Source organism: Chiloscyllium punctatum, chromosome 5 (genome assembly GCF_047496795.1).
Source record: "Chiloscyllium punctatum isolate Juve2018m chromosome 5, sChiPun1.3, whole genome shotgun sequence".
NCBI classification, from domain to species: domain Eukaryota; kingdom Metazoa; phylum Chordata; class Chondrichthyes; order Orectolobiformes; family Hemiscylliidae; genus Chiloscyllium; species Chiloscyllium punctatum.
The window spans coordinates 75491583-76645015 of NC_092743.1; the positions used below are offsets into that span (position 1 = coordinate 75491583).

The 1153433-nt window shown below is 40.9% G+C and overlaps 2 protein-coding genes, 1 long non-coding RNA gene and 1 other non-coding gene across 18 annotated transcripts; 3 read left to right on the forward strand and 1 right to left on the reverse strand.

The window, feature by feature from the left end:
• Positions 1 to 260064: 260064 nt before the first annotated feature.
• On the reverse strand, positions 260065 to 771905 carry oxr1a (oxidation resistance 1a). Of its 12 annotated transcripts, XM_072570584.1 has the most exons (18): positions 771781 to 771877; positions 707082 to 707172; positions 567095 to 567148; positions 562771 to 562961; positions 479524 to 479606; positions 458444 to 458551; positions 452184 to 452297; positions 426219 to 426371; positions 402234 to 402418; positions 394781 to 395574; positions 374873 to 375041; positions 346460 to 346622; positions 309872 to 309952; positions 308158 to 308283; positions 277781 to 277933; positions 276344 to 276439; positions 267230 to 267303; positions 260065 to 261724 (listed from the first exon to the last, which is right to left on the reverse strand). In XM_072570584.1, exons 4-18 carry the CDS (start codon positions 562931 to 562933, stop codon positions 261589 to 261591), a joined length of 2598 nt encoding a protein of 865 aa, XP_072426685.1. In that variant the 5' UTR covers positions 562934 to 562961; positions 567095 to 567148; positions 707082 to 707172; positions 771781 to 771877; the 3' UTR covers positions 260065 to 261588. The 12 variants fall into 12 exon arrangements, with proteins under 12 accessions (XP_072426685.1, XP_072426684.1, XP_072426686.1 ...); XM_072570583.1 differs by lacking the exon at positions 567095 to 567148 and having other exon boundaries at positions 771781 to 771905; XM_072570585.1 differs by lacking the exons at positions 707082 to 707172; positions 771781 to 771877 and adding an exon at positions 595418 to 595435.
• Positions 771879 to 787176, forward strand: LOC140477174 (uncharacterized). The gene is made up of 4 exons (XR_011960663.1): positions 771879 to 772004; positions 775695 to 775791; positions 784558 to 784629; positions 786961 to 787176. It is a non-coding gene; the product is annotated as an uncharacterized lncRNA (long non-coding RNA).
• A 31134-nt stretch (positions 787177 to 818310) lies between these two features.
• Positions 818311 to 1037058, forward strand: LOC140477175 (uncharacterized). Of its 4 annotated transcripts, XM_072570597.1 has the most exons (11): positions 818312 to 818550; positions 834282 to 834456; positions 838348 to 838419; positions 856005 to 856081; positions 884669 to 884769; positions 928466 to 928582; positions 934347 to 934421; positions 950097 to 950235; positions 975627 to 975709; positions 1006762 to 1006858; positions 1036636 to 1037058. In XM_072570597.1, the coding sequence occupies exons 1-11, from the start codon at positions 818479 to 818481 to the stop codon at positions 1036801 to 1036803; spliced, it is 1176 nt and encodes a 391-aa protein (XP_072426698.1). In that variant the 5' UTR covers positions 818312 to 818478; the 3' UTR covers positions 1036804 to 1037058. The 4 variants fall into 4 exon arrangements, with proteins under 4 accessions (XP_072426699.1, XP_072426698.1, XP_072426700.1 ...); XM_072570599.1 differs by lacking the exons at positions 1006762 to 1006858; positions 1036636 to 1037058 and adding an exon at positions 1004437 to 1004889; XM_072570600.1 differs by lacking the exon at positions 1006762 to 1006858 and having other exon boundaries at positions 818313 to 818550; positions 1036636 to 1036789.
• Positions 841456 to 841618, forward strand: LOC140477527 (U1 spliceosomal RNA). Its single transcript, XR_011960760.1, has one exon. It is a non-coding gene; the product is annotated as a U1 spliceosomal RNA (small nuclear RNA).
• Positions 1037059 to 1153433: the final 116375 nt, after the last annotated feature.

Consider the following 1153433-nt stretch of genomic DNA (forward strand, 5'->3'; position numbering starts at 1 on the left):
AACAAACGGTATTCATTCATTCAATGAAACAAACGTTACACATTGATTCAATTTAACAAACTGCACGTGCAGAAGAGCATCTGTCATTCATTTAATGTCTCAAGTTTAATACATACATTCAACCAAACAAACAGTATTCATTCATTCAATGAAACAAACGTTACACATTGATTCAATATTACAAACTGCACGTGCACAAGAGCATCTGTCATTCATTTAATGTCTCAGGTTTAATGCATACATTCAACCAAACGATCTGTATTCATTCATTCAATGAAACAAACGTTACACATTGATTCAATTAAAAAAAACTGCACGTGCAGTACAGCTTCTTTCTATCATTTCATTTCTCAAGTTTAATACATTCATTCAACCAAACAAACAGTATTCATTCATTCAATGGAACAAACGTTACGCATTGATTCAACTAAAAAAACTGCACGTGAAGTCGAGCTTCTCTCATTTAGTTAATGTCTCAAGTTTAATACATAGATTCATGCAAACAAACTGTATTCATTCATTCAATGAAACAAATGTTATACATTGATTCAATTAAACAATCTGCACGAATTATTTCAATTAGAAGAGAGTTTCTCATTCATTCAATATCTCAACCTTTACTAATTCATTGAAAGAAAGGAAATGTATTTATTTCGTTCGTTTATTCTAAATTCAAACGTTCATTCAATGAACCAAACGTTATTCATTAATCCAATGAAACAAGCTGCATGTGTCAATTCAGTGAGAAGAGCTTCACTCTTACATTCCATGTCTCAAGCTTAATACATTCATTCAACCAAGCAAATAGTATTCATTCGTTCAAAGACACAAACGTTACACATTGAATCAATGAAACAAACTGCACGTGCAGTAGACCTCCTGTCATTCATTTATTGTCGCACGTTTAATACATTAATTCAACCAAACAAACTGTATTCATTCATTCAATGAAACAAACGTTACACATTGATTCAATTTAAAAAAACGGCACGTGCAGTAGAGCTTCTCTCATTCATTTCATGTCTCAAGCTGAATTTATTCATTCAAACAAACAAACTGTATTCATTCATTCAATGAAACAAACGTTACACATTGATTGAATTTAAAAAAACGGCACGTGCAGTAGAGCTTCTCTCATTCATTTCATGTCTCAAGCTGAATTCATTCATTCAAACAAACAAACTGTATTCATTCATTCAATGAAACAATTAAACAATCTGCACGAAATAATTCAATTAGAAGAGAGTTTCTCATTCATTCAATATCTCAAACTTTACTAATTCATTTAAAGAAAGGAAAAGTATTCATTCGTTCGTTTATTCTAAATTCAAACGTTCATCCAATGAAACGATCTACTCGTGTTAATTCAATGAGTAAAGCTTCACTCTTTCATTCCATTCGTCTATTCTAGATTCAAAAGTTCACTCAATGAACCAAACGTCATTCATTAATCCAATGAAACAAGCTGCTTGTGTTAATTCAGTGAGCAGAGCTTCACTCTTTTATTCTTTGTCTCAAACTTAATACATTCATTCAACCAAACAAACTGTATTCATTCATTAAATGAAACAAACGTTACACATTGATTCAATTAAACAAACTGCACGTGCAGTCGAACTTCTGTCTATCATTTGATGTCTCAAAGTTTATACAATCACTCCACCAAACAAACTGCATTTATTCATTCAATGATCCAAACGGTACACATTGATTCAAATAAAGAAGCTGCACGTGCAGAAGAGCATCTGTCATTCATTTAATGTTCCAAGCTTCATACAGTCATTCAACCAAACAAACAGTATTCATTCAAAGAAACAAACGTTATACATTGATTCAATTCAACAAACCCCACGCGCAGTAGAGCTTCTCTCATTCAGTCAATGTCTCAGGTTAAATACATACATTCAACCAAACAAACTGTATTCATTCAAAGAAACAAACGTTACACATTGATTCAATTAAACAAACTGCACGTGCAGAAGAGCATCTGTCATTCATTTAATGTCTCAAGTTTAATACATACATTCAACCAAACAAACAGTATTCATTCATTCAATGAAACAAACGTTACACATTGATTCAATATTACAAACTGCACGTGCACAAGAGCATCTGTCATTCATTTAATGTCTCAGGTTTAATGCATACATTCAACCAAACGATCTGTATTCATTCATTCAATGAAACAAACGTTACACATTGATTCAATTAAACAAACTGCACGTGCAGTAGAGCACCTGTAATTCATTTAATATCTCAAGCTTAATACATACATTCAACCGAACAAACGGTATTCGTTCATTCAATGAAACAAACGTTACACATTGATTCAATTAAACAAACTGCACGTGCAGAAGAGCATCTGTCATTCATTTAATGTCTCAAGTTTAATACATACATTCAACCAAACAAACAGTATTCATTCATTCAATGAAACAAACGTTACACATTGATTCAATATTACAAACTGCACGTGCACAAGAGCATCTGTCATTCATTTAATGTCTCAGGTTTAATGCATACATTCAACCAAACGATCTGTATTCATTCATTCAATGAAACAAACGTTACACATTGATTCAATTAAACAAACTGCACGTGCAGTAGAGCATCTATCATTCATTCATTCATTAAACAAACTGAACGAATTAATTCAACTAGAAGAGAGTTTCTCATTCATTCAATATCTCAACCTTTACTAATGTATTGAAAGAAAGGAAACCTATTCGTTTCGTTTATTTTTTCTAAATTTAAACGTTCGTTCAATGAACCAAACGTTATTCATTGATCCAATGAAACAAGCTGCTAGTGTTAATTCAATGAGCAGAGCTTCACTCTTTCATTCCATGTCTCGAGCTTAATACACTCATTCAACCAAACAAACAGTATTCCTTCATTCAGTCAAACAAACGTTACACATTGATTGTATTCAAAAAAACTGCACGTGCAGTACAGCTTCTTTCTATCGTTTCATTTCTCAAGTTTAATACATACATTCAACCAAACAAACAGTATTCCTTCATTCAGTGAAACATACGTTATTCCTTGATTCAATGAGTTGAGCTTCTCTCATTCATTCAATGTCTCAAGCTTAACTGGTTCATTGAAAGAAACAAACTGTGTTCGTCCAGTCGTTGAAAGAAACGTCAATCCTTCATTCAAACGTTCTTCCTTGATTCAATGAAACAATCTGCACGAGATGATTCCATGATTAGAGCTTCTCTCATTCTTTCAATGTCTCAAGCTTAATACATTCATTCAACCAAACAAACCGTAATCATTCATTCAATGAAACAAACGTTACACATTTATTCAATTAAAAAAAACTGCACGTGCAGTACAGCTTCTTTCTATCATTTCATTTCTCAAGTTTAATACATTCATTCAACCAAACAAACAGTATTCATTCATTCAGTGGAACAAACGTTACGCATTGATTCAACTAAAAAAACTGCACGTGAAGTCGAGCTTCTCTCATTTAGTTAATGTCTCAAGTTTAATACATAGATTCATGCAAACAAACTGTATTCATTCATTCAATGAAACAAATGTTATACATTGATTCAATTAAACAATCTGCACGAATTATTTCAATTAGAAGAGAGTTTCTCATTCATTCAATATCTCAACCTTTACTAATTCATTGAAAGAAAGGAAATGTATTTATTTCGTTCGTTTATTCTAAATTCAAACGTTCATTCAATGAACCAAACGTTATTCATTAATCCAATGAAACAAGCTGCATGTGTTAATTCAGTGAGAAGAGCTTCACTCTTACATTCCATGTCTCAAGCTTAATACATTCATTCAACCAAGTAAATAGTATTCATTCGTTCAAAGACACAAACGTTACACATTGAATCAATGAAACAAACTGCACGTGCAGTAGACCTCCTGTCATTCATTTATTGTCGCACGTTTAATACATTAATTCAACCAAACTGTATTCATTCATTCAATGAAACAAACGTTACACATTGATTCAATTTAAAAAAACGGCACGTGCAGGAGAGCTTCTCTCATTCATTTCATGTCTCAAGCTGAATTCATTCATTCAAACAAACAAACTGTATTCATTCATTCAATGAAACAATTTAACAATCTGCACGAAATAATTCAATTAGAAGAGAGTTTCTCATTCATTCAATATCTCAAACTTTACTAATTCATTTAAAGAAAGGAAAAGTATTCATTCGTTCGTTTATTCTAAATTCAAACGTTCATCCAATGAAACGATCTGCTCGTGTTAATTCAATGAGTAAAGCTTCACTCTTTCATTCCATTCGTCTATTCTAGATTCAAAAGTTCACTCAATGAACCAAACGTCATTCATTAATCCAATGAAACAAGCTGCTTGTGTTAATTCAGTGAGCAGAGCTTCACTCTTTTATTCTTTGTCTCAAACTTAATACATTCATTCAACCAAACAAACTGTATTCATTCATTAAATGAAACAAACGTTACACATTGATTCAATTAAACAAACTGCACGTGCAGTCGAACTTCTGTCTATCATTTGATGTCTCAAAGTTTATACATTCACTCCACCAAACAAACTGCATTTATTCATTCAATGATCCAAACGGTACACATTGATTCAAATAAACAAGCTGCACGTGCAGAAGAGCATCTGTCATTCATTTAATGTTCCAAGCTTCATACAGTCATTCAACCAAACAAACAGTATTCATTCAAAGAAACAAACGTTATACATTGATTCAATTCAACAAACCGCACGCGCAGTAGAGCTTCTCTCATTCAGTCAATGTCTCAGGTTAAATACATACATTCAACCAAACAAACTGTATTCATTCAAAGAAACAAACGTTACACATTGATTCAATTCAACAAACTGCACAAATTAATTCAATTAGATAGAGTTTCTCATTCATTCAATATCTCAACCTTGACTAATTCATTGAAACAAAGGAAATGTATTCCTGCGTTCGTTTATTCTAAATTCAAACGTTCATCAAATGAAAGAAGCTGCTTGTGTTAATTCAGTGAGCAGAGCTTCAATCTTTCATTCCATGTCTCAAGCTTAATCCATTTATTCAACCAAACAATCAGTATTCATTCATTCAATGAAACAAACGTTACACATTGATTCAATTAAACAAACTGCACGTGCAGTGGAGCTTCTCTCATTCAGTTAATTTCTCAAGTTTAATACATACATTCAACCAGCAAACTGTATTCATTCATTCAATGAAACAAATGTTATACATTGATTCAATTAAACAATCTGCACGAATTAATTCAATTAGAAGAGAGTTTCTCATTCATTCAATATCTCAACCTTTACTAATTCGTTGAAAGAAAGGAAATGTATTCATTCATTCGTTTATTCTAAATTCAAACGTTCATCCAATGAAACAAGCTGCTTGTGTTAATTCAATGAGCAGAGCTTCACTCTTTCATTCAGTTCGTTTATTCCGAATTCAAACGTTCACTCAATCAACCAAACGTTCTTCATTGATTCAATGAAACAAACTGCACGCGATGATTTCATGATTAGAGCGTCTCTCATTCTTTCAATGTCTCAAGCTTAATTCATTCATTCAACCAAACAAACTGTATTCATTCATTCAATGAAACAAATGTTATACATTGATTCAATTAAACAAACTGCACGAATTAATTCAATGGGAAGAGAGTTTCTCATTGATTCAATATCTCCACCTTTACTAATTCATTGAAGGAAAGGAAATGTATTCATGTGTTCGTTTCTTCTAAATTCAAACATTCATTCAATGAACCAAACGTTACACATTGATTCAATTAAACAAACTGCACGTGCAGTAGAGCACCTGTAATTCATTTAATATCTCAAGCTTAATACATACATTCAACCGAACAAACGGTATTCATTCATTCAATGAAACAAACGTTACACATTGATTCAATTGAACAAACTGCACGTGCAGAAGAGCATCTGTCATTCATTTAATGTCTCAAGTTTAATACATACATTCAACCAAACAAACAGTATTCATTCATTCAATGAAACAAACGTTACACATTGATTCAATATTACAAACTGCACGTGCACAAGAGCATCTGTCATTCATTTAATGTCTCAGGTTTAATGCATACATTCAACCAAACGATCTGTATTCATTCATTCAATGAAACAAACGTTACACATTGATTCAATTTAAAAAAACTGCACGTGCAGTACAGCTTCTTTCTATCATTTCATTTCTCAAGTTTAATACATTCATTCAACCAAACAAACAGTATTCATTCATTCAATGGAACAAACGTTACGCATTGATTCAACTAAAAAAACTGCACGTGAAGTCGAGCTTCTCTCATTTAGTTAATGTCTCAAGTTTAATACCTAGATTCATGCAAACAAACTGTATTCATTCATTCAATGAAACAAATGTTATACATTGATTCAATTAAACAATCTGCACGAATTATTTCAATTAGAAGAGAGTTTCTCATTCATTCAATATCTCAACCTTTACTAATTCATTGAAAGAAAGGAAATGTATTTATTTCGTTCGTTTATTCTAAATTCAAACGTTCATTCAATGAACCAAACGTTATTCATTAATCCAATGAAACAAGCTGCATGTGTTAATTCAGTGAGAAGAGCTTCACTCTTACATTCCATGTCTCAAGCTTAATACATTCATTCAACCAAGCAAATAGTATTCATTCGTTCAAAGACACAAACGTTACACATTGAATCAATGAAACAAACTGCACGTGCAGTTACCTCCTGTCATTCATTTATTGTCGCACGTTTAATACATTAATTCAACCAAACAAACTGTATTCATTCATTCAATGAAACAAACGTTACACATTGATTCAATTTAAAAAAACGGCACGTGCAGTAGAGCTTCTCTCATTCATTTCATGTCTCAAGCTGAATTTATTCATTCAAACAAACAAACTGTATTCATTCATTCAATGAAACAAACGTTACACATTGATTGAATTTAAAAAAACGGCACGTGCAGTAGAGCTTCTCTCATTCATTTCATGTCTCAAGCTGAATTCATTCATTCAAACAAACAAACTGTATTCATTCATTCAATGAAACAATTAAACAATCTGCACGAAATAATTCAATTAGAAGAGAGTTTCTCATTCATTCAATATCTCAAACTTTACTAATTCATTTAAAGAAAGGAAAAGTATTCATTCGTTCGTTTATTCTAAATTCAAACGTTCATCCAATGAAACGATCTACTCGTGTTAATTCAATGAGTAAAGCTTCACTCTTTCATTCCATTCGTCTATTCTAGATTCAAAAGTTCACTCAATGAACCAAACGTCATTCATTAATCCAATGAAACAAGCTGCTTGTGTTAATTCAGTGAGCAGAGCTTCACTCTTTTATTCTTTGTCTCAAACTTAATACATTCATTCAACCAAACAAACTGTATTCATTCATTAAATGAAACAAACGTTACACATTGATTCAATTAAACAAACTGCACGTGCAGTCGAACTTCTGTCTATCATTTGATGTCTCAAAGTTTATACAATCACTCCACCAAACAAACTGCATTTATTCATTCAATGATCCAAACGGTACACATTGATTCAAATAAACAAGCTGCACGTGCAGAAGAGCATCTGTCATTCATTTAATGTTCCAAGCTTCATACAGTCATTCAACCAAACAAACAGTATTCATTCAAAGAAACAAACGTTATACATTGATTCAATTCAACAAACCGCACGCGCAGTAGAGCTTCTCTCATTCAGTCAATGTCTCAGGTTAAATACATACATTCAACCAAACAAACTGTATTCATTCAAAGAAACAAACGTTACACATTGATTCAATTAAACAAACTGCACGTGCAGAAGAGCATCTGTCATTCATTTAATGTCTCAAGTTTAATACATACATTCAACCAAACAAACAGTATTCATTCATTCAATGAAACAAACGTTACACATTGATTCAATATTACAAACTGCACGTGCACAAGAGCATCTGTCATTCATTTAATGTCTCAGGTTTAATGCATACATTCAACCAAACGATCTGTATTCATTCATTCAATGAAACAAACGTTACACATTGATTCAATTAAACAAACTGCACGTGCAGTAGAGCACCTGTAATTCATTTAATATCTCAAGCTTAATACATACATTCAACCGAACAAACGGTATTCGTTCATTCAATGAAACAAACGTTACACATTGATTCAATTAAACAAACTGCACGTGCAGAAGAGCATCTGTCATTCATTTAATGTCTCAAGTTTAATACATACATTCAACCAAACAAACAGTATTCATTCATTCAATGAAACAAACGTTACACATTGATTCAATATTACAAACTGCACGTGCACAAGAGCATCTGTCATTCATTTAATGTCTCAGGTTTAATGCATACATTCAACCAAACGATCTGTATTCATTCATTCAATGAAACAAACGTTACACATTGATTCAATTAAACAAACTGCACGTGCAGTAGAGCATCTATCATTCATTCATTCATTAAACAAACTGAACGAATTAATTCAACTAGAAGAGAGTTTCTCATTCATTCAATATCTCAACCTTTACTAATGTATTGAAAGAAAGGAAACCTATTCGTTTCGTTTATTTTTTCTAAATTTAAACGTTCGTTCAATGAACCAAACGTTATTCATTGATCCAATGAAACAAGCTGCTAGTGTTAATTCAATGAGCAGAGCTTCACTCTTTCATTCCATGTCTCGAGCTTAATACACTCATTCAACCAAACAAACAGTATTCCTTCATTCAGTCAAACAAACGTTACACATTGATTGTATTCAAAAAAACTGCACGTGCAGTACAGCTTCTTTCTATCATTTCATTTCTCAAGTTTAATACATACATTCAACCAAACAAACAGTATTCCTTCATTCAGTGAAACATACGTTATTCCTTGATTCAATGAGTTGAGCTTCTCTCATTCATTCAATGTCTCAAGCTTAACTGGTTCATTGAAAGAAACAAACTGTGTTCGTCCAGTCGTTGAAAGAAACGTCAATCCTTCATTCAAACGTTCTTCCTTGATTCAATGAAACAATCTGCACGAGATGATTCCATGATTAGAGCTTCTCTCATTCTTTCAATGTCTCAAGCTTAATACATTCATTCAACCAAACAAACCGTAATCATTCATTCAATGAAACAAACGTTACACATTTATTCAATTAAAAAAAACTGCACGTGCAGTACAGCTTCTTTCTATCATTTCATTTCTCAAGTTTAATACATTCATTCAACCAAACAAACAGTATTCATTCATTCAGTGGAACAAACGTTACGCATTGATTCAACTAAAAAAACTGCACGTGAAGTCGAGCTTCTCTCATTTAGTTAATGTCTCAAGTTTAATACATAGATTCATGCAAACAAACTGTATTCATTCATTCAATGAAACAAATGTTATACATTGATTCAATTAAACAATCTGCACGAATTATTTCAATTAGAAGAGAGTTTCTCATTCATTCAATATCTCAACCTTTACTAATTCATTGAAAGAAAGGAAATGTATTTATTTCGTTCGTTTATTCTAAATTCAAACGTTCATTCAATGAACCAAACGTTATTCATTAATCCAATGAAACAAGCTGCATGTGTTAATTCAGTGAGAAGAGCTTCACTCTTACATTCCATGTCTCAAGCTTAATACATTCATTCAACCAAGTAAATAGTATTCATTCGTTCAAAGACACAAACGTTACACATTGAATCAATGAAACAAACTGCACGTGCAGTAGACCTCCTGTCATTCATTTATTGTCGCACGTTTAATACATTAATTCAACCAAACTGTATTCATTCATTCAATGAAACAAACGTTACACATTGATTCAATTTAAAAAAACGGCACGTGCAGTAGAGCTTCTCTCATTCATTTCATGTCTCAAGCTGAATTCATTCATTCAAACAAACAAACTGTATTCATTCATTCAATGAAACAATTAAACAATCTGCACGAAATAATTCAATTAGAAGAGAGTTTCTCATTCATTCAATATCTCAAACTTTACTAATTCATTTAAAGAAAGGAAAAGTATTCATTCGTTCGTTTATTCTAAATTCAAACGTTCATCCAATGAAACGATCTGCTCGTGTTAATTCAATGAGTAAAGCTTCACTCTTTCATTCCATTCGTCTATTCTAGATTCAAAAGTTCACTCAATGAACCAAACGTCATTCATTAATCCAATGAAACAAGCTGCTTGTGTTAATTCAGTGAGCAGAGCTTCACTCTTTTATTCTTTGTCTCAAACTTAATACATTCATTCAACCAAACAAACTGTATTCATTCATTAAATGAAACAAACGTTACACATTGATTCAATTAAACAAACTGCACGTGCAGTCGAACTTCTGTCTATCATTTGATGTCTCAAAGTTTATACATTCACTCCACCAAACAAACTGCATTTATTCATTCAATGATCCAAACGGTACACATTGATTCAAATAAACAAGCTGCACGTGCAGAAGAGCATCTGTCATTCATTTAATGTTCCAAGCTTCATACAGTCATTCAACCAAACAAACAGTATTCATTCAAAGAAACAAACGTTATACATTGATTCAATTCAACAAACCGCACGCGCAGTAGAGCTTCTCTCATTCAGTCAATGTCTCAGGTTAAATACATACATTCAACCAAACAAACTGTATTCATTCAAAGAAACAAACGTTACACATTGATTCAATTCAACAAACTGCACAAATTAATTCAATTAGATAGAGTTTCTCATTCATTCAATATCTCAACCTTGACTAATTCATTGAAACAAAGGAAATGTATTCCTGCGTTCGTTTATTCTAAATTCAAACGTTCATCAAATGAAAGAAGCTGCTTGTGTTAATTCAGTGAGCAGAGCTTCAATCTTTCATTCCATGTCTCAAGCTTAATCCATTTATTCAACCAAACAATCAGTATTCATTCATTCAATGAAACAAACGTTACACATTGATTCAATTAAACAAACTGCACGTGCAGTGGAGCTTCTCTCATTCAGTTAATTTCTCAAGTTTAATACATACATTCAACCAGCAAACTGTATTCATTCATTCAATGAAACAAATGTTATACATTGATTCAATTAAACAATCTGCACGAATTAATTCAATTAGAAGAGAGTTTCTCATTCATTCAATATCTCAACCTTTACTAATTCATTGAAAGAAAGGAAATGTATTCATTCATTCGTTTATTCTAAATTCAAACGTTCATCCAATGAAACAAGCTGCTTGTGTTAATTCAATGAGCAGAGCTTCACTCTTTCATTCCGTTCGTTTATTCCGAATTCAAACGTTCACTCAATCAACCAAACGTTCTTCATTGATTCAATGAAACAAACTGCACGCGATGATTTCATGATTAGAGCGTCTCTCATTCTTTCAATGTCTCAAGCTTAATTCATTCATTCAACCAAACAAACTGTATTCATTCATTCAATGAAACAAATGTTATACATTGATTCAATTAAACAAACTGCACGAATTAATTCAATGGGAAGAGAGTTTCTCATTGATTCAATATCTCCACCTTTACTAATTCATTGAAGGAAAGGAAATGTATTCATGTGTTCGTTTCTTCTAAATTCAAACATTCATTCAATGCACCAAACGTTACACATTGATTCAATTAAACAAACTGCACGTGCAGTAGAGCACCTGTAATTCATTTAATATCTCAAGCTTAATACATATATTCAACCGAACAAACGGTATTCATTCATTCAATGAAACAAACGTGACACATTGATTCAATTAAACAAACTGCACGTGCAGAAGAGCATCTGTCATTCATTTAATGTCTCAAGTTTAATACATACATTCAACCAAACAAACAGTATTCATTCATTCAATGAAACAAACGTTACACATTGATTCAATATTACAAACTGCACGTGCACAAGAGCATCTGTCATTCATTTAATGTCTCGGGTTTAATGCATACATTCAACCAAACGATCTGTATTCATTCATTCAATGAAACAAACGTTACACATTGATTCAATTAAACAAACTGCACGTGCAGTAGAGCATCTATCATTCATTCATTCATTAAACAAACTGAACGAATTAATTCAACTAGAAGAGAGTTTCTCATTCATTCAATATCTCAACCTTTACTAATGTATTGAAAGAAAGGAAACCTATTCGTTTCGTTTATTTTTTCTAAATTCAAACGTTCGTTCAATGAACCAAACGTTATTCATTGATCCAATGAAACAAGCTGCTAGTGTTAATTCAATGAGCAGAGCTTCACTCTTTCATTCCATGTCTCGAGCTTAATACACTCATTCAACCAAACAAACAGTATTCCTTCATTCAGTCAAACAAACGTTACACATTGATTCTATTTTAAAAAACTGCACGTGCAGTACAGCTTCTTTCTATCATTTCATTTCTCAAGTTTAATACATACATTCAACCAAACAAACAGTATTCCTTCATTCAGTGAAACATACGTTATTCCTTGATTCAATGAGTTGAGCTTCCCTCATTCATTCAATGTCTCAAGCTTAACTGGTTCATTGAAAGAAACAAACTGTGTTCGTCCAGTCGTTGAAAGAAACGTCAATCCTTCATTCAAACGTTCTTCCTTGATTCAATGAAACAATCTGCACGAGATGATTCCATGATTAGAGCTTCTCTCATTCTTTCAATGTCTCAAGCTTAATACATTCATTCAACCAAACAAACCGTAATCATTCATTCAATGAAACAAACGTTACACATTTATTCAATTAAAAAAATCTGCACGTGCAGTACAACTTCTTTCTATCATTTCACTTCTCAAGTTTAATACATTCATTCAACCAAACAAACAGTATTCATTCATTCAATGGAACAAACGTTACGCATTGATTCAACTAAAAAAACTGCACGTGAGGTCGAGCTTCTCTCATTTAGTTAATGTCTCAAGTTTAATACATAGATTCATGCAAACAAACTGTATTCATTCATTCAATGAAACAAATGTTATACATTGATTCAATTAAACAATCTGCACGAATTATTTCAATTAGAAGAGAGTTTCTCATTCATTCAATATCTCAACCTTTACTAATTCATTGAAAGAAAGGAAATGTATTTATTTCGTTCGTTTATTCTAAATTCAAACGTTCATTCAATGAACCAAACGTTATTCATTAATCCAATGAAACAAGCTGCATGTGTTAATTCAGTGAGAAGAGCTTCACTCTTACATTCCATGTCACAAGCTTAATACATTCATTCAACCAAGCAAATAGTATTCATTCGTTCAAAGACACAAACGTTACACATTGAATCAATGAAACAAACTGCACGTGCAGTTGACCTCCTGTCATTCATTTATTGTCGCACGTTTAATTACATTAATTCAACCAAACAAACTGTATTCATTCATTCAATGAAACAAACGTTACACATTGATTCAATTTAAAAAAACGGCACGTGCAGTAGAGCTTCTCTCATTCATTTCATGTCTCAAGCTGAATTCATTCATTCAAACAAACAAACTGTATTCATTCATTCAATGAAACAATTAAACAATCTGCACGAAATAATTCAATTAGAAGAGAGTTTCTCATTCATTCAATATATCAAACTTTACTAATTCATTTAAAGAAAGGAAAGGTATTCATTCGTTCGTTTATTCTAAATTCAAACGTTCATCCAATGAAACGATCTACTCGTGTTAATTCAATGAGTAAAGCTTCACTCTTTCATTCCATTCGTCTATTCTAGATTCAAAAGTTCACTCAATGAACCAAACGTCATTCATTAATCCAATGAAACAAGCTGCTTGTGTTAATTCAGTGAGCAGAGCTTCACTCTTTTATTCTTTGTCTCAAACTTAATACATTCATTCAACCAAACAAACTGTATTCATTCATTAAATGAAACAAACGTTACACATTGATTCAATTAAACAAACTGCACGTGCAGTCGAACTTCTGTCTATCATTTGATGTCTCAAAGTTTATACATTCACTCCACCAAACAAACTGCATTTATTCATTCAATGATCCAAACGGTACACATTGATTCATTGTATGTATGTACTAAACTTGAGACATGAAATGAATGAGAGAAGCTTCACTGCAAGTGCCGTTTGTTTCATTGAATGAATGAATACTCTTCCTTAAGTTGAATGAATGTATTCACCGTGAGACATGAAATGATAGACAGAAGCTCTACTGTACGCGCAGTTTGTTTAATTGAATCAATGTGTAACGTTTGTTACATTGAATGAATGAATACAGTTTGTTTAGTTGAATGAATGTAATCAGCTTGAGACATTGAAAGAATGAGAGAAGTTCAAATCATGGAATCATCTCGTGCAGTTTGTTTCATTGAATCAATGAAGAACGTTTGAATGAATGATTGAAGTTGTTTTCAACGACAGAACGAACACAGTTTGTTTCTTTCAATGAACGAATTAAGCTTGAGGTATTGAATGAATGAGAGAAGCTCAACTCATTGAATCAACGAATACCGTTTGTTTCATTGAATGAATGAATACAGTTTTCTTCTTTCAATGATTGTATTAAGCTCGAGACATGGAATGAAAGAGTGAAGCTTTGCTCATTGAATGAACACAAGCAGCTTGTTTCGTTGGATCAATGTCTAACGTTTGGTTCATTGAATGAACGTTTGAATATAGAATACACTAACGAATGAATACATTTCATTTCTTTCAATGAATGAGTAATGGTTGAGATCTTTAATGAATGAGAAACTCTCTTCTAATTGAATTAATTGGTGCAGTTTATTTAATTGAATCAATGTATAACATTTGGTTCATTGAATGAATGAAAACAGTTTGTTTGGTTGAATGTATTATGATTGCGACATGAAATGATAGACAGAAGCTCTACTGTACGTGCAGTTTGCTTAATTGAATCAATGTGTAACGTTTGTTTCTTTGAATGAATACAGTGTGCTTGGTTGAATGAATGTATTAAGCTTGAGACACTGAAAGGATGAGAGAAGCTCTACTGTACGTGCTTTTTCTTTAATTAAATCAATGTGTAACGTTTGCTTCATTGAATGAATACTGTTTATTTGGTTGAAGGAATGTATTAAACTGGAGACATGAAATGAAAGAAAGAAGCTCTACTGCACGTGCAGTTTGTTGAATTGAATCAATCTGTAACGTTTGTTTCTTTGAATGAATGAATACAGTTTTTTTGCTTGAATGTATGTACTAAACTTGAGACAGTATTTAATGTCTCAAAGAAACAAACGTTACCCATTGTTTCAATTAAACAAACTGCACGTGCAGTAGACCTCCTGTCATTCATTTCATGTCTCAAGCTTAATACATTGATTCTACCAAACAAACAGTATTCATTCATTCAAAGAAACAAACATTACACATTGATTCAATTAAGTAAACTGCACGAATTAATTCAATTAGAAGAGAGTTTCTCATTCATTCAATACCTTTACTAATTCATTGAAAGAAAGGAAATGTATCCTTTCGTTCGTTTACTGTAAATTCAATTAAACAAGCCGCTTGTGTTAATTCAATGAGCAGAGCTTCACTCTTTCCTTGCGTACCTTTATTCCAAATTCAAACATTCACTCAATGAACCAAACGTTCTTCATTGATTCAATGAAACAAACTGCACGCGATGATTCCATGATTAGAGCTTCTCTCATTCTTTCAATGTCTAAAGCTTAATACATTCATTCAACCAAACAAACTGCATTCATTCATTCAATTGAAACAAGCGTTACACATTGATTCAAGTTAAAAAAAACTGCACGTGCAGTACAGCTTCTCTCTGTCATTTCATGTCTCAAGCATAATACGTCCATTCAACCAAACAAACTGTATTCATTCATTCAATGAAACAAATGTTATACAATGATTCAATTAAACAAACTGTACGAATTAATTCAATTGGAAGAGAGTTTCTCATTGATTCAATATCTCCACCTTTACTAATTCATTGAAGGAAAGGAAATGTATTCATGTGTTCGTTTCTTCTAAATTCAAACATTCATTCAATGAACCAAACGTTACACATTGATTCAATTAAACAATCTGCACGAATTAATTCAATTAGAAGAGAGATTCTCATTCATTCAATATCTCAACCTTTACTAATTCATTGAAAGAAAGGAAATGTATTCATTCATTCGTTTATTCTAAATTCAAACGTTCATCCAATGAAACAAGCTGCTTGTGTTAATTCAATGAGCAGAGCTTCACTCTTTCATTCCGTTCGTTTATTCCGAATTCAAACGTTCACTCAATCAACCAAACGTTCTTCATTGATTCAATGAAACAAACGTTACACATTGATTCAATTAAACAAACTGCACGTGCAGTAGAGCACCTGTAATTCATTTAATGTCTCGAGCTTAATACATACATTCAACCAAACAAACGGTATTCATTCATTCAATGAAACAAACGTTACACATTGATTCAATATTACAAACTGCACGTGCACAAGATCATATGTCATTCATTTAATGTGTCAGGTTTACTGCATACATTCAACCAAACGATCTGTATTCGTTCATTCAATGAAACAAACGTTACACATTGATTCAATTAAACAAACTGCACGTGCAGTAGAGCATCTATCATTCATTCATTAAACAAACTGAACGAATTAATTCAACTAGAAGAGAGTTTCTCATTCATTCAATATCTCAACCTTTACTAATGTATTGAAAGAAAGGAAACCTATTCGTTTCGTTTATCTTTTCTAAATCAAACGTTCGTTCAATGAACCAAACGTTATTCATTGATCCAATGAAACAAGCTGCTTGTGTTAATTCAATGAGCAGAGCTTCACTCTTTCATTCCATGTCTCAAGCATAATAAATTCATTCAATCAAACAAACAGTATTCATTCATTCAAGCAATGAAACAAACGTTACACATTGAATCAATTAAACAATCTGCACGGATTAAATCAAATTGTTAATGTCTCAGGTTAAATACATGCATTCAACCTAACAAACAGTATTCATTCATTCAATGAAACAAATGTTATACATTGATTCAATTAAACAAACTACACGTGCAGAAGAGCTATTGTTATTCATTTAATGTCTCAGGTTTAATGCATACATTCAACCAAACGATCTGTATTCATTCATTCAATGAAACAAACGTTACACATTGATTCAACTAAACAAACTGAACGTGCATTAGAGCATCTATCATTCATTCATTCATTAAACAAACTGAACGAATTAATTCAACTAGAAGAGAGTTTCTCATTCATTCAATATCTCAACCTTTACTAATTCATTGAAAGAATGGAAATGTATTTATTTCGTTCGTTTATTCTAAATTCAAACGTTCATTCAATGAACCAAACGTTATTCATTAATCCAATGAAACAAGCTGCATGTGTTAATTCAGTGAGAAGAGCTTCACTCTTACATTCCATGTCACAAGCTTAATACATTCATTCAACCAAGCAAATAGTATTCATTCATTCAAAGACACAAACGTTACACATTGAATCAATGAAACAAACTGCACGTGCAGTAGACCTCCTGTCATTCATTTATTGTCGCACGTTTAATTACATTAATTCAACCAAACAAACTGTATTCATTCATTCAATGAAACAAACGTTACACATTGATTCAATTTAAAAAAACGGCACGTGCAGTAGAGCTTCTCTCATTCATTTCATGTCTCAAGCTGAATTCATTCATTCAAACAAACAAACTGTATTCATTCATTCAATGAAACAAACGTTACACATTGATTCAATTTAAAAAAACGGCACGTGCAGTAGAGCTTCTCTCATTCATTTCATGTCACAAGCTGAATTCATTCATTCAAACAAACAAACTGTATTCATTCATTCAATGAAACAATTAAACAATCTGCACGAAATAATTCAATTAGAAGAGAGTTTCTCATTCATTCAATATCTCAAACTTTACTAATTCATTTAAAGAAAGGAAAGGTATTCATTCGTTCGTTTATTCTAAATTCAAACGTTCATCCAATGAAACGATCTGCTCGTGTTAATTCAATGAGTAAAGCTTCACTCTTTCATTCCATTCGTCTATTCTAGATTCAAAAGTTCACTCAATGAACCAAACGTCATTCATTAATCCAATGAAACAAGCTGCTTGTGTTAATTCAGTGAGCAGAGCTTCACTCTTTCATTCTTTGTCTCAAACTTAATACATTCATTCAACCAAACAAACTGTATTCATTCATTAAATGAAACAAACGTTACACATTGATTCAATTAAACAAACTGCACGTGCAGTCGAACTTCTGTCTATCATTTGATGTCTCAAAGTTTAGACATTCACTCCACCAAACAAACTGCATTTATTCATTCAATGATCCAAACGGTACACATTGATTCAAATAAACAAGCTGCACGTGCAGAAGAGCATCTGTCATTCATTTAATGTTCCAAGCTTCATACAGTCATTCAACCAAACAAACAGTATTCATTCAAAGAAACAAACGTTATACATTGATTCCATTCAACAAACCGCACGCGCAGTAGAGCTTCTCTCATTCAGTCAATGTCTCAGGTTAAATACATACATTCAACCAAACAAACTGTATTCATTCAAAGAAACAAACGTTACACATTGATTCAATTCAACCAACTGCACAAATTAATTCAATTAGATAGAGTTTCTCATTCATTCCATATCTCAACCTTGACTAATTCATTGAAACAAAGGAAATGTATTCCTGCGTTCGTTTATTCTAAATTCAAACGTTCATCAAATGAAAGAAGCTGCTTGTGTTAATTCAGTGAGCAGAGCTTCAATCTTTCATTCCATGTCTCAAGCTTAATCCATTTATTCAACCAAACAATCAGTATTCATTCATTCAATGAAACAAACGTTACACATTGATTCAATTAAACAAACTGCACGTGCAGTGGAGCTTCTCTCATTCAGTTAATTTCTCAAGTTTAATACATACATTCAACCAGCAAACTGTATTCATTCATTCAATGAAACAAATGTTATACATTGATTCAATTAAACAATCTGCACGAATTAATTCAATTAGAAGAGAGTTTCTCATTCATTCAATATCTCAACCTTTACTAATTCATTGAAAGAAAGGAAATGTATTCATTCATTCGTTTATTCTAAATTCAAACGTTCATCCAATGAAACAAGCTGCTTGTGTTAATTCAATGAGCAGAGCTTCACTCTTTCATACCGTTCGTTTATTCCGAATTCAAACGTTCACTCAATCAACCAAACGTTCTTCATTGATTCAATGAAACAAACTGCACGCGATGATTTCATGATTAGAGTGTCTCTCATTCTTTCAATGTCTCAAGCTTAATTCATTCATTCAACCAAACAAACTGTATTCATTCATTCAATGAAACAAATGTTATACATTGATTCAATTAAACAAACTGCACGAATTAATTCAATGGGAAGAGAGTTTCTCATTGATTCAATATCTCCACCTTTACTAATTCATTTGAAGGAAAGGAAATGTTTTCATGTGTTCGTTTCTTCTAAATTCAAACATTCATTCAATGAACCAAACGTTACACATTGATTCAATTGAACAAACTGCACGTGCAGTAGAGCACCTGTAATTCATTTAATATCTCAAGCTTAATACATACATTCAACCGAACAAACGGTATTCATTCATTCAATGAAACAAACGTTACACATTGATTCAATTAAACAAACTGCACGTGCAGAAGAGCATCTGTCATTCATTTAATGTCTCAAGTTTAATACATACATTCAACCAAACAAACAGTATTCATTCATTCAATGAAACAAACGTTACACATTGATTCAATATTACAAACTGCACGTGCACAAGAGCATCTGTCATTCATTTAATGTCTCAGGTTTAATGCATACATTCAACCAAACGATCTGTATTCATTCATTCAATGAAACAAACGTTACACATTGATTCAATTTAAAAAAACTGCACGTGCAGTACAGCTTCTTTCTATCATTTCATTTCTCAAGTTTAATACATTCATTCAACCAAACAAACAGTATTCATTCATTCAATGGAACAAACGTTACGCATTGATTCAACTAAGAAAACTGCACGTGAAGTCGAGCTTCTCTCATTTAGTTAATGTCTCAAGTTTAATACATAGATTCATGCAAACAAACTGTATTCATTCATTCAATGAAACAAATGTTATACATTGATTCAATTAAACAATCTGCACGAATTATTTCAATTAGAAGAGAGTTTCTCATTCATTCAATATCTCAACCTTTACTAATTCATTGAAAGAAAGGAAATGTATTTATTTCGTTCGTTTATTCTAAATTCAAACGTTCATTCAATGAACCAAACGTTATTCATTAATCCAATGAAACAAGCTGCATGTGTTAATTCAGTGAGAAGAGCTTCACTCTTACATTCCATGTCTCAAGCTTAATACATTCATTCAACCAAGCAAATAGTATTCATTCGTTCAAAGACACAAACGTTACACATTGAATCAATGAAACAAACTGCACGTGCAGTAGACCTCCTGTCATTCATTTATTGTCGCACGTTTAATACATTAATTCAACCAAACAAACTGTATTCATTCATTCAATGAAACAAACGTTACACATTGATTCAATTTAAAAAAACGGCACGTGCAGTAGAGCTTCTCTCATTCATTTCATGTCTCAAGCTGAATTCATTCATTCAAACAAACAAACTGTATTCATTCATTCAATGAAACAAACGTTACACATTGATTCAATTTAAAAAAACGGCACGTGCAGTAGAGCTTCTCTCATTCATTTCATGTCTCAAGCTGAATTCATTCATTCAAACAAACTGTATTCATTCATTCAATGAAACAATTAAACAATCTGCACGAAATAATTCAATTAGAAGAGAGTTTCTCATTCATTCAATATCTCAAACTTTACTAATTCATTTAAAGAAAGGAAAAGTATTCATTCGTTCGATTATTCTAAATTCAAACGTTCATCCAATGAAACGATCTACTCGTGTTAATTCAATGAGTAAAGCTTCACTCTTTCATTCCATTCGTCTATTCTAGATTCAAAAGTTCACTCAATGAACCAAACGTCATTCATTAATCCAATGAAACAAGCTGCTTGTGTTAATTCAGTGAGCAGAGCTTCACTCTTTTATTCTTTGTCTCAAACTTAATACATTCATTCAACCAAACAAACTGTATTCATTCATTAAATGAAACAAACGTTACACATTGATTCAATTAAACAAACTGCACGTGCAGTCGAACTTCTGTCTATCATTTGATGTCTCAAAGTTTATACAATCACTCCACCAAACAAACTGCATTTATTCATTCAATGATCCAAACGGTACACATTGATTCAAATAAACAAGCTGCACGTGCAGAAGAGCATCTGTCATTCATTTAATGTTCCAAGCTTCATACAGTCATTCAACCAAACAAACAGTATTCATTCAAAGAAACAAACGTTATACATTGATTCCATTCAACAAACCGCACGCGCAGTAGAGCTTCTCTCATTCAGTCAATGTCTCAGGTTAAATACATACATTCAACCAAACAAACTGTATTCATTCAAAGAAACAAACGTTACACATTGATTCAATTCAACAAACTGCACAAATTAATTCAATTAGATAGAGTTTCTCATTCATTCCATATCTCAACCTTGACTAATTCATTGAAACAAAGGAAATGTATTCCTGCGTTCGTTTATTCTAAATTCAAACGTTCATCAAATGAAACAAGCTGCTTGTGTTAATTCTGTGAGCAGAGCTTCAATCTTTCATTCCATGTCTCAAGCTTAATCCATTTATTCAACCAAACAATCAGTATTCATTCATTCAATGAAACAAACGTTACACATTGATTCAATTAAACAAACTGCACGTGCAGTGGAGCTTCTCTCATTCAGTTAATTTCTCAAGTTTAATACATACATTCAACCAGCAAACTGTATTCATTCATTCAATGAAACAAATGTTATACATTGATTCAATTAAACAATCTGCACGAATTAATTCAATTAGAAGAGAGTTTCTCATTCATTCAATATCTCAACCTTTACTAATTCATTGAAAGAAAGGAAATGTATTCATTCATTCGTTTATTCTAAATTCAAACGTTCATCCAATGAAACAAGCTGCTTGTGTTAATTCAATGAGCAGAGCTTCACTCTTTCATACCGTTCGTTTATTCCGAATTCAAACGTTCACTCAATCAACCAAACGTTCTTCATTGATTCAATGAAACAAACTGCACGCGATGATTTCATGATTAGAGCGTCTCTCATTCTTTCAATGTCTCAAGCTTAATTCATTCATTCAACCAAACAAACTGTATTCATTCATTCAATGAAACAAATGTTATACATTGATTCAATTAAACAAACTGCACGAATTAATTCAATGGGAAGAGAGTTTCTCATTGATTCAATATCTCCACCTTTACTAATTCATTGAAGGAAAGGAAATGTATTCATGTGTTCGTTTCTTCTAAATTCAAACATTCATTCAATGAACCAAACGTTACACATTGATTCAATTAAACAAACTGCACGTGCAGTAGAGCACCTGTAATTCATTTAATATCTCAAGCTTAATACATACATTCAACCGAACAAACGGTATTCATTCATTCAATGAAACAAACGTTACACATTGATTCAATTAAACAAACTGCACGTGCAGAAGAGCATCTGTCATTCATTTAATGTCTCAAGTTTAATACATACATTCAACCAAACAAACAGTATTCATTCATTCAATGAAACAAACGTTACACATTTATTCAATTAACAAAAACTGCACGTGCAGTACAGCTTCTTTCTATCATTTCATTTCTCAAGTTTAATACATTCATTCAACCAAACAAACAGTATTCATTCATTCAATGGAACAAACGTTACGCATTGATTCAACTAAAAAAACTGCACGTGAAGTCGAGCTTCTCTCATTTAGTTAATGTCTCAAGTTTAATACATAGATTCATGCAAACAAACTGTATTCATTCATTCAATGAAACAAATGTTATACATTGATTCAATTAAACAATCTGCACGAATTATTTCAATTAGAAGAGAGTTTCTCATTCATTCAATATCTCAACCTTTACTAATTCATTGAAAGAAAGGAAATGTATTTATTTCGTTCGTTTATTCTAAATTCAAACGTTCATTCAATGAACCAAATGTTATTCATTAATCCAATGAAACAAGCTGCATGTGTTAATTCAGTGAGAAGAGCTTCACTCTTACATTCCATGTCTCAAGCTTAATACATTCATTCAACCAAGTAAATAGTATTCATTCGTTCAAAGACACAAACGTTACACATTGAATCAATGAAACAAACTGCACGTGCAGTAGACCTCCTGTCATTCATTTATTGTCGCACGTTTAATACATTAATTCAACCAAACTGTATTCATTCATTCAATGAAACAAACGTTACACATTGATTCAATTTAAAAAAACGGCACGTGCAGGAGAGCTTCTCTCATTCATTTCATGTCTCAAGCTGAATTCATTCATTCAAACAAACAAACTGTATTCATTCATTCAATGAAACAATTAAACAATCTGCACGAAATAATTCAATTAGAAGAGAGTTTCTCATTCATTCAATATCTCAAACTTTACTAATTCATTTAAAGAAAGGAAAAGTATTCATTCGTTCGTTTATTCTAAATTCAAACGTTCATCCAATGAAACGATCTGCTCGTGTTAATTCAATGAGTAAAGCTTCACTCTTTCATTCCATTCGTCTATTCTAGATTCAAAAGTTCACTCAATGAACCAAACGTCATTCATTAATCCAATGAAACAAGCTGCTTGTGTTAATTCAGTGAGCAGAGCTTCACTCTTTTATTCTTTGTCTCAAACTTAATACATTCATTCAACCAAACAAACTGTATTCATTCATTAAATGAAACAAACGTTACACATTGATTCAATTAAACAAACTGCACGTGCAGTCGAACTTCTGTCTATCATTTGATGTCTCAAAGTTTATACATTCACTCCACCAAACAAACTGCATTTATTCATTCAATGATCCAAACGGTACACATTGATTCAAATAAACAAGCTGCACGTGCAGAAGAGCATCTGTCATTCATTTAATGTTCCAAGCTTCATACAGTCATTCAACCAAACAAACAGTATTCATTCAAAGAAACAAACGTTATACATTGATTCAATTCAACAAACCGCACGCGCAGTAGAGCTTCTCTCATTCAGTCAATGTCTCAGGTTAAATACATACATTCAACCAAACAAACTGTATTCATTCAAAGAAACAAACGTTACACATTGATTCAATTCAACAAACTGCACAAATTAATTCAATTAGATAGAGTTTCTCATTCATTCAATATCTCAACCTTGACTAATTCATTGAAACAAAGGAAATGTATTCCTGCGTTCGTTTATTCTAAATTCAAGCGTTCATCAAATGAAACAAGCTGCTTGTGTTAATTCTGTGAGCAGAGCTTCAATCTTTCATTCCATGTCTCAAGCTTAATCCATTTATTCAACCTATCAATCAGTATTCATTCATTCAATGAAACAAACGTTACACATTGATTCAATTAAACAAACTGCACGTGCAGTGGAGCTTCTCTCATTCAGTTAATTTCTCAAGTTTAATACATACATTCAACCAGCAAACTGTATTCATTCATTCAATGAAACAAATGTTATACATTGATTCAATTAAACAATCTGCACGAATTAATTCAATTAGAAGAGAGTTTCTCATTCATTCAATATCTCAACCTTTACTAATTCATTGAAAGAAAGGAAATGTATTCATTCATTCGTTTATTCTAAATTCAAACGTTCATCCAATGAAACAAGCTGCTTGTGTTAATTCAATGAGCAGAGCTTCACTCTTTCATTCCGTTCGTTTATTCCGAATTCAAACGTTCACTCAATCAACCAAACGTTCTTCATTGATTCAATGAAACAAACTGCACGCGATGATTTCATGATTAGAGCGTCTCTCATTCTTTCAATGTCTCAAGCTTAATTCATTCATTCAACCAAACAAACTGTATTCATTCATTCAATGAAACAAATGTTATACATTGATTCAATTAAACAAACTGCACGAATTAATTCAATGGGAAGAGAGTTTCTCATTGATTCAATATCTCCACCTTTACTAATTCATTGAAGGAAAGGAAATGTATTCATGTGTTCGTTTCTTCTAAATTCAAACATTCATTCAATGCACCAAACGTTACACATTGATTCAATTAAACAAACTGCACGTGCAGTAGAGCACCTGTAATTCATTTAATATCTCAAGCTTAATACATATATTCAACCGAACAAACGGTATTCATTCATTCAATGAAACAAACGTGACACATTGATTCAATTAAACAAACTGCACGTGCAGAAGAGCATCTGTCATTCATTTAATGTCTCAAGTTTAATACATACATTCAACCAAACAAACAGTATTCATTCATTCAATGAAACAAACGTTACACATTGATTCAATATTACAAACTGCACGTGCACAAGAGCATCTGTCATTCATTTAATGTCTCGGGTTTAATGCATACATTCAACCAAACGATCTGTATTCATTCATTCAATGAAACAAACGTTACACATTGATTCAATTAAACAAACTGCACGTGCAGTAGAGCATCTATCATTCATTCATTCATTAAACAAACTGAACGAATTAATTCAACTAGAAGAGAGTTTCTCATTCATTCAATATCTCAACCTTTACTAATGTATTGAAAGAAAGGAAACCTATTCGTTTCGTTTATTTTTTCTAAATTCAAACGTTCGTTCAATGAACCAAACGTTATTCATTGATCCAATGAAACAAGCTGCTAGTGTTAATTCAATGAGCAGAGCTTCACTCTTTCATTCCATGTCTCGAGCTTAATACACTCATTCAACCAAACAAACAGTATTCCTTCATTCAGTCAAACAAACGTTACACATTGATTCTATTTTAAAAAACTGCACGTGCAGTACAGCTTCTTTCTATCATTTCATTTCTCAAGTTTAATACATACATTCAACCAAACAAACAGTATTCCTTCATTCAGTGAAACATACGTTATTCCTTGATTCAATGAGTTGAGCTTCCCTCATTCATTCAATGTCTCAAGCTTAACTGGTTCATTGAAAGAAACAAACTGTGTTCGTCCAGTCGTTGAAAGAAACGTCAATCCTTCATTCAAACGTTCTTCCTTGATTCAATGAAACAATCTGCACGAGATGATTCCATGATTAGAGCTTCTCTCATTCTTTCAATGTCTCAAGCTTAATACATTCATTCAACCAAACAAACCGTAATCATTCATTCAATGAAACAAACGTTACACATTTATTCAATTAAAAAAATCTGCACGTGCAGTACAACTTCTTTCTATCATTTCACTTCTCAAGTTTAATACATTCATTCAACCAAACAAACAGTATTCATTCATTCAATGGAACAAACGTTACGCATTGATTCAACTAAAAAAACTGCACGTGAGGTCGAGCTTCTCTCATTTAGTTAATGTCTCAAGTTTAATACATAGATTCATGCAAACAAACTGTATTCATTCATTCAATGAAACAAATGTTATACATTGATTCAATTAAACAATCTGCACGAATTATTTCAATTAGAAGAGAGTTTCTCATTCATTCAATATCTCAACCTTTACTAATTCATTGAAAGAAAGGAAATGTATTTATTTCGTTCGTTTATTCTAAATTCAAACGTTCATTCAATGAACCAAACGTTATTCATTAATCCAATGAAACAAGCTGCATGTGTTAATTCAGTGAGAAGAGCTTCACTCTTACATTCCATGTCACAAGCTTAATACATTCATTCAACCAAGCAAATAGTATTCATTCGTTCAAAGACACAAACGTTACACATTGAATCAATGAAACAAACTGCACGTGCAGTTGACCTCCTGTCATTCATTTATTGTCGCACGTTTAATTACATTAATTCAACCAAACAAACTGTATTCATTCATTCAATGAAACAAACGTTACACATTGATTCAATTTAAAAAAACGGCACGTGCAGTAGAGCTTCTCTCATTCATTTCATGTCTCAAGCTGAATTCATTCATTCAAACAAACAAACTGTATTCATTCATTCAATGAAACAATTAAACAATCTGCACGAAATAATTCAATTAGAAGAGAGTTTCTCATTCATTCAATATATCAAACTTTACTAATTCATTTAAAGAAAGGAAAGGTATTCATTCGTTCGTTTATTCTAAATTCAAACGTTCATCCAATGAAACGATCTACTCGTGTTAATTCAATGAGTAAAGCTTCACTCTTTCATTCCATTCGTCTATTCTAGATTCAAAAGTTCACTCAATGAACCAAACGTCATTCATTAATCCAATGAAACAAGCTGCTTGTGTTAATTCAGTGAGCAGAGCTTCACTCTTTTATTCTTTGTCTCAAACTTAATACATTCATTCAACCAAACAAACTGTATTCATTCATTAAATGAAACAAACGTTACACATTGATTCAATTAAACAAACTGCACGTGCAGTCGAACTTCTGTCTATCATTTGATGTCTCAAAGTTTATACATTCACTCCACCAAACAAACTGCATTTATTCATTCAATGATCCAAACGGTACACATTGATTCATTGTATGTATGTACTAAACTTGAGACATGAAATGAATGAGAGAAGCTTCACTGCAAGTGCCGTTTGTTTCATTGAATGAATGAATACTCTTCCTTAAGTTGAATGAATGTATTCACCGTGAGACATGAAATGATAGACAGAAGCTCTACTGTACGCGCAGTTTGTTTAATTGAATCAATGTGTAACGTTTGTTACATTGAATGAATGAATACAGTTTGTTTAGTTGAATGAATGTAATCAGCTTGAGACATTGAAAGAATGAGAGAAGTTCAAATCATGGAATCATCTCGTGCAGTTTGTTTCATTGAATCAATGAAGAACGTTTGAATGAATGATTGAAGTTGTTTTCAACGACAGAACGAACACAGTTTGTTTCTTTCAATGAACGAATTAAGCTTGAGGTATTGAATGAATGAGAGAAGCTCAACTCATTGAATCAACGAATACCGTTTGTTTCATTGAATGAATGAATACAGTTTTCTTCTTTCAATGATTGTATTAAGCTCGAGACATGGAATGAAAGAGTGAAGCTTTGCTCATTGAATGAACACAAGCAGCTTGTTTCGTTGGATCAATGTCTAACGTTTGGTTCATTGAATGAACGTTTGAATATAGAATACACTAACGAATGAATACATTTCATTTCTTTCAATGAATGAGTAATGGTTGAGATCTTTAATGAATGAGAAACTCTCTTCTAATTGAATTAATTGGTGCAGTTTATTTAATTGAATCAATGTATAACATTTGGTTCATTGAATGAATGAAAACAGTTTGTTTGGTTGAATGTATTATGATTGCGACATGAAATGATAGACAGAAGCTCTACTGTACGTGCAGTTTGCTTAATTGAATCAATGTGTAACGTTTGTTTCTTTGAATGAATACAGTGTGCTTGGTTGAATGAATGTATTAAGCTTGAGACACTGAAAGGATGAGAGAAGCTCTACTGTACGTGCTTTTTCTTTAATTAAATCAATGTGTAACGTTTGCTTCATTGAATGAATACTGTTTATTTGGTTGAAGGAATGTATTAAACTGGAGACATGAAATGAAAGAAAGAAGCTCTACTGCACGTGCAGTTTGTTGAATTGAATCAATCTGTAACGTTTGTTTCTTTGAATGAATGAATACAGTTTTTTTGCTTGAATGTATGTACTAAACTTGAGACAGTATTTAATGTCTCAAAGAAACAAACGTTACCCATTGTTTCAATTAAACAAACTGCACGTGCAGTAGACCTCCTGTCATTCATTTCATGTCTCAAGCTTAATACATTGATTCTACCAAACAAACAGTATTCATTCATTCAAAGAAACAAACATTACACATTGATTCAATTAAGTAAACTGCACGAATTAATTCAATTAGAAGAGAGTTTCTCATTCATTCAATACCTTTACTAATTCATTGAAAGAAAGGAAATGTATCCTTTCGTTCGTTTACTGTAAATTCAATTAAACAAGCCGCTTGTGTTAATTCAATGAGCAGAGCTTCACTCTTTCCTTGCGTACCTTTATTCCAAATTCAAACATTCACTCAATGAACCAAACGTTCTTCATTGATTCAATGAAACAAACTGCACGCGATGATTCCATGATTAGAGCTTCTCTCATTCTTTCAATGTCTAAAGCTTAATACATTCATTCAACCAAACAAACTGCATTCATTCATTCAATTGAAACAAGCGTTACACATTGATTCAAGTTAAAAAAAACTGCACGTGCAGTACAGCTTCTCTCTGTCATTTCATGTCTCAAGCATAATACGTCCATTCAACCAAACAAACTGTATTCATTCATTCAATGAAACAAATGTTATACAATGATTCAATTAAACAAACTGTACGAATTAATTCAATTGGAAGAGAGTTTCTCATTGATTCAATATCTCCACCTTTACTAATTCATTGAAGGAAAGGAAATGTATTCATGTGTTCGTTTCTTCTAAATTCAAACATTCATTCAATGAACCAAACGTTACACATTGATTCAATTAAACAATCTGCACGAATTAATTCAATTAGAAGAGAGATTCTCATTCATTCAATATCTCAACCTTTACTAATTCATTGAAAGAAAGGAAATGTATTCATTCATTCGTTTATTCTAAATTCAAACGTTCATCCAATGAAACAAGCTGCTTGTGTTAATTCAATGAGCAGAGCTTCACTCTTTCATTCCGTTCGTTTATTCCGAATTCAAACGTTCACTCAATCAACCAAACGTTCTTCATTGATTCAATGAAACAAACGTTACACATTGATTCAATTAAACAAACTGCACGTGCAGTAGAGCACCTGTAATTCATTTAATGTCTCGAGCTTAATACATACATTCAACCAAACAAACGGTATTCATTCATTCAATGAAACAAACGTTACACATTGATTCAATATTACAAACTGCACGTGCACAAGATCATATGTCATTCATTTAATGTGTCAGGTTTACTGCATACATTCAACCAAACGATCTGTATTCGTTCATTCAATGAAACAAACGTTACACATTGATTCAATTAAACAAACTGCACGTGCAGTAGAGCATCTATCATTCATTCATTCATTAAACAAACTGAACGAATTAATTCAACTAGAAGAGAGTTTCTCATTCATTCAATATCTCAACCTTTACTAATGTATTGAAAGAAAGGAAACCTATTCGTTTCGTTTATCTTTTCTAAATCAAACGTTCGTTCAATGAACCAAACGTTATTCATTGATCCAATGAAACAAGCTGCTTGTGTTAATTCAATGAGCAGAGCTTCACTCTTTCATTCCATGTCTCAAGCATAATAAATTCATTCAATCAAACAAACAGTATTCATTCATTCAAGCAATGAAACAAACGTTACACATTGAATCAATTAAACAATCTGCACGGATTAAATCAAATTGTTAATGTCTCAGGTTAAATACATGCATTCAACCTAACAAACAGTATTCATTCATTCAATGAAACAAATGTTATACATTGATTCAATTAAACAAACTGCACGAATTAATTCAATGGGAAGAGAGTTTCTCATTGATTCAATATCTCCACCTTTACTAATTCATTGAAGGAAAGGAAATGTATTCATGTGTTCGTTTCTTCTAAATTCAAACATTCATTCAATGAACCAAACGTTACACATTGATTCAATTAAACAAACTGCACGTGCAGTAGAGCACCTGTAATTCATTTAATATCTCAAGCTTAATACATACATTCAACCGAACAAACGGTATTCATTCATTCAATGAAACAAACGTTACACATTGATTCAATTAAACAAACTGCACGTGCAGAAGAGCATCTGTCATTCATTTAATGTCTCAAGTTTAATACATACATTCAACCAAACAAACAGTATTCATTCATTCAATGAAACAAACGTTACACATTTATTCAATTAACAAAAACTGCACGTGCAGTACAGCTTCTTTCTATCATTTCATTTCTCAAGTTTAATACATTCATTCAACCAAACAAACAGTATTCATTCATTCAATGGAACAAACGTTACGCATTGATTCAACTAAAAAAACTGCACGTGAAGTCGAGCTTCTCTCATTTAGTTAATGTCTCAAGTTTAATACATAGATTCATGCAAACAAACTGTATTCATTCATTCAATGAAACAAATGTTATACATTGATTCAATTAAACAATCTGCACGAATTATTTCAATTAGAAGAGAGTTTCTCATTCATTCAATATCTCAACCTTTACTAATTCATTGAAAGAAAGGAAATGTATTTATTTCGTTCGTTTATTCTAAATTCAAACGTTCATTCAATGAACCAAATGTTATTCATTAATCCAATGAAACAAGCTGCATGTGTTAATTCAGTGAGAAGAGCTTCACTCTTACATTCCATGTCTCAAGCTTAATACATTCATTCAACCAAGTAAATAGTATTCATTCGTTCAAAGACACAAACGTTACACATTGAATCAATGAAACAAACTGCACGTGCAGTAGACCTCCTGTCATTCATTTATTGTCGCACGTTTAATACATTAATTCAACCAAACTGTATTCATTCATTCAATGAAACAAACGTTACACATTGATTCAATTTAAAAAAACGGCACGTGCAGGAGAGCTTCTCTCATTCATTTCATGTCTCAAGCTGAATTCATTCATTCAAACAAACAAACTGTATTCATTCATTCAATGAAACAATTAAACAATCTGCACGAAATAATTCAATTAGAAGAGAGTTTCTCATTCATTCAATATCTCAAACTTTACTAATTCATTTAAAGAAAGGAAAAGTATTCATTCGTTCGTTTATTCTAAATTCAAACGTTCATCCAATGAAACGATCTGCTCGTGTTAATTCAATGAGTAAAGCTTCACTCTTTCATTCCATTCGTCTATTCTAGATTCAAAAGTTCACTCAATGAACCAAACGTCATTCATTAATCCAATGAAACAAGCTGCTTGTGTTAATTCAGTGAGCAGAGCTTCACTCTTTTATTCTTTGTCTCAAACTTAATACATTCATTCAACCAAACAAACTGTATTCATTCATTAAATGAAACAAACGTTACACATTGATTCAATTAAACAAACTGCACGTGCAGTCGAACTTCTGTCTATCATTTGATGTCTCAAAGTTTATACATTCACTCCACCAAACAAACTGCATTTATTCATTCAATGATCCAAACGGTACACATTGATTCAAATAAACAAGCTGCACGTGCAGAAGAGCATCTGTCATTCATTTAATGTTCCAAGCTTCATACAGTCATTCAACCAAACAAACAGTATTCATTCAAAGAAACAAACGTTATACATTGATTCAATTCAACAAACCGCACGCGCAGTAGAGCTTCTCTCATTCAGTCAATGTCTCAGGTTAAATACATACATTCAACCAAACAAACTGTATTCATTCAAAGAAACAAACGTTACACATTGATTCAATTCAACAAACTGCACAAATTAATTCAATTAGATAGAGTTTCTCATTCATTCAATATCTCAACCTTGACTAATTCATTGAAACAAAGGAAATGTATTCCTGCGTTCGTTTATTCTAAATTCAAACGTTCATCAAATGAAAGAAGCTGCTTGTGTTAATTCAGTGAGCAGAGCTTCAATCTTTCATTCCATGTCTCAAGCTTAATCCATTTATTCAACCAAACAATCAGTATTCATTCATTCAATGAAACAAACGTTACACATTGATTCAATTAAACAAACTGCACGTGCAGTGGAGCTTCTCTCATTCAGTTAATTTCTCAAGTTTAATACATACATTCAACCAGCAAACTGTATTCATTCATTCAATGAAACAAATGTTATACATTGATTCAATTAAACAATCTGCACGAATTAATTCAATTAGAAGAGAGTTTCTCATTCATTCAATATCTCAACCTTTACTAATTCATTGAAAGAAAGGAAATGTATTCATTCATTCGTTTATTCTAAATTCAAACGTTCATCCAATGAAACAAGCTGCTTGTGTTAATTCAATGAGCAGAGCTTCACTCTTTCATTCCGTTCGTTTATTCCGAATTCAAACGTTCACTCAATCAACCAAACGTTCTTCATTGATTCAATGAAACAAACTGCACGCGATGATTTCATGATTAGAGCGTCTCTCATTCTTTCAATGTCTCAAGCTTAATTCATTCATTCAACCAAACAAACTGTATTCATTCATTCAATGAAACAAATGTTATACATTGATTCAATTAAACAAACTGCACGAATTAATTCAATGGGAAGAGAGTTTCTCATTGATTCAATATCTCCACCTTTACTAATTCATTGAAGGAAAGGAAATGTATTCATGTGTTCGTTTCTTCTAAATTCAAACATTCATTCAATGCACCAAACGTTACACATTGATTCAATTAAACAAACTGCACGTGCAGTAGAGCACCTGTAATTCATTTAATATCTCAAGCTTAATACATATATTCAACCGAACAAACGGTATTCATTCATTCAATGAAACAAACGTGACACATTGATTCAATTAAACAAACTGCACGTGCAGAAGAGCATCTGTCATTCATTTAATGTCTCAAGTTTAATACATACATTCAACCAAACAAACAGTATTCATTCATTCAATGAAACAAACGTTACACATTGATTCAATATTACAAACTGCACGTGCACAAGAGCATCTGTCATTCATTTAATGTCTCGGGTTTAATGCATACATTCAACCAAACGATCTGTATTCATTCATTCAATGAAACAAACGTTACACATTGATTCAATTAAACAAACTGCACGTGCAGTAGAGCATCTATCATTCATTCATTCATTAAACAAACTGAACGAATTAATTCAACTAGAAGAGAGTTTCTCATTCATTCAATATCTCAACCTTTACTAATGTATTGAAAGAAAGGAAACCTATTCGTTTCGTTTATTTTTTCTAAATTCAAACGTTCGTTCAATGAACCAAACGTTATTCATTGATCCAATGAAACAAGCTGCTAGTGTTAATTCAATGAGCAGAGCTTCACTCTTTCATTCCATGTCTCGAGCTTAATACACTCATTCAACCAAACAAACAGTATTCCTTCATTCAGTCAAACAAACGTTACACATTGATTCTATTTTAAAAAACTGCACGTGCAGTACAGCTTCTTTCTATCATTTCATTTCTCAAGTTTAATACATACATTCAACCAAACAAACAGTATTCCTTCATTCAGTGAAACATACGTTATTCCTTGATTCAATGAGTTGAGCTTCCCTCATTCATTCAATGTCTCAAGCTTAACTGGTTCATTGAAAGAAACAAACTGTGTTCGTCCAGTCGTTGAAAGAAACGTCAATCCTTCATTCAAACGTTCTTCCTTGATTCAATGAAACAATCTGCACGAGATGATTCCATGATTAGAGCTTCTCTCATTCTTTCAATGTCTCAAGCTTAATACATTCATTCAACCAAACAAACCGTAATCATTCATTCAATGAAACAAACGTTACACATTTATTCAATTAAAAAAATCTGCACGTGCAGTACAACTTCTTTCTATCATTTCACTTCTCAAGTTTAATACATTCATTCAACCAAACAAACAGTATTCATTCATTCAATGGAACAAACGTTACGCATTGATTCAACTAAAAAAACTGCACGTGAGGTCGAGCTTCTCTCATTTAGTTAATGTCTCAAGTTTAATACATAGATTCATGCAAACAAACTGTATTCATTCATTCAATGAAACAAATGTTATACATTGATTCAATTAAACAATCTGCACGAATTATTTCAATTAGAAGAGAGTTTCTCATTCATTCAATATCTCAACCTTTACTAATTCATTGAAAGAAAGGAAATGTATTTATTTCGTTCGTTTATTCTAAATTCAAACGTTCATTCAATGAACCAAACGTTATTCATTAATCCAATGAAACAAGCTGCATGTGTTAATTCAGTGAGAAGAGCTTCACTCTTACATTCCATGTCACAAGCTTAATACATTCATTCAACCAAGCAAATAGTATTCATTCGTTCAAAGACACAAACGTTACACATTGAATCAATGAAACAAACTGCACGTGCAGTTGACCTCCTGTCATTCATTTATTGTCGCACGTTTAATTACATTAATTCAACCAAACAAACTGTATTCATTCATTCAATGAAACAAACGTTACACATTGATTCAATTTAAAAAAACGGCACGTGCAGTAGAGCTTCTCTCATTCATTTCATGTCTCAAGCTGAATTCATTCATTCAAACAAACAAACTGTATTCATTCATTCAATGAAACAATTAAACAATCTGCACGAAATAATTCAATTAGAAGAGAGTTTCTCATTCATTCAATATATCAAACTTTACTAATTCATTTAAAGAAAGGAAAGGTATTCATTCGTTCGTTTATTCTAAATTCAAACGTTCATCCAATGAAACGATCTACTCGTGTTAATTCAATGAGTAAAGCTTCACTCTTTCATTCCATTCGTCTATTCTAGATTCAAAAGTTCACTCAATGAACCAAACGTCATTCATTAATCCAATGAAACAAGCTGCTTGTGTTAATTCAGTGAGCAGAGCTTCACTCTTTTATTCTTTGTCTCAAACTTAATACATTCATTCAACCAAACAAACTGTATTCATTCATTAAATGAAACAAACGTTACACATTGATTCAATTAAACAAACTGCACGTGCAGTCGAACTTCTGTCTATCATTTGATGTCTCAAAGTTTATACATTCACTCCACCAAACAAACTGCATTTATTCATTCAATGATCCAAACGGTACACATTGATTCATTGTATGTATGTACTAAACTTGAGACATGAAATGAATGAGAGAAGCTTCACTGCAAGTGCCGTTTGTTTCATTGAATGAATGAATACTCTTCCTTAAGTTGAATGAATGTATTCACCGTGAGACATGAAATGATAGACAGAAGCTCTACTGTACGCGCAGTTTGTTTAATTGAATCAATGTGTAACGTTTGTTACATTGAATGAATGAATACAGTTTGTTTAGTTGAATGAATGTAATCAGCTTGAGACATTGAAAGAATGAGAGAAGTTCAAATCATGGAATCATCTCGTGCAGTTTGTTTCATTGAATCAATGAAGAACGTTTGAATGAATGATTGAAGTTTTTTTCAACGACAGAACGAACACAGTTTGTTTCTTTCAATGAACGAATTAAGCTTGAGGTATTGAATGAATGAGAGAAGCTCAACTCATTGAATCAACGAATACCGTTTGTTTCATTGAATGAATGAATACAGTTTTCTTCTTTCAATGATTGTATTAAGCTCGAGACATGGAATGAAAGAGTGAAGCTTTGCTCATTGAATGAACACAAGCAGCTTGTTTCGTTGGATCAATGTCTAACGTTTGGTTCATTGAATGAACGTTTGAATATAGAATACACTAACGAATGAATACATTTCATTTCTTTCAATGAATGAGTAATGGTTGAGATCTTTAATGAATGAGAAACTCTCTTCTAATTGAATTAATTGGTGCAGTTTATTTAATTGAATCAATGTATAACATTTGGTTCATTGAATGAATGAAAACAGTTTGTTTGGTTGAATGTATTATGATTGCGACATGAAATGATAGACAGAAGCTCTACTGTACGTGCAGTTTGCTTAATTGAATCAATGTGTAACGTTTGTTTCTTTGAATGAATACAGTGTGCTTGGTTGAATGAATGTATTAAGCTTGAGACACTGAAAGGATGAGAGAAGCTCTACTGTACGTGCTTTTTCTTTAATTAAATCAATGTGTAACGTTTGCTTCATTGAATGAATACTGTTTATTTGGTTGAAGGAATGTATTAAACTGGAGACATGAAATGAAAGAAAGAAGCTCTACTGCACGTGCAGTTTGTTGAATTGAATCAATCTGTAACGTTTGTTTCTTTGAATGAATGAATACAGTTTTTTTGCTTGAATGTATGTACTAAACTTGAGACAGTATTTAATGTCTCAAAGAAACAAACGTTACCCATTGTTTCAATTAAACAAACTGCACGTGCAGTAGACCTCCTGTCATTCATTTCATGTCTCAAGCTTAATACATTGATTCTACCAAACAAACAGTATTCATTCATTCAAAGAAACAAACATTACACATTGATTCAATTAAGTAAACTGCACGAATTAATTCAATTAGAAGAGAGTTTCTCATTCATTCAATACCTTTACTAATTCATTGAAAGAAAGGAAATGTATCCTTTCGTTCGTTTACTGTAAATTCAATTAAACAAGCCGCTTGTGTTAATTCAATGAGCAGAGCTTCACTCTTTCCTTGCGTACCTTTATTCCAAATTCAAACATTCACTCAATGAACCAAACGTTCTTCATTGATTCAATGAAACAAACTGCACGCGATGATTCCATGATTAGAGCTTCTCTCATTCTTTCAATGTCTAAAGCTTAATACATTCATTCAACCAAACAAACTGCATTCATTCATTCAATTGAAACAAGCGTTACACATTGATTCAAGTTAAAAAAAACTGCACGTGCAGTACAGCTTCTCTCTGTCATTTCATGTCTCAAGCATAATACGTCCATTCAACCAAACAAACTGTATTCATTCATTCAATGAAACAAATGTTATACAATGATTCAATTAAACAAACTGTACGAATTAATTCAATTGGAAGAGAGTTTCTCATTGATTCAATATCTCCACCTTTACTAATTCATTGAAGGAAAGGAAATGTATTCATGTGTTCGTTTCTTCTAAATTCAAACATTCATTCAATGAACCAAACGTTACACATTGATTCAATTAAACAATCTGCACGAATTAATTCAATTAGAAGAGAGATTCTCATTCATTCAATATCTCAACCTTTACTAATTCATTGAAAGAAAGGAAATGTATTCATTCATTCGTTTATTCTAAATTCAAACGTTCATCCAATGAAACAAGCTGCTTGTGTTAATTCAATGAGCAGAGCTTCACTCTTTCATTCCGTTCGTTTATTCCGAATTCAAACGTTCACTCAATCAACCAAACGTTCTTCATTGATTCAATGAAACAAACGTTACACATTGATTCAATTAAACAAACTGCACGTGCAGTAGAGCACCTGTAATTCATTTAATGTCTCGAGCTTAATACATACATTCAACCAAACAAACGGTATTCATTCATTCAATGAAACAAACGTTACACATTGATTCAATATTACAAACTGCACGTGCACAAGATCATATGTCATTCATTTAATGTGTCAGGTTTACTGCATACATTCAACCAAACGATCTGTATTCGTTCATTCAATGAAACAAACGTTACACATTGATTCAATTAAACAAACTGCACGTGCAGTAGAGCATCTATCATTCATTCATTAAACAAACTGAACGAATTAATTCAACTAGAAGAGAGTTTCTCATTCATTCAATATCTCAACCTTTACTAATGTATTGAAAGAAAGGAAACCTATTCGTTTCGTTTATCTTTTCTAAATCAAACGTTCGTTCAATGAACCAAACGTTATTCATTGATCCAATGAAACAAGCTGCTTGTGTTAATTCAATGAGCAGAGCTTCACTCTTTCATTCCATGTCTCAAGCATAATAAATTCATTCAATCAAACAAACAGTATTCATTCATTCAAGCAATGAAACAAACGTTACACATTGAATCAATTAAACAATCTGCACGGATTAAATCAAATTGTTAATGTCTCAGGTTAAATACATGCATTCAACCTAACAAACAGTATTCATTCATTCAATGAAACAAATGTTATACATTGATTCAATTAAACAAACTACACGTGCAGAAGAGCTATTGTTATTCATTTAATGTCTCAGGTTTAATGCATACATTCAACCAAACGATCTGTATTCATTCATTCAATGAAACAAACGTTACACATTGATTCAACTAAACAAACTGAACGTGCATTAGAGCATCTATCATTCATTCATTCATTAAACAAACTGAACGAATTAATTCAACTAGAAGAGAGTTTCTCATTCATTCAATATCTCAACCTTTACTAATTCATTGAAAGAATGGAAATGTATTTATTTCGTTCGTTTATTCTAAATTCAAACGTTCATTCAATGAACCAAACGTTATTCATTAATCCAATGAAACAAGCTGCATGTGTTAATTCAGTGAGAAGAGCTTCACTCTTACATTCCATGTCACAAGCTTAATACATTCATTCAACCAAGCAAATAGTATTCATTCATTCAAAGACACAAACGTTACACATTGAATCAATGAAACAAACTGCACGTGCAGTAGACCTCCTGTCATTCATTTATTGTCGCACGTTTAATTACATTAATTCAACCAAACAAACTGTATTCATTCATTCAATGAAACAAACGTTACACATTGATTCAATTTAAAAAAACGGCACGTGCAGTAGAGCTTCTCTCATTCATTTCATGTCTCAAGCTGAATTCATTCATTCAAACAAACAAACTGTATTCATTCATTCAATGAAACAAACGTTACACATTGATTCAATTTAAAAAAACGGCACGTGCAGTAGAGCTTCTCTCATTCATTTCATGTCACAAGCTGAATTCATTCATTCAAACAAACAAACTGTATTCATTCATTCAATGAAACAATTAAACAATCTGCACGAAATAATTCAATTAGAAGAGAGTTTCTCATTCATTCAATATCTCAAACTTTACTAATTCATTTAAAGAAAGGAAAGGTATTCATTCGTTCGTTTATTCTAAATTCAAACGTTCATCCAATGAAACGATCTGCTCGTGTTAATTCAATGAGTAAAGCTTCACTCTTTCATTCCATTCGTCTATTCTAGATTCAAAAGTTCACTCAATGAACCAAACGTCATTCATTAATCCAATGAAACAAGCTGCTTGTGTTAATTCAGTGAGCAGAGCTTCACTCTTTCATTCTTTGTCTCAAACTTAATACATTCATTCAACCAAACAAACTGTATTCATTCATTAAATGAAACAAACGTTACACATTGATTCAATTAAACAAACTGCACGTGCAGTCGAACTTCTGTCTATCATTTGATGTCTCAAAGTTTAGACATTCACTCCACCAAACAAACTGCATTTATTCATTCAATGATCCAAACGGTACACATTGATTCAAATAAACAAGCTGCACGTGCAGAAGAGCATCTGTCATTCATTTAATGTTCCAAGCTTCATACAGTCATTCAACCAAACAAACAGTATTCATTCAAAGAAACAAACGTTATACATTGATTCCATTCAACAAACCGCACGCGCAGTAGAGCTTCTCTCATTCAGTCAATGTCTCAGGTTAAATACATACATTCAACCAAACAAACTGTATTCATTCAAAGAAACAAACGTTACACATTGATTCAATTCAACCAACTGCACAAATTAATTCAATTAGATAGAGTTTCTCATTCATTCCATATCTCAACCTTGACTAATTCATTGAAACAAAGGAAATGTATTCCTGCGTTCGTTTATTCTAAATTCAAACGTTCATCAAATGAAAGAAGCTGCTTGTGTTAATTCAGTGAGCAGAGCTTCAATCTTTCATTCCATGTCTCAAGCTTAATCCATTTATTCAACCAAACAATCAGTATTCATTCATTCAATGAAACAAACGTTACACATTGATTCAATTAAACAAACTGCACGTGCAGTGGAGCTTCTCTCATTCAGTTAATTTCTCAAGTTTAATACATACATTCAACCAGCAAACTGTATTCATTCATTCAATGAAACAAATGTTATACATTGATTCAATTAAACAATCTGCACGAATTAATTCAATTAGAAGAGAGTTTCTCATTCATTCAATATCTCAACCTTTACTAATTCATTGAAAGAAAGGAAATGTATTCATTCATTCGTTTATTCTAAATTCAAACGTTCATCCAATGAAACAAGCTGCTTGTGTTAATTCAATGAGCAGAGCTTCACTCTTTCATACCGTTCGTTTATTCCGAATTCAAACGTTCACTCAATCAACCAAACGTTCTTCATTGATTCAATGAAACAAACTGCACGCGATGATTTCATGATTAGAGCGTCTCTCATTCTTTCAATGTCTCAAGCTTAATTCATTCATTCAACCAAACAAACTGTATTCATTCATTCAATGAAACAAATGTTATACATTGATTCAATTAAACAAACTGCACGAATTAATTCAATGGGAAGAGAGTTTCTCATTGATTCAATATCTCCACCTTTACTAATTCATTTGAAGGAAAGGAAATGTTTTCATGTGTTCGTTTCTTCTAAATTCAAACATTCATTCAATGAACCAAACGTTACACATTGATTCAATTGAACAAACTGCACGTGCAGTAGAGCACCTGTAATTCATTTAATATCTCAAGCTTAATACATACATTCAACCGAACAAACGGTATTCATTCATTCAATGAAACAAACGTTACACATTGATTCAATTAAACAAACTGCACGTGCAGAAGAGCATCTGTCATTCATTTAATGTCTCAAGTTTAATACATACATTCAACCAAACAAACAGTATTCATTCATTCAATGAAACAAACGTTACACATTGATTCAATATTACAAACTGCACGTGCACAAGAGCATCTGTCATTCATTTAATGTCTCAGGTTTAATGCATACATTCAACCAAACGATCTGTATTCATTCATTCAATGAAACAAACGTTACACATTGATTCAATTTAAAAAAAACTGCACGTGCAGTACAGCTTCTTTCTATCATTTCATTTCTCAAGTTTAATACATTCATTCAACCAAACAAACAGTATTCATTCATTCAATGGAACAAACGTTACGCATTGATTCAACTAAAAAAACTGCACGTGAAGTCGAGCTTCTCTCATTTAGTTAATGTCTCAAGTTTAATACATAGATTCATGCAAACAAACTGTATTCATTCATTCAATGAAACAAATGTTATACATTGATTCAATTAAACAATCTGCACGAATTATTTCAATTAGAAGAGAGTTTCTCATTCATTCAATATCTCAACCTTTACTAATTCATTGAAAGAAAGGAAATGTATTTATTTCGTTCGTTTATTCTAAATTCAAACGTTCATTCAATGAACCAAACGTTATTCATTAATCCAATGAAACAAGCTGCTTGTGTTAATTCAGTGAGAAGAGCTTCACTCTTACATTCCATGTCTCAAGCTTAATACATTCATTCAACCAAGCAAATAGTATTCATTCGTTCAAAGACACAAACGTTACACATTGAATCAATGAAACAAACTGCACGTGCAGTAGACCTCCTGTCATTCATTTATTGTCGCACGTTTAATACATTAATTCAACCAAACAAACTGTATTCATTCATTCAATGAAACAAACGTTACACATTGATTCAATTTAAAAAAACGGCACGTGCAGTAGAGCTTCTCTCATTCATTTCATGTCTCAAGCTGAATTCATTCATTCAAACAAACAAACTGTATTCATTCATTCAATGAAACAAACGTTACACATTGATTCAATTTAAAAAAACGGCACGTGCAGTAGAGCTTCTCTCATTCATTTCATGTCTCAAGCTGAATTCATTCATTCAAACAAACTGTATTCATTCATTCAATGAAACAATTAAACAATCTGCACGAAATAATTCAATTAGAAGAGAGTTTCTCATTCATTCAATATCTCAAACTTTACTAATTCATTTAAAGAAAGGAAAAGTATTCATTCGTTCGTTTATTCTAAATTCAAACGTTCATCCAATGAAACGATCTACTCGTGTTAATTCAATGAGTAAAGCTTCACTCTTTCATTCCATTCGTCTATTCTAGATTCAAAAGTTCACTCAATGAACCAAACGTCATTCATTAATCCAATGAAACAAGCTGCTTGTGTTAATTCAGTGAGCAGAGCTTCACTCTTTTATTCTTTGTCTCAAACTTAATACATTCATTCAACCAAACAAACTGTATTCATTCATTAAATGAAACAAACGTTACACATTGATTCAATTAAACAAACTGCACGTGCAGTCGAACTTCTGTCTATCATTTGATGTCTCAAAGTTTATACAATCACTCCACCAAACAAACTGCATTTATTCATTCAATGATCCAAACGGTACACATTGATTCAAATAAACAAGCTGCACGTGCAGAAGAGCATCTGTCATTCATTTAATGTTCCAAGCTTCATACAGTCATTCAACCAAACAAACAGTATTCATTCAAAGAAACAAACGTTATACATTGATTCCATTCAACAAACCGCACGCGCAGTAGAGCTTCTCTCATTCAGTCAATGTCTCAGGTTAAATACATACATTCAACCAAACAAACTGTATTCATTCAAAGAAACAAACGTTACACATTGATTCAATTCAACAAACTGCACAAATTAATTCAATTAGATAGAGTTTCTCATTCATTCCATATCTCAACCTTGACTAATTCATTGAAACAAAGGAAATGTATTCCTGCGTTCGTTTATTCTAAATTCAAACGTTCATCAAATGAAACAAGCTGCTTGTGTTAATTCTGTGAGCAGAGCTTCAATCTTTCATTCCATGTCTCAAGCTTAATCCATTTATTCAACCAAACAATCAGTATTCATTCATTCAATGAAACAAACGTTACACATTGATTCAATTAAACAAACTGCACGTGCAGTGGAGCTTCTCTCATTCAGTTAATTTCTCAAGTTTAATACATACATTCAACCAGCAAACTGTATTCATTCATTCAATGAAACAAATGTTATACATTGATTCAATTAAACAATCTGCACGAATTAATTCAATTAGAAGAGAGTTTCTCATTCATTCAATATCTCAACCTTTACTAATTCATTGAAAGAAAGGAAATGTATTCATTCATTCGTTTATTCTAAATTCAAACGTTCATCCAATGAAACAAGCTGCTTGTGTTAATTCAATGAGCAGAGCTTCACTCTTTCATACCGTTCGTTTATTCCGAATTCAAACGTTCACTCAATCAACCAAACGTTCTTCATTGATTCAATGAAACAAACTGCACGCGATGATTTCATGATTAGAGCGTCTCTCATTCTTTCAATGTCTCAAGCTTAATTCATTCATTCAACCAAACAAACTGTATTCATTCATTCAATGAAACAAATGTTATACATTGATTCAATTAAACAAACTGCACGAATTAATTCAATGGGAAGAGAGTTTCTCATTGATTCAATATCTCCACCTTTACTAATTCATTGAAGGAAAGGAAATGTATTCATGTGTTCGTTTCTTCTAAATTCAAACATTCATTCAATGAACCAAACGTTACACATTGATTCAATTAAACAAACTGCACGTGCAGTAGAGCACCTGTAATTCATTTAATATCTCAAGCTTAATACATACATTCAACCGAACAAACGGTATTCATTCATTCAATGAAACAAACGTTACACATTGATTCAATTAAACAAACTGCACGTGCAGAAGAGCATCTGTCATTCATTTAATGTCTCAAGTTTAATACATACATTCAACCAAACAAACAGTATTCATTCATTCAATGAAACAAACGTTACACATTTATTCAATTAACAAAAACTGCACGTGCAGTACAGCTTCTTTCTATCATTTCATTTCTCAAGTTTAATACATTCATTCAACCAAACAAACAGTATTCATTCATTCAATGGAACAAACGTTACGCATTGATTCAACTAAAAAAACTGCACGTGAAGTCGAGCTTCTCTCATTTAGTTAATGTCTCAAGTTTAATACATAGATTCATGCAAACAAACTGTATTCATTCATTCAATGAAACAAATGTTATACATTGATTCAATTAAACAATCTGCACGAATTATTTCAATTAGAAGAGAGTTTCTCATTCATTCAATATCTCAACCTTTACTAATTCATTGAAAGAAAGGAAATGTATTTATTTCGTTCGTTTATTCTAAATTCAAACGTTCATTCAATGAACCAAATGTTATTCATTAATCCAATGAAACAAGCTGCATGTGTTAATTCAGTGAGAAGAGCTTCACTCTTACATTCCATGTCTCAAGCTTAATACATTCATTCAACCAAGCAAATAGTATTCATTCGTTCAAAGACACAAACGTTACACATTGAATCAATGAAACAAACTGCACGTGCAGTAGACCTCCTGTCATTCATTTATTGTCGCACGTTTAATACATTAATTCAACCAAACAAACTGTATTCATTCATTCAATGAAACAAACGTTACACATTGATTCAATTTAAAAAAACGGCACGTGCAGTAGAGCTTCTCTCATTCATTTCATGTCTCAAGCTGAATTCATTCATTCAAACAAACAAACTGTATTCATTCATTCAATGAAACAATTAAACAATCTGCACGAAATAATTCAATTAGAAGAGAGTTTCTCATTCATTCAATATATCAAACTTTACTAATTCATTTAAAGAAAGGAAAGGTATTCATTCGTTCGTTTATTCTAAATTCAAACGTTCATCCAATGAAACGATCTGCTCGTGTTAATTCAATGAGTAAAGCTTCACTCTTTCATTCCATTCGTCTATTCTAGATTCAAAAGTTCACTCAATGAACCAAACGTCATTCATTAATCCAATGAAACAAGCTGCTTGTGTTAATTCAGTGAGCAGAGCTTCACTCTTTTATTCTTTGTCTCAAACTTAATACATTCATTCAACCAAACAAACTGTATTCATTCATTAAATGAAACAAATGTTACACATTGATTCAATTAAACAAACTGCACGTGCAGTCGAACTTCTGTCTATCATTTGATGTCTCAAAGTTTATACATTCACTCCACCAAACAAACTGCATTTATTCATTCAATGATCCAAACGGTACACATTGATTCATTGTATGTATGTACTAAACTTGAGACATGAAATGAATGAGAGAAGCTTCACTGCAAGTGCCGTTTGTTTCATTGAATGAATGAATACTCTTCCTTAAGTTGAATGAATGTATTCACCGTGAGACATGAAATGATAGACAGAAGCTCTACTGTACGCGCAGTTTGTTTAATTGAATCAATGTGTAACGTTTGTTACATTGAATGAATGAATACAGTTTGTTTAGTTGAATGAATGTAATCAGCTTGAGACATTGAAAGAATGAGAGAAGTTCAAATCATGGAATCATCTCGTGCAGTTTGTTTCATTGAATCAATGAAGAACGTTTGAATGAATGATTGAAGTTTTTTTCAACGACAGAACGAACACAGTTTGTTTCTTTCAATGAACGAATTAAGCTTGAGGTATTGAATGAATGAGAGAAGCTCAACTCATTGAATCAACGAATACCGTTTGTTTCATTGAATGAATGAATACAGTTTTCTTCTTTCAATGATTGTATTAAGCTCGAGACATGGAATGAAAGAGTGAAGCTTTGCTCATTGAATGAACACAAGCAGCTTGTTTCGTTGGATCAATGTCTAACGTTTGGTTCATTGAATGAACGTTTGAATATAGAATACACTAACGAATGAATACATTTCATTTCTTTCAATGAATGAGTAATGGTTGAGATCTTTAATGAATGAGAAACTCTCTTCTAATTGAATTAATTGGTGCAGTTTATTTAATTGAATCAATGTATAACATTTGGTTCATTGAATGAATGAAAACAGTTTGTTTGGTTGAATGTATTATGATTGCGACATGAAATGATAGACAGAAGCTCTACTGTACGTGCAGTTTGCTTAATTGAATCAATGTGTAACGTTTGTTTCTTTGAATGAATACAGTGTGCTTGGTTGAATGAATGTATTAAGCTTGAGACACTGAAAGGATGAGAGAAGCTCTACTGTACGTGCTTTTTCTTTAATTAAATCAATGTGTAACGTTTGCTTCATTGAATGAATACTGTTTATTTGGTTGAAGGAATGTATTAAACTGGAGACACGAAATGAAAGAAAGAAGCTCTACTGCACGTGCAGTTTGTTGAATTGAATCAATCTGTAACGTTTGTTTCTTTGAATGAATGAATACAGTTTTTTTGCTTGAATGTATGTACTAAACTTGAGACAGTATTTAATGTCTCAAAGAAACAAACGTTACCCATTGTTTCAATTAAACAAACTGCACGTGCAGTAGACCTCCTGTCATTCATTTCATGTCTCAAGCTTAATACATTGATTCTACCAAACAAACAGTATTCATTCATTCAAAGAAACAAACATTACACATTGATTCAATTAAGTAAACTGCACGAATTAATTCAATTAGAAGAGAGTTTCTCATTCATTCAATACCTTTACTAATTCATTGAAAGAAAGGAAATGTATCCTTTCGTTCGTTTACTGTAAATTCAATTAAACAAGCCGCTTGTGTTAATTCAATGAGCAGAGCTTCACTCTTTCCTTGCGTACCTTTATTCCAAATTCAAACATTCACTCAATGAACCAAACGTTCTTCATTGATTCAATGAAACAAACTGCACGCGATGATTCCATGATTAGAGCTTCTCTCATTCTTTCAATGTCTAAAGCTTAATACATTCATTCAACCAAACAAACTGCATTCATTCATTCAATTGAAACAAGCGTTACACATTGATTCAAGTTAAAAAAAACTGCACGTGCAGTACAGCTTCTCTCTGTCATTTCATGTCTCAAGCATAATACGTCCATTCAACCAAACAAACTGTATTCATTCATTCAATGAAACAAATGTTATACAATGATTCAATTAAACAAACTGTACGAATTAATTCAATTGGAAGAGAGTTTCTCATTGATTCAATATCTCCACCTTTACTAATTCATTGAAGGAAAGGAAATGTATTCATGTGTTCGTTTCTTCTAAATTCAAACATTCATTCAATGAACCAAACGTTACACATTGATTCAATTAAACAAACTGCACGTGCAGTAGAGCATCTCTCATTCATTTAATGTCTCAAGTTTAATACATACATTCAACCAAACAAACAGTATTCATTCATTCAATGAAACAAACGTTACACATTGATTCAATATTACAAACTGCACGTGCACAAGATCATATGTCATTCATTTAATGTGTCAGGTTTACTGCATACATTCAACCAAACGATCTGTATTCGTTCATTCAATGAAACAAACGTTACACATTGATTCAATTAAACAAACTGCACGTGCAGTAGAGCATCTATCATTCATTCATTAAACAAACTGAACGAATTAATTCAACTAGAAGAGAGTTTCTCATTCATTCAATATCTCAACCTTTACTAATGTATTGAAAGAAAGGAAACCTATTCGTTTCGTTTATCTTTTCTAAATTCAAACGTTCGTTCAATGAACCAAACGTTATTCATTGATCCAATGAAACAAGCTGCTTGTGTTAATTCAATGAGCAGAGCTTCACTCTTTCATTCCATGTCTCAAGCATAATAAATTCATTCAATCAAACAAACAGTATTCATTCATTCAAGCAATGAAACAAACGTTACACATTGAATCAATTAAACAATCTGCACGGATTAATTCAAATTGTTAATGTCTCAGGTTAAATACATGCATTCAACCTAACAAACAGTATTCATTCATTCAATGAAACAAGTGTTGTACATTGATTCAATTAAACAAACTACACGTGCAGAAGAGCATCTGTTATTCATTTAATGTCTCAGGTTTAATGCATACATTCAACCAAACGATCTGTATTCATTCATTCAATCAAACAAACGTTACACATTGATTCAACTAAACAAACTGAACGTGCATTAGAGCATCTATCATTCATTCATTCATTAAACAAACTGAACGAATTAATTCAACTAGAAGAGAGTTTCTCATTCATTCAATATCTCAACCTTTACTAATTCATTGAAAGAAAGGAAATGTATTTATTTCGTTCGTTTATTCTAAATTCAAACGTTCATTCAATGAACCAAACGTTATTCATTAATCCAATGAAACAAGCTGCATGTGTTAATTCAGTGAGAAGAGCTTCACTCTTACATTCCATGTCACAAGCTTAATACATTCATTCAACCAAGCAAATAGTATTCATTCGTTCAAAGACACAAACGTTACACATTGAATCAATGAAACAAACTGCACGTGCAGTAGACCTCCTGTCATTCATTTATTGTCGCACGTTTAATTACATTAATTCAACCAAACAAACTGTATTCATTCATTCAATGAAACAAACGTTACACATTGATTCAATTTAAAAAAACGGCACGTGCAGTAGAGCTTCTCTCATTCATTTCATGTCTCAAGCTGAATTCATTCATTCAAACAAACAAACTGTATTCATTCATTCAATGAAACAAACGTTACACATTGATTCAATTTAAAAAAACGGCACGTGCAGTAGAGCTTCTCTCATTCATTTCATGTCTCAAGCTGAATTCATTCATTCAAACAAACAAACTGTATTCATTCATTCAATGAAACAATTAAACAATCTGCACGAAATAATTCAATTAGAAGAGAGTTTCTCATTCATTCAATATATCAAACTTTACTAATTCATTTAAAGAAAGGAAAGGTATTCATTCGTTCGTTTATTCTAAATTCAAACGTTCATCCAATGAAACGATCTGCTCGTGTTAATTCAATGAGTAAAGCTTCACTCTTTCATTCCATTCGTCTATTCTAGATTCAAAAGTTCACTCAATGAACCAAACGTCATTCATTAATCCAATGAAACAAGCTGCTTGTGTTAATTCAGTGAGCAGAGCTTCACTCTTTTATTCTTTGTCTCAAACTTAATACATTCATTCAACCAAACAAACTGTATTCATTCATTAAATGAAACAAACGTTACACATTGATTCAATTAAACAAACTGCACGTGCAGTCGAACTTCTGTCTATCATTTGATGTCTCAAAGTTTATACATTCACTCCACCAAACAAACTGCATTTATTCATTCAATGATCCAAACGGTACACATTGATTCAAATAAACAAGCTGCACGTGCAGAAGAGCATCTGTCATTCATTTAATGTTCCAAGCTTCATACAGTCATTCAACCAAACAAACAGTATTCATTCAAAGAAACAAACGTTATACATTGATTCCATTCAACAAACCGCACGCGCAGTAGAGCTTCTCTCATTCAGTCAATGTCTCAGGTTAAATACATACATTCAACCAAACAAACTGTATTCATTCAAAGAAACAAACGTTACACATTGATTCAATTCAACAAACTGCACAAATTAATTCAATTAGATAGAGTTTCTCATTCATTCCATATCTCAACCTTGACTAATTCATTGAAACAAAGGAAATGTATTCCTGCGTTCGTTTATTCTAAATTCAAACGTTCATCAAATGAAACAAGCTGCTTGTGTTAATTCTGTGAGCAGAGCTTCAATCTTTCATTCCATGTCTCAAGCTTAATCCATTTATTCAACCAAACAATCAGTATTCATTCATTCAATGAAACAAACGTTACACATTGATTCAATTAAACAAACTGCACGTGCAGTGGAGCTTCTCTCATTCAGTTAATTTCTCAAGTTTAATACATACATTCAACCAGCAAACTGTATTCATTCATTCAATGAAACAAATGTTATACATTGATTCAATTAAACAATCTGCACGAATTAATTCAATTAGAAGAGAGTTTCTCATTCATTCAATATCTCAACCTTTACTAATTCATTGAAAGAAAGGAAATGTATTCATTCATTCGTTTATTCTAAATTCAAACGTTCATCCAATGAAACAAGCTGCTTGTGTTAATTCAATGAGCAGAGCTTCACTCTTTCATACCGTTCGTTTATTCCGAATTCAAACGTTCACTCAATCAACCAAACGTTCTTCATTGATTCAATGAAACAAACTGCACGCGATGATTTCATGATTAGAGCGTCTCTCATTCTTTCAATGTCTCAAGCTTAATTCATTCATTCAACCAAACAAACTGTATTCATTCATTCAATGAAACAAATGTTATACATTGATTCAATTAAACAAACTGCACGAATTAATTCAATGGGAAGAGAGTTTCTCATTGATTCAATATCTCCACCTTTACTAATTCATTGAAGGAAAGGAAATGTATTCATGTGTTCGTTTCTTCTAAATTCAAACATTCATTCAATGAACCAAACGTTACACATTGATTCAATTAAACAAACTGCACGTGCAGTAGAGCACCTGTAATTCATTTAATATCTCAAGCTTAATACATACATTCAACCGAACAAACGGTATTCATTCATTCAATGAAACAAACGTTACACATTGATTCAATTGAACAAACTGCACGTGCAGAAGAGCATCTGTCATTCATTTAATGTCTCAAGTTTAATACATACATTCAACCAAACAAACAGTATTCATTCATTCAATGAAACAAACGTTACACATTGATTCAATATTACAAACTGCACGTGCACAAGAGCATCTGTCATTCATTTAATGTCTCAGGTTTAATGCATACATTCAACCAAACGATCTGTATTTATTCATTCAATGAAACAAACGTTACACATTGATTCAATTAAACAAACTGCACGTGCAGTAGAGCATCTATCATTCATTCATTCATTAAACAAACTGAACGAATTAATTCAACTAGAAGAGAGTTTCTCATTCATTCAATATCTCAACCTTTACTAATGTATTGAAAGAAAGGAAACCTATTCGTTTCGTTTATTTTTTCTAAATTTAAACGTTCGTTCAATGAACCAAACGTTATTCATTGATCCAATGAAACAAGCTGCTAGTGTTAATTCAATGAGCAGAGCTTCACTCTTCCATTCCATGTCACGAACTTAATACACTCATTCAACCAAACAAACAGTATTCCTTCATTCAGTCAAACAAACGTTACACATTGATTGTATTTAAAAAAACTGCACGTGCCATACAGCTTCTTTCTATCATTTCATTTCTCAAGTTTAATACATACATTCAACCAAACAAACAGTATTCCTTCATTCAGTGAAACATACGTTATTCCTTGATTCAATGAGTTGAGCTTCCCTCATTCATTCAATGTCTCAAGCTTAACTGGTTCATTGAAAGAAACAAACTGTGTTCGTCCAGTCGTTGAAAGAAACGTCAATCCTTCATTCAAACGTTCTTCCTTGATTCAATGAAACAATCTGCACGAGATGATTCCATGATTAGAGCTTCTCTCATTCTTTCAATGTCTCAAGCTTAATACATTCATTCAAACAAACAAACCGTAATCATTCATTAAATGAAATAAACGTTACACATTTATTCAATTAACAAAAACTGCACGTGCAGTACAGCTTCTTTCTATCATTTCATTTCTCAAGTTTAATACATTCATTCAACCAAACAAACAGTATTCATTCATTCAATGGAACAAACGTTACGCATTGATTCAACTAAAAAAACTGCACCTGAAGTCGAGCTTCTCTCATTTAGTTAACGTCTCAAGTTTAATACATAGATTCATGCAAACAAACTGTATTCATTCATTCAATGAAACAAATGTTATACATTGATTCAATTAAACAATCTGCACGAATTATTCCAATTAGAAGAGAGTTTCTCATTCATTCAATATCTCAACCTTTACTAATTCATTGAAAGAAAGGAAATGTATTTATTTCGTTCGTTTATTCTAAATTCAAACGTTCATTCAATGAACCAAACGTTATTCATTAATCCAATGAAACAAGCTGCATGTGTTAATTCAGTGAGAAGAGCTTCACTCTTACATTCCATGTCTCAAGCTTAATACATTCATTCAACCAAGCAAATAGTATTCATTCGTTCAAAGACACAAACGTTACACATTGAATCAATGAAACAAACTGCACGTGCAGTAGACCTCCTGTCATTCATTTATTGTCGCACGTTTAATACATTAATTCAACCAAACAAACTGTATTCATTCATTCAATGAAACAAACGTTACACATTGATTCAATTTAAAAAAACGGCACGTGCAGTAGAGCTTCTCTCATTCATTTCATGTCTCAAGCTGAATTCATTCATTCAAACAAACAAACTGTATTCATTCATTCAATGAAACAATTAAACAATCTGCACGAAATAATTCAATTAGAAGAGAGTTTCTCATTCATTCAATATATCAAACTTTACTAATTCATTTAAAGAAAGGAAAGGTATTCATTCGTTCGTTTATTCTAAATTCAAACGTTCATCCAATGAAACGATCTGCTCGTGTTAATTCAATGAGTAAAGCTTCACTCTTTCATTCCATTCGTCTATTCTAGATTCAAAAGTTCACTCAATGAACCAAACGTCATTCATTAATCCAATGAAACAAGCTGCTTGTGTTAATTCAGTGAGCAGAGCTTCACTCTTTTATTCTTTGTCTCAAACTTAATACATTCATTCAACCAAACAAACTGCATTCATTCATTAAATGAAACAAACGTTACACATTGATTCAATTAAACAAACTGCACGTGCAGTCGAACTTCTGTCTATCATTTGATGTCTCAAAGTTTATACATTCACTCCACCAAACAAACTGCATTTATTCATTCAATGATCCAAACGGTACACATTGATTCATTGTATGTATGTACTAAACTTGAGACATGAAATGAATGAGAGAAGCTTCACTGCAAGTGCCGTTTGTTTCATTGAATGAATGAATACTCTTCCTTAAGTTGAATGAATGTATTCACCGTGAGACATGAAATGATAGACAGAAGCTCTACTGTACGCGCAGTTTGTTTAATTGAATCAATGTGTAACGTTTGTTACATTGAATGAATGAATACAGTTTGTTTAGTTGAATGAATGTAATCAGCTGGAGACATTGAAAGAATGAGAGAAGTTCAAATCATGGAATCATCTCGTGCAGTTTGTTTCATTGAATCAATGAAGAACGTTTGAATGAATGATTGAAGTTTTTTTCAACGACAGAACGAACACAGTTTGTTTCTTTCAATGAACGAATTAAGCTTGAGGTATTGAATGAATGAGAGAAGCTCAACTCATTGAATCAACGAATACCGTTTGTTTCATTGAATGAATGAATACAGTTTTCTTCTTTCAATGATTGTATTAAGCTCGAGACATGGAATGAAAGAGTGAAGCTTTGCTCATTGAATGAACACAAGCAGCTTGTTTCGTTGGATCAATGTCTAACGTTTGGTTCATTGAATGAACGTTTGAATATAGAATACACTAACGAATGAATACATTTCATTTCTTTCAATGAATGAGTAATGGTTGAGATCTTTAATGAATGAGAAACTCTCTTCTAATTGAATTAATTGGTGCAGTTTATTTAATTGAATCAATGTATAACATTTGGTTCATTGAATGAATGAAAACAGTTTGTTTGGTTGAATGTATTATGATTGCGACATGAAATGATAGACAGAAGCTCTACTGTACGTGCAGTTTGCTTAATTGAATCAATGTGTAACGTTTGTTTCTTTGAATGAATACAGTGTGCTTGGTTGAATGAATGTATTAAGCTTGAGACACTGAAAGGATGAGAGAAGCTCTACTGTACGTGCTTTTTCTTTAATTAAATCAATGTGTAACGTTTGCTTCATTGAATGAATACTGTTTATTTGGTTGAAGGAATGTATTAAACTGGAGACATGAAATGAAAGAAAGAAGCTCTACTGCACGTGCAGTTTGTTGAATTGAATCAATCTGTAACGTTTGTTTCTTTGAATGAATGAATACAGTTTTTTTGCTTGAATGTATGTACTAAACTTGAGACAGTATTTAATGTCTCAAAGAAACAAACGTTACCCATTGTTTCAATTAAACAAACTGCACGTGCAGTAGACCTCCTGTCATTCATTTCATGTCTCAAGCTTAATACATTGATTCTACCAAACAAACAGTATTCATTCATTCAAAGAAACAAACATTACACATTGATTCAATTAAGTAAACTGCACGAATTAATTCAATTAGAAGAGAGTTTCTCATTCATTCAATACCTTTACTAATTCATTGAAAGAAAGGAAATGTATCCTTTCGTTCGTTTACTGTAAATTCAATTAAACAAGCCGCTTGTGTTAATTCAATGAGCAGAGCTTCACTCTTTCCTTGCGTACCTTTATTCCAAATTCAAACATTCACTCAATGAACCAAACGTTCTTCATTGATTCAATGAAACAAACTGCACGCGATGATTCCATGATTAGAGCTTCTCTCATTCTTTCAATGTCTAAAGCTTAATACATTCATTCAACCAAACAAACTGCATTCATTCATTCAATTGAAACAAGCGTTACACATTGATTCAAGTTAAAAAAAACTGCACGTGCAGTACAGCTTCTCTCTGTCATTTCATGTCTCAAGCATAATACGTCCATTCAACCAAACAAACTGTATTCATTCATTCAATGAAACAAATGTTATACAATGATTCAATTAAACAAACTGTACGAATTAATTCAATTGGAAGAGAGTTTCTCATTGATTCAATATCTCCACCTTTACTAATTCATTGAAGGAAAGGAAATGTATTCATGTGTTCGTTTCTTCTAAATTCAAACATTCATTCAATGAACCAAACGTTACACATTGATTCAATTAAACAAACTGCACGTGCAGTAGAGCATCTCTCATTCATTTAATGTCTCAAGTTTAATACATACATTCAACCAAACAAACAGTATTCATTCATTCAATGAAACAAACGTTACACATTGATTCAATATTACAAACTGCACGTGCACAAGATCATATGTCATTCATTTAATGTGTCAGGTTTACTGCATACATTCAACCAAACGATCTGTATTCGTTCATTCAATGAAACAAACGTTACACATTGATTCAATTAAACAAACTGCACGTGCAGTAGAGCATCTATCATTCATTCATTAAACAAACTGAACGAATTAATTCAACTAGAAGAGAGTTTCTCATTCATTCAATATCTCAACCTTTACTAATGTATTGAAAGAAAGGAAACCTATTCGTTTCGTTTATCTTTTCTAAATTCAAACGTTCGTTCAATGAACCAAACGTTATTCATTGATCCAATGAAACAAGCTGCTTGTGTTAATTCAATGAGCAGAGCTTCACTCTTTCATTCCATGTCTCAAGCATAATAAATTCATTCAATCAAACAAACAGTATTCATTCATTCAAGCAATGAAACAAACGTTACACATTGAATCCATTAAACAATCTGCACGGATTAATTCAAATTGTTAATGTCTCAGGTTAAATACATGCATTCAACCTAACAAACAGTATTCATTCATTCAATGAAACAAATGTTATACATTGATTCAATTAAACAAACTACACGTGCAGAAGAGCATCTGTCATTCATTTAATGTCTCAGGTTTAATGCATACATTCAACCAAACGATCTGTATTCATTTATTCAATGAAACAAACGTTACACATTGATTCAACTAAACAAACTGAACGTGCATTAGAGCATCTATCATTCATTCATTCATGAAACAAACTGAACGAATTAATTCAACTAGAAGAGAGTTTCTCATTCATTCAATATCTCAACCTTTACTAATTTATTGAAAGAAAGGAAACCTATTCGTTTCGTTTGTTTTTTTCTAAATTCAAACGTTCGTTCAATGAACCAAACGTTATTCATTGATCCAATGAAACAAGCTGCTCGTGTTAATTCAATGAGCAGAGCTTTACTCTTTCATTCCATGTCTCGAGCTTAATACACTCATTCAACCAAACAAACAGTATTCCTTCATTCAGTGAAACATACGTTATTCCTTGATTCAATGAGTTGAGCTTCCCTCATTCATTCTGTGTCTCAAGCTTAACTGGTTCATTGAAAGAAACAACCTGTGTTCGTCCAGTCGTTGAAAGAAACGTCAATCCTTCATTCAAACGTTCTTCCTTGATTCAATGAAACAATCTGCACGAGATGATTCCATGATTAGAGCTTCTCTCATTCTTTCCATGTCTCAAGCTTAATACATTCATTCAACCAAACAAACTGTATTCATGCATTAAATGAAATAAACGTTACACATTGATTCAATTAAACAAACTGCACAAATTAATTCAATTAGATAGAGTTTCTCATTCATTCAATATCTCAACCTTGACTAATTCATTGAAACAAAGGAAATGTATTCCTGCGTTCGTTTATTCTAAATTCAAACGTTCATCAAATGAAACAAGCTGCTTGTGTTAATTCAGTGAGCAGAGCTTCAATCTTTCATTCCATGTCTCAAGCTTAATCCATTTATTCAACCAAACAATCAGTATTCATTCATTCAATGAAACGAACTGACACATTGATTCAATTAAACAAACTGCACGTGCAGTGGAGCTTCTCTCATTCAGTTAATTTCTCAAGTTTAATACATACATTCAACCAGCAAACTGTATTCATTCATTCAATGAAACAAATGTTATACATTGATTCAATTAAACAATCTGCACGAATTAATTCAATTAGAAGAGAGTTTCTCATTCATTCAATATCTCCACCTGTACTAATTCATTGAAAGAAAGGAAATGTATTCATGTGTTCGTTTCTTCTAAATTCAAACATTCATTCAATGAACCAAACGTTACACATTGATTCAATTAAACAAACTGCACGTGCAGTAGAGCACCTGTAATTCATTTAATATCTCAAGCTTAATACATACATTCAACCGAACAAACGGTATTCATTCATTCAATGAAACAAACGTTACACATTGATTCAATTAAACAAACTGCACGTGCAGAAGAGCATCTGTCATTCATTTAATGTCTCAAGTTTAATACATACATTCAACCAAACAAACAGTATTCATTCATTCAATGAAACAAACGTTACACATTGATTCAATATTACAAACTGCACGTGCACAAGATCATATGTCATTCATTTAATGTCTCAGGTTTAATGCATACATTCAACCAAACGATCTGTATTCATTCATTCAATGGAACAAACGTTACGCGTTGATTCAACTAAAAAAACTGCACGTGCAGTGGAGCTTCTCTCATTCAGTTAATTTCTCAAGTTTAATACATACATTCAACCAAACAAACTGTATTCATTCAATGAAACAAATGTTATACATTGATTCAATTAAACAATCTGCACGAATTAATTCAATTAGAAGAGAGTTTCTCATTCATTCAATATCTCCAACTGTACAAATTCATTGAAAGAAAGGAAATGTATTCATGTGTTCGTTTCTTCTAAATTCAAACATTCATTCAATGAACCAAACGTTACACATTGATTCAATTAAACAAACTGCACGTGCAGTAGAGCACCTGTAATTCATTTAATATCTCAAGCTTAATACATACATTCAACCGAACAAACGGTATTCATTCATTCAATGAAACAAACGTTACACATTGATTCAATTAAAAAAACTGCACGTGCAGAAGAGCATCTGTCATTCATTTAATGTCTCAAGTTTAATACATACATTCAACCAAACAAACAGTATTCATTCATTCAATGAAACAAACGTTACACATTGATTCAATATTACAAACTGCACGTGCACAAGAGCATCTGTCATTCATTTAATGTCTCAGGTTTAATGCATACATTCAACCAAACGATCTATATTCATTCATTCAATGAAACAAACGTTACACATTGATTCAATTAAACAAACTGCACGTGCAGTAGAGCATCTATCATTCATTCATTCATTAAACAAACTGAACGAATTAATTCAACTAGAAGAGAGTTTCTCATTCATTCAATATCTCAACCTTTACTAATTTATTGAAAGAAAGGAAACCTATTCGTTTCGTTTGTTTTTTTCTAAATTCAAACGTTCGTTCAATGAACCAAACGTTATTCATTGATCCAATGAAACAAGCTGCTCGTGTTAATTCAATGAGCAGAGCTTTACTCTTTCATTCCATGTCTCGAGCTTAATACACTCATTCAACCAAACAAACAGTATTCCTTCATTCAGTGAAACATACGTTATTCCTTGATTCAATGAGTTGTGCTTCCCTCATTCATTCTGTGTCTCAAGCTTAACTGGTTCATTGAAAGAAACAACCTGTGTTCGTCCAGTCGTTGAAAGAAACGTCAATCCTTCATTCAAACGTTCTTCCTTGATTCAATGAAACAATCTGCACGAGATGATTCCATGATTAGAGCTTCTCTCATTCTTTCCATGTCTCAAGCTTAATACATTCATTCAACCAAACAAACTGTATTCATGCATTAAATGAAATAAACGTTACACATTGATTCAATTAAACAAACTGCACAAATTAATTCAATTAGATAGAGTTTCTCATTCATTCAATATCTCAACCTTGACTAATTCATTGAAACAAAGGAAATGTATTCCTGCGTTCGTTTATTCTAAATTCAAACGTTCATCAAATGAAACAAGCTGCTTGTGTTAATTCAGTGAGCAGAGCTTCAATCTTTCATTCCATGTCTCAAGCTTAATCCATTTATTCAACCAAACAATCAGTATTCATTCATTCAATGAAACAAACTGACACATTGATTCAATTAAACAAACTGCACGTGCAGTGGAGCTTCTCTCATTCAGTTAATTTCTCAAGTTTAATACATACATTCAACCAGCAAACTGTATTCATTCATTCAATGAAACAAATGTTATACATTGATTCAATTAAACAATCTGCACGAATTAATTCAATTAGAAGAGAGTTTCTCATTCATTCAATATCTCCACCTGTACTAATTCATTGAAAGAAAGGAAATGTATTCATGTGTTCGTTTCTTCTAAATTCAAACATTCATTCAATGAACCAAACGTTACACATTGATTCAATTAAACAAACTGCACGTGCAGTAGAGCACCTGTAATTCATTTAATATCTCAAGCTTAATACATACATTCAACCGAACAAACGGTATTCATTCATTCAATGAAACAAACGTTACACATTGATTCAATTAAACAAACTGCACGTGCAGAAGAGCATCTGTCATTCATTTAATGTCTCAAGTTTAATACATACATTCAACCAAACAAACAGTATTCATTCATTCAATGAAACAAACGTTACACATTGATTCAATATTACAAACTGCACGTGCACAAGATCATATGTCATTCATTTAATGTCTCAGGTTTAATGCATACATTCAACCAAACGATCTGTATTCATTCATTCAATGGAACAAACGTTACGCGTTGATTCAACTAAAAAAACTGCACGTGCAGTGGAGCTTCTCTCATTCAGTTAATTTCTCAAGTTTAATACATACATTCAACCAAACAAACTGTATTCATTCAATGAAACAAATGTTATACATTGATTCAATTAAACAATCTGCACGAATTAATTCAATTAGAAGAGAGTTTCTCATTCATTCAATATCTCCAACTGTACAAATTCATTGAAAGAAAGGAAATGTATTCATGTGTTCGTTTCTTCTAAATTCAAACATTCATTCAATGAACCAAACGTTACACATTGATTCAATTAAACAAACTGCACGTGCAGTAGAGCACCTGTAATTCATTTAATATCTCAAGCTTAATACATACATTCAACCGAACAAACGGTATTCATTCATTCAATGAAACAAACGTTACACATTGATTCAATTAAACAAACTGCACGTGCAGAAGAGCATCTGTCATTCATTTAATGTCTCAAGTTTAATACATACATTCAACCAAACAAACAGTATTCATTCATTCAATGAAACAAACGTTACACATTGATTCAATATTACAAACTGCACGTGCACAAGAGCATCTGTCATTCATTTAATGTCTCAGGTTTAATGCATACATTCAACCAAACGATCTGTATTCATTCATTCAATGAAACAAACGTTACACATTGATTCAATTAAACAAACTGCACGTGCAGTAGAGCATCTATCATTCATTCATTCATTAAACAAACTGAACGAATTAATTCAACTAGAACAGAGTTTCTCATTCATTCAATATCTCAACCTTTACTAATGTATTGAAAGAAAGGAAACCTATTCGTTTCGTTTATTTTTTCTAAATTTAAACGTTCGTTCAATGAACCAAACGTTATTCATTGATCCAATGAAACAAGCTGCTAGTGTTAATTCAATGAGCAGAGCTTCACTCTTTCATTCCATGTCTCGAGCTTAATACACTCATTCAACCAAACAAACAGTATTCCTTCATTCAGTCAAACAAACGTTACACATTGATTCTATTTTAAAAAACTGCACGTGCAGTACAGCTTCTTTCTATCATTTCATTTCTCAAGTTGAATACATTCATTCAACCAAACAAACAGTATTTAGTTAATGTCTCAAGTTTAATACATAGATTCATGCAAACAAACTGTATTCATTCATTCAATGAAACAAATGTTATACATTGATTCAATTAAACAATCTGCACGAATTATTTCAATTAGAAGAGAGTTTCTCATTCATTCAATATCTCAACCTTTACTAATTCATTGAAAGAAAGGAAATGTATTTATTTCGTTCGTTTATTCTAAATTCAAACGTTCATTCAATGAACCAAACGTTATTCATTAATCCAATGAAACAAGCTGCATGTGTTAATTCAGTGAGAAGAGCTTCACTCTTACATTCCATGTCTCAAGCTTAATACATTCATTCAACCAAGCAAATAGTATTCATTCGTTCAAAGACACAAACGTTACACATTGAATCAATGAAACAAACTGCAGGTGCAGTTGACCTCCTGTCATTCATTTCATGTCTCAAGCTGAATTCATTCATTCAAACAAACAAACTGTATTCATTCATTCAATGAAACAAACGTTACACATTGATTCAATTTAAAAAAACGGCACGTGCAGTAGAGCTTCTCTCATTCATTTCATGTCTCAAGCTGAATTCATTCATTCAAACAAACAAACTGTATTCATTCATTCAATGAAACAATTAAACAACCTGCACGAAATAATTCAATTAGAAGAGAGTTTCTCATTCATTCAATATCTCAAACTTTACTAATTCATTTAAAGAAAGGAAAGGTATTCATTCGTTCGTTTATTCTAAATTCAAACGTTCATCCAATGAAACGATCTGCTCGTGTTAATTCAATGAGTAAAGCTTCACTCTTTCATTCCATTCGTCTATTCTAGATTCAAAAGTTCACTCAATGAACCAAACGTCATTCATTAATCCAATGAAACAAGCTGCTTGTGTTAATTCAGTGAGCAGAGCTTCACTCTTTTATTCTTTGTCTCAAACTTAATACATTCATTCAACCAAACAAACTGTATTCATTCATTAAATGAAACAAACGTTACACATTGATTCAGTTAAACAAACTGCACGTGCAGTCGAACTTCTGTCTATCATTTGATGTCTCAAAGTTTATACATTCACTCCACCAAACAAACTGCATTTATTCATTCAATGATCCAAACGGTACACATTGATTCAAATAAACAAGCTGCACGTGCAGAAGAGCATCTGTCATTCATTTAATGTTCCAAGCTTCATACAGTCATTCAACCAAACAAACAGTATTCATTCAAAGAAACAAACGTTATACATTGATTCAATTCAACAAACCGCACGCGCAGTAGAGCTTCTCTCATTCAGTCAATGTCTCAGGTTAAATACATACATTCAACCAAACAAACTGTATTCATTCAAAGAAACAAACGTTACACATTGATTCAATTCAACAAACTGCACAAATTAATTCAATTAGATAGAGTTTTTCATTCATTCAATATCTCAACCTTGACTAATTCATTGAAACAAAGGAAATGTATTCCTGCGTTCGTTAATTCTAAATTCAAACGTTCATCAAATGAAACAAGCTGCTTGTGTTAATTCAGTGAGCAGAGCTTCAATCTTTCATTCCATGTCTCAAGCTTAATCCATTTATTCAACCAAACAATCAGTATTCATTCATTCAATGAAACAAGCGTTCCACATTGATTCAATTAAACAAACTGCACGTGCAGTGGAGCTTCTCTCATTCAGTTAATTTCTCAAGTTTAATACATACATTCAACCAGCAAACTGTATTCATTCATTCAATGAAACAAATGTTATACATTGATTCAATTAAACAATCTGCACGAATTAATTCAATTAGAAGAGAGTTTCTCATTCATTCAATATCTCAACCTTTACTAATTCATTGAAAGAAAGGAAATGTATTTATTTCGTTCGTTTATTCTAAATTCAAACGTTCATCCAATGAAACAAGCTGCTTGTGTTAATTCAATGAGCAGAGCTTCACTCTTTCATTCCATGTCTCAAGCATAATAAATTCATTCAATCAAACAAACAGTATTCATTCATTCAAGCAATGAAACAAACGTTACACATTGAATCAATTAAACAATCTGCACGGATTAATTCAAATTGTTAATGTCTCAGGTTAAATACATGCATTCAACCTAACAAACAGTATTCATTCATTCAATGAAACAAATGTTATACATTGATTCAATTAAACAAACTACACGTGCAGAAGAGCTATTGTTATTCATTTAATGTCTCAGGTTTAATGCATACATTCAACCAAACGATCTGTATTCATTCATTCAATGAAACAAACGTTACACATTGATTCAACTAAACAAACTGAACGTGCATTAGAGCATCTATCATTCATTCATTCATTAAACAAACTGAAAGAATTAATTCAACTAGAAGAGAGTTTCTCATTCATTCAATATCTCAACCTTTACTAATTCATTGAAAGAAAGGAAATGTATTTATTTCGTTCGTTTATTCTAAATTCAAACGTTCATTCAATGAACCAAACGTTATTCATTAATCCAATGAAACAAGCTGCATGTGTTAATTCAGTGAGAAGAGCTTCACTCTTCCATTCCATGTCTCGAGCTTAATACACTCATTCAACCAAACAAACAGTATTCCTTCATTCAGTGAAACATACGTTATTCCTTGATTCAATGAGTTGTGCTTCTCTCATTCATTCTGTGTCTCAAGCTTAACTGGTTCATTGAAAGAAACAAACTGTGTTCGTCCAGTCGTTGAAAGAAACGTCAATCCTTCATTCAAACGTTCTTCCTTGATTCAATGAAACAATCTGCACGAGATGATTCCATGATTAGAGCTTCTCTCATTCTTTCCATGTCTCAAGCTTAATACATTCATTCAACCAAACAAACTGTATTCATTCATTAAATGAAATAAACGTTACACATTGATTCAATTAAACAAACTGCACAAATTAATTCAATTAGATAGAGTTTCTCATTCATTCAATATCTCAACCTTGACTAATTCATTGAAACAAAGGAAATGTATTCCTGCGTTCGTTTATTCTAAATTCAAACGTTCATCAAATGAAACAAGCTGTTTGTGTTAATTCAGTGAGCAGAGATTCAATCTTTCATTCCATGTCTCAAGCTTAATCCATTTATTCAACCAAACAATCAGTATTCATTCATTCAATGAAACAAACGTTACACATTGATTCAATTAAACAAACTGCACGTGCAGTGAAGCTTCTCTCATTCAGTTAATTTCTCAAGTTTAATACATACATTCAACCAGCAAACTGTATTCATTCATTCAATGAAACAAATGTTATACATTGATTCAATTAAACAATCTGCACGAATTAATTCAATTAGAAGAGAGTTTCTCATTCATTCAATATCTCCACCTGTACTAATTCATTGAAAGAAAGGAAATGTATTCATGTGTTCGTTTCTTCTAAATTCAAATATTCATTCAATGAACCAAACGTTACACATTGATTCAATTAAACAAACTGCACGTGCAGTAGAGCACCTGTAATTCATTTAATATCTCAAGCTTAATACATACATTCAACCGAACAAACGGTATTCATTCATTCAATGAAACAAACGTTACACATTGATTCAATTAAACAAACTGCACGTGCAGAAGAGCATCTCTCATTCATTTAATGTCTCAAGTTTAATACATACATTCAACCAAACAAACAGTATTCATTCATTCAATGAAACAAACGGTACACATTGATTCAAATAAACAAGCTGCACGTGCAGAAGAGCATCTGTCATTCATTTAATGTTCCAAGCTTCATACAGTCATTCAACCAAACAAACAGTATTCATTCAAAGAAACAAACGTTATACATTGATTCAATTCAACAAACCGCACGCGCAGTAGAGCTTCTCTCATTCAGTCAATGTCTCAGTTTAAATACATACATTCAACCAAACAAACTGTATTCATTCAAAGAAACAAACGTTACACATTGATTCAATTCAACAAACTGCACAAATTAATTCAATTAGATAGAGTTTTTCATTCATTCAATATCTCAACCTTGACTAATTCATTGAAACAAAGGAAATGTATTACTGCGTTCGTTAATTCTAAATTCAAACGTTCATCAAATGAAACAAGCTGCTTGTGTTAATTCAGTGAGCAGAGCTTCAATCTTTCATTCCATGTCTCAAGCTTAATCCATTCATTCAACCAAGCAAATAGTATTCATTCGTTCAAAGACACAAACGTTACACATTGAATCTATTAAACAAACTGCACGTGCAGTTGACCTCCTGTCATTCATTTATTGTCGCACGTTTAATACATTAATTCAACCAAACAAACTGTATTCATTCATTCAATGAAACAAACGTTACACATTGATTCAATTTAAAAAAACGGCACGTGCAGTAGAGCTTCTCTCATTCATTTCATGTCTCAAGCTGAATTCATTCATTCAAACAAACAAACTGTATTCATTCATTCAATGAAACAATTAAACAATCTGCACGAAATAATTCAATTAGAAGAGAGTTTCTCATTCATTCAATATCTCAAACTTTACTAATTCATTTAAAGAAAGGAAAGGTATTCATTCGTTCGTTTATTCTAAATTCAAACGTTCATCCAATGAAACGATCTGCTCGTGTTAATTCAATGAGTAAAGCTTCACTCTTTCATTCCATTCGTCTATTCTAGATTCAAAAGTTCACTCAATGAACCAAACGTCATTCATTAATCCAATGAAACAAGCTGCTTGTGTTAATTCAGTGAGCAGAGCTTCACTCTTTTATTCTTTGTCTCAAACTTAATACATTCATTCAACCAAACAAACTGTATTCATTCATTAAATGAAACAAACGTTACACATTGATTCAGTTAAACAAACTGCACGTGCAGTCGAAGTTCTGTCTATCATTTGATGTCTCAAAGTTTATACATTCATTCCACCAAACAAACTGCATTTATTCATTCAATGATCCAAACGGTACACATTGATTCAAATAAACAAGCTGCACGTGCAGAAGAGCATCTGTCATTCATTTAATGTTCCAAGCTTCATACAGTCATTCAACCAAACAAACAGTATTCATTCAAAGAAACAAACGTTATACATTGATTCAATTCAACAAACCGCACGCGCAGTAGAGCTTCTCTCATTCAGTCAATGTCTCAGGTTAAATACATACATTCAACCAAACAAACTGTATTCATTCAAAGAAACAAACGTTACACATTGATTCAATTCAACAAACTGCACAAATTAATTCAATTAGATAGAGTTTCTCATTCATTCAATATCTCAACCTTGACTAATTCATTGAAACAAAGGAAATGTATTCCTGCGTTCGTTTATTCTAAATTCAAACGTTCATCAAATGAAACAAGCTGCTTGTGTTAATTCAGTGAGCAGAGCTTCAATCTTTCATTCCATGTCTCAAGCTTAATCCATTTATTCAACCAAACAATCAGTATTCATTCATTCAATGAAACAAACGTTCCACATTGATTCAATTAAACAAACTGCACGTGCAGTGGAGCTTCTCTCATTCAGTTAATTTCTCAAGTTTAATACATACATTCAACCAGCAAACTGTATTCATTCATTCAATGAAACAAATGTTATACATTGATTCAATTAAACAATCTGCACGAATTAATTCAATTAGAAGAGAGTTTCTCATTCATTCAGTATCTCAACCTTTACTAATTCATTGAAAGAAAGGAAATGTATTCATTCATTCGTTTATTCTAAATTCAAACGTTCATCCAATGAAACAAGCTGCTTGTGTTAATTCAATGAGCAGAGCTTCACTCTTTCATTCCGTTCGTTTATTCCGAATTCAAACGTTCACTCAATCAACCAAACGTTCTTCATTGATTCAATGAAACAAACGTTACACATTGATTCAATTAAACAAACTGCACGTGCAGTAGAGCACCTGTAATTCATTTAATGTCTCGAGCTTAATACATACATTCAACCAAACAAACGGTATTCATTCATTCAATGAAACAAACGTTACACATTGATTCAATTAAACAAACTGCACGTGCAGAAGAGCATCTGTCATTCATTTAATGTCTCAAGTTTAATTCATACATTCAACCAAACAAACAGTATTCATTCATTCAATGAAACAAACGTTACACATTGATTCAATATTACAAACTGCACGTGCACAAGAGCATCTGTCATTCATTTAATGTCTCAGGTTTAATGCATACATTCAACCAAACGATCTGTATTCATTCATTCAATGAAACAAACGTTACACATTGATTCAATTAAACAAACTGCACGTGCGGTAGAGCATCTATCATTCATTCATTCATTAAACAAACTGAACGAATTAATTCAACTAGAAGAGAGTTTCTCATTCATTCAATATCTCAACCTTTACTAATGTATTGAAAGAAAGGAAACCTATTCGTTTCGTTTATTTTTTTAAATTCAAACGTTCGTTCAATGTACCAAACGTTATTCATTGATCCAATGAAACAAGCTGCTACTGTTAATTCAATGAGCAGAGCTTCACTCTTTCATTCCATGTCTCGAGCTTAATACACTCATTCAACCAAACAAACAGTATTCCTTCGTTCAGTGAAACATACGTTATTCCTTGATTCAATGAGTTGAGCTTCTCTCATTCATTCAATGTCTCAAGCTTAACTGGTAAATTGAAAGAAACAAACTGTGTTCCTCCAGTCGTTGAAAGAAACGTCAATCCTTCATTCAAACGTTCTTCCTTGATTCAATGAAACAATCTGCACGAGATGATTCCATGATTAGAGCTTCTCTCATTCTTTCAATGTCTGAAGCTTAATACATTCATTCAACCAAACAAACAGTATTCATTCATTCATTCAATGAAAAAACGTTACACATTGATTCAATTCAACAAACTGCACGTGGAGTAGAGATTCTTTCAATCATTTCATGTCTCAAGTTTAACACATTCATTCAACCAAACAAACTGACTTCATTCATTCAAAGAAACAAATGTTATACACTGATTCAATTAAACAAACTGCACGAATTAATTCAATTAGAAGAGAGGTTCTCATTCATTCAAAAGGAAAGGAAATGTATTCGTGTGGTCGTTCATTTTAAATTCCAACATTCATTCAATGAACCAAACGTTATTCATTGATCCAATGAAACAAACTGCTTGTGTTAATTCAATGAGCAGAGCTTCACTCTTTCCTTCCATCTCTCGAGCTTAATACAATCATTGAAAAAGAAAACTGTATTCATTCATTCAATGAAACAAACGTTACACATTGATTCAATTAAACAAACTGCACGTACAGTAGAGCTTCTATCATTCATTTAATGTCTCAAGCTTAGTACATTCATTCAACCAAACAAACTGTATTCAAGCTGCTTGTGTTAATTCAATGAGCAGAGCTTCACTCTTTCATTCCGTTCCTTTATTCCAAATTCAAACGTTCACTCAATGAACCAAACGTTCTTCCTTGATTCAATGAAACAATCTGCACGAGATGATTCCATGATTAGAGCTTCTCTCATTCTTTCAATGTCTCAAGCTTCATACATTCATTCAACCAAACAAACCGTAATCATTCAATCAATGAAACAAACGTTACACATTGATTCAATTAAAAACAACTGCACGTGCAGGACAGCTTCTTTCTATCATTTCATTTCTCAAGTTTAATACATTCATTCAACCAAACAAACTGTATTCATTCATTCATTCAAAGAAATAAACGTTACACATTGATTCAATTAAACAAACTGCATGTGCAGTAGACCTCCTGTCATTCATTCCATGTCTCAAGCTTAAGACTTTTATTGAACCAAACAAACAGTATTCATTCATTCAATGGAACAAACGTTACTCATTGATTCAACTAAAAAAACTGCACGTGCAATCGAGCTTCTCTCATTTAGTTAATGTTTCAAGGTTAATACATACATTCATGCAAACAAACTGTATTCATTCATTCAATGAAACAAATGTTAGACATTGATTCAATTAAACAATCTGCACGAATTAATTCAATTAGAAGGGAGTTTCTCATTCATTCAATATCTCAACCTTTACTAATTCATTGAAAGAAAGGAAATGTATTTATTTCGTTCGTTCATTCGAAATTCAAACGTTCATTCAATGAGCAAAGCTTCACTCTTTCATTCCATTCTTTTATTCTAGATTCAAACGTTCACTCAATGAACCAAACGTTATTCATTAATCCAATGAAACAAGCTGCTTGTGTTAATACAGTGAGCAGAGCTTCACTCTTTTATTCTTTGTCTCAAGCTTAACACATTCATTCAAACAAACAAACAGTATTCATTCATTCAATGAAACAAACGTTACGCGTTGATTCAATTAAACAACCTGAACGTGCAGTGGAGCTTGTACCATTCAATTAATGTCTCAAGTTTAGAACATACTTTCAAGCAAGCAAACAGTATTCTTTCATTAAATGAAACAAACGTTACACATTGATTCAATTCAACACACTGCACGTGCAGTAGACCTTAACGTTTGAATTTAGAATAAAAGAACGAATGAATACATTTTATTTCTTTCAATGAGCTTTTGAGTGCGAGCAGCAGCTAAGGTAAGACTGTATGTTTTAAAAGTACTTACCGGTAGCGGGCAGCGGTGTTTTTTTTCACTCTCTCTTCACAGAAAGAGCGGGAGCAGCAGGGGGAAGTGACGACGACCAGAGAGGTAGCCGGGAAGGAAAGCAGTGAGTGTAAATGCTCACCCTTCGACGCTAACGGTCATTGTGAGTGCGAGCAGCAGCTAAGGTGAGACTGTTCGTTTTAAAAGGACTCACCTTTAGCGGGCAGCGGTGTTTTTTTTCACTCTCTCTTCACAGAAAGAGCGGGAGCAGCAGGGGGAAGTGACGACGACCAGAGAGGTAGCCGGGAAGGAAAGCAGTGAGTATAAATGCTCACCCTTCGACGCTAACGGTCATTGTGAGTGCGAGCAGCAGCTAAGGTGAGACTGTTTGTTTTAAAAGTACTTACCGGTAGCGGGCAGCGGTGATTTTTTCCCACTCTCTCTTCACAGAAAGAGCGGGAGCAGCAGGGGGAAGTGACGACGACCAGAGAGGCAGCCGGGAAGGAAAGCAGTGAGTATAAATACTCACCCTTTCGACGCTAATGGTCATTTTGAGTGCGAGCAGCAGCTAAGGTAAGACTGTTTGTTTTAAAAGTACTTACCGGTTTGTTTAATTGTTTCATTGAATGAATGAATACAGTTTGTTTGGTTGAATGAACGAATTATGCTTGAGACATGAAATGAAGGAGAGAAGCTCGACTGCACGTGCAGTGTGTTTAATTGAATCAATGTGTAATGTTTGTTCCTTTGAATGAAAGAATACAGTTTGTTTGTTTGAATGTATGTACTAAACTTGAGACATTAAATGAATGGTAGAAGCTCCACTGCACGTGCAGTTTATTATATTGAATCAATGTGTAACGTTTGTTTCATTGAATGAACACAGTTTGTTTGGTTGAATGAATGTATTAAGTTTGAGTCATGAAATGAATGACAGGAGGTCTACTGCACGTGCACTTTTTAAAATTGAATCAATGTGTAACGTTTGTTTCTTTGAATGAATGAATACAGTTTGTTTGGTTGAATGAATGTATTAAACTTTAGACATTCAAGGAATGATAGATGCTCTACTGCACTTGCATTTTGTTTTATTGTATCAATGTGTAACGTTTGTTTCATTGAACGAATCAGTCCTGTCTGTTTGCTTGTATGTATGTACTAAACTTGAGACATGAAATGAATGAGAGAAGCTTCACTGCAAGTGCCGTTTGTTTCATTGAATGAATGAATACTCTTCCTTAAGTTGAATGAATGTATTCACCGTGAGACATGAAATGATAGACAGAAGCTCTACTGTACGCGCAGTTTGTTTAATTGAATCAATGTGTAACGTTTGTTACATTGAATGAATGAATACAGTTTGTTTAGTTGAATGAATGTAATCAGCTTGAGACATTGAAAGAATGAGAGAAGTTCAAATCATGGAAACATCTCGTGCAGTTTGTTTCATTGAATCAATGAAGAACGTTTGAATGAATGATTGAAGTTTTTTTCAACGACAGAACGAACACAGTTTGTTTCTTTCAATGAACGAATTAAGCTTGAGGTATTGAATGAATGAGAGAAGCTCAACTCATTGAATCAACGAATACCGTTTGTTTCATTGAATGAATGAATACAGTTTTCTTCTTTCAATGATTGTATTAAGCTCGAGACATGGAATGAAAGAGTGAAGCTTTGCTCATTGAATGAACACAAGCAGCTTGTTTCGTTGGATCAATGTCTAACGTTTGGTTCATTGAATGAACGTTTGAATATAGAATACACTAACGAATGAATACATTTCATTTCTTTCAATGATTGAGTAATGGTTGAGATCTTTAATGAATGAGAAACTCTCTTCTAATTGAATTAATTGGTGCAGTTTATTTAATTGAATCAATGTATAACATTTGGTTCATTGAATGAATGAAAACAGTTTGTTTGGTTGAATGTATTATGATTGCGACATGAAATGATAGACAGAAGCTCTACTGTACGTGCAGTTTGCTTAATTGAATCAATGTGTAACGTTTGTTTCTTTGAATGAATACAGTGTGCTTGGTTGAATGAATGTATTAAGCTTGAGACACTGAAAGGATGAGAGAAGCTCTACTGTACGTGCTTTTTCTTTAATTAAATCAATGTGTAACGTTTGCTTCATTGAATGAATACTGTTTATTTGGTTGAAGGAATGTATTAAACTGGAGACATGAAATGAAAGAAAGAAGCTCTACTGCACGTGCAGTTTGTTGAATTGAATCAATCTGTAACGTTTGTTTCTTTGAATGAATGAATACAGTTTTTTTGCTTGAATGTATGTACTAAACTTGAGACAGTATTTAATGTCTCAAAGAAACAAACGTTACCCATTGTTTCAATTAAACAATTAAACAAACTGCACGTGCAGTAGACCTCCTGTCATTCATTTCATGTCTCAAGCTTAATACATTGATTCTACCAAACAAACAGTATTCATTCATTCAAAGAAACAAACATTACACATTGATTCAATTAAGTAAACTGCACGAATTAATTCAATGAGAAGAGAGTTTCTCATTCATTCAATACCTTTACTAATTCATTGAAAGAAAGGAAATGTATCCTTTCGTTCGTTTACTGTAAATTCAATTAAACAAGCCGCTTGTGTTAATTCAATGAGCAGAGCTTCACTCTTTCCTTGCGTACCTTTATTCCAAATTCAAACATTCACTCAATGAACCAAACGTTCTTCATTGATTCAATGAAACAAACTGCACGCGATGATTCCATGATTAGAGCTTCTCTCATTCTTTCAATGTCTAAAGCTTAATACATTCATTCAACCAAACAAACTGCATTCATTCATTCAATTGAAACAAGCGTTACACATTGATTCAAGTTAAAAAAAACTGCACGTGCAGTACAGCTTCTCTCTGTCATTTCATGTCTCAAGCATAATACGTCCATTCAACCAAACAAACTGTATTCATTCATTCAATGAAACAAATGTTATACAATGATTCAATTAAACAAACTGTACGAATTAATTCAATTGGAAGAGAGTTTCTCATTGATTCAATATCTCCACCTTTACTAATTCATTGAAGGAAAGGAAATGTATTCATGTGTTCGTTTCTTCTAAATTCAAACATTCATTCAATGAACCAAACGTTACACATTGATTCAATTAAACAAATTGCACGTGCAGAAGAGCATCTCTCATTCATTTAATGTCTCAAGTTTAATACATACATTCAACCAAACAAACAGTATTCATTCATTCAATGAAACAAACGTTACACATTGATTCAATATTACAAACTGCACGTGCACAAGAGCATCTGTCATTCATTTAATGTCTCAGGTTTACTGCATACATTCAACCAAACGATCTGGATTCGTTCATTCAATGAAACAAACGTTACACATTGATTCAATTAAACAAACTGCACGTGCAGTAGAGCATCTATCATTCATTCATTCATTAAACAAACTGAACGAATTAATTCAACTAGAAGAGAGTTTCTAATTCATTCAATATCTCAACCTTTACTAATTTATTGAAAGAAAGGAAACCTATTCGTTTCGTTTGTTTTTTTCTAAATTCAAACGTTCGTTCAATGAACGAAACGTTATTCATTGATCCAATGAAACAAGCTGCTACTGTTAATTCAATGAGCAGAGCTTCACTCTTTCATTCCATGTCTCGAGCTTAATACACTCATTCAACCAAACAAACAGTATTCCTTCATTCAGTGAAACATACGTTATTCCTTGATTCAATGAGTTGTGCTTCTCTCATTCATTCTGTGTCTCAAGCTTAACTGGTTCATTGAAAGAAACAAACTGTGTTCGTCCAGTCGTTGAAAGAAACGTCAATCCTTCATTCAAACGTTCTTCCTTGATTCAATGAAACAATCTGCACGAGATGATTCCATGATTAGAGCTTCTCTCATTCTTTCCATGTCTCAAGCTTAATACATTCATTCAACCAAACAAACCGTAATCATTCATTCAATGAAACAAACGTTACACATTGATTCAATTAAAAAAAACTGCACGTGCAGTACAGATTCTTTCTATCATTTCATTTCTCAAGTTTAATACATTCATTCAACCAAACAAACTGTATTCATTCATTCAAAGAAATAAACATTACACATTGATTCAATTAAACAAACTGCATGTGCAGTAGATCTCCTGTCATTCATTCCATGTCTCAAGCTTAAGACTTTTATTGAACCAAACAAACAGTATTCATTCATTCAATGGAACAAACGTTACGCATTGATTCAACTAAAAAAACTGCACATGCAGTCGAGCTTCTCTCATTTAGTTAATGTCTCAAGTTTAATACATAGATTCATGTAAACAAACTGTTTTCATTCATTCAATGAAACAAATGTTATACATTGATTCAATTAAACAATCTGCACGAATTAATTCAATTAGAAGAGAGTTTCTCATTCCTTCAATATCTCAACCTTTACTAATTCATTGAAAGAAAGGACATGTATTTATTTCGTTCGTTTATTCTAAATTCAAACGTTCATTCAATGAACCAAACGTTATTCATTAATCCAATGAAACAAGCTGCTTGTGTTAATTCAGTGAGAAGAGCTTCACTCTTACATTCCATGTCTCAAGCTTAATACATTCATTCAACCAAACAAATAGTATTCATTCGTTCAAAGAAACAAACGTTACACATTGAATCAATGAAACAAACTGCACGTGCAGTAGACCTCCTGTCATTCATTTATTGTCGCACGTTTAATACATTAATTCAAACAAGCAAACTGTATTCATTCATTCAATGAAACAAACGTTACACATTGATTCAATTTTAAAAAACGGCACGTGCAGTAGAGCTTCTCTCATTCATTTCATGTCTCAAGCTGAATTCATTCATTCAAACAAACAAACTGTATTCATTCATTCAATGAAACAATTAAACAATCTGCACGAATTAATTCAATTAGAAGAGAGTTTCTCATTCTTTCAATATCTCAACCTTTACTAATGCATTGAAAGAAAGGAAATGTATTCATTCATTCGTTTATTCTAAATTCAAACGTTCATCCAATGAAACAAGCTGCTTGTGTTAATTCAATCAGCACAGCTTCACTCTTTCATTCCTTTCCTTTATTCCAAATTCAAACGTTCACTCAATGAACCAAACGTTCTTCATTGATTCAATGAAACAAACTGCACGAGATGATTCCATGATTAGAGCTTCTATCATTCTTTCAATGTCTCAAGCTTAATACATTCATTCAACTAAACAAACTTGTATTCATTCATTCAATGAAACAAGCGTTACACATTGAATCAATTTATAAAACTGCACGTGCAGTAGAGCTTCTCTCTGTCATTTCATGTCTCAAGCTTAATACGTTCATTCACCCAAACACACTGTGTTCATTCATTCAATGAAACAAATGTTATACCTTGATTCAATTAAACAAACTGCACGAACTAATTCAATTAGAAGAGAGTTTCTCATTCATTCAAAAGGAAAGGAAATGTATTCATGTGTTCGTTCATTTTAAATTCCAACATTCATTCAATGAACCAAACCTTATTCATTGATCCAATGCAACAAACTGCTTGTGTTAATTCAATGAGCAGAGCTTCACTCTTTCATTCCATGTCTCGAGCTTAATACAACCATTGAAAAAGAAAACTGTATTCATTCAGTCAATGAAATCAAACGTTACACATTGATTCAATTAAACAAACTGACCTCCTGTCATTCATTCCATATCTCAAGCTTAATACTTTTATTCAACCAAACAAACAGTGTTCATTCATTCAATGAACAAACGTTACGCATTGATTCAATTAATAAAACTGCACGTGCAGTCGAGCTGCTCTCATTTAGTTAATGTTTCAAGTTTAATACATACATTCAAGCAAACAAACTGTATTCATTCATTCAATGAAACAAATGTTTTACATTGATTCAATTTAAAAATCTGCACGAATTATTTCAATTAGAAGAGAGTTTCTCATTCATTCAATATCTCAACCTTTACAAATTCATTGAAACAAAGGAAATGTATTCCTGCATTCGTTTATTCTAAATTCAAAATTTCATCCAATGAAACAAGCTGCTTGTGTTAATTCAATCAGCAGAGCTTCACTCTTTCATTCCGTTCGGTTATTCTAATTTCAAACGTTCACTCAATGAACCAAACCTTATTCCTTAATCCAACGAAACAAGCTGCTTGTGTTAATTCAGTGAGCAGAGCTTCACTCTTTCATTCCATGTCTCAAGCATAATAAATTCATTCAACCAAACAAACAGTATTCATTCATTCAAGCAATGAAACAAACGTTACACATTGAATCAATTAAACAATCTGCACGGATTAATTCATTTTGTTAATGTCTCAGGTTAAATACATGCATTCAACCTAACAAACAGTATTCATTCATTCAATGAAACAAATGTTATACATTGATTCAATTAAACAAACTACACGTGCAGAAGAGCATCTGTCATTCATTTAATGTCTCAGGTTTAATGCATACATTCAACGAAACGATCTGTATTCATTCATTCAATGAAACAAACGTTACACATTGATTCAACTAAACAAACTGAACGTGCATTAGAGCATCTATCATTCATTCATTCATTAAACAAACTGAACGAATTAATTCAACTAGAAGAGAGTTTCTCATTCATTCAATATCTCAACCTTTACTAATTTATTGAAAGAAAGGAAACCTATTCGTTTCGTTTATTTTTTCTAAATTCAAACGTTCGTTCAATGAACCAAACGTTATTCATTGATCCAATGAAACAAGCTGCTAGTGTTAATTCAATGAGCAGAGCTTCACTCTTTCATTCCATGTCTCGAGCTTAATACACTCATTCAACAAAACAAACAGTATTCCATCATTTTAGTCAAACAAACGTTACACATTGATTCAATTAAAAAAAAACTGCACGTGCAGTACAGCTTCTTTCTATCATTTCATTTCTCAAGTTTAATACATTCATTCAACCAAACAAACAGTATTCCTTCATTCAGTGAAACATACGTTATTCCTTGATTCAATGAGTTGAGCTTCCCTCATTCATTCAATGTCTCAAGCTTAACTGGTTCACTGAAAGAAACAAACTGTGTTCGTCCAGTCGTTGAAAGAAACGTTAATCCTTCATTCAAACGTTCTTCCTTGATTCAATGAAACAATCTGCACGAGATGATTCCATGATTAGAGCTTCTCTCATTCTTTCAATGTCTCAAGCTTAATACATTCATTCAACCAAACAAACTGTATTCATTCATTCAATGAAACAAACGTTACACATTGATTCAATTTAAAAAAACGGCACGTGCAGTAGAGCTTCTCTCATTCATTTCATGTCTCAAGCTGAATTCATTCATTCAAACAAACAAACTGTATTCATTCATTCAATGAAACAATTAAACAATCTGCACGAATTAATTCAATTAGAAGAGAGTTTCTCATTCATTCAATATCTCAAACTTTACTAATTCATTGAAAGAAAGGAAAGGTATTCATTCGTTCGTTTATTCTAGATTCAAACGTTCATCCTATGAAACGATATGCTCGTGTTAATTCAATGAGTAAAGCTTCACTCTTTCATTCCATTCGTGTATTCTAGATTCAAAAGTTCACTCAATGAACCAAATGTCATTCATTAATCCAATGAAACAAGCTGCTTGTGTTAATTTAGTGAGCAGAGCTTCACTCTTTTATTCTTTGTCTCAAGCTTAATACATTCATTCAACCAAACAAACTGTATTCATTCATTAAATGAAACAAACGTTACACATTGATTCAATTAAACAAACTGCACGTGCAGTCGAACTTCTGTCTATCATTTGATGTCTCAAAGTTTATACATTCACTCCACCAAACAAACTGCATTTATTCATTCAATGAACCAAACGTTACACATTGATTCAAATAAACAAGCTGCACGTGCAGTAGAGCATCTGTCATTCATTTAATGTTCCAAGCTTCATACAGTCATTCAACCAAACGAACAGTATTCATTCAAAGAAACAAACGTTAAACATTGATTCAATTCAACAAACGGCATGCGCAGTAGAGCTTCTCTCATTCAGTCAATGTCTCAGGTTAAATACATACATTCAACCAAACAAACAGTATTCATTCATTCAATGAAAGAAATGTTATACATTGATTCAATTAAACAAACTGCACAAATTAATTCAATTAGATAGAGTTTCTCATTCATTCAATATCTCAACCTTGACTAATTCATTGAAACAAAGGACATGTATTCATGCGTTCGTTTATTCTAAATTCAAACGTTCATCAAATGTAACAAGCTGCTTGTGTTAACTCAGTGAGTAGAGCTTCAATCTTTCATTCCATGTCTCAAGCTTAATCCATTTGTTCAACCAAACAATCAGTATTCATTCATTCAATGAAACAAACGGTACACATTGATTCAATTAAACAAACTGCACGTGCAGTAGAGCACCTATCATTCATTCATTCATTAAACAAACTGAACGAATTAATTCAACTAGAAGAGAGTTTCTCATTCATTCAATATCTCAACCTTTACTAATTTATTGAAAGAAAGGAAACCTATTCGTTTCGTTTGTTTTTTCTAAATTCAAACGTTCGTTCAATGAACCAAACGTTATTCATTGATCCAATGAAACAAGCTGCTAGTGTTAATTCAATGAGCAGAGCTTCACTCTTTCATTCCATGTCTCGAGCTTAATACACTCATTCAACCAAACAAACAGTATTCCTTCATTCAGTGAAACATACGTTATTCCTTGATTCAATGAGTTGTGCTTCTCTCATTCATTCTGTGTCTCAAGCTTAACTGGTTCATTGAAAGAAACAAACTGTGTTCGTCCAGTCGTTGAAAGAAACGTCAATCCTTCATTCAAACGTTCTTCCTTGATTCAATGAAACAATCTGCACGAGATGATTCCATGATTAGAGCTTCTATCATTCTTTCCATGTCTCAAGCTTAATACATTCATTCAACCAAACAAACCGTAATCATTCATTCAATGAAACAAACGTTACACATTGATTCAATTAAAAAAAACTGCACGTGCAGTACAGATTCTTTCTAGCATTTCATTTCTCAAGTTTAATACATTCATTCAACCAAACAAACTGTTTTCATTCATTCACAGAAATAAACATTACACATTGATTCAATTAAACAAACTGCATGTGCAGTAGACCTCCTGTCATTCATTCCATGTCTCAAGCTTAAGACTTTTATTGAACCAAACAAACAGATTGTTCAATGGAACAAACGTTACGCATTGATTCAACTAAAAAAACTGCACGTGCAGTCGAGCTTCTCTCATTTAGTTAATGTCTCAAGTTTAATACATAGATTCATGTAAACAAACTGTTTTCATTCATTCAATGAAACAAATGTTATACATTGATTCAATTAAACAATCTGCACGAATTAATTCAATTCGAAGGGAGTTTCTCATTCAATCAGTATCTCAACCTTTACTAATTCATTGAAAGAAAGGACATGTATTTATTTCGTTCGTTTATTCTAAATTCAAACGTTCATTCAATGAACCAAACGTTATTCATTAATCCAATGAAACAAGCTGTTAATTCAGAGAGAAGAGCTTCACTCATACATTCCATGTCTCAAGCTTAATACATTCATTCAACTAAACAAATAGTGTTCATTCGTTCAAAGAAACAAACGTTACACATTGAATCAATGAAACAAACTGCACGTGCAGTAGACCTCCTGTCATTCATTTATTGTCGCACGTTTAATACATTAATTCAAACAAGCAAACTGTATTCATTCATTCAATGAAACAAACGTTACACATTGATTCAATTTAAAAAAACGGCACGTGCAGTAGAGCTTCTCTCATTCATTTCATGTCTCAAGCTGAATTCATTCATTCAAACAAACAAACTGTATTCATTCATTCAATGAAACAATTAAACAATCTGCACGAATTAATTCAATTAGAAGAGAGTTTCTCATTCATTCAATATCTCAAACTTTACTAATTCATTGAAAGAAAGGAAAGGTATTCATTCGTTCGTTTATTCTAAATTCAAACGTTCATCCAATGAAACGATCTGCTCGTGTTAATTCAATGAGTAAAGCTTCACTCTTTCATTCCATTCGTCTATTCTAGAATCAAAAGTTCACTCAATGAACCAAACGTCATTCATTAATCCAATGAAACAAGCTGCTTGTGTTAATTCAGTGAGCAGAGCTTCACTCTTTTATTCTTTGTCTCGAGCTTAATACATTCATTCAACCAAACAAACTGTATTCATTCATTAAATGAAATAAACGTTACACATTGATTCAATTAAACAAACTGCACAAATTAATTCAATTAGATAGAGTTTCTCATTCATTCAATATCTCAACCTTGACTAATTCATTGAAACAAAGGAAATGTATTCCTGCGTTCGTTTATTCTAAATTCAAACGTTCATCAAATGAAACAAGCTGCTTGTGTTAATTCAGTGAGCAGAGCTTCAATCTTTCATTCCATGTCTCAAGTTTAATACATACATTCAACCAAACAAACTGTATTCATTCAATGAAACAAATGCTATACATTGATTCAATTAAACAATCTGCACGAATTAATTCAATTAGAAGAGAGTTTCTCATTCATTCAATATCTCAACCTTTACTAATTCATTGAAAGAAAGGAAATGTATTCATTCATTCGTTTATTCTAAATTCAAACGTTCATCCAATGAAACAAGCTGCTTGTGTTAATTCAATGAGCAGAGCTTCACTCTTTCATTCCGTTCGTTTATTCCAAATTCAAACGTTCACTCAATGAACCAAACGTTCTTCATTGATTCAATGAAACAAACTGCACGCGATGATTCCATGATTAGAGCGTCTCTCATTCTTTCAATGTCTCAAGCTTAATACATTCATTCAACCAAACAAACTGCATTCATTCATTCAATTGAAACAAGCGTTACACATTGATTCAAGTTAAAAAAACTGCACGTGCAGTACAGCTTCTCTCTGTCATTTCATTTCTCAAGCATAATACGTCCATTCAACCAAACAAACTGTATTCATTCATTCAATGAAGCAAATGTTATACAATGATTCAATTAAACAAACTGTACGAATTAGTTCAATTGGAAAAGAGTTTCTCATTGATTCAATATCTCCACCTTTACTAATTCATTGAAGGAAAGGAAATGTATTCATGTGTTCGTTTCTTCTAAATTCAAACATTCATTCAATGAACCAAACGTTACACATTGATTCAATTAAACAAACTGCACGTGCAGAAGAGCATCTGTCATTCATTTAATGTCTCAAGTTTAATACATACATTCAACCAAACAAACAGTATTCATTCATTCAATGAAACAAACGTTACACATTGATTTAATATTACAAACTGCACGTGCACAAGAGCATCTGTCATTCATTTAATGTGTCAGGTTTACTGCATACATACAACCAAACGATCTGTATTCGTTCATTCAATGAAACAAACGTTACACATTGATTCAATTAAACAAACTGCACGTGCAGTAGAGCATCTATCATTCATTCATTCATTAAACAAACTGAACGAATTAATTCAACTAGAAGAGAGTTTCTCATTCATTCAATATCTCAACCTTTACTAATGTATTGAAAGCAAGGAAACCTATTCGTTTCGTTTATGTTTTCTAAATTCAAACATTCGTTCAATGAACCAGGCGTTATTCATTGATCCAATGAAAGAAGCTGCTAGTGTTAATTCAATGAGCAGAGCTTCACTCTTTCATTCCATGTCTCGAGCTTAATACACTCATTCAACCAAACAAACAGTATTCCCTCATTCAGTCAAACAAACGTTACACATTGATTCAATTAAAAAAAACTGCACGTGCAGTACAGCTTCTTTCTATCATTTCATTTCTCAAGTTTAATACATACATTCAACCAAACAAACAGTATTCCTTCATTCAGTGAAACATACGTTATTCCTTGATTCAATGAGTTGAGCTTCTCTCATTCATTCAATGTCTCAAGCTTAACTGGTAAATTGAAAGAAACAAACTGTGTTCGTCCAGTCGTTGAAAGAAACGTCAATCCTTCATTCAAACGTTCTTCCTTGATTCAATGAAACAATCTGCAAGAGATGATTCCATGATTAGCGCTTCTCTCATTCTTTCAATGTCTCAAGCTTAATACATTCATTCAACCAAACAAACAGTATTCATTCATTCATTCAATGAAAAAACGTTACACATTGATTCAATTCAACAAACTGCACGTGGAGTAGAGATTCTTTCAATCATTTCATGTCTCAAGTTTAACACATTCATTCAACCAAACAAACTGTCTTCATTCATTCAAAGAAACAAATGTTATACACTGATTCAATTAAACAAACTGCACGAATTAATTCAATTAGAAGAGAGGTTCTCATTCATTAAAAAGGAAAGGAAATGTATTCGTGTGGTCGTTCATTTTAAATTCCAACATTCATTCAATGAACCAAACGTTATTCATTGATCCAATGAAACAAACTGCTTGTGTTAATTCAATGAGCAGAGCTTCACTCTTTCATTCCATCTCTCGAGCTTAATACAATCATTGAAAAAGAAAACTTTATTCATTCATTCAATGAAACAAACGTTACACATTGATTCAATTAAACAAACTGCACGTACAGTAGAGCTTCTATCATTCATTTAATGTCTCAAGCTTAGAACATTCATTCAACCAAACAAACTGTATTCAAGCTGCTTGTGTTAATTCAATGAGCAGAGCTTCACTCTTTCATTCCGTTCCTTTATTCCAAATTCAAACGTTCACTCAATGAACCAAACGTTCTTCCTTGATTCAATGAAACAATCTGCACGAGATGATTCCATGATTAGAGCTTCTCTCATTCTTTCAATGTCTCAAGCTTCATACATTCATTCAACCAAACAAACCGTAATCATTCAATCAATGAAACAAACGTTACACATTGATTCAATTAAAAACAACTGCACGTGCAGGACAGATTCTTTCTATCATTTCATTTCTCAAGTTTAATACATTCATTCAACCAAACAAACTGTATTCATTCATTCATTCAAAGAAATAAACGTTACACATTGATTCAATTAAACAAACTGCATGTGCAGTAGACCTCCTGTCATTCATTCCATGTCTCAAGCTTAAGACTTTTATTGAACCAAACAAACAGTATTCATTCATTCAATGGAACAAACGTTACTCATTGATTCAACTAAAAAAACTGCACGTGCAATCGAGCTTCTCTCATTTAGTTAATGTTTCAAGGTTAATACATACATTCATGCAAACAAACTGTATTCATTCATTCAATGAAACAAATGTTAGACATTGATTCAATTAAACAATCTGCACGAATTAATTCAATTAGAAGGGAGTTTCTCATTCATTCAATATCTCAACCTTTACTAATTCATTGAAAGAAAGGAAATGTATTTATTTCGTTCGTTCATTCGAAATTCAAACGTTCATTCAATGAGCAAAGCTTCACTCTTTAATTCCATTCGTTTATTCTAGATTCAAACGTTCACTCAATGAACCAAACGTTATTCATTAATCCAATGAAACAAGCTGCTTGTGTTAATACAGTGAGCAGAGCTTCACTCTTTTATTCTTTGTCTCAAGCTTAACACATTCATTCAAACAAACAAACAGTATTCATTCATTCAATGAAACAAACGTTACGCGTTGATTCAATTAAACAACCTGAACGTGCAGTGGAGCTTGTACCATTCAATTAATGTCTCAAGTTTAGAACATTAAATGAATGACAGGAGGTCTACTGCACGTGCACTTTTTAAAATTGAATCAATGTGTAACGTTTGTTTCTTTGAATGAATGAATACAGTTTGTTTGGTTGAATGAATGTATTAAACTTTAGTCATTAAAGGAATGATAGATGCTCCACTGCACTTGCATTTTGTTTTATTGTATCAATGTGTAACGTTTGTTTCATTGAAAGAATCAGTCCTGTCTGTTTGCTTGTATGTATGTACTAAACTTGAGACATGAAATGAATGAGAGAAGCTTCACTGCAAGTGCCGTTTGTTTCATTGAATGAATGAATACTCTTCCTTAAGTTGAATGAATGTATTCACCGTGAGACATGAAATGATAGACAGAAGCTCTACTGTACGCGCAGTTTGTTTAATTGAATCAATGTGTAACGTTTGTTACATTGAATGAATGAATACAGTTTGTTTAGTTGAATGAATGTAATCAGCTTGAGACATTGAAAGAATGAGAGAAGTTCAAATCATGGAATCATCTCGTGCAGTTTGTTTCATTGAATCAATGAAGAACGTTTGAATGAATGATTGAAGTTTTTTTCAACGACAGAACGAACACAGTTTGTTTCTTTCAATGAACGAATTAAGCTTGAGGTATTGAATGAATGAGAGAAGCTCAACTCATTGAATCAACGAATACCGTTTGTTTCATTGAATGAATGAATACAGTTTTCTTCTTTCAATGATTGTATTAAGCTCGAGACATGGAATGAAAGAGTGAAGCTTTGCTCATTGAATGAACACAAGCAGCTTGTTTCGTTGGATCAATGTCTAACGTTTGGTTCATTGAATGAACGTTTGAATATAGAATACACTAACGAATGAATACATTTCATTTCTTTCAATGAATGAGTAATGGTTGAGATCTTTAATGAATGAGAAACTCTCTTCTAATTGAATTAATTGGTGCAGTTTATTTAATTGAATCAATGTATAACATTTGGTTCATTGAATGAATGAAAACAGTTTGTTTGGTTGAATGTATTATGATTGCGACATGAAATGATAGACAGAAGCTCTACTGTACGTGCAGTTTGCTTAATTGAATCAATGTGTAACGTTTGTTTCTTTGAATGAATACAGTGTGCTTGGTTGAATGAATGTATTAAGCTTGAGACACTGAAAGGATGAGAGAAGCTCTACTGTACGTGCTTTTTCTTTAATTAAATCAATGTGTAACGTTTGCTTCATTGAATGAATACTGTTTATTTGGTTGAAGGAATGTATTAAACTGGAGACATGAAATGAAAGAAAGAAGCTCTACTGCACGTGCAGTTTGTTGAATTGAATCAATCTGTAACGTTTGTTTCTTTGAATGAATGAATACAGTTTTTTTGCTTGAATGTATGTACTAAACTTGAGACAGTATTTAATATCTCAAAGAAACAAACGTTACCCATTGTTTCAATTAAACAAACTGCACGTGCAGTAGACCTCCTGTCATTCATTTCATGTCTCAAGCTTAATACATTGATTCTACCAAACAAACAGTATTCATTCATTCAAAGAAACAAACATTACACATTGATTCAATTAAGTAAACTGCACGAATTAATTCAATGAGAAGAGAGTTTCTCATTCATTCAATACCTTTACTAATTCATTGAAAGAAAGGAAATGTATCCTTTCGTTCGTTTACTGTAAATTCAATTAAACAAGCCGCTTGTGTTAATTCAATGAGCAGAGCTTCACTCTTTCCTTGCGTACCTTTATTCCAAATTCAAACATTCACTCAATGAACCAAACGTTCTTCATTGATTCAATGAAACAAACTGCATGCGATGATTCCATGATTAGAGCTTCTCTCATTCTTTCAATGTCTAAAGCTTAATACATTCATTCAACCAAACAAACTGCATTCATTCATTCAATTGAAACAAGCGTTACACATTGATTCAAGTTAAAAAAAAACTGCACGTGCAGTACAGCTTCTCTCTGTCATTTCATGTCTCAAGCATAATACGTCCATTCAACCAAACAAACTGTATTCATTCATTCAATGAAACAAATGTTATACAATGATTCAATTAAACAAACTGTACGAATTAATTCAATTGGAAGAGAGTTTCTCATTGATTCAATATCACAACCTTTACTAATTCATTGAAGGAAAGGAAATGTATTCATGTGTTCGTTTCTTCTAAATTCAAACATTCATTCAATGAACCAAACGTTACACATTGATTCAATTAAACAAACTGCACGTGCAGAAGAGCATCTCTCATTCATTTAATGTCTCAAGTTTAATACATACATTCAACCAAACAAACAGTATTCATTCATTCAATGAAACAAACGTTACACATTGATTCAATATTACAAACTGCACGTGCACAAGAGCATCTGTCATTCATTTAATGTCTCAGGTTTAATGCATACATTCAACCAAACGATCTGTATTCATTCATTCAATGAAACAAACGTTACACATTTATTCAATTAAACAAACTGCACGTGCAGTAGAGCATCTATCATTCATTCATTCATTAAACAAACTGAACGAATTAATTCAACTAGAAGAGAGTTTCTCATTCATTCAATATCTCAACCTTTACTAATGTATTGAAAGAAAGGAAACCTATTCGTTTCGTTTATTTTTTCTAAATTTAAACGTTCGTTCAATGAACCAAACGTTATTCATTGATCCAATGAAACAAGCTGCTAGTGTTAATTCAATGAGCAGAGCTTCACTCTTTCATTCCATGTCTCGAGCTTAATACACTCATTCAACCAAACAAACAGTATTCCTTCATTCAGTCAAACAAACGTTAACATTGATTCTATTTAAAAAAACTGCACGTGCAGTACAGCTTCTTTCTATCATTTCATTTCTCAAGTTTAATACATTCATTCAACCAAACAAACAGTATTCCTTCATTCAGTCAAACAAACGTTACACATTGATTCTATTTTAAAAAACTGCACGTGCAGTACAGCTTCTTTCTATCATTTCATTTCTCAAGTTTAATACATTCATTCAACCAAACAAACAGTATTCATTCATTAAATGAAACAAACGTTACACATTGATTCAATTAAACAAACTGCACGTGCAGTCGAACTTCTGTCTATCACTTGATGTCTCAAAGTTTATACATTCACTCCACCAAACAAACTGCATTTATTCATTCAATGATCCAAACGGTACACATTGATTCAAATAAACAAGCTGCACGTGCAGAAGAGCATCTGTCATTCATTTAATGTTCCAAGCTTCATACAGTCATTCAACCAAACAAACAGTATTCATTCAAAGAAACAAACGTTATACATTGATTCAATTCAACAAACCGCACGCGCAGTAGAGCTTCTCTCATTCAGTCAATGTCTCAGGTTAAATACATACATTCAACCAAACAAACTGTATTCATTCAAAGAAACAAACGTTACACATTGATTCAATTCAACAAACTGCACAAATTAATTCAATTAGATAGAGTTTCTCATTCATTCAATATCTCAACCTTGACTAATTCATTGAAACAAAGGAAATGTATTCCTGCGTTCGTTTATTCTAAATTCAAACGTTCATCAAATGAAACAAGCTGCTTGTGTTAATTCAGTGAGCAGAGCTTCAATCTTTCATTCCATGTCTCAAGCTTAATCCATTTATTCAACCAAACAATCAGTATTCATTCATTCAATGAAACAAACGTTACACATTGATTCAATTAAACAAACTGCATGTGCAGTAGAGCATCTGTCATTCATTTAATGTCTCAAGTTTAATACATACATTCAACCAAACAAACAGTATGCATTCATTCAATGAAACAATTAAACAAACTACACGAATTAATTCAATTAGAAGAGAGTTTCTCATTCATTCAATATCTCCACCTTCACTAATTCATTGAAAGAAAGGAAATGTATTCATTCGATCGTTTATTCTAAATTCAAACGTTCATCCAATGAAACAAGCTGCTGTGTTAATTAACTGAATGAGAGAAGCTCTACTGCACGTGCAGGTTGTTTAATTGAATCAATGTGTATCGTTTGTTTCTTTGAATGAATGAACACAGTTTGTTTGGTTGAATGAATGCATTAAGCTGGAGACATGGAATGGAAGAGTGAAGCTCTGCTCACTGAATTAACACAAGCAGCTTCTTTCATTGCATTACTGAATAACGTTAGGTTCATTGAGTGAACGTTTGAATCCAGAATAAACGAATGGAATGAAAGAGTGAAGCTTTGCTCATTGAATGAACACAAGCAGCTCGTTTCATTGGATGAACGTTGAATTTAGAATAAACGAACGCAGGAATACATTTCCTTTCTTTCAATGAATTTGTAAAGTTTGAGATATTGAATGAATGAGAAACTCTCTTCTAATTGAATTAATTCGTGCAGTGTGTTTAATTGTTTCATTGAATGAATGAATGCAGTTTGTTTGGTTGAATGAATGAATTAAGCTTGAAACATGAAATGAATGTTAGAAGCTCTACTGCACGTGCAGATTGTTTAATTGAATCAATGTATAACATTTGTTTCATTGAATGAATGAATACAGTTTGTTTGGTTGAATGTCTGCATTAAACTTGAGACATTAACTGAATGAGAGAAGCTCTACTGCACGTGCAGTTTGTTGAATTGACACAATGGGAAACGTTTGTTTCTTTGAATGAACGAATGCAGTTTGTTTGGTTGAATGTGTGTCCGAAACTTGAGACATTAAATGAATGGTAGAAGCTCTACTGAACGTGCAGTTTATTTAAATTGAATCAATGTGTAACATTTGTTTCATTGAATGAATGAATACTGTTTGTTTGGTAGAATGAATGAATTAAGCGTGAGACATGAAATAAATGAGAGAAGCTCTACTGCACGTACAGTTTGTTGAATTGAATCAATGTGTAACGTCTGTTTCATTGAATGAATACTGTTTGTTTGGTTGAATGAATGTATTAAGCTTGAGACATCGCATGAAAGAGTGAAGCTCTGCTCACTGAATTAACACAAGCAGCTTGTTTCATTGGATTAATGAATAACGTTTGGTTCATTGAGTGAACGTTTGAATTTAGAATAAACGAACGAAATAAATACATTTACTTTCTTTCAATGAATTAGTAAAGGTTGAGATATTGAATGAATGAGAAACTCTCTTCTAATTGAATTAATTCGTGCAGTTTGTTTAATTGAATCAATTTATAACATTTATTTCATTGAATGAATGAATACAGTTTGTTTGCTTGAATGTATGTACTAAACTTGAGAAATTAACTGAATGAGAGAAGCTCTACTGCACGTGCAGGTTGTTTAATTGAATCAATCTGTAACGTTTGTTTCTTTGAATGAATGAACACAGTTTGTTTGGTTGAATGAATGTATTAAGCTTGAGACAAGAAATGAATGACAGGAGGTCTACTGCACGTGCAGTGTGTTTAATTGAATCATTATGTAATGTTTGTTTCGTTGAATGAAAGAATACAGTTTGGTTGAATGAATGTATTAAGCTGGAGACATGGAATGGAAGAGTGAAGCTCTGCTCACTGAATTAACACAAACAACTTGTTTCATTGGATTAATGAATAACGATTGGATTATTGAGTGAACGTTTAGAATAAACGAACGAAATAAATACATTTCCTTTCTTTCAATGAATGAGTAATGGTTGAGATCTTTAATGAATGAGAAACTCTCTTCTAATTGAATTAATTGGTGCAGTTTATTTAATTGAATCAATGTATAACATTTGGTTCATTGAATGAATGAAAACAGTTTGTTTGGTTGAATGTATTATGATTGCGGCATGAAATGATAGACAGAAGCTCTATTGTACGTGCAGTTTGCTTAATTGAATCAATGTGTAACGTTTGTTTCTTTGAATGAATACAGTTTGCTTGGTTGAATGAATGTATTAAGCTTGAGACATTGAAAGGATGAGAGAAGCTCTACTGTACGTGCTTTTTCTGTAATTCAATCAATGTGTAACGTTTGCTTCATTGGCTGAATACTGTTTGTTTTTTTATTGAATGATTGTATGAAGCTTGAGACATGAAATGATAGACAGAAGCTCTACTGTACGTACAGTTTGTTTAATTGAATCAATGTGTAACGTTTGTTTCATTGAATGAATGAAGACTCTTTGTTTGGTTGAAGGAATGTATTAAACTGGAGACATGAAATGAATGAGAGAAGCTCTACTGCACGTGCAGTTTGTTTAATTGAATCAATGTGTAACGTTTGTTTCATTGAATGAATGAATGAATACAGTTTGTTTGGTTGAATGAATATATTAAGCATGAGACATTGAAAGAATGTGAGAAGATCTAATCGGGCAGTTTGTTTAATTGTTTCATTGAATGAATGATTACAGTTTGTTTGGTTGAATGAATGAATTAAGCTTGAGACATGAAATGGATGAGAGAAGCTCTACTGCACGTGCAGTTTTTTTAAAATTTAATCAAAGTGTAACGTTTGTTTCTTTGAAAGAAAGAATACAGTTTGTTTGCTTGAATGTATGTACTAAAGTTGCGACATTAAATGAAAGAAAGAAGCTCTACTGCACGTGCAGTTTTTTGAATTGAATCAATGTGTAACGTTTGTTTCATTGAATCAATGAATACTGTTTGTTTGGTTGAATGAATGTATTAAGCCTTAGACATGGAATGAATGACAGGCTGTCTACTGCACGTGCAGTTTGTTTAATTGAATCAATCTGGAACGTTTGTTTCTTTGAATGAATGAATACAGTTTTTTTTTGCTTGAATGTATGTACTAAACTTGAGACTTTAATGTCTCAAAGAAACAAAGAAACAAACGTTACCCATTGTTTCAATTAAACAAACTGCACGTGCAGTAGACCTCCGGTCATTCATTTCATGTCATGATTAGAGCTTCTCTCATTCTTTCAATGTCTCAAGCTTAATACATTCATTCAACCAAACAAACCGTAATAATTCATTCAATGAAACAAACGTTACACATTTATTCAATTAAAAAAAACTGCACGTGCAGTACAGCTTCTTTCTATCATTTCATTTCTAAAGTTTAATACATTCATTCAACCAAACAAACAGTATTCATTCATTCAATGGAACAAACGTTACGCATTGATTCAACTAAAAAAACTGCACGTGAAGTCGAGCGTCTCTCATTCTTTCAATGTCTCAAGCTTAATTCATTCTTTCAACCAAACAAACTGTATTCATTCATTCAATGAAACAAATGTTATACATTGATTCAATTAAACAATCTGCACGAATTAATTCAATTAGAAGAGAGTTTCTCATTCATTCAATATCTCAACCTTTACTAATTCATTGAAAGAAAGGAAATGTATTCCTGCGTTCGGTTATTCTAAATTCAAACGTTCATCAAATGAAACAAGCTGCTTGTGTTAATTCAGTGAGCAGAGCTTCAATCTTTCATTCCATGTCTCAAGCTTAATCCATTTATTCAACCAAACAATCAGTATTCATTCATTCGATGAAACAAACGTTACACATTGATTCAATTAAACAAACTGCACGTGCAGTGGAGCTTCTCTCATTCAGTTAATTTCTCAAGTTTAATACATACATTCAACCAAACAAACAGTATTCATTCATTCAATGAAACAAACGTTACACATTGAATCAATATTACAAACTGCACGTGCACAAGAGCATCTGTCATTCATTTAATGTCTCAGGTTTAATGCATACATTCAACCAAACGATCTGTATTCATTCATTCAATGAAACAAACGTTACACATTGATTCAATTAAACAAACTGCACGTGCAGTAGAGCATCTATCATTCATTCATTCATTAAACAAACTGAACGAATTAATTCAACTAGAAGAGAGTTTCTCATTCATTCAATATCTCAACCTTTACTAATGTATTGAAAGAAAGGAAACCTATTCGTTTCGTTTATTTTTTCTAAATTTAAACGTTCGTTCAATGAACCAAACGTTATTGATTGATCCAATGAAAGAAGCTGCTAGTGTTAATTCAATGAGCAGAGCTTCACTCTTTCATTCCATGTCTCGAGCTTAATACACTCATTCAACCAAACAAACAGTATTCCTTCATTCAGTCAAACAAACGTTACACATTGATTCTATTTAAAAAAACTGCACGTGCAGTACAGCTTCTTTCTATCATTTCATTTCTCAAGTTTAATACATACATTCAACCAAACAAACAGTTTTCCTTCATTCAGTGAAACATACGTTATTCCTTGATTCAATGAGTTGAGCTTCCCTCATTCATTCAATGTCTCAAGCTTAACTGGTTCATTGAAAGAAACAAACTGTGTTCGTCCAGTCGTTGAAAGAAACGTCAATCCTTCATTCAAACGTTCTTCCTTGATTCAATGAAACAATCTGCACGAGATGATTCCATGATTAGAGCTTCTCTCATTCTTTCAATGTCTCAAGCTTAATACATTCATTCAACCAAACAAACCGTAATCATTCATTCAATGAAACAAACGTTACACATTTATTCAATTAAAAAAAACTGCACGTGCAGTACAGCTTCTTTCTATCATTTCATTTCTCAAGTTTAATACATTCATTCAACCAAACAAACAGTATTCATTCATTCAATGGAACAAACGTTACGCATTGATTCAACTAAAAAAACTGCACGTGAAGTCGAGCTTCTCTCATTTAGTTAATGTCTCAAGTTTAATACATAGATTCATGCAAACAAACTGTATTCATTCATTCAATGAAACAAATGTTATACATTGATTCAATTAAACAATCTGCACGAATCATTTCAATGAGAAGAGAGTTTCTCATTCATTCAATATCTCAACCTTTACTAATTCATTGAAAGAAAGGAAATGTATTTATTTCGTTCGTTTATTCTAAATTCAAACGTTCATTCAATGAACCAAACGTTATTCATTAATCCAATGAAACAAGCTGCATGTGTTAATTCAGTGAGAAGAGCTTCACTCTTACATTCCATGTCTCAAGCTTAATACATTCATTCAACCAAGCAAATAGTATTCATTCGTTCAAAGACACAAACGTTACACATTGAATCAATGAAACAAACTGCACGTGCAGTAGACCTCCTGTCATTCATTTATTGTCGCATGTTTAATACATTAATTCAACCAAACAAACTGTATTCATTCATTCAATGAAACAAACGTTACACATTGATTCAATTTAAAAAAACGGCACGTGCAGTAGAGCTTCTCTCATTCATTTCATGTCTCAAGCTGAATTCATTCATTCAAACAAACAAACTGTATTCATTCATTCAATGAAACAATTAAACAACCTGCACGAAATAATTCAATTAGAAGAGAGTTTCTCATTCATTCAATATCTCAAACTTTACTAATTCATTTAAAGAAAGGAAAGGTATTCATTCGTTCGTTTATTCTAAATTCAAACGTTCATCCAATGAAACGATCTGCTCGTGTTAATTCAATGAGTAAAGCTTCACTCTTTCATTCCATTCGTCTATTCTAGATTCAAAAGTTCACTCAATGAACCAAACGTCATTCATTAATCCAATGAAACAAGCTGCTTGTGTTCATTCAGTGAGCAGAGCTTCACTCTTTCATTCTTTGTCTCAAACTTAATACATTCATTCAACCAAACAAACTGTATTCATTCATTAAATGAAACAAACGTTACACATTGATTCAATTAAACAAACTGCACGTGCAGTCGAACTTCTGTCTATCATTTGATGTCTCAAAGTTTATACATTCACTCCACCAAACAAACTGCATTTCTTCATTCAATGATCCAAACGGTACACATTGATTCAAATAAACAAGCTGCACGTGCAGAAGAGCATCTGTCATTCATTTAATGTTCCAAGCTTCATACAGTCATTCAACCAAACAAACAGTATTCATTCAAAGAAACAAACGTTATACATTGATTCAATTCAACAAACCGCACGCGCAGTAGAGCTTCTCTCATTCAGTCAATGTCTCAGGTTAAATACATACATTCAACCAAACAAACTGTATTCATTCAAAGAAACAAACGTTACACATTGATTCAATTCAACAAACTGCACAAATTAATTCAATTAGATAGAGTTTCTCATTCATTCAATATCTCAACCTTGACTAATTCATTGAAACAAAAAAAAAGTATTCCTGCGTTCATTTATTCTAAATTCAAACGTTCATCAAATGAAACAAGCTGCTTGTGTTAATTCAGTGAGCAGAGCTTCAATCTTTCATTCCATGTCTCAAGCTTAATCCATTTATTCAACCAAACAATCAGTATTCATTCATTCAATGAAACAAACGTTACACATTGATTCAATTAAACAAACTGCACGTGCAGTGGAGCTTCTCTCATTCAGTTAATTTCTCAAGTTTAATACATACATTCAACCAGCAAACTGTATTCATTCATTCAATGAAACAAATGTTATACATTGATTCAATTAAACAATCTGCACGAATTAATTCAATTAGAAGAGAGTTTCTCATTCATTCAATATCTCAACCTTTACTAATTCATTGAAAGAAAGGAAATGTATTCATTAATTCGTTTATTCTAAATTCAAACGTTCATCCAATGAAACAAGCTGCTTGTGTTAATTCAATGAGCAGAGCTTCACTCTTTCATTCCGTTCGTTTATTCCGAATTCAAACGTTCACTCAATCAACCAAACGTTCTTCATTGATTCAATGAAACAAACTGCACGCGATGATTTCATGATTAGAGCGTCTCTCATTCTTTCAATGTCTCAAGCTTAATTCATTCATTCAACCAAACAAACTGTATTCATTCATTCAATGAAACAAATGTTATACATTGATTCAATTAAACAAACTGCACGAATTAATTCAATGGGAAGAGAGTTTCTCATTGATTCAATATCTCCACCTTTACTAATTCATTGAAGGAAAGGAAATGTATTCATGTGTTCGTTTCTTCTAAATTCAAACATTCATTCAATGCACCAAACGTTACACATTGATTCAATTAAACAAACTGCACGTGCAGAAGAGCATCTGTCATTCATTTAATGTCTCAAGTTTAATACATACATTCAACCAAACAAACAGTATTCATTCATTCAATGAAACAAACGTTACACATTGATTCAATTAAACAAACTGCACGTGCAGTAGAGCATCTATCATTCATTCATTCATTAAACAATCTGAACGAATTAATTCAACTAGAAGAGAGTTTCTCATTCATTCAATATCTCAACCTTTACTAATGTATTGAAAGAAAGGAAACCTATTCGTTTCGTTTATTTTTTCTAAATTTAAACGTTCGTTCAATGAACCAAACGTTATTCATTGATCCAATGAAACAAGCTGCTAGTGTTAATTCAATGAGCAGAGCTTCACTCTTTCATTCCATGTCTCGAGCTTAATACACTCATTCAACCAAACAAACAGTATTCCTTCATTCAGTGAAACATACGTTATTCCTTGATTCAATGAGTTGAGCTTCCCTCATTCATTCAATGTCTCAAGCTTAACTGGTTCATTCAAAGAAACAAACTGTGTTCGTCCAGTCGTTGAAAGAAACGTCAATCCTTCATTCAAACGTTCTTCCTTGATTCAATGAAACAATCTGCACGAGATGATTCCATGATTAGAGCTTCTCTCATTCTTTCAATGTCTCAAGCTTAATACATTCATTCAACCAAACAAACCGTAATCATTCATTCAATGAAACAAACGTTACACATTTATTCAATTAAAAAAAACTGCACGTGCAGCACAGCTTCTTTCTATCATTTCATTTCTCAAGTTTAATACATTCATTCAACCAAACAAACAGTATTCATTCATTCAATGGAACAAACGTTACGCATTGATTCAACTAAAAAAACTGCACGTGAAGTCGAGCTTCTCTCATTTAGTTAATGTCTCAAGTTTAATACATAGATTCATGCAAACAAACTGTATTCATTCATTCAATGAAACAAATGTTATACATTGATTCAATTAAACAATCTGCACGAATTATTTCAATTAGAAGAGAGTTTCTCATTCATTCAATATCTCAACCTTTACGAATTCATTGAAAGAAAGGAAATGTATTTATTTCGTTCGTTTATTCTAAATTCAAACGTTCATTCAATGAACCAAACGTTATTCATTAATCCAATGAAACAAGCTGCATGTGTTAATTCAGTGAGAAGAGCTTCACTCTTACATTCCATGTCTCAAGCTTAATACATTCATTCAACCAAGCAAATAGTATTCATTCGTTCAAAGACACAAACGTTACACATTGAATCAATGAAACAAACTGCACGTGCAGTAAATGAGTAAATGAGTAAAGCTTCACTCTTTCATTCCATTCATCTATTCTAGATTCAAAAGTTCACTCAATGAACCAAACGTCATTCATTAATCCAATGAAACAAGCTGCTTGTGTTAATTCAGTGAGCAGAGCTTCACTCTTTCATTCTTTGTCTCAAACTTAATACATTCATTCAACCAAACAAACTGTATTCATTCATTAAATGAAACAAACGTTACACATTGATTCAATTAAACAAACTGCACGTGCAGTCGAACTTCTGTCTATCATTTGATGTCTCAAAGTTTATACATTCACTCCACCAAACAAACTGCATTTATTCATTCAATGATCCAAACGGTACACATTGATTCAAATAAACAAGCTGCACGTGCAGAAGAGCATCTGTCATTCATTTAATGTTCCAAGCTTCATACAGTCATTCAACCAAACAAACAGTATTCATTCAAAGAAACAAACGTTATACATTGATTCAATTCAACAAACCGCACGCGCAGTAGAGCTTCTCTCATTCAGTCAATGTCTCAGGTTAAATACATACATTCAACCAAACAAACTGTATTCATTCAAAGAAACAAACGTTACACATTGATTCAATTCAACAAACTGCACAAATTAATTCAATTAGATAGAGTTTCTCATTCATTCAATGTCTCAACCTTGACTAATTCATTGAAACAAAGGAAATGTATTCCTGCGTTCGTTTATTCTAAATTCAAACGTTCATCAAATGAAACAAGCTGCTTGTGTTAATTCAGTGAGCAGAGCTTCACTCTTTCATTCTTTGTCTCAAACTTAATACATTCATTCAACCAAACAAACTGTATTCATTCATTAAATGAAACAAACGTTACACATTGATTCAATTAAACAAACTGCACGTGCAGTCGAACTTCTGTCTATCATTTGATGTCTCAAAGTTTATACATTCACTCCACCAAACAAACTGCATTTCTTCATTCAATGATCCAAACGGTACACATTGATTCAAATAAACAAGCTGCACGTGCAGAAGAGCATCTGTCATTCATTTAATGTTCCAAGCTTCATACAGTCATTCAACCAAACAAACAGTATTCATTCAAAGAAACAAACGTTATACATTGATTCAATTCAACAAACCGCACGCGCAGTAGAGCTTCTCTCATTCAGTCAATGTCTCAGGTTAAATACATACATTCAACCAAACAAACTGTATTCATTCAAAGAAACAAACGTTACACATTGATTCAATTCAACAAACTGCACAAATTAATTCAATTAGATAGAGTTTCTCATTCATTCAATATCTCAACCTTGACTAATTCATTGAAACAAAGGAAATGTATTTCTGCGTTCGTTTATTCTAAATTCAAACGTTCATCAAATGAAACAAGCTGCTTGTGTTAATTCAGTGAGCAGAGCTTCAATCTTTCATTCCATGTCTCAAGCTTAATCCATTTATTCAACCAAACAATCAGTATTCATTCATTCAATGAAACAAACGTTACACATTGATTCAATTAAACAAACTGCACGTGCAGTGGAGCTTCTCTCATTCAGTTAATTTCTCAAGTTTAATACATACATTCAACCAGCAAACTGTATTCATTCATTCAATGAAACAAATGTTATACATTGATTCAATTAAACAATCTGCACGAATTAATTCAATTAGAAGAGAGTTTCTCATTCATTCAATATCTCAACCTTTACTAATTCATTGAAAGAAAGGAAATGTATTCATTCATTCGTTTATTCTAAATTCAAACGTTCATCCAATGAAACAAGCTGCTTGTGTTAATTCAATGAGCAGAGCTTCACTCTTTCATTCCGTTCGTTTATTCCGAATTCAAACGTTCACTCAATCAACCAAACGTTCTTCATTGATTCAATGAAACAAACTGCACGCGATGATTTCATGATTAGAGCGTCTCTCATTCTTTCAATGTCTCAAGCTTAATTCATTCATTCAACCAAACAAACTGTATTCATTCATTCAATGAAACAAATGTTATACATTGATTCAATTAAACAAACTGCACGAATTAATTCAATGGGAAGAGAGTTTCTCATTGATTCAATATCTCCACCTTTACTAATTCATTGAAGGAAAGGAAATGTATTCATGTGTTCGTTTCTTCTAAATTCAAACATTCATTCAATGAACCAAACGTTACACATTGATTCAATTAAAAAAACTGCACGTGCAGTAGAGCACCTGTAATTCATTTAATATCTCAAGCTTAATACATAGATTCAACCGAACAAACGGTATTCATTCATTCAATGAAACAAACGTTACACATTGATTCAATTAAAAAAACTGCACGTGCAGAAGAGCATCTGTCATTCATTTAATGTCTCAAGTTTAATACATACATTCAACCAAACAAACAGTATTCATTCATTCAATGAAACAAACGTTACACATTGATTCAATATTACAAACTGCACGTGCACAAGAGCATCTGTCATTCATTTAATGTCTCAGGTTTAATGCATACATTCAACCAAACGATCTGTATTCATTCATTCAATGAAACAAACGTTACACATTGATTCAATTAAACAAACTGCACGTGCAGTAGAGCATCTATCATTCATTCATTCATTAAACAAACTGAACGAATTAATTCAACTAGAAGAGAGTTTCTCATTCATTCAATATCTCAACCTTTACTAATGTATTGAAAGAAAGGAAACCTATTCGTTTCGTTTATTTTTTCTAAATTTAAACGTTCGTTCAATGAACCAAACGTTATTCATTGATCCAATGAAACAAGCTGCTAGTGTTAATTCAATGAGCAGAGCTTCACTCTTTCATTCCATGTCTCGAGCTTAATACACTCATTCAACCAAACAAACAGTATTCCTTCATTCAGTCAAACAAACGTTACACATTGATTCTATTTAAAAAAACTGCACGTGCAGTACAGCTTCTTTCTATCATTTCATTTCTCAAGTTTAATACATTCATTCAACCAAACAAACAGTATTCCTTCATTCAGTGAAACATACGTTATTCCTTGATTCAATGAGTTGAGCTTCCCTCATTCATTCAATGTCTCAAGCTTAACTGGTTCATTGAAAGAAACAAACTGTGTTCGTCCAGTCGTTGAAAGAAACGTCAATCCTTCATTCAAACGTTCTTCCTTGATTCAATGAAACAATCTGCACGAGATGATTCCATGATTAGAGCTTCTCTCATTCTTTCAATGTCTCAAGCTTAATACATTCATTCAACCAAACAAACCGTAATCATTCATTCAATGAAACAAACGTTACACATTTATTCAATTAAAAAAAACTGCACGTGCAGTACAGCTTCTTTCTATCATTTCATTTCTCAAGTTTAATACATTCATTCAACCAAACAAACAGTATTCATTCATTCAATGGAACAAACGTTACGCATTGATTCAACTAAAAAAACTGCACGTGAAGTCGAGCTTCTCTCATTTAGTTAATGTCTCAAGTTTAATACATAGATTCATGCAAACAAACTGTATTCATTCATTCAATGAAACAAATGTTATACATTGATTCAATTAAACAATCTGCACGAATTATTTCAATTAGAAGAGAGTTTCTCATTCATTCAATATCTCAACCTTTACTAATTCATTGAAAGAAAGGAAATGTATTTATTTCGTTCGTTTATTCTAAATTCAAACGTTCATTCAATGAACCAAACGTTATTCATTAATCCAATGAAACAAGCTGCATGTGTTAATTCAGTGAGAAGAGCTTCACTCTTACATTCCATGTCTCAAGCTTAATACATTCATTCAACCAAGCAAATAGTATTCATTCGTTCAAAGACACAAACGTTACACATTGAATCAATGAAACAAACTGCACGTGCAGTAGACCTCCTGTCATTCATTTATTGTCGCATGTTTAATACATTAATTCAACCAAACAAACTGTATTCATTCATTCAATGAAACAAACGTTACACATTGATTCAATTTAAAAAAACGGCACGTGCAGTAGAGCTTCTCTCATTCATTTCATGTCTCAAGCTGAATTCATTCATTCAAACAAACAAACTGTATTCATTCATTCAATGAAACAATTAAACAACCTGCACGAAATAATTCAATTAGAAGAGAGTTTCTCATTCATTCAATATCTCAAACTTTACTAATTCATTTAAAGAAAGGAAAGGTATTCAATCGTTCGTTTATTCTAAATTCAAACGTTCATCCAATGAAACGATCTGCTCGTGTTAATTCAATGAGTAAAGCTTCACTCTTTCATTCCATTCGTCTATTCTAGATTCAAAAGTTCACTCAATGAACCAAACGTCATTCATTAATCCAATGAAACAAGCTGCTTGTGTTAATTCAGTGAGCAGAGCTTCACTCTTTCATTCTTTGTCTCAAACTTAATACATTCATTCAACCAAACAAACTGTATTCATTCATTAAATGAAACAAACGTTACACATTGATTCAATTAAACAAACTGCACGTGCAGTCGAACTTCTGTCTATCATTTGATGTCTCAAAGTTTATACATTCACTCCACCAAACAAACTGCATTTATTCAATCAATGATCCAAACGGTACACATTGATTCAAATAAACAAGCTGCACGTGCAGAAGAGCATCTGTCATTCATTTAATGTTCCAAGCTTCATACAGTCATTCAACCAAACAAACAGTATTCATTCAAAGAAACAAACGTTATACATTGATTCAATTCAACAAACCGCACGCGCAGTAGAGCTTCTCTCATTCAGTCAATGTCTCAGGTTAAATACATACATTCAACCAAACAAACTGTATTCATTCAAAGAAACAAACGTTACACATTGATTCAATTCAACAAACTGCACAAATTAATTCAATTAGATAGAGTTTCTCATTCATTCAATATCTCAACCTTGACTAATTCATTGAAACAAAGGAAATGTATTCCTGCGTTCGTTTATTCTAAATTCAAACGTTCATCAAATGAAACAAGCTGCTTGTGTTAATTCAGTGAGCAGAGCTTCAATCTTTCATTCCATGTCTCAAGCTTAATCCATTTATTCAACCAAACAATCAGTATTCATTCATTCAATGAAACAAACGTTACACATTGATTCAACTAAACAAACTGCACGTGCAGTGGAGCTTCTCTCATTCAGTTAATTTCTCAAGTTTAATACGTACATTCAACCAGCAAACTGTATTCATTCATTCAATGAAACAAATGTTATACATTGATTCAATTAAACAATCTGCACGAATTAATTCAATTAGAAGAGAGTTTCTCATTCATTCAATATCTCAACCTTTACTAATTCATTGAAAGAAAGGAAATGTATTCATTCATTCGTTTATTCTAAATTCAAACGTTCATCCAATGAAACAAGCTGCTTGTGTTAATTCAATGAGCAGAGCTTCACTCTTTCATTCCGTTCGTTTATTCCAAATTCAAACGTTCACTCAATCAACCAAACGTTCTTCATTGATTCAATGAAACAAACGTTACACATTGATTCAATTAAACAAACTGCACGTGCAGTAGAGCACCTGTAATTCATTTAATGTCTCGAGCTTAATACATACATTCAACCAAACAAACGGTATTCATTCATTCAATGAAACAAACGTTACACATTGATTCAATTAAACAAACTGCACGTGCAGAAGAGCATCTCTCATTCATTTAATGTCTGAAGTTTAATACATACATTCAACCAAACAAACAGTATTCATTCATTCAATGAAACAAACGTTACACATTGATTCAATATTACAAACTGCACGTGCACAAGAGCATCTGTCATTCATTTAATGTCTCAGGTTTAATGCATACATTCAACCAAACGATCTGTATTCATTCATTCAATGAAACAAACGTTACACATTGATTCAATTAAACAAACTGCACGTGCGGTAGAGCATCTATCATTCATTCATTCATTAAACAAACTGAACGAATTAATTCAACTAGAAGAGAGTTTCTCATTCATTCAATGTCTCAACCTTTACTAATGTATTGAAAGAAAGGAAACCTATTCGTTTCGTTTATTTTTTCTAAATTCAAACGTTCGTTCAATGAACCAAACGTTATTCATTGATCCAATGAAACAAGCTGCTAGTGTTAATTCAATGAGCAGAGCTTCACTCTTTCATTCCATGTCTCGAGCTTAATACACTCATTCAACCAAACAAACAGTATTCCTTCATTCAGTGAAACATACGTTATTCCTTGATTCAATGAGTTGAGCTTCTCTCATTCATTCAATGTCTCAAGCTTAACTGGTAAATTGAAAGAAACAAACTGTGTTCCTCCAGTCGTTGAAAGAAACGTCAATCCTTCATTCAAACGTTCTTCCTTGATTCAATGAAACAATCTGCAAGAGATGATTCCATGATTAGAGCTTCTCTCATTCATTCAATGTCTCAAGCTTAATACATTCATTCAACCAAACAAACAGTATTCATTCATTCATTCAATGAAACAAACGTTACACATTGATTCAATTAAACAAACTGCACGTACAGTAGAGCTTCTATCATTCATTTAATGTCTCAAGCTTAGTACATTCATTCAACCAAACAAACTGTATTCAAGCTGCTTGTGTTAATTCAATGAGCAGAGCTTCACTCTTTCATTCCGTTCCTTTATTCCAAATTCAAACGTTCACTCAATGAACCAAACGTTCTTCCTTGATTCAATGAAACAATCTGCACGAGATGATTCCATGATTAGAGCTTCTCTCATTCTTTCAATGTCTCAAGCTTCATACATTCATTCAACCAAACAAACCGTAATCATTCAATCAATGAAACAAACGTTACACATTGATTCAATTAAAAACAACTGCACGTGCAGGACAGCTTCTTTCTATCATTTCATTTCTCAAGTTTAATACATTCATTCAACCAAACAAACTGTATTCATTCATTCATTCAAAGAAATAAACGTTACACATTGATTCAATTAAACAAACTGCATGTGCAGTAGACCTCCTGTCATTCATTCCATGTCTCAAGCTTAAGACTTTTATTGAACCAAACAAACAGTATTCATTCATTCAATGGAACAAACGTTACGCATTGATTCAACTAAAAAAACTGCACGTGCAATCGAGCTTCTCTCATTTAGTTAATGTTTCAAGGTTAATACATACATTCATGCAAACAAACTGTATTCATTCATTCAATGAAACAAATGTTAGACATTGATTCAATTAAACAATCTGCACGAATTAATTCAATTAGAAGGGAGTTTCTCATTCATTCAATATCTCAACCTTTACTAATTCATTGAAAGAAAGGAAATGTATTTATTTCGTTCGTTCATTCGAAATTCAAACGTTCATTCAATGAGCAAAGCTTCACTCTTTCATTCCATTCGTTTATTCTAGATTCAAACGTTCACTCAACGAACCAAACGTTATTCATTAATCCAATGAAACAAGCTGCTTGTGTTAATACAGTGAGCAGAGCTTCACTCTTTTATTCTTTGTCTCAAGCTTAACACATTCATTCAAACAAACAAACAGTATTCATTCATTCAATGAAACAAACGTTACGCGTTGATTCAATTAAACAACCTGAACGTGCAGTGGAGCTTGTACCATTCAATTAATGTCTCAAGTTTAGAACATACTTTCAAGCAAGCAAACAGTATTCTTTCATTAAATGAAACAAACGTTACACATTGATTCAATTCAACACACTGCACGTGCAGTAGACCTTAACGTTTGAATTTAGAATAAAAGAACGAATGAATACATTTTATTTCTTTCAATGAGCTTTTGAGTGCGAGCAGCAGCTAAGGTAAGACTGTATGTTTTAAAAGTACTTACCGGTAGCGGGCAGCGGTGTTTTTTTTCACTCTCTCTTCACAGAAAGAGCGGGAGCAGCAGGGGGAAGTGACGACGACCAGAGAGGTAGCCGGGAAGGAAAGCAGTGAGTGTAAATGCTCACCCTTCGACGCTAACGGTCATTGTGAGTGCGAGCAGCAGCTAAGGTGAGACTGTTCGTTTTAAAAGGACTCACCTTTAGCGGGCAGCGGTGTTTTTTTTCACTCTCTCTTCACAGAAAGAGCGGGAGCAGCAGGGGGAAGTGACGACGACCAGAGAGGTAGCCGGGAAGGAAAGCAGTGAGTATAAATGCTCACCCTTCGACGCTAACGGTCATTGTGAGTGCGAGCAGCAGCTAAGGTGAGACTGTTTGTTTTAAAAGGACTCACCTTTAGCGGGCAGCGGTGTTTTTTTTCACTCTCTCTTCACAGAAAGAGCGGGAGCAGCAGGGGGAAGTGGCGACGACCAGAGAGGTAGCCGGGAAGGAAAGCAGTGAGTATAAATACTCACCGTTTTACGCTAACGGTCATTTTGAGTGCGAGCAGCAGCTAAGGTGAGACTGTTTGTTTTAAAAGTACTTACCGGTAGCGGGCAGCGGTGTTCTTTTCCCACTCTCTCTTCACAGAAAGAGCGGGAGCAGCAGGGGGAAGTGACGACGACCAGAGAGGCAGCCGGGAAGGAAAGCAGTGAGTATAAATACTCACCCTTTCGACGCTAATGGTCATTTTGAGTGCGAGCAGCAGCTAAGGTAAGACTGTTTGTTTTAAAAGTACTTACCGGTTTGTTTAATTGTTTCATTGAATGAATGAATACAGTTTGTTTGGTTGAATGAACGAATTATGCTTGAGACATGAAATGAAGGAGAGAAGCTCGACTGCACGTGCAGTGTGTTTAATTGAATCAATGTGTAATGTTTGTTCCTTTGAATGAAAGAATACAGTTTGTTTGTTTGAATGTATGTACTAAACTTGAGACATTAAATGAATGGTAGAAGCTCCACTGCACGTGCAGTTTATTATGTTGAATCAATGTGTAACGTTTGTTTCATTGAATGAACACAGTTTGTTTGGTTGAATGAATGTATTAAGTTTGAGTCATGAAATGAATGACAGGAGGTCTACTGCACGTGCACTTTTTAAAATTGAATCAATGTGTAACGTTTGTTTCTTTGAATGAATGAATACAGTTTGTTTGGTTGAATGAATGTATTGAACTTTAGACATTAAAGGAATGATAGATGCTCTACTGCACTTGCATTTTGTTTTATTGTATCAATGTGTAACGTTTGTTTCATTGAACGAATCAGTCCTGTCTGTTTGCTTGTATGTATGTACTAAACTTGAGACATGAAATGAATGAGAGAAGCTTCACTGCAAGTGCCGTTTGTTTCATTGAATGAATGAATACTCTTCCTTAAGTTGAATGAATGTATTCACCGTGAGACATGAAATGATAGACAGAAGCTCTACTGTACGCGCAGTTTGTTTAATTGAATCAATGTGTAACGTTTGTTACATTGAATGAATGAATACAGTTTGTTTAGTTGAATGAACGTAATCAGCTTGAGACATTGAAAGAATGAAAGAAGTTCAAATCATGGAATCATCTCGTGCAGTTTGTTTCATTGAATCAATGAAGAACGTTTGAATGAATGATTGAAGTTTTTTTCAACGACAGAACGAACACAGTTTGTTTCTTTCAATGAACGAATTAAGCTTGAGGTATTGAATGAATGAGAGAAGCTCAACTCATTGAATCAACGAATACCGTTTGTTTCATTGAATGAATTAATACAGTTTTCTTCTTTCAATGATTGTATTAAGCTCGAGACATGGAATGAAAGAGTGAAGCTTTGCTCATTGAATGAACACAAGCAGCTTGTTTCGTTGGATCAATGTCTAACGTTTGGTTCATTGAATGAACGTTTGAATATAGAATACACTAACGAATGAATACATTTCATTTCTTTCAATGAATGAGTAATGGTTGAGATCTTTAATGAATGAGAAACTCTCTTCTAATTGAATTAATTGGTGCAGTTTATTTAATTGAATCAATGTATAACATTTGGTTCATTGAATGAATGAAAACAGTTTGTTTGGTTGAATGTATTATGATTGCGACATGAAATGATAGACAGAAGCTCTACTGTACGTGCAGTTTGCTTAATTGAATCAATGTGTAACGTTTGTTTCTTTGAATGAATACAGTGTGCTTGGTTGAATGAATGTATTAAGCTTGAGACACTGAAAGGATGAGAGAAGCTCTACTGTACGTGCTTTTTCTTTAATTAAATCAATGTGTAACGTTTGCTTCATTGAATGAATACTGTTTATTTGGTTGAAGGAATGTATTAAACTGGAGACATGAAATGAAAGAAAGAAGCTCTACTGCACGTGCAGTTTGTTGAATTGAATCAATCTGTAACGTTTGTTTCTTTGAATGAATGAATACAGTTTTTTTGCTTGAATGTATGTACTAAACTTGAGACAGTATTTAATGTCTCAAAGAAACAAACGTTACCCATTGTTTCAATTAAACAAACTGCACGTGCAGTAGACCTCCTGTCATTCATTTCATGTCTCAAGCTTAATACATTGATTCTACCAAACAAACAGTATTCATTCATTCAAAGAAACAAACATTACACATTGATTCAATTAAGTAAACTGCACGAATTAATTCAATTAGAAGACAGTTTCTCATTCATTCAATACCTTTACTAATTCATTGAAAGAAAGGAAATGTATCCTTTCGTTCGTTTACTGTAAATTCAATTAAACAAGCCGCTTGTGTTAATTCAATGAGCAGAGCTTCACTCTTTCCTTGCGTACCTTTATTCCAAATTCAAACATTCACTCAATGAACCAAACGTTCTTCATTGATTCAATGAAACAAACTGCACGCGATGATTCCATGATTAGAGCTTCTCTCATTCTTTCAATGTCTAAAGCTTAATACATTCATTCAACCAAACAAACAGTATTCCTTCATTCAGTGAAACATACGTTATTCCTTGATTCAATGAGTTGAGCTTCTCTCATTCATTCTGTGTCTCAAGCTTAAGTGGTTCATTGAAAGAAACAAACTGTGTTCGTCCAGTCGTTGAAAGAAACGTCAATCCTTCATTCAAACGTTCTTCCTTGATTCAATGAAACAATCTGCACGAGATGATTCCATGATTAGAGCTTCTCTCATTCTTTCCATGTCTCAAGCTTAATACATTCATTCAACCAAACAAACCGTAATCATTCATTCAATGAAACAAACGTTACACATTGATTCAATTAAAAAAAACTGCATGTGCAGTAGACCTCCTGTCATTCATTCCATGTCTCAAGCTTAAGACTTTTATTGAACCAAACAAACAGTATTCAATCATTCAATGGAACAAACGTTCCGCATTGATTCAACTAAAAAAACTGCACGTGCAGTGGAGCTTCTCTCATTCAGTTAATGTCTCAAGTTTAATACATAGATTCATGCAAACAAACTGTATTCATTCATTCAATGAAACAAATGTTATACATTGATTCAATTAAACAATCTGCACGAATTAATTCAATTAGAAGAGAGTTTCTCATTCATTCAATATCTCAACCTTTACTAATGCATTGAAAGAAAGGAAATGTATTCATTAATTCGTTTATTCTAAATTCAAACGTTCATCCAATGAAACAAGCTGCTTGTGTTAATTCAATGAGCAGAGCTTCACTCTTTCATTCCGTTCCTTTATTCCAAATTCAAACGTTCACTCAATGAACGAAACGTTCTTCATTGATTCAATGAAACAAACTGCACGAGATGATTCCATGATTAGAGCTTCTCTCATTCTTTCAATGTCTCAAGCTTAATACATTCATTCAACTAAACAAACTTGTATTCATTCATTCAATGAAACAAGCGTTACACATTGAATCAATTTATAAAACTGCACGTGCAGTAGAGCTTGTCTCTGTCATTTCATGTCTCAAGCTTAATACGTTCATTCACCCAAACACACTGTGTTCATTCATTCAATGAAACAAATGTTATACCTTGATTCAATTAAACAAACTGCACGAACTAATTCAATTAGAAGAGAGTTTCTCATTCATTCAAAAGGAAAGGAAATGTATTCATGTGTTCGTTCATTTTAAATTCCAACATTCATTCAATGAACCAAACCTTATTCATTGATCCAACGAAACAAGCTGCTTGTGTTAATTCAGTGAGCAGAGCTTCACTCTTTCATTCCATGTCTCAAGCATAATAAATTCATTCAACCAAACAAACAGTATTCATTCATTCAAGCAATGAAACAAACGTTACACATTGAATCAATTAAACACTCTGCATGGATTAATTCAAATTGTTAATGTCTCAGGTTAAATACATGCATTCAACCTAACAAACAGTATTCATTCATTCAATGAAACAAATGTTATACATTGATTCAATTAAACAAACTACACGTGCAGAAGAGCATCTGTCATTCATTTAATGTCTCAGGTTTAATGCATACATTCAACCAAACGATCTGTATTCATTCATTCAATGAAACAAACGTTACACATTGATTCAACTAAACAAACTGAATGTGCATTAGAGCATCTATCATTCATTCATTCATTAAACAAACTGAACGAATTAATTCAACTAGAAGAGAGTTTCTCATTCATTCAATATCTCAACCTTTACTAATTTATTGAAAGAAAGGAAACCTATTCGTTTCGTTTATTTTTTCTAAATTCAAACGTTCGTTCAATGAACCAAACGTTATTCATTGATCCAATGAAAGAAGCTGCTAGTGTTAATTCAATGAGCAGAGCTTCACTCTTTCATTCCATGTCTCGAGCTTAATGCACTCATTCAACAAAACAAACAGTATTCCTTCATTTTAGTCAAACAAACGTTAGACATTGATTCAATTAAAAAAAAACTGCACGTGCAGTACAGCTTCTTTCTATCATTTCATTTCTCAAGTTTAATACATTCATTCAACCAAACAAACAGTATTCCTTCATTCAGTGAAACATACGTTATTCCTTGATTCAATGAGTTGAGCTTCCCTCATTCATTCAATGTCTCAAGCTTAACTGGTTCATTGAAAGAAACAAACTGTGTTCGTCCAGTCGTTGAAAGAAACGTTAATCCTTCATTCAAACGTTCTTCCTTGATTCAATGAAACAATCTGCACGAGATGATTCCATGATTAGAGCTTCTCTCATTCTTTCAATGTCTCAAGCTTCATACATTCATTCAACCAAACAAACCGTAATCATTCAATCAATGAAACAAACGTTACACATTGATTCAATTAAAAACAACTGCACGTGCAGGACAGCTTCTTTCTATCATTTCATTTCTCAAGTTTAATACATTCATTCAACCAAACAAACTGTATTCATTCATTCATTCAAAGAAATAAACGTTACACATTGATTCAATTAAACAAACTGCATGTGCAGTAGACCTCCTGTCATTCATTCCATGTCTCAAGCTTAAGACTTTTATTGAACCAAACAAACAGTATTCATTCATTCAATGGAACAAACGTTACTCATTGATTCAACTAAAAAAACTGCACGTGCAATCGAGCTTCTCTCATTTAGTTAATGTTTCAAGGTTAATACATACATTCATGCAAACAAACTGTATTCATTCATTCAATGAAACAAATGTTAGACATTGATTCAATTAAACAATCTGCACGAATTAATTCAATTAGAAGGGAGTTTCTCATTCATTCAATATCTCAACCTTTACTAATTCATTGAAAGAAAGGAAATGTATTTATTTCGTTCGTTCATTCGAAATTCAAACGTTCATTCAATGAGCAAAGCTTCACTCTTTCATTCCATTCGTTTATTCTAGATTCAAACGTTCACTCAATGAACCAAACGTTATTCATTAATCCAATGAAACAAGCTGCTTGTGTTAATACAGTGAGCAGAGCTTCACTCTTTTATTCTTTGTCTCAAGCTTAACACATTCATTCAAACAAACAAACAGTATTCATTCATTCAATGAAACAAACGTTACGCGTTGATTCAATTAAACAACCTGAACGTGCAGTGGAGCTTGTACCATTCAATTAATGTCTCAAGTTTAGAACATTAAATGAATGACAGGAGGTCTACTGCACGTGCACTTTTTAAAATTGAATCAATGTGTAACGTTTGTTTCTTTGAATGAATGAATACAGTTTGTTTGGTTGAATGAATGTATTAAACTTTAGACATTAAAGGAATGATAGATGCTCCACTGCACTTGCATTTTGTTTTATTGTATCAATGTGTAACGTTTGTTTCATTGAAAGAATCAGTCCTGTCTGTTTGCTTGTATGTATGTACTAAACTTGAGACATGAAATGAATGAGAGAAGCTTCACTGCAAGTGCCGTTTGTTTCATTGAATGAATGAATACTCTTCCTTAAGTTGAATGAATGTATTCACCGTGAGACATGAAATGATAGACAGAAGCTCTACTGTACGCGCAGTTTGTTTAATTGAATCAATGTGTAACGTTTGTTACATTGAATGAATGAATACAGTTTGTTTAGTTGAATGAATGTAATCAGCTTGAGACATTGAAAGAATGAGAGAAGTTCAAATCATGGAATCATCTCGTGCAGTTTGTTTCATTGAATCAATGAAGAACGTTTGAATGAATGATTGAAGTTTTTTTCAACGACAGAACGAACACAGTTTGTTTCTTTCAATGAACGAATTAAGCTTGAGGTATTGAATGAATGAGAGAAGCTCAACTCATTGAATCAACGAATACCGTTTGTTTCATTGAATGAATGAATACAGTTTTCTTCTTTCAATGATTGTATTAAGCTCGAGACATGGAATGAAAGAGTGAAGCTTTGCTCATTGAATGAACACAAGCAGCTTGTTTCGTTGGATCAATGTCTAACGTTTGGTTCATTGAATGAACGTTTGAATATAGAATACACTAACGAATGAATACATTTCATTTCTTTCAATGAATGAGTAATGGTTGAGATCTTTAATGAATGAGAAACTCTCTTCTAATTGAATTAATTGGTGCAGTTTATTTAATTGAATCAATGTATAACATTTGGTTCATTGAATGAATGAAAACAGTTTGTTTGGTTGAATGTATTATGATTGCGACATGAAATGATAGACAGAAGCTCTACTGTACGTGCAGTTTGCTTAATTGAATCAATGTGTAACGTTTGTTTCTTTGAATGAATACAGTGTGCTTGGTTGAATGAATGTATTAAGCTTGAGACACTGAAAGGATGAGAGAAGCTCTACTGTACGTGCTTTTTCTTTAATTAAATCAATGTGTAACGTTTGCTTCATTGAATGAATACTGTTTATTTGGTTGAAGGAATGTATTAAACTGGAGACATGAAATGAAAGAAAGAAGCTCTACTGCACGTGCAGTTTGTTGAATTGAATCAATCTGTAACGTTTGTTTCTTTGAATGAATGAATACAGTTTTTTTGCTTGAATGTATGTACTAAACTTGAGACAGTATTTAATATCTCAAAGAAACAAACGTTACCCATTGTTTCAATTAAACAAACTGCACGTGCAGTAGACCTCCTGTCATTCATTTCATGTCTCAAGCTTAATACATTGATTCTACCAAACAAACAGTATTCATTCATTCAAAGAAACAAACATTACACATTGATTCAATTAAGTAAACTGCACGAATTAATTCAATGAGAAGAGAGTTTCTCATTCATTCAATACCTTTACTAATTCATTGAAAGAAAGGAAATGTATCCTTTCGTTCGTTTACTGTAAATTCAATTAAACAAGCCGCTTGTGTTAATTCAATGAGCAGAGCTTCACTCTTTCCTTGCGTACCTTTATTCCAAATTCAAACATTCACTCAATGAACCAAACGTTCTTCATTGATTCAATGAAACAAACTGCATGCGATGATTCCATGATTAGAGCTTCTCTCATTCTTTCAATGTCTAAAGCTTAATACATTCATTCAACCAAACAAACTGCATTCATTCATTCAATTGAAACAAGCGTTACACATTGATTCAAGTTAAAAAAAAACTGCACGTGCAGTACAGCTTCTCTCTGTCATTTCATGTCTCAAGCATAATACGTCCATTCAACCAAACAAACTGTATTCATTCATTCAATGAAACAAATGTTATACAATGATTCAATTAAACAAACTGTACGAATTAATTCAATTGGAAGAGAGTTTCTCATTGATTCAATATCACAACCTTTACTAATTCATTGAAGGAAAGGAAATGTATTCATGTGTTCGTTTCTTCTAAATTCAAACATTCATTCAATGAACCAAACGTTACACATTGATTCAATTAAACAAACTGCACGTGCAGAAGAGCATCTCTCATTCATTTAATGTCTCAAGTTTAATACATACATTCAACCAAACAAACAGTATTCATTCATTCAATGAAACAAACGTTACACATTGATTCAATATTACAAACTGCACGTGCACAAGAGCATCTGTCATTCATTTAATGTCTCAGGTTTAATGCATACATTCAACCAAACGATCTGTATTCATTCATTCAATGAAACAAACGTTACACATTTATTCAATTAAACAAACTGCACGTGCAGTAGAGCATCTATCATTCATTCATTCATTAAACAAACTGAACGAATTAATTCAACTAGAAGAGAGTTTCTCATTCATTCAATATCTCAACCTTTACTAATGTATTGAAAGAAAGGAAACCTATTCGTTTCGTTTATTTTTTCTAAATTTAAACGTTCGTTCAATGAACCAAACGTTATTCATTGATCCAATGAAACAAGCTGCTAGTGTTAATTCAATGAGCAGAGCTTCACTCTTTCATTCCATGTCTCGAGCTTAATACACTCATTCAACCAAACAAACAGTATTCCTTCATTCAGTCAAACAAACGTTAACATTGATTCTATTTAAAAAAACTGCACGTGCAGTACAGCTTCTTTCTATCATTTCATTTCTCAAGTTTAATACATTCATTCAACCAAACAAACAGTATTCATTCATTAAATGAAACAAACGTTACACATTGATTCAATTAAACAAACTGCACGTGCAGTCGAACTTCTGTCTATCACTTGATGTCTCAAAGTTTATACATTCACTCCACCAAACAAACTGCATTTATTCATTCAATGATCCAAACGGTACACATTGATTCAAATAAACAAGCTGCACGTGCAGAAGAGCATCTGTCATTCATTTAATGTTCCAAGCTTCATACAGTCATTCAACCAAACAAACAGTATTCATTCAAAGAAACAAACGTTATACATTGATTCAATTCAACAAACCGCACGCGCAGTAGAGCTTCTCTCATTCAGTCAATGTCTCAGGTTAAATACATACATTCAACCAAACAAACTGTATTCATTCAAAGAAACAAACGTTACACATTGATTCAATTCAACAAACTGCACAAATTAATTCAATTAGATAGAGTTTCTCATTCATTCAATATCTCAACCTTGACTAATTCATTGAAACAAAGGAAATGTATTCCTGCGTTCGTTTATTCTAAATTCAAACGTTCATCAAATGAAACAAGCTGCTTGTGTTAATTCAGTGAGCAGAGCTTCAATCTTTCATTCCATGTCTCAAGCTTAATCCATTTATTCAACCAAACAATCAGTATTCATTCATTCAATGAAACAAACGTTACACATTGATTCAATTAAACAAACTGCATGTGCAGTAGAGCATCTGTCATTCATTTAATGTCTCAAGTTTAATACATACATTCAACCAAACAAACAGTATGCATTCATTCAATGAAACAATTAAACAAACTACACGAATTAATTCAATTAGAAGAGAGTTTCTCATTCATTCAATATCTCCACCTTCACTAATTCATTGAAAGAAAGGAAATGTATTCATTCGATCGTTTATTCTAAATTCAAACGTTCATCCAATGAAACAAGCTGCTGTGTTAATTAACTGAATGAGAGAAGCTCTACTGCACGTGCAGGTTGTTTAATTGAATCAATGTGTATCGTTTGTTTCTTTGAATGAATGAACACAGTTTGTTTGGTTGAATGAATGCATTAAGCTGGAGACATGGAATGGAAGAGTGAAGCTCTGCTCACTGAATTAACACAAGCAGCTTCTTTCATTGCATTACTGAATAACGTTAGGTTCATTGAGTGAACGTTTGAGTCCAGAATAAACGAATGGAATGAAAGAGTGAAGCTTTGCTCATTGAATGAACACAAGCAGCTCGTTTCATTGGATGAACGTTGAATTTAGAATAAACGAACGCAGGAATACATTTCCTTTCTTTCAATGAATTTGCAAAGTTTGAGATATTGAATGAATGAGAAACTCTCTTCTAATTGAATTAATTCGTGCAGTGTGTTTAATTGTTTCATTGAATGAATGAATGCAGTTTGTTTGGTTGAATGAATGAATTAAGCTTGAAACATGAAATGAATGTTAGAAGCTCTACTGCACGTGCAGATTGTTTAATTGAATCAATGTATAACATTTGTTTCATTGAATGAATGAATACAGTTTGTTTGGTTGAATGTCTGCATTAAACTTGAGACATTAACTGAATGAGAGAAGCTCTACTGCACGTGCAGTTTGTTGAATTGACACAATGGGAAACGTTTGTTTCTTTGAATGAACGAATGCAGTTTGTTTGGTTGAATGTGTGTCCGAAACTTGAGACATTAAATGAATGGTAGAAGCTCTACTGAACGTGCAGTTTTTTTAAATTGAATCAATGTGTAACATTTGTTTCATTGAATGAATGAATACTGTTTGTTTGGTAGAATGAATGAATTAAGCGTGAGACATGAAATAAATGAGAGAAGCTCTACTGCACGTACAGTTTGTTGAATTGAATCAATGTGTAACGTCTGTTTCATTGAATGAATACTGTTTGTTTGGTTGAATGAATGTATTAAGCTTGAGACATCGCATGAAAGAGTGAAGCTCTGCTCACTGAATTAACACAAGCAGCTTGTTTCATTGGATTAATGAATAACGTTTGGTTCATTGAGTGAACGTTTGAATTTAGAATAAACGAACGAAATAAATACATTTACTTTCTTTCAATGAATTAGTAAAGGTTGAGATATTGAATGAATGAGAAACTCTCTTCTAATTGAATTAATTCGTGCAGTTTGTTTAATTGAATCAATTTATAACATTTATTTCATTGAATGAATGAATACAGTTTGTTTGCTTGAATGTATGTACTAAACTTGAGAAATTAACTGAATGAGAGAAGCTCTACTGCACGTGCAGGTTGTTTAATTGAATCAATCTGTAACGTTTGTTTCTTTGAATGAATGAACACAGTTTGTTTGGTTGAATGAATGTATTAAGCTTGAGACAAGAAATGAATGACAGGAGGTCTACTGCACGTGCAGTGTGTTTAATTGAATCATTATGTAATGTTTGTTTCGTTGAATGAAAGAATACAGTTTGGTTGAATGAATGTATTAAGCTGGAGACATGGAATGGAAGAGTGAAGCTCTGCTCACTGAATTAACACAAACAACTTGTTTCATTGGATTAATGAATAACGATTGGATTATTGAGTGAACGTTTAGAATAAACGAACGAAATAAATACATTTCCTTTCTTTCAATGAATGAGTAATGGTTGAGATCTTTAATGAATGAGAAACTCTCTTCTAATTGAATTAATTGGTGCAGTTTATTTAATTGAATCAATGTATAACATTTGGTTCATTGAATGAATGAAAACAGTTTGTTTGGTTGAATGTATTATGATTGCGGCATGAAATGATAGACAGAAGCTCTATTGTACGTGCAGTTTGCTTAATTGAATCAATGTGTAACGTTTGTTTCTTTGAATGAATACAGTTTGCTTGGTTGAATGAATGTATTAAGCTTGAGACATTGAAAGGATGAGAGAAGCTCTACTGTACGTGCTTTTTCTGTAATTCAATCAATGTGTAACGTTTGCTTCATTGGCTGAATACTGTTTGTTTTTTTATTGAATGATTGTATGAAGCTTGAGACATGAAATGATAGACAGAAGCTCTACTGTACGTACAGTTTGTTTAATTGAATCAATGTGTAACGTTTGTTTCATTGAATGAATGAAGACTCTTTGTTTGGTTGAAGGAATGTATTAAACTGGAGACATGAAATGAATGAGAGAAGCTCTACTGCACGTGCAGTTTGTTTAATTGAATCAATGTGTAACGTTTGTTTCATTGAATGAATGAATGAATACAGTTTGTTTGGTTGAATGAATATATTAAGCATGAGACATTGAAAGAATGTGAGAAGATCTAATCGGGCAGTTTGTTTAATTGTTTCATTGAATGAATGATTACAGTTTGTTTGGTTGAATGAATGAATTAAGCTTGAGACATGAAATGGATGAGAGAAGCTCTACTGCACGTGCAGTTTTTTTAAAATTTAATCAAAGTGTAACGTTTGTTTCTTTGAAAGAAAGAATACAGTTTGTTTGCTTGAATGTATGTACTAAAGTTGCGACATTAAATGAAAGAAAGAAGCTCTACTGCACGTGCAGTTTTTTGAATTGAATCAATGTGTAACGTTTGTTTCATTGAATCAATGAATACTGTTTGTTTGGTTGAATGAATGTATTAAGCCTTAGACATGGAATGAATGACAGGCTGTCTACTGCACGTGCAGTTTGTTTAATTGAATCAATCTGGAACGTTTGTTTCTTTGAATGAATGAATACAGTTTTTTTTTGCTTGAATGTATGTACTAAACTTGAGACTTTAATGTCTCAAAGAAACAAAGAAACAAACGTTACCCATTGTTTCAATTAAACAAACTGCACGTGCAGTAGACCTCCGGTCATTCATTTCATGTCATGATTAGAGCTTCTCTCATTCTTTCAATGTCTCAAGCTTAATACATTCATTCAACCAAACAAACCGTAATAATTCATTCAATGAAACAAACGTTACACATTTATTCAATTAAAAAAAACTGCACGTGCAGTACAGCTTCTTTCTATCATTTCATTTCTAAAGTTTAATACATTCATTCAACCAAACAAACAGTATTCATTCATTCAATGGAACAAACGTTACGCATTGATTCAACTAAAAAAACTGCACGTGAAGTCGAGCGTCTCTCATTCTTTCAATGTCTCAAGCTTAATTCATTCTTTCAACCAAACAAACTGTATTCATTCATTCAATGAAACAAATGTTATACATTGATTCAATTAAACAATCTGCACGAATTAATTCAATTAGAAGAGAGTTTCTCATTCATTCAATATCTCAACCTTTACTAATTCATTGAAAGAAAGGAAATGTATTCCTGCGTTCGGTTATTCTAAATTCAAACGTTCATCAAATGAAACAAGCTGCTTGTGTTAATTCAGTGAGCAGAGCTTCAATCTTTCATTCCATGTCTCAAGCTTAATCCATTTATTCAACCAAACAATCAGTATTCATTCATTCGATGAAACAAACGTTACACATTGATTCAATTAAACAAACTGCACGTGCAGTGGAGCTTCTCTCATTCAGTTAATTTCTCAAGTTTAATACATACATTCAACCAAACAAACAGTATTCATTCATTCAATGAAACAAACGTTACACATTGAATCAATATTACAAACTGCACGTGCACAAGAGCATCTGTCATTCATTTAATGTCTCAGGTTTAATGCATACATTCAACCAAACGATCTGTATTCATTCATTCAATGAAACAAACGTTACACATTGATTCAATTAAACAAACTGCACGTGCAGTAGAGCATCTATCATTCATTCATTCATTAAACAAACTGAACGAATTAATTCAACTAGAAGAGAGTTTCTCATTCATTCAATATCTCAACCTTTACTAAAGTATTGAAAGAAAGGAAACCTATTCGTTTCGTTTATTTTTTCTAAATTTAAACGTTCGTTCAATGAACCAAACGTTATTGATTGATCCAATGAAAGAAGCTGCTAGTGTTAATTCAATGAGCAGAGCTTCACTCTTTCATTCCATGTCTCGAGCTTAATACACTCATTCAACCAAACAAACAGTATTCCTTCATTCAGTCAAACAAACGTTACACATTGATTCTATTTAAAAAAACTGCACGTGCAGTACAGCTTCTTTCTATCATTTCATTTCTCAAGTTTAATACATACATTCAACCAAACAAACAGTTTTCCTTCATTCAGTGAAACATACGTTATTCCTTGATTCAATGAGTTGAGCTTCCCTCATTCATTCAATGTCTCAAGCTTAACTGGTTCATTGAAAGAAACAAACTGTGTTCGTCCAGTCGTTGAAAGAAACGTCAATCCTTCATTCAAACGTTCTTCCTTGATTCAATGAAACAATCTGCACGAGATGATTCCATGATTAGAGCTTCTCTCATTCTTTCAATGTCTCAAGCTTAATACATTCATTCAACCAAACAAACCGTAATCATTCATTCAATGAAACAAACGTTACACATTTATTCAATTAAAAAAAACTGCACGTGCAGTACAGCTTCTTTCTATCATTTCATTTCTCAAGTTTAATACATTCATTCAACCAAACAAACAGTATTCATTCATTCAATGGAACAAACGTTACGCATTGATTCAACTAAAAAAACTGCACGTGAAGTCGAGCTTCTCTCATTTAGTTAATGTCTCAAGTTTAATACATAGATTCATGCAAACAAACTGTATTCATTCATTCAATGAAACAAATGTTATACATTGATTCAATTAAACAATCTGCACGAATCATTTCAATTAGAAGAGAGTTTCTCATTCATTCAATATCTCAACCTTTACTAATTCATTGAAAGAAAGGAAATGTATTTATTTCGTTCGTTTATTCTAAATTCAAACGTTCATTCAATGAACCAAACGTTATTCATTAATCCAATGAAACAAGCTGCATGTGCTAATTCAGTGAGAAGAGCTTCACTCTTACATTCCATGTCTCAAGCTTAATACATTCATTCAACCAAGCAAATAGTATTCATTCGTTCAAAGACACAAACGTTACACATTGAATCAATGAAACAAACTGCACGTGCAGTAGACCTCCTGTCATTCATTTATTGTCGCATGTTTAATACATTAATTCAACCAAACAAACTGTATTCATTCATTCAATGAAACAAACGTTACACATTGATTCAATTTAAAAAAACGGCACGTGCAGTAGAGCTTCTCTCATTCATTTCATGTCTCAAGCTGAATTCATTCATTCAAACAAACAAACTGTATTCATTCATTCAATGAAACAATTAAACAACCTGCACGAAATAATTCAATTAGAAGAGAGTTTCTCATTCATTCAATATCTCAAACTTTACTAATTCATTTAAAGAAAGGAAAGGTATTCATTCGTTCGTTTATTCTAAATTCAAACGTTCATCCAATGAAACGATCTGCTCGTGTTAATTCAATGAGTAAAGCTTCACTCTTTCATTCCATTCGTCTATTCTAGATTCAAAAGTTCACTCAATGAACCAAACGTCATTCATTAATCCAATGAAACAAGCTGCTTGTGTTCATTCAGTGAGCAGAGCTTCACTCTTTCATTCTTTGTCTCAAACTTAATACATTCATTCAACCAAACAAACTGTATTCATTCATTAAATGAAACAAACGTTACACATTGATTCAATTAAACAAACTGCACGTGCAGTCGAACTTCTGTCTATCATTTGATGTCTCAAAGTTTATACATTCACTCCACCAAACAAACTGCATTTCTTCATTCAATGATCCAAACGGTACACATTGATTCAAATAAACAAGCTGCACGTGCAGAAGAGCATCTGTCATTCATTTAATGTTCCAAGCTTCATACAGTCATTCAACCAAACAAACAGTATTCATTCAAAGAAACAAACGTTATACATTGATTCAATTCAACAAACCGCACGCGCAGTAGAGCTTCTCTCATTCAGTCAATGTCTCAGGTTAAATACATACATTCAACCAAACAAACTGTATTCATTCAAAGAAACAAACGTTACACATTGATTCAATTCAACAAACTGCACAAATTAATTCAATTAGATAGAGTTTCTCATTCATTCAATATCTCAACCTTGACTAATTCATTGAAACAAAAAAAAAGTATTCCTGCGTTCATTTATTCTAAATTCAAACGTTCATCAAATGAAACAAGCTGCTTGTGTTAATTCAGTGAGCAGAGCTTCAATCTTTCATTCCATGTCTCAAGCTTAATCCATTTATTCAACCAAACAATCAGTATTCATTCATTCAATGAAACAAACGTTACACATTGATTCAATTAAACAAACTGCACGTGCAGTGGAGCTTCTCTCATTCAGTTAATTTCTCAAGTTTAATACATACATTCAACCAGCAAACTGTATTCATTCATTCAATGAAACAAATGTTATACATTGATTCAATTAAACAATCTGCACGAATTAATTCAATTAGAAGAGAGTTTCTCATTCATTCAATATCTCAACCTTTACTAATTCATTGAAAGAAAGGAAATGTATTCATTAATTCGTTTATTCTAAATTCAAACGTTCATCCAATGAAACAAGCTGCTTGTGTTAATTCAATGAGCAGAGCTTCACTCTTTCATTCCGTTCGTTTATTCCGAATTCAAACGTTCACTCAATCAACCAAACGTTCTTCATTGATTCAATGAAACAAACTGCACGCGATGATTTCATGATTAGAGCGTCTCTCATTCTTTCAATGTCTCAAGCTTAATTCATTCATTCAACCAAACAAACTGTATTCATTCATTCAATGAAACAAATATTATACATTGATTCAATTAAACAAACTGCACGAATTAATTCAATGGGAAGAGAGTTTCTCATTGATTCAATATCTCCACCTTTACTAATTCATTGAAGGAAAGGAAATGTATTCATGTGTTCGTTTCTTCTAAATTCAAACATTCATTCAATGCACCAAACGTTACACATTGATTCAATTAAACAAACTGCACGTGCAGAAGAGCATCTGTCATTCATTTAATGTCTCAAGTTTAATACATACATTCAACCAAACAAACAGTATTCATTCATTCAATGAAACAAACGTTACACATTGATTCAATTAAACAAACTGCACGTGCAGTAGAGCATCTATCATTCATTCATTCATTAAACAATCTGAACGAATTAATTCAACTAGAAGAGAGTTTCTCATTCATTCAATATCTCAACCTTTACTAATGTATTGAAAGAAAGGAAACCTATTCGTTTCGTTTATTTTTTCTAAATTTAAACGTTCGTTCAATGAACCAAACGTTATTCATTGATCCAATGAAACAAGCTGCTAGTGTTAATTCAATGAGCAGAGCTTCACTCTTTCATTCCATGTCTCGAGCTTAATACACTCATTCAACCAAACAAACAGTATTCCTTCATTCAGTGAAACATACGTTATTCCTTGATTCAATGAGTTGAGCTTCCCTCATTCATTCAATGTCTCAAGCTTAACTGGTTCATTCAAAGAAACAAACTGTGTTCGTCCAGTCGTTGAAAGAAACGTCAATCCTTCATTCAAACGTTCTTCCTTGATTCAATGAAACAATCTGCACGAGATGATTCCATGATTAGAGCTTCTCTCATTCTTTCAATGTCTCAAGCTTAATACATTCATTCAACCAAACAAACCGTAATCATTCATTCAATGAAACAAACGTTACACATTTATTCAATTAAAAAAAACTGCACGTGCAGCACAGCTTCTTTCTATCATTTCATTTCTCAAGTTTAATACATTCATTCAACCAAACAAACAGTATTCATTCATTCAATGGAACAAACGTTACGCATTGATTCAACTAAAAAAACTGCACGTGAAGTCGAGCTTCTCTCATTTAGTTAATGTCTCAAGTTTAATACATAGATTCATGCAAACAAACTGTATTCATTCATTCAATGAAACAAATGTTATACATTGATTCAATTAAACAATCTGCACGAATTATTTCAATTAGAAGAGAGTTTCTCATTCATTCAATATCTCAACCTTTACGAATTCATTGAAAGAAAGGAAATGTATTTATTTCGTTCGTTTATTCTAAATTCAAACGTTCATTCAATGAACCAAACGTTATTCATTAATCCAATGAAACAAGCTGCATGTGTTAATTCAGTGAGAAGAGCTTCACTCTTACATTCCATGTCTCAAGCTTAATACATTCATTCAACCAAGCAAATAGTATTCATTCGTTCAAAGACACAAACGTTACACATTGAATCAATGAAACAAACTGCACGTGCAGTAAATGAGTAAATGAGTAAAGCTTCACTCTTTCATTCCATTCGTCTATTCTAGATTCAAAAGTTCACTCAATGAACCAAACGTCATTCATTAATCCAATGAAACAAGCTGCTTGTGTTAATTCAGTGAGCAGAGCTTCACTCTTTCATTCTTTGTCTCAAACTTAATACATTCATTCAACCAAACAAACTGTATTCATTCATTAAATGAAACAAACGTTACACATTGATTCAATTAAACAAACTGCACGTGCAGTCGAACTTCTGTCTATCATTTGATGTCTCAAAGTTTATACATTCACTCCACCAAACAAACTGCATTTATTCATTCAATGATCCAAACGGTACACATTGATTCAAATAAACAAGCTGCACGTGCAGAAGAGCATCTGTCATTCATTTAATGTTCCAAGCTTCATACAGTCATTCAACCAAACAAACAGTATTCATTCAAAGAAACAAACGTTATACATTGATTCAATTCAACAAACCGCACGCGCAGTAGAGCTTCTCTCATTCAGTCAATGTCTCAGGTTAAATACATACATTCAACCAAACAAACTGTATTCATTCAAAGAAACAAACGTTACACATTGATTCAATTCAACAAACTGCACAAATTAATTCAATTAGATAGAGTTTCTCATTCATTCAATATCTCAACCTTGACTAATTCATTGAAACAAAGGAAATGTATTTCTGCGTTCGTTTATTCTAAATTCAAACGTTCATCAAATGAAACAAGCTGCTTGTGTTAATTCAGTGAGCAGAGCTTCAATCTTTCATTCCATGTCTCAAGCTTAATCCATTTATTCAACCAAACAATCAGTATTCATTCATTCAATGAAACAAACGTTACACATTGATTCAATTAAACAAACTGCACGTGCAGTGGAGCTTCTCTCATTCAGTTAATTTCTCAAGTTTAATACATACATTCAACCAGCAAACTGTATTCATTCATTCAATGAAACAAATGTTATACATTGATTCAATTAAACAATCTGCACGAATTAATTCAATTAGAAGAGAGTTTCTCATTCATTCAATATCTCAACCTTTACTAATTCATTGAAAGAAAGGAAATGTATTCATTCATTCGTTTATTCTAAATTCAAACGTTCATCCAATGAAACAAGCTGCTTGTGTTAATTCAATGAGCAGAGCTTCACTCTTTCATTCCGTTCGTTTATTCCGAATTCAAACGTTCACTCAATCAACCAAACGTTCTTCATTGATTCAATGAAACAAACTGCACGCGATGATTTCATGATTAGAGCGTCTCTCATTCTTTCAATGTCTCAAGCTTAATTCATTCATTCAACCAAACAAACTGTATTCATTCATTCAATGAAACAAATGTTATACATTGATTCAATTAAACAAACTGCACGAATTAATTCAATGGGAAGAGAGTTTCTCATTGATTCAATATCTCCACCTTTACTAATTCATTGAAGGAAAGGAAATGTATTCATGTGTTCGTTTCTTCTAAATTCAAACATTCATTCAATGAACCAAACGTTACACATTGATTCAATTAAACAAACTGCACGTGCAGTAGAGCACCTGTAATTCATTTAATATCTCAAGCTTAATACATAGATTCAACCGAACAAACGGTATTCATTCATTCAATGAAACAAACGTTACACATTGATTCAATTAAAAAAACTGCACGTGCAGAAGAGCATCTGTCATTCATTTAATGTCTCAAGTTTAATACATACATTCAACCAAACAAACAGTATTCATTCATTCAATGAAACAAACGTTACACATTGATTCAATATTACAAACTGCACGTGCACAAGAGCATCTGTCATTCATTTAATGTCTCAGGTTTAATGCATACATTCAACCAAACGATCTGTATTCATTCATTCAATGAAACAAACGTTACACATTGATTCAATTAAACAAACTGCACGTGCAGTAGAGCATCTATCATTTATTCATTCATTAAACAAACTGAACGAATTAATTCAACTAGAAGAGAGTTTCTCATTCATTCAATATCTCAACCTTTACTAATGTATTGAAAGAAAGGAAACCTATTCGTTTCGTTTATTTTTTCTAAATTTAAACGTTCGTTCAATGAACCAAACGTTATTCATTGATCCAATGAAACAAGCTGCTAGTGTTAATTCAATGAGCAGAGCTTCACTCTTTCATTCCATGTCTCGAGCTTAATACACTCATTCAACCAAACAAACAGTATTCCTTCATTCAGTCAAACAAACGTTACACATTGATTCTATTTAAAAAAACTGCACGTGCAGTACAGCTTCTTTCTATCATTTCATTTCTCAAGTTTAATACATTCATTCAACCAAACAAACAGTATTCCTTCATTCAGTGAAACATACGTTATTCCTTGATTCAATGAGTTGAGCTTCCCTCATTCATTCAATGTCTCAAGCTTAACTGGTTCATTGAAAGAAACAAACTGTGTTCGTCCAGTCGTTGAAAGAAACGTCAATCCTTCATTCAAACGTTCTTCCTTGATTCAATGAAACAATCTGCACGAGATGATTCCATGATTAGAGCTTCTCTCATTCTTTCAATGTCTCAAGCTTAATACATTCATTCAACCAAACAAACCGTAATCATTCATTCAATGAAACAAACGTTACACATTTATTCAATTAAAAAAAACTGCACGTGCAGTACAGCTTCTTTCTATCATTTCATTTCTCAAGTTTAATACATTCATTCAACCAAACAAACAGTATTCATTCATTCAATGGAACAAACGTTACGCATTGATTCAACTAAAAAAACTGCACGTGAAGTCGAGCTTCTCTCATTTAGTTAATGTCTCAAGTTTAATACATAGATTCATGCAAACAAACTGTATTCATTCATTCAATGAAACAAATGTTATACATTGATTCAATTAAACAATCTGCACGAATTATTTCAATTAGAAGAGAGTTTCTCATTCATTCAATATCTCAACCTTTACTAATTCATTGAAAGAAAGGAAATGTATTTATTTCGTTCGTTTATTCTAAATTCAAACGTTCATTCAATGAACCAAACGTTATTCATTAATCCAATGAAACAAGCTGCATGTGTTAATTCAGTGAGAAGAGCTTCACTCTTCCATTCCATGTCTCAAGCTTAATACATTCATTCAACCAAGCAAATAGTATTCATTCGTTCAAAGACACAAACGTTACACATTGAATCAATGAAACAAACTGCACGTGCAGTAGACCTCCTGTCATTCATTTATTGTCGCATGTTTAATACATTAATTCAACCAAACAAACTGTATTCATTCATTCAATGAAACAAACGTTACACATTGATTCAATTTAAAAAAACGGCACGTGCAGTAGAGCTTCTCTCATTCATTTCATGTCTCAAGCTGAATTCATTCATTCAAACAAACAAACTGTATTCATTCATTCAATGAAACAATTAAACAACCTGCACGAAATAATTCAATTAGAAGAGAGTTTCTCATTCATTCAATATCTCAAACTTTACTAATTCATTTAAAGAAAGGAAAGGTATTCAATCGTTCGTTTATTCTAAATTCAAACGTTCATCCAATGAAACGATCTGCTCGTGTTAATTCAATGAGTAAAGCTTCACTCTTTCATTCCATTCGTCTATTCTAGATTCAAAAGTTCACTCAATGAACCAAACGTCATTCATTAATCCAATGAAACAAGCTGCTTGTGTTAATTCAGTGAGCAGAGCTTCACTCTTTCATTCTTTGTCTCAAACTTAATACATTCATTCAACCAAACAAACTGTATTCATTCATTAAATGAAACAAACGTTACACATTGATTCAATTAAACAAACTGCACGTGCAGTCGAACTTCTGTCTATCATTTGATGTCTCAAAGTTTATACATTCACTCCACCAAACAAACTGCATTTATTCAATCAATGATCCAAACGGTACACATTGATTCAAATAAACAAGCTGCACGTGCAGAAGACCATCTGTCATTCATTTAATGTTCCAAGCTTCATACAGTCATTCAACCAAACAAACAGTATTCATTCAAAGAAACAAACGTTATACATTGATTCAATTCAACAAACCGCACGCGCAGTAGAGCTTCTCTCATTCAGTCAATGTCTCAGGTTAAATACATACATTCAACCAAACAAACTGTATTCATTCAAAGAAACAAACGTTACACATTGATTCAATTCAACAAACTGCACAAATTAATTCAATTAGATAGAGTTTCTCATTCATTCAATATCTCAACCTTGACTAATTCATTGAAACAAAGGAAATGTATTCCTGCGTTCGTTTATTCTAAATTCAAACGTTCATCAAATGAAACAAGCTGCTTGTGTTAATTCAGTGAGCAGAGCTTCAATCTTTCATTCCATGTCTCAAGCTTAATCCATTTATTCAACCAAACAATCAGTATTCATTCATTCAATGAAACAAACGTTACACATTGATTCAACTAAACAAACTGCACGTGCAGTGGAGCTTCTCTCATTCAGTTAATTTCTCAAGTTTAATACGTACATTCAACCAGCAAACTGTATTCATTCATTCAATGAAACAAATGTTATGCATTGATTCAATTAAACAATCTGCACGAATTAATTCAATTAGAAGAGAGTTTCTCATTCATTCAATATCTCAACCTTTACTAATTCATTGAAAGAAAGGAAATGTATTCATTCATTCGTTTATTCTAAATTCAAACGTTCATCCAATGAAACAAGCTGCTTGTGTTAATTCAATGAGCAGAGCTTCACTCTTTCATTCCGTTCGTTTATTCCAAATTCAAACGTTCACTCAATCAACCAAACGTTCTTCATTGATTCAATGAAACAAACGTTACACATTGATTCAATTAAACAAACTGCACGTGCAGTAGAGCACCTGTAATTCATTTAATGTCTCGAGCTTAATACATACATTCAACCAAACAAACGGTATTCATTCATTCAATGAAACAAACGTTACACATTGATTCAATTAAACAAACTGCACGTGCAGAAGAGCATCTCTCATTCATTTAATGTCTGAAGTTTAATACATACATTCAACCAAACAAACAGTATTCATTCATTCAATGAAACAAACGTTACACATTGATTCAATATTACAAACTGCACGTGCACAAGAGCATCTGTCATTCATTTAATGTCTCAGGTTTAATGCATACATTCAACCAAACGATCTGTATTCATTCATTCAATGAAACAAACGTTACACATTGATTCAATTAAACAAACTGCACGTGCGGTAGAGCATCTATCATTCATTCATTCATTAAACAAACTGAACGAATTAATTCAACTAGAAGAGAGTTTCTCATTCATTCAATGTCTCAACCTTTACTAATGTATTGAAAGAAAGGAAACCTATTCGTTTCGTTTATTTTTTCTAAATTCAAACGTTCGTTCAATGAACCAAACGTTATTCATTGATCCAATGAAACAAGCTGCTAGTGTTAATTCAATGAGCAGAGCTTCACTCTTTCATTCCATGTCTCGAGCTTAATACACTCATTCAACCAAACAAACAGTATTCCTTCATTCAGTGAAACATACGTTATTCCTTGATTCAATGAGTTGAGCTTCTCTCATTCATTCAATGTCTCAAGCTTAACTGGTAAATTGAAAGAAACAAACTGTGTTCCTCCAGTCGTTGAAAGAAACGTCAATCCTTCATTCAAACGTTCTTCCTTGATTCAATGAAACAATCTGCAAGAGATGATTCCATGATTAGAGCTTCTCTCATTCATTCAATGTCTCAAGCTTAATACATTCATTCAACCAAACAAACAGTATTCCTTCATTCAGTCAAACAAACGTTACACATTGATTCTATTTTAAAAAACTGCACGTGCAGTACAGCTTCTTTCTATCATTTCATTTCTCAAGTTTAATACATTCATTCAACCAAACAAACAGTATTCATTCATTAAATGAAACAAACGTTACACATTGATTCAATTAAACAAACTGCACGTGCAGTCGAACTTCTGTCTATCACTTGATGTCTCAAAGTTTATACATTCACTCCACCAAACAAACTGCATTTATTCATTCAATGATCCAAACGGTACACATTGATTCAAATAAACAAGCTGCACGTGCAGAAGAGCATCTGTCATTCATTTAATGTTCCAAGCTTCATACAGTCATTCAACCAAACAAACAGTATTCATTCAAAGAAACAAACGTTATACATTGATTCAATTCAACAAACCGCACGCGCAGTAGAGCTTCTCTCATTCAGTCAATGTCTCAGGTTAAATACATACATTCAACCAAACAAACTGTATTCATTCAAAGAAACAAACGTTACACATTGATTCAATTCAACAAACTGCACAAATTAATTCAATTAGATAGAGTTTCTCATTCATTCAATATCTCAACCTTGACTAATTCATTGAAACAAAGGAAATGTATTCCTGCGTTCGTTTATTCTAAATTCAAACGTTCATCAAATGAAACAAGCTGCTTGTGTTAATTCAGTGAGCAGAGCTTCAATCTTTCATTCCATGTCTCAAGCTTAATCCATTTATTCAACCAAACAATCAGTATTCATTCATTCAATGAAACAAACGTTACACATTGATTCAACTAAACAAACTGCACGTGCAGTGGAGCTTCTCTCATTCAGTTAATTTCTCAAGTTTAATACGTACATTCAACCAGCAAACTGTATTCATTCATTCAATGAAACAAATGTTATGCATTGATTCAATTAAACAATCTGCACGAATTAATTCAATTAGAAGAGAGTTTCTCATTCATTCAATATCTCAACCTTTACTAATTCATTGAAAGAAAGGAAATGTATTCATTCATTCGTTTATTCTAAATTCAAACGTTCATCCAATGAAACAAGCTGCTTGTGTTAATTCAATGAGCAGAGCTTCACTCTTTCATTCCGTTCGTTTATTCCAAATTCAAACGTTCACTCAATCAACCAAACGTTCTTCATTGATTCAATGAAACAAACGTTACACATTGATTCAATTAAACAAACTGCACGTGCAGTAGAGCACCTGTAATTCATTTAATGTCTCGAGCTTAATACATACATTCAACCAAACAAACGGTATTCATTCATTCAATGAAACAAACGTTACACATTGATTCAATTAAACAAACTGCACGTGCAGAAGAGCATCTCTCATTCATTTAATGTCTGAAGTTTAATACATACATTCAACCAAACAAACAGTATTCATTCATTCAATGAAACAAACGTTACACATTGATTCAATATTACAAACTGCACGTGCACAAGAGCATCTGTCATTCATTTAATGTCTCAGGTTTAATGCATACATTCAACCAAACGATCTGTATTCATTCATTCAATGAAACAAACGTTACACATTGATTCAATTAAACAAACTGCACGTGCGGTAGAGCATCTATCATTCATTCATTCATTAAACAAACTGAACGAATTAATTCAACTAGAAGAGAGTTTCTCATTCATTCAATGTCTCAACCTTTACTAATGTATTGAAAGAAAGGAAACCTATTCGTTTCGTTTATTTTTTCTAAATTCAAACGTTCGTTCAATGAACCAAACGTTATTCATTGATCCAATGAAACAAGCTGCTAGTGTTAATTCAATGAGCAGAGCTTCACTCTTTCATTCCATGTCTCGAGCTTAATACACTCATTCAACCAAACAAACAGTATTCCTTCATTCAGTGAAACATACGTTATTCCTTGATTCAATGAGTTGAGCTTCTCTCATTCATTCAATGTCTCAAGCTTAACTGGTAAATTGAAAGAAACAAACTGTGTTCCTCCAGTCGTTGAAAGAAACGTCAATCCTTCATTCAAACGTTCTTCCTTGATTCAATGAAACAATCTGCAAGAGATGATTCCATGATTAGAGCTTCTCTCATTCATTCAATGTCTCAAGCTTAATACATTCATTCAACCAAACAAACAGTATTCATTCATTCATTCAATGAAACAAACGTTACACATTGATTCAATTAAACAAACTGCACGTACAGTAGAGCTTCTATCATTCATTTAATGTCTCAAGCTTAGTACATTCATTCAACCAAACAAACTGTATTCAAGCTGCTTGTGTTAATTCAATGAGCAGAGCTTCACTCTTTCATTCCGTTCCTTTATTCCAAATTCAAACGTTCACTCAATGAACCAAACGTTCTTCCTTGATTCAATGAAACAATCTGCACGAGATGATTCCATGATTAGAGCTTCTCTCATTCTTTCAATGTCTCAAGCTTCATACATTCATTCAACCAAACAAACCGTAATCATTCAATCAATGAAACAAACGTTACACATTGATTCAATTAAAAACAACTGCACGTGCAGGACAGCTTCTTTCTATCATTTCATTTCTCAAGTTTAATACATTCATTCAACCAAACAAACTGTATTCATTCATTCATTCAAAGAAATAAACGTTACACATTGATTCAATTAAACAAACTGCATGTGCAGTAGACCTCCTGTCATTCATTCCATGTCTCAAGCTTAAGACTTTTATTGAACCAAACAAACAGTATTCATTCATTCAATGGAACAAACGTTACTCATTGATTCAACTAAAAAAACTGCACGTGCAATCGAGCTTCTCTCATTTAGTTAATGTTTCAAGGTTAATACATACATTCATGCAAACAAACTGTATTCATTCATTCAATGAAACAAATGTTAGACATTGATTCAATTAAACAATCTGCACGAATTAATTCAATTAGAAGGGAGTTTCTCATTCATTCAATATCTCAACCTTTACTAATTCATTGAAAGAAAGGAAATGTATTTATTTCGTTCGTTCATTCGAAATTCAAACGTTCATTCAATGAGCAAAGCTTCACTCTTTCATTCCATTCGTTTATTCTAGATTCAAACGTTCACTCAATGAACCAAACGTTATTCATTAATCCAATGAAACAAGCTGCTTGTGTTAATACAGTGAGCAGAGCTTCACTCTTTTATTCTTTGTCTCAAGCTTAACACATTCATTCAAACAAACAAACAGTATTCATTCATTCAATGAAACAAACGTTACGCGTTGATTCAATTAAACAACCTGAACGTGCAGTGGAGCTTGTACCATTCAATTAATGTCTCAAGTTTAGAACATACTTTCAAGCAAGCAAACAGTATTCTTTCATTAAATGAAACAAACGTTACACATTGATTCAATTCAACACACTGCACGTGCAGTAGACCTTAACGTTTGAATTTAGAATAAAAGAACGAATGAATACATTTTATTTCTTTCAATGAGCTTTTGAGTGCGAGCAGCAGCTAAGGTAAGACTGTATGTTTTAAAAGTACTTACCGGTAGCGGGCAGCGGTGTTTTTTTTCACTCTCTCTTCACAGAAAGAGCGGGAGCAGCAGGGGGAAGTGACGACGACCAGAGAGGTAGCCGGGAAGGAAAGCAGTGAGTGTAAATGCTCACCCTTCGACGCTAACGGTCATTGTGAGTGCGAGCAGCAGCTAAGGTGAGACTGTTCGTTTTAAAAGGACTCACCTTTAGCGGGCAGCGGTGTTTTTTTTCACTCTCTCTTCACAGAAAGAGCGGGAGCAGCAGGGGGAAGTGACGACGACCAGAGAGGTAGCCGGGAAGGAAAGCAGTGAGTATAAATGCTCACCCTTCGACGCTAACGGTCATTGTGAGTGCGAGCAGCAGCTAAGGTGAGACTGTTTGTTTTAAAAGGACTCACCTTTAGCGGGCAGCGGTGTTTTTTTTCACTCTCTCTTCACAGAAAGAGCGGGAGCAGCAGGGGGAAGTGGCGACGACCAGAGAGGTAGCCGGGAAGGAAAGCAGTGAGTATAAATACTCACCGTTTTCCGCTAACGGTCATTTTGAGTGCGAGCAGCAGCTAAGGTGAGACTGTTTGTTTTAAAAGTACTTACCGGTAGCGGGCAGCGGTGTTCTTTTCCCACTCTCTCTTCACAGAAAGAGCGGGAGCAGCAGGGGGAAGTGACGACGACCAGAGAGGCAGCCGGGAAGGAAAGCAGTGAGTATAAATACTCACCCTTTCGACGCTAATGGTCATTTTGAGTGCGAGCAGCAGCTAAGGTAAGACTGTTTGTTTTAAAAGTACTTACCGGTTTGTTTAATTGTTTCATTGAATGAATGAATACAGTTTGTTTGGTTGAATGAACGAATTATGCTTGAGACATGAAATGAAGGAGAGAAGCTCGACTGCACGTGCAGTGTGTTTAATTGAATCAATGTGTAATGTTTGTTCCTTTGAATGAAAGAATACAGTTTGTTTGTTTGAATGTATGTACTAAACTTGAGACATTAAATGAATGGTAGAAGCTCCACTGCACGTGCAGTTTATTATGTTGAATCAATGTGTAACGTTTGTTTCATTGAATGAACACAGTTTGTTTGGTTGAATGAATGTATTAAGTTTGAGTCATGAAATGAATGACAGGAGGTCTACTGCACGTGCACTTTTTAAAATTGAATCAATGTGTAACGTTTGTTTCTTTGAATGAATGAATACAGTTTGTTTGGTTGAATGAATGTATTGAACTTTAGACATTAAAGGAATGATAGATGCTCTACTGCACTTGCATTTTGTTTTATTGTATCAATGTGTAACGTTTGTTTCATTGAACGAATCAGTCCTGTCTGTTTGCTTGTATGTATGTACTAAACTTGAGACATGAAATGAATGAGAGAAGCTTCACTGCAAGTGCCGTTTGTTTCATTGAATGAATGAATACTCTTCCTTAAGTTGAATGAATGTATTCACCGTGAGACATGAAATGATAGACAGAAGCTCTACTGTACGCGCAGTTTGTTTAATTGAATCAATGTGTAACGTTTGTTACATTGAATGAATGAATACAGTTTGTTTAGTTGAATGAACGTAATCAGCTTGAGACATTGAAAGAATGAAAGAAGTTCAAATCATGGAATCATCTCGTGCAGTTTGTTTCATTGAATCAATGAAGAACGTTTGAATGAATGATTGAAGTTTTTTTCAACGACAGAACGAACACAGTTTGTTTCTTTCAATGAACGAATTAAGCTTGAGGTATTGAATGAATGAGAGAAGCTCAACTCATTGAATCAACGAATACCGTTTGTTTCATTGAATGAATTAATACAGTTTTCTTCTTTCAATGATTGTATTAAGCTCGAGACATGGAATGAAAGAGTGAAGCTTTGCTCATTGAATGAACACAAGCAGCTTGTTTCGTTGGATCAATGTCTAACGTTTGGTTCATTGAATGAACGTTTGAATATAGAATACACTAACGAATGAATACATTTCATTTCTTTCAATGAATGAGTAATGGTTGAGATCTTTAATGAATGAGAAACTCTCTTCTAATTGAATTAATTGGTGCAGTTTATTTAATTGAATCAATGTATAACATTTGGTTCATTGAATGAATGAAAACAGTTTGTTTGGTTGAATGTATTATGATTGCGACATGAAATGATAGACAGAAGCTCTACTGTACGTGCAGTTTGCTTAATTGAATCAATGTGTAACGTTTGTTTCTTTGAATGAATACAGTGTGCTTGGTTGAATGAATGTATTAAGCTTGAGACACTGAAAGGATGAGAGAAGCTCTACTGTACGTGCTTTTTCTTTAATTAAATCAATGTGTAACGTTTGCTTCATTGAATGAATACTGTTTATTTGGTTGAAGGAATGTATTAAACTGGAGACATGAAATGAAAGAAAGAAGCTCTACTGCACGTGCAGTTTGTTGAATTGAATCAATCTGTAACGTTTGTTTCTTTGAATGAATGAATACAGTTTTTTTGCTTGAATGTATGTACTAAACTTGAGACAGTATTTAATGTCTCAAAGAAACAAACGTTACCCATTGTTTCAATTAAACAAACTGCACGTGCAGTAGACCTCCTGTCATTCATTTCATGTCTCAAGCTTAATACATTGATTCTACCAAACAAACAGTATTCATTCATTCAAAGAAACAAACATTACACATTGATTCAATTAAGTAAACTGCACGAATTAATTCAATTAGAAGACAGTTTCTCATTCATTCAATACCTTTACTAATTCATTGAAAGAAAGGAAATGTATCCTTTCGTTCGTTTACTGTAAATTCAATTAAACAAGCCGCTTGTGTTAATTCAATGAGCAGAGCTTCACTCTTTCCTTGCGTACCTTTATTCCAAATTCAAACATTCACTCAATGAACCAAACGTTCTTCATTGATTCAATGAAACAAACTGCACGCGATGATTCCATGATTAGAGCTTCTCTCATTCTTTCAATGTCTAAAGCTTAATACATTCATTCAACCAAACAAACAGTATTCCTTCATTCAGTGAAACATACGTTATTCCTTGATTCAATGAGTTGAGCTTCTCTCATTCATTCTGTGTCTCAAGCTTAAGTGGTTCATTGAAAGAAACAAACTGTGTTCGTCCAGTCGTTGAAAGAAACGTCAATCCTTCATTCAAACGTTCTTCCTTGATTCAATGAAACAATCTGCACGAGATGATTCCATGATTAGAGCTTCTCTCATTCTTTCCATGTCTCAAGCTTAATACATTCATTCAACCAAACAAACCGTAATCATTCATTCAATGAAACAAACGTTACACATTGATTCAATTAAAAAAAACTGCATGTGCAGTAGACCTCCTGTCATTCATTCCATGTCTCAAGCTTAAGACTTTTATTGAACCAAACAAACAGTATTCAATCATTCAATGGAACAAACGTTCCGCATTGATTCAACTAAAAAAACTGCACGTGCAGTGGAGCTTCTCTCATTCAGTTAATGTCTCAAGTTTAATACATAGATTCATGCAAACAAACTGTATTCATTCATTCAATGAAACAAATGTTATACATTGATTCAATTAAACAATCTGCACGAATTAATTCAATTAGAAGAGAGTTTCTCATTCATTCAATATCTCAACCTTTACTAATGCATTGAAAGAAAGGAAATGTATTCATTAATTCGTTTATTCTAAATTCAAACGTTCATCCAATGAAACAAGCTGCTTGTGTTAATTCAATGAGCAGAGCTTCACTCTTTCATTCCGTTCCTTTATTCCAAATTCAAACGTTCACTCAATGAACGAAACGTTCTTCATTGATTCAATGAAACAAACTGCACGAGATGATTCCATGATTAGAGCTTCTCTCATTCTTTCAATGTCTCAAGCTTAATACATTCATTCAACTAAACAAACTTGTATTCATTCATTCAATGAAACAAGCGTTACACATTGAATCAATTTATAAAACTGCACGTGCAGTAGAGCTTGTCTCTGTCATTTCATGTCTCAAGCTTAATACGTTCATTCACCCAAACACACTGTGTTCATTCATTCAATGAAACAAATGTTATACCTTGATTCAATTAAACAAACTGCACGAACTAATTCAATTAGAAGAGAGTTTCTCATTCATTCAAAAGGAAAGGAAATGTATTCATGTGTTCGTTCATTTTAAATTCCAACATTCATTCAATGAACCAAACCTTATTCATTGATCCAACGAAACAAGCTGCTTGTGTTAATTCAGTGAGCAGAGCTTCACTCTTTCATTCCATGTCTCAAGCATAATAAATTCATTCAACCAAACAAACAGTATTCATTCATTCAAGCAATGAAACAAACGTTACACATTGAATCAATTAAACACTCTGCATGGATTAATTCAAATTGTTAATGTCTCAGGTTAAATACATGCATTCAACCTAACAAACAGTATTCATTCATTCAATGAAACAAATGTTATACATTGATTCAATTAAACAAACTACACGTGCAGAAGAGCATCTGTCATTCATTTAATGTCTCAGGTTTAATGCATACATTCAACCAAACGATCTGTATTCATTCATTCAATGAAACAAACGTTACACATTGATTCAACTAAACAAACTGAATGTGCATTAGAGCATCTATCATTCATTCATTCATTAAACAAACTGAACGAATTAATTCAACTAGAAGAGAGTTTCTCATTCATTCAATATCTCAACCTTTACTAATTTATTGAAAGAAAGGAAACCTATTCGTTTCGTTTATTTTTTCTAAATTCAAACGTTCGTTCAATGAACCAAACGTTATTCATTGATCCAATGAAAGAAGCTGCTAGTGTTAATTCAATGAGCAGAGCTTCACTCTTTCATTCCATGTCTCGAGCTTAATGCACTCATTCAACAAAACAAACAGTATTCCTTCATTTTAGTCAAACAAACGTTAGACATTGATTCAATTAAAAAAAAACTGCACGTGCAGTACAGCTTCTTTCTATCATTTCATTTCTCAAGTTTAATACATTCATTCAACCAAACAAACAGTATTCCTTCATTCAGTGAAACATACGTTATTCCTTGATTCAATGAGTTGAGCTTCCCTCATTCATTCAATGTCTCAAGCTTAACTGGTTCATTGAAAGAAACAAACTGTGTTCGTCCAGTCGTTGAAAGAAACGTTAATCCTTCATTCAAACGTTCTTCCTTGATTCAATGAAACAATCTGCACGAGATGATTCCATGATTAGAGCTTCTCTCATTCTTTCAATGTCTCAAGCTTCATACATTCATTCAACCAAACAAACCGTAATCATTCAATCAATGAAACAAACGTTACACATTGATTCAATTAAAAACAACTGCACGTGCAGGACAGCTTCTTTCTATCATTTCATTTCTCAAGTTTAATACATTCATTCAACCAAACAAACTGTATTCATTCATTCATTCAAAGAAATAAACGTTACACATTGATTCAATTAAACAAACTGCATGTGCAGTAGACCTCCTGTCATTCATTCCATGTCTCAAGCTTAAGACTTTTATTGAACCAAACAAACAGTATTCATTCATTCAATGGAACAAACGTTACTCATTGATTCAACTAAAAAAACTGCACGTGCAATCGAGCTTCTCTCATTTAGTTAATGTTTCAAGGTTAATACATACATTCATGCAAACAAACTGTATTCATTCATTCAATGAAACAAATGTTAGACATTGATTCAATTAAACAATCTGCACGAATTAATTCAATTAGAAGGGAGTTTCTCATTCATTCAATATCTCAACCTTTACTAATTCATTGAAAGAAAGGAAATGTATTTATTTCGTTCGTTCATTCGAAATTCAAACGTTCATTCAATGAGCAAAGCTTCACTCTTTCATTCCATTCGTTTATTCTAGATTCAAACGTTCACTCAACGAACCAAACGTTATTCATTAATCCAATGAAACAAGCTGCTTGTGTTAATACAGTGAGCAGAGCTTCACTCTTTTATTCTTTGTCTCAAGCTTAACACATTCATTCAAACAAACAAACAGTATTCATTCATTCAATGAAACAAACGTTACGCGTTGATTCAATTAAACAACCTGAACGTGCAGTGGAGCTTGTACCATTCAATTAATGTCTCAAGTTTAGAACATTAAATGAATGACAGGAGGTCTACTGCACGTGCACTTTTTAAAATTGAATCAATGTGTAACGTTTGTTTCTTTGAATGAATGAATACAGTTTGTTTGGTTGAATGAATGTATTAAACTTTAGACATTAAAGGAATGATAGATGCTCCACTGCACTTGCATTTTGTTTTATTGTATCAATGTGTAACGTTTGTTTCATTGAAAGAATCAGTCCTGTCTGTTTGCTTGTATGTATGTACTAAACTTGAGACATGAAATGAATGAGAGAAGCTTCACTGCAAGTGCCGTTTGTTTCATTGAATGAATGAATACTCTTCCTTAAGTTGAATGAATGTATTCACCGTGAGACATGAAATGATAGACAGAAGCTCTACTGTACGCGCAGTTTGTTTAATTGAATCAATGTGTAACGTTTGTTACATTGAATGAATGAATACAGTTTGTTTAGTTGAATGAATGTAATCAGCTTGAGACATTGAAAGAATGAGAGAAGTTCAAATCATGGAATCATCTCGTGCAGTTTGTTTCATTGAATCAATGAAGAACGTTTGAATGAATGATTGAAGTTTTTTTCAACGACAGAACGAACACAGTTTGTTTCTTTCAATGAACGAATTAAGCTTGAGGTATTGAATGAATGAGAGAAGCTCAACTCATTGAATCAACGAATACCGTTTGTTTCATTGAATGAATGAATACAGTTTTCTTCTTTCAATGATTGTATTAAGCTCGAGACATGGAATGAAAGAGTGAAGCTTTGCTCATTGAATGAACACAAGCAGCTTGTTTCGTTGGATCAATGTCTAACGTTTGGTTCATTGAATGAACGTTTGAATATAGAATACACTAACGAATGAATACATTTCATTTCTTTCAATGAATGAGTAATGGTTGAGATCTTTAATGAATGAGAAACTCTCTTCTAATTGAATTAATTGGTGCAGTTTATTTAATTGAATCAATGTATAACATTTGGTTCATTGAATGAATGAAAACAGTTTGTTTGGTTGAATGTATTATGATTGCGACATGAAATGATAGACAGAAGCTCTACTGTACGTGCAGTTTGCTTAATTGAATCAATGTGTAACGTTTGTTTCTTTGAATGAATACAGTGTGCTTGGTTGAATGAATGTATTAAGCTTGAGACACTGAAAGGATGAGAGAAGCTCTACTGTACGTGCTTTTTCTTTAATTAAATCAATGTGTAACGTTTGCTTCATTGTATGAATACTGTTTATTTGGTTGAAGGAATGTATTAAACTGGAGACATGAAATGAAAGAAAGAAGCTCTACTGCACGTGCAGTTTGTTGAATTGAATCAATCTGTAACGTTTGTTTCTTTGAATGAATGAATACAGTTTTTTTGCTTGAATGTATGTACTAAACTTGAGACAGTATTTAATATCTCAAAGAAACAAACGTTACCCATTGTTTCAATTAAACAAACTGCACGTGCAGTAGACCTCCTGTCATTCATTTCATGTCTCAAGCTTAATACATTGATTCTACCAAACAAACAGTATTCATTCATTCAAAGAAACAAACATTACACATTGATTCAATTAAGTAAACTGCACGAATTAATTCAATGAGAAGAGAGTTTCTCATTCATTCAATACCTTTACTAATTCATTGAAAGAAAGGAAATGTATCCTTTCGTTCGTTTACTGTAAATTCAATTAAACAAGCCGCTTGTGTTAATTCAATGAGCAGAGCTTCACTCTTTCCTTGCGTACCTTTATTCCAAATTCAAACATTCACTCAATGAACCAAACGTTCTTCATTGATTCAATGAAACAAACTGCATGCGATGATTCCATGATTAGAGCTTCTCTCATTCTTTCAATGTCTAAAGCTTAATACATTCATTCAACCAAACAAACTGCATTCATTCATTCAATTGAAACAAGCGTTACACATTGATTCAAGTTAAAAAAAAACTGCACGTGCAGTACAGCTTCTCTCTGTCATTTCATGTCTCAAGCATAATACGTCCATTCAACCAAACAAACTGTATTCATTCATTCAATGAAACAAATGTTATACAATGATTCAATTAAACAAACTGTACGAATTAATTCAATTGGAAGAGAGTTTCTCATTGATTCAATATCACAACCTTTACTAATTCATTGAAGGAAAGGAAATGTATTCATGTGTTCGTTTCTTCTAAATTCAAACATTCATTCAATGAACCAAACGTTACACATTGATTCAATTAAACAAACTGCACGTGCAGAAGAGCATCTCTCATTCATTTAATGTCTCAAGTTTAATACATACATTCAACCAAACAAACAGTATTCATTCATTCAATGAAACAAACGTTACACATTGATTCAATATTACAAACTGCACGTGCACAAGAGCATCTGTCATTCATTTAATGTCTCAGGTTTAATGCATACATTCAACCAAACGATCTGTATTCATTCATTCAATGAAACAAACGTTACACATTTATTCAATTAAACAAACTGCACGTGCAGTAGAGCATCTATCATTCATTCATTCATTAAACAAACTGAACGAATTAATTCAACTAGAAGAGAGTTTCTCATTCATTCAATATCTCAACCTTTACTAATGTATTGAAAGAAAGGAAACCTATTCGTTTCGTTTATTTTTTCTAAATTTAAACGTTCGTTCAATGAACCAAACGTTATTCATTGATCCAATGAAACAAGCTGCTAGTGTTAATTCAATGAGCAGAGCTTCACTCTTTCATTCCATGTCTCGAGCTTAATACACTCATTCAACCAAACAAACAGTATTCCTTCATTCAGTCAAACAAACGTTAACATTGATTCTATTTAAAAAAACTGCACGTGCAGTACAGCTTCTTTCTATCATTTCATTTCTCAAGTTTAATACATTCATTCAACCAAACAAACAGTATTCCTTCATTCAGTCAAACAAACGTTACACATTGATTCTATTTTAAAAAACTGCACGTGCAGTACAGCTTCTTTCTATCATTTCATTTCTCAAGTTTAATACATTCATTCAACCAAACAAACAGTATTCATTCATTAAATGAAACAAACGTTACACATTGATTCAATTAAACAAACTGCACGTGCAGTCGAACTTCTGTCTATCACTTGATGTCTCAAAGTTTATACATTCACTCCACCAAACAAACTGCATTTATTCATTCAATGATCCAAACGGTACACATTGATTCAAATAAACAAGCTGCACGTGCAGAAGAGCATCTGTCATTCATTTAATGTTCCAAGCTTCATACAGTCATTCAACCAAACAAACAGTATTCATTCAAAGAAACAAACGTTATACATTGATTCAATTCAACAAACCGCACGCGCAGTAGAGCTTCTCTCATTCAGTCAATGTCTCAGGTTAAATACATACATTCAACCAAACAAACTGTATTCATTCAAAGAAACAAACGTTACACATTGATTCAATTCAACAAACTGCACAAATTAATTCAATTAGATAGAGTTTCTCATTCATTCAATATCTCAACCTTGACTAATTCATTGAAACAAAGGAAATGTATTCCTGCGTTCGTTTATTCTAAATTCAAACGTTCATCAAATGAAACAAGCTGCTTGTGTTAATTCAGTGAGCAGAGCTTCAATCTTTCATTCCATGTCTCAAGCTTAATCCATTTATTCAACCAAACAATCAGTATTCATTCATTCAATGAAACAAACGTTACACATTGATTCAATTAAACAAACTGCATGTGCAGTAGAGCATCTGTCATTCATTTAATGTCTCAAGTTTAATACATACATTCAACCAAACAAACAGTATGCATTCATTCAATGAAACAATTAAACAAACTACACGAATTAATTCAATTAGAAGAGAGTTTCTCATTCATTCAATATCTCCACCTTCACTAATTCATTGAAAGAAAGGAAATGTATTCATTCGATCGTTTATTCTAAATTCAAACGTTCATCCAATGAAACAAGCTGCTGTGTTAATTAACTGAATGAGAGAAGCTCTACTGCACGTGCAGGTTGTTTAATTGAATCAATGTGTATCGTTTGTTTCTTTGAATGAATGAACACAGTTTGTTTGGTTGAATGAATGCATTAAGCTGGAGACATGGAATGGAAGAGTGAAGCTCTGCTCACTGAATTAACACAAGCAGCTTCTTTCATTGCATTACTGAATAACGTTAGGTTCATTGAGTGAACGTTTGAATCCAGAATAAACGAATGGAATGAAAGAGTGAAGCTTTGCTCATTGAATGAACACAAGCAGCTCGTTTCATTGGATGAACGTTGAATTTAGAATAAACGAACGCAGGAATACATTTCCTTTCTTTCAATGAATTTGCAAAGTTTGAGATATTGAATGAATGAGAAACTCTCTTCTAATTGAATTAATTCGTGCAGTGTGTTTAATTGTTTCATTGAATGAATGAATGCAGTTTGTTTGGTTGAATGAATGAATTAAGCTTGAAACATGAAATGAATGTTAGAAGCTCTACTGCACGTGCAGATTGTTTAATTGAATCAATGTATAACATTTGTTTCATTGAATGAATGAATACAGTTTGTTTGGTTGAATGTCTGCATTAAACTTGAGACATTAACTGAATGAGAGAAGCTCTACTGCACGTGCAGTTTGTTGAATTGACACAATGGGAAACGTTTGTTTCTTTGAATGAACGAATGCAGTTTGTTTGGTTGAATGTGTGTCCGAAACTTGAGACATTAAATGAATGGTAGAAGCTCTACTGAACGTGCAGTTTTTTTAAATTGAATCAATGTGTAACATTTGTTTCATTGAATGAATGAATACTGTTTGTTTGGTAGAATGAATGAATTAAGCGTGAGACATGAAATAAATGAGAGAAGCTCTACTGCACGTACAGTTTGTTGAATTGAATCAATGTGTAACGTCTGTTTCATTGAATGAATACTGTTTGTTTGGTTGAATGAATGTATTAAGCTTGAGACATCGCATGAAAGAGTGAAGCTCTGCTCACTGAATTAACACAAGCAGCTTGTTTCATTGGATTAATGAATAACGTTTGGTTCATTGAGTGAACGTTTGAATTTAGAATAAACGAACGAAATAAATACATTTACTTTCTTTCAATGAATTAGTAAAGGTTGAGATATTGAATGAATGAGAAACTCTCTTCTAATTGAATTAATTCGTGCAGTTTGTTTAATTGAATCAATTTATAACATTTATTTCATTGAATGAATGAATACAGTTTGTTTGCTTGAATGTATGTACTAAACTTGAGAAATTAACTGAATGAGAGAAGCTCTACTGCACGTGCAGGTTGTTTAATTGAATCAATCTGTAACGTTTGTTTCTTTGAATGAATGAACACAGTTTGTTTGGTTGAATGAATGTATTAAGCTTGAGACAAGAAATGAATGACAGGAGGTCTACTGCACGTGCAGTGTGTTTAATTGAATCATTATGTAATGTTTGTTTCGTTGAATGAAAGAATACAGTTTGGTTGAATGAATGTATTAAGCTGGAGACATGGAATGGAAGAGTGAAGCTCTGCTCACTGAATTAACACAAACAACTTGTTTCATTGGATTAATGAATAACGATTGGATTATTGAGTGAACGTTTAGAATAAACGAACGAAATAAATACATTTCCTTTCTTTCAATGAATGAGTAATGGTTGAGATCTTTAATGAATGAGAAACTCTCTTCTAATTGAATTAATTGGTGCAGTTTATTTAATTGAATCAATGTATAACATTTGGTTCATTGAATGAATGAAAACAGTTTGTTTGGTTGAATGTATTATGATTGCGGCATGAAATGATAGACAGAAGCTCTATTGTACGTGCAGTTTGCTTAATTGAATCAATGTGTAACGTTTGTTTCTTTGAATGAATACAGTTTGCTTGGTTGAATGAATGTATTAAGCTTGAGACATTGAAAGGATGAGAGAAGCTCTACTGTACGTGCTTTTTCTGTAATTCAATCAATGTGTAACGTTTGCTTCATTGGCTGAATACTGTTTGTTTTTTTATTGAATGATTGTATGAAGCTTGAGACATGAAATGATAGACAGAAGCTCTACTGTACGTACAGTTTGTTTAATTGAATCAATGTGTAACGTTTGTTTCATTGAATGAATGAAGACTCTTTGTTTGGTTGAAGGAATGTATTAAACTGGAGACATGAAATGAATGAGAGAAGCTCTACTGCACGTGCAGTTTGTTTAATTGAATCAATGTGTAACGTTTGTTTCATTGAATGAATGAATGAATACAGTTTGTTTGGTTGAATGAATATATTAAGCATGAGACATTGAAAGAATGTGAGAAGATCTAATCGGGCAGTTTGTTTAATTGTTTCATTGAATGAATGATTACAGTTTGTTTGGTTGAATGAATGAATTAAGCTTGAGACATGAAATGGATGAGAGAAGCTCTACTGCACGTGCAGTTTTTTTAAAATTTAATCAAAGTGTAACGTTTGTTTCTTTGAAAGAAAGAATACAGTTTGTTTGCTTGAATGTATGTACTAAAGTTGCGACATTAAATGAAAGAAAGAAGCTCTACTGCACGTGCAGTTTTTTGAATTGAATCAATGTGTAACGTTTGTTTCATTGAATCAATGAATACTGTTTGTTTGGTTGAATGAATGTATTAAGCCTTAGACATGGAATGAATGACAGGCTGTCTACTGCACGTGCAGTTTGTTTAATTGAATCAATCTGGAACGTTTGTTTCTTTGAATGAATGAATACAGTTTTTTTTTGCTTGAATGTATGTACTAAACTTGAGACTTTAATGTCTCAAAGAAACAAAGAAACAAACGTTACCCATTGTTTCAATTAAACAAACTGCACGTGCAGTAGACCTCCGGTCATTCATTTCATGTCATGATTAGAGCTTCTCTCATTCTTTCAATGTCTCAAGCTTAATACATTCATTCAACCAAACAAACCGTAATAATTCATTCAATGAAACAAACGTTACACATTTATTCAATTAAAAAAAACTGCACGTGCAGTACAGCTTCTTTCTATCATTTCATTTCTAAAGTTTAATACATTCATTCAACCAAACAAACAGTATTCATTCATTCATTGGAACAAACGTTACGCATTGATTCAACTAAAAAAACTGCACGTGAAGTCGAGCGTCTCTCATTCTTTCAATGTCTCAAGCTTAATTCATTCTTTCAACCAAACAAACTGTATTCATTCATTCAATGAAACAAATGTTATACATTGATTCAATTAAACAATCTGCACGAATTAATTCAATTAGAAGAGAGTTTCTCATTCATTCAATATCTCAACCTTTACTAATTCATTGAAAGAAAGGAAATGTATTCCTGCGTTCGGTTATTCTAAATTCAAACGTTCATCAAATGAAACAAGCTGCTTGTGTTAATTCAGTGAGCAGAGCTTCAATCTTTCATTCCATGTCTCAAGCTTAATCCATTTATTCAACCAAACAATCAGTATTCATTCATTCGATGAAACAAACGTTACACATTGATTCAATTAAACAAACTGCACGTGCAGTGGAGCTTCTCTCATTCAGTTAATTTCTCAAGTTTAATACATACATTCAACCAAACAAACAGTATTCATTCATTCAATGAAACAAACGTTACACATTGAATCAATATTACAAACTGCACGTGCACAAGAGCATCTGTCATTCATTTAATGTCTCAGGTTTAATGCATACATTCAACCAAACGATCTGTATTCATTCATTCAATGAAACAAACGTTACACATTGATTCAATTAAACAAACTGCACGTGCAGTAGAGCATCTATCATTCATTCATTCATTAAACAAACTGAACGAATTAATTCAACTAGAAGAGAGTTTCTCATTCATTCAATATCTCAACCTTTACTAATGTATTGAAAGAAAGGAAACCTATTCGTTTCGTTTATTTTTTCTAAATTTAAACGTTCGTTCAATGAACCAAACGTTATTGATTGATCCAATGAAAGAAGCTGCTAGTGTTAATTCAATGAGCAGAGCTTCACTCTTTCATTCCATGTCTCGAGCTTAATACACTCATTCAACCAAACAAACAGTATTCCTTCATTCAGTCAAACAAACGTTACACATTGATTCTATTTAAAAAAACTGCACGTGCAGTACAGCTTCTTTCTATCATTTCATTTCTCAAGTTTAATACATACATTCAACCAAACAAACAGTTTTCCTTCATTCAGTGAAACATACGTTATTCCTTGATTCAATGAGTTGAGCTTCCCTCATTCATTCAATGTCTCAAGCTTAACTGGTTCATTGAAAGAAACAAACTGTGTTCGTCCAGTCGTTGAAAGAAACGTCAATCCTTCATTCAAACGTTCTTCCTTGATTCAATGAAACAATCTGCACGAGATGATTCCATGATTAGAGCTTCTCTCATTCTTTCAATGTCTCAAGCTTAATACATTCATTCAACCAAACAAACCGTAATCATTCATTCAATGAAACAAACGTTACACATTTATTCAATTAAAAAAAACTGCACGTGCAGTACAGCTTCTTTCTATCATTTCATTTCTCAAGTTTAATACATTCATTCAACCAAACAAACAGTATTCATTCATTCAATGGAACAAACGTTACGCATTGATTCAACTAAAAAAACTGCACGTGAAGTCGAGCTTCTCTCATTTAGTTAATGTCTCAAGTTTAATACATAGATTCATGCAAACAAACTGTATTCATTCATTCAATGAAACAAATGTTATACATTGATTCAATTAAACAATCTGCACGAATCATTTCAATTAGAAGAGAGTTTCTCATTCATTCAATATCTCAACCTTTACTAATTCATTGAAAGAAAGGAAATGTATTTATTTCGTTCGTTTATTCTAAATTCAAACGTTCATTCAATGAACCAAACGTTATTCATTAATCCAATGAAACAAGCTGCATGTGTTAATTCAGTGAGAAGAGCTTCACTCTTACATTCCATGTCTCAAGCTTAATACATTCATTCAACCAAGCAAATAGTATTCATTCGTTCAAAGACACAAACGTTACACATTGAATCAATGAAACAAACTGCACGTGCAGTAGACCTCCTGTCATTCATTTATTGTCGCATGTTTAATACATTAATTCAACCAAACAAACTGTATTCATTCATTCAATGAAACAAACGTTACACATTGATTCAATTTAAAAAAACGGCACGTGCAGTAGAGCTTCTCTCATTCATTTCATGTCTCAAGCTGAATTCATTCATTCAAACAAACAAACTGTATTCATTCATTCAATGAAACAATTAAACAACCTGCACGAAATAATTCAATTAGAAGAGAGTTTCTCATTCATTCAATATCTCAAACTTTACTAATTCATTTAAAGAAAGGAAAGGTATTCATTCGTTCGTTTATTCTAAATTCAAACGTTCATCCAATGAAACGATCTGCTCGTGTTAATTCAATGAGTAAAGCTTCACTCTTTCATTCCATTCGTCTATTCTAGATTCAAAAGTTCACTCAATGAACCAAACGTCATTCATTAATCCAATGAAACAAGCTGCTTGTGTTCATTCAGTGAGCAGAGCTTCACTCTTTCATTCTTTGTCTCAAACTTAATACATTCATTCAACCAAACAAACTGTATTCATTCATTAAATGAAACAAACGTTACACATTGATTCAATTAAACAAACTGCACGTGCAGTCGAACTTCTGTCTATCATTTGATGTCTCAAAGTTTATACATTCACTCCACCAAACAAACTGCATTTCTTCATTCAATGATCCAAACGGTACACATTGATTCAAATAAACAAGCTGCACGTGCAGAAGAGCATCTGTCATTCATTTAATGTTCCAAGCTTCATACAGTCATTCAACCAAACAAACAGTATTCATTCAAAGAAACAAACGTTATACATTGATTCAATTCAACAAACCGCACGCGCAGTAGAGCTTCTCTCATTCAGTCAATGTCTCAGGTTAAATACATACATTCAACCAAACAAACTGTATTCATTCAAAGAAACAAACGTTACACATTGATTCAATTCAACAAACTGCACAAATTAATTCAATTAGATAGAGTTTCTCATTCATTCAATATCTCAACCTTGACTAATTCATTGAAACAAAAAAAAAGTATTCCTGCGTTCATTTATTCTAAATTCAAACGTTCATCAAATGAAACAAGCTGCTTGTGTTAATTCAGTGAGCAGAGCTTCAATCTTTCATTCCATGTCTCAAGCTTAATCCATTTATTCAACCAAACAATCAGTATTCATTCATTCAATGAAACAAACGTTACACATTGATTCAATTAAACAAACTGCACGTGCAGAAGAGCATCTGTCATTCATTTAATGTCTCACGTTTAATACATACATTCAACCAAACAAACAGTATTCATTCATTCAATGAAACAAACGTTACACATTGAATCAATATTACAAACTGCACGTGCACAAGAGCATCTGTCATTCATTTAATGTCTCAGGTTTAATGCATACATTCAACCAAACGATCTGTATTCATTCATTCAATGAAACAAACGTTACACATTGATTCAATTAAACAAACTGCACGTGCAGTAGAGCATCTATCATTCATTCATTCATTAAACAAACTGAACGAATTAATTCAACTAGAAGAGAGTTTCTCATTCATTCAATATCTCAACCTTTACTAATGTATTGAAAGAAAGGAAACCTATTCGTTTCGTTTATTTTTTCTAAATTTAAACGTTCGTTCAATGAACCAAACGTTATTCATTGATCCAATGAAAGAAGCTGCTAGTGTTAATTCAATGAGCAGAGCTTCACTCTTTCATTCCATGTCTCGAGCTTAATACACTCATTCAACCAAACAAACAGTATTCCTTCATTCAGTCAAACAAACGTTACACATTGATTCTATTTAAAAAAACTGCACGTGCAGTACAGCTTCTTTCTATCATTTCATTTCTCAAGTTTAATACATTCATTCAACCAAACAAACAGTATTCATTCATTCAATGGAGCAAACGTTACACATTGATTCAATTAAACAAACTGCACGTGCAGTGGAGCTTCTCTCATTCAGTTAATTTCTCAAGTTTAATACATACATTCAACCAAACAAACTGTATTCATTCAATGAAACAAATGCTATACATTGATTCAATTAAACCATCTGCACGAATTAATTCTATTAGAAGAGAGTTTCTCATTCATTCTATATCTCAACCTTTACTAATTCATTGAAAGAAAGGAAATGTATTCATTCATTCGTTTATTCTAAATTCAAACGTTCATCCAATGAAACAAGCTGCTTGTATTAATTCAATGAGCAGAGCTTCACTCTTTCATTCCGTTCGTTTATTCCAAATTCAGACGTTCACTCAATGAACCAAACGTTCTTCATTAATTCAATGAAACAAACTGCACGCGATGATTCCATGATTAGAGCGTCTCTCATTCTTTCAATGTCTCAAGCTTAATACATTCATTCAACCAAACAAACTGCATTCATTCATTCAATGAAACAAACGTTACACATTGATTCAATTTAAAAAAACGGCACGTGCAGTCGAACTTCTGTCTATCATTTGATGTCTCAAAGTTTATACATTCACTCCACCAAACAAACTGCATTTATTCAGTCAATGAACCAAACGGTACACATTGATTCAAATAAACAAGCTGCACGTGCAGTAGAGCATCTGTCATTCATTTAATGTTCCAAGCTTCATACAGTCATTCAACCAAACAAACAGTATTCATTCAAAGAAACAAACGTTAAACATTGATTCAATTCAACAAACGGCACGCGCAGTAGAGCTTCTCTCATTCAGTCAATGTCTCAGGTTAAATACATACATTCAACCAAACAAACTGTATTCATTCATTCAATGAAACAAATGTTATACATTGATTCAATTAAACAAACTGCACAAATTAATTCAATTAGATAGAGTTTCTCATTCATTCAATATCTCAACCTTGACTAATTCATTGAAACAAAGGACATGTATTCATGCGTTCGTTTATTCTAAATTCAAACGTTCATCAAATGAAACAAGCTGCTTGTGTTAATTCAGTGAGCAGAGCTTCAATCTTTCATTCCATGTCTCAAGCTTAATCCATCTATTCAACCAAACAATCAATATTCATTCATTCAATGAAACAAACGTTACACATTGATTCAATTAAACAAACTGCACGTGCAGTGGAGCTTCTCTCATTCAGTTAATTTCTCAAGTTTAATACATTCATTCAACCAAACAAACTGTATTCATTCATTCAATGTAACAAATGTTATACATTGATTCAATTAAACAATCTGCACGAATTAATTCAATTAGAAGAGAGTTTCTCATTCATTCAATATCTCAACCTTTACTAATCCATTGAAAGAAAGGAAATGTATTCATTCATTCGTTTATTCTAAATTCAAACGTTCATCCAAAGAAACAAGCTTCTTGTGTTAATTCAATGAGCAGAGCTTCACTCTTTCATTCCGTTCGTTTATTCCAAATTCAAACGTTCACTCAATCAACCAAACGTTCTTCATTGATTCAATGAAACAAACTGCACGCGATGATTCCATGATTAGAGCGTCTCTCATTCTTTCAATGTCTCAAGCTTAATACATTCATTCAACCAAACAAACTGTATTCATTCATTCAATGAAACAAATGTTATACATTGATTCAATTAAACAAACTGCACGAATTAATTCAATGGGAAGAGAGTTTCTCATTGATTCAATAGCTCCACCTTTACTAATTCATTGAAGGAAAGGAAATGTATTCATGTGTTCGTTTCTTCTAAATTCAAACATTCATTCAATGAACCAAACGTTACACATTGATTCAATTAAACAAACTGCACGTGCAGTAGAGCACCTGTAATTCATTTAATGTCTCAAGCTTAATACATACATTCAACCAAACAAACGGTATTCATTCATTCAATGAAACAAACGTTACACATTGATTCAATTAAACAAACTGCACGTGCAGAAGAGCATCTGTCATTCATTTAATGTCTCAAGTTTAATACATACATTCAACCAAACAAACAGTATTCATTCATTCAATGAAACAAACGTTACACATTGATTCAATATTACAAACTGCACGTGCACAAGAGCATCTGTCATTCATTTAATGTCTCAGGTTTAATGCATACATTCAACCAAACGATCTGTATTCATTCATTCAATGAAACAAACGTTACACATTGATTCAATTAAACAAACTGCACGTGCAGTAGAGCATCTATCATTCATTCATTCATTAAACAAACTGAACGAATTAATTCAACTAGAAGAGAGTTTCTCATTCATTCAATATCTCAACCTTTCCTAATGTATTGAAAGAAAGGAAACCTATTCGTTTCGTTTGTTTTTTCTAAATTCAAACGTTCGTTCAATGAACCAAACGTTATTCATTGATCCAATGAAACAAGCTGCTAGTGTTAATTCAATGAGCAGAGCTTCACTCTTTCATTCCATGTCTCGAGCTTAATACAATCATTCAACCAAACAAACAGTATTCCTTCATTCAGTCAAACAAACGTTACACATTGATTCAATTAAAAAAAACTGCACGTGCAGTACAGCTTCTTTCTATCATTTCATTTCTCAAGTTTAATACATTCATTCAACCAAACAAACAGTATTCCTTCATTCAGTGAAACATACGTTATTCCTTGATTCAATGAGTTGAGCTTCCCTCATTCATTCAATGTCTCAAGCTTAACTGGTTCATTGAAAGAAACAAACTGTGTTCGTCCAGTCGTTGAAAGAAACGTTAATCCTTCATTCAAACGTTCTTCCTTGATTCAATGAAACAATCTGCACGAGATGATTCCATGATTAGAGCTTCTCTCATTCTTTCAATGTCTCAAGCTTAATACATTCATTCAACCAAACAAACTGTATTCATTCATTCAATGAAACAAACGTTACACATTGATTCAATTTAAAAAAACGGCACGTGCAGTAGAGCTTCTCTCATTCATTTCATGTCTCAAGCTGAATTCATTCATTCAAACAAACAAACTGTATTCATTCATTCAATGAAACAATTAAACAATCTGCCCGAATTAATTCAATTAGAAGAGAGTTTCTCATTAATTCAATATCTCAAACTTTACTAATTCATTGAAAGAAAGGAAAGGTATTCATTCGTTCGTTTATTCTAGATTCAAACGTTCATCCAATGAAACGATATGCTCGTGTTAATTCAATGAGTAAAGCTTCACTCTTTCATTCCATTCGTCTATTCTAGATTCAAAAGTTCACTCAATGAACCAAATGTCATTCATTAATCCAATGAAACAAGCTGCTTGTGTTAATTCAGTGAGCAGAGCTTCACTCTTTTATTCTTTGTCTCAAGCTTAATACATTCATTCAACCAAACAAACTGTATTCATTCATTAAATGAAACAAACGTTACACATTGATTCAATTAAACAAACTGCACGTGCAGTCGAACTTCTGTCTATCATTTGATGTCTCAAAGTTTATACATTCACTCCACCAAACAAACTGCATTTATTCATTCAATGAACCAAACGGTACACATTGATTCAAATAAACAAGCTGCACGTGCAGTAGAGCATCTGTCATTCATTTAATGTTCCAAGCTTCATACAGTCATTCAACCAAACAAACAGTATTCATTCAAAGAAACAAACGTTAAACATTGATTCAATTCAACAAACGGCACGCGCAGTAGAGCTTCTCTCTTTCAGTCAATGTCTCAGGTTAAATACATACATTCAACCAAACAAACTGTATTCATTCATTCAATGAAACAAATGTTATACATTGATTCAATTAAACAAACTGCACAAATTAATTCAATTAGATAGAGTTTCTCATTCATTCAATATCTCAACCTTGACTAATTCATTGAAACAAAGGACATGTATTCATGCGTTCGTTTATTCTGAATTCAAACGTTCATCCAAAGAAACAAGCTTCTTGTGTTAATTCAGTGAGCAGAGCTTCAATCTTTCATTCCATGTCTCAAGCTTAATCCATTTATTCAACCAAACATTCAGTATTCATTCATTCAATGAAACAAACGTTACACATTGATTCAATTAAACAAACTGCACGTGCAGTGGAGCTTCTCTCATTCAGTTAATTTGTCAAGTTTAATACATTCATTCAACCAAACAAACTGTATTCATTCATTCAATGTAACAAATGTTATACATTGATTCAATTAAACAATCTGCACGAATTAATTCAATTAGAAGAGAGTTTCTCATTCATTCAATATCTCAACCTTTACTAATCCATTGAAAGAAAGGAAATGTATTCATTCATTCGTTTATTCTGAATTCAAACGTTCATCCAAAGAAACAAGCTTCTTGTGTTAATTCAATGAGCAGAGCTTCACTCTTTCATTCCGTTCGTTTATTCCAAATTCAAACGTTCACTCAATCAACCAAACGTTCTTCATTGATTCAATGAAACAAACTGCACGCGATGATTCCATGATTAGAGCGTCTCTCATTCTTTCAATGTCTCAAGCTTAATACATTCATTCAACCAAACAAACTGTATTCATTCATTCAATGAAACAAATGTTATACATTGATTCAATTAAACAAACTGCACGAATTAATTCAATGGGAAGAGAGTTTCTCATTGATTCAATAGCTCCACCTTTACTAATTCATTGAAGGAAAGGAAATGTATTCATGTGTTCGTTTCTTCTAAATTCAAACATTCATTCAATGAACCAAACGTTACACATTGATTCAATTAAACAAACTGCACGTGCAGTAGAGCACCTGTAATTCATTTAATGTCTCAAGCTTAATACATACATTCAACCAAACAAACGGTATTCATTCATTCAATGAAACAAACGTTACACATTGATTCAATTAAAAAAAACTGCACGTGCAGTACAGCTTCTTTCTATCATTTCATTTCTCAAGTTTATTACATTCATTCAACCAAACAAACAGTATTCATTCATTCAATGGAACAAACGTTACACATTGATTCAATTAAACAAACTGCATGTGCACACCTCCTGTCATTCATTCCATGTCTCAAGCTTTAGACTTTTATTGAACCAAACAAACAGTATTCATTCATTCAATGGAACAAACGTTACGCATTGATTCAACTAAAAAAACTGCACGTGCAGTCGAGCTTCTCTCATTTAGTTAATGTCTCAAGTTTAATACATAGATTCATGCAAACAAACTTTATTCATTCATTCAATGAAACAAATGTTATACATTGATTCAATTAAACAATCTGCACGAATTAATTCAATTAGAAGGGAGTTTCTCATTCATTCAATATCTCAACCTTTACTAATTCATTGAAAGAAAGGAAATGTATTTATTTCGTTCGTTTATTCTAAATTCAAACGTTCATTCAATGAACCAAACGTTATTCATTAATCCAATGAAACAAGCTGTTAATTCAGTGAGAAGAGCTTCACTCTTACATTCCATGTCTCAAGCTTAATACATTCATTCAACCAAACAAATAGTATTCATTCGTTCAAAGAAACAAACGTTACACATTGAATCAATGAAACAAACTGCACGTGCAGTAGACCTCCTGTCATTCATTTATTGTCGCACGTTTAATACATTAATTCAAACAAGCAAACTGTATTCATTCATTCAATGAAACAATTAAACAATCTGCACGAATTAATTCAATTAGAAGAGAGTTTCTCATTCATTCAATATCTCAAACTTTACTAATTCATTGAAAGAAAGGAAAGGTATTCATTCGTTCGTTTATTCTAGATTCAAACGTTCATCCAATGAAACGATCTGCTCGTGTTAATTCAATGAGTAAAGCTTCACTCTTTCATTCCATTCGTCTATTCTAGATTCAAAAGTTCACTCAATGAACCAAACGTCATTCATTAATCCAATGAAACAAGCTGCTTGTGTTAATTCAGTGAGCAGAGCTTCACTCTTTTATTCTTTGTCTCGAGCTTAATACATTCATTCAACCAAACAAACTGTATTCATTCATTAAATGAAACAAACGTTACACATTGATTCAATTAAACAAACTGCACGCGCAGTAGAGCATCTGTCATTCATTTAATGTTCCAAGCTTCATACAGTCATTCAACCAAACAAACAGTATTCATTCAAAGAAACAAACGTTAAACATTCATTCAATTCAACAAACGGCACGCGCAGTAGAGCTTCTCTCATTCAGTCAATGTCTCAGGTTAAATACATACATTCAACCAAACAAACAGTATTCATTCATTCAATGAAAGAAATGTTATACATTGATTCAATTAAACAAACTGCACAAATTAATTCAATTAGATAGAGTTTCTCATTCATTCAATATCTCAACCTTGACTAATTCATTGAAACAAAGGGCAAGTATTCATGCGTTCGTTTATTCTAAATTCAAACGTTCATCAAATGTAACAAGCTGCTTGTGTTAATTCAGTGAGCAGAGCTTCAATCTTTCATTCCATGTCTCAAGCTTAATCCATTTATTCAACCAAACAATCAGTATTCATTCATTCAATGAAACAAACGTTACACATTGATTCAATTAAACAAACTGCACGTGCAGTAGAGCATCTATCATTCATTCATTCATTAAACAAACTGAACGAATTAATTCAACTAGAAGAGAGTTTCACATTCATTCAATATCTCAACCTTTACTAATTTATTGAAAGAAAGGAAACCTATTCGTTTCGTTTGTTTTTTCTAAATTCAAACGTTCGTTCAATGAACCAAACGTTATTCATTGATCCAATGAAACAAGCTGCTAGTGTTAATTCAATGAGCAGAGCTTCACTCTTTCATTCCAGCTTAATACACTCATTCAACCAAACAAACAGTATTCCTTCATTCAGTGAAACATACGTTATTCCTTGATTCAATGAGTTGTGCTTCTCTCATTCATTCTGTGTCTCAAGCTTAACTGGTTCATTGAAAGAAACAAACTGTGTTCGTCCAGTCGTTGAAAGAAACGTCAATCCTTCATTCAAACGTTCTTCCTGGATTCAGTGAAACAATCTGCACGAGATGATTCCATGATTAGAGCTTCTCTCATTCTTTCCATGTCTCAAGCTTAATACATTCATTCAACCAAACAAACCGTAATCATTCATTCAATGAAACAAACGTTACACATTGATTCAATTAAAAAAAACTGCACGTGCAGTCCAGCTTCTTTCTATCATTTCATTTCTCAAGTTTAATACATTCATTCAACCAAACAAACTGTATTCATTCATTCAAAGAAATAAACATTACACATTGATTCAATTAAACAAACTGCATGTGCAGTAGACCTCCTGTCATTCATTCCATGTCTCAAGCTTAAGACTTTTATTGAACCAAACAAACAGTATTCATTCATTCAATGGAAGAAACGTTACGCATTGATTCAACTAAAAAAACTGCACGTGCAGTCGAGCTTCTCTCATTTAGTTAATGTCTCAAGTTTAATACATAGATTCATGCAAACAAACTGTATTCATTCATTCAATGAAACAAATGTTATACATTGATTCAATTAAACAATCTGCACGAATTAATTCAATTAGAAGGGAGTTTCTCATTCATTCAGTATCTCAACCTTTACTAATTCATTGAAAGAAAGGAAATGTATTTATTTCGTTCGTTTATTCTAAATTCAAACGTTCATTCACTGAACCAAACGTTATTCATTAATCCAATGAAACAAGCTGTTAATTCAGTGAGAAGATCTTCACTCTTACATTCCATGTCTCAAGCTTAATACATTCATTCAACCAAACAAATAGTATTCATTCGTTCAAAGAAACAAACGTTACACATTGAATCAATGAAACAAACTGCACGTGCAGTAGACCTCCTGTCATTCATTTATTGTCGCACGTTTAATACATTAATTCAAACAAGCAAACTGTATTCATTCATTCAATGAAACAAACGTTACACATTGATTCAATTTAAAAAAACGGCACGTGCAGTAGAGCTTCTCTCATTCATTTCATGTCTCAAACTGAATTCATTCATTCAAACAAACAAACTGTATTCATTCATTCAATGAAACAATTAAACAATCTGCACGAATTAATTCAATTAGAAGAGAGTTTCTCATTCATTCAATATCTCAAACTTTACTAATTCATTGAAAGAAAGGAAAGGTATTCATTCGTTCGATTATTCTAGATTCAAACGTTCATCCAAAGAAACGATCTGCTCGTGTTAATTCAATGAGTAAAGCTTCACTCTTTCATTGCATTCGTCTATTCTAGATTCAAAAGTTCACTCAATGAACCAAACGTCATTCATTAATCCAATGAAACAAGCTGCTTGTGTTAATTCAGTGAGCAGAGCTTCACTCTTTTATTCTTTATCTCGAGCTTAATACATTCATTCAACCAAACAAACTGTATTCATTCATTAAATAAAATAAACGTTACACATTGATTCAATTAAACAAACTGCACAAATTAATTCAATTAGATAGAGTTTCTCATTCATTCAATATCTCAACCTTGACTAATTCATTGAAAGAAAGGAAATGTATTCATGCGTTCGTTTATTCTAAATTCAAACGTTCATCAAATGAAACAAGCTGCCTGTGTTAATTCAGTGAGCAGAGCTTCCATCTTTCATTCCATGTCTCAAGCTTAATCCATTTATTCAACCAAACTATCAGTATTCATTCATTCAATGAAGCAAACGTTACACATTGATTCAATTAAACAAACTGCACGTGCAGTGGAGCTTCTCTCATTCAGTTAATTTCTCAAGTTTAATACATACATTCAACCAAACAAACTGTATTCATTCAATGAAACAAATGTTATACATTGATTCAATTAAACAATCTGCACGAATTAATTCAATCAGAAGAGAGTTTCTCATTCATTCAATATCTCAACCTTTACTAATTCATTGAAAGAAAGGAAATGTATTCATTCATTCGTTTATTCTAAATTCAAACGTTCATCCAATGAAACAAGCTGCTTGTGTTAATTCAATGAGCAGAGCTTCACTCTTTCATTCCGTTCCTTTATTCCAAATTCAAACGTTCACTCAATGAACCAAACGTTCTTCATTGATTCAATGAAACAAACTGCACGCGATGATTCCATGATTAGAGCGTCTCTCATTCTTTCAATGTCTCAAGCTTAATACATTCATTCAACCAAACAAACTGCATTCATTCATTCAATTGAAACAAGCGTTACACATTGATTCAAGTTAAAAATACTGCACGTGCAGTACAGCTTCTCTCTGTCATTTCATGTCTCAAGCATAATACGTCCATTCAACCAAACAAACTGTATTCATTCATTCAATGAAACAAATGTTATACATTGATTCAATTAAACAAACTGCACAAATTAATTCAATTAGATAGAGTTTCTCAGTCATTCAATATCTCAACCTTGACTAATTCATTGAAACAAAGGACATGTATTCATGCGTTCGTTTATTCTGAATTCAAACGTTCAACCAAAGAAACAAGCTTCTTGTGTTAATTCAGTGAGCAGAGCTTCAATCTTTCATTCCATGTCTCAAGCTTAATCCATTTATTCAACCAAACAATCAGTATTCATTCATTCAATGAAACAAACGTTACACATTGATTCAATTAAACAAACTGCACGTGCAGTGGAGATTCTCTCATTCAGTTAATTTGTCAAGTTTAATACATTCATTCAACCAAACAAACTGTATTCATTCATTCAATGTAACAAATGTTATACATTGATTCAATTAAACAATCTGCACGAATTAATTCAATTAGAAGAGAGTTTCTCATTCATTCAATATCTCAACCTTTACTAATTCATTGAAAGAAAGGAAATGTATTCATTCATTCGTTTATTCTGAATTCAAACGTTCATCCAAAGAAACAAGCTTCTTGTGTTAATTCAATGAGCAGAGCTTCACTCTTTCATTCCGTTCGTTTATTCCAAATTCAAACGTTCACTCAATCAACCAAACGTTCTTCATTGATTCAATGAAACAAACTGCACGCGATGATTCCATGATTAGAGCGTCTCTCATTCTTTCAATGTCTCAAGCTTAATACATTCATTCAACCAAACAAACTGTATTCATTCATTCAATGAAACAAATGTTATACATTGATTCAATTAAACAAACTGCACGAATTAATTCAATGGGAAGAGAGTTTCTCATTGATTCAATCGCTCCACCTTTACTAATTCATTGAAGGAAAGGAAATGTATTCATGTGTTCGTTTCTTCTAAATTCAAACATTCATTCAATGAACCAAACGTTACACATTGATTCAATTAAACAAACTGCACGTGCAGTAGAGCACCTGTAATTCATTTAATGTCTCAAGCTTAATACATACATTCAACCAAACAAACGGTATTCATTCATTCAATGAAACAAACGTTACACATTGATTCAATTAAAAAAAACTGCACGTGCAGTACAGCTTCTTTCTATCATTTCATTTCTCAAGTTTATTACATTCATTCAACCAAACAAACAGTATTCATTCATTCAATGGAACAAACGTTACACATTGATTCAATTAAACAAACTGCATGTGCACACCTCCTGTCATTCATTCCATGTCTCAAGCTTAAGACTTTTATTGAACCAAACAAACAGTATTCATTCATTCAATGGAACAAACGTTACGCATTGATTCAACTAAAAAAACTGCACGTGCAGTCGAGCTTCTCTCATTTAGTTAATGTCTCAAGTTTAATACATAGATTCATGCAAACAAACTGTATTCATTCATTCAATGAAACAAATGTTATACATTGATTCAATTAAACAATCTGCACGAATTAATTGAATTAGAAGGGAGTTTCTCATTCATTCAATATCTCAACCTTTACTAATTCATTGAAAGAAAGGAAATGTATTTATTTCGTTCGTTTATTCTAAATTCAAACGTTCATTCAATGAACCAAACGTTATTCATTAATCCAATGAAACAAGCTGTTAATTCAGTGAGAAGAGCTTCACTCTTACATTCCATGTCTCAAGCTTAATACATTCATTCAACCAAACAAATAGTATTCATTCGTTCAAAGAAACAAACGTTACACATTGAATCAATGAAACAAACTGCACGTGCAGTAGACCTCCTGTCATTCATTTATTGTTTCACGTTTAATACATTAATTCAAACAAGCAAACTGTATTCATTCATTCAATGAAACAATTAAACAATCTGCACGAATTAATTCAATTAGAAGAGAGTTTCTCATTCATTCAATATCTCAAACTTTACTAATTCATTGAAAGAAAGGAAAGGTATTCATTCGTTCGTTTATTCTAGATTCAAACGTTCATCCAATGAAACGATCTGCTCGTGTTAATTCAATGAGTAAAGCTTCACTCTTTCATTCCATTCGTCTATTCTAGATTCAAAAGTTCACTCAATGAACCAAACGCCATTCATTAATCCAATGAAACAAGCTGCTTGTGTTAATTCAGTGAGCAGAGCTTCACTCTTTTATTCTTCGTCTCGAGCTTAATACATTCATTCAACCAAACAAACTGTATTCATTCATTCAATGAAACAAATGTTATACAATGATTCAATTAAACAAACTGTACGAATTAATTCAATTGGAAGAGAGTTTCTCATTGATTCAATAGCTCCACCTTTACTAATTCATTGAAGGAAAGGAAATGTATTCATGTGTTCGTTTCTTCTAAATTCAAACATTCATTCAATGAACCAAACGTTACACATTGATTCAATTAAACAAACTGCACGTGCAGTAGAGCACCTGTAATTCATTTAATGTCTCAAGTTTAATACATACATTCAACCAAACAAACGGTATTCAATCATTCAATGAAACAAAACTTACACATTGATTCAATTAAACAAACTGCACGTGCAGAAGAGCATCTCTCATGCATTTAATGTCTCAAATTTAATACATACATTCAACCAAACAAACAGTATTCATTCATTCAATGAAACAAACGTTACACATTGATTCAATATTACAAACTGCACGTGCACAAGAGCATCTGTCATTCATTTAATGTCTCAGGTTTCCTGCATACATTCAACCAAACGATCTGTATTCGTTCATTCAATGAAACAAACGTAACACATTGATTCAATTAAACAAACTGCACGTGCAGTAGAGCATCTATCATTCATTCATTCATTAAACAAACTGAACGAATTAATTCAACTAGAAGAGAGTTTCTCATTCATTCAATATCTCAACCTTTCCTAATGTATTGAAAGAAAGGAAACCTATTCGTTTCGTTTATGTTTTCTAAATTCAAACATTCGTTCAATGAACCAAGCGTTATTCATTGATCCAATGAAAGAAGCTACTAGTGTTAATTCAATGAGCAGAGCTTCACTCTTTCATTCCATGTGTCGAGCTTAATACAATCATTCAACCAAACAAACAGTATTCCTTCATTCAGTCAAACAAACGTTACACATTGATTCAATTAAAAAAAACTGCACGTGCAGTACAGCTTCTTTCTATCATTTCATTTCTCAAGTTTAATACATTCATTCAACCAAACAGTATTCCTTCATTCAGTGAAACATACGTTATTCCTTGATTCAATGAGTTGAGCTTCCCTCATTCATTCAATGTCTCAAGCTTAACTGGTTCATTGAAAGAAACAAACTGTGTTCGTCCAGTCGTTGAAAGAAACGTTAATCCTTCATTCAAACGTTCTTCCTTGATTCAATGAAACAAACTGCACGAGATGATTCCATGATTAGAGCTTCTCTCATTCTTTCAATGTCTCAAGCTTAATACATTCATTCAACCAAACAAACCGTAATCATTCATTCAATGAAACAAACGTTACACATTTATTCAATTAAAAAAAACTGCACGTGCAGTACAGCTTCTTTCTATCATTTCATTTCTCAAGTTTAATACATAGATTCATGCAAACAAACAGTATTCATTCATTCAATTTAACAAACGTTACACATTGATTCAATTAAACAAACTGCACGAATTAATTCAATTAGAAGGGAGTTTCTCATTCATTCAATATCTCAACCTTTACTAATTCATTGAAAGAAAGGAAATGTATTTATTTCGTTCGTTTATTCTAAATTCAAACGTTCATTCAATGAACCAAACGTTATTCATTAATCCAATGAAACAAGCTGTTAATTCAGTGAGAAGAGCTTCACTCTTACATTCCATGTCTCAAGCTTAATACATTCATTCAACCAAACAAATAGTATTCATTCGTTCAAAGAAACAAACGTTACACATTGAATCAATGAAACAAACTGCACGTGCAGTAGACCTCCTGTCATTCATTTATTGTCGCACGTTTAATACATTAATTCAAACAAGCAAACTGTATTCATTCATTCAATGAAACAAACTTTACACATTGATTCAATTTAAAAAAACGGCACGTGCAGTAGAGCTTCTCTCATTCATTTCATGTCTCAAGCTGAATTCATTCATTCAAACAAACAAACTGTATTCATTCATTCAATGAAACAATTAAACAATCTGCACGAATTAATTCAATTAGAAGAGAGTTTCTCATTCATTCAATATCTCAAACTTTACTAATTCATTGAAAGAAAGGAAAGGTATTCATTCGTTCGTTTATTCTAGATTCAAACGTTCATCCAATGAAACGATCTGCTCGTGTTAATTCAATGAGTAAAGCTTCACTCTTTCATTCCATTCGTCTATTCTAGATTCAAAAGTTCACTCAATGAACCAAACGTCATTCATTAATCCAATGAAACAAGCTGCTTGTGTTAATTCAGTGAGCAGAGCTTCACTCTTTTATTCTTTGTCTCGAGCTTAATACATTCATTCAACCAAACAAACTGTATTCATTCATTAAATGAAACAAACGTTACACATTGATTCAATTAAACAAACTGCACGTGCAGTCGAACTTCTGTCTATCATTTGATGTCTCAAAGTTTATACATTAACTCCACCAAACAAACTGCATTTATTCATTCATTGAACCAAACGTCACACAATGATTGAAATAAACAAGCTGCAAGTGCAGTAGAGCATCTGTCATTCATTTAATGCTCCAAGCTTCATACAGTCATACAACCAAACAAACAGTATTCATTCAAAGAAACAAACGTTAAACATTGATTCAATTCAACAAACGGCACGCGCAGTAGAGCTTCTCTCATTCAGTCAATGTCTCAGGTTAAATACATACATTCAACCAAACAAACAGTCTTCATTCATTCAATGAAAGAAATGTTATACATTGATTCAATTAAACAAACTGCACAAATTAATTCAATTAGATAGAGTTTCTCATTCATTCAATATCTCAACCTTGACTAATTCATTGAAACAAAGGACATGTATTCATGCGTTCGTTTATTCTAAATTCAAACCTTCATCAAATGGAACAAGCTGCTTGTGTTAATTCAGTGAGCAGAGCTTCAATCTTTCATTCCATGTCTCAAGCTTAATCCATTTATTCAACCAAACAATCAGTATTCATTCATTCAATAAAACAAACGTTACACATTGATTCAATTAAACAAACTGCACGTGCAGTAGAGCATCTATCATTCATTCATTCATTAAACAAACTGAACGAATTAATTCAACTAGAAGAGAGTTTCTCATTCATTCAATATCTCAACCTTTACTAATTTATTGAAAGAAAGGAAACCTATTCGTCTCGTTTGTTTTTTCTAAATTCAAACGTTCGTTCAATGAACCAAACGTTATTCATTGATCCAATGAAACAAGCTGCTAGTGTTAATTCAATGAGCAGAGCTTCACTCTTTCATTCCATGTCTCGAGCTTAATACACTCATTCAACCAAACAAACAGTATTCCTTCATTCAGTGAAACATACGTTATTCCTTGATTCAATGAGTTGTGCTTCTCTCATTCATTCTGTGTCTCAAGCTTAACTGGTTCATTGAAAGAAACAAACTGTGTTCGTCCAGTCGTTGAAAGAAACGTCAATCCTTCATTCAAACGTTCTTCCTTGATTCAATGAAACAATCTGCACGAGATGATTCCATGATTAGAGCTTCTCTCATTCTTTCCATGTCTCAAGCTTAATACATTCATTCAACCAAACAAACCGTAATCATTCATTCAATGAAACGAACGTTACACATTGATTCAATTAAAAAAAACTGCACGTGCAATACAGCTTCTTTCTATCATTTCATTTCTCAAGTTTAATACATTCATTCAACCAAACAAACTGTATTCATTCATTCAAAGAAATAAACATTACACATTGATTCAATTAAACAAGCTGCATCTGCAGTAGACCTCCTGTCATTCATTCCATGTCTCAAGCTTAAGACTTTTATTGAACCAAACAAACAGTATTCATTCATTCAATGGAACAAACGTTACGCATTGATTCAACTAAAAAAACTGCACGTGCAGTCGAGCTTCTCTCATGTAGTTAATGTCTCAAGTTTAATACATAGATTCATGCAAACAAACTGTATTCATTCATTCAATGAAACAAATGTTATACATTGATTCAATTAAACAATCTGCACGAATTAATTCAATTAGAAGGGAGTTTCTCATTCATTCAGTATCTCAACCTTTACTAATTCATTGAAAGAAAGGAAATGTATTTATTTCGTTCGTTTATTCTAAATTCAAACGTTCATTCAATGAACCAAACGTTATTCATTAATCCAATGAAACAAGCTGTTAATTCAGTGAGAAGAGCTTCACTCTTACATTCCATGTCTCAAGCTTAATACATTCATTCAACCAAACAAATAGTATTCATTCGTTCAAAGAAACAAACGTTACACATTGAATCAATGAAACAAACTGCACGTGCAGTAGACCTCCTGTCATTCATTTATTGTCGCACGTTTAATACATTAATTCAAACAAGCAAACTGTATTCATTCATTCAATGAAACAAACGTTACACATTGATTCAATTTTAAAAAACGGCACGTGCAGTAGAGCTTCTCTCATTCATTTCATGTCTCAAGCTGAATTCATTCATTCAAACAAACAAAATGTATTCATTCATTCAATGAAACAATTAAACAATCTGCACGAATTAATTCAATTAGAAGAGAGTTTCTCATTCATTCAATATCTCAAACTTTACTAATTCATTGAAAGAAAGGAAAGGTATTCATTCGTTCGAATATACTAGATTCAAACGTTCATCCAAAGAAACGTTCTGCTCGTGTTAATTCAATGAGTAAAGCTTCACTCTTTCATTCCATTCGTCTATTCTAGATTCAAAAGTTCACTCAATGAACCAAACGTCATTCATTAATCCAATGAAACAAGCTGCTTGTGTTAATTCAGTGAGCAGAGCTTCACTCTTTTATTCTTTATCTCGAGCTTAATACATTCATTCAACCAAACAAACTGTATTCATTCATTAAATGAAATAAACGTTACACATTGATTCAATTAAACAAACTGCACAAATTAATTCAATTAGATAGAGTTTCTCATTCATTCAATATCTCAACCTTGACTAATTCATTGAAACAAAGGAAATGTATTCATGCGTTCGTTTATTCTAAATTCAAACGTTCATCAAATGAAACAAGCTGCCTGTGTTAATTCAGTGAGCAGAGCTTCAATCTTTCATTCCATGTCTCAAGCTTAATCCATTTATTCAACCAAACAATCAGTATTCATTCATTCAATGAAGCAAACGTTACACATTGATTCAATTAAACAAACTGCACGTGCAGTGGAGCTTCTCTCATTCAGTTAATTTCTCAAGTTTAATACATACATTCAACCAAACAAACTGTATTCATTCAATGAAACAAATGTTATACATTGATTCAATTAAACAATCTGCACGAATTAATTCAATTAGAAGAGAGTTTCTCATTCATTCAATATCTCAACCTTTACTAATTCATTGAAAGAAAGGAAATGTATTCATTCATTCGTTTATTCTAAATTCAAACGTTCATCCAATGAAACAAGCTGCTTGTGTTAATTCAATGAGCAGAGCTTCACTCTTTCATTCCGTTCCTTTATTCCAAATTCAAACGTTCACTCAATGAACCAAACGTTCTTCATTGATTCAATGAAACAAACTGCACGCGATGATTCCATGATTAGAGCGTCTCTCATTCTTTCAATGTCTCAAGCTTAATACATTCATTCAACCAAACAAACTGCATTCATTCATTCAATTGAAACAAGCGTTACACATTGATTCAAGTTAAAAAAAACTGCACGTGCAGTACAGCTTCTCTCTGTCATTTCATGTCTCAAGCATAATACGTCCATTCAACCAAACAAACTGTATTCATTCATTCAATGAAACAAATGTTATACAATGATTCAATTAAACAAACTGTACGAATTAATTCAATTGGAAGAGAGTTTCTCATTGATTCAATATCTCCACCTTTACTAATTCATTGAAGGAAAGGAAATGTATTCATGTGTTCGTTTCTTCTAAATTCAAACATTCATTCAATGAACCAAACGTTACACATTGATTCAATTAAACAAACTGCACGTGCAGTAGAGCACCTGTAATTCATTTAATGTCTCAAGTTTAATACATACATTCAACCAAACAAACGGTATTCATTCATTCAATGAAACAAACGTTACACATTGATTCAATTAAACAAACTGCACGTGCAGAAGAGCATCTCTCATTCATTTAATGTCTCAAGTTTAATACATACATTCAACCAAACAAACAGTATTCATTCATTCAATGAAACAAACGTTACACATTGATTCAATATTACAAACTGCACGTGCACAAGAGCATCTGTCATTCATTTAATGTCTCGGGTTTACTGCATACATTCAACCAAACGATCTGTATTCGTTCATTCAATGAAACAAACGTTACACATTGATTCAATTAAACAAACTGCACGTGCAGTAGAGCATCTATCATTCATTCATTCATTAAACAAACTGAACGAATTAATTCAACTAGAAGAGAGTTTCTCATTCATTCAATATCTCAACCTTTCCTAATGTATTGAAAGAAAGGAATCCTATTCGTTTCGTTTATTTTTTCTAAATTCAAACGTTCGTTCAATGAACCAAACGTTATTCATTGATCCAATGAAAGAAGCTGCTAGTGTTAATTCAATGAGCAGAGCTTCACTCTTTCATTCCATGTCTCGAGCTTAATACAATCATTCAACCAAACAAACAGTATTCCTTCATTCAGTCAAACAAACGTTACACATTGATTCAATTAAAAAAAACTGCACGTGCAGTACAGCTTCTTTCTATCATTTCATTTCTCAAGTTTGATACATTCATTCAACCAAACAGTATTCCTTCATTCAGTGAAACATACGATATTCCTTGATTCAATGAGTTGAGCTTCCCTCATTCATTCAATGTCTCAAGCTTAACTGGTTCATTGAAAGAAACAAACTGTGTTCGTCCAGTCGTTGAAAGAAACGTTAATCCTTCATTCAAACGTTCTTCCTTGATTCAATGAAACAATCTGCACGAGATGATTCCATGATTAGAGCTTCTCTCATTCTTTCAATGTCTCAAGCTTAATACATTCATTCAACCAAACAAACCGTAATCATTCATTCAATGAAACAAACGTTACACATTTATTCAATGAATTTATTGATCATGGAATCATCTCGTGCAGATTGTTTCATTGAATCAAGGAAGAACGTTTGAATGAAGGTTTGACGTTTCTTTCAACGACAGGACGAACACAGTTTGTTTCTTTCAATGAACCAGTTAAGCTTGAGACACAGAATGAATGAGAGAAGCACAACTCATTGAATCAAGGAATAACGTATGTTTCACTGAATGAAGGAATACTGTTTGTTTGGTTGAATGAGTGTATTAAGCTCGAGACATGGAATGAAAGAGTGAAGCTCTGCTCATTGAATTAACACTAGCAGCTTGTTTCATTGGATCAATGAATAACGTTTGGTTCATTGAACGAACGTTTGAATTTAGAAAAAACAAACGAAACGAATAGGTTTCCTTTCTTTCAATAAATTAGTAAAGTTTGAGATATTGAATGAATGAGAAACTCTCTTCTAGTTGAATTAATTCGTTCAGTTTGTTTAATGTGAACGTTTGAATAAATTGAGACATTCTTTCAATGTCTCAAGCTGAATACATTCATTCAACCAAACAAACTGTATTCATTCAAAGAAATAAAGGTTACACATCGATTCAATTCAACAAACGGCACGCGCAGTAGAGCTTCTATCATTCATTTCATGTCTTACATTTGTCTATACATTCAACCAAACAAACAGCATTCACTCATTCAATGAAACAAATGTTATACATTGATTCAATTAAACAAACTGCACGAATTAATTAAATTAGAAGAGAGTTTCTCATTCATTCAATATCTGAACCTTTACTAATTCATTGAAAGAAAGGAAATGTATTCCTGCATTCGTTTATTCTAAATTCAAACGTTCATCCAATGAAACAAGCTGCTTGTGTTAATTCAATGAGCAGAGCTTCACTCTTTCATTCCGTTCCTTTATTCCAAATTCAAACGTTCACTCAATGAACCAAACGTTCTTCATTGATTCAATGAAACAAACTGCACGAGATGATTCCATGATTTGAGCTTCTATCATTCTTTCAATGTCTCAAGCTTAATACATTCATTCAACTAAACAAACTTGTATTCATTCATTCAATGAAACAAGCGTTACACATTGAATCAATTTATAAAACTGTACGTGCAGTAGAGCTTCTCTCTGTCATTTCATGTCTCAAGCTTAATACGTTCATTCACCCAAACACACTGTGTTCATTCATTCAATGAAACAAATGTTATACCTTGATTCAATTAAACAAACTGCACGAATTAATTCAATTAGAAGAGAGTTTCTCATTCATTCAAAAGGAAAGGAAATGTATTCATGTGTTCGTTCATTTTAAATTCCAACATTTATTCAATGAACCAAAAGTTATTCATTGATCCAATGAAACAAACTGCTTGTGTTAATTCAATGGCCAGAGCTTCACTCTTTCATTCCATGTCACGAGCTTAATACAATCATTGAAAAAGAAAACTGTATTCATTCAGTCAATGAAACAAGCGTTATACATTGATTCAATTAAATAAACTGCTCGAATTAATTCAATTAGAAGAGAGTTTCTCATTCATTCAATATCCCAACCTTTAATAATTCATTGAAAGAAAGGAAATGTATTCCTGCATTCGTTTATTCTAAATTCAAACGTTCATCCAATGAAACAAGCTGCTTGTGTTAATTCATTCAGCAGAGCTTCACTCTTTCATTCCGTTTGTTTATTCTAGATTCAAACGTTCACTCAATGAACCAAACCTTATTCCTTAATCCAACGAAACAAGCTGCTTGTGTTAATTCAGTGAGCAGAGCTTCACTCTTTAATTCCATGTCTCAAACTTAATACATTCATTCAACCAAACAAACAGTATTCATTCATTCATTCAATGAAACAAACGTTACACATTGATACAATTAAACAAACTGCACGTGCAGTAGACCTCCGGTCATGCATTTCATGTCTCAAGCTTAATACATTCATTCAACCAAACAAACAGTATAGTTTAATACATACATTCAACCAAACAAACTGTATTCATTCAATGAAACAAATGTTATACATTGATTCATTCAACAAACTGCACGAATTAATTCAACTAGAAGAGAGTTTCTCATTCATTCAATATCTCAAACTTTACTAATTTATTGAAAGAAAGGAAATCTATTCGTTTCGTTCATTTTTTCGAAATTCAAACGTTCGTTCAATGAACCAAACGTTATTCATTGGTCCAATGAAACAAGCTGCTAGTGTTAATTCAATGAGCAGAGCTTCACTCTTTCATTCCATGACTCGAGCTTAATACATTCATTCAACCAAACAAACAGTATTCCTTCATTCAGTGAAACATACGTTATTCCTTGATTCGATGAGTTGGGCTTCTCTCATTCTTTCAATGTCTCAAGCTTACCTGGTTCATTGAAAGAAACAAACTGTGTTCGTCCAGTCGTTGAAAGAAACGTCAATCCTTCATTCAAACGTTCTTCCTTGATTAAATGAAACAATCTGCACGAGATGATTCCATGATTAGAGCTTCTCTCATTCTTTCAATGTCTCAAGCTTAATACATTCATTCAACCAAACAAACTGTATTCATTCATTCAAAGAAATAAACGTTACACATTGATTCAATTAAACAAAATGCACGTGCAGTAGACCTCCTGTCATTCATTCCATGTCTCAAGCTTCATACATTTATTCCACCAAACAAACAGTATTCATTCATTCAATGAAACAAACGTTACACATTGATTCAATTAAACAATCTGCACGAATTAATTCAATTAGAAGAGAGTTTCTCATTCATTCAATATCTCAACCTTTACTAAATCATTGAAAGAAAGGAAATGTATTTATTTCGTTCGTTTATTCTAAATTCAAACGGTCACTCAATGAACCAAACGTTATTCATTGATCCAATGAAACAAACTGCTTGTGTTAATTCAATGAGTAGAGCTTCACTCTTTCATTCCATGTCTCGAGCTTAATACAATCATTCAAAAAGAAAACTGTATTCATTCAGTCAATGAAACAAACGTTATACATTGATTCAATGAAACAAACTGCACGAATTAATTTAATTAGAAGAGAGTTTCTCATTCATTCAATATCCCAACCTTTAATAATTCATTGAAAGAAAGGAAATGTATTCCTGCATTCGTTTATTCTAAATTCAAACGTTCATCCAATGAAACAAGCTGCTTGTGTTAATTCAATCAGCAGAGCTTCACTCTTTCATTCCGTTCGTTTATTCTAGATTCAAACGTTCACTCAATGAACCAAACCTTATTCCTTAATCCAACGAAACAAGCTGCTTGTGTTAATTCAGTGAGCTGAGCTTCACTCTTTAATTCCATGTCTCAAACTTAATACATTCATTCAACCAAACAAACAGTATTCATTCACTCATTCAATGAAACAAACGTTACCCATTGATACAATTAAACAAACTGCACGTGCAGTAGACCTCCGGTCATGCATTTCATGTCTCAAGCTTAATACATTCATTCAACCAAACAAAAAGTATAGTTTAATACATACATTCAACCAAACAAACTGTATTCATTCAATGAAACAAATGTTATACATTGATTCATTCAACAAACTGCACGAATTAATTCAACTAGAAGAGAGTTTCTCATTCATTCAATATCTCAAACTTTACTAATTTATTGAAAGAAAGGAAATCTATTCGTTTCGTTCATTTTTTCGAAATTCAAACGTTCGTTCAATGAACCAAACGTTATTCATTGGTCCAATGAAACAAGCTGCTAGTGTTAATTCAATGAGCAGAGCTTCACTCTTTCATTCCATGTCTCGAGCTTAATACATTCATTCAACCAAACAAACAGTATTCCTTCATTCAGTGAAACATACGTTATTCCTTGATTCAATGAGTTGGGCTTCTCTCATTCTTTCAATGTCTCAAGCTTACCTGGTTCATTGAAAGAAACAAACTGTGTTCGTCCAGTCGTTGAAAGAAACGTCAATCCTTCATTCAAACGTTCTTCCTTGATTCAATGAAACAATCTGCACGAGATCATTCCACGATTAGAGCTTCTCTCATTCTTTCAATGTCTCAAGCTGAATACATTCATTCAACCAAACAAACTGTATTCATTCAAAGAAACAAACGTTACACATTGATTCAATTCAACAAACGGCACGCGCAGTAGAGCCTCTATCATTCATTTCATGTCTTACGTTTGTCTATACATTCAACCAAACAAACAGCATTCACTCATTCAATGAAACAAATGTTATACATTGATTCAATTAAACAAACTGCATGAATTAATTCAATTAGAAGAGAGTTTCTCATTCATTCAATATCTGAACCTTTACTAATTCATTGAAAGAAAGGAAATGTATTCCTGCATTCGTTTATTCTAAATTCAAACGTTCATCCAATGAAACAAGCTGCTTGTGTTAATTCAATGAGCAGAGCTTCACTCTTTCATTCCGTTCCTTTATTCCAAATTCAAACGTTCACTCAATGAACCAAACGTTCTTCATTGATTCAATGAAACAAACTGCACGAGATGATTCCATGATTAGAGCTTCTCTCATTCTTTCAATGTCTCAAGCTTAATACATTCATTCAACTAAACAAACTTGTATTCATTCATTCAACGAAACAAGCGTTACACATTGAATCAATTTATAAAACTGCACGTGCAGTAGAGCTTCTCTCTGTCATTTCATGTCTCAAGCTTAATACGTTCATTCACCCAAACACACTGTGTTCATTCATTCAATGAAACAAATGTTATACCTTTATTCAATTAAACAAACTGCACGAATTAATTCAATTAGAAGAGAGTTTCTCATTCATTCAAAAGGAAAGGAAATGTATTCAGGTGTTCGTTCATTTTAAATTCCAACATTCATTCAATGAACCAAACGTTATTCATTGATCCAATGAAACAAACTGCTTTTGTTAATTCAATGAGCAGAGCTTCACTCTTTCATTCCATGTCTCGAGCTTAATACAATCATTGAAAAAGAAAACTGTATTCATTCAGTCAATGACACCAACGTTATACATTGATTCAATTAAAAAAACTGCACGTACAGTAGCGCTTCTATCATTCATTTAATGTCTCAAGCTTAGTACATTCATTCAACCAAACAAACTGTATTCAAGCTGCTCGTGTAAATTCAATGAGCAGAACTTCACTCTTTCATTGCATGTCTCGAGCTTAATACACTCATTTTTCCAAACAAACAGTATTCCTTCATTCAGTGAAACATACGTTATTCCTTGATTCAATGAGTTGAGCTTCTCTCATTCATTCAATGTCTCAAGCTTAACTGGTTCATTGAAAGAAACAAACTGTGTTCGTCCAGTCGTTGAAAGAAACGTCAATCCTTCATTCAAACGTTCTTCCTTGATTCAATGAAACAATCTGCACGAGATCATTCCACGATTAGAGCTTCTCTCATTCTTTCAATGTCTCAAGCTTAATACATTCATTCAACCAAATAAACAGTATTCATTCATTCATTCAATGAAACAAATGTTATACCTTGATTCAATTAAACAAACTGCACGAATTAATTCAATTAGAAGAGAGTTTCTCATTCATTCAAAAGGAAAGGAAATGTATTCATGTGTTCGTTCATTTTAAATTCCAACATTTATTCAATGAACCAAACGTTATTCATTGATCCAATGAAACAAACTGCTTGTGTTAATTCAATGGGCAGAGCTTCACTCTTTCATTCCATGTCTCGAGCTTAATACAATCATTGAAAAAGAAAACTGTATTCATTCAGTCAATGAAACAAACGTTATACATTGATTCAATTAAGCAAACTGCACGAATTAATTCAATTAGAAGAGAGTTTCTCATTCATTCAATATCCCAACCTTTAATAATTCATTGAAAGAAAGGAAATGTATTCCTGCATTCGTTTATTCTAAATTCAAACGTTCATCCAATGAAACAAGCTGCTTGTGTTATTTCAATCAGCAGAGCTTCACTCTTTCATTCCGTTCGTTTATTCTAGATTCAAACGTTCACTCAATGAACCAAACCTTATTCCTTAATCCAACGAAACAAGCTGCTTGTGTTAATTCAGTGAGCAGAGCTTCACTCTTTAATTCCATGTCTCAAACTTAATACATTCATTCAACCAAACAAACAGTATTCATTCATTCATTCAATGAAACAAACGTTACACATTGATACAATTAAACAAACTGCACGTGCAGTAGACCTCCGGTCATGCATTTCATGTCTCAAGCTTAATACATTCATTCAACCAAACAAACAGTATAGTTTAATACATACATTCAACCAAACAAACTGTATTCATTCAATGAAACAAATGTTATACATTGATTCATTCAACAAACTGCACGAATTAATTCAACTAGAAGAGAGTTTCTCATTCATTCAATATCTCAAACTTTACTAATTTATTGAAAGAAAGGAAATCTATTCGTTTCGTTCATTTTTTCGAAATTCAAAAGTTCGTTCAATGAACCAAACGTTATTCATTGGTCCAATGAAACAAGCTGCTAGTGTTAATTCAATGAGCAGAGCTTCACTCTTTCATTCCATGTCTCGAGCTTAATACATTCATTCAACCAAACAAACAGTATTCCTTCATTCAGTGAAACACACGTTATTCCTTGATTCGATGAGTTGGGCTTCTCTCATTCTTTCAATGTCTCAAGCTTACCTGGTTCATTGAAAGAAACAAACTGTGTTCGTCCAGTCGTTGAAAGAAACGTCAATCCTTCATTCAAATGTTCTTCCTTGATTAAATGAAACAATCTGCACGAGATGATTCCATGATTAGAGCTTCTCTCATTCTTTCAATGTCTCAAGCTTAATACATGCATTCAACCAAACAAACTGTATTCATTCATTCATTCAAAGAAACAAACGTTACACATTGATTCAATTAAACAAACTGCACGTGCAGTAGACCTCCTGTCATTCATTCCATGTCTCAAGCTTAATACATTCATTCAACCAAACAAACAGTATTCCTTCATTCAGTGAAACATACGTTATTCCTTGATTCGATGAGTTGGGCTTCTCTCATTCTTTCAATGTCTCAAGCTTACCTGGTTCATTGAAAGAAACAAACTGTGTTCGTCCAGTCGTTGAAAGAAACGTCAATCCTTCATTCAAACGTTCTTCCTTGATTCAATGAAACAATCTGCACGAGATCATTCCACGATTAGAGCTTCTCTCATTCTTTCAATGTCTCAAGCTGAATACATTCATTCAACTAAACAAACTTGTATTCATTCATTCAACGAAACAAGCGTTACACATTGAATCAATGTATAAAACTGCACGTGCAGTAGAGCTTCTCTCTGTCATTTCATGTCTCAAGCTTAATACGTTCATTCACCCAAACACACTGTGTTCATTCATTCAATGAAACAAATGTTATACCTTGATTCAATTCAACAAACTGCACGAATTAATTCAATTAGAAGAGAGTTTCTCATTCATTCAAAAGGAAAGGAAATGTATTCATGTGTTCGTTCATTTTAAATTCCAAAATTCATTCAATGAACCAAACGTTATTCATTGATCCAATGAAACAAACTGCTTGTGTTAATTCAATGAGCAGAGCTTCACTCTTTCATTCCATGTCTCGAGCTTAATACAATCATTGAAAAAGAAAACTGTATTCATTCAGTCAATGACACAAACGTTATACATTGATTCAATTAAAAAAACTGCACGTACAGTAGCGCTTCTATCATTCATTTAATGTCTCAAGCTTAGTACATTCATTCAACCAAACAAACTGTATTCAAGCTGCTAGTGTAAATTCAATGAGCAGAGCTTCACTCTTTCATTGCATGTCTCGAGCTTAATACACTCATTTTTCCAAACAAACAGTATTCCTTCATTCAGTGAAACATACGTTATTCCTTGATTCAATGAGTTGAGCTTCTCTCATTCATTCAATGTCTCAAGCTTAACTGGTTCATTGAAAGAAACAAACTGTGTTCGTCCAGTCGTTGAAAGAAACGTCAATCCTTCATTCAAACGTTCTTCCTTGATTCAATGAAACAATCTGCACGAGATCATTCCACGATTAGAGCTTCTCTCATTCTTTCAATGTCTCAAGCTGAATACATTCATTCAACCAAACAAACTGTATTCATTCAAAGAAACAAACGTTACACATTGATTCAATTCAACAAACGGCACGCGCAGTAGAGCTTCTATCATTCATTTCATGTCTTAAGTTTGTCTATACATTCAACCAAACAAACAGCATTCACTCATTCAATGAAACAAATGCTATACATTGATTCAATTAAACAAACTGCACGAATTAATTCAATTAGAAGAGAGTTTCTCATTCATTCAATATCTGAACCTTTACTAATTCATTGAAAGAAAGGAAATGTATTCCTGCATTCGTTTATTCTAAATTCAAACGTTCATCCAATGAAACAAGCTGCTTGTGTTAATTCAATGAGCAGAGCTTCACTCTTTCATTCCGTTCCTTTATTCCAAATTCAAACGTTCACTCAATGAACCAAACGTTCTTCATTGATTCAATGAAACAAACTGCACGAGATGATTCCATGATTAGAGCTTCTATCATTCTTTCAATGTCTCAAGCTTAATACATTCATTCAACTAAACAAACTTGTATTCATTCATTCAATGAAACAAGCGTTACACATTGAATCAATTTATAAAACTATACGTGCAGTAGAGCTTCTCTCTGTCATTTCATGTCTCAAGCTTAATACGTTCATTCACCCAAACACACTGTGTTCATTCATTCAATGAAACAAATGTTATACCTTTATTCAATTAAACAAACTGCACGAATTAATTCAATTAGAAGAGAGTTTCTCATTCATTCAAAAGGAAAGGAAATGTATTCATGTGTTCGTTCATTTTAAATTCCAACATTTATTCAATGAACCAAACGTTATTCATTGATCCAATGAAACAAACTGCTTGTGTTAATTCAATGGGCAGAGCTTCACTCTTTCATTCCATGTCTCGAGCTTAATACAATCATTGAAAAAGAAAACTGTATTCATTCAGTCAATGAAACAAGCGTAATACATTGATTCAATTAAACAAACTGCACGAATTAATTCAATTAGAAGAGAGTTTCTCATTCATTCAATATCCCAACCTTTAATAATTCATTGAAAGAAAGGAAATGTATTCCTGCATTCGTTTATTCTAAATTCAAACGTTCATCCAATGAAACAAGCTGCTTGTGTTAATTCAATCAGCAGAGCTTCACTCTTTCATTCCGTTCGTTTATTCTAGATTCAAACGTTCACTCAATGAACCAAACCTTATTCCTTAATCCAACGAAACAAGCTGCTTGTGTTAATTCAGTGAGCAGAGCTTCACTCTTTAATTCCATGTCTCAAACTTAATACATTCATTCAACCAAACAAACAGTATTCATTCATTCATTCAATGAAACAAACGTTACACATTGATACAATTAAACAAACTGCACGTGCAGTAGACCTCCGGTCATGCATTTCATGTCTCAAGCTTAATACATTCATTCAACCAAACAAACAGTATTCATTCAATGAAACAAATGTTATACATTGATTCATTCAACAAACTGCACGAATTAATTCAACTAGAAGAGAGTTTCTCATTCATTCAATATCTCAAACTTTACTAATTTATTGAAAGAAAAGAAATCTATTCGTTTCGTTCATTTTTTCGAAATTCAAACGTTCGTTCAATGAACCAAACGTTATTCATTGGTCCAATGAAACAAGCTGCTAGTGTTAATTCAATGAGCAGAACTTCACTCTTTCATTCCATGTCTCGAGCTTAATACATTCATTCAACCAAACAAACAGTATTCCTTCATTCAGTGAAACACACGTTATTCCTTGATTCGATGAGTTGGGCTTCTCTCATTCTTTCAATGTCTCAAGCTTACCTGGTTCATTGAAAGAAACAAACTGTGTTCGTCCAGTCGTTGAAAGAAACGTCAATCCTTCATTCAAATGTTCTTCCTTGATTAAATGAAACAATCTGCACGAGATGATTCCATGATTAGAGCTTCTCTCATTCTTTCAATGTCTCAAGCTTAATACATGCATTCAACCAAACAAACTGTATTCATTCATTCATTCAAAGAAACAAACGTTACACATTGATTCAATTAAACAAACTGCACGTGCAGTAGACCTCCTGTCATTCATTCCATGTCTCAAGCTTAATACATTCATTCAACCAAACAAACTGTATTCATTCATTCATTCAAAGAAACAAACGTTACACATTGATTCAATTAAACAAACTGCACGTGCAGTAGACCTCCTGTCATTCTTTCCATGTCTCGAGCTTAATACAATCATTGAAAAAGAAAACTCTATTCATTCAGTCAATGAAACAAGCGTTATACATTGATTCAATGAAACAAACTGCACGAATTAATTCAATTAGAAGAGAGTTTCTCATTCATTCAATATCCCAACCTTTAATAATTCATTGAAAGAAAGGAAATGTATTCCTGCATTCGTTTATTCTAAATTCAAACGTTCATCCAATGAAACAAGTTGCTCGTGTTAATTCAATCAGCAGAGCTTCACTCTTTCATTCCGTTCGTTTATTCTAGATTCAAACGTTCACTCAATGAACCAAACCTTATTCCTTAATCCAACGAAACAATCTGCTTGTGTTAATTCAGTGAGCAGAGCTTCACTCTTTAATTCCATGTCTCAAACTTAATACATTCATTCAACCAAACAAACAGTATTCATTCATTCATTCAATGAAACAAACGTTACACATTGATACAATTAAACAAACTGCACGTGCAGTAGACCTCCGGTCATGCATTTCATGTCTCAAGCTTAATACATTCATTTAACCAAACAAACAGTATAGTTTAATACATACATTCAACCAAACAAACTGTATTCATTCAATGAAACAAATGTTATACATTGATTCATTCAACAAACTGCACGAATTAATTCAACTCGAAGAGAGTTTCTCATTCATTCAATATCTCAAACTTTACTAATTTATTGAAAGAAAGGAAATCTATTCGTTTCATTCATTTTTTCGAAATTCAAACGTTCGTTCAATAAAGCAAACATTATTCATTGGTCCAATGAAACAAGCTGCTAGTGTTAATTCAATGAGCAGAGCTTCACTCTTTCATTCCATGTCTCGAGCTTAATACATTCATTCAACCAAACAAACAGTATTCCTTCATTCAGTGAAACATACGTTATTCCTTGATTCAATGAGTTGGGCTTCTCTCATTCTTTCAATATCTCAAGCTTACCTGGTTCATTGAAAGAAACAAACTGTGTTCGTCCAGTCGTTGAAAGAAACGTCAATCCTTCATTCAAACGTTCTTCCTTGATTCAATGAAACAATCTGCAAGAGATCATTCCACGATTAGAGCTTCTCTCATTCTTTCAATGTCTCAAGCTGAATACATTCATTCAACTAAACAAACTTGTATTCATTCATTCAATGAAACAAGCGTTACACATTGAATCAATGTATAAAACTGCACGTGCAGTAGAGCTTCTCTCTGTCATTTCATGTCTCAAGCTTAATACGTTCATTCACCCAAACACACTGTGTTCATTCATTCAATGAAACAAATGTTATACCTTGATTCAATTCAACAAACTGCACGAATTAATTCAATTAGAAGAGAGTTTCTCATTCATTCAAAAGGAAAGGAAATGTATTCAGGTGTTCGTTCATTTTAAATTCCAAAATTCATTCAATGAACCAAACGTTTTTCATTGATCCAATGAAACAAACTGCTTGTGTTAATTCAATGAGCAGAGCTTCACTCTTTCATTCCATGTCTCGAGCTTAATACAATCATTGAAAAAGAAAACTGTATTCATTCAGTCAATGACACAAACGTTATACATTGATTCAATTAAAAAAACTGCACGTACAGTAGCGCTTCTATCATTCATTTAATGTCTCAAGCTTAGTACATTCATTCAACCAAACAAACTGTATTCAAGCTGCTAGTGTAAATTCAATGAGCAGAGCTTCACTCTTTCATTGCATGTCTCGAGCTTAATACACTCATTTTTCCAAACAAACAGTATTCCTTCATTCAGTGAAACATACGTTATTCCTTGATTCAATGAGTTGAGCTTCTCTCATTCATTCAATGTCTCAAGCTTAACTGGTTCATTGAAAGAAACAAACTGTGTTCGTCCAGTCGTTGAAAGAAACGTCAATCCTTCATTCAAACGTTCTTCCTTGATTCAATAAACAATCTGCACGAGATCAGTCCACGATTAGAGCTTCTCTCATTCTTTCAATGTCTCAAGCTTAATACATTCATTCAACCAAACAAACTGTATTCATTCAAAGAAACAAACGTTACACATTGATTCAATTCAACAAACGGCACGCGCAGTAGAGCTTCTATCATTCATTTCATGTCTTAAGTTTGTCTATACATTCAACCAAACAAACAGCATTCACTCATTCAATGAAACAAATGTTATACATTGATTCAATTAAACAAACTGCACGAATTAATTCAATTAGAAGAGAGTTTCTCATTCATTCAATATCTGAACCTTTACTAATTCATTGAAAGAAAGGAAATGTATTCCTGCATTCGTTTATTCTAAATTCAAACGTTCATCCAATGAAACAAGCTGCTTGTGTTAATTCAATGAGCAGAGCTTCACTCTTTCATTCCGTTCCTTTATTCCAAATTCAAACGTTCACTCAATGAACCAAACGTTCTTCATTGATTCAATGAAACAAACTGCACGAGATGATTCCATGATTAGAGCTTCTATCATTCTTTCAATGTCTCAAGCTTAATACATTCATTCAACTAAACAAACTTGTATTCATTCATTCAATGAAACAAGCGTTACACATTGAATCAATTTATAAAACTATACGTGCAGTAGAACTTCTCTCTGTCATTTCATGTCTCAAGCTTAATACGTTCATTCACCCAAACACACTGTGTTCATTCATTCAATGAAACAAATGTTATACCTTTATTCAATTAAACAAACTGCACGAATTAATTCAATTAGAAGAGAGTTTCTCATTCATTCAAAAGGAAAGGAAATGTATTCATGTGTTCGTTCATTTTAAATTCCAACATTTATTCAATGAACCAAACGTTATTCATTGATCCAATGAAACAAACTGCTTGTGTTAATTCAATGGGCAGAGCTTAACTCTTTCATTCCATGTCTCGAGCTTAATACAATCATTGAAAAAGAAAACTGTATTCATTCAGTCAATGACACCAACGTTATACATTGATTCAATTAAAAAAACTGCACGTACAGTAGCGCTTCTATCATTCATTTAATGTCTCAAGCTTAGTACATTCATTCAACCAAACAAACTGTATTCAAGCTGCTCGTGTAAATTCAATGAGCAGAACTTCACTCTTTCATTGCATGTCTCGAGCTTAATACACTCATTTTTCCAAACAAACAGTATTCCTTCATTCAGTGAAACATACGTTATTCCTTGATTCAATGAGTTGAGCTTCTCTCATTCATTCAATGTCTCAAGCTTAACTGGTTCATTGAAAGAAACAAACTGTGTTCGTCCAGTCGTTGAAAGAAACGTCAATCCTTCATTCAAACGTTCTTCCTTGATTCAATGAAACAATCTGCACGAGATCATTCCACGATTAGAGCTTCTCTCATTCTTTCAATGTCTCAAGCTTAATACATTCATTCAACCAAACAAACAGTATTCATTCATTCATTCAATGAAACAAATGTTATACCTTGATTCAATTAAACAAACTGCACGAATTAATTCAATTAGAAGAGAGTTTCTCATTCATTCAAAAGGAAAGGAAATGTATTCATGTATTCGTTCATTTTAAATTCCAACATTTATTCAATGAACCAAACGTTATTCATTGATCCAATGAAAGAAACTGCTTGTGTTAATTCAATGGGCAGAGCTTCACTCTTTCATTCCATGTCTCGAGCTTAATACAATCATTGAAAAAGAAAACTGTATTCATTCAGTCAATGAAACAAACGTTATACATTGATTCAATTAAGCAAACTGCACGAATTAATTCAATTAGAAGAGAGTTTCTCATTCATTCAATATCCCAACCTTTAATAATTCATTGAAAGAAAGGAAATGTATTCCTGCATTCGATTATTCTAAATTCAAACGTTCATCCAATGAAACAAGCTGCTTGTGTTAATTCAATCAGCAGAGCTTCACTCTTTCATTCCGTTCGTTTATTCTAGATTCAAACGTTCACTCAATGAACCAAACCTTATTCCTTAATCCAACGAAACAAGCTGCTTGTGTTAATTCAGTGAGCAGAGCTTCACTCTTTAATTCCATGTCTCAAACTTAATACATTCATTCAACCAAACAAACAGTATTCATTCATTCATTCAATGAAACAAACGTTACACATTGATACAATTAAACAAACTGCACGTGCAGTAGACCTCCGGTCATGCATTTCATGTCTCAAGCTTAATACATTCATTCAACCAAACAAACAGTATAGTTTAATACATACATTCAACCAAACAAACTGTATTCATTCAATGAAACAAATGTTATACATTGATTCATTCAACAAACTGCACGAATTAATTCAACTAGAAGAGAGTTTCTCATTCATTCAATATCTCAAACTTTACTAATTTATTGAAAGAAAGGAAATCTATTGGTTTCGTTCATTTTTTCGAAATTCAAACGTTCGTTCAATGAACCAAACGTTATTCATTGGTCCAATGAAACAAGCTGCTAGTGTTAATTCAATGAGCAGAGCTTCACTCTTTCATTCCATGTCTCGAGCTTAATACATTCATTCAACCAAACAAACAGTATTCCTTCATTCAGTGAAACACACGTTATTCCTTGATTCGATGAGTTGGGCTTCTCTCATTCTTTCAATGTCTCAAGCTTACCTGGTTCATTGAAAGAAACAAACTGTGTTCGTCCAGTCGTTGAAAGAAACGTCAATCCTTCATTCAAATGTTCTTCCTTGATTAAATGAAACAATCTGCACGAGATGATTCCATGATTAGAGCTTCTCTCATTCTTTCAATGTCTCAAGCTTAATACATGCATTCAACCAAACAAACTGTATTCATTCATTCATTCAAAGAAACAAACGTTACACATTGATTCAATTAAACAAACTGCACGTGCAGTAGACCTCCTGTCATTCATTCCATGTCTCAAGCTTAATACATTCATTCAACCAAACAAACAGTATTCCTTCATTCAGTGAAACATACGTTATTCCTTGATTCGATGAGTTGGGCTTCTCTCATTCTTTCAATGTCTCAAGCTTACCTGGTTCATTGAAAGAAACAAACTGTGTTCGTCCAGTCGTTGAAAGAAACGTCAATCCTTCATTCAAACGTTCTTCCTTGATTCAATGAAACAATCTGCACGAGATCATTCCACGATTAGAGCTTCTCTCATTCTTTCAATGTCTCAAGCTGAATACATTCATTCAACTAAACAAACTTGTATTCATTCATTCAACGAAACAAGCGTTACACATTGAATCAATGTATAAAACTGCACGTGCAGTAGAGCTTCTCTCTGTCATTTCATGTCTCAAGCTTAATACGTTCATTCACCCAAACACACTGTGTTCATTCATTCAATGAAACAAATGTTATACCTTGATTCAATTCAACAAACTGCACGAATTAATTCAATTAGAAGAGAGTTTCTCATTCATTCAAAAGGAAAGGAAATGTATTCATGTGTTCGTTCATTTTAAATTCCAAAATTCATTCAATGAACCAAACGTTATTCATTGATCCAATGAAACAAACTGCTTGTGTTAATTCAATGAGCAGAGCTTCACTCTTTCATTCCATGTCTCGAGCTTAATACAATCATTGAAAAAGAAAACTGTATTCATTCAGTCAATGACACAAACGTTATACATTGATTCAATTAAAAAAACTGCACGTACAGTAGCGCTTCTATCATTCATTTAATGTCTCAAGCTTAGTACATTCATTCAACCAAACAAACTGTATTCAAGCTGCTAGTGTAAATTCAATGAGCAGAACTTCACTCTTTCATTGCATGTCTCGAGCTTAATACACTCATTTTTCCAAACAAACAGTATTCCTTCATTCAGTGAAACATACGTTATTCCTTGATTCAATGAGTTGAGCTTCTCTCATTCATTCAATGTCTCAAGCTTAACTGGTTCATTGAAAGAAACAAACTGTGTTCGTCCAGTCGTTGAAAGAAACGTCAATCCTTCATTCAAACGTTCTTCCTTGATTCAATGAAACAATCTGCACGAGATCATTCCACGATTAGAGCTTCTCTCATTCTTTCAATGTCTCAAGCTGAATACATTCATTCAACCAAACAAACTGTATTCATTCAAAGAAACAAACGTTACACATTGATTCAATTCAACAAACGGCACGCGCAGTAGAGCTTCTATCATTCATTTCATGTCTTAAGTTTGTCTATACATTCAACCAAACAAACAGCATTCACTCATTCAATGAAACAAATGCTATACATTGATTCAATTAAACAAACTGCACGAATTAATTCAATTAGAAGAGAGTTTCTCATTCATTCAATATCTGAACCTTTACTAATTCATTGAAAGAAAGGAAATGTATTCCTGCATTCGTTTATTCTAAATTCAAACGTTCATCCAATGAAACAAGCTGCTTGTGTTAATTCAATGAGCAGAGCTTCACTCTTTCATTCCGTTCCTTTATTCCAAATTCAAACGTTCACTCAATGAACCAAACGTTCTTCATTGATTCAATGAAACAAACTGCACGAGATGATTCCATGATTAGAGCTTCTATCATTCTTTCAATGTCTCAAGCTTAATACATTCATTCAACTAAACAAACTTGTATTCATTCATTCAATGAAACAAGCGTTACACATTGAATCAATTTATAAAACTATACGTGCAGTAGAGCTTCTCTCTGTCATTTCATGTCTCAAGCTTAATACGTTCATTCACCCAAACACACTGTGTTCATTCATTCAATGAAACAAATGTTATACCTTTATTCAATTAAACAAACTGCACGAATTAATTCAATTAGAAGAGAGTTTCTCATTCATTCAAAAGGAAAGGAAATGTATTCATGTGTTCGTTCATTTTAAATTCCAACATTTATTCAATGAACCAAACGTTATTCATTGATCCAATGAAACAAACTGCTTGTGTTAATTCAATGGGCAGAGCTTCACTCTTTCATTCCATGTCTCGAGCTTAATACAATCATTGAAAAAGAAAACTGTATTCATTCAGTCAATGAAACAAGCGTAATACATTGATTCAATTAAACAAACTGCACGAATTAATTCAATTAGAAGAGAGTTTCTCATTCATTCAATATCCCAACCTTTAATAATTCATTGAAAGAAAGGAAATGTATTCCTGCATTCGTTTATTCTAAATTCAAACGTTCATCCAATGAAACAAGCTGCTTGTGTTAATTCAATCAGCAGAGCTTCACTCTTTCATTCCGTTCGTTTATTCTAGATTCAAACGTTCACTCAATGAACCAAACCTTATTCCTTAATCCAACGAAACAAGCTGCTTGTGTTAATTCAGTGAGCAGAGCTTCACTCTTTAATTCCATGTCTCAAACTTAATACATTCATTCAACCAAACAAACAGTATTCATTCATTCATTCAATGAAACAAACGTTACACATTGATACAATTAAACAAACTGCACGTGCAGTAGACCTCCGGTCATGCATTTCATGTCTCAAGCTTAATACATTCATTCAACCAAACAAACAGTATTCATTCAATGAAACAAATGTTATACATTGATTCATTCAACAAACTGCACGAATTAATTCAACTAGAAGAGAGTTTCTCATTCATTCAATATCTCAAACTTTACTAATTTATTGAAAGAAAAGAAATCTATTCGTTTCGTTCATTTTTTCGAAATTCAAACGTTCGTTCAATGAACCAAACGTTATTCATTGGTCCAATGAAACAAGCTGCTAGTGTTAATTCAATGAGCAGAACTTCACTCTTTCATTCCATGTCTCGAGCTTAATACATTCATTCAACCAAACAAACAGTATTCCTTCATTCAGTGAAACACACGTTATTCCTTGATTCGATGAGTTGGGCTTCTCTCATTCTTTCAATGTCTCAAGCTTACCTGGTTCATTGAAAGAAACAAACTGTGTTCGTCCAGTCGTTGAAAGAAACGTCAATCCTTCATTCAAATGTTCTTCCTTGATTAAATGAAACAATCTGCACGAGATGATTCCATGATTAGAGCTTCTCTCATTCTTTCAATGTCTCAAGCTTAATACATGCATTCAACCAAACAAACTGTATTCATTCATTCATTCAAAGAAACAAACGTTACACATTGATTCAATTAAACAAACTGCACGTGCAGTAGACCTCCTGTCATTCATTCCATGTCTCAAGCTTAATACATTCATTCAACCAAACAAACTGTATTCATTCATTCATTCAAAGAAACAAACGTTACACATTGATTCAATTAAACAAACTGCACGTGCAGTAGACCTCCTGTCATTCTTTCCATGTCTCGAGCTTAATACAATCATTGAAAAAGAAAACTCGATTCATTCAGTCAATGAAACAAGCGTTATACATTGATTCAATGAAACAAACTGCACGAATTAATTCAATTAGAAGAGAGTTTCTCATTCATTCAATATCCCAACCTTTAATAATTCATTGAAAGAAAGGAAATGTATTCCTGCATTCGTTTATTCTAAATTCAAACGTTCATCCAATGAAACAAGTTGCTCGTGTTAATTCAATCAGCAGAGCTTCACTCTTTCATTCCGTTCGTTTATTCTAGATTCAAACGTTCACTCAATGAACCAAACCTTATTCCTTAATCCAACGAAACAATCTGCTTGTGTTAATTCAGTGAGCAGAGCTTCACTCTTTAATTCCATGTCTCAAACTTAATACATTCATTCAACCAAACAAACAGTATTCATTCATTCATTCAATGAAACAAACGTTACACATTGATACAATTAAACAAACTGCACGTGCAGTAGACCTCCGGTCATGCATTTCATGTCTCAAGCTTAATACATTCATTTAACCAAACAAACAGTATAGTTTAATACATACATTCAACCAAACAAACTGTATTCATTCAATGAAACAAATGTTATACATTGATTCATTCAACAAACTGCACGAATTAATTCAACTAGAAGAGAGTTTCTCATTCATTCAATATCTCAAACTTTACTAATTTATTGAAAGAAAGGAAATCTATTCGTTTCGTTCATTTTTTCGAAATTCAAACGTTCGTTCAATGAAGCAAACATTATTCATTGGTCCAATGAAACAAGCTGCTAGTGTTAATTCAATGAGCAGAGCTTCACTCTTTCATTCCATGTCTCGAGCTTAATACATTCATTCAACCAAACAAACAGTATTCCTTCATTCAGTGAAACATACGTTATTCCTTGATTCAATGAGTTGGGCTTCTCTCATTCTTTCAATATCTCAAGCTTACCTGGTTCATTGAAAGAAACAAACTGTGTTCGTCCAGTCGTTGAAAGAAACGTCAATCCTTCATTCAAACGTTCTTCCTTGATTCAATGAAACAATCTGCAAGAGATCATTCCACGATTAGAGCTTCTCTCATTCTTTCAATGTCTCAAGCTGAATACATTCATTCAACTAAACAAACTTGTATTCATTCATTCAATGAAACAAGCGTTACACATTGAATCAATGTATAAAACTGCACGTGCAGTAGAGCTTCTCTCTGTCATTTCATGTCTCAAGCTTAATACGTTCATTCACCCAAACACACTGTGTTCATTCATTCAATGAAACAAATGTTATACCTTGATTCAATTCAACAAACTGCACGAATTAATTCAATTAGAAGAGAGTTTCTCATTCATTCAAAAGGAAAGGAAATGTATTCAGGTGTTCGTTCATTTTAAATTCCAAAATTCATTCAATGAACCAAACGTTATTCATTGATCCAATGAAACAAACTGCTTGTGTTAATTCAATGAGCAGAGCTTCACTCTTTCATTCCATGTCTCGAGCTTAATACAATCATTGAAAAAGAAAACTGTATTCATTCAGTCAATGACACAAACGTTATACATTGATTCAATTAAAAAAACTGCACGTACAGTAGCGCTTCTATCATTCATTTAATGTCTCAAGCTTAGTACATTCATTCAACCAAACAAACTGTATTCAAGCTGCTAGTGTAAATTCAATGAGCAGAGCTTCACTCTTTCATTGCATGTCTCGAGCTTAATACACTCATTTTTCCAAACAAACAGTATTCCTTCATTCAGTGAAACATACGTTATTCCTTGATTCAATGAGTTGAGCTTCTCTCATTCATTCAATGTCTCAAGCTTAACTGGTTCATTGAAAGAAACAAACTGTGTTCGTCCAGTCGTTGAAAGAAACGTCAATCCTTCATTCAAACGTTCTTCCTTGATTCAATAAACAATCTGCACGAGATCAGTCCACGATTAGAGCTTCTCTCATTCTTTCAATGTCTCAAGCTTAATACATTCATTCAACCAAACAAACTGTATTCATTCAAAGAAACAAACGTTACACATTGATTCAATTCAACAAACGGCACGCGCAGTAGAGCTTCTATCATTCATTTCATGTCTTAAGTTTGTCTATACATTCAACCAAACAAACAGCATTCACTCATTCAATGAAACAAATGTTATACATTGATTCAATTAAACAAACTGCACGAATTAATTCAATTAGAAGAGAGTTTCTCATTCATTCAATATCTGAACCTTTACTAATTCATTGAAAGAAAGGAAATGTATTCCTGCATTCGTTTATTCTAAATTCAAACGTTCATCCAATGAAACAAGCTGCTTGTGTTAATTCAATGAGCAGAGCTTCACTCTTTCATTCCGTTCCTTTATTCCAAATTCAAACGTTCACTCAATGAACCAAACGTTCTTCATTGATTCAATGAAACAAACTGCACGAGATGATTCCATGATTAGAGCTTCTATCATTCTTTCAATGTCTCAAGCTTAATACATTCATTCAACTAAACAAACTTGTATTCATTCATTCAATGAAACAAGCGTTACACATTGAATCAATTTATAAAACTATACGTGCAGTAGAGCTTCTCTCTGTCATTTCATGTCTCAAGCTTAATACGTTCATTCACCCAAACACACTGTGTTCATTCATTCAATGAAACAAATGTTATACCTTTATTCAATTAAACAAACTGCACGAATTAATTCAATTAGAAGAGAGTTTCTCATTCATTCAAAAGGAAAGGAAATGTATTCATGTGTTCGTTCATTTTAAATTCCAACATTTATTCAATGAACCAAACGTTATTCATTGATCCAATGAAACAAACTGCTTGTGTTAATTCAATGGGCAGAGCTTAACTCTTTCATTCCATGTCTCGAGCTTAATACAATCATTGAAAAAGAAAACTGTATTCATTCAGTCAATGAAACAAGCGTTATACATTGATTCAATTAAACAAACTGCACGAATTAATTCAATTAGAAGAGAGTTTCTCATTCATTCAATATCCCAACCTTTAATAATTCATTGAAAGAAAGGAAATGTATTCCTGCATTCGTTTATTCTAAAATCAAACGTTCATCCAATGAAACAAGCTGCTTGTGTTAATTCAATCAGCAGAGCTTCATTCCGTTCGTTTATTCTAGATTCAAACGTTCACTCAATGAACCAAACCTTATTCCTTAATCCAACGAAACAAGCTGCTTGTGTTAATTCAGTGAGCAGAGCTTCACTCTTTAATTCCATGTCTCAAACTTAATACATTCATTCAACCAAACAAACAGTATTCATTCATTCATTCAATGAAACAAACGTTACACATTGATACAATTAAACAAACTGCACGTGCAGTAGACCTCCGGTCATGCATTTCATGTCTCAAGCTTAATACATTCATTCAACCAAACAAACAGTATAGTTTAATACATACATTCAATCAAACAAACTGTTTCAATGAAAGAAATGTTATACATTGATTCATTCAACAAACTGCACGAATTAATTCAACTAGAAGAGAGTTTCTCATTCATTCAATATCTCAAACTTTACTAATTTATTGAAAGAAAGGAAATCTATTCGTTTCGTTCATTTTTTCGAAATTCAAACGTTCGTTCAATGAACCAAACGTTATTCATTGGTCCAATGAAACAAGCTGCTAGTGTTAATTCAATGAGCAGAGCTTCACTCTTTCATTCCATGTCTCAAACTTAATACATTCATTCAACCAAACAAACAGTATAGTTTAATACATACATTCAACCAAACAAACTGTATTCATTCAATGAAACAAATGTTATACATTGATTCATTCAACAAACTGCACGAATTAATTCAACTAGAAGAGAGTTTCTCATTCATTCAATATCTCAAACTTTACTAATTTATTGAAAGAAAAGAAATCTATTCGTTTCGTTCATTTTTTCGAAATTCAAACGTTCGTTCAATGAACCAAACGTTATTCATTGGTCCAATGAAACAAGCTGCTAGTGTTAATTCAATGAGCAGAGCTTCACTCTTTCATTCCATGTCTCAAACTTAATACATTCATTCAACCAAACAAACAGTATTCATTCATTCATTCAATGAAACAAACGTTAATCCTTGATTCGATGAGTTGGGCTTCTCTCATTCTTTCAATGTCTCAAGCTTACCTGGTTCATTGAAAGAAACAAACTGTGTTCGTCCAGTCGTTGAAAGAAACGTCAATCCTTCATTCAAATGTTCTTCCTTGATTAAATGAAACAATCTGCACGAGATGATTCCATGATTAGAGCTTCTCTCATTCTTTCAATGTCTCAAGCTTAATACATGCATTCAACCAAACAAACTGTATTCATTCATTCATTCAAAGAAACAAACGTTACACATTGATTCAATTAAACAAACTGCACGTGCAGTAGACCTCCTGTCATTCATTCCATGTCTCAAGCTTAATACATTCATTCAACCAAACAAACAGTATAGTTTAATACATACATTCAACCAAACAAACTGTGTTCATTCAATGAAACAAATGTTATACATTGATTCATTCAACAAACTGCACGAATTAATTCAACTAGAAGAGAGTTTCTCATTCATTCAATATCTCAAACTTTACTAATTTATTGAAAGAAAAGAAATCTATTCGTTTCGTTCATTTTTTCGAAATTCAAACGTTCGTTCAATGAACCAAACGTTATTCATTGGTCCAATGAAACAAGCTGCTAGTGTTAATTCAATGAGCAGAGCTTCACTCTTTCATTCCATGTCTCGAGCTTAATACATTCATTCAACCAAACAAACAGTATTCCTTCATTCAGTGAAACATACGTTATTCCTTGATTCGATGAGTTGGGCTTCTCTCATTCTTTCAATGTCTCAAGCTTACCTGGTTCATTGAAAGAAACAAACTGTGTTCGTCCAGTCGTTGAAAGAAACGTCAATCCTTCATTCAAACGTTCTTCCTTGATTAAATGAAACAATCTGCACGAGATGATTCCATGTTAGAGCTTCTCTCATTCTTTCAATGTCTCAAGCTTAATACATTCATTCAACCAAACAAACTGTATTCATTCATTCATTCAAAGAAACAAACGTTACACATTGATTCAATTAAACAAACTGCACGTGCAGTAGACCTCCTGTCATTCTTTCCATGTCTCGAGCTTAATACAATCATTGAAAAAGAAAACTCTATTCATTCAGTCAATGAAACAAGCGTTATACATTGATTCAATGAAACAAACTGCACGAATTAATTCAATTAGAAGAGAGTTTCTCATTCATTCAATATCCCAACCTTTAATAATTCATTGAAAGAAAGGAAATGTATTCCTGCATTCGTTTATTCTAAATTCAAACGTTCATCCAATGAAACAAGCTGCTTGTGTTAATTCAATCAGCAGAGCTTCACTCTTTCATTCCGTTCGTTTATTCTAGATTCAAACGTTCACTCAATGAACCGAACCTTATTCCTTAATCCAACGAAACAAGCTGCTTGTGTTAATTCAGTGAGCAGAGCTTCACTCTTTAATTCCATGTCTCAAACTTAATACATTCATTCAACCAAACAAACAGTATTCATTCATTCATTCAATGAAACAAATGTTACACATTGATACAATTAAACAAACTGCACGTGCAGTAGACCTCCGGTCATGCATTTCATGTCTCAAGCTTAATACATTCATTCAACCAAACAAACAGTATAGTTTAATACATACATTCAACCAAACAAACTGTATTCATTCAATGAAACAAATGTTATACATTGATTCATTCAACAAACTGCACGAATTAATTCAACTAGAAGAGAGTTTCTCATTCATTCAATATCTCAAACTTTACTAATTTATTGAAAGAAAGGAAATCTATTCGTTTCGTTCATTTTTTCGAAATTCAAACGTTCGTTCAATGAAGCAAACGTTATTCATTGGTCCAATGAAACAAGCTGCTAGTGTTAATTCAATGAGCAGAGCTTCACTCTTTCATTCCATGTCTCGAGCTTAATACATTCATTCAACCAAACAAACAGTATTCCTTCATTCAGTGAAACATACGTTATTCGTTGATTCAATGAGTTGGGCTTCTCTCATTCTTTCAATGTCTCAAGCTTACCTGGTTCATTGAAAGAAACAAACTGTGTTCGTCCAGTCGTTGAAAGAAACGTCAATCCTTCATTCAAACGTTCTTCCTTGATTAAATGAAACAATCTGCACGAGATGATTCCATGATTAGAGCTTCTCTCATTCTTTCAATGTCTCAAGCTTAATACATTCATTCAACCAAACAAACTATTCATTCATTCATTCAAAGAAATAAACGTAACACATTGATTCAATTAAACAAACTGCACGTGCAGTAGACCTCCTGTCATTCTTTCCATGTCTCGAGCTTAATACAATCATTGAAAAAGAAAACTCTATTCATTCAGTCAATGAAACAAGCGTTATACATTGATTCAATGAAACAAACTGCACGAATTAATTCAATTAGAAGAGAGTTTCTCATTCATTCAATATCCCAACCTTTAATAATTCATTGAAAGAAAGGAAATGTATTCCTGCATTCGTTTATTCTAAATTCAAACGTTCATCCAATGAAACAAGCTGCTTGTGTTAATTCAATCAGCAGAGCTTCACTCTTTCATTCCGTTCGTTTATTCTAGATTCAAACGTTCACTCAATGAACCAAAACTTATTCCTTAATCCAACGAAACAAGCTGCTTGTGTTAATTCAGTGAGCAGAGCTTCACTCTTTAATTCCATGTCTCAAACTTAATACATTCATTCAACCAAACAAACAGTATTTATTCAGTCATTCAATGAAACAAACGTTACACATTGATACAATTAAACAAACTGCACGTGCAGTAGACCTCCGGTCATGCATTTCATGTCTCAAGCTTAATACATTCATTCAACCAAACAAACAGTATAGTTTAATACATACATTCAACCAAACAAACTGTATTCATTCAATGAAAGAAATGTTATACATTGATTCATTCAACAAACTGCACGAATTAATTCAACTAGAAGAGAGTTTCTCATTCATTCAATATCTCAAACTTTACTAATTTATTGAAAGAAAGGAAATCTATTCGTTTCGTTCATTTTTTCGAAATTCAAACGTTCGTTCAATGAACCAAACGTTATTCATTGGTCCAATGAAACAAGCTGCTAGTGTTAATTCAATGAGCAGAGCTTCACTCTTTCAGTCCATGTCTCGAGCTTAATACATTCATTCAACCAAACAAACAGTATTCCTTCATTCAGTGAAACATACGTTATTCCTTGATTCAATGAGTTGGGCTTCTCTCATTCTTTCAATGTCTCAAGCTTACCTGGTTCATTGAAAGAAACAAACTGTGTTTGTCCAGTCGTTGAAAGAAACGTCAATCCTTCATTCAAACGTTCTTCCTTGATTCAATGAAACAATCTGCACGAGATGATTCCATGATTAGAGCTTCTCTCATTCTTTCAATGTCTCAAGCTGAATATATTCATTCAACCCAACAAACTGTATTCATTCAAAGAAACAAACGTTACACATTGATTCAATTCAACAAACGGCACGCGCAGTAGAGCTTCTATCATTCATTTCATGTCTTAAGTTTGTCTATACATTCAACCAAACAGACAGCATTCACTCATTCATTGAAACATATGTTATACATTGATTCAATTAAACAAACTGCATGAATTAATTCAATTGGAAGACAGTTTCTCATTCATTCAATATCTGAACCTTTACTAATTCATTGAAAGAAAGGAAATGTATTCCTGCATTCGTTTATTCTAAATTCAAACGTTCATCCAATGAAACAAGCTGCTTGTGTTAATTCAATGAGCAGAGCTTCACTCTTTCATTCCGTTCCTTTATTCCAAATTCAAACGTTCACTCAATGAACCAAACGTTCTTCATTGATTCAATGAAACAAACTGCACGAGATGATCCATGATTAGAGCTTCTCTCATTCTTTCAATGTCTCAAGCTTAATACATTCATTCAACTAAACAATCTTGTATTCATTCATTCAATGAAACAAGCGTTACACATTGAATCAATTTATAAAACTGCACGTGCAGTAGAGCTTCTCTCTGTCATTTCATGTCTCAAGCTTAATACGTTCATTCACCCAAACACACTGTGTTCATTCATTCAATAAAACAAATGTTACACATGGATTCAATTAAACAATCTGCACGAATTAATTCAATTAGAAGAGAGTTTCTCATTCATTCAAAAGGAAAGGAAATGTATTCATGTGTTCGTTCATTTTAAATTCCAACATTCATTCAATGAACCAAACGTTATTCATTGATCCAATGAAACAAACTGCTTGTGTTAATTCAATGAGCAGAGATTCACTCTTTCATTCCATGTCTCGAGCTTAATACAATCATTGAAAAAGAAAACTGTATTCATTCAGTCAATGAAACAAACGTTATACATTGATTCAATTAAAAAAACTGCACGTACAGTCGCGTTTCTATCATTCATTTAATGTCTCAAGCTTAGTACATTCATTCAACCAAACAAACTGTATTCAAGCTGCTAGTGTAAATTCAATGAGCAGAGCTTCACTCTTTCATTGCATGTCTCGAGCTTAATACACTCATTTTTCCAAACAAACAGTATTCCTTCATTCAGTGAAACATACGTTATTCCTTGATTCAATGAGTTGAGCTTCTCTCATTCATTCAATGTCTCAAGCTTAACTGGTTCATTGAAAGAAACAAACTGTGTTCGTCCAGCCGTTGAAAGAAACGTCAATCCTTCATTCAAACGTTATTCCTTGATTCAATAAAACAATCTGCACGAGATCATTCCACGATTAGAGCTTCTCTCATTCTTTCAATGTCTCAAGCTGAATACATTCATTCAACCAAACAAACTGTATTCATTCAAAGAAACAAACGTTACACATTGATTCAATTCAACAAACGGCACGCGCAGTAGAGCTTCTATCATTCATTTCATGTCTGAAGTTTGTCTATACATTCAACCATTCAAACAGCATTCACTCATTCAATGAAACAAATGTTATACATTGATTCAATTAAACAAACTGCACGAATTAATTCAATTAGAAGAGAGTTTCTCATTCATTCAATATCTGAACCTTTACTAATTCATTGAAAGAAAGGAAATGTATTCCTGCATTCGTTTATTCTAAATTCAAACGTTCATCCAATGAAACAAGCTGCTTGTGTTAATTCAATGAGCAGAGCTTCACTCTTTCATTCCGTTCCTTTATTCCATATTCAAACGTTCACTCAATGAACCAAACGTTCTTCATTGATTCAATGAAACAAACTGCACGAGATGATTCCATGATTAGAGCTTCTATCATTCTTTCAATGTCTCAAGCTTAATACATTCATTCAACTAAACAAACTTGTATTCATTCATTCAATGAAACAAGCGTTACACATTGAATCAATTTATAAAACTGTACGTTCAGTAGAGCTTCTCTCTGTCATTTCATGTCTCAAGCTTAATACGTTCATTCACCCAAACACACTGTGTTCATTCATTCAATGAAACAAATGTTATACCTTGATTCAATTAAACAAACTGCACGAATTAATTCAATTAGAAGAGAGTTTCTCATTCATTCAAAAGGAAAGGAAATGTATTCATGTGTTCGTTCATTTTAAATTCCAACATTTATTCAATGAACCAAACGTTATTCATTGATCCAATGAAACAAACTGCTTGTGTTAATTCAATGGGCAGAGCTTCACTCTTTCATTCCATGTCTCGAGCTTAATACAATCATTGAAAAAGAAAACTGTATTCATTCAGTCAATGAAACAAACGTTATACATTGATTCAATTAAGCAAACTGCACGAATTAATTCAATTAGAAGAGAGTTTCTCATTCATTCAATATCCCAACCTTTAATAATTCATTGAAAGAAAGGAAATGTATTCCTTCATTCGTTTATTCTAAATTCAAACGTTCATCCAATGAAACAAGCTGCTTGTGTTAATTCAATCAGCAGAGCTTCACTCTTTGATTCCGTTCGTTTATTCTAGATTCAAACGTTCACTCAATGAACCAAACCTTATTCCTTAATCCAACGAAACAAGCTGCTTGTGTTAATTCAGTGAGCAGAGCTTCACTCTTTAATTCCATGTCTCAAACTTAATACATTCATTCAACCAAACAAACAGTATTCATTCAGTCATTCAATGAAACAAACGTTACACATTGATACAATTAAACAAACTGCACGTGCAGTAGACCTCCGGTCATGCATTTCATGTCTCAAGCTTAATACATTCATTCAACCAAAAAAACAGTATAGTTTAATACATACATTCAACCAAACAAACTGTATTCATTCAATGAAACAAATGTTATACATTGATTCATTCAACAAACTGCACGAATTAATTCAACTAGAAGAGAGTTTCTCATTCATTCAATATCTCAAACTTTACTAATTTATTGAAAGAAAGGAAATCTATTCGTTTCGTTCATTTTTTCGAAATTCAAACGTTCGTTCAATGAACCAAACGTTATTCATTGGTGCAACGAAACAAGCTGCTAGTGTTAATTCAATGAGCAGAGCTTCACTCTTTCATTCCATGTCTCAAATTTAATACATTCATTCAACCAAACAAACAGTATTCATTCATTCATTCAATGAAACAAACGTTAATCCTTGATTCGATGAGTTGGGCTTCTCTCATTCTTTCAATGTCTCAAGCTTACCTGGTTCAGTGAAAGAAACAAACTGTGTTCGTCCAATCGTTGAAAGAAACGTCAATCCTTCATTCAAACGTTCTTCCTTGATTCAATGAAACAATCTGCACGAGATGATTCCATGATTAGAGCTTCTCTCATTCTTTCAATGTCTCAAGCTGAATACATTCATTCAACCAAACAAACTGTATTCATTCATTCATTCAAAGAAATAAACGTTACACATCGATTCAATTAAACAAACTGCACGTGCAGTAGACCTCCTGTCATTCATTCCATGTCTCGAGCTTAATACAATCATTGAAAAAGAAAACTGTATTCATTCAGTCAATGAAACAAGCGTTATACATTGATTCAATGAAACAAACTGCACGAATTAATTCAATTAGAAGAGAGTTTCTCATTCATTCAATATCCCAACCTTTAATAATTCATTGAAAGAAAGGAAATGTATTCCTGCATTCGTTTATTCTAAATTCAAACGTTCATCCAATGAAACAAGCTGCTTGTGTTGATTCAATCAGCAGAGCTTCACTCTTTCATTCCGTTCGTTTATTCTAGATTCAAACGTTCACTCAATGAACCAAACCTTATTCCTTAATCCAACGAAACAAGCTGCTTGTGTTAATTCAATCAGCAGAGCTTCACTCTTTCATTCCATGTCTCAAACTTAATACATTCATTCAACCAAACAAACAGTATTCATTCTTTCATTCAATGAAACAAACGTTACACATTGATACAATTAAACAAACTGCACGTGCGGTAGACCTCCGGTCATGCATTTCATGTCTCAAGCTTAATACATTCATTCAACCAAACAAACAGTATGGTTTAATACATACATTCAACCAAACAAACTGTATTCATTCAATGAAACAAATGTTATACATTGATTCATTCAACAAACTGCACGAATTAATTCAACTAGAAGAGAGTTTCTCATTCATTCAATATCTCAAACTTTACTAATTTATTGAAAGAAAGGAAATCTATTCGTTTCGTTCATTTTTTCGAAATTCAAACGTTCGTTCAATGAACCAAACGTTATTCATTGGTCCAATGAAACAAGCTGCTAGTGTTAATTCAATGAGCAGAGCTTCACTCTTTCATTCCGTTCCTTTATTCCAAATTCAAACGTTCACTCAATGAACCAAACGTTCTTCATTGATTCAATGAAACAAACTGCACGAGATGATCCATGATTAGAGCTTCTCTCATTCTTTCAATGTCTCAAGCTTAATACATTCATTCAACTAAACAATCTTGTATTCATTCATTCAATGAAACAAGCGTTACACATTGAATCAATTTATAAAACTGCACGTGCAGTAGAGCTTCTCTCTGTCATTTCATGTCTCAAGCTTAATACGTTCATTCACCCAAACACACTGTGTTCATTCATTCAATAAAACAAATGTTACACATGGATTCAATTAAACAATCTGCACGAATTAATTCAATTAGAAGAGAGTTTCTCATTCATTCAAAAGGAAAGGAAATGTATTCATGTGTTCGTTCATTTTAAATTCCAACATTCATTCAATGAACCAAACGTTATTCATTGATCCAATGAAACAAACTGCTTGTGTTAATTCAATGAGCAGAGATTCACTCTTTCATTCCATGTCTCGAGCTTAATACAATCATTGAAAAAGAAAACTGTATTCATTCAGTCAATGAAACAAACGTTATACATTGATTCAATTAAAAAAACTGCACGTACAGTCGCGTTTCTATCATTCATTTAATGTCTCAAGCTTAGTACATTCATTCAACCAAACAAACTGTATTCAAGCTGCTAGTGTAAATTCAATGAGCAGAGCTTCACTCTTTCATTGCATGTCTCGAGCTTAATACACTCATTTTTCCAAACAAACAGTATTCCTTCATTCAGTGAAACATACGTTATTCCTTGATTCAATGAGTTGAGCTTCTCTCATTCATTCAATGTCTCAAGCTTAACTGGTTCATTGAAAGAAACAAACTGTGTTCGTCCAGCCGTTGAAAGAAACGTCAATCCTTCATTCAAACGTTATTCCTTGATTCAATAAAACAATCTGCACGAGATCATTCCACGATTAGAGCTTCTCTCATTCTTTCAATGTCTCAAGCTGAATACATTCATTCAACCAAACAAACTGTATTCATTCAAAGAAACAAACGTTACACATTGATTCAATTCAACAAACGGCACGCGCAGTAGAGCTTCTATCATTCATTTCATGTCTGAAGTTTGTCTATACATTCAACCATTCAAACAGCATTCACTCATTCAATGAAACAAATGTTATACATTGATTCAATTAAACAAACTGCACGAATTAATTCAATTAGAAGAGAGTTTCTCATTCATTCAATATCTGAACCTTTACTAATTCATTGAAAGAAAGGAAATGTATTCCTGCATTCGTTTATTCTAAATTCAAACGTTCATCCAATGAAACAAGCTGCTTGTGTTAATTCAATGAGCAGAGCTTCACTCTTTCATTCCGTTCCTTTATTCCATATTCAAACGTTCACTCAATGAACCAAACGTTCTTCATTGATTCAATGAAACAAACTGCACGAGATGATTCCATGATTAGAGCTTCTATCATTCTTTCAATGTCTCAAGCTTAATACATTCATTCAACTAAACAAACTTGTATTCATTCATTCAATGAAACAAGCGTTACACATTGAATCAATTTATAAAACTGTACGTTCAGTAGAGCTTCTCTCTGTCATTTCATGTCTCAAGCTTAATACGTTCATTCACCCAAACACACTGTGTTCATTCATTCAATGAAACAAATGTTATACCTTGATTCAATTAAACAAACTGCACGAATTAATTCAATTAGAAGAGAGTTTCTCATTCATTCAAAAGGAAAGGAAATGTATTCATGTGTTCGTTCATTTTAAATTCCAACATTTATTCAATGAACCAAACGTTATTCATTGATCCAATGAAACAAACTGCTTGTGTTAATTCAATGGGCAGAGCTTCACTCTTTCATTCCATGTCTCGAGCTTAATACAATCATTGAAAAAGAAAACTGTATTCATTCAGTCAATGAAACAAACGTTATACATTGATTCAATTAAGCAAACTGCACGAATTAATTCAATTAGAAGAGAGTTTCTCATTCATTCAATATCCCAACCTTTAATAATTCATTGAAAGAAAGGAAATGTATTCCTTCATTCGTTTATTCTAAATTCAAACGTTCATCCAATGAAACAAGCTGCTTGTGTTAATTCAATCAGCAGAGCTTCACTCTTTGATTCCGTTCGTTTATTCTAGATTCAAACGTTCACTCAATGAACCAAACCTTATTCCTTAATCCAACGAAACAAGCTGCTTGTGTTAATTCAGTGAGCAGAGCTTCACTCTTTAATTCCATGTCTCAAACTTAATACATTCATTCAACCAAACAAACAGTATTCATTCAGTCATTCAATGAAACAAACGTTACACATTGATACAATTAAACAAACTGCACGTGCAGTAGACCTCCGGTCATGCATTTCATGTCTCAAGCTTAATACATTCATTCAACCAAACAAACAGTATAGTTTAATACATACATTCAACCAAACAAACTGTATTCATTCAATGAAACAAATGTTATACATTGATTCATTCAACAAACTGCACGAATTAATTCAACTAGAAGAGAGTTTCTCATTCATTCAATATCTCAAACTTTACTAATTTATTGAAAGAAAGGAAATCTATTCGTTTCGTTCATTTTTTCGAAATTCAAACGTTCGTTCAATGAACCAAACGTTATTCATTGGTGCAACGAAACAAGCTGCTAGTGTTAATTTAATGAGCAGAGCTTCACTCTTTCATTCCATGTCTCAAATTTAATACATTCATTCAACCAAACAAACAGTATTCATTCATTCATTCAATGAAACAAACGTTAATCCTTGATTCGATGAGTTGGGCTTCTCTCATTCTTTCAATGTCTCAAGCTTACCTGGTTCAGTGAAAGAAACAAACTGTGTTCGTCCAGTCGTTGAAAGAAACGTCAATCCTTCATTCAAACGTTCTTCCTTGATTCAATGAAACAATCTGCACGAGATGATTCCATGATTAGAGCTTCTCTCATTCTTTCAATGTCTCAAGCTTAATACATTCATTCAACCAAACAAACTGTATTCATTCATTCATTCAAAGAAATAAACGTTACACATCGATTCAATTAAACAAACTGCACGTGCAGTAGACCTCCTGTCATTCATTCCATGTCTCGAGCTTAATACAATCATTGAAAAAGAAAACTGTATTCATTCAGTCAATGAAACAAGCGTTTTCCATTGATTCAATGAAACAAACTGCACGAATTAATTCAATTAGAAGAGAGTTTCTCATTCATTCAATATCCCAACCTTTAATAATTCATTGAAAGAAAGGAAATGTATTCCTGCATTCGTTTATTCTAAATTCAAACGTTCATCCAATGAAACAAGCTGCTTGTGTTGATTCAATCAGCAGAGCTTCACTCTTTCATTCCGTTCGTTTATTCTAGATTCAAACGTTCACTCAATGAACCAAACCTTATTCCTTAATCCAACGAAACAAGCTGCTTGTGTTAATTCAATCAGCAGAGCTTCACTCTTTCATTCCATGTCTCAAACTTAATACATTCATTCAACCAAACAAACAGTATTCATTCTTTCATTCAATGAAACAAACGTTACACATTGATACAATTAAACAAACTGCACGTGCGGTAGACCTCCGGTCATGCATTTCATGTCTCAAGCTTAATACATTCATTCAACCAAACAAACAGTATGGTTTAATACATACATTCAACCAAACAAACTGTATTCATTCAATGAAACAAATGTTATACATTGATTCATTCAACAAACTGCACGAATTAATTCAACTAGAAGAGAGTTTCTCATTCATTCAATATCTCAAACTTTACTAATTTATTGAAAGAAAGGAAATCTATTCGTTTCGTTCATTTTTTCGAAATTCAAACGTTCGTTCAATGAACCAAACGTTATTCATTGGTCCAATGAAACAAGCTGCTAGTGTTAATTCAATGAGCAGAGCTTCACTCTTTCATTCCATGTCTCGAGCTTAATACATTCATTCAACCAAACAAACAGTATTCCTTCATTCAGTGAAACATACGTTATTCCTTGATTCGATGAGTTGGGCTTCTCTCATTCTTTCAATGTCTCAAGCTTACCTGGTTCATTGAAAGAAACGAACTGTGTTCGTCCAGTCGTTGAAAGAAACGTCAATCCTTCATTCAAACGTTCTTCCTTGATTAAATGAAACAATCTGCACGAGATGATTCCATGATTAGAGCTTCTCTCATTCTTTCAATGTCTCAAGCTTAATACATTCATTCAACCAAACAAACTGTATTCATTCATTCATTCAAAGAAATAAACGTTACACATTGATTCAATTAAACAAACTGCACGTGCAGTAGACCTCCTGTCATTCATTCCATGTCTCAAGCTTCATACATTTATTCCACCAAACAAACAGTATTCATTCATTCAATGAAACAATCGTTGCGCATTGATTCAATTAAAAAAACTGCACATGCAGTCGAGCTTCTCTCATTTAGTTAATGTCTCAAGTTTAATACATACATTCAAGCAAACAAACTGTATTCATTCATTCAATGAAACAAATGTTACACATTGATTCAATTAAACAATCTGCACGAATTAATTCAATTAGAAGAGAGTTTCTCATTCATTCAATATCTCAACCTTTACTAAATCATTGAAAGAAAGGAAATGTATTTATTTCGTTCGTTTATTCTAAATTCAAACGTTCACTCAATGAACCAAACGTTATTCATTGATCCAATGATACAAACTGCTTGTGTTAATTCAATGAGTAGAGCTTCACTCTTTCATTCCATGTCTCGAGCTTAATACAATCATTGAAAAAGAAAACTGTATTCATTCAGTCAATGAAACAAACGTTATACATTGATTCAATGAAACAAACTGCACGAATTAATTCAATTAGAAGAGAGTTTCTCATTCATTCAATATCCCAACCTTTAATAATTCATTGAAAGAAAGGAAATGTATTCCTGCATTCGTTTATTCTAAATTCAAACGTTCATCCAATGAAACAAGCTGCTTGTGTTAATTCAATCAGCAGAGCTTCACTCTTTCATTCCGTTCGTTTATTCTAGATTCAAACGTTCACTCAATGAACCGAAACTTATTCCTTAATCCAACGAAACAAGCTGCTTGTGTTAATTCAGTGAGCAGAGCTTCACTCTTCAATTCCATGTATCAAACTTAATACATTCATTCAACCAAACAAACAGTATTCATTCAGTCATTCAATGAAACAAACGTTACACATTGATACAATTAAACAAACTGCACGTGCAGTAGACCTCCGGTCATGCATTTCATGTCTCAAGCTTAATACATTCATTCAACCAAACAAACAGTATAGTTTAATACATACATTCAACCAAACAAACTGTATTCATTCAATGAAACAAATGTTATACATTGATTCATTCAACAAACTGCACGAATTAATTCAACTAGAAGAGAGTTTCTCATTCATTCAATATCTCAAACTTTACTAATTTATTGAAAGAAAGGAAATCTATTCGTTTCGTTCATTTTTTCGAAATTCAAACGTTCGTTCAATGAACCAAACGTTATTCATTGGTCCAATGAAACAAGCTGCTAGTGTTAATTCAATGAGCAGAGCTTCACTCTTTAATTCCATGTCTCAAACTTAATACATTCATTCAACCAAACAAACAGTATTCATTCATTCATTCAATGAAACAAACGTTAATCCTTGATTCGATGAGTTGGGCTTCTCTCATTCTTTCAATGTCTCAAGCTTACCTGGTTCAGTGAAAGAAACAAACTGTGTTCGTCCAGTCGTTGAAAGAAACGTCAATCCTTCATTCAAACGTTCTTCCTTGATTCAATGAAACAATCAGCACGAGATGATTCCATGATTAGAGCTTCTCTCATTCTTTCAATGTCTCAAGCTTAATACATTCATTCAACCAAACAAACTGTATTCATTCATTCATTCAAAGAAATAAACGTTACACATCGATTCAATTAAACAAACTGCACGTGCAGTAGACCTCCTGTCATTCATTCCATGTCTCGAGCTTAATACAATCATTGAAAAAGAAAACTGTATTCATTCAGTCAATGAAACAAGCGTTATACATTGATTCAATGAAACAAACTGCACGAATTAATTCAATTAGAAGAGAGTTTCTCATTCATTCAATATCCCAACCTTTAATAATTCATTGAAAGAAAGGAAATGTATTCCTGCATTCGTTTATTCTAAATTCAAACGTTCATCCAATGAAACAAGCTGCTTGTGTTGATTCAATCAGCAGAGCTTCACTCTTTCATTCCGTTCGTTTATTCTAGATTCAAACGTTCACTCAATGAACCAAACCTTATTCCTTAATCCAACGAAACAAGCTGCTTGTGTTAATTCAATCAGCAGAGCTTCACTCTTTCATTCCATGTCTCAAACTTAATACATTCATTCAACCAAACAAACAGTATTCATTCTTTCATTCAATGAAACAAACGTTACACATTGATACAATTAAACAAACTGCACGTGCGGTAGACCTCCGGTCATGCATTTCATGTCTCAAGCTTAATACATTCATTCAACCAAACAAACAGTATGGTTTAATACATACATTCAACCAAACAAACTGTATTCATTCAATGAAACAAATGTTATACATTGATTCATTCAACAAACTGCACGAATTAATTCAACTAGAAGAGAGTTTCTCATTCATTCAATATCTCAAACTTTACTAATTTATTGAAAGAAAGGAAATCTATTCGTTTCGTTCATTTTTTCGAAATTCAAACGTTCGTTCAATGAACCAAACGTTATTCATTGGTCCAATGAAACAAGCTGCTAGTGTTAATTCAATGAGCAGAGCTTCACTCTTTCATTCCATGTCTCGAGCTTCATACATTCATTCAACCAAACAAACAGTATTCCTTCATTCAGTGAAACATACGTTATTCCTTGATTCGATGAGTTGGGCTTCTCTCATTCTTTCAATGTCTCAAGCTTACCTGGTTCATTGAAAGAAACAAACTGTGTTCGTCCAGTCGTTGAAAGAAACGTCAATCCTTCATTCAAACGTTCTTCCTTGATTAAATGAAACAATCTGCACGAGATGATTCCATGATTAGAGCTTCTCTCATTCTTTCAATGTCTCAAGCTTAATACATTCATTCAACCAAACAAACTGTATTCATTCATTCATTCAAAGAAATAAACGTTACACATTGATTCAATTAAACAAACTGCACGTGCAGTAGACCTCCTGTCATTCATTCCATGTCTCAAGCTTCATACATTTATTCCACCAAACAAACAGTATTCATTCATTCAATGAAACAAACGTTACGCATTGATTCAATTAAAAAAACTGCACATGCAGTCGAGCTTCTCTCATTTAGTTAATGTCTCAAGTTTAATACATACATTCAAGCAAACAAACTGTATTCATTCATTCAATGAAACAAATGTTACACATTGATTCAATTAAACAATCTGCACGAATTAATTCAGTTAGAAGAGAGTTTCTCATTCACTCAATATCTCAACCTTTACTAATTCATTGAAAGAAAGGAAATGTATTTATTTCGTTCGTTTATTCTAGATTCAAACGTTCACTCAATGAACCAAACGTTATTCATTGATCCAATGAAACAAACTGCTTGTGTTAATTCAATGAGTAGAGCTTCACTCTTTCATTCCATGTCTCGAGCTTAATACAATCATTGAAAAAGAAAACTGTATTCATTCAGTCAATGAAACAAACGTTATACATTGATTCAATTAAACAAACTGCACGAATTAATTCAATTAGAAGAGAGTTTCTCATTCATTCAATATCCCCACCTTTAATAATTCATTGAAAGAAAGGAAATGTATTCCTGCATTCGTTTATTCTAAATTCAAACGTTCATCCAATGAAACAAGCTGCTTGTGTTAATTCAATCAGCAGAGCCTCACTCTTTCATTCCGTTCGTTTATTCTAGATTCAAACGTTCACTCAATGAACCAAACCTTATTCCTTAATCCAACGAAACAAGCTGCTTGTGTTAATTCAATCAGCAGAGCTTCACTCTTTCATTCCATGTCTCAAACTTAATACATTCATTCAACCAAACAATCAGTATTCATTCATTCATTCAATGAAACAAACGTTACACATTGATACAATTAAACAAACTGCACGTGCAGTAGACCTCCGGTCATGCATTTCATGTCTCAAGCTTAATACATTCATTCAACCAAACAAACAGTATGGTTTAATACATACATTCAACCAAACAAACTGTATTCATTCAATGAAACAAATGTTATACATTGATTCATTCAACAAACTGCACGAATTAATTCAACTAGAAGAGAGTTTCTCATTCATTCAATATCTCAAACTTTACTAATTTATTGAAAGAAAGGAAATCTATTCGTTTCGTTCATTTTTTCGAAATTCAAACGTTCGTTCAATGAACCAAACGTTATTCATTGGTCCAATGAAACAAGCTGCTAGTGTTAATTCAATGAGCAGAGCTTCACTCTTTCATTCGATGTCTCGAGCTTAATACATTCATTCAACCAAACAAACAGTATTCCTTCATTCAGTGAAACATACGTTATTCCTTGATTCGATGAGTTGGGCTTCTCTCATTCTTTCAATGTCTCAAGCTTACCTGGTTCATTGAAAGAAACAAACTGTGTTCGTCCAGTCGTTGAAAGAAACGTCAATCCTTCATTCAAACGTTCTTCCTTGATTAAATGAAACAATCTGCACGAGATGATTCCATGATTAGAGCTTCTCTCATTCTTTCAATGTCTCAAGCTTAATACATTCATTCAACCAAACAAACTGTATTCATTCATTCATTCAAAGAAATAAACGTTACACATTGATTCAATTAAACAAACTGCACGTGCAGTAGACCTCCTGTCATTCTTTCCATGTCTCGAGCTTAATACAATCATTGAAAAAGAAAACTGTATTCATTCAGTCAATGAAACAAGCGTTATACATTGATTCAATGAAACAAACTGCACGAATTAATTCAATTAGAAGAGAGTTTCTCATTCATTCAATATCCCAACCTTCAATAATTCATTGAAAGAAAGGAAATGTATTCCTGCATTCGTTTATTCTAAATTCAAACGTTCATCCAATGAAACAAGCTGCTTGTGTTAATTCAATCAGCAGAGCTTCACTCTTTCATTCCGTTCGTTTATTCTAGATTCAAACGTTCACTCAATGAACCAAACCTTATTCCTTAATCCAACGAAACAAGCTGCTTGTGTTAATTCAGTGAGCAGAGCTTCACTCTTTAATTCCATGTCTCAAACTTAATACATTCATTCAACCAAACAAACAGTATTCATTCATTCATTCAATGAAACAAACGTTACACATTGATACAATTAAACAAACTGCACGTGCAGTAGACCTCCGGTCATGCATTTCATGTCTCAAGCTTAATACATTCATTCAACCAAACAAACAGTATAGTTTAATACATACATTCAACCAAACAAACTGTATTCATTCAATGAAACAAATGTTATACATTGATTCATTCAACAAACTGCACGAATTAATTCAACTAGAAGAGAGTTTCTCATTCATTCAATATCTCAAACTTTACTAATTTATTGAAAGAAAGGAAATCTATTCGTTTCGTTCATTTTTTCGAAATTCAAACGTTCGTTCAATGAACCAAACGTTATTCATTGGTCCAATGAAACAAGCTGCTAGTGTTCATTCAATGATCAGAGCTTCACTCTTTCATTCCATGTCTCGAGCTTAATACATTCATTCAACCAAACAAACAGTATTCCTTCATTCAGTGAAACATACGTTATTCCTTGATTCGATGAGTTGGGCTTCTCTCATTCTTTCAATGTCTCAAGCTTACCTGGTTCATTGAAAGAAACAAACTGTGTTTGTCCAGTCGTTGAAAGAAACGTCAATCCTTCATTCAAACGTTCTTCCTTGATTCAATGAAACAATCTGCACGAGATGATTCCATGATTAGAGCTTCTCTCATTCTTTCAATGTCTCAAGCTGAATACATTCATTCAACCAAACAAACTGTATTCATTCAAAGAAACAAACGTTACACATTGATTCAATTCAACAAACGGCACGCGCAGTAGAGCTTCTATCATTCATTTCATGTCTTACGTTTGTCTATACATTCAACCAAACAAACAGCATTCACTCATTCAATGAAACAAATGTTATACATTGATTCAATTAAACAAACTGCATGAATTAATTCAATTAGAAGAGAGTTTCTCATTCATTCAATATCTGAACCTTTACTAATTCATTGAAAGAAAGGAAATGTATTCCTGCATTCGTTTATTCTAAATTCAAACGTTCATCCAATGAAACAAGCTGCTTGTGTTAATTCAATGAGCAGAGCTTCACTCTTTCATTCCGTTCCTTTATTCCAAATTCAAACGTTCACTCAATGAACCAAACGTTCTTCATTGATTCAATGAAACAAACTGCACGAGATGATTCCATGATTAGAGCTTCTCTCATTCTTTCAATGTCTCAAGCTTAATACATTCATTCAACTAAACAAACTTGTATTCATTCATTCAATGAAACAAGCGTTACACATTGAATCAATTTATAAAACTGCACGTGCAGTAGAGCTTCTCTCTGTCATTTCATGTCTAAAGCTAAATACGTTCATTCACCCAAACACACTGTGTTCATTCATTCAATGAAACAAATGTTATACCTTGATTCAATTAAACAAACTGCACGAATTAATTCAATTAGAAGAGAGTTTCTCATTCATTCAAAAGGAAAGGAAATGTATTCATGTGTTCGTTCATTTTAAATTCCAACATTCATTCAATGAACCAAACGTTATTCATTGATCCAATGAAACAAACTGCTTGTGTTAATTCAATGAGCAGAGCTTCACTCTTTCATTCCATGTCTCGAGCTTAATACAATCATTGAAAAAGAAAACTGTATTCATTCAGTCAATGAAACAAACGTTATACATTGATTCAATTAAGCAAACTGCACGAATTAATTCAATTAGAAGAGAGTTTCTCATTCATTCAATATCCCAACCTTTAATAATTCATTGAAAGAAAGGAAATGTATTCCTGCATTCGTTTATTCTAAATTCAAACGTTCATCCAATGAAACAAGCTGCTTGTGTTAATTCAATCAGCAGAGCTTCACTCTTTCATTCCGTTCGTTTATTCTAGATTCAAACGTTCACTCAATGAACCGAACCTTATTCCTTAATCCAACGAAACAAGCTGCTTGTGTTAATTCAGTGAGCAGAGCTTCACTCTTTAATTCCATGTCTCAAACTTAATACATTCATTCAACCAAACAAACAGTATTCATTCAGTCATTCAATGAAACAAACGTTACACATTGATACAATTAAACAAACTGCACGTGCAGTAGACCTCCGGTCATGCATTTCATGTCTCAAGCTTAATACATTCATTCAACCAAACAAACAGTATAGTTTAATACATTCATTCAACCAAACAAACTGTATTCATTCAATGAAACAAATGTTATACATTGATTCATTCAACAAACTGCACGAATTAATTCAACTAGAAGAGAGTTTCTCATTCATTCAATATCTCAAACTTTACTAATTTATTGAAAGAAAGGAAATCTATTCGTTTCGTTCATTTTTTCGAAATTCAAACGTTCGTTCAATGAACCAAACGTTATTCATTGGTCCAATGAAACAAGCTGCTAGTGTTAATTCAATGAGCAGAGCTTCACTCTTTAATTCCATGTCTCAAACTTAATACATTCATTCAACCAAACAAACAGTATTCATTCATTCATTCAATGAAACAAACGTTAATCCTTGATTCGATGAGTTGGGCTTCTCTCATTCTTTCAATGTCTCAAGCTTACCTGGTTCAGTAAAAGAAACAAACTGTGTTCGTCCAGTCGTTGAAAGAAACGTCAATCCTTCATTCAAACGTTCTTCCTTGATTCAATGAAACAATCAGCACGAGATGATTCCATGATTAGAGCTTCTCTCATTCTTTCAATGTCTCAAGCTTAATACATTCATTCAACCAAACAAACTGTATTCATTCATTCATTCAAAGAAATAAACGTTACACATCGATTCAATTAAACAAACTGCACGTGCAGTAGACCTCCTGTCATTCATTCCATGTCTCGAGCTTAATACAATCATTGAAAAAGAAAACTGTATTCATTCAGTCAATGAAACAAGCGTTATACATTGATTCAATGAAACAAACTGCACGAATTAATTCAATTAGAAGAGAGTTTCTCATTCATTCAATATCCCAACCTTTAATAATTCATTGAAAGAAAGGAAATGTATTCCTGCATTCGTTTATTCTAAATTCAAACGTTCATCCAATGAAACAAGCTGCTTGTGTTGATTCAATCAGCAGAGCTTCACTCTTTCATTCCGTTCGTTTATTCTAGATTCAAACGTTCACTCAATGAACCAAACCTTATTCCTTAATCCAACGAAACAAGCTGCTTGTGTTAATTCAGTGAGCAGAGCTTCACTCTTTAATTCCATGTCTCAAGCTTAATACATTCATTCAACCAAACAAACAGTATAGTTTAATACATACATTCAACCAAACAAACTGTATTCATTCAATGAAACAAATGTTATACATTGATTCATTCAACAAACTGCACGAATTAATTCAACTAGAAGAGAGTTTCTCATTCATTCAATATCTCAAACTTTACTAATTTATTGAAAGAAAGGAAATCTATTCGTTTCGTTCATTTTTTCGAAATTCAAACGTTCGTTCAATGAACCAAACGTTATTCATTGGTCCAATGAAACAAGCTGCTAGTGTTAATTCAATGAGCAGAGCTTCACTCTTTCATTCGATGTCTCGAGCTTAATACATTCATTCAACCAAACAAACAGTATTCCTTCATTCAGTGAAACATACGTTATTCCTTGATTCGATGAGTTGGGCTTCTCTCATTCTTTCAATGTCTCAAGCTTACCTGGTTCATTGAAAGAAACAAACTGTGTTCGTCCAGTCGTTGAAAGAAACGTCAATCCTTCATTCAAACGTTCTTCCTTGATTAAATGAAACAATCTGCACGAGATGATTCCATGATTAGAGCTTCTCTCATTCTTTCAATGTCTCAAGCTTAATACATTCATTCAACCAAACAAACTGTATTCATTCATTCATTCAAAGAAATAAACGTTACACATCGATTCAATTAAACAAACTGCACGTGCAGTAGACCTCCTGTCATTCATTCCATGTCTCAAGCTTCATACATTTATTCCACCAAACAAACAGTATTCATTCATTCAATGAAACAAACGTTGCGCATTGATTCAATTAAAAAAACTGCACATGCAGTCGAGCTTCTCTCATTTAGTTAATGTCTCAAGTTTAATACATACATTCAAGCAAACAAACTGTATTCATTCATTCAATGAAACAAATGTTACACATTGATTCAGTTAAACAATCTGCACGAATTAATTCAATTAGAAGAGAGTTTCTCATTCATTCAATATCTCAACCTTTACTAATTCATTGAAAGAAAGGAAATGTATTTATTTCATTCGTTTATTCTAAATTCAAACGTTCACTCAATGAACCAAACGTTATTCATTGATCCAATGAAACAAACTGCTTGTGTTAATTCAATGAGTAGAGCTTCACTCTTTCATTCCATGTCTCGAGCTTAATACAATCATTGAAAAAGAAAACTGTATTCATTCAGTCAATGAAACAAGCGTTATACATTGATTCAATGAAACAAACTGCACGAATTAATTCAATTAGAAGAGAGTTTCTCATTCATTCAATATCCCAACCTTTAATAATTCATTGAAAGAAAGGAAATGTATTCCTGCATTCGTTTATTCTAAATTCAAACGTTCATCCAATGAAACAAGCTGCTTGTGTTAATTCAATCAGCAGAGCTTCACTCTTTCATTCCGTTCGTTTATTCTAGATTCAAACGTTCACTCAATGAACCAAACCTTATTCCTTAATCCAACGAAACAAGCTGCTTGTGTTAATTCAGTGAGCAGAGCTTCACTCTTTAATTCCATGTCTCAAACTTAATACATTCATTCAACCAAACAAACAGTATTCATTCATTCATTCAATGAAACAAACGTTACACATTGATACAATTAAACAAACTGCACGTGCAGTAGACCTCCGGTCATGCATTTCATGTCTCAAGCTTAATACATTCATTCAACCAAACAAACAGTATAGTTTAATACATACATTCAACCAAACAAACTGTATTCATTCAATGAAACAAATGTTATACATTGATTCATTCAACAAACTGCACGAATTAATTCAACTCGAAGAGAGTTTCTCATTCATTCAATATCTCAAACTTTACTAATTTATTGAAAGAAAGGAAATCTATTCGTTTCGTTCATTTTTTCGAAATTCAAACGTTCGTTCAATGAACCAAACGTTATTCATTGGTCCAATGAAACAAGCTGCTAGTGTTAATTCAATGAGCAGAGCTTCACTCTTTCATTCCATGTCTCGAGCTTAATACATTCATTCAACCAAACAAACAGTATTCCTTCATTCAGTGAAACATACGTTATTCCTTGATTCGATGAGTTGGGCTTCTCTCATTCTTTCAATGTCTCAAGCTTACCTGGTTCATTGAAAGAAACAAACTGTGTTCTTCCAGTCGTTGAAAGAAACGTCAATCCTTCATTCAAACGTTCTTCCTTGATTCAATGAAACAATCTGCACGAGTTCATTCCATGATTAGAGCTTCTCTCACTCTTTCAATGTCTCAAGCTTAATACATTCATTCAACCAAACAAATTGTATTCATTCATTCATTCAAAGAAATAAACGTTACACATCGATTCAATTAAACAAACTGCACGTGCAGTAGACCTCCTGTCATTCATTCCATGTCTCAAGCTTCATACATTTAGTCAACCAAACAAACAGTATTCATTCATTCAATGAAACAAACGTTTTGCATTGATTCAATTAAAAAAACTGCACGTGCAGTCGAGCTTCTCTCATTTAGTTAATGTCTCATGTTTAATACATACATTCAACCAAACAAAATGTATTCATTCAATGAAACAAATGTTACACATTGATTCAATTAAACAATCTGCACGAATTAATTCAATTCGAAGAGAGTTTCTCATTCATTCAGTATCTTAACCTTTACGAATTCATTGAAAGAAAGGAAATGTATTTATTTCGTTCGTTTATTCTAGATTCAAACGTTCACTCAATGAACCAAACGTTATTCATTGATCCAATGAAACAAGCTGCTAGTGTTAATTCAATGAGCTTCACTCTTTCATTCCATGTCTCGAGCTTAATACATTCATTCAACCAAACAAACAGTATTCCTTCATTCAGTGAAACATACGTTATTCCTTGATTCAATGAGTTGGGCATCTCTCATTCTTTCGATGTCTCAAGCTTAACTGGTTCATTGAAAGAAACAAACTGTGTTCGTCCAGTCGTTGAAAGAAACGTCAATCCTTCATTCAAACGTTCTTCCTTGATTCAATGAAACAATCTGCACGAGATGATTCCATGATTAGAGCTTCTCGCATTCTTTCAATACCACAAGCTTAATACATTCATTCAACCAAACAAACTGTATTCATTCGTGCAAAGAAACAAATGTTACACATTGATTCAATTAAACAAACTGCACGTGCAGTAGAGCTTCTCTCTATCATTTGATATATCAAGCTTTAAACATTCATTCAACCAAACAAACTGTTTCATTCATTCAATGAAACAAACGTTACACATTGATTCAATTAAACAAACTGCACGTGCAGTAGAGCATCTGTCATTCATTTAATGTCTCAAGTTTGATACATACATTCAACCAAAGAAACTGTATTCATTCAATGAAACAAACGTGATTCATTGAATGAATGTTTGAAGTTTCTTTCAACGACTGAACGAATACAGTTTGCTTCTTTAAATGAACGAGTTAAGCTTGAGGCATTGAATGAATGAGAGAAGCTTAACTCATTGAATCAATGAATAACACTTGTGTCATTGAATGAATGAATACAGTTTGTTTCTTTCATTGATTGTATTAAGCTCTCGACATCGGATGAAAGACTGAATATCCATACATTGGATTAACACAAGCAGCTTGTTTCATTGGACCAATGAATAACGTTTGGTTCATTGAATGAACGATTATATTTAGAATTAATGAACGAATGAATACATTGCTTTTCTTTCAATGAATGAGTAAAGGTTGAGATATTGAATGAACGAGAGAAGCTCAACTCATTGAATCAATAAATAATGAAAGAGTGATGCTGTGCTCATTGAATTAACACAAGCAGCTGGTTTCTTTGGAACATGAATAACTTTTGGTTTATTGAATGAACGATTGAATTTCGAATCAACGAACGAATGAATACAATTCCTTTCTTTCAATGAATGAGTACAGGTTGAGATATTAAATGAATGAGAAATTCTAATCTAATTGAATTAATTCGTGCAGTTTGTTTAATTGAATCAATGTATGACATTTGATTCATTGAATGAATGAATACAGTTTGTTTGGTTGAATGAATGTGACATTGAATGAATGAGAGAAGGTCTAATCATGGAATGATTTCGTGAACTTTGTTTCATTGAATGAATGAATAACGTTTGAATGAATGATTGAAGTTTCTTTCAACGAATGAACGAATACAGTTTATTTTTTCAATGAATGAGTTAAGCATGAGGAATTGAATGAAGGAGAGAAGCTCACCTCATTGAATCATTGAATAACATTTGTTTCATTGAATGAATGAATACAGTTTGTTTCTTTCAATGAATGTACTAAGCTCGAGACATGGACTGAAAGTGCTCATTGAATTAACACAAGCAGCTTGTTTCATTGGATCATGAATAACGTTTGGTTCATTGAAGGAATGATTAAATCTGGAATCAACGAATGAATGAATACATTTCCTTTTCTTCAATGAATGAGTAAAGGTTGAGATATTGAATGAATGAGAAACTCTCTTTTAATTGAATTCATGCAGTTTGTTTCAAGAAAAATTCAATGAAACAGACTGCTCAAGATGAATCAATGATTAGAGCTTCTCTCATTCATTCAATGTCTCGAGCTTAATGCATTCATTCAACAAAACAAACTGTTTTCATGGACAGAAACAGGCCTTTCGGCTCAAGAAGTCCACACCGATCCTGCGAAGACTAACCCACCTTTTTATCCTGTATTTACTCCTGAGTAATGCACATCCCTGAACATCCTCATCCCTGAACACTATGGGCAATGTAGCATGGCCAATTCACCTAACCTGAACATCTTTGGATTTTGGGAGGAAACTGGAGCACCTGGAGGAAATCCATGCAGACATAGAGAGAATGTGCTTGGAATCAAATCCAGGTCCTTGGTGCTGTGAGGCAACAATGCTAACCACTCTCAGGGCAACTTCCTCCCAACTTTGCATACCACTCTGCTACCACCTTTGCTGAACAAGATGGGGTTTAATGATGATCAACTGTGATTTCATGGTCATCATTAAACTCCTGATTCCAGATTTTCACTGAATTCAAATTCTACAATCTGCAGTGACAGAAATCAAACCCAAGGATATTATTAAGGAATAGCAGTTTTGATGATACTTATTCTGTACGTTTAAGTAATGTAGACAACCTATGTCTTTTAAGGGTGATTCAGTGATACTAGAGGATAAATGGAGGTAATGGAGGTAATATTATTGTTAGGTAATTAATCTAGAAACTCAGACAATTTTCTGGCATGGCAAATTGTCTAACATATCAATAACATCAGTCGGCAATCTTATAACTTTGGCATCTGAACCCCAAATGTTTGTAAAATGATGGTAGCATTGATCGATGCGTGGGTGGGGCTGAGTTTGGCTGTACGAATACAAGGCACAAGGCTCTAATACTGCTGTGTGCATTTATGAGAGTGTGGTATTAAGTGGGTGGTTGGGAACATGGCAGAAAGAAGTTAAACATTTGAGGGAAGTATTTTTCTTAACATTATTGCTTTATTCACAACTTATTTATTAATTGCATTATTGTCACAGGCACCTTGACCACTGGTTATACCTGGAGGACTCCATGATTCTTCGACTTTTGTTACACAGTGGAAACATTGGAGTTTATCACAGTGAATAGACTTTCCAGCAGAGTATTACCCGTGGAGCTCTCTCACATAAACAAAAGAAAAAATTGCTGGAAAAATTCTGACAGCAGATCTGACAGTACTTAGAGTCATATGCTGACATGATATCCTAACCCAGTCTCGTCCCATTTGCAGGCACTTGGAGCCACAGAGTCAGAAAGATGTATAGCACAAAAACAGATTTTTCGTCCGTGTCTCTTTGTTCAGCAACACCCCCTAGGACCCCCTTTAAGTGTATGAGTCCTGCTCTGATTTACCTTTCCAGATGTAGCACCTCACATTTATCTAAATTAAACTCCATCTGCCACACCTCAGCCCTGAGGTACTCTGAGGTAACCTTTTTCACTGTCAATTAGACCTTCAATTTTGGTGCCATCTGCAAACTTACATACCTTCTATGTTCACATCCAAATCATTTTTTACAATGAAGAAAAGTAGTGGACCCCGCACCAATCCTTGTGGCACACCACTGGTCACTGGTCCAGTCTGAAAGGCAATTCTCTACCACCATCTTCTATCTTCAAGCCAGTTCTACATCCAAATGGCCAATTCTCCCTGTATTCCATGAGATCTAATCTTGCTAACCAGTCTACCATACCTTACTGAACTCCATATAGACTAAGTCCATTGCTCTGCCCTCATCAGTCCTCTCCATTACTTCGTTAAAAAACTCAATCAAGTTAGTGAAGCATGACTTAATCTAGAAAGCCATGTTTACAAAGCCATGTTTACTATCCCCAATCAGTCCTTGCCTTTCCACATATAATAATGCCCCTCAGGACTTCCTCCAAAAATTTGCCCACCACGAATGTCAGGCTCACTGATCTATAGTTCCCTAGATTTTCCTTACCAGTTTTCTTAAATACCAGAATCAAGTCAGCCAACCTTCAGTCTTCCTAACCCTCATCTGTGGTTATTGATGATTCAAATATCTCTGCAAAGGCCCCAACAATCACTTCCCTAGCTTCTCACAAAGCTCTCCTTTGATTATTCCTATTCTACCAGTTAAGTGGAGAGAGACTCCAAGAAAGTGCAGACAGAGGGATCTGGGGGTTCTTGTGCATGAAACACAAAAACGTGGCATGCAGTTGTAACAAAGAACTAAGAAGGCAAATGGAATTGTGAGCTTTATTGTTCAGGGGCTGGAGTGTAACAGTAGGACAGTCTTGTCAATACAGGTTGTTGATGAGTCCACATGTGGAATACTGTGTCCACTTTTGGTACCTAAGTACCATTGCAGGCAGTTCAAAAGAGATTCATTAGGCTGAGCCCTGGAATAAAGAGGTTGACTTATTAAGAACAGCTGAACAGGTTATTCATTGAGTCCAGAAAAATGCAGTGTCATCTTATTGAAACGTATAAGGTACAAAGGCAGCTTGACAGGGAAGATGTTAAAAAGTTGTTTCTACTAGTGATAGAATCTCGAACAAGGGAACATAGTTACAAAATAAGGGGACACTCATTTAAATCAGAAAGGCAAAGGAATTTCTTCTCTTAGTGAATGTCTGGCATTCTCTATCCCAGAGAGTTGTGGAGGTCTACATCACTTGAACGTGGACAGCTTTTTCAAATATTAAGGAGTTGAGGTCAATGAGGAGCTGGTATAAAAGAGAAATTGATGCCTTGGACAGATCAGCCGTGATTTTGTGAGATGAAAAGCAGACATGAGAGGACAAATGTCTTACTTTTGCTTCTGCTTTTGTCCTGATGGAGGTCAATTAAGAAGCTGAGATTACAAACAGTCTGGTTCATACTGAGACAATTGTCGACGAAGTTTGAATACAAGCCAAAAGTGATCTCCTCAATCCTGGAGTAGTATAACTTATCCAAGAGTCAACATCCAGCAAATGAATAGTTGGAAAATTTCAAAATGTTGGCGCAGTGATGGAGCTAGGTGTTATCAATGCAAAAATAAATAATCACTGACAAATTAATTAAGCAATATGTTTTAGCGTGGTACTATATGAGTTTATAAATTTCTACTATGCAATCAGACCAGCTTCAACACATACATGATTCTATCCTTAAAGGATAACATATAACAGTTACTAACAGTTAACAGTGCTCACTAGAGGTTTGTTATGATTGCCAATATAAGTGTGTAGAAAAGTGTTGCACTGGGAAAGCACAGGAAATCAGGCAGCATCCAAGGAACAGGAGAATTGACTTTTCAGGCAAAAGCATCAGGAACTATGATTAACCTAATTCAAGATTTTCCACTCAGTACATGATCACAGAACATTTTAAAGAAAAGAAATTTCATGATGCTGATTTTAGTTGCAAGTTGCACTCAAATGCGTCAAATTGTTTTAAATCTCAAAACATGTTTGGATCAACAGAAAAAAACATTTATTAATTTTATGGGATTTATGTATTAAATTTTATTATCCTGAGACAAGATCCTCCATTGCTAAGAAATGAAAGTAGAATTGGGAGAAGGCCTTCCATGCTTCATGAAAACTTACTGCCTCTCTGTGCCTTTATTTGAATCTGCAGTTTAAAACAATTGTTTTGATAAGTAAAGATCAAAGAGATCCTCCCAATTTCAAAAGAGCCAAGAGACCAAATTTGATAGAGTTTAGGTTTGAAAAGGTTTGAAAATTGAAAATTGAAGGAAATTATAGAGATATGGGGGATGAGGCATTCAGGGATTTGGCAACTAGGGTAGTAAAACACAAGTATCTGAGAATCATGGAGTAAGACAGCCTACAAACAGGCTCTTCAATTCACCATGTCTTTGCCAACCAACAAGCACCAAACTATGCATATCCCATTTTCTTGCACTTGGTCCATAGCCAAGTTGACACTTTATGTATTCATCCAGATGCTTCTTAAATAGTGCATGAGTACCTGTCTCCACAACCCTCTTGTGTTCCATATTTGTGCCTTCTTCTGGATGAAGAAAAGTTCTCAAATCTCCTCTAAAGTAGTCTGGGGTGCAAAGAGATGTTTCTATGGTTGTCAGCAAGGCATCAGGTTCAAAGGTGTCTTGGACAGGGTGCAGAATATTTTGAATGGGATGAGTGACCAGCAGGACGGCACATTGGTATCAAAAACATAGGTAGGGAAAGGGATGAGGGTCTGCAGAGACAATCTAGGAAACTAAGCAGTAAGTTAAAAAGTAGGTCCTCGAGGATCTAGTATCTGCACTGCTATCGGTACCAGTGGAACAGGAGCATAGAGCAGATGAATGTGTGGCTGAGTACTTGGTGCAGGGAACAAGGATTCCCTGGTTTCTTAAAACACATAAAGTTGGATAAATCCCCAGGACCTGATAAGGTCCTATTCCTAGCCTGCCCTTTGATTATTCCTACCAAAGTGCATGACCTCACACTTTCTTGCATTAAACTCCACTTGCCAAAGTTTTACCCACTCACTCAACCTATCTATATCATTTTGCTGATTCCGGATAACCTCATCATAACATGTACTCCCACCTATGGATTTGGATGCATCATACTTTGCCACCTTGTCCAAGTCATTAATATAGAAAGTATATAATTGAGGCTTGGAATGATTCTTATGGCACTCTATTAGTTGCTTATTCCCAACTCTTTATTTTCAATGTGATAAAAAATCTCAATCTATGCTCATATTTTAGTTCCAATGTGGTAACCTGCTATCTTGTGCTATACACCTTATTCAATGCCTTCTGGAATTTCAACTACACTACATGTCTCAGTTTAACTTCATTAACTCTGTTTGTTACATCCTCTGTCAAACACAATTTTATTTTCCCAAAATCATGTTGACTCGATAATGAAATAGTCTTTATTGCCATATGCACACATAGTGAAATGTTTGTAATGTTACCTTTCTGTGCCATCTTAGGTACAGGATACCTAGGTATGGATACTTCAAGTGCTCTTACAGAATTGAATAGTTAAAAAAAAGACTAGCATGTGACTTGCTTCCAATCCAGGCTGGCCACAGACTCCATTCTCTTCAGATAGGGTACTTTAAGAGTAAAAGTTTGGTGTGTGTGTGTGGAGGGGGGGCGGGGGGAGGTGGGGGGAAGAAAAAAACTGCAATAAGAGGAAAAACAAGAGTAAAATAGAAAAGAAAGAGGTAAAGGAGCAGGTAAGCAGAGAAGCTCCAGCTGGAGCATCTTACTCTATTTGATTGTGGTAAGCTTTTCTCAAGCTATTTCTTCTTGGATAGTGGAGTCTAGCTCCTACATGGTATTGTCTTATCTGAGATAAATTTTTAATCAGTAAGAGATCTAAGGAAATGGCAAAAAAGTAAACTGAAGTTATCAGATAAGAGAACATAGAACAATATAGCACAAGAGTAGACTCATCAACCTACTATGCCTGTGCCAACCATAATATCATTCTTAACTAATCCCATCAATTTGCACATGGTCCATAAGGTGGGCAAATTTGTGGTATTAGTTATGGCCATTTCAGAGGCATGAACAGAGCAGGGACAGGAATGGTTGTTGCAGGTTCCAGGATTTAGATGTTTCAGTATGAACAGAGAAGATGGTAAAAGAGGGAGGAGGCATTGTTAGTCAGGGACAGCGTTATGGTTGTAGAAAGGATATTTGAGAACTCGTCTACTGAGGCACTATGAGTTGAGGTTAGAAACACGAAAGGAAACATTAAATTACCATTAGCCCAGTACTCTTTGATGCTCCTTCCAAAGTGAATCACCTCATACTTTTCCGCATTAAACTCCATTTGCCACCTCTCAGCCCAACACTGCAGCTTATCTATGCCCCTCTGTAACCTTCAGCACTGTCCACAACTTTCCTGACCTTATTGACATCCGCAAATTTACTAACCTATTTACTACACCCTCATTAATATCATTTATAAAAATGACAAACAGTAGTGGACCCAAAACATTCAAAACCCAAAATTCAGTCATTGCAGTACAACACTAGTAACTGAACTCCAGGATGAACATTTCCCATCAACCACCACCCTCTGTCATCTTTCAGCTCGCCAATTTCTGATGCAAACCGCTAAATCAATCTCAATCCCTACCATGGGGAATGTTGGACGTTTTCCATGGGCCTCCAAATAGTTCCAGAGATATACAGGAAAAGATAGTAAAGATGATTCTCGATAGAAGCGAGAGTGACAGAGTAGTTGTTATTGGGGTCTTTAACTTTCCAAATCTTTAAAGTTAGATAGTTTGAGTACTTTAGATGGGTCACTTCTTGTGCAATTTGTGCAGAAGGGTTTCCTGACACATTATGTAGGCAGGCCAACAAGGGATGAGGCCACATTAGATTTAATACAAGTCAGGTGGTAGAATTGTAGGTAGGTGAGCACGTTGGTGATAATGGCCAAAATTCAGTTATGTTTACTTTAGCAATGGAAAGTATATACTGTGTGTCAAGACATATAGTTGTGGGATGGCAGCTAGGCAATTAGGCAAGATTTGGGATGCATAGGATGGGGAACGAAACTGCAGGGGATGGGCACAATTGAAATAATTGACCTTATTCAAAGAAGAGCTACTGCAGGTCAAGGGATACCTGTGAGGCAAGGAGATAGTTGTCAAGCGCGGGAGCCATTATTTACTAAGGTCATTGAATCTCTTGTCAAGTGGAAGAAGAAGTCTTATGTTAGGATGAGATGTGAACATTCAGTTAGGGCGCTTGAGAGTTACAAGTTAGCCAGGAAAGACCTAAAGAAAGAGCCAGGAGGGAACATGAGAAGCCATTGGTGGACAGGATCAAGGCCTTCTATCAGTATATCAGGAATAAAACAAACGACTAGAGTAAAATTAGGGCCAATCAAAGGGATTTGTAGTAGGAGACAAATGGAGTTTAATGTGTGATTCAGTTTGAAATGAATATCAGGAATAAAGAGTACTGGGCTAATGGTAGTGGAGATGAGCAGAGAGATCTTTTTGGAGTCAGAAGAGGTAGGCTATTAGACGTGATGGGAGATGAGGTTCACAAGGAGGAGGTGTTAGCAATTCTGGAATGTATAAGAATAGTTAATGCCCCTGGGCCAGATGGGATTTATCTTAGGTTTGTCTGGAAAGCCAGGGAGGAGATTGCTGAGCCTTTGGCTTTGATCTTTATGTTGTCATTTTCCACAGGAATAGTGGCAGAAGACTGGAAGATAGCAAGAGGGGGAGCAGAGACAACCCTAGTAATTACAGACCAGTGAGCCTTACTTCAGTTGTGGGTAAAGTGTTGGAACAAATTATAAGAGATAGGATTTATAATCATCTGGAAAGGAATAATTTGATTAGGGATAATGAACATGGTTTTGAGAAAGGTAGGTCATGCCTTATTGAGTTCTTCAAGAAGGTGACAAAACAGATGGATGAGGGTAAAGCAGTTGATGTGGTGTATTTCAGTAAGGTGTTTGATAAGATTCCACACGGTAGGCTATTGAATAAAACATGGAGGCATGGAGGGTGATTCAGCAATTTGCACCAGAAATTGGCGAGCTGAAATAAGACAGCAGGTGGTGTTTGATGGGAAATGTTCATCCTGGAGTTCAGTTACTCATGGTGTACCTCAGGGATCAGTTTTGGGTCCACTGCTGTTTGTCATTTTTATAAATGATCTAGACGAGGGTATTGAAGTTAGTAAATTTGCAATGACACTAAAGTCTGGAGAGTTATGGATGTTGCAGGTTACAGAGGGACATTGATAAGCTAGTCAGAGGGTAAGGCCCTGAGGGAGTGGGCATTCTCAGACGGTTAGGCCCTGAGGGAGTGGGCACTGTCAGAGAGTAGAGCCCTGAGGGAGTGGGCACTGTCAGAGTGTAGGGCACTGAGGGAGTGGGCACTGTCAGAGGGTAGGGTCCTGAGGGAGTGGGCTACAGTGTTGGGGCTGAGGGGAGACAAATGGAGTTTAATGTGGAAAAGCATGACTTTGGAAGGAATATCAGGAATAAAGAGTACTGGGCTAATGGTAAGTTTCTTAGTAGTGGAGATGAGCAAAGAGATCTCAGTGTTCATGTACATAGATCCTTGAAAATTGCCACCCAATATGTTAAGAAGGTGTGTCAGCTTTTATTAGTAGAGGGATTGAGTTTGGAAACCATGAGGTCATGCTGCAGTTGCACTGGGAGTATTGCGTACAGTTCTGGTCACCACATTATAGGAAGGATGTAGAAGCTTTGGAAACAGTTCAGAGGAGATTTACTGTGATGTTGCCTGATATGGAAGGAAGGTCTTATGAGGAATGGTTGAGGGACTTGCGGTTTGTCTCATTGGAGAGAGGAAGGTTGGGAGCCGACTTAAGGTTGTGGGCGGCACGGTGGCACAGTGGTTAGCACTGCTGCCTCACAGCGCCTGAGACCCGGGTTCAATTCCCGCCTCAGGCGACTGACTGTGTGGAGTTTGCACGTTCTCCCCGTGTCTGCGTGGGTTTCCTCCGGGTGCTCCGGTTTCCTCCCACAGTCACAAAGATGTGCAGGCCAGGTGAATTGGCCATGCTAAATTGCCCATAGTGTTAGGTAAGGGGTAAATGTAGATGTAGGGGTATGGGTGGGTTACGCTTCGGCGGGGCGGTGTGGACTTGTTGGGCCACACTGTAAGTAATCTAATCTAATCTAATCTTAATTGAGACATAAATGATAATCAGAGGGTTAGATAGGGAGGAGAGTGAAAAGCTTTTTCCTTGGATGGTGATGGCTGAGAGGGCATAGTTTGAAATTGAGTGATGATATATACAGGACAGATGACAGAGACAGTTTCTTTACTCAGAGGGCGTGGAATGCACTGTGTTCTACAATAGTAGACTATTCTTTCAGGGCATTTAAATGGTCATTGGATAGACATATGGATGAAAATGGAATAGTCTAGGTTAGATGGGCTTCCGATTGGTTTCATTTATTTCATGAAACAAATATCACTCATTCATGCAATGAAACAATTTTCATTTTCTCAGTCAATGCATCAAATGTCACACATTTATTCAATGGATCAAATATCACTCATTCATACAATGAAGCAAATTTCATTCATTTATTCAATAAAACGATCTTCATTTTTCAGAAAATGAATGAGACATAATCAAACATCCATCCATTAATTCAGTGAATCAAACTTCAAATAATGCAGCAAACCTCTCTCCTTCATTCAACGAATCAAAGTTGAGACATTCATTCAATGAAGCAAACTTCACTCGGTCATTCAATGGATCAAACTGCATTCATTAATTCAGTGAATCAAATTTATTCATTCATTCAGTGAAGAAAACAATCACTGAATCAAACCTCACCCAATCACTCATTCGTTCAATAAGTCATACTTTATTCAACAAATCAGACAAAATTCAATAATTCATTGAACCAAACTTCATAAAGTAATTCAGACAAACTTCTCTCACTCAGTCAACAAATTAAAAATTCACTCATTCATTCAATTAATCAACACTCATTCATTAATTCAATGAGATCAGATCGAGTCATTGTAAGAATGAATGAAGTTTGTTTCATTGAATGAATTAATGTAATTTGATTCATTGAATGAGTGAATTTCACTCATTTCATTGAATCAATGAATGAAGTTTGTTTTCTTTGAATGATTGAGTAAAGTTTGTTTCATTGAAGGAATGAGTGAACGTTATTTCACTGAATGATTGAGTGGGTGAAATTTGTCTCACTGAATAAATTTGTTTGATTTATTGAATGAAAGAGTTTACTTCCTGCATGATCAAATGAAGTGTGTTTCATTGAGTGAAGTTTTTTGCATTGAATGAAGGTATCGGGTTTGATTCATTGAATGAGTGAGTGAAGTTTAATACAATTTATAAAATTATTGGTTTTTATAAAACCAATGAATGAAGTTTGTTTCATTGAATGAATCAGTGAAGTTTAATACAATGATGTAGTTTGATTCATCGAATGAATGAGTTAAGCTCGAGTCATTGGATGCATGAATGGATGAGTGAATGAAATTTGTTTGAGTTGTTTCATTGAATGGATGAGTGAATGAAATTTGCATGAATGAATGAATCTAGTTTGATTCCTTGAACTAGTTTCATTCAAACAATTACTTTGAATGAATGAATATGCCATGGTGCACTGGTAATGAATGAAGTTTGTTTCATTAAATAAATGAGTGAATTTATTTCATTGAATGAAAGAATCTAATTTGATTCATTGAATGAAACGAATGCAGGTTCTCATGAATGATTATAGTGTGATTCATTAAATGAGGGAGTGAAATTCGTTTAATTGATCAATTAGTTTGATTCATTGAATGAATGAGATAAGCTCCTGTCACTGCATGAATGAATGAATATTGCTTCATTGAACTTCAGTGAGAGAAGTTCATTTTATTGAATCAAAGAATGAAGTTTAAGTAATTAAATGAGTGAAGTAATTAAATCATTGAATGAGTGAAACCTTGATTCATTGAACATTAACATTGAACATTAAACAATGAATATAGTTTAATTGATTGCATAAATGGGTGAAGTTTAATTCATTGAAAGAATGAATGTAGTTTGATCATTTTAATGATTGAGAGATGCTTGTTTCATTGAATCAATGAGTGAGGTTCGAGTTATTGCATGAACGAATGAAGTTGGTTTCATTGATTGAATGAGTGAAGATAATTTCATTGAATTATCTGATTCATTGAATGAATGAGTGAAATTTATTTCATTGAATAAGTTAATGCAGTTTGATTCATTGAATGAATGTGTGAAGTTTAATTCATTGAAAGAATGAATGTAGTATGATCCTTTGAATGTGTGTGTAACTCACTTCATTGAACCAGTGAATGTAGTTTGATTCATTGAATGAATGTGTCAAGCTTTGCATGATTTATTGAAGTTTGTTTCATTGAATCAATGCTTGAAGTTTATTGCATTGAATGAATAAAACAAACTTCACTCACTCATTCAATGAATCAAACTACATTCATTCATTCAATGAAACAAACATCATTCATTGATTCAATAAAATGAACTTCACTCACTCATTGAATGAATCAAACTACATTCATACATTCAATGAAATAAACTTCAACCATTCATGCAATGAAACAAAGTTCATTCATTCATGCAATGACTCGAGTTTAACACATTTATTCAATGAAACAACTTCATTCATTGATTCTATGATTCGAATTTCACTCACTCATTCAATGAATCAAATTTCACTCACTCATTCAATGAATATAATCATTCATGCAAAGCAGGAAACTTCATGCATTCATTCAATGAAACAAATTTCAAATATTCACGCTCATTAATTCAATGAGTAAATCTACATTCATTGATTCAATGAAATGAGTTTCATTCCCTCATTCAGCGAATCAAACCACATTCATTCATTCCATGAATTAAACTTCACTCATTCATTCAATGAAACAAACTTCATCCATTGATTCAATGAAACGTTTAGCTCGTTTTATTGAATTAAGGAATGATGTTTGTTTCATTGAATGACTCTAATCTCTAGCAACTCCTGAAACAAAAGGAGAATGTGTTACTGACTCCAAAGCAGAGTGAAGAACCTAGTTCAGATTATTCCTTAAATTAGATTGAAATGAGCAAGTTCTAAAAAAAATGGATGAATTATGGAGTTACCTTACACAGGAAAATGAAAATGACCACAACATTCACATCGGGAGATATGTTGGAATAACATGGGATGTGATCTGATCATGCATTACGCAGAGATAGGAAATGCTGTTCCAATTAAGCAACATCCTTATAGACTCCATCCTTTAAAGTTGGCAAAATTTCAAAAGAAGTGCAGCCATAGTATTGGTGTCAAAACCAGACCAGATTAGGTGTAGACTATCATAAAGTCTACACCTAAAGTCTATCAAATTATGAAATTTGATTCATATCCTATTCCATGCTTGGAAGATTGTATTGAGAAGTTGGAACAAGAAATTTCTAAGTTAGACTTATTCAGAGGATATTGGCAGTTAACTTTATTTGAAAGAGTGAAAAATATTTTAGCTTTTGTGACACTGAATGGACTATACCAGTTTAAAATATACCTTCTGGTGTGAAAAATGCACCCAATAACGTTCCAAAGACTAACCAATAAAGTCACATCAAGATTGCCCAATTGTGCAGTGTAGATCAATGATCTGGTCATTTTTAGTCACACATGGAAAGAACATTTGGAGCACCTATCGGAGTTGTTCAATCGATGATAAACCCGACTAAGAGTGAGTTTGCAAAAGCCCAACTCATATTCTTGGTTCATGTCATTGGACAAGGACAAATAGGCCCCTAGGATGTGAAAATAAAGGTTATTTTCCATATCATTGATGAAGAAGGAAGTTCCACATTTCTTGCAACTGGGTGGTTTTTATTTGAAGTTTGTCCAGGGTTTAGCAGTGTGGTTGCTCCACTGACTGACTTGTGGAAGAAGTGCAGAAAATGCTAGTGTAAGTTGAAATGTCAGAAGGCATTGAAACCTGCCCCATTGAAACAGCCTGAAACCTGCCCCAGTGTGAGCCACACTTAATTATGCAAAACCGTTCAATGTGGCTACCGATGCGAGTGATGTGGGTGCCAATGCAAGACTCCTGCAAGAAGCTGACAAGAACATAGAAAGAACTGGTGTTGGTATTGCAATATTTCAACATTTATACTGATCATAACCCCTTAAACATATATGCCGAAGTGTTGTTATGAATTTGATGAAGGAAGACAGAAGCGTTCAGTGGTGGGAAAAGACAGACTGAAGTGGACTATAGCAGTTAATGTGATTCTGGAAAATAACATTTTCTGGAAAATAGCAGAGAGTCGACATTTTGAGCATAAGCTCTTTATCTTGGTGAAAAGCGTATGCTCAAAATATCAACCCTCCTATCAGGCAGCATCTCTCAGATGCTGCCTGATTAACTGTGCTTTTCCAAAACCACACTCTTTGACTCGACTCCAGCATCTGCAGTCCTCACTTTCTCCTGTAGCAGTGAAATAATTAGAGGGAAGGAGATGGAGCTGGGGGAAAGGTAGGTGAGATAGTGATAGAAGGATGCAGGTATGAGGTTATTGTGATAGGTCAGTGAGAAGGGTGGACTGAGTAGATGGGAAACAAGATAAGTTCAGATCAAGGAGGCAGGGATGAGAGTAAGGGCTGCAGAAGGGATGAGGTTGTTGATGCCAATTAAGATTGTGTTAAGGCCTGGTTGGTCGACAGGAGAGATAAATTCGGTTGGCACCTTGAAGGAAGGGTCAGAAGGTGGAATGGAAAGGAGGAAGCGGGACTGGAAAGGGAGCCAAGAAAGATTATTTGAAATTGGAATACTCAATGTTAAGTCTTCTGAGTTGTAATCTGCCCAGGCAGAAGATGAGGCATTGTATCTCCAAATTGCAGTCTGTTTCACTGTTGTAATGAGGAAGCCAACGATGGACATGTTCATTGAAATGAGAGGTGACCAGGAGGTCAGGCTGGTTTTTTAGGGCCCAGTAAAGAGGCTTGATGATCACCTTGTCTTTGAGACACACCTTAGACACCCCCTCCCAGCCCTTGACCTCTTCATTGCTGATTACCAACAGCCTCCATTTGTCATCACCTTCACCCACTCCAAGCTTACCCCATCCAAAAATGCAGCACTCTCTGCATCAACTCTCGTTTTGCTATTAAACCCACTGACAAATGTGGGGCAGTGGTAGTCTGGAGGACTATATCGCAGAGCTGTCCAACATCATATGTTTCCAACACCAGCTGTCCAACATCATATGTTTCCTCCCCATTGATGGACCCACCATCGTCCATCAAGGTATCATCCATGACCTCATCACCTCCAGTGATCTCCCCTCCACCACGACCAACATCATAGTCACCCAATCTTGTACTGTCGGTTCTACCTGCTCCCCAAGATCTGCAGGTTCAACTGTCCCAGCCAACATGCTTCTGCCCTACTGAACTCATTTCTTCCTACCTTGACTCCACTTCTCCACCTTGGTCCAGGCAATTCATACCTACATCTGGGACACTTACTTGGAAACTTCCAGTTCCCTGATACTCATCTTCACAATGGACATGCATTCCTTGTACACATCCATACACCACAATGAGAGCCTGCAGCTTTTTCCTCTTTAATAAACCCCACTCCATCTCATCAAATTAATCTTTTCTTCAATTCTTCCTACTCCCTCCATATCCAGGGGCTGGCTATGGGCCCTAGCTACACCTACTTCTTTCTTGGTCATTTGCAGCAGTCCCGCTACAGCAGTTCCCCAACTCTTCCGCCATTACATCGATGACTGCGTCAGTGCTGCATCTGGCTGAACTGGAGCAGTTCATCAACTTCACTAACAACGTCGACCCTGCCCTCAAATTCACTTGGTGCATCTCAGGCACCTCCCTCCCCTTTTCTAACCTGTTTCCATCTCCGGTTACAGTTTATGGATGAACATTTACCATAAACCCATTCAACTACACCTACACCTTCAACTACACCTCCTCCCACACTCTATCCTGCAAATACTACATCCCATTTTCCCAATTCCTCCATTTCCGTTTCATCTGCTCTGACGATGAGACATTCCTCTCCTGAGCATCCCAGATGTCCTCTTATTTCCAACAATATTCTGTCACTCCCTCTGTCATCCAGGCTGCTCTCCACCATGCCTCTTCTATTCCTTGCTCCTCTGCTCTAAACTCACTCCCCCCTCAAACATAAAAAGGTAGTGTCCCACCATCCTCACTTTCTATCGCACCAGCCTCCACATCCAAAGTAACATCCTCAAACACTTCTGCCAACTCCAATTAAACTCTACAACCCAGAACATCTTCCCCTCTCCACCCCTCTCTACCTTCCACAAGCCCTTCTCTACTCTTTGATTCACGTCACACTCCCCACTCACCTCTCCAACCCCAGGATCTTCCTCTCTAACAGAAAACTATGAAATACCTGCCTGTACAATACCTCTCGCACCTCCATGCAGGGCCCCAGTAGAGACAGAGATTCATCTTGCTTTCCTCAATTATAGGTGAAAATGAGGACAGCAGATGCTGGAAATCAGAATCTAGATTAGATTGGTGCTGGAAAAGCACAGCAGGTCAGGCAGCATCCGAGGAGCAGGAAAATCAGTTCATCAGGAGCCTCCGGGATGCAGAGATAAATGGGAGGGGGGTGGGGCTGGGGAGAAGGTAACCAACAGGTGGATGGAGGTGGGGATGAAGGTGATAGATCAGAGAGGAGGGTGGAGCGGATAGGTGGGAAGGAAGATTGGCAGGTAGGACAGGTTGGAAGGTTGGAAAACCCCCCCCCACCCCCCCACAGGTCAGGTCAGGGAAATGAGGAAACTAGTGAAGTTCACATTGATGCCCTGGGGTTGAAGTGTTCCGAAGCAGAAGATGAGGCGTTCTTCCTCCAGGCGTCGGGTAATGAGAGAGTGGCGGTGGAGGAGGCCCAGGACTTGCATGTCCTCAGCAGAGTGGGAGAGGGAGTTGAAATATTGGGCCACAGGGCGGTGGGGTTGATTGGTTTGGGTGTCTGGGAGATGTTCCCTAATGCGCTCTGCGAAAAGGCATTCAATCTCCCCAATATAGAGGACACCGCACTGGGAGCAAAGGCATTCCAACCTTCCACCTCATCTGCCTGTCATACCAGCATACCTGTCATACCTGCCAATCTTCCTTCCCACCTACCAGCTCTAGTCTCCTCTCTGACCAATCACCTTCATCCACACCTCCATCCACCTATTGGCTACCTTCACCACAGTCCCACCCACTCCCATTTATTTCTCCACCCTGGAGGCTCTCTGCCTTCATTCTGATGAAGGTCCTTTGCCCAAAACGTTGATTTTCCTGCTCCTCGGATGCTGCCTGACCTGCTGCGCTCTCCTCCATTCTAGACTCCTACATTCCGTGCTCTTGATGTGGTCTTCTCTATATCGCTCAGACCAAACATAAACTAGGTGACCATTACACCAAGCATTGCTGCCGGCCCTAAATGGTCATCAGTAGGTCACTGCCCATTTCAATTCCTCATCCCACTCTTCCTCCATCATGTCCTCTCAGTGTCCTCTGTGGTCAATCAGACCACAATTTGGAGGAACAGTGCCTCACAGAACATAGAAAAGCACAGCACAGAACAAGCCTTTTGGCCCATGATGTTGTGCCGAGATTTAATCCTAATGTAAAATATAGTAACTTAACCTACGCACCCCCCATCTCACTGCTATCCATGTGCATGTCCAGCAGTCGCTTAAATGTCCCCAAAACTCTGCTTCCACGACCACAGCTGGAACGCATTCCATGTATTCACAACTCTCTTGTAAAGAATCTACCTCTGACATCTCCTTTATACCTTCCTCCTAACATCTTCAAACTATGACTTCCCGGACCAGTCAATCCTGCACTGGGGAAAAGTCTCTGATTATTGACTCTATCTATTCCTCTCATTATCTTGTACACCTCGATCAGGTCACCTCTCTTCCTCCTTCTCTCCAGAGAGAAAAGTCCAAGCTTATTCAAACTTACTTCATAAGGCAGGCCCTCCAATCCAGGCAGCATCCTGGTAAACCTTCTTTGCACACTCTCCAAAGCTTCTGTATTTTTCCTATAGTAGGGCAACCAGAACTGGACACAATATTCCGAGTGTAGAGCTGCAGGAAAACCTCACGGATCTTAAACTTAATCCCCCTGGTAATGATAGCCAAAACACCATATGCTTTCTTAATAACCCTATCCACTTGCGTGGCAACTTTGACGGATCTATGTACTTGCACACCTAGATCCCTCTGTTCCTTAACACTACCAAGAATCCTGTCTTTAATCCTATATTCAGCATTCGAGTTTGACCTTCCAAACTCGAAATTACTTCGCATTTATCCAGGTTGAACTCCAACTGCCATTTCCCAGCCCAGCTCTGCATCCTGTCTATGTCACACTGCAGCCTGCAACAGCCCTCAACGGACCTCCAACATTTGTGTCAACTACAAATTTAATAACCCACCCCCAACCTCCTCATCCAAGTCATTTATAAAAACTACAAAGAACAGAAGCCCTAAAACAGAGCCCTGCAGGACCCCACTCAACTCTGTCCTCTAGGCAGAATACTTTCCATCTACAACTCCTCTTTGTCTTCTGTCAGCCAGCCAAATCTGAATCCAGATAGCCAAATCTCCCTGTATCCCATACTTTCTGACTTTATGAATGAGCCTTCCATGGGGAACCCTATCAAATGCCTTGCATATACACCACATCCACAGCTTGACCGTTGTCGACCTCCTCAAAGAACTCAATAAGATTTGTAAGGCATGACCTGCCCCTCACAAAGCCATGCTGACTGCCTTTAATGCTTTGCCAATTGGTCATAAATCCTATCCATCAGAATTCTTTCCAAAACTTTGCTGACTACAGATGTCAGGGATTTTGCCAGGGATTTCCCTATTACCCTTCTTGAAAAGAGGAACAGGATTTGCCTCCTTCCAAACCTCTGGTGTGGAGAGTGAGAAGGCAAATGTTGTCACCAGCAGCTTAGCAAACTCCTTTCTCACTTCCCGGAGCAGCTTAGGATAAATCTGGCCTGACCCTGGAGACTTATCAATCTTAATGTTTTCCACAATTTCTAGCACATCAACTTCATCAGTCTTGATCTGGTCAAGACTGTGTCCCAGCTCCTCTAAGTTTTCATTTACCCTTTCGTTGGTGAAAACAGAAGCAAAAGAAAATGAGTAAAATGCCTTTGAGTTCTCCTTAATCCATCTTACCAAGCCTTTCTCATGGCCCCTCCTGGCTCTCCTCAGTCCATTTCTGAGCTCCTTTCTGCAAGCCTCTAAAGCTGAGCTCGATCTTTACTTCCTCCACCTTATGTAAGCTGCATTCTTCCTTTTGATGAAAGGTTCCTCTGTTCTCGTCATCCAAGGTCCCTTCTTATCTGTTTCAGAGGAACAAATTTGTGCAATCGCTTGCAACAACTGCTCCTTAAATAGTCTCCATATGTCTGCTGTACCCTTTCCGTGGAACAATTGCTCCCAGTCTGTACTTCCCAACTCCTGTCTGATAGGAGTTTCCTTTCCCCAATTAGATGTCTTCCCTCGGTAACTGCTCTTTTCACTCTCCAAGGCTGTGCTAAATCTGAGGCAGTTGTGATCACTTTCACCAAAGTGTTCTCCCATCACAAGATCTGACACCTGTCCTGGCTTGTTGCCAAGCACCAAATCCAAAATGGCCTCTCCCCTTGTCAATCTGTCGTCATACTGAGTGAGGAAACCCTCCTGAACACACCTGACAAAAACGGCTCCATCCAAACCATCTGTTTCATCATGTGAGAAACCTTCTTGATAGATTCAATATATCCTGTCACTGTCCTGTCTGCAACTGACCCCCTCTCTGATGTGGCTCTGATTCCCTCCCCCTGCCAAACTAGTTTAAACTCTCCTGAATTACACAAGCACCTCTCCCATCGAGGACATTTCCCCCTCCAGTTCATGTACAAGTCCCATCTTCCCCAGAAGGTATCCAATGGTTTAGGTATCTGAAGCCCTCCCTCCTGCACCAGCCTCACAGCCACGTGTTAAGTTGCATTCGCTGACTGTTCCTCATCTCACTATCTTGTGGCATCGATAGCAAACCTGAGATCATTACTCTACTCGTCCTGCTCTTCAGCTTCCAATCTAACTCTCTGTAGTCACTTTTCAGATCCTCACTTCCTTTCCTGGCTAAAGCATTGGTGCCAACATGTACCACGATTTCTGGCTGCTGACCCTCCCCCTTCAGAATTTTGTAAACCTGATCAGCGACATTCCTGGCATCAGGGAGGCAACATACCTTCTGGAAGTCCCGTTCCTGATCACAAAATCTCCTGTCAATCCGTCTAACTATTGGGTCCCCTGCCACTAATGCTTTTCTATTTTCCCCCCTTTCCTTCTGAGCCACAGCGCCAGGCTCAGTGCCAGAGACCTGACAACTCTGGCTTTCCCCTAGTAGGCTCTCCACACCAGCAGTATCCAAAACGGTATACTTATTGCTGAGGGGAACGGCCACAGGGGAACCCTGCTGTGACCGTTGGTTCCCTTTCCTCCCCCTGACATTAACCCAGGTGTCCTTGTCCTGTGTCTGGGGAGTGACCACCTACCTGTACATCATGTCAATTTCCCCCTCAGCCTCTCAGATGATTCGTAGTTCATCCAGCTCCAGCTGCAGCTCCAGTTCCCTAACTCGGATTTTGAGGGATGCACTTCCCGCAGATGTAGTCGGCTGAAACATGTGAAGTTGAAAAATGTGGTGCTGGAAAAACACAGCAGACCAGGCAGCATCCGAGGAGCAGGAGAATCGACGTTTCGGGCATAAGCCCTGTGTTTTTCCAGCACCACACTTTTCAACTCTGGTCTCCAGCATCTGCAGTCCTCACTTTCTCCCAGAGACATGTGAAGTGTCTCCTTAATCTTCTTTTTTCTAATAAAAACAAACTTAACCTCTCTCAACCTACCTTCCATACCAGACAACATCCTCGTCAACCTTCTCTGCATCATCTCCAAAGCATCCACATCTTTTTGGTAATCGGCCAACCAGAACTGTACACAGTATTCTAAATGAGGCCAAACCAATATCATTTACAATTTTAAAATGACCTACCAACTCTTATACTCAATATCCCGTTCAATAAAAGCAAGCATACCATATGCCTTCTTGACCACTCTATCCACCTGTACAACAACCTTCAGGGTACAATGGACCTGAACTCCCAGATCTCTCTGCTCATCAACTTTACATTTACTGTATAATTCACTCTATAATTAGACAGCCCAAACAGACCTCACATTTGCCTGGTTTGAACTCCATCTGCCACTTCTCCATCCAAATCTCCAGTCTATCTATATTCTCCTATCAGGCTACTCCCATGAAATTAGATAGGTTTAGGGTGAGAGGGAAAAGATATAAAAGAGAGATAAGGGGCAATTCTTTCACGCAGAGGGAGCTAGGTGTTTGGAAGTGGCTAGTACAATTGCAACATTTAAAAGGTTTGGGGAGAAATGGGCCGAGTGCTGGCAGATGGCACTAGATTGGGTTGGGATAACTGGTCAGCATGGACAAGTTCCTTCCCATGCTGTACATCTCTATAACCCTATGACCAACAGTCAAAGAAACATAGTAGTACAGATGTTTTGTCAAGGCTACCACTTCCAGGAAATAAAGATGTTCCCAAGTGAAACCTGAACATTATATACTTTTCCCAGGAAGACAAGATAACTACCAACATTAGAACTTCAGTTGCAGAAGGTTGGTCTTGAACCTGACTTAGTCCTGAGAGGAAGGACTTATAGGAACCTGTGGAAATATGACTTGGTGTCATGTCACATCGGATCCCAGTCCAAAATCGGCGCCTCCACATCACAGAATTATGCCCTTAATCTCTCCAGTGATATTGACTGAATCCAAGCCAGGTTTGGCCATAGCCAGGGAACAGTCAAAAAGTGTGGTGCTGGAAAATCATAGCTGAACAGGCAGTTCGAGGAGCAGGAGTATTGATGTTTCGGGCATATGCTCTTCATTATTCCTGCTGGTGGCCAGTTATGGAGAAGGATATATGGCACTAGATTGATATTTGTATAACCTGTATCCAGGATAATCCAGACAGACATGCCAATAAAAGGAAGCTTGAGACATATTGGATCTGTAGAGGGCCCCTGGACAAACATCGTGATCAATTAATTTGGGGAGTGTGTGGTGGTAAAAATATACCCTGATCATTGTTAACATGCTTTGCAAATGAATTGACACATTTTGAAATGGATGGAGGCTTTCTGTGCATACACCCTAACAAGACTGTCATACCCTGCTGTGACAACCAGCAGGCTGTATAAAGAAAGATAAATGGCAGTTCAAACTATTCAAATATTAAAAATGAGCTGACCATTTGCCAATCTGATTGACCATCTACCAACAATGTATTATTTACAAATACTGCATTGTTCTTGTATTTATTTGTTAGTATTTATTTTTCAATTTCAACATTGTCTATAGTTTTAGAGAGGTGAGGCTGTCAGCCTTGGACCTAGGAGTAAGGTCATGTGATCCCATTTCACTAAAGCTCATTAAGATTAGATTAGATTAGATTACTTACAGTGTGGAAACAGGCCCTTCGGCCCAACAAGTCCACACCGCCCCGCCGAAGCGCAACCCACCCATACCACTACATCTACCCCTTACCTAACACTATGGGCAATTTAGCATGGCCAATTCACCTGACCTGCACATCTTTGGACTGTGGGAGGAAACCGGAGCACCGGGAGGAAACCCACGCAGACACGGGGAGAATGTGCAAACTCCACACAGTCCTGAGGCGGGAATTGAACCCAGGTCTAGGTGCCCTTCCCACGTGGTTAAAGATGCCCTCCAACGCATCTCGTCCACATCCCGCACCTCCGCCCTCAGACCCCACCCCTCCAACCGAAACAAGGACAGAACGCCCCTGGTGCTCACCTTCCACCCTACAAACCTTCGCATCAACCAAATCATCCACCGATATTTCCGCCACCTCCAAAAAGACCCCACCACCAGGGATATATTTCCCTCCCCACCCCTTTCCGCCTTCCGCAAAGACCGTTCCCTCCGCGACTACCTGGTCACGTCCACACCCCCCTACAACCCACCCTCCCATTCTGGCACTTTCCCCTGCCACCGCAGGAACTGTAAAACCTGTGCCCACACCTCCTCCCTCACCTCCATCCAAGGCCCTAAAGGAGCCTTCCACATCCATCAAAGTTTCACCTGCACATCCACCAATATCATTTATTGTATCCGTTGCTCCTGATGTGGTCTCCTCTACATTGGGGAGACTGGGCGCCTCCTGGCAGAGCGCTTTAGGGAACATCTCCGAGACACCCGCACCAATCAACCAAACCGCCCCGTGGCCCAACATTTCAACTCCCCCTCCCACTCTGCCGAGGACATGGAGGTCCTGGGCCTCCTTCACCGCCGGTCCCTCACCACCAGACGCCTGGAGGAAGAACGCCTCATCTTCCGCCTCGGAACACTTCAACCCCAGGGCATCAATGTGGACTTCAACAGCTTCCTCATTTCCCCTTCCCCCACCTCATCCTAGTTTCAAACTTCCAGCTCAGTTACTGTTTTCCTTGACTTGTCCGACCTGCCTATCTTCTTTTCCACCTATCCACTCCACCCTCTCCGCCTTGACCTATCACCTTCATCTCCTCCCCCACTCACCCATTGTACTCTATGCTACTCTCTCCCCACCCCCACCCTCCTCTAGCTTATCTCTCCATGCTTCAGGCTCACTGCCTTTATTCCTGATGAAGGGCTTTTGCCCGAAACGTCGATTTCGCTGCTCGTTGGATGCTGCCTGAACTGCTGTGCTCTTCCAGCACCACTAATCCAATCATTGAGTACTATCTTGTCTTGTTCCTTCTTTCAAAATGCATCACCTCACGTTTATCAGGTTTAAATTTCACCTGTCTATCCGAACATCTTCTTATGACATAGCACTTCCCTTCTTACCCAATCTTTATATTTTCACAAACTTACTTATCATCCCTCATACTTATCTATTTATGAATATCATAAACAATATCCATATGGTACGACCCTGCACAACAAGCTCGAGTGCCACAAACACCCTCCATCACCATCTTCCATCACTAAGCTAATTTTGGATCCATCTTGCCAAGTTATCTTGGATTCTATGAGCATTTACCTTCTTTATCAGTTTCCCAAATGAGATCTTGTCAAATGGCTTTCTGAATTCCATATAAACTACATCAACTGCCCTACCATCATCAACATTACTTACATTGGTCACCTCCACAAAAAGCTCCACTCGGGATGTTAGGCATGTCCTTATTTTAACAAAAACGTGCTGATTATGCCTGATTAAACCTAAATCCCTCCCCTGCAATTGACATTCTGCCCATCATGTGTTAATATCACAGACAGCCCAGGACAACTTTGAAGTATAGAATTGAATTCTCATTCCCATGACAATATGTTGCTGTTAATTAATGGGATGCAAATCATTGTGCATTTCAATATGTCAGAATAAATAAAGGACAAGAGAAAAATAAGGTTAAGGTCTATATTGTCCTAAATATAGCTGAAAATGTGTTGCTGGAAAAGCGCAGCAGGTCAGACAGCATCCAAGGAGCAGGAGAACCTTCTTCAGGAATGAGGAAAGTGTGTCCAGCAGGCTAAGATAAAAGGTAGGAAGGAGGGACTTGGGGGAGGGGCGTTGGAAATGCGATAGGTGGAAGGAGGTCAAGGTGAGGGTGATAGGCTGGAGTGGGGGTGGGGGCGGAGAGGTCAGGAAGAAGATTGCAGGTTAGGAAGGTGGTGCTGAGTTTGACTGAGACAAGGTGGGGGGAGGGGAAATGAGGAAACTGGAGAAATCTGAGTCCCTTGTGGTTGGAGGGTTCCTAGGCGGAAGATGAGGCGTTCTTCCTCCAACCGTCATGTTGCTATGGCCTGGCGACGGAGGAGTCCAAGGTGCATGTCCTTGGTGGAGTGGGAGGGGGAGTTGAAGTGTTGAGCCACTTGGGTTGGTTGGTCCGGGTGTCCCAGCGATGTTCTCTGAAACGTTCCACAAGTAGGCTGTCTCCCCAATATAGAGGAGGCCACATCGGGTGCAGCGGATGCAATAAATGATGTGTGTGGAGGTGCAGGTGAATTTGTGGCAGATATGGAAGGATCCCTTGGGGCCTTGGAGGGAAGTAAGGGGGGAGGTGTGGGCGCAAGTTTTGTATTTCTTGCGGTTGCAGGGGAAGGTGCCGGGAGTGGAGGTTGGATTGGTGGGGGGTGTGGACCTGACAAGTGAGTCACGGAGGGAGTGGTCTTTTCGGAACGCTGATAGGGGAGGGGAAGGAAATATATCCCTGGTGGTGGGGTCCGTTTGGAGGTGGCGGAAATACGCTGTATATGGAGGTTGGTGGGGTGGTAGGTGAGGACCAGTGGGGTTTGTTTAGATTAGATTACTTACAGTGTGGAAACAGGCCCTTCGGCCCAACAAGTCCACACCGACCCGCCGAAGCGCACCCACCTACATTCCTCTACATTTACCCCTACATCTAACACTACGGGCAATTTAGCGTGGCCAATTCACCTAACCTGCGCATCTTTGGACTGTGGGAGGAAACCGGAGCACCCGGAGGAAACCCATGCAGACACAGGGAGAATGTGCAAACTCCACACAGTCAGTCGCCTGAGGCAGGAATTGAACCCGGGTCTCTGGCGCTGTGAGGCAGCAGTGCTAACCACTGTTCCACCGTGCCGCCCAGCAGGTTCTGTCCTGGTGGCGGTTGGAGGGGCAGGGCTCAAGGGCAGAGGAGCGGGAAGTGGAGGAGATGCGGTGGAGGGCATCTTCAATTACGTCTGGGGGGAAATTGAGGTCTTTGAAGAAGGAGGCCATCTTGTATGGTCCTTCTGGGAGCAGATGTGGCGGAGACGAAGGAATTGGGAATATGGGATGGTGTTTTTACAGGGGGCAGGGTGGGAGGAGGTGTAGTCTAGGTAACTGTGGGAGTGGGTCGGTTTATAGTAAATGTCCATGTTGATTCGGTTGCCCGAGATAGAAATGGAAAGGTCTAGGAAGGGGAGGGAGGAGTCTGAGACGGTCAAATTGCTCTGATTCTAGTGCAACAGATACAAAGGACAGTCTCCCAATTTAAACCTGATCTGAAACACATGCATACTGCATGTGTCAAAGCAGTTCACCATAATTACAGCCTAATTCCAGTTGAGCCCCAATCAACTGGTTTTCCAGCCCTTCCATTGACAGCACAATTTGGAACCAGAGATTTAACTAGAAAAGAGGTAGTTGAGAACTGTGAACATTTGATAGTTTCAACGAAGAATTGTATTAGATTTGAGATTAGATTAGATTAGATTAGATTACTTACAGTGTGGAAACAGGCCCTTCGGCCCAACAAGTCCACACCGCCCCGCCGAAGCGTAACCCACACATACCCCTACATCTACATCTACCCCTTACCTAACATAGCCAATTCACCTGACCTGCACATTTTTGGACTGTGGGAGGAAACCGGAGCACCCGGAGGAAACCCACGCAGACACGGGGAGAATGTGCAAACTCCACACAGTCTGTCGCCTGAGGCGGGAATTGAACCCGGGTCTCCGGCGCTGTGAGGCAGCAGTGCTAACCACTGTGCCACCGTGCCGCCCATGTGAACTGCTTCTTCCCCCCACCCCCGCCACCCCCTACGCCCCCCACCCACACCCCCACGGATATTACCAGACCTCCTGAATTTTAGCAACACTTTCTGTTCCAATTTCAGATTATCAGAATTTGCAGTATTTTGCCTTCATGCATTTTGATTGATAGTATATTATGTGTCAAGAAACATTTTTCAATAATCCACAGTAATATAGCATATTCCACAGTAGTAATAGCAGTTCATGAAAGCACCAGGGACCCGAGTTTGATCCCTGCCTTGGGCGACTGTCTGTGTGGAGTTTGCACATTTGCCCAGTGTCTGCGTGGGTTTCCTCCCACGGTCCAAAGATATGCAGGTCAGGTATATTGACCATGCTAAATTGGTCAATAGTGTTAGGTGCATTAGTCAGGAGTCGACATAACGTAGGGGAATGTGTCTGGGTGTGGACCTGTGGGCTGAAGGACCTGGTTACATAATGTAGGGAATCTAATCTAATCCAATCTAATTGGGGTGGCATGGTTAGCACAGCTGCCTCACAGTGGCAGGGTTTGATTCCAGCCTCAGGTCTGTTTGGAGTTTGCACAATCTCCCTGTGTCTGTGTAGTTTTCATCTGGGTGCTCCGGTTTCCTCCCAAATGCAAAGATGTGCAGGTTAGGTGAATTGGTTATGCAAAATTGCCCATAGTGTTCAGGGGTGTGTAGATTGTGTGCATTGTCCAGGGGTAAATATAAGGAAGGGAAATGGATCTGGATTGGTTACTCTTTGGAGGGTTGGTGTAGAATCGTTGGGCCAAAGGACCTATATTGGAAATTGTAGGTACTCTTCTATATTGACAGATACAGGATAAAAAACAATGATATTGTAAAAAAAAGTTAGAAGTGACCCAAAGTTTAGAGTCATGGGTGTCTTTGTTATAAGAATGTTTGAATGGTAAGTGTTGTGATGTTGAATATATGTTTAAGAGAGAGTGAATGCTGTTTTGCACTGTCAGCTCAAATGCAACTGTCATATGACTAACCAGCAGTCTCAGAGTGTACTGGAAAATTCAAAATATGTAAGAGTTGGCTGTGAAATAGATACCCGAGTTGGTTGCTATTTTAACAGCAATTTGAATTTAACCAGTAGGTTTAATTTATGCTTAAACCAATCGAGTTTGAATCTATAGTTTTGCCAGCATCAACCCAATGTTCAAGGTATTAAAGAAAGAGGCATTTTGAAACATTGTAATGGAGTGGGACACAGAAAATTACAGTGCCATGATTTAAGCAGGGCACTGGGAAAAGGTGTTTTCACTGCCAGAAGGTGGTACAAGTAAAGTCACAGTTGTGGGAAAAGATGTGGTAAAAGCGGTTAAGCCAGTAGCATTAGTGAAGTAGTAAAGGAAACTCCAAGAAAAGTTGAGGAGCTGCAGGGAAGTGCTCAGCCTAGGCAGGTGCTGAGTATGGAGTTAGTGCCTGATCTCTATAAAGACTTCACCTCTTTACTCAGACCGAACAGGGGGAAAGGGAAAGAAATTATAATTTTGAGAGATATAGGATTTAATCAGTCGCTAATAATAAGAGATGAATGTATTTGCACTCTTTCTGACCTGTTACCTGAAAGAGCAATTTGTGGGATAATTGGACAGAAATTTAGTGCTCCCCCATGTAAAATCAGGTTAGAGTGCCAACTTAAGACTGGGGAAGTAACAAAGGTTGATCAAGTGTCAGTTCCAGGAATGATTTAGCAGAATCAAAGGTGGGCGTTGCAACCCTTGTTGCGAAAGGAAGAGTTAAAAGAAAAATACCCTGGAATTATTCCAGACTGTGTGGTAACAAAATCCCACTTTCATAAGTCACAGCACAAAGCAAAAACTAAAGAGAAAGATGAAGGAGTTGAGGTTCAGTTAGAGGACACCGTTTGATGTAATGGTGCAGGAAAATCCTGAACAGACAAAGGGTCAGGCAGAAGTGTTTAATCCAGAAAGGCTAATGGACTTACAACAAAAAGACGAGACAAGATATATACTGATGGATGCTCAGAAAAGGAGTCATAATTTCCTGAGGGAAATTGTCTTAAAGATAGGATCCTAAGATGAAAATGGAGATGGGGCAGGTTAGTGCAGAGGAGAAATGGGTGGAAGTATACCAGATTGTGTTGCCGGTAGCATACAGACAGGATATGTTACAGTTAGCACATGAATTAACAGTAGGACGTCACCTCAGTCTAAGGAAGACTCAGGCTACGGTAAAAGTATTACCATTTGCCTGGAAAGCACAAGGCTGTAGCCAATCTTTGCCGTATCTGTCATACATGCCAAGTGGAAGGTAAGCCACAGGCAGGAATAAAACCTTTGTTGCCAATTCCCTTTCACAAGGGTTATGTACACATGGATTGTATAGGTCACCTCCTAAGAATAAAGTTGGGAATCAGTGCTTGAATGTGTCTGGAGGCAATTCCATTATGGACTATTAAGGCAAAAAGGATAGTAGCTTTCTTCACATAATATGCGCTAACCAGAGAGATTCACTCAGACAAAGGATCACATTGTGCTGCTGGGCTGTTGAAAGAAATCAAGGATAGCTTAGGCAAACAACATTCTAAATCAATTGCGTACCATCCTAAATCCCAAGGAGCATTGGAAAGGGGACATCAGACCCTGAAGACCATGTTAAGAGCGTAATGTCGGATTGCACAAATGATTGAGATAAAGGTATCCCATTTGGATTGTTTGCCATAAAAGATGCCCTAGACGAAACTACTCAATTTACACACTTTGAGTTAATATCCAGACATGAAATGAGACACCCGTTGAAATCAATTAAAGAGAAATTGACAGGACCGAAGTTGAAGATCTCATACTTGAATTGTGTGTGTGAGGTGAGGGAGAAATTAAATCAAGTTAGCTAAATAGCACCTGAAGAGGGAACAGTGGCAGGTAAAAAACTCTGAAATTTGGATGTTTTCCCATTGTTATTGTAACCGGTGGTAGGAGATCCCTTCAAAGCCAGGTTTAGTGATCCCTATCAAATTGAGGAAAAGTTAAGTAAATTAAACCATCTGGTAAAGATGTTGGACAGAAAAGATCTTTATTGGGTATGTCATGTGAATATGTTGAAACCTTACTATTAAAGAGAAACTGGAGAAACAAGTGGTAGTTACTGCCCCGCAGAGTGAGGAATCAAATGTCATGGTGTACCTCAAAATACATTGAGCAATGAGAGAATCTTCGAGGAGTGAGATAGGTCAGTGAACTATCTGTCTCAGGAGCAAAGAACCCAGTTGAAAGGTTTGTTGTAACAGTATGAGGACATATGCAGGAATAGGATTGGGAGGATTGATACTATTGTGCATGAGGTAAAAGTAGGGAATGCTATTCCAATAAAACAACACCCCCACAGGTTTTTTTCTTCCAAAGTCACAGGCCCAGAAGGAAGTGGATGCGATACTCCATTGAGTATATACCATTGAGTATATACCATCGAACTGAGTGAGTGGAGTTCACCAATCATGATAGTTCCTAAACCTGACAGGACTTTTGGATGGACTATTGGCAGGTCAATGCCATAACAAAATTGGACTCACACCTAATACTAAGATTGAAGTACTGTATAGAGAATGTTGGACATGCGCAATTACATCACAAAGTTGCATTTATTGGATGCTTACTGGCATGCTTTATCAGAGAAAGCGAAATAAGTTTCTTGTTTTTAGAAACCCAAAGTGTATCAATTCAAAGTGAAGCCTTTTAGAATGAAGAACACACCAGCCATATTCCAAGTACTCATGAACAGAGTTGTGACTGGATTAACAAACCGTGCAGTTTATCTGGATTATATAATGATCTTTATTGAATCATGGAAAGATTGCATGGTACAGTTGGCAGAGCTCTTTGAACAATGATGAGAAGCAAAACAGATAATAAACTTAAAGAAAACAGAATTTGTGAAGGCAGAGGTGACATTCTTGGGACATAACATTGGTCATGAAATCAAAGCACCTCTTTCTTCAAGGTTGGTCATGCAAATTCCTCAATGGCCTTCATCTTGGTGTTGCTTGGGATCAACCTTCCATTGGTTGCTTGGGATCAACCTACAAAGCAGGTTCTACCGGAAGTTTGTTACAAACTTCAGCAGCGTGGTTGCACAGCCACCAGATTTATTGAAGAAGAATACAAAATTTCGGTGGACAGAACAATGTCAGGAGGAATTTGACAATTTTAAGCTAACATTAAGCATATCATCAGTTTTATCTACACAAAAGTTTTTGAAACCATTCAAAGTAGCAATCGATGCTACCAATATAGGAATTAGAGGTGTACTGCTACAGAAGACGATGATGGAATTGAACGGCTAACTTTCAAAGAAACCCACCAGAGAAACTACTCTCCCATCAAAAAGGAATTATTGAGTTTGTTCCTGGCCTTACAACATTTTAATGTTTGTGTGACAAACAATGTGTCATAGACAGTTGTGTACACAGACCACAATCCTCTTACATTCTTGAAACGATTTAAAGACAAACATAGTATTTTGTTGGAGGCATATATTACAGACTTTTAATTTACATATTTAATTTAATATGTGTTGTGGGTCAGAAAAATGTAATTGTAGATGCATTATTGTGGATTTAATGGATTTAATGGATAAAGTATAGATATTTTGAAGAGACACTAATGTTATATGTGTGCAAAAATTAATATGAACTTAGATTAATGTCCTATATATTTCATTAAGTAGGAGAAAAAAATGAAGTCATTTCTTCATTATGATTGTTCATTTTTTTCTAAAGGGGGAGGTGTTATGAAGTTGAAGACATTACTGTACCTTTAAGAGAGAGACTGCTATTTTGTACTGAAGCCTTACAAACACCTGTCATACAACTAAGTAGCAGTCCCAGAGTGCAGTGGAATGTTCAAAATATATAACAGAGTTAGTTGCTGTTTTGACAACAATTTGAATTTAACCAAACAATTTAAAATATGCACCAGGCTACTAAAACTCAATTGAATTTCAATTTATAGTTTTGAGAACCAAAATGTATGTTTTTCATATGAACGTCTTCACAGTACAAAGAAAGAAAATGACCCATTGACCCAGGTAGATCTTCAACTGAAAGATACCGTAGATGACAGCCACTGCATGGTTTTGAAATTAAGCTGATGGAATTTGAATAAGTGTTTGTTGGAACAGCATATTATTAAAGGTTTGGAGGCAGATAATACGCAGTTAAAAGAAAGAGGGCTTAGAGTCCAACCCGTCCATGCCGATCAGATATCCCAACCCAATCTAGTCCCACCTGCCAGCTCCCGGTCCATATCACTCTAAACCCTTCCTACTCATATACCCATCCAAATGCCTTTTAAATGTTAGAATTGTACTAGCCTCCACCACTTCCTCTGGCAGCTCATTTCATACAAGTACAACCCTCTGCGTGAAAACATTGCCTCTTTTATATCTTTCCCCTCTCACCCTAAACCTATGCTCAGGTGGGGGAGTTGTGGACTCCCCCACCCGAGGGAAAAGACTGTCTATTTATCCTATCTATGCCCCCCAGCCTCCAACACTCCAGGGAAAACAGTCCGAGCCTGTTTAGCCTCTCCCTATAGCTCAAATTCTCCAATCCTGGCAACATTCTTGTAAATGTTTTCTGAACCCTTTCAAGTTTCACAACATCTTTCCAATAGGAAGGAGACCAGAACTGCATGCAATATTCCAACAATTCTAATTCTAATTGTTTGTTATGTTACGTTTTTGTGTTGGGTTTTCAAATAGTTATGTCATTCTAAATTCAGTCTTCTTTTGTTAATGTGTAAATACATTCTAGTGAAAGTGGGTACTGCAGATTACAGTCAAGAAAAACACAGCAGGGCAGGCAGCACCCAAGAAGCAGGAAAATCGGCGTTTTGGGCAACGGCCCTTCATCATTCCTGTTCCTTGGATGCCGCCTGACCTGCTGTGTATTTCCAGCGTTACTCTAATCTTGATTGAATCTTGTTTTGTGTAAAGCTGAGTGGTTTGACCAGCTGTGCCACTCCTGAAATATCCTACATCTGCTTAAAACAAAAGGAAACGTTAGGTTCTGGGCTCCATTCCTAAAATATGGCAATCTGGCCTTGTCCGGAACAGGGGCTAATGAGCTGATGTAGGAAAGAGAGAGCTTCAGATATCTTGATCCCTTCCAGGGCAGGAGAGACCTGCACAAGAAGATTGCACCTAAACTGGAGGGGCATCAATATTTTTGCAAGTGTGGCAGGGTGGTGGGAAACAATATTAAGTCAAGTAAGTCTAATACAAAGGACCACGTTTAATAAACACAGCAGGAATAGCGGTCTGAAGAGTCTTCATTTTAATGCAAGAAGAATTAATGGTAAAGCAGATGAACAAAGAATATTGCAGTGCAGTGCCCTTTCGCCTTTGATGCATTGACTGAGATAATGAAGAATGTTTCATTGAATGAATGAATTATGTTTGCCTCTTTGAATCAATGACTGAAGTTAGATGCATTGCATGAATGAATGCAATTTGATTCCTTGAATGAAGGAATGATGTTTCATTCATTGAAATAATGAATGAATTATGCATCTTTGAATAATAGGTGATGCATGATTCACTGACAAAATGAATGTAGTTTGTTTATTTGATTTAATGAGTGAAATTTGATTCATGAAGTTTGAGTCACTGAGTTAATGAATGACGTTTGCTTCATTGCATGAATGAGTGAAGTTTCATTCATTGAATGAAGGTGTGAAGTTTGATTCCTAGAATGAACCGATGAAGTTTGATTCACTGAATGAATGCATGAATGATTGATGTTTGACTCATTGAATGAATTAATGAAGTGTGATTCATTGAATAAATGAATGATATTTGATTTATCGAATGAATGTGTGAGACTTGATTCTTTGAATGAATGGGTGAGCTATCATTAATTGAATGAATAAACAAAGTTTTATCAATTTAATCAATTTGATTGACTTGAAGAAATGAATGAATTTTGATTCATTGAATGAATGTATGAAGTTTGCTGCATTGAATTTGATTCATTGAATGTAAGAATGATGAATGAATGAACAACTGAAGCTTGATTCTATGAATGAATGAGCGAAGTTTGTTTCACTGTATTAAAGAATTATGTTTGAATCATTGAATGAATGTGTTGAGTTTGTTTGAAGGAATTTATGAAGTTTGAATCATTGAATTAATGAGTGAATTTTTAATTTGTTGACTGAGTGAGAGAGGTTTGACTGAATTACTTTATGAAGTTTGATTCAATGAATTATTGAATTTTGTCTGATTCCTTGTCTGAAAGAATGAAGATTGTCTCATTTAATGTATAATGAGTGAAGTTTGTTTTATTGAATGATGTTTGCTTCATTGCATGAATGAGTGAAGTTTCATTCACTGAATGAATGAGTGATGTTTGATTCCTTGAATGAATGAATGACGTTTGATTCATTGAATGAATGATTGAAGTTTGATTCTTTGAATAAATGTTCATTCATTGAATGAATGAACAAAATTTAATCCATTGAATCAATGAATGAAGTTCGATTGCTTGAATGCATAATTGAGTTTTGACTCATTGTATGAAGTTTGATTAATTGAATGAATGGGTGAATTTTTATTTCATTGAATGAGTGAGAGAAGTCTGATTGATTGGATTACTGTATGATGTTTGATTCATTGAATTGTTGAATTTTGTCTGACTCATTGATTGAAATCAAGAATGAGGCTTGTTTTATGGAATGAATGAGTGAAGTGTGATTTACTGAATGAATGACTGACGTTTGATTAATTGAATGAATGAATGATGTTTCATTCATTGGAGCAATGTGTAAGTTTTGCTTCATTGAATGAATCACTGAAGTTTGATTTATTGAATTAATGAGTGAAGTTTGATTCATTGAATCAATGAATGAAATATGCATCTTTGTATAATGAGCGAAGTTTGTTTCATTGAATGAATGAATGCAGTTTGATTCCTTTAATGAATGAGTGAAGTTTGATTCATTGAATCAATGAATGACTTTTGAGTAAATGAATGAATGGTTTATGTCTGAATCGTTGACTGAATGAAGATTGTTTCAGTTAATGAATGAATGAGGTTTGCTGCATTGTATGAATGTATGTGAAGTTTGACACATTGAAATAATATGTAAAGGTTGATTCATTGTCTGAATGAGTGAAGTTTGATTCACTGAATTAATGAATGAAATTTGATTCAATGGATTAATTATGTCTGTTTTGTTGAATCAATGTGAAATTTGATTCAATGAACAAATGAGTGAAGTTTGATTCATTGAATGAATGAGTGAAGTTTGTTTCACAAAGTTAATGAATAACAATTGATCAATGAATTTTATCTGAATCATTGCCTGAAAGAATGAAGATTGCTTCATTGAATGAGGTTTGTTTCATTGATTGAATGAGTGAAGTTTGTTTCACTCAATTAATGCAGTTTTATTCATTGACTAAATGAGTAATGTTTGATTCACTGTACCAATGAATAAAGTTTGATTCAATGAATTTAGTGAATGCAGTGAATCAATGAGTGAAGCTTAATTCATTCACAGCTTTATTCTTTTAGTGAATGAATGAATGAACATAGTTTGTGTCCTTGAATGAATGTCTGAAGTTTGATTCAATGATCGAATGAATGAAAATTGCTTCATTTAAAGAACGTGTGTAGTTTGTTGAATTGAATGAATGAATGAAGTTTTATTTAGTGAATGAATGAATCAAGTTTGATTCATAGAATGAAGTTGACTTCATTGACTTGATGAGTGAGGTTTGCATCACTGAATGAAGGAATTGTGTCTGATTCACCAAATGAATGAGTTGAGCTTGATTCATTGAATGAATGAGTGAAGTTTGATTCATTGAATTAAACTCTGGAAATCTAGTGGAGACATCCATTATTGTTAACAAAAACTGACTGACTTTTTTTTAGGTAAGGGTCCTACGCAATCAATTAAGAATCTTGTCAAATATTCCTCAAATACAGGAACCATTGCTCGAAATCAGTACTGTATTCAGTGCACATGGACCAACATTCAATGCAGCAGCTAAGGTCAAGCAGCCTTCTAGTCCAACCTTGACCAATCTCTCTTGGTATACAGTCAACAAATTTATCATCCTCGGTAACTTCAAAGCCAGATTTGACAAAAGTGCAGAACTTTGGGTTGATATAATCGGGAAGCAAAAATTCAAAAGCACCCCTCTCCTGACCAAATGCTGTGACCACAACCTCCTCAACACACTGTTCTGTCAAAGGAACAAATACAAGAAAACGTGGCAGCATCAGCACTCCAAAACAGTGGCACCTTCTTGACTATGTCATTGTCAGAGCGAGGGATTGAAAAGATATTAAAATAACGCACAGGAGCTGATGACAGCTGGCTGGACCATCACCTGATCTGAGTTGAAAAAATGTGGTGCTGGAAAAACACAGCAGGCCAGGCAGCATCCGAGGAGCAGGAGAATCGACATTACGGGCATAAGCCCTTCTTCTCCTGCTCCTCAGATGCCACCTGGCCTGCTGTGTTTTTCCAGCACCACATTTTTCAACTCTGGTCTCCAGCATCTGCAGTCATCACTTTTTTTGCATCACCTGATCTGACCCAGGATGAAGTGGAGACAACAGAACTAGTGCTGCAAAAAGTTCAATAGCAAGGCATGTAAAGATCCGGAAGAAATAGCCTCATACTACCTACTCTACTCCACAAACCTACTGACCCTCAGCAACACTGAATTGCGGGATGCCAATAATCGCTGGTCCACCCTAAGACCACCATCATCAATGCCTATGAAAACTTGGTCGGCCACACATCCAGGAAACGCCAAGATTGGTTTGATGAGAATGAATATGAAATCCAGGAACTACTAAGCCCCCGAAGCCCGAAGCATTTCTGATTGTAAAACAATAACTGCACTCACAAGAGAAACGGCAGGCTTACTGAAGGCAGAGATCCAAAAAGAAACAATATAAAGAGCAGGTGGTGAGTGCAGAATGAATAACCAATAACCATGATATGCATGGATTCGTCTGTGCTGTCTGAACCACATACAGAACAAACACCCAAGGCCCCACCCCATGGCTGGCCAAGGACAGAGTGAATCTTTTCACACACAATGAAGCCATCAAAAACTGCTGGGAGAAGCACTTTGGACACCTCCTCAACCAGAATCTGTGGTTGTTCCAACTGTCCTTGAATGCATCCCACAGCATACTATACGCCATTAGCTCTGCAACACCCTATTCTTGCATGGAGAAGACTGTCCACTAGCTTAAAAACAACAAGACTGCTGGAGCAAATGATATCCCTGCTGAGTCATGAAAGTGTGGAGGCAAAGCACTTCTGTTGCAGCTACACACCCTTGTCTGGAAGGGGGGATAGCATCCAGGGAGAGCTCCAAGGTGCCATAGTAAAGAGTATTTTCAGAAAAGGGAACAGATCTCACTGTGATAAATATAGGGGAATCTCTCTGCTGTTGACTCTTGGAAAAGTAATTGCCTAGATCTTCCTCAACCATCTCCTCCATGTAACTGAGGAACTCCTCCCAGAGTTGTAGTGTGACTTTTGGCCACGGAGGTGCACATAAGGACATGATTTTCATTGTGCGACAGCTGCAGGAGAAACGAACCTACGTGGCCTCCTTCAACCTTACAAAGGCCCTTGACACCATCAAATAGGAAGCATGATGGAGCGTACGTCTCTGCTTTGCTTGCCCATGAGGTTTGTATTAGAAAAATTAGAATCCCTACAGCATGGAAACAGACCCATCGGCCCAACAAGTCCATACCAACCCTCCGAAGAGTAACCCACCCAGGCATATTCCCCTATTCTCTTGTCCTATATTTACCCTATATTTGTCCTACATGTCCCTGAACACTATGGGCAATTTAGCATCGCCAATTCACCTAACCTGCACATCTTTGGATTGTTGGAAGAAACCAAAGCACCTGGAGGAAATCCATGCAGACAGGGGAGAATGTGCAAACTCCACATTGACACTCGCCTGAGGATGGAATCAAACCTGGATCTTTGGCGCTGTGAGGCACCCCGTGTCACTGTTCCTTGACGACATGGAAGTCATGGTAATGACAAATTACTCCAACACGTTTCTCCATTCGGACTGGTGTTAAGCAGGGATTTGTCATCACTCTAACACTTTCCTCGATCTACCTGACTGCAATGCTTCACCTCACTGCTGACAGAGTGGAGCTAACTTAATGTAGGAAATAATGCAACTTCTACTGCCTTTGTGCCAAACCCAAAGTCATCCCAATCAGTACACAGATGATGCTTGTGTATGGGTAATCTCAAACATACAGGAAGATAAATTTTAGAAGATTTAAAAGCTTACCTCATGTACAGGCAGAGCGCACACTGAGCAGGAGTGGACATATTTGGCTGGTTGCTTTACCTAAAACAACCTTCTCTAACCAAAAAACAAAAGGTTCTGAGCGCCAGATTGGTAAGGTGACTAGCTCCATTTTTTTTTAGTTTTTCAGTAATCTTGTTGGGAATTTAGAATAGTGGGAATGGTTTTGGGCAGTTGAATGTTCCTCCTGCAGAAAGTGGAAGGTAAGTGCACCCAAATCCAACTCCTCAAAAACGGCATTAGGGAACTAGAGCAGGAGTTGGATGAACTTTGGATCATTTGGAGGCAGACAAGGCTATTGAGAAGAGTTACACCTCAGTAAAAGAAGGTAGATGGGTTACTGTCAGAGAACAGAAAGGGAACTGGTAGGCAGTGCAAGGAACCCCTGTGGCTGTTCCCCTCAACAACAAGTATCCTGTTTTGAATACTGTTGGGGGGAATTACCAGAAGTAATCAATGGGACACACTCTCTGGCACAGAGTCTGTCCCTGTTGCTCAGAAGGGAAGGGGGAAGAGGACATTAGTCTTTGGGGACTTCATAGTTAGGTAGACAGATAGGAGGGTCTGTGGGAATGAGAGCAACTCATGGTTGGTGCCAGGGTTTGTGATGTCTCTGATCGTGTTTTCAGGATCCTTGAGGAGGTGGGGAAGCAGTCTTAGGTTGTGGTCCACAAAGGCACCAACGACATAGGCAGGAAGAGAGGTAGGGATTTCAGGCAGTTATTCAGGGAGTTAGGGTGGAAGCTTAGAGCTAGAACAAAACAGAGTCTCTAGTTTGTTGCCTTTGCCATGTGCTAGCGAGGCAAGGAATAGGGAGACAGAGGAGTTGAACATGTGGCTACAGGGATGGTGCAGGAGGGAAGGTCTTGGATTCTTGGATAATTGGAGCTCATTCTAGGGTAGGTGGGACCTCTACAAATTGGATGGTGTTCACCTAAACTGGGTGGCGGGGTGGAAGGTAGGCAGGGGAGTGGAATTTGCTAAAGATGTGTGGGTGGGTTTAAATAAATACAGCAAGGGGATGGGAACTGAAATTATAGTTCGAGTATACAGGACGTTGAGAATAGTGAAGTCAGAACTAAGATTTCAAGACTGCAAGAACACACTGGCAAGCAAGAAGTTGGTTTGAAGTGTGTCTACAAGAACACCAGGAGCATCCAGAATACAATGGGTGAGCTTGCAGCATGGATTGGTACCTGGGATTTCAATGTTGTGCCCGTTTCCGAGACATGAGTAGAGCAGGTTCAGGGATGGTTATTGCAGGTTCTGGGATTCAGATGTTTCAGTCAGAACTGAGAAATTGGTAAAAGAGAGAGTGGTGTGGCACAGTTAGTCAAGGATAGTATTATGGTTGCAGAAAGATCGTCAAGAGAAGGAACACAGCTTGTGTTAGGATGAGATGTGATGGTTCAGGGTGCTTGAGAGTTACAAGCTGGCCAGGAAAGACCTAAAGAGAGAGCTAAGAAGAACCAGGAGGCGACCTGAGAAGTCATTGGCAGAGAGGATCAAGGAAAATCCTCAGGCAGAGAGGATCAAGGAAAATATCAAGAATAAAAGAATGACTAGAATAAGATTAAGGCTAATCAAGCATAGTACTGGGAAGTTGTGCGTAGAGTCAGAGGAGATAGGGGAAGTGCTAAATGAATAGAAAAAGACAATGTGGTTGAGGAGAATACTGAGATACAAGCTACTGGATTAGATGGGATCAAGGTGCATAAGGAGGAGGTGTTATCTATTTTTACACTTTCCAGAATTGCTAAGTCCCCTAGGTGGATGGGATTTATCCTAGGATTCTCTGGGAAGTCAAGGAGGAGATTGCTGAGCCTTTTGCTTTGATCTTTCTGTTGTCATTGTCTACAGGAATAATGCAAGATGACTGGACGATGGCAAATGTTGCTCCGTTGTTCAAGAAAGGGAGTTGCAACAACCCTGGAAATTATAGACCTGTGAGCATTACTTTGGTTGAGGGTAAGGTGTTGGAAGGGTTATAAGGGTTATTTATAATCATCTAGAAAAGAATAAGTTGAATAGAGATAGTCAACACGGTTTTGTGAAGAGTAGGTTGTGCCTCACAAAACTTAGAGTTCTTTGAGAAGGTGACCAAACAGGTGGATGAGGGTAAAACAGTTGATGTGGTAAATATAGATTTCAATAAGGCATTTCATAAGGTTCCCCAAGGTAGGCTATTGCACAAAATGTGGAGGCTTGGGATTGAGGGTGATTTAGTGGTTTGGATCAGAAATTGGCTACCTGGAAGACAGAGGGTGGTGGTTGATGGGAAATGTTTGTCCTGGAGTTCAGTTACTAGTACTGCAAGGGTCTGTTTTGGCTCCACTATTGTTTGTCATTTGAACTGGATGAGGGCATAGAAGAATGGGTTAGTAAATTTGCAGATGACACTAAGGTCAGTAAAGTTGTGGATAGTGGCGAAGGATAGTAGGTTACAGAGAGATATAGATAAGTTACAGAGGTGAGCTGAGAGGTGGCAAATGGAATTTGATGCAGAAAAGTGTGAGGTGATTCACTTTGGAAGGAGAAATGCAGTGTACAGTACTAATGGTAGGATTCTTGGTGATGTCCAGGTACATAGATCCTTGAAAGTTGCCACCCAGATTGATAGGGTTGTTAAGAAGACAAACGGTGTGTTAACTTTTACTGGTAGAGGGATTGTGTTTCGTAATCATGAGATTATGCTACATCTGTACAAAGCTCTGGTGTGGCCACATTTGGAATATTGCGTAAAGCTCTGGTCACCACATTATAGGATGTGGAAGCTTTACTAGGATGTTGCCTGGTATGAAGGTCTGAAAAGGAAAGGCTGAAGGACTTGAAGCTGTTTCTGTTAGAGAAAAGTTTGAGTGGTAACTTAATTGAGATGTACAAGATAATCAGAGGGTTAGAATGGACAGAGAAAGCCTTTTTCATCGGATGGCAATGGCTTCCCCAAGGAGACATAGCTTGAAATTGAGGGATGATAGCTATAGAACAGATATCAGAGGTAGTTTCTTTACTCAGAGAGTAGTAGGAGTCATGGAACACACAGCCTGAAACGGTAGCAGACTGCCAACTTCAAGGGCATTTAAGTGGTCATTGGACAGGCATATGGATGAGAATGGAATGCTGGAGGTCAGATGGGTTTCAGATTGGTCCCACAGGTCAGTGCAACATTGAGGGCAGAACATTACTGCACTGTAATGTTCTATATATTTTGAAATTAGGATGATAAGGGGCTTGGAGAGGAACTTGAAGGTGTTGATGTTTCCAATGCATGTGCTGCATTTATCCTAGATGGAAGTAGTCATAAATTTGTAAGGTGCTGTGAGGAATGTTGGTGAATGTCCGCAGTGCATCTTGTAGAATGTACATACTGCTGCTCCTGAACGGTGGTGGTGGAGGGAATGGATGCTTGTGGATGTAGTACCAATCAAATGATGACATCATATCAGGTCTCGGTCTTGGCTGGTACCAATGAGTTCTGTTGGAGTTACACCAACACACAAGTATTCCATCACACTCCGTACATGTGCCTTGTAGATGGTGGACAGGCTTTGGAGAATCAGATGGTGATCTACTTGTTGCAGCATTCTGACCTGCTCTTGTAGCCAGTGTTTGTGGTTCAGTTTAATGCTCAGAATAAATTACATTTGGTCATAGAGATGTACAGCACAGAAACAGACCCTTTGGTCCAACCCGCCCAAACCAACCAGATTTAGTCCCAATTGCCAGCACTTGGCCCATATCCCTCCAAACCCTTCCTATTCATATACTCATTCAAAAGCCTTTTAAATGTTACAATTGTACTAGCTTCCACCACTTCCTCTGGCAGCTCATTCCATACACGTACCACACTCTGCATGAAAGAGTTGCACCTTAGGTCTCTTTTATATCTTTCCCCTCTCACCCTAAACCTATGTCCTTTAGTTCTGGACTCCCCCACTCCAGGGGAAAAGACTTTGTCTATTTATCCTATCCATGCCCCTCATAATTTTGTAAACATCTATAAGGTCATCTCTCAGACTCCAGGGAAAAAAGCCCCAGCCTGTTCAGCCTCTCCCTACAGCTCAAATCCACCAACCCTGGCAACATCTTTGAGTATCTTATCTGAACCCTTTCAAGTTTCACAACACGATAGGAAGACCAGAATTGCACACAATATTCCAACAGCGGCCTAACCAATGTTCTGTACAGCCGCAATATGACCTCCCAACTCCTGTACTCAATACTCTGACCAATGAAGAAAAGCCTGCCAAATGCCTTCTTCACTATCCTATCTACCTGCAACTCCACTTTCAAGGAGCTATGAACCTGCACACCAAGGTCTCTTTGTTCAGCAACACTCCCTAAGACCTTAACATTAAGGTGTACAAGTCCTGTTGATTTGCTTTCCCAAAATGCAGCACCTCGCATTTATCTGGATTAAAGGGCCTGTACTGCACTGTAATGTTCTATATATTTTGAAATTAGGATGATAAGGGGCTTGGAGGGGAACTTGAAGGTGTTGATGTTTCCAATGCATGTGCTGCGTTTATCCTAGATGGAAGTAGTCATAAATTTGTAAGGTGCTGTGAGGAATGTTGGTGAATGTCCGCAGTGCATCTTGTAGAATGTACATACTGCTGCTACTGAACGGTGGTGGTGGTGGAGGGAATGGATGCTTGTGGCACTTCTCAGCCCATTTGGCCCATCTGATCAAGAGCCTGTTGTAATCTGAGGTAACCTTCTTCACTGTCCACTACATCTCCAATTTTGGTGTTATCTGCAAACTTACTAACTATCCCTCTAATGCTCACATCCAAATCATCCTTATGGCACTACATTGGTCAGTCGCCTCCAGTCGGACAAACAACCCTCCATCACCAGCTCCAGTCGGACAAACAACCCTCCATCACCAGCCTTTTCTTCTACCTTTGAGCCAGTTCTGTATTCAAATAGCTAGTTCTCCCTGTATTCAGAGAGATCTAACCCTGCTAACCAGTCTCCCACGTAGAACCTCGTCGACCGCCTTACTGAAGTCCATGTAGATCACATCTACCAATCTGCCCTCATCAATCCTCTGAGCTTTTTTTAAAGAAGTAACAAAATCAAATCTGTGAGACATGATTTCCCATGCACAAAGCGATATTGACTATCCCTAATCAGTCCTTGCCTTTCCAAAAACATGTACATCCTATCCCTCAGAATTCCCTCCAATAAATTGCCCACCACCAATGTCAAGCTCACTGGTCTATAGTTCCCTCGTTTGTCCTTACCACCTTTCTTAAATAATGACATCACAATTAGCCACCCTCTAGTCTTCTGGCACCTCACCTGTGACTATCGATGATATGGGAGGCCCAGCAATCACTTCCCTAGCTTCCCACAGAGTTCTGGTGAGGACTGTTGATCTGATCAGGTCCTGGGGATTTATCCACTTTTTTGTCTTTAAAGACATCTAGCACTTCCTCCTCTGTACATTTTGCAAGATCTCTTTCCCTACGTTCTATTTCTCCCATATCCTTATCCACAGTTAATACCGATGCAAAATACTCCCCCATTTTCTGTGGCTCCACACAAAGACAACCTTGCTGATGTTTGAGGGGCCCTATTCTCTCCCTAGTTACCCTTTTGTCCTTGATGTATTTATAAAAACCCTTTGGATTCTCCTTAACTCTATTTGCCAAAGCTACCTCAAGTCCCCTTTTTGCCCTCCTGATTTCCCTCTAAAGTGTACTCCTACTGCCTTTATACTCTTCTAAGGATTCACTCGATCTATCCTGTCCATTCTGTACATACGCTTCCTTCTTTTTCTTAACCAAACCTTCAATTTCTCTTGTCATCCAGCATTCTCTATACCTACTAGTCTTTCCTTTCACCCTGACAGGAATATACTTTCTCTGGACTCCCGTTATCTCATTTCTAAAGGGTTCCCATTTTCCAGCCGTCCCCTATACCTGCGCCCAATAAGCTTTTGAAAGTTCTTGCCTAATACCATCAAAATTGGCCTTTCTCCAATTTAGAATTTCAACTTTTAGATCCTTTTTCATCACTATGTTAAATCTAATAGAATTATGGTCGCTGGCCCCAAAGTGTTCCCCCATGGACACCTCAGTCACTTGCCCTGCTTTATTTCACAACAGGAGGTCAAGTTTTGCACCTTCTCTAGTAGGTACATCCACATAACTGAATCAGAACATTTTCTTGTACACACTTAACAAATTCCTCTCCATCTAAACCCTTAACACTATGGCAGTCCCAGACCATGTTGGCAAAGTTAAAATCCCTTACTATAACCACCCTATTATGGTTACAGATAACTGAGATCTCCTTACAAATTTGTTTCTCAATTTCCCTTGATGTTAGGGGGTTTATATTACAATCCCAATTAAGTGATCACCCAGGCTATAGTCCAACACGTTTAATTGGAAGCACTAACCTTTGGAGCGCTGCTTACAATTGTGCACTCCACAACCACTCCACAAGGAGCACTGCTCTGAAAGCTAGTGCTTCCAATTAAACCTATTGGACTAACCTGGTGTTGTGAGATTTTTAACTTTGAACTCCCTACATACAATGCTATCACTTATCAAAAATACCACTCCCTCTCTGTTCTTGCCTCTCTTTCTGTCCTTCCTGTAGCATTTCTTTCCTGAAATATTAAGCTGCCATCCCTGAGCCACGTTTCTGTAATTGCGATGATATCCCAGTCCCATGTGCCTAACCATGCTCAGAGTTCATCTGCCTTCCCTGTTGGGTTCCTTGCATTGAAATAAATGCTGTTTAATTCATCAGTCCTAATTTGCTCCCTGCTTTGTCCCTGCCTGCCCTGTTTGACTCGCTTCTGTTCTCAGCTGCACCAGTCTCAGATTGATCCGTTTCCTCACTATCTCCTTGGTCCCACACCCACTTTACTAGTTTAAATCCTCCCGAGCAGCTCTAGCAAATCTCCCTGCCAGTATATTAGTCCCCTTCCAATTTAGGTGCCATCTGTTCTTCTTGTACAGGTCACATCTACCGCAAGAGATTCCAATGATCCAAAAACATGAGTCCTTCTCCCATGCACCAGCTCCTCAGCCATGCATGCATCTGTTCTATCCTCCTATTCCTGCCCTCACTAACTCGTAGCACCGGGATATCACTACTCACCTGTGACTATCGATGATATGGGAGGCCCAGCAATCACTTCCCTACCTCCCCAGAGTTCTGGTGAGGTCTGTTGATCTGATCAGGTCCTGGGGATTTATCCACTTTTTTGTCTTTAAAGACATCTAGCACTTTCTCCTCTGTAATATGGACATTTTGCAAGATGTTACCATCTCTTTCCCTACATTCTATTTCTCCCATATCCTTTTCCACAGTTAATGCAAAATACTCCTTTAGTATCTCCCCCATTTTCTGTGGCTCCACACAAAGACAACCTTGCTGATGATTGAGGGGCCCTACTTTCTCCCTAGTTACCCTTTTGTCCTTGATGTATTTGTAAAAACCCATTGGATTCTCCTTAACTCTATTTGCCAAAGCTACCTCATGTCCCCTTTTTGTCCCATGTACAACCTCGACGAATGCCTTACTGAAGTCCATGTAGATCACATCTACCATTCTGCCCTCATCAATCCTCTGAGCTTTTTTTAAAGAAGTAACAAAATCAAATCTGTGAGACATGATTTCACATTGGTGGTGGGCAAGTTATTGGAGGGAATCCTGAGGGACAGGATGTACATGTTTTTGGAAAGGCAAGGACTGATTAGGGATAGTCAATATGGCTTTGTGCTTGGGAAATCATGTCTCTGAATACAGGGAGAACTAGCTATTTGAATACAGAACTGGCTCAAAGGTAGAAGAAAAGGCTGGTGATGGAGGGTTGTTTGTCGGACTGGAAGCCTGTGACCAGTGGAGTGCCACAAGGATGATTTGGATGTAAGCATTAGTTTGTAAGTTTGATAGTTAGTAAGTTTGCAGGTAACACCAAAATTGGAGCTGTGGTGGACAGTGAAGAAGGTTACCTCAGAATACAATAGGATCTTGATCAGATGGGCCAAATGGGCTGAGAAGTGCCAGATGGATTTTAATCCAGATAAATGAGAGGTGCTGCATTTTGGGAATATCCAGATATCACTACTCTCAAGGACCTCCTTTTTAAATTGCTGCCTAACTTTCTGTAATCTCCCTTCAGAATCTCAACCTTTTCTCTTCCTATGTCGTTGGTTCGAATGTGGACAGTGACCTCTTGCTGGCCCCTCTCCCCCTTGAGAGCATTTTGCACCCTGACACAGCCTTGATCCTGGCACCAGGGAAGCAACACACCATTCTGATTTTTCGCTGCTGGCCACAGAAACATCTATCTGTACCTCAGGCACAGCAACACAATCATCTCTTGGAACCAATGTACCTCTCATTGCATTAGAGCTAGTCTCAATACCAGAAACGTGCTACGTTCCCCTGAGAATCCATCACCCCCTACATTTTCCAAAACAGCATACTTGTTTGAAATGTTTACATTTGGAGTGATTCAGATTGGTAACCTCACATTAAAATTGATTCAGGTTCATATCCAGATTTTTCTGTTTGGCTGCCAAGTTAATTCAGACATATAAAATGATTCAGATTTGACACTTAAAATATTTCAGATTCAGACTGACACGTCAGATTCAGAACACTGAATATTCACATCAGATTGCTTCAATACAAATTCTAAATTATGCAGATTTGTTCATATTCAGCATAGCTCAGATTCCTGTTCAGATTAAGTTCACATCAGAATCCAAAAGTGAATCAGAATCACATTCAGAATTTATATCATCCTTCTTGAAAGTTTTGGATCTTTCTCTTACATCATAGTTTTTATTTAAAGAGTTAAATTTTCATAAATTGACAGTCTGTTTAAAAAATGCAAAACTTGCCATTCTTATTCGGAAGTTTGGACTTGTTAAAGCAAAATATTTATCTCACAGAGTTGAAATCTACTACCATGTACATAAGTTGAAACGAAGGTCATGAAAATATAACAAGATTCAAGAAATGGGCCATCACCTGCCAGATTGCTCTGTGCAATAATAGTGTAGACAGTTAGAGATAATGGATAATGGGGATTCGTTGGCTGATGCAATAGTAGAGACAAGATTTAATAAGGCTCAAAACTTTCTTCATGTGCTAAAATTGTTTTTTATGCAGATAAATAAAACAGTACAGCACAGGAGTTTTTTATCAACCCATTCTGCTGAACGAAGGTAGAGTTCACAGAATGTGCAGAAATTAAGTGACAGTGCATATGAGCATTTAAAAACCATACGAAAATGTTGATAGCAATCATTCATTAGGTAATTAGCCATATTCCGCAAATGATTATAGGGATCTCTTTCTCCATGAGAGATACAACCATGACTATCAACTAAAGAGGCTGGTCTCTTGCGCAGTTGATTTGACCTGTAGCACTAACATTATTCACCACCGCATTCTATTCATCTTCCCAATTCAGCCAATCAATAATAAGATCATTGACACAACTGTCCTCTGGACAATTAGGAATGGCAACAATTGCTGACTGAGGCAGCAACTTCGTATTCCATGAACAAAAAAAAACTAGCCTCTTCATGGGCTGTATAATTTACTGAAACTGAATGAATTCAGACCAGGGTATTTGGTTCCAATAATTTATTCTACTATTCATCAATCTTACATTGCAGTATTGTGATAATTCTAAGCTTATTTTAAATAGTTTTATTAGGTAGCTGTAAATCCACAAAGACAATAATACTGCTGTGGAAGACAAAGGAAATAAAAGCTGCTGTATTTATTTACAATTCACATCCAAAATCTGTAAACATTCAGGCTACATCCTAACAAAGATACAGAACATTAGACAGAAATGAGAGAACTGATCTCTGCATTTTTTCACATTCAGCATAAATAAACAGCCCACAAAATGAATATGCCCTTTATGAATGCAGCAACTGTCTTCTAACATTTTAAATTTGGAAATAAACTGTATAAGACTACAACAAAAACCAATAAAATTAATTGGCCTGCGTTTATTTCTGTCATAATTCAAAGTGCCATAAGCAACTCACCATTTCATTGTCTCAACTGAGGAACAATGCAGTACTTTGATTTACAGAGTATTATAATACAATACAATGCTGGATTTTCAGCACGAAGAAAACCAATTTCACACCCAGAACAGGAATAATTTGTAAAACACAATCAGGTTCTAGACTTGACAAAATACAAAGAAAACCTGCAATAGGGTTTAGTTATTTTCATTCTGAAACTGTTTTGTTAATCTCTAGATGGCATTAATCATTTGCAGTGACCAAGGCATAAATGATTGTTGCCTGCCAAGGTTGTTCGACATTACTTGACAATAATCTGTAAATTCAACAAGTCTATAGAATTATCCTAACATCTACAGTATCTATTACTATTCTGTTTTAGAGTGATGTCAGCTATACTCACAACATACACCCACTGACAGAAAGCACAACTATGGGTGCTTGGGAGTTTGGTGTGCTATGAAGCTAAACAGTAGAATAAATCTGACCAATAAATACAGTATATGCTTTTTCACGTTTGCCGGAAACTACACAGGCATAACAAAAATACCCTGCAAAATTCTGTCATTTATCCAGCAACATGAGGCTTCTTCCTGAATACGTTTTTAGTTCTTTCATCGGTTTTGCCACAGAACCTAGCCCTATACAGGCTGAATGTGAAACGTGTTTTTGTCAGTTGACCCGAAATGTTGACAGCATCAGTCTCAAAGCTGCAGCACCATCATCAGTGACAGCATTACCCAGATACGTTTTTCAAACAGAAGTAAATAGAATTTGTTAGGGTGATTTCCGACCCCATCATTTTAGTGCAACTACGACCTGTCAGGGTTCAATTTAAATGTGATTGGGTTTGCCAAAACTTCAGAGTATGTGGCTGGTGTTTTGACTTTTAAAAACATGTTTTGTTACTTGTAATGGCAATACATTCTTAGATTGGGTTCAGATCAAATTTTTCTTTACAGATCTGCTAACAAATGTGGTGGCCCAACTGACGATAATTTGTTTTTTTTTATTTGCCTAGATTCAACTTCATTATCGATGCTTGGTCAGATTTAGGGTCTTACACCGGACACATTGAGTTCCTACAGTGCTTATGTAAAGATTTATCCTTTCACTCAAATGCCCATATTTCAATGTCCTGTACGTAGAAGTCTTCCCTTTTTGAAAGAATGCAGTTGTCGAACGTTTTACATGAGTGGCTACGTCCGTGGTATAGATCCCCATCCAACCACAATCCAATTTCTCCTCTATAAAGAAAAAAAGGTCATCAGTTGGAGAACCATGATCAAAAATAGGTTAATCAACTTAAGACTTCTTTTGCATTGAGAAACTGTAAAGGTGCTTTATAAGGATAACAACAAAACAGGCTAAAATCAATCACTTTAGAAAATACAAGATGAAGGACACCGGTACTGTCTAAAATGTTGGTTAGGCCGAAGCTACAGTATTGTTTGCCATTTTCAGGGATCAGATTGCACTGGGCAGACTGCAGAGAAGATGGACTTGGATAATGCAGGAGTTTTAGCTATTAAGAGAGGTCAGACAGATTGGAGTTGTTTTCCTTAGAGCAGAGGAAATTGAAAGGGGATTATAGAAAACATAGAATCCCTACAGCATGGAAACAGGCCATTTGGCCAAACAAGTTCACACCGACCCCCCAAAGAGTATCCCAACCAGACCCATATCCCTACCCTATTACTCTACATTTCCCCTGACTAATGCACCTAATCTCCCCCATGACCACAATGGGCACTTTAGCACAGCCAATTCACCTAACCTGCACATTTACAGACTGCAGGAGGAAACTGGAGCACCCATGCAGACACGGGGAGAATGTCTGTGAAACGAGGCTGGAATCAAACCCAGGTCCCTGGCGTTATGAGACAGCAGTGCTAAGACATGACTGAAATGTGGAAATTATGAGGGGCATACATAGAGAAGACAGTAATTCTTTCCCATGATGTAAGTCTCTATGACTGGAAGCATAAAATCAAGTATAAAGTTATGAAAAGATTCAGGGGAAAGCTGAGTTTTGAAAGGCTTTGGTAATGGTTAGTGAGAGATGTGCTGAGAGGACTGTCCAGATTTGAGTTACGCATATCAATTTATAATTTATACGGCATTACCTGCCATTTGCCCTGACATTTAATTCATGCTGAATTTGTAACAGATTGTTACAGAAAACAGTGCATCTTTAAACAGGGTTTTCATTAGAGTTGCTTGGTAAGTTTGGCTCTTTTTTTCATTTTGGATTGCAATGGGATCTTAAAAAAAAGTTTGGGGCTATTGCAGGCTGATTTGCGAAGACCATAAAACAGAAAAACACTCAACTTTTGCAGAATTTAAATAAACAAGATTCCATATTTCCTGTATTCATTAGGAAATCAATGTGAGTACCTTTAGGGCTCAGGCTTTTATGAGAATAGTCAGAGTCATAGATATACACAACACGGAAAACGACCATGAGGCCCATCACATCTGTACCAGTCAAAAACAATACCTATTTTATTCCCATTTTCCAGCATTTGGCTTACAACCTCACAGATTTAAATACTTCTTAAATGCGATGAGGATTTCTGCCTCAATCACCCTTACAGGCAGCGAGTTCCAGATTCCCACTACCCTCAGTGAAAAAGTCCCCACACTTACTCTAAACCTGCTGTTCTTTACCTTAAAACTATGCCCCCAGTTGCTGATTCCTCCATCAAGAGGGAAGATTTCTGTCCCTCAAATTTTACAGATGTCAATCATGTCCCCTCGATCTCCTCTGCTCTAAGGAAAACAACCTGTTTGTCCAGACTCTCTTATAAGATAAAACTCTCCAGCCCAATCCCGGTCAATCTCCTCTGCACTCTCTTCAATGCAGTCACATCCCTCCTCTTATGTGGATCCCAGAAAATGGCATACATAATTAGTTGTGGCCTATCCATCATTTTTCACAGTCCTTGCATCATTTCTTCATTCTTAAACTCTTTGTCTTTGCTAATAAAGCCAAGTATATCATATACCTTCTTAAACACTTTTTCTATCTGTCCTGCAATTTTAAGGGGTCGGTGTATACTCACACCAAGATCTTTCTGATTCTCAGTGCCCTACTATTCTTCGCATACTCCCTGCCTTGTCGGTTCTGTCCAAATGCATCATCTCACATTTATCCGGACTGAACTCTATTGTCACTGACTAGCCATCTGACCAGCTGTCGATATCTCCCTATAATCTAAGACTGTCCTCCTATTCACTATCCTACTAATTATTGTATTAACGCTCCTATATTCCAGGCTAAATTATTAATATGAACCACAAATAGGAAGGGTTCCAATACTGACATCGGTGGGATGCCCACTGGACACCAAAAGGCCTGTTGAAGTCCAAGTGAGATGCATCAAAAACAATGCACTCATGAATGCCTTGGAACAATCACAAAATAATTTGAAAATTGCAGCTGAGAAAACAGGAATCAGCTTAAAATCAGGAGCTGAGACAGACAGGGTTTGGTAACAATTGGAGTTTAAGCAAGAGCAGAATATTCTTAATGGTATAAATTCAGGAAGCTAGACATCAATTGGAATTCAAAGGAGGAAGAGCAACAAAAGGTAGAATTTAAAAGAGGGGTGGTGAAATGAACAATTGGAGTTAAGAACTCCTCCTCCTTCAAGGTACCAACAATCACTGCAGAGACAAAGTTATATTACAATGGAACTCTTGCAATGGAGCACTTCAGCAGAACTACAAGCCCATGGGATGCGCTGTAGTAGGAGTGTTATTGTGGCATTTGCCAGAACTGGTCTCTGTTTTGCTGCCTTCAGTTTGATCCAACAGTATTCCTGAAGAAGGGCTTTACCTGAAATGCCGATTCTCCTGTTCCTCGGATGCTGCCTGACCTGCTGTGCTTTTCCAGCACGATACTCTAGACTCTAATTCCCAGCATCTGCAGTCCTCACTTTCCCCTAGTATTCACTATATGCCTTTTGTGCAGTTTATCTTTCCTGTGGCTTTCTTAGTGTTCACCCCTCCCTTCCTTCCTTGCCACCTGTCGCACTCCCTCACTTGCTTCCTCTCATCTCACAGCAACAGTTCACAATAGGGAGGTGGCAAGTCAGACACAGAGTTGCACGATTGGGCGAGAAGCAAATCTTTTGCAGTTTTCGGGATGAATCCAGGGAAAGTTTAGAGCCTAAGAACTCTCAATACTCTGTTGAGATGACCTTTAATTTAATTTGACATTTGATATGTAACTTAGTCTGTAAATAATGTTCATTTTTCACTTGATTCGTAAAAAAAAGTTTAAAATACTAAAAGCTTCTCAATCTGGGAGTTCTGTTGGGGTGATTTGGGGAGTTTGGTTTTTCACATTATTAGTCTCCAAAGAAATTGTGATATTCTGTTCTTCAAAACTTAGACATCCGTCCCAGGTCCATCTCGACCTAGTTTTCCACTATTTAGAAAGTACCTTATTTTAACCATTTTAGGTCCCAACTCTCCTTTGGTTACATGGACAACTAGTTTCCAGATTTGCCACTTAACATTTGTAAATTTGAATATTAGGGATAGATAAAAAGACACATAGGTTTGTTAATGAATAAAGTGAATAGTCGAGACTCAAATATAGATCCTTGCATTATGCCATTGTTATAACCATGCCCATTACAGCAATTATTCATTATCATGCCTGCTTGCTATATCAGTTTATATATTTTCCAGATGAATAACGTGGCTTCAATTTAACTAGGGCTTCATCGGATGCCTTCTGGAAGGCCATATAAAAGAGTGGAATTGTGTTGGAGGCAGTTCAGAAAAGGTCCGATTCTAGAAATGGAAGGGAGATTGAGTAGTTTAGAATTATGTTTGCTGGAGTTTAGAAGATGAGACAAGGGCTAACTGAGGTACAAAATGTTAAAGAAAATTGGCAAAATGAACAGATAATGGATATTCCCCTCTGGAGCAATCTAAAGTTTGGCAGATTTACAAACAGAAGAGTCGTTCCTTCTCTCAAACTGTACTGAAAATGCGGAATTCACCATCTCAGAGTGCAGTGGACACTGAATAAATTTAAAAAGGTAGATTTTTAATTAGTAACAGGATTATGGGACCCGGGCAGAAAAGTGAAGTTGAGGCGATAGGATCAGTCATGATTATATTAAATGGTGGAGCATTTTCAAGGAGCTGAATTGTCTACTCTTGCTCCTGGTTCTTACGTTAGTAGTAACAGACATTTTTCAGTTTACTAATTTGGTCTCCTCTTCGAAACGTCTGATCAAGATTTGCACTTGGTTACACGTGGACATACAAACAGTGAAATATTTTTCCCCAATTACCTTTTCCAGTTTTCTATTCAGTAACTGCTGAACATCACACTTAAGTAGCAGAATTAAAGGAAATACTGTACATTGTGCCTGGTATATATGCAATTGAGTATGCAGTGAATTTTCACCATAATGGACATTGAAAAGACAAACATTTTGAGTACTTTGTTACTCTTCCAATAATAGCTGGCTGTAATCTGTGTTTTAAGTAAAGTTTTTTTGAGAAAGAGGTGAATTAGATTAGATTCCCTACAGTGTGGAAACAGGCCCTTCGGCCCAACAAGTCCACATCGACGCTCCGAAGAGCAACCCACCCAGATCCATTCCCCTACATTCACCCTTGACTAATACACCTAACACTCTGGGCAATTTAGCATGGCCAATTCACCTAGCCTGCACATCTTTAGACTGTGGGAGGAAACCCATGCAGACATGGAGAGAATGTGCAAACTCCACACAGACAATTGGCCAAGGTGAGAATTGAACCTGGGTCTCTGGTACTTTGAAGCAGCAGCGCTAACCACTGAGTCACTGTGCCGCCCCGAATGGGAAATATTATTCTTGTACTGGTGTCTAATAAATGCCTCTGCTTATGTGGATGCGATTTATACATTTTAAAAAAAGTCACACCAAGTCACACAAGTCCACACCAACCCTCCGAAGAGTATCCACACAAACACATCCCCCAACATTTACCACTGACCAATGCACCTAACCTCTCCATCCCTGAACACTATGGACAATTTTGCACGACCAATTCACCTAACCTGCACATCTTTGGATTGAGGGACGAAACCCAAGCAGACATGGGGAGAATGTGCAAACTCCACACAAAGTATTGCCTGAGGCTGGAATTGAAAGATCAGCCTGCTTCAGTTAGCAGCACTGTATTCAAGCAGTATTCCCAGCATCTGAATCAAGCATTTCCTCTGATCCAGCTTAACAAATCATTCAATGCATTGGCCTTTGCAGAGTGGAACAGCTGCTGTGTTTTCTATTAACAAAGATGTGGAGGTGCCGATATTGTACTGGGATGAGCAAGGTCAGAAGTCACATGACGCCAGGTTATAGTCCAACAGGTTTATTTGAAATCACAACGTTTTAGAGCACTGCTCCACCTGACGAAGCAGCAGTGCTCCGAAAGCTTGGGATTTCAAATAAACCAGTTGGACTATAACCGGGTACCATGTGAATTCTGATCCTATTAACAAAGGCAATGTTCTATAATAAATTGTGTGAAGTTTTATTTGATGTGATATACTCCTGTTAAATGTTAATATACAGCCGTGAACAACTATTCTTCCAACGTTATTAACAATACTCACTTAAAAAATGCTGTTCACATAATTTTGGTTAAAAATGCACCTAATTCTTTGTAGTACTGGCCAAAATTCCTTAGAATCTGAAAAAAAAACTATCGACTTAATATGCAATGAAAACATCATTTACCCTCCACCACCGAAGGCCAAGGAATCCATGTCTCCTTTTATGAAGAACATATTATCACCTGTCCACTTGAATATCTGTAAAACAATAATTTGCTTCACTTAGAAAAGTGTTTGTGTAAGGCTGTAATACTTGTACTATTAATAATAAACTGTAATTAGTCCGGCAACTTCCATTCAATACCAAATTCAGCTACTCGGCTACTTTAACACCGTTTCTCCAGGGAAGTTATTTTGTTTTTAGATGAAATTCTAAACCTGTTTCAATATGTTTTGCATAACTTTATTTACAAAGCAACACATTAAGAAATTCGCAAACACAGAATCACAAAGTGGTTATAAGACAGGAGGCAGCCATTTGATTCATCTTACCCATGTTGACTCCCTGCAAAATACACAACTACTCCTGGTTCCATACCCTGTAGCTCTTCAGATTATTAATTCCCTGTATGAAGGCCTTCATGAAATGAATTCCAACACACTTTCGAGCAGTGTTTTCCCAGATCATAACTACCTTCTGTAAAATAAGGTTTTTTTCATGTTTCATCTGGCTTCAGATGACACTTCAGATCAGTGTTATCTAATCCTTGATCCTCTCCTGAGGGGCTCTTGTAATGTGGTAATGTCCCTACTCCTGGACCAGGAAAGCCTGGATTCAAGACCCAACTGCTCCAGAGGTATGACATATCTGAACAATGGGAACAGGTTCTTCCTATTAGCTTTGCTATTTTGAATACTTTCCCAATTTCTCGCTGACTTGCAAATCTGCAGGTACAACCGACACTGAGAATGATACCAACTGACTGCAACATGCCTGCAGAGGCTAGTAGAACAAAAAAAAATTAATAGAGAATTGAGGGGTAATGTACTTTCAAATGGGTTCTGAACAGGCAATTGCTCGACCATCTTCTGAGAAGTTCTGAATTCTGGAAACACAACATTAACTGATTTCTCTCCACAGATACTGCTAGACCTGCTCAGCTTTTCAAGCAATTTCTGTTTTTGATCTCATCTTCCATAATTTGTGCATAATTTCCCTGAAATTGCTGCTTTCACTTTACAATTGCACCCTTTGTTTCATATTGTGCTTCTCAGCAAAATGAATTACTCTGCATTAAATTTCAGCTGCCTCGTTTGTCCATTGCACCAGCCTCTCTAGGTTTATAACACATCAAGCTTTGTCATCCGAAAATTCTGAAATTGTATCCATAACACAAAAGTCAAAATCAGGAAAAGCAGTAGACCAAACATTAATCCCCAGGAAAATACAATACAGTAAATACCCAATATCTTGCGCGCAAGAGGGAAGGGAATGTTGTGGGCTTTACATGAAATGAGCCTGCTGGTTTCACGAGAGACATGAAGAGGGTGGGAGAACTCAAATCTGCTATTACAAGACCAATGTGCATTTTAGAATGCGTGGCCAAGACCACTCAAGTACTTGTATACCTGGCAACAACATGCTGTCTTTATCGGTCTTGAATTAGATTTCAGAAAGCACCAGAAACACTATTCTCTTCTAACTGCTAATACAGTAAAGTCTTTGCTATCTGGATTCCAAGCATTCGAAATTACTCTTGAATCTGGGATGCCAGCTTCACACACAAAAAAGCAGATGCTTAGGATCCAGATAACAGGACTCATTTCCATTCAATTCATAGTGTGGAAACAGGCCATTCGGCCCAATAAGTCCACTCAGACCTTCTGAAGAGGATCCCACCCAGACCCATCACCCTCCCCTTTCCCTCTAACCCTACATTTCCCATAGCTAACACAATGAACCTACACATCCCTGAACAGTGCGGGCATCTTCCCATATTGTATCCTATCTCTCACTTCTTTTTCCAACTCTCCTTGCTTGTCCAAGTCCTTCTGTTGCCTCCTCAACAAATCTGTCCTTCACTAGCAAATAATAATGCTCTAAGTTCCTTCGTTCAGCTCATTAACATCAAATGTGAATAGATGCGGTTCCACTGATTCCTGCAGAACGCCACTAATCACCAGCTACCATGTAAAAGACTCCTGTATACCTGCTTTCTGCTTTTTTGCCATTCAGCCAAATCTAAATCCATGTCAGCACTTCGCCCCTAACTTTGTCTTATGTTATTTAGCAGCCTCACGTATGATACGTCGTCAAAGATCTTTGGGAAACCCAAATAGATCATGTTCACGGCTCACCTTTGTCTAAATTGCTTGTTACCTCTTTGAAGAATTCTAACAAATTTGTCAAGCATATCCTCCTGTCCTGCTGATTCAGCCCTATTGTACCTTGGACTTCTAAGTACTCTGTAATCTCATCTTTAAATAAAATGCTGTACAATATCACTGACTGAGGTTACGCGAACTGGCCTACAGTTTCCTATCTTCTGCTTCCCTCCCATCTTAAACAGGGGTGCTACATTTTCCAGTGCTCTGGGATGTTCCCGGACACCACTGATTGCTGAGATATCACCACCAATGCCCCGACAATCTTCTCCTTCAGAACTCTGGGGTGTAGTCCATCTGGTCCAGGATACTTATCCATCTTGAGATCTTCCAGTTTTCCTAACATCAATGCTATTACACTCCTCTCTGCCCCCTGATTCTCTTGAAGGTCTGGCATGGTGCTGGTATCTTCCCTGCAAAAACTGATGCAAAGTACTACTCAGTTTCTCCATCAGTTCTTTACTCCCTACACTACTTCCTTAGCCTCACTTTCCAGTGGTCCAATGTCCACTCTTGCCTCTTTTACCTTATATATATGTAAAAGTACATATTATCACTTTACCACTTGTTCGAAAAAACTATCTTGTAGACATTCCATAAATTTTTTTCGAGATCGACTTCCAATCTGATTTGCAGTCCATCTGCATATTGAAGTCCCCATGATTATTGTAACAGTGTCTTCCATACATGCCTTTTCAAATCCTGACATTTTCTTCCCCAATATCCTGACTACTGCTAGGAAACCTGTACATAACTCAGCATAGTATTTTAATCCTTCGCATTTCCTCACCTTCACCCACACAGATTCTACACATTTCAACTTTGTATCAGTTCTTGTTTTCAATTTAATTGTTTGTTACTAACAAGGCAATCCTGTCCCCTCTGCCTATCTGTCTGTCCTTTTGACAGGATGCTTTTCCTTGGATATTTAGTTCCCAACCTTTAGCCCTTGTAGCCACAGAGAGTTAGAGGTTTACAGCATGGAAATGGGTCCTTTGGTCCACTGTCCATGCTGCCCAGTTTTCACAATTAATCTACTCCCATTAACCTGCGTTTGGTCCATATCCCTCCATATCTATCCTGTCCACGTACCTATTCAAATGTTTCATACACGGCAAAATTGTACTTGCCACCACCATTCCAGATACTGACCACACTATGAAAAAATTGTCCCGTTCTACACTTTTTTTTAATCTCTCCCCTCTCATCTTAAACCAATGGGCTTGCCTTTCATGGGGAAAAGCTGTTGGCCATCTATCTTTCTATGCCTCTGCTGATTTTATAGACCTTCAACTCTGTGATACCTACAGTATTATGTCTGCCAACTTCAATCTTCATAACAAGCTCATTTTCCTTGCTTCACATTCTGCATGCATTTAAGTACAACACATTCAGTTCGTTATTAACTGCCGATCTTCTCAAAACTGTCCTGTTATCTGCAAGTTAGATTCCTCACCATTTCCATATACTGCCTTCTATTACTTGTTCTGGAAACTTTAATAACCTCTACTGAGCAAACCTCTCCTCAGTCTTCAAACTTTTTCCACAATCTTCCATGAAGTCAAACCTGTTTCTCCTGTTACAATCCAATGATTATTACTCTTTTGGTTCTCTTTTCAACTGAGCCTGTAGCTGGTCATATTCCCTCAGCAGAACCCCTCTCCTCTTTCTAGTTATGACCATGACAACTGGATTTTGCCCTCCCACTTCAAATTCTTCTGCTGCCTGGATGAGATATCCCAACTCTAGCACTAAGTAAACTCGATGCACAAAGAACTGTCGCTATTTCCCTAACTCAATATCATTTCTCTTTGCTCCCCCCCTCTTCAATGGCTCCCTGTAACATGATGCTTCAATGAGTTTGATCATCCTCCCTATACTGCCACTCTGACCTACACAGGGATCAAGAATTGCAAGCCTGTTAGACACATTCAACAGCTGAGCCTTCTTCAGCACTACCAACTAGATCCCTCTACCTGCCTCACTCTCAGTCATATCTTCCTGTCCCTAATTGCTGACTGAATTAAAAGTAGTTAATTTGAGGGATTGGACGGCTTCCTGAAACACAGCATCTAGCTCCCCTTCCCTGACGTGTCGCCATGTTGAAGCTCAGACTCCAGCTCATCAACTCAGAGCTATGGCTCCTCAAGCAACTAATGCTTTGCTCCAGATGAGGTGCTCACATCATGCAAATACAAAACATCACCTGGCCCTGCATTCGTATCTATACAGTGAGTTCTTAATTTGGCTTTTAAAAAACTCCTACGCGCCCTTTTGGTTTGTAGCCTATAAATACTTCCCTTATTTAACTTCAAACTGAAAGTAAGCTGTAAAAGATAGTCAGATTAGTAGCTATCACCAACCAATAAATGTATAGTTTATCTATGACCTGTTGTGCTGGGCGCTGATTCCACATTTCAATTTATCCTGTTTAACAAAAGCCTTACAAGCTATGAAACTAAACACAAAGTAAGCAAAAAGTACCTCTATACTGAAAATCCACGATGCCTCCAAATTTCACGAACTATATACCAAGGCTGTCTCCAACTCCAAGTATGATCAGTCTTTCCTGACTGGACAAGCTCTCTTTTAAATACACTTAGAGACAGAAACAACTGCAGATGCTGGAATCCAAAGGAGACAAGAGACTGAAAGAACACAGCAAGCTAGGCAGCATCACAAGGTTGAGAAATCGAGGTTTTGGGTAGAACTCTTCTTCAGGAATGGAGGTGGGGATGGGGGAACTACAGATAAGGGTGAGGAGTTACGGTTATGGGTGGGAAGAGGGGCAGAATGGTGATAGGTGAACACAAGTGGTGGGTACGATCTGGGTTGGCACAGCCTGGAGGACTCAGCATTAAGGTTTAATTTCAAATAACTTTAACACCCATCCCCCGTCTTCTCCCCTCTATCCCTTCAACTGACACTTTCTTCCAACTACCAACCAGAGTCATTCCTTCCATTAACCAACCGGGTCACACCCACCACCTGGATTCAGCTATCACTACCTCACCACTCTGACCCTCTCCCTACCCGTAATCTTTCCCACCGCCACCAACCCCACCTCCCCCCACATCATCTACACCTTCCCCTACTCCCACCTCCATTCCTGAAGGTTTGCACCTGAAATGACAACTTCTCCACCTCCTAATGCTGTCCGACTTGCTGTGTTCTTTCGGCCTCCTACTTGTCCAAAACGCGTGGCACTGGAAACCTGCCTGGCAGGTCAGGCAAGATCCAAGGAGCAGGACAGTCGACATTTTGGGTGTAAGTCCTTCAACCGCTGAGCTGACTCTTACTAGTTAAGCTTCAATAGTAATCAATATCTAATGAAGGTCCTATTCACGCTTCAAGTGACTGACTGATAACTGTCTTTCAGTTAGGTCTGTCAGCCAATTTATTAATCTTTGAACTAGACTACTGAATTTTAAACTTTTACAATTAAGATAGATTTACCAGTTCTATTCCCACATTACCTCAAATTACCCGAACTATAAATGTGTCACTCTAGATGTGAACTTTTCCTCCTTACACAGCTTACTGTTGCTTTGCAATGCTTAGCCCAGCCAATGTCTCAACCTTCTCTTTTGTTTTTCACCATAATCTGGGCAGCATGACTTCCTTAGATAAGTACTTATTAAGTACCTCAGCCTAAAACTTAAAACACCTTTTCTGGCCCCTAATCACACTGATTTCTATCAGTTTACTGCTTTTATGGATGGAGATGATGTATGGATTCCCTTTTAATGGTTCTCATTCCTATTTTCACTTGCTTTTGAACTTTCTGTTCAATGTGATTTTCAACTGTACTATCCACTTTTCTGCTTTATCTTACTAACACAATATCAAACAAGCTATGTGCTTATTTTATCTTTCCGTGTTATGGAAACATATCTGCAACATACTCAAACTATCGCTTCTTTAAAACCACGGCATAGTTAACACAAAGACAGAATACTAGTAGATGTGCAGAATGGTGAACAAATTGAGAGCCATTTTCCTGCGATTCACAGCTTGTATGGATACATACTTTGCTTCTTTCCTTGCCTTATCATCACTCTGTTGTGTTTTACTGCATTAACACTTCTGTTACTCAGTTTCTCCTGCCTTAGATCATTTGTTCTTTTCCCTAACCCTTCCATCTTTTCGCTTGCTAAAAGCCCATGACATTCCTAACACAGATGAAAGGTTACTGACTTACAGTAACAGAGATATACTGCACGGAAACAGTCTCTTCGGTCCAACTCATCCATGCCAACCAGATATCCTAAATAAATTTAGCCCCATTTGCCAGCATTTGACCCATATTCCTCTAAACCGTTCTTATTCATATGGCCATCCAGATACCTTTTAAATGCCTTAATTGCACCCGCCTCCATCACTTCCTTTAGCAGATTATTCACTACATGCATCTGCTTGAAAAAGTTCTCCCTTGGGTCCTTTTTAACTCTTTTCCCTCTCATCTTAAACCTATGCTGTCTAGTTTTGGACTCCTGACCCCAGGAAAAGAGACTGCCTTTATACCCTATCCATGCCCCTCATGATTTTATAAATCTCTACAAGGTCTCTCCTGAGCTTCCAATGCTCCAGGGATAATAGTCCCAGTCTATTCAGGCTTTCTCTTTGGTTCAAACCTGCCAACCCTGGCAACATCCTTGTAAATCTTTTCTGAAAGCCTTCAACTTTCACAACATCCTTCCTATAGCAGGGAGACCAAAATTGCATGAGTATTCCAATAGGGGCCTAAACAATGTCCTGTGCAGCCACAATGTGACCTCCCAACTCCTTTCCTCAGTACTCTGACCAATAAAGGCAAGCATAACAAATGCCTTCTTTACTATCCTATCTATTCGACTCCACTTTCAAGGAACTATGAATCTGCGCTCTGAGGTCTCTTTGTTCAGCAACACCCCCTAGGACCTTACCATTAAGGTGTACAAGTCCTGCCCTGGTTTACCGTTCCAAAACACAGTCTCACTTTAATCTAAATTAAACGCTACCTGCCATTCCTCACCCCGCTGGCCATCTGATCAAGATCCTGTTGTATTCTGAGGTAATCTTCTTTGCTGTCCACTACACCTCCAATTTTGGTCTCATCTGCAAACTTATTAACCATACCTTATTAACCACATAATCACATAATTATATAAATGACAAAAAGCAGTGGACATAGCACAACGTAGAATGTTAATTTTCCCTTTTCACATTCACTGCCAGACCCAAGTATTCTGGACAATTTGTTTTAGTTTCTGATATCATTCAGGCTTTTGAACTGTTTTCATAATGAGCTGATTAGACTTCAGGTGATTTTAATCATTACAACTTTTTAGTCTTTTCTGTTATTACAATCTGTAACTTACTTGTTGGTGCTGACAAGAACCAAAATACTTATGCTGTTTACCTGAAGTATGCGGTGGTCCCTGACGCACGAGGTTTGCCTTGTGCTTGTAAAGCTCTGATTTTCTCAATTAATAATACAATTAATTGCACTAGATGAGTGTAGGGCTGTTATTTATGCAAATACAGGAGCTACTATTACTCTGCTACAGAACAGGCATGGCACTGAGAAAGGATCAGAACCAATTGAAGGCGTGCCTGAAACCAGGAAGCTTTATATGGATAAGTAGTAAGAGATTGCAAAAAGGTTAAAAAGAGCTGATGATTCTCTATGAAGATCAGTGGTAGTCCTGCAGCTTGGTACAAACTCAAATAACATTGGGCCTGATGTAAGTGTGTTTGTTTCAGGAATTTGGTGCTGAGAGGAAACAGATGCTTTTTGCTTTTCTTTTGGTTCACAGTTTGCAAGGTCTTTTTAACAGAGTAAATTGCAGCCAAGAGTCAGAGGCCCAGGACAAAACAGATTAACATTATAGGAAAACTGTAACTTGTTGATTCATCATTAATTTGACAGTAAATTAATTTCAGATTAAAGGCAAATAAGAGAAATATTTTACAGATTAAAAAGTGATTATTGGAAATTAAGTATGTACAGGTCAGGTAAATTGGCCATGCTAAATTGTCCACAGTGTTAAGTGCATCAGTGGGGGATAAAGGGAGGGAAAAGGGTCTGGGTGGGTACTCTTCGGAGAGTTGATGTGGACTTGTTGGGCTGAAGGAAGGGTCTATTTCTACAGTGTAGAGAATGTAATCTAAAAAAACAAGGAGGTGCAGGGCCAAGTGATGTGTTGTACCTGCAGGATGTGGGAGCTGGTGGATCACATTATGGCACACATGGACATCTGTCACAAATGCCAGCAAGCAAATTTTAAGGGCGACAAAGGGTTAGTAAGAGATAAAGAGAGCAATAAATTAATAATGAAAATGATCACAAAATGTAGGATAGCATATAAAAAGAAAGAATAGCTAAAATTAATGTTGGCCCCTTGGTAGATGCAACTGGGGATTACAGTGGGGAACATGGAAACAGCAGTCACTAAATCAATATTATGCTTCAGTTTTCATAGTGGAAGACACAAGTACCATCCCACTAGTAACAGGTAATGCTGAAGGAAATGGAGAAACTAAGAACAAACATCATCACTCAGGACAAAGTATTGAGCGATCAACTTGAACTGAAGGCAGTCAAGTCTCCAGGGACTGAATGCCTGCATCCCAGTGGCATCAGAGATGATAGATCCACTGGTGATAATATTCCATAATTTCCTGGATGCAGAAAAGGTTCCAGTGCACTGAAAAGACGCTAAACATAGATTCAAACAGTACAGACCCATCAACTCACCATACATAGGTGATTAATTAACTTAAAAAGCAAGAGAAGTGGGACTGACTGGAAAATTCTGTAGTGAGCATGACATGGACCTGATGGAAAAAATGACTTTATTGAAGATATAATGACTAAAATATAAACTTAAATTATAAAAGCATCATATTCCTGACCAAGTGATTTTCTTACTTTAAATTCAGGATGGAAGGTGAAAAGGAAGGTCTCCCCAGTTCCATAAAAACAATCGCTAACCTTGAACGGTTCTGATGCTAGGGCACCAAATATCTGTGGATATAAAATTGAACAATAGAAATCAGTTAATAAAGAAATGATTAATAAACCATATTCATTAGGCCACCAATCAATTTTGCTTATACTCTTGTGAAATCTTGCTGATATTACATCAGCCCATGGTATCTTCATGTACCCCACTCAAACTTGTGCAATGTCCTCCATAGCCCCAAAATGGAATGGATTTGTTTTTACCCCAGGCACAGTAGGCACAAGGTGAAGTGGATCAAGCGAAAACAGTTGTGAATAATGGCTGGGTGGACCACATCACTCTTTAGAAAGCAGCAGCAGACAAGAACAGTGAAGCAGCATTACAATGGAATAAATAAAATAGTAAAAGTAAACTCGCCGTTGTCCTAGAGGGCAGCTCTCTCGTTGGAGAAAGACAACTGGCGATGGTTTAACCTGAGGGTCACCAGACCTCACGAGAGGGGTGAGGTTGAGAAGGAGAGTCCTTCATGGTAACCTTGGCTGGTAATGGAATTGAACCCATGCTGTTGATATTACTCTGCATTGCAAACAAAAGTAGCATACCACTGAGGTAAAAGGAAGAAGTTAAAGATGACAAAAGTTGGAAATACAAAGTATCACAGAATGAAAATTAAAGGACTATCAGATCAGCAGCTTATTCAGAAAATTTCAGGATTTGACATTTTGATATTTCATTCACAATTAATGGCACTGTATAAGTGTTTCTCCTATAGTGTCTTGGTTGCATTCCAGTGAAATCTTGCTTAATAGAAAATCACTTAATATAAATAATGGGGTCTGTAGGAAAAGTGGGGTTAGGGGCAAACTTGCAAAAAAAATTATTCACGATTGGTCGAAAATCACCCAAAAGTACAGCATAGTTGAAGTCATACTTAATTGATGAAACGAAAGTAAACGAAACACAGCACATTTAAAAAATGAAGGAAGCTACTCTCTGTACAGTAACTCTCACAGAAAGCTGATCAGTTGGCTGCTGACATCGGCGCATGTGCTGTATGGCATGAAGATCGGAGCTGACATCGCACATGCACATAATGGCAAGGACACTTCAGCGCATGCGCAGAATTACAAAATCATCAGTACACATCGGCGTACACGCACAACTGTGTGGCAATTTCAGTGTGGAAAATGGCGCGTGCGCGAACTGATCTCTGCTGGAATTGCACTATTGCAAACAGAGAAAAGTTATCTTGAAAATACGGCTCCTCAATTCTTCGGTGACGTTACAGCCAAATCAGGCTGCCGAAACGCGATATCACAGAACTAACTGTGTGTAATAAAGTCTCTTCCAAAATTAGAAGAATACAAGTAATATGTCTTGTTCTTTGAATATCCATGCTGTACCTGGCCATCGCTATCTTTAATAACGAGCAGCATCGGTGTATCAATACCAGTCATACTACGGTACAGTGTTTTCAGACTCATGCCATGCTTCGCAGTACTGTAAATTAGTGTCCACGGGTAACCGACAGTTCGTGGAGGAAGATTTTTTGCAAGCTGAAATTCATATAAAAGAAAAATTAACAGTGAATATTTAAAAATCAACATTTGAGTGCAGTTTTACTACTTTTATTCTGTTGCAGAATTTCTACCACCACTAATACAAGGCAAAGTTTATTAGCTTGCTGGGGAAGTTAGTAGTGATATCCTGGGTTTAGTCCACATCACAATAGAGGTGGTGTTGGATATATGAGAGAATGTTTGAAGGTGGATAAATCTTCTAGTCCTGGTCAGATATATCCAAGAAGACTGCAAGAGGTTAAAGAAATTGCGGGAACCCTGGCAGATATTTTTGCATCGTTAGCTATGGGTAGGGTCTTGGAAGACTGGAGGGTAGCAAATGTTGTACCATTACTTAAGAAGGACTATGAAGAAAAGCCTGGGGACTGTAGATCAGTAAACTTAACTTCTGTGGCGGGTAAGTTACTTGAGAAGATTCTGACGGTTACAATATACATGCATTTGGAAAGACAGGATTTGATTAGAAGCAGTCAGCATGGCTTTGAGAGTGGGAGAAGATGCCTCATAAATTTGTTTGAGTTCTTCGATGAAGTCACCTAGACGGTCGACGAGGGCAGGGTGGTAGACGTAATTTATGTGGATTTCAGTAAGGCATTTGATAAGATTCCACACGGTAGGCTGGTCTGGAAGGTTAGATCGCATGGAATTCAGGGTGAGCTGACAAACCGAATACACAATTAGCTTGATGGTAAGTAGTAGAGGGTAACAATGGAAGGATGCTTGTTGGACTGGAGGCCTGTGATGTGTGGGGTGCCTCAAGTATCATACTGGGCCCACTACTTTGTTATCTATGATTTGGACAAAAATGTACAAGGCTTGGTTAGCACATTTGCAGAGGACACTAAAATAGCCAATCTTGTGGACAGTGAGGAAAGTTACCAGAAATTGCAGCAAGACCTTTGATCAGCCTGGAAAGTGGGCTGAGAAATGGCAAGTAGAGTTAACTATTGGCAAGTGTGAGGAAATTCATTTTGGAAATTCAAAGCAACATAGGAGTTTCATGGTGAATAGTAGGGTCTTAAGGAGTGTAGCGGTACAGAGGGACCTTGGAGTTCAGGTTCAAAGTTCTCTGAAAGTGGAGTCAAAGGTAGACTGGGCAGTAAAAGAGGCTTTTGGCACACTGACCATCATCAGTCAGCATCCAAGGAGCAGGAGAATCGAAACGTCGATTCTCCTGCTCCTTGGATGCTGCCTGACCTGCTGTGCTTTTCCAGCAACACATTTTCAGCTCTGATCTCCAGCATCTGCAGTCCTCACTTTTCCCATCATCAGTCAGGACAATGAGTATAGAAATTGGGAAGTAACGTTTTTGTTGTACTGGACTTGGTGAGCTGCACATGGAGTAGTGTTCAGTTTTGGTCACCTTGTTATAGGAAGGATATTATTAGATTGTAGAGAGTGCAGAAGAAGTTTACAAGCATGTTGTCTGATCTCAATGGTCTGAGTTATAGGGGGAGTTATAGAGACATCAACATGGAAACAGAACCTTCAGTTCAACTCATCCATGCTGACCAGGGCTTTTGCCCGAAACATCAATTTTCCTGCTCCTCAGATGCTGACTGACCTGCTATGCTTTTCCAGCACCACACTCTCTACTAGTCTCCAGCATCTGCAGTCCTCTCTTTTGCCTAACCTAATTTAGTACCATTTGTGAGCACTTGACCCATATTCCTCTTAAACCTTCCTATTCATGTTCCCATCCAGATACCTATTAAATGTTGTAATTGTACCAGCTGCCACCACTTCCTCTGACAGCTCATTCATACACGCACAACCCTCTGCGTGAAAAGGTTGCCCTTTCAGTCGTTATTAAATTTTTCTCCTCTCACCTGAAACCTATGCCCTCTAGTTCTGCCCCTTTACCTGTGAACATCTGCCCCCAATCAGCTTTTGAAAGTTCTTGCCTAATACCATCAAAATTGGCCTTCCTCCAATTTAGAACTTCAACTTTTAGATCCAGTCTATCCTTTTCCATCACTATCTTAAAACTAAGAGAATGATGGTCACTGGCCCCAAAGTGCTCCCCCATTGACACCTCAGTCACCTGCTCTGCCTTATTTCCCAAGAGTAGGTCAAGCTTTGCACCTTCTCTAGTAGGTACATCCACATACTGAATCAGAACATTTTCTTGCACACACAAATTCCTCTCCATCTAAACCCTTCACACTATGGCAGTCCCAGTCCATGTTTGCAAAGTTAAAATCCCCTATTATTCTTACAGGTAACTGAGATCTCTTTACGAATTTGCTTTTCAATTTCCCGCTGACTATTGGGACTCTATAATACAATCCAATAATGGAGATCATCCCTTTCTTATTTCTCAGTTCCACCTAAATAACTTCCCTGGATGTATTTCCGGGAATATCCTCCTTAAGTACAGCATTAATGCCATCCCTTACAAAAAGTGCTAGTCCCCCTCCTCTCTTGCCTCCCTTTCTTTCCTTCCTATAACATTTGTATCCTGGAACATTAAGCTGCCAGTCCTGTCCATCTCTGAGCCAAGTCTCTGTAATTGCTATGATGTCCAAGAGCAATGTTGCTCTTGCATGGAAATAAATGCAGTTCGATTTATCAATCCTGCCTTGTTTTGTTCTTTGTTCTTGCCTGCCCAGTTTGACTCACTCCTCTTCTCAACTGCACCAGTCTCAGATTGATCTCTTTCCTCACTATTTCCCTGGGTCCCACCCCGCACCTTCCTAGTTTAAGTCCTCCTGCACAGCTCTAGCATTTCTCCCTCCCAGTATATTAGTCCCCTTCCAATTCATGTGCAATCCGTCCTTCTTGTACAAGTAATTTCTACCCAAGAAGAGATTCCAATGATCCACAAAATGTGAATCCTTCTTCCCTGCACCAGCCCCTCAGCCACACATTCATCTGCTCTATCCTCCTGTTCCTACCCTCACAAGATCATAGCACCGGGAGTAATCCAGATATTACAACCTTCGAGGACCTCCTTTTTAAATTCCTGCCTAACTTTCTATATCTTCCCTTCAGAATCTCATCTTTTTCCCTTCCTATGTCATTAGTTCCAATGTGTACAATAACCTCCTGCTGGTCCCTCTCCCCTCTGAGGACATTCTGCACCCTCTCTGAGATATCTTTGATCCTGCCACCAGGGAGGCAACACACTGTTCTGATTTTTCGCTGCTGGCCCCAGAAACATTTGTCTGTACTTCTGACTAGAGTGTCTTCGATCACAATCGAATGCTGGGAACCCAATTTATCTCTCATTACATTAGAGCCATTCTCAGTACCAGAAACTTCGCTGTTGGTGCCACATTTCTCTAAGAGTCCATCACCCCGTACATTTTTCAAATAGCATACTTGAGATGGCTATACCTGCCTACCCCTCCTACCTTTCCTGCAGTTAACCCATCTACTTGACTGTATCTGCGGCTTTTCTCCCTTCCTGCCATCCATCACACCTTCGAGCTCTTGTAAATTCTTCTTAACTGCTGCCCCAACCAATCAGTGTGATCCAATAGGATTCGCAACTAAAGATACTTCCTGTAGACATAGTCATCAGTGACACGGACTCCCTAAACTCCCACATCCTACAGAAAAACACATTACTCTGCTAAAGGACATCTTTATTTATTCACAATCCAAACACCCAGAAAATAGCATAATCTTATTGCTCTTAAAAAAACTGCTCCAGGCTAACGAAGTACTTTTGGTTTATATTTTTAAAATTTAATCAAAAGACAGATCTTAATAAAACACACAACCAAGAAAGAACCCACTCTGCTCACTGCCGTAGATTTACAGCAAGGTTGGGTCGGACAAACTGGGACTTTCTTCAGACCATAGCAAACCGAAAGGGGACCTTATAGAGGTGTCTCAGATCATGAGAGGCATGGATAGAGTGAATACACTCAGTCTTTTTCCCAGGGTTGGGAATGGAGGACTAGAGATCATCAATTTAACGTTAGAGGGGAAAGAATAAAAGAGAACATGAGAGGCAACTTTTATTTTTACAAAGAGGGTGGTACGCATATGGAATGAGCTACCAGAGGGGTTGAGGTGAAAAGGATTATAAGGACATGGGCCAGCTGCAGCGAAATGGGATTAGCATGGACCTATTTGGGCTAAAGGGCCTGTTTCCGTGCTGTTGGACTCTATGACTCTAAAACAATGATATGGAGGACACAACCTAACTTCTGTTGGTTTCTGAAAACAGTATTTTTGTTTTGTGCCAAGGTTCAGATTTAGCCGAAGGGCAAGCAAAGGCCTCTCCCAGAAGGCAGAATATAACCATCTGCCCTCAACATTGTATTCAAGCTATTACCATCATTTAAAGCCTCATCACCAATACCTTGGGTGAGGTAGGAATCAACCTTGAATAGAACGTTAACTGGTGACTCAGTGGTTAGTACTACTGCCTCACAGCACCAGGGGCCCACGTTCGATTCCATCCTCAGGTGACTGTGGAGTTTTCACATTCTTCTGCGTGGGTTTCCTCTCACAATTCAAAGTTGTGCAGGTTAGATGAATTGGCTATGCTAAATTGCCCACAGTATTCAGGGATGTGTAGGTTAAATGCATTAGTCAGAGGAAATGCCGAGCAATAGGGTAGGGGAATGGGTCTGGGTGGGATACTCTTTGGAGGGTCGGTGTGGACTTGTTAGGCCGAAGGGCCTGTTTCCACAGTGTAGAGATTCTGATTCTAACTCTGGTCAGAGCAAGACAGAGATAACATCTTTCATCAACATGATCAGAGGCAGAAAGGCACACCTCTTGAACAGTGGGATTTGAACCTGGATCTCCTGCCCAGAGGACAGAGTAGAAGTGTTCTTAAGCACAACTGAACGTTCTTTCCCTCAAAACATCAAATTGTCCATGTATATTTTTTCCATCTGTTAACTATCACCAGTTAATCATCCATGTTTCCAATTGAATAATTTACACCCAAAGCCTGTTACAGGCAATGTAAGCCATCAAATGGGAAGGGAGGGGTCAGGAGAGAAAGTGGGGGCTAAATGAAAATAGTGCTGGAATGAGAGGCAGGATGTTCTGTGGCAAAGATTTTAAACCTAACTCTTGTCACTTAAATGGTATAGTCAGTGGCGTGATGAAATACCCTTTGTTTGTATGGATAACAGCAGCACAAATAACACAAGAAACTTGACACCATCGCCAAAATGGTCAGCAACCCATTCACTTCTTCCTGCACTGCCTTAACCATGAAAAAATGCAGCAACTCAAATGAACCTTCCAAACATGCAACCTCTCACAGGGGATTAAGGTCACCAAATAATAGGAAAATGACCATCTGCAAGTTCCTCTTGGGTCACCCCAACTTGGAAACATGTCACAGTTCCTTCACTGTTGTTGGGTCAAAATCCAAGTAGTTTCTAATGCAATAGCACAGAAATCTACAGCACAGAAATGGGCCCCTTGGCCTAGTTTGTCCAATAAACCCAGTTTCCACAATAATCTAGACCCTTTTCCCTGTTTGGTCCATATCCCTCCATATCCATCCGGTCCATGTAGCTGTCCAAATGTTTCTTTTATAACAAAATTGTAGTAGCCGCCACCACCACCACCTCTGGCAGCTCGTTCCAGACACTCATCCACCATGTGTGTAAAAGAATAATCTCTCCAGACTCTTTTGTTTCTCTCCCATCTCACCTTAAACCTATGCCCATGAGGTTTAGACACCCCTATCATGGAGAAAGGCTGTTGGCTATCTAGCTTATCTATGCTTCTCATGATTTTATAGATGTCTATAAGGTCACCCCTCAGTTTCCTATGCTCTGGGGAAGAAGTTCCAGCCTCTCCTTATAACTCAAACCTTCTAGTCCAGGTAGCATCCCAGTAAATCTTTTCTGCAATCTTTCTAGTTGAATTATATTCTTTTTCATAGCGTGACCGGAACTACATACAGTAATCCAAATGTCTCCTTACCAATGTTCATGTATGAGAGGATATGTACTATAATGATTCAAGAGTACAGTTCATCGCCACCTTCTCATGGTGAATTAGCAAAGGGGAGCATACATTGATCTTGTTGTCAATGATGCTGACATCCCATGTATAAATGAAACAAACCTCATCATATTCTCCACTGGTGATTTGTGAAACAATTTCAGTTGCAAAATAAGAAAAGTGGCATTTACAAATGAACAGTTTTGTCCATGGAATAAAAGATCAGCAATTCACACTGTTAAATAGCCAAAAAATTAAGAATATGCCCAATTGTCCAGACTCCAGCTCATTGATGTCCATCAGGATCCTGTAGAAATCCAGGTACAGGACATACATAGATGTTCTCTGCTACGTTTCAACTTCCAATAACAACCTGTCTTCTCTCAGGCCACTTTGCTCAAACTTTCATTCTGATCTACTCAGATGTTACCAGTTCACCATCTTCCAACTTAAAAGCTGACCAATCCCACTCTCAGATGTGACAGAACTGCACTCTCATCCATTCTCTCACTCATCATTTGAACTGGAGCTTTAAACTTAATACTGTATACTGTAGCTAGTGTCATTCTAAATGAGTTTTCTCCATCTCTCTTTTCAACCCAAATAATGTTTTCTTCCTCATGTTCTTTCTTCATCTGATTTGACAAAAGAGTGAATTTACAGTTTAGTTCCTGCATTATTTATCTAACTAAACTTCAATCTGCAGCTTTTGGAGATATGAGAGAGATGAATTGCCCAGTTCACTCACTTTCTAAATACCAAACTATGCAATAGCATGTCTCATCTACAGATATTACTAACTGCTCCATTAGCAGATTATGGTCCAAAGCCACACATTGCCAATGTTGTATCCGGGGACCTTCACCAAGCCAAAAAGATGCTCACCACTGTTTACTGGGTGGGTAGCCTACACTGCAGCGCATGCCTTTACTTTTTATACAATATGGGATCCTTAAATGGTCTTTTAGAACTCACTATTGGCCTTGTAATGGAAAGACTGTCCTCAAAACGCTTTAGAAGGGACCAAATCAGAGTTGGGGAAAGCAACAGGGCCTTCATCTCACACCTTTTATACCTCCCAAAAAGCATTAATTTCCACCTATGGAGTCACAGCAGAAGACCAGAAAAACAGCTACCTGACCTTCCATCTCAAGATTCATAGCCCTGTCAATTCTAGCACTTCAAATGTACATAACTAAGCAACAAGTCGTAACCACGCTTTCAAAGAGTGATCCTTTATATCTTTCCTTGTGTGAAAGGATTTCTCTTCAACTCTTCGAACGTAATGTATAAATTACATTCAAATCTATGCTCTCTGCATAACAACACAGATTGTATCAACAAATCTTCCAAGATTGGGCAGCAAGCTGGCTAAACGGTTAGCACTGCTACCTCAGTGCAAGGGACCTGGGTTTGAAGCGCGCCTTGGGCGACTGTCTGTGTGGGTTTCCTCTAGGTGCTCCGATTTCCTCCCACAATCTAAAGGATATGCAGGTTCAGGTAAACTGGCCATGCTACATTGCCCATAGTGATAGGTGCATTAGCCAGGAGTTAATATAGGGTGGGGGAATTGGTCTGCGTTGGTTACTCTTTGGAGAGTCGGTGTGGACCCGTTGGGTCGAAGGGACTGTAGGGAATTTAATCTAAACATTAAAAAAAATCCCAGTTTATCCAATCTTTGTCAAAGTTCTCCATTCCTGACCACATTCTGGAAAATCTTCTTTGGTCACAGTGTCAGGTTCCACAGGGTAGATGTGTCACAAGATTAGATTACATGGAATACACAGACAACTGGCCCTTTGGATACATAACTGACTCGAAGGTAAGAGACAGAGGCTGGTGGTGTTGGACTGTTGTTTTTCAGACTGCAGGCCTGTGACCAGTGGTGTACTGCAAGGATCAGCGTTAGTCCACTGTTTTTTTGCCATTTATATAAATGATTTGGATATGAATGCAGGACGTGTGGTTAGTAAGCTTGCAGATGAGATCAAAATTGGTGTTGTGGCCAACCAAGGAAGTTATTACAGAGTATAACGGGACCCTTGATCAGATGGGCGAATGGTCTGAAGTGTGGCAATTGCACTTAAATTTAGGCTACAGTTTGGTAGAGCAAATCAGGGAGAATCTGGGGTTCTGGGGAGTGTTGTTCAATGAAGAGACCTTGGGAGTGGAGTCACTGGTAGACAGGATAGTGGGCAGATTCAGAGTGGCACAGTGGTTAGCATTATTGTCTCTCAGCGCCAGGGAACCGGGTTCGATTCCAGCCTCAGGCAAATGTGTGTGTGGAGTTTACACATTTGCCCTGTCTCTGCATGGATTTATTCTGGATGCCCTGGTTTCTTCCCACTGTTCAAAGATGTGCAGGTTAGGTGAATTGGCCATGCTAAATTGCCCATAGTGTTCATGAATGTGTAGGTTAGTGCATTAGTTAGAGTAATAGGGTGGGGAAATGGGATACTCTGTAGAGGGTCATTGGGAACTTGTTGGGCCAAATGGCCTGTTTCTACACTGTAGGTATTCTATGAAGGCAGTACGGTGTTTGGTATGCTTGCATTTTTTGGTCAGTGCATGGAGTACAAGAATTGGGAGGTTTTGCTGCAGCTGTACAGGACACATGTTCCAAAAAGTGGCTGAATCAGTGTTCAATTCTGGTCTCCCTACCATAGCAAAGATGCTGTGAAACTTGAAAAGGTTCAGAAAAGACTCACAAGGATGTTGCCAGGGTTAGAGCTATAGGTTAGAGCTATAGAGCTGAATAGGCTGAGACTAATTTCCCTGGATCATCTGAGGCTGATGGATGACCTTACAGAAATTTATAAAATCATTAAGGGCATGGATAGGGTTATTCGTCAAGCTATTTTCCCCAAAACTAGAGGGCATAGGTTTAGGATGAGAGAAACAGGGGCAACTTTTTAAATGTCTGTCACTGCTTCTCTATTGATCTCTCTCTGAACAGAATATCCCAGTTTATTTTAGCTGTCCTGTGTATTACAAGAGGAAGATGTCAAGAGTGAGGTGGAAGCAGAGAGTGGTGCATGTATGGAATGAGCTGCCAGAAGAAGTGGTGAAGGCAGATACACAACTACAACTTTTAAAAAGGCATCTGGACAAGTAGATGAATAGCAAGGATTTAGAGGAATATAGGCCTAATGCTGGCAAATTGGACTAAATTCATGTAGGATATCTGGTCAGCATGGCCAAGTTGGACCAAAAGGTCTATGATTCTATGACCCTCAGGAGAAATTCTTCTTCCTTAATGATTTAAATGGAGATCCCTTATTTAGAAATAAGTGTCCCTAGCTTTCAAATCTCCAAGGAAACATGCATTCTCTCAGCAGGATGCTATCAAGCCTCCTCACAATCTTAAGTATTAATAAGATCACTCCTCATTCTTCTGAACACCAATGAGAATTGGTCCAACTTTTCAACTGTATGAAGCATTTACAAACAAGAACACAAAATAGTCAAGCCTCACCAGGGGATTTAACAAAATGAACTCAGTTAGTACAGTACAATGATTGGAAGATTCAATAATAATCTTGTTTCAGCATTTACCAGGAAGATCAAAATAAGGTAAAAATCATCCAAGGTAAGAGGGAAGAGATGATCAATAAACCCATCAAATTTCAGAGCAGGTTCAAATGTCACCAAGCGAGGAGAGGTACATCAAAAGAACAAATACATGCATGCACCAATTCAGTAGAAAAGTGAATAGTGCCAGAGAACTCATGGACATAAGGAATTCACTCTTCTGTTGTAGAATAGCAGTTTGAGATAATGCTGGAGGAGAGTCCTGGGATAGCTGAAAAAAAGTCAGTCAAAGAAAACAATTCAAATGATTAAAGTCGCTGAAAAATTCATTTTGGTCTTGGTAGCTAACAAAAATGGGAAATAGGAGTATGAGGTGGCTCCTTGAGCTTGCTCCACATTCATAAGATCATGATTGGTCTGATGTAGTCTTAACTTGACTTTCTCCTCTGCATTGTCCCAAAACCCTAAACATCCCAGTCGATCAAAAGTTGTTCTAACTCAGCTCGAATATATTCGATCACCAAGCTGGTCTCTGGGAGGGAATTGCATGACTCAAAAAGAAGTCGCACCTCCTCATTTCTAAAATGTGAGAACCATTATTTGCCTGCAGACGCAACTTGTAGAAGTATAGATTTGATTAGATTAGATTCCCAACAGTGTAGAAACAAGCCCTTCGGCCCAATCAGTCCACACCGACCCTCCGAAGAGTAACCCACTCAAACCTATTTCCCCTCTAATGCATCTAACACTATGGGAAACTTAGCATGGCCAATTCACCTGACCTGCACATCTTTGGACTGTGGGAGGAAACCAGAGCACCCAGACACGGGGAGAATGTGCAAACTCCACACAGACAGTTGCTCAAGGTTGGAATCAAACCTGAGACCCTGGTGCTGTGAGGCAGCAGTGCTAACCACTGAGCTACTCTGCTGCCCTAGTCTGCCTGACAATAGCCCTCTAATTGATTGAGCTGCAGAGTCTTTTAAAAAAAACTGTAAAAATCAACAGCAAAGTAGAAGACAGCCAGTGCCTGCTGACAGACATCTACAGGAAAAGAAATTTCCATCTTGTGGGACAATCCTGGCTTATATTGTCCATTGACAATTATTCTCTTAAACTTCTCCCCATATTTTACAGTCCTGTGCAAGGAATGTAGGTGGGGTTGGGGGGGGCTGTCTATCTAATGTGCAGTTGGAAAAAGCACAGCAGGTCAAGCAGCATCAGAACAGCAGGTCAGTCCATATTTTGGGCGGGAACCTCTACCTTTATGCATTTCTTTACTTCTAAGAGATCCACTTTCTGCTATTATAATTTAATATCCTAACTGCAATGCAAGATCGACCCCAAATGCTTCCATTCCACTCTTGACATCTCCCTCTTGTAATATGCAAGACAGCTAAAATAAACTGGGATATTATGTTCAGAGACAGAGATCAGTAGTGAAGCAATGAAAGACATTTAAAAATATATTTCAGAACACTATGAAAAACTTCAAGGGAAAGACCTACTGTCCCACATACCATTAAGGAAAACATCAAACTCAAGAAAAAAGGAAACAATTGCACAAAGTTGGTTGGCAGGTCAGATGACTCATCAGAATACAAAGAATAGCAGAGACTAAAAGGTGAACCAAGACATCAAATCAGAGAAGAGGAAGAGCTTTTCATTGGAAACTGAAAAGGAAACGAAAGAAAGAAAAGTGGTCCTCTAGAGGAAAAGAACAGGAAGTTAATAGCAGATAATAAAGAAAGAGCGAGTTCCTTCAGAAGTTACAAAAAACTACCAAATATCTTCAAATCAAGGGAAAGATTTGGTGAAATTATGATCATGAGAGAAACTGTGCTAAGCAAACTAATGGAGGTGCAGGTTCATAAGTCATCATAGAAGCCTTACATTGTGGAAACAGACCATTCCGCATAAGTGCACACTAACTCCCTGAACAGGATCCTACCCAGACCTACCCCACCCCTATTCTCCTGCATTTCCCATGGCCAATCCACCTAACCTGCACATCTTTGGACTGTGGGAGGACACCAAAACACCCTAAGGAATCTAATGCTGAAGGGGAGGAAATTCCTCACCAGAGGGTGGAATTGAACATGGCTAACTGCTGAGCCACCGCGCTACCCCCAGGTCTCAATGAACTACGGTCTTACAGAGGGGCTAATGAGGTAACAGAAGCTTTGGTGTTAATTTTCAAAAGTTCAAGATTCTGGAAAGATTCAATCTGATTGGAAAGTAGCAAAGAGAACACCTCAGTAAGCTTTGCATGGTCACAAAAGAGAGATCATATCCAGAGTAAGATACTGCCTGTTTGACAAAATAATTTGGGGAATTTTGTGGAGGGGAAGGAGTGATTTTTACTTGCAGCCCCTGTTTTCAGGATCATACCTTGAAAGTTATTTTAAAAACAGGATTCAGTGAAGTATAGGATCGGGGCACAGCACAAAACAGTGACATCACAGGTAAACTAAGTTTACTGGTTGGTGATAGTTACTAATTTAGGTCACTTTCAGAGTGAAGATGAATGGGGTGTAATATTTACAGGGTGCAAATTAAAAGACAAGAAAGAAATTTTTTAAAAATCAAATTAAGATCGAAGTGAATAAAAGTGAGTACAGGGCCAGGTGATGTATTTTAGGGGAGAAAGTGAGGACTGCAGATGCTGGATATCAGAGCTGAAAATGTGTTGCTGGAAAAGCGCAGCAGGTCAGGCAGCATCCAAGGAACAGCAGAATCGACGTTTTGGGCATAAGCCCTTCTTCAGGAAACAAGGATGTTTCTTACAAGGATGCCTTCCTTGAAGAAGCTCTCTTCCAATCTCCAGCATCTGCAGTCCTCACTTTCTCCTCGAAGATTTTAACCTACTGCGAATCCTCTTACAAGGATGCCTTCCTTGAAGAAGCTCTCTTGCTCCATTCCTGAAGAAGGGCTTATGCCCGAAATGTCGATTCTCCAGTTCCCTGGATGCTGCCTGACCTGCTACACTTTTCCAGCAACACATTTTCAGGTGATGTATTTTACCTGTATGATGAGACCGCTTGTGGACCTTATTGTGATTCACAGCGACCATATCTGTATCAAGTATTAGGTGTTTGACGAACTCAAACTCAGTTGATGAGCTGGAGTCAGCTTTGAACTCTGTGACACATCAGGGAGGGGGAAAGAGTTACCTAGACAGTTTTTCAGGAGGCAGTCACACCATTTAGATTAACAACCGGGTCAGTGGTCAGGGACAGAAGGGTGAATCACAGATTCCCTGCAGTGTGGAAACAGGCCCTTCAGCCCACCAAGTCCACACTGACCCTCTGAAGAGTAACTGACCCAGGCCCATTCCCTTACCCTGTTACTCTATCTTTACCCCTGACTAATGCAAAAACCTACACATCCATGAACACTATGGGCAATTTAGCTTGCCCAATTCACCTACCATGCACATCTTTGGATTGTGGGAGGAAATCAGAGCACCAGGAGGAAACTCACGCAGACACAGGGAGAATGTATTTGTGGAATTGCAGTCGCCCAAGGCTGGAATCAAACTTGGGCACCTGGCACTGTGGGTTTGGGTGGGTTACTCTTCGGAAGGGCTTTTTTGGGATGCTGTTTGTACAGTCAACATGGACTCGATGGACCGACTGGCCTGCTTCCATGTTGCAGGATTTTATGACCTATAAGGGGGCAGTCAATGCAGGGCTGAGGGTGTTGTACTTAAATGCACACAGCCTACAAAACAAGGTAAATAAACTTGCAGTATAGATTGAAATTGGCAGGCAGCCTTTGGCTATCACAGAGATGTGGCTGCAAGGTGATCAGGGCTGGGAGCTAAATATCCAAGGATATGCCTCCTATTGAAAGGATAGACAGATGGTGGGGTGACCTTTTTGGTAAGAAATGAAATTAAGTTCATTAAGTGTTATAGAGTTGGAGGCCATAGAATCTGTGGGTAGAGCTGACGATCCACAAAAGAGAAAGGACCCTGACAGGAGTTATATTCAGGCCTCCCAGCATTAGTCAGGATGTAGGGAAGAGGGGTTGATTGTCTTCTGACTATTTCTTGGGGGTTGGTTTAGATTGTGCGATATGCAGGTACAAGAACAAATTAGAAAACCAAATGGTATGTATAAGAGTAATGTAGTTCTACAGGGATTATACAAGAATATTCTTGTCTCAGAGGTAGATGAAAGCTACTTAACACAAAGTACTCCCACGTGCTCTAATGGCAGCTGACATCAGTGCATGCACAGAACAAAGCATGTGAAATAATCACCACTAGAATTGCACTATTGCAAACAGACTAAGCGTTCTCAAAAATACCACTCCCTTAACTCTTCAGCAACGTTATAACCAAACCGTGCTGCCAAAACAAGCTTCATATGAGAACTACTTGGAACAGAATTTCAATTGAGTAAAGATAACTACAAAGATGGGGGAGCCGGCCAGAGTTGCTTGGAATGGGAAGGCAGTGGAACAGTAGTGGCAGGAACTTTAAGTCAGTGCTACAGCACAGACACAGGCCCTTTGGCCCAATTTGGTCCATGATGACCAAATGTTTATCCATTTCCTTCTATTTGGCTCACATCCTTATAATCCTTTTCTATCCATGTATTTGTCCAAATGCTTTTTAAATGTTGTTAATTTGACTGCCTCAACCACTTCTGCTGACAGCTCATTCCATATCCGTACCATCCTCTGTGTAAAAAATGTTGCCCCTCAGGTTCCCTTTTATTCTTTCCACCTTAAAGTGACTCCCTCAAGTCCACAATTTCCAAACTCTGGAAAAAGACTGAGTGCATTCACCTATCCATGCCTCTCCTGATCTTATACACCTCTATAAATGATCCCCCCCCTCGGTTTCCTACGCTCTAAAGAGTCCTAGATTAGCGTCATACGACGTACAGCATAGAAACAGACCCTTCGGTCCGACCTGTCCATGCCTATCAGATATCCCAACCCAATCTAGTCCCACCTGCCAGCACCCAGCCCATATCCCTCCAAATCCCTCCTATTCATATACCCATCCAAATGCCTCTTAAATGTTGCAATTGTACCGGCCTCCACCACTTCCTCTGGCAGCTCATTCCATACACCTACCACCCTCTGCGTGAAAAAGTTGCCCCTTAGATCTCTTTTATATCTTTCCCCTCTCACCCTAAACCTATGGACTCTAGTTCTGGACTCCCTGACCCCAGGAAAAAGACTTTGCCTATTTACCCTATCCATGCCCCTCATAATTTTGTAAATCTCTATAAGGTCACCTCCAGCCTCCGAAGCTCCAGGGAAAAAGCCCCAGCCTGTTCAGCCTCTCCCTATAGCTCAATCCTCCAACCCTGGCAACATCCTTGTAAATCTTTTCTGAACCCTTTCAAGTTTCACAACATTTCTCCGATAGGAAGGAGACCAGAACTGCATGCAATATTCCAACAGTGGCCTAACCAATGTCCTGTACATGACCTCTCAACTCCTGTACTCAATACTCTGACCAATAAAGGAAAGCATACCAAATGCCTTCTTCACTATCCTATCTACCTGCAACTCCACTTTCAAGGAGCTATGAACCTGCACTCCAAGGTCTCTTTGTTCAACAACACTCCCTAAGACCTTACCATTAAGTTTATAAGTCCTGCTAAGATTTGCTTTTCCAAAATGCAGCACCTTGCATTTATCCAAATTAAACTCCAACTGCCCATTGGTCCATCTGGTCAAGATCCTGTTGTAATCTGAGATAACCCTCTTCGCTGTCCACTACACGCCCAATTTTGGTGTCATCTGCAAACTTACTAACTGTACCTCTTATGCTCGCAGCCAAATCATTTATGTAAATGACAAAACGTAGAGGACCCAGCACCTATCCTTGTGGCACTCCGCTTGTCACAGGCCTCCAGTCTGAAAAACTACCATCCACCGCCACCCTCTGTCGTCTACCTTTGAGCCAGTTCTGTATCCAAATGGCTAGTTCTGCCTGTATCCCGTGAGATCTAACCTTGCTAATCAATCCCCTGTGGGGAATCATGTCGAACGCCTTACTGAAATCCATATAGATCACATCTACTGCTCTGCCTCGTCAATTCTGTTTATTACTTCCTCAAAAACCTCAATCAAGCTTGTGAAACATGATCTCCCACGCACAAAGCCATGTTGACTATCCCTAATCAGTCCATGCCTTTCCAAATACATGTACATCCTGCCCCTCAGGATTCCCTCCAACAAGCTGCCCACCACCGACGTCAGGCTCACTGGTCTATAGTTCCCTGGCTTGCCCTTACTACCCTTCTTAAACAGTGGCACCACGTTAGCCAACCTCCAGTCTTCCGGCGCCTCACCTGTGACTACTGATGATACAAATATCTCAGCAAGAGGCCCAGCAATCACTTCTCTAGCTGCCCACACAGTTCTTGGGCCCACCTGATCAGGTCCTGGGGATTTATCCAACTTTATGCATATCAAGACATCCAGCACTTCCTCCTCTATAATTTGGACATTTTGCAAGGTGTCACCATCTATTTCCGACAATCCATATCTTCCATATCCTTTTCCAAAATAAATACTGATGCAAAACACTCGTTTAGTATCTCCCTCATTCTCTGTGGCTCCACACAAAGGCAACCTTGCTGATCTTTGAGGGGCCCTATTCTCTCCCTAGTTAACCTTTTGTCCTTAACATATTTGTAAAAACCCTTGGGATTCTCTTTAATTCTATTTGCCAAAGCTATCTCATGTCCCCTTTTTGCCCTCCTGATTTCCCTCTTAAATATACTCCTATTGCCTTTATACTGTTGTAAGGATTCACTCGATCTATCTTGTCTATACCTTACATATGCTTCCTTCTTTTTCTTAACCAAACCCTCAATATCTTTCATCATCCAACACTCCCAATAACTACCTGCCGTTCCTTTCACCTTAACAGGAATATACTTTCTCTGGATTCTCGTTATCTCATTTCTGAAGGCATCCCATTTTCCAGCCGTACCTTTACCTGCGAACATCTGCCCCCAGTCAGCTTTCGAATGTTCTTGCCTAATACCGTCAAAGTTGGCCTTTCTCCAATTTGATTAATTAGATTACTAATAGTGTGGAAACAGGCCCTTCAGCCCAAAAAGACAACACCGACCCTCTGAAGAGTAACCCACCCAGACCCATTTCCCTCTGACTAGTACACTTAACACTATGGGCAATTTAGCATGGCCAATTCTCCTCACCTGCACATTTTTGGATTGTGGGAGGAAACCCATGCAGACACGGGGAGAATGTGCAAACTCCACACAGACAATTGCCTGAGTCTGGAATTGAACCTGGGACCCTGGTGCTGTAAGGAAACAGTGAGCCACCTTTTAGATCTGGTCTATCCTTTTCCATCATTATTTTAAATCTAATAGAATTATGGTCGCTGGCCCCAAAGTGCTCTCCCACTGACACCTCAGTCACCTGCCTTGCCTTATTTCCCAAGAGTAGGTCAAGTTTTGCACCTTCTCTCATAAGTACATCCACATACTGAATCTGAACATTTTCTTGTGCACACTTAACAAATTCCTCTCCATCTAAACCCTTAACACTATGGCAGTCCCAGTCTATGTTTGCAAAATTAAAATCCCCTACCATAACTACCCTGTTGCTGAGATCTTCTTAAAAATTTGTTTCTCAATTTCCCGCTCACTATCAGGAGGTCTATAATACAATCCCAATAAGGTTATCATCCCTTTCTTATTTCTCAGTTCCACCCAAATAACTTCCCTGGATGTATTTCCAGGAATATCCGCCCTCAGCATATCTGTAATGCTATCCGTTATCTAAACTCCACTCCCCCTCCTCTCTTGCCTCCCTTTCTATCCTTCCTGTAGCATGTGTGTCCTGGAACATTAAGCTGCCAGTCCTGCCCATCCCTGAGCCATGTTTCTGTAATTGCTATGATATCCCAGTCCCATGTTCCTAACCATGCTCTGAGTTCATCTGCCTTCCCTGTTAGGCCCCTTGCACTGAAATAAATGTGGTTTAATTTATTAGTCCTGCCTGCCCTGACTGTTTGACTTGCTCCTGCTCTCAACTGTATTGGTCTCAGATTGACCTCTTTCCTCACCATCTCTCTGGGTCTCCCCCAATCCTGCACTAGCTGCCTACCTCTCTTACCTTTCCTGGAGTTAACCCATCCATGTGACTGTATCTGAGACTTTCCCCCATTCCTATACCTGCTATCCATCACATACTGTTGTTGTTGCAAATTTCTAATTGTCTCTCCAACCGATCCATTCGATCTGATAAGATTCGCAACCAACAACATTTATGGCAGATATAATCCGCTGTAATCCTTAAACTCTTTTTAAACTCCCACATCTGACAAGAAGCACATTTCACTCTACTAAAGGCCATTTTTGCCTCTTCATAATCTAGAGACCCAGAAAATAACACCATCTTATTCCTCCACAAACACTGCCTCAGGTTAAATTAATAGTTATGGCTTGTATTTTTAAGATTAGATGAGATTACTTACACGCTTAAAGATATGTTGCTGGAAAAACGCAGGAGGTCAGGCAACATACAAGGAGCAGGAGAATCGACGTTTTGGACATAAGCCCTTCTTCAGGAATGGGCTTCTGCCTGAAACGTCAATTCTCCTGCTCCTTGGATGCTGCCTGACCTGCTGCGCTTTTCCAGCGACACATTTTTCAGCTCTGATCTCCAGCATCTGCAGTCCTCACTTTCTCCTGAGATTACTTACAGTGTGGAAACAGGCCCTTTGGCCCAACAAGTCCACACCAACCCGCCGAAGCGCAACCCACCCAGACCCATTCCCTTACATTTACCCCTGCATCTAACACTATGGGCAATTTCACATGGCTAATTCACCTAACCTGCACACTATTGGACTGTGGGAGGAAACCGGAGCACCCGGAGGAAACCCACACAGACACTGGGAAAATGTGCAAACTCTACACAGTCAGTTGCCTGAAGCGGGAATTGAACCCGGGTCTCTGGCGGCGTGAGGCAGCAGTGCTAACCACTGTGTAACTGTACCGCCCACTTTAAGTTTAATCAAGAGCCAAAACATATAATCAAGAAAGAACCCACTCTACTCACTACTGCAGACTTTCTGTAGGTCACACTTAAAACAATACACTTATCTGCTTCTGTGCTGTGAACTTCACCCAACAGTTCCTCCAAGATCAGTTGTGAATTTCACTGTTTGTTAATTTTCCCAGATGCACTCCAATGAACAGCGATCCATGAATTCAAACAGCAAAGGCTGTGTCAGTTTCTTTCTTTCTCTCTCTCCTGCACCGACCTCACCATGTGCTTGCTTTGTCTATTCTTCTCCCTTTTAAAACTGCTGTTGCTCTGACCTTTTTTTCCCAAAGTTCCAAAACAAAGCAACAGCATATAAAACAGTAATTGCTGCTCCTAGAATTTGAGGAAATCACCTCCAGCACCTAAAATACCCACGGTCCAAAGATGTGCAGGTCAGGTGAATTGGTCATGCTAAATTGCCCAAAGTATGAGGTGCATTAGCCAGAGGGAAATGGGTCTGGGTGGGTTACTCTTCGGAGGGTCAGTGTGGACTGGTTGGGCTGAAGGGCCCGTTTCCACATTGTAGGGAATCTAATCTAAAAAAAGTTTATTTAGACAAAGGATTCTGGGTAATCTAAGATGGAGGATGGGAAAAATTTCTGGCTGTACTACGGAAAGGAGGCAGCAACCAGGGATGTCGGGTACAGCAACACAAAAAAGAACAATCATATGATCTGAAGATGATCTGTGGGAAGCTAGAGGTTTGGGAAGCCGTTAAAGACTAGCAGAAGGTAACTAATTAAGCAATATTGGGTGGGAAGGGATGGAAAGAGAAGAGGAGGAGGACAGAAGTTGGAACTGGAAGCTCTAAATCAGAAACAAAAACTGATGTTGCTGGAAAAGCTCAGCAAATATGTATGAAATCAAAGTTAACGTTTTGGGTCCGGGAAACTACAGGCTAGTTAGCCTGACCTTGGTGCTTGGTGAGATTTTACAGTTCATTATTAAGGAGGAGACTTCAGAACACTTGGAAGTGCATGGTAAAGTAATGCCAACTCGCCATGGATCCATCAAGGAAAAATCATGCCTGACAAATCTGTCAGAATTCTTTGAGAAAGTAATAAGTCAGAAGTCAAACGACACCAGGTTATGGGCGGCACGGTGACTAGCACTGCTGCTTCACAATGCCAGAGACCCGGGTTCAATTCCCACCTCAGGCAACTGTCTGTGTGGAGTTTGCACATTCTCCCCATGTCTCCATGGGTTTCCTCCGGATGCTCCGGTTTCCTCCCACAGTCCAAAAATGTGCAGGTTAGGTGAATTGGCCATGCTAAATTTCCCGTAGTGTTAGGTGTAGGGGTAAATGTAGGGGAATGGGTCTGGTTGGGTTGCTCTTCGGAGGGTCGGTGTGGACTTGTTGGGCAGTACGGCCTGTTTCCACACTGTAAGTTATCTAATCTGGGTTATAGTCCAACAGGTTTATTTGAAATCACAAGCTAAGGGGAGGGAAGTGCACAGTCATAGAATTTATCGGCAGAAAGATTTGTGTAAGGTAATTAAGAGTGTCAAAACAAGTACAAACAGTGTGAGTTGAGTGTCAATATCTGAACAGCAGATCAAGGAATGACCTTTGATTTGACAGTACAAGCCACAGCAGGCCTGTGGCACCACAACCAGTTCTGCTGGAGAGAAAGGTGGGGAAAAATCCAAGCAAGCAATAGTGGTAGGTGACTCAATAGTCAGGAGCACAGACAGGCAGTTCTGTGGCCATGAACAAGAGTCGCCGTGTTGCCTCTCCAAGGCATTGACTAGGAAGAAAGGTTAAAAAGGCTAGAATAACAATTACTGGAAAGGCAGCAGCTGAGAGGAGACCTAATAGGGGTCTACAAAATTATGAGAGGCAGAGATAAGGTGAATAGTCCAAGGCTTTTTTCCATGGTTGAAGTTTCAAGTACAAGGCGGCACAGGTTCAAGGTGAAAGGGGCAAAGTTTAAGGGAGGAGATACGCAAGGGGAAACTTTCACACGAAGGCAGGCACATTGGTAACATTTAAGAGGCAATGGGATGGTTACATGAATAGGGAGGGAAGAGAGGAATACAGACAGAACAAGGGGCAAAAGTTTTTTTTTAGGTTTAGTTAGGGCACGATGATCAGCACAGGTGTGGAGGGCCGACTAAAAGGTCCTGTTCCTGTGCAGCACTTCCCTTTTGTTCTTCGAGCAAGTTAGGTAAAGGAGTGGACGATATCTTATATGTTTTTCAGAAGGCAACCGCCCTACATGAGGGTGTTAAAATTAATATTAGAGTCTGTGGTCTTTGGGACAAGGTGCTGACAATGGATAGATGATTCGCTGACTGACAGAGGCAGAGGGTGGGGATAAAGAGATCATTTTCAGATTGCAGTTGGTGACTAGTGGAGTACTGCAGAGGCCAATGTTGGGACCCCAACTGTTCACAACTGAGGGCATTGTTGCTAAGTTTGCAGATGAGAGAAAGGTACGTGAAGGGACATGTAGCAGAATGACTTGGACAGATGAGGAGAATTGGCAAAGAAATGGCAGATGGAATGCAATGTGGGAAAGTGTGGGGTTATGAACTTGAGTCATGGAGATGTACAGCATGGAAACAGATCCTTTGGTCCAATCTTATCCGAACCTAATCTAGTCCCATTTACCAGCATGTGGCCCAAATCTCTCCAAACCCTTCCTATTCATATACCCATCCGAACGTCTTTTAAAGTGCTGCAATTGTACCAGCCTCCACCACTTCCTCTGGAAGGTCATTCCAGATACTACCTTTTGCGTGAAAAAGTTACCCCTTATATCGCTTTTATATCTTTCTCCTCTCACTGTAAACCTATGCCCTCTAGTTCTGGACTCCCATGCACCAGGGAAAAGACCTTGTCTATTTATCCTATCCATGCCCTCATGATTTTATAAACTGCTATAAGGTCACCCCTCAACCGCTGACATTCCAGGGAAAACAGCCCCAGCCTGTTCAGCCACCCCTATAGCATATATCTTCCAATCCTGGCAATATCCTTGGAAATCCTTTCTGAACCCTTTCAAGTTTCACAACATCCTTCCGATAGGAAGGAGACCAGAATTGCAAGCAATATTCCAAAAATGGTTGAATCAATGTCCTGTACAGCTGCAACATGACCTCCCAATTCCGATATTCAATACTCTGACCAATAAAGAAAAGCATACCAAATGCTTTTTTCACTATCCTATTTACCTGCAACTCTACTTTCAAGGTGCTCTTTGTTCAACAACACGCCCCAGGACCACAAAATTATGGGTATAAGTCCTGCTAAGATTTGCTTTCCCAAAATGCAGCACCTCGCATTCATCTAAATTAAACTCCATCTGCCGTCACTCAGCCCACTGGCCCATCTGACCAATCTGAGGTAACCTTCTTTGCTAACACCTCCATTTTTTGTGACATCTGTAAATTTACTAACTATACCTATGTTCACATCCAAGACATTATAACATAAATGACAAAAAGTAGTGAACCCAGCACTAATTCTTTGTGACATTTCAGCAGTCACAGGTCTCCAGTCTGAAAAACAACAACTATTCTCCCTGTATTCCATGAGATCTAACCTTGCTAACCACTCTCCCATGAGGAATGTTGTCAAATGCCTTACTGAAGTCCATACAGACCATATCCACAGATCTGCCTTCATCAATCCTCTTTGTTACTTCTTCAAAAAACTCAAATCAAGTTCGCAAGACATGATTGCCCATGCTGATTACACCTAATCAGTCCTTGCCTTCCTAAATACATGTCAATCCTGTCCCTCAGGATTCCCTCCATGAACTTGCCCACCACCAATGTCAGGCTACCAGTCTACAGTTCCCTGCCCTGCCTTATTTCCCAAGAGTAGGTCACATTTTGTACCTTCTCTAGACGGTACACCCACACACAATCAGAATATTTTCTTGTACACACGCAAAACATTCCTTTCCATCTAAACCCTTAACACTACGGCAGCCCCATTCTAGGCTTGGAAAGTTAAAATCTCCTACCATAACCACCCTATTATTCTTAGATAACTGAAATCCTTACAAATTTGTTTCTCAGTGTACCGCTGAATATTAGGGAGTCAAGAATACAATCCCAATAAGGTGACCAGCCCTTCCTTATTTTTCAGTTCTACCCAAATAACTTCCCTGGATGTACTTCCAGGAATATCCTCCCTCATTAAAAAACACTTCTCCCCCTCCTCTCTTGCCTCCCTTTCTATTCTTCCTATACCATTTGCATCCTTGCAGCTGCTAGTCCTGTCCATCCTTGAGTCACGTTTCCGTAATTGCTAACCATGCCCTGAGTTCATCTGCCTTCCCTGTTAGGCCCCTTGGATTGAAATAAATGTAGTTTAATTTATCAGTTCTACCTTGTTCTCTGCTTTGTCCCTGCCTGCCCTACTGTTTGACTCGTTCCTTTTCTCAACTGTACAAGTCTCAGATTGATCTCCTTCCTCATGACCTCCGTGGGTCCCACCCCGCCTTGTTTAAATCCTCCTAAAAGCTCCAGCAAATCACCCTGCCAGTATATTAGACCCTTCCAATTGAGGTGCAATCCATCCTTCTTGTGCAGATCACTTCTACCCCAGAAGAGATTTCAATGATCCAAAAATGTGAATCCTTCTCCCATACACCAGCTTCTCACAACCCTCACGAGGTTGTAGCACTGGGAGTAATCCAGATATTACTACTCTAAAGGACCTCCTTTTTAAATTCCTGCCTAACTTTCTATATTCTCCCTACAGAATCTTATCCTTTTCCCTGCCTATGTTATTGGTTCCAATGTGCACAATGATCTCCTGCTGGCCCCTCACCCGCTTGAGGACATTCTGCATCCTCTGAGATATACTTGATCCTGGCACCAGGGAGGCAACACAGCATTCTGACATTAAGTGTATCCCACTCAATGTTGGGAAAATTAAAACTTTTCATCACCGCCACCCTGTTGCCTCTACATCTTTCCATAATCTGTTTATCTATTTGTAACTGCACCCTTCTGGTTTCTCAGAAGATGAATAAGGGGCTGTAGATGCCACATACATGGACTTTAGTAAGGCGTTTGATAAGGCATCCCATGGTACACTGAAGGAGAAAGTGAAGTCACATGGTGTGCAGCTAGCTAGATAAAGAACTAGTTGAGCAACAGGAGACAGAGTAGCAGCTGAAGGGAGTTTCTCAGAATGGAGAAAGGTGACCAGTGGTGTTCCATAGAGATCAGTGCTGGGGCTACTGTTGCTTGTATTATACATAAATGATCTGGAAGAGGGCATTGTTGGAATGATTAGTGAGTTTGCAGATAACACAAAGATTGGTGGACTAGCAGAAAGTGAAGGAGACTGTCAAAGAATACAGGAGAATACAGGTAGACTGGAGAGTTGAGCAGAGAAGTGGCTGATGGAGTTCAATCAATGCAAATGTGAGGTGATGCATTTTGGGGAGTCTAATTCTAGAACCAATTATACTGTAAACGGAAGAGCCTTGGGAAAAGTTGATGAGCAGAGAAATCTGAGAATTCAGGTCCATCGTACCCTGAAGGTGGCTGCACAGGTGGACAGGGTCATCCAGAAGGCATTTGGTATGCTTGCCTTCTTCAGACAGGGTATTGAGTATAAAAGCTGGCAAGTCATGTTAAAATTGTTCAAGACTTTGGCTCGGCCGTATTTTGAATATTGTGTACAGTTCTGGTCATCACATTACCAAAAGGACATGGGCGCTTTGAAGAGGGTGCAGAGGATGTTTACGAGGATGTTGCCTGGTATAGAAGGTGACAGCTATGAAGAGAGGTTGGGTAGGTTAGGATTGTTTTTATTAGAAAAAAAAGGAGATTGAGGTGGGACTTGATTAAGGTCTACAAAATCATGAAGGGTATAGACAGGGTGGATAGAGATAAGTTTTTTCCCAGGATAAGGGATTCAATGACGAGAGGTCACGCATTCAAGGTGAGAGGAGAGGAGTTTAAAGGGGATACATACGGAAAGTACTTTACACAGAGGTTGGTAGGTGCCTGGAATGCTTTGCCAGCACAGATAGCAGTGGCAGGCATGGTAGATTCATTTAAGGTGTGTCTGGACAGATGCATTCTGAAACATTCTGCAAGTAGGCGGCCTGTCTCCCCAGTGCCGTTGGGGAGCAGAGGGATACAGATGTTTAGGAATTGGGCGATAGGTTTATACAGTGGATTTTGATCGGCTGGGTCGAAGGACCTGTTTCTGGACTGCAAGTTTTCTTTGTTCTTTGTTCATTCTGATCTTTCTACTGCTGGCTACAGAATCAACTGTCTGCATTTCTGACTAGAGAATCCCCTATCACAATTGATTGCTTGGAACCTGACGTACCCATCATTACATTACAGCCTGTCGTGATACCAGAAACTTGGTTATTCGTACTGCATTCCCCTCAGAATCCATCACCGCCTTCATTTTCCAAAACAGCATACTTGTTTGAAATGGGGATAGCCACAGGAGACTTCTGTACTACCCACCTGCCTTTCCTGGAGTTACCACATCTATGTGACTTTACCTGCGGCTCTTCTCCCTTCCTACAACTATATTTCCCTCCCCTCTCCTATCAGCATTCCGGAAAGACCACTCCCTCCGCGACTCCCTAGTCAGGTCCACACCCCCCATCAACCCAACCTCCACTCCCGGCACCTTTCCCTGCAGCCGCAAGAAATGCAAAACTTGCGCCAACACCTCCCCCCTCACTTCCCTCCAAGGCCCCAAGGGATCCTTCCATACCCGTCAGAAATTCACCTGCACCTCCACACACCTCATTTACTGCATCCACTGCACCCGAAGTGGCACTGGGGAGACAGGCCGCCTACTTGCAGAATGTTTCAGAGAACACCTCTGGGACACCCGCACCAACCAACCCAACCGCCCCGTGGCTGAACACTTTAACTCGCCCTCCCACTCCGCCAAGGACAAGAAGGTCCTTGGCCTCCTCCATCGCCAGACCATGGCAACATTACGCCTGGAGGAAGAGCGCCTCATCTTCCGCCTAGGAACCCTCCAACCACAAGGGACGGATGCAGATTTCTCCAGCTTCCTCATTTCCCCTCCCCCCACCTTATCTCAGGCCCAACCCTCAGACTCAGCACCGCCTTCTCGACCTGCAATCTTCTTCCTGACCTCTCCGCCCCCACCCCCTCTCCGGCCTATCACCCTCACCATAACCTCGTTCCACCTATTGCATTCCCAATGCCCCTCCCCCCTATCTTTTATCTTAGCCTGCTTGGCATACCTTCCCCATTCCTGAAAAAGGGCTTATGCCTGAAACATCGATTCTCCTGCTCCTTGGATGCGCTTTTCCTGCAACAAATATTTCAGCTCCCTTCCTACAACTGCCATCCATCACATCCCCTTGCTCTTGTAAATTCCTCACTGTCTCTAACTGTCGTTCCATTGGAAGAATACAAGTGCAGATATTTTCTAAATGGGAAAAGGCTTCAGAAAGCTGAAACACAAAGGGACTCGAGAGTTCTGAACTAGAATTTCAATGTTAACGCAGGTTTAATTTCAAGGGTAGAACACAAGCACATAAGTGGACTGCTGAGGCTGTATAAGGCTCTTGTCAGACTGCATTTGGAATATTGAGACAAAAAACACTGCAGATGCTGGAATCCAGAGTAGACAGGCAGGAGGCTGGAAGAACACAGCTAGCCAGGCAGCATCAGGTGGTGTAGAGGTCGACATTTTAGGTGTAACCCTTCTTGTGGAGGTGTAGAACCCGCCCCAAAATGTCAACCTCTACACCTCCTGATGCTGCCTGGCTTGCTGTGTTCTTCCAGCCTCCTGCCTATCTACTCTGGAATATTGTAAACCGATAGTAAACGGAAGATGTGCTGGTTTGGAAGGACTCCAGAGGAAGTTTAGAAGAATTGATCCTGGGAATGAAAGGCTTGTCATAATCAGGAGTGGTTGAGACGTTTGGATCCGTGGTGGGGAGGGGGCTCATTGAAACTTGTACAATACCGAGAGACCTGAATACAACGGGCAGTCTCGGCACAACCCTTTAGATCTGAGACCAGGAGAAACTTCATAAGCCAGAGTGTGTGCTGAACCTCTGGAACCCATTGCTGCAGAAAGCTTTGGAGGCTAAGTCACTGAGCGTATTTAAGACAGAAATAGGTAGGTTCTTGATTACATAGAACATACAATAGTACTGCACAGGAATGGGCCCTTCTGCTCATGATATTGTGCTGTGCACGATACCAAATTAAACAAATCACTTTTGACTACCATTCATCCATAACCACCCATTCCTTGCATATTCATGTGCTTATTTAAAAGTCCTTAAATGCCGCAATTGTATTTGCCTCCACCACCAGTCTGAGCAGCATATTCCAGATGCATACCATGCTTTTTAAAAAAAAACTTGTCCTGCACATTTCTTTTGAACTTTAAACGCATGCCCCCCCCTAGCGTTAGACATCTAATATGCGACATTTATTATTTGCGAGTTTTATTTATTCTAAAATCTCTATCTTTACTTATTCATTGCTCCCTAATCTTACCAGCCTTGATTTTCACTGTAACAGGAACTAATTGATGTTTCAGACAAAAGTCCTTCATCAGGAATGAAGGCAGGGAGCCTCCAGGGTGGAGAGATAAATGGGAAGGGGGTGGGGCTGGGGAGAAGGTAGCCAAGAGTACAATAGGTGGCTGGAGATACATGTTGTCCCATGTTTGAAGACCTCCCACTTGTCAGTCATCCCTTTACCTGCAAACAGTCTACTCCAATCAACTTTTGAAAATTTTGTTTCATACCCTTAAAATTTACCTCACTCCAATTGAAAACTAACTTTTATGGAAGACTTTATCCTTTTCCATAACTATTTTAAAACTAATAGTATTATAACCATTAGTCTCCAAGTGTTTAATTTGGCTAATTTAAACTTGATTAATTTAATTTGGTGTCACATTCAGCACAACATTTTGGGCTGAAGGACCTGTTCCTCTGCTGTACTGTTCTGGTCTATTTAAGCTTCTCAATTTCCAGCTGACTACTGAAGGGCCTACAATACAATTCCATTAAGGTGATCATCCTTTCCTTTTCTCTCAGTTTCACCAACATAACTTCACTGGACGTTCTCCCGAGGGCAAAAGTGAGGACTGCAGATGCTGGAGATCAGAGTCAAGATTAGAGTGGTGCTGGAAGAACGCGAGGTCTGGCAGCATCTGAGGAGCAGGAAAATCGACGTTTTGGGCAAAAGCCCTTCATCAGGAATGAAGGCAGGGAGCCTCCAAGGTGGAGAGATAAATGGGAGGGGGGTGGGGCTGGGGAGAAGGTAGCCAAGAGTATAATAGGTGGATGGAGGTAGGGATAAAGGTGATAGGTCAGAGAGGAGGGTGGAGTGGATAGGTGGAAAGGGAGATTGGCAAGTAGGACCGGTCATGAGGATGATGCTGAGCTGGAAGGTTGGAACTGGGGTAAGGGGAAAATGAGAAAATTGATGAAGTCCACATTTATGCCCTGGGGTTTAAGAGTTCCCAGGCAGAAGATGAGGCGATCTTCCTCCAAGTGTCGGGTGGTGAGAGAATGGCGGGGGGAGGCGGCCCAGGACCTGCATGTCCTTGGCAGAGTGGGAGGTGCAGTTGAAATGTTGGGTCATGGGACGGTGGGGCTGATTGGTGCGGGTGTCCCGGAGATGTTCCCTAAAGTGCTCTGCGAGAAGGCGTCCAGTCTCCCCAATGTAAAGGAGACCGCATTGGGAGCAATGGATACAATAAATGACATTGGTGGATGTGCAGGTGAAACGTGGATGGATGTGGAAGGCTCCTTTGGGGCCTTGGAGGTGAGGGGGGAGGTGTGGGCACAAGTTTTGCAATTCCTGCGGTGGCAGGGGAAGATGCCAGGAGGAGAGGGTGGACCTGACCAGGTTGTCATGGAGGAAATGGTCTTTGCAGAAAACGGACATTACCTAAAACAGCATACTTGTTTAAGACGGAGATAGCAACAAGGGACTCCTGAACTACCTATCTCCCCTACCTTTCCTCACGGTAACTAGCCTAGGTTATTACATCTGTGGTTTTTCTACCTTCTGCCATCTATCACATCCCCTGGCTCTTATGAATTTCTCATAGACTGTAACTGCTGCTCCAACCATTTCATGCGATCAGATAGGACTCCATCCAAACACACTTCCTGCAGACAATCTCCAGGAACATTGTAATTCTCCCTAATCTCCCACACCCATCACTCTTCTAAAAGCTATCTCAAACAATCTAACACCCAGAATATACCAAAAAAAAATCACACTTTCACAAAAACTGTTTCACTGTTCAAAAACACTGCTCTGGGATAACTTAATATCTATCTTTTATATTAAAAATTTAATCAAAAAAGATCTCAGTAAGACATTAAAAAACTCACCCTATTAATTTTTTTGGGGAACCTATAAAAAGTCAAGTTTTATAAGTTTTAAGTCTTAAAATCACATACTTAGTTGATCAGGCTCTGAAATCAATGATCTGAAATCAATGCTATATATGTAGTTCCGATAAGGAGGTCTCTGAAGGTCAGCTGTGAAAATCCACTGCATTGTTTAGTTTTCTTTGACTATCGCCAGAGATGTCTGTAACTTCACAGTTGGTCAGCTGTGAAAGTTCGGTGCACAATTATACCAAAACTTTCCTCCACCTTCACTTTATGGTCAACAGTTCTTTAACTGTAAGCACACTTGTTTCACTGCTAAGCTGTTTTGTCCATTGTTCCATGTTACTAACTTCTTTTCTAAAACTGTTAAACTGATGCAATTCATTGCGTCAATATTGTTATTTGTCTTAAACTACATGGTTACTTTTCTGTATCCTAAATAAACCATCTTTCATTCATTGTTCTTGGTTTATCCAAGTCTAACTTCCATTTTTGTACTGTTTGAATGCTTCACAAACTCATGAAATAATAATTCAAGATTGCATCCTTTGTGCATGGATGCACAAAAATATTACAGACAATTTGCCCAACCTTTACCAGCAATGATACCAGTCAGTCATGCTGTTAACAATTTCACTTACATACCTTAAATATCCAAACATGAAGCTATGGGGAGAAGGTTTAGAGAAGATGTGAGGAAAGCATTTTCACCCAGAGGGTGGTGGGAGTCTGGAACTCACTGTCTGCAAAGATGATAGAGACAGAAGCCCTCATAACATTTAAGATCTATTTAGATGTGTATATGCAATGCCAAGTTTTACAAGATTATGGGCCAAGTCGAGGAAAATGGGATTAGAATAGTTAGGTCGTGATTTGGACCATTGCAGATAGACTGGTCGAATAACCTTTTGCTGTGCCGTTGATCTGACTCTAAGGAATCTGGTAATGAATACATCATTTCTGATTAAGACTGACAGTTGGACAAAACTATTTGTTCAGTGCTTTAGAAAAATAGAAATGATGTAAACCATTTGTAGGTTCTAATACACAGTACTGAAACACTTCTGCAAGAGAGCAACCACAAGCCTTCCTGAACCAGACCTGCTTGAAGACAGGTGGGGAGTTGTGGAATCTCCACCTTCTTGCGAGATCCGGCCTTAAATTCCTGCCACTAATTCTACTCAGTCCGTTATAGATTATTCCATTCCTTTTGAGGTTTTCATTCCCAAATTAAGTGGAGTAATTTCAATAACAACTCACATCAAAACATTTTAAGGTGATAAAATGCCTCGGTACTTTTCAATGCTTCAAATTTATTGTCTGAGAAATAATTACCTTTTCAATCTGATCCGTTTGCAGTAGGGCACTTTTTTCACTTAGGTTTGGCCGAAACGTTTCAGACTCCAGGTCTAGTTTTATTGTTGTATTTTGCTTCATACTGGTTTCCTCTCGTGTTGTTATCTAAAAGCAGGGATAACATTAATAACCACAACTCTTCCAGCCTTAGGTGGAAGGTACCTTAGTTCAGTACCTTGAACTGAAACTATGTAAAAGTGTAATGTTAAAAGCTTAAATTGGAATATTGCTCTGGACATTCATGCAAGAATGCAAACGTCTGCCACTCCATTTAGGCAGTCATTTGCTACTAGTCCTCCATTGTCAAATTAAACTGTCATTTAATCTCTTCCATTCAGAAATGCTTTCATAAGCCATCCCCTGAAGCTAGGTAGATCACACCTACATTGTCTTGAGGAATCACTGAATCAGGAAACAGTCTGCATAATGATTCCACAGGATTAGGGCATTTGCATCATTTCAGAGGGTGATCTAATTCTACCATTAGACTGGGGGGAGCGGCCTGAACATCTGTGAGCGTGACCAACTGACCTGTGTCAAGGGAATGTGTTTTCTTTGTTCAGGGCTTCATTTTGATTCGACCTCGCATGCCTGCAGGGGTTCAAAGGACTCACCTAGTTTGTTCAAGCTTCAATAAACTTTAACTGTTTGCAGAAGTTGATGTGTGCTAATTGCATCTTATATGTGAAATCTCAGGAAAAGAACCTAAGAAAGGTCTATCACCTTACACAACCGACATGTTCAAATTAGAGTGAATGGACAATCTCAAAGTTTCAGGCTTCATTTCTCAATTATCGCACCACATTTTCAGAATAAACACAAACTCAGTCTCGTTCGTTTTTTTTTGCTTATTCCAAAGCAAATAATGTGGACATTTTGACTAAATAAAGTATCTAGAATTTTTCAAGGCAAATTTAATAATACATCAATAACACACCTACCCTTAATTGAACAGTACCATTCCAGGTCAGGTATTTTTAAAATGACAGTCAAAACGCTAACCTAAGAAATCTTCACATTACCTCACTGCAGTGTATTAAGATAGATGACCAAAATAACTGTTTAGCTGTAAATGATGATCATTTAATCTTGTTATTATCACTCTGTACACAACAGCTTTAAATTAAAACATGGATAGAATTTCACATTGTAAGTTTAATATCATTATTGTCTTATCGGTATACTGTGCAAGAGCATTACTGCCACAAGCAAGTTAGAATGCACATGGATTCAAGTACAGCGTGGAAGTCAAAGCTGAGAAGAATGCAAACAATTGGAGAAAATTTATTCCAAATGTACTACATTAAAGATGAGGCACAATCATCGCAGACTATGTTCACCTTCTGCATTCTCAGCAGAATTTTCCTCCTCATCAAATCCTGCAATAAACCAATTTAGAGAAACTGCTCACCATCACATCATGTGATAACAAGCGTAGTTTGAGGACTGTACTGTGAGATATGGAGGGCAGAAAATTCATAAAACCTCCCCCATGTCATAATTAACAAACTATTGCATATCACTGCACCGCAAGTGAATAAAAGGAATTTTCTGCAAAGTTTTGATAGTGCTGGTATTGAGACAAACACAATGGAAGCATATTTGCCACTGAGAAAAATCTGGGATGCAAGCAACCACATCTCCTCTAGCTCTTTGGGGAAATATATGCTGCGTTTAACTACGGATGGAGCACCTTGAGACGTCTGCAAAGCTTGCACAGTTCTTCAGCATTAAGAGCATCGATCCTGCGATGGTATTCAGTCACTGATACTACCTGAATACAGAGACAGGAAGAAAACAATTCCACTAAAATTAAAATAATACAGTGAAGAGCAAGGAGAAAAAAAAACAGGAATACAAAATCTAGAAGGGGACATTAAAGAAAGAATAAATGTATAAGGCAAGGGGGCACGATGAAGGAAGCGAACGGGAAAAGATTGTAGGCTTGACAGTTAACAATTCAGACAGTACCTAAAATTATGGGCTTATGAAATGATTATTTAAGTATTTTTGAATAGTGAAACACTTGAAAGTCTCAGCTCTTATCAAGGATCCATGCAGTACATTTTGATTATGGCAAATTGCACAAATCTACACTGATGACTAATGCAGTCTCAAACAACTACTCATTTTGGCAAAGACAATTTGAAAGGACCACGAATACTGGCCAAACCAGTGATTCCGACATCCCATAAACAAGTTTACAAAAGAGAACTAGAACTTCTATCTAGTTTTTAATTGAGTTAATTTATCCTGGAACTTCTACACTTAAAATAAAGGAGATGGAATAGAGATGGAACTCATTTGGAATCTTAGCAAATACAATGCTCGTGTTTACGAGTTATTTGTGGAGTAAAGCTCTTTCTTTGATGCAATGAGTGAGCATTACAAGCTTAGAACATCAAAATCAATTCCCGAAGCTTCCTTTCTTTCCCCCTTTAGTCCATACAAGTCATTGTACAACCAGAAGCTAGAAACTGTCCTAAAGACAAGAAATGGTGGAGATGACAGCAGGTCAGGTAGCTTCCATGGAGAGAGAGCAAGCTCATGTTTCGAGTCTAGGTGAATCTTTATCAAGCTGAAGTATAGAGAGGCAGTATTTATGCTATAACAGGGGGTGGTGACGACAGGATATTGGTAGTTCAGATTAAGTGATTGGAATGTGAGAATGGCAGAACAAGGGCATGTCTAACTGTCAGACTTGAACAGACAGTCTCACTGGAGGAGAGGGATGGGAGAGAGGACACGGTGACACAGAACATAACAAGCAGAGCTTAAGGGAAAGGAATGGGAGGTAGTTTACAATTTGACTGTGTTGAACTCAATATTAAGTCCAGAAGGTTATAAAGTGTAGAACTGGAAAAGTGCAGAACTCCTCAGATTGTGTGACATCCAAAAATCTGTCCATTTCAAAAAAGAACAGTCGTAATTTTGAAGTGCCTCAGAATGTAGCATGGTATGTAGAAGATATTGTAACATATTTTGCACTAAGTAATTCCCAACTTTAATTTTTTCTATCCTTGAGCTATATACCTATACATTTGAGGTCAGGAATTTTGTAAATATTAAATCTGTTACAAACATATTAAGTGGAACATTCTGGAAGGGACAAGTTGAATATTAGTGCAAACTCTAAGAGTCAAATCATTTTATTGAACAAGTTTTGATGAATAAAGTATATTGTTGGAAAAATTATCCAAACTTTAACATAATTAAGTCATTGCTAGCTGCAAATCCATGAGATAGTTTCGTGTATATTCTTTCCCCCGAATCCACCCCAAAATATTAAGTGGTTGCACAACTTAGTTCAGCTAGACCCTTTTAAACTTAGCAGGGTCAACATTCAGCCCATAATCTGATGCGAACAAGAACCACATTTCTCACATGACAAATGATATCTCTCAATTTGTAGTTCCAAGAAGCCCCTAACATCCCCCCCCCCATCATCATCAGAACAACATAAACCTGCATATTCCTGCATTTTATACATGCCATTCACTCAGCTCAATCAACATTTAAAAATGTCAGGTAAATTGGTTTCCTACTGCATTGGCAGGTATTTCCAACATGCTACAGCATTTGAAGTAGAATGCTCTTAAATAAAAAGATGCCAAAAGTGGAGGTCTTTCGGCACGGTGGATAGTGTGTTGCCTCTTAGTCAGGACTTGAAGGAATATGTTTTCATAATTTTACCTGAAAATTAATCTGCATATCATTCTAATAAGCACCAGACAGGGAGCAACAGCAGGAAACATTCCTGGTGAGCTATGTAATTGTAAGCAAGTTGAAACCTCTACCATCACTACTGTGATGATATGTGCCTTTATGAGGGATTTGTTCTCTCCTGAATATTCTGAAAAAGGGTGTGGTCAACCTTGTGAAGAGGTGTCGGTTCCAGGGAAAGCAGAGTAAATGGCTTTGTAGGTTTTTAAAAATTAGACAAAAGAAGCATGAGTGGATGGAGTCAGGTTCACAGAGATCCAGGGTTATTGGAGTTGAAGTCGCTATAAACAGCTCTTTCACTGCTGCTGCAAAAGTTCGAGTTTTCTCTCAGCTGCTGGATGCATTCTTTCAGGTACTTTCCCCAACTCTTCCGCCATCTCATCAACAACTGCATTGGTGCTGCATCCTGCACCAAGGCTGAACTGGAGTAGTTCATCCACTTTGCCGACAATTTCCACCCTGCTCTTAAATTCACTTGGTCTACCTTGAACATCTCTCTCCCTTCCTTGACTTCCTTGTTTCCATCTCTGGCGACAGGTTTACTGATTGACATTTACTACGAAACCACAGACTCCCATAACTACTTGGACTATGCTTCCTCACACCCCGTATCCGGCAAAAACTCAGTTTTCCACACTCCTCCGCCTCCATTGCATCTGCTCTGATGTTCCACTCCCAAGCATCCCACATGTCTACTATTTTAAACAATATGCCTTTCCCCCAGTCATCCAGGCAGCCCTTCATCTCACCACCTCTATTCCCTGCTTGACTGTTCTAAACCTCATCCCATCGAAATACAATAATGACAAGGTTCCCCTTTGTCCTCACGTTTCACCCCACCAGTCTATATATCCAACGTATCATCTTCAAACACTTATGCCAACTCCAACGAGATCCCATCACCAAGAACATCTTCCTCTACCCACTCCTCTCTGCCTTCTACAAGGACCATTCTCTTCAGAATTCCTTGGTTTGCACTACTCTCCAAAACAACACCAACCCAATCCCCCCACCACCCCCGGTGCCTTCCCCTGCAACCATAAAAGATGCAAAACCTGCCCGCACACCAGTTCCCTCACCTCCAGGTGAGACAGAGGTTTACCCACCTCTCCTTCAACTTACATTACTGTGTCCGATGCACCTGATGTGGTCTTCTGTACAGTGAGACCAAATGTAAACCAAGAGCATCTCAGTTGGGCCCATAAGGACTAGCCTGACCTCCCGGTCACCACCCATTTCAAATTCCCTTCCCACTCCCTTTCCAACATGACCATCCTTGGTCTCCTCCATTCCCACAGGGAATCAGACTGCCAATTGGAGGAACACCACCACGTCTCCAGACGTGGTGGTGTTCCTCCAATTGGCAGTCTGATTCCCCCTACAGCCCAGAAGATTCAACATTGAGGACTCCAATTTCAAATAACCTTCCTACCCATGCCTCAATTACCTTCCTCCCTCCCATCCCTCTGACCAACCCCTCCTTCCAGCTACCAACTGGATTCTCATTCCTCCCATTAAACCACTAGGTCATACCTACCACTCCGTCCCTCTCCCCACCCATAACCCTTTGCCCCTCTTCTCTATCTGCAGCTCCCTTAACCCCACCTCCCTTACTGAAGGGCTATACTTGAAACATTGACCTCCCCACCACCTGATGCTGTTTGGCTTGGAATGCTTTTCCAGCCTATGCTTGTCTAGGCTGGAAGAAACAACAAGTGACAGAAATCAGTTTTGCTGATTCTGTCTTTGCCAAGGTATGTTAAGGGGATGACGCTTATTGCAACAGTTGATAAGTAGGAGAAAGTGAGGGCTGAAGATCAGAGTCAAGACTGTGGTACCGGAAAAGCATAACAGGTCAGGCAGCATCCAAGGAGCAGGAGAATTGATGTTTCAGGCATTAGCCTTACATTGGTTTCCTGGTGCAGGGCTTATGCCCGGAACGTCGATTCTCCTGCTCCTTGGATGCTGCCTGACCTGCTGTGCTTTTCCAACACCACACTGACAGTTGGTAAATAGTTAAGTAATATATTATTTTGTTAAGCATTTTGATGGTGTTGAAGTTAATCCAATTCATTATTCTTAGTATTTTAACTGTGGTGTAAGTGAATTTTACTTAAAGCCTCAATTTGTCCAATCAAATCACCTCTGGAATGAAGTGCCTGACACCTCCTTTTAATATGATAAATGTTAGGACTTAGGCTAGCTCCTTGATGTGTTTTGAGCAGGGTTGGTCTGGTCCATAACACTATTCATAACTCAAGACTGCAATATGCATTTCAAACAGCAAGAATCCTATCACAATTCTGACAAAGCCACAAACAAGAACCCCAACATTAGATTTTAGGTAATAAAGATGACTTACATAATACCACAGTGAGCAATTTCCTGAATAATCCAAAAATAAGAAAGGAAGTCATATAACCCCTCTAGCCTTTTCCCCCAATCAATATGAGGGGGTGAGGTCTCACAATGTCTAAACTGAAAGTCTGTTTATAAATATGACCATTTAATCAATTTATCTGGCAATGAGAGGTGTACTCTGAGGTGTTAACAGACAAGGTGTAGCTTGCCAGTGAAGAGTTTAAATAGTCTGCACTTAAACACTTGTTTACTCCAAAATAGGGAGACCAATTTTTCTTTTGGTGAGTAAGCAGGTAAACTTTTAATTTTCTGGTTAAGCGGGACTACCAAGCAGGGGCCACTAATGTCTTTTGTAGGGGAGAAGGGGCCAACGTTTTCAGTGGTTTGGGGGAGGGGGTTTGCCCTGATGCAGGAACCCTAACTAGCATGAAGGTCAGCATGTTCACTACCCTTACATTGATTTCAATACCAACTCAACTGAAAATGTACTACTACTACAGAGCTTGCGGAACAGCAGGACTGCAACTTCAGAATTTTTGTCTTTAATGGTGCATGCGTTGGAACAGAAAGACAGTACAGTTAAATACTCAGCTAAACAGTTGGCCAAGGATGGAAGGCTTCAGATATGTAGATCATTAGGGTGTCTTCAGTGGCAGGTGGGACTAGTACAAGCAGCATGGATTGCACCTTAACTGGAGGGGCACTAATGTCCTGGCTGTAAGGCTTGCCAGTGCCATTTGGAGGATTTAAACTAGTGTGGCAGGGGGACAGGAACCAGAGCAGCAGATCAGCAATTGAAATGACTTGAGTAGGGCTAGTAAGCCGAAAAGGAAGAACAGACAGACAGAGGTTACTGAACATGGCAGGACTGGCGGACTGAAGGTTATTTGTTTTAATGTGAGGAGTATGATGGGCAAAACAAACTAACTTATAGTTTGAATTAATGCACATAACAATGATGTTATAGTTATTACAGAAACTTGGTTGAAAGAGGGACAAGATGAGCAGCTTTGTGTTTCGGGATTTAGATGTTTCAGGATAAAATAAGAGGAATGTAAAAGAGGAGTGGGCTATTGTTGAGGGAGAATATCACAGCTGTACTGAGGGTGGACACTTTAAAGGGCTCACACAGTGAGGCATGGATCAAAGAGGTCAGGAACAGGATGGATGTGTGAAGGGGGGCACAAGATACAGCATGTAAAGGGGGGCCGCAAGAGACGGCGCGCGAAGGGGGGAGGGTGGTGGTGGTGGTGATGACTGCGAGAGATGGGGTGGGGATATGACGTGCAGATTGGGGTGGGGGGGTGGCGTGGCGAAGACAGCGAATGGGGGGGGGGGGGGAAAAGAGTGGAGAGACAGAAACGGCACATTAGGGTGGGGATGAAAGATGGCGTGCAAAAGGGGTGGCACAAGGGGGGGGTACGATATCACATGAGAAGAGGGAAGGAAGCAAGGGGGAGGAAGATGAAAGGATGCAAGGAAAGACAGGAGGATGTAAGAGAATGATGACAAGAGGGAGGACATGATAGGGGGAGGGACGAAGGGTGGTGAGCGGAAGGTCTTAAGGTGTTTGGGAGTGCAGTATGGAGGCAGTAGACCATGGTAGCTGGACCATGGTGTGGCAGTTTTCTCACATTATATTGTGCAAAAATGTCTGCCCACTGACTCAACTCATCTAAGGCCATCTGCAACTTCCTGGTCTTCCTTGTAAGATATTTTGCTGACCAAGTGTTATATGCAAATGTAGCAACCATGACTTCATTCCTTTTATCTAAATCACTGATTTAAATTGGGAAAAAAAAAGTTGATTCCCCAGCAATGACCACATGATACCTTGAGATTCAAAACACCATGTCAGGCAGTATCCGAGGAGCAGAAAATCTGACATTTCGGGCAGGAGCCGTTCATCAGGAAGGGCTCCTGCCCGAAATGTCAATTTGGTTAAAAACAAGGACTGCAGATGCTGGAAACCAGATTCTAGACTAGAGTGGTGTTGGTAAAGCACAGCAGTTCAGGCAGCATCCAAGCAGGAAAATCGACATTTCGGGCAAAAGCCCTTCATCGGGGCTTTTGCCCGAAACGTCGATTTTTCTGCTCCTCGGATGCTGCCTGAACTGCTGTGCTTTTCCGAAACGTTAATTTTCCTGCTCCTCTGATGCTGCCTGATCTGTTGTGCTTTTCCAGCACCACTCTAACCTTAACTATAATGTACAGCATCTGCACTCCACATTTTCACCTACTTAGACACCATGTGTTGATTAATGCTCTTGCTATTTAAATGCAAATATCTCATTAAGAACATTGGTAGGTTATTCAGCTTCTTCAGTTTGTTCTACTATTCTATTTGGTTATGATTTATTTACATCTTACATTCAACTCCCTGCCTTGGTTTTCCAAAACCTTGCTTACCCATCTCAATTCTGGAAGTTTCAAGCTTAAACAGATTGTTTGGATGGAGTTGGGGGGGGGGGGGATTAGAAAAAGTTGCAAACTATCCTTTGTTGAAAGCTCTTCCTGAAATTTGCTTTAAGCTGCTTGATTTTCAAGTTTTTGTTCTCTTGTCCTGAACACTCCACCAGAGAAATAGAAAAGTATAATAAGTTTAAATCGTATAATTGTAACATTTCAATTAGATCATCTCTTTACGGTCTCTACAACCAGTCAACATAATTCACGTCTTTTAAGTTTCATGTGTATTCTATTGCATCTACTCTGCACCTTAGCCAAGTTCAATACATTCCTCTTGAGATGGACTACCAAGAACAATACTACAAACTGAGGAGTCTATTCTATAATACAAGATTGGGCATGAGGAAAGGCTTTAAATTGCAGGCATTGTGGGCCCAGTTATACGTTGGCCAGACAGATTTTATTTCGAACAGTATTGGGACCAAGGTTCTCATAATTTCTTTTGCTACTGGGGTTGGAGAGGATTTCGACCAACTTGGCAGTGTATAGAATTCAGGAGGTGAACAGACTCGGAAGAGATAGTAATGCTAGCAAAAGAAACAGTTAAGGTATTAGATGGGAGCAGAATAAGAAGGAACACAGTTACCTTAATTTTCACTGCACTATATATGTGAATGCAGAGAACACCGTAAATAAGATTAAGGGAGCGACAAGTACAGATAGCCATGTGGGAATATAATGTTTAGGAAATAATACAGTTGGCTCAAAGGCAGGCAAGGTTATTAAATATCCCTAGTCATGAACCCAAGACTAAATTTCAATACATATTTCCACCTTGATACATATATGGGGAGGCAAAAGCCTAGCAGTGTTATTGCTGAAGTGTTAATCCAGATATCCTGGTAACGTTCTGGGGAAGCCAGTTCAAATCCCACTATAGCAAATGGTGGCATTTCATTTCAATAAATATCTGGAATTAAGAATTTTAACAATGACTATGCATCCTCTGAGGAATGTCAGAAAAACCCATCTGGTTCATTATTGTCCTATAGAGAAGGAAGTTGCTATCCTTACCTGATCTGATTTACATCTGACTCCAAACCCACAGCAATGTCGTTGACTCTCAACTGGCTGTTGGGCAATTAGGTATGGGCAGTAAATGCTGGCCTAGCCAGAAATGCTGTCATTCCATTAATTAATTTTAAGACATATAATGATTACTCTAAGAAAACGGTAAATAACACAGCAAGGATAGTTACTATAATCATGTGTTTAGAATTAACTTCTCAGAAGTCAACAGTCAGATAATCAACAGTCATGAAACTGCTGACAGTTCTGAAATGTTAACTAGTGTTTTATAATCTATAAAATACAACTACCCCATAAAATTTAAAAAGTCCAACATAAGTCAGCAATTTATAACTAACCTGCAAAAAGGTGTTAATGACCATTTAACTTCAGAAATGAACAGCTGACGACCTGCATTATGAATTGAGGTCTCAATGGTGAGCTACTTCTCTCAGGATGCTTGGTCACATGGCTCAACTGAATCCAGCTGGCTGCTTAATAATAACTTATTCCTTTTTCAAAATTGTGAGGAGGCAACACTGCTTCGTGCAACATCAACTAACATTTGGGGGCGGCACAGTGGCTCAGTGGTTAGCAGTGCTGCCTCACAGCGCCAGGGACCCAGGTTCAATTCCCGCCTCAGGCAGCTGTCTGTGTGGAGTTTGCACATTCTCCCCCTGTCTGTGTGGGTTTCCTCTGGGTGCTCCGGTTTCCTCCCATAATCCAAAGATGTGCAGGTTAGGTGATAAATTGACCATGCTAAATTTTGAAATGAACCATATGAATTGCAGTATTAAACATATAGTACCAAAATCACAGAACCCTCATGCACTGAGACTGTCAACCTATACCTTCTCAATGGAACCTTCTATCTTTATACAGCTTCTGCAGTTCACAAAACAAGCTGGAAAGGTGAAGACCGACCAAAAGTACTCCATACTCCTAATCCTCCTTCTGTTGCCAATGTTTTCTTTATTCACCGATGCATGTGTTGTCTGCCCAATCTTCCATCGTTCTGATGTACAATGTATGAATAAGAAAAAGCGCTTCGCTGTGTAAAAGTGCACCGACAAACCTGAAGGATTCAACATTAACCGTGATCCACTGTTAAAATGGTGCATTCTGGTACCCACGACATGGGACAAGTGAATCAAGTACTGTGTAAAAATGTTACAAAAAGATGCTCTCTACTCCGACTCTCCATCCACTAATACACTTGGATAACCAAATTTTTGATAACACCCACTGTTTACAAGATTCAGCCCTTGCTCTGAGTGGACTTTCATTCACTCTCAGAAGTGTGTTCTCAGAACTCCGTTTAGCCTTCACTCACTATGCAAAAACAAGGCCTACCCCTATTTACCTAATGACTGTGCTTCAGTGCACACCTTACCACTTTTTACCCTCCACCATAAAACACCCAAGGTGGATGACTGAATCAAAAGCCCACCAATCGCTATAGGACAAAAATCAGAGGTTGATGGGAGGCGTTATTCCAGGCTAGGGTGTTGAGATGACCCTGTATCAGATAGGCGACTTTGCCTACGACATCGAATCCTAGAAGATTCAGTGCAGGTCTTTTATCCATGCTCTGCTGCCGACATCCTCAAATTCATTACATGCCAAGTTACCCGCAATTTAATGAGTTGTTTTTGTTCATGGTCTCTGGCATGCAACCTAGCCAAACACCTTCTGCAAGTCCACTTAAATGAACATGCACAGACACTCATGTTCCCCTTTAGCCATCACCTCAAATTATTTAACAAAATTCATTGGATATAGAAGGCTGTGAGACCCAGGTTCAAATCCCACCTCGGGCAACTGTCTGTGTGGAGTTTGCACATTCTCCCAGTGTCTGTGTGGGTTTCCTCCAGGTGCTCCGGTTTCCTCCCACAGTCTAAAGATGTGCAGGTTAGGTGAATTGGCCATGCTAAAAATTGTCCATAGTGTTAGGTGAAGGGGTAGATGTAGGGGAATGGGTCTGGGTGGGTTGCTCTTCGGAGGGTCGGTGTGGACTTGTTGGGCCGAAGGGCCTGTTTCCACAGTAAGTAATCTATTCTAAAAATAAATTTCAATAATTCTTCAATTGAAACCATCAGCTCCTTGAAGTGTACCTAATCCTAGTCTACTCGGTAACTATTTTAAAATAACCAATGGATCAACAATGAAAGCTGTACAATCCCACCACCTTTCAGTCATGAATGGTGGTGGTCAATTAAGCAGAAAGGCAGAAACGAGGCAAATTCCTCATCCTCAATGACAGGGCAGCCCAACACATCAGTGCAAAAGACAATGCTGAATCATTTGCAATCATCTTCAGCCAATAATGCTAAGTAAATTATTTAAATTGGCCTCCTTCTGACATCGCTGCCATAAGTAGAGAGGTTGGCCATTTAGCCCAGCAAATCTGTTCTGCCAAGATCATATTGATAATCCTTAACTCCACGTTCCGACCTCTTCCTCATAACACTTGCTTTTCCTCGCGATTTAAAAGTCCAGTCTCTCAGTCTCTAAAGCACACCACAGTGAGGAATTCCACAGATTCACCATTCTCAGAGACAAAGAGATTCCTCCTCATCTCTATTTGCGGTAGCATGGTGGTTCAGTTGTTAGAACTGCTGCCTCACAGTGTTAGAGACCCAGGTTCGATTCCATCCTTGGGCAATTGTCACAATATCATGATAACAAATGTTTCACAAATGTTCATCGGTTCTTCCCAAAGTTTAAAGATGTGCAGGTAGGTGGATTAGCCATGCTAAATTGCAGAGTCCAGGAGTGCGTAGGCTTGGTCGGTTAGCCATGGAAATGCAAGGATAGGGTTGGAGGCAGTGTGTCTGGGTGAGATACTCTTCAGAGACTGGTGTGGACCCGATGGATCAATTGGCTTGCTTCCACACTGTCTGGATTCTTTGATTCTACAGTCAGTTCTGTTATAACACAGTAGTTCTGTTCTCATGCAATCCCATTTTATTAGGAAACCGCATAATAGCAGCAACATTTAAACTAATGGAGCCGAAATGGTATTATAACCAACACACTTTAATACTTCATGCTTTTGAATCAATGACCCCAATTCGTCAGTCATGTTAATTTTAACAAATTGCGTATTATAGCAGAACGACATGTATGAGACGTTATGCCCTCTGGTCCGAGACTCTCACAATAGGAAACCTCTCAAATCTACCCTCAAATCTCAAAGACCACAAGGGATCTTATATATTTCAGTAACTGAACACAGGCCCACTATTTCATATTCTCTCATTATGTTTCTCTGAAATCCATTGACAAAATAGCACATTTGTTGAAATTTTGTAATAGATTTAAGGGACTGTGGTGAAGGACCAGGTCCCATGCACAGAGAAAGATTCCAAAATGTGAAAGACAAATATGAAAAGAATTGTGGTGGGATGATGTGGTGTCAAAAGTACTGAGGTATAAATTTACAGTAGGAAGAAAGCTTGAAGGAGATCAGGGTTTATAGTTATGTCATAGAAAATAATAAATCAAAGTAGGTGACTGCAATAAGTCAAGGTATCAACATAATGAAATGCAGGATTGCCTTTTTCATACACAGGAGGCAGAAAAAAATCAAAAGGTGCTCACAGTATCAACATAATCGAAATAAGAGAAGCTGCAACAGATATGTCAAAATTTAAACCTAGAGATGCAGGAAGGATTACCTTCAAAGACAAAAGTTTTTTCCTCATATTTGGATGAGAAAGGGCTACAGTATGGTGAGTCGAAGATTAATTAGGATAGCTGTCCAACTGGTATGGTTATTCAAATCCATTAAATAAAAATCAAGACTTTTTATTTAAAAAGGTCTATGATGAAATCATTACTAATCACTTCAAAGTGATTAATTTAAACTAATTTATTTTGAAAGTCAAATTTTAATTTCAACTGAAGTGAAAAGTTTACAGATTGCCACTTATGGTACCAGCTTAGGTACAAAGGTATAGACTCTTAAAGAAAAATAAATGAGAAAAATGATGATATAAAAATATAAAAAGGTCTAGCATTACAGATAATAGGAATAAATTAGAAAATAAAGAAATGAAAAGATAGGGTTAGAACAGTCCTTCTATCCCAGTCCATGCCGGCATCTGGCATCTAGCCTCTAGTCCATTCTAGGCCTCAACTCCAAACTGTGCCAGGCTTCACCTTGAAGCTCGAGGCCGGAAACTGGAATTTGGAATGCTGTGTGATATTTTTCCCATTATCAGCATTTCGCAAGCATTTGTGACAAACTGTCTCAAATACTTGTGTCGATTCAACCAAGGCTTTCTTCAGGCCATGGTCAATGCAGAGCTTCACAATTTATGTCACAGGAATTAAAATAATTAATTCAGCAATATTATTTACAAGTTCAGCAATCTGTTGCATTATAAGTTGGTTAACCAAGTCACAATATTATGATAATAAATAACTAAAGGTGCTTCGGTTTCCTCCAGCTTCACCCCACAGTTCAACGATACACAGGTTAGGTGGATTGGGCATGCTAAATTGCCCATACTGCCTAGGGATGTGTAGGCTGGTGGATTAGACATGGGAAATATGTAGTTACAGGGATGGGTTAGGGGGAATGAGTCTGGGTGAAATGTTATTTGGAGGACTCATTGGGCTGAATGGCCTGTTTCTACAGTGTGGGGAATCTGCTATTCTGATTTTATAACTAGATTTACACAATCACATCTTAGCGAGTAGAACACAAAAGTAATCCTGATACCTAAAGTAAAACTACATACTTAAAGATAACTGCTGTGCCAAATTGATTATACTTTGGCAATCGTATACAGCTTTGTACTCTTCTCTTCACATGAAAGATGTCCAACTGTCCCTCTTCTTACCTGATGCTCACCTCATTGGTACCAATATAGGCTCTGGACAGCACTACCAAAGGCAAAAATGGGAGTCAAGAGCATAAACTTGACGTCAATACAGCATCACTGGCAAAATCAGAAAGACCCACTGAATATCATACATCAAGTAAAATCTAAAAGTCTATGAATAGCAAGACAAATACGACGGGAGCTAGAAGAATACATTAAAGAAAGAGTGAAGGCTGAAGTGGACACGACGACAAGTCTAAAAGTTTGTCAACAAAGGACAAATGGTCACAGAAGATGGCTGATGTGATGATGCAGAAGTTGGACTGCTTCCAATGCCAGTACATTTTCCCTGAGATGAGGGGATCAAAACTCTTCACAATATTCCATGTATGGTCTGACAAGTGCCTCGTGTAATCTTATTAAGACCTCCCTACTTTTATAAGTCCAAACCCTTTGAAATAAAGTACTTACTGGATTAGTGGTGCTGGAAGAGCACAGCAGTTCAGGCAGCATCCAACGAGCAGCGAAATCAACGTTCGGGCAAAAGCCCTTCATCAGGAATAAAGGCAGTGAGCCTGAAGCATGGAGAGATAAGCGAGAGGAGGGTGGGGGTGGGGAGAGAGAGTAGCATAGAGTACAATGGGTGAGTGGGGGAGGAGATGAAGGTGATAGGTCAAGGAGGAGAGGGTGGAGTGGATAGGTGGAAAAGAAGATGGGCAGGTCGGACAAGTCCAGACAAGTCAAGGAGACAGTTACTGAGCTGGAAGTTTGAAACTAGGATGAGGTGGGGGAAGGGGAAATGAGGAAGCTGTTGAAGTCCACATTGATGCCCTGGGGTTGAAGTGTTCCGAGGCGGAAGATGAGGCTTTCTTCCTCCAGGCGTCTGGTGGTGAGGGAGCGGCGGTGAAGGAGGCCCAGGACCTCCATGTCCTCGGCAGAGTGGGAGGGGGAGTTGAAATGTTGGGCCACGGGGCGGTTTGGTTGATTGGTGCGGGTGTCTCGGAGATGTTCCCTAAAGCGCTCTGCTAGGAGGCGCCCAGTTTCCCCAATGTAGAGGAGACCGCATCGGGAGCAACGGATACAATAAATGATATTAGTGGATGCGCAGGTAAAACTTTGATGGATGTGGAAGGCTCCTTTAGGGCCTTGGATAGAGGTGAGGGAGGAGGTGGAGGCACAGGTTTTACAGTTCTTGCGGTGGCAGGGGAAAGTGCCAGAATGGGAGGGTGGGTCGTAGGGGGGTGTGGACGTGACCAGGTAGTCGCGGAGGGAACGGTCTTTGCGGAAGGTGGAAAGGGGTGGGGAGGGAAATATATCCCTGGTGGTGGGGTCTTTTTGGAGGTGGCGGAAATGTCGGTGGATGATTTGGTTTATGCGAAGGTTTGTAGGGTGGAAGGTGAGCACCAGGGGCGTTCTGTCCTTGTTACGGTTGGAGGGGTGTGGTTTGAGGGCAGAGGTGCGGGATGTAGACGAGATGCATTGGGAGGGCATCTTTAACCACGTGGGAAGGAAAATTGCGATCTCTAAAGGAGTAGGCCATCTGGTGTGTTCTATGGTGGAACTGGTCCTCCTGTGAACAGATACGGCGGAGGTGGAGAAATTGGGAATATGGGATGGCATTTTTGCAAGAGATAGGGTGGGAAGAGGTGTAATCCAGGTAGCTGTGGGAGTCGGTGGGTTTGTAAAAAATGTCAGTGTCAAGTCGGTCATCACTAATGGAGATGGAGAGGTCCAGGAAGGGGAGCGAGGTGTCAGAGATGGTCCAGGTAAATTTAAGGTCAGGGTGGAATGTGTTGGTGAAGTTGATGAATTTGTCAACCTCCTCGCGGGAGCACGAGGTGGCGCCAATGCAGTCATCAATGTAGCGGAGGAAGAGGTGGGGAATGGTGCCAGTGTAATTACAGAAGATCAACTGTTCTACATAGCCAACAAAGAGACAGGCATAGCTGGGGCCCATACGTGTGCCCATGGCTACGCCTTTGGTCTGGAGGAAGTGGGAGGATTCAAAGGTGAAATTGTTAAGGGTGAGGACCAGTTCGGCCAAACGAATGAGACCCCACCCCTCCAACCGTAACAAGGACAGAACGCCCCTGGTGCTCACCTTCCACCCTACAAACCTTCGCATAAACCAAATCATCCACCGACATTTCCGCCACCTCCAAAAAGACCCCACCACCAGGGATATATTTCCCTCCCCACCCCTTTCCGCCTTCCGCAAAGACCGTTCCCTCCGCGACCACCTGGTCAGGTCCACACCCCCCTACGACCCACCCTCCCATTCTGGCACTTTCCCCTGCCACCGCAGGAACTGTAAAACCTGCACCCACACCTCATCCCTCACCTCTATCCAAGGCCCTAAAGGAGCCTTCCACATCCAAAGTTTTACCTGCACATCCACTAATATCATTTATTGTATCCGTTGCTCCCGATGTGGTCTCCTCTACATTGGGGAAACTGGGCGCCTCCTAGCAGAGCGCTTTAGGGAACATCTCCGAGACACCCGCACCAATCAACCAAACCGCCCCGTGGCCCAACATTTCAACTCCCCCTCCCACTCTGCCGAGGACATGGAGGTCCTGGGCCTCCTTCACCGCCGCTCCCTCACCACCAGACGCCTGGAGGAAGAACGCCTCATCTTCCGCCTCGGAACACTTCAACCCAGGGCATCAATGTGGACTTCAACAGCTTCCTCATTCCCCTTCCCCCACCTCATCCTAGTTTCAAACTTCCAGCTCAGCACTGTCTCCTTGACTTGTCCGACCTGCCTATCTCCTTTTCCACCCTCTCCTCCTTGACCTACCACCTTCATCTCTCCCCCACTCACCCACTGTACTCTATGCTACTCTCTCCCCACCCTCCTCTAGCTTATCTCTCCACGCTTCAGGCTCACTGCCTTTATTCCTGATGAAGGTCTTTTGCCCGAAACGTCGATTTCGCTGCTCGCTGGATGCTGCCTGAACTGCTGTGCTCTTCCAGCACCACTAATCCAGTATTTGCTTTCAAGCACCTGCAATCATTGTTTTTACCCCTTTGAAATAAAGGCCAACATTCAACCTGCCTTCCCTATTCACTTCATGAAATTGGAATCAGACTTTTTGTGATTTGTGCAGGATGACTCTTAAATCCCTCCACGCCGCAACTTCCTGCAGCCTTTCCCCATTTACATAATACTGATTTTTCTCATCAACCTGGTCAGAGATGTTATTACACATCTCTGGATCAGGTGGGACCTGAACCCGGGCCTCTCAATCCACGTATACGATATGACCATTGCTTAATAGTACTTTTTCTACCAAAGTGCATTTCCTCACTTCTCATCACATTACATTCCAAACCATCTGCTAAGTTTTTGACCACTCACTTAACCTGACTTTATTTCTCAACAGATTCCATGGTATCTCACTACCGAACTTCTTACCTATTTTTGCGTCTTCCGCAAACTTGGTAGTACGTTCACTTTCCTCATCCAAGTTGTTAAGATATACATAGTAAATTTCAGCTACAAAGGTTTGATTCTGGAAAAGCTCTCTTTATCCCAACTCACTCTCCTATTCATCAATCAATTCTCCACCCATACTAATATAATATCTCAACAACATTGGTCCTTATTGAGTAGCCTTATGCATTGTACATTATGAAATGCCTTTTGGAAATAGGCATTTAGGTCACCAACTGTCACGAAATATAGGATTACATTTCAATGATTTAATTACGTGTTATTACTTGATGATAAAAGTTAAAATAATTCAGAAGTAAAACACTGCTTCCGAATTGGAAAAACTTCGGATTTGTTCAAGTGACTTGCCTGAGCAGAGGGTGAGTGGTTAAACACCAAGCTAAGTGTGCAACATCATGCGCACACGTCCCTTCATAACCACACAGACTAGATAAAAACCCCACGAGTGCCAACTTGCTACATGTAGGAACCCCCCGCCCTTCACCAGGCCCCTATGTACGTTATTCTCTCACTCCCTGCTCTCTCCCAACCCCAACCACTCCGTCTCTTTCCCCTCGACCGACCCACCCTACCATTGAATACTTGTATCCAGGTCGCGAGTCCTTCCTTCCAGCCCCGCGGTCTTCATCTTGCTAACCATGAATCGGGACATATTTCCCAAATGATCCTCACTCCTCTCACGGCCCAGCCGGCACCATCACTCCCCGTGCAGGCGGCTCTCAGCCTCCATTCCCGGAGCAAGCAACTGAAGCCATTGCGACGTCTCCCATCAACTGCCGGAGGCCGGATTAATACCGGCTGAGTGACAGCCTGGCTCACAACACACAAACCACAGACCGGCTCAGTGACAACACGGCCCGCCACTCACAACACAGGATCCGGTCAGAAGGTGGGGACAACACCGACCGTCAGGCATAAGGAGTCCAGAACATTGGGCGCTGGCCTAGAGTTTTCTACCCAGTGGTGAAACACACTTACTAATGAACGATTGATAATGAATTAGGGACCAACTGAAAATGTATTAAGATAAAGGATGACATACCTGCAATTTGGAATCTCTACCCCTTTGATAACAAAAATCTATCAATCTCTGCCTTGCTACCTCGGTTCCAAACATGCACTACCCCGACTGGAAAGGGAAAACTCATCCTTCCGGAAAAGGAGACCTTCAATTTTAAAACTATTCCCCTGGTTATCTTCTGTAGTAACAAGCCCGTAAAAGATCTTGTTCAATTCAAATGGAGTCAGTCCTGTCTCCATATCTACGATAGAAACAAGTCCAAACTATCAAGGGATCGGCGGGCGGGCCGGGGGAATTGTCGGGGGGGGACTGTCGGGAATGGTGTGGAATCGAGGGGGGAGATGCGACGGGGGATGGGGAGAGGACGCGGGGAACAGGAGGGGAGGATGGGGGAGGGGGATGGGAGGACTGGAGGAGACGATGGAGGAGGACCGGGGGGGGGGGGGCGATGGAGGACGACGGGGAGGGGGGGGAGCGAGGACAGGGGGAGAGGAGGAGGGGGGGGGGGGGGGAGGAGGAGGAGGAGGAGGACGGGGGGGTGGGGAGGACGAGGACGTGGGGGGGTGGGTGGAGGAGGGGGGGGGGGAAGGAGGACGAGGACTGGGGGGGGGGGGGGAGGAGGAGGACGGGGGTAGGAGGAGGAGGACGAGGGGGTGGTGGAGGATGAGGACGGGGGGGGGGGTGGTGGAGGTGGACGGGGGCGGTGGTGGAGGTGGACGGGGGGGGACGACGATGGGTGGGGGGCGACGGGTGGGGGGAGGACGGGGGGGGAAAGGGGGAAGGAGGACAACGGGGGGGGGGAAGGGAGGAGGACGAGGAAGGGAGGTGGTGGAGGTGGACGGAGTGAGGTGGAGGTGGACGGAGGGAGGTGGAGGTGGAGACGATTGGGGGGGGGGGGAGGAGGGGGGGGGGAGGAGGAGGACGGGGGACGGGGACGGGGGGAAGGAGGAGGACAGGGGGGGGAAGAGGGGAATGGGGAGGAAAATGGGGGCGGGGGAGCGGGCGGGGAGGAGGAGGGGGGAGCGGGCGGGGAGGAGGAGGGGGGAGCGGGCGGGGAGGAGGAGGGGGGAGCGGGCGGGGAGGAGGAGGGGGAGCGGGCGGGGAGGAGGAGGGGGAGGAAGAGCGTGGGGGGAGGGGGGGGGGGAAGAGCGTGGGGGGGGGGTGGGGGAAGAGCATCGGGGGGGCGGGTGGGGTGGAGGGGAGCGGGTGAGGAGATGGGGGAAGGTGGGGGGCGGGGGGGGTGAAAGAGAGGGCGGGGCGGGGGGTGAAAGAGAGGGCGGGGCGGGGGGGTGAAAGAGAGGGCGGGGCGGGGGGGGTGAAAGAGAGGGCGGGGCGGGGGGGGGTGAAAGAGAGGGCGGGGGGGGGTGAAAGAGAGGGCGGGGCGGGGGGGGGGTGAAAGAGAGGGCGGGGCGGGGGGGTGAAAGAGAGGGCGGGGCGGGGGGGGGTGAAAGAGAGGGCGGGGCGGGGGGGGTGAAAGAGAGGGCGGGGCGGGGGGGTGAAAGAGAGCGCGCGGTGAAAGAGAGCGCGGGGCGGGTGGGGGGAAATAAGCGCGGGGCGGGGGGGTGAAAGAGAGCGCGGGGCGGGGGGGTGAAAGAGAGCGCGGGGCGGGGGGGTGAAAGAGAGCGCGGGGCGGGGGGGTGAAAGAGAGCGCGGGGCGGGGGGGTGAAAGAGAGCGCGGGGCGGGGGGGTGAAAGAGAGCGCGGGGCGGGGGGGTGAAAGAGAGCGCGGGGCGGGGGGGGTGAAAGAGAGCGCGGGGCGGGGGGGTGAAAGAGAGCGCGGGGCGGGGGGGTGAAAGAGAGCGCGGGGCGGGGGGGTGAAAGAGAGCGCGGGGCGGGGGGGTGAAAGAGAGCGCGGGGCGGGGGGGGTGAAAGAGAGCGCGGGGCGGGGGGGTGAAAGAGAGCGCGGGGCGGGGGGGTGAAAGAGAGCGCGGGGCGGGGGGGTGAAAGAGAGCGCGGGGCGGGGGGGGGAAATGAGCGCGGGGCGGGGGGGGGAAATGAGCGCGGGGCGGGGGGGGGAAATGAGCGCGGGGCGGGGGGGGGGAAATGAGCGCGGGGCGGGGGGGGAAATGAGCGCGGGGCGGGGGGGGGAAATGAGCGCGGGCGGGGGGGGAAATGAGCGCGGGCGGGGGGGGGAAATGAGCGCGGGCGGGGGGGGGAAATGAGCGCGGGCGGGGGGGGAAATGAGCGCGGGGCGGGGTGTGAAATGAGCGCGCGCGGGGGGGAAGGGGTGAAGGGAGGGGTATAAGGAAGGGGGAAGGGGAGGGAGGGAAGAGGACAAGGGAGGGGAAGCGGAGGGAAGGGAAGGAGGGTGGCAGGCAAAGGGGGGGGCGGGCAAAGGAGGGGGGTGGGAAGGAGGGTGGGGGCGAAGGATGGGGAGGGATGGGGGAAGGATGGGGAGGGAAGGGGGGTGAAGGGGGGGGGAGGGAAGGATGGAGTGAAGGAAGGGGGAAGGGAAGAGGAGGGAAGGGGAAGGGGGGTGAAAGGGAGAGCGGGGGGTGGGGGGGGGGGGGAAGAAAAAGGGAGGGGGCGGGAGAAAGGAAGAGAGGGACATGGACACTCGCATGGGCCCCAGCTATGCCTGTCTCTTCATCAGCTATGTAAAACAGTCCATCTTCCGGAGTTACACCGTCACCACTCCCCACCTCTTCCTCTGCTACATTAACGACTGCGTTGGTGGCACCTTGTGCTCCCACGAGGATGTTGAACAGTGCAGCATATTCACCAACACATTCCACCCCAACCCTAAATTCACCTGGACCATTTCTGACACCTCTCCCATTCCTAGACCTGTCCATCTCCATCCATGAGGACCGACTCAACACTGACATTTCTTACAAACCTATCGACTCCCACAGCTACCTGGATTACACCTCCTCCCACCCCGCCTCCTGCAAAAATAGTATCTTGTATTCCCAATTCCTCGTCCTCATCTGCTCCTAGAAGGACCAATTCCACCACAGTACACACCAGATGGCCTCCTTCTTTCAAGACCAAAATTTGTCCTCCAACGCATTTCATCCATGTCCCGCACCTCTGCCCTTGAACCCCACCCCTCCAACTGCAACAAGGACAGAACCCCCCCAGTCCTCACTTTCCAACCCACCAACATAAATCACATCATCTGCCAACATTTCCGTCACCTACAAACTGACCCCACCACCTGGGATATATTTCCCTCCCCACTGCTATCCACTTTCAGCAAAGACCGTTCCCTCTGCGACTACCTGGTCAGGGTCCACACCCCCGAACAAGCCACCCTCCCCTCCCGGCACCTTCCCCTGCCACCGCAGGAATTGCAAAACCTGCAACCACACCTCCTGCCTTACTTCCAACCAAGGCCCCAAAGGAACCTTCCACATCCATCAAAGCTTCACCTACACTTCCACACGTTATTTATTGTATCCGTAGCTCCCGATGCGGTCTCCTCTACATTGGGTAGACTGGATGCCTTCTTGCAGTGCTCTTTAGATTACATCTCCAGGACACTTGCACCAATCAACCCCACCACCCCATGGCTGAACATTTAAACTCCCCCTCCAACTCTGCTGAGGGCATGTAGGTCCTAGGCCTCCTCCATTGCCATCTGACGCCTGGAGTAAGAACACCTTATCTTCCACCTCAGGACCCTTCAACCCCAGGGCATCAATGTGGACTTCACCAGTTTCGTTTCCCTTCCTCCACCTCACCCAGTTCCAACCTTCCAGTTCAGCACTGCCTCATGACCTGTCCCACTGTCAATCTTCCTTCCCACCTCTCTGCTCCACCCTCCTTTCTGACCTATCACCTTTACCACCACCTCCATCCACCTATTGTGCTCTCAGCTACATTCTCCCCAGCTCTAGCCCCCTCCCATTTATCTCTCCACTCCCCGATGCTACCAGCCTCATTCCTGATGAAGGACTCTGACCCAAAACGTCGATTTTCCTCGGATGCTGCTAGACCTGTGCTTTTCCAGCAACACACAACTCTTATCTCCAGCATGTGCAGTCCTTATTTTCTCCTAATTTCCATCCGGCCCAGGGGACATGAATTTTCACACTTTCCAGAACTGCTAACACCTATTATCCTCAACAACACTGTCTTTTTCTGTTGTGAATATTCACTTAGCGCTTCCCCTATTTCACTGGACTCCACACACAACTTCCCAGCATCTGAGGACTGCTGCCTGACCTGCAGTGCTTTTCCAGCACCACTCTAATCTTAACCCTAATCTTTCTCTCGTCATTCTTTTATTCCTCATATCTATAGAAAGCTTTAGGATTTTACTTGATCCTATCTGCCAATGACTTCTCATGTCCCTAGATTAGATTACTTACAGTGTGGAAACAGGCTCTTCGGCCCAACAAGTCCACACCAACCCGCCGAAGCGCATCCACCTAGACCCATTCCGCTACATTTACCCTCCTGGCTGCTCTTAGCTCTCCCTTTAGATCTTTCCTGGCTAACTTGTAACTCTCAAGCACTCTAACGGAGTCTTCACATTTCATCCTAACATAAGCCTGCTTCCTCCTCTTAATAAGAGATTCAACTTCTTTAGTAAACCACGGCTCCTTCACTCGACCACTTCCTCCCAGCCTGACAGGTACATCCATACCAAGGACGCACAGTAGCTGTTCCTTGAATAAGCTCAACATTTTCAATTGTGCTCATCCCCTGCAGTTTCCCCATCCTCTGCATCCTAACTCTTGCCTAATCACATTATAACTGCCTTCCCCCAGCAATAACTCTTGCCCTGTGTTAAATATCGATCCCTTTCCATTTCTGTGTTTATCTCTGTCTTCATGTTGAGAATACCATCAATTGTGTTATGTGGCCCTAAGATTTTGCTAAACTCAAAGGGCCTCAAGTTGATCTAGCAACTCAAACTGGGGATCGTTTGGTGCTATGAACCATCAGCAGAATCAGAATTATATTCACTACAGCCTGTAACTTTGAGGTATAACATATCTACCTTTGTCAAGGTATCTAGTGGACTAAAGTCAGGACAAATCCAACCCAGCTAGTTCCAGCTTGATCAGTATACTTATGATCACTAGTAAGCTGATGGAAACGATGGTCATTGACAGTGTTATCAAGCTACACTTGCAAAGGGATAACCTGCTCAATGACATTAAGTTTGGGCTCTGCCAGGGCCACTCAGCTCCTGATTTCATTACAGCCGTGCTCCAAACACTGGAAAAAAAAAGGGCTGAGTTCAAGAGGTGAGGTTAGAGTGCCCTTGACACCAGACATCATTTGACTGAGTGTGGCATCAAGGAGCCTCAGCAAAACTGGAATCAACAGAAAGCAGGGAAAAAATAATCAACTGCATTAGAAGATGGTTGTTGTCATCTTAATCACAGGACATCTTTCCAGGAGTTCCCGCACCCAACCATGTTCAGCTGCTGTATATAAACGACCTTCATTCTAACATAAGATCAGAAATCATGATGGTCACTGATGATTGTTCAGCACCATTTGTAACTCCAGATGCTGAAGCACTTCATGTGCAGCAAAACCTGGACAACATCCAGGCTTTACCTGATAAATGGCAGTTATGCCACACACACGCTAGGCAACAATCATCTCCAAAAACAGGGTTGTTGGGTTAGCTTACAGAATGAATTATCTGGAAATGTCATGAAGGTAGGTTCAACTGAGGCATTCAAGGGGCATTTAATTTTTTTTTTCTGGATAGTAATGTGTGCATGGATATAGGATACAAAGGCAGGAGATTGATACAATATACCAAAGCCAGTACAGACAAGATGTGCCCAATGGCTTCCTTTTGCACCATAATAATTCTGAGATTTGATGATAATATGCAGAGTCCTGGTTATGAGTTTGCTCACTGAGCTGGAAGATTTGTTTTAAGACATTTTGTCACCATACTTGGTAACATCAGTGAGCCTATGGTGAAGTGCTGGTGTTATGTCCCACTTTCTATTTATGAATCTTGGATTCTTAAGATGGGTGAGATCGTTTCTGATTATTTTTCTCTGATGATGGTAGATGGGGTCCAAATCAATGCGTTTATTGGAGGAGTTCTGGTTAGAATGCCAGGCCTCTTGGAATTCTTGTGCATGCTGCTATTTAGCTTGTCCAGGATGGATGTGTTGTCCCGGTCAAAGTGGTTTCCTTCTTCATCTGTGTGTAAGGATACTCATGATAGTGGGCCATGTTTTTTGGTGGCTAGTTGATGTTCATCTTTCATGGTGGCTAGTTTTCTGTCTGTTTGTTAGAGTCCTTGCATGGTATTTTGTAAATGATATTTGTTTTGCTGGTTGTTTAAATTGGAACCTTTTAGGTTCATTAGTCACTGTTTTAGTGTGTTGGTGGGTTTGTGGGCTACTATGATGCCAAAGGGTCTGAGCAGTCATTTCAAGATGTCTTTGATGTAACACATGCAGAAGCAGAAGTGCAGAGACTGGAACCAACAGCCCTCCCAACTATCCAGACCAAACGTTGGGTCTACTAAGTGGATGACAGCTTTGTCATCACAAAACAAAACAAATTAGAGGAAACCTACAACACCATCAACAATATCCTTACTGGCATAAATTTCACAAAAGGGGAGAATGACAACAGACTCCCATTCCTCGACATAACTGTTGACAGGGTTACAGAGTTCGGGTGGGATGTTATTCAAAAGATTTGATGGGCCAAATGTGGACTTGATGGACCAAATGGCCTGTTTCCACACTGTAGGGACTCTATCATTCTAAAATCCTTGATCTTGCACCATTTTTCCAGCCATACATTCATCTGTCTTATCCTCCTATTTCTGCGGTTATTTGCATGTGGCACTGAGAATAATCCAAAGTTTACTACATTTGAGGCCCTGCTTTCCACAATTTCACTTAATTCCTAAATTCAGATTGCTGGACCACATTGCTGCTCCTACCCAAGTCATTTATACCAACACTGACCACAACCTCTGGCTGTTTACTCTCCCAGAGGAACATCCTGCAGTTTCTCTCTTACATTCTTCACCTCGACACCAGGGAGATGACATACTACCCTGAGATAAAACAGCTTTGGAAGATATGCAAGAAATGGATTTTACGAATGCTAAACCTGAGTTATGAATGCAAAGGCCCGCTGATGGGGCTGTGCTAAGAGCACAGAAATTGAGAGGTGAGATCAAAGGTATCAATATAAGGTCCATCCACTAATCCTGGCCTCTCACGTAAGACCCTTTAACTTCTTGCCATTCTCAGGGTCAAACTCTGGAAGTTCACCTCCCTTACAATGTACTGCCATTCACTTTGGATGGTGTTCCATGAGGGCATTCGCAGAAAAATTGTTTCGCTTCCCTGTCAGCCTCCACCACCAAGGCCTCCAGTGCTCCAACTTTGAATATCAAAATGCACTCTCTCACTTCTCTGTTCAACCTCTACTTGTTGGCTGTATCAGTGCAGGCAATTAGTAACAACTTCCTTGTGTATAGTGCAGTTCCACCTTCAAGAATGGCAGGCTGCCTTTAAGCGACACAGGCTGGCTCGTGCCTGCGCTCGCAGGGTGCTCCCCAGCATTTGCCAGCCAGTAGTGCATTCAGCTAAACACAAGCAAACAAGAAGATAGCGTAGAGCTACGTATTGCCAAATTACTCCTGCTGATACCTCTCTCAGCTAAATTTTAACTTCTAACCTAATATGCTCTTTATGGGGAATTTGTTTGTTAAATTTGTTGGTGGTTTATTTTTTATTTTGGCGCGCCACGGTGGCTCAGTGGTGAGCACTGCTGCCTCACAGCACCAGGGTCCCAGGTACGATTCCAGCCTCGGGTGACTGTCCGTGTGGAGTTTGCACATTCTCCCAGTGTCTGCGTGGGTTTCCTCTGGGTGCTCCGGTTTCCTCCCACAGTCCAAAGATGTGCCAGTCAGGTGGATTTGCCATGATAAATTGCCCATAGTGTTAGGTGCATTAATCAGAGGGAAATGGGTCTGAGTGGGTTGCTCTTTGGAGGGTCAGTGTGGACTGGTTGCGCCGACGGGCCTGTTTCCACACTGTAAGGAATCTAATCGAATCTAAACAAGCTATATAAATTCAAGTTGTTGTATTTTATGGAGAACTAACACATTTAAAACAGGCTAATGGTTTGGCCTATTATAAATAAGCCCTTTGTTCAAAATATTAAAATTCAACAAAGATGTAATCAAGAGGATATCAAGAGGTGTGCTTCTGAAAGGAAAGTAGCTAACAGTAGCTTTCCTCCACTGAAACTGAAATACCTGCTCTGAACTTACATTTTTGATTTTTACTTCAGGTGTTTAACATTGGCAATATTTCTTTTGTCAAATTAGAGAATATGATCTTGAAGAAAGTAATTGATGATGTTTGATTCATTTCCATACCGAATCACTAGTTAATGATCAGACATCATTGGCCCAAATGAAACTTGTTTTACCATGTGGTTCTTTAATTGTCAATTGAAACAGATACTTATTTTCAATTCAAGTATTCACATGCCAGAATGAACCATACACATTTTGTAAAAAGGACTCTCAGCTGAAAATGAATACAATTTGGCTTAAACACATGTATGAATGATATTCTAAGTTTATGAAAGATTAGAAGGCATGCAGTCATGCCCGGACAGTTGGAAGTACTCAAGGATGCCCTCATAAGAATGGGGTACATGCTCAACTCATCAGCCACCAGTTCAAACGTGACACCCCGAGAAACCTTAATGACCTCTTCAGGAGAGGGACAGAAGCTGCAACCGACGGGGTACCCTTTTTTGTCCAGTACCTCCAAGGAGCTGAAAAACTCGGCCATGCTCTTTGCCGTCTGCAACACATTTTCAATGAGGATGAGCACCTTGCCAAGACCCTCTCCACACCTCCACTTCTTACCTTTAAACAACCACCAAATCTCAAACAGATCAATGTTCGCAGCAAACTGCCTGGCTTTCAGGACATCTTACAACCTTGTCATGGTAGCAGCTGCAAGACGTGTCAGAGTGTCGGCACAGATTCCACCATTACACTTGGGGACACCACTCATCATGTACATGGCAGGTACTCATGTGACTCGGCCAACGTTGTCCATCTCATATGCTGCAGGCAAGGATGTCCTGAAGCACGGTAACATTGGGGAAACTGAGCAGAGGCTACAGCAACGGATGAATGGACATGGCACAACAGTCAGACAGGAGTGTTCCCTCCCGGTCAGTGGTGTGGGTAATTCGACCTCGGACCTTCGGGTGACCATCCTCCAAGGTGGACTTTGGGACAGGCAACAACGCAAAGTGGCCGTGCAGAGGTCAATAGGCAAGTTCTGTACCCATGGGAATGGCCTTAACCGGGACCTTGGGTTTATGTCACACTATAGGTCACCCAACTGCACTAGACACACACACACACGCACACACACACTCCTAAAGACCAATAGGCTCAAATGCTATCATACTCTCACGCACCCTCTCATAGACATATACCCCATTACACACAAACTCACGCACAGACACACACTCTCTCAGACACTCATAACCACACGCCCCATCCCACACGTGTGCGTGCGCATACACACACACACACACACACACACGTTTGTGGGGTGAATTTGTACTTGCGGAATTACATTTTATTTTGCTCAAAAACTGTATGAATCAAGGAAGATTCTGTAAATCCCTTTTATAGATTAGAATCAGTCTGAACATTGAATGTGTGAGGCTATCTGTGCCCCAGTGTATTATCTGGACCACATGGCACCTATTGTTAAAGTTTGCTTGTGAACGTAACTTTAAAATAGAGTTCTGGAATTTACATATGAAAGAACTGAAACCAACATGCATATTTTAAAAGATGAGAGACTTAACAAACAATCCAGGATTTTTTCAATATATAATTTCAGTTATATCACACTGTAAACTTTTGCTATAAATGCTGCCCTATGATCTTATACTCCACAACCACCTGTTGAAGGAGCAACGCTCCGAAAGCTAGGGCTTCCAAATAAACCTGTTGGACTTTAACCTGGTGTTGAGATTTGTTTGCAGTTCCAGAATTCACATTATAGGAGGGATGTGACAGCTTTGGAGAGTGTACAGAGGAAAATAGCAGGATGTTGATGGGAACAAGACAGATTCAGTTAGATTAACTGAGTTATTTTCCAAAGAGGAGATTGAGACAGGAAAAATCTTTTCTCCTTGACAGAGGTACCAATGACAAAGGGGCAGAGATAAAAATTAAGGGACACAAGGTTTACAGGAGGTGAGAGAGAAAACGTTTTCACCCAGAGGGTGATGGGAATCTGGAACTTACTGTCTGTAATGGTGGTAGAGAAAGAAATTATTATACAGTTAAAAAATACTAAGATTATGCTCTTGCAATATCAAGGCATGAAGGGTCGAATGCTGGAAAATGGGATTAGAATAGTTATGTGGTTGTTTCTAACTGGCTTGAATGCAATGGGCTTAAGGACCTCTTTCTGTGCTGTAGGTTCTATGACTATAATAGATACAAAGAGAAAACTCATGCAGGTCCTATGGGAGTATTCAAAGTTCAGCAGAGAACAAAAGGAAGTAATAAGGAGGAAAGAGTCAGAAATAAATACCAGTGAGCAAGGTTAGGGTGGGATGAGAAAATCAGGGAAAAAGTTGGGCCTGAAACAGGAAATTCTGCATGGAACTTGAGGATATTGGCAGAGCAGTTAAAAAAAAAGTCAAAGTTCTACAGCACGGAGACAGGCCCTTTGGTCCAAACTGGTCCATGATGACCAAAATCCACAATAACTGTATTTCCCAGTACTTGGCCTTATTCTTTCCTATCCAGGTATTTGTCCAAATGTCTTCACTGCCCTGTTTCCCTTGACTCCACTTTCAGAGAACTGTGAACCTGAACTTCAAGATCCCTCTGTTCCTCTATACTCCATAAGGCCCTATCATTCACCATGAAACTTCTACCTTGATGTGACTTTCCAAAATGCAACACCTCACACTATCTATATTAAACGGTGGGCACGGTCCGGTGGCTCCATTGTTAGCACAGCTGCCTCACAGCGCCAGGGTCCCGAGTTCGATTCCAGCCTTGGGAGACTCTGTGGTTTGTACATTCTCCCTGTATCTGCTCTGGTTTCCTCCCACAATCCAAAGATGTGCAGATCAGCTAAACTGGTCATGTTAAATTACCCAGTGTTAAGTATATTAGTCAGGGGGATATGAAGGGGAATGGTCTGGGTGGGTTTCCCTTCGGAGGGTCAGTGTTGATTTGTTGGGCCGAAATGCCTGTTTCCATACGGTAAGGAATCTAATCTGAATGCCATTTGCCATTTCTCAGCCCACTTCCTCAGCTGATCAAGGTCCTGCTACAATTTCTGATAACATTCCTTGTTGTTCATGATACTGCCCATTTTAGTATCATCAAACTTATTAATCATGACTTTCATCCAAATCATTGATATTGACAACAAACAGTAGCAAGCCCAGAACTGACCAGTGAGGCACTCCACTGGTCACAGGCCTCCAGTCTGACAAGCATCCTTCCACCATTACCTGTGCTTCTTACCATCGAACCAATTTTGTATCCAATTTGCCAGCTGGCCCTGAATTCCATGTGATCTAACCATGTTCAACCTTATCAAATCCATGAAACCTTATGAAATCCATATAGACAAGATTTACCATGCTGCCCTCGTCAACCTTCCTGGCCACTTCATAGAATTCCTACACTGTAGAACCAGACCCTTCAGCCCAACAAGTCCACACCGACCCTTCGAACAGTATCCCACCCAAACCTATTCCTCTACCCTATTACTCCACATTTACCCCTGACTAATGCACCTAATCGACACATCCCTGAACACAATGGGCAATTTACTACAGCAAATACCTGCAGATCTTTGGATTGTGGGAGGAAACACAAACAGACACAGGGAGAATGGGCAAACTACATACAGAAACCCAGGTCCCTCGCACTATGAGGCAGCAGTGCTAATTTCTGAGCCAACCACATCACCCTTCATCAATTTATCCATTGCTGCATGTAGCAAACTAAAAACAAAATTAAATTTTGCATATCGCACAGAAAACACATTTTATCATATTTCTCGAGTGCATCTATATAATGGTTTACCAATACTCATCATATGGGGTAGTTAAGAATACATATAGGATTAATAGTTGTGGCAAATATTAAAAGAGGAGAAATGCTGGAACGGTGAGAAAAAGTTAGGCCAAAACTGGAGTAGTGTGCGCAGTTCTAGTCACTGGGATGGAGTAATTTCACAATCAATGCGACTAGATGGTTTTATTTAGAACAGAGAAGGCTGAGAGGGTTTTGATTAAAGTGTATAAAGATTATGAGGAACATGGAGAGAGTGGATAAAAAGCCTTTTAAAAGCAGGAATGAGTCAGAGTGATAGAGATCTACAAAACAGAAAAAGGTCCTTCAGCCTACTGCATCTGCAACAGTCAAAAACAAACATCTAATTATTTTAATTCCATTCTCCAGAACATGGCTGTAAGCTTTAGCATCGCAAGTGCACATCAGAAATACATCTTAAAAGTTATGAGGTTTCTGCCTTTAATGCTCTTATAGGCACTGAGCTCCAGATTCCCACAACCCTCTAGATTTTCCTCACATTTCCTCTTAATGTTCTTCCCTTCACCCTAAATCTATGCCCCTCAGTCATTGATGCCTCCACTAAGGGGAAAACTTGTTTTCTGTCTACCTGACTTACATCCCTCATAATTTCAGACATCTCTCAATATCTCTCAATGTCCTCTACTCTGAAGGGAAACAACCCCAGTTTGTTCGAACTCTTTTCGGAACTGAAAGTCTCAGCCTAAGCAACATCCTGAAAACACTCCTCGTTGCTCTCTCCAGTGCTAGCATAACCCTCCTATGATATGGGTTCCAGGACTACACACGATACACTAGTTGTGGCCTAATGAATGTCTGAGTTACGTATAACCACCTTGCCTTTATCTCTATGCCTTGACTGTTCATCATGTGTGGCTTGTCCTATGGTCAGCGAAGAATTGAAAATTTTCCAAGCACCCTTGCTATTTCCTTCTTTGTCTCACCCAACAATCTGGAAGACATTTTAGCGGACAAACTGGCAAACACAAGCACAGAAAATATGCCAAATTTGAGGACTAGATTTTATTTGGGTGAGGGGGAGGTTAGTGGTAAATGTTTCAATTTTGAGGGGAGGATGTATCGGTGTACGTGTGTGCGTGTGTAGGAGGGAGGTTGGGGGTTTCCAGTATATTTGTATGGTGAGTATCTGTGCATGGTGAAAGAATGAATATGGTGTGTGAGACATATTATGAAGATGCTGGGGTTGTGGGAGAGGAGGCTGCAGGTCAGGGATGTACGGAAGAAGCAGGAATGCGTGCATTGAGGATTGGGTGGATGCGGGCAGAGTGTTCTAGGTGGTGTACAGGCAATGGGGGAGCTATGGGAAAGCAGATTGTGTTTGTCTGTTTGGGGGATCTGGGCTGTGCAGGGACATGCATCTGTGTATGTGTGTATACATGTCTACGATCCATCTATGGTGACGGGGGTGTTGCCTACACCCAGGTGTTGACAGGGTAAGTGTGGGAGAAGAGATGGTGCTTACGTGCGGGGAGTGTGTTGCACGGACTATGCGTCGTGTTGCGCAGGTTGTGCGTAAGTGTGGGGTGCGTGCAGGGTGGGAGCTTATGTGTGGTTGGGTGCTGTGTGTTTGCACAGGGCGCATGTATCTGTGCCTCTGTGCAGGTTGCGTGCATACCTGTTATCTGTTGTAAGGGCTGCCTGCATGGGGTTTTTGAGGTGTGTGCAACTGTGTGGTCATGCTTACGTGAGGTGGGTGTGGGGGGGGGGGGGGGGGGGGTTGGGGACACTGGGGTTCACTCGCTTGTGGGGGTCTACGTGTGGAAACATGTGCGTGTCCTTGGGTGCAGATAGGGTGGAACAGTTGTGTGTGCATGCAGATGGAATGCAAGATATGTCGGCTGGGTTTGTCTGAAGTTGTATGCACATGGGGATGAGGTTGTACACATCTGTGTATGTTGTGCATGTAGTGTACATGTGTGATTAAATGCATGGTGTGCTAGAAGAGTATAAAGGAAGTAGGAGTATACTTAAGAGGGAAATCAGGAGGGCAAAATGGGGACATGAGATAGGTTTGGCAAACAAAATTAAGGAGAATCCAAAGAGTTTTTACAAATATATTAAGGACAAAAGGGTAACTAGAGAGAGAATAGGGCCCCTCAAAGATCAGCAAGGCGGCCTTTGTGTGGAGCCACAGAAAATGGGGGAGATACTAAATGAATATTTTGCATCAGTATTTACGGTGGAAAACGATATGGAAGATATAGACTGTAGGGAAATAGATGGTGACATCTTGCAAAATGTCCAGATTACAGAGGAGGAAGTGCTGCATGTCTTGAAACGGTCAAAGGTGAATAAATCCCTAGGACATGATCAGGTGTACCTGAGAACTCTGTGGGAAGCTAGAGAAGTGATTGCTGGACCTCTTGCTGAAATATTTGTGTCATCGATAGTCACAGGTGGGGTGCCAGAAGACTGGAGGTTGACAAACGTGGTGCCACTGTTTAAGAAGGGCGGTAAAGACAGGCCAGGGAACTACAGACCGGTGAGCCTGACTTCAGTGGTGGGCAAGTTGTTGGAGGGAGTCCTGAGGGACAGGATGTACATGTATTTGGAAAGGCAAGGACTGATTAGGGATAGTCAATGTGGCTTTGCGCGTGGGAAATCATGTCTCACAAACTTGATTGAGTTTTTTAAAGAAGTAACAAAGAAGACTGATGAGGGCAGAGCATACAGATGTGATCTGTATGGACTTCAGTAAGGCGTTCAACAAGGTTCCCCATGGGTGACTGATTAGCAAGGTTAGATCTCATGGAATACAGGGAGAACTAGTCATTTGGATACAGAACTGGCTCAAAAGGTAGAAGATGGAGGGTCGTTTTTTTCAGACTGGAGGCCTGTGACCAGTGGAGTGCCACAAGGATCGGTGCTGGGTCCTCTATTTTTTGTCATTTACATAAATCATTTTGGATGCGGGCGTAAGAGGTACAGTTAGTAAGTTTGCAGATGACACCAAAATTGGAGGTGTAAGTGGACAGCGAAGAGGGTTACCTCAGATTACAACAGGATCTGGACCAGATGGGCCAATGGGCTGAGAAGTTGCAGATGGAGTTTAATTCAAAGAAATACGAGGTGCTGCATTTTGGGGGAAAAAATCTTAGCAGGACTTATACACTTAATGGTAAGGTCCTAGGGAGTGTTGTTGAACAAAGAGACCTTGGAGTGCAGGTTCATAGCTCCTAGAAAGTGGAGTTGCAGGTAGATAGGATAGTGAAGGTGGCGTTTGGTATGCTTTCCTTTATTGGCCAGAGTATTGAGTACAGGAGTTGGGAGGTCATGTTGTGGCTATACAGGACATTGGTTAGGCCACTGTTGGAATATTGCATGCAATTCTGGTCTCCTTCCTATTGGAAAGATGTTGTGAAACTTGGAAGGGTTCAGAAAAGATTTACAAAGATGTTGCTAGGGTTGGAGGATTTGAGCTACAGGGAGAGGCTGAACAGGCTGGGGCTGTTTTTCCTGGAGCGTCGGAGGCTGATAGAGATTTACAAAATTATGAGTGACATGGATAGGATAAATAGACAAAGTACTTTCCCTCGGGTTGGGGAGTCCAGAACTAGAGGGAATAGGTTTAGGGTGGGAGGGGAAGGATATAAAAGAGACCTAAGGGGCAACTTTTTCATGCAGAGGGTGGTACATGTATGGAATGAGCTGCCAGAGGATGTGGTGGAGGCTGGTACAATTGCAACATTTAAGAGGCATTTGGATGGGTATATAAATAGGAAGGGTTTGGACCGATACGGGCTGGGTGCTGGCAGGTGGGACTAGATTGGGTTGGGATATCTGATTGGCATGGACAAGTTGTACCGAAGGGTCTGTTTCCATGCTGTACATCTCTATGACTCATCGTGAGTGCGTGTGTTGCATGTTTATGGTGTGTGTATGTGCAAGGTGTGCTCTCTTGTGTGGTGCATATATGCGTATGTATGGTTTCTGCATGTATTTGTATGATGGGGGAATGGGGTGCATCTCCTTGTCAGGGGGTTCATGTGCATACGTATGTGCGGACATGGGTGTGGATGGGATTGGGTAGTTTATGTATGGTCTGTGTGTGTGCAGATGGAATGGGGGTGGGGGCGGCGAGGGAGGGAGTGGCAAGTTGGTGGGTCTGTCTATCTCAGTGTGCGTGGTGTGTGCGCATACGTGTGGATGGGGTTGTGCATTCAGTGTGCGCATGTGCCGGTGAGCTGCACATGTATGGAGGGGTGTGCACATGTTTAGTTGAGATGCATGGGTGTAGAGGGTGTGTGCAGTGTGTGCGCACGTGTGCGTGCGTGCGTCATGTGTATGGTACGTGCATCTCCATGTCTATTGTGTATGGGGTTTGTATGAATGTGTCTATGTACAGGGGATGTCCATTAGCATGGGGGATTGTGTGCGCGCTTGTATATGGTACGGTGTATATACGGGTATATGTTTTTACACGCCTGGAAGGTGTGTATGGGTGTGCGTTTGCATAACCTGCGGGAGGGGTGTACATGAGAAAAGTGTGTGCATGTGAGAAATGGTATGGTGCATGTCTACTGTGTATGTGGGGAGTCTGTGTGTATGGGTTGGGCGCAGGATGTGCATGACATGTATGGTTTGTATGCATGGTGCATGTGGGATGCATGTTTGGGGCATGCACGTGTGTGGGGAGAGTGTGGGGTTTGAATGTGGTGCTCGCAAATGTGGTGGGGTGGTCCATGTGTATGCATGGTGTGTATGTATGTGTATGGTGCATGTGTATATCAATGTGATGAATCCCTTTAAGCATATGTAATGCACATAGGGTGCATGCGAGGGGTGTGCATTTGCGTAGGGTATGTCACTAGGATGTATCCTTGAAATGTGTGTCTACATGCACGTGTACATCTATGGTGTGCATGGAGGGGAGTGCACATGAATATGTGTATGGTGTGTGGGGTGTTTGTGCATGCATGTGATGTTTGTGCATGTACTGTGTGTATCTCTATTCTATGTACATGGCACATGACTATATTTATGGCATGTGCTATGTCTATGGTGCATGCGTCTGTAGTGGTTATTTGCATGTTTGGGGAGATGCACATGCCTGGTAGGGTTGTGCATCTTGTGTGCGTGTGCGCGTACACACACATGTGCAGGGGGAGCGTGGATGGGTGTGTGTATGTAAGACCATAGGACACTGGAGCAGAAATTTGGCCATTCAGCCCAACAATTCTGAACCACCATTCAATCATGGCTGATAAGTTTCTCAATCCCATTCTCCCCAAACCCCTTGATTCTAAAGAACTTCTTTATCGCAGTCTTAAATATACTCAATGATCTGGCCTCCGCCATCTTCTGTGGCAATGATTTCCATAGATTCACCACTGTCTGGCTGAAGAGGTTTGGTGTATGGTATGTAAATATTGTGTGCGCATGAAGTGTGTGGGGTGTGTGTCTGAGTGTTTGTGTATAGTGTGGATATATGTCTTAGACATGTATTTGAATAGTGTGTGTGGGGCATGCGTGCACCAGCTTTCCAAGGTTTCTCAACGTGGCCCACCTTAGACTTTTGATAATCTGGTCATCGGAGTACTGGAAAAACACTTGCTTGCTGGCTGGGACATGCTCATTTTGCTCCAGGCTCTTGAATTTCCTTTCCCTGGGAAACATGAGCCCCTATGCTTAAATGACTGTTGCAACTGGACGTCAGGAGCCCATTTCCTCCCACAACCATCCCTGCTCTTGGGATAAAATTCCGCAAACAGTCAACAAATAGTGAAAGTGTAAAAGTTAAATTTTAAAAGCAAGACAACCATTTGATGACATGAAATGTTACCACATGTAAGCAAAAAAACGAGAAATGATAATAGTCCTCCAACCTTGAAGCATGCACCTTAATTCAGTTTTCTAGTTATGAATGCCAAGTGACAATAAAAATCTTGGCTCCAGTCATGTTGCAATCCTTACATGGAATGTATTTAGAATCATAAAATGCCTATACTGCGGAAGTAGTCCAGTTGGCCCATCAAGACTCGATCAATCCTTTGAGGACCATCTTACCCAGAACCCACTCTTCACCCACCCCGCCCCTCCCCCCCAACCTATCCTATCCCCCTAACATTGCACTTCCATTGGCTAATCTACCAAACTATACGTCCCTGGATACTATGGGTAATTTAGAATAGCCAATCCGTCTAACTGCTACATATGGGAGGAAACCCATGCAGACATGGAGAATATGCAAACTCCATAGAGTCACCTGATGCTGGAAGCAAACCTAGGTCCCTAGCACTGTGGGACAGCTGTGCTAACCATTGAGCCACCATGCCACCCAAATTAACTGTACCTGGTTAAGAATTGCATCTATTACAATCACATTCAATGGAACACACTGTTTGGGGACAAGTCGTCTATTGTTATAAATTATTTGAGAACATTTTAAATTCCATCTCGATTTTATTTAAAAATAACATGAATAATGTATACTTTGGAAAAAAACCTCTCATGCATTGCATGTTACTTTCAGTTCTGTAAGATTACAATCATCCCATGGATAAAAAGTAGATATTCATGCTAGGTTGAGGTAAATCTGGTAGGTCTTGTTTCACTGGCCTTGCAGCATCTCTCGTGCCTGATATTTACTGCATTCAATACAATTAACCATCCAACAACACCCATTTTGCACAAATGCTCAATGTTAAGGTTTATAGGATCCTTGGGTTTACAAATGGAGGCACAGAGAATAAAAAAAAACAAGGAAATGATGCTACATCTCTACAATTCATTGTGTCCAGTTCTAGTACCTTATTCAAGGAATGCGGTTAAAGCCCTGGAGAGACTGCAAAGGAAATTCACGAGAATGACACCAGGAATGAGGGATTTTAAATACAAGATTAGCGAAATCGTGCTTATTTTCCTTAAACCAGAGAAAGTTTAGAGGTGACCTTACTGAGATGCTTAAAATTACAAACAATTTTGACAGGGTAAAATGGGATATTCTGTTTCCACTAGTTGGTATGTCAGCAACCAAGGCTCACAATTTTAAGATCGTTAGCAAGAGAATTAAAGTGAGATGAGGAGAAACTTCTTTACTCAGTTGTTAGGATTTGGAATGCACTACTTGGGTGAGTGGTAGAGGCAGGTTTCAGAAGAGAGTTAGACATAAACTTGAAAGTGAAGTTAGATGGTTACAAAGTTAGGGGTGGAGAATGGAACAAGTTGGATAGCTCTTTTGGGAGCTGCTGCAGACACAATGTATAAAATTCTATGATTTTATGAATTTCAATCATTCATTCTTTTAAAATTTATACATGCACAATTTACAAATGACTTGATAAAGATTTTGTTGCAAAATACAAATTAATACCAGAACACACTTACCTCCCAGTCTGCCAGCAATGGAACGTTGTTGGAATTCTCATTCATTTCTGACTTCTCATTCTTTGTGACGACCATGAATCCTTGCTCCTTCATGAACTCTCCAGCTTCATCACCATATAATTCTGGAGACCATTGCACAAAGAAGGCATATAGATGCTCAGCCCTGAAAAGAAAACAGTTTCCACTGAATAAATTTCAGCAAATTTGCTTGGGACTGTATTCAGGACAGTTCAACTAGAGTTTATGGACAAGCCAGACAGAAGAAACTGCACTTTGAAAGAACAACATATCCTCAAGATTCACAAAATCAGAAATCATTTACACTTCATTTTACTAATTTTAAATTCAATATATCGAAATGTGGGACCTACTGGTCGTGAGTTACAGACATGCAAATTTGGGTTTTCATGAACTACAACACCAACAATCAAAAAACAGGATAATTCAACTGCTAACCCATCACCTTCAAACCCTGCCCATGGCTTGTTGCTAAGGAAACAACACCTTGATCAAATACATCAGGTGTGAATCACACAGAACAAGCCAAATTGACTTCGTGATTAACCAATGACTTGTATTGGTGTTTGACAAAGCTGAAGATGCTGGCAAAAGATTGGTCCCCAGTGTTAATCCCTGCAGTGCCACTTCCAGTCACAAAACACCCTTTGATCATCACCCTCTGCTTCCTGCCACTCAGCTAGTTCTGGACCCAAGTTGAAAAGTTCTATGGATCCCATGGACTTTTATCTTTGCTATTAGGCTCCCATGCAGGAGACCATCAAAAGCCTTGCTAAACCCCAAGTTGGCCACATCGAATGCACCTGATCACTCCTCAAAAATTCAAATAAGCTAGTCAGACATAACCTCCCCTGAATAGAACCTTTTGGGGTTCTCCTGTGGCACAGTGGTAGTATCCCTACCCACAAACTAGGAGGCCCAGATTCAAATCCTACCTGCTCTGGAGTTGTGTCATAACATCACAAAACATGCTGATTAGAAATCTATATTCATTTTTGTTTTAAAACACAATTTTGTGGGCTTTATAATTCAAGTTAGTTAAAGAGCATGGCCAGTAATTTGTGCTCTTTCAGGATAGTCAGTGGATTCAATGATTCGAGTCGGTTAAGGACAATCACCAGCCCATGCTCAAGGCCCACGTGCTCCAGAGGTGTGTCTAAATAAGTTGATTAGAAAAAGAGACAAAAATGGAGAGTCACTGGGATTTAATGATGAGAGTTTGTTAAGGAAGGAATCAGAGGGACGCTCTTGTGATGCAGTGGTAGCATCCTTACCCCTGGACGAGGGGCCCAGGTCCAAATCCCACTTGCTCCAGAGATGTGTAAGAACATCTGTGAGCAAGTTATAGAGTCACAGAATCAAAGACGTATAGCATGGAAACAGACCTTTCAGTCCAACCCGTCCATGCCGACCAGATATCCCAACCAAATCTAGTCCCACCTGCCAGCACCCAGCCTATATCCCTCTAAACCCTTCCTATTCATATACCCATCCAGATGCCTTTTAAATGTTGCAATTATACTAACCTCCACCACTTCCTCTGGCAGCTCAGTCCATATACATACCTCTTGGGTCTCTTTTATGTCTTTCTCCTCTCGCCCTAAAACTCTAAGTTCTGGACTCCCCGACCCCAGGGAAAAGACTTTGTCTAGTTACCCTATCCAGCCCCTCAATTTCGTAAACCTCTATAAGGTCACCCCTCAGCATCCGATGCTCCAGGGAAAACAGCCCCAGCTTGTTCAGCCTCTCCATATAGCTCAAATCCTCCAACCCTGGCAATATCCTTGGAAATCTTTTCTGAACCCTTTCAAGTTTCACAACAACATTGCGATAGGAAGGAGACCAGAACTGCACGCAATATTCCTGCACGCAATTTATCTGAATTAAACTCCATCTGCCACTTCTCAGCCCATTGGCCCATCTGGTCAAGATCCTGTTGTAATCGGAGGTAACCCTCTTCGCTGTCTACTACACCCCCAATTTTGGTGTCATCTGTAAACTTACTAACTGTACCTCTTATGCTCCCATCCAAATCATTTATGTAAATGACAAAAAGTAGAGGACCCAGCACCGATCCTTGTGGCATTCCATTGCTCACAGGCCTTCGGCCTGAAAAACAACCCTCCACCACCACCCTCCATTTTCTACCTTTGAACCAGTTCTGTATCCAAATGGCTAGTTCTCCCTGTATTCCGAAAGATCTAACGTTGCTGATCAATCTCCCATGGGGAACCTTGTTGAACGCTTTACTGAAGTCCATATAGATCACATCTACTGCTCTGTCCTCATCAATCCTCTCTGTTACTTCTTCAAAAAACTCAATCAAGTTTGTGAGACATGATTTCCCACACACAAAACCTTGTTGACTATTCCTAAAAATTCATGGAGGAGGGTCAGTTCAGAACTATATCATTCCAGAGGACTGGTCTGTCAAGCGCCTTCCTGTCACTTGATCAGTAGAAGAGGTTCAACAGGATTGATCATTATTCCCTACTTGGGACTCTGTGGGACGCAGCCTATTGGCCAGATCTGACTTGTATACTGATATAGAGTGTCTGAATAAAGTTAACAGTTCCCTTACGGCATCCCCTCACTTTGGAAGGGGATTGTTTCAGGGCTGTCCTTTGTCCAGCCAGCTTCATTTCTGCTGCAAGAAGCCTATCCTCTTCATGTGGAAGTGGTTGTCAGGGTTGATCAGTGTGGGCCAGGCATGGGAGTGGTTCTTTCGGCCTATGCCAATGATGTACTCCCCTGTTCACTGACCTGGGGAGGATGCACGACTGCAAGGTGGTGTACTCAGCACTGAAAACAAAAAGAGTGCTTTTGTACACCAGTTGGAGGATGCTGAGGCGAGTGATTGAATCCCATTTCTGCATAGTCCCATTTGGATGGAATTTCACATTGGCCCGAAGGTCCTAAACTTCCCTCAGAAATCTGCGCCTCACAGCCTGACTCACTTCCTTACTATGTTTTGTGTTGTTTAGGCAGATAAAGTGGAGGTTCTTGTATAGGTCGCTGCTGCACACCATCCATCCACTGTGACACTTACATTCGTCGCCTAGATACATCTTACTTGCTGCCATGCGGCAGGGATCCCCAGTGGAGGGTTCTCTATATTGGTGTCTGCTCTGTTCCCATCAGGGATCTGAGCAGAGGTATTGCAGCAGTTCATTGGATTCCCAGCCAAATGTTTGTTTGCAGCGATGTGGAGTCTCTAGGCCTTGTACATATTGGTTTTGGTCACCTACACTTCCTTTTTAGTTATTGGGAAAACCTTTGATTGTGTTTTCGGTTACACTTCAGCCCCACACTCATGGCATGGAGGAGTACGGCAGATTGGAGGATCTCCTGGTGAGTCTTCTCCTGGGCATAGCCAGGCTGGTAACAAACAGGTACATGCAGTGGAGCATGGAGGGGGCCATATCTGCAATCTGCCCACCCCTCTTCTGTGGTTACATTCAAGCCCAAGTGCCATTTGAGATGCAGCATGTAGCGTCCACCAGTATTGTTGACATTTTTGGGAGAGATGGCTGCCATGGGGGATGCAGTGCTTTACTTCCCCTGCCAATTCCACTATGACTTAGTCTCTTTGTTCTCTCCCTAGCTCCCTGGCCACACACTTTAAGGACAGCATTGCCCTTAGCAGGCTTTTCTTATTAAAGTTTAATTGGCCACATGGGTGTTTTCCTGGTGATGGTAAAAAAATGAATATTAAAGTACATAAACAATGGGATCTTTTTACTGCGTCACTGAAAAGATTATACACAGCCATAAGTGATTGTGGGACAAACATAAGCACTACTCCTGGGCCTTCTTGTGGACAGTGGTAGTGCCTCTGCTCTGGATGAGGGAGGCCTGGTTTCAAGTCCCACCTGCTCCAGAAAGTGCGTAATGACAGATCTGAACATATTGAGTAGAAAATGGGTGAAATAAGATAAAGGAAGGTGTCAGAGGGGCCCTCTTATAGCACAATTGCCATGTCTCCACCCTGAACTGAGGCACCCGGGATTTAATTCCAACCGCTCCAGAGGTGTGTAATAACAGCTCTGAACAGATGGATTAAAAAATAAGTATGGTGGAAAGTGAGAGGGCTCTTGTGGTTCAGTGGTAGCATTCCTACCTCTGAGCCAGTAAGCGTGGGTTCAAGTAATAACATTTCTGAGCAAGTTGATTAGAAAATATCTATGATGCAAAGTGTCAGTTGTCACGTTACAATGGTATTGTCCCTACTTCTGATCAAGGAGGCCAAGGTTCAAGTTCCACCTGCTCCAGAGATGTGTAATAACATCTCTCAATGTTAGTTAGAAAAATAGGTTAAATAAAAAAAGAGCTGTTGCACAGAGGCACTGCCCCTCACTATAAAGTTCAACTTGCCCCAGAGGTGTGTCAATACATCTCTAAGCAGAATGATTCTAAAAAGAGGGTCCTTAGGGTAGAGAGGCAATGTTTCTACCTCTTAGGCCGGAGGCCCTGGTTCAAGTCTCAAGAAGTACAAAGTAACATCTCTGATGGGTGAATTAGAAAAATAGCTTAAATAAAAACATAGAGGAAGTCAGTCATTTAAAAAAAAAGGGCATTAGTAGGTCTTCTTGTGGCAATGTCCCTGCCTCTGATCCCAGAAGCCCAGTTTGAAGTCCTACTGGCTGCAGAGGTGTGTAATAATATCCCTGAATGGGTTGATTACAAAAAAAAGGTTAAATGAAAAGATAAGGGTGTCAGTGGGGTTAATGATTCTTGTTTGTTAAAGAGAGTCAGCAAGAATTTGTAAAAGAGAGATCATGTTTACGTAATACAATTGGATTTTTTTTGCTGAAGTAACTAAGATGTTTGTGAAACCACAGCAACAGTGATACGGATTCAAAGATATCATATAATGAAGAATCAAATGAGAGGCTGTGTTTTTGAAACAAAAGTGGTTCATGAAATGGCTGGGGAGGAAGGAGGTGGGAAGCAGCTGAAGAGAAAATAAAACTGTTTTTGGACTGAGAATAATGAATCATAGAATGATAGACAATGGTGTTCCCCAAAGGTCACAAAGGAAAGGGAGGCAGTGGTGTGGAGCTAATGTTACTAGATTAATTATCCACAGCTCCAGGTTAATGTTCTGGAGGCTCATGGGTTCAAACCCCACCATATCAGATGGTGAAGTTTGAATTCAATAAAAATTTGGAATAAAATGTTGGGCTATTTGTAAAAACATGTGAAAACCATCTGGTTCATTAAATCCGTATATTCTTCTTGCCCTGTGGATACTTAGGATTGGGCCTTGCTCACAACACCCACATTCCATAGAGTAGTAGTTAAGATAAGGAGTAGACTCATCCCCTTTCAGTCTGCTCTGTTTTTTTATTAAGTCATAATTTCTTAGGGAACTTGAGTCCCGCTGAAAAAAAAATGTCATTTACATCTTATACAGATCAGAACAATTTGCAAGAGAAGTAAAGGGAAAAACAATATTTATAATGTATAGGAAACTGCTGATTTCTTGGCAAGTACTCTGATTTGAAGAGACATTGCCACAAATAATGCTTTGGATAGAAGATGACTGACAGTTAATTGCCAAGGTTAGTTTAAATTTTAACCCAGGCAAGTTGATTCTAAGTGGTCAACACATGTACATGTTCTGGAAAATAGAACAATGTGTATACATACTGTACCTGGCTCAAGTCAACAAAAGGTGAGCACCATTCTCTAATTCATTTCATAAGGCAATGCTTGAGCACGACATGATGGGCCAAACTGCTTATTTTTGCTGTGACCATTCTATGATTTCAGTATTCATCCACCTAATATTTCAAGAACTGAAGGTGAAACTGGGCTACTTATAGCTTCTTCATTCAACAGAGCTGTGGGTGAAGACAGATCTAATAACCTTCAGCACTGCTGGAAATATTGAACAGTTCAATGCAGTTTATTTATCACAGCTACTGCATAGTTCACAGGAATTCAGCCATTCAGCGCATCAAACCTGTTCCAGCATTTAACATAATCAAATACTTCAATGTCTTTTACTCACACTATCCCCACAACCTTTATGCCATTCAGGATCAAATTTCCTCCGGGTGCTCCGGTTTCCTCCCACACTCCAAAGATGTGCAGGTCAGGTGAATTGGCCTTGCTAAATTGCCCATAGTGTTAGGCAAGGGGTAAATGTAGGGGTATGGGTGGGTTGCGCTTTGGCAGGGCGGTGTGGACTTGTTGGGCCGAAGGGCCTGTTTCCACACTGTAAGTAATCTAATCTAATCTAATCTATACCTTAAATATACTCAAAGGCTTTTGGAGGTTTCACAACCATCTGGAGTAAAAAAAACAAATCCCTTCAGTCATAAGTGGCATTCCCTTGTTCTTAAAATTGGTCCTATTTTCACCAACCAGGGAAAATTTCTCACCTGCATCTACCCATTTTATTCCTTATAATATTTAGTTGATTTCAATGAGATCATCTCTCATTCTTCAAAACTCTCGATAATATTGCTACAGTTTGCCCAATTTCTCTTCATAGACAATCTCACCACCTCAGGAACAAGTCTGCAGAATCTTTGTTGTGCTTCCTCCATGGGAATGATCTCTTTCCTGAGATAAGGGGACTGAAACTGCACTCCAGATATGGTCAAATCAAAGCTCCATACAACGTAAGCAAGTCTTCATTACTGCTGCACTGAAATCCTCTTTGGACAGTTAAACAATCCACTGGAGGAGACGGCACAACAGAGATCCCATTCTCTATGGTGGGGGGAGGTGTAGCATATCAGTGCAAAAGATAAGGTTGAAACATTTTCAACAATTTCTAACTAGAAATGCTATATGAATGATTCATTTCAGCCTCCTCCAGATGTCCCAGCATCACAAATGTCAGTTTTCAGTCTATTTGATTCACTCCACAACTATCAATAAATGGCTACGACAATGGTTATGGGCTCCAACATCATTCCAGTAGCAACAAAACTAAAGACTGATGATATGCACCCCAGAATTAGTCACACCACTAGCCCTATTGGGCTGATCCAGTTTACAACTACAACACTGGCATCCACCTGACAATGTAGAAAATTGCACAGATATGTCCTATACAGAAAAAGTATGACAAATCCAAACCAGACAATTAGCACACATCAATCTACTCTCGAATATCCGTAAAGATATGGATGTTATCAACAGTATCATCAAGTAGGTCTTGCTCTGCAATAACCTTCTCACTGATGCCCATTTTTGGATTCCCCTTGGTCATGAGCTTTTGACCTCATTACTGTCTTGGCCCAAATAGGAGTGAAATTCCTGAGGCTAGATGAGAGTGACTGTCCTTGCCATGATGGCCATACTTTATTTAGTGTCGCATCAAGAACCCCAAGCAAAACTGGAGTCAGTGGGGATAAGCAGAAAACCCTCTGCTATAGTTGGAGTCATTCCTGATACAAAGGAACATGGTTATGGTTGTCATCTTAGCTCAGGACATCCTTACACCCAATCTTTTTAAGCTGTTTCATCAATGGCCTCTCCTCCATTACGAGGTCAGAAATACAAATGTTCACTGATCACTGCACAATATTCAGAACCATTGATGACTCTTCAGATACAAAAACACTTCATAACCATATACAGCAAGACCTGGGCAATATCAAGGCATGGGCTGAAAAGCAGCAAGTAACATTTGTGCCACCCAAGTGTTAGGCAATGACTATCCCCAAAAGAGAATCTAACCATGGCCTCTGACATTCAATGGCATCAAGATCTCTAAATCCCCAACTATTGTCATCCTGGGGTTTTACCATTAACTAAAAACTAAAGTGGAGTAGTCATAGAAGTACGGTGACTACAAGAACTAGCCAGGGACTAGGAATCTTGCAGTAAGTATTTCATCTACTGACTCCCAAAACCTGTTCACTAGCTACAAGGCACAAGTTGGGAATGTGATGGAACACTCAAGAAGCTTGACACCATAGCCTGCTTAACTGTTATCACACTGACAAACATTCAGTCCCTCCATCACTCAGTAACAACAGTGTGTATCATCTACAAGATGCATTACAGAAAGTTGCCAAGGCTCTTTAGACTGCACCTTCTAGACTCACAAATGTCTGGAAGGAGGAGGGCAGCAAATACATGGAAATATCACTTGCAAATTCCCCTTCAAGTCACCATCCTGACTTGGAAATACGTTTCTTTTCCTTCAGTGCCACTGGGTTAAAATTCTGGACAAACTCCCAAACAGCATTTGTGGGTATACCAACACCAAATTGGTTCAGTCGTTCAAGGCGGCAACCCACTACAGCCTTGTCACGGGCAATTAGGGATACGCAATAAATACAGAGGAACCTCGATTATCGAATATCAATTATCTGAATTTCGGATTATCTGAAGCAGATTTGAAGGCCCCGATAGAATCATTACATCAAAAAGGTATTTCAACACTGATTGCGTCTTTTGTTACAATGATTAAAAATAAACCCGGCTTACTGAAATGCTGCTGAGAACAGTCCTGGACATTGTGCCTGGGCTCCTATCAGTCTCCAAATGACTGACTGCCCGCCCTCTCTCCGCCTACACTTTCCCTGGAGTTCTACACATGGGTGTACCCTAAACCCCCCTTCCCCAGATAATCAAAGGTGGAACGAGGTGTGAGCGTGCGCATATGTATACGCTGTTGGATGGGGGGGAGGGGGGGGGGGGGGGGGGGGCAGACCCGGGGTGATGCTGTACAAGCCCTGAGACAGAGAGAGGAGCACTGAATCAATTATCCGATCAAAATACTGCCGACCTATCTTGTTCAGATAATCAAGGTTCCTTTGTACTGGCCCAGTCAGTGACACCCACATCCTGTGAATTAATTACAGGAAAAGATAGTCAAGGAGGGTTTCCCGTTGTTTGGTTCTCAGACCACTAAGCCCAGGCTAGTGGTTCTCTGACTGAACTGGATGTATACCACCAGTACAGTCATGGAAATGTGTGCCACTCATTATGAATGGATATTCAAAGTACATTGCTTAACCTAAGGGTAACACAGACAAGATAATTACAAACAAATCCAGCAGGAAATTAGGTAACATTTCTTTCTGAGAACAATTGGAATGTGGGACTCAATACCACAGAAAACAATTGAGGCATCAAATAGAAAATGATGGAAAATACTTCCAGGCCAGGTAACATCCTTGGATAAAGGAACAGGTTGAACTTGTTCAGTTATTGCGGCAAAAAAACTTAAGATACTTCCAAAAGAAAACGAAGACAAGTTCATTAGAGAAGAGGGAATAGCAAGATATTCAGGGAGGCTCAAAACATAAATAATAGACAGTTGGAGGCCAATTGGCCCCTGCAACCTGTCTTGCCAAGAAGCAAAATCATGGCTGATTTTGTACCTTTTCGCCTGTACTAAACCCATATCTTTGAATTCCCTTCAGAGTTTAAAACATATGATCTCTGTCTTAAACACTCTTAAAGGCTAAACATTTACCATGTGCTGGGGTTAAGCATTCAAAAGCTTCATACTTTTTTAAATGAGGAAGGTTCTTCTGCTCTCAAATGTCAATGGCTGATGCCTTATTTGAGATTCTGACTTCATGTTTGAGCTCCAGTCAGGGAGAGACATCCTCAGCAACTGTGCTTTCAAGCTCATTAAGAACTTTTTAGACTACATCTTATTCATCTAAACTACAAGGAATACAGGTTGGGTCTGCACAGCCTGCGCATTCCAGGAATCAGTTGATTTCCCTTCACTGCAAGTACACCTTTTCTTGGGTAAGGAGACTGAAGCCACACTCAGCACACCAGGTGTGGCCTCACCAAAGCAGACACATCTTTAATCTTGTACTTTGGCAGAAGGCTACCATAGTATCTCCGATTCTCACTGCTTGCTGCATCTCCACGTTAACCTTCTGCAATTCATTTTACAAGCACACCTCGGTCTTTCTAAAAGCAAAAGACATACCATTCCCTTACCGTTGTAAATGTTATTCTTTTGAATAAAGTGGATAATTTCATTTTGCCAGATCTCTATCTCTCTTGCGAGTCCACTCACCCAACCTGTCTCATTCTCTCTTGGTTTTCTGAGTGTCCTCTCACCCTTAACTATTCCATCTCTGCAATATCAGCAGACTTGGACATATGCGTTCAGTTCCCTCTAAGTTCTTATTAATGATGGTTAAAAAGTTGGTGATTCTAGTACAAATGACTGTCAATCTGTAAATATACCATTTATTTGTACCACCTGTCTTACTCTTTACTAATCAAGCTTTGATCTATACCAATCATCCCAGGAAGTAAAGGAATATACTGTTACTATGCAGTAGCAACACAAATGGTGTTTGCCCTGACTAGAAATGTTGCTGTCCAGCCAAAATGATATTCTGCCTATCACACAAATGAATAAAGTGGTAGATGAATTTTAATAGAAGTTTGGTGCCAGTTATTTAGGCGATACAATCCAAGAGTGTATCAAACAGCACATTTATTCAGCTGCCTGTTACAAACATTTTACTGACCATACCCAACCAGCTCATGCTGCAATAGTAAACCGCAGTATTTAACATTAGATGGAATTCTGTAAGTAGACATTTGCTGGTGAACCCCAAGTTTGTGAAGAATTATACTAACAACCAATTTGGGATTATCAGTTAGGCTTGCAGTGTACTCATGTGTACAGGAAGTTAGGAGATAGCGAGGAACGCAGATGCTGGAGAATCAAGAGTCGATGAAGTGTATTGGAAGTTACACATCTTCGTACACAAAGCACTATTCTTTGCAAACAGAAAGAACACGTATATACACTCTTTGACCAAACAACTTCATTTTAAATGAAAATCAAGTTGGCAGTCAGCATTGTCAGTCATTATTAACTGAGGGCATTCTCCATTGTATTTCCTCGACCAGAGTTCACTAGTCAGCACTCTTCTCTCAGCATATATGGTGTCTCACCTTTATTTTGGTATTTCTCACAAACTGTCGTCTTGATGAGTGCAAGTTGTGCCTTTCTCACAAAGACAAAAACCCATATGCTGGGTACGAATACGTCTGTATAAAACCAAATGCTTATTGTGATGACCATCTAAAATCTGGTTGTGTGTCTAATTTGAAGTCATGTCTTTTAACTGTTCTGTACATGCAAAATGAAACTTTATAGTTTAGAACCTGAGGGACAACATGAGCTATAAAGAATGAAGTTCAATTTACGTACAGATTCATGATACAATAACTTTGACAAAAGCCTGATGCAAACATTTAACTGCTTTAAGTGTTCTTCACAAAAATGACGCAAACTGTTGGTCTGAAATCTCTCCCAAACTAAGAATCGCACTCAACGACCTCCACTTTCGCACTCCCTCAACCACAATCCCAACCTTTTGCTCTTAGTTCATACAAAGTCCGAAGCATTAGAAATCTGGGGTAAAGTTTGAGAGCATGACCTTAAAAAAAATTGGAAATACAAACAACTCTAATAAAGCCAACATCCCCATTGCTGTAATTGATAAATGTTGAACATCCCCAGTCAGCTACAGTATTTAGCATGGCACTTGCTGATGACTGCATCACAGGTTAATTCAGGGGGCAAAACCATGACAGGTATTGCAACATGTGGGGAGCAAGGATCTGGCCCAAATAAGAAGTGATCATTTCATTTTCTAAAGAACATAAGAACTAGGAGCAGGAGTAGGCAGTTAGGCCCTTTCTGTCTGCGCCGCTTCGATGAGGTCAAGGTTGATCTTCGAGGACTCAAATCCACTTACCCGTGCTCGTACCATATCCCTTAATTCGTTTATTGTTCAAAGAATATTTAAAATCGTTTACTGAAATAGCGCCAACTATTTCACTGGGCAAGGAGTTCCACAGATTTACAACCCTCTGGGTGAAGAAACACCTTCTCAATTCAGTCCTAAATCTGCTCCCTCTTGTCCTAGTTTCACCTGCCAGTGGAAACATCTTCTCTACTTCTTTTTTTAATCTCTTTCCTTCATAATTTTATACGTTTCTATAAGATTCCCCCCTAATTCTTCTGAATTTCAATGAATATAATCCCAGTCTACTCAGTAAGCCAACCCTCTCAACTCCGGAATCAACGTAGTGAAACTCCCCTGCACCCCCTCCAGTGCCAGCACATCATTTGTCAAGCAAGTAGACCAAAACTGCACACAGTATTCCAGGCTTGGCCTTACCAGCACCCTGTACGGCTGCAACATAACCTCCCTGCTTTTAAACTCAACCCCTTTAGCAATGAAGGACAAAATTCCATTTGCCTTCCTAATTACTTGCTGTACCTGCAGGTCAACCTCTGGTGATTCATGCCGAAGGACACAGGTCCCTCTGCATAGTAGCATGCTGCAACTTTTTAACCATTCAAAGAATAATCCTTTTTACTGTTTCTCCTACCAAAATGGATGACTTCACATTTATTAACATTGTATTCCATCTGCCGGACCTTTGCCCACTCACCTTATATATCTATGTTCCTCTGCAAAGTTTCACAGTCCTCTGCACCTCATCTTAGTGTCCCCAACTCCAAATCACTTACATAAATTGTGAACAATTGTGGTCCAAACACAGATCCCTGAGGCTCACCACTAGTCACTGACTGCCAGCCAGAATAGTACTCAGTTATCCCCACTCATTTCTTCCTGTTCATCAAGAATTCTCTACCCATGCTAATATTTTACCCTTAACATCATGTATCTTCAGCTTATGCAGCAGCCTCTACAAACAGCTGAGACAAAAAGATTTTGCAAATAATTCAAAAGTAGAGATCAGACTGAAAAATTAAAGAAAGCGCTTTTCATAATGGAATACAGATGAATTTTATAACTGTCAATCTGTTAGACTGTTCTAATGATCTGCTAGACTAGATCTGGAATATTAATTTTCAGTCTACGCTACTGTATTAAGTGAAACTGTTGCAACTTGGACTTCGACGTTTTGGAAATAATAAGTGTTCAAGATACAAGTAAGACAAGGGAGGAAGTCACAAGATCACTTGCGAAAATTTTGTATTCCTCTCAGAGGTGCCAGAGGACTGGAGGACAGCAAATGTGGTAACACTGTTCAAGAAGGGAACATGGGATAAACCACAAAATTACAGACCAGTCAGTTTAACTTCAGTGGTGTGAAAATTATTGGAAGCAATTTTGCGGAACAGAATTTGGTGCGTTTGGTGATGCAGGGACTGACCAAGAACAGTCAGCATAGCTTTATGAATGGAAATCATGTCTGACCTACTTGACTGAATCTACTGAAGAAGTGGCCAGGTGTATAAAAGAGGACATTGCTTCTGAAGAAGTCCACTTGAACTTCAGCAAGACGTAGATAAGGTCCTGCATATGAGAGTGATGGCAAAGGTAAGACCACATAGGATCCAAGAAAATTTTGAGAGTTGGATCCACAATTGGCTGTGTAAGAGAGAGTGAGTAATGGTCGAGGCCAACTTGAAGACTGCGTCTAGTGGGGTCCCACAGAGATCAGTGTTGGGGCTCTTGCTGTTTGTGGTTTAGACTTGAATATAGGAGGGTTGATCAGTAAGTTTGCAAATGAAACAATTGGTGGGGTGATAAATATTTAAAAAGATGGGCTGATCAGTGGCAAAGGGAATTCAATTGAGATAAATGTGAGGTAATGCACTAGGGTAAGACAAATAAGGCAAGGGAATCCATGAAGAATGGTAGGACCCTGGAAAGCACAACATTAGGGGGAATTTGTTACACATGTCTCTTAAAGTATCAGGACAGGTGGATAAAGTGGTTGAGAAGGCATACCACATATTTGTCTTAATTATTCAATTCAGAGTTGAAGGCCACAGACTGCTATGCTGGAACTGTAAAAAAAATTGTTGGTCAGGTCACAGCAAGAGAAAGTGAGGACCGCAGATGCTGGAGTACAACCAGGGTTGAAAAGTGTGGTGCTGGAAACCCTGCCCCTCCAATTGCCACCAGGACAGAACCCCACTGGTCCTCACCTTCCACCCCACCAAGCTCCGGATACATCGTACCATCCTCCGTCATTTCCACCACCTCCAAACAGACCCCACCACCAGGGATATATTTCCCTCCCCACTCCTATCAGCGTTCTGGAGAGACCACTCCCTCCGCGACTCTCTTGTCAGGTCCACACCCCCCACCAACCCAACCTCCACTCGCGGCACCTTCCCCTGCAACCGCAAGAAGTGCAAAACTTGCGCCCACACCTCCCCCCTCACCTCGCTCCAAGGCCCCAGTGGATCCTTCCATATCCATCGCAAATTCACCTGCACCTCCACACATCATTTACTGCATCCGCTGCACCTAATGTAGTGTCCTCTACATTGGGGAGACAGGCAGCCTACTTGCGGAACGTTTCAGGGAACACCTCTAGGACACCTGCACCAACCAACCCAACCTCCCAATGGCTGAACACTTTAACTCCCCCTTCCACTCCACCAAGGACATGCAGTTCCTTGGCCTCCTCCATTGCCAGACCCTGGCCACACGGCGCCTGGAGAAAGAACACCTCATCTTCCGCCTAGGAACCCTCCAATCTCACAGCAAGAGAACTGTGTTTAGTTCTGGAAGCCAATTTATAGGAGGGATGTGATATGAATGCACTGGACAGGCAGTAGAAATTTATCAGTACGTTGTCTGGGCTGGAGAATTTCAGTTATGAAGTGAGATTTAGCAGACTGGGGTTGTTTTCCTTAGAACAGAGGAGATTGAGAGAGGACACAATTGAGACATATAAAATTATGAGGGGCAGAGATAGGGTAGACAGGAAAAAACATTTCCCCTTGATGGTAGCACAGATTTAACATGGTTAGGGTTAGGGATAGGGAGAGGTTTAGAGAAGATGTGACGACAAACATTGTCACCTGGAGGATGGAGGGAATCTGGAACTCACTGCTTATAAGGATAATAAGGGCAGAAACACTCTTTATATTTTAGTATTTAGATGTGCACTTTTCAATTACTAGAAAATGCATTTAGAGTAGCTATATGGTTCCTTTTGACTGGCACAAACTTGACTGGCCAAACTATTCTCATCCCATTTTCCCCATACATGGCCCATAGCCTTGCATGCCTTGGCATCCCAAATACAGAGGAACCTCGATTATTCTGCATTCTGTTCTCCAGATGTCAGACTACCCGGCAAGATTGCAAGGTCACAATGCTTGGCTAAACTATGTCAGCCTGCATTTGATTAACCAGACAAAATACTGCCCGACCGTGTCCTTCAGATAATCGAGGTTCCTCTGTACACATCTAAGTCATTCGTAAACGTTATGAATGTTTCTGTCTCTACCAAACTTACAGTGAGTTCCAGATTCCTCACATATGCTCTAAACCTTCTGCACCTTACCTTAAATCGGTGCTTCTCATCATTGATTCTTTCACCAAGGGTGAAGGTTTCTTCCTGTCCATCTGCACAAGTTTATTTATCTCAAGGATTGGACAAGAATGATAAAACATTATATAGATAGAGTCATAGACTTCTACAGCAGGTCCGAACCAACCAAAACGTCCATCCATGCTAATCCCATTTCACAGCACTTGGCCCATATCCTTCTAGATCTTTCTTATCCATGTATTTGTGTCAAATTCCTTTTGAAATATTGTTCACGTACCCACCTCAAACATTTCTGCTGGTATTTCATTCCATATTCGTACCACCCTGTGCAAAAAGCTTCCTCTCAGGTTCTCTTTTATTCTTTCCCCTCTAATCTTAAACTGATGCCCCCTCATCCTCTATTCCCCAGCCTTGGGAAAAAAACTGAGTGCATTCACCCTAATCATGCCTCTCATGAACGTATACATCCCCCCTCAGTCTCCTACGCTCTAGCTTGTCCAAGCTCTCACTGGCAACATTCTTCTAAAATTTCTTCTACTCTCTTTCCAGTTAAGTAACATCTTTTCTATAACAAGGGAAGCAAAACTGAACACAATATTCCCAGTGTAGCCTGACCAACGTCCTGTACAACCGTAACATAACGTCCCAATTTCTATAATCAATGCCCGGACTGATGAAGGCCAGTGTGCCAAAAGCTTTCTTCACTGCCCTGGCCACCTGTGACTTCACTTTCAGAGAATGATGCATCTGAACCCCAAGGTCACACTGTTCCACTACACTCCTTAAGGCCCGAACATTCACCATGGACTTCCATAATGCAAGACTTCACACTTGTCTATAGTAAACTCCATTTGCCAATTCTTGGACTACTTCCCCAGCTGATCACAGTCCTGCTGCAATTTCTACGATACCACCTATTTTGTTTCATCTGCAAATTTATTCATCATGTCTTGCACATTCTCATCTAAATCATTGATATAGATAACAAACAGCAATGGGCCCAGCACTGACCCCTGAGGTAACACCACTAGTCACAGGCCTCCAGTCTGACAAACATCCTTCCACTTGTACCCTTCGCTTCCTGCCATCAAGCCAATTTTGCATCCAATTCACCAGCTCCCCATGGATTCCATGTAATCTAACCTTCAAGAGCAGCCTACCATATGGAATCTTATCAGAGGCCTTACTGAAATCCATATGGAGAATAACTACCACCCTGCCGTCATCAAAATTCCTGGTCATTTCAAAGAACTCTAACAAATTTGACAGGCATGATCTTCCATGCACAAAGCCTGCTGACTACTCCTAAACAAACCCTGTCTTTCCAAGCGCATGTGTATCTTATCCCTCAGAACCTTCTCAACTTACCTACCACAGATACTAAGCTTACTGGTCTATACTTCCCAGATTTTTATCAGGAGCTCTTCTTGATTAAAGGGCACATCATTTGCTACTCTCCAGTCTTACAGGGTCTCACGTAACAAAGGATGATGCAAAAATATCAGCCAGGGCCACAAACTTTCTTCTCTCACCGTTTACAGGGTTCTTTGATATATCTGGTAAGGACCAAGAGATTTATCCACCTTCACATATTCTATGATTCGGAGATGCTGGTGTTGGACTGGGGTGTACAAAGTTAAAAATCACACAACACCAGGTTATAGTCCAACAGGTTTAATTGGAAGCACACTAGCTTTCAGAGCGACGCTCCTTCATCAGGTGATCATGGAGGGCTCAATTCTAACCCACAGAATTTATAATAAGAATTTAGTGTTTACGAAGGGTACAACAACAGGTACCCTTCGTTGTTCAGTATTTCCCAGGAGCTGAAAAATTATGCCATGTTCTTCGAGACCTGCAACACATTATCAGTGAGGATGAGCACCTCACCAAGTCCTTCCCAATACCTCCACTACTTGCCTTTAAACAACCACCAAACCTCAAACAGATCGTTGTTCGTAGCAAGCTGCCCAGCTCTCAGAACAACTCCATGCAGCGTCTACTGTGACAGGGTTGTAAGATGTGTCAGAATGTGGACATAGATACCACCATTACGCATGGGGACACCTCCCACCTTGTACATGGCAGGTACTCATGTGACTCAGCCAATGTTGTCTATCTTATACGTTGCAGGCAAGGATGCCTGGAGGCATGGTACATTGGGGAAACCGAGCAAAGGCTACGACAATGGATGAATGGGCACCGCACAACAATCAACAGACAGGAGGGTTCCCTCCCGGTTGGGGAACACTTCAGTGGTCCAGGACATTTAGCCTCAGACCTTTGTATGACCATCCTCCAAGGTGGACTTGGGACAGGCAGCAGAGAAAAGTGGCCGAGCAGAGGCTGATAGCTAAGTTCGGTACCCTTAGGGAGGGCCTCAACTGGGACCTTGGGTTCATGTCATATTACATGCACACACACACACAGATACTCCTACAAACACACACTCCTATACACATATATACATGGACATACATACACACAGACACCCACCCTTACAGACAGACACACACACTCCCACATGCACCCCCTCACAGACTCAAGACACTCTGCATTCACTACACACACACACACACACACACACACACACACACACAACCCAGACAGACACATGTACACAGACAAAGACCCACATGCACACATATTTTGTGGGGTGAATTTGTACTTGCAGGGTTACATTGTACTTTGCTCAAAAACTGCATGAATTCATGTAAAACTCCGTTATCTCACTTTTTAGCTTAGAATCAATCTAAACATTATGGCATAGACAGAGAACACAGGGGGCCCAACACCTTCAACATATTGTCTAGCTATCACCATTGTTAACAGCTAACCCGAGAATGCAACTTTTTAAAAAAAGGTTTTGTGGTTTACACATGAAAGAAGTGAAACTATCACTGTATTCTAACAGATTGGCTTAACAGACAATCAATTTTTCAATGTATAATTTCAGTTACATCACACTGTAAATTCTGTGTTAGGATTGAGCCCTCCATTATCACCTGATAAAGGAGCGTTGCTCCGAAAACTAGTGTGCTTCCAATTAAACCTGTTGGACTATAACCTAGTGTGGTGTGATTTTTAACTTCATATATTCTAATATGTCCAACTGTGATATGGACTGTCCCTGAGATATCATCATTAATTTCCCCAAGTCCCTAAGTCTACTTGTCTTTCTCCACAGTAAACAGAGGAGAAATATTAATTGATGACCTTGCCCAAGGGCTCATGTCCGAAACGTCGATTCTCCTGCTCCTTGGATGCTGCCTGACCTGCTGCGCTTTTCCAGCAACACATTTTCAGCATCTGCTATGGTTACAAAGCATACATGTCCACTTTGGTCCTTGAGGTGTCCTATTCTCTCCAGTTATATTTTTTCTTTAACATACTTAAAAGAGCCTCTTTGAATTCACCCTAATCCTCTTAACAAAGGCTATCTTATGCCTCCTTTACGCCTTCCTAATTTCCTTCTTCAGTAAACTCCTTCTACTCATGTCACCTGTGCCAACGGGCACAATGACTTCTGGTTGTTTGTAAATTCCCCTTGAGAACAGTCTACAACCACTCAAACATCCTGGACCCAGGAGCCAACACACCACCCTGGACTCCAGTTTGTGGCCACAGAATCTCCTGTCAGTCCCCTTTCCTATCAAGTCTCTTACGATGCCAAATAAAGGAGCTGAACCAGGAATTCGGCCTCCTGAGAGTTTGCTTATTGAAAATCAGGTGGAGCATCCGTGTAGGGTTTAGCAAACGGGGGAGAATATTCATCTTAATAAACGCTATCCGACCCACCCATGATACTGTAAGTGCCTCTCATCTTTGAAGATCTTGTTTAACTTTTCAAATAATTGGATAAAATTGGCTTTGGAGTAATGAATATGCTCAAATAAACAAAACCACCCCTGTGACCACCTAAATGGGAATCTATAGTTGCCCTCAAGACCTAGCTCCTTTGTAAGGCCACCCATAGGCATAGCTTCCAATTTCGCAAACTTAACCTTGTACCCTGAAAAAGCGCCAAACACTTGAATGCATTCTATCAGGTGAGGCACCAAAACTGCTGGATTTGTCAAAAAAAAATGAGGTCGTTGTATGCATACAACAAAATCTTGTGTAATTTTGACCCCATTTCTGGAGCTGATGTATTGGGATCTCCATGAATGGCCTCCACCAATCATTCAATCACCAATTTAAAAAGCAATGGTGAAAGGAGACAGCCCTGCCAGTTGCCCTAAAAATATTAGAATTGCTTGATCGCACCCCATTGGTGATAACCGCCACGAGAGGGCCACTGTAGAGAACCTTTACCCATCTGATAAATACTTCATGCAAACCAAACCACTCCAGAGTATAGAAAAGGTACGGCCACTCAACTCGGTCAAATGCCTTCTCTGCATCTAGAGAAATCACCAATCCCTGTATGGAGTATTGTTGGTATGCTTGAATTACATTAAGCAGCCTCCTAACATTATTGGAGGATCTGCTACCCTTTATGAAGTACTTCTGATCCTCTTTAATAGTACAAGGTAACAGTCTCCAGCCTTAATGCGAGAGTCTTAGAGAGGATTTTAAAGTCCACATTTAAGAGTTAGATGGGCCTGTACAAAGCATAGTCTTCCAGATCCTTCCCTTTTTTAAGGATACATGAAATATTGGCCTCTCTCAGAGGTGGCGGGAGACAATTATGACTGTATGAATCATTAAACATATTGAGCATCGGGTCTGACAGCATATGTATAAATTCCTCTCAGAATTCACTGGGAAGTCCGTCAGGATCGGACGCCTTTCCACTCTGAAGCTGCCTCACAGATTCCTGCACTTCTTGCTCTGATAACAGGGCATCGAGAAAGGACTCTTGTTTGGGAGTCACACCTGGGAGCTTCAGATCCTTAAAAAAAAAATCCTTTTGGCTTGCCCCTCCTCACAATCCTCGGATTGGAATAACAGAGTAAAATCTCTGAAATGCCACATTAATCTTTTTAGAATCACATATTAAGATTTCCAGACCCTTCCCAAATCGCCATAATGGCTTGTGAGGCACTCCTTTTCCTGGCGAGATACGCTAAGTATTTGCCTGGCTTGTCACCATGCTCATATAACCTTTGTATTGCAAAAGTCAGCTCCTTCTTTACCGCTTGAGTGAGCACTGAATTTAATGAAGTTTAACTCTGCAGTTTGACCAACAAGGGTCTGTCAAAGTAGGCCTTCTCGGTTGCCTTCAACTGTACTTCAAGGAGATGTTGCTGCTTACAATTCTGCCGCTTCCTACCGGCAGAATATGAAATAACTAACTCTCTTGCATAGACTTTGACAGTTTCCCAGAGGACGGACGAGCTACCAACCGAGCCTAAGTTGATGTCTAGGAACGCCTTAAATTCCCAAGAGAAGTACTCCACAAACTAATGATCCTCGAGGATAAAGGGATCCATTTGCCAGTACCTCAAACCCCCTGTAACATCCTTAATTTTAAACATGAGGTACACTAGAGCATGATCAGAGATGGTAATATTACCAATCGTAATAGATGCCACCAGGTTTACCGCAGGGGTCACAGAAAAAAAAAAATCAATGCTAGTGTGACATCTGCACGGATTGGAAAAAAACGTAAAATCCCGACCTGTAGGCTGGAGACACCTCCAGATATCCACCAGCCCTAACTCCCCACACAGACTTGAGGATATGGGCCACTAGGAGATTGAACAAAAATGGCTGAAGGTGCTGCACAAAATGGCATTGCTAAATTAGATAAAATGGTTCCTTGCGCTTACATGACGAGCTGGTTCTCTGCATCTACGTGACTGGCTGCAGCTAGTGTCTAAAGCTATATCGACAACTAACCACTAAAACCACCAGCATGAAGTTGTAGTTAGATAAGATGAGGAAATACTAACCACACTGCAAGCTGCGAGTCTTTGTAGAGGGAGCAATTGTTCCACAGAAAGGGCACAGCAGACATGTGGAGACTGTATAAGGAGCAGTTCTTGCAAGTGATGCACACTTTTATTCCTCTGAGACAGGTAAGAAGGGGTAAGGTTAAGGAACCTTGGATGATGAAAACAGAGGAGATTCTCGTCAAAAGGAAGAAGGCAGCTTATGGAAGGTGGAGGAAGCAAGGATCGAGCACAGCTTTAGAGGATTACAGGCTTGCTAGAAAGGAGCTCAGAAATGGACTGAGCAGAGCCTGGAAGGGGCACGATAAAGGCTTGGCAAATAGAATTTAGGAGAACCCAAAGACATTTTACTCATACGTGAGGAATAAGAGAATGATCAGAGAGTAGGGAGGGCAGATCAGGGATAGCGTAGGGAACTTGTGCATGGAGTCTGAGCAAATAGGGGAAGCCCTAAATGAGTATTTTGCTCCGGTTTTCTCGAAGGAAAGGGACCTGGTTGTGAATGAGAACTTTGAGGAGCTGGGATACAGGCTTGACCAGATCAAGATTGATAAAGTTGATGTGCTAGAAATTTTGGAAAACATTACGATAAGTCCCCAGGGCCAGACCAGATTTATCCTAGGCTGCACCGGGAAGCGAGAAAGGAGGCTGCTAAGCCGCTGCCGAAGATCTTTGCCTCCCCACTCTCCACGGCAGTCGTACTAGAGGATTGGAAGGAGGCGAATGTTGTTCCTCTTTTCAAGAAGGGTAATGGGGAAATCCCTTGCAATTACAGACCAGTCAGTCTTACATCTGTGGTCAGCAAAGTTTTGGAAAGAATTCTGAGGGATAGGATCTATGACTATTTGGCAAAGCATAGCGTGATTAAAGGCAGTCAGCATGGCTTTGTGAGGGACAGGTCATGCATCACAAATCTTATTGAGTTCTTTGAGGAGGTGACAAGGCAGGTCGACGAACGTCGGTCAGTGCATGTGGTGTATATGGACTTCAGCAAGGCATTTGATAAGGTTCCCCATGGTAGACTCATTCATAAAGTCAGGAAGTATGGGATACAGGGAGATTTGGCTATCTGGATTCAGAATTAGCTGCCTGACAGAAGTGGTTGTAGATGGAAAGTATTCTACCTGGAGGTCTGTTCTTGGGCCTCTGCTCTTCGTAGTTTTATAAATGACTTGGACGAGGAGGTTGAGGGGTGGGTTAGTAAATTTGCAGATGACACAAAGGTTGGCAGTATCGTCGATTGTACAGAGGGCTACTGCAAGCTACAGCGCGACATAGGCAGGTGCAGAGCTGGGCTTTAAATGGCAGATAGAGTTCAACCTGGATAAATGCGAAGTGATGCATTATGGAAGGTCGAACGCGAATGCTGAATATAGGATTAAAGACAGGATTCTAGGTAGTGTGGAGGAAGAGACGGATCTGGGTGTGCAGGTACATAGATCCCTCAAAGTTGCCACCCAAGTGGAGAGGGTTGTTAAGAAAGCATATGGTGTTTTGGCTTTCATTAACAGGGGGATCGAGTTTAAGAGCCGCGAGGCTTTGCTACAGCTCGACAAGACCTTGGTGAGACCACACTTGGAATATTGCGTCCAGTTCAGGTCTCCCTACTATCGGAAAGATACAGAGACTTTGGAGCGGGTGCAAAGAAGGTTTACCAGGATGCTGCATGGACTGGAGGGCTTGCCTTATGAAGAATGGTTGAAAAAGCTTGGACTTTTCTCTCTGGACAGGAGGAGGAAGAGAGGAGAACTGATCAAGACAATGAGAGGAATAGATAGAGTCAATAGCCAGAGACTCTTCCCCAGGGCAGGATTGACAGGTACGAGGAGTCATAGTTTGAAGATATGTGCTGGACAGGCACATGGACAGCAGTGAGTTGATGGGTGTGTAGGTTAAGTTACTATATTTTACATTAGGATTAAACCTCAGCATAACATCATGGGACAAAGGGCCTGTTCTGTGCTATACTTCTCTATGAAATACTTATCCACACTCTGCAAAGCTGTGAATCTTTGTAAAGATGACATAACCATTATGATTTAATTTGTTGTTAATCAATATTATTGGTTCAAGTAACTACCCATGAAGTGATATCATATACTGATTGGTTGTTACTATACGATCATGCTCCATGTCTGATGATGAATAATGTATATAAACCTTATGCAAACTCTAAGGTTGCTGGATTCTTTTGATTGCCAAGAAGTTGTCATACTTGTGGGTGAATCAGAGTCTGCCAACCCGGAGCTGTAACATACAATAAACGATTGCTTGGATGTTAGACAAAGAGTCATTTATAGGTGTGTTTATTGACCGATCGTGGAACTGAGAGACCCCTAGATCATCAGACCCACTAACTGTTTAGTTTGTACAGAGGGTATCGAGGGACCTTTGGGCAACCTGTCTACTGTAAGATCCATGAGACAGTTAAAATCTCCCCCTATAATGACGTGCCAGGACTCCCGAGATTTATCAGTTTAGAAAAAGTGTCTACCAAATATTTAAGGGGATGAACTGGAGGGCAATAAACATTTAAAACACATACTTCCCCATTTATCAAGGCTTTAAGAATTACAAACCTCCCGTGTGTGCTTTTAACATACACTAACAAATTAAATGGGAGATTGTTCCTAACCAATATAGCCACTCCCCTATTTCTGGTATTAAATGATGAAAAATAAACTCAGTCAAAGCCATTCTGCTGTAATTTCAGATGCTCCTTGTCATCCAAGTGTGTCTCCCATAACAAAGCAATAACCACCTCCTTTCTAAGACTCAAGAGTATGTTCTTCCTCTTAATTGGTGAGTGACTTCCATTGATACTCCAGGTACACCATTTAATCAAGTCATTAGCCATAACCTTCTGCAATAACATTTAAATTCCAGAGAGGAGGAACCCGAACCATAAACTGGTGAGCCTTAGTGTCACATGATCCACCAAATATAAAAGCTGCATAAAAGGTAAAACTACTACATTTAACAAACCTATAAAATTATTGAAAATTAAAACCAAAAACCAAAAAATAAACCAACATATAAAGCGCCAACAGCGCTGAGTAGGGGAACTCACCCCCTGCCCAGAGGGGGCAACTACTCATTCCAAACTGTCCATAAGTCGGCATCTAACCATCCCAGTCACCTTCACTTCTCCCAGCTAGATTCGCACCACAAACACAAGCAGAAAAAAGTAAACACCCTACTCAACAGAGGAAAAAAAAAGTAAAGATAAAGCTCCAACCAGACTTCTCAGTTTCTTTTACAAAACGATAAAAACATTCTCAAACAACACTATTTATACATACTAAACTTGTTCAAATTAAGTTAATTTGTCCACAAAGTCTCTTGCCTTCTCCGATGTGTCAAAGAGATGTATGGATCCATCTAAGGTGAATAGTAGCACTGCCAGATAACTCTGAGTACTGAATCTCAAGCTCCCTCACTCTTCTCTTGACACCGTCATAAGATTTGCGTTTCTGGATCACCGCCGCTGAGAAGTCCTGAAAGAACATGATCTTACAGCCTTTGGATCCTTCCCCTGGACTCTGAAAGCCTCCATGACTCTCTCCTTATCCCGGTAATGATGGAACTGCACCAGGAGAGGACAAGGACGTTAACCCAGACCCGATTGCCGTGCTGCAACCCGGTGAGCCCTCTCTATCTTCAATCCTCTCATACCAGCCTCCAAGTCAAAGAATTTTGGCAGTCAGTCCTCAACAAATTCTGCAGGCTGCTCACCTTCCTTACCCTCAGGCAGACCAATGATCCAAATGTTTTTTTCTCCTGCCCCTGTTCTCAAAATCATCCATTTGATTGCGCAAATTATGGACCTGCATCTCCAGGGCTTGGATTCTATCCTTGGATGAACTGGCATCAGCTTCCATCACTGTGACCTCGTGCTCCACCTCATCTGTCCGCTTCTTCAGGTGTCCCAGCTGCTGCTCGTGCTTCTGCAGCACGTGAGAGATCGGAGCCAGCTTCTCTTCAATCTGTTTCTCAAGCATCTCACGAGATTTCACAAGCTTGTTCACCAGGGCCTGGAAAGTAATCAACTCAGAGGATTCTGCAGGCCGAGCTGCAGACCCAGCCTCAGATGCTCCTCCTCCCTTTTCTGGCATCTCTGGATGGCTGGAAATGCAGATAGGTTAACTTTCAGAGGTTTCTTGGGACTCCGGAAAGATCATGGAGTCCCAAGATATCGCAATGGTCTGGGTTGGGCGGGTTAAAAGTTTGTCCTGCTTGTGCTGCGATGCAGAGCTCTGCAGTGCAATCTTCTTAGATAACTGCCATCTTGGATCGCCCCCAAAAGTTTTGTTTGTAGCCCATAAACTGTGTCTAGCTTATTTCTAACGTAATTTTAAAATTTTAACTTTTGGTTCAATGCCACTGATTTCTCCAACCATCTTGAACAAGGTTCTAGCATAGTGCTATTGCATAAATAGTGCATTTGCTCCCTCCACCATGTGTTATCTGCCCTCATCTTCTGACTGTATAACCCGATGTGTACCAAAGAAAACAGACTTGTAGCTTCAGAATAAAGTTACATATCGAATCAACTTGCTACTGGTAGCAAGTTTCCTTCCCAGAAGCAAACTAAACAAATTGAGGTTTAACATAGAACATTACAGCGATGTTGCGTCGCCCTGTCATACTAATCTGAAGCCCATCCCACCTACACTATTCCATGTACGTCCATATGCCTGTCCAATGACGACTTAAATGCACTTAAACTTGGCAAATCGACTACCATTGTAGGCAAAACATTCCATACCCTTACTACTCTGAGTAAAGAAACTATCTCTGACACCTATACCTATCTTATACCTATCTCCCCTCACTTTAAAGTTGCGTCTCCTCATGTTTGCCGTCCCCATACTTGGAAAAAGGCTCTCCCTCTCCACCTTATCTAACCCCCTGATTATCTTGTATGTCTCTATTAAGTCACCTCTCAATATTCTCCTCTCTAACGAGAACAGCCTCAAGACCCTCAGCCTTCCCTCGTAAGACATTCCTTCCATACCAGGCAACATCCTAGTAAATCTCCTCTGCACCCTTTCCAAAGCTTCAACATCCGTCTTATAATGCGGTGACCAGAACTGTACACAATACTCCAAGTGTGGCCATACCAGAGCTTTGTACAGCTATAACATAACCTCCTGGTTCTGGAACTCCATCTCTCTATTAATAAAGGCCAAGACTCTGTATGCCTTCTTAACAACCCTGTCAATCTGGGTGGCAACTTTCAGGGATCTGTGTACATGGACACAGAGATCTCTGCTCATCTGCACTCCCAAGAATCTTACCATTAGCCCGGTACTTTGCATTCCGATTACTCCGTCCAAAGTGTATCACCTCACACTTGTCCACATAAAACTCCATTTGCCACCTCTCAGACCAGCCTGCGTTCTATCTATGTCTCTCTGCAACCTACTACATCCTTTGTCACGATCCACAACTCCACCGACCTTAGTGTCATCTGCAAATTTACTAACCCATCCTTCTAAGCCCTCATCCAAGTCATTTATAAAAATGACGACCAGCAGTGGACCCAACACCAACCCTTGCGGTATGTTGCTAGTAACTGGACACCAAGATGAATATGTTCCATCAACTACAACCCTCAGTTTTCATTCAGCAAGCCAATTACTGACCGAAACTGCTAAGTCTCCCACAACCCCATTCCTCCGCATTTTGAATAATAGTCTACTGTGGGGAACCTTATCGAACGCCTTGCTGAAATCCACATACACATCAACCGGTTTACTCTCATCTATCTGTTTGGTCACTATGTCAAAAAACTCAATAAGATTCATTAGGCACGATCTACCCTTCACAAAATCATGCTGACTGTCCCTGATCAGATTATTCTTTTCTAGATGGTTATAAATCCTATCTCAACACTTTCCCAACACTTTACCAACAACTGAAGTGAAACTCACTGGTCTGTAATTACCAGGGTTGTCTCTACTACCTGTTTTGAAGAGGGGAACCACATTTGCTATCCTCCAGACCTCAGGCACTATTCCTGTAGACAATGATGATTTGGAAGATCAAAGCCAAAGGCTCGGCACTCTCTTCCCTTGCTTCCCAGAGGATCCTAGGATAGATCCCATCTGGCCCACAGGACTTGTCTATTTTCGTACTCTGCAGTATTTCTAATACTGCTTCCTTGTGAACCTCAATTTCTTCTAGCCTAGATGCAAGTATCTTCCTCGCTGACATTTTCATTTTCTATAGTGAACACTGTCAAAAGATATTTATTTAGTGCTTCCCCTATCTCCTCTGACTCCACACACAACTTCCCACTATTATCCTTGATTGGCCCTAATTTAACTCTCGTCATTCTTTTATTCCTGACATACCTATGGAAAGCCTTAGGGTTAACCCTGATCCTATCTGCCAACAACTTCTCATGTCTCCCCCTGGCTCTTCTGAGCTCTCTTTTTAGGTCTTTCCTGACTTCCTTGTAACAATGAAGCGCCCTGAGTTTTCACATTTTGTCCTAACATAAGCCTTCTTCTTCTTCCTGACCAGGGATTCCACTTCCTTAGTAAACCACGGCTCACGCGTTTTATATCTTTCTTGCCTGCCTGACAGGTACATACTTATCTAGGACACACAGGAGCTTTTCCTTCAATAAGCTCCACATTTTTAATGAGCTCATCCCCTGCAGTTTCCTTCCCCATTCTACGCTTCCTAAATCTTGCCTAATTGCATCGTAATTTCCCTTCCCCCAGCTGTAACTCCTGCTCGGTGGAGTACACCTATCCCTTTCCATCACTAAAGTAAACCTGACAGAATTGTGATCACTGTCTCCAAAGTGCTCACCTACTTCCAAATCAAACAGCTGGCCAAGCTCGTTACCCAGTATTAAATCTAAAGTGGCTTCGCCCCTTGTAGGCCTGTCTACATACTGAGGAAGCCCTCCTGCACACACCGGACAAAAACTGACCCATCTATAGTACTCTTACTGTAGTGTTCCCAGTCAATATTTGGATAGTTGAAGTCCCCCATGACAACTACCCTGCCTTTCGCATTCCTATCGAGAATCATCTTTGCTATTCTTTCCACTACATCTCTGGGACTATTCGAAGGTTTTGTTCTAAGTTGCACAAAATTTGAGTATTATTGAATAAAAGATACATTTCTATAAGCTTTCCAGCTTGCATTCATCAAGACATTGTGAAACAGAGATACCCATGTTGCCTACCTTTCTTGTGGTATTGCAAACCAGTACTCATGCTTCCTGTCTCTCTGGGCATACTGCTGCATAGATGCACTTGCCACTGAGACAAATGTCTTCCGCATTGGCTTCCCGACTCTCAAACACAAGAACCTGTATGATCGATTCCGCCTGTTCTCTTTTGGTAAGGCAATACCTGAGATTCAATGTTAAATAAAGTTAATCCCTTTGTTTCTAACTTCTATTTAAGATATAGCAAATATACGAGATATTTTGACAGGAATTGGCAAAGGTACTATCACCAAATCGTTCATATACATCATGGCTGTCAATAGGCAAATACTTGGTCCCAGTGAGGAGCTCTGACTGACCTGTAGGTGAGTACAAGAGTCGTCCTATTCAGTCTAAGTCCACAGACGAGCATTAGACCCACAGAGGGTTCTAAGAGGAACTGTAGCACACGTTTGAAATACAGGTAAGCCGCTGGGCAAGATTCAGTAAGGAATCATTGCTCCAATCACTGGATGTTTTCTTGCCTGTATTTTCTGCTGGCAGATTGTTTCTCTTCCATACAAGTCAGTCAGTGACTGGAGTACCGGCAAACAGTGTAAAGGTGAAATCTACGTTTCAACATTGTACCAAACCTTATATTTCCAGAATATGCTCATCTATCCCTTGAAGGAGACAAAAATGAGAATGCAAACCCTCAGAGGGAAAGGGTGAATACCCCAATGGAGATCATGTTTAAGACATAGCAGGAACATTCAGCAGTAGTAATTTTTCAGATAAATACTTGATGGGGCCAATCAATGCATAGCAATGAGGAACATGAAAGAGAGTGGGTCTAATTAGAAAGACTGTCAGATTTCATCAGTTCAAATATACTGACATCATATACTGGTATCATGCAATAACATATAGAATCATATATCATCTTTTAAAAAAGTGCATTTTGACTTGTCAACACACCAGATGTTCAAAAACTGACTCTAAACTTGATTCTTGAGCTCACCAAACATTCTCCACTTATATCAATTGGAGGAAGGCTGCGTATCATGCAAACTGGACAGAATTCAGTCACAATGCCCTTCCATAGCTGAGCATGATGAAATGCGGACGGATATTAGCAGGGATAATTCCATAGGTTGTAAAATAATTATAGATAAAGATAAAACTGGCCCTCAGGAGAAAGTGCTAAAATGGGGAAGGCAGGAATTGGACAATTTACATTGGGGAGAGCTGTTTGAGAGTAAATCCACAGCTGACGTGTGGGAGTCTTTTTAAGGCCAGCTGATCAGAGTTCAGAACCAGCATATTCCCATGAGAATGGCAAGATTCAAGAACTCTAGAGGTCAACAGATACTGTAAGTTTAGAAAAATCAAGCCAGCTTTAGGAAACTGAAATCAGCTAAAGCCCTTGAGGAATATAAAGCAGGAAAGAAAATTCTTCCTGCTTTATATTCCTCAAAGTTTCCTTTAAAGAAGAATTAGGAAGTATAATACAGGCCCGGAAATGTCCTTGGCAAGTATGATTAAGGAGAATCCTCAGGCAATTTATAATATATTAGGAGCAAGGGAGTAACTCAGGAAAGGGTTTGTCCATTGAAGAACAAAGAAGGGAAGTTATGCATGGAGCCGGAGGAAGTGAGTGAAGTCCTCAATGAGTATGCTGCCACATTATTCATCAAGGAGAAGGTCATGGCTGATGGTGAAATTAGGGAGGGGTATGTTGATATTCTAGGCCATGTTGTCATTAATTAGGTAATGGTGCTTGGGGCTTTTGAAAAACATTAAAGTAAACAAATCCCCATGGCCTGAGAGGATCTATCGCAGGGTATGGAGAGAGGCAAGGGAGGAGATTGCTGGGATCTTAACGGTGACAGTTGCACCCTATTTAGCTACAGGGAAGGTTCCAGAAGATGGGAGAATAACCAATGGTGTTCCTTGATTTTAAAAGGACAATAAGAATAAAAAAGGAAATTACATGCCAGTGAGCCTCACATCAGCAGTTGGGAAATCACTGGAGAACATTCTTAGGGACTCTATTTACTTGCATTTGAAAACGAATAGACTAATTAGAGACAGTCAGCATGGCTTTGTATGGAGGAGGTCTCATGTCACAAAGCTGATTAAGCTTTTTAGAGGAAATGATTAAGATGATTGATGAGGTTAGGGCAGTGGATATAGTCTGTATGAACTTTGTCAAATATTTTAGTAAAGTCCCTCATAGTAGGCTGATCCAGAAGATTAAGTTCCATGAGTTGGTTAACTGGGTATAAAATTGGCTTAGTCACAGAAGATAGAGGACAGTTGTGGAGAGGTGGTTTCCTGACTGGAGGTCTGTGACTAAGAGTGTTCTGCAAGGATGAGAGTGCTGGGTTCTCTGCTCTACTGCTTGACTGGTAAATTTGCTGATGACATGAAATTGGTGGAGCTACCGATAGTGAGGAAGGTTATCAAAGGATACAGTCAAACATAGTTGCAGTTTATTCTGGACAAGAGTGAGGTGATACATTTTGGGAGGTCAATTGCAAGAGGAAAGGATAAAGTAAATGGCAGGATCCTGAAGAGCATTAACATAGAAGGGTTCAAGGCAATAGTTCTCTGAAAGTGGCAACACAAATGGATAAGGTGGTAAAGGAAGCTTATAGGCATGCTTGCTTTCATAGTTTGGGGCATTATGTGTGAAAGTTGGCAAGTCATGTCACAGCTATATAAAACTTTAGTTGGGGTACATTAGGAATATTGTGCAGTTCCAGACACCACATTCGAGGAAAGTTGTGGAGGCTTTTAGAGACAGTGCAAGAGGGGTTGACCAGGCTATTGCCTGGATTGGAATGTATCACCTATAAATAATGGTTGGACAAACTTGGATTGTTTTCACAAGAGCAGTGGATGCTGGTAGAAGTATATAATTTTGAGAGGGGCATGGATAAGTGGACAGGCAGTGTCTTTACTTCAGGGTGGAAATGTCAATTTTGAGAGGGCATGGGTTTAACTGAAAGGGGGAAGGTTTAAAGGAGACGTGTGAGGCAAGTTTTCATTTTAAAACAGAAATGATGATATATGTTTGGAATGAACTGCAAGGGGAGGTGACTGAAGCAGATTTGATAGCAACATTTAAGAGACTTTAAACATGAACAGACGGGGAAGGGAAGGATATGTGCAGGCAGACATGATTAGCTTAGAATGGCATTGTGAAATATTTAAAAGGGACCAAAGGGACAACCTTTTTCATGCAGAGGGTAGTGCATGTATGCAATGAGCTGCCAGAGGAGATGGTTGATGCTAGTTCAGTTACAACATTTGAAAGACACCTGGATAGTATATGAATAGTGTTATGAAGGTGTAGTGTACCATTAAGAGATTTGAAGGACTTAACAAGCACAGACATTTGGTCCAGCAGCTAGCAGTATGTTGGGTGGTATGAGACAAAATCAACTTCAAATTCAACCAGATTAAATTACGCCCCAAGTTACAAAACTCCAATCAAGTTCGAACTTCGTATTTTGACAATATTAAAACCAATGAAACAATCTGATGCTTTGGGGTATAAAACTAAAAAAAACAGTTGGAGGAGAACATATGCAGACTGCCCGCAGAATAGCTGTTTTCAAGTTACCTTTATCTATCAAGCAGAAACCTGAAGAAGAAGAAAACATGACTGAGGAAGATACAAAGAGAAGGTTCGACAGTTGGCTAGTTTTGAAATTAATTTTTTGGTAATTCTTAATCATAGGTTTTATTGGACCAGTATTAAGAAAGGGAAAATAAAAGAGAGAGCAGTTGTAAACAGTTGATAGTTAATAATTCTGTTAGATTTTTAAAAAAAAGTTGTGAATTTTTACCTTAAATAGTGACCTTTGAGATAGTTCTTGGCCTCCCGAAATTTAACAGATTACAGCAGGAGTTAAATCGTTTCTGTGTTGCTGTTTTAAATTAAGGCGGTTACCGTGTCCTAACAATAGGAAGCGTCTAGAGGGATTACGTCAAATGCTGGCAAATGGGACAAGATTAGTGTAGGATATCTCGTTGGCATGGATGAGTTGGACCGAAGTGTCTGTTTCTATGCTATATATCTCTATGACTCTTCTCATCTCTGCACACACCAGCAGCTGGCAATCGCTGGACTCAGATAGCAACTAGTGGTTGCTGGACTCAAACAAGCATCAATATATTTTGCGTAGTTTCAGGGTGAACTTGAGCATAAATCCCTCTGCTGAGTCAGTGCGGGACTAGAGTCTGACTGAACCGAAGCCTTAGCTTTGAGGACAACTTTCCTGCTGCATCAGTGGGTGGCTCAGGTCAAACCTGAGTGGCAATGTGCAGGGACAACAGGAGCTCGGGGTACGAGAGAACATCTTTCCACTGAGTCAGTAGGAGACTACAGGGAAGGTCTCTCTGCTCAGTTGGTGGGAAGACTAGAGTCAGACCAGACAGGAGCTTGCAGTTAATTTACAACTATTAGAATATGAAGAACCAAGAGAGAATGGATTTCCCTGATTGGACTGGACTCCTCCAGAAATACTTAATGAGGAAGTGGCCACAATATGGGGAGTATGCAGTCATGACAGGGACAAGGGAAAACTTGCTGGGGAAATCCTCTGGAAGGTTGCCCAAGCACAGATGCCAGATAAGAAGTTAAAGACAGTCCGCAATGCAGTAACGATGGGCTGCTTGCTGGAGGAATTGACAGGATAGAGATAGCAGGTCAGGTTAGAGAGGGAAGTGAATAAGAGACTTTGTGAGGAGGTCACCCACTTTAGTGAGAAGGTAACCAATCTGCCAAGGACAAAGAAGTGCAGACTTCGTATATATGAACCAGTATCATGTGCAGTGTGAGAACCGGTTAGGGAAAAGTGTAGGCAAGAGGGAGAGGCCCAAATGTCTAAGCTCAGGTGTAAGGGTGGAAACAAAAATGTAGTGACTTAAAAGCTGCAATAGATGTGATTCAGAGAGCAGCTCAGAAAAAAGGAGTAGTACTGCTGATCTCACAAAGTGTCAGAAACAAATAGAAAGACTGCAAGGTCAGCTCACTGCACAGAGACACATAATATGTGCTTTTACATCCAAAATAGGTGAGGAAGGGGGGTGTGGATTGGGATGGTTCAGTGGATGAAGCGGCTAGGTATGGCTATGATGATGATGGGGATCCCATACCAGAGGATCCTCTACCAGCCTATGACCTTGGATTGAAGATTCTATCAACCTCAATAGTCCCACTCAACCACCAGAACGGGTTGAAGGAAGGATGGTCAGGAGGTAACAAGAGTGACATATTCTACTCCATTAGGAGTACAGAAGTTGAAAGATATTGCCAAAGACATTGAGACATATTTACTGGGGGATAATTCTAAGGAGCTATTCCAAGCGATCAGTCAACAGACAGAAATACATGGTTTAGATGATGCAGAGGAAAGTAAGTTAATAGTAATGTGCCTAAAACCACCCACATATTCTGTTACCACAAGGGCAGAAAATTTGTGGAAGCACAAATGAGGCTTTAAAAGAACAGGTGGTAACTGTAATGGGCATAAACAGAGGAGACCCAGTGGAGGCACCAACAAAATGCTATTAAAGGATAGGCGAGCATCCCATTGTGTTTCTAGAATGGCTTTGGGCAGCGTTTCAGGGGATATATGGTACTAATTTGGACAGAACAAACTGGAGTAACAGTTTGATCCCACTGATAATAAACACATGCACGCACCTGGGTGATTAGGAAAATGACTTTGTATGGGAAGACGAATCAGCAAAATTAACCAGGGCTTCTGGTTGATGCCCAAAAATGAGACAGCAGTCTGGAGAAATGAAGGGGGAGACATGCTCAGAGGGCACCTCATTCAGTCTACCTGACACGCAGGTAGAGGTAGATGCAGAGGCAGAGAAAATGTTCAGGAACAGGGAGAACTCAAAGCTAGGTGTACAAGTGCTACAATTGTGGCCAAGAGGGAAAGTTAGCAAGAGAATACCTGAATCAGAGACATGAGGATGCAGGCTGGGAGGAGCCTCATGGAGGGCCGGAACAGACCCAATTCCCAATGTGATGTGACGGACATACCACCGTCTTCAGAGATGTAACGCGAATTGCAATGATAGTCGCTGCCTCTCCATTATGGGTATATGATGTGCATTAGGATAAAGCAGGGAGACCCTTGGTGAATGGCAGGGTTGGAGATCGCCATTATGTTTCTTTGAGACACTGGGGTATCCTGAACCACCTTCAATATCACCCATGTCAAAAACAGATTGTAAATATCAAAGTAAAATCATTTTAAGTGGATACATCAGACATTCACAAGTGGGATATGAGAGTGTACTACTGAGTGTTAGACCATTTAGTGGTCCATATTAAATGACACAAAGAACAAGAACATATCCTAGGGAGTGACACTATGGCCAAAGCGGGACTCTGTTTTGATCCTGTTAATTGCATGATTTTGAAAATGCCTGTAGGCATGAGTAAGGAAAACTGCGCACTCATTTCATGGGGAGTGTATCAAGATAGGATATCCATAGTCAGGGTAATGTGGGTAAAACCAGGGGCTATAAGTGATGATCCTGAAGTGCAACGAATCATTGTACAGCACTCACCAGTGTTTGCCCAATATAAACATGACTGTGGGAGAATGGTCAGGAGTGTGGGTATACAGGGTCCAGACCACAAAACACAGAAACAGTATGGTTTTTTAAAAAAAAAAGAGGTAGGGAAGGGTATACAGTTTTCAGCAAAAAGGGATATTGACACCAGCATCTTCCACTAACAATTCGCCTTTTTGACCAGTGACAAAACCACTCGGTAGCTTGTGACCAACCATTAACTATGGATTATTGAACAAAGCCATCCCGTTAACAGCCTGCCACCATAGCAACGAGCCCAGAGACCGTAGTTAAGCAAAATGACGATGCACAGTAGTTCATGGTTTTGGACTAAAAGTTTTGTATAGACCCCCCTAATAGCAGCAAAGAGATGGAATAACTGATTGGACAGCAGACCTTGGAAAGGTGCAGATGTAACAGAGTTGTTGTTATGGGTGACTTCAACTTCCCCAATATTGATTGGAATTACCGTACTGCAGATGGTCTGGATGGAGCAGATTTGGTCGGGTTTGTCCAGGAGGGATTTCTGACTCAATATGTAGATAGGCCGACTGGGAGGAGGCCATATCAGATTTGGTGCTATGCAACAAGTCATGTCAGGTGTCAGATCTCTCGGTAGGAGAGCATTTTGGTAACAGTGACCACAATGCCTCATCTTTACCACAGCTGTGGAGGGGGATATGAACAGACAATATGGAGAGGCATTTGATTTGGGGAGGGGAAATTATACTACTATTAGACAGGAGCTGTGGGGTATAAACTGGGAACAATTGTTCTACAGGAAATGCACAACAGAAATGTGGAGGCTGTTTAAGGAGCACTTGTTGCGAGTGTTGGATAACTTTATCCCACTGAGACAGGCAAGGAATGGTTAAGGAGAAAGGGCCCTGGATGACAAGAGCAGAGCAGCTTCTCATCAAAAGGAAGAAAGAAAGCTTACTTAAGCTTGAGGAAGCAAGGATCTGGCACAGCTTTACAAGATAACAGGGTAGCTAGGAAAGAATTCAAAAATGGACTGAGGAGAGCTTGGAGGGTGCATGAAATAGCCTTGGTGGGAATGATTTGGGAAAATCCAAAATCATTCTACACATACGTGAGGAATAAGAGAATAATGAGAGAGGGGCTAGGGCCGATCAGGGATAGTGGAGGGAACTTGTGCCTGAAGTCTGAAGAGGTAGGGGAGACCCGAAATGACTTTTTTGCTTCAGTATTCACTAGAGAGAGAGACCTTGTTGATAGTTTGAACACCGTGGACCAAGTTAATAGGCTTGAATAGATTGATAATCAGAAAATGGATGTGCTGGAAACTCTGGGAAGCATCAAGATAGGTAAGTCCCCAGGGCCGAATCAGATACATTCAAAGTTACTACAGGAAGTGATGAATGAGATTGCTGCGCCTCTGGCAATGATCTTTGTATCTTCATACCCCACGGGAGTAGTACTGGTTGATCGGGGGGAGGCGATGTTGTTCCTCTTTGAGAAAGAGAATAGTGAAATCGCTGGGAATTACAGACAAGTCAGTCTTACGCTGGTGGTAGGCAAGGTACTGGAAAGAATTCTGAGAGATAGGACTTATGAGTATTTGGAAAAACAGGTAGATTAAAGATAGTTAGCATGGCTTTAAGATGGGCAGGTCGTGCCTCACAAGCTTTATTGAGTTCATTGAGGATGTGATGGGAAATGTTGATGAAGGTCGAGCAATAGATGTGGTGTATATGGATTTCAGGAAGGTATTTGATAACGTTGCCCAAGGTAGGCTCACTCAAAGTTAGGAAGTATGGGATACAAATTTGGTTGTCTGGATACTGAACCGGCTGGCATAAAGAAGATAGCAAGTGGTACTGGATGGGAAGTATTCCGCCTGGAAGTTGGTGACCAGTGGTGTCCTGAAAGGATCTGTGATTGGGCCTCTGCTCTTTGTAGTTTTTACAAATGACTTGGATGAAGAAGTTGAAGGGTGTGTTAATAAGTTTGCCAATAACAAAGGTGTTGTATACAGTGTTGAGGGCGGTTACAAGACATTAACAGGATGCAAACCTAGACTGAGCAGTGGCAGATGGAGTTCAAACTGGATAAATGCAAAGTGATTCATTTTGGGAAGTCAAATTTGAATGCTGGATACAGAAATAAAGATAGGATTCTTGGCAGTATGGAGGAATAGTGGGATTTTGGCGTCCATGTACATAGATCCCTCAAAGTTGCTACCCAAGTTGATAGTGTTGTTGAGGCAATGTATGGTGTTTTGGCTTTCATTAGCAGGGGATTGAGTTGAACAGCCACAAGGTTTTGCCACAGCTCTATAAAACCTTGGTTAGACCACACTTGGAATATTATGTCCAGTTCTGGTCACCTCATTATAGGAAGGATGCAAATATTTTAGAGAGGGTGCATAGGAGATTTACCAGGATGCTACCTGGATTGGAGGGCTTGCCTTAAGAAGAAAGGTTAAGTGAGCTAGGGCATTTTACACTGGAGAAGTGACTTGATAGAGGTATTCAAGATAACGAGAAGCATAGATCGAAGAGATAGCCAGAGACATTTCCCCAGGGCAGAAATGGCGGTCACAGAGATGTACAGGATGGAAACAGACCCTTCGGTCCAACCCGTCCATGCCAACCAGATATCCCAACCCAATCTAGTCCCACTTGCCAGCGCCCAGCCCATATCTCTCCAAACCCTTCCTATTCATATACCCATCCAAATGCCTCTTAAATGTTGCAATTGTACCAGCCTCCACCACATCCTCTGGCAGCTCATTCCATACACGTACCACCCTCTGCACAAAAAAGTTGCCCCTTAGGTCTCTTTTATATCTTTCCCCTCTCATCCTAAACCTATGCCGTCTAGTTCTGGACTCCCTGACCCCAGGGAAAAGACTTTGTCTATTTATCTTATCCATGCCCCTCAATTTTGTAAACCTCTATAAGGTCACCCCTCAGCCTCCAAATCTTCAGGGAAAACAACCCTAGCCTGTTCAGCCTCTCCCTGTAACTCAGATCCTCCAACCCAGGCAACATCCTTGTAAATCTTTTCTGAACCCTTTCAAGTTTTACAACATCTTTCCGATAGGAAGGAGACCAGAATTGCATGCAATATTCCAACAGTGGCCTAACCAATGTCCTGTACAGCCACAACATGACCTCCCAGCTCCTGTACTCAATATTCTGACAAATAAAGGAAAGCATACCAAACGCCGCCTTCACTATCCTATCTACCTGTGACTCCACTTTCAAGGAGCTATGAACCTGCACTCCAAGGTCTCTTTGTTCAGCAACACTCCCTAGGACCTTACCATAAAGTGTATAAGTCCTGCTAAGATTTGTTTTCCTAAAATGCAGCACCTCGTATTTATCTGAATTAAACTCCATCTGCCACTTCTCAGCCCATTGGCCCATCTGCTCCAGATCCTGTTGTAATCTGAGGTAACCCTCTTCGCTGTCCACTACACCTCCAATTTTGGTGTCATCTGCAAACTTACTAACTGTACCTCTTATGCTCGCATCCAAATCATTTATGTAAATGACAAAAAGTAGAGGGCTCAGCACCGATCCTTGTAGCACTCCACTGGTCATAGGCCTCCAGTCTGAAAAACAACCCTCAACCACCACCCTCTGTCTTCTATCTTTGAGCCAGTTCTGTATCCAAATGGCTAGTTTGGATCCCTGTATTCCATGAGATCTAACCTTGCTAATCAGTCTCCCATAGGGAACCTTGTCGAACGCCTTACTGAAGTCCATATAGATCACATTTACTGCTCTGCCCTTATCAATCTTCTTCATTACTTCTTCAAAAAACTCAATCAAATTTGCGAGACATGATTTTCCATGCACAAAGCCATGGTGACTATCCCAAATCAGTCCTTGCCTTTCCAAATACATATACATCCTGTCCCTCAGGATTCCCTCCAACAACTTGCCCACCACTGAGATCAGGCTCACTGGTCTATAGTTCCCTGGCTTGTCTTTTCCGCCCTTCTTAAACAGTGGCACCACATTTGCCAACCCCCAGTCTTCCGACACCTCACCTCTGACTATCGATGATACAAATATCTCAGCAAGAGGCCGAGCAATCACTTCTCTAGCTTCCCACAGAGTTCTCGGGTACACCTGATCAGGTCCTGGGGATTTATTCACCTTTGACCGTTTCAAGACATCCAGCACTTCCTCCTCTGTAATCTGGACATTTTTCAAGATGTCACCATCTATTTCCCTATAGTCTATATCTTCCATATCCTTTTCCACAGTAAATACTGATGCAACATATTCATTTAGTATCTCCCCCATTTTCTGTGGCTCCACACAAAGGCCGCCTTGCTGATCTTTGAGGGGCCCTATTCTCTCCCTAGTTACCCTTTTGTCCTTAATATATTTGTAAAACCCCCTTTGGATTATCCTTAATGCTATTTGCCAAAGCTATCTCATGTCTCCTTTTTGCCCTCCTGATTTCCCTCCTAAGTATACTCCTACTTTCTTTATACTCTAAGGATTCACTCGATCTATCCTGTCCATTCTGTACATATGCTTCCTTCTTTTTCTTAACCAAACTCTTAATTTCTTTAGTCATCCAGCATTCCCTATACCTACCAGCCTTCCCTTTCACCCTGATAGGGTGATACCTTCTCTGGATTCTTGTTATCTCATTTCTGAAGGCTTCCCATTTTCCAGTTGTCCCTTTACCTGTAAGCATCTGCCTCCAATCAGCTTTTCAAAGTTATTGCCTAATATCATCAAAATTGGCCCTTCTCCAATTTAGAACTTCAACTTTTAAATCTGGTCTATCCTTTTCCATCACTATTTTAAAACGAATAGAATGATGGTCACTGGCCCCAAAGTGCTCCCCCACTGACACCTCAGTCACCTGCCCTGCCTTATTTCCCAAGAGTAGGGCAAGTTTTGCACCTTCTCTAGTAGGTACATCCACATACTGAATCAGAAAATGGTCTTGTACACACTTAAATTCCTCTCCATCTAAACCTTTAACACTATGAAAGTCCCAGTCGAAGTTTGGAAAGTTAAAATCCCCTACCATATTATTCTTACAGATAGCGGAGATCTCCTTACAAGTTTGTTTCTCAATTTCCCTCTGACTATTGGGGTCATAATTTTAAGTTATTGGAGGAAGGTTGAGGAGATGTCAGAGATAGGTTCTTTGTGCAGAGAGTGTGCTGGGTGCATGGAATGCACTGCCAGCAGTGTGAGTAGAGTCAGAGATATTAGGGACATTTAAGCGTACTACTGGACAAGCACATGGATGACAGTAAATTGAAGGGTGTGGAGGTTACGTTGATCTTAGATTAAGATAAATACTTGGCATAACACTGTGGGCTGATGGGCCTGAACTGTGCTGTACTGTTCTATGTTCTAATGGATTCTGGTCAATCCCACTGGAGAGAGAATGTCAATATAAACTCACATTTACTTTCCAAGACTAGCAATATAAGTGTACCGTTCTACCACAGGGATTTCATAATTTCCCGTCCATATTTCACCAATGTCTTCGAGAAGAGATAAAAGTGTTCTCAAAATCTGAACGTCTGGTGCGCTATGTAGATGATCTGCATCTACACCTGATAAGTTGAAAGTAAAGAGGAGCATTATCAGTTGATAAGTGAGTTGCTGCAGCTGTTGCATGAATTGGGTCTGAAGGTAAACTCTAAGAAAGCGCAAGTCATGAAGCAGCAAGTTTCTTATCTGGGAATGATTCAGTCACTGGAAAATTCAGAAATTGACAAATGAAAGGTAGAGGCAGTCTGCATACTCCCTGTCCCACAGGATGTCAAAGTGTTAAGATCCTTCCTGGGCTTAGTGAGATATTGCATATCAATGGATTTGCTACGAAAGTGGCCCCGTTGATTGAGCTATTAAAGAAGAATGCAGCCTGGGAGTGGAAAATGGAACACAAACACCATTGCAGCTCTAAAGCAAGCACTAGCTGCTGCACCCACTCTGAAAACTCCAACTGCGACTGAACCATTTTCTTTGGAAGTAGCCACCATAGACACAACCTTCTTGACTGTTCTGTTACAGGAGATACACGGGCAATTAAGACCAATAACATACGCCTCGTGCATGCTTCCACCAATACAGCACGGGTATACAGTCCGCAAAAAACATCTGCTAGCATCTTTTGGGCAGTGCAGCATTTTACCGACATAGTTGGGTTGAACTAACTTACAATATTAACAGATCACCTCTCTATACAGCTAGTATTAGATGGAAGGATCAAACATGGCTCAATTATCAAAATATAATCACTAGATGGACACTGCTGCTACAGGGAAGGGACATCACTGTAAAAAGAGTAAAAGCACCACCATGTTTGCAGACAACTTTGTATATCAGGGAGGAAAACACGAATGTCAATTGATAATAGCAAATGATCCCAAGATCAAAACAAATGACAGGGGGCAAGATAGGGCTCAAAAGCAAGGAGGCAAAGGAAAAAGGAACAGAAGAACCATACTTCAAAATGTGTGTGCATGGCTCATCAGTACAGGAAGAAAAAAAGAAAAACTGGGTGTGAAATATACATGGAGGATGACAATGGACGTATTATGTGGCTCTAAAGCTACTCAGAACCATGTGTGCTTAGGCAGCAGAACTAGCAGCCGTTGCACGTGCTTGGCCACCTCGCACACTTGTCCGGCCTGATCGGTTTTATATTCTGATAGTCTGTCCGTCATAGACTTACAGAATATTTGCCCCTGTGGATGGAGAAGGGTTTTGATTCAGTGGATGGAAAACCCTTTGCATCGGCTCCACTGTTATAATACATCTTTGAAGGAGCACAGCGGAAAGGATATGGGGTCACAAAGGTAAAAGCTTATTCAAAACTGCCTCCAGAAGGAAACAGAAATGCTGATGCCAAACAAGGCACTATAGAAGGGCAAGAATGGCTGCCACCATTTGACGAAATCAGGGGCCAAAAAGAGAAACAAGTCAAGGTGATGGATTTCGCAAAGGAGCAAAAGAAAGAGAGAAATGAAACAAAAAACTAATAGAAGGAGCAGAATCAGACACATATAAAGCATATAAGGGGATTTATGTTCAGGACAGAGTGATTTTATGTGAAGGAAAATTTGTTGTGCAGAATGGGATGGTGGTAGAGGAAATCAAATAATCTACTGGTACGAGCATAGAATTAGACCAGAGAACACAATTTGCAGCCCATGTCAGATGTAATTACCCTTTCTGGGATCAGACAGAGATTCCACATACCTTAAAGACCACAGTCTAGTGGAACTGTGGAAAGGATGAATTGGACACTGAAAAATGTGACATCCAAAATGGTACAACAAAGGTAGCTGGCAGATTGTTCTGCCCTATATGCTGATAATTAGGAATATCATTTCTTCATCCACAGGCTACATGACAGGAATGGAGGGATTAATAGGTTTGGACTTGTCCAAGCCAGAGATAGACAGAACTATATTGGAAAAGTGGGTACACCTGCTGGTGAAAACAGTAAAGGAGGCAAATTACATAGCAGCTCACCAATAGGCAAAAAGAAACAGCAAAGCAAAGTTAATTTCGATGCAAAAGACAGCCCAATAGCGTTGAGTCCTGGACAAAAAGTAATGATCAGAATAGACCAGCCCACCTCGAGTCCAAAGTTTGCAGGTCCCTATGAGATAGTGGATAGAGCTAGTCCATCTGTTTACAAGGTATTGACAACACCAGATAAGAGTGGCTGGTATCACATTAATCAGTTGAAGTTAGTAGCAGAAAAACAAGGCAACCGTTATTGGCTTGTAATACGTGATGTAACAATGCTCTGAGATTCCAAGGTCAGGGGAATTAAGAGCAGGACTAGCTGCAGCTATCAGAGGAGATAACTGAAAAATGACCCGATATTGGCGATTCACGTACAAAATGGAACAAAAACAACGAAAGAGAAAGAAAAAGCGTTAAAAAAAGTTCAATAAAACAGACGATTAGAATCTGAAACAAATTGAGAACAAATTTGGCTCAGTTTATGGAGAACCTGGACTGAAAGTAAAGTGGAAATAAGACCGTCAATAAGAGCAGAAATTACACTTGTATATTAGAGATCCAGCCGAGAACGTGGGATTTTGTTACTATGAATTGACCACGTTTTGGACTGCGGGTGAACTGGCTTCGGAGTACCACAATGGGTGACCATGCCTCAAGTAGCATCAACATTAGAAGACTATCCTGTGACCAAAAACAAACTCAGCGCCGCAGCGCAAGATAACACAGACTAACAAAGGGCATAAAGAGGACTTCTATTACATGGGAGTGGATGGGTTGGCATGTATGGGAAAGACATTGGGCATACCAGAAGGAACAGGGGTGCAAATGTCATGTAACAGATTCTGGAGATGACATTGGTGACAATCCCAGAAGGGCAAATCACTCATCAAATTATGGATCTATTTACTGAGCAACCACCAGGAAATGACAGACAAGGTAAAATTATGGTTCACTGGGACCACACCTATGTGAACACAAATTGGGGTAGTGATGCAAATTGACTGGGGCAGATATTCAAGGCAATTCAGGGAAATTGGTTGGATCAAAGGATGCTATAGTACAAGAAGGGGGTAGAGAAAGAAAAGACCTTTGAGAGATGTAGACAGAGGTTTTTTCTTGGAAGCCAGGGCCCTTCTTAATTTTTAGGACCCATAGGAAGCCTACCACCCCATACCCCACCCCTGTGAGTAGAACCATACCAGCACCTAGATGTAGCAAATCTTGATATAAAACAAATGGAATAGGCTTCATGCTAGAAGATTAGATTCCCTACGGTGTGGAAACAGGCCCTTCAGCCCAACAAGTCCACACTGACCCTCCGAAGAATTACCCCACCCAGACCCATCTTCCCTCTGACTAATGCACCTAACACTATGGGCAATTTAGTGTGGCCAATTCACCTGACCTACACATTCTTGAACCGTGGGAGGAAACCCATGCAAACATGGGGAGAATATGCAAACTACACACTTTAGTCCCGGTCGCCAAATTACCAAAAATATATGGACGCTTTGGAGAGGGTGCAGAAAAGGTTTACGGGGAGTTACCTGGTATGGAAGGTACTAGCTATGGAGAGAGGTTGGGTAGATTAGGATTGTTTTCATGAGAAAAAAGGGAGATTGATCGGGGGGGGAACGTGATTGAGGTCTACAAAATCATGAAGGGTATAGGCAGTGTAAACAGAGATAAGCTTTTTCCCAGGTTGAAGGATTCAATAACAAGACGTCACACGTTTAAGGTGAGAGGTGAAAAGTTTAAGGGGGATACATGCAGAAAGTACTTTACACAGAGGATGGTAGGTGCCTGGAACACTTTGCCTGCAGAGGTACTAGAGGCAGGCATGGTAGATTCATTTAAGGTGCGTCTGGACAGATGCATGAGCAGGTGGGGAGCAGACGGATACAGATGCTTAGGAATTTGGCAATAGATTTAGATAGTGGATTTGGATCGGCTCAGGCTTGCAGGGCTGAAGGGCCTGCTCCTAGGCTGTAAATGTTCTTTATTCTTTGTACCACACAGCAGAGACAGGAAAATCTGTCACTTTGGAATCAAGATATTAGCATGTGCAGGTAGTTTTCAATTTAATTGAAATCGCCACTCCAGAATAGTGCCCATCCATCACAATTATTTGTTCACCTCCTTGATGAACAGTTGAGCAGGAATGAAACCAAGTCCAATGCAGGCAGAAAGAAAAGAGGACTAGTGGAATTTAGCACAGTCAGGATATTTGTCAGAAGTAGCAATTGTCAACACCTTGGACATAGAAGAGTTAGAAAGTCAGATAGGATTCTGCCTTCAAAAGAAAATGCAGGTAATTACTGGAAAAGTTACTTAGATCTGATACAGACCAATCAAATAGGTCAGGATGCATCACAAGTTACCCTGGACACTAACATTTTAAAAACCTTTACAGGATACAACAAATTTGATCATTAACACTATGTACAATACTTCTGAGGAGACTCACAAGGCTGAGGTGCATGCTGTTTTTACCAGCTGGGTGTTAACTATGACTGGTACTAATTTGTCACAACTTCATGCACACCAAGTTGCAGACTGGGTGTCAGATGAATAGTTAACAAAACAGGTTGGAGAAGAGCAACCTCAATGTCACCTCAGAAGTCTGACCTTAACTAATAAAGTGTTAGGTACCTGTGACAAGGATAAAGGGAAATATCATGTTGGGACAGTGCTTCATATTTCCTGTCACAGGAACAAATCTGACCAACCCTTTAAAAAGAGTCCATAATGTGGACAAAATCATGAGGGTACTTGGATCTCTTTAAGCAATCCACCATTTCATAGTATTATAATGGATAATGCTGAGAAAGGAGTTGATCAGTCTAAATGCCACCCAACAGGGGTTGCAGGGGTTGGGGAGGTGGGAAGTGGGGGGAATCAGGAGCCTGTGCTAAAGAGATTATGAAGCAGAGACTTAGGTTTCAGCATCTAAGACTGTTCATTATTCATTCTACCTGTAAACAGCCAGTCTTTTCTACAATACGCCCTTACAAAGTAAACATATTACATAACCACAGCAGCTATGAACTATACCAAGGGATGGAGACAGTGCCCTCTGGAAGGGCACAATGTAGCCATTAACAATTTAACCTCTGATCTGGTTATTAGTGAGCAAGTTATGTCTCAGGCAGTAACCAGAATGGTGGTAAAAGAAAACGTCACAATCCAATGTACTGATACAGATCAAGAGGTGCAGAGGTATGTTACCAATGAATTACCACCTATTCTGCACCTGACAGCAGATTGGACACACATTGTGGGAGAGGCAAAGGAATAATCCATCAATGGATTGAACACACTCAAATAATTAGAACTCATGCAGATTAAGTAAAAGGGTTGTTGCAGATCGTGGAATAGGTTTTGGAATTGAGAAGGCAATGTTCAAACATATCTATGGGTTAGAGTTCTGTCACATGCTGTAGTAGTGATTCTATGTACATTGGTAATCGCCATCCTCAATGTATGTCACTTTAGAAGGTGAATAAATTAAACTATACGAAGATTGGAAGCAGAGGCTATAATGAAACAGAAGGAACATTATGGAAACACTGAATTCATATTTTTTTATATATAGTAAACATATGTATGCTTTTATATATTATATCTACAAGCATGTTTTATACGTATTTTATTATATAATGTATATCACTATTGCTATGATATATATTACGGAACACTGACAGTGGTACACAGAAGGAGACAGAGAATGATCCTAAGATAATTATCTTTTTTTGTTGGCCGGGGGGGGGGGGAAAGGGGAGAAAGAGAGAGAGAGGGAAGAAGAGAGGAGAGAGATGGGTATTGTTAGCCAGTCTGCTGCACAAACAGACAGACGGGGAGACCAGTCAGACACATGCTCCTTGAAAACAAGATGCTAGCCAGGAGGCTGCAGAAACACAGAGGTACTGCCTGGGGCTAGGAATGCTCAATATAGAAAAAAGCTGCTTACACATGGGGGAAAACAGCTTGTGAATTGAAAATGACCAGAGTCCAGATACTGCTTGGTCCCATCCGTGTTCTTCAAAAAAATTAAGAAAAATGAGGTAATGCAGAAACGTATTTGGACGAGGGGCAATTAGGTAATGCTACCTTGGTCTGCAGCCAATAAAGATAAAGACATGCAATTAACAGATGAACCTGAGCCAATGGGGTAAAGACACCATGACTTGAGAAAGATAAGAAAAGAGAGGATAAAAGAAGACCCTCAAGGCATACAGGCAGCGATAACTCCAGAAACCAAATCTGACTCTACGTCAGGGATATGAAGAGCACGAGCAGTGTGTAGCCAGCATTAGCGCTCCTCAGCAGTAGCAAAACAATTATCCAGATTCGGGTATTATCTTTTATAGTCTGTGACTACTCCGAGTGTCAGAGGACTTGAGTGGGTGTATAAATAGGTCGTTAATTCTGGTTGTGGGAAAATATATATTCTATTATAAACTAAAGTTTATATAAGAAATAATTCAATACATTAATAAAGTAATTTGTAAAGTTTAAGAATTGGTTCTTCTCCGCTTTGCAGCTAGCAATTGCTGGATTCACACAACAGCTGGCGATTGCCGGACTCAAACACGCATCAACAAAAGCTAAGCATTCGGGGTGTAAGAAGCATTCCTCCTTCTTCTGGCTTTAAAAAAAAAAGAGCCAGAAAACTTCCAGCATCTGTTCAATATATTGTAACCATACTCCATCTCTCAATTCCATATGGAAGAGGTGTTTTGTCCGCTGCTGATAACTATAAGAGATACCAAAAACAATAAACTGACCCAATATCAGACTTGCCCCATTTGAGTTATCAATAGGATACAGGAGATTGGCAGTCCAAAACTGAACTTCATTGTGTACATCAAATTGCTGCATGATTCTCTTTGGAAGCTGTGCTCACACGGATGGGAACTGAATTATGAAAGTGTCCACATAATTCAAATGCAGAACTTGTTCAAAAGGTTCTGAACTTGTCCAAATTCCTTCTTTTCACGGTCTTCCTGTGGCAAATGACTTCAGTCCTGTCACTGGGAAAGGGTTATCAATGATACTTGGTAATGGTCTACTATGGAGCTCATGCATTCCCTCTGGGTAGGCCACAGTAACAGGGCATTGCTGAGAACTCAAAACCTTTTATAACAGGAGTGATATTAATTAGGAGTTAGAGCATATTTCCTCTTGCTACTTTTATCCTTCTTCTTCCCCCCCTCCTCCACCCCCAGCCCCACGAGGGCAGAAATATACTTAAAGTAGCAACTGAAGGACAAAACAATTGTGAGAGGGAAAACAAAATTGAAGCTAGTTCCTCTCATTCTGAAAATACAAATCATGTTATATCAAATACATACATGAAAGATAGAGTCCAAACAGGCCCCTAATCTGTTTTCATTGGAAAAGGCGGCGGCTAAAAGGGGATTTGATAGAGTCATACAAGATGATCTTTTTCCTAGGATGATGACGGCGGCTTGTATGAGGGGGCATAATCACAAATTGAGGGGTGATAGATTTAAGACAGATATCATAGGTAGGTTCTTTACTCAGAGTGGTAAAAGGGCATGGAATGCCCTGCTTGGCAACGTAGTTAACTGCACCACATTTGGGAGATTTAAACAATCCTGAATAAGCACATGGATGATCATGGGATAGCGTAGGGGGATAAGCTTAGATTGCCGCAACATCGAGGACCGAAGGGGCTGTTCTGCGCTGTATTGTTCTCTCCTCTATAGGTGCAGCATCAGCCTCAGAATGTGAATCTATAAAAATATCCACCTTTCTTCAACTACAATCTGTTCCATTGTACCCACCCAAGCATAGAATTTTTAATACATCAATATACCTTGTTCAGATTGTTCTGCAGCTTGCCCAGTTTTTGGTTTAATGTCTTTGTTGGCTGCATGTTGCATTGTTTCCCTCTGCTCCTTAGCCTGTTGCATAGCATGGCTTTTCCAGAGTTTTCTGAGTTCCTCGACATCATTTGCAGAATCTGGAACAAGCTCTTCGCCCACTCTACTGGACGGATCAGTATTTTCCTCCTTGCATATCCCTGATAAGTCAGAAACAGGTGCACTCTGAGTTGCTCTGCACTCGGTGCCCAATCCTTCAGCTTCAGCATCTTTGTGGTCACAAGCCAAAATGTGACTAAAAGTGGCTTGTTGCTCATCCTCAGTTTGGTGTACAGCATGATCATCATCATCAGGGTGATGTTTGTTTTTGGAGATTTCCATCTCCGGGTTTCCACTTTCCTTCATTTCAACCAGCTCATGACCTGGAACATCACTATCATGAGTCAACAGACTTTCAGCACTGGTTTGCTTGGTCGCTTTCACTTCCAATGATTCTGCAGATGAAGGGAGGCACTTCTCCCTTGCAGACTGGTTTATGGTTTGCACACTGTCTGATAAGGGTACAGATGACTTATCTTGTCTAAACTCAGAGGCCAGTTCTTCTCGGATTGGGGAGAGTTCAGATTCAGTGAACGCATCTTCAAACAAGGATTCCTTTCTGTTTCTCGGAGTTGTGCTCATGCTGCCATTCCCTAGGTCTCGTTTAAAGTCAACTTCAACAGCACTGCTTTGTGCTCTTTCATCTAACTGGTTTGTATTTTTGATTGATCCAGGATTTTCTGGTTCTCTGGCAGAAAAGGAAACAAAAAACAAAAATTCAAATTCCAGTATGGATCTAACTGACCATATTTCTGTGCTTGCACACCAAATACATTTTAGACGTTTCACACACTGCAATTATCCCTCTTAAAGAATTCTTTGTGAATGTTATATCCTTCATCCTCTGACAGTTCAAGCACTGAAAGTTACTCAGTTTTCAACTGTCTGTGCATGGTCCTTGCACAATACCATTCACTTATCCATCCATTTTCCAGAATTCAGAATTTGCGCATTGAAACAGAAAACATAAATATAATGGGATAGATTCTAAACATAAAAAAAAGCTCCAAAGTAGATATGAACAGAGTGTTGCGGATTTCGTGATTTAATAACAGTACTTTTCTACTCCTTCTCCTGAAGGAGGCAAATTCAAAGTTACCAACTTTAGACTCAATTTCCTAATTTTCCTAACTCACCCACTAATTTTCTGGCCAGTCATTTAATCTAGCATCCTTCATGAATCATCATCTCAGCAAGGTCTTCCTGAATTATTTCACCAGTATCTGGTGACCATCTTCATCTAGAAGTAGAATCATCTTCACTACTTTTGCCTTCTTTCACGATTCTAAAGATCTCTCATCAGGTTCCTCTACATGAAAACGTCCCAGGCTCTTCAGTCTTCACTAGCAAGTGTACATTCACAACTCTAGGATTATCTTTGAGAGACGCAAGGTGTGTGATTTATATGTATGTTAATACTACTTATTTTTGACATTAAATTTTTAAATTTTGAACTAGTGGCACAAGTTGTGTATGTTCGAAAGGATTGAAAGAACTTGGAAATACTACTCCAGCAATGGCGATTTATTTTAATGTGAGATAAAGAGACTTACTGGTGAGTAATAGATTGTTGGGTACTCAGGGGAACTTTATGAGTGAACAGATCAGGTATGGGGCTCCAATTTAGGATGCCAGAGGACCTTTTGATTCGGGGAAGAACCCATAGCTTGGAAAATAAAAATGTCAGTTCAGTTTGCAACGTTCTGTAGGGTCTTGGCTGAAGCTGGATGCATAATATACTTGGACCTGAGAAAGGGAGAAGATAGCTTAAAAACTGTTTTTAATAGATTACCTCACTATAAAGGAGTTTAGTCAAAGTTCCAGGTCAGAAGTGCATGGTTAAAACCCTGAAGCGGAGGTTATTTTTCGATTGTATGAAAACTAAATTCTAAGAAATATGAGCAGGAGTAGGCCATTCAGCCACTTAAGCTTGCCCCACCATTCAAGAAGATCCTGGTTTATCTGATTCAGGCTGCCACAACTTAACTTTCACTTATTCAGCCTCCATAACTCTCTTGGGTAAAGAATTGCAGACATCTGTCTTAATCCTTTTCTATAACTAGATCTTATAACTTGAAACTCTCCCCTACCCCAGAATGAAAACATCATTTCAACATCCAACCTGTGAAGCCCCCTTAGATCCCTCTAAGTTTCAATAAGATCACTGGAGTATATTTCTAAACTCTAATGAATAAAGGTCCTGGTTGAGGCTTGGGCTCATGTCACACTACAGATGATCCCACTCCACTACACACACAAAACCTTACATACTCTCACACTCATGCAGACCTTCCCTCATACACATGCTCTCTCTCAAACACACACCTTTCACACACTCACCTATGCACACACCCTCTCACAGGCTTATACTCCGTCACAAACGTGCGCATGCGCCCTTCCGCACACAAGTCTATGGGCTGAATTAGTATTTGCAGATACATTCTATTTTGTTCAAAACACATAATATGCAGTCAATACATGTGACATTTTATAAATTCCTACTTTGGAAGTAGAACCAATCTGACTCAAACCTCACACCTTTAGTGCATTGCCTGAGCTGAGAAGTCACTTTAAGTTATCTTGGGAATGTGACTCAAAAGTAGTTCTGGGATTTATATATTAATGAATCGAAACCTGCAACTTAACAGCAATCTAGATTTGTTCAATATATCGGTGGCATGACACTATGGTCTTGTGCTATAAATTCTGTATTTTATGATTCTGTCTACTAGCAACCTGACAAAGGGCGCAGTGCTCCAAAAGCTAGTACTTCCAAATAAACCTGTTGGACTATAACCTTGTGTTGTGTGATTTTTAACTTTGTACACCCCAGTCCAACACCGGCATCTCCAAATCATCATAAACATGTCATCCAGGCTAAAATAATTGACAAATCTGTTTAATTTCCAGGAGAGAATTGGATTTAAAACTAATACTTTAGACCAAAATAAAACGCAATTCTAAAAAGGTATAAAGACAGAAAAGCTGGTTAAAGTGAACTGGGAAATTACGTTAATGGTAGTGCAGGGGCATACATTCAAGGAGACACTTCATATGACTCAATGATCAATTTCAATGACAGAGAAGAATGCACTCAGTAACCAACGCATATTCGATCACATTTGAAAACAAATTGTACAATTCTGTGAAAGTTAGTATTAAGTCAGACAATCGCAGAGAGTGTGAAAAATAGCAATGAGTAAAATTACAATAAAAATCAGGAAAAATCAGGACAAGAGGAAGCTGGCCATAAGTATTAAATCAGACAATAAGATTTTTTTGTAATATTTAAAAAGGAATGGAGTAAATAACAAGTGCAGGAGCAATAGGGTTGTCATAGTAGGGATTTTCCTAACATAGACCGGGACTGCCAGGGCACTGAGAGCTTAGATGGGGTGGAATTTAAGTGTGTTCAGGAAGGTTTCTTCAAGCAATATATAGAGGATCCTACTCGGGAAGGGGCAAAACTCTACCTACTCTTGAGAAAACAGGCAGGGCAGGTGATGGAGGTGGTTGTGGGGGGTGCACTTTACGACCAGTGATCATAATTCTATTAATTATAAAATAGTTATGGAAAGGGACAAAAGTGGTCCACAGGTTCAAATTCTAAATTGGGGCAAGGTAAATTTTGATCAAATTAGACAGGACCTTGCAAGGGTTTGTTTGCAGGCAAACGGACTTCTGCCAAGTGGTAAGCCTTTAAAAGTGAGATGGCTAGAGTTCAAGGTCAATGCGTTCTTGAGAGGGTGAAGGGCAAGGTTGGCCAGAATAGGAAACCCTGGATGATAAGAGATATTGAGGCTTTGATCAGGAAAAAGGAAGCTTAGCTCAGATATAGGGAGCTGGGATGAAGGGAATCACTGAAGGGAGACAGTCAATACAGGAGTTTACTGATGAATAAAATCAAAAGAGCAAAAAAAGAGAACATAAGATAGCATTGGCTAAGATGATTAGGGTAAACCCAAACAAGTATTTTAAGTATGTTCAAGGAAAAATAATAACTAGAGAGAGAGAGAATAGAACCCTTGAAGGGCCATAGTGGACATGTATGTGTAGAATCGCAGTAGAGGGGAAAGGTTCCTAATGTTTAGCTTTGAGAAAGACAAGACGACTTGGGAACTTGGGGAAGTTAGTGGGGGTATCTTGGGGACAGTCCATATCACAGCAGAGAAGGTATTGGATATATTAGAATGTACGAAGGTGGTTAAATTGTCCGGTCCTTACTAGATAGATCCAAGAACACTGCAAGAGGCTACAGAAGAATTCCAGGGGCCCTGCCTGATATTTTTGCATCATTATTAGCCATGGTTAAGGTCCCAGAAGAGGGTCACGAATGCTGCACCATTATTCAAGAATGGTGGCAAAGAAAAGCCTGGGAACTCCAAACCAGTAAACTTATCATCTGTGGTGGGTAAGTTACTTGAGAATATTCTGAGGGATAAGATGTACATGCATCTGGAAAGACAAGGTTTGATTAGGAGTAGTCAGTCTTGGCTTTGTGAGTGAGTTATATCATCCTTTATATAATTGTTAGAGTTCTTTGATTAAGTGACCAGGAAGGTCGACGAGGATAGGATGGTAGATATAATCTATGCGAATTTCAGTATGGCCTTTGATAAGGTTCCACATGCTAGGCTGCTCTGGAAGGTTAGATCGCATGCATCAAGGGTGAGCAGGCAAATTTTATACAAAATTGACTTGCTGGTAGGAAGCAGTGGAAGGATGCTTGTCGGACTAGAGGCCTGTGACTAGTACAGTGCCTCAGGGGTCGGTGCTGCGCCCATTACTCCTGGACCATCTCTGACTGACAGGGGGGTTAGTTTAAGGTTAGAGGGGAACAAATGAAAGGGAACCGGAGAGGTAATCTTTTTTAAACAGAGGGTGGTACGCATACAGAACAAGCCGCCAGTGGAAGTGGTTGAGGCGGGTACATTAACAACATTTAAAAGGCATTTGGACAAATCCATTGATAGGAAAGGATTAGGAGGACATGGACCAAATGCAGGGAAATGGGGTTAGCATGGATGGTCATCATGGACCAGCTTGGGGCCAAACAGCCTGTCTCTGTGCTGCAGGATCCTGACTCTGACTCTGAGTGGACTGGTTTTCCAAAGAGTTAATTGAGGGAATTAAGAAGTGAAAATAAGGAAATGGCAGATGAACAGAACGGATGTTTTACAACTATCTTAATTGTAGAGAACCAAATAACTTCCTGCGCACACTTCTAACTTCAGAGTTTGAAGTGAAGGAGGAATGTACAGCAATTATAAATCACCAGGAAAAGGGTAAGAAAATTATTAGAACTAAAAGCTGACAAATCCCAGATCCTGATAAGACTTCATCCAGGGTCCTAAAATAAATGGTTGCAGCGATAGATGATATGTAGGGTTTTAATTTTCAGAACTTTGGGAATTTTAGAAAAGATTCCATCAGATTGAGAAATAATGAATGTACTTTGCTGTCAAGAAAAGATGGGCATAGGAAAGCAGGAAACTTTAGGTCACTTAGCCTAACATGTGTTATTGGGAACATTTAGAATTCATGGTTATAACAAGTAATTAGTTAAGCGTGATTTTTATTTTTAAAAAAATCAGGTTGGCTCTGTCTGATTAGTTTTTATGGAGGAACCTGACCAACAATATGGATAAAGGAGAACCTGAACACTTAGTGCATCTGAGTTTCCAGAAGGCATTAAATATGATGCCAGATCAGAAGTTACTACACAAAAATAAAGAATTCATCCTGGTGTAGAAGGAAAAACATGTTAGGTAACCAATTCTCTATCCAAACTAACTTGTTTTTCCATCTATAGTATCATGAATAATACAAATGATAATAGCAAATGTCAAGTTTGTACAATGTAAAAACTGGAGTGTCATAGGAATCAGCATTGGGCATTCAACTATTTACAACCCACATAAATGATTCGATGGCTGCTTAATTTACTATTGCTGCAAAGATAGTTTGGAAAGCAAGTTGCAAAGAAGAGGTAAAGAGGTTACAAATAGAGAGGTTAAGAGAGCAGAAACGTTTTGGCAGATGGAGCATAATGTGGCAAAATATGAAAATGACTTCAGCAGGAACAAAAAGAAGCATGTTACGTTATTTAAATTAACAAGAGATATTAGAACTCTGATGAATGAAACATGTGCTAGCACATGAATCACAAAAATCTGCAATACAGATACAGCAATCGATTAGAAAGGCAAATAGAATGTTGCCATTTACTGTAAAGGCTCAGAATAAAGATGATTTGGAGATGCCGGTGTTGGACTGGGGTGTACAAAGTTAAAAATCACACAACCTGTTGGACCATAACCTGGTGTTGTGATTTTTAACAGAATAAAGGCGTTTGCTACAGTTCTAAAGAATCACAGAATCCCTACAATGTGGAAAGAGGATATTCGGTCCATCGAGCGCACACTGACCCTCCAAAGAGCATCCCACTGAGCACCCCCCCCCCCCCCATCGCATCCTGTGACCCCACATTTACTATGGCTAATCCATCAAGCGGATTACTATATACAATTTCAGTATGGTCAATCTACCCAATGTGCTCATCTTTGGACTGTGGGACGCAACAAGAACACTTGAAAGAGAATGTGAAAACTCTCCACAGACAGTGGCCCAAGACTGGAATCGAGCATGGATCCCTGATGCTGTGAGACACCTTAATTACTGAGCCACTGTACCACCTACAGGGCTTTGTTCATACCACATCTGGTGTAGTGTCTGCAATTCTGGCCTCTTGAGTTTAAGAAAGAACATAACTGCAATATGAAGCAGTCTCAAGAGGAGTGACTTGACCTAACCTTAAGGTGGATGCTACAAAATGCCTCCCCTTCTGGGAGACACTTGACCTTGGAGATACTGAGAAAATGAAGGGTTTCGCATTAAGAGAGAAATCATGAGAATTGTTTCTCCGAGAGTGATGAGTCTGGATAACTCTCTTTGCCAGAGAGCAGGCAGGATCATTAAATATTTGTAAGGCAGTAGATAGATTATTAGATATGTGTCAGGATCGGATCAATACTGATCTTATTGAATGGTAGAACAGGCTAGAGGAGCTGAATGGTCTACTTTCTAATTTCTTGTTCATATGTAACAACTAATCACTTAATCCATTCTGACCATAAATTATGCTTTGAAATAAGTAAGCCTACAGGTTTCTCAGTCAGTGACGGGGCAAAGAAACACAGAACCGCCACACAGCTATTTTACTTTGTTCAGCAGGATTAGAATAGTAGTTTAAATTTGTAATCATTCCTGGGAGCTTCACTATACCATAGTTCATAACAAAGATGTGCACAACATAACTGTTCACGAGTAGTAAACACTGTAGCTTACACAGGCAAAGACTCTTTGACTTTATTGTCCAAAATGTCACTGTACATGGCTGCTGAAAGGACCTCCTCCATGGGACACATGATACCATATTCCTCGCAGCCCCATTCCTTTACGAGAGGATCATGTTTGAGAGGATCAAACATAATGTTGTTGGGTGTCACAAGTAGTACTCCACTGACAGCACCCTGCAATGGAAAAGAAACATGCACACTTGTGTAAATCTCTTACATGACATTGTCTCTTTGCCTTACTCCAGCACTGCTTTTGTGCACTTCTACCTCGATAAAAGGCCATGTTGTCAAGAGTTTGCACACTAAGTAGTTAAAATATGCAATGGAATCCAAGTACATAATGTGAGCTACTGCTCCAATATATTGCCAGTCAAGCTTTGTAGCACCCTTAAACACAGGTGAGATGCTGGGGGGGTGCTCACCTACAGGGTAGTAGGGATATTCCGGTTAACTACAGACCAGTGAGCCTGATGTCAGTGGTGGGACAATTGCTGGAGAAGGTATGGAGGGATAAAATCTATTTATATTTGGAAAAGAATGGGTCTATCAGTGATAGGTAACATGGTTTTGTGCAGGGGAGATTGCACCTTACCAACTTTAATAGAGTTCTTTGAGGAAGTGACCAAGTTGATAGATATAGGAAGGGCTGTAGATGTCACATACATGGACTTTAGTAAGGCGTTTGAGAAGATTCCCCATGGTAAACTAATGGAGAACGTGAAGTCACATGGTGTGCAGGGTGTTCTAGCTAGATGGATAAAGAACTGGCTGAGCAACAGGAGACAGAGAGTAGTAGCTGAAGGGAGTTTCTCAAAATGGACAAAGGTGACCAGTGGTGTTGTTTGTAATATACATAAATGATCTGGAAGAGGGCACTGTCGGTATGATCAGCAAGTTTGCAGATGACACCAAGATTGGTGGAGTAGCAGAAAACACAGGAGACTGCCAAAGAATACAGGCGAATATAGAGAGACTGGAGAGTTGGGAGGAGAAGTGGCAGATGGAGTTCAATCCAGGCAAACGTGAGATGATGCATTTTAGAAAGTCTAATTCTAGAGCGAACTATACTGTAAACGCAGGAGCCTTGGGAAAAGTTGATGAGCAGAGAGATCTGGGAGTTCAGGTCCATTGTACATGAAGGTGGCTGCTCAGGTGGATAGATTGGTCAAGAAGGCATATGGTATGCGTGCCTTCATCAGACAGGGTATTGAGTATAAGAGCTGGCAAGTCATGTTAAAATTGTACAAGACATTGGTTTAGCCGCATTTAGAAAAACTGTGTAGAGTTCTGTTCGCCACATTACCAAGAGGATGTGGACAGGGTGCAGGTTTATGAGGATGTTGCGAGGTGAGAGCTATGAAAAGAGGTTGAGTAGGTTAGGATTGTTTTCATTAGAAAAAAGGAGATTGAGGGGGGACCTGATTGAGGTCTACAAAATCATGAAGAGTATAGACAGGGTAGATAGAGATAAGCTTTTTCCCAGGGTGAAGGATTCAATAACGAGAGGTCATGCTTTCAAGGTGAGAGGTGCAACATTTAAGGGGGATACACACGGCAAGTACTTTACAGAGGGTGGTAGGTGCCTGTAATGCGTTGCCAGCAGAAGTAGTGGAGACAGGCACAGTAGACTCATTTAAGAGGCGTCTGGATAAATGCATGAATAGGTGGGGAACAGAAGGATACAGATGCTTAGGAATTGGGTGACAGGTTTAGACAGTAGATTTGAATTGGCTCAGGCTTAGAGTGCCGAAGGGCCTGTTCCTGGGTTGTAAATTTTCTTTGCTCTAAACTGTTTCACTGAGGTATCATCCTTTGGGATGAGAGTTGCTGAAGTAAAGTCTCATCTACCTGCCCAAAAACCTCATGTTGCCATTCATATTGGAAGAGGGAAAATTCTCTCCCAATGCTACAACAACATTATTAGTCATTCATTTCATTGCTGAATGGAATGTTGTTGTAAAACATTGCTAAATTTCCATGTATACTATTAATTATAGATCATCATATTCTTCATTTGATGAGGTATTTTGCAACATTCATTCTTCTGAGTGAACATTATAATAACACCTGTACCATTGACTGGGGGAGACATCTTAACTGCTCTGTATAACTGCGGCAACCAATAACCTCAAAATAAAAGATAATTGATGAGTTTATGAAACACAAACATAAGCTGGAGTGATTCCTGGGAGTAGATTTCCTTCCCATGGAGCATTATTGGCTATAAAGAATCAAGCCAGACGCAAGAGGACAGGGAAGGACATCAAGCTGTTAAACCACCCAGTAAACTTAAATGTCACAGTGAAAACACTGGCATCTACAAGACATGAAATACTGCCCAGGTATTTCCTGTACACAAAGCAGCAGGATAAATCCGTCTACTCTTGATCTGCAATAAAGTGATAGAAGGTGTCACTAAGTGCTAACAAACAGCACTTGTTCAACAATAACCTGCTCACTGATGCACAGTTTCCATTCCAGTAGGATCAGTTGTGGAAACAGACTCTTTGGCCCAACAAATCTATGCCAACCAAACCCAAAACGAAAGAAGTCCCACCTGCCTGCTCCAGGCCCATATCCCTCCAAACATTTCTTATTCATGAACTTAGCAAATGTCTTTAAATGTTGTAACTGTATGCGTTTCCACAACTTCCTTTACAGGTTCATTCCTCACACAAACCGTGTAAAAAATAAATTGCCCTTCATATCTTTTTAAAATTTCTCCTTTCACCTTAAATATATGCCCCTAGTCTTGAAATCCCCCCACCCTCAGGAAAAGATATCTGCCACTCACCTTTTTGATGCAAAAGAACAGAAAAGTAGTACAGCACAGGAACAGGCCCTTCAGCCCTCCAAGCCAGTTCTGATCATCATGTCCTAACTAAACTAAAAAACAAACCTTCTGCCTTTATTTGGTCCATATCTCTCTTCTCCCTCCCTATTCATGTAACGATCCAGATGCTTCTTAAACGTGCCTGCTTCCACCGCCTCTTCAGGCAGTGTGTTCCAGGCTCCTACCACTCTCTGGATGAAAAACTTCCTTCATACATCTCCCTTAATCTTTACCCGTCTCACCTTGCCCCCTTGTACTTGAAACTTCAACAATGGGTGGACCCTTTCTATGCCTCTCATAATTCTGTAGACCTCCATCAGGTCTCTTCTCAGCTGCCAGTTTTCCAGTGAAAACAATCCTCGTCTTTCTAACCTTTATTCATCGCTAAGGCTCAAGACCAGACAACATCCTGGTGAACCTTCTCTGCACTCTTGCCAAAGCTTCCATTACCTTCTGGTATGTGGCGACCAACACTGTGCACAACACTTCAAAAGCAGCCTAACAAAGATTTTATATAACTGTAACATGGTTTGCTAACTCATACTGTAAGTTAATGTTCCAAAGGGTTCTGCTATTTAAGTATAATTCACAGCTAAATTTGATCCTCCAAAATGCATCACTTTGCATTTGTTTGGATTAAACTCCATCTGCCATTTCTGTGTCCAATTCACCTTTCTATATCTTGTTGTATCCTCACACAACCATCATCACTTTCAGCAACTCTACCAATCTTCATATCATCTGTTAACTTGCTATTCAGACCATCTATATTTTCCTCCAGATCACATGGACATATTACAACCAACAGAGAACCTAAGACTGATTCCTATGGAACACCACTAGTTCCAGTCTTTCATCTGAAAAACACCCTTCCACCACTACCCTCAGTCTTCTATGACCAAGCCAGTTTTGCACCTGCAGCCCTCACCTTCTCCTAGTGCTCCACAGGAATTGATCCTGGGTCTGCTTTCATTTATCATTTAACATAAATGATTTAGATGAAAATATAGAAAGCATGGTTAGTATATTTGCAGGTGACACCAAGATTGGTGTTTTAGTGGTCAGTATAGAAGCTAATCTAAGATTACAAAGAGATCATAATATGTTAGGTCAATATCACCAATATGTGGTGATTTTAATTTTTGTACCGACCTGCTATGTGGGACTTTTATCAAATTAAGGTATAACAAGTACGTTCACAGCCCTTCCCTAATCAATTACCTTGAACTTTTTGAAGAGGTGACAATCAAGTTAGTGAGACACAACTTTCCCTATACAAAGCCTGTCGCTAACTAGTCCATTTACTTTGAAACGTGCATTATTCTTGTCCCTTGGTACCTTCTCTAAGAGCTTCCCCACCACAGACATCAGACTCACTGACCTTTCTAGAGTCATAGAGATGTACAGCATGGAAACAGACCCTTTGGTCCAACCTGTCCACGCCGACCAGATATCCCCAACCCAATTAAGTCCCACCTGCCAGTACCTGGCCCATATCCCTCCAAACCCTTCCTATTCATATACCCATCCAAATGCCTCTTAAATGTTGCAATTGTATCAGCCTCCACCACTTCCTCTGGCAGCTCATTCCATACACATACCACCCTCTGCGCGAAAAAATTGCCCCTTAAGTCTCTTTTATATCTTTCCCCTCTCACCCTAAACCTATGCCCCCAGTTCTAATTTCTGAATTATCCCTATTTCCCTTTAACAACAGAACAACATTGGTTAATCTCCAGTCTTCTGTAACTTCACCTGTGGTCAACGAGGATGTGAAAATATCTGCCATCACCCCAGCTATTTCTTCCCTTGCCTGCTGAAGTAACCTGGATTGACCCCATCTGGCCCTGGAGACTTGTCTACCTTAATGCAATTTAGGATACCTAAAACTTCCTCCTTCAATACAATGACATTCTCTTGAGCAATCACACACTCATTCCCTGACCTCAACAGTCACATGATCTGGTCCTTAACAACATTTGCCCCACCAAAATATGGACATGTTGAATACAGGGTAAGGACAATAGCATTGGGCTAGTGTGCAATCATCTTCTGTATTATGTGGACTTCAGTAAGGCATTCGACAAGGTTCCCCATGAGAGACTGGTGAGCAAGGTTAGATCTCATGGAATACAGGGAGAACTCATCATTTGGATACAGAACTGGCTCGAAGGTAGATGACAGAGGGTGGTGGTAGAGGGTTGTTTTTCAGACTGGAAGCCTGTGACCAGTGGAGTGCCACAAGGATTGATGCTGGGTCCTCTACTTTTTCTCATTTATATAAAATGATTTGGATGTGAGCATAAGAGATATAGTAAGTTTTCAGATGACACCAAAATTGGAGGTGCAGTGGACAGCAAGAAAGGTTACCTCAGATTACAACAGGATCTTGATCAGATGGGCCAATGGGCTGAGGACTGACAGATGGAGATTTAGATAATTTAGATAATTGAGGTGTTGCATTTTGGGAAGGCAAATCTTAGGACTTATATCCTTAACGGTAAGGTCTTAGGGAGTGGCGTGTTGCTGAACAAAGAGACCTTGGAGTGCAGGTTCATAACTCCTTGAAAGGACAGTCACAGGTAGATAGGACAGCGAAGGCGGCGTTTGGTATGCTTTCCTTTTTTGGTCAGAGTATTGAGTTTAGGAATTGAGAGGTCATGTTGCGGCTGTATAGACATTGGTTAGGCCATTTTTGGAATATTGCGTGCAATTATGGTTTTCTTCCTATCGGAAAGATGTTGTAAAACTTGAAAGGGTTCAGAAAAGATTTACAAGGATGCTGCCAGAGTTGGAGGATTTGAGCTATAGGCAGAGGCTGAATAGGCAAGGGCTATTCTCCCTGGAGTGTCGGAGGCTGAGGGGTGACCTTATAGAGGTTTATAAAATCATGAGGGGCATAGTTGGTTGGGTTGGGGGAGTCCAGAATGAGATGGCATAGGTTTAAGGCGAGAGGGGAAAGATATGAGAGACCCCGATGGTGCAACTTTTTCACGCAAAGGGTGGTAAGTGTATGGAAAGAGCTGTCAGAGGAAGTGGAGGAGGCTCGTACAATTGTAACATTTAAAAGGCATTTGGGTGGGTACATGAATAGGAAGGGTTTGGAGGGATATAGGTCAAGTGCTGGCAGGTGGGACTAGATTGGGTTGGGATGTCTGGTTGGCATGGACAAGTTGGACTGAATGGACTGTTTCTGTGCTGTACATTTGTATTACTCTATGACTCTATATCCTTTCCCTTAGTGAATATCGATACAAAGTACTCATTAAGAATCTCTCCCACTTCCTGAGGATCCATGCATAACCTCCCTATTTGTCCTTGAGTGGGCCTATTCTTTCATTTGCTAACCTCTTTTTTTTCGATTATAATGTATAAAAAAACCTTTGGATTCTCCTTGATCCTATTTGCTAAAGACACTTCATTGCCTCTTTTAACCTTCCTAATTCTGAATTTAAGTTCCTTCTTAATTTCTCCATATACCCCTCATTATTTTACAAAACTTTATATGGTCACCTCTCAGTCTTCTACGCTCCACTGAATGAAGTCACAGCATATCCATACTACTTAAACTCTCTATTCTTGGCAACACTCTGGTAAATCGCTTCATATCATAGAAGAGGAAACACTGGAGGACTTAGAAAAAATAAAAGATGGTTAAATCTGGACCAGAACAAGTATATTCCAGGACTTTGCATGAAGTTAGGGAGGAAATGGCGGGGTCCCTTGAAGAATAATTTTATAGTTGCAAAGGAAACAAATAAAGTGCTGGATAACTGCAGACTGGCTAATGTTAAGCCTTTGTTTAAGAAAGGACATAAAGGGAAGCCTGGGAACTGTAGACCTGAGAATCATATTTCGGTGATTGTTAAGATGTTAGATTTGATTCTGAAAGATATGATAACATCCTTCCATTAACAGGGAAACCAGAACTGGGTACAATAATCCAGAAGAGGCCTCACAATGTCCTGTACAACTTCAACATGACATTCCAACTCCTATCCTTAAAGATTTGAACAATGAAGACAAGTATGCTAAAGCCTTCTTAGCCACCTTATCTATATGGGATGCAAACTCCAAAAAAATTATGTAACTGGACGTATAGGTGTCTCTGTTCAAAAACACAATACAAGGCCCTATTTTTAGTTGTATAAATTTGCTTGTTTTACCAAAATGCAACATCTCACAGTTATCCAATCTCCATTTGCTGCTTCTCAGCATATTGACCCAGCGTATCATGATCTCTTTGTAATCTTTAATAAGTTTCTTTACTGACCACTATACCACCAATCTTGGTGTCACCTGCAAACATACTAACCATGATTTCTATATTCCCATCTGAAATCATTTATATAAATCATAAATGAAAGCAAACCCAAAACAATCCCTATAAAACACTTGAAAAAGTGAGTACTGCAAATGTTGGAGATCAGAGTCAAGAGCATGGTAGTGGAGAAGCACAGCACGTCAGGCAGCATCCAAAGACCCCTTCCTGATGAAGGGCTTATGTCCGAAACGTCGAGTCTCCTGCTCGTTGGATGCTGCCTGACCTGCTGTGCCCAGTGGAATACTGCTGATCACAGGCCTCCAGTCCAAAAAGCAACTCCCTACCATCACGCCAATTTTGTAAGCAATTGGCAAGCTCACCCGGAATCAGACAGGATTTAACTTTACTAATTTGTCTCCCTTGAAGAACCTTCTCAAAAGCTTTACTGAAGTCCAAGTAAACAATGTTCACCTTTCTACCCTCAATCTTATTGGTTACTTCCTCAAAAAATTCAATCAAGTTTTGAGACACTATTTCCCTTGCACAAAACCATGCTGACTCTCCCCTTATCATTCCTTGCTTCTCCAAATGCATATAAATCCTATCTTTCAGGATCACTGAACAATTTACCCATCACCAAAGCCAGACTCTCAGGTCAACAGTTCCCAGGCTCTTTACCTCCTTTATTAAACTAAGGCTCAATATTAGCCACTCTCCAGTTGTGCAGCTTCTCATCCATTATTACAAATTATACAAATAATTCTTCAAAAGGCCCTGTAACTTTCTCCCTAACTTTCCGCATATACTTGTTCAGGTGCCGATTTATTCACCTTTTTCTTTTCTATCACTTTCAGCATTTCACCTTCTATCATGTAAACGGTGTTAAAACATCAATATTTATTTCCGAGATTTCTGGCCTCTATTCCTTTCTCCACAGTAAAAGCTGACATGAAATATTAATTTAATAACTCTCCCATCTCCTGAGATTCTCCACAAAGATGACCTCTTTAAGGGGCCTACCCTCTGTCTAGTTGCTCTCTTGCTCTTAATGTATTTATAGAAACCCTTTGGACTATCTTTAATTGCCAAAGCTCTCTCATATCCTGTATTTGTCTTCCTGATCTCAGTCTTAACAATGCTCCTACATTCTTTATACTACTCAAGGGATTCACATGAACCCAATTGTTTATATCTAACATATGATTCTTTGTATTCTTCACTAGAACCTCACACTCTTTATCGATCCATTGCTTCTAATTCTATTTTACCTTTCATTCTGACAGTAACATAATGACTCTGAACTCTGATCACACCTTTGAAAGCCTCCTTCCTCATTTCATTATAGCAATGGTCCAAACATGGACAGAAGAGCTGAATTCCAGAAGCGAAGAGTGTGTGCCCTCTGAAATGGCCCTGCAAGCCATTCTCTTCTATCAATCGCTATGAAGACTCAAAGAAATAAAACTGGGGGGTGGGGGGGAGAGGGGAATTCAAGATAGCAGCAATCTAGGAGGGTCACATTGCTGGGTTCTGCACCACAACATCAGCAGGACAGAGTTAGAAACAGCCAAGTCCCTGTGATTCACAAAATGGTAAAAGAGCTATTGAACTTAAAAAAATTTCACTTACCTTTGTTTCTGCTATGGGAGAATGCCAAAGAAAGGAGGGAGTTCGCCAAAGGCCACGGCCGCGGCTCAATCCACTGGGTCAGCAGGCTTGCTTACTCACCAGGCCTTGGTTGAGGAGCTCGCCAAATCTTGCGAGGTCCTGGGAAAACACATCGAAGGAAAATAGAGGACAAGCTGGCCCTGGTCTCTGCTATGTTGCAAAAGCACAAACAGCAGCTGGAAGACCTGGGGAAAAGGACTGCTGAGCTTGAACGCTGAGTCACAGGGGTAGAAGTTGAGGCTGATTCATCCAAGAGATAGATTGAAGCCCTGGAAGCGCAGGGTCTGTGGTTTACTGGATCTGGTGGATGATCTGGAGAACAGGGGCAGAAGGTAGAATCTCAGTGTTGTCGGTCTGCGAGAAGGAGAACGGAAGGTGGACAACCAGTGGAATTTTTTGAAGTGATTGCCAGAATTCCTTAGCATGGAGGCTGAAAAGGGAAGGATAAAGATTGAGAGAGCCCACCAGGTTGCAGCACGGAGGCTAGGTATGGACCAGCACCCTCGCCCTGTCCTGGTATGGTTCCATCGTGATAAAGACAAACAAACAAAAGTGTCATGGAAGCTTCCAGAGCCCAGGGGAATGATCCAAGGGCGTTGCTGTGCGAAGGCTTCAGGGTCATGTTCTTCCAAGATTTTTCAGCGGCGATGATTCAGAAAAGGAAATCCTACGATGGCATCAAGAGGAGTTTGATCGAGTTGGGATCCAGTACTCTGCAAGATACCCAGCGGTTCTTCAGCTTAACTATAATGGATCTGTACACTTATTTGACTCACCAGAGAAAGTGAAGAACTTTGTGGACACGCTAATTTAAACCAGACAATTGAATAACAATGTTGTTTGGGTGTGTCCTTCTTTAGACTGGACTTGGCGAAGTCTCCTTTTTGTTGGTAATAAGTTGCATTAAGTATGCTTGGGATGGATAGAGAATGTACCTTTAATTTCTAAGTTATACCGGGTGATGGGTGACATATTTACTTTTAACTTACTTGTGTATATTACTCATCTTTCCTACCTTTTTACTGTCACTTGATCTTTTATTGCTGTGTTGGTGACACAACCTTAGCTAGGAGGAGTTAAGAGGGTGGTTGGGATGGCTAGGAGGGTTTTGCGATGTTTAAGTGCCCCCTTTGGATAGGGGGGGAAAATTCCTCTAATCAGTGCCTTTGGCGCTTTTTTTGCTTTTTTGTTTTTGATGTACATAGTTTTATAGGTTTGTTGGTTGTAGCTGTTTGAGTATATGTAGTTTTTATGTTTTGTGGATTTTATTTTACTGAAGCTCAGCGATTCGTAATTCCAGTTCTTCCCTCTCTGGAGTCTAAATGTTAATGTAGAATGTTATGACTAAGGATGTGTTCAAGTGGTATACCTGGAACATTAAGGGAGCCACTTGCCGATCAAGAGGAAAAAGGTACTCTCTCCAGTCTTAAAAAGGAAAGGGTGGATTTCGCCTTGTTGCAAGACACACACTTGGATGATGCAGAACACTTGGAAATTGCAACAGAAAGGGTATGACTAGGTTTATTTCTCATCTTTCAATACTACAAGTAGGACAGCGGCCATACTTAGTAGAAAGAATCTAAGTTGTTCGATTTAAGTTGTTCGAATGTCTTAAAGTCACACACAGGAGATTAATAATCCTTAAACCTTTGATAGACGGGGAAGAATAAGAGACCTTAAAATGTTTACTGTCTCCCGGTCCATGCACGCCTGGTAACCGCACTTTCTAACCTGATTAGCCTCGCACCTCAGCATATTATCATTAGATTGCTTAGTGTCGAAACAGGCCCTTCAGCCCAACAAGTCCATACTGACGCACAACCCGCCCAGACCCATGTGGGGGATTTTAATAGTTTAATAGATTCTACAGTAGACAGATTCTCCAAAGGTCCCCTGATATCTTCACGATCTAAGCAATTAAGGGATGCACATGTTGAACTGGGACTGGTTAAAATTTGGAGATGCCTTCACCTTACAGACAGGGATTTTACATTTTTCTCCAGTCCACACAAATGTCATACCAAAATTGATCTATTTTTAACTCCCGCAGCGCATTTGGACTCTGTGGTGTCATGTCCAAATGGCAATATCACTACCTCTGATTACGCTCCAGGGTATCTAATGGTCAAGAGTAAGGACACTATGGTAGGTTCAAGGCTCTGGCGACTGGATCCCTTCATCTTAAGGGAGGGCAAGTTTACTGAATACTTATCCACTGAATTCAGGACGCTTTTCGAATTAATTCAGGCTCAGCCAGTAATCCATCCATTCTTTGGGAAACTGTAAAAGCCCATGCTAGGGGGTTAGTTATTACCAATTCTGCCAGTAAGAAATGGCAGAAGGGTGAGCAGCAACGCTTGCTCAAAACATAGCTGATGGCAGCCAAGAAGGCATACTTTGATTAGATTAGATTATTTACAATGTGGAAACAGGCCCTTCGGCCACGTCCACACCGACCCTCCGAAGAGCAACCCATCCAGACCCATTCCCCTACATTTACCCCTTCACCTAACACTACAGGCAATTTAGCATGGCCAATTCACCTAACCTGCACATCTTTGGACTGTGGGAGGAAACCGGAGCACCTGGAGGAAACCCACGCAGACACGGGAAGAACGTGCAAACTCCACACAGGCAGTTGCCAGAGGCGGGAATTGAACCCGGGTCCCTGATGCTGTGAGGCAGCAGTGCTAACCACTGTGCCACGGTGTCACCCCATAGGTTGGCTAAATTACAGAGGATCACAGCGCTTCGGTCCACACTGAACTCCATGCTCACACAGACAGCTAAGAAGGAGCTTACATTTGCAAAACAAAGGTTGTTTCAGCATGGAGATAAACCAGGCAAGTACTTAGCATATCTTGCCAGGAAAAGGCATCAAGCCTCAAGCCATCAACTTGATCAGGGAAAATACTGGAAACTTAACCAGTGAGTCTAAAAGGATCAATGTGACATTTCAGAAATTTTATTCTATACCAATCCAAATGTTGTGAGGAGGGGTGGGCTGGATAGCGTCTTTTTTCAAGAATTTGGATCTCCTGGGTGTGACTCCTGAACAAGAGTCTCTTCTTTATGCCCCATTGTCAGTGCAAGGAGTGCAGGAGGCAATGAGGCAACTCCAGAATGGAAAGGCACCTGGGTCCTGTAGGACTTCCCAGCAAATTTTAAGAAGGAATTTACAAATATATTATCAAGACCGATGCTTAGTATGTTCATTTTGGCAGTTATCCTGCCATAACTGTTCAAAACGGGTTCCAACACCCAATTTATCTGTGTGTCACACTTATTTTGAAGTCTCAACTTCCTAACTTATCTCTGTATAAAAGTCCAGTCTCCTCAGTCTCCACACCCACTTCAGGGTCCTGACCTTCACGTGGGGGATGTCCCCTCTTGGCAACCGGTCTAAGGCAGAGTGATTGAGACAGATACTGTAGTTATCCTTTATCTTACATATTATGTTCTGGTGCCTTAAATTAGAGGATTCTAACCTCTGAATTCCACTGGGACTCTTTTTCCTCCCACTCTCGTCACCAAATGTTAGGTTGCCTTCTTGAGATTCTTACACACTTGATACAACTGCAATACGCCAACATTTCAACAGCTACAATGTACTTAAGCAAGTATAAGATTTTGGAGGATCACTTAACACTCTCCATGATGCTTGCAAAAAGTGTCAAGCGAGGCTGTCTGAACAAGGGAATGGTCCTCCCTTTATACAATGTTTTAGATCATAGTCAGTCATGCACGCAAGACAACCCCTGGCCACTCTCCCACAGTCAAATATCACCCAAAAACAATGTAAAGTGATTAGATTATTTCCAGAATCAGTGTGGATAGGTTATTCCTTAAACTACAACATTTACAGAGTACGATTAGATTGTCACATCTTGTCTCCAAGACAGAAAAACGGGACATCCAATTTCTAACATGTCAGCAGAACAAAATAACCATTTAACATCTCATTGCCAACAGTGTTAGCAAAAGCACCTCCAAGGACATTGGTTCCAGTCTGGCCCAGGTGTAGACCATCCAATCTGAAATAGACCCACTTCCCCCAGAAACGGTCCCAATGTCCCAAAAATCTGAACCCCTCCCTCCATCTCTCAAGCCACACATTTATCCTGCCTATTCTTTCATTTCTACTCTGACTAGCACTTAGCACTAGTAGCAAACCCTGAGAGTACTACCTCGGAGGTCCTACTTTTCAATTTGGCTCCTAACTCCCTAAATTCTGCTTGTAGGGTCTCATCCCTTTTTTTTAAAACCTATATCATTGGTGCCCACATGCACCACAACAACTGGCTGTTCACCCTCCCCCTTCAGAATGTTCCGCAGATGATCTGAAACACTGCTGACCCATGCAACTGGAGGCAGCATACCATGCGGGAGTCTCGTTTTCGACCACAGAACCACCTATCTACTCACCTTAAAATTGAATCCCTTGTGACTGTAGCTTATTCCCACTCTTTCAAACAGCACAGCCAGTGATGAACTTGGCTACTGCTGCCTTCCTTTGGTGAGCCATCTCCCCCGAAAGTATCCAAAACAGTACACCTGTTTTGGAGGAAGATGACCACAGGGGACACCTGCACAGCCTTCTTGCTCTTTCTCTGCCTTTTGGTCACCCATTCCCTTTCTCCCTCAGCAATCCTAATCTGCGACATGACCAATTCATTAAACATGCTATCCATGACCCCCCTCAGCATTATGTGTGCTTCAAAGCCGTTGCTTCAACTGGACAGACTTCCTGCACGTGAAATCGTCAGGGACATCAGCTGTATCCCTGAGCTCCTACATTGAGCAAGAGGAGCATAGCACAGGTCTGAAATCTCTCACCATTTTTAATCTTAAACTTAACTTAGTCTTAACTTAGATAAACAAAAAAAAGGAAAAAGTAGTTTTTAACCAACCACACACAAAAAAAGTAGAAAAACCTTACCATATCAACACACCCACAGAGACTTTCTTTGGGTTAGAGGAGGAGGGTGGTTTGGAGACACTACACGTGGAGTGTCTCGGGTTCAGCTGATGCCTAAACATATCAGTTCAGTCACCTACCCACGGCACAATTCGACTGCTCCAACTCAGCTCCTCGCTCTCACCATTCCTGCAGCTGCTGCAACTGGAGGCCTCTGACACTCAAGCTAAGTCCCTTTTACTTTGGAAATTTGCCTCCCCAACAGCCCCTTGGTCCTCTTTCTGGTTCCTCCCGAAAATGGAGCTTCCAGCTCTGCAAGCAAATGTACATACAGAACCTCAACCTGAGCTACAAATCTTCTCAAAACTCGCTAACACCTGCAGGTGCAATAAGCTAAAACTGGCCCGAAGATGGGAAACCAATGCCATCTTACAGAGTGCCACCTGCAAACATGTCTAAGGAAACAGGTACTACCTAAATACAAACCTCCCCTTAACACTCCACTAGCTAAACGAATAGCAGAGCTAAACGGCCACAGAATGCTTAGAGAAATGATTAACAATGCCCACAACAGACTCTAAATACAACTAGGAAATTTCACGCCAAAAGACTTAACTCACTAACGCGACAGACCATGAATGGGCAGACACAGTACAATGAGCCATAGGCATTAGAAAAAGGCAAACAGAAAAAATGAAAACACTAGACCTGCAGAAAAATACTGAACAAATGCACACAAAATAACAATACAGACAACACAGAAGCATGGATTTTAAAAAACCTTATCAGACGACCCTTAACATTCACGAAAAAGCACTCTTACGAAGTGGATTACATTACGACTTCCGGGATGCGGACAAGAAAGGTTTCTTAGCAGCATTAGAAACACCACTGAAAGACAACAAGCTCACAGAGGAAACCCAGCAAACCATGAGACAGACAGTTGCACCAACATTAAGCCGGAAAAAGGAAGGAAACACACTCAATACGCAAAGAAAGCACTAGAAGGACTCAAAAAAGATAAAAGTAACATTTCCTACCTGCAGACAAAGAACACTTGACAGTCGTTTTAAACTGAACTGACTACACTGAGAAAGAGACTGTTTGCAGATACTGACACTTACCCACAGGTGGCGATAGACCCGACCTCACAATGAGAACACAATCACAGCCTTACTCAAAAAAACCCCACATAAATCTGGAGAATTGAACATTACAGACTTCCAAAAAATGAAACAAGATGGATCCAACACACCACGCTTCTATGGATAACCCAAAATTCACAAACCAGGAGCATCCCTCAGACCCATAGTCTCACTACCTAGAAACCAACGTACAGATTAGGTAAGGAACTACACCAAAGACTAAAACACTTAGAGAAAGACTCATGCCACTCCATTCACTCTACCCAAGAATTCCTGAAGACCAAAGACACCAAGATAGAAGAGGATGAAATAATGTTCTCCTTTGACATAACAGCTCTGCTCACATCCTTCAACATCAACCTGGCCAAAAAAACCACCGATTCCACTATTAGAAGCAGCAAAGACATGCACACACCAAACACCAACTTCATTAGCAAGGACAACATCGTCAAGCTAGTGGATGTATGCCTTAGAACCCATTTCACAGCTCAGTGGTTAGTATTGCTGTCTCACAGCGCCAGGGACCTGGGTTCAAGACCCGCCTCGAACAACTGTCTGTGTGGAGTTTGCACATTCACCCAGTGTCTGCGTGGGTTTCCTCCGGGTGCTCCGGTTTCCTCCCACAGTCCAAAGATGTGCAGATTAGGTGAATTGGCCAGGCTAAATTGTCCATAGTATTAGGTATAAGGGAATGGGTCTGGGTGGGTTGCTCTTCGGAGGGTTGGTGTGGACCTGTTGGGCCAAAGGGCCTGTTTCCACATCGTAGGGAATCTAATCTAAAACAAACCTACACGCAAAGCAAGGGACACCCATGGCATCTCCAGTAATAGAGGTCTTAGCAGACGCAGTAATGCAAAGACTTGAACAAACAGCTCTGCCAACCATCAATCCAAACTTTGGGTCTACCAAGTGGATGACACCTTTGTCATCACTCAACATCCTATAACTCTGTGGGAAGCTAGGGAAGTGATTGCTGGGACCCTTGCTGAGATATTTTTATCACTGATAGTCACAGATGAGGTGCCAGAAGACTGGAGGTTGGCTAACGTTGCACCACTATTTAAGAAAGGTGGTGAACATAAGCCAGGGAACTATAGATGCGGTGAGTTTGACATCAGTGGTGGGCAGGTTGTCAGAGGAAATCCTTAGGAACAGCATTTACACATTTTTGGAAAGGCGAGGATTGACTAGGGATAGTCAACATGGCTTCGTGCATGGAAAATCATGCCTCACAAATTTGGAGTAGTTTGTTTTTAAAAGTAACAAAGACAGTTGATGAGGGCAGAACAGTGGATATGATCAATATGGACTTCAGTAAAGCATTCAACAAGATTTCCCATGGAAAAACCGGTTAGCAAGGTTAGAGGTCATGGAATACAGGGAGAACTAGCCATTTGGATAAAGAACTGGGTCCAAGGTAGAAGACAGAGGGTGGTGGTGGAGGGTTGTTTTTCAGACTGGAGTGCCACAAGGATCGGAGCTAGTACCCTACTTTTCATTATTTATATAAATGACTTGGATGTGAACATAGGAAACATAGTTAATAAATTTGCAGATGACAACAAAATTGGAGGTGTAGTGGACAGCAAAAAAGATTACCTCAGAATACAATAGGATCTTGATCAGATGGGCCAATGGGCTGAGGAGTGGCAGATGGAGTTTAGATAAATGCGAGGTGCTGCATTTGGGAAAGCAAGTTTTAGCAGAACTTAAACCCTTAAATGTATGGTTCTAGGGAGTGTTGCTGAACAAAGAGACCTTGGACACTCATAGCTTTTTGAAAGTAGAGTCACAGGTAGATAGGATAGTGAAGGCAGTGTTTGGTATGCTTTCCTTTATTGGTCAGAGTATTGAGCTTAGGAATTGGGAGGTCATGTTGCGGCTGTACAGGACATTGGTTAGGCCACTTTTGGAACACTGTATGCAATTCTGGTCTTCTTCCTATCAGCAGGAGGTTGTGAAACTTGGAAAGGTTCAGAAAAGATTTATAGTGATGTTGCCAAGGTTGGAAGATTGGAGCTATAGGGAGAGGCTGAATAGGCTGGGGCTGTTTTCCCTGGAACGTCGAGGGTTGAGGGGTGACCTCATAGAGGTTTATAAAATCATGAGAGGCATGGATGGGATAAATAAATAAGTCTTTTCCCTGGGGTTGGGGGAGTACAGAATTAGAGGGCATAGGTTTAGGATGAGAGGGGAAAGATCTAATAGGGACCTACAGTGAAACTTTTTCACGCAGAGGGTGGCGCATATATGGAATGAGCTACCAAAGGAAGTGGTGGAGGCTCGTACAATTGCAACATTTAAAAGGGATCTGAATGGGTATATGAATAGGAAGTGCTTGGAGGGATATGGGCCAAGTAATAGCAAATGGGATTTGATTAGGTTGGTATATCTGGTCGGCATGGATGAGTTGGACTGAAGGGTCTGTTTCCTTGCTGAACATCTCTATGACTGTATGACTCCATGACTGCCCAGTCACAAAGTGGCACAATGTGCCATGTGTTCAAAAATTCAAAGAGCCTTCAATCCCTCCCAAAATCTGTTCTGCTCAGTTCAAGTCTGGGAGAGATCTTCAGTACTCAACTGCATCAGGTGCCCTAACTAACTTCTGACTTTCAAGTTTTAATCCCTGCACCTCAGGAAAATATATCTTCAAGTAAAAGGCCTTCAGTGATAACAGATTGATCTTGTAATGATTGAAGTAAGTACCTTTCATTTGGACCTAGCTTTAACTTTTGTATCTGCATTTTAGTTCAGACTCCTCTGTCTTGACATCTGCTGTGATCATTAAAATAGACCTTACTCAGGCAATACCTGGAGTGTGTTAGTGAAGGAGACAACTGGGTTCCAACGCATCCAAATTAAACAATACAACCTATCAAAAAGAGCCTGGAAGTGGGATCAGCTCAAATGGATACAACAGGCTGAATGGCCTTGTTGTGTTCTGTAAACATTCGATAAATTTACTGTCAGTGGGGGCTGAAGATAGAAAGGCCAGGAGATTATTCAGAATAACAGTGAACATTTATTGATAGATTAAAAACAACCAAGGCGACCCTTTTGATAATGTTGCTCTCAGAGCAAGCATCGACTTTGTGTTTAATCAACACTGAGGAATTTGCAGTTTGCAAGATTCAACCTGCCAAAACTACTTCTGACAACTCTATACTGAGGGGAACTTTGAGCATGTATAATGACAATAGACCTTTCACAGGCTATGGGTAAATATCTCAGCACACATGGTGCGTCAAGGAGATAGCAACACAAGATAAGTTTGAAGATGAAGCTGGTGAAGGCAGTGCAATCTGCTTCACAATCCATTTCTGGGATCATCTCTAGGGGTGACCTTTGTGGAAATATTGGATTCTATCTGGTTAGCACTGTTGGCTCAGGTATGATTACAGCGTTGGGTGATCATCTGTTTGGGTTTCTGCAGGTTACTCTGGTTTCCTCCTGCAGTCCAAAGAGGGGCAGTTTAGTTGGATTGGCCATGCTAAACTGCCCACTGTCTCCAGGCATTTGTAGGCTAGGTGGATTAGTATGGTAAACATGGGGTTACACAGACAGCATTAGGGGCTGGGTCTGGGTGGGATGACCTATGGAGAATCAGTGCAGACTCGATGAGCTGAATGGACTCTTTCCACAGTGTAGGAATTTCTATAATCCTGTGATTTTATTTCTCAGAACAAGTGGAGATTTTAAAACCAATAGGAGTTAAGGAGACTATTCCATGGCTTCACCCTGTTCCAGTGCTCAATTTGATAATGACTGAATGAAGTTGAAATTTCATTCTCCTCTACTTTGCTTCATCTCACTTGACTGCATTTAATACACAAAATTTTAACTAAGTCAGCATCTAAGGGGTTTTAGATCAGCAAGCCACATTCTGACTGTCTAGCATACAGAAATGTGTTTCCACATTTCGCCTTTAAATGCTCTTAATTGAAAGTCTCTCATACTTTTGAATTTCTCTACAAAGCAAACAGTCTCTCTTATTCACTCTACCCTGTTCTAAATACCTCTAAAATGATGATCCCTCATCTTTCAATCAATCACTGCCCTTGAACATAGAACAGTACAGCACAGTACAGACCCTTTGGCCCATGATGTTGTGCCAAGCATTTATCCTAATCTAAGATCAACCTAACCTACACACCTCTCAATTTACCGCCATCCATGTGTTTGCCCAGCAGTCACTTAAATGTCCCTAATGTTTCTGACTCTATTACCACTGCTGGCAGTGCATTCCATACACCCCATCACTCTCTGCGTAAAAAACCTACTGCTGACATCTTCCCTATACCTTCCGCCAATCACCTTAAAATTATGACCCCTCGTGCCAGCCATTTCTGCCCGAGGGAAACGTCTCTGGTTATCTACTCGATCTATGCCTCATTACCTTGGATACCTCTATCAAGTCACCTCTCTTCCTTTTTCTCTCCAGTGTGAAAAGCCAGAGCTCACTCAACCTCTCTTCATAAGACAACATGCCCAATCTAGGCTGAAACCTGTCTTGGTCGTTGCCACAGAAGAGACTAGTGGTATTTGAGGTCACACATCTGGCTCCTAATTGCCAATTTGTTCAGGATGATAAGTGTTGGTTTAGCAGTAAGATGACATTTGTACTACTGATAGCCACACCTCCCAGCACCAATGATGGCAATGGGACTACTTGCCCTCAGCAACAACTCGTCCCCGCCTCAGATCTCCCACCATCCAGCTCTAACATCCACGGATGCCACCAACCTTCACCCAGCTATCACCAGCTCCTCATTCTACAGATGTTTTCTCACTTTGGACAACAGCTTATTAGTTGGCCACCACAGGGGAAGATGCCTCAGTTGGTCTCAATTCTGACTCAAGTGGTGGTCGCCTCCTGCTTGTGAACACATTCACTGCTTTGGGTGCAATGATTCAGTTTACAACAGCACTCTCCACATTTTGCAACCTGTTGTTTGCAGCATTTCACTCAACAAAGATACGATGGTCCTGCTGTAAAAGGAGCCAAGGTCATGAGCATCAATGTCCTGGGATCCTTTCAGTCTGGAGTTGACAATACTTAACATCTCAAAAATATTCTGTTCACCCATTGCATGAATGAAGTGACTGTGGGATTATTAGTTTATTCTCGTTTGCCAGATAAGCCAACAGAGCATTACTTGGCAATGTCAAGACAGCAGAGTGTAAGGTGCCACTGATTGCACAGATGTTGCTGTGTTGGTACAACATATAAATGCAGGGATCTATTGATACCACTCCAGAACTACTCAGTTGTGTGGAACTGTGTTCAGGTAATCTTGTAAGTGTCGGCACCCTAATTAGAAATTAGGAACTGCTAATAAACACAACAAAATAATAAGAGCCATTTGCTGGTTTATTTCTCAGGGCACTATCTTGACTAGAAACCCTTTAATATTTAAACAAAGCTCAGCAATTAACTGTCTATTATTTACTGGTGCATTACAGCAACAGCCACACAGTCCACTGGTCAACTAATAACCTGTAGAATCAATCATACTGAATCCATTGTTCCAACTTTTAAAAAACCCAACGCCTCACTTTGTTTACTTAAATCACCTTCAGTAGCTAGTGTGCCACCTCTGCCTTACAACTTCTTTTAAAAAAAAACAGGAAAATATAGCCTTTTAAAGTGGCAGCATCCTCAAATAAACAGTTATTGCAGTCAAGAAACAGAATGTTAGAGGAGGCTAGGACTTGTCTGTAAAAGAAATCAACAATAGACAGGGTGCCTTGAAGTAATTTTTTAACATATCAAAAGGCCAAATAATAACCTATCCAAACATCAAGCCCTCAAACAGGTTAGAAAGAAACAGAGCAAAAAATAAAGGAAGACCACTCAGTGCAGCAGATAGTGGGGAAAACACTGACGGAGGGCTCTAGAAAAACACACCTAATTAATTCCAGAAATTAAGAGTTTGAAGAATTGAGAAAAGCAGTGAGACCAAGAGTTGCTCCTGTACATTGACTGTCCAATGCAAGTTAAGCCAGTTCTCATTATGAGACGCAGTTGTTTGTTTTTATTATAGTGAACAATATTATAGCCTCCCCTAAACACTCAAGAAACTCAACATCTATATTGATGACACTTAATTCTTGTTCACTTGATTGGATAGTGATAGCTCTCAATTACTTTTTAAGTTTAGAGAAAGAATATCTTTGAAAATTTTCATCTCTTTGACAAATGATGCCTTTATTCTACGCCAATCTGTTGTGCCAGTGTTTGAAAATATCCGTCAAAGCAGAGGATGCTAATGGGGAACAAGGGCTGATAACATGACAAAATGACATCGGCAGCATCCCATTTCGATAGGGGCAGCATTCAAGTCAAAATAAGTGTGGTTACCATGGCTACCAAGAGGTAATGCCTCAGTTGCAGGGAGCAGTCTGGAAGGGCACTGTGGTACCCAAAGAGTATGCTACCAATCATTGTTTTCCCTCACTGACCTCGTACAACCCTCGACATTTGGCATAGCCCTTTCCAGCAACTACAGAGAGCAGCTGAAGAGAAGGTACCAACAACACATTCCCTTAGCACCAGGCTGACTACAGTCTGATTGCTGGACCAGTCAACACTAGTAATTATGGAAAGGGATAAGCATAGTGCAGAAATTACGTGTCTAAATTGGGGATAGACCAATTTCAATATCATTAGGTGGGACCTGGTAAACATGGACTCGAAGCAGCTATCTGCAGGCAAGTCTAAATCTGAAACCTGGGAGTCTTTTAAAAGTAGTACAGTGAGAATTCAGGGCCAGCGTATTCCTCTAAGAATGAAGGGCAAGGGCCATGGAACACTGGGTATCAAGAGTCCGCTAAAGAAAAAGGAGAAAGCATATGTGCATTAAAGACAAGAGAGATCCTTCCAAAATATAGTGCGTGTACAAGGAAATCAGGAAGGTAGAGAGAAGCCGTGAAATATCTTTGGTAGACAGAATTAAGAAAAGGCCAAGGCATTCTACAAGTATATGAGGAGTAAGAGGATTACCAGGGAAAGGAGGTAGGAGGTATTAGAGGTAGGAGGGGCAATGTATGTATGGTGTCATTAGATGTGGATGAGGTCTTACAAGATTACTTTTCATTCATATTCATAGCGGAGAATGGCATTGTTGCCAGGGAATTCAGTTGGGTTGTGAGGTTAGAGAGAACACATTAAGATCACTAAAGATGATTACTAAGGAAGAAGCATTAGATGTTTTAATGGGCATACAAGTACATATATCCCAAAAGGCACTAGTCCATGGGATCCAAGGCAAGTTGGCAAACTGGATCCAAAACTGGCTTACAAATAGGAGAGAATGGGTGATCGTGGAGTATTGTTTTTGTAATTGAAAGTCTGTTACTAGAGGTGTATCTCAATGTTTGGTGCTAGAATGCTTGCTGTTTGCTGTTTATGTTAATCATTTGGATGTGAATGCAGAAGTAGAATTAGTAAGTTTGCAGATGACACAAAAATTGATGGTGTTGTTCATAGTGAGGAAGACAGTCTCAGGCTACTGTATGATATTGATAAGTTGGCAACTTGGGCAGAACAATAGCCGGTAAAGTGCAACTTGATGCATTTTGGGAGGTCTGACAAAGGAAGGAATGAGATACAAAGGCACATTGGTGTGCAAATCTGAAGATCTCTGAAGCTGCCAGCACAGGTAGACAGTGGTGAGGAAGGCCTACTTGATGCTTGCCTTTATTAGTGGGAGTGTACAACATAGCAAGAAACAAAAAACAGAAATTGCTGGAAAAGCTCAGCAGGTCTGGTAGCACCTGTGGAAAGAAATCACAGATAATGTTTTGGGTTCAGTGATGCTTCTTTAGAACTGTTCTGAGGTTCAGAGGAAGTGTCACTGGACTCAAAACTTGAACTCTGCTTTCTCTCTAGAGATTCTGCCAGACATGCTGAGCAATTTCTGTTTTTGTTTCTGGTTTCCAGCATCAGCACTCTTTCAGATTTTATTGAAGAATGTTTTGGTACAATTTTATAAAACAACAGGTAGGCCATAGATGGAATACCATCTCAAGTCACCACACTATTGGAAGCACTGGACTGCACTGGAGACGATGCAGAGAAGATTCACTAGGATGTCGCCTGAGATAAAGAGTTTTGGTGATGAGGAAAGACTGAATGGGCTAGTTTTCTTTCACTTGGAGCTGAGTAGATTGTTAAATTTCTTCCCCATGGGAAACATACTGAAGAGGATATGAGGTTTAAGGTTGGTAGAAAGTGACTTAAAGGAGATCTGAGAAAGAATTTTTTAAACCAAGAGGATGGGAGAAATATGGAATATGCTGCCTGAGATGGTGTTAGAGACAATATACTCTCAACATTTAAGAAGCGTCTGGATGAGTTGTTCAAATGCGAGAGCCTAGTAGGTATGAACCACATGCAAGTAAACGGGGTTGGCGTAGTTTGGTGTTTGTTGTTCGGCATAGACACAGTATGGGCCGAAGGGCCTATTTCTATGCTGTACAACTCCATACAATTCCAGATACCTGTTCAACAACTATCCCACACCTCATCTTTCCTTTGTCACTGACCATCTTACCAGCTATTTAAAACACAACAGTCAGATAAACACCAGCACCAAACGAACCTAAGTTACAATGTTCCACTCAAAAGTCAAATAATATCGCTATTCATCATTTTCATGATGGACATCAAAACAAGTAGGAAGAGTTGGCCCTTAAACCTTATTTGCCCCTTTGAGTCTGCTCTGCCACTCAATATGATGCTGAGCACTTACCTTAGTACTCTGCTTTCCCCTGCCTAGATCCCTTTATCTCTGAGAATTATGACATTCTAGCACCTTCCCCACCTGACTTCACCCCTGGTGCACCTCCTCCATTCAGCTGCTTTCCTACTCTCTCTCACACGAGGCATATTTGTCTACACCCCTTTGTGCACACATTGCTGCTCCATTGACTGCTTCACTGTCACAGACAGCCACCATCTTTCAGTGAGGAAACTACAGTGGTTCATTCCTCCTCAAACATGTCCTCCCTCACACTGGAAGGAAATCAATGTTAATTGAAACAACTGTACAATCCTTTGCTTAATAATTCAAACAAATGAGCTACAACTAAAATTAAACAATAATAAATGCGGCTGATTGGATGAAACCAAGAATAATTACCTTTCCATCAGTTATGTATCGGCATGTAATTTTGAGAAACTTCTCTGTGAATGCCTCCTCATCCTCAGACGTAAATGACATCACTCTCGGAGTCCGGCTGCAGCTGTGTATTTGTGAGCAGCTCAGGTCTTTGGGGTCAGGGTGTTCCACATCCTGAAATCACACAAGGTTCTGCAATTCTTATCAAAATCTCAGGACCTACAAATCTTACACTAGCCAGGAAGTGTAACTAACAGAGACCAAAGATGGAAAGGGAAGTTAAACTGCTGAATAATAAAGAAGATTTTTCAAATTATTTTTATTTCCCTCCTATGTTGGCACCAAATTCAATAGTGGTGAAGAGGTAGGAGCAGCAGTGGGGAAAGTGCAAGGAGGTGGGGGGGGGGGTAGAAAGAGACGCCAAGGGGTGGAAAAATAGGAATTAGGAGCAGGTGGTGCTATTTGGCCTTTTGACCTTACTCTGCCAATCAATAGGATCATGACTGATCAGCCAACTCAGAACCCTGTACTTGCTTTTACCACCCCAAAATATTCACTGTTTTGGTCTCAACCTCTTGGTGACTGAGAATTCCACAGGCTCATCGCTCTCTGGGTGAAGACATTTCTCCTTATCTCAGTCCTAAATAGCTTACCTTGCATCACTGAACTGTGGGCTCTTGTTCTGGACTTCCCATTCATCTTTCCTATGTCTGCTCTGTTTGAACTTTTTTTTTAGAAAGATACCACAAAGAGATTAGATTAGATTACTTACAGCGTGGAAATAGGTCCTTTGGCCCAACAAGTCCACACCGACCCGCCGAAGCACACCCACCCACACCCATTTACCCTGCACCTAACACTATGGGCAATTTAGCATAGCCAATTCACCTGACCTGCACATTTTTGGACTGTGGGAGGAAACCGGAGCACCTGGAGGAAACCCACACAGACACGGGGAGAATGTGCAAACTCCACACAGCCAGTCACCTGAGGCGGGAATTGAACCCGGGTCTCTGGCGCTGTGAGGCAGCAGTGCTAACCACTGTGCCACTGTGCCGCCCACAATGATGTCCTCATTCTTCTAAATTTCAATGAATACAGTCCTAACTGATCTCTCTTTAAATGCCTGTCCTGCTATCCCAAGAATTAGTGTGGGAAGCCTTTTTCTGACCAAAACATCCTTCTTCAGATCAGAGCATCACCATATTCTAGGTTTTGTCATACCAAGGCTCTGTATAAAACATCCCTTACTCAAATTCTCTTGTTCTGAGGGGCAACATATCATTTACCTTTTTTCCCATCTGCTGCACCTGCATACTCACGTTGAGAGGTAGTGAGTAGTTTTTTTTAGGGAATGGTGACTGAGAGAGGGAGTAGTGAGGGAGGGAATATAGACTTAATGGTAAAATTGCAAACAGTATGCAGGGTTAGAGAAAGATGGGGATTCATGTGCATTGATCTTTGAAGTTGACAGTACACATTGAGAGAGTTGCTAACAAAGTAAAGAAAATGAGGAGAATAGATCAGGGCAGAGCAGTGGGCGTGATCAATATGGACTTCAGTAAGGTATGCAAAAAGGTTCCTCATGATGATGATGGTTGGTGAGGTTAGATAACATGGAATAGAAGAGAGAGGGTGGTGGAAGGTTTCCTTTCAGACTGGAGGCCTGTGACCCATAGTGTGCCACAAGGATCAGTGCTAAATCCACTGCTTTTCATCATTTATATAAATGATTTGGATGTGAATATAAGAGGTATAGGTAGTAAGTTTGCAGATGACACGAAAATTGGATGTGTACTGGATAGTGAAGGAGGTTACCTCAGATCACAATGGGATCATGAGCAGATGGGCCAATGTGCTGAGGAGTGACAGATGGAGTTTAATTTAGATAAATGTGAGGTGCTGCATTTAGGAAAGGCAAATTCAGACAGGACTTGTACACTTAATGGTAAGGCCCTGGGGACTGGCGTTGAACAGAGACCTTAGAGTGCAGGTTCATCGTTCCTTGAAAGTGGAGTTAAAGGTAGACAGGATAACGAAGGCAGCATTTGGCATGCTTTCCGTTATCAGTCAAAGCATTGAATATAGGGGTTGGGAGGTCATGTTGCAGCTATATAGGATATTGGTTAGGCCACTTTTGGAATATTGCGTGCAATTCTGATCTCCCTCCCATTAAAAGGATGTTGTGAAACATGAAAGCATTCAGAGAAGATTTACAAGGATGTTGCCAGGGTTAGAGGGTTTCAGTTATAGGGAGAGGCTGAAGAGGTTGGGGCTGTTTTCCCTGGAGCATTGAAGGCTGAGGGGTGACCTTATATAAGTTTATATAATCACGAGGAGCATGGATAGGGTAAATAGACAAGGTCTTTTGTTGGGATCTGGGAGTTCAAAACTAGAGGGCATAGGTTTAGGGTGAGGGGGGAATAAATTTAAAAAGGAACCAAGGGACATTTTAACGCAGAGGGTAGTGTGTGTATGGAATGAGCTGTGAGAGGTGGTGGTGGGATCTGGTACAATTGCAACATTTAAAGGACATCTGTGTGGGTATGAGTAGGGTTTAGAGGCGGCAAATGTGACTAGATTAGTTTAGGATAGCTGGTCAGCATGGACGAGTTGGAACCAAGGGTCTGTTTCCGTGCTATAAATGTCTATGACACTATGACTCGATAAATAGGGTTTTCAGCTTCATTAAAAAAGCAGGTATTGAGTACAAAAGAAGGGAAGTTATGTTAACTTTCACAACACTCTGATTAATCTACAAATGGAGCAGTTCTGGCCACCGTACTTCAGGAATGATGTGTCCTTGAGAAGATAGAGAAAATTTATTGGAATGATTCCAGGGATGAGGTATTATAATTACAAGATTAGGGTGGAGAAGGTTGTTCGCCTTGGGGTAAAGAATATGGATGACAGATTTGATAGAGGTGTATAAAATTATGATAAGAACACATAACGGAGACCAATAAAAACATGTTCCCTTTCATGGAGGGGACAACAGCTTGGGGTCATTAGTCTTTTTTTAACAAGCTTCACAGGGGAAACATGAAGACAGTTTGTTCTAAAGAGAATGAATAGTAACAATAGGATCTTGTCACCCATGATGGGTAGAAGCAGTTAACCAAAGGGTGCTGAGACATTGAGCTTCATGCACAGAATGCAGATGACCAGTCAGTGCGTGTATGATGGGCATCACGGAAGAACCCGGTGTTAAGGAACAGTCAGTCCCAAACATTACATTAGATTACATTAGATTACTTACAGTGTGGAAACAGGCCCTTCGGCCCAACAAGTCCACACCGCCCCGCCGAAGCGCAACCCACCCATACCCCTACATCTACCCCTTACCTAACACTACGGGCAATTTTAGTATGGCCAATTCACCTGACCTGCACATCTTTGGACTGTGGGAGGAAACCGGAGCACCCGGAGGAAACCCATGCAGACACGGGGAGAATGTGCAAACTCCACAGAGTCAGTCGCCTGAGGCGGGAACTGAACCCGGGTCTCTGGCGCTGTGAGGCATCAATGCTAACCACTGTGCCACCATGCCGCCCACATTACTGTAGCATTTTCCATCCCTCTTTCCTCTAACCAAAAGAGCAGTGGTGAGGTTCAGAGAAAAGCAAGGTTGATAACAAGAGTTACAGCAGATAAAAGAGCACGTGCTTAAACAGTTTCTGGAAATTATTGGTGAGCAGCAGGTAAGTTTTGAAAAATTGTTATTGGAGCAAACAGCACCACCAGCTTTAACTTAATATTAAAAATACTTGCCATACTAAAGGATTAATTAAGTTAAAAGGGGTAAGACATGGCAGGAGAACCCAAATCATAGTCTGCTCCTCTTGCACGATGCGGGAAGCCAGGCACACTTACAGCGACCGGGACCTGTATGTGTGCAAGAAGTGTTGCCAGTTGCAGCTCCTGGAAGCCTGAGTTTCGGAGTTGGAGTGGCATCTGGGGACACTATACAGCATGCACGAGGTGGACAGTATTGTTAGCACGTATAAAAGTGAGGTGGTCACACCACAGACTCAGACTCCACAAACAGAAAAGGAATGGGTGAACATCAGGCAGACCAGGAGGCCCATGTAAGCAGAACAGGAGGACTAATCAGGCAGTGCAGGAATTCTTGTGGCAATTTCCGTGCAAAACAGATGTCCTGTTTTTGATATGGTTGAGGGGAATGGCCTCTCAGAGGATAAAGCCAGCAGCCAAATTCATGGCGCCATGGTTGGCTATACTGCAGAGGGAGGGAGAAATAGGCACAGAAATGCTGTAATTACAGGGGATTCAATTGTAAGGAGTTTCTGTGGCTGCAAACAAGAGTCCAGGATAGTGTGTTGCCTTCTTGATCACGGATGTCTGAGATAATGAAGGACATTATGGAGGGGGAAGAGTGAACAGTCAGTGGTCGAGGTACGTAGGTTTAAAAAAAAGGAATGAGGTCCTAAAAGCAGAATATCAAAAACTAGGAAGAAAGTTGAAATGCAGCACCTCAAAAGGTAGTTATTCTAAACCAGTGCCATGAACTAGTCAGAGTAGAAACCGTAGGATATATAGGATGAATATCTGGCTAAAAAGATATGAGAATAGGCAAAGATGATGAACTTAGAGCTTTGGTTAGTACTTTGAACTATTACATAATTGAAATTATAGAGACAGGATTGGCAGCTGATTGTCCAAGATTTAAATGTTTCAAGTGTGATGGAAGGAGATGTAAAAGGGGTGGGGGAAGTTGCATTACAGGTCGTTGTCCTACAATGCACATTTCATCAACGCAATTTGGGGAACTGGGAAATGATTTAAAACACAAACTCCTGTTAGCTAGTCCATGATTCAAATCCTGGTACTCTGTCACGGTGCGCCGAGGACCGTGTCAACATCACAAGGTCAGTTGGCTTGCATGCTTTGTGGTGAAGTGCTTCCTGAAAGGTACACACGGGTAGTGTCTCCACCCATTCTCCTCCCCTAACCAAAAAGGATCTTTGCGCTGGATTAATAAGGTGACCAGTCTTTTTTTTTCCTCTCTCTGTTTTCAGTAGGCTTGTTGGGAATTTAGAACAGTGGGAATGGAGGTTATGGCAGTTGAATGTTCCTCCTGCAGAATGTGGGAGGCAAGGGTCGCCACTAGTGCCCCTGCTGACTATATCTGCGGGAAGTGTACCCAATGCCAGCTCCTTGAAAACCGTGTTAGGGACCTGGATGAACTTCGGATTTTTTTCCCAGGAGGTGAAGGGGATTATTGAGAGGAGTTACAGGGAGGTAGTCACACCTCAGGTAAAAGAAGGGTTACTGTCAGGGGGCGGAAATGGAAGTAGCAGGCAGTGCAGGGATCCCCTGAGGCTGTTCCCCTCAACAACAAGTAAACAGTTTTGGATACTGCTGGGGGTGGTATGGAGGGGGTGGGGGTGGAAAGAGAGCAACTTATCAGGGATAAGCAATGGGGCACAGGTCTCTGGCACATAGTCTATCCCTGTTGCTCAGAAGGAAAGGATGCAGCTTTAGTCAGGGGTACAGACAGGAGGTTCTGTGGGAACGAGAGACTGTAACCGTTGGCGTGTTGCCTCCCAGGTGCTAGGGTTTGTGATGTCTCGGATCATGCTTTCGCGATCTTTGCAGGGGAGGGGGAACAGCCCCATGTCATGGTCCACATAGGCACCAATGGCAAAGGTCGGAAGAGAGATAGGGATTTAAGGCAGAAATTCAGGGAGCTAGGGTGGAAGCTAAGAGTGAGGACAAAGAGTTGTTATCTCTGGTTTGTTAACCATGCCATGTGCTAGCAAACATGTGGCTAAACGTGTGGTGCAGGAGAGAGGGTTTTGGATTACTGGATAATTGGGGCTCTTCCTGGGATAGGTGGGACCTCTACAAATAGGATGGCCTTCACCTGAACTAGCAGGGTACCAATAGCCTTGGGGGGAAATTTGCTAATGCTCTTCAGGTGGATTAGGAACCTGAATTGGAGTTTGAGTTTAGAGGAAGTTGAGAGTACAGAGGTTCGAAATAAGGTTTCAGGGTTGCAAGACGGCACCGGAAAGCAAAAAGTTGATTTGAAGTGTGTCTATTTCAATGCCAGAATCATCCGGAATAAGGTGGGTGAACTTGAAGCATGGGTTGGTACCTGGGAATTCAATGTTGTGACTCCCCTAATAGTCAGAGGGAAATTGAGAAACAAATTTGCAAGGAGATCTCAGCTATTTGTAAGAATAATAGGGTGGTTATGGTAGGGGATTTTAACTTTCCAAACATCGACAGGGACTGCCATAGTGTTAAAGGTTTAGATGGCGAGAAATTTGTTAAGTGTGCACAAGATAATTTTCTGATTCAGTATGTGAATGTATCTACTGGAGAAGGTGCAAAACTTGACTTACTCTTGGGAAATAAGGGAGGACAAGTGACTGAGGTGTCAGTGGGGGAGCACTTTGGGGCCAGGAACCGTAATTCTATTAAGTTTAAATTAGTGATGAAAAAAGATAGACCAGATCTAAAAGTTGACGTTCTAAACTGGAGGAAGGCCAATTTTGATGTTTTAGGCAAGAACTTTCAAAAGCTTATTGGAGGCAGATGTTCACAGGTAAAGGGATGGCTGGAAAATGGGAAGCCTTCAGAAATGAGATCACGAGAATCCAGAGAAAGTATATTCCTGCCAGGGTGAAAGGAAAGGCTGGTAGGTATAGGGAATGCTGGATGACTAAAGAAATTGAGGAAGGGCTCATGCCCGAAACGTCAATTCTCCTGCTCCTTGGATGCTGCCTGACCTGCTGCGCTTTTCCAGCAACACATTTTCAACTCCGATCTCCAGCATCTGCAGTCCTCACTTTCTCCTAAAGAAATTGAGGGTTTGGTTAAGAAAAAGAAGGCAGCAGATGTACGATATAGACAGGATAGATTGAGTGAATCCTTAGAGTATAAAGAGTATACATAAGAGGGAAATCAGGAGGGCAAAAAGGGGACATGAGATAGCTTTGGCAAATAGAATTGAAGAGAATCCAAAGGGTTTGTACAAATACATTAGGACAAAAGGATAACTAGGGAGAGAATACAGCCCCTCAAAGATCAACAAGGCAGCCTTTGTGTGGAGCCACAGAAAATGGGGGAGATACTAAACAAGTATTTTGCATCAGTATTTACTGTAGAAAAGGACATGGAAGATGTGGAAAGTAGCAAAATAGATAGTGACATCTTGCAAAATGTCCATATTACAGAGGAAGTGCATAAAGGTGTTCCTGAGAACTCTGTGGGAAGCGAGAGAAGTGATTGCTGGGCCTCTTGCTGAGGTATTTGTATCATCAGTAGACACAGGTGAGGTGCCAGAAGACTGGAAATTGGCGAAAAGGACAAACCAGGGAACTATAGACCAGTGAGCCTGATGTCGGCGGAGGGAATCCTGAGGGACAGGATATATGTGTATTTGGAAAGGCAAGGACTCATTAGGGATAGTCAACATGACTTTGTGCATGGGAAATCATGTCTCACAAACTTGACTGAGTTTTTTAAAGAAGTAACAAAGAGGATTGATGAGGGCAGAGCAGTAGATGTGATCCAAATGGACTTCAGTAAGGCGTTCGACAAGGTTCCCCATGGGAGACTGGTTAGCAAGGTTAGATCTCATGGAATAAAGGGAGAACTAGCCATTTGGATTATAGAACTGGCTCAAAGGTAGAAGATAGAGGGTGGTGGTGGACGGTTGTTTTTCAGACTGGAGGCCTGTGACCAGTGGAGTGCCACAAGGATGGCACCTTTATGCTGGGTCCTCTATGTTTTGTCATTTACATAAATGATTTGGATGCGCGCATAAGAGGTACAGTTAGTAAGTTTGCAGATGACATCAAAATTGGAGGTGGAGTGGACAGCGAACAAGGTTACCTCAGATTACAACAGGATCTTGATCAGATGGGCCAATGGGCTGAGAAATGGCAGATGGAGTTTAATTCAGATAAATGTGAGGTGCTGCATTTTGGGAAAGCAAATCTTTGCAGGACTTATACACTTAATGGTAAGGTCCTAGAGAGTATTGTTGAACAAAGAGACCATGGAGTGCAGGTAGATAGGATATTGAAGGCGGCGTTTGGTATGCTTGCTTTTATTTGGTCATAGTATTAAGTACATGAGTTGGGAGGTCCTGTTCCAGCTGTACAGGATATTGGTTAGGCCACTGTTGAAATATTGCGTGCAATTCTGGTCTCCTTCCTATCGGAAAGATGTTGTGAAACTTGAAAGGGTTCAGAAAAGATTTATAAGGATGTTGCCAGGATTGGAGGATTTGAGCTATGGGGAGAGGCTGAGCAGGATGAGGCTGTTTTCCCTGGAGCATTGGAGGCTGAGGGGTGACCTTATAGAGGTTTATAAAATTATGAGGGTCATGAATTGGGCAAACAGACTGAGTAGCCCAAAACTAGAGGGCATAGTTATAAGGTGAGAAGGGAAAGTGTTAAAAGGCATCTCAGGAGCATTTTTTTTTAAACAAAGTGGGTGGTGCGTGTATAGAATGTGCTACAGAGGAAGTGGGGGAGGCTGGTACAATCACAACATTTAAAAGGCATCTGGATGGTTATATGAATATAAAGGGTTTAGAGGAAAATAGGCCAAATGCTGGTAAATGGACTAGATTAATTTTGGATATCTAGTTGTCATGGAGAAGTTGGACCTATGGATCTGTTCCCATACTGTACATCTCAATGAATCTATTAATTGGTCTTAATCTTACACCGAATACTAAGTCCAGAGGTTCACCTCTATCAATTTGATTTTTACGCCTGGATCCTTAATCTATCTGCTCAAGAAAATGGAGCATACTTTTGACCAAGATCTTGAATGCCAGAGTTCAAAAACAAATCAAAAATGATTGGAGTCAACATGGAGACAGTAGTAGTAATTACACTGCAGGACAATTAATTCAGAGGCTTAGACTCAAAATCTAGAGATTAGAATTTTGTTTAACGGGTAGTAAATAGAAACTGAGTTTTGTATTTCTCATGCTGCAATTTAAATTAACGCATAGAATTTGACTTCTGATCTTAAAGCTTCAGATTCTTGAGTCATTGACACAGACTTTCTGCAGCTGACAGCGAGATATCAGAATGGTGTGTTGCCTCCCTGGTGCCAGGATAAAGGATATTTTGCAGAATATTCTCATAAGCGAGTATGACTAGGCCATCGTTGTACCCTTTGGTACCAATGACATAGGAAGAGGAAAGGGCAAGGTTCTGAGGAGAGATATAGAAAATTAGGCAGGAGGTTAAAAGTAGGTCTTTGAGGGTAGTAATATCTGGATTATTCCCACTGCCATATGCTCGCAAGAGTCGGAAAAGCAGGAAAGAGCACATGAATGCATGGCTGAGGCTTTGGTGCAGAGGAGAAGATTCACATTTTTGGATCATTGGAAGCTCTTCTGGGATAGAAGCAATCTAAATAAAGAATGATGGGTTGTATTGGAATTGGAAGGGGACTAATACACAAGTGGGGAGATTTGCTTGTGCTACTCAGGAGGCGTGGCCCGAAGAGACAGTGAGAATAGAGGCTGGTACAGTTGAGAAAAGGAATAAGTCAACAGATAGGAGCAAGGCAGAGAACGAAGTAGGACTAATAACTTAAACTGCAATTATTTCAATGCAAGAGGCCTAACTGGGAAGGCAGATGAGCTCAGGGCATAACTGAGGATATGGGACTGGGATGTCATAGCAATTAAAGAAATGCGACTCACAGAGGAACAAGACTGGCAGTTTAATGTTCCAGGTGCTTTACGATGGACAAAAAGGGAGAACAGCGAGGGGAAGGAGTGTGTTTTTTTTTTGTTAGGAAAATGTTATAGCTGTACTTTGGGAGAATATTCCGAGTACTATGTCCAGTGAAGTTATTTATGTAGAACTGAGAAATAAGAGAGAGAGATGATCACCCTACTGGCATTGTTTTATAGATCACCCCAATAGTGAGCAGGAAATTGAGAAGTAAATTTGTAAGGAGACCTCAGTTATCTGTTAGATAATACAGTTGTAAAGGTAGAGGATTTTAACTTTTCAAACAAAGATTGGGACTGCTACAGTGTTGAGGGCTTCGATGGAGAGGAATTTGTTAAATGTGTACAAGAAAAGTTCGCGATTCAGTATGTGGATGCACCTACCAGAGAAAGTGCAAAGCTTGACATACTCTTGGAAATAAGACAGAGCAAGTGACCAAGCTGTAGGTGGGGGAGAACGTTGGGGCCAGTAAACATTATTCTTGTTTGCTTTAAAGAAGTTATAGAAAAGGATAGACCTGATCGAAAAGTTAAAATTCTGAATTGGAAGGTCAATTTTGAAGGTGTGCTCTAGAACTTTGTGACAAGCTAAGGAAGTGGTTGCTGAGCTCCTTACTGACATATTTGTATCATTGAGAGCCACTGGTGAGATTCTGGAAGACTGGAAGCTGGCTAATGTGGTGCCATTATTTAAGGAAGATGGTAAGGAAAAGCCAAGGAATTACGGAACGGTGAGCATGATATCAGCAGTGGGCAAATTGTTGGAGGGGATTAGGAGAGATAGGATTTACAAGTAATTGGAAAGGTAAGGACAGATAAGGGAGAGTCAACATGGTTGCATGTGTGGGTAATATTGTCTCAATTACTTGAAGAACTAACAAAGGATTGATGAAGGCTGAGTGGTGAATATTGTCCACATGGACAATGCATTTGGCAAGGTTCCACATGGTTGACTGGTTAGCAATGTTAAATCACATGGAATACAGGGAGAACTAACCATTTGGATAAAAGTTTGGCTTGAAGATGGAAGACAGAGCAGCACGGAGCAGTGGGGCGGCATGGTGGCAGTGGTTAGCACTGCTGCCTCACAATGATCGGTTCAATTCCCACCTCAGGCAACTGTCTGTGTGGAGTTGGCACATTCTCCCAGTGTCTGCATGGGTTTCCTCCGGGTGTTCTGGTTTCCTCCCACAGTCCAAAAATGTGCAGGTTAGGTGAATTGGCCATGCTAAATTGCCTGTAGTGTTAGGTGAAGGGGTAAATGTAGGGGAATGGGTCTGGGTGGGTTGCTCTTCGGAGGGTCGGTGTGGACTTGTTGGGCCGAAGAGCCTGTTTCCACACTGTAAGTATTCTATATTAGCAGAGGGTGATGAACGAGGGATGCTTTTCAGAATGGATTCCTATGATCAGCTATGTGCCGTAAGGATCATTGTTGGATCCATTGCTTTTTGTAATTTGTATAAATGTTTTGGATGTGACATCCACTTCTATGTTGTAGTTCCTTGGCTTTTCCTTACTACCTTCCTTAAATAATGGCATCATATTAGCCAACATCCAGTTTTCCAGCATCTCACCAGTGGCTATCAATGATACAAATATGTCAGTAAGAAGCTCAGCAATCACTTCCCTAGCTTGCCACAAAGTTCTATAATATAATCGCAAATTGCAGTTTTCAGGATAGCAAGAAGACTAAAGATTGACAGTGCCACCTACTAAAAGTAAAACAAAATAACAGAGAGCAGTGGTTATCAATGATCCATTTGGGCAAAGAAAATCAGGCAGGACTTATACATTTAATGGTGCGGTCCTGGGGAGCAATGCTAACCAAAATGTCCTTTGGGTGCAAGTTCATTGTTCATTTAAAGTCACAGGTTAAAAAAAAGGAAAGTGAAGGAGGAGTTTAGTATGCTTGCATTGAATATAGGATTTGGAAGGTCATGTTGTAGCTCTGTAGAAAAATGGAAACATAGAAAATAGGCGCAGGAGTAGGCCATTTGGCTTTGAGCCTGCACCACCATGGAATACGATCATGCAATCTCTGTATCCCATTCCCACCCTCTCCCCACACCCCTTGAACACTGTTTAGGCTACTTTTGGAATACAACATTCATTTCTGATCTCCCTGATAGAATAAAAATGTTGTGAAACTTGAAAGGGTTCAGAAAAGATTTACAAGGATGTTGCCAGGGTTGGAAGGCTTGAGCTATCAGGAGAAGCAGAATAGACTGGAGCATCCGCGGATGAATGGTGACCTTAGAGGTTTATAAAATTATGCAATGGATGGATAAGGGAAATAATGTCTTTTCCCCAGGGTAGGGTATCTAAAACTATAGGACATGGGTTTAAAGTGAGAAGGAAAAGATATAAACAGGACCTAACGGGCAGCTTTTTCATATAGAGGCAGATAAATGTATGGAATGAGCTGCCCGAGAAGGTGCTGGAGGCTGGTACAATTACAGCATTCCAAAGGCATCTGGATGAGTGTATGAATAGGTTGAGTTTAGAGGGGTATGGGACAAATGCTGGCAAGAGGGACTTAATTTTAGGATATCTAGATGGCATGGACGAGTTGGACTGAGGAGCTGTTTCCATGCTGTACATCTCCACGACTCTAGAGATTGTAAACATTAATAGAAACCATCTGTCAAAGACAACAAGTGTGTCTGTCAATCTGCTGGAAGTGGATGCCAAAGTATTCACTACTGCAGCAGGATGCTGGTTTAGAGAGTTGTAATTTGAATATGAGCAGAAGCTTGTTTGAGGGCTTGCTCCAACACAGGCTGACTGAGGGAACAAAGTGTCAATTATTTAACTGGCTGGTAGAGTCAGAAGTTTGGTGCCAGGAAATAAGAGACAGAAAAATGATATGGCTCTGCTCTGTTATTTTATTTTACCTCTGGTAAGTGGCATTGTCAACCTTTAGTCTTCTTGCAATCCTGGAAACTGTCTATCTCTGAATATAATCGCAAATTGCAGTGTCGGAGATGTACAGCACAGAAACATTCAGTTCAACTCATCCATGTTGACAAGATATTCTCAATCAATCCAGTCTCATTTGCTAGCACTTAGCCCATATCCCCCATATCCTTCCAATTCATATAGCCATCCAGTTGCCTTTTAAATTCTGTAATTATACAAGTCTCCACTATTTCCTCCTGTAGCTCATTCCATACAATGCTTCACCCTCTGCATAAAAACTTTGTCCCATAGGTCTTTTAAATCCCCTTTTAAATCTTTTCCCCTTATTCTATGCTCTCTAGCTTTAGGGAAAAGACCTTGTCTGTTTACACCTTCATTGTTTTATAAACCTTCATAAGGTCAACTCTCAGCTCTGACTCTCTGGAGAAAATAGACCCAGCCTATTCAGTCTCTCCCTACAGCTGAAATCCTCCAACCCTGGCAAGATTCTTGTAAATCTTTTCTGAACCCTTTCAAGTTTCATAAGTCTTTCCTATAGGAGGGAGGCCAGAATTGTACGCAATACTCCAAGTGGCCAAACCAATGCCCTGTGCAGCCACTATGTGATCTCCCAATTCCTCGACTCAGTGCACTGACCAATAAAAGTATACCAAATGCATTCTTCACTATCCTGTCGACCTGTGACTCCACTTTCCAGGAATTATGAACCTGCACTCCAAGGTTTCTTTGTTCAGCAACAGTCCCTAGGACCTTACCATTAAGTGTATAAGTCCTGCCTTGAATAGCCTTTCCAAAATGCAGCAGCTCATATTTATCTAAACTGAACTCCATCTACCCATCTGATAAAGATCCCATTGTACTCTGACGTAACCTTCTTCACGATCCATTACACCACCAATTTTTATTCTTCAGCCTATTAACTCAATCAATACTTCAATCCTGCTGTCTGAACTGCAGACATGGAATCATGCCAGGGAGGGGGAAAAAATTTTGTTGGACATTCTGCTTCAGGAGACAGCCACATCCCTTAGATTGATGAACTTTAGAGTTGGTCTATTGTTAGGGAAGGGAGGATGGGACTTGAATCAGGCAGGTAAGAGTATTTAGCACAGAGTGATGGAGGAGTCCCAGTCTTTCATTTTGAACCACTGGTGCAATTTATGTGGGAAGGAGGACTATATGATAAAGGGTTACACTATTTTTATATCATGGAACAGGATATCATTTATGTGGCAAGGAGTAAAAAGCAGTTTGATAGTGGTAGAGGCAGCTAGAGATAGACTCCCTGTTCCAGACAGCATTGTCTATCAAGGTGAAAAACACTTTGTCATGACCAGAACGGCATTTGGAGTGGGACGGAGGAGATTCAGTTGTCATGTAGGAACCAACATCAGAAGAGCTAAACATTATGTAACACAAAAAAGATGAATGGCTTAGGGTTCAAATTCAACAGGACCATTGCTTCCTGGTCAAGATGACCACCTCCAAAATATGGGTCTCAACCAAACTTGGAATCACAACAATTACATCATCTGAAAACAATTACATCATCAACAGTGCAGGAGGTTTTTAGGAACAAAAAACGGTGGCTCAGTGGTTAGCATTGCTGCCTCAAACTGCCAGGCACCTGGGTTTGATTCCAGCTTTGGTGGATTTTGCATGTTCTACCCATGTCTGCATGGGTTTTCACCAGGTGTTCCTTCTTCCTACCACAGTTTAAAGACAACCATGGTAAATGTAAGGTTAAAAAGGGGTAGGGGCTGCGTCTAGTTGGGATGCTCTTTGGAGAGTCTGAAGGGCTTCGTTCCACACTGTAATAATTCTATGATTCTAACGTTCAGCAGACACTTGGGGAGGTCTAAATTATAGTTGGTAATCCAGCATGGAGGCAAGGCAGTCTCTGTAGGAGGGTCTCTCTTTCTCTCTCTGTGCACATCTGTATATTTCTATCTTTGCACACATTTCTGGGTCTGCATGTAATTGTCTGTGTTTGTGGGTGTGTATATGGAGTAGGAGGAATAGGAGTGAATTGGAGAGTGGCAATTAACTGGTACACACGCATGTGTTTGACAGAGGATGGAGGGGCAAGAAGTTCGTGCAATGAGTGAGAGGTGGGGAGAAAGTCTATAATAAATTCAAGTGGAAAAGTGTCTGCAGCAAATGAGGTGGAGGTGAAGGATATTGGTGAGTAAGGAGTGGGTATCTATTGATAAAGGACAATGGGCAATATATGCTGACGTATCCAGTAGCATCCACATCCCGTGAACAAATAAAAAAAAGTGCTAAAGCTGAAAAGACTTTCTGAACCACTGGATTGTTATATGAGCTGAGTTATGGAAATTAGAGGATTAAATCTGTGGATTATAGTGGTGTGGGAAGAGGGGACCACCAGCAGAGAAAATAAAAAGCTGCTGATATGGGTTAACTCCAATTCAAACCAGGCAAGATCAGCCTCCTCACAAATAAGATAAGTAAGGTAATCAACAGGACTGAAATGGGGGATATGGTTTAAGCAAGATTTAGAAAGCCAAAGATAAAATTCGATACAACAGAACGAATCAAGGAAAAAGCGGAGTTCTGAAGGGTCACTTGACCCGAAGCATTAACTTTGATTTTTCTCCACAGAACACTGCCAGATCTGCTGAGATTTTCTAGTCATTTCTGTTTTTGTTTCTGATTTCCAGTATGCACAGTTCTTTTGATCTTTGTCAAGATAAAGCTATCCTAGATCAAAGATTGAGATGATGAGGCAATATTAGTCGTAGAGATATACAGGACAGAAACAGACCCTTTGGTCCAACTTGTCCATGCCGACCAGGTATCCTAAATTAATCTAGTCCCATCTACCAGCAATTGGCCCATATCCCTCTATACACTTTCTATTCACAGACCCAGCCAGGTGCTTTCTAAATGTAATTGTATTAGCCTCCACCACATCCTCTAGCAGCTCATTCTATAAACACACCAGCCTCCGTGTGAAAAAGCTGCTCATTAGGTTCCTTTTAAATCTTTCCCTTCTCATCCAAACCTATGCCCTCTAGTTTTGGACACCCCCACCACAGAGAAAAGACGTTGACTATTTACCCTATCCATGCACCACAATTTTATAAACCTCTGTAACATCACCGGTCAGTGTCCTCCAGGGAAGATAGCTCTAACCTATTCAGCCTCTCCCTACAGCACATTCCCTCCAACCCTAGCAACATCCTTGTAAATTTTTTTTAAACCTTTTCAAAATTTCACAACATCCTTCCAATAAGAGGGAGACCAGACTTGCAAGCAATATTCTGAAGATTGCCAAAGCAATGTCCTGTACAACCATAAAATGACTTAACTCTTCTCCATGGACCGACCAAAGGCCAGCAAATATTTGCTGGCCAATAGACTATGCCTAGTAGTGACTTTTTTTTAAAATCACCGCTTAGAATTTCTAATTTCCACCTAAATGGATTCAGCTTTATTTATATCATCTCTAACCACCGCCCTGATGTCATCCTTAAATATCAAAGCTACACCGCCTCCACCTTCCTGTCTGGCCTTCTGAATAGTTTGATATCTTACCATTAAGGTGTATAAGTCTTGCCCTGAACTGCCTTTCCAAAATGCAGCACCTCATATTTATCTAAATTAAACTCCATCTGCCACTCCTCAGCCAATTGGCCCATCTGATCAAGATCCCATTGTACTGAGGTAACCTTCGTTGCTGTCCACTATACCTCCAATTTTGGTGTTATCTGCAAACTTACTAACTATACCTATGTTCACATATCGCCATTGAAATAAATGACAAAAAGCAGTGGATCCAGCACCGAACCTTGAAGCACACTGCTGATCACAGGCCTCCAGAAACCCAGTACCACCAGTCTTTGCCTTCTACCTTCAAGCCAGTTCTGTATTTAAATAACTAGTTCAATCCCTATTCTGGCTAACCCGTCCATCATGAAGAACCTTGTCAAACACCTGACTGAAGTCCATGTAGATCACATCCACCAGTCTGCCCTCATCAATTCTCTTCATTACTTCTTCAAAAAACTCAATCAATTATTGAAACATGATTTTCCACACACAAAGCCATGTTGATTAGAGATAATCAGTCCTTGCCTTTCCAAATATAAGTCAATCCCGTCCCTCTAACACCTTGTCAGGCTCACCGGCTTTTCCAACCATCTTTCTTAAATAGTGGCACATTGCCAGCAACCTCCAGTCTTCCTGCTCCTCACCTGTGGCTAGTGATGATACAATTACCTCAGCAAGGGGCCCAGCAGTCACTTACTTTGCTTCTCACACAGTTTGAGGCTTGAACGAAAGAATCGGGAAATCTCTTCTGAGAAGATGTGATTGTAATACAATTGCACAGTACTGCAGGAGTGCAACATTCTACCAGGTAACCTTTCAAAATAAAACCTTCAGAAGTTTTTTTTAGGCAAACAATTCTTCTAAAAAATACCTCAAAACTCCCTCTCATTTCCGGTTTAAACAAAGCAATGCTTACCATACATGAGTCAAACAAAACAAATATTAAACACAATTCTGGCTAAGTGCCCATACTCGCAAACCCAGCAGCAACACAATTCAAGCATGAACCACAAATGACACCTTAAATAGCAGTTGCGACGATGATATTTCTTACAAATTGGCTTAACAGTCCACTCAGCATATATGTCATCAATGTCAGGTGAGATTGAGACAAGGAACAGGTAGTGGGTCTTTGGAATTATCTTCCCCAAAAGGCTTTGGATGCTCAATCATTGAGCAGGTTCAAAAAACAGAAATTGATAGGTTTCAGTAAGCTAAGCATATCAAAGGAGATGGCGATTACAATGGAAACTGATCAACTAGTAGGTTCAGTAGGCGAAATAGCCTGCTCAAGTTCCAAGCCTCACTAACTTAACGAGGAACATATTTCCATTGGAGGCTGGTCAAACAAGGCGCACCCATTCATTCCGGGGATGGAGGTACTTTATGAAAAAACTTTGAGTCAATTGGACCTGTACTTGAGAATGAGAAGGGACCTTATTGAAATGCACATTATACTTAGGGGGCTTGACAGGGTAGATTCTCATGGGCAATCATGAACAGTTTAAAAAAGGGTCTCCCACTCATACAGGGGAGTATACATTTCTTCTCTGTGTCCTTGGAAGCAGTGGTGACGGATGATTTGGAGATGCCGGTGTTGGACTGTGGTGTACCAAGTTAAAAATCACAACACCAGGTTATAGTCCAACAAGTTTAATTGGAAGTGCACTAACTTTCAGAGCACTGTTCCTTCACCAGGTAGTTGTGGAGGACACAGTTGTAAGACACAGAATTTATAGCAAAAGTTTACAGTGTGATGTAACTGAAATTATACATTGAAAAAATACCTTGATTGCTTGTTGAGTCTTTCATCTGTTCGAATACCGTGATAGTTTCACTTCTTTCATGTGTAAATCACAAAATTTTTTAATATAAATGTTGCATTCGCAGATTAATTGTAACAATTGGTGCTAGCTAGACAATATGTTGAAGGTGTTAGTCCCGTGTTCTCGGTCTGTGCCATAATGTTTAGACTGATTCTAATCTAAAAAGTCAGATAACAGAGTCTTACATGAATTCATGCAGTTTTTGAACAAAGTACAATGTAAATCTGAAAGCATGTGTGCATGTGGGAGTGTGTGGGTGTCTGGCTGGGTTGGGGGGCTGAGAGAGAGAGAGTGAGAGTGAGTGTGAGCATAGAGTGTCTTAAGTCTGTGGGTGTGTGTGCGCGCGTCCGTCCGTGTGCATGTGCGCACGCGCATCAGTCCGTATGTCAGTGTGAGTGCATGTGCGCATCTGGTGTGTCAGTGTGCGCGCATCCGTTCGTGTGTCAGTGTATGTATGTATGAGTGTGTGCGCATGCATCCATTTGTGTGTCAGTGTGTGTGTGTGCGTCTTTTTGTCAGTGCATGCGCGCGTGCCCGTCTGAGTGTGTGCACATGCCTGTCATGTCAGCATGTGTGCGTGTGTCAGTGCGTCAGCGTGCACACGTGTCCGTTTGTGTGTCAGCATGTGCGCGCGCCCGTCCGTCAGTATGTGTGTGCGCGGGCACCCGTCAGTCAGTGCGTGCGTGTCAGCACGCGCGCCTGTCCGCTGTCTGTCCATGTGTCAGCATGCGCGCCGTGGGGGGGGGGGGGTTGTGGTTGTGTGCGCACCCGTCTGTGTGTTTCTGTATGTACGCACGCATCCGTTTGGCAGTCTGTGTATGCGTGCACACGCTCATCCACGCGTGTGTGTGTCAGTGGGCGTGCCTGTCCGCATGTGCGCCAGTGGGCATGCCCATCCACGCATGTGCGTGTGCCAGTGGGCGCACCCATCCACATGTGCATGTCAGTGCGCGCGCGTGTGTGTGTGTGTGTGTGTGTGTGTGTGTGTACACGTACGTGCGTCCGTCCGTGTGCACGCGTGCATCAGTGCACGGCCCATCCGTGCATGTGCATGTCAGTGTCTATCCGCCCATGTCAGAGTGTGCACGCATCCTTGTGTGTCAGTAGCAGTGTGTGCCAGTGTGTCTGTGTGTGTCAATGTATCCGTGCTTGTCAGTCTGTGTGCACGCGTGCCAGTGTGCACATGCGTCCATCTGTGCGCGCATGCCCGTCTATGTGTGTGCACCCATCCGTCCGTGTGCATAGGAATGTCTGTGTGTGTGCGCGCGTACAGTGCAATGGCGGTTATCTGTAGTGTGACATGAACCCAAGGTCCCGGGTGAGCCCCTCCCTATAAGTACAGGGTGGTGGCAGAGTAATTTAAAATTCAATGTTGTTAGACAGAATCTTGACAGATAAAAAGGTGTTGAGTGTCATGAAGGGGAGACAGGAAAGTGGAGTTGATACCATAATCAGCTACTCCATAATCTGAGTGGAGGAGCAGGTTCTGGTGCTGAATGGCCTTCAGTTGCTTCTACTCCTTATGATCTTAGATGACCTGGCATTGTATCTCAAGTGGTTTATTCAGTTTTGAGACTCCATGCCGACAATGAAAAGACAAACATTAGTCTTGGTTAACATGCCTTCAAAAATCTAGATAACTTGCTCATTTCCTCAATGTTTTGTATGGAACCTATTTACAATTAAAGCTTCCAAACATGCAAATATGGCGCACACTATCCCTTCAAAACAGTATTTTTTGTAGCAATTCAGAAAAATGTAATTAACTGCTATATCAACTATGTTCTCATAGGTGAAATTAAAAGAAACTTGAAAATGTGACAAGCTATAAGCAATTGCTTGTCCATGTGTAGCAACTCTAACAGCTGCAACTCCTGCTGTAATATCAGCCCAAGGCAAAGTACCTATCATGGACTACTTAACATATATATTCAAATAACCTTTACAGTGAAAGTTGCAATACATGCTACAGCTACTCAATTTTGACCTTGTTGTAACTACTTTTGTGGAAGTCGTCATAAATTGTTACTGTTTGTAATTTTAAAAAATACTGAAAACTATTGTTTTCATAAAGATACCCAAGGACTCCATTTAGAAAGAAACCAAACCAAATTTACTTCATATAATTACGAGCTCAAACTACTCTTCACCAATTTCCTGCTGTGAACACACACAGGACCTGTAACCACTTGCCAATGAGAAATAAAGAATAAGCACAATAACATCGCTGAACAGACGCTTATCAGGACAGACAGTCATGAAACTAATGGTCTATCAATCTAACATCACAAGGAAAAACTAAAATAAAAGCAAACAGATGGAAAATACAGACAAAAGTGCTGCAGAACCTCAGCCGGTTTAGCAGAGTCTGTGCAGAAACAAACAGAGTTAATGCTTTGAATTCAGTTTGACTCTTCCTCCAAACCATTCCAAAGCATGCAGGCAGGTAGGTTGAACAGGTAAACACATAGCATATTAAACTTATTGCCAAAAAGTGATACATATTGTTTGGAAGTACGAGGAGAGGCAAAATAAAATTAAGAATGCAACTCTGAAGTGGACAGGAATGCACCGAAATCTAAACAATTCACCTCGGGTGGGAAAGTTTCTATAAACAATTATTCAGGTTGGAATAGTAATCACATGGAAAAAGGTCCATTAATTAGGAAACATCGGTATGGATTTCTGAAGGGAAAAAAATTGTGGTTAACTAACTTATTGGAGTTTTTGAAAACAAGAAAGTAACATGGCTAACAGGGGCGGCACGCAGTGACTCAGTGGTTAGCACTGCTGCCTCACAGAGTCAGAGACCCAGTTTCGATTCCGGCCTCGGGCAACTGTATGTGGAGTTTATACATTCTCCCAGTGTCTGCATGGGTTTCGTCCGTGTGCTCCGGTTTCTTCCCACAATAGGTGCAGGTTAGTTGAATTGGCCATGCTAAATTGCCCAGAGTGTAAGATGCATTAGTCAGAGGGAAACGGGTCCGGATGGGTTGCTCTTCGGAGGGGCGGTGTGGATTTGTTGGGTCAATCTAATCTACTGATAGCTTTGATTTTCCTGATTATATATAAAAATGATTTTGATCATGGTGTGCAGAGGTGACACGAAACTTGGAAGAACAACAAACAGAGGGGCAGCATGGAACTCTAAAAGGGATGCAGACTTTGGCAGGAAGAACATTAAAATACATTAGAAAATGGAGGAAAAATTCTAAAAGGGATGCAGGAGCAGAGGGACATAACTATAACTGCACATATCACAGAGGTCAAAAAGTGCGGTGCTGGAAAAGCACAGCCATTCGGGCAGCATCCGAGGAGCAGGAGAGTCATGTTTCGAGCATATTCTCTTCATCAGGAATGTTGGGCTGAGAGATAAATGGGAGGAGGGTGGGGCTGGGGGGCAAGGCATCTGGGAACAGTGGATGAAGGTGTGGGGTGATGGCGATAGGTCAGAGTGGAAGGTGGAGCGGATAGGAAGATGCACAGGTAGGACAGTTCAAGAGGGTGGTGCAGGGTTGGAGGGTTGGATCTGCAATAAGGTAGGAAGGGAGATGAGGAAACTGGTAAAATTGACATTGATTCTGTGTGGTTGGAGGGTGCCCAGGCAGAAGATGCGGCATTCTTCCTCTAGACATCAGGTGGTTGAACTTGGCAATGGAGGCGGCCCAGGACTTGCATGCCCTTGGTGGAGTTGAAGTGGGACCTTGGGACCCGCCACATTCCTGAAGAGCAGCTTATGCTTGAAACATGGACTCTCCTGCTCCTCTAACCAGCTGTGCTTTACCAACATCACACTTTTTGACTCTGACTCTAGCATCCTGAAGGTGGCAAGACCAACAAGGAGAGCAATGAAAAAACTATTGAGTATCCTCAGTTTTAATAAAAAGGTCATGGAATTCAACAGTATCGGTAATGCTAAACATATATAAGACAGAGACTTGCTAGACCTCAGCTGGAGTACGGTGTACAGTTGTAGGCACCACATTATAGGAAAGATGTGAATGCACTTAAGAATGAGCAGAAGCAGTTTACTAGAATGGTTCTAGGTGTGAGAAACTTCAGTTATGAAGATAGATTGAAGGAGACGAGACTGTTCTCCTTGGAGAGATGCTGTCAAAACCATGAACAAGCTGGATAGAATAGGAAATGTCAGCATGGGAGAGGCTGTTCTCACCCCAGTACTCGATGAATCTAAACCCACTTCTACAGCAGACTTTAAGCCATGCATTTAAATCCTTAATTGTTTTTAAATACTTCTGTTAATTTATAGTTCAGGTAATCTTATATACAGAGGTCATGCAAATTAATTTGGCATCTAACTCCACATATGAACTATGTAGATCCCCGTTGCTTCTCCTGCTCGTACCTACATGCGCCACGAACACTAGGTTCTCTCCTTCCCACAGTAAGTTCCAGTCCTGAGTAGATGTCTCAAGGAGTCGCAGGGGCACAAAAAGTTATCCAGACTCAACAGAAATCTGCATCTATCCCCATCTTCTGTCTCTGGGTAGGACTATGTTCCTTTTTACTCCCTCTGTTTGAATGGCTTCCTGTATTGCCGTACCATGGTCAGTTCAATGATCCACTCAGTAGACTCTGGTACGAGGCCATTGAACCTTTTGGATAATTCCAAAAGCTGAGGATCTTCCAGCACTTGGATACCATTATCTGCCACACTGTTCTGTGTTTATCCACAGATGAAATCAGAAGATCTTATCCAAAAGGGTGTGAAATAGTATCTATATAACTTTAACCCGTATCCTATATTCTTGATGTATCAAGGTGTCTTCAGTCAAACCTCCACTTTGACAAGTCTAAGACAAAACTCAAGATAAGTAACCATTTAGCAAGTCTGCATTTCATAATTTAATTACAATATTATGTACCCGGTTTTAAGGGATCCCAAAGCACTCTTATTACCCACTTCCTCACAATATGCTTGCAAAATTCTCTTGTGTTTGCTTTCATATCCCATGATCTGCTACACTTTTGTTGTTCTTTAAACACTATCGCTGGTGACTGAACTTTGAAATAACTCCTTGAATAACTTCTTTCCCATTTTCGGCATTGCTTATTCAAACCTCTTCAACCAAACTCAAGTATTTCCTCGGGTGGGTTATGGGGGAGGAGGTGTTGCACAGATTTGTTAGATGGGATTTCCGTGCAGTGCTTCAATATATTTCACTTCATCAAATATGCTGAAAAAACATCCATTCAAATCTCTTCCATTCTGCAGCTGCTCTTCTGTCTTTGCCCACAATCAGAATTTTGCAGAACAGGAGGCCACTCAACACAGTATTTATACTGGCTCCCAAAACTGCTACCAGCTAGTCCCACTCTCCAGTCCTATCTCCATAGACCACTAAAATCACCACTTCCAAACATAGATCTAGCCATCTTTCAAAACCTTCTGTGGAATATGTCTCCATCATTCTTTCAGGCAAAGTATTCCAAAATTATAAGAACTGCAAGTAAGGGTGATTCTCATCTGACGCCTCTTGACATTCTTGGTATTCTGATTCTGGTAACAATGGCTTTAAAGAGGTTATTTTGTCCTTGCTTTCTTTTTGAGAGACGCTGTAAGGCCGAGGTGCTGAGCACTTCCAAGACCACTTGAGTAAACAGCTTTGGAGGCTTGGATTTTTAAAATAAAACAATGCCTGAATGGGTGTCGCCAGTTCTCTCAGATCAGGATTTCTGAGTTTTGGTTTCTCAGTAGAATCAGAAGCTTTTGGGGTCTCACCAGCATACTGGCCACTACAACTAACTACTGGAACCGACAATTGGAAGCAGCAGGAACAGAACCAATTAAGTTCCAATAAACGGAACCAACCTTCACAGTATCAGATGTTTTCTAAATATCCAAATATATAAAATCCACAGCACTACTCATCCACTGTCTGTGTCACCTCATCAAAAGAACTTAATTACATGTCAGTCATGACCCTCCCTTGACAAAGCCATGCTGTATCAAACTTTTTTTTTTCCAAATATATAAGTATGTGCAGCATTACGGGCTCCATTAGTTTTCCCACTATTAATATCAAACTAATGCGTCTGTAATTTTCTGCGTTATCCTTTGCCCCCTTCTTAAACAAATGCGTCGCATTTTCAATCGTCCAGTGCTCTGGGACTAATCCTATGTTCAAAGTGGCCAGGAAAATTTGTCAATGTCGTCACAATTTGCTCCCTTACCTTTCTCAACAAACTAGGATGCATCCCACCTGTGCCTGGTGATTCCCCTACCTGATGCCAACTTTTTTAGCACCTTTTCTTTATCTGTCACAATACTGCTCAAACTGCTGAACATTCACATTTTCAACGAAGCGTCATCAACATCTTCAAATTTGGTAAGAATGAAGCAAAATTTTCATTTAATACTGTTGCCATATCCTTTGCTTCAGTGAACCCCTTACCCTTATTCCTCACTAACATTTTAGTCATGGTATGCTTGAACAACATTTTATTATTTCTTTTTCGCAGCCTGCCATCCTTTCCTCATGCTTTCTCAGCCTTCGCCTCAAGAAATGTGTCTTGATTTTATTGCTATTGTGACAATATGTGCCTTTAAGAGGGATTTGTTTGTTCTGGTCTTTTGGAGAGATGTTGTCAACCTGGTACCAAGGTGTCTACTCCATGGAAAAGCAGAGTACAGAAGAACCTCGATTTTCCGAAGGACATGGGTGGGGAGCATTTTGCTCGGTTAATCGAATGCCAGATAATCGATCCCGGAAAACATAGGTAGCCACACATTGGATCATTACGATCTTGTTTGGATCATCCAAAATTTAGTTAATTGAATGTCAGATAATTGGAGGTTCCTCTTTGTAAACAGCATTTTTTTTTAAGAAAAGTAGACAAAAAAAGGACAAGTAGATGAAGTCAGGTTCACACAGACCCAGGGTTTTAGTTGTGCTTGGAGGTGTTAAAGTTGGGGTTTCTGGAGTTGAAGTTGCAAGATACATCTCTCTCTCTCTCTGCTGCTAGATTCATTTTATCAGTGTTCCTTCTCATGGACTGGAGAATCTAGGAAGTGAAACAAATCTGTTTTGTGAATTTGCCTTTGCCTTTGTGAATTTATGGGATGCTGCAGTTTGTGCCTGAAATATTGATTGTCCTGCTCCTTGGATGCTGCTTGACCTGTTGTGCTTTTCCTGCACCACACTCTCTACTCTAATCTCCAGCACCTGCAGTCCTCATTTTGGCCTATACTGGAACAGTTGATGAGTTATTTTGCTAATTATTCTGATACAGTTCAAGTTATGCCAATTCTAATTTTGTTTTTATTTTAACTGTGGTGTAAGAATAAAGTGTACTTTGCTTAAAGCCTAGTAGTATGACCAATCAAATCATATCTGGAACGCAGTGCCTTACAACTCGCCTTTAAATAAGTTCAAAGTTCAGGTCTAAGTTTAACTCCTTAATAAGTTGAAGGAATTTCATACGGTCCATAACAATATTATTATTATATGACATCATATCATTAATTAATTACCCATGGTACTTTAGCGTTGGATACCCCGTATTTATTATTCATGCCCTAGTCTTCTTCTGAAATTCTAAAATCCTCCCATTTTTCATCCACTATTTTATCCGTCAAAGATCAGAAGTTACATAACACCAGATTATAGTCCAACACATTTACCTGAAATCACAAGCTTTCAAAGCACTGCCCCTTCGTCAGATGAAGTGAAGAAAAGCATACAGGCACAAAATATATAGCCAGAAAGAAAGATCAATGGACAGAGAGATCAGAAAATCACACAGATAGTATAATGGAACAAAATGTGTGTTTCAATTAACATGCTCCTGATCAATTTTTATACCTCTAAAATATGATCTTTCACAGCTTGGGATTTTAATCATTTGCTTATTTTTACACTTTTCCAACTTGTGCATATTTCATTCTTCCCCCTCTCCCATTCTTACCAGAGGTTTCTCAAACTCGGTTTCTGAAGAGGTTGGTGACAAAGGGCTGACTGGACTCAATGGTGGTGAACTGTCCACACTGGAAATGTAGTCTGGATCAGGAACGTAAAGAATCTGCATGATAGCACAAGAGTGTGTAAAAGGATGATGTACTCAACAATTTAATACAAACCTCATTCACCACAATAAACTCCCTTTAAAATTAAAAGTGCTCACTGATTTACAATTCATAAATAGAATTTTTAAAACAACTGCACGTTCCACTTAATCATTTTTAAATAATATGTTTCTGCAACCACAAGTGGGAGACATGAGCTGAATACAACACAGACAAGCTGGATCAGCCAACCCTAATGGTCTGAACATAAAACTGAGCTTAGGGCAGGAGCAGAGGGGAGAACAGAGGAGTAGAATTTCTTGTTCCCTTCACTTTACCCAAGGCCCTGCTGCAAATGTAATTTATAGACATTGCAGGTAGGCCAAAAGAAGGTTCATACCAAATGCATGTCCTGCACAATTAAATGTGCTCACCATCACAATGGAGGAACAAGATTTGTAAGACTTTACTGCAAGGGAAAATTGAAAAGACTGATTTCTGGTCAAAAAGGGAAAGCTCAGGGTGGCCTGAGAGAGAGAGATCTTGATGTTGGTGAAAGGTTTTCTAGGGTAGACTTGCCCTAGAAAGGTATTTTCTACCCTTCTAGGGTAGAAAGGTATTTTCACTAATAGGACAGACCAACAGCAGAGGTAATAAATGGGTAACTACATCCATCAGGGAATTCAAAATGTCAGTAAGAATGTGGTTAGAATACAGAAGCTACTCGTAAGTAGACGAAGCAAAGCACATTGTTACGCTTAAGGGGAAGTCAATAAAAATACAAAGAAATAAATTATGCAGAGAGATGAATTTCCGTTAAGTTTAACAGCTGGCTTCACTTCTGTATGTTTTTGCTTGTTTCATGCCATATAGGAGTACCTACTCACCAATGGAGATGACCAAACACCAGCAAGCTTAATTGACAGGGTGGGAATTTGTATCTGCTTCCCAAGACAAAAGTATTAAACAATCACATTCACTAGTTGAGAAGCACTCCACAGGAAAACTCTGTCCTCAAGTTAGAGGAGAGGGACAAAAATTAAAATCAAAGGGCTAATGAAACGCTGGCATTTGTCACTGGACTAGAACATGAAAGGTGTGTTGTGATATTGCAACTGGATAAAGAACTGCGTAAATCTGATCTAGAGTAAAGCATTCACATCACAGAATACAGTGGTGTTGTGGTAATGTTACTGGACTCGTAATCCAAACGTCCAGCTCTAATGCTCTGGATCTGAGTTCCAACATGGCAGCTGGTGAAATTTAAGAAAACAACACTAAAAGCTAGTGCAGCTGGTTCATGAATGTGAAGGAAATGGTCTAATGGCGACTCCAAACACACAGTAATGTGGTTAAACGTCCTCTGAAATGGCAAAGCAAGTTCATTAAACCAATATACCAAAAGTTAAAAAGGTTGAAACCAGACAGATGATCTGGCATCACAAATCACTTTATACATCAAGCATCAAGGAACTAGTGCCAAAATCGGGAGTTGTCTCAGACTATTCAAGCAATAGCCTGAAGCAGCTAAACTCAGAATCGTACCATGTGGCCACAATATCCTAAACATCATCCCTGGATCTGTCTTGGCCTACCAGCAGGACAGGCTCAAAACAGGTGAGGTCAGAGTGCTATACAGATGCAAAGGGGTTGCCCTGGGAGTCCTCAATATTGACTCTGGATTCCATGAAGTCTCATGGCATCAGGTCATACATGGCAAGGAAGGTTCCTGCTGATGACCATCTACATATTGCAACGCCCAGATAAATGAAGCAATACTCATCCTTGTTGAATAAGTAACGGCCTTCCTGCATCTAAGCCAGGTTGACTACCCTTGACTAGTCCATGCCTTTCTAAGTGAGAACTTATCTGATCTCTCAGGATTGATTCTAACAATGTGCCCAATGAAGACAGACTAACTGGCCAAATTATTTGGCATTTCCTTTGTACCATATTGAAATAATACCAGTTTTCTGACAACTCACATGTGTCTAGAGAAATTGGAATATAATGCTCACAGAGTCAGCTCTAACTCATAACTCTAGAGAACAATCCACCTGACCTTAGTGGCTTATTCACTTTCAAGGATACCACCTCATTACGATTATTTTGGTCAATCACACTGCTCTTCTTGGATTACTATATCTGTATCATCCCAATTGTTTGGGACAATGGATATCAAAGAATTCATTTAAAAATTTTCCCATATTTTCTTTAGTTTCTTTACTCAGAGTAGTAGAGGTGTGGAATGCCCTGTCTGCAATAGTAGACTCGCCATCTTTAAAGGCACTTAAATGGTCACTGGATAGGCACATGGACGAGAATGAAACAGTGTAGGTTAATGGGCTTCAGATTGGTTCCACAGGTTGGTGTAACATGGAGGGCTGAAGGGCCTGTACTGCGCTGTGATGGTCTATGTTCTTCTGCATCTTCACACAATTTCCCTTCTCACATCTGACAGTTCCCACTTTTGCCTGAACTATTTTTTTTTGCTCTTTGGGTTTTCCTTTATCTTGTTTTTCACATCCTCCCTTTGATTTCCTTATTTCTTCTTTAAGTTAAAGCAGCATGACGTCTATCTAAATGAAAAACTTATTGCCTCCACATGGTCCACATTCCTGCATTTGTCAATATGCCTCTTGAACGTTGCTGTTGTATCTACTTTTCCCATCTCCTCTGGTAGCACATTCCAAGCACTTAGCACTCCATGTAAAAAACCTTGCCCGCATTTCCTTTCAAATTTCTCCTTTTTACCTTAAACCCCAAACTCCCTAGTAACTGATTATTAATCTACCCATACCTCTACAAGATTAGATTCCCTAGTGTGGAAACAGGATCTTCAGCCCAACAAGTCCACATCAAACTTCCGAAGAACAACCCACTCAGACCCATTCCCCTACACCTAACACAATGGGCAATTTAGCATGGCCGATTCACCTAACCCGCACAACTTTGGACTGTGGGAGGAAATCCACGCAGACACGGGGAGAATGTGCAAACTCCATACAGACAGTTGCCTGAGGCGGGAATTGAACCCGGGTCCCTGGCGCTGTGAGGCAGCAGTACTAACCACTGAGCCACCGTGCCACCCCTAATTTTATAAACTTCTCTCAGCTTGCCCCTCAAACTCCAAATTTCAAAAGAAAATAGACCAAATTTGTCCAATCGCTCGTTATAGCCAATACAGAGGAACCTCAATTATCCAAATATTGGATTATCCGAAGGAGATTTTGAGGTCTGATAGGAACATTATATGAAAGAGCTGTTTCAACCCTGATCGTATCTTTTGTTTACACCGATTAAAAACGATCTCTGCCGAGAACAGTCCAGGCACCATCTCCAATTGACTGACCACCTGCCCTCTCTCCCTGGAGTTCTACATAGGGGTGAACCCTGAACCCCCTTTCCTCAGATATTCTCTCTAACATTGTCCTGTACAGGACAAAGGTGAAACTTGGCGCAGTTAAATGTGTGGGTGTGGTGGGTGGGTTGTGGGTGTGTAGAAAGGTAGCAGTCTTACTGTACATCTTTGGACTGTGGGAGGAATCTAGAGCACCTGGAGTAAACCATGCAGACACGGGGAGAATGTGCAAACTCCACACAGGTGCCCAAGGCTAGAATCGAATGAGGGATCGTGGTGCTGTGAGGAAGCAGTGCTAACCACTGGGCTACTGTGCTACCTGGTTAATTAGATTAGATTAGACTACATTAGAGTGTGGAAACAGGCCCTTCGGCCCAACAAGTCCACACCGACCCGCTGAAGCGCAACCCACCCATACCCCTACATTTACCCCTTACCTAACACTACAGGAAATTTAGCATGGCCAATTCACCTGACCTGCACATCTTTGGACGGTGGGAGGAAACCGGAGCACTGGAGGAAACCCACGCAGACACGGGGAGAACGTGTAAACTCCACACAGTCAGTCGCCTGAGGCGGGAATTGAACCCGGGTCTCAGGCGCTGTAAGGCAGCAGTGCTAACCACTGTGCTGCACACTAATGTTTTCTATACTATCTCCAAAACATCCACATCTTCCAGAGTGTCAAACAAACTGTACCGAATATTCCAAATGTGGCCAAACTAAAGTCCTACACAGCTGCAACATGACTTGCAATGTTTATTGGTGATACCCCAATCAATGACAGCAAACATCCACCACTTTATCCACTTATGTTGCTACTTTCAGGGAATTGTGGACTTGCATACCTAAATCTCAGGTCAGTGCTTCTGAAGGTTCTGCGATTTACTGTTTACTTTCCCTCCCATTAGATCTTCAAAAACGCATCAAAACCTCACATTCGTCGAGATTAAAATCCACCTGCCATTTCTCTGCCCAAGTCACTGGTCTATCTATATGCAGCCGTGTCCTCTTGCAGTCATCATCACAAAGTGCAGCTGCCCAATTTCTTTGCGTCGGCCACAAGCTTACTGATCAGAACACCTATATTCTCTTCCTTGGTATTGGTAAGAACAGGAGTCCCAGCACTGATCACTGCTGAACACAACTGGTCACAGATCTCCAGTCAGAAAGCATCCTTCCATCGCTACTCTCCATCTTCTATGAATGTGCCAGTTCTGTATCCGTCTTACTAGCTCACCACCGATCCCCTGTGACTTCACCTTTTATATCAGCCAGCCATGAAAGACCTTATCAAAGGCCTTGAAGACATCCACTGCCCTGACCTCAATCATCTTTGTTACTTCTAACATAAGGTCACACATGGAGATGTTCACAGATAATTTTGCAACGTTCAGCACCATTTGAGACTCTTCCGACACTAAAATAGTCTGTGCCCATATGTGGCAAGAGTTGAATAACATTCAGCCTTGAGCTAGTAAATGGCAAGTGACATTCGCACCACCCAAGTGCCAGGCATGTCCAAGAAGAGAGAATCTAACCATCGTTCCTTGACATTCAATAGAGTTACAACTCTGAATCCCCAGGATCAGCATCATAGGGATTACCATTGAACAGAAACTGAACTGGATTAGCCATATAAATACAATGGTGACAAGAACAAGTCAAAAACTGGGAATACTGCAGCAAGTAATTTACTTCCTGACTTCCCAAAAGCTGCCCACTCTCAACAAGTCAAGACGACTGCAGCTCCAACAACACTCTAGAAGCTCGACTCCATCCAGGAAAAAGAGACCTACTTAATTGACACCCAATGCACCACCTTCAATATTCACTCCCTTCACTGCCAAAACACAGTAGCAGCAGTGTGTACCATCAACAAGGTGCCCTAAGAAATTCACTATGCCTCCTTTAACAGTAACTTCCAAACCTTCAACCTCTACCATCTAAAAGGAGCAGGGCTGCAGATGTATGGGAACATAACCAATTGAAAGTTCCCCTCCAAGTCAGTGACCATTCTGACTTACAAAAACATCACCATTTCTTCAGTGCCATTTGCACAAATTTCTGGAACCCCCTCTTTATCAGCATTATGAGGCAGACCTAAAGCCTAAATTAAACTGCAGCAATTCAAAAAGATGATCATCTTCTCAAAGCGAATGAGAGATGGGCATTAAATATTAACCCTTCTCCAGTGAAATAAAATTAATACAAGTTTAAGCAGCACATCTGAATACACTAGCTTAGTAGAATGTACAAGTCCAGCATGGTACATGGGATCAATGGGTTCAAATATACAATGTGCGGGTGAATTTTGTATTTAATTGAGAGGAGAATATATGATGATCTAATTGAGCAGTTTAACAAAGTGACAAAATGTTGAAGAAATGGTGGTTACAAAAGAAACTATATCCTCTTATGGACATGCTCATATCAAAAAGACAAAATCTTGAGCTTGATCATTCAGTATAACGTTCAACCAGTTCACCATGCAAAAAGTGTTGAAATGCTGAAACCTCCCGGTTGAAGATCTGGAAGTTAACCATTTGAATACTGTTTGGTATTGGTGTTATTCTTGTCTCAATCGAGCTTAGTGCATCGAAGTGCCTGATGCTGTACTTACTTACTTACAAAATACAAACTCATTTTGCAAATAACTGGAGCAGAAGATACTGCAATGTTACACTACAGTGACCACTAGTTAACTGTCAAAGTAATAAAATTAAACAGCTTGCACATCATATACAAACATGCAGTAGAATTGTATCTGAAAACAATGGTAAAAGCAATAGAATCTAGTACCTGGCCTGGAACAACTGCTCTGGCAAACAGTTTATTCAGCTGCACCAGCTCATTAGGTGCAGTGTCAAATTTGAGTGCAATACTATTCAAAGAGTCCCTTGATTCAACCTGTTAAAAAAAACACAATTTGTTAAAGACAAAATTCAGGAATTACACTTTGATGTAAAAGCAGATAGACAGCAGCATATATTTTTCTAGTTTACTATTTTTAACCCTTTTCAGCTCTCTACCACAGAAACCTAGCTATTAATCTATTTGAAAATAACCAATTCGAGATAAAAAAAAATGTAAAATAACTTTAAAGAAGTTGGCAGAGCACTTCTTTTGTTTGACAATTGTAATGACACTAATGCCTTTAAGGACCGCATTTTGTCCTTTTTTTTAAGAAATGAAGAAATATTGAGACAGAGGTGCTGAGGGATCTGCTCAAAGCCAACAAAGTAAATAACTTGTGAGGCCCTCAAATTTTAAGGTGGAACAAAAAAAAAGCAGCTGAATGGGCGGTTTTGAGTTTCCACAGAATCAGGACTTTTAGATTTAGTTTTCTACAGTAGCTCGGGTCTTATTCCTCTATTACAGGTGAAAGCTGGGGATCTCTTCTTGTTGCTAGAATTGCACGTGAGACAATCTATTTTACTGAACAAGGATGTGGCCATGGATTGCTACCTAATATTGGAATAATTACTGGTTGGTTATTTATACAATTTTGAAAATGTGTTGCTGGAAAAGCACAGCAAATCAGGCAGCATCCAAGAAGCCGGAGAATCGACGTTTCGGGCATGAGCCCTTCCTCATTCCTGAAGAAGGGCTCATGCCCGAAACGTCGATTCTCCTGTTCCTTGGATGCTGCCTGATTTGCTGCGCTTTTCCAGCAACACATTTTCAGCTCTGATCTCCAGCATCTGCAGTCCTCACTTTCTCCTATTTATACAACTTTGTTAAGCATTGATAGTTATATTTAAGCCATTTATTTTATTTTATCTTTTTAACTGTAGTATAAAAATAAAGTGTGTTTTATTGGAAGTTGAGTAATTTGACCAATCAAATTATATCTGGAACAGAACATCTTATGCTTACTTTTAAAATAAGAAACAAAATTAGGGCCTGGGCTATCTTCTCAATATGTTTTGAAGGGATTTGATCTGGTTTCATTACAAACTGGGGGCTCTTGTTGGGGATCAACATCTCTAATTCCAGGTTGGGTTTAGGATTATTGGACTCAAATACAAATGAGTGGTGAGTGTCAATGTTCACTTTTCAGGTGTTCAATTTGGTTGGTTTAAGTAGGGTGTGCCTTGGGAAAATTTGTGGTCATATCTTGGGGACAGTCTATTACATCCAACCTGTGACATGGAATGTATGAAGGTGGATAACTCTCCTGGTCCTTACCAGATGTATCCAAGAACACTGCATGAGGTTAGAGAAGAAATCGCAGGGGCCCTGGGTAATACTTTTGCATCAACATTAGCTACAGTAAGTTCCTTGAAGACTGGAGGGTAGCCAATGTTGTGCCCTTATTCAAGGAGGGCTGCAAAGGAAAACCAGTAAGGCTAACATCTGTGACAGGTAAGTTACTTGAAAAGATTCCAAGGGATATGATACACATGCATTTGGTAAGACAGAGTTTGATTAGGAATAGCCAGCATGGCTTTGTGTGTGGGAGATCGTGCCTCACAAATCTGTCAGAGTTCTTCGATGGCCTGACCAAGAAGGTTGATGTGTGCAGGGTGATAGACGTAGTTTATAATGGATTTCTCCAAGGCTTTTTAGAAAGTTCCACATGGTCGGCTATCCTGGAAGGTTAGATCACATGGAATCTGGGGAGCTGGCAAATTGGATACACAATTGGCTTGATGTAGGAAGCAGAGGGTTATAGTGGAAGGATGCTTGTCAGGCCTTCAGTCCTGTGACAAGTGCAGTGCCTCAGGGTCAGTGCTGTTTTGTTATCTATATCAAATGACTTGGATGAGAATGCATAAAACATGATTAATCAAGTTTGCAGATGACACTAAAATAGGTGGCATCGTGGACAGTGGGGAAGATTATCAAAAATTGCAATAGGACCTTGATCAGCTGGGTAAGTAAACTGAAAAATGGCAAATGGAGTTTAATATTGAGAAGTGTGACGTCTTGTATTTTGGAAAGTCAAATCAAGGTAGGAGTTCCATGGTGAATGGTAGGGCCTTAAGGAATGTAGTGGAACAGAGGGATCTTGGAGCTCATATTCACAGTTCTCCACAAGTGGAGTCACAGGTAGACAGGGTTGTGAAGGTGGCTTTTGGCACACCAACCTTCATCAGTCAGGGCATGGAGTATAGAAGCTGGAAAGTAATATTGCAGTTGTACAGGACATTGGTGAGACCATATTAGGAGTACTTTGTTCAGTTTTGCTCAATTTGCTATAGGAAGGACATGATTTAATTGGAAAAAATGCAGAAGAAATGTATAAGGATGTTGCCTGGACTCAAATGGTCTGAGTTATTGGGAGAGGTTGGACAAGTGAGGGCCTTTATCCTAGAGCATAGGAAGATGAGGAAAAAAAATCTTACAAAAGTATACAAGATCATGAGAGGCATGGATAGGGTGAGTGCACTCAATCTTTTTCCCCCAAGGCCCAGGGAGTCCAGAACTAGCGGGCATAGGTTTAGGATGAGAGGGGAAAGATATAAAAAGGCAACTTTTTCACACAGTGGGTGGTACATGTATGGAATGAGCTGCCAGAGGAATTGCAACATTTAAGAGACATTTGGATGGGTACATGAATAGGAAGGGTTTGGATGGATATGGGCAGAGTGCTGGCAGGTGGGACTAGATTGGGTTGGGATATCTGATCAGCATGGACGGGTTGGACCAAAGGGTCGGTTTCCATCTCTACGATTCTAATAAAAGGGAACCCAAAAGGTAATACTTTACACAGAGGGTGGTACGCATATGGAATGAACTGCCAACTGGAAGTAGTTGAGGCGTGTACATTAACACATTTAAAAGGCATTTGGAAAAATACATGGATAGGACAGCTTTAGGAGACTCTAAATTATAAAGCATCGATGGACATTTTGGTCTTCATGGACGAGTTTAGGCCAAAGTTCCTGTCCCCGTGCAGCAGGACTACGACTATTGTATAATAATGGCTCTTTCAGTCACTACGTGTTTCCTGGGAGTGGAAGAAGTCACTTCGGGAGTTTCTTAGAAAGTGAGCAATTGGAATAGGCAGACATGCTGGAGTCAAGGATGCCTCTGCCCTTGTGAAAAAGGCACATAATTGCAGCAATAGCTAACCATTTATAATTGCCGGTGATGCCATCCGAATCTTCGGAAATAGCTAAAATTCAATTGTAAATAAAGCAGCTTGATCATGTCAAAGAAATGAAACAGTTTGAATTATGATCGAGTCTGGATGGGATGCCCTCCAGAGGGCTGGTGTATACTCGTTGGGCCAAATGGCCTGTTTCCAAATTGTAGGGTTTCTATGATTCCACGATTTTGGAGAAGTTCAAATATTCGCTTCCTGAAGTAGTGCGAACTCACGTGGAAGTCTGTAAGATTAGCAGTAGAAATGGCAGATGGATGATTTAAGGAAAAGAGAAATCCTCAGGTGGTAGGGGAAAAGGAAATGTCATTGAAGGTAATAAAGAAAGATTAACAAGGGTAAAAAGGAAACTCATGAAAGGGAAAAGGGAAGGAAAAATGTTCAGGTACTTCACTGTAATAAAATAGACCACATTAAGTTGCAGGTGGTTGAGAAAAAGCAAAGGGATGACACATGTGGGAAAACAGGATAAGCCAGTCAGTTTTGCTGAAGTGATAAAGAAAAGGACAGTAGAAGCTAAAAAACTGTACCAGAATGTGCAACCTGGTCAGGGTTGGTTGAGAAGGAAATGCCAGATCTCTTTAAAGAATCTACGTGTGTTGGTAAGTTTACACGTGTATGCCAGGAGGTGTAGGTAAAGTGGTAATATGTGGAATTCATGGTGAGAAGGTAGCAGTGCACATTCGTAGAAGATGGTGCATGTCCCTGTTAAATACGTACCTCATGAGTCAGTGGTCGCCATTTGCAGTAGCTGGAGTGGTGACAGCGTGGACCAATGGGCTACCAGGAAAGTAAATTTTCCTCTTAAAGAGTTACCTCGTGAATAGGTGGAGTGATGGCTCAATAGGAGTAGACATTGACATGGGGATTGCGGAGCACTTAAACTGATATATTCAGGCTGTGGCTAAATCCAAGACAGTACATGTGTAGTGTCTCCCAGCCATCCTCCTCCTCTGAACAAAAGAAAGACCATGTGTGGAGGGTTGGTAAGGTAAGGATTTCTTTTGTCCCCATTTGTTCAATCTCTCTTGGCAATTTAGAGCAGTGTGATGGAGGCTAGGGCAGTTACATGTTCCTCTTGCAGGATGTGGGAGGTCATCACTAGTGCCCCTGCTGACTTCGCCTATGAGAAGTGCACCCAACTCCAGCTCCTCACAGAACACGTTAGGAAACTGGAGGTAGAGCTGGATGAACTTTGGATCATTCGGGAGGCTGAGGCATGATCGACAGGAATTATAGTGAGGTAGTCACACATGTTATAGGATAAAGGTCAATGTCAGGATAGGGCAAGTGAATAGGCAGACAGTCGAGGGACCCCCTGTGTCCGTTCCCTTCAATAACAAGTATATAATTTTAGATACATGGCGGCGGGGTGTGTGTGTGTGTCTGTGTCTCTGTGTGTTAACGTACCAGGGGAAAGCCACAGCGGCCAGGTTTCTAGTACTGAGCCTGGTTCTGTGGCTATGAAGGGAAGGGGGAGAATAGGAGAGCGATAGCAATAGGAGATTCAATCGTGAGAGGGACAGACAGGAGATTCTGTGGCTGCGAGCAAGACTCCCGGATGGTATGTTGCCTCCCGGGTGACAGGGTCAGGGATGTCTTGGATTGAGTCCACAGGATTCTTAAGGGTGAGGGAGAGCAGCCAGAAGTTGCGGTACGCATTGGTACCAGTGACATAGGTAGGGAAAGGGAGGAGGACCTTAAAAGAGAACATAGGGAGTTAGGTTCTAAGGTCGAAGGCAGGACGAGCAGAATAGTAATCTCAGAATTGCTACCAATGCCATGTGCTTGTGAGGGTAGGAAAAGACAGCAAGTGCAACTGAACACCTGGCTGCAGGACTGGTATAGGAAGGAGGGCTTCAGATATGTGGACATTGGGATACCTTCTGAGGAAGGTGGGACCTATAAAAGAAGGATGGGTTGCACCTGAACAACAGGGGCACCAATATCCTGCGTGAGAGGTTTGCCGAAGCTCTTCAGGAGGATTTAAACTAGATTGACAGGGGGGTGGGAACCTGAGCTATGGATCAGGTGATGGCGTAGGTAGTGAACAGCCAGATACAGCATGCAGAGAATCTGAGGAGAGATAGGCACTTGATAGGGTAAAGGTGCAGTCAGTGTGATGGGTTGAAGTATGGCTATTATAACGCAAGAAGTATCAGGAATAAGGGTATCAAACTCAGAGTATGGATCAGTACTTGGGACTATGACGTTGTGGCCATTACGGAGACTTGGATATGTTCCGGGGTTTAGATGTTTCAAAAGGAATGGGGGCGGTGGGGAGGTGGTAAAAGAGGTGGAGGAATGGCATTGCTAATCAGGACAGTATTACAGCTGCAGAAAAGGAGGTCGTCAAGGAGTATTGTCCACTGAGTCAATATGGGTAGAAGTCATAAACACGAACTGAAGTTACTTTATTGTGAGTTTTCTATGGTCAGCCCCAACAGCTACAGAGATAAGGAGGAGCAAATATGGATGCAGATTTGGAAAGGTGCAGAAGTAACAAGGTTGTCATTATGGGTGACTTGCACTTCCCTAATACTGATAACACTCCTTGTGCAAATAGTTTGGATAGAGCAGTTTCTGTCAGATGTGTCCAAGAAGGGCTCCTGATGCAATATGTAGATAAGCCGACTAGATGGGAAGCCATATTGGATTTGGTGCTTGGCAACAAACCATGCAGGTGTCGGATCTCTCAGTGGGAGAGCATTTCTGTGATCACAAATCCATGACCTTGACTGTAGTCATGGAGTGGGCTAGGAGCAAACGGCATGGGAAAGTATTTAATTGGGGGAAGGGGAATTACAGTGCTATTAGCCAGGAACTGGGGCACCTAAATTGGGAAGAGAGGTTCTCAGGGAAATGCACGACAGAAATGTGGAGGCTGTTTAGCAAGCATTTGATAGTGCTGGATAGGTTTGTCCCACTGAGGCAAGGAAGGAATGGTAGGTGGAAAGCACCTTGGGTGACAAGGAATGTGGAACATCTAGTCAAGATACAGAAGGAAGCTTACTTAAGATTCAGGAGGTAAGGATTAGACAGAGCTTTAGAAAGTTACAAGGTAGCCAGGAAGGAACTAAAACTGGATTTAGAAGAGCTAGAAGGGGGCATGATAAAGGAGGAACAAAAGGATGGCTAGAGGGATCAAGGATAGTGGCAAGAACTTGCACCTGGAGTAGAGGAGGTCCTTAATGAATACTTTGCTTCAGTATTCACTACTGAGATAGACCTTGACAGTTCTGAAGACAGACTGATACGCTAGAACAGGTTGTTGTTAGGAAGGAGGACGTGCTGAAATTTTTTAAAAGCTAAGGATAGATAAATCCCCTGGGCCAGATGGGATATACCCTAGGTTACAACAGGAAGGGAGGGAAGAGACTGCTGCACCTTTGACAGTGATTTTTGCATCCTCACTGTCCACTGAAGAAGTGCCAGATGATCGGAGTGGCAAATGTCATTCCTTTGTTCAAGAAAGGAAATAGGGATAATCCTGGGAATTACAAACCAGTCTTAGGTCATGGTTGGCAAAGTATTGGAGAGGATTTGGAGACACAGGACTACTGATTACCTGGAAAACCATAGTTTGATTAGAGATAGTCAGCATGGCTTTCTAAGGGACAGGTCATCCTCCCAAACCTTTGAGGATGTGACAAAATGCGTTGATGAGGGTAGAACAGTGGATGTATTGTACATGATTTTAGCAAGTGTTTGATAAGGTAGGCTCATTCAAAAAGTAAACAGTTATGGGATACAGGGAAATTTGGCTATCTGGATTCAGGATATGCTGGCCCATACAAGACAGAGGGTGGTGGTGGATGGAACATATTTGGCCTGGAGCTCGGTGACCAGTGGTGTTCTGCAGGGAACGGTTCTGGGACCTCTACTCTTTGTGAATTTTACAAATGACTTTTGGATGGGGAAGTGGAATGGTGGGTTTGGAGGTTTGCCGATTGCACAAAGTTTAGTGGAGTTGTGGATAGTGTGGACGGCTGGAGTAGGTTGAAAAAGGACATTAGGAGAAAGTGAGGACTGCAGATGCTGGAGACCAGAGTTGAAAAATGTGGTGCTGGAAAAACACAGCAGGCCAGACAACATTCGAGGAGCAGGAGAATTGATGTTTCGGGCATAAGCCCTTCTTCAGGAATGAGGCTGGTGTGCCAAACGGGCTGAGATAAAAGGTGGAGAGGAGGGAATTTAGGGGAGGGGCGCTGGGAATACGATGGGTGGAAGGAGGTGAGGGTGAGGGTGATAGGCCGGAGAGGTCGGGAAGAAGATTGCAGGTCAAGAGGGCGGTGCTGAATCCGGGGGTTGAGATTGAGATTGGGTTGGGTTGGTGCGGGTCCCAGAGGTGTTCCCTGAAACATTCCGCAAGTAGGTGGCCTGTCTCCCCAATGAAGACTGTTGCCCATCTTCATGGTGGTCTGAGAGTCAAGAAATCAAAGATCCAGTTGCAGAGGACGAAACAGGGAGCCAGGTGAGGGTGCAGCAGCTCTATAAAACCATGGTTAGATTGCCACATTTAGAATATTGTGTTCAGCTCTGGCTACCTTGTTCCAAGAAAGATGTGGAAAGTTTACAGAGGGTGCAGAGGGGATTTACCAGGATATTGCCTGGACTGGAGGGTGTATCTTATGATGAAAGGTTGAGGAAGCTTGGGCTTTTCTCATTGGAGAAAAGGAGGATGAGATGTGACTTGAAAGAGGTGTAGATGTTCAGAGGCATAGATAAGAGTGGATAGCCAGAGACATTTTCCCATAGCTGAAATGGCTATCGTTAGGGTACATAATTTTTAGGTAATTGGAACAAGGTTTAGGGAGATGTCAGAGGTTGGTTCTTTACACAGAGTGTGGTGAGTGCGTGGTAGTAGAGTCATTAGGGACATTTAAGTGACTCTTGGATCAGAAGAAGGAAGATAGTATTGAAGGCGGAGCTGTAGGGTATGTTAGTAGGATAAAAGGCTTGCATAACATTGAGGGCTGAAGGGCCTGTACGGTGCTGTACTGTTCTATGTTCGAACAGCAGCATTCCATTATGTAATAGAAGTTTACAGAGTCCAGTGAAAAGTGGTGAAGTGATGGTTGGAATAATACAGAAATTCTTGATTCTGGAAATACAGTTTATCCTTGGTAATGATATAGCTGGATCACAGATGGGATCAATGTCTTTGTAGTTGCAAAGGCAGTGGAACATCAGGCAACTGTGGTGTTACAGGAATACTTACTGACTACAGCTCCGCCTTCAATACTATAATCCCAACCAAACTAATCTCCAAACTCTGGGACATAGCTCCCTGCTTCGTCCTCTGTAACTGGATCTTCAATTTCTTGACTCTCAGACCACAATGAAGATGGGCAACAGTATCTCTTCCATGACAATCCTCAACACTGGAAACTTGCAAGCTCGTGTACTCAGCCCCCTACTGTACTCCACGTACACTCGTAACTGTGTGGCCAAATGTCATCCAAACTCCATCTGCAAGTTCACTGATGACACTACCCTTGTAGGCCACATATAAAACAATGAGACAGAATACAGGAAAAAGACAGTGCTTGGTGGCTTGGTATAAACATAACAATCTGTCCCTAAACGTCAGCAAAACTGAAGAGCTGATCATCGACTTCGAGGAGGAGGAGGGCACACCTCTATCCACATCAATGGAGTGTTAAGTGGAGATGGTTGAGAGCAGTGACAATAACCAACAATCTATCCTGGGCCACCACTATTGATGCAATGGTCAGGAAGGTACAATAATGACTCCTCTTATTCAGGAGGCTAAGGAAATTAGGCATGTCTACAAGGACTCTCACCAAGTTTTATTGATGCACCACAGAAAGCATTCTACCTATATGCATGACTATTTGATATGCTAACTGCTTTGCCTAGGATCATAAGAAACTGCAGAAAGTTGTGAACACAGCACAGACTATCATGCAAACCAACCTTCCATCTGCTGATTCCAATTACGCTTCTCGATGCATCTGAAAGCAGTCAACATGATCAAATATCTATTCAATCCCAGTTATAATCTCTTCCAACCTCCCCCATGAGGCAGAATTTACAAAAGCTTAAACACATACCAACAGGTTCAAAAACAGTTTCTTCCCTGCTGTTACTAGACTTCTGAATGGACGTCTCAAAATTTCAAATCTAATGTTAATCTTACTTTTTGTGTATCCTATTTTCAGTCCCAACTTTGCATTCCTTGCTTTGTTCAATCACCCTATGAACTTTGTATGTTATGATCTGCCTGTTTTGCATGCAAAACAGATTTTTTTCACTGTATTTAGATACATGTGACAATAATAGATCAAGTCACATCAAAGTATATACTGAGATTTTTCCTGACGTCTGGTAACAAGGTCACCAAAGCCACAGGTTGAAGTAAGAGGAGAAAACAAGGAATAAAGATACGAAGTTGAAGTTCCAATTATCAGAAACTATGTTTAATCAGTATTTGAGAGAAAACAAGAACAGGTTGAGGACAAAGTGGATATTTTTAGTTCATAAAAATCTGAATTATAACAAATGAAAAAACTAAAGCAGTTCTATCAAAAAGCACACAGAAGAATCTGTGTGTATCCCAGAGTCTTACTATCTTGACAATCAAGTTATGAGGAGGAAATGGAGACCATGACACATTCAGGCAAATGGAAAATAGGCTGAGGTTCATCTAGTTGTATTGCCGAATGGTTACAGAAAGGTGATGTTGCAGGTAGATGTGAACTACCAGCAGAAGTCATTTAGGAGTAAGGAAAACTCAAGCCAAAATACAAAAACAATTTTAATTGTTGTATACCGACTGTATAATCGGTGAATTTTGCCAGGCATGCCTTACATGTCAAATATGGGAAAAACCCTCAAGCAGTGATAAAACCAACACCCTTAATACCTATTCCCACATTTGAGGATCCTCTCAGAGTCTTGTTTGATCGTGTAAGACCAATACCTAAAATAAAAAGTGGGTATCAGTATTTGTTGACCGTAATGGATATGTCTACTATATTTCCAGAGGCTATCATGACTAAAATAATGTTGGAAAGTTACTCAAATAGAGACTCCGCACAGAGATACAAACAGATCAGGGGTTAAATTTTAGAATATAGAGCTTAGAAACATACAACACAGAATAGGACCTTCAGCCCATGATGTTGTGCCGCGGATTATTCCTAATCTTAAAAAAACCTAACCTATGCACCCCTCAATTCACTGCTACCCATGTGCATGTCCGGCAGTCACGTAAATGTTCCTAATGATTCTGCATCCACCACCACCGCTGGCAACCCTTTCCATACATTCAAAACTCTATGCATAAAGAACCTACCTCTAACATCTCCTTCAAACCTTTCTCCTAATATCTGAAAACTATGACCCCGCGTACCTGCCCTGGGGAAAACTTTCTGGCTATTGAGTCTATCCATGCCTCTCATTACCTTGTATACCTCGATCAGGTCACCTCTCTTCCTCCTCCTCTCCAGCGAGAGGAGTCGGAGCTTAGTCAACCCTCTCTTTAGAAGACAAGCCCTCCAGTCCAGACAGCATCCTGCTAAACCTTCCTTTCACTGTGTCCAAAGCCTCTGTATCTTTCCTATAATAAAGGCAACCAGAACAAGACAATATTCCAAGTGTGGTCTCACCAGGGTCTTGTACAGCTGCAGCAAAACCTTGCAGCTCAAACTGGATCCCCCTGTTAATGAAAGCCAAAACACCATATGCTTTCTTCACAACCCTATCCACTTCGGTGGCAACTTTGAGGGATCTGTGCACTTGAACACCAAGATCCTGCTGTTTCTCCACACTGCCGAGAATCCGGTCTTTAATCCTATATTCAGCATTCTAGTTCAACCATCCAAAAGGCATCGCTTTGCATTTATCCAAGTTGAACTCCATCTGCCATTTCTCAGCCCAGCTCTGCATCCTGTATGTTGCGCGGCAACCTGCAGTTGCCCTCTATCAATCGACAACAACTCCAACCTTTGTGTCATCTGCAAATTTACTAATCTACCCTTCAACCTCCTCATCAAAGTCATTTCTAAAAACTACAAAGAGCAGAGGCCCAAGAACAGAGCCCTCCAGGACACTACTCAACACTGACCTCCAGGCAGAATAGTTGCCATTTACAACCACTCTCTGCCTTTTGTCAGCCAACCAATTCCGAATCCAGACAGCCAAATCTCCCTGTATCCCATACTTCCTGACTTTATGAATGAGCGTACCATGGGGAACCTTATCAAATGCCTTGAAGTCCACATACACCACATCCACTGCTTGACCTTCGTCACCTCAAAGAACTCAGTAAGATTAGAAAGGCATGACCTGTCCCTCACAAAGCCATGCTGACTGCCTTTAATCACACTATGCTTTTCCAAATAGTCATAAATCTTTTCCCTCAATTCTTTCCAAAATCTTGCTGACCACAGATATAAGACTGACTGGTCTGTAATTGCCAGGGATTTCCCTACTTCCTTTCTTGAAAAGAACAACAACATTCACCTCCCTCCACTCTGGTACCACTCCCTGGAGAGTGAGGAAGCAAAGATCTTCTCCAGCAGCTCAGCAACCTCCTTTCCCACTTCCCGGAGCAGCCTACGATAATTCTGGTCTGGCACGAGAGACTTATCAATCATACTGTTTGCCAAAATTTCTAGCACATCAACTTAATCAATCTTGATCTGTTCAAGCCTGTTTCCTAGCTCCTTTAGTTCTCATTCACAACAAGGTCCCCACTGAAGCAAAAAACTCAGTTAGGCTGCCCCTATCTGCTCAGGCTCCACGCACAAGTTCCCTACGCTATCCCTGACTGGCCCTACCTTCTCCCTGATCATTCTCTTATTCCTCATGTATGAGTAAAATGTCTTTGAGTTCTCCCTAATCCTTCCTGCCAAGCCTTTTTCATGCCCCCTCCTGGCTCTCCTCAGTCCAATTCTGAGTTCCTTTCTAGTAAGCCTGTAATCCTCTAAAGCTGTGCGCGATCCTTGCTTCCTCCACCTTACGTAAGCTGCCTTCTTCCTTTTGTTGAGAAGCTCCTCTGTTCTCATCATCCAAGGCTACTTAACATTACCTCTTCTTATATGTCTCAGAGGAACAAATTTGTACATCACTTGCAACAACTGCTCCTTAAGCAGCCTCCACACGTCTGTTGTGCCCTTTCTGTGGAACAATTGCTCCCAATCTGTACTTCCCAACTCCAGTCTGATAGTGTCAGTTTCCTTTTCCCCAAGTAAATATCTTCTCTTGGTAACTGCTCCTTTCCCTCTCCAAGGCTATGTTAAATGTGAGGCAGTTGGGGTCACTGTCACCAAAGTGTCCTCCCACTGCAAGGTCTGACATCTGTCCTGGCTCATTGCCAAGCACCAAATCCAAAATGGCCTCTCCCCTTGTCAGCCTGTCTACATACTGAGTAAGGAAACCCTCCTGAACACACCTGACAAAAATGGCTCCATCCAAACCATCTGCACTAAGGAGGTTCCAGTCAATATTAGGAAAGTTGAAGTCATTTTGCATCTATATTATGAATAGTTTGGGAATAAAACCATTAAAATCCACTGCATACCATCCAGCATTACAGGGAGGAAAAGAACGGTGGCATCAAACTTTAACAGCCATCTTAATGGCTTATAGTCAAGAGCTAGAGTGTTGTGATAAAGGAATTCCATTTGTACTTTTTGTAATTAGGAATGCACCAAATCAATCTAACCAAATTCAGTCCACTTAAATTACTTTTTGGACATGAGATCAGAGGACCATTGACATTAAGAAAAAACGGGTCAATTAGAATTCAGGGACCACATATTTGGATTACATGTTAAATTTTAAGGCAACATTAGATAGAGCTGCTGAGTTGGCTAGATACCATTTGAAAGTAGTACAGCATCAAGAAGCAGACAAAAAAAAAATCAAAAGTTTTATTAATACAGATAAAGTGTTAGTGTTACATCCAGTGGTAGATAAACTTTTAAAAGGCAAGGTTTATAGGGCCTTATCAAATCAAAAGGAAACTGAATGAGGTGAATTAATCACTAAGAATGCCAGATAGAATGAAATCTCTCTGCCATGTGAATATGCTCAAAATATATTTTGAAAGGAAAGGAAACCAAAAGAAGAATGTAGTACTGGTTACAGTGTGAAAAACCAAGTTCAGATGATTTGAGTTGGACACGCCTCTAAATAAATTAGACAATGAGGCAGTTCTCAAAAATTGACATTAATTAGTGAATTATCTTCCAGAGGAAAATTGAAATGACCTGAAAGTGTTATTACAATCACATGGGGAGAGATGAGGGAATAAGCTGGGAAATAATAATCTGATTATGCATGATGTGGATATAGGAACTGCTCCAAGTTGGCAAAAACTCAAAGAGAGAGATTGACCACATGCTCAAAGACAACAGAATAGAAGTGAGTTGCAAAAAAAAAAAAATGGACCTTACTCAATCATTGGGTACCATCTGATTGTGGCACCATTACTATGTGTCGACCAATCACAAAGCTAATGAAGTTATAAAATCTGATTCCAATCCTATTCCACATTTGGAAGACTAAATTGAGAAGATAGAACAAGCATCTTATATTTCTAAATTAGGTTTACTCAGAATATCAGCAGGTCTCTTTATCCAAGAGACTAAAGGAAATTTTGTGACACCAAATGGACTGGATAAATTTAAAGTCATGGCTTTTGATATGAAAAATGCACCAGTCACATTTCAAAGACGAAACAATAAAGTCATTTTGAGATTACTCATTTGTGTGGTATGATCTGCTGATTTTTAATCATACATAGAAGGAACATTTGGAGCATTGATCAACTTGGTCAGATAGGATTGATGATAAACCCGAGGGCAAGTTCGCAAAAGCCCAAGTCACTTTTCCTGGTCACGTCATTGGACATGGACAAATGGCCCCATGTGATGTGAAAACAAAGGTTATCGGGAAGTTTCCATACAATTAATGAAGAGAGAAGCACTACGATTCCTGGTTCTGAGGATTTTTGTTGGAAGTTTATACCAAATTTCAGCAGTGAGGGTACTCCACTGATTGACTTGTTGAAAGAGGGCAGAAAATTTCAGTAGACGAAGGAATGTCAGAAGGCATTCGATGGCTTGAACCTGTATGGCTAACCAGTGTTAGCCACACCTGATAATGCAAAACCAAAGCGGTTATCAACGTAAGCGATGTGGGTATTGGTGCTGTTGTCTTCCAAGACAACAAAGACCTATTGCGTATTTTCCAGAAATTTGAATAATCAGCAGCAGAAATAGTCCACAACTGACAATGAGATCTTGAGTTTAGTGTTATCATTGAACTTTTCAACATTTCAAATGCCAGTAATGTGACTGAGACAATTATAGCCGCTAATCATAAATTTAGTTGGAGCTTATTATTGCAGCCATTCAATTTGAAAATTAAACACATGGCAGGACGAGAGAACATAATTGCCAATGCGTTGCCATGACACTGACAACTGAAGATGGAGGTGTTTGGTGGCGATAAAAAAAAGATTTAAAACGACTGTAGTTGTGAATGCTTGTATGCTTAGAGTCAATTCGTGTTGCACTGTATGAATAGTGTAAGGCTAAAGGTTTTTAAAGTGACCCATCTTTGCATATTGATGGGTCATTTGTTTTTTTTTGGGGGGGGGGGGGAAAGAGAGAAGAGAAGAAGAGAGAGGTGTGATGATACTTTGGCTTTAAGCGGTGTATTTTATCCTTTTGTCTTAAAAAGGGATGTAAAAAGGTTGAGACAGCGATGGTGAGCAGTGTGCTTAAAGCCAAGAAATCAAATAGTTTGAGGGGCCTTGGACTTTTTTTCCAAAAAGGTTACAACAATAGAAGCAGCCTGAATGAGTGGGATCAAGCTCCCACAGAACCAGGATTCTTAGTTTTAGTTTCCTGCTATTGCTGGGGTCTTGAAGATAGGTGTGGAAGGTCTTATTGCTCTTTGTTACAGCTAAAAGCGAGGGTTCTCTTCCTGCTGCTACAATTACATTTGAGACAATCTATTTTACTGAATTTGCATTTGCTTAAGTTGTGTTAATGGGATGTTATTGTATCGGAACAGTTATGCATAAAACTTTGTTAAGCATTTCAATTGAATTACACTTAAGCTAACTTATTCTTATTTTGTCTGATTTTAACTGTAATGTAAGAATAAAGTGTATTTTGCTTAAAGTTGTTTGACCAATTAAATTGTATCTGCAACGAAACTTCAAATACTTATCTTTAAAATAAGAAAAAGTTCAGATCTATACTATCATCTTAATATATTCTTGAAGGGGGTTTGGTGTGGTCCATAACACAATCAATAAAATAGGGACACTGGAGAAAGACTTGCATTAAGTGACACGTTAATACAAATTAACTTAAATGAAATGTCACAAAGTATTTCACAGGAACATTAAAGACAAAACATTACACTGATCCACAGGAGACAGTGGGTTAGATAAACAAAAGCTTGGTTTAAATGGTTGGTTTTAGGAAGTGTTTGAGTGTGGAATGTATGGAGGAGAGGAAGAGAGGTGTGCGAATTTCTGAGTGGGGAACAGGGTAAGGCAAGTGAAGGTTTGCTAGCAGCAGTGGAATAATTATAATTGGAAATGATCAAGAGGCCAAAATTATGAGAGTTCGGGTACTTCGGAGAAACGTGGGTTGGAGAAGATTAGAGATAGGAAAGGGTGAGGCTCTGGAGGAATTTGAGAACAAGGAATAGAACTTTTAATATTATAATGGCATTGGTCGACTGGGAGTTGATGTATGTCATTGTGCAGGGAGTTGGACTTGTGAATTTAGACTTGGAGACCAGTGTTTCAGATACCTCAAACTTACATAAGGTGGACTGTGGGAGAGCACCAGAACTACATTGAAATGGTGCAGGCTAAAAATAACAGACATGAATTTGGAATTTCGTAGCAACAGGAGAGGGGCTGGGACAAAGTCAACCAAGTGGAAATAGCTCAGGAATGGAGTTCAGAGTGGCAACTGGAAACAATGGCTTAGAGACTTCCCAATATTTAATTAGAGTAAATTTCTGCTCATTCGGTGTAAGTTATCAGGTAAACAGAATCAGTTATTAAAAAACAATCTTAGATCACAAAATTAAATCAGACCTCTAGCAAGTTTAGATTAGTTTACTCAGTGTGGAAACAGGCCCTTCGGCCCAACAAGTCCACACCGACCCGCCGAAGCGTAACCCACCTAACACTGCAGGCAATTTAGCATAGCCAATTCACCTGACCTGTACATCTTTGGACTGTGGGAGGAAACCGGAGCACCTGGAAGAAACCCACGCAGACACGGGGAGAACGTACAAACTCCACAGCCTGAGGTGGGAAGTTCAGTGAGACAAAAACAGACCATGCCAAAGCATTTAATATTCAAAGAACTACTTTGATTCAAATATCAAAGCCAATTTACACAACACAAGACCACACAAACAGGAATGTAACATATCACCATGTCTTAATTAATCTTAACCTGTTTAAGAGCAGAGTTAAAATTGGATACAAGTGTTCCAAAATATAACACAGTGGAGCAAGTAAATGTACTGCAGATGTCTTATCTCTTGTTCAAGACGACAGAAAATAAATCACCTTTTAAAAAAATATTCACTCCTGGGACATGACTGGCTGGTCAGCATTTTATTGCCCATCCCTAACTGCCCTCGAGAAGGCAGTAGTGAGTTGTTACTTAAACCACTGCATTCCACAAGCTGTAGGCTAACCCACAAGGCCCTGAAGGAGGGAATTCCAGGTTTTTTGACTCAGCAACAGTGACATATTTCCAAATCAGGACGGTGAGAATAGCTTGGAGGGCAACTAGTAGGTGGTGGCGTTCTCATGTATCTGTTGCTCTTGCCCTTCCAGATGGAAATGGTCGTGGGTTTGGAAGGTGCTATCTGAGACACTGATGAATTTTTGCAGTGCATCTTGCAGATAACATGCACATCTGTTATTAACCGTTGATGATGGAGGGAATGAATGTGGTGAATCAAATGAGATAATGAGAATCCAGAGAAAGTATATTCCTGTTAGGGTGAAAGGAAAGGCTGGTAGGCATAGGGAATGCTGGATGACTAAAGAAATTGAGGGTTTGGTTAAGACAAAGAAGGAAGCATATGTAAAAGGTATAGACAGGATAGATCGAGTTTGTTGTTTTTAGATATGACTTGGATGAGGAGGTTGAGGGGTGGGTTAGTTAATTTGCAGATGACACACAGGTTGGAGGTATTGTCGATTGTATAGAGGGCTACTGCAGGCTGCAGCATGATAGAAATAGGATGCAGAGCTGGGCTGAGAAATGGGAGATGGAGTTCAACCTGGATAAATGCGAAGTCATGCATTTTGGAAGGACAATCGCGAATGCCGAATACAGGATTAAAGACAGGATTCTTGGCAGTGTGGAGGAACAGAGGGATCTGGGTGTGCAAGTACATAGATCCCTCAAAGTTGCCACCCAAGTGGATAGGGTTGATCAGAAAGCATATGGTGTTTTGGCGTTCATTAACAGGGGGAATCGAGTTTAAGAGCTGCGAGGTTTTGCTACAGCTCTTCAAATCCCTGGTGAGACCACACTTGGAATACTGTGTCCAGTTCTGGTCGCCCTATTATAGAAAAGATACAGAGGCTTTGGAGAGGGTGCAAAGAAGGTTTACCAGGATGCTGCCTGGACTGGAGGGCTTGCCTTATGAAGAAAAGTTGAAAAAGCTCAGACATTTCTCTTGGGAGAGAAGGAGGAAGAGAGGAGACACGATTGAGGTATAAAAGATAATGAGCGGAATAGAAAGGAGTCAATAGCCAGAGACTTTTCCCCAGGGCAGATTTGATTGGTATCAGGAGTCATAGGTAGAAGACATTAGGAGGAAGGTATAAAGGAGACGTCAGAGGTAGGTTTTTTTACACAGAGTTGTGAATGCATGGAATGCATTGACAGCTGTGTTAGTGGAAGCAGAGTCATTGGGGAAATTTCAACAACTACTGAACATGCACATCGATAGTAGTGAGTTGAGGGGTGCTTTCGTTAAGTTACTATCTTACACATTAGAATTAAACCTCGGCACAACATAGTGGGCCAAAGGGCCTGTTCTGTTCTGTATTTTCCTATGTTCAAATCCTTCGAAGAGTACAAAGGAAGTAAGAGTATACTTAAGAGGGAAATCAGGAGTGCAAAAAGGGGACATGAGATAGCAAATAGAGTTAAGGCTTTTACAAATACATTAAGGACAAAAGGGTAACTAGGGAGAGAATAGGGCCCCTCAAAGATCAACAAGGTGGCCTTTGCGTGGAGCCGCAGAAAATGGAGGAGATACTAAAGGAGTATTTTGCATCAGTTTTTACTGTGGAAAAGGACATGGAAAATATAGAAAAATAGACGGTGGCGCTTTGTAAAATGTCCATATTACAAGAGGAGGAAGTGCTGGGTGTCTTGAAATGCATAAAGGTGGACAAATCCTCAGGACCTGATCAGATGTACCCTATAACTCTGTGGGAAGCTAGAGCAGTGATTGCTGGGCCTCTTGCTGAGATATTTGTATCATCGATAGTGACAGTTGGAACACTGGAAGTTGGCAAACATGGTGCCACTCTTTAAGAAGGGTGGTAGGGACGAACCAGGGAACTATAGACCAGTGAGCCTGACGTCGGTGGTGGGCAGGTTGTTGGAGGGAATCCTGAGGGACAGGATGTACATGTATTTGGAAAGGCAAGGACTCATTAGGGATAGCCAACATGGCTTTGTGCGTGGAAATCATGTCTCACAAACTTGATTGAGTTTTCTGAAGAAGTAACAAAGAAGATTGATGAGGGCAGAGCAGTAGATGTGATCTATATGGACTTCAGTAAGGTGTTCAGCAAGGTTGCCCATGGGAGACTGGTTAGCGAGGTTAGATCTCATGGAATACAGGGAGAACTAGCCATTTGGATACAGAACTGGTTCAAAGGTAGAAGACAGGGGGTGGTGGTGGAGGGTTGTCTTTCAGACTGGAAGCCTGTGACCACTGGAGTACCACAAGGATCGGTACTGGGACCTCTACTTTTTGTCATTTACATAAATTATTTGGATGCGAACATAAGAGATACAGTTAGTAAGTTTGCAGATGACACCAAAATTGGAGGTTTAGTGGATAGCGAAGAGGGTTACCTCACATTACAACAGGATCTGGAGCAGATGGACCAATGGGCCGAGAAGCTGTAGATGGAGTTTAATTCTGATAAATGCGAAGTGCTGATTTTGGGTAAGCAAATCTTAGCAGGACTTATACACTTAATGGTAAGGGTCCTAGGGAGTGTTGGATTAGTGGTGCTGGAAGAGCACAGCAGTTCAGGCAGCATCCAACGAGCAGTGAAATCAATGTTTCGGGCAAAAGCCCTTCATCAGGAATAAAGGCAGTGAGCCTGAAGCATGGAGAGATAAGCTAGAGGAGGGTGGGGGTGGGGAGAGAGTAGCATAGAGTACAATGGGTGAGGAGTGTTGCTGAACAAAGAGACCTTAGAGTGCAGGTTCATAGCTCCTTGAAAGAGGAGTCGCTGGCAGATAGGATAGAGAAGGAGAAGTTTGGTATGCTTTCTTTTATTGGTCAGAGTATTGAGTACAGGAGTTGGGAGGTCATGTTGCGGCTGTACAGGACATTGGTTCGGCCACTGTTGGAATAGTGTGTGCAATTCTGGTCTTCTTCCTATCTGAAATATGTTGTGAAACTTGAAAGGGTTCTGCAAAGATTACAAGGATGTTGCCAGAGTTGAAGGATTTGAACTATGGGGAAAGGCTGAACAGGCTGGGGCTGTTTTCCCTGAAGCACTGGAGGCTGAGGGATGACTGTATCAAGGTTTACAAAATTGAGGGGCATGGATAGGATAAATAGACAAAATCTTTTCACTGAGGTGGGTGAGTGCAGAACTAGAGCAAAATAGGTTTAGAGCGAGAGCGGAAAGATAAAAAGGGACTGAAGGGGCAACCTTTTCATGCAAAGGGTGGTATGTGTATGGAATGAGCTGCCAGAGGAAGTGGTGCAGACTGGTACAATTGCAACATTTAAAAGGCATTTGAATGGGTATAAGAATAGGAAGGGTTTAAAGGTAAATGGGCCGGGTGCTGGCAGGTGGGACTAGATTGGGTTGGCATGGATAGGTTGGACCGAAGGGCCTGTTTCCATGCTGTACATCTCTATGACTCTAAGTGGGCTGCTTTTGGAGTCCAAAACTAGAGTTCATAGGTTTAAAGGTGAGAGGGGAAAGATCTAAAAGGGACCTAAGGGGCAACTTTTTCACACAGGGTATGGCGCTCGTATCATCACGCAAAGAGGTGGTGGTGGGAGGCTGGTACAGTTGCAACATTTATAAGGCATCTGGATGGGTTTAGAGGGATATGGGCCAAATGCTCGCAAATGGGACTAGATACATGCAGGATATCTGATCGGCAAGGACAAGCTGGAGAGAAGGTGGAGAGAAGGAACGGTTTTTGTGGCCATATATCTCTGTGACTGCTGTTACCACAGGGTCAATCCTACAGAAACAAATAGGCTGCAATTTTGGCAATGGTTGGCAATTTGGCAAAGGCTGCATGGGATGTTCCAGGACTATTCTACACAAGATTACTTTTTCAGTGGGGTGTACGTGGTGGTGGCCATTAAGGGTAGGGGCACTGTAAGGAGGGCTAATAGATCCACGATCAAAATGGGACCCCTCCATGCAATTTAACATTTCTCTAATTATAAACAATTCTCAAAAGGTGTAGAACTCTCAGGACCTATCCCGTAGCCAGTTGCCAATCTTGCTTTTACTCACTGTGTATTCAATGGTTCCTTTGGGCTTCTGGAAAGACATACGACGGACATCCTTTTTCTCCTGGGTTTTTTTCTGCTCAGCATCTGAAAGCAGAGGAGGCAATATATGAGTTAGATCCAGGTTTGCATCCTTTAGCTGCTCACATGCTTTTGCATCCAAGGGATGAGTTCATTTGTCACTGGGCTCATAATCATAAGCAATGCTTCTAACTCCACAGTGATCATAAATTAAAACCTTCCCTTTCCTATCCTCTCATCCACTTGGGTCTCAGTTTAACCTTTAACCAGCGAACAAAGCAATACACATTCAGCATGCAGGTAGATCAATGAACATAGTTCATGGTTCACCTTCACAGTCAACTCATTTGAATCCATTCTTCATTTGCAAACTACTATCCCTACAGGTGAGTACTTATCTCTTACACAACTGAATTAGAGCCTGATCTTCCATACCAGGACATTTCATATCCTTGCACATTAGCCCACTAGTCCTTTCTAAATAGGTACAGCAAGCCTTTTATCAACCCCGGCACCTATGGGACCAGGACTGTGCCGGTTGGTCAAATATTCCAGTTCATCAAGAAGTACACACAAAATAAAGACATATACTAGGTATTAGGAATGCAATGCAGGGGGTGTACATATCACAATTATACTTTATTTACAGCATAAATCATTTGAACAGTAATGCAACATTGCCTTAAATAAAAAAATCTACTGGCAGAGTCTTCTCACTCAAACACTTAACTACTTTGATATCGCGGAGATTGCGATAATACTGTACTGCATTTCAGGTGTTTTTTTCCAACTTTATCAAGTACATTTCATAATGGGCTGGCTAAAACAAAGTTTGTTGTATTACTATTATTAGGAAAAGTGAATTTCTTCACCATCATATAAATGCACAGTTGTTATTAATCATAATAAAAATGCTTAAATTCGTACGACTCGCGAGACTTAAAACAACCTAAACCTTATTTCTGTGTTATCTTAAATGTCTTGCAAACAAAATGGTTCAACAATACTGATTTCATTAAAAATATGTTACTTCTGACCACAACAGCATAATGACAATGGCCCATGCTTCATCTCCAATATGAAGGACAACAGTGGCTCAATCACTACTACTCCTGTCTCTGAACCACAGAGTTCTAGGTTCAGGTCTGAGATCAGGCTCGAAAATAAACCATGTGAGAGAGTACTGAGGGACCACTATACTGTCAGGTTGTCACCTTTCAGAGGAGACACCAAACCAAGGCCCCAACTACCTGCTCAGGTAGATACAAAAGATACAGCACTATTTAAGAGCAAGGCCACTTTTCCCTCATGAATTGTGATAACATTTATCCCTCAATCAACATCACAAAAAACAAATTATCTGGTCATTAAATGGTTAAACACATGGAGATAAAAATATGTTGAGGTTGAATGACCTTCCTCAGAACTGATGGTGGTTTACATGAAGACAGGATGGGGAAAAGGGGGTAAGCAGTAAACAATAGGTGGGGTAGAACCGAAAGAGAGAGAAGAGTTGGAGAGACGAAGGAGTAGATAACCACCCAGCCAGGGGCGTGAATAGTTATTGATGGGGACAGTCAGTGGCTAACAATGGGTTGTGTGTAATAGCAGACTATGTGATAACTGGTGTATGGGTGTTGGGGTAAGGACATGGGAGCGCTCAAGCCTTAATTGTTGAAATCCATATGGAGTCTAGAAGGCTGCAGGTTTCCCAACAATGGGGGAGTACCATTCTTACTTTTGGAGGAGACATATCTACTTTGCACCCCAAGGATCTGACTTATTACTGGCTCCTGATGGATTTCTTTCATTCATTTATGGGACGTGGGTGTTGCTAGCTGACCAGCATTTACTGTGTGGAGATGTCGGTGTTGGCCTGGGGTAGACAAAGTCAGAAGTCACACAAGGCCAGATTATAGTCAAACAGGTTTATTTGAAATAAGCATCTTTGGGCGTAACCCCTTCACCTGACAAAGGAGCTGAGCTCTGAAAACTTCAGATTTCAAATAAACCTATTGGACCATAACCTGGTGTGGTGTGACTTCAGCATTTATTGCTCTTTAGGTGGTGGTGGCAAGTTGCCCTTTTGACCCTACGTTAGAGGTTGACCTACAATATCCTCAAGGAGGGAGGTTCAGGACTTTGACCTAGCAACAGTGGGTTAACTATGATGATATGGAATGGCGATCTATTTCCAAGTCAGGATGGTGAGTGGCTTGGAGTGAAACATCGCCCGAATTCTAAACCTCCCTTAACATCTCCCCACGTACCGGCTGTTCTTGTCTTTCGAGATGAAAGTGGACATAGTTTAGAAGGTGCTATTGGAGGATCTTTGGTGAATTTCTGCAGTGGAACTTGTAGGTAGTACATACTGCTGCTATTAAGTGGTTGAGGGAGTGGATGTTTTCAGATGTGGTGCTAATAAAGAAGGCTGCTTTGTCCTAAATGATATTAAGCTTAAAGTGTTGTTACAGCTATACCCATCCAAGCAAAGTGGAAAGTATTCCACCATACTCTTGACTTATGCCTTGTAGATGATGGATAGACTCTGGGAAGTCAGTTAGTGAGTCACTCACCGCAGTATTCTCAACCGCTGATCTACTCTTGCAGACTGTGTTTATGTGGCAAGTCCAGTTGAGTTTCTGATCAATGGTAACCAGCAGGATATTGATAGTGGAGGATTCAGTGATGGTAACACCATTGAATGTCATGGGGCAATGGTTAGATTTTGTTATGGTAATGATTACAGTGGCACAGTGGCTGATGCTCAAATTCCAGCTGATTAACTCCAAGTCAAAGCTTCTCAAACTGCCAAACGTTGCTACAGATGTGGTCACTACGGATCATACCAGAATTCAGCAGCTCCCACATCCTACATGTTCAACACATTGCCTTCCCAGCCACTTCTACTCTATTCTATTTAACCAACTGTGATGTTAATAGCTGTAAACTGAATTCCTTAACTGTATTTTCAGCTATAACAAAGTTTCTTAATTTAGGGTTTTGGTGGCGGTGGTGGTGGTGGTGGTGGGGGGGAATGGGGATGTAAAAAAGTAAACAATAGGTGGAGGTAGAGCCCAAAAGACATAGAACACTTGAATAGACAAAGGGGCACAGGCTTGGAGGGATGAAGGGCCTATTACTGTATTGCTCTTTGCTCTAAACCACATGGTAATTAAAATAGACATGGAAGAAATACCCAGCAAATCACTTAACTGCTTACCTGTGGAACCACATTTTAAATCAAATAGTTGGAAACCGATGGAAGCATCTCTGCTGTCGCATTTTTAAAAATCTCCCTCATCACTTCTTTTCCCACGCAGGCAATCTTTCTGAAAATGTTTTCACTGCTCACTCCTGCACTCACTCTCTCTCCTCTGCACTTCACAAAGTTGCTGACCCCACTCACTTGCTTCCACTCTTTGTGAAGCTGCTGTTTACTTGCAAGCAGCTCAGTTGAAAATTCTCAATGTGGGTTGTAAACTTTCACATTCAACTTGCAACAAAAATCCTCACTGGCCTTCGAGCAGCAATGGCTGAGTTTCAATATCAGTTTTGAAAACTGACATAACAGTTGAATTTACAATAACAGCTCTTCCACAACACAAGGAAACTAACTAGTAAAGTGGATGAACTTAAGAGCATTGATCAGCAAATGAGAATATAATATTATTGCAATCACTGCGACATGGCTGAAGGAAGGGCAGGACTGGCAGTTCAACATTCCAACATACAGAAGTTTCAAGTGGATAGGGTGGCGTGAGACACATAATAAGATCATTGCATTACTGATAAAAAGAGACCATGGCAAAAGTAATGAGAGGATGTCTTTGAAGACTCTTCAAATGAAACCATCTGAATGACCAGAAACAATAAACAGCGATCACTTTGCTAAGATTGCGCTACGGGCCTCCTAAAAGTCAAAGGGTTACAGAAGAGCAGATAGGTAGGCAAATCACAGAGCTGTCAGAGGAATAAGGTTATTGTGGGAGGGGATTTTAACTTTGTTAACATTAAATGGGATTGCCCTAGTGAATCTTTAAAGTGGATGCAGGAGAGCGTTAGTCTGACTAGAGATCGAGCAGTGTTACACCTTATCCTAGTAAGTGAAGGCAGTCAAGTTTTTATAAATGACTTGGATGAGGAGTTTGAGGGGTGGGTTAGTAAATTTGCAGATGACACAAAGGTTGGAGGTGTTGTTGATAGTTGTTGCAGCTACTACAGGCTGCAGCACTACATAGACAGGATGCAGAGCTGGGCTGAGAAATGGCAGATGGAGTTCAATCTGGATAAAAGTGAAGTAAATGCATCTTGGAAGATTGAAATCAAATGCCGAATATAGGATTAAAGACAGGACTCTTGGCAGTGTGGAGGAACGGAGGGATCTGGGTGTGCAAGTACATAGATCCCTCAAAAGTTGCCACCCTAGTGGATAGGGTTGTTAAAAAAGTATATGTCCAGTTCTGGTCACCCTACTATCGGAAAGATAGAGGGGCTTTGGATAGGGTGCAAAGAAGGTTTACCAGGATGCTGCCTGGACTGGAGGGCTTGTCTTATGAAGAAAGGTTGAATAAGCTTGGACTTTTCTCTCTGGAGAGAAGGAGGAAGGGAGGAGACCTGATCGAGGTGTACAAAATAATGAGAGGAATAGATAGAGTCAACAGCCAAAGATTTTCCCCAAGGCAGGATTGACTGGTACGAGAAGTCATAGTTTGAAGATATTAGGAGGAAGGTATAAAGAAGACATCAGAGGTAGGTTCTTTATGCAGAGAGTTGTGAATGCATGGAATGCGTTGCCAGCTGTGGTGGTGGAAGCAGAGTCATTGGGGACATTTAAGTGACTGCTGGACATGCACATGGATACTATATTTTAAGTTACTATATTTTATATTAGGATTAAATCTCGGTACAACATCATGGGCCAAGGGGCCTGTTCTGTGCTGTGTTTTTCTATGTTCAATGTTCTAAGTGACTGAGATTTCACTTTGGGGATAGTGATCATGACTCAAGTTTCAAAATTTTCAACTCTTATGTTTCAACTTTGAAACTTGCAGTACCAGAATTTGAAGAGTGGCAAATGTTGTTCAAGAAAGGGAACAAGGAATACACTGGGAATTACAGACCAGTCAGTCAGTCTTATGTCGGTGTTGGACCAATTATTAGAGAGGGTTCTAAGTGACAGGATTTTTGATTTGAAAACACATTGTTGGATTAGAGAGAGCTTTGAGGAGGGGGCAGATCATGCTCTAAAGACCTATTGAATTCTTTGATGATGTGACATAACACATTGATGAAGGTAGAACAGTGGATGTGATGTATATGGATTTTAGCAAGGCATTTGCTTAGGTACACCATAGTAGGATCATTCCGAAAGTGAGGAGGCATGGGATACAGAGAAATTTGGCTGGCTCATAGAAGACAGGGTGGAAGTAGATGCAAACCATTCAAGCCTGGTGTTCGGTGACCAATGGTGAACCACAAGGATCAGTTCTGAGACATCTGCGGTTTGTGATGTTTACAAACGGCTTGGATGAGGAAGAGAAGGGTGGGTTAATAAGCTTGCTGATGACATGAAAGTTGGTGAAGTTGTGGATAGTGTCAAGGTTACAACAGGACATTGACAGCATGCAGAGCTGGGCTGAGAAGTGGCAGATGAAGTCCAACTCTAGAAAAGTATGAAGAGATTCATTTTGGAAGGTCAAATAAGCATGCTGATTAAAGCATTAAAAGACAGGATTCTTGGCAGTGTTGATGAGCAGAGGTGTTACGACATGGGGTAGACCCTCCTGCTTAAATTTAGACCAGGCAACATAGAAAAGATTTATCGCATGCATAGTCTGAAAATTCAAATGGCCAATAACTCTTTAAAGCAAAAATTAACCACTTTATTTGTTAAGGTATAACAGATAATAATTAACAAACAACTATTTACAACTCCTTCCTCTAAATCGATCTTTTACCTTCCCTTCTATAATACTAGTCTGATAAAATCCCTCAAATAAGATTTACTAAACATTCAAGTTTTCAAAACCAGCCAGTTGTCAAATCTTCTATTTGGATCTTTCCGCGTCTTCTTTTCTTCTTTGGGATTATGCTTCTCAGGTCACAGATCGATAAAGGTACCTTTAAGAGAGCTATTCTCCGGGCCGTCTGCAGATGTTGTTGGCTTGGCAGTTCTCCTCCCAACTGTTCAATTTCCCCTGGTCTTATACCCCCAAAACATCAGATTGTGGAATTGGCTTTTAAGATTGTCAATATACTAAGTTCAAACCTGATTGGAATTTGGTATTTTTGGGTGTATAATTTAAATTGATTGGCATAATTCAAATCTGTTTTGTATTTTTTCCAAGCAACCAGCTAATCTAACCACCCACATCTACATTATAGAGGGATCTTGGGTCCAGGTCCAAGTTGATAGCACGGTTAACAAGGCATATGCTGTTTTGACTTTCATTAGCACTGGAATGGAGTTTAGGAGCCGTGAGGTTATGCTGTAGCTCTATAAAGCCCTGGTTAGACCACACTTGGAATATTGTGTTCAACGCTGGTCACCTCATTAAACGAAGGATGTGGAAGCTTTAGACAGGGTGCAGAGGATGCTTTCTGGACTGGAGGGCATATTTTATCAAGGTTGAGGGAGGAGCAAAGAAGGGTGAGAGGCGACTTGATAGAGGTGGACAAGATGTTGAGAGGCATAGATAGAGTAGAGAGCCAGAGACATTTTCCCACGGCAGAAATGGAAATCACGATGGGGCATAATTTCAAGCTGATTGGAAGTTTAGGGGAGATGTCAGAGGTATGTTCTTTACACAGAGAGGGGTGGATGCGTGGAACGCACTGCCACTGTCATCCCGTTCTCCAACTCAGAGACACAGTAGTTTTACCTCCATCTTTATTCCAGGCCCTGGAGGGAGAGAACAATCGGCCACGTGTATAGGGACATGAGTTCATGGTCTTCTCTGGAACAGCAGTTTCTCAATGAATTATATAGACATTTTACAGAGAGGAGTATCCAGATAAGGCAACATACATATTGATTGGGTGACCATTAAAATCAGCGAGTGTCAATAGTAAAGATTAAACCATCTGCTGTTACGCAAGGAATAACTGACATCACACAATGAATACTTTTTACCTTGTTAAACTGACCTCACATACTGAATGCTTGCAATATTGTTAAATAACTCTATATAATGATTGCTTTTCCACCTTGGTAACCCTTTATCCTTGTCTCCAGCACCCCATGGTTAACTGTAAGTTCTTATCTGATCTGAGTCATGTTCAGCTGAACCTCTTGTTCACAAAACTCAGAACTTAACTCTTTCCCTGCCTGCTTATACCCTACTCACATTCTCACCAGTGGTGGTAGTAGTGTCAGATACATTAGGGAAATTTAAGTGACTCTTGGATATGCACATGGATGATAGTAAAATAAAGGGTATGTAGGTTAGTTTGATCTTAGAATGGGATAAAAGGTCAGTACAACATTGAGGGCTGAAGGGCCTGTACTGTACTGTTTTATGTTATATATGCTATGTCTCTTTTTGCAAAGACAGGCAGGTGGGCTGAGAAGGATTTACCTTATTACCAAGAAACAAAGTGTAAAATCACATGGTGTAAAATCTGTGTGGGTAGAATTGAGGAACTGTAAATTTAAATAAAAAAACATAGTTGGGAGTTATGTACAGGCCTCCAAATAGTAGTCAGGAGCTGAGGCACAAGATACACCAAGAGATAGAAAAGAGATGTAGGAAAGGCAAAGTTACAGTCATCACGCAGAATTTCAATATGCAGGTAGACTGGGAAAATCAGGTTGGTAGTGGTTTGCAAAAAAAAAAAGAGGAATCCATGGAATGTCTATGAGATGGCGTTTTGGAGCAGCTTGTGGGGCCCATGAGGGAACAGGCAAAACTGGATTCAGTGTAATGCAATGAGGCAGACTTGATAAGGGTGTTTAAGGTGAAGGAACCCATAGGAGGTAGGGATCATAATATGCTTGAATTTACTCTGCAATTTGAGAGGGAGAATATAGAGTCAGAGTTAACGGCATTACAGCTGTATAAACGCAATTACACAGGAACGAGGGAGAAGCTGGGTTGAATTAAATGGGAGAGGAGCCGAGCAGGAAAGACAGTCGAACAGCATTGCAGGGGTTCTGGGAGTAATTCAGGACATAGCAGAGATTCATCCTGGGGAAAATGGTACAAGGATGAGGAAGCAAGCATGGCTGACTATGGAAGTCAGAGACAGCATAAAAGCAAAACAGAAAGCACATAAAGGGCAGTGGGAAACCAGACGATTGGGAAGCTTACAAAGACCAACAGAGGGCAACTAAAAAAAAAGGAGGGAGAAGATTAAATATGAGAGCAGGTTAGCCAGAAGAATGGAAGAGTTTCTTTAAATATATAAAGGGCAAAAGAGGCAAAAATGGACTTTAGGCCACTGGAAAATAATGCTGGAGAGATGGTAATGGGAAATAAGGAAATGGTGGAGGAACTGAATAACAACTCTGTCAGTCTTCATGGTGGAAAACACAAGTAATATCCCAAAAGGTCAAGAGAGTGAGAGGGGTAGAGTTGAGTATGGTTGCCAACACCAAGGAGAAGGTGCTAGAAAAACTGAATGGCCTGAAGGTAGATAAATAATCTGGACCAGATGGACATCACCCCAATGTTCAAAGAGAAACTACTGAAGAGACAGTAGAGACATTAATGGTGATCTTTCAGGAATGACTAGAATCAGGAAGGGTCCCAGAGGAGTAGAAAATTGCTAATGTGACACCCCTTTTTAAAGAGGTAGTAAGTCAAAATATGGAAAATTACAAACTAATTAGCATAACCTCAGTTGTGGGTAAGATCCTGGAATCCATTGGGATGCTTTTATGCTGTCCTGACTTCCATAGTCAGCCATGCTTGCTTCCTCATCCTTGTACCATTTTCCCCGGGATGAATCTCTGCTATGTCCTGAATTACTCCCAGAACCCCTGCAATTGCTGTTCGACTGTCTTTCCTGCTAGGCTCCTCTCCCATTGGAAGTATATGGTAAAATAGGGGAAAGTCAGTATGGTTTCATCAAGGCGCAGTCATGCCGAACAAACCTGCTAGAATTCTTTGAGGAAGTAATTAACAAATTAGATTAAGGAGACCCAATGGATGTGATCTACCTAGACTTCCAGGAGGCCTTTGACAAGGTGCTACACGGAGCCTACTGAGTAAAATAAGGACCCATGGTGTCAAAGACTGTTGTGCTGGAAAAGCACAGCAGGTCAGGCAGCATCCAAGGAACAGGAGAATCGATATTTGGGGTATAAGCCCTTCATCAAGAATGATCTCCAGCATCCGAAGCCCTCACTTTCCCCATGGTGTCAGAGACAAGGTGTTAGCATGAATAGAAGCTTGGCTGTCTGACAGAAAGCAGAGAGTGGGGATAAAAGGATCTTTCTCAGGATGACAGCTGGTGACAAGTGATATTCTGCAAGGTTCAGTGTTGGGACCACAACTTTTCACATTATACATTACGGTCTAGATGAAGGAACTGGGGGCATTCTGGCTAAGTTTGTAGTTGATACAAAGATAAGTACAGGGTCAGGTAGCATTGAGGCGGTGGAGAGGCTGCAGACAGATTTGGACAGGTTACGAGTTGGGGCAAAGAAGTGGCAGATGGAGTACAACATGGGAAAGTGTTGGTAGAAAGAATAGAGGCATAGAGAAAAAATGGGGACAAAAATTCAGAGGCATAGAGACTTGGGAGTTCTAGTCCAGGATTATCTCAAGGTTAACTTACAGGTTGAGTCAGTAATTAGGAAGGCAAATGCAATTACGGCGTTTATTTTGTGAGGAGTTAAATATAAAAGCAGGGGCTCTAATCAGACCACATTTGGAGTATTGCATGCAGTTTGGACCCCTTATCCAGGATGTACTGGTCCTGGAGTGTGTTCAGAAGAGGTTAACAAGAATGGTCCCAGGAATGAAAAGTCTATGAAAAGTCTAACACAGACAGTACTTAAGGACTCGGTTTATACTCGATGGAGTTTAGAAAGTTGAGGGGAGATCTAATTGAAACATACACAATACTGAATGGTCTGGACAGAGGAGGTTTTAGGAAGACGTTTCCATTGGTAGAACAGACGAGGTCCTGAAGGCACAGCGTTAGAGTAAAAGGAATGGAGATAAGGAGAAACTTCTTCAGCCACAGAAGGCTGTGAAGGCCAGGTCATTGAATATATTTAAGACTGAGATAGATACGTTCTTGAGTATCAAGGGAATTAAGGGTTACAGGGAGAAAGCAAGAGAACGGAATTGAGAAACTTATCAGTCATGATTGAATGGTAATGAAGGGCTGAATGGCCTAATTTCTGGTCTACTATGTCTTATGGTCTACAGTCTTGCATTCTCTGCTGCCTCTTCATTTGACCCAGAGCGTTCCACTATCTGCTCTCCCTTCCCAATATCCTTCTTTTCATAGCAACTTAAAAGCTGCCTGCTGGCAATATCTCTAACCTTGCTCCTTTTCACCCATTTTTCCATTCGCTGTTGTGGTTCTGCTTGCCGAGCTGGGAATTTGTGTTGCAGATGTTTCGTCCCCTGTCTAGGTGACATCCTCAGTGCTTGGCAGCCTCCTGTGAAGCGCTTCTGTGATCTTTCCTCCGGCATTTATAGTGATATATCACTATAAATGCCGGAGGAAACATCACAGAAGCGCTTCACATGAGGCTCCCAAGCACTGAGGATGTCACCTAGACAGGGGACGAAAATTCTGCAACACAAATTCCCAGCTCGGCAAACAGAACCACAACAACGAGCACCCGAGCTACAAATCTTCTCCCAAACTTTTTCCATTCTCTCAATATTGGAACAAGAAGTGCGTATTCATGTTCAACTTGCAGTCAGGTCTCTCCTCCACCTTCTCACATTGAACCTTGTGTGTCTCATCTATGCTGCTACTCCATTTATTTCATACCTTTTGCACCTAATGCAATCCAGATAGCAAAATACCTTCCATCATTTTCCTTCTTCTCTGCCCTTGGTTTCTGATGAACTGAAGATATTCTGATGAGCACATGAATTAACTTCCTCAAATAGGAAGCAGCAACAAATCAAATTCAAAGTCAAACAGTTTCAAGTAGATGTACTTTCCTAGCACCTTGACCCTGTATTAAAAAAAAACTCCTCACATCTCCTTTAAAACTTCCCTCTCTCACCTTAAACCTATGCCAACTACTACTGTACATTTCCAACCTGGAAAAAAAAGACTCCACATCCATCCTATCCACACCTCAATTTTATACACTTGTATCAGGTTGCTCCTCAGCTTCCAAAAACATCAAAGGTGATCTAACCTCTCCTTATAGCTAATACATTCCAATGCAGGCAACATCCTGGTATACCACTTTTATCCCCTCTCCAAGGCCTCCACATCCTTCCTATGGCATGGCAACCAGAACTACACACAACACCTCAAATTGGGGGGCAATGTGACTACAGTTGCTTTGGTTGGGTTTTCCAACAGGTCACTTGCGTAGTCACCTCTACAACCTTTTTACTTATTCCTCCGCCGGTAGAGCTGGTCGAACCTCCATGTGGATTCTCCTGGTAATGCCCTGGTAGAGGAAGCGCGATTAGATGGCTCACGGCTGCTTTTAACTGTTTTAATGTCACTTTTGGCTTTTATTCAGCTTGGAGCAGTTTTAACTTGTTTTTAGACTGATGCATGAGCATAACTCGATCCAGGCCAGCTAATACAACTTGAGAAGGAATACCTGCTGTTGACCTGCATGGGTCATTTATCTTAGGATAATTCAAAATTAATTATTGGTAGAATGGCTTTGGAGTTAAATTCTCCCATTTCCAGTTGGGTGGACAACTGGGAAAATAACCACATTGCACGCATGCTAGTGGTGGCTGCATGTGCTAAATGTCCGAGTCATAAAATGACTCCGTCGTCCGTCCATACCCAGACACTCTCCCAATTTGAGTTCCTCTGAGCAGACATGGGAGACTCAATTCGAATGTGGTGGAGAATTAGAGTGAAAATTTGATACAGTCTAATGAGAAGGTCCCTCCTAGACTTGATTCTTTAACAACTAAAACCTTTCATAATTCTAATTTTAAAGGACCTTTTAAATTCATAAGAGAGCTTGGAAGCGAGGATGAGATTAATACCTTAGTAGAGCTGTTAGTTATAATTCCAACAGAACAGACCAAAAGTAAAATAGATATTATTAAATATCCTATAGATAATTTTAACTGTGATTACTGTTGTAGCATTTTCAATACAATTGGACAGTTTAGAAAACACGTAAATAGTTGTAGAGGTACAAAATCAATTTGGGTTAAACGTAGTGTGATTGGGAGAGTGGCTACCTATGGAGAGAGAGTCAGCCTGTGATCATCCCAAGCGCAAAGGAAACAAAGGAATTGAGCTAAACAAGGTCTTACAATGTGAAATTTGTCCCCTAACATTTTCTACTACTATAGGTCTAGGAAGTATGAAAGGTACAAACACACCGCCCTAAGAAAGCTAAAAAGAGGTCAAAATACAAGTAAGAAAATAAATACTTCGGTTAAAAATTAACAAGGAGTATGGTCCAGTGAAGTAGTAACAATGCTACAAGATCTGGAAAAGCAATACTCCAGTAATAAATGCATTAGTAAAAATGATAGCTGAACAGTTAAAAATTAAAACAGCGACATAAATATCAGACAAAAGAAAGCTTTTTAAGCAAAACAGATAGGTAATAAAAAGAATGATGGAGAGAGAATTGGAATTAGAAATTAAAGATAAAAAGGAAAAAGGAAAAGAAACTGAAGAGCAATTAGTGCAATTGGAAGAAATACAAACGTATCAAATTAGACAAAACTCGTGTAGCGAAAAGGAAGACAACATAGGTAATATAATTAAAAAGTCTATTCATTATCTGTTAAATCAAATAGTGGATAATATTGCTAAGAATAAATGTAATAGTGGATTGGAAATAGTAAAATTATGGATGAAATTACTACACGTTGCTAACTATTAAGAAAAAGGAACCTAAAAGAAAGGAAAGTTGAAAGGAGGAAGATCGGAGAGGAAATAAAAATAGCCCCCAAATTAATAATGCAAGGAAAAAATATAGTTAGAGAAAAAAATAAATTGAGAAACACAAACGTTATTTAAATTTAAATGACAATATCTAGCAAGGGAAATAATGGGAGCCCCAGTTAGCAGCATGTGCCCTCTTAAACAAGATGATCTCAAGAAGTACGTCAATAAATTATCTGTCCCTAATGATAAGGCCAACATATCAAAACTTGCAAAATATAAAAGATGGTTATTTATAATGAGGACAAGAAAAAACTTCAGATTATTTTCTATTTGGATAATAACAGGAAATATGCCCGATTGTCTTAAGGTCAGTAGAACAACGTTAATTCCAAGAACAAACAATGTTGAGGAACTTAAATTGACAATTGAAGACCCATAAGAATTGGACCAATATTATTAAGGATTGTTTACTAAAATTCTGGCAAAAAAACTTAGTGAAATGGAAGAATTAAATAAACGCCAAAATGGATTCCTTGCTAGAGTCTCGGGCTGTGATCAAAATATTAAAATTTTAAGTAACATTGTAAAAGGATCCAAGAAAAAGCAGCAAGAATTAGCGATAGTTTTCATTGGTCTTGAATAGACTCTCTCTTCCAGTGGAATTTATTAAACGGATTACAAATTTATATACTGTTATTGAAAGAAATAGATGCAAGACAAATAAAATAAAGATTTTAAGAGGTATGAAATAAGGTCACACATTCTATTTAATATATCATTAGATCCTCTCATCAGTACGCTGGAGGAGGGTAATAAAGGAATCTATTTAGATTGAGAACAAGAAACTAATCATTGTACATCATTAGCATTTGCTGATTGCATTGTAGCAATAAGTAGATCTTATGAAGGAATGTCTTAAAATCTAAAGATAGTACAAACATTTTGGAGAAACACTGGGCTAGAAATATAAGAATGAAAGGAATCCATTTTATGTATTCCTTTCATGTATAATAGTAATAGGAAATGGAATCTGAATAATAAAATCCAATATATAGACCCCGGAAATAGAGAAATATCTTGGGGCAAAAATTGATCCAGGGATAGGAAAAGGAATATCTAACTGGGAAGAAGTGCTCGGAGACTGGATCGTCAATTTAAAGAAATCATTATTGAAACCTATGGAAAAGGTATATCTTATTCTGAGACACTATTATTACCTCACTTTATTAGAAACCCAAAATTATCCAAGTAAATTAGATCTAATAATTAGAGGTTTCATAAAAGAAACATTACATTTGCTGGAAGTTTTAACAAATGTCATCCTGTATGTACGCGACAGAGATGGAGGATTAGGAATTAACAAATTGAAATTAATACCAATCGCGGTAATGTATAAAAAAAGAGTTGGGTAAATGGGTGTAAAGAAGTTGACAGAATTAAGACATATGAAAAATATTAAGGAAACTTGGAATCCCCAGATAATTGGATTGCCAGCTGTAACTTCAGAAAATCAGATAATGAAAAGTCAAGAAGAGCTAATGGAAATTATGATAAATGGAGGGATATAGAGATGCAAAGATGGATGGTGTTGCTCTGTTAAGGTATGGGCATCCATTACTTTTAAAATGACAACATTTCTAATGCCTGAAAAAAAAAAGGATTAAAATATATGAAGACATCTAAAGTTATAAATAGTTATAAATAAAATTATTATTACAAATGAACCTTTATCCCACAAGGACATTATCCCATGGAAGACACTTGAACAATAAAAAATGTAGGAGCTGTGGTATATCAGCAGAAACAATTCCCCATGTATCAGGATGGTGCCCCTCAGCTGGAAATGTAAGGATAAAAAGGCATAATAAAATAGCAGAAAAATTTAGTTAATTTTGTTAAGAATCATGGGTGGATCATCTATGTTGAACTCCGATTAAAAGATATCAGAGGGAATCTCTGGACACCCGAAGTTACTTTATCTAAAAATGGTCATGTACTGCTGGTGGATATTACAGTGCGTTTTGAAAATGAGAACGAATCTTTGGAACAAGCATGGACGGAAAAGGAAGTGAATTACCAACATCTGAAGGAGGAGATATTGGACCTTACACAAGGTTCGAGTGTATCCTTTCTCTGTTTTGTAGTCGGAGCCAGAGGAAAATGGTATGACACGAACAATTTGTTGATGAAGTCACTGGGCATAGGTTTAAGACATTCACCCATGATACTTCTAACCTTGCAATTTCTTTGAAGTCAGAACTGCTTCGGATTTTTATGAATAAATAATGAACTTCCTTTAGGCTCTTGAATGTTGATTTTAAAATTATACATTAAAATCTATTTAACATTTTAGATTTTAGTCATTTTAGTCTGCTTTAAATTTAATTCATATTTTAAAGTTTTAGTAATAAAGTAAATTTTAATCACATGGTAAATTGGTGGGTAATTAAAATTCACATGACACAACAGACAATGCAAGTCAGGTAACTAGCCGGTTGGTCTTGTAACCTAAGCTCAATCCCTTGCTTGATGTTTAGCTCCACAACAATAACCCATCAAGATTTATAATGGTGTACCCCATGTCGACGAGCGAAGTGGAAAAAACTTGGAACAGACACAATTCATGTTATTGATGATGAGTGTTCAAAATAACCCAACTAAAATCTTATACAGCTGTAACATGACTTGCCAACTTTTATACTCAATACCCCTATCTATAAAAGGCATGCATGCCATACACCTTCCTTACTACCTTATCCACTTGTGTTGCCACTTTCAGGGAGCCTTGGACTTGCACTCTAAAATAACTCTGTACATCAATCCCAAGGGTCCTGCCATTTACTGTACCTTTTCCTCTTGTAGTTTGGGAGGTCAAATACACCACCTTACATTTGTCCAAATTAAACTCCATCTTCTATTTCTTCGGCAAACTTTCCAACATACACACACATATATACATACACATACATATATAATTTTATATATCCTTTATATATATATATCACATAGAAAACAAACAAACAAGAGATACCAGCACTGATCCTTGTTGAACACCAACTCCAGACAGAAAAATATTTATCCATGACTACCCTCTGTCTTCTACGAACAAGCCAATTTTGTAATCAACTTGTCAACTCACCATGTAAATAAAACTTTTGGATCAGCATCAAATCCTTTACTAAAATGTACATGTAGATAACATCCACTACATTACCAACAATTATCTTTGACACTTCCATGAAAAACTCAATCAAATTTCTAAGATCTTTGCTAAACAGAGCAGGGGATGTGACCATACCTAATAAGACTATTCATTTTCAAAGAGGTAAATCCGGTCCCCAAGCACATTCTCCAATAATTTAGACTCAGATACACAGCACAGTAACAGACCCTCCAGTCCAACTTGTCCATGCTGACCATAACCTAGTCCCATTTGCCAGCACTTGGCCCTTATCTCTCTAAACCCTTCCTATTTATATAGCCATCTAGATGTATTTTAAAATGTTGTAATTGTACCAGTTTCCACCACTTCCTCTGGCAACTCATTCCATACATGCACCAACCATTGCGTGAAAAAGTTGCCCTCGGGTCCCTTTTATATTTTTCCCCCCCTCAGCCTAAAATTATGCCCTCTAGTTCTAGACTCATGCATCCCAGGGAAAAGACATTGCCTATTTATCCCATTCATGCCCCTCACGATTTTATAAACTTTACATCAGCCCTCAGCTGTTAATGTAAAGCTCACTAGTTTACAATTTCCTGGATTATCCATTGCCCTTCTTAAACAAAAAGGAACAAAATCAGTCTTCTGAGACTTCACCCAAGGCCAAAGAGGATACAAAGATCTCTGTCAAGACCCCAGCAACCCCCTCCCTTGCCTCTGTCAATATCCTGTGATAGGTCCTATCCTTATCTACATTCATGTTTTTCAAGGTGCACTTCTTAAAACCAACAAGATAGAGTCAAAGAGCTGATTTGGGTAAAGGATAATTACAACACGATGTTCCAGGACATATTGATGTTAAGGTGTTGCACAACAATCTTAAAATTTATGGAGCTATGATCACTGTACCAAAAATGCTCCCCACTGAAACTGCAGTACCTTGCCAGACTCAGGCCTGTGCATAAAAGGTTTCGTACAGCCTCTTACCTAGTTGGACTATTTACCTATGTTTCAAAAAGCTCCCCCTGTGTTAACAAAGTTTGCCCCATCTAAGTCTCTGACACCGAGTCCCAGTCAATATCATGGATGTTAAAATCACCCACTACAACAACCCTGTTGTTTTAGCATCTCTCCATGATTGACCTATAATATCTGTTCTTCTCTCTCTCTCAGAATTATACTCGAGGCCTTCAAACATCCAATCATCATGACGGAATCTTTGTTCTTCCTGAATTCCACCCATATTGCTTTGTTGAATGAATCATCCAATATCTCCTCTCTTCTTACAGTTGCAACAACCCCCCCATCATTTTTACATCCCGATCAAGCCTGAAACATTTAAACCATGAAATGTTGAGCTGCCAATTTTGTCTTTCCTCAACCGAGAGTTGAATATGACTTTTCTATGTTGAAGATGTTGGACACAGAAATGGTACAGAATGTATCCCGAGTGGGGGATTTCAACGTCCATCATGAAGAGTGGTTCCGCAGTAGCACAATCGATAGTGCCATTCAAGTCTAAAAAGACACTGCTGCTAGACTGGGTTAGTTGTGGGTTGAGGGTGAACCAACAAGGAAAAACATACTTGTACTCATCCTTACCAATCTGCTTGTACCAGATGTGTCCATTGCAGTACTGCTAAGAGACACAATGGCCCAATCCCTATTGAGACAATATCCTGCCTTCACATTGATAATACATTATATCTTATTGTGTGACAATATCACCCTGCTCAAATAGGACAGATTCCGAACAGATCTCGTAGCTCAAGACTGGGCATACACAAGTTATTGTGGGCAACAGGAAAATCATACTCCAACACAATATGCAACCTCATGGCTCAGCACAAGCCAAGCCAACTTTACTATTACCACCATAACAGGGGATCAGCCCCAGTTCAATGGGGAGTGTAGGAGAGCATGCCAAGAACACTAGGCATACCCAAAGATGAGATGCCAACCTGTTGAAGCTTACAAACAGCACTGCTTGCATGGCAAACATCATAAACATAAGTGACAGAGAGAGTCAAGTGATCTCACAACCTATGGATCAGATTTAAGCTTTTCAGTCTTGCCATATCCATTCACGTATGGAGGAGGACAATTAAACAAGTCACTGGAGAAAGCTCAACAAATATCCCCATCCTCAATAATCAGGGAAACAGCACGAGTGCTAAAGATGATGCTAAAGTGTCCATAATAATAATCAGCTAGAAGTGTCAAGTGAATAATCCATCTCATCCACCTCCAGAGGTCTCTAGAATCACAGGTGCCAGTCTTCAGCCAACTCAATTGTTGGAAACTGTTGGAGCACTGGAGACTGCAACAGCTATGGGCCCTGACAACATTTGAAACAACTGAAGACTTGTGCTAGAGAACATTCTGCATCCCTGGCTGACCTGTTCCACCTTAGCTACAGTAGTAGCATTTATCTGGCAATGTGAAAAATTGCTCATGCATGTCCTTTATACAAAAAGCAGGAAAATTTCAACCAGACCAATTACCACCCTAGTTTTGATCATTAGGCACAGTGGTTAGCACTGCTGCCTCACAGCGCCAGAGACCCGGGTTCAATTCCTGCCTCCGGTGACTGACTGTGTGGAGTTTGCACGTTCTCCCCGTGTCTGCATGGGTTTCCTCCGGGTGCTCCGGTTTCCTCCCACAATCCAAAGATGTGCAGGTCAGGTGAATTGGCCATCCTAAATTGTCCGTAGTGTAGGTAAGGGGTAGGGGTATGGGTGGGTTGCGCTTCAGCGGGGCGGTGTGGACTTGTTAGGCCAAAGGGCCTGTTTCCACACTAAGTAATCTAATCTAATCTAATTACTAAAGCAATGGGATCGACAATGCTAACAAGTAGCACGTGCTCACTGATGCCAAGTTTGGGTTCCAACACGGCCACTCAGCTCATGAACCCATTACAGCCTTGGTACAAGCATGGATAAAAGACTTGATTCCGGCAATAAGATGAAAGTGATTGTAGTTGATAAATTGAAGTAACAAGACAAAGAATGGACAGAAGCAAACTACAAACTCAGAGGAACAAAGGAAATCTTGAACACAGGTCCTTGAAGGTGGCAGGGGATACTTCCTTTTCATTCGAAGCATAGATTATAAGAGCAAGGATGTTTTGTTGGAACTGTATCAGACGCTGGCTAAGCTGCAGCGGGAGTACTGCATGCAATTCTGATCTCCACATAATAGGAAGGATGTGAATGCACTGGAGGGGATGCAAAGGATACTCACCAGGATGTTGTCTGGAATGGAGCAACATAGTTATGAAGAGATACTGCATAAGCTCAGGTTGTTTTCCTTGGACCAAGGAAGCTAGAGTGGGAACAGATAGAAGTGCTTGAGGTGATGAGGGGCATGCACAAGTGAATAGAACACAGCCATTCCTCTTAGTCAAAGGGGGACAAGACAGCATAATTTTCAGGTGAAAGGCAGGAGGCGGATTTGAGGAAAACATTTTACATGCAGAGAGTGGTAGCAGTCTAGAATGCGCCGCCTGGGAGGGTAGTTGAGGCAGGAAACCTCACAACCTTTGAAAAGCACTTGGATGAGCACATGAAATACCATAACATTCAAAGTTGTGGCCAAAACTGGAAGATGCGACTAGTATAAATATAGTCTAAATTTGGTGGTACAGATATCTGGGCCAAAAGGCCTCTGTGACTCTATGATATCAAGGCTACATTTTGATGCCACTTGCATCAAGGCACCCTAAGCAAAACTAGGAACAATGAGTATCGGGAGGGAAATTCTCCACTGGTTAAAGTCATACATGGTACATAGGAAGATGCTGTTAGAAATCAGTCATCTTAGCTCCAGAATATCTCTGCAGGGTTTTCTCAGGACTGTGTCCTAGGCACAGGCATTTTCGAATGAATCAATGACCTATCACAAGATCAGAAGTGGGGAATATTTAGATGAGATGAGATTAGATTCCCTCGAGTCTGGAAACAGGGCCTTCAGCCAAACAAGTCCACAACAACCCTCCGAAGAGCAACCCAGCCAGACCCATTCCCCCACCCTATATTTACCCCTGACTAATGCACTCAACACTATGGGCAATTTTTCATGGCCAATTCACCTGACCAGCACATCTTTGGATTGTTGGTGGAAACCGGAGTATCCGGGGAAACCCATGCAGTCACTGGGGAGAACATGCAAACTCCACTTAGACAACCGCTCGAGGCGGGAACCCAACCCAGATCACTGCCACTGTGAGGCAGCAGTGCTAATCACTGAGCCGTGCCGCTCCATGTTTTGTGTTCATAGATCACTGCACCATTCGCAACTCCATAGATACTGAAGCAATCCAAGCTCAAATGTAGCAAGGCCTGGACAATTTCCAGGCTTGGGCTGACAAGTGACAAATAACATTCATGCCACAAATTGCCAGATAATGCCACCTTCTCTGATGGGAGATAATCTAACCTCTGCCCCTTGACATTCAATGGTGTTAGCATCACTGAATATCCCACTAACACCACCCTAGGAGTTGTCATTGAACAAAAATTAAACTGGGCCACTATATGGATATAGTGGCAACAAATACAGGTCAGATACTAAGAATATTGTACCTCCTAATTCCTCAAAGACTATCCACTGAATCCCACAGCACAAGTCAAGAGTGTAGTCAAATACTAACTGCCTGGACAGCAGCTCCAATAACTCAAGAAGCTTTATACCATCCAGGATAATATAACACCCTTGATTGATACCATACTGCAAACATGCACACTTCCCCTTCTCATGCACAGTGCTACGATTCAGCATCATCTAAAGATACAATACAGATATTCACCAAAGAGTTCATATTAGGTTGCACCTTTCAAACTCAAAAGAACAGCAGAAGAAACATGGAAACACAACCACCTGCAAGTTCCCCTCCAAAATACTCACCATCCAGGCTTGGATACATACTGCCGTTCCTTCAGTGTCTTTGGACCAAATATTGCACCTTTCATAGATGGAATACAGTTCGATGGAATGCGATTCGAAATGGCAGGTTCTCTGACTTCTCAACAATAACTAGACATGGGCAATAAATGGCTCAGCCAGTGACTCCCATGTCCCAAGAATAAATTTTAAAAATCCATTAAGGGAAGGTAATAGGGAGGCATTGAGTTTTTACAGCATGAAGAGAGTCCTTCAGCTTATCATGTACACACCAGTAATCAAATGTTTATTTATTCTAACCCCATTTTACTGGTTACAGAACTTGGCCCATAGCCTTGTATGGTATGGAATATCAACTGCTCATCTGAACATTTCTTAATATTTGGAGGGTTTCCATTGCTACTGCCCTTGAGAGCAATGAATTCCAGATAACTAAAACCTACTCATTAAAGCTGTGCCCCTGACTATTGATCCTCTCTACTAAGGGGAAAGGTTTCATCCTTGTAACTTAGTCCATCTCAATCAGGAACCCTTCAATCCTTTCCATTCTGAAGGAAAATGATCCCAGCTTTCTTCATAAAAAGAATCAGGCAAGAGTCTCAGAAATTGTGATAAACCATTTCAATTTGAGATAAAGAAATATTTCTGCACTCAAATGGTGATGAACCTGTGGAATTCTTTACCACAGATTTAGATTTTTGATATATTATTTTAAATGCATGCTGGATTTTCTGCATAAGGGGTTTGGAGAGAAAACCGGTATAGAAGGTTGAGATAGAGAATCAGCATGATCATATTGAATGGTGGAACAGGCTTGGAAGGCCAACACAGTAGCCTACCCCCTGCTCCTATTTTCAATAGCTGAATTACTCCTGAACAGGATGGTAACTAGAATTGTATGCCATATTCCAAAAGTGACCTAACTAAACTTATATACAGCTGAAAAATGACTTGCTGATTTTTATACTATGTCCCAAACAATGAAAGCAAGCACACCATATGCCTTCTTGACCATTTGTTGGAAACTCTGACCTGTGTGCTCAGATCCTTCCGTAAGAGTTTTGCTAGGGGTGCCAGCTACGATGCCTGCAAAACACCACTCGTCACTGATCTCCAGTCAGAAAACTAGCCTTCCACCACTTACAAGGCCCCAGCAACTACTTCATCTGCCTCCCTCAGCATACAGGGATAGATCCCATCAGGTTCTGTGGACTCCTTTACCTTAATACTTGTCAAAATACCCACCTCCTTTATCATATGTTAATATTTAAGAACATGTCAATATATTTCCCAAGACTCAGCAACCATCATGTCCTTCTAAGTGAATAACAATACAAAATTAAGAACCTCACTCATCTTCGCCAGTCCCATGCATAAATTCCTTTCTTTGCCCTTGAGTGGGCCTGTCCTTTCCCAATCTACACTCTTGCTGCAGAAACACGTACAAAATGCATTAGGATTTTTCTTAGTCCTGATTTCCAAAGACATTTCATGGTTTCTTTAAGCCCTCCTCATTCCTTGCTTTCGGCATTTCCTGCTATCTTTTATATTCTTCATGAGTTCTGTCTGTCTTCAATTTCCAAAATACTATCATACCTTGTTTTTGTTTTGACTAAACTTGCAATTTCTCTTGTCATCCAGTGGAAGGTGCCCAAATCTTGCCATCCTTATCCTTCATTTCGCAGGAATACGCTGGTCTTGAAATCTAATCAACTGGCTCTAAAGGATTCTAAACGCCAGATTTTTCAAGTGAGATAGAGAAGGATGCAAATGTGGTTGGGAATTGCATTACTGCTAAGAGAGGACAGCTCGGAGGATTCATTCAGCGAGGCCATATCGAATTTACCCTCAAACAGCCACCTCAAATCTACATGCCCCAGTTCCTGCCTAATATTGTAAGCTTTACCCCAGTTTAGTACTTTCATCTGAGGACTACTCTTCTCCTTATCCATAAGCAACTTAAATATTGACAGAATTATTGGGATGGTTACCAAAATGCTCCTCCATTGAAATTTCAATTGCCTGGTCAGGCTTATTCCACAATTCCAGCACTACTATATAGCCCCTTCTCTAGTTGGATAATTTACATATTGTTTCATAGTTTCATAGCAATAGCAGCAGGTGGGCCATTTGGTCTGGCAAGCTGTTCCGCCATCCATCGTCGCAGCTCCTCCTACCTGCACTATCCCCATAATCCTGACTTCCGCTACCATGCAAAAATACATCCAATGTGTCTTGAATATATTTAATGAAGCTGCTTCTACTGCTTCCTTGGGCATACAATTCCATAGATTCACTACTCCTTCCTCATCTCTGTCCTAAATCTCCTCCCCTTAATCTTAAGGCCATATCCCCTAGTCCTAGTCTTAACCACCAGTGGAAAAAAAAACTTACTGTCTCTACCTTACCTATCCGTTTCATAATTTTGTGTGTTTCAATAAGATCCCCTCTCATTCTTCTAATTCTAGCAATTATAGTCCCAAGTGGCTCAACTTGTCCTCATAGGATAGCCCCCTCATTTCCGGAAAAAATCTGGTGAATCTCCTCTGCACTACCTCAAAAGCCAGTATATCCTCTCTCAAGTAAGGAGATCAGAACTGTGTACAATACTCCAGGTGCAGCCTCACCAACACCTCGTACAATTACAGCAGAACCGTCCTGCTCTTCAATTCAATCCCTCGAGCAATGAAAGCCAATATCCTGTTTATCTTCCTGATTACCTGCTGCACCTGCAAGTCAACTTTCAGCGTTTCAAATATGAACACTCCTAAGTTGCATGCTGCAATCTTTCACCATTTAAATAACATCATGACCTACTATTTTTACTGACAAAGTGGAGAACCTCACATTTACTGACATTATAGTCTACCTGCTAGACCCTTGCCCACTCACAACCTATCTAAATCTCTTTGCAGACCCTCCACAGCCTCTGCACAGTTTGCCTTTCCACTCTACTTAGTATCATCAGAAAACTTGGATATGTTACGGTAGGTCTCATGATCTATACATATATAGATCATGAACAGTTACAGGCCCAACACTAACCCCAGCGGCATCCCGCTCACCACTGATCTCCAACCAGAGAAACACTCATTTATCCCAATGCTCTGCGTTCTACTGGTTAACTAGTCCTCAATCCATGCTAGTACATTACCGCAACTCCATGCATTCTTATCTTACAGATGAGTCTTTTATTCGGCACCTTATCTAACATCTTCTGGAAATCTATGTACATATACCTGTTCCCCTCCATCCACCGCACTTGTTACATTCTCAAAGAACTCCAATAAGTTTGTCAAACACTACCTTCCCTTCCTGAATCCGTGCTGCATCTGCCTGATGGAACCCTTTCCATCCAGATGTCTCACTATTTCTTCTTCAATGATAGCCTGCAATATTTTCCTGACTGCAGATGTTAAGCTAACTGGCCTATAGTTACCTGCCTTTTTGCCTACATCCTCTTTCAAAAAAAAGTGTAACATTCACTGTCTTCCAGTCCACTGGGATGCTCCTGGAGTCCAGTGAATTTTAGTAAATTACCACTAATGCATCAACTATAATTTCTGCCATTTCTTTCAGCACCCTGGGATGCATTCCATGAGGACCAAAAGAACTTAGCTACCTTTAGTCCCTCAAATTTGCTAGACACTACCCCTTTGGCGATAACAATTGAATTAAGTTCCTCACCTCCCATCACATCCTTAACATTATTCTTTGGCACGTTAGACACATCGCCCACTGTGAAGACTGACACAAAGTAGTTATTCAAGGCCTCAGCCATTTCAGTATTACCAAATATTAATTCCCCTTTCTCATCCTGAAAGGGACATACGCCCACTTTAGCCACCCTTTTTCATTTTATATATTTACAGAAACTTATCCTACCTGTTTTTATATTCTGTAATTGTTTGCATTCATTATCTATCTTTCCTTTCTTCATTGCTTGCTTCCTAGTTCTTTGTGGCTTTTTAAAGTTTTCCCAATCTTTCTGTTTCCCACTACTATTGGTTATTTTGTGAGCCTCAGCTTATAAGTGGATGCCTTCTTTTATTTCCTTGGTTATTCAAGGCTGGTTCTTCCCACCCTTGCTATCCTTGTTTTTGACAGGAATATACTTGCCTTGAGCACTGTGAAAAATCTCTTTGAAAGTCCTCCACCATATAACTATTTGCAGTCTAGTTTAGCTAACTCCTTCCTCATCCCATTAAGGTCTCCCTTGTTGAAGTGTACCACCCTGGTTTTAGATCATACTATTTCACCCTCCATTTGTATCCAATTTTGATCATACAGTGATCACTCTTTCCGAGAGGATCCTTAGCTACAAGATCATTAATTTTACTTGCCTCATTACACAGGACCAGATCTAACACTGCCCACTGTCAGGTAGGTTTGGTAACATTCTATTCAAGAATGCCATCACGGATGAGTTCAATGAACTCCACTTCAAGACTCCCTTTACCAACTTGATTCTACCAATATGCATGTATAGGTTCCCCATGACTACTGGCTAGATTAGATTAGATTACTTACAGTGTGGAAACAGGCCATTCAGCCCAACAAGTCCACACCGCCCCGCCGAAGCGCAACCCACCCATACCCCTATATCTACCCCTTACCTAACACTACGGGCAATTTAGCATGGCCAATTCACCTGACCTGCACATCTTTGGACTGTGGGAGGAAACCGGAGCACCCGGAGGAAACCCATGCAGACACGGGGAGAACGTGCAAACTCCACACAGTCAGTCACCTGAGGCAGGAATTGAACCCGGGTCTCTGGCGCTGTGAAGCAGCAGTGCTAACCACTGTGCCACCATGCCGACATTCCATTCTTACATGTGTCAGACATTTCTTGATGGATTGCCTGTGCCACAGTAGCATTATTGGGTTTCAAAAAATCTACCTCACCACAACTAACAAATCCCTGCCCCCTTCCAAACCTATGACTTTAAGTGAGGCCCAGTCAATATACAGGAGGTAAAAAAATCACCTACAACAATCCTATTGTTTTCACACTTTTTCATATTCTGTCCACGTTTCCATTCCGCTATCATATGCTCACTGTTGGGGCCTGTAGCACAATCCTAAAGTGGTTGCACCATTCCTATTCTTGGGTTCTATCAACATGGCCTTACAGGATGAGTGCAAGGTGCCCTCCCTTGTACAACTGTGATATTGCCCTTCATCAGTAACAACTCCCTCATCTATTTTACATCCCCTCCAACTTACATGAAACATCAGAATCCAAAAACATTAAGCTGCCAGTCTTATCTCTCTCTCTATCAAGTCTCTGTCATAGATTCATCATAATTATACATAGTAATCCAAATTCCAAGTTCATCGGCTTTATCAGTCTACCACTTGCAGTAAAACATATACAGGCAAAGTGAGGACTGCAGATGCTAGAGATTAAAGTCGAAAGTCTGGTGCTGAAAAAGCACAACAGGTCAGGCAGCATCTGACGAGCAGGAAAATCAGCAGAAGCCTTTCATCAGGAATGAGGCTCCCAGCACAGAATTCCCTCTTTCTATTCTACGGACTCCTCTAAACGGTAATTAGTTCAGTCAAGAGACACAGTTTTGCAAGCATGCTGGCAGGCAGAGGTTTGAGTCCTCTGCGTGGTACTGGAATTCAAGTTTATTGGATGGGTTGATTAGATGTTCAAATCCTCCGCACTGTGCGGAGGTTTGAGCTTTCTGTGTTTAACTGGGGTTTGGGTTTTCTGTGTTTGATTGGGGTCCAGGCCCCCGTGAGGAGTAAAGTGAGAAAGGGGTTAAAGTCCCCTAGTGGTGAAATTTGAGGCTCCAAGTCTTTGTTCTGGGGGAAAGTGTGGGGCTTGGATTGCGGCGCCATGTGGTCCGCTGAGAGGGCTTTGTCTTGTTCAGTGTAATTTCAGTGAGAGGATGCAAAAAAAAAAAAGAAATGCGGAAATTAAAGTTGTACTAATACTTGGTTCAGAAAAGACAGTTTCAATGTAAATTGAGCCGTGCTGCGAGTGTTTGAGGTTTAAAAATTTTGGCTTGTTAAAATACTGGTTCAGAAAACTCTCAACTGTTTTGCCTTGCATGAATCAGGATCTCAATTCAATGTGTTTTGTGGGTTAGGTAATGGGGCAGATTTTGTTTCTACACTGAAATTGTCCAATATTATGTCCTTTTTAAAATTATCAAACTCATAACTTTAAAACAAATTGGTTGAGTGCCTTGAGCCCCTGCTTTCTACAATGCCTGTTCAAAAAAACATTGGGTTAGTGGTCAGGCTTTAACCAGATGGGAGTATTGTATTACAATATCTTTGCTGCCGCTATGTTTTTAATGCAGAGTTTTCACAAAGAGAAGAGTACATTGATTTTGATGTTTTAAGATTTTAGAGAATATTAGAACTGGAGGCTGAGGTGCTTCAGTTCTGTTAATTATTAAGATTTCATTGGCCCCCTTCATATTGCAAATTCAAAAGAATGTTGATCTCTACCAAAGTTGCTACTGTAATTCCAACTGCTTTATTTGGGAAGTTTCATTTGGAGAACATTTTTAAAATAGTCTGCATTTGTCTCCAACGCATATTTGAGATTTAAATCTGAACTGAAACTGCCTCTTCAATTGCTAAAGCATGGGAAACATTTTGTTGTTTTCTTGCTGTTCCAGAATTTTGAAATACTTTTCCTGACAGTTTTCACATTCACCAAGTATCAATTTGTTAAAGGAAAATAATTTTTGAATAACCTGAATGGAGGCACCAGAGGATTTGATTTTAGGATTGTTGTTTGTAACTGATTGAATTGTTTAGGTAGTACAATTTAGAAGTTTATGGATTCTATAAAACTTGATAATGTCATACATAGTGAACAGAGTAACAGACTTCAGGAATTCAAAGAACATTGAAATAGGCAGACAATTTAGTGTAGTTAAATGTGTGACTGTCTTCATGGTGATAACCACCTTGGCAGGAGAAATGCAAAGATACTTTCAGCAGCTAACATCATCTCTAGAGTTTCTCCATTCACAGGTAAAGCATGCCTTCAGATCACCATCCATCCCTCCACAACCTGATCCAATCAGCTCCACGGCCATGAGCACGAAAAGCGAAGAAACTAACAACAGTGAAGAGGAGGTCTGTACACTTTTTGTCAGTGGCCTTTCTACAGACATTAAACCACCACAGTAGGAGCAGAAGCAGCAAAGAGTACCGCGTTCACCTAGCCTGCAGGTGCAGCTGCTGCACTGCACAGTCAGATGTGCTGGTATCCACCATCTGAAGCATCTCCAGAAGGGTGGAAGTCTCATCAGTTCTGTGAAGTATTTAACTGTCCTTATTAAAGAATTCAGATTTCTCTGAGGAGTGATGCAGGACAGACAGACTTTTGTTTTCAGGTTGGACTTTACTGAAGGAGATTTTGGAGAACTAGCTAGTTTGCACTAGACTTGAATGGGAAAGGGGGGGGGGGGGTGGGTGGGGGTGTGTGGGGGGGTGGGGGGGGGTGGGGGGGTGGGGGGGGTGGGGGGGTGGGGGGGGTGGGGGGGTGGGGGGGGAGAAGGGATGACAGAGGGAAGCCTGCATCCAATGAATGAATAAATACAAAACATTTGCAGGTCCTTGGTCTTTTGTCTGCAGATGCTTCATTCCAAGTTGCTTCCTTAGCAGGTCATTTCGGTGATGGCTTTACACTCTCAAAAGTAGAGATGGAATTTCTCAAACCTAATTCAACAAGAACAGGAATTGAACTTGTTCTAACTGGTGTCATTGTGACTTACCATCTATCCAACTCACCCCCTATCCTGACAAAGAGGTCATCAGATCATGAACTGATCTGCTTTGATTACTACTACCCCACCCCCCAGCCCCAGTAATCTTGTATACATGGATGTGCTTTCCTCTGAGCTGGCCTACTTTCTGCTATTAACTCTCACTCTTCATCCATATCAATTCATTTTGTTTACCTTTACCTTATGTTTGGGGCATTTTTACCATGTTCCACATTCTTCTCTTGTTTTTAAACTCTATACAACCCATTTTCCACACTAGATAGCTGGTTTGCAATGCAGAATGATACCAACAGTATAGGTTCAATTCCTGCATCAGCTGAAGCACTGTCTCTCCTTCTGAGGTGTGGTAACCCTTAGGTTAAACCACCTTCAGTAGTCTCTGTTATTGGAGAGGAGCTGAAAATGTGTCGCTGGAAACGCGCAGCAGGTCAGGTAGCATCCAAGGAACAGGAGAATCGACGTTTCGGGCATAAACCCTTCTTCAGTTATTGGAGAGGAGCCCTGTGATCCCCTGGGATTATGGGAACGTAATTTCTGGCTATGGTTTAGGATTTTTTAAAAGACTGTGTCATATATGCAGGTCAGAAGTAGAATGCCGTATTCCCCTCCTTAAAAACAAACGACCACGCTGAAATTATATTGTAAAATAGCAACCAGCGCTTCAAATCAATTAAACTCAAATATCCAGTTCTTTCTTCAACGACGATACTTAATTGCAGTTTTTTTTGTGTATGCGAATCGTACAGAGGACCAGCACACAATGTCCAGCAATTTGTGACGATCCCCAACTCATGATACATCCCCTCCTTGTCAAAATAAAACTGCAGCTTTATAAACATACCAACAACAATCGCAGACGCTGTGTTAATATTCACCTTTCCGGATGCAGACCGTGGCGGGGTGGAGCCAAAGGGAAAGTGATAAAGATTTAATTTGCCAACTGTTAGCATTCATTTCCCTATCACATGCACCTCCACGAAGAAAAAAAAGGGTAAAGTAGCAAATACGCAAAAGAAAGTATTAAATCTAAATGAATTAACCTAAACTCGAAACTATCGACACAAGGGAAGCAGCGCAATTTCAAAACACGGAACCAAGTGTTGTAAATTTCCGCAGAATGAACAGCGCTTGCTCTCTTTTCCGAAAGACACCAGGCTGCTTTAAAAGGGAAAATAAATGAACAGACGTCGAAGCAGCTCGGAAGAAACTGCAGAGCCCAGGGAAGGAGGAGGAGTTCATCAGGACAGAGGGGTGACAATACAACAGCCCCTAAGTCAGAGATGGGGAAACGAGGCAAAACTTTATATAGACTTTGCCGGAGTTGGAGATAAGTTAGGGAATTACTTGCCGGCGGTAAAGGGCGGAACTGGGACTGGAGGCCCAGAGTCTGCAGCGTCCTTCAGCCAGTCCAGGAACTGTACCTCCCTGAAACCCCGAATAGATCCACTGCCCAACCTCTCCATGATCTCGACACAGCAACCTCAGACTCACTGCCTTCCTGTCGCCATTTTTCACTTAAGCAACTAATAGTACTACGCACCAACTTCCGCTCGCCAGATGGTCGGAGAGCACGGCGGAGCGGGTAGTGCATGTCGCCATCTAGGACTCACGTTGCACTCATTCCGATGTTTTTACCTGGTGCTTGGATGCCTCCAGATGACTTTTCTCAATAGTTACTCGGGAAAATATAGGGTTAAAACCTGTTCTAACTTTAAAATGGACTCCTTTACCCCAATCTTAAAATCCTCACACTTTACCCCCAACCCGCCTTCTCACCTACTGCGCATTAATAGTCACAGAGCAGGAAACAGACCCTTGGATCCAACAAGTCCATGCCAAACAAAACTGCATATTCCTGGCCCATATCCCTCCAAACTTTTCCTTTTCGTGTATTTGGCCTTTAAATGTTGTAATTGTATCCACGACTTCCTCAGAAAGTTCATTCCTCACTGGAAAACCCTCTATGTAAAAAACACTCATTTCTTTTTAAAATCTTTCTCCTCTCACCTTAAAATTGTGCCCCATAGTCTTGAAATTCTTCATTTTAGAGAAAGGACTTGATATATACCATAGTTATGTTATTAACATCTATCAGGTTCTATCTCAACTTAACATGCTCTAGTGAAAGAAGACCCAGCCTTTCTTTATAATTCAAACCTTTCATACCCGGCAAAATCCTGGTAAATCTCTTCTGAACCCACCCCAAGTTGACAATATCCTTTCCATAACAGCAACCTGAACTGGACTAAGAACAGAGGAACATCGATTATCCAGAGGACAGTCGGGCAGTATTTTGTTCAGTTAATCAAAATTCCGGATAATCAAATGCCGGATAACATAGTTTAGCCGACCATCGGGATCTTGCCGGTTAATCAAAGTTCCTCTGTATTCCAGAAGAGACCTCACTGTTATCCTTTACAACCACAACGTACTGTCCCAACTCTCATACTCAAAGAACTGAGCAATAATGGCGGTGTACCAAATGCTTTTTTAACCATTCTGTCTATATGTGACAGGAGAAAGTGAGGACTGCAGATGCTGGAGATCAAAGCTGAAAAATGTGTTGTTGGAAAAGCGCAGCAGGTCAGGCAGCATCCAAGGAGCAGGAGAATCGACGTTTCGGGCATAAGCCCTTCTTCAGGTTTATATGTGATGCAAACTTTAAAGAATTATGTACCTGCACCCCTCGGTCCCTCTGTTCTGCAATACTACCTAAGGCCCAACCGTTAATTGGATAAGCCGTACCCTTGTTTGTTGTACCAAAATGCAATACCTTGCATGTATTCAGATAGAACTCTGCCTGCCATTTTTCAGCCCATTGACCCATATGATCAAGATCCCTTTGTATTCTTAGTAAACCTTCCTCATTGTCTACTACACCACCAATTGTGGTGTCATCCACAAACTTCCAAATCATGTCTTCTATATTCTCATCCAAATCATTTATATAAATGACAAACAAAAGAGGACCCAGAACCGATCCCTGTGGAATACCGCTGGTCACTGGCCTCCATTCCAAAAAACAATCTTCCATATTAGTCTCTGTCTCCTGCCATTAAGCTAATTATGTATCCAAATAGCAAATTCACCTAGAATCCCATGTGACCTAACTTTACTGATTAGTTAACTTTGCAGAACCTTATCAAGGGCTTTACTGAAATCCAAATAAACAATGTCTACTACTCTGCCATAATCAATCTTTTTGGCAACTTCTTCAAAAACTCAAGCTTCTGAGACATGATTTTCCACACACAAAACCATGATGATTATTCCTATCTAAATGTCCATATCTTTTATAATCACATCCAACAATTTACCAACAGAAGTCAGACTCAGTGCTTCCCGGTTTCTCCCTGCAAACTTGCTTAAGCAAAGATACAACGTTAGCCACCCTCCAGTCATTAGACACCTTACCCGTAGTTATAGATGATGCAATTATTTCTGCAAAGAGTCTTATAATTTCCTCCTTTACTTCCTACAAAATGCTGGGACACATTTAGATCAGGTCCCAGAGATTGTCCACCTTCACATTCTGTAAAACTTTCCGAAATTCCTCTTCTGTAATGTGAACCATTTTTAAAACATCAAAGTTTATTTTTCGGCATTCTCTAGTCTCCATTTCTTTCTCCACTGTCAAAACTGATGCAAAATATTCATTCAGTATTTCTCCCATCTCCTGGGGTTCAACACAAAGATGACCTCCTTGATATTTAAGAGGCCCTGCCATCTCTCTAGTTACCCTCTTGCTGTTGATGCATTTGTAGAATCTCTTTGGATTATCCTTAACCTTATCTGCCAATGCTATCTTATGTCCCCTCTTTGCCTTCCTGATTTCTTTCGTAATAATGCCCCTACACTCTTTATATTGATTAAGAGATTCAAGTGAACAAAGATATCTATATCCAAAATTAGGTTCTCTTTTATTCTTGACTAGAACCTCAATATCTTTATTTGTCACGTTCCTTCATTTTACCAGCCTTACCCTTCACTCTAATAGAAACAAAATGCCTCTGAACTCTCGTCATCACACTCTTGAATACCTCACACATGTCAGACTTCCTTTTATCTGCAAACAGTCTACTGCAACCAACCTATGAAAGTACTTGTCTCATAACCATTAGAATTTGCCCTAGTCCTATTAAAAACTTTAAATTTTATGGAAGGCTTATCCTTTTCCACACCATTTTGAAACAAATAGAATTATGATTGCAAGACCCAAACTGTTCCTCCACTTTTACTCCAGTCACCTGCCCAGTCTTATTGCCAGAAAGAAGATCTAGTTTTTATCCTTCTCTAGTAGGAGCATCCCACATAATGGTAAAGAAAATTTTCTTGAGAGGATCTGACAGATTCTTCTCCATCTAAACCTTTAACTCTATGGTAGTCCCAGTCAATTTAAATCCACCGACTCCCATAGCGACCTGGACTACACCTCTTTTACTCACAATTCCTCTGCCACCAACGCATCTGCTCCCAGGAGGACCAATTCTACCATAGAACATCCCAGATGGGCTTCCTTCTTCGAGACCAAAATTTCCCCTCTCATGTGGTTGACGATGCCCTCCAGCGCATCTCCTCCACCTCCGCCCTTGAAGCCCACCCCTCCAATTGCAACAAGGACAGAACCCGGCCCTCACCTTCTACCCCACTGACCTCCGGATACAATGCACCATCCTCCACCATTTCCGCAACCGACAAACAGACCCCACCACCAGAGATATATTTCCCTCCCCACCCCACCCCATCTGCATTCTGCAGAGACCATCTGCTCCGCGACTCCCTTGTTAGGTCCACAGCCCCCACCACTCCACTCCCAACACCTTCCCTTGCCACCACAAGAAGTGGAAAACCTGCCCCACACCTCCGCCCTCACCTCCATCCATGGCCCTAAATGATCCTTCCACATCTGACATACATTTACTTGTAAGTTCACACACGTCATCTACTGTGTCCATTGCTCTTGGTGTGGTCTCCTCTATATTGGAGAAACAGGACACTAACTTGCAGAATGTTTCAGAGAACATCTCTGGGACACATGCACTAAACAACCCCATTGCCCTGTGGCGGAACATTTTATTTCTCCTCCCACTCCACCAAGGACATGCAAGTCCTGGGCCTCCTCCACCACGAAACTCTAGCCACCTGACACCTAAAGAAAGAACACCTTATCTTCTACCTTGGGACCCTCCAACCACACGGCATCAATGTAGATTTCACCAGTTTCTTCATTTTCCCTACCCCCACCTTACTCTCGATCCAACCTTCTAACTCAGCACCTCCCTCTTGAATTGTCCCACCCGTCTATCCTCCTTCCCACCTACCAGTTCCACCCTCCTTTCTGATCTATCATTCACCGACCTCCACCTCCATTTACCTATCGGATTCCCAGCTAACTTCTCCCAGCCCAGCCTCCTTCCTATTTATCTTTCAGTCTCTTAGGCCACCCCCTCATTCCTGATGAAAAGCTTATGCTCGAAACATCAACTCTCCTGCTCCTTGGATGCTGCCTGACCGGCTGTGCATTTCCAGCATGACACTTTTCAACTCTGATCTCCAGCATCTGCAGTCCTCAATTTCTCCTAGTCCCAGCCAATGTTTGGAAAATTAAAATCCTCCATTACTACAATCATATCTACATATTTGTTTCTCAATTTCTCTCTTATTATTGGGGGAGCCTATAGTACAACCCCATCAAAATTATCTTTTCTTTCTTATTTGTAATTTTTACTCATATATCTTCCCTAGGTATTGTATTCCTAGTAATGTATCCCTAGTAATGTATTCCTTAGTCAAAAATACCACACCTCCTCCATTCATGCCTCCTTTTCTATCATTCCTATAGCATCGAAAATCTGTAACATTGAACTGCCAGTCTTCTCTATCTCTCAGCCAAGTTTCTGTAATAGCTATGATGTCTCAATCCCATGTTTTTAAACATGTCCTGAATTCATCAGCCTTACCTGTAAGACCCCTTGCATTGAAATAAATGCAATTTAGTTTTTCAGTGTTACTCATTATCATCTTTCTTTTCTAATTGACTTCCTCTCCTTACATTCAGAACTTACTCCATCAATCCTTCCATTTACACAGCACTTAGAATTCCTCCACTTGCCTTCCCTATTAGTATGAAGTCTCCCATTATATCATGAGCAAATCTCCTTGCTAAGTATTGGTCCCTTTCTACTATAGGTTAGACCCATCTTTGTACAGATCTTTTCTATCCCAAAAGACCTTCCAGTTGTCCAAAAACCTGAATCCCTCAACAATACACCAGCTCGTCAGCCATTTCCTCCCCTCCTTTGTCAGCCTTCCACAGGGACTGTTCCATCTGGGACACCCTCTCAATTCTCAAAGTGTCCCCACAGCCTCATTGCACATTCTCTCGCAATCGCAGGTGTACCACCTGCTGTACATCCTCTCTCCTCAGTATCCAAAATCCAGGCACACCTTCCAGGTGAGCAGTGATTTATCTGCACCATTCAATCTACTGCATTTGTTGCTGACAATGTGGTCTTCTTTATATTGGGGAGAAGAAGCATGGAGAAGGCATCCAGTTTGAAGAACACCTACATATTTTATTGGCAAAAATGACCATGAGCTTTTGGTTGCCTGCCATTTCAACATACCAATGTCCCCTGACCAACATCTGTCCCTGGCTCGTTGCAGTGATCCAGCTAAGCTCAGCACAAGCTGGAAGGACAGCACCCCAAACCCTGTAGCCTTATGGACTCAAAATTAAGTCTTAAACTTTTAGGACTTGAGCATCTTCTCCCATATACTTACACCAACCCTCAAACACCAGACCTTGACATCACATAGACTCATACCACAAACAACTCGTTGTTAGCCACTAATGGTCTCCATTAGCAGCTATTCAGTCTCCCAGGCTGTTCTTTACCTGTTACTTTATCTGCCCAATTGCTTTTCTCTCTTTCTCTCTCTCTCTGGGCTTCATCTCCACCCATCGTTTTACTCCTCAACTCTCACACCATGCCCCCACCCCATCTTTCGTACAAAAAATTTATCTTGAGGATTCGAGCAGTCAGGCAATATGGGCAGAGTTCAGAAATAGGAAAGATGCGGTAAAAATGCTGGGGCTGTACCACAGGCCTCCCAACAGTGAGCATGAGACAAAGATACTAATATGTAAACAGATTATAGAAAGATGTAGGAGCAACAAGATGGTGATGATTGGAGATTTTAATTTTCCCAATGTTGACTTGGACTCACTTAGTGTTAGAGGTCTAGATGGAGCAGAATTTGTAAGGAACATCTAGGAGGGTTTTCTAGAGCAGTATGTAAATAGTCTAACTCAGGAAGGGGCCATACTGGACCTGCTGTTAGGGAATGAGTCTGGCCATTTGATTGAAGTTTCAGTCGGGGATTACTTTGGTAATAGTGATCACAATTCCATAAGATTTAGAATACTCATGGACAAAAACCAGAGTGCTCCTAAAGGAAGAGTGCTAAATTAGGGAAAGGCCAACGTTAGGAAAATTTGGCAAGAGCTGGGGAATGTGGATTTGGAGCAGCTGATTGAAGGTATATCCAAATTTGATATGTGGGATAATTTTCAAGAGAGGTTGATTAGCGTGCAGGACAGACATGTCCCTGTGAAAATGAGGGATAGAAATGGCAAGATTATGGAACAATGGATGACAGGCCAAATTGTGAGACTAGCCAAGAGGAAAAAGGAAGCATTCATAAGGTCTAGTCGACTGAAAACAGACACAGCTTTGGAAGAATATTAGGAAATTAAGACCAATCTAAAACATGGAATTAAGAGAGCTAACAGAGGTCATGAAAAATCTTTAGAAAACAGGGTTAAGTAAAATCCTAAAGCCTTTTATTTGTAAATAAGGAGCAAAAAGGTAACTAGAGAAAGGGTTGGCCCACTCAAGAACAAGGGAGGAAAGTTATGCGTGGAATCAGAGAAAATGGGTGAGATTCTTAATGAGTACTTTGCATCGGTATTCACTCAGAAGAGGGACATGATGGATGTTGAGGTTGGGGTAGGTGTTTGATTACTCCAAATGAAGTCGGCATAAGGAGAGAGGAAGTATTCTAAAAGGCATTAAGGTGGACAAGTCCCCAGGTCCGGATGGGATCTATCCCAGGAAAAATGTTAGGCAGGAAGAAGAGAGGAGCTGAATATTTTTAAATGAGAAAACAGTGCAGAAAGCTGCAGCACAGAGGAATTTGTATGTCATCATCCACACGTCCCAAAAAGCTACGATCCAATTTCAATGGATAATAGGGGAGGCAACTGAAGGTTGGCATTTTGAAGGAAATGGAATGTCAAATTAGGGAGACCTCGCTAAATTTATACAAGGCTCTGGTCACACCTAGAATATTGTGAATAGTTTTGATCCACTTATCCAGGGAAAAATGGACTGGCTTTGGAGGCAGTCCAGAGGAGGTTCACTGGGTTGATCTCAGATATGAAGATATTCTCTTATGAGGAGACATCCAGTCGGTTTAGTTTGTACACATTGGAATTTAAAAGAATGCGAAATGAGCTTCCTGAAAAATATAAGATTAAACAAGAGCTTGACAAAGTAGATGTGGAGAGGCTGTTTACCCACGCAGGAGTGTCTTGGACTTGCAGGCAGAAGTCAGAATAACAGTCACCCACTTAAGACAGAGATGAGGAAGAAATTTTCTCTCAGAGGGTAGGCTATCAGTAAAATTCTTTATTGTTGAGGACTGTTGAGGCTGAACTGTTAAGTACACTTAAGGCTGAGATTTTTAATCTGTAAGGGAATCAAGTATTATGGGGAAAAGGCAGGAAAGTAGAGTTGACGATTATCTAATCAGCTATGGTCTCATTGAACAGAAGAACAGACTCAATGGATCGACTGGTCAATTTCTACCCCTGTGTTTTCTGGTCTTCATTTCCATCACCACAACAAAATGGCTAGCTCCCCAAGAAGCTAACTCCTCAATGTTGAAGGGTTGAAAGAAAACTTCAGCAAGCTGCCTCCTGTGCCCCCACCAGCTCAGATATTGACAGCTCAGTGGGAAGGTTTGGTTTAGAAAGTTTGGGAACATGATCTGATGAACACCTCACTGTGACAGCTCTGCAGCTGACCAAGGCCTCCTGGAGGACTGCCAGAGACCAGAGACGTGCTCAGACCCAGGCAGAAGACGACAAAATGGTTTCAAGAATCAGGGTTCAGGCACATAATCAGGGAGGAATGGGAGTGGCGGACAGGTACATTGGAGATAACGTCCCTCACTGCCCAGAAGCTGTGGTAGTGTAGTTATGCTCTGGGAACAAAGTTGCCTCAAGCATGTGACCATCGGTTTGCCACCATGTATAGGTTGGCAGCTGCCATGAAGGGTCAGGTGCATAGATGTGCACTCCGTCCCCCTGTCACTTGGCATCAAAGCCAAATATATGGCAACAGGGGAGCAGGGGATTTGGTTAACACTTGACATGCCCTTCCTCAGAAGGAGACAGGGCAGTATTAGGAGGAACCTCAGGAACAAAATTAAGAAACAAGTCCTCGAGGGTCATAATCTCTGGATTACTGCCTGAGCCACGTGCCAATCGGCTTAGGGAAAAGAAAATTAGGGAAGTAAGGGCTAAGGAGTGGTGTGAGAAAGAGGGGTTCCAATTCATGGGGCATTGGGATTAGTTTTGGAACCGGGAATCTGTAATGATGTGACGGTCTCCACCTGACCCGATCTGGGACCAGTGTTCTAGCAAAAAGAATAAATAGGGTGGTCACTCGGAGTTTAACCTAATAAGTCAGGGGGAAGGGAAAGGGAAAAATGACAGGGAGTATGATGGTAAATAAAAGGTAAAGCAGCAGGTTAGCATGTGTGTAGGAGGGTTTAAGTCCAAGGCAGACTGAAAGAAGCAAAAAGGAGATGTTGGAAATCATGAAGGTAAGAAAGCTAGCATAAAGGAGCATTCATAACAAGGTTGATGAGTTAACAGTATAAATCATTACAAATGGATATGATTTGGTAGCCATGACGGAAACACGGTCATAGAATAGTCCCGAATGGGAGTTAAATATCCAGGGATACCAGACTATTTGCAGGGACAGACAGGAAGATCAAAGAGGTGGTGCAGCTCTGATATTCAAGGACGACAACAGGGCAGTGTTGACAGATGATACAGTTTCTATGGAGAATAAGGTTCAATCCATTTGGGTGGAAATTAGAAATTATAAGAGGAAAAAGTCACTGATAGCTGTAGTCTATTGGTCACCAAATAATAACACCACATTGGGGCAGGTAATTAACAAACAAATAACTAATGCCTGTAAAGATGGTATGGCAATTATCATGGGGCATTTTAATCTACACGTAGATTTATCCAACCTGCTCGGTCAGGATAGCCTTGAGCAGGAGTTCATTGAGTGTATCCGTGAATAGTTTTCTTGAACAGTAGGTAATGGAATCAACGAGGCAGCAAGCTATCCTAGATCTGGTCCTGTGTAATGAGACAGGAATAATTAATGATGTCATAGTTAGGGATCCTCTTGGAAGGAGTGATCACAGTATGGTTGAATTTAAATACAGATGGAGAGTGTGAAGAAAAGATCTAATACTAAGGTCCTGTGCTTGAACAAGGGGGACGACAACAGAATGAGGGAGGACTTGGCTAAAGTAGATGGGAAACTGAGATTTTATGGTGTGACAGTTGATGAGGAGTTGAAGAATTGCAAAGCAATTTTTTAAAGTGCTCAGCAAAAGTACAATCCAGTGAAAAGGAAGGACTGCAAGAAAAGGAGTAACCTGCCATGGGTGTCTAAGGAAATAAAGGAGGCTATCAAATTGAAAGAGAAGGCACACAAAGTAGCCAAAAAGTGCATGAAACTAGAAGTTAAAACTTTAAAGGTCAACAGAAAGCCACAAAAAGAGCTATTAAGAAAAGTAAGATTGAACATGAGAAAAAACTAGGAGACAGTGAGAGCTGCGGATGCTGGAGATCAGGGTCGAAAAGTGTGGTCATGGAAAAGCACAGCCGGTCAGGCAGCATCCGAGGGCAGGAGAATTGACTCTTCGAGCATAACCTCTTCATCAGGAATGAGGGTGTGGCCTGAGCAGTCTGAGAGATAAATGGGAGGGGGGTAGGGCTGAGGATAAGGTGGCTGTGAATGTGAAGGTGAGGAGGGTGGAATGGATAGATGGGACGGCACGATGGCACAGTGGTTAGCACTGCTGCCTCACAGCGCCAAAGACCCGGGTTCAATTCCCACCTCAGACGACTGACTGTGTGGAGTTTGCACATTCTCCCTGTGTCTGCGTGGGTTTCCTCCGGGTGCTCCAGTTTCCTCCCACAGACCAAAGATGTGCAGGTCAGGTGAATTGGCCATGCTAAAATTGTCCTTAGTGTTAGGTAAGGGGTATGGGTGGTTTGCGCTTCGGTGGGTCGGTGTGGACTTGTTGGCCCGAAGGGCCTGTTTCCACACTGTAAAGTAATCTAATCTAATCTAAGATAGACAGGTAGGAGGTCAAGTGGACGGTATTGAGTCAGAAGGATCTGGGATAAGGTGGGAGGGAGAGAAAATGAGCAAACTGGTGAAATTCATATTGATCCTTTGTGTTTGGAGGGTCCCAAGGTGTTCTTCCTCCAGGGGTTGGATGGTAAAGTTTTGGCTGTGGAATAGGCCCAGGACCTGCACATCTTTGGCGGAGTGGGAGGGGGAGTTAAAGTGTTTGGCCACGAGGCAGTGGCGTTGTTTGTGCATGTGTCCTGGAAATGTTCTCAGAAGCGTTCTGCAAGTAGGCGTCCTATCTCCCCAATGTAGAGGAGACCACATCGGGAGCAACGGATATAGCAAATAGTGTGTGTAAAATGCAGGAAAACTCTGACAGATGTCGAAGAATCCTTCAGGGCCTTGGAGGGAGGTAAGGAGGGAACTGTGGGTGAAGGTTTTGCAATTTTTGTGGTGGCGGGGAAGGTGTTGGAAGGGGAGGGTGAGTTTGTGGGGAGCATGGACATACCAAGGGAGTCACGGAGGGAATGGTCTTCACGGGGCGCAGATAGGGGTAGGGAGGGAAATATATCCCTGGTGGTAGGGTCTGTTTGTAGTGGGTGGAAATGGCGGAGGATAAGGCAATATATCCGGACATTGGTGGTTGGAGGGGTGGGATCGAGGGTGGAAGTGAGGTAAGTGCATGAAATGCACTGGAGGGCATCTTCGACCATGTGGGAGGAGAAATTGTGGTCCTCGAAGGAGGCCATCTTGTATGTTCTGTGATGGAATTGGTCTTGGGAGCAGATGTGGTGGAGGCAGAGGAATTGGGAATAAGGGATCGCATTTTTACAGGAGGCAGGATGGTAGGAGGCGTAGTCTAGGGCAGAGGAGGAAGAATTGGGAATAATAAAGACAGACAGCGAAAGTTTCTGCAAATATATAAAATGAAAAAGAGTGGCTGAAGTAAACATTGGTGCTTTAGAGGATGAGAGGTTAGTTATGGGATACGATGAAATAGTCAAAGCATTGAACAGGTATTTTGTATTGGTCTCCATAGTGGAGGACATTAATAACATGCCAGTAATTGACAAAGAGACAAAGGTAGGTGTGGACCTGGAAACAATCATTATTACAGAAGAGGTAGTGTTGGGCAACCTATTGGAGCTAAGGACTGATAAGATTCCTGGTCCTGATGTAATGCAACCCAGGTTACTAAAAGAGAAGGCGGGAGAAATAGCAGGTGCACTGGCGATAGTTCTCCAAAATTCCCAGCAGTTTGGAAAACAGCAAATGTGACGCCACTGTTTAAAAAGGGAGGTAGACAAAAGATGAGGAATTATAGACCAGTTAGCTTAACCTCTGTAGTGGGGAAGATGCTTGAGTCTATTATCAAGGAAGAAATAGCAAGGCATCTCGATAGAAATTGACTTGTTGGGCAGACACAGCATGGGTTCATGAAGGAAAGATCATGCTTGACATTCTATGAAGACATTATGAGCAAGGAGGACAATGGGGACCCAGTGGATGTAGTGTACCTAGATTTCCAAAAGGCCTTTTTCAATGTGCCACACAAGAGGCCACTGCATCAGATCAGAATGCGAGGCATTAGGGGTAATGTATTAGCATGGATAGAGGATTGGTTGATTAACAGAAAACAAAGCATGGGGATAAATGAGTGCTATTCAATTAGAAAATGGCTGCCTGAGTGAAGTCTTAATGAAGTACCCAGAAGGTTTTTAGGGCTATCAAAGGAGCCAAGGTCACCTTACATGTTGACCAGGAAGTAATTCCGCAATTCTTCAAGGCCTGTCCAGTGCCTTCTGCCTTATTAACAAAAGTAGAGTCAAACATCAGCAAATTGTAAATCATTACACCAGTCCAGTTTGCAGAATGGCAGCATCAAAGGAACAGGAGAATCGATGTTTCGGGCATAAGCCCTTCTTCAGGAATGAGGAGGGTGTGCCAAGCAGGCTAAGATAAAAGGTAGGGAGGAGGGACTTGGGGGAGGGGCGTTGGGATTAAGATAGGTGGAAGGAGGTTAAGGTGAGGGTGATAGGCCAGAGAGGGGGTGGGGGCGGAGAGGTCGGGAAGAAGATTGTAGGTCAAGAAGGTGGTGCTAAGTCTGAGGGTTGGGACTGAGAACAGGTGGGGGGAGGGGAAATGAGGAAGCTGGAGACATCTGCATTCATCCCTTGTGGTTGGAGGGTTCCTAGGCGGAAGATGAGGCACTCTTCCTCCAGGCGTCGTGTTGCCATGGTCTGGCGATGGAGGAGGCCAAGGACCTGCATGTCCTTGGCAGAGTGGGGGGGGGGGGGGGGGGGGGCGGAGCGGAGATAAAGTGTTCAGCCACGTGGCGGTTGGGTTGGTTGGTGTGGGTGTTCCAGAGGTGTTCTCTGAAATGTTCCACAAGTAGGCCACATTGGGTGCAACGGATGCAGTAAACGATGTGTTTGGAGGTGCAGGTGAATTCAGACGGATATGGAAGGATCCCTTGGGGCCTTGGAGGGAAGTGAGAGGGGAGGTGTGGGCGCAAGTTTTGCATTTTTTGTGGTTGCAGGAGAATGTGCCGGGAGTGGAGGTTGGGTTGGTGGGAGGTGTGGATCTGACGAGGGAGTCACGGAGGGAGTGGTCTTTCCGGAACGCTGATAGGGGAGGGGAGGGAAATATATCCCTGGTGGTGGGGTCTGTTTGGAGGTGGCAGAAATGACGAAGGATGATACGATGTATCTGGAGGTTGGTGGGGTGACAGGTGAGGACCAGTGGAGTTCTGCCCGGGTGGCGATTGGAGGGATGGGGTTCAAGGGCGGAGGAGCGGGAAGTGGAGGAGATGCGGTGGAGACCATCGTCAACCACATCTGAGGGGAAATTGTGGTCTTTGAAGAAGGAGGCCATCTGGGTTGTTTGGTATTGGAATTGGTCCTCCTGGGAGCAGATGCGGCGAAGGCGAAGGAATTGGGAATATGGGATGGCATTTTTACAGGGGACAGGGTTGGAGGAGGTGTAGTCTAGGTAGCTGTGGGAGTCAGTCGGTTTATAGTAAACGTCTGTGTTGAGTCGGTCGTCCGAGATAGAAATGGAGAGGTCTAGGAAGGGGAGGGAGGAGTCTGAGACGGTCCAGGTAAAGTTGAGGTCGGGGTGGAAGGTGTTAGTAAAGTGGATGAACTGTTCAACCTCCTCGTGGGAGCACGAGGTAGTGCTGATATAGTCATCGATGAAGCGAAGGAAAAAGTGGGGGGTGGTGCCAGTGTCGCTGCGGAAGATGGACTGTTCCAGATATCCAATGAAGAGGCAGGCACAGCTGGGGCCCATGCGGGTGCCCACGGCTACTCCTTTGGTTTGGAGGAAGTGGGAGAATTGGAAAGAGAAGTTGTTCACAGTGAGGACCAGTTCAGTCAGTCGAAGGAGGGTGTCAGTGGAAGGGAACTGGTTGGGTCGGTGGGAAAGGAAGAAGCAGAGGGCTTTGAGGCCTTCATGATGGGGATGGAGGTGTACAGGGACTGGATGCACATGGTGACGATTGGTGCGCCAAACTACCACCACGCCTCCCCTGTCTGCTAGTTTGATGGTGAGGTTGGGGTTGGAGTGGAGGGAGTGGAGGGCTGCACGTTGCGAGGGTGAGAGGTTGGAGTAGGTGAGAGGGGTGGACAGGTTGAGGTGGTCAATGTTGCGGTGGCAGTTGACTATGAAGAGATTGAGGGCGGGTAAGAGGCCAGCACGGGGTGTCCAGGTGGATGGGGTGTGTTGGAGGCAGGAGAAGAGGTCGTCAAAGGGTGGGCGGGGGTCCTGGTTGAAGAAGTAGGCGCGAAGGCGAAGGTGGCAGAAGAAATGCTCAATGTCTCGCCGCGTGTTGAATTCGTTAATCCGGGAGCGTAGGGGGATGAAGGTGAGGCCTCTGCTGAGGACTGATCTTTCATCCTCAGAGAGGGGGAGGTCTGGAGGGTTGGTGAAAATACGGCAGGGCTGGGAGCTGGGAGTGGGGGTGGGGTTAGGTGTGGGAGCAGGGTTAGGCATGGGGGCGGAGTTAGTTGGGGGGCAGGGTTAGGCGTGGGGCGGAGACGCATGCGGCGAGGTCATTATGCAGGCGAGTGACGTCACTGGGGGCGGAAGTAGATGCGGCCAAGGAAACAAAAGAGTGGGGAGTGAAACAGCAGGAGGAACACCAATCCTGGCCAAATGCCTTCTCTAAGCACGTACAGCGCACATGTATAGGGTGACTTGGTGATAGGATACTGGCCTCAATGCAAGATAACGATAAAGATAAACTGGTTATTTGGAGAGTCTCCTCATTCTAGGGTCTATCTCTGAGGTCGTTGGTTAGAGCCATGTGCATGCAAATGAAGAGTCACTTTGTATCTGTGCAGTGATTTAAGGAATATAAAAACTGACAAGAAAAGTGTCTTTAAATATATAAGGAAAAAAGAGGTCAAAGTGAACATAGGTCCCATAGGAATTTAATAGGGGGAGATAGTTATGGTGAACAAGGAAATAGCAGAGGAGCTAAACAAATATTTTCCATCAGTCTTTACTTCAAAACGACCCTTTAATACTAAAAAAAAGGGGACGATCACACCATCACCAAGTAGTATTAGACAACCTCATGGGGCTAAAGGCAAATATATCCTGTGGCTCTAATGGCTTGCATCTTAGGATCCTCAAAGAAATAGCGACAGAGATGCAGAGGTTGTAATTTTCTAAAACTTCTAGGATTCTGGAGAAGTACCAGAGGATTGCAAAAACTGCCAATGTAAAAACCCTATTCAAAAACATATTGATGAAAAAAGACAATTAGCCTAACATCTATTAAAAGGAAGTAAAGCATTCATCTAATCAAGTAGAGTCAAGTAGAAAATTATTTCGAATTAATATTTTTAGAGGTATTTCAGGAAGTCTCAGACTGAATGGAAGGAAACCATTAGATGTTTTGGATTTGAACAGCCAGAAAGTGTTTATCAAGGTAACTCACAAAAGCTTAAATGACAAGAACCAATGTTGTTGGAGGTAGTGCTGATATAATGCAAAGAATACAGCATTGATATAGCATGCAAAATATAGCACTGATATAACAGAATATAGCACCAATATAAAACACGAAGTGCAGCACTAATTTAGTGCACAGAATACAGTGTTGCTTTAATACACAGAATACATCTTTAATGTAATGCATAGAATACAGCATGGCTATCGTGCTCAGTCTACATCGCAGAGATATTGCACATAACTGATATAACACACAATGAATAATGATATAACACACAATACAGCACTGATGTAGCACACCGAAAGCAATGCTGATGTTGTGTACAGAATACAATGCTGCTATAATGCATAGAGTAATGTAATGTAACGCTGATGTAATGGAAAGGATACGGCACTGTTATAATACACAGAATGCATGATTTAAGAGAATACAATGCTGATATAGCATGCAGAAATCCGGTATAATCTTAAAAATATAGCACTGATACAATACAGAGAATACAACACTAATGTAGACCACAGTGATGCTATAGCATACAGAATAAGGCATTGACAAAATGTACAGAACATGGCATTGACACTGCACACAGAATACAGTGCTGATAAAACACACATAATGCCATGCTGTAAAAGTTACAAAACACACAACACTAGGTTATAGTCAGCTAGTGCTTCCAAATAAAACTGTTGGACTATAACCTTCTGTTGTGTAATTTTTCAAGAAAAGTAGAACTGCATTATCTGTCTTCAGATTGCTTGTGACTTTCAATGTTGCTCTGACCTGTGAAACCGATCTGAAACCCTTCTAATCTACACTATTCCATTATCATCCATATATTTATTCAATGACCATTGAAATGCCCTGAAAGTTGGAACCCCTTGCCACAGACAGTTTGGGTTGAAGTCCTTGTGTAAGGTTGAGATAAACAGTTTCTCAGTCAGTAGAGGAATCAAGGCTCACGGGGACAGGCAGGAGAGGGGATCCACTACTGGACAGCAGACACTTCACTGATGAGTATTCTGGGAGAGGTTGGCTCAGCCACCACAACTGATCAGCAGAGTGAGGAAGAGCCCACTGTTAAGGAATGGTAAGCCCCAAACATTACATTACTGTAATGTTTCCATTTTTCCTGCTTCTCTGACCAAAATAAAAGAGACAGAGAGAGAGAGAGAGACAGAGAGAGACAGAAAGGTTGAGTGAGGCTGTCAGGACATTTGTTGTAGCCTGGAGGGTATTTGGGCTGTTTGTAAAGATTTCAATGTAAGTTAAGCAATCACTTCTTACTGCCAGTTGATATAAGTTGGTATAAGAAGATATAGACTGTAGGGAAATAGATGGTGACATCTTGCAAAATGTCCAGATTACAGAGGAAGAAGTGTTGGATGTCTTGAAACAGGTAAAGGTGGATAAATCCCCAGGACCTGATCAGGTGTACCTGAGAACTCTGTGGGAAGCTAGAGAAGTGTTTGCTGGGCCTCTTGCTGAGATATTTGTATCATCGATAGTCACAGGTGAGGTGCCAGAAGACTGGAGGTTGGCAAACGTGGTGCCACTGTTTAAGAAGGGCGGTAAAGACAAACCAGGGACCATAGAAGGGCGGTAAAGTGCCACTGTTTAAGAAGGGCGGTAAAGACAAACCAGTCTCACCATAGATTGGTGAGCCTGACCTTGGCGGTGGGTAAGTTGTTGGAGGGAATCCTGAGGGACAGGATGTACATGTATTTGGAAAGGCAAGGACTGATTAGGGATAATCAACATGGCTTTGTGCGTGGGAAATCATGCCTCACAAACCTGATTGAGTTTTTTGAGGAAGTAACAAAGAGGATTGATGAGGGGGAACTAGCCATTTGAATATAGAACTGGCTCAAAGGTAGAAGACAGAGGGTGGTGGTGGAGGGTTGCTTTTCAGACTGGAGGCCTGTGACCAGTGGAGTACCACAAGGATTGGTGCTGGGTCCTCTACTTTTTGTCATTTACATAAATGATTTGGATGCGAGCATAAGAGGTACAGTTAGTAAGTTTGCAGATGACACCAAAATTGGAGGTGTGGTGGACAGCGAAGAGGGTTACCTCAGATTACAACAGGATCTGGACCAGATGGGCCAATGGGCTGAGAAGTGGCAGATGAAGTTTAATTCAGATAAATGCGAAATGCTGCATTTTGGGAAAGCAAATCTCAGCAGGACTTATACACTTAATGGTAAGGTCCTCGGGAGTGTTGCTGAACAAAGAGACCTTGGAGTGCAGGTTCATAGCTCCTTGGAAGTAGAGTCGCAGGTAGATAGGATAGTGAAGAATGCGTTTGGTATGCTTTCCTTTATTGGTCAGAGTATTGAGTACAGGAGTTGGGAGGTCATGTTGCAGCTGTACAGGGCATTGGTTAGGCCACTGTTGGAATACTGCGTGCAATTCTGGTCTCCTTCCTATCAGAATGGTATTGGGAACTTGAAAGGGTTCAGAAAAGATTTTAAAGGATGTTGCCAGGGTTGGATGATTTGAGCTATAGGGAGAGGCTGAACAGGCTGGGGCTTTTTTCCCTGGAGCATCGGAGGCTGAGGGGTGACTTTATAGAGGTTTACAAAATTATGATTGGGCATGGATAGGGTAAATCGGCAAAGTCTCTTCCCTGGGTTGGGAAGTCCAGAACTAAAGGGCATAGGCTTAGGGTGAGAGGGGAAAGATATGAAAGAGATCTAAGGGGCAACTTTTTCACGCAGAGGGTGGTACATGTATGGAATGAGCTGCCAGAGGAAGTGGTGGAGGCTGGTACAATTGCAACATTTAAGAGGCATTTGGATGGGTATATGAATAGGAAGGGTTTGGAGGGATATGGGCCGGGTCCTGGCAGGTGGGACCAGATTGGGTTGGGATATCTGGTCGGCATGGACGGGTTGGACCGAAGGGTCTGTTTCCATGCTGTACATCTCTATGACTCTAAGTGTGGGCTTGGATTAATACTGAACTTCATTGAGTAAGGCAAACATGGTAAGATTCTTTTATCTTTCTCAATGTATAGGGGCAGAGACGGCAGATAGGGCAGTGGTGTGCTCTTTTTGTTAGATGTGGGAGATCAGGAATTAGTCTAATGTCCCTGCCGATTGTCTCTGTAAGAAGTGATACCGGCTGCAACTCCTCACAGACCACATTCGGTTGGAGCAGCAGTTGAGACACACTGAGGAGCATACGGGGGAAGAAATGCGGCAAACACTAGATAGAGGAAGGTGGTCACATGGCATATTCAATCAGGTAGGTGGATGATTGCCAGAAGAAGCACACAGGTAGTGGTACCATAACTGGATCAGGCAAGATCCAAGCGAGCGAGATAGTGGCAGGAAACTTGCTAGTTAGGGGCTGACAGATGTTTCTGTGGCCATGTTCGAATCTCCAAAGTGGTGTGTTGCTTCCCTGGTGTCAGAGACAAGATTAGATTAGATTAGATTAGATTACTTACAGTATGGAAACAGGCCCTTCGGCCCAACAAGTCCACACCGCCCCGCCGAAGCGCAACCCACCCATACCCCTACATCTACCCCTTACCTAACACTACGGGCAATTTAGTATGGCCAATTCACCTGACCTGCACATCTTTGGAGTGTGGGAGGAAACCGGAGCACCCGGAGGAAAACCACGCAGACACGGGGAGAATGTACAAACTCCACACAGAGAGTCGCCTGAGGCGGGAATTGAACCCGGGTCTCTGGTGCTGTGAGGCAGCAGTGCTAACCACTGTGCCACCGTGCCGCCCAGAGTCAAGGATATCTCTGAGCAGTTGCACAAAATTCTTAAGGGGGAGGGTGAGCAGCCAGAGGTTGTGGTGCACATTGGTACCAATGACATAGATAGAAAGAGGGATGAGGTGCTGCGGAGTAAGTATAGGGAGGTAGGAAAGAGGCTGAAAAGCAGGACCTCAAGGTTAATCTCTGACTTACTGCCAGTGCCTCATACTAGTGAGACAAGGAATAGTATGATAGAGATGAATAATATGATAGAGATGAATGCATGGCTAAGAAGCTGTTCAGGGGGCAAGGGTTTCAGGTTCTTAAATTTTGGGGACCTCTACTGGGGCAAGGTGACCTGTACATGAAGGACAGATTGTACCTAAAGTGGAGGGGAACCAATATCCTCATAGGTTCACTAGTGCTACTCAGGAGGGTTTAAATTAGTGTGCCAGTGGGCTCGGAACCAGAGCACCAGGTCAGAGAGTGGAGGGATTAAGGGGAAGATTGGTGTTAGGACCAGTACATCAGAAAGAAGGGACAGGCAGAGGCAGGTAAAGGAACATGACGGTACTAATGAACTGAAGTGTGTTTATTTCAACATAGGAGTATTAAAGGTAAGGCAGATGACATTTGAGCCCAGAACAATACTTTGGACTGTCATGTTGAGGCCATTACAGAGACTTGGTTGAGAGAGGGTCAGGATTGGCTGCTCAACATTAGATTACTTACAGTGTGGAAACAGGCCCCTCGGCCCAACAAGTCCACACCGACCCACACCCATTCCCCTACATTTACCCCTTCACCTTACACTATGGGCAATTTAGCGTGGCCAATTCACCTAACCTGCACATTTTTGGACCGTGGGAGGAAACCGGAGCACCCGGAGGAAACCCACGCAGACATGGGGAGAATGTGCAAACTCCACACAGTCAGTCGCCTGAGGTGGGAATTGAACCCAGGTCTCTGGTGCTGTGAGGCAGCAGTGCTAACCACTGTGCCACCGTGCCGTCCCTGTGTTCCACAGGGACTTCTGCTGTTTGTGAAATATATAAATGATTTGGATGAAAATGTGGATGGGTAGGTTAGTAAATTTGCAGACGATATTAAGATCAGTAGAGTTGTGGATAGTGTAGAAGGTTGTCAAAGGAAACAGTGAGATTTAGATCAGTTGCAGGTATGGACAGAGAAATGGCAGATGGAGATTGATCCAGACAAGCGGGGTGGCACGGTGGCACAATGGTTAGCACTGCTGCCTCACAGTGCCAGCTTTGATTCCAGTCCCGGGCGACTGTCTGTGTGGAGTTTGCACACTCTCCCTGTGTCTGCATGGGTTTCCTCCGGGTGCTCCGGTTTCTTCCCACAGTCCAAAGATGTGCAGGTTAGGTGAATTGGTAATGCTAAATTGCCCATAGAGTTAGGTGCATTATTCAGGGGTGAATATGGGGAATGGGTCTTAGTTGGTTACTCTTTGGAGGATCGGTGTGGACTAGTTGGGCTGAAGGACCTGTTTCTACACTGTAGGGAATGTAATCTAATCAAAGTGTGAGGTTCTGCACTTTTGGAGATCAAATGTTACAGAAAAGTATGCAGTTCATGATAGTTCCCTGAACAGCATTGATGCATGGAAGGATCTTAGGTTTAAGTCCATAGCTCTCTGAAAGTGATCACGCAAGTAGTTAGGGCAATGAATAAGGCATATGGCATGCTTGCCTTTATTAGTCGAGGAATTGAGTACAAGAGTCAGGATGTCATGTTGCAGTTTTATAAGGATTTGTTTAGGCCTCTCTTAGTATACTGTTTTGATATCTTGTCTCCACATTAACAGGAAGGATGTGTTAGCTTTGGAAAGGGTACAGACAAGGTTTAACAGGATGTTGCCTGGATGAGAGGGTATGAAACTGTAAAAAGAGGCTAGAAAAACTCAGGTTATTTTCTCTGGAGCATTGAAGGCTGAGGGGAGATTTGATGGAAGTTTATAAACAAATAGAATGGTGTACACCTGAACCAGAGGGGTACCAATATCCTGGGGGAAAATGTACTAATGCTATTTGGAAAGTTTTAAACAAATTCAGCAGGGGGATGGGAACCTAAATTGTTGTTCTCGTGTCCAGGAGGTTGAGAGTAGTGAGGTCAGAATTATGATTTCAAGGTTGCAAGAGTTCACCAGCAAGCAGGAAGATGGTTTGAAGTGTGTCTACTTCAACGCCAGGAGCACCAGAATAAGGTGAGTGAACGTGCACCATGGGTTGGTACCTGGGACTTCGATGTTATGGCCATTTCAGAGACAAGAATAGAGCAGGGACAGGAATGGTTGTTGCAGGTTCTGGATGAAGATGTTGCAGTAAGAGCAGAGAAATTGATAAAAGATAGGGAGGTGTGACATTGTTAGTCAAGGACAAAGTTATGGTGGCAGAAAGGATGTTTGAGGATTTGTCTACTGAGGTAGTATGGGCTGAGGTTAGAAACATAAAAGGAGAGGGTGTCCTGCTGGGAGTTTTCTACAGACCTCTGAATAGTTTCAGAGACATAGAGGAAAGGACAGCAAAGATAATTCTGGATAGGAGCAACAGTAACAGGATAGTTGTTATGGGGGACTTTAACTTGCTAAATATTGTTTGGAAATATAGTTCAAAGACTTTAGTTGGGTCAGTTTTTGTCCAATGTGTGCCGGAAGGTTTCCAGACACAGTATGCAGACAAGAGCTGAAAATGTGTTGCTGGAAAAGCGCAGCAGGTCAGGCAGCATCCAAGGAGCAGAAGAATCGACGTTTCGGGCATGAGCCCTTCTTCAGGCTTGTAGACAAGCCAACAAGGGATGAGGTCACATTGGATTTGGTTACGAACCTGACCAGGTGTTTGATTTGGAGGTAGGTGAGCACTTTGGTGGCAGACACCACAATTCAGCTATGTTTACTTTAGCGATGGAAAGGAATAGGTATATAACGCAAGAAGTATTGCTGCGGGAAAGGTAATTATGATGCTATTAGGCACAATTTAGGATGTTTTGGATGGGGAAGGAAACTACAGGGAATGGGCACAATTGAAATGTGGATCTTATTCAAGGAACAGCTACTTGCCCTTGATAAGTATCTACCTGTCAGGCAGGGAGTAAGTGGTCAAGCAAGGGAGCCATGGTTTACTAAAGTTGGATCTCTTGTCAAGAGGAAGAAGGCGGCTTATGTTAGGATGAGATGTGAAGGTTCAGTTAAGGTGCTTGAGAGTTACGCATTAGCCAGTAAAGATCTAAACAGAGAGCTAAGAAGGGCCAGGAGAGAACATGAGAAGTCATTGGCAGGTGGTATCAAGGAAAACCGTAAAGCTTCCTACAGTTATATCAGGAATAAAAGCATGACTACACAAAGATTAGGGCCAACCAAGGATGCTAGTGGGAAGTTGTCCATGGAGTTCAAAGAAGCCAGGAGGATAGCAAATGTTCTCTCCTTGTTCAAGAAGGGGAGTAGAGACAACCTTGGCAATTATAGACCAGTGTGCTTTACTTTGGTTGTTGGTAAAGTGTTGGAAAAGGTTAGAAGAGTAATGATTTATAATCATCTCGAGAGGAATAAGTTGATTAGGGATAGTCAACACGGTTTTGAGAAGGGTAGCTCATGCATCACAAATCTTATTGACTTCTTTGAGATGGTGACCAAACAGGTGGATGAGGGTAAAGCGGTTGATGTGCTATATATGGTTTTAAGTAAGGCGTCTAATAATGTTCTCCATGGTAGGCTGTTGCTCAAAATACGGAGGCAAGGAATTGAGGGTGATTTAGCAGTTTTGATCAGAAGTTGGCTAGCTGAAAGAAGACAGAGGGTGGTGGTTGATGGGAAATGTTAATCTTGGAGTTCATTTACTAGTGCTATACTGCAAGGATCAGTTTTGGGACCACTGCTGTTTGTCATTTGTATAAATGATCTAGATGAGGGCAATTGAAGGATGGGTTAGTAAATTTGCAGATGACATTAAGGTCGATGGAGTTGTGGATAGTGCTGAAGGATGCTGCAAGTTACAGGGGACATCGATAAGCTACAGAGCTGGGCTGAGAGGTGGCAAGTGGAGTTTAATGCAGAAAAGTGTGAGGTGATTCACATTGGAAGGAACAACAGGAATAAAGAGTACTAGACTAATGGTAAGATTCTTGGTAGTATAGATGTGCAAAGAAATCTCAGTGTCCATGTGCATAGATCCCTGAAAGTTGCAACCCAAGTTGATAGGGTTGTTAAGAAGGCATATGGTGTGTTAGCTTTTATTGGTAGAGGGACTGAGTTTTGGAACTATGAGGTCATGCTGCAACTGTACAAAACTCTGGTGCAACTGCACTTGGAATATTGCATACAGTTTTGGTCACCGCATTGTAGGAAGGATGTGGAAGCTTTCGAAAAGATTCAGAGGAAATTTACTCGGATGCTACCTAGTATGAAGGGGAGGTCTTATAAGTAATGGATGAGGGACTTGAGGCTGTTTTTGTAAGAGAGAAGAAGGTTGAGACGAGACTTAATTGAGACATACTAGATAATCAGAAGATTAGATAGGATGGACAGTGAGAGCCTTTTTCCTTGGATGGCAAAGGCTAGCTTGAGGGGACATAGCTTTAAATTGAGGGGTGATAGATATAGGACAGATGACAGGTAGTTTCTTTATTTAGAGAGTCGTGGGTTATGGAACACACTGCCTGCAACAGTAGTAGACTCACCAACTTTAAGGACATTTAAATGGTCATTAGATAAACATACAGGTGAAAATGGAATGCTGTAGGACAGATGGGCTTCAGATCGGTTCCACAGGTCGGTGCAACATCAAGGGCTGAAGGGCCAGTACTGCGTTGTAATGCTCAATGTTCTATAAAATAATGAGATGTATAAATGGGGTTGATAGTCATAATCACCCCATCCACCTGGACACCCTGTGATGGCCTGCTACCTGCCCTTAACCTCTTCATTTCAAACCACCACCGTGACATCGACTGCCTCAACCTGTCCAACTGCCTCACCCACTCAAACTGCCCATGGCCGAAGATTTCAATACCTCCTCCCACCCTGCCGAGGACATGCAGGTCCTGGGCCTTCTCCACCTGACACCTGGAGGAAGAACACCTTATATTGCACCTTGGGCACTTTCAACCCTAGGGCATCAATGTGGACTTCACCAGTTTCCTCATTTCCCCTCCACCCTTCTTACCCCAGTTCCAACCTTCCAGCTCAGCACCGTCCTCATGACCTGTCCCACCTGTCAATCTTCCTTCCACCTATCTGCTCCACCGTCCTCTCTGATCTATCACCTTTACCCCCACCTCCATCCACCTATTGCACTCTTAGCAACATTCTTCCCAGCCCCACACCCCTCCTATTTATTTCTCCACCCACAAAGCTCCCAGCCTCATTCCTGATGAAGGGCTCTGGCCCGAAACATCTATTCTCCTGCTCCTTGGATGCTGCCTTGACCTGCTGTGTTTTTCCAGCAACACAACCTTGACTCTGATCTCCAGCATGGGCAGTCCTCACTTTCTCCTTGTCATAATCTTCTTCCCCAATGTTGAAATGTCTAAAACTAGGAGGCATACATCTAAGGTAAGAGGGGAAACATTCAACGGAGGTGGAAGGGGTAAGGGTTTTTTTCACAGAGAATGATAGATTTGTGGAACGCACCATCAGGGTTTGTGTTGGAGGCAGATAAGATATGGGAGTTAAAGAGATTTTTTGACAAGCACATAAATATTCCATGAATGGAGGGATATGACCAAGGGCAAGCAAAAGGGATTAATTTAATTTGGCATCACATTCAGCACAACACCGTGGGTGAAAGGGCCCGTTTTTGTGCTGTACTATTCTATCTTCAGTCAGTTCAGCCACAATCCGACTGAACAGTGGAGCAAGCTCCATGGGCCGAACGGCCTCTGCCTGTTCCTATTTTTTTATGGCCTGTGATCTTTTATTCTTATATGATTGTTGGAAAATTTCAGGAAAATTATAAAATTGAAATAAATTTCAGGCTCAGGTAAAAACCAGGCTGCAGGTTAGGTGAATTGGCCATGCTAAATTGCTCATAGTGTTTAGGGGTGTGTAGGTTAGATGCATTAGTCAGAGATAAATACAAAGTGGGGGAATGGTTCTGGGTGGGTTACTCTTTGGAGGGTTGATGTGGACTTGTTCGGTCGAGAGGCCTGTTTCCATACTGTAGGGATTCTAATTCTAACTTTGGTTGACATTCCAAGAGGGTGCTGCACTGTCAAAAATTTCCCCTTTCAGGCAAAACATTCAATGCACATCCTGAAAGCTTCAGGAACCCTGTTCTGGTTAAGTTGCTTTTCATATACTACTTGAATAAAGCACTTTGTTGACTGTTTTGAAGTTTTGAATTGTCCCTCAGATGTACATAAGGCTTTGTCACGCCATTTTCTCTCTCAAACATCTCAGTTACTGCTGTTGGGAAAATTACATGTTGAACCATCTAATTGATACAGGAATCATGTAAACTGCCAGCCGTCTCTGAGAATCCAGGTCTTTTTAAACATTGCTTTTGCTTTGGTTTACCTGGGAATAAACTGTTCATGGCAAAATCCAAAGAATCTATGTGGAGCACAAAGTTTGAATGGGAATTTAGTGAGTAACTCATGAAATGCTCAGAAGCTGTCAGGCAGGACTTTGGATATTGTTAAGAGGGAAATAAATTGTGTCACTCCAATTCCATTTCAAGCAGACATTCTATTAAGTATTCATCAATACTGTAACTAAATATCTGGAGAAGTGTTACATTAAAGATTCCCCTTGTTGATTTATGAATTTTAAAAAGAAAAAATCTGGTAGTTTTAGGATTCAATAGATTTTTATGCTGGAAAAAAAATTTACTACAATATCTTCAAACAAATTAAGGTGGAATTTCAATTTTCCAATGAAAGAATGTCAAATTATCGAAACAGAGCTGGCTCCTGCCTTCTCTGTTTTGATATTTGTTTTCCTACATATTTTCACCCTAGCCTCAACTGTGAATATCTGTTCAAAACTCAAATGTTTGAGTCACCTAAATAAATATTCCAAAGATGAGTAGTTATTTTAAAAGCTCCTTCCATTAAATATTCCTCTTTTACCAAACACCAAACAAAGCACTTTATTTATAATTTATTTATTTGTTATTAATAGTTCTCATGAGTAAATTGACCGCCGCATTTGCTTCACAGTTGGAAACTATGCCAATTAAGCCATTTGTGGGTTGTGAGGCACCTTGAGACATCATGGGGACATGATAAGAGACCATTAAAGGTAAGCTTTTCTTTTCATCTGAAGTTAATTCAGATTTTATCTTTACACCAGTGAGGCGCTCACAAAGCAACAGAACACAAGTAAGGATTAAATAGCAACCAAGGTGAATAGCTATTCCCTTTCTCCACAACAGCCTCAGTTAAGATCACAGCAGCTTGGATGCTGCCTGAACTGCTGTGCTCTTCCAGCACCACTAATCCAGAATCAGTTAAGATCAGCTAATTTAAACACAGAATAGGGATCAGATCAGGGCTGAGCCAGCATGTCTGACTTAATATTACAACAGGAGGTGGCACTAGTCAGTGTGTGACAATGCTGTGACTCTAAGATGTTATTTTGTCCTTTTTTTTAAAGAGACATTTTAAGATAGAGGGGTGAGCTGTTAAGTTGAAAAGCCAGTATACAGCTTGTAAGGACTTGTTTTGTTTTTAAAATTGGAACAATAGAAGTAGTCTAGATGGTGTGGCCAGCTCTCACAGACCAGAATCTCTAGTTTTCAGTTTTTTAGATTTGAAATTCAGCATCAGTTGCTGACGGAGTGTCAACAAGGTTGGAAGCTGCAGTAAATGTGTCGTGGCAACTCCTTCCAAGTTTTCACTTGATTTTTTTTTCTCTCTTCTGCTGAGTTACATGTGAGAAAATTGAGTTTCTGAATTTGCCTTTTTTCCAAGGATTATGTCAATGGAATGGTACTATATTGTTTACTGTGTCTGTTATTCTGTTAAGTATCCTAATAGAGTTGGTGTTATTCTAAATTCCTCTTTCTTTTGTATTTTAACTATAGGTTTTAAATTAATTGTATTTTGCTTAACGTTGAGAAATTTGACTCATCACATCACATCTGGAATATAGCATTTTACATTTGCCTTAAGAAAAAATTAGGATCTTAGATTTTAAGGGGTATGGTCCATAACAATTACCACATTAGAAAAGCCTTTGAAACCTATTAACAGGACTGAGTTACTATAGCGATGTGCTTTACAAGACAATTTGTCATGTTTAGCACACAAATAAAAATGAATGAGGTCTTCACCTGTTATTAATTATAATTATGGGGAGATGATGGTCCAGTGGTATTAACACTGGACTATTAATCCAGAGACCCAGATAATATTGTGGGACTGGTTCAAATCCTGCCACAGCAGATGGTAGAATTAGAATTCAATTAAAAATCTGGAATTAAGTTGAAGGATGATCAAGAATCCACTGCTGATTGTTTGAAAAACAAGTCTGGTTCACTAATGTCTTTTAGGGAAGGAAATGGCATCCTTACCTGGTCAGGCCTACATGTGACTCCAGATCCACAGCAATGTGGTTGACTCTCAACTACTCTCGGCAATTAGGGATGGCCAATAAATGCTGGCCTAGCCAATGTGGATTATTAAAAAAAAATTTATTTGTTTTATTTTAAAGTGTAACCTGACTGTTTATTTTTTAAAGCTACAGTAGTGAGTACAGTGTGTTCCTTTTTGAATTATATGTTTTATTGAAATCTGTTTCTTGATTAAACTTGGAAAGTGTAAAACATAGTATGTTATCCTGAGCAGTGTTTTTAGAGCAGCAAGAAGTATTATTTTCTGGATCTGTAGGTTGTTAAAGTGCAAAGATGACCTTTTGTAGAGTAATGTGCTATTCCTGTCCGATGTGGGAGATTAGGGAGAGTTTCCATGTTACTGATGATTATGTCTGCAGCAAGTGTGTTTGGTTGCAATTCCTATCGGATCAATGGATCGATTGGAGTGGCAGTTACAGGCAATAAGGAAATTATGGAAGCTAGAGAGTGAGATGGATGGCAGTTGCAGGAAGGGAGAAAAACCACAGATACAGTCAGGTAGAGGGAGGCAGGTCATGCAGGCCATGCTGTTTTTTTGGAAAATGTAGGGTGTGATGGACTCTCAGGGGAATGTAGCATTGACAATCCGGTTTCTGGTACCAAGACTGGCTCTAATGTAATGAGGGGTACATCAAATTCCAAGCAACCAATTGTGATAGCAGAGTCTCTAGTCAGGCACATTCAGATGTTTTAGTGGCCAACAGTGAGAAATTAGAATGTTGTGTTGTCTCCCTGGTGTCAGGTTCAAGGATGTCTCAAGAGAGTATGCAGAATATTCTCAAAGGGGAGAGGGACTGGGGGAGGTTGTTGCGCAGGTTGGAAGAGAAAAGGTTGAGATTCTGAGGAGACAATATAGGAACTTAGGCAGGAATTTAAAAAGGAGGTCCTCGGGGATAGTAATATCTGGATTACTCCAGTGCACAGAGCTAGTGAGAATAAGAATTGGAGGTAGAGCAGATGCATGGCTGAGGAGCTGGAGCATGAGAAAATTATTCATATTTTTGGATCATTGGAATCTTTTCTTGAATAGACGTGACCTTTTTCAGGAGGATGCATTGTACCTGTATAGGAAAGGGACTAATATACTGGTGAGGAGATTTGCTAGAGGCACTCAGGGGATTTATACTGGGGGGGGCATGGAGAGAGAGAGAGACAGACAGACAGACAGACAGACAGCGAGGAAAGAGATCAGTCTGAGAGGAGGGGGAATGGCACTTTTGATTAGAAGTTACATTACAGCCGGAATTGGGGAGAATATTCCTGGGAATGTGTCCAGGAAAGTTATTTGGGTAGAAAAAGCAAAGGGATGACCACCTTATTGACATTGTACTACAGAGTCCCCGATAGTCAGTGGGAAATTGAGAAATAAATTTCAATTACATGTAAACATAATAGGGTGGTAATGGTAGGGAATTTTAATGCTCCACATACCGATTGTGACTGCCATGATGTTGAAGAGTCATAAAGTCATAGGGATGTACAGCACGGAAACAGACCTTCAATCCAATTCGTCCATGCCAACCAGGTATTCCAACCCAATCTAGTTCCACCTACCAGCACCCGGCCCATATCCCTCCAAACCCTTTCTATTCAGACACCCATTCAGATGCCTTGTAAATGTTGCAATTGTACTACCCTCCACAACTTCCTCTGGCAGCCCATTCCACACATGTACCACCCTCTGCTTGAAAAAGTTGCCCCTTAGATCTCTTTTAAATCTTCCCCCTCTCACCCTAAACCTATGGCCTCTAGTTCTGGACTCCCCCACCCCAGGAAAAAGACCTTGTCTATTTACCCTTTACATGCCCCTCATGATTTTATAAACCTCTATAACATTACCCATCAGCCTCTGACGCTCAGGGAAAACAGCCCGAGCCCATTTAACCTTCCCTACAACTCAAATCCTCCAATCCTGGCAACATTCTCGTAAATCTTTTCTGAACCTTTTCAAGTTTCACAACATCTTTTTGATAGGAAGGAGACCAGAATTGCACACAGTGTTCCAACAGTGGTTTAAACAATGTCCTCTACAGCCTCAACATGACCACCTAACTCCTGTACTCAATACTCTGACCAGTAAAGGAAAGCATACCAAATGCCTTCTTCACTATCCTATCTACCTGCGATTCTCCTTTCAAGGAGTTATGAACCAGCACTCCAAGATTTCTTTGCTCATCAACACTCCCTAGGACCATATCATTAAGTTTGGCTTGGATGGAGAGAAATTTGTTAAGTGTACAAGAAAATTTTCTGATTCAGTGTACCTACTCTTGCAAAATAAGCAAAGCTGATGACTGCTTTGGGAAGCACTTTGGGGCCAGCAACCATAATTCATAGTTTTAAAATAGTGATGGAAAAGGATAGACTGAATCTAAAAGTTGAAGTCCTAAATTGGAGGAATGCCAATTTTGATGCTATTAGGCAAAAAGTTGATTCAGGGGAGATAGGTAAAGGGATAGCTGGAAAATGGGAAGCCTTTAAAAATGAGATAACGAGAGTCCAGAGACTGTAGGTGGAAGGAGTCCTGGATGACTACAGAAATTGAGGATTTGGTCAAGAAAATGAAGGAAGGATACGTCAGGTACAGATAACAGAGATCGAGTGAATCCCTATTAAAGGACAAAGGCAGTAGGAGTATCCTTAAGAGGGAAGTCAGGAGGGCAAAAAGGAGACATGAGGTAGCTTTGGTAAATGGGGTTAAGTAAAATCCAAAGGGATTCTACAAATACATTAAGAACAAAAGGGTAACTAGGGACAGAATAGGGCCCCTTAAAGGTCAGCAAGGGCCTGCCCATGTGTGTAACTACAGGAGATGGAGGAGATACTAAACAGGTATTTTGCATCAGCGTTTACTGTGGAGAAGGACATGGAAGATAGAGAACATGGGGAAATAAATAACGACATCTTGAAAACTATCCATATTACCAAGGAGGTGGTGTTGGATGGCTTAAAAGGCATAAAGTGGTTAAATCCCCCGTACCCTCAACCTCTGAAGGAAGCTAGGGAAGTGATTGCCGGGTCCCTTACTGAGATATTTGTATCACTGATCACCACAGATGACATATCGGAATACTGGAAGTTAGTTAACATGGTGCCACTGTTGAAGAAAAGTGGAAAGAAAATGCCAATGAGATATAGACCAGTGAGATTGACATCAGTGTTGGGCAGCAAGTTGTTGGAGGAAATCCTGAGGGACAGGATTTACATGTATTTGGAAAGGCAAGGACTAAATAGGTCAATATGGCTTTGTGCATGGGAAATCACGTCTCACTAACTTGACGGAGTTTATTGAAGAATTTAACGAAAAGGATTGATGAGGGCTGAGTGGTGGACAAGATCTATATGGACTTCAGTAATGTAAGATTCCTCATGGTAGATGGTTAGCAAGGTTAAATCACATGAAATACAGGGAGAACTAGCCATTTGGACACAAAACTGGCTCAAAGGTAGAAGATTAGGTGGGGGTGGAGGGTTGCTTTTAAGGATGAACGGCCATGACCAGTGATGTGTGACAGGAGGTATAGTTAGTAAGTTTGCAGATGACACCAAAATTGGAGGTGTAGTGGACATTGAATGTTACCTCTGAGTAAATGCGATCTTGATAAGAAGGGCCAAGGGGCCAAGGAATGACAGATGGAGTTTAATTTAGATAAATGTGAGGTGCTGCATCTTGGAAAGACAAATCAGAGCAGGACTTATACATTGAATGGTAAGGTCCTGGGGAGTGTTACTGCATGAAGAGACCTTTGAATGTAGGTTCTTAGTTCCTTGAAATTGAAGTTGCAGGTTGACAAGATAGTGAAGAAGGCATTTGGTATGCTTGCCTTTCTTGGTCAGTGCATTGAGGAGAGGAGTTTAGATTAGATCAGATGAGATTCCCTACAGTGGGGGGTCATATTGTGGCTGTACAGGACATTAGTTGGGCCACTTTTGGAATAATGCCTGCAATTCTAGTCTCCCCACTATAGGAAAGATCTTGTGAAACTTGAAATATTCAGAAAAGATTTATAAAGATCTTATCAAGGTTGGAGGGTTTGAGCAATCGGGAAGCTGAGGGGTAACCTTATAAAGGTTTATATACTCATGAGGGGCATGGACAGGGAAAATAGGCAAGATCTTCTCCCCAGGGTTGGAGGAGTTCAAAAGTAGACTGCATAGGTTTTCAGTGAGGGGGAAAGATTTAAAAGGGACCTAAGACACAACTGTTACACACAGAGTGTGCTCCATGTATGGAATGAGCTGTCAGAGGTAGTGGTGGAGACTGGTACAATTACAATACTAAAAAGGTATATGAATAGAAAGGGTTTACAGGGATGTGTGCCAAATGCTGCTAAAAAGAACAAGATTTATCAGGATATCTAGTTGGCATAGATGACCATAAGACCATAAGACCATAAGACATAGGAGTGGAAGTAAGGCCATTTGGCCCATCGAGTCCACTCCGCCATTCGATAATGGATGCTGGGCACTTCAACTCCACTTACCTGCATTCTCCCCGTAGCCCTTAATTCCCCGAGACAATAACAATAAAAATGCCTTGAAGACATTTAGCGTCCTGGCCTCCACTGCACTCTGCGGCAATGAATTCCACAGGCCCACCACTCTCTAGCTGAAGAAATGTCTCTGCATTTCTGTTCTGAATTTACCCTCTCTAATTCTAAGGCTGTGTCCATGGGTCCTAGTCTCCTCACCTAATGGAAACAATTTCCTAGCATCCACCCTTTCCAAGCCATGTATTATCTTGTACGTCTATAAGTCTCCCCTTAATCTTCTAAACTCCAATGAATACAATCCCAAGATCCTCAACCGTTCCTCATATGTTAGGCCTACCATTCCAGGAATCATCCGTGTGAATCTCTGCTGGACACGTTCCAGTGCCAGTATGTCCTTCCTGAGGTGTGGGGACCAAAACTGGACACAGTACTCCAAATGGGGCCTAACCAGAGCTTTATAAAGTCTCAGTAGCATAATGGTGTTTTTATATTCCAACCCTCTTGAGATAAGTGACAACATCGCATTCGCTTTCTTAATCACAGACTCAACCTGCATGTCGACCTTTAGAGAATCCTCGACTAGCACTCCCAGATCCCTTTGTACTTTGGCTTTACGAATTTTCTCACCGTTTAGAAAGTAGTTTGTGCTTTTATTCTTTTTGCCAAAGTGCAAGACCTCGCATTTGTTCACGTTGAATACCATCAGCCATTTCCTGGACCACTCTCCCAAACTGTCTAGATCCTTCTGCAGCCTCCCCACTTCCTCAGTACTACCTGCCTGTCCACCTCTCTTCGTATCATGGGCAAACTTCGCTAGAATGCCCCCAGTCCCTTCATCCAGATCATTAATATATAATGCGAACAGCTGTGGCCCCAACACTGAACACTGCGGGACACCGCTCGTCACTGGCTGCCATTCTGAAAAAGAACCTTTTATCCCAACTCTCTGCCTTCTGTCAGACAGCCAATCCTCAATCCATCCCAGTAGCTCACCTCGAACACTATGGGCCCTCACCTTACTCAGCACCCTCCCGTGTGGCACCTTATCAAAGGCCTTTTGGAAGTCTAGATAGACCACATCTACTGGGTTTCCTTGGTCTAACCTACTTGTCACCTCTTCAAAGAATACCAACAGGTTTGTCAGGCATGACCTCCCCTTACTAAATCCATGTTGACTTGTTCTAATCAGACTCTGCTCTTCTAAGAATTTAGAAACCTCATCCTTAATGATGGATTCTAGAATTTTACCAACAACCGAGGTTAGGCTAATTGGCCTATAATTTTCCATCTTTTGTCTTGATCCTTTCTTGAACAATGGGGTTACAACCGCGATCTTCCAATCATCCGGGACTTTCCGTGACTCCAGTGACTCTTGAAAGATCTCAACCAATGCCTCCGCTATTTCCTCAGCCACCTCTCTCAGAACTCTAGGATGTATCCCATCGGGGCCAGGAGATTTATCAATTTTAAGACTTTTTAGCTTTTCTAGCATTATCTCTTTTGTAATGACAACCATACTCAACTCAGCCTCCTGACTCCCTTTAATTGTTGGGATATTACTCCTGTCTTCCACTGTGAAAACTGACGCAAAGTACTTGTTAAGTTCTCCTGCTATTTCCTTATCTCCCATCACTAGGCTTCCAGCATCAGTTTGAAGTGACCCAATGTCTATTTTTGTCTGTCGTTTGTTTCTTATGTATTGAAAGAAACTTTTACTATCGTTTCTAATATTACTGGCTAGCCTACCTTCATATTTGATCCTCTCCTTTCTTATTACTCTCTTTGTTATCCTCTGTTTGTTTTTGTAGCCTTCCCAATCTTCTGATTTCCCACTGCTCTTGGCCACTTTATAGGACCTCTCTTTTTCTTTAATACATTTCCTGACTTCCTTTGTCAGCCATGGCTGTCTAATCCCTCCCTGGATAATCTTTCTTTTCTTGGGGATGAACCTCTGTACAGTGTCCTTAATTATACTCACAAACTCCTGCCATTTTTGCTCTACTGTCTTCCCCGCAAGCCTCTGCTTCCAGTCTATTTTTGTCAGTTCCGCTCTCATGCCCTCATAATTACCTTTATTTAACTGTAACACCATTACATCCGATTTTGCCTTCTCTCTTTCAAACTGCAGACTAAACTCTACCGTATTATGATCGCTGCTTCCTAAGGGTTCCCTTACTTTAAGATCTTTTATAAAGTCTGGTTCATTGCAAAGCACTAGGTCCAGAATAGCCTGCTCTCTTGTGGGTTCCATGACAAGCTTTCCAAAAAGCCATCCTGTAAGCATTCCATGAATTCCCTCTCTTTGGATCCACTGGCAACATTATTTACCCAGTCCACCTGCATATTGAAGTCTCCCATGATCACCGTGACCTTGCCTTTCTGACATGCCTTCTCTATTTCCCGGTACATGTTGCGTGCCTGCTCCTGACCACTGTTAGGAGGTCTGTACACAACTCCAATTATGGTTTTTTTGCCTTTGTGGTTCCTCAATTCCACCCACACAGACTCCACATCATCTGACGCTATGTCATTCAGTGCCATACATTTAATATTGTTCTTAACTAACAAGGCAACCTCACCCCTCTAACGACCTGCCTGTCTTTTCGATAAGTTGAAAATCCTTGGAGGTTTAATTGCCAGTCCTGACCCCCCTGTCACCAAGTCTCTGTGATGCCTACCACATCATAATCATTCACCATGATCTGTGCCATTAGTTCATCTGCTTTGTTATGAATGCTACGCGCATTCAGGTAAAGCACCTTAATGCTAACTTTCTTATCATAAGAGATATTGGAAGTCATATGATGTCCTAAGTTATCCTTGCTTTTTTCTGCATTCCCAGTCTGCCTCAATTTTAAATCTGCCTGGACACATGCTATCCTGCTGCTTGTCTTTCCATTTAACGCCATACTCCCTGTTGCTTTCACTTTCCCTTCTCCCCCAACTCAGAAGTTTAAAGTCCTACTGACCACCCTATTTATCCTCTTCACTAGAACATTGGTACCTGATCGGTTCAGGTGGAGACCGTCCCAACGGTACAGATCCCCCCTGTTCCAAAACTGATGCGAATGCCCCATGAAGTGGAATCCCTCTTTCCCACACCAATCCCTTAGCCACGTGTTTACTTGCCTAATTTTCCTTTTGGAAGTATTGATGTTGGAGATGTGAACAGTTTGCTCAGTGCTCATACATTGCACCACCCTGCAACTATTCATTCGGAATCGTTATCTCAGTGAGAGCTAGGTGTCTCGCAGAATATTTTATTTATATTTTACTTTAAAAGTTACTGGAAATCTAATTTTTGACATGACATCAGTGATGTCTTATATTTATTTACAGATGAGTTGAACCAAAGTATCCGTTTCCATGCTGTACATTTCTATGACTCTGTGACTCTACATAGCTAACCTCAGAAAAATTAAAGATTGATGAACAACAATTCCAACTGAATTGCAGCAGCTTGAATTTACTAAACACACCATAGCATGAGTGGGTGGCACGGTGGCACAGTGGTTAGTACTGCTGCATCACAGTGCCAAAGACCCGGGTTCAATTCCCGCCTCAGGCAACTGTCCCCGTGCTCCGGTTTCCCCCCACAGTCCAAAAATATGCAGGTTAGGTGAATTGGCCATGTTAAATTGCCTGTAGTGTTAGGTGAAGGGTTAAATATAGGGGAATGGGTCTGGGTGGCTTGCTCTTTGGAGGGTCGATGTGGACCTGTTGGGCTGAAGGGCCTGTTTCCACACTGTAAGTAATCTAATCTCTTTTATATCTTTCCCCTCTCACCCTAAATCCATGCCCTCTAGTTCTGGACCCCCCAACCACCAACGTTCGAGGGAAAACAGCCCCAGCATGTTCAGCCTCTCCCTAGAGCTCAAATCCTCCAACCCTGGCAACATCCTTGTAAATCTTTTCTGAACCCTTTCAAGTTTCACAATATCTTTCCGATAGGAAGGAGACCAGAATTGCATGCAATATTCTGGGTTCAAGTGTGTTCGAGGTCCGGCCCTGAGGCTCAGAAGGGAAAGGGGGAGAGGAGGAGAGCGCTAGTTATAGGAGACTCTATAGTTAGAGGGACAGACAGGCGGTTCTGTGTACATGGGCGAGACTCTCGGATGGTTTGTTGCCTCCCAGGTGCCAGGGTCCGAGACTTGTCGGACCGTGTCTTCAGAATTCTTAAGGAGGAGGGTGTGCAGCCAGAAGTCGTGGTGCACATTGGCACCAACGACATAGGTAGGAAGAGGGGTGGGGAGGTCATTCAGGAGCTCAGGGAATTAGGCTGGAAGCTAAAAGCTCGGACGGACAGAGTCGTCATCTCTGAGTTATTGCCGGTGCCACGTGACAGTGAGGCAAGGAACAGGGAGAGAGTGCAGTTGAACACGTGGCTGCAAGGATGGTGTATGAGGGAGGGCTTCAGGTATTTGGACAATTGGACTGCATTCTGGGGAAGGTGGGACCTGTACAAGCAGGACGGGTTGCACCTGAACCAGAAGGGCACCAATATCCTGGGAGGTAGGTTTGCTAGCACTCTTCGGGGGGGGGTTTAAACTAATTTGGCAGGGGGATGGGATCCGGACTTGTAGTCCAACAAGTAGGTTAGCTGTTTTTCAGGATGTCCAAGAATATAGGGAGGCTGTGGAGAAGGTAGTACTGACAGGGAATACTTGCAGACACAGAGATGGGTTCAAGTGTATATACTTCAACGCAAGGAGTATTAGAAATAAGGTGGGTGAACTTAAGGCATGGATTGGTACTTGGGACTACAATGTTGTGGCCATCACGGAAACGTGGATAGATGAGGGACAGGAATGGCTGTTGGAGGTTCCTGGTTACAGATGTTTCAGTAAGATTAGGGAGGGTGGTAAAAAAGGAGGGGGGAGTGGCATTGCTAATTAGAAATGGTATAACGGCTGCAGAAAGGCAGTTCGAGGGGGATCTGCCTTTGGAGGTAGTATGGGCTGAAGTCAGAAATAGGAAAGGTGCAGTCACCTTGTTGGGTGTTTACTATAGGCCCCCAATAGCAGCAGAGATGTGGAGAAACAGATTGGGAAGCAGATTTTGGAAAGGTGCAGAAAGGTAGTAGTCACGGGCGATTTCAACTTCCCAAATATTGATTGGAAGCTCTTTAGATCAAGTAGATTGGACGGGGCGGTGTTTGTGCAGTGTGTCCAGGAAGGTTTTCCAACTCAATATGTAGATTGTCTGACCAGAGGGGAGGCCATATTGGATTTAGTACTCGGTAACGAACCGGGACAAGCGATGGGTTTGTTAGTGGGTGAGCATTTTGGTGATGGTGACCACAATTCTGTGACTTTCACCTTGGTTATGGAAAGAGATAGGTGCGTGCAACAGGGTAGGTTTTACAATTGGGGGAAGGGTAAATACGATGCTGCAAGACAAGATCTGAGGAGCATAAATTGGGAGCATAGGCTGTCAGGGAAGGATGTCGTTGAAATGTGGAACTTTTTCAAGGAACAGATACGACGTGTCCTTGATATGTATGTACCTGTCAGGCAGGAAAGAGATGGTCATGTGAGGGAACCTCGGTTGACGAGGGAGGTTGAATGTCTTGAAAAGAGGAGGGAGGAGGCTTACATAAGGTTGAGGAAACAAAGTTCAGACAGAGCATTGGAGGGATACAGGATAGCCAGGAGGGAGCTGAAGAAAGAGATTAAGAGAGCTAAAAGAGGGCATGAAAAATCTTTGGCAGGTAGGATCAAGGATAACCCTTTTATGCGTATGTGAAAAACACGAGAATGACGAGAACGAAGGTAGGTCCGATCAAGGACAGTAATGGGAGGCTGTGTATTGAGTCGGAAGAGATAGGAGAAGTCTTGAATAAGTACTTTTCTTTAGTATTTACAAATGAGAGGGACCGTATTGTTGAAGAGGAGAGTTTGAAACAGACTGGTAAGCTAGAGGAGATACTTGTTAGGAAGGAAGATGTGTTGGGCATTTTGAAAAACTTGAGGATAGACAAGTCCCCCGGGCCTGACGGGATATGTCCTATGTGGGAAGCAAGAGAGGAAATTGCAGAGCCGTTGGCAATGATCTTTTCTTCTTCACTGTCAACGGGGGACTGGAGAGTGGTGAATGTTGTGCCCCTGTTCAAAAAAGGGAATAGGGATAACCCCGGGAATTACAGGCCAGTTTGTCTTACTTCGGTGGTAGGCAAAGTAATGGAAAGGGTACTGAGGGATAGGATTTATGAGTATCTGGAAAGACACTGCTTGATTAGGGACAGCCAGCACAGATTTGTGAGGGGTAGGTCTTGCCTTACAAGTCTTATTGAATTCTTTGAGGAGGTGACCAAGCATGTGGATGAGGGTAGAGCAGTGGATGTAGTGTATATGGATTTTAGTAAGGCATTTGATAAGGTTCCCCATGGTAGGCTTATGCGGAAAGTCAGGAAGCATGGGATAGTGGGAAATTTGGCCAGTTGGATAGAGAATTGGCTAACCGGTCGAAGTCAGAGAGTGGTGGTAGATGGTAAATATTCAGCCTGGAGCCCAGTTACAAGTGGAGTTCCGCAGAGATCAGTTCTGCGTCCTCTGCTGTTTGTAATGTTTATTAATGACTTGGAAGAGGGAGTCAAAGGGTGGGTCAGTAAATTTGCAGACGATACGAAGATCGGTGGAGTTGTGGATAGTGAGGAGGGCTGTTGTCAGCTGCAAAGGGACTTAGATATGATGCAGAGCTGGGCTGAGGAGTGGCAGATGGAGTTCAATCCTGTCAAGTGTAAGGTTGTCCATTTTGGAAGGACAAATAAGAATGCGGAATACAGGGTTAACAGTAGGGTTCTTAGTAAGGTGGAGGAGCAGAGGGATCTTGGGGTCTATGTTCATAGCTCTTTGAAAGTTGCTACTCAGGTGGATAGAGCTTGTAAGAAGGCCTATGGTGTATTAGCGTTCATTAACAAAGGGATTGAATTCAAGAGTCGTGAGGTGATGTTGCAGCTGTACAGGACCTTGGTAAGACCACATTTGGAGTACTGTGTGCAGTTCTGGTTGCCTCATTTTAGGAAAGATGTGGAAACTTTGGAGAGGGTGCGGAGGAGATTAACCAGGATGTTGCCTGGAATGGAGAATAAGTCGTACGAGGATAGGTTGAGAGTGCTAGGCCTTTTCTCATTGGAACGGCGAAGGATGAGGGGTGACTTGATAGAGGTTTATAAGATGATCAGGGGAATAGATAGAGTAGACAGTCAGAGACTTTTTTCCCCGGGTACAACAGAGTGTTACAAGGGGACATAAATTTAAGGTGAAGGGTGGAAGGTATAGGGAGGATGTCAGGGGTAGGTTCTTTACCCAGAGAGTGATGGGGGCATGGAATGCGCTGCCTGTGGGAGTGGCAGAGTCAGAATCATTGGTGACCTTTAAGCGGCAATTGGATAGGTACATTGGATAGGTGCTTAAGCTAGGACAAATGTTCGGCGCAACATCGTGGGCCGAAAGGCCTGTTCTGTGCTGTATTGTTCTATGTTCTATTCCAACAGTGGCCTAACCAATGTCCTGTACAGCCGCAACATGACCTCCCAACTCCTGTATTCAATACTCTGACCAATAAAGGAAAGCATACCAAACGCCTTCTTCACTATCCTGTCTACCTGCAATTCCACTTTCAAGGAGCTATGAACCTGCACTCCAAGGTCTCTTTGTTCAGCAACACTTCCTAGGACCTTACCATTAAGTGTATAAATCCTGCTAAGATTTGCTTTTTTGCTTTCCCAAACTGCAGCATCTCGCATTTATCTGAATTAAACTCCATCTTCCACTTCTCACCCCACTGGCCCATCTGGTCAAGACCCTGTTGTTATCTGAGGTAACCCTTTTCGCTGTCCACTTCTCCTCCAATTTTGGTGTCATCTTCAAACTTACTAACTGTACATCTTATGCTCGCATCCAAATCATTAATGTAAATAACAAAAAGTAATGGACCCAGCACTGATCCTTGTGGCACTCCACTGGTCACAGGCCTCCAGTCTGAAAAACAACCCTCCACCACCATCCTCTGTCTTCTACCTTTGAGCCTGACCATATAATCTTTATAATAGCCTTTCTTGGTCATTAATTTCCTTCAGGAAAAGTAATTTATCAACTGGCCTACATGTGACACTAGACTCATAGCATTTGGAAATTCCAGATGTATAATAAGTTCTATCTGAGTCAGTGATGCCTATACCTTCTGAATGAATTTTAAATATTAAAAGAGTATAGGTGTCTCAGAATGCATGAAGAGGATATTACAGAAATTGGGTGGGGTGAGGCCATGAAACGGTACTCGTGTGAAAATCAATGTATAACTTTAGAACGGTCATGTGGACTCAAAGCATTAGTTGTGATTTTCTCTCTCCAGAAATGCAGTGGAATTTCTTCAACAATCTGTTTTTATTTCAGATTTCCAGCATCTGCAGTATTTTGCTTATATTTGGATATGGAAACAAGTCTGCACTGCAGCTGCAGCCAAATAGACTAAAAGCACCTCAAGGTACAGAAAGAGGCAAGTGTTAGTCTAAATCAGAAGCACATTTGGACACATTGGTTAGCTTAATAGTCTAGTGAATACTGAGGAGGTACTGCATTTAGAAGGTGATGCTAAACCGAGATCCAATTTGTCCATTCCGGTCATCATAAAAGCTCCCATGGCACTATTTCAAAGCACAGCAGGAAGAAGCTCGTGGAATTCCTTCAGAGAACATTTCTGATCATTGTCACAGTGCTGTTTGGAGCATCTTATTTGTGTACAAATTAAATTATAACATGAACAGCATTTTAAAAACACTCCTTCAATGGCTCTAAAATGTTCTGGAACATTCTAAACACATCACACAATAAATGCTTCATTGTTTTTCTTTTACTTTAAAAATGCAGTGTTTTGAAAAATGTGATAACACTCTGAGTGACCCAGCATCAAAGTTTTATCGAAAAATATCGCAAGAAGGTGCCCACTCAGCATTTTGAGCCTTCGCATCTATTGAGCTTTGTGGACTGCTTTCACTAATTAGCATAAGATGGCTGATGGCTTGCCCATTACTGAATAGCAAAAGATGACTGCTCACAAATATTGCTGACAACAATATTTTTCCTCTGTGAACTAAAACCATCAGAAAATAAAATTACCAGTGTCAAGATAAAAATATTGGAACAATAGAACAGTCACAGCTAGTACCTTCTGTCAGCCATAGATAAAACAATGGCAACTTTCCAGGTCCAGACCTAACCATATTCGAAATTTAATTCAACTCTGAAAACCAAACATAAAGGAATTCTTGATCTTACATTATTAATTGTTTAATCAATAATTATAGAACCAAATTAGTTCATAAAAGGATTCAAACCAGACAACAAATGGTTAATGATAACCACAAATCTCTCTCTACCTTTTTCCTCTCTCTTTCCCTTTTTAAGAAAAAGAATGACAACTGCAAGTCTCTCTAAGATATAGAAATTTCAACTGGAATGTGTCAAACCACATAACTGTGTTGGAACTGATCAAAAGTAAATATTCTTTTGTTTAACCTGTAATGAGAAGTTTCTAATTATTTGTCAGTTCTGGTAAAAATTACTCAGACAGAAAATAGCATAAACGTTTCAAAAACTTACATGCTATGAGAGAGCCTATCATAGAGCAACAGCTCAGCTTTGCTGTTCAATAGTAATCAAAGTGGTGGTGGGGGAGGGGCGTACATTCTAACTTAAAATGTATAAAGACACACATTGTAGGTCTGTGGTATTCTTATTAGAATTATTTTCATGAGTTTCTGTATTCTGATTTTCTGTATTTAATTTGTTAATTATTCGGTATTTGGTTCTGGTTTTATTTGTGTGTAGTTGAGACCTTTGTTTTTATTCTGCATTCAGTACCAATGCTATCCAAATAAAGTGCATATTTTGAGTCTAATGCCATTGAAAGATATGAGTTCTATCATGGACCATCAATAATAGCAAATTGACTTTGCACAAAATCAAAACCTCGTGGCTCAGTATAATTCTCACACTAACATTATCATCAAGCCAGGGGATCAATTATGATTGAAAGAGGTGTGTTGTGGCATACCTAGAGATGAGGTAAAAGCTGCAACCCGATGAACTTCAAACTTGCTAAAACGAGACATGAAGTTGCAGCTTTTTAGGATGAGGAATGAAGAAATGAACTTGAACAAAGGGACACCAATTTATACAGCCTGAGAAGGGGATTCTGATTGGTTGAGCCATTGTTGGCATGGTAATTGGCAAGAACTGTTAACTATCAACAGCAGTTCTCAGTCAAGGCAGGCAGACTCTGATTAGTCAGCGTGTTGCTCAGGGAACGCAACAGCAATTAGGCAGCCTCCATTGCATTTTTTGTTCATTTGAGAAAGGTATATGTATTCCTTTTGCCAACATAAGAAGGTCCCATGTGTAAATATAGCATCTCCCCCCAGCTCCCACCCAACCCCTCTACATCTCCTTATGCTTTCTTTAGAGTTTCAATAAAGTGAATTGGTCATATGAGAGTTTCAAATTCCTGCCAACACTGAAAAAAAACTTCAAGAATTATATAAGGCCAAATTACTGTGGATGCTGGAATCTGAAACAAAAGAGAAAATGCTGGAAAATTTCAGCAGGTCTGGCAGCATCTGTAAGGAGAGAAAAGCGCTGACGTTTCGAGTCTAACTGACCCTTTATCAAAGGGTCAATTAGATTCGAAACGTCAGCTCTTTTCTCTCCTTACAGATGCTGCCAGACCTGCTGAGATTTTCCAGCATTTTCTCTCTTTGGGTTCAAGAATTATATCCTTACTGTTCATATTCATAGGCTCAGAATGTTGTCACAATGTTGACCTGTTGTCAGCTATTTCAAATGGAAGTATTGACCTCACTTATGAATGTGTTGGGCAGATCTAATTTTTGGCAAAACCAAGAGCAGCTTGGAGAATGTATGAGAGAAGATTTGTACTCCATGCTCACTGACATCCTTTGATGAAACACAAAAGAAAACAAAACCAAGATGCCCCAGCAATGCTGGAACTCAGATGACAGCGCTGCGATGCATACAATAACTGTTTTCAAAATGCTCACGGTTTCCACTCACAAACCCAGCGCCATTTGTGGGCTCAGGCATCAGATATTTAATTCAGGATTAGAGTAAAACATTTCTTCTATTCTTCTCCATATCCCCTGGCTTGATGATAATGATATTGCTCAGAATTTAAAGAAAGCAAACTGATAATTTCTTCATGAGTTAATTTGCTGAATGCAGTTTGCATTGACAGCATCACTTGAATAGCTTTGTAGAAAGTGACTCTACTCACAGGATAAACACCACAATCTGCAGGACCTACGAATGTTCTGAGATCACAACCAATGTCTGCATGGGAACAATGCACTTTTACATGTATTGCCACATTAAAACACGTGTTTTGCTCTTGCAAGTCGCATAGCCTGCAGTCCAAGGCAGAACATCTTATATGTTCGTAAAAACTTGTTTCACCAAAATGTACTTCCTTTGTGAAGGAATAGCTACAAGAAAAACAGTTCCATTAGATTTTTGTCATAGCTCATCAAGAATTTTTTTTTAATCCTCATAGAGCATGGTCTGCACCGATGGCCTCCAGGCAGTTTTCCTTCGGGTTGAGTTTGGGTACCTTGGGACATGACTGGACATACCTTTGATTATGCTCACAGCTGGTTATCATGCTAACAGTCAGTGTTCACCTATTAAGGGAGAGTCAATGACTTAGTGATATTATTGCTAGATTATTAATCCAGAAACTCAGCTCCTATTCTGGGACCTGGATTTGAATCTTGCCTTGGCGGCACTGATGGAAATTGAATTCAGTAAAAAAAATCTGAAATTAAGAATCTACTGGTGACCATGAGATGACCGTCAGAAGAACCTACCTGGTTTACGAATGTCCTTCAGGGGAAGAAACCTGCCATCCTCACATAGGTTTGGCATATGTGTGAATCCAGACCAACAGCAATGTGATTGACTCTCAATTGCCCTCTGAAATGGTGACATTTAAGAGGTATCTGTGTGATTACTTGAATAGGGAGGTGATACAGACCAAATAAGGGGAGAAGGTTTTTATTTGTTTAGTTAAGAGCACAATGATCGGCACAGGCTTGCAGGACCAAAGGGCTTATTCCTGGACTGTACTTTTCTTTTGTTCACATTAAGAATCATTAAGAATTGTGTTGTGTGGTACCATCACCATGCTAAATGGGACAGACTTCAAACAGATCTCGTAACTACAGACTAGGCAACCATAACGCACTGTCGGCCATCAGCAGCAGCAGAACAGTACTCCAATGCATTTTGCAAAATCATGGCTTGGGGTATTCCCACTCAACTGTTATCATCAAGCCTGGGAATCAACCATTGGTCAATGGAGAGTAAAAGAGAGCATGCCATGAGCAGATCCATGCATACTTAAAAAATGAGGTGTCAACCTGGTGAAGCTACAAATCAGAACTACTTGAGTGTCAAACAGCATAAGCAGCAAGTGATAGTCAGAGTCAAACGATTCCCCAATCAAGGTATCAAATCTAAGATCTGCAGTCCTGCTACATCCAGACAGAAATGGTGGTGGACAGTTAAACAATTCATTGGAGTAGGGGGCTCCACAAATATGCCATCCTCAATGATGAAAGAGCCCAACTCATAAGTGCAAAAGATAAGGCTGAAGCAATCATTGCAATCTTAAATAAGAAGTGCCATTTGGATGATCCACCATTGCCTCCTCCACTGGTCCTAGCATTACAGTTCCCAGTCTTCAGCCAATTCAATTCACTCCACATGATATCAAGAAACTGTTAGAATCACTGGACACTGAAAAGGCTATGGGCCCTGACAACATTCCGGCAATTACACTGAAGACTTATGCTCCAAAGTCCAAGCTGTTCCAGTCCCGTACCAACGCTGACATATGGCCAACAATGTGGAATACTGTCCAAATATAAAAAAGCAAGACAAATCCAACCCATTCGAATTTCACCTCTCAGCCTACTCTCGATCATCAGTGAAGTAATGGAAGTGTCACCGACCGTGCTATCAAGCAGCACCTACTTATTGAAGCCAATTTGGGTTCCACTAGGGCCGTTCAGCTCCCGACTTCATTATAGCCATGATTCAAAGATGGACAAAAAGGGCTGAATTCCAGAAAAAAAAATGAATAACCTGCAATGCTAGAAGTCAGAAACAAATACAGAAATTACTGGAAAACCTCAGCATGTCTGGCAGCAACTGTATAGAGAGATCCGAATTAACATTTCAGGTCCAGTAACCCTTCTTCAGAATCCCAGATTCCAGAGGCAAGATGGGAATGAAAGCCCTTGACATCAAGGCATCCAACTGAGTGTGGCATCAAGGTGCCCTTTGGAAGATTGGAATCAATAGGTATTGGGGACAGACATTTGGTTGGTTGGAGTCACACCTGGCGCATTGGAAGACGGTCATGGTTATTGGAAGTTGGTAATTTCAGCTCCAGAACATCTCTACAGGTATTCCTGGGGGGTAGTATCCGAGGCCCAACCATCTTAAGCTGCTTCACCAATGACCATGATAAGGTCAGAAGTGGGGGTGTCCGCTGATGACTTGCACAATGTTCAGTACATTCATGACTCCTAAGATACTGAAGCAGTCCATGTTCAAATACAACGAGATCCAGACAATAATCTGACTTGGGCTGACTGGTCACAAATAACATCTGTGCTACTCATTGACTTTTAATCAACATCCTTGAGGGTACCATTGACCAGAAACTCAATTCAACCTACTATGTAAATACATCAGCTACAAGAAGAGGTCAGAGGCTAGAAATACTGCAGTGTGTAACTCACTTCCTGACTCCCCAAAGCCTGTCCATCATCTACAAGGCACAAGTCAGAAGTGTGATGGAATATTTTCCACTTGCCTGGACATGTGCAGCTTCAACAACATTTCAGAACCTTGATATTATCAAAGACAAAGCAGTACGTTTGACTGGCACTACATCTACTTAGTAGCAATGTGTATTATCTGTAAGATTCAGAAATTCTCCAAAGAGCCTCAGACAGAATCACGACCATTTCCATCTAAAAGGGCAACACCAGTTGATATTTGAGAACATTAACATCTAGAGTTCCCCTCCAAGCTACTCATCATCCTAACTTGAACATGACCATTCCTGATGTAAGGCTTATGCCCAAAATGTCGACTTTCTTGCTCCTTGGATGCTGCCTGAACAGCTGTGCATTTCCAGCACCACACAGTTCAACCATCATCCTAACTTGGAAATATATCAGTGCTCCTGGGTCAAAATCTTGGCATTTCTCCTGAACAGAAATGTGATTCACCCCATATCAGGTGGACTGCAGCAATTCAAAAGGCAGCTCACCACCACTTTCTGAAGGACAGCTAAGGGTGGACAACAAATGCCAGTGATGCTCGTATCCATGAATGAATAAAACAAAATTCATAAAGTAAATAATTATACATATAGTAAAGAAGCAGCGAGTCACTAATCGCCCCGGAAACCGGCCAACAAGGTTGAATTTCATATTTCAATGGCATCAGCTAAGTGAAGGGTTGAAAACAACAGCCATGTGTAAGAGTCCTGTCCTATTCTGAACACAGAGACAGTTTTCTATGTTGGGAGGTGCCAGTGACCAGCTGATCTCAGAGCTGGGCAGAAAATACAGAGGAACCTCAATTATCCTGTATTTGATTATCCAAATATTAGACTGTCCTTCAATATCGCAAGGTCCCAATGCTCTGCTAAACAATGTTATCCAGCATTCGATTATCTGGCATTCGATTATCTGAATATCGGATTATCCAGCAAGATCACAAGGTCCCAATGCTCAGCTAAACTATGTTATCCTGCATTCGATTATCAGACATTCGACTAAGTAAACAAGTGCTCGTGTCCTTCAGATAATCGAGGTTCCTCTGTAAATGGTTGTGATCAATTTCTATTGTTTTTATTGTACAATCAATGATGAAAGCCAACATTTCCATGAAAATGGCAACATTTTAAGCATCAGGGGTTCTGAGCGTTATCAGGCTTTGCTACATATGACTGCCCTAAAATTGGTAATTCTGAAAGGAGCAGTTCTAAATTCAAGATCACCAGTAGGTCATACAGGACAGTTTAGAAATAATAGTTTGTGAAAGAATGAGAAAATACATTGACAGAGTTGGAGGGCCTTATGCCCGAAACGTCGATTCTCCTGCTCCTTAGATGCTGCCTGACCTGCTGCGCTTTTCCAGCAACACATTTTTCAGCTAATTGTTGTAGTCTGGATTTGGATGCTAAGAAAGTATGAAGGTTTCAAGTTCTTTGTTACAGAAAGCTGTAAAGGGACCTTAAGCATTCATGCTTGCAGAGCAGTTGAGAGAGTATGGGGTTGAAGAGCCCACAAGCAGTATTTGCTTGATGTACTTGACCAAAATTGGATTCATTGGGGTAATACTCAAGAGCAGGACTGGCTTGGAGAAGAGCTGAAGTTAAGCATGCAAATTAGTATGCAGTGCAGTTTCTGAGTCAAAGGCAAGGTGAACCTGACGCAAGAGGATGAACTACCATAAAAAGAAGTAGAGTGAGTTTCAAGAACAAATCAGCAAAACTGAACAATTGTGATCCCTTGTGAAACTTCACGGGATTTGATGGCCGAATGTGGTAGGTAGGGAGGAGGTTACTGAGAAATCCAATGGATCTGACTTGATCATATTTAATTAGTTTTCTGGGATGCTCAAGTACAGACTATTTTCCATGTGTACCACTCATGAATTTTGGATGTTAGCAATAACTTACACATGCATTATAGTTCATATTACTGATCTAACATTATAAAGTTTATTGTTGTCTGTTCAAATCTGTAGAATCTTGTGGCTTTATTTTCTTTGTATAACTCTGGGATCCCACATCTTGTTTATTTTATAAACACAGGTTACTGGGCCCTAACCAGATTGGTACATAAATTTGATGGTCTTATCTTTAATCATAAATAATAGACATGCTGATGTCAGACAAATTGTAACAGAACTTTTCTTCAAATCAATATCATCATCAGTGAGAGATATCAGCACAGCTTATTTTTCAATTGAATTAGTAGGTGAATCCAATTTTCATTATTGTCCTTTCAAGCATTGAGATATGACTGGTACCTACAATGATTGTAACGAAGTCAGCCGGATGGACATCATAGAATATGAGATCCCTGATTGGGCCGGTTAATCAGGTTCGATCAGAGATCCCTGGCTGACAAAAACAAACATGTTATTAACAAATGCAATAACTCTAGTATGTTGGCTAGATCAGTTTTTGTCCAATGTGTACAGGAGGGTTTCCTGACACAGTATGTCGAAGGGCCAACAAGAGGGGAGGCCACAGTGGATCTGGTGCTTTGTAGTGAACCAGAGCAGGTGTTTGATTTAGTTGTAGGTGAGCACTTTGGAGAGAGTAACCATAATTCAGGAAAGGGATAGGTTCATGCCACAGGTCAAAAGTTATCCATGGGCCAAGGGCAATTATAATATGATTAAGAAAGAATTAGGATGCATAGAATGGGGTAGCAAAATGCAGGGGATGCAGACAATGGAAATGTGGAGCTGGTTTAAGGAACAGATATTGCGTGTCCTTGATAGGTATGTCCCTGTCAGGCAGGGAGGAAGTGATAAGGCAAGGGTACTGTGGTTTACTACAAAAATTACATCTCTTGTTAAGCAGAAGAAGAAAGCTTATGTGTTGATGAGACAAGATGGTTCAGATGAGGTGATGGAGAGTTACAGATCAGCTAGGAAGGATTTAAAGAGAGAGTTAAGAAGAGCAAAGAGAGGACACGAGCAGTCCTTAGCAAATAGAATAAAGGAGAACCCGAAAGCTTTCTATAGGTATGTGGGGAATAAAAAGATGACTAGGGCCAGTGAAAGACAGAGGTGGGAAGTTGAGTGTGGACCCTGTGGAGATTGGAAAGGTGCTAGATGAACATTTCTCATCGTTTTCACTCAGGAAAAGGAGAATATTGTAGAGGAGAAGAATGAGATATGATAGGGCGGCACGGTGGCACAGTGGTTAGCACTGCTGCCTCACAGCGCCAGAGACCTGGGTTCAATTCCCGCCTCAGGCAACTGACTGTGTGGAGTTTGCACATTCTCCCCGTGTCTGCGTGGGTTTCCTCCGGGTGCTCCGGTTTCCTCCCACAGTCCAAAGATGTGCAGGTCAGGTGAATTGGCCATGCTAAATTGCCCGTAGTGTTAGGTTAGGGGTATGGGTGGGTTGCGCTTCGGCGGGGCGGTGTGGACTTGTTGGGCCGAAGGGCCTGTTTCCACACTGTAAGTAATCTAATCTAATCTAATAATAGACCAGAAAGGATTGAGATTAGTTACAAAGAAGTATTATCAATTCTAGAAGGAGTGAAAGTAGACAAGTCCCCTGGGCCGGATGGGATTTATCTGAGGATTCTCTGGGAAGCTAGGGAGGAGATATCAGAGCCTTTGGCTTTGATACTTGAGCCGTTATTGTCTACAGGTTGAGTACCAGAGGATTGAAGGATTGCAAATATTATGCCCTTGTTCAAGAAGGACAGTAGAGATGATGCAGGTAATTATAGACCAGTGAGTCTTACTTCGGTTGTAGGAAAGGTTTTGGAAAGGATTATAAGAGATAAGATTTATAATCATCTAGCAAGCAACAATTTGATTTCACATAGTCAACATGGTCTCATCAAGGGCAGGTCGTGTCTCACAAACCTCATTGAGTTTTTTGAGAAGGTGACCAAGCATGTAGATGAGGGTAGGGCAGTTGGCATGGTATACATGGACTTCAGTAAAGCCTTTGTTAAGGCTGCACATGTTAGGCTGTTGGAGAAAATGCAGAGGCATGGGATTGAGGGTGATTTTAGCAGTTTGGATTAGAAACTGGCTTTCTGAAAGAAGGCAGCAAGTGGTGGTTGATGGAAAATATTCAGCCTGAAGTCCAGTTATTAGTGGTGTGCCACAAGGATCTGTTTTGGGACCACTGCTATTTGTCATTTTTTATAAATGACAGACGCAGGCATAGGTGGATGGATTAGTAAATTTGCAGATGACACTAAAGTCAGTGGAGTAGTGGACAGTTTGGAAGAATGTTACAGGTTGCAGGGGGACTTGGATAAACTGCAGAATTGGGCTGAGAGATGGCAAATGGAGATCAATGCAGCTAAATGTGAGGTGATTCACTTTGAGAAGAATAATAGGAAGGCAGAGTACTGGGTCAATAGAAAGATTCTTGGTAGTGTGGATGTGCAGAGGGATCTTGGTGTCCATGTACATAGATCCCTGAAAGTTGCCAAGTGCTGTTAAGAAGGCATATGGTGTGTTAGGTTTCATTGGTAGACAGATTGAGATCCAGAGCCGCAATATCATGCCGTAACTATACAAAACGTGAGTGTGGCCACACTTGGAATTTGCATACAGTTCTGGTCCCCATATTTCGGGAAGGATGTGGAAGCATTGGAAAAGGTGCAGAGGACATTTACCAGGATGTTGCCTGGCCTGGAGGGAAGGTCTTATGAGGAATGGCTGAGAGACTTGGGTCTGTTCTCATTGGTAAGAAGAAGGCGAAGAGGGAATTTGATAGAGACATGCAAGATGATCAGAGGATTAGATAGAGTAGACAGTGAAAGTCTTTTTCCTAGGATGATGACGTCAACTTGTACGAGGGGGCATAACTACAAATTCAGGGGTGATAGATTTAAGACAGATGTCAGAGACAGGTTCTTTACTCAGAGTGGTAAGGGTGGAATGCCCTACCTGCTAATGTAGTTAACTCAGCCACGTTAGGAAGATTTAAACAATCCTTGGATAAGCACATGGATGATGATGGGATAGTGTAGGGGGACGAGCTGAGAATAGTTCACAGGTCAGCGCAACATTGAGGGCTGAAGGGCCTGTTCTGCGCTGTATTGTTCTATGTTATATGTTCTAACAGATGACAGGGGAAAAAAAAACAAGTGTCAGACATCTTGTTCACTCTTACAGCTCGTTCCGAAAGAGCTGGACCAATGTCATGTGTAAATAAAGGTGGTTTAATGACAGGGTACCCAGGAGAAAGTGAGAACTCCAGATGCTGGAGATCAGAGTCAAGTGTGTGGTGCTGGAAAAGCACAGCAGGTCAGGCAACATCCGATGAGCAGGAGAATCAATGTTTCAGGCATAAGCCCTTCATCAGGTACCCAGCTGCTGTGGAGTTATTTCAGTATCTACCTGACATCTTCTAACCCTGATTAACATAGAGAAACTCACACTTTTCTCCAGATGGAGGCATAATCAAGGTTTGATTCAAAAATGTTAGAAGAAGATATTAAGCAGCATGTTGATCAGAATTCAGTTTAAAATCTTGGTACTGCTACTGACCCATATCTGCAGAAAAAACAGGAGAAAATGACAAGCAAATCCCACCACCATAATCAATGGAGGAAAGGAAAAATGTTGATTGAAGGAAGAGAAGAACATTTAACTTGCATTTTGTGGCATTGAAGTCTGACAGGTGAGAGTTCGGACCACCACAAGGATTCACACCCAACCATGACACTAACAATGAGCTAATTTTGGAATTGCCATCTTCGAAATAATTTTAACAAGTTAACTTATCACATTGCCTGGAAGCAACACTTAAAAAAAGACTTTGGATAGGTACATGGATGGAAAGGGTTTAAAGGGGAATGGACTAATTGCAGGCAATTGGAACTAGTTGACTGAGAACCATGGGCAGCATGGTTCAGTTAGGGCTGAAGGGCCTGTTTCCATGCTGTATTCCTCTGTGACTCTATAACTGCTGCAGCAGTCAAGCATGGCACCATGCTTTGCTCCTGTATTGAGGAACTATGCTGAGATATTGTACTGAGACACTGTACTGAGGAACTGTAATGACACCCTCTACTGAGACACTATCCAGTGAATCTGTACTCAGGTACAGTATTGAGACACTATTCTGAGATACTGTCTATGTTAGTGTATGTGGCATTGTACTGTGACAGTGTACCATGACAACAGGCTTTGTAACAGGAGGAGAGATTTTTGGCAATGTAAATGATTTTGTAATCTAGAGCCCCTGACTAATGCTCTAATGCTTTAATATCACCAAAAATTGATTCGAGATTTGAATTCAATAAAAATCTGGAATTGAAAAACTCGCCTAATCGTGGCCGTGTATCCACAATCAATTATATAAAAACCCATCTGGTTTCTGCTGTCCTTAAGGGAGGGCAATCCACCAACCATATTTGGCAATGTTCTGACTCTTAACTGCCCTATGAGTAACTCGAGATTGGTAATTAATGCTGACCCATCAGGAAACATTTTATGACTATTTCTTCAGAAAGTCACTTTGCTTATAGCTGAGATAGAGAGCACTGGCTTCTCAGCTCCACATAATCAGTTACTGCAGTCCCAATGACTGTCAAACAAGGGATATGGAGGTGGTAGAAGTGGTGATAATTGAGGTGAATGCTGGTAAAATAGTTAGGCCATGCAGCTGACATATCTCGAGTGAGTAAATGTCATCTGTCATGTGCATTTGTTCACAAGCTCCTAACTGACTGCAACCTTGTTTGAAACCCTGTCCATAAATCTGCTGAAACCCTGTTCCTAACACTGCTTGAAACTTGTTTGTAACTCTATTTATAACCTGTTTATACCCTGTTTCTATTCCTGTTTATAACCCTTCTTGTAACCCTGTTGCCCTATTCTCACTGACCAGCAGATAGTTAGAAATCTGTTATGCCACATAAAAATGTAGGTAGAGTTGCAACATAGCAGCACTTTAACATAAATACCATATTACATTTATTGAAACAGATTATCAAATGAAATCCACATACGCAGATGGTAGTGTGTCCAATACCTATTGCATGCTGGAAAAGTTGATCATGTTTCCTGTACTACTAATAGAATTGACAGGAACTATTTTATTAACTATTTAGAGAGATATATGAAGATAGATTATGAAAATAAAGATTCCTGGAAACAACTATTTAGCACCAAGCAAATTAGCCATCAATATTTGATTGAAGCAGACTTTGAAAACACATTTTACTTCCAGATCTTCAGATTTCAGACAGAATTTTTACATTCCACCCAACAAAAGCAACACACACACAGGAATCTGTGATGAATGCTAAGGGTTGTGCAATTCTCTGGTATCAGACCAGAGTACCTACCAATAGTATAATATCTCTTGAGTTCTGTCCGTCTAGTGTTACATCTCTGTGTGTTGACAGCATTTTTCCCCTTCTCCTCTGAAGCAGTTGTTTTGAGGATTTTGCCAGTTTGGGATGTTGAATCCTCAGTTGCCATTGGATCGCCAAATCCTTGAGAGCTCATGTCCACTGACTGGGACTTTTTCTTTAGTCTACAACATAGCAAGAAGAGAGATGCTGTTCAGTAGAAACAAATAAGAATGATCTATTTTCTATCCTTTTCTTAATTATCTTATGATATTACAAAAAGTAATGAGGAACAAAATTAATGATGTCATCATATTTGACTTCTGGTTTTCTGAACACAATCTAAATTCACAATGATATTTATTAACCAGCTACAGATTATCTGGGAAAAAGTGATCATAATGACATTAAATTAAGTTTGACACATCCCAATCTAAAACTAGAATCATAAACTGAAACAAATTACACAGGTATGACAGGAGAGCTGGTTATAGCAAATTGAATAACCAGAATAAAAAATACTGGTGTATGAACAATTGGAAAATGATCAACCAAACTACAGCACATTAAACAACAACTATTAATCTAACAGCACAGTATCAAAGAGTATGCAGACTGGGGAATCTTGAGGATGTATGTGCAGCAATCTTTGAAGATAGTGGGACAAAGTGTCAGCCACGTGAATGGCTGGGATCCTGGTTTTCATAGATATATTTAGTACAATTTGAAAGAAATTATGCTGAGCGTTTATAAAGCTTTGGTCAAGCCCCAACTATAATATTGTGTCCCATTCTAGTCACTACACCTTCGGAAGCATGTAAGGGTGCAGTACAGTGTAGATGGACCAGAATTTTGCTAGGGATGGGGATTTTAGCAACAATGTCGAAGAAGCTAGGATTGTTCTCCTTGGAGTAAAGCTAAGATCTTATAGAGGTGTACAAGATCAAGAATGTTTTAGTATAAGTACACAATGCAGAACTATTCCTTTACACTACGTTTTCAAATCTTTGGTGGGGGAGGAGATGGGGTTGAAAGGCACAGATGTAAAGTTTCTGAGCAATACATGCAGTGGTAATTGTAGACTCTCGTGCTAATACAAAAATATATAAAAAAAAAGTTGTGCCAGCAGTGAGGTAAGAGCATCAAGCATCAAATATGTAGACCTCGTGCTAAGTCTAACATGGTAAATAGTTCAACGTATGCTGAATAATCTTTAACAATCTCTGAAATGAATGCAATGCGCTCAATCCACACCAGAGTGAATGCCAGGTCAGCAGGTTGTTGGAGCTCTTGCCGATTTTTTTCATTCTCCTATTTTTATGTTTGCTATTTGGTTTGGGACTGTGAGCAGCAGACTGTTTTGTAAGGGAGGAAGGCAGGCAGGCTGTTATTCGCTCTTGGAGTTGGGTCTTGGGTTTGGTTGTGGATTGTTACTTGTTGGAGGATGCTCTATGAATGCTTCAAATCCAGTGTGGTTTTGTGCTTGGGCAGATGGCAGATAATGGGTGTTGCAGCCTCACAGGGAGATAGCCGGTCTAGCAGGGAAGGTGCTAGGGACATTGGTGGTAGTGGTGGAGTTCTGACATGTTTTTTGACTGGTGTTTAACTCAAAGAGATTGTGCCTGAGAAAAGTGCAGGTCAGAGGTTTGATTGCTCCCTAGTTGTCCTATAGAATCTCAGTGATACAAATTAAAAAAAAAAATCTTTGAAGACTAATGGATGCCATGCATTGGTGTAATCAGAAACCAAGCAAGATACAAGCAGCACAGTGGTTAGCACTGCTGTCTCACGCCACCAGGGACCTGGGTTTGTGTCCACTCTAGCACGAATGTCTGTATGGAGTGCACATTCTCCCATGTCTGTAAGAGTGTTCTCTGGGTGCTCCAGTTTTCTCCCACAGTAAAAAAATGTACAAGTTCGGGGGATTAGCTCTGCTAATTTGCAGGTTAGGTCTGGGTGAGATCATCTTTTGAGGGCCAGATTTGGCTGAATGGCCTGCTTCCACCCTGTAGGATTTCGATGATTCTGTATCAATGTCAGTGATGTTCGAGATTGTGGAGACTGCTTCAGTAAACTGGCCAGTTACAACTCATTTATTTCTTTGCCTTTTGATGTATCCCTTAACTGTGTCTACCTGACTGTGTGTTGAGGAGGGGGGAGCTAGAATTGAGTTAAATCAGAGACATTAATCAGATTGCCTTGTGGTTTAATTTTGCTCTTTTAAAGCTACAGTATTATTACTACATTGTTAAATCTTCTGTTTACATAATTAACCTGGTGCTGGCTATTCTAAAAGTGTGTTAACGAACCATTGAGGTCAATTTGGAAGGTCATTGGGTATTTTGATTTTACTGTATTGTGAAGTAGGAAGCTGATTTGATTCGGCTGTCCGTCTTCATATTGTAACAAGATGGTGGCAGGGAGGAGACTCAAAAACAATGGGAAAATGGTTAATGGAACAACACAGTGAGAAGCATTTCAGCCATGCCATAACTTGATAATGCAACAGTGCAAAAGCAAGGTCTGAGGAGGGAGAGCTGTGAGACACAGGCCAGCTGTGTGGAAGGCCCCCATCAAGCTAAGAAATGGAAGAACTGGAGCCAATGATTCACTCGATGTGGGAACTCTTCTTTAGCAACTGAAGCAAATAAAGAACTAGTTTGTTCTTTTATCAATGTAATTGTTAGCATTATGATGTTGAAGGCAGGGAGTAAATGAAGATCCAGCCATTTACAAGGAGGTTGTTGAAGTATGCTGCAGTATTCAGTAAAATATTATCATTGAGCAAAATGTAAAATCAAATGCAAGAAAGAGCAACTTCTTCATTCTTCAATTATCTGTATTGTTCATCAGATAACTCTATAGACAGGACATTAAAAGATTACCTAATGGGAGATCTGGCCCTGGCCAGAGTCCAATCTGATCAGGTTTCTCACCAGCCAGAGAACATTTGACTTCAACAGGAGCAGTACATTTAGTAAGGCAAACTGAAGTGAAGAAAGATGACAAAGATTTTATTGGCAAATTAACCAGCTGGTGCTATAATCCAACAGGTTTATTTAAAACTGCAAGCTTTTGGATCCCCATTCCTTCCTCAGGCAGCTAGTGAGAGAGAATACACCAGACACAAAATGTATAAGTAAAAGATCAAAGGGTCATACAACTTCAATGAATGTATTGAACAAACCAACTATTATTTATTTGATCAGTTAGATTAGCGATGCAGGTTTTGACGAATTAACATGTAAATCTCAGAATTTTTTTCAAGGAACTTTCCCAAGATAACTTAAGATTTTATTAGTATAAAGGTGACATCTCAGGTCAGACAATGTATTTTAGGTGTGAGGCTCTGTTCTGGGTCTGTTTATGTCCCAACCTGGAGTCAGACTGGTTTTATTTCCAAAGTAGGAATTTATAAAATGCCACATTGACTGACTACTATGTTGTCTACAGATCATTTGCTTTTTGAACTAAATAGAATGTATCTGCAAACATAAATGCAAATTCACCCCATAGGTTTGTGTGGAGGGGGTGAGGGGCTGCAGAGAGTGCATGTGTTGAGAGAGAGAGAGAGAGAGAGAGAGAGAATGTGATTGTGCTTGAGGGGAAGTGAGTGTGAAGGAATATATGCCTGTGAGAGTGTGTGTGCGAGAGAGTGTGTATGCAAAAGGGTCTGTGTGAGTGTGTGTGTCTGTGTCCGTGTGTGAGAGTATGTACAGTGTCGTACCTGTAGTGTGACATGAACACAAGATCCCAGTTGAGGCTGCCCTCGTAGGCACCGAACTTGGCTATCAGCCTCTGTTTGGTACTTTGCATTGTTGCGTGTCCCAAAGTCCACCTTGGAGGACGTTTATTTGAAGATCCAAGGCTGAATGTCCTTGACCACTCAAGTGTTCCCATATTAGTGGGGAACATCCTTGTCTGGTGATTGTTGTGCAGTGTCTATTCATCTGTTGTCATAGTCATCTAGGTTTGTTCAATACATCTGTACAAGTTGTTTGACCCTTTGATCTTTTACTTGTAAATCCTATGTATTCTTTCTCATTAGTTGCCTGAGGAATGAGTGGGCCTCTGAAATTCTGCAGTTTCAAATAAATCTGTCAGGCTATAACCTGGTGTTGTTGATTTTTGTCCAACACCGGCACCACCACATCATTTATTTGCAGTGATGCAAAGGTTTTCGAGATCAAACCCACAGACACAACATCGACACAACAGTGCAAGTGAAACATAAGTGAAGTCAAAGAAGTGAGATGAAAGGACAGTGGACAAGAGGCTACATCAGCACAAAATATCTCCTGCCTGTGGCACGTCATACCTGCAAGAAGACTGACCATTTTAAACCAGTCTAGTGCAGTCACAGGTTTGAATCCTAAAACAGAAGGAAAAATGGTTATAAATGAGCAAATCCAAGAGAGCGAAGAGCCATACAGCAGTGAAATAACAATCCTCGGAGAAATCAAAGTGTCAAAGGGAAGTGTTGGCATAAAAGTAATTGGGACCAGATGAATTTTATGCTTGACACTTGGGCAGTATCATAGAATCCTACAGCATGGAGACAGGCCCTTTGGACCAAACTGATCCATGCCAAACAGAGTGTCCATCCATGCTAACTCTATTTTGCTGTATTTGGCCCATATCTTTCTAAACCTTTCCTATCCATGTATTTGTCTAAATGTCTTTTAAATATTATTAATGAACTCTCCTCAACTTCGGCTAGAAGCTTATTTCAAATGCGTACCACCCTCCATGTAAAAAAAAGTTGTCCCTCAGGTTCCTTTTTATTCTTATACATCTCTACAAGTCTCCTCCTCAGTTTCCTATGCTCTAAAGAAAAATCCTTGCAAATTTCTTCCGTGCTCATCTTGGTTTAATAACATCCTTCCTTTAGCAAGGTGAACAAAACTGAACACAATACTTCAAGTGTGGCCTAACCAATGTAACTTGCCAATTTATATATAGAGGTACCTCGATTATCCAAATTTCAGATTATCCGAAGAAGATCTCAAGGTCCTTATAGAACCATTATATCAAAGAGATGTTTCAACACTGATCGCGTCTTTTGTTAAAAATGAATTTAAAATGAATCCAGTTTATTGAAATGCTGCCAAGATTAGTCCTAGACATCGATAGGAGACCAGGCATCGTCTCAAAAAGACTGACTGCCAGCCCTATCTCCCTCTTACCCCCACACTTTCCCTGGAGTTCTACACAGGGGTGTACCCTAAATCCCTCTTCCTCAGATATTCTCTCCAACATTATCCTGTGCAGGGCAAAGGTGGATCTTGGCAAAAAGTGTGTGTGTGTGTGCGGAGTTGGATGTGGTTGTGGGGGACCGGGGGTGGACAGGGTTGGGAAGGGGCAGACAGTGGGGGGGGGGGGGGGGGGGGGGGGAAGACAGTGGTCAGTGTCTCGCACACACTGTGCTGCAGCCTAATCTCCTAAACAGGGTGCAGACTTCATAAGTGCTCGCTGTGTCAATCCCATTGAACTTATTGGGAGTGGTGGGGCGCTTCAGCAATGCTGCATGTCCCTAGCACACAAGTGTGTCTCTGCTCAGAAACAAACAAATCCACACAGAGCTTTCTGTGGCTATCCCCATTTCAAACATATGCTGTTTTGGAAAATGTAGGAGGTGTGGATTCTCAGGGGAATGTGGAATGAGCAGCCAAGTTTCCGGTACTGAGACTGACTCTAATGCAATGAGGGGTACGTTGGGTTCCGAGAGATTGATTGTGTTACGGGATTCTCTAGTCCGAGGCACGGACAGATGTTTCTGTGGCCAGCAGCGAAAAATCAGAATGGTGTGTTGCTTCCCTGGTGCCGGAACCAAGGATGGCTCAGAGAAGGTGCAGAATATTCTCAAAGGAGAGAGGGACCAGCAAGAGGTCATTGTACACATTGGAACTAATGACATAGGAAGGGAAAATGTTGAGATTCTGAAGGGACAATAAAGAGAGTTAGGCAAGAAATTAAAAAGGAGGTCCCCGAGAATAGTAACATCTAGATTTCTCCCAGTTCTACAAGCTAGTGAGGGCAGGGGTAGGAGGATAGAGCAGATGAATGCATGGCTGAGGAGCTGGTGTAAGGGAGAAGGATTCACATTTTTGGATCATTGGAATCTCTTCTGGGATAGAAGTGACCTGTACAAGAAGGATAGATTGCACCAAAATTGGAAGGGGACTAATATACTGGCAGGGAGATTTGCTAGAACTCTCAGAAGGATTTAAACTAGCGAGAAAAGAAGCGAGTCAAAAAGTCAAGGCAGGCAGGGACAAAGCAGAGATCAAGGCAGAATTGATCAATTAAACTGCATTTATTACAATGCAATAGGGAAGGCAGATGAACTCAGGGTATAGTTAAGAACATGGGACTGGGATATCATAGCAATTACAGAAATATGACTCATGAATGGACAGGACTGGCAGCTTAATGTTCCAGGATACAAATGCTATAGGAAGGACAGAAAGGGAGGCAAGAGAGGTGGGGGAGTAGCTTTTTTGATAAGGAATAGCACTACAGCTGTGCTGAGGAAGGATATTCCCGGAAATACAACCAAGGAAGTTATTTGGGTTGAACTGAGAAAAAAGAAGGGGATGATCACCTTATTGGGATGTATTATAGGCCCCTAATAGTCAGAGGGAAATTGAGAAACAAACTTGTAAGGAGATCTCAGTTATCTGTAAGAATAATAGGGTGGTTATGATCAGGGATTTTAACTTAGCAAACATAGACTGGGACTGCCATAGTGTTTAGGGTTTGGATGGAGAGGAACTTGTTAAGCGTGTACAAGAAAATGTTCTGATTCAGTATATGGATGTACTTATGAGAGAAGGTGCAAAACTTGACCTACTCTTGGGAAATAAGGCAGGGCAGGTGACTGAGGTGTCAGTGGGGGAGCACTTTGGGGCCAGCGACCATAATTCTATTAGTTTTAAAACAGTGATGGAAAAAGATAGACCAGATCTAAATGTTGAAGTTCTAAATTGGAGGAAGGCCAATTTTGATAGTATTAGGCAAGAACTTTCAAAAGTTGATTGGGGACAGATGTTTGCAGGGACGGCTGGAAAATGGGAAGCCTTCAGAAATGAGATAACGAGAGTCCAGAGTATATGCCTGTTAGGGTGAAAGGAAAGGCTGGTAGGCATAGGGAATGCTGGATGACTAAAGAAATTGAGGGTTTGGTTAAGAAAAAGGAAGCATATGTAAGGTATAGATAGGATAGTTCAAGTCACTCCTTAGAAGAGTGTAAAGGCAGTAGGAGTATCGTGAAGAGGGAAAAAAGGAGGGCAAAAAGGGGACATGAGATAGCCTTGGCAAATAGAGTTAAGGAGGATCCAAAGGGTCTTTATAAATATATTAAGGACAAAAGGGTAACTTGGGAGAGAATAGGACCCTTCAAAGATCAGCAAGACGGCCTTTGGAGCCGCAAGAGATGGGGGAGATACTAAACAAGTATTTTGCATGAGCGTTTACACTGGAAAAGGACATGGAAGATATAGAATGCAAGGAAATAGATTGTGACATCTTGAAAAATGTCCATATTACAGAGGAGGAAGTGCTGGATGTCTTGAAACACAAAGAAGTGGACAAATTGCCAGGACTTGATCAGGTGTACGTCAGAACTCTGTGGGAAGCTAGGTAAAGTGATTGCGGGGCCTCTTGCTGAGATGGTCACAGGTGAGGTGCTGGAAGACTGGAGGTTGGCTAACGTGGTGCCACTATTTAGGAAAGATGGTAAGGACAAGCCTGAGAACTATAGACCAATGAGCCTAATGTTGGTGGTGGGCAATTTAGATTAGATTACTTACAGTGTGGAGATAGGCCCTTCGGCCCAACAAGTCCACACCAACCCGCCGAAGCGCAACCCACACAGACCCATTCCCCTACACCTAACACTACGGGCAATTTAGCATGGCCGATTCACCTAACTTGCACATTTTTGGATTGTGGGAGGAAACCCACGCATACACGGGGAGAATGTGCAAACTCCACACAGAGTTGCCTGAGGCGGGAATTGTACCCAGGTCTCTGGCAGTGTGAGGCAGCAGTGCTAACCACTGTGCCACCGTGCCTGAGGGACGTGATGTATATGTATTTGGAAAGGCAAGGACTGATTAGGGATAGTCAACATGGCATTGTCCATGGAAGGTCATGTCTCACAAACTTGATTGAGTTTTTTGAAGAAGTAACAAAGTGGAATGATGAGAGCAGAGCAGTAGAAGTGATCTAGATGGACTTCAGTCAGGCGTTCGACAAAGTTTCCCATGGGAGACTGGTTAGCAAGGTTAGATCTCATGGAAACAGGGAGAATTAGCTATTTGGATACAGAACTCGCTCAAAGGTAGGAGACAGAGGGTGGTGGTGGAGGGTTGCTTTTCAGATTGGAAGCCTATGACCAGTGGAGTGCCACAAGGATCAGTGCTGAGTCCACTACATTTCGTAATTTATATAAATGATATGGATGTGAGCTTAAGAGGTATAGTTAGTAAGTTTGCAAATGACACCAAATTGGAGGTGCAGTGGAGAGCGAAGAAGTTACCTCGGATTACAATGGGATCTCTATCAGATGAGCCTATGGGCTGAGGAGTGGCAAATGGAGTTTAATTTAGATAAATGCAAGGTGCTGCATTTTGGGAAAGCAAATGTTAGAGAGGACTTATACACTTAATGGTATGATCCTAGGGAGTGCTGCTGAACAAAGAGACCTTGGACTGCACGTTCATAGCTCCTTGGAAGTAGAGTCGCAGGGAGATAGAACAGTGAAGAAGGCATTTGGTATGCTTTCCTTTATTGGTCAGAGCATTGAGTACAGGAATTGGGAGGTCATGTTGCAGCTGTATAGGACATTGGTTAGGCCACTGTTGGAATATTGCATGCAATTCTGGTCTCCTTCCTAGTATTGGAAGGATGTTGTGAAACTTGAAAGGGTTCAGAAAAGATTTACAAGGATGTTGCCAGGGTTGGAGGATTTGAGCCATAGGGAGAGGCTGAACAGGCTAGGGCTGTTTTCCCTGGAGTGTTGAAGGCTGAGTGTGACCTTCTAGAGGTTTATCAAATCATGAGGGGCATGGATAGGTTAAATAGACATGGTCTTTTCCCTGGGGTCGGGGAGTGCAGAACTAGCAGGCATAGGTTTAGGGTAAAAGGGGAAAGATAAAAGAAACTTAAGAGGCAACTTTTTCACACAGAGGGTGGTGTGTGTGTGGAATGGGCTGCCAGAGAAAGTGGTGGAGCTGAAAATGTGTTGCTGGAAAAGCACAGCAGGTCAGGCAGCATCCAAGGAACAGGAGAATCGACCTTTCGGGCATGAGCCCTTCTTCAGGAAAGGGCTTCTTCAGGATTCCTGAAGAAGGGCTCATGCCCGAAACGTCGATTCTCCTGCTCCTTGGATGCTGCCTGACCTGCTGTGCTTTTCCAGCAACACATTTCCAGCTCTGATCTCCAGCATCTGCAGTCCTCACTTTCTCCCAGAGAAAGTGGTGGAGGCTAGGACCATTGTAACACTTAAAAAGCATCTGGATAGGAAGGGTTTGGAGGGATATGGGTGCTGGCAGGTGTGACTAGATCGGTTTGGGATATCTGGTTGGCATGGATGAGTTGGACCGAAGGGTCTGTTTCTGTTATACATCTCCATGACTCTATGATGTGCAGGAAGTGTATGCAGCTGCAGCACTTGTTAGACCACATGACAGCTCTGGAGCTGTGGAATGACTTACCTTGGAGCATATGTGATGTTGAGGATATCATGGAAAGCATGTTTAGTGAAATGGTCATATTGTGGACTTGGATTGTTGAGGGAGAATGGGAAAGGGTGACCAAAAGACAGAGAAAGATACGAAGGAAGCGCAGGTGTCCCCTGCGGTCATCTCCCTCCAAAACAGGAATACCATTTCAGGTATTGTTGGGGGAGATGTGTTCACCAAGGGGAAGGGAGCAGGAGCATTGTTCATTGCAACAGGGCTAGCTCTGCTGACAGAGGGCAGGAAAAAGAATGGAAGGGCTATAATCATAGTGGATTCAATTGTAAGGGGAGTGGCTAGGCGATTCGGTGGTCGAAAACGAGACTCCCGAATGGTATGTTGCCTTCCAGGTGCATGGGTCAGGGATGTCTCAGATCGGCTGCAGAACAATCTGAAGGGGAGGGTGAACAGCCAGTTGCCATAGTGTATATAGGCACCAATGGTATAGGTTAAAAAAAAATGGTATGAGGTCTAACAAGCAGAATTTAGAGAGTTAGGAGCCAGTTTACAAAGTAGGACCTCAGAGGTAGTAACCTCAGGATTACTACCAATGCCACATGCCAATCAGAGTAGAAGCAAAAGAATAGGCAGAATTAATGACTGACTTGAGAGATGGTGCAGAAGGGAGGGGTTCAAATTTTTGGGACATTGGGATCGTTCTGGGGAGGTGGGACCATTACAAATTGGATAGTCTACACCTGGGCCGGACTGGGACTAATGTCTTTGGGGGTGCCATTACTAACGCTGTTGGTGAGGGTTTAAACATATGTGGCAGGGGGTTGGGAACCAAATGAGGAGATCAGTGGACAGTGAGGAGGTAAGTAACTAAGGCCTGTAAGGAACAAGATTATGTTGTCAGCATGACTAAGTGTAAGAGTAGGCAGGGAGCAGATGATGAACACAATGGGACTGGTAGTCCGAGGTGTATTTGTTTTAATGCAATAAGTGTTGTAGGTAAGGCAGATGAGTGCAGGGCTTGGATCAGTACCTGAGAGTATGATGTTATTGCTATTACTGAGACTTGCTTGAGGAAAGGGCATGATGGGCAACTAAATATCCCAGGATATCAATGCTTCAGGTGGGATAGAGAGGGAGGTAAAAGAGATGGAGGAGGTGTGTTGCTGGTCAGAGACGATATCACAGTTGTGCTGAAGGAGGGCACTAAGGAGAACCCGAGCAGTGAGGCCATATGTACAGAGCTCAGAAATAGGAATGGGTGCGGCAACAACGTTGGAGCTGTTCTACAGGGCTCCCAACGGCGAGGGTGAGATATAGGTACTATTATGTAAACAGGTTATGAAAAGATGTAGGAGCAAAAGTGTGGTGTTGATAGGAGATTTTAATTTTCCCAATACTAACTAGGATTCACTTCATGTTAGAGGTCGAGATGAAGCAGAATTTGTAAGGTGCATCCGGAAGTGGTTTCTAGAGCAGCATGTAAATAGAACCGACAGAGTGTTGCTGGAAAAGCACAGCAGGTCAGGCAGCATTCGAGGAGCTTGAAAATTGAAGCCTTGGGCCAGGCCCTTCCTGATGAAGTCCCAAGGTATCGATTACTGTCTCCCAGTATGTAAATAGTCCAACCTTCGAAGGGGCCATACTCGACCTCGTGTTGGGGAATGAGCCTGACCAGGTAGTTGAAGTTTCAGTAGAAGATTACTTTGGGAATAGTGATCACAATTCCTTAATACTCATGGACAAAGACGAGCATGGTTTGAAAGGAAGAGTGCTAAATTGGGGGAAAACCAACTATACCAAAATCTGGCAGGAGCTGGGTAATGTATTTTGGAAGCAGCTTTTTGAAGGTAAATCCACATTTGATATATGGAAGGTTTTTAAAGATATTTTGTTTCGAGTGCAGGAGAGACATATTCCTGTGAAAATAAGGAATAGAAATGGCAAGATTTGGGAACCGTGGATGACAGGTGAAATTATGAGGCTGGCTAAGGGCAAAAAAGAAGGCGACACAAGTTCTAGGCAACTGAAAACACACAAAGGTTGATGCAGGTTCCGGGATTAGATGTTTCAGTAAAAACACACATGATAAAAGAGGGGGAGGTATGGCATTGTTAGTCAAGGACAGTGTTATGATAGCAGAATGGACGTTTACTGAGGTAGTACAGGTTGAGGTTAGAAACAGGAAGGAAGTTACCCTGTTGGGAGGTTTCTACAGGCCTCTGAATAGTTCCAGAGATGTAGAGGAAAGGACGGCAAAGACAATTTTGGATAGAAACGAGAGTAATCAGGTAGTTGTTATGGGACAGTTTAACTTTCCAAATATTGACTGGAAATACTATAGTTCAAGTACTTTAGATGGGCTAGTTTTTGTCCAATGTATGCAGGATGGTTTCCTGACTGAGTATGTAGACAAGCCAACAAGGAGTGAGGCCATAGTGGATTTGGTACTGGGAAAAGAACCTGGCCACGTGTTATGTACCTGTCAGGCAGGGAGGAAGCGGTTGAGGAAGGGAGCTGTGGTTTACAGAAGAAGTTGAATCTCTTGTCAACAGGAAGAAGAAGGCGTATGTTAGGATGTATAGAGTTAAAAATCACACAACACCAGGTTGTAGTCCAACAGGATTAATTGGAAGCACACGAGCTTTCGGAGCAACGCTCCTTCATCACTATCACCTGATGAAGGAGCGTCGCTCCGAAAGCTAGTGTGCTTCCAATTAAACCTGTTGGACTACAACCTGGTGTTGTGTGATTTTTAACTCTGTACACTCCAGTCCAACACCGGCATCTCCAAATTATGTTAGGATGAGATGTGAAGGCTCAGGTAGGGCGCTTGAGAGTTACAAGTTAGCCAGGAAAAACCGAAACAGAGAGCTAAGAAGAGCCAGAAGGGAACAGAGAAGCCGTTGGCAAACAGTATCAAGGAAAACTCTAAAGCCTTCTATTGATATATCAGGAATAAAATTATGACTACAGAAAGATTAGGGCCAATCAAGGATAGTAGTGGGAAGTTGTGTGTGGAGTCTGAGGAGATAAGGGAAGTGCTAAATGAATAATTTCATCAGTACTCACACTGGAATAAGACAATGTTGCTGAAAAGAACCCCCACTCCAACCTCTCACAATGTGCAGCCCTCCAATCCCTCTGCTACCCCCCTCCCCCACTCCAACCTCTCACCCTCACAATGCGCAGCCCTCCAATCCCTCTGCTCCAATCCCAACATCACCATCAAGCCAGCAGATAAAGGGGGCGCAGTGGTAGTCTGGCGCACTGACCTCGACACCGCTGAAGCCAAACGCCAACTCGAGGACACCTCTTCCTACTGCCCCCTCGACCATGACCCCACCCCCATCACCAAACCATCGTCTCCCAGACCATACAGAACCTCATCACCTCAGGAGATCTCCCACTCACAGCTTCCAACCTCAGTCCAGGAACCCCGCACTGCCCGGTTCTACCTCCTTCCCAAGATCCACAAGCCTGACCACCCTGGCCGACCCATTGTCTCAGCATGCTCCTACCCCACTGAATTCATCTCTACCGACCTCAACACTGTCCTATCCCACCTAGTCCAGGAACTCCCCACATTCGTTCGAGACACCACCCACGCCCTCCACCTCCTCCAAGACTTCCGTTTCCCCGGCCCCCAACGCCTCATCTTCACCATGGATATCCAATCCCTCTACACCTCCATCCGCCATGACCAGGGCCTCCAAGCCCTCCATTTTTTAATCTCCCGACGTCCCCAACAATACCCTTCTACCGACACTCTCATTCATTTGGCCGAACTGGTCCTCACCCTTAACAATTTCTCCTTCGAATCCTCCCACTTCCTCCAGACCAAAGGGGTAGCCATGGGCACATGTATGGGCCCCAGCTATGCCTGTCTCTTTGTTGGCTACATAGAACAGTCGATCTTCCGTAATTACACCGGCACCACTCCCCACCTCTTCCTCCGCTACATTGATGACTGCATTGGCGCCACCTCATGTTCCCGCGAGGAGGCTGAGCAATTCATCAACTTCACCAACACATTCCACCCTGACCTTAAATTTACCTGGACCATCTCTGACACCTCCCTCCCCTTCCTGGACCTCTCCATCTCCATTAATGACGACCAACTTGACATTGACATTTTTTACAAACTCACCGACTCCCACAGCTACCTGGATTACATCTCTTCCCACCCTACCTCTTGCAAAAATGCCATTCCGTATTCCCAATTCCTCTGCCTCTGCCGTATCTGCTCCCAAGAGGACCAGTTCCACCACAGAACACACCAGATGGCCTCCTTCTTTAGAGACCGCAATTTCCCTTCCCACGTGGTTAAAGATGCCCTCCAACGCATGTCGTCCACATCCCGCATCTCCGCCCTCAGACCCCACCCCTCCAACCGTAACAAGGACAGAACGCCCCTGGTGCTCACCTTCCACCCTACCAACCTTCACATAAACCAAATCATCCGCCGACATTTCCGCCACCTCCAAAAAGACCCCACCACCAGGGATATACTTCCCTCCCCACCCCTTTCCGCCTTCTGCAAAGACCGTTCCCTCCATGACTACTTGGTCAGGTCCACGCGCCCCTACAATCCACCCTCCCATCCTGGCACTTTCCCCTGCCACCGCAGGAACTGCAAAACCTGCACCCACACCTCCTCCCTCGCCTCCATCCAAGGCCCTAAAGGAGCCTTCCACATCCATCAAAGTTTTACCTGTTCATCCACCAATATCATTTATTGCATCTGTTGCTGCCGAGGCGGTCTCCTCTACATTGGGGAGACTGGACGCCTCCTAGCAGAGCGCTTTAGGGAACATCTCCGGGACACCCGCACCAATCAACCACACCGCCCTGTGGCCCAACATTTCAACTCCCCCTCCCACTCTGCTGAGGACATGGAGGTCCTGGGCCTCCTTCACCGCCGCTCCCTCACCACCAGACGCCTGGAGGAAGAATGCCTCATCTTCTGCCTCGAAACACTTCAACCCCAGGGCATCAATGTGGACTTCAACAGTTTCCTCATTTCCCCTTCCCCACCTCACCCTAGTTCCAAACTTCCAGCTCAGCACTGTCCCTATGACTTGTCCTACCTGCCTATCTTCTTTTCTACCTATCCACTCCACCCTCCTCCCTGACCTATCATCTTCATCCCCTCCCCCACTCACCTATTGTACTCTATGCTACTTTCTCCCCACCCCCACCCTCCTCTAGCTTATCTCTCCACGCTTCAGGCTCTCTGCCTTTATTCCTGATGAAGGGCTTTTGCCTGAAATGTCGATTTTGCTGCTCCTTGCATGCTGCCTGAACTGCTGTGCTCTTCCAGTACCACTAATCCAAAATAGGCTACTATCTAGGCTACTAGACTAGGATTGAGGTTCAGAAGGAGGAGATGGTAGCAATTCTGGAAACTGTAACAATAGCTAAGTCCCCTGGGCTGGATGGGATTTATCCTATGATTTTCTGGTAAGTCAGGGATGAGATTGTAGAGCCTTTGGTTTTGATTTTTATGTCATCACTGTCTACAGGAATAGTGTCAGAAGACTGGAAGATAGCAAATGTTCTCCCGTTGTTTAAGAAGGGGAATAGAGACCACCCCGATAACTATAGACCAGTGAACATTACTTTGGTTGTGAGTAAAGTATTGGAAAAGGTTAGAAGAGATAGCACTCACAATCATCTTGAGAGGAATAAGTTGATTAGTGATAGTCAACATGGTTTTGTGAAGGACAGGTCATGCTTCAAAAATTTTATTGAGTTCTTTGAGATGGTGACCAAACAGGTGGATGACGGTAAAGCGGTTGATGTGGTTTATATGGATTTCAGTAAGGTGTTTCATTAGGTTACCCATGGTAGAGTATTGCACCAAACATGCAGGCGTGGGATTAAGGGTGATTTGGATCAGAAATTGGTTAGCTGAAAGAAGACAGGTTGATGGGAAATGTACATTCTGGATTTCAAATACTAGTGGTCTGTTTTGGGGCCACTGCTGTTTGTCATTTTTATAAATGACCGAGATGAGGGCGTAGAAGAATGAGTTAGTAAATTTGAGAATAACACTCAGGTTGGTGGAGTTGTCTAACGTGGTGAAGGATTTTGCAGGTTACAGAGGAACATAGATAAGCTATAGAGCTGACTGATCAGAGGCAAATGCAGAAAAGTGTGAGATGATTCACTTTGGAAGGAGTAACAGAAATGCAGACTACTGGGCTAATGGTAAGATTCTTGGTAGTGTAGATGAGCAGAAAGATCTCTGTGTACACGTATGTAGATCCCTGAAATTTGCCACCCAGGTTAATAAGGTTGTTAAAAAGGCATACAGTGTGCTAGCTTTTAATGGTGGAGGGATAGAGTTTCAAAGCCACGAGGTCATGCAGCTGTATAAAACACTGGTGTGGCTACACTTGGAGTATTGCATACAGTTCTGGTCACCGCAATATTGGAAGGATATGGAAGCTTTGGAAAGGGTGCAGAGGAGATTTACTAGGATGTTGACTGATATAGACAGAAGGTTTTATGAAGAAAAGCTGAGGGACTTGAGACTGTCTTCATTAGAGAGAAGAAGGTTGAGAGGTGACTTAATTGAGACCCATAAGATGATCATAGGGTTAGATAGGGTGGACTGTGAGAGCCTTTTTCTTCAGATGGTGATGGCTAGCATGAGGGGACATAGCTTTAAATTGAGGGGTGATAGATATAGGACAGATGTCAGAGGTAGTTTCTTTACTCAGAGAGTAGTAGGGGCATGGAATGCATTGCCGACAACAGCAATAGACTCGCCAACTTTAAGGGCACTTAAATGGTCTTTAGGTAACCATGTGGATGAAAATAGAATAGTGTAGGACAGAGGTTTCAGATTGGTTCCACATGTCCACGCAACATCGAAGGTTAAAGAGTCTGTACTGCGCTGTAATGTTCTATGTTCTCAAGCTTTGGAACAGTATCGGGAATGTAGGACTAATATGAAGCGAGGAATTAAGAGGGCTAAAAGGGGCTATGAAATATCGTTAGCAGAGTTAAGGAAAACCTCAAAACCTTTTATTCGTATATAAGGAGCAAGAGGTAACTTGAGAAAGGATTGGCCCACTCAAAGACAAAAGAAGAAAGACATGTGTGGAGTCAGATAAAACAGGTGAGATTCTTAACGAGTACTTTGCTTTGATATTCACCAAGGAGAGGGACATGATGGATGTTGAGGTTAGGGATAGATGTTTGATAAACAAATGAAGGACTTTCTTGCTGAAAGGTACTGGTTTACAACATGTAACATACAGGGTCATAATGCAGTCTCATTGAATCATAGTTACAGAAAGCACATAGAGGCCGTTCAGCCCATTGTATCTGTGTTGCCTCTTTGCCTCGTTGAAAGAACATTCATGCCGAATTCACATTCCTGCTTTTTTGTTCAGGATGCATTAAGGTCCTCAGGTGCTAGCTCAAATCCTTTCCAACATGATCCATGCCATTAGCTTCCAGGACCTAATCAGAAACAGGACTCCAAATGCCAAATACACCAACAGAAACATTTCACCACATCTCCCAATTTGTGATCTTGTATTGTAGCTTGTATGAAAAGTTGTTTTCATCTCCTAATGTAATGTCTTACCTTTTACCGTTTCAGTGAGATCAGTTCTACCTTTACTAAACTCAGTTGATAACTGAAGCCCTTCAGATCTGTTGACATCTTGATAAACCTCCTCTATACATGACGTATCTTTTACTAAATGTGATACAAAGAATAAAGAACAGTACAGATAGAAACAGGCTCTTTGGCCCACCAAGACTGCACCAACACATGACACCTTTATAACCTTGCATCTACGCTTTCCATCTCCTTCTATTCCCTGTCTGTTCATATATCTGTCAAGATGACTCTTAAACATTGCTATTGTAACCACCCTCACAAAGTCCTCTGGCAGCGCATTCTAGCACTTACCACCCTGTAAAAAAACTTACCTCACATCTACATTAAGCTCTCTTAGTAGTTGACATTTCTATCCTGGGAAAAAGACTCTGACTATCCATTCTATCTTTGCCTCTCATAATTTCATTTTTTTTATCAGGTTGCCCTTCGACCTCTAAGATTCAAGTGAAAACAAACCAAGTTTGTCCAACCTCTCCTCATAGCTACTAAACTCAAAACTAGGCAACATTCTAGTAAACCATTTCTGGACCCTTCCACATCTTTCTGGCAGTGTGGCAACTCCACACAATATTTCAAATGTGGCCTAAATAAAGTTCTGCACAGCTGCAACATGACTTGCCATTACTCCATGCTCGGACTAATGAAAACAAGCATGCCATTTATCTTCTTGACCACGTTATCCACTTGTGTTGCCACTTTCAGGAAAATGTACATCTAGATTCCTCTTTATGTTGACTCTACAAAGGATTCTGCGATTTACTGTATACTTCCCTCCTGGATTAGATATTCCAAAATGCACCACCTCACATTTGTCTGGATTAAATTTTGCCTGCCATTTCTCTGCCCAAGAGTCCAGCCTATCTTTATCTTGCTTTATACTCCGGCAATCCTTCTAATTATCTGCAGCTCCCACATCATTGTGTCATCCACAAACTTACGAATCATTCTCCTCATTTATATATTTTACAAATGACAGAGGTCCCAACTTTGATCCCTGTGGAACACCAATGATTACAAATCTCCGGACAGAGAACATTTTTCTACTGTCCAACTGAGTCAGATCTGCTCTGGGGTCAGTGGTTCACCCCAACCAAATATGTGCTGTAGTGGGTTGTAGCTATTCAGGGATACTGTTGCCATCTGGGAGGGCATGCCATCTGTCAACTTTATGTCATACAGTCTTGCATAAAAGGAATCTCTAATCCTCAAAATGTCAGACTTAGGTAGCATTACCAAGCCATCTTCTTCACAGAGCTCTCCTTCCAGAAGAAGAAACTTGAGCACATCTCACCCTGCTCCACCTAGCAATCCTGGACTGGAATTTTATCTTGCAGGCTTGCTGTCTCTTCATCTCTTTGAGACTCTCCTTGATATTAATCCCTACAGCAGGCGTAGATTCTGCAGGATTTTCTGGAGTTGGCACAATTCATTACTTATGCATGTGCCTTCTGTACATTTTTGAGATGACAAACCTTTTTAAGTTTCCTTGACTGTTTCTGACCAGTGTGCTGGAAACTCAGAGGAGATTCACAGTTCTCCAAATTCTTTAATTTCTTTTGAATTCCTCAAAATGTTTTGTGGTCAATAGTTTCATATTCAGCTTGCACATTCCCTCCCACCTCTCTGTTCCTCAGGTGACAGTTGGCAAGCACATTGAACAGAGAAGAACATTGCTTAAAGAGTGGCATCGTTTCTCAGTGGCTAGTTCTGCTGCCTCACAGCACCAGGGACCCTGACTTGATTTCACCTTTGGATGACTGTTTGTATGGGGTTTGTACATTCTCCTCATGTCTGCAAGGGTTTCCTCAGGAAGCTCTGGTTTTCTCCCACAGTCGACGGTTGTGCAACTTAGGTGGATTGGCCATACTAAGTTGTCCAAAGTGTCCAGGGATGTGCAAGTTTGTCATGGGAAATGCAAGATTACAGGAATAGGATAAGGGAGATGGTCCAGGGTAGAATGCTCTTTGGAGGGTAAGTGTGGACTGATGGCTGTTCTGCTTCCATATTTTTGGGATTCTATCATTCATGATCAGAGGATCTGACCAAGAATGCTTAGGATACAAACATGAACTGTATCTTGCAATGAGAGAACCATCTACCCATGATCAGGTGTATCTGTGCTTCATCCCACCTGCAGGGGATGAGCATACATTGTGCAGAATTACATCTTTTACAGTTTTCATTAGGAGTTTGCTGTCAGCCCGTCCAGATTCTTCAGTTCTATCAACGATACAGTTGAAGTGACCGGCCAGGATGACCAGCTTGAGGGTTGGCCAATTGCATAATCTTTACTGCTGGGGCTTATGTGTTATTTATCATTAGGGGAGCATTTCTGTACACAGTGCCTGCTATGAAGTGGTGCCTGCCAACCACTTCCTTGGCTTTGTTACCTCCCTGCAGCATAATACCCAGCCAAAGGAATGACAATCATTGCCTTCTGTCCAAATTCATGGCTCATGAGTCCACAAGCTTAATAACTTTTTGTAGCTGCTGATGTGCACAATCTTGCACTCCTGTTGAAACAGGAGGTCCACTTTAACATTGGCCAAGTAGACTAATGTGGAAACACTGTGCTGTAGCTTTAATACTATGTACATTTATATAGGCAATTTTAAAATCCACGTTAAGATTTTAGTTTACCATACATTGTTCAAGAATCCAAAAAGAGTAAACACAATCCTGTTGATGAGTAAGCTCTGACATTCTGTAGTATGTATGAACTGTTGCACTCTTGAAGGGATGAGATAGCTGTCCTGGAGGTGTTTTCCTCCCAGCTAGGTGTCATCGGGGGGAATACACAGCCAAGAAGATCAGGTTTATTATCTGGCTCTGAATTGGGCAGAAATGTTATGACATTCCAATCCTTGTCCAGATTGTTGCTGCTGCTGGTTGCCCAGAGCAAGGTTATGGTGACTGTATTGCAGCTCCAGGCTTCCTGAAGGGGGATTTTGCCTGGTCTCTCATGAACTCCAGTATTTCCTGGCTGGGGTTTCCTCATCGTTTTTCCCCCGGGTTGGGAGTTCGCTGCTTCATCTGTTTGCAACTATCTTCCTGCATGTCTTCATCAGAGATGGAGGAAACACTGGAGCAGCTTACACTTTTCACTCTGCCCTTGGCCTGTGAAGCTTTTGAGGTTTCTCCTAACAGTCTGCCTTCTCCGCCATTGACTCTGTTTTCTTCAAAGGAGTCTGCGCTGGTTGATCCTTCCACGCAGTGTCCTTCTCTACTTTTTTGTATGCCTTGCCCTCCTTCTGACAGTCCTGTACCTCAGTTGCCTTGTTGGACAATGGTGCCTTAATGTCCTTTAGTACTGCTCACAGTACTACCATTGGCCATTTAAACAAACACAATTTTTTAATTGCAAAAACATATTAAATTCATTTTTAAAAATTCACAGCTATGAAAGCAGTTTGGTTCTGTGCAGTCTTTGCTTTTGAGAACAAACAAATATTGGAGATTGACTCTCCATTGTTACAACAAACCCAAAGGCATTTTTAATTATGCAAGCTGGTGTTTACATTTATTTGAGGCACAGGGACGGTCCAAAGCTTTCCTTCTACTTTGGCAGAGAGACCTTCGACTGTGGTCTGTCCCCAATGCATCTTGGCAGCGGCTGCCCCAAGCTTTAGTGTATACCTTAGCACGTAGTTTTGGAGCCTGAAATGTGTCGGTTAGCAGCACTTGGTCAATGTTAGCTCTTTGCACTAAAAGACCAATAAGTTTCAGACACACTCGGACTTTCTCCTTTGGAGATGATTGTGACAGAAGAGCAATGAAGAAGGCATTTCTGACAGAATGACAGAGGAGGTACACAACATTCCAGAAGACATATAACCTGGCTATAATTTCAAGTGACTAAATTCTATTTTATGTTAGATGAGTGGGACTTATATTTATTGGAACAGCATACCATACTTGTTTTATTCTGGAATAGCTTTTAATTACAAGGGATTTATTCAATTTGTTAATAGGTTAGATATTTTGTTCACCGTTACAGTTAGATAAACAAATTGTTACATGCTGATTTTAGAGTGTAAATGATTTGTCTTACTTAACCACTGGAAGTTGGTGAAAGGCAGGTTAGATAGATTTTCACACTCTTTTTATAGATTATGGGAGTGAGGTGCTCCTCTTTGGGTGTTTCAGTTTTAATCCTCAGAGGACGGTCAACCTCTGCTTTATAACACCTCCCCCTCAGTTGCTTCAAGGGTGTGGTAAAGAGAGGGGATCTGATGGGTCGTTTCCTTTTCTCCACCAGCCAAGCAATGTCTTGATAGTTGTTACAAAGTTCTAGCAAGGCAGCAGTGCTAACCACTGGGCTACCATGCTGCCCAGGTATTTTCTTTCACAAATTTTTCCCATGAGGGTCAGATGATGCAGAATTCTCCAAGTACACAGAGCATTCCGTGGCAACAAGACCAGACCTATCCTTCATAACACCGGGGACAGGCAGAACCTCGGTACGTAGTGACACTTGTTGTTTGTGTACTGAGGTCTACGCACAGCTTGATGCAGTCATACATGAAAGAAGCCATCAGAAAGAGGACAGCATTGGGCACATTCTTCCTCTCTTTTTCAAGAGTTTATTTATCATGTCCTTTTGGATCCAGTTTATCTGCCCAGTTTCTGCCTCACCTTCACGATATGCTCCTCGTTTGGCACACGCCCTGGTCTCTCTGAACCACACACTCAGCACCTTCAGATAATCTGTCATGACAGAGAATTGTATAAAGGATCGATCAGTCCAGTTCCCCATGTCCTCACTCTTGCTTCAATTTACCAAAGCTCCTAAGACCAGTTTCAAATGGTTGGAGATGACAACAGATCTGAGCAGAAAATGACAATGTCATCCATGTACAGGTAGGCCTTGACCTGCAATACCCCAATTGATGGTTAAGTAGTGGTTTCTAAAGCTTGGTCATGATCTCATTTGTCTCTATTAGAAATCCAAACAATCCATACACATTATTTATCACCTGACCAACTTCTCTGTCAGATTTAAGGATATGTATGTTGGACAGCAAAGTCTTCCTGTTAATTTATACTTTTTAAGATTATGTCATTTGCTGTAACTGTCTTTGCATACATTTAAATTCTTCATAAAGATTCAAAAGAATCAGGAAGCCAAAACTGATTCTTGATCAGACCATTGCTAACCACTTCCCAATCTGATAACATTTACCAGTCAGCCTTGACTTTCCATTGCTGAGCCAATTCCACATGATTATTGCCACTATTCTGTATTTCCACTAATGTTCACTTTTAAAAAATTTATTGCTTTGCTGGCTGGGCCAAGAATTGTTTCCTGTCCCTAACTGTTCTTGATTGATTATCAAATGACCCCAAAATTCCTCTGCTCCTCTGAGCTTCCTAATGTCTGTTGGCTTGTCAGGGTTGAATTCCATCTGCCACTGATCTGCCCATCTGACCATTCTGTGTATTTTCTCATGTAAACTAACACTTTCCTCCTCATTTACAACCACTTGGCTAATCTTTATGTGTCCTCTGCGACCTTATCCCTCCCACACCCTTACCTATAGCATTTATTAATATCAGAAACCATAGACACTGATCCCTGTTGTACACCAATGCACAACACATTCTAGTCACACAGCTTTCTGCCACCACCCCCTGCTTCCTGTGCATCCAACTAACCAAGTTACTCTGGATCCCAGTAGCTTTTAAATTCTTTAGCTTTTGCATGTGGATTATGGCAAAGAACTTGCTAAAATCCATATAGACTACATCAACTGTCCTATCCTCATCCAAACATTCTGTCACCTCCTCAAATGTTCTTGATCAAACCTGTCCTTTTTAAATGGTGATTATTTCAGTCCTTCATTATTTTCACCAAAATTTCTCTATCATGATGTTAGACCGACTCATCTGCAGTTCCATGGTCTATGTCCACTATCCTTCTTATAAAGTGGAACTCTATTAGCTGTCTTCAGTCCTCTGACACCTCCCATGTGGCCAGAGGTAATTAGAAATTTGGGTCAGGGCGACTGCAATTTTCTCACTCATCTACCACAACAGCTTGGGATACATGTCCTGACCTGAGGATCTATCCACCATTAAATCTGCCAAAACCTCTAAAGATTCCACTACATTTTTAATATCGATCTGCTCAAGAACTTCACAATATGTCTTTCCAAATTCTGCACTTATACCATCCTTCTCCTGAATAAAGACAGATGGGAAGTATTCATTTAACACTCTACCATCGTCCTCCTGCTTCACTTGGTCACTATTCGACCTATTCTTTCTCTGGTTGTTCTCCTCCCTGACATACATGTAAACTATTTTGAGATTCTCCCTAATCTTACTTGCCACTGTTTTCTGACTCCCCTCTTTGCACTCTTAATTACTTATTTGAATTCCCCTTGTACTTCCTATACTTCTATAGGACCTCCATATTTTGTTCCCTTTTTCCCTGTTTTACATCACTCTGATCCTTTTTATCCAGTCCTGAATATTCCTAGATATTCAGAGCAATAATAATAAGTGAGGGGGACTGGGAGGAAGCAGCCAGTGCAGGGACCCCCTGTGGTCGTTCCCCTCAAGAACAAGTATACCGTTTTGGATACTTGTGGGGGGGACGACTTACCAGGGGTAAGTAACGGGGCTCAGGCCTCTGGCACGGAGCCTGTCCCCGCTACTCAGAAGGGAAGGGTGGAGAAGAGCAGAGCAATAATAATTGGGGACTCGCTAGTTCGGGGCACAGATAGGCGGTTTTGTGGGAACGAGAGAGACTCACGTTTGGTATGTTGCCTCCCAGGTGCAAGGGTACGTGATGTCTCTGATCGTGTTTTCCGGGTCCTTAAGGGGGAGGGGGAGCAGCCTGAAGTCGTGGTCCATATTGGCACCAATGACATAGGTAGGAGGAGTGCTGAGGATGTTAGACAGGCTTTTAGGGAGCTAGGTTGGAAGCTCAGAGTTAGAACGAACAGAGTTGTTGTCTCTGGTTTGTTACCCGTGCCACGTGATAGAGAGTCGAGGAATAGGGAGAGAGAACAGTTAAATGCGTGGCTACAGGGATGGTGCAGGAGGGAGGGATTTCGGTACTTGGATAACTGGGGTTCTTTCTGGGGAAGGTGAGACCTCTATAAACAGGATGGTCTGCACCTGAACCTGAGGGGCACCAGTATCGTTGGGGGGAGGTTTGCTAGTGCTCTTGGGGGGGGTTTAAACTAACTCTGCAGGGGCATGGGAACCCAGACTGTAGCTTTAGGGTGCAGGACCTGGAGTGTAGGGAGGTTAGGAATATGGCATCAATCTTAAAGGAGGGTGCCTGTAAACAGAAGAGTGGCTTGAAGTGTGTATACTTTAATGCCAGAAGTATACGAAATAAGGTAGGTGAACTCGCAGCGTGGGTTGGTACCTGGGACTTCGATGTTGTGGCTATTACGGAGACGTGGCTAGATCAGGGACAGGATTGGCTGTTGCAGGTTCCAGGGTTTAAATGTTTTAGTAGGGTCAGAGGTGGGGGTAAAAGAGGGGGGGGGTGTGGCTTTGCTTGTCAAAGATAGTATTACAGCGGTGGAAAGGAAGATGGACGAAGATTTGTCATCTGAGGTAGTTTGGGTTGAGGTTAGGAATAGGAGAGGTGAGGTCACCCTGTTAGGAGTCTTTTACAGGCCTCCTAATAGTCCTAGAATCGTTGAAGAAAGGATTGCGAAGATGATTCAGGAGAAGAGTGACAGTAATAGGGTGATTGTTATGGGAGACTTTAACTTTCCTGATATTGATTGGGAAAGCTATAGCTCAAGTTCGTTAGATGGGTCAGTGTTTGTGCAATGTGTGCAGGAGAGTTTCCTGACACAATATGTAGATAAGCCAACAAGAGGTGAGGCCATACTGGATTTGGTTCTGGGTAACGAACCAGGCCAGGTATTAGAACTAGAGGTAGGTGAGCACTTTGGGGACAGTGACCACAATTCAGTGATTTTTACTCTAGTGATGGAGAGGGATAAGTGTGTACTACAGGGCAAGAGTTATAGCTGGGGGCAGAGAAATTATGATGCTTTGAGGCATGATTTAGGATGTGTGGATTGGAAAAGTAGATTCCAAGGCAAGAGCGTAATTGATATGTGGAACTTGTTCAAGGAGCAACTATTGAGTGTCCTTGATAAGTACGTACCTATCAGGCAGGGAGGAAAGGGTCGTGTGAGGGAGCCGTGGTTTAATAAGGAGTTGGAATCCCTTGTTAAATGGAAGAGGGCGACCTTTGTAAAGATGAGGCGTGAAGGTTCAATAGGGGCGATTGAGAGTTATAAGGTAGCCCGGAAGGACCTGAAGAGAGAGCTAAGAGCAGCAAGGAGGGGACATGAAAGGTCCTTAGTGGGTAGGATTAGGGAAAACCCGAAGGCTTTCTATAGGTATGTTAGGAATAAAAGAATGACTAGGGAAGGAATAGGTCCAATCAAGAATAGTAATGGGAAGTTGCGTGTGGAGGCTGAAGAGATTGGGGAGGCGCTGAATGAATACTTTTCGTCAGTATTCACTCAGGAACAGGACATTGTTGTCGATATGAATACTGAGGCACGAATAAGTAGAATGGATGGCTTTGAGATATGTAGAGAAGAGGTGTTGGAAATTCTGGCAAGGGTGAAAATAGATAAGTCCCCTGGGCCTGATGGCATTTATCCTAGGATTCTCTGGGAAGCAAGGGAGGAGATTGCAGAGCCATTGGCCTTGATTTTTGTGTCCTCTTTGTCTACAGGAGTAGTGCCAGAGGACTGGAGGCTAGCAAACGTGGTTCCCTTGTTCAAGAAGGGGAGTAGGGATAATCCTAGTAACTATAGGCCAGTGAGTCTCACTTCTGTTGTGGGCAAAGTCTTAGAGAGAATTGTAAGGGATAGGATTTATGAACATTTGGATAGGAATAATGTGATCAAGGATAGTCAGCATGGTTTTGTGAAGGGCAGGTCGTGCCTCACAAACCTTATTGAATTCTTTGAGAAGGTGACTAAGGAGGTAGATGAGGGGAAAGCGGTAGATGTGGTATATATGGATTTTAGTAAGGCGTTTGATAAGGTCCCCCATGGTAGGCTACTGCAGAAAATACAGAGATATGGCATTGAGGGTGAGTTGGAGGTTTGGATTAGGAATTGGCTCTCTGGAAGAAGACAGAGGGTAGTAGTTGATGGCAAAGGTTCATCTTGGAGTGCCGTCACTAGCGGTGTTCCGCAAGGATCTGTTTTGGGACCATTGCTGTTTGTCATTTTTATAAATGACCTGGAGGAAGGGTTAGAAGGTTGGGTGAGCAAGTTTGCGGATGATACGAAAGTCGGAGGAGTTGTAGACAGTGAGGAAGGATATGGCAGGTTACAGCGGGATATAGAGAAGCTGCAGAGCTGGGCAGAAAGGTGGCAAATGGAGTTCAATGTAGCTAAGTGTGAAGTGATTCACTTTGGTAAGAGTAATAAAAAGATGGATTACTGGACTAATGGTAGACTACTTGGTAGTGTGGAAGAGCAGAGGGATCTTGGTGTCCATGTACACAGATCTCTGAAAGTTGCCACCCAGGTAAATAGTGCAGTGAAGAAGGCATATGGCGTACTGGCTTTTATTGGTAGACGAATTGAGTTCCGGAGTCCTGAGGTCATGCTGCAGTTGTATAAGACTCTGGTGCGGCCGCATCTGGAATATTGTGTGCAGTTTTGGTCGCCATACTATAGGAAGGATGTGGAGGCACTGGAACGGGTGCAGAGGAAGTTTACCAGGATGTTGCCTGGTATGGTAGGAAGATCCTATGAGGAAAGGCTGAGGCACTTGGGGATTGTTTTCATTGGAGAAAAGAAGGTTTAGGGGTGATTTGATAGAGGTGTACAAGATGATTAGGAGGTTAGATAGGGTTGACAGTGAGAACCTTTTTCCACGTATGGAGTCAGCTATTACAAGGGGGCATAGCTTTAAATTAAGGGGGGTAGATATAGGACGGATGTTAGGGGTAGGTTCTTCACTCAGCGAGTCGTAAGTTCATGGAATGCCCTGCCAGTAGCAGTAGTGGACGCTCCCTCTTTATGGGTATTTAAGCGGGCATTGGATAGGTATATGGAGGATAGTGGGTTAGTGTAGGTTAGGTGGGCTTTGATCGGCGCAACATCGAGGGCCGAAGGGCCTGTACTGCGCTGTATTCTTCTATGTTCTATGTTCTATGTTCTATCTATGGGTTCTCTCAACTTGTTGCTCTACATTTCAGTCTACAGAGAACATGTTGGGTCTCGAATAATTAACTAACAACTATTTACAACTCTACTATCTTCCTCTACTATCCTTTCCTTTCCCTTCTATAATACTACTCCGATAAAGCCCCCTATTAAGATTTACTGAAAAATTCAAATTTCAAAACCAGACAGCGGTCAAATCTTCTCTTTCTATCTTCCTCTGTAGATTTGCTCTCCAGGTTGGTGTTGATGTTTTTCTCCGTGCAAACTCCTTTTCTAGACAGGTACCTCTCTAAGTGTTCTGACTAGCAGCCTACATCTGTTGAGTTTTTGGCAGTTCTCAATAATTTCTATAATAATTGCTATACATTTACCCTCAGGTAGCTGTTCTCAGTTTATTTTGGCTAGATTCTGCCTTATTTTAATAAAACCTATCATTACCCCAATCCAATATCTATTTTACAAATCATATTTCACAGTTTCTAAAACAAACTTAAAACGTGTGGTCTGTTTGTTATCACTTAAAGGTTCCCCCACTGTCACCTTGAATACCTATTCAGATTCATTCCATGGAATTGGTACCAGAACTGCACTGTCCCCTGTAGAACTATCTATCTGTTGACATAAAATGCTCTCCTGAACACACTTCAAGAAATTTGCCCACTCTAAATCCTTTATAATTTATTGTCCCAATTAATATTAGGGTAGTTGAATTAACCACATTATTATTAGATTACTTACAGCGTGGAAACAGGCCCTTCGGCCCAACAAGTCCACACCGACCCGCCGAAGCGCACCCATCCACACCCATTCCCCTGCACCTAACACTACGGGCAATTTAGCATGGCCAATTCACCTAACTGCACATTTTTGGACTGTGGGAGGAAACCGGAGCACCCGGAGGAAACCCACGCACACACGGGGAGAATGTGCAAACTCCACACAGTCAGTCGCCTGAGGTGGGAATTGAACCCAGGTCTCTGGTGCTGTGAGGCAGCAGTGCTAACCACTGTGCCACTGTGACGCCCATTTTACATGCCTAACTGAATTGACTGCTAATACAACTGAATGCCTTTCTAGGTCATTTCAGAGGACAATGAAGAGACAACCACATTGTGTGGCCCTGGAGTCACATGTCGGCCAGCAGTCTCCTTCCTGAAAGGAGTGTCCTTTCTGGCAATTAACAATGGTTTCATAGTTATCATCAGACTTAATTCCAGATTTTTTATTGAATTCAAATTCCAGTATTTGCTGTGGTGGGATTCAAACTCAGGTCCCCAGAACATTATCTATGTTTTTGACATCAGGAAATAAGACCATAAGGCTATTACCTTCCCTTTCTTAATAAAGATCAAATACTTTCTAAAAATCTATATATTTGATACCTACTACCTTAATCAACCTCTCTAACAGAGCAAATAAGGTTAGGAGGTAATGGTCTTGAATATATTTCTCTTCACTACTGTTAGGTTTACCAGCTAAATCTCTTGATTAATCACCTCCCCTTTCTTGATTACAGGCATGATATTGCCAGTGCTCTTGTCCTTCAACATTACACCAGTATCCAATAAGGATTGTAAGACTGTGACCTCTGTTTGTTACTCTTGCTATTTCCAGAACCTAGCATACATAAATAACTTATCAACTTCCAGTAATGCAAATACTTTCGATAAACCTGCTCAATCTTCTACCCAGTCCTGAACTCCCATCTTCTCATTTCATCTAACCTTCTTGTCATCCATTCCCTTTGTAAATATGGATGTAATGTGCCCATTTGATACTTTTCCCATTATCTTTGTTGAAAGAAGAAGATTTCACTTTTAGTTCAACTTGCTTCCTAAATAAGCTCTCATTCTGAACAAAGCCAAGCTGAATAGATTCAGGAAACAGATTCAGGGATACACAATTAACACATGCAGCTTTCTTCTAATGCAGGAAACACATAATTCTCTTGCTGCTACCTCATTAGGATGACCACAGGATATTACCAGAGCTAAATATTACATTGCCTCAGCAGAGGACCCAGGTTTGTACCACTTAAAGGCAGTTTTCCTTACTTCAAACCAGGCTGCACGTCTTAAAAGAGATGGTGCATTCTGGCTGCAGTGGGAAGAATCTCCAAACAGGAAGTACACTGAATAGTAGGAAAAGATATCACAGAATGTCTTTCAAGGTTTCCTGTAGCCTTTGAGCAGAATATGGACAGGAGGAAAGAGGTCATCAACCCCAGGATAAGAGGCCTTCCAGACAGACAACGAGAAGACACAGAAAATAGAAACACAGAAAATAGAAGCAGAAGTAGGCTATTTGGCTCTTTGAGTCTGCTCTGCCATTCAAAATGATCACGGCTAATCTTCATTCTCAATATCATATTTACCAAAATCAAAAAAACTTATCTCTTCCTTGAATATTTTTACTTACTTGGCCACTAAATTTGCTTCTCTAATTTCCTGTTTAATGTCTTCCCCAATGTTACCACGACTGTTTTGGGGGTTTATATACAAACATCCCTATCATAATCTATCCTTTACTACTTCTAAGCTCTACTAGGTATTACTTCATTACAGCCAATAACCTCCCTCACAAGCGTATAAATTTCCTCTTTGACCAGCAAAGCCAAGCTACCTCCTTTTTGTTTTTGTCTGTTGTTTATAAAAACTGAATACTTCTGAATATTCAGTTACCATCCCTGGCCCACTATGCAGATACATCTCCAAACTTCAACTGTATCATAAATCTATTTCTTTAACTAATTCATCTACTTCATTGTGAAGACTTTGCATATTAACACTTCAGGCGTTAAGACTTGTCTTTTTACATTCTTGGTCCCAATCACATTATTTTATATCACAGTCCTGGTTGATTCTTGCCCTTGAATTCTCTATCTTTCACTTTACCCATTTTCCAATCTGTCTTTTGTTTTTACCTTTGTATCCCTCTTTTCAGTCTCCTTGTATAGGTTCCTAAACATGATTTGTTTTTCAAAATCCCATACTGGTCTTATCCAATCCTTTAATGCTTTTCAAATGTTCTGTTCATAGAATCATAGAATTCCTACAGTGTGGAAAACGGTCCTTCGGCCCAACAAGTCCACACCAACCCTCTGAAGACTTACCCACCCATTCCCCTACCCTATTATCCTATATTTACCCCTGACGAATGCACCTAACCTGCACATCCCTGAACACTATGGACAATTTAGCGGGGCCAATTCACCTAACCTGCACATCTTTGGGCTGTGGAAGAAAACTGGAGCACCCGGAGGAAACCCACGTAGAGAGTTGTCCAAGCCCCGGGTGTCTGACGTTGCTAATAATTGACCCACTGTGTCACCCACACAGCTTTTATAATAGATTTGAACACTGCTGTTCGGAAACAGCCATCACAGCCCCACAGATCAAGATACAAGGCTACAAGAAGTTTAACAACCTCTCAGAGGTCGCCAAGGTGAGTTAACAAATGTTCCAATGAAATGTCTTGCGACTAAACCATCAGCCTCACAGCCTCTAAATCAGCCACATAACCTCAAATCTAGTAAGATCCTGTGGAGTTTTGACAGGGTTGATGTGAAGAGGATGTTTCCTTTCATAAAGGATCTAAAACTTGTGGGTCACTGTATAACAATAGTTGTCCTTTTAACACTAAAATGCAGCAAAATTCTTTTCTCTTCAGAGGATTGTGAATCTTTGGAACTCTTTCCTTGCAAGGGTGGTGGAGGCAAGAACATTTACATTTATTTTACCCAAATGTCTTTCCTTTATGAACACAGTAATGTCAATGAGAAGTACTGTTAGCCAGAAACATGATGTTGAAAAGGGGTTACTGATAACTATCATTTGTCCCATTAAAATTATACTTTTAGCCAAATTCTGTATAATTTCCAAGATTATGTTCCAGCTCATGAATAATCCTGAAAGTGTCAATGAACCAAAGTAAAATTCATCATTTACTAGACCAGAGATTGCAATCCAACTAAGTGCTTTTTTAAATCAAGTAAATTGGACCAGTACGATGAGATGACCATTTTTTTGTTTGCTCAGTCTTTACAGCAGATGGTCCTATTCTACATCTATCACCTTAATATTAGCTCTGTGATGGGAACAGGAAGGGCAGACAAAATTTGTCTAATTTTAATAGCTAGGCTTCAACTGAATGTATTGCCTGGCAGTGGGCATTATTCTTTCCATACACCAACTCTCACCATCCTGCCAAAAATTGCATTGTGAACACTCTGGTCAAGAAAGCACCATTACACATATGCCAACACCCTTTGCACTGCATGCACCAGATGTTTCTATTCCTCAGAGCTATTGAGATATTTCATGGAGAAGGTATAATATCAGGGAGAGGGGCGTGATGGCAGGAAATAGTTGAGTGGACCAAGGCACAAGGGGACAGGGTATTCAGGTGCCTCCAGCATTAGAACTGGCAAGGCTGGTGGACCAGTGGAAAAGGATGACAGCAAACTCTCTGACTGCCATTGCCCACAAATTCAACCTTAGTGCACATTAGAACATCAATACATTTGATCCCATGATTCATGTGTATAGTTCCATCAATAAAAACAAAATGAACAAAATCACAAATATCACCATAAAAGAGCACCAGCCCATGTCCTGCAAGTGCAAAGACTTCCTGGAGGTATTCATGCCTTCTGCAGATGCAGCATCACAATTTGTAGGGGTGATCCACACTTGCTTACAACAAAGATCCTGGTTTACTCACACAAAATGGCTGACAAACAGAAAGAGGTAGCCTGCCTTAGAATTAAAACACAAGATGGCTGAGGGGAGATAAACAAGACTGTTCCACCCTTTATAGAGTCATAGAGATGTATAGTATGGAAACAGACACTTTGGTCCAACTTGTCCATGCTGACCAGATATCCAAAATTAATCTAGTCCCATTTGCCAGCACTTGGCCCATATCCCTCTAAACCCTTACTATTCACGTACCCATCCAGATGCCTTTGAAATGTTGTCATTGTACCAGTTTCCAACACTTCCTCTGGCAGCTCATTCCATACACACACCACGCTTTGCATGAAAATGTTGATGACAACTTGCATCACTTTACTGACAGTCGAGAGTAGACTGATGGGGCTATAATTGGTCAGGTTAGATGTGTCCTACCTTTTATTGTTGAGCAGTTTTCCATATTGTCAGGTAGATGCCAGTGTTGTAACTGTACTGGAACAGCTTGGCTAGGGAAGTGGCATGCTGCAGAACACAACTCTTCAGTGTTTTTGCCGGAATGCTGCCAGGCCTCATTGCCTTTGCAGAAGTGAATGTCTCCAACCATTTCTTGATATCATGTGGAGTGAGTCAAATTGGCTGAAAGCTAGTATCTCTAATACTGGGGAGCACTGGAGGAGGCATGAGATGTTATAGTATAATACAAGATCATATAGATCTGATATGAGATTATGTAGATATGATATGAGATAATATAGCTGAAGGGTGAAAGACAGAACCTATTCGATTAGAGTTCTGGACAACAGGAGAAGTTCAGTCCTAATAGGTTCATTTACATCAAATGATGGGGACAGTGGAGTCAATTGACAGGCATATTGCAATGCTACAGATTTATGATAATGGGGCATTTGCATTGTCTGCATTTAGACCAGGAGTGAAACAGTGTGCAGGAAAGGGATGCAAATTCACTCTTTCAATTTGTAGAAAATAACTTTGTTGATCAGGGTCTTGCAGTCCAAGGAGGGAGGGAGCAGCTCTGGAAATAAAATGGGATATGTTTTACTGAAGGAGAACTTGCTGGAGTAGTAGATTATAATCTCATCAAATTCAAGACAGCTAATAAAAAGGGGATGTGGCAATTGAGTCTGGCAAGACTAAAAATGAGATTTCAGTGGGATAGAAGGTCCCAGTTGGACTGGGTTGGAAAATGGGAGGAAAAACATGAATTGAACAATGGGAAGCCATCAAAGAAGGAATTATTTGTGAACAAAGTTGAGACATTTGCATGAAGGACAAGGAAAGAAAATCTGAAAGTCAAGCACTCTCAATGATTAAAAAGGTAAAAGTTGAAATGAAACAGGATAAAGAAGCTTGTGAAAAGTTCACAACATAACTGAGAAACAAACAGGAATAGAAGGTTCAGATGAGAACTATAAAGCACAATAGGATAAATGAAAAAACTGCATAAGAATATATTAGCAACAAATATAAAATGGAAAACAAAAATCTTTTTATAAATACAGTTGGTAAGAAAATGAAAGGATAGGGCTGATTTGAGATCAAAAAGGGATCTTGAGGATGACATGAATTTAACTTGTCTTCTGCAGAATGGAGCAGTAACAGAGGTGGCGATGGTGAGACTAGGTAACATTAAAATTGATCAAGAGGAGGCACTCAATAGTGGTCTATGGTTAAAAGGTATCTGGTCTAAGCATAAGGCAAGAGGTAATTAATGGAAGTAAAGGTGGACATTGTAGAGACTCTAGCCACTATATTCTAAATTCTTCTCAGGTGTGGTGGAGGATTGGAGTGTTGTAAATATTGAAGCTCCGTTGAAGAAAGGGGAAAAAATGTGAACACAATGCCTCCAAATCGATTAGCCTAATACTGGTGCTAGGGTGATATCTGGAGACAAAAAATGAGGACAAAGTCAACTGGCATTTGGAAAAGCAGAAAATTATTCTGAACATGGTACAAAGATGGCTATCAAAATATGCCGGTGCACGTGCAAACGGTGTAAGCCAGAGTATGTCAGAACGTGCAGTTGATATCTCACACACATCGATGGATGCTTCATTAAATGGGAACAAGTCTAGCTCTGTGCACTGGAAGTACAGAATTCCAAATAAATCACAGCTGCAGATTTGGTGTCTGTTGCAGTTCTTTTGTGTAGGGAAAAGTTTGCAGTCTGCAAACTACATTCAGATAGCTACAAAGAACAACCTAACAACAGGAAAGGAGCAGAGCAATATTTTTCTTTTTAAGCAAATATTTTCCTGGTTTTACTCCCAGGACTGTAGATACATTAAAACAAATAACAACAAACAATATAGTACAGATACAGGCCCTTTAGCCCTCCGAGCATGTGCTGACACATTTTGCCCTTCCATGCTAAAACTGTCTTCACTTACAGAATCCACATCTCTCTATTTCCTTCCTATTTTAGTATTCATTCGGGTGTTTCTTAAATGCTGCTCTTATGTATGCTCCCACCACCTCGCCTGGCAGTGCATTCTAGGCACTCACCACCCTTTGTGTGAAAAACATGCTCTGCACATCTCTTTTAAACATTCCCCCACCCCCGCACCTTGAACCTATGTTCCCTATGATTGACCCTTCCACCCTGGGAAAAAGTCTAATACTTTCCAATCTATCTTTGCCATTCACAATCTTATGAACTTCGACCCAGTTGACCCTCAATCTCCTGCATGCCAGCACAAACAAACCCACTCTATTCAAACTTTCTTCACAGCCAAATTCTCATGTACCAGGCAACATTCTGGCAAATGTTTTTTGCATCCTTTCCAAAGCATGCACATCCTTCTGGTCATGTGGTGACTAGAACTGTATGCAATTTTCCAAGTGTGGCCTAAATAAAGTTCTATAAAGCTACAACATAACTAGTCTATCCTTACACTCTTGTGTCCACTTCAATGAAGGTAATCATGCCAAGGCCATTTTTACAACCTTCAGTGATCTGTGGATCTGCACACCCAGATCCTACTGCACATCTAAGCTCCTAAGGACTCTGTCACTCACTGTATAATTTCCATCTGCACTTAACCCTCCAAAATGTATAACCTAACATTTAGAATCATGGAGTCATAGACATGTACAGCATGGAAACAGACCCTTCGATCCAACATCTCCATGCCGACCAGATATCCCATCCCAATCTAGTCCCACCTGCCAGCACCCAGCCAATAACCCTCCAAATACTTCGTATTCATAAACCCATCCAAATGCCTTTTAAATATTGCAATTGTACCAGCCTCCATCACATCTTCTGGCAGCTCATTCCATACATGTACCACCCTCTGCGTGAAAACATTGCCCCGTCGGTTTCTTTTCTTTCTTTCCCCTCTCACCCTAAACCTATGCCCATTAGTTCTGGACTCCCCCACCTCAGGGAAAAGACTTTGTCTATTTATCCTATCCATGCCCCTCATAATTTTGTAAACCTCTATAAGGTCACCCCTCAGCCTCCGACGCTCCAAGGAAAACAGCCCCAGCCTCGCCCTATAACTCAAATCATTAGAAGAGTATAAAGGCAGTAGGAGTATACTTAAAAGGGAAATCAAGAGGGCAAAAAGGGTTCATGAAATAACTTTGGCAAATATAATTAAGAAAGAACCAACTCTACTCACTATTACAGACTTTCTATAGGCCACACTTAAAACTATTCACTTATCTGATTCTGTGCTGTGACTTCACCCAAACAGTTCCTCCAAGATCAGTTGTGAACTTCACTGTTTGTTAATTTTCCCAGACGAACTCCGATGTCTGGTGATACATGAATTCAAACAGCAAAGACAGTAATAGTGCAGGTACACTGTGGTGTCAGTTTCTTTCTCTCTTTCTCTCCTGCACTGACCTCACCATGTGCCTCCTTTGTCTGTACCTCCTCTTTTTGAAAACTCATATTGTTTTGACGTTTTTTTCCAAAGTTCCAAAACAATGCAACAGCACATAAAACAGTAATTGCAGCTCCTGCAAGTCAAGGAAATCACCTCCAACACCTAAAATACTTCAGAAAAGGAGTAGCTATTACAGCCAGAAATTTTTCCCATCCTCCATCTTGGATTACCCAGAATCCTTCATTGTCCAGATTAAATTCCATCTGCCATTTTTTCTGCCCATTCCTCCAACTGAACTGTATCCTGCTGTATTTTCTGACAATCATCCTCACTATCCACAACACCACCAATCTTTGTACCATCCGCAAACTTACTAATTAGACATTTCTGTCACTGTTCTTTCTGTTCCTCATTCTATTCATAGGCCAGGAGGCCTATCTCCACCTTGGATACCCATTCAGGTGTTAGTTCCAAGCTGTACCAATCTGCATTGTGATGAGGCAGCACCAGGTTTTACCCTCGCAGCTGCTGGTGCATTGCAGAGATGTAGCACTACTGCCTTGAATTTTTGCACATGCAGTAGCATTAATAATAATCTCAGCAACAGAGAAGCATGGGCTCATAAAAAGTAAGTTAGCACAAATTTGTTGGATGGAATCTGCAATTAACTAACATGATCAAATAATGATGAAATAATAGATGGTCGTCAGGAGGGATTAGGTGGATGTTTGGTATATTGACTGAGCAAAGATGCCAATAAAGTACCACATGGTAGACTTATGAGCAAAATTGAAGGCCATACAGGTACAAGCTTAGTGGCCAGTGTGTGTATAAATGTACGAAGGGGCAGAAAGCAGACAGGGGTATCTAATACCAGTTTGCGAACTGGGGAAGTATATACTAAGCTCCCCAGGGCTTGTGTTACTCCTGTATTCTGATATTCAAGGCGGGATCTTCTAATTTTAGCTAAGTCCAAGTTGCATCACCTTTTTTGGCTGGGTTCTCTCCAAACCTTGCCAAACTCGCCTCATTACTGACCACATATCTTAGTCATGCACCATTCCCCAAACAAGTCACCACTCAATGGATACCTGCCAAAACACCAGCATCACTGATTGTCATGCCATCTTTAAAAGTCCACTGAACACCTAGATAAGTGGTGTCATCCAAAGCTGCCATTGTTACTCAAGGACATATTGAGAATATGTTGGAGAAAGGGAAGATGACACTGCAATTCTTTGTCAGGGACCTGGAGGTCCTGGTGTTGGATGTTGCAAAGGAAGATGAGTTGCCTTTCTGGATGACCAGCAAAGCTTGGCAGCCTGATCCAAATACACTCCCCATGTTAATGCTACGTCGATGATACAGAGATACAGAAAACAGTGCTGTAAGAAGGTAAATGATTTTCTCCCCTCCACAAGAGTAATGGCCACCAACTTCTTTACCTACCATCAAGTTTCATGTTCTACCATGCTTACCTTTGTCCTCAGCATCTTCCCTCAATCACAGTCACCCATCCCAACAACCAACATCACTAATTTTACAAACCTCTATGCTGCTTGCTCATTGGGAACACCTTAACAACTTTGACTCTACTCTTGGCATCTCCTCCTGCCAAGAAAACAGCAGGTATCCACTTGGAGAAGGAACCACTCACAGGCCCCTCAAAAGTCTCCTGTCAGTATGGGCCAGGCCTCCACTTTCACCCTGCCTAGTCTTCTCCAACCCTTGCAAGTTCGAGCCAAGGAACATTCATTTTCTTCTAGTACAAAGATTCTCAGCATGTTTTAAATATCTGAAGCTATTATTAAAGATGTTATAACAGGGCACTTTGATAACTTCAAGTAATCAGGCAGAGTCAATAGCAACTCATGTTTAACTGATCTATTAGAGTTTTTTGAAAAAGTAACTTGTGCTGTGAATAAAGGGAAACCAATGAATGTATGCACTTTGATTTTCAGAAGTTAAACTGCCACACCAAATATTACTGTGGAAATAAAAGCTTATGATATCGGGAGTATCATTGGCTTGTATAGAAATCATTGAATCATACAATACATAAGAAGTCCTTCAACCCATTTAGTTGTACCACACAAAAATACACACCTACCTACACTTGTCTGGCTTTCTCGCACCAGGCTGATAGCCTTGAATGTTGTGGTACTTCAAGTATTTATCCAAGCACTTTATAAAGATTATCAAGTTATCCACCTTAGCCACCTCCCAGGCACTGAATTCCAGACCCCCACCACCTCCTCAAGTCTCCTCTAAAACCTCTGCTTTTCAACTTAAAATTGTTCCCCTTTGTTTTTGACCTGTACATGAGGGGAAACAGCTGCTTTTTACATACCCTCTCCAAGCTCTTAAACCTCTATCAGGTCTCCACTATTCCAAAGAAAACAACCCAAGCTTATCTTGCTTTGCTTCATGACAAAATGCTCCATCGCAGTCAACATCCTGAGTGAATTTCCTCTGCATGTCCGACTGTGCAAGCACATCATTCCTGTAGTCTGGAAACCAGAACTGTACACAGTGCTCTAACTGTGACAACTCCAACATAACTCCCCAATTCTTATCATTCATGTTTTAACTGTCAAAACTAAGTAGCTTCTTAACTACCCTATCCACCTGCCTTGTGACATGCAGAGATTTGCGGACAAATGCCCCAGAATCCCTCTACACCCTTGAGTTTACTAGTAGATTAGATCCCGACAGTATGGAAACAGGCCGTTTGGACCACCAAGTCCACACCAACCCTCCGGAGAGTAACCCAACCAGACTCATTCCCCTACATTTACCCTTGACTAATGCACCTAACACGGCTGGCAATTTAACATGGCCAATTCACTTGACCTGCACATATTTGGATTGTGGGAGGAAACAGAGGTACTCGGAGGAAACCCACGCAGACATGGGGAGAATATGCCAACTCCACATAGACAGTAGCCCGAGGCAGGAACTGATCCAGGTACCTGGTGCTGCGAGGCAGCAGTGCTAACCACTGAGCCACCGTGCTGCCCATTCAGCCACCATGCCGCCAATATACTGGCATTCATTCAGTACTCCCTTGTCTTGTCTTTTCTTTCAAGTGCATCACCTCGCTTTTATCAGAGGTGAATTCCATCTGCCATTCATCTGCACATCTGACCAATCCACTTATATCCTCCTGTAATCTAACATCTTCCACTGCACTGTCACCCAGCCAATCTTTTAGGTAGTTTTGGAAAATGTAGAGATGATGGACTCTCAGGGGAATGTATCATGAACAGTCAAGTTTCTGACACTGAGAATGGCTCTAATTTAATGAAGGGTGCATCACGTTCTAAGCGATTGATTATGATAGGGAACTCTTTAGTCAGAGACACAGACAGATATTTCTGCAATCGGCAGTGAAAAGTCAGAATGGTGTGTTGCCTCTCTGGTTCCAAGATTAAGGATATCTTGGAGATGGTGCAGAATGTTCTCAAAGGGGAGAGGGACCAGCAGGAGGTAATTGAAAACATATCACTAATGACATAAGGAGGGAAAAGGATAAGATTCTTAAGGGAGAATACAGAAAGATAGGCAGGAATTTAAAAAGGAGATCCTCGGGGGTAGTAATATCTGGATTACTCCCAGTGCTATGAGCTGGTGAGGGTAGGAATAGGAGGATAGAGCAGATGAATGCATGGTTGAGGAGCTGATGCAGGGGAAAAGGATTCACATTTTTGGATCATTCAAATCTGTTCTAGGGTAAAAGTGACCTATATAAGAAGGACAGGTTGCACCTGAATTGGAAGGGGATTAATATACTGGTAGGGAACTTCAATAGAGCTGCTCAGGAGGATTTAAATTAGTACGGTTGGGGTTTTGGGGGAGGGATCCTGAGGAAATAGTGAGGAAAGAGATCAATCTGAGACTGGTACAGTTGGGAAAAGGAGTGAATCAGATAGTCAGGGCAGGCAGGAACAAAGCATAGAACAAGGTAGCACTGATAAATTAAACTCCATTTATTTCAATGCAAGAGGCTTAACAGGGAAGGCAAATTAACTCAGGGCATGGTTAGGACCATTGGACTGGGATATCATAGCAATTACAGAGATGTAGCTCAGGGATGGACAGGACTGGCAGCTTAATGTTTCAGGATACAAACGCTATAGGAAAGATAGAAAGGAGTTGGGGCAAGAGAGGAGGGGGAGTAGTGTTTTTGATAAGGGACACCATTATGGCTGTACTTGGGGAGGATATTCCTGAGAATACACCCATGGTACTTATATGGGTGGAACTGAGAAATAGTAAATGATGATCACCTGATTGGGATTGTATTATAGATGCCCTAATACGAGGCAGGAAATTGAGAAACAAATTTGTAAGGAGATTTAAGTTATCCATAGGAATATTAAGGTGGTTATGGTAAGTGTTTTAAGTTTTTGAACATAAACTGGGTCTGCCATTGTGTTATGGGTTTAGATGGAGAGGAAATTGTTGTGTATGTAGGATGTTGTGAAACTTGAAAAGATTCAGAAAAGATTTACAAGAATGCTGCCAGGATTGGAGGATTTGAGCTACAGGACAAGGCTTAATCGGCTGGGTCTGTTTTCCTTGCAGCATCTGAGGCTGAGGGATGAACTTATAAAGGTTTATAAAATCATGAGCAGTGTGGATAGGGTAAATAGACAAGATCTTTTCTCTGAGGTGGGGGAGTCCAGAACTGGAGGGCATTGGTTTAGGGTGAAAGGGAAAAAAATTAAAAGGGACCCAAGGGGCACCTTTTGCACGCAGAGGGTGGTGTGTGTATGGACTGGCTGCCAGAGAAAGTGGTGAGGCTGGTACAATTACAACATTTAAAAAATACCTAGATGATCAATGCATAGGAAGAGCTCAGAGGGATATGGGTCAAATGCTGGCAAATGGGACGAGATTAGTTTCAGATATCCGGTCAGCATGGATGAGTTGGACCAAAGTATCTGTTTCCATGCTGTACATCTCTATGACTCTATGGTTCTATCTGCAAACTCATCCCCCCTCATGTTCTTATTCACATGATTTATGAATATCACAAACATTAAGGGACTCAGTACTGATCTCTATGATATGCCATTGCGCACTAGATTCCTGTCATACAAATAGCCTTCAACCACTAACATCCGTCCCCTGCCACTAAACTAATTTTGGATTGTAGCCATGATGCGGAGCAGCCAGTGTTGGACTGGGGTGGACATAGTTAAAACTCACACAACACCAAGTCCAACAGGTTTATTTGGAAGCTCTAGCTTTCACAGCACTGCTCCCTTATCAGTAGCTTGTGGAGAATAAGATCATAAGACACAGAAAGGAAAAGATTACAGTATCATGAAACTGAAATGATGTATTGAAAGAACCTGGACTGTTAACTCTTTCATCCTTTAGAATGGGTTGCAGGTTTCAGTTCATTAATATGTAAATCCCAGAACTTCTTTTAAGTCATCTTCTCGAGATAATTTAAAGTTTTATAACAAAAGGTGACATCTCACCTCAGACAATGCATTAAAGATGTGAGGTCTGCATCCCAATCTTGAGTCAGACTGTTACTATTTCCAAAGTGGAATTTATAAAATATTTCATGTATTGACTGCCTGCAGATTGTGCATCTTCCAGCAAAATAGAATGTTTCTGCAAATACAAATTCACCCCATAGATTTATTTGTATGTGAGTGTATGCACGCGCGCATGCATTAGAGTGAGAGAGTGTGTGTGCATGTGAGTGTGTGCATGATAGTGTGCATGAATGTGAGAGAATGTGTGTTTGTGTGTGAAAGCTTGGTAAAGTCTGTATGTGGGTGTGATGGACTCCAGATACCACCATTACCTGGGGGGACACCACCTACAGGGAATGTAGCAGGTACTCATGTGATTTGGTCAATATTGTCTATCTCATATGCTGCAGGGAAGGGTGCCCTGAAGCATGGTACATTTGCAAGACCAAACAGGTGCTACAACAACAGATGAATGGATACAGTCTGACAATCAACAGGCAGGGATGTTCCCTCTCACTCGAGGAGCACTTCAGCGGTCAGGGACATTCGGCCTTGGATCTTCAGGTGACCGTCCTCCAAGGCGCACTTATTAATATAAATAATTTGAATAACAATAGACTATAATTTAGTCTGGACACCCAAAGGATTTGCTAATAGTTCAATATTAAGGACTGAAAACTACCGAGGAGAAAGTCAGGACTGCAGAAGCTGGAGAAACAGAGTCAGAAAGTGTGGTGCTAGAAAACCACAGCAGGTCAGGAAGCATCCAAGGACCAGGAGAGTCAAAGTTTCAGGCATAAGCCCTTCATCAGGAATGTGGAGGGGGATAAAGGCTGAGAGATAGATGGGGGGGGGGGGGGTTGGTGGTGGGCCTGGGGGCCGGGGGTTGTGGGAGGAAGGTAGGTGGAATGGTGATAGGTAGATGCAGGTGGGAGGTAATTGTGATAAGCTGGTGGGGAGGGTGGAACAGATAGGCGGAAAGGAAGATGGACAGGTACGACAGGTCAAGAAGGCAATGGCAAGTTGGAAGGTTGGATCTGGGATGAGGTGGGGAAGGGAAGATTTGGAAACTGGTGAAGTCAATGTTGATGCTGCGTGGTTGTATGGAACTGAGGCAGCTGATGAGGCGTTCTTCTTCCAGTTGGCGGGTAGCTTCATTTGGCAGTGGAGGAGGCCCAGGATTTGCATGTCATTGAGGTGGGTGTGAGAAGGAGTTAAGTAGGTGGCCACTCGGTCGTGGGGTTGTTTGGTGCATGCAGAGGTGTTCCCTGAACTACTCCGCGAGTTGGCATCCTGTCTTCCCTATGTAGACGAGACCGCATTGAGAGCAACGGATGCAGTAAATGAGGTGAGTGGATGTGCAGTAAAATTTCCATCAGATTTGAAATGATCCTTTAGAGCCTTGGGCTGAGGTGTGGGCACAGGTTTTCCACCTTGTGTGGCAGCAGGGGAAATTGCTGAGTGGAGAGGGTGGGTTGGTGGGGAGCATGGACCTAATGAGGGAGTCACAGAGGGAATGGTCTCTGTGGAATGCAGATAGGGGTGGAGAGGGTCTGACTGTCGGTGTCAAAAATGGCAGAGGATGATGCACTGTATCCAGAGATTTGTGGGGTAAGGACCGTGGATTCAATCCTTGTTTACGGTTAGAGGGGTCGCGTTCAAGAGCAGCGGTGCAAAAATTGGAGGAGATGTGATAGAGGGTATTGTTCACTACGTGGGAGGGGAAATTATAGTCCTTGAAATAGAAGGACATCTGGGATGTCCTGGAGTGGAATTGCACCTCCTGGGAGCAGATATGGCAGAAGTGAAGGAACTGAGTGTAAGGGATCATATGTTTACGGGGAAGGTGTAGTCAAGGTTGCTGTGGAAGTCAGTGGGTTTAAAATAGATGTCTGTGTTGAGTCCGTCACCGGAGACAGAGACGGAGAGGTTCAGGAAGGGGAGAGTGGCATCGGAGATGATCCGTGTGAATCTGAGGTAAGGGTGTAAGATGTTGGTGAAGTTGATGAACTGTTCAACCTCCTCATGAGAGCACAAGGTGACGCAGATACAGTCATCAATGTAGTGGAAGAAAAGGTGGGGATGGTGCTGGTGTAACTCTGGAAGAGGGACTGTTCCAAGTATCCTATGAAGACGCAGGCATAGCTGGAGCCCATGCAGGTGCCCATGGCTACCCCTCTGGTTTGTAGGAAGTAGGAGGATGGCATTTGAGTGCAACAGCTTCAACAGCAAAAAAAAAGAAATTGCTGGAAAAACTCAGCAGATCTCGCAGCATCAGTGGAGAAAAATCAGAGTTAACATTTCAGATCTAGTCACCCTTCCTCAGAATGATATTCCTTATAGCATCCACAGTTCTTTCAGTTTTATTGTGTGCAACAGTGCATCGGGCACTGCCTCCATGATTTCATTCAGTGCATCCAAATACCATCAGTCACAATATTCAAATGGTGCAGTTCACTGTTATTGCACAATTAGTGGCATCTCAATCTAGGTTCAAAAACATACGTTCTACCAAAAAGTGATAGTACCTGTACTTTTATATACTATGTACTAACATATTCCTTGTTTTTAAAATAAGATGGGAATAACTTTTCCCTGTGTGCACTGATAATGTAAGCTTAATAGAGGAGGAAATGCTGAAGATGCCTCTCTTGCCATTAGGATCAGTGGGTAACATACATCAAGTGTTAGCTTGTTTCATATCATTGTCTCTATATTAGAACAAAGAACAACAAACAGTACAACACAAGGACAGGGCCTTTGGCCCACCAAGACTGCACCAACACATGATGCTGCTCTAAACTAAACATCTTTTACCTCTATGCTGTCCTTACCCTTTTATTCACTGCCTATTCATACATCTCTCAAGATGCCTCTTAAATATTGCTATTGTATTCACCTCCACCACCTCTTTTGGCAGTGTATTCTACGCACCCTCTATGCAAAAAACCTGTCTCTTACATCTTCTTTAATCTTGCCCCCTTTACCTGTAACCTATGTCCCCAAGTAATCGATTTTTCTATCCTGGGAAAAAAAAGTCTGAGTATCCATGTTGTTCATAAGTTTATAAACTTCTATCACGTCACCCCATATTCTTCGATATTCAAGTGAAAACAAACCAAGTTTGTCCAATCTCTCCTCATAGCTAATATCCTCCAAACCAGGTAACATCCTGGTAAACCATTTCTGTACGCTTCCCAAGGTCTCCACATCCTTCTCAACCAGATCTAGAAGCATATTCCAATACGACTTGACAACTTTTATAGTCCATACCCTGACCAATGAAGGCAAACATTCTGTACGCCTCATTGATCACCTTCTCTATTTGTGTTGCCACTTTCAGAGAACTGTGAACCTGTACACCTAGATCCCTCTGTATGTTTATGCCGCAAAGGGTTCTGCCATTTATTGTATACTTCCCTCCTGGATTATACCTTCCAAAATCCGTCACCTCGCATTTGTGCATATTAAACTCCATCTGTCATTTCTCTGCCCAAGTCTTTAGCCTATTTATAGCCTGCTGTATCCTCTGGCAATCTCCTCACTATCTCTGCATCATACCCAATCTTTGTATCATTTGAGCACTTATTAATCAGCCACCTACACTCTACTCCAATTCATTTACAAAAATTGCAAACAACAGGGATCCCAGCACTGAACCTTCTGGAACACCACTGGTCGCACATTGCCAATCTGCTTCCACTGTTACTCTCTGTTTCCTATGACTAAGTCAGTTCTGCATCCATATTCATGACTTATTTCAGTGGCACACTAATGGAACAAAGACACAGTCTTTACAGTGTTGATAATGCTTGGTGGTAGGTTGTATTGAGGTGTAAGAACACAGAAGCAGGAGTAGGTCATTGAACCTGGTCCACCATTCTACCTCATGGTTAATCATCCACCTCAATGCCATATTCCTGCACTATCCCCATACCTATTACAGAATAATACAGCATGGAAATGGCCCTTTGACCCACCATGTCTATGCTGACCAACAAACACCAAAATGTTATACTAATTCCATTTACCTTCACTTGGCCCATAGACTACTTTACCTTAGCATTTTAAGTAATGATCATAAGTGCATAATATTATTAGTAACTTGAAATCTATCAGTCTGTCTTTTGAACTTATTTAAAAATGAACTTCCACAGCCTCTGGGGTACAGGATTTTGAATATTGACACCCTCTCAGTGAAGAAATTCCTCCTTATCCCAGTCCAAAATAGTCTCAGAATGAAAGGCAAGCTGTATTCTGTGGGTTTACACCTCCAGCCACAGAAATGATCTTTTCTGCATCTACTCTGCCTGCTATTTTAAGAATTTTGTAAGTTTCTATGTCATCCTATCTCATTCTTCTAACCTAAACAAATCCAGACATAGCCTCCTCCTTCTCTCATCAGAGGACACTTCCACCATCCCAGGAAGTAATCTGGTTAACTCCTCTGCACCTTCACTATGGCAATTAAGTTATAAGTTTATAGATATCTTTTCCAATATGTTCAGTTCACTGTTTTAGTATTTTAGTATTCCAGTCTTTTATTGCTCAGTGCTTTAGATAGCAATGTCCTTTTAATGGTTAAGGATTCAGTAACATGGAGATTGATGGTCTGCCAGCATTGACATGTCAGCAGGATCCCTTAGACTTCCAGATGAGTAGCACAGCAGCAAGTTAATGAACTGAACATAAAGTGTACAGCTTATATGGATTCATAGAGATATTAAATATAAAAAAGAAAAAAAGTCACTACATTAGAACTTCATAAATAATTTATAAAACAGCAGGGGACTACAGCTGACATGCTTGGGAATTGCTTTTCAGCAATGCTGTGAAGATCTTGGAAAAGATTCAGAGAAGGTATACTGGGACACTACTGACAGATACAGACGGACAGGTCAAGCCGCGAGTTTATTGGGGTCTTTAAGTTGAAGACAAGTCTTGCTTAATCAACTAGAGAAAGCCAATCTTTCTGGCAGATTAATCCATAACCTGACATCATCAATTTAAAATTGGTGAAAGATACAGGGAGATGATGAAAATAATTTTCCATGGAGTTTTTGAACAGTGAAGTTCATAAGATTATGATGTTTTAACCTGCATGCTCAATTTCAGATAAACCAGTGTCTGGATGATTTGATTTTTAGAGATCAAAGGAAGGTTTGTTTTTTTTTCAGGGAGAAGGTGCAAAGTATTCACATCTGTAAGTATTCACACTTACAGATGGTGGTAGCATTATCAGAGTTTACCATGTATACCCAGAGTATTCTAAAATTCTGGAAAGGTGTTGTAGGTGAACAGCTTATAAAAACGTTGTGCTATAAATAATCAATAATAAAGGGGTGAAAGGCAGGAGATTATGAGGAAAACGCTTTTGCCAAGAGGGTGGTGAGGGTCTGGAATACACTGCCTCAGATCGTAATTGAGGTGGGAAACCTGGAGAAAGTGAGGACTGCAGATGCTGGAGATCAGAGCTGAAAAATGTGTTGCTGGAAAAGTGCAGCAGGTCAGGCAGCATCCAAGGAGCAGGAGAATCGATTTTTCGGGCATAAGTCCGTCTTCAGGAATGCAGGAGAATCGACATTTCGGGCATAAGCCCTTCTTCAGGAATCGATTCTCCTGCTCCTTGGATGCTGCCTGACCTGCTGCGCTTTTCCAGCAACACATTTTTCAGAGGTGGGAAACCTCACAACTTTTAAAAAGTTGATGGGCATTTGAATTGTCATAATGCTGGGCTCAGCGTGTGAAAGAAAGACGGGTGTAGGTAGTCTACACCACTTTTGGTGGTGGAGATGTGATGGGCTGAAGGATGTCTTCTGTACTGCATAATCTCTATCTCTATTCCCCTCCAGCCCCAGAATAATCCTGCCCTCTTTGATCATTCTAACATTAGAAGCTCATATCTCGGTCTCAACTCTGGAAACCTCGCCCCTCTAAGGCACTCCTCAAAACTAACATTTTAGTTGCCCTAATATTTCTTTATGTAGTTGAAAGCCATATTTTATTTTATGATAAACCTGTAAAGCATCTTGGTTCTTTCTTTCACTTATTGTTGATCTTGTGCATATCAGTGGTCTCATGGCAATATGCCAATGTGGTGGGAAATTATTTGCGAAAGAGTTCTTGATATTTTCCTGGGCTTCGAAGCCAAGATGTATCTCCTTATTTAGTGTAAAATAGAGTCTCAATGCACACTGTTGTAAGTACATCCACTGATTAGACAAGGTAATCACCTTGGTCTTGACTGTGCTGATCCAAATTGGTGATAAAAATACTTCGTTCAGCTGGTTTACTATTCTGAGCCCAGAGTGAAATCTGGCTTATCATAGAGTCATAGAGATGTACAGCATGGAAACAGACCCTTCGGTCCAACCCGTCCATGCCGACCAGATATCCCAACCCAATCTAGTCCACCTGCCAGCACCCGGCCCATGTCCCTCCAAACCCTTCCTATTCATATACTCATCCAGATGCCTTACAAATTGTACCAGCCTCCACCACTTCCTCTGGCAGCCCATTCCACACATTCTGTGTGAAAATGTTGCCCCTTAGGTCTCTTTTATATCTTTTTCCTCTCACCTTAAACCAATGCCCTCTAGTTCTGGACTCCCCACCCCAGCAATGTCTATTTATCCTATCCATGTCCCTCATGATTTTATAAACTCTTTAAGGTTACCCCTCAGCCTCCAATGTTCCAGGGGAAACAGGCCTAGCCTACTCAACCTCTCCCTCTAGCTCAAATCCTCCAACCCTGGCAACATCCTTCTAAGTCTTTTCTGAACTCTTTCAAGTTTCACAACATCCTTTCAATAGGAAGGTGACCAGAATTGCACACGATATTCCAAAAGTGGCCTAACCAACGTTCTGTATAGCCACAACATGACCTCCCAACTCATGCACTCAAAACTCTGACCAATAAAGGGAAGCATACTAAATGCCTTCTTCACTATCCTATCTTTATCTTCTCTGTCTCTACACACATATCTCTCTATCTTCATATGGTTTTCTAATAATTAGTACCATTTCCTTGGTGAATGTAACTGTTTTATTTTCCTCCTTAACTTTCACCCACTTGGTGCATAGGTGTGTGTGGGAAGTTCTTTGTATTCTCTATAGTAAAGACAGCTGCAAAATGGCTGTCCAATTCGTTAGCCATTTCCATTATTGGTTCCCTCGATTCACTCCCCAGAGGACCAAAGTTCACTCACTCCTTTTTCTTTAAATACCTGAAGAACCCTATTGTATAGCCAGCTTTCTTTCATACTTTATTTTCTCTCACATTTTTTTTCCAGCATGCAAAAGAGTCATATTGGATTCGAAGTGTTAACCGTTTCTCTCTTCACTGACGCTGCCAGACTTGCTGGTTTCTTCAGAATTGTTTTATTCAGTTTTTAGTCAGCAATTCTGTCCTACTTTTTACAGATGATAATCATCTGACCTGCCACCAACCTTCATGGAATTCTACACATTTTCTTTCAATTTGATACTAATTGTATGAGTTACCTTCCTCATGTTATGAAGTTGAAGGTGTGTACTGCACCTTTAAGAGAGAGTGAATGCTGTTTTCCACTGAGAGCTTACAAGCAGCTGTGATATGGCGAACTAGCTGTCTCAGAGTGTACTGGAAAATTGAAAATATGTCCCATTTGGCTGTGAAATAGATACCTGAACTGGTTGCTGTTTTGGCAACAATTTGTATTGAACCAATCAGCTTAAATTATGCCCCAGGATACTAAAACCCAGTGGGATTTGAATTTATTGTTTTTGCCAATCTTGAACCAATGAGACAATCTGATCTTGAGGGTATAAAAAACAGGCATTTGAAAGTCAGACAGAGCAATTACCACTGACAGAGTAACTGCCATCAAGATAGACTGCCATTCAAAAACACTCTTGATCAAAGGATCCAAATTCATATGAAACATCTTTGCAGTAAAGAATGAAGATGGCCAGAAGAAGACAGACACCGTCTTCTTCAGCCAGAAGAACACAGACACCTTAGATGACAGCTACTGCTGTGATTTTGAAATTAACTTGATGTAATTTTACTAAGTTTTTTTTATTGGAACAGTATATTGTTATAGAGTTGGAGGCAGATAATAAGCAGTAATGAGAAAGGGAGTTTGGAGTTGTGAATAGTTGTTGCTTAATGTTCACTTTCAGAGTTAAAGAATAAATTGATATTATTTTCTTTAAATAGTGGAATTTGGGACTTCTCTGTTACTCATACTTTTAAAAGATTGCAGGACAAGGTGAGCTTTTCTCAGTGTGTGGTTTAATTAACAGAAGGGTCATAACAGTTTGGGGCCTCCAGTCAGTGATTTGGACAGGTTTAGACAGATCCAGTCTGAGATTTGGACAGATTTAAACAGATTTGGAGTACAGTAGATCTTAGCAGATTTAAACACTTGCCGATTAGTGTCCTAGATCTTTAACTAAAATGTAGGTGAGACAATTTGTTTAATTTTGGTTACTTGTAGTTAATTAAATTAAAAGTGAGAGAAATGGCTCTTAAGATTGCTAAAGGAGTTCTGAGATTTGAAGATGATTCCCAAATTTGCTAACAAAGTTTAGAAAGACAGAAGTAGGCCATACGTTTAGAATTAGCAAAATTGGTTTCAACCAGGGACAAAACTAAAGCTGAAATTGTAAGGGAGTTAGTCAAGCACTTAGGTTTGTCAGAGAAATAGACAAGTGCAGTAAAGTTAGAAAAACTTAAATTACAACTGCAGAAAAGGGTGTTATAAGATAAAGAAAGGGAAAGAAGAGCCATGAGAGGAGAAGAGAGAGAGAAAAGAAAAGAGAGAGAGAGAAAGAGAGAGGGAGGAAAAAGAAAAAGAGAAAAAGAGGAAAAAGAAAGATAGAGAGAAAATAATCTAAACTGAGCAAAGAGAGAGAGAAAGAGAAAGAGTGAGAGAATTTGAAATTCAGAAGTTACGAATTAGTCAGGAAAGTCAAGTTAATAGGATTGAGAAGAAGAGAGAACGTAGTGATATATATAAATATGTTAAAACATTGTCATATTTTGATTAGACAGATGTCAAAGCCTCCTTTATTTCATTTAAAAAATTAGGTAGGCAGATGGAGTGACCAGAGAACTTGTAGGTAATGCAGCGCTGTCAGATGAGGGGTCAGAAGATTATGCAGATGACAAACAGCCTATTTTGAGTGTTTAAGAATTGGTACCAGAGCATATGGACAACGGTCCAGAAACATAAAAAAAAAGAACCAAGTCAAACTTAGGTTGAATTCAACAGAAAGCATCACTGCAGATGCTGGAGATCAGAGCTTAAAAATGTATTGCTGGAAAAGCACAGCAGGTCAGGCATCATCAAAGGAACAGGAGAATCGACGTTTCGGGCATAAGCTCTTCTTCAGAAATGAAATTATTGTGTTTGGTACTGGCCTTTCAACATTTTAATGTTCATGTGATGAACAATGTGTTGGAGAAAGTTGTGTATACAGATCACAATCTCTTATATTCTTGCAACGATTTAAAGATAAGAATATGAGACTATTTCATTGAAGTCTTATGTTACAAGCTTTTAATTTACAAATTGTACATGTTGCAGTTTGTACAAATGTGATAAACGACACATTATCGTGGATTTAAAGGCTAAAGTATAGATAAGATTGAACAATGTAAAACATATGTATGTGCAGAAATTAATATAAACTTAGATTAATGTCCTTGTAATGGGATTAAGAATTAGATAAAAAAAGAAGCCATCTTTTAATTATGATAGTACATTTTTTTCTAAACGGGGAGATGTTATGAAGTTGAAGGCATGTACTGTACCTTAAGAGAGAGTCAATGCTTTTTTGCACTGGTAACTTATAAGCAGCTGTGATATAACTCACTAGTAGTCCCAGCATGTACTGGAAAATTGAAAATGTGTGACATTAGGCTGTGAAATAGATACTTAAGTTGGTTGCTGTTTTGACAACAATTTAAACCAGTTTAAATTATGCCCCAGGATACTAAAACCCAATCATGTTTGAATTTATTATTTTTGCCAATATCAAACCAATGAGACAATCTGATCTTGGGGATATAAGAAAACATGCATCTTGAATGTCAGACAGAGCAAATGGAATTGAGAGAGTAACTGCCGTTGAGAAAGACCGTTATTAAAAAACACTCTCTATAAATGGTACCTTTATCATAAGAAATATCTTTGCAGTAAAAGAAAGACAACGACCTAGGGAGAGCTTCAGCCGGAAGAAGACAGACACCGCAGACAACAGCTGCTGTGTGGTTTTGAAATTAAGTTGATGTAATTTTAATCAGTGTTTGAGGCAGATAATAAGCAGTTAAGGGAAAGGAGGTTTAGAGTTGTGAATATTTCTTGTTTAATGTTCACTTTTAGAGTTAAAGACAAAATTGATATTATTTCCTTTAAATAGTGGAATTTGTGAGTTCTTGGTCACTCATATTTTAACTGATTATGAGACGAAGTGAACTTTTTCAGACTTTCAGAACTTCAGATGCCTTCAAAACTGTCCTTTATGTAAGTTTAAAACAAGAATTGTATCACATTCTTCTCAGCCTCAAACTGAAAGGAAAATTTAAAAATGTTGTGATCACTGCTACCTCAGGATACCTTTACTACCAGGTCATTAATTAATCCGATCTCATTATACTTGACCAGTCCTAGTATAGTTTGCCCTCTATAAGTTCTAAAATATGCTGTTCTATGAAACTGTCACTAAAACATTCTATGAACACACCAGGCTGCCTTTACCAATCTGACTTGTCAATCCATGTATGGGTTAAAATCACCCATGACTATTTTTGGACTCTGGCCGGAGGATTGCGCTGGAAATCAAGCCCAACCATATCAAGCTACAAGCTTGAAATCAAGCTACAAACCATACCGGAAATGTAAATGTCTTATTCAATCAGCAAAAATGTCAATTTGTCTTGCTGTATAATTGTTGATGGAACAACAGAGACTTTCATTATGCTTTTCAAAAAAGTTAAAAGTGACATATTCCTTACAGCAAACTTATTGTTCAAATGAGGAACAAACTGCTTATTAAGTTAACTGATCTAAAACTTAGAATTATATTCCCTTTTATTCCATACACACAGTGTCAGATACTGTGATTAGATTAGATTACTTACAGTGTGGAAACAGGCCCTTTGGCCCAACAAGTCCACACCGACCCTCCGAAGAGCAACCCACCCAGACCCACTCCCTGACATTTACCCCTTCACCTAACACTACGGGCAATTTAACATGGCCAGTTCACCTAACCTGCACATCTTTGGGCTGTGGGACGAAACCGGAACACCCAGAGGAAACCCATGCAGACACAGGAAGAATGTGCAAACGCCATAGAGACAGCTGCCTGAGACGAGAATTGAACCCAGGCCTCTGGCACTGAGGCAGCAGTGCTAACCACTGTGCCACTGTGCCTGCATCAACATTCTAAATTAAAAGTTTAGGATTAGGCTACTTTCTCACAGTTACTTTGGTTTCTTGTTGATGAATTTAAATTGCTATCAGTAGTAAACTTTTGTGAAATCTTCAGACCAGATTTCAGATTCCCACCCATCACTAAAATCTTCACTGACACTTCCAAAGTCACTTGTTTCTTTGTAAATAGCAGAGACCATGTTCTCCTTTACTTTAATTCTGCAGGTCCAAACAATCACATGATAAATCCTTTGCAACCCAGTACTCTCCAATTACCAAGTTTCTAGATCTCATAATCTCTGGAACATCGAACATAAAATCGTACAGCACAATACAGGTCTTTCGGCCACGATGTTGTGCCAAGCATTTATCTTAATCTAAGATCAACTTAACCTACATCCACCTCAATTTACTGCCATCTATGTGCTTGTCCAGCAATCCTCAAATGTCCTTAATGTCTCTGACTTTACGCAGACAGTGGTGGGTGTGTGGAATGCACACACAGCAGTGGTAATAAAGAACCTATCTCTGATATCTCCCCTACACCTTCCTCCAATCACCTTAAAATTATGGGCTCTTGTGACAGCCATTTCTGCCCAGGGGAAAGGTCTCTGGCTATCTACTCTATCTATGCTTCTCATTACCTTGTAAACCTCTAGGTAAACAAGGACTTCCAGGCAGAATACCTTCCACGCACTACCACTCACGGTCTTCTTTCAGCTAGCCAGTTTTGTATCCAGACAGCCAAATTTCCCTGTATCCCATAGCTCCTAAACTTTCTGAATGAGCCTAACATGGGCAACTGTATCAAATACCTTACTGAAATCAATATACACCACATCCACTGCTCAACCTTCGTCAAATTGTCACGTCACTTTCTCAAAGAATTCAATAAGGCTTATGAGGCAGCACCTGCTCCTCACAAAGCCATGCTGACTCTCTTTAATCAAACTATGTTTTTCCCAACAGTCATAAATTTCTTGGTCAGAATCATTTTTATCACCTTGCGTACCACAGATGTTAGACTGAACTAGTCTGTAATTACCAGGGATTTCCCTATTCCCTTTCTTGAACAGAGGAATAAAATTTGCTGTCGTCCAATCATCTGGAAAGTGAGGATGCAAAGAACATTGCCAGAGGTGCAGCAATCCCTTTCCTTGCTTCCTGTAGTAACCTTGGATATATCTAGTCTGGCCCTGGGGACTTATCTATCTTGATGCTTCCCAGAATTTGCAGCACATCCACTTACTTAAAATGGATCTGTTTAAGCCTATTAACCTGGTCCATGGTGTTCTTATTATCAACAAGGTCCCTCTCTTTAGTGAATATTGAAGCAAAAAAACTCATTTAGGGCCTCCCCAACCTCTTCAGACTCCAGGCACAAGTTCCTCCACTATCCCTGATCAGCCCTACCCTCTCTCTGATCATTCTCTTATTCCTCACATATGTGTAGAACACCTTTGGGTTTTCCCTAATCCTTCAAGCTAAGGCTTTTTTTTTGTGCCCCCTCCAAGCTCTCCTCAGTCCATGTTTGTGTTTTTTTTCCTTGTGACCCTGTAATCCTCAAAGCTGTGCCAGATCTCTGCTTCCTTAACCTTAAGTAAGCTTCCTTTTTCCTCCTGACAAGAAACTCCTCTTCTCTGGTCATCTAAGGCTCCTTCACCTTACCATTCCCTGCCTGACTCAGTAGGACAAAGTATCCAACACTCGCAACATGTGGTCCTTAAACAGTGTCCACATTTCTGTTGTGCATTTCCTGAGAGCAATTGTTCCCAATTTATACTCCATAGGTCCTGTCTAATAACAGCATAATTTCCCCTCCCCCAATTAAATACCTTCCTATACTGTTTGCTCCTATCCCTCACCATGGCTTTGGTAAAAGGTGAGGCAGTTGTGGTCACTGCCACCGAAATGCTCTCCCGCCGAGAGGTCTGACACCTGTTCTAGCTTGTGCCTAGCACAAAATCCAAAATGGCCTCCCCCCGCCCCCCCAGTCGGTGTACTTACATATTGAGTCAGAAATCTTTCTGGACACAGCTGACAAAATTGACTCTGTCTAGACCATCTGCACTGAGGAGTTTCCAATCAATATTGGGGAAGTTGAAGTCACCCATAACAACAACTCTGTTATATCTCCACCTTTCCAAGATCTGCTGTCCAATCTGTTATTCCATCTATAAAAGTGTTCTCAATATTATTCCTATACTATTCTCACAAACTCACATTACCACTTCCTGTATACCTCTACCTACGTGTGGCTACTGTGAGGGTGCCTAAATACTCAAACAAGTGACTTGTTGCTTTTACTAATTATTAACTGTGCACAAATTGATTCATGAACACCTTGAGCTCGAACTAAGGCTATATCTTTCTATTGTACTAATGTGTTTTTAATGAATAGTGCTACTCCTCCAACATTTTTTCACTTCCTATCCTTCTGCATTACTATGTCCCCTTGAATGTTCAAGTCCCACCTTTTGTTAGCTTTCAGCTCTATCGCTGCAATGGTTAATACTACATCATAAATATTTATTTCTATTTGAGCTGTCAGTTTATCTATTTTGTTATGAATACGATTTGAAATCAGAGAGAGCTTTTAGTTCCAATTTTTTGCTCATGTCAATTTAGGAACCAGTCTGTCTTGAGCCACTGAAATCAGAAATATGGATAGAACTAAAAATGAATAACAATCCACTGTGACTGATCTCTCTGTCCCACACACAACAAGCTCCAGGCTCTTACAATACCACAAATTTGCCCAAACTCTGTGCAATCATGAATATCCACACTATATCTAGAAATCAGCTACTACTTACATTGAATTGAACAGTAATAGTAAATAACTAACCCCCAACATTTTATTGACGTTCATACTGAAAATTACGTGGACAACTTAGTCAATTCCTATTTATTTCCAACTGAAGAGACTGACAAAATAAAGCTAAAAATGATATTAGAGACAGCGACAAAAAGATGTCAATGTTGAGACTTCTAGAGAAATCTAGTTCATATTATTCATAATGACAACATGACAACATATCACTGCAATATCAGTTTAAAGAAAACAGAAGGTTTTAACGCATTTCTGATTGATTAAAAAATTGGGGCCAAGTTCCATTTTACAAGAAATACAAATTTTCCTTCCTCAAAGAATCTACTCTATTAATTTCTTGCCAGTTTTAAAGCCCACTTTCCTGAAACATTATTTATTCCTTGTTCTGACACATCAAGACAAAATAAAAGCAATCTCAGTAATTATGGTGGCTTGAACAATTAATTGACAACTTCCTTCCTGAAGAGTTTAGCTGAACATTGTACTTTCTGACATGAACAAATCAGCCTGTTAAAGCCTTAGCTTTTGTAGTGACAATTTCATTAGTCATATGAACAGCTGCTTTGTCCTGATTGTATCAAGCTTCTTGATTGATTTTAGAACTGCACTCAACCAGGCATGTGAGGTGTATGACATCACATTCCTGACTTGTGCCTTGTGGACAGTCTTTGAGGACTCAGGATGTAATTTATTTGTGACAGGATTCCTAGCCTTTGACATCTTCTTGTACAGGCAGTATTGAAATGGCTTTCCAGTTCAGTCTCTGGTCAATGCTAATCACCACAATGTTGATAGCAGGGGATTTAATGAAAGGAATGCCATTGAATATCAAGAGATAATAGTTAGATTCGCTCTTCTTAGAGGTGGTCATTACCTGACACTCGTATGTCACATTTTCACTTTTCAGCCCAAACCCCCTGAATATTGCCCAGATATTGATGCATATACACATGGACCTCTTCAGTACTGGTGGTATTGTGAATGGTGCTGAACATTGTACAATCATTGCTGAATATCCTCATTCTGACCTTATGATTTGGGGATGCAGGATTTGCAGGGTGAAGGTGAAGGTCATTGATGATGCAGCTGAAAATGGTTGGGATGAGGACACTACACTGAGCAACATTTACTGAAATGCCTTGGAGCTGAGATGACTGACCTCTAACAACCACAACTATCTTCTTTGACTCCAACCAGCAGAGCTTTTCCCTGATTCCCACTTGCTTCATTTTTGCTAGGGGCTCCTTAATGCCACACTTGATCAAATGTGGCCTTGATGTTCAGAGCAGTCACTCTCACTTACTTCTGGAGTAGAGTGATAATAAAAATAATAATAAACTAGCTACTTACTTGTTTAACAAAATACAAATGCTGAACTGTATCATCAATCATATGTTAAGATTAAAACAAAAGCAATTAATGAGAACTGGCACTGTATTCAGGTTAAAATGATTGAAAGAAACAGATATTTTGTGGCTTTTAGTCAAGCTGGACTTGTTTCAACTGATCATAAATTGAGTTTATACCAAAGAAGAGAAACCTGTTGTTAACCTTATTAAACTTAGATCATCCAAGAGAATCATTTCTTGTTGACAGGGTAATACTGTTTCATTAACTTTATTTTATGATCATGCTCTTTATGTTATAAGACATATTAAGGAAGATACTGAAAAACACTGAATTCAATTTAGATTATTCTTGAAAGCAATAAAGGTGATTTGATTTTTAAAAAAAAATCATACATTTAAGTTTCTATTAGAGGCCACATGAAAAAGATGTGTAATTATACAAGCATAAGCAAAGCAAAACTTACATTTCTGTGTTCATATTTATAGCATTAATATCTCCGTCAATAACAAGAATGTTCTTCCTCACATTAGGAAACCAAAATGTCATACAATACACAAGGTGTGGACTCACCAAGGCCCCTCATCAAGACAATCCTACTCCTATCCTCAAATCCTCTTGCTATGAAGGCCAACTTGCAATTATCTTTCCTTACCGCCTGCTGCATTGCATATCAGAATAATAGAATCATACTATAAGAACAGGTCTTCATCCCATCATGACTGTACATTCAAAAGTACACTGCAACTTCCACTTGTCCCACTTTCCCACACTAGGCCAATAGTGATGAATATTATGACACAGCATTAATCCAAGCACTTTTTAAAGGTTGTTAGGTAACCCACTTCAATTACCTCCCAGGCAGTGTACTTCAGACCCCCACCATCCTCTGGATGAAAAGACTTTTCTGGAATTCAAGGGGATGAGTGGCTTGAAACCAGAGAACCCTGGTAAAGTGTAAAATGGGGGGACTTACATCTATCTTTTTGTGGGAGAAAAACAATGTAAGTACAGACTTTAAGAAGATAGACTGTGAAGTTCTTGGAAAGTTGAATTAAGATGCAAAGAGGTATTAGAGTTTTTGGCAGATTAAGAGTGGACAAATTCCCAGATCTGGATGATCCCAGACACAAGGGGAAAAAAATAACAGGGGCCTGGACCCAAATATATAATTGTCTATGTCCACAGGGGAGGTACCAGAGAACTGGATTTTCCAGTGGTTCCACTTTACAAGAAGAGTGGTAGAGATAGATTAATGAACTATAGACCAGTGACTTGTATATCAGTGATGGTCAAACAATTGGAGAAAATAGTGAAGGAGAAAATGAATCTCCATTTAGAGAGGCAAGGTGGGATCAGGAATAGTCAGCATGGCTTTGTCAGAGGACGATCATGGAGGTGACCAAGTGTTTCGATGAGGGTGGAGTAGTTGATATTGCTCATATATTTTCAGCAAGGACTTCAACAAAGTCCCACATGGGAAAGTGATAAAGAAAGAAAATGCACATGCTATCCAGGGTTGGCATGTTGGATCCAGTGGAAGAAGACAGAGTTGGAGTCAAACAGTATTTGTGAGACTGGAGCCAACTGTGCAGGGATCAGAGCTGGGTTCCTTACTTGATTGTGATATTCAGGAGAATACAAAGGGATTGGTTAGCTGGATAGATCAGTCGCAAGTTTGACCTTGACATTTTTTGATGTGAGGTGATACATTTTGGAAGAAGGGGCAAAACAAGGAGTACTCAAAAAATGGTAAGATAATAAGAAACCCAGAGCAACACAGGGGTATTGTACACAGATCCCTGAAAGTTACAGGACATGTTAATACAATAGTTAAGGCTGTATACAGGATGCTTGCCTTCATGGGCCATGGCAGAGATTATTTTGTGTTTCTTTCTCCCTAAAAGCCTTTCACGGCGTCTTTGGCAGGACCAGGCCCAGCCACCTGAGCACATGTGGCAGCGGAGGCAACAGAGTCAGCTCCTTCTGGCATTGGCACGATGAGACTTGTAGGAGAGGACAGCAAGCCCAGCATGGCGGGTGAGCTCAGCTCAGAGGAGACAGCAAAGCCACCATTGGAGAGAATAAGTTCAGCATGGAGGAGAGCTAGATCAGAGCTGAGGACAGTGAACCCAGCATGGAAGGCACAAACCTGGCAACAGCTATCTGAGCAAGTTGAGACTGGTACAGTTGAGAACAAAAACGAGTCAAACAAGTCAGGGCAGGCAGGGACAAAGCAGGCAATAAAGTGGGACTGATCAATTAAACTGCATTTATTTCATTGCAAGAGGCCTAACAGGGAAGGCAGATGAACTCAGGGCATGGTTAGGAACATGGGACTGGGATATCATACCAATTACAGAAACATGGCTCAGGGATGGACAGGACTGGCAGCTTAATTTCCAGGGTACAGGGAAGGATAGAAAGGGAGGCAAGGGAGGAGGGGGAGTGGCGTTTTTGATAAGGGATAGCATTACAGTTGTATTGAGAGAGGATATTCATGGAAATACAACCAGGGAAGATATTTGGGTGGAACTGAGAAATAAGAAAGGAATAATCACTGTATTCGGACTGCATTATAGACCCCCTAATAGTCAGATGGAAATTGAGAAACAAATTTGTAAGGAGATCTCAGTTATCTTGTAAGAATAATAGGGTGATTATTGTAGGGGATTTTAACTTTGCAAACATAGACTGGGACTACCATAGTGTTAAGGGTTTAGACGGAAAGTAATGTGTTAAGTGTGTACAAGAAAATTTTCTGATTCAATATACCTGCTAGAGAAGGTGCAACACTTGACGTATGTTTGGGAAATAAGGCAGGGCAGGTGACTGAGGTATCAGAGGGGGAGCACTTTGGGACCAGCGACCATAATTTTGTTAGTTTTAAAATAATGATGGAAAAGGTTAGACCAGATCTAAAAGTTCAAATTCTAAAATGGAGAAAGGTCATTTTTGACGGTATTAGGCAACAACTTCCAAAAGCTGATTGGGCGCTGAAGTTCTGGAAAATGGGAAGCCTTCAGAAATGAGATAACAAGAGTCGAGAGAAAGTATATTCCTCTTAGGTGAAAGGAAAGGCTGGTGGGTATAGGAATATTGGATGAATAACGAAATTGAGGGTTTGGTAAAGAAAAGGAAGGAAGCATATAGACAGGATAGATCGAGTGAATCCTTAGAAGAGTATAAAGGCAGGTAGGAGTATACTGAAGAGAGAAATCAGGAGGGCAAAAAGGGGACTTGAGGTTGCTTTGGCAAATAGAATTAAGGAGAATCCAAAGGGTTTTTACAAATACATTAAGGACAAAAGGGTAACTAGGGACAGAATAGGGCAAAGATCAGCAAGGCGGCCTTTGTGTGGAGCTGCATGAGATGGGGGTGATACTAAATGAGTATTTTGCATCAGCATTTACTATGGAAAAGGACATGGAAGCTATAGAATGTAGGGACATCTTGAAAAATGTCCATATTACAGAGGAGGAAGTGCTGAATGTCTTGAAAGGCATAAAAATGGATCAATCCCCAGGACCTGATCAGGTGTAACCTAGAACTCTGGGGAAAGCTAGGGAAGTGATTGCTGGGCTTCTTACTGAGATAAAAAAGGTAAAAACAATGACTGCAGATGCTGGAAACTAGATTCTGGATTAGTGGTGCTGGAAGAGCACAGCAGTTCAGGCAGCATCCAAGATATTTGTCTCATCAATAGTCACAGGTGAGGTGCCGGAAGACTGGAGGTTGGCTAACACGGTGCCACTGTTTAAGAAAGGTAGTAAGGACAAGCCAGGGAACTATAGACCGGTGAGCCTGACGTCGGTGGTGGGCAAGTTTAGATTAGATTCCCTACAGTGTGGAAACAGGCCCTTTGGCCCAACCAGTCCACACCGACCCACCCAGACCCATTTTTCTCTGACTAATGCACCGAACACTATGAGCAATTTAGCATGGCCAATTCACCTGACCGGCACATCTTTGGACTGTGGGAGGAAACCAGAGCACCTGGAGGAAACCCATACAGACACGGGGAGAATGTGCAAACTCCACACAGACAGTCGACCGAGGCTGGAATCAAACCTGGGACCCTGGTGCTGTGAGGCAGCAGTGTTAACCACTGAGCCACCGTGCCGCCCATAAGTTGTTGGAGGGAATCCTGAGGGACAGGATGTACAAGTATTTGGAAAGGCAAGGACTGATTAGGGATAGTCAACATGGTTTTGCGCATGGGAAATTGTGTCCCACAAACTTGATTGAGTTTTTTGAAGAAGTAACAAACAGGATTGATGAGGGCAGAGCGATAGATGTGATCTATATGGACTGATTAGCAAGATTAGATTTCACAGAATACGTGGAGAACTAGCCATTTGGATACAGAAATGGCTCAAAGATAGAAGACAGACGGTGGTGGTTGAGGGTACTTTTTCAGACAGGAGGCCTGCGACCGGTGGAGTGCCACAAGGATCGGTGCTGGGTCCACTACTTTTCGTCATTCTTATAAATGATTTGAATGTGAGCATAAGAGGTATAGTTAGTAAGTTTGCAGATGACAACAAAATTGAAAGTGTAGTGGACATCGAAGAAGGCTACCTCAGATTACAATGGGATCTTGATCAGACAGGCCAATTGGCTGAGAAGTGGCAGATGGAGTTTAATTTAGATAAGTGTGAGGTGCTGCATTTTGGGAAAGCAAATCTTAGCAGGACTTATACACTTAATGGTAAGGTCCAAGAGAGTGTTGCTGAACAAAGAGACCTTGGAGTGCAGGTTCATTGCTCCTTGAAAGTAAAGTCACAGGTAGATAGGATAGTGAAGAAGGCGTTTGGTATGCGTTCCTTTATTGGTCAGGGTATTGAGTACATATGTTGGGAAGTCATGTTGCCGCTGTACAGGACATTAGTTAGACCACTGTTGGAAAATTGCATTTAATTCTGGTCTCCTTCCTATCGGAAAGATGTTGTGAAACTTGAAAGGTTTCAGAAAAGACTTACAAAGATATTGCCAGGGTTGGAGGATTTGAGCTATAGGGAGATGTTGAATAGGCTAGGGCCGTGTTCCCTCAAGTTTCAGCGGGAGAGGGGTGACCTAATAGAGATTTATAAAGTCATGAGGGGCATGGATAGGATAAATAGACAAGGTCTTTTCCCTGGGGTGGGGAGTCCAGAACTAGAGGCTATAGATTAGATTACCTACAGTGTGGAAACAGGACCTTCGGCCCAACAAGTCCACACCGACCCTCCAGAGAGCAACCCACACAGACCCATTTCCCTACATTGACCCCTTCACCTGATACTACGGGCATGGCCTATTCACCTGACCTGCACGTCTTTGGACTGTGGGAGGAAACCAGAGCACCTGGAGGAAACCCACACACACAGACATGGGGAGAATGTGCAAACTCCACCCAGACAGTTGCCCAAGGCAGGAATTGAACCCGGGTCTCTGGCGCTGTGAGGCAGCAGTGCTAACTGCTGTGCCACCGTGCCGCCTCTAGCTTTAGGGTGAGAGGGGAAAGATATAAAAGAGACCTGAGGGGCAACTATTTCATGCAGAAGGTGGTACGTTTATGGAATGAGCTGCCAGAAGAAGTGGTGGAGGCTGATACATTTGCAACATTTAAAAGGCATCTGGATGCGTATATGAATAGGAAGGGTTTGGAGGGATATGGGACAGGTGCTAGCAGGTGGGGCTAGATTGAGTTGCGATATCTGGTCAGCATGGACAGGTTGGACCGTAGGGTCTGTTTCCGTGCTATACATCTCTATGCCTGTATAACAGCGCAATGAGAACCCAATGAGAAGGAAAGTGAGTCCTGTGGCGATGTCAGTGAGTTAGGTCCAGCAGCAAAAGATGCATCAGAGAATCAACAATTTCATTGTTGACTGTATCTGGCATCGGTGGTGGCACCATGAAAACATCTACCACGGCAATGGTCTCTGATATTGATGTACCTTGCACAGTCAGTGGCAAAGATGAATTGGCCCATCAGCGAAAGATGGCGCTTGAGAATCGGTGACTTCAATGTTACTTGGGTCGGTAAGGCCGTGGTGTTTCTGAGAGTAAGTGAACACTGCAGATGCTGGAGATCAAAGTCGAAGAGTGTGATGCTGGAAAAGCACAGTGGATCAAGCAGCATCCCAAGAGCAGGATAATCAATGTTTCATGAACAAGCTCTTCATCAGGAATGACGGGGTTGGGTCTGGGAGGAAGGTAGCTGAAGATGGGGGAGAAAATGATAGGTCGGACAGGAGGGTGGAGCGGACAGGTGGGAAGGAAGATGGATAAATAGGACAGGTCAAGAGGGCGGTGCCAAGTTGGAAGGTTGGATCTGGGATAAGGTGGGGGGAGGGAACATGTGGAAAATGGTGAAATCCACCTTGATCCCATGTGTTTGGAGGGCCCCAAGGTGGAAGATGAAGTGTTCTTCCTGCAGGCGGTGTAGGTTTTGTGATGGAGGAGGCCCAGCACCTGTATGTTCTTGGTGGAGTGGGAGGTGGTGTTAAAGTGTTCTGTCACAGGGCAGTAGGGTTGGTTTATGCATGTGTCCTGGAGATGTTCTCTGAAGAATTCTGCAAGTAGGCGTCATGTCTCCCCAGTGTAGAGAAGACCACATGAGTAGCAATAGATACAGTAGATGACGGATGTGGAAGTGCAGGTAAATCTCTTACGGATGTAGAAAGCTCCTTTGGACTTTGGATGGAAGTAAGGGAAGATGTGTGGACACAGGTTTTGTAATTCTTGTGGTTGTAGGGGAGGGTGGGTTGATGGACCTAACAAGTGAGTCACAAAGGGAATGGTCTTTACAGAAAGCAGATAGGGATGGTCAGGGAAATATATTCTAGGTAGTGGGGTCTGTTTGTAGGTGGCAGAAATGGCAGAGGAAAATGAGATATATCCAGAGGTTGGTGGGGTGGAACTAAAGGACCAAGGTGGTTCTGTCCTTGTTGCAGTTTGAGGAGTGGGGTTCTGAGTCGGCTCAAAACTCATAAGCAGATGCACTTCGCTTTAAGAGAAAATGACAACTTATACTTTAAACTATTAAAATGGCACTGGATTGTGGTGAGAAATGAAAGCTTTTAACTGTATTTTCCTGCTTTTTACTATAAAATACACACGTCAATAAATCATTCATTCAAAAAAACACAGGGAGATCACATCGGAGCTGCATAGAACTTTGGTCAGGCTATAGTTGGAATAATGGGTGCAGTTCATAGAACATAGAAAAATACAGCGCAGTACAGGCCCTTCGGCCCTCGATGTTGCGCCGACCGAAGCCTACCTGACCTACACTAGCCCAATAACCTCCATATGCTTATCCAATGCCCGCTTGAATGACCATAAAGAGGGAGAGTCCACCACTGCTACTGGCAGGGCATTCCATGAACTCACAACCCGCTGAGTAAAGAATCTACCCCTAACATCTGTCCTATACCAACCTCCCCTTAATTTAAAGCTGTGTCCCCTAGTAACAGCTGACTCCATACGCGGAAAAAAGTTCTCACTGTCAACCCTATCTAAACCCCTAATCATCTTGTACACCTCTATCAAATCTCCCCTAAACCTTCTTTTCTCCAATGAAAACAGCCCCACGTGCCTCAGCCTTTCCTCATACAATCTTCCTACCATACCAGGCAACATCCTGGTAAACCTCCTCTGCACTCGTTCCAATGCCTCCACATCCTTCCTATAGTATGGCGACCAGAACTGTACACAATACTCCAGATAAGGCCGCACCAGAGTCTTATACAACTGCAACATGACCTCAGGACTCCGGAACTCAATTCCTCTACCAATAAAGCCCAGTACGCCATTTGCCTTCTTCACAGCACTATTTACCTGGGTGGCAACTTTCAGAGATCTGTGTACATGGACACCAAGATCCCTCTGCTCATCGACACTACCAAGTAGCCTACCATTAGCCCAGTAATCCATCTTCTTGTTACTCCTACCAAAGTGAATGACTTCACACTTAGCTACATTGAACTCCATTTGCCACCTTTCTGCCCAGCTCTGCAACTCATCTATATCCCGCTGTAACCTGCCACATCCTTCTTTGCTGTCCACCACTCCACCGACTTTCGTATCATCCGCAAACTTGCTCACCCAGCGTTTAAGCCCCTCCTCCAGGTCATTTATAAAAATGACAAACAGCAATGGTCCCAAAACAGATCCTTGTGGAACACCGCTAGTAACTGCAAGTTCTAGTCACTGCACTGCAGGAAAGATGTGATTGCACGACAGGGAGTGGAAAGGAAATTCACTAGGATGGAACATTTCAGTTATGAAGAGAGGTTGGATAAGCTTGAGTTGTTTTTTTTTGGAGCAGAGAAGGTTGAGGGGGGCTCCTCCTTGAGGTGCACAAAATTACACAGGGAGAGGACAGGTTAAAGAGAAAGCAGCTGTTCTCCTTAGTTGAGCGGTCAATAATAAGAGAGTGAAGGGCAGAAGTTTTAGAGGGGACCTGAGGAAAATATTTTTCACCCAAACATGGTGACGGTCTGGAATGCACTGCCACTGGAGTGTTATTGAGGTGGGAAACCTCACCCCTTTCTAAAATTTGGATGAGCACTTAAAATGTCATAACATTCAAGGCTATGGGCCTAGTGTGTGAAAATGGGCCTCGATTAGGTGGGAGGTACATTTTTGGCGGTACAGACTTGATGGGCTGAAGTGCCTCTTTGTACTGTATAATTCTATTAAGTTCTCTGTAAAGCTCTTGCCTTTCACCTTAGAAGTATTCCCCTCTTGTTCTTGTCCCTTCAACTAAGAGCAACAGCAGCTCTCTATCCACCCTGTCCATGCCCCTCAAAATCTTATTCCCCTTATCAGGCCCGCTCTGCTCCAAAGAGAGCTAGGTGAAAGTGAGTACTGCAGATGCTGGAGATTAGAGTCAAGAGTGTGGTGCTGGAAAAGCACAGCAGGTCAGGCAGCATCTGAGGAGCAGGAAAATCGACGTTTTGAGCAAAAACCCTTCATCAGGAATGAGGCTGGGAGCCTCAGAGGCGGAGAGATAAATGAGAGGGGGAGGTTGGGCTGGGGAGAAGGGAGCTGTGAGTGCAATATATGGATGGAGGTGGGGGGGTAAGGTTGATAGGTCGGAGGGGAGGGTGGAGTGAATAGGTGGGAAGGAAGCTGCCAACCATCCTCCTCTCCGACCTATCACCTTTACTGCGACCTTCATCCACGTATTGCACTCTCAGCCACCTTTCCCCAGCCCCAACCCCCTGCCATTTATCTTTTCACCCCAAGGCTCCCAGCCTCATTCCTGAAGGGCTTTTGCTGCTCCTCAGATGCTGCCAGACCTGCAGTGCTTTTCCAGCACCACACTCTTGTCTCAAAAGAAAACAACCTGAGCTCACCAAGCCTCTCTTTATAGATGAAAGGCTAGCTAGTGGCACCTGCACTCCAGAGGTCTTGATGCCAGGGGAAGGTTCTTCGGAATCCTATCAGGTGCCCAAACGGTACATGATGTAACATCGTCTGTTCTTGTCTGAGCTTAAAAATGTGTTGATGGAAAAGTGGAGCAGGTCAGGCAGCATCAAAGGAGAAGGAGACTCGACGTTTCGGGCATAAGCCCTTCTTCAGGAATGAGGAGGGTATGCCAAGCAGGCTAAGATAAAAGGTAGGGAGGAGGGACTTGGGGCGTTGGGAATGCGATAGGTGGAAGGAAGTTAAGGTGAGGGTGATAGGCCGGAGAGGGGGTGGGGGCGGAGAGGTCGGGAAGAAGATTGTAGGTCAAGAAGGCGGTGCTGACTCTGAGGGCTGGGACTGAGAAAAGGTGGGGGGAGGGGAAATGAGGAAGCTGGAGAAATCTGCATTCATCCCCTGTGGCTGGAGGGTTCCTAGGCGGAAGATGAGGCGCTCTTCCTTCAGGTGTCGTGTTGCCATGGTCTGGCGATGGAGGAGGCCAAGGACCTGCATGTCCTTGGTGGAGTGGGAGGGGGAGTTAAAGTGTTCAGCCACGTGGCGGTTGGGTTGGTTGGTGCGGGTGTCCCAGAGGTGTTCTCTGAAACATTCCGCAAGTAGGCGACCTGTCTCCCCAATGTAAACGAGGCCACTTTGGGTGCAGCGGATGCAGGAAATGATATGTGTGGAGGTGTAGGTGAATTTCTGATGGATATTGAAAGATCCCTTGGGGCCTTGGAGGGAAGTGAGGGGGGAGGTGTGGGCGCAAGTTTTGCATTTTTTGCGGTTGCAAGGGAAAGTGCCGGGAGTGGAGGTTGGGTTGGTGGGGGGTGTGGATCTGACAAGGGAGTCGCGGAGGGAGTGGTCTTTCCGGAACACTGATAGGGGTGGGGAGGGAAATATATCCTTGGTGGTGGGATCCGTTTGGAGGTGGCGGAAATAAGCTCATACGATGTATCTGGAGGTTGGTGGGGTGGTAGGTGAGGACTAGTGGGGTTCTGTCCTGGTGGCGATTGGAGGGGCGGGGTTCAAGGGTGAAGGAGTGGGAAGTGGAGGAGATACGGTAGATAGCATCATCAACCACGTCTGAGGGGAAATTGTGGTCTTTGCAGAAGGAGGCCATCTGGGTTGTTCGGTATTGGAATTGGTCCTCCTGGGAGCAGATGCGGCGAAGGCAAAGGAATTGGGAATATGGGATGGCGTTTTTACAGGGGGCAGGGTGGGAAGAGGTGTAATCTAGGTAGCTGTGGGAGTCAGTCGGTTTATAGTATACGTCCGTGTTGAGTTGGTCGTCCGAGATAGAGATGGAGAGGTCTAGGAAGGGGAGGGAGGAGTCTGAGACAGTCCAGGTAAATTTGAGGTCGATGTGGAAGGTGTTAGTAAAGTGGAAGAACTGTTCAAACTCCTCGTGGGAGCATGAGGTAGCGCTGATACAGTCATCAATGTAGCAGAGGAAAAGGTGGGGGGTGGTGCCAGTGTAGCTGCAGAAGATGGACTGTTCCACACATCCAACGAAGAGGCAGGCATAGCTGGGGCCCATGCGGGTCCCCATGGCTTCTCCTTTGGTTTGGAGGAAGTGGGAGGATTGGAAGGAGAAGTTGTTCAGAGTGAGGACCAGTTCAGTCAGTCGAAGGAGAGTGTCAGTGGAAGGGTACTGGTTGGTTCAGCAGGAAAGGAAGAAGCGGAGGGCTTTGAGGCCTTCGTGATGGGGGATGGAGGTGTATAGGGACTGGATGTCCACGGTGGAGATAAGGCGTTGGGGGCCAGGGAAGTGAAAATCATGGAGGAGGTGGAGGGCGTGGGTGGTGTCCCGAACGTAGGTGGGGAGTTCTTGGACTAAGGGGGACAGGACCGTGTCAAGGTATGCAGAAATGAGTTCAGTGGGGCAGGAGCAGGCTGAGACAATGTTCTTGTATGAGTATGTACTGGGAGAAAGGCACAGATTCTTGGGGGTAACAGAGGAATGGACCAGGTTGTTACAGGGGATAGACTTAAAGTATAGAGAGAATATTCAGTATTTTTGATGGTGGCATCATGCTGGAGGTAGCAGAAATAGTGGAATAGGTGGGAAGGACAGAAGGACTCTGTTAAATACAGAGAGAGGCAAGAGGATGTAAAGTGAAGTGAATTTGTGACTTGGTGGGTGAACAAGGAGCAGCACTACCAAAGCTAGTGTTTCCAAATAAACCTGTTGGAGTATAACCTGGGGTTGTGTGATTTTTATCTCTGTCCACCCCAGTCCAACAGCAGCTCCTCCACTTCTTGGCCAACATGGCTCCTGATGGCTCCTAGACTTTCCCGAAGATTTCCGAGTATATTAGTTAGACTTCAGTCAGGCAGGTATTTTCTAACTGATAGATTTTGAACTAATCAAAGGGTGAATCTCTCACAACCAATGTTGCCCCATCAAGCTTGGTCATGAGCCTTTTTCCTACAATCATTGCTAACTGGACCAGTTGCTTTGCAGTAGAGACCAGAATCAAAGCTATACCCTAGATCTGCAAAGGTTCCCCTATATCAATTCTCAGCTTAGCTGAGATCTTGCACTTAAGAGGTGGGAGTCCAGAGCCAATTTTGACCAAAACTAGTTGTGCAATCACTGACACACTGCGTTAGTTGCAGCCTCCATTAGAACTGAATAAAACATTCAATCAGATGTTAATTTTTTAATTTGATTTTAATGTTGCTAAGCAATTTAACTGTTCCAAACCAAATGCAGGTGAACGTTCAAGGGTACGAGCTCACCTGGATATCCTCCTGTATATTGGCCTATCTTTGTTAATTTAGGTCTGGTAGGACTCTTTTGCCATCTGAAGTCCACGTACTGGTAGCAACTATAATTACTTGCCACCCGAATCTGGAGGAAAATAGCCATTTGGTTGAGGCTTGGCTTTGTCTTGGGGTTTTGCTGTGGGCTGATCATGAGCACCTCTGATTAGGTTATAGAACATAGAACATAGAACATAGAAGAATACAGCGCAGTACAGGCCCTTCAGCCCTCGATTTTGCGCCGATCAAAGCCCACCTAACCTACACTAACCCACTATCCTCCATATATGTCCTGAGGGAGGCGATGCAATTTCCTGTGTTCAAGTAGTGTTCTCCAATATCAGTCAGACTGGTAAGGGTATCCACTTCCATTGGAATACCTTACAACTCTTTTGCTCCACTTGCCGCATTTTCCAATGATTAAGTCAGTTGTAGCTCCTGTTTGAAGTGCAGCTATTAGGCAGTTTTGCATAATTACATGATTAAACTCATATACCAAATGGTCTCTAAACATCTCATTAAGGGTTAAACCAAAGTCACAGCCTTCTGCAGGTTATCTTAACCTTGTCAAAACTCCTGGTATGGATTCACCTGCTCATCAAATTGTTTAGTAAAAATGATAGCATCGCAGAATTAGAGGAAGCTTGGGGGTTGTAATATTCTTTAATTATGTTAATCAATTTTTGGAATTTTTTTAGTATCTGGTGCCTCAGGGAAAGTTAGGCTCCTAATAATAGGAAAAGCTGCAGCTTCACAGGCTGTCAGGAGAATTACTTATTGCTTACCATCTGCACAAAATGGTTTGTCTGGAAAAAATAACACACTCTTTCCACATACTGGGCTGAGTCATTGATGGCACGGTTGAATGAGTCAAGCTTCAGAAACAAAGGCATGATGTAAAAAAAAACGCTTACCCCTTCTCAAAGACAACTATTGTAAACGTGTTTCTTCAGGATAGTGTTTTACGCTAGTCGTTACTGAAATAACTCCACAGAGGTTGGTACCCCATCATCAAGTCACCCTTTGTTTACACATGAATAGTCCTTGACTCTATTACTGTCTCTTCAGAGTCAGCTATCAGAGTTTCAGTTTCTCTGAATTTTGTTTTACTCGACACTGGTCCAGCTTCTTCAGAGCCAGCTCTCAGAGTGAACTGAGCCTCTGACACTCCAGTTTTTTTTTCTTTTTTTATATACCCCACATACTACTGCCTAACTGCGGTCATGCTTATTCTTCCCCAGCACCCACGTTGTGTGTATGTGCAGGTGCGAGACACAGTGTACAAATCTTTGTTCAATTTCCACCACCCAAGTGGCCAGTGACAAGCAGTGCTCTTTACATCAAAGGGCAATGCTGTGTGATCAAACTGTGAAGAGGAAGCCAGAGACGAAAACAGAATAGAGGTGGATGGGGAAATAATATACTCCACTCCCTGCAGTGCCCACCTCTCCCTGAACAGCTCAAGGTTGGTGGACACCGCATGCTCCTTCTCCAGAGACTCTAATATAACAGATGAGGGGCAGGCAGTCGGCCCTAATGACCCCCTCCACGGCCCAATGCCTGATCCTGTTTATGGCCAGTTTGGCCAGGCACAGGAGCAATCCCACAACGAGGTCCTCAGACTTGCCCTCCCCCTTCTGTACCATGTGTCCAAAGATCAGGAGGGTGGGACTGAAGTGTGACCAAAAACAGAGAAGAAGGTTTTTTAGAAAATCAAAAAGGGAGTGCAAGCGCCCACACCACAGTTGGGCTGGGAGTCCGTGAACCACCGCAATCTGTGGTTGCAGTGGACTGCTGCATGCAGCACCCTCCACCCCAGATCCCCGAGAGAAAGGGGGAAGACTCCCGCGTAGAGAGCCCTCCACTGGGGATCCCCACCGCCTGGTGGTAAATGGGCACGCCAAGGTGTGTCCGGGTGGTGGATGAGGGACAAGACATGGACGGTGTGCAGCAGCATTCTGGACAGGGCCTTCTGTGATACTTCCTTAAAAGGGACAAAACTAAAATTCCAGAGGCGGCTCAGGTTGTGGGGCACAGGTACCCAGGAGAAGTACGGGACCTTGGGGACATTGTGAAATTCTGTCAGGGCAGGGGTGAGCGCAGACGGGATTCCACCGCACACCTGAGCGTCCACCAACTGGTAAACTATGTCAGGTCTGAGCACCGCGTCAAACGGCAGTGGCCACGAACTGGACATCTACTACTGTCCTGCTCGCTATGTCCTGCGGCAGCGTCCTGCCCAGACCCCGCCACCCAGCACGTCCCCAATCCTGGTCACCCTCGCCGCCACGGCCCTCTCTGCCAACAGCCACTCGAACTTGTGACACTGAAATTTTTCTTTTTTTTTCCTTTTTTTTCTTACCCCCACACTACTGCCTAACTGCATTAGTGCTTATTTTGTTTCTCCAGCACCCATGTTGTGTGTGTAGGTGCGAGACACAGTGAGAGACACAAGGTGCACGAATCTTTATTCAGTTTCCACCACCAGGAAGAAAGGAAACACCCGAGTGGCCAGTGACAAGCAGTGCCCTTCACATCAAAGGGCAATGCTGTGTGATCAAACAGTGAAGGGGAGGGAAGGGATTAAATCAAAATAGAGTTGGAGGGGCAAATAATGCACTCCACTCCCTGCGGCACCCACCTCTCCCTGAACAACTCCACTGGAGACTGCGTGCTCCTTCTCCAAGGACACCCGGGCTCTAACGTAACCCCGGAAGAGGGGCAGGCAGTCGGCCCTAACGACCCCCTCCACGGCCCGCTGCCTGGACCTGTTGATGGCCAGTTTGGCCAGGCCCAGGAGCAGACCCACGAGGAGGTCTTCTGACCTGCCCTCCCTCCTCTGTAACGGGTGCCTGAAGATCAGGAGCGTGGGACTGAAGTGCAGCCAAAAGCAGAGGAGAAGGTTTTTGAGGAAATCAAAAAGGGAGTGCAAACGCCCACACCCAATGTATACATGGTCCACGGACTCCACAGCGCCACAGAACAAGCAGTTGGGCTGGGAGTCCGTGAACCACCGCAATCTGCGGTTACAGGGGACTGTTGCATGCAGCACCCTCCACCCCAGATCCCCGAGAGAAAGGGGGAGGACACCCGCGTAGAGAGCCCTCCACTGGGGATCCCCACCGCCCTGTGGCAAACGGGCACGCCAAGGCGTGTCCGGGCGGTGGATGAGGGAGAAGAGGTGGACGGTGTGCAGCAGCAGTCGATACAGGGCCTTCCTTTGTATATCCCTTAAGGGGACAAAATTAAAATTCCGGAGGCGGCTCAGGTTGTGGGGCACAGGCTCCCGCGGGAAGTACGGGACCTTGGGGCCAATGTGAAATTCCGTCCGGGCTAGGGTGAGCGCGGACGGGATCCCACCGCACACCTGAGCGTCCTCCAACTGGTGCACTACGTCGGGTCCGAGCACCGCTGTTTTAAGGTGTCGGATGGCGATGGCCACGTACCGGACGTCTACCGCTGCCCTGCTCGCTATGTCCTGCGGCAGCGTCCAGCCCAGGCCCCCGGCACCCAGCACGTCCCCGACCCTGGTCACCCTCGCCCCCACGGCCCTCCCCTCCGACAGCCACTCGAACTCACGACTCTGAAATTTTTATATTTTTTTTAATTCAAATGTTTACTTTATTTCAAAACACATTATGTGACAAACTCGTGGAATTTTAGCTTGAGCCCTCAATCTCATCCAAAGCTTCAAAACTAATAGGCTAAGTATTTTTCCTTTCAGGTTGAAAATAAATTGTATTAATAAATAAAGTACTTTTGAAGAAGATTTAACTTATGGATTGCTGCAGTTAATCTGCAAGGCACATTGCTATGAACTAAATATTATAACACTTTCCTTCCGGTTACATACAGCATAATGCAGAAAATTGTAACAATTATCGAAATTTTTATTTTCTTTTTTACTGCCCTTCACATCAAAGGCAATGCTGTGTGATCAAAACAGAGAAGGAGAGGGCAGGGACTAAACCAAAATAGAGTTGGAGGGAGAAATAATGCACTCTACTCCCTGCGGCGCCCACCTCTGCCTGAACAACTCCAGGGTGTTGGTGGACACCGCGTGCTCCTTCTCCAAGGACACCCGGGCCCTAACGTAAATCGAAATTTTTCTTTTTTTTTCTTTTTTTTTCCGCCTAAGTGCGGTAGTGCTTATTTTTTCCCCAGCACCCATGGTGTGTGTGTGCAGGTGTGAGACACAGTGAAAGGACACAAAGTGCACAAATCTTTATTCAATTTCCACCACCAGGAAGATATGAAAAACACCCGAGTGGCCAGTGACAAGCACTGCCCTTCAAACCACAGGGCAATGCTGTGTGAGCAAAACAGTGAAGGGGAGGGTAGGGACTAAATCAAAATAGAATTGGAGGGAGAAATGATGCACTCCACTCCCTGCGGCGCCCACCTCTCCCTGAACGACTCCAGGGTGTTGGTGGACACCGCGTGCTCCTTCTCCAAGGACACCCGGGCCCTAACGTAAATTGAATTTTTTTTTTTTTTTTTTTTTTCCTATCCCCACACTACCGCCTAAGTGCGGTAGTGCTTATTTTTTTCCCCAGCACCCATGGTGTGTGTGTGCAGGTGTGAGACACAGTGAAAGACACAAAGTGCACAAATCTTTATTCAATTTCCACCACCAGGAAGATATGAAAAACACCCGAGTGGCCAGTGACAAGCACTGCCCTTCAAACCACAGGGCAATGCTGTGTGAGCAAAACAGTGAAGGGGAGGGTAGGGACTAAATCAAAATAGAATTGGAGGGAGAAATGATGCACTCCACTCCCTGCGGCGCCCACCTCTCCCTGAACGACTCCAGGGTGTTGGTGGACACCGCGTGCTCCTTCTCCAAGGACACCCGGGCCCTAACGTAAATTGAAATTTTTAATCTGTCAGCTAGGGCTTCATGATTGGACTAGATTAACAGCCCCAATTAAGGAACTCATGTTCTATAAGGTCCAGTTGGCCAATCTTGTTATAATTACTATGTAAGTTTTTGCTTGGAGCAATTCTAAAATTGTAGACATCTAAGCTAGGTTAGATGCCCAGCCTGCCACCTTTCCCCGTGCTAACTTCTGCTGCTCACCAAACCCCATCATATTGAAGTAATTAAGGGTAATTGAGGCCAGTTCACTAGAATATTGTCCAGAAGTACAGTACACCTACACCTTCATAACAATAATAGACAGCTGATCCAGGCCATCAGACAGTCCGTTGTTAATGGTCCATGAGGAAAGGTGCGAATGAAGGGGGATTCATTTAGTGAACGGGGATACCCTGTGTATATTGGAAGTGTCTTCCTCACCATAACGTCACCTGCAACAGAACCCATCAGAATTGCCCAACAGAACCTGATCCCTCAGGCTTCGTGCTGTTAAAAAGAAGCCCTGGAGGCCAGTGATTGTTGGCAAGAGTGGGGTGAAGGAAGTCTGCAAGCAGTATTTGCTTGACACAGTTGAGAAAATTGGAGGTTCGAGAAATTTCAATTAGTGAAGCTAACTGTTTGAGAAAGCCTGAAATATTGTCAAGAATTGAATGTTTGTGAGTAGTCTACAGCATTCTGTTGAACCTGGAATTGGGAGAAGAAACAAAACTACAAGGATGTGAGAATTAGTTGAGATGGGCTGAGTCAGAAAGACTTTGCAAGGATTCAATGCTAGATAATAATGTTAAACCTGAATGTCCCAGTCTAAGATACATAAATAGTGAAAATGGTTTTGAATTATTACCTTACCTGTTCAGTATATCTGTTTAGATATGAGAGCTTATGTTTGTTTGGTTTAGGTTTGGAGAATAAAGATTTTTAATTTTCATTTAAATTAAACCTGCAGCTTTTTTTTAAACCCATGGTGCTTCAACATATCCTTTTTTTAAAAAAAGATTCTGGTTTATCAGGACAGATCATGACAAAGATCCAGCCTGTCCAGTATTCTTGTACTGAAATCATCATAAAGTGGGGGCCTGTCTGGGATCACAGCACTTCCCTGATGGTTAATTTCACATCTTTCTAAACTATCTCTAACTTTTCTTACTTGTTCCTTATTTCAAAGTTGATGTTTGTAAAATGCTAAGGACCCTTTAAACGATGGCGTCTGTTCCTGTAATTACAGATTTTAAAAAAAATAGATGTTTGTGAACAATTGTTGGAACAGAGGCTGCACAGTTAGCAGACCAAACCAGCTATTTTTATCAAGACAACAGTCTTTTTTAAATTTAGCCAATCAATTTAAACCAGACACTTAGATACCAAAAACCGATTAAATTTAGATCTGATAATATTGGCCCTATGTTGGCAAAACCATGTAAGAAATATAATTATGATATCACACATATAAAAGAAGGGGCAGTTGGACAAAGATCCAAGAGCTAACAGCCATTTGCCAGAACTAAGAGCTCTCAGCTCTTGAGAAATTGGCTCTCATGATCATCTATATATTAGAGAAACCACCATCTAAATAATAACAGTACCAACGACGGAGATGATGTCCCTAACAGAAGAACAACAAAGTAGTTATCTAATGACAGAAGAACAACGGAGAAGGCACAAAACATTACGGAGGACACATAACCCTATTATAATTTTGAGAAACTATATACTGTATTTTGTGATTTGCGTGGGACTTATTTTTATTGGAACAACACACCATTAGAATTATTGCTATTCGGAAATAGTGTTATTCGGGAATAATTTGTAGTTAGATGGGATTTGTTTGGTTTGTTAATAATTCAGTTAATTTGTTCACTGTTAGAGTTAGACAAATTCTTAACTGTTGATTGCAAAGTCAGTGTCAGCGATTTATTTAACCACTGGAAGTTGCCGACCTCTTCTCACACTCCTTTTAACAGATCATAGGGCAAAGCGCTCCTCTTTGGGTGTTTCAGTTTATTTCTGTGAGTGGGGGTCAACCTCTGCTTTAAAAGAGTCCTTTATTGCCTTTGGACATAGTGTACACTGTTTAAATTTAGCTATCAGTACATTATTAGTGAGTTTTGAGAAAATTTGTAGCTCAGGTTGAGGTTTTGGGTGTAGGTTTGCTCACTGAGCTGCAAGGTTCATTTACAGACGTTTCGTTACCTTAATAGGTAACATCTTCAGTGGGCCTCAGGCAAAGCAATGCTGAAAATTCCTGCTTTCTATTTATATGTTTAGGTTTCATTGGGTTGTTGATGTCATTTCCTGTGGTGAAGTCACTTCCTGTTCCTTTTCTCAGCAGGTGGTAGATGGGATCTAACTCAATGTGTTTGTTGATAGAGTTCCGGTTGGAATGCCATGCTGCGAGGAATTCTCGTGCATGTCTTTGTTTGGCTTGTTCTAGGATGGATGTGTTGTCTCAGTCTAAGTGGTGTCCTTCCTCATCCGTATGTGAGGATACTAGTGAGAGAGGGTCATATCTTTTTGTGGCTAGTTGGTGTTCCTGTATCCTGGTGGCTAGTTTTCTGCCTGTTTGTCCAACGTAGTGTTTGTTACAGTCCTTGCACAGTATTTTGTAAATGACGTTAGTTTTGGTCATTGTCTGGATAGGATCTTTCAGGTTTATTAGCTGCTGTTTTAGTGGCGTTTTTACAGGGGGCAGGGTGGGAGGAGGTGTAGTCTAGGTAGCTGTGGGAGTCGGCCTGCCCCCTGTAAAAACGCCATCCCATATTCCCAATTCCTTCGTCTCCGCCGCATCTGCTCCCAGGAGGACCAGTTCCAAAACTGTACCACCCAGATGGCCTCCTTCTTCAAGGACCGCAATTTCCCCCCAGACGTAGTCGACGATGCCCTCTACCGCATCTCTTCCACTTCCCGCTTCTCCGCCCTTGAGCCCCGCCCCTCCAACCGCCACCAGGACAGAACCCCACTGGTCCTCACCTACCACCCCACCAACCTCCATGTACAGCGTATCATTTCCGTCACCTCGAAACGGATCCCACCACCAGGGACATATTTCCCTCCCCTCCCCTATCAGAGTTCCAAAAAGGCCACTCCCTCCGTGACTCCCTTGTCAGGCCCGCACCTCCCACCAACCCAACCTCTACTCCCGGCACCTTCCCCTGCAACCGCAAGAAATGCAAAACTTGCGCCCACACCTCCCCCCTTACCTCCCTCCAAGGCCCCAAGGGACACTTCCATATCCACCACAAATTCACCTGCACCTCCACACACATAATCTATTGCATCCGCTCCTCTATATTGGGGAGACAGGCCGCCTACTTGCGGAACGTTTCAGAGAACACCTCTGGGACACCCGGACCAACCAACCCAACCACCCCGTAGCCCAACACTTCAACTCCCCCTCCCACTCCACCAAGGACATGCAGGTCCTTGGACTCCTCCATTGCCAGACCATAGCAACACGACGGTTGGAGGAAGAGCGCCTCATCTTCCGCCTGGGAACCCTCCAACCACAAGGGATGAACTCAGATTTCTCCAGTTGCCTCATTTCCCCTCCCCCCACCTTGTCTCAGTCAAATCCCTCGAACTCAGCACTGCCTTCCTAACCTGCAATCTTCTTCCTGACCTCTCCGCCCCCACCTTGACCTCCCTCCATCTATCGCATTCCCAACGCCCCTCCCCCAAGTCCCTCCTCCCTACCTTTTATCTTAGCCTGCTGGACACACTTTCCTCATTCCTGAAGAAGGGCTGATGCCCGAAACGTCGATTCTCCTGTTCCTTGGATGCTGCCTGACCTGCTGCGCTTTTCCAGCAACACATTTTCAGCTCTGATCTCCAGCATCTGCAGTCCTCACATTCTCCTGAGTAGTTTGGCAGTCATTTCCAAGATGTCTTTGATGTATGCGAGAGTGGCTAGGGTTTCTGGACGTGTTTTGTCTGCTTGTTTGGGTTAATAGAACATAGAAAAGTACAGCACAGAACAGGCCCTTTGGCCCATGTTGTGCTGAGGTTTAATCCTAATATAAAAAATAATAACGTAAACTTCGCACCCCTCAACTCACTGTTCTCCATGTGCCTGTCCAGCAGTTGCTTAAATGTCCCCAGTGACTCTGCTTCCACCACCACAGCTGGTAACACATTCCATGCACAACTCTCTGCATGAAGAACCTACTGCCATTCCCCTAATATCTTTAAATTATGACCCCTCGTATCCGTCAATCCTGTCCTGGGGAAAAGTCTCTGGCTATTGACTCTATCTATTCCTCTCATTATCTTGTATACCTCGATCAGCTCTCCTCTGTTCCTCCTTCTCTCCAGAGAGAAAAGTCTGAGTTTAGTCAAACTCTCTTTAGAAGACAAGCCCTCCAGTCCAGACAGCATCCTGGTAAACCTTCTTTGCACCCTCTCCAGAGCCTCTGTATCTTTCCTATAGTAGGGCGATCAAAACTGGACACAATATTCCAAGTGTGGTCTCACGAGGGACTGGTAGAGCTGTAGCAAAACCTCGTGGCTCTTAAACTCGATCCCCCTGTTAATGAAAGCCAAAACACCATATGCTTTTTTAACAACCCTATCCACTTGGGTGGCAAATTTGAGGGATCTTTGTATTTGCACACCCAGATCCCTCCGTTCCTTCACACTGCCAAGAATCCTGTCTTTAATCCTATATTCAGCATTCAAGTTCAACCTTCCAAAATGCATCACTTTGCATTTGTCCAGGTTGAACTCCATCTGCCATTTTTCAGCCCAGCTCTGCATCCTGTCTATGTCACACTGCACTGTCCTCGATACTATCAACAACACCTCCAACCTTTGTATCATCTGCAAATTTACGAAACCTCCCCTCAACCTCCTCATCCAAGTCATTTATAAAAACTACGAAGAGCAGAGGGCAAGGAAAAGAGCCCTGCGGAACACCACTCAACACTGACATCCAGGCAGAATACTTTCCATCTACAACCACTCTCTGCCTTCTGTCAGCCAACTAATTCTGAATCCAGATAGCAAAGTCTCCCTGTAGCCCATACTTCCTGAATTTATGAATGAGCCTACCATGGAGAACCTTATCAAATGCCTTGCTGAAGTCCATATACACCACATCCACTGCTCGAACTATCTTGTCACTTCCTCGAAGAACTCAATAAGATTTGTGAGGCATGACCTGCCCCTCACAAAGCCATGCTGACAGTCTTTAATCACGCTATGCTTTGCCAAATAGTCATAGATCCTATCCCTCAGAATTCTTTCCAAAACTTTGCTGACTACAGACGTAAGACTGACTGGTCTGTAATTGCCAGGGATTTCCCTATTACTTTCTTGAAAAGAGGAACAACATTCGCTTCCTTCCAATCCTCCAGTAGGACCCGCATGGAGAGTGAGGAGGCAAAGATCTTCGCCAGCGGCTCAGCAATCTCCTTTCTCGCTTCCCGGAGCAGCCTAGGATAAATCTGGTATGGTCCGAGGGACTTATCCACCTTAATGTTTTCCTAAATTTCCAACACATCAACTTCATCAATCTTGATCTGGTCAAGCCTGTATCCCAGCTCCTCAAAGTTCTCATTCACAACAAGGTCCCTTTCTTTAGAGAAAACTGAAGCAAAATACTCATTTAGGGCTTCCCCTATCTGCTTAGACTCCACGCACAAGTTCCCTTCTTTGTCCTTAATCGGTCCTACCTTCTCCCTGATCATTCTCTTATTCCTCACGTATGAGTAAAATGCCTTTGGGTTCTCCCGAAACCTATTTGCCAAGCCTTTTTTGTGCCCCCTCCTGGCTCTCCTCAGTCCATTTCTGAGCTCCTTTCTCGCAAGCTGGTAATCCTCTAAAGCTGTGCTAGATCCTTGCTTATTCCACCTAACGTAAGCTGTCTTCTTCCTTTTGATGAGATGCTCCTCTGTTCTCATCATCCAAGGTACCTTAATCTTACCCCTCCTTACCTGTCTCAGAGGAATAAATGCGTGCATCACTCACAACTGCTCCTTAAACAGTCTCCATATGTCTGCTGTACCCTTTCTGTGTAACAATTGCTCCCAGTCTGTACTTACTAACTCCTGTTTGATAGCGTCATAATTTCATATTCCCCAATTAAATATCTTCCCTTGGTTACTGCTCCTTTCCCTCTCTAAGGCTATGTTAAATGTTAGGCAATCGTGATCACTGTCACCAAAGTGTTCTCCCACCACGAGATCTGACACCTGTCAGACACCGCTCATTGCTGAGAACCAAATCCAAAAAGGGCTCTCCCCTCATCAATCTGTCTACATACCGAGTAAGGAAACCCTCCTGAACACACCTGACAAAAATGGCTCCAAAACCATCTGCACTTCGGAGGTTCCAGTCGATAATGGGAAAGTTGAAATCACCCATAACTACAACCCTGCTACCTATGCATTTTTCCAGAATCTGCCCACCTATGCGTTCTTCAATCTCTCTACTGCTATTAGGTGGTCTGTAGAAAACCCCCAATGAGGTGGCTGCTCCCTTGTTGTTGCTAACGTCCATCCATACTGACTCAGCAGACAGATATTCCTCAACAACCTGTAGCTGTGATGCACTCTCTGATTAGTAATGCTACACCCCCTCCTCTTTTTCCACCCTTCCTGTTCTTTTTAAACGTTCTAAACCCTGGAACAGCAAGCAACCATTCCTGCCCCTGTGAAACCCATGTCTCCGTTATGGCCACAACATCGTCTCCCCAAATACTGTTCCATGCTCTGAGTTCATCATTCTTATTTCTGACATTCCTTGCATTGAAGCAGACACACTTTCTCCTGTGTTTTATCACAGGAGAAACCTTCCTGATAGATTCACTACATTCTGTCACTGCCCCATCTGCAATTGTCCCCCTCTCAGATTCCCACCCCCTACCAATCTAGTTTAAACCCTCCAAAATTACACAAGCAAATCTCCCACCCAGGACATTTGTGCCCCTCCAGTTCAGGTGCAACCCGTCCTTCATGTACAGGTCCCATCTTCCCAGATGGTATCCCAATGTTGAGGTATCTGAAGCCCTCCCTCCTGCACCAGCCTCGTAGCCATGTGTTAAGCTGCATTCGCTGACTGTTCGTCACCTCAGTATCTCGTGGCACCGGTAGCAAACCGGAGATCACCACTCTACTCGTCCTGCTCTCAGCTTCCAACCTAACTCTCTGTAGTCACTTTTCAGATCCTCAATCCTCTTCCTGGCTATATCATTGGTGCCAATATGTACCATGATTTGTAGCTGCTCACCCTCCCCCTTCAGAATCCTGTAAACCCGATCGACAACATCCCGGACCCTGGCACCAGGGAGGCAACATACCTTCTGGGAGTCCTGTTCCTGACCACAAAATCCCCTGCCAGTCTGTCTAACTATTGAGTCCCCTACCACTAGTGCCTTTCTAATCTCCCCCTTCCCTTCTGAGCCACAGCGCCAGGCTCAGTGCCAGAGACCTGACAACTGTGGCTTACCCCGGTAGGCTGTCCCCGCCAGCAGTATCCAAAATGGTATACTTGTTGCTGAGGGGAACGGTAACAGGGGATCCCTGCTCTGACTGTAGGTTCCCTTTCCTTCCCCTGACTGTAACCGGCTAATGAGAAATTGGCGGACTGTGTTCATTGGATACCCATTCTTTTTGAATACATGGTATAGGTGATTTTCTTCTGCTCTGCATAGTTCCTCTGTGCTGCAATGTGCGTTGGCTCGTTGAAATAATGTTCTGATGCAGCTTCGTTTGTGAGTGTTGGGATGATTGCTTATGTAATTCAATATTTGGTCTGTATGTGTTGTTTTTCTGTAGACGCTGGTTTGAAGTTCGCTCTACTGTGACATCGAGGAATGACAGTTTGTTGTTGTTTTCCCCATCTTTAGTGAATTTTATGCCAGTAAAGGTATTATTGAGGATCTTGAAGGTTTCCTATAACTTGTTTTGTTTAGTGATGACAAAGGTGTCATCCATGTAGCAGACCCAGAGTTTGGGTTGGATGGTTGGCAGAGCTGTTTGCTCAAGTCTCTGCATTACTGTCTCTGCTAAGAGCCCTGATATCGGAGATCCCATGGGTGTTACATTGGTTTTTCTGTAGGTTTTGTTGTTGAAGGTGAAGTGGGTGGTAAGGCTTAGGGCTACTAGCTTGATGATATTCTTCTTGCTGGAGAAGTTGATGTTTGGTGCATGTGTCTTTGAGTCTTCTAATTGTGTAGTCAGTGCTTCCTTGGCCAGGTTAATGTTGATTGAAGTAAACAGGGCTGTTACATCAAAGGAGACCATTATTTCATCCTCTTCTATCTTGGTGTCTTTGATGGTCTTCATGAATTCTTTGGTGGAGTGGATGGAGTGGCGTGAGCCTTCTACTAAGTGTTTTAGTCTTTCATGTAGCTCCTTGGCCAATCTGTAAGTTGGTGCGCCAGGTAGCGAGAGTATGGGTCTGAGGGGGGCTCTCGGTTTGTGAATTTTGGGTAATCCGTAGAAGGGTAGTGTGTTGGATCCGTCTGGTTTCATTTTTTGGAAGTCGGTCTTATTTATTTGTCCAAATGTCTGAAGCTTTTTGAGTATGGCTGTGATTCGGTTCTCTAGTTGTGGGGTTGGGTCTATCGCCACTTGTTGCTAAGTGTTGGTATCTATAAGTAGTGCATTTGTTTTTTCAATATAGTCTCTTCGATTTAGAATGACTGTCAAGCGTCCTTTGTCTGCAGGGAGGATAACAATGTATTTATCTTTTCTTAGTCTTTCCAGTGCTTTCCTTTCTTGTGCATTGAGTGTTTCCTTCATTCTTTCTGCTTAATATTGGGCGACTACCTGTCTGATGGTTTGCTGGGTTCCTTCTGAGAGTTGGTTGTCTTTTAGTGTTGTTTCTAATGCTGCGAAGAAATCTTTCTTGTCTACATCCTGGCAGTTGTAATTTAATCCTCTTACTAAGACAGCTTTTTCAGTGTCTGTTAAGTGTTGGTCAGATAACTTTTTTATCCATGCTTCTGTCTTGTCATTGTTGTTACTTTGTGTAAGTTTGTCTACTTTTTTCAGCAGGTCTAGTTTTTTTTCATTTTCTCTGTTTTTCGCTGTCTAATATCTATGGCTTATTGTCCTGTGTCTGTCCATTCATGGTCTGTTGCATGACTGAGTAAAGATTTTTGATGCAAAATTTCCCGTTTGTATTTACGGATACCCACATCATGGTAGCCCACAAACCCACCAACACACTAAAACAGCAGCTAATGAACTTGGAAGATCCTATACAGACAATGACCAAAACTAACGTCATTTACAAAATACTGTGCAAGGACTGTAACAAACGCTACATTGGACAAACAGGCAGAAAACTAGCCACCAGGATACACGAATACCAACTAGCCATAAAAAGACATGACCCTCTCTCACTAGTATCCTCACATATGGATGAGGAAGGACACCACTTCGACTGGGACTAGGGCAAGCCAAACAAAGACACACACGAGAATTCCTCGAACCATGGCATTCCAACCAGAACTCTATCAACAAACACATCAAGTTAGACCCCGTTAGAGAAAAGGAACAGGAAGTGACTTCACCACAGGAAATAATATCACCACAGAAAATGACATCACCAACCCAAAGAAACCCAAACATATAAATAAAAAGCAGAAATTTTCAGCATTGCTTTGCCTGAGGCCCACTGAAGATGTTATCTAGTAAGGTAACGAAACGTCTGTAAATGAACCTTGCAGCTCGGCAAGCAAACCTACATCTAAAATCAGTGCATTATTCCTGGCTTGTTTGTTCTTGCTTTGCAGTGGGATATTTTTATGTTGGACTTAATTACATTACAAATGTTTCTACACAGCTGCCCTACTCCCTTAATTTTTCAAGTTTACTTTCCTTTGCTAGGAAATGGAAATGCAACAATTATCTTCAGTCCAATTTAATGCGTTACCTCTGTCCATCTTCATCTTACGTGTGACTAAATTGGAGTCAATTTATGATTTAAATGTACAGCCAATGCCTCCATTCTTGCAATATAATCTTCATGATCTCACCTTCATCTTTTTCATACAGGATCCTCAAAGTCAACAACTGTTACAACATCTTCTGTTTATTTGTTCAGATATCTTAAAGATTAGATCACAATGTTTTTCATAAGTTTGAAGTTAAGCTAACCCATCTTTTGTTTCAACAGCTCTTGGAGTTCCAGTGGTTCTTTGGTACAGTCGTGGATAAATTCACTGATACAAGTGCAGAGATGGCTGGATGCTTCCTGTACATGGCAGTGTAACCCCAGGCAATGCAAATGATGTAAATATCTAGAACTACTATCTTATACTAGGCATCTTTCATTTTATGTTAATTTGGCTATTTCCAGAATTCCTTTTTGATGCACCATTTTTGAAATTGGGAAAGGCAATTGCTAAAATCCATACTGCTAAAACACTCAACTAGATTAGATTCCCTACAATATGGAAACAGGTCCTTCAGCCCAACAAGTTCACACCAACCCTCCAAAGAGTAGCCCACCCAAACCCATTCCCATACCCTATATTTACCCCTGACTAATGCATCTAACACGATGGGCAATTTCGCATGCCCAATTCAGGTGACCTGCACATCTTTAGATTGTGGGAGAAAACTGGATCACCCAGAGGAAACCCATGGTGAACGGGGGAGAATGTCCAAACTCCACACAGACAGTCGCTTGAGGCTGGAATCGAACCCGGGTCCCTGGCACTGGGAGGCAGCAGTGCTAATCACTGAGCCACTGTGTCACCCAAAAGGTCAACACAACATTAAGGGCCAAAGGATCTATGTTGTGCTGTACTAGACACCTACATTTCACAAAGCTTCTGTTACAGATAATTTTTTGATTAGTTAACAGTGTGCTCCTTTATTGTGCAAATTTGACAATGTACTCACAAAGACACTTAATGATCTACAGCAAGGAGTGACAAATGTTAAGTATTCCCTCAAATCTATCCATAGACAAAAGAAGTCACCTTTTCTCTTCAAAAAGAAGCTAGAAAAATAACATTAATATTTATTTTAAGAGCTTTATGACAACCGGTAGTTGTTGAAGGGATCTATTATTAAGATCTGAAGTTAGAACACAGATCATGGAATAAAGAACAGTATAGTATAATACAGGCTCTCTGGCCCTCGATATTGTGCCAACTATTTATCCTACTCAAAGATCAAACTAACCTGAAAACCCTTCATTTTACAATCATACATGTGCCTATTGCTTAAATGTCCCTAATGTATCTGACTCCACTCACCAGTCTCTGTGTAAAGGACCGACCTCTGACATCTCCATTAAATATTCCTCCAATCACCTTAAAATTATGCTCCTTCATGATAACAATTTCTACCCTGGGAAAAAGTGTCTGGCTATCCACTCTATCTATTCTTCATCATCTTGTATATCTCTATCAAATCACCTCTCATCCTTCTTTTGCTCCAGTGAGAAAAATCCTAGCTCTCTCAGCTTACTTCAAAAGACATGCCCTCTAGTCCAGGCAGCACCCTGCCAAATCTCTTCTGCACCCTCTCTAAAGCTTCGACATCCTTCCTATAAGGGGGCAACCAGAACTGAACACAGTATTCCAAGTGTGGTCTAACCAGGGCTTCATAGAGCTGCAGCATAACCTCGTGGCTCTTAAACTCAATCCCCCCCGCTAATGACAGCCAACACAAATTACACCTTGTTAATAGCCTGATGAAATTGGGTGGCAACATTCAGAAAGTTAGGAGATATGTGACACAGGGAAATTTGGCTGTCTGGATACAGAATTGGCTGGCAAAAGAAGACAGTGAGTGGTAGTGGATAGAAAGAATTCTGCCTGGAGGTCAGTGACCAGTGGTTTCCCACAGGGATCTGTTCTTAGGCTTCTGCTCTTTGTAGCTTTTATAAGTGACTAGGATGATGAAATTGAACGGTGGGTTAGTAAGTTTGGCAATGGCACAATGGTTGGTGGTGTTGTAAATAGTGTCGAGGGATGTTGCAGCCTACAACATGACATGGACAGGATGCAGAGCTAGGCTCAGAAGTGGCAGATGGAGTTCAACCTGGATAAATGTGAAGTAATTCATTTTGGAAGGTCGAATTTGAATGCCGAACACAGGGTTAAAGACAGGATTCTTGGCAGTGTGGAGGAACAACAGGATCTTGGGGTCTATGTACATATGCAAAAGACTGATGATAACCCAAGGAGATCAGCAGCTGAAAGAAGACAGGCACTGATGATGACAGTCGCAGTTTGGTTTTAAAAATTAAGTTGATGTAATTTTATTAGGAGTATATTGTTATAGAGTTGGAGGTAAAGATAAAGGAGGCTTAGAGTTGTAATAGCTGTTGTTTAATGTTCACTTTTAGAGTTAAAGAATAAAATTGATACGTTTCTTTGAATTTTGGAATTTGGGAATCCTCTGTCACTCATACTTTAACAGATTACACGGCAAGGTGAACTTTCTGGGTATTTAATTTAATTAGCAGAGGTGTTCACCACCGTGTCATAACAGGATGCAAAGATCATCGCCAAAGGCGCAGCAATCTCTTCCCTCACTTCCCATTGTATCCTTGGGTATATCCTGTCTGGCCCAGGGGACATATCTATCCTCAAGTTTTCCTAAATTTCTAGCATATCCTCCTTCTTAACATCAACCTGTTCAAGCAAAGCAGCCTGTTGCAGTCATAATAACAACCACCCTATTACTTCTGCACCTTTCTAAACTCTGTCTCCCAATCTGCTCCTTCGTGTCTAATCTATTTTCCTTTATCTTCTGCTCCCTGCCCATTCATGTATCTATCTAGATACATCTTACATGACGCTATTGTGCCCGCCTCTACTAATGTGTTCCAACCACCCACGCATATCTCCCTGAAACGTTTTCCCTCTTACCTGGAAATCATGATCCCCCAGTCCCCCACTGTGGGAAAAAGCTTCTTGCTATCCACCCTGGCTGTAACTCTCATGATTTTGTAGACCTCAATCAGGTCCTCTCTCAACCTTCATCCTTCTAATGAAAATAAACCTAATCTACTCAATCTGTCTTCATGCTAGTGCCCTCCATACCAGGCAACATCCTGATGAACGTCCTCTGCACCCTCTCCAAAGCATCCACATTCTTTTGGTAATGTGGGTACCAGAACTGTACACAGTATTTCAAATGTGGCTGAACCAAAGTCCGATATAACTATAATATGACCTGTCAACTCTTGTACTTAATCTAAAGAAGGAAAGCAAGCCTTCTTGACTATTCTATCGACCTGCCTTGCCATATTCAGGGTACAATGGACTCAGGTCTTCCAATACATCAATTTTCCCCAGGGCTTTTTCATTTAATGTATAGATTAGATTAGATTGGATTCCCTACAGTATGGAAACACGCCATTCGGCCCAACCAGGCCACACCCACCCTCCGAAGAGTAACCCACCCAGACCCATTTCACCAGCCTATACTTACCCCTGACTAACACACTTAACACTACAGGCAATTTAGCATGGCCAATTCACCTGACCTGCACATTTTTGGACTGTGGGAGGAAACCGGAACACCCGGAGGAAACCCACACAGACACGGGGAGCATATGCAAATTCCACACAAACAGTCCCCCAAACCCAGGTGCCTGGCACTGTGAGGCAGCAGTGCTAACCACTGAGCCACTGTGCTACTCCATAGTTGGCTCTTGAATTCGATCTTCCAAAATGCATCAACACGCATTTGCCTGGATTGAACTCCATCTGCCATTTCTCCGCCCAATTCTCCAATACTTATCATTTGGAAAAAGGTTAACATTGCAGGTAGCTATTGTCAAAATTCTTTACAGCCCATTCAAGACATTAAAGAAAATCAGAGCTGAAAATGTGTTGCTGGAAAAGCGCAGCAGGTCAGGCAGCATCCAAGGAGTAGCAGAATTGACGTTTCGAGCATAAGCCCTTCTTCAGGAATCGTGGACAGGACCGGGTCGAGGTATGCAGAGATGAGTTCAGTGGGGCAGGAGCAGGCTGAGGCAATGGGTCAGCCGGGGCAGTCAGGTTTGTGGATTTTGGGCAGGAGGTAGAAACAGGGGGTGCGGGGTTGTGGGACTATGAGGTTAGAGGCAGTGGATGGGAGATCCCCTGAGGTGATGAGGTTATGGATGGTCTGGTAGATGATGGTTTGATGGTGGGAGGTGGGGTCATGATCAAGGGGGAATTAGGAGGAGGTGTCCGCGAACTGGCGTTTAGCCTCAGCGGTGTAAAGGTCGGTGCGCCAAACTACTACCATGCCTCCCTTGATTGCCAGTTTGATAGTGAGGTTGGGGTTGGAACAGAGGGAGTGGAGGGCTGCACGTTCCAAGGGTGAGAGGTTGGAGTGGGTGAGAGGGGTAGAGAGGTTGAGGCGGTCAATGTCGCAGCGGCAGTTGGCTATGAAGAGATCGAGGGCAGATAAGAGGCCAGCACGGGGTATCCAGGTGGATGGGGTGTGTTGGAGGTGGGAGAAGGGGTCGTCAGAGGATGGGTGAGAATCCTGTTTGAAGAAGTAGGTGCGGAGGCGAAGGCGGCGGAAGAATTGTTGGATATCTCGCCGCGTGTTGAACTCATTAATCCGAGAGCATAGGGGAATGAAGATGAGGCCTCTTTCATCCTCAGAGAGGGGTGGTTCTGGAGGGATGGAGAAAATACGGCAGGGCTGGGAGCTCGGATGTGGTGTGGGGCTGGAGCTGGGAGTGGGGGCGGGGTTAGGCGTGGGGGTGGGAATCGGGGCGGGGACGGAGATCGGGATGGGGTGGGGTTAGGTGTGCGAAAAGAGATCGGCGTGGGGGCGGGATTAGGCTTGGGGGCGGGAATCGGGGTGGGGACAGAGATCGGGGCGGGGTGGGGATCGGCGTGGGGATGGATATCAGCGTGGGGGCGGGATTAGGCGTGGTGACGGAGATCGGCATGGGGGCGAAGATGCATGCGGCGTGGTTGTTGTGATCCTGAAGAAGGGATTATGCCCAAAACGTCAATTCTCCTGTTCCTTGGATGCTGCCTGACCTGCTGCGTTTTTCCAGCAACACATTTTCAGCTCTGATCTCCAGCATCTGCAGTCCTCACTTTCTCCATGAAATAAAATCATTAATGCATGTTTTTACAGAATGGGTTTAACTTGCAATTGTTAAGTTTTGTTTTGCTTTATTCTTGGAGATGAATGTCTCAAGCAGATTATAAAGTAATAGTATTCCAAAACAGTTACGAATCGTGACTATTGACTGTCTGGCTGATATTGACATCTCAGGAGTTTCTGCAAGGTTACACAAGATTAAAGCAGCCGTTTTAAACAATAAATCTATATGTGTATTAAAAAGTATTCTCTTTGTAACAAATTGCTGGTTGTATACAAAGGCCATCAAATAGAGGGAAGCTAAAGAAGCAAATTTTCGGGAAGATACAAGGACAATGTAGCGGTCTTAGTTTAATTACTCACATATAAGCTAGTGGGAAAGGAAGAACATTAATGGGGAATAACTACTAATATGTGTGCAAGTGACTTTCTTGACTAGCATATTTCAAGCCCAATAAAGAAGCAGTACTCGATCAAGATTAGAATATAGAACAGTACAGCACAGAACAGGCCCTTCAGCCCATAATGTTGTGCCGACCATTGATCCTCATGTATGCACCCTCAAATTTTTGTGACCATACGCATGTCCAGCAGTCTCTTAAATGTCCCCAATGACCTTGCTTCCACAACTGTTGCTGGCATCGCATTCCATGCTCTCACAACTCTCTGTATAAAGAACCCGCCTCTGACATCCCCTCTATACTTTCCTCCAACCAGCTTAAAACTATGACCCCTCGTGTTAGCCATTTCTGCCCTGGGAAATAGTCTCTGGCTATCGCGTTATCTATGCCTCTCATTATCTTGTATACCTCAATTAGGTCCCCTCTCCTCCTCCTTTTCTCCAGTGAAAAAAGTCTGAGCTCAGTCAACCTCTCTTCATAAGATAAGCCCTCCAGTCCAGGCAGCATGCTGGTAAACCTCCTCTGAACCCTCTCCAAAGCATCCACGTCTTTCCTGTAATAGGGCGACCAGAACTGGACGCAGTATTCCAAGTGCGGTCTAACCAAAGTTTTATAGAGCTGCAACAAGATCTCACGACTCTTAAACTCAATCCCCCTGTTAATGAAAGCCAAAACACCATATGCTTTCTTAACAACCCTGTCCACTTGGGTGGCCATTTTAAGGGATCTATGTACCTGCACACCAAGATCCCTCTGTTCCTCCACACTGCCAAGAATCCTATCCTTAATCCTGTACTCAGCTTTCAAATTTGACCTTCCAAAATGCATCACCTCACATTTATCCAGGCTGAATACCACCTGCCACCTCTCAGCCCATCTCTGCATCCTGTCAATGTCCCGCTGCAGCCTACAACAGTCCTACTGTCAACGACACCTCCAACCTTTGTGTCGTCTGCAAACTTGCTGACCCATCCTTCAATCCCCTCATCCAAGTCATTAATAAAAATTACAAACAGTAAAGGCCCAAGGACAGAGCCGTGTGGAACACCACTCACTACTGGCTTCCAGGTAGAATATTTTCCTTCTACTACCACTCGCCGTCTTCTGTTGACCAGCCAATTCTGTATCCAGACAGCTAAGTTCCCCTGTATCCCATTCCTCCTGACCTTCTGAATGAGCCTACCATGGGGAACCTTATCAAATGCCTTGCTGAAGTAAGGAAAGTATTTGGGAAACAGAGATCACAATGCCATTAGTTTTAGAGCAAGTATGACAAGGACAGAGAGCTTGTGCTGATCTAATTTAGATGAAAAAGTATTTGCCCCTCCTGGATCAGAATCAAATATTGCTAGGTAAAGAGGCTTTAAGAAGTCTGTAGTTTCAATACAGATGTGTACATGCTGATGAAGGGGAAGAGGACATCCCTGAGAAGCTAAACAGATGAAACAGAAAAATGATTTATGATAAATATCATGATGATAATTCAATATGGATCAAACTGAACAAAGAAAAGTCACAAATTGAAAAGAGAGTGAAAGGGTCTGATGAGGATTAGCATAAACAGGAACCTTGATAAATTTTATAAACATAACTAATTCAGGATCAAATCCATCTTCATGCAGGGGCACTGGGCCCTAAGATATATCTGAGTATGTTTAATTGTGGAATCATAGAATCCCTGCAGTGCTGAGAATGAGGCCACACTGCCCACTGAGTCTGCACCAAAGTGCATCCCACTCAGAATTACACCCCATGTAATCCCTAGTACCCCACATGTGGTTTTTATCATGGCTAACTTAACTAGCCCTACAGAGTAAATTTTAGCATGGTCAATCCACCCAAACTGCAAATCTGTCTTCACTGAGGCAGCTGCTGCCAATGCCTCAGTGAACAGCAGTTTGTGGAGACAGACAGGATTCCTGGTGCTGGTCCTGGCATACCATCCTACAGTCTTCATTCAACTAGGATTGATAATAATGGCTGAGTGGGATGCTTGGCTATAAGCTTAAAGATTGTGGAGTACAATTCTGCTACTGTTGATGGCCCACAGGCCTCATGAATACCCAGCCTTGAGTTGCTAGATCGGTTCACAGTCTGTCCCCTCTAGCATGATGATTGTACCACACAACACGATGGACGGTATTCTCACCATGAAGGTGGGACTTCATCTCCACAAGGACTGTGCAGTGGTCACTCTTATTGATACACTCATGCACAGATGTTTTGCAGCCAGCAGATTAGTAAGGATGAAGTCAAGTTCAAGTATATTTTCCCCCCTTATTGATTCCCGCAGTCTCTCAACTATATGCTTTAGGACTCGACCAGCTTGATTGGTAGTGCTGCTGAGCCACTTTTGGTAAGATCTGCCACGCAGAGATTATTTTGTGACTTCTCCACCCTAAGTGCATTCTTTAAATGTTGTTCAACATAGTGGAATGCTGATTCATCTGTCAAGGGATGGATACAACGTGGTAATCAGCAGGAGGTTTCCTTGCTCATATCTAACCTGAAGCGATGTGACTTTATGAGTCAATGCTGAGGATGCAGAGGACAACTCCCTCTTGACTGTATGCCACAGTGCTGCTACTCTAATGGGTTTGACATGCCATTGGGACTGGAAAAAAACAGGGCTGATATTGGTGGGACATTGTTTATAAGGTATGATTCCATGTGTGATTATGTTATTTTCCCATATTATCTCCAAACCTAATGCACAGTTGGCTGGTCTTACACACTTAACCTTTCTTAAATTTGAGTCAACTAAGACTCTGCAGCCTGTGACTTAATTCACACCAAATTCCTGTTCCCCTATGACCACTGTGCTCTTTGATGTACATTGAGGTCTAATCAAGAAACACCTCTATTTTCAAATTTTCATCAGTTTCAAATTCCTCCACAGTGCCATTTCTCTCTGTTACCTCATCCAAACCCACAATCCTCTTGAGGTATCTGCACTCCACTTAATTCTGATGTCTTCTGAAATCCCAATCATAACCACTCATTTGGTGGTGGTGCTTTCAATAAAGCTGGCCTCAAGTTGTGGAGTTCCCTCCTTACATCTCTTTGCATCTCTACCTCACTTAATCTCCTTCAAGATTCTTTTTCTTAGTTGTTCACAGAATGTGGACATCATTAGCTGGGCCAGCATTTATTGCCTGCCCCAAGCTGCCTTCTTGAACCACTGCATGTGGTTGGTAGGTCCATAATACAGTTAAGGATTGAGTTCCAGGATTTTCACTTAGTGACACTGAAGGAATCTCAATATATTTCCAACTCAGGATGGAATACAGAGGAACATAGAGAAGGTGCAGAGCTGCACTGTGAGGGAGCAAATAGAGTTTAATATAGAAAAGTGTGAGGTGATTCACTTTGGAAGGAGCAACAGGAATAGAGTACTAGCTTAATGGTAAGATTCTTGGTAGTGTGGATGAGCAAAGAGATTTCAGTGTCTACGTATAAACATCCCTGAAAGTTGCCACCTAGGTTGAAAGAGTTATTAAGGCGGCATACGGTATGTTAGCTTTTATTGATAGAGGGATTGAGTTTCGGAGCCACAAGGTCATGCTGCAGCTATAAGACACTGGTGCAGTGGAGTATTGCGTACAGTTCTCGTCACCGCATTACAGGAAGGATGTGGAAGCTTTGGAAAGGATGCAGAAGAGATTTGCTAGGATGTTGCCTGGTATGGAGGGAAGGTCTTATGAGGAAAAGCTGAGAGATTTGAGGTTGTTTTTGTTAGAGAGAAGAAGGATGAGAGGTGACTTAATTGAGACATACAAGATAATCAGAGGGTTAGATAGGGTGGGTAGTGAGAGCCTTTTTCCTCGGTTGATGATGGCTAGCTCGAGGGGACATAGCTTTAAATTGAGGGGTGATTGAGTTAGGACAGATATCAGAGGTAGTTTCTTTACTCAGAGAGTAGTAGGGATGTGGAATGCACTGCCTGAACAGTAGGAGACTTGCCAACTTTAAGGGCATTTAAATGATCATTGGATAAACATATGGATGAAAATGGAATAATATTGGATAGATAGGTTTCAGATTGGTTCCACAGGTCAGCTCAACATCGAGAGCCAAAGGGCCTGTACTGTGCTGTAATGTTCTATGTCCTGTGAATGTGACATGGACTAGAACCTGCAAGTGATGATGTTTCCATATTTCTGCTCCTTGTCCTTCTACTTAATATTGGACATGGGTTTGGAAGGTGCTGTATAAGGAACCTTGGTGAATCTGTAGTGCATCCTATGTATAGTACACACTGCTGCTACTGTGCATTGAAGGTGGATGTTTGTGGATGCGGTGTCAATCAAGCATGCTGCTCTATCCTGGATGGTGCCACGCTTCTTGAATGTTGTTAGATTTGCACTCATCCAGAAAAGTAGGGAATATTTCATCACATTCCTGACGTGTATGTTGAAGGTGGAAGATAGACTTTGGGGAAATCAGAAGAAGTATACACACTCGCTGCAGCTTTCTTCACCTCTGGCCTGCACTGATAGTCACAGTATTTAGATGGCTAGTCCAGTTCAGTTTCTGGTCAATGGTAACCAACATGACATTGATATTAGTTATACACCCATACAGAATTTACCACAGTGGTTCAAGAAGGCAGCTCGCCATCTCTTTCTCCAGGGCAACGAGGGATTGGCAATAAATGCTGGCTCAGCCAGCAACACCCACATCAAATGAATGAATAATAAAAAAAACCCTTCAAGACATCTACTTCTCCAAAAGCAAAAATCAGAGTGTGTGATTACAGGAAGCCACAACATGTCAGTAAAAACTGCTTCTCTAAAATAAAGCCATATAATACGAAATGTTTCACACTGTGTGTTTTATAGCTAGTCCTGCTACAGTGAAAGCAATTTACAACACAATTTACAAGAACTATGGCAAGTCACAAGTCATTACAAACACATTTCTCCAAACACCCCCCTTTAAATAAAACCAAAAAAAAATTCCATACATTATCATAAGTTATCAAATATACATGGTCTACAAAAAAATTACAATTGGTCAGCAAAGTTATGTGGTAATTCTAGTCTGTCTGATTTTTGCCATTTCATCCATAATCTCTAAAGCAGTCAGGTGTTTTAATGATGCGCAAGTTGTTGACATTAGCTGATTACTGTGAAACCTGCACCTTTTTCTATACCGCTATCACTACCACTAGCAGCAAGTTGCTAAATAGTTCATAACTCTAACGAATCATTTCAATGTTTTGATATCTGATAATCATTGCATGTCTACGATATCTCTCACCTCATCAGGGTGAAGTCCTTTTGCTATCAGTACTTAATGTATTTAACGTCATGCATCCTCAATTGCATCTATTTCGTATTTCACTTTGGTTCTATCTAGTGAGCTCTAATAGAGCATTGGACCCTAATTGTAGTGTGCGATAGTTCCTTCCACTTCTGTAGACTAATAGATCAACCATTGTAGCTTCCACTCTTGGACAATCGCTGACTGAGGCTATCCTGTCCAGATTCTGCTGATATTCTTCAGGAGCTGTGGAAATGCCATACAGCATGCTCACAATATATAAATCATAGAATCCCTAGAGTGCAAAATGAGGCCATTCAGCCCTCAAAGGCTGTATCGATCCTCCAAAGAGTATCCCACCCTACCCAACCCCACACCCTATCCCCATAACACTGCATTTACCATGCTAATCCACCCGGCCTGTTCAACTTTAGACTGGGAGACAACACTAGAGCATCTGGCAGAAACCCACATAGACATGGAGACAATGTGCCAAATCCACACTGAGTCACCCAAAGTTGGAATCAAATCCAGTGCTAACCACTGAGTCATGTCATCCGAATCCTGTCAAAAATCACACAACACCAGACGGTAGTCCAGGTTTATTTGAAAGTACAAGCTTTCAGAGCATTGCTCCTTCATCAAGTAGTTAGTGGCGTAGGATCATAGGACACAGAAATTATAGCAAAAGATCATAGCATCATATACTGATACGTTATACTTGTTCAATATATCAGTATATGGCATTATGATCTTTTGTTATAAATTCTGTTCCCTATGATCCTACTCCACTAGCTAGCTGACGAAGGAACATTGCTCGGAAACCTTGTACTTCCAAATAAACCTGTATCACATTACCTACAGTGTGGAAACAGGCCCTTCGGCCCGACAAGTCCACATCGACATACTGAAGAGAAACTCCCACTCCCTATATTTACCACTGACTAATCCACCTAACACCACGGGCAATTTAGCACCTAACCTGCACATCTTTGGACTGTGGGAGGAAACTGGAGCACCCAGAGGAAACCCATGCAGACACGGGGAGAATGTGCAAACTCCACACAGACAGTTGCTCCAGGCGGGAATTGAACCCGGGTCTTTGGCGTTGTGAGGCAGCAGTGCTAACCACTGTGCCGCCCCGTTGGACTATAACCTGGTGTTGTGTGATTTTTAACTTTATCCACCTCAGTCCAACACCAGCACTTCCACATCATGTCTGAATCCTTAATAGTGTCCAGAATGTAGTTAGAAAACTGCTACTTTCTTCCAGTTTCACTTGCCTCTCACCGTGCTTCACATTGAGGTCAGCAAAGATTTGGCAAATTGTGGTAAAATGGTTGGCATGGAATTGTCATTTTTCCAAAGCCTTACTGAAGTCCTTTGCATCTCTGCATATTCTCAGTTTTCCAGATACGTTCAGCATAACATTCTGCTAATCAGGTCTGTCTGAGTTGTCACTTTCTTGATGATTCTCTTCTTTTCCAGCTCCTCTTATTATCTTTCAGACTGGAGTTGAGGGCAGCTGGAAGTTTTTTTGACAGATGTGAATTGGTCTCCCACCCACATTTACTTCAACAGGAATATTCACCAGGAAAACATCCTTATAATCTTCTATATTGTTGGACAGTCCACAATTTAGTGACCTGAAAATGTGATAAAACTCTTCTGGCAAGTGTAGGGTTACCAGTGTCCAAGCTTTAGACTTGTTTCAGGTGAGAGGAATGGATTTTGATTAAATTTCACTTTCTAGAATTACAATTCTTTCCATTGCATTGGGCCCTCATCTTCTGTTGCATTTAACATCCATAAAAGAGATTTCTTCTTGAAAGACAAACAGAAAAGAAAAGTTGTGGAACTGACTGGATAATTCTTTTAAAGAGCCAGTACAAGTATAATGGGTCAAATAGCCTCCCCCTTGACCATGTTGGTTGATGATTGGAGACACAATACTTTAAGGGATGGGGGCAGGAGGAACCAGGGTGCTGAGTTGGAGAGTTTAGAATGTATCCAGCATTTGATGTTTGATAAGAGCACAAGGTAGTAGGCCAATAATCAGAGTTATGGGGAGTAGCGGAGGAATCAATTTCACTGTCATCAGAAAACAGGTTGTAATTATTCTTATGTCTATAGAATCATAGATTACTACAAGGAAAACTATGGACTAAAATAGGACAGGCAAAAACAATGCGATGATCATCTGTGACAACTGCGGAAAGACTGAGGCAAACCAGAATGCTTAATGCAACATTGTCACAGTGACTTTGAACAGAAGCAGAGTACAGTGTGGAAGACTGAATGTCCAATATCACCGAAAATAAATGTGCTTTTTCCTCAACAAATGACTCCCAGTCCATCCAATTACATACTTACCAATGAAATATATTTTTGAGAGGGGTATGATAGCCTGGTGGTATTAGTACTGGATTATTAATCCAGAAATTCAGTTAATGTCCTGCGGTTCAGAGTTTGAATTCTGTCATTGCAATGGCAGAATATGAATTCAATAATTATCTGGAATGAAGAATCACATGATGACCATAAAGCCACTGCCAATTGTCAGCAAAACCCTTCGAGTTAACGAATGTCCTTGAGGGAAGGAAATCTTCCATCTTCATCCTGTCTAGCCTACATGTGACTTCAAAGCCACAGCAATATTGCTGACTTTCAATTGCTCTCTTAAATGCCCTAACTAGCCACTCATTTGTGGCAATCACTACAAATATCTGCATCAGTGCAGCTGAGGTGCAGATGGTCAAAAACATTAAGTTCCCAGAAGTGAAAATCACCAAACAACTGTCCTGGACCATACACATTGATGTGATGATCAATAAGGCACAATAATGCCTCTTTTTCCTCAGGAGTCTAAGAAAATTTGGCAAGCCCATAAGAACTCTCACCAGCTTTTATTGATGCACCATATGAAAGCATTCTATCTAGATGCACTACAGCTTAGTACAGCAACTGCTCTGCGCAGAACCTTAAGAAACTACACAGAATTGTGAACACACCACAGTCCATAATGCAAGCCAACGTTCAATCCATCGACTCTTGTACAACTCTTGCTGCCTTGGAAAGGCAGCCAACATCATCAAAGACCCCTCCCACCCTGGTTATAAACTCTTCCAAACTCTTCTGTCAAGCAGACGATACCAAAAGTTTAAAAACCTGTACCAACAAGCTGAAGAACAGCTTCTTCCTGCTGTTGTTAGACTTCAAACTTTCAAATAAACCTCTCAAATTTCAAATCAATGTTGACCTTAGTTTTTGAGCACCTTCCTTGCAGTTGTAGTTTTGTATTCCTTGCTCTGTCTTATCACGCTATGATCTTTGCATGGTATGATTTGCCTGTACTGCACGCAAAACAAAACTTTTCACTGTACTCAGATACATGTGACAATAATAAATCAAATCAAATCAAAAAAACTGTGAAGTCTCTACAAAAAAAAACAAACCAGATGGATCATCTATCATTGACCTAAGTATCAGAAACACAAATGGCACAAACAATCCAGTCGATCCTGTGGAGTTTTTGTTACAAAGATCTGGGAGCTGGTGCCAAAATTGGGAGAGCTATCTCACAGACTAGTCAACAGCCTGATAAAGTTATTCTCATGGAATCAGAGCTTACAATGTCCCAGACGGCATCACCATCCCTGGATATATCCTGTTTCAGCGACAGACACAGCAGAGGAAGTGACACAGTTGTTCAGACAAGAGGGAGTCGGACTGGATATCGTCAACTTTGACTTCATGAAATCTCATGGAATCCAGTCAAATTTGGCAAGGAAACCTCCTGCTGATGAATTAGTGCTCCTCCATTTTGAACAACACGGAGAGGAAGCACTGAAGGTGGCAGGGCGCAGAAGGTATTCTGGGTGGGGTATTTCAATGTCTCTGCAGTACCACTACTGATCGAGCTGGTTGGATCTTAAAGAATATTGCAATTATGACAGGTGCTGAAGGAATCAGCATGTGGAAAGAACATTCTTGATGTTATCCTTACCAATCTTTTTGCAGCAGAGAGCGGCGGGAGCTGGGCGGAAGTGAAGTCGGAGCGCAAAGCCGGTCGGGAAGGTAAGCGATTGTTATTTGAGTGGAGAAGGAACCCGAGACACTACACGTGTAGTTTTCTTGTTTTGAAGACTAAGTGTAGAGTTATAGCAGCGCAGTCAGTGGAATGTTTCTCCTGCAGGATGTTTAAGGTAGGGGTGACCACTGATGCTCCTGCCGACTTCATCTGCAGGCAGTGCAGCCAGCTCCAGCTCCTCACAGACCACGTTAGGGAACTGGAGCTGGAGTTGGATGACTTGAGAATTATTCGAGAGGCTGAGAGGGTGATAGATAGAAGCTACAGGGACATAGTTACGCCAGAGAACAGAGGTAGCTGGGTAACAGCTAGAGGTGGGAAGGGGAGGAAGCAGGCAGTGCAGGGATCCCCTGTGGTCGTTCCCCTCAACAATAAGTATACTACTTTGGATACTGTTGAGGGGGGGAAATGGCCTAGCAGGGGTAAGCTGCAGTGACAGGGTCTCTGGCACGAGGACCGGCTCTGAGGCTCAGAAGGGAAAGGGGGCGAGGAGGAGAGCGCTAGTTATAGGAGACTCTATAGTGAGGGGGACAGACAGGTGGTTCTGTGGACATGGGCGAGACTCTCGGTTGGTTTGTTGCCTCCCGGGTGCCAGGGTCTGAGACGTCTCGGACCGTGTCTTCAGAATCCTTAAGGGGCAGGGTGTGCAGCCAGAAGTCGTGGTGCACATTGGCACCAATGACATAGGTAGGAAGAGGGGTGGGGGGGTCTTTCAGGAGCTCAGGGAGTTAGGCTGGAAGCTAAAAGCTAGGACGGACAGAGTCGTCATCTCTGGGTTGTTCCCGGTGCCACGTAACAGTGAGGCAAGGAATAGGGAGAGAGTGCAGTTGAGCACGTGGCTGCAAGGATGGTGTAGGAGGGAGGGCTTCAGGTACTTGGACAGTTGGACTGCATTCTGGGGAAGGTGGGACCTGTACAAGCAGGATGGGTTGCACCTGAACCAGAAGGGCACCAATATCCTGGGAGGTAGGTTTGCTAGCACTCTTCGGGGGGGGGTTTTAAACTAATTTGGCAGGGGAATGGGATCCGGACTTGTAGTCCAGCAAGTAGGTTAGCTGTTTTTCAGGATGTCCAAGAATGTAGGGAGGCTGTAGAGAAGGTAGTACTGACAGGGAATACTTGCGGACAGAGATGGGTTCAAGTGTGTGTACTTCAACGCAAGGAGTATCAGAAATAAGGTGGGTGAACTTAAGGTGTGGATTGGTACTTGGGACTACAATGTTGTGGCCATCACAGAAACGTGGATAGAAGAGGGACAGGAATGATTGTTGGAGGTTCCTGGTTACAGATGTTTCAGTAAGGTTAGGGAGGGTGGTAAAAAAGGAGGTGTGGCATTGCTAATTAGAAATGGTGTAATGGCTGTAGAAAGGCAGTTCGAGGGGGATCTGCCTTTGGAGGTAGTATGGGCTGAAGTCAGAAATAGGAAAGGAGCAGTCACCTTGTTGGGTGTTTACTATAGGCCCCCCAATAGCAGCAGAGAGGTGGAGAAACAGATTTTGGAAAGGTGCAGAAGCCAAAGGGTAGTAGTCATGGGCGATTTCAACTTCCCAAATATTGATTGGAAGCTCTTTAGATCAAGTAGATTGGACGGGGCAGTGTTTGTTCACTGTGTCCAGGAAGCTTTTCTAACTCAGTATGTAGATTGTACGACCAGAGGGGAGGCCATATTGGATTTGGTACTCGGTAACGAACCAGGACAAGTGATGGGCTTGTTAGTGGGTGAGCATTTTGGTGATGGTGACCACAATTCTGTGACTTTCACCTTGGTTATGGAGAGAGATAGGCGCATGTAACAGGGTAGGTTTTACAGTTGGGGGAAGGGTAAATACGATGCTGCAAGACAGGATCTGAGGAGCATAAGTTGGGAGCATAGGCTGTCAGGGAAGAATGTCATTGAAATGTGGAACATTTTCAAGGAACAGATACGACGTGTCCCTGATATGAATGTACCTATCAGGCAGGAAAGAGATGGTTGTGTGAGGGAACCTTGATTGATGAGGGAGGTTGAATGTCTTGTAAAGAGGAAGGAGGAGGCTTACATAAGGCTGAGGAAACAAGGTTCAGACAGAGAGTTGGAGGGATACATGATAGCCAGGAGGGAGCTGAAGAAAGGGATTAGGAGAGCTAAGAGAGGGCATGAAAAATCTTTGGCGGGTAGGATCAAGGATAACCGCAAGGCCCTTTATGCGTATGTGAGAAACCTGAGAATGATGAGAACGAGAGTAGGTCCGATCAAGGACAGTAGTGGGAGACTGTGAATTGAGTCGGAAGAGATAGGAGAGGTCTTGAATGAGTACTTTTCTTCATTATTTACAAATGAGTGGGACCGTATTGTTGAAGAGGAGAGTATGAAACGGACTGGTAAGCTAGAGGAGATACTTGTTAGGAAGGAAGATGTGTTGGGCATTTTGAACAACTTGAGGATAGACAAGTCCCCCGGGCCTGACAGGATATATCCTAGGATTATGTGGGAAGCAAGAGAGGAAATTGCAGAGCCGTTGGCAATGATCTTTTCGTCTTCACTGTCAACGGGGGTTGTACCAGGGGACTGGAGAGTGGCGAATGTTGTGCCCCTCTTCAACAAAGGGAATAGGGATAACCCCGGGAATTACAGGCCAGTTAGTCTTACTTCAGTGGTAGGCAAAGTAATGGAAAGGGTACTGAGGGATAGGATTTATGAGTATCTGGAAAGACACTGCTTGATTAAGGACAGCCAGCACGGATTTGTGAGGGGTAGGTCTTGTCTTACAAGTCTTATTGAATTCTTTGAGGAGGTACCAAGCATGTGGATGAGTGTAGAGCAGTGGATGTCGTGTACATGGATTTTAGTAAGGCATTTGATAAAGTTCCCCATGATAGACTTATGCGGAAAGTCAGGAGGCATGGGATAGTGGGAATTATGGCCAGTTGGATAGAGAACTGGCTAACCGGTCGAAGTCAGAGAGTGGTGGTAGATGGTAAATATTCAGCCTGGAGCCCAGTTACAAGTGGAGTTCCGCGGGGATCAGTTCTGGGTCCTCTGCTGTTTGTAATTTTTATTAATGACTTGGAAGAGAGAGTCGAAGGGTGGGTCAGTAAATTTGCAGACGATACGAAGATTGGTGGAGTTGTGGATAGTGAGGAGGGCTGTTGTCGGCTGCAAAGGGACTTAGATATGATGCAGAGCTGGGCTGAGGAGTGGCAGATGGAGTTCAACCCTGTTAAGTGTGAGGTTGTCCATTTTGGAAGGACAAATAAGAATGCGGAATACAGGGTTAACGGTAGGGTTCTTAGTAAGGTGGAGGAGCAGAGGGATCTTGGGGTCTATGTTCATAGCTCTTTGAAAGTTGCCAGTCAGGTGGATAGAGCTTGTAAGAAGGCCTATGGTGTATTAGCCTTCATTAGCAGAGGGACTGAATTCAAGAGTCGTGAGGTGATGTGGCAGCTGTACACGACCTTGGTAAGGCCACATTTGGAGTAAAGTGTGCAGCTCTGGTCGCCTCACTTTAGGAAAGATGTGGAAGCTTTGGAGAGAGTGCAGAGGAGATTAACCAGGATGTTGCCTGGAAGGGAGAATAGGTCGTACGAGGATAGGTTGAGAGTGCTAGGCCTTTTCTCATTGGAACGGTGAAGGATGAGGGGTGACTTGATAGAGGTTTATAAGATGATCAGGGGAATAGATAGAGTAGACAGTCAAAGACTTTTTCCCCGGGTACAACAGAGTGTTACAAGGGGACATAAATTTAAGGTGAAGGGTGGAAGGTATAGGGGGGGATGTCAGGAGTAGGTTCTTTACCCAGAGAGTGGTGGGGGCATGGAATGCACTGCCTGTGGGAATGGCAGAGTCAGAATCATTCGTGAACTTTAAGTGGCAATTGGATAGGTACATGGATAGGTGCTTAAGCTAGGACAAATGTTCGGCACAACATCGTCGGCCGAAGGGCCTGTTCTGTGCTGTATTGTTCTATGTTCTATGTTCTAATCTACCTGCTGCAGATGCACTTATACATGACTGCATTTGTAAGAGTGACCACTACACTGTCCTTATGGAGACAAAGTGCCGCCTTCACATTGAAAATACTCTCCATCATGTTGTGTGACACTGTAATCCCGCTAACCAGAGGACACAGCTTAAAAATATGGGGTAGACCATTTAAGACAGAGATGAGGAGAAACTTCTTCACCCAGAGAGTGGTGGCTGTGTGGAATGCTCTGCCCCAGAAGGCAGTGGAGGCCCAGTCTCCGGATTCAGTTAAGAAAGAGTTGGATAGAGGTCTCAAGGATAGTGGAATCAAGGGTTATGGAGATAAGGCAGGAACAGGATACTGATTAAGGATGATCAGCCATGATCATATTGAATGGTGGTGCAGGCTTGAAGGGCAGAATGGCCTACTTCTGCACGTATTGTCTAAATGGGACAGATTTTGAACAGCTCCAGCAACACAAGACTGGGCATTCATGAGGTACTGTGGGCCACCAGCAAGAGCTGAATTGTATTCCAACACAGTGTGCAACCTGTATTGGAATACAATTCAGCTCTTGCTGAACTCATTGTATTGTCCACTCTAGCCTTAGAATCAAAACCGGGGATCAACCCTAATTCAATGAAGAGTGAAGGACAGCATACTAGGAGCAGCACCGGCACTCCTAAAAATGAACTGTCTATTCAGTGATACTACAAAACAGGACTACTTACATGCCAAACAGCTTCAGCACCAAGTGATTGAAAAGAGTAAAGCTACCCGTCGACTAATGGATCAGATCTAGGCTCTGTCATCATCGAATCACAAAGTACAGAAGAGGCTCAGCAGATCTGTACCATCAAAACTACACTAGGAATTTGTGGACAAACTATAAGATCCTTCTGAAATCTCCAGTGTCCTGCCATTCCTTTAGTGCTCCCAATCTTATTACCTTTTACAAAATAATACAATTCACACATTTCTGGGTTAAATTGCATTTTTCACTGATCTGCCCATCTGATCAATCAATTTTATCCTACAAACCAACAGGTCAGGTGAATTGGCCATGCTAAATTGCCCGTAAGTAATCTAATCTAATGTTCTTCCTCACTGTCAATGGCCCCTGGTCCTGGTATGAACCAGATGGATCCAGCACTGATGTAACAAGCATGGTAGATGGAGGGGAGCAGGTGGATGTTGTATACTTGGATTTCCAGAAGATGTTCGATAAGGTGCTGCGAAAAAAAAACTCACGCATAAGAATGCATGGCGTTGCTGGAATGTACTAGCGTGGATGGAGTCAAAAGTGCAGTGGACTAGTTAATCAGTAGAAAGCAGAGAATTGGGATAAATTGGTGTTTCTCTGGTTGGAAATCAGTGGTGAGCGGTGTGTCGCAGGGGTTGGTGTTGGGCCTGCAACTGTTCATGATATATAAATGATTTGGAAGAGGAGACTGACTGTAATGTATCCAAGTTTTCTAATGACACAAAACTGTGTGGAAAGGCAGACTGTGCAGAGAATATGGAAGGTTTGCAGAGAGAATTAGATAGGTGAAGTGAGTGGGCAAGGGTCTGGCTGATGGAGTACAATGTCAGTAAATGTGAGGTTATCCACTTTGTCAGTAAAAATAGTAGGTCAATGTATTATTTAAATACTGAAAGATTGCAGCATGCTATTGTGCAGAGGGAGTGCTCGTACATGAATCACGAAAAGTTGATTTGCAGGAGCAACAGGTAATCAGAAGAATAGCTTTCATTGCTTGAGGCATTGAATTTAAGAGCAGGTAGTGCTGCAATTGTACATGGTGTTGGTAAGGCCGCACCTGGAATAGTGTGCGCGGTTCTGGTCTCCTTACTTGAGGGAAGGATATATTGGCTTTGAGGCGATGAAGAGGATGTCACCAGGTTGATTCCGGAGATGAGGGGGTTACCCTCCGAGGAGAGGTACAGCTGCCTTTTCATAATTTTCATATAAAACTATGAAAAGGATAGATAAAATAGGCAAGTTGTTTCTGCTGGTGGGTGAAAGTAGAATAAGGGGACATGGCCTCATGATCAGGGGAGTAGATTTAGGACAGAGATGAGGAGGAACTGCTTTCCCCAAAGAATAGTGAATCTATAGAATTCTCTACCCAAGGGAGCATCAGAGGCAGCCTCATTAAATATACAATATATACTCGTGTATAGGTTCATCTCATGTATAAATCAACCCCTCATTTTTGGTCAAACAATCTTGTATTTTCCACATATCTTGTATATAGATCAACCCTAGTTCTTCACAGTTATAGACCAACATTTGAGTCAGTGCGCCTGCCCATTGCGCTCCACTCCAGCTTTCTAGTCTGCTGGCTCTGTTCCGGGTCTTCCAGTCCGCCAGCCATCTCTCTCTAATCCAGAATTTGAAAGTTACTGTAATTGTACGAAAGTACAGGGTGACTGTCGTATCTGCAGAGTCAGTTTCAGTTACCCTGTTTACTGCAGCCCGAACATATTACAGGGAACTTTCCAGAACTAGGCACCAGGGGGCTGCCGGGAAGGTAAATTTCCCATTTTATTTATTTCATAGATAAATATTAATGCCCTTGAAAACTATACCTCAGGTATAAGTCAACCACCTAATTTCAGATTTTTAAAAGCATCTTCAAAATTCAACCTATATACTAGTATATATGATATTCAAGACACAGTGGATGCATTTTTGAATGGTAGGGGAATTAAGGGTTATGGGGATAATGCAGGTAGGAGGATTAGATTAGATTATTTACAGTGTGGAAACAGGCCCTTCAGCCCAACAAGTCCACACCTTCCCTCCGAAGAGCAACCCACCCAGACTCATTCCACTACATTTACCCCTTCACCTAACACTACTGGTAATTTAGCATGGCCAATTCACCTAACATGCACATTTTTTTTTGGACTGTGGGAGGAAACCGGAGCACCCAGAGGAAACTCATGCAGACACGGGAAGAATGTGCAAACTGACAGTTGCCTGAGGCGGGAATTGAACCCAGGTCTCTAGCGCTGTGAGGCAGCAGTGCGAACCACTGTGCCACCATGCCAAGGAGCTGAGACACTGGATAGATCAGCCATGATCTTAATGAATGGCAGAAGAGGATCGATGATCAAATGGTCTACTCCTGCTTCTCTAACTATGAAAAACTCTTTGGCCCACACATGTGGAGCATCTTCAGCTTACATACACAGAACATCTTTGGCCCACACACACGAACACAGAAAACAGTAACCATTTGACCAAGGCTTTGGGCTGTCCTAGAATCTCTCTGTTCAGGATGTGTCCTGAGTTGAGGCTATGCAATTGCTTTCACTCAAGTAGTGACCCCCAAGCTCAGCCAGCATACCTTTTAACTTACATGCTCCACTTTTTGCATTTTCTAATAACTGAACTAGTTGTAGTGCCAGTGTGAAGTTCAGTTGGGTTTCAGCTAGTAGGTGCTTTTGCATGGTTACCTCATTAATCCCACACACCCAACAGTCCCTCAGCATCTCATTAAGGGTTAAACCAAAGTTACATGCCACTACCAGTTGTTTTAACCTTGTGAAAATGGAGTCCCGACATGGATTCCCCTGGTTCATGAACCGCTGAGTAAAACCAATAGCATTTCAGAATTAGAGGAGCTTTGGGATCGTAATATTCCTTAACTAAATCTGTCAACTCTTGAAAGCTTTCCGTATCTGGTGCCTCAGGAAATGTTAGGCTCTTAATAACCAAAAAGGCTGCGGTTCTGCAGCTGTTAGTAGAATTACTCATTGCTTTTCATCTGCCGCAGTGTAATTTGCCCAGGCAAATGAATTCTTTCCACATACTGGGCCCAGTCTTCAAAGGCAGGATTGAACGAGTCAGGCTTCCCAAATGACTGCATGATGTCAGAAATGTTTATCCTAAATCAAAAATGACAGTTTTGAATTTTTTTCCCAGAGCCTATTTTTCTGTCATCGCCATTGATACAATGCCACAGAGGCTGATATCCAATCACCAAGTCACCCTTTACTTACATGGATAGAGTACTTGACACTGGTTTAGCTTCCTCAGAGCCAGCTCTCAGAGTGAACAGAAATTCTGACACTCCTATTTTTTTTTGTTTTCTTTGTTTTTATTCTTGTCAAATTAGGAATGGATTAACTCCACAGAGGCGGGTATCCCATCACCGAGTCACCCTTCATCTACATGTGGAGAGTCCTTAACACTGATCCAGCTCCCTCAAAGCCAGCTCTCAGAGTGAACAGAATGTCTGACACTCCTGTTTTTTAAAAAATTTTATTAAACGATTCAGTTTAGAAAACAATTAACATTAACAGCTGTATACAGAGAAACAGCAATTTTACAAGGGAGAGTAGCAGCAAAGCCAGGCGCCAAATCCTACCATTCAACCAGTTTTCAGGGAAATGAGGACAAACTTCAAATCCCAGTTTCAATCATTACAAAACAGTAACAATGACATTTGTACATACAAGACAGTCCAATTACATAAAAACAGTGCATACAATACAGACCCCCAGAAACCCAGCAACCCTCCATCTCTCCCACCTTCCAGCCACTCTAAGGCAGCCTGCCCCAACGCACCTTCCAGTTCTCGGTCCACCCTATGCCCCTTCCAGTTCTTGGTCCGCCCTGACACACCTTCAGACCACCTATAGAATAGCCCGTCCTACTTCCCTAATCCAACCCCCCAGCCCCCAGGATGACAGCGGTCAGGACAGCCTACGGGTTCCCTAAACGCCCTTAGTACATTCCGGCCACCTCTAGGTCAGCCCACCCCAGTACTCACCCAGGGTAACAGCGCTGAGAACTGCCTACCCACCCTCTGGCTTACGGTCTGCCCCTACATACCACTGTGCTCTCACCCCGATGTGCCATCTGGCCAGTGGGCTGCCCTGACACCCTCCGGCCGCCTCTAGGACAGCCCATTCCCCTCCCCAGGGATGACAGCGTGCAGGGCAGCCCACAAGCCTTCCGGATCTCAGTCTGCCCCTACTCGCCTTCTGGCTCTCGGTTGCTCCGACACACCTTCCAACCCATCCCGATTACCCCTTCTCGAGCCAACAGCGCTCAGAACAGCCTACCCACCTTCTGGCTCTCGGGGCGACCGCCATTGTGGTGGCCTACCCACCCTTCGGCTTTCGGGAAATCCTACCAACTTTCAGATTCACAGGGTGGCCTACCCACCCTCCAGTTCTCAGGGTGACAGCTTTTAGGACGACCTATGAGCCTCACAGCTCAGTAAGGCCTGCCAGACCCAGGGACACAGAAGACAGTGCAGGTGATAACCCAACATGACAGAGTTAATTATCAACAGAGTCCTTTCTGATACACAGAATCCATTAGCATAGGCAGTTTTAATTAGATTAGATTACTTACAGTGTGGAAACAGGCCCTTCGGCCCAACAAGTCCACACCGACCCGCCGAAGCGCAACCCACCCATTCCCCTACATTTACCCCTTTACCTAACACTACGGGCAATTTAGCATGACCAATTCACCTAACCTGCACATCTTTGGACTGTGGGAGGAATCCAGAGCACCCAGAGGAAACCTACGCAGACACGGGGAGAATGTGCAAACTCCACACAGTCAGTCGCCTGAGTCAGGAATTGAACCCGGGTCTCTGGCGCTGTGAGGCAGCAGTGCTAACCATGGTGCCACCGTACCGCCCACAAGTTCTCTTCATACACAGAGTCCACTCCCAGGAACAGAGTCTACTCCAGTATACAAAGTGCATTATCAGAAATGGAGTCCACTCCAAACTGCAGAGTCCATTGCTAAAATCAGGGTCTACAACCGAGGACAGAGTCCAGTCCTGAAGGCAGCAAATGCACATCCCACAGCACACAGGTGTTCAATCTTCATGGAGTCCTGGCCCATTCTTGAAGAACCAGGTTCACTCACAGAAACACAGTACATTGCAAAGGTGCAGTTAACTCACAGGGGTTTGGTCCACACCTAAAGGAAAGGTCTTCTCCCAAACCCCAGGATACAGCAAGTGCTCACCTCCCAGCACACACACACAGGCGCAGTCCCAGGGCTAGGCTCCCCACAGCTACAGCTCATCTGGTAAGATGTATTTTCTCACAAGGGGTTCAGTCCAAACACCAAACAACAGTGAAGACACATACAAAAAACAAAGAAAACTAGAGTCCAAGGGCTAGGTCCTACCACAAATTCAACAGTGTCCTTTTCTCAGAAGTGAAAGAGAAAAGAGTAACACACAGGCTGGTGAAACAACAATTCCTTAATGAGGCTTGACTTACACCTGAAACACATTGGCTGTGTGGATCAAGCAGTTTAGAAATCAGTCCTCAATAATAAAAAAAAGGAATGCCAGATAACAAAACTGTCCTTGTAAGCCAGCCAGTTTAAGAATCAGGTTTCCCCCAAAAGTCACAGAAACCAACAGTAGCAGTACACTGTTTGTGGGCAGCCAGCTCAGAATCACTCTCCTCCCTGACACAAATTGCAGAGTCCTTGACACTGATCCAGCTTTCAGAGTGAACAGAATGTCCGACATTCCTGTTTATTCTTTTTTATTTCATTAAACAATTCACACTTTACAAAACAGTTAACATGAACAGCTGTATACAGAGAAACAGCAATTTTAGAGGGGAGAGGAATGGCAAAGCCAAGCCCCAAACCATACTGTTCAATCAGTTTTCAGAGAAATGTGGACAAACCTCAAATCCCATTTTCAATCATTACAAAACAGTGACAACTCCTGTTTTTAAAAAAAATATTTAATTAAACAACTTACAGTTTACAAAACAAGTAACATTTACAGCGGTATGCAGAGAAATAGCAATTTTACAAGGGAAAGGAATGGCAAAGTCAAGCCCCAAACCCTGACATTCAACCGGTTTTCAAGGAAATGAGGACAAACCTCAAACCCCAGTTTCAATCATTACAAACAGTAACAATGACATTTGTACATATAAGACATTTACGTAACAAACAGTGCATACAATACAGACCCCCAGAAAATCCAGCAAGCACCACCCCCCCCACCCGTCCCTCCCACCTTCTGGCCACTCTAAGGCAGCCCGCCCCTAAGCACCTTCCAGCTCTCAGTCCACTCCATGCCCCTTCCAGTTCTTGGTCCACCCTGACACACCTTTCGACCACCTCTAGGACAGCCTGCCCCGGTACCTGCCTGGGGTGACAGTGCTGAGGATGGCCTATCCACCTTCCAGCTCTCTGTCTGCCCCTACGTACCATTGGGCTCTCACCCCCCCTGAACCATCTGGCCCGTGGACTACCCTGATACACTTTCCTGCCACCTCTAGGACAGCCCGTCCCCTTCCCCTGGGACGACAGCGTGCAGGGCAGCCCACAAGCCGTCCAGATCTCAGCCTGCCCCTATGCGCCTTCTGGTTCTCAGATGCTGTGACACACTTTCCAACCACCTCTAGGACCCTTCTCAGGACGACAGTGCTCAGAACAGCCTTACCTTCTGGATCTCGGAGCTCTTGGGGCAGCTGGCATTGCGGTGGCCTACCCACCCTCCAGCTTTCGGGACAGCCTACCAATCTTCAGGTTCACAAGATGGCCTACCCATCCTCTGGCTCTCAGGGTGACAGCTTTCAGGATGACCTACGAGCCTCCCAGCTCATAGTAAGGCCTGCCAGACCCAGGGACACAAGACAGTGCAGATGATAACCCCAACAAGCAACATGACAGAGTTAATTACCAACAAACAGAGTCCTTTCGAGTACACAGAGTCCATTAGCATAGACAATTCTCTTCAAAATGTAGAGTCCATTCCCAGGAACAGAGTCCACTCCAAAGTGCAGAGTCCATTGCTAAAAACAGAGTCCACAACAGAGGGCAGAGTCCACTCCCGAAGGCAGCAAATGCACACTCCACTGCACATAGATATTCAATCTCCATGGAGTCCTGGCCCATCCTTGGAGAACCAGGCCCACTCGCAGGAACACAGTATGTTGTAAAGATGGCAGTTAACTCACAGCGTCCCAGTCCTTTTGCTAGTGAATATAATTTCTCACTATCAAGGAAAACTATCCAAATTTCTCAAATGCATCTGCGTAATTGATGCTCCTCATCCCTAGAGCCATTCCAGAGAATCACTGCTGCACTCACTAATGCAGTCACATTCTTTCAAAGTTTTGGCTCCCAGAATGGGACATAATACTCCAGGTGAGGTCGAACATGTCTTTTACACTAGTTTATCATAATCTTCTTGCTCTTGTGCTCTATAATTTTACTAATTAAATCCAACATGCAGCATGCTTTCTTCATTGCTATCTTGAATGATTTGTGCAAAATTACCCCTGCAGGTCCCTCTACTCCTGCACCCACCCACCCATACAACTGCAGAGAGGAGTCTTACAGGTATTTAAATGATATTGGCTATGCCCTGACGTGGCAGAATCAGGTGACAAGTTCAGCGAGGCTCATCTCAACATTGAAATTATCTCACTCCATGCTTTTCACAAGCAGCATGGCAAGAGTTTTGCTAGGCACCTCACCACACTGATACTCATTCTCCCATTGGGAAAACCTGACAAGGAAACAAGAGTAGGTACCTGATTGTGCAGATTCAACTTACTGGTTCCTCCAAAACAACTTCTATGTTGGACATGGGCAACAAAATCTGAGGGAACAATCCACAAGTATCAGCTGCATGTGTTTGAAGGTCCACAAGCCTTATAAGACTGGTTACTGAGGAGACAAGTGTTACCCAGTGCAACCATGGCTAATGACACTATTGCACAAACCCTTGTCTGATGTGGAGCAAATGATGGAGTGGCTGAAGATGTGTTTCCACTTCTTCGACCAGTCTGGGAGGAGGCTCCACTGCAGTCTAGGCACAGTGTGGTGCATCATAGAGTCACAATGTCATGCAGCCCAGAGGCCCCTTGACCCATTGTGATTACAAGAAAGGAGGAAGTGAGGACTGCAGATGCTGGAGATCAGAGTCTATGTTTCTGGCATAAGCCCTTCATCAGGAACATTATGCCTAAAACATCAATTCTCCTGCTTCTTGGATGCTGCCTGACCTGCTGTGCTTTTCCAACATTACCCTTTTTGACCCCCTATGACTGCGCCAACCAATCAACATAAATCCCACTTTCCAGCACGTGGCCTATCAGCCTTATGACATTTCAATTGTTCATGCATTTAATTTTTAGAGGTTTAAAGGACTCTCACCAGATTTGCAATACCTTCTGGGCAAAAACAAGATCTTCAAAACTCCTCTGAACCTCCTGCCCTTCACCTTAAAATTATGACTTCTCATTATTGACTTGTCAACTAAGGGAAACAGCTGCTTTCTATCACCCCATCCATGCCCCTCAATCTTAAAAATCTCATTCAGGAACTTCTCAGCCATCTCTGCTCTAAAAAAAACAACCCAAGCTTATCCAGCCTCCCTTCATAGCTGAAATGCTCCATCCAGGCAACATCCTGGTGAATCTCTTTTCCACCTCCTCCAGTGCAATCAAAACCTTCCTGTAGCATTGTGGCCCAAACTCCAGCTGTGGCCTCACCAAAGTTTTATATAGCTCCAATATAATCTCCTTGTTCTTATAAACTATGCCATGCCTGAAGTGTCCTATGATGCACCACACTGTGCCTAGACTGCAGTGGAGCCTCCTCCCAGACTGGTCGAAGAAGTGGAACCACATCTTCAGACACCCCATCGTTTGCTCCACATCAGACAGGGGTTTGTGCAATAGTGTCGTTAGCCATGGTTGCACTGGGTAACACTTCTTAATGACTGTATTAACCCATCCTGCACATTTACAGATCTGTGAACAAGCAGCCCAATATCCCTCTGTTCCTATTAACTTTCAAGGGTCCTGTCTCATCTTGTTGTATCTTCCAAAGTACAACACCTCATACTTTTCAAGATTAAATTGCATCTGCCTCTGATCCACCCATCTAAACTAGTCTATATTTTCCTGAAACAGATGATTTTTATCTTCAATATTAGCACAGGACTGGTAGCCCAACAAAAAACAAAATGATATCATATCAAAACCATAGGTTCATTGGTTAGCAATATCTACTAATTTGACTAGATTACTTCACATTGAGAAATATTTAAAGATTACAAACTAAAAGACCAGTTGGAGGTTTTTAAATAAAAATAAATTAATAACTAAGAAAATAAAATAGATATGCAGGGCCAGGCTATGTGTTGTACCTGCACAAGTGGATTCTACAGTGGTTCATGGTGACCACATCTGTTGCTTGCTTGAGGAACTCCAGTTTAGAGCTGATAATCTGGAGTCCAAGCTTCAAACACTGCATATATCACAGAGGAAGAGAGTTCCTTAGATGCAGTCACACATAGGAGGGTATGACTGTGAGCAAGATATTTAGAGAGATCCAGGAGGTAGTGCTGATTGGTTAATCAGGTTGGAAAGTCATAGAGCTGTACAGCATGGAATCAGACCCTTCAGTCCAACTCGTCTATACCATCCAGACATTGTACACTAATTAGTCCCATTTGCCAGCATTTGTCACATATCGCTCTAAAATCTTCCTATTCATATACGCCTCCAAAAGTCTTTTGATTGTTATAATTGTACAAGCCTCCACTCTGACAGTTCATTCCATACACGCACCACATGAAAAAGTTGTTCCTTAGGTCCCTTTTAAATCTTTCCCCTCTCACCCTAAACCTGTGCCCTTTAGTTTTTGACTCCCCCACCCAGGGAAAATACCTTGTCTATTCACCCTACCAATGCCTCTCATGATTTTATAAACCTCCATAAAGGCTACCCCTCAACCTCTGACGCCCCAGGCTATTCAGCCTCTCCCTATATCTCAAATCCTGGCAACATCCTTGTAGATCATTACTGAACCCTTGCAAGTTTCATAACATCCTTCCTGAAGCAGGGAGACCAGAATTGCATGCACTATTCAAAAGTGGCCTGTACAGCCGCAGCATGACCTCCCAGACACCTATTCTCAAAGCTCTGACCAATAAAGGAAAGCATACCAAACATCTTCTTCACTATCCTAGCTAACCACAACTCTACTTCCAAGAACTATGAACTTGCACTTCAAAATCTCTTTATACAACAACACTCCCCAGGACCTTATCATAAAGTGTATAAGTCCTGGATGATTTGCCTTTCCAAAATACAGTAACTCACATTTATCTAAATTAAGCTCCATCTGCCACTCCTTGGTCCATTGGCTGATATGATCAAGGTACTCTGATGTAGCATTCTTCGTTGTCTACTACACCTCCAATTTTGGACTCATCTGCAAACTATAATTTCTATGTTCATATCCAAGACATTTATATAAATGACAAAAAGCAGTGGACCCAGCACTAATCATTGTGCACTCCACTGGTAACAGGCTTCCATCACCACCCTCTGTAGTTCTGTATCAGCTAGTCTGTCGCAAAATGGCTAGTTCTCCTTGTATTCCATGTGATCTAACCTTGCTAACCCAGTCTACCATGAGGAACCTTCAGTTGACTTATAGATCACATCCATCACTCTGTTTTCGTCAATCCTCTTCGTTACTTCTTCAAAACAACTCAAATCAAGTTAATGAGACACGATTTCCCATGCACAAAGTCATGTTGTCTATTACTAAATAGTCCTTGCCTTTCCAAATAGACGTAGGTCCTATCCCTCAGGATTCCATCCAATAACTTGCCCACTACCGAGGTCAGGCTCACCAATCTATAGTTCCTTGGTATTTCCTTACCATCTTTCTTAAATAGTGGCACCATATTAGCCCAACTCCAGTCTTCTAAACCTCACCTGTGACTATCTATACAAATATCTCAGCACTGGGCCTATGAATCACTTCCACAGCTTCCCACAGAGTTCTAGCTTACACTTGATCAGATTCGGGGACTTAGAACAAAGAGAAACAAAGCACAGGAACAGGTCCTTCGGCCCTCCAAGCCTGTGCTGATCATCATGCCCTAACTAAATAACAAAGTAATCTTCTGTCCTCATTCGGTCTGTATCTCTCTACTCCCATCTATTCATGCAACCATCCAGGTGCCTTTTAAATGACACCAACTTGCCTGCTTCCACCATCTCTTTTGGTAGTGCATTCCAGGCTCCTACCATGCTGTGGGTGAAAAATTTCCCTCGCACATCTCCCTTAAACTCTCCCCCCTCTCACCTTGTAATTGGAGCTTCAAACATGGGAAAAAGCCTCAAACTATTCACCCTACCTAAGCCTCTCATAATTTTGCAGACGTCTCTCAGGTCTCCTCTCAGCCACCTTCTTTCCTCGTCCTTTTAACCTTTCCTCATAGCCAAGGGCCTCGAGACCATGCAACATCCTGGTGAGCCTTCTCTGCCCCCCTCCCAAGCTTCCACAACTTTTTGGTAGTATGGTGACCAAAACTGCACACAACACTCCAAATGCAGCCTAACAATGGTTTTACATAGCTGCAACACGGTTTTCCAACTCTTGTAAACCATATTGTGGCTGGTGAAGGCAAACACCCATATGCCTTCTTAATCACCTTGGCCACCTATGTTGCCACCCTTAGGGAACACCTAGATCCACCTGTATGTTAATGTTCCTAAGGGTTCTGCCATTTACAGTATAATTCACATCAAAAGTTGTTCCTCTAAAATGCATCACCTTGCATTTGTCTGGATTAGACTCAATCTGTCATCTCTGTCACAAGTTGCCTATCAATATCCTGTTGTATCCTTTCACAATCGTCAGGATTATCAGCAACTCCACCAATCTTCATGTCATCTGCAAACTTATCAATCAGATCACTCACATTTTCTCCCAAATCATTTATATATTCTTCAAACAACAGAGAACCTTAAGACTGATCCCTATGGAACACCACTAATTACTGGTCTCCATTCTGAAAATCACCCTTCCACCACTACGCTCTGTCTTCTATGACCACCTGTGTGCATTTTAAGACATCTAGTACTGTCATAATACGATTGTGTTACAAGGTTACTATACCTTTGATTATTTTAAGAGGGGTCATAAAACAGCCCAGGCTCCAAAATGGCTGAGTTGGTGCAGAGACAAATGGTCTATTGGGGCCCTTGATGTTTACCTATAAATAAATGACACCTCAGGCCAAAGGTTGTCATGGTTTAGAAATAGCTTGTATACTGAAAGGGGAGCAGTCAGTCCTGGCAGCTGAGGGTTTTGGGCAGTTCAGCAGTTGTGTGTGTGAAGAAAGGCTGTTAGAGTCAGTCATAGTTGAGAATGGAACTTCTCTCTCTGCTTCTGCCCTTCTAACTTTGACCTTTAAGCCTTGGTTTCACTTTTACTCTGTGTTTAAGGGGCTTGTTTATTGGGACTGTCGCACATAATTTCAGAACAGCATAATTAAGCTTGGTTTGGATAGGATAAGTTAGGTGGTATTCTATTTTCTGTTCTTTGTGTTTCGTCCCATAATTTGGTAAATAAATCTTGTTTGTTTAAAACCTGATAGATAACTCAGCTAATTTACACCGGGAGTATCCACTATACACCTAGCCAAACAAATAGCAGAGTTATAGTCTGGGTTACCTGTTTAAAAATGCTTTGAGGTGTCTGGCCTAGTCCATACCAAGCACCATCTCCTATATAATATGGATATTTTTCAAGATGTTGCTATTTATTTCCATATGTTCTCTATCTTCCATATCCTTCTTCAACAGTAAACACTGATGCAAAATACTCATTTAGTATCACACCCATCTCCTGCCATTCCATACACAGGCAGCCTTGCTGATCTTTAAGGGGCCCTTTCTCTCCCTAGATACCTTTCTGTCCTTAGGATACTTGGTAATCCAAGATGGAGGATGGGAAAAAGTTGTGTCAGTAAGAGCTGCTCCTTTTTTTGAGGTATTTTCAGTGCTGGAATGAATTTCCTTGAATTCCAGGAGCAATAATTATTGCTTTATAAGCTATTGTATTGTTATAGAACTTTGGATATCTATGATAACAAATTCATAAAGTGTATTGAAGATAGTTTCCTAGAGCAATATATCATGCAGCAAGTGAGGCTTTTGGATAGGATGGCATTGACCTGACGAATGTTTAAAATGAATATGGCTAAGTACAGTAAAATTTGTGGCTTGGTAGTTTAACAGTAACAAGGGTGAAGAATGGTGTTCTATATGCAAGGGAGAGTCAGCTACATGCCATAGGCAATGTGAGTTTGTGTCTGCCATTATGCTGTCAGTAAGGAGAAATACCAGATTGTTAAGACTTTTGTCCAGATGCACAGTGGCCTTTGCCCTTTGATGAGAAGGGCACTGCTCGTCACTGGCCACTTGGGTGCTTTCTTTCTTCCTGGTGGTGTTTTATGTATGTGTTTTTCATTCACTGTGTCTTACACCTGCACACACAACATAAAAAAAATTAAAAACTGGGTTTCAGGCATCCTGTTGACTCTGAGAACTGGCTCTGAGGCAGCCGGATCAGTGTCAAGGACTTTGCATATTTAAATAAAGGGTGATTGGTGATGGAATACTGGCCCATGAAGAGTCATTTCAAGTAGAACACTATCACTAAAAGAGGTACCTGCACTAATCAATATACATCCATTAGTAAAGATACCATAGGCATTCCAACCAGAAGTTGTTGTTTCAAACAACGGTGGTGATTTAATTGATCTGACCATCAGAGATCGACATTAACAGACATCTTGTCAATGTTAAGCCTGCTACAGGAATGACTGTCACTATCTGGTCAAATACTGTGACCGAAGAAACTGAAAAAAAAATGCACAGTGGCCTAAAAAGATGACACAAGCAAAAGGGTCCTTTGGGCAGATATCTACTGAGTGGCAAATTATTGCAGAAGTGACATTGGCTGAAATTGGACATGAGAAATATCAAGGGACAGGGTTAATAATTAGTGAGGCGAGTTTAGTAGGATACGGTGAGAGACCCACAGGGCTTCACAGTGATAAACCTTGCAAAAAATTCATAACTTGGACTTGGCTGATAAAACATTAGATTCAGCCCAGAGCATTTTTTTATTGCTTTTCTTGATCTTGCTATAAAAATGAATCATTTCAATGTTCCTGACATGACAAAAAGGGAAAAAGAATATATCAGGGTACTTTTAGGATGATATGAAGTTAAATATAGTGATGTTGGAGGTTCAGGTGCATAGAGTTTAAAATGCCACAAACAGGTGCAGAAAATAATCAGAAAGTTAATGGATTGTTGGCCTCTGGAGTATAAGGATACAAGGCACTGTAAGGGGTTCTTTGATGCAATGGTAGTGTCCCTATCCCTTATCCAGGAGGCCAAGATTCAAGTCCCCCCCCCGGTATAGGAGCATGTCTGAACAGGTTGATTAGGGATGTGGGACAAATGCAGGTATATGGAGTTAGGCCACAGATCAGCCATGATTCCACTGAATGGTGGAATGACTCAAGGGGCTCAAGGTTAGAGTGGTGCTAGAAAAGCACAGTAGGTCAGGCAGCATCCGAGGAGCAGGAAAATCAATGTTTCGGACAGGACCCCTTCATCAGAAATCATTCTGATGAAGGGCTCCTGCCTGAAATGTTGACTTTCCTGCTCCTTGGATACTGCCTGACCTGCTGTGCTTTCCAGCACCGCTCTAACCTTGACTCTGATCTCCAGCATCTGCAGTCCTCACTTTTGCCTGACTCAAGGGGCTGAATAGTCTACTTCTATTCTTATGTAGAAGGAAAGATACACTGGCAATGGTGAGAGGTCAAAGAAGGGTCACTAGGCTGATACCAGGTATAGAAGGACAGCCTTTTGAAGAGAGGTTGAGTAGATTGGGCTTGTACCCATTGGAGTTTAGAAGAACGAGAGAAGACCTTTTTGAAACATCTAAGGTCCCTTAGTTCCCTACTGCAGAGGCATGTCAAGGCAGGGTTATTAGGTATATTGAAGTTTGAGATAGCTTTTTAAATAGTAAATGAACAAAGGGTTATATGGAAAATGCAGGAAATAGAGCTGAGTTAATATCAGATTAGTCACAGGGGAGCAGACTTGATGAGCCAAATGGCCTATCTTCTGCTGCTACATCTTCTTATGATAGCTGTAACTGAAAGCCCTCCTCACATCAATAGACTCCATTCATAGGTTCCTACCACGAAGAAGCATCATCATTCTTGTGTTACGAAGTCAAAACAGTGTATGGTCACTTTAAAAGAGAAGATGCGTTTTGAGTTGAAAGATTTTGATAGCATGTATATGTGCAACTAGCTGACAGATGCAGGGAGAGCTGAGAATTGATAGTATGCAACAATCGGCTTGGGGTTGTGTTCAGGCAATCGAATTTGAATTTAACCAATTAATTTAAATTATGCCCAGAATACCTAAAACCAATTGAATTTGAATTTGATTGTATTGACAATATTGGACCAATGAGAGGGTACACTTTTTGGGGAAAGGCATTTTGAAAATTAGTCAAAGCTAACTGCATATCGAATGTGAGAGCATGTCATCCAAAAAAGGTTCTCAATGCTCTCAAAGAAAGCTCTCAGAAGGCACCATCTATTTAAGGTACCAAGAAATTTCAAACAAAGGCACTCACAGTAAAAACAAATTATTGACGGAGGGCCCATGGAGAAGACAGCAGGATTGGAAAGAAGGAAGGAAACAGGGGGATTGGAAGGACGGAAGGAAATAGCAGATTTGGAAGACTGAAAGGAAGACAGCATAAAAGACTATATAGACTGAGAGAATTAGTTAATTTAACTTTAGGAATTGTGTTATTAGAGCAGCATTTTAATAGAGTTCAGATAAAAATTGGTTAAGAAATAGGGGGCTTGTGTTTGTTAATGATTTTTGTTTAGTATTTACCTTAGGAGTTAGGAAAATAAATTGTTATTTTTTTCATTAAATAGTGGAAATCAGGGGTTTTCTTTTACTTACTCACACTTTTAGGAGATTACAAGGTGAGGCAAACTTTTCTGGGGTGTTAATTTTAATTAGCAGAAGGGTTTGATCTCTGCATCATAACACTGGTCTTGAGGGACACGCCTCCGCAGTAGGAGATTCACTGCATTAACTGATTACCAAACCCTTGCCATCAACCCGGGATCAAAAAAGAGGGGAGAACCCGAACAGCTTCAGAGACAGGAATCAATTCTAATGCCTCATTAGTGTGATATTCAATATTGCAAGTCAGAAGATCGAGCTAACATACTTTACAAATATTTACTGAAGGCAATTTACTTTTAGCCAGTGATTACAAACAATGTGCCATGCCAGCCAGAGAAATTACTGAAGTAAGGTATGGAGATGTACCGCTCAGTAAACTGCGAAGTTGTGAACATCTGGCCTAAGCTAACGTATGTCATGCGCAGTGATTAACTGAATGAAGTTAAAGGCTCCCTCCTTCAGAGTTTAAGAGTAATAATCATCAAGAGAAAGATTGTGAAAGGAACTGCATCAAGAGCTCATGGGGATGGTCCATCTGAACGCAGTAGCAAGATGCTAATTTTGGTGCCCAAATGTAGACATGCAAATTAAAAGACTAGTGAAAAACATCTCTCAGAATGGAAAGGGATGCAGCTGTAGTTTCCTCATTTCATGGTCAATCACAGGAAAAGCATGAGAACAACTATGTGTTAATCTATTTGAAGTGCAAGGGAAAGATCTCCTTCTTTTTGTCAATAACTTTAACTAAATCATAAATCAATTTATGATTTATCAAAGGTACTGGTATGGGCAATGACCTACAGTTCACATCAGAGGAGATTTAATTATTTCTGCTTAACAATGTAGCAAACACATGAACATCAACAAATCACCCAACATCATATCACGCTGTAGAGGGCATGCATAGGTTGTAAAGAGATCTTTGAAGCAATATCTCCTTGATAACAAGATGGGCTGTAATTTCCGCATTTCTCTTTGATGCAGGCTCGATAGTTTCCTGTCTTCTTAAAGAAGAACACCACAGTTTATAGCAGGCTCCTCATCTTAGAGGTTAGTGCTTAAACACATTCCTAGGAGAATTTGTTGGTTGCTTAAGTCTGACATCAACAACAAAGGGAGAGAAAAGCAAGACAAAGGTGAAGACAAGTCATGATGCACTAGGAATGAAACATTTAAATTTTCAGACTTAGTCAGAAGGTAATGGAGAGAAATCACAGTGGTAGCACAGAAAATTATGTGGTAACTGTTAAAAAGAGATTAGGTACATTTACCCATCCAGTGTTGTGTAGATCATTGGCTTGAAAGAGCAAATCGAACAAAAGAGAACATCTTAACACATCTATAGTGCAAATTTCTCTTATAGTCCGCAGTGAAAATTTAAGAAACTGAAAAATCTTCAGTCTCGCAAAACCCACCATTGCAGCACAAGGGGCTTTGAACATTAAAGGTCACTTTTCCAACAATTTGGTGTAGTTGGAAGTCAAAATCAAATTTCAAAATTCAGGATTGATACTGCCAAAGATGTTGAGAGAGCAGAGTCAAATTGATACCTAACAGGAATGAGATCACAGCCAGGCAGAAGACAAAGAAGCCAGGCAGGATCATTGAAAGTATACAGGAAACAGGAGACAATGAGATAAAGAGAAGTTAGAAAAATGAGAGGATGGATTTTATTAACAAATATTGTTAAACAAATCATGAAATGGTTTATTTAAAACACTTAAAGCAGTGCAGTTAAATAGAGTCATAAATATGTACAGTACGAAAACAGACCATTTGGTCTAACTCATCTGTGTCGACCAGCTTTCCTAAACTAATCTAGTCCCATTTCCCTGCACTTGGCCCATATCCTTCTAATCCATTCCTATCAATGTATTTGTCCAAATGCCGTTTAAATGTTGTTAGTGTATTCACCTCAACCACTTCCATTGGCAACTCATTCCATATGCGTACCAATCTTTGCGTAAAAATGTTGCCCCTCAGGTTCTTTCTTTCTCCTCTGACCTTAAATGATGCCTTCTAGTCCTCAATTCCTCAATCCTGGGGAAAAGACTGACTGCATTCACCCTATCCATGCCTCTCATGATCTTATACATCTCTATAAGGACTCCCTCAGTCTCCTACACTCTAAAGAAAAATGTCCCAGCTTGTCCAAACTCTCCCTATAACTCAGACCATTGAGTCCAGGCAACACACTTATAAATTTATTCTACACTCTTTCCAGTTCAATAACATCCTCCCTATACAGCAAGGTGACCAAAACTGAATTCAATACTCCAAGTGTGACCACACCAATGTCCTGCATAACTGCAACATAACTTCCTCACCTCTATACTCAATGCCCTCAATCAATTTTTGAAAGTTCTGGCTGAATAACTTCAAAATTGGCTTTCCTCGAATTTAGAATCTTAACTTATAGATCCAGTCTATACTTTTCAATTGTTATTCTAAAACTAACAGAATTTTGGTTACTGGCCCCAAAGTGCTCCCCCACTGACACCTCGGTCACCTGCCCTGCCTTTTTTCCCAAGACGAGGTCAAGTTTTGCAGCTTTTCCAGTGGGTACATCCACATACTGAATCAGGAAATGTTCTTGTACACACCATAACAAATTCCTCTCCATCTAAACCTTTCACAGTCTAAGTTAAAAGCCCCTGCCATAACCGCCCTATTATTCTTACAAATAACAGATTTACTTACAAATTTGTTTCTCAAATTACCATTGACTACTGGGGATCTATGGTATAATATCAATAGGGTCATAGAATGATCATCACTTTGCTTTTTCTCTGTTATACCCAAATACTTATCCTCAACATCTTCCCAGGATTATTCTCCCCAAGTACAGCAGTAATGTTACCCCTAATCAAAATAGCCGCTCCCCCCCATTCTTCCGAAAACATCTAAACATTAGAACATTAAGCTGTCCATTCATGAGTTATGTCTCTTTAATTGCTATGATATCCCAGTCCCATGTTCCTAACCATGCCCTGAATTAATCTGCCTTCCCTGTTAAGCCTTGAAATAAATGCAGTTTCATTTATAGTGCTACCTTGTTCTCTGCTCGCTTCCTGTCTGTTCGGACTATTTGACTTGTTCCTTTTCTCAACTATACCAGTCTCAGACTGATCTCTTTCCTCACTATGTCCCTGGATCCCAACATTTCCCCCACCCTCCACCCAATCATCTCATTACTTTAAATCCTTCTGAGCTGCTCAAGAAAATCTCCCTGCTAGTATTAGTCTCCTTCCAATTCAGATGCAATTTGTTCTTCTGATATAGGCAACGTCTACCTGAGAAGAGATTCCAATGATCCAAAAATGTGAACCCTTCTCCCCTGCACCAGTTCCTCAGCCATGCATTCATCTGCTCTAATCCTCCTATTTCTACCCTCACTAGCTCGTAGCACCGGGAGTAATCCAGATATTACCCCTAAACTCGAGGACATCCTTTTTAAATTCCTGCCTAACTTTTTATATTCTCCCTTCAGAACCTCATCCTTTCCCCTTCCTATGTCATTAGTTCCAATGTGCACTATGACCTATTGCTGGTTCCTCTCCCCTTTGTGAAAATTCTACATCCTCTCAGAGTTATTCTTGATCCAGATACCAGGAGGCGACACACCATTTTGGTTTATTGCTGCTAGCTGCAGAAACATCTGTACGTGCCTCTGACTAGAGAATCGCAATCAATCACTTGGAATCTGATATACTCCTCGTTACCTTAGAGTCAGTCTCAGGATCAGAAACATGGCTGTTTTGCTATATTCATGTGAGAGTTCATCACCCCTACATTTTCCAAACATACTTGTTTGAGATGGGGATAGCCACAGAGGCCTGCCTCCCTCTTCTACCTTTCCTGAAGATAACCCATCTACCTGATCCTTTGATTTTCTCCATTCTTATAACTGTCATCCATCACACCCTCCGAGTTCCTGTTAGTTCCTTACTGTCTCTAACTGCCATTCCAACTCGTCCATATGATCTGATAGGATTCTCTACCAAAGACAGTCCCTGCAGACATAATCATCAGGAACACGGAAATTCTTCCTCATCTCCCACATCTGATTGGAAGAGCACATCACCTGACTAAAGGCCATCTTTGCACCTTAACAATCTACAGACCCAGAAAATAGACTGCTCCAAGTTAATTTTGTACCTATGTTTTATATTTTTTAAATTGAATTAAGAGACAGTTCTCAATAAAATACAATAAAAAACCCACTCTATTCACTATTCTAGATTTACAGCAAGGTTACACTTAAAAAACTATGCACTTAGCTTTTCCCATGCTGTGAGCTCCCCTATACAGGTTCCTACAAGGTCAGTTGCGAATTTCATTATTTGTTTATTTTTCTTCAAAGCATTCCAATGTATAGAGATACTTGAACTCAAACAGCAAAGATCTTAGTTGTGCAGATTCACTGCTGTGTCAGACAGCAGTGTAGATTTCTTTCTCTGATCATGAGGTCTCTACCTTTGTCTCTCTTCCTCCTTTTTAAAGCGCCGTTGTTTTGACCTTTTTTCTCCTAAAGTTCCAAAACAATGCAACAGCATATAAAACAGTAATTACTGTCTCTCGAATTCAAAGAAATCACCTCCAAAATCTAAAATACCTCAAAAAAGGAGCAGCTCTTACAGAGGCTAAAGGGTGAACTTAAAGAGATTTATAAAATAATGAGGGCCATCTATAGAGTGAATAGCCAAGATCTCTTACTCAGGGTGGAGGATGAGATTAGATTAGATTCTCTACAGTGTGGAAACAGGCCCTTTGGCCCAACAAATCCACACTGACCCCCCCGAAGAGCAACCCACCCTGACCCATTCCCAGAGCCTATATTTACTGACTAATGCACCTATCACGATGGGCAATTTAGCATGACCAATTCACCTGACCTGCACATCTTTTGTGATTGTGGGAGAAAACCCAGAGCACCCAGAGGAAACCCACACAGACATGGGGAGATTATGCAAACTCCACACAGACAGTCGCCCAAAGCAGGAATTAAACCCAGGTCCCTGGTGCTGTGAGGCATCAGTGCTAAACACTGAGCCACCGTGCTGCCCCTTAGGAGTCCAAAACTAAAGGGCAGAGGGTTAAGGTGAGAGGGGAAAGATTTAAAAGGAACCTACGGACGTTTGCGCACAAAGGGTTGTGCATGTATGGAATGTGCTGCCAGAGGAAGTGGCAGAGGCTGGCACAATTAAAAAATTTAAAAGGCATCTGTATGCGTATATAGGCCAAATGCTGGTAAATGGGACTAGATTAATCTTGGACATCTGGTTGGCTTGGATGAGTTGGACTGGAGGGTCTGTTTCAATGTTGTATAGCTCTATGACTCCAATGAGATGAGACTGAATTGAGATATAAAAGGTACTAAAGGGTATTGAGAAAGCAGATGTATAAATATGTACAGCAGAATCTTGATTATCTGAATATCAATTATCCAAATTTTGGATTATCCGAAGGGGATCACAATGTCCCGATAGAAACATTATGTCAAAGAGCTATTTCAACCCTGATCAAGTCTTTTGTTTACAAGTACAATGATTAAAAATGAACTTGACTCACTGAAATGCTGCAGAGAACAGTCCTGGACAGTTCAGGCACCGTCTCTAAATGACTGACCTCTTGCCTTCTCTCTGTCTCACGACACTTTCCCTGGAGTTCTGCATAGGAGTGAACTGTAAACTGCCCCCTCCTCCAAATAATCTCTCCAAAATTGTCCACCTCGGTAAAAAGGTAGGGGTGTGTGTGTGCGTGTGTGTGTGTGGTGTCTCCTGAATGGGGAGCAGACTTCACAGAAAAATCTAAACCACAGAGGAAATCAATTAACAGAATAATCAATTAATCCGAACAAAATAGTGCCTGCCCATCTCGTTTGGATAATTGAGGTTTCTCTTATATTGAGGCATAGATAGAATGAATATCCAGAGACTTTTTCCAAGGGCAGAAACAGCTATCACAGAAGGGGTATAATATTAAAAGAGAGTGATGGGTGCCTGGAATGCACTGACAGCAGTAGTAGGAGAGTCAGATACATTAGGGACATTTAAGCAACATTTAAAAAGGCATATGGATGACAGTAAAATGAAGGGTATTTAGGTTGGTTTGATCTTAGAATCAGATAAGTGATCAGCACAATATCAAGGCCCAAATTGTTCAATGTTTGATGTAGATGTTTCATCATGTGCTGTGATCTAGAAGAGGAGGTAGGAGTATCAAATTTGAAACAGAAATGAGGAAAAAGTACAAATCTCAAAAGATCATAAATCTGTGGAACTCACTATCTATGGTGGACACCAGGGCATTGAGTAAATTTAAGGTGGAAATGTACAGATTTTTTTATTAATAACAAGCTGAAGGGTTATGGGGAGTATGCAGGAAAGTGGAGTTGAGGCCGAGATGAGATCTGCCATGTTTACATTGGCATTGAAATATTTCAGTACTATTTTCATTTGTAACCATTAAGCCCCTTAAAAAGTAATTTGACAAAATCAATACGTGGATTTCCATCTACACTGCTAAACAATATAACCGCAAATAAGTATTATTGACATGAACTGAAGGTACTAGAACCTTCTACTAAGTCTTTTTCAGTTAGCATGTGTACCTGAATAAATGATGTTTCATTCCAGAAATGTATCTTGATTCAGGGTTGGCACTTTATTGAGTATTCACTTTGCTATATTCACGACACTGTAGATGCTATGTGCATGATGTTTATGAACATCCCATTGATGAGGTACAATCCATTGATAAGTTAATTGTGTTAGTAATAAGTAATACCACGAAACTTGCCAATGGCAATGTTCCCAACAAAGGCTATATAGATTGTGAAACAGCTTCATGCTTAACTGCAATGTTCTAAAATAAATTATCTGTGATCAGCAGGAATTCAGCAAACCCATTTTTTTCCCATCACCTAAGTGCTGTCTTTCAAGGAGGTCATTTGTTTCTCTCATTCATGAAGAATACTGTTGTGTTTGTGGTTGGTTTGAACCAGAAATAGAACACAAGGGAGATGGAGGGTAAACTAGAACAGTGAATACTTTAACGTACATCTCCTCAGCTCCAGAGTCAATTGGAGACTGCCTCCCCTAGCTCCCATGCTGGGTCACATGACCTACTCTCTTAAAATGGGCACAATTTCCACATTTCCCTTATCAATACATACATCCAACAAATGTAACTCTTATCCTGGACGAACCCTTGTTTATGGGCAGCACGGTGGCTGCCTCACAGCAGCAGGAACCCGAGTTCGATTGCAGCCTTGGGCAACTGTCCGTTTGGAGTTTGCATATTCTCCCCATTTCTGTGTGGATTTCCTCCAGGTGCTCTGGTTTTCTCCCACAATCCAAAAGATGGGTAGATTAGGTGAATTGGCCAAGCTAAATTGCCCACAGTGTTCTGGGATGTGTCAGTCAGGTGCATTAGTTAGGGGTAAATGTAGAGTAATTGGGTAGAGGAATGGGTCTGGGTGGGTTACTCAGAGGGTCAGTATGGACTTGTTGGGCCAAATGATCTGTTTCTACACTGTAAACTCTATGATCTATACAAGCATGGTCAGGGATATTTATTTTAACAAAAAGGAAAAAGACCCTTCCCTAGACACACTGATATGATCAGTCTCTCAGGGGATGGTGAATCCTCAAAGACCTTCTCTTGTCTCAGCAACCTTTTCTCATGTAGTCTCCTGGATTTCCAGAAGCTTCAGTTGTTCTGCAGGTACGTCCCTTTCCGATTGTCTATTGTTGTCCTCTGACACTGCTGTTGGCTCCACCCTGAATATGGCCAAACCTGACTTGATGAACAGGTATTGGAGCTAGGGGAGGCAGTCCAAAGATGTGCAGGTCAGGTGAATTGGCCATGCTAAATTGGCCATGCTAAAGTGTTAGGTGCATTAGTCAGAGGGAAATGGATCTGGGTGGGTTACTCTTCAGAGAGTTGGTGAGGACTGTTTGGGCTGAAGGGCCTGTTTCCATACTGTAGGAAAAGCTAATCTAATCTAATTTAATCACTTGTCCCACCTGAACTGGCTCAGTATTTTGAAGGGCATTCCCCTTATTGCTGAGGTGCAGCAACCAGCTGGTCCATATGTCTCCCCCAGACCAGTCTCTCCTCTGGAACACCCTTAATGACGAAGTTTCATCCTTCTGTCAATCCGCCATTCTGGATTTCGCACAACTACCTCTTTGGTCTCTTCAAGCCACAGTAATTCAAACATGGTTCTCACCTGGCAGTTAAACATTAAAACATCAGCAAGCACTGAGTCACTGCATGTAGTGTCTTCCGATATATGCTGAGGAATTTGTTCAGTTGCCATTTAGCCCTCCATTTGTGAGGTGTTTAAAGCCTGCTTCAAGGTTTGTACAAAAATCTCTACCTATCCGTTTGTCACATGGTGACCTCGCATATCTGATGCCATGATTTTTCAAGTACTGTTCGAACTCTTGCACCACAAACTGTGGACCATTGTCATTCATAACTTGTTCAGGAACTCGGCAATATTTCATCCAGTCAGCGTCATCTGATACCAATTTCATGACTGTCACCTCAGGCCACTTGAAAAGGGCACCTACAACCACTAGTAACATCCGTCCCTCTACTGGTCCCGCAAAATCAACATGAAGCCACTGCCATGATGATTAAAACCACTCTCATTGATAAAGGGGCGACAATGGAGGTGCCTACTTTAGTAACGCGCAGGATTTGCATGATCCACTTTCTCCTCGATCTGGGAGTCTACATTCGGCGACCAAAAGTAGTTCCTGGCTTTTTCTTTCATTCACACCACATCAGGATACCATTGGTGCACTTGTTACAGCACCTTTCCTCTTCACAGGGAAGGAATAACAACTCTCATTCCTTACATTAAACACTCATCTGATATGGGCAACTCCCACCTCCTGGACAGGTAAAGATCTAATTCTGGGAAGTTACTATAACCGGACTAGGTCCACCACAAGGCTCAAGACCAGGTCACTCCAGTTAGTGTTCCATACCTGATTTGCAGACAGCAGTATCTTGTCTTCCTCAGCAGAATACATAATTTTCAGGTTCCAGTTGAGAATATCCTTATTTCCTGGTCGTGGTAACCTTGACAAAGCATCTGGATTACCATACTTCTCCAACTGTCAGCATCTGATTTCATATGAGTAGACTGACAAAGCCTACTCAAAGCGTGGATTACACCTCTTCCCACCCTATCTCTTGCAAAAATGCCATCCCGTATTCCCAATTTCTCAGCCTCCGCCGTATCTGCTCCCAGGAGGACCAGTTCCACCATAGGACACACCAGATGGCCTCCTTCTTTAGAGACCGCAATTTCCCTTCCCACGTGGTTAAAGATGCCCTCCAACGCATCTCGTCCACATTCCGCACCTCCGCCCTCAGACCCCACCCCTCCAACCGTAACAAGGACAGAACGCCCCTGGTGCTCACCTTCCACCCGACAAACCTTCGCATCAACCAAATCATCCGCCGACATTTCCGCCACCTCCAAAAAGACCCCACCACCAGGGATATATTTCCCTCCCCACCCCTTTCCGCCTTCCGCAAAGACCGTTCCCTCCGTGACTACCTGGTCAGGTCCACACCCCGCTACGACCCACCCTCCCATTCTGGCACTTTCCCCTGCCACCGCAGGAACTGTAAAACCTGTGCCCACACCTTCTCCCTCACCTCTATCCAAGGCCCTAAAGGAGCCTTCCACATCCATCAAAGTTACACCTGCACATCCACCAAGATCATTTATTGTATCCGTTGCTCCCGATGTGGTCTCCTCTACATTGGGGAGACTGGGCGCCTCCTAGCAGAGCGCTTTAGGGAACATTTCCAAGACACCCGCACCAATCAACCAAACCGCCCCGTGGTCCAATATTTCAACTCCCCCTCCCACTCTGTCGAGGACATGGAGGTCCTGGGCCTCCTTCACTGCTGCTCCCTCACCACCAGACGCCTGGAGGAAGAACGCCTCATCTTCCGCCTCAGAACACTTCAATCCCAGGGCATCAATGTGGACTTCAACAGCTTCCTCATTTCCCCTTCCCCCACCTCATCCTAGTTTCAAACTTCCAGCTCAGTAACTGTCTCCTTGACTTGTCTGGACTTGTCCGACCTGCCTATCTCCTTTTCCACCTATCCACTCCACCCTCTCCTCCTTGACCTATCGCCTTCATCCCCTCCCCCACTCACCCATTGTACTCTATACTACTCTCTCCCCACCCCCACCCTCCTCTAGCTCATCTCTCCACGCTTCAGGCTCACTGCCTTTATTCCTGATGAAGGGCTTTTGCATGAAACGTCGATTTCGCTGCTCGTTGGATGCTGCCTGAACTGCTGTGCTCTTCCAGCACCACTAATCCAGTATTTGGTTTTCAGCATCTGCAGTCATTGTTTTCACCTTGACAAAGCCACTGCCTATCGCTGCAGGTGTGCTGCCACCATTTATAGCATTCTCGTACTCAGGTCAAAAATGGAGCCTGTGCTCTGTCAGCAGCACAAAGTGCCTCCTTACACATTCATGCTGGGTTAGCTGAACTATTAGTTTAAAGGGGCAACACCACACAACTATATACATAACAAATACTTTGAATATATTGTCAGATCTGCTGTGTTACACAGTTACACTGAGGACAGCCGTATGATATATAAAGACGTATCACAGAGATGCAAAACTAATATCTCACGAAAAAAAGGGAAAAACTACTTTCTGTGAAGTAAATGAAAATCAAATCACTTTCTGACCTCCATAAAAAATGTACCAAACACAAGGCTCTGGGATAAAATACATAAACTTTATTTCATTCAAATAAGAAAATGAATTTTGTCTTCTTAAAATAGTCAATGGCTGCAGATGAAGTTGTGAGACATTCAGTTAGGATGAGTTAGGGTACAACACGGACAATACTAAAAACAGTCATTCAAGTATTACAAAAATCAAAAAGTTGATGAGAAATCCAAAAATATCTGGTGATCATTCCAACAGCTTAGAGTCACAGAGTCATAGATTAAGAGTTATGCAGCACTGAACGGACCCTTTGGTTCAACTTGTCCATGCCAACCAAATATCCTAAATTAATCTCGTTCCATTTGCCAGCATTTGGCCCATTTTATTCCTGATGAAGGGCTTTTGCCCGAAACATCGATTTTGAAGCTACTTGGATGCTGCCTGAACTGCTGTGCTCTTCCAGCACCACTAATCCATATCTCTTTAAACCCTTCCTATTCATATACCCATCCAGATGCCTTTTTAATGTTGTAATTGTACTAGCCTCCATCACTTCCTATGGCAGTTCATTCCAGACACGCACCATGTCTGAAAAAGTTGCCCCTTGGGTCCCATTTATATCTTTCCCTTCTCACCTTAAACTTCCCTACACTGGGGGAAAGACCTTGTCTATTTTACCCTATCCATGCCACACATTATTTTATAAACCTGCAGTACATCTCTATGACTCTATAACTCTTGCCCCCGGTGCTCCAGGGAAAATAACCCTAGACTATTCAGTCTATCTCTATAGCTCAAATCCTCCAACTCTGGCAACATCCTTTTAACTATTTTCTGAACCCTTTCAAGTTTCACAACATCCTTCCTATTGCAGGGAGACCAGAATTGCATGCAGTGGTCCAAAATCAATGTCCTGTGCAGCCACATCGTGACTTTCCAATCCAACTCCAATACTCAATGCACTGGTCAATAAAGGCAAGCATACCAAAAGCCTTCTTCACAATCTTACCTACCTAGGAAATTCTGTGTCTCTGTCCTGGGCTCCATTTTTTTTTGTGTGGCTGATTAGCCTGATCCTAAAGCCACATAGAACATAGAACACAGAACATAGAAGAATACAGCGCAGTACAGGCCCTTTGGCCTTCGATGTTGCGCCGATCCAAGCCCACCTAACCTACACTAGCCCACTATCCTCCATATGCCTATCCAATGCCAGTTTAAATGCCCATAAAGAGGGAGAGTCCACCACTGCTACTGGCAGGGCATTCCATGAACTCATGACTCGCTAAGTAAAGAATCTACCCCTAACATCTGTCGTATACCTACCACCCCTTAATTTAAAGCTATGGCCCATTGTAATAGCTGACACCATACATGGAAAAAGGTTCTCATGGTCAACCATATCTAAACCCCTAATCATCTTGTACACCTCTATCAAGTCACCCCTAAACCTTCTTTTCTCCAATGAAAACAGCCCCAAGTGCCTCAGCCTTTCCTCCGATCACCGATCATACATTTAACAAGTGGTTCTGAGAGGTATCCATAGAATCCATACAGTATGGAAACAGGGCATTCAGCCCAACAAGTTCACACTGCACATCTCTCAAAGGAGTATCCCTTTTTTGAAGTAACAAAGAAGATTGATGAGGGCAGAGCAGTAGATGTGATTTATATGGACTTCAGCAAGGCGTTCGACAAGGTTCCCCATGGGAGACTGATTAGCAAGGTTAGATCTCATGGAATACAGGGAGAACTAGCCATTTGGATACAGAACTGGCTCAAAGGTAGAAGACAGAGGGTGGTGGTGGAGGGTTGCTTTTCAGACTGGAGGCCTGTGACCAGTGCAGTGCCACAAGGATCGGTGCTGAGCCCTCTACTTTTTGTCATTTACATAAATGATTTGGATGCGAGCATAAGAGGTACAGTTAGTAAGTTTGCAGATGACATCAAAATTGGAGGTGTAGTGGACAGCGAAGAGGGTTACCTCAGATTACAACAGGATCTGGACCAGATGGGCCAATGGGCTGAGAAGTGGCAGATGGAGTTTAATTCAGATAAATACGAGGTGCTGCATTTTAGGAAAGCAAATCTTAGCAGGACTTATACACTTAATGGTAAGGTCCTAGGGAGTGTTGCTGAACAAAGAGACCTTGGAGTGCACGTTCATAGCTCCTTGAAAGTGGAGTCGCAGGTAGATAGGCTAGTGAAGAAGGCGTTTGGTACGCTTTCCTTTATTGGTCAGAGTATTGAGTTCAGGAGTTGGGAGGTCATATTGCGGCTGTACAGGACATTGGTTAGGCCAAAGTTGCAATATTGCGTGCAATTCTGGTCTCCTTCCTATCGGAAAGATGTTGTGAAACTTGAAAGGTTTTAGAAAAGATTTACAAGGATGTTGCCAGGGTTGGAGGATCTGAGCTACAGGGAGAGGCTGAACAGGCTGGGGCTGTTTTCCCTGGAGTGTCGGAGGCTGAGAGGTGACCTTATAGAGGTTTACAAAATTATGAGGGGCATAGATAGGATAAGCAGGCAAAGTCTTTTCCCTGGGGTCAGGGAGTCCAGAACTAGACGGCATAGGTTTAGGATGAGAGGGGAAAGATATAAAAGAGACCTAAGGGGCAACGTTTTCACGCAGAAGGTGGTACGTGTATGGAATGAGCTGCCAGAGGATGTGGTGGAGGCTGGTACAATTGCAAGATTTAAGAGGCATTTGGATGGGTATATGAATAGGAAGGGTTTGGAGGGATATGCACCGGATGCTGGCAGGTGGGACTGGATTGGGTTGGGCTATCTGATCGGCATGGACGGGTTGGACGGAAGGGTCTGTTTCCATGCTGTACGTCTCTATGACTATGACCCAAGGAACTGTGAATTTGCACTCCAAGATCTCTTTGTTCAGCAACACTTACTATTTTTTATTAGATTCCCTACAGTGTGGAAACAGGCCCTTCGGCCCAACAAGTCCACACCGACCCTCCAAAGAATAACTCACCCAGACCCATTCCCCTACCCTATATTTACCCCTGACTAATGCACCTAACACCTTTCAGCCTCCGGCGCTCCAGGGAAAACAGCCCCAGCCTGTTCAGCCTCTGCTTGTAGCTCAGATCCTCCAACCCTGGCAACATCCTTATAAATCTTTTCTAAAACCTTTCAAGTTTCACAATATCTTTCCGATAGGAAGGAGACCAGAATTGTACGCAATATTCCATTTATCATCGCCAATTCACCTGACCTGCACATCTTTTGGACTGTGGGAGGAAACCAGAGCACCCAGAGGAAACCCACGCAGACACGGAGAGAATGTGCAATCTCCACTCAGACAGTCACCCAAGGGAGGAAGTGAACCCGGGTCTCTAGTAATGTGAGGCAGAAGTGCTATCCACTAAGTCACCGTGCTGCCCATGGATTTTAACATGAAGTGTCTAAGTCCTGCCCAGAGAGATCTACAGCAAGCTTCCTGTCGTTGTCTGACAGAATCCGTGGAGAAAGTGATAATTGCCTGCTCTGGTTGCTATCTGATACAGTCTGTGTCCCTGGATGGTTAATTGTTCACCCAGAAGTTATCCATCATTTAGGCCTACACCACCATTTATAGTACATAGTCAAATTCACTGAAGATACATTGTATGATGTAGACTGTGAAATTCATATATATTTTAATAACAATTTAAGTTTTGATTTGTGGATTTCGAATTTGTAACATATACGTATTTTTTCTGTCTCTGTTGGAATACTAGAGTCTCCGAGTCATACAGATCTACAGCACTGAAAAAGACCCTTCAGCTCATCATGTCATTGCTGGTCATAAACAACCATTTAACTATTCCAAGCCCACTTTCTGTCACTTGGCCAAAGCTTTGTGTGCCCTGACATCACAACTGCACATCAAAATGCTTTTAAAATGTTTTGACAGTTTCACCCTCTACCAACATTATAAGCCTTTAAGGACTGTGGCACAGTGGCTCAATGCTTAATGCTGCTGCCTCACAATGTCAGGGATGCAAGTTCGATTCCAGCCTCAGACACATGTCTGTGTGGAGTTTGCGCATTCTTCTTGCGTTTCTGCCAGTGCTCTGGTTTCCTCCCACAGTCCAAAGATGTGCAAGTTAGGTGGATTGGCCATGCTAAATTGCCCATAGTGTCCAGGGATATATATGTGAGGTGCATTCGCCATGGGAAAATGCAGAGTTACAGTGATAGCGTAGGGAGATGGGTCTGGGTGGGAAACTCCTGGGTGTAGAGGGGACTTGTTGAGCTGAATAGCCTGTTTCCACACTGTACGGATTCTATGGATACTTCCCAGAAACACCTGCTAAATTTGTGATCAGAGATGTGGCTTTAGGATCAGGCTCAGCAGCCACACGAAAACCCACAGAACCCTGGACAGAGACATGGGATTTTCTAGGTAGATAATCGTACTCGTCACTGAGTGATTGCCATCAACAACGACCCATACAGGCAGTAAACTCCAGATGAAAATGGTTTTCCTTACATCTCCTCTAAACTTTCTACTCTTTACCTCAAATCTATTCCAAACAAAAACTGAAATTGCTGAAGAAACACAGTAGGTCTGCCAGCATCTGTGAAGAGAGACTTTAGTGAGCTTTCTTCAGAACTAGTTGCTAGGAAAAGGTGATATATTTGCTGAAGACAGGGGACGAGGAAAAGAGTGAACAGATACACAGAAATGCAATCAGAGAGAAACAAAGAGAAAGAACGACAGTTAGGCAGACAGATGGTAGTGTGCCAGGGAGAAAGAAAAGCTGAAAACGGTGACCATGAATCAGTGAAGATGAGTTGGCTATGCTGAAAGCATGTCATGAGAGATGTGGGGTTGGGCAAAGTACATGGAAGAAGGTCCTAAAAGTATTAAGCTTGAAGGCTGCTGGATACCCATGAATATAATCGGATGCTATTCTTCCAGCTTGTGGTAAGCCTTGCTGCAACAGATCAGAGACAGAAATGTTGACCAGACAACAAGGTCGTGTGGAAGTGTCAGACAACTGAAAGTTCAGGGTTACTTGTGTGGACGGAATGTAGGTGTTCAGCAAAGTGATTGTGCAGTCTATGTCTCATCTCCCCAGTGTACAAAAGACAACATTGTGAACAGTGAATACAGCAGGGTGAATCAAATGCAGGTAAATCACCAGGTAGATGTGTCTGGAGCCTAGGACAGTGAGAGAGGGAAGATGCAATCAGGCAGGTGTTCAACCTTCTGCAATTGCATGAGAAGGTGCCTAGGTATGTGGGGAGATTTTGGGAGTGGAGAAGTGGACCAGAGTGTCCAAGAGTGAACGGTACCTGCAAAATGCTGACATGGAAGGGGAAAGGAATAGGTGTCAGGTGGTGCCATCCCGCTGGAAATGGCACAAATGGTGGCATTAGATGTGGATGCTGGTGAAATGAGGGCTGAAGTGCAGGAAATAAGTCACAGCTCAGTTCGCCAATAACCACTGTTGATCATTTCTGAGCCCCCCCCCCCCCCACCCCATCATGAGACCAGATGTAACAGGGAGGGTGAAACTGGGAAAATGGAATGAAGTCTTTATAGGAAACAGGGAGGTGAAGCTGTACAGTCCAAGTAACTGAGCGAGTCAGTGGTCAATCTCATCTGCTCTAAAAAAATGCCAGTCTGTTCAATCTTTGTCCATAAATGAAACTCTCCATTTCAGGCAATATCCTGGTAAACCTTCTCTGAACCTTCTCCAGTGCTATCACATGCCCCTATAATATGGATTCCAGAATACAATACTCTAGCTGTGGTGTAACTAACATGCAGCATAACCTTGTTCCTCTAAAACATCATGGGCCTGATGAAGGGCTTATGCTCGAAACATCATTTCTCTTGCTCCACAGATGCTGTGCTTTTTCAGCACCATGCACTTCGCTTTGGCTATACAGGGCAAGTATGCCACATGCCTTCTTAACTATTTTGTCAACCTATCCCACTATCTTAAGGGACTGGTGTACATGCATGCCAAGGTCTCTTTAATCCTCAGTGCTTCCCAGAGTCCTACCGTTCATCATGTATTCCCTTGCTTTGCCCAAGTGCATCACTTCATGTTTAGCCAGATTGAATTCAATTTGCCGCTGATCAGCCCATGTGGCTCAAGGATAGCGTGTAATGCAAGGATAGCATTCTTTCAGAATGGCACGGTGGCTCAGTGGTTAGCACTGCTGCCGCACAGCGCCAGGGACCTGGATTCGATTCCCGCCTCGGGAGACTGTCTGTGTGGAGTTTGCACATTCTCCCCAGTTCTGCGTGGGTTTCCACCGGGTGCTCTGGTTTCCTCCCACAATCCAAATTTGTGGAAGTCAGGTGAATTGGCTCTGCTAAATTACCCGTCGTGATAGGTGCATTAGTCAGGGGTAAATATAGGCTCGGGGAATGGGTCTGGGTGGGTTACTCTGCCCTTGTTTAACAATCTGGGATAAATTTCATCTGACCCTGAAGATTCATCTATTTGTATGCCTGTCAGAGTACTCAGAACCTCCTCTCCACCTATGCTAATCTCAAATTGTACCACAGAACTTCTCCATGATTTCTGTACCCATATAATCCCTCTCACTAGTGACAACGGACAAAACATTAATTTTGAACCCTACTTAAAACTTATGCTCCACGCATAAATTATTGCTGTGTCCTTAATGAGCCCGACTCTTTCCCTTGTTATCCTTTTAAACTTAATATGCCAATAGAACAATTTAGGACTTTCCTTTACCTGTGAATAACTTTTCATGTCCCTTTTTAGCTCTCCTAATCTTTTTAAGTTCCATGTTGCACATTCTATATTCCCCTAGGGCTTCTGCTCTCTTAAACCTTCAATATCTGTCATCAGCCTCCCATCTCCCCTTAAACCAATGCCACATATCCCTTCATATTCAGCGTTCACAGCATTTGATGATCCCATTCTTTTCCTTTATTGGAACATGTTGGTCCTGTACCTGCTATTTCCTCCTTGAATGCATCTCACTGTTCTGAGACAGATTTACCTCAAAGTATCTGCTCCCAGTACACTCTGGTCAAATCATATTTGATCTTATTAAAATCAGCCTGACCCCAGTTGAGAGGTTCGATTTCAGACTCATCCTTGTCCCGTTCCATAATAATTAGCTTCTCCTGGTTCTGAAGATTATAAAGATTCTAGCCCACCATTTATATGCATGTCATCTATCCCAAACCTCGTAATCGAAAGACAAAAAGAAAACCACATGGAGCACTGGAGACCAAAACACTTGACCACCTGGAGAATGCCATTGTTTGGGCCAAAGATCTAAGTGATGTCCATATTACTCAACCTGCACAGAAGTCTGATGCCTACTGCACAGGTCATTGACTCATACAGTGGGATTAAAGAAAATCAGCTATACTACCCTGTGTCCCAGGCTATTAGGTTCAATCATGATCAATTTTAAGCATAATCACCTGCTGAGATATGTGAATAAAAATGAGCAACCTTTATTGACTGTAAGAACAATCTAAGGTCACAAATTCATGAGATAAAGGATGTGCAGAAGGTAAAGAAAGCCCGACAGATGCAACAATATGCTGATCACCATGATACGAAAAGCTTTCTAAAGCCATCAGGCAAATCCAAGGCATTAAAAGCTGTGAGTCAAATGCTGGCAAATTGTAGCAGAATAGTTAGGTGCTTGTTTTGGCCAGCATGGACACAACAGGCCAAAGGGCCATGCTGTAGGCCTCTCTGACTCTACGACCAATTCCATTTGTCAACACTGAAGGCTCCTCAGTGGTGAAGCCACAGTGATAGCTGATACTGTCCATGCTCTCCTTCAGTCTTCTAGGGTAGAATCCATGTGTTATTGTTCACAACAGGACTCCATACACTCAATCTAATGGATTTGGAAGCAAAACAAAAACTTCCACAGACTTCAGGAATGCAATATTTGTAATTATCTTCAAGAGCAGAGGTTAAATCATGCCAAAGCAATGATCCAGGTATTCTACCTTATCGGTAGAAGAGAAACTCCTGACGCATCTCTTCTTGTGGGGAAAGAAAGACCTCCAGAGACACAATGTGATTTCAGACCTTAACAGAGGAACCTCTGAATTATTGTCAGACACATTCAAAAAACATTTAAATGTCAAAACATTTTTCAACCCAACCAGAGGCATTTGCTTCAGCAAACTGGAGGTTCTATGAATTGTGTTTCAAAGATTTTTATCTCAAAGAAACTCAACATAATCATGAGGCAAGTGAAAGATTATCAACCGCAACAATTTTGAATGGGAAATCTGAAATGGATGCCTTAAAATCTACACTCAAATCAAGCTCCCAGGTCAAACAACACTGTGCAATAGTCTCCATACTGTTTTCAATGTACCTGGTGTGGCTATTCACCTCTTCAAAGACCAACTGCTCTCCAATGTCAGCACTAAATACTTTTCAGATGGAAAAATAACCTTAGTTACCTCTCTGCCAAAACTAAACTGACCATCACAGGTTTGTAAGTCACACAATTTCTTTACTTCTATATTCAAGAAACTCAGTTTGTCCTTGAAGGGTGTAAAAACAATATTACATCACCATTCCTTCAATGTAACTAGGACAAAATCTCGTAATTCTTGCCCTAACAGCATTGTTTGTGTCCCCACTCTCAGCATTTCAAGAAAGCAGCCTTTTCCACAGTCTAGATCAGAGTGGTGCTGGAAAAGCACAGCAGGTCAGACAGCATCCAAGGAGCAGGAAAATCAACATTTCGGGCAAATGTCTTTCATCAGGAATGGAGGCAGGGATCCACAGAATGGAGAGATAAATGGTGGGGGCGGGGGGAGCTGGGGAGAAGGTACAATAGGTGAATGGGGGTGGGGATGGAGGTGATACGTCAGAGAGGAGGGTGGGGGAAGGTAGCAAAGAGTACTGGCAGGTAGGACAGGTCATGAGGATGATGCTGAGCTGGAAGTCTGGAACTGGGGTAAGGTGGGGGAGGGGAAATGAGGAATCTGGTGAAGTCCACATTGATGCCCTGGGGTTGAAGTGTTCCGAGGTGGAAGATGAGGCGTTCTTCCTCTAGGCGTTGGGTGGTGAGGGAGTGGCAGTGGAGGAGGCCCAGGACCTGCATGTCCTCGGCAGAGTGGGAGGGGGAGTTGAAATGTTGGGCCATGGGGTGGGGTTGATTGGTGCAAATGTCCCGGAGATATTCCCTAAAGCCGCTCTGTGAGGAGTCTTCCCAGTGTAGAGGAGACCGCATTGGGAGCAACGGATACAATAAATTACATTGGTGGATGTGCAGGTGAAACCTTGATGGATGTGGAAAGCTCCTTTGGAGCCTTGAATGGAGGGGAGGAAGGAGGTGTGGGCGCAGGTTTTGCAATTCCTGCAGTGGCAGGGGAAGGTGCCAGGACGGGAGGGTGGGTTGTTGGGGGGCATGGACCTGACCAGATAGTCATAGAGGGAATAGTCCTTGCGGAAAGCGGATTGGGGTGGGGAGGGAAATATATCCCTGGTGGTGGGGTCCATTTGGAGGTGGCGGAAATGTCGACAGATGATGCAGTTTATGCGAAGGTTGGTAGGGAGGAAGGTGAGGACCAGGGGGTTCTGTCCTTGTTACAGTTGGAGGGGTGGGGTTTGAGGGCGGAGGTGCGGGACATGGATGAGATGCATTGGAGGGCATCTTCAACTACGTGGAAAGGAAAATTGCGGTCTCTAAAGAAGGATGCCATCTGGTGTGTTCTGTGGTGGAACTGGTCCTCCTAGGAGCAGATACGGCGGAGTCCGAGGAATTGGGAATATTGGATGCCATTTTTGCAAGAGGTAAGGTGGGAAGAGGTGTAATCCAGGTAGCTGTGGGAGTCGGTGGGTTTGTAAAAATGTCAGTGTCAAGTCGGTCGTCATTAATGGAGATGGAGAGGTCCAGGAAGGAGAGGGAGGTGTCAGAGATGGTCCAGGTGAATTTAAGGTCAGGGTGGAATGTGTTGGTGAAGTTGAAGTTGATGAACTGCTCAACCTCCTCATGGGAGCGCGAGGGTAGCGCCAATGCAGTCATCAATGTAGCGGAGGAAGAGGTGTGGAGTGGTGCTGGTGTAACTACAAAAGATGGACTGTTCTGCATAACCGACAAAGAGTCAGGCATAGCTGGGGCCCCTGCTGGTACCCATGGCTACTCCTTTGGTCTGGAGGAAGTGGGAGGATTTGAAGGAGAAATTGTTAAGGGTGAGGACCAGTTCAGCCAAACAAATGAGAGTGCCAGTAGTAGGGCACTGTTGGGGACATTGGGAGAGGAAGAAAAGGAGGGCTTAGAGGACCTGGTCATGGCGGATGGAAGTGTAGAGGGACTGGATGTCCATGGTGAAGATGAGGAATTGGGGATCAGGGAAACAGAAGTCTTGGAGGAGGTGGAGGGCATGGGTGGTGTCTTGAATGTATGCGGGGAGTTCCTGGACTAGGGGGGATAGGACAGTATCAAGGTAGGTGGAGAGGAGTTCATGGGGCAGGAGTATGCTGCGACAATGGGTCGGTTGGGTGGTCAGGCTTGTGAATTTTGGGAAGGAGGTAGGGTCAGATGGTGCGGGGTTCCCGGACTACGAGGTAGGAAGCTGTGGGTGGGAGATCTCCTGAGGTGATGAGATTCGGTATGGTCAGGGAGATTATGGTTTGGTGATGGGAGGGTGGGGTCATGGTCGAGGTGTGGTAGGAGGAGATGTCTTTGAGTTGGCGTCTGGCTTCAGCAGTGTAGAGGTCAGTGTGCCAAACTACCACTGCACTCCCTTTATCCGTTGGCTTGATGGTGAGGTTGGGATTGGGGCAGAGGGAGTGGAGGGCTACGTGTTTTGAGGGTGAGAGCTTGGAGTGGAGGAGGGGGGAGACAGGTTGACGTGGTTAATGGTCTCGGTGGCAGTTGGAAATTAAGAGATTGAGGGCGGGTAATAGGCCAGCACGGGGTGTCCAGGTCGATGGAGTGCTTTGGAGGCGGGCGAAAGGATCCTCAGAAGGTGGGCGGGAGCCTTGATTGAAAAAGTAAGCTCAGAGGCAGAGGCAGCGAAAGAAGTGTTCAACGTCACAATGCGTATTAAATTCATTAATGCACAGATGGAGCGGGATAAAGGTAAGGCCTTTGCTGAGGACTGATAGTTTGTCCTCAGTGAGGGGGAGGTCCGGCGGGTGGGGGGGGGGGGGGGGGGGGGGGGAATGGTGAAAACTTGGCAGGGCTGGGAGCTAGGACCTGGTGTAGGTGTGAAGCTGGGAGTTGGGGGTGGAGCCTGTAACTGGAGTAGGTGCGGTAGTAGGGGGAATGGGAGTGGAGCAGGGGTGAACTTTCCCTCAGGGCTCTGGGGAGCAGGGATGGTGACAGTGAGACCTGTGGGAGGCGCATCAGCAGAATGTAGGTGAGTGGCGTCGGTGGGGACGAAAGTGGTGGTGAACATGGCAGTGGGGGGGGGGGGGGGGGGGGGGGGGCGAAGTTGCTGAGCTTGTGATGTCAATGATGATGTGGGGGGCAGAAGTGATGTCACGTGTGGTGCATGAGGAATCGTGAGGGGCGGAAGTGGCCATGATGGGGGTTGAAGTGACGCCATTGATCGCCATGGGCATGGTAGCTGTACCAGCCACATGGCTAATGGTGTCCGAGCAGTTCCAGAGGCCGGGGTAATCTTCTGGTGCCATGATGGCTTTTCCATGTCAATTAGGGAAGCACAATAAATGCTAGCCCAGCCAGTGAAATACACAGCCCTCAAACAAAAGTATTGTTACAACATTGCGGTGAACCCTTCTGTTAATTAAACCAAACACCCAGGAAAGCTCATTTCGCCTCGTGATCTGTTAAAATATGAGTGGTAGAGAACTCCAAAATTCCACTAAAGAAAATAAAATCATTTTTTAAACTCTAAAAGTGAATATTAAACAACAACTATTCACCACTCTAAGTCCCCCTTTCTCTTAATTGCTTGTTATCTGCCTCCAACTTTATAACAATATACTGTTTCAATATAGTATTTATTAAAATTACATCAACTTAATTTCGATGCCATACAATGGTTGTCATCTTTGATGTCCGTCCTCTTCCGGCTGAAGATCGCCCTGGGTCGTCTTCTTTCTTTTTACTACAAATATGTTTTGTTTGAAAAAGTATCTTGGATAGCATTGCCTGATTTATTGGATCTGTGTTGATGGGAGTTGCTCTGTCCGATTTTCAAAATGCCTGCCTTTTTTTATATCCCTAATACTGGATCGTTTCATTGGTTCGATGTTGGCAAAACAATAAATTCAAGCTAGATTGGGTTTTAGTATCCTGGTGCCTAATTTAAAGAGATTGATTAAATTTGATTTGTTGCTATATCAGTAACCAACTCAGGTATCAATTTCACAGCCAAATGTTACATATTTTCAATTTTCCAGTACATTCTGAGACTGCTATCTGTTATATACACAAGTGGTTGTAAGCTCTCAGTGCAGAACAGCATTCACTCTCTCAAAGGTACAGTAAAAGCCTTCAACGTCATAACAGTATTATATCAAGTATGTAAGTTAGCTCGCTGAGCTGGAAGGCTTGTTTTCAGATATTTCATCAGCAGTGAGTCTCCAGTAAAGGGCAGGTGGTATGCCTACCTCTCTGTTTATAGGTCTTGATTTCTTAAGGTGGGTGATGTTATTTCCAGTTCTTTAAGGGAAGGTAGATAGGATCCAAGTTGATGTATTTATTGATGGAGTACTGGTTAGAATGCCATGCCTCTAAGAATTCTCATGCATGTCTTTGTTTCGCCTATCCTAGGATGAGTGTGATATCCCAGTCAAAGTGGTATCCTTCTTTGTCTGTATGTATGGAAGCTAATGTTACCAGGTCATGTGTTTTGATGGCTAGTTGGTGCTCATGTATCCTGGTGGCAACACACACATCCTGGGACAGGCAAAACAAAGACACGCATGAGAATTCTTTGAAGCATGGCATTCTAATTAGAACTAGTATGGGCGGCACGATGGCAGTGGTTAGCACTGCTGCCTCACAGCGCCAGAGACCCGGATTCAATTCCCGCCTCAGGTGTGCAGTTTGCACATTCTCCCCGTGTCTGCGTGAGTTTCCTCCCACAATCCAAAAATGTGCAGGTTAGGTGAATTGACCATGCTAAATTGTCCGTAATGTTGGGTGAAAGGGTAAATGTAGGAGTATGGGTCTGGGTGGTATACGCTTCGGCGAGTCGGTGTGGACTTGTTGGGCTGAAGGGCCTGTTTCCACACTGTAAGTAATCTAATCTAATCTAAAAAAAACTCCATCAATAAACACATTAATTTAGATCCTTTCTACTTTCCCTTAAAAAAAACAGAAATGGACATCACCCACCTTAAGAAACCAAGACCTGTAAACAGGGAGGCAGGCCATACCATCAGCACCTCACTAGAGACTCTCACTACTGATGATTCCTAGTATGGTGACGAAACATCTGAAAACAAACCTTCCAGCTCAGCAAGTTAACTTACCTACTAATCATCAATCTTTTGAAAAATTGCTAGTATTATATCAGCCTGGTCAGCCAAATGTACCACCTCCCATAGACATTGAAAGAGAGACTCCAGGATAGGATCTACTTCCCTCTGTTCAAAATGCTCAGTAAAATGGACCATAACATTTTCAATACCCTCATTAGCCCCCTTAATGATTACAGTTAACTGGTAGTGTGCATATATTACCTGCATTTAAAGCAGATATCCTTGAATAATTGCAACTATTAAAATGGCTAACATGACAAGGAAACACAAGTCTTTTGAACTAATTCCCTTGTTGGTACAGTAACTTAGCAAGTAATTTCTGAACCATTAATCTCACATATTCAATACTTAGTTAACTGACCTTTTGGTGTTGAACATTTTGACCGTGTCTTGCTTCTCATTAAAGATATGTATCAGACAGCATAGGTGCACCACGTCTTATAGGTGACCAACTAAAAAGGAAAAAAAAAGTTAGAAATTATTTGCCAATGTAAAACTTACATTTATGCTTTTTATCCCACCAGAAATCTCAAGTACAGATTGTGAAAAGTGATTGAGGTGACGGCCAAAATGCCTCTAAATGCCTCCAAAATGCTTGCAATCCACTCCATCAATTGGCCAACATTCCCAGCTCATATCAGAGCTACAAAGTTCCAAGAAACATCCCTGAATTTTCTTTCTGACTTTCTGGATCCATCAATGTAACATAGCAACTGAACCAGTCAGATCCAGACAATATACATTTCCAAAGTGAGATTTCCTCTAACTGCTAGGAATTGGAACAATGGTGTTTCAACACAAATCTGACCAGCTATATTACAATTAAAGATGGCCCGAAGTAAAGATTTTACCAACACTTCTTTATAATACATAACTACAGTATGTTGGTGCCGCTGTTAAATATTGCACAGCAGAGAATTTCCAATATGCGTTAGATTAGATTAGATTACTTACAGTGTGGAAACAGGCCCAACAAGTCTACACCGACCCACCGAAGTGCAACCCACCCATTCCCCTATATTTACCCCTTTACCTAACACTACGGGCAATTTAGCATGGCCAATTCACCCGACCTGCACATCTTTGGACTGTGGGAGGAAACCGGAGCACCCGGAAGAAACCCACGCAGACACGGGGAGAACGTGCAAACTCCACACAGTCAGTCGCCTGAGGTGGGAATTGAACCTGGGTCTCTGGCGCTGTGAGGCAGCTGTGCTAACCACGGTGCCACCGTGCTGCCCACTACTCTCAACTTGATTGCTAATTTGACACTTGCGTCTTCCAGTTCAAAGATCACTGCTGAATGTGAATAATCCACGTATGTAGTTAATACTCATCATTTTAACTATTGGTTTTAAATTCATCGTCAGTATTTTTCTCCAATGGACAAAGTGGATAGAAAGCAGTTATTCCTCTTAGTTGAAGGACCAATAACAAAGGGGTACACTTTTATGGGTGAAAAGCAAGAGGTTTGGGGGGACTTGAAGAAAATGTTGCTCAGCCAGAGGACAGCAGGGATCTGGAATGCACTTCCTGGGAGATTAGTCAAGGCTGGTAACCTTTAAAAAGTACTTGGATGAGCACTTCAAGTTTCATAATACTCAAGGCTATCGGACTAGTGCTGATAAGTGGAACTAGAATCATAGCAACCCTGCAGTGTGACAAGATGCCTTTCGACTATCAAGTCTGTACTATCTGTCTGAACAGCAATCTACCCTATCCTCGAAGCCCTGCATTTACCGTGGCTAATCCACCTGGACTGCACATCCGGGAGGAATATAGCATGGTCAATCCTGCACATCTTTGGACTGTGGGAAGAAACCAGAGCACCTACAGGAAACCCATACAGAAATGGGAAGAACATGCAAACTCCATACAATCACCTAAGGCTGGAATCAAACCTGAGTCACTGGCACTATGAGGCAGCAGTGCTAACTACTGAGTTGCCATGTCGCTCTCTATCTATTAATGTATATTTACTGTATGACTGGCAGTACAGACTCAATGGGTTGAAAAGCCGCTTCTGTACTCTATGATTCTGTGGTTCTAAAAATGCAATGCTGTTCTCAAAAAACCATCTTGTGATATTCATTCAGAGAGTTACCAGTACCTACTCTAACTGAAGTAGCCAAATCATATCTGGTCTTGCTAAAAATCTGCCTTCTACCAGTTTAAAGCTTTGATTTCAAGCCTATTTGTGCTCTCTTTCATAGCAATCTTGAATCTAACAAGATTTTAATGCTGTCTGCAAAATGCTCCCCCACTGATACTTCAACCACTTGCCCAGCTTTATTACCTATACTTAAGCCCAGAACTGCCCCGTGTCCTGGAGGATCTTCTACACACTGGCTTAAGAAGCTCTGCTGAGTGCATCTTAAGAATTACACCTGCTCTAAATTTTTTACACTATGACAAATTGATTGTTACCCTTTTTTGCTTTTTTTAAAGTGCTTTCAATATCACTTCATTTGAGAAGCCTTCTAAGATATCATCACTCCTACCCCTGTAATTGATTCCTTGATATTACTTTATCTTTTATCTCCTTCCCTTTCTCACCTGCAGACTCTATATCCTGAAATAATAAGCTGAGGTCAATGGAAAAAGTAGTATTCAATTTTCTTTTGATACTTTAGTTGCGGTACAAATCCACGGATGTACAAGCAGCTTTTCTGCAGGAAAACCTGTATCAGAGAAGTGATGAGAGGAATGGATAGAGTCAATAGCCAGAGACTTTTCCACAGGGCAGGATTGAGTGGTACGAGGGGTCATAGTTTTAAGATATTAGGAGTAAGGTATAGAGGGGACGTCAGAGGAAGGTTCTTTACGCAGAGCTGTGAATACATGGAATGTGTTGCCAGCGGTGGTGGTGGAAGCACTGCTGAATGTGCACATGAATAGCAGTGAGTTGAGGAGTGCGTAGGTTAAGTTATTTTATTTTACATTAGGATTAACCCTCCGCACAACATTGTAGACCAAAGGGCCTGTTCTGTGCTGAACTGTTCTATGTTCTATTTGGAGGAAGTAGTCAACCACAAAAGGGAAATTCTCGAAGTTTAATAAATATGTTTAGGGATTGAGTGACACTTTTTGTCTATGGTATGTTTCAGTGAGGCTTACTCTACAAAGATTAGGTTATGCACAACTCAAAGCAGACCCTGCAATGTTCAAATGGAAAAGTAGCAGACTTACTTTCATACTTACTTCTTGATGCATAGGATGATATTTTTACATAATCACTAATCAATATGAAAAGAATTGTATTGAGCAAATTAGGGCAGTACTTAAGTTGGTAATCAGCCTTCTGGTGCTTTTAAAAATGTTGGCTTGGAGGTAAAGCAAGGATGTAATTTTATATTAAGAATACTGGAAAATGTGAGTCCCATCAGAATTGGCTGTGCTAGGTCTGTACAAAATGATATAGTGCCTTCAGAGATGAAATGGAACAACTGCAGAATCATATCAGAGTGCTCAATTGCTTAGATACACAGACAATACTGGATTCCAGCTCTGTGTTCAAACAATCTTTTGATGGAGGAATTCAAACAGGAACAAAACATTTTTAAAAAGGATCAGAGAAGTGTGTAGTGAAATTCCCAGCTTTATGCAATCTCAAGAACATGTACCAGATTATTTTTAGCAATGTGTTATGTACTAATTTCCCAGTGCAAAGGTTCATAATATACCTTCTGGGAAAGAATGGGAAATTGTGACAATTAGAATGAAGGTGAAAATTTGTAAGGAAGGTGGTCAGAAGGGACCATACCTATGCAAGGTTATATAGATAAATTGAATGCTTTGGTATAATGATGTTGTCTTTTCTCATTTGTACAAAGTAGAACTGACTGGAACTACAATACTGTTTCTTCATTGTGGCTGGGTCTTAAACCTGGAACGTTAGCAGTACACCAAATGGACTTCAGTGATTCAAGAAGGCAGCTCACCACCATCATCTTCCCAACAGCAGCAGCCATTGCCAGTTCTACCTGCATTGTATGTAGAAATCTTAAAAACGTAAACTTAGTTTTTCAAGGACAAAGATGATGGCATTGTGGTATTATTGCTAGATTGTTAATCCAGAAACTCAGGTCATGTTCTGGGTACCCAGGTTTGAATCTCACCATGAAAGATGGTGCAATTTGAGTTCAATAAAAATTGGGAATTAAGAGTCTAATGGTAAATCATCAAACCATTGTTGATTGTTGAGGAAGAACCCTCCTGATTCACTAATGTCTTTTAGGTAAGGTCTCTGCGATCCTTACCTGGTCTATCCTACATATGACTCCAGACCCACAGCAATGTGGTTGACCTTGAACTCCTCTCTGGGCAATTAGGGACAGACAATAAATGCTGCCTTAGCTGGTGATGCGCTCATATTATGAATGAAAGAAAAAAAAACTGTTCAGCAGTAATTATTCAGCAGTATTTTGCTTCAAATTGGGATACAGCCCATTCAAGAATTCAGTGTAGCATTTTCAATGGTTTTTTTGCAGCAAGATAAATTGTGACAAAGCAGAAATTCACATCACTTCAAAATTTTTAGGATTTTAGATTAGATTACTTACAATGTGGAAACAGGCCCTTCGGCCCAACAAGTCCACACCGACCCTCTGAAGAGCAACCCACCCTTCACCTAACACTACAAGCAATTTAGCATGGCCAATTCACCTAACCTGCACATCTTTGGACTGTGGGAGGAAACCAGAGCACCCAGAGGAAACCCACGTAGACACAGGGAGAATGTGCAAACTCCACACAGACAGTTGCCCGAGATGGGAATTAAACCTGGGTCTCTGGTGCTGTGAGGCAGCAGTGCTAATCACTGTGCTGCCACTGTGCCGCCCCTTCTTTCAGCTCAATCTATGAAGGAATGAGACATTGCCCTCAGCAGCCTCTAAACATCTATATGCAAATGCATGTATGAGGATGTCAAAATTGCTGTCAGTTTCACAGAGTAATGATGGAAATGCTTTTTGAGCAAAAATTTGAGCCAAAATGGGGTGGAATTATTTCAATGGTTGAAGGGATGACCAGGATAGTGGACCATACAGTTTATGTATAACCAAATAAGACACAGGTATTGAACTCCAATTTCTAGGTCGGAGCTTGTAAAGTATGCAGCGTGTAATTTAGGTATTCTTCTGTAAGCTTATATATATCTGGGATGGGAGCAGAGTGGATTCAGATTTTTGATTTTTATTTAGCTGTAATAATTCAAGAATACCAGAGACTCCAGGTTTGGAATTGGTGAAGGAGCATGACAAAGAAAAACAAGGTGGTTTAGTGATCTGTAGCTAGAACCACTGGTTAGACATGTGAATTAAAAGGAACTGCACTACTCAGTTCTCCTGTACCAAGACATCAAGGATGAGGGAAAACAATGTCACAAACCCACAGTTTAAAGCAGTGTCTGAGAGTCAGCAGAAGTCAGAAAACACAAATGAGCCTGAAACAGAACAATGTCTGAAACCCACAGTTAAAAGCAGGGAGTGGAATTAATGGGAGTCAAAGCGCATGGGTTCACAAATAAAATAAATCCAACTCTGTCATCACAATAAACACCGGAATTAATTTGTTGACTAGTATTTCTCTAAACTGGGGCTGTCATTTGGACAAGGAACTGGGAAGGAAAATAATTCAAATCACTGTGACAGTTGTGGTTCAGAGCAGGTCTTAGTTTAAAAATGCTACTAATTAGATTTTTGAAAAGGAATATATTTACTTTTTCCTCAGATCATGGGGCACCTGCTAAATTGGTGTCATTTCTTGCATCAAATGGAAATTTCAGCACACTTGATGTGTTTTGGGCTTCATTCTACATTGGATGTATCTCCAGCTGTTTCTGCTCAAGCTCAGGATTTCCAGCTTGTGGAGCATCAAGAGTCATAGAGTCCGAGAAATGTACAGTGGGGAAACAAACACTACAGTCCAACTCGTCCATGCCGATCAGGTATCCATAATTAATCTAGTAGCATTTAAGAGCACTTGGTCCATATCCCTCTAAACCCTTCCTATTGATATACTTATCCAGATGCCTTTAACATAGAACATAGAACAATACAGCACAGAACAGGCCCTTCGGCCCACGATGTTGTGCCGAACTTCTATCCTAGATTAAGCACCCATCCATGTACCTATCCAAATGCCGCTTAAAGGTCACCAATGAATCTGACTCTACCACTCCCTCGGGCAGCGCATTCCATGCCCCCACCACTCTCTGGGTAAAGAACCCACCCCTGACATCTCCCCTGTACCTTCCACCCTTCACCTTAAATTTATGTCCCCTTGTAACACTCTGTTGTACCCGGGGAAAAAGTTTCTGACTGTCTACTCTATCTATTCCTCTGATCATCTTATAAACCTCTATCAAGTCACCCCTCATCCTTCGCCGTTCCAACGAGAAAAGGCCGAGAACTCTCAACCTATCCTCGTACGACCTACTCTCCATTCCAGGCAACATTCTGGTAAATCTTCTCTGCACCCTCTCCAAAGCTTCCACATCTTTCCTAAAGTGAGGCGACCAGAACTGCACACAGTACTCCAAATGTGGCCTAACCAAAGTCCTGTACAGCTGCAACATCACCTCACGACTCTTGAATTCAATCCCTCTGCTAATGAACGATAATACTCCATAGGCCTTTAAATGTCGCAATTGTACAAGCCAGTGCAGAAAAGCAGGCATAAGCAAATTTCCTGGATCATATATGTTACAGGAGGTGAACACCCTCAGGCAGAGAGAAGGGTCAGGAGAGCAGATGAATTTGTCTCCACATTTGTCCATATGGATTTTAGTAAGGTTTTTGACAAAGTCCCTCATGGTAGGCTCATCCAGAAGACTAAGATATATGGGATCCATAGTGACTTTGGTGACTTGGCAATTTGGATTCTGACTTGGCTTGCCAGGTGTTTGTGATATCTATAAATGATTTGGATGAAAATATAAGTAGAGTCATAGAGATGTCCAGCATGGAAACAGACGCTTCGGTCCAACCCGTCCATGCTGCCAAGATATCCTAACCCCAATCTACTCCCACTTGCCAGCACCTGGCCCATATCCCTCCAAATCCTTCCTATTCTTACAGCCACCCAAATGCCTTTTAAATATCGCAAATGTACTGGCCTCCACCACTTCCTCTGGCAGCTCATTCCATACACATACTACCCACTGCTTGAAAAGGTTGCCCTTTAGGTTTCTTTTATATCTTCCCCTCTCACCCTAAGCCTATGGCCTCTAGTTCTGGACTCCCTCACCCCATGTCTATTTATCCTATCGATGCCCCTCATGATTTTATACCTCTACAAGGTTACCCCTCAGCCTCTGAAAACAGCCCTAGTCTATTCAGCCTCTCCCTATAATTCAAATCCTCCAACCCTAGCAACATCCCTGTCAATCTTTCAAGTTTCACAACATCTTTCTGATAGGAAGGAGACCAGAATTGCACGCAATTTTTCAATAGTGGCCTAACCAATGTCCTGTACAGCTGCAACATGATCTCCCAACTCCTGTACTCAATACTCTGACCAATAAAAGAACTATGAACTATGAACCTTCACTCCAAGGTCCCCTTGTTCAGCAGCACTCTCTAGGACTTTACCATTAAGTATAGAAGTCCTGCTAAGATTTGCTGTTCCAAAATGCAGCACCTCACATTTATCGAAATTAAACTCAAACTGCCACTTCTCAGCCCATTGGCCCATCTGATAAAGATCCTGTTGTAATCTGAGGTAACCTACTTTGCTGTGCACTACACCTCCAATTTTGGTGTCAAAATGTAAACTTACTAACTATACCTCTTATGCTCACATCCAAGTCATTTATAAAAATGACGAAAAGAAGTGGACCCACCACCAATCCTTGTGGCACTCAACTAGTCACAGGTCTGCAGTCTGAAAAACAACCCTTCACCACCAATCCTTGTGGCACTCAACTAGTCACAGGTCTGCAGTCTGAAAAACAACCCTCCACCACCACCCTCTGTCTTCTACCTTTGAGCCAGTTCTGTATCCAAATGGCTAGCTCTCCCCGTATTCCATGACAGTTCTCCCTGTATTCGGTGAGCTCTAAGCTTGCTATCCGGCATCCCATGGGGAACCTTGTTGAACTCCTTACTGAAATCCATATAGATCACATCTACCACTTTGCTCTCATCAATCTTCTTTGTTACTTCTTCAAAAAACTCAATCAAGTTTGTGAGACATGATTTCCCACGCATAAAGCCATGTTGACTATCCCTGATCAGTCTGTGCCTTTCCAAATACATGTGCATCCTGTCCCTCAGGATTCCCTCCAACAACCTGCCCACCACCGACATCAGGCACACTGGTCTATAGTTCCCTGGCTTGTCCTTACCACCTTTCTTAAACAGTGGCACCATGTTAGCCAACCTCCAGTCTTCTAGCACTACACCTGTGACTATTGTTGATATAAATATTTCAGTAAGAGGCCCAGCAGTCACTTCCCCAGCCTTTCACAGAATTCTAGAGTACACGTGATCAGGTCCTGCGGATTCATCCATTTTTATGCCTTTCAAGACATCCAGCACTTCCTCCTCTGTAATATGGACATTTTTCAAGATGTCACCATCTATTTCCCTACATTCTGTATCTTCCATGTAAATGGAAGTAAATCAGTAAATACTGATGCAAAGTACTAGTTGAATATCTCCCCAATTTTCTGTGGCTCCACACAAAGGCCGCCTTGCTGATCTTTGAGGGGCCCTATTCTCTCTCTAGTTACCCTTTTGTCCTTGATGTATTTGTAAAAACCCTTTGGATTCTCCTTAATTCTAATTTTCTTGTACACACTTAACAAATTCCTCTCCATCTAAACCCTTAACACTATGGCAGGCCCAGTCTATATTTGCAAAGTTAAAATCCCCTACCATAACCGCCCTATTATTCTTACAGATGACTGAGATCTCCTTACAAATTTGTTTCTCGATTTCCCTCTGACTACTAGTGGGTCTATAATATAATCCCAACAGGGTGATCATCCCTTTCTTATTTCTCAGTTCCACCCAAATTATCTTCCCTGGATGAATTTCCAGGAATATCCTCCCACAATACTGCTGTAATGCTATCCCTTATAAAACTCCACTCTCCTTCCTCTCTTGCCTCCCTTTCTATCCTTCCTGGAGCATTTGTATCCTGGAACATTAAGATGCTGGTTCTGCCCATCCCTGTGCTATGTTTCTGTAATTGCAATGATATCTCAATCCCATGTTCTTAACCATGCCCTGAGTTCATCTGCATTCCCTGTTAGGCCTCTTCCATTGAAATAAATGCAGTTTAATTGATCAGTCCTCCTTATTCTCTGCTTTGTCCCTGCCTGTCCTGACTGTTCGACTTACTTCTGTTCTCAACTGTACCAGTCTCAGAGTGAAATCTTTCTTCACTATCTCCTTGGGTCCCACCCGCTCCCCCAAACTTTACTAGTAGCAAATCTCCCTACCAGTATACCAGTCCCTTTCCAATTTAGGTGCAATCGGTCCTTCTTGTATAGGTCACTTCTACCATAAAAGAGATTCCAATTCTGCAAAATTGTGAATCCTTCTCCCCTAAACCAGCTCCTCGACCATGCATTCAGCTACTCTATCCTCCTCTTTCTACCCTCACTAGCTCGTAGTACCGGGAATAATTTCGATATTATTACTCTCGAGGACCTCCATTTTAAATTCCTGCTTAACTCTCTGTAATCTCCTTTCAGAATCTCAACCTTTTCCCTTCCTATGTTGTTGATTGGCATCTCTCCCACTTGAGAACATTCTGCACCCTTTCTGAGACTCCTTGACCTTGGCACCAGGGAAGCAACACACCATTCTGATTTTTCACTGCGAGCCACAGAACTGTCTGTCTGTACCTCTGACTAGAGAGAGTTCCCTAACACAACTGATCTCTTGGAATCTGACATACCCCTCATTGCATTACAGCCAGTCTCAACACCAGAAACTTGGCTGTTTGTGCTATGTTCCCCTGAGAATCCATCACCCACTACATTTTCCAAAACAGCATATTTGTTTGAAATGGGGATAGTCACAGAAGACTCCTGCACTAACTGCCTACTTCTCTTACCTTTTCTAAGTGACTGTATCTGTGACTTTTCTCCCTTCCTATAACTGTCATCCATCATATCTCCCAATCTTGTAAATTCCTCATTGCCTCTAACTGTCTCTCCAACCGATGCATTTGATCTGATAGGATTCGCAACTAACGGCATTTATTGCAGATATAATCTTTAGTAACCTGTAAACTCTCCCTAAACTTCCACATCTGACAAGAAAAGCACATCACTCTACTTAAGGCTGTTTTTGCTCCTTCACAATCTACAGACCCAGAAAATAGCACCAACTTATACCTCCATAAACCACTGCTCCAGGTTAAATGAACAGTTATGGCTTATATTTTAAGTTTAATCAAGAGACATATCTCAAAAAAACATATACTCAAGAAAGAACCCACTCTACTCACTACTGCAGACTTGCTGTAAGGCCACGCCTAAATATTCACTTCTATTTCTGTGCTGTGACCTCTCCCAAACAGGTTACTCCAAGATTAGTTGTGAATTTCACTGTTTGCTAACTTTTGGCCATGCTAAATTGCCCGTAGTGTTAGGTGAAGGGGCAAATGCAGGGGAATGAGTCTGGGTGGGTTGCTCTTCGGAGGGTCGGTGTGGACTTGTTGGGCTGAAGGGCCTGTTTCCACACTGTAAGCAATCTAATCCAATCTACTCTAATCACTCCGATGTCCGGCGATACACGAATTCAAACAGTAAAGGCAGTGCAGATTCACTGCCCTGTCAGTTTCTTTATCTCTCTCTCTCTTGCACTCACCTCACCATGTGCTTCCTTTGTCTGTACCTCTCCCTTTTAAAACTCCTGTTGTTTTGACTTTTTTCTCTCCCAAATGTCAAAACAATGCAACAGTATATAAAACATTATTGCTGCTCCTGGAATTCAAGGAACCCACTCTAACACCTAAAATATCTCAAAAAAGGAGCAGCCTTTTACAGCCAGAAATTTTTCCCGTCCTTCACCTTGGATTATCCAGAATCATCCCTTAAGTTTGCAGATGATATAAAGATTGGTGGAGTTCTGAATAGTGCCAAAAGGTTACAGCCGTATATAGATCAGTTGCAGATATGTGCAGAGAAATAGCAGATGATGTTTAATCTGATAAGGGTCAGGTGCTTCACTTTGGGAGATCAAATGTGAAAGAAAACTATACAGTTTATGGCAGGACCCAAAAAAGCATTGACGCGCAGAGGGATCTTGGGGTTCAAATCTATTGTTCTGTAAAAGTGACTACGCAAGTAGGTAAAGTGGGAAAGAAAACCTATGGCATACTTGGCCTTTATTGATCAAGGAATTGAGTACAAAAGCCAGGTTACAGCTTTATAAGACTTTGATTAGGCCACACTTAAACTATTGCATTCAATTCTGGTTGCCACATAGAATCATAGAATCCCTATGGTGTGGAAACAGGCCCTTCAGCCCAACAAGTCTGCACCAACCCTCCAAAGAGCAACACACCCAGCCCCATTTTCCTACCCTATTGTCCTATATTTACCCCTGACTAATGTACCAGCCTACACATCCCTGAACACGACAGGCAATTTAGCATGGCCTGCACATCTTTGGTTTGTGGAAGGAAAATACAGCACCCAGAGGAAACCCAAGCAGACACTGGGAGAATGTACAAACTCCACACAGACACAGAACATAGAATATTACAACGTAGTACAGGCCCTACAGCCTTTGATGTTGCACCAACCTGTGAAACCAATCTGAAGCCCATCTAACTTACACTATTCCATTTTCATCCATAGGTCTATCCAATGACCATTTAAATGCCCTTAAAGTTGGCGAGTCTATTATTGTTGCAGGCAGGCCATTCCACCACCCCTACTACTCTCTGAATAAAGAAACTACTTCTGACGTCTGTCTTATATCGATCACCTCTCAATTTAAAGCTATGTCCCCTCATGCTAGCCTTCACCATCCTAGGAAAAAGGCTCTTACTATCCACCCTATCTAACCCTCAGATTATCTTAAGTCTCAATTAAGTCATGTCTTCTTCTAACTAATGAAAACAGCCTCAAGTCCCTCAGCCTTCCCTCCGTACCAGGCAACATCAGAGTAAATCTTCTCTGAACCCTTTCCAATGCTTCCACAATCACCAGAGGTTGGAAATTGAAGCCTGGTCCCTGGCATTGTAACGCAGCAGTGCTGACCAGTGAGCCAACATGCCGCCACATTATTGGAAGGATATAATCGAACAAGTACATTTGAAATCACACAAGCTTTTCCGTCGGGACTTCACTCCGAAAGCTTGCCTGATTTCAAATAAACCTGTTGGACTATAACCTGGTGTTGTGTGACTTCTGACTTTGTCCACCCAGTCCAACACTGGCACCTCTACATTATAGGAAGGATTTGGAGAGGGTGCAGAAGAGGTTTACGAGGATGCTGCAGGATTAGAGAATATAAGCTCTAAGGAGAGGCTAGAAAAACTCAGATTATTTTCTCTTCTGCGGCTGAGGCTGAAGGGTGACTTGAAAGAAGTTCATAAAATTATGAGAGGCATAGATAGGGCTAACAGTCAGCATAGTTTTTCCAGAGTTGAAATATCTAAACTTAGAGTTCGTGCATTTAACTGTGAGAGGGGAAGTTCAAAGACGCTAGTTTTCTTACACAGAGTGGAGTCTGGAACACGCTACTGGGGTGATGGTTGAAACAGGTAAGATAGGAGCACTTCAGGGACTTTTAGATAACCACGTGAATATGCATGGGATGGATGGATATGGACCAAGTGCAGACAGAAGGGATCAGTTTAATTGAGCATCATGTTTGGCATAATATAGTGGGTGGAAGGGTCTGTTCCTGTGCTGTACAGTTCTGTGTTTGATGTTCTTAAATGGATGGCCATTAGGAAAAGACTGGAAACACAGCGATCTTCAGGATGTGTACCACTCTCAATCAGATACTCAGAGTTGACTCTGCAGTAGCAAGACTACCCTGAGAAATGCAGTCCAGATCACGGCACCACTGATAAAGGAGCTGAACAAGAGATCAGCAAAGAGTGGAAATGTAGTCGTTCCAGAAGATTCCATCGTCAGGGAACAGAGGCATTTCTGTGACCATCATTATGGAAGTATTCATTGGGTGATTTGCTTTTCTGGTTCCAGCCTAAAAAGACATAAAAGAGTATTGCATATCCTGCAAGAGGAATGGAGTGAGTTTTGTGCATGTTGTAAAAAGGAAAGGCATCAAAGTACTTCAAGGTAAAAAGATTAGATTAGGTTAGATTAGATTACTTACAGTGTGGAAACAGGCCCTTCGGCCCACTTCGGCTTTTGCCCGAAACGTCGATTTCGAAGCTACTTGGATGCTGCCTGAACTGCTGTGCTCTTCCAGCACCACTAATCCAGAATCAAAGTACTTCAGTTATATTTTGAGAAGCTGGAGACAATCTGTTAAAATAGGACTATTGAATATTTTGATCAAATTGATAAGAAAGAACATAGAGACATGGGCCTGAATCTTATAGGAGTCTGAGTGATATGTGTTCTGGTGAAGTTTGTAAAAGAATTGGACAAGAAGTCCAGATATTAAGGGATATGGGCCAAAGACAGACATATGGAGTAAAGCCACAGATCAGCCCTAATTCACTGAATGGCAGAACATGTCTGACGGTATGAATTGCCTACTCCTGTTCCTACATTTCCATGGGCAGGCTCTCAATAAAAATTTATCTTTGGAATTGCCCAACTGCTTGTCTGTATCTGATGTTCCCCTTTTGGATGATGACAAGTTGTCAGACAACAGACGACACCGGAGACAGGGCAGCAATGACATAGAGAGGGTTTTCAGACAGATTTACAGCTAAAGAATGGTAGAACAAGGTTGAGGATGAGAGAAAGAGTTATGAATGAGAAAATGTATTGGCTATGTATTGTGTTTAGCATGGCATGGTGGCATTAGATTATCAGTGAGGGTCAATGCTGGAATTGAGTGGATTTTCAAAAATTACATTGCAAAAGATAGTCTTCTCTTGGATGATATCCACTGAGTGGCAGGTTGTTCCAGGAATGGCGCGAGCTAAGGTGGGATGAAAAATTGATGAGAGGAATGTTGTACGGGTGAGGTAGATAGCTAATGAGGTGAAATTGGTGAGATTAGTGAGAAACCTCACAGCAAGATCCCTCCAAAAAAGCTTGATGCAACTTACACTTAGCCATAAAACATAAGATTGAGTCTACAGACTTGGTTTCCAGCAGAGTCACGAAGACCTTGAAAAAACTGTGGATGCTGGAAATCTGAAGCAACAGAAAAAATGCTTGAGAAAAATCAGCAGATCTGGGAGCATTTGTAGACAGAAATATTCACTTAATGCGTCAAGTCCTTCATCAGTGCCATGCTGCTTCAGAGCGCCAGAGACCACGGCCTCAATTCCAGCCTTGGACGACTGTGTGGAGTTTGCATGTTCTCCCTGAATCAGCGTGGGTTTCCTCCGGGTGCTCCAGTTTCTTCCCACAATCCATAGATGTGCAGGTTGGATGAATTGGCCATGCTATATTACCCATACTGTTCAGGGATGCGTAGGTTAGGAGCATTGGTCGGGGTAAATATAGATTAATGGCAAATGGGTTTGGATGGGATACTCTTTGGAGGGCCAGTGTGGATTTGTTGGGTTGAAGGGCCTATTTCCACACTGTTGGGATTCGATGATTCTATGAGAATATCGTGTGTTAATCACTACCCACAACCATGATATGCTACAGGCTCAGTGGGAACACAATCTATGTCTCAAAAGGAATAAATAATACCATCGCAGACCCCTTCACAGTCACTGTAAGTCTTTTGTTTAAGACAAGAGTCTTTTTTCATTGGACCAGCAAGTGCTTTTCCCCTCCACCACAGAGGACCAAGCAGGCCCTCTAGATACTGACACTTAGAGGATAGTGGCAGCAAACCGACCCCATGGTAAACATGATTCATACAACCTCATACACCATTGTGGTCTGAGGACAATACGGTGGGATGTAATGTAATTCATGCATGAGAAACACAAACTCAGCAAAGCCATGTTAAGTGTCAAACCCGGATAGACTTGACTTTGGCAGTTCTAAAGGTAACATACAGGATGGAAGTCACAAGCTGATCGAGAAGCCAAAAATATTTGAAGGTGTGTTTCACAAAGCTACTTAAGAATCTCCTGTCCTTTACACTCTCATCCTTCACACCTACTCAACTCCCATCTACCTGCAGACTTTAGAGGGCTTAATGATATCCACAAAGGCAACTGGCATTCCATTCCAGAGAACAGAGGCAAGCCTTTTGACCAGCATCTTAACTGCTGACACACCATTTGAAAGGCCTCGATCTATCCTGAACCCATGTTTGGATAAAAGGTCATGCATTTTGGAGGTCTCTTTTCCAAGATGATTTTGCGAAGTTGGTAAAAATGCACCCTATACAGTTTCATCTATACTGGTTTCATAGCGATTGACTGTGAGGAAAACATAAGGCCAAGTCTTTTCACTTCTTCACTGCTCACACGGATATCCAGCTCCACACATGGTACAGTACCATCTGCAGAGGATATGTAAAGCCAATGCACTAGAATCATTGCTGGAGCATGATCATGTTGCTACATTTCACAAACTAAATTAAACTGACAAAGTTCATTTTCAATGTGCCAGGTCATGAAACAAAGCGCTACGTGCATTTTGGCAAGTTGATCCATCTTTTTATATTTGAAAACTAACTCCAATAAAATATATTGGAGAATACAATCCTTCATGTTGCTCATTAATTTCTGCATAAAAACTGATAAATAAATAAGAGAAATGAATTCCAAACACATGAAACAAGGAAACAGCAATTTTGTCAGCATCTGTGTAAGGAAAGATCAATTTGTGATTCATGTGGAACGTTTGGTGAGAATATAAATATCCTGAAGCTGTTAAGCTGTCTCTTCTCTTTAAAAATGTTGATTGCTATGCTATTGTTATGATCCCAGCTGATGATGCTACTGGACGAGAATGATGCCAGATCATATTTTGTTTTATGTTGGTTTGCACAAGAGGTCTCTCACTGAAACATAAGCACACAATGCTGCCGGTTTATGTTTCAACATTAAATCAGAACTTTTTCAAAAGAAATCATATAAAAGAAAGCAATCTAGTCATATATAACACAAACTTATTTTTAAACACATGGTAAAAGTATGATTCCATTAATCTCAAAACATTTTCAGCGGCATGGTGGCCCAGTGGTTAGCTCTGCTGCCTCACAGAACCAGGGACCCAGGTTTGATTCTAGCCTTGGGTGACTGTGTGGAGTTTGCACATTCTCCTTATATCTGCATGGGTTTCTTCTGAGTGCTCTGGTTTCCTCTCACAATCAACGATGTGCAGGTTAGGTGGATGGGCCATGGTAAAATTGTCTGTAGCGTCCAGTAATGTGCATACCAGATGGGTTAGCCATGGTAACCATGGGATTACGGAGATAGTATGGGGGACTTTGTCTGGGTGGGATGCTCTTCAGAAGGTGGATGTGACTCGATGGCCTAATGGCCTGTTTCCACACTGTAGGGAATCTATGATTCCATTTCTACACAGATCAAAAATGCATCTTTGCACAGAGGCGTTTTCTGTAATAACTTGATATAGGTTTTAATGTAACTGTGACTTTAACTCTCAACTGGAAACTTGGATAACTTCTTCACACAGCTATCACATACCTATGCTACAATACACCTAATCTTCAAATAACCTCATTCAGATTTAGCCCAAACATTTTTCTTCTGGAACTATCACCAACTCCCAATTTACAGATAATCTAGCTTTACTATCTTCTCCCCTGCTTTATGGAACTATCTCATGCAAGGACGTTACAGAACTGCCGAAAACGCAAAGTAAAAATGAAAAGGTCTCTTTCTCTCTCAAAGCTGCAGTTGTTTGCCCTAAGCTTAAAAGAAAATGCAAGCCCATAAATTCCTAACAGAAATCTTAAGGCCTTGCTAGGTTGCAAACTTGTCTAACATACATAAACTCTCATTCTTTCTGAAAACTAGCTCTTAAAACTATTTTTTAAAATCATCATGACTACAGAAATACTTACAAGTTAAATGTGAAGTGGTGCACTTGGGTAGCACAAACAAAGCAAGGGAATACATAATGAAAGGCAGGGCCCTGAGAAGCACAGAAGATCACAGGGATCATGTATACCTGCCCCTTCAGGAATCAGGACAAGTGGAGAGAGTGGTTAAGAAGATATATAGCCAGGCACAGAGTTTAACAGGAAGGAGGTTATGTTGCAACTGTATGAAATATTGGTTAGGCCACAATTAGTATTGTGTGCAGTTCTAGAATTGACATTATAGGAGGGATGTGAAAGCACTGGAAAGAGTACAGAGGAGATTTATCAGTTGTTGCTCGAGGGCTGGAGAAATTCAGTTATGAGGCAAATTTGGACAGACCCTTTGTTCTTTTTATAACAGAGGAGTTTGAGAGGGGACGTGATTTGAATATATAAAACTAAAAAGGGGTTTGGGAAGAAACCTTTTCCCTTGATGGAGGTATTAATAATCAGAGGCAAAGATTTAAAGTGTAGACTATAAGGTTTAGAAGAGATGGGAGGAAAAATATTTTCTCCCAGAGGATGGTGAAAATCTGGACACTACTGTCTGTAAGGATTTTAGAGACAGAAATCTCTTAGTTGTATAATATCATAGCTATGGGCAATGTGCTGGAAAATGGAACTCTTATAGAATCACAGAATCCCTACATTGTGGAAACAGGCCATTTGGCCCATCAAATGTACGCCAAAACCTCGAAAGGGCATCCCACTCAGACGCACTCCTTACCCTACATTTTCCACAGGTAATCCACTGAGCATATACATTGCTGGATACTCTGGACAAGTTCACATGGCCTACCCCCCTTCTTGCACATCTTTGGACTATGGGAGAAAACCGGAGCACCCTGAGGAAGCCCTTAGGGAGAATGTGCAATTCCTGAGGGTGGAATCGAACCTGCATCCCTGACACTAAGTCAGCAGTGCTCACCACAGAGCAAATATGCTACTGTATGAGAGTGTTGTCAGTGACTGGCACAGATCCAATGGGCCAAACGGCTACTTTTTTTGTTGTAGGTTCCTTTGACTATATGATTCAAGCATCACATAAACAAAACCTTTATCATAAATTCAAATTCCACAAATCCAAACTTGAAACAAACAATATTAAAAATTGATTTAAAAAATCACAGTCTACATCGCACTATGTACCTTGAGTATATTTAATTTGATATGAATGGTGATACCCACTTTGAAGTACGGCAAAATGATGGATAACTCGCATGTTGGCAAATAACCATGCAGACACACAGTCTGTACAGGATAGTAACCAGATCAAGCAATTATTCCCTTCTCAAATGAATTCTGTCAGTCAGAAGATTACAAGAAATGTATGATAAAAGATCAATATCCAGCAAGTCCACCTTCTACTATCCTGACTGTCATATGAGACATTGATAACGGTATTGTTGACTGATCAGAATGATCAATTAGTCTAAAATCCAGAGCAAAATCAAAGTAGAATCCCGAAGCAGCACTCCGATAATAACATGTCTGAAATCAGAGTTCCCCAAAGAAGCTATGCTTACCAAATATTACTTCTCATATTACTGACATATTGGGGGCTATTCTCACTTCATTTTTTGTCAAACAGGAAGGTTTGGGTCAAACAGCTAAAGTAGAATCCACTCCTCCTTGATCTCGGCCTTTTTAAAACAGTTAACTATGCATTCTGATTGAGTTTTCATTGAAAAATAATAATAATTAGTCAGACATAATATCCCTTTCGTGAAGCGAACATGGTTTTCCAAACGTGCTGCTATTAATTCCTTAGCATGAAGCATTGCGCATTTTCTTACAAGAAATTTCTCTACTAGTTGACCTTCTCAGAAATCTACAGCACAGAAAAGCCCCATTGGTCCACCGCTTGTTTGTCAGTCAAAAACAGTGACCAAACTATTCGAATCCTGTCAGCTTTGGAGTCACCCACGTTTAATAGTTTTGCATCATCCACAGTTTATCAACTCTAGCTTATCACAAAGTGATCTGAAATGAAAGACACCAGAGATGGAATGTAGAAACTCACCGGCAACATTATCCAGACAGATATAGGCAATGGAATTGATGTAGTGATTGTAATGAGGTCAGCATCTGGATTTCATAGAATATGAGTTACCTCATTGGACCAAATTAACAGTCCGAATCAGGGAACTCTGGCTGACAGATGAAAAGGAGAGTGTCAAAGACACTGGCTGTCTTACAGGTGACTCTAAATAAGGTTATACTAAAATCAAGGACTATTCATGTGGAAATAAAGGGGGCTTCCTGATGGGATACCTGTCTCTGTAGAGTTATTTCAGTGGTGATGAGAGCAAGGCACAATCCTGAAGAAACACACTTTCAACAGTCTATAGGTTGGAGTAAGCATACCTTACATTATGCCATTGTTTGAGAAGCTTGACTTGCCGTCAAGGATTGTACCCAGTATGTGGAAAGAATGTGTTATATTTTCCGGGAAAATGGCATCGTTGCAAATGAAAAGCAATGACTAATTCTCCTGACAGCCCACAGAGCTGCAGCTTTTTCTGTTATTAGAAGCCTAACAGCGCTGCCTCACAGCGCCTGAGACCCGGGTTCAATTCCCGCCTCAGGCGACTGACTGTGTGGAGTTTGCACGTTCTCCCCGTGTCTGCGTGGGTTTCCTCCGGGTGCTCCGGTTTCCTCCCACAGTCCAAAGATGTGCAGGCCAGGTGAATTGGCCATGCTAAATTGCCCATAGTGTTAGGTACAGGGTAAATGTAGATGTAGGGGTATGGGTGGGTTACGCTTTGGCGGGGCAGTGTGGACTTGTTGGGCCGAAGGGCCTGTTTCCACACTGTAAGTAATCTAATCTAATCTAAATTTCCCGATGCCTAAAGAGGCATCGGAAAACTTTCAAGAATTGACAGACCTAGTTCAGACATATAATGATTCCAAGCCTCCTCTAATTCTGAGACTCTGTTGTTTATAACTTGGCAGTTCGAGATCCAGGGGAGTTTGCATCTGGATTTTTGACTTGGTTAAGTGGACTTTAATTGAGTATGCGAACATATAGGCCAATATCCAGAAGGATATCGAGAAGAGTTCATACCCTGAAAAGACCATCGACATCTGGTTGGTACAGTTAAATTTATTTAACATCTAAATCAGAACCAAAATTAACATCTGGTAAAACGGTAATGTGGTTCTAATGGAGATTGCAATTGGCATGGCCATACCAGCGATCTCAAAACCAATTGTTACCAAAATTTCAGCCCTTAAGTTTCCTCAAGACCTCGATTAGGCTGATAACCTATACCACAGAATCTTCATAGATTAAGGGTACAACTTCGGTTCTGGTCTCTTATAAAAAAGCAGTTGGTCTAGTTAGCAGCGATTATAGTAAAAGGCTCAGGCACAAATTTGATGGAGCAAAATTGGCTGCAAGAAATTCACCTAGATTGGCTCAACATTTTTCAGTTAGAAAATGGCTGTCTGAGTGAAGTCCTAATAAAACACCTGGGAGGTTTTCCACGAAGGTCAAGGGAGACAAGGCCACTTTGTAAGTGGACCAGGAAGCAATTTCACGATTCTGCGAGGTCAGCCCAGTACCATTTGCTATACAGGCAAACGTAGAGGCAGAAGTTGAACCAGTTTAATTTGTGAAATGGGCAGCACCGGTCATACGAATTTGAAAACCCAACAGGTCGTTTGTCTTCATGGGGATTTTAAACTTACAGTAAACCATATTTCACAGCCAGATAAATATCGCAATCCCTCAGATAGTGGATTTATACGCAAAGCTAGCAGGTGGCTATCCTTCATGAAGCTGGACATCATCCATGCCTTACTTGCAATTGTGTTTAGATGAGGTTTCCCAGAAGTATGCTGTAATTAATACCCATAAGGGCTTATACCAACATTTGGAGTATCATCAGACTGTTCAGTTTTTCAGCTGATAATGGAAGTATTTTACAAGGTTTACCTTGGATCACCATTTACGTAGATGACATTCCAGTCACAGGGAAAGCTAATAAGGAGAACTTGGATATAGTTCAAAGGCATTTTTCTAGGGCAGGCATATGCCCAATAAGGGTAAAATGTGTGTTCCAGGTCCCAAAGTGACCTGCTTGGGCTACAAAGTCAACAAGATGGGGTAAAACCTGCAGGAAGATGAAGTGAGGGAGATCAAATGTGCCCTGGATCCCACATGTCGTTTCTTGGGCTGGTAAATTATTATGGCAAGTTCATTCATAATCTGGTGTCAAACATAGCAACTTTGCATTAACTCCTAAAAAAGGGCCAGCCTTGGAAATGGTCAAATAAACATTCTCTAGCTTTCAGTGAAGGAAAGAAACTGCTATCATCCTCCAAGGTGGTAGCACACTGTTATCCCTAGAAAGACCTAGTATTGACATACAATGTCTCCCCATACAGCATCAGGGTAGTGTTAGTTCATAGGTGACCAAATGGAAAGGAATGCCTTCTAGTGTATGCATCCAGGACTTTGACTAATGCAGAGCATAAATACGCCCAGATAGAGAAACAACGATTGGCCGCCATATTTGGAGTCAGGAAGTTCCGCCAACACCGTAACAAATGAAAATTTTAATAGTCATGAACTACAAACATGGTCTCCTTAAAGGCAACAAGGCAGTGGCGCCACCCATAACTTCAGGCCTCATTCAGCAGTGGACTCTCATACCAATTGTTCATAATTACAAGTTAGAACACTATTCGGGAGGTTGAGCAGCAAAGACAGATGCATTGAACCACATCCCACCAGAAGATACATCACTGGTGGTACCCTCATTGGAAGAGTTAGTAATGATATTAAATTTTCTGGACATGCTCCCAATGCAGCTGACAATATCAAACTTTGGACAAAAAGATCAAATCTTTCCAAACAAACTTTTGTTGATGGGAAAAACTAAAGAGCTGTCACAACTAGAACTGAAAAGTGTTTGGTACCAGAGAGACCAGCTCACAGTAGAGGATAGCGTATTGTTATTGGGAGAAGCAATGATTGTCCGGAGTAAAAATCACCACAGCATAGTGCACAGTGGTTAGCACTGCTGCCTCACAGTGCCGGGGACCCGGGTTCGATTCCAGCCTCAGGCGACTGTGGGGAGTCTGCACATTCTCCCAGCGTCTGCATGGGTTTCCTCCGGGTGCTTCGGTTTCCTCCCATAATCCAAAAGATGTGCAAGTCAGGCGAATTGGCCATGCTACATTGCCCATAGTGTTAGGCGCATTAGTCAGGGGTAAATGCCAGGAAATGAGTCTGGGTGGGTTACTCTTCAGAGGGTCAGTGTGGACTTGTTGGGGCAATGGACCGGTTTCCACGCTGTAGAGAATCTAATTTATTCTAATCAAATACTGGATGAACTCTATCAGGGCCATCCAGAGGTCTCCAAAATAAAGATGCTGGCAAGACATTATGTCTGGTGGCCAGACCTGGATTCATACATTGCTGTGATGGTGTGGCAATGCCTAGAGTTCAAACATACCTGTAGGAATTTTCAGGGAAACCTGCAGGGCTTTGACATTCCTGAGTTCAATGTTCTTAGTCACTGTTGATGACCACTCAAAGTGTTGGATATGCATAGGGTCCATCTCAAACACAGAACGAAACATCTGCATGCATTTCTTCAATTACAAAGCAGCGAGAGGCGGGAGCCACGAGCAGGTGACGTTGGTGCGAGATGATTGTTGGGAAGGTCGGTAAGTAGATTTAAACTTCTTACCTTCAGACCAGCGAGGGAGGAGCAAGCAAAGGACTTCTGGGAAGGGTAAGTGGAACAGTTCATATTTGCGTGGTTGTGTTACCTGAGACACTACTCAGGTAGTGTCTCCCACCCACCCTCCTCCTCTAACCAAAAAAAAAGTTGTGGGAGCCAGATTGACAAGGTAAGGTAACCTTGTAATCTCATAATCTTTTTTCTTAAGTGATTACTTTGGGAGTTAGAATAGTGGGAATGGAGTGCAGGGCAGTGGAATGTTCCTCCTGCAGAATGTGGGAAGTGAGGGTCACCACTAGTGTCCTGCTGACTACATCGGTGGGAAGTGCACCCAACACCAGCTCCTCAAAAACCACATTAGGGAACTGGAGCTGGAGTTAGATGAACTTCAGATCATTTGAGAGGCAAAGGGAGTTATTGACAGGACTTACAGAGAGGTAGTCACTCCCCAGATAAAAGAAAAAGATAGATGGGTGACAGTTCGGGGACAGAAAGGGAACCGGCAGGCAGTGCAGGGATCTCCTGTGGCCATTCCCCTGAACAATAAGTATACCATTTTGGATACTGTTGGGGGGGGTGGGGATGATTTACGAGGGGAAAGTAGTAGGGCACCTGCTGCTCAGAAGGGAAGGGGGAAAAGAAGCAGAGCATTCGTCATTGGGGATTCGATAGTTAGGGGGACAGATGGGAGGTTCTGTGGGGATGAGAGAGACTCACGGTTGGTGTGTTGCCTCCTGGGTGCCAGGGTCCGTGATGTCTCTGATCGTGTTTTTGGGATCCTTTGGGGGGAGGGGGAGCAGCCCCAAGTCGTGGTCCACATTGGCACCAACAACACAGGTCGGAAGAGAGATAGGGACTTGAGACAGAAATTCAGGGAGCTAGGATGGAAGCTTAGAGCTAGGACAAACAGAGTTGTTTTCTCTGGTTTGCTGCCTGTGCCAAGCGCGAGTGAGGTGAGGAACAGGGAGAGAAAGGAGGTGAACATGTGGCTACAGGGATGGTGCAGGAGGGAGGGTTACGAGTTTTTGGATAATTGGAGCTCTTTCTGGGGTAGGTGGAACCTCTACAAGTACGATGGTCTTCATCTAAACCAGAGGGGTACCAATATCTTGGGTGGGAAATTCACTAAAGCTATTAAGGTGGATTTAAACTAATACAGCAGGGGGATGAGAACCTAAATTGTAGGACAGGTGCAGAAGAGGATGAGAGTAGGGAGTTACAAAAGCATTTACCTGACACTGGCAAGCGTGAACCTGGTTTGAAGTGTGTATACTTCAACGCAAGGAACATCTGAAATAAAGTGGGTTGGTACCTGGGACTTCGATGTTGTGGCCATTACAGAGAGATGGATAGAGCAGGGACAGGAATGGTTGTTGCAGGTTCCAGGATTCAGATGTTTCAGTAAGAACAGAGAAGATGGTAAAAGAGGGGGAGGTGTGGCATTACTGATCAGGGACAATATTACAGTTGTAGAAAGGATGTTTGGGGACTTATCAACTGAGGTAGTATGGGCTGAGGTTAGAAACAGGAAAGGAGAAGTCAACATGCTGGGAGTTTTCTATAGGCGTCCGAATAGTCCCAGAGATGTGGAGGAAAAGAATTGCAGAGACGATTCTCGATAGGAATGAGAGAGGCAGGGTAGTTGTCATGGGGGACTTCAACTATCCAAATATTGACTGGGATCACTACAATACGAGTACTATAGATGGGTCAGTTTTTGTCCAGTGTGTGCAGGAGGGCTTCCTGACACAGTTTGTAGACAGGCCCACAAGGGGTGAAGGCACTTTAGATTTAATACTGGGTAACGAGCCTGGCCAGGTGTTAAATGTGGAAGTAGGTGAGCACTTTGGAGACAGCGATCACAATTTCCATCACTTTAGTGATGGAAAGGGATAGGCGTACTCCACCGAGCAGGAGTTACAGCTGGGGGAAGGGAAACTATGATGCAATTAGGAAAGATTTAGGAAGCGTAGATTGGGGGAGGAAACTGCATGAGATGAGCACATTAAAAATGTGGAGCTTATTCAAGGAAAAGCTCCAGTGTGTCCTAGATAAGTATGTACCTGTTAGACAGGGCGGACGTTATAGAACGCGTGAGCCGTGGTTTACTAAGGAAGTGGAATCTATGGTCAAGAAAAAGAAGAAGGCTTATGATAGGGCAAAATGTGAAAATTCAGATAGGGCACTTGAGGGTTACAAGGAAGCCAGGAAAGACCTAAAAAGAAAGCTCAGAAGAGCCAGGAGAAGACATGAGAAGTTGTTGGCGGATAGGATCAGGGTTAATCCTAAAGGCCTTCCATAGGTATGTCAGGAATAAAAGAATGATGAGAGTTAAATTAGGGCCAATCAAGGATAGTAGTGGGAAGTTGTGTGTGGAGGCAGAGGAGATAGGGGAAACACTAAATAAATATTTTTCAACAGTGTTCAACATAGAAAATGACAATGTTGGTGAGATAATCTCTTCTAGTCTAGATGAAAGTGAGGTTCACAAGGAAGAGGTATTGGAATTATTACAGAATGTGAAGATAGACAAGTCCCCTGGGCCAGATGGGATCTATCCTAGGATCCTCTGGGAAGCAAGGGAAGAGATTGCCGAGCTTTTGGCATGGATCTTCAAATCATCATTGTCTGCAGGAATAGTGCCCGAGGACTGGAGGATAGCAAATGTGGTTCCCCTGTTCAAAAAGGATAGTAGAGACAACGCTGGTAATTACAGACCAGTGTGTCTGACTTCAGTTGTTGGTAAAGTGTTGGAAAAGGTTATAAGAGATAGGATTTATAACCATCTAGAAAAGAATAATCTGATCAGGGACAGTCAGCATGGTTTTGTGAAGGGTAGGTCATGCCTAATGAATCTGATTGAGTTTTTTGACAAAGTGACCAAACAGATAGATGAGAATAAACTGGTTGATGTGGTGTATATGGATTTCAGCAAGGCATTCGATAAGGTTCCCCACAGTAGGCTATTATACAAAATGCGGAGGGATGGGATTGTGGGAGACATAGCAGTTTGGATAAGTAATTGGCTTACTGAAAGAAAACAGAGGGTTGTAGTTGATGGAACATGTTCATTTTGGTGTCCAGTTACTAGTGGCATACCACAAGGGTCAGTGTTCGGTCCACTGCTGTTCGTCATTTTTATAAATTACCCTGATGAGGGTTTTAGAAGGGTGAGTTAGTAAATTTGCGGACGACACTAAGGTAGGTAGATTGTGGATAGTGATGAAGGATGTAGTAGGTTGCAGAGAGACATACATAGGATGCAGAGCTGGGCTGAGAGGTGGCAAATGGAATTTAATGTGGACAAGTATGAGGTGATACACTTTGGACGGAGTAATCGGGATGCAGAGAACTGGGCTAATGGTAAGATTCTAGGGAGTGCAGATGAGCAGAGAGATCTCTGTGTCCATGTACACAGATCCCTGAAAGTTGCCACCCAGATTGACAGGGTTGTTAAGAAAGCATACAGTGTTTTGGCCTTTATTAATAGAGGGATTGAGTTCCGCAACCAGGAGCTTATGCTGCAGCTGTACAAAGCCCTGGTACGGGCACACTTGGAGTATTGTGTACAGTTCTGGTCACCACATTATAAGAAGGATGTTGAAGCTTTGGAGAGGATGCAGAGGAGATTTACAAGAATGTTGCGTGGTATGGAGAGAATGTCTTACGAGGGAAGGCTGAGGGCCTTGAGGCTGTTCTCGCTAGAGAGAAGAAGGTTGAGAGGTGACTTAATAGAGATGTACAAGATAATCAGAGAGTTAGATAGGGTGGACAAGGAGAGCCTTTTTCCAAGCAAGGGGAAGGCCAACACGAGGGGACACAGCTTTAAAATGAGGGGAGATAGGTATAAGACAGATGTCAGAGTTAGTTTCTTTACTCAGAGAGTAGTAAGGGTTTGGAATGCATTGCATGCAATGGAAGGAGATTCGCCAAGTTTAAGTTCATTTAAGTCTTCATTGATAGGCATATGGATGTAAATGGAATAGTGTAGATGGATGGGCTTCAGATTAGTAAGACAGGGCGCCTCAACATCGAGGGCCGAAGGGCCTGTACTGTGCTGTAATACACGGAGTCCCAGAAGTGTTGGTCACTGATAATGGGCCATCATTTTCTCGCAGGGAATTTGGTTATTTCCTAAATATGGGAGTCCACATATAAGGACAGCTCCATACCACCTGGTAGAAACAGCAGTCTAAACTTAAAAGGTTAGATACTAAGTTGACACAGTTCTTATTTGATTATAGGCCCACCCCATATGCAACTACAGGGATAGTGCCACCAGAGTTGCTAGTGTGGAGAAAACTCCACACCGGGTTAAGTCTGATCTTCCTGGACCTTGGCAGGAGGATGAAAGGACATCAGGAATGTCAATGCCAGAAACAAGACCCCACTAAATGAGAGAGACAGCTTGAAACAGGAAAAGAAGTTTGCTGTATGAATCACGGAAATGGCCCCACATGGCTAAGAGGCACGGTCGACACAAAGTCAGGAGCAGTACCTCATAAAGTTTGTGTAAGTGCTTTGGTCCTGAACAAGCATGTGAGCCACATTAAAAGCTGTGAATTCGCAATGGCCAGAAGCAAAACATGTCTTGCGCCTTGCAACATAAGGAAAAGCTTGCAGGACTTGTGGGTTCACCCTTACCATCAAGCATTTTGTATAGAAACAAAAACAAAAATCACAAAGCCTTTTCAGAACTGGATAGGTATTTTTTGTTTCAAAACATACTTTATTCATCAAAATATCTTTATATACACACATATTTTCACAAATGCAGTTCAATTCTATACAGTAGCATATCAAGGAAATAAACAAACATTAGATTTGACTCTATCCAAACAAACCAAAGGCATCGCTTACTTGAACCAGTCTATAACGTCATACATTTGAGGCTCCACAAGGGTCCAGTAACTGAGTGGATCCCAATTTAACTTTGGCACAAGATCCTTAGACTGTGATCTTTCCCCACTGTGCCTTGGTGGCAGCTGTCCCATGCTTTAGTATCCAAGTCCTTTTTTCCAGAACTGCAAAAATTACCCTGAGGTTACCAGATTAACTGCAGATTAATAACCCCCTCACATGTCCTAGTAAGAGATGCTGGTGAATGCTACACTCTTTATTAATAGGACATTGGAATAGTCAGCATTTATTACTCATTCCTAATTATCCTTGAATTAATTGACTCTAAGAATGCATTGGATTATTATTTGGATACTAATGGTGTCCAGGGAAGTGGAGAAAAAGGCAGGAGGCTGATTCTGTTACCTAGTGGCATGATTGGCTAAAATACCTCTTTCTGCACCATAACAATTCAATATTTCTGTGAATCTGCAACCACACCTGGGCCAGACCAGGTTGGAATTGCAGATTTCCTTCTCTAAAGTGCATGTGCCCCAAATGAAATCCCCTAAACATATCTCAATTTTGATAGTCTACAATTTCCAGCGGTTGCATTTCTATGCCACTGTGCCATAATTACATAGACACATGATACCAGTGGAACAGTAAATAAAAAGCAGGAAGATTCAGCTATATAGTAGTAGTTCTGAAAAATATTTTAATGCTGCTTCACTGCACTTTCTAGATGGCTAATATAGTGTTCACTCCCAACCTATTTCACAGCTATTTTCCAAGCAACAATATCAATGATTTGTACATTGATTGTTTTCATCACCTGTCATTTGTCTTTTAAATTTTAGAATCTCAAATAATAAAGCAAATTTTCTAATGGGGAAACCCAAGAGTCTGTGACTAGAAATACTTGCAGTGTAGGTTAGACTCTTAAGTTTCATTAGGAATTGGAAAGGTTTTGTTTTGAAAGTTACAGTTTAGTGGAGAAACAGGGACACAAGCTCACTCCTTCGTGTTTCAGCTCTGATCATCATTATCCATACATGAAAAGCCGATTGATTTTCTGTTTCCTTTAAAGGGTTTCATTTTCTACTAGAGTGAGGAGGAAAGGCTGAAAGAACCTTGGCAAAGGCTTATCTTCTCTGGCAACATTTTAGTTAAACAAAAGAAGTTCTGATTTATTTTTTACAAATACCTTCTGAACTAATAGTTGTCATTATTACATAGAAAATATTGAGTTCAGAGGGTGATTAACTCATGAGGCTATTTATTGCTGACCAGATTGCTTTACGCTGTTTGAAACTAATGGCAGTATTTTCGCAGTTTTGGAAAACTCTGTGGACCTTAAAAAGTGGTAGTAGGGACCAGGATGCAAAAGATCCCCTCCCCTCAAGCACATTTCAGACAGAACCAACTTTCCCCAGGAGTAGAGAGGACAAGGGGCGTGATTCAAAGGAGCATAAAACTGTCTTACTGTACAGTTCTTTTCAAATGTTCTGCTCTTTAAACTTCTTTCAAAATAACAGGTTGCAGCTATGACAGAGTTAGAAGAAAATCCACTACTGGACTGCGTTAACTAACAGGCCATCTGGTGCAGCAGTGAGAAAACAAAGTAGCATCTAGTTGCGCAGTTTCTTTATTTATATTCCCCCCAAGGACTAATATTATGTCTTTATAAAACATGGTTGTACTTCAAAAGTTATAATTATTTCTGTATATCCGGAGTTCACAGCTTTATTTATAGGTTAAAAATTAGCTGTCCTTGATATGAGGTCCTAATCAGAGGTTTGCTTTTATGAGATTAACCACTTGGAGATTTCAAAAGCTTAGAATAGATTTTGTGAATGAAGTTTTTTTTTCACTATCAAACTCTGTACAACTGCGAGCTGCAGCAGGTTGGCAATTTTTTTAAACCTCCACATGGCTCCTAAAGTTTGTCCATGGTGGATACTTCATAAGTGGTTACAGTGGTGTCATGGGGAGTATGGTGAGCTAGAGTAGCATGGTGGAAGTAGCTGTTGGCATATACCACATGAAAAGCCAACAGGAGGTGACAGTTTGAGGATATTTGAATGGTGAGGACTAAAAGGACTAACAGTTTATGAGATACTGAGACTGAGTCTCAAAGAACAAGGCAGGCTGTCTAACCATCCTGTTTCAGTACTCGGCAGCTCCAGTGGTCAATGGTCTGCTTTTAGGTTCAACTCCATCCAGCCCCCAAGGCCAATCTTATGCAATTCAAGGTAGATTTTAACAAAGCAGGTCAGGTGGGTCATGAAATGTTCCAACTCAAAGAACCCATTTCAGCAGCATGAACCCAATGCAAAGAACACGGGCAACTGAGAGGAGTTCTAATTGAATATAACTTTATCTTTATCGTTACCCTAACTGCACACTTAATTCATTAATAATATAGATATTGGGGTAAAGAGCCATAAATCTAAGGTTGCTGATTACAAAAGGATAAATCCTAAAAATAAATAATGTCCCTGGAAACATAAAAGTACAGAATCATATTAACTACATGGCAACCATGGTAAATGGATTTCAAGGCGAATTTGTCCAACTTAGATCTAAAGGATAAAAAGGCGGACTTTGGAAAGTGAAGAACTAGAAATAATGGAGGTCCAAAGAGACTTCATGTCGGAGTACAAAATTGTGAGTAAATCACCACAAGTTACCTTTAAATTCAGGAATTTCTCAGATGATCAAGTACTGAAGCAATAATTTAAACATTACTGCACCTAGCAACCAAAGCTAAACCTCACAAGGGAGCAAGTTAAGTATTACAACAAAACTTGCCTATTACCTGATTAATGGTGGAATCGGGCCTGGATTTTACCAACAGTGAAGTGGCTCTGGAAGTGTCTATGGTTCAATCCTTATGCACTGCTGTTCTTTGAGGTTCTGCTACTGACTTGTTCTAGAGTTGGAGTCTAATACAATTTTCACTTTTTCAAGTTTGCGATGTGACATTATTGATGATTCAGTCAATTCCTTCATCCCCAATGTCGTCTTGCTCCCCCCTCAGTCAAAGCAAAGCGCTCAGAGACAGTATGGTTTTACCTCCTACATCTTTATTCCAGGCCCTAGAGGAAGATAGAACAATCACCCCCAGGTGCATAAGGACATGAGTTCTCGGTCTTCTCTGGAACAACAGTTTCTCAATGAACTATATAGTCATTTTACAGGAAGGAGCATTCATACAAGGCAAACATACATATTAATTGGGTGACCATTACAATCAATGAGTATCAATAGCAGAGACCAAGCTCTTTACAGTTAAAAATATGAATGTTCTTAATCTTGTTAACTGGATTCATACCATGGATACTTTTCACTTTGTTAAACTGACCGTACATACTGAATTCTTCCAATGTTGTTAAATGGCTCTACAGAATGAATATGACCCTTGCCTCCAGCACCCCATTTTTAACTGCAAGTTCTTATCCGATCTGAGTCATGCTCAGCTGAAACTCTTGCTTCACAAAACTCAGAACTTAACTCTTTCCCTACCCGCTCATACCCTATACACATTCCCAACTTTTATCATTTCATGATAACCAATGGCATTACCAGGTTTCATAATACAGTCAGCATCCAATCAAGTCATTGACACATAGCATATGATTATAACAACAACAATTACTAGTCCATTACAATAAACAGAATTTGAAGAATCCTCACGTGGGAAAAAATTACCATTAAAGTTCTTAAATTAGTAGTTCTTAATGACCATTCCATCCCCTCCAAGTTGAGTAGAAATGAGCCAGTTCTCCAAAGTCTCCTTCAGTAAAGTCCAACCTGAAAACAAAATTCAGTCTGTTCTTGCATCACTCCTCGGAAAAATCTGATTTCTGGGATAAGGGCAGTTGAATGCTTCACAAAAAACTGACGAGATGTCCATCCTTGCAGAGATGCGTCAGATGGAGGATATTAGCACATCTGAGTGTGCAGTGCAGGCTAGATGAAGGCAGCATTCTTTGTTGCTTCTGCTCCCGGTCTGCTGTTCAATGTATTGTGATGTTATGTTGATGTTTAAAAATTGATGATGTTAGCTTGATCAGTGAATCTTCATATCCCTTAAATGATCAAAAGAATGGGTAAAGCTCACATGGTTTAATGTCCATAGGAAGGCCACTGACATAAAGAATACCAATCTCCTCTTCACTGTTGTTAGCTTCTTCACTTGAGGAGCTGATTGAATCAGTTGGATCAGGTTGTGGAGGGGTGGACAATTGTCCAAAGGCGTGCTTTACCTGTAAATGGAGAAACTCTAGAGAAGGTGTTAGCTGCTGAAAGTATCTTTGCATTTCCCCTCATTCTTTCCTTGCCAAGGTGGTTATCAGTATGAAGACAGTCACACATTTAACTACACTAAAATCGTCTGCCTATTTAACATTCTTTGAAATCCTGAAGTCTTGTTACTCTGTTCACTATTTATGACATTATCAAGTTTTATACAATCCATAAACTTTGAATTGTTTAGGTAGTACAATTTAGGTCAGTTACAAATAACAATCAATTGTCCTAAAATCAAACCCTCGGGTGCCCCCATTCAGGTTATTCAAAAATTATTTTCCTTTAACAAATTCATACTTGGTTAATTTGAAAGCTGTCAGGAAAGGTATTTCAAAATTCTGGAATAGCAAAGAAACAATAAAATGCTTCCTGTGCTTTAGCAATTGAAGAGGCAGTTTCGGTTCAGATTTAAATCTCAAACATTCATGGGAAACAAATGCTGAACATTTTAAAATATGTTCTCCAAATGAAACTTCCCAAATAAAACAGTTGGAATTACAGTAGCAACCTTGGTAGAGATTCACATTATTTGAATTTGCAATGTGAAGGGGGCCAATGAAATCATAACAATAATTAACAGAATTTAAACAGCTCAGCCTCAAGTTTTAATATTCTCTAGAAAATCTTAACAAAACATCAAACTAAAAATGCATTCTTCTTTTTTGTGAACACTGCATTAAAAACACAGCAGCAAAGGTATTACAATACCATAATTTCATCCGGTTAAGGTATGACCACTGACCCAACTGTTCCTTTTTAAACAGACATTGTAGAATTTCAAACAAATCAGGGGCTCAAGGTACCCAATCAATTTTCTTTAAGGTTACAAGTTTGATAATTTTAAAAAGGACATAATGTTGGATAATTTCAATGTAAAAACAAAATCTGCCCCATCACCTAGCCCACAAAACACATTCAATTGAGACCCTGATTCAAGCAAGGCAAACCAATTAACTAAAAGGATTTTCTGAACCAGTATTTTACCAAACCAAAATTTTTAAACGTCAAACACTCACAGCATGGCACAATTTACATTGAAATTGCCTTTCCAGACCCAAATATTAACACAACCTTAACATTCAGTGTTTCTTTTTTTGCATCCTCTCACTGAAATTACACTAATAACAAGAAAAAGCCCTTGCTGTAGATCACATGGTGCCGCAAAATAAAGTCACTCTCTTCCCCCAGAACAAAGACTCGCAGAGCCTCAAATTTCATCACTAGGAGATGTTAACCCCTTTCTCACTTGAATCATGATGGTTTGAACCCCATGTAAACACAGAAAACTCAAAACCCAATTAAACACAGAAATCTTAAACCCCAATTAAGCATAGAAAGTTCAAACCTTGCTTAAACACAAAGAGCTTGAACCTCAATTAAACACAAAGCTCGAAGCCCGCTTAAACACAGAACTCGAACCTCAGCACAGCACAAAGGACTCTAACCTCAATCAAACTCACTCTAGGGGACTCGAACTCCAGTACCGTGCAGAGGGCTGAAACCTCTGTCTGCCAACGCGCTTGAGAAAATGTGTCTCTTGAATAAACGAATTACCATTCAAGAACTTCAAGAAGACTAGAGAGCGATCGAGTAAAGGGACAGTCTCTGGCAGACAGGAATATTGAAAGGGACCAAGATTTAAAATCTTACCTTGTGGGCCCGTCCATTTCAAGACATATCAACACCGTCCGATCGTAACTATCCTTTTGGAACCTGCCGACTATGCCAATACGGTCACCCCATTCCCCCCTTCAGTCAAAGAAAAATGCTCAGAGACACAATGTTGTTTTACCTCCTTCATCTTTATTCCTGGCCCTGGAGGGAGATAGAATGATCACCCATGTGCACAGGGACATGAGTTCTCGGTCTTTTCTGGAACAACAGTTGCTCAATGAACTACATAGTCATTTTACAGGAAGGAGCATTCAGGTAAGGCAACATACACATTAATTGGGTGATCATTACAATCAACAAGTATCAATAGCAGAGTACTGTTATACAATGAATATTCTTAACCTTGTTAACTGGATTCATACCATGGATACTTTTCACCTTGTTAAACTGACCGTATATACTGCTTATAATATAATGCTTGGAAGAATATAATGCTTCCAATATTGTTAAATGGCTCTACAGAAATGAATGGCTTTCCACTTTGTTAACCCATTACCCTTGCCGCCAGGACCCCATTTTTTACTGCAAATTCTTATCTGATCGGAGTCATGCTCGGCTGAACCTCTTGTTTCACAAAACTCAGACCTTAACTCTTTCACTGCCTGCTTATACCCTATATACATTTTCAACAACACTGATGACATTTGGAGTTAGCCATCTATTTAAAAGTTTTTCCTACAATTAACCCCTTTACTTCAGAATATTCATTCTGCACAGTTTTAATTAATGATTTGTCACAATGCAGTCGATTATCAAGGAGTCATTATCTCCTCTTTACCAGGAAATAGTTTGTTTATGTTCCTTCTTCCCAGAGATGGGTAATTCACATATGTGCTCTAATCTCTTTATAACAGTGTTGCCTTGTCTCTTTCATCAACAAAAACAGTTTATTCCAGAAAGAATTACTGTTGATCCTTTCAATCCATAAAGTTATTAAAGTTGTGAAATTTACATTGTCAAACAAAAATGAGAAAAATCTGATCGACCAGTGTGGAAAGCCATCAAAAAAGAATCAGCTGATAATTACTAACAGAAGGGTTACTAAAGGGTTCGAGTGAGTAGACAAGAGAATGGAATTGAGGCCAAGCTGAGATCAGCTATGATCGCATTGAATGGTAGACAGATTCAAGGGGCGGAATTGCCTGTCCCTTGCCCCAATGCTTATTCTAATTGTTGGCCTTCATATCTTGAGGACAAGAATATAAGAGGTAGGAGTTTTGCTTGAGCTATGCAAAAGACCCAATTAGATCATAACTGGAAAGCTGTGAGTCACTTGGGGCATCACACCACATGAAGGAGGAAACCACATTCACAGCCTCCAAAACAATGCATGTTGGGACGCTGAATACATTTAAGGAAGAATCAGCTAGATTTTTAATTCGTGATAGTTTAAAGAGTTATGGAGAGCAAACAACAGAATAGAGTCGAGGCAGAGATGAGATCAGCCATGATCATATTGAACGATGGAGCAGATTCAGCTTCATTTCTTTATTTTCAACTTAAAAATTAAGGTGGTCTGCAATTTGTAACTTCTGGCCTTATTTCGTATGTTTTACACTTTACTATAATTACTACAATGTTTAACTTTTAACTTTGTTTTTTCTTTCTACCTTGCTCTTAAGATTCTGTATCCGAGTACTTGTTCCTAATGTGGCACCTTGCATGCATCGTTGTACACTTTTCACTGTACTTGAGTACATGTAACAATAATTTTTTAAAAATCAAGATGAAAGGACATACATAAATTGTTGACACGTGAGGGAGTGACAGCTGTGGTGAGCTGGCATAAAAAATAATTTGTGACCTGGGACAGATTAGCCATGAGGTAAAAACAATGACTGCAGATGCTGAAAACCAAATACTGGATTAGTGGTGCTGGAAGAGCACAGCAGTTCAGGCAGCATCCAACGAGCAGCAAAATCATCAGGAATAAAGGCTTTTGCCCGAAACGTCGATTTTGCTGCTCGTTGGATGATGCCTGAACTGCTGTGCTCTTCCAGCACCACTAATCCAGATTAGCCATGAACTTACTGAGGTCAGAATGGAAGAGCTGAAAAGACCTCCTTTTATTTCTTAGGTTCTTATTGATCACAGATCAGCCATAACTTCACTGAATGTACAAAAGTGCAAACATTATAGAATAATTATAATGGGGCACTTTAACTATCCAATCACAAATTAGGACAGGTTTGAAGGGTTAGACTAATTCTCTAGTTCCAATATCCCTGTGCTTAACACCCATTCCCCACCTTCCCACAAAAAACAACTTTTGCAGTTTTCAGAAACTTTGTTCCCAAAGATGCTCAATTCTCAAGAGTACCATTCCATTGCAGTTACTATGTCATTCTAGTGACAAGTACCAATAACAACACATATTCAATGGGTGTTTGTGTTTTAACTTGCTGCTTTTGCACAAACAATTCACATTTAGTTTGGAATGTCTCCCTTTTTGTGAGTTTGATTGCACTTCAGTAAAATATCCATTTGTATTTGTTTAAAATATCTAAGAAACAATCAATGAGACTCAGAATGGAAAATGAACACTTCAATGATGTTGAATGATCATATATAATAAATGGCTACAAAAATGGTTTTCACCAATTATGACATTACAACTATTCCAATCCCACAGAATGGTATTTAACTCTCTTAATTTTGACAGAAATTATTGAATATCCCATTGGTAGATCGAGTTTATGTTGAACATGGCTAGCTAAAAATTTCCAAGCAACAAGCCTGCTCTGGGCTAAATAAGAGGACTTCCATCAGGGAGGCTGGACAGCCTAGACAGGTGAATTTATGTGGGTAAAAACAATGACTGCAGATGCTGAAAACCAAATACTGGATTAGTGGTGCTGGAAGAGCACAGCAGTTCAGGCAGCATCCAACGAGCAGCAAAATTGACGTTTCAGGCAAATGCCCTTCATCAGGAATAAAGGCAGTGAGCCTGAAGCGTGGAGAGATAAGCTAGAGGAGGGTGGGGGTGGGGAGAGAGTAGCATAGAGTACAATGGGTGAGTGGGGGAGGAGATGAAGGTGATAGGTCAAGGAGGAGAGGGTGGAGTGGACAGGTGGAAAAGAAGATAGGCAGGTCGGACAAGTCTGGACAAGTCAAGGAGACAGTTACTGAGCTGGAAGTTTGAAACTAGGATGAGGTGGGGGAAGGGGAAATGAGGAAGCTGTTGAAGTCCACATTGATGCCCTGGGGTTGAAGTGTTCCGAGGCGGAAGATGAGGCATTCTTCCTCCAGGAGTCTGGTAGTGAGGGAGCGGCGGTGAAGGAGGCCCAGGACCTCCATGTCCTCGGCAGAGTGGGAGGGGGAGTTGAAATGTTGGGCCACGGGGCGGATTGGTTGATTGGTGCGGGTGTCTCGGAAATGTTCCCTAAAGCGCTCTGCTAGGAGGCGCCCAGTCTCCCCAATGTAGAGGAGACCACATCGGGAGCAACGGATACAATAAATGATGTTGGTGGATGTGCAGGTGAAACTTTGATGGATGTGGAAGGCTCCTTTAGGGCCTTGGATAGAAGTGAGGGAGAAGGTGTGGGCACAGGTTTTACAGTTCCTGCCTCTGGTGCTCACCTTCCACCCTACAAACCTTCGCATCAACTAAATCATCCACCGACATTTCCGCCACCTCCAAAAATACCCCACCACCAGGGATATATTTCCCTCCCCACCCCTTTCCGCCTTCCACAAAGACCGTTCCCTCCGTGACTACCTGGTCAGGTCCACACACCCCTACCACCCTCCCATTCTGGCACTTTCCCCTGCCACCGCAGGAACTGTAAAACCTGTGCCCACACCTCCTCCCTCACCTCTATCCAAGGCCCTAAAGGAGCATTCCACATCCATCAAAGTTTCACCTGCACATCCACTAATATCATTTATTGTATACGTTGCTCCTGATGTGGTCTCCTCTACATAGGGGAGACTGGGCGCCTCCTAGCAGAGCGCTTTAGGGAACATCTCCGAGACACCCGCACCAATCAGCCAAACCGCCCCGTGGCCCAACATTTCAACTCCCCCTCCCACTCTGCCGAGGATATGGAGGTCCTGGGCCTCCTTCACCACCGCTCCCTCACCACCAGACGCCTGGAGGAAGAACGCCTCATCTTCCGCCTCGGAACACTTCAACCCCAGGGCATCAATGTGGACTTCAACAGCTTCCTCATTTCCCCTTCCCCACCTCATCCTAGTTTCAAACTTCCAGTTCAGTAACTGTCTCCTTAACTTGTCCGGACTTGTCCGACCTGCCTATCTTCTTTTCCACCTGTCCACTCCACCCTCTCCTCCTTGACCTATCACCTTCATCTCTCCCCCACTCACCTATTGTACTCTATGCTACTCTCCCCCCACCCCCACCCTCCTCTAGCTTATCTCTCCACGCTTCAGGCTCACTGCCTTTATTCCTGATGAAGGGCTTTTGCCCGAAACGTCGATTTCGCTGCTCGTTGGATGCTGCCTGAACTGCTGTGCTCTTCCAGCACCACTAATCCAGTAGGTGACTTTATGTTAACAAGTGATAGAGAAACATGGTTGGGCACTCATCATAACATTTCAGTGCCTCATATTGGAAGTGGACAGGAGATCAGGGCACAATGGGATCACATTTGATGCCTTTGCTGATACCCAGAGTAGGCAGGCAGGAGGCTGGAAGAACACAGCAAGACAGGTAGCATCAGGAGGTGGATGTTACGACACACCCTCTACTAATTTAAACTAGATACACAGAAAAGTTCACCTTATGCTGTAATCTGTTCAATTGAGTGGCAAAGAACTATTCCAAATATCATTATTTAAGGAAAAAAATTAACAATTTTATCCTTTAAATCCAAAAAAGAACTTTAGACAACAACTATTTACAACTCCTTTCTCTTAAACCGATCTTCTACCTCCCACTCTACAATACTGGTCCAATAAAAGCCCTGATTAAGATTTACAAAAAAAAAATCACAGTTCAAAGCCAGCCATCTGTGCCTATTCTCTTTTGTAGATTCTCCTGGGTTGTCTTTTCTTCAGTCTTCTGCTGCACAAATTTCTTAGGGACAGGTACCTTTCAGAGAGCTATCCTGCTTGCAGTCTGTTGGTTTGAATGCTCTTTGCTGTTCTCCTTCCTACATGTTTAAAATGTCTGATTTTATACTCCAAAACATCAGATAATTTCATTGGTTTTATGTTATCCAAAACAGTAAAATTCAAATTCGATTGGATTTTGGTATCTGGGACATAACTTAAACTGATTGGCTAAATTTGAATTTGTTTTGTACCATGGCAACATAGCTCCAGCTGTTTGTTTTACTAAATGTTACATTTTTAAATTGTTCAACACACTCTGAGCATCTCTAGATCCATGGATTAGTGGTGCTGGAAGAGCACAGCAGTTCAGGCAGCATCCGAGGAGCAGTAAAGTCAATGTTTTGGGCAAAAGCCCTTCATCAGGAATAATCTGCAGTCATTGTTTTTACTATCTCTAGATCCATGCCAGCTTCCATTCTCTTTTAAAAAGTACAGTAGACACTTACACTTTCATAACAAGTTGGAGAAGTTGTCATTTCGGGTGTACCTTCTTCAGGACTGGGGGTAGGTGTAGGGAGGGAACAGCTGATAAAGGGGATGGTGGGGGCAGGGTGGTGAAGTGGGGATAGGTGAAGACAGGCTGTGGAAACAACATGGTTGGTCAACGGGAGGAATGAATCTGGTAGATGGCGGGGAGGAGTGGAAGGGAGGGGGAGGGGTTGGGGAGTTGGGGAAGGGAAGGGAGGACATTTGAAATTGGAGAACTCAACATTGAGTCCTCCAGGCTGTGGGCTGCCCTGGCAGAAGATGAGGTGTTGTTCCTCCAATTTGCGTTTGGGTTCGTTGGGGCAATGGAGGAGGCCAAGGATGGTTGTCAGAAAGGGACTGGGAAAGGGAATTAAAATGGGCGATAACCAGGAGGTCCCATTGGCCCCTGCTGGCCTGGTGAGATGCTCGGTGAACCGTTCCATCAGTTTACGCTTGGGCTCCCCGATATAGAGAAGACCATATCGGGCGCATGTGATGCAATACACTGGGTTGTAAGAGAGGCAGGTGGACCTCTCTCTCACCTGGAAGGACTGTTTGGGGCCCTGTATGGAGGAGAAGGGGGTGGTGAGAGACAAATGTTGGTGAAACAGATCTGTATCAATTTGAAAGAAACAAAAATTAACTTAAAAAGAAAAATCATTTCAAACCATTCTCTTCTATGAAGACACCCAGCCAACAATATTTTGCTATTTATAGAGAATTCCAGTTTGTAACACTGCATTTTTCAATACTGGAAAATGTTTATACTATATAATTGTGTAGTTTCACATAATACCAAACCAACTAATTGGCATGTGGTATATGACTTGTATGGTATTGCTTCGTATGGATTTGTGAAAGGTAAATACAACATGGGGGAAGTCAAATTTCATTGGAGATTTGCATTGTACAGCTACATTGAATAACTGGACCTGGAAATCCCATTCACATTTGATTGCAATGCTCGACAGAGAAGATGTATCAGAGGGGTGAAGGTCAGAATTACTTGGCTAAAGTTGAGGAAAAACGCGCAATTACATTGCTTCGTATAGTCTCTATGCCACCAACTAGAGGCAGAGAGCAAAACTGAAAGGAAATTACACAAATGGAAAACTTATTATGTAGTTATAACGGGGCAACTTAATTATCCAGGCACAAACTAGGATAGTAATAGCAAAGAGAGTCTAGGGTTCTGAAAGTCTGTTCAGGAGAATTTCTTATGGCAGTATGTTTCCAGTCCAATATCACACAGGGCAGAACAGTGATCATTGCCTCATAAAGGGTATGTTTAGCTACACAGAAGCACAAGGAAAATCCACCACAAGTATACTTAACTAGTGGCGGGCGGCACAGTGGCTCAGTAGTTGCCTCACAGCGCCAGGGACCCAGGTTTGATTCCCACCTTGGGCAACTGTTTGTATGGAGTTTGCACATTCTCCCAGTGTCTGCGTGGGTTTCCTCCAGGTACTCTGGTTTCCTCCCACAATCCAAAGATGTGCAGGTCAGGTGAATTGGCCATGGGTGGGTTACTCTTCGGACAGTTGGTATGGACTTGTTGGGCTGAAGGGCCTGTTTCCATACTGGAGGGAATCTAATCTAATCTAAAATCCAACCTCATTGGAGTAAAAATGGATAACATGGCATTAAAGGCTGGTAGGAAAAACAGTAAGTGGGCAGTTCAGACACAATAAAACTATATACTCGGAGTGGAGTGCATTATTTCCCCCTCCAACTCTATTTTGATTTAATCCCTGCCCTCCCCTTCACTGTTTGATCACACAGCAATGCCTTTGATGTGAAGGGCACTGCTTGTTACTGGCCTTTTTTCCTGGTGGTGGAAATTGAATAAAGATTCGTACACCTGTGTCTCACACCTGTACACACACAACATGGGTGCTGGGGAAAAAATAAGCACTACCGCAGTTGGGTGATAGTGTGGGGGTTAAAAGTTTAAAAAAAAGAAATAAAAAAATAAAAAAAAGAAAAAGAAAACTATATACTTTGAGAAGGAGAATAGCATGACAAACAAAGCCCAAGCTCCTAGGGGACAAATGAAATAAAAATTCAGAAGAACACGTGGCCTATAATAGATGTCAGGTAGATAATATAATGGAGAATGATGTTGACGCTGGCACGGGGGGGCACAGTGGTTAACACTGCTGCCTCACAGTACCAGGGACCCACGTTTAATTCTAGCCTAGGGTGACTGGCTGTGTGGAGTTTGTATGTTCTCTATGTGTCTGCTTGGGTTTCCCCTGGGTACTCTGGTTTCCTTCAACAGCCCAAAGATGTTAAAGTGCCCTGTAGTGCCCAGGGATGTGCAGGCTAGGTGGATTAGCCATGGTAAATGTGGCTGAAGAATTGGGGGGGGGGGGGGGGGGTGCTCAGAGGGTCAATGAAGACGCAATGGGCCAAGTGGCACTTATCTGTACTGTAGGGATTCTATGATTCTGAATTGCAAGGTTTACATGAAAAAATATATGAGAAGTAAATATAAGGCATGAAGAGAGATAGGCCACTAATGTAAAACATAACCCTTCTTGTACAAGTTCACTTGATTTGGCATAGAAATAGTCAATAGGTTGTAAATGGAGGAGTGGGGCTGATTAGGGACAAGTTAATCTTTGATGAAGGATGTATACATGGAGATAGAAGATATTGCTGAGGTACCAAGGAGGAAGATGCTGCTCATGGTCATGGTGAAAGACCATGAAAGTCAGACACTAAGAAGAATTAAAATTGATCCAGAGCAGCTACTGGACAGGCTGTCTGTTGTTAAAGTTGACAAGGCACTGAGACAGATGCGATGTATCCAGTGATACTAAGGCTTCCCTGGATTTTTGGAAGGCAATTAATAAAGTGCCTCACAACCGACATGTGAGCAGTGTTAGTGCTCATAGAATTAAATTAATAGCAGCAACATGGCATTAAAAAAAAGGCTGGGTGACAGGAAAAAAAGAGGGTGATTATTAGTAGATGTTGTTCAGACTGAGCAAGGTTTGTAGTAGAGTAAACCCCGCCCCCGCCCCCCCCCCCTACTGCTTCCCCCCTGCCTCCGTCTCTTGCTGATTCTGATTTTTTAAAAAATATATTTTTAAACGACCTAGACCTTAAATGTAGATGGCACAATTATTAAATGATTTTTTAAAAATTGGAAGTAAAGTACACTGTTGAAAAGATGCTATAGAAAAATGATCCCGGATTGTGGTTCAAGACTACAAATGGGATCACAGAGACAGAATCATAAAATTATACAGTACAGATGAGGCCCTTTGATCCATCATGTCTACACCACCTTAACATTGATTACATTAGATTCTCTACGGTGTGGAAGCAGTCCACTTGGCCCATCAAGTCCACACCAGCCCTCTAAAGAGAAACCCAGTCGCCTAAACTTACCCCTGACTCATGCATCTAACCCAGTGGACAATTTAGCATGGCCAATTCACCCGAACTGCACATCTTTGGACTTTGGGAGGAAACTGGAGCACCCAGAGGAAACCCACGCAGACATAGGGAGAATGTGCAAACTCCACACAGACAGTCGCCTAAGGCTGGAAGCGAACCTGGGGCGCTGGTGCTGTGAGGTAGCGATGCTAACCACTGGACCACAGTGCTGCGCTGTAAACATACTATTAATCTATACTCGTCTCATTTTCCCGCACTAGGCCCACAGCCTTGAATGTTTTGACACTTAAAATGCTCTTCCAACTCCTTGGATAACTTGCTCTAATCCCTTCTGAAATTAGGGTCTTGAATCTGAAAAAAGAAACTGTGAAGGTATAAAGGTCAAGTCTGCTATTAGGGACTGGGTAAATAAACAAAAAAATAACTTGATTACAGGGATTGGTATTATTGGCTAATGGCTAGCATTTAAAGAGTATTCTAAGGCCTACAATAGATATACATTCCTTTAAAGTGCAACACCCAAAGTTACCCATGGTTGAAGTTAAAGATGGCATTAGGTTAAAAAGGAAGGTGGCCAGAATTGAGATTGAAAACAATTTTAAATCAGCAAAGCAGGGCCCAGAATGGGATAAATTAAATGAAAAGACAACATGAATGCAAACATGCAAGAAACAAAGGTGAAATGTACAAGCTTCTTTTGATATGTTAAAATGAAAAGATAACCTAGAACAAATGTGGCCTCATTATAGTAGAGCTCACAGTGGAGAACAGGGAAATCGTGAACAGTTTCTTATTTTTTACCTTCAAAAGATGATGTACAGAATTTTCCAGAAATGCTAGGTGACCAAGGGACTTCAGGAACTGGGGAGTTGAAAGAAATTAGTATTAGCAAAGGGTATGTACTTGAAACGTTAACTGGATTAAATAAACCCCCTGGACTAGATCTCCCTGGAATAGATTGATGAAGGGGTCAGCACAGGTTGTGGATATACTGATAAGTGATGTTGCAAAATTTTATAGATTCTGGAACTGCTCATTCTGATTGGGAAATAGTACTAACTACGAATCTGATAGGAAGAATGGAGAATTGCATACCTGTCAGTTTAAGATCACTAGAAAGGGATATGTTAGAATCTATTACAAAGGATGTAATAAATGGACAGAGGCCACATGGGTTTAATCACGGTTTCCAAATCTTTTTGAGATTGTTACTTGCAGTATAGACAAAAGAAAACCTGTAGATGTGGTGCATTTGGTTTTCAGAAGGTCTTTAATAAGGTCTCATATGAGTCTTCAAAAAACAAAACTGAAACATGTGGAATTGGTTTTATATGCTAGAATGGATTGAGAATTGGTTAATAAACAGAAAGCAGAGAGTAGGAATGAATGAGCCATTCTCAAGATTGCAGGCTGTAACCAGTAGAGTACTGCAAGGGAAAGTGCAGCTCCAGTTGTTCACAATCCATATCAAAGATTTGGATGCGGAATCAATTGTACTATTTCCAATTTTGCTGAAGACATTAATCTGAGTGACAATGTAAGTTGTTTGGAGAATGCAAAGAGGCTTCAAGAGGTGATGTAAACAGGCTACAGCCTGGCAGATGAAATATAATTTGAATAAGTGTGAAGTTATACACTTTGGTAGAAAAAAATGCAGAAAGACAAAATGTTTCTTAAATTATGAGAGGTTGGCAAGTGTATATATCTTACAGAATTTCAAAGTCCTTGCCTATGACTCACAAAAGGTTAGCATGCGGGTGTAGCAAGCAATTAAAAAGTTTGGCATTCATCTCAAAAGAATCTGATTCCAAAAGTAAAAATGTCTTGATAAGATTGTATCGAGCATTGGCAAGACAACACATAGGAATATTGTGCACCATTTAATGTCTTTATCTAAGGAGGGAAATATTGCTCTAATGGGAGTATAACAGAGATTTTTCAGATTAATCCCTGGAATAGTGGGTTTGTTTAATGGGGAGAGATTGAGCCAACTGGGTATTCTCTACAGTCTCAGAATAAGAAGAGATCCTACTGAAACTTAGAAAACTTTTTCATTGTATAAAAGGTGGATACAGATAGAATGTCTTTACTCTAGCTGGTGACTCAAGAACCAAGAGACATAATCTCAAACTAAGGGGCAGGCCACTTAAGTCTGAAATGAGGACAAGTTTCTTCAGAGGTGGTGAATCTTTGGAATTTTCCACATGGAGGGCTGTGAAATTAACCTCAATCCTTCAAAAGTATATTTAGTTTCAACAAATTATATTTGTGAAAGCTTGAATGTTATTTTCTAATAAATGGTGAAAGCCCTATTTTTATTCAGGTTTTGGAATAACAAAATCCAAGTAATGTTAATTCAAACTGGCTTTTGGGCAAGAACTCTGTTGTCAGAACAGGTTATGATGTGCAATTTCTGACTTGCTCTTTCACAGAATCATGGGCAATACAGTAGGACCAAGTTTTGGATGTAAATATTGAAAGAAATACTTCAGAGTTTGACACTGGTACTTCATGGAATGGAGAAAGTTGTACAAAAATTGTACTCCAATGCAAACAGATATTATACATGCAGACAAAACCACTGATGATTAATGTTGCTTTGTAATTTTGAATATAAGCACAGATTCTGCATTTAATATATGCCAACTTTGCGCATTACTTTAATGAATCAATATAGTCTATAAGAACAAGAGCAGTAACAGAATTCAATGAAGGGTGAAAGCTCCAGTCATGTTAGTGGTAAAAATTACCATTAAGTATCACTGCTGGATTAGCGAATCAATGAATTAAAATGGTTTTAATTCACATTTGATTCACTTTCCAATCAGTGTAAGGAAGTGTTTGATTAAGCATAGCAAAATTTGAATCAGCATATGATATAAGTGCAGAGAATTAAAAGCTGGAAGAATTAAGATGCTCAGATTCTGCTCTTGTCTCAAGATGCCTGTTAGTTCAAATCAATTGCTGACAATATATCTATCCAAGGGATTCACCGAAATCTAGATGGATTTAAAAACATATTTTACCTTTTGAACAAAGGTAGCAAAATTGTAAATAACACTAAAAGCTTCCACAATTTATAGAAAATGGTCTCCAAGTTGTTTCATGACGTTGAGATGACCGGTGTTGGAATAGGATAGACAAAGTCAGAAGTTACATGATACCAGGTTATAGTCCAACAGGTATATTTGAAATCACAAACTTTCAGAGCACTGCTCCTTTGTCAGGTCACCTGACTCAGAAATGCTGATTTAGCAAAACAGCACTCAGTATCTTAGGAGTAGAGCACTTTATTTAGCGGGTTTTGAGAAGATTTGTAGCTCAGGTGGAGGTTCTGGGTGTAGGTTGGCTCACGGAGTTGCAAGGTTCATTTTCAGACATTTCATCACCATACTAGGTGACATCTTCAGTGAGCCTCCGGACAAAGCACTGCTGATGATTCCTGCTTTCTATTGATATGTTTGGGTTTCTTTGGGTTGGTGATGTCATTTCCTGTGGTGATTTCATTTCCTATTCTAACAGCCCTGCTCACATCAATCAACATCAACCTGACGAAGGAAACACTGACTACACTATTAGAAGACCCAAAGACACATACACCAAACACCACCAACTTCATCAGCAAGGACAGTATCGTCAAGCTAGCAGACCTATGTCTTACCACCCACTTCACCTTCAACAACAAAACCTACAGACAAACCAACAGAACACCCATGGGATCTCTGATATCAGGGTTCTTAGCAGAGACAGTAATGCAGAGACTCGAACAAATAGCCCTGCCAACCATCCAACCCAAGCTTTGGATCCGCTATGTGGATGACACCTTTGTCATCACTAAACAAAACATATTAGAGGAAACCTTCAATAATACCCTTACTGGCATAAAATGCACTAAAGAGGAGGAAAACAACAACAAACTGCCATTCCTAGATGTCACAGTAGGGAACTTCAAACCAGCGTTTACAGGAAAACCACACATACAAACCAAACATTGAACTACAGAAGCAATCACCTCAACATTCACAAATTAAGCTGCATCAGAACATTATTCCAATGAGCCACCACACACTGCAGCACAGAGGAACTATGCAGAACAGAGGAAAATCATCTATACAGTGTATTCAAAAAGAACGGGTACCCAATGAACACAGTCCACCTACTTCTCAGCAACAAACCCAAACAAGCAGACAAAATGCGTTCAGAAACCCTAGCCACTCTCCCCTACATCAAAGACATCTCAGAAATGACTGCCAACTACTCAAGCCCCTTGACATCATGGTAGCCCACAAACCCACCAACACACTAAAACAGCAGCTAATGAACTTGAAAGACCCGAAACAGACAACAAGCAATATTAATGTCATTTACAAAATATTGTGGAAGGACTATAACAAACACTACATTGGACAAACAGGCAGAAAACTGGCCACCAGGATACATGAACATCAACTAGCTACAAAACGACATGACCCTCTCTCACTAGTATCCTTCCATACAGATGAGGAAGGACACCACTTCGACTGAGACAACACATCCATCCTAGGACAAGCCAAACAGAGACATGCATGAGAATTCCTAGAAGCATGGCATTTCAACTGGAACTCTTATCAAATAACACATTGACTTGGACCCGATTTACCACCCCCTGAGAAAAAGAACAGGAAATGACATCACCATCCCAAAGAAACCCAAACATTTAAATAGAAAGCAGAAGTCAGTAGTGATTCATCCGGATGCTCACTGAAGAGGTTACCTAGTATGTTGACGAAATGTCTGAAAATGAACCTTCCAGCTCACCGAGCAAACCTACACTTTATTTACTTGGGAATTTGAACAACTGGGGATGGAGATTGGTAGATTGTTCGTATTGGATACTTACTGCGAAAGCTGAGGCAGTAAATGTTTACAATTTTTATCCACTGCTTAAAGCAGATAAGAATATTTTAAAAAGACTTAGAACACAATCAGAAACTGGATATCAATAAATCAACACAAGATCAAGTTGTGGCTGGTTTGCAGTTTGTTAACAGTAAGATGGTCCTTAGTGAATCTCTCCAGTTCAAGCTCAATATGCTGCAGTATGAAGTTGACATGGAAGGAGAAGAACTTGCAATCCAGTGGTAGAAGAGCACAGTTTCAAATTGGGCTTAGTGTGATCAATAGTGATGGAGTAAGGGGTACCCAGATGAGATATGAATGTAGAAGCACACAAACAGATCCTGTCCATGAGTTACAACACAATTACAATCTGCAATGACAAGGGTTGAGACTGCTGGGAGCAAGACTGGAATGCTGATCACAGCAAGCTGTCCAAGGTGGGTGAGGAGGAAGAGGATAGCAAGAACACTTTATAATTGGTGAGGATTTATTATTTGAGTAGCTATATTTATAAACAGGATCAACAGCTCTCAATGGCTTGTTTTTAATGTACGTTCAAAACACGTACTTCGCATATCTGTGAGGGATCATCGAGTTAGGCTATATGGGTAGAACTGAGAAATAAGAGGGTGATCAACTTGATGGGACTGTACTATGCCTCCCGCCCACCCCAGTACTCAGGAGGAAATCGAGGAGCAAATATGTAGGGAGATAGCAGATAGCTGTAAAAATAATAGGGAATTTTAACTTTCCAAACAAAGAGGAACTAGAGAGAGGAGGGCCCCTTAAAGATCACTTCAGTATTTACCACGGAGAAAGAAATGGAAGCTAGGGAACCAAGGGAAGTAAATAGTAGTGCCTTGAAAAGAGTTCACATTACAGAAGAGGAGGCACTGGAGGTTGTCTTCAAAAGCATAAAAGGTAGACAAAACCTGATCATAATGTTAAGGGCTTGGATGTGCAGGAATTTATTAAGTGTTGCAGGGAAAAAAATCTCAATCAATATGTAGCTGGTCCTGTTCGAGAAGGGGCAAAACTCAACATCCTCTTCGGAACTAAGGTAGAACAAGTGACTGAGGTGTCAGTGGGGAAGCACTTTGGGACCAGTGATCATATTTCTTTTAGTTTTAAAATAGTTATGGAAAAGGACAGGTCTGATCCACAAGCTAAAGTTCTAAATTGGGGTATGACCAATTTTGATGGTATTAGGCAAGAACATTCAAAAGTTGATTGGTACGTCAGTCCCAGGTAAGAGGTCATCTAGCAAATGGGAGGCTTTCAAACATGAAATATTAAGAGTTCAGAGCCAACATGTTCCCTAAAAGACGGCAAGGCTGGCAGGAGTCAGACACACTGGATGATTGGAGATAGAGACTCCAGTCAAGAAAAAAAAGAGTGTATATATTAGGTGTAGGCAGCTGAGATCAAGTAAATACCTAGAGAAGTATAGGGGCAGAGGAGTACACTTAAGAGGGATATCAGGACTCAAAAAAGGTGACATGAGAAAGCTTTGGCAGGTCAGGTAAGGAGAATCTAAAGAGATTCTACAAGTATATTCAGGGCAAGACAGGAACTAGAGAGAGGAGGGCCCCTTAAAGATCACTTCAGTACTTACCACGGAGAAAGAAATGGAAGCTAGGGAACCGAGGGAAGTAAATAGGAGTGTTCACATTACAGAAGAGGAGACACTGGAAAAAGTCTTCAAACGTATAAAAGGTAGACAAATCCCCAGGACCTGATAAAGTGTATCTCAAGACATGGTGAGAAACTAGAGCAGAAATTGCAGGATCCCTAGCAGAGATATTTGTACCATCGACAGCTGCAGGGGAGGTGCTGGAAGACTGAAGAGTGGCTGATGTTGTGTCTACATTTAAGAAAAGCTACAAGGAAAAGCCAAGGAGTGACAGACTGGTGAGCCCAACTTCAATGGTGGGTAAGTTGATGGTGGGGATTCTGAAAGACTGTTTATGCATGTGTTTGGAAAGGCAAGGACTGATTAGAGATAGTCAGCATGGCTTTACGCATGATAATTATGTCTCACAATTTGATTGAGTTTTTTTGAAGAGGTGATAAAGAATTTAGATGTCCAAATGGACTTTAGCAAAGCTAAAAGGTAGCACATGGTTGATTAGTTAGTAAGGTTAGATCGTATGGGAACCAGGGAGAGTTAGCCAATTAGAAACATAATTGGCTTGATATTAGGAGAGAGGCGCTAGTGGTCCAGGGTTGTTTTTCATACTGAAGGCCTGTGACCAGGGGTGTGTTACAAGGATCAATGCTCGGTCCGTTGTTGTTCATCATGTATACAATTTGGAGGAGAATATAGGAGGCAATTTCAGTATTACAGTGAAGAGTAAAGGTTATGATTAAATTAGATTCGATTCCCAACAGTGTGGAAACAGGCCCTTTGGCCCAACAAGTCCACACCAACCTCCCGAAGAGTAACCCACCCAGACCCACCTCCCTCTGACTAATGCACCTAACACTACAGGCAATTTATCATGGCAAATTCACCTGACCTGCACATCTTTAGATTGTGGAAGGAAACCGGAGCACCCGGAGGAAACCCACACAGACACGGGGAGAATGTGCAAACGCCACACAGACAGTCCCCCGAGGCAGGAATTGAACTCGTGTCCCTAGATAACATGAATAGCCAAGACCTTTTCCACTGGGTAGTACAGTCTAAAACTAGAGGGGAAAGATTTAAAAAGGACTGGAGGGACATCTTTTTCACGCAGTGGATGGTGCCTATATGGAATGAGCTGCCAGAGGAAGTGGTAGAGGCATGTCCAATTACAAAATTTAGAAGACATTTAGTCAATAACATGGATAGAAAATGTTTAGAAGAATTTGGGCTACACACAGGCAGATGGGACTTGTTCATTTCAGGAAAACTGGCCAATCTCATGCACACCGACCAAAGGACCTGTTTTATGATTCAAAAGGGTGCCAGAGGACTGGAGAACACCTCATTTGGTATATTACTCAAGAAGAGTGGTAGGAAAATAAAGACCAGAGGCCTGTGTATTTAACATATATGGCAGGAAACTATTTCTAAAAAACTTTCAGGGACAGAAATAATCCCCATTTGGAGAGGCAAAAATGAATCAAGGGAAGTCAGCATGGCTTTGACAGGGAGAAAATGCTAAGCACGTTGACAGGTGTAAAGCAGTTGATCTAGTCTCAACCACACGGTGGCACAGTGGTTAGCACTGCTGCCTCACAGTGCCAGAGACCCGGGTTCAATTCCCGCCTCAGGCGACTCTCTGTGTGGAGTTTGCACATTCTCCCCGTGTCTGCGTGGGTTTCCTCCGGGTGCTCTGGTTTCCTCCCATACTCCAAAGATGTGCAGGTCAGGTGAATTGGCCATGCTAAATTGCCCGCAGTTAGGTAACGGGTAGATGTAGGGGTATGGTTGGGTTGCGCTTCGGCGGGGCGGTGTGGACTTGTTGGGCAGAAGGGCCTGTTTCCACACTGTAAGTAATCTAATCTAATCTAATCTAACACAACCTCACCTTCCATCACTAAACCATCATCTCCACCTGCTCCTGCCCAACCTAATTTATCTCCTCATATCTTGACACCATCCTGTCCCCTTGGTCCAGGAGCTCCCTACATACACTCAGGACACCACCCATGCCCTCCACCTCCTTGATGACTTTAGTTTCCCCAGTGCCCAATGCCTCATCTTCACCACTGACATCCAGTCCCTGTAGACTTCCATCCGCCAAAGCAAAGGCCTCCAATTCTTTCTCTCTCGCTGACCCAAAAAATGGCCCTCCACCAACACTCTGATTCGATTAGTAGAACTAGTTCTCACCCTCAACAATTTCTCCTTCGAATCCTCCCATTTTCATTCAACAAAAGGGGTAGCCATTGGCACCCACATGGGGCTGAGCTATGCCTGTCTCTTCAGCGGATACGTGGAACAGTCCATCTTCTGGCACCATTCCCCATCTTTATCCCTGCCACATGACGACTGTATCAGCACCACACTGTGCTCCCACGAGGAGGTTGAATTTTCATCAACTTCACAAACACCTTCCACCCTGATCTCAAGTTCACCTGGACCGTCTCCGACGCCTCACTAGACCTCTCCATCTCCATAGACCAACTCAATATGGACATCCACTTCAAACCAACTGACTCCCACAGCTACCTGGACTACACCTCCTTCCACACCTCCTCGTGTAAAAAAGCTATCCCTTACTCCCAATTCCTCTGCCTCTGCTGTCTTTGCTCCCAGGTGGAATAATTCCACTCCCAGATGGCCTCCTACTTTAAGGACCACAATTTCCCGTCCCATGTGATCAACAACGCCTTCTAGTGCATCTCCTTCCCACACCTCCACCCTTGAACACCACCAATCAAACCACAATAGGATAGAAACCCCTGGTCCTCACTTTCCACCACAGTATTCTCTGGACACAGTGAGCACATTATCCTCTACCATTTCCGCTACATTCAATTAGACCCCATCACCAGAGATATATTTCCCTATCAGTACTCTGCAGAGTCTATCCCCTCAGTGACTCCCTTGTGAGGTCCATGCCCCCCACCAACATCCCCTCCCCTCCCAGCACCTACCTTTGCCATCTCAAGAGCTGTAAAACCTGCGCTCACACATCCTCCATCACCTCCATCGTTAGACCCAAAGGATCCTTCCACATCCAGCACATCCAAACACATCATCTACTGTGTCAATGGCTCTCGATGTACTCTCCTCTACACTGGGGAGACAGGACGCTAACTGGCAGAACGTTTCAGGGTACATCTCTGGAACACGCCCCAAACAACCTTTCTGCCCTGTGGCCAACCATTTCAACTCCCTGTCCCATCCACACTCCCACATGTAAGTCCTGGGCCTCCTCCACCGCCAAACCCAACCTCATCTTCCACCTTGGGAACCCTCCAACCACGTGTCAATTTCACCAGTTCCCTCATCTCTCATCCCCCCACCTCATCCCAGATCCAATCATCCACCTCAGCACCACCATCTTGAACATCCTCACTTTCTCATAGTCTCCATGGATCTCAGTAAGGCTTTTGACAAAATCTTTCATTGCAAATTGTTAAGGAGCTAAGTACCATGGGTCCGAAGGCAATTTAGCAAACTGAATATAAAATTTGCTTAGTGTGGTCAAAGGGTATTTTTGTATCTGGAAGTCTGGATACCACAGTATACCAAGGGGTCAGTTCTGGGTCCCTTACTGTTTGTTGTATAAATGATGATCTAGAAATGAACAGAGGAAGTGTAATCAGCAAGTTTGCAGATGACATGAAAATTGATGGTGTGGCAAATATTGAAGAGGAAATCTTTAGATTATAGGATGATATAGACAGGCTAGTCAGATGGGCAGAATAGGAACAAATGGAATTTAATTCTGAAAAGTGTGAGGTGATACATTTTTGGGATGATTAGCAAGGCAAGGTGTACACTTTGAATGGTAGGAGCCCTGGAAGTACTGAGATTCAGAGTGACCTTGCTGTCCATGTATACCAGTCCCATAAGATATCATGACAAGTCGATAAAATGGTTAAGAATGCATATGGATTCTTAGTTTTATAAGTCGAGACATTGGGTTTAAGAGCAGGGAGGTTATATCGGAATTGTAGAATATTGTATGCAGTCCTGGAATCCATATTTTGAAGGGATGTAACAGCAATGAAGAAAATGGATAGATTTACTAGGGTATTGCTTGGGCTGGAGACTTTTAGTTATGAATAGAGTTTGTTAAACTGGGATTGCTTTCCTTCGAGCAGAAGAAATTGAGAGTGAACATGATTGAAATGAATAAAATTATGAGGGGCTTATACTGAGTAGACAGAAAGGCACTTGCCTGTTAATGGAGGAATTGATGACCAGGTGCTGAGAGGTAAAATGGGGCAGAACATTTATAGGCCATGTGAGGAAAAACTTCTCACCCTGAGGGTGGTGGGAGTCTGGAATTCACTGCCTGTAAGGTCGGTAGAGATAGAAACCATCGTAACATTAGGTCTTTAGATGTGCACTTGTGATGAAAGACTACGGGCCGAGTGCAGGTGAATAGAATTAGAATAAAAGAGTAGGTAGTTGTTTTGACTAACATGGACATGATGGGCCAAAGGGTTCTTCTTTATGTGCTGTAGTTCTTTCTGACTGTATCTATAATGCTCATTGGGGAAGGCGACACAGACTGCACCAAAAAGGATCTTGGTGTTTTTTATAATGAGCAACATAGAGAAATTGCAGTTAAAACTATTAACAGTATAATTCAGTATTAAGTCAAATTTTGATACTGTCCATATCAGACTGTGTACTGCTTTGCTCTTCTGATATAACTACTGCCTTTTCCATTATGCTAATGCCATTAGAACCTAGGTGCTGTGTCTGGTGTGTGGGTTTTTGTGATTTTAGAGCTTACTTGGCCAATGTACCCAGCATCCACCAAACTTGCTGTTTGGCCAAGTTGGGAATTTAGCTGCGTTACGTATGACATAGTAGCCTTCGGAAAGGTCCAGAGAAGGGCAAAGAGAATGGTCCATTCTTTCAAGTAGCACAAACTGGGAGGCAAATTGACACCAGAGGGTTGGACACCATCCTCCCCCTTGACAGGTTGGGGAGGAACAGGGAACATAGTTTTAAAATAACTAAGAAGAGACTGGGTGCTTTGTGGTTTTTCTTCTCCTATTAAAAACAGTGAGCCTTTGGAATACTATACAGATTGGCAAGTGACTGTTCACTGCTTTCACGATGCAGCTGGACTGATCCCTTGCTAGGACAGATGTTGCACCATATAAAGATAATCTTCCCTACAGGCTACACTTGGTACATGTAATCTCCTAGATTAGTTTTTAAATCACATAAGGGAGTTGGAGAGGAATCTGACCAGAGTAATTTCTTTCTTGAGCCTCTCCAGCTGTGTCTGCGTAAATCTAGCAGCACCAGGTTATAGTCCAACAGATTTATTTGGTAGTACGAGTAAACCTGTTGGACAAGAACCAAGTGTTGTGTGATTTTTAACTTTGCCCCACTCCAGTCCAACACCTCATCATTATGCCATCTAAATAATTGACTTGTTTCAAACTATTAAATGTATCTCCCTGATTGGCCAGAACTATAGAAAGTTTCAGAGCATCATCTACAAGGTATAAAAACAGGGTTCACCTGCACACCTTCCTCTTGGAATCATCTAAGGCTTTCCAAGGAGGACAGCATGGAATGAGGTAGAGACCAGCTGGCCATCCAGAGGGAGAGGAAGAAAAGCTTCACAGATCCAGGGATAAAGACAGAGAGAGAGCAACTGCATAAATTTCCATGAGACTAGGGAAGTTTTGTAACCTTAAAAGGCCAAATAGGATTAGGGATAGTATGTTTAGATTAAAGATTACTGCAATTTTGTGTCATGTAAAGCTGGGACTGTTTTGGATTGGTCTAGCTTGTGTTCATGTTGATTTAACTGCTTTTGTATTGTGGGACACCAGCACAAATTAATTCATATCATTCTGGTCAGAGTTGCCTGTACGAGGAACTAGACAACACACACGACCACTGCAAGCTCCCTTCCAAGTGACACACTATCTGACTTGAAAAATGTAGTGCTGGAAAAACACAGGAGGTCGGGTAGCATCCAAGGAGCATGAAAATCAATGTTTCGGGTATAAGCCCTTCATCAGGAATGTAAGGTGGCGGCAGGAGGGTTGGTGGTAAGCTGAGAGACAAATAGGAGGGGTTGTGGGGCTGGGGAGTAAGGTAGCTGGGAAGGCAATACATAGATGCAGGTGAGGGATTGATTGTGATAGGCCAGAGGGGAGGGTGAAACAGTAGGACACAGTAGATGACATGTTTGGATCTGCAGGAAAATTTCTAGAGGGTGTGAAATGATCCCTTGGGGCCTTTAATGGAGGTGAGTGGGGAGGTGTGGGTGCAGGTTCTACCACCTCCTGCGACGGCAAGGGAAACTGCTGGGAGGGGAGGATGGGATGGTGGGGAATGTGAACCTAATGAGAGAGTCACAGAGGGAATGGTCTCGGTGGAATGATAAAAGGAGTGGGGAGGGAAGTATCACTCTGTTGATGGGATCTGACTGAGGTAGCTGAAATGGCAGAGGATGATGGGATGGAAGGTGAGGGCCAGGGAGGTTCAAGGGGTTGAGGTGTGGGAAGTGGAGGAGATACACTGGAGGGTATTGTTGACCACATGGAAGGAGAAGTTGCGGGCCTTGAAATAGGAGGCTATCTGGAATGTTCTGGAGTAAAATTGCTCCTCTTGGGAGAAGTAACAGCAGAGGTGGAGGAATTGGGAGTAAGGGATAGTGTTTTTACAGGAGGGGGTGTGGGAGATGTAGTCCAGGTAGCTGTGGGAGTTTGGCAGGTTGGAAGTAGATGTCCGTGTTGAGTCGGTCCACCCCGCCAATCATCTTCCATCATTTCCGCCACTTACAATCAGCCCCCACCACCACAGATACATTCCTCCCGCCCTCCCCCCACCCCCCAACCAACCCACCCTCCAGTTCCAGCACCTTCCCTTACCACTGTAAAACCTGCGCACACACCTCCCCCCTCACCTCCATCTAAGGCGCCAAATGATCCTTCCACTTCCAAAAGAGATTTTCCTGCACATTCAAACACCTCATCTACTAGGTCTGCTGCTCTTGATGTGATCCCTTCTACATTGGGGAGACAGGATGCCAACTCGCAAAACATTTCAGAGAACATCTCTCGTACACATGCACCAAACAACCCCACTGCCCTGTGGCCAACCACTCAACTCCCCCTCCCACGCCAAAGACATGTAAGGTCTTGTCCTTCTCCACCGCCAAATCCTAGCCACCTAATGCCTCATCTTCCGCCTTGGGACTTTCCAACCACATGTCATCAAATGCCAATTTCACCAGTTTCCTCATCTCCCCACCCCAACCCCCCACCTCATCCCAGATCCAACCTCCACCTTGGCACTCCAACTGTCCATCTTCCATCTCACCTTTTAGCTCCACCCTCCGCTCCAACCTCTCAACATAACCCCATCTGCGTCTACCTATCACCTTCCAGCTATCTTCCTTGAGCCCCACACCCCCTCCTATTTATCTCTCAGTCCCTTCTCTCCTCCCACCTCCCCTATTCCCTTATGCCAGAAACGTCAATTCTCCTGCTCCTTGGATGTTGCTCCTTGCTGTGCTTTTCCAGCACCATACTATTCAACTCTGATCTCCAGCATCTGCAGTCCTCACTTTCCCCTTCAAAATGTATCACCTTTCTTTCAGTTCGCTGGGTCAAATTCCTGGAATGCTTTCTCTAACAGCTTTGTGCATCTACCTACAGAACATGAATGGCAGTGATTTAACAAGGCAACTGACCAGTTCCTTCTCCAAAGTAATTAGGTATGGGACAAAATGTTGGCCCAGAATTAATTTTTAAAAATATAAACAAATCTATCCTTGTCTTAATGCAGCACAAGCTTGCACAGCCAAATATAACGACACCATGACATTCAAAAGAATGCAGGACTTCACCCTGAAAAATATTGATTGAAGAGAGTTCGAACTGTGTCCAGGTTTACTGATGAAGCCACAACTCACAAAAGTCTTTGAGGAACAATTCCTGGCATCTTAACCTCAACAAGAACAAGGCATCTTTGCTTCACAAAGATGTTTAACTAAATCTGCCAAGTGATGAAACCTGAACTGCAACATCTAGTAACAAGATAGCATTTCCTATGGCTTTCAACTACCAGTACATTAATCTCTGACTGCTCTTAGAGACAATATTTTTCATCTTCACTTAGAATCATGGAGGCATAGAGGTGTACAGAATGAAAACATATCCTTCAGTCCACTAGTCCAAACCAACCAGATATCCCATATACAATTTGCCCAAATCCCTTTAAACTCTTCCTATTCATCCAGATGCCTTTTAAAATGTTGTAATGGTACTAGCTTCTTCCTCTGGCAGCTCATTCCATACACGTACTACCCGCTGCGTGAAAAAGTTGCTCTTTAGATTCCTTTGAAGTCTTTCCCCTCTCACCTTAAACCTATGCTCTCTAGTTTTGGACTTCCCTACCCTGGGGAAATTACCTTGACTATTCACCCTATCCACACCCCTCATGATCTTATAAACTTCTAGAAGGTCACCTCTCAGCCTCTGACACTCCAGGGAAAACAGCCCTAGTTTATTTGGCCTCTCCCTATAGCTCAAACCCTCCAGCCCTTGCACCTTGTAAACCTTTTCTGAACTTTCTCAAGGTTCACAACATTCTCGCTATCGCAAAGAGACCAGAATTGAATGCAGTATTCCAAAAGTGGTCTAACCAATGTCCTGTAAAGCCACAATATGATCTCCCAACTCCCACACTGAATGCACTGACCAATAAAGGCAATTCATCACTGCCATGTCCTTCAACTCTACTTTCAAGGAACTATGAACCTTGCTCAATGTATCATTTTGCTAGGGCTCCTTGATGCCACACTCAGTTGAATGTGGCCTTGAAACTGAGTGCTGCCACTCTCACTTCTGGAATTTACCTCTTTTGTGCTAGTTTGAACCAAGGTTGTCATGAGGTCAGGAGCTGAGTGTCTCTGACAGAACGCAAACTGGGCATCAATGAGGAAGTTATTGCTGAGCAGGTGCTACTTGATAGCACTGCTGATGACACCTTCCATCACTTTACTGATTACTGAGAGCAGACCAATGGGGGCAGTAAATGACTGTGCTGGATTTGTTCTGCTTTTTATGCACAGGACATATGCAGGTGATTTTCCACATAAATGCAAGTGTTGTACTGTACTGGAACAGCTTAGCTCAAGGAGTGGCAAGAATCATCAACAATAACCCCTCAAAAATGAGCCTATATTGTCTCTCTGTGTTTCTTCTACAAAATGCTTTAAACTTACATTCCTCTGCATTGAAATTCATCTATCAGGTGTCTGTCTATTTGTTCAATTTGTCCATGAACCTCTGAAGTTGTTTGGCATCATCATCATTTTCTCATTTTCTTCCTCTCATCTGCAAATTTGGAGATTGTGCCCTCAACATCCAATTCCAAATAATTTCTATAAAGTCAGAAAAAGCAAGGTTCCAATGCCAATCCTTGGGGAATTACCACTTTCAACTTTACCTTTGATCTGAGAAATGTCCACTTTTCCTATGGCTGATCTTGTAATTCAACTCAGCCCTTCACTCTGGAGTCAGGGACACCTTTGACTTGCTCCTGCCAAATTGCTTTGCACACAGATATTTCAAGCTATCTCCCATTTCTACATGGGATCCTTCTCATAACTTTTAGCCTCATTTCCTAATGCTAACTCAATGCTCTTACTGCAAGGCTGCAGCCTTTGAATTGCATTGCTTTTGTACCCAGAGACAAGCAAGGTTAGTGGTTTTGGAAGATGAAATGAATGAGAGTCACTGAGGAGTGAGAATGCTGCATGCAATAATTTGGCAGTCCAACAATACTGGTGAAGATTTTGTGTAGTGGCAGAGTTAAAGGTCAGTGTAAAGTAGCAGACAGAGAATCTTGGCATTTTACCTTGCAGAGCACAGAAGCACCTCTTTTCTACCCTGCTCTGGATTCTATCTGGCCCTGGAGACAACGCTGACCCAATCGCTATCATGTCCAGACTTGCTGTGTTTAGTGCTTTGTCCTCCTCTGGTGATCTACTGGGTAGAAAATGGCCCTCCTCTTGAACACCCCATTCACCAAAATTTCTAAGTCTCTCTCTGAAAGCAGAGAGTCAACTTTCCTTTCGGAGACAGTCAGGTTTCCTGAGAGCACAGTGTGCAAGCTAGTTCCTTTGTTGCATATGAAAGGGTGTGTGGCTGGGTCTTAACTATGGTACTTATGGCTTGTACACTGGAAGATCCTAGAAATAGCAGTAATTTTGTCTTTTCTGTCATACTGTTGGGTGAAAAGGAGACCAAAGAGAGCAATTAATAAAGATGAGGAGCGCAAAATAGCATGAGAAAAATCAGGGATAGGCAAAGACAGGTCACACACTCCATTGTTCTCTTTCTGTTGGCTAGGAAGTTGAATTGCCTAAGTTCATTGCATTTTTGTGCCCAGTCTCCCTTGTCACCACCCAGCACCTTCTCACAAGACACTGTAGCTGTTAATCTTACTGTACAAACTGCACACAACCTGATGTGTTGGTATCTGTCAACTTACTGTTGCATAAACACATTTTGGGAACTTCGAAATATAGAAGATAAGAGTAGGAGTAGGCCATTTGACACCTGGATCATCATGATTATGACTGATCATTGAGCTCAAAACTCTAATACAGCCCTTCACCATATCCTTTGATCCTTTTAACCACAAGGTTGATGTACACTTCGTTCTTGAAAAAAAATAGACAATGTTCTGGTCTCAATCAATTTCTATAGTAATGAATTTCAAAAGCTCACCAGTCTGAGTGAAAAAATGTTTAAACAATGACCCATGGTTCTGTACTTACCCACCACAGGAAATGTCCTTCCAAATCAAACCTGTCTTGTCAGAAAAGCATAGAATCATAAAATCATAATAATTACAGCAAGGCATCCACGTTCCTGTACACAAATCTTCACGCTCTGGAGGCCAACAAACAGTCTGTCCTCTTTACTGCCTTAGTTGGGGGAGAGAGGTGAAGGTAGGAAGGTAATAGGATGCAGCTGGGGAGTAAGTGTGATAGGTCAGTGGGGAGGGTGAAGTGGATAGGTGGGAAGGACGATGGACATGTAGGACAGGTCTAGACAGCCATACCGAGTTGAAGGGTAGGATCTGGGATGAGCTGTGAGGAGGGGAGATTTGGAAACTAGTGAAGTTGTGCTGATGCCATGTGGTTGTAGGGTTCTGAGGAAGAAGATGAGGTGTTCTTCCTCCAGTCGGCGGGTGGCTTGGATTTGATGGTGGTAGAGGCCCAGAACTGGCATGTCCATGGGACAGTTGAAGTGGTCGCCACAGGGCAATGGGACACACACACCAAACAACCCCAGAGATATTCCCTGAACCGCTCTGTGAGTTAGTGTCCTGTCTCCCCAATATAGAGGAGATCACATTGAGTGCAATGGACACAGTACATGAGGTGAGTGGATGTACAGGAAAATCTTCGCCTGATGTGAAATGTTTTTGGGCCTTGGACCTTGACTCTCCTGCTCTTCGGATGCTGCCTGACCTACTGTGTTTTTCCAGCACCACACTTTGACTCTGACTCTGACTCTGACTCTGACTCTCCTGCATCTGCAGACTTCACTTTTTCCTTCTTAACTGCCTGCATTCCTTGCATACATTGTGTCCTCATGTCCCAGTTGTTGAAACTGAGGTCTTTTTGAACATTTCCCTCTCTCAAATTACAGCCATCAAATAATAATCTACCTTTCCTATTTTTACTACCAAAGTTGCCAACTTCATATTTATCCACATTATCCCCATCTGCCATGCATTTGTCCACTCAATCAGCCTATCCAAATCATCCTGCAACATCTCTGCATCCTCCTCACAGCTCACCCTTCAAATCAGCTTTGTGTCATCTGCAAACTTTGAGATATTACAGCTAGTTCTCTCATCTAAATCATTAACAAACATTGCGAAGTGCTGAGGTCCTAATACCGATCCTGCAGTCACCCACGAGTGACTGCTTGCCATTCAACAGATAGCAGAGACACTGTTTCACAAGCCCTGTGTAGCTGTGAATATGTTCAGCAAGTTCCGTTGTAAATAGTGAAGATATTTTGAAGATAAACCACAAGTAAATGCCTCTATTTAAAATGGAATTCCATGAAAGAATTGGATTACATAATTTAATCTGTTTGACCAATAGTTGTGATTCCACTTCACACTAACATTAAACACGTGCGGTGTAAACACAAAGGTTGAGCTATATTCAGGTTAAATAGAATGAAAATTTCTCCTTGGGGAGTCATATTCTGCTTCTCTCCAACAGCAGGCTTTTTGACTCTGGATTCAGGTCACATTTATACTGTCTGCAAACAGAAACTGTGTGACAGTATTATGTAACTAGAGACAGAAATATTACTCTTTAAACCTATGGAGATCACTACATTTGAGTAAAATCTGTCATATATTGCAATGCATCCTGTGAGAACCAAACAGGAAAAAAAATGCAAAAACTAATTTCTCGACAAAGGATATTCTGGGGATCTAATGTTGAAACAGTAAATGCTGGAAACAATCAGGCAACTTCTGTGGACTAAAGAAGGTGGGGTATTCATTTTGGATCAATGACAGTCATTTTCTGAGGCAATATCTTCATGATCACGTTTGGCAAATTATTATTTAGTTCGGGAGGCAGAGTAGAATAATGATGGATCAACTTTGACTTAACCTCACGTATAAATGGTACACAGAAGTGTTTAGTTTTGATTTATGTTGCTCTGTATGTTTTGAAGCAAATCAAAACAAGTTACGTATGATCGTGCTCATCAAGTTGATAAACCTTAAGTTCTGAAAAGTGAAGATTTAAATTTTACTATTGTGTAGTCAAAGTAAAAGTTTCACAGTGTAATACATTTTCTAACTTCGCCCAGCATCAGTGGTTTGTTAGTTTACCTTTAAGAGATAAAGTATGTCACTACATTTTTAAGAAACATGTCAATGACATCATCACTACATCAAAGAAAGTGACTTAACGGAATCATAAGACACTTTACCCTGGATCACTAGAAGCAGATTGCATGCTATTCATTGCTGATCAATTGTAATTTAATAATTCAACAGAGTCCAGATTCTTATACACCTGTGAATGTAATAGTTGTAATATGTATCTGTTGGACTCTTCAACACTGCAATATCCAAGCTCAGTTTCTTATGTGCCAAGAATAACATGAGCATTAACACATCATATAAAACACTTTGCTGGAGACAAAAGATCACATTAGTGTATAGGAGGTCGACATGAATAAGTTGGACTGAAGAATCAGTTTTTGTGTTGTACATGTCTATGACACCTGGGCCAGGCACAACACAAGTTAGGTGTAGATTAAAGTTTCTCTTTGTGATATGTTGTGAATCCAAATCTCAGACAACTCAACCCTTCTGTACCAGACAACATTTCATGACTTAAGTTAAGTAGTAGTTTCCCCCTTCAAGCTCAAGAAGGTCTGAAAGAATCTTTCCATAATTTCATACCATGAGGTTCAGCTGAAACTGAACATTAGGTTTCATTGACTGAACTATTCCATAACACAATCCATCTGGAAAATGGAGTTTGAGGAGATGCAAACTCATTAAAATGTAACAATTTTGTAACAGCAAAGTTTAAAAGCAATGCCTCTCATCCTAGAAATACATAAGACAAAGAAGAAATAAATAAAGCCAAGTATTTTAAACCAATCATTCTCTTCCAAGACTCAAGAAACATCTTTACCATTTCTATCATATTTAAGGTCAATAATGCAAAAAACTCAGCACCATCCAAAATAAAGCAGTCTACTTGACCAGCAATCCATCCACTAGTGTCAACATCTACTCCTTTCACCACTGGCAGTTAGTCTCAGCAGTGTGTACTGCTGCAACCCACCAAGGCCCCTTCAACAGCACCTTCCAAACTCGTGATCACCACCACCTCAAAGAATGAGAGCAGCAGATAGGTGCGAAAGGCATCCAACTATAGTTTCCCCTCAAGCCTCTCACCACCCTGACTTGAAAAGATATTGCCATTCCTCACTGGGTCAAAATCCTGCAACTCCCTCCCAATATCACCCCAAGGCAGCTCACCACCAAAATCTCAAGGTAAATTAAGGACAGGCAATAAATGCTGGCCCAGGCAAGGGCATTCACGTCTCATCAGTGAATAAAAGAAATTCAGTGGCATTTGTTAATAATATCATTGGACAATTATTATTGCGCACACACTTGATTAGCAGCTTGTGTGCAAATGTACTTTTTGTGAAATGCTTCAACAGCATGGTAAATCAAATTAAGAAAATAATAAATGTCTCTGCGTAGTTCTGTTGTACCACTTCATCATATCACTAAAAATGTACTCTAAAAAGAACTTAAATCTAAATCAGCAAAACAACAATGCTTGATTCAAGCAAAATTTTAAAACACAATTGTCCAGTGAATAAATTTTACCAATGCACTATGAACGTTTTACGCAGGCAGATGGGATTAGTTGTGAATGGCATCAAGGATGACACAGGCATAGTGGGCCAAAGACTCTGTTCCTGACGTGTGTTCTACATTGTATGTTCGAAATAAAATCAGGTGACTTAGTGATCGAATGCCCATTGCTATTCATTATTATTCATGCATTTGTTTACATTTTGATTGTCAAATAAAAGGATATATATTTTAGGGTTAATAGGTAAACAAAAAAGTTCAAATAGGTCCCAATTTTAAGAATGAGACTAATCTTTAGTACACAATATTAAATCACCTTAATTTTAAACAGTGGCCTTCAGCTGATTGCTGCCCATAACTCTCAGCACACTATACTTGTAGTGGCATTGAAGAACAGAAATATTTTTTTTTCAACATGTCCCTCAATGTAGTCATCTACCAACACTCAATGCCACAGTTTGCATTTATGGAGAGCATATAAGGTTTTCCAGCAGCCAGATGTCTACTTCCTCATTCCATACACACAGCATCTTCTGAGTGAAAAATTTTATACCTTTCCCCTCTCACCTTAAACGTATATCCTCTAGTTTTGGATTCCCTTACCCTGGGACAAGACCCTATCCGTGCCCCTCATGATTTTATAAACCTCTACAAGATCATTGAATCAAACCTTCAAATAACATACAATGCTAGAAACAATGCTAGATATACATCCACAAAATATAGTTTCCCCATTTAATTAGTTTTCTTCATGCACAGTCTGGGCAATAATTAGAGATACTGTCTTGCATTGCACATAAAAGTATTCACATCTTAATTGCTTCGGTAGTACTGCGGTATTCAATAGGTCTGAAACATTCAACGTACATTTTCAATATCTTATTGTGGCAGTACCTACAATTTAAAATTAAAATGCTAAAATATTTTGAAAATCCAAAACATGCAGTTATGAATCAAATGTCACTTCAATCACAATCTCGTCCATTGTATGGCTTGCTCTAGAAGAATCAAATACTTATACTGTATGCCCTTCTGGTGATCAAAGATTTCTGTACTCATGGACATACTGTGTACATTCGGTCAATGTATAGCTGAACATATTTCACTTGATCAAAGGTCTCTGAATTAGGATGCTATATATCACTACAAACCACAGGTTCTGTTCAACCACAACCACCTAATTAAAACAGACAGTTCTAATCACACTGAAGTAGTTGTCATCTGCAGCAGCTTTGCAACCTTCCCCAGCAGTACACTCGGTATGACTGTACTGCAGCTATACTGACACAAAGCTGGTCCAGCATCCATTTATACTGCACAATTTACATTACCACAACACCAAGGACGGTTCCTGCCTGAACAATTGCTTTTCGTAATATCATATTAAGTGGCAAATGACATGAAAACTCACAGCCTTAACAAAATGAACGTAATGCATTCACACTGCAGTAAAAAAAAAACAGCACCTATAATATTCACTCCCTAATCACACAAAATAGCAACGTTCAGAGAAACAAAGCAACTTACTTCCCAAACGTATTGAGGAAACTGCATTTGCTGCCTACACGCAATCCTGATCCAAGGCCCACTTCACATTGACTCCTTCAACAACTGCATAACAGATCGGCACTAGATTACACATGCTCAGTAATTTGACCTTCTCATTCTGGAAGCTACCAAACGGAACAATGGAAAGGGGGACTCGGATTAAGCTACAGCCAAGATCAAAGTACCTGTCTGCAACAATCCAGGTAATAAGGAGACTATAAAATCTCAGTCATTATCAGAGACAGAGCTGGAATGCTGTTGCAATATAAACAATGCCCTCTAGAATACTAAAACTGGATTAGATTGCCCAGGGTGGTTTCTGCTTTATGAATACCTCACAGAAGATAGGTTTTCAGATCAACAGTGATACCTGTTTTTAAATTACCATTATTTCCCCGACTTTTTCGAGACTTGCTTAAAACACAGGAATAAATGACCACATAATGATGACAGGAAAAATTGTTAAATTCAAGAACTATTAAATACATAGGTGTGTAACTATATGTGACAATCATTCTCCTTTCCCCTAAACTTTGAGGTCACAAAACGGCTCATTGTCCTTTCCTCAACGTTCTTTTATCATTTTATAGGTACATCCGAACATAAGGAGTCGGAGTAGGCAATTCAGCCCCTGGATCCCATTCCACCGTTTAACATGATCATGGCTAATCTTATCCTGGACTCAATTCCACTTTGCTGCCTGTTCCCCACGTCCCTTTATCCTGCTTACACATTTATTTCTTGAACCAGTTGACTGATTCTGCCTCCTCTGCAGTGGGACAGTAAGTTCCACAGATACACAACCCACTGAGAGAAGTAGTTTCTCCTCATCTCAGTTTTGAACCTCCTTCCTCTCACTCCTCCTGCAAAAACCCTTTCATCCCTGGATTCAACCTTGTGAACCTCGTCTGAACTGCCTCCAGTGCTGCCATGTCCTTCCTCAATTGGACACCAGAACTGGACACAATATTCTAGGTGTGGTATCACCAAAGCCTTACATAGTTGTAACAACACTTTCTTACTTTTATAATCTAGTTCTTTTGCAGTAGATGCCAAGATTCCATTTGCCCTTATTATATGCTGCACATGCATCCCCACTTTCTGTGATTTATGCATAAGAACATCCAGATCCCTTTGCACTGTCACATTTTGAATCTGCTTCCCATTTAAAATAATAATTTGCCCTTTTGTTTTTCCAGCCAAAATGGACAATCTCATACTTATCCACCTTAAATTCCATCTGCCAGATTCTGGCCCATTCTCCAACCTTATCAATATCCATTTTTTAATTCTTTATCGCGTCATCACTGCCAGCTTTCCAACCTCTTTTAGTACCATCTGTGAACTTTGCTATGTTGCACTCTATACCTGCTTGCAGATCAAATAGTTGAGGTCTGAGAACTGAACCCTGCGGCATCCCACTTGTTACAGTTCGCCATCCAGAGAAGGACTCTTTATACCGACCCTCGGCTTTCTATCAGTCATTCAACATTACAACAGCACCGCCACAGTGAATGCTGTGTAGCCTGACCACTGACATTTAGTTGGATTGAATACCAGAAATTGAACCTTACTTTTTTAGCTAAGTGTAAGCTAGTCAAGGTTTTCTTGAGGGTTTGTCCTAATAAGACCCAGCAAGATTTTTCACTGTATCTTCTATACCCACTTCATTAAGCGTGGTCTTGTGGTGCAACGGTAACGTGTCTGACTCTATAGCAGAAGGTTGTGCATTCAAACCACATCAGGCTCACAGTGTTTGAGCAGTTGAGCTCCCTTAATCTTGGGGTGGGGTTTGGTGACTGTAAATATTTGGGTGGCACAGTGGCTTAGTTGTTAGCATTGCTACCTTACAGCGCCAGGGACCTGGTTCGATTCCAGCTTTGTGCGACTGTTCTGTGTGGAGCATTCTCCCTGTGTCTGTGTGGGTTTCCTCCCACAATCCAAAGATGTGTAGGTTAGATGCATTAATCAGGGGTAAATATAGAGGTTTAGGTGGGATACTTTTTGGAGTGTCGATGTGGACTTATTAGGCAAAAGGGCCTATTTGCAAACTGTAGGGATTCTATGATACACCACCCCTAGGTGGCCCTTTTGTCAGATTCTATCCCTGTCTGTTCCACCATGATCCTGATTTCAGCACACTGGCTGAGTGACCAACACATTACACAGTGCACACTGTGCTCTCACCCATCACCTCCAACCGTCCTCCCTACTCCCTAAACCCTGACAGCATCACTCCCCATGGAGACCTTGGTGGCAGTCACTGCCGATAACTATTTCCTGCAACCCATAACCTACCATACTTATACTGTTCCTCATACTGCTTATATATCTTAAATTTCTCCCTGTCTCCAGAAATACCTCTGTCCCATCCCCCTTGCTATCTCCTTCCAAAATCAGCCTTGACTCACCCATTCCTTTTGCCAGCAATTACTTCTTTGCCCCTATAGCAAACCACCCTCCATGTGCACCCTCCTGAACAATCACCAGACTGTATCTGCCCAGACCTCTAACCGACTTTATGAACAGTCCCCAGACATCAATGACCAGACCTGTGAGCACTGTAGTTGCAGCTCCCCAACTGACAATATGCAATTTCCTGACTGTTGTTACTGGCCCTATAACACCAAGTGCTGACCACTCCCTGCACTGTAATCAGACACATGCCAGATGGTGAGCAGCTTGAGTGGACAAGTGACTATGTTTCAGCCCCTGAAATGTGTGCAGACTGTATCCCTGACAGTTGATACCAAAACTCGCTGGCCAACAACACGTCACTCTGTTGGTTGGAATGAGGACTAGCCCTCACCCAGATTCTGGTATAGCCATTTCGTTGATTGAATTTGCAGTACGTTTACCACATAGGTAACTGGAATATGCTTTAGGTATTAGATTGACATTCGAGTGTGTGATGTACAGAAAGACGTCACACTAGACAAATCCTTATTCATAAGCAGCCTCACTGATAGCCCTTTGACTCTGGCTTAAACATCAACAGAGAAGGCAGTACAAAGTTGAGGATGTTGTGAATGTGCAGGTAGGCCCTAAGTGAGTGAGTGCTAAGAGATCAAGTGCTGCCCCTTGCGCAAAGTGTCACTGCAGTAGCCTTTCAATGTAACTTGCTCGCGCACCCTGCAATACATGTCTAAGCTTCCTAAGTATCCTTCAAATGTATTGGTGAAGTGCCATGATGGTTGTGAAGGGTTGGCAAATGTCGATTGCCAATGTCCGTGAATGAGCGATGCATGTAGCTCATGCCCATAGATAATCCCTGAGATACTGTTTGGTGCTGAGCAACATGGAGACTCTTTGCACTGAGCTGAAGTTGTCAGGTAGTTGCTCTGTCTCTACGTCAAGAATTTTCAGTGTCTGACTTGTTTCGTGCACTTAGTACGATTGGAAACTGAATATTAATGAGGTGACTTAGACATTAATAAGGTGTTTAGCCACAATATTCCCCGTTAATTGGCAACTCACCAGGAAATAACAAACATACATTTAAATAGCATCTCTTCTGTGATAGTCTCAGGTTATCACAGGGCAATTTACAGCTACTAAAGTGAAATACACTATTTTAATGTAAGAGTCACAGCAGCCAATAAGTGCACAGCAAACACCCACAAACAGCAATAATTGCATTGCCTAATTAAATGATATTTGTTGAAGGAACAATATCAGTCAGGACACTGGATAAGACTCACTTGCACATCTTCAAGATTCTACTGTGGGTCATTTAGTGAGGAAAAGGACTTTGATTTAATGTCGCACCTGAAAGACAGCACCTCCAATTTTGCCACATTCCTTCAGTACTGTGCTGTAGTTATAAAGTGATAATAATTGAGCCAAATCAACAAAGACAGATTAAATATTTCTTATCATTCCTGTTTCAATAGCATGTTGACATCCACTGCTAAGGCTCACACACAGTAACTGCCAGTTGGAAAGAGCCAGGAATGAAGTGAATGAAATGGAGAATGTTGCAGTCAACAGGTAACTCAGGAGTCATGATCAGTTATATCAAGTTTCTTCAGCAATTCACAGGCACTGATGCCTGTCTAGATCCTTCCTTGAACCCCCTTTCCTCTGACTCCATCCCATTGTCTAATCCTACTTCTGGTTTTATATTCATTCTGATGCTGAACGATCACTGCTCAGTCACACATCAAGAGGTTTTAGGCATGACATGATGCTGAATTTTTCTTTCTCACCCACTTCTCTGAACAGGAGCCCTCTCCCCCTCACACAGGCCCTTTTGCCTGTCTCCAGTATGGCACTCTAGCTGGACTCCTCCTCTGACCTTTTGATGTCACTTCATTACTTTATTGAGAACTGCCAATATGGCATTCGCCACCTTAATTTCTTTGCCCCTCGTCCATTGTAACTCATATCCCGCTGAACTTGCTGCACTCCATTCTATCAATCCATTCTGAGCCTGTATTAAACTTGCTTTACAGGTGGTGCAGTCATTGGATGACATGCTGACTTCCACCTGGCAGAGACTGAATGCCAACTCTCAGTCACTTCCTCCTGTCTCCCCTCAGAACTACCAGGCAGTAGTATCCAGAACTGGTTTTGACCTCATGTCCTCTGGGGGTTTCTCTTCCATTGCTTCCTACCTCACAGTTTCTTGATGCCACACAGCTTGTTCCTTCCTCCTTCCCATAATCCACAAACAGGACTGGCCTGGCAGATCAATCATTTCAGGAGACTGTGAGGTCTGCAGATGCTGGAGATCAGAGTTGAGAGTGTGTTGCTGGAAAAGCACAACAGGTCAGACAGCATCTGAGGAGCAGGAAAATCGACGTTTTGGGCCACAGCACTTCATCAGAATGAAGGGCTCCCTCTCAAAAGATCAATCATTTCAGCCTATTCCTGCCTCACTACATTTATTTCTTCCTATCTTGACTGTTTTCTCTCCTCTTGTCCAGTTTCTTCCCATTTACATGGGAAGACTAGAAGACCATAAGACTAGAAGAAATAGGAACAGGAGTAAGTCATTCAGTCCCACTGAGCTTCTCTGCCATTCAATAGGATCATGACTGATTCAACATTGTTCATGTCCACTTTTCTGCATTTTCCATAACCCTTGATTCCCCAATTGTTCAAGAATCTAACTCAGCCTTAAATATACTCAGGAACTGTGCCACACAGTTCAAGGAGTCCAAAGAGTCTTGAGAGAAGAAATTCCTCCTCGTCTTAGTCTTAAATAGGCATCCCTTAAGTCTATGACTGTGTGGTCTGGTCCTGGATTATCCCATGACGGAAAACCTCAACTCAGCATTTACCCTATCAAACACCTTAAGAGTCTGACATGTTTAAATTAGATCACGTCTCATTCTTCTAAACTCCACTGAGTAAAGTCCGAATTTTGCTCATTAAGACAACCCCTCCATTTCAGGGACAATGCGAGTGAATCTTCTCTGAATTGCCTCCAATGAAATTATATCTTCCCTTAAATAAGCGGACCAAAACTGCTCACAGTACTCCAGGTGTGGTCTCACCAGCACCTTATACAGGTGCAGTAATATTTCCCTTCTATTTAAAGCCCCCTCAAATAAAGGCCAATATTCCATTAGTCTTTTTTGATTATCTGCTGTACCTGTGCACTAGCTTTCTTGTATAAGTATCCCCCAAGTCCCTTTGTGTTGCAGGTTTCTGCAGTTTTTCTCCTTTTAAAAAATATTATTTGTTCTCTCTTCCAAATTTTTCCCATAGTATGCTCCATTTACCAACTTTTTGCCCACTTCTTTCTCTGTAAATTGTTTGCATCCCTCTTGCAGCCTGTCTTTCCACCTATTTCCTCCTCCAAGTCATTAATATATATTGTAAACAGTTGTAGTTCCACCTCACTGGTCATGGTTTCCAACCCTATTTCCTGTTTCTTGCCCATTAGCCAAATTTCTATCCATTCCAATGTACTAACTCCAACAGTGTGGGCTTTTACGACTTAACCATTTGTGAGATACCTTGCCAAATGCCTTCTGGAAGCCTAAGTACAGGTTCCCCTCAATCCACTTTCATTGAGACTTCTTGAAAAGACTGTAATAAACAGTACTCATTTTCTCCTGACAAATTATTCAGACTCATCTTCCCCTTCGTGAAGCCATACCGAGCCTGCTTCATTAGATTATAATTTTCCAAATTTTCTGCAATTGCTTCTTTAATAATCATTTGCAATGCTTTCCAACAATAGATGTTAGGCTCATCAGCATCATCACCTGCTTTTTGCCTCACTCCCTTTTTGAACCAAGGTCACATCTATGATTCTTCTGAAACTTTATTTTGGTTCCAAAATTTCCAGTTTTCTAATCTTAGCTATCTCCTCTTCACTATGAATGTGCAATCCATTCCGCATCAGGATGGTCAGAAGGTTTTCTGCTTCTTACTTGGAAAAGGTCTAAATAATTCTCATGTACTGCCACACTTCTCTACCAGGCCAAGCTCATTCTCAATTTGAATAATTTCTTCTTTTAAATTACCTCATTTTCTCCAGGTAAAATATGTTGCCATGAGTTCAATTTGTACCTGTCTGATCATATGGATCAGACCTTGTTCCAGTCCTATACAGGCTCCACCCTCTCTGATACAATGATTTATGTCTTTGGTGCTGTTTCCTACTTTTGTCTGGAATTGGAGAAGTTCCTCAATTTTCCTTCCAATTATCATCCTTCTCTCTCCTTCACTTGCTCCAGTTCGGACTCTTCCCTACCCTTCTTTTGTTGTTTCAATTTCAGCTTCAGTTATGCATACTCTGCTTCCAGCAAAAATTCCATTCCATTCTCACAGTTTCTCTGTTTCCGTTACATTTGTTCTCATGATGTGACCTTTCACAGGAGTGTGTCTAACATGATATTCTTTTTCTTCAACTAAGGATTAAACCAACACTGTTGTTAGCAAGCCCCTCATAGAGTTATGGAATCATACAGTCTGTTGAGTCTATACCAAAAAATATACATGATAAACTATATTAATCCCACTTTCACACAATAGACACATAGTCTTGAATGTCATGACTCCTCAAGTGCTTAAGTATTTTTAAAAGGTTTTGAGGTTTCCTGCCTCAACAATACTTAGGTATTGCATTTTAGACCCCCTCCATACTTCAAGTGCAAAAATATTTCCTCAAATTGTCTCTAAACCTGCTGCCTTTCACTTTAACAGTGTACCACTTGTTATTGATTCTTCTTGGGAGCAGTTACTTTCTATCCATCCTTGTCATGCCCCTCAGTCTTATCCACCTCTATAGGGTCTCCTTTCAACATTCTCTGCTTCAAAGAAACAACCCAAACTTATCCAACCTTTCTTCATAGCTAGAATGCTCCATCGCAGGCAACATCCTGGTGAATCTCCTCTGAATCTCCATCTGTAACCTAAGATCTTCTTCCTCAATATAAACCACCTGGCCAATCATTTGTTGCAATATTGCAAACAATAAGGGACCCAATACTGATCCCTGAGTTATGCCAGTATACAGTGGGCTCCAATCAAACAGCCTTCAACCATCACCCTCTGAGGTGGCACAGTGGCTCAGTGGTTAGCACTGGTGCCTTACATGACCAGGGACCCAGGTTCTATTCCACCTGACTGTGTGGAGTTTGCACATTCTCCCTGTGTCTGCACGTGTTTCATCTGGGTGCCCTGGTTTCCGAATGAAACAACTGCACCAAGACCAGTATCTCCTTGATAGGTCATCCTTTATGTACAGAACATGGACTCTGACTCAGTATTATTCCCAAGAATGAGGAGACTCTCTGGGACTCCTGTTTTTATCTGTCAATTTGTGTTAATCCTGATTGGCACAGGTTAACAACCCCAATCAGGATCTCATATTAAATGACATCCACCTGGCCAACAGCATTTCAATTACCACACTTCCAAAGATGGATTCATTGGATTGACCATGTTAAGTTGCCAATAGTGTCCAGTGATATGCAGGCTAGGTATTAAACCATGGGAAATGCAGGATTATAGGGTTAGGGTAAGAGGTGGGTCTGGGTTGGATGCTGTTTGGAAGGTCAGTGAGAACTTGGTGGGCCAAACGACCAGCTTCCACACAGTAGGCATTTAATGATTCTGTCTCCTGCTACAAAGACAATTTTGGATCCAAGTTGCCAAGTTATCCTCGATCCCATGAGCTTTCAATGTCTTTATGAGTTACCCATGAGGGACCTTGTCAAAGGCCCTGGTGAAATCCATTTAAACTACATCAGCTGCCCTGCCTCCATTAATGCACTTGGTCACCTCCTCAAAAATTTCCACCAGTTTTTTTTAGGAATGACTACCCTCTGCCAAAGCTACGCTGACTATCCCTAATTAAACCATGCCTTTCTAAATGGAGAGTAATTTTCTCCCTCAGTATTTTCCACATTTGCTGTCCTCCAGTCCACTGGCACCTGCTGTGTAATCAGAGACAATTTAAAAATTTGGGTCTGGGCCCTTGTTATTTCCACTCTTATCTCTCAAAACAGCCTGAGATGCTATTAATCTGGACCTTGAGATTTCCCATTAGTAAAGACACATGTGAAGTATTCACTTAACTCCGTACTAATGTCCTCTGGTATCACAGGGAGATTTCATAGAAGAATCATCGAATCATAAAATTTGTATAGTGTGCAAGCTGGCCATTTGGCGATGAAGTCAACATTGACAGTCCAAAGAGCTTCTAATGCAGACCCATCTCCCCCACGCCATCATTTCTAATGGCCACCCAGCCTGCACGTTTCCACCTTGGTCCTGAATAAGCCCTACTCTGTCCTTGGTTGTTCTCTTCCCTTTGATATACTGAAAGAATATCTTTGGATTCTGCCTCATCTTGCCACCAGAATGTTTTCATGCCCCCTCTTTGCTCTCCTAATTACTTTCTTAAACTCCTTCCCACTATTTCTATACTTCTCGAGGGCCTCAGATATTTTGCTCCCTTTGTTCTGATTATACATCTCTTTTTTTCATTTTCATCTAGTCCTGAATATTCGTAGACATCCATGGTTCTCTGAACTTGTTGCTGCTACATTTCACCCTAAAGGAACATATTGGGCCATCTTTTTGAACACCTCTTCTGTAGATTAACCCTCAAGTGGCTATTATGATCTATTTTGGCCAGATTCTATGTTATTTTGAAGAAAATCTTTCTTACCCTAATGGAAAACCCTTTATGCAGACCAACTTTCTCCTTCTCCATAATAAGCTTAATTCATATGAATTGTGATCACTATCACTAAAACGTTCCCTACTATCACTTCAAACATCTGTGCGGCTTGTTCTCAGGAATTAGGTTCAACACAGCATGAGCCCTGTTGGCCATCTACAAGATGGGATAAAAAAATCTCTCCTGTATTCATTTCAAGAAATCTTCCCCTTTAAGCACTTTATACAATGATTATTTCAATTATTATTGGGGTAGTTGAAATCTCTTATATAATAATCCTATTATTATTTTATATACCTTAATGAATTGATTACATACCTGCTCATTAATTGCCTGCTGACTGATTGTGGTTTCTCTACATTTGCAAGACGGGGGGTGGGGGTGGTGTTGGTGGTGGGTGGCACGGTGGCTCAGTGGTTAGCACTGCTGCCTCACAGCGCCAGGGTCCCAGGTTCAATCCCAGCCTTGGAGTGGAGTTTGCACGTTCTCCCCGTGTCTGCATGGGTTTCCTCCGGGTGCTCCGGTTTCCTCCCACATTCCAAAGATGTGCAGGTCAGGTGAATTGGCCATGCTAAGTTGTCCATAGTGTTAGGTGCATTGGTTAGAGGGAAATGGGTCTGGGTGGGTTACTCTTCGGAGGGTCTGTGTGGACTTGTTGGCCCAAAGCACCTGTTCCCACACAGTAGGGAATCTAATCTAATCTAAATGTGGCAACTGGCCCCCTTTTATTTGTAAACTCCACCCCTAAAGCCATTTATCTGGATGATGTGCGAATAACAGGGAAGACCACTTTGTGAACTTGGACATGGTAAAGTCCATTCAGCCTCGCCTTATTCCTTTGAGACACAACATGGTTGAACTTGCTCTGTCTTGGTTCCTTTTCTAAGTTATGGTGTGACATGATTGAACTAAAGCATGTGCTTCTTGCCCCTGCTGAACTAGTTTAAACCCCTCTGCACAGCCTCACCCATGTATGACATATCTCCCTCATCCCTTGCCCTACTTCCCAGACACCAAAAGGATTCCCTTTCATCTCATTTTACACCTCACCGGTCCCCATACACAATAAATTATCTTCTGACATTTTCCACCCTATCCAGGAGGGTGCTGCCACCAAACACATCTTCCCCTCCTTTACCCTCCTCTATCAGCATTCCACTGGGAGCGTTGCCTCCATGGCACTCTGATCCACTTCTCCAACAATTCATTCCAATGCAATCACACATGGTACAACTTGCCCTTTACTGCTTTCCATCTCACTTCCACATCCCCCAAGTCAGCCAGTTGCAGTAGCTTTTCACTTGTACTTCATCTGATCTTGTCTGCTATATTTGTTGCTTGCAAGACCAAATGCAAACTGGGTGGCCACTTTGCAAAACATCTGTGCTCTGTTTGTTGGAATGACACTGACTTCTGTTTACTTGCCATTTCAATACATCATTTTGATCTCATGCTCACATTTCTGATATAGTCTTCCAGTGAAGCACAACATGAGCTGGAGGAACAGCATTTCATTTTTTATTGAAGCACTTTTCAGCCTTCTGGAAACAACATTGAGTTCACAAGTTCAGAGCATGACTTCCATTTGCCATTTTGATATTCCCTCCCCGCCACTGTGAAAAAGGACTTTTTTCTTTAGAGTGTAGGAGACTGAGGAGGGATCTTGTAAAAGTGTATAACATCATGAGAGGCATGGACAGGGTGAATGCACTCAGTCTTGTTCCCAACGTTGGGGAATGGAGGACTAAAGAGCATCAGTTTAAAGTAAGAGGGAAAAGAATAAATGGGAACCCGTAGGACAACTTTTTTTTACACAGAGGGTGGTACACATATGGAATGAGCTGCCAGCGGAAGTGGTTGAGGTGGGTACATTAACAACATTTAAAAGGATAGGAAAGGCTTATAACGATATGGGCCAAGTGCAGAGAAATAGGGTTGGCAGAGATAGACATTTTGGTCAGCATCGGCCAGTTTGGATTAAAGGGCTTGTCTCCATGTTGTGGAACTCTCTGACTCTAAGATTCTATATCTTGTTTTCAATATTTCAGTCAGACATCATCGTTACTCTTTCATTCGCACTTACTCTTGATTACATCCTGTCTTCCCTACAGCTCCTTTGTCTGTTGATCCATGCTATGTTTGATATCCTAATTTTTCTCTGACCTTCCTTTCTGTTCCACTTTTTCCTCCCATCTCTTTACACAACATAACCCATCATTTTTTTTCAGCTCTCTTTTCAGTTCGAGGGAAGAATTGTGTCAGATTTGAAATGTTAACTCTTTTTCTCCCTGCACAGAAGCTGCCATATTTCTATTAACACATAATTTTAATTGGTAAATCTCAACACTGAAGGAGGACTAAATAAAATTGGTGTGTGTGTGTGTGTAGGGGGACAGGTAGGGGGAATGGCAGTGACATGATGAATTGGAATCCAACAATGGTTGGCAAAAATATCACAGAATGGCCTTTAGATAAATACTTTGCTTGCAGTCTAGGTACTGCAAGGTGGAAATAATCGTGGAAACCAAACTGAGATCTCACTGGATCTCTGAACTTTTAAAGCGCTCAATGTTATGGAATGGCGCAGAGGCAGTCAGGCGTGTGATCTGTCTATTGACGTGACAATTCCCCGGCTACACTCTGCACCATATTATTTTCCGGGGGTGAGGAATGTGAGGGACTGGGATGAGAACGGCTGAGCTACCTGCCTCAGACTGTATCCTCCACTCATTGAAGTGTAGGTGTATTAAATTCTATTGTCAAAGACCATCTGGGATTTGCCAGTCACCCCCAGGTCAGCAAATGCATCGGAGAGCAGTGGAACTACCTGAAGACAGGTAGGGTGGCACGGTGGCACAGTGGTTAGCACTGCTGCCTCACAGCGCCAGAGACCTGGGTTCAATTCCTGCCTCAGGTGACTGACTGTGTGGAGTTTGCACGTTCTCCCCGTGTCTGCGTGGGTTTCCTCCGGGTGCTCCGGTTTCCTCCCACAGTCCAAAGATGTGCAGGGTTAGGTGAACTGGCCATGCTAAATTGCCTGTAGTGTTAGGTAAGGGGTAAATGTAGGGGTATGGGTGGGTTGCGCTTCAGCGGGTCTGTGTGGACTTGTTGGGCCGAAGGGCCTGTTTCCACACTGTAATGTAATCTAAATCTAATCTAATCTAATCTAATCTAAATTCAGTCACCCAATGGGTTGAAATAAAAAAATAATATTTTGCAGCACTGTTTATCAAGAGAACAGACTTGCCAAAGCCACAGTAAATGAGGAGATCAACAGAGATAACAGGGTGAGATAACAGCAGATAAGCAGAGGCAATGAAAAATCTCACAGAGCTAAGAGGATACATCTATCACCCTGTCCCCAAGGAATGCTAGATCATTGAGGGTAGAAATTGTGGATGTCTGGACACAATGTTCCAAAACGTATGGTTCCAAAACTGATGACTGGAGGATTGCTAAGATGACAGCTTTGGCCCAAAAATAGGAGAAGGATTAAAACAAAAATAGAGCGGATGCTGGAAATCTGAAACAAGTGCAAGTTCATTCTGAACTTATAACTGAAGAAGTCTCATACCAGACTTAAAACGTTAACTCTGTTTCACTCTCCACAGGTGCTCCCAGACCTGCTGAGTTTCTCCAATGCTCTCTGTGTTTGCAGGAAAACAATAAGTTTTGCAACTCAGGTAAGAGAAGTTTCGGGAAAAATATTCTGGGAAAGGTATGCGACAATTAATAGCCATAAGGGTTTATACCAATATGTGAGACTGTCATTTGAGGTATCATCAGCCTATGACATTTTTCAGAGGATGATGGAGGGCATTTTACAAGGAATACACTGGTTTGCCATTTATGTGGATGATGTGCTAATAACAGGGAAGACCGATAAAGAGCACTTTGTGAACTTGGACATAGTGCTTTGACATTTCTTCAAGGCGGAGAAGGTGAAGAGAAAATTCGATAGCAACATTCAAAATCAAAATCAAAAGCAATTCCTCGAGAGTAACCAAAGAGAAATGTAGAACATTGGAAATAAGAGTAGAGTTAAGCTACATAGGCTTTCAAAGCTTCACTGCCATTTAATAAGTCCACGACTGAAATTGTTACATAGGCTCCACTGGCCCACATTATCTCTCACGTTCTTTAGTTTTTCAGAGTGATCTGTCCTGATGAAGGGCTCCTGCCCGAAAAATTGATGTTCCTGCTCCTCGGATGCTGTCTGACCTGCTGTGCTTTTCCAGCACCACGCAAATCTTTTTCTTATTCTCAGTAATGGAATGTCCATATAGCTCAGGAGTGATGAATTCCAAAGTGATGAATTCCAGACTTTGAATGAAGACCTGCCTTCTAATATGCATCCTAAATGTCCAACCACTTCATCCTGAGAATATGCCCCTGAATTCTAGGCTCTCCCGCTGGGAAAACCCTTTCTCAGCATCCAGCTGTTAAGTTCTTAAAGAAACATGTCTACGTTTCAATGAGATCACCTCTTATTCTTCTAAACTCCAGAGGATGGAGACCCACTCTACTTAAGTTTTCCTCACAAGTTGGTCCAGCAATCAATCTAGTGATTCTTTGTTGCATTCCCTTTAAAGCCTCTCACATCGTGTTCCAACTATGTTCATTCAAAACCTCATATCCTTGCAGCAAAACCTTCTGACTCATATACCTTTGTAGTAAAGGCAATCACAACATTTGCTTTCTTCATTGTGCCTCCCTGTAAATGTTCCATTTTTTTGTAAATTTGATGGGGTAATAAATAGCAAGGAGTAAAGCCTTGGACTACAGAATGATATAGGATGATTGGTCAGGTTGTCTGAAGAATGGTAAATGGAATTTATTCCTAAAAAGTGCAAGATGATGTATTTTGGGAGGTCTAACTAGGCCAGGGTGAGCACAATGAATGATCAGACACTAGGATGTGTCCATAAATCCTTGAAAGCAACAAAACAGATAGATAAGGTAATAAAGGCATATAGGATACTTACTTTTACTTAGGAAGCCATTGAATACAAGAGCAAAGAGTTTATAATGGAGCTTATATGACATTAGTTACGCCACAGATGAAAAACTGTGTGCAATTCTGATTGCTGCATCATAGGAAGGAAGTAATTGCACAGGACAGGGTGTAGAGGAAATTCACCAATTATAACCATATTAATTATATTCTGATTATCCAAGTTCCCTGTTATGACACTTTGAACAATAAGGCTGAAACTTATGCTTTTTGGCCATGTTTGAATTGCGCTGAGTGTTTTGGTGGGTTTCATCTTATGTGGCCTTGCAAATGTTTTCACCATATCTTATATTTTTCACCCAACTTGCCTCATGAACTACCTAGACTGTCGCTGTAGTGTCCCTCATGTCCAATTTCAGCTCCATCTCATCTCACATTGAAACAACTTGCCTTGAAATTACTAGCTTCCCTTGTGTCTGTGCCATATTTAAAATGCCATTATGCACCCATACAAGTACTGTCACAGTTCCTGACATTTGCCCCAGACTTGGCAGGCAGGAAGAAATACCACACCCCACTTTGTTGGCAGGGGTCCTAGAGGCCCTTCTCAATGGGCTGAGCACAAGTTGGATGACATCTTCTTCCAGGTCCAGCAGAGTTGACCACAGCACAACATGAGACCATGCCCATGGAGGAAAGAGCTGAAAATGTGTTGCTGGAAAAGCGCAGCAGGTCAGGCAGCATCCAAGGAACAGGAGGAAAGCCCAGCACAGTAGGAAAAAGGTCAATGTCATTCTCCACTCTGCCAACGTTAGTCCCACCAAGTTATTCAATACTACACACGCGTTCTATTGCTTCTATTTAACCACATCCCACCGAGGATTGCTGTTGCCTACCACTTTCATTGTTGCTTACAACATCTTCCCTCACTCACCCTCATCAGCCTTAGCTCTTGACACCACCTACTCATTCACTCAGGGTAGCTCCACACCTGCACCAACAGTAACAGCTGTGCCAATCATTTTCATCTCCCTTAATATCTGCCTCTCTCTCATTCCAGGAGGAAAATGGAAGCCAAATAAAGCAGAAATAGTCAAGAGGGCTTTGACTCCTTACCCTTTGTGTGGAGAGTATCCTGAATCTGGCCACCCCAGTGGCTGATCTATGTATTCTTCTTACCTACCTATAAATTCCCTTACATAGTTCTGTTTGTTTATTCTCATGCTGTCAGATTGGTGGGAAAACTTCCAAAAGCAATTATTCAAGATCGAACTGATGGGAGAAGTGAATCAATTCAGAAAAGACAGCGTGAATTTGTTATGGGATCATCTTTTCTAAATAACTTGTTGGAGTTTTTCAGGTAATAATAGAGTGTATTTTTTTATTCACTCACATGATGTGGGCTTCTCTGACCCATCCCTAATTACCCAGAGAACAGTTACGTTTCAACCACATTGCTGCAAGTCTGGAGTCACATGTTGGCCAGACTAGGTAAGGATGATCGATTTTGTTCCCTAAAGGACATTAGTGAACCAGATGGGTTTTTCCTTACAATTGGCAATGATATTCTAGTCATCAGAAGACTCTTCATTCCAGATTCTTTATTGAATTCAAATTCCACCATTTGTCTTGGCGGAATTTGAACTTGGGTTCCCAGAACATTAACTCAGTTCCTAGATAAATAGTCCAGTGATAATACCAATAGGCCATTGCCTCCCCATTAAGTAGTGCTGTTGATGGACTTCCAGAGGTTTTTAATAAAGTGCCACACAATAGAATTGTGAAGGAAGTTAGGTCATGGAAGAAAAATGACAGTGACAACATAGATGCGCAATTAGCTGAGTGGTAGAAACCTTCCCAATTCGTGGGTTTTGAGTTGATATTGGCAACATTCTATATCTCATTCAATCTCACCTCTTCATTTAGACACAGTTATACTACTTTACTAGTGCTGTTTTAATTAGTTAAGAGAATATTTGTTGAGAATACGACTTCCAAATAATATTTCTATTGTTCGCCTATTGTTTGTGAAATTTTCTGTCCCTTTCAGACACAAAGGGCTAGATCGGGGTGGGAACGTATGGCCTTTTGGGATATCAGTTGTGGCCTTCTGCCTATTTGTCCGCAAATACTAAATTCTCCTTCTTAAACCTGTTTACCAGTTTTAACATTTTTATTAGTAACCCAGTCATGTCAAAAACTAAGAAAAGAACATTAAAGAAAGAGAATAGAGTATTCAATGAAGAGTGGGATTTGCAGTATTACGTAGTTGCTGTGAAAGATAAAATGGTGTGTTTGTCCTGGAGGCCTGTGTCTAGTGGAGTGCCTTAGGGGTTGGTACTGAGCCCATTGCTATTTGTTATCTATATCAATGATTTGGATGAGAATGTACAAGGCGTCCGCAGATGACACTAAAATAGGCGGTGTCATGGACAGTGAGGTAGGTTATCAGAAATTGCAGCAGGACCTTAATCAGTGAGGGAAGTGAGCCGAAAAATGGTAAATGGAGTTTAATACAGATAAATTTGCATTTTGGAATGTCAAATCAAGATAGGAGTTTTGTGGGGAAGGGTAGGGCCTTAAGGAGTGTAGTGGAATAGAGGACCTTGGAGTTCAGGTGCACAGTTCTTTGAAAGTGGAGTCACAGGTAGACAGGGCAGTGAAGAAGGCTTTTGGCACACTGGCCTTCATTGGTGAGGGCAGTGAGTAAAGAAGTTGGGAAGTTATGTTGCAGCTGTACAGGAGAGTGGTAGGGCTGCACGTGGGATATTGTTTGCAGTTTTAGTCACCTTGCTATATCAGGGATGTTATTAAATTGGAAAGAGTGCAGAAGAAATTTACAAGGTTGTTGTCAGGACTCAATGGTCTAAGTTATAGGGAGAGGTTGGACAAGCTAAAACTTTTTTCTTTCGAACAATGGAGACCAAGGTGGGATCATATAAAGTGTATAATATAGTGAGAGGCATGGATAGGATGAATGCACTCAGTCGTTTTCCCAGGATTGGGGAATTGAGGACTATAGGGCATCAGTTTAAAGTTAAAGGAAAAAACAATAAAAGGGAAACAAAGGGCAACTTTTTTACAGAGAGGGTGATACGCATATGGAATGAGCTACCAGGGGAAGTGTTTGAGGTGGATACATCAACAATATTTAAAAGGCATTAGGACAAATACATAGATAGGATGTGTTGAGAAGGACACGGGTTAAATGCAGGGAAATGGGATTAGCGTGGATAGATATTTTGGTTGGCATGGGCCAGTTTGGGTCAACAGGCCTGTCTCCATGCTGTAGGACTCTATGACTATGAATCAGTGATGCCCATAATTGCAACAGCGAAGAAACAGAATACATATCAGCATTATGCAACTCATAAGAACCACAAATATGCTAAACTGGAAAAAAGAATCCCGAAAGTCTACACTTAAGAAAAATGAAAGATCAAAAGCAGCAGCAGCAGCAGCAGCAAGTATTTAAAATGGTGTCAGGACAAGGGACATCACTGGAGCAACTTATAAAGTAACGTATATACTTGGAAGAAGAGGTGCGCCATTTAATGATGTGGAAATCATAAAAGAATGCATTGTTGAAGTTGTAGGATCTTTAGATTCAGATAATATTATAAATACAAACAACTACCTCTTTTATGAAGGTCCATAACTGATTGGCAACATGAATTAGCCTTCAATGTAATAGAACAATTTCATACAATATGCCAAAGCAAAGACCTTTATTACTTGATTGCCTTGGATGAACCCACTGACACTACTGACTCAGAGCAGATGTAGTTTTTATTTGTGTTATAACTGTGGATTTCATTGCAATGAAAAGTAACTGGCTTTGGGTACGCTAAGGACAAGGATACGTGAAATTGACACGTTCAATTGACATCAAAGAAAAATGCTGTGAAGTGAAACTAAATTTATTTAATTTAGTAAGTGTGTACACAGATGTGTACCTTCCATGAGAGGAAAATGTAAGGATTTGTTGTGTTACTACAAAAAAATTGCCAGATCCAGATACTTTGATTTTCTTTCATGATCGTTTGCATCAATGAAATCTCTGTGTCAAATGTGCTGTTTTAAGTGACAGATTAAAAAAAGTTATAGGTATTGTAAGCTGCATTCGGGCAAATGCATCATGGCATCGCCAATTTGGCAACGTGCTTCAGCTTGATGATGAAATATTCAGTGTGGATCTGCTACATTATTCTAAAGTGCGTTGGTTGTCACAAGGACAATTACTTGTAAAACTTTTATGTTTGCAAAAACAAATCATAAGACTTTTTTGTGGAACTGAATGAACCATATGAATTGTCAAAAGAAGATTTCTGCAAGAATGCTGCATTTTGTGTGATTGATGTTGAAGCAAATTGATCTGAATATTTTTTGCAAGGTAAAACTAAAAATGTGGCTTAAAATCCAGGCATTTTAGAAAAAGCTGACCTTTTTCAAAGCTCTCCTTATCCAATCAGAATTTTCAGCTGAACATTTTCTGAACTGGCAATAGTAATTTATGAACAGGATACAAGCAAATCATTAAGGAACTGGGGCGTGAAAGAATACACAGCTGTTTTGGACTCCCTGATTAAAGAATACAATGAAAGCTTCGCAGATTTTGAGAAACATGATCTCACACTGAAACTAGCTTTTCAAACACACTTGGATGCTGCATCCAAAACACCTGAGGCCTTACAGGTGGAATCGATTGAGCTCTCAGAAGATAATATTCTTAAGTCTCTGTTTGTTGCTAAGAAGAATCTCTTTGAAATATTGAAAAATGTCAATGAACACCCAAGTCTAAATCAACATAGTCATCAAATCTTGTCTTACTTTAGCACAACCTTCTTTTGTGAATGAACATTTTCATATGTGACACAAATTAAAACTCACTTGAGATCTCAGATGACAGACCTGGAGGCCAATTAAAGCTACAGTTAACAATGTTGGAACCAAATATCCAATTCTTACATCACAATAAACAATCATAAAGAAGTCATTAAATGGTTTGCTATGTAAGTTTTTCACTTACTATTAGTTCTACTGCCAAATTTGCTAAACAAATAAATGTGTTATCGCTGAATTTTTATTTTGTTTGAAGTCCTCATTTAATTAGCAGGCTTTAATTAAAATGAGTAAATATGTAGACAAAAACATTTTCATTGTATATGTTAAATTATCAGCATGCGGTTTAATAGGATCTTGGTTAAACAAAATGTGGCGTTGCAATGTGAAAAGGTTCTCCATCCCTGTAATATGATTATGACCCTTGGTCCCAATGTTTTCCCGTATTAAAACCTCAGTCGCTTGACCTGACTTATTTCCCTATACAACGTCAAGTTTTGCATCTTCCCAGGACCATCTCTAAATTAATTGGGAAATTTTTCTTAAACATATTTAACAGATTCCTCCACATCCAAGTCCTTAATGCTACCCCTCCTCTCTTGCCTCCTCTTCTATCCTTCCTGTAGCATTTATACACTGAACACTGAGCTGCCAGTATCCCGGTCCAATATTCCCAACAATGCCCTGAGTTCATCTTCCTTACCTGTCAGGCTTCTTGCTTTAAATAAATGCAGTTTAATTAATCTGTCTTCCCTCATTGACTGCCATGCTCTTTTGTGCCTTGTCTAGTTAACATTCGTCCTTTAACTTCTGTACCAGCCTTAACCTTCTCACTTATCTCACAACTGCTTAGCATCCCAACTATGTCAGACTAGTTGAATCCCTCTCGAGTAGCTATAGTAATTATCCCAACCAGGATACTGGTCCCTCTTCTGGTTCCAATTCATCCTATCCCTTTTGTTTCGGTCACTTCTGCCACCAAAGAGATTCCAATGATCCAAAAATCTGAAATCTTTCCCCTTGCACTGCCATCTTAGCCATAGATTCATCTGCCCTGTCGTCCAATTCTTACTCTCACTAGCAAGCAAAATTGGGAGTAATCCAGATATGGCTATCCTTGAGGTCCTGCTTTTTAAACTTCTGCCTAACTCCCTGTATTTACTCTGCAAGACCTTATCTCTTTTCCTACCTATTTCACTGGGTAGCAATGTGTGCAATGATCTCTGGCTGCTCATACTCTCCTTTGAGAATTTGTTGCAACTGCTCTGAGATGTGCTTGACCCTGGCACTAGGGAGGCAACACACAATCCTGGAGTCTTGCTCACAGTTGCAGAAATACCAAAGATGTGACTGCTGTGCTGTTGTTTCTGAGAGGCTATATCTCCCCACTCCCCTCAACAGTATTCAAAACAATATACTTGTTTATGAGGGGGATAATCACAGGAGGCTCCTGCACAACCTGTCCACCTCTCTTGGCGGTCACCCATCCATGTGACCGAACCCACAGTGTGATCACCCCCTTGAAGCCACTATTTCTCAGATACAGTGTCTCTTGTATGTTCCTCAGCGCTTCCAATTGCTGTTCCACCTGACCCATGTGTGTGAGGGTTAGTGCATAGTGAATGTGTATGTCTGTGTGAGCGCAGAGTGAACGTCTGTGTGTGTGTGCAGCGTAAATGTGTGTGTGTAGTGTGAACATGTGTGTGTGCAGAGTGAATGTGTGTGTGTGCGTGTGCATATGTATGTGCATGTGTGTGTATATACACGCGCATATGTGCATAGTGAATGTGTGTGTGCAGGGTAAATGTGTACATGTAGAGTGAATGTGTGTGTTTGTGCATATTGAATGTGTGTGTTTGTGTGCACAGTGGTGGTATGTGTGTAGAGTGAATATGTGTGTGCACACAGAGCGAATGTGTGTGCGCACAGTGAACATGTGTGTGTGTGCATGCTTAGAGTGAATGTGTGTGTTTGTGTGTGTGTGTTCACAGAGTGAATGTGTGTATAGAGTGAATATGTATGCATGCCAACAGTGAATATGTGTTTGTGCAGAGTGAATGTGTGTGTATGTGTGGGAAGAGAGAATGTGTATGCTTGTGAGACTGCAGAGTGAATGTCTGTGTGTGTTTGTGTGCATTGTGAATGTGTGTGTGTAAAGTGATTATGCATGCGTGCGCAGGCTGAATTTGAGCTCAAGGGTTCTACATGAATGTATGCAGTTTTTGAGCAAAGTGCAATGTAACTCTGCAAGTACAAATTCACCACACAAAATATATGTGTGCATGTGGGTCTTTGTCTGTCTGTGTGTGTCTGTCTGGGGTGGGGGTTGTGAGTGTGAGAAAGTGTGTGTGTGTGTGTGTGTGTGTGTGTGTGTGTGTGTGTGTGTGTGTCAATCAATCTAAACATCAGGTCATAGACAGAGAACACAGGGGGCTAACACCTTCAACATATTGTCTAGCTATCACCATTGTTAACAGCTAATCCAAGAATGCAACTTTTAAAAAAAAAGGTTTTGTGATTTACACATGAAAGAAGTGAAACTATCACTGTATTCTAACAGATGAAAGGCTTAACAATCAATTTTCAATGTATAATTTCAGTTACATCACACTGCAAATTTTTGCTATAAATTCTGTGTTACGATCGAGCCCTCCACTATCACCTGATGAAGGAGCGTCGCTCCAAAAGCTAGTGTGCTTCCAATTAAACCTGTTGGACTATAACCTGGTGTTATGTGATTTTTAACTATGTGTGTGTATGCAGTGTGAATGTGTGTAAAGTAAATATGTATGTGTGTGTGCAGAGTGAATGTGTGTGTGTGTGTGTGCAGAATTTCTATGTGCGCAGATTGAATGTGTGTATGTATGTGTGTGGAGAGTGAATGTGCATATGTGTGATCGCAGAGTGAATGTCTGTGTTTGTGCATGCATTGTGAATGTGTGTGTACAAAATGACTATGTATGCGTGCACAGAGTGAATGTCTGTGTGTGCAGAGTGAATGTTTGCATGTGCAAAGTGAACGTGTATTTGTGTGTTGTATTTTTAGAGTGAACATGTGTGCATGTGTGTGCTGAGTGATCATGTGTATGTAGAGTGAATGTGTGCGTGTCTGTGCATGCCTGGAGTGAATGTATGTGTGTGAGTGTGTGCGCAGAGTGAATGTGTATGTGTAGAGTGAATGTGCGTGCGTGCATGCTGAGGGAATGTGTGTGTGTGCACAGACTGCATATCTGTGTGCACAGTTTGAATGTGTGGGTATGTGTGGGTAGAGTGAATGTGTATGGGTAGATTGAATGTGTGTGGGTGTACAGAGTGAACATGTGTGTGTGAATCAGTGCAAAGTGAATGTGTGAGCCTGTGTGAGTGCAGAGTGAATGCGCGTGTGTGTGTGTGCAGTGTGAACGTGTGTGTACAGCGTGAATGTGTACGTATGCAGAGTGAACATGTGTGTGCATTAGTGTGAACACGTGTGTGTGCAGAGTGATTGTGTGTGGGTGTGTGTGCCTGCCTTGAGTGAATGTGTGCACGTGAATGCAAAGTGAATGTGCGAGCAGGCGCAGAGTGAATGTCTGTATGTGCTGAGTGAATGTTTATGTGTGTGTATACTCACAGTGAATGTGCATGTGTGCACAGAATGAATGTGTGAGTGTGCAGAGTAAACGTGTGCGTGTATGTGTAGAATGAATGCGTGAGTATGTGCAGCCTAATGTATATGCATGCCTTGAGTGAATGTGTGTGAGCGTGTGTGTGTGCAGTGTGAATGTCAATGTGTTTGCACAGATTGTATGTGTGTGTGTGCGTAGAGCAAATGTGTGTATAGAGTGAACATGTGTGTGTGGGTATGTGTGTGCCTGGAGTGAATGTATGTGAGTGAGCATGCAGAATGAACATGTGTTTGTGTGGAGAGTTAATAAGTGCATGTGAGTGTGTAGAGTGAATGTGTGAATGTACAGAGTGAATATGTGTGTGCACAGTGAACATGTATGTGTGTGTGCATGCCTAGAGTGAATGTGTGTGTGCATACAGAGTGAATGTGAACGTGTGTGAATTCAGAGTGAATGTGTGTAAAGTGAATATGTATGTGTGCGCAGCGTGAATGTGTGTGTGCAGAATGTCTATGTGAACAGATTGAATGTGTGCATGTATGTGTGATTACAGAATGTCTGTGTTTGTGTGTGCATTGTGAATGTGCGTGTAAAGTGATTGTGTATGCGTGTGCCAAGTGAATGTCTGTGTGTGCAGAGTGAATGTTTGTGTGTGCAGAATGAACATGTAAGTGTGTGTGGCATTTTTTCAGAGTGAACGTGTGTAAATGTGTGTGCTGAGTAAACGTGTGTAGAGTGAATGTGTGTTTCCGTGCATGCCTAGACTGAATGTATGTGTGTGTGTGTGCACAGAGTGAATGTGTATGTGCAGAGTGAACTTTTGTGTGCATGCCGATGGAGTGTGTGTGTGTGCACAGACTGCATGCAGTTTGAATGTGTGGGTATGTGTGTGTAGAGTGAATGTGTATGTGTAAATTGAATATGTGTGGGTGTACAAAGTGAACATGTGTTTGCATGTATGTGTTAGTCAGTGCATAGTGAATGTGTGTGTCTGTGTGAGTGCAGAGTGAATGTGTGTGTGTGCAGCATGAATGTGTGTGTATGCAGAATGAACGTGTGTGTCTGCGTGTGAAGAGTGAATATGTATGTGTGTGTGCATGCGTGCAGAGTGAACATATGTTTGTGCACAGAGTGAATATGTGCATGTAGGTGCAGAGTGAATGTTGCATGCACGTGCAGAGTTAATGTCTGTATGTGCTGAGTGAATGTTTATGTGAGTGCACACAATAAATGTGTCCGTGTGCAAAGTAAATGTATGCGTGTATGTGTAGAGTGAATGTGTGTGCAGCGTAAATGTGTGTGCACGCCTTGTGAATTTGTACGTGCGCATGTGCATGTGGTCAGAGTGAATGTATATGTGTTTGTGCAGAGTGAATGTTTGTGTATGTGTATGTGTGTGTAGAGTGAATGTGTGTGTGCATGCAGAGTGAACATGTGTTTGTGTGCCGAGAGTGAATTTATGTGAATGAGCGTGCAGAGTGAACATGTGTTTGTGTGCAGAGTTAATAAATGCATCTGTGTGTAGAGTGAATGTACAGAGTTAATGTGTGTGTGCGTGCAGAGTGAATTTGTGTGCGCACAGTGAACGTGTGTAAGCATGCCTAGAGGGAATGTGTGTGCACACAGGGTGAATGTATATGTGTGTGTATGCAGAGTGAATGTGTGAGTGCGCGCAGATTGAATGTGTGTATGTATGTGTGGAGAGTGAATGTCTGTGTGTGTGTACTGCATCCGCAGTGATTGTTTGCATGTGCAGAGTGAATGTGTATGTGTGTGTAGTATTTTTGCAGTGAACATGTGTGTATGAGTGTGTTGAGTGAACGTGTGCATGTAGAGCGAATGTGTGTGTGTCCGTGCATGCCTAGATTAATGTTTTTGAATGTGTGTTTGCACAGAATGAATGTGTATGTGCAGAGTGAATGTGTTGTGCATGCAGAGGGAATGTGTTTGTGTGCACACAGACTGCATATGTGTGTGCACAGTTTGAATGTATGTGAATGTATGTGTAGAGTGAATGTGTGTGTATAGACTGATTGTGTGTGTGGATGTACAGAGTGAACATGTGTTTGAACATAGACCATTACAGCGTAGTACAGGCCCTTTGGTCCTTGATGTTGCACCGACCTGTGGAACCAATCTGACCTAAACTATTCCATTTTCATCCATATGCCTATCCAATGACCACTTAAATGCCCTTAAAGTTGTCGAGTCGACTGCTGTTGTACGCAATGCATTCCATGCCCCTACTACTCTCTGAGTAAAGAGACTACCTCTGATATCTGTCCTATATCTATCACCCCTCAATTTAAAGCTATGTCCCCTCATGCTAGCCATCGCCATCCCAGGAAAAAGACTCTCACTGTCCACCCTTTGATTATCTTATATATCTCAATTAAGTCGTGTCTCAACCTTCTTATCTCTAATGAAAACAGTCTCAAGTCTCTCAGCCTTTCCACGTAAGACATTCCCTCTATACCAGGCAACATCCTAGTAAATGTCCTCTGAACATTTTCCAAAGCTTACACATCCTTCTTATAATGTAGTGACTAGAACTGTACACAATACTCCAAATGTGGCCACACCAGAGATTTGTACAGCTGCAGCGTCATCTCATGGTTCCGAAACTCAATCCCTCTACCAATAAAAGCTAACACACCACATGCCTTCTTAATAACCCTATCAACCAGAGTGGCAACTTTCAAGGATCTATGTACCTGGACACCGAGGTCTCTCTGCTCATCTACACTACCAAGAATCATACCATTATCCCAGTCATCTCCTTCCAAAGTGCATAACCTCATACTTTTTCACATTAAACTCCATTTGCCACCTCCCAGCCTAGCTCTGCAGCTTATGTATCCCTCTCTGTCACCTACGGCACTATCCACAACTCCACTGAGCTACAAATTTACTCACCCATCTTTCTACGCCCTCATCCAGGTCATTTACATAAATGACAAACAACAGTGAACTCAAAACAGATCATTGTGGAACCTCACTAGTAACTGAACTCCAGAATGAATATTTCCCATCAATCACCCTCTGATTTCTGTCAGCTAGCCAATTTCTGATCTAAATCGCTAAATCACCCTCAATCCCATACCTCAGTATTTTGTGCAATAGCCTACCATGGAGAACCTTATCAAATGCCTTACTGAAATCCATATACATCACATCAATTGCTTTTCCCTCATCCACATGTTTGGTCACCTTTTCAAAGAACTCAATAAGGTTTGTGAGGCATGACCTACCCTTCACAAAACCATGTTGACTATCCCTAACCAACTTATTAACCTCTAGATGACTATAAATCCTATCTCTTATAACCCTTTCCAACACTTTACCTACAACCGAAATAAGGTCTATAATTACCAGGGTTGTCTCGACTCCCCTTCCTGAACAAGCGAACAACATTTGCTATTCTCTAGTCTTCTGGCACTATTCCTGTAGACAGTGACGATATAAAGATCTAAGCCAAAGGCTCAGCAATCTCCTTGCTGGCTTCCCAGAGAATCCTAGGATAAATGCCATCCAGCCCAGGGGATTTATTTATTTTTACACTTTCCAGAACTGCTAACATCTCGTCCTTATGCACCTCAATCCCATCTAGTCTAGTAGCCTGTATCTCAGTATTCTCCTCGACAACATTGTCTTTTTCTGTTGTGAATACTGACAAAAAGTACTCATTTAGCGCTTCCCCTATTTCCTCTGCCTCCACGCACAACTTCCCACTACTATGCTTGATTGGCCCTAACTTTACTCCAGTCATTCTTTTATTCCAGATATAGCTGTAGAAAGCCTTAGGGTTTTTCTTGATCCTATCCGCAAATGACTTCTCATGTTCCCTCCTGGCTCTTCTTATCTCTCTCTTTAAGGTCTTTCCTGGCTAACTTGTAACTCTCAAGCACCCTAACTGAGCCATTACATCTCATCCTAACCTAAGTCTTCTTCCTCTTGATTCAACTTCCTTCGTAAATCACGGCTCCTGCGCTCTATCACTTCCTCCCTGCCTGACAGGTACATACTTATCAAGGATCTGCATATCTGGTCCTTGAATAAATTCCACATTCAATTGTACCCATCCCCTGCAGTTTCCTTCCCCATCCTATGTATCCTAAATCTTACCTACCACATCGTAATTGCCTTTTCCCCAGCTATAACACCTGACCTGCAGTATATACCTATCCCTTTCCATCACTAAAGTAAACATAATCGAATTGTGGTCACTCTCACCAAAGTGCTCACCTACTCCAAATCTAAGACCTGGCTGGGTTCATCACCCAATACCAAATCTAATGTGGCCTTCCCCCTTGTTGGCCTGTCTACATACTATGTCAGGAAACCCTCCTGCATACATTGAAAACTGACCCATCCAAAGTACTTGAACTATCATCGTATTCCCAGTTAATATTTGGAAAGTTAAAGTGCCCATAACAATTATCCTGTCACTCTCATTCCACTCCAGAATCATCTTTGCTATCCTATTCTTTACATCTCTGGAACTATTCAAAGGCTTACAGAAAATTCCCAACAGGGTGACCTCTCCTTTCCTGTTTCTAACCTCAGCTCAGTAGGTGAGTCCTCAAACATCCTTTCTGCAACCGTAATACTGTCCTTGACTAACAGCAACACATTACCCCCTCTTTTACCATCTTCTCTGTTCTTACTGAAACATCTAAATCCTGGAAGCTGCAATAACCATTCCTGTCCCTGCTCCACCTACGTCTCTGAAATGGCCACAATATCGAAGTACCAGGTACTAACCAAGCTGCAAGTTCACCCGCCTTATTCTGGATGCTCCTTGCGTTTAAGTAGACACACTTCAAACCAATATTTTGCCTGCCGGTGCCTTCTTGCAGTCTTGAAATCTTCATTCTGACTTCACTCCTCTTATTCTTCCATATACTTAAAGTACAATTTTGGTTTCCATCCCCCTGCTGAATTATTTTAAAGCCACCCGAAGAGAATTAGCAAATATCACTCCCACCCCCACCCCCACCGCCCCCAGCCCCCCCAGGATTATTGGTACACCTCTGGTTCAGGTGAAGCCCGTCCTGTTTGTAGAGGTCCCACCTACCCCAGAAAGAGTCCCAATTATCCAGGAATCCAAAACCTTCCCACCTGCACCATCCCTGTAGCCATGTATTCAACTCCTCTCTCTCCCTATTCCTTGCTTTGCAAGGACATGGCATGGGCAACAAACCAGAGATAACAACTTTGTTTGTTCTAGCTCTAAGCTTCCACCCTAGCTCTGTGAATTTCTGCTTTAAATCTCCATCTGTCCTTCTACCTATGTCGTTGGTGCCGATGTGGACCACGACTTGGGGATGCTCCCCCTCCCCCTCAAGAATCCTGAAAACACAATCAGAGACATCACGAACCCTGGCATCTAGAAGGCAACACATCAACTGTGAGTCTCTCTTATTCTCATAGAACCTCCTATCTGTCCCCCTAACTATGGAGTCCCCAATGACTAATGCTCTGCTCCTCTTCACCCTTTCCTTCTGAGCAACAGGGACACTTGTGCCCCATTGCTCACCCCTAGTAAGTCCCCCCACCCAATAATATTCAAAACGGTATACTTGTTGTTGAGGGGAATGGCCACAGGGCATCCTGCACTGCCTACTGGTTCCCTCACCATCCCATAATGGTAACCCTTCTACATTCTTCTTTTACCTGAGGTGTGACTACCTCCTTGTAACTCCTCTCAGTAACCACTTCTGCCTCCCAAATGATCCAAGGTTCATCCAGCTCCAGCTCCAGTTCCCTAATGTGGTTTTTGAGGAGCTGGAGTTGGGTGCACTTCCCACAGATGCAGTCAGTAGGGACACTACTGGTGATACTTACCTCCCACATTCTGCAGGAGGAACAATCAACTGCCATAACCTCCATTCCCACTGTTCTAAATTCCCAACGAGACTTCTGAAAAACTAAGAAAAAAGAAACCAATCAACTTACCAATTGGCACACAGAACCATTTTCTTCATTAGAGGAGGACACGGGTGGGAGACAGTACCCAAGTAGCTTTTTGAGTAAAGCAACCACCCACAAATAAAGCCTCACTTACTCAGCACTTTGGATGTGTGTGTGAGACCCAGTGCATAGTGAATGTGGACGTCCATGTGAGTGTAGAGTGAATGTGTACGTATGCACAGTTAATGAGCATGTGAAGTGTGAACATGTGTGTGTGTGCATGCAGAGTGAATGTGTATGTGTGCATGACTAGAGTGAATGCGTGTGCATGCGTGCTGAATGTGTGTGAGTGAGCATGCAGAGTGAACATGTGTTTGATCACAGAGTGAATGTGCGCATGTGGAGGCAGAATGAATGTGTGCGTCCAGGTGCAGAGTGAATGTATATGTGTATATATACAGTAAATTTGTGTGTGTGCGAGTGCCTAGAGTCAATTATGTGAGCATGCAGAGTGAACATGTGCTCGGGTGCAGAGTTAATAATTGTGTGTGTGTGTGTGTAAAGTGAATGTGTGAATGTTAGTGAGTGCGTGTTTGTGTCCCCACAGAGGATGTGTGTGCAGAGTGAATGTGTATGTGCGTGTGCATATGAACAGTGAACAGGCGTTTGTGTGTGCAGAGTAAGTGTGTGTGTGTTTGTGCAGAGTGAACATGTATGTGTAATGCGAATATGTGTGTGCAGAGTGAATATGTATGTGTGAGCATGCAGAATGAATGTGTGCATGTGTGTGCAGAGTGAATGGGTGTGCGCACAGAATGAATTTTTTGTTCACTGAGTGAATGTGTATATGTGTGCACAGAGACAATGTGTGTGTATTTGTGCACAGTGAATACATATGTGTGTGTAGAGTGAATGTGTGCGTGTATACAGTGAATGTGTGCGTGCATATGTATAGACCAAATGCTTGAGTGTGTAGAGTCAATGTGTGTATGCGCAGATTGAATGTGTGTGCATGTGCAGCATGAATGTGCGCATGTACAGAATGAATGTGTGTGCCTAGAGTGAATGTGTGTGTGCGTGCATGCAAAATGAATATATGTATGTTTGTGTGTATTGTGGATGTATACTTGTGTGTGCACAGTGAGTGCGTGTGTGAGGAGAGTGGGTGTGTCTGGGCAGAGTGAACGTGTGTGTGTGTCGAGTGAATGCATGTGCATGTGTCTATGTAGAGTGAGTGTGTGTGTGCAGAGTGAATGTGTGTGTGGGTGCAGATTAAATATATGTGTGCAGAGTGATAGTGTTTGTGTCGAGTGAACATGTGTCTGTGCATGCCTCGAGTGAATGTGTGTGTACATGTATGCGCAGAGTGAATGTGTGCGCGTGCAGAATGACAGTGTGTGTGTGTAGAGTGAATGTGTTTGTGTAGAGTGAATGTATGTGTGCACGCAGACTGACTGAATGCATGCATGTAGATTGAACGAGTGTGTGTGCCGAGTGAATAAGTTTCCGTGTGGGTGCCAAGAGTGAATGGGTTTGTAGGTGCATGCAGAGTGAATGTGTGTATGTTTGTGTGTGGTGTTAATGTGAATTTGTGTGAGTGTGAGCAGAGTGGCTGTGTGTGTGCCTCCACAGAATGCATGCATAGTGAATGTGTGCGTGTACAGTGAATGTGTGCATGTGTCTGTGTAGAATGAATGTGTGTGTGTGTGAAGTTAATGTGTGTGAGTGCAGAATGAATGTGTGTGGGCATGCAGAGTGAACCTGTGTGTGTCACACATATTGAACGTGTGTGTGCAAAGTCAGTGTGTGTGAGCAGAGTGAACATGTATGTGTGTGTTTGTGCAGAGTAAACGTGTGTGCAGAGTGAATGTGTGTTTGCACAGAGATAAAATGTGTGTCAGCAAAAAGTGTGAATGTGTGCATGTTTGTGCAGAGTGAGAGTGTGTGTACGCGTGTAGAATGAATGTGTTTGTGCATGAGTGAATATATGTATGTGTGTATGCACAGAGTGCATGTGTGCATATATGTGCATAGTGAATGTGTGTGTGCACGCAGAATGAATGTGTTTGTGCATGTAAGTGAATATGTGTGTAAGCACAGAGTGAATGTATGTGTATATGCACAGAGTGGATATGTCTGTGCATAGAGTGTGCACGCAGAGTGAATGTTTGTGTAACATGAACATGTGTCTGTGCATGCCTGGAGTGAATGCGTCCATGTGCATGTGGAGACTGAATGGCATTTGGATAGGTACATGGATGGGTGCTTAATCTAGGATAGAAGTTCGGCACAACATCGTGGGCCGAAGGGCCTGTTCTGTGCTGTATTGTTCTATGTTCTATGTTCTATGTGTAGATAAATGTATGTGTTTGCGCAGAGTGAATGTGTGTGTGTGTGTGTGTGTGCGCAGAGTGAATGTGTGTGTGTGTGAGCATGCAATGTGAATGTGTGCATGTTTGTGCACAGTGAGAGTATGTATGTATGCGTGCAGAATGAAAGTGTGCATGAATAAATATGTACGTGTGTGTATGCATAGAGTGAATGTGTGCGTATATGTGCATAGTGAATGTGTGTGTGCGCGCAGAGTCAATGTGTTTGTGTAAAGCGAACATGTGTCTCTGCATGCCTGGAGTGAATATGTGCATGTGCGTGTGCAGACTGAATGTGTTTGTGTAGATGAATGTGTGTGTGTGCAGATTGAATATGTGTGTGCGGAGTGTTGTGTGTGCACCGAGTAAATGTGTGTTACTCAATATGTGTTTGTATATGTGTCTGTGTGTGCGCGTGTGCAGTGAATGTGTATGCAGAGTGAATGCATGTGTGAACATGAATAGTTAATGTTATGCGTGTTTGTGCAGAAAGTGTGTACGCATGTGTGCGTGCAGAATGAATGTGATTGTGCATGTGAGTGATTATATGTGTAAGCACAGAGTGAATGTGTGTGTATTTGTGCAGACTGAATGTGCACGTGTGCAGAGTGAACGTGTGTGTGCCAAGTAAATGTGCATGTGTGCAGAGTGCTTGTGTGTCCAGAGTGAATGTGGGTTTGTGTTTATGCATAGAGTGAATGCACATAGTGAATGTGTGTGTGCGCGCAGAGTAAATGTGTTTGTGTAGAGTGAACATCAATGTCTATGCATGCCAAGAGTTGAATGTGTGTGTGTGTGTGGGTGTTTGTGCATGTGTACGTGCACGTAGAGTGAGTATGGGTGTGTATGTGCAGAGTGAATGTGTGTGAGCGCGCAGAGTGATAGTGTGTGTGAATGTCTGTGTGTGCAGAGTGAATGTGTATGTGTGTGAAAATGTGTGTCTGTGTAGAGTGAATGTGTGTGTGTAGCGTGATAGTGTGTGCGTGGGTTTCCTCCAAGTGCTCTGGTTTCCTCCCACAGTCCAAAAATGTGCAGGTTAGGTGAATTGGCCATGCTAAATTACCCGAAGTGTTAGATGTGGGGAATGGGTCTGGGTGGGTTGCTCCTCAGAGGGTCGGTATGGACTTGTTGGGCCGAAGGGCCTGTTTCCACACTGTAAGTAATCTAATCTAATCTAAATGAGTGTGTGCTTATGTGTGTGTGTGCGTGCGCGTGCCCCTAAAGTGAATGTGTGCACATAGAGTGAATGTGCATGTGTGTGTGTGCAGAGTGAATATGTGTTTTTGCAGAGAGAATATGTGCTTGTTTGTGCACAGTGAATATGTGTGTATATGCAGAATGAATGTGTTTATGCATGTGAATGAATATATATGTATGTAAGCACAGAGGGAATGTGTGTGTATAAGCACAGAGTGGATGTGTGTGTGTGTATAGAGTCAATGTATGCGCACACAGAGTGAATGTGTTTGTATAATGTGAACATTTGTCTGTGCATGCCTGGAGTGAATGTGTCCATGTGCATGTGGAGACTGAATGGTATGTGTAGATGAATGTTTTGCACAGAGTGAATGTGTATGTCCAGAGTGTATGTCTGTGCGTGTAGTGTGAATTTGTGTGTGTAGAGTGGATATGTGTGTGGATTTGTGTGTGAGCAGAGTGAAAGTGTGTGAATACTGAACATATATTTGTATTTGTGTGTGCAGTGAAAGGGTGTGTGTTTGCAGAGCGAATATGTGTGTGTGAGTATGCAGAGTGAATGTTATGTGTGTTTGTGCAAAGTGAAAACGTGTTTGCATGTGTGCGTGCAGAATAAATGTCATTGTGCATGTGAGTGAATATATGTGAATGCACCGAGTGAATGTGTGTGTATTTGTGGAGGCTGAATTTGTGTGTGCAGTGTGAATGTGTGTGTCTGCAGTGAATGTGTGCATGTGAATGTATAGTGGGAATGAGTGTGTGTGAAGAGTCAAAGTCTGTGTGTGCAGAATGAATGTGTACATGTGCAGAGTGAACATATGTGTGTTGAGTGTATGTGTGCAGAGTGATTGTGTGTGGAGAGTGAACATCTATGTCTATGCACACTTTTAGTGAATATGTGTGTATGTGCAGACTGAATGTGTGTGTGTGCAGAGTGATGGTGTGTGTGAACGTCTGTGTGTGCAGTGTGAATGTGTATGTTAGTGTGAAGGTATGCATCTGTGTAGAGTGAATGTGTGTGTGCAGTGTGATACTGTGTGTGCATAGTGAATGTGTGTGTGTGCATGCACCGAATGAATGTTTATGTTTACAGAGTAAATGAGTATGTGTATGTGTGCCTAAAGTGAATGTGTGTGCGTGGAGTGAATGTGTGTGTAGTGTGATAGTGTGTGCGCATAGTGAAAATGTGTGTGCGCATAGTGAATGTATGTGTGCATGCACAGAGTGAATGTGTGTGTTTACAGAGTAAATGAGCATGTGTGTGTGCATGCATGCCTAAAGTGAATGTGTGAGCAGAGTGAATGTGTGTTTGCGCAGAGTGAATATGTGTGAGTGAGCATGCAGAGTGAATGTGTGCATGTTTGTACAGAGTGTGTGTGTATGCAGAATGAATGTGTTCATGCATGTGAGTGAATATATATGTGTGTAAGCACAGAGTGGATGTGTGTGTAAAGAGTCCATATATGTAAGCGCAGAGTGAATGTGTTTGTGTAGAGTGAACATTTGTCTGTGCATGCCTGGAGTGAATGTGTACGTGTGCATGTGCAGACTGAATGGTATATGTAGATGCACATGTGTGTTTGCGTAGAGTGAATTTGTGTGTGCAGAGTGGATATGTGTATGGGTGTGCGTGCGTATGTGTGTGCAGATGAAAGTGGTGTTCGTGTGTGCATACTGAACGTGTGTTTGTGTGCAGAGCGAATATGTGTGTGAGTATGCAAAGTGAATGTTATGTGTATTTATGCAGAGCAAAAGTCTGTATGCATGTGTGCATGCAGATTGAATGTGATTGTGCATGTGAGTGAATATATGTGCATTCACAGAGTGAATGTGTGTGTATTTGTGCAGACTGAATTTGTCTGCAGTATGAATGTGTGTATCTATAGTGAATGTGTGCGTGTGTGTGTGAAGCATCAAAGTCTGCATGCGCAGAGTAAATGTGTTAGTGTGCAGAGTGAACATATGTGTGTTGAGTAAATGTGTGTATGTGTGCAGAGTGATTGTGTGTGCAGAGTGAATGTGTTTGTGTCGAGTGAACATCTATGTCTATGCATGCTTTGAGTGAATGTGTGTGTGTGGATGTGCAAGCACACATGCAGAATCAATGTGGGTGCATATGTGCAGAGTGAATGTGTGTGTGAACATGCTGTGTGTGCAGTGTGAATGTGTATATGTAGTGTGAAATTGTGTGTCTGCGTAGAGTGAATGTTTGTGTGTGCAGTGTGATAGTGTGTGCATAGTGAATGTGTGTGCACAGAATGAATGTGTGTATTTACAGAGTAAATGAGTACGTGTGTGTGTGTGCATGCCTAAAGTGAACGTGTGTGTGTAGAGTGAATATGTATGTGTGTGCACAAAGTGAATGTGTTTGCACAGAGTGAATGTTTGTGCACAGTGAAAGTGTGTGTGTGTATGCAGAATGAATGTGTTTGTGCATGTGAGTGAATACTTATGTGTGTAAGCACAGAGTGAATGTGTGTGTGGACGCACAGAGTGGATGTGTGTATAGAGTCAATGCATGCGCGTGCAGAGTGAATGTGTTTGTGTAGCGTGAACATCTATGTCTATGCACACTTTGAGCGAAGGTGTGTGCACACACACGCCTTGAGTCAATGTGGGTGTGTATGTGCAAAATGAATGTGTGTGAATGTCTGTGTGTGCAGTGTGAATGTGTATTTGTAGTGCGAAGGTGTGTGTCTGCGCAGAGTGAATGTGTGTGTGTATAGTGAATGTGTATGTTTGTGCACAGAATGAATGAGTATGTGTGTGTGCGTGCCTAAAGTGTGCGTAGAGTGAATGTGTATGTATGTGTGCAGAATGATCGTGTGTTTGCGCAGAGGGAATACGTGTGAGTGGGCATGCAGAGTGAATGTGTGTGTGTGCATGCAGAATGAATGAGTTTGTGCATGTGTAGATATGTATGTTTGTGTGTACAGAGAAAATGTGTGTGTATTTGTGCAGAGTGAACACATGCGTGAAGCGTGAATGTGTGTGTACAGTGAATGTATGTGTGTTGTGTCAACGTATGTGTGCGCAGAATAAATATATGTGCACACAGAGTGAATGTGCGTATGTGCAGAGTAAACTTGACTGTGGAGACTGAATGAGTTTGTGTAGAGTGAACATCTGTGTCAGTGGATCCCGTGAGTGAGTGTGTTTGTGTTGCATGCATGCGCATGTCTGCAGAGTGAATGTGTGTGCACAGAGTGAACGAGCGTGCGTGTGTGTGTGCATGCACGCCTGTTTGGAGTGAATGTGTGTGTGTGCGTGTGCGCAGAGTGAATGTGTGTATGTTTGTGTCTAGCATGGATGTGTATTTATGTGTGTACAGAGTGAGTGTGTGTGCAGAGTGAATGTGTGTGTGAACACGGAGTGAATGTATGTGTGAACACAGAGTGAATGTGTGTGTGCAGAGTGAACGAGTGTGTGTCTGTGCAGAGTAAACATGTGTGCACATGTGTGTGTACATAGAGTGAATGTGTGTACATTTGTGCATTGCGTGGAAGTGTAATTGTGTGTGAGTGTGTGTATGCATCTGCAGATTGAATGTGCACTTGTGTGTCTGTACAGAGCGAATGTGTGTGTGCAGAATGAACATGTGTGTGTAGAGTGAATATCAATGCGTGCAGAGAATGAATGTGTGTGCACACAGAATGAATTTGTGTAAGTGCAGAGTGACTGTGTGTGTGTAGAGTGAATTTGTGTGTGTGTGTGTGTGTGTCCATGTACAGTAGATGTATGTGTGTATGTATGCAGGGTGAATGTGCATGTAAAGTGATTACGTATGCCTGCGCAGAGTGAATGTGTGCGCGCGCAGATTGAATGTGTTTAAGTATATGTGTGAAGATTGAATGTGCGTGTGTGTGAGTGCAGAGTAAAAATCTGTGCATGTGCATGAATTGTGAATGTCTGTGTGTGCAGAGTGAATGTGTGCATATGCCAAGTGAATGTGTGTTTGTGTGTTTTTGCAGAGCGAATGTGTGTGTGTATTCCTAGAGTGAGTGCCTTTGTGTGTGAGGCCGTGGCAATACTTGTTTACATGCAGACTGCATGTGTACATGTGTGTGCAGAGCCAATATCTGTCTGTGAACTGAGTGTGTGTCTGTGTGCATTGTGAATGTGTGTGTGTAAAATGATTATGTATGCATGCACATAGTGAATGTGTATGTGTATGTGCACGCGCAGAGAGAATGTGTGTGTGTGCAGGGTGAATATGTCTCTGTGTAGAGTGAATGTGTGTGTGTACGCAGAGTGAATGTGTGTGTTTGTGCTTGCAGAGTGAATGCATGCATGTGTGCATGCCTACAGTGAATGTGTATGTGGCACAGTGAACATGTGTGTGGAGTGAATGTGTGTGCAAAATGAGTATGTGCGTGTGCAGAGTGAACATGTGTGTCAAGTACATTTGTGTTTGTGTAACTGTTTGTGTTTGCATAAATAAAAATGTGTAGAGTGAATGTGTGTGCAGAGTGAACATGCATGTGTATTCCCAGAATGAATGTGAGTGCGTGTGTGCGCGCGCACGCATGGAGATTGAATGTATGTGAGTGAGCGTGCAGAGTGAATGTGTGTGTACGCAAAGTGAATGTGTGTGTGCACAGAGTGAATGTGTTTGTGTGTGCAGTGAATGTGTGTGTATGTGTAGAGTGAATGCATGTGTATGTGTGAATGTGTGCGCATTTTTATGTGTGCAGAGTGGACGTGTGTGTATGTGCAGAGTGAATGTGTGTTTGTGTGCATATTGAACATGTGTTTGTGTCTGTGTGTGCAGTGAATGTGTGTGCACATGCAGAGTGAATGTGTGTTTGCACAGAGTGAATATGTGTGCGTGAGTGTGCAGAGTGAATGTGTTTGTGTGTGCAGTGAATGTGTGTGTATGTGTAGAGTGAATGTGTGTTTGCACAGAGTGAATATGTGTGCGTGAGCATGCAGAGTGAATGTGATGCGTGTTTGTGCAGAAAGTGTATATGCGTATGTGTGCGCAGAATGAATGCGATTGTGAGTGAATATATGTGTAGGCACAGAGTGAATATGTGTGTAGTTGTGCAGACTGAACGTGTGTCTGTAGTGTGAATGTATGCATGTATATGTGCAGAAGGAATGAGTGTGTGAAGCGACAATGAATGTATGTGCGTGTAGAGTGAACATGGGTGTGTCGAGTAAATGTGTATGCAGAGTGAATGTGGGTGCAGGATAAACGTATGTGTATAGACTGAATGTGTTTTTGTAGAGTGAACATCTATGTCGGTGCATGCCCTGAGGGAATGTGTGTGTGTGTGCAGAGTGAATGTTTGTGTAGAGTGAATGTATGTGTTTGCGCAGAGTGATAGTATGTGTGAATGCCTGTGTGTGCAGAGTGAATGTATATCTGTAGTGTGAACGTGTGTCTGCGTAGAGTGAATGTGTGTGTGCAAGTGAATGTGTGTGCATGCAGAGAGTGAATGTGTATGTGTGTGACTGTGCGCGCCTAAAGTGAATGTGTATGCATACAAAGTGTGCAGAGTGAATGTGTAACTGTGTGTGTGTTTTTGCAGAGTGAACGCATGTGTATGTGTATGCTGAGTAAACGTGTGTGTGTGTGGAGTGAATGTGTGTGTGCAGAGTTGAAGATGTGTGCGCGCATGCCAACAGTGAATGTGTGTGTGTAGATTGAACATGTGTTTGTGTGCAGAATGAATGTGTGTGTGCACTGAGACAAAGCATATGTGTGTGTAAACAGAGTGAATGTATGTATGTGCATAAAGTGAATGTGTGTGTGTGAGGGCAGAGTAAATTTGTGTGTGTGTAGAGTGAATGTGGTTATGTAGAGTGAACGTGTGTTTGTGTGCATTGTGGATTGTGTATGTGCACGGAGAGTCAATGTGTGTGAGCGCAGAGGAAATGTGTGTATTTGTGTGTGTACGTGCGCGAGCGTGTGCATGCCTAAAGTGAATGTTTGTGCTTATGCAGTGTAGAGTGTGTGTAGAGATTGTGTGTGTTTGCGCAGAGTGAATGTGTTTCTCTGTTTACGTGTGCAGATTGAATGTGTGTATGTGCACATGTGCAGAGGTGTGAATGTGTGTGTCGAGTGAATTTGTGTGTACATGGAATTAATGTTTAGTGTGCAAAGTAAATGTGTGTGTAAAGTGAATGTGTGTGTGTGTGTGTGTGTGTTCAAAGTTTGTGAAAAGATTTGTAGCTCGGGTGCTCGTTGTTGTGGTTCTGTTCGCCGAGCTGGGAATTTGTGTTGCAGACGTTTCGTCCCTTATCTAGGTGACATCCTCAGTGCTTGGGAGCCTCCTGTGAAGCGCTTCTGTGATCTTTCCTCCGGCATTTGTAGTGGTTTGAATCTGCCGCTTCCGGTTGTCAGTTCCAGCTGTCTGTTGCAGTGGCCGGTATATTGGGTCCAGGTCGATGTGTTTATTAATTGAATCTGTGGATGAGTGCCATGCCTCTAGGAATTCCCTGCCTGTTCTCTGTTTGGCTTGCCCTATAATAGTAGTGTTGTCCCAGTCGAATTCATGTTGCTTGTCATCTGCGTGTGTGGCTACTAAGGATAGCAGGTCATGTCGTTTCGTGGCTAGTTGGTGTTCGTGTATACGGATCGTTAACTGTCTTCCTGTTTGTCCTATGTAGTGTTTTGTGCAGTCCTTGCTTGGGATTTTGTACACTGCATTGGTTTTGCTCATGCTGGGATCATCAACGCCACACTCACAGGAATCTGATTCACTAGAGAGGAAGAAAAGGACAACCAACTCCCATTCCTAGACGTGATGGTACAAAGAACACCTAACGGAGAATTCACCACAAAGGTATAAAGGAAAACCACACACACAGACCAAGTCCTGAACTATGAAAGCAACCACCCCAACACACACAAAAGAAGTTGCATCAAGACAGTATTCAAAAGGGCCACAACACAGTGCAGTACACCAGAACTGCAAAAAGAGGAAGAACACCTATACAATGTATTTGCCAAAAACGGATACCCGTGCAATTTCATCAACAGATGCCTAAGGGAAAGACAACGGAACGTGGACATGCCACAACCCAAAGGACTAGCCACACTACCATACATCAAGAGCATTTCCGAACCGACAGCCAGACTACTACGACCACTAGGACTCATAACAGCACACAAACCAACAGCCACTCTCAGACAGCAACTCACCAGAATGAAGGACCCGATACCCAGCATGAGCAAAACCAATGTAGTGTACAAAATCCCAAGCAAGGACTGCACAAAACACTACATAGGACAAACAGAAAGACAGCTAACGATCCGTATACACGAACACCAACTAGCCACGAAACGACATGACCTGCTATCCTTAGTAGCCACACACGCAGATGACAAGCAACATGAATTCGACTGGGACAACACTACTATTATAGGACAAGCCAAACAGAGAACAGCCAGGGAATTCCTAGAGGCATGGCACTCATCCACAGATTCAATCAATAAGCACATCGACCTGGACCCAATATATCAACCACTGCAGCGGACAGCTGGAACTGACAACCGGAAGCGGCAGATTCAAACCACTACAAATGCCGGAGGAAAGATCACAGAAGCGCTTCACAGGAGGCTCCCAAGCACTGAGCCCTAGACAGGGGACGAAATGTCTGCAACATGAATGTGTGTGTGTGCAGAGTAAACTTGTGTGTAAAGCGTTTTCTGTGTGCATGTGCGTGTGTGTGTATAGAGTGAATATATGTGTATGTCCATACCTAGATTGAATGTATGTGCGTGTGTGGAGGCAGAGGGAATGTTTGTGCGCAGAGTGAATGTGTGCATGTGTGTGCAGAGTGAACGTGTGTTTTTGTGTGTGCACAGACTCAACATGTGTGTGTGCACACATGAGGCAGAGGCAATGTCTGTGTGTGAGCAGAATGAATGTGTGCGTGGGTCTGCAGAGTTAATGTCAGTGCGTGTGAGCTGAGTGTGTCTATGTGTGCAATCAGAGTCAATGTGCATATGTGCAGAGTGAATGTGTGTTTGTGTGTGTTGAGTGAATGTGCGGGTGCGCAGAATGAATGTGTGTGCGTGCGCGCAGAGTAAACATGTGTGCAGTGTGAATGTAAGTGTGTGCACGCAGACTGAATATATGTGTGTGTGTATGCAGAGTGAATGTGCATGTGTAAAGTGAATATGTATGCATGTACAGAGTGAATGTGTCTGTGTGCAGAGTCAATGTGTCTGTGCGTGTATGCAGAGTGAATGTGTGCATGAGTGGAGTGAACTTGTGTGTGCAGAGTGAATGTGTATGTGTGTGCAGAGTGAATGTATGTGCATGCACATGCAGAGTGAACGTGTGTGCATAGAGTGAATGTGTGTGTACAAACTGAACTGTGTTTGCAGAGTGAACGGATATGTGCAGAATGAATGCATGCGTGTGTGTATATGTGTACAGTGAACATGTGTTTGTAGAGTGAATTTGTATGTGCGCACAGACTGAATGTGTGTGTACACACAGATTGAATGTGTGTTTATGCATAGAGTGAATGTGTGTGCATGCAGACTGAATTTGTGCATGCAGAGATTGAATGTGTGGACAGTGAATGAATATGCGTGTCTGTGAGTACAGAGTGAATGCGCATGTGTGCATTATGAATTTGTGTGTGCCTTTTGAACTTTTGTGTGCATGCAGAGTGAATATGTGTGCCAAGGGAATGTGTACATGTGTGCAGAATGAATATGTGTGTGTGTGTAGAGTGAATGTGTGTATTCATCTTTGCTCGAAATCAGTACTGTATACCATAGTATTCAGTGCACATGCACCAACACTCAATGCAGCAGCTAAGGTCAAGCAGCATTCTACTCCAGCCTTGACCAATCTCTCTTGGGTGTGTACAGTCAACAAATTTATCATCCTCGGTAACTTCAAAGCCAGATTTGACAAAAGTGCAGAACTTTGGGTTGATGTAATCGGGAAGCAAAAATTCAAAAGCACCCCTTTCCTGACCAAGTGCTGTAACCACAACCTCCTCAACACACTGTTCTGTCAAAGGGACGAATTCAAGAAAATGTGGCACCTTCTTGACTACGTCATTGTCAGAGTGAGGGATCGGAAAGATATTAAAATAATGCACGTCATGACAGGAGCTGATGACTGCCGGCTGGACCATCACCTGATCTGACCCAGGATGAACCAAATATAGCCCCACTGCAGTGGAGACAACAGAACTAGTGCTGCAAAAAGTTCAATAGCAAGGCATGTAAAGATCTGGAAGAAATAGCCTCATACTACCAACTCTACTCCACAAACCTAGTGACCCTCAGCAACGCTGAATTGCGGGATGCCAACGATTACTGGTCCACCCTATTCCACCATCATCAATGCCTATGAAAACTTGGTTGGCCACACATCCAGGAAGCACCAAGACTGGTTTGATAAGAATGATTATGAAATCCAGGAACTACTAAGCCCGAAGCGCATGGCATTTCTGATTATAAAACAATAACTGCACTCACAAGAGAAACAGCAGGCTTACTGAAGGCAGAGATCCAAAAAGAAATATACAATATAAAGAGCAGGTGGTGAGTGCAGAAACCACTGGAATCCCAATGAATGACCAATGACCATGATATGCATGGATTCGTCTGTGCTGTCTAGACCACATACAGAGCAAACACCTAAGGCCTCACCCCATGGCTGGCCAAGGACAGAGTGAATCTTTTCACAGATAATGAAGCCATCAAAAACTGCTGGGAGAAGCACTTTGGACACCTCCTCAACCAGGCTTTGTGGTTGTTCCAACTGTCCTTGAATGCAACACCATGAAGTGGAGAAGGCTGTTCACCAGCTTAAGAACAACAAGGCTGCTGGAACAAATGATATTCCTGCTGAGTCATGGAAGTGTGGAGGCAAAGCACTTCTGTTGCATCTACACACCCTTTTCTGGAAGGGGGGATAGCATCCAGGGAGAGCTCCAAGGTGCCATAGTAAAGAATATTTTCAGAAAAGGGAACAAATCCCAGTGTGATAAGTACAGGGGAATCTCTCTGCTGTTGACTCTTGGAAAAGTAATTGCCTAGATCTTCCTCAACCATCTCCTCCCTGTAACTGAGGATCTCCTCCCAGAGTTGTAGTGTGACTTTTGGCCACGGAGGTGCACATAAGGACATGATTTTCATCGTGCGACAGCTGCAGGAGAAACAAACCTACTCCTGTATGCGACCTCCTTCAACCTTACAAAGGCCCTTGACGCCATCAAATAGGAAGCATGATGGAGCATACGTCTTTGCTATGCTTGCCCATGAGGTTTGTATTAGAAAAATTTGAATCCCTACAGTGTGGAAACAGATCCATTGGCCCAACAAGTCCACACCAACCCTCCGAAGAGTAACTCACCCAGGCATATTCCCCTACCCTCTTGTTCTATATTTACTAATGCACTTAACCTACATGTTCCCTGAACACTATGGGCAATTTAGCATGGCCAATTCACCTAACCTGCACATCTTTGAGTTATGGGAGGAAACTGAAGCACCTGGAGGAAATCCATGCAGACAGGGGAGAATGTGCAAACTCCACATTGACAGTCGCCTGAGGATGGAATTGAACCTGGATCTTTGGCGCTGTGAGGCAGCAGTTTCAACCACTGAGCCACCGTGCCACCCCGTGTCACTGTTCTTTGCGTGTTCCTTGACGACATTGAAGTCATGGTAATGACAAATTACTCCAACATGTTTCTCCATTCGGACTGGTGTCAAGCAAGGATTTGTCATCACTCTAACACTTTTCTCTATCTACCTGATTGTAATGCTTCACCTCACCGCTGACAAGCTCCTTAGAGTGGAGCTAACTTAATGTAGGAAATTATGCAACCTCTACTGCCTTTGTGCCAAACCCAAAGTCATCCCAATCAGTACACAGATGATGCTTGTGTATGGGTAATCTCAAAGTACATTCTCCAGGCCATCATCAGCACCTTTACGGAGGCATATGAGAATATGGGTCTCACCCTGAACATCCACAAGATGGAGGTCCTCCACCAACCTGACTTGACGTTGTGGAGCAAAACCTGATCATCAAACTCAGCAGGGAGGCCTTAGAGAACGTTGACTACTCTTAATACCTTGGAAGTGTCCTGTTGGATGAAGTTGCTGTTTATAAAGACATCCAGTATCACCTCCAGTGTGTTAGTGCAGCCTTTGATTGCCTGAGGATAAGGGTGTTCAATTACATCAACATCAGATTCAACACCAAGATCATGGTTTTTGAACTGCGATGATTCCCACCCTTCTGCCTGGCTCTGAGACATGGACTGTCTACAGCAGACAACTCAACGCACTGGAGCAATACCACCAATGCTATCTGGGCGAGGTCCTGTGGATCCGCTGGAAAGAAAGAAGAGCCAACTGCAGTATCCTTGACCAGGCCAACATCCCTAGCATCGAGGCACTGACCACCCTTGATCGGCTACGATAGGCTGAACACAATGTCTGACGTGAGACTCACAAGCATGTGCTCTGTTCCCAGCTTCGAAATAGCAGACGAGCCCCAGGTGGACAGAGGAAACACTTGTGATACCCTCAAGGCTTCAGTGGCAAAGCACGGCATTCCCACTAATACCTGGGAATCACTGGCCCAACAGGGAGGATGTGCATCCGGGAAGGTTTCGAGCACCTCGAGACTTGCTGTTGGGAAAACGTGGAAGCTAACCTAAAACAGTGAAAGGAGCACGCTGCCATTCGAACACCCAGCTCACCCCTTCCTGTGACCACTGCCTGCCCTGATTGTAATAGAGCCTGCAGCAGCTACACTTGGTCTATGGTCTCACCCTGAGAGTGGAAGAGAGTCACCCTCGTCTGCAAGGGACCACCAATGATGATGATGACTTTGTCATCCTTGTCCTTCCTGCTTACTGGAATATGTTGGACCAGAACTTTGATCATTCGGCCTTTAGTGACTCCCACATATCAAATGTGGACTTGCCCAATAACTGCTGCTACCAATTGATGTTCTGTAGTTCCTGCCTAATGCTGACATAATTTCCCCTCCCCTGATTTATCGTGGAGCTCCTACAGTGTGGAAGTAGGCCATTTGGCTCACTGAGTCCATACCAACCCTCCCTACTCCCGTCATATCCCTATAACCTTACATTTCTCATGGCTCGTCTTCATACCCCTGGACACCAGGGCAATTTAGCATGGGCAATCCATCTAACCTGCATATCTTTGGACTGTGGGAGGAATTCAGAACAGCCAGAGGATCAACCTTACTCATACTTCTTGCATTGAAATAAACAGACTTCAGCCCATCAGCCCCATCAAAGAACAAAACAGCACAGGAACAGATGGTTTGGCCCTCCAAGCCTGCACTGACACATTTTGCCCTTCCATACTAAAACTGTCTTCACTTACAGGATTCGTATCGATCTATTTCCTTCCTATTCATGTATTTGTTCAACTTTGTACTTACTGCGAGGTTCTGACTTAACCTTAATCATGGCTATCTTAAAACTTAAGAAGGAGTTGTGATCATACTTAGGTAGTGATTAGAATCTATATGGTTGAGGGTGACAAACAGGAAATGAACAATGACCTTATTGGGTATTTATTGTAAACCTCTAAATAATGGGGAGGAAGTAGAACGGAACACCTGATTATGGCAGATTATGGAAGTCTGCAAGACAAGAAGGTATGGATAGTTAGAGTGGAGGGACTGGAGAGGGGAGAAATTCCTGCAATGCATGCAGGAAAACTTTCTGGAACAGTACGTTTTCATTACTGCCACGGAGAATGCTGTGTTAGATCTGGTCTTAGGAAATGAGGCAAGCTGAAAAATAGTGATCATAACAGTTTCCATATGATACTGAAAAAAGACAAAAAATATTTAATATTTAATAATCAATGATTAAGTTGATCTGAAGTACCTTGATTGGAAACATGTTTTGGTGGATAAAATATTGGATGAAAAATGGGAGAATTTGAAAAGGGAAATGAATAGTGTGCAAGCCAGTTATATACCCATATCCAAAGCTAGAGTACCCTGGATGAAGAAGGATAGTGACGAGAAAATAAGGAAGAAAAAGGCAGATGATGCATACCAGAATAGTAATAGCATTAGAAATCAGGAGGAATACCTCAAATGCAGGAGAGAGGCTCAGGCTGGAATAAGGAAGGCTAAGAGTGTAATGAGATCAGAGAGTATGAGTTTCCTGATTGGTCCATTCAGGGACCCTTCGCTGACAGGTAAAAAGAGGAGTGTCAGAGATTCTGGCATTCTGAAAGCTGACTCTACTAGAGTCAATAAAAAGTGACTTGGTGAAAGGATACATGATTCTGTAGAATGATGGCAAAGAAGAAGCATGAGGAAAGGATGGCAGGCTGTACTTAAACAAATAGTATCATGTTCTTCAAGCATAGTAAAAGGTTAGTGAAGAATTGAATGGGAGCCCATAAGGAACAAGCAGGGTAAGCTGCTCACTGAAGCACTCCAGGTAGAGAAGTTACCAGCTCACATGGGTTACTGAGAGAGTTAAGGGAGCTGAAACCAAAAGAGAAAATGCTGGAAAATCTCAGCAGGCCTGGCAGCATCTGTAAGGAGAGAAAAGAGCTGACGTTTCGAGTCTAATTAACCTTTTGTCAAAGCTGAGTTAAGGGAGCTGTTGGCAGAAATCATCCATTCTGAACACAGTCCTGGGGAAGTGGAAGATTGAAAATATTTAAGAAAGGGACAATAGATAACCTAAGAAACAACAGATTTCTCAGCTTGCCACCTTGGGTTGGCTCAGTGGTTCGCATTGCTACCTCACAACACCATGGGTTTGATTCCAGACTCCAGCAACTGTTTGTGGAGTTTGCACATTCTCTCTGTGTCTGTGTGGGTTTCCTCCCACCATCCAAAGATGCGCAGGTTAGATGTATTGGCCGTGCTAAATTGTCCATAGTGTTCAGGGGTATGTAAGTTAGGTGCATTAGTCAGGGTTAAATATAGGATAATAGGGCAGGAGAATGGGTTTGGGAGGTTACTCTTTGGAGGGTCTGTGTGGACTTGTTGGGCTGAAAGGCCTGTTTCCACACTGTAGGGATATTCTATAACTCATGGAGGCCATAATACACTTAGAGAAAAATCACTTGTACGAAAAAAAAACCAACGTGTTAAAGGCAGGTCATGTCTGACAAATTTAACTGAGTTTTCTGACAAGTTTGGACATTCAGAAAGCAATTGAACACAGTGCCATATGACAGGTGGGTGAGCAAATTATAAATGTTTGGGATTGATATGCCCTTAGCAGAATGGATTAAAAATTAGCTAAAAGGTGAGAAGGTTTCTAAGATTGATGAAGAGTTGAAAGTAAATTTTGCCAGGGGTTTGTGTTGCTACACCCACTCACCTGCATGAGACCTACTCGGGGCAAGAGGGGAAAGAGAGTGCTTTGCAGCATTGAGGAGCAGGCCTTCACCTTGGCAGATCCAGTTTATGGGCGGGGCTCGGAGGTGAAAGGACGTTCGCATTGGGCGGATCTTCGGTTTCTCGGGGGCAGTCTGTGTCTGAGATGTTCTCTGGAGGGCCGGGCCTTGTGTGTGGGGGCGGGGTGTGTTTGTTGGCCTGACCCTGAAGGGGTGGATCCTGAAGAGATTAGGGCCTTTCTCTGCAGCCCATTTCCGAGCTGGATGACTCTCCTGCTTGGAGCCTGTTGTGGACTGAGGAAGTGTAAGACATGGTGGGTTTGTGGAGGAGGACGCAGCGTTCGGCCCGGCCGCCGTTTATTGTATCAGAGCCGGAAGAGCAGGTAAAGGGAGTCCGGGGCCGAGAGCATGCGTCTTGCTGGAGGCACCGCAACATTACCTGGGCATGGGAAGGTCGCTAGAGATCCCCATGTGTGTTGACCCAGATCCCCAGTATCCCTGGAGCTGTGTACACTGCACCCTCTGCACCCCGAACTTCGTGCATTCTTGACGTCGCCGACTTTGCTCTGTATCCTGCAACTTGTGTATCCATGCCCCAATCCCACTTATTCCACGTAGTGTACCCCTTCCCTTGCATCCGCTATCTTATTTATCTCTTGTACCCCGTACTCCATATATACTGTTAAAATCACAAAGCACCAGGTTATAGTCCAACAGGTTTATTTGGAATCACTAGCTTTCAGAGCACTGCCCCTTTCTTCAGGTGGTTGTACCTTCACTACCTGATGAAAGAGCAGCATTCGGAAAGCTAGTGCTGCCAAATAAACCTGTTGGACTATAACATGGTATTATGTGATTTTTAACTTTGTACACCCCAGTCCAACATCAGCATCTCCAATTCATATATATGGGACTTTACATTCTGTACATGACTGAGTACTCCGTACACTCCCAGATTACTGAGTTTGATTCACGTTGCGACCTTGAACATTTCTGCCTCCACTTCCGAGTCCACTTTTTCCATCAAGACTCCTGCCCATTCTCTTGCCTCCAACACACCCCACCCACCTGGACACTCTATGCTGGCTTGTTACCTGCCCTTGATCTCTGCAGTTTCAACTGCTGTCATGACATAGACCGCCTCAACCTGTCCACCACCCCCTTACCCACTCCAGCCCCTCACCCACTCCAGCCCCTCACCCTTGCAACACACAGCCCTTTATTCCCTCTGCTCCAATCCTAATGTCTCTGTCAAGCCAGCTGACGGATAGCAGGAGAGGTGCAGTGGTAGTTCGGCGCACTGACCTTGACACGCTGAAGCCAGACGCCACCTCGCAGGCACCTCTTCGTACTGCCCCCTCGACTATGACCTCACCTCCCATCACCAACCATCATCTCCTCAGACCATCCACAACCTCACCACCTCTGGGGATCTCCCATCCACAGCCTCATAGTCCGAGAACCCCGCACAGCCTCATTCCTAAGATTCACAAATCTAACTGCCCCAATTGACCCATTGCCTCCGCCTGCTCCTGCCCCAGCGAACTGATCTCTGCATACCTTGACACTGTCTTGTCCCCCTTAGTCCAGAAACTCCCCACCTACGTTCGGGACATCATCCACACCCTTCACAAACTCCAAGACTTTTGTTTCCCCGGCTCCCAATGCCTTATCTTCACCATGGGCATCTGAGTCCTGCATACATCTATCCGACATGACAAAGGCCTCCAAGCCCTCTGTTTCTTCCTCTCACGCTGACCCAACCAGTATCCTTCCACTGACACACTTATTTGCCTGGCTGAATTGGTCCTTATCCTCAACAACTTCTCCTTCCAATCCTCCCACTTCCTCTAAACTAAAGGGATAGTCATGGGCACCTGCATGGCACCCAGGTATGCCTGCCTGTTTGTCGGGTACATGGAACAGTCCATCTTCCACAGCCACACTGGTACCATTCCCCACCTTTTCCTCTGCTATATTGATGACTGTATCAGTGCTACCTCGTGCTCCCACGAGGGAGTTGAACAGTTCATCAAATTCACCAACACCTACCACCCTGACCTCAAATTCACTCCCTCCCCTTCCTGGACCTCTCCATATCATATCTGGTGACCAACTAATCACGGACATCTACTACAAACCCACTGACTCCCACAGCAACCTGGACTGCACCTCCTCCCATCCTGCTTCCTGTAAAAATGCCATCCCTAATTGACAATTCCTCTGCCTCTGTTGCAACTGCTCCCAGAACGACCAATTCCACCAAAGAAAATCCCAGATGGCCTCCTCGTTCAAAGATCAATTCTTCTGCTCCTCGGATGCTGCCTGGCCTGCTGTGCTTTTCCAGCACTACACTCTCGACTCTACTCCAAACTCCGCATTCCTTATGTATGCACTATACAACATGAGCATCCGACATTATATAGCTGGTTGTAAGTTTGCTTGCTGAGCTGAAAAGTTTGTTTTCAGACATTCCATCACCATGCTAAATAACATCATCATTTAGCCTCCAATGAAGTGCTGGTGTTATGTCCCGCTTTTTATTTATTTGTCTTTGTCTCTTAAGTTGGGTGATATCATTTCCAGGAGAAAGTGAGGACTGCAGATGCTGGAGATCAGAGCTGAAAATGTGTTGCTGGAAAACGCAGTAAGTCAGGCAGCTTCCAAGGAGCAGGAGAATCGACGTTTCGGGCATGAGCCCTTCTTCAGGAAAGGGCTCATTCCTGAAGAAGGGCTCATGCCCGAAACGTTGATTCTCCTGCTCCTTGGATGCTGCCTGACCTGCGCTTTTCCAGCAACACATTTTCAGCTCTGATATCGTTTCCAGTTCTTTTTCGCAGAGGTTGGTAAAGGGATCCAAATAGATGTGTTTATTGATAAGGTTCCACTTTAAATGTCAGGCCTGTAGGAATTTCTGTGCGTATCTCTGTTTAGCCTGTCTTACGACAGATCTGTTGTCCCAGTGGAAGTGATGTCCTTCCTCGTCTGTATGTAAGGCTTCTAACGATAGTGTGTCATGTCTTTTGGTGGCTAGTTGGTGTTCTTGTATCTTAGTGGCTGGTTTTCTGCCTGTCTGTCTAATGTAGTGATTGCTACAATCCTTATGTGGTATTTTGTAAATGACATTTGTTTTGCTGATTGTTTGTATAGGGTCCTTTCGGTTCACTGTTTAAGTGTGTTGGTAGGTTTGTTGGCTATAATGATGCCAAGGGGTCAGAGTAGTCTGGGAGTCATTTCAGAGGTGTCTTTGATGTATGGTAATGGGGCTAGAGTTTGTAGACTCATTGTGGCTGCTTGTTTGGGTTTGTTGTTTAGGAATCAGCAGATTGTTTATTGGTACCCGTTCTTCTTGAAAATGCTGTGTCTGTATTTTTCCTATGTGTTGTGGCCCTTTTCAATAATGTCCTGACGCAGCTTCGTTTGTGGATGATGGAATGATTGCTTCTGTAGTTAAGCATCTGGTCTGTGTGTTGCTTTCTTGTAGATGCTGATCTGGAGTTCTCCATGGAGAAAATGAGGACTGCAGATGCTGGAGATCAGAGCTGAAAATGTGTTGCTGGAAAAGCGCAGCAGTTCAGGCAGCATCCAAGGAGCAGGAGAATCGACGTTTCGGGCGTGAGCCCTTCTTCAGGAATGAGGAAAGTGTGTCCAGCAGGCTAAGATAAAAGGTAGCGAGAAGGAACTTGGGGGAGGGGCATTGGAAATGCGATAGGTGGAAGGAGGTCAAGGTGAGGGTGATAGGCCGAGTGGGGGTGGGGGGGCGGAGAGGTCAGGAAGAAGATTGCAGGTTAGGAAGGCGGTGCTGAGTTCGAGGGATTTGACTGAGACAAGGTGGGGGGAGGGGAAATGAGGAAACTGGAGAAATCTGAGTTCATCCCTTGTGGTTGGAGGGTTCCTAGATGGAAGATGAGGTGTTCTTCCTCCAACCATTGTGTTGCTATGGTCTGGCGATGGAGGAGTCCAAGGACCTGCATGTCCTTGGTGGAATGGGAGGGGGAGTTGAAGTGTTGAGCCACGGGGTGGTTGGGTTGGTTGGTCCGGATGTCCCAGAGGTGTTCTCTGAAATGTTACGCAAGTAGGCGGCCTGTCTCCCAATATAGAGGAGGCCACATCGGGTGCAGCGAATGCAATAAATGATGTGTGTGGAGGTGCAGGTGAATTTGTGGCAGATATGGAAGGATCCCTTGGGGCCTTGGAGGGAAGTCAGGGGGGAGGTGTGGGCGCAAGTTTTGGATTTGTTGTGATTGCAGGGGAAGGTGCCGGGAGTGGAGGTTGGGTTGGTGGGGGGTGTGGACCTGACTAGGGAGTCACTGAGGGAGTGGTCACGCTGATAGGGGAGGGGAGGGAAATTTATCCCTGGTGGTGGAGTCCGTTTGGAGGTGGCGGAAATGACGGCGGATGATACGCTGTATATGGAGGTTGGTGGGGTGGTAGGTGAGGACCAGTGGGGTTCTGTTCTGTTAGCGGATGGAGGGGCGGGGCTCAAGGGCAGAGGAGCGGGAAGTGGAGGAGATGCAGTGGAGAGCATCGTCGATCACGTCTGGGGGAAATTGCGGTCTTTGAAGAAGGAGGCCATCTGGGTTGTACGGTATTGGAACTGGAAGAAGTGGAGGGCTTTGAGACGGCAGGAAAGGAAGAAGTGCTCCACTTTCTCAAAGCCCTCCGCTTCTTCCTTTCCCGCCGTACCAACCAGTACCCTTCCACTGACACCCTCCTTCGACTGACTGAACTGGTCCTCACCCTGCACAACTTTTCTTTCCAATCCTCCCACTTCCTCCAGACCAAAGGAGTAACCACGGGCACCCGCATGGGCCCCAGCTGTGTCCGCCTCTTTGGAGGATATGTGGAACAGTCCATCTTCCGCAGCTACAGTGGCACCACCCCCCACCTTTTCCTCCGCTACATCGATGACTGTATCGGCACCGCCTCGTGCACCCTCGAGGAGGTTGAACAGTTCATCCACTTTACCAACACCTTCCACCCCGACCTCAAATTCACCTGGACTGTCTCAGACTCCTCCCTCCCCTTCCTAGACCTTTCCATTTCTATCTCGGGCGACCGAATCAGCACGGACATTTACTATAAACCGACCGACTCCCACAGCTACCTAGACTACACCTCCTCCCACCCTGCCCCCTGAAAACACGCCATCCCATATTCCCAATTCCTTCGTCTCCGCCGCATCTGCTCCCAGGAGGACCAGTTCCAATACCGTACAACCCAGATGGCCTCCTTCTTCAAAGGCCGCAATTTCCCCCCAGACGTGGTCGACGATGCTCTCCACCGCATCTCCTCCACTTCCCGCTCCTCCGCCCTTGAGCCCCGCCCCTCCAACCGCCATCAGGACAGAACCCCACTGGTCCCCACCTACCACCCCACCAACCTCCATATGCAGCGTATCATCCGCTGTCATTTCCGCCACCTCCAAACGCCACCTCCCACCAGGGATATATTCCCCTCCCCTCCGCTATCAGCGTTCCGAAAAGACCACTCCCTCCGTGACTCCCTTGTCAGGTTCACACCCCACACCAAGCCAACTTCCACTCCCGGCACCTTTCCCTGCAACCGCAAGAAATGCAAAACTTGCGCCCACACCTCCCCCCTTACTTCCCTCCAAGGCCCCAAGGGATCCTTCCATATCTGCCACAAATTCACCTGCACCTCCACACACATCATTTATTGCATTTGCTGCACCCGATGTGGCCTCCTCTATATTGGGGAGACAGGCCGCCTACTTGCGGAACATTTCAGAGAACACCTTTGGGACACCCGGACCAACCAACCCAACCACCCCGTGGCTCAACACTTCAACTCCCCCTCCCACTCCACCAAGGACATGCAGGTCCTTGGACTCCTCCATCACCAGACCATAGCAACATGACGGTTGCAGGAAGAACGCCTCATCTTCCGCCTAGGAACCCTCCAACCACAAGGGATGAACTCAGATTTCTCCAGTTTCCTCATTTCCCCTCCCCCCATCTTGTCTCAGTCAAATCCCTCGAACTCAGCACCGCCTTCCTATCCTGCAATCTTCTTCCTGACCCCTCTGCCCCCACCCCCACTCCGGCCTATCACACTCACCTTGACCTTCTTCCACCTATCGCATTTCCAATGCTCCTCCTCCCTACCTTTTATCTTAGCCTGCTAGACACACTTTCCTCATTCCTGAAGAAGGGCTCATGCCCGAAACGTCGATTCTCCTGCTCCTTGGATGCTGCCTGACCTGCTGCGCTTTTCCAGCAACACATTTTCAGCTCTGAAGTTCTCCATGAACTGTTTGTTCCACTGATCATCCCAACACCCACAAACTCCCCTCAGTCTCCTACGATCTTAAGAAAAATGTCCTAGTTTGTCCAATCTCTCCCTATAACTCAGGCCATTGAGACCTGGCAACACTCCTGTAAATTTCTTCTGCACTCTTTCCAGTTTAAACATCTTTCCTATAACAAGGTGACCAAAACTGAACGCAATACTCCAAGTGCAACCCCACCAATGTCCTGTACAACTGCAACATAACTTCCCAACTTCTGTACTCCATGCCCTCACTGATGAAGGGCAGTGTGCCAAAAGCCGCCTTCACTGCCCTGTCTACCTGTGACTCCACTTTCAGAGAACTTTGAACCTGAACTCCAAGATCCCTCTGTTCCACTACACTCCTTAAGGCCCCACCATTCGCCATGAAACTCCTATGTTGATTTGACTTTCCAAAATGCAAGATCTTACACTTAGCTATATTAAACTCCATTTGCTATTTCTCGGTCAACTTCCCTAGCCGATCAGGGTACTACTGCAATTTCTGAAAACCTTTCTCGCTGTCCACGATACTGCCTATTTTGGTGTCATCAGCAAACTTATTAATCATGGAGAAAGTGAGGACTCCAGATGATGGCAATCAGAGTTGAAAAGTGTGGTGCTGGAAACTTATGCCTGAAACGTTGATTCTCCTGCACTTCAGGTGCTTCCTGACCTGCTGTGCTTTTCCACTGCTACACTTTTCAAAACTTACTAATCAGGCCTTGTACATTCCCATCCAAATCGTTGATACAAATAACAAATAATAACGGGCTCAGCACCAACCCCTGAGGTACTCCACTCATCACAGCCACGATAACCCTCTGCTTCCTACCATCAAGCCAATTGTGTCTCCAAATTGCCAGCTCCCCATGGATTCCATGCGATCTAACTTTCCAGAGCAACCTCTCATGTTGCACCTTATCAAAGTCGTTATTTGTGAACCATGTATGCCTGCAATGGGCACGATTAGCACAATGCTGATCTACATAGAACATTAGGCCACAAAGACCATGTTGAGCCTGTGCTGGCTATCTACAGTGATCAAACTAGTACCACTCCACTGCCCTAATCTTTTAACTTTGTAAGTTTCTTTCCATAGATTGCCCATTCAATTCCCTGACAAAATAAATCATTGTCTTTGCTACCACTACCCTTAAATGATCAAGGTCAATTCCATTACAGTAAAAATAATGTTTCCCATTGATTATTTATTTATTACTGAAAGCCTTCAAATCTGTGCCATCCAAGCGAGTGAGGGCAGGAATAGGAGGATAGAGCAGATGAATGCATGGCTGAGGAGCTGGTGTATGGGAGAAGGATTCACATTTTTGGATCATTGGAAGCTGTTTTGGGGTAGAAGTGACCTGTACAAGAAAGATGGATTACACCTAAATTGGAAGGGGACTAATATACAGGCAGGGAGATTTGCTAGATAGTGAGGAAAGATTTCAATCTGAGACTCATACAGTTGAGAACAAAGGCGAGTCAAACAGTCAGGGCAAGCAGAGACAAAACAGAGAACAAGGTAGGACTGATAAATTAAACTGATTGATTTCAATGCAAGAGACCTAACAGGGAAGGCAGATGAACGCAGGGCATGGTTAGGAACATGGGACTGGGATATCATAGTAAGTACAGAAATGTGGCTCAGGGATGGACAGGACTAGCAGCTTAATGTTCCAGGATACAAATGCTACAGGAGGGACAGAAAGGGAGGCAAGAGAGGAGGGGGGTGGTGTTTTTGATAACTGATAGCATTCCTGCTGTACTTCAGGAGGATGCTCCCGGTTATACATCCAGGGAAGCTATTTGGGTGGAACTGAGAAATAAGAAAGGGATGATCACCTTATTTGGATTGTATTATAGATCCCCTAATAGTCAGAGGGAAGTTGAGAAACAAATTTGTATGGAGATCTCAATTATCTGTCGGAATAATAGGGTGCTTATGATAGGGGATTTTAACTTTGCAGGCATAGACTGGGACTGTTATAGTGTTAAGGGTTTAGATGGAGAGGAATTTGTTAAGTGTGTACAAGTAAATCTTTTGATTCAGTATGTGGATGTGTCTACTAGAGAAGGTGCAAAATATGACCTACTCTTGGGGAATAAGGCAGGGCAGGTGACTGAGGTGTCAGTGGGGGAGCACTTTGGGGCCGGCGACCATAATTCTATTTGTTTTAAAATAGTGATGGAAAAGGATAGGCCAGATCTAAAAGTTGAAGTTCCCCATTGGAGAAAGGCCAATTTTGACGGTATTAGGCAAGAACTTTCAAAGTTGATTGGGTGCAGATGTTCACAGGTAAAATCACAGCTGAGAAATGTCAAGCCTTCAGAAATGAGATAACAGGAGTCCAGAAAAAATATAGAGTGAAAGGAAAGGTTGGTAGGTATAGGGAATGCTGGATGACTAAAGAAATTTAGAGTTTGGTTAAGAAAAAGAAGGAAGCATGTGTCAAGTATAGACAGGATGAATCTAGTGAATCCTTAGAGTATAAAGGAAGTAGGAGTATCCTCAAGAGGGACATCAGGAGGGCAAAAAGGGAGCATGAGATAGCTTTGGCAAATAGAGTTAAGGAGAATCCGAAGGGTTTTTACAAATACATTAAGGACAAAAGGTAACTAGGAAGAGAATAGGGAGCCGCAGGAGATGGGGGAGACACTAAATGAGTATTTTGCATCAGTATATACTATGGCAAAGGACATGGAAGACATAGAATGTAGGGAAATAGATGGTGATATCTTGCAAAATGTCCATATTACAGAGGAGGAAGTGCTGGATGTCTTGAAACGGGTAAAGGTGGATAAATTCTCAGGACCTGATCAGGTGTATCCAAGATCTCTGTGGGAGGGTAGCGAAGTGACTGCTGGGCCTCTTACTGAGATATTTATTTCATCGATAGTCACATTTGAGGTGTCGGAAGACCGGAGGTTGGCTAACGTGGTGCCACTGTTTAAGAAAGGTGGTAAAGACAAGCCAGGGAACTATAGACCAGTGAGTCTGATGTCGGTGGTGGGCAAGTTATTGGAGGAAATCCTGAGGGACAGGATGTACATGTATTTGGAAAGGCAAGGACTGATTAGGGATAGTCACATGGCTTTGTGTGTGGGAAATCATGTCTCACAAACTAGATTGAGTTTTTTGAAGAAGTAACAAAAGGGGATTGATAAGGGCAGAGCAGTAGTTGTGATCTATATGGACTTCAGTAAGGTGTTCGACAATGTTCCCCATTGGAGACTGGTTAGCAAGGTTAGATCTCATGGAATATAGGGAGAATTTGCCATTTGGATACAGAACTGGCTCAAAGATAGAAGACATAGGGTGGTGTTGGAGGCTTGTTTTTCAGACTGGAGGCCTGTGACTAGTGGAGTGCCACAAGGATTGGTGCTGGGTCCACTACTTTTCATCATTTATATGAATGATTTGGACGTGAGCATAAGAGGTATAGTTAGTAAATTTGCAGATGATACCAAAATTGGTGTAGTGGACAGCGCAGAAGATTATCTCAGATTAAAACGGGATCTTGATCAGATGGGCCGATGGGCAGAGAAGTGGCAGATGGAGTTTAGTTTAGATAAATGTGAGGTGCTGCATTTTGGGAAAGCAAATCTTCCTACACACTTCATGGTAAGGTCCTAGGGAGTGTTGCTGAACAAAGAGACCTTGGAGTGCAGGTTCATAGCTCCTTGAAAGTGGAGTCGCAGGTAGATAGGATAGTGAAGAATGCATTTGGTATGTTTTCCTTTATTGGTTAGAGTATTGAGTGCAGGAGTTGGGAGGTGATGTTGCAGCTGTACAGGACATTGGTTCGGCCACTATTGGAATATTGCGTGCAATTCTAGTCTCCTTCCTATCAGAAAGATGTTGTGAAACTTGAAAGGGTTCAGAAAAGATTTACAAGGATGTTGCCAGGGTTGAAGGATTTGAGCTATGGGGAGAGGTTGAATAGGCTGGGGCTGTTTTCCCTGGAGCGTCGGAGGCTGAGGGGTGACCTTTAGAGATTTGTAAAATCATCAGGGGCATGGATAGGATAAATAGACAAATAATTTTCCCTGGGTTTGGGGAGTCCAGAACTAGAGGGCATAGGTTTAGGGTGAGAGGGGAAAGATATAAAAGAGACCTAAGGGGCAACTTTTTCTCATAGAGGGTGGTAAGTGTATGGAATGAGCTGCCAGAGGAAGAGACTGCAATTGCAACATTTAAAAGGCATTTGGATGGATATATGAATAGGAAGGGTTTGAAGGGATATGGGCCAGGTGCTGGCAAGAGAGACTAGATTGGGTTGGGATATCTGGCCAGCATGGACGAGTTGGATCGAATGGTCTGTTTCCGTGCTGTACATCTCTATGACTTCTTTAACTCTAATTCCCTGTTCCACCAAGTGAAGGGACCAATTTATGTTTGTTGACCTTATCTGTACTTGTCATAATCTTATACACCTCGATCAAAGCTCCCGTCAAGTTTCTTTTCTTCAAGGAGAACATGATGTGAAGGTGATGTTGGACTGAATTGGACAAAGTCAAAAATCTCATGATACAGGTTACAGTCCAACAGATTTATTTGACGGTTCAAGCTTTTAGAGCCCTGCTCCTCCTGCAGGGGTGTGTGAGAGAGGGAGACCTCATCCAATCTAACGTTTTTGCTTCCATCCTTTATCCCAAGAATCATTTTGATAAATCTCTGCTGCACTTTCTTAAGGACTTCCGCAGACTTCCCAGATTGTACAAAGTTACAAATCTCACAACTGGTTATAGTCCAACAGGTGTATTTGGAAGTACTAGCTTTCGGAGCACTGCTCCTTCATCAGGTGGTTGTGGCGTATAAGATCCTAAAACACAGAATTTATAGCAAAAGTTTACAGTGTGATGCAACTGAAATTATGTATTGAACAACACCTGGATTGTTTGTCTGTCATCTTTTAGAATGACCATGTTGGTTTCAGTTCTTTCATATGTAAACCACAGAACTTTTTTATACAGTTCCCTTCTCAAGCAAATAGGTATCATGTTTTATCAGATAATGCACTGAAGAATGTGAGTTCAGACTAATTTTCATTCTAAAAAAGGGATTTACAGAATCTGACATGGATTCATGTAGTTTTTGAGCAAAATAAAATCCACCCCACAAACGTATATGTGCGCGCGCATGTCCCACGAAGGTCCAAGGTCTAATGTTCAGGATGACTGAAGTCATCACTGACTCAGTCAGAGAACACTTAGCAGTATGGGACATTCAACCTCAGTCCTTTGGCTGACCGCCCTCCAAGGTGAACTTTGGGAGAAGCAACCATGCAAAGTGGCCGAGCAGAAGCTGATAGCCAAGTTCAGTACCCATGGGGATGGCCTCAACCGGGACCTTGGGTTTATTGTTACACTACAGGTGATCTCTTGCTCTCTCTCTCACACACACTTGTGGACCCACATTCTCAAGCAGGCTTTCTCTCATACCATCACAGATACACACCCACACATGCACCCTCTCACAGACTCATACCCCTTTAGACTCGCTCTCGCAGACATTTATACACACACACACACACACACACACACACACACACACACACACACGCGCGCGCAAGCACACATACACACATAAGTTTGTGGGGTGAATTTGTACTTGCATTTTTACATTTTATTTTGCTCAAAAACTGCATGAATCCATCTAAGATTCTATAAATCCCTTTTTTTTAGAAATAAAATCTGTCTGAACATTGGGGCACAGACAGCCTCACACAGGGCACCTCACACCTTCAATTCATAGTCTGAGATGACATGACAACTATCGTTAAAGTTCACTTGAAATGTAATTCTAAAAATAAAGTTCTGGGATTTAAATTTGAAAGTACTGAAATCAACATGGTCATTCTAAAGGATGAGAGATTTAATAAACAATCCAGGTCTTTTGATTTGATTAGATTAGATTAGATTCCCTACAATGTGGAAACAGTCCCTTTAATCCAACCAGTCCACACTGACCCTCCGAAGAGTAACCCACCCAGACCCATTTCCCTCTGACTAATGCACTTAACACTATGGGCAATTTAGCGATTCACCTGACCTGCACATCTTTGGACTGTGGGAGGAAACCGGAGCACTCGGAGGAAATACACGCAGAGACAGGAAGAATGTGCAAACTCCTCACAGACAGTCGCCCAAAACTGGAATCGAATCTGGGACCCTGGTGCTGTGAAACAGCAGTGCTAGCCACTGTGCCATCCTAAATATAGCTTCAGTTGCATCACACTGTAAACTTTTGCTATAAATTCTGTGTCTCGTGATCTTATACTCCACAACCACCTGATGAAGGATTCGTTCTCCGAAAGCTAGTGCTTCCAAGTACACTTGTTGGACTATAACCTGGTGTTGTGTGATTTTTAACTTTGTAAACTCCAAACTGGCGCCTTGAAATCATTCCCAAATGATGGTAACTTCAAATGGAAACAATAGTTGTGGCTTAACCAGAGTTTTCTAAAGTTTCTGCATAATTTCCCTCCTTTAGTACTCTGTACCTCTGTTCGTGAATCCCAAGATCGTGCATGCTTTGCTAACTACTATCTCAATATGTCCGACCATATGAACGTATGAATAAGGAGTAGGCCACTTGATCGCTGGAATCTCTTCTGATGTTCATTGCTGTTCTGTTTCTGTTTTGAATTATACCAAGGCTAGATAACACTTGAATCTGCTGCCTAACAATAATCTATGTCTGGCTTAATAATATTCAACCACTCAGCCTCCACCTTTTTCTGAGACCAGAGTTCCAACGTTGCATAACCCTCTGAGAGGAAAAAAAAGTCTCTTCTTCTCTGCTGTAAAAGGTGACCCTTAATTTAAAACCATGCCCTGCTGGTTATGGACTGCCCCACAAGAGGTAACATTCTTTCTATATTCACCTTTTGAAGGGCATTTCGGAGGTTAAAAACTTCGGTCAAATCACCTTTCACTCTTTTTACTTCCAGTGGAAACAAGCCAAATCTGTACCACATATCCTTATTCGACAACCTGATCATTTCAGGTGTCAAAGTCATAAACCTTCTTTGAACTATCTCTGATTTCGATTCACAATTTTATTTAAATGAAGAGTGCACAGGAGACTCGGCTTTATAAATTATGACTTAGATAAGTGACAGTATGTTAAATTAAGGTCTCATTCTGACATGACATCTGTGTAAAAAATAAACATTAAGTTTGAGGCTCATTTATTGAACATGGGACCCTTGCTACCATATTCTGACTTAATGAACTATATTGCCATGCATCCTTGCAGTCTCTCTTTTGGTCATTATATTTACTGTGTAAAATGATGACATCTTAGCTTCCTAGTCAGAAGTTTGTGTATTTGAGCCTTGCTGTAGAGTCTTGAAAGTACAATCAAGAACACTTTCTCGTAATGTAGAGGGAGGAAAGCACTGTTGGAGTGAGTGCTGCATTTTTATTAAGATTTTAAACTGAAGCTTTATGTCATTCTAAATGGTTGTAAAAAATTTTACACTGGAATTCAGAAGCCTGGTGAGTTTTCAGTGCCTGATTAACAAAGTATATCAATGAAAACAAAATTCTAGGCAGGATGGCATTTCTGCCATGGGATTTGCTATTCCCATCTTCTTCGAAATTTGCCTAAAGTGCAACCATAACATCCTTTTAAAAACTGCTTATTAGTTGTAGAAATATTTTGTGACACACTCTCGTCAAAACGTGATGTTTAAATTCAAGTTTCTTTGAAAAAAAGTACTATCTTAATCAAAATACCATTTTTAACTGGTGCAGACTTGATAAACTGAAGAACTTTTTTTGTGCTGTCTAGTTCTATGATGATGACAATGACATTTCTCCTGCATGCTCAACATGAAACTGATTCTTGAATCACAGACACTTGATTATTACCAATAAATAAAAAGAACTGTGGGTGTTGGAAATGATAACAAATACAGAAATTGCTGGAGAAAGTCAGCGTGTCTGGCAGCATTTGTGGAGAGAAAGCAGAGTTAATGTTTCGGGTCCAGTGACCATTCTTCAGATCTGTTGGTATACATGCTAAAGATGAGGTTGGGGGGGTGTGGGGGAAATTAAGAAATGATAGTTGGAGATCAAGCCCAGGCACACAGAGAGAGAAACAGTTGGGCAGAGAAAGGAATGGGTAAAGGTCAGTTTGGGAGAATGAATACTTACTAATGGGGACCTTACTGGCTGAAAATTTGTCGTTTGTGCTAACAGCCTATGTGGTGATAAGATTTGGTGTGTGGGAGTTGGAGTAAGGCATGGGAGAAGTTGCTATAGCCCTTGATATTGAGTCCAGAAGACTGCAAGTTCCTAAGTGGAAAATGAGGTTCTGTTTTTCCAGCTTGCGCTGAGTTTCACTGAAGACAGATGTTGGCCAGGGAACACCATGGGGTGTTGAAATGGTGGGCAACAGGAAGCCCAAGTTCACTTTTTGCGGACAGATGTTGATACTCTGCATAGCAGTCACCTAATCTCCAGTGTAAAGGAGACCACATTGTGAGCAGTGAATATGGTGAGCTAGATTAATTGAAATGTAAGTATATCACTGCTTCACTTAGAAGTTGCAATTGAAGAAGCTGTGAGGCTATTGCCGGGGTTGGGGGGGAAATGTTGGGAGACGTGCAGGAGTGAAACATGGTATGCTGGTAAGATTGGTCCCTTTAGAAGACTGATAAGGGAGAGGAAGGGAATATATTCCTGGGGGTGGCAGAAATCCTTTGAATGTGGATGATGGAGGAATGGATAGATTAAGATGAGGAGAGTCCGATTGCTATTGTTGGAGGGAAGAGAGAGGGAGTGGGGACTGAAATGCAGGAGATGGATCGGATGTGGCTGAGGGCCCTGTCAACTATGGTCGTGGGAGAATCCTCTGTTTAGGAAAAAGGTGGACATTTTGGAGGTTCCCTTGTCGAAACTGACAGCATCTGAACAGATGTAGTGCAGACAGATGAAATGGGAGAATGAAGTAGTATTTAGAGGAAGCAGGGTATGAGGATGTATAATCAAGTAGCAGGAGTTGGTGGATTTATCATGGCTATTGGGGGCTAACCGATCTCCAGCAATGGAAACAGATGTCGAAGAAGGGAGGGGAGGAGTCAGAAATGGAGTGGAAATTGGAAGCAAAACACATAAAATTTTACAATTCTCGGCAAGAGAGGACCTGCATGGACACCTGCTTGACTCTTTTTGGGCTATGTGAAATATTCCTTGTTCCAGTTGTACTCTGGACCCTGTCTGTAATGCTTTCTGCATTATCGGTGCTGCTTCTCTTTCTCGTCATATGAAAACAAGTTGGTCTTTTAGCATCTCAAACCTATTCTATACTTGTTTGATCATGGTTGATCTGTACCATCACGGTAAATTATCTAAAAACCTGAACATGTGTTTAAAATGGAAAAAGACCAAGGTGGATTTCGGTGTTACATTTTAACCAATGGTAACTTGGCCATTCAGTCTGTGTACCTCTTCTAATATTTCAGTGTTCATTCTGTTTAGTTTGCACAAGTACTTTACATTTATTGGAAGACCATGGCCAGAAAAAAGGCAATGCAAGGTTGTGACAGTAATATCATTGGAAAATATTTTCAGAAACTTCTAAAACATCGTCAATATTGCACTTTTGTCAGAATGATCAATCTACCCAGAATAGTGACTGAATAATGAGCAAGAGAGGACAAACATGTTTCATTCTTTCTAAGTGTTCATTATGGTGTATTTTCATATGCAAAACAACAGTTGCATAAGCGTAGTGGTCTTGCTATTTACAATGTATGAACATATTTTGCTTGCAATTGTTTTGTTTACTTGACTCTTCTTTCTGTAGAAAAACAACCCAGATCAAGTTTGTCCCATAGAACCCGACGCCAAATCAAATTCGTGTTTGAGAATCTGTCTTCGAGTTATCTCTGTTTTAAAATACCTTGTCCTCGTGTTTATGATTCCACCATTTCTTAATTATGCATCTCTTCAGAGAGAAGGAGTATTGCTTCAGCCTCAAGGTGAGATTTTATAACTCTTGTACTTATATGTTCTTCTATATTATGAAATTATTTATTGGATGTCCAAAAGAAGTTGCTCCACAGAAGTGAGCAATTGACTCAATTCACATGTTGTAATTCATAGAACTGCTGTTAGGTAAATTGAGGAAAGGCCAGGTGATATTTAATGTTTTGCATTCACATATAATTTCTGTATGAAGTTGCTCCTAAACTTTTCATCTATAAATGGCTATGTCACATCTCCTGAGAAGTATCTGTGCAAGTATATTTGCACCTTCGATTAAAAATGTAAAAATAAAGATTGAAAATATGTTTGAAATAAAAACTTTAAAATGAGAGCAGAGTTGTGTCTGAGTTTCCTGCTGCACGTGCAGCAAACTTTGCTTTTCTTGGAGAATTGGCAATTTTGCAGCCTTCCTGCAACTTGAGAACTTTGTATTTTAAGCTGCTTGTGTAAAACTCAAACTTCATACGCTCCTTCCAGTGGCCATAATTGCTTTGGAGTGACTGATTTTCAGCACGAGCCACAGAAAATACCTCCTGCTGCAAAGCCTCTGCTTCTTGGCTTTGGAAATTGCTGTCAAATTTTCTATCCGTCTATACATCGTATAAATTGTAGAACCCCAACAGTTCTAACCACTGAGCCACCGTGCCGTGGCTCAGTGTAAAGTATAAATTTACAAAAACAAATGGATTGTTATTAATCTTGCTTATACTAATTGAGGTAGTACCTTTGAAGATGCAGACTTTGATCTTTAGGGTTAGAAAGGGTTTGCATATTTGCATTGAAGATGAGATTTTATGTTAAGCTTAAAGTAACGACACACTAATTGTTGAGAAAGATGCTACTGAGATCTAACAATCACTGCTGCGTTGATGATTCTGTTGTAACAATGGTTTAAACCTGAAACCATGTCACAGCAAGAAGAAAATGACATTGAAGTGGATGATCAGCCGTGATCTCAGTTATTGGTGGAGCAGACACAAAGAGCTTTGTGGTCTACTCCTGTTACAGTACTCTCAAACTGAAGGAATTCATAGTGCCTGCTGATAGTGACGACAACAGGAGTGTCAGCAGTCTGTTAAACTGAAATATTTTCAGACCGCTGTACTGTCATGTGTATTTGACCTCACAGTTTCAGACCAGTGTCCCTGTGTTTTCTGACATCCATCCTGTTCCCCAGCAAATCACTGGCATTTTCTAGACAGTGCATTGAAGATTGTTTTACCAACATGTTTGAGATATTCATCACAATTCTAGTCTCGTCCTTACATGAAGGGTGTGTTCTGCTATGTTGCCTGATACTAATTTTATACAAAATCAGCTAGATTTCAAACAAATGCATGAGGTGCTATGGGACATTACTACAGCAGAATGGATTTCCACCGCAAGTTAGAAATTCCATGGCTAGATGGAACTGAAGTAGTAGCAGAAGATGAGATGAGATTAGATTAGATTACCTACAGTGTGGAAAAAACAAAGAACAAAAGAGAATTTACGGCCCAGAAACAGACCCTTTGGCTTTCTGAGCCTGAGCCGATCCAAATCTACTGTCTAAACCTGTCGCCCATTTCCTAAGCATCTGTATCCCTCTGCTCCCCACCTACCTACTCATGCATCTGTCCAGATGCATCTTAAGTGAATCTACCGTGCCTGCCTCTGCTGGCAACATGTTTCAGACACCCACCATCCTCTGTGTGAAGTACTTGCCATGTGTATCCCCCTTAAACTTTTCACCTCTCACCTTGAAAGCGTGACCTCTCGTTATTGAATCCTTCACCCTGGGAAAAAGCTCGTCTCTTTCAATCCTTCTAGACCCTTCGTGATTTTGTAAACCTTAATCAGGTCCCCCCTCAATCTCCTTTTTTGTAATGAAAACAAACCTAACCTACTCAACCTCTCTTCATAGCTAGCACCTTCCATTCTAGGCAACACCCTCGCAAACCTTCTCTGCACCCTTTCCAAAGTATCCATATCCATTTGGAAATGTACACAGTATTCTAAATGCAGCTGAACCAATGTCTTGTACAATTTTAACACGACTTGCCAGCTCTTACACTCAATACCCCGTCCAGTGAAGGCAAGCAAACTATATGCCTTCTTGACCACACTATCCATCTGTGCAGCAACCTTCAGGGTACAATGAACCTGCACTCCCAGATCTCTCTGCCCATCAACTTTTCCTAAGGCTCTTCCGTTCATTGTATAATTTGCTCTAGAATTAGTCTTGCCCAAATACATCACCTCACATTTGTCTGATTGAACTCCACCTGTCACTTTTCTGCCCAACTCTCCAGTCTATCTATATCCTGTAACCTTCGACAGTCCCTTATGCTTTCTGCTACTCCAGGAAACAGGCCCTTCAGCCCAACAGGTTCACACCAACCCTCCGAAGAGTAAACCACCCATACCCATTTCCTTCTGACTAATACACTTAACACTATGGGCAATTTAGCATGGCCAATTCACCTGACCTGCATATCTTTGGACTGTGGAAGGAAACCAGGGCACCAAGAAGAAACCCATGCAAACACTGGGAGAATGGATTCGAACCTTGTTGCCTGGCGCTGTGAGCCACCGTGCTGTCCGTGCGGAGTTATTGGTCCCATAGAGAGATGATAATTGTGCCATTTAAAAATAGGAATTATTGTCAGCTATTAAGGAATGGATGGGAGGAAGAGGTTTCATGAGCATTGCCACCCTAATGTTGCTGGCATGAGGGCAAAAGTCAAAACTAAAGTGTTTGAAGCCACCTTCATCCAAAAATACTGAGTAAATTCTACCTCTGCTGCCTCCTGAGACCCCCTTCATCTCAAATGCTGATCTTCAGTCAGTTAGCTTAACTGACTCCACATAGGAAAGTGCTGGGTACAATGGATGCAAAGAGGTCTTGAAACCTTCTAGCTGAAGATATATGATGAAACTGTCGTTTTAAGAGGTTATTTTGAAGGCAGGTTGTAAGGCAAAGGTGAAGAACTGGCTCCTAAAGACCTTTTAAGTAAACAGCTTAGGAGGCCTTGGGTTTTTTTAACAGCCTGAATGAGTGTGGCCAGCTCTCTCAGATCCAGATTTCTGGGTTTTAGTTTTTTCAGTAATGTCAGAAGATATTGGGGTCTCAAAAGAGTTAGAAGCTTAAGTGAACGTCTCTTGGTTGCTATTGACTGAGTTTTCTCTGAATGTTTCTCCCACCTTGATTGGAGAATCTGTCTGAATTTTCCTTTTTTGCCAAGGGGTGTGTTCATGGGACGTTACTATATTGGGACAGTTAATTCATAATAGTTCTCCCCGCCGCAGAGAAATAGAAGAGTAGCTTTCCGGGAAATGTAGAAGTAATAGAGTAGTGATAGCAAATAATTTTAACTTTCTCGGGAGTAGCCATTGTGTTAAAGGTTTGGAGGGAGCAGAATCTAGGACTGCTTTTTAAGCCAATATGCAGAAGACCCTACAAGTCCTGAGTTAAGTTTAGTTAAGACACTGGGCGTACAGTTGAAGTATCAGTATGAGGGCATTTAGCATACACCGGTCATAACCCCTGATATTAGGTCTATCCTTATCTTTTTCATAACAATTCTCGCAAAATTCTTAACTGCAGGAAAGCTGATTATAATAATATCAGATATAATTTGACCAGAGTGGACTGGGAACAGATATTTTCAGAGAAATCTATTTTAAAACAGCGAGATACATTCAAGAAGAAATTTTAAAGGTGCCAGATTAAAATTTGGAACAGATTATCTTTTCAATTGTCTCTCTTTTTTTTGATCTGATCTTTCTTTGCCACACTTTTCTAAAATGGTCTTCATGCAAAACATGATCTTTTGTAATTATTTTCAGTATTCGATTAGGTCATGATCTTAGTTTTTAATCATAATACTATTGTTTATTAACAGAAGGTGAACTGGTTGACATTGGACTAGGTCAGAAGTTGTATTTAAACTGCCAAGGGAAGGGACAACCAGTTGGTAAGTAAGAATTTTCAGTTCACACTTTGCTGTTGTGTAATTGTTTCCTTTTTTGTGTTGTAGGTAATTGAGAAATCTAACAGAAAAACAAGCAAAGGAATTATAAACTTGATACAAAAACATTTTAAAAAAATTACTGCTTGAGGGTTCATAGCAATATTAATTGAAAATGAGAAAATGCCACTCTGTGAATCTTAAGGGTTGTTAAATTATTGTTTTATACTACAACAATAGATTGCATCGTGAGGAACATGGACTCAGTTGCACATCTAGCTTACAAAACCAGATATTATATCACCAGAAATGTAATTGAACTATATAATTGAAAACTTACATTTTTCTAACCTCGACTCGGATAGTAATTGATAAAGATGGGAATGGCTTTCTCACGAGTGTTGAGAGTTTGCTACGTTAGTGTGAGGCAGGGGGCATTGCTTGATCTGGTTCTGGAGAATGACATCTGGAGTTGATGAAATGGTAATAGGGAAATATTAAAGGTCAGTTGATCATACAGTATATAGGTGAGGTTGGCGATGGGAAAGGGCAAAAACTAATCTAGGGTGAAATAGTTAATTGGATGAGGATTAGTTTCATTGTTTTATGTACAGCAACCATAGTCCATTGAGTTTAATATGATTTGGGGGTGCCAGTGTTAGACTGGGATGGACAATGTTAAAAATCACACAACACCAGGTTATAGTCCAACAGGTTTATTTGGAAACACTAGCTTTCTAAGTGCTGCTTCTTCATCAGGTGGAGCAGGATCATAAGACACAGAATTAATAGCAGCAGGATTGCAGTGTCGTGGAGTGTCATATTAAACAAATTTAGCTTAAGTCTTTTATCTTTTAGAATGATGATGTTAGTTTCAGTTCCTTCATATGTAAATCCCAGAACTTTTTAAAGTTACTTTCTCAAGATAGCTTCAATGGTAGGTTCCATCTTGGCTCAGCTCAGCATTGAAGGTGTGAGGTTAAAGTCTGTCTGTGCCACAATGATAAGTCGGACTGATTCTATTTCTAAAGTGGGATTTACAGCATTTTACACAGATTTATGCAGTTTTTGACCAAAATAAAATATAATTCTGCAAGTACAAATTCACCCCACAAACATGTATTTGTGTGCATGCAGGGGAGACAGAGTTTAATATGTTAATGTGTGTTAATAGTCTCTGGCTATTGACTCTATCTATTCCACTCGTTATCTTGTATACCTCGATCATGTCTCCTCTCTCTCTCCTCTTCTCCAGAGAGAAAAGTCTGAGCTTATTCAACCTTCCTTCATAAGGCAAGCCCTTCAGTCCAGGCAGTATCCTCGTAAACCTTCTTTGCACCCTCTCCAAAGACTCTGTATCTTTCCTATAGTAGGGCTACTAGAACTGGACATAATATTCCAAGTGTGGTCTCACTAGCGACTTGTAGAGCTGTAGCAAAACCTCGCGGCTCTTAAACTCGATCCCTCTGTTAATGAAAGCCAAAATACCATATGCTTTCTTAACAATCCTCTCCACTTGGGTGGCAACTTTGAGGGATCTGTGTACTTGCACACCCAGATCCCTCTGTTCCTCCAACCAGAAACCTTTGCTGAACTGGGAAATCCATTGCCTACTGAAGACCAGGCATGCAAAATTCATGTAGGGTAACCCACACCTATAAAGGAAATTCAGATAGCACCTCAGCAAAGCCATTAGAGATGCAAAGAGGCAGTACCGGACCAAATCAGAGGCACAAGCTAACCATACAGACACATGCTGCTTGTGGCAATGCCTGCACTACATAATGGGATACAAAATGAAGCAGAACAAAAATCCAGACAAAAACACATCCCTCTCTGATGCTTCTAATGCTTGATTTGAGCAGAATACCAGTGGCATGCTATCACCTGCTCTGATAGAACTGGATGCACCTGTTCCCTTTGTTATTGCTACAGACGTCCGATCAGTCTTCCTGAGAGTAAACCTGAGGAAAGTGGCCCGGATGTAGACCCTGTGCACTCAAATCCAGTGAGGACCAGCCAGCAGAAGTATTTGCTGACATCTTCAATCTTTCCTTGCTACAATCTGAAGTTCCCACCTGTTTCACGAAGATCACCATTATCCCAGTACCAAAGAAAACACATGCAGTGTGCCTCAACGACTACCGCTTAGTGGCTCTGACGTCCATAATCCTGAAGTGCTTCGAAAGGTTAGTTATGACCCACATCAACTTGCGCATCTTTTTTGCATCGAGACTAGGACCCGTGGACACAGCCTTAGAATTAGAGGGGGTAAATTCCGAACAGAAATGCGGAGACATTTCTTCAGCCAGGGAGTGGTGCGCCTGTGGAATTCATTACCGCAGAGTGCAGTGGAGGCCGGGATGCTAAATGTCTTCAAGGCAGAGATTGGTAAATTCTTGATGTCACAAGGAATTAAGAGCTACGGGGAGAATGCGGGTAAGTGGAGTTGAAATGCCCATCAGCCATGATTGAATGGCGGAGTGGACTCGATGAACTTCCACTCCACTATGGTCTTCTGATCCCCTGCAGTTTTCCTCCTGGCATTCGGGTTGAATGCTATTTCCTGAGCTCCCTGGAACATCTGGATAACAAGGACATCTATGTCAGGCTTCGACTGATTGACTAGGAGAAAGTGAGGACTGCAAATGCTGGAGATTAGAGTCGAGAGTGTGATGCTGGAAAGGCACAGCAGGTCAGGCAGCATCCGAGGAGCAGGAGAATCGATGTTTTGGGCATAAACCCTTAATTAGGAATGAGGCGTGGGGGTGGGGGCGGCGGTGGCTGTGAGATAAATGGGAGTGGGGGGTGTGGCTGGCGGGAAGGTAGGTGAGAATGCAATGGGTAGGTGAAGGTGGGGAAGAAGATGATAGGTCGAAGAGGATAGATGGGAAAGATGATAGACAGGTCAAAAGGGCAGTGCCGAGTTGTAGACTTGGGACTGGGATAAGGTGGAGGGGAGGGGAAATGACGAAATTGGTGCAATCCACGTTAATCCTGTGTGGTTGCAGGGTACCAAGGTGGAAGTGAGGCGTAAAAAAGGTTCTTACCTGGCAGGGGTGACAACTTGATCAAGGAGGAGGTTCTGCCAGGACAAGGCTATCCCATTACACTTCAGGTGTGCTGATGCTTGCAATGTCCCAAACACGGGATACTCAACTGCAAAATTTGTGGTGGAGGGGGACTGTGTTCGTCTTTTGCCATGAGACCCTGCAACCACTTGCCATTGCCAAACCCTAATCACCCGAAACCTGGAGGAAGATCACCTCATCTTCCGCCTTGGGACTCTGTAACCATACGGGATTAATGTGGATTTCACCAGCTTTGTCACTTTCCCTCCTCCCACCTTATCCCAGTCCCAAGCCTCCAACTTGACACCTCCCTCTTGACCTGTCCATCATCTTTCCCATCTACCCGCTTCACCTTCTTCTATGGCCTATTACCTTCTCCTCCTACTTCATCTACCTATTGCACCCTCCTCCCCCCTTTTTCGCCCCCCCACCCCCCAACCCTTCCATTTATCTCTCAGCCCCCCGGCCCACAAGTCTCATTTCTGATGAAGAGCTTATGCCCAAAATGTTGACTCTTCTGCTCCTCAGATGTTGCCTGACCTGCTGTACTTTTCCAGCACCACACTCTTGACTTCAACACCATAGTCCTTACCAGACTAACCTCAAAACTCTGACTCCTGAGTCTTGTCTCTATCCTCTGCAACTGGATCCTTGGCTTTCTGACCCGCAGACTTCAATTCAAACACCAGGCACCACGACATAACATCGTGGAGGATAATCCTGAATATTGATTAGATTAGATTACATTACACTACAGTGTGGAAACAGGCCCTTCGGCCCAACAAGTCCACACCGACCCGCCGAAGCTAACCTAACCTAACACTACGGGCAATTTAGCATGGCCAATTCGCCTGACCTGCACATCTTTGGACTGTGGGAGGAAACCGGAGCACTTGGAGGAAACCCACGCAGACACGGGGAGAACGTGCAAACTCCACACAGACAGTCGCCTGAGGCTGGAATTGAACCCAGGTCTCTGGCGCTGTGAGGCAGCAGTGCTAACCACTGTGCCGCCCTACCTTACTCCCTGTCAACACTCGACCGTATAGCCGAATTCCATACGAATGCCACCTACAAGTTTGCTAATGACACTGTTGTAAGCAGTGATAGATGCCTGGTATTGTGGTGCAATGATAATCTCTTTCTCAATGCCAGCAAAACAAAAAAGCTGATCATTGACTTCAGGAAGAAAGGAGGAACAGAGCTGATGTGTAAAGGGTTGAGAGTGTCAAGTTCCTAGGAGTGATAACCGCCAACAATCTATCCTGGACCTCCCATGTAGATGCGACGGTCAAGAAGGCACAACAGCTCTTCTTAGGTTGATTAAAATATTTGGCATGACTATAAGGACCCTTGCCAATATGCCCAGGACTGTAAGAAACCGCAAATGATGTGTGTACAACCCAGACTATCATGGAAGCCAACCCCCTGGTTCTTTCCTGAGATATTTGTATCATCAATAGCCACAGGTGAGGTGCTGGAAGACGGAGATTGGCTAACATGGTGCCATTATTAAAGAGAAGTGGTAAGGAAAAGCCAGGGAACTATAGATCGGTGAGCCTGATATCAGTGGTGGGCAGTTTGTTGAGGATCCTGAGGGACAGTTATATGTATGGAATATGTATTTGGAAAAGCAAGGACTGTTTAGGGGTAGTCAACATGGCTTTGTGTGTGGGAAATTGTGCTCACTAACTTGATTATTTTGAAGAAGTAACAAAGTGGATTGATGAGGGAAGAGCGGTGGCCTTGGCCTGTATAGACTTCAGTAAGGCGTCCAAAGTTCTGCATGGTAGTCTGGTTAGCAAGGCGAAATCACATGGAATACAGGGAGAAATAACCATTTGAATACAGAACTGGCTCAAAAGTAGAAGACTGAGGGTGGTGCTGGAGGGTTGCTTTTCAGATTGAAGGCCTATGACCAGCAACGTGCAACAAGGATTGGTGCTGGGGACACTACTTTTTATCATTTATATAAATGATTTGAATATGAAGATATGAGGTATAGTTAATGAGTTTGCAGATAATACTACAATTGATGGTGTAATGGACAATCAAGAAGATTACCTCCAGAATACAACAGGAACTTAACTAGATGGTCCGGTGTGCTGAGGTGTGGCAGATGAAGTTTAATTTAGACAAATGTGAGGTGCTGCAGTTTGCAAAGGGTCCTGGGGAGTATTGCTGAATAAAGAGGCCTTGGAATGCAGGTGCATAGTTCCTTGAAAGTGGAGTTGTGGGTAGACAGGATACTTGGTATGCTTGCCTTTATTGGTCAGTGCAATGAGTATAAGAGTTGGGAGGCCATGTTGCGGCCATACAAGATGTTGGTTAGGCCCCTTTTGGAATACCTACCCTGGTGTAGGAAGGATGTTGTGAAACTTTACCAAGAATGTTGCCAGGGTTGGAGAGTTTGAGCTATAGGGAGATGCTGAATAAACAGGCTACTTTCCTTAGAGCATGAGAAGCTGAAAGATGACTTTATAGAGATTTATAAAATCATGAGGGGCATAGATGGGGCGAATAGCCAAGGTCTTTCAAATTGGATAGAATGGACAATTGGTGTTGGAGTATTTTTCCCAGGTAGACATGTCAATTACTAGGGAACATAGGCTGAAAGTAAAAAGGGGAGAGTTTAAAGGAGATGTGAGAAGCAAGTCCTTGACACAGTGTAGTAAGTGCCTGGAGTCTGCTGTCAGCAGAGGTGGTAGAAGCAGTTAGAATTAAAAACAAGAGGTATCTAAACAGATACATGAATAGGCAGAAAATAGAGCTATACGACTGTTGCGGCAAGGGACTTTTAGTTTAGAAAGCCTGTTGTTGCAGGCCTGGTGGTCCAAAAGGCTTATTCCTCTTCTGTACCTTTCTTTGTCTTCTGTTGGTTTCTAAACCATACCTAAATATTCTATCTTCCCAATAATCTTTGCCATGCTGTATGTTTTTTCTTTCAATTTCATACTGTCCTTAACTTTCCTGGTTAACCATGGTTGGTTTATCCCTTCCGAGAATATATCTTTCCTACTCAGATCATCTTTGCTGTGAGCCATGAAGAACTTCCTTAAATGTCAGCAGTTTTTCTTCAACTGTTGTTGCTGCTGAATTCCTTTCTCAGTCCACTGAATCCAGCTCTCCTAATTTCTTTTTAATTGCCCTTATTTCAACTTAACACAGTTTTTGAGTGAAGTTCCTTCCTCTTAAACTGAAGTCTAAATTCTACCATGTTTGCTCAGCTATCTTTTACTCCGACATCTCTTTTAAACCTGTCTCATAGCATGTCACCAGGTTCAAAATACTCAGATTCTTTGTTGGATCCACAACATTCTGAGGAAAGGTTCTGATAATTGCAGGGGCCAATGTTCCTCAATTCTAACCTTATACCTGCCTCACCTGCAGTCACATCCTCTGTCTCCTGATCACGGATCAATTTTGAATGAATCAATCTGAGAGGTATGACTGTCCTCTGGAGAAAAGTATCCAGGCCACCTTTACCATTCCTCATGACACATAATGTCTACAGGTCAGACATCAGCTCCTCAACTTGGATCTGATGTTCCTCAAGTTGCAAGTACTTAATTGATGTCAGGATCACCAGTCTGTAGTTCCCTGGCTTTTCCTTGCAGCCTTTCTTAAATAATGACACAGCATTAGCCTCTGTTCGGTCCTCTGGCTTCTTCAGAACTCAACAGTTTTCAGAGTCACTGGACCCAAAACATTGACGCTGCTTTCTGTCCGTAAATGTTGTCAGATGTACTGAGCCTTCACTCTACTGAAATCTTGTGCACGCTGACCATGTTCCTTACTAATCACGTTAATAGTTTGAAAGATAAGGAGGAACTTGTGCAATGTGCTGTCGGAAAGTTCAGATAATAGTGAGGCATGATCCCCTGAAAATCATAGAGCTGGAAGAGGTTGCAGAGATTGAGAAACATGAGATTCTCAAGAGATTGACATTTGAGAGCCCTGGATTTTGCTTTACTAAAAAGGGTGAGGCTACCTCCAGTCATCAGTCTTACCTGGTGTCTTAAGTGTCTGCACATAACTTAACAGGCAAATACAGGTATACAGTCCTTTATCTGAAACCCTCCGGGCCAATTGATTTTCAGAATTCGGAATTTTTTGGATTTCGGAGTAAGTGACAGTTTTGCGGTGAAATTTTTAAAAAAATTACTGAACAGCAGACACACCTGTGAGTACGATGAGCACTGCTAGTGCTGGGCCATGCCGGCATGTCACATCTGAGTGACGTGGGTCGAGTGAGTGTGGAGTTGGGTTAACTGTTTGCATGTCAAACAACCTTGTGATGGAGAAAAAACTTCACAAAAACACCTCAGATTTCGAATCTTTTCAGATAAAGGATTGTGTATCTGTATTTCAAAACAGCCACAAATGCAATGATTTTATTATCACACATTTTTGTCAATTCAATATCATTATCAATATGTGCTGATTAGAATTAGCCTTTTATTGTCATATATACTCAATGAGTGTAGAGAGAAAAATTGACATTGCCACTTAGAGCACCAACTTCGATACAATGGTACCTAGATACAGCTTTGTTAGTTACAAGATTTTAGATTAGATTAGATTAGATTAGATTACTTACAGTGTGGAAACAGGTCCTTCGGCCCAACAAGTCCACACCGCCCCGCCGAAGCGCAACCCACCCATACCCCTACATCTACATCTACCCCTTACCTAACACTACGGGCAATTTAGCATGGCCAATTCACCTGACCTGCACATCTTTGGACTGTGGGAGGAAACCGGAGCACCCGGAGGAAACCCACGCAGACACGGGGAGAAAGTGCAAACTCCACACAGAGAGTCGCCTGAGGCGGGAATTGAACCCGGGTCTCTGGCACTGTGAGGCAGCAGTGCTAACCACTGTGCCACCGTGCTGCCCATCAAGAAGTAAAATGTACAGCATTGCAGAAATGAAATTCAGGACAACAGACCACGCTGGCACCTATCTTCCAATCTATATCGGGCTCTGGCTCTGGCTCCAGACCATGCCTGGCCTCACCTTGAGAATCATGAGGCTGGGAGATCGCTTCAGATTATTTTATTACAGAACTAAGTTTAAATGTTACATTTGCTCTGAAAGTTAATCACTGTACTTGAGTTACTTTCTGTCACCATAAACATGCACAATTTTGCCTGTCCATGATTAATAATTTTGCATGTGGATGTATGTATTTTCTTAGCCTTGGAGTATTTTAATAACCTAGAAAAAAGCTTTTATGTATTGGAAGAAAAGTTACTTGATTTCTCTCAGTCTTTCTCCAAAGGTTGGTTGAAATGACAAATCTCACTCCTTTGACACACTATCACATAAGTACAAGGTTCAAAACAGATTAAGATTTTTATCCAGTCACTATTTTGATGCTGGTCTTAGCTTGTGATGCTCTGGCTGGAGTGAAGGTTTAGGAAAAGCAGAGATTCCTCAGTAGTTGCGAAAGTTATTTTAGTAAATTTGTCAGGAGGTGGGCTTCTCAGATGAGCTTGAAGGTTCCATAGATTAGAAGAGAAAGTCCTTGTTTCTTCTTCAAGATAGATATTTTGGCAAATTGGCTGAGTGTAACTATCTGATGGCTTTACTTGTAGCACTTTATATCTGGAATTCTCCTGAATATTGGTTTGAGTTCCACTAATTTCCTTTAACATAGATAAAGATGGTTGCCTTATCTTGTGACCTCACATGGAGTGTTGAGTTACTGTCCAAATCAAATATTGTGGTAAATCAATGAAATAAGCTGGTGATTTCTGTCACGTATTTGAAAAGGTAATTCAGCACTGTTCCAAGGAAGGTGTCTCGACCTAATCTAACCCAAGGCTTTTGGCATGCTTGCTTTCATTGATCAGAGCATTTAGTACAGGAGTTGGGATATCTTGTTGTAGCTGTACAAGATGTTGGTAAAGCCACATGTAGAGTACTGCATCCAGTTCTGGTTGCCCAACTATAGAAAGGATATTATTAAACTAGAAAGAGCACATTAAAAGGTTTACTAGGATCCTATCTGGACTGGATAGTTTGAGTTATAAGGCGAGAATAGATAGTCTGGGACATTTTTCCCTGGAGTGTAGGAGACTGAGCGGTGATCTTATAGATGTCTATAAAAGCTTGAGAAGCATAGATAAGGGAGCTAGCTACAGCTTTTCCCCATGGTAGGGAAGTCTAAAACTAGAAGCCATAGATTTAAGGTGAGAAGGGAGAGAGAAAATATGGTCCAAATGGACAATTTTATCACACAGAGGGTGGTGAGTGTCTGGAATGGGATGCCAGAGGTAGTTCTGGAAACAAGTACAAATCCAGCATTTTCGAATCATTTGAACAGGTACATGGATGGGATAGGTACGGAAGGACATAGACCAAACACAGGCAAGTAGGACTAGTTTACTTACGAAAACTGGGCGGCATGGACAAATTGGGCCAAAAGATCTGTTTCCTTGCTGTAAACCTCTATCACTCTAACCCTTTGTCTGACTCACTGTGAATCACATCCAGAAGCATGTCCTTTGTCCTCCCTGGAGATAAGAGGGTTTCAAAGTTTGTGAGAAGATTCGTAGCTCGGGTGCTCGTTGTTGTGGTTCTGTTCGCCGAGCTGGGAATTTGTGTTGCAGATGTTTCGTCCCCTGTCTAGGTGACATCCTCAGTGCTTGGGAGCCTCCTATGAAGCGCTTCTGTGATCTTTCCTCCGGCATTTGTAGTGGTTTGAATCTGCCGCTTCCGGTTGTCAGTTCCAGCTGTCCGTTGCAGTGGCCGGTATATTGGGTCCAGATCGATGTGCTTATTGATTGAATCTGTGGATGAGTGCCACAGATTCAATCAATAAGCACATCGATCTGGACCCAATATACCGGCCACTGCAACGGACAGCTGGAACTGACAACCGGAAGCGGCAGATTCAAACCACTACAAATGCCGGAGGAAAGATCACAGAAGCACTTCATAGGAGGCTGTAAAGCACTGATGATGTCACCTAGACAGGGGACGAAACATCTGCAACACAAATTCCCAGCTCGGCGAACAGAACCACAACAATAAGAGGGTTTCTTAATTGATAAAAGCAGCCTGGTGACTTTGTGTTTTAAAATGTAAATTCAGAATTTTGCTTTAAAGATTTTTATTATTTTCTTATTTGTGCTTGGCATAACATTATATTTCAGTTATATCATTGGGTATAATGTTGGGATGAGTGACATCATCCATTATTATTGTATGCATTTCTTTATAAACTTGAAACATGATGAAGTGAAATAAATGCAGGATTGAGCTATTTGATCTGTCAAACCTGCTTCACCACTCAAAATGGTCACAGTTAAAAATCATACAACACCAGGTTATAGTCCAACAGGTTTAATTGGAAGCACTAGCTTTCGGACCGCTGCTCCTTCATCAGGTGGTTGTGCTGTACACAATTGTACGATACAGAATTTATAGCAACAGTTTACAGTGTGGTGTAACTGAAATTATACATTATCTGGGCTGACATTAATTGTTAAAGGTAACCTGAGAATGTAAATTTTAAACAAAAGTTTTGCGATTTACATATGAAAGAAGTGAAACTAACATGGTCATTCTATCAGATGAGAGACTTAACAAACAATTACGGTATTTTTCAATGTATAATTTCAGTTACATCACACTGTAAACTTTTGTTATAAATTCTGTTTCTTACAATTGTGTACTCCACAACCAAAAAGATTAGGGTGAATCCAAAGCGGTACTTTAAATATATTAAAGTACAAGACATGATTAGTCAGTTTGCAGATGACACTAAAATAGACGGTATCGTGGACAGTGAGGAACATTTTCAGAAATTGCAGCAGGACCTTGATCAGCTGGGGAAGTGGGCTGAGAAATAGCAAATGGTGTTTAATATAGATAAGTGTGAGGTGTTGCATTTTGGAAAATCAAACCAAGGTAGTAGTTTCATGGTGAATGGTGGAGCATACTGGAACTGAGGGACTTTGGAGTTTAGGTGCATGATTCTCTGAATGTGGAGTCACAGGTAGACAGAGCAGTGAATAGAGCTTTTGGTATGCTGGCTTTCATCAGTTAGGGCATTGAGAATAGAAGTTGGCAACTTATGTTGCAATTATACAGGATATTGGTGAGGATGCACATGGAGTACTGTTGTCAGTTTTGGTCACCTTGCTATTGGAAGAATGTTGCCTGGAATTAATGGTATGTGTTATAGGGAGAGGTTAGACAAGCAAGAACATTTTTTCTTTAGAGGTGGGATCTTACTGAAGTGTGCGATATCACTTTTTCCCAGGTTTGGGGAATCAAGGAATCTAGGGCATCTGTTTAAATTTAGAGAGGAAAGAATAGAAGGTAACCTGAGGGGCAACTATTTTACACAGAGGGAGGTACGCATATACAATGAGCTGCCAGCAAACGTAATTGAGGTAGGTACATTAACAACATTTAAAGGACATCTGGACAAATACATGAATAGGAAAGGATTAGAAGGATATGGGCCAAGTACAGGGAAATTGGGTTAGCATGGTTGGACGTTTTCGTCGGCATGGACCAATTCAGGGTGATAGGCCTGTCTCCATGCTTTAGGACTCTATGACTCTTTGGCTTCGTGTCTGAGAAGTCATGAACAGTGCTGAACGTTGTGCAAATACCACCAAATGACCCTACTTTTAATATTATAATGGAGGGAATGATTAAGCAGCTGAAGATGGTTGGGCATAGGGCACTATCCTGGAATTCTTTCAGCATTGTTCTGACCTGAGATGACTGACCTCCAGCAACCACAACCATCTTCTTTTGTGCCAGGTATGTTTCCAATAAGCACACAGTTTTCCCCATTTCTTATTGATTCTAATTTTGCTACTGCTCATTGATACCAAACTCTGTTGAAAGCAGCCTTCATTTCAAGGGTAGCCATTCTTAACGTCACCATGAAAATCAGCTATTTGGTCCATGTTTGAATCAAGACCCAGGAACTGGATGGCCCTGGTAGAATACAAACTGGGTGATCTTGAGCAGTCTATTGCTTGAACAGTTGCTGCTTGATAACTGTTGATGACACTTTTCATCAGTTTACTCATAATCAAGAATAGACTGGCTGGCAATTGGCTTACCATAGACCAGAAGATTTAAGAAACAGAACCAGGAGTAGGCTGTCTGAGCCTTCTCTGCCATTCAGTAGGATTTTGGCTCATCCAGTTTTCCTCATGTCCATTTTCCTATATTTTCTTGCTTTATCTGTCTTTAAAATTGTCCCCCTAAGTCTTAGCTTTAAATAGAATCTCTGCCCGCACAAATTTCTGTGGCAAGGCATATAAAAACACCCAACGCTCTAAGAAATTCCTCCTCATCTCAGTCTTCAATTTCCGTATCTTTATTCTGAGTCTATGCCCTCTGATCCTAGACTGTCCCATGTGGGGTAATATCCTCTTAGCATTTCCCCTTTCAAGCCCCTTACAAATCCTACATGTTTCAATAAGATCATCTCTCATTCTTTTCCAATGAATACAGTCCCATTCTGTTTAGCCTTTGCGCATAAAATAATCCACCCATTCCAGGGATCATCCTCATGAACCTTTATCTAAAGTACCTCCAATGACACATTTATCTTTCCTTGAATAAGGAGACCAAAAGTGCTCACAAGTATTCCTGATGTGGCCTCACCAGCACACTTGCAACTGCAGGAAGACTTTCTTCCTCTTCTACTCCAATCCTTGAAATAACGGCCATTATTGATTTAGCCTTCCAGATTACCTGCTATACCTGTTTGCTAACTTTGTGTTTTATGTATGGGTATTCCCAAGTCGCTTTGTGTTGCAGCTTTCTAGTGTTTATCTATTTAAACTATATTTTGTGTTCTTCCAAAATGAACATTATTCCATGTTGTACACCATTTGCCAACTTTCTGTCAATTTACTTAATCTAGCAATCTCACTCTGTATTCCTCTCAGAATTTGCCTTTTCATGTATTTTTATGTTGTCTGGAGTAGATGTGCATCCTTCTTGTAATCAATTGTAGTTCCAGTGCTTATCCCGGTTAAACGCCACTGGTTCCAGGTTGCCAATTTGAAAAATGAACCGCATTTCCACTTGCTGTTTCCTGTCCATTAGCCAGTTCTGTCATGCCAATATTACCTCCAACACCATGGGCTCTTGTCTTTGATTTTACCTTTTGTGTCTAATCTTGTTGAATGCCTATTGGAAGTCTAAATACAACATGTATGCTGATTCCCCTCTATCTACTCTGATTGAGACTTGGGATGTACAGCATGGAAACAAACCCTTCAGTCCATGCCAACCAGATAGCCCAAATAAATCTAGTACCATTTGCTAGCATTTGGCCCATTTCTCTCTAAGCCCTTCCTATTCATATTCCTACCCAGATTTCTTTGAAATGTTGTAATCCTACAGCCTCCACCACTTCCTATGGCAGCTCATTCTGTACGTGCACCACAGCATGAAAAAAGTTGCCCTTTAGGTCCCTTTTAAATGTTTCTCCCTCCTCTCACCCTAAACCTATGCAGTCTAGCTTTGGACCTCTCCACCCCAAGAAAAAGATATTCACTGTTTACCCTATCCATGCCCCTCATGATTTTAAAAACTTTATAACACCACCCCCTCAGCCTCAGATGCTCCAGGGGAAATAGCCCCAGTCTATTCAGTCAGGTCCTGTAGCTCATACCCTCTAACCCTGGCAACATCATTGCAGATCTTTTCTGAACCCTTTCAAGTTTCACAACATCCTTTCTGCAGCAGAGAAACCAGAACTCAGTATTCCAAAAGTGGCTAAACCAATGTCCTGTACATCTGCAACATGACCTCCCCACTTCTTTACTTAATGCGCTGACCAATACCAAATGCTGCCTTCACTATCGTGCGACTCCGCTTTCAAGGAACTATGAACCTGCATTCAAGGTCTTCTTGTTCAGCAACACTATCATTAAGAGGAGAAGTCCTGCCCTGATTTGCCTTTCCAAACTGCAGCACCTCACATTTATCTAAATGAAACTTCTAGCTTTCGAAAAAGAGTCAAATTGTTTTAGTAGTTAACAAGAGCATGCGCTCCATGTGCTGCTTTAATTCACACAAGCACATCTAAATGGTTTCAGGGGCTGGGAGTGGGAAATTTGTGGAGGGGATCTGGCCTGTGATTGACGGGCATGAAGATGCAGGAAGAGCTGGGGGAAGAGTAGGAGTTATGGGCTGGCACCTTGGAAGTGGACTTCCAAACTCACCATCCCATTTGCTCATGATGTAACTTTCCAACCTCACCCCATGTTTTCACTGTCATGTCATCCCTAAGCCATGTCATCACTGTCCCCCCTGCACTGCATTGCTGCCCCCCCTCCACTCCCCCACCCCAAAACCACCACCATGTCCACCGCAACCACATCCTCCCATCCTGTCCTTCACTCCTTTTGCCTTTGAAACCTTTTCCAAAAGTGCACGCACTTTTCTGCTTATGGGCACAACCTTAGAATTAGAGGGAGTCAGTTTAGAATGGAAATGCAGAGACAACTCGATGGGCCAAATGGCCTTCCTTCCACTCCTATGTCTTATGGTCTTTTGTGCATTGTGTCATTTGTGTATAACTTCACGCGTATTTTTAATGTTGGCATATCGTGGCATACATATTTTCAGATTAGTGCATATGTCCAGTTGTCTATAGTTCCAGCTGATAGCTAATACTATCAACAGAAGAGTATGTGGGATGCAAGTGAGGAGGATGGCGCACACAGGAATATAATGAAGTTAGTGGACAAAAAGTTTGACAGGATCTGATAAAGGAAAATATGAACTTATGCATTTTGATAGGAAGAATAGAGGAGCTGCATGTTACTCAAATGGAAAAAGCTGCAGTACAGAGATTTGGGAATCCTCATGAATGAATTAGAAAAGCCTAGCATCCAAGTTCAGCAGGTAAGAGGGAAGGCAGAAAGAATGTTGACCATTATTTCAAAAGGAAAGGAGTACGAACGTAGGGAGGTCATGCTAAAACTGTACAAGGCCACATGTCAGACCATATCTGGAATACTGTGAATAGTTTGCTCCCCTCCTCTAAGGAAGTATGTATACTGAAACTGGAAATAGTCTGGACAAAGTTCATTTGGTTGGTTTCAGGTATATAGGAATTTTCTTATGAGGAGAGATTGAGTAGCTTGGATCTGTACTCAGTGGAATTTAGAAAGATGAGAGAAAACCTTATTGAAATGTATAAAATTCTTTGGGATCTTGATAGAGCAAGTGTGCCGAAGGATTGGTTCCCCACATGGGACCTGTAGAACCAGAGTTGCTAAGTTAAGACAGAGAAAAGGAAGAATTTTTTCCTATGAGGGTAGTCAAATTCTTTTTCTCAACAGATAGTCAGATCTGGGGTATTAAGCATGTTCAAGGCTGAGAGACAGATGTTTCATCCACAAAGGAATCAAGGGTTGTGGGGAAAAGATGTGATAATTACCAAATCAACTATGATCTTATTGAGTGACAAAGTAGACTCAGTGGGCCAAATGGCTTCGTTCTGCTCCTAAACCTCAGAGGATTTGCTTCTTCAGAAGTTGAAGCTCATGAAATTGTGAAATTGTACAAATGTCAATGAAGGGCCCAACTTGTAACCTTTTAATGGAGGCATTTTCATTGATGAATGGACTTGGACAGTATCTTGAGGAACTTCTGAATTAGCTTCCAACAATCCATTATTTTATAGAGCTATAGAATCTTACAATACAAAAGAGGCCCCAAGTCTGCACTGACAAAAACTACTCTGTTTTTATTCAATCTGCAATCTATTCCAGCACTTGATCCATAGCCCTGAGTGTTATGACATTTCAAATGCTCGTCCATGAACTTTTTAAAGGTTATGAATTTTCCCACCTCATCTACCCAACCAGGTAGTGCTCCAGATTCCCACCACTCTCTGGGTGAACGTTCTTTCCTCAAATCTCCTTGAAACCTCCTGTGTCTCACCTTTAAAATTATACCTCCTCGTTTTTGACCCTTCAACAAAGGGAAACACCTACTTTCTACCCACTGTTTCGATGCCATGTTCTTCTCTTGAATAGGCATGGCTCCAGCTATTTTTAGAATCATGGAGTCATACAGTATGGAAACAAACACTTCACCCAACACATCCATACTGACCATGTTTCCCAAACTGAACCCATCCCATTTGCTTGTGTTTAGCCCCCATCCCTCACCTTTTCATATCAAGTATGTTCAAATGTCTATTAAATGTTGTAATTGTATTCACCTCTCCCACTTCCTCTGGCAGTTTGTTCCATATATATATATATATATATACCATCCTCTATGTGAAAATGTTGCCCCCGTGACACTTTGAAATCATTCCCCTCTAACAAACATTTAAGAGAAAGTAAATAGAGAACCTGTTCCCAGCTGCTATGGAAAATAATCCAAGGGCACAGATTTAAAAGGTGGTTGGCAAGAGAACAGGGAGCAGTTGAAGAAATAACTTCTTCCCAATGAGTGATTTGCATTAGGAATATGTTGCCTGACAGGTTAGTGGTGGTAGCTTCAATAGTAGATCTTAAAAAGAGAATTGCACAAATTGAGGGGAAGAAAGAACTATGATGTCACATTGAAATATTGAGGAAATAGTATTGACTGGATTGCTTTTTGAAAGAACTGGGACTGATTCAGTCAGCAGAATAGCCTCCTCTGTACTGTACTATTCATGTCTATTATTTTTACTTTCTATTTTTAGGGTGCTGTTGAGTTGTCATTTTGTTCAAGCCTTTTGCCTGGGTGTTTCAAATTTATCACGTTTGCAGGCTTGGAAGAATTGGAGTGAATTGAGTGTTCAAATTCTTTACACTTCTAGAATAACAAAATAAAGTTTGAAATTAGGATCTAATCTTGAAGAAAGTGGTGGAAAATTAGTTTCACAGCATTCGAGAGTATAATTATGTGAAGAAATTTGACATTAATGAAGTTAGAATTTGAAATCATAGGTCTAATGGGTTTCCTGCACATCTTTGTCTTGCCAATTATTTCACGTAAATGCTTACGGAGTGAGTAGACTCTCCCAACTTGAACCATGCAAATTAAACTAACTGGAAGAAGAGCTCTGTGCCTGTAATCAGAAGATTTTGTCTTCAGTCAGACAAATTAATCAAGGCATTGCTTGATGGATCTTGGACAACGGTTGCTATGGCATAAATGCACCATGACTAGGCATACATCGCAAAGAAACTGATTATAGCTACACACTGCTTGCTCAAAAATGTTGAGTTGTGTTTTTCTAGTATTGTCTAGTATTACCTCGATCGATTTTGTAATTTACCCATCTTCTATCGTCTCTTTGATCAACTTTGCTTATTTAAAAACCATACCAGTAATCTTAAAAAGAAACAAAAGTACTCAAAGCTCACAGCGTATTATTCGAAAGATAAAAGAGCATTTTTAATGCATTCAAGTGCATCGAATTATTAGAGCTTTTTCATTTGAGCTTTTTAGTAAGCACGGTCTAATATTGGGTGAAGTATGGTTTGATGTGATTTCTGTATTTTCCATCTACCTAGTGATATTTGATGCACCCACTGGTATGTCTTCAGATGTTTGGCTCTTGATTCAAAAGGATGTATCCCAATTAACTCAAGTAAGTGAAACAACTAGCAATCATCTACTTAGTTCTATATCTTACTTAGACTGTGGGTTTGAGTTATAATTCAACATTGAAGGTGTCATGTCCAACTTAAGCACTGAACAATAAAAATAACTAACATCATTTTTTCTACATGAGTTCAAGGACTTTGCATGTTTTCCAATGAAATTTCAGAGAATTTTTGTTTTTGACAAGTGACCATGGAGATTTGAAAGCTTTGGCTAAAAACTTGCTCAAAGAAGTGATATCTAAGCTTTTTCAAACTTTTAGAAAGCTGGAGAGTTCTAAGAAATTTCCAGGGAAGGCGCATGAACCATTGATGAAGCAATTCCAATCAGGGATGCGAAGAGGCAGAATTGGTGCAAAACAGAGCCTGGTTATAATGCTAAAAAATGTTTTAGCAATTAAAAATGGGTGAGGATACATAGAAGTTTTAAATGTTGGCATAAGAACATAATGGTGTGTTGAAGTGGCAGGCAACTGGATATTCATGGTCATTTTTACTTGAGTGATTGTAGGTGTTTAAAGCAGTCACCAGTCTGTGTTTTGTTTCCCAATGTAGAGGAAACTGTTGTGAGCAGCGAACACAGTAGATTAGATTAAGTAAGGTGCATGTAACTCTCTATTTTCCTTGAAAGGTGTGTCTGAACCCTTGCCCTGTGACATTTCAGCCTCAGGCCTGCTGAAGTGTTCACTGAGGCTTGATGCAAGCTGAAAACACAACACCTTACCTTCCTCTTGGGGACCTTAAGGTCTTCATGACTTGGAACATAGAACTGTACTACATAGGAAAGGGCCTTTGACCCACAATATTGTGCCAAACATGATGCCAAATTAAACTAATCTCAGCTGCCTGCCCTTGAACCATATCCCCCCATCCCTAAAAGTCTGTTAAACATCCCTATCGTATCCGTCTCCAACACTTAGCGTGACAGGGCATTCCAGACTCCTGCCACTCTCTGTGTAAAAAATAAACTTGTCCCTCACATTTCCTTTGAACTTTCACCCTCTCACCTTAAATGTATGTCCTATAAATTTTAGACATTTCAATTCTGGGGGAAAGAGATTCTGACTGTCAACCCTATATATGCCTCTCATAATTTTATAAACTTCTATCAAGTCTCCCCCCAGCCTTCACTGCTCCAGAGAATACAATTGAATTCTTCAAGCCTCTCCTTGTAGTTCACACCCATTAATCCAGGCAGCATCCTGGTAAATCTTTTCTGAACCCTCTCCAAAGTCTCCACATCCTTAGTGTATCATGGAGACCTGAACTGAACGCAGTACTCTTAAGTGTGGCTTAACTAAAATTTTATAAAGTTGCAACATGACATCCTGACTCTTGTACTTAATTCCCTGACTAATAAAGGCAAGCATGCCGTATGTTTTCTTCATCACCCTACATAATTGTGAGGCCACTTTCAGGGAGCTATGGACTTGAAGCCCATTATCCCTTTGTGCATCAGTGCTGTTCAGGGTCCTACCATTAACTGTATACTTTTCCTTGACATTTGACCTTCCAAAGTGCAGCACCCGATACTTACCCGGATTAAACTCCTCCTGCCATTTCTCTGCCCATATCTGCAACTGATCTCGCTGTATTGTTTGACAACCTTCTACACTACCCACGACTCCGCCAATGTTTGTGTCATCTGCAAACTTATGAACCCACCCATGTGCATTTTCGTCCAAATCACTTATATATCACAAATTGCAGAGGTCCCAGCATAGATCCCTGCGGGATATGGACCTCCAGCCTGAAAAACAACCTTACAACATTGCTGTCTGCTTTCCATGGGCCAGCAGTTCTGAATCCATATGGCTAAGTCACCATGGATCCCATGAAGCTTAATCTTCTGGATGAGCCTACCATGAGGGATTTTGTCGAAAGCATCATTAAAATACCATCATTGATCACCTTTGTCACCTACTTGAAAAATTCAATCAAGTTAGTAAGACATGACCTGCCGTGCACAATGCCATGCTGATTGACTGTAATTCAGCCATCGCCATGTTTTTCCAAATGCACGTAAGTCCTATCCCTCAGAATTCTCTCCAATAGCTTCCCAACCACTGCTGTGAGGTTCACTGATCTCTAGTTTCTTGGATTTTCCCTACTTACCTTAGAACATAGAACAATGCAGCTCAGAAGAGGCCCTTCGGCCCTTGATGTTGCGCCGACCTGTGAACTAATCTAAGCCAATCCCCTACACTATCCCATCATCATCCATATGCTTATGCAAGGACTGTTTAAATGCCTCTAATATGGCTGAGTTAACAACATTGTCAGGCAGGGCATTCCACACCCTTACCACACTCTATGTAAAGAACCTGCCTCTGACATCTGTCTAAAATCTATTATCCCTCAATTTGCAGCTATACTCCTTCATACAAGCCAACGTCATCATCCTACGAAAAAGACTCTCACTGTCCACCCTATGAAACCCTCTAATCATGTTGTATACCTCTATCAAATCCACTCTTCGTCTTTAACTCTTCAATGAGAACAGACCAAGCCCCTCAGCCTTTCCTCATAAGACCTTCCCTCCAGACCAGGCAACATCCTCTTAAATCTCCTTTGCACCTTTTCTAATACTTCCACATCCTTCCTGTAATGGGGCGACCAGAGCTGTACATAATATTCTAAATGAGACCACACTAGCATTTGTACAGTTGCAGCATGACATCACTGCTCCAGAACTTAATCTCTTTACCAATAAAACCTAACACACGATATTTCTTAACAGCATTATCAACCTGGGTGGCAACTTACAGGGATCTATGGACATGGACTCCAAGATCCCTTTGCACATCCACACTACAAAGAATCTTTCCATTGACTCAGTATTCTGCCTTCCTGTTATTCTTCCCAAAGCGCATCACCTCCCATTTACCTGTGTTGCACTCCATTTGCCACCTCTCAGCCCAATTCTGCAGTTTATCCAAGTGCCCCTGCAACCTGGAACATTCTTCCACAGTATTCACCACTCCACCGACTTTAGTGTCATCTGCAAACTTACTAATCCATCCACCTATGACTGCGTCTAAGTCATTTATAAAAATGGCAAACAGCACTGGTCCCAAAACAGATCCTTGCGGCACACCACTAGTATCCGGACTCCAGTCTGAATATTTTCCATCAACCACCACTCACTGCCTTCTTTCAGAAAGTCAGTTTCTAATCCAAACTGCTAAATTGCCCTCAATCCCATGCCTTTGCATTTTCTCCATCAGCCTACCATGTGGAACCTTATCAAAGGTTTTACTGAAATCCATGTACACCACGTCAACAGCCCTACCCTCGTCTACATGCTTGGTCACCTTCTCAAAAATCTCAACGCAGTTTATGAGACACGGCCTGCTGTTGATGAAACCATGTTGACTATCTCCAATTAAATTGTTGCTTGCTAGATGATAATAAATCCTATCTCTTAAAATCCTTTCCAAAACTTTTCCGACCACAGTCGTACCATTCACTGGCCTATAATTACCTGAGTCATCCCTATTACCCTTCTTGAACAGGGCACAACATTTGCAATCCTCCAGTCCTCTGGCACTAAATCTGTAGACAGTGACGACTCAAATATCAAGGCCAAATGCTCCACCATCTCCTCCCTAGCTTTCCAGAGAATCTTTGGATAAGTCCCATCTGGCCCAAGGGACTTATCTACTTTCACACCTTCTAGAATTGAGAACATCACCTCCTTATGAACCTCAATCCTTTCTAGTCTAATAGCCCTTATGTCAGTCTTCTCCTCTACAATATTCTCCTTTTCCTGAGTGAAAACAGTTGAGAAATATTTGTTTTGCACCTCTCAGATCTCCACAGGGTCCACACACAGCTTCCTACTCTGTCTTTGACTGGCCCTATTCCTACCCTAGTCATCCTTTTATTTCTCACATGCCTATAGAAAGCTTTAGGGTTCTCCTTTATTCTAAATGCTAAAGACTGCTAATGTCCCCTCCTTCTTGTTCTTAACACTCATTAAATCCTTCCTAGCTAATTTGAACTCTCCATTGCCTCTTCTGAACCATCTGGTCTCAATGTCATATAAGTCTCCCTCTTCCACTTAACAAGAGATACAGTTTCTTTAGTAAATCACAATTCCCTTACCTTATCACTTCCTCCCTGCCTGACAGGGACATGCCTATCAAGGACACACAATATATGTTCCTTAAATCAGCTCCACGTTTCGATTGTCCCCATCCCCTGCTGCCCTCTTCCATACCTCCTAAGTCTTGCCAAATCCCATTATAATTGCCCTTCCCCCATCTATAACTCTTGCCCAGTGGTATGTACCTATCCCTTTCCATCACTAAACTAAACATTTTGTGGGCGGCACGGTGGTTAGCACTGCTGCCTCACAGCGCCAGAGACCTGGGTTCAATTCCCGCCTCAGGCGACTAACTGTGTGGAGTTTGCAAGTTCTCCCCGTGACTGCGTGGAGAACTCCACACAGTCAGTCGCCTGAGGTGGGAATTGAACCCGGGTCTCTGGCGCTGTGAGGCAGCAGTGCTAACCACTGTGCCACCGTGCCGCCCACTTGTCTCATGTCTCCGAAATGACCACAACTTCGAAGTCCCATGTACCTCTCCATGCTGTAAGCTCACCTACCTTATTCTGGATACTCCTGGCATTGCAGTAGACACATTTCAACCCAGCTTGCTGTCTGTCAGTACACTCATGTGACCGTGAAATCCTGTCATGTCATCCCTGCTCAAATTCTCCTGTGCATTGGAACTAAACCACAGGTTCCCACCCCCCTGCTGAGCTAGTTTAAACCCACATGAATAGCACTAGCAAATTTCCCACCCAGGATTTTGGTACCCCCTGGTTCAAGTGAAGACCGTGCTTTTTGTAGATGTTCCACCTCCCCCAGAATGAGCCCCAATTGTTCATTTTACCTGAAATCCTCCCTCCTGCACCATCCCTGCAACCACATGTTGAACTGACATGTCTCCTAGTTTCTCGCTTCATTGTCATGTAGCATGGGTAACAAACCAGAAATAACAATTCTGTTTGCACTTGCTGTCAGCTTCCGCACTAGCTCCCTGAAACCCTGCCTTACATCCCTATCCCTGCTTCTACCTGTGTCGTTGGTACCTGTTGTGACCACGACTTGGGGCTGGTCATCCTGTCCCTTCAAGATCCCCAAAGACACCATCCAAGACATCATGGACCCTGGCACCAGAGGCAACACACCAACCGTGAGTCTCTTTCATTCACAACAAACCTTCTATTTGACCCTCTAACTATTGAGTCCCCAGTCACTAATACTCTCCTCCTTTTCCCCCCTTTCCTTCTATGCAACAGGGACAGACTGTGTGCCAGAGACCTACACCCCAATGCATGCCCCTGTAAGTCACTCCCCCACCAACAGTATCCAAAATGGTATACTTGTTTCTCAGGGAAACGACCACAGGGGATCCCTGCAGTGACTGTTTTTTCCCCCGTCTAGCAGTTATCCAGCTTTCTTCGTGCCTAGGAGTAACTACTTTCCTGTAACTCTTATCTGTTACAGACTCTGCCTCCTGAATGATCTGAAGTTAATCCAGCTCCTGCTCCAATTACCTAATGTGGTCTTGGAGGAGGAAGAGTTGGGTGCACTTCCTGCAGATGTACTTGGATGGGGCACTAATGGCGCCACTCACCTCAAACATCATGCAGGAGGAACATTCTTCTCCCTGCGCAGCCATCCCTGCTAGTCCCCTTATCAGAAAGTAAAAAAGAAGAGAAGCTTACCCGATGAATCCCTGGTGCTTAAGGTGGATGGGTGGGAGGCCGTACAAGGGTAGGGTGTTGGGTTTAGAAAACACTCACTTATATAGCTAAAGCTTATACAGCTTTATTCTTGAATAAAGGAACAACATGGGCAGCACAGTGTCTGAGTGGTTGGCACTGCTGCCTCACAGCATCAGGGACCATGGTTCGGTTCCAGCCTCGGGCGACTGTGTAAACTCCACATAGACATTCTTCCCGTGTCTACATGGATTTCCTCCAGGTTCTCCGGTTTCCTCCCGCAGTCCAAAGATGTCAGGTGAATTGGCCATTCTAAATTGCCCACAGTGTGAGGTGCATTAATTGGAGGGAAATGGGTCTGGATAGGTTGCTCTTCGGAAGGTCGGTGTGGACTTGTTTGGCCTGTTTCCACACTGTAGAGAATCTAATCTAATCTTCATTCCTGCCCTTCCCTGCATAATCTTTTGTGCCATTTGGAATCACGACTCTATCTATCTGTGCCTTTAAAAATGTTAAAGATTCTACATCCAGTAGAACACTTAATCCTCTGAAAGAAGACACAGTTGATGTAATATATTGTATTTGATAAGGTACCACATGTCAGCCTACTCAATAAGATAAGAGCCCATAGTTTTGAGGGTGGTATATTAGCATGCATATACTATTGGCTAAGAGAGAGAACAGAAAGTTGGGATAAGGCGGGTATTTTCAGGATGGCAATTTGTAGCTGCTGGGGCCATGGTTACTTACAATGTATATATAATGACTTATATATAATGAGGCATTGTAACCAAATTTGTGGGTGACACAAAAATACATGGGAAGGCGAGTAGTTGTGGTCCCACAATTAGTCTACAGAGGAATATGTTAACTGAGTGAGCACAATCGTAGCAGATGGAATATATTATGGGAATATGTGGAGGTTATATTACAAAGTATAGAGGACCTGAATATTATTTAAATGGAGAAAGACTGCAGAAAGGTACGGAACAGAGGGATTTGATGTACTTGTTAGTGAATATCAAAAACCTTAGCTGTGGAATGGAGAATGAAATAGGAAGGTCTTGGTAAAATTGTACAAAGTAATAATTAGACCACACCTGGAAAACTGTAAACAGTTTTGGGCCCTTATGGGAAGATATACTGTCATTGGAGGCAGTCTAGAGAGAATTCACGAGGCTGATCCTATTTCTGGAGGGACTGACTTATGAGGAGAAATTGAATGGATTGAGCCTGTAGTCATTGGAGTTCAGAAGAATGAGAAGCAATCTTGTTGATAAGTGTAAGATTTTAGTAGACTTCACAGATTAGATAAGGAATTGGTCGTTTCCTCTTGTTGGACCTTCGAGACCAGAAAGCATAATTTCTGAATAAGAGTCACTCATTTACAACAGAGAGGAGTAGGAATTTCTTCTCTTGTTGGATGCTGAATTTTTAGAATACTTAACTGCAGAGGCTAGGTCGTAAGTATATTCAGTGATGAGGTAAATGGATTTTTCATTAGTGAGGGAATCAAATATTATGGGGAAAAGGATGGAAAACAGTTGAGGTTATCAGTTCAGCTATGATGTCATTGACTAGTATAACAAACTCAATGGACTGAATGGTCTCAAAGAATCATAGAATCCCTACAGAGTGAAAGCCTGCTGTTTGGCCCATTGTGTCCACACAGCGACCCTCCAAAGAACATCCCATCCAGGCTCACCTCCCGACTACCCTTTCCGTACATTTCCATGGCTAATCTATGTAGCCTGCACATCCCAGGATAGTATGAGCAATTTGGCATTGCCATTATTGGACTCTGGGTGGAAATGGGAGGATTGGGAGGAAACCCACGCAGACATGGGGAGAATGTCTGTGTGGAGTTTGCACAGTCACTTGAATCAGGAATTGAGCCCACGTCCCTGGTATGTGAGGCAGCAGTGCTGACTACTGAGCCACCATGCTGACCCTGTTCTGCAGTTCTGTTGGTCTGTTTGTCTGTTTCTGCTCCAGTGCTTTATTGTGGAGTGCTGGTGTGAGACTGGGGTGGAAATGTTTTGTGGCCTTCTCTTAAGGATTCTGACATGTATGTATATTTGCGCAAATCTAGAACTTGACTACGACCTGATTTCACCAAAGTTTAGAGGGATTGTGAGGACTGTTGTTGACAATTTAGCACCATAACCTTGTAATTTCTGGGCTTTGATGTATTCCTGTTATGGTGCATTAGTATTGTCTGGCTGATTTGTTGTTGTTAGAGTTATGTTGCAACCTTCTTTGAGATCATGAGACTTAAAGAGGCACTGGTGAGTACCATGTAGGAAGCAAACAACATGGACGGTGGCACAGTGGTTAGCACTGCTGCCTCACAGCGCCAGAGACCCAGGTTCAATTCCCGCCTCAGGCAACTGTCTGTGTGGAGTTTGCGCATTCTCCCCGTGTCTGCATGGGTTTCCTCCGGGTGCTCCGGTTTCCTCCCACAGTCCAAAGATGTGCAGATTAGGTGAATTGGCCATGTTAAATTGCCTGTAGTGTTAGGTGGATTAGTCAGCAGTAAATGTAGGGGGTGGGTTGCTCTTCGGTGGGTCGGTGTGGACTTGTTGGGTCGAAGGGCCTGTTTCCACACTGTAGGGAATTTAAAAAAAAACTGTAAATGGAAAAATATTGTTGACTAGCCTGGTGGGTAAGTTGAAACATCTAGGTGGTCCCAGTAAGATCTGGATACTGGGGTGTCTGCGTGCAGAAAAAGGAGAAACTTAGTTTTGAAAGATAGAGGGAAAATAAGTTATAGTTTGTTTTGTTTCTTGCCTTTGCTTTTGAATGCAGTGTGCAAGTAACTGCACTGAAATTTAATTACTTTTACAGAACATTACTTAGTAGTTAGTGTACAAAGTGCTTGAAATCAAATGAAAAAATTAATTACACTGTACTTGTACAAATTTCCCTTTGTGTTTTGTATTTTGATAATACAGGTTTTGTTTGTGTTATTAGTACTTATTCACCCAATGCTATGTACAATGGTAAAGAAATAATGCAAAGTATTGTGGTGACCTATGATTTGTAAATTGTGATATGATAATAAATTCTGTGTGTCCATAGCTTTGTATGTCAAGATTTTTGGTTGTCATTATCCAGTCTGTTCTTTAAATACTATATCACCTTTAATTTTAATTCCAAACTTGTATTAAAAGTATTTTCTGCCCATTTATTTGTTCGCATCTATTGTCCTGTTATTTCTAAAGAAAACAGACATTATCAACTGATTTGTGCTTTTAGTACTTTATTCTTAAAAATTGTAATTTTTTCTACACAATAGCTCTTCAGTCCCTTGTATTTTTCAACACTTTGTCAAGTAAGCAAAAAACGGTAGCTAAAATAAACATGCAGAATGAGGAAATGGCAAAGATACTGAAGAAATATTTTGTTATCTTCACAGTAGAAAACACAAGTCAACATTCCAAAAAACAGAGGATAGTCTGGGGACTAAAATGAGTGAGACAGTTAAGGGAATTAAAATCAGCAAACAGTCTTGAAAAAAACTTGAAGAACTAAAATCTGACAATCCCCTTGGCTTGATGGCCAAAATCCTAGGGTTCTGAAAAAGATAGTATTTGCACTGGTTGTAATTTTCCAGAAATCCTTAGACTTTTGAATGTTAAGTTGATTGGCAGTTAGCAAATGTAGCACCACTATTCATAAAATAAGAGCGGTTGAAAAAGAGAACCACAGGCTACGTAGCCTGACACCAGTAATCAGAAAATTGTTGGGCATTATTATTCGAGAAGTCATTCAGAATGTCATAGTGTGTACAGGCAAAGACAACATGCTTTATGAAAGGGAAGTTTGACAAATTCATTTGACAAAATTAATTTGTCAAACTTGACTTCACTTTCATAAAATTTTAAAAAGTATTAAATGTCAAATGAACAAATTTATTTTGGGATTTGAATTTGTTTTTAGATTACAGTTTAATGTTTCAGATGATAATTTAACTGTGATTATTTAATTAATCTGTGATTGGCCATTGAGGATGATGAAAATTTAATCTGCTGAATAGTTCCTCCCAATGTCACTTATCCGTGGTTTGGTCTTGTTACTTTTCTTAGATAAAATACCATTTTATGAGATTTTCCTTGCTCGCTTGTTCTGTCATCCCATTCCATACCCCCACCCCCCACCCCCGACACACACACACATCCCCCACCCCTCAGTTGAAGCAAAACGTTCAGAGACACTGTTGGGCTTTACCTCCTTCAGTTTTATTCTGGGCCCTGCTGGGAGAGAGAATGATCATCCATGTGCACTGAGACATGAGTTCTCTGGAATAGCTCTGGAATATGTCATTTTACAGGGAGCAACATACATATTCATTGGGAGACCGTTACAATCAGCAAGCATCAACAGTAAAGATTAAACTATCTGATGTTACACAATGAATGTTCTTAACATTAACTGGCTTGACATAATGAATAATTTTCACCTTGTTAACCAACTTGACAGACTGAATGCTTCCAATATTGTTAACTGGCTACACATAATGAATGCTTTTCCACCTTGTTAACCCATTACCCTTGCCTCCAGTACCCCATTTTTAACTGCAAGTTCTTATATGATCTCAGTCATGCTCAGCTGAACATTTTATTTCATAAAACTCAGAACTTAACTTTCCCTAGCTGCTCATACCCTGTGGACATTCTCATTCCATTCCTTTATTATTTCAATATAACCAATGGCATTACCAGCTTTCATAAGACTCTGTCCGCCTTTAAGCAAGTCATTGACACACAGGAGACAATGATTTTAACAACAGAAATTACTACAATTTAGGCAGCATCCGAAGAGCAGGAAAAGCGACGTTTTGGGCAAAAGTCCTTCATCAGGAATGTGGACTCATTCCTGAAGAAGGGCTTTTGCCTGAAACGTTGATTTTGCTGCTCCTCGGATGCTGTCTGACCTGTTGTTCTTTTCCAGCACCACACTCTCAACTATAATCTCTAGCATCTGCCGTCCTCACTTTGGCCGAACAAAAAATATTAGTCTTTTACAATAAATAGAATTTGAAGAATCCTCACGTGGGAAAAAAAATCACCAGTAAAGTTCTTAAATCCACAGTCCTTAGTGAGCACTCTATCGCCTCCATATTGAGTGGAAATGAAGTACTCCGCAATCTCCTTCAGTAAAGTCCAACCTGAAAACAAAATTCAGTCTGTCCTTGTGTCACTCCTTGGAGAAATCTGAATTGTTGGATAAGGACAGTTAAATACTTCACAAGACTGAGACTTCCATCCTTTCGGAGGTGCTTCAGACGGAGGGTACCAGCTCATCTGAGAGTGCGGATCAGCAGCTGCTGCTGCAGGCTTGGTGAAGGCAGCAGTCTTTACTGCTTCTGCTCCCGCTCTGCTGTCAAATGTAGTAAAGCCAAATGGCTGTTGTGATGTTAGCTTGATCAGTGAACCTTTATATCCCTTCAATTATCGAAAGATAAGGTAAAGCTCATATGGTTTAATGTCCATAGGAAGGCTATTGACAGAAAGCGTGCTACCCTCCTCTTAGCTTCATCATTTTCCATGCTCGTGGCTGGGGATCTGATTGAATCTGTTGGATCAGGTTGTGGAGGGGTGGGCGGCAGTCCAAAGGCGTACTTTACCTGTGAATGGAGAAACTCTTGAGAAAATGTTAGTTGCTGAAAGTATCTTTGCAATTAGGGATAGCATTACAGCTGTGCTGAGGTAGGATATTTGGGTGGAACTGAGGAATAGGAAAGGGATGATAATCTTATTGGGATTGTATTATAGATCCCCTAATCGTCAGAGGGAAATTGAGAAACAAACTTGTAAGGAGATCTCAGCTATCTGTAAGAATAATAAGGTGGTTATGGTAGGGGATTTTAACTTTCCAAACATAGACTGGCACTGCCATAATGTTAAGGGTTTAGATGGAGAGGAATTTGTTAAGTGTGTTCAAGACAATGTTCTGATTCAGTATGTGGATGTACCTACTAGGGAAGGTGCAAAGCTTGTCCTACTCTTGGGAAATAAGGCAAGGCAGGTGACTGAGGTGTCAATGGGGGAGCAGTTTGGGGCCGACGACGATAAATTTATTAGTTTTAAAATAGTGATGTAAAAGGATAGACCAGATCTAAAAGTTGAAGTTCTAAATTGGAGGAAGGCAAGAACTTTCGAAAGCTGATTGGGAGCAGATGTTCGCAGGTAAAGGGGCAGCTGGCAAATGGGAAGCCTTCAGAAATGAGATAACGAGAATCCAAAGAAAGCAAATTCCTGTTGGGGTGAAAGGAAAGGCTGGTAAGTTAGGGAATGCTGGGTGACTAAAGAAATTGAGGTTTTGGTTAAAAAGAAGGAAGCATATGTAAGGTATAGACAGGATAGATCAAGTGAATCCTTAGAGTGTAAAGGAAGTAGGAGTATACTTAGGAGGGAAATCAGGAGGGCAAAAAGGGGATATGAGATAGCTTTGGCAAATAGAATTAAGGAGAATCCAAAGAGTTTTTACAAATATATTGAGGGCGAAAGGGTAACTGGGGAGAGATAGAGCCCATCCAATATCAGCAAGGTGGCCTTTGTGTGAAGCTGCAGAAAATGGGGGAGATACTAAATGAGTATTTTGCATCAGTGTTTACTATGGAAAAAGACAAGGAAGATATAGAATGAAGGGAAATAGATGGTGACATCTTGCAGAATGTCCATATTACAGAGGAGGAAGTGCTGGATGTCTTGAAACGGTAAAGGTGGATAAATCCCCAGGACCTGATCAGGTGTGCCCTAGAAATCTGTGGGAAGCTAGAGAAGTGATTGCTGGGCTTTTTGCTGAGATATTTGTATCATCGATAGTCACAGGTGAGGTGCCGGAACACTGGAGGTTGGCTAACGTGGTGCCACTGTTTAAGAAGGGCGGTAAGGACAAGCCAGGGAACTATAGCCCAGTGAGCCTGACGTCGGTGGTGGGCAAGTTGTTGGAGGGAATCCTGCGGGACAGGATGTACAGAGCTGGGCTGAGGAGTGGCAGATGGAGTTCAACCCTGCCAAGTGTGAGGTTGTCCATTTTGGAAGAGCAAATAAGAATGCAGAATACAGGGTTAATGGTAGGGTTCTTAGTCAGGTGGAGGAACAGAGGGATCTTGGGGTCTATGTACATAGATCTTTGAAAGTTGCCACTCAGGTGGATAAAGTTTGTAAGAAGGCCTATGGTGTATTATCGTTCATCAGCAGAGGGATTGAATTCAAGAGTCATGAAGTGATGTTGCAGCTGTACAGGACTTTGGTTAGGCCACATTTGGAGTACTGTGTGCAGTTCTGGTCGCCTCACTTTAGGAAAGATGTGGAAGCTTTGGAGAGGGTGCAGAGAAGATTTACCAGGATGTTGCCTGGAATGGAGAATAGGTCGTACGAGGATAGGTTGAGAGTTCTCGGCCTTTTCTCGTTGGAACGGCGAAGGATGAGGGGTGACTTGATAGAGGTTTATAAGATGATCAGAGGAATAGATAGAGTAGACAGTCAGAAACTTTTTCCCCGGGTACAACAGAGTGTTACAAGGGGACATAAATTTAAGGTGAAGGGTGGAAGGTATAGGGGAGATGTCAGGGGTGGGTTCTTTACCCAGAGAGTGATGGGGGCATGGAATGCGCTGCCCGTGGGAGTGGTAGAGTCAGAATCATTGGCGACCTTTAAGCGGCATTTGGATAGGTACATGGATGGGTGCTTAATCTAGGATAGAAGTTCGGCACAACATCGTGGGCCGAAGGGCCTGTTCTGTGCTGTATTATTCTATGTTCTATGTTCTATGTATTTGGAAAGACAAGGACTGATTAGGGATAGTCAACATGGCTTTGTGTGTGGAAAATCATGTCTCACAAACTTGATTGAGTTATTTGAGGAAGTAACAAAGAGGATTGATGAGGGCAGAGCGATAGATGTGATCTAAATGGACTTCAGTGAGGCGTTCAACAAGGTTCCCCATGGGAGACTAATTAGCAAGGTTAGATCTCATGGAACACAGGGAGAGCCTGCCATTTGGATACAGAACTGTCTCAAAGGTAGTGGTAGTGGTGGAGGGTTGTTTTTCAGACTGGAGGCCTGTGACCAATGGAGTGTCACAAGAAATGGTGCTGGGTCCTCTACTTTTTGTCATTTTCATAAATAATTTGGATGCGAGCATAAGAGGTATAGTTAGTAAGTTTGCAGATGACACCAAAATTGGAGGTGTAGTGGACAGCAAAGTGGGTTACCTCAGATTACAACACGATCTTGACCAGATGGACCAATGGGCTGAGAAGTGGCAGATGAAGTTTAATTCAGATAAATGTGAGGTGCTGCATTTTGGGAAAGCAAATCTTAGCAGGGCTTATACCCTTAATGGTAAGGTCCTAGGGAGTGTTGTTGAACAAAGAGACCTTGGAGTGCAGGTTCATAGCTCCTTGAAAGTGGAGTCACAGGTAGATAGGATAGTGAAGAATGCATTTGGTATGCTTTCCTTTATTGGTCAAAGTATTGAGTACAGGAGTTGGGAGGTCATGTTGTGGCTGTACAGGACATTGGTTAGGCCACTGTTGGAATATTGCGTGCAATTCTGGTCTCCTTCCTATCAGAAAGATGTTGCAAAACTTGAAAGGGTTCAGAAAAGATTGACAAGGATGTTGCCAGGGTTGGAGCTATAGGGAGAGGCTGAACAGGCTGGGCTGTTTTCCCTGGAGCGTCAGAGGCTGAGGGGTGACCTTTATAGAGGTTTACAAAATTATGAGGAGTATGGATAGGGTAAATAGGCAAATTTCCCTGGGGTCGGGGAGTCCAGAACTAGAGATCATAGGTTTAGGGTGAGAGGGGAAAGATATAAAAGAGACCTAAGGGGCAACATTTTCCCACAGATGGTGGTATGTGTATGGAATGTGCCGCCAGAGGAATTACAACATTTAAGAGGCATTTGGATGGCTACAAGAATAGGAAGGGTTTGGAGGGATATGGGCTGGGTGCTGGCAGGTGGGACTGGATTGGGTTGGGATATCTGATTGGCATGGACAGGTTGGACCGAAGGGTCTGTTTCCATGCTGTACATCTCTATGACTCTAATTCCTCTCTCATTTCTTCCTTGCTAAGGTGGTTATCAGGATGTAGACAGTCACACATTTAACTACACTAAATTGTGTCTGCCTATTTGAACATTCTTTGAATTCTTGAAGTCTGTTACTCTGTTCACTTTTTTAGACATTATCAAGTTTTATACAATCCATAAACTTCGAAATTGTACTGTCTAAACAATTCATTTATAAACAACAATCAATGGTCCTAAAATCAAACCCTCAATGGACTTCATTCAGGTTATTCAAAAGTTATCTTCCTTTCACAAATTGATACCTGGCAAATGTGAAAGCTGTCAGGAAATGAGTTTCAAAAGTTTGGAACAGCAAGAAAACAACAAAATGTTTGCTGTGCTTTAGCAATTGAAGAGGCAATTTCAGTTCAGAATTAAATCTCAAATATCCATTGGAAATAAATGCAGTCTATTTTAAAATATGTTCTCCAAATGAAACTTCCCAAATAAAACAGTCGGAATTACAGTGGCAACTTTGGTAGTGATCTGACGTCATAACAATAATTGAAAGAACTGAAACAGCTCAGCTTCAAGTTCTAATATTCTCTAAAATCTTATAACATCAATCTCAAAATGCTCTCTTCTTTTCATGAAAGCTCTACATTAAAAACACAGCAGCAAAGATATTATAATACAGTACACTCATCTGGCTAAAGCATGACCACTGACCCAACTTTTTTTGAACAGGCATTGTAGAATTTCACACAAATCAGGGGCTCAACACACGCAATCAGTTTGCTTTAAGGTTACAAGTTACATTTTAAAAGGGACATAATGTTGTACAGTGTCAATGTAAAAACAAAATCTGCCCATTACAAAGACCACACTGAATTGAAATTCTGATTCAAACAAGGCAAAGCTGTCACTGAAAAGGACTTATTGAACCAATATTTTAACAAAGCAAATTTTTTAAACATCAAACACTTTCAGCATTGCACAATTTACATTGAAAATTTCCTTTTTCAACCCAAATATTGGTGCAACCTTTATTTTGCATCTTCTCACTGAAATTACACTTGTTATAAGAGAAAGCTCTCACAGCGGACAACAATGCACCGCAATCCATGCTGCTCACTCGCTCCCCTAACAAAGACTTGCAGAGCCTCAAATTTTACCACTAAGCGACTTTAACCCCTTTCTCACTTTACTCCTCACAGGTGCTTGAGCCCCAATCAAACATAGAGGACCCAATTCTCAATTAAACACAGAAGACTTAAATCTTAATTAAATGAACCTCTAATTAACCCACCCAGGGGACTTGAACCTCAATGCCACGCAGAGGACTCGAACCTCAATTAAACCCACCCAAAGGACTCTAACCCATTTTCGGGCAGAGGACTCAAACCTCAATCAAACCCATCCAAGGGACTCGAACCCTGCCGACGATGACAATATTGTCATCCCGCTCCTCCCCTCTCAGTTGAAGCAAAATGCTCAGAGAGATAGTATGGCTTTACCTCCTTCATCTTTATTCTGGGCCCTGGAGGGAGAGAGAATGATCGCCCATGTGCAAAGTGACATGAGTTCTCAGTCTTCTCTGGAATAGTAGTTTCTTAATGAATTATATAGTCATTTTACAGGGAGAAGCATCCAGATAAGGCAACATGCATATTGATTGGGTGACGGTTACAATCAGCAAGTATCAACAGTGAAGGTTAAGCCATCTGCTGTTACACAATGAATGTTCTTAACATTAACTAGCTTGACATAATGAATACTTTTCACCATGTTAACCAACCTTACATACTGAATGCTTCCATTATTGTTAAATGGCTCTACATAATGAATGCTTTTCCACCTTGTTAACCCATTACCCTTGCCTCCAGCACCCTATTTTTAACCGCAAGTTCTTATCTGATCTGAGTCATGCTCAGCTGAACCTCTTGTTTCACAAAACTCAGAACTTACCTCTTTATCTACCTGCACATTCTCAGTTCAGGATTGTGGTTGCATGCTTCTATGTCCTTGATATTTTGAGCTAATTGTCTCAGTTTCTGCTTAATTGATAATCCCCTATTAAATCAAAGACTTTATTAATAAAGAAAGGTGAGGAGGGATTTTTTTGTGGAAAGGGAGGAATAAAGAATAAGCAAAATGAAATCGCTGTACTCTATATTAGCTCTGTTTTTGAATTATAATTTCAGAAGAAAAGCAACTACATTTGGGAAATTATACTTCACTGGTCAACTTGATAACAATGTAACTCTCTACTTATTTAGACTTTAATGACTCCAGTCTCTGTATTGTCTGAATGTATAAGGATATCTTATGTCCTCAACGTTTGTGCTATGTATTATGCCCTTAAGTTATATAGGGTATTCATGAACTACAAGTACTCTCTTCTCATACAGCTCGAAGTTATAGACTCAGAAAATTCAACAACACAGAGACAGGGACTTCGGCCCAAACTGATCCATGTCGACCAAAATGTACATCAATCCCATCCCCATTTCCCTGTATTTGGCCCATGTCCATCTAAATCTTTCCTATCCATATATTTGTCCAAGGTCATGTTTAGATTAGATTACTTAGTGTGGAAACAGGCCCTTCGGCCCAACAAGTCCACACCGACCTGCCAAAGTGCACCCACCCAGACCCATTCCCCTTCATTTACCCCTTCACCTAACACTATGGGCAATTTAGCATGGCCAATTCACCTAACCTGCACATTTTTGGACTGTGGAAGGAAATCGGAGCACTCGGAGGAAATCCACACAGACATTGGGAGAATGTGCAAACTCCACACAGTCAGTCGTCTGAGGCAGGAATTGAACCTGGGTCTCTAGGCTGCTAACCACTGTGCCATCATGCAGTCCCATGTTATGGCTGTACAGGACATTGGTTAGACCACTTTTGGAATATTGCGTGCAATTCTGGTCTCCCTTCTATTGGAAACTTGAAATGGTGCAGAAAAAATGTACAAGGATGTTGTCATTGTTGCAGGATTTGAGCTACATGCAGAGGCTGAATAAGCTGGGGCAGTTTTCCCTGGAGCATTGGAGGTTGAGGGGTAACTAGAGGTTTATAGAGGTTTATAAAATCATGAGGTGCATGGATAGGATAAATAGACAAGGTCTTTCCCTGGGGTGGGCAGTGTAGACCTAGAGGGCAGAAATTTAGGGTGAGAGGGGAAAGATATAAAAGGGATCTAAAGGGCAGCTTTTTCACACAGAGGGTCATGTGCCTATGGAAGAGCTGTCAGAGGAAGTGGTGGAGGTTCAATTGCAACATTTAAAAGGCATCTGGATGAGTATATGAACAAGAAGGGTTTAGTGGAATACAGGCCAAGTGCTGGCAAATGGGACGAGAGGGGACATGAGAAGTCCATGGCAGACAAGATCGAGCAAAACCCTCAAGTTTCCTATAGGTACATCAGGAATAAAAGAATGAACAGGGAAAGATTAGGGCCATTGAAGGATAGTAGTGAGAAGTTGTGCATGGAGTCCGAGGAGATGGGGAAGTGCTAAATGAATATTTTTTGTCAGTATTCACACTGGAAAAAGACAATGTTGTTGAGAAGAATACTAAGATACAGGCTACTAACTGAGACAGGATTGAGGTTCACAAGGAGGAGGTGTTAGCAATTCTGGAAAGTATGAAAATCGATACATCCCCTGGGCTAGATGGGATTTATCCTACAATTCTCTGGGAAGCCAGGGAGGAGATTGCAGAGCCTCTGGCTTTGATCTTTTATGTCGTCATTGGGTCTGCAGGAATCGTGCCAGAAGACTGGAGGATAGCAAGTGTTCTCCCATTGTTCAAGAAGAGGAGTAGAGACAACTCTGGTAATTATAGACCAGAGATCCTTACTTTGGTTATTGGTAAATTTTTGGTAAAAGGTTATAAGAGATAGGATTTATAATCTCCAAGAAAGGAATAAGTTGATTAGGGAGAGTCAACATGGTTTTGTGACAATGGTAGGTTGTAACGTTCTGGAGTTCTTTGAGATGGTGACCAACAGATGGATGAGGGTAAAGCAGTTGATGTGGTGTATATGGATTTCAGTAAGACATTTGATAAGGTTCCCCATGTAGGCTATTGCACAAAATATGGAGGCATGAGATTGAGGGTGATTTAGCGGTTTGGATCAAACATTGGCTAGCTGAAAGAAGACAGAGGATAGTGGCTGAGGGGAAAAGTTCGTCCTGGAGTTCAGTTACTTGTGGTATCCAGCAAGGATTTGTTTTGGGGCCACTGCTATTTGTCATTTTTATAAATGACCTGGATGAGGGCGTAGAGGGATGGAATAGTAAACTTTCAGATGACATTAAGTTTGGTGGAGTTGTGGATAGTGCTGAAGGATGTCGCAGGTTACAGAGGGACATAGATAAGCTGCAGAGCTGGACTGAGAGGTGGCAAATGGAATTTAATACAGAAAAGTGTGAGATGATTCACTTTGGAAGGACCAACAGGGATAAAGAATATTGGGTTAATGGTAAGATTCTTGGTAGTGTAGATGAGCAGAGTGATCTCTGTGTTCATGTTCATAGATCTCTAAAAGTTGCCACCCAGGTTGATAGGGTTGTTAATAAGGCATATGTATGTTAGGTTTTATTGGTTAGAGGGATTGCGTTTTGGAGCCATGAGGTCATGCTGCAGCTGTATAAAATTCTGGTGCAGCTGCACTTGGAGTACTGCGTACAGTTCTGGTCACTGCATTATAGGAAGGATGTGGAAGCTTTGGAAAAGTTTCAGAGGAGATTTACTAGGATGTTGCCTGGTATGGAGGGAAGGTCTTACAAGGAAAGGCTGAGGGACGAAAGGCTATTTTTGTTAAAGAGAAATTTGAGAAGTGGCTTAATTGAGACATATAAGGTAATCAGAGGATTAGGTAAGGTGGACAGTGAGAGCCTTTTTCCTCGGATGTTGATGGCTCACACAAGGGGACATAGCTTTAAATTGAGGGGTGATAGATATAGGACAGATGTCAGAGGTAGTTTCCTTACTCAGAGTAGTAGGGGCGTGGAACGTACTGCCTGCATCAGAAGTAGACTCGCCAACTTTAAAGGCATTTAAATGGTCATTAGATAAGCATACGGATGAAAATGGAATAGTGTAGGATAGATTGGCTTCAGTATGGTTCCACAGGTCAGTGCAACATCAAGGACCGAAGGGCCTGTACTGCACTGTCATGTTCTATGCAGTAATTTTGTATATTCTGTAGATTAGATTAGAATATCTGGTCAACATGGATGAGTTGGAATAGAGGATCTGTTTCCATGCTGTACATCTCTATGACTGTAAATTTTGTTAATGTAACTCGCCTCAACAACCTCCGCTGGCAGCTCATTCCATATGCAAACCACCCTCTGTGGAAAAACATTGCCCCTGCAGTTCTCTTTCAATCTTTCCCCTCTAAGCTTAAACTGATGCCCTCGAGTTCTCAATTCCCCAACCTTGGGGGAAAAAGACTTTGAGTGCATTCACCCTATCCATGCCTCTCATGATCTTATACACATCTATAAGATTCCCCCTTCAGTCTGCTACGCTGTAAAGAAAGTAGTTTGTCCAAGTAGATCTGATAGAAAGTTGATCTAATCTTCCTAGCATGTCCAACCTCTTCCCTATAATTCAGACCATTGCGTCCAGGCAACATCCTTGCAAATTTCTTCTGTGCTCTTTCCAGTTTGATGACACCCCTTCCCTCGTAAGGTGGCCAAAACTGAACACACTATTCCAAGTGCAGCCTCACCAACATCCTTTACAATTGCAACGTAACTTCCCAACTTCTATACTAAATGCCCTGACTGATAGAGACCAGTGTGCCAAAAGCTTTCTTCACTGCCCTGTCTATCTGTGACTCCACTTTCAGTGAGCCATGCACCTGAACTGCAAGGTTCCTCTATACTCCAAACGCCCCGACCATTCACCCTGAAACTCCTACCTTGATTTGACTTTCCAAAATGCAAGACCTCACATTTATCATCATTAAACTCTATTTGCCATTTCTCTGCCCACTTCCCCAGTTGACTAAGGTCCTGCTGCAATTTATGATAACCTTCCACGCTGTCCACAATACCAACTATTTTAGTGTCATCTGCAAACTTACTAATCATGTCATGGAGATGTCATAGAGACGGTCCAACCTGCCCATGCCGTCCAGATATCCCAACTCAATCTAGTCCCACCTGCCAGCACCCAGTCCATATCCCTCCAAACCCTTCCTATTCTCATACCCATCCAAATACCTCTTAAATGTTGCAATTGTACCAGCCTCCACCACTTCTTCTGGCAGCTCATTCCATACACGTACCACCCTCTGCATGAAAAAGTTGCCCCTTAGGTCTCTTTTATATCTTTCCCCTCTCACCTTAAACCTATGCCCTCTAGTTCTGGATTCCCTGACCCCAGAGAAAAGACTTTGCCTACTTACTCCATCCATGCCCCTCATCATTTTGTAAACCTCTATAAGGTTACCCCTCAGCCTCCGACGCTCCAGGGAAAACAGCCCCAACCTGTTCAGCCTCTCCCTATCTTGTACATTTTCATCCAAGTCATTGATATAGATAATAAATAGCAGTGGGCCCAGTGCCAACCCCTGAGGTACACCACTAGTCTGACAAGCACCCTTCCACTATTAACCTCTGCTTCCTACCATCAAGCCAATTATGTATCCAGTTTGCCACCTCGCCCTGGATTCTGTGTGATGTAATCTTGAGCGGTCTACCATGTGGAACTTATGAAAGACCTTAGTGAAATCCATATAGATTACGTCTGCTGCCCTACCCTCATCAACCTTCCTGGTCAATTCTTCAAAGAGCTCTAAAAAATTTGTGAGGCATGATCTCCCATACATAAACCATGCTGACTACTCCTAGGCATACACTGTCTTTCCAAATACATGTATATGTTGTTGTGGTTCTGTTCGCCAAGCTGGGAATTTGTGTTGCAGACGTTTCGTCCCCTGTCTAGGTGACATCCTCAGTGCTTGGGAGCCTCCTGTGAAGCGCTTCTGTGATCTTTCTTCCGGCATTTGTAGTGGTTTGAATTTGCCGCTTCGGGTTGTCAGTTCCAGACAGGGGACGAAACGTCTGCAAATTCCCAGCTTGGCGAACAGAACCACAACAACGAGCACCCGATCTACAAACCTTCTCACAGACTTTGAACATGTATATGTTTTTTCTCAGAATCTTATGAAGCAATTTACCTCCCACAGATATTAGGCTTACTGGTCTACAGTTCCAAGGTTTTATTTGGAAGTCCTTCTTGAATAACATTTGCTACCTTCCAGTCTTCCAGGACTTCACCCATGGTTAACGATGATGCAAAAATTTTAGCCAGAGCCTCCGCGATTTCTTCTCTAGCCTCTTGCAGTGTCATTGGATATTTCTGTTCAGGACAAGGAGATTTATCTAGGAGAAAGTGAGGACTGGAGATGCTGGAGATCAGAGTCGAAACGTTTCATGCTGGAAAAGCACAGCTGGTCAGGCAGTATCCGAGGCACAGGAGAGTTGACGTTTCGAGCATAAGCTCTTCATCATGAATATGGTGGTCCTGTTTATCGGCCTTATCTGTTAACCTTCTTGCATTGAATAGAAGCAATTTAATCCAACAGGGATTCTTTGCTCCCTGTCACTTTCCAGCCTCTTCAACTTACTATTTCTGTTAAGTTTACCTGCTTCCCCCCTCACATTTCCCTCCCTGCTGTTGTAGATCCCACCCTTCACCAGCCAGTGTAGTTTATCAACAAATTTTCCTCTAGATCATTTTTATTTGGAAAAAAAGTGACGAAACTCATTATAGGCACCCACAACCAGAGAGAAAAACATTACCTAGCAAATAGCTTCTATAAGCAAGTATGAAAACATGCAATTGTCCATTTTAGAAGAAACCGTATCTGAATGGTGAGAAATTGCATAGTTCTTAGATGTAGAGGGATCTCTGTCTGCTGTTGCGTGCATGTACAAAAATCGATGGTAGTCATGATTTGGAGATGCCAGTGTTGGACTGGGTGTACAAAGTTAAAAATCACACAACACCAGGTTATAGTCCAACAGGTTTAATTGGAAGCACTAGCTTTTGGTCCTTCATCAGGTGGTCCCACATCTGATTTTTAACATTATATAAAGATCAGTTGACAAGGAAAGCAAGTAATGAGTTAAGCAAAGAGATGGTTAACATTTATCACAAGGGGAATTGAATACAAAAGTAGAGCGGTCGTGCTTCAGTTATATTGGTCACTAGTGAAACTGCATCTGGAGTACCGAGCACAGCATTTAAGGGAGAATGCAAATGGATTGGAAGGACTTTAGAAAAGGTTTACCAAATACCTGGAATGAGTACATCATGTAATAAGGAAAGACTCGACAAACTATGTTTGAAATTCGCTTGTGCCTAGACAAGTAAAGGGTGACTTGATCAAACTAAAGGTGATGTGTGATAGAACTGAGTGTTTAACTTTTAACTTTATTTATTTTCTTCCCAGGCTATATTAAGAGTGACTTTAATGTTTAACTTTTAACTTTGTTCTTTTTTTCTACCTCATTCTTAAGTTTCGCACTTGTACCTAAGATGGCTCTATGCATGGTGACATTGAAAATTTTTCATTGTACTCCCGTAGTTTTGTACTTGTTACATATGACAATAAAGTCTAAATCTAAATCCTCCAAGTCATTCATGGGTGTTCCGTTACCTGGTCATTGAAGACGAAGTGGGTTGTGAGGCAAAGATCAAGTACTCAACTACAACAGCATCCACCCCAATACCTACAAATGGAGCTGCATCAGAACTTTGTTCAAGTGAACTGCAACACACTGCAGCACCCCAGAGCTGCACAAAGCTGGAGAAGAACACGTATACAGTGTATTCAAAAACAACGGCCACCCAAAAAGCACAGTCCGCCGGTACCTACACAATAGACCACAACAGAAAAACATAACATGTCCAGAAGCACTGGTCACCCTGCCACACATCAAGGACATATCAAACATGACTGCCAGACTACTCCAACCCCTAGATATTAAGCTCACAAACTGATAACTACACATTAAACTACCGATGCGTATAAAGAATCTCATGCCCACAGCTAACAGAACCAACATTATAAGACTGCCACAAACATAATCTAGGGCAAACCAGAAGAAAACTAGCCATTAGGGTACACAAACACCAACTAGCCACCAAGATTCATGAGCCACTATCGCCTGTGTCCATACACGCAGACAAAGAAGGAAACCAATTCGGCTTGGATAACTCATCTGTCCTAGGACAAGCCAAATAAAGACCTGCACAGGAATTCCTGGAGGCCTGGCACTCAACCCAGAACTCCATTAACAAACATGTAGAGTTGGATCCCAAATACCAACCACTAAGAAACAAAACTTGAAATGATGCCCCCCACCTCAGCAAACCAGGACACAAAGTAGTAGTTGGGACAGAGCACCAACTCTTCACTGGAGGTGCACTGATGATGCTACCTAGTATGGTGATGAAACGTCTGTTAACAAACAGCTCAACAAGCAAGTCAACAACCTCATCCTCAACCTGAGTTACAAATCTTCACACAAACTTCATATGGCAGATGGAGTTCAATCTGGATAGATATGAGGTATTATATTTTGGTACAACAAACAATTAACAGTAGTGTCTGAGAACAAAAGGACCTTGGGGTTCAGGTATATAATTCTTTGAAGTTTGCTTCACATATAGACAGGGTGGTTAAAAAGGCATTTAGCACACTTCCCTTCATTGCTTAGTCCTTTTGAGTATAGGAGTTGGGAAGTCATGTTGAGGTTGTACAGGACATTGGTGAGACCCCTTCTCGAATACTGTGCCCAATTCTGGTTGCCCGGTTTTTGCGAGGATATTATTAAACAGAAGAGGGCTCAGAAGAGATTTACTAGGATGTTGCCATGTATGGAAGGTTTGAGTTATAAGGAAAGACTGAATAGGCTGGAACTTTTTTCACTGGAGTGTATGAGGTTAAAAGGTGACCTGATACAAGTTTATAAAATCATGAGGGGTGTAGATAGACTTAATGGTAGTTGACTTTTCCCTAGGATGTGGCATTTCAAGATTAGTGGGCTGGTTTTTAAGGTGAGAGGAAAGAAGTTTAAAAAAAGTGGGGAATTTTTCATTTTACACAGAAAGTGGTTCTCGTATGGAATGAACTTCCTGAGGAACTGTGGATGTGGATACAATGGCAACATTTAAAAGATATTTGGCCAAGTGCACGAATAGGAAAGCTTTGAAGGGATATGGGCTAGGAGCAGGGTATGGGACTAGTTTAGTCCATGTTTGGCATGGACTGGTTGGACAAAAGTGTCTGTTTCTATGCTGTATGACTCTATGCTTTCTTTAGACTGATTATTTTAATATTGTATATGCTTAGTATCACTTATCAAAGAAATGCGGCAATGGATTTTGAACAGAATGAGTGCAGCACAACAATGAGTTAATGTTAAGAGGCCAGCTTGCACGCTATTTAAATTTCACAGAGCCAGGTTGTGAGAACTTGCAAAGTTGAATACTTCCTTCAAAATTCTTGGATGCAGGCCATCAGGTCTTTGGAGACTTATTGTCCTTTAGTTCCATTAGTCTGTCAAATACTGAGTCCCTTATCGATACTGATTGTTACAAGACCTTTCCTTGCATCAACAACTTACCGAACAGTTATTGGGAGCCTCATTAAAACCATATTTTTAAAAAAGCTGTTATTAATAAAGGATATTTCATTTCCTAGATCTTTGCTCGCTCACTTAACCTCCATATATTGCTTTGTAGAATGTCCTCTTTACAATTAACCAAAAGATTTTTGTATAATTGGCAAACTTGGCATCTGTACTTTCCATTCCTTCATTTGTGTGACTTTTGTAAATGGGAAACAGTTGATGGGTCCAAGCACCCATCCTTGTGGCACAGCAGTATTTTGAAGTAAAACTGATCATCACCACCACCAACCAAGAGCTCCCCCTGCTCCGCCCACCCCCAAAGTATTCTAAGGTATAACCATGCCTTAACGTTTATATTTATTTAAAGGCAAGAATAAGGTGGTGAAATCCAGATGCCATTTAACTGATTCACCACTAGACTTTAATCAAAACGCACCTTATTCTTTCAACACAGTTAAAATACAAAAAAACTTCACCTTAACTCTATTGAAATACTTAATAAAATAATGTATTATTTACTTATCATCAACTGTTCCATTACAGACAGAATCCCACAAACACACACTTTGGCAAAAATGCAATTCAGCAAAACAGTTATGGTTCTCATATGCAGTCTCTCACGAGTCCAGCAGAATGAAACAATTTGCCCTTTTTATTTTTAAGAGCAAGCATCTCATTTAAAACTTCACTGCAGCAGTTTTCAGAGGCCAGCAGACCTTCTCACTAACTGAAAATAAAACTTCCAGTGTCTATGTGAGCCCTGACCCCACTCACTCATGAGTCTTTTCATAGAATCATAGAATCCCTACAGTGTGAACGCAGGCCATTCAGCCCATTGAGTCTACATCTCTGCTCCTAAGAGCAACCCACCCAGATTCTATGTCTGTCACCCTGCTAATTCATGGCTAATCCACATGGTCTGCATATCCCTGGATACCTCGGTCAATTTCGCATGGTCCATCCACCCAACCTGCAGATCTTTGGGTTTGGGAAGAAATCAGACCATCCACTAGGCACGCATGCAGACACTGGGAATGTGCAAATCTTGCACAGACAGGTTCTATTCCACTCTCAGAAGACTATGTCCCTGAACTGTGAGGCAGCATTGCTAACCACTGAATTACCTTGCTGTCCTTATTTTTTTTTTTGAAAAGCACCCAGGGAGCACTCACAAGCTATTTACTAACTGCCCTCCAGAAGGAGATATTCTGAAACCACTGTGGCAACAGCATTGCGCAAGTTACATTTGCTATCTTTCAAATTAACCAGATTGTCACAAGATCAATGAAACTTTGGAAAATTTACAACCAATGTATCAGCTGTCTTGATCGTCACTTATTTTAAGATCTTAGGATGAATTCCAGAAAGACCCAGTATTTGTTAGTGTTTTTAAAAAAAAATTTATAAAAAATTCTGACAAACTTTTTAATATTTCTGGCTTGCTTTCTCTTATACTCTAATTTTTCCTTTTTCTTTTGGTCACTCTTTTATAATCTGTTTAATCTTCTAAACTCTATTTGCCAACTGTATTTGCGCATTCATAAGCCTTTTCTTTATCTGTCCTTTGGAATTTTTCTTATTCTTCACACTGCATCTGTTCTGTGTATTCTCAAATCTCTCTTTTAATGTTTGTGATGCCTTCACTATAGGATCATTCATTAGCCCTATCACTTTGCACAATGTGAGTCAAAGGCTATTCTCCAAAATGCTCTGGAGCATGCTCTTCTAAAACTAAAGAAAACACTGAGCTCCTCATCAATGCTGTCTTTGTATATCTGAATTTTCCAATCGATATGCATTTATTCTCCACCCTGCTGTGTGGTTACTGTGACCATGTGCTTACTTTTAAAAATTATTTCATGTCTTTATCATTTCTCACCCTTACCCAAACAGTTTCCACATCCCGATTTCTTGATCTTGGATCATCTCTCTCTCAATTATGCTAATATTACCATAGTCATCACCCAACTTTGTCCTAGTGTTCTGTCATTCGTAAATGTCCTGTACCCTTGTGGGTTCAGATCCCAAATCCATGTCATCTTACAGCCATGTCTTTGTGACAGCTACCATGTTTATTCATTTTTATTTACACTTTTAATTCATCTGTTTTGTTTTGAATGTTGTGTACATGAAGATACAGAGCTCTTAGTCTTTTCCTTTTACTATTTTAGCAAATGTTATTCTGTTGGTTGACTCTCTTGAATTTATGCTCTGTAGCCTTTCCTGTCATGTTCTGTTTTTCAGCTCTTGTATTAATACTTTTGTCTTTGACCTTGACTCTACTATTTGAATTGCTACATCTTCTCAAATTTAATTTCTAGACCCCATTATTTAGCTTCAAATCTTCTCCACTTCCTTGGTTATGCAGTTGGAAAGTACGCCCACTGCAATACTATTCAGGTGGTTTGTTTCCATGCTGTGTGACTCTATGACGATATCAGTTCAATACAGATCCCAATTTCCCCAGTAGTGGAGTCACTGCTCCTGAAGCAGATGCACTCTTCCTGCATCAGTCTCTGAACCACACATTCATCTTCCTAATCTGACTTGCCCTATGCTAAATTGCACATGTCTGAGGTAATAATGCAGAGTTTATGACCTTTCAGGTTAATATGCACCTTGCTCCTCATATGGGCTATGCAGAATCACCCTTCTTTTGCCTCTGTTATTGAAGCCTGTATGGATCACGATAGCTGGATTCCCCTTCCTCCACCAAAAAAAAACCCACCACCTTCTAGCCCTAAGCAGATGTCCTGAACCCTGAGATCAGGCAAACAACATTAACTCACACTTGTTTCTTAACCAAGTCTCAGGCATATTAACCTGAAAGGTCATAAACTCTGCATTATTACCTCAGACATGTGCAATTTAGCATAGGGCAAGTCAGATTAGGAAGATGAATGTGTGGTTCAGAGACTGATGCAGGAAGAGTGCATCTGCTTCAGGAGCAGTGACTCCACTACTGGGGAAATTGGGATCTGTATTGAACTGATATCGTCATAGAGTCACACAGCATGGAAACAAACCACCTGAATAGTATTGCAGTGGGCGTAGATTGTCCCTGTACTTGACCTCATTTATCAAACACTTGATTATTTTATCCTTCTCTGTGTTGGGATATTTCATGTACTTTGTCTTATTCTGCAGGCATGTGTATATGACAGAGCTGGACTTGGCTTCAGTAAGAAAATGATCCGGAATAAACCTGCTGGGCTGGATAATCTCTGGAGGGAGTCGACAACAGGAAGGTAATCATTAGAATATGATGTGAAGTAAACAATGATGTGAGATAATCATGCTTAAGTGAAACAAAGATAGCACAACCTTGTTAGTTGTGCTTTACAGAATGAATTTTTCTTTCTGTGATCATTTCCTGTCTTTTGCCATTATCATTTACTGGTAATGTAGAATACAGTTTATCACAATAAGGTTATGGCATCATCTTTGGTAAGTTGGCCCATTGCTGATATTGGTGTCCTTGTTAGATTCTAATTGTTAAACAGTTATTTTAACTTTGTTAATTTTTTCAAAATCCCAAATCACTTTCCTATGATTGGTTATCCAAACTGTAGGCTTTTCTTCATAACTAGGTCATTTTCTTGCTGACATCATGATTTGCTGACAAATCTTTCCTGCATCCTCCGTGTGATCTAGACCTGGATACATTGTTCTAACTGAGCTAATCAGTGTTCTGGAGTCTTCGTTATCTTCTTTTAAACTGATCAATTTTTTCATTCTAGTTTTAAACACTTGACTGTTTGAACCATAAATACTCTGCTCCTGAGCTCCTTTGAAATGTTATTACCTTGTTTATTTTTTGATTCATCTCATTTTTTTGCATTAAACCTCAGCTGACATCTATCTGTCTTTAGGTAGTCCCTGATTTACGAGCTACCAACTTAGAAATAATCATACTTACTAATGTAGTCCCATGTAGGGGTGTATTGAAATCAGTTTTTAAAGATCAGACATGTGAATTTTGCTCCTGCTTATGAATGGGTATTTTATATTGTAATGTATTGTCTTCTGACTTGCGTACAAATGATGTCAAGGGCTGTCACTCTCACCTAACCTCTCAACCTTAGCTGTTTTGTCCATGTTTGGACCAAGGCTGTAATGAGTTCTGGAGCTGAGTGGCCCTGACGGAACCCGAACTGGGCATCACCGACCATGTTATTGCTGAGCAGGTGCTGCTTGATAGCATTGTTGATTAAATCTTTCATCAGTTGGAGTCATAGAGATATTCCACCCCAATCTAGTTCCACCTGCCAGCACCTTCCCCACATCCCTCCAAAGTCTTCCTATTCAAATTCCCAACCAGATGCCTTTTAAATTGCAATTGTACTAGCCTCTACCACTTCCTCTGGCAAGCCCATTCCACATGCGCACCACCGTCTGCATGAAAATGTTGTCCCTTAGGTCTCTTTTATATCTTTCTGCTCTCACCCTAAACCTATGCCTTCTACTTTTGGACTCCCCCACCCAAGGGAAAAGACCTTGTCTCTTTACCCTATCCATGCCCCTCATGATTTGATAAGCCTCTATAAGTTCTTCCCTCAACCTCCAACATTCCAGGGAAAACAGCCCCAACCTATTCAACATCTCCCTATAGCTCAAATCCTTCAACCCTGGCAACATTTTTGTAAATATTTTCTGAACCCTTCCAAGTTTCACAACATCTTTCTGATAGGAAGGAGACTAGAATTGCACACAATATTCCAAAAGTGTCCTGTACAGCCGCAACATAACCTCCCAACTCCTGTATTCCATACTCTGACCAATACAGAAAAGCATACCAAACGCCTTCTTCACTGTCCTATCTACATGCAACTCTACTTTCAAGGAGCTATGAACCTGCACTCCAAGGTCTCTTTGTTCAGCAACACTCCCTAGGACTTATCATTAAGTGTATAAGTCCTGCTAAGATTTGCTTTCCCAAAATGCAGCACCTCGGATTTATCTAAATTATATTCCATCTGCCACTCCTTAACCCATTGGCTCATCTGATCAAGATCCGTTTACTGATGATAGACAGTAGACTGATGGGGCGGTAATTGGCTGGATTGGATTTGTCCTTTTTTTTATGTACAGAACATAAGTGAGCAACTTTGCCAATTGTTGTGTGGATACCAGTGTTGTAACTGTACTGGAACAGCTTGGCTAGTGGAGCGGTAAGTTCTGGAGCATAAGTATTATTGCCAGAATGTTATCAGGGCCTGTAGGTTTTGCAAGATCCAGTGTCTCCAACCATTTCTTGATATCACATGGAGTGAATTGAATTGGCTGAAGACTAGTATCTGTAATGCTAGAGGAGGCCAAGATGGATCAGCCACTTGGCACTTCTGGCTGAAGGTAGTTGCACAAGGTTCAGCCTTATCTTTTGCACTGATATGCTGGGCTCTTCCATTATTGAGGATAGAGGTATTTGTGGAGCCTCCTCCACCAGTGAGTTGTTTAATCCTCCACTACCATTGGTGACTGGATGTGACAGGACTGCATCTGATCTATTGGTTTTAGGATTGCTTACATCTGTCTATCACTTGCTGCTTATACTGTATGGCATGCAAATAGTCCTGTTTGGTCGCGTCACCAGGTTGACACCTCACCCCATCTTCAGATATGCCTGTTGCAGCAGCTGGCATGCTCTCCTGCACTCTCCATTGTATCCGGGTCTTCCCTGGCTTGATGGTAGTAGTTGAGTGGGGGATATGCTGAGCCATGAGGCTACCGATTATGCTGGAGTCCAATTCTGCTGACATTGATAGCCCACAGCAGCTGATGGTACCCCAGTCTTGAGTTTTAGATCTGACCGAACCCTGTCCCATTTAGCACAGTGATAGTGTCACACAACATATGGACGTGATTTTCAGTGTGAAGACAGAATTTTGTGCTGTAGCCACTCTTAGTGATACTGTCATGGAGTGATGCATCTGCAGCTGGCAGATTGGTAATGATGAAGTTAAGGATGTTTTTCTTTCTTGTTGATTCACTCACCACCTGCTGTCGACCCAGTCTAGCAGCTATGTCCTTTAGGACCAGAGCAGCTTGATCTGTGTACTGCTGCTGAACCACTTTTAGTGGTGGACTTCAAAATCCCCCACCAAGGTACATTTTGTGCCCTTGCCATCCTCAGTGCTTCCTCCAAGTGTTATTCAATATGGAGAAGTACTCATTCATCAGCTGAGGGAGGACTGTACTTGGTAATCAGCAGGAGGTTTCCTTCCCATGTTTAGCCTGAAGCTACGAGACTGTTCATTGAGTCTGGAATCAATGTTGAGGACTCCCAGAGAAACTCCCTCTTGACCATAGACCGCTGTGCCACCACCTCGCTAGGTGTGTCCGGCCAATGAGGCAAGACTTAGCTGAGGATGGTGTTGGTGTTGTCTGGAAAATTGTTGTAGGATATGACTCCATGAGTATGACTGTGCCAGGCTGTTGCTTGCCTAATCTGTGAGACAGCTCTCCCAATTTTGGCACTAGCCCCCAGATGTTAAGTGAGGAGGACGTGGCAGGGTCGACAGGGCTGTGTTTTCCGGTGCCTAAGTTGATGCCAGATAATCCGTCTGGTTTCATTTCTTTGTGACTTTGTAGTGGTTGGTATGACTGAATGGCTTGTGAGGCCATTTCAGAGAGCGATTGAGTGTCAACCACATTGCTCTGGGTCTAGAATCATATGTAGGCCAGACCAGGTGAGGATGGCAGATTTCCTTTCTTGAAGGACATTAGTGAACTAGACAGGTTTTTCTGACAATCGACAACAATTTCATGGTGATAAGTGGATTCCTAATTCCAGATTTTGTTTTTATTGAATTCAAATTCCACCATCTGCCATGGCGGGATTTGAATCCCGGTCCCCAGAACATTAGCTGAGTTTCTGAATTAATAATCTAGCAACAATTGATGTTCATGGGATGACACTAAATTAGAACAGTTAATTAGTAACAGGTATATATCTATCATTCACTTAGTTTTTCCAGTAGTGAAGTTATTCTAAATTCCTCTTGCTTTTGTTTATATTTTTAACTGTAGTCATAGAGTCATATAGCACAGAAACAGGTCCTTTGCTTTAACCAGTCCATGCCGAACATAATCCCAAACTAAACTAGATCCATCTGCATGCTCCAGGCCTATAACCTTCCAAACCTTTCCTATTCATAGATCTATCCAAATGTCTTTTAAACAGTGTAATTGTACCCACAACCACCACTTTCTCAGAAAGTTCATTCCACACATGTTAAAAATTTGCCTCTCAGTTTTTTTTTAAGTCTCTCTGCTCTCATTTTAAAAATGTACTCCGTACTCTTGAAATCCCTTGGTGTTTAAATAAAATGTGTTTTGCTTAATGTCAAGTATTTTGATCAGTCACATTGTATCTGGAACATAGCACTGTGCACCTACCTTTAAAATAAGGAACAGTTAGGGGCTAGGCTGCCACTTTAAAATATTTTTAAATTAGATTAGATTCAATACAGTGTGAAACAGGCCATTTGGTCCAACCAGTCCACACCAGCCATCCGAAGAGTAACTCACCCAGACCCATTCTCCTCTGACTAATGCACCTGACACAATGGGCAATTTAGCATGGCCAATTCACCTGACCTGTACATCTTTGGACTGTGGGAGGAAACCGGAGCACCCAGAGGAAACCCAGCAGACACTGGGAGAATGTGCAAACCCCACAGAGACAGTTGCCCGAGGCTGGAACCGAACCAGGGTCCCTGGTGCTGAGAGGCAGCAGTGCTAACCACTGAGCCACTGTGCCGCCCCAAACTCTTGATGGAGTCTGGTCTAGTCCATAACAAAAAATCCGCTGTAGTCTTGTGATAGAGCAGCAGTGAATGGTATTCACTTTGCGTCAGTACAAAGGCAATGCTCTTGTCCATCCTCCTCACTGCAAAGAAGGTGTGTGAGCTTCTCTACAGAGCAAGCAGCAAAATGTTCAAGTACAACACCTCAAATTCAGAATCATGGCAACCTTAACCTCTGTCATTGAGCTACAACGTCCAGGCGATAAAGGTTTACCAGCGCTTAAAAATGTGTTGCTGGAAAAGCGCAGCAGGTCAGGCAGCATCAAAGGAGAAGGAGAATCGACGTTCTGGGCATAAGCCCTTCTTCAGGAATGAGGAGGGTGTGCCAAGCAGGCTAAGATAAAAGGTAGGGAGGAGGGACTTGGGGAAGGGGTGTTGGGAATGCGATATGTGGAAGGAGGTTAAGGTGAGGGTGATAGGCTGGAGAGGGGCCGGGGGGCGGAGAGGTCGGGGAGAAGATTGCAGGTCAAGAAGGCGGTCCTGAGTCTGAGGGTTGGGACTGAGAAAAGGTGGGGGGAGGGGAAATGAGGAAGCTGGAGAAATCTGCATTCATCCCTTGTGGTTGGAGGGTTCCTAGGCGGAAGATAAGTCGCTCTTACTCCAGGCATCGTGTTGCCATGGTCTGGCGATGGAGGAGGCCAAGGACCTGCATGTCCTTGGTGGAGTGGGAGGGGGAGTTAAAGTGTTCAGCCACGGGGCGGTTGGGTTGGTTGGTGCGGGTGTCCCAGAGGTGTTCTCTGAAACGTTCCGCAAGTAGGTGGCCTGACTCCCCAATGTATAGGAGGCCACATCGGGTGCAGTGGATGCAGTAAATGATGTGTTTGGAGGTACAGGTGAATTTCTGATGGATATTGAAGGATCCCTTGGGGTCTTGGAGGGAAGTGAGGGGGGAGGTGTGGGCGCAAGTTTTGCATTTTTTGCGGTTGCAGGGGAAGGTGCCGGGAGTGGAGGTTGGGTTGGTGGGGGGTGTGGATCTGACAAGGGAGTCGCGGAGGGAGTGGTCTTTCCGGAACGCTGATAGGGGTGGGGAGGGAAATATATCTTTGGTGGTGGGGTCCGTTTGGAGGTGGCGGAAATGATGAAGGATGATCCGATGTATCTGGAGGTTGGTGGGGTTGTAGCTGAGGACTAGTGGGGTTCTGTCCTGGTGGCGATTGGAGGGGTGGGGTTCAAGGGCCGAGGAGCGGGAAGTGGAGGAGATGCGGTGGAGAGCATCGTCAACCACGTCTGAGGGGAAATTGCGATCTTTGAAGAAGGAGGCCATCTGGGTTGTTCGGTATTGGAATTGGTCCTCCTGGGAGCAGATGCGGCGAAGGCGAAGGAATTGGGAATATGGGATGGTATTTTTACGGGGGCAGGGTGGGAAGAGGTGTAATCTAGGTAGCTGTGGGAGTTAGTCAGTTTATAGTATACGTCCGTGTTGAGTCGGTCGTCCGAGATATAGATGGAGAGCTCTAGGAAGGGGAGGGAGGAGTCTGAGACAGTACAGGTAAAGTTGAGGTCGGGGTGGAAGGTATTAGTAAAGTGGATGAACTGTTCAACCTCCTTGTGGGAGCACGAGGTAGTGCTGATATAGTCATCAATGTAGCGGAGGAAAAGGTGGGGGGTGGTGCCAGTGTAGCTGCGGAAGATGGACTGTTCCACATATCCAACGAAGAGGGAGGCATAGCTGGGGCCCATGCGGGTGTCCATGGCTACTCCTTTGGTTTGGAGGAAGTGGGAGGATTGGAAGGAGAAGTTGTTAAGAGTGAGGACCAGTTCAGTCAGTCAAAGGAGAGTGTCAGCGGGAAAGGAAGAAGCGGAGGGCTTTGAGGCCTTCGTGATGGTGGATGGAGGTGTATAGGGACTGGATGTCCATGGTGAAGATAAGGCGTTGTGGCCCAGGGAAGCAAAAATCATGGAGGAGGTGGAGGGCGTGGGTGGTGTCCCGAATGTAGGTGGGGAGTTCTTGGACTAAGGGGGACAGGACCGTGTCAAGGTATGCAGAAATGAGTTTGGTGGGGCAGGAGCAGGCTGAGACAATGGGTCGGCCGTGGCAGTCAGGTTTGTGGATTTTGGGCAGGAGGTAGAAACAGGCAGTGCGGGGTTGTGGGACTATGAGGTTGGAGGCACCTCCCAGACCATCCATAACCTCAGGGGATCTCCCGTCCACTGCCTTCAACCTCACCTTCACCTCCTTCCACATATTGCATTCCCAACGCCCCTCCCCCAAGTCCCTCCTCCCTACCATTTATCTTAGCCTGCTTGGCATACTCTCCTCATTTCTGAAGAAGGGCTTATGCCCGAAATGTCGATTCTCCTTCTCCTTTAATGCTGCCTGACCTGCTGCGCTTTTCCAGCAACACATTTTTAAGCTCTGATCCCCAGCATCTGCAGTCCTCATTTTCTCCTAGTTGATAAAGGTTTACCAGACTGATTCCTGGATGACAGCATTTGATGTATAGGGAGAGACTGGATAAGTTATGATCATGTTCACAGGAGTCTAGAAGAATGAGGGAGGATCTTATGGAAAGCTAAAGGGTCCAGCAGGATTAAACAGGAAGAATTTTCTTGATTACTGAGGAATCTAGAATCAGGAGTTGCTGTCTAAGCAAAAGAGTTAGGCCTTTTCGGACGAAGATGAGGTGAAATTTCTTCAAACAGCTTATGAAATTCTCTGGCATAGAAGATTGTTCAGCACCAAGGCACAGGAAGGTTTAATTGAAGAGAAGATTTAATAAACCTAAAGGGAATCAGAGATAAGAGGTTAAGGGTATTGGAGAGAAAGAACAATAATTGAAGTGTGAAAATAAGGGGTCAAAAGTATACATAGAAGAATGCAGCAGACGTTAGAACCAGTGAGAATAATGATTGTAAAAAATGAAAGCTTAAGGCATTTTTACTAAATTCATGCACAATTTGTAGCAAGACAGATGGGTTGACAGCACACATAGAATTAAATCGGTGTATCTTGGTAGCTATTACAGTAGCTGTTGCAGGGTGACCAAGACCAGGAACTTTGTTTTCAAGGATGCTTAATGTTCCAGAAGAATGAGTGAAAATCAAAACGAGTTAGATTAGTTTTGTCAATGGAGAAGGGTAACAGTGCATTGATGAGTAGTGATAAAGGTGGAAAAAATCATGATGAGGAATCATTTTGAGTGAAATGTTAAGGCCAAAAATTGATGGGTGGGAGTTATCTATAGGCCCGTGAAGAGTTGCTTCCCTGGAGGACAAAGTATAAAAATCTGGAAATAATGGAGGCATATCAGATGGCCTTTATTAATAGTTCCGGAACCAGGAGGTTATGCTGCAGCAATACAAAGCTCTGGTATGGCCACACTTGGAGTATAGTGTACAGTTCTGGTCACCACATTATAAGAAGGATGTGGAAGCTTTGGAAAGGGTGCAGAGGAGATTTACTAGGATGTTGCCTGGTATGGAAGGAATGTCTTACGAGGAAAGACTGAGTGCCTTGAGATCTACAGCACAGAATATTGGCCCATTGCATTTATGCCAGTCAAAAACAATCACGGCACGGTGGCACAGTGGTTAGCACTGCTGCCTCTTGGCGTCAGAGACCCAGGTTCAATTCCTGCCTCAGGTGACTCTCTGTGTAGAGTCTGCACATTCTCCCCGTGTCTGCGTGGGTTTCCTCTGGGTGCTCCAGTTTCCTCCCACAGTCCAAAAGGTTAGGTGAATTGGCCAAGTTAAATTGCCCGTAGTGTTAGGTGACGGGGTAAATATAGGGGAATGGGTCTGGGTGGGTTGCGCTTCGGCGGGTCGGTGTGGATTTGTTGGGTCGAAGGGCCTGTTTCCACACTGTAAGCAATTTAATCTAATCAAAACTATTCTAATCCCATTTTCTCGTACTTGGCCCAGATCCTAGCATGCCTTGGTATCACAAGTGCACATGCCCCACTGAACTCATCTCTACCTACCTCGACACTGTCCTATCCCCCCTAGTCCAGGAACTCCCCACATATGTTCGAGACACCACCCATGCCCTCCACCTCCTCTAAGACTTCTGTTTCCCTGGCCCCCAACGCCTTATCTTCACCGTGGATATCCAATCCCTCTACACCTCCATCCGCCATGACCAGGGCCTCCAAGCCCTTCGTTTTGTCCTCTCCAGACGTCCCCAACAGTACCCTTCCACCGACACTCTCATTCGTTTGGCCGAACTGGTCCTCACCCTTAACAATTTCTCCTTTGAATCCTCCCACTTCCTCCAGACCAAATGGGTAGCCATGGGCACACGTATGGGCCCCAGCTATGCCTGTCTCTTTGTTGGCTACGTAGAGCAGTTGATCTTCCGTAATTACACCGGCAGCACTCCCCACCTCTTCCTCCGCTACATTGATGACTGCATTGGCGCCACCTCGTGCTCCCGCGAGGAGGTTGAGCAATTCATCAACTTCACCAACACATTCCATCCTGACCTTAAATTTACCTGGACCATCTCTGACACCACCCTCCCCTTCCTGGACCTCTCCATCTCCATTAATGATGACCAACTTGACACTGACGTTTTTTACAAACCCACCAACTCCCACAGCTACCTGGATTACACCTCTTTCTACCCTACCTCTTGCAAAAATGCCATCCCGTATTCCCAATTCCTCTACCTCCGCCGTATCTGCTCCCAGGAGGACCAGTTTCACCACAGAACACACCAGATGGCCTCCTTCTTTAGAGACCGCAATTTCCCTTCCCACGTGGTTAAAGATGCCCTCCAATGCATCTCGTCTACATCCCACACCTCTGCCCTCAGACCCCACCCCTCCAACCGTAACAAGGACAGAACGCCCCTGGTGCTCACCTTCCACCCTACCAACCTTCGCATAAACCAAATCATCCGCCGACATTTCCGTCACCTCCAAAAAGACCCCACCACCAGGGATATATTTCCCTCCCCACCCCTTTCCGCCTTCCGCAAAGACCGTTCCCTCCGCGACTACCTGGTCAGGTCCACGCCCCCAAACAACCCACCCTCCAATCCTGGCACTTTCCCCTGCCACCGCAGGAACTATAAAACCTGCGCCCACACCTCCTCCCTCACCTCTATCCAGGAAAAGGAGCCTTCCACATCCATCAAAGTTTTACTTGCACATCCACTAATATCATTTATTGTATCCATTGCTCCCGATGCGGTCTCCTCTACATTGGGGAGACTGGGCGCCTCCTAGCAGAGCGCTTTAGGGAACTCTCCGGGACACCCGCACCAATCAACCAAACCGCCCCGTGGCCCAACATTTCAACTCCCCCTCCCACTCTGCCGAGCACATGGAGGTCCTGGGCCTCCTTCACCGCCGCTCCCTCACCACCAGACGCCTGGAGGAAGAACGCCTCATCTTCCGCCTCGGAACACTTCAACCCCAGGGCATCAATGTGGACTTCAACAGTTTCCTCATTTCCCCTTCCCCCACCTCACCCTAGTTCTAAACTTCCAGCTCAGTAACTGTCCCCATAACTTGTCCGGACTTGTCCTACCTGCCTATCTTCTTTTCCATCTATCCACTCCACCCTCTCCTCCTTGACCTATCACCTTCATCCCCTCCCCCATTCACCCATTGTACTCTATGCTACTTTCTCCCCACCCCCACCCTCCTCTAGCTTATCTCTCCACGCTTCAGGCTCACTGCCTTTATTCCTGATGAAGGGCTTTTGCCCGAAACGTCGATTCCGAAGCTACTTATGCTGCCTGAACTGCTATGCTCTTCCAGCACCTCTAATCCAGAATATTGTTAAATGTTGTCAGGGCTTCTGCCTCTACCACACTTAGAGTCAGAGAGTTCCAGATTCCAATTGCCCACACAGTGAAAACATTTTTCCTGGCATCTCCTCTGAACCTTCCTCCCTTTACCTTAAATCTATGCCCCCAGTCATTGATCCCTCGTCAAGGAGAAAAGTTTCTTTCTACTTACCCTATCAATGCCCCTCCTAATTTTATACATTTTAGTCATATCCTGTCTCAGTCTCCTCTGGTGTAAGGAAAACAACCTCAGTCTGTCAAATCTTTCTTCATAACTGAAACTCTCCAGCCCAAGCAACATCCTGGTAAATCTCCTCTGCACCCTCTCCAGTCCTGTCACATACCTCCTGTAACGTGGATTCCAGAACTGCACACAACACTAGCTGTGGCGTAGCCAACATTTTGTACAGTTGCAGCATAGCATTCCTGCACTTAAAACTCTTAGCCTCAACTAATTAAGGGCAGGTATACTTAAGCCACCTTAACCACTTTATCCACCTACCATTCATCATGTATTCTATTGCCTCGTTTGTCCTGCCCAGTGGCATCACCTCACATTTCTTGGGATTGAATTACATTTACCACTCATCAGCCATCTCATCAGCCCTGCCTTGCTCAGACTACAACTGTCCCAACTGTTTATTGTAGTCAACCATCATCACCACTCTTCACCCCTTTACTTTTTCAAAGGGGATATTTCCAAGTTTTCTTTGATGGATCTATTGCTTCCTTTGCTTCCATCATATATGTTTCTCATGTTAAATTTTCTCTGAAAATATCAATGTTATAAACATCTTTCATTGAGTACCAAGAAATCCATTCTCTTTAAACAGCTATGAATGCTTTCAGAATCTTCTTGCTTAGATTGCTGTTATATTTAATGAACTGATCACGTGACTTCAATGACAAGGCGAAAGTAAGGACTGCAGATGCTGGATATTAGAGTTGGGGCTGGAAAAGCACAGTAGGTCACGCAGCATCTGAGGAGCAGCAGAATTGATGTTTTGAGCAAAAGCCCTTCTTCAGGAATGAATGATGAAGGACTTTTGCCTGAATCATCAAATCTGCTCCTCAGATGCTGCCTGACCTGTGCTTTTCCAGCACCACACTCTTTCATTAATTCAGTGAATCAAACACTCATTCAGTCAAGGGCGGCAGGGTGGCTCAGTGGTTAGCACTGCAGCCTCACAGCACCAGGGGCCCGGGTTTAATTCCAGCCTCGGGCGACTGTCTGTGTGGAGTTTGCACATTCTCCCAGTGTTTGCGTGGGTTTCCTGCAGGTGCTCCGGTTTCCTCCCACAGTCCAAAGATTTTCAGGTCAGGTGGATTGGCCATTCTAAATTGTCCATAGTGTTGGGTACATTAGTCAGAGGAAAATGGGTCTGGGTGGGTTACTCTTTGGAGGGTCAGTGTGGACTTGTTGGGCCGAAGGGCCTGTTTCCTCACTGTAGGGAAGCTAAACACGTCTTGACTTCAATAACAAATTCAGTTGAAACTGATATATTTCAATCAGCATTTTCTGTTCTTGCTTTCTGAATATTGAGAGGGTAATATTGTAAATGGCATCGTGAAGTATTGTTCACTTTGCTTATGCACTGTTTAAGGAATGCCTAAACAGTTAGAACATAGAACATAGAACAGTACAGCACAGAACAGGCCCTTCGGCCCACGATGTTGTGCCGAACTTCTATCCTAGATTAAGCACCCATCCATGTACCTATCCAAATGCCGCTTAAAGGTCGCCAATGAATCTGACTCTACCACTCCCACGGGCAGCGCGTTCCATGCCCCCACCACTCTCTGGGTAAAGAACCCACCCCTGACATCTCCCCTATACCTTCCACCCTTCACCTTAAATTTATGTCCCCTTGTAACACTCTGTTGTACCCGGGGAAAAAGTTTCTGACTGTCTACTCTATCTATTCCTCTGATCATCTTATAAACCTCTATCAAGTCACCCCTCATCCTTCGCCGTTCCAACGAGAAAAGGCCGAGAACTCTCAACCTATCCTCGTACGACCTACTCTCCATTCCAGGCAACATCCTGGTAAATCTTCTCTGCACCCTCTCCAAAGCTTCCACATCTTTCCTAAAGTGAGGCGACCAGAACTGCACACAGTACTCCAAATGTGGCCTAACCAAAGTCCTGTACAGCTGCAACATCACCTCACGACTCTTGAATTCAATCCCTCTGCTAATGAACGATAATACTCCATAGGCCTTCTTACAAACTCTATCCACCTGAGTGGCAACCTTCAAAGATCTATGTACATAGACCCCAAGATCCCTCTGTTCCTCCACCTGACCAAGAACCCTACCATTAACCCTGTATTCCGCATTCTTATTTGTTCTTCCAAAATGGACAACCTCACACTTGGCAGGGTTGAACTCCATCTGCCACTCCTCAGCCCAGCTCTGCATCATATCTAAGTCCCTCTGCAGCCGACAACAGCCCTCCTCACTGTCCACAACTCCACCTATCTTTGTATCATCTGCAAATTTACTGACCCACCCTTCGACTCCCTCATCTAAGTCATTAATAAAAATTACAAACAGCAGAGGACCCAGAACTGATCCCTGCGGAACTCCACTTGTAACTGGACTCCATGCTGAATATTTACCATCTACCACCACTCTCTGACTTCGACCGGTTAGCCAGTTTTCTATCCAATTGGCCAAATTTCCCTCTATCCCATGCCTCCTGACTTTCCGCATAAGCCTACCATGGGGAACCTTATCAAATGCCTTACTAAAATCCATGTACACTACATCCACTGCTCTACCCTCATCCACATGCTTGGTCACCTCCTCGAAGAATTCAATAAGACTTGTAAGGCAAGACCTACCCTTCACAAATCCGTGCTGGCTGCCCCTAATCAAGCAGTGTCTTTCCAGATACTCGTAAATCCTATCCCTCAGTACCCTTTCCATTACTTTGCCTACCACAGAAGTAAGACTAACTGGCCTGTAATTCCCGGGGTTATCCCTATTCCCTTTTTTGAACAGGGGCACAACATTCGCTATTCTCCAGTCCCCTGGTACCACCCCCGTTGCCAGTGAAGACGAGAAGATCATTGCCAACGGTACTGCAATTTCCTCTCTTGCTTCCCACATAATCCTAGGATATATCCCGTCAGGCCCGGGGGACTTGTCTATCCTCAAGTTGTTCAAAATGTCCAACACATCTTCCTTCCTAACAGGTATCTCTTCTAGCTTATCAGTCCGTTTCACACTCTCCTCTTCAACAATACGGTCCCTCTCGTTCGTAAATACTGAAGAGAAGTACTTGTTCAAGACCTCTCCTATCTCTTCCGACTCAATACACAGTCTCCCACCACTGTCCTTGATCAGACCTACCCTCGTTCTCGTCATTCTCAGGTTTCTCACATACGCATAGAATGCCTTGGGGTTATCCTTGATCCTATCCGCCAGGGATTTTTCATGCCCTCTCTTAGCTCTCCTAATCCCTTTCTTCAGGTCCCTTCTGGCTATCCTGTATCCCTCCACTGCTCTGTCTGAACCTTGTTTCCTCAACCTTATGTAAGCCTCCTTCTTCCTCTTTACTAGACATTCAACCTCCCTCGTCAACCAAGGCTCCCTCACACGACCATTTCTTTCCTGCCTGATCGGTACATACATATCAAGGACACGTCGTATCTGCTCCTTGAAAAAGTTCCACATTTCCACCACATCCTTCCCTGACAGCCTATGCTCCCAACGTATGCTCCTCAAATCATGTCTTACAGCATCGTAATTTCCCTTCCCCCAATTGTAAAAACTTCCTTTTTGTGCGCACCTATCTCTCTCCATAACCAAGGTGAAAGTCACAGAATTGTGGTCGCCATCACCAAAATGTTCACCCACTAACAAGCCCACCACTTGTCCTGGTTCGTTACCGAGTACCAAATCCAATATGGCCTCCCCTCTGGTTGGACAATCTACATACTGCGTTAGAAAAGCTTCCTGGACACACTGCACAAACACCGCCCCATCCAATCTACTTGATCTAAAGAGCTTCCAATCAATATTTGGGAAGTTGAAGTCGCCCATGACTACGACCCTGTGACTTCTGCACCTTTCCAAAATCTGTTTCCCAATCTGTTTCTCCACATCTCTGCTGCTATTGGGGGGCCTATAATAAACACCCAACAAGGTGACTGCACCTTTCCTATTTCTGACTTCAGCCCATACTACCTCCAGAGGCAGATCCCCCTCAAACTTCCTTTCTGCAGCCGTTATACCATTTCTAATTAGCAATGCCACCCCCCCTCCTTTTTTACCACTCTCCCTAATCTTACTGAAACATCTGTAACCAGGAACCTCCAACAGCCATTCCTGTCCCCCATCTATCCATGTTTCCGTGATGGCCACAACATCGTAGTCCCAGGTACCGATCCACGCCTTAAGTTCACCCACCTTATTTCTGATACTCCTTGCATTGAAGTATACGCACTTGAGCCCATCTCTGTGTCCGCAAGGAGTCCCTGTCAGTGCTACCTTCTCCACAGCCTCCCTACAGTCTTGGACATCCTGACACACAGCTAGCTTACTTGCTGGACTACAAGTCCGGATCCCATCCCCCTGCCAAATTAGTTTAAACCCCCCCAAAGAGTGCTCGCAAACCTACCCCCCAGGATATTGGTGCCCTTCTGGTTCAGGTGCAACCCGTCATGTTTATACAGGTCCCACCTTCCCCAGAATGCAGTCCAATTGTCCAAATATCTGAAGCCCTCCCTCCTACACCATCCTTGCAGCCACGTGTTCAACTGCACTCTCTCCCTATTCTTTGCCTCTCTGTCACGTGGCACCGGCAACAACCCAGAGATGACGACTCTGTCTGTCCTAGCTTTTAGCTTCCAGCCTAACTCCTTGAGCTCTTGAATGACCTCCCCACCCCTCTTCCTACCTATGTCGTTGGTGCCAATATGTACCACGACTTCTGGCTGCACACCCTCCCCCTTAAGGATTCTGAAGACACGGTCCGAGACGTCTCGGACCCTAGCACCCGGGAGGCAACAAACCATCTGAGAGTCTCGCCCATGTCCACAGAACCGCCTGTCCGTCCCTCTAACTAGAGAGTCCCCTATAACTAGCGCTCTCCTCCTCTCCCCCTTTCCCTTCTGAATCTCAGAGCCACAGACCCCTTCACTGCAGCTTACACCTGCAAGGCTGTCCCCCCCAACAGTTTCCAAAGCTGCATACTTATTTTTTAGGGGAACGACCACAGGGGAACCCTGCACTGCCTGCTTCTTCCCCTTCCCACCTCTAACTGTTACCCAGCTATCTCTGTTCTCCGGCGTAACTATGTCCCTGTAGCTTCTATCGATCACCCTCTCAGCCTCTCGAATAATCCTCAGCTCATCCAGCTCCAGTTCCAGTTCCCTAACTCGTTCGGTGAGGATCAGGATCTGACTGCATTTCCTGCACACGAAGTCGGCAGGAGTATCGGTGGTCACCCCTACCTCAAACATCCTGCAGGAGGAACATTCCACCGCCTGCGCTGCCATGACTGTACACTGTCTCCAAAAACAAGAACAGAGTCAATAACCTGTGGACTTTAAAGTTAGGTTAGAGGAGGCCCTACGGAAGTAGGACCTGGGGTCTAGAACACACCCACTCAAATACTAATCACTTGCCTTCCCGCCCAGCTATGCGCTCCAACCTCACTTCCGCTGCCCGCTACAGGTAAGTAATTTTGAAACAAACTGTCTTACCTTAGCTGTAGTCTCCCGGGTTCGTTTTTCCTCGGCCGCTGCTCCCACTCAAATGGAGTTGAGTTCATAAATTGTTGATCCTTGTCTGGTAGATGTTAAGACTGACATTTTGACAAGGACTTCCATTACTGCTTTGAAATAGAGCATCAAGGGTTGCAACCTAACCCTGATGCACACTAGGGAGTGATCTGTATCACAGTCAGTATTGTGTTAGGTGCACATGCTCATGCTGTCAAGTCATTTCTGGTGGTGATAGGTTAAGTAAGTGGGCAAAATATTGGCAAATGGATATAATGTGGAAAAATGTGAAGTTAATTTTAGAAGAGAGTATAAAAGGACAATGGAATAAAAAAGAATCTTCTATTAGATGGAGAAAAATTGCAGACAGCTGCAACACAAAGGGAGTTGAGCATGAAACTCTGAAAGCTAGCGCACAGGTGCAGCAGGTAATCAGAAAGACTAATGTAATGTTTTCCCCCTCATTTCAAATAGGTTGGAGTATAAGAGTAGGGAAGTCTTGCTGAACTGTACCAAGTGTTGGTCAGACCCTTCCTAGAGAATGCATTTAAGGAAAGATATTTCATTGGAAACAGCTCACAGAAGATTCACTAGGGTGATCCTTGGTATGGAAGGATTGTCTTTTGAGCAAAGCTTAAACAGGTTAGGACTCTACTCATCAAAATTTAAAAGAAGAAGACATGCTGTCACTGAAACACATAGGATTCATTTGGGGCTTGACAGAGTAAATGCTGAGAGGACGTTTCTCTTCATGGGAGAGTCCAGGACCTGAGGGGATAGTCTCAGAAAAAAGGGGTGCAGATTTGAAACTGAGATGGGAAGGAATTTATTCTCTTTGGAACTCTTGCCCTGGGAGCGATGAGGGCAGATTCCTAATGTATGTTTAAGGCTGAGATGGATAGTTTCTTGATCAGCAAGGAGTCAAGGGTTACAGGGTAAGGGCAGGAAAATGGACATGAGGAATGTAGAATCAGCTATGGTCCTATTGATCGGCGGTGCAGGCTTGAGGTGCTTAACAACCTACTCCTGTTCCAGCCTAAGCCAGCTGATGCCAAGGTTCTGATCATTGATGCCTCTAAAACACCTTGCATTAAGGCATATTTGAAAAGAACACATTAGCTACACAAAGTTTCTGCAAATTTTTCATTATCTTTTCCAGGCCTGATGTTTCAGTCATTGTTGACACCTACTGTTGGGGGGGACAGCCTTGCAGGTGTAAGCTGCAGTGAAGGGGTCTGTGGCTCTGAGATTCAGAAGGGAAAGGGGGAGAAGAAGAGAGCGCTAGTTATAGGGGACTCTCTAGTTAGAGGGACGGACAGGCGGTTCTGTGGACATGGGCGAGACTCTCGGATGGTTTGTTGCCTCCCGGGTGCTAGGGTCCGAGACGTCTCGGACCGTGTCTTCAGAATCCTTAAGGGGGAGGGTGTGCAGCCAGAAGTCGTGGTACACATTGGCACCAACGACATAGGTAGGAAGAGGGGCGGGGAGGTCATTCAAGAGCTCAAGGAGTTAGGCTGGAAGCTAAAAGCTAGGACAGACAGAGTCGTCATCTCTGGGTTGTTGCCGGTGCCACGTGACAGAGAGGCAAAGAATAGGGAGAGAGTGCAGTTGAACACGTGGCTGCAAGGATGGTGTAGGAGGGAGGGCTTCAGATATTTGGACAATTGGACTGCATTCTGGGGAAGGTGGGACCTGTATAAACAGGACGGGTTGCACCTGAACCAGAAGGGCACCAATATCCTGGGGGGTAGGTTTGCTAGCACTCTTTGGGGGGGTTTAAACTAATTTGGCAGGGGGATGGGATCCGGACTTGTAGTCCAGCAAGTAAGCTAGCTGTGTGTCAGGATGTCCAAGACTGTAGGGAGGCTGTGGAGAAGGTAGCACTGACAGGGACTCCTTGCGGACACAGAGATGGGCTCAAGTGCGTATACTTCAATGCAAGGAGTATCAGAAATAAGGTGGGTGAACTTAAGGCATGGATCGGTACCTGGGACTACGATGTTGTAGCCATCACGGAAACATGGATAGATGAGGGACAGGAATGGCTGTTGGAGGTTCCTGGGTACAGATGTTTCAGTAAGATTAGGGAGGGTGGTAAAAAAGGAGGGGGGGTGGCATTGCTAATTAGAAATGGTATAACGGCTGCAGAAAGGAAGTTTGAGGGGGATCTGCCTCTGGAGGTAGTATGGGCTGAAGTCAGAAATAGGAAAGGTGCAGTCACCTTGTTGGGTGTTTATTATAGGCCCCCCAATAGCAGCAGAGATGTGGAGAAACAGATTGGGAAACAGATTTTGGAAAGGTGCAGAAGCCACAGGGTCGTAGTCATGGGCGACTTCAACTTCCCAAATATTGATTGGAAGCTCTTTAGATCAAGTAGATTGGATGGGGCGGTGTTTGTGCAGTGTGTCCAGGAAGCTTTTCTAACGCAGTATGTAGATTGTCCAACCAGAGGGGAGGCCATATTGGATTTGGTACTCGGTAACGAACCGGGACAAGTGGTGGGCTTGTTAGTGGGTGAACATTTTGGTGATGGCGACCACAATTCTGTGACTTTCACCTTGGTTATGGAGAGAGATAGGTGCGCACAACAAGGAAGTTTCTACAATTGGGGGAAGGGAAATTACGATGCTGTAAGACATGATTTGAGGAGCATACGTTGGGAGCATAGGCTGTCAGGGAAGGATGTGGTGGAAATGTGGGACTTTTTCAAGGAGCAGATACGACGTGTCCTTGATATGTATGTACCGATCAGGCAGGAAAGAAATGGTCGTGTGAGGGAGCCTTGGTTGACGAGGGAGGTTGAATGTCTAGTAAAGAGGAAGAAGGAGGCTTACATAAGGTTGAGGAAACAAGGTTTAGACAGAGCAGTGGAGGGATACAGGATAGCCAGAAGGGACCTGAAGAAAGGGATTAGGAGAGCTAAGAGAGGGCATGAAAAATCCCTGGCGGATAGGATCAAGGATAACCCCAAGGCATTCTATGCGTATGTGAGAAACCTGAGAATGACGAGAACGAGGGTAGGTCCGATCAAGGACAGTGGTGGGAGACTGTGTATTGAGTCGGAAGCGATAGGAGAGGTCTTGAACAAGTACTTCTCTTCAGTATTTACGAACGAGAGGGACTGTATTGTTGAAGAGGAGAGTGTGAAACGGACTGATAAGCTAGAAGAGATATCTGTTAGGAAGGAAGATGTGTTGGACATTTTGAACAACTTGAGGATAGACAAGTCCCCCGGGCCTGACGGGATATATCCTAGGATTATGTGGGAAGCAAGAGAGGAAATTGCAGTACCGTTGGCAATGATCTTCTCGTCTTCACTGGCAACGGGGGTGGTACCAGGGGAGTGGAGAATAGCGAATGTTGTGCCCCTGTTCAAAAAAGGGAATAGGGATAACCCCGGGAATTACAGGCCAGTTAGTCTTACTTCTGTGGTAGGCAAAGTAATGGAAAGGGTACTGAGGGATAGGATTTACGAGTATCTGGAACGGCACTGCTTGATTAGGGACAGCCAGCACGGATTTGTGAAGGGTAGGTCTTGCCTTACAAGTCTTATTGAATTCTTCGAGGAGGTGACCAAGCATGTGGATGAGGGTAGAGCAGTGGATGTAGTGTACATGGATTTTAGTAAGGCATTTGATAAGGTTCCCCATGGTAGGCTTATGCGGAAAGTCAGGAGGCATGGGATAGAGGGAAATTTGGCCAATTGGATAGAAAACTGGCTAACCGGTCGAAGTCAGAGAGTGGTAGTAGATGGTAAATATTCAGCACGGAGTCCAGTTACAAGTGGAGTTCCGCAGGGATCAGTTCTGGGTCCTCTGCTGTTTGTAATTTTTATTAATGACTTAGATGAGGGAGTCGAAGGGTGGGTCAGTAAATTTGCAGATGATACAAAGATAGGTGGAGTTGTGGACAGTGAGGAGGGCTGTTGTCGGCTGCAGAGGGACTTAGATATGATGCAGAGCTGGGCTGAGGAGTGGCAGATGGAGTTCAACCCTGCCAAGTGTGAAGTTGTCCATTTTGGAAGAACAAATAAGAATGCGGAATACAGGGTTAATGGTAGGGTTCTTGGTCAGGTGGAGGAACAGAGGGATCTTGGGGTCTATGTACATAGATCTTTGAAGGTTGCCACTCAGGTGGATAGAGTTTGTAAGAAGGCCTATGGAGTATTATCGTTCATTAGCAGAGGGATTGAATTCAAGAGTCGTGAGGTGATGTTGCAGCTGTACAGGACTTTGGTTAGGCCACATTTGGAGTACTGTGTGCAGTTCTGGTCGCCTCACTTTAGGAAAGATGTGGAAGCTTTGGAGAGGGTGCAGAGAAGATTTACCAGGATGTTGCCTGGAATGGAGAGTAGGTCGTACGAGGATAGGTTGAGAGTTCTCGGCCTTTTCTCGTTGGAACGGCGAAGGATGAGGGGTGACTTGATAGAGGTTTATAAGATGATCAGAGGAATAGATAGAGTAGACAGTCAGAAACTTTTTCCCCGGGTACAACAGAGTGTTACAAGGGGACATAAATTTAAGGTGAAGGGTGGAAGGTATAGGGGAGATGTCAGGGGTGGGTTCTTCACCCAGAGAGTGGTGGGGGCATGGAATGCGCTGCCCGTGGGAGTGGTAGAGTCAGATTCATTGGCGACCTTTAAGCGGCATTTGGATAGGTACATGGATGGGTGCTTAATCTAGGATAGAAGTTCGGCACAACATCGTGGGCCGAAGGGCCTGTTCTGTGCTGTATTGTTCTATGTTCTATGTTCTATGTTCTATGTTCTATGAAATTCCCCAGTCTAAAGGTGGTCTAAATTAAGAATTCTGCTCAGAGTAATAGCAAAGCTCCTTTAAGTTCTGATCTTTCACTTTATCATGATGCACAGCTTTGGAGTATACATGGCCTTAAAGTTCAGTAGTTCTCTGTGCGAAGTGAATAGAGAACACAATCTGAACCAGGTGTCTGTCATTAAGAGCAGTCAGTTCCTTACAGTAAAACTTACCCGTTTCTTGTTAAGTCCTGTCAGTTAAATGTGTGATGTTTTCCTTTTAGTGATCCATTCGCAGAAAGTCTGGGCTCTTGAAATTTGATAACTGGAGCATTGAGATAGCGTCCAGGTTGCTCACAACTGTCTTATGAATATTATTAACAAGTCACAAGTCAGTCAGATCCGTACACAGGTTTGAGCTCGCCAAACAGAGAATTGGCATCTTTTTGTTTACTTTCCTGATGCAATGGTTTCCAACTACTTGTGAGCAGAGATGCTGAGTTCAAGGGGGTGATGTATGTTGTTTCTTCCACTTATTATTTGAGGTTTGTCTGACTAAGGTAAAAAATAGCTGACCAGTGGCATGCGAGGGTCACTCTAACCTGTTGAGATAGCTTGCAAAACCCATTTCCTACATCAATCACGTTGGGCTTATCACTCGTAACTGCTACCCACGATGATGCTGTATTTAACATTACGTTGGTACTGGAGTATCCTATCCAAGGCACAGGCATGGACAAAATTTATGGAGCATTGTGGTGCCCTTTTTGGTCTTCAAAAGTGTTACATTTTGCGGGGAATGGCAAAGTGAATCAAATTTACTCATGGTATAACTGGGGTGTGTTACATAATTGACAGCTTCCTCGAATTAATATAATAAGTACTCATAGAGATTGTGGACGTCATCTATGTTTCCTTGTCTTCTGTAGCAATTAATAACCAAGCTGTCAGACAGGCAGTCATTTTATGGGAGATTGCAGGGTAATGTACAGAAACAGAAAGACAGAACAAAGACCTAGAATTCAACTAGTACTAAACCCTGTAGAGATAGGGTTAATGAACAGATAGCCTGGGGGCCGGCTGTAGCAGCGTATGGCACTTGTTCCTGGTCAAATTAGTAATAAATATTCCATGAATAAATAGTTGAATTGAGTGTCACTGAACTCAAATCCACAGTTTGGGGCGCCACGCTGACTCAGTGGTTAACATGCTGTCTCACAGCACCAGGGACCAAGGTTCGATTCCAGCCTTGGGTGACTGTGTGGAATTTGCACATTATCCTCATGTCTGCATGGGTTTCCGCCAGGTGCTACGGTTTCCTTTCACATTCCAAAGATGTGCAAGTTAGGATGGTCCACAGTTGACTGCTTCTTCCTAATTTTAGTTATCATTTCTGTATTGGAGTCTGATTTCTACTTTGAAATTTGATTAGGAACGATGGCCTCCATTATAATTCATATTGTTTCAAAAACAAGAATCTTGAATTTTCACACGTACAGGTTCGATTCCAGCCTCGGTCTGTGTGGAGTTTGCACATTCTCCCTGTGTCTGCATGGGTTTCCTCCGGGTGCTCCGGTTTCCTCCTATGGTCCAAAGATGTGCTGGTCAGGTGAATTGGCCATGTTAAATTGCCCATAGTGTTAGGTGCATTAGTCAGAGAGAAGTGGGTCAGGGTGGGTTACTCTTTGGAGGGTCGGTGTGGACTGGTTGGTCCGAAGGGCCTGTTGCCACCCTGTAGGGAATATAATCTAATTTACACTATGGAAAAAATGAGAGCCAGCAAATGTAAGCACATAAGTGGAGTAGCAGTCCTGAAGATAGAGGTAAGAGTGTAGTGCTGGAAAAGCACAGCTGGTTAGGCAGCATCTGAGGAGCAGGAGAATCGATGTTTGAAGCATAAGCTCTTCATCAGGAATGTGGGTTCTCAGCCAAGGGGTCTGAGAGATAAATGGGAGGGGCTGGGGTTGGGAGGAAGGTTGCTGAGAATGTGATAGGTAGTTGGAGGCAGGGGTGAAGGTGAAAGATCAGAGAGGAGAGTGGAGTGGTTAGGTGGGAAGGAAGATGGACAGATAAGTTGGGTCAAGAGGGCGGTGCAAATTTAGAAGGTTGGATTTGGGATAAGGTGAGGGGAGGGGAAATGAGAAACCTGGTGAAATCCACATTGATCCCATGTGGTTGGAGGGTCCCAAGGCAGAAGATGAAGTGTTCTTCCTCTAAGTGTCGGATCGTAAGGGTTTGGTGATGGAGGAGACCCAGGATCTACATGTCCTTGGGGGAGTAGGAGGGGGAGCGGAACCCCACATGGTGGTGGGGTTGTTTTGTGCTTGTCCCGGAGATGTTCTTTGAAGCATTCTGCATGTAGAGTCCACAGAGTCCCCAGTAAAGATAGAACATAGAACATAGAAGAATACAGAGCAGTACAGGCCCTTCGGCCCTCGATGTTGCGCCGATCAAAGCCCACCTAACCTAAACTAACCCACTATCCTCCATATACCTATCCAATGCCCGCTTAAATACCCATAAAGAGGGAGAGTCCACCACTGCTACTGGCAGGGCATTCCATGAACTTATGACTCGCTGAGTGAAGAACCTACCCCTAACATCAGTCCTATATCTACCCCCCCTTAATTTAAAGCTATGCCCCCTTGTAATAGCTGACTCCATACGTGGAAAAAGGTTCTCACTGTCAACCCTATCTAACCCTCTAATCATCTTGTACACCTCTATCAAGTCACCCCTAAACCTTCTTTTCTCCAATGAAAACAACCCCAAGTGCCTCAGCCTTTCCTCATAGGATCTTCCTACCATACCAGGCAACATCCTGGTAAACTTCCTCTGCACCCGTTCCAGTGCCTCCACATCCTTCCTATAGTATGGCGACCAAAACTGCACACAATATTCCAGATGCAGCCGCACCAGAGTCTTATACAACTGCAGCATGACCTCAGGACTCCGGAACTCAATTCCTCTACCAATAAAAGCCAGTACGCCATATGCCTTCTTCACTGCACTATTTACCTGGGTGGCAACTTTCAGAGATCTGTGTACATGGACACCAAGATCCCTCTGCTCTTCCACACTACCAAGTATCCGACCATTAGCCCAGTACCCCATCTTTTTGTTACTCTTACCAAAGTGAATCACCTCACACTTAGCTACATTGAAGAACTCCATTTGCCACCTTTCTGCCCAGCTCTGCAGCTTGTCTATATCCCGCTGTAACCTGCCACATCCTTCCTCACTGTCTACAACTCCTCCGACTTTCGTATCATCCACAAACTTGCTCACCCAACCTTCTAACCCTTCCTCCAGGTCATTTATAAAAATGACAAACAGCAATGGTCCCAAAACAGATCCTTGCGGAACACCGCTAGTGACGGCACTCCAAGATGAACCTTTGCCATCAACTACTACCCTCTGTCTTCTTCCAGCCAGCCAATTTCTAATCCAAACCTCCAACTCACCCTCAATGCCATATCTCTGTATTTTCTGCAGTAGCCTACCATGGGGGACCTTATCAAACGCCTTACTAAAATCCATATATACCACATCTACCGCTTTCCCCTCATCTACCTCCTTAGTCACCTTCTCAAAGAATTCAATAAGGTTTGTGAGGCACGACCTGCCCTTCACAAAACCATGCTGACTATCCTTGATCACATTATTCTTATCCAGATGTGCATAAATCCTATCCCTTACAATTCTCTCTAAGACTTTGCCCACAACAGAAGTGAGACTCACTGGCCTATAGTTACTAGGATTATCCCTACTCCCCTTCTTGAACAAGGGAACCACGTTTGCTAGCCTCCAGTCCTCTGGCACTACTCCTGTAGACAAAGAGGACACAAAAATCAAGGCCAATGGCTCTGCAATCTCCTCCCTTGCTTCCCAGAGAATCCTAGTTTAAATGCCATCAGGCCCAGGGGACTTATCTATTTTCACCCTTGCCAGAATTTCCAACACCTCTTCTCTACATATCTCAAAGCCATCCATTCTACTTATTCGTGCCTCAGTATTCATATCGACAACAATGTCCTGTTCCTGAGTGAATACTGACGAAAAGTATTCATTCAGTGCCTCCCCAATCTCTTCAGCCTCCACACGCAACTTCCCATTACTATCCTTGATTGGACCTATTCCTTCCCTAGTCATTCTTTTATTCCTAACATACCTATAGAAAGCCTTAGGGTTTTCCCTAATCCTACCAACTAAGGACCTTTCATGTCCCCTCCTTGCTGCTCTTAGCTCTCTCTTCAGGTCCTTCCGGGCTACCTTATAACTCTCAATCGCCCCTATTGAACCTTCACGCCTCATCTTTACAAAGGCCGCCCTCTTCCATTTAACAAGGGATTCCAATTCCTTATTAAACCACGGCTCCCTCACACGACCCTTTCCTCCCTGCCTGATAGGTACGTACTTATCAAGGACACTCAATAGTTGCTCCATGAACAAGTTCCACATATCAATTACGCTCTTGCCTTGGAATCTACTTTTCCAATCCACACATCCTAAGTCATGCCTCAACGCATCTTAATTTCCCTGTCCCCAGCTATAACTCTTGCCCTGTAGTACACACTTATCCCTCTCTATCACTAGAGTAAAAATCACTGAATTGTGGTCACTGTCCCCAAAGTGCTCACCTACCTCTAGTTCTAATACCTGGCCTGGTTCGTTACCCAGAACCAAATCCAGTATGGCCTCACCTCTTGTTGGCTTATCTACATATTGTGTCAGGAAACTCTCCTGCACACATTGGACAAACACTGACCCATCTAACGAACTTGAGCTATAGCTTTCCCAATCAATATCAGGAAAGTTAAAGTCCCCCATAACAACCACCCTATTACTGTCACTCTTCTCCTGAATCATCTTCGCAATCCTTTCTTCAATGATTCTAGGACTATTAGGAGGCCTGTAAAAGACTCCTAACAGGGTGACCTCACCTCTCCTATTCCTAACCTCAACCCAAACTACCTCAGATGGCAAATCTTCGTCCATCGTCCTTTCCACCGCTGTAATACTATCTTTGACAAGCAAAGCCACACCCCCCCCTCTTTTACCCCCACCTCTGACCCTACTAAAACATTTAAACCCTGGAACCTGCAACAGCCAATCCTGTCCCTGATCTAGCCATGTCTCCGCAATAGCCACAACATCGAAGTCCCAGGTACCAACCCACGCTGCATGTTCACCTACCTTATTTCGTATACTTCTGGCATTAAAGTATACACACTTCAAGCCACTCTTCTGTTTACAGGCACCCTCCTTTAAGATTGATGCCATATTCCTAACCTCCCTACACTCCAGGTCCTGCACCCTAAAGCTACAGTCTGGGTTCCCATGCCCCTGCAGAGTTAGTTTAAACCCCCCCCAAGAGCACTAGCAAACCTCCCCCCTTCAGTGCAGTGATACAGTTAGAATAGCAACTTTCCTCTTGTGTGTGCAGTAGGTTTATTCGGATGAACCACCAATGTAATGATGCTCATGTGACGTGAAAGTGTTTTTTATTAGTGTAGAGCATGAAATACAGTCACTGTGTAGATTATATATTATCTGAATACAGATGCAGGTATTCTGTGGTTTGAATATCATCCTAAATACTAGATACAGGTATTCTGTGGTTTGAATTGTATATCAGCTTGAATGCTGGATACAGTCTGGTTTGTATATCTGCCTGAATATCAGATATAATTTGGTTTCTATATCCACCTGAACAACAAATACAGCCTAAAGATCAGAGACAGATGCAATGTGGTTGCATATCAGATGCATTTATTGTGTGGTTTATATTTCAGTCTGAATACTAGAGTCAGTTGCTGTGGACTTGGTATCATCCTGAATAACAGACACAGAGAGTGGTTTGTGTGTTACCCTGAATACCAATTACAGATAATGTTATTTGTACATCAGCCTCAATAGATGCAGATAGTGTAGGCTGGGTATCAGACTCAATATAAATGCAGATTATGTGGGTGGGGTATCAGTCTCACTACCATATGCAGTCACATGTTGGTTTATACATCAACCTCAATATCAGATAGAGATAACACCGTGGCCTGAACATCAGCTTGAATACCAGATACAGGCACAGCGTTGTACGTCAGCCTCGATGTTTGAAACAGATAGTGTGGTTTTTAATATGGCCTGAACAGAAATTGTTTTTTTTATCAGCTTGAATATCAGGTAAAGTTGAAGTGTGAGGTGGGTTTCTGCCTGAATACCAGATACACATAGAATGGAATAAATAAAAACAAAGAACTGCAGGTGCAGTTTGGATTACACATCAGCTTGAGTACTAGCCACAGTATGTAGGTTGGACATCAACCCAAACACGAGATGCATTTACAGTATTGTTTAGCTATTACATGAATACTAGATACAATCAGTGAAGTTTAGATATCAGCTTGAACACAGGAGTTTTACTGTACGCTTTGTAATGCAACCTCAGTCCCAGGCACAGACACAATGTACAAGTCGAGAGTGTGTTCTGGGAAAGCACAGCAGGTCAGGGCAGCATCGGAGGAGCAAAAGAAACGTTGATTCTCCTGCTCCTCAGATGCTGCCTGATCTGCTGTGCTTTCCCAGCAACACACACTCTAGACTCTGTGTCCTCACTCTAGCATCTGTGGTCCTCACTTTCTCCTAATAGATACAGTGCAGTTTGTATTTTCAGCCTAAGTACTAATACAGTGTATTATAGTGTAATTTGTATATTGGCTGGAATACCAGTTATAGTGTGAACTGATCATCAGAGGTGTATTTTCAGTGTGGTTTGTGCATCAGTTATAGTTAGTGTGAGTTGACTATCAGCCTGAATACCAAATACAGTAACAATGTCGTTTATGTGTCTATCTGAATACAGGATATTTTGCAGTCTGGTTTTTATATTAGCCTGAATGATAGATGCGATTAGTATCGCTTACATTGCAACTTGAGCACCAAATACTGTGTGGTTATACATCAGTCCGAAAACCAGATATCGGTACAATACATCAGCCTGAATACTGAATACAGTTGCAGTGTGGTTTGTGTATCCCCCTAAATACCAGATACTTTGTATGCTTTGTATATGAGCTTGAAAGCAAGGTATGTTTAAAGTGTGATATGACTATTGATCTTAATACCAGATGCAGTTACAGTATGGTCTGTATATCAGCCTGAATATCGGAGACTGAAACAGTTTGAAAACTGCATTGAATACTACATTCTGTTATGATGCAGTTTGTAGATTGCTCTGAATTTCATGGACCAAATCAAGCAAATGCGGCAAGGTTAATTGTGAAAACTGGGCAGCATTGGCAAAGTTGGGCCAAAGGGCCTTTTCCCAAGCTGTCAGCCTCTATATATCAGCACAGTGTCTTTTGGACATCAGCTTAGAATACCATATACAGATAGAGCATGTTGGATGTCAGCCTGAATACCTGATCATTACAGTGTGGGCTGGATATCAGCAGGTACAAATGTATCTGCTGAGTACTAGATATTGGTGCAGTTGTAAATCGCCTCGAATACCAGATCATATACAGTATGGTTCAAAATATCCGATACAGATCTGTGGGACAAATATCAGTATGCATACCAGATAAGGTTCCTGTGTGGTTGGAATGTCAGGCTGAATCGTAAAATTACCTACAATGTGGAAAGAGGCCATTTTGCTCATTGTGTTGGCATCTATCCTCCCACCCTATTTCTTTAACACCACATTTTCCATGGCTAACCCACCTAACCTGTGCATTCACTGGATACTGCAGGGATTTTTGCTATGTGGAATCCACCGAACTTGCACATCTTTGGACTGTAGGAGGAAACCAGAGCATCCGGTGGAAACCCATGCAGACGCAAGGAGAGTATGCAAACTCCACTCAGACAGTCACAAAAGGCTGAATTGAAGCAGGTCCCTGGTACTGTGCTAACCAATGCGAACCACTGTGTCGTGATGCTGCTCTGATGCCAGATGCAGTTACAATACCAGCTGGTATCAACTTGAATGCTAATTAAAGTTGGTGTCATTAATATTATCAGCTTGAACACCAGTTTTGTTTAATGTGGATATTACATCAGTTTGAAAACCAGATACGTATAAAATATCTGTGCAGTCAGACGTATTTATAGATACAGATTGATATGTGAAACAAAAACAGAATTTGTTGGAGAAACTTAGCAGATCTAGCAGCATCTCTGGAAATAAAGCAGAGATAACATTTCGAGTCCAGTAGACTTGAGTACTATGCAGGCACAGTGTTGTTTGTGTATCATCCTGAAGAAAGTGAGGACTGCAGATGCTGGAGGTCAGAATCAAGAGTGTACCGCTGGAAAAGCACAGTAGGTCAGGCAGCATCCGAGGAGCAGGAGAAACAACATTTCAGGCAAAAACCCTTCATCAGAAATGAGGCTTATGAGCCAAGAAGGTGGAGGGATAAATGAGAGGGGGGTTGGGGCTGGGGGGGAAGGTAGCTAAGAGTATTCCACGTAGGTAGGGATGGGGGAATGGTGATAGGTCAGAGAGAATGGTGGAGTGGATAGATGGGAAGGAAGATGGACAGGTAGGGCAGGTCATGAGGGCGGTGCCGTGTTGGAAGGTTGGATATGGGATAAGGTGAGGGAGGGAAAATAAAGAAACTGGTGAAATCCACATTGATGCCATGGGGTTGGAGGGTCCCAAGGCAAAAGATGAGGCGTTCTTCTTCCAGGTGTTGGGTAGTTAGGGAGTGGCGATGGAGGAGGCCCAGGACCACTTGGTTGGGGAAATTGCGGTCTTTGAATAAGGAAATCATCTGCTGTGTTCTTTGGTGGAACTGGTCCTCCAGGAGCAGATGCGGAGGAATTGGAAATAAGGGATGGAGTTTTGACAGGAGGCAGGGTGGGAGAAGGTGTGGTTCAGGTAGCTATGGGAGTCAGTGGGTTTTTAAAAGATGTCTGTGTTGAGTTGGTCACTGTTGATGGAGATGGAGAGGTCCAGGAAGGGAAGGGAGGTGACTAAGATGGTCCTGGTGAGTTTTAGGTCAGGGTGGAATGTGTTGGTGAAGTTAATAAACTGTTCAAACTCTTCATGAGAGCATGAGATGGCGCCGATGCAGTCCTCAATGTAGTGGAGGAAAAGGTAGGGAATGCTGCCAGTGTAACTGCGGAAGATGGGACCGTTCCACGTAACCGACAAAGAGATGGCATAGCTGCGGCCCATGTGTGTGCCCATGGCTACCCCTTTGGTCTGAAGGAAGTGGGAGCATTCAGAGGAGAAATTATTGAGGGTGAGGACTAGTTCAACCAATCAAATGAGAGTGTCAGTGGAGGGGTACTGCTGGGGACATTGGGAGAGGAATAAACGGAGTGCTCAGAGGCCCTTGTGATGGCGGATAGAGGTACATCGTGACTGGATGTCTATGGTGAAGATGAAACCGGACAGATTACCTGGCACTGACCTAGGCAAAGACGATGGCAGAAACAGCCCTGTTGACTCTGCAAAGTCCTCCTTATTAGTTTCTGGGGAGTACAGAGGAACCTCGATTATCCAAACAAGATGGGCGGGCAGTATATCATTCGGATAGTTGATTATTCGGATAACTGATCCATTGCCTCCCCTCTGGGACTTGGAGTTTTCTGAAATTTCCTTTTTCCTCTCTCTGCCTGCCCTGCTGCCTCTCTCTGTCTCAGGGTTTGTTTCTGAGCAGACACACCCTTGTGTATAAGGGAGCTGCAGCATTGCTGAAGCCTCTCCTTGCCACTACTTCACTTCAATGGGATTGACAGAGCGAGCGCTTGCTGAGTCCGCTCCCCATTCAGGAGACTAGGCAGCAGCACAATGGATCAGTAAACTCCACTCCCCCCCCCACTCCTGCCCCCCTCGCCATATGCTTCCAACTCTCCACGTTTTCAGTCAGCGGATGGAATGAAATGGCCAGATGCCTCTTATCACTTCTCCCGAGTGGGACTCTGGAACAAAATGAAGTCATTTTCTAAAACGCACACAACAACGTTTTAGATTTAGATTTAGATTACTTATAGTGTGGAAACAGGCCCTTCGGCCTGACAAGTCCACACCAACCCTCCAAAGAGCAACCCACCCAGACCCATTCCCCTACATTTACCCCTTCACCTAACACTACGGGCAATTTAGCATGGCCAGTTCACCTAACCTGCACATTTTTGGACTGTGGGAGGAACCTGAGCACCCGGAGGAATCCCACACAGACACAGGGAGAATGTGCAAACTCCACACAGACAGTTGCCTGAGGCGGGAATTGAACCCAGGTCTCTGGCGCTGTGAGGCAGCAGTGCTAACCACTGTGCCACAGTGCCGCCCATTTTTCGTTCCTGGATTTTTTACTGCAACTTTTTGAGAAGTTCCCACTTTGCCCTGTACAGGACAATGTTGGAGAGATTATCTGGCTAAGGGGGGTTTGTATGGTAGAGTAAAGCCCTATGTGGAACTCCAGGCAAGGTGGTGGGAGGGGAGAAGTGTGCATGTTTCGAAACCTAGAAAGCCCCCAATGCTTGCTGTGCCCTCCTGGTTAGACAGAGCCGCTGTTATATCTTTTAAGAAAAAACACATTTGCAAACTCGCCTCTTTTCAGATCTGGAGACTTCAAAGGCGCTGTTGAGAACATGAAAAGCACAAAACAAGTGAGAGAATTCCAGCCTCTGGTGTTTTATTTTCCATTTGTTTGCTGCTCAGAGGCATGTGTTGGGGTTGTGTGAATCAGATCGAGATTTGTGTAAAACCCATTTTTCTATTTCCTCAGAAAGCTGCCAGTTTTCACATCCTCCAGTTACAAAGTTAGGGGACTGCTGCAAAGCTGCTCTCTATATGTGTGTGAGAGACCCAGAGATTTTTTTAATTTTAATTATTCCTGAAAATCTTTTGAGAAAGAAAGATAACAGTTAACTTTTAGTGTTATTGTGAGTACAGGACTGTTAATTTCAAAAACGCAGATGTGAAGTCTTTGTAATGAGCTGGTGTGTTCCTTATTTGAGAATATTCAGTGCTCTGAATTTCCCCAAATTGTCATTTTGTTGTCTTCATTTGGAGGGAGAGGGAGTGAGGTCAGTCATTTGGAGATGGTACCTGGGCTCCCGTTGATGTTCAGGGCTGTTCTCAGCAGCATTTCAGTAAGCCAAATTCACTTCTAATTGTTATAAACTAAAGACACCAGTGTTGGTAACACTTCTTTGATGTAATGTTTTTATGGGATCTTGAGATCTTCTTTAGATAATCTGAAATTCGGATAATTGATATTTGGATAATCAAGGTTTCTCTGTAGTGTCAAAATTGGGAGACCTGTCTCACAAACTAGTCAAGCAACAGCCTGACATTGTCTGTAAGGTATTATTCCATGAGTCTGACTATGTCCCAGGTACCACTAGCACCATCCCAGGATATGTCCGATCCCACTAGCAGGACAGACCCATCAGAGAACAAAGGAAATTACAGCACAGGAGCAAGCCCTTTGGACCTCCAAGCCCTTAGCAGTCCAGATCCTCTATCTAAATCTGTTGCCTATTTTCCAAGGATCTGTATCCCTCTGGTCCCTACCCATTCATGTCTCTGTCAAGATGCATCTTAAATGACGTTATCGTGCCTGCCTCTACCACTTCTGCTGGCAATGTGTTCCAGGTACCCACCACGTTCTGCGTAAAGAACTTTCCATGCATATTTCCCTTAAGCTTTTCTCCTGTCACCTTGAACTTGTGACTCCTAGTAATTGAGTCACCAACTCTGGAAGAAAATTTCTTGCTATCCACTCTGTCTATACTTCTCATGATCTTGTTGACCTCAATCAGGTCCCCCCTTAACCTCTATCTTTCTAATGAAAATAATTCTAATCTACTCACTCTTTTCATAGCTAGCATTCTCCATGCCAGGCAACAGCCTGGTGAACCTCCTCTGCACCCTCTCCAAAGCATCCACATCCTTCTGGTAAAGTGGTGACTAAAAATGTATGCAGTATTCCAAATGTGGTTGAAACAAAGTCCAATGCAACTGTAACATGACCTGCCAACTCCTGTACTCAGTACCCCATCCAATAGTACTATTATTGAGCAGCACCTGGTCAGCAATAATCTGCTCAGTGATACCCAGCGCCATTAACCTCTTGGCAGCCTTGGTTTAAATATGAACAAAAGAGCTGAATTCCAGAGGTGAGGTGAGAATGACAGCCCTTGACATCAAGGCTGCATTCGACCAAGTATAGCATGGTGAAGCCTTAGTGGAACTGGAACCAATTGCTGTCAGGGGCCAAACTGTCCAGTGGTTGGAGTCATACCTGGTACAAATCAGTCCAAAGATGTGCAGATTGGGTGAATTGGCCATGCTAAATTGCCCATAGTGTTAGGTGCATTAGTCAGAGGGAAAGGGTCTGGGTGGGTTATACTTCGGAGGGTCGGTGTGGACGTGAAGGTCCAAAGGGCCTGTTTTCACGCTGTAGGTAATCTAATCTAAAATGAAGATAGTCATTGTTGTTCGAGATCAGTCCCCTCAGCTCCACAACCTCTCTGCATAGGTTCATCAGTGTGGTGTTCTTGGCCAAACCATCTTCAGCTACTTCATCAGTGACTTTTCTAAGATCAGAAGTGGGAATGTTAGCCAATGAATACACGATGTTCAGCACCATTTGTGACTCTTCAGATACTGAAGCAGTCCATGTTCAAATGCAACAGTCTGGACAGTATCCAGGCAAATAAAATTTGTGCCACAGAAATTCCAGTCTATGAACATGACTATTAAGAAATAATCTAACCACCACCCCTTGAATGGTGTTACCTCATTGAACCCTCCACTATCAACACCCTTTGGATTACCATTGACCAGAAGTTCAACTGGACTTGCCACATAAACACAGCGGCCAAAAGACTAGGAATATTGCAGCGAGTAACCCATTTCCTGAGTTCCCAAAGCTTGTGCATCATCTACAAGATGCAAGTCGCGGTGTGATAGGATACTGTCTACTTGCCTAGATGGGTGCAGTTCCAACAATACTCAAGAAACTTGACATCAATCAGGACATAACAGCCCCACTTGATTGATACTGCATCCACAAGCATTCACTCCCTTGCCCACCAACATTCAGTGGCAGTCGTATGTACTATCTACAAGATGCACTGCAGAAATCATGATAATCGAATCCCTACAGTGAGGAAACAGGTCCTTTGGCCCAACATGTCCACACTGATCACCCGAAGAGTAACCCACCCAGACCATTCTCCTACCCTGTTACACTACATTTACTTCTGACTAACGCACCTAACCTACACATCTCTGAACACTGGGAAATTTAGCACGGCCAATTCACCTAAACAGCACATCTTTGGACTATGGGAAGAAACTGGAGCACCTGGAGGGAACCCATGCAAACACAGGGAGAATGTGCAACTCCACACAGACGGTCGCCCGAGGCTGGAATAGAACCTGGGTCCCTGGCGCTGTGAGCCAGCAGTGCTAACTACTGAGTCACCATGCCAAGATCCTGAGACAGCACTTTCCAAACCCATGAAGACTTCCATCTGGGAACAGGGCAGCAGATATGTGCGAATGCCACCACCTTCAAGTTCCCCTCCAAGCCACTCAGCATCCTGACTTGGAATTATATTGCCATTTCTTAACTGTTGCAGGTACAGAATCATGGAATTCCCTTCCTAATGGCATTGTGGATCAAGGTAGAGCACATGGACTGTAGTAATTCAAGAAGGCAGCTCACCACCGCCTTTTCAAGGGCAACAAAGGACAGGCAATAAATGCTGGTCAGCCAACGACACATCTCACAAATGAACAAAAAATGAGCCTGAATACAGGAACCCTCTCTGGTTTGTAAGTTGCACTGAGTGCCAGCTACTGGTTTGGTGCAGTTTGCAAATTGCCCTGAATAGTTATAGTATGGTTTGCACATCAATCAGAGTTCCGGATACAGACACAGTGTGGGTTGATCAGTGACAAATGGAATTCAGTCCAGATAGAACAGTATGGCACAGGAACAGACCCTGCAGCCTACGATGTTGAGCCGGACCTGACGCCAAATGAAACTCATCCCTCCTGCCTGCCCTTGGTCCATATCCCTCCATTCTTTGCATATTCATGTGCTTATCTAAAAGTCCCTTAAATGCTGTTATTGTATAACTGCCTCAACCACCACCTGTGGCAGTCCTTTCCAGACTCCTACCACTTTCTACACCAAAAAAAACTTGCCACTCACATCTCCTTTGAACTTTCCCCCTCTTGCCTTAAGTGCATGCCCCTCAACTTGTTAGACACCTCAACTCTGGGAAAAACATTCTGACAGTCAATGCTATCTTTGCATTTGATCAAGTCTCCCCTCAGCCTCCATCGCTTGAGAGAAAGCAACCTAAGTTTTTCTTGCCTCGCCTTTTAGCTCATACCCTCTAAACCAGACAGCATCCTGGTAAACCTCTTGTGCATCCTATCCAAAGCCTCCACATCCTTCCTGTAATGTGGCAATACATGTAACACCATAGAAACATTGAAACCTCACTTAACAGAAAATTGCTTAATAGACATAATGGGGCCAAAGGGAAAAATGGGGTTTAGATTAGATTAGATTACATTACAGTGTGGAAACAGGCCCTTCGGCCCAACAAGTCCACACTGACCCGCCGAAGCGCAACCCATCCATACCCCTACATTTACCCCTTACCTAACACTACGGGCAATTTAGCATGGCCAATTCACCTGACCTGCACATCTTTGGACTGTGGGAGGAAACTGGAGCACCCGGAGGAAACCCACGCAGACACGGAGAACGTGCAAATTTCACACAGTCGCCTGAGGCGGGAATTGAACCTGGGTCTCTGTGCCACCGTGCCACCCACAGACCAGCAAAAATATCACTCACGATCACTCAAAAACCACCCAAAAGTCTAATACAAAATATAGCGCAGCCTGAAAAAAGATTAAAATCATATTTATTCACAAAACAAAAGTAAATTTATCACAATATCACAAAATATAAGGAAGCTACTTTGTGTATAGTACCTCTCTCGGAAAGCTGCTCTGTCGGCAGCTGACATCGGTGCATGCGCAGAACGGCATGAAGACTGGCACTAACATTGTGCATGCACGGAATAGCGCAGGGGACTTTAGCACAGACATCGGTACATGCGCAGAGTGACAAAAAGACCAACACTGACGTTGCGCATGCATGAATGGCACAGACATTGGTGCAGAGCAGCATGGTGATTTTGGCGCAGACATTGCTGTTGGGTAGAACGAAACACGCAAACCAATCCCACTGGAATCGCGCTATTGGCATCGGAGGTAACCGTTCACTAATTCTTCAACGTCGTTATAGCCAAATCGCGTTGCCCTAACACGTTATCCCAAAATGTGGCCAAACCAAAGTCTTATAAAACTGCAACATACCATCCCGACTCTTGTACTCACTTCTGCAACCAATAAAGGCAAGAATGCCATATGCCTTCTTTACCACCCTATCTACTTGTGTGGCCACTTTCAGAAATATATGGACTTGAACCTCAAGATCCTTTTGTATATCAATGCTGTTCAGGGTCCTGCCAATAACTGCATACTTTCCTTAACATTGATCTCCCAATGTGGAGCATCTGACACCTACCTGGATTAAACCCCATCTGCCATTTCTCTGCCCATACATGCATCTGATCCATATCTTGCTGCATTCTTTGACAACCTTCTACACTATCCACAACTCCACCGATCTTTGTATCGTCAGAAATTTACTAGCCCACTCATGCACATTATCAACCAAGTCATTTATATATCACAAGCAGCTGAAGTCTCAGTCTGGATCCCTGCAGGACACCACTAATCATGGACCTCCAGCCTTGAAAGCACACTTCCACCACTACACTCTGTCTTCTATGAACAAGCCAATTCTGAATTCATGCGGCCAAGTGATCATCGATCCAATGCATCTTAATTTTCTGGATGAGTATGCTATGAGGGACCATTTCAAAAGCCTTACTAAAATCCATGTAGACAACATCCAGTGTTCTACCCTTATTGATCACCTTTGTCACCTACTTCAAAAATTCAATCAAGTTAGTTAGATGTGACCTGCCCTGCACAAAGCTGTGCTGTCTGACCCTATTTAGGTCATGCTTTTGCAAATGCACATAAATCCTATCCCAAAGAATTCTCTCCAATAACTTCCTAATCATTGTTGTGAGACTCACTGGTCTACAGTTTCCTGGATATCCCTATTTCCCTTCTAGAACAGAAGAACAGCATTAGCTACTCACCAGTCCTCTAGTGGCTAGCAAAGATTTTGATCAATGCCCCAGCACTCTTCTCTCTTGCCTATCTTGATAACCTGGGGTAGATCCCTTCGCCCCTGAGGATTGATCCACCTTAAGACCCAGTAGCATTTCTTTCTTGATCTCAAAATTCCCTAGTATATTAGCATGCACCACAAACATCTCACTATTCTCCAAATCCTTCTCCTGGGTGACTACCGATGCAAAGTACTCATTTAGGATCTCACCCATACCCTCTGTCTCCAAGCACAAGTTCCTTCCTTTATCCTTGAGTGGTTCTACGTTCTCCCTTGTTATTCTTTCATTCTTAATGTATGTATACAATGCCTTGGGGCTCTCTTTAACCTGACTTGCCAAAGTTATTTCATGTCCCCTGCTTACATTCTTTGATGCTTTCTTTATATTTCTAATGGGTCCTTTTCAATTTTAGCTTCCTAAACCCTGCATAGCTTCTTTTTCCCTTTTGACTCAATTCATAGCCTTCCTTGTTATCCATGAGTCCCTTACCTTGCCATCCTCATCCTTCCTCTTTACTGGAACAAGCTGGTCTTGAACTGTCATCAGCTGGTCTTTAAACGACTTCTACATGTCAAATGTGGACTTGCCTGATAATAGCACCCCCCCAATTAACATGCCCTAGTTCCTGCCTAATACTGACATAATTTGCCCTTCCCCAATTTCAAGCCTTGCCGAAAGTTCTGGACCTATCCTTGCAGGTTTCTTAAATCTTAAGATTTTGTTTCCAAAATGCTCTCCCACTGAAAGGTCAGTCATCTGGCCAGGCTCATTAGCCAATACAAGGTTCAGTGTGAATCCAGTATGCTCGATCACCCACATCTTGGATGCACTTAACAAATTTGGCAGCATCTAAACCTTTTGCTGTAAGATAGCTCCCCATCAATATTGGGGAAATTAAAGTCACCCACTATGATAACCCAGTTGTAATTGCATCTTTCCATAATCTGCCTATATATTTGTTCGTCAATGTCTCAGGGTTGTTGACTGGGGCCTAATGTATAATCCTATCTTATTTTTGAGCTCTACCTATATTGCATAAGTGGATGAGCCCTTCAGTATGTCCTCTCTGAGTGCTGATGTGAAATTCTCCCTGAATAGTGTTGTTAAATTTAAGGCGTATGCTGTACCTTTGATAGATTGAGCACTGAGAGCTTGCAGGCACCTATCACGTGACTGACTAGCAGTCTCAGAGTGTGCTGGAATATTCAAAATATGTAACATTTGGTTGTGAAACAAATACCTGAGCTTTGGTTGCTATGGTGACAACTATTCGAACTTAACCAATCAGTTTAAATTATGCCCCATGATACTAAAACCCAATTGATTTTGGGTTTTGACAACATCGAACCAATAAGATGATATGTTTGGGGTATAAAGAAGCCATCATTTTGAGAGCTGGCCAGAGAGAGCCCAACTGCCATAGACAGAGTAACAACCAGCAAAACACTCTCTATCAAAGGAACCCTTTTCATCTTTGACGCAAAAGACTGAAAACAACCCATGGAGATCTACAGCCAGAAGAAGACTGACACCAGAGATGACAGTCGCTGTGTGGTTTTGAAATTAAGTTGATGTAATTTTAATACGGGTGGTTATTGGAATAGAATATTGTTATAGAGTTTGAGGCAGATAGCAAGCAGCTAAGAGAAAGGAGGCTTAGAGTTGTAATTAGTTGTTTTGTGTTCACTTTTAGAGATAAAGAATAAGATGATATTTTTTTCTTTAAACAGCGGAATTTAGGAGTTCTGTGCCACTCATACTTTAACAGATTAAGAGGTGAGGTGACTTTTTCTGGGTGTTTGGTTTAATTAGCAGAGGGGTTCACCGCACTGTCGTAATATTAGTAATGCAACTCCTCCAACTTACCTCTTTGTCTCTTCTAAAATAATGAAACCCTGGACTATTGAGCAGTCGGTCCTGTCCCTTTGTCAATCAAGTCTCTGTAATAGCCACAACATCATAGATCCATGTACTGACCCAGGCTCCCAGCTCATCTACGTTATCTGTAATACTCCTGACGTTGAAATAAATGCATTTCAGCTCATTAGTTCCATTGTATTCATTTACATGTTTCTGCCTGTCCTTCCTTCCAGGTATACTGGTCCCAATATCTACCTTCCCCTCTATCCCTCCACTGTCTGACTTCCTGCTCTGGTTCCCAGCCCCCTGCCATTCTAATTTAAACCCTCCCGAGTAGCTCTAGCGAGTCTCCCTGCAAGGATATTGATTCTTCTCCAATTTAGGCACAACCCGTCTCTCCTATACAGGCCACCCCTGCCCCAGAGGTGGTACCAATACTTCAAGAACCTGAAACCCTGTCCCCAGTACCAGCTCCTTAAGCCAAGCCAATCTTTCAGTTCCTTGCTTCTGTGGACTATGGTAGGAAACTCGAGCACCCGGATGAAACTCATGCAGCCATGGGGAGAATGTGTGCAAATATCTCGCAGACAGAAGCCCCAGCCATCATTCAAACTGGTATCGCTAGTGCTATGAGGCAGCAGTGAGCCACTGAGCCACTGCACCATCCAAAGTTATTAAGTTATATCTCAAGCCTGAAGTTGACTATTTAAACAGATCACAAAATATTAAGTTACATCGTTAAATGCCTAAAAATAAGTGAAGATACCACCAAGCATACAAAGTGTTTGCTGAAGATTAATGAGATATGTTACTGCAGCCACGTATGTCCAAGGCAAATGAGAAACTAGAGCTGATGCATCGTCATGCATTTCTGCACAAAAAGAATCATAACATTTAAGAAGTATTTAGATGTGCATGTGATGTCAGGCATACAAAACTATGGACTAAATGCTGGAAACTGGGATTAAAAATAGCATTAGCTTTGTTGTCACATGTACTCAAATGAGTACTGTAAAAAGTTTACAAGTCGTTACTTATGGCACCATCTTGGGTACACAGGTATCTGAGTAGAAACTTCAGTACAAATTCTTCAGAAAAAGAGATAGAGAAATTTAAAAGAAAGCAAAACATCCAGCACTACATATCATAGAAATGAACTAGAAAATAAAGAAATACAATTCAGTCCATGCTTGCACTGAGCCTGACGTCCATGACGGACCTTGATTCCAGATCGTGCCAGACTTTATCTTAAGACTCTGAAGGCTAGGAGACTGCTCTGGAATCATCTCTAGATTGGAAATCCATGCTAAAGCCAGACCATGCCACTTCTGGGCCAGGTGACCACCCTGTCAAGCTGAGAGACTGCCAAGGCGGGCCATGTGGCCACATGTCAGATCTGAGCTGAGGCCGGGAGCCCAGGACATCGCTGAGAAAAAAGAATGGGAGACAAGTAAGTGAGGAAGAAAAGAAACTCCACTGCCATTCTACATGGTTGATTTTGAACTGCACAGACTCGATGGGCTGAATCCTAGAAGTGCTGTAGACCACTATGACGTTATACAGCTTGAATGCTAAATACATTTATAGAATAGGTGGGATTCATCCCCTGAAAATGAACACAGTGTTCAGGGCATCATTGAACCATACAATACAGAAAAGGCCTTTGACCGATCAATTCTGATAGAAGTCCAATAGAATGGGCTCCATATGAATCATAGTAGGACCCGAGTCCCCAGAAAAGCGTCATAGAATCACAACAGGCCAATCAGCCAAATGAGTTCACATCAACCCTCCAATCCAGAACCCCCCACTTCCACTCCATCCCTGGCATTGTGGTTTGCTCGTGCCACTTATGACCATTTAGCCTCATGTTATGGGGAGCAGTAACCAGAGTAGTAGACCAGCAAGTAAAATGAATGAGGAAGAGTCTGAGACTAAGACCTGTAAGGCTAAGAGGAAGAACAGATAGGGAGAGGATACTGAACAAGATTGGTCTGGCGGTTTAAAGTGTTTTGTTTTAAAGTGAGTGTGTGACAGGTAAAGCGGATGAACTTAGTTTTGTGTATTAATCCAAGCCCTATGATGTTGTAGCTGTTATAGAGACTTGTTTGAGAGAGGGACAGTATTGGCAATTAGCGTTTTGGGATTTAGATGTTTCAGATGAGATAGAGAGGGGTGTAAAAGAGGTTGGGAAATTGCTTTCCTGATAAGGGAGAATATTGTATTGAGGAAGGACACCTCGGAGAGTTAAAGCTGAGGAATATGAAGGGTATAGTCACTTTGCTCGGGTTGTTTTACAGGCCTCCCAACAGCCAGCACATGATAGAGGAACATATATGTGGACAGATTATGGAAAAACAGGAGGATTGTGGTGGTGGTTGATTTTAACTTTCCTCCATATTGACTGGTACTCACTAAAGACGGGACGTGGATAAGGGGAAGCAATTTGTTAGCTGCTTCCAGGATGTTTATTTTTTAAAGTAACAGGTAAATAATCCAACTAGGGAAAGAGCCAGACGAGACCGAGAATTGGGAAATGAGCCTGGCTAAGTAGATTCAGAGCAGTTGGTTGAGGCAATATCCACATCTGGCATGTCAGAATCTTTTAAAAGCCGTTTGATTAGAGTTCAGGATCAGCATGTTCCTGTGAAAATGAAGGATAAGAGTGGCAAGATTCAGGAATGTTGGATGACAAGCAAAATTGAGAGCTTAGTCAAAAAGAAAAAGGCGACTGTTAACATTTGGGAAACAGAAAACAGGCAAAGCACTCAAAGAATACAAAGACCTCAAAGAACTCACACTAGGAATTAGAAAGTCCAGAAGGGGCCATGCAATATCTTTAGTAAATAGAATTAAGGAAAATTCCAAGGCATTTTATATATAAGGAACAAGAGTGTAACTAGGCAAAGGGCAAGTTCACTCAAGGACAAAGGAGACAATTTATGCGTAGTGCTCAAGGAAGTGGAAGAGGTCTCAGCAAAAACTTTGCATTAATATTCGAAAAGGAAAATGTGCGTCGTGAATCTCAGAAAAAGTACGTTGATATTGACAAGTCAGTATACAAAAAAGGGAGGAAGTATTGGGTGTTCTGAAAAGCATTATGGTAGACAAGTCCCCACTACCTGTTGACATCTATCCGAGAATGCTGAGGATGCAGGTGAGGAAACTGCTGGGGCTTTGCATGAAATCTTTTTGTCCCCTTTAGTCCAAGAGAGGTCAAACAGCCTTGGTCACCTGCAGAGACTTATTATTTGACACGCCACTCATACCATTTGTATGATCTTTTGATCTCTTGCTTTTGGTATTTCTATCCATAAATTCTATGTTCTGTGTGCTTCCCTATCACTTCACCTGATGAAGGGCTGCACTCTGAAAACTCTGAAAGATTTCAAATAAACCTGTTGGACGATAACTTGGTGTTGTGTGATTTCTGACTTAAAGACAGAGGTTGTAAGAAGGCCTATGGAGTATTATCGTTCATTAGCAGAGGGATTGAATTCAAGAGTCGTGAAGTGATGTTGCAGCTGTACAGGACTTTGGTTAGGCCACAGTTGGAGTACTGTGTGCAGTTCTGGTCGCCTCACTTTAGGAAAGATGTGGAAGCTTTGGAGAGGGTGCAAAGAAGATTTACCAGGATGTTGCCTGGAATGGAGAGTAGGTCGTACGAGGATAGGTTGAGAGTTCTCGGCCTTTTCTCGTTGGAACGGCGAAGGATGAGGGGTGACTTGATAGAGGTTTATAAGATGATCAGAGGAATAGATAGAGTAGACAGTCAGAAACTTTTTCCCCGGGTACAACAGAGACATAACAAGGGGACATAAATTTAAGGTGAAGGGTGGAAGGTACAGGGGAGATGTCAGGGGTGGGTTCTTTACCCAGAGAGTGGTGGGGGCATGGAATGCGCTGCCCGTGGGAGTGGTAGAGTCAGAATCATTGGCGACCTTTAAGCGGCATTTGGATAGGTACATGGATGGGTGCTTAATCTAGGTTAGAAGTTCGGCACAACATCGTGGGCCGAAGGGCCTGTTCTGTGCTGTATTGTTCTATGTTCTATGTTCTGATTGGTAAGGGGATCAAGGATTACGGGGAGAGACAGGTCAATTTGAGAAACAACAGCCAAGTTCAAATTCTGGAGCAGACTTTACGGGCCAAATGGCATAATTAAACTCCTGTATCTTATGGTCTTCTCATTTAGGTCCACTGTATTGTTGCGTGTTTCAAGAAATTTTTCATTTGCACTTGAATTATCAATAAATCTCATAAAAAGATTGGAGTTGGCATTTAATCTTATAAGGATCACTTTCATGACTAGGTTTCTGCAATTACGTTCAACCTCCCTCACCCAGAAAGGACAGACTGGGAACTTGAAAAAGAGCATGATTCCATCAGATATCAGATTGTTCCCTGAGTTTTTTTCTGTTTCTTCTGTGTGCTTTTCTCTCAACCGCTCCTCATCTTTTGTTTCCCCATCTCTTTTTTTTTCTGTTCCTGATTTGACTTGTGTTCATCTTGTTTGTTTTTCTGTTGTTCTGCTGTTTTATTTTCACCATACTTAAATCCATTAATGGATGCATTGCATTATCCTGTCATTCACCAAGTTCTCAGATGCATTATGGCCCTCAACTGCCCCACAAGCAGCTCATTTTGAGCTGAAGGGTGAAAGAAAGCATTGTTTATGCAGATTGATATATACAAAAATTTGCATAATTTACATGAAAAATCATAATGAATAATCTGCATGCATATTAATAATGTTATGTATATATTTACTAATTCCAGTGAACTTGTTTTTTTTTGAAGAATGGTTGATGATCTGCACAGACTTGTTAAAGAAGCGAAGCTGAAGAGCCCTTTCATCTTAGTGGGATCAGAACTTGGAGCACTCAATGCAAGATTTTATGCTCACATTCATAACTCGTAAGATCTTTCCCGAAGCTACACCTTGATCATTATTGCACCCTCCCGTCTGAACTGTGACTAAATTGTTGTATAGACGCAATGTCTCAAATCGGCTTTCTAAAAAGTGGAATTGTCAAAAGGATGGACACATCTCTCTTTGGGTGTCACTTCTGGAGCAGAGCAAATGTAGGAATGATGGTGCTATTCCTGTCTTGATACTAGAGGAGGAATCAACAAGTGTTTTGCATGCACAGAATGTGAGGCATTTTCACTGTTCACGGGGCACATAACTGCCTGTTCCCATGCAGGAACATTATGATTGCAGTGCTCTAGACCATTTTCAGGGGAGAAAACCAGGAACCAGTCAATTTTCTCTCTCCTCTTAAAGCTGCATAATCCAAAGATTAGTAATCCAGAAGCTGACATCTAATGCAGTCTTGGCACTGAGAGTGTTGGATATAGGGCACTGTATCTGCAGTTTGAAGTACTTCAGTAAAACTGAAAAAGGTGCCTAAACAGAATTAAAGGTACCGCACTGACTTTGCACTGAGAAATACTGTGATAATTTAGATTTATGTGTGCTTTTACGAGACGAAAGTATGCCAAGGTGTCTCTCAGGAGTGATTTGAACCAACACTTGATATAATATCACATTTTATGACTGATGCAGCAGCTTTAAAGAAATATTTCAAAGAAGGAGAGAGAAGCAGCACCACAGAGATGCATTCAGATGCTTGGTCTTAAATTCAGGATTCTACTCTTAATATCAGAAGATGATCATTGAAAGTGCAAGATTAAGAGAAGCACAGATGCCAAAGCATTGCAAGTCTGAAGACAGATGAGAAACTGGTAGTGGCAAAGTTATGGAGGAATTTTAAAATAAGGATGATAGTTTCCAGGTGTTCTGAGGGGCCCAAGAGCCAGTTAAGTCCAGCAAGTACAGGTGTGATGGTTGAGTCAGATGTTGTGCACAATAGGACAAATTATAGAAGGTTGAATGAGTTGAAGTCTACTCGGGATACCAGGTGTTGGGTCAGAAGCTCTGTTCAAATTTAGATGGATTACCAAAGTTTGAATTTTCTGATTCAGCCTTTGGCAGTGGTCAGGGCAGGATCTAAGACAATGGCTATTGACTTGCAATGTTTAGAACAAAGAACAAAGAAAATTACAGCACAGGAACAGGCCCTTTGGCCCTCCAAGCCTGCACTGATCCAGATCCTTTATTTAAACCTGTTGCCTATTTTCTGAGGAACTGTATCTCTCAGCTCCCTGCTCATTCATGTAACTGTCTAGATACATCTTAAATGACACTATCATGCTCGCCTCTACCACCTCCACTGGTGACGTCTTCCAGGCACCCATCACCCTCTGCGAAAAGAACTTTCCACGCATATTCTATAACGAGAAGGATTCAATAATGAGAGGTCACGCTTTCAAGGTGAGAGGTGAAAAGTTTAAGGTGGATACACACGGCAAGTACTTTACACAGAGGGTGGGAGGTGCCGGGAATGCATTTGGACAGATGCATGAGTAGGTGGGGAGCAGAGGGATACAGATGCTTAGGAATTGGGCGATGGGTTTAGACAGTGGATTTGGATCAGTTCAGGCTTGGAGGGCCAAAGGCCTGTACCTGGGATGTAAATTTTCTTTGTTCTTTGTTCTATATCTCTCTTAAATGTTTCCCCTCTCACCTTGAACTCATGACCCCCAGTAATTGAGTCCCCCACTCTGGGGAAAAAGCTTCTTGCTATCTACCCTGTCTGTACCTCCCACGATTTTGTCGACCTCAATCAGGTCACCCGTAAACCTCCATCTTTCTAATGCAAATAATCCTAATCTATGAAATCATGTCTCACAAACTTGATTGAGTTTTTTGAAGAAGTAACAAAGAAGATAGATGAGGGCAGAGCAGTAGATGTGATCTATATGGACTTCAGTAAGGCGTTCGACAAGGTTTCCCATGGGAGACTGATTAGCAAGGTTAGATCTCATAGAATAGAGGGAGAGCCTGCCATTTGGATACAGAACTGGCTCAAAGGTAGAAGACAGAGGGTGGTGGTGGAGGGTTGTTTTTCAGACTGGAGGCCTGTGACCAGTGGAGTGCCACAAGGATCGGTGCTGGGTCGTCTACCTTTTGTCATTTACATAAATGATTTGGATGCGAGCATAAGACGGTACAGTTCGTAAGTTTGCAGATGACACCAAAATTGAAGGTGTAATGGATAGTGAAGAAGATTACTTCAGATTACAACAGGATCTGGACCAGATGGGCCAATGGGCTGAGAAGTGGCAGATGGAGTTTAATTCAGATAAATGCGAGGTGCTGCATTTTAGGAAAGCATCTTAGCAGGACATATACACTTAATGGTCAGGTCCTAGGGAGTATTGCTGAACAAAGAGACCTTGGAGTGCAGGTTCATAGCTCCTTGAAAGTGGAGTCGCAGGTAGGTAGGATAGCATTTGGTCAGAGTATTGAGTACAGGAGTTGGGAGGTCATGTTGTGGCTGTACAGGCCATTGGTTTGGCCACTGTTGGAATATTGCGTGCAATTCTCTAGTCTCCTTCCTATCGGAATGATGTTGTGAAACTTGAAAGGGTTCAGAAAAGATTTACAAGGATGTTGCCAGGATTGGAGGATTTGAGCTACAGGGAGAGGCTGAACAGGCTGGGACTGTTTCCCTGGAGCATCGGAGGCTGAGTGGTGACCTTATAGAGGCTTACAAAATTATGAGGGGCATGGATAGGATAAACAGACAACGTCTTTTCCCTGGGGTCAGGGAGTCCAGAACTAGAGGGCATGGGTTTGGGGTGAGAGGGGAAAGATATAAAAGAGACCTAAGGGGCAACAATTTCACGCAGGGGGTGGTACGTCTCTGGAATGAGCTGCCAGAGGATGTGGTGGAGGCTGGTACAATTGCAACATTTAAGAGGCATTTGGATGGGTATATGAAGAGGAAGGGTTTGGAGGCATATGTGCTGGGTGCTGGCAAGTGGGACTAGATTGGGTTGGGATATCTGGTCGGCATGGATAGGTTGGACCGAAGGGTCTGTTTCCATGCTGTACATCTCTATGACTCTATGACTCTCTTCATAGATAACGCCCTCCATACCAGGCAACTTCCTGGTCAGCCTCCTCTGTACCTTTCCAAAGCATCTACATTTTCTTGACAATGTGGTGACCAGAACTGTATGCAGTATTCCAAATGTGGCCGAACCAAAGTCCAAGCTGTAAAATGACCTGCCAACTCTTGTAGTCAATACTCTGTCCGATGAAAGGAAAGCATGCAGTATGCCTTCTTGGCCACTGCGTCAACCTGCATTGCTACCTTCCGGGTTAAATGGACCTGAACACCCAAATCTATTTGTACATCTTTTTTTCCCCAGGGCTTTTCCATTTACAGCGTAGCTTGCTCTTGAATTGGATCTTCTAAAATGCATCACCTTGCATTTGCCTGGATTGAATTCCATCTGCTATTTCTCTGCCAAATTCTCTGATCTGTGTATATTCTGCATTCCCTGACAGTCCCCTTCACTATCTGCTACTCCACCAATCTTTGTGTCATCTGCAAACATGCTAAGCAGACCACCTATAACTTCCTCCAGATCATTTATATATATTATAAACAATAGTGGTCTCAGCCCTGTCGAACACCACTAGGCACAATTCTTCATTTTGAGAAGCTCTCTTCCACTGCTATTCTTAGTCGTCTGTTGCTCGGCCAGTTCTCTATCCATCTAGCTAGTACACCCTGGACCCCATGCAACTTCACTTTCTACCTACCATGGAGAACCTCATCAAATGCTTCACTGAAGTCCATGTCTCTGATATCTACAGCCCATCCCTCATCAATTAACTTTGTCACTTCCTCAAAGAATTCTATTAAGTTGGTAAGACATTAGATTAGATTACTTACAGTGTGGAAACAGGCCCTTCGGCCCACAAGTCCACACTGATGAGCAACGCACCCAGACCCATTCCCCCCTTCACCTAACACTACGGGCAATTTAGCATGGCCAATTCACCTAACCTGCATATTTTTGGACTGTGGGAGGAAACCGGAGCACCCGGAGGGAACCCACGCAGACACGGGGCGAATGTGCAAACTCCACACAGACAGTCGCCTGAGGCAGAAATTGAACCCGGTTCTCTGGTGCTGTTAGGCAGCAGTGCTAACCACTGTGCCACCGTGTCACCCGCATGACCTTCCCTGCACAAAGCCATGTTGCCTAAGACTGATAAGCCCATTTTCTTACAAATGTAAATAGATCCTATCCATCAGTATTTTCGCCAGCAGCTTCCCTACCAATGACATCAGGCTCACCAGTCTATAACTACCTGGATTATCCCTGCTATTCATAAAGAAGGGGACAGCATTGGCAATTCTCCAGTTTTCTGGGGCCTCACCCATCTTCAAGGCTGCTGCAAAGATATCTGTTTCCTATTTCCTCTCTCGCTTCCGTCAGTAACCTGGGGTAGATCCTATCTGACCTGGAGAATTGTCCCCCTTAATGCCTTTTAGAATACCCAACACTTCCTCTCTCCTTATGCCAACTTGAGCGAGAGTAATCAAACATTTATCCCTAACCTCAACATCCGTCATGTCCCTCTCCTCAGTGAATACTGATGCAAAGTACTCATTAAGAATCTCATCTGTTTTCTCTGATACCATTCACAGTTTTCCTCCTTTGTCCTTGAGTGGGCCTACACTTTTTCTAGTTACCCTCTTACTCCTTATATATGACCAAAAGGTTTTGGAAGCAATTATTGCTCACACAGTGCTGATTGTTGGGCAAGTATGACAAATCAGTAGAAGGGTTGAGTGAGATGTTTATGAAATGGAGTTAAGCTGGGCTTTCTCAAAATACGTGGAACCCAAATATTTTAAAGTAACGTTTTGGGGCATGTCAGTGATAATAGTTTAAGAATGAGAAGAGAAAACCATTGCTGAAGATTCCCTGTCTCTAAATGATTTGATTGGAATGGAACCAGATGAGTGTAGTGCCATTCGGTTGGACAAAGGAGAAACTGTTGGAGGAGGATGATATATCAGAATATGCTGACCAGTCAAGACGGCTCCCCTCATTTGTGATTTTAATGAGAGCCTTTGGATTGCTTTTGCAGGGGCAGAAAGCTAATCCTACAGATTTGGTTGTGGAGTTCTAATAAAGATGGGACAGTTCTTGATCTAAAGCGATGGAGGGAATCAGAAGCTGGGGTGGTACTTTGCAGAAATGAGTGGTGGACAGTGGGGTGATGATATCTGATTTGTAGGTAAGGATACAGTGCCTGAAGAGAAGGATTTGTTCATAATGTGAAGCTGTATGACCACAAGTGGTTAATGGCAATGGTGGTCAACTTTAGATTTCAGCTTGGGCTTGTGCTTGTTGTAGGCTACATATATTTATGTGCAGGGCCCAACCCCTCACGAACGGAAAGAACATGTCTTTGTTTATTGTACCTCTTTCAACTCATCAAAGGTTTTCTAACAGTCATTCCCTCATGCATTCTGCCTTGACCAATCAGTCAAATAGCAAACTGATCAACACCCTGTTATTGTGCATAAGTTGTTGTTCCCTTTAAAATTTGATATTCTTGCGATTCTGTGCTGATGAGCTCATGATGGAAAGGTTTGACAGTATTTTTTTAGCTTAATGATACTCATTTTGCATGTAGCTTCAGTGGCAACAATTCAGTATTATTATGTTTTGTGCTTTCACTGCTGAGCTACATCTTGGATAGATAAGGCACTATTCATCTTAATGTGATTTGCTTCTGCCTTAGAGAGATTTCAGATCTCATCCTCATTGATCCAATCCCTGAAGAAGTGTTCCTGGAGGAGACATGGTTACAGTACTGGTAGGTAGATAAAATCAAGATTTTGATTCGTTTGTTTATATGAAACTAGTTAACAAAACAAATGTTTACTTCTGCAGTGCACATTTTCAACAGCACTTAAATTAGTTATTTAATTAAGGTCATGTATCCTATGTAAATAAATCAGTTATTAATTAGATTTGTTCAGCACCAGACAGGATGTCTTGGTTAACCTCAGCCTGCTTTCCCATTCTCTACAATTTAGGTAATTTTCAGATGCAATTTTACTGATGGCCTCCTGGTACTTGGCTCAAATGTAAATAGAGAGTGAATTTCAGGAGTCATTTAATCCTAAAACACTGCGGCTGAGGCCAATTATATTTTATTACACATGTGAACTAGACACTAGTTAAGATTGAAAACCATGCTAGACATTTAAATTGAATTGAATTAGGTTTATTGTCACATGTACTCCATGAGTACAGTGAAAAATTTACAAGTCTCCACTTACAGTGCCATTTGAGATAGCAGGGTACCTTGGTACAGATTATTGAGTACAAATTCCCAGGGGAAAAAACATCAAAAAAAGAAGTCTACCATTACAAATCTTCAAAAGTACAAAATCACAGCAGAAAAATAAAGAACTCATGAAAAATTAAATCTGAGTTTTCCTGTTCTACACTACTCCTCCATAATGTGTGGTGACTTTTTTCCAGGTTTTCATTTTAAAAGAGTTCGATTAATATGTATTGTATACTCTTTCTACCCCCCGCCCAATTAATTTGCTCAATGTAAATTCATGAATTTTCTGAAAATTTGTCGTTTCTGCTGTGTTTAGATTTTAAATACCGAAAATCTTTTGGAACATGATTCTTAATTTACGTGTTATTTCCTTCGTTTTAAGTGTTATTCTTATGCAAGATTGTTTTGCGTTGAACCTTTCCTCAGACTAAGTGGAGGCAATAGCCTGGTAATAAAATTGCTAGACTGTTAATCCGCAAACTTAGGTTTATGATCTGGGGACACGGGTTCAGATTCTGACAGGGTAGATGGTGGAATTTGAATTCAAGAAAAACTATCTAGAATTGATAATACATAAAACCGTTGTTCATTATTGGAAAATCCCATCTGGCTCATTGATGCTTTTCAGGAAAGGAAATCTACCATCCTCATCTAGTTGACTCTCAACTGCCCTCTGACCAATTAGGCATGAGCAGTGAATGCTGACCAAGCCAGCGATGCTTTCATCCTGTGAATGAATAAAACAAAATTCATCTTTTATATTTGCAACAGTTGATATGAAAACTAAATTCAAATGTGTGTGTTCTGCTACTTTATCTTGCCAGTAAATCACATCATACTGTTCCTTGCAATTCATAGAAAGCTTCAAACTCTCATTAATTTTTGAAAGCTGGAAATGAGACTTCATGCACTGAAAGGTAGATTCATGCTCAAATGCAAGAAATGAAATATATCAGAGCAAGCATTAATTGAGTACAAGACGCTATTAATCCTTGGATTATGCTGCGCTGACCCATTGTGCTTGCTGCTGACAAGATGCATCTGGCTTTAAATGCTATTAAAGATTTTTAGCAATGGCTGTTGCCTAAACAGCTTCCTAACAGGAAAGCGCACCTAGTTTATGCCTCAATGTCATTATCATTTTCATGTTTTGTCATCTCGGTGCTGTTTTTCATTTGGGAGCATTGGATCAGGCGTAAACAATTTGGTTCTTTGAGTCTGTTCTGTCAATGGTATTGTGACTATTCTATAACCCTTTGCTCTGAATAGATTTTTAGATTAGATTAGATTAGATTAGATTACTTACAGTGTGGAAACAGGCCCTTCGGCCCAACAAGTCCACACCGCCCCGCCGAAGCGTAATCCACCCATACCCCTACATCTACATTTACATTTACCCCTTACCTAACACTATGGGCAATTTAGCCTGGCCAATTCACCTGGCCTGCACATCTTTGGACTGTGGGAGGAAACCGGAGCACCCGGAGGAAACCCACGCAGACACGGGGAGAACGTGCAAACTCCACACAGTCAGTCACCTGAGGCGGGAATTGAACCCGGGTCTCAGGCGCTGTGAGGCAGCAGTGCTAACCACTGCTGAATTTAGATTTGGTTGACAAAAATCTAAAAATCTTAGTTGTAAAATTTACTGTTGAGTAAGCATCAATCACCATTGTGGTCGAGATTAAACATCTAAGATTCTTTGTTTATGGGAATATTTTCTATTTTTATTTTGAAAAGGTCTGGCTCCCCCTTGTCTTTGACTCCTCAACAGATGAAATAGGTTCTTCTTATTTGTCCTAACAGGCACCAGTAATACTTAGGTTCAGTCAGATGACCCCTTAAACTTCAAATGTAAAGGAGTTTATCTCTAGTTTGTGTATTTTATCTTTATAATTTAAACCTTGGAGTCCAGATATTCTTCTGATAAATGTACACTACACTTCCCCTAAGACAGTTAGTCTTTGCTGAGGGGTGAGCTCAGAGCTACTTACATTACCTGAGGTCTAGTCAAATCAAGTGTTTGTAATACTATGGCATGCTCCTACAACCTGGTATCCTCATCCTCCAGATATAAAAGACAAGATTCCATGGACTTAAGAAGCTGCAACTCTTTGTCGACAAGTGTCATACTTGCCACCAAGGCAATATAAAGATCCAATATCCTAGACCCCAAACTGGTTCAGTGTAAGGAGGGTATACTTTCGAGACAAAGAAGACTTTAGCCTTTGATGAAAAGAACACTTCAAATAACTCCTAAACCATGATGCAATAGAAAATAAAGAAATCCCTCCCCCACCCTTTTCTCCACCTTCATCTCCCTCATCCTATATCTTGTCAAAAACAAGCTTCCCAGTGGTGTCACTGTCTGCAAGGTTGATGCAAAACTTCTCAATTTCAACTATGGGCAGCACGGTGGCTCAGTGGTTAGCACCAGGGTTCTAGGTTTGATTCCAGCCTCGGGCAACTGTCTGTGTGGAGTTTGCACATTCTTCCTGTGTCTGCGTGGGTTTTCTCTGGGTGCTCCGGTTTCCTCCCACAGTCCAAAGATGTGCAGATTAGGTGAATTGGCCATGCTAAATTGCCCATAGTGTTAGGTGTACTAGTCAGAGGGAAATGGGTCTGGGTGAGTTGCTCTTTGGAGGGTCAGTGTGGATTTGTTGGGCCAAAGGGCCTGTTTCCACACTGTAGGGAATCTAATCAACTGGTTGAGAAAATAATGTAGCATCACTTGTGGAACCTCACCTTTGCTGTCTTGGAATAGACTCTTCAAACCTCAGTTAATATCTTCAAAAAAGCATACTGGAGAATCTGTGTCAGCATCGACCTCTAGAAGACTAGAGTTCTTTGCCAAACCATCCCTGGGCATGTTGTAGTCTCTGTCTCCAATTAGATATATGGAAAAATTCTCCCAAATGCAAAATATTTCCTTACCTGGGGAGCCAGATTTGGTTACGTCTCATCATCAGTCTGTGAGCGCGATCTTCCAACATCTAAGGATGCGAGCCTTCAACTACCGCAGCATCCATATTTATACTGAGATCCTTCCAACCACTTTACATGCCTCAGAAACTTTGGCTATGTGTAGATGGCACCTTAAGGCCCTTGCTAAGTACTATCAGAACTGTTTGGAATGGATTCTGCACATCATCAGATGACAGAAATATTGAGATCTGCACCCTTGAAGGAGACAATAGCACCAGCATTGAGACCATGATTGTCTGAAACCAATTTTGTTGGGTCATCTACATGTTTTCAATGCTCGAGTTCCAATTGCCGAAGGATATCTTCCAGAGCATCCATTTATTATTCACCATCATACGGTATTGTGTGAGATAAGGTAATGAAATGAATATACTTTTGTTAGTTCCCCATACAGCCTTTTTCCCAGAGATGGGGAATTGAAAACTAGAGGGCATGGAGTTAAGCTGAGAGAGGAAAGATTTAAGCAGAACCTGAGAGGCAACGTCTTCACACAAAGAATGGTGCGTATATGGAATGGGCTGCGAGCGAAAGTGGTTGAGGCAGGTGCAATAACAACATTTTAAAAACATTTGGATAGGTACATGGATGGGAAGGGTTCAGAGGAATATGGACCGAATGTGGGAAATTGAAACTACTTGACTGGGCAACATGGTCAGCATGGACCTGTTTGGGCCAAAGGGCCTGTTTCCATGCTGCATTACTCTATGACTGTATCCTTGAAATTGCAGAAGGAAGGCAGGAACAAGAGGAAGACAAAGGAAGCACTTCAGAGACTCCTTGAAAGCTTGCTTCAAAACAATGGAGCAGAGATGTCAATGCCTGGGAGACCCTTGCTCAGAAGAAACCAACTTGGTGGAACCTCCTGTTTGAAGAGGCACAACTCTTTGAGAACACCTGATGGCAAGTTTTTGTATTGAAAAGAAACTGGAGAAAGGAATAACAGCAATTTCATTTCAAAGGATCAGTTCCACCTTCCAACACGCCTGCCAGCTGTGTGGTCGGAGATGCGCCTCTGGAATCAGGCTCACCAGCCATGCAAGGACCCACAGAACCTGTGACCAGTGACACACAATTTTTTTAACACATGATATGTGTTAAAATGTATCGTTAAAGTACAATTGTGTCATTACCTTGTCTCTCTCACAGCACTGTGTGATGTGAATAGTAAGTGTAAGCTCTGGTCTGGGCTGCCCATTAAGGAATCTGAGTTTGATACGCATCCAAAAGATCATAAGACTATAAGAAATAGGAGTAGAACTAAGGCCATTTGGCCCATCGAGTCCACTCCACCATTCACTCATAGCTGATGGGCATTTCAAAGCTACTTACCTGCACTCTTCCCATATCCCTTAATTCCTTGCAAGATTAAGAATTTATTAATCTCTGCCTTGAAGACATTTAACGTCCCGGCTTCCACTGTACTCCGTGGCAGTGAATTCCACAGGCCCACCACTCTGGGTGAAGAAATGTCTCCTCATTTCCATTCTAAATTGACCCACTCTAATTATAAGGCTGTGTCCACAAGTCCTGTTATCCCCATCTGATGGAAACAATTTTCCGGCGTCCACCCTTTTTAAGCCATGCATTATTTTGTAAGTTTCTATGAGATTTCCCCTCAGCCTTCTGAACTCTTAACGAATACAATCCGAGGATCCTCAGCCGTTCATCGTATGTTAGGCCTCCCATTCCAGGGATCATCCTTGTGAATCTCCGCTGGACACGCTCCAGTGCCTGTATGTCCTTTCTGAGGTGTGGGGCCTGAAACTGGACACAGTAAATGGGGGCTAACCAGAGATTTATAAAGTCTTAGTAGCACCTCACTGCTTTTACATTCCAATCCTATTGAAAGAAATGATAACATTACATTTGCTTTCTTAAGCATAGATTAGATTAGATTACTTACAGTGTGGAAACAGGCCCTTCGGCCAAACAAGTCCACACCGCCCCGCCAAAGCGCAACCCACCCATACCCCTACATCTACCCCTTACCTAAACTACGGGCAATTTAGCATGGACAATTCACCTGACCTGCACATTTTTGGACTGTGGGAGGAAACCGGAGCACCCGGAGGAAACCCATGCAGACACGGGGAGAATGTGCAAACTCCACACAGTCAGTCCTGAGGCGGGAATTGAACCCAGGTCTCTGGCGCTGTGAGGCAGCAGTACTAACCACTGTGCCACCGTGCCGCCCCAAACTCAACTTGTAAGTCAATCTTTAGAGAATCCTGTACAAGCACTTCCAGATCTCTTTGTACTTTGGCTTTATGAATTTTCTTACCGTTTATAAAGTAGTCCATGCCTGTGTTCTTTTTTTCCAAAGTGTAAGACCTCGCATTTGCTCACAATGAATTTCATCAGCCATTTCTTGGACCATTCTCCTAAACTGTCTAAGTCTCCCCACCTTCTCAGAACTACCTGCCTGCCCACCTAGCTTCGTATCATCGGTGAACTTTGCCAGAATGCCCCCTGTCTGTTCATCCAGATCATTTATATAAAAGTGAGTTGCTGGGGTCCCAACACTGAACCCTGTGGGACACCACTTGTCACCAGCTGCCATTGCAAAAAGAACCTTTTATCCCAACTCTCTGACTTCTGTCAGATAGCCAATCCTCAATCCATGCTAGTAGCTCACCTTGAACACCATGAACCCTCACCTTACTCAGCAGCCTCCTGTGAGACACCTTATCAAAGGCCTTTTGGAAATCTAGGTAGATAACATCCTAGCTTGGGTTTCCCTGGCCTAACCTACTTGTTACCTCTTCAAAGAATTCTAACAGGTTTGTCAGGCATGACTTACCCTTAGAGGAGAAAGTGAGGACTGCAGATGCTGGAGATCAGAGCTGAAAATGTGTTGCTGGAAAAGCGCAGCAGGTCAGGCAGCATCCAAGGAGCAGGAGAATCGACGTTTTGGGCATGAGCCCTTCTTCAGGCTTTTATTTAACTGTAACAGCATTACATTCGATTTTGCCTTCTCTCTGTTCAAACTGCAGACTGAACTCTACCATATTATGATTGCTGCCTCCTAAGTGTTCCTTTATTTTAAGATCTTTTATAAAGTCTGGCTCATTACATAGCACTAAGGATTCCTGAAGAAGGGCTCATGCCTAAAATGTCGATTCTCCTGCTCCTTGGATGCTGCCTGACCTGCTGCGCTTTTCCAGCAACATGACTTACCCTTAGTAAATCCATGCTGACTTGTTCTAATTCAACTGCACTTGCAAGAGTTTAGAAATCTCATCCTCTACAATGGATTCTAGAATTTTACCTACAACTGAGATTAGGCTAATCGGCCTATAATTTGTCCATCTTTTGTCTTGATCCTTTCAATTTTCCAATCATCTGGGACGTTTCCTGACTCCAGTGATTTTTGAAAGATTGCAACCAACGCCTCCTCTATTTCTTCAGCCACCTCACTCAGAACTCTAGGATGTAGCCCATCCGGGCCAGGAGATTGATCAATTCTTAGACCTTTTAGTTTATCGAATACTTTCTTCTTTGAAATGGCCATCATACTCAACTCTGCCCTTTGACTCTCCTTAATTGTTGGGATATTACTCATGTCTTCCACTGTGAAGACTGACACAAAGTATTTATTAAGTTCTTCAGCTGTTTCCTCATCTCCCATCACTAGCCTTCCTGCATCAGTTTGGAGCGGCCCAATTTCTACTTTTGCCTCTCGTTTGTTTCTTATGTATTGAAAGAAACTTTTACTATCATTTCTAATATTACTGGTTAGCTTACCTTCATATTTGATCCTCTCCTTCCTTATTTCTGTCTTCATTATCCTCTGTTTGTTTTTGTAGTCTTCCCAATCTTCTGCTTTCCCTGTGCTCTTGGCCACTTTATACGCTCTCTCTTTTGCAGTGATACATTTCCTGAGTTCCAACATCAACCATAGTTGTCTAACCACCCCCCCACCCCAACCTGGGTACAATTACAGCCAGAAGCTCCTGCCATTGTTGTTCTACTGTTTTCCCCACTCGGCTCTGCTTCCGGTCAATTTTCGTCAGTTCCTCTCTCATGCCCCTGTAATTACTTTTATTTAACTGTAACAGCATTACATCCAATTTTGCCTTCTCTCTGTTCAAACTGCAGACTGAACTCCACCTTATTATGATTGCTGCCTCCTAAGTGTTCCTTTATTTTAAGATCTTTTATAAAGTCTGGTTCATTACATAGCACTAAGTCCAAATTAGCCTGCTCCCTTGTGGGCTCCATCACAAGCTGATCCAAAAAGCCATCCTGTAAGCATTCCATGAATTCCCTTTCTTTGGATCAACTGGCAACATAACTCACCTAGTCCATTTGCATATTGAAGTCCCCCATGATCACCGTGATGCCCTATCTATTTCCTATTACATCTTGCGCCCCTGGTCCTGACCTGCACTGGGAGGTCTGTACATAACTCCCATTATGGTTTTTTTTGCCTTTGTGGTTCCTCAATTCCACCCATACAGACTCCACATCATTTGACCCTATATCATTTAATGCCATAGATTTAATTTCATTCTTAACTCACAAGGCAACCCCATCCCCTCTGCCCACCTCCCTGTCTTTTCGATAAGTTGTAAATCTTGGATTTATAACTGCCAGTCCTGAACCCCCTGCAACCACGTCTCTGTGATGTCTACCACATCATAATCATTTACGATGATTTGTGCTGTTAATTCATCTACTTTGTTTTGAATGCTTTGAGTATTCAGGTAAAGCACCTTAGTGCTAATTTTCTTATCCTCATGATTTCCATCACCTCTACCTAAGTTATCCTTCCTTTTTGCTTCATTCCTGGTCTGTGTTGAACTTATACTCTGCACACATGCCAACCTGCTGCTTATCTTTCTACTTGACTCCATACTCCCTGTTGCTTTCCCTTTAATATTAATAACGATTAATAACAAATGTGATAGATGTCCAAGCTATGTGCTATCCATTCCCTATGTTGAAAATAAAGTATTATGAAATTACCAAGTGGTGCTGGAGATACCAGTAAGTCAATATGGTCTCGCTGTCATGTATACCAATGGTAACTTGACTGAGGATGCTGCATGTTTGTGGCCTCATGAATCACTGTAATATGTCAATTTGCCTTTCCTAGTCTGGAAAAGGAAACTACGCACTATGATACTGCTCAGATACTTCAAAAGCCAGTTTTTTCTTTTCCAGTTTCTGTTCAGATACCCATACCATTTAAAGAATTTGTTCAAACAATTGAATACGCAAAAGAGGCACAGACCCTTAATATTGTGCTGTTGGTCTTTGTGTCATTGACATTACGATAATTGATTTGTTGAGAACTTCAACCTTCATACAGCTCAGCCTGTGTGGAATTCATGCTTGACTTGTGGATTTTTAGTAAATCAGCATGAACAGTAGTAGAACTAATTTGAACAGTTTGCTGCTCTTAAAGGACAACTAAACTCAAATTATCACAACAATATCAGCTTAAAGGTCAGTTGCATTCTGGTACATATCTGTAGTTGAGAAATGATTCCAGTATGTGTGCAGCTCAGTCAGGTTCATTTCCCACGCTGATCTTATTCGTAGCCCTTATCTGGTTAAATACAGGAGAATCCTTTTCTAAGCATTACATAGAAAATAGAACAGCACAGCACACTACAGACCCTTTGACCATCGATGTTGTGCCGACCTTTTATCCAACTCTAAAATCAAACTAACCTACATACCCTTCATTTTACTATCATCCATGTGCCTATCCAGGTGTCGCTTAAATGTCCCTAATGTATCTGATTTACTATAAACCGACCGACTCCCACAGCTACCTAGACTACACCTCCTCCCACCCTGCCCCCTGTAAAAACGCAATCCCATATTCCCAATTCCTTTGTCTCTGCCGCACCTGCTCCCAGGGGGACCAGTTCCAATACAGGACAACCCAGATGGCCTCCTTCTTCAAAGACCGCAATTTCCCCCCAGACGTGATCGACGATGTTCTCCACTGCATCTCCTCCACTTCCCGCTCCTCCGCCCTTGAGCCCCACCCCTCTAATCGCCACCAGGACAGAATCCCACTGGTCCTCACCTACCACCCCACCAACCTCCATATACATCGTATCATCCGTCGTCATTTCCGCCACCTCCAAACGGACCCCACCACCAGGCATATATTCCCCTTCCCTCCGCTATCAGCGTTCTGAAAAGACCACTCCCTCTGTGACTCCCTCGTCAGGTCCACAACCCCCACCAACCCAACATCCACTCCCGGCACCTTCCCCTGCCACCGCAAGAAATGCAAAACTTGCGCCCACACCTCCCCCCTTACTTCCCTCCAAGGCCCCACAGGATCTTTCCATATCTGCCACAAATTCACCTGCACGTCCACACACATCATTTACTGCATCCGCTGCACCCGATATGGCCTCCTCTACATTGGGGAGACAGGCCGCCTACTTGCAGAACGTTTCAGAGAACACCTTCGGGACACCCGGACCAACCAACCCAACCACCCTGTGGCTCAACACTTCAACTCCCCCTCCCAAGGACATGCAGGTCCTTGGACTCCTCCATCGCCAGACCATAGCAACACGATGGCTGGAGGAAGAGCGCCTCATCTTCCACCTAGGAACCCTCCAACCACAAGGGATGAACTCAGTTTCCTCATTTCCCCTCCCCCCACCTTGTCTCAGTCAAATCCCTCGAACTCAGCACCACCTTCCTAACCTGCAATCTTCTTCCTGACCTCTCCGCCCCCACCCCCACTCCGGCCTATCACCCTCACCTTAACCTCCTTTCACCTATCGCATTTCCAACGCCCCTCCCCCAAGTCCCTCCCCCCTACCTTTTATCTTAGCCTGCTGGGCACACTTTCCTCATTCCTGAAGAAGGGCTTATGCCCGAAACATCGATTCTCCTGCTCCTTGGATGCTGCCTGACCTGCTGCGCTTTTCCAGCAACACATTTTCAGCCCGAATGTATCTGACTCTACTACCACTGCTGGCAATGCATCCATCACTGTCTGTGTAATGAACCAACCTTTGACATCTCCCCTAAACCTTTCTCCAATCACTTTAAAATTATGTCCCCTCATGATTGCCATTTCTGCCCAAGAAAAAAGTCTCTGACCATTCACTCTATGCTTTCCATCATCTTGTATACCTCTATCAAGTCACCTTTCATCCTCCTTCGCCCTGGTGAGAAAATGCCTAGCTCCATCAACCTTTCCTCATAAGACATGCCCTCCAGTTCCGGCAGCATTCTGGTAAATCTCCTTTGCACCCTCTCTCAAGCTTCCACATCCTTCCTAAGGTGACCATAACTAAACACAATATTCCAAGTGTGGTCTAACCAGGCATCTATACAGCTGCAGCATAACGTCGTTGCTCTTAAACTCAATACCCCTGCTAATGAAATCCAGCACACCATATACCTTCTTAACAACCGTATCAACTTTGGTGGAAACTTTGAGGGTTCTATGGAGTGGACCCCAAGATCCCTCTGTTCTTCCAGACTGCCAAGAATCCTGCCTTTAACCCTGCATTCTGCATTCAAATTCTGTTTATTCATGATAATCAACTATTTTATGTACATCTCAACTGATTATTCATGCTTGTTTAAGGATGTGTTCTAATCATTGTATTAGGTATACATGTAATCTAGGCATTGACCACAACCAAGTACCCAGCCATCACCCCTTGATGTTCAATGTCATTATTATCATTGAATTCCGCCCCCCCATCCCCCCCCTCCCCCACCAAACACCCAACAGCATCTTGAGATTGCCATTAGCTAGAAACTAAACTGACCTTGCCATATAAATGTCAGTTCTCTTAATTACAGTCGATTCACCACTCACGCACAGTGGCAGCAATGTGGACCAACTCTAAGATGTGCTGCAGCAACTCATCAACTCTCTCGATGGCACTGGTTAGCACTGCTGCCTCACGGTGCCAGGGTTCAATTCCCGCCTCAGGCAACTGTCTGTGTGGAATTTGCACATTCTCCCCGTGTCTGCGTGGGTTTCCTCCGGGTGCTCCGGTTTCCTCCCACAGTCCAAAGATGTGCAGGTCAGGTGAATTGGCCATGCTAAATTGCCCGTAGTGTAGGTAAGGGGTAGATGTAGGGGTATGGGTGGGTTGCGCTTTGGCGGGGCGGTGTGGACTTGTTTGGCCGAAGGGCCTGTTTCCACACTGTAAGTAATCTAATCTAATCTAACCTAATCTCAACAACAGCTTGCAAGCCCATGACCTCTGCCACCTAGAAGAACAAGCAGATGCAACAGAAAATGACCACCACTTGAAAATTCTCCTTCAAGCCCTACACCATCCTGACTTGCAACTGTATTACCAATCCTTCATTGTTGCTACATCAAAATCTTGAAACTCCATTCACAGCACATGGATTGCAGCAGTTCAAGAAAGCAACCCGTTGCCAAGTTCTTGAGGGGTTTTAGGGATAGGCATTAAATGCTATCCCAGCCAGAATGTCCACATATCCTGAAAGAGTTATAGAAAACTCTGTTGTAATATGGACATCATTTATTGTCCATCCCAAATTGTCCTTGTGAATGTAATGATGAGATGCCACCTTGAACACTACACTCCCTATGATGGAGGTTCTCTGACAGCTGTAGGTGGTAAATATTCAGTGATGCAGTGACAACAAAGGAATAAGGTTGGTGTCCAGGTTTAATTGTGTGACTCAGAGGGAAATTTGGAGGTGATGATGAGGCTTGGAGGTTTGGAGGTGATCTTGAAGAAGTCTTGCCACACGGTTATAGTGTGCCTGGACTGTACACTGAAGGCATTGCTTGCCATTTGCAGTGAGTGGATGTTTAAAGTACTTAATGTGCTGCAGGACAAGTAGATGTTTGAATGTTATTGCAACTGCAATATCCAAAAGAAAAAGTTTCTTCGCATGACTGATTTGTGAACTGAAGTTAAGAGAGAGGCTTTGAGAAATCCAGAAGTAGGACAGTCACCAGAGAACCCGTATGAGGTCTCCATTAGCTTCAGCATTTATTTGGCTTGACCAGTTGAAATTTTGGTCATTGGTGACTGCTTAAATATTGGTAAGATTTTGGTGATACTACTTAACATTATGTGTGGGGACTTTGACTTGTTGCAGTTGATATTAACTTGATGCTTTGATTGAATATCTCTTTCTGGTTATTTCCCCAAAACAGAAATCTGTGCAAGTTTTGTGATACATACTCATGAATTGCTACATTATCTGAGGAATTATGAATGCAAACATCAGCTGGATGGCTTAGTTTTGAGTTTATAGTTAAGGCATTGATGGAGCAGTTGAATCATCAGTACATAACTCCAGAGGAATTTTTACACTGTTGTTCTTTGGCTGAGGTAGTTGGCCTCCATAATTGCAGCCATATTCTTTTATGTCTGAAATATTGTAAACCAGTGAAAAATCCCACATCCCCATTCCTTAATTTCAGTATGGTTCCTTGATGTCACATTTGGTCAAATGTGATATTGATATCAAGAGCAGTCTCTTCACCTGATCTCTGAGTTTAGCTCTTTTGTCCATCTTTATATAAAAATTACATCGGGAACTAAATATTTCTGCCAGATCCAAGTAGATCATTGGTGGGTAAGTGCCAGTTAATAGCAACCTTGACAACTTTTGCTGATAACTGAGAGTAGGTCAATGGGACAATAATTAGCTAGGTTGGATTTGTGGAGAGCGTATACCTGGATAATTTTCCAAATTGCTAGGTAGATGCTGGTTGTTGTTGTATTAGAAGAGCTTGGCTAGAGGCATGGCTCCCACTGGAGCTACAGATCTTCATGTATTAATTCAGTGTTGTTGGCAGCCCATGACCATGTATATGTCCATTGAACACAGATTTTTCTTGCAGAGGGAATCAAATAGATTATAGACTGGACTGTGTGATGTTGAGACTTCAGGAGGAATCTGAGAAAATTCATGCAATCACTTCGCACTTTGAATGAAGATGTTACAAACACTTCAATCTTACCTTTTGTGTTTATGTTGTTAGACTCTGTCACCTTTGAGCTCGGAGAAAATAAGGTCTGCAGATGCTGGAGATCAGAGACAAAAGGTGTGGGGCTAGAAAAGTAAGCAGGTCAAGCAGCATCGGGGGAGCAGGAAAATTGGCATTTCATGCATAAGCTGTTCATCAGGGATTGTGGGGGCGAGTAGGGGGGGAAGGGGGGGCTGAGAGTTAAATAGGAGGGAGGTTGGGGCTGGGGGGAAGGTAGCTGGTAAGGCGATAGATAGTCTCAAGGCACTTTTATAGAAGAATTATTAAACCAAGTGTGATAGCAAATCATGTACATTATTGAGGCAGATGACTAGAAACTGGTCAAAGAGGTAGGTTTTAAATTGTGTCTTGAAGTAGGAAAGTGGTATAGAGAGACAGAGACTGTGGAGAGGGAATTCCAGAGCTTGAGGTTAAGGCAACTTGAGAAACAGTTACCAATGTTGAGGAATAATAATTGGGAATGCACAGAACCAGAGTTAGAAGAGTGCGTATAGCTCAGATGTTTGTGAGGCTAAAGGAGAATACAGAGATAAGGAGGAGTAAGATTACGGAAGTATTTAAAAACAATATGAGAATTCTAAAGTTGCTGAACTGGGAGTGAATTTAAATCAAGTATTGGGTGATAAAGATTCGGAAGTTAGTGCAAATCAGTGCAGAGTTAGTTAAGTTTTGGGTGACCCGAACCTTTGTAGAATGTGGAAGACCCATCAGGAGTGCATTGGAATAATTTTATCAAGAGGTGACAAAAACATGGATGAGGGTTTAAACAGCAAATAAGTGATGGAAATTTGGGTGACGTTTGGATTTTGAAATAGACATTATAGGGTTATAAGGTTAGAAGCTCATCGGAAGTTCAAATATGAGGTAAAGGTTGTGCACAGATTGGCCTAATCTCAGCAGTATTAGGGAATATAATGGAGCCAGTAGCAAGGACCAGAGTTTGGACGAGGGTCCAAAATTAATGGATTCAGTCTTCCCATTATTTAGAGGAAATTTCTTCTCATCTAATAATGAATATTGGATATGTATCTGAGAATTTAGCAACAGTGGAAAAATTGAAGGAGGTTATGAAGTGGGGCTGGTTGTTGTCATTGTCATTGTGAGAACTAATACTGTACATTTTGGGTGATGCTGTCATAGCTGGTTTGAGCCTTGAGGAACACCAAAATGTACAATGCAAATTTAATAGATAAGAATGGAACAGTGTGAGTGCACCCATCTGGACAACAGAGAGGTGTTGAAGGAGAATGGAATGGCTAACCGTGTCAGAGGGGGCAGCCAGGTCATGATGGTGAAGCACTGAAAGTTTACATCTGTTATAAACGCATAGGATGTCACTTGTGACCATGATGAGCCATATACGTACTATGGCAGGAGAGACCCTATTGGAGGGTTTCTATTGTAGAGTTCCAGGAATGCTATGAATGGATTTGTGAGATGACAACACCTCCAAGAGTTTTAAAGAGAAAAGGGAAATTGGAGATGGGACATTGATTTGCAAAGTGTATGGGGTAATCATGATTTGGAAGAGCCAGTGTTGGGCTGGGGTGTACAAAGTTAAGAATCTCACAACACCAGGTTATAGTCCAACAGGCTTATTTGGAAGCACTAGCTTTCTGAGCGCTGCTCCTTCATCAAGTAGTTAGGACAACCTATTGAATATTTACATTCAATACTTCAGGAAAGTATTGAATGTAAATATGTTAGATCACTCACAACTGCATGGAGTGAGGTCCAAAATTAATGGATTCAGTCTTCCCACTGTTCATTCAATACTGAATTAGATTAGATTCCCCACAGTGTGGAAATGGGCCCTTCGGCTCAACAAGTCCACACCGACCCTCCAAAGAGTAAACCACCCAGACCCATTTCCCTCTGACTAATGCATCTAACACTACGGGCAATTTAGCATGGCCAATCCACCGGACCTGCACATCTTTGGATAAATTGGATAAGTATTTAGTGGTCAAGCAGATGTGTGAAAGTGAGTTAGCCAGCTAATATGTCTGATAGGCGTGAACAATCTTGATATTTTATACTATGGTCAGACAACAAAGATAGCTTGAGTAAAAAAAAAACAAAACATTGATGAAAGTTGCAGAGGGACATTGTCTTCTGTGTCATTGCTAACTGCCAGAATTGAAGAACAAATGAACTTGTCATTGATATCCTCACCATAGCAAATCTTAGTAAGATTCCTTTCTGCATCTTTTTTATCTTTCTTCCAGGTATAATGAACTGCTCTCATATCATCAGACACTGCAGTTCTTTGCTGCTCTGGGGTTAAATAGAATGCTTTTAATCGCTGGGCTAATGGAACCAGCTGAGAAAGGGGAGAATATTTCTGAGGATTTTATGAGGAGACAGGTAAGCAGTCAATTTTATTTTCTGACATAGTAGGACATATTTATTCCCGAACGTGCTGTTATTAAATCTGCTGTTATTGAAATCTGGCAAGATTGATGTCGCAGGCTCCAAAGTTGCTGCTTTACAATTGTGTTTACACCTTGTTGAGCTGATTTCCATTGAAACATGATGCTTGATGCTTGGACTAATGATGAAATAAATACTGAAATCAATTGCACAATTCAAAATTGTGCTGTAAAATTGGATAGACTATAGGTAAAGGAGAAAATTGAGAATTGTAACATGATTCCCATGTAATTCTGTACGCCAGTGCAGTAAGTAACAAAGAGACATAGTCATGTGAACTTGAGCTGTGCTTGGATTTTTGTTTTTAAAGCTCAGTCAATAGAGTTAGATAGTGTAGAAACAGATCCTTTGGTCTAAACAGTCCATGTTGACCATAATCCCAAACTAAACTAGTCCCACCTGCCTTCCCTCCAAACCTTTCCTATTCATGTCCTTATATAAATATCTTTTCAACTTTATAATTGTACCAACATCCACTACTACTTCTGGAGGTTCATTCCACACACAAACCACCCTCTGTGTAAAAAAAAAAGGAATTGTTCCTCATTTCTTTTTAAAATCTCTCTCCTCTCATCTTAAAAATGTCTACTCGCTTTGAAATTCCCCATCCGAGAGGACAGACAACTGACATTATTAGCTGTCTCTGTACATCTCATTTTTTACAAAATATTATAAGGTTGCCTCTCAACCTCCTATGCTGCTTGGAGAGGAAAAAAAATAATAATTATGGAGGTTTGATGGAAGTCTTCCAGAAACTGACCGGAAGTGCTGTGTCCTGTAAAACCATTCATTGGATCAGAAAATCCAATATATCATTTTTCATTAAGTTACAGTTCAAACTTGAAGGTCACCTAATGTGTTGTTCTTTTAATTCATTCTTGGAAAATGAGTACCACTAAGAAGGCCAGCATTTATTGTTCATCTCATTGAGTAGTTAGTGGCGAGTCTACTTATGGACCCACTGCTGTCCATATGTAGGTTATGTTTCCCACAGTTCTATTAGGGATGGAATTACAAATCTTGACTCGCTGATAGTGAAGGGGATGTTGCTGCAAGTTGTGATGATTCGTGATTTAGAGGGGAGCTAACAGGTCCTAGTGCTCCTGTGCATCTACTGTCTTTGTCCTTTAGGATGATTAAGAACACAGCTTCAGAAGGAACAAGGGAAAGACTTACATTAATTATGACAGTACACTATATATACAGTGTAAGCTACTGCACGTGCACTGGTAGCAGAGAGAGTGAATGTGTATAGTGGCTAGGAATTTAGTCAAGTGGACTGCTTTATCTTGGGTGATGCTGAGTACATCTTGAGTGTTATTGAGCTCTGCTTCTGACAGTTGAGTCATTATGGCACAGAGGAAAGCTATTTAGCTCATTGAATTCCTGCTGAGTCTCTGGAAGTAACTGGATGGATCTGCATTCTATATTCTATCCTCAATTCACAAGTTCATTTCCCTCAAATTTCTTTTACAAATTATTAATTATTTCCAGTTCCACTACCTATATAGCAGTTTCCAAGTCATTTCCCACTTGCTGCATTTTAAAAAATGCTGTTTCTCACATAACCCTGCTTCTCTTATCCAGAAACTTAAACCTGTATCTTGATCTAATGGGAACAGCCTCTCCTTGCCTACTTTATTGAGTCTGTCTTGAACAATCCTATGAAGTCTTAATTCAATATCTTTTCTCCCAAGAAAGATAATTTTCCAGTTTCTTCACTCAGCTTAGTAGTGAAATCTCTCATTCCTGAAACCATTCTGGTAAATCTTCTCTCAAATACTCAATTCTCTGAAAGTAGACAGACTGATGAGGGGAGAGGCCATTTTGGATTTGATGCTTGGCAATGAGCCAGGACAGGTGTCAGATCTCGCGGTGGGAGAACACTTTGGTCACAGTGATCACAACTGCCTAACATTTAACATAGCCTTAGAGAGCGAAAGGAACAGTTACTGAGAGAAGGTATTTAATTGGGGAAAAGGAAATTATGATGCTATCAGACAGGAGTTGGGAAGTACAGATTGTGAGCAATTGTTCCACAGAAAGGGCGCAGCAGACATGTGGAGACTGTTTAAGGAGCAGTTGTTGCGAGTGATGCAAGCATTTATTCCTCTGAGACAGGTAAGAAGAGGTAAGATTAAGGAACCTTGGATGATGAAAACAGAGGAGCTTCTCGACAAAAGGAAGAAGGCAGCATATGTAAGGTGGAGGAAGCAAAGATCTAGCGCAGAATTAGAGTATTACAGGCTTGCTAGAAAGGAGCTCAGAAATGGACTGAGGAGAGCTGGAGGGGGCATGAAAGGATTAGGGAGAACCCAAAGGCATTTTACTCATACGTGAGGAATAAGAGAATGATCAGGGAGAAGGTAGGACCGATCAAGGTTAGCGTAGGGAACTTGTGTGTGGAGTCTGAGCAGATAGGGGAAGCCTTAAATGAGTATTTTGCTTCAGTTTTCTCTAAGGAAAGGGACCTTGTTGTGAATGAGAACTTTGAGGAGCTGGGATACAGGCTTGACCAGATCAAGGTTGATGAAGTTGATGTGCTAGAAATTTAGGAAAACATTAAGATGGATAAGTCCCTAGGGCCAGACCAGATTTATCCTAGGCTGCTCCGGGAAGCGAGAAAGGAGATTACTGAGCCGTTGGCGAAGATCTTTGCCTCCTCACTCTCCACGGGAGTCATACTGGAGGATTGGAAGGAGGCAAACGTTGTTCCTCTTTTTAAGAAGAGTAACCAGGAAATCCCTGGCAATTACAGACCAGTCTTACATCTGTGGTCAGCAAAGTTTTGGAAAGAATTCTGAGGATAGGATCTATGACTATTTGGCAAAGAATAGCGTGATTAAAGGCAGTCAGAATGGCTTTATGAGGGGCAGGTCATGCCTCACAAATCATATTGAATTCTTCGAGGAAGTGACAAGACAGGTCAATGAAGATCGAGCGGTGAATGTGGTGTATACGAAATTCAGCAAGGTATTTGATAAGGTTTCACATGGTAGGCTCATTCATAGAGTCAGAAAGGATGGGATACAGGGAGATTTGGCTATCTGGATTCAGAATTGATGGAAAAGTATTCTGCCTGGAGGTCAGTGTTCAGTGGTGTCCCGCAGGGCTCATTTCTTGGGCCACTGCTCTTCATAGTTTTTATAAATGACTTGGACAAGGAGGTTGAGGGGGTGGGTTAGTAAATTTACAGATGACACAAAGGTTGGAGGTGTCGTCAATAGTATTGAGGGCTATTGCAGTCTGCAGCGTGACATAGACAGGAAGCAGAGCTGGGCTGAGAAATGGCAGATGGAGTTCAACCTGGATAAATGCGAAGTGATGCATTTTGGAAGGTCAAACTCGAATGCTGAATATAGGATTAAAGACAGGATTCTTGACTATGTGGAGGAACAGAGGGATCTGGGTGTGCAAGTACATAGATCCCTCAAAGTTGCCACCCAAGTGGATAGGGTTGTTAAGAAAGCATATGGTGTTTTTTGCTTTCATTAACAGGGGGATCGAGTTTAAGAGCTACAGCTCTACAAGTCCCTGGTGAGACCACACTTTGAGTATTGTGTCCAGTTCTGGTCACCCTACTATAGAAAAGATACAGAGGCTTTGGAGAGGGTGCAAAGAAGGTTTACCAGGATGCTGCCTGGACTTGGAGGGCTTGCCTTATGAAGGAAGGTTGAGAAAGCTCGGACTTTTCTCTCTGGAGAGAAGGAGGAAGAGAGGAGACCTGTTCGAGGTATACAAGATAATGAGAGGAATAGATAGAGTCAATAACGGCAAGGTGGCACAGTGGAGGGTGGCACGGTGGCACAGTGGTTAGCACTGCTGCCTCACAGCGCCAGAGACCAGGGTTCAATTCCCATCTCAGGCGACTCTCTGTGTGGAGTTTGCACATTCTCCCCGTGTCTCCTTGGGTTTCCTCTGGGTGCTCCGGTTTCCTCCCACAATCCAAACATGTGCAGATTAGGTTAAATGGCCATGCTAAATTGCCCGTCGTGTTAGGTGAAGGGGTAAATGTAGGGGAATGGGTCTGGATGGGTTATGCTTCGGCAGGTCGGTGTGGACTTGTTGGGCCGAAGGGCCTGTTTCCACACTGTAAGTAATTTGTGAAGTAATCTGTAAGGTTCATAGCTAAAGCACTCAATCCCAGACAACATACTGGTGAATCTCCTCTGCACATCCACCAGTCCAAGTACATCTTTCCCATTATTCGGTGACTGGAAGTGAGCACAGTATTCCAGCTGTCCCCGAACCATGTGGAACTCCAACATAACCTTACTTCCCCAATATAAACTATATTTTAAGCGGCACAGTGGTTAGCACTGCTGCCTCACAGCGCCAGAGACCCGGGTTCAATTCCCGACTCAGGTGACTGACTGTGTGGAGTTTGCACATTCTCCCTGTGTCTGCGTGGGTTTCCTCCCAAGGTCCAAAGATGTGCAGGTTAGGTGAATCGGTCATGCTAAATTGCCCATAGTGTTAGGTAAAGGGGTAAATGTAGGGGAATGGGTGGGTTGCGCTTCGCCGGGTCGGTGTGGACTTGTTGGGCCGAAGGGCCTGTTTCCACACTGTAAGTAATCTAATCTAGAACTTTTCCCCAGGGCAGAATTGTCAGGTACGAGGGGTCATAGTTTGAATATATTAGGAGGAAAGGTATAGAGGAGACATCAGAGATAGGTTTTTTACACAGAGAGTTATGAATGCATGGAATGCGTTGTCAGTGGTGGTGGTGGAAGCAGAGTCATTGGGGACATTCAAGCGACTTCTGGACAGGCACATGGAGAATAGTGAGTTGAGAGGTGCGTAGGTTATTATTTTTTACATTAGGATTAAACCTCGGCACAACTTCGTGGGCCAAAAGGCCTGTTCTGTGCTGTATTTTTCTATGTTCTATGTGGTGACCAGAAGTGCAAGCAGTATTTTAGCTGTAAACTAACAGGGATATTATGAACGATTTGCATAACTTCCCTCCTATTGTACTGAGTACTTCTTGAGTATTCTGTCCAATTCTTGACATTTCGAATCTAATAGATCTTCTTAGGAACTCATTGTCTGAACAATTTGACTTGAGAGGGAGAAGGGATCACTGGAGACCAAGTCTCTCTCAGGATCGACTGTTGATGGGGAGGAGGATGCAGGAGACTGAGTGTTCTTGGAGTTCAGCTGGAGCAGAGGGAGGAAGACCAGTGAAGCCTGGGTATCTTGAGGTTTAGCTAAAGGAAAGTAAGAGGAAGCAGTGGAGTCCAAATACTCCTGGGACTTGGCGGGTGATAGAGGAATAGAGAGAGCAAATTTGGCTAGTAATGGGGAGGAGGGAACAGCAGAGATTGAGTGAATCTGGGGTTTGGCTAGAGGAAAGGGAAGGGGGGAACCTGTGGAATGTGAATCCTTCTTGGAGTTTGGTAGGTGATGGGGAGAGGGGAGCAGTGGAGCCTGAGTCTCTCTTGCCTTCAGCTGGTGATGGGGAGGTAAGAACAATAGAACCCTGGTGTCCCTGAGGGTTTTTCTGGGAATGGGAGGAGAGAGCAGAGGAGCCATAGTCTCTCTTGAGCTGAGGATGAACGAAATCTAAACTACAAGAGAAATTGCTGGGTCAACTTAGAGTATCTGGAGTATCTGTGGAGAGAAAATAGAGTCAGCATTTCAGGTCCAGTGACCCTTCACAACCGGTTGTAACTAGGAATGGTGGTATATCTGCTAAGACTGGGTGAGAGGCGGGAGTGTAAGGAGGAAATAAACAATAGGTGGAGAGGGAATCCAGAGAAAGGAATGGACAACAAGTCAAAAAGTGTGCTGCTGAAAAAAGCACAGCAGGTCAGGCGGCATCCGAGGAGCAGGAGAGTTGACATATCTGCAGTCCTCACTTTTTCCCAAAGGAATGGATAATGGTGAGCCAGAGAAAAGCAAAGATGTTAATGGGTATTAGTGCATGAAAATGGGTTGGTTGTGATAAAAGCAGCCATGTGATGACAAGGCTTGGGGTGTGGGGGTGGCTAAAGGGCATGGAAGAAAGTCCTCAGGCTCTAAAATGATTAAATTTGGTATTGAATTCTGAGGGTTACAGCGAATCAACATTGAGTAATGGCAGATTTACTTAGAATTCGTGTTGATTTTCAATATCTTTTATCCTCTCGTGGAGAGGTCTGAGGATTTCCACCTGCATCACTAATGCTGGAAACCCCCTGCCCAAAGGGTGGCGAACAGAGAGAGTGTGCAAAAAGGGTAATTGTGGTGAGATACAGGGAGGGAGAGAATGTGTGTGTTATGTATGTAGTGGTGAGCATAAATGAGTGGATAAGATATTAACATTTTTGTAAAGTACTTTTAAAAGCACAGATTTTCATAGATTTATATGTTTTTATCTAGATGTACAACAGGTGATATTTAGTGAATGTGCTGGTTATAGAGTCAGAGAGGTTTTCAGTGGAGAAACTGACCCTTCGGTCCAATTCGTTCATCCTAACCAGATTTCCTAAACTGAACTAGTCCTATTTGCCTGCATTTGGCCCATATCCCTCCAAAGCTTTCCTATCCACGTGCCTGTTAAAATTTCTTTTAAATGCCTAATTGTATCTACATCTACCACTTTAGTAGCTTGTTGCATATACACGCCAGCTTCTGTGTGAAAAGAGTTGCCTGTCAGGTCCCTTTTCAATCTTTCCCCTTTCCCCTTTCACCTTTAACCTACGCTCTCTAGGTTTGGACACTTGTACCCTGGGGAAAAGACCTTGGCCGTTTACCTCAACTATGCCCTTTATGGTTCTATAAACCTCAATAAGATCACCCCTCAGCCTCCTCCGCTTCAGTGAATAAATTCCCAACCTCCCTAACCTCTGCTTATAACTCAAACCCTACAATTTCTGTGACATTCTTGTAAATGTTTTTGCACCCCATTTCTAGTTTAGTAACATCCTTAGTCATGAAAATGTACTAATAATTGTGTTCCACTGTTCCTAACATCATTGCAAAATATATAAATGTATAAAATCCCAATGAGATCAGCAAAAGGATTTATTTGCTACTCAGGACAGAGCATTTCACACCAGGTTTCAGCAACAACTGAGAAAATAATGCTATTTGTTACAAATTCATTTAACAAGAGCAATGGAAAAATAAATTTAATTTTTGCAACTTAAATAGTACCTTGCCAAACCCCAAATATGCACATGCTTATCACAATTAGGACAGAAACAAGATGCATGTTTTATTGCTAACGTTATTGGTAGGGTAAGAATGTAGAGAGGTGAAATAAAATTCCAAAAATCCAAGGTCCATACCACACAGTGGAAGTTATTTTCACTCCTTTCATTCTTAACAATGATGACATGCTGCTGTCTGTCGAATGACAGTCACTCTTTGTTCCAATAATCAATCAGGTGAACCTAGGCCTTTTCTTGCTTTAGAATTCCTTCCTTTAAGCTTTCTTGGTTTTTTGTGTTTTTCCCAATGAGAGGGAGAGATTCTTTCTGTCTGCAGACTGCTTCTCTTGGCACTTTTTAACAATCTGCAACCCGATCAATCAGAGGGCTAAATTTCCTGACCTCGAAATATTCTTTGTACCACCTAGTCTCAAATTCTCCCTCGTGCAACAAGCAGCATTATTTGAACAATACACAAATCTTAAATAGCATAAATAACTGGAGAAGGATCACTGAAGAAGAGTCACTGGACCCGAAGCATTAACTTTGCTTTCTCTCCACAAATACCACCAGACCTGCTGAGTTTCTCCAGCAATTTCTGTTTTTGTTTCAAATCTGTAACACTTGATTTTCAAGTTGCACAACTCTCCCGATTTTTCAGTTATCAGTCCAATTTCCGTTTCAGTTTGTAGTTGGCAATAAAGTATTTGTCTCTTATAGCACAAGCCCCGAGAAGCTTGTTAGGAGAATATTTTCGTATTATTTTATGTGAGCATTGCTGGCTAAGCCAGTATTTGTCACTCATTCCCAGTTGCCCTGGTGATGGTGGTGCTGAGCCACTTTCCTGAAACTGCAGTCCTTCAGCTGTTTTGCAATTGTTTCAAAGTCTGACCTAGAGACTGAGAAGTGTTGCTGACATAGTTTGATGTCAGGATTGTAACCCCAGGATATTGATATTCACCCACTGAACATCAAGGGACGCTTATTATATTCATGCTTGTTGAAGGTGGCCATTGGCTGGCTCTATTGTGAGATGCATGTCATTTGCCATTTATCACATACAGTCGTAGAGATATACAAGAGATCCTTTGGTCCAACTCATCTATGCTGCCCAAATATCCTGGATAAGTATAGTCCCATTTTCCAGCATTTAACCCAAATCCCTCTAAACCCTTCCTAATCATATACCCATCCTGATGCCTATTGAATGTTGTAATTGTACCAGCCTCCTCCACTTCCTCTGGCAGCCCATTCCACACATGCACCATCCTCTGCATGAAAAGGTTGCCCCTTAGGTCCCTCTTAAATCTTTTCCCTCTCACCTTAAACGTATGCTCTCTAGCTTTGGACTCCCCCATCCTGGGGAAAATAGCTTGTCTATTGATCCTATCATGCCTTTATGATTTTATAAACCTCTATAAGGTGACCCCTGAGCCTCCATTACTCCAGGGAAAACAGCCCTAAATCTATTCAGCCTCTCCCTATAGCGTAAATCCTCCAACCTTAGCAACATCCTTGTAAATCTTTGCTGAACCCTTTCAAGTTTCACAACATCCTTCCAATAGTAGGGAGAACAGAATTGCACGCAGTATTCCAATGGTGGCTTAACCAATGCAATATGTCTTTCCAACTCATATACTTAGTGCACTGACTGCAAAAGGCAAGCATACCGAATGTTATCTTCACTATTTTATCTACTTGTGGACTACACTTTCAGAGAACATTGAATCTGCTCCAAGGTCATTTTGTTTAGCAACAATCCCTTGGACCTTACTATTAAGTGCATTAGTCCTGCTCTGATTTGCAGTGGTTAGCACTGCTGCCTCACAGTGCCAGAGACCTGGGTTCAATTCCCGCCTCAGGCAACTGACTGTGTGGAGTTTGCACATTCTCCCCGTGTCTGCGTGGGTTTCCTCCGGGTGCTCCGGTTTCCTCCCACAGTCCAAAGATGTGCAGGTCAGGTGAATTGGCCATGCTAAATTGCCCATAGTGTTAGGTAAAGGGTAGATGTAGGGGTATGGGTGGGTTGCGCTTCAGCGGGGCGGTGTGGACTTGTTGGGCTGAAGGGCCTGTTTCCACACTGTAAGTAATCTAAAATGGAGCACCTTGTGTTTATCTAAATTAAACTCCACTGCCACTCAGCTCAGTGCTCCATCTGACTAAGGTTCCATTGTACTCTGAGGTAAGCTTAGTTGCCCACTGCACCTCCAATTTTGATATCATCTGCAAACTTACTAACCATACCTCCTCTGTTCACAGGAGAAAGTGAGGACTGCAGATGCTGGAGATCAGAGCTAAAAATGTGTTGCTGGAAAAGCGCAGCAGGTCAGGCAGCATCCAAGGAGCAGGAGAATCGATGTTTCGGGCATGAGCCCTTCTTCATTCCTGAAGAAGGGCTCATGCCCGAAACATCGATTCTCCTGCTCCTTAGATGCTGCCTGACCTGCTGCGCCTTTCCAGCAACACATTTTCAGCTCCTCTGTTCACATCCAAGTTATTTATATAAATGGCAAAAAGTAGTGGACCCACACTGATCCTTGTGGTTACAGGTTTCTAGTCTGAAGAGCAACCCTCCCCCACCACCATTTGTCTTCTACCTTCCAGCCAGTTCTGTATTCAAATATCTAGTTCTCCATCTATTCTGTGTGATTTACTCTTGCTAACCAATCTACCATGAGGAACTTTGTCGAACATCTTACTGAAGTCCATATAGATGATGTCACCACTCTGCCCTCATCAATCCTCTTTGTTACTTCTTCAAAGAACATGGCAGAAAGCCATGTTGACTCTCCGTAATCAGTCCTTGCCTTTCCAAATGCATGTAAATCCTGTCCCTCAGGATTTGCTCCAATAAATGTCCACCAACAATGTGAGTGTTACCAGTCTCTCTCGTTTCCTGGCTTTTCCTTACCACCTTTCTTAAATAGTGGCACCACATTAGCCAATCTACAGTCTTCTGGCACCTCACCTGTGGCTATTGATGAAAGAAATATCTCAACCAGGGGCCCAGCAATGACCTCCCTGCGTTCCTACAGAGTTCTAGGATACACCTGATCACATCCCAGGATTTAGCCACCTTTTGTATCTTAAGCTGTCCAGCACCACCTTCTCTGTAATATGGATATTTTTGAATATATTGCTGTTTATTTCCTCATGTTCTCTATCTTCCATATCCACCTTGACAGTAAACATTGATGCAAAATACTCATTTAGTGTTACACAACATATTTCCGATAGGAAGGACACCTGACATATACTTTCTTCTTGTTCTTGACCAAAACTTCATTTCTGTAGTCATCCAGCATTCCCTACACCTACCATCCTTGACCTTCACCCTAATAGGGACGTACTGTCTTTGGACTCTCGTAATCTCATGTTTTGAATGTTGTCCAGTTCTTGCTGCATTTGGAAATGGATGCTTCAGTTTTTGAGAAATCGCAAGTGGTGCTGAACATGGTGCAGTCATCAGCAAACATCCCCACTTTGACATTATGTTGAAGGGAAGGCTGTTGAATCACCTGGGATGGTTGGGCCGCAGACTCTATGCTGATGAACACCTGCAGAAGTGTCCTGGAGCTGAGATAACTGACCTGCAACAATCGCAACCACCTTCCCAGTTTTCCCCAATTGCCATTTACTCCAGTTGATGCCACACTGGATCACCTTCAGCCTTGATGTCAAGGTCACTCAGTCTTATTTCATTTTTTGGGTTTAGCTCTTTTGTCCATGTTCGGGTCAAAGTTGTAATGAGGTCAGGAACTGATTGGCACTGGCAGAACCTAACCGAAACATCAGAGAGCGGATTATTGCATAAATATCACGTGATAATACTATTGACAACTGTTTCCATCACTTTGCTGATGATCAGGCGCCTTTGGATTTGTCCTGTTTTTTATGGACTGTACCTTTTTGGATAGTTTCCACATTCCCATGTCAATGTCAGTTTTGTTGCTATGCTGGAGCAGCTTGATTGGGGAGCATAGGTCTTCAACCTCTCTTTTTGCAGAACCCAGTGCTTTCAGTGTTTCAAGATACTGCATGAATGAATTGAATTGGCTCTTTTTTTTATCATCAAGATCCAAGATCTATCCTTAACTTGACAAATATCCATGGGTGTTTTCCTTCCAACTGAGACCACTGAGTATGATGAGGTGACAGCACGTTCTGGTGGATGTCATCACTGGGTCTTGAAAGGAGTAGCCAGTGAAATAGTTTGATGTGTTGATTTTAATTTTTCAATACTCATTAGGTTTTGGCTAGGTTCCTTTAGATTAGAAAATAGCTAATGTAGCTCATTCATTCAACAATTATGGGAGGCAGAAAGCAGGCAATTATGGCCAGTTAGCTTCACATCTGTTATAAGAAAAATGATAGAAGCCATTTTAAAAATCAGAGCAACTTCAAGATAATCAGACAGGGGCAATTAATTTTGTCAAAAATGAATTGGAGTTCTTGGAAGAAATAACTTGCGATATAGGTACAGCGGAATCAGTGGCTATATTAAATTTATGTTTCCTGAAGACTTCTTAATAAGGTGCCACACGAAAGGCTTTTGTAGGAGATGCACAATTGAAAGCATACTGTTCGGATACATAATGGCCTGGTTTGGAAACTGCTCTGTCCAGGATCGTAGGAAACTACAGAGGGTGGTGTGCCCAGCTCAGGCCATCATGGGAGCCAACCTCCATGAACTCCATTTACACAGCTCGCTGACATGGAAAGGCTTCCAACATCATCAAAGACCCTTCATACCCTAATAATCTCCTACAATCTCTTCCACCTGGCAGAAATACAAAAGCCTGAACACATGCACCAGTAAGTTCAGGGACAGCTTTTTCCTGACCATTATTAGATTAATAAATGGACTGTGTATCCTCAAATAATACTGGTTTTTCTAACTATGATCTCTCTTGTATGCCCTGTGTAATGTTACCTGTATGCCTTTGTCTAGATCTTTTGTTCTGCGCACCCTTGCTTACTATAATCTGCCTGTACTGCTAGTAAACAAAACTTTTCACTGTACTTTGGCACATGTGACTATAAATCAATCAAAAACTTTTGGAGTAGGGGGTAACATTGGCATGGATAGAAAATTGGCTGGCTTACAGAAAACAAAGGTTGAAGATGAAAATGTTTTTCAGACTGGTAAGATGTCACATATGTTGTGCCCTTTCCAATTTATTACAATGATTTGAATGAAGGGGCAGAGGGTATAGCAGGTAAATTTGCAGGTGACACCAAGATAAGTAGGAAAGTGAGTTGTATAAGGAGATAAGGAACTTGCAAAAAGATATAGACAGATCTTTGCCCACTCACTTAATCTATCAAATGGAGAATTATGTAGGAAAATGTGAAATTGTCCATTTTGGCAGAGAGGACTGAAAAGCATATTATATAAATAATGAGAAGTTCCAGTTCTCCAAGATGAAGACACTTTGGCTATCCTAGTGCATGAATTATGGAAAACTGATATGCAGGTACAGTATGTAATCAGGAAAGCTAATAGAATGTTATGATTTACTTTGAGGGGAATTGAATGTATGAATAGGCACATTATGCTTCAGTTACATTGGACATGGGTGAGACTGCATCGAGAGTACTATGTACAGTAGAATCACGGAATCATATAATGCCTACAGTGTGGAAAGAGGCCATTTGGCACATCGAGTTTGCACTGACCCTCTGAAGAGTATCCCAAACACCTAATCCACCTAACCTTTGGACAGATCTTTGGACAGATAAGCAAGTACTAGTCACTGCACCTATGAAAGGGTGTTAACAGATTGGAAGCAGTTTGAAAAGCGTTACTGGAATAATACCTGGAATGAGCAGATGCATTATGAGCAAAGGCAAGTCAGAGGTGACATAGTTAAAGCATGTACGATCCTGAGAGGACTGGGTAGATATTGCGGATGATACGAAAGTCGGAGGAGTTGTAGACAGTGAGGAAGGATGTGGCAGGTTACAGCGGGATATAGAGAAGCTGCAGAGCTGGGCAGAAAGGTGGCAAATGGAGTTCTTCAATGTAGCTAAGTGTGAGGTGATTCACTTTGGTAAGAGTAACAAAAAGATGGGGTACTGGGCTAATGGTCGGATACTTGGTAGTGTGGAAAAGCAGAGGGATCTTGGTGTCCATGTACACAGATCTCTGAAAGTTGCCACCCAGGTAAATAGTGCAGTGAAGAAGGCATATGGCGTAGTGGCTTTTATTGGTAGAGGAATTGAGTCCCGGAGTCCTGAGGTCATGCTGCAGTTGTATAAGACTCTGGTGCGGCCGCATCTGGAATATTGTGTGCAGTTTTGGTCGCCATACTATAGGAAGGATGTGGAGGCACTGGAACGGGTGCAGAGGAAGTTTACCAGGATGTTGCCTGGTATGGTAGGAAGATCCTATGAGGAAAGGCTGAGGCACTTGGGGTTGTTTTCATTGGAGAAAAGAAGGTTTAGGGGTGACTTGATAGAGGTGTTCAAGATGATTAGGGGGTTAGATAGGGTTGACAGTGAGAACCTTTTTCCACGTATGGAGTCAGCTATTAAAGGGGGCATAGCTTTAAATTAAGGGGGAGTAGATATAGGACTGATGTTAGGGGTAGGTTCTTCACTCAGCGAGTCCAAAGTTCATGGAATGCCCTGCCAGTAGCAGTGATGGACTCTCCCTCTTTATGGGTATTTAAGCAGGCATTGGATAGGTATATGGACGATAGTGAGCTAGTGTAGGTTAGGTGGGCTTTGATCGGCGCAACATCGAGGGCCGAAGGGCCTGTACTGCGCTGTATTCTTCTATGTTCTATGTTCTATGAATGTTTCCTCCTTTGCGTGAATCCAGAATAAGGGGTCATAGCTTAAAATAAGGGGGCACCCATTTCAGGTATATATGAGGAAGTTTTATTATTCTCAAAGGATTGAGTTTTTAGAATTCTCATTCTTAAAAGGCAGTGCTTACAGAGTCTTCAAATATTTTTAAGGTAGAGTTCAATAGGTTCTGTATTCCCCAGGGGGTGAAAGATGATCAGGGGTATCCCAGAATGTAGATTTGAGGTTAAAATCAGATTAGCCATGATCTTATTGAATGACAAAGCAAGCTTGAAGGGCTGAGTTGTTCCTCATTCATTTGGCAGATCCTGTTCATATGTGAAATTCAAAAGTTTGTGTGAGAAAGGTACTTGATCTTGAAGGATCAGAGCTGGGACTAATTGTATTATTCCTCAAATAGCAGTCACATTACATTACTGCATCTTGGCTAACAGAGGAGGAATGTTGTACAAATTTTACCTCCTTGGTCTAGGTAACAGAATTTGTAGAAGAATCAATTACACTTCTGAGAAGGGATGATATACTAAATGTGTTAAAAAATGAGGCTTTGTATATTGGAATACAAAAGGGGCAGTCTCATTACTAAGAGCATGCTTTAGACCCCCAAAAAGTGGGAGGGAGATAGAAGAACATACATGTAGACAAATTTCTGCCTGTAGGACTAAGAGAGCACAATAGTAAGAAACTTTAAGTATCCTAATACCAACTGGGTTGCAAACAATATAAGGGGCATTAAGGGTGAAAAATTCATGCACTGCATCCAGGAGAAGTTTTTGAACCCATCAAGAGGAAACGCAATTCTAGATTTAGTTTTGAGAAATAAAGATGAACAAGTACGTGGTTATAGTGGGTGACCATAAAAGAGATAACGATCGCAATTTGGTTTTATTTAGTAATATTACTGAAAAGGGCGGAGATAAATCAGGAGTAAAAGTTTTAAACTGGGGGAAGGCAAATTTTACAAAATTGAGAAGATATTTGACGAAGAGAGCCTGGACTGGAGTGTGAGAGGATAAACCGGTGGTAAACCAATGATTAAATAGAAAACGAAAGCTTATGATAGTCACAAAAATCTCAACACTGCAGATAGTGTAGAAGTTTATAGAAATTACAGATCAAGCAAAAAATAAATAAGGAAATCAGTTTTTGCTACTGCTGTTGAGGAGGTTTTAAACTAATGTGGCAGGGGGCTGGGAACCAACAGAGAAGACTACTAGACAGGTAGAAACTGGAGACTGTAAGGATCACTAAGTTAGCATTACCAAGGGGAAGAGTAGACAGAGAGCAGATGAACACAAAAGAACTGGTGGCCTGAAGTGCTTTAATATACTTTAATGCAAGGAGTATAGTGGGTGCAGCAGATGAACTTAGGGCTTGGATTGGTGCCTGGGAATATGACATTATTGAGATCACAGAGACTTGGTTGAAGGAAGGGCATGATTGGCAACTAAATGTTCCAGGGTGTAGACGGTTCAGACAGGACAGGAAGGGAAGTAAAAGAGGGGGAGAAATTGCATTGCTGATCAGGGATGATATCACGGTTATGCTAAAGGAGGACACTATGGAGCACTTGAGCAACTAGGAGTTATGGTGGAGCTGCGAAATAAGAAGGGTGCAGTTACATTATTGAGGTTGTATTACAGGCCTCGCAACAGTGAGCATGAGGATGAAGAACAAATAGGTAAATAGATTATGGAAAGATGTACAGTCAACAATGTGGTGGTGAGAGGAGATTTTAATTTTCCCAACATTGACAGGGATACACTTAGTGTCAGAGGCCTGGATGGGACAGAATTTGTAAGGAGCGTCCAGGAAAGTTTTCCAGAGCAGTATGTCAATAGTCCGAAAAGGGAAGGGGCCATATTGGACCTGGTGTTGGGGAATGAGCCAGGCCAGGTGGTAGAAGTTGCAGTGGGGGATTTCTTTGGGAATAGTGACCACAATTCTGTAAGTTTTAGAATACTCGTAGACAAAGAGGAGAGTGGTCCGAAGGGACAAGTACTAAATTGGTCCAAGGCCAATTATATCAAAATTAGGCAGGAGCTGGGAAATGTGGATTGGACACAGCTATTTGAAGGGAAGTCCACATTTGATATGTGGGAGGCTTTCAAAGATAGGTTGAAGATAACGCAGGTTAGACATGTTCCTTTGAAAACAAGGGATAGGAAAGGCAAGATTTGTGAACCATGGATGACAGGCGAAATCGTGCAATGAGCCAAGAGGAAAAGGGAAGTGTACATAAAGTCCAGGCAGCGAAGAACAGAACAGGTCTTGGAGGAATATCAGGAGAGTAGGATCAATCTTAAACGAGGAATCAAGCGGGCTAAAAGGGGTCATGAAATAACCTTAGCGAGCAAAATTAAAGAGAATCCCAAAGCCTTTTATTCTTATATAAGAAGCAGGAGGGTAAACAGAGAAAGGGTTGGTCCACTAAAGGATAAAGAAGGAAGGTTGTGTGTCGAACCTGAGAAAATGGGTGAGATTCTCACTGATTACTTTGCATCAGTGTTCACTGAGGAATGGGGAGGTGATGAATGCTGAGATTAGAGATAGAAGTTTGTTTACTCTGGATCACATTGACATGAGGAGGGAAGATGTGTTGGGTGGGCTAAAGGATATTAAGATTGCCAAATCCCCAGGACTGGATGGGATCTGCCCCAGGTTGCTGAAGGAGGTGAGAGAGGAAATAGCTGGGGTCCTGACAGATATCTTCATCGCATCCTTAAACACAGATGAGGTGCTGGAGGACTGGCCGCTTGCTCATGTTGTCCCCCTGTACAAGAAGGGGAGTAGGGATATTCCAGGTAACTACAGACCAGTGAGCCTGACATCCGTGGTGGGAAAGTTGCTGGAGAAGGTACTAAGGATAGGATCTATTTATATTTAGAAAAGAATAGGCTTATCAGTGATAGACAACATGGTTTTGTGTGGAGGAGATCGTGCCTTACCAACTTAATAGAGTTCTTCGAGGAAGTGACCAAGTTGATAGATGAAGGAAGGGCTATTGATGTCATATACATGGACTTTAGTAAGGCGTTTGATAAGATCCCCATGATAGACTAACATAGTGTGCAAGGTGTTCTAGCTGGGTGGATAAAGAACTGGTTGAGCAACAGGAGACATAGAGTAGTAGTTGAAGGGATATTCCTCGAAATGGAGAAAGGTGGCCAGTGGTGTTCTACAGGAGTCAGTGTTGGGCCACTGCTGTTTGTAATATACATAAATGATCTGGAAAAGAGCACTGTTGGTATGATCAGCAAGTTTGCAGATGACACAAAGATTGGTGGAGTAGCAGAAAGCATAAGGGACTGTTAGAGAATACAGGAGGATATAGATAGACTGGAGAGTTGGGTGGAGAAATGGCAGATGGAGTTCAATCCAGACAAATGCGAGGTGATGCATTTTGGGAAGTCTAATTACAGAGCGAGCTATACTGTAAACGGAAGAGTCTTAGGAAAAGTTGATAGCAGAGAGATCTAGGAGTTCAGGTCCATTGTACCCTGAAGGTTGCTGCACAAGTGGATAGAGTGTTCAAGAAGGCCTTCATCAGACGGGGTATTGAGTATAAGAGCTGGCAGGTCATGTTAAAATTGTACAAGACTTTGCATTTAGAATACTGTGCACAATGCTGGTCGCCACATTGCCAAAAGGATGTGGACGCTTTGGAGAGGGTACAGAGAAAGTTTATGAGGATGTTGCCTGGTATGGAAGGTGCTAGCTATGAAGAGAGTTTGAGTAGGTTAGGTTTGTTTTCAATAGAAAAAAGGAGATGGGGGGGTGGGGTGGGGGAACCTGATTCACAAAATCACAAAGGATATAGACAGGGTAGATAAAGATAAGCTTTTTCCCAGGGTGAGGGATTCAACAACAAGAGGTCATACGTTCAAGGTGAGAGATGAAAAGTTTAAGGGGGATATACGCGGCAAGTATTTTACACAGAGGGTGGTAGGTGCCTGGAATGCGATGCCATGCTAAATTGTCCATAATGATATGTGCATTAGTCAGAGGGAGGGGTGGGTTACTCTTCAGAGGGTCGGTGTGGGCTTGTTGGGTAGAATGGCCAATGGGCCTGTTTCCACACTGTAGGGAATCTAATCTAATCTTAAAAAAAACCCAAAGACGTTTTATCAGTATATGAAGAGCAAAGTCCATGTTGAAATATTGGAAACTGGCCCTTCAGCCCAACAAGTCCACAGCAACCCTCCAAAGAAAAACCCTCCAATCAGACCCATTTTCCTACCCTATTATCCCAAATTTACGCCTGACTAATGCACCTAACCTACACATTCCTGAACAGTATGGGTAATTTAGCATGGCCAATTCACCTAACCTGCACATCGTTTGGTTGTGGGACAAAACCGGAATACCTGGAGGAAACTCACACAGACACTGGGAGAATATGCAAACTCCACACAGTCACCTGAAGCTGGAATTGAACCTCGGTCCCTGGTGCTGTGATGCAGCATGGGCCAGATCGATTATTCCCCAGGATATTGAAGGCGGTTTGGGAGAAAGTTGGAGATGCTCTGATAATTACTTTCCAATCTTCACTAGAAACAAATGAGGTGCAAGAGGAGTGGAGCAATGCAGATGTGGTTCATTTGTTTAGAAAGTGTCCAAAAGAAGTGCCAAACAATTATAAGTCAGTTAATCCTTCTTCGCCGTATCATTTCCATGGTTTGATTGTGTGAAATGCTGCAAGTTAGAAGATGGGAGATATTTAATGACAGAGGAGTTGGTAGTTTAGGATCAGAGGAAATTGCAATGACAACTAAAGCAACAAAAAATATGCTTAGATGAGGTATGAATGATAGCGTGCTGGATAGATTCCTCCAAAAGCTGAACAGACTTAAATCTGCAAAAGTGCAAAGAATAAATTTGGGCTGAAAATACAATCTGAAATTGTTAAACTCATTATTAATTCCAGAATGCTTAAAAAATTGGATCTTTTTTTGAGCTTACTTTCAGTTTCATTGAAACACTGCAGTAGTCCAAGGACAGAGGTCAACATTAGACAGGTTGGAAAATTAAATTGACTGGAACTTTGGATATTTCTTATTCGCTGAATGAAGGTGTTCCACAAAGTGGTCTCTCAATCTCCCTGTTTCCCCCTAGTATTTGCATTGTAATTAAACATGAAAAAGTGCATTTAAGTCTTTGCTTCATATAGAAGTGTCTGAAACCTACAACACTAAAAGGAAGTAAATGGATAGACATTGCAATTTCTCTGGTCGGAAGGGGCATGGCTTGGGAGTGATTGATGAGTTGTCTAGAGCATCACAAAGACTTCTCAGATTGCTGGAAGGAAAGAGCAAGATTTACTGGATAGTATCACTGAAAATGGCAGAAATAGTGAAGGATAATTTTGAACATGGTGACAGGTGATATGTTGACGTTTGACTCCAAAGTCGAACAACTACACTAAGGAAAATTATAATTTCTTTAAACTATCTAGTGAATCTTAATTTAAAAAAATGATTTGATGAGATTGCTGCAAATGTGAGGACTTGATTGTAATTTTCCTGGATAATGAAAAAAATCGTCCATATAATCTGTTTAACTTTGACCTGGAAGCAGTACAACAGAAAGGAAGTTGAGACCAACGCCATGGCAAACCTAAAGGACTGCTGAAAGAGAGAGGAGATTATTGAAAGCACATTTACAAAGAAATATGTGTAGTGAGCACATCCCTCATGATGGAAAGCCAAAGACAACACTGTCACTTTAAAAGATTATTTTGTTCTGGGTTTTTTTTGAGGAGATGCTGTAAGGCATTGGACGCTGTGCTGCATCTTGAAGTCAACAATTTGTGAGGTCTTGGGTTTTTTTTGGAAAGGTTAGAACAGTGGAAGCAGTGTGGGTGTGGCCAGCTCTCTCAGAACAGGCTTTCTAGGTTTTATTTTGTTTTTAGGATGAGTTTTAAGCAGAAGCCTTTAAGGTCTCAAAAGAGTTGGAAACTTCAGTGAATGTCTCCTGGCTGCTATTCTCTCTAGATCTTCTCTTGGTGTTTTTTTTCCCCTCCTGGATTGAAGAACTGCAGGTGAGAATCTATGCCTGAATTTGACTTTTTGCCAAGGGGTGTGTTTATGGGATGTTAATATAATGGAACAGTTAATAGGCATTGTATTTATTATTCGGTTAAGTTTTCCAACAGTTAAGATATTCTAAATTCATTTTTCATTTGTTTGTATTTTGTTTAAATAATTTTTTTGCTTAATGTTGAGGAGTTTGACCAGTTGCTTTGCATTTAGAACACAGCACTACATGTTTACTGAGGAAAATGTTAGGGTCTAGGTAACCTCCTTAAAATATTTTGAAGGGGTCTGTTCTGGTCCATAACACAGTGTTAGAATAAGAATTGTGAAATGAAAAGCACACTTTTAAGACCTCAATGATGCGTTCTGCCTCTGTACATGATTCTCTCGCTCCTGCCATCTTCCACCCCTCCCCTTCCCAAAATGTCCTTTGTTAATGTTGTCTTTGTATTTTGATGCTTTAGGACACTGTTGGCTATTGGATACCTTTTTATTTTACCATTATGGGATGTCTTTATTCTCATCCTCTCTGCTTCTGGTATTACGAAGGATAAATCATATTGATAACGAGTCTTCCATTTTTCAAGTATGCTCTGTAGATCTTGCCTCTTCCCACGAGGGAGAACATACTTTCAACACTAACTTTATGAAGTCCTCAGGATTTTTTCAGTCGACACAGCCTTGACCTGTCCTAACATGCTCCCCACTCCAAACCCAAATATAATTCAACAGAAACTTCTCTGCACCGCTTCCAATGCAATTTTGTCCTTTCTCGATCTTTTTTCCTCTCTATGTTCACCCTTGTTCTAACTTCAAATCAAATTGTGTTAGCCACAATGAGTTGCATTCCCACTCACCTCTGTGTTTCCAAGCCTGACTCCAGAATCTACAGCACAAAATCTAGCTAAGACATCAGGGCAGAATTGAATGAGTGCTATCATTTGGAGGGGATATCATGCCTCTCATTGACATAAAAGACCTCATGACACCATGTGAAGAACAGCCATTCTGCAAAAAAGTGCAGAGTGTTCCATTATTTCTGACTGGAGAGTGACGTAGAACCACATGAGTTACCAGCCACTACAGAATGCAAAACAGTATCTAAGTGATTGGGAATCAACAGTAAAAGCATTTTGAAAGATTTAAAATGCAACCAAATCAAAACACTTTTAATTTCCAAAATAAGGTTGATTACCTGCTCAATCTGCTGTGAGAAGATTGCACCAGAATAATCCAATGGTGCAAATTTGGGAGCAGAATATCTGAGTAGGAAAGTTATGTTCTGGTAATAACTGTATTTTTAAAATTAAAAACAGAAACAGCTGGACATAAAGGGCACTGCTGGAAAAACAAATAGAAAGAGAAGCTTTCATGCAATTTCTTACATCTTTTTGTTATTTATATTTAAAAGAAAAATTTACAGAAATTAGTGAAAAAAGTACATTAGTTCTCTGTAGTGTTAGCTTCAAACAAAATCTGAATGCTCTTGAATAAATATATTTCTGGAACTTCATTTCAAATGTTAGATGCTTGCCTTATGAAGAAATGTTGCCCTCTTATGGTATTTTGAAAGATCGATATTGCGAATACTTGTACTAGGTCAGAATGCATTCACATTTTTATTCAGAGTTCAGTTAAACAGTTTAGTTTCTTCCCAGCAAAGGAATACAAAAGTACAGTATCAGTCGAGGTGTTGAATATTTGTACTGTTCTGGGAAAGTGCCATGTTTAATTCTGAGATTAACTGTTGTCCTATATGCAGTTATTAACTTTTTTCCTTAAATTTCCACTACAATTCTAGTGATTTAAAAGCTTTAAAAGGTTGTATTTTGACCATCAGCCAGTTCTTTCAATCTCAATCCTATTCATGATACTTTTTTGAAGAATGATGATGTTTTTGACTTCAACATTTGTTACCTTTGGGTTTTTTAAACTGGTTATTAAGAGACCTAATGCCAAAGCATATTATACACTCAGCTTGGCATTATATTTTCCTTTCTTGCCCCTTTTTCCCTCTCTTTCCTAAGGTGCATACTGGGATATGTGCATTCCAGTACCTTGCAGATTAACCATTCATGAACCATGGCGTTAAGTGTCTTTGTCCTGTTCTACAATAGGGATTCCATAGCATGACACTAATCTCCATCAGCAGCTAGAAGTATGGAGCTGCAGCAGAGATCACCTGAAAGGCAAGAAATATCAGGAACTTCAGTTTCACAGAGATGTTGTGATGCAGAAGGCAGCCCATCGTGTTTGCATCAACCTTCCGAATGAATAATTCAACTTTTGTGATCTTAAAATTGCTGTATAAAAAGATTTTTCTTGTTACTGCATTGCTTCCTTTGCCAATAGATCCTCCAGTTCTGAAATTTTCATGATTGGACCAGTATCTCCTTATCTCCTTAACTACACTGTCTAGATTCCTCACTACCATAAGCACATCTATCCAGTCTCCTCTTGACCTTCCCTTTTCCAAGGAAAGCAGACCCAAATTCTCCAGACTTTCGATTTACCTAATGTTCCTCTTCCCTGGTACTATTATTGTGAATCTTTTTTGAACTTTTCCAATATGTTCACATCCTTCTTGAATTGTGGTGTCCAGAATTGGATGCAGTTGTCCAGTTGAGACAGTACTTCAGTGTTTTATATAATATAGAACATTACAGCGTAGTACAGGCCCTTCGGCCCACGATGATGCGCCGAACTGTGAAACCTATCTGAAGCCCATCAAAATTCAACTATTCCATTCTTGTCCATGTGCCTACCCAGTGACCATTTAAATGCCCTTAAAGTTGGCAAGTCTACTATTGTTGCAGGCAGTGTGCTCCATGCCCCTACTACTCTCTGAGAAAAGAAACTATCTCTGACATCTGTCCTATATCTATCACCCCTCAATTTAAAGCTATGTCCACTCATGTTAGTCATCACCATCTGAGGAAAAAGGCTCTCTGTCCAACCTGTCTAATCCTCTGGTTATCTTATATGTCTCAATTAAGTCACTTCGCAACCTTCTTCTCTTCAACAAAAACAGCCTCAAGTCCCTCAGCCATTTCTCATAAGACCTTCCCTTCATAGCAGGTAACATCCTAGTAAATCTCCTCTGAAGCCTTTCCAAAGCTTCCACATCCTTCCAATAATGCAGTGAGACGAACTGTATACAATGCTCCAAGTGTGACCACATCAGAGTTTTGTACAGCTGCAGCATGACCTCATGGCTCCAAACCTCAATCCCCAATAAAAGCCTTCTTAACAACACAATCAACCTGGATGGCAACTTTCAGGATCTATGTACGTGGACACTGAGATACCTCTGCTCATGTACACTACTAAGAATCTTCCCATTCGCCCAGTACTCTGCATTCCTGTTACTCCTTTCAAAGTGAATTACCTCACACCTTTCTGCATTAAACTCCATTTGCCAGCTCTGCAGCATATCTATGTCCCTCTGTAACTTGCAATATCACTATCCACAACTCTGCCGACCTTAGCGTCATCTACAAATTTACTAACCCATCCTTCTATGCACTCATCCAGGTCATTTATAAAATTGACAAACAGCAGTGGCCCCAAACTAAATCCTTGCAGTGCACCACTAGTAACTGAATTCCAGGATGAATATTTTCCATCAACCACCACTCTGTCTTCTTTCAGCTATCCAATTTCTGATCCAAACCACGAAATCACCCTCAATCCTATGCATCCACATTTTGTGCAATAGCCTACTGTGGGGAACCTTATCAAGCGCCTTACTGAAATCCACATACACCACATAACCGCTTTACCCTCATCCACCTATTTGGTCACATTCTCAAAGAACTGAATAAGGTTTGTGAGGCAAAATGGTGTTGCCTATCCCTAATCAACTTATTCCTTTCTAGCTGATTATAATACCTATCTCTTATAACTTTTTCCAACAGTTTACCCACATCCAAATTAAGGCTCACTGGTCTATAATTATCAGGGTTGTCTCTACTCCCCTTTCTGAACAAGGGAATAGCATTTGCTGTCCTCTAGTCTTCTATTTGTGTAGACAATGACAACATAAAGATCAATACCAAAGGCTTGGCAATCTCCTCCCTGGCTTCCCAGAGAATCCCAGGATAAGTCCCATCCAGCCCAGGGGATTTATCTATTTTTACACTTTCCAGAATTGCTGACACCACGTCCTTGTGAATCTCAATCCCTTCTAGTCTAGTAGCCTGTATCTCAGTATTCTCCTCGACAACATTGTCTTATTCCAGTGTGAATACTGATAAAAAGTATTCGTTTCGCACTTCCCCCATCTCCTCTGACTCCACACACAACTTCCCACTACTATCCTTGATTGACCCTAATCTTACTCTAGTCATTCTTTTAATCCTGATATATCCATAGAAAGCCTTAGGGTTTTCCTTGACCCTATCCGTCAATGATTTCCCATGTTCCGTTCTGGTTCTTCTTAGCTCTCTCTTTATGAGGAGAGATTATATAAATTAGGCCTTTTTTCTGTAGAATGTAGGAGGTTCAGGTGTTATCTGACCAAAGTCTTCAAGATAATAACAGGAAAAGACAGGGTAGATAAGTACAACTATTTCCACTGGTTAGAAATTTTAGAGCTAGGGGGCATAGTCTAAAAATTAGGGCCAGATCATTCAGGAGAAGTGGTAAAGGGTGGTAAAAGTTTGGAACTGTCTCCCACAAACAACTGTTGATGCTAGATCAGTTGTTACTTTACATCTGAGATAGATAAAGTTTTGTTGAGCAGAGTTATGAAGGGATCTCAGCAAAAGGGAGGTATGTGGTTAGGCAAGAGATCAGTCATGATTTGATTGAACAGCAGAATAGGCTCGAGGGGCAGAATGGCCTATTTCTGTTCCTATATCCAATGCTGGAGAAGGCTTGAGGGGCAGAATGAACTATGTCTGCTCATGTTTCTTGTGATCTTGTATTTATAATGCCTATGCAATCTTGATTAGACTTGGTGACTAAGGAGATAAAACTAAAAATCAGATTTTTCTTTACTTGTTTCAGTTTTCTGGTTATGAGAAAATAAAGTTATTCATTTTTAGCAAATTGTTGATGGTGTAAGTAGTCACTCTGCTATTCTCCATAGCAGAGAAAATTGAATAACGGCAAATGGAATGGTCTTAGAACAGTCAACATTCCACTTCGTGAACAGTTTACCAATGAGATTATGACGTGTGTAAGTTCTGTTCAGGTGCTTCATTTGTGTTTCTTTTCGACAAAATCCTGTTCAACCTCTCACCCAAATCCACATAACCTCTCCTATTGGGTTTTCATAAGCTTATTAAAAAAGTTCAGCTTCTGAACAACTCAACAATCCATTATTTTTTCACCATAGAAATATCTGCTGAGCAACCCAGCACATCTGAGTGCTGTTGTGGATGAACATTTCTTCATTAATGAGAGCATCTCTCAAATTAGGTAAGTCATGACTTGTTAGTTGTTCACGGTACTTTGAAAAATGCGCTGTTTTATGAAGTGGAGCTGTCGATGTTGGACTGGGGTGGACAGTTAGAAATCACACAACACCAGGTTATAGTCCAATACATTTATTTGGAAGTACTAACTTTCGGAGTGCTGCTTCTTCTTCAGGTAGCTGTGGAGTAGGATCATAAGACACAGAATTTATAGCAAAAGATCACAATGTTATGCAACTGAAACTATACTGTAATCTTTTGCTATAAATTCTGTGCCTTATGGTCCTACTCCACAGCTAACTGATGAAGAAGCAGCGGTCCAAAAGCTAGTACTTCCAAATAAACCTGTTAGACTATAACCTGGTATTGTGTGAATTTTAACTATTCTGTGAAGACAGCGTATTGCACCAAATCACAGGCGATGTCACATCCTGCTGGTAAAATGCATATAACATGATAGTCTGTGGCATGATTCCTGTGGACAGGCATACAACAGAAGCTAGTTAAAAGATTTTTCTTCCCTATGCATTGTCAACCATGTGTATAATTCTCTTATTTGTGGCATCAAAGAAGCCAAAAGGAAATAATTGCATTTACAATTAGAAGAGTAAAGTCTGAAGTGCGATAGGTACCTATCAGCATTTTTACATAAGCAAGTAATGTCATCTTCTCATAGTAAAACGCTTTCAAATCAACAGAACATTAGCCATGCAGCAAATATTGTATCAGGTTGCTGTTAAGCAATAAGATAAGTTTACCATAGTTGAGTGCAGTTTCTCCTGGCTGGGAACACCCAAAGTCAATTTGAGGTCACTTACTGTTGGCGAAACAAGCCACATCACGATCACAAGCTCTAAGACCATTTTTTTTTAAATAGCCAGATAATATATCCAAAATTCTCTGATTTACTTTGAGTTAAAGGGACGTTACAACCATCTTGTAACGTTCAGTGTTCATGACAACCTAAAAAACAAGTAGCCTGAGAGAAATTATTGATCTTGATTGAATTCCATGAGGATCCACTCCCTGCCTACAAAATAGAAGATAAGTGGAAGATTGCTGGAAAGTGAGGAACTGAGGGATTTAAGAGGTGGGCTGGTGAGCAACACCCGTCACTGACTTCTTCACTGCTGGAACTGAAGGCAGTCTGCGCTGTGTGCCTATTTGATGACTGGATCTTGGGCCAGCATCAGACTGTATGGGACTTGCGATTTTTGAGAAAGGCCGAGACCCACAGTCATTGAGGAAAAGATGACAACAATTTTACAGGCCACATGGACAAAACAGGGTTATCTACAGATCAGACAAGGATCTTCAGTCCACCAGTCCATGCCTATCAAAAATATGCACCTACCTATTCTAATCCCATTTTACAGCTTTTGGCTGAAGGGCTTGTGCCCAAAACTTCGACTCTCCTGCTCCTCAGATGCTGCCTGACCTGCTGTGCTTTTCCAGCGCCACAATTTTCGACTATAACCTTGGCACCATACATGCACATCTAAATACTACTAAATATTGTGAGGTTTTTTTGCTACTACCATCCATGTGTAGGTTAGGTGCATTAGTCAGGGGAAATGTAGGGTAATAGGGTAGGGGAATGAGTCTAGGTGGGTTACTCATCAGACGGTCAATGTGGACTTGAGGGACCTGTTTCCACACTGTAGGGATTCTCTGATTCTAAACCTGAATGGAGCATAGCTCAGAGTTTGGGAGGCAACATCGTAATTCCTGTATGTCCTTTGGAAAAGGTTCCCCAGCTAGAATGCTAAACATATCTTTAAAATTTAAAAAAAAAGGAAATGGGAGGCAGAGTGGCTCAGTGGTTCACACTGCTGCCTCACAGTACCTGGGACCCGGGTTTGGTTCTAGCCTAGGACAACTGTTTGTGTGGAGTTTGAACATTCTCCCCGTGTCTGCAGTTTCCTCCCACAGATGTGCAGATTAGGTGAATTGGCCATGCTAAATTGCCCACCTGACGCCTGGAGGAAGAACGCATCATCTTCTGCCTCGGGACCCTCCAGTCCCATGGCACCAACAATGTGAAGTTCATCATTTTGTTGAAATGTTTCCTCATTTCTCCTCCCCCCAGTTCCAGTCTTCCAGCTCAGCACCATCCTCCTGACCTATCCCATCTGTCCATCTTCCATCCCATCTATCTGCACTACCCTTCTCTCCAACCTATCACCTTTACCCCCACCTCCATCCACCTATTTCACTCTCAGCTACTTTACCCCCAAGCCACACCCCGCTCTCATTTGTCTCTCCACCCCAAGGCTCCCAGCCTAGTTCCTGATGAAGGGCTTTTTGCCTGAAATGCCGATTTTCCTGCTCCTCGGATGCTGCCTGACCTGCTGTGCTTTTCCAGCACCACACTCTTGATTCTTATCTCCAGCATTTGAAGTACTCACTTTCACCTAAGGTATGATTTGTCTAGTTAGCATGTAAAACAATACCTTTCACTGTACCTTGGTACATGTGACAATAATAAACCAAATTATATTAGACTTCATTATATTAGTACTTCATTACAATATAAATGATAAATTGGGTGCAGTAACATGAAGGGTTAAATTATTAGACTGGTTATTCAGAAACAGAACATGGAACATTATAGCACAGAAATGGGTTGTGCTGAACATGATGCCAAATTAAACTAATCCTTTCTGCCTGCCCTTGCATATTCATGTGCTTATCTAAAAGTCCCTTAAACACCCCTATTGTATCTGCCTCTACTGCCACCCCTGGCAGCACATCCAGACTCCTAGCACACTCTGTAAAAGAAAACTTGCCCCTCACATCTTCTTTGAACTTCCACTCCCTCGTCTTAAATGTATGCCCCCTAGTTTTAGACATTTCAACTCTAGGATAACGATTCTGACTGTCAACCTTACCTATCCATCACATATTTTATCGACGTCTTGCAAGTCTCTCCTCAGCCTTCGCCACTCCAGAGAAAACAACCTGGGTCTTCCCAGGTACTACCCTCTAGTACATACAGCATCCTAGTAAACCTCTTTTGTAGCTTCTTCAAACCCTCCACATCCTTCCTGTAATGTGGCAACTAGAACTGAATGCAGTACTCGGTGTGGCCTAATCAAAGTCTTATAAAGCTGCAACGTGACATCCTGACTGTTGTACTCAATTCCCTGATGAGTAAAGACAAGCATGCCATAGTCCTCCTTTATAATCCTATCTACTTCGCGGCCACTTTCAGGGAGCTATGGAGGGGAACCCCAAGACGCCTCTGTACATTAATGCTGTTCAGGGTCCTGCCATTAACTATATTTTTCCTTAACCCTTGATCTCCCAAAATGGAGCACTTCACACTCAGCCAGATTAAACTCCATCTGCCATTTCTGTGCCTATATCTGCAACTGTATCCTTTGACAACCTTCTACACTATTCACAGCTCCACTGATCTTTATATCGTCTGCAAAATTACTAACACACCCATGCATATTTTCATCTTAGTCATTTATATCTATCACAAGTAACAGAGGCCCCAGTACTTGCAGAGCACCACTAATCATGGGCCTCCAACCAGAAAAACACTCTTCCACACTACCCTCTGCCTTCTTTGTGCAGCCAAGCCACTGTGGATCCCATGCATCTTAACCTTCTGGATGAGCCTACCATGAGGGACATTGTCGAAAGGCTTACTGACATCCATATAGACAACATCTACTGCTCTACCACCATCAATCACTTCGTCACCTCCTCGGAAAATTCAATCAAGTTATTAAGACATGACCTGTCCCACACAAAACTGACCTAATAACATTGGGAATAATATTTTAAAACTCAGTTTAGTAATCTGGGGATTAAATATTTTTCATTATAATATGTAATACGTCATGTTTTAAAAAGAGTAAAGCACTTATCAGTAAACACTATGTTTTAAACTGGATACTAGGTATTATAGTTGAGGGAGTTGAGGTATTGAGGTATTGTAATTGACGTAGTTACTATGTCATTTTGAGCGAAGAAGCCTACATATAACCTCAAATTCCTCACCAAAAGTGACTATGAAGTGGTTTAGCGTGCCCCTGAATTATACCCAGCTCAAGTCAATTCGAGAGGACATTGAAGGTGATCTTTGCAAATGATACCCACATAACCACGGTAGGCTATTGCAGAAAATACAGAGGCATGGGATTTAGGGTGATTTGGTGGTTTGGATTAGAAATTGGCTAGCTGAAAGAAGACAGAGGTTGGTGGTTGATGGGAAATATTCATCCTGGAGTTCAGTTATTATTGATGTACCACAAGGATTGTTTTGGGGCCACTGCTGTTTGTTATTTTTAAAAATGACCTGGATGAGGGTATAGAAGAATGGGTTAGTAAATTTGCAGATGGACATTAAGGTCGATGGAGTTGTGGATATGCCAAAGAATGTTACAGAGGCTACAGAGGGATAAGCTGCAGAGCTGGGCTAAGAGGTGGCAAATGGAGTTTAATGTGGAAAAGCGTGAAGTGATTCACTTTGGAAGGAGAAACAGGAATACAGAGTACTGAGCTAATGGTAAGGTTCTTGGTAGTGTAAATGAGCAAGAGATTTTGGTGTCCATGTACATAAATCCCTGAAAGTTGCCACCCAGGTTGATAGGGTTATTAAGAAGGTATATGGTGTGCTAACATTTATTGGTAGAGGGATTGAGTTTCAGAGCCATGAGACTATGTTGCAGCTGTTAGAAAACTATGGTGCAGTGGCACTTGGAGTATTGCGTACAGTTCTGGGCACTGCATTTTAGGAAGGATGTGGAAGCTTTGGAAAGGGTTCAGAGGAGGTTTACTAGGATGTTGCCTGGTACGGAGCGAAGGTCTTATTAGGAAAGGCTGAGGGACTTGAGGCTGCTTTCATTAGAGAGCAAAAGGTTGAGAGTTAACTTAATTGAGACATCTAAGATAATCAGAGGATTATATAGGATGGACAGCGAGAGCCTTTTTTCCTTGGATAGTGATGGCTAGCATAAGGGGACATAGCTTTAAATCGAGGAGTGATAGATACAGGACAGATGTCAGAGTTAGTTTCTTTACTCAGAGTGTAGTAGGGGCATGGAATGCTGTGCCTGCAGCAGTAGTAAACTCGACAACTTTAAAGGCATTTAAGTAGTCATTGGATAGACCCATGGATGAAAATGGAACAGTGTAGGTTAGATGGGCTTCAGATTGGTTCCACAGGCCAGCACAACATTGAGGGCCGAAGGGCCAATACTGCGCTGTAATGTTTTATGTTCTGTAAGAACTAGGAATAGTAGTAGGTCCCTAGAGAAGTTCCATCATTTCATGCAATCATGGCTGATCTCACCTCAGCCGCAACTTCACTTTCTTGCTCTCTTAACCCTTTACTGTTTAAAAATCAGTCTATTTCCTTCTTAAATTTACTGTTTATAAACAGGTGAATTGAATTTCACAGATTCATGACTCTTTGAGAGAAGAATTTCTTTTCATCTCTGATTTAAAGCTACTCCTTATCCTACGATCTCTCATTCTAGATTGCTCCGGAAGGGAAAACATGTACTTTGTCAATCCCTTGAGCATTTAAAGATGGCGGCAGAGTAGGATTCCTGAACTGGGGCTTATCTGCTGCGACCACTTTACTTTCTCTCTTGTTTTTTCTCTTCTTTCCTTATCTCTTGTCCTGAACTTGACATGGACATCATGGTGGCAGTCAGTGGACCCACCGTTGACATTTGATCCCAGCATGGACCTTGCAGTGGCAGCATGTGAGCCCCTACTTATTTTTCTGTGGCAATCTCTAGACCTGGCATTGGTATTAGCGGCTGCTACGTCGGTGGAGGTGATGGTGACGAGGTATGCCTCAGCAATGAAAGATGATTCCTGTGAATCAGCAACTGTTGTTGGTTGGGTCTGCGAAGCAGTGACAGAAGGGTGTCACATCAACATGGATAAGGTGGGCCCAGCAGCAAGAGATGTAACTCTGATGGTGGGTTAAATGTGGACGAGGCAGTAACAGAGGAGAATCGGCCCAGTGGCAAAAATGCTGCCTGAAGAGTGACACCTTCAACATTGGTCGAGTCTGGTGTAGACTGTGGTGAGGTGGTGAAGGAGGGATGGAGGCACAAGTGTCATTGATGACTGGCTCAGTGCTGAGGGACTTATTTTTAAAATGGTTCAAAATGGCGCTGAATCATGGCTGACAATGGAAAATCTTTTCACTGTAATCTACTGTCTTTATCACTAAAATACAAGTGACAATAAAATAATTTATTCGATTAGATCTTATCTTATTTTTGAAATTTTAGCCTTAAACCTGCTCAATTTTTTTTCAAAAGACAAATCCGTCACACTCGTGAATTTCCTCTGAACTACTTCAATGCAACTACTTCCCCCCTCAATTAAGGGACCAGCATTGGCCATCACTCTTTAACACAAACGATTGGCTGTCTAGAAAATTGTGTGCCAACGGTCATGGGTTCTGTGACTCTGAGTGGCTGCTGAGTCTGATTCTGGAGCCGCATCTCTGACCATGTCTTTGGCAGGTGTTTCTGGGAGATGGAATTAGTCCTTGGTCTTAAAATAGTTGGTGTTCCATTCTCCAGTTCCTTTTCTGTACTTATGCTTGCTGACAGGTTTTCTCAAATAATTATGTCCCTTCATACAGGAGGTTTCTCCAAGTCAGTTTCTTGTGAACAAGGTTTTTTCTTGCATTGACATCTATATTGTATTTCCTGAGAGAAACCTTCTGGGTAAATTGAAATGCTTTCTTTGACTTCTTGTTCAAGTGCCTCCCTTGAGCTGAACGATGATGATTTCTTTTGGGAGTTGAAACTCAGGAATCCTAAAGAAGTGACTAGTCCAGCACTGTTGATTTTGGATGATCATGGACTCAAGGCTGGTGCTATTAACTGCTGCAAAGACCTTGATGTTAGTATGCCTGCCCTTTCAGTTGATGTGGCGAAATCTACCTCAAACAGCGTTGATGAAGTGCTAACTAGATTTAGTTAAAATTTCTGAGCCATGTGGAAGAACTGGAAGGATGACTGCCTTATACACAAGGATTTCAATATCAACTCTGATGTTACTTTAATTAAATAATAATACTTTAAAAACTTCTTTACAATTAAATCAGAAAATGCTGGAAATGTACAGCAGATCAGACCACACCTATGCAGAGGAAGTCAATGCCTATAACTCATCTAGTTAAAGCCTTTGTATACATTGGCTCTGGTTTCCTTTAAAACAAAATGATCATTGTGCCACACATACACAACAGATATAATCTTTGTACATAACTGTCTGTGCACAACTGAATTTGATGCAGAAAAGGAAATTGACACATTGTTGTTGTGCATGAGAAGCACATCCAAGATTGTGCAAGTGAAGTAGCATTGTTTAATGTGCCTCGCTCATGTCAGTTCCATTTACAAGAATGCCAAAATGTGATAGCTAATTTTCTAGCTGGTCTTTACAATTTGAGAAAAGATATTCAGCATTGAAGTTGTGAAAGTAATTCTGATAGAACGCACATTGATTAAATGCGATTCTGTCATGAGAAGATAAGATACCAAGTTATTTAAAATGGGTGCATTATGAAAATTTGTGGCAACCCCAAACATTTTTTTTAATATAACCTCTATCATGTGATTCACATCTGGGCTGTAGTTTAGGTTAACAGCAGCAATGGGAAAGAATATATTAAAAATATAAATTATAATGTTGACAATTGACAGAGGAGTTCCATGCTTTGCTGAAAAAAAATGGAAAAGGTATGCAAAGGTTAATTTAATACATTTATTGCATCTGAATTTTCAAAATTGAGTGACTCATCCAAGTGAACCACCCAATCCCTTGGTATTTATCAGGAGACCTTTTCTAGTTCCTGGTTATCACTCAGTTTTAAATTTATAACAGTAGCTATGTTGCATATGAATCCTGTGAATGAATATCGTTAGTCAAGTATTCACAAAAATCAACTTTCACTTCCAGTTTCTCTGTCAAAGGAGGTTTCTTAATATAAGATCCAGGAATGCAAGGATCAGTTCTCCTTTGAGATGCAGGCGTCAGAGAAATGTTCTTCAGTGCTAGAATTATTTGACAAATTTCAATTAAATGACAAGGATGTAATCAAATCAAACCTCAATCATGGATACATAATGTGAATTATTACAGGTGGCAATTTACACTGCTCCTTCTATATTTTCTTTGAGCTTAGCCTGTTTGTTGCTCCCTATTATACTTTCTAGATTACTGCATGGATGCACAGGAACATAACCATGGGCATCCTGCTTTTGGCACTGTATGGTATATACAGGAGTGTATATGCTGTGTACCTGCACAGGACATTGGCACAGTGCTGCCCTGTATCCAAGACAAATGAGCAAACAGCAACTGTACTGGAGAGAAATGCTTGGTGAGCATACATCAGATATTTAAAAATTCCAGTTATGTCTTTTCCCTATGAAGTGTTGTATTCTAAAGTAAAAGTAGATTTGAATGTGGTTGCTGATTGAAACAACACAGTGGGTACATTTCAAATCTGTGCATGAGACATAATACTCCAGTTACAACTACAACTTTTTGCATACCTTCTAAAATCTTTTAACTGCCCTTTCGGCTGCCTTTTGCAACTCAGTCAACTGGTCCGGTATTTGGGGAATCAAGACCCTACTGATGCCATATCAACCCTTCTCCACCATATCGGTTCCGTATCAACCCCTCTTGGAGATCATCAGTGATTTTATCTGCTCCTCCCATGGACCACATACATGAAGTTATTGGCACCACCCTGTTGGTTAGGACCTAGAGCCTGAAACAAGCTTGTGTTTGTGATGGAGCAGAATGTGGAACCATAGGAGAACAGCCCTGTTCTTACATGGTATCTTCCCTGTCCCTGACTGTTTGACACTTTGACTTTATCTCTTCCTGGTAGTACCTCACTCTGTTTTCCCTAAATATCCTGTGCAAAGTCCTCCATGGCTGATCAGTCATAGACTCCCTCTTTGAGTTTATGTTGCTGGTGATGCAACTCTTTCCAAAGTCCCTGACTTGGCCTACATCCTCATTCCCGGTAGACATTTTCAATATATTTAGGAACACTGTATCATCTCATCCACACCCCAAGAAAATAGCGGTACATTTCCTCCTAGCAAACTCATAGACCTCTTTCCTTTTTGGTTTGGGCTATCCCCATTATGCTTGACCATCTTGATCACACATCTCCCAGCCCTTCATTGCCCTGTTTCTTGAATCCTTTGTACCTGCCCCATAGAATTTAACCTGCCCATGTTTTGTCCACCTCCACTCATAACTCAGTCAATCATTTCCAATCATAGGGCTATGGCTACCTTGTACCATACCAACATTTGGATATCCTCCTCATGAAGGCTCTGGGTACACATTATTTCCTCCAGTTTTTTTCCAAAGTACTCTATCAGCATGGATCTACCTCAGTGTGCTCAGCTGTTTGGTGGCTTGTGTTTCACTAGTGGCTGTATCATATTCCCCTGCCTGTGCATTTGTGCTCTTGATCAATAAGGGGGCAGTGCAATCCCTTTCTCCTCCATGGGTTCGGTCCAAATATGAAAGTGCTGGATTTCATCCATCGTGACTGTTCAACCATGTGTCTTCCTTGTCTAGCTATGCTGTCAGTTCAGTCTATTGTTGTATACCCTAACAATGGTCTTTCATCTGCATGCTCCTATACCTGCATTTTCAATTCTAGGTAGTTACTAATTATAATCACCAGGCCCTTAATTTCATTGTCCTTGTTTTGCATTTCTCACCAGGTTATTTTATACCGCTTAAATCCCTTAGGCTTCAGTTGTTTTTCGCCATTCTATGAACTACCTTTTTCCTTGTATCCACAAGAATTTAATTGACTCCTTATGTCCCTAGTCGTATTGCTGTTCTCATCCAAAATAACCTCATGTGTTTTTTTCTGGCTGTCCTTTGCCTCTGGCATGTCCTGCAGTGATTGTTGCTCCTATCCCATAATGGCTCTTGCTGTACCCCATAGTGATTCTCATTTACTGGCTATGTGGTGAAGTTAATCCACCTTGTGTCTCATTGCACTGCGTGTTGTCCCTTTGTCTTGTCTCCAAATTCCATCTCAATCATCTGTTTGTGTAGTCACCAAGCTATATCCACTTAAAGAAAGATTCTCACCTGCCTGGTGAATCTGAACCTCTGACTGATTATCCCGCTGACTATGCCAAATCTAAACTGATCCTAGAAACAAATGCAGCTGCTGGTTCAAAGAAAACATAAGGTTTATTTCAATTAGCAAAAGGGACACACCACTCAGAGAACTTGTTTCCCCAACTCATAGTTTAGGCTACATGTTTATATGCCTTACAGTCATATTAGATACCTAAATATTTCAATTATCATAGGATTACAGGAAATACAAAATGATTATAATCTTTCACAACTCACAGAAACGGTCCCAGTGATTTGGGAACTTAAAACTCAAAAGCCATTCATCTGTTCCCACTGTCTTGTTTCTCTGCATGCTTGCATGTGGCGGTGGGAGTAATTTTGAGATTACAACCTCTTGAAATCTTGCTTCTTAATCTGCTGTCTCACTCCCTGAATTCTTGATGCAAGACTTCACCCTTCAATCTAGCAATATTATTATACCATAACCTCTGTCTTTTCATAACCCCTTTCCCTTTTGGATGTCTGTCAGCTGCTCAGTGACAATCTCAACTCTGACACCAGACACAACATCCTGGAATCATATCTGCAAGTGGGGAAATGCCTGACTGTTCACCTCATTAATGAATCACTTATCATTGTTGCTCCTACTTTCTTCTTTCTTCCCTCCTATATAGTCAGCCTCCCTATATAAGACTTCATTCCCTTGAGGTACCAGCACTCTTCTCAGCTTCCAAAACAAGAAAACATTTATCTTTACCTGGTGATCATCTATTCACTCCTTTCTTCCAGTACCCACCCCAGTTGCAGTGTGACCATTTCTGTAAACATGCTATTTGCTAACCACCAAAGCTTGTGAGTGTGTCGGTGTCTTCAGCCATTACTCATGCTCTCACACCCAGAGCTCAAGGTTGTGCATTCTTGAGTACCAAAAAGATCAAAGATTATGGGAGATATGTAAGAATGTACAGTTGAGGTTAAAATCAGAGCAGCCATGATATAGTTGAATGGAAAAAACAGGCTTAAAGGACCTGAGTGGCATACTCTTGTTCCTTGTTTGTATATGTAGGTAATGTGGTTTGACTGGAGTAGCTTGAACTCTGGTTTCATTACAATGTCTGCTGGGCTGAGAACTTTGTGTTCTAGGAGGATTAAATAGATCCTGCAGGAGATCCATGATTTGCAAACTGCTGTGCAACTAAACCTGAGTTCTGTACATTCTGAGTGTACACCAGAGGCAAGTCCCGAGCACCTCAGGTGGCTCAACTGTTTGGGGACGAGCGAGAGGAAGGTCATTGAAATAATTGCGATAAGAGATTTAATAGGTAAGAGGGGCAGATAGGTATTTCTGAAGCACAGATGTGATTCCACAGTATGATGTTGCCTTCCTGGGGCTACGCCAAGGAAGTCCTGGGCAGTATGGTGATGCAGTGGGAGCACTGCTGCCTCACAACCTTGAGCGACTGTTTGTGTGGAATTTGCACATACTCCTTGTATCTGTGTATGTTTCTTCCAGGTGCTCCAGTTTCCTCCCACAATCCAAAGATGTGCAGGTTAAGTGCATGCTAAATTGCCCATAGTGTTCAGGGATGTGTAGGTTAGGTGCATTTGACAGGGGTAAATATAGGATAGTACGTTAGGGGAATGGGTCTGGGTGGGTTACGCTTTGGAGAGTAGGTATGGACTTGTTGGGCCAAATGGCCTGTTTTCACACTATGGGGATTCTATCGATGAAGTCATTGGGCAGTTGCACAACATTCTGATAGGGCAGCATGAATAGTCAGAGATTGTGATTTATGTCTGTACTAATGTAGGGAGAAGAAGGATCGAATCATGAAGGTAATTTTAGAAAATAAGTTAAAAAATTATTAGAGATCTCAAAGGTAATAACTACCAGATTGCTCTCAGTGCTGGTGCGAAGGAGAATAGCGCATTCAGATTTAGGAAGCTAAACTCAACAGGGCCTATGCTGAATATAAAGAAAGCATGAAAGAACGCAAGCAGGGAATTAGGAGAGTGAGAAGGGGCCATGAAATGACCTTGGCAAGTTGGATTAAGGAGAATCCACAGGCCATTCTATACATTAAAAACAAGAGGATAAGTAGGGAGAAAATGGGACAACTCAAGGATAAAGAAGGGAACTTGTGCTTGGAGGCAGAGGATGTAAGTGAGATCCTAAAAGAGTACTTTGCATCAGTATTCATGTGAAGAAGGATATGGAGGGTAGTGAGATTTGTGTGCAGCATGGCAATAGGCTGGGACATTTTGAGATGGACAAAGAAGTGATGTTGGGTCTGTTGAAGCGCATGAAGGTGGATATGCCCCCAGGGCCCAATGATATCTTCCCCAGGTTATTGAGAGAGGCAAGAGAGGAGATTGCTGGGGCCTTAACCAAGATCTTTGTGTCCTCACTAGCCTGTGGAGAGGTCCTGGAGAACTGATGAATAGCTAATGTTGTTCCTCTGTTCAAGTAGAGAAATAGGGACAATCCTGGAAACTATAGACCATTACTTCTCACATCGGTGGTTGGGAAGATATTGGATGGAATTCTTAGGGATAGGGTTCAAGCGCATTTGGAAGGATATGGCCTAATTAGGGACAATCAGCATGGCTTTGTCTTAGGCAAGTCATGTCTTACTAACTTGATCGAATTTTTTGAGCAGGTGACGAAGGTGATCAATGAGGATAGAGCAGTGGAGGTTGTCTATGTGGATTTTAGTAAGGCTTTCGACAAGATCCCACATAGGCTCTTCCAGAAGATTAAGATGCATTGGATCTAAGATGACTTGGCCGCAAATATTCAGAATTGGCTTGCTCATAGAAAACAGAGAGTGGTGGAAGGGTGTTTTTCAGGCTGGAGGTCTTTGACTAATGGTGTTCTGCAGGGATCTGTACTGGGACCTCTGCTGTTTGTGATCTATATAAATGATTTGGCTGCAAATGTAGATGGCTGCGTTGGTAAGTTTGCAGATGATACAAAAATCAGTCGATAGTGAAGAATGTTATCAAAGGATTTAGTGTAGTATCAGTTGTGGATATGGGTGGAGAAATGGCAGATGGAGTTTAATTTGGGTAAGTATGAGGTGCTGCACTTTGGGAGATTAGATGTTAAGGAAAAATATAGTTGTTGGCAGGACCCTGAACTGCACTGATGTACCTAGGGATCTTGGGGTTCAAGTCCATAGCTCCCTGAAAGTGGCCACTCAAGTAGATAGGATGGTAAAGAAGGCATATGGCATGCTTGCCTTTATTGGTCGGAGGATTGAGTATAAGAATCAGGATGTTATGTTGTGGCTTTATAAGACTTTAATTAGGCTACACTTCGAGTATTGCGTTCAATTCTGGTTGCTACATTACAGAAAGCATGTGTTGGCTTTGTAGACTGTGCAGAAGAGATTTATCAGGATGCTACCTAGATTAAAGGGTTTGAGTCAAAATAAGAAGCTAGATAAACTCTGGTTGTTTTCTCTGGAGTGGTGGAGGCTGAGGGGATGCTCGATAAAAGTCTACAAAATAGATAGGGTTGACAGAATCTTTTTGCCAGAGTTGAAATGTCTAGAACTAGGAGGCGTGTATTTAAGGCAGGAGGGGTTAACATTCAATGGAGATGCAAAGGGCAAGTTGTTTACAAAGAGACTGATAGGAGTCTGGAACGTATTGTTATGGGTGATGATGGAGGCAGATATGATCAGGACATTTAAGCAACTTTTAGATAAGCACATAAATATGCAAGGAATGGAGGGACATGGCAGGCAGAAGAGATTAGTGTAATTTGGTATCATGTTCGGCAGAATATGGTTGCGCGAAGGGCCCATTCCTACACTGTAATGTTCTGTGTTCAATTCAAAACTGTATATGGTGTATCACAGAAAAAAATAGGTTCTGAGACAAGGCATTGTGTTCTGTCAAACACATATAAATACAAGTTTTGTTATTTTGAAAAAGGCGAGTGCTTTTCAATTTACGCCATCACAATAAATGATAACATTCTCTTCTAATTTGGAGGTGCTGGTGTTGGACTGGGGTGTACAAAGTTAAAAAATTACACAACCACCTGATGAAGGAGCTGTTGGAATTTAACCTGGTGTTGTGTGATTTTAACATTCTGTTGGCTTCCTTAATAACTTGTTAAACCTGCATGCTAACCTTTTGGGGTTCATGTATGTGGACACCAGATCTCTCTGCCTCCTGTAGTTCTGCAATCTCTCATCATTCAACCAAAATGCTTTTTATTCTTCCTGCCAAAATGACTATTTTCATATTTTTAGGCTGCTTATATCCTCATCAACAAATTTGGCAACCACACATTTGATCCCTTCATCCACACCCTTTATTAAAATTATGAATAGGTGAGGCCCCAGCGCTGATCCCTGTGGCACTCATTATATCTAACAGCCAGGAAAAGACTTTTATTCCTAGTCTGTGCTTCATGTTAGCTAGCCAATCTTCTGATTCCCCTTTATCTAAATCACATAGAGTTACAGATCCCTATAATATGGAGATAGGCCCTTTGCCCCATACCTCTCCAAAACATACATCCACGCTAACACCTGCACTTGGCCCTTATCCTTCTAAATCTTTCCTATCCATGTATTTCGCCAAATGCCTTTTAAATGTTGTTAATGTACCTGCCTCAGTCACTTCACTGGCAGCTCATTCCATACGTATATGACCCTCTGTGTAAAAAACGTTGCCGATCAGGTTTTCTTTTATTCTTTCTTCTCTAACCTTACACTGCAGCCCTCTAATCTTTGATTCCCCAACACTGGGAAGAAGACAGAGTGCCTCCTTCCATCAAGCCAGTTGTGTATCCAATATGTCAGCTTCCCCTGGGTCCCATGTGATCTATCCTTCCAGAGCAATGTACCATGTGGAACCTTATCAAAGGGCTTACTGAAATCCATGTAGACTATGAAAAAGTGAGGACTGCAGATGAAGGGCTTATGCCCAAAACGTCGAGTCTCCTGCTCCTTAGATGCTGCCTGACCTGCTATGCTTTTCCAGTGCCACACTTTGGTTCTATATAGACTATGCGAAAGTGAGGATTGCAGATGCTGGAGATCAGAGTCAAGATTAGAGTAGTGCTGGAAAAGCACAGCAGTTCAGGCAGCATCCAAGGAGCAGGAATTCCTGCTCCTCAGATGCTGCCTGACCTGCTGTGCTTTTCCAGCACTACTCCATATAGATTATGTCTACCACCTCCCTGGTCGCTTTATCAAAGATCTCTAAAACATTTGTGAGGCATGACTTCCCATTCATAAAGCCATGCATGGGACTATTCCTAAACCTAGTCTTTCAAAGGCGTGTATATCTTATCTCAGAATCTTCTCAAGTAGTTTACCAACTGTGGAGCATAAATTGGGAAGAGATGTTCTCAGGGAAATGCACAACAGAAATGTGGAGGTTATTTAGGGAGCACTTGCGAGTGCTGGAAAGGTTTGGGATGGTCAGGTGAAAGAATCTTGGATGACAAGAGATGTGGAACATCTGGTCAAGAGGAAGAAGGAAGCTTACTTAAGGTTGAGGAAGCAAGGATCATACAGGGGTCTAGAGGGTTACAAGATAGCCAGGTAGGAACTGAAGAATGGACTTAGGAGAGCTAGAAGGAGACATGAAAAAACCCTGGTGGGTAGAATTGAGGAAAACCCCAAGGTGTTCTACACTTATGTGAGGAACAAGAGGATGGTCAGAGTGAGGGAAGGGCCGATCAGGGATAGTGGAGGGAACTTGTGCCTGGAGGTAGAGGAGGTCCTTAATGAAGACTTTGCTTCAATATTCACTGGTGAGAGGGATCTTGTCATTTGTGAGGACAGTGTGAAAAGGTCTGATATGCTCAAACAGATTAATGTTAAGAAGGAGGATGTGCTGGAAATTTTGAAAAACATGAGGATAGATAAGTCCCTTGAGCCAGACGGAATATATCCAAGGTTGGTTTGGGAAAAGAGGGAAGAGATTGCGCTATGATCTTTGTGTCTTCACTGTACACTGGAATGGTGCCAGAAGAATGGAGGGTGGTAAATGCTATTCCCTTGTTCAAGAAAGGGAATAGGGAAAGCCCTGGGAATTACAGACCAGTCAGTCTTACGTCGATAATGGGCTAATTATTGAAGAGGATTCTGAGATTTATGATAATTTGGAAAAGCCTAGCTTGATTAGAGATGGCAGGTCATACCTCAAAAGCCTTATTGAATTCTTTAAGGATATAACAAAATACATTGATTAAGGGTAGAGCAGTGGATGTGATGTAAATGGATTTTAGCAAGCATTTGATAAGGTTCCCCATTTTAAGCTCATTCAGAAAGTAAGGAGGCATGGGATGCAGGGAAATTTAGTTGTCTGGATAGAGATTTGGCTGGCCACAGAAAACAGGGTGATAGTAAATGGAAAGTATTCAGCCTGGAGCCCAGTGACCAGTTTTGTCTCCTTCCATAACTGTTTTAAAATTAATAGGATTATGGTCACTGGTCCCAAGGTGCTGCCCCCACCCATCACCTTAGTCACCTGTCCTGCCTGATTTCCCAAGTTTGCCCTTCCCGAATAGGATAATCTATATACTGGTTGAGGAAACTTTCCTGAATGCACTTAGCAAGTTCCACCCCATCTAAGTCCTTAACACTATGGCAGTCCCAGTCGATGTTAGGAAAATTAAAATGACAACGCTATTGCTCTTGCAAGTCTCTCCAGTCTCCCTGCATATTTGTTCCTCTAATTCCTGTTGACAATTTCAGGGCCCATAGTACAAACCCAATAACATCACAATCCCCTTCTTATTTCTTCGCTCCACCCACAAAGCTTCATTGACTGGTTCTTCAGTTATTTTATCTCTGATTAATGTGGGCGGCATGGTGGCACAGTGGTTAGCACTGCTGCCTCACAGCGCCAGAGACCTGGGTTCAATTCCTGCCTCAGGCGACTGACTGTGTGGAGTTTGCACGTTCTCCCCGTGTCTGCGTGGGTTTCCTCCGGGTGCTCCGGTTTCCTCCCACAGTCCAAAGATGTGCAGGTCAGGTGAATTGGCCATGCTAAATCGCCCATAGTGTTAGGTAAGGGGTAGATGTAGGGGTATGGGTGGGTTGCGCTTCGGCGGGGCGGTATGGACTTGTTGGGCCGAAGGGCCTGTTTCGACACTGTAATCTAATCTAAATCTAAATCTAATCTAAATCTAATGCTTTGATACTGACCTTAATCAAAAATGCAACTCCCCCTCCCCACTTTCCACCACTTCTGTCCTGTCTAAAGCACCTGCACGCTGACACATTAAGCTGCCAGTCCTGTCCCTCCCTTTGCCATGTTTCTGTAATGGCTATAATATCCCAATCCCATGTACCTATCCATGCCCTGTGTTCATCAGTGTTAACTGCCAGCCCTCTTGCATTGAAATAGATGCATTTTAATCCAACAGGTATTTTTTGTACCCTGTCGTGTTCCAGCCTCACTTTACTCTTCCTAATTAGTGTATCTCCTTCCAGCCTCGCGCTTGCCTCCCTGCTGTTGAGGATCCCACTCCTCTATTAATCTACATTAAACCTTCCCTTGTTGCACTAGCAAACCTGGCCATCAAGATATTGGTCCCACTGCAGTTCAGATGCAACTGTCCCTCACATGTTACATCCTTAAGTAATTCCACTGGTTTGATCAAACACAATTTCCTTTTTACATAACTATGTTGACTCTGGTTGATGAGCTTTAACTTACATCTCACTGGCCTGCTAATATTTGTTTTTTATAAGTTTCTAACCTTTTTCTTATGACATACTAAGCTAACTTCACTGGAGTTCCCTACTTTCCCTCCAGATTGATTACACGAATTACGTTTTTTATCTTCAAATCTAATAAGATCTTACCAAACTTTAGGGACTTTTACAAAATTAAAACAGAGGGCAGCACAGTGGCTCAGTGGTTAGCACCAGGTACCTAGGTTCGATTCCAGACTTGGATGACTGTGTGAAATTTGCATGTTCTCATGTGTCTGTCTGGGTTTCCCTCAGGTGCTCCAGTTTCTTCCCACAGTTTAAAGAAGTGCAGGTTAGGCAGATTGGCCATGCTAGATCGTCCAAAGTGTCCAGGGATATGCAGGCAAGCTGCATTAGCTATGGGAAATGCGGGTTTACAGGGATAGGTTGTCACTGGTTCTGTGAGGGATGCTCTTTGGAGGGTTAGCTGAATAACCTGTTTCCACACTGTAGTGATTCTGTGATTCAGTGTATTAATTATCTTAGTAGCTGCTGCTTTTAAATAATATGATGAAGCACATCAGCACCTGGGCATTTGTCATCCCCCAGAACAAAGAAGAGTATAGCACAAGAACAGGCCCTTTGGCCCATCAAGACTATGCTGCCACATGATGCCCTTCTCTAAACTGAAAAACATGTGCCTCAATGCCATCTGTATTCCTCTATTTCCTGCCTATTTATATATGAGTCAAGTTAACATTGCTCTTAAAACATTGCTATTTATCCACCTTTACTACCTCCTCTGGCAGCAGATTTGAGGCACATACACCCTCTATATAAAAAAAATTGTCTCTCACATCTTCTTTAAACTTAGCCCTTTTTTTTTACCTTAAACATATTTCCTGTGGTATTTGACATTGCTACCCTGGGGGAAACAAGCATCCAACTATCCATTCTATGAATTTCTGTTGTAATTTTATACAGTTCTATCAGGTCGCCCATCCATTTTTCAATGTTCAATTGAAAATGAACCAAATTTGTCCATTCTCTCTTCATATCTAATACCCTTCAAACCAGGCAATATCATAGTGAATAATTTCTGTATCCTATCCAAAGCCTCAACATCATTCTGATAGTGGGACGACCTGAACTTTTCCAAATGTGGCCTAACTAAAGTTTTATACATCTGCAACATGGCTTGCCAATTTTTATATTCTATATCCTAAACATTGATGGCAAGCATGCTGTATGCCTTCTTGGCTGCCTTATCCACTTGTGTTGTCACTTTCAGGGAATTGCCCCTGGCCTGGACACTTAGATTGCTCTATGCCACTAATGGATCTCCCATTTACTATTTACTTCCTTCCTCTGTTAGATCGCCCCAAATGCATCACCTCATGCAGTAATGAAGGTGCCACAATTTGCTTTAGCAAGGATAGGATTGTTAGTTTTTAAAAAAAAAATCAACCACTGTTTCTTATTCTGATTGCTACCCAGTGATCATGAATGGAAAGTGTATAATCAAAACTTTTCTCAGTGGTACAGTGGCGGCATGGTGGCCCAGTGGTTAGCACTGCTGCCTCACAGCACCCAGGTTCGATTCCAGACTCAGGCGACTGTCTGTGTGGAGTTTGTATGTTCTTCCGCGTGCTCTGGTTTCTTCCCATAGTCCACAGATGTGTACGTCAGGTGAATTGGCCAGGCTAAATTGCCCATAGTATTAGGTGCTTTAGTCAGAGGGAAATGAGTCTGGGTGGGTTACACTTCAGAGGGTAGGTATGGACTTGTTGGGCTGAAGGGCCTGTTTCCACGCTGTAGGGAATCTAATTACTACTGTAACATGAATGAACACAGTTTGCATCATACCTTTGTCAAAATTATGGTAATGAAAGTACTAGATTGGATTGAAAATTGGTTGGCTGATAGGAAACAAAGGGTAGTGATAAACGACTCCATTTCGGAATGGCAGGCAGTGACCAGTGGGGTACCGCAGGGATCCGTGCTGGGACCGCAGCTTCTTAACAATATATGTTAATGATATAGAAGATGGTATCAGCAATAACATTAGCAAATTTGCTGATGATACAAAGCTGGGTGGCAGGGTGAAATGTGATGAGGATGTTAGGAGATTACAGGGTGACCTGGACAAGTTAGGTGAGTGGGCAGATGCATGGCAGATGCAGTTTAATGTGGATAAATGTATGGTTATCCACTTTGGTGGCAAAAACAGGAAGGCAGATTACTACCTCAATGGAATCCATTTAGGTAAAGGGGCAGTACAGAGAGATCTGGGTGTTCTTGTACACCAGTCAATGAAGGCAAGCATGCAGGTACAGCAGGTCGTGAAGAAGGCTAATAGCATGCTGGCCTTCATAACAAGAGGAATTGAGTATAGAAGCAAAGAGGTGCTTCTGCAGCTGTACAGGGCCCTGGTGAGACCACACCTGGAGTACTGTGTGCAGTTCTGGTCTCCAAATTTGAGGAAAGGCATTCTGGCTATTGAGGGAGTGCAGCGTAGGTTCACGAGGTCAATTCCTGGAATGGCGGGATTACCTTACACTGAAAGACTGGAGCGACTGGGCTTGTATATCCTTGAGTTTAGAAGACTGAGAGGGGATCTGACTGAGACAATAAGATTATGAAAGGATTGGACACTCTGGCAGCAGGAAACATGTTTCCGCTGATGGGTGAATGCCGAACCAGAGGACACAGCTTAAAAATACGGGGTAGACCATTTAAGACAGAGATGAGGAGAAACTTCTTCACCCAGAGAGTGGTGGCTGTGTGGAATGCTCTGCCCAGAGGGCAGTGGAGGCCCAGTCTCTGGAGTTGGATAGAGCTCTCAAAGATAGTGGAATCAAGGGTTATGGAGATAAGGCAGGAAGAGGATACTGATTAGGAATGATCAGCCATGATCATATTGAATGGCGGTGCAGGCTCGAAGGGCTGAATGGCCTACTCCTGCACCTATTATCTATTGTCTATTGAAAAGAGCTTTAACAGAATTCATGGTTTATACATATGTGGAAATAGCATGTGGTTTGGATCTTATGTTTGTCATTTATATAAACAGTTTGAATAAAAAGTCAGGAGGCATGGTTAATAAATTTATGGCTGACACCCATATTGATTGTATAGCAAACAATTAAGAAGGTGATTTGAGATTACAAAGGGATTTGGATAATAGCAGGGCATTGCCTTTTTGGTAAAACAAACAAGAGCAGGACTTACACAGTTGAACAAAGAGACCAAGGGATGCAGGTACTTTTAAAGTTGTGTCACAGGTAGACAGGGTGGTTAAGAAGGCATTTGGCTTACTTGCCTTCATTGCTCAGACCATTGACACAGGATTTGGGACTCATGTTGAGGTTGTATAGAACGTTGGTGAGGCCACTTCTGGAATACTGTGTGCAGTTATAGTTGCCCTGCTACAGGAAGGATAATATATGATTGGAGAGGGTTTGGAAAAGATTTAGAAAATATATTGTTGGCACTGGAAGGTTTAAGTAGTATGCAGAGGCTGAATAGGCCAGGACTGTTTTCATTGAAGCATAAGGAGTGACCTTATTGATATTTTAAAAATCATGACGAGCATAGATGAGATCAATGAAAAAAGCCTTTTCCCCCTTATAGGGGAGTTCAAACCTAGAGGGCATACTTTTAAGGCGAGAGGAAAAAGATTTAAAAGGGACTTGAGAGGCAAGTTTTTCACACAAAGGGTAGTTCATATTTGGAATGTACTGCCAGAGGAAGTGGTAGATGCAGGTACAGATACAGCATTTAAAAGACATTTGAATAGGTATACATATATAATATGGGCCGTTTCCTAGTTGTGCGATCTGTATTTTGTTTCAAGAATCCTCCTGGATGTACCTACAGATTCTGCACCATCCATGCCACTGGCATTGAGTCCCAGTGAATACTGGGGAAATTAAAGTCACCCACACCACAACTCTGTTTTTACATTTTACCATGATCTGTTTACATATCTGTCACTCTATTCCTGCTGGCCTTTGGTATAACCCTATCATAGTCATATAACAAATTTGGAAATTTGGACAGAGAAATCACAAGTGGATCTTAATTCAGACAAGTGACAGGTAATGCATTTTGAGAGGTCACATGCAAGGGGAAAGAATACTATAAATTGCATTGGAGTATTGATTTACAGAGGGATTATGGGGTCCAAGTCTATTGCTCCCTGAAAATGGCAACACAAAGTTGTAAATAAAGCATGTAGCATGCTTGCCTTCATCGGTCAGGGCATTGAGTAAAAAAGTTGGCAACTCATGTTGCATTGCATAAGACTAAAGTTAGCCCATAATTAGAAAAGTGTGTATAGTTCTGATCACACAATTTGGAAGAATGTGGACGCTTTGTAGAGGGTGCAAACAACGTTTATCAGAATGTTGCCTAGATTGGAGTGCATTAGCGATAAAGGAAGGTTGGACAAACTTCATTTGTTTTCACTCAAACTTCAGAGGCTGAGGGATGACATCATAGATGTATATAAAACTGAGAGGCCTGCATAGGATGGACAGTTGGAGTCTCTTTGCCAAAGTTGAAAATGTCAAATCCTAGGGGGCTTAGGTTTAAGTGAGAGGGGGACAGTTCAAAGGAGATTTATGAGGAAAGTGTTTTTTTCATAGGGGGTCATACATGCCTAGAATGTACTACTAGGGGAGGTGGTAGAAACAGATATGACAGCAATGCTTAACAGGCAGTTCGACAGTTAGGAACAAGCAGAGAATAGAAGGATATGGACCATGTGCAAGGAAATGGGATAAGTTTAGACTAACATCATGGTTGGTGCAGAAATGTTTAGCCAAAGAGCCTGTTCCTATGTTGCATTTGTTCTGTGTTCTAAGTTCCAAAGCTCAATACGATATCCTGTTTAAAAGGGCCACCTCAGTACGGTGGGACTTTGTCCCAGACATATCAGCCTTTAGGAAAAAGTGAGGGCTTCAGATGCTGAAGATCAGAGTCAAAAGCACAGCAAGTCAGGCAGCATCCGAAGAACATAAGTCCTTCATATTTATTTCCTCATCTCCTATTGCTTTTGAATATTTAGTCATTTTGGAATGCTATTAGTGCCTTAGAACAGTACAATCCTTGATGTTGTGCCAACCTTTTAACCTACTCTAAGATCAAAATAACCAACATGCCATTCATTTTACTATCTTCCATGTGCCAATCCAAGAGTCGCATAAATGTCCCTAATGTATCTGACTCTAATACCAACGCTGGCAATGCATTCCATGCACCCACCACTCTATGTAAAGAACCAGTCTCTGGCATCTTCCCTAAGCCTTCCTCCAATCACCTTAAAATTATGCCCCCTCGTGATAGCCATTTCCGTCTTGGAAAAAAGCCTCTGATTATGCATTCTATCTGTGTCTCTCATCATCTTGTACACCTCTATCAAGATGCCTCTGTCCCTTCTTTGCTCCATTGAGAAAAGCCTTAGCCCTCTCAACCTTTCTTCATAAGACAAACCCTCCATTCCAGGCAGCATCTGGGTAAATCTCCTCTGCACCCTTTCTTAAGCTTCCACATCCATCCTATAATGAGGTGACCAGAACTGAATACAACATTCCAAGTGTGGTATTCTAACCAGGGCTCTATAGAGCTGCAGCATAACCTTGCAGCTCCTAAACTAATGAAAGTCAACATATGTCTTCTTAACAACCCTATCAACTTGTGTGACAACTTTGAGGGATCTATGGACGTGGACCCCAAGATCCCTCAGTTCCTCTACACTGCCAAGAATCATGCCTTTAACATTGTATTCTGCATTCAAATTCGACCTTCCAAAATGAAGCACTTCACACTTTTCCAGGTTGAACTCCATCTACCAGGATTCAGCCCTGTTCTGAATCCTGTCAATGACCCGTCGAAATCTACAACAGCCCTCCACACTATCCACCACTCCACCAACCTTTGTTTCATCGGCAAACATACTAACCCACCCTTCCACTTCCTCGTTCAAGTCATTTATAAAACTCACAAAGAGCAGAGGTCCCAGAACAGATCCCTGCAGAACACCACTGGTCACCAAGCTCCAGACTGAACACTTTCCATCTACTACCACCTTCTGCCTTCTATGGGTCAGCCAATTCTATATTAAGACAGCCAAATTTCTCCTGTATCCCATGCTTCCATACTTTCTGAATGAGCCTACCATGGGGAACCTTATCAAATGCCTTGCTAGAATCCATGTACACCATATCCACTGCTCTACTTTCATGCTTCTATCTTCTACTGTGAAGACTGATGTAAAGTATTCATTTAACTCCTCTGCTGTTTCCTAGTTCCCTGTCTTATTTCCTCAGCCTTATTCTCTAAGAGGCCTATGTTCACTTTGGCTTTTTTCTTCCTTTTTATATATTTGAGAAAACTTTTGTCTGTTTTGTTATTGATTGCAAGTGTACCCTGAAAATGTATTTTCTGTCTTTGTTATTGAGAAAATTAAAAAAAAGAAAAGAAAAGACAGTTCTCACTGGAACATGTCTTTGTTGTGAGCCATTAACTATTTTCTTAAATGTCTGTCATTGTTCTTCAACCATCTTTGCTGCTAGACTTCCCAAGTTGACTCCAGCCTGCTGTGCCCTCATTTCATTTGTAATTGGTCTCAATTCATTTTAGCACAGTTGTTTCTCATACTGATAGCTAAATTCTACCACGTTATGGTCACTGTTTCCAAGGAGATCTCTTATGTTGTTCCAAAGAAAATCACCCGAGCTTACCTCATTTCTCCCTCTCTTCACCCGAGCTGGTGGCACAGTGGCACAATGGTTAGTACTGCTGCCTCACAGCGCCAGAGACCCGGGTTCAATTCCTGCCTCAGGCAACTGTCTGTGTGGAGTTTGCACGTCCTCCGGGTGTTCTGGTTTCCACCCACAGTCCAAAGATGTGTAGGTTAGATGAATTGGCCATGCTAAATTTCCCGTAGTGTTAGGTGAAGGGGTAAATGTAGGGGAATGGGTCTGGGTGGGTTGCTCTTCGGAGGGTTGATGTGGGCTGGTTGGGCTGAAGAGCCTGTTTCCACACTGTAAATAATCTAATCTAAACAAAAGATAATACTTAGGGCGGCACGGTGGCACAGTGGTTAGCACTGCTGCCTCACAGCGCCAGAGACCCGGGTTCAATTCCCATCTCAGGCGACACTCTGTGTGGAGTTTGCACATTCTCCCCGTGTCTCCTTGGGTTTCCTCTGGGTGCTCCGGTTTCCTCCCACAATCCAAATATGTGCAGATTAGGTGAATTGGCCATGCTAAATTGCCCGTCGTGTTAGGTGAAGGGGTCAATGTAGGGGAATGGGTCTGGGTGAGTTACGCTTTGGCAGGTTGGTGTGGACTTGTTGGGCCAAAGGGTCTGTTTCCACACTGTAAGTAATTTGTAAAGTAATCTGTAAGGTTCATAGCTAAAGCACTCAATCCCAGACAACATACTGGTGAATCTCCTCTGCACATCCACCAGTCCAAGTACATCTTTCCCATTATTCGGTGACTGGAAGTGAGCACAGTATTCCTGCTGTCCCCGAACCATATGGAACTCCAACATAACCTTACTTCCCCAATATAAACTATATTTATTATGATGTGGAGGTGCCGGTGTTGGACTGGGGCGGACAGTGTTAAAAATCACACAACACCAGAGCTTCGAAAGCTTGTACTTCCAAATAAACCTGTTGGACTATAATGTGAGTTTGTGTGATTTTTAACTATATTTATTATGCTTTTGATTGACTTTTGTTGTTCTTTAAAACTTTCACACATCATTGACCTACCACAAACCTTTGCCACATTATATGTTTATTTTTTCAATCTGATGCTGTTCTTGTCTACCATGATTAACATAATTGGCTTATCCCTAAAAGAATCCTTCTTTTACAATGGAATTTGTCTTTGCTGTGGGCCATGAATAATTTTCTGAAATGCCCATCATTGTTCTTTGCTGCTAAACTCCTATTCCAAGCCGTTTCTGTCATAATTCCTTTGTAATTATCCTATTTAAACTTAGCACAGTTGTTCCTGACCGATGTTCCTCCCACTTAAACTGAATACTACATTCAACTACATTATGTCATTGTTTTTGAGGGGATCTTTTACATCATTTATTAAACCTGCATTATTTAGAAATCACCAGTTCCAAAATAGCCTGATCCCTCTGTGGATCCACCATATATTCTTAGAGTCATAGAGATGTACAGATAGAAACAGACCCTTCGGTCCAACCCATCCATGTTGACCAGATATCCTAACCTAATCTAGTCCCAATTGCCAGCACTCGGCCCATATCCTCTAAACCCTTCCTATTCATGTACCCATCCAGATGCCTTTTAAATGTTGTAATTATACAGTCTCCAGCAGCTCATTCCATACATGCATGACCCTCTGCGTGAAAAAGTTGCTCCTTCGGTCCCTTTTAAATTTTTCCCCTCTTATCCTAAACCTATGTCCTCTAGTTCTGGAACTGTCCCAGATACACTCTATGGATTTTTCCTCGTGATGTCCTCTGCCAAATTAATTATCCAATCTACATGAAGATTGATGTTACCCATGACTTGCTTTGTTTGGTAATCATTATGTCCAATTTATTGTTTCCCTGTGTTGCCTTGTATAGCTACTGTTGGCGGCCTATACACTACTTCTACCAATGTCTTCTTTCCCTTTGTCAATGAACAGCTATTTATATTGTGAGCCTTGTTTAAAACTCCAAGAAGGAGCAGGAAGTTTTTTCCAGCAGTATGTACAGAGCAGGATTTGAAATATTTCAACAGCATTACATTTCCTCAATATAAATCACACATTGTATGCATGCAATTCAGCAAAAAACGGGTCCATTTGAAGTCTGTACTGAGTTCAAATGATCCTGCTGGGTTCAGGATTCCCACATTTGTGAATCACATCTCACCCTCTTTCTCCTGCCAGCAAAAATCTATGAAATGAAAGCTGTGTTTACAGATATAGGGGCAGGCGACGGCCTTGTGATATTATTGCTGACTGTTAATCCCAAGACCTAGATTCGAATCCCACCATGGCAGATTGTGGATTTTTATTTCAATAAAATCTGGAATGAAGAGTGTAATGATGACCATGAATCCATTGCCAATTGTCGTAAAAACACCTGGTTCACCAATGTCCTTTGGGGAAGGAAACTGTCAACTTTACCTGGTCTAGCGAAAATATGACTCCAGACCCACAACAATGTCGTTGACTCTTAACTGCCCAGTGAACAATTGGGAATAAGCAATAAATCCTTATCCGATGAATGAATTTAAAAATGAATGATCCAATGATTCAGTGTACTTTTAGCTAAAGTGCAAACCTCTGTGAAAATGCAGACTCAGTGAGGCTGATTCGTGATTAATGGTTGAGCTCACAGTCCTTTAAGACATTAAAAAAGGGAGAAACTTTCTCAGAAAGAATAGTGCAGAATACTGTTCCCAGTGTGAATTCTTATTTTCTCCTACATTTTACTGCAGGTGAAAATCCATCTGCTGGTGTAGATATATTTTTGTGAAATCAACGTCAGTGTTGCACATGATCAACAGAGAAACTAAGGATCTTATTACTGATTATTCTTAATTCAAGCTCCTTTCCATTTTGCATCTGGGCATATTTTTCATTTCTTTGCAGGATATGGGCTAGGTCAGCATTTAATACCCATCCCTAATTACCCTTGAAAAGATGGTGGTAAGCTGCTGTTTGAACAACTGTATATTGTATACTGTGTGGTATAGGCACACTTCCAGTAGGGAGTGTACTGTTAGGGAGCAGAAGTAATTCCAGAATTTTGGTGCAGCGACAGTAAAGGATCAGTGAGATAGCTCCAAGTCAAGATGTTGTGTGACTTAAAGGAGAACCTCCAGGCATTGGTGCTCCTATGCATCTGCCCTTCTAGGTGGTCGAGATCATGGGTTTGGAAGGTGCTGTAAAAAGATCTTTGGTGAAATGCTGCAGTGCATCTTTTCTGTGGTGCACACTACTACCTCTACGATGCTAATGGTGAAGGGAATAAATGTTCAAGTTGGTGCCAGTTAGTGGGCCATTCTGTCCTGAAGAGTGTTGAGCTTCTTGTGTGTTGATGGAGCTACACTCATCTAGGCAAGTGGGGAGCATTCCATCATACTCCTGAATTGTGACTTGCAGATGGTGGACAGACTTTGGGGAGTCTGGAGGTGAGTTATTGTTGCAGAATTCCTAGCTTTTATCTTGCTCTTTAAACTGAATTTTTGGTTCCTTTATGAAATTTTACTTGTCTGAAATGTTTGCCCTTGGAATAGTTACGTGATGCAAGGAGAATTCTGAAGTATTGTGTCTCAAGTGCAGTGAGGCCTTGATGGTGTTAAGTGAAAGAATTTGGGCATAAAACGATATGTCATTTAGATAGAAAATTGTACTCATCAATGTATTTGAATATTTCACATTGAAAATACCTTTTTTTAAAGAATCGAAAAGCTTGTGGTGGAACATAATTCTGGTAATTGTGTGTAAATCTGAACTGTTTTTGTTAGTGTTTTGAGGTGCAATCGCAAAGTTAATATTCAGAACAATATTTTCTGCATTTCATAAAAGAAATAGTAACTAATATTTCATTTTCCAAACAAAGATAATCATTAAGAATAAGAATTCCATTTTTCCAAGGGTCTCAGATGAAAGGAGGATAGAGAATTTTATGAAATTATTCCCTTTTTAAAATATTGCATTGTAATCTGAAGAGTTTCAGGCAAGAAATTTATACAAAATGAACTCAGGGAATTCTGGGGAAACTCAGCACATCTGGCAGCATCAGTGGAGAGCACCAACATGTCTCCTGCCCACAAGAGGATCAAACATCCTGGACCACAACTACACAACCATCAAAGACACCTATCGCTTTATCCCCTGTTTAGACAGCAGAAAATCAAATCACAACGCTCTGTTCTGCCTTCCAGCTTACAAACAGAAGTTGAAACGGGAGGATCCTTCACATAAAGTAGTACAATGCTGGTCCAAGGCAGCAGAACAGTGTCTCAGGGACTGCTTGGAAGAGGTGGACCAGACTGTATTCAAGTACTCAGTGGAAAATCCAGGTGAATATGCCACCGCATCACAATTTCATTAGCAAATACGTGGAGGATTGCATGCCAACGAAGTCAATGTAGGTGTTCCCCAACTGGAAACCTTGAACAAACCGGGAAATCCACTCTGAAGACCAGGTGTGCAGCATTCAGGTCGAACAATCCAGACCTCTGCAGAAAATCCAGATATGACTTCTGCAAAGCTATCAGAGATGGCAAGAGGCAGTACTGACCAAATCATAGGCCTAAACCAGCCATACGGATACCCGCTAGGCAATGCCAACTCAATGTAACAAGAAACAAAATGAAGCAGAGCAAGATAGCAGACAAAAACATAACTCTCTCTGATGTGCTCAATGCTTCCTATGTTCGGTTCGAGCAGAATGCCAATGGCGCAATGTCACCTACCCCTACAACTCCTGATGGACTTGTTCTTTCCATCACTGCTACAGACATCCGTTCGGTTTTCCTGAGAGTCAACCCAAGGAAAGCGACGGGCCCAGATGGAGTCCCCGACTGTGCACTTACATCCTATATGGACCAGCTGGGGGAGGTATTCACTGACATCTTCAATCTCTCCCTCCTACAAGCCAAAATCCCCACCTTCTTCCAGAAGACCGCAATCATCCCAATCCCAAAGAAAGCACTTGCAATATATTTTTATGACTACCGCCCAGTGGCTCTGACCCCCATAATCATGAAGTGCTTCGAGACATTGGTCATGGCCTCCCAGTCTGCCTCGATCCCCTGCAATTTGCCTACTAGTGGAACAACAGCAGACACCATTTCCCAGCCTTGCACTCATCCCTGGAACATCTAGATAACAAGGACACCTATGTCAGACTCCTATTCATCAATGAAGTCTAGATTAGAGTGGTGCTGGAAAAGCACAGCAGGTCAGGCAGTATCCAAGGAGCAGGAAAATCGACGTTTGGGCAAAAGCCCTCCTATTCATCAACGTCAGCTCTGCCTTCAATGCCATAATCTCAAAACTCGGACACCTTGGTCCGGCTCTGCCTTCTGGATCCTCCGCTTCCTGACCCATAGACTACAATCAGTAAAGATAAACAACTGCACCTCCTCCACGAGAACCCTCAACACTGGAGCCCCCTAGAATGTGTTCTCAGCTCCCTTCTGTACTCCCTGTACACCCACGACTATGTCACCAAATTCTGAACAAGTTTGTTGATGACAGCCATTCTACCATGGTGGGATGGCTATCAGACAACATTGAGTCAGAATATAGAAAGGAGATGGAGGGCTTGGTGTTGTGGTGCAGTAATAACAAGTTCTCGCTTAATGTCAGAAAAACAAAAGAACCGATCAAGGACGCCAGGAAGAAAGAAGGAGAACGTGCCCCTGTCTACATCAATGGAGCCAAAGTTAAGAGAGTTGAGAGAACCAAGTTCCTACTGACAGTCTGTCCTGGTCTTCCCACATATATGCAACGGTCAAGAAGCCACAACAACTCATCTGCCTCAGATGGCTTAGGAAATTCGGCATGTCCATAAAGACCTCACCAGCTTTTACTGAGGCACCATAAGAAACATACTCTCTAGGTGCATAATTGCCTAGTATGGCAGCTGCTCTGCCCAGGATCGGAAGAAACTACAGAAGGTTGTGTGCATAGCCCAGCCAACTTCCCATTCATGAACTCCATTTATACTTCTTGTTGCCGTGGAAAGGCTACCAACATCATCAAAGACCCCTCCCACACTGATGATGCTCCCCCACAATCTTTTCTGTCAGACATAAGATACAACAGCTTGAATACAGACACATGAACCGGTTCAAGAACAGTGTCTCCCCAGCATTATTAGCCTGCTAAATGAATGCTCTAATTTAAAATAATGTTGATCTTGCTAATGTTAATCTTGCTTTGCACACCGCCTGTGCAGTGTGACTTGTATGCCTCACTCTGTCTAAGCAGTCTATGATCTGGATGTCCTTGTTTGCTATGATCTGCCTGTACTGCTTTTCACTATACTTAGGTACACATAACTACAATAAACCAAATCAAATCAAAATGGAGTTAATGTTTCGAGTCTGGCATGACTGTTCTTCAGTTCAGAACTTGGACTCACCAGACCTGCTGACTTTCTCGAGCATTCCACCACCCACAGTATTTTAGTTTTGTAAGCTATTTATATCCTTATTGAAGAAGCTACATCTTTATATTGTTCAATTCTTGTTTATTAGAGACATTCTGAAATTTAAACCGCTGTCCAACGCAATTACTATAACAGTAATCACTGGAGATTATTATGATGAACAGCTTCCTGAACATTTGAATAAGGTAAGAACTATATTGTAATGAATGGTTGGTGCTCCGGTTTCTTCCCACAGTCCAAAAAAATGTGCAGGTTAGGTGAATTGGCCATGCTAAATTGCCTGTAGTGTTAGGTGAAGGGGTAAATGTAGGGGAATGGGTCTGGGTGGGTTGCTCTTCGGAGGGTCGGTGTGGACTTGTTGGGCCGAAGGGCCTGGTTCCACACTGTAAGTAATCTAATCTAATCAATCCTTTTAACCTGCTGAAGATCAGAAAAAACTATTTGAATTCAGGGTAGAAGTCCGTTTGGACTTGTGTAATAATTTATATGTTTATGCAACACTTCACACAGCAGCAAATAAGTGGCAGGGTTGTAAGGCAGTAGTCTCATTAAAGGAAGATGTCTCACTCTGAAAATAATGTGGTGATCTGAATTTATTAAGAGTATTGTAGTGATTGGAACAAGATCAGCCAGGTGGACCTCTCAGAATATAAATTCTCTGATGGGGCTGTTAACCTGGTCCAAACAGGGAGTCCTGGTTGACAGATATAAACAGGAGGTTCAGGGCTTATGTTCACTTCAGGAGTCGGCTCTGAGCTAGCTGGGTCAGTGTCGTGTGCTATGCACATGTAAATAAAGGGTGAATGAGTGATGGTATATTGGCTTTCATAGAGTTATTTTAGTGGCGACAAGAGGAAAATGCGCCCCTGAAGTGATTTGCTCGCAACAATTGCCATTGAGTTGGGGTAAGTATTTCTGGCAACATGCCGCTATTTGGGAAGGTTGACTAGTTCAATCCTGCCATCGAAGACCAGGCCCAGTACATGGAAAGAATGCATTATTTTTAGTGGCAAATGACATTGTGGTAGATGAAAAGTAATAAATAATTCTCCTGACTGCTTGTGGATCCACAGCTTTTTCAGTTATTAGAACCCTAATTTACTGTGAGTGGCCGGATATTCAAAGCTTTCAAGAATTGATGGATTTAGCCAAGGATTATTACAACTCCAAGCCACATCTAGTTCTGAAACTATTGGTTTTACTTGGCAGTTTGAGAACCAGGGAATCCATATTGTGATTTTTGCTGAGGTTAAGATGACTGCCAGAGGTATGTGTTTAACCCACAAGAGGTGCTGAGAGACTGGTTGTAGAATTAATGATGTGACCATGCAAAAGCACCTAATAACTAAAGCCGAGCTGGACTTCAAACGGGCAGTGCCACTGGCTTTGTCATTCGAAAATGCTGCAAGTGGAGCATCTGAGTTACAGATTATTCTGATGAATGGGGACACCCTCACCAGACTGACTGAGCTTGGGAATCACTACTTGAGTGAAGGCAATTACATAGCTTTACTCAGGACATATCCTGAACAGAGGGACTTTAGGTCAGCCCACGCCAAACCCAAAACAAACTGAAGCCTTGGCCAAATGATTAATCTTTTCTCAAGGATCTGTGCAGGCATGCCTTTGTAGTTGCTGGCAGTTAGCAGACTTGAAACAGCAAAAGAGTCCCACCAAACTTAAACTGAGTAAAAGAACTCATTGGCTGGTACCCAGGAGAGTGCACATCCTGGAAAGTCCACCTTCAACTAGTTTGAAACAGTTAAGATTGCTTAGCAATATCCAAATCAAACCATTCAAAATAAACATTTATTTGGTCACCGAGTTCTAATAGAGGTTGATATTGTATCAGTGATTGCAGAACCAGTCTTTACCAAGATTCATTCTCCAATCCTTAAGTGTGCGCAAGACTTCGGCCAGCCTGTGAATCTATACCGGGGAACTACTGCAGGTTAAGGGAACAACTTCAGTTCGAGTCTCTTATGAGAAGCAGCTGGTTCAATTACCACTGATTGTAGTAATGGCTCAGGCCCAATCTTAGAGTGAAATTGGTTGAGAAAGGTTAACTTGATTGGCTCAACATTCTTCAATTTAAAAATGGCTGCCTGACTGAGTCCAAGTTAAATATGTGGAAGATTTTCAGAAAGGTCTTGGGACTATGAAAGGGACTAAGATTACCTTACATGTTGACCAAGAACCAGTTCCACTATTCTGCAAGGTCTGCCTAGTGCTATCTGCCACACAGTCAAAAGTAGAGGCAGAAATCAAGAAGCTGGAAAGTGATGGAAACATCAAATGTAATAGTTTACAGAATGGACAGCACCAGTCATACCAACTGTGAAGCCAACAAGTTGGTTTGCCTTTATGTGGATTTCAAACATGTCATAAACTGTGTTTTGCAGCTCTCCATAGAGGACTTGTATGCAAAACTGGCTGCCCTTCATAAAGCTGGATATGAGCTAAGCAAACTTGCAGTTTTGAATAGATGAGGATTCCCAGAAGTACGCTACAATTAATACCCAGAAGAGTTTGTACTAATATACAATATACTTCCTTTTGGGTTATCATTAGCCTGTACCATTTTTCAGTAGATGATTGAGAATATTTTACAAGCTCTACCCCAGTTCACCATTTATCTGGATGACATGCTAATAACTGGGAAGGCTAATCAATTGCATTGAGAGCACTTGGACATGGTGCTTAAGTATTTCTCTAAAGTGGGTGTCTGCCTTGGAAGGGACAAATGTGTGTTCTAGGCACCTCAAATGGGCTACAAAGTTGACAAGACCAGGTTACATCTGTTGGAAGACAAAGTGAGTGCAATCAAAGGTGCCCCAGCTCTCATATCTGAACTGGAGCTTAGGTCTTCCCTTGGGTTGGTGAATTATTACAGAAAATTCATATGTAAACACCCTTACACTAGCTATTAAAAAAGGATCGGTCTTGGAATTGGTCCCATAGCCAAGACGTAGCCTTTAAGGAAGTGAAAAAGCAGTTAATGTCATCTAAGGTCTTGGCACATTACGATCGCATACGATCTCAACGGACATGAACACCCAACAGCATATGCTTCCCAGACTTTGGCAAATGTCAAACAAAGATATGCCCAGAAAAGAAAGGTTTGGCGGTCATCTTCGGTGAGAAAGTTCCATCAATACTTTTATGGAAGTAAATATCTAATAGTAATGGACCACGAACCCTGCTAGGGCTATGTAAAGAGGATATGGTCATGCCGCCACAAGAGAGTCTGCTCTGGTTTTAAACTTTATGGCTAGCCTTCCGGCTACCACTGACAATATCAGACTGTGGACACATAAAAGATCCTGTCTTGGTGTTTTGCAGTGAATAGAGTAATTGTGGATTGGGAGAAAGGAAGTTAGAATTTGGTATTTGTAAAATTGTAAAAAGCCGGTAGGGACGGTGGGGGGTGGGCAAAGGGATGGTTTCTTTAAAAGATGGTGCTTTTTATTTGGTGCTTAGAGTTAAAATAGATATCCATGAGCAACTTTAAGTTTGCAGGAACAGGGAGCACCTGAAGTGAAACATTTGTCTTGAAAAGCCGTGCAGTTAGCAAGCCAACCAGCAGTTTTTTTTTTCTCAAGGCAGCAGGTTTTGAATTTAACCAATTAGTTTGAACCAAGCACCTAGATATCAAAAACCTATTAAATTTAAATATGATGGCTTTCACAACATAGGACTAATCCTATTGTAAGAAATTTTTGTCATCAAGAGTATAAAAGGCCGGGACAGTTAGACAAAGACCCCAGAGTTAACTGTCATCTGCCAGAGATAAGAGTCCTTAACTCTAGAGAGACCAATTGACTCTCTCAGTCACCTGTATATGACAGCAAGCATCATAGAACAGTACAGGACAGAACAGGCCCCTCAACCTTCAATGTTGTGCCAGTCTCTTACACTGCTGTAGGATCAGACTAACGTACAGACCCTTCATTGTACTATCTTCCATGTGCCTATCCAAGTGTCCATTCCACGCATCCACCGCACTCTCTGTAAAGAACCTACCTCTGACATCTCCCTAAAAACCTTCCTTCAATTACCTTACAATTATGCCCCCGAGTGATAGACATTTCCACAATGGGAAAATGTCTGTGGCTATCCACTTTATGCCTCTCAACATCTTGTCCACCTGTGTCAAGTCACCTTTCATCCTCATTGCTCCATTGAGAAAAGCCCTAGCTCCCTCAACCTTTCTTCATAAGACATGCCCTCCTGTCCAGGCAGCAACCTAGTAACTCTCCTCTGCACCCTCTCTCAAGCTTCCACATCTTTCCTGTAATGAAACAACCAGAACTGAACACAATATTCTAAGTGTGGTCTAGCAAGTGCTCTGTAGAGCTGCAGCATAAACTCAATCCCCCTGCTAATGAAAGCCAACACACCAATACGCCTTCTTAAAAACCCTATCAACTTGGGTGGCAACTTTGAGGGATCTACGGACATGAACCCCAAAATCCCACTGTTCCTCTTCACTGCCAGGTATTCTGCCTTTAACTCTGTATTCTGCATTCAAATTCAATCTTCCAAAGTGCACAACTTCACACTTTTCCAGGTTGAACTCAATCTGCCACTTATCAGCCCAGTTCTGCAACCTGCCAATGTCCTATTGCAACCTACAATAGTCCTCCACACTATTCACAACTCCACCAAACTTTGTTTTGTCAGCAAACATTCCACTTCCACTTCCACTTGCTCATCCAAGTCATTATAAAGATCACAAAGAGCAGAGGTCCCAGAACCGATCCCTGTGGAACACCACTGGTCACCGAGCTCTAGGCTGAATACTTTCCATTTACCATCACCCTCTGTTTTCTATGGGCCAGCCAATTCTGTATCCAGACAGACAAATTTCTCTGTATTCCATGCCTCCTTACTTACTGTATGAGCCTACCATTGGGAACCTTATCAGATTCCTTTTAAAATCCATATACACCACATCCACTGCTCTGCCTTCATCAATGTTTTGTCACATCCTCAAAGAATTCAATCAGCTTTGTGAGGTAGGACCTGCCACTCACAAAACCATGCTGACTAACTTTAATCAAACTATGATTTTCTAAATAATTATAAATCCTGTCTCTCAGGATCCTCTCCAATACTTTGCCCACCACTGACATAAGACTGACTGGTATGTAATTCACAGGGTTATCCCTTTTCCCTTTCTTGAACAAGGGAGTAGCATTTGCCACCCTCCAATCATCTGTCACTACTCCAGTGGACAGTGAGGACACAAAGATCATCACCAAAGGTGCAGCAATCTCTTCCCATCAGACCCAGGGGATTTATCTATCATTATGCATTTCATAATTTTCAGCACATCCTCCTCCCGAACATTAACCTTTCTGGCTGATCAGTCTGTTTCACGCAGTCCTCACTCATGTTGAGGTCCCTCTCAGGAGTCAATACTAAAGAAAAGTATTCATTAAGAAAATCCCCTACTTCCGACTCCAGGCACAAGTTCCTTCCATTATCCCTGATTGGCCTTCCCCTCTCACTAGCCATCCTCTTGTTCCTCACATAACTGTAGAATGCCTTGGGGGTTTTCCTTAATCCTACCCGTTAAAGCTTTAAAGACAGAAAAAGGCATTACTGACATAAGAATCAGAGGATTTTTTCCTGACAGAAGAACGACAGAGGAGGCACAGAAATGACAGAGAAGACATGCACATAATTAGATTCTTGTTTTGTTTGGGAATAGTTAGCTATTAGAAGGGCTTTTTTCCATTGGTTAATAGTTTAGTTCATTTGTTCACTGGTGGAGTTAGATAAATCAATTGTTAATGGTTGATTTTAATGTGAGTGTCTTGTTTAATCGCTAGAAGTTGCTGAACAGCAGGGTGAGGCACTCCCCTTCGGATATTTTGGTTTTCATTCTCAGAGGGGATCAATGTATGTTTTATAATATAGGTGGTGATGGGGGAAACAAAATGGCTATCACAACCAGAATATCCAGACCTAGTGAGACTAGATCATCATCAATGACAGCATATTGTTATAAGTAGCAAGGATAATTGACCCTAGCAAAGATTGCCGCCAGATACTTGATGAACTCCACCAAGCATTTCCAAATTAAGATGTTAGTAATAAGTTATGTCTAGTGGCCAGGATTGGATGCTGACATAGCCGCTTTGGTGGGGCAATGCCCATAGTGCCGATAAAGGCAATCCTGACCACCAGCAACTCCCCCACATTTATAGAATGTCTGGGTAAACCATGGATTTTGTTACACGTTGACTGTCATGGGCTGTATGTTTTTAGTCATTGTGGACACCCACTCAAAGCAATTGCACATGCACGGAGTTCATTCGTCAAACTTAAGGACGATGATTGAAAAGTTGCAAGTGTCTTTTTCAGTACATGGACTCCCAGAGGTGTTTATCACAGACAATGGGCAATCATTTACCAGTAGGGAATTTGAGTATATCCTAAAGTCAAATGACATTTCGCATGTAAGGATAGCTCCGTACCATCCATGGTTCAATGATCTGATGGAAAGAGCTGAAGGCAGGCTTAAAGAAGCAGCCTACAACTTCACTCGATAAAAAATGTGTTTGATTATAGGGTTACCCCTCATGCAACTACAGGGACAGTTCCAGCAGAGTTGCAAATGGGGAGAAGACACCACACCAGGTTAAATCTGATTTTCACAGACTTTGGAAAAGGTACAGGGTTGAAACAACATCAGGAATACTAATACTGGATATACAACTCAATGCGAGTGAGACAGTTTAATTCAGAGGATGAAGTTTAGCGTTAAAACCTTGAACCAAGGGCATGAGTAAGAGACATAGAACATAAAATATTACAGTGCAGTACAGGCCCTTTGGCCCTCGATATTGCGCCAATCTGTCATACCAATCTGAAGCCCATCTAACCTACACTATTCCATGTACGTTCATATGCTTGTCCAATGACGACTTAAATGTACTTAAAGTTGGTGAATCTACTACCGTTGCAGGCTAAGCATTCTCTTACTAATCTCTGAGCAGAGAAACTACCTCTGACTTCTGTCGTATATCTATCACCCCTCAATTTAAAACTATGCCCCCTCGTGCTCGCCATCACCATTCTTGAAAAAAGGCTCTCCCTGTCCACCCTATCTGACCCTCTGATTATCTTATATGTCTCTAGACCATCTTACATGGTCAAGATAAGGCCAGGTCTCGTGATGTACAATATTCAGGTTGGAGAGGTGGTCCTGAATGAGCATGTGGACCAAATGAAGGCTGTAATCTTGCAAATGGGGCAGGAGCAAAACATATCCAATCCCTCAAACCATCCAGCAAGGCTGTCAGAACCTGTGGTTTCACGCCTCTGCCTAGTCGACGCAACCTCAGAGTCTGATATGGATATGACAGATATCACAGTCTTGATGCCATTACAGCCTGAAGATTCATTTTGGCCGAGATGCCATGGGTGTGAGAGGTAGACTACAAGGCAGTATCCGAAGCAGAGTCAGAGGAACCAGACCTGGTGTGAAAACACTCCGGGGAAACTATAGGGAAAAGAATAGGCCTCCTTAGAGGGGTAGAGATGTAGTGATTGGAATGAGGTCAGCCAGGTGAACCTCATCGAATAAGTTCCTCGATTGGAGATGTTAACCTGGTCCAAATTTGTCCAACCTTTCCTCATCGCTTATACCAAACCAAGCACTGTCCTGGAAAAGCTTTTATCTATCCTCGACAAAGCCTCTACATCGTTCCGGTGGTATAATGACAAGAATGTGACCAGTCTAAATTCTATACAGCTGCAACATGACTGGCCAGTTTTCATATTCTTTATTCCAACCAGTGAAGGTAAGCATGCCATTTGTCTTCTCAACCACCTTATCCATTAGTGTTGCCACTTACAGGTCACTGTGAACCTGTACATTTAGGTCCTTCTGTAGGTTAATGCGTCTAATGGTTCTGCAATTTACTGTATACTGCCTTCATGCATTAACTCTTCCAAAATGCATTATCTTACATTTATCCAGATTAAATTCATCTGCTGTTTCTTTTCCCAAGTCTCCAGCCCACCTATTTCTTACTGTATCTTCTGGCAATCCTCCTATCCACAGACTCCCTCAATCTTTGCGTCATCTGCAAGCTTACTAATCAAGACCATTTGTATTCTCCTTCAAGTCATTCATATAACAACAGGTGTACAAGCACTGATCCCTGCAGAACATCAGTAGCTACAGATCTCCAGTCAGAAAAACAGCCAGCCACTGTTGCTTTCTGTCTTCTTTGACCAAGCCTGTTCTGCATCCATCTTACCAGCTCACCATGGATCCCAAGTGATTAGCTTTCTGTATCAGCCTGCCATGAGGGATCTCGTCAAAGGCCTAGCTAAAGTCCATGTAGACAACACCCATCGCCCCAGCCTCAATCGATTTTGTCACTTCCTCCAAAAACTCAATCAAACTTGTGCAGCCTTCCCTGCACCAAGCCATGCTGCCGATCACTAACTATCATATTTTTCTAAATTTGAATGTATCCTGCCCCGAAGAACCTTCTCCAATAATTTCCTCATTGCTGACTCACTGGTGTTTAATTTCCCAGATTATCCCTGATGTCCTTCTTAAACAAAAGAGCGACATTGGGTATTTTCCTTGTGGACCTCTCCTGTGACTAAAGAGGATACAAATTTTTCATACAAGGCCTCAAGCATTCTGGCATACATCCCATCAGGCCCTGGGGGCTTGTCTACCATAATGCTTTTCAAAACACCCAACATCAGCACTTTTTCGATCAACATGTCCTGGGAAGGTAGTGAAGGCTAGAAAAAACGCAACCTTTAAAAAGTATTTGGATGAGTATTTTAAATATCGTAACATTCAAGGATATGGTACAAGTGCAGGAAATTGGGTTAGGTTGTTGGTTAGCTCGCTAAGCTGCTTGTTTATTGTGCAGATGTTTCATCAGTGTGACTGCCGTGAAGTGCTGTTGTTCGGTCTTGCTTGATTTTTAGGTGGTCCAATCTGTTGGGGTGAGTTTCGCTTCCGGGTCTTCTCAGCAGCCGTTTGTAAACTGGGTCTATCTCTATCTCTATGTCAAAAAGTATGGCACTGGAAAAGCACAGCCAGTCAGGCAGCATCCAAGGAACAGGAAAATTGACGTTTCGAGCATAAGCACTTCATCAGGAATGTGGGAGGGGGGTTGCCCAAGTGGGCTGAGAGATAAATGAGAGGGCTGTGGTAATGCTAGGGGGAAGATGGTTGGGAATGCGATAGGAAGATTAAGGTCGGGCATGATGATGATAGGTTGAGCGGAGGGTGAAGCGAATAGGTGGAAATGAAGACGGACAGATAGGGTGGTGCCGAGTTGGAGGGCTGGATCTGGGATAAGGTGGGGGGAGGGAAATTGAGAAAACTGGTGAAATTGACATTGATCCAGTGTGTTTGGAGGATCCCAACGCAGAAGATGGGGCGTTCTTCCTCGAGGTGTCGGGTGTCACTTCTAAACCTTCTTCTCTCCAACAAAGACAATTATGTTCCCTCAGACTTTCCTCGTAAGACCTTCCTTCCATACTAGGCAACATCTTAGTAAATCTCCTCTGCAGCCTTTCCAAAGCTTCCACATCCTTCCTATAATGTAGTGACCAGAACTGCACGCAATACACTAGGTGTGGCCGCACCAGTGTCTTCTACAGTTGAAGCATGACCTTGTGACTCCGAAACTCAACCCCCCTACCAATAAACACAAAAACACCATATGCCTTCTTAACAATCCTGTCAACCTGGGTGGCAACTTTCAGGGATTTATGCACCAGACACAAAGATCTCTCTGTTCATCTCCACTGCCAAGAATTTTACCATTAGCGCAATATTCTGCATTCCTGTTACTTCTTAAAGTGAACTATCTCACACTTGTCTGTATTAAACTCCATTTGCTACTTCTCAGTCCAGCTCTGCATCGTATCTATGATCCTGTGCAACCCACGACATCCTTCAACACTGTCCACAACTCTGCCTACCTTAGTGTCATCTACAAGTTTACGAACACATCCTGCTATGCCCATTTATAAAAATGACAACAGCAGTGTCCCCAGAACAGATCCTTGCAGCACACCACAAAGTAGTTGAGCTCCAGGATGAACATTTCCCATCAACCACAACCCTCTGTCTTCTGATCCAATTTCTGATCCAAACTGCTAAATCACCATCAATCCTGAAACTTCATATTTTGTGCAATAGCCTACCATGTGGAACCTTATCAAATGCCTTACTGAAGTCCATAGACACCACATTAACCGGCTTACCTTCATCCACCTGTTTTGTCACCTTCTTGAAGAACTCAATAAGTTTAGTAAGGCGCAACCTACCCTTCACAAAACCATGTTAGCCATCCCTAATCAAATTATCCCTTTCCAAATGATTATAAATCCTGTCTCTTATAACCTTTTCCAACACCTTACCCACAACCAAAGTAAGGTGCACTGGCCTATAATTACCTGGGTTGTCCCGATTCACCTTAAACAAGGGAACAACATTTGCTATCCTCCAGCCTTCTGGCACTACCCCTGTCCACAATGATGGCATAAAGATTGAAGCCAAAGACTCTGCAGTCTCCCCCCGGCTTCCCAGAGAATTAATCCCATCCGGCCCTGGGGTCATATCTATTTTCAGATCTTCCAAAATTGCTAAAACCTTGTCCACCTCAATTGCATCTAATCTTGTAGTCTGTATCTCCGTATTGTCACTAACATTGCCCTTTTCCAATGTGAATGCTGATGAAAAGTATTCATCAAGCACTTGCCCTATGTCCTCAGATTCCACACACAACTTTCCACTACTATCTTTGATTGGCCCTAATGTTTCTCTAGTCATTCCTTTATTGCTGATATATCTATAGAAGACCTTAGGGTTTTCTTTGATCCTATCCACCAACAACTTTTCATGACCCCTCCTGACTTATAACTCTCAAGCCCCCTAACTGAGCCTTCACACCTCATCCTCACATAACCCTTCCTCTTCTTCTTGACAAGAGCTTCAACTTCTTTCATAAAGCATGGACCCCTCTCTCGACAACTACCTCCCTACCTGATAGGTGTATACTTATCGAGGACCCACAGTTCCTTGAATAAGTTCCACATATCAAGACTGTCCCTCCCATGCAGTTTCCTTCCCCATCCTATGCATCGTAAATCTTGCCTAATCGCATCATAATTGCCTTTCCCCCAGTTATACCTCTTTCCCTGCGTTATATACCTATCTCAGCCCATTGCTATTGTAAACATAACTGAATTATGGTCACTATCACCAAAGTGGTCATCAACCTCCAAATCTAGCACCTGGCCAGGTTCATTCCCCAATACTAAATCCAATATGGCATTGCCTCTTGTTGGCCCGTCTACATACTGTGTCAGAAAACCCTCCTGCACACATTGAACAAAAACTGACCATCTAAACGACTTGAACTTTAGTATTCCCAGTCAATATTGGAGAAGTTAAAGTCTCCCAAAACAATTACCCTATTATTCTCGTTCCTATGGAGAATCATCTTTGCTATCCTTTCCTCTATATCCCTGAAACAATTCGGAGGCCTGCAGAAACTCCCAACAGGGTGACCTCTCCTTTCCTGTTTTTAACCTGAGCACAAACTACCTCAGTGGATGAGTTCTCAAACATTATCTCAGCTGCTGTAATACTATCCTTGATTAACAATGCCCGCCTCTTTTACTATCTTCTCTCTTCTTGCTGGAACATTAAAATTGTGCAACAACCATTCCTGTCCCTCCTCTAGCCATGTGTCTGAAATGGCCACAACATTGAAATCCCAGGTATCAATCCATGCTGCAAGTTCACCCACCTTATTCCGGATTCTCATGGCAATGATGTACACACATTTCAAACCAAAATCCTGATTGCTGGTGTCCTCTTGCGACCTTGTAAACATATCCCTGACCTCACTACCCTCAACTTCCTGTACATTGGAAGTACAATTTAGATCCCCATCCTCCTGCTGCATTAGTTTAAACGCCCCTGAAGTACATTAGCAAATTCCACCCCCCCCCCCCCCCCACCCCCAGAATATTGGTACCCCCCAGTTTGGGTAAAGTCCATCCTGTTTGTAGAGGTCCCACCTTCCCCAGAAAGAGCTCCAATTATCCAAGAATCCAAAGCCCTCCTTCCTGCCAATCCCTGCAGCAATGTGTTTAGCTCCACCCTCTCCCTATTCCTCACTTCACTAGCACATGGCATGGACAACAAACCAGCAATAACAACTCTGTTTGATCTAGCTCTAAGCTTCCACACTAGTTCCCTGAATTTCTGCCTTAGACCCCCACCTCTCTTCCTATCTCTGTCATTGATGCCTCTATGGACCACGACTTGGTGTTGCTCCCCTTCCCTCTCAAGGATCCCAAAAACACGATCAGAGACATCATGAACCCTTGCACCTGTGAGGCAACGCACCAATCGTGAATCTCTCTAATTCCCATAAAACCTCCTATCTGTCCCCCTAACTATGGAGTGCCCAATAACCAAAGCTCTGCTCCTCTTCCTCCTTCCCTTCTGAGCAACAGAGACAGACTCTGCTCCAGAGATCTGTGTCCCATTGCTTACCCCTGGTAAGTCATCCTCCCTAACAGTATTCAAAACAATATACTTAGTTGTTGATGAGAACCACCACAGGAGATCCCTGCACTGCCTGCCAGTTCCCTGATGGTAACCCATCTACCTTCTTGACTATCTTCCTGCAACTCCTGTGAATAACCCATCCGCCTCCTGAATGATCCGAAGTTCATCCACATCCAGTTCCCTAACATGGTTCTCGAGGAGCTGAAGTTGGTTGCACTTCCCACAAATGAAGTCAGGAGAGACACTAGAGGTGACTCTTACCTCTCACATACTGTAGAATGAACATCCAACTGCCCTAACCTCCATTCACGCTATTCTAAATTCCCAAATAGACTACTAGGAAAAATATAAACAAATGAAACATGAACAAAAAGCATTTTGACCTTACCAACTGGCGCACAAAACTTTTTGTTTGGTAAAAGGAGTCGTGGAGGGAATGGTCTCTGCGGAATGCAGATAGGGGTAGGATGGAAATTTTTTTGAGTGATGGAGTCTGTTTGTAGGTGGCGGAAATGGCGGAGGATGATGCATTCTATCTGGAGTTGGTGGGATGGAAGGTGAGGACCATTCTGTCCTTATTGCGATTGGAGGAGTGGAGTTCAAGGGCAGAGGTGCAGGAAGTGAAGGAGATGTGCTGGAGGGCATTGTTGACCATGTGGGAAGGGAAATTGTGGTCGTTGCATAAGAGACCATCTGGTGTGTCCTATGGTGGAATTGATCATCCTGGCAGCAGATGTGGTGGAGGCAGAGGAATTTTGAGTAAGGGGCAGGGTGGCATCAGGTGTAGTCCAGGTAGCTGGAGTTGACAGGTGTGAAGTAGATGTCTGTGTTGAGTTGGTCAAGACGGAGAGGTGAACATGCCGAGGTGGCGCCGATGTAGCAGAGAAAAAAGTGCAGAATGGTGCCAGTGTAGCTGCGGAAGATGGATCTGATGAAGAGCTGGTGTCCATGCAGGTGCCCATGGCTACCCTTTTCATCTGGTCTATTTCTGTGTTTATTGATGGCCTTTTTGGTAGAAAACTAGCTTCCAAGAACGTTCTTGTATATCTCTGAACTCAGGGTGATATGACCAATGATTTATAGAGGTGCAGTGTCACTTCCTTGCTTTTATGCTGTAACTTAGTTGATCATGTTTGTTTTCACTTTGAAATGTATGTAATGTTGAGAGTGAGAATACATTTCTGAAAACCAGCCTCTGTCCAGGAAACGCCTGAAAAGCTGGATCATAGCTTGACGCCTTCATTCAGATAGAGATCAAAAGCAGACTGGCCCTGTCATTCTGCCTAATTTATTATAATCCTCCCATAATTTTGACCTCTAGTATATTTCAAAATTATGATTATGAACACTGTAAATTTCGAACAGAAAGTTAAATTCAGAGAATAAAATATAAAACTATGATTTATCAAACATTAAAGCATAAAGCATAAAATCTCATAACTGGATCTCAAAACTAAATTAATGTTAAAGGGCCAGAGTGGAGCATGTCAAAGTTCAAAGGATCTGGGAGAAGACTAGGCAATCGAGTAGTGATCCTGATCTTGGTTTCAAAAGCTTAAAGATTGTAGAAGGAACTAAATATTAGGGTGAATGGCTGTGAAGTCTACCCAAGTTTTGAGATCTAAAATGCGAGTTAAAGGCTACAGAATGTTGAGGATTTATAAACTAAGTGAAAAATTCCTGTACAGGATCAGAAAATTGCAAGGGCTATGACACAAATTTTTAATTCCTCTGTGGCCACAGCTTTGAAGGAATTCAAAACACTGAAAAGAGGGATAATAGCTAAGAAAGAGATGAGATAGGTTGCAATGAATGAAGAGGTTAAAGGTTTAAGATCGCCAAAACAATGCCTTTCAGATAAGAAACTGATTCTTGTATTGTTTTCTGCAGTGCACAGTAATTGTTAGAACCATCACACATATGGAGTACTGTATTTTCAAATGCTGACATATTTAAGGTTATATAGTGTGTCAAGTATTACAGAGGACCCAAAAGAGGAAAATAAACATCCTGGTGGTAGGTTGAGCATTGAAGGCAGAAGAAAGTTATCTTTGAAATCTCAAGCAGTCATGAAGCCAAATATATCACAGAAGTCAGGAGTGTGATGGAATACTCCACACTTATCTTTTGTGTAGCTCCAACGAAGCTCAAAAAGCTCAATCCTATGCAGTACAAAGCAGTCTACTTTTGTAGCAACCCACATAATTACCTACAACATTCAGTCCTGGTGCACAGTGGCAGTAATGTGTGCCCTCTGTGAACTGCACTGTTATAACCAGATCTCAATGAATCTCAAAGTGTTTGAGAGCCATTTACCTGCCTTGATGCCAACAAGGTTAATTTTAGAAGGATCTCTTCATTATGGATCCAAATGAGCTGATGTTTTCATAGCATAAAGAACAAAAGAGAAGTGTGGCACAGGAACAGGCTCTTTGGCCCTCCAAACCTGTGACAATCGTCATGCTCTAACTAAACGAAAAAATCCCTTCTGCCCTTAACTCAGTTCATATCTCTCTATTCCCTCCCTATTCATGTAACCATTCAAATGCCTCTTAAATGTCGCTGTTGTGCCTGCATCCATCACCTCTTCTGGCAGTGTATTCCAGGCTCCTACCACTCTCTACGTGAAAAACGTGCCTCATGCATCTCCCTTAAACTTTCCCCCTCTTAACTTGAACCTGTGCCCCCTTGTAATTGAAACTTTTTCGCCTCTAACTATCCACTCGATTTATGCCTCTCATAATTTTGTAGACTCCTCTCAGCCGCCATCTTTCCAGTGAGAATAATACTAGTCTTTTTAACCCTTCCTCACAGCCAATGTCCTAGAGACCAGGCAATATCCTGGTGAACCTTCTGTGCACTTTGTCCAAAGCTTCCACAACCTTCTGGTAATGTAGTGACCAAAACTGCACACAGTACTCCAAAAGCAGCCAAATATGGATTTTATTTGACTGCAACTTGGTTTGCTAACTCTTTTACTCCATGCCCTGGCCAGTAAAGGCAAGCATTGCATATGCTTCCTTAATCGCCTTGCCCACCTGTGTTGCCACTTTTAGGGAACTGTGAACCTGCACGCCCAGATCCGTCTGTTTATTAATGTTCCTAAGGGTTCTGCTAAATACAGTACAATTCACACCTAAATTTGGTCCTCTAAAATGGATCATTATGCATTTGTCTGGATTAAACTCCAAACGCCACTTCTGTGTCCAAGTCACTAATCCATCCATATCCTGTTGTATCATGTCATAATCATTGGCACTATCAGCAACTCCACCAATCTTCATGTCATCTGCAAACTTACTAATCAAACTACCCATGTTTTCCTCCAGATCATTTATATATGCTGCAATCAATAATGGACCTCAGACTGTTCCCCGTGGAGCACCACTAGTTATTAACATCCTTCCACTGGTACCCTCTATCTTCTATGACCAAGCCGGTTTAGCATCCATCTAGCCAGCCACCCTGAATCCCATCAATATTACCATGTGGGACTTTATCAAATGCCTTACTAAAGTCTAGATAAACTACATCCACAGACCTTCCCTCATCAATTATCTTTGTCACCCCTTGAAAAAATTCAGTCAGGTTCGTGAGACATGACCTTCTCAATTCAAAATCATGCTGCTTGACACTAACCAGTCCATTTTCTTCCAAATGTCTAAAAAGGAACCAACTTTATCCAGGCTTTCTTGAGTGAACTTATTAATTACTAAATTCAAGAAGTAATGGTAATGCTTAGTACAATCAGCAGAGTAAAAATAAGAGGTGAGGCTAAAAGAGGTTTAAGTGAGATTCAAGATGGCAGCAGTCTCAGCAGTCTGCTGTGTTAAGCTCTGTGCCATACCCTGGGCAAGGTGGGCTTCTATCCCCACCTTCCACTAGTCACTCCTGGGGAAAGTTGGTAGCTAAAAACCCCTTTAAATTTGAATTTAGAAGGTTTGGGAGTTAATGTGAAGACATCTGAGGGAAAAGGGCCTGGGGTGGGCAGCAAGCAGAGCACACCCCTACTATGTTGGGCACACCTGCAGCTGTTACTTGACTCTTGTGTGTGGCGCCCTTGGGTCCAAGGGAACAGCATGACTCCGTGAAAAGGTTGGGGAAGTACTGGAACCAATCACTTCCATACTGGCAAAGCATGAGCAGTAGATCCAGACCTTGGATCAGCATGTTGGAGCTGTGGAACAAAGGATGCCATGACGGAGAGCTCTGAGGGGTGGGTCCTAACCCTGGAGGCCAGGTTAGGGCCCTGCAGGAACAGGTAGACAAGGTCAGAGAAAAAACTTGTGAATTCTGGGCTTACCTGAGCGGAAGAAGAAGAAAACCTCACTGAATTCCTCGAGGGATAGATTCCGGAGCTGCTGGGCCTTGAAATCGAATCAGGCTGGGTGAGTGTGGCGCAAGCCTACCAAATCGCATTGCACAAGTCTGGGCCTAGTGTGACTCCAGCAGTACAAGGAAAATCATTTAATAATTGAAACAGTAAGAAGACTGGGAAAGAACTCACAAGCTTTGACTTATAAAAGCTCAAAAATAATGCTTTTTCATGACTTTTCCAGGGCTGTACTTAAGAACAGGAATGCCTTTGATGAGGTAAAGAAAAAAGTAAGAGATTTAAACATTCAATTTTCTCTGAAGTATCCGGCAGTGCTATGTGTTAGCTATGGGGGAACTATCTACAACAGCAACTCCATGGAAAAAATAAAAGAATTTTTGGACTCGCTGCGATGATAAACTCTGGCAGAGGAACACGGAGAAGAAGGGCCGTACGGACAATGGCATAATATGCCTTTTTTTTGTATCTTCTTTCTCCTTGATTTTTTTTTCCTTTGGGGGTCTCTGGTTTTATAAGCTTGATGTTGTGTTGGTAAAGAATCCGAAGGGTTTTATGTTATATGTGTTTGGAGGTTATTAGTTACAGAGCAACCTCAATTACCCGAATGAGATGGGCAGGCACTATTTGGTTCGGATAATTGATTATTCGGTTAATTGATTCATGCCTTTCCTCTGGGACTCAGAGTTTTCTGTTAAGTCTGCTCCCCATTCAGGAGACAAGGCAGCAGCACACTACGCGCGAGCCTCCACCCACCCCCCCAACCCTGTCCAACACTGGCTCCCCACCCACCCCCAACCCCGGCCCCCGACCACTGCCCAACCCTGTCCAACACTGCGCCCTGCCCCCAGCATCACCCTCCAACCCTGTTCAACACCGCCCCCCCCGTCCTACCCACACCCGCTCTCCCCCCAAACCCATCCAACATCGCCCCCTTCCCCCATCGCCCAACCCTGTCCAATACCGCCCCCCGCCTCTCATCACCTCCCCCCCCCCCCTGCCCCCCCCCAACTCCTCTCCGGGGTAGCCAGACTGGACACCAACAAGATGACGACTGCTGCTGCTGTTGCCTTTTGGGGGGGAGTCTCCAAATAATGCACGCACACACACACACACCCCTTTTTACTGTAAAGTTGGAACCTGTCAATGTTGGATAAATTGTCTGGGAACTAGGGTACATGCCTGTGTAGAACTCCAGGGAAAGTTTGTGGGGGGAGGGAGAGAGAGGGCGGGAGGTCAGTCATTTGGAGACAGTGCCTGGGATCCCATCAGCCCAGGACTGTTGTCAGCAGCATTTCAGTTAGCCGAGTTCACTATTAATCACTGTAACAAAAGACATGATCAGTGTTGGAAACACGTCTTTGAAGTAATGTTTCTATCAGGACCTCGAGATCTTTTTCAGATAATCCGATGTTCGGATAATCGATATTTGGATATTCGAGGTTCTTCTGTATTCTATTGTTCTGTTTTGCTGGGTGAGGAGTGGTTACTCCTTTGATGTAAAGATGTATGGGGCTGAGATGACGAGGGGGAGGGGTGGGCATCCATTGTTAACTGGTAAGAGAGTAAATAATGTTTGTTTTTCTTCCTTGGGTCTGGGCTGTGGCCTGAACTGGAAAGTGTTAGGTTGTGAAGTTGGGAATGCTCCCTATGGGCAAGGGAGATATCTCTGGAAAATTGTGCTTTTTGTGTTCAACTGTTTAATTTAGTAGTAAAGATTAGTTCTTTAGTTTTTATAGTTTTGATAGTGTTTGTAGGAATACTTTTTAGATTTGATAAAGCTCATTTTCTCTCCACTCGTCGCACATTGATTGGGCTTTTTCTTGTAGGGGGCCTCCGGACTGTAGGGTGCAGTCATGGCTAGCGATCTGTTCAGGTGGTGTACCTGGAATATAAAGGGAAGCCACTCCTCCATTAAAAGGAAAATGGTGCTGTCAAGTCTCAAGAAAGAAAGGGTTGACATTGTAATGTTGCAAGAAACACCTTTGAAAGATAGGGAACATCTGAAGCTACAGCAGGGGGGATATCATAGGTTATTCTTTTCTTCCTTTAATTCCAAGAGTAGAGAAGTGGCCATACTGATACAGAGAAATCTTCCATTTCAGATGACAGAGCAAATCAAAGATGAGTATGGATGGTTCATCATTCTTAAGGCGCTGATGCACTGAGAAGAGTATGGTGTTTTGGAAATTTATTGTCCCCCAGCACACCTTCTCAAGTTTTTAGTTGACTCAATCTCTAAGGTAATGGTGCTAGGGGTGCACTGTATGATTATAGTAGAATCGAGAGTATAACTACCTTGGACCATGCAGCAGTATATTTAGATGTTAAGACCAAAATTAGTGGAGTAGACTTATGGCAGTCGCACATGGATCCATTTCTGTTGAAGGATGACAACTTTGTTCAGTACGTCACAAGGGAGTTCAGAGTGTTTGGGACATCATCGGGGTACGGCCAGCAACCCATCAGTGCTCTGAGAGACCACCGAAGCATTCTTAAAGGGTGCGATTAGACAATAGACAATAGACAATAGATGCAGGAGTAGGCCATTCAGCCCTTCGAGCCTGCACCGCCATTCAATATGATCATGGCTGATCATTCCCAATCAGTATCCTGTTCCAGCCTTATCTCCATAACCCTTGACTCCACTATCTTTAAGAGCTCTATCCAATTCTTTCTTAAATGAATCCAGAGACTAGGCCTCCACTGCCCTCTGGGGCAGAGCATTCCACACAGCCACCACTCTCTGGGTGAAGTAGTTTCTCCTCATCTCTGTCCTAAATGGTCTACCCCGTATTTTTAAGTTGTGTCCTCTGGTTCGGCACTCCCCCATCAGCAGAAATATGTTTCCTCCTGCCAGAGTGTCCAGTCCTTTCATAATCCTATGCGTTTCAATCAGATCCCCTCTCAGTCTTCTAAACTCAAGGGTTTACAAGCCCAGTCGCTTCAGTCTTTCCGTGTAAGGCAATTCTGCCATTCCAGGAATTGACCTCGTGAACCTACGCTGCACTCCCTCAATAGCCAGAATGCCTTTCCTCAAATTTGGAGACCAGAACTGTACACAGTACTCCAGGTGTGGTCTCACCAGGGCCCTGTACAGCTGCAGAAGCACCTCTTTGCTTCTATACTCAATTCTTCTTGTTATGAAGGCCAGCATGCTATTAGCCTTCTTCACGACCTGCTGTACCTGCATGCTTGCCTTCATTGACTGGTGGACAAGAACACCCAGATCTCTCTGAACAGCCCCTTTACCTAATTTGATACCATTGAGGTAGTAATCTGCCTTCCTGTTCTTGCCACCAAAGTGGATAACCAGACATTTATCCACATTAAACTGCATCTGCCATGCATCTGCCCACTCACCTAACTTGTCCAGGTCACCCTGTAATCTCCTAACATCCTCATCACATTTCACCCTACCACCCAGCTTTGTATCATCAGCAAATTTGCTAATGTTATTGCTGATACCATCTTCTATATCATTTACATATTTTGTAAAAAGCTGCGGTCCCAGCACGGATCCCTGCGGTACCCCACTGGTCACTGCCTGCCATTCCGAAATGGAGCCGTTAATCACTACCATTTGTTTCCTATTAGCCAACCAATTCTCTATCCAATCTAGTACTTTGCCCCCAATACCGTGCGCCCTAATTTTACTCACTAACCTCTTGTGTGGGACTTTATCAAAAGCTTTCTGAAAGTCCAGGTACACTACATCCACTGGATCTCCCTCATCCATCTTCCGAGTTACATCCTCAAAAAATTCAAGAAGATTAGTCAAGCATGATTTCCCTTTCATAAATCCATGCTGACTCTGTCCTATCCTGTTACTATTATCCAGATGTGCCGTAATTTCATCCTTTATAATAGACTCCAGCATCATTCCCACCACTGAGGTCAGACTAACTGGTCTATAATTTCCTGCTTTCTCTCTCCCACCCTTCTTAAAAAGTGGCACAACATTAGCCGCCCTCCAATCTTCAGGAACCGACCCCGATTCTATTGAACTCTGGAAAATAATCACCAGCGCATCCACGATTTCGCGAGCCACCTCCTTCAGTACCCTGGGATGCAGGCCATCAGGTCCCGGAGACTTATCAACCTTCAGACCTAACAGTCTCTCCAACACCAAATCCTGGCAAATATAAATTCCCTTAAGTTCAGGTCCTTCAGCCACTGTTACCTCAGGGAGATTGCTTGTGTCTTCCCCAGTGAACACAGATCTGAAGTACCCATTTAATTCCTCTGCCATTTCTTTGTTCCCAGTAATATATTCCCCTGTTTCTGTCTTCAAGGGCCCAATTTTTGCCTAACCATTTTTTTTGCCTTGGACATACCTAAAAAAGCTTTTACTATCCTCCTTTATATTCTTGGCCAGTTTACCTTCGTACCTCATTTTTTCTCTGCGTATTTCCTTCTTACTAATCCTCTGTTGTTCTTTAAAAGCTTCCCAGTCCTCAGTTTTCCCACTTATCTTCGCTAAGTTATACTTTTTCTCTTTTAACTTTATATGTTTCTTTACTTCCCTCGTCAGCCACGGCCGCCCATGTCTCCTCCTGGGATCTTTCTTCCTTTTAGGAATGAACTGATCCTGCAACTTCTGCATTATACACAGAAATATCCGCCATTGTTCCTCCACGGTCTTCCCTGTTAAGGTATTGCACCATTGAACTTTGGCCAGTTGCTCCATCATAGCTCCATATTTCCCTTTATTCAACTGAAATATTGTCACTTCCGATTGTACCCACTCCCTCTCAAATTGCAGATTGAAGCTTATTGTATTATGGTCACTACTTCCCAATGGCTCCTTCACTTCGAGGTCACTGACCAATTCTGGTTCATTACACAATACCAGATCCAGAATCGCCTTATCCCTGGTCGGCTCCAGCACCAGCTGCTCTAAAAATCCATCTCTGAGGCACTCCACAAAGTCTCTTTCTTGAGGCCCGATACCATCCTGATTCTCCCAGTCTACCTGCATGTTAAAATCCCCCATAACAACTGTAGTAACATCTTTGCGACAAGCCAATTTCAGCTCCTGATTCAACTTACATTCGACATCCAGACTACTGTTTGGGGGCCTGTAGATGACTCCCATGAGGGTCTTTTTACCCTTAGGGTTTCGAAGCTCTATCCACACTGACTCTACATCCCCTGACTCGAGGTCCCCCCGCGCAAGGGACTGAATATCCTCCCTTACCAACAAGGCCACCCCACCCCCTCTGCCCGTCAGTCTGTCCTTACGATAGCACGTGTAGCCCTGAATATTCATTTCCCAGGCCCTGTCCCCATGAAGCCACGTCTCAGTTATCCCCACAATATCGTATCTGCCAATTTCCAAAAGAGCCTCAAGCTCATCCACCTTGTGTCTAATGCTTCGTGCATTCATATATAGAATTTTTAATTTGTTACTGCTCTCACCCTTCCCCTCAACCCTTATTTCACTCAACTTTACAGCATGATGCCTTTTCCAGTTTTCTGCCTCCTTGATACAGTTGTCTTTCTTGACTTCTCTTGTTCTAACTACCCCTTCAATTTCCTTTTTAAACATCCAGCTTGTCCCCTCCCCCCCGCTACTTAGTTTAAATGTAGCGGTGTTGCAGCAGAAAACCTGCCTGCCAGAATGCTGATCCCTGATCTATTAAGGTGCAAGCCGTCTCTCTTGTAGAATTTATGGTTACCATAAAATATACCCCAGTGATCCAAGAACTTGAAACCTTGCTTCCTGCACCAGTTCCCCAACCACGCGTTCAAGTCCATTATCTCCCGGTTCCTGGCCACACTAGCCTGAGGAACTGGAAGCAAACTGGAGATAACCACCTTGGACGTCCTGCTTTTTAGCCTTCTTCCTAGTTCTCCGAAGTCTCGCTGTAGTATGTTCATATTTCATTTCATATTTCATATTCAGCAGCAAGAGGGAGACGGAGCGGGGAGCAGCAGCGGATGCTCAATGCTCAGCTGAAGCAGCCGAATTGGCATACTACACCAGACCATCCATGGTTAAACTGCAGCAGATCACAGCTCTCTGGGCTGCTCTTGACTCAGTGTTTACACAAGCAGCGGAGAGAGGGGTCTCCTTTGCAAAGCAAAAGTTATTTGAATATGGGGCAAACCCAGGCAGATACCTGGCTTACCTAGCTAGGAAGAAAAGTCCCCCACAGTCCATTGTGTCTGTCAGAGAGAGAGCTGGCAATGTTATTTGTGAATTGAGTAAGATCAATGCCAGATTTCGGGAGTTCTGTACAGAGTTATACCAGTCAGAGAGATGTGGTGATGGAAATGTGAGAGTGGAGTGCTTTTTTGAAAACTTAGACCTCCCTGGTACAAATGCAATCAGGCCTCCCTTTTAAATGCACCTCTAGCAGTAGAGTAGGTGCAGGAGGCGGTAAGGGAGCTCCAGAGTGATAAGGCACCCAGCCCAGACGGATTCCCAAGTGAATTTTATAGGAAGCTTGTACACATGTTGGCTGAACCGCTGCTGAGTATGTATAACCATTCATATAGCTAGGACTGTCTTCCACCTCTCTCAGGCAGGCTAATATCTCCTTCATTCTTAAAAAAAGGGAAAAACACTGAAGATTGTGCATTGTATAGGCCCATCTCGTTGCTGAATGTGGATTTTAAAATCTTAACAAAGGTGTTTGCTTTGAGATTGGAGAAGGTGCTGCCCATTATTAAAAAAGAGAACCAGATAGGTTTTATCAAGGGCCGCAGCTCCTCAAATAATATTAGGCGGATATTGAATATGGTGCAAATATGTCAACAGAGAGCAATTCTGGTTTTGGTGTTCTCCCTAGATGCGGAGAAGGCTTTTGGGTGGAATTGTCGTACCTCTTTGCTATTCTAGATCCCTTGGTCTGGGAGCAGCCTTCACTAGGTGGGTGGCAGTATTACATAAAGACCCTAAGGCAGTGGTTATTACAAATGGGGTTGAGTAATTTTGATGTGGAGAGGGGTAGCCCACAAGGATGTCTCTTATCGCCTCTACTGTTCACCTTGGTATTTGAACCACTGGTGGAGGCTATCTGAAAAGACCCTGAAAGAAGAAAACCGAAAATGAGAGCTGGGGAACACAAAATTACTTTCTATGCGGATGATGTCCTTCTGTTTCTAGCCAACCTGGAAAAGTGCATACCCCAGTTAGTATGAAAATTTAAGTTATTGGGTAGCTTTTTGGGATATAGAATAAATTTCACAAAATCGGAAGTGATGCCCGTGTGGTGGGGGAAGGAATTGGTGGAGGTAACGAAGTTGGAAGGCGGAATGGAATGTTCCTTTAAATGTTCGCACAAAGGTTTTCTCAATCTACGACTTCTTGTTACTCCTCACTTCTGGCAGCTGTACAGAGCTAACTTTGTACAGCTGTTTGAGAGGATAAAACAGGACTTGCAATGATGGGAGGGGCTGCCATATAGCCTTGATCAAGATGAATGTTCTCCCTTGGTTGCTCCCATTATTATTACCCAAGCAGGTGCTGCGGAGGTTTGTGGGATGACTTAGGTCATTTATTTGGTGCCATAGGCGCCTCTTAATTAAATTTACCAAGTTGCAGTTTTGCAGGATGCGGGTGGGGTGGATCTCCCGGATCTAAAGAAATATCAAATAGGCGCTCTGCTATCATATGGGAGTGAATGGGTGCACCATAACCCGAAATCAATATAAGGTATGGAGGCCTTGCAGGTGAAGTGTCACCTCATAAACTTGTTTTTCGTGGATGAGATCAGTGACTGAGCACTGTGAAAGTCCGATTATTATAAATACAGTAAAAGCATAGAGAATGGTGCGGCAGAGTGAGGGCAATTCGCTCAAGACTTCGCCATTTACCCCATTAATGGGAGCCCCAGGATTTAAGCTGGGGTCAATGGACTCTGGCTTCATAGCATGGGACGGTACAGGAAACTCCTGTCTGGGAGATCTGTTTGAGGGAGAGGTCATGATTTCTTTTAGCCAGTTAGGTCAGAAGTATGGAATCCCTGATAGGGATCTTTTCCAATATTTTCAAGTTAGAGACTGTATACAGAAGAAAACCACGCTCTTGACCTAGCCTACAAGTCTGATAGAGTGTTAATACCTTATATCATCTGCAAAGAGGGAATGCCTGGGGGTATATGGAGGGACTCCATGAGATTTGGAATCACGAGATAGGGGAAGAAACCTCATCAGAAACGTGGGACGCTATATGGGGGAATGTAAAGAAGATTTTGAAAAGCAATAGGGCACAAGCGATGCAATTGAAGATCCTCCATATGGCCCATATGGCGCCAGAGAGACTAGCAAAGTCCAAGAAAGGATCTGCCGTGAAATGTCCCAAATGTAAAACAGTGTTGCTGCCACCCTTACTTACACATTGCCTCTGGTCCTGTCACAAGATCCACGTGTATTGGGAAGCTATAGTGAGTGAACTGGAGGAGTCCTTGGGAATGGATGTTAAGGGGATCTGGTATTCCTCCTCTTAGGACTACCGAATCTTCCCTCTTTGGATGAAAACAGGAGGAGATTATTCAATATTCTGATGTACGGGGTGAGGAAAAATATCCGAATGAATTGGATATCAGAAAAGCCATCAGGTCTTGTAGAGTGGCGCAGACTTGTGATGGAGCACGACAACAGACAATAGACAGTAGGTGCAGGAGTAGGCCATTCTGCCCTTCGAGCCTGCACCACCATTCAATATGGTCATGGCTGATCATCCTTAATCAGTATCCTGTTCCTGCCTTATCTCCATAACCCTTGATTCCACTATCCTTGAGAGCTCTATCCAACTCTTTCTTAAATGAATCCAGAGACTGGGCCTCCACTGCCCTCTGGGGCAGAGCATTCCACACAGCCACCACTCTCTGGGTGAAGAAGTTTCTCCTCATCTCTGTCCTAAGTGGTCTACCCCGTATTTTTAAGCTGTGTCCTCTGGTTCAGCACTCACCCATCAGCAGAAGCATGTTTCCTGCCTCCAGAGTGTCCAATCCTTTAATAATCTTATATGTCTCAATCAGATCCCCTCTCAGTCTTCTCAGCTCAAGAGTATACAAGCCCAGTCGCTCCAGTCTTTCAGCGTAAGGTAGTCCCGCCATTCCAGGAATTGACCTCGTGAACCTATGCTGCACTCTCTCAATAGCCAGAATGTCTTTCCTCAAATTTACCTGACAAGTATGGTCCACAACGGAAGGGAGAAATTTTAATGACATGTTAGTCCTTTTTAAATGATATAGACATGGATTTGTGGGTGGTGTTGATATGGGCCTTTATGTAGCTTCAAGGGGGCTGTATATGGCGGTCTGGGGGCCCCGAGGGAGTGGGGAGGCCGAGGAAATACAGGTATAATAACTAGCCCCCATGGTCAGGAGCCGTGATGGAAGTGCAGTGAGTGGAATAATGTAATATAGTACCATTTAGTGTACTTTAATTTTGGTGGATTGCAATTTACTTTAGTGTTATTTTATTTATAAAGTTTATGTTAGTTTGGATTAAGTAAATAAGAGTCGACTAAAATCTGGGGAATAGTAGGCAGTTTATTGTTAACAATATTGCAATATAACATAATAGTGCCATATATATTGCAACTTTTCTGTACCTTTGTACTTTTATAACTTTGTTTTTCTTTTTGTTGGTTTGGGGTTTTTTTGTAAAAAGAGGAAAATCTTTTTCAATAAATATATACAATAAAAGAGGTTTGAAAGAATATGTGGACCAGTCTCAATTGAGCTTTGCTATTACTCCATGCCGCTGACTGGTTGCCACTGGTGTCGGTAGTTGAGCAGTGGGTTTAGCAGTTCCTGTTGTTGGAAGAAATTCTGTTGTTCTGATTCCTTTCAATAATAACTGAATTCCAGCATTCAGAGCAAAACAATATTTTGCTTTGTTTTATCTGCAATGCAAGAGTGTTTAAAAGGGCTGTTTTCAAAGCTGCAGCCCTCAGCTAAGGGTGGTACAGTGGCTCAGTGATGAGCACTGTTGCATCATATAACCAGGTACCTGGATTAAATGCAGCCTTAGGTGACTATGTGGAGCTTGCACATTCTCCCCATGGCTGCATAGGTTTCCTCCGGTTGCTTCAGTTTACTCCCACAGTCACAAAGATGTACAGGTTAGTTGTATTATCCATGTTAAATTGCCCATTGTGTCCAGAGATGTGTAGGTTGGGCGGGTTAGCCATGGGAAATGCAGGGTTACAGGAATAGGATAAGTAGGGGTCTGGGTCTACGTGGGATGCTCTCTGGAGGGTCAAATTAGCTTGATGGGCTGAGTAGCCTGCTTGCATACTGTGTGGGGTTCTATGAACACTGGTGTACACATTAGGATAGGTGACCACTAACATACACAGACTGTTGCTATCAGTTTTTAACTGGGTTTTTTGTATATTCAAAAATCAAACATCTCCAAGAAATAGTTTTCTACTAATTGTCAACCCCCTTCTCAAGTCTATAGGGTAGCTCAGTGGTTAGCACTGCTGCCTCACTGCACCAGGGGCCCAGGTTTGATTCCAGCCTCAGACCATTGTCTGTGTGGGTTTGCACATTCTTCCCGTGTCTGTGTGGGTTTGCACATTCTTCCCGTGTCTGTGTGGGTTTCCTCTGGGTGCTCCGGTTTCCTCCCACAATTGAGTTGAGAAGTGTGGTGCTGGAAAAACACAACAAGCCAGGCAGCACTGCCTCATTCCTGAAGAAGGGCTTATGCCTGAAACGTCGATTCTCCTGCTCCTCGGATGCTGCCTGGCCTGCTGTGTTTTTCCAGCACCACACTTCTCAACTCTGGTCTCCAGCATCTGCAATCCTCACTTCCTCCCACAATCCAAAGATGTGCAGGTTAGGTGAATTAGCCATGCTAAATTGCCCATAGTGTTCAGGGATATGTAGGTTAGGTGTATTAGTCAGGGGTAAATGTAGAGTAATGGGTTTGGGTAGGATACTCTTCGGAGGGTCGGTGGACTTTTTGGGCCAAAGGGCCTGTTTCCACACTGTAGGGATTCTAATTCTAATTCCCTGTTTGCTGCTTTCCTGAAAAGTTCCATGGCCTTACACAGGAATTTGCAAGGTGGTCACTGAATTCACATCTGAAGATTTTTTTTCACTTGAGCAGTTTTTTATTAAAACACACTTTTGACTTGAAAGTAAAAAAAGTGTATAAATGCTTTTGATCCAAAGTCACTTCGGATACTTCCCCACAGAAAAACATGAATGAGATCCATTCTTATATTGTTAAAAAGGCTAAATATTTTTCAGGAACTGTTCAAAGAAAGGGCCACAGGACTTGAAAGATTAACTCTGTTTTCTCTCCACAGATGCTGCCAGACCTGCTAAGTTTCTCCAGCAATTTCTGTTTTTGTTTGTTTCAGTCTCCTTCATCTGTATTTATTTGTTTTGTTTCAGTTAACAGGTTGTGGTCAGTATAAAATTTGTTCTGTCTATGACTATTTTGGACATTTGTCTTGAAGTATTTGAGAGCCATTAAATACACAAGGGTTTCACTGTGTTTAGTGTTTAGGAAAACACTCAATTGGGGTCTGTATTTTGGGTTTGTCGCCCAGAGCAGGATGTAATTCACATTGATGACTGGTTTAAATACTTGTTTACAGTTCAGAGCTGCAAGCACAGGCTGTTATTGGTTAATGTAGCCTTCACCTTTTCAAAAATGCTTGGCATTTTTCAAGTAGGAGAAAGTGATGCAGATGCTGGAGATCAGTGTTGAAGAGTGTGGTGCTAGAAAAGCACAGCTGGTCAGGCAGCATCCAAGGAGCAGGAGAGTCGATGTTTCAGGCATAAGCCCTTCGTCAGGAATCTTCATCTGAGGAAGATTCCTGATGAAGGGCTTATGCCCGAAATGTCGACTCTCCTGCTCTTCAGCTGCTGCCTGACCAGCTGTGCTTTTCTAGCACCACACTCTTTGACTGGCATTTTTGAATCCATTCAACATTATTTTTGCAGTAGACCTGTGCTGAAGTTTCGGTTGAACTTGCAGTAGAACTCCCCGCCTCGCCATTGTCGTGAATTCTTACTTAATTGTGCAAATGGGGAACTGTGCTACTCTTTCAACCTTTAAAGTCCTGGGCAGTACTTGTCCTTGGCCCACTATGGGTCCTGGATAGAATATTGATCTGTCTAAACCACACAAAGGTTTGATTAGTTAATGGTTTTATTCACCTAACACAGGCATAGATCATTACACTCTACCAATATACTTAGACCAGTCAGGTCACGATACTGTTGTTCATGGAGAACTGGCAAGGTCCTGCTGCTTATAGTTTTGAGTTCTTGAGTTCTGCTGAAGGTTGTTTGTGCTGACCCCTTTATAGGTCCTTTACTCAAACCTCACCGTTACTGTGTTCTGTTCTTAACTATTGGTATGTGACTCACATCCTTCTAACTAAGTCACCGGTTCTCCTTAATTAGGAGTTCATGATTGCAGCATTTGTTTTAATTCAATCAGTGATTCATCTTACTTATGTCATAGTTTTAGTCTAACAAAACTAGTTTCAATTATTGTGGCATCGAGTTTTTGAACTCCCCAGAAATAATAATTTCATTGTGGTTTTCATAAATGACACCTGACTTAAGAGCCCGTACTCACTGGTCAAAAGCAAGTTCCATTGCTTTTCAGATTCCAAGTATGTCTGATCAGGTCACTTACGGAATTTTCAACAACTCCAATACTAACTGATACATGCTAATAGAGTCATAGAGTGGAAAAACTTAAATGGCCTTTTGACTATCTTACAGTAGGTGGTGTTTTGCACATGCAAGAGTGAGTAAACCTTGTGTAATTTCTGTAACATTACACTGCAGTAATAAGGATTGCTGTGGGTCTAGCTACTTTAACAGCTGTGCTTCCAACTTAAAAGAAAATAATACAGCGTGATTATGTCTCATGATTTCAGTGAAGGAGCAGCAACAACTTTAGAAAATGGTGTAAATGAGTTTGCAAAGTGGCTTCCTTAACTGTAGTTTCATATTAGCTTAAATATTGCTTTCATAATCCAGTTCATCATTTTGATTTCCCAGTGTTGGTGATGGTTAGTCTTTGTTTAACTTTGTATTTCCTTTTAACATTTACTGTAGGTTGTGACCCACTTTCAGCAACAGTTCATTTCACAAGGTTATCCCACAGCCAAATGGATCAAAATGAAAGGAACAGACAGACAGATGATCTACAAAAATCCCAAAGCTGTTGCCAAACAGTTAAAGAAATTGATTAACAAAAGGAAAGTCGAACAAGAGAGTCAGTAACACTCTGATACAGGTTTGCCCCCCCCCCCCCCCCCCCCCCCACCCCACCTGTCTTTGAGGACTTCTGTACCTTTTGAAGAGTAACATCATCAGGCGTCCTTGTAATTACAGGCTAATGTGAAATTAACAAGCATCTAAGTTCTGCATTATGCTGTTGTGTAAATTAGGAGGGTATTCCTTCTATTTGTCTACCTTAACTTTGGAGCAAATATTGGAAAATGGAATAAGCAAATCAATAAATAATGTTGAAATTCATCCGTGCTGTTTGTAATTCACATCAGTTTAACTATACAGTGTCATTGTCTTCTGTAGTTTTATAGAGGTTTACTACCATAACAGACACACATGATATTTTCTGAGCCAAGACTGTAAAATAATGTTTTTCACTCCTAAGACAGAGCTCAGAGATGGGGCATCTTCTAGTTTGCTAAACCCAATCTATATTAAACTGGCCTGAAAGGTTGAATTTTTATTTCAAGGTGCCAGAATTCCCTGAGAGGTTGGCCAGGTGAAATGGGACTAGATTGGGTCTAACAGAATACCATGACTATTGAGTGTAATACCTGCCCTGATCAAATTTTAATGAACTTTTCTGCAGTTGCTGAGATTATTGATAAGGAACTGAGTGTCTCAGCCATGGTCATTTTTTCACTGCACACAAGGGCTGAGGTCCAGAAGAGCTCTGTGCCAAGGCTGAGGAGATCTTTAATCCTCAGTTAAATTGGAAGCACCATGTAGCTCCTGTGAAAAGCCTTTTTTACAGATCAGGTCTGTACTGTCAGTCATCTGCAAAAAGAAATTAGAATGATATAGAATTGCTACAGTGCGGAAAGAAACCAACTGTCCAAAAAGCAGCCCCCGCCCCAAAACTTGCCCTATCCTATAACCCTAGGTTTTTGATGGCTAACTCACCTAACCTGCACATCTGTGAACTGAGAGAGAAAACTGGAGCACCTGGCAGAAACCCACGAAGGCATGGGTGCAAAGTGCACACCAACAGCATTCAAGGCTGGATCCAAACCCAGTAGCCTGGCATTGTGAGGCAGCAGTGCCAACCACTGTAACGCTATGATGCCCAACTTAACCTACACATCTTTGGACTATTGGAGAAACCGGAGCACCCAGCAGAAATCTACACAGACATAGAGCAAATGTGCAAACTCCACACAGACTGGCATCCAAGGCTGGAATTGAACCTGGATCACTGGTGCTTTGAGGCAGCAGTGTTGATCACCACTGTGCCACCGTACTGCCCAAGTATTCAGATGCAGTACACAGGAAGCTAGTTTGAAGAATAGTGATACACATGCTGCCTAACATGCCTTCTTCAAACTCACTCTGATGGACCACTCTATCCTTGTACCCTGAAGATATAATTTTTACTGTTTCTTTAATGCATATTACATTGATTATTCATGCTTTTGCATTCAAGCTTATAGTAAGTCTAGTATGTGCATGACTGTGAATGTATCTTCAACTTACGCTTAGTAGGCATATTTTTAAAATCGGCATGACTTCTGAATTGCACCCATGAAGGAAACTACGACAAATGGAACTTTGAAAAACATCAACGCTGTTTTGAGGTTTAAAGAAAGTAGGACCTTATTTTATTACATGGCCTTGTTTAGATATAATAATTAAATACTGTGCACGTTGTTATGGACTAAGCCAGACCACTCAAAACATTCTTAAGCAGGCAGCTCAGACCATAATGTTGCAATTTGTTTCTGTAAGTGTACAGTGAAAATTACCCGTATTAAGTTAGCTAGGTTAAAACAGACAAAAATGTATTCCCAAAATTACATAATAAAACACAAAGAACAGAATAAAGAACCCCTACAGAACTCAATCTATCCAAGTAGACTTAATTATGCTGTTCCGAATATACACAACAGTCCCAATAAGCAAATGTCCTTTAAAAACCACTATCATGCTTACAGGTTGAAGTTGAAGGGCAGAGAGAGAGTTTCCACACAGCTCCCTGTTGAACTTCGCATCAGGTCAGAATGAACTAAAACTGTGCAACTCAGCAAAAGAGCTGACCACTCCCCTTTCATTATACAGGTCATTTCTAAAACATGACCACTTTGGCCTGAAGTGTCATCTGTTTACGTATAAAGGAAATGCCTCTCAAAATCCCTTTCATCTCTGGACCAAAAAGTAATGAAGTCCTGCTTCAGCAGTAGATTAGATTTCCTACAGTGTGGAAACTGACCCTTTGGCCCAACAAGTCCACACCGCCCCTCCGAAGAGTCACCCACCCAGTCCCGTTTCCCTCTGACTAATGCACCTAACACTACAGGCAATTTAGCATGGCCAATTCACCTGACTTGCACGTCTTTGGACTGTGGGAGGAAACCCACGCAGACACTGGGAGAACATGCAAACTCCACACAGACAGTCGCCCAAGGCTGGAATCAAACCTGGGATCCTGGTTCTGTGAGGCAGCAGTGCTAACCACTGAGCCACCGTGCCACCCCAAGTATTGGAACTTTAGTCAGGCAGCACTTTGTGTACTGTGCGTCGTCCTTTGTCTCCTTACCCCCGGAAAGATGATAAATCCTTGGTGGGAGTGCAAGAAAGCTTCACCAGACTTGTTCCCAGGATGGGAGAAATGAAGAGAGGTTGGCCAAACTGGATCTGTATTCTTAAGAGTTCCAAAGAATGAGAGATGATCAAAATAAAACTTTCAAAATACTCGTAGGGATAGAAAAGGTATGTGCAATGGGATATTACTCCTGGTTCGGATGTCAAGATCCAAAGGGAAGAATTTAAAAGTAAGGGGGATACCACTTAGATTGGAGATTAGGAGAATTTTGTTTGAACCTTTGGAATTCTGTACCACCGATGTCTGTGGAAACTCCACCTTTGAGTATTTAAAGTAGAGATTGAGAGATTTTTGTGTACCAATGGTGTACAAGGTTATGAGGATAATGTGAGTAAATTACTTGATCAGCCATTATCATATTGACTGGTGGAGCAAGCTCAATAGTTTTGAATGGCCTTCTGCTCTTCCTATGTTCCTATTTTAAAAGCATTCTATGGACTTTTCATCAAGTCTAGTAGTGCCAATTTAGTTTTTCTGGTTTAGATGTAGATTAAATTCATCTATGATTATTGCCGCTCCTTCATCACAGCACCTGATCTTCCTTCCTACATATATTGTCCTACATCATGGTTACTATTTAGGGGTTTGTAGACTACTCCCTCTAGTGACTTCTTTGCACTACTAGTCTAATCTCCACCCAAATCGATTCTACCTCCTGCACCAATATTATCTTTGCTTAAAAATGCTGCCGTCCATTTTCCCTAGCTGCCTATTTTTCTTGGATGCCAAATTCTCCTCAAAATTCAGAGCTCACTCCTTATCATCCTGCAACCATACCTACATATGATACATACATGTCAGATTGTCTGCATTTACTTGAATATGTGCTATCAATTCATTTACTTTGTTAACAATACTATATACAATCAGATGCAGTGTGATTAGTTTTGTTTTATTTATCGTTGTATCATCTAATCTTGACCGGATATACTCTGTTCCTTCCTGCTATTTTGTCACCATCATGAGTCCATGTTAGTATTTTGCTCTCTTAATTCATCTCTATCCATTCATTTGTTACAATTGTCCAAAATGATCCTTCACCCCTTCTTTAGTTTGAAGCCTCCCTCCACTTCCCTACTTATAAAATTCATGAGAACACTAGTCAGATGGTTCAGGTGAATGATCCCAATGGTACATGACCCACTTTCCCAGTACTGATGCCAATGGCCTGTAAACTGGAATTTGGTTCTCCATGCCAGTCTTTAAGCCATACATTCACTTCAATGATTGTATTCATCCTAAGCTATTGGCTCATTTAGTAAAGCAGATACTATTGGTCTTTGAGGTCCTGCTTCTTAGTTTAGCTTCTAACTTTTCAAATTCCTTTAGTATAACATGTTTCCAATTTCTACCTTTTTCATTGCTACTTACATGGATCACAGCCACTAACCGTCCCTTTCTCACTGCAGGGTCTTCCTCCAACCCAGAGTTCTGAACCCTGGGACTAGGTAGATAACACAAGTATCTAGACTCATGCTTTGCTGCAGATGACCATGTCAAACCCCTTCACAATATTTTCCCATTTGACCACTACATCCTTTCATATTTCCACTTCCTCTGAATGGCTTCCTGTACCAGAATTCTGTGACTATTTTAGTCATCTTCCTTGTTGCCCTTACTCTCTTTCGAACAAGCTGAGAACTCTTCAAAACAATTGCAAAATCTGAGGGTCCTATGCTTTCGCTCTCTAGGTTCCATTACTTGCCTCATTTGCAGTCACATCTTCCTTCCCTGACCACTGACCAAGTCAGAATACCCTGTTCTGGGATAAAATGTCCAGGCAAATCTCCCACTCCATGATTTGCCACTGTGTCTGCAACTGCAAGCACTTATTGCAGATTTGTTTTCCTTGGATCACAGCAGCATCCTCCAGCTCTCATGTTTTGCAATTTTGTAGCACATCATCTGCCCTGCCAACCCTAATATGTGTCAATTAATTAATAATTGCTAATTACTTAATTTATTATTAATATGGCCTACACCTCCCAATATGTTTTAGCACTGCCAGTAATCTTTACCATACTGATAAAATAGTACAATACTTACATAAAACCTGCAGTTTCTAATAATACCACTTACTGATTTATCTGCTCCTACACAGATTGGCAAGTAAAATGTTGGAGACTGAAATGCCTCCTCCCTGCCCTTCACTGGATTCTGGGCTCACTATACTTCTTGAGGTAAACCTTACTTAAAGTACTTCTTTTCCCTGTGCACCAAATTCCCAAATCTAGTCATTTGGTCTTTGTCATTCACTTTCAGAAGGCATTTGATAAGGTGCTGCACAAAAGGTTAATATTCAAGGTAAGATCCCATGGAATTGGAGGTAATTTATTAGCTTGGCTAAACAGAAAGCAGAGAGTGAGGATAAAGTGGTCTTTTTCTAGTTGGCAAACTGTAACTCGTGAGGTGCCCACAGAGTTCAGTCGTTGGCCCCCAACAATTTACAATCCGTGTTAATGACTTGGATACGGGGATAGAAAATATCATAGCCAAATTTGAAAAATTTGACTCTGAAAAAGGAAGGAAAGTAAGTTACAATCAAGAGTTAAGAATTTTACAAATGTGTATGGATGGGTTAGGTGAATGGGCCAAAGTTTGTCAGGTGGAATAATGTGGGTAAGTAGAAGGTTATCCCTTTTGGTTGGAGAAAAAAGACAAGCAACTTATTCATCTAAATGAGAGAAAAAAACTTCAGCATGCTTTGGCGCAGAGGGATGGCAGGAAACTAATATACAGGTACAGCAACTAATAAGAAAGGCAAATTGAATTTTGGCATTTGTTGCTAAAGGAATGGAGTACAAAAACAGGAAAGTGATGCACTGATAAGACCACACCTGGAGTACTGTGGATACTTTTGGTCCCCTTACTTGAGGACGACTGTAATTGTATTGGAGGCAGTTCAGAGGAGGTTCACTAAATTGATCCCAAAGATAAGGGATTTGTCTTATGAAGACAGATTGAGAGTTTACACGTATATTTTCTGGAGTTTAAAAGAACGAAAGGAAATCTAATTGAGGTACTTAAGATGTTAAAGGGACTGATAAAGTAAAGGCAGAAAGAGTGTTACCTCGTGGGTAATCTAGAATGAGAGTTCATGGTTTTAGGATCAGGGATAGCAGATTTAAAACAGATGAGAAGTTACTTCTCTCAAAAAGGTGTGGAACCTGTGGAATTCACTGATCCATAGACTGATTTTTAATTAATTATTGATTGAAGGATTACAGAGAGTGGGTAGGAAACTGGAGTTGAGGCTGAGATGAGATAAGAGTTGAGAGTGTGGTGCTGGAAAAGCACAGCAGGTCAGGCAGCATCCAACGAGCAAGTGAATCAACGTTTCAGGCAAAGGCCCTTCATCAGGAATGAGATGAAATTAGCCATGTTTATATTAAATGGTGGAGCAGACTCAAGGGGCAGAAATGCCTAGTCCTGTGTTCACCTATGCTGTTATCTGCACTCAAGCAAAGTTTCCCTCACACTGACTCCTCTTTAAAATCTTTTTCTTACATAGATACAGCAAGCAATTGGGAAAGCAAATTGTATATTAATCTTTATTGGATTTTGAGTGTAAGTATATGAAGGTTTTGCTGTCAACCTCACCACATCTACATAACATACTTGTCCAGATGGGGTACAACAAAAGATTTGATTTGAATTATTGTAGTTACATGTATCTAAGAGCAGTACGGGCAGATCATAGCAAATAAGGAAATACAGATCATAGGCTGCTTAGGCTGAGCGAGGCATGCAAGGTTACATTGCACAAGAGGTACATAAAGCAAGATTATTTAAAGTTAGAGAGTCCATTCATCAGTCTAATAACAGCAGGGAAGAAGCTGTTCTTGAACCTGTTGGTATGTATTTTCAAGCTTCTGTATCTTCTGTCTGATAAAAGAGGTTGTAGGAGAGCATTTCTGGTGTGGGAGCGGTGTTTGATGTTGCAGCCTTTCTGCAGCATAGAGAAGTGCAAATGGACCCAGATAGTCTCCTGCCTATGGTGCATCTGTAAAAATTGGTGAGGGCCCTTGTGGACTTTCCTAATTTCTAAGCTGCCTGAGGAAGAAGTGGCACTGTTGTGCCTTCTTGACTGTTGCATCTGCGAAGAAAGTCCAGGACAGGTTGTTGTTATCATCATTCCTGGGAACTTGACACTCTCAACCGCTACTCTGTTGATGTAAAGGTGTAATCAAATCAAGTAGGAAAGTAAATTTGATAGAGAATTTCAGTATTGATCAATTTGAATGCAGAACAGACACAACAACTATTAGCTTGCTCTCTCTCCATGGATTGTTGTTTTCAATAATGGTCCTGATATTTCTTGTGTCCTTGTGAATTATTTTCCTGGATCCACCAGGGGGCCTCGGTGTTCTTTACTGTTTTTGAAAATCAAGCATTTCTTTGCAGCTATCAACATTTTGCTGACAAACTGGAAGCTGTTGTCAGCTTGGCAAAATAGTGTGTTTTTCCTCTCCTTTTTAAAAAAAAGTGCATTATTTTCTTTCCAGTCAGCTTTCACTGCAAACACCAATACTTCTAATGAGGGACAGACTGTGATACATAACAGTTTTCCTGCCAATGTTATATTACATTCTTTGTGTATTAGGAGAGAAAATAAATTAAAGCAGTACTCTGCTTGGCTGTAGAAGTGGACATTAATACAGTGTAAATGTGCAGATTCTCAGAGTGACCATTATCTGCTGATGGTAATAATGAATGCTTGAGCATGTTCTATGCCACATTGAAGAACTGAGAGCTGATTAGAGCTCTTGGCTGTGCTGGTGCTTTAATCAGCTGTCAGTCTCCTATTCTGATGTAAAACATACTGCAATGCTCATTGCATCCACATTAACTACTGACATGCTTTTGAGTTTCTGAATTATATAGTCATTAAAATCTGATGAGGATCAAGAATCTTCAGATGATACATTGTCTCTGAATCTCTACACACAAGTTGTATGTGAAGTCAATTGTCTATTAATCCAAATTCTCCAGTATTGTTTCTTTCCATAAAGAAAATGATACAAGGACTGGCAGATTATCAGATGCTGAAGAAGTAAAATTGAGCCTGAAACCTGTCTTGTTTTGAGGTTTACTCAGTGATCTGGAAGAAATTTGATCTTAAACTGAAGCCAGAGGGATTGCACAAGATAGTCAGGATTTTCAGTAAAGTGATACTTTGTCTATAGTCCCTGCGTGATATTCACTAATGTACATGCAGAATAGCCAGCCGTATGTGTATATCACATGCTGTCCACAGCAATGTATCCCGACAGAATGTACATCTTTTCGAAAAACCCTATGGATGACTACAGACATTATTTAATGTCAGGACTAATCATAAAGAAGAATTGCCAAAGTATGTACACTGCACTGAAATACCCTGGTAATAGCTGGCCGAAATCCAGGCGTAGTAAAATATATGTATCAATGTAACAACTATTTGTCATGCACTGTAGCTGCTGATGTGCCAACTTTTTTTGGCATGTTATGTGCTCTTTTTGGACAGTGACTCTTGTCAAGGGAATCTTCAGTCCTTGAAGACTGAGCTCATAACCCAGTGTGACTCCCAGGAGGTCTCTGAAGAAGACAGCAAAACAGAGGTCAGTTCTTTCTATTTTTAAAAGACTGCTTTGATGCATTTGTTGTATGTTCCAGTGAACATTGGACTGCCAGCTATGTTGCAATGCTAGAGATAATTATTGAGTGCAAACATGTTCACCAACATACTGAAATAGCTCAGACATCAGAGGTGAAGAAAGGTTCTGAAGAAGGGTCATTGAACTCAAAATATTAATCCTGTGTCGATCTCCACAGATACTGCCAGACCTGCTGGGTTTCTCCAGCACTTCCTGCTTTTGTCTGTTTCAGATCTCCAGCACCCCCAGTGTTTTGTTTTATATTAATAAAAAAAAGGAAATTTTATGTGACTATTTATCATTGTATGAATCCAAGGCATTCAATAACGTGCAAATATTCATAGAGTCATAGAGATGTACAGCATGGAAACAGACTCTTCGGTCCAACCTGTCCATCCCATCCAAATGCCTCTTAAATGTTGTAATCGTTCCAGCCTCTGGCAGCTCATTCCATAGACATACCACCCTCTGCGTGAAAAAGTTGCCCCTTAGGTCTCTTTTAGATCTTTCCCCTCTCACCCTAAACCTATGCCCTCTAGTTCTGGACTCCCTGACCCCAGGGAAAAGACTTTGTTTATTTATCCTATCCATACCCCTCATAATTTTGTAAACCTCTATAAGGTCACCCCTCAGCCTCCAATGTTCCAGGGAAAACAGCCCCAGCCTCTCCCTATAGCTCAAATCTTCCAACCCTGGCAACATCCTTGTAAATCCTTTCTGAACCCTTTCAAGTTTCACAACATCTTTCCGATAGGAAGGAGACCAGAATTGCACACAATATTCCAACAGTGGCCTAACCAATGTCCTGTAACCTCAATATCATTTTTTTATTAACAATAATTCTACCTTCAATTAATTGTCTGTGTTATCTCATAAATGGATTGCTCAACACAACTCCAGTTTCTGACTAACCAAGAGCAAGTCTTTGATCTCTGACTCAATTTTTGAGTACTAGACATGAACAGTATGAGAAACGAGCAGTCTTTACTTCGCTAAATCTCTCAAATTCCAACTAATTCTGCAATGTTTTGGAAGATCCTGATAATTTTCAGAGTCTTTTGATCATAAATTCTCAGCCAACTGCAACGCCCCTGCTTCTTTTCCCCAGTTATCCCAAGACTTCTTGGTGATACCTTGCAATCCTTTTAACTTGCAATTCAGGTTAATAAAAATCAGTCAGGTATATTGACATTTTATTATGTTTTCATTATATTTTTGTGGTGGAATGCAAGATAGTGCAGTTGCTGGAAGCCTGAAATAAAAATAGGAAATTATTGGAATACTCAGCAGTTCAAGTGGAACTGCATTGGGAAAAATGATTTGGGTCAAGGACCTTTCAGCAGAACCGGAAAATGTGACAGGTTTAATGCAAATACAGAAACAGGAACAGTGGAAAGGGGAGGAAATAACTTAGCGCCCATCTTAATTGTTCTTGAGAAGGTGGTGGCAGAAGAATTAATTACTTGTAGTTTAGCTGTTATTGTAACAAGGGAAGTATTACAGTGGAAGCGAATAAGTGACAAAGGAGATGATGGGACTAAACAGAATTGGATGGTATTAGGACTCGTTCTTGAGCCTGGAAAGCTGTAAAGTGTCTGGTCGAAAGCTGAGGTTTTGTTTCTCAAGTTTACATTGGAACACCAAGGGAGGTTGAACATTTTTTAAAAATTCTTTCAAGGGCTGAGGGCATCACTGGCAAGGCCAGCATTTATTGCCCATCCCAGAGGGCAGAGGTCAGACTGAGATATGTACGTTAGAGTAAATTATGGAAATCTGGAAACTTGAGCTTGCACTTGTGGGCTCTGTGGTGATGTTCTGCAAAGCAATGTGATTATCTGTGTTTGCTGTTCCCAGCGCAGAGGAGGCTGCATTGTGAATTCTGAGTGCACTAAACTAAATTGAAATAAAGAAATCGTTGTTTTGTCTGGACAAATGTTTGTGCAGGGAGGAAATAGAAGGGTATTGCAACTCCTGCATTTGAATGGGAAGATGGCATGGGAAAGGGAGTAATGATTTTGAGCATTGGGGAGAGTTCTGAAGAAGGGTGACTGGACTCAAAACATTGACTGTGCTTCCTCTCCCTAGGTGCTGCCAAACTTGGTGAGGTCCTTTAGCAATTTTATTTTATTTCAGATATACAGGTTCAACAGTTCTTTTATTTTAATCAAGTCATGTGAATGGTTGTTTTTCAGAGTGTAAGATGGTAGACAATGGTGGGCTCCAAGGGTCATTGTTAGGACCACGTTTTTTGCTGTAGATAAATGACTTAGATCCAAAAATAGAGTAAAATTTCAAAATTTGCCAATGATACAAAACCACAATGATACAGGACCACTAATCTACTGGAACAGGATATTGAGATAACTAGAATAGGTGGACAAGCCGCATATGGAATTCCATACAGAAAACTGTGAGGTGGTTTATATTGACAGATGAGAGAGGGAGAATCAACATGATACAGTTCTAGGCAGTGCAGGGTCCAGAGACACCTGGGGCGTAATGCATTCATCTGTAAAGTGGTAGGACGCAGTGACGGAGTTGGTTAGCAAAGCATCTGGCATGGTGGCTCAGTGGTTAGCACTGTTGCCTCGCAGTGCCAGGGACCTGGGTTCGATTCCAGCCTAAGGTGACTATCTGTGTGGAGTTTGCACATTCTCCCTGTGTCTGCATGGGTGTGCTCCAGTTTCCTCCCTCTGTCATCCAAAGATGTGCAGGTCAGGGGAATTGGACATGCTCAATTGCCCATAATGTTAGGTGCATTAGTCAGAGGGAATTGGGTCTGGGTGGGTTACTGTTCGGAGGGTCAGCATGAATGTGAGCCAAATGCCTGTTTCCACACTGTAGGGAACCTAATCTGGATCTTGGGCATCTTCAATAGAGGCTTTGAGTACAAAAGCAGGGATGTTATCTTGAGCATTTATAAAGCCTAGTGAGGCCCCAAGTAGAGCATTTCTGGTCACCATACTTTAAGAAAGGCATGGAAGCCTTTGGGAGAATAGACTGGGACTTGGCATTACTGTTTTGTCCAGCATCAATTATCACAGAGTCTCAGAGTCAGAGCTCTACTGCACGGATAAAGGCCCTTCAGCGTATTGTATCCGTGCCAGTCAAAAACAACCACTGAATATTCTAATCCCATTTTCCAGCACTTGGCTATAACTTTGTATGTGCACATGTAAATGCTTCTTAAATGTTATGAGGGTTTCTGCCTCTAGCATCCATATAGGAAGTTAGTTCCAAATTCCCGCCAGCCTCTGGATGAAAATGTTTTTCCTCACATTTCCTTGAAACGTTTTTCCCGTTATCTTAAATCTGTACCCTCTGATCATTGATCCCTCCATCAAGGGAACAAGTTTCTTACTGTCGACCATATTTACATCCCTCATAATTTTATATATCATAATCATGTTCCTTCTGAATCTCCTGTGCTCTAAGGAAGATAACACCAGTCCACCCGTTCTCTCTTCATAACTGAGATTCTCCTGTCCTGGTAAGTCTTCTCTGTACCTTCTCCAGTGCTATTATATTTCTCCTATAATGTCTATTCCAGGACTGCACACATTGCTCTAGCTGCAGTCTGACCAACATTTTAACTTCCCTGCTCTTTAAATTCAATTCCTTGACTAATAAAGACAAGTACCTTTTTAACCACTTTATCTATGTATGTATCTCTGGTCGCCCTTGAGATGGTGGTGGTAAACTGCCTTATTGAACTGCTGTAGTCCAGATGCTGTAGACAGACCCAAAATATTAAGGAGGGAATACCGGGATTTCAACCCATCAAGAGTGAAGGAATGGTGATGTATTTTCAATTCAGGATAGTGTGTGGCTTTTAGGGGAACTTGCAGATGGTGTTCCTATGTATCTGCTGCCCTTGTCCTTCTAGATAAAAGTGGTTACGGGTTTTAAAGATGCTTTCTCAGGATCTTTGGTGAACTTCTGCAGTACATCTTGTAAATAGTACACAGTGCTGCTACTGTGGTGGAGGAAGTGGATGGTGCCAGCTTCTTGAGAATTATTGTGGTTGCACTCATCCAGGAAAGTGCAGAGTATTTCATCACACTTACAACTTGTGCTTTGTAAATGGTGGACATGCTATAGGGAGTCAGGAGGTGAGTTACTTGCTATAGTATTTCTGGCCTCTGACCTACTCTTGTCACCATTGTATTTGTCTACTTGACTGTTCAGTTTCTGGACAATGGTGACCCTCAGAATGTTGATAGGGTTAATTCAGTGATGGTAGTGCCATTGCAAGTCAAGGGGCTGTGGTTAGCTTGTCTCTTATTGATGATGATCAATGCCTGGCAATTTTATGGCATGGAAGTTACTTTACAGTGCAAGGCTGAATGTTGTCCAGGAATGAGGGATTGTGATTACAAGGTTGGTGGAGCTGGGGTTGTTCTCCTTGGGACAAAGGCGATTGAGAAGGATTTGATCAAAATGTACAAAATAATGACAGGTTAGGTTCAAGAGACTGCAGCTGTGGGTGGTGACATCGACCCTGCATACTGATCACTTAGCGCCAGTACAACTGTGTACACTGATCTATTCTCCCCTTATGGATTTTGTAAATATAGTGATTGACTTTTGCCTCTAGCAGCATTTTTTTTCCTGATTACATTAACTCCAGTGACATGAACTCTATACATGGGGTGAGCAGTACATAAAGATTCAATTGATGTTTATTAAACTCCTGGTATCTCCATATATTACGGTTGGTTCTGCTATTAATGTGTGTTTCTTCAACGTGAATTAACTTTAATGTGATTGGAGAATTTAGATCATTATTTGTAGAACATGTACTTTCCTTATCTGTCTTGGCTACAATGCAATTCTGGCCCGATTCATTTGAATGACGTGGCTATTGCACAATTTTCTTATTATGTGAGATCGCATGAGGATGGAACTATCATGTTATATCAGAACCAATTGTACTGTCATTAATATTGCTGTGTGAAGTACTGAGCTATTCAGTTACAAACAGCAGTATCGTTTAGATTGTCATGCTTCAAGTGACCCAAGTTAAGATGGAGTCCGAGTCTAGTTCACCCTTTAATTACTTGCTATGATACGGTAATGATATTATGAGCATGTCTCTTAAAGATTTATTGCATACTAGCTGTAAGACATCATACAAGATATGTGATGGGCTGGATATTACAGAAACTTAAACAAAATACCTGATGCATAGATGTTTTGCAGCTTGCTTAGCGACAGTGAGGAAGATTGTGGCTGTCAGCTGTATACCTTCAAGGAGGCCTGGCCTCAGCCTGGCAGATGCCATGTCAGAGATTTTGGAGGACAGATGTCTCTGGGGCCATGTAATGTAGTGAAAGCCTAGCTGAAAATGTGTTGCTGGAAAAGCACAGCAGGTCAGGCAGCATCCAAGGAGCAGGAGAGTCAGGAAGAAGATTGCAGGTTAGGAAGGCGGTGCTGAGTTCGAAGGATTTGACCTCTCTGCCCCCACCCCCACTCCAGCTTATCACCCTCACCTTGACCTCCTTCCACCTATCGCATTTCCAATGCCCCTCCCCCAAGTCCCTCTTCCCTACCTTTTATCTTAGCCTGCTGGACACACTTTCCTCATTCCTGAAGAAGGGCTCATGCCCGAAACGTCGATTCTCCTGCTCCTTTGATGCTGTCTGACCTGCTGCGCTTTCCCAGCAACACATTTTTCAGCTCTGATCTCCAGCATCTGCAGTCCTCACTTTCTCCTAGCCCAGTATGAAAGTTGGGAGAACTTGTCATCAGCTGGTGACTCAATTATTCAATGGCAGCTCCCAACATATAGTCCTTCAGTAAAATTGGAATGAACAAGGAATTTCTGAAGTGTTTTCTGATTGGTGTGTAAACCAAAGTTCAGGACTGAAGAAGTGAAACCTTAGTTTAATACAACAACATTCATCAAGTTAAAGGAGAAGAGAGCAAGAAACTGTATTCAGGAGAATTAAGAGAAATATATCTTTTTTTTTCTCAAATCACTACCAATCTCTTTATCTTTTGTATTGGGCCTCCCAATATCTGCCTTCCTGTTTCTCCTCTGCCTCTATCAAAAGAATAAAAAGACCCTATTTTCCAACAAATTTCATTTCTGTAGAAGAATTATATTGGACTTGAAGCAGAGGCTGCCAGATCCGGTGAGTTTCTTCAGTATTCTGGGTGTTTGTTAAAGTATAGGCAGACAGAATTGTGAAAAAAAATAGAAATGTGTAGAGATGTGTGAATGTGTGCACTGCACATTGTCCGCTAATATAAACACTTCAATAAATCATTTCAACAACTAATGTAAGTTTCATTCCTTTTAAAAATATAAACAGGCTTATTTAGAAGATTGCAATGAAAGGAAATGCTTCTATTTAAATGTCACTTTAACACATTATGAACGTATTTTCATTTTTATTATGTAGGTAAATACAACATTCAGCTTAAGCAACATGCTATAAATAATATTCTTGTTTTGGAGAACATAAAGCATAGAACCACATAACACAGGAACACCTCTTCGGCCCACAAAGTTGTACCGAACATACGCCACATGAAACTAATCCCTTCTGCCTGCCTATGGTTCATATCCCTCCATTTCTTGCATATTCATGTACTTATCTAAAAGTCCCTTAAACTCTCAATCGTATCTGCCTTCACCACCATCACTGGCAGCGTGTTCCAGACTCCTATCACAATTTGTGTAGAAGAACTTGCCCTTCACATCTCCTTTGAACATGTGCCCTCTCACCTTAAATGCATGTCCCCGAGTATTAAATGTTTCAATTCTGGGGAAAAGAATCTGACCATCCACCATATCTATGCAATTGAATTTATTGTCACGTGTGCCAAGGCACAGTGAAAAGCTTTGTCTTGTGAGCAATACAGGTAAAGCACATAGTTAAGTAGCATAGATAAGTAAATAATACATAAACAGTGGCAAAAACAACAACATGGGGTATAGGCAAATGTTAAGAGTTTGTGACTCCATTCGGTATTCTAACAACACTAGGGTAGAAGCTGTTACAAAACCAGCTGATGCATGTTTTTAGGCTTCTGTACTTTCTCCCCAATGGTAGAGGTTGGAGAAAAGCATTGCCAGGGTGGAATGGACCTTTGAGAATGCTGGCAGCCTTTCCTTGACAGCAGACCTGGTAGATGGATTCTATAGATGTGAGGTTGGCTTTTGTGATTGTCCGGGCCAAGTTCACCACTCTCTGTAACCATCTCCAATCTTGAATGATACAGTTACCATTCCAGGTAGTGATACATCCAGACAGAATGCTCTCAATGGCGTACCAATAGAAGTTGGCAAGGGTATTCGCTGGAATGCCAAATTTTCTCAGCTGCCTGAGGAAGAAGAGACGTTGCTGGGCCTTTGTAACCAGTGCATCCACTTGAAGAGTCCAAGAAAGCTTGTTGTTGATGACCACTTCCAGGAGCTTGACACTCTCCAGTCATTCCAGCTCTGTGCTGTTAATATGTAGGGGGGCATGAATAAAATCCCGCTGACAGTCAATAATGAGTTCCTTGGTTTTGCCAGCATTGAGAGCTAGGCTATTCTCAGTGCACCATTTTTGCAGGTCTTCCATCTCCCATCTGTAGTCTATTTTTTCACCATCTGAGATTCGACTGACTATGGTATCATCAGCGAATTTGGAAATGGCATTAGTCTGGTTTTTGGTGACATAGTCATGGGTATACAGTGAATACAGTAAGGGGCTGAGTACAGACTCCTGTTGGGGGATCCTGTGTGGAGTGTTAGTGAGGATGAAATATTGTCCCCAGTCTTTACCGATTGTGGCCTGTGGGTCAGGAAACTGAGGGTCCAGTTGCAGAGAGTGGGGCTTAGTCCCAGATCACTAAGTTTAGTAATCAGTCTCGAGGGGATAACAGTTTGAAGGCTGAACTGTAGTCAATGATTGGATTCTTACATAACTGTTCTTCGTGTCAAGATGTTCTAGGGAGGAGTGAAGGGCAAGTGAAATAGCATCTTTTTTTTAGATTATTTAGATTAATTACTTACAGTATGGAAACAGGCCCTTCAGCCCAACAAGTCCACACCAACCCTCCGAAGAGTAGCCCACCCAAACCCATTCCCCTACATTTAACCCTTCACCTAACGCTAGCAATTTAGCATGGCCAAATCACCTAACCTGACGTGGATCTGTTGGTCCAATAGGCAAATTAGAGTGGGTCAAGAGTAGTGGGGAGGCTGGAGTTGATTAATGCCATGACCAGCCTTTCAAAGTACTTCATGACCAACGGAGTTACGGCCACTGGGCATGAGTCATTGAGACATGCTCCATGAGCCTTCTTAGGCACAGGGATGATGTTGACTCTCTTGAAACAGGCAGGGACAGTAGCCTGCTGCAGGAAGAGGTTGAAGATGTTGAAGATGACTTCTGCCAGTTGATCTGCGCATGCTGTGAGTACATGGCCTGGTACTCCATCTGGTCCCATTGTTATCCTTGGATTCACATGAAGGAAAACTGATCTGACCTCTGATGCAGTGACTGTTGGGGTAGGTTTGTCAGGACTTGTCAGAATAGGTGTTACCTCTCCGCCGAAATTCTGCTCAAGACAAGCATAGAAGACATTGAGATGGTCTGTGAGAGCTATCTCATCCTCTTTCACTGTCTCTTTTTAGAACCTGTGATGTCATTCAGTCCTTGCCATAGTTGCCGGGTGTCTGTCTGGGTGTCTAGTTTGGATCGATATTGGTCCACGGCTTTCTTAATGGCGCTACAAAGGTCACACTTGGATTCCTTATATTTGAGTGGGTTTCCTGGTGTGAAGGCCTCACACCTGGTTTTTTTGTGTTTGTCTTTATGTTCTGTATGTTCTGATTCATCCAGGGTTTGCTGTTGGACGACATCCGGATTTGACTTCCTCAGTATGGAGTCCTCCACACGCTTGCTGATAAAGTCTGTGACAGTGGGGGTGTAGTTGTCAAAGGTACCTGCGGACTGTTTGAACATGGCCCAATCAACCAATTCCAGACAGCACCGGAGTTAATCCTCTGCCTCCTCCAACCAGCACTGCACCTGTATCCACAAGGGGTCTCCTGCTTGATCTTTTGCCATGAGAAGAAACACGGCATTGTGGTCAGAGTTCCTGAAATGAGGGCGGAGGATGGAGTGGTGTAGCAGTGGTCTAAAATGTTCAGGCCCCTGGTGGGGCAGGTAATGTTCTGGTGGTACTTGGGCAACACCTTCCTTACATTGGCTTGATTGAATCAACAGGCCTCAGGGTGTTCTGTCTCCAGTGAGTTAGTGGCGGAGTACAGCACATCCAGAGCTTGCTCAACCTTTGCTTGTGGCGGTATGTACACAGCAGCTAGTATAGCAGTGGTAAATTCCTGTGGTAGATAGGAGGGGCGGCATTTGATAGTGAGGAATTCAAGGTTTGGAGAGCAATGGCTGCCCAGGGTGGCAATGTCCATGCATCACAAGTTGTTGATTGAAAAGCAAACCCCTCCACCCTTTGTCTTACTCGAGGACACTGTACAGTCCATATGATGGATAGGAAAACCATCAGCCTGAAGTGTGCAATCGGGAATGGATGGATTGAGCAATGTTTCTGTGAAGCAGAGTGCGCAGCAGTCCTGCAGTTCACGCTGGAAGCTGAGCCATGATCTGAGTTCGTCCATCTTATTCTCCAGAGATTCTACATTTGCTCGGGTGTGAGCTAGGAAAGGGGGTATTGAAATTGCAAAGTCTCAGTCTTACTAGCAGGCCAGCATGCTTATCCCGCTTCCTCGCAGGTTTCTTACATTTGAGTGGTCCGGTGGTCTAGTGGAGTGGATTGTGACTGCTTCCAGTTGTGATCCTTCCTAAGACCCTGTGGAGCAGGTAGGATGCAGTTTAGTGTATTTTTGTAGAGGGTCTACTTTGTTTGTTTTTTTTGCTAGAGGGTGTGTGCTTAGGATCCAGTGGAGAAAGTAAGTTTCTGCTTGTGTTCTGGTTTGTCCAGTTAGTTCCTGGTTTCAGTTGCCACTAATTTGCTGCTATAGGTCCAGCCACGTTTTTTGCAGAAGTGTTTGATCTAACTCTCCAGATATATTCTGATAGTTTTCATGTCAGGCAAGCGTCTTATGGGGCAGAGAGCGTTTCATGTCAGTTCTCCTTTCTGGGGCAGGTCTTTCGGGTCCCTCCATTTTAAGGCAGGCCCCAAGCCTGGGGCTCGCGTAAGCTGCCTCTGGCTGGCCTGGCCTTTTTCCAGGGTGATCGGATGGGTCGTGAGCACCACAAGGTCTGCTGCCTTCATCCAGTAAGCTGGTTTTGAGGATTGGAGCAACTTCAAACCTGTGAGTTTAGATAAAACAGAGTTATTAGTCATTTTTAAAAGCATGCTATTAAGTTTAAAGAGTATAGAACGATTGTAGGAAATAGGAAACTTAGATCTGCATGCAGGAGCTCGCAAGGAGTCGACCATATCCAGCACCATCTTGCATACACAGGCTTTAATCAAGTCTCCCTTCAGCTTCCTCCACTCCAGAGAAAACAATCCGAGTTTTGTTTAGCCTCTCCTTATAGCTCATATTCTCTAATCCAGGTAGCATCCTGGTAAATGTCTCTGCACCCTCTTCACAACCAACACATTCTTCCTGTAATATGGTAACCAGATTTAAATGCAATGCTCTAAGTGTGGCCTAACCAAAGTCCTGACTCTTGTACTCAATGTCCCTGACCAATAATGATAAGCATGCCATATGCTTTCTTTACTATCCTATCTACTTGAGTGACCACTCTCAGGGAGTTACAAACTTGAACCACAAGATCCCTCGGTACATCAGTGCTGTTCAGGATCCTGCCATTAACTATATCTTTCCTTAACCTTTAACCACCCAAAGTATAGCATTCACACTTACCTGGATTAAACATCATCTGCCATTTCTCCGTCTATATCTGCAACCAATCTATATTTTACTGTATCCTTTGTCAACATTCGACAGTATCCGCAACTTCTCCAATCTTTGTATTGTACTAACCCACCCACCTACATTTTCATCCAAATCATTTATATATATCACATACAGCAGAGGATCCAGTACAGATCCTTGTGAACCACCACTCATCATGAATCTCCAGCTTGAAAAACACCCTTCCACCACTACCATCTGCCTTCTTTGGGCAAGCCAACTGTGGTGTATTTTTTATTTTGCTAATTGTTATGGCTTCTTTCCTGGAAGCATCAATTCTAACTTGAAAATCTAATATGGGCCTCAACGATTAGTGCCAAGATGTTATTTAACATATGAGCATTGTAAGTAAGAGCACACAACAGCCAATCATATACTTCACAGCGTAGATCATTGGATTGAGACTGAGAACCATGGTAGAGACGGGGGAATTTGACCTTGAAATCACTTTTGTTTATTTCAGTTAAAGCTGTTTTCATCAAGTGAACTATTTGGCAAGTGTTTATTTTAGTGTGCTAAAGCAAACATAATCCCTGCATTTTTTTAGAGGAAGGCCAATTGAATTCTCTTTGGAAATCCCTTATTTTACATTATGAGACTCGGGTGTCTTGGGCTTCACGAAAAGATGAGTAAACCTCCTAAGTCCTACTCTGAGGAATGAACTGAAGAGGGGAAAAATAGTTGTGACCACCTAATCAAGGACATCAGAGTTCATAACATCTGCTAATTGCATATGGTCTGTATTTATTTACTGTGCGCTCCAAGACCGATGGGATGCAGTTAACAAATCAAGAGAGACCAATGAAAACTGGAACTTATTGTAAAAACACTTGCTTCGTTTGTTAGCCTTACTTTGAGATCCATTACCATTTATGAAAATGCGACATATGCCATTGTTTGCCAACATGCATTGCTTATTTGAATAATCTAAATTAGCTCAGTGTAGATCGTGTCAAAATGGATATGATCAAATGTAGGTACAAGGCATCTGAAGTATTACATTCATATTGTTATTGAGAGCAAGCAGAACATAATATTTTAATATTTATGATTTAGTTTAGATACTGCTGGTTTTATATAATGTAGTCTCTACTGTTTTACATTTGATTTAAATTCTATTTTAGTTGCATCTTAAAGTACCAGTTTTGTGTTAAGTACATATCTCCCATGACTCTGCATTGATTACCTTTGGAAGCACTAGCTTTCGGTGGTTGTGGAGTATAAGATCGTATGACACAGAATTCTCGCAAAAGTTTACAGTGTGATGTAACTGAAATTATATATTGAAGAAGGCCCGGATTGTTTGTGAAGTCTCATCTTTTAGAATGACCATGTTGGTTTCAGTTCTGTCATATGTAAATCCCAGAATTTTTTTAAAGTTACATTCTCAAGTGAACTTTAACAATAGGTACCAGATAATGCATTGAAGGTGTGAGATGCCCTGTGTGAGACTGTCTGTGCCTAATGTTCAGACTGATTCTATTTCTAAAAAAGGGATTTACAGAATCTTACATGGATTCTTGCAGTTTTTGAGCAAAATAAAATGTAATTCTGCAAGTACAAGTTCACCCCACCAACTTATACGTATGTGTGTATTTGTGTGTGTGTGAGCGAGTGAGAGTGAGAGATGTCTTGCAGCATCTACTGTGACAAGGTTGTATGGTGTTGTCCTGAAAACCAGGCAGTTTGCTGAGAACAATGATCTGTTTGAGGTTTGGTAGATGTTTAAATGCGTGAAGTGTAGGTGTGGGGAAGGTCTTGGCACTCATCCTCATTGATAATGTGTTGCAGGCTGTGAAGAACATGTTGTGGTTTTTCAGCTCCTGGGAAGTACTGGACAACAAAGGGTATCCTGTCGTTTGCAGCTCATGTCTGTCTCCTAAGGAAGTCATTGTGGTTTCTCGCTGTGGCATGTCAAAACTGGCGGTCGAGTTGACCATCGTACCCCATTCTTATGAGGGCATCCTTGAGTACTTCCAAGTGCCCATCACATTCCTCCCCATCTGAACAGATCCTGTGTATGTGTAGGGCTTGTCTGTAGGGGAAGACTGTTTTAATATGTTTCAGGTGGAAGCTGGAGAAGTGTAATGTCGTGAGATTATCCGTGGGTTTGCGGTAGAGTGAGGTACTGATGTGAGCATCCTTGTTGGGGATGCATGTGTCCAAGAATGAGACAGATACTGGAGAGTAGTCCATGGTGAGTTCAATGATGGGATGAAACTTGTTGATATTACTGTGTAGTTGTTTCAGTGATTCCTCGCCATGCATCCAGAATGTTGACACGTGGAGACACCTCCCACCATATACATGACAGGTACTCATGTGACTCAGCCAATGTTGTCTATTTCATATGCTGCAGGTAAGGATGCCCTGAGACACGGTACATTGGCGAGACTGAGGAGAGGCTATGGCAACGGATGAATAAACACCACAGAACAATCAACAGATAGAGTCTTTCTTCCAAGTCAGAGAACATTTCAGCGGTCTGAGACATTCAACCTCAGACTTTCAGGTGACTTATCCTCCAAGGTGGACTTTGAGATAGGCAACAATGCAAATTGGTCGAGCTGAGGCTGATAGCCAAGTTCAGTACCTGTGGGGATGGCCTCAGCTGGGTCCTTGAGTTCATGTCACACTACAGGTGATCCCACTGCACTACACGCATACAGAAATGCACACATATACACACACACAGACACACACACTCCTAGAGGCACACACGCACACACACAGATGCCTACAGATCCATACACCCTCACAGACCCTCTCATATACTGATTCTCTCTCATATGTTAACACATACACTCCCACACTCACACCCACTCATGCACCCTCTCATACACGTATACCCCTTTACACTCACACGCATATACATATACACACTCTCTCAGAGACACTTATGCCCCCGTGCGCACTCACCCACATGCATACACACACACACTCTTATGTTTATGTGGTGAATTTGTACTTGCAGAATTACATTTTATTTTGCTCAAAAACTCCATGTAAATCCTTTTTTTTAGATTAGAATCAGTCTGAACAATGAGGCACAGACAGTCTCACACAAGGCTTTTCATACCTTCAATGCATTATCTGGGCCAATATAGCACCTATTGTTAAAAAAGTTCGGTGATTTACATGTGAAAGAACTAAAACCAACATGGTCATTCTAAAAGATGAGAGATTTAACAAATAATCTAGGTCTTTTTCCATATATAATTTCAGTTACATCACACTGTAAACTTTTAGTATGAATTCTGTGTCTTATGATCTTATACTCCACAATGATGAAGGAGCAGATTCCAAAAACTAGCACTTCCAAATAAACCTATTGAACTCTAACCTGCAGTTGTGTGATCTTTAACTTTGTCCACCCAGTCCAACACCGGCATCTCCAAGTCATGGCTACCCTCAACACCACTAACTGCCGTCTCAAAATGGAGAGGACCTCCAAGAATATCACACATATCAACTCCGATATCAAGTTTCTGCAGAAATGGGAGTACGGATCACGAACCCACTCAAGTCGACCTACAACACAGGCTATGCAGAGAGATTTTGCAACTACACCTCTCGCAACCTCCTCAATCATCTTGTGCACCAACTCTACAGCAGGCACCACAACCTTGAAATCAAGATAGAGTCCACACTCTGAGCCTGCACTCAGGATACAGCAGTACAGTTACAGAACATTGCCAAACAGGCAAGGTGACAAAACTACACCATGTACATGCACACCAAGAACAAGAAACTGGAGAAACTTGGCATCACCACAAGCAGAAGCCAAGCCTAATACTGACATAATTTGCCCTCTCCCAGTTTAGTACTTTGCTACAAGGTCCTGACTTATTCTTATTCAAAGTTATCTTACAACATAAGATTGTAATCAATATTTCCAAAATGACCTACAGAAATGTCAGTCACCTGGCCAGGCTCATTAAGCAATACAAGGTCCAGTATGGTTCTTCCTCTCGTTAGACTATCCACATATTGTTTCAAGAAACTCTCTTGGATGAACTTAAATTCTGCCCTGTCTAAGCCTCTTACTCTAAGGGAGTCCCAGTCAATATTGGGCAAGTTAAAGTCATCCACTATGACAACTCTGTTGTCATTGCATCTTTCTATAATCTGCTTACATAATTGTTCCTCAACGTCTCAGTAGCTGTTGGGGGCCTACAGTATAATGCTATCGACGTGATTGTACCCATTTGTTTTTGATGTCTGCCCAAATTGCCTCGGTGGATGAGCCCTCCAATATGTCCTCTGTGAGTGCAGATGTGACATTCTCCCTGATTCATAATGCAACCTTCCTCTCTATCTCGTTTAAAACAATGAAACCCTGGAATTTGGAGCAGCCAGTACTTTCACAATCAAGTCTCTGTAATGGCCACAACATTATAGACCCATTTAGGGTGTAGGTTTGCTCACTGAGCTGTAGGTTTGATATCCAGACATTTCATTACCTGGCTCGGTAACATCATCAGTGGCGACCTCCAAGTGAAGCGAAGCTGTTGTCTCCTGCTTTCTATTTATATCTTTCTCCTGGATGGGGTTCCTGGGGTTTGTGGTGATGTCATTTCCTGTTCGTTTTCTGAGGGATTGATAGATGGCATCTAAACCTATGTGTTTGTTTATGGCATTGTGGTTGGAGTGCCAGGCCTCTAGGAATTCTCTGGCATGTCTTTGCTTAGCCTGTCTCAGGATAGATGTGTTGTCCCAGTCGAAATGGTGGTTTTTTTCATCCATGTGTAGGGCTACGAGGGAGAGAGAGAGGGTCGTGTCTTTTTGTGGCTAGCTGGTGTTCGTGTATCCTGGTGGCTAACTTTCTTCCCGTTTGTCCTACGTAGTGTTTGTGGCAGTCCTTGCATGGAATTTTGTAGATGATGTTGGTTTTGTCCATGGGTTGTACTGGGTCTTTTAAGTTTGTTAGTTTTTGTTTGAGTGTGTTGGTGGGTTTGTGTGCTACTAGGATTCTGAGGGGTCTTAGTAGTCTGGCTGTCATTTCTGAAACTTCTTTGATGTATGGTAAGGTGGTTAGGGTTTCTGGCTGTGTTTGGTCTGTTTGTCGTGGTTTGTTCTTGAGGAATCTGCGCACTGTATTTTTTGAGTATCCGTTCTTCTTGAATACGTTGTATAGGTGGTTCTCCTCTGTTTTTCAAAGTTCGTCTGTGCTGCAGTGTGTGGTGGCTCATTGGAATAGTGTTCTGATGCAGGTTTGTTTGTGTGTGTTGGGATGGTTGCTGGTGTAGTTAAGTATTTGGTCAGTGTTTGTCGGTTTTCTGTATCCACAGGTTTGTAGTTCTCCGTTGTCCTTTCTTTCGACTGTGACGTCCAGGAATGCGAGTTTGTTGTCAGTTTCTTCCTCCTTGGTGAACTTTATGCTGTGAGGGTGTTGTTGATGGTGTTAAATTCTCTTCTATCTTGTTTAGTTTTGTGATGACAAAGGTGTCATCTATGTAATGAACCCAGATTTTTGGTTTGATGGTTGGCACGGCTGTTTGTTCTAGTCTTTGCATTAACGCTTCTGCTATGAATCCTGATAGCAGAGATCCCATGGGTGTGCCGTTGGTTTGTTTGTAGACTATGTTGTTGAAAGTGAAGTGGGTGGTGAGGCACAGGTCCACTAGCTTCATGATGTTTTCGTTGGTAATGTGATTGATGGTGGTTGGTGTGTGTGTGATGATCTCTTCTAAAAGTGTGGTAAGTGTTTCCTTTGCCAGGTCGATGTTGATGGAGGTGAGCAATGCTGTTACGTCGAATGAGATCATTGCTTCGTCTTCCTCCATTTTGGTGTTTTTGATGATTTTTAGGAATTCCTGAGTGGAGTGGATGGAGTGCTGTGACTCTTCTACTAGGTATTTCAGTCTTGCGTGTAGTTCTTTGGCCAGTCTGTAAGTTGGTGTTCCGGGTAGTGAGACTATAGGTCTGAGGGGGGCTCCTGGTTTTATGGATTTTTGGTAGTCTGTAGAATCGTGGGATGTTGGTCCCGTCAAGTTTCATTTTCTGGAATTCCGTCTTGTTTAATTGTCCGGAATTGTGTAATTTTCTTAGGAGATAGGTAATTTTGTTTCCTAGTTGTGGGGTCGGGTCTAGCGCCACCTGTTGGTAGGTGTTGGTGTCTGCGAGTAGTGCATTGGCTTTTTCTATGTAGTCCTTTCTGTTCAGGATGACTGTGAGCCGACCTTTGTCTGCAGGTAATGTAATAATGTTTTTGTCTTTTTTGAGGTTTTCTTTTCTTGTGTTTTCAGTTTGTTTCCTTCCCTCTTTCGGCTCAGAGTAGGTGCAACTGTCTGTCTGATCGTTTGTTGTGTTTCTGCTGTGAGTTTATTGTCCTTCAATGTGGTTTCTAATGCTGCTCGGAAATCCTTCTTGTCAGCATCTCGGTAATTGAAATTTAATCCTTTTACTAGTACCGCTTCTTCTGTGTCAGATAGGGTCCAGTCTGATAAGTTCTTTATTCATGCCCCTGTGTTATCAGGTTTGTCTTTTTTTGTGAGTTTGTCAAGTTTTTTCTTCAGGTCCCGATTTTTCTTCAGGTCCCGATTTTTCTTTATCCGTGTTTGTTGTTTGGTGTTTATGGCTCATTCTACTGCGTCTGTCCATTCTTGATTTGTTGCTTGTTTGAATAACGGTTTTTGGCGCGCAATTTCCCGGTTGTATTTTCGGAGTCTGTGATTAGTCATTGATTAGTTCTCGGAGCATTCTGTGGCCATTTTGTTCTGTTAAACTTCTGGCTTGAGGTGTTTTTATCGGAGGTTTATATTGGAGACATTTTGGCAGTACCTGTTTTCTTAAACATTCATGCAGGAAGTACAGTTGTTCGCGGGTGGAACTCTCTCAGATGGCATTCCTTTCCCATCTTTGGGCAAGTTGTAGCGTGTTGTGCCCATAGGTTTTTGCAAGGTTTGTAGCTCAGGTTGAGCCTTGTAGCCCTACACACGGATGAAAAAAAACCACCATTTCGACTGGGACAACACATCTATCCTGGGACAGGCTAAGCAAAGACATGCCAGAGAATTCCTAGAGGCCTGGCACTCCAACCACAACGCCATAAACAAACAAATAAATCTAGATGCCATCTATCAACCCCTCAGAAAACGAACAGGAAATGACATCACCACAAACCCCAGGAACCCCATCCAGGAGAAAGATATAAATAGAAAACAGAAGACAACAGCTTAGCTTCACTTGGAGGTCGCCACTGATGATGTTACCTAGCTAGGTAATGAAACGTCTGGATATCAAACCTACAGCTCAGCAAGCAAACCTACACCCTAAACCTCAACCTGAGCTACAAACCTTCACAAACCTTGCAAAAAATCATAGACCCATGTACTGATCCAGGCTCTAACCTGTTGAAGTAAACACACCTCTGCCCATCAATATCATCATGTTCCTCTACCTGTCTTCCATTCTGTTTTATTGGTCCTAACATCTACCTTCCCCTCTGTCCCTCCACTGGCCAACCTGATGCTTTGTTTCCTAGCTCCCTGCCACTCTAGTTTAAACCTTCCTGAGTAGCACTAGTGATCCTGCTTGCGACGATATTAGTTCCACTCCAGTTTAGGTACAACCTGTCCCTTTTGTGCAGGTCACTCCTGCCCAGAAGATGTCCCAATAAACCAAGAATCTAAAACCCTGCCCCCTGCACCAGCTACTTATCGGTGCATTCATCTGTCTTACCTTTTTATTCCTTACCTCATCAGCATATGCCACTGGCAGTATCCTAGAGATTACTAACCTCAAGATCTTGCTTTTCAGCCTCTTTCCTGAATCCCTGAACTCACTCTGCAGAACCTCATCCCTCTTTCTATATTTGTCATTGGTAACAATGTGTACAATGACCTTTGGCTGCTCACCCTCCCCATTAAGAATTTCATGCAACCATTCAGAGGTGTCTGTGATCCTGGCATCAGGGAGGCAACACACTATCCTGGATCGCGAATGCGGCCATGAAAATGCCTGTCTGTGCTTCTAACTAGCGGATCTCCTACCACTATTGCTCACTTGAACTTTGCCTGACCCTGCTCTACAGTAGACCCAGTTGTGCCACAGGCCTAACTACAGCTGTTACACTCCCCTGAGAGGCTATCAACCTCTTCCAGCCAATAGTATGCAAAACGGTTTACCTGTTAAACAGGGGATACTTAAATTATGTATAATCTTGACAAACAGACCAAGTACCTTCTAGGCTAAAAGAAACTTTCTAACAGCCTCTCTCAATCTCTCTTTCTTTCCTCTTATTTTTTGGTTAAAGTAGAGGAATGTAATGTTTGAAACTTACTATTCCTCGTCACTATGATCTTTTGCGATCTGCTATTCAGTCATGGTAACTGAGATGACTTCTCCCAGAATGCTCCTCAGTGCAATCTCTCTGTCACCTTCGATTGGATATCTATCAAATGAATGTCATGCTATCTGAAAAACTTGTAAGACTGTTGGCCAAACACTGGCACCTCCAAATCAGGAATATATACAGACAGTGAAACAGGAAAGGAGCTAGCACAGGAACAGTGAGGTAGCACCAGTGGGGAGTGATAGAGGGTAAATATGGCAAGGTTAGGGACATGAGCTTCCTTGTAAATTTCCTTTTGTTTCCTTCATGAGTTTGGCCAAATAGAAATGAACCATAGTTAACATTGTTCCTTTGTAGAGAATGGGAGAACACAGAATCATGAGTGTAGTTGACTTAAGGAGTGGCCAATGGGTTAGGAAAAGGGGGAAATTGAGAGTGGGAACGGGAAATTGAGTCTTGTAAGATAGGGCCAGTAAATATTAACAATCGGAAGGGAACAGCTGAGACATTGGGCTTGGAACAGGAAGTAAGGAAGGCTGTGAGAGAAGAGTAGGGGGCTGATAATAGTAGGCCATGATCAACAAAATGAAATGAAGACAAACAGTGTTTGTTGGGGGAGTTTTCCTGCTTCTTTCTGGACTGTACCAGATGCTGGACAGAAATCACGGGGCCTGAAATTGTTCCAATCCATGGAGGATTAATCTGGGGATCTGACTTAGTCAGTAACAATGTGTACAATGACTTTTGGTTGCTCACCCTCCCCCTTAAGAATTTCATGCTTAGAGATATCTGTGATCCTGGCATCAGGGAGGCAACACACTATCCTGGATCTCGAATGCGGCCATGAAAATGCCTGTCTGTGCATCTAACTAGCGAATCTCCTACCACTATTGCTCGCTTGAACTTTGCCCGACCCTGCTCTACAGTAGAGCCAGTTGTGCCACAGGCTAACTGACTTAGTCCATCTCTCTCTCTCTCTTTTTCTCTTTCTTTGCAGCAATTCCAAAAGTTCATTTCTTTCATGAGATCTTTACTTGTATCAACTAGATCCAGATATACCACCAGCACAGGGTATGTGGGCGATTTCATTAAGTACGTTTTTCTGATTCAAATTTAAGATATAAATTGACAACTAATTTTTGATCTATAGAAATATTGATGGCAGAAGTAACCCCATCACATGACAGAGAATACTTAGGATGGTAGCATAGTAGACAGTGAAGAAAACTTTCTAAGAATCCAAAGGGATCTTGATCAAATGGGTCAATAGGCTGAAAAATGGCAGATGGAGTTCAATCTGGATAAATGTGAGATGTTGCATTTTAGTTCAACAAACAAGGGTAGGGTTTTTACCATTAATGGTAGGGCCTTGAGTAGAGTTGTAGAACACAGGGACCTAAGAGTGCAGGTGTATAATTCTTCCAAGATTGTGACACATATAGACAGGGTGGTTAAAAAGGCATCCGGCATGCTTGCCTTCATTGCTCAGTCCTTTGAGTATAGGAGTTACAAAGTCATGTTGAGGTTTATACAGGACATTGAAGAGGCCACTTCTGAGGTACTGTGTCCAGTTCTGCTCGCCCCATTATAGGAAGGATATTATTAAGCTGGAGAGGGTTCAGAAGAGATTTACCAGGATGCTGTCGGATATGGAAAGTTTGAGTTATAAAGAAAGTCTGCATAGACTGGAACTTTTTTCACTGGAATGTAAGAGATGGAGAAGGACCTGAAAGAAGTTTATAAAATAATGAGTGGTATAGATAGAGTTAATGGTAGTTGTTGTTTCCCTAGGATGGGAGATTTTAAGACGAGGGGCATATTTTTAAGGTGAGAGGAGAGGGATTTAAAAAAGACATGAAGGACAAATCTTTTATACGAAGTTGGTGTGTGTGTGTGGAATGAACTTCCTGATGAAGTTGCGGATGTAGGTACAATTACAACATTTGAATGGCGTTTGGATAGATAGATGAATAGGAAAGGTTTAGATGAATATGGGCCAAGAGCAGGCAGGTGGGACTAGTTTAGTTTGGGGTTATGTTCAGCATGGACTGGTCTGTTTCTGTGCTGTATGACTCTATGACTCGATTTGGGAGACCTCCAGTTTCAATGTTGTGACTCAACTGCACATCTGGGATTATGCTTTGAAGTTAGTATGTGATGATTATTCTAAGAATTATATTTGCGATTGATAAAATTGATTTCAGAAACTCAGCTAATGAAACTGAAACCTGTTAAATTAAATAATTGTTATTTGATCATGGAGATTTAGAAATTTGATATTGGCTGGAATCTCCAACATATAACAAATGATCAAAGGATGAATTTTAAAGGATTAAGAACCTAGCATTACAAAAGATCACTTGTATAGCAGTTAAAGAATATGCAGTTTCAATTTCAAACCTTTTAATCGATTAACCTATTGATTGAATAGCATTTCCACAATGCTTAAAGCCTTTAACATTCAAGTGAAGGGATGTAACTAGTAATATTTGTAACATAAACACCCCCTTACACAAACACACAGGTTTGTAGGAGGCACAGGGTGGCTGATTTACACTGATAAGTCACAGCTTTGAGTAATTGCTGAAGGAAGAATAAACGCGTTATCTTCAGGCTTTTGCTGCAGAGAACAGAGAGAGCCCCTGATCTGGTGGAGGTCTGGTATTTTTTCACTATATTGTTCACCACAACAAGCTTTTCAGTTTTCTGAGAACTAATTGAGTAATTGTTGGCAGGCAGAAGGCCTTTGTCATCAATAACTGGTAAGTAGTCCAAAGACCAATCAAGCAATTGTTGCTAACTGAATCCCCATTTGTATGTATATCTTAGCTCCAGCTCATTTGCAAACAACACTTCAGGTATTGCTGAAACAAGCAGCTATGTAAACAATGTGTGTCAGGTTTCTTGCTTTTAAAAGACATGGTCGTTATAACTGGAAGAGAATGGTTGAATTAAGAATCTTTCACAAACACATTTACACTTGCAAGAGAAATGACAGTGTTTGGAGATAACTACACCACCTTAATCATATTTGGCAATTAGATGTCCAGTGCAGTTTCAAAGTAGCTTCTAAGTCAAACCTGTCAGTCTGTCATTGTTATGAGTGTTAGAATCATACTCATGGTGGCCGAGTAGAGTTTGGGTTGGTGCAGTATACAGTGGCATCAGTGGCATCTGCATTAGCAAGGTCCAGCGAAAATTGTTAGCGGCAAGGGTGAGATGGCACTGAAGAGTGGTGACTTCTGTTCAAATGGTGGAGCAGCGCAGTGAAGGGGACTCATGCCTGGCTACCTGGCCCGGGGCAGAACACTCAACTAGAAGCACTGCAAAGTTGAACACTATCTTTATTTCTTTGTGGTTCTGCCCTTCTATTCTATGGTTTAGTTTATTTTCTGTGTTTTAAGATGGTTTCGGGAAGGCTTAACAGACAATCAATTTTCCAATGTATAATTTCAGTTACATCACACTGTAAATGTTTGCTATAAATTCTGTGTGTTAGGATTGAGCCCTCCACTACCACCTGATGAAAGAGCAACGCTCCGAAAGCTAGTGTGCTTCCAATTAAACCTGTTGGACTATAACCTGGTGTTGTGTGATTTTTAACTTTGTACACCCCAGTCCAACACCGGCATCTCCAAATCATGACAGCTTTCGTCAGAGTAGTCAGAATGTGGAATTTTCTGCAACACACAGGAATTGAGGAAAATAGAATTAATATATTTAGGAGTATTCTGGTTCTGCACATGAGGGAAAAGGATGGTGGCCAGGTGCTTGAGTTAGATGAAGAAGGGCACAGGAGGCTGCAGGGCAACATAAACCCTGGCACATACCAGTTGGCAAAATGCCTTGTTTCTGTGCTGTGAATTTTGTGTAATTCAATATACTTCCTGGTTTCTGCGATAACACTCTACTTTCAACAGATAGACAGCAAAGCTGCATAAGAGAGTGTCTTTTCACTTTTGTTTCCAGAATCTAATCAAAACAGTTTTTTTTCCACTGTCTGTGCAAAGACCTCTTACGAGATTACTTAAAAGTTATTTGTTATCCTTTCACAGCTCAGCACCCACTCGCCAGGCCCTTACAAAGCAGATCATTTGATTCAGCACATACAAACTATTCCAAAAAGCTTCTGATTGCATTGATGACATGGAAAAATGGTTTTGAGGGGAAACAGTGCTGAAGGTTGCCAGGTGAATAACAGCAGAGATTCAGCGAGGGTGAAAAAGGGAAACTTTGAGAAACTATGGCAGAGGTCAACGGGGAAAAGTGGGACAACTTGTGACAGAGTCAGAAAGAACAAAAGTCAGAACGGAAGCTTAACATGGAACCAGGATAATACTCAAGTGCTGTAGCTGGTGTAGATTGCGGGCTAATAGTCTTTCAGAGATCAAGTTTCTAAGAAGGCATCCTTGAACTCAAGGTAAGGGAAGTCAAATAGAGTTCCATATGTGAAAGTGTGAGTTGCTGCATTTTAGAATGTCAAATGTTAATGAAGTGTACAGTTAATGGCAGACCCTGAACAGCATTGATGTACAGAGGGACCTCGGGGTTCAAGTTCATAACTCCCTGGAATTGGCCACTCAAGTTGATAGGGTGTTAAAGAAGGGTATGACGTTTTTGCCTTTATTGGTCAGGGACATCTAGTACAAGAGTCAGAATGTCATTCATTTTGCAGCTTTCTAAGACTTTAGTTAGTACACACTTTGAGTACTACATTCAATTCTGGTTGCCACATTACAGAAAGGATGTGAAGGCTGTGGAGAGGGTATCCAAGATATTTACCAAGATGCTGCCTGGATTAGAGGATTAAGGAGAGGCTAGAAAAACTTGGGTTGTTTTCTCTGGAGCAGCAAAGGCTGAGAGGAGACTTGATAGAAGTCTATACAATTATGAAATGTAGAGATAGCCTTGGTGATGCAAATCTTTTTCCCAAAATTGAAATGTATCATACTAGGGGGCATACATTGAAAGTGGGAGGGGAAAGTTTAAAGTAGATATGAGGGGCAAGTTTTTTACTTGGAAGAGTGGTACTGCACGATGGCACAGTGGTTAGCACTGTTGCCTCACAGCACCAGAGACCTGGGTTCAATTCCCCCCTCAGGCGACTGACTGTGTGGTGTTTGCACATTCTCCCTATGTCTGCGTGGGTTTCCTCCGGGTGCTCCGGTTTCCTCCCACAGTCCAAAAATGTGCAGGTTAGGTGAATTGGCCATGCTAAATTGCCCATAGCGGTAGGTGAAGGGGTGAAATGTAGGGGAATGGGTCTGGGTGAGTTGCGCTTCGGTGTGGGTTTGTTGGGCCGAAGGGCCTGTTTCCACACTGTAAGTAATCTAAAAAAAAGTGGTAGGAGTCTGAAAAGTGCTGTCAGGGGTGATGGAGGAGACAAATACGATAGGGGTATTTAAAGTACTTCCAGATAAGTTCATGAATATGTAAGATATGGCCCAAGTGCAGGCAGAAATGACTAGTTTAATTTGGTGTCATGTTCAGCACAATATAGGATCCAATCATGTGCTGCACTGTCCTTTGTTTTAAGGCAAACCGGAAGGATGCATGAGAGTAGACCTCAATCAGAGAATCCAGAGGGGAGGAGCACAGCAACAAAATGTGAAAATACAACAAAAGTGAGATTAGCAGAAGGGAAAGAGCTGACAAGGGAGTCAAGCTCGTGATATTTTTATTCATATCAAATTAAGGACAGATCCTAAGCAACGATCTAATATGTTTATAACTGGAAATGGTAGGGCACTGTGGTGATCTGATTGGACTGGCAATCAAGAAGCCCATGGGTTCAAATCTTCTCACAACAAATGATAGAATTTAAATTCAATTAATAAATTTGGAAGTAAAAGTTTCATGGTCACTGTCACTGACAATAACTATCATTAATTGTCATTAAAAAACCCTTCTGGTTAACCCATCTGTCCTTTACCCGGTCAGGTGACTTCAGAGACTCTGCAGTGTGTCTTAACTGCTCTTTGAAATAGCCTGGCAACCCATTCAGTTCAAGGGCAATTAGGCAAGGCAACAAATGTTGGACTTGGCAGCAATATTTGCATCCAATTAAAGGCAAAGATCAGTAGTAGTCTAATCAATAGACATATTTATGACTTTTTCAGTGTAAGTCAATGTGTAGAAAACAAAATAAACTTGCAACAAGATTGCTAATAAGAAACATGAAAATTGAGACTTTTCATCTTGTACTCATCAGCACTGAACCACAAGAAAATCAAACTCAGAAAGGGCACCCACTTTCTGAATTTTTTTTTTCTTGTGATTTAACCCTGATGAGTCCAGGATGAAAAGCTTGAACTTCATGATTTTTTTAAAAATCAATGTTTAAATTCTATATTCCAAGCAATTCTAAGAAGTAAGTACAAATAATATATCGTTAGCTGATGAGTGAAATTATGAAAAATAACATCTAATATTTGGAAAAGAGGCTAATGTGATGCAGATTTAATGTGTACTCCAAACGCAAAGAGCTGTACTTGCCAAAAGGAATAACCATTATCGTTTGAAAGCAATACTCAAAATATTCAACATCGCCATATTTACAAAATAAATATTGTGCAATTTAGTTTTAAAAACACAAAAGAGGAAAGAAGTGATAGAAAAAAAAAGAACTACAGATTGTAAAGATACGAAGAACAGCAAAGGGGGACAAAGCATGAAAAAGTGAATGTGAAATGCCCAGTGATTGGAAGCATGTTGACCTCATTGACTATCAGGTTTTTGATTGGCATTGTTAATTTGGGCTAGTCAGGAGAGCCCTGGCTGACCAACATGACCAGGGGATCAGAATCTCCTTAGCTCAGGCGACTTACTCCGAGCTGGCTGGCTGATGCACCAATAAAATAAAGGCTGACTTAGTGACAGAAACCGGCCTTTGTGTTCTTCCGCCATCTGTAGGCCAACAGTGCTGTGTGTAAACTGAAAGCTCCATGTGTAGACTGAGGATGTCCCTTTTTTGTAAGCCAAAGATGTTCCATATGTGGGCCAAAAATTTTTTTCATAGTAATAGAAGCAGGAGTAGGCCAGTTGGCCCAGCGAGCCTGCTCTGCCATTCATTACGATCATGGCTGATCTATCCAGCATTTCAGATCCTCCTACCTGCATTAATTCCCCTACCATGCAAAAATGCATCTACTGTGTCCTGAATAGATTTAATGAAACTGCCTCTCCTGCTTCCTTGGGCAGAGGATTCCAGAGATTCACTACTCCTGGGAAAAGCAGTTCTTCCTCATCTCTGTCCTAAATCTACTCCCCCTAACCTTGAGGCCATGTCCCCTAGTCCTAGCCTTACCCACCAGTGGAAACAGCCTGCCTCTGTCTTATCTATCCCTTTCATAATTTTATGTGTCTTAATAGGATCCGTTCTCATTCTTGTAAATTCGAGCGAGTTCAGTCCCAGTCAGCTCAACCTCTCCTCACAGGGTAACCCCCTCATCTCCGGAATCAACCTAGTGAACCTCCTCTGCATCTCCTCCAAAGCCAGTATATCCTTCCTCAAGTCAGGAGGTCAGAACTATGCACAATACTCCAGGTGCGACCTTACCAACACCTTGTACAATTGCAGCAAAATTAGTGAGCAAAATTAGGGCGCATAGTATTTAGTGAGGAAACTTAGGGCGCATGGTATTGGGGGCAAAGTACTAACTTGGATTGAAAGTTGGTTGGCTGACAGGAAACAAAGAGTAGTGATAAACGGCTCCATTTCAGAATGGCAGGCAGTGACCAATGGGGTACTGCAGGGATCAATGCTGGGACCGCAGCTTTTTACAATATATATTAATGATATAGAAGATGGTATTAGTAATAACATTAGCAAATTTGCTGATGATACTAAACTGGGTGGCAGGGTGAAATGTGAGGAGGATGTTAGGAGATTACAGGGTGACCTGGACAGGTTAGGTGAGTGGTCAGATGCATGGCAGATGCAGTTTAAACTGGATAAATGTATGGTTATCCACTTTGGTGGCAAGAACAGAAAGGCAGATTACTACCTCAATGGAATCAATTTAGGTACAAAGAGATCTGGGTGTTCTTGTACACCAGTCAATGAAGGTAAGCATGCAGGTACAGCAGGTAGTGAACAAGACTAATAGCATGCTGGCCTTCATAACAAGAGGGATTGGGTAGAGAAGCAATGAGGTTCTTCTGCAGCCGTACAGTGCCTGGTGAGACCACACCTGGAGTACTGTGTACAGTTCTGGTCTCCAAATTTGAGGAAAGACATTCTGGCTATTGAGAGAGTGCAGCATACATTCATGAGGTCAATTCCTGGAATGGCGGGACTATCTTACGCTGAAAGACTGGAGCGACTGGGCTTGCATACCCTTGAGTTTAGAAGACTGAGAGGGGATCTGATTGAGACATAGAAGATTATTAAAGGATTGGACACTCTGGAGGCAGGAAACATGTTTCCGCTGATGGGTGAGTGCAGAACCAGAGGACACAGCTTAAAAACACAGGGTAGACCATTTAGGACAGAGATGAGGAGAAACTTCTTCACCCAGAGATTGGTGGCTGTGTGGAATGCTCTACCCCAGAGGGCAGTGGAGGCCCAGTCTCTGGATTCATTTAAGAAAGAGTTGGATAGAGCTCTCAAAGATAGTGGACTCAAGGGTTATGGAGAAAAGGCAGGAACAGGATACTGATTAAGGATGATCAGCCATGATCATATTGAATGGTGGTGCAGGCTCGAAGGGCAGAATAGCCTACTCCTGCACCTATTGTCTATTGTCTAACCTTCCTGCTCTTAAATTCAATCCTTCTAGCAATGAAAGTCAATATTCCGATTTCCTTCCTGATTACCTGTTGCACCTGCAAATCAACTTTCACCAATATTGTACTCCATCTGCCAGATGCTTGCCCACTCACTTAACCTATCTAAATCTCTCTGCAGATTCTCCATATCCTCTGCACTGTTTGCCTTTCCACTCAATTTAGTGTGATCAGCAAACTTAGATATGTTGCACTCAACCTTCTCTTCCAAGTTGTTTATGTATATAAAATGGACAGTTATAGGCCTAACATTGACCTCTGTGGCATGCCACTCATCCCTGATCTCCAACCAGAAAAACACCTATTTATCCCAACTGTCTGCTTTCTATTGGTTAAAGTTAAAAATCACACAACACCCGTTTAATTTTAACTTTGTCCTCCCCAGTCCAACACCGGTTCCTCCACATCTATTGGTTAATCAGTCCTCTATCCATGCTAGTATGTTCCCTGCAACTCTATGTATTCTTGTCTTATGGATGTATCTTTTATGTGGCACCTTATTGAACGCCTTCTGGAAATCCACGTATACAACATCCACTTGTTCCCCTCCATCCACCTGGCTTGTTACAACCTCAAAGAACTCCAGTAAGTTTGTCAAACACAATTTTCCCTTCCTGAATCCATGCTGCGTCTGCCTGATGGAAAGATGTTCCACTATCCGGAAGATGTTCCATGTGTGGGTCGAAGATGCTCAGTGTACATGGGCCAGAGATGCTCAATGTGAAAGAAAATGATATATGTACGGGCAGCAGGGTGGCTCAGTGGCTAGCACTGCTGCCTCACAGCACCAAGGTCCCAGGTCCCAGGTTCAATTCCAGCCTTGGGCAACTGACTGTGTGGAGTTTGCACATTCTGCCCATGTCTGTGTGGGTTTCCTCCGGGTGCTCTGGTTTCCTCCCACAGTCCAAAGATGTGCAGGTCAGGTGAATTGGCCATGCTAAATTGTCCATAGTGTTAGGTGCATTAGTCAGAGGGAAATGTGTCTGGGTGGGTTACTCTTCGGAAGGTTGGTGTGGACTTGTTGTGCCGAAGGGCCTGTTTCCACACTGTAGGGAATCTAGAATCTGGAATATATAATCAGGAAATCAGAATCTCCTCAGTTCAGGTGACTGTCTCTGAGCTTGCTGGGCACAGCTAGTTTACTAAAGCACTAGTTTTAAAAATGGGTGACTTGGTGACAGGATCCCATCCTCTGTGCAGTTACTTAAGTGGCAATTAACAAAAACAGGACATGCCTGAAGAACATTTGCATGTAACAGTCATCTTTGAGTTGGGGTAAGCATTTCTGGCATCATGCCTTTATTTGGGAAGTTTGCCTTATTTGATTCTGCTGTTGAAGTCTGGGCCCAGTATGTGGAAAGAATGCAATATTTTTTCTGGGTAAATGACGTCAGGGCAGAAGAATAGCAACGAGTAATCGGAGCAGAATTGCAGACCCACAGCATTTTCAGTTATAAGGGGTTTAAATTTCTCAGAGGCATAAGTCACTGAAACCTCGCAAGAGTTGATGGAATATTACGACCCCAACCCTCTAATTTTGAGATGCTATCGGTTTTATTTGGCTGTTAGAGAACAGGAGGAATCCATACTGAGAATTTTCACAAGGTTGAGATGACTGGCAGAGGCATGTGATTTGGGTTCATTCTGAATTAGATACTGAGAGACTGTTTGGCATGTAGGATTAATTACATAACCGTGCAGAAGCCCCTACTAGCTGAAGCCAACTAGATTTCAAACAGGCACTACAATTGGTGTAGTCATTAGAAAATGCAGCAAGTGGAGCCTGGGAGCGATAGGACATCTCAATGGAAGTGGACTCCCTCACCTCTCCGACTGACATTGGGAACATGATTTGAGTGTAGGCAATCATAGAGCCCCATGCAGGGCATATCCTGAGCAGAGGGAGCCTAGGCCAGCCAACAGAAGTACTCCACAACAAAGCCAAGCTTTAGCCAAGTGGCTAAAATGTTCTTCAGGGTCTGGACCAGCATGCTATTGTAGTTGCTACTGCTGTGTAGACTCGAGACAGCAAAGGAATCCTACAATGCCCGACTTGAGTAAGAAAACTCATACACCTGTACCCAGGAGAGTGCACACCCTGGAAAGTCCCCCTACATGTGGGTTGGAACGATTAAATTGTTTAGTGATATCCAAATCTGAACCAATTAAACTTAATGTTTGGTTAAATGGTCACACAGTTTCTGTGGAGATTGTTATGGGCACAGTGTAACAAGATTTGCTTGGCACTCCAACTCTTAAGTTTGCACAAGACCTCAGCCAGACTGGAGAACTGTTGCAGATTAAGGGTATGACTTCGGTTCCAGTCTCCTATGAGAAGAAGTTGGTGAGGTCATTGATGGTCGTAAAAGGCTTGGTCCCAAACAATCGGGGCAGAATTGGTTGAGAAAGATTCACCTGGATTGGTTCAACATGTTTCAATTCCATAATGGCTGGCCTCACTGAGGTGCTAGTGAAATACGCTGATAGGCTTGGGCCTATCAAAGGTGCCAAAGTCACTTTACATGTTGACCAGGAAGCAATTCCGAGGCTTGTCAAATGTGGGAGTTTAAGGAGAGTTTACATGTTACTGAGGATTATATCTGCAATAAATGCCATTGGTTGCAAATCTCATCAGATTGAATTGAATTTTGGAGCAACAGTTAGAAGCAATGAGGAATTTACAAGAGCAAGAGGGTATAATGGATGGCAGTTACAGGAAGGGAGAAAAGTTGCAGACACAGTCACATGGATGTGTTATTTGAAGAAAAGTTAAGAGTGGTAGGTAGGGAGTTCAGGAGTCGTCTGTTGCTATCCCCATTTCAAACAAGTATGCTGCTTTGGAAAATAGAGGGGAGTGATCAGATTCGCAGGGTAACGTAGCACAAACAGCCAAGTTTCTGGTATTGAGACAAGCTCTAATTCAATGAGGAATACATCGGTTTCTAAGAGATTGATTGTATTAGGGACTCTCTAGTCCAAGGTACAGACAAATGTTTCTGTGGCCAGCAGCAAATAAAAGAATGGTGTGTTGCTTCCCTGGTGCCAGGATCAAGGATGTCTCAGAGAGGGTGCAGAATGTTCTCAATGGGGAGGGGGCCAAGCAGGAGGTCATTGTATACATTGGAACCAATGACACAGGAAGGGAAAAGGTTGAGATTCTGAAGGGAGAGTACAGCGAGTTAGGCAGGAATTTAAAAAGGAGGTCCTCAATAGTAGTAATATCTGAATTACTCCTGGTGCTATGAGCTCATGAGGGTAGGAATAGGAGGACAGGGCAGATGAATGCATGGCTGAGGAATTGGTGTATGGAAGAAGGATTCACATTTTTGGATCATTGGAATCTCTTTTGGGGTAGAAGTGATCTGTACAAGAAGGACAGAATTGCACCGAAATTGGAAGGGAACTACTATACTGGCAATGAGATTTTCTAGAGCTGCTCAGGATGATTTAAACTAGTAAGGTTTGGGGTGAGAACCAGGGAGATAGTGAGGAACGGGATCAATCTGAGACTGGTAGCATTGAGAAAAGAAGCGAGTCAAGCAGTCAGGGCAGGCAGGGACAAAGCAGAGAACAAGGTAGGACTGATAAATTAAACAGAACATAGAAATGTAGAGCACAGAACAGGCCAAGGATTATTTCTAATATAAATAAAATAACCTAACCTATACACCCCTCTATTCACTGCTGTCCATGTGCATGTCCAGTAGTCACTTAAATGTCCCTAATGACTCTGCTTCCACCACCATCGCTGGCAACGCATTCCATGCATTCACAACTCTCTGCATTAAGAACCTACCTCTGACGTCTTCTCTATACCTTTTCCTAATATCTTCAAACTGTGACCCCTCATGCCAGTCTGTCCTGGCCTGGGGAAAGCTCTCTGGCTATTGACTCTATCCATGCGTCTCATTACCTCGATCAGATCACCTCTCTTCTTCCATCCCTTCAGAGAGAAAAGTCCGAGCTTAATCAACCTCTCTTCGTAAGACAAGCCCTCCCGTCCAGGCAGAATCCTAGTTTGCACCCTCTCCAAAGCCTCCACTTCTTTCCTATAAAAGGGTGACCAGAACTGGACACAATATTCTAAGTGTGGTCTCACTAGGGTCTTGTAGAGCTGCAACAAAATCTTGCAGCTCTTAAAACTCAATCACCCTGTTAATGAAAGCCAAAACACCATATGCTTTCTTAACAACTCTATTCACTTGGGTGGCAACTTTAAGGGATCTATGCACGTGAACACCAAGATCCTTCTGTTCCTCTACACTGCCAAGAATCCTGTATTCAGCATTCAAGTTTGACCTTCCAAAATGCATCAATTTGCATTTATCGAGATTGAACTCCATCTGCCATTTTTCAGCCCAGCTCTGCATCCTGTCTATGTCGTGTTGCAGCCTGCAATAGCCCTCGATACTATCAATGGCACCTCCAACCTTTGTGTCATCGGCAAATTTACTAACCCACCCCTCAACCTCCTCATTCAAGTCATTTGTAAAAGCTACGAAGAGCAGAGTCCCAAGAACATAGCCCTGTGGGACACCACTCACCACTGAACTCCAAGCAGAATACTTTTCATCTACAACCACTCTCTGCCTTCTGTCAGCCTCCTGACTTTATGAATGAGCCTACCATTGGGAACCTTATCAAATGCCTTGCTGAAGTCCAGAAACACCACATCCGCTGCTCAACTTTCATTGACCTGTCTTGTCACCTCCTCAAAGAACTCAATAAGATTTTTGAGGCATGACCTCACAAACGCTGAAAAATGTGTTGCTGGAAAAGCGCAGCAGGTCAGGCAGCATCCAAGGAGCAGGGGGAATCGATGTTTCGGGCATAAGCCCTTCTTCATGAATGAGGAGGGTGTGCCAAGCAGGTTAAGATAAAAGGTAGGGAGGAGGGACTTGGGGAAGGGGCATTGGGAATGCGATAGGTGGAAGGAGATTAAGGTGAGGGTGATAGGCCGGAGAGGGGGTGGGGACGGAGAGGTCAGGAAGAAGATTGCAGGTCAAGAAGGCGGACCTCACAAAGCCATGCTGACTTCCTTTAATCACGCTATGCTTTTCCAAATAGTTATAAATCCAATCCCTCAGAATTCTTTCCAAAACCTTGCTGACCACAGACATATGACTGACTGGTCTGGAATTACCAGGGATTTCCCTATTCCCCTTCTTGAAAAGAGGAACATTTGCCTCCCTCCAATTGTCCGATATGACTCCCGTGGAGAGTGAGGAAGCAAAGATCTTTGCCAGCGGCTTAGCAACCTCCTTTCTTGCTTCCCAGAGCAACCTAGGATAAATCTGGTCTGGCCCCGGGGACTTATCAATCTTAACCTTTGTTGAAGTTTTCAGAACATCAATTTCATCAATCTTGATCTGGTCAAGCCTGTTTCCCAGCTCTTCAAAGTTCTCATTCACAGCAAGGTCCCTTTCCTGAGTGAAAACCCTAATCAAAAAAGTCATTTAGGTTTCCCCTATCTGCTCAGACTCCACACACAAGTTCCCTACGCTATCCCTGACCAGCCCTTCCTTCTCCCTGATCATTCTCTTATTCCTCATGTATGAGTAAAACGCCTTTGAGTTCTCCCTAATCCTTCCTGCCAAGCCTTTTTTTGCTATCCTGGCTCTCCTCAGTCCATTTCTGAGCTTCTTTCTAATAAGCCTGTAATCCTCTAAAGCTGTGCTAGACCCTTGCTTCCTCCACCTTACATAAGCTGCTTTCTTCCTTTGACAAGAAGTTCCTCTGTTCTCATCATCTAAGGTTCCTTATTCTTACCCCTTCTTACCTGTCTCAGAAGAACAAATTTGTGCATCACTCGCAACATCTGCTCCTTAAACAGTCTTCACATGTCTGTTGTGGCCTTTCTGTGGAATAATTGTTCACAATCTGTATTTCCCGACTCCTGTCTGATAGCGTCATAATTTCCTTTTCCCCAATTAAATATCTTCCCTTGGTAACTGCTCCTTTCCCTCTCCAAGGCTATGGTAAATGTGAGGCAGTTGTCACTGTAACCAATGTGTTCTCCCACCATGAGATATGACTCATTGCTGAGCACCAAATGCAAAATGGTCTCTCCCCTTGTTCTCCTGAACCCATTTTCCTGAACACACCTGACAAAAACAGCTCCATTCAAACCATTTGCACTAAGGAGGTTCCAGTCAGTATTGGGAAAGTTGAAGTCACCCATAAGAACAGCTCTGCTACATCTGCATTATTCCAAAATCTGCCAGCCTATGAGTTCTTCAATCTCCCTACTGCTATTAGGTGGTCTGTAGAAAACCCCCAATGAGGTGGCTGCTCCCTTGCTGTTCCTAACTTCCACCCATACTGACTCAGTATAAAACCTTCCTTGACAACCTTCGTTTCTGTAGCTGTGATGCACTCTTTGATTAGCAGTGCTACATTTATTTCAATGCAAGGGGCTTAACAGGGAAGGCAGTGTGTATTGCTGGAAAAGGGATGTTTCGGGCCGGAGCCCTTCGTCATGAAGGTCTCCAGCCTGAAACATCAATTTTCCTGCTCTTCGAATGCTGCATGACCTGCTGCGCTTTTCCAGCAACACACTCTCAATTCTGATCTCCAACATCTGCAGATCTCAGGGCCTGGTTAAGGACATGGGAGTGGGATATCAATAATTACAGAAACATGGCTCAGGGATGGTTGGGACTGGCAGCTTAATGTTCCAGGATACAAATGCTACAGGAAGGACAGAAGGGGAGGCAAGAGAGGAGGGGGAGTGGCGTTTTTGATAAGGGATAGCATTACAGCTTTACTGAACTTTAGATAAATGCAAGGTGCTGCTTTTTGGAAAAGCAAATCAGAGTAGGACTTATACAATTAAAGGCAAGGCCATTGGGAGTGTTGCTAAATAAAGAGACCTTGGAGTGCAGGTTCATAGTTCCTTGAAAATTGAATCACAGATGGATAGAATAGTGTTTGGTATGCTTTCCTTTATTGGTCAGAGCATTGAGTAGAGGAGTTGGGAAGTCATGTTGTGTCTATACAGGACAATTGTCAGGCCACTTTTGGAATATTGTGTGCAATCTGGTCTTCCTATCAGAAGGATGATGTGAAACATGAAAGGGTTCAGAAAAGATTTACAAGGATGTTGCCAGGGTTGGAGGATTTGAGCTACAGGGAGAGGCTGAATAGGCTGTGGTTGTTTTACCTGGAGTGTCGGAGGCTGAGGGGTGACCTTATAGGGGTTTATAAAATCATGAGGGGCATTGGTAAGGTAAGTAGACAAGGTATTTTCCCTGGGGGGGTTGGGGGAATCCAGAACTAGAGGGCATAGGTTTAGGATGAGAGGGGAAAGATGTAAAAGGGACCTAAAGGATAACTTTTTCTTGCAGAGGATGGTGCGTATATGGAATTAGCTGCCAGAGGAAGTGATGGAGGCTGGTACAATTACAGCATTTAAAAGGCATCTGGATGGGTACATGAACAGAAGGAGTTTAGAGGTATATGGATCGGGTGCTGGCAAATGGGACTAGATTAGGTTAGGATATCTGGTTGCCATAGATGAGTTTGATCAAAGGGTCTGTTTCCATGCTGTGCATCTCTATGACTCTATAAGTGTTACTCTGTGAGTAAGCCTGGGCCTCTGTGAATGGACCAGGCCTCTGTAGAAACTGAACACCTGTGCTGTGAGGTGAGCATTTGCTGCCCACTGGAGTGGACTGAGCCCCTGTGAGTTAATGGCACCTTGACAATGAACTGCGGCTAAACCAGTGGATCAGAATCTCCTCACGTCAGGGGCTGACTCTGAGCTGGCTGACTTATTGTGCATAAGTGAATAAAGGATGACTTAGTGCCAGGATACTGTCCTCTGTACAGTTATTTCAAAAAGAAATAACTGTGTGTGCTGTGGGGTATGCATTTGCTGCCTTTGGAAGTAGACTCTGCCTCCAGGTGTGGACTTCGTTTCTGGTAGTGGGCAGGCTGAGGGCCAGAAGGCGTGTGGGCTGTCCTGTGCGCCATTGTCCAAGGGAGTTAGAATCTCTACAGTGTGGAAACAGGCCCTTCAGTCCAACAAGTCCAAACTGACCCTCCGAAGAGTATCCCACCTTGAGCTTGAGCACCTTTGGGTGTGGACTGTATTTCTGGGCTCTGCTTTTTTGCTGGTTGGTTTTACCACTTGCACTGTACTGTACAGGCCTTACTGTGAGCTGCAAGGTTCATAGGTCATCCCGAAAGCTATCACCCCAAGAACCGGAAGATGGATGGGGCCATCCCATGAACCAGAAGGTGAGTAGACTGTCCTGAGGGCTGGAATGTGGTAGGCCTGCCTGATGCTGGTCACCCTAGAGCTGGAGGGTAGGTGAGCCACCCTGAGCGCCTCGTCCCGAGGAAAGGGGGGGACAGCTGTCCTAGAGGTGGCCAGAAGGTGTATCAGGGCAGACTGAGAGCCAGAAAGTGCGTAGGGAGCGGGCCGAGGGCCAGAAGGCGTGTGGGCTGTCCTGTGCGCCATTGTCCGAGGGAGTTAGAATCTCTACAGTGTGGAAACAGGCCCTTCGGTCCAACAAGTTCAGACTGACCCTCCGAAGACTATCCCAACCAGACCCATTCCCCTACGTTTACCCTTGATTAATGCACCAAATCGATACATCCCTGAACACTATGGGCAACTTAGCACGTCCAATTCACCTAACCTGCACATTGTGGGAGGAAATTGGAGCACCTACGCAAACAAGAGGAGGAAGTGCAAACTCCACAGACAGTTGCCCGAGGCTGGAATCTAACCCAGTTCTCTGGTGCTGAGAGGCCCATAATAGTTATAGGGATGGGCTGTCCTCGGGGGGGGGAGTCCACAGGCTGGGAGGTGATTTGGAGTTGGCTAGAGCCAGACAGTGGTCCGAGAACCAGAAGGCAGGTAAGCTGTCCCGAAGCACTGTCGTCCTGGGAAGGTACCGAAGCAGGCTGTCCTAGAGGCGGCCGGAAGGCCCAGAAGGACGGCTGTGGGAAGCAGGAAGGCGGTCCTGATTGCCATCGTCCCTTGGAGGGGTTGGGGAAAAAGGACGGGCTGTCCTTGATGTGGCTGGAAGGTGTGTCAGGGCAGATCAAGAACCGGAAGGGTGTAGGGACAGGCTGTCTTGTGGCCAAAAGGTAGGAGGAGTGTGTTATTTGCTGGGTTGCCAGTGTACTGTTTTATTTTATCAAACAGTAGAAAATATAAACATACAGTTAACAATGAACAATAAGCAGCAGTTTACAAGAAACAGCAACTTACAGGGGGAAAGGAGCAACAAGGCTCAACCTAAACCCCACTATACAACCAGTTTACAGGGAAATGAGAATGAACCTCAAATCCCACTTTATCTTACCAACAGGAAACAGTTTATCAGACTTCTTGTATGTGATAGTGTTTCTTGTGAACTGGTTGTACAGTGGGGTTTAGAGTTTAGTCTTGCTGCTCCTTTCCCCTGTAAATTGTTGTTTCTTATAAACAGCCTGCTGCTTATTGTTCATTGTTAACTGTTTGTTTGTATTTTGTACCATTTGATAAAATATAAAAAAACCAGGGGATTAGAATCTCCTCACAACTCTGAACTGACTTGGTAAAAACAGTATAACCAAAAACTTAGAATCTCCTCAAGAAAATAAAGAAATCAATAATACTGAGTTTATTGTACTGGGTCAATGGAAAGATTCTTGGTAGTGTGGATGTGCAGAGGGATCTTAGAGTCCATGTACATAGATCCCTGAAAGTTGCCACCCAGGTTGATAATGCTGTTAAGAAGGCATACAGTGTGTTAAGTTCCATTGGTAGAGGGATTGAGTTCCGGAAGCACAATATCATGTTGCAACTATACAAACACTGGTGCGGCCGCACTTGGAATATTGTGTACAGTTCTGGTCACACCATTACAGGAAGGATGTGGAAGCATTTGGAAAAGGTGCAGAGGAGATTTACCAGGATGTTACCTGGTCTGGAGGGAAAGTCTTATGAGGAAAGGCTGAGAGACTTGGGTCTATTCTCATTGGAAAGAAGAAGGCTAAGGGGGGATTTGATAGAGATATACAAGATGATCAGAGGATTAGATAAGGTAGACAGTGAAAGTCTTTTTCCTAGGATGATGATATCAGCTTGTAGGAGAGGGCATAACTACAAATTGAGGAGAGATAGATTTAAGACAGATGTCAGAGGCAGGTTCTTTACGCAGAGATTGGGAAGGGTGTGGAAGGCCCGACCTGCTAATGTAGTCAACTCAGCCACATTAGGGAGATTTAAACAATCCTTAGATAAGCACATGCATGATTTTGGGATAGTGTAGGGGGATAAGCTGAGAATAGATCACAGGTCAGCACAACATCGAGGGCTGAAGGGCCTGTTCTGCGTTGTATTGTTCTATGTTCTAAACCAGTGGATCAGAATCTCCTCACGTCTGGGGCTGGACTCTGAGCTGGCTGACTTATTGTGCATAAGTGAATAAAGGATGACTTAGTGCCAGGATACCGGCCTCTGTACAGTTATTTTAAAAAGAAACTTATCATTGTAAAAGTTTTTGTTTCTAAAGTTGACCACATTGCTGTAGATTTGGAGTCATATGTAGGCAAACTGAGCAAGGATAGCAGATTTCCTTCCCTAAAAGATACCAGCTGGGTTTTTGGAATAATCAATAGTAGTTGTCATAGTCACTTTATGGAAACCAACTTTATAATTCAGATTTATTGAATGATTTGTAAATTCCATCAGCTCCTTTTGAGAGACTTAAACCTATAGCCCCGGAACATCACCAGTACAATATGAGGGCAGTGACATTACCACTATGTCACAATCTCCCCTGATTCATAGTCATAGAATCCTACAGCATGGAGTCAGGCCCCTTAGGCCCAAGCTGGTTCATGCCAACCAAAATGCTAGCCCATTTTCCTGCACTTGGCCCATAGCCTTCTAATCATTGGTATTTGTCCAAATGCCTTTTTAATTCTTGTTAATGTACCCACCTCAACCACTTCCACTGGCAGCTCATTCAATATGCTTACCATCCTCTATGCAAAAACATGTCCCTCAGGTTCCCTTCTATTATTTCCCCTCTAACCTTAAACTGATGGCCTCTAGTTCTTGAGTCCACAACCCTGGGAAAAAGACTGAGTGCATTCACTCTACCCATGCCTCTCATGATCTTATACACCTCTATAAGCTTCCCCCCTCCTGGTTCTGAAGAAAAAGGTCCTAGCTTGTCTGACCCCTCCCTATAATTAATTCAACTATTCATTAGATTTATTGAGGACTTGGAGAATGGATCCATGGCCACAGAATGCAATGATGCATAGCCATCGTTGTAGGCAGTGCAACTGGAACCAAAGCATTAAAAAGAGATATTGAAGTATTAAGTGCAAAACTGTGATTAATAGATCTCAGTGTAGCAAATGTGAGGTCATTGACTTTGGACCTCAAAAGGGTGAAAAACTAGAAAAGGTGGAGCAACAGAAAGACTTTAATGGATCAGGTAGATAAATCATTGCAATGTTAAAAGCAGATGCAGAAATTAACAAAAAGACTACTGGAACGTTGGCCCTTATATCTCGAGTAATCGAATAAATGGGGATACAAATCACACTTCTGTTAGACAAATCCTGATTAATGTACACTTGTGAATAGTTCTAGGAACCACACCTTACAATGGATCTATTGGTCTTCAAGGAGGTTAAGTGAAACCAGATTGAAATCTGGACTGTGATGACTAAATTACAAGGAGTGATTACTCAAGAGAGGGGTTTTCTGTTTAAAATGGAGGGTTAATGGCTGATTTTGTTGAAGTTTAATATTAAGGGGAACGAAAAGTTATTTTTGTTGGCCAGGGAGATGAGGACTTAGCAAAGAATTGAATAGTCTCATATTAAGTTTTGGAGAAAAATTAAAAACATTGGTGAATTCAAATGATGGCAAAGTTTGCAGTTCTCTTCCACATACAGTAAATTATGCTAGTTCATTTGTTAACTTTAAACCTGACTTTGATTAGATTTTTGTTAACTAATGATATTAAGGAACATAGGAAATGTTCTTCCTTATGTTCTGTTGTAAAATATTTCTAATAATCATCTTCAGCTGTTCAGTTCATAATATTACTGTAAGGAGTTTCTACATGGTAGTCAACCAGAATACAGGTCACACTATCTGTTGCACAGTGCATCTTGATATGTTTCTTCTTTAGATAAAGAACTGTGTGGAACAATTATGACAATGGTAAGTAAATTTACACATAACTGCCAGCTTGTGAGATGTAGAAAAGTGAAGGTAGGATAGTGGGGGCATCTCTCATCCTATTTGAAGCTCATTAAGTTTGATCGGCACTTAGGATTACTTAGAATGAAAATTAGTTAATGTTCCATAAAACAAACTATAAAATGTGAAAAGGCCATTTCATCCATCAACTTTGCTCTTTCTATAAACTTTACGTTCAAAAGCTTTATCATGTATTTTACCAACTTTTAAATCTCATGAGAGACTAATACTTTCATTCCCCAGCTACTTCAATCTACATTAACTAGTCCTAAAAGAACTTGATCATCCCCTCAGTATCTTAACCCCTGCTCTTCCATTAAACATTAATGCAGTTGTTTTTGAAAAAAGTAGTATTGATTTAGCTTTGCAACTGTTATGAACCTGTTTCACATGTCTTCTGTTCTGAGGAGGAGATTACTTGTGAGAAGAGGATGTCGCTAGTCCAGTTTGAACTTCCTTTTTTTTCCTTCCTGTTCTTTAGTTCCAAAATTAGAATCCAATGAATTTATCAATGGATAAGTTTTAGATTTTGTGAATCATCATACATATTTCTGCTACCCTGATTCAGAACAATTGAACAATAGTTAAAAGCAAATTACTGCGGATGCTGGAATCTGAAACCAAAAAAGAGAAAATTCTGGAAAATCTCAGAAAGTCTGGCAGCATCTGTAAGGAGAGAAAAGAGCTGATGTTTCGAGTCTAACTGACCCTTTGTCAAAGCTGAACAATAGTTAGCACTTCTCCCTCACAGCACCGGGGATCCAGGTTCAATTCCAGCTTTGAGTATCTGTGTGGAGTTTGTACATCCTCCCTATTGTCTGCATTGATTTTCGCTGAATGTTCCAGTTTCCTCCCACATTCCAAAGATGGGTTGGCCATGCTAAATTGTCCCAAAGTGTCCAAGGATGTGCAGTTTAGGTGGATTAGCCCTGGTAATTGCAGGGCTCTGGGAATAGGGTGGCTGTGAGTCGCTCTTCATAGGGTCAGTGCAGACTCGACAGGTTGAATGACTTCTTCCTGCACTTTAGGGATTCTCTGACTTCCTGGGCATTTGCAAATGAGAGGCTGAGCACAGAGTGGTTTCTTTGTCTGGGATAGAATTCTACCTGCAAAATGTTCTGAAGGTATTGTTATGAATATTCCATACAGGTTGTTTGGAGCTGATCAGAGAATCAGTAGTTCGAAGCTATGAGTAAGGTAGAGTCAAAATAAAGTAATGTATTTTGATTAGGGGGCAAGGTGAGTGGTCCCCACTGTGAACTAAAATATTGCTGAACAGAGAAATACATTAACCAAAGGATCTTCTTATTCACCTGAATCTATCCATCCCCACATTCAGATTCACCTTTTTGAGACAAGGTCTAAGACATTCCCTTTCCCAAATGTACTTGTTTAGAAATCTATAAATCCAATCTTCCCCACCATCTATCATTGTCTTCCTCTCACTGGTTAATGTACACTGGTTAATGTTTAGAGTTCAACACACAATAAGATAACAACTATGTTAGGACCTGAACCATTTGCTCACTGTGCAAGCTTGATGCAGGACAACAGCTACAGGTGTAGCACCCAAACCCCCACATGACCAAAGGTCACCACTTTCCACCTCAACTTACCTTGGAAAAGAAAAGCATTTTCTAAATATTGACTCAATGGATGAAGCAAATATTTCACATTGCAGTGATTAACTTGAGTGGTGCAGAATCTTGGATCTGCTATAGATGTGACATTTGGAAAGCTCTGGAACACTGCTCCCAGTGATACTTGAGTTCTTGCATGAGAATTCAATTATAGGAGAAAATCATCATGAGGTCCTTCATTATACTGGGCCGAAGAGTATGGTGACCATTCACCAGGGTGTTCGACCGAGCTGGGCAGGGCACACTTTGCTCTTTGGTGACTTCAGACCCAAACAGAAATACCCCATTCTAATAATGAATTCTATGGAGAACTATCTCAGGGCAAACAACATCAAGGTAATCACTATAAGTAATACAAGGACACCCTAAAAAAAAAAGTCTTCCAAATGTCTACATTGCAAACAATGTGTTTTGAGTATACTTTGCTGCTGACTGCTGACTTGGAGTCAAGTACTGAAATTTGATTCCACATCTTTTGGGGACCATTTATTCCAAACTTGCAGTATCTAATGTATCAAGAGGAAGTAGCAGCAGCACATGTTCTCCCAAATGCACATGCAACATGAACTGTCAGCTCAATGGACCTCTGTGCTGACATCACATCGCATTCTGCAGTCATGAGAGGACCAAAAAAAAACTAAGTGACTGTCAGCTTGGATGTACTTGAGTAACAAATAGGCTAATATTCTCTGTTTGCTATTTCTAAACAATCTGAAGATCTATTTCCAGCATGTTATTAATGTGTGGAACAATTACAGATATGTAAATGCATTCTCAAAATCATATATCCCTAACAGTTGCTAGAAACAACATGTGACTTGGTGGACAGCTCATATGAACAGACACAAGGCATTCTGTCCATCTCCCACTGCCGTGTCAGTAAGTGGTTATGAAAACTTCCTTCCCTTCAAAACAGGGAAACTCACGGCAACTGATTCTGATAGGTTTGGGCATTGCTCTCTCGATAGATACTGCTAGGCTTGCTGAATTTTTCCAGTAATTTCTATTTTATTCAGATTTCAAGCATCAGCAGCATCTGACTCCTGTGTAAGGCCTAAAGTTGAACTTTTATGCTGAGCAATATTGTTTTCCTTTGTGAGACTGTTACTTTATCAGAGCTAATTATTATCCACTACTTTCTATAAGATGCATTCAGTCCAAAAAAAAAACAAACATTCTGCCCACCACTCAACTAAGGAACATTGATTTTGGTTTCAGTTTAGGTACAGTGCAAAGTACCTTGGGCATATGCGGCAACATTGAATCAAACAGAGTACAGATCTGTGGGAATTTCCCTTCCCACTTGGTTAAAGATGCCCTCCAACACATCTCATCTACATCTCGCACCTCCACCCTCAGACCCCACCCCTCCAACCGTAACAAGGACAGAACGCCCCTGGTGCTCACCTTCCACCCTGCCAACCTTCGCATAAACCAAATCATCCACCGACATTTCTGCCACCTCCAAAAAGACCCCACCACCAGAGATATATTTCCCTCCCCACCCCTTTCCACCTTCCGCAAAGACCGTTCCCTCCGTGACTACCTGGTCAGGTCCATGCCCCCAAACATCCCACCCTCCCTGCCACCGCAGGAATTGTAAAACCTGTGCCCACATCTCCTCCCTCACCTCCATCCAAGGCCCTAAAGGAGCCTTCCACATCCATCAAAGTTTTACCTGCACATTCACCAATATTATTTAATGTATCCGTTACTCCCGATGTGGTCCCCTCTACATTGGGGAGACTGGACGCCTCCGAGCAGAGCACTTTAGGGAACATCTCTGAGACACCGGCACCAATCAACCACACCGCCCTGTGGCCCAACATTTTAACTCCCCCTCCCACTCAGCTGAGGACATGTAGGTCCTGGGCCTCCATCACTGCTCCCACACCACCCGATGCCTGGAGGAAGAACGCCTCATCTTCCACCTCAGAACACTTCAACCCCAGGGCATCAATGTGGACTTCACCAGTTTCCTCATTTCCCCTTCCCCCACCTCACCCCAGTTCCAAACTTCTAGGTCAGCACTGTCCCCATGACTTGTCCTACCTGCCTATTTTTCTTTCCACCTATCCACTCCACCCTCCTCTCTAACCTATCACCTTCATCCCACCCCCATTCACCGATTGTATTCTTTGTTACCTTCCCCCACCCTCCTCCTTGACCTATCACCTTCATCCCCACCCCCACTTACCTATTGTACTCTATGCTACTTTCTCCCCACCCCCACCTTCTCTCTCCACCCTTCAGGCACCCTTCTCTCTCCACCCATTTATCTCTCCACCCTTCAGGCACTCTGCCTCTTTCCTGATGAAGAGCTTTTGCCCGAAACGTTGATTTTCCTGCTCCTTGGATGCTGCCTGAACTGCTGTGCTTTTCCAGCACCACTCTAATCCAGAGTACATATCATACTCATTCAGCACTTGCTTGCAAAACCAATAATAAACTACTTACTGTTAGACAAAAGGAAATATTGCTGATGCTGGAAACCTGAAATCAAAACAAAAATGCCCAGCAAGTCTGACAGCAACTGTGGAGAGAAAAACAGAGTTAATGTTTCAGGTCCATAATGACTGTGCTTTAGGACTGAACAGAAGAAGATTCATATCAGTGTTGAAATGTTAACTCGGTCTCTGCACAGATGTTGCCAGACCTGTTGAGGTTTTCCAGTATTTTCTGTTTTTACATCTACTGTTAGATGTGATTCCACATTTGTAGAACAGTCCTGAGGGCAGTAATAGCCATATAAACAACCCATTTAAGTTAATCAGTAAGGCTCATAATGTGGTATGTTAGCAGAAGGGAAGGAGCTGGTCACAGATCAGGACATTTTGCTGGGCAAGATCATCAAGAGTATGGATCTCAAAGAGGGGATGAAGATTTTATTCCTGCATTTACTTTCTTATTTTCCTACTTAGTCATCTGTGATTTTGGTCTATTTGTACAGCATCTGCCAAAAGCAGTAGTGTTTATATTTAAAAGAAGAAAATGCTGGAGAAATTCAGCAGGTTTGGTAGTATATTTAGGGAGAGAAATAATTAACGTTTCATTTTTGGGTATGATTTCTTCTGAACTCCAGTGTTCCCAGTTTCTCTCAGTTCCCAGGTGCAGGGATGTTTCATAGGAGGAGATACATCATCAACAGGAGGCAATGGAGAAGAAAGGTTTGTCACTGGACCTGAAACAGGATAGGTTTTCTGACATCTTGAGTTTATGCAGTATATTAATTCTGAAATAGAGAACAGCTTCCATTTATTACCTTCATGCTACAGGCACCAGTTTTGATTTCCTAACTGTATGAACAAAATGATTTGGATGAGGGAACCGGGGGCATTCTAGCGAAGTTTGCTGATGATACGAAGTTAGGTGGACAGGCAGGTAGTACTGAGGAAGTGGGGAGGCTACAGAAGGATCTAGACAGTTTGGGAGAGTGGTCCAGGAAATGGCTAATGGAATTTAATGTGAGCAAGTGCGAGGTCTTGCACTTTGGCAAAAAGAATAAAAGCATGGACTACTTTCTAAATGGTGAGAAAATTAATAAAGCCAAAGCACAAAGGGATCTGGGAGTGCTAGTCGAGGATTCTCTAAAGGTAAACATGCAGGTTGAGTCCATGATTAAGAAAGCGAATGCAATGTTGTCTCTTATCTCAAGAGGGTTGGAATATAAAAGCAGAGATGTACTACTAAGACTTTATAAAGCTCTGGTTAGGCCCCATTTGGAGTACTGTGTCCAGTTTTGGTCCCCACACCTCAGGAAGGACATACTGGCACTGGAACGTGTCCAGCGGAGATTCACACGGATGATCCCTGGAATGACAGGTCTAGCATATGAGGAACGGCTGAGGATACTGGGATTGTATTCGTTGGCGTTTAGAAGATTAAGGGGAGACTTAATAGAGACGTACAAAATAATACATGGCTTGGAAAAGGTGGATGCTAGGAAATTGTTTCCGTTAGACGAGGAGACTAGGACCCGTGGACACAGCCTTAGAATTAGAGGGGGTCATTTCAGAACAGAAATGTGGAGACATTTCTTCAGCCAGAGAGTGGTGGGCCTGTGGAATTCATTGCCACGGAGTGCAGTGGAAGCCGGGACGCTAAATGTCTTCAAGGCCGAGATTGATAGATTCTTGTTGTGTAGAGGAATTAAGGGCTACGGGGAGAACACTGGTAAGTGGAGCTGAAATGCGCATCAGCCATGATTGAATGGCGGAGTGGACTCGATGGGCCGAATGGCCTTACTTCCACTCCTATGTCTTATGGTCTTATGGTCTTATGGTCTTATATGATGTTAACCTCTCCTGTTCTCAACTGTGATGAAGTAACAGACAAACAAAAATATATATCGCTCAGCATAAAAGTTCAAATTTGGACTCACAGGACCCAATTACTGTGGATGCTGGAAATCTGGGGAAAAAAAAGGATTGCTGGAAAAATTCAGCAGGTCTGGCAGCATCTGTGGAGAGGTTAATGTGAGAATCAGCTCTCATGAGTTTCTCTGTTTTGAGGGTTGAAGAGTTTTCATAATCAGTTAGAGTCACAGTGGGAAATTAACAGAATGCCTGGTGTATGTTAATATTAAGACAGGGTCGCACTGCTGCCTCACAGCGCCACTGAACCTTGTTCAATTCCAATCTCAGGCAACTGTGTCGAATTTGCACATTCTCTCCGTGTCTGCGTGGGTTTCCTCCCACAATCCAAAGATGTGCAGGTCAGGTGAATTGGCCATGCTAAATTGCCCATAGTGTTAGGTGCATTAGTCAGGCGGAAATGTATGGGAGTGGGTCTGATTGGGATACTCTTTGGAGGGTCAGTGTGGACTTGTTGGGCCAAATGGCCTGTTTCCACACTGTGGGGAATCTAAAAAAAAAATTTGGTGTCCACCAAGTAGCAAATGACTCTCAGGGAGATTGCTAATGACTGATTTTGAAAATGCATTCCACAAATCGATGACTTGTTGTTTAAAATGGGAAGTGGAGCATATTAGCATTTTTGTTATTCAAGTATATCCAAGATGATATCTAAACATAGACTGAGACTGCCAGAGCCTGAAGGGCTTGGATGAGGAGGAATTTGTTAAGTATGTTCAAGAAAATTTTCTCAATCGCTATGTTGATTGCCATACTAGAGAAGGGACAAAATCTGACCTCCTCTTGTGAAATAAGGCAGGACAAGTGACTGAGGTGTCATTCGCGGAGCTCTTTGGGAGCCCACCTCTCTTAGTTTTAAAATAGTTATGGAAAAAGATAGACCTGGTTCAAATTGGGATCTAAACTGGGACAAGGACAATTTGGATGGTATTGGACCAAAATGGGCTGCATGGTGGCACAGTGGTTAGCACTGCTGCCTCACAGCGCCTGAGACCCGGGTTCAATTCCCGCCTCAGGGGACTGACTGTGTGGAGTTTGCACATTCTCCCCGTGTCTGCGTGGGTTTCCTCCAGGTGCTCCGGTTTCCTCCCACAGTCCAAAGATGTGCAGGTCGGGTGAATTGGCCATGCTAAATTGTAGGGGCTTGGGTGGGTTGCACTTCGGTGGGTCGGTGTGGACTTGTTGGGCCGAAGGGCCTGTTTCCATACTGTAATGTAATCTAATCTAAAAAAAAATTGATTGGGAAAGGCTGTAAATAGTCGAAGGGACTTCTGTTGCTTGGGAGGCTTTCAAAAGCGAGAGAACAAGAGTTCATGAACAGCATGTTTCTGTTTGTATGAAGGGCAAGGCTGGCAGTAATATGGACAATTAGAGATATTGAGGCTCTATTCAGGAAGAATTTAGAAGCATTTGTCAGGTATAGATGGCTGGGATCAATTGAATCCCTTGAGGAGTATAGCGGGTGTAGGAATATACTTAAGAAGGAAATCAGAGAAAAATCAGGAGTCATGAGATAGTTGTAGCAGGTAGGGAAAAGGACAATCCAAAGAGATTCTACAAGTACGTTAAGGGCAAAAGAGAAACAAGGGAGACAATAGAGCCTCTTAAAGGTCAACAAGGTCTTCTATGTATGGACCACAGGAGACACGTGAAATCATAAAAGAACATTTTTGCGTCAATATTTATGGGTGGTGAGGAGTTGGAAACTAGGGAACTTGGGGAAATAAATAGTGATGTCTAAAGAAGAGTCCACATTACAAAAGAGGCAATAGTGGAGGTCTTAAAATGCAAAAAGGTAGATGAATCCTCAGGACCTGATCAAGTGTATCCCAGGACATTGTGTGGAGCTGGTGAAAAAATAGCAGAGATCATCAACAGCTATGAATGAAGTGCCAGAACACTGGACAGTGGCTAATGTAGTGTCATTATTTAAGAAAGGCTGCAAGAAAAGCCAGGGAATGTCAGATTGTCATTAGTGGGTAAGTTGTTGGAGGGGATTCTGTGACACAGAATTTACATGCATTTGGAAAGGCAAAGTCTGATTAGGGATAGTCAGCATGGCTTTGTGCATGGGAAATTGTGGGTCTCTCAAATTTGATTGAGATTTTTGAAGAGAGTGCCAAGAAGGTAGGTGAAGGCAGAGGGATAGATGGTGTCTACATGGACTTTAGTAAAGCTTCTCATAAGGTTCCACATGGTAGATTGGTTATGTAGAAACATAGAAAATAGGTGCAGGAGCAGGCCATTTTGGCCTTTAACCCTGCCACACTATTCAATACAATCATAGTGGATCATGCAATTTCAGTATCCCACCCCCACTTTCTCCCCATACCCGTTGATGTCTTTGGCTTCAAGGGCCACGTCCAGCTCCCTGTTGAACATATCTAATGAACTGATGCCAATAGCTTTCTGTGTGAGAGAATTACACAAGTTCACAACTCTGAGTAAAGAAATTCTTCCTCACCTGAGTCCTAAATGTCTTACCCTTATTCTTAGACTGTGACTCCTTGTTCTGGACTTCCCAATATAGAGAATATTTTTCCCACATGTTGCCAATCCAGGCCTATCAGAACTTTTTATGTTTCTATGAAACCCTCCCTCATTATTCAAAATTTCTTTGAGTACAAGCCCAGTTTTTGTTCATAAGTCAGTACTGCCATTCTGGGAATCAGTTAGGTGAACCTTCGCTGGATTCCCGCAATAGCACGAATGTCCTTCCTCAGACTAGGAGACCAAAATTGCGCACAATACTCAAAATGTGACCTCACCAAGACCCTGTATAACTGCAGCAAGACAGCCCTACTCTTATACGCAAATCCTCTTGCTATGAAGGAAGCATGTCATTAGCTTTCCTCACTGCCTGCTGTAGCTGCATGCCACTGTTCAGGGACTGTTCCACCATGACACCCAGGTCTCGTTGCACCTCACCTTTTCCTATACTGCACCATTAAGACAATAATCTGCCTTCTTGGTTCTGATACCAAAATGATATTCACATTATATGCATTTGCCAAGTACTTGCCCCCTCATCCAGCTTGTCATAGTCATTCTGCAGCCTCTTAGCATTCTCCTCAGAGCACACACTGCCACCCAGCTTAGTGTCATCTGCAAATCTGGAGATATTGCATTCAATTCCTTTGTCCAAATTGTTAATGTATATTGTGAGCAGCTGAACCCTGAGGCACCCTAGTCATCATTGCTTGCTACTCTGGAAAGGATCTGTTTATTCCAACTCGCTACGTTCTGTCTGCCAAACAGTTCTCCATCCACATCAATACATTACCTCCAATACCATGAGCTTTAATTTTGCTTACTAATTTCTTGTGTAAAAACTTGTCAAAAGCCTTTGAAAGTCCAGTACATAACATCCACTGATTCACTCTTGTTCACCTTGGTGGTCACATCCTCAAAAATTTCAGATTTGTTGAGCATGACACAGTATGGGTTCATGAAAGGCAGGTCATGTTGAACGAATTTACTGGAATTTTTTGAGGACATTAGTAGTGTGGTGGACAATGGGCAAATCAATGGATATAGTATAGCTGAATTTCCAGAAGACATTCAACAAGGTGCTGCACAAAAGGCAAGGCATGAGCTAAAGATACATGGTGTTATAGGAAATATATTAACATGGATAGAGGGTTGGTTAACTAGCAAGAAGCAAAGAGTGGGAATAAGAGTGGAGATTAGTGACTGTGGTGTGCCTCTGGGATCAGTGTTAGGATCACAATTGTTAATAATTTACATAGATGATTTGGAACTGTAGTGTGTCAAATTTCACAGATAACACCAAGATGACTGGTAGAGGAAAGTGTGCAGAGGATACTGAAAGTCAACAGTAGGATATAGATAATTAAGTGAGTGGGCAAGGGTCTGGTAGATGGAGTACAATGCTGGTAAATATGAGGTCATCCATTTTAATAGGAACAGCAGCAAAATGGACTATTATTTAAATGGTGAAAGATTGCAGCAAGCTGCTCTGCAGAGGGACCTGGTGTCCTTGTGCATGAATCACAAAAAGTTGCAGGTGCAGCAGATAATTAAGAATATTGTCCTTCATTACTAAAGGGATGGAGTTTTAAAATCAAGGAGGTTATGTTGTAGCTGTACAAGGTGATGATGACGCAACACCTAGAGTACTGTGTGCAGTTTTGGTCTCCTTATTTGAGAAAGGATGTACTGGCACAGGACAGGATGCAGAGGAACTTCACTAAGTAGATTCCAAAATTGAGAGAGTTGGCATATGAGGAGAGATTGAGTAGACTGAGACTATACTCATTGGAATTCTAAAAATTAAGGGGTATCATATAGAAACACAAAATTATGAAGGGAATAGATAAGCTAGAAGTAGGGAATTTGTTTCCACTAGCAGGGGGTATAGTCTCAAAGTAAAGGGGAACAGTCTTAGGACTGAGCTGAGGAGGAACTTCTTCTCCCAAAGAGTTGTGAATCTATGGAATTCCTTGCCCAGTGAAGTAGGTGATGCTACCTTATTGAATGTTTTTAAGTCAAAGATAGATTTTTGGACTGTGAGGGAATTAAGGATTATGGTGTGCTGGCAGGTAAAATGAGCTGAGTCCATGAAAAAAGATCAACCATGATCTTATTGAATGGTGGAGCAGGCTCAGTGGGTCAATTGGCCAACTTCTGTTCCAATTACTTATGATCTAATGATTTCCTTTTGCTGATTACATGCAGACTTGGACCAATCTTTCCAAATGCTCAGTTATTTATTCCTAAATAATTGACTCCAGCATTTTCCCAGCAGGGATTTCAGGTTTACCAGCCTCTCATTTCCCCTTTCCTCTATTACTCTTGTTTTTTTCTAAAAAAAGGGGTTACATTTGCTACCCTCGAGTCCATTGGAACTCCTCCAGAGTCTATAGAATGCTAGAAAATGATCAGCAATGCATCCACTATTTCTGGGGCCACTTCCATAAATACTCTGCAATGCAAAGCATCAAGTCCTTAGGATTCATGGGGCTTTAATCCCATCAATTTCTCCAAAAGCATTTCCTGACTAATAAGGATTTCCTTCTGTTCCTCCTTCACATTTGACCCCCTGACCGGAAGGTTACTTTGTGTCCTCCTCAGTGAAGGCAGATCCAAAATATTTATTAGTCTGGTCTGCCATCTCTTTGTTGTCAATTATGAATTAATCTAATTCTAACTGTAAGGGATCTATATTTGTCTTCACCAGTCATTTCCTCGTCACATATTTAAGAAGCTTTTGCAGTCAGCTTTTATGCTTCCCACAAGCTTACTTGCTTATTTTATTTTCCTTTTCTGAATTAAACCTATTGTCCTCCTCTGCTGAATTTTAAATCTCTTCCAGTCCTCAGGTTTGTTGCTTTCTCTGGCCAATATATGCTTCGTCTTTGGCTTTAACACTGTCCCCGATTTTTCTTGTTAGCCACCTTCCCTGCTTTACTCTTACATTAGAAGGTTAGATCACGTAGGATCCAGATTCTGGATTAGTGGTGCTGGAAGAGCACAGCAGTTCAGGCAGCATCTGAGGAGCAGTAAAATCGACGTTTCGGGAAAAATCCCTTCATCAGGAATAAATCCAGGTAGAGCAAACCGATTGAATACAAAATTGCCTTAACAGTAGGAGGCACAGAATGGTGGTAGAGGGTTGTTGTTCAGACTGGAGGCCTGTGAGCAGTTGCTTACTGCAAGAATCAGTGCTGGGTCCACTGTTGTGCATCTTTTATATAAATTATTTGCATGAGAATATAGGAGACATGGTTCATAAGTTTGCGGATGAAGCCAAACTGGTGATATAGTGGACAGTGAAGAAGTTTATCAAAGAGTACAACAGGATCTTGATCACCTGGGCCAGTGGGATGATGAATGGTGAATGTAGTTCAATTCAGATAATGCAACGTGCTTTTCCATTTACCGTATAGTCATCTTTGAATTGGATCTTCCAAAATGCATCACCTCACATTTGCCAGGATTGAACTCCATCTGGCATTTCTCTGTCCAACTCTCCAATCTCTATATTCTGTTGCATTCTCTGACAGTCCTCTTTACTATCTGCTACTCTACCAATCTTAGTGTCATCTACGAACTTGCTAATCAGACCACCTATACCTTCCTCCAGGTCATTTATGTATATCACAACCAACCCTGGTCCCATCACGGATCCCTATGGAATATCATTGGTCATAGTTCTGCATTTTGAAACGTCGATTTTCCTGCTCCATGGATGCTGCCTGACCTGCTATGCTTTTCCAGCACCACTCTACTCTTGACTCAATGTTGAGGACTTCCAGGGTGACTGGTTGCCACTGTGCCATGACCTTTGCTGGGTCTGTCCTATTGGTGGGTCAGGACATATCCAAGGATGGTGAATGTGGAGCTTATGACATTGTCTGTAAGTTATGATTCTATAAGTATGATGATGTCAGGCTGTTGCTTGAATCATCTCTGAGACAGTTCTTCCAATTTTGGCAGAAGCTCCCATTTTTTAATAAAGAGCGCCTTTTGTAGGGGTGACAGGTTTGAAGTTGTCTTTTTTGCATTTAAATTAATGTCAAGTGTTCTATCTAATTTTATTTCTTTTTGACTCTTCTTTAGTTGTTTGATATAAATGAATGATTTGCTATTCCAGGGAGTAGATAAAGACAACCATATCGCTGTGTGTGCAGAGTCATGTACGGCCAGACCAGGTCAGAATGGCAAATTTCCTCCCCTAAAAGACATTAGTGACCGAGATGGGTATTTCTCACAACCACTGATAGTCTTAATGCAGATTAAAACAATTACTGATACTAGCTTTCAACTCTGGATTATTTTTATTTGCAAGCAAAGTTAATTACTTGCTGCCATGTTGACATTTGAACCCATGTTCCCCAGAATACCCTTAACAATTACTATCTTGTTCACTATTTGCTATAATGCTGAATTCTATGGCATTATCAGATTTTAAAATTATGCTCTGGATACCCATGTTCATGTTGATTTTATAAATTGAATATTTTCAAACAGATATTTCATTTAGTTGATTGCGTGTACACATATCTTGATGAAAATAAACTAAAATACAAATGATCTAATTTCATTGCTTTCTCTTTGATAGCAAGTAATGGCTTTCCTTGAACCAATAAAAGGTCCCAACCTGAAATGTCGACTGTCCTGCTCCACTGATGCTGTTTGACCTCCTGTACTTTTTCCAGCTCCACATGTTATAGACTTTTTGTTTGAACTAAACAGATCCATTCCCAGTGATATTATTTCTGTGTGTTCTGAACCTGAATTTTAAATGACCTGACCCAATGGAGGTGATGGGCTAAAGGTGCAGTCTGTTATGCATGGGTGTCGAAATGTGAGGTTTCCCATTGATTGTGGGGCCTTAACTGGGAGAAAAAAAAACAGGTAACATGGCCTCATCACAATATTTGAAGTTTGAACTCCTGTCCTTGGTTGGTTACTTTTCCATTGTCCCATCTCCATTATAAACAGGTCGGGAGAGACTAGATGGCATTTCCAGTCAGCACTCAGGAGTTTACCGTTTTAGTCTCCCATCCACCCTAAAACAAAACATATTTTCTGAGGTTATAATTCCTTCCATCACCAATCCACTACAGTAGTTTTAAAATTCTTTCATAAGATGTAGGCATCACTGGGAAGACCCTCCTTGATGCCCTTGAAATAAAATGGCATGCTCAGCCATTTCAGAGGGTATGTAAGTATCACATACATCACTGTGCATCTGGAGTCACAGATAGGCTAGAGCTGGGCATGCTGCTTGATTTCCTTCTCTGAAGTACACTAGTGAACCAGATTTATTTATGACATTCAATGATAATTTATTTGGTCACTATTACTGAGGCTAAGTTTCAATTTTAGATATTATTTAATTTAAGTTTCATGAGCTGTTGTGTTAGAATTTGAACCTCCATTCTTCAAGCCTTCCAGGCCTCGGGACTGCTTGTATATCACTTGCCCTGATGCAGTTAGAGTAAATAAAACCAAATGTAATCTCAGGAGAAACCTTGTAATTTATAAAATGTTTCAAAAAATGCAAAGAAAAATAATAAACTTGAAAGAGCATTTGCTGGAGTACCATAAAATTGTACAGATGTTCTGTGCCATTGAATGTGGTTTTGTCTCCCCCACAACATTGTCCACATGATACTTTGAGCTAGGAACAGAAGCAAAGACTGATTCAAGAGAAGCAGTAAGAACTAATGAAGAAGTCAGATTTCAACATTTTATACACATTTAGCAACAGCAGCGGTCAAGGTTTACTGAACAGCTTGTCCTCTTTCTCAATGTAATGGCATGTGCTAGATTGAGAATGGGAGTGAGTAGCCTAACATATCAGCTAGTCACCATGTGTGCCATATAATAGATAAATCCATTTTCATGATGTTTCCTAGCCTTGCCTAAGCCATCAGGAAAGCACAAAGCTCAACCTACATGTTTCCTGACTGGAAGAAATGAGAACGTGGAGGCAGTCACCCTGATTGTTAATGCTTTCAGACCTTTCATTGCAAATGAAGACAAAACAGAAATAGTTCAAATAACACTTGGGAGAAGTTCTTTAGTCAACTTTCTTAACCTTAGTGAAATGGCACTGGGATTTGAAATACAGATGGAAAGAGAAACATAATTTAAAATAGATTCTTCAAAAATGTAATTTGAAACTTTGTAGTATTTGTATCCAGAATAAAAAGAACCACTCATTTTGCAGTGAAATAGAAAGGAGTGATTTCAACCTCAGTACTTTGCCCTAGCCAATGCACCCCAGTGATTAAAAAAAATGAAAGAACTGTGGATGCTGTAAATCAGAGACATAAACAGAAATTGCTGGTAAAGCTCAGCAGGTCTGACAACATCTGTGAAGAGAAATCAGAGTTAATATTTCGGGTCCCGGTGACCCTTCTTCTGGCATCCTAGTGACTCCTCTTCTAGAGGCAGATGGCAAACCTTATCAGAATTGATTTAACGATAACAAAAACTCCTCATTGTCTGAGAATGTGATAAAGGAACATTCTCATTAATCAAATTATAGGAATATTAATATCGCAAGAGTGAGTGAAACCTCAAAGTAAGTTAGATATCTATCAGATAAAAGGGATATTCTTCTGTGGATATTGTGATGGCTTTCTGTATTAAACACAGAACAATAGAACAGAACAGCACAGGTACAGGCCCTTTGGCTAACTATGGTTTTCTACCTTATCTATACCTCTCATAAGTTTTAATGCTTCTATCTGGTTGCCTCTCAATCACTGCTGCTATTGAAAGAAACAATCCAAGTTTGTCCAACTTCTCCTATAGCTAACTGTGGCAACCAGGACTGCCTGCACAATGCCAATTATGGCCTAACTATAGTTTCAAACAAATGCAACATGACTTGCCAATGTTTATACTAAATGCTATGATTTCTGTTGCCACTTTCAGGGAGCAATGGACTTGGATCCCAAGATTCCTCTCCACATCAAAGCTCCTAGGGGCCTTGCCATTGACTATATGCTTTCCTTTTGCAGTTGACCTCTGAAAATGCATCACGTCACACTTGTCCAGATTAAGCTCCACCTGTCATTTTTGCATCCGATTTTCCAACTGGTCTGGAGTGGTTAAGAATGAAAAAGATGTTTGTAGCTTACAGGAAGATAAAATAGTTTGGTCAGCTGGGCAGATGACTGGTAGAGTCAAAACGTGTGGTCCTTGAAAAGCACAGCTGGTCAGGTGGCATCTGAGGAGCAGGAGAGTCAACGTTTCAAGCAGAAGCTCTTCATCTGGAATCCCATTCGTGATGAAGATCTTATATTCGATATGCCGATTCTTCGCCTTTTTGAATGCTGCCTGATCAGTCGTGCTTTTCCAGCAACACACTCTTTGACTCTGATCTCCAGCATCTGCAGTCCTCACTTTCTCCTAGATGAGTGGTAGACACATTTAACCTTTATAAGTGTGAGATGATGCACTTTGGAAGAAGAAACAAGATGAGGAAGGGTACAATGAATGGCAGGGCACTGGGTCTCTTAGAGGAACAGAGGGATTCTGGGGTAATTATTTACAGATCCCTGAAGTCAGCAGAACATGCAAATAGGATAGTTTTAGATTAGATTAGATTACTTACAGTGTGGAAACAGGCCCTTCGGGCCAACAAGCCCACACCGCCCCGCCGAAGTGCAACCCACCCATACCCCTACATCTACCCCTTACCTAACACTACGGGCAATTTAGCAAGGCTAATTCACCTGACCTGCACATCTTTGGACTGTGGGAGGAAACCAGAACACCCGGAGGAAACCCACGCAGACAGACAACCCACAACCCACGCACGGGGAGAACGTGCAAACTCCACACAGACAGTCGCCTGAGGCAGGAATTGAACCCAGGTCTCTGGCGCTGTGAGGCAGCAGTGCTAACCACTGTGCCACCGTGCCGCCCGAAAGTTGAGAAAGCATATGTGACATTTGCTTTCATTAGTTGTGACTTAGAGTATAAGAGCAAGGAGGTAATGTTGGAGTTGTGCAGAATGTTGGTCAGACAACAACTGGAGTACTATGTGCAGTTCTGGTCACCTCACTACAGGAAAGATGAGATAGCACTAGAGGTGTACAGAGGAGATTCACCAGGATGTTGACTGGGATGATGCAATTGAGCTATAAGGAGAGACTAGATATGTTTGGATTGTTTTCTTTAGAGAAGAGAAGACTGAGAGGGGACATGATTGAGATGCATAAGATTATGAAGGTTGTGGACAAGGTGCATAATGAGGGCTTTTGCCCGAAACGTCGATTTTCCTGCTCCTCGGATGCTGCCTCACCTGCTGTGCTTTTCCAGCACCACAGTCTTGACTCTAATCTCCACCGTCTGCAGTACTCACTTTCACCTGAATGGTGAGCAGCTGTTCCCCTTGATTGATGGGTCAATCATGAGAGGGCATGGTTTTAGGGTAAGGGGCAAGAGATTTGGGATAAAACCTTTTCACTCAGTGAGTGGTAGGACTCTGAAATGTACTGCCTGGGAAGGTAATGGAAGCTGGAAACATTACAATCTTTAAAAAAATATTTGGATGAGTACCTCAAATATGATATTCAAGGATATGGGACAAGTGCAGGAAATGTTTACTGATAGTTATGTCAGTGCAGACTCAATGGGCTGAAGGGCCTTTTCCGCACTGTATGAATCTATGATTAGATTACCTAGTGTGGAAACAGGCCCTTTGGCCCAACCAGTCCACGCTGACCCTCCGTAGAGTAATCCACCCAGACCCATTATTTCCCTCTGACTAATGCACCTAACACTATGGGCAATTTAGCATGGCCAATTCACCTGAACTGCACATTTTTGGACTGTGGGCAGAAACCGAAGCACCCAGAGGAAACCCACGCAGACGCAGGGAAAATATGCAAACTCCGCACAGATAGTCGCCCAAGGCAGGAATCGAACCTGGGACTCTGGTGCTGTGAGGCAACAGTGCTAACCAGGGAGCCACCATGCCACCCCAATGGTCTACATCCTGCAGTATTCTTTGATAACACTCCTTACTATTCACAACTCCATCAATTTTCATGTCATCTGAAAACCTACTAATGAGACTACCTACATTTTCAACCAGACCATTTACATAACTTAGAAGCAACAAAGATCCCAGCTCTGAACCTTGCACAGACCTCCTATCAGAAAAAAAAACACCTCTCTAGTACCACCCTCTGGATCCTGTGACCAAGCCAATTTTATATCCAACTTACCAACTTACTATGAATGCTGTGACTTCATCTTCCGGACCAGCCTACCATGAGGAATTTTGTCAAATGTTTTAGTGAAGTCCATGTGGACAACATCCATTACCCTACCCAATCAATCAACCATCATCATCATCACTTCCTCAAAATGCTCAATCAAGTTTGTGAGACAAGAACTCCCCTGCATAAAGTCTTGCTGACTATCCATAATATGTTTTTTCTTTTCCAGTTAGAGTAGATGTTATCCTAAGAACCATCTCCAATAATATTCCTTTCAAAGATGTTAGACTCACTGGCCTATAATTTCCTGGATTATCCCTGTCACTCCTAAACATTGGTTATTCTCCAATCTTCTGGGACCTCATCTGTGACTGTAAAGGATATTTTTCAAGACCCCAGCAATCTTCTCCCTTGCCTCCTTTCAGTATCCTAGGATAGATCCCATCAGACCCTGGGAACTTATCTACCTTAATGTTTTTCAAGACACTCAACATCTCCTCCTTCCTAATATAGACATGCCCTAAAATATCAACATACCCGTCCCTAATATTACTATCATTCATATCTACTTCGCTATCTTCTTGCTTCTAGTATATGTACAAAGGACCATGAGTTTCTCCTTATTTCTACTTGCCAAGGACATTTCATTGTGCTATAGCCCTCTTAAATTCTTGTTTCTTTTCTGTTTATTTTTTTTTTAAATTATATACTGCTTTTAGAGGGGGGCTTTGGTTAACTCAGCTGGTTTCCAATACAGAGTGATAAAAACAGCATTGGTTCAATACCCACATCAGCCTTGGTTACTGTGTCCTTATCAACTGATCCCCTCACCTAATGAATGGTGACCCTCAGGTTAAACTACCACCAGTATCTGATGGGTCTCCTCTGGGATTATACTGACTTTCCTTTTATTACTTTTAGTCTTACAGTCATCCAGAGTTGAAGGGCAAATAAAAACAATTAGATTTATTACTGTTTTTCACAAGTATACATAGATCAGCTGACTGCTAGTTTATGAACGTCACCTTTAGGGCTGACCTACAAGATCAATTTTGACCTAGTTACTTTATTGGTTTGGTCTATTTTCCAAAGAATTTTGATCCAACCAATTGAACATGGAGGGAATCAGGAATTTTCAAAGATTCAAATTCATAAATGGCTGGTTTGGGGATGTACAGTAAGTAATGTGCTGAGTGTAACTTAATTATAAGCTGGGTCCTGTAGTTCCATCAATTTTACTGGTAGAGTTATACCTTTGAGTACCAGAAAATGTAAGAAATATATCTCTACACAGCACTCCTATCAAAGTTCAGAGTCACATTTGAGAAGCTGGAGATCAAATTCCTTCCCATCAATTCCAATTCATTCAGAATGGTGATTAATTATAAATCTAGCACTCCCTACCCAGACACGCCACCTGAACGAACTCATCCAGCCCTCCCTCACATTTCAAAGTATTGGTTTCAATAACATGCAGAACATGTTTTCATTTAGTACAAATAAAACAAAACCTGCCTGAAAGAATGATTTTGATAATATTTAGGGTGTAGGTTTACTCACTGAGCTGTAGGTTTGATATCCAGACATTTCATTACCTGGCTAGGTAACATCATCAGTGGCAACCTCCAAGTGAAGCAAAGCTGTTGTCTCCTGCTTTCTATTTATATCTTTCTCCTGGATGGGGTTCCTGGGGTTTGTGGTGATGTCATTTCCTGTTTGTTTTCTGAGGGGTTGATAGATGGTATCTAGATCTATGTGTTTGTTTATGGCATTGTGGTTGGAGTGCCAGGCCTCTAGGAATTCTCTGGCATGTCTTTGCTTTGCCTGTCCCAGGATGGATGTGTTGTCCCAGTCGAAATGGTGGTTTTTTTCATCCATGTATAGGGCTACGAGGGAGAGAGAGAGGGTCGTGTCTTTTTGTGGCTAGCTGGTGTTCGTGTATCCTGGTGGCTAACTTTCTTCCTGTTTGTCTTATGTAGTGTTTGTGGTAGTTCCTTGCATGGAATTTTGTAGATGACGTTGGTTTTGTCCATGGGTTGTACTGGATCTTTTAAGTTTGTTAGTTTTTGTTTGAGTGTGTTGGTGGGTTTGTGTGCTACTAGGATTCCAAGGGGTCTTAGTAGTCTGGCTGTCATTTCTGAAACTTCTTTGATGTATGGTAAGGTAGTTAGGGTTTCTGGCTGTGTTTGGTCTACTTGTCGTGGTTTGTTCTTGAGGAGTCTGCGGACCGTATTTTTTGAGTATTCTTGAATACTTTGTATAGGTGGTTCTCCTCTGTTTTCCAAAGTTCGTCTGTGCTGCAGTGTGTGGTGGTTCGTTGGAATAGTGTTTTGATACAGCTTCGTTTGTGTATGTTGGGATGGTTGCTGGTGTAGTTAAGTATTTGGTCAGTGTTTGTCGGTTTTCTGTATACCAGGTTTGTAGTTCTCCGTTGTCCTTTTATATCCCATTCAGTGTGGTGTGTAGGAATCTGTTGATACAGCATCAAGTCAAGTGCAAATCTGTTAAAACTTAAAAGGTCAAACCAAGCTCAACCCCACCTCCCCACTATTCAATATTTAACAAGTACATACATGTAAGTGTGACAGTACTGGTGGCACTTCTGCTATGTGGTGGTGATGTACCTTGTAAATCCTGAATAGGGTATTCTCTACTATCATTTGCTATTACACGGGGCAGTTGTACTTCTTACGTCTACGAAGTACAGGGCAGATGTGACAAATGTTAATGGACTGAGCCACGCAAATGTTTGAGACAAAACATTTTCCTCATGTAAAAGCATGTGTGTGTTGTTATTCAAACACAGATCATACAAGTTAGCGATTGGACAATTGACTGATGGAGTCCTAATACTGTCAGTGGTTTCACTTTCAAGTAACATTTTCAATTGTATTTTTTTCATTCAAAACAATTAAGTTGTACTGGTCTGGCAGCATCTGTGGAGAGAATGCAAAGTAGATATTTCAAGTCCAGTGATCCTTCTTCAGAACTTATGAATTCTGAAGAAGAGTTACTGGACTAAAAACAGTATCTCTGCTTTCTCTCCACAAATGCTGCCAGCCCTGCTGAGTTTCTCCAGCAATTTCTGTTTTTGTTTCAGATGTCCAGCAACTACAGTTCTTTGTTTTATGTAACCAAACTATGTTGTTCTTTGCTTAGCAAAAGTGATAAGTAATTGGCCTTGGTATATACTGTAACTGCGCCCAAGGTATTCAGATTGGGTGACCCAAATTGCTAGAATGCTCCATTTGGCAATATATGCTACTTTGTGAATGTTTTAGATCTCTGCTAATGACCTCAGATGATGGAGGAAACTGACGAAAGCTCTGATTTCCATTTTGAGTTTGGTAGGGAGGTAGGCCTCCTGTCCAAGTTCAAGCTAGTGTAAGTGGGAATGTAGGCAGGTTGGAGATGGTGAGAGATCTATTTTGACATCCCACATCACTCATCTCTGAGGCTGCTTGTTGGTTCAATGCAGAAATCTGCAGTTGCTGCCAACAGCTTCCTTTGCAGGGAGCTGGAGGCCTTGCATCTTTGGAGCTGAAGGCTGGAACCTGGGGACAGGGAAGGGGCGGTTCTCACGGTCTGGCTCCCAGGGGATCTGGAAGCTAGCCCCGAGGGAGGCTGGGTGCCTAGTAGTCAGCAGTACAGGAGGCATGGCCCCTTAGGCAAGCTGGAGGCTAATACGCATGATGGCTGGAGGCATAGCTGGAGGGTGACAAGGGCACAGAATGTACTTTAGATATAGAAATTCAAATTCATCATTAAGAAAGCCTTGAGGGCAGAAACATAGGTACAAAGCCATTTGCAAGTTCCCTTTGAAGCCACTCACCATCCTGGCTTGGAAATGCATCGCCCTGGTGCTTCATTGTCATGGGATCAAAATCCTGCAGCTCTCATTTTACAGCATTGAGGGTCTACATGCAGCACATGGACTACAATTGTTTAAACAGGCAGTCCAAACTTTCTTGCAGTGGACAGTAAATGTTGGCCTAGTCAGTGACACCAATATCCCATGAAACAATAAGAATAAACTCATTCTATTATTTCTAGGAACTTTAACAAATGAATAATGACAATAATTTACCATGATGTTGGTGAATGTTCACAGGGATTTCAGGCTAAGTTTTATTAGCATAGATTGAAGATGCAGTAATTTAGCAAAATAAAGAGGGTTGAAGGGCTAAATTGAACAGAACCAGAAAGTGAATAGGAGATCTTGATGCAAGTTAAAGTTCTGTTGATTGCTTTAATGCAGTTAGCACACTAACTTCATGGTGAGTGCTCATCCTCATGATTCTGGGCAACATAGTGGCTGAGGCTGTTAGTACTGCTGCCTTTACAGCACCAGGGACCTGGGTTTGATTCCACCATCAGGTGACTTTCTGTATAGAACAAAAAACAAAGAAAATGTTCACACAGGAACAGGCTCTTTGGCCCTCGAAGCCTGCACCAATCCAGATCCTCCATCTAAAACTGTCGCCTATTTTCTTAGGGTCTGTATCCCTCTGCCTCCTGCCCATTCATGTATCTGTCAAGATACAATTTAAATGATGCTATCATGCTCGCCTCTACCACCTCCGCTGGCAACGTGTTCCAGGCACCCACCACCCTCTGTGTAAAGAACTTTTCACACATATCTCCCTTAAATTTTTCCCCTCTCACTTTGAACCCTAGTAATTGAGTCACCCTCTCTATGAAAAAGCTTCTTGCTATCCACCCTGTCTATACCTCTCATGATTTTGTTGAAGCAATCAGGACCCCCCCCCCCTCCCTCAACATCCATCTTTCTAATGAAAATAATCCTAATCTACTCAACCTCTCTTCATAGCTAGCGCACTCAATACCAGGCAACATCCTGGTGAACCTCCTCTGCACCGTCTCTAAAATATCCACATCCTTTTGGTAATGTGGCAACCAGAACTGTATGCAGTATTCCAAATGTGGCTGAACCAAAGTCCTATACAACTGTAACATAATCTGCCAACTCTTGTACTCAATACCCTCTCTGATAAAAGAAAGCATGCTGTATGCCTTCTTGATCACTCTATTGACCTGCATTGTCACCTTCAGGGTCCAATGGACCTGAACACCCAGATCTCTTTGTAAATCAATTTTCCCCAGGACTTTTCCATTTACGCTCTTGAATTGGATCTTCTAAAATACATCACCTCACATTTGCCAGATTGAACTCCATCTGCCATTTCTCTGCCCAACTCTCCAATCTATCCATATTCTGCTGTATTCTCTGACAGTCCCCTTCACTATTTGCTACTCCATCAATCTTAGTGACATCTGCAAACTTGCTAATCAACCACCAATACTTTCCTCCAGATCATTTATGTATATCACAAACAACAGTAGTCCCAGCACGGATCCCTGAGGAACACCACGAGTCACAGTTCTCCATTTTGAGAACTCTCTACCACTACTACTGTAGTCTCCTGTTGCTCAGTCAATTCTTTATCCATCATGCTAGTACACCATGCAACTTCACTTTCTCCATCAGCCTACCATGGGGAACCTTATCAAATGCCTTCTGAAGTTCTTGTATAGATTACTTATAGTGTGGAAACAGGCCCTTTGGCCCAACAAGTCCACACCACCCCGCCGAAGCATAACCCACCCATACCCCTACATCTACCCCTTACCTACACTACGGGCAATTTAGGATGGCCAATTCACCTGACCTGTACATCTTTGGACTGTGGGAGGAAACCGGAGCACCCGGAGGAAACCCACGCAGACACGGGGAGAACATGCAAACTCCACACAGTCAGTCGCCTGAGGCGGGAATTGAACCCGGGTCTCTGGCGCTGTGGAGGCAGCAGTGCTAACCACTGTGCCACCGTGCCACCCACATGACATCTACATCTACATCTACATCTATATGACATCTACAGCCCTCCTTCATCAATCAACTTTGTCACTTCCTCAAAGAATTTTATTCAGATGGTAAGACATGACCTTCCCTGCACAAAACCATGTTACCTATCACTGATAAGCCAATTTTCTTCCAAATGAGAATAGATCCTATCCCTAGAAGATCCCTAGATCTTCTCCAGCAGTTTCCCTACCACTGATGTCAGGCTCACTGGGCTATAATTACGTGGATTATCCCTGCTACCCTTTTTGAACAAGGGGACAACATTAGCAATTCTTCAGTTGTCCTGAACCTCACCCATGTTCAAGGATGCTACTGTTAGGGCTCCAGCTATTTCCTCTCTTGCTTCCCTCAGTAACCTGGTATACATCCCATCCAGACCTAGGGACCAGTCCACCTTAATGCCTTTTAGAATATGCAACACTTCCTCCCTCCTTATGCTGAGTTGTCCTGGAGTAATCAAACATCTATCCCTAACCTCAGCATCCATCATGTCCCTCTCCTCAATGAATATCAATGCAAAGTAATCGTTAAGAATCTCACCCATTCTCTCTGACTCCACGCATAACTTTGCTCCTTTGTCCTTGAGTGAGCCTAACCTTTCTCTAGTTATCCTCTTGCTCCTTTTATATGAATAAAATCCTTTGGGATTTTCCTGAACCCTGTTTGGTAAAGATTTTTCATGACCCCTTTTAGCTCTCTTAATTCCTCATTTCAGATTGGTCCAACATTCCTGATATTCTTCCAAAGCTTTGTCTGTTTTCAATCACCTAGACCTTATGAATGCTTCCTTTTTCCTTTTAGCTAGTCTCACAATTTCACCTGTCATTCATGGTTCCCTAATCTTGCAATTTCTATCTCTCATTTTCACAGGAACAAGACTCTCCTGCACACTAATCAACCTCTCTTTAAAAGCCTCCCACATATCAAATGTGAATTTACCTTCAAACTGCTGCTCCCAAACTACATTCCCCAGCTCCTGCCAGGGAGCTTGCACATGCTTTCCATGTTTGCTTGGGTATCCTCAATGTGCTCTGTTTTGCTCTCACAGTCAAAAGATGTGCAGGTTAAGTGGATTCATCATTCTAAGTGGAAGGAACTTGCACCTGAGTTGAAGTAAGTAGGTGAGGTCCTTAATGAATACTTTGCTTCAGTATTCACTACTGATGATGGACCTTGACATGTGAAATAGTCTGATATGCTCAAACAGTTTGATGTTAGGAAGGAGGATATGCTGAAAATTTTTAAAAACATATGGATAGGTAAATTCCCTGCACCAGACTGAATATTCCCAAAGTTACTACAGGAAGAGAAGAAAGAGATTGCTGTGCCTTTGGAGATGATCTTTGCATCGTCACTGTTCACTGGACAGTGGTGTAGTGGCAGATGATTGGAGGTTGCCAAATGTTATTCCCTTGTTCAAGAAAGGGAACAGAGATAATCTTGGTAATTACAGACGAGTCAGTTTTACGTCAGTAATGGACAAAGTATTGGAGAGGATTCTGAGAGACAGGATTTATGATTATTTGGAAAGCCATAGTTTGATTAGAGATAGTCAACATGGCTTTGTGAGGGGCAGGTCATGCCTCACAAACCTTATTGAATTATTTGAGGATGTGACAAAACACGTTGATGAAGGTAGAGTGAGGGAAGTAGTGTATGCGGATTTTGGCAAGGCATTTAATAAGGTTCCCCATGGTAGGCTCATTCAGAAAGTAAGGAGGTATGGGATATAGAGAAATCTGGCAGTCTGGATGTCGAATTGGCTGGCCCATAGAAGACAGAGTGTGGTGTGGATAGAAAGTATTCAGCCTGGATTCACCAGTGGTATTCCGCAGGGATTGGTTCTGGGACCTCTGTTCTTTGTGATTTTTATAAATGACTTGGATGAGGAAGTGGAAGGGTGCGTTATTAAGTTCGCTGATGACATGAAGGTTGGTGGAGTTGTGGATAGTGTGTAGGGTTGTTGTAGGTTGCAACAAGACATTGACAGGTTGCAGAGCTGGGCTGATAAGTGGCAGATGGAGTTCAACCTGCAAAAGCCGTTCACTTTGGAAAATTAAATTTGATTGCAGAATACAGGGTTAAAGGCAGGATTCTTTAGTGTGGAGGAACAGAAGGATCCATGTCCATAGATCCGTCAAATTTTCCACCCAGATTGATAGGGTTGTTAAGAAGGTGCATGGTGTGTTGGCTTTCATTAGCAAAGGGATCGAGTTTAAGGGCCTCGAGGTTATGCTGCAGCGCTATGGAGCCCTGGTTAGACCACACTTAGAATATTCTGGTTAGAATATTCAGTTCTGGTCATCTCATTATAGGAAAGATGTGGAAGGTTTAGAGAGCGTTCAAAGGAGATTTACCAGGATGCTGCCAAGACTGGAGTGCATGTCTTATGAAGAAAGCTTGAGGGCGCGCGAAGAAGGATGGGAGGTGACTTCATGGAAGTGTATATGATGATGAGAGGCATAGATGGTGTGGATAGCCAGAGAAGTTTTCCCATGGCAGAAATATCTATCACAAGGGGGCATAATTTTAAGGTAATCAGAAGAAGGTTTAGGGGGATGTCAGAGGTAGGTTCTTTACTCAGAGAGTGGTGGGTGCGTGGAATACACTGCCAGCAGTGGTAGTAGAATCAGATACATTAGGGACATTTAAGCAACTCTGGAATAGGCACACTCTATGCTACTTTCTCCTCACCCCTGCCCCCCTCTCATTTATCTCTCCACTCTGCAGGCACCCTGCCTCTATTCCTGATGAAGGGCTCCTCAGATGCTGCCTGACCTGCTGTGCTTTTCCAGCACTACTCTAATCTAGACTCTTGTTTCCAGCATCTGCAGTCCTTGTTTTTACCACATGGAAGATTGTACAATGAAGGGTATGTAAGTTAGTCTGATCTTAAAGTAGGATAAAAAGCTGACACAACATCAAGGGCGAACTGTGCTGTGCTGATCTATGTGTTCAATGCTTAAATTGTCTGAAGTGTCCAGGGATGTGCTTACTAGGTGGATTAGCCATGGGAAATGCAGGATTACAGAGATAGGATAGGGTAGGAGGATGGGATGCTTGGTGTGGGCTTGATTTGCTGAATGGCCTGATTCCACACTGTAGGGTTTCTATGATTCTGAGACAGAGGGCTGGCACCAATACCATCACTGATAATTGGCTGTACAGCTAACCGAGGAGTGCAAAATTAAGACAGGCCAACCAAACTCACTGGAATAACTGTATGACAGAGAATGGGGAGCTAGGTTTTCCAGTAGTGCACTGGAGGTCTTGAGAAGGGGAGAATTATGCTGTATCCATAGCAGGGTCTACATAGCTTCCTGACAATCTCTAAGAAGTCAGTAGGAGTAAACAGCCATAGTGGTCAATGCAAGGATTCTAACCCAAGGGTTGCTGTGCCTCTTTCATTGACTGACTTCATTCAGTGGTCATGATCACCTCAAATTCCACATCGCAACAATTATCCCCATCCTCACGGAAACTGCCTGGAAACTAGCATTGCACTTAATCAAGTGAATGACGTACAGCAAAATTTGCATGTGAAGGGACAGTGAGCAGAGCTGACATCCAGCCAGAGAAGGAAACACTACCGTGTCAGTCTATTGAAGGGCTACTATATTAATATGAAGGCCACTAATTTCATTTTTCCTCAGATTGAAAACACTCTGCTTATGTTTCCTCTATCAAAACCTTCCATAGTTTTAAAAGTATCTATTAGATTAGTGTTCCTCACAAGAGAAAACATACACAGTGTTTATTCTTTCCTAATAGTCATTTCTATGGTGTCTTGTACATTGTTTCTGCACTCTCTTCATTGCTGCATTATAAGTACAATCAAAAGAGTATATTTTGCTCCAAACATGGTTTAATCAATATTCAACACAATGCTTGCAAAGCCACTCTACATTTCCATTCTATTCCAGTTGTATTAAGCCTGATTTCTTGTCTCTTAGTGATAGCATTAGCATCAGCTTCTGCAACTTGTTTATTTGTACTCCAGGTTGCTTTGATCCTTTACATTTAATTTCTTATATTTTGAAACAAAACATAATAACTCATACTTATACAATGAAATTCATTTGCCATTTTTTTCTGTAATCTACTATATAACATCTGATCGAAGGCTGTATAGATGTCCAGTGAAGGTGGACAAGTAAGATTTTATATTTGAAGCCCATTCTGAATACTCAGATTATTATGAATTAGGTCACAAGAAATTAGTAAGTTACAAAGGTATTGTACACTGTGTTCATCATAGAATGGAGTTACAGTGCTCCTTTTCTATTGATAATTTGTGTTCCCTGCTTTTGTCCAATCTTGCAAACACATAACCAATAGCATGGCTTGATAGGCTATGCCTTTCACTCCACTATGAACCTGGCCACTTTGGTATATCACATCATACAAATTGCAGCCTCTGATTCTGGATTCTTCCATCGATAGGGAGTGTTTCTATATTCTACCTAAATACTTCATGATTTTGAATGCCACTGCCAACCTCTCAACCATTACTCATCTGAGGAGACCCATGTCGCGTTTGCAGTCTACTCACATATCTACATCGTAGGTGACACAGTGGTTAGCACTGCTGCCTCACAGCGCTAGAGACCTGGGTTCAATTCCCGCCTCAGGCAACTGCCTGTGTGGAGTTTGCACACTCTCCCCATGTCTGTGCGGGCTTCCTCCGGGTGCTCTGGTTTCCTCCCACAGTCCAAAAATGTGCAGGTTAGATGAATTGCCATGCTAAATTGCCAAAGTGTTAGGTGAAGGAGTAAATGTAGAGGAATGGGTCTGGGTGGGTTGCTCTTCGGAGGGTCGGTGTGGACTTGTTGGGCCGAAGAGCCTGTTTCTACACTGCAAGTAATCTAATCAAACAGTTCCTCATTCCTATGAATCTTTTCTGCATCCTTTTTCATGTCTTCATGCCCTTCCTGTGTATGCCTCGAACTCTACACAATATTCCTGTTTAGGGTGAACCAGTTTTTCTAGAGGTTTAACACAAATTCCTTGCTTTTGGAGCCTATGCCTCTGTTAGTAAAGGCTAGGATACTGTATGTTTTATTAACTGCTGTCTGGCCCTGTCTGCCAACTTCAATGATTTGTTGCAGGTCTCTGTTCCTGCACCCCGTTTAGAGTAGTACAACTTATTTTATATTGTCTCTTACTGACTTAGTCATAGAGTCATAGAGGTGTACAGCACAGAAACAGACTGAACAACTCATCCATGCCGACCAGATATCCCAACCTGCCAGCACCTGGCCCATATCGCTCCAAACTCTTCCTATTCATATACCCATCCAAATGCCTTTTAAATGTTGCAATTGTCCCAGCCTCCACCATTTCCTCTGGCAGTTCATTCCATACATGTCCCACCCTCTGCGTGAAAAAGTTGCCCCTTAGGTCTCTTTTATGTCTTTGCCTCTCACTATAAACTATGCCTTCTAGTTCTGGGCTCCCCCACCACAGGAAAAAAAACTTTGTCTATTTATCCTATCCATGCCCTCATGACTTTATAAACCTCTATAAGGTCAGCCCTCAGCCTCCGACACTCCAGGGAAAACAGCCCTAGCCTATTCAACCTCTGCCTATAGATCAAATCCTCCAACCCTGGCAACATTCTTGCAAATCTTTTCTGAACCCTTTCAAGTTTTACAACATCTTTCCAATAGGGAGGAGACGAGAACTGCATGCAATATTCCAATGTTGTGTATGGCCGCAACATGACCTCCCAACTCCTGTACTCAATACTCTGACCAATAAAGGAAAGCATGCCAAATGTCGCCTTCACTATTCTATCTACCTGCGACTCCACTTTCAAGGAGCTATGAACCTGCACTCCAAGGTCTCTTTGTTCAGCAACACTCCCGAAGACCTTACCATTAAGTGTATATGTCCTGCTAAGATTTGCTTTTCTAAAATGCAGCACCTCACATTTATCTAAATTAAACTCCATCTGCCACTTCTCATCAAGATTTTGTTGTAATCTGAGGTAAGCTTCTTTGTTGTCCACTACACCTCCAATTTTGATGTCATCTGCAAACTTACTAACTATACCTCTTATGCTCACATCCAAATCATTTATGTAAATGATGGAAAGTGGTGGACCCAGCACCGATCCTTGTAGCACTCCACTGGTCACAGGTCTCCAGTCTGAAAAACAATCCTCCACCATCATCTTCTACATTTGAGCCTTCTCTGTATTAAATTAAATTTATGCCCTTTGTCCATACATTTCACTAATCAATGCCCTTTTCAAGTTCTGCAGTACCCTCCTGACAGTTCAAAATATGTACAAGATTTTCACTGTTCATGGATTTTAAAATCATGCCCTGTACACCAACATCTAGGTCATTCATACGATTAGGAAAAGGACCAATCTCTGGGTAACTCTATCACAAATATTGCTCCAGCTTGAAAAACAATCATTAAGCACCATTCTCCACCCCATTTTCTCACAGTCTGTTTTGAGACTCTTTGTCAAACACCTTTTGGAAGCCCAAGAGCAGATGTCCATTTTCTCTCATCAACTCTCATTGTTACCTCTTCAAAAACTGAAGCAAGTTAGTTAAACATGATTTACACTTAACAAATCCATGCTGATTTTCCTCAATAAGAAATCCCAAACAAAAACTGGAAATGCTGAAAAAACAGGTGAGATTTCCTTTATCCACACGTCCAAAAACCGAAATGGCCGAAAAGGGCCAAGGGCAAAGCCGAAAGGAAAAAGACTTTTGTCCTGAATTATTTCGAGAAGACTCCCACCACTGAAAGGCCTTTTAGTTGCTGGGTTTATCATTACATCATTCTTTGAGCAAGTGTCAAGCATTTGCAGTCTTCTGGCATCATCCTGACTCAGGGGAGACTGAAAGATAGCAGCCAGTGTCTCTAAGATTTACACAGTCTGACTTCATTAGATGTCTTTGGATTCATGGTACAGACAGCTTGTTCTCTATCAATTTTAAACCTTCAGATGTTTGAATTTTCTCCTCAGTCATCATGATGTGAGTAGTGTCTTCAGCCAAATAAAGTATTTTATTACTTTAGCCATGCCCTCTACTTCCATGTATAAATTCCCTCTTTAGTCCCCATTAGTCACTTTCCTCCTTTTACCCCACTTTTAAAACTTACATGCTGATAAAATACTTTTATATTCCCTATACTCTATCATTGCTTCTGTCTTTTCTAATTGTCTCCATAAATTTGCTTGGATCCACTTTTGGATGCGTGGATAAAGGATGTCTTACCTGTATTATTTTTGTTTTAGAGTCATAGAAATGTACAGCATGGAAACAGACCCTTCGGTCCAACCCATCCATGCCGACCAGATATCCCAACCTAATCTAGTCCCACCTGCCAGCACCCGGCCCATATCCCTCCAAACCCTTCCTATTCATATACACATCCAAATGCCTCTTAAATGTTGCAATTGTACCAGCCTCCACCACATCCTCTGGCAGCTCATTCCATACCCGTACCATCCTCTGCGTGAAAAAAATTGCCCCTTAAGTCTCTTTTATATCTTTCCCCTCTCACCCTAAACCTATGCCCTCTCGTTCTGGACTCCCTGACCCCAGGGAAAAGACTTTATGTATTTAACCTATCCATGCCCCTCATAATTTTGTAAACCTTTAGAAAGTCACCCCTCAGCCTCTGACGCTCCAAGGAAAACAGCCCCAGCCTGTTCATCCTCTCCCTGTAGCTCAGATCCTCCAACCCTGGCAACATCCTTGTAAATCTTTTCTGAACCCTTTCAAGATTCACAACATCTTTCCCATAGGAAGGAGACCAGAATTGCAAGCAGTATTCCAACAGTGCCCTAACCAATGTCCTGTACAGCCGCAACATGACCTCCCAACTCCTGTACTCAATACTCTGACCAATAAAGGAAAGCATACCAAACGCATTCTTCATTATCCTATCTACCTGCGACTCCACTTTCAAGGAGCTATGAACCTGCAGTCCATGGTCTCTTTGTTCAGCAACACTCCCTAGGACCTTACCATTAAGTGTATAAGTCCTGCTAAGATTTGCTTTCCCAAAATGCAGCATCTCGCATTTATCTGATTTAAACTCCATCTGCCACTTCTCAGCCCATTGGCCCATCTGGTAACCCTCCTCACTGTCCACTACACCTCCAATTTTGGTGTCATCTGCAAACTTACTAACTGTACCTCTTATGCTCGCATCCAAATCATTTATGTAAATGACAAAAGATAGAGGGCCCAGCACCGATCCTTGTGGCACTCCACTGGTCACAGGCCTCCAGTCTGAAAAACAACCCTCCACCACCACCCTCTGTCTTCTAACTTTGAACCAGTTCTGTATCCAAATGCCTAGTTCTCCCTGTATTCCATGAGATCTAACCTTGCTAATCAGTCTCCCAGGGGAACCTTGTCGAACGCCTTACTGAAGTCCATATAGATCACATCTACTGTTCTGCCCTCATCAATCTTCTTTGTTACTTCTTCAAAAAACTCAATCAAGTTTGTGAGACATGATTTCCCATGCACAAAGCCATGTTGACTATCCCTAATCAGTCCTTGCCTTTCCAAATACATGTACATCCTGTCCCTCAGGATTCCTTCCAACAACTTGCCCACCACTAAGGTCAGGCTCACCGGTCTATAGTTCCCTGGCTTGTCTTTCCCGCCCTTCTTAAACAATGGTACCATGTTTTCCAACCTCCAGTCTTCCGGCACCTCACCTGTGACTATCGATGATATAAATATCTCAGCAAGAGGCCCAGCTCTAGCTTCCCACAGCATTCTCGGGTACACCTGATCAGGTCCTGGGGATTTATCCACCTTTAATCATTTCCAGACATCCAGCACTTCCTCCTCTGTAATCTGGACATTTTGTAAGCTGTCACCATCTATTTCCCTACAGTCTATATCCATTTCCACAGTAAATATTGATGCAAAATATTCATTTAGTATCTCCCCCATTTTCTGTGGCTCCACACAAAGGTCACCTTGCTGATCTTTGAGGGGCCCTATTCTCTGCCTGGTTACCCTTTTGTCCTTAATATATTTGTAAAAACCCTTTGGATTCTCCTTAATTCTATTTGCCAAAGCTATCTCATGTCCCCATTTTGCCCTCCTGATTTCCCTCTTAAGTATACTCCTACTTTCTTTATACTCTTCTAAGGATTTCTAGCACCTCTATTATCTTGATTACCATGATTAGCTCTTGGCAATGTATTGTTTCAATAATGTGAAAAGACAAGATGGAGACTGCATTGTAGAAAGAGGGTTTAATGAATGTGTAGATGAACCACTTAGGTAAGCTATGACACTCCTATGACTCCCGCACCATCTTGGTGCATTAATAGTAACATAGAAATTTGGACTGAGGAGCAGAACTTCTTCCGTGTGAGCATACCTGGAAGAGATATGGCAATGAGTTAAACATTGAACAAAAAAAACAAAGAACCAAAAGGGTAGACACAGTGGCTCACTCATGAGCACTGCTGCTCAGAGCGCCAGAGACCTGGTTCAGTTCCAGCCTCAATCAACTGTCTGTGTGGAGTTTGCACATTCTCTCCGTCTCTGCATAGGTTTCCTCCTATAGTCCAAAGATGTACATGTTAGGTGGATTGACCATGCTAAATTGTCCATTGTGTGCAGGTTAGGTGGAATAGCTATGGGAAATGCAGGGTTACAGTGATAAGGTAGGGGAGTGAGTCTGGGTAGGACGCTCTTCAGATGTGGACTCGATAGACCAAATGGCCTGCTTCCTCACATCTGGCAACATCTGTGGAGAGGAAAGCACAGTTAACACTTCAGGTGTAGTGACCCTTCTTCAGAGCTGCTTGTAGCTAAGTAAAGGTTAATATGTATGCTGAAGATGGGGTGTGGGTTGTGGGGAGGGAGAGGGGTAAACAATAGGTGTAGGTGGAGATGGAACCCAGAGAGAGACATTGTCAGTTGGGTAGACAAAGGACTAGGTAAAAGACAGCCTGGGAGAATGGGACCATGGAGTGGCTGACAATGGATTAGTTGTGGTATGTCCTGTACTCAGAGCATGCACAGATCAACTGGCAGAGGTCTTCTTGGACATCTTCAACCTGTCCCTGCAGCAGGCAACTGTCCCTACCTGTTTCAAGAGAGCCAACATCATCCCTGGCCTAAGAAGACTCATGCAGTATGTCTCAATGACTACCACCCAGTGGCTCTGTCTTCGGTGGTCATGAAATGCTTTGAAAGGCTGGTCATGGCATTAATTAACTTCAGCCTCCCAACTACTTTTGACCCACTCCAATTTGCCTATTGGACCAATCAGATGCTATATCTCTTGCCCTTCACTCCTCCCTAGAACACCTTGACATCAAGAACAGCTACATAAGAATCCTACTCATTGACTACAGTTCAGCCTTCAACACTGTTATTCCCTCGAGACTGATTACTAAACTTAGTGATCTCGGCCTAAGCGCCACTCTCTGCAACGGGACCCTTAGTCTCCTAAGGCACAGGTCACAATCAGTGAAGATTCGGGACAATATTTCATCGTCACTAACACTCAACACTGGGGCTCACTAGGGGTGCGTACTCAGCCCCCTAATGTACTTACCTATGATAAGTGTATCTTGGATACCTATGACTGCGTCACCAAATACCAGACTGATGCTATTTACAAATTCATTGATGACCCCACCATAGTCAGTCAAATTTCAGGTGGCGACGAAACAGACTATAGACGGGAGGTGGAAGATCTGGAAAAATGGTGCACTGAGAACAACCTAGCTTTCAATGCCGGCAAAACCAAGGAACTCATTATTGATTTTCGCCGGGATGTTACTCATGCCCCCCTACATATTAACAGCACAAAGGTGGAACAAGTGGAGAGTGTCAAGTGGAGTGATTATCCACAACAAGTTTTCTTGGACTCTTCATTTGGGCACACTGGTTACAAAGGCCAAACAACGTCTCTTCTTCCTTGGGCAGCTGAGAAAATGTGGCATGACGTGAATACCCTTGCCAACTTTTATAGGTGCGCTATTGAGAGCATTCTGTCTGGATGTATCACTACCTGGTATGGGAACTGTACCATTCAAGATCAGAGACTGTTACAAACAGTGGTGAACTCAGCCTGGACAACCACAAAAACCAACCTCCTATCTATAGAATCCATCTACCAGGCCCGCTGTCAAGGAGAGGCTGCCAGCATTCTTCAAGATCCATTCAACCCCGGCAATGCTTTTCTGCAACCTCTACTATTGGGGAGAAGGGACAGAAGCCTGAACACATGCACCAGCTGGTTTCATAACAGTTTCTACCCTATTGTTGTTAGGATACTGAATGGACTCACAAACTCTTAACATTCGCCTGTACCTGTGTTTTTGTTTTTGCCGCTGTTTACATATTATTTACTTATCTATGCTACTTAACTCTGTGATCTGTCTGTATTGCTTGCAAGACAAAGCTTTTTACTGTGCTTCGGTATGCGTGACAATAAATTCATTCAATTCTGCAATGTGGTCACCCAGACTGTGCTTTATCTCCCAGTTTACAGAGGGCCCTCACTCTCACTGGACCCAAAATGTTAACTCTGCTTTCTCTCCATAGATGCTACCAGACCTGCTGAGAATTTCCAGCAGTTTCTGTCTTTGTCACATAGAAAGTTGGTCTGAGCTTGTATCATGACTTGAACAACCCACATTAGAGCCTGATCCACTGTACATTAAGTTGAGATATTTACCTAGTGAGTAAGTAAACCAACCACACCTGGGGTACTCTCCCTGATCTGTCCTGGGTCACTTGATGTTAACCTAAATAACAGCAGATGTGCTACAATTGGCTTCAGACCCTCTGTTCAGGGGAGGGAAACTCTGCCTGTGCTCTCACCCCTGCCACTGTCTACTTGCTCTTACTGAAAGTTTGAATATTGGGTGAACTTAGGGATAGCTCAGTAAAAACACCCCGTAATCAGTTAAATGGCAATACTAGAGAGGACTTGCTACACATAAAAGATGCAGTCAGTAACATTTTGCCAAGCGTAGAATGCCTCACTGGATCAGGGAATTGGTCCCAAACTTTTGTCAAGATAAATTAAGAAGTAAATGTGATGCCAGTGGGAGAAATGAGTGCAATGGAATTAGATTTAAATGTTAGATTTAAATTAGATTTAAAGATAATGAAGTTAGAATCCTATTTAAAAATCAATTACAAATGAATTTGGAAACAAATCCAGATTGATCTTGGAGCTGGTAATGGCAAAGCAGACTCGCTGCTTTAGACTTCCAATTTATAATATTTTATTGAGTTGGTATAAATCAATAAAACTGTATTTTGACTGAAATATTTTTTAAAGAAGAGTACCCCAGCCCTAAGGATCAAAACCATGTACCGTGGATAAAGAGTCCCATTCTTTTCCAAGCAACCTGCATTTTGCTATGTGGTAACTCCCGGCACCATCTTTCAACTTGTTAATTGACTTCACCAAACTTTGCACGCGGTTAGACAAATTTACTTCTTGCCACTTAGATATCTTCGTGTTCAGTTCCGTGTTCAGAAAATGGTGAAAGCAGTTGGTATTTTCACACTGTTCTTTTGCTGATTATTTTAAATCTGTGTCCTCTTGTTCGCAATCCTTTTTTAAATGGGAACAGTATCTCTCCATCCACTCTGTCCAGATACCTTGTGATTATGAATACCTCTACAAATTCTCCTCTCAGCCTCCCTTACTCTTTCCTCTGTAAAGTTGAGGTCCTCTTTCTAAATTGTGTTCTAAATTACACCAAATCCTGTTAATGTTGTGACAATGTTGTCACTTTAAAAGGATTATTTTGTCCTAGGTTTTTTGAAGAGAGGTTGTAAAAGCAGAGGTACCAAACTGCCTACTGAAGATCACTAAGTAAACAACTTAGGAGGCTTTGAGGTTTTGTTTAAATGTTGGAACAATTGAAGCAGCTTTAATGGGACTGGTCAGCTCTTACAGACCAGGTTTTCTAGTTTTTTTTAGCTGCAGCAGTCAGAAGCTGTTCATCTCAGAAAAGTTGGAAGCTTCAGCAAATGATGCCTAGCTGCTACTTTCTCTGAAATCCCTTTCGATGTCGTTTCCTCTTAGATAGGAGACACCGGCATGTAAGGATCTGTGTCTGAATTTGCCAAGGGCTGTGTTTATGGGATGTTAATATATTGGAACTGTTCATTAGTAATTGGTCAAGTATTGGGTCAAGTTTTCTAAATTCCTCTTCCTTCTGTTTGTATTTTAACTACAGTGTTTCAATAAATTGTGTTTTGCTTAATGTTGAGTAGTTTGACCAGTAACATCATATCTTGAAAATCCACTCCACATCTACTTTTAAAATAAGAAAAAGGTAGGGTCTACGCTACTCTCTTAACACATTTTGAGGGTGTCTGGTCTGGACCATAATAACGCATCATCACCCATTGAGTACAAGAACTTAGGAGGCCTGAGCAGACATAGACCAATCAGTCATCAAACTGGCTGTGCGATTCAATATGACCGTAGGCTTCAGCTTCGCTTTCCTACCCTCTATCCCTTGGTTTCTTGAGAAATAAAGCATCTGTCTACCCTAGCCTTAAATATATTCAATGATAGAGACCCCATAACCTTGTAGGTGGAGAATTCCAAACAGTCACAAACCTTTTAGTGAAGCAATTTCTCCCCAGCTCAATTCAAAATGGTCTGTCCCCTTGCCTGAGACTTTGTCCTGGATTTTAAATTCCCCAGCTCGGGGGAATCAATCTTTGTGTTGATGGTGTAAAGCCCCTTCAGAATCTTGTATGTTTCAATGTGGTCACCTCTCTTTCTTCCAAACTCCAGAGAACATAGAGCAAATTTACTCAGGCTCTCATCACAAGATAAGACCATATAGCGCAGAATGAGGACATTCAACCCTCCACCAACCCTCTGCATCAACCCTCCGAAGAGCATCCATCCAGACCCTGCAATCCCACATTTACCATGATTAGTCTACCTTGCCTGCATATCCATGGACACTACAGAGCAATTTAGCATGGCCAATCCACCTAATCTGCACATCTTTCGACTATTGAAGGAAACATGAGCAACTGGCAGAATCCCACGCAGATGAGGGGAAAACATTTAAGCTCCACACAGTTATCCAAGGCTGGAATTGAACCTGAGACCCAGATGCTGTGAGGCAGCAGCGCTAGCCACTGGGCCACTGTGTCACCATAATTGAATTCAAGGCATATTTTTCTTTTCATAAATGTGAAGAATAAACCTGCCAGATGTCAGAGTGGTTTTGTCAGGGGAGAGCATTTTTGACAGTTTTAATTGAGTTTTTTTCAAGGACGTGACTAGATATCATTAAGGATAGTGAAGTGAATGCAATGTACATGTACTCCATAAGGCCATAAGACATAGGATCAGAATTAGGCCATTTGACCCATCAAGTCAGCTCTACCATCTAATCATGGCTGATACGTTTCTCAACTCCATTCTCCTGCCTTCTCCCTATTAACCTTGATCCCCTTGCTAATCTAGAGCCTATCCATCTCTATCTTAAATATATTCAATGACTTGGCCTTCACAGCCCTCCATGGCAATTAGTTCCACAAATTAACCATCAACTAGCTGAAGAAATCTTCCTTATCTAAGTTCTAAATGGTGATTACTTTACTCTGAGGCCGTGCCAATGGTCTTAGTCTCTTCTATTGAAGGAATCATCTTCTCTACATCTATTCTATCCAAGGATCTCAATATTCTGTAAGTTTCAACATTCTTCTAAACGCCTTCGAGTATAGACCCAGATTCCTCAACTGCTCCTCATATGACAAGCTCTTTATCCCTGGGATCATTCTTGTAAACCTCCTCTGCACCCTTTCTTAGATACAGAGCCCAAAATGGTTCACAGTTATACAGTTATACAGTCTTAGCAGTACTTTACTGATCTTGTATTCTTGTCATTTGCCTTTCCAACTGCCAACTGAACTGCATGTTAACTTTAGGAGAATACTGAACTGGAACTCCCAAGATCCTTTGAGCTTCAGATTTCCGAAGCCTTTTCCCTTTTAGAATATAATCTATGCCTCTATTCTTCCTACCAAAGTGCATAACATCACAGTTTCCCACATTGTATTCTATTTACCGCATCTTTGCCCACTCTCCCAGCTTGTCCAAGTCCTTCTGCAGTTTCCCCTATTATTTTACCACCTATCTTTGTGTCATTGGAAAACTGAGCAACAATGCTTTCAATTCCTTTGTCAATATCATTAATGTAAAATGTGAATAGTTGTGATCCCATTATGGACCCATGCAGATGGTCGCCAGCTACGATCTTGTAAAAGATCCCTTTATCCCGATTCTTTGCCTCCAGCCAATCAGCCAATCCTCTAGCCATGCCAGTACCTTGCTTCTAACATCATGGACTCTTATTCAGCAGTCTCCTGTGTGGTACTTCAACAAAGGCCTTCTGGAAATCAAAAAGATCACATTCACTGGATTTCCTTTGTCTAACTTGCATATTACTTCCTCAGTGAATTCGAGCAAATGTGTCATGCATCATCCTTGATAATGGTCTCTAAAAACTTAGCAGCAACTGAGATGAGACTAACGGGCATATAGTTTCCCTGTCTTCTACTTCCCTCTCTCCTTAAATGGGGTGTTACTTTAGCCATTGTCTAGTCCTCTTAGATCCTCCCTGACAGCAGTAATTCCTGAAAAGATAACAATCAATGGCTCTACAATCTCTTCAACTATCTCCTTTGGACTCTGGGGTCTAGTCCATTTGATCTGAGTGTTTTATAATTCACATTCAGACCTTCCTGCTTCCCCATTACCTTCTCCTTAGTGATGACCACTGCACTCACCTCTGCCCCCGACTCACTTGAAGTTCTGGTATGTTGCTTGTGTCTTCCACTGAGGGTATTGTATGTCAACCTTTAAGACATGGATGACAGAGGTTCAAGAAGCAGCTCACCACCACCTTCTCAAGGGCATCTAGGGGCAGACATTAGCTGCTGACCAGCCAGAGATGCCCACATCCCATGAGTGAATTAAAAAAAACTAGTTTTCTTCATACATTAGACCTACCATGACAGGAATCAGTCTATAAAACTCTTGTTGCTTTGTCTCCATAGCGAGGACATAGCCAACACACTGCCTCACAGCGCCAAGGACCCAAGTTTGATTTCAGCCTCAGGCGACTGTCTGTGTGGAGTTTGCATATTCTCTCCGTGTTTTCATAGGTTTTGTGCAGGTGCTCTGGTTTCCTCCTCAGTCCAGTGATATGCAGTGGATTGGTCATGTTAAATTGCCCCTAGTGATCAGGGATGTGCAGGCTAGGATTAGCCATGGGAAATGTAGTGGTTATGGAGTTGGGTGAGTCTGGGCGGGATGCTCTTCAGAGAGTCAGTGTGGACTTGATGTGTCAAGTGACCTGCGTCCACACTGTTTCGATTCAATGATTCTAGAACATTCTTTCTCTCATAAGAAAACCAAACCTGTACATTATACTCCAGTGGCAGGAAGTAATGGGAGATGGTTGAAGAGTGCTATTGAAGCCTGAGTCTAGAGGCATACCACAAGCTTGGTGCTGGGTCTCTTGCTGTTTGTTGTATACATTAATAATCTAGACATGCATAGAACCATAGAACATTGGAGAGCATAGCACAGTACAGGCCCTTTGTCCCTCAATATTGTGCTGACCTTTTATCCTACCCTGAGATCAAACTAATGTACATACCCTTCATTTTATTGTCATCCATATGCCAATCCAAGAATCTGACTCTACTACCACTGCTGGCAGTGCATTCCAAATGCCCACCACTCTCTGTATAAAGGACCTGCCTCTGACATGTCCACTAAACCCTCCTTCAATCACCTTAATAATATGCCCTTCATGATATCTATTGGGAAAATGCCTTATGCCTCTTATCGTCTTGTACACCTTGATCAAGTTACCTTTCATCTTTCTTTGCACCAATGAGAAAAGCCCTAACTCCTTCAATCTTTTTTCATAAGACATGACTTCCAGTCCAGGCAGTATCCTGGTAAATCTCCTCTGCACCCTCTCTAAAACTTCCACATCTTTCCTATATTGAGGCAATCAGAAATGAACACAATATTGTGTTCCAAGTGTGATCTAACCAGGGCTTTACAAAGCTGTATAAACTCAATCCCCCTAATGAAAGCCAACACACCATATGCCTTCTTAACAAAACTATCAACTTGGGTGGCAACTTTGAAGGATCTATGGACATGGACCCCAAGATCCATCTGTTCGTCCATACTGCCTAAATCCTGACTTTAACCCTGTATTCTGCAATCAAATTTGACCTTCCAAAATGATTCAGTTCATACTTTTCCAGGTTGAACTCCATCCACCTCTTCTCACCCAGCTCTGCATCCAGTCAATGTCCCGTTGCAACCTATAACTGCCTCCACATTATCCACAACTCCTGTCATCGGCAAACTTATTAGCCCACCCTTTCACTTCCTCATCCAAGTCAGTTTTAAAAATCACAAAATAAGAGGTCCTAGAACAGATCCTGGCAGAACACCACTGGTCACCAAGTTCCAGGCGGAATGCTTTCCGTCTACTATCACCCATTTTATTTTATGGACCAGCTAATTCTGTATCCAGACAGCCAGATTTCCCATGGCTCCTTACTTTCTGAACGAGCCTTGCTAAAATCCATATACTCCACTTCTAGTGCTCTACCTTCATCAATGTACTTTGGCACATTCTCAAAGAATTCAATAATACTTTTGAGGCATGACCTGCCCCTCTCAAAGCCATGTTGATTATCCCTAATCAAGCTATGCTTTTCCAAATAATCATAAATTCTGTCTCTCGGAATCCTCTTCAATAATTTGCCCACCACCGACATAAGACTGACTGGTCTGTAATTCCCAGGGTTTTCCCTATTCCCTTTCTTGAACAAGGGAATAGCATTTGCCACTCTCCATTTATCTGGTACTACTCCAGTGGACAGTGAGGATGCAAAGATCATTGCCAAAGGTGCAGCAATCTCTTCCCTCAGTTCCCGTAGAAACCTTAGGCATATCCTGACTGGCCCAGGAGAATTATCCACTTCATGTTTTCAAAATGTCCAGCATATCCTCCTTCTTAACATCAACCTGTTTGAGCATATCAGCTTGTTTCATGCTGTCCACTCAAATGACAAGGTCCCTCTCACCAGTGAATACTGAAGCAAAGTCTTCATTAAGGATCTCTTCTTCCTCCTCTGACATCAGGCACAAATTCCTCCACTATCCCTGATCGGCCCTACCCTCACTCTGGCCAACCATTTGTTCCTCAAATAAGTGTAGAATGCCTTGGGGTTTTCCTTAATCCCACTTGGAGAAAGTGAGGACTGCAGATGCTGGAGATCCTTCCTGAAGAAGGGCTCATGCCCAAAAATTCCTGAAGAAGGGCTCATGCCCGAAATGTCGATTCTCCTGCTCCTTGGATGCTGCCTGACCTGCTGCGCTTTTCCAGCAACACATTTTCAGCTCTTAATCCTACTTGGCAAGGCTTTTTTATGCCCCTTTCTAGCTCTCCTGAGTCCTTCCTAGGAGACTAGGACTAAGGAGGTTCCAATCAATATTAGGGAAATTGAACTCTCCTTCAGTTCCTTCCTAGCTACCTTGTAATCCGCTGATCCTTGCTTCTTCAACCTTAAGTAAGCTTCCTTCTTCCTCTTGATTAGATGTTCATATCTCTTTTCATCCAAAATTCCTTCACCTTCCTTGCCTTAGCAGGACAAACCTCCAGCACTCACAGCAAGTGCTTCCTAAACAACCTCCATATTTCTGTCGTGCACTTCCTTGTGAATATCTGTTCCCAATTTATGCTCCATAGTTCCTGCCTAATAACATTGTAATTCCCATTCCTCCCAATTAAATACTTCTCCACACCATCTGCTCCTATCCCTCTCCATGACTATACTAAAGGTCAGGGAGTTGTGATCAATATCACCGAATGGTCTCCCAAGAGATCTGACACTACCTGCTTCGTTGCCATGCACAAAATCTAATATGGCCTCCCCTCTAGTCGGCCTATCTACATATTGAATCAGGAATCCTTCCTGGACACACCTGACAAAATCTGCTGTATCCAAACTATTTGCACTAAGGAGGTTCCAATCAATATTAGGGAAATTGAAGTCTCCTATGATAGCAATCCTGTTACTTCCGCACCTTTCCAAAGTCAGCCTCCCAATCTGCTTCTCCATGTTTCTGTTGCTATTGGGGCATCTTTAGAAAACTCCCAGTACAGTGACTACTTCCCTTTCTGTTTCTGACTTCCATCCATAACGACTCAATAGACAAACCCTCCTTGATAACCTCCCTTTCTTCAGCTGTTATACTATTCCTGATTAGCAATGCTACTTCCCCACCTCTTTTGAGGAGGTTTGCAGATGACACAAAAATTGTTGGTGTGGTAAGAGTGAAGAGGCAAGCCTTAGACGACAGGATTCTTTAATGGAGTGATCAAATGGGCTGAACAGTCACAAATGGAATTTAATCCTGAAAAGTGTGAGGTGATGCATTTTGTGAGGGCTAACAAGGCAAAGGAGTACACCATGAATGGTAAGATCCTAGGAAGTACAGAGAATCATAGAGTCCTTTGTGTGAATGTCCGTCTATCCATGAAGACAACAGGACAGTTGAAATAAGTAGGTTAAGAAAGCATATGGGATACTTGCCAGTGTAAGACAAGGCGTTGAATACAAGAGCAAGAAGGTTATGATGGAACTGTAAAATATGTTAGTTAGGCCACAGCTGAGTTGTGTGCTGTTCTGGCTGCCACACTGTAGGAAGGATGTGATTGCATGAGAGGGGGTACAGAGGAAATTCACCAGGATTTTGCCTGGTCTGGAGTATTTCGGCTATGAGGAGAGACTAGATAGGCTGGGGCTGTTTTCCTTGGAACAGAAAATTCTTGGGGAAGGGGGAAGAATCTGATTGAGGTGTACAAGGCTTAAGCATCTGTCAGGTAGATAGGAAGAAAAATGTCCCCTTAGTAGAGAAGGTCATTAACCAGGGGTTGTAGATTTAAGAGAAGGGTTGATAGTTCAGAGAGAATTTAAAGAAGATTTGTTTTCTCACCCAAAGAAGGTGGGTATCTGGAACTAGGAGAAAGTGAGGTCTGCAGATGTTGGAGATCAGAGTTGAGAGTATGTTGCTGGAGACAGCAGGTCAGGCAGCATCTGAGGAGCAGGAGAATCGACGTTTCAGGCCTGGGGCAGCACAGTGGCTCAGTGGTTAACACTGCTGCCTTACAATGCCAGGGACCTGGGTTCAATTCCTGCCTGAGGTGTGGAGTTTGCACATTCTCCCCATGTCTGCATGGGTTTCTTCCCACAATCTAAAGATGCACAGGTTAAGTGAATTGGCCATGCGAAATTGCCTGTAGTGTTAGGTGCAGGAGAATGGGTCTGGGTGGGTTGCTCTTCGGAGGTTGGTGTGGACTTTTTGGGCTGAAGGGCCTGTTTCCACACTGTAGGGAATCTAATCTAATCAGGAAAGGACTTGGGAAGTACAGTGAGAGAGGGACTCACTGAGTTTGTTGCAGAGAGTAGGAGAACTTCTTCAAGGTCGGCATCCTTGGAAGAGGCTTTGCAGTCAGGTTGAAATCAACTAGGAAACAGTGAGGTCTGCAGATGCTGGAGATCAGAGTCGAGAGTGTGTTGCTGGAAAAGCACAGCAGGTCAGGCAGCATCTGAGGAGCAGGAGAATTGACGTTTCAGGCAGGAGTCCATCATTCCAATCACTAGGAGACAATAGCCAGTAATATCAAGAGGGTGACCCCACCTCCACTCTCACTCTCTCTCTCTCTCTCTCTCTCTTCCTTATACACACACACATTAGCCAAGTATATAAGGGATTGTCAACCTGGGGACGACCCCGGGAGCTATTACAAGTTACCGACAAGTAATGAGCCATACATGGATTAGATAATGAGGAGGAGAAAAAAACCAATACTGAGAGATCTCTATACGTTTAGCTTTGCAGGAGGAAGATCATTAGACGAATTAAAGGAGGCTGTACTGACAGCCCTGGGAGCTAAAAGAGGGGACCCAACGGAAGCCCTGAATAAGTGTAGAAAGAGGAAAGGGGAGCATCCAACTACATTTGCCATGGGTCCATACACTTGTGTCCAATGAGACATAGGAATCAGGATATGTTTGACCCCCTCCAACAACAAGCACAATGAGTTGTGAGTGTTGAGAAAAATGGTCAGAACATAGTGAAGGAGATGAGAGTACATAAGGCTCAGGGAGGATCAATGGTACCTCCTAGAGATGAAGGGGCAGCATGGAGAAATGAAGAAATGGGACCAGTCCTAAGCAGACCACGACTGTCCTATCAGATGAGGGAGTGCGTCAAAAAACATCACCTGCAACCGCAGGGAATGGTAGGACACCCAGGGGCTCATGGAACTGTTTTAGTTGATGCGAAGAAGGGCACTATGCCAGATATTGTTCAAGTGCACAGAGATGCAAGATGGATCAGGTCCAACCCTTGCTGCTAGAGGGAATCCAACCCATACCACAGAACAATGTGCACCCAATTGAGGTTTTACCACAATCTACAATGATGGTCTTAGGCCTCTCCAGTATGAATGTGTGAAGCAAAATGAAGTGGGCCAGTAGGATAGGAAGCTACTTTATCATCAACCTTTGGGAAGGGGAAATCCTGTGTCAGCCTGCACACATTTTTTGTAAATAGTAATGATTGGAAAATTGAAACAGAAATAATATTGATTAGAGTCTAGATTAGATTCTTGATGAAGGGCTTTTGCCTGAAACGTCGATTTTCCTGCTCCTCGGATGCTGCCTGACCTGCTGTGCTTTTCGAGCACTACTCTAATCGAACTCTGACTTCCAGCAGCAGTAGTCCTCACTTTTGCCTATAAATAATGTTGAGTGGTGTTGCAAAACCTTCTCAAGTAGGACAAGTGATTTGTTCTTTAAATGTACAAATAGGAAAGGCATTGGTGATGCTTCCAACAGTATTAATAAAACTCCCAGCAAATCAAGACATATCCTAGGAAGTGATTACATGGCTAGAGCAGGACTGTGCTTTGATCCAGTGAACTGCATGATATGGCAAATTGAGCAGTTTCTTGTTGAAATCCCTGTAGGACAGTAAAAGAAGAGAGTGTATACTTGAATAACCGGAGATCTGGCCTATCAACATGAGTGAGGACCTGGAGGAATTATTGAGCAAAACCAGGAAGTGTTTGCCAAACATAAACATGACTGTGGCTAGATGCAAGAGAAAGTGTGCACACAGGACCCAGATCTAAAGTCCCAAAAGCAGTATGGATTCCACAAGCCGGCTGAAGGTGATATAGAAAATGTAATGCAAAGCCTGGTGGGAAAAGAGTGTTAAGGTAAGTCGCCTTTATGAACAATTTGCCTATTTGGCTGGGAAAGAAGCTGGATGGAAGTTAACGACTGACAATAAATTATCAAGAACCAAATAAGGTAACACCCTAAATGGCATCCACAGTGGCTACCAGCCCTGAAACCATGATTAAACAGAGTGATTTGGCACAGTGGTTTACTGTGCTGGATGTAAGTAATAGATTTTGATGAATAACCTTGACTGAGGAGTACCAATATAAATTTACATTTACGTTTACAGGATAGCAATATACATGATCAGTTTTGCCATAATGATTTCACAACTCTCTTCAATATTTCATCAATGGTTAAGCAATGGGTTGTGGAATTTCTCTAGGCCAGACTGTCTGAAACAGTATGCTGAGAATGTGGTGCTGGTAAAGCACAACAGGTCAGGCAGCGTCCAAGGAGCAGGAGAATTGACATTTTGGGCATAAGCCCTTCATCAGGAATGAGACTTCTTAGCCAGATAAATGGGAGGGAGGGGTGGGGTTGGGAGAAGGTAGCTGAGAGTGCGATAGATAGATGAAGGTGTGGATAATGGTGATAGGTCAAAGAGGAAGGAAGGAAGATGGACCATATGCCTATATGGGAAGGAAGATGGACAGGTAGGACAGGTCATGAAGGCAGTGCCGAGTTAGAAGGTTGGATCTGGGATAAGGTGGGGGAGGGGAAATGAGAAAATTATTGAAGTTCGCATTGATCCCATGTGGTTGGAGGGTTCCAAGGTGGAAGATGAAGCATTCCTCCTCCAGGCATCGGATGGTTAGGGTTTGGTGACGGAGGAGACCCAGGACCTGCATGTCCTTGGCGGAGTGGGAGGGGGAGTCAGTGTTTGGCCATGGGGCAGTGGGGTAGCTTCGTGCGTGGGTCCCAGAGATATTCTCTGAAACGTTCTGCAAGTAAATGTCCTGTCTCCCCAGTATAAAGGAGACCACATCAGGAGCAATGAATACAGTAAATGACATGTGTGGAAGTGCAAGTAAATCTATGATGGATGTGGAAGGCTGCTTTGGGACTGATGCAGTCTCCTTTATATTGGGGAGACCGCATTGGGAGCAATGGATACTGTAAATGACATTTGTGGACTTTGGGACTGATGCTGTTTCCTCTACGTTGGGGAGACTAGACACTGACTTGAACATGTCCACTACACCCGCACCACCAACCTCACCACCCCGTGGCCAAACACTTTAACTCCCCCTCCCACTCCACCAAGGACATGCAGGTTCTGGGCCTACTCTATTACCAAACCCCAACTACCTGATGCCTGGAGGAGGAACATGTCATCTTCCACCTTGGGACCTGACAACTGTTTCTTCACCAGTTTCACCAGTTTCTTCATTTCCCCTCCCCCTTCTTATCCCAGATTCAACCTTCTAACTTGGCACTGCCCTCATGACTCGTCCTACCTGTCCATCTTCCTTCCTACCTGTCCACGACATTCTCCCCTCTGACTTATCATCTTCACTCCCACTTTTATCTGCCTATCACACTCCCAGCTACCTTCCACCCAGCCCCACCCCCTTCCATTTATCTCTCGACTTCCTTGGCTCATAAACCTCATTCCTGATGAAGAGCCTGTACCCAAAACGTTGATTCTCCTGCTCCTCGGATGCTGCCTGACCTGCTGTGCTTTTCCAGCACCATATTTTCAGCTCTGATCTCCAGCACCTGCAGCCCTCACTTGCTCTGAGTTGAAACAGTATGTTGATTAATTTTTTTAATGAATCAAGTAGGAGCATTACCAGCTCCTGAATGAATTGTTGTAACTACTAAAGGGTGTTGGGTTAAAAGTGAACCTGAAAAAGGCTTAGATAATGACGCAGGGAGTGAGTTATTCAGGAATGGTGTTAACACCAGGAAAAGAGAGATAGACAAACAACTAACTGAAACACCAGCTAGACTTGCCATCTCCATTGATATGAAGGGGCTTTTGGGCTTGATTGGACATTTTAGAGGCTGTATTGATGATTTTTCCACAAAGCCAACACCACTGATGATGTTACTAAAGAACTCCCATGAGAATGGAAACCAGAACACATACAAGCAATAGTAGCTTTGAAACAGGGCTTGGCAAGTGCACCTGCCCTAAAAACTCCAAACCCAGCCGAACCATTCGCCTTGGAGGTAGCTTCAACAGATGCCACAATATTGGTGGACTTATTACGAGAGGTGCATGTTCAGTTGAGACCAGTAGCTTCACGCATGCTCACGCCAGTAGAGCTGGGCTACACAGTATGTCAAAGGTATTTGTTGGCATGTTCTGGGTGTACACCATTTTAGCTACAGTGTAGGGTTCAATCAGTTGACAATTTTGACAGAACATGCACCCATTCAGATGCTGCTGAATGGATGCAATAACAATGGCATGGTGAGCCAAAATAGAATTGCTCAATGGACACTGTTACTACAAGGGAGAAATATAGAGATAAAAAGGGTTAAAAGAACTACCATTTTAGCAGAAAACTTAACTTACTAGGGGAAATACTATGAGTGTTAGGTGGTGATAGCAAATGATCCCAAGAGACCATTTGTATCCAAACAAAAAGAAAAGAGCACTAGTAAAGAGAACACATGGAATACTGAAGACTGAAGAACAGAGGCAGAAATAGGAGAACAGTAATGGAATGCCAAATCACCCTTAAAATTTTTTGTTGACGGCTCTTATCTGTACAGGATAAAAACCAGAGAACTGGCTGTGGGATCTATATGGAAGATGAACAAGGATAGGAAGTGAACAGTATAGCCCTCAAACTACCAAAGATCATGAGTGCTCAAGTAGCTGAGTTGGTGGCATTTATAGCGAGCCACAGAGATAGAATCCCCCTAGGATATATTCTCCCTATTCAGATAGTATGTACATTTATAACAGTGTGTTGGAATACCTACTCTTGTGGGAGCTGAGAGTTTGTGTCAGCAGATGGGAAAGCCCTACTGTCTGCCCCATTGCTGAGACATATCTTTGAAAAGGCAAAAGGGAAAGAATATGGAGTGATGAAAGCAAAAGCTAAGTTATCACCAGAGGGAAATAGAAAGGCAGAAGAATTAGCCAAACAAGGGGCAAGTGCTGGAGAAGAAGGGCAGCTGCGGATCAAGGAAATAGCTATGCAGAAAGAAAAAGAAGCAGGCCCAATTGATTTAGCAGGAAAACAAATAAAGGACAAAGAATTACAAAAAGTATTAGAAGGGAAGGAGTCAGTGGATATAAGGAACAAAAAGACATTCATGTAAAAGAGACTGTGGTATGATGTGAAGGGAAATTTGTAGCACTAAGAAAGGAATCAGATGATTTGTTGATACCATTGTATGTATGGACACCAAGGGTTGGAAACACATTGGAGAGATTGAAGGAGGTACATTAGTGGCTACGATTAAAAGGGGACATGGAACATTATGCCCGATATAACCTTGACAAAAATATAAAGAAAGGAGCCCATAGACGCACAAGGCCAGCAAAGGGGCCCTGGACAAATCTACAAATTGACTTTGTGCTGTAGAGGGATGAGTAAGTGTTGGTGGTAGTGGATACCTTCACCAAATGGATAGAGGCCTTTCCTTTTTGAACTGATATTGCTGAAATCACACTTAATCCTGTTAGAAAAGATTTTTATTTGTTTACTTCAATACCAAGGAGTATTGAATCAGATCAAGGAACACATTTTATGACAAAGGTGATGCAGAATGTCATGGCACTGTGAGGGATAAAACAAGGGTTCCATATATCCTATAGCTCCTATAGCTGTGGGAATATTGAAAGGATGATTTGAACTTTGACAAATATGCTAACCAAAATGGTGCAGCACCACCAGACACTTGACTGACGTTACTTCCTTATGATCTGATGATAATATAAAACACTGTAACCTCCTCTACATGATTTACCGTTTGATGAAGGCCAAGAGATAAGTAGACTGGAGCCACTGTTAGGATTAGACTTATCCAAGCAAAAAAAAATGGTGATACATTGTGCGTGGCCTGAGACAAGAGTAAGCCTTAAGGATTGGAGAATTTTCATATTTGACAGCTCAGTTGAGTAGCTTAGAGTGTAAGCCCATACTTAGCACAAAGCCAAATGTACCCAGGGAGATGGGAATAATTTGGACAGGTGCCATGGGCTGGGACCTGTCATATTGTACAGAGAAAGTCCACTAACTACCACAATCACAATGCCCAGAACTACCTCAGAGCCACATTGTAGTGAATCTCAGGGAGATATAGGGGCAGTTGGGTTAGTTTTAGAAGAAACAGAGGAGATAGTTACCCTATTAGCAGGATGTGCTAAACACATGTACAAGTTAAGAAATGGAAGGGACTGACAATCAGATACTAAAAGATAGTGACCCCATTTGAGGGTTTGTAATAGCTGCATATTATAAGGTAGGAATAATAGCATGTACATGTGTTTAAACTAAACGATATATAGGTGCCATCCTGGTGTGATAGTACAGATTGGCAGCTGTCAGACAACCTAACCTGAAAACAACTTAGTCATTGTGAATTTACATCAGAATGAAACCGGAAGAAGAGAGGGTTAATGAACTTAATGGGAACAGGCTACGCATCAGGATGGCCATTGTTAACACCCTTGGCAGAGCAGAATTGGAGGCTGAGTAAGATCCCATGAGGAAAAGATAAGGAAATTGGTAGGCCATGAATACCAAAATCAAGATAGGATAGGACTACAGGATTTATGGTGGTTTGTAGCTATGGATTTTCCACCTATTCCACACTTCACTGCAGACTGAGTGAAGATCATTTTTGAGGCAAAGAAGGTTGTCCATAAATGAGCTATGCATGAGAAGGAGACTAAAACACACACAGAGGAAGCAGACAGGGACTTGAAGCCTGAAGTTTCTGGAGTAAAATTTTGAATTGCGAACTGAACACTCAGGTCCATCCATGGATCAGAATTGTGTCTCGTGTAATTGTTGTAATACAATTTGTTATACTTATTGTTGTAATACTCTTGATTTGTTTGTTAAAATAGTAAGTTAAGAAATGGAAGGGACTGACAACCAGATACTAAAAGATAGTGACCCCATTTGAGGGTTTGTAATAGCTGCATATTATAGGGTAGGAATAATAGCCAATTTGTTGCATTTCTTACTATTCATTCATTGTTACGTGTTATGAGCATCTTGCAAGATGTGGAAAGCATATAACAATTTATTTGCCTCAGAATTTCAAAGATTACCATTGCAGGAGATATCCTACATCAAGAAGAGTTTCAGCCTCCAGCTGCCAGGTCCTGGGTAATAATGCTTGTAGATAGTTACAATACACAATAGTCAGAGAAACTGGGTGAAATTTTTAATGTGTACTTTGCATCGTTATTCACTGAGGAGAGGGACATGAGGGATATTGAGGTTAGGGATAGATATTTGACTACTCTAGGTCAAGTTGGCATAAGGAGGGAAGAAGTGTTGGGTACTCTAAAAGGCATTAAGGTGGACAAGTCCCCGGGTCCGGATGGGATCTATCCCAGGTTACTGAGGAAAATGAACAAGGAAATAGCTAGGGCCTTAACTGTTATCTTTGCATCCTTGAACACATGTGAGGTCTTAGAGGACTGGAGAATCACTAATGTTGTCCCCTTGTTTAAGAAGGGTAGCAGGGATAATCCAGGTAATTATAGACCGGTGAGCCTGACATCAGTGGTAGGGAAGCTGCGAGAGAAGATACTGAGCGATAGGATTTATTTACATTTGGAAAAAGTAAGCAACAGGTTTTGTGCAGGGAAGGTCATGTCTTACCAACTTAATAGAAAAGGAATTAAACTGGATGGATCGACCATTAGACGGATAGGCAACATGGTTTTGTGTGAGGTAGATTGTGACTTACCAACTTAATAGCATTCTTTGAGGAAGTGACAAAGTTGATTGGTGAGGAAAGGGCTATAGATGTCATATACATGAACTTCAGTAAGGTGTTTGATAAGGTTTCCCATGGTAGTCTGATAGAGAAAGTGAAGTCATATGGGGTCCAGTGTATACAAAGAACAAATAAAATTACACCAGAGGAACAGGCCCTTCGGCCCTCCAAACCTGCGGCAATCCAGACCCCCTATCTAAACCTGTTGCCTATTTTCTAAGGATCTGTAATTCTCTGCTTCCTACCCATTTATGTATCTGTCTAGATACATCTTAAATGATGCTATCATGCCTGCCTCTACCACTTTCGCCAGCAACGCGTTCCAGGCACCCACCAATCTGCTTGAAGAACTTTCCACTCCTATCTCTCTTAAGCTTTTCCCTTCTCACCTTGAACTTGTGACCTCTAGTAATTGAGCTAGCTAAATGGATAGAGAACTGGCTAGGCAGCAGGAGACAGAAAACAGTAATGGAAGGGAGTTTCTCAAAATGGAGAAGTGTGAGCAGTGATGTTTCACAGGGATCTGTGCTGGGACCACTGTTGTTTATGAAATACATAAATGATCTGGAGGAAGGTATATGTGTTCTGATTAGCAAGTTTGCAAATGATGCTAAGATTGGTGGAGTAGCAGATAGTGAAGGGAACTGTCAGAGAATACAACAGAACATAGAGATTGGAGAGTTGTGCGGAGAAATGGCAGATGGAGTTCAATCTGGGCAAATGTGAAGTGATGCACTTTGTAAAATCCAATTCAAAAGCAAACTATAAATGGAAAAGTCCTGGGGAAAATTGATGTACAGAGAGATCTGGGTGTTCACGTCCATTGTACCCTGAAGCTGACAACAGTGGTCAATAGAGTGGTCAAGAAGGGTATAGAGTGATCAATACCCTTCATCAGACAGGGTATTGAGTACAAGAGTTGGCATTTGTAAAGGACTTTGGTTCGGCCACATTTACAATACTGCATACAGTTCTGGTCGCCACATTACCAAAACATAGATATCGACATAGACATAGAACATTACAGTACAGTACATGCCCTTTGGCCCTCAATATTGCACTGAGCTGTGAAATCAATCTGAAGCCCAACGAACCTATACTGTTCTGTTATCATCCAGACAGAAGAATCTCAATTATCTGAAGGACAAGGGCGTGGACTACGTCATTCAGTTAATCGAATTCCAAATAAGCGAATGCCGGATGAAATAGTTTCGCCAAGCATGGGAAATTTGCGTCCTTGCTGGATAATCCAATATTCGGATAATCGAATGTCAGATAATCAAGGTACCTCTGTATTTATCCAATTACCATGTAAATGCCCTTACCATTGGTGAATCTACTACTGTTGTAGGACAGGGCATTCCACACCCTTACTACTCTCTGAGTAAAGGACCTATATCTGACATCTGTCCTATAATTATCCCTCAATTAAAAACTGTGTCCCTTCATGCTAGCCATCACCATCTGAGGAAAAAGGCCAACCTATCTAATCCTCTGATCATCTTGTATGTAATCATGATGTGATTAAGCAAGATTTAAGATTCATAAGATGGGGAAGGAAACTACAGGGGATGGGCACAATTGAAATGTGGCGCTTGTTCAAGGAACAGCTATAGCGTGTCCTTGATAAGTAAGTACCTGTCAGGCAAGGAGAAAGTGGTCCAGTGGGGGAACAGTAGTTTACTAAAGAAGTAAAGAGGAAGAAAGAGGCTTACCTAAAGATGAGATGTGAAAGCTCAGTTAGGGTGCTTGAGTGTTACAAGTTAGCTAGGAAGGACCTAAAGAGAGTCAAGAAGGGCCAGTAGGGGACATGAGAAGTTTTTGGTAATTAGGATCAAGGAAAACCCAAAAGCTTTCTATAGGTATGTCAGGAATAAAAGAATGACAAGGGTAAGGATAGTCAAAGACAGTAGTGGCAAGTTGTGCGTGGAGTCTGAAGAAATGGGAGAGGCACTAAATGAATATTTTTCATCAGTTTTCATACAGGAAAAAGACAATGTTATTGAGGAGATACATGCTATTAGATTAGATGGGATTAAGTTTCATAAGGAGGGCAATTCTGGAAAGTGTGAAAATAGACAAGTCCTTTGGACTGGTTGGGATTTATCCTAGGATTCTCTGGGAAATCAGGGAGGAGATTGCAGAGCCTTTAGTTTTCATCTTTATGTCATCAGTGTCTAAAGGAATAGTGCCAGAAGACTAGAGGATAGCAAATGTTGTCCCCTTGTTTAAGAAGGGGAGTAGAGACAACCCTGGTAATTATAGACTGGGGTATGAATGTGGGTAAAGTGTTAGAAAGGATTATAAGAGAAAGGATTTATAATATCCTGGAAAGGAATAATTTGATCATGGATAGTCAACATGGTTTTGTGAAGAGTAGGTCGTGCCTTATTAAGTGCTTTGTACAGGTGACCAAACAGGTGGATTAGGGTAAAGTGATGGATGTGGTGTATATGGATTTCAGTAAAGTATTTGATAAAGTTCCACATGGCAGGCTATTGCAGAAAATACGGAGGCATGCGATTGAGGGTGATTTTGTAGTTTGGATCAGAAATTGGCTAGCTGAAAGAAGACAGAGGGTAGTGGTTGATGGGAAACTATCACCCTGGAGTTCAGTTACTGATGGTGTACTGCAAAGGTCTGTTTTGGGGCCACAGCTATTTATATTTTTATAAATAACCTGGATGACGGTGTAGAAGGATGGGTTAATATGTTTGTAGATGACAGTAAAGTCATTAGGTTGTGGACAGTGCGGAAGGATGTTGTAGGCTTCAGGCGGACATAGATAAGCTGCACACCCGGGCTGAGAGGTGGTAAATGGAATTTAATGAGGGAAAGTATGAAGTGATTCACTTTGGAAGGAGCAACATGAATAAAGAAAACTGGGCTAATGGTAAGATTCTTGGTAGTGTGGATGAGCAGAGAGATCTGTGTCTATGTGCATAGATCTCTAAAAGGTGCCACCCAGGTCGATAGGGTTGTTGAGAAGGCGTATGTTATGTTATGTTTTATTGGTAGAGGGATTGGAGTTTTGGAGTTATGAGGTCATATTGCAGCTGTACAAAACTCTAGTTCAGCTGTACTTGAAGCATTGTATACAGTTCTGGTTGCCAGATTATTGGAAGGAGGTGGAGGCTTGGAAAGGGTTCAGAGGAGATTTACTAGGATGTTGCCTGGTATGGAGGGAAGTCTAATAAGGAAAGGCTGAGCAACCTGAAGCTATTTTCATTAGAGAGAAGAAGGCTAAGGATGTTGATGTTGTGGTTCTGTTCGCCAAGCTGGGAATTTATGTTGCAGACGTTTCGTCCCCTGTCTAGGTGACATCCCTCAGTGCTTGGGAGCCTCCTGTGAAGCTTCCTCCGGCATTTATAGCGATTTGTACCTGCTGCTTCCGGTTGTCAGTTCCAGCTGTCTGCTGCAGTGGCCGGTATATTGGGTCCAGGTCGATGTGCTTATTGATTCAATCTGTGGATAAGTGCCATGCCTCTAGGAATTCCCTCTGTTTGGCTTATCCTATAATAGTAGTGTTGTCCCAGTCAAACTCATGTTGCTTGTCATCTGAGTGTGTGACTACTAAGGATAGCTGGTCATGTCGTTTCATGGCTAGTTGGTGTTCATGGATGCGGATCGTTAGCTGTCTTCCTGTTTGTCTGATGTAGTGTTTTGTGCAGTCCTTGCATGGGATTTTGTACACTACATTGGTTTTGCTCATGCTGGGTATCGGGTCCTTCGTCCTGGTGAGTTGTTGTCTGAGATTGGCTGTTGGTTTGTGTGCTGTTATGAGTCCTAGTGGTTGCAGGGGTCTGGCTGTCAGTTCAGAAATGTTTTTGATGTAAGGTAGTGTGGCTAGTCCTTTGGGTTGTGGCATGTCCTCGTTCTGTTGTCTTTCCCTTAGGCATCTGTTGATGAAATTGCGTGGGTATCCATTTTTGGCGAATACATTGTACAGGTGTTCTTCTTCCTCTTTTTGCCGTTCTGGTGTGCTGCAGTGTGTTGTGGCCCTTTTGAACAGTGTCTTGATGCAACTTCTTTTGTGCATGTTGGGGTGGTTGCTTTCGTAGTTTAGGACTTGGTCTGTGTGTGTGTGGCTTTCCTGTAGACCAAGTCCTAAACTACGAAAGCAACCACCCCAACACACACTGAAGAAGTTGCATCAAGACACTGTTCAAAAGGGCCACAACACACTGCAGTACACCAGAACTGCAAACAGAGGAAGAAGAACACCTATACAATCAATAAGCACATCGACCTGGACCCAATATACCGGCCACTGCAGCGGACAGCTGGAACTGACAACCGGAAGTGGCAGGTACAAATCACTATAAATGCCGGAGGAAAGATCACAGAAGCGCTTCACAGGAGGCTCCCAAGCACTGAGGATGTCACCTAGACAGGGGACGAAACGTCTGCAACACAAATTCCCAGTTCGGCGAACAGAACCACAACAACGACCTGGGCGGCACGGTGGCACAGTGGTTAGCACTGCTGCCTCACAGCACCAGAGACCTGGGTTCAATTCCCGCCTCAGGCGACTGACTGTGTGGAGTTTGCACATTCTCCCCGTGTCTGCGTGGGTTTCCTCCGGGTGCTCCGGTTTCCTCCCATACTCCAAAGATGTGCAGGTCAGGTGAATTGGCCATGCTAAATTGCCCGTAGTGTTAGGTAAGGGGTCGATATGGATGTAGGGGTATGGGTGGGTTACGCTTCGGCGGGGCGGTGTGGACTTGTTGGGCCGAAGGGCCTGTTTCCACACTGTAAGTAATCTAATCTAATCTAAATGAGCACCCGAGCTACAAATCTTCTCCCAAACTTTGAAGGATGTTGATGCTTTGGAGAGGGTGCAGAGGAGGTTCACCAGGATGTTGCATGGTATGAAGAGAGGTTGAGTAGTTTAAGATTATTGTCATTAGAAAGACAGAGGTTGAGGGGGACTTGATTGAGGTCTACAAAATAATGAGAGGTATAGACAGAGTAGATAGCAAGAAGCTTTTTTACAGAGTGGGGGATTCAATTACTAAGGGTCACGAGTTCAAACTGAGAGGGGAAAAGTTTAGAGGAGATATACATGGAAAGTTCTTTACGCAGAGGGTGGTGAGTGCCTGGAATGTGTTGCCAATGGAGGTGGTAGAGTCGGGCACAATTTAAGATTTATCTAGACAGAGGGATACAGATCCTTAGAAAATAAGAGGCAGATTTAGATAGAGGATCTGGATCAGCACAGGCTTGGAGAGCTGAAGGACCTGGTCCTGTGCTGTAATTTTCTTTGTTCTTTCTTCTAAAACCTGGGAAAATAAGTAGTGATGCCTTAAAAAGAGCCCACATTACAGAAGAGGAAGTGTTGGAGACCTCAAGGTAGATATCCCTCCAGGACCTGATCAAGTGTATTCCTGGACATTATGGGAAACTAGGGAAGAAATTGTGGGGCCCCTAGCAGAGATATTTGTATCGTTGACAGCCATGAGTGAGGTGCCAGAAAGCTGGAAGATAGCTAATATGCCATTATTTAAGTAAGGCTGCAAGGAGCCTTAAATCGGTGGTAGGTAAATTGTTGAAGGGGATTCTGAGATACAGAACCTGCATGTATTTGGAAAGGTAAGGACTAATTAGGGAGAGTCAACATGGCTTTATGCATGAGAGGTGACCTTTTGAAGAGATGACCAAGAAGATAGGTGTAGACAGAGTAGTAGAGGTTGACCACATGGACTTTATCAAAGCCTTCGACATGGTTACGCATGGTTAGACTGTAATGTAATGTAAGGTTATATCTCATGGGATCCAGAGAGAGCTAGCCAACTGTATACAACATTATCTTGATGGTAAGAGACATAGGATGTTTGTAGAGTGTTGATTTTCAGATCGAAGCTCTGTGACCAGGGGTGTGCCACAAGCATTGGTGCTGTTCGAAATCTGTCCCATTTAGTCTGTTGAGGTGCCACAGAAAACAATGCAGGATATTCTCATTGTGGAAATTTGCAGGACTGTGAGTTGGTCTCTCCTCCTGAAGTGTTCATGGCAAAAACAACTGCAAATAGATTGGTATAGACAAAGTTAAGTACATTTTTCATTTTTGTTAGTTTCCTTGCCACTAGCTCAAACCCAGTCTAATGGGTAAACACTTGAGGACTTGGCCAGACTTGGGTGGCACGGTAGCTCAGTGGTTAGCACTGCTGCCTCACAGCGCCAGGGACCCAGGTTTGATTCCAGCCTCAGGCGACTGTTTGTGTGGAGTTTGCATGTTCTCCCTGTGTTGGTATGAGTTTCCTCCCACAATCCAAACACATGTAGATCAGGTGAATTGGCCATGCTAAATGAGGTGCATTAGTTAGGGATAAATATAGGGTAGGGGAATGGATCTGGGTGGGTTACTCTTCAGAGGATTGATGTGGACTTGTTGGGCCAAAGGGCCTGTTTCCATACTGTCGGGAATCTAATCTTAGTCAGTCGTGGTGCTCCCGAGCTACTTTTTTTTAATAAATATTTTTATTGAAAAGAAAAATGTTTTTGAGTCTTTTTTACAAAATTACAAAATTGATACAAAATAGTGTATCCAATTTACAATATAATAATAGCACCAATATGAAAAGATGGACATTGAAATTCCCCATGCAGAATATTTCCTGCATTCTTGTCATCCGGCATTGATTCATCAATTCGAGTTGGGGATCAGGTAATTAGCTGGAGGTTTCCATCCCCACGTTAGATCTGATGCCATGAGTGGAACTTTTGCTGGGTCTGAACTGCCAGCAGGACAAGACACACCCAGAGATAGTGACAGTGTTGTCTGGGATATTGTCTATAAGGTCTCATTTAATGAGAATAACTATATCAGACTATTGATTGATCACTTTGTGCGACAGGTCTCCCAATTTTAGCACTAGTCACCAGATGTTATTGAGGAGGAGTTCGCATGATTGACAAGGCTGTTTTTTGCCACTGTTTCTGGTGCCTTGGTCAAGGAACAAAAAACAAAGACAATTTACAGCCCAGGAACAGTCCCTTCGGCCCTCCAAGCCTGAGACAATCCAAATCCACTTTCTAAACCTATTGCCCAATTCCTAAACTTCTGTACGCCTCTGCTCCCCACCTACTCACGCAGCTGTCCAGACGCACCTTACTGAATCAACCGGCCTGCCTCTACTACCTCTGCTGGCATTGTGTTCCAGGCACCTACAATCCTCTGTGTAAAGTATTTGCTGCGTACATCCCCCTTAAACTCTTCACCTCTCACCTTGAATGCATGGCCTCTTGAATCCCTCACCCTGTGAAAAGCGATCTCTATCTATTTAGTCTATACCCTTCACAATTTTGTAGACCTCAATCAGGTCCCCCCTCAATTTCCATTTTTCTAATGAAAACAATCCTAACCTACTCAACCACTTTCCATACCAGGCAACATCCTCGTAAAACTCCTTCTCATCCTCTCTAAAGCGTCCATATCCTTTTGGTAATGTGGCGACCAGAACTGTGCATAGTATTCTAAATGTGGCCGAACTAATGTCGTGTACAACGTTAACATAACCTGACAGCTCTTATACTCAATACCCCATCTGATGAAGGCAAGCATACCATATGCCTTCTTGACCACTCTATCCACCAGTGCAGCCACCTTCAGGGTACAATGGACCTAAATTTGCAGATCTCTTTTCCCAAGGCTCTTCTGTTTACATTATAGTTCCCTGTAGAATTAGACTTCCCAAAATGCATCACCTCACAGCTGCCTGGATTGAACTCCATCTGCCAGTTCTCCACACAACTCTCCAGTCTAATCATATTCTCCTGCATTCTTTGACAGTCCCCTATGCTTTCTGCTGCTCCACCAATCTTTGTGTCATCTGCAAACTTACTGATCAGACCAACAATGCCCTCTTCTAGAACAGTTAGATATATTACAAACAACAGTGGCCCAAGCACTGATCCCTGTGTAACACCATTTCTCCATTTCGAGAAATTCTCTTCAGCTGCTACTCTCTGTCTCCTGTTACTCAACCAGTTCTTTATCCACCCAGCTAGAACACACTGCACACCATGTGACTTCACTTTCTCCATTAGTTTACCATGGGGAACCTTATCAATTGCCTTAATAGAGTCCATGTATATGACATCTGAAGCCCTTCTTTCATTTATCAAATTGGTCACTTCCTCAAAGAACTCTATTATGTTGGTAAATCAATCTACCCCACTCAAATCCATGTTGCCTATCTATCCAATGGTTGATCCATCCAATTTAATTCCTTTTCTCTTGGTAATGGTTAGGTACAACAAAATGGCTTGGTCAGCCATTTCAGGGACACTTAAGATTTCTGTGAGTCTGAACTCATGTGTAGCCAGACTGGGGGAGTGTTTCCTTCTCTAAAGGGTGTGAATTTCCTGCGGAAGAGAATTCCACAGATTCTCAACTCTCCGAGTGAATAATTCTTCCTCATCTCAGCTCTGAATGGCTTCAACATTATTCTTAGACTGTGTATTAAGGTACTAATAAAAATATTCTGTCAACTGCATTGCAAAATTTTTTTAAAATTGTGCAACTTTTCTTCTCATCAAAAATAATTTGCATTTTTATCACACTTTCATGGCCTCAGGACATCACAAAGCACTTTATAGCCAACAAAGCCTCTGCTGTAATGTAAGGAAAGTTTAACGTCTCAGCAATAAGAAAATGCAACTCTCCCGCAGTTTTACACTGGTCAGTCTTTCACGTTATATGCTTCTCTTGATTTGTGTTTGACCTCTTTACTGTCTTGTTCCATTTCTGGTGTCATATTAGTGTTCAACACATTTCTGATGTTTCTTTCTGGCTCACATCTCTGTCTCTTATTATGGTTGGTGGATCATTTTCCTCCACTCCAATTTCTCACACATTTCACAAGATCCCTACAAATTAATGGTTAAAGATCGCAGGCAGGCTAAAGGGGCAGGTTAATTTATATGTTCTCGCTTATGATTTTGTTTTTGCTTCTAATTGTTTAAGTTGCTTTACTGAAGCAGTTATATTCATCCAATGAAAAGTTTTATCAGTAAAGAATTTGTAAGCTACACTCATCAACACCTTACTATTGGTTGACAGGAGAGTTGATATTCAAGTGTCAAAAGCTTTCGGCCTTTTAGCTAAAATCAGGTGGAAGTTCTGAGTCATCAGATTCATTGTTGGATTTCATGGTCAACACTGGATTAAGAGCTAAAGTGAAGATGGTTGAGCTGGGGATTTGTGGATCAAAAGGCTGGCCCAGGCTTTATACCAGTTCAGCTTTCACTAAACCTTCAGCCTTGGTTAATGAAATCCCCTAAACTCCAGGCTAGATAAGGCATTCCTGTTGAACTTTACGAAGAGAGTGCTGTTTGACTGTTGTGGGTTCCAAACCGCATCTGCAGGATTTCCCCAGCAGGGAAAGACACCATTGCTTATTTCCTTTTAAAATGATCCTTTGTAAAGAAGACCTGGAGAGAACTGCAGTGGTATTTGTCACTGCTTCTCGGGATACACCGAGACAGATATCAGCTGCACCTGGAGAACCATTAATTTGGTGAAAGACAGTCTTTGTTCTACCTGAAACTCACTGGTCTTCCAGTGTAGAGAGTTGTCCTCATCAAGTGTTGTAGACTGCCACATTACATGCTGCAGGGCCAAATACTGAGGGAGATAATAAAGCTTGGGGCAGTCCCACCAGAAGCAGTGAGGGGAGATCACTGTCTAAGACCTGAGTGTTATGATATCCCAAGGGTCTTATAGAACCCCTTGTCGCTTCTAGGGGAATTTAAATAGTTTCTCATCATATTTAGCAAATATCCCAATACTACATTTGGATTGAGGGACTCCAAGGGTGTAAACGCTCAAATAAAAATGAAATATTTTTATTGTATTTCTGTAATGAACTTGAACTGTTTAGTAATGTATTTATAGATGATTTAGGAATAAAGAATATTTTTACAAAAAGAAAGAAAGAAAATGAGATAACTAGAGTTCAAGGTCTATATGGTTCTGTGAGGGTGAAGGGCAAGGTTAGCAGGAATAGGGTACCCTGGATGATAAGCGATATTGAGGCTCTGACCAGAAAAAGAGAAGCCAGTGTGGCTCAGGTACGGGCAGCTGGGTCTAGGGAATCCCTGGAGGTATATAGGGGATACATGAATTTACTGAAGAAGGAAATCAGGAGGATGAAAAGGGGGCATGAGTTAGCCTTAGGGTGACTCCAAAGAGGTTCTTTAAGTATATTAAAAGAAAAAGAATAATTAGAGAGAGAGAATAGGACCCGTCAAGGACCAAAGTGGATATGTATGTGTAGAACCGCAGGAGATGGGTGAGGCATTCCATGAATATTTCTCCGCTGTGCTTACCATGAGAAAGAGATGTAGACTTGGGAAATTGATCTAGTTAGTGTGAATATTTTCAGGACAGTCCGTGTCACAGTAGAGGAGGAGTTGGAAATTTTAAAATGTAAGAAGGTGGATAAATCTCCTGGTCCTGACCAGATATATCCAAGAATCTGGCAAGATGCTAGAGAAGAAATTGTGGGGCTCTGGCTGATATTTTTCATCACTTTTAGCCATGGAGTGAGTTCCAGGAAGACTGGAGGGTAGCGAAAGTTGTGCCCTTATTCAAAGAGGGCTGCAAAAAAAAAGCTTGGCAACTAGTGTGAAGAAGGCATGCTTTCCTTTATTGGTCAGAGCATGGAGTATTGGATTTGGGAAGTCATGTTGCAGCTGTACAGGACATTAGTTTTGGAATCTGAAAGGATTCAGAAAAGATTTACATGGATGTTGCCAGGGTTGGAGGATTTCAGCTGTAGGGAGAGGCTGAATAGGCTAGGGCTGTATTCCCTGGAGCATTGGAGCCCGAGGGTTGACCATATAAAGGTTTATAAAATCATGAGAGGCATGGATAGGATAAATAGATGAAGTCATTTCCCTGGGGAAACTAGAGGGCATAGGTTTAGGGTGAGAGGGGAAAGATATAAAAGGGACCCATTTTCAGATAGAGGGTGGGGTGTGAACAGAATGAGCTGTGGTGGAGAAGTGGTGGAGGCTGGTACAATTACAGCATTTAAAAGGCATCTGGATGCCTGTATGAATAGAAAGAGTTTAGAGGGATATGGGCCAAGTGCTGGCAAATGGGACTAGATTAGATCAGGATATCTGGTCGGCATGAACAAGTTGGACTGAAGGGTCTGTTTCCGTGCAGTATATCTCTATGACTCTATAGACATGAAGCTTAACATCTGTGGTAGTTAAATTATTTGAGAAGATTCTGAGGGATGAGATACATATGCCTTTGGAAAATCATGGTTTGTTTAGCATGGCTTTGTGCGTAGGAGATCATGCCTCACCAATTTGCTAGAGCTCTTTGATGAAGTGACTAGGGAGGTTGATGAGGTCAGGGTGGTAGACATAGTCTATATGGATTTCAGTAAGGCCTTCAATAAGGTTCCACATAGTAGGCTGCTCTGGAAGGTTAGATCACATGGAATCTAGAGGGAGCTGAGCTGGCAAATTGGATACACAATTGGCTTGTTGATAGAAAGTAGAGGGTAATAGTTGAAGATGCTTAGGAGACTAATGGTGTACCTCAGGGATCGGTGCTGGGCCCATTGCTGTTTTTCATCTGTATCAACGATTTAGATGAGAATGTATAAGGCATGAATAATAAGTTAGCAGATGACACTAAAATAGACAGCATCATGGATCGTTATCAGAAATTGCAGCTGGACTGTGATTAGTGGGCTGAGAAATGGCAAATGGAACTTAATATAGATTTGGAGGTCTAGCATTTTGGAAAGTCAAATCAAGATAGGAGTTTCATGATAAATGGTAGTGCTTTAAGGAGTGTTGTGGAACAGAGGGATCTTTGGAGTTCAGGTTCACAGTTCTCTGCAAGTGGAGGCATAGGTAGACAGGGCAGTGAAGAAGGCTTCAGGCACACTGGCCTTCATTAGCCAGGGCATTGAGTATAGAAGTTAGGAAGTTATGTTGCAGTTGTACAGGATGTTGGTGAGGCCAAAATTGGAATACTGTGCACAGTTTTAGTCACACTGCTATGGGAAGGATGTTATTAAACTGGAAAGGTGCAGAAGAAATTTACAAGGATGTTATCAGGACTCAAGGGTCTGGGTTACGGGGAGAGGTTGGCCAAGTGTGGACATTTTTCTTTTTAGCATAAGAGGTGAGGGGGCATCTTATAGAAGTGTTCAAGATTATGAGAGGCATGGATAGGGTGAATGCACTCAGTTTTTTTCCCAAGGTTGGGGAATCGAGGACTAGAGGGCATCAGCTTAAGGTTAGAGGGGAAAGACTAAGAGGAAATCTGAGGGGCAACATATTTACACAGTTTGGTACATATATGGAATAAGCTGCCAGCAGAAGTGGTTGAGGCAGGTACATTAACAATATTTAAAAGGCATTTGAACAAATACAAGGATAGGAAAGATTTAGAAGGATTTGGGCCAAGTGCAAGGAAATGGGGTTAGCATGGACGGACCTTTTGGTCAGACCAGTTTAAGCTATCACCATGCTGTAGGACTCGATGACTCTATGAACATATGGTGATTGGAAAAAGCAGCATAATGGACATAAGAAAAAAATTGCAGCAAGTGGTTAGGATCTGGAATGCACTGCCTGGGTGCACTGCCTGGGAGTTTGGTGGAGACAGGTTTAATCAAGGCCCTCAAAGGATATTTTAATTATATTCTGAAGAGAAAAAGAGTTTGGACAACAGAGGGAAATGTAGAAGAGTCATACTCATTGCATTGTTGCTGCAGAGAGGTGGCACAAACACAATGGGTGGAATGGCCCATTCCATGGTTTATCTCTTCTACATTTGTAAGATTTGTACCTTTAGGTTCTCACTTATGCCTCATTTTTATCAGATTTTGTATGACCAGTTAAAGATTTGATTTTATACAAAATTGTAAAAAAACACAAGAAAAGCTCAAAAAAACACATTCTATCCAAACAATAGAAGAATGTAGCTTTGGCAGTCATTAAAATGTAACCAAGGAAAAAAATCAGTAGTGATTAAGATAAATTTTAACTAGCGAGTCTTACTGTTCATACTATCTGTCACACTGCTGTTGATATGCAGCATGGGAACTGGTGCTCAAACTCATCCATTCTCTCTCGTTTATCAATGTGAAATTCCAGTAATCCTCTCATATATCATTGGAGAAAACCGCACATTACTGTTGCCAGACCATTCCTGGGACTTGAAAAAATATTTTTAATAGCCGATTTGCAAATTTGATATTCAGTTTTTAGATTCAGTGATCCACCTATGTCACCAAGTGACCTTCTTTCATCCAATTTCAGTATTTAAAGAGAACCCTTTTGTGATGAAAAAGGACTGCAGAAATGATATTCCACAGACTGAGTTTGCCTCTTACAATCAATGAGAGGGTGACTATACTGAATATTTTTTAAAGTGATTTGTTTGCAGGATTATTTAGCACATGTTTCAGTTCACAGAGATCACTGGTTATCAGTTAATATTAATTTATGAAGTGAAGCATCAGTGATCTGGGTGCTTAGAAATTGTTGTCTGACAGTCTCTTGCATCAGTGTATCAGTCAGTCTCCCTGTCAGAGTTTGTACTTCTGTTTTTTATGATGATTGAATGTTAAATAGAGAATTTTTTTTTCACAAATCTTGCACATTTAATAAGTAGATTGATCTGTACTTACCATACATGGTTTGATGAATAATCTCTGCTCACAACAGAAATGTCCCATTAAATATTTATTTCTACAAATGAGGTTCAGTGGACACAAACAAGACATATTCAGTCTTGTTTTGTGAAATATTCAGCTAGAAACATGCCTGAGCCTGAATGTTGGGCCTAAGCTTCATTGATTATATGAGTAAGCCTGGAGCACTTCCACAGCAGTTCACCCAATTCCAGGTTTCACGGGGTGAATGTAAGGCTGGTAATAAGCCCCATGTAGAGTTGGAAAGAATTACAGGGGTGAAGGAGATAAGCTGGGAAAGCATCGTTTAGGTTCCTTATGCCATTGCAGAGATTCTGATTGGTAATTGTTTAATTTAACTTGCATTTCATTGGCACTTAGGTAATTGAATAGTCTGATATATCCCCTACTGATTGAGAAATTGTAGCCGCAAATAGATATGAACCAATTATTGACTCTATCATTTTCTGATGTAAACAACCCATTGCCTGTTTTCAGTCGAGTGAGTTTTATTCATTTGATAGTTTCTGTAACACAGCATCAGATCGGGTTCATGAACTGCTCACTAAAATTAATATTATTTATTTCTATCTTCTACTTGAAAAAGAAACCCAACAAGTACCATTTTTACCCCATAGAATTTGTGTTAAATTAACAACAAGAAATATATAATTAAAGTAGCAGTAGTTTTTTCAAGCCAAACTAAGGATGTAGTCTCTCACAGCATCACGAATTGTAAATGTAATATTCATTCCTGTTCAAGCCTTCCTGAAAATACTATTACCTTAACTTCCCATGATTTCCTGGTCAAAAAGTTTTGCAAATAATACATTTCTGGTCAAATGTTAGTCCACACTTGAGTAGTGATAGAAAATCCAGAACATGTCCTTTGATCAATAAATAATCACTTTGTAGTTGAATACATCCACTGAACCATCTTTAGAGAGGCAGGTATTTTTCTCAACCTAGTTCAAAATCCAAAGAACTGCAGTTTTCTGGCACACAGTCATTCTAATGCTTTAAAAACAATTTAGGAGCTGTCATTTTTGTAATTACAAGAACTAATTACCATCCTCAGCAACTAAATTGCTAAACATAATGCAAGTTGAATCAATTTTGAAAACATACAAATTTCAAGGCAAAGGGAGCATTTTGGCATATCTGAAAAGGAAATGGGAAAATAATACACTTTGTTTTGTCCTCAGATAATTCCCAGGGAATATCATATCATAAATATTTGCATTCAGTTCTTATCAAAATATTTGCATTTGTTTTTTATCCAGCTCCAAACTGGACTCTGCCAGATACTGCAAGGAGTTACACGCCATGCACATATTTCTAATGAAATATGTCTTGGGCTGATATATTTTGGCTAGAACTTTATCAAAATAATGGAGAAGTCAGTTATTCTCAGCAATGTCTCATTTTGCAATTAGTTGTAATGTGATTCATCCAGGATTAATTCTGGATAACTATATATCATATATATATTGATTAGTCAATTACCCAAGATAACTACACTTGAATTTTTGAATATTTGGTCATATAATTGCAATATGCATATTAAAAGTTGTTTAAATGTTTCTTGTTTGGGTGGGATTATATCCTTTAAGAGCTCATGCTATGATTAATATTGAGACAGATTTTTCTCTTATCCTTGCTGTCAGTTCTTTGAGAGTCTTTCCACTCACTTAGGTCTTTATCAATTGCTTTAAGATTGTGCACTGAGTCTGTGGAGGGATTTCTGTTAACTGACTGTTATCAGGGCCAAGGGATTCAGGAAATCCAAAATGTTTATAATTGCAAATAGTACAGACATACATGCAGAAAGGACTTATCTGATTAATAGATGGGAAATATTCAATGCTGAGGCAATGGCTTTGAGTTTCACACTTTATTTAGTTGAAACTTTGTAGTGTTCCAAAAAAATAATAATTTGGTGGTTTTATATTTATCTGTAAACTTTTACGTCTTCCCTTAAACAATATGATTGTAATTCTATTATTGTTGATATTCATACTACATTTTTCTTAGTTGGTTTTACACACATTAAGCATTCATAACCATGGTACAATTCAACAGTAACACTGTTACTGCTGATCACCATTTATGGCCCTTCAAATCTTTTCTCTCGAACCACTGCTGACCATTCTCATTCTTACTGTTCAGCAGCAACTGTTTCAGATTTTCCCAGGTTTATTTCCTTTTACACAACTCTGCATTTATGCAAATTGACAACAAAATAATCTCATGGTGCTATAAAACAAAATCAAGCAAATATCGAATTATATTTTCTTTGGCTTGTTGGCATCATTTTACTCTGTTTATCACAATGTCTGATTTTCTCACAGTTCAGAAATTTAAACTGTGAACAGTTGATAGCAATGTTAATTTTAAACAAAAATTTGATTTCTAGTTCCATAAACTGATCAAGCAGGGTTTCAAGTGCATGGATGCTCTAAGAGAAAGAAATCTTGAATCAGGTACATGTCACTGTTTACACACATTCTTGGGATTTTCTAAAGTATTTCATAAATGATGGTTATCTTTTGTCACTTGTTATGTAACTAACCAGGCCAAGAAATTACAAATAGTCATTTTTGGTGTGAGAGATAACTAGTCTCTCTGATAATGCAACTCTCACCCAGTACTGTACTGTGTCAGCCCAGT

Coding starts and splice junctions, on each gene's coding strand:
- oxr1a (XM_072570583.1), bottom strand. Junction 479,607..562,770: donor CAAGAGATATTATACTATTG/GTAGGTACTCTG, acceptor CTCTGCTTTCAG/ATGCTGAGCAGAAAAAAACC. Junction 375,042..394,780: donor TGCAGAACAATCTGAACAAG/GTATATTGATGT, acceptor ATTGAATCTCAG/GTATTGCCTTACCAAAAGAG.
- LOC140477175 (XM_072570597.1), top strand. CDS start 818,479: ATGGTGGGTTTGTGGAGGAGGACGCAGCGTTCGGCCCGGCCGCCGTTT. Junction 838,420..856,004: donor AGGGAAGGGACAACCAGTTG/GTAAGTAAGAAT, acceptor CCATCTACCTAG/TGATATTTGATGCACCCACT. Junction 928,583..934,346: donor TATGCTCACATTCATAACTC/GTAAGATCTTTC, acceptor CTTCTGCCTTAG/AGAGATTTCAGATCTCATCC.